A 1,049,208-nucleotide genomic window follows, 5' to 3' on the forward strand; every position below is an offset into this window, starting at 1 on the left:
ATCTTCCCAGACCAGGGATTGAACCCGTGTCCCCTGCATTGGCAGGCAGATTCTCTACCACTGCGCCACCAGGGAAGCCCTATTACTTATTTTTTGGGGGTCCCCTTTCTTTTCTTCTTGATGAGCCTGGCTAAAGGCTTATCAATTTTATTTATATTTTCAAAAAATCATCTCTTGGCTTCACTGATTTTTTTCTATTGTTCTTTTTTTTGTGTGTGTGGTACGTGGGCCTCTCACTACTGCGGCCCCTCCCACTGCAGAGCACAGGCTCCAGACATGCAGGCTCAGCAGCCATGGCTCACAGGCCTAGCCGCTTCGTGGCATGTGGGATCCTCCCAGACCGGGGCACAAACCCGCGTCCCCTGCATCGGCAGGCGGACTCTCAACCAATGCGCAACCAGGGAAGCCCTCTATTGTTTTTTCTCTCTGTTTTATGTATTTCCTCTTTGATCTTTATCATTTCTCTCCTCCTGCTGACTTTGGGTTTTTTTTTTTCTAAGTCCTTTAGATGGTAGGTTAGGTTTTTTATTTGAGATTTTTCTTGTTTCTTGAGGTAAGCCTATATCACTATAAATTTCCCTCTTAAAACTGTTCTTGCTGCTCCCATAGATTTTGGAAAGTTGTCTTTTTGTATGTGTGTGTGTGCCACACCACATGGCTTGTGGGATCTTAGTTCCCCAACCAGGGATCGAACCCGTGCCCCCTGCAGTGAAAGCACGGAGTCCTAACCACTGGACCGCCAGGGAATTCCCAAGTTGTCTTTTTATTTTCATTTGTCTTGAGGTATTTTCTGATTCCCTCTTGGATTTCTTCATTGATTCATTGTTTTTTTAGTAGCATGTTGTTTAGTCTCCATGTGTTTGTGTTTTTCCCATTTTTCTTCCTGTAATTTCTAGTTTCATACCATGTGGTCAGGAAAAAATGCTTGGTATAATTTCTGTTCTCTTAAATTTGTTGAGATCTGTTTTGTGGCCTAGCATGTGATCTATCCTGGAGTACATTCCATGTGCACTTAAAAGAATGTGTAGTGTCCTATAGATATCTATTAAGTTCAATTGGTCTAATGTGTCATTTAAGACCACTGTTTCCATATTAATTTCCTCTCTGGAAGATCTGTCCATTGATGTAACTGGGGTGTTAAAGTCCCCTACTATTATTGTATGACTGTAAATTTTTCCTTTTATGACTGTTGAGATTTGCTTTATTTATTTAGGTGCTCCTATATTAGGTGCATATATGTTAACCAGTGTTATATCCTCTTCTTGTATCGAACCCTTTATCATTATATAATGCCTTCCTTTGTCTTTTGTTATAGACTTTGTTTTCAGGTCTATTTTGTCTGATATGAGTATTGCTACCCCAGCTCTCTTGTTGTCTCCATTTGCATGAAATATCTTTCTGTCCCTTCACTTTCAGTCCTGTGTGTCTTTTGATCTTAAGTGAGTCTCTTGTAAGCATCATATAGATGGGTCTTGGTTTTTTATCCAATCAGATAACATGTCTTCTGACTGAAGCCTCAGTCCATTGACATTTAAATCATTATTTTTTTAAATGATTATTGATTAGTATGTACGTATTGGCATTTGTTTCTTGTTTTCTGGTTGTTTTTGTACTTCTTCTCTGTTCTTTTCCTCTTCTTTTGGTTTGATGATTTTCTTTAGTGGTATACTTGTGTTCCTTTCTCTTTAGCTTTTGTGTTTTGTAGTTTTGGGTTTGTGGTTACCATGGGGTTTATATATGTAGACTACTAACTAGATCTACTTGTTTTAAACTGATAGTCATTTAAGTTCTTTTAATCTTCATACTAGCTTATTTAAGTGGTTGATCCACAGCCTTTACTGTATATTTGTTTTTACTGCAGAGATTTTTCCTTTTCTATGAATTCTTACTTCTTATATCAGCCTTCTCTTTTCCACTTAGAGGAGATCTTTTAACATTTCTTTTAGAATCAGTCTAATATTGATGAATCTTTTAGTTTTTGCTTGTCTGAGTTCTTTATCTCTCCTTTCATTTTGAATGATAATCTTGCTGGGTAGAGTATTCTAGGTTGTAGGTTTTTTCCTTTCAGTACTTTAAATGTATCATGCTACTCCCTTCTAGCCTGCAAAGTTACTGAAGAAAAATCAGCTGATAGCATTGCAGGGGTTCCCTTTTATGTGACTCTTTGTTTCTCTCTCTCTCTCTCTCTCTGTCTCTCTCTGTCTCTCTGTCTCTCTCTCTCTCTTTTTTTTGGCCATGCTGTGTGGCATGTAGGATCCTAGTTCCCTGACCTGGGTTTGCACCCACGCCCCTTTCAGTGGCAGCATGGAGTCTTAACCACTGGACTTCCAGGGAAGTCCCCTCTTTGTTTTTCTCTTGCTGCCTTTAGAATTCTCTCTTTATCTTTAACTTTTGCCATTTTAATTATGATATGTCTTTGTGCGGGTCTGTTTGGGTTCAACTTATTTGAGACTCTTTGTGCTTCCTGTACCTGGGTATCTGTTTCCTTCTTAAGGTTCAGGATATTTTCAACCACAATTTTATCAAATACATATTTGGCCAGTTTCTCCCTCTTTTCTCCTTCTGGGACTCCTATAATGCAAATTTTAGTATGCTTGTTGTTGTCTCAGAGGTCCCTTTTACTGTTCTTATTTTTTAAATTTGTTTTTCTTTTTGCTGTTCTGGATTATTTCCATTATTCTATCTTCCAGATCCCTTATCCATTCTTCTGTATCACCTGGCCTGATGTTAATTCCTTCTAGTGTATTTTTCATTTTGGTTATTGTATTCTTTGGCTCTGACTGCTTCTTTTTTATATTTTCTAGCTCCTTATTAAAATTGTCACTGTGTCTATCTGTCCATCTATTCTTTTTCCTTGTTCAGTTAGCATTCTTTTTTTGGGGGGGGTCTTATTTGCAGCAAGTGGGCTCCTTAGTTGCCACTTACAGGCTCCTTAGTTGTGGCATGAGAACCTTAGATGTGGCATGCATGTGGGGTCTAGTTCCCTGACCAGGGATTGAACCCAGGCCCCTGTATTGGGAGCATGGAGTCTTATCCACTGTACCACCAGGGAAGTCCCCAGTTAGCATTCTTATTACTAATGCTTTGAACTCTTTAACTGGTAAATTATTCATCTCTGTTTCATTAGTTGTTTTTTCAGGGGTTTCTTTTTTGTTGTTGTTGTTCTTTTGTTTGAAACAAATTCCTCTGTCTTTTCATTTTGCTTAACTTTCTCTTTCTCTATGAAATTAGGTGAAACAGTTACTTATCCCAAGGTTAAATGTGTGTCTTGTATGGGAAGGTCCCTATACATTCTTGTGTGCCCAGTGGCTTTGGTTTGAGAGCTGGACCTGAAGTGACCACTAGTTTTATCTCATCATGTCACCTCAGGGTGTGCTGACAGCTATCACCTTGGTGGTCAATGGGGCTAGAGACGGAGGAGCTGAAACCAGAGCTGGGTGTGAGCCAGGGCCTCTCCTATGCTGAGTAGCCAACACTGCCCTATCAGGGTGGGATCAGGTCCAAAGGTGCTGGAACAGAAACCCTCAGGGTCCAGTTCAAGTTGGTTCCATTCCCTCTAAGTGTGTGCTCTCCCTCCTCTCAATATTGGCACTTTTACCCCAAAGGGGAGCAGTGCTGGAGCAAAAATGGGAGAAAAAATAGGTAGTTTGGACTTCATCAAATCAATGACTTTTGGGGTGTGGCGAAGATGGCAGAGTAGGAAGACCCTGAATTCACCTCCTCCCATGGGCACACCAAAATTACAAGTATTTACAGAGAAACCATTTATGAGAACAACCTGAAGACTAGCAAAAAAGATCTTCTAGGGCTTCCCTGGTGGCACAGTGGTTGAGAGTCCGCCTGCCGATGCAGGGGACACAGGTTTGTGCCCCGGTTCAGGAAGATCCCACATGCCGCGGAGCGGCTGGGCCCGTGAGCCACGGGTGCTGAGCCTGCACGTCCGGAGACTGCTCTGCAACGGGAGAGGCCACACAGTGAGAGGCCCGCATACCGAAAAAAAAAAAAAGATCTTCTACAAACTAAAGATATAAAGAAGAAAGCACAACACGATGGGTAGGAAGAGCAGAGATGCAGTATAGTCAAGACCCATGCCCATAGATAGATGACTCACAAACATGAAGATAATTACAATTGCAGAGGTTCTTCCCAAGGAGCAAGGGTCCAATCCTCACATTGGGCTCCCCAGCCTGGGGGACCTGCACCAGGAAGAAGAGCCCCCAGAACATTTGTCTTTGAAAGTCATTGGGGCTTACTTTGGGGAGAGCTAGAGGGTTGTGGGAAAAAGAGACTCCACTCTTAAAGGGCTTACACAAAACCTTACATGCTCCAAGACCCAGGGCAGACACAGTAATTTAAAAGGAACCTGGGTCAGACCCACTTAGTGATATTGGAGAGTCTCCCAGAGAGGCAGGAGGCAACTGGGACTCATGCTGGGGATGAGGTGCTGGCAGCAGCCATTTTGGTGGGCTCCTATTAGCATGAGGACACTGGTGTTGGCGAATACCATTTTGGAATCCTCCCTCTAGCTTATTACTGCCAGGACCTGGCCCCCCATACCAGCTGGTTGGCACCAGTCCTGGCACACCCCAGGCCAAGCAGCTAGCCAAGCAGGGACACAGCCCCACCAACCAGCAGGCCCAGGTGCTCTAAGACCCCCTGAGCCTCCAGCTGCCCTGAGACCTGACCCTGCCCACCAGAGGGTCCAAGACCCAGTCTCATGCACCGGTGAACTGGAAATAGTACCAGGATTCCTACAGGCTCACAGCCAGAGATTTCTGGACCTGGCTCCACCCACCAGTGGGCTGACACTAGCCCCAGGACCTGACTTCACACACTAGAGGGTGGGCACCAGCCTGGGAAACCCTGAGCCCTGGCCACACCCACCAATTGGCAGACACAAACCCCAGGACCACTGCAGCTAGCTGTGTGAAGACCTGGCCTACAATCAGCAGGCTAGTACCACTCTGGGTTTCCCTGAGCCATGGCCCCACTCACTGGAAGGCCAAGATGGAAGGCCAAGACCTGCTCTGGGACTCCCTGGACCATGCAGCCAGCTGTTTCAGGAACCAGCACCAACCACTAGCAGGCTGACACCAGCCCCAGGACCCCTCCTCTGTGCCATAGCCCTATCCACCTTCAGGCTGACACTAGCTCCAAGAACCCTGGCACTGCAGCCAGGCACCCCAGGACATGGCTCCACAAGCCAGTGGGCCAGCACTGGCCCCCAGAACCCATGGGCTCCACAGCCAGCCTTGTCATGACCTGGCCCTGCCCACCAATGGGCTAGGACCAAGACTCCGCTGGATGTGCCATGACCTGGCCTCAACCGTCAGCAGCTGTCAACCTCTCTGCACAAGGCTTTCCTGGCAACCAACTAGACCATGGGCCAGCCATACCTACCAGCGCGCCCATAGTAGTCATCCAACTAAAACAGAAAGACCCACACAGCCCACATGGATAGCACCCCTAGACCAGAGGGGAGTGTGCTGCTGGGCAACACAGGATGTCTTCTACATAAGGCCACTTCTCCAAGTTTGGGAAACATAAGCAACCTACCAAATTCATTGGTACAAAAACAATGAATTAGGCAAAATGCAGCAATGGAGGAAAATGTTCCAAATGAAGGAGCAAGATAAAACCCCAGAAATAGAACTAAATGAAGTTCATTTAAGCAATCTACCTGATAAAAAGTTCAAGGTAATAATCATAATGATGCTCAAAGAACTCCAGAGAAGAATAGGTGAACACAGTGAGAAGTTAGAATTTTCTAACAAAGGCAAAAAATATAAAGAATCAAAAAGAGCTGAAAATACAATAACTGGAAAAAAATACACTGGAAGGAAGGCACAGTAGTTTAGTTGACACAGAGGAACAGATCAGCAAACTGAAAGAGCAGTAGAGATTACTCAAGCTGAACAGAAAAACAAACAAAAAAAATCTTTTAAAATAAGGACAGTATAAGATACAACGTACAGCATACTAACGTTCACATTATAGGGGTCCCAGAAAGAAAAGAGAGTGAAAATGGGGCAGAAATGTATTTAAAGACACAGTAGCTAAAAACATCCATAAACTGGGACAGGAAACAGACATACAAGTTCAAGAAGCACAGAGAGTCCCAAACAGGATTAACCTAAAAAGGATCACAAGACATATTGTAATTAAAATGGGAAAAATTAAAGATAAAGAGAATATTAAAAGCAGTAAGGGCAAAGCTCTAAATTGCATACAAGACAACTCCCATAAGGTTATCAGCTGACTTTTCAGCAGAATCTCTGCAGTGAGTGCCACAATATATTTAAGGTGCTGAAGAGAAAAATCTACAACCAAGAATACTCTACCTGGTAAGGCTTTCATTTAAATTTCATGGAGAGATCAAAAGTTTTGTAGAGAAGAAAAATCTAAAAGGGTTTAGCACCATGTTTTGCTGAAAGTTTTACTTTCATTTCAGGTTCATAGGATTCACTGGCAAATAACCACTCCACACTAAGTTAAGCAAAAATTTAAAGAGTTTATTGGATTAACACAAGAATAGAGTATATCAATTAAGAAAAGAATATTTTAACTAATTAAGAAAGAATAATAGAGGTTTGTACATCACCAAATTGGTGGAGCACCTACATCCAGATCCAAGCAGCGCTAGGAAGTCCCTGGAAGAGCAATCTGGAGTCCCATTTGGGGAAAAGCCCCAAGCAGTGTGTCCACCCCACAGGTGAGACTTCAGTTTGTTACTCAAAGGAGTCCTGCTTCTAGCACCAGGCCGAGGGTGATAACAGTAGGCCTACGTGCAAATTTGCAGCTCTAGTTATTGTCATAAATGCCTTGGTCTTAACTCATAAAGTCTTGGAGTGTTCTCTGATCCCCTGGGGCTGGCCAGGCCCTCAGAGTTCAAGAAGCCCCCAGACTTACTCCCCATCTTATCTAATGATTTACAAGGTATGCTGGCACCACCCCTGCTGGTCTGCATGTAGCTCAGCAGTTTGGCACATAGCCAGTTTTTAGGCTTGTTGCCTGGTCAGAGAGAGACCTAGTGCCACCTCTGAAGCCTGAATAAGACTACTTTACTAGCTTCCCCAACACACCACCAAATCAACTTTACAAGAAATGTTAAAGGGACTTCTCTAAGTGGAAACGAAAACACCACAATTAGAAATATGAAAGTTACAAAAGGAAAAATCTCATTGGCAAAGGCAAATATACAGTAAAGATAATAGATGAACTACTTATAAAGCCAGTAGGAAGCGTAAAAGACAAAAGTAGCAAAATCATCTATATTCACAGTAAGTAGTTGAGGGATACACAAAACAAAAGATATAAAGTATGATGTCAAAAACAGTAAACATTGATGGGGGTAGTAAAAATGCAGGGTTGTTAAAATGCATTTGAACTTAAGAGATCAGCAACTTAAAATAGTCTTATATGGCTACATATAAACCACATGGCAACCACAAACCAAAAATCTATAATAGATACACACACAAAAAGGATAAAGGAATTCAAACATAACACTAAAGATAGTCATCAAAGCACAAGGGGAGAGAGCAAAGGAAGAAGCAAGGAACAAAAAAGAACTACAGGGCTTCCCTGGTGGCGCAGTGGTTGGGAGTCCGCTTGCCGATGCGGGGGACACGGGTTCGTGTCCCGGTCTGGGAGGATCCCACGTGCCGCGGAGCGGCTGGGCCCGTGGGCCATGGCTGCTGAGCCTGCATGTCCGGAGCCTGTGCTCCACAACGGGAGAGGCCACAGTAGTGAGAGGCCCGCGTACTGCAAAAAAAAAAAAAAAAAAAGAACTACAAAAACAATCCAAAAATAAATAACAAAATGTCAATAGGTACATACTTATCAATTACTTTCAATGTAAATGGACTAAATTCTCCAATAAAGAGACATAGAATGGGCGAATGGATACAAAAACAAGACCCATATATATGCTGCTCCAAGAGACTCACTTCAGATCTAAATACACACATGAACTGAAAGAGAGGGGATGGAAAAGTACTACATGCAAATGGAAACAAACAAACAAAAAAGGGTAGCAATACTTATATCAGACAAAATAGACGTGAAAACAAAGACTGGACAAAAGACAAAGAAAGACTACGTAACAATCAAGGGATCAATTCAAGAAGATATAACAATTGTAAATATATATGCACCTGACATAGAAGAACCTAAATATATTTTTAAAATATATTAACAGACATAAAAGGAGAAAGTGACAGAAACACAAACATAGTAGGAAACTTTAACACCCACTTACATCAATGAACAGATCATCCAAAAAGAAAATCAAGGGACTTCCCTGGTGGTCCAGTGAGTAAGACTCCACGCTCCCAATGCAGGGGGCCCTGGTTCGATCCCTGGGTGGGGAACTAGATCCCACATGCATGCCGCAACTAAGACTTTGCATGTTGCAACTAAGAAGTCCGCATGCCACAACTAAGCCGCAACTAAGAAGTCCTCGTGCCACAACTAAGAAGCCTGCATGCCACAACTAAAAAAAATCCCACATGCCATAACTAAAGATCCCGCATGCTGCAACAAAGATCCCATGTGCTGCAACTAAGTCCCAGCACAGCCAAAATAAATATTTTTAAAAGAAAGAAAAGAAAATCAATAAGGAAACTTTGACCTTTAATGACACATTGGAGCAGATGAACTTAATAGTTATATCTAGAACATTCTATCCAAAAGCCACAGAGGAACGTGTATACGTTCCTTTCAAGTGCACATGGAACATTCTCCAGGACATATGACAGGCTAGGCCACAAAACAAGTCTCAGTAAATTTAACAAGACTGAGATCATAGCAAGCATCTTTTCCAACCACAAAGCTATGAGACTTGAAATCAACTACAAGTAAAATAATGCAAACAACATAAACGTGGAGGCAAAACAACATGTGGAAGCTAAACAACATGTGGGTCACTGAAGAAATCAAAGAGGAAAACAAAAAATACCTGTAGAGAAGTAAAAATGAAAACACAGAGATCCAAAATCTATGGGATGTAGCAAAAGAAGTTCTGAGAGGGAAGTTTATAGTGATAGAGGCCTACCTCAGGAAACAAGAAAAATCTCAACTAAACAACCTAACCTTACACCTAAAGGAACTAGAAAAAGAAGAACAAACAGAACCCAACGTTAGTAGAAGGAAAAGAATCATAAAGACCAGAGCAGAAATAAATGAAATAGAGACTAAAATAGCAATGGAAAAGATTAATGAAACTAAGAGCTGGTTTTTTGAAAAGATAAAAAGTTATTAAACCTTTAGGAAGACTCATAAAGAAAAAAAGAGAGGGACTTCCCTGGTGGCACAGTGGTTAAGAATCCACCTGCCAGTGCAGGGGACACGGGTTCAATCCCTGGCCCAGGAAGATCCCACATGCCATGGAGCAACTAAGCCCATGCACCACAACTACTGAGCCTGCTCTCTAGATCCCCTGAGCCACAACTGCTGAGCCCACATGCCACAACTGCTGAGCCCATGTGCCACAGCTATTGAAGCCTGCACACCCTAGAGCCTGTGCACCACAACTACTGAGCTCATGTACCACAACTACTGAGCCCAAGTGCCACAACTACTGAAGCCCGCACGCCTAGAGCCCATACTCTGCAACAAGAAAAGCCACTGCAATGAGAAGCCTGTGCACCACAATGAAGAGTAGCACCCGCTTGCCACAACTAGAGAAAGCCCGCATGCAACAATGAAGACCCAACACAGCCAAAAATAAATTTAAAAAAAGAAAGAAAAGAAAAAAAGAGAGAGGGCTCAAATCAATAAAATCAGAACTGAAAAAGAAGTTATAACCAACACGACAGAAAAAAAGTATCCTAAGAGATTACTATGAAAAATTTAAGCTAATTGTTAAAAGAAATGGACAAATTCCTAGAAATGTACATTCTCCCAAGACTGAATCAAGAATGTATGAACAGACCCATTACCAGTAATAAAATTGAATCGGTGATTTTTAAAAATCCTGACAAAAATCCAGGACCAGACAGATTCACAGGTGAAGAGTTAATACCTAACCTTCTTAAACTATTTCTAAAAATTTCAGAAGAATGAATGCTTTCAAACTCATTCTATGGGGCCAGCACCACCCTGATACCAAAACCAGATCAAAGATGTCACAAAAAAGAAAATTACATGGCAATATCATTGAGGAACACAGATGCAAAAGTCCTCAATAAAATATTAGCAAACAGAATTCAACAATACATTAAAAAGATAATATACCATGATCAAGTGAGATTTATCCCAGGGATTCAAGGATGGTTCAATATCCATAAATCAATCAGTGTGATACACCACATTAACAAATTGAAGAATAAAAACCATATGATCATCTCATCAAATGCAGAAAAGGCTTTTGACAAAATTCAACATCCATTTATGATAGAAACTCTCTGCAAAGGAGGTATAGATGGAACATACCTCAACATAATAGAGGCCATATATAACAAGCCCACAGCTAATATTAAATACTTAACAGTAAAAAGCTGAAAGCTTCCTCTAAGATCAAGAACAGAGAAAGATGCCCACTCTCACCACTTTTATTCAACATAGTATTGGAAGTTCTAGCCACATCAATCAGACAGGAAAAAGAAACAAAGGTAATCCAAACTGGAAAGGAAGAAATAAAACTGTCCCTGTTTGCAGATGACATAATACTACACATAGGAAACCCTAGTGATACCCCCAAAAAACTACTAGAACTCATCAATAAATGCATAAATTTGCAGGCTACAAAATTAATATACAGAAATCTGTTGCATTTCTATGCACTAACAACAAAGTATCCAAAAGAGAATTTAAGAAAACAATCCCACTTACAACTGAATCAAAAAGAATAAAATACCTCGGAATAAATCTAACTAAGGAGGTAAAAGCCCTGACTCAGATCTATAAGACACTGATGAAAGAAACTGAAGATACACTGTGCTCATGGAATGGAAAAATTAATAGTGTTTAAATGACCATACCACTGAAGGCATTCTACAGATTCAATGTAATTCCGATCAAAATACCAATGGCATTTTTTTCACAGAACTAGAACAAATGATTCTAAAATATGCGTAGAAACACAAAAGATTCTGAAGAACCAAGACAATCTTTAAAAAAAGAACAAAGCTGGAGGTATTACGCTCTTGATTTCAAACTATACTATAAAGCTACAATAATCAAAACAGTATGGTACTGCCAGAAAAACGGACACATAGATCAATGGGTCAGAATAGAGAGCCCAGAGGTGGACCTATGCTTACATAGGCAAATAAGCTATGACAAAGGAGGAAAGAATATATAATAGGGGAATAAAAATGGTGTTGGGGAAACTGGACAGCTACATGCAAAAGAATCATAGTGGACTACTTTCTCACACCATATACAAAGATAAACTCAGAATGGATTAAAGACTTAAATGTAAGACCTGAAATGATAAAACTTCTAGATGAAAATATAGTCATTATGACCTTTTACATTGCTCTTAGCAATATATATATATATATATATATATATATATATTTTTTTTTTTTTTTTGCAGTATGTGGGCCTCTCACTGTTGTGGCCTCTCCCGTTGCAGAGCACAGGCTCTGGATGTGCAGGCTCAGTGGCCATGGCTCAAGGGCCCAGCCACTCCGCGGCATGTGGGATCTTCCCAGACCGGGGCACGAACCTGTGTCCCCTGCATCAGCAGGCGGACTCTCAACCACTGCGCCACCAGGGAAGCCCAATATTTTTTTTTTGATACATCTCCTCTGGCAAGGAAAACAAAAGCAAAAATAATCAAATAGGACCACATCAAACTAAAAAGCTTTTGCACAGTGAAGGAAACTATCCACTAAACATAAAGGCCGCCTACAGAATGAGAGAGGTTATTCGCAAATGATATATTCAATAAGGGATTAATATCCAGAATATAAAAATAAATCAACTCAACATAAAAAAAATTAAAAAGTGGGCAGAGGATCTGAATAGACATTTTTCCAAAGAAGACATACAGATGGCCAACAGGCACATGAAATGATGCTCCACATCACTAATCATCATGGAAATGCAAATCAAAGCCACAATGAGATATCACCACACACCTCTCAGAAGAACTATTTTCAAAAAGACAAATAACAAGTGTTGGTGATGACGTGGAGAAAAGGGAACTGTTGTGTGCTGTTGGTGGGAGTGAAAATTGGTGTAGCTGCTATGGAAAACAGTATGAAGATTCCTCAAAAAATTAAAAATAGAATTACCATACAATGCAGCAACTCAATTCCTGGGTATTTATCCAAAGAAAGTGAAAATACTAATTTGAAAAGATATTTGCACCCATATGTTCATTGCAGCATTATTTACAGTAGCCAATATATGAAAGCAACCTAAGTGCTCATCAATAGATTAATGGATAAAGAAGACTGTATATATGTAAAATGAAATAATACTCAGCCAAAAAGGGAATTAAATCTTGTCATTTGAGACAACATGGATGGACCTAGAGGGTATTATGCTAAGTGAAATTAGACACAGAAAGACAAATACTCTGATTTCACTTATATGTGAAATCTAAAAAACAAGTGAACAAACATACTAAACAAAAACAGAGTCATAGATACAGAGTACTAACAGGTGATTGCCAGAGGGGAGGGAAGTGAGGGGAGGAGAGAAATAGGTGAGGGAGATTAAGAGGTACAAACTTTAAGTTACAAAATAAATGTCACTGGTATGGGGACTTCCCTGGTGGTCCAGTGGTTGGGACTTCGCCTTGCAATGCAGGGGGTGCAGTTTCAATCCCTGATTGGGGAGCTAGGATCCCACATGCCTTTCAGCCAAAAAACCAAAACAGAAAACAGAAGCAGTATTGTAACAAATTCAATAAAGACTTTTTAAAAAATGGTCCACATCACAAAAGAAAAATCTTTTTTAAAAAAAGGAGGGAGATAATTTAAAAAATAGTAATAATAAATGTCACTGGTATGAAATGTACAGCCAATAATTATGTAAAATCTTTGCATGGTGACAGTTGGTAATTAGATTTACAGAGATCATTTTGAAATGTATAGAAATATCTATCTATGTTGCATAACAGGAACTAACATAGTGTTGTAGGTAAATTATACTTCAAAAACAAACAAACTCACAGAAAAATAGATCAGATTTGTGGTTACCATAGGCGGGGGATTCAAGGGTGCGGGGATGGGGGAGGGGTAATTGGACGAAGGTAGTCAAAAGGTACAAACTTCCAGTTATAAGTAATTACTAGGAATGTAATATACAATAGATAAATATTTGATATATACGATGAAAGTTGTTAAGAGAGTAAATCCAAGAGTTCTCATCACAAGGAAAAAAATTTATTTCTTTAATTTTGTATCTACATGTAGTTATTGATGTTTACCAAACTTATTGTGATAATCGTTTCATGATGAATGTAAGTCAAACCATTATGCTGTACACCTTAAACTTACACAGTGCTGTATATCAATTATATCTCAATGAAACTGGAAGAAAAAAATTAATGACTTTTGTGCTTCAAAGATAACCATCCAGAAAGTGAAAACACCCTTCAGAACCCTTGTGCACTGTTACTGGGAATATAAAATCTTGTTGATGGTATGAAAAACAACAAAGCGATTCCTCAAAAAATTTCAATTGAGTTACTATCTGGCAAAATTACTTCGAGGAATTGAAATAGAATTGAAAGCAGTGACTCGAATTGAAAGATACATATCCAATTGTGTTCATATCAGCATTATTCCCAATAACCAAAAGGTGGAGGTAACTCAAGCATCCATCAATGGTTGAATGGATCAAAGAAATGAGGCACATACACATCAGAGCGTTGTTAGGCTTTTAAAAGAAAGCAAATCTGACACCTGCTGCAACATGGATGAACCTTGAGGACATTATGCTAAGTGTAATCAGCCTTTCAAAAAAGTTGAAACAGTATGATTCCACTTGTATGAGTTACCTGGCATAGTCAAATTCATAAAGACAAAAAGTAGAATGGTTTTTGGCCAGGGGCTGGGTGACGGGGAGAATGAGGAATTGTTGTCTAGTGGGTATGGAGTTGTGGTTTTGGAAGACTAAAATAGTTCCGGAGATTGGTTTCACAATGTTAATGTATTTCACAATATTTACCGATATACTTTAAAAATAATGAAAGTGTAAATATTTATTGCATGTATATTACCATAATCAAAAGTAGCCCAGAGCAGATAAAAGTTCGGTTTAAAATCAAATGTGCCTGCACTTCCCTGGTGGTCCAGTGGTTAAGAATCCACCTTCCAATGCAGGGGACGCAGGTTCCATCCCTGGTCCGGGAACTAAGATCCCACATGCCGCGCGGCAACTGAGCCTGCATGCCACAGCTAGAGAGCCCGTGCTTCAGCTACAGAGCCCAGACGCTCTGGAGCCCCCGCACCACAACTAGAGAGAAGCCCGCACGCCGCAACACAGAGCCCACGCAGCTGCAATGAAAGATCCCACATGCCACAACGGAAGATCCCGCATGCGGCAACTAAGACCCCAGGCAACCAAAATAAAATAAAATAAAATAAAATAAAATAAAATAAAATGTGCCAGGTGGAAACAGGCTCTCCCCACAGGCCCTCCCCACAGGCCACAGAGGATTCTGCAGAGCAAAGCTTTCTCCAAGGGGCACAGCATACGTCTGTCCAATCAGGGGCGCGGGTGAGGCAGGTGGGTGGTGCTACACAGCTTCCCGACTTGGCCCACCCCAGGGTCGACTCTTATGTGCCCTTCACCGTTGCTAGTTCCTTTGCCACAGTCTCGTCGCGCTGTGATCTGCACTGGTCGTTAGGAGGGACCCAGGAAACCTAGAAATGGTGAGTGTGCTGCCCCCTGGCATGCGGAGACGGAGAGGAGAGGCTGGTTGGAAGACGGAGAGGGGAGGCTGGTTGGAACCGGCCGTGGCGGGACCCAGGCTCCCCGCGGTCAACTCCCGAGTCTGCGGACCGAGTTCACCCTCGGGGTGCCGCTCAGACCTCATTCCCTCCGGCTCGCAGCGTGGGGGCGAGGCCGGTAACGGGACGTCCGCGCATCGTGTCCCGTCACTGCGCGCGGCGACTGGGGCCCTGACCCCGGGGCCTCTCTGGGCATCTCTGTGCCCGCAGCCCCGCGTATCCCTCAGATTGTGCGGTGACCACGGGGAGGGTCATCAGGGGACAGTACTGACTAGGTCTCCAGGGGTTCGTGCGTGGAAGGATCTGTGGTCTGTGGGTTCCCAGCCTCTCCTTTTTTTTTTTTTTTTTTTTTTTTTGCGGTACGCGGTCCTCTCACTGTTGTGGCCTCTCGCGTTGCGGAGCACAGGCTCCGGACGCTCAGGCTCAGCGGCCATGGCTCACTGGCCCAGCCGCTCTGCGGCACGTGGGATCTTCCCAGACCGGAGCACGAACCCGTGTCCCCTGCATCGGCAGGCGGACTCTCAACCACTGCGCCACCAGGGAAGCCCCCAGCCTCTCCTTTTTGACACAGGGGGACCACTTTCCTCCTGAGTTTTCCAACTGTTTGGGAAGCAAGATTTCAAATCCACGATGCTGTCCCCCCAGAGTAGCTGGCAACAAATGCCTAAATTTCCAGATCGCTCCCCGCATTCCCAAAACACTCTTCCCCACACTGATTCACAACAGCATTACCAACTATCCATTTTCGGGGTTCATTTCAAAGAGGTCCAGTATTTTAACTGTATATCGTTTAACACTGAGCCATGGTTGGCTTTTTTTTTTTTTTTTTTTTTTTGTCTGTGGGTATTTTACGTGAGAGGAAAGCAGAGAATAACCACCTGGACTTTGTTGTATGAAATCTTTTCTCCAAGTTTATTTTCTAGGGACAGACATCCTTTGATGAGGTTCTTCTTTGGAACTTTCCTGGGCGAACTGTCCTCTAAGAACTACTCCCTCTGGGTTTGTCACCTTGAAAAGATTTATTCACTTATTTAAGTCTCTCTTTTTCAATAGAGGTGAAATGTATCTAATTTATAGAGCTTGAAAGACAATGTAAGAGACTTTCGAAGAGGCAAGAAAGAGGTGAATTTAAGCCAAAAGAAAATATTCCAGGATTACATTCCATTTGTTAAGAATTGTGGTTTCACTAAAGTGGTAAGCGGGAGAGTCTTTGCCTCCACTGCCCCACCTTCACCCTCCCCTTAGACTCTCTGCCTTTTGAAAGCAGATCGTTCTCACTGAGATGTTGGACACTACAGGTGTCTGTCCCTGGACCAGCAGGGACCTCTGAAACCTTCTTCATGGCCTGGCTTTTTTTTTTTTTCATCCTGTGGTTTTTCTAATAGATATTCAGGATTTTTGTAATCTCATAGCTATCCAAGCTCCACTTGTAAATTTTAAGAACTTTAATTGAAAGTTAAATTGAAGTTGCTGTTTGTAGACACTTAACACCCATGAAACCCCAGCCATCATGACAAATCCTTGAGTGTTGTCTTAAGAAAATGATGTTGGTCATCACAGCTTCAGCATCTCTTGTTTTTTGATGCTCATCTCCCCCTGCTGATCTCAGAGTTTCCTGGCTTCGCCTTCCCCACTCTCACCCCTTTCCTGTCTGGTGTAGCAATTTGATGAGAGAAATTGCTGCCTACTCCTCCACCCCTATCCCCACCCCCTACACTACATATGAGTTTCAAGTTTTATTATTGCAATAAAAGCGCTTTATGCTTTCTTTTCTCAAAAAAGGAAAGGATTGTGGTTTCACTTTTTTCTTCCCCTGAGAACGGGTAGTAAGTTTCTGAGGTGCGTACTTTCTTTTTGGATGATTTCAATAGGAATTCCAGGGCTTAGACTTGAAAATCAGAAGTGTTCAAGTGTGGTTAATTATTTACAAAACAATGTATTACCATGAAAATGATAATTAACTGACATCTTCTTTTACAAATAAATAGATATTTGGGTTTTCTGGTTGAACTAGTAAAAGTGCCTTATGATTTTCTTCCTTCCTTTCTGCAAAAATACTGGGTTTGAATGATTTTGCTGGATTGTTCAAACACTGGGCTTGTGTCATTTAAAATATAAAAGTAGGTTCCAAACAACTCCAGTGGGGTGTAGAAGACCCAAGTTAATGCCTCCTTAAGGCTGCAAAGGGAAGTACTTGAAGGTCCAGTTGGTTCTTCTTGGGGAGCCTACCTCCTACCTGGTCACACCCATCATGGAAGGAGTGAAACTACAGAGCCCTGGAAAGCTGGGAAAGCAAGTGCACATGGGGGCGAGGGGGTTGTAGTTGTGGTTCCTTTAGACCTAGACATTTTTAGACATTTTTTTGAGTGTTGCATCCATAATGTCGGTGCATTCAGTGTAATTTGTGCACAGGGTAGTCTGTGGAGGTTGGTGTTCTGTCTCCTTATCAAAGTGTTTAGGAATTTGGGAGTTCATTTGGGCCGGAACCTGCTGAGAAATTCCTCACTTGTGAGAATGAAAGCCTGGGGGAGGAAGGGCTTGCATACCGCCAGGCAAGAGAAGAGTATGTGCAGCTGCCAGAGTTTATTTTGGGTCCCTACCCTTCTTCACCAGGGACTGACTCACTTCTAGGGGTTCTATCTCAGTCAGGAGTGTCTGGACCACAATTTTAAGAACATGCTTAACTTTCTGAATGTGGGTTTTTGTTTTGAACTGTAGGGAAGTGGTGTGCTTATCTCAGCTGATTCAAATATTTGCTTTTCTTTCCTTTGGATTCCTTTATCTATTGAATATTGTGGTCCTGTAATTCTTCTTTTCCTTAGTAGAAAAATAACCCCTCTGCACCCACACAGTTTGCACTACTTTTTACATCTTGTATTACTACAGTACATTTGTTACAATTACTGAACCCATATTCGTGCGTTAAAAGTCCACAATTTACATTATTCTTGACTATTTGTGTTATATGCTCTCTGGGGTTGCAAACGTTTAATGGCATATATCCATCATTTCTGTAGTATATAGAGTAGTTTCATTTTCGTCAAATCCCTTAAGCTCCGCCTGTTGGTTCATCTGTTCCTCCCTCCAACCCCCAAGTCCTTATCAACCAAAAATCTTTTTACTAGCTTGTCATTTTGTCTTTTTCAGAATGTCTTACATTTGAAATCATACAGTATATAGCCTTGTCAGATTGGCTTCGTTCACTTAGCAATATGCTTTTGTGTTTCCTCCATGTGTTTTCATGGCTTGATACCTCATTTCTTTTTTTTTTACTGAACAATATTTTATCGTATGGATATGCCACTGATTGTTTATCCATTCGACTCTTGAAGGATATCTTGCTTACCTCTAACTCTTGCAATTATGAGTAAAGTGCATACAAACATTCATATGCAGGTTTTTTGTGAATATAAGGTTTCAGCTCATTTAGGTCAATACCAAGGTGTGATTGCTGGATCTTACTATATAAGAGTATAATTAGTTTTGACATAAAATTCCTATCTTCAAACGTAGGCATACCAAATTCTTTTCCCACCAGCAGTGAATGAGGATTACCTGCAGCTTCACGTCTTGGCTGTATCTGGTGTTCTGAGTCTTTTCATTTTAGCCATGTATAAATGTGTAGGGACATCTCTTTCTCTCTCTCTTTTTTGGTAATTCTCCAAGAACATATGTTGAACATGTTTTCATACTGCTTATTTCCCATTTGTATATTTTCTTTAGTGAGGTGTCTGTTCTGATCTTTAGCCCATTTTTAACTGGGTTGTTGGTGTTTTTACTTTTGAGTTTGAGTTCTTTGTATATTTTGGATACCAGTCATTTATCAGATATTTACAAAGATTTTAGCCTTGTCTGTGACCTGTCTTAACACTTTCCCAGGACACAAGTTTTTCATATTAAAGAAGTAAAACATTTTTTTTCTTTGTGGATTTTTTGTTTTTTTGGTGTTGTATCTGAAAAGTCATCACTACAGACAAGGTCACCTAGATTTTCTCTTATGTTATATCTAGGAGTTTTTACTTTGGCATTTCACGTTTAGATCTCTGATCTATTTTGAGTTAATTTTTGTGAAAGGCTTGTATTTACCTTCCTTTTGTGTGTACATATGTGAGTGTGTGCTTTGTATGTGGCTATCCATTATTTCCATCACTAATTTTTTTAAGGTTTTCTTGTGTCCTTTGAATTGCCTTTACTTCTTTGTCAAAGATCAGTTGAATACATTTTTTGTGTGTTTACAGGAAAGCAATTGATATTTATATTCTTCAGCCTTGCTGTACACTTTTATTATTTCCCAGAGTTATGTCTGTTTGTTGTGGATGCTATCATATGTTTTACATAGAAAATCATGTCGTATAGAACAAAGACAGTCTTATTTCTTGCTTACCAGTCTGTGTACCTTTTATTTTCTTTTCCTGTCTTACTGCATTGGCCAGAGCTTCCAGTACAATGTTGGATAGATGCATCCAGTTGGATAGATGCATCCAGTTGGATAGATGCATCCAGTTGGATAGAAGCATCCAGTTTCTTACCATTAAGTACAATATTAACTACAAGTGTTGTGTAGATTTTTTTTTAAGAACAGAGAGTTCCCTTCTATTATTAGTTTATTATCATAGTGGATGTTAGATTGTATCAAATCTTTTTTCATTTTTTATTTCCCTCTCCTTTCATTTTTGATATTAATAATTTCTGTCTTCTCTCTTTGCCTGGTAATCTTGACTAGATGTTTATCAATTTTATTAAATTAATCTTTCAAAGAAGCAGCTTTTGGTTTTGTTAATTTTCTCTATTGCTTTCCCATAATTACACTGATTCCTCTTTTAACTTTTAATGTTTCTTTTCTTCTGCTTATTCCCATTTTAATTTGCTGTTATTTTTATTGCTTCCTCAGTTAGATGATTACGTTATTGAATATAGATCTTTGGGTTTTTCTAGTGTATTTATTTGATAGCCTAAACTTCCCTCTTTACATTAGTTATGCTGCATCCCACTACCTTTAATAAGGTGTATTTTCATTTCCTTTAGTCACAAAATAGTCTCTCTTGAGACTTCTGTGATCCCACGTAATATTAGACTTCTGTTATTGAATTGCCATGTATGTTAGGGGTTTCCAGCTATCTTCCTGTCATTTATCTCTAGAATATGTCAGTGTGGACTGAGAACGCATTTCATATGGTTTCTTTTCTTTCAGTTTGTTAAGGTGTGTTCTGTGTTACAAAATGTAGTCTGTCTTGGTGAACGTTCCATGTGAACTTATAAAGAATGTATATTCTGCTGTTATTGCATTAAGTATTCCATTCCAACAGTTAAATCCACTTGTTTTATTGTGCTGATCAGTTTAACTGTCCTGATTTTCTCCTGCTGGAATTTATAATTCATGGTAAGGGGGCATTGAAGTCTTCCACTATAGAAGTGGATTCATCTGTTTCTCCTTGCATTCTATCAGCTCCTTTCTCCTTGCATTCTAATGCCCCTCTGTTGTTATGCAGGTACACATGAAGGATTGCTATGCCTTCATGGAGAATGGGCCCCTTTGTCTTTATGTAATGCCCTCTTCATCTGTTTTCCTTGGTCTGAAATCTGCATTGTCTGAAATTCATACGCCTACCCCAGCTTTCCTTCATTAGTGTTGGCGTGGGACATTTTTCTCCATTCCTTTACCTTTCATCTGAGCCTTTATATATTTAAAGTGGGTTCTTTGGGCTTCCCTGGTGGCGCAGTGGTTAAGAATCCGCCTGCCAATGCAGAGGACACAAGTTCGAGCCCTGGTCCAGGAAGATCCCACATGCCGCAGAGCAACTAAGCCCGTGCACCACAACTACTGAGCCTGCGCTCTAGAGCCTGCAAGCCACAACTACTAAGCCCACATGCCACAATTACTGAAGCCCGCCCGCCTAGAGCCCACGCACTGCAAGGAAGAGCAGTCCCACTCGCCACAACTAGAGAAAGCCCGCACACAGCAACGAAGACCCAATGCAGCCAAAAGTAAAAAATAAATTAAAACTTTTAAAAATAAAAAATAAATAAATAAAATTAAGTGGGTTTCTTTTTTTAAAATATTTATTTATTTATTTGGCTGCACCTGGTCTTAGTTACAACACATGGGATCTTCATTGCAGCATGCGGGATCTTTAGTTGTGGGATGTGGGGTCTTTAGTTGCAACATGTGAGATTTTTTACTTGTGGCATGCGAAATCTTTTAGTTGCAGCATGTGGAATCTTTAGTTGCGGCCTGCAAACTCTTAGTTGCAGCACATTGGATCTAGTTCCCTGACCAGGGATCGAACCCGGGCCCCCTGCATTGTGAGCATGGAGTCTTAGCCACTGGACCACAAGGGAAATCCCTAAAGTGGGTTTCTTATAGGCAACATATAACTGTGATTTTTTAAATCTGATACTACTGCATCTGTCTTTCAACTGTATTGAGAACATTGATGATTAAAGTTGTTGATCAGGTCAGATGAATATTTACCACACCTCTTACTGTTTTCTCTTTCTTGCCCTTGTTTTTGTTTGTTTGTTTAATTTTTATTTATTTATGGCTGTGTTAGGTCTTCTGCACGTGGGCTTTCTCTAGTTGTGGCGAGTGGGGGCTACTCTTCATTGCAGTGCGCAGGCTTCTCATTGCAATGACTTCTCTTGTTGTGGAGCACCGGCTGTAGGCATGTGGACTTCAGTGGTTGTGGCACACAGGTTCAGTAGTTGTGGCCCGCAGGCTCTAGAGCACAGGCTTAGTTGCTCCATGGCATGTGGGATCTTCCCGGACCAGGGCTCAAACCCGTGTCCCCTGCATTGGCAGGTGGATCCTTAACCACTGTGCTACCAGGGAAGTCCCTTGTTCTTTGTTTCTGTCTTCCACCTTTCTCCTGCCTTCTCTGGCTTTAATTGAGCAATTTACATGATTCATTTTTTTTATCTGCTCTTAGCATATCAATAACACATTTAAAAAATATTTTTTGTGGTTGCCTTTGAGTTTGCAGTGTACATTTACAACTAAGCCACATCCTCTGTCAAGTGTAGACATACCTTATTTTACTGTGCTTTGCTTTGTTGCAGTTTGCAGATATTGCGTTTGTAGCAACTCTGGCAGGCAAGCTATTGGCACCATTTTTCTAACAGCATTATCTTTCTTTTTTTTTTTTTTTTTTTTGGCTGTGTTGGGTCTTCGTTTCTGTGTGAGGGTTTCTCTAGTTGTGGCAAGCAGGGGCCACTCTTCATCGCAGTGCACAGGCCTCTCACTATCGCGCCCTCTCTTGTTGCAGAGCACAGGCTCCAGATGCGCAGGCTCAGTAGTTGTGGCTCACGGGCCTAGTTGCTCCGCGGCATGTGGGATCTTCACAGACCAGGGCTCGAACCCGTGTCCCCTGCATTAGCAGGCAGATTCTCAACAACTGTGCCACCAGGGAAGCCCTAACAGCATTATCTTTTAAATAAGGTATGTTCACTTTTTCTAGGCATAATGCTATTGCAACTTAACAGATTACAGTATAGTTTTTCATTTGTTTGTTTGTTTGGCTACACCACGCAGCTTGTGGGATCTTAGTTACCCGACCAGGGATTAAACCTGAGCCCTTGGCAGTGAAAGCACCAAGTCCTAACTACTGGACCACAGGGAATTCCCTACAGTATAGTGTTTATATAACTTTTATATGCACTTGGAAACCAAAAAATTCATGTTAGTGGCTTCACTGCAGTATTAATTTTACCGCAGTGATCTGGAACCACGCCCCAAATAACTTCAGGGTGTGTCTGTACCATTATACCACTTCACTGGTTGTACAGGTACCTCATACCACACTACTCCTAATTCCCCCTTCCCTGTCCCTTGTCATATTGCTGTCATTTATTTCACTTATCTGTAAGCTTATTATTACCAAATACATTGTTGCTAATATTATTTTAAACAAAGTACCATCTGTAACATGAATGATAGTAAATATCAAAGATATTTTACCATCGTTTATTCCTTTTATAATCCTCCACTGTTGTCATTTACATTTTTTCTGATGAATTTTTGAACATTGATTCAAAGTAGGTGTACTAATGACAAAGTCCCTCAATTTTTGTCTCAGAAGGTCCTTATTCTTTTTTGAAAAATATTTATTTACTTGGCTGTGTCGATTCCTAGTTGCGGCACATGGGATCTTCATTGCAGCATACAGGATCTTTAGTTGTGGCATGCAGGATCTTTAGTTGCAGCATACAAACTCTTGGTTGCAGCATGTGGGATCTAGTTCCCTGACCAGGGATTGAACCCACACCCCCTGCATTGGGAGCATGGAATCTTAGCCACTGGACCACCAGGGAAGTCCCCCTTATTTCTTCTTTATTTTTGAAGAATGATCTTGCTTGACACAATTCTACGAGAGTGGGCTTCCCTGGTGGCGCAGTGGTTAAGAATCCGCCTGCCAATGCAGCGGACACAGGCTCGAGCCCTGGTCCGGGAGGATCCCACATGCCATGGAGCAACTAAGCCAGTGTGCCACAGCTACTGAGCCTGCACTCTAGAGCCTGCGAGCCACAACTACTGAGCCTGTGTGCCACATCTACTGAAGCCCATGCACCTAGAGCTGTGCTCCGCAACAAGAGAAGCCACCACAATGAGAAGCCCGCGCACCGCAACGAAGAGTAGCCCCTGCTCGCCGGAACTAGAGAAAGCCCGCGCACAGCAATGAAGACCCAACACGGCCAGAAATTAATTAATTAATTTTTAAAAATTCTGGGAGAGTGTTTTTTTTAATTTCAAAACTTTAAATATTTTGTGCCATTCTGTTCCTGTTTGCACAATGTCTGAAAAGAAGTCCAATTAATCCAAATTTTTGTTTCTCTGTACCTAAGAAGTGTTTTCCCCTCTGGCTTCTTTCAATACATTCTTTTTGTCTTTGATTTTTCACCAGTTTGAATATGACATATAGTCGTCCCTTGGTGCCCTTGAGGGATTGGTTCCAGAATCTGCCACGGATACTGAAATCCATGAATGCTCAAGTCCCATAGTTGGCCTTCCGTATTCATGGGACGCACATCCATAAGTATGGAGGGCTGACTGTATATTTATTGAAAAAATACACATATAGGTGGACCCATACAGTTCACACCCATGTTGTTCAAGGGTCAACTGTACCTGGGTGTGCACTCCTGATGTTTTCATATTTAGTGTTCCTATATCTACAGTTTGCAGTCTGTCATTAATTTTAGGAAATTTTGGTGGTGTTTTTTTTTCCTGGGTTAATTAATTAATTAATTAGTTTTGGGGGGCTGCATTGGGTCTTTGTTGCTGAATGCGAGCTTTCTCTAGTTGCGGGAAGTGGGGGCTACTCTTTGTTGCGGTGCATGGACTTCTCATTGCGGTGGCTTCTCTTGTGGGGCATGGGCTCTAGGCCCCCAGGCTTCAGTAGTTGTGGCACGCAGGCTCAGTAGTTGTGGTTCGCGGGCTCTAGAGCGCAGGCTCAGTTGTTGTGGTGCACTGGCTTAGTTGCTCCATTGCATGTGGGATCTTCCCGGACCAGGGCTCGAACCCATGTACCCTGCACTGGCAGGCAGTTTCTTAACCACTGCACCAACAGGGCAGTCCAAAATTTTGGTGTTTATTAATTCACTTATTTTTTCTGTTTCTTTCCATTTTTTCTTTCAGGTATCAGCATTATGTGTATTTTAAACATCTGTTCAAGAACATTGTCCTGGGGTTCATGGATGTTGTATTCTGTCTTTTTTTTCTTTTTTGTCTTTGTATTAGATTCTGGTCTAATAAATAAATAGACTTTTTTGTCAGTATAGGCTTTATTAGGAACAGAATATTTGGGGCACCTTTCAAAATTCCATCTTCCTTTTCTCTTTCCCAATTTTGGAGACACTGGCTTGCCCTTTGACCTCAATGCGCCCATGGATCTAAGAAGGGTTGTTCATTTCAAGATCTTTCATTTTCTTCTAGTGACACCGAGAATGACATATTCTAAGTTCCCTAAGTTCCAGACTGGAAGTTAGCAGGACACCATCAACATTGGCTGGTTGGGAATAGCTTCCTCCTGAAATTGGAGAATGGAGATTTTATATTCTTTTGGAGGAAAGCACTGCTGACGTTTTTACATATTTTATAATCATGGGCTAATTTACCATCAAGCCGTTGTGGACTTCAGTGAACTTTCAATCTGCAGCTCTTAACCTGTTCCTCAAGTGCAACAAGGACCAGGATGCACCGTTCAGGATTGACTGGAAAGAGATCTTTTGATACGTCATCTCATTAGCTGTTCTAAAAAATGCCTGGAAGCAGCCCCGAGGCACATGAGTTTAGGGATTCTTTCATTCTAAATTGTAATGCCTCTTCCTCATGTCTGAGCTCTAAGTTTCAAATAATATTTTAACCTATCAAATCAGGGGAAAAAGTGAAGAATTGTGTCTGTGACAAATATTACACAAGTTAAAAGCAACACTTCCCCCACAGGAATATTTACATTCAGGCAGCTGCCTCTGATTACTTCTAATGGCCTGGAGGACTTTAGGACAGTGTGACCAGCTGGGCTTTGTTACAAGTTTGATTTCTACAGGCCTCCTGGACTCTCATGTTGGGTAATGGGACTAGAAGAAAAAGCCTCCAGTTCTTCACTGTGTTTTTATTTATTGAAACCTCATGCAGATTTGACCCTTTGCCTCATGGAGTGCTGTGAATGGTGGGGTGATAAGGAAGAAGATGAAAGAATCTTTCTCACAAGGAGTTAGTGGTCTTAAAATGATAATATTTGTTTCATTCCTATAACATTACCCAACCATTTCTCAACATGCCGTGCACCATGCTGTTAGAGAGAAATGAGATGTAATGTGAGTACAGTAAAAATGTGTAAATAATTTGCATGTGTTCATGATGTCATTAAACTTAACAAAGGAGTGGGACTTCCCTGTTGGTCCAGTGGTTAGGACTCTGCGCTTCCACTGCAGGGGGCCCAGGTTTGATCCCTGGTCGGGGAACCAAGATCCTGTATGCCACACAGCATGGTGGGAAAAAAAACCCAAAAAACTTATGAAGGAGTAAGTGTGGACAGAGAGTAAGCTTTTGATGATCATAGTTAGATAAAAGTCATAGATAAATGTTTGGAGAAGACAGACTCATACATAACCCTCCTATAGATGGAGTATAGATGTCTAGTGCTGTCATTGTCATGCATCTGACTGTACATTTATTTGGGATATTTTTAGGACTCAGTAGCTTTTGAGGATGTGGCTGTGAACTTCACCCTGGAAGAGTGGGCTTTACTGGATCCTTCACAGAAGAAACTACAAAGATGTGATGCGGGAAATCTTCTGGAACCTCGCCTCAGTAGGTAAGGACGACAACATTCCTTCTTTTTGTCAGTTTGAGAATGAGTTTTCTCACCCACCGATGTTCCAAGATGTGGAACGTGGAAGAGGAAGAATGTTGGTAAGTAAACTAGACATGGTCACAGCTCTAGGCATGGACCTAGACTCTAATAGTTTTTCTGTAACTTTTAATACTTTGGAATTATTTTTCTGGGTCTACATTTTAGGAAAAACATGGGAAGATCATGTCACTGAAGATCAGTACAAAAACCAGGAGAGAAAACTAAGTTGAGTTGCACTCACAATGAGAAGCAGTATCTCATGTGAGCATCCTAGTATGTTATGAAATTTTAAAAAGAAGTAAACACAGAAACTAACACACCATTGTAAAGCAATACTCCAATAAAGATGTTAAATAAATAAATAAATAAATAGAAGCAAACAACAAATAATCCCTGCTTTAAATGTATTTATTAGAAAATTTTCAAAAACAAAAACAAAAGAAAGAAAAATTTCCCCCAAAATACTGTCTGAAATGTGACATAGTTGTTCAGTGTTTGCAAAATATTTCTCTTGGAAACAGTATTAGTAAACCCTACGTATGAATGTTACTGTTTAAATAGTCTCAAGGGTGAAGTCCTCTTGCAGAGCATTCAATATATTCAATTTCAAACAATTCAGGCGAGGGAGAAACTCTACACTATCTCTATAAATCATAATAAATATAATAAGTGTAAAATCATTAATAAAGAAATAACAGTGTGCTTCTCATTATTTACAGAAGTCATATGATTGAGGCACTCTGTGAAAATAAAGAGGGTAGTCCATGTGGAGAAAACTTCAGCCTTATTCCAAATCTCAGTCTGAACAAGAAAACTACTGGAGTAAAACCACATGAATGCGGTGCATGTGAAAAAATCTTTACATGTCATTCATCCCTTAATAGACATATGAGATGTCACACTGAACACAAACCATATGAGTATTAGAAATATGGAGAGAAGACGTATAAATGTAAGGCATGTGGGAAAGCCTTTAGTTATCTGCAGTGTTTTAAAAAACATGAAAAATCACAATGGAGAGAAAATGTATAAATGTAAAGACTGTGGGAAAGCTTTTATTATGTGTCTCAAAACCCTTCAAAGACACGTGATAACGCACACTGGAGATGCTCCTTATAAATGTAAGGAACATGGGAAAGCCCTCAGTTGTTCCAGTTACACTTCGAGTGCATGAAAGAACTCATACTGAAGAGAAACCCTATCAGTGTAAACACTCTGGAAGAGCCTATAGATATCAAACACATGACAGAACTGGCACAGTAGAGCAGTTCTATGAATGTAAGCAATGTGGTAAGGCTTATATTTCCCTTCGAGGTTTAAAAATACATGAAAGAAATCACACTGGAGAGAAACCCCACGAATGTAACAAATGTGGGAAAGCTTTCAATTCTCATCTAGGTTTCAAAATACATGAAAGAAATCACAGTGGTGAGAAACCATACGAATGTAAAAAATGTACCAAAGCATTCAGCTGCCCCAGTTCTCTTCAAAGACATGGAAGAATTCATACTGGAGAGAAACCCTATCAATGTAAGGCATGTGGGAAAGCCTACAGATGCCAGAGTTCCTTACATATACACAAGAGGACTCACAAAGGAGAGAAACCCTATGAATGTAAGCAGTGTGGGAAAGCCTTTCTTTCTCTTTCTAGCTTCTGAGCACACATGATCATTCACACTGGAGATGGACCTTATAAATGTAAGAAATATGAGAAAACATTCTTTTCTCCCAGTTCATTTCAAATACATGAAAGGAGACACACTGGACAGAAACCCTATGAAGGTAAAATATGTGGTAAAGGCCTCAGTTGTTCCAGTTATGTGCAAGTACATGAAAGAATTCATTATGGAGAAAAACCCTTTATTTTATTTATTTTTTTAAAACATTTTTATTCTTTTATTTTTGGCTGCATTTGGGTCTTTGTTGCTGCGCATGGGCTTTCCCTAGTTGTGGCGAGCGGGGGCTACTGTTCGTTGCAGTGTGTGGGTTTCTCATTGCAGTGGCTTCTCTTGTTGTGGAGCATGGGCTCTAGGTGTGTGGGCTTCAGTAGTTGTGGCTCGTGGGCTCTAGAGTGCAGGTTCAGTAGCTGTGTCACATGGGCTTAGTTGCTCCGCAGTAGGTGGGATCTTCCTGGACCAAGGCTCAAACCTGTGTCCCCTGCATTGGCAGGTGGATTCTTAACCACTGTGCCACCAGGGAAGTCCTGAAAGAAACCCTTTAAATGTGATAAATGTGGGAAAGCCTTCATTTATCACACAAACTTTCAAAGACATATGATACTGCACACTGGAGAGAAACCATACAGATGTGAAGAATGTAGGAAAGACTTTAGTCGTCCCAGTTCATCCCAAAGGCATGAAAGGAGTCACTGGATACTCTTGAATGTAAACAACGTGGGAAAGACTTCATTTGACCCCATCCCTACATGTTAAAACTCTCATGGAAAAGAAAAAGAAATGTGGGTAACATTAGAAAACTTGCTGGAAATTAATCTATGTATAAAGCATAAGAAAAATTTCAATATGAAAGAATTATAAAAATTTAAATATGTTTGCTAAGCCTCTTTCTTAAAGGACATCATTGGACTGTGGATTTTTACCAATTATTGCTTTTATTATTTTATTTTTATTTTTATTGAAGTATAGTTGCTGTACAATATTATATGTTACAGGCGTACAATATAGTTATTCACAATTCTTAAAGGTTATACTCCATTTGTAGTTATTATAAAATATTGACTGTATTCCTTGTTTGTACCATATATCCTTGTAGCTTATTTTATACCTGCCTACCAATTACCTTTAGAAACGGTGATTGAGGTGAGGTAATTCTGTGAGTTGCCTTTCAATAGTAATACATAAGATTAATAGGTAGTTCTTTTTTGTTAAATGAGTTAATGATATTTTCTCTTTGTATTTTGAAGCCTCTTGAACTGATGGGTAAATTGAAGTGTATTTCCAATATGCAGTTAGGTTTAATTTTTTAATAACATTTTATTTGTTCTGTGTTAAGTGGCCACTGAAAAATGACAGTGTGGTATTTGTTGGGATTTTCCTACTGGCCTTGTGAAAGTTCCTTGATGTCTCTAGTTTATTAGGTATAGTCTACCCTTCTTACTGAAAAGCTCCTTTTTTAGGGTGACAGGTATAAGAATCTTTTTCCATTTTCCATACTAGTAAACAGTTGAATAAATATTTATGTATGCCTCATTTATGAAAGAATATAGTTTCCTGTAAATTATTATTTTCATATTTGGGCCTTTGCTTTATATCTTTCCTTCTGACTATAATTTGGTGAATAGACTTTGAATTAAAAAGAGTGGCCTGTGGGAATTCCCTGGTGCTCCAATGGTTAGGACTCGGTGCTTTCACCGAGTGAACCCAGGCATGGTCCTGGGTTCAATCCCTGGTCAGGGAATTGAGATCCTACAAGCCGTGCAGCATGGCAAAGAAAAAAAAGAAGAGGGCCTGTGATGGGACAAAGAATCTGGAGTTGGAGATATCCAGAGTAATTTAAGGAACTAGATTTTCCAGAATCCATCCTCTTAATGGTTCCTTGTCAGAATTTCCCAATAGCCTTGCGTGAGATTTGGAAGGCAGAAGCAAAGAAGGCATTACTCAGACTTTGTATCCAGCAGAGGGAGAGAGATATATAGGAGCTTTGAGAAAGCAGTCTTCTAGCCCATTTTCCAGATTCTTTTTCCTTCCGGTGAAGAGTGTACTCAAAACAATGACCAGCTATTTCATTTCCATTTTCTTAGAGGTATAGCTTTCCACTGATGCCTTCACTAGTTCCACCTGAAAGATTCATGAGAGTTTGGATTTTTTTTGTAAGGCCTTATGTATCCACCAGGAAACTAATTCAGGCTTTCATGGTTGGGAGTATCTGCCCTGTCCTCTAGACTATATCTGTGGAAAGTCTAACTTGTATAGGAAACACCTTATGTTGTTAACAGTGCTAGTGAGTATGTTTTCCTGATTCACCATGACATTCACAATGGTGCAGCCAAAAAGAGCGACATGGGAGTTTGTTTCTCCGCTGCATTGTGCAGTGGCTGCCTTGACTCAGTCCTTCAGTGTGAGAATAAGCATCTTCCTCATATGGAGAAGACTGGGTGTTTTCTGTTACTTATAGCTAAATATAATCCCTCAATATGTTTTCAGTTGTGTTTGATTGTATGTGATTAAGAGTATGTACATTTTTTTGTCGAACAAATGCCAAACATATGTAAAATGAGATATATTAACATATCCTCTCAGGAAATGAAACTTTTCTAAGCCACAGTATGCTAACAAATTTTCATTTCCTGAGAGGATATATTAATATATCTCATTTTAATTATAGGTTTTCAAATGATCTTTGCAGTTTTCTTCATTTAATCATTATACATTGAGTCAATATTATTGTTTACATATAAGTTCAGGTATTTTTTTCCCTCGGGCAAATTTTATTTTTTATTCTTTTATAGTTAATTTTATCATGAAACTAATTTCTCATTCATTCTTAATACCAAAAACATAAATCATGGTTTTTTTTGGTGTCATCCTTCCATTGATCCTCAGGATCATACTTAAAGTCAAAGAGGTGGGTGTAATGAATTCTAATAAGCAGAATGACCACAAGTACACATGACTGCGGGGTGTAACATACAAGGTTGCTAGGACTTTTGAAGGATTTTGGCTCATATTGGATGATTCGATTGGTATTCAAGGTACCAAGACGTTTTGGTGTATTGAGTGCTATGAGGAGGTAAACTTATTTTGTCATTGGTAATCGTAAACCTTTCTAGAACACAAAAACAATGTTGTGGAACTAAACTTAATTCATGAGAAGCCCTAATTAATCATATTAGTAAGAAGAGGGATATATTGGTCATTTCTATAATTTGGAATTGTCACTTTTATCATTTTTAGAGACATGGTTACAAAACACCCTTATTCTTGTCTTGATTTGTCATGGTCACTGTGTACCTCTCTCTTCAACAGGATAAGACTGGAACTGGCAGTGAATGCAGGCCAACTCCTGGTCCTATGGAACAGCTTCTGCCTTTCCTACTTGTTATCTAAATATTGATGTGTTTCCCACAGTGTATTACACACCATTTACTATAAAGCACCTCAGTTAAAACACATGAATTCCCTTCTTAGTATACCACATAATATTTTTAATATCTCCTTTATGACTCAACTAAGACCTATAAGTTTAGTTAAATTGTGAGAGAACATAAACCTAGCAAGTGAGAAAGACAGGACCTCTGTTCCAATCGCGTCTTTCTTTCTCAGAGAGTGTACTCTTTTTTTATTTTCCTATACTAAGGAAATTTTACTTTTTGAATTTATTTTATTGAAGTATAGTTAATTTACAATGTGTTAATTCCTGCTGTACAGGAAAGTTATTCGCATATATACATATATATGTATACACACACAGCCATTCTTTTTCATATTCTTTTCCATTATAGTTTATCACAGGTTATTGAATATAGTTCCCTGTGCTATACAGTAGGTCCTTGTTGTTTATCTATTCTATATATAATAGTTGGCATCTGCTAATCCCAAACTCCAATCCTGCCCTTCTCACTGACCCCCTCTACATATAAGTGATATCATATGGTATTTTTCTTTCAGAGACTATACTTTTGATGCTAATGTTTCAACATCCCTCATTGCCATGCAGTTTAGAGTCAAGGTACCTCATTTAGCACAGGTAATCAAGGCACTGTATGATTTGGTTAAAGCTGTGTGAGACAAACAACTTCTTGCAGTCCACAGCTTATATTTTTGTGGGAAAAGAGAGATGGTTAACAAATGGTAAGGCTTTGGTTTATAAGATGGAAATAAGGGCTTTGAAGGAAAGTGAAAAATGACATGTGATATAAAAGGCTGAGGTGTATACGTATCTCTTCTATCCTGGTAGGAGGCTCAGTGAATGAAGATGTCATTACTAATCACTTATGTTTCTGCCGTGTAATACATATCAAACACTCTTCAGGAACTGCTTGAGTGTGGAAGTAGAGGGGGCAACATAGAACATCCTGCTTTCCTTGACTAACATAAAGATTCCCCATAAAGATAAAGATATGGATGTGGTTCATTTTCATTTTTGCAGTCATTACAAATTTTGTTTGTATAATATGTGGTCATGAGTGTGGACATTGTTATCTGGGACTGAAGACTTCCTGTTGATTTGGGCACAGATATTTCCACCATTCAGTCAAGGTTAGGGTTAGGGTTAGGGTTGTGTTTAATATCATTTGAGAGGATTTTCTTTTTTATTTTTATTTTTTGCGTTGCGGAGCACAGGCTCCGGACGCACAGGCTCAGCAGCCATGGCTCACGGGCCCAGCCGCTCCGTGGCATGTGGGATCCTCCCGGATCGGGACATGAACCCATGTCCCCTGCATCCACAGGCGGACGGACTCTCAACCACTGCGCCACCAGGGAAGCCCTGAGAGGATTTTAATTGTTATATAAATATTCAAAATATTGTACTATTTGGCACTTTCATTTTACTGCTGTACGGACTAACACAGTGTATACCCCATTAAGCTGTGGAGTTCTTCTCAATTGGAGAGTTATATTTATCTACACCATTGTAGCCCATCCTGAGTTTATTCTATGAGTAGGTTTCCGCTGTACTTCTCAGTGGAAACACCAAAAAGAGCTGTGCTTCTTTAGAGGAAATCATTCAAGGTATAAATGAAATGACCTGCAGAGAGAGAGAGCATATCATTTTAAGTAATACCCTAAATGAGTCTAAAAGGAGAAGTGGGAAATTTTCAATGTCTTTCCATTGCACGGGTGGCTCGGGTTCTTTTGTTTCAGTGATCCACAATCCATAGCCTGTTTTGCTGTTCACAGGTGGGAAACAACAGTAACAGCTTCGAGGTTTAAAACAGTGAAGGAAATTCAATCTTTTCCTTTTTTTAAAAAAAAATGTTACCTTATGTATTGAAGAGGTTTCATTAAAATGGGTACCACAAGAGTGTTCTTTTTGGGGTGATGGATATTTTCCATCTTTTGATGACAGTATTACTATACATTTGTGAAAACTCAACAAGTATACTTAAAATTATATAACAAACGTTTTCATATGCTAGGAGAATGTTGAACTCTCCTGAACTTTGATTATGTGTTCAACTCTTTTTTTCCACCACTGTGGGATCTTTCTTAGGAAGAACTGAAGGACATGGGCCACAAGAGGCCTTTCTTACAACCCTGTCTTAATTGAAAAAACACCCTCTAGGGCTACACCTGCTGCCGCCTCATGCATATAACTAGGAGTGAAGTGGGAGGGTTCCCAGATCTCTTTTGAGTTTAAATCGGGTTCCTCGGACAGATCTATTGAAATACTGTGGTTCTGAAACATAAAGGTGTATCCCAAGTGGGATCTTCCTGGGGACATCCTCATTTGTGTGCATCAGCATCATTTCCTTCACGGCCATCCATAGACCATTTCCCTGCTCAAGCCTACTCTGTGCTTACTTACGTGGAAACATCTTTAGAAATTCACACACGTCTCACTCTGGAATATTCTTCTGAGGCAACACCAGGGAGCTGTGAGTTGCGAGGGTGACAGAAGCAATTGGCAGAACCCATGTCACGGGCACATTCCATCAGCCACTGTGACCACAGGCATCACATGTTTATCAGATCTGCTTGCTTACTTATTCGTTCAACACTAAAAAGTAACTGGCCTCAAAGTGGGAAACAAGTAGCTGTAGTATTTTTCGAAATAACACTCAACATTATCTCCCCACATTGCTTTATTATAGAGGCTTTAGCAGCCTACTATTATGCATCCAAGGGTCTTTAAACCATCCATGGTGGACATAAGTTACCTAAGGCATTCTTATGCCAGAAACTATTCTTAGCTGTTACTGCACACAAATACAGACCCCACTGCTGGCAGCTGAGAGTCTTTGTGTCATGGAGGACCTCCCAGGGCCTGAGCTGATGATCCCTTAAAGTCAGCTTCCCATTTGGCATTGGGTCATAAATGCAGGGCCCCTCAGGCTTCCTAAGCAGAGGCCTTCTCTTTGAACATAACTGGTATTTACAGCCAAACATGGTGCTGCTGGCATATCCCATCCAGAGGAGGAAGTGTGTTGCCCTGTCCCCTGATGGATGCCATCTGTTTTGAAGTAGGTCACTTCTTTTCTAGACACATTGGCCATTTGGGGAGTCACTTGGGATCACATTAGTGACCAGGTAGTTCACATACTTTATATAGAGTGTGCCGTCACCACACCTGACGGGGTCCACTGCAGAGATGCTGCATTTTGTCTCTAGGTCAAACAGGCCATCCGAGATGGAAGATTGGACCCAAGCATCAGATGGATTAGTCAAACTCCAGGCAATCATGCTAGCAGTAGAGAATTCCCTTGCCAACAATCAAACTCATCTGCACATTGTTACAGATCCTTTGGCCATTGCCCATGATCCACCTGTTTGATTACACCAATAACAACTCCTTATCCAAGGTTTCCCCCTTTGGCATAAAGAACTCTGAGATTAACTTGCCTCACAAAATCCATGTACAAATCAGTGCCATCCTTACGCTTCACATATTAAACCCTAATCTGCAGAGGCTCATTTCACTGTTCAGGGTAATAAATTTACTCAACTTTAAGACCACATACTTGTGCCTGAGCTCTAATGGTATTAAATTTGACCTGTGAGTAAATGGTAATCTATAACCATTTAGCGGCCTCTAATCTTTTTTTTTTTTTTTTCGGCTGCATTGCACAGCATGCGAGATCTTAGTTCCCCAACCAGGAATCGAACCCGTGGCCCCTGCAGTGGAAGTGCAGAGTCTTAACCACTGGATCACCAGGGAAGTCCCAAGTGGCCTCTAATCTAAAGGTTAGGCAAAATTCAAGGGACTTCCCTCCTCTACCACGGCTAACTTAATGACTGACCAATGCACCTGAGGTGAAAAAACATACCACTGGTAATATAACTGATGGACTTACTTTACAGAGGAAGGAAGGGGTCCCTACAGCTTTTGACAAACAGACTTTATAAGGCCCCTCATGCTCTCTGTTGGCTACTTGTTATGCTCTCGCCATGACCCAAGACACAAGGAGCCACCAAGACACACTAGAAATTATTGATATTATCAACTGAATTCTGGGACTACACAACACTGGGCTCTTGAAAAAGGCATTCAGAGGACCTCTCATAATGACCTCAGGTTTTAACACTCATAGTGGCCTAATGGCTTACTTATACCTTGCTTTCTTCTTTTTCTTGCTTTTTTTTTTTTTTTTTTTTTGCCACACTGCAGCATGTGGGATCTTAGTTCCCCGACCAGGGATGGAACCCGTGCCCCCTGCAGTGGAAGCATGGAGTCCTAACCACTGGACCGCCATGAAGTCCCACCTTTCTTTCTTTCTTTTTTAATTTTTGGCTGCGTTGGGTCTTCTTTGCCGCGTGTGGGCTTTCTCTAGTTGCGGCGAGCAGGGGCTACTCTTTGTTGCGGTGCGCAGGCTTCTCATTGCATTGGCTCTCTTGTTGCACAGCACAGGCTCTAGGCGTGCGGGATCAGTAATTGTGGCACATGGGCTCAGTAGTTGTGGCTCGTGGGCTCTAGAGCGCAGGCTCAGTAGTTGTGGTGCACGGGCTTAGTAGCTCCGCAGCATGTGGGATCTTCCCGGACCAGGGCTTGAACCCATGTCCCCTGCATTGGCAGGCGGATTCTTAACCACTGTGCCACCAGGGAAGCCCCCACCTTGCTTTCTTATAGATAGGTCTTCCTCCTGTTGGAGCCATTAATTAGATTCAATCACCAGTCTTTGGAGCCTATTACTTTGTTCTGGTCATCAGGCTTATGGGCACCTTATAAGTAGAAGCCCTTCTATACTAGACATTTCTGTCAGAATGGTCACCTCTGCAGGTCTTTGGTTTATTGTCATAGTGCACTCTGGACACCACTGTTATATCCAACTCCCTGGTCCCCCTCCTACCATCACCCGTAGTCTGTGCAACCTGTGTGTCAATATTTCATTTTGGGCACCCTCCTTCAAAACCCTCCTGGCCCACCCAACACAAATGTGCTGTTTTTCTACCATTTGCACTCACTTGCTCATTATCATAGGAGACACAGACACCGAACTGTGCACACATGATGTCATTCAACAAGCACATCATTAATGCCAATCATGAAGTGTCCAAGACACTCAAAATACATGTAGCAGACAGCTAATGTCTTAGATGTTTTCCATGAAGAACAACTCCCTGGCAGCCATGGTAGCTGATGTCCACATGGCTTTGGACTATTTATTAGCCAGCCAGGGAGAGTTCTGTTCCTGTAAAAGAGCTGTTTGCTGCACGTGGGTAGGCTACACTGTCAAGGTGCCACCTATTACATGACAAATGAGACAACAAATTTAAAAATGACATTTTGAAAATATATGAACATAATTCTGGGGTCATACTGACACATCCCTGTATCTCTACTACACCCTGCGATGACTAGATTCAATTTTTTTTTTTTGAGGCTTTGTCATCTTTTTTTTTTTTTTCTAGCCACGCCACACGGCTTGTGGGATCTTAGTTCCCCAACCAGGAATCAAACCCAGGCTCTCAGCAGTGAGAGCACAGAGACCTAACCACTGGACCGCCAGGGAATTCCCAGGCTTTGTCCTCTTAATTGTAATATGTACTTGTGCCTTACACATGGCTTTTCAATTAATATTCTAGTTTATTTAAGTGAGTTGTTTCATCATTCAGTCAATAAACCTCAGGAGTGAACTTTAATAAAAGACATTGGCCTCAACCTGATATTGGAGTCTTAATTGCTTCAGATACCTGCTCACCCTGCCTGGCTCACAGTGAGTTAAATATTTACAGACGTTGACACAGGAGCCTTTTATTTTTGTGGCAGCAGGTAGGAGGGCCAAACACTGAAAACCTGCAGCTTCTACCCCTACATGCATTAAAGGGCCAGCCCATTCTCCTTTGCACAAGCCATCTGAACCCACTTACCCTTGCCCTACTCTCCTTTGAAAGTACTTGAGTAATAAACGTTTTTCTGTTTTCTGATGAATGTGACAACGTTACTATGGACAAAAGATCCCAGTTCAGGTTGGGTGTTAATCCTGCCCCCAACTACTGCAGTGGTAACACAGAAAGTAACCAATGGATAATGTCTTTTTGGGTGACAAACGGGTGTTCAGTGTAGGGAATTTTTATAAGATGAGGAGAGAGGGCTTCCCTGGTGGCTCACTGGTTGAGAGTCTGCCTGCCGATGCAGGGGACACGGGTTCGTGCCCCGGTCCAGGAAGATCCCACATGCCGCGGAGAGGCTGGGCCCGTGAGCCATGGCCGCTGAGCGTGCACGTCCAGAGCCTGTGCTCCGCAACGGGAGAGGCCACAACAGTGAGAGGCCCGCGTACCGCAAAAAAAAAAAAAAAAAAAAAGATGAGAAGAGAAACCCAAATAGAAAGATCCCAGTGATAATGTTTTATCATTGGTCACAAAAGAAAAACTTTGAAACCACCCGCATGGGCACTAGCAGTAGAATCAGTAAGTGAAAATGATTTAGTCTCAAAAGGGAAAAATATAGAGCAACAGAGGTGAGTAGATGGATTCTGTTCATCCTTCTCATTTTTAGAACAAAAAAGTACTGAACAAACCAGAAATCCACACCCCTTCTTAGATCCATAAGATTTTTTTTTTTTTTTTTTTTGGTCTATGCCGCATGGCATGTGGGATCTTAGTTCCCTGACAGGGATCGAACCCATGCCCCCAGCAGTGGAAGCGTGGAGTCCTAACCACCAGACCGCCAGGGAATTCCCTCCATAAGATACTTGAGGTTATATGGTAAACCAGTGCCCCCCAAACGAGAGTTGGACGAGTGTAGAGAATTACTGAAAGCGGAAGCCACTGGAGCCAGCAACTTCTAGGAACTCATAAAGTATAATAGAAGAATTGCTGGATACACAGTATAGACTAGCTTGAGAGTTAAAAGCTCTAAGAAGGGCTTCCCTGGTGACGCAGTGGTTGAGAGTCCGCCTGCTGATGCAGGGGACATGGGTTCGTGCCCCGGTCCGGGAAGATCCCACATGCCGCGGAGCGGCTGGGCCCAGGAGCCGTGGCCGCTGAGCCTGCGCGTCCAGAGCCTGTGCTCCGCAACGGGAGAGGCCACAGCTTAAAAAAAAAAAAAAAAAAAAAAAAAAAAAAAAAAAAGCTCTAAGAGGAGCCAGTCTTAAAAATTTCATTAGTTTTTCCTACAGTGGCCCAAGCAAGTTCTCAGTGGGAAGATTGGGAAAAATTGACTCATGCTCCATGCAGGAAATGGGGGGAAAACGTTTTGATACACACACAAAGCATTCTGTTCTCTGTAACTGAGGTCTTCCCTCAAGGAAAACTAATTTGCCGAAGTCTTATCTGACTGGGGAAAGAGCAGCCAAACAACTTCCTGACCCTTCAGGTTTTTGATCTAACAAAAGGTGAGGAATAAAAGCCAAGAACCTCTCTGACATACATAGTCCAGGGATTCTCTTCCCCTAAAACATAACAGGTTTAATCATAACATGAGAACATTTTCCCATCACACACCTGACCACCATATCAACAGGGTTCCAGTATAAAAAGAGTAGATTAAAACAAATACCAGACATAGGCTCTATCTATAAATGAATTTCTAGGGATACCCAAACACAGTAGCAGAGAAAAATACAAGGATACTAGAGGATATTGAAGCCCCTGACACTTACCACTACAGCAAATATTAAACATAGTCTAATTCTGGAGTTCCCTGGTGGCCTAGTGGTTAGGACTCGGCGCTCTCACTGCCATGGCCTGCGTTCAATCCCTGGTTGGGGAACATCCTGCAAACAAACACACAAGCAAAAACACAAAACAGTCTAATTCGTAGTCAAGGAAACATGAAACATCACACTAAAGGCCTATTTACCTCAGCTCTTATTGTGAAAACTCATAATATTTGGAATTTATTTATTTATTTTTGGCTGCATTGGGTCTTCTTTGCTGCACGCAGGCCTTCTCTAGCTGCGGCGAGCGGGGGCTACTCTTTGTTGCGGTGCACGGGCTTCTTATTGCGGTGGCTTCTCTTGTTGCAGAGCACAGGCTCTAGGTGCGCAGGCTTCAGTAGTTGTGGCTTGCGGGCTCTAGAGTGCAGGGTCAGTAGCTGTGGCGCATGGGCTTAGTTGCTCCGTGGCATGTGGGATCTTCCCGGACCAGGGCTCGAACCCATGTCCCCTGCATTGGCAGGAGGATTCTTAACCACTGCACCACCAGGGAAGTCCTGGAATTTATATAACATATGTGCTTCCTGGTTTCACTTCTTGGCTAAAGTTGTTTTGGTTTAATTTTTCCATAAGCAAGCATTTTGAATATTTTCCATAGTCTCGTGGTCCCTGGTCAGGTATTAGCCAACAGGAATTTCAAGCAGAAAAGAGGTAAATGTTGGATTTGAGAGCAGGAGAGATAGATATCTTTCCATGTACATGCACATTTGAAGAGAACATAAAATAGTTTTTTTTTAAATTGGAGTATAATTGCTTTACAATGTTGTGTTAACTTCTGCTGTACAATGAAGTGAATCAGCTATATGGATACCTATATCCCCTCCTTCTTGGACCTCCCTCCCCACCCCCATCCCACCCATCTAGGTCATCACGGGGCACGGAGCTGAGCTTCCTGTGCTTTATAGCTTGTTCCCACTAGCTATCTATTTTATTCATGGCAGTGTATATATGTCCATCCTAATCTCCCAGTTCATCCCACCCTCCCCTTCCCCACCATGTCCACATGTCCGTTCTCTATGTCTACGTCTCTATTCCTGCCCTCAAATAGGTTCACCTGTACCATTGTTCTAGATTCCACATATATGCGTTAATATGAGGTATTTGTTTTTCTCTTTCTGGCTTACTTCACTCTGTATGACAGACTCTACGTCCATCCACATCTCTACAAGTGACCCAATTTTGTTCCTTTTTATGGCTGAGTAATTGAAGAGAAAATAGGTTTCTTTATGCTTCAAACACTGTAAACAGATAAACTGCAAAAACAATAAACATGGGTTGGAAGGTGGATCAAGGTGATGGAGGAGCAGGATGTGGAGCTCACCTCCCTCCACAAACACATTAAAGATACATCTACGGGCTTCCCTGGTGGCGCAGTGGTTGAGAGTCTGCCTGCCGATGCAGGGGACACGGGTTCGTGCCCCAGTCCGGGAGGAACCCACATGCCGCGGAGCGGCTGGGCCCGTGAGCCATGGCTGCTGAGCCTGCGCGTCCGGAGCCTGTGCTCCGCAACGGGAGAGGCCACAGCAGTGGCCCTTTTTTGCGTACCGCAAAAAAAAAAAAAAAAAAAAAAAATCTACATAAGGAACAGTTCTCACAAAACACCAAATGGAAATTGGCAGAAGAGCTCTTTTTTTTTTTTTTTTGCTACACCATGTGGCTTGCAGGATCTTAGTTCCCTGACCAGGGATCGAACCCGGCTCCTGCAGTGATAGCACCGAGTCCTAACCACTGCACTGCCAGGGAATTCCCCAGAAGATCTCATACAACTAAACCTGTAAAAAGATCCCCACATAGGGACTTTCCTGGCGTTCCAGTGCTTAAGATTCCTGGCTTCCATTGCAGGGGGCACAGGTTCTATCCCTCATCGGGGAACTAAGATCCCGCATGCCACGTGGCATGTACAAAAAAAAAGTCCCCACATAACCGAGTAGGAAGGGGAAAAAAATAGGCATCAGGATAGGACTGGCTCCCCTAGGAGGGAATCTGTGAAGGCAGGAGGGTCCGCACAGGCAGGACCTCACCATGTGAAACCCCATTGCCTGCTGGGAGGTCCACCGGCACAGAGAGAGGGGCTGGAGGAGCCTGAACTCTGCTCACAAGGCGTGTGCGTGCTGGCTTGCCAGCAATCAGAGTGGAGAGGTTGGCACTGAGGGCTGCACTTCCCAGCCCAAAACCCTTGCCGGTTGGCCTGCTAGTAAGCACGATGGCTGGGGGATGGGCCCTGGGAGGGGACTCAGTCTAGCTGCTCGGGGAACAGCATGGAGGGCCAGGGGTGTGGTCTGGAGCCCGTTGTCAGCTTGCACGTGGCAGGGGCGGGGCTGGCATAGGAGCCCATTATCAGCTGTCCAAGGCAGTGGTGGGTCTGGGAACTTCCTGGCGGTCCAGTGGGTAAGACGGGGGGCCCCGGGTTCGATCCCTGGTTGGGGAACTAAAATCCCACAAGCCGAGAGGGACACCCAAAAAAAAAAAAAAAAAAGGCAGTGGTGAGTCCAGCAGTAGCAGTAGAGGACTTTGTTGGCCGCACACCAGGTGGTGGGTGGCAGTGTCACAGAATCACATGTCTCCAGGAGGGAGCGCTCTGGTTCCACCCACCTTACACCACAGCTTGGAGCTGCATCTGGGGCAGACAGGTCCTGGGAGAGCCCTACCACAGAAGCAGCCCAGGTCCCAGGTGGCAGCACAACCACTTCCTGAAGCCACAACACCCTGGTCCCAAGCACCAGCCTAGCACTAGGTCCGGGACAGACAATGGAGAAAGGGATGTGATGTTGGGCTGCTTCTGGGCAGAACTGCAGAGGCGTTCATGGGTGATGCATAGGTTCTCTGTGACCACACGGGCCTCACTTGCTTTAGTGTTCATCTCCTCGGGAACAGAGCACACATTTAAGGGCAACAGAGCCTTATTGAACCCAACCCTTACGGCTTCTACTCCAACTGCTAAGCAGACCCCACCCCCAACAGGGCTTTGACAGCACTTAGCAAAGAGGAGGCCCAACCCAACATCCAGTGCAGGTGCTGGTCGCCACAACACCTGTCACACCCGCTAACAAGGGGATAACAGTCAGCACACTCTGAGGAAAGACGTGACTGGCATCCATACCAAAAACAGCCCTCAAACCAAAAATATTGGACTCACACAATCTACACGGGGACTCTCCCACATAAAATCAGTTCTTTGAGACCACAGTAGGTAACTGTTTCTCCTAAATTCATAGAAGCAGAGAAAGGTAAGTAAAATGAAAAAGCAGAGGAACTACTCCCAATTAAAAGAACAAGAGAGGGCTTCCCTGCTGGCGCAGTGTTTGAGAATCTGCCTGCCAATGCAGGGGACACGGGTTCGAGCCCTGGTCTGGGAAGATCCCACATGCCACAGAGCAAATAAGCCCGTGCTGCACAACTACTGGGCCTGCGCTCTAGAGCCTGCGAGCCACAACTACTGAAGCCCGCGTGACTAGAGCCCGTGCTCCGCAACAAGAGAAACCACCGCAGTGAGAAGCCCACGCACCGCAACAAAGAGTAGCCCCTGCTCGCCACAACTAGAGAAAGCCCATGCGCAGCAACAAAGACCCAACACAGCCAAAAATAAATAAATAAAATAAATTGATAAAAAAAAGAACAAGAGAAATCCCCTAAAAGAACAAATAATGGGGCTTCCCTGGTGGCGCAGCGGTTGAGAGTCCGCCTGCCGATGCAGGGGACGCCGGTTCATGCCCCGGTCCGGGAGGATCCCACATGCCGTGGAGTGGCTCGGCCCGTGCACCATGGCCGCTGGGCCTGCGCGTCCGGAGCCTGTGCTCCGCAACGGGAGAGGCCACAACAGTGAGAGGCCCGCATACCGCAAAAAAAAAAAAAAAAAAAAAGGAGGTAATAAAAATGCTAAAGGAATTAAGAAAGATTATTTATAGAAATGCAGATAACTGTAGCAAGGAACTAGAAACTGTAGAGGAAACAGTCAAAATTAGACAACTCAATTGCTGAGATAAAAACCAATCTGGAAGCAATGAATAGCAGACTAAATAACACAGTAGAACGAATAAGTGATCTGGAAGATGGAATAATGGAAATCACCCAATCATAACAGCAGACAGAAAGACAAATTTTTATAAATGAAAGCAACATATGAGATCTATGGGATAATATAAAGCATGCCAACCTGTGCATAATAGGGGTTCCAGAAGAAAGAGAGGGGGGATTGAAAAATGTATTTGAAGAAATTATGGCTGCAAACTTCCCAAACCTAAAGAAGGAAATAGATGTCCAGGTATAGGAAGCACAGAGGGTCCTAAACAAGATGAACCCAAACAGACCCATACCAAGACATATCATAATTAAAATGGCAAAAGTTAAAGATAGAGGATTCTAAAGGCAGCAAGAGAAAAATAAAGAGTCAGTTACAAGGGACCCTGCATAAGACTATCAGTTGATTTCTCTGCAGACACTTTGCAGTCCAGGAAGGAGTGGCATGATATATTCAAAATCCTGAAAAGAAAAAACCTGTAATGTAGGATACTCTACCCAGCAAGATTACCATTTAGAATAGAAGGAGAAATAAAGAATTTCTTAGACAAGCAAAAACTAAAAGAATACAGCAACACTAAACCTAACCTAAAAGAAATATTGAAAGGTCTTTTCTAAATAGAAAAGTAGCATGAATCTATAGGAAAGGGAAAATCACAATAGGAAAGGCAAATATACAAAGGGATTGAAGATCATTTAATAAGCCAGTACGTAGATTAAAAAACAATCAAAAAACTTTTGTAAAAGCAATTATAACTACAATCAACAGCAAAAGGGTAAACATGAAGATGTAAAATAGGACATCAAAATCACAAAACGTGGAGGAGGACAGTAAAAAACGTATTAATAGATCTTTTAGAATATGTTTGACTTTATATGACAGTCTAAAGCAAGTAGATATAGTTATGGATGTCCTGTGGCTAGTGCTGGCTCACTGGTGGGTAGAGCCAGGTCCCAGGATCTCTGGTTGCAGAGCCCTGGGGATCCTAGAGCTGATGCTGGCCCACTGGTAGGCAGGACCAGTTGGTGGCACAGCTGGCTGCAGTGTCTGGGGTTTCCCAAAGCTTGTGTTAGCCAGCTTGTGGTGGGACCAGATCCCTGGGCAGGTGGCTGAGGGACCTGAGGCGTCTCAAAGCTGGTGCTGGCCTGCTGGTGGGTGGGCTGGGCCCTGCTACAGCATGTTGTAGGGCTATAGTAGTTCTGTGCTAGTGTCTACCCGCTGGTGGGTGGGGTTAGTGCCCAGGAGATCCTGGGGCTGGTGCCCATCCACTGGGGGGTGAAATCAGGTCCTAGGGCTGGTGCTGGACCACTGGCAGGCAGAGCTTATCCTGGAGTCTCTGGCTGAAGGGTCCAGGGGTCCCAGAGCTGGTGTCAGCCTACTGGTGGGTAGGGCCAAGGCCCAAGGGTTTCTGGGGCTAGTGCTGGCTCACTGGTGGGTAGAGCCCTATCCTGGGAATTCTGGCTGCAGAGCTCTGAGGGTCCTGGAGCTGGTGTTAGCCTGCTGATGGGCAGTGCTGGTTCCTCACACAGCTGGATGCAGGGCTCAGGGTGTTCCAAAGCTTGTGTCAGCCTGCTGATGGGTGGAACTGGATCCCGTGGCAGCTGGCTGAGGGGCCCAAAGTGGCTCAAAGCTGGTGTTGGCCTTCTGGTGTGGGCAGGGCCGGGGCCCAGGGAGTCCTGGGGCTGGTGCCAGCCTGCTAGTGAGTGGGCTGGGTCCTGCCACAGAAGGCTGAGGGGCTGCAGTGGTCTTGGGGCTGGTCATGAATGCAGGACCCTTCAGGCTTTCCAACCAAAGGTCTCCTCATTAAATATACATTGGTGCTTACAGAATAGAGTCAAAAATGGCACCTCTGGCATATCACACTTAGACAAGAAAGTGTGTTCCCGTACTGTCTGATGCAATCCATTCTGGAAGAGGCCAACTTTCTAGGCACATTATCCACTTTGGGAGTCACTGGGAGCAGATGAATGACCAGGAAGTTGATATTTTTTATGGACAATGTGCCATAACCAATTCTGATAGGTTCCATTGCAGAGATGCTGCATTCTGTCCCTAGATCAAACGGGCCATCCATGATTAAGACGGGACCCAGGCATTGGACTGGTCAAAATCCAGGCAACCATGCTAGCAATAGATAAGTCGCTGCCCAAGAATCAATCTAACTCACCTGCACAGTGTTACAGATCATTTGGCCATTGCCCATGATCTACCTATCTGGTCTCACCAATAAAAACAAGGTCGCCCCCTTTGGCATTAAGAACTCTGAGAATCCCTATTCTCTCTCTAAGGCATTACTTAGATTCACTCCCCCAGTCTTTGGGGCCAATAACTTGGTCTGATCATCAGGCTTACTGGCACCTTATAAGTAGAGGCCTTTCTATACCAGACATTTCTGTCAGACTGGTCACTCATGCAGGTCTTCAGTTGACTGTCATGGTGCACCCTGGCCACCACTGTTTTATCCCACTCCCTGCTCTTCCTCCTAACATCACCTGTAATCTGTGTACTTTCTTCCCTGTAATTTCTTCCCTGGTGGCGCAGTGGTTGGGGGTCCGCCTGCCGATGCAGGGGACACGGGTTCGCGCCCCGGTCTGGGAAGATCCCACATGCCGCGGAGCGGCTAGGCCCGTGAGCCACGGCCGCTGAGCCTGCACGTCCGGAGCCTGTGCTCCGCAACGGGAGAGGCCACGGCAGTGAGAGGCCCGCGTACCACAAAAAATAAATAAATAAATAAATAAATAACTCTGAGAATAATTTGCCTCACCATACCCAAGTACAAATCAATGCCACTGCTTATACAGCACATACTAAACCTCAGTCTGCAGAGGCTCATATCATTGCACCTGAGATCTGATGGTATTAACCTTGGCCCTGTGAGTCCCTGTAATCCATAACCATGTAGAGACTTCTAAAGTTTAAGCAAAATTCAAAGGACTTCTCTCTTCTGCCATGGCTAACTTAGTGACCAACCCATGATGCACTTCATGTGAACAAACACAACACTGATAATATAATCAAAGGACATACTTTCCTGACCAAGGAAAGGGTCCCTACAGCTGATGGCAAACAGACTTTCTTTTTTTTTTTTTTTAAGGAAATGGAGATCCATTGTTTTTTTGTTTTGTTTTGTTTTTATAAATTTATTTTATTTATTTACTTTTGGCTGTGTTGGGTCTTCATTGCTGCATGTGGGCTTTCTCTAGTTGCAGCGAGCGGGGGCTACTCTTCATTGCGGTGCACGGGCTTCTCATTGCGGTGGCTTCTCTTGTTGCGGAGCGCGGGCTCTAGGCACGCGGGCTTCTGTAGTTGTGGTGCGTGGGCTCAGTAGTTTTGGCTCACGGGCTCCAGAGGGCAGGCTCAGTAGTTGTGGCACACAGGCTTAGTTGCTCCGCAGCTGTGGGATCTTCCCGGACCAGGGCTCAAAACCATGTCCCCTGCATTGGCAGGCGGATTCTTAACCACTGCGCCACCAGGGAAGTCAGAAAGTCAAACAGACTTTCTAGGGCCCCTCACTCCCTCTACTGACTACTTGCTATGCTCTGACTATGGTAGATACTTGTATAGAGTAATTACTCATTCTATCATACGTGAACCTACTGAAACCGAAATGAAATGACTCACCAAGACACTCTATATATTATTGATATTATCAACTGAATTATGAAAAACAAAACACTGGGTTCTTGAAAAAGGCATTCAGTAGACCTTGTACCTCTCTTACAACCCTAGTATACAACCCTCATAGGTTATCTTAATGCCCACTTAAACCTTGCTTTCTTAGATTTAGGTCTTCCTGCTGCTTGAGGCATTACTTAGATTCACTCCCCCAGTCTTTGGGGCCAATAACTTGGTCTGATCATCAGGCTTACTGGCACCTTATAAGTAGAGGCCTTTCTATACCAGACATTTCTGTCAGACTGGTCACTCATGCAGGTCTTCAGTTGACTGTCATGGTGCACCCTGGCCACCACTGTTTTATCCCACTCCCTGCTCTTCCTCCTAACATCACCTGTAATCTGTGTACCCTGCATGTCAGTATTTCATTTTGGGCACCCTCCTTCAAAATCCCTCCAGCTCATCCAACACAAATGTGCTGTTTTCCTACCATTTGCACTCAGGTGCTTGTTGTAGTGAAAGTCACTAGCACTGACCTGGTCACACATGATGTCATTCAACAAACACACCATTAATGCCAATCACGAAATGTCCAAAACACTGTAATTATAGGTGGCAGACAGCTAATACTTCAGATGTTTTCCTTGAAGGAAAACTCCTTGGCAGTCATGGTAGCTGATGACCACTTGGCTTTTGACTATTAGCCATCAGAGAGAGTTCTGTTCCCCTAAAAGGGCTGCTGGCTGCACGTGGGTAGGCTCCACTAGCAAGGTGCCCCAGGAACACAACAAATGAGACAACAAATTAAGATAAGTAATTGCAAAATGAAGCAACCAACAAGAGGTTAATCTCCAAAATATACAAACAGCTCATGCAGCTCTATATCAAAAAAAAAAACAACCAAAAAATGGGCAGAAGATCTAAATCCAAAGAAGACATACAGATGGCCAAGAAGCACATGAAGAGATCCTCAACATCACTAATCATTAGAGAAATGCAAATCAAAACTACAATGAGGTATCACCTCACACGGGTCAGAATGGCCATCACCAAAAAGTCTACAAACAGTAAATGCTGGAGAGGGTGTGGAGAAAAGGGAACTGTCCTACACTGTTGGTGGGAATGTAAATTAGTACAACCACTATGGAGAACAGTATGGAGGTTCCTTAAAAAACTGGAGATAGAAGTACCGTATTATCCAGCAATCCCACTCCTGGGCATATATCCGGAGGAAACTGTACTTCAGAATGATACATGCACCCCAGTGTTCATTGCAGCACTATCTACAATAGCCAAGACACAGAAGCAACCTAGATGTCCGTTGACAGAGGAATGGAAGAAGATGTGGTGTATATATATATATATATATACAATGGAATATTAATCAGCCATAAAAAAGAATGAAATAATGCTATTTGAAGCAACATGGATTGACCTAGAGATTATCATACTAAGTGAAGTAAACCAGACAAAAACAAACATCATATGATATCGTTTATATGTGAAATCTTTAAAAAGTGATACAAATGAACTTATTTGCAAAACAGAAAGACTCACAGACTTTGAAAACAAATTTATGGTTACTAAGGTGGAAATGGGGGGTGGGGAAGAGATAAATTAGGGGTTTGGGATTAACAAATACACACTACTATATATAAAATAATCAACAAGGACCTACTGTCTAGCACAGGGAACTCTACTCAATATTCTGTAATAGCTTATATGGGAAAATAATCTGAAAAATAATGGATATATGTATATGTATAAATGAATCACTTTGCTGACACCTGAAACTAACACAACATGGTAAATCAACTGTACTCTAATGTAAAATTAAAAATTTTTTTAAAGGGCAAAAAATAAAATAAGTAATTACATTACTAAAACATTTGAACAGAATTCTGGAAGTATACTGACACTTTCCTAGCTCTCTCCAACACCCTGGGATGACTGAATTCAAATATTTTCTTCAGGCATTGTCATCTGAATTATGTTGCTTGTGCTACATATTTCTCCAGCAAAGATGGGTCTATTTGGGATCAGCAGAGAACCACAATTCAGGGTCTGGAACTATGGCAAGCCATAGGCAAGTCCCCACACAGCAAGGAAAGAACACTTTCAGAGGGAGGGAAAGGAAGGTGGGAGGGCTGTAGGAAACAAAGAGTCCATGGCTTTTCATTGAATGAGTCCTTGCCAGCAACCAAGAGGAGTCTTTTTTTTTTCCTGTTGGGCTTGGCTATGTCCTAGAGTGTGAGAACTCCCCCTTCTGGTCTCTCAACTCTATTTTTGTTTTGTTTTTTTTTTGGCGGTACGCGGGCCTCTCACTGTTGTGGCCTCTCCCGTTGCGGAGCACAGGCTCCAGACGCGCAGGCTCAGCGGCCATGGCTCACGGGCCCAGCCACGGCATGTGGGATCTTCCCGGACCGGGGCACAAACCCGTGTCCCCTGCATGGCAGGCGGACTCTCAACCACTGCGCCACCTGGGAAGCCCTCTCAACTCTATTTTAATTGTGGTTTCGATTTGTTAATTTTTTACAGAGATGTGTCATCATTCAGTCAGTAAACCTAAGGAGTAAACATTAGGAAAGACACCGACTTCATTTTTCATATCTGACTCAATCCGCTTGAGACAACTGCTCACCCTGCCTGGCCCACAATGGGTAAACAAGTTAGGAAGGTTGACATATGCCCCTGTCTTTTTTGTGTCAGCAGGTAGTATGGTCCAAACTTGAAAACCTACAGCCTCTACCCCTGTACACATTAAAGGGCCAACCCATTCTCCTTTGCTCAAGACACCTCAAACCACTTACCCTACATTCCTTAGAAAGTACCTTTGTGTAATAATTTTTTAAAAATTTTCTTGATGCATGTGGCGACAGCAGTCTTAACATCTGATTCATTTTAGGTAGGGGGTTGATCCTGCCTCCAAAGGGCGGTGATAAAACAGAAAGTGGTTACGATGGAACATGTCTTTGGGGTCATAAACACACATTCAGGGTAGAGGATTTTTATAAGACGAGAAGAAATCCAAATACAGACATCCACGTATGATAATGTTTTTAGATGCATTGGTCACAAAAGAAAACCTTTGAAGCTTCTTACATAGGCTCTAGCAGTAGAATAAGTAAAAATGCTGTAGTCTCACAAGTGAGCAACACAAGTGAATGGATGGTTTCTGTTCCAATATATAAAAACTCAGAGTGGGGGCTTCCCAGGTGGCACAGTGGTTGAGAGTCCGCCTGCCGATGCAGGGGACACAGGTTCGTGCCCCGGTCCGGGAAGATCCCACGTGCTGCGGAGCGGCTGGGCCCACGAGCCATGGCCGCTGAGCCTGCGCATCCGGAGCCTGTGCTCCGCAACGGGAGAGGCCACAACAGTGAGAAGACAGTGTACCAAAAAAAAAAAAAAAAAAACTCAGAGGGCTTCCCTGGTAGCGCAGTGATTGAGAGTCCGCCTGCCGATGCAGGGGACACGGGTTCGTGCCCCGGTGCGGGAAGATCCCACATGCTGTGGAGCGGCTGCGCCCGTGAGCCGTGGCCGCTGAGCCTGCGCGTCCGGAGCCTGTGCTCCACAACAGGAGAGGCCACAACAGTGAGAAGCCCACGTACCGCAAAAAAAAAAAAAACAAAAAACAAAAAACAAAAAACTCAGAGTGATCATTCTTGTCTTCACAACAAGAAAATACCTGATGAACCTGAAAAGCAATACCTGTTCTCAGATTTAAGAGAGATTTGAGATTACATGGCATAACAATGCTCCCAAAAATGAGAGACAGGTGAATACAGAGAATAACCACTTACCTGGAGGAGAAACAACTGGAGTCCACAAACTCTAGGAGCACAGAAAATGTTAACAATGAATTTACTGGAAACCCAGATTGGACTCGCTTGAGAGTTAAAAGCTTTAGTGAGTTCAGTCTTAAGGAACCCCACAAACTCATCAGTTTCTCCTGCAGGATCCAAAGCAGGTTCTCACCTTGAAGACTGGAAAAAATGACCTCATTCTTCATGCAGAAAATGATAAACACACAAAGCATTCTGTTCTCTGTAACTTAGACCATTCCTTAAAGAAAACTTATTTGCTAAAACCTTATCTTATTGGGGAAAGAGGACAACTCCCAGACCCTTCAAATTTCCTCTCTACAAAAGATGAGGAATAAATCTTTTGCTAAGAAACTGTTCTGAAGTTTACAGTCAAGGGATTTTGTCCCACCAAAACATTACAAGTTTAATCACAACATAAAAGAGGGCTTCCCTGGTGGCGCAGTGGTTGAGAATCTGCCTGCCAATGCAGGGGACACGGGTTTGAGCCCTGGTCTGGGAGGATCCCACATGCCGCGGAGCGGCTGGGCCTGTGAGCCACAACTACTGAGCCTGTGCGTCTGGAGCCCATGCTCCACAACAAGAGAGGCCACGATAGTGAGAGGCCCACGCACCGTGATGAAGAGTGGCCCCCGCTTGCCACAACTAGAGAAAGCCCTCGCACAGAAACGAAGACTCAACACAGCCAAAATAAAGAAATAAATTAATAAACTCCTACCCCCAACATAAAAAAAAAAAAACCATAAAAGAACATTTTCCCACCCAAATACCTTACCACCATATCAACAGGGCTCCAGTATAAAAAGAGTGAATTGAAACAGAGAGTTGCTAGACACAGGCTACTTAAGATAGGCTTTCTAGGGATATCCAAACAGGACACTTGTATGCAGTATAAGTAGTAGTAAAAGGGAAGTTTATAGTGATAAACATCTATATTAAGAAAGAAGGATATCAAATTAACAACCTAACACCTCAGAGAACTAGAAAAAGAACAACAAACTAAACTCAAAGTACAAAACAAATCCTCTGAAAACTGCAAAACATGGTAAAAGAAATCAAAAAATGTATAAATAAATGGGAAAACTCCCAATTTCATGGTTCAGAAGACTTCACATTGTTGAGTTGCTGCTACTCCACAAAATGATCTAGAGATTCAACACGATACCTATCATAATCCCAGCTGTAACCGTTATAGATATTGGCAAGCTGTTTCATAAATTTATGTGGAATTTCAAGGGAACTAGAATAGCCAGACCAATCTTGAGAAAGATAAACAGGAAATTCCCTGGTGGTCCCATGGTTAGGACTCCGAGATTCCATTGCCAAGGGCCTGGGTTCAATACCTCGTCAGGGAAATAAGATCCCACAAGCTGCTCAGTGCGGCCCCCCCCAAAAAAGAAAGAAAAACAAAGTAGTAGTATTAATATTTCCTGACATCAAAGTGTTACCGAGCCCGAGCTCTCGCTCCGCTCGCCGCACGACAGCCAATGAATCGGAGACGAGGTGTTGAGACAAGGAACACGACTCTATTTGGAAAGCCGGCCGATGGAGAAGATGGCAGACCAAAGTCTCAATATAACCATTTTATTGGGGTTTGGATGCCAGTTTCTTTTATAACACAGAGAGGGGGAGGAGATGAGGAAGTAAAGTAAAAAGGCCATAAGTTTTGCAAATATCACCTGGAATGGCCAGCCTCCGAGGGTATGTGTTAATTTCTTCTTTCCTGTAGCCATCCACAGGTGGACAGGTTCCAGATGTTTCCCTGAACAAAGGCACTTTGGTTCAACATTCAGGCAGAGGGGCAGGGTTCCCCAAGGCAGGACATTATGTATAGACAGTATCTTTTTAGTGAACAAAAGCAGCGGAAAACAAAGGTTAAAGTAAAAGAAATAGATCCAACGTGTAGTCAGATTTGGCTATCCCGTTACAAAAGCATTATACTAAGCAAAAGTAATCAAGATAGTGTGAAACTGGGCTTCCCTGGTGGCGCAGTGGTTGAGAGTCCGCCTGCCGATGCAGGGGACATGGGTTCGTGCCCCAGTCCGGGAAGATCCCACATGCCGCGGAGCGGCTAGGCCTGTGAGCCATGGCCGCTGAGCCTGCGCGTCTGGAGCCTGTGCTCCGCAACGGGAGAGGCCACAAGAGTGAGAGGCCCGTGTACCGCAAAAAAAAAAAAAAAAAAAAAAAAAAGATAGTGTGAAACTGACACAAGCCTAGACCATACAGATTTATGGAACAGATTGAGAACTGAGAAATAAGCCCCTGTATCTTTGGTCAACTGATCTTTGACAAAGGTACCAAAAATGGGGAAAGAATATTCTTTTCATAAATTGGTGCTGGGCCAACTAGATAGACATATGCAAAGAAAGAGGTTGTACTGTTACATCATACCATAATCAATAATTTACCAAAAAAGATCAAAGACCTAAACATAAAACAATATAATACCAATAAAGATGTTAAAAAATAAAATAAAATACTTAGGTAAAACATAGGGAAAACTTTCTGACCTTGGATTTGGCAAAATACTGTTAGATATGACACCAAGAGCAATAATAGGTAGGAAATAGGAAATAATAGGTAGGAATAGGAAAAATAGGTAAATTGGACTTCATCAAATTAATGACTTTTGTGCTTCAAAGGACACCATTGAGGAATTCCCTGGTCATCCAGTGGTTAGGACTCCGATCTTCCACTGCAGGGAGCACAGGTTTGATCCCTGGTTGGGGAACTAAGATCTGCATGTGGGAAGATCCCACATGCCACGGAGCAACTAAGCCCGTGCGCCACAACTACTGAGCCTGCGCTCTAGAGCCGATGAACCACAACTGCTGAGCCCAAGTGCCACAGCTACTGCAGCCCGCACGCCTAGAGCCCATGCTCTGCAACAAGTGATGCCACCACATTGAGAAGCCTGTGCACCTCAACGAAGACCCAACACAGCCTAAATAAAGAAAGTAAAAATTTTTTTAAACTAAAAAAAAAAAAAGTTGGCACTTAACATTCAATGGAGTATTAGCTTTAAAAAGAAAGCAAATTCAGACATGCTACAACATGGATGAACCTTACGAACATTATGCTAAGTGAAATCAGCCTGTCAAAAAAGGTTAAACCCTGTATGATTCCATTTGTATGAGGACCTAGAGTCGTCAGATTTATAGAAATAAAAAGTAGAGTGGTTGTTACCAGGGGCTGGGGTAACGGGATAATGAAGAGGACTTTTTTTCTAATGGGAAAAGAGTTTCAGTTTTGCAAGATGAAAATAGTTAGAGATTAGTTTCACAATGTCAATTTACTTCCCACTACTGAACTATACAGTTTTAAAATGTTGAAAATGTAAACTTTATGGCATGTGTACATTACCAGAATTAAAAGTAAAAATTTTAAAGCAGGAGAATGGAAACACAACCCACAGAATGGAGGAAAATTTTGCAAGTTGTATATCTGATAAGAAACTTGTCTCGAAAATATCTAAATACCTCATATAACTTAATTATAAAAAGTCAAATGAGTCAATTTAAAAGTGGCAAAGGATTGAATACACATTTTTCCAAGGAAGATATACAAAGATGGCCGAGAGTATGTGAAAAGGTGCTGGACATCATTAGTTATCAAGGAAATGAAAATCAAAACCCCGGGGAGATACCACTTCAAAACCACTAAGGGGCTTCCCTGTTGGCACAGTGGTTGAGAATCCACCTGCCAATGCAGGAGACACGGGCTCGAGCCCTGGTCCGGGAAGATCCCACAAGCCCTCGCGCCACAACTACTGAAGCCCATGCACCTAGAGCCCGTGCACCTAGAGCCTGTGCTCCACAACAAGAGAAGCCACCGCAATGAGAAGCCCACGCACCGCAACGAAGAGTAGCCCCCTCTCGCCACAACTAGAGAAAGCCCGCGTGCAGCAACGAAGACCCAACGCAGCCAAAAATAAATAAATAAATAAATTTATTAAAAACAAAACAAACAAACAAAAAACCCACTAGGATGGCTGGAATCAAAAAGTGAGATAACAAATGTCAGGGGTATGGGGGGAAATTTGACCCTCATAAACTGATGGTGCGAATATAAACTGGTGTAGCCACTCTGTAAAGCAGTCTTGGAGTTCCTCAAAAATTAAACCTAGCATTATCATATGATCCATTAGTTCCTCTCCTAGGTATATGCCCAAGAAAAATACATGTTGGAACAAAAACTTGTACATGAAATTTATAGCAATGTTATTCATAGTAGCCAGAAGGTGAAAACATACCAAATATCCATGAACAGACGAATATATAAACAAAACATGTTTTATCCATCCAATGGAATATATTTCAGCCATAAAAATGAATGAACAATTGATACCTGCTACAACACGGTTGTCCCTTTTTTAAAAATTATGCTACATCAATGAAGTCAGTCACAAAAACCATAGATACTAGGATTCTTTTCATATGAAAACCCTGAAAAGGGAAATTTATAGAGACAGAACGTAAATTAGGCGTTGCCTAAGGCTGGGGTTTGGAGGAGGAAGATGGGACGATTGGGGGTGACAGATAAATGGGAGACAGTTTTCTTTTTGATGTGACCAAAATGTTCAAAAATTGTGGTGATGATTGCATTTATCTGTAAATATACCAAAAACCACTGAATTATACACTTTAAAGTGGTGCAGTGTATAGTATGTACATTATATCATAATAAAGCTGTTGAAATAAGTAAATAAATGCATTAAGCACTTTGCAATGCAAGAGTTCTGCAATCCAGTCTCTTCAGCATCTTGGAGTTTCCAGGTTAACACATCCATCACCTCACATTGTTTGTGTGTATGTATGGTGAGAATTCTTAATCCACTGTCTTAACAAATGTACAATATAGTATATGTAGATCAGAAAATCATCACATTGTAATCTTTAAATATAGACAATTTTATTAATCAATTATACCTCAACAAATCTGGGGGTGGGGGAAGAGGTTCCAGGTGCATCTCAAATTTACATAACGATTTATTGTTTTCTTATATTAGTGAAATAGGAATCAGTTGTCTTAGGGATATTATAGTCGCTTACATTTCAAGTTCTCTAGGGACAAAGGCAAAAACTAATCTAAAATAAATTTCCTTACCTGAGAATTTAATGAATACATCTCACACCCTGTGCTTAGACTGAAAAGAGTCCTTGAGCCCAACTAGGACTGTAGGGTTCAAATTTCCCACCAGAGCCAAGTGCTTGGGATTCCGTCTCTTAAGTACCAAATGAGTGGGGTTGGACCACTGATGGATGGAAGAAAGCTCAGTGCTGTCAAGGATCAAAGATTTAAATGGATGGAATTCCCTGGTGGTCCAGTGGTTAGGACTCCATACTTTCACTGCCGAGGGTGCAGGTTCAATCCCTGGTCAGGGAACTAAGATCCTGCAAGCTGCGCAGCACAGCCAAATTTTAAAAAAATAAAAAATAACTTAAAACTGAAGATTAAGATGAAGCCAGATTCTTTATTACAGATGATGAGGTCACATTTCAGTTTCTGTGTTTCTGAAAAAGGGTCACAGTTCCATGAGTGGCCTCCCAACCTTACAACAAACCCTTGAGAAATAAAATACTGCCTGCCTGCCATGTCAGTAAACAAAGGATGTTACATTTATCAGCAACTGCAGTGAGCCGGGGAGCCCTGAGGGAACTCAGGAAGGAAACAAAGAATACCTACCATCTAGCAGCCATCAGACTGCAGCCACTCCCAACAGTGGTGAGCCCTGAAGAAACTCAGGATGTGAAAACATAGGATACTGTAGCTGAGGTACACAACAAAGGAATGATTTCAGTGAGTCCAGACTCTTGCATCTTCCCATAGATAGAAAAGTGCTAAATTCCTTAACTTGAGATATCTAGTTTTCTCTTATTAACAGTAATCTTTTGTTCCTACTACCTGCCCTTTGTTGCAAAACTCCTGTATATCCTAGCCACCCCCTCACCTCCTCAGAGCAATCTTCTCAGGGTTGCTTAAGATGCTGCCTCCCAGGCTTGGAGTCCTCAGTATGTCTGCCGAATAAAACATAACTCTCAACTTTTAGGTGGTGAATATTTTTTTAGTCGACACACTTGTCCCCTAGAGAACACAAGACCCTCTTTTCCAGTGTGGCCAGGGGTTGGGTTGCACCCTGCAGGTTTGCAAACCCATTAACTGCCCAGTCTCAAGACCAAAGAAAGAGCCCGGAATCAGCCGTAGAGAAATTAATGGTTTAAGGGATAGGGGATCTTACATGTCCGAAGCAGAAGGCTCCTGGAGCTACACCCCACTGTAGACAGCAGATGTCAGGCAGAACGGTCTTCGTTGGGTGGGAGTTACCAGTAATGGAGGAAACTGACCTCAGACTGGCTCATCAGTTACCAGGAAACCTCACCACCCCTTTGATAAGCTATGAAAGTGGAGATAGTCTGATGTGAAGATTAGAACAATCAGTAGCCGGGGGCAAGTACCTAAGCATTTACTGATTAGGCTCTAAGATTAAGAGAGAGGATCAGTCATGTGAATAGGGTGTAGGTGAAGCAGGGCCTGGTAGAGCAGGGGATGTACAGAGAGCAAGAGAACAGCCATCTTGGGTGGCCTGATCATACACCTGCCTGGGCTACCCTCATGCTCTGTGCTTAGCTGCTCCATTGGGAAACTCAGTCAGAAATTCCCTGCGCTCATGTGTTCATATAGAGCTGGGCGAAAAAGTTCTGTTTCGACGCAAAGGAATCAGGCTGGGTCAGGTTTCCGCCCCACCCGCTGCCCTCAGCACGGGTCGGGGCAGGGGCGGGGCGGAAGCTAGTTTCCAAGAGTCACACGTCCTCCCGCCCAGCTGTCACTCAAGCACTGGGGGATGCGGCCTTGCAAACTGTCCAATCAGGGGCGCCGCTTGGGCAGGTGGGTGGGGCGACGCACTGCTCTAGCTCGGGCGTTTTCACTCCCTCAGGCCAGGGTAGCGATCCGGTTTCCCATCCTTCAATGACGGGGGTGGCAGTGCCTCAGAGTCTGTTGCGCTGTGACCTGCGGTGGTCATGGGAGTCGTAGGAAGGATTCAGAGAGACCCAGGAAAACTAGAAATGGTGAGTGTGGGTTACCAGGGAGCGGAGGTGGAGCGGGAGGGAAGGAGGCGTTGGTTGGAATTGACCCGAACCAGCTGTGATGGTACCGGGCCTCCCCGCTGTCAACTCCGGAGTCTTGAGGACGCGAGTGGCGCCGCTTGGATCTCGGTCCCCTCCGTCCGGCAGCGTGGGGGCGGGGCCGGCAGCCGAGGCCCCGGTGTCCTGTCCCGTCACTGCAAGCCGCGGCTTCGGCCCCGGCCCCGCAGCCCCACGTCCGCCCCAGATTGTGTGGTGACCACCGGGAGGGTCATCAGGGGACCATCGTGACGCGGGCTCCGTGGTTCGTGCGTGAGAGGAGCTGTGGTCTGGGGGGTCCCCAGTCCTTACTTTCTCCCAGGGGCACCCGTTTTCTCTTTGAGTTTTCCAATTATTTGGGTAACAGAGTCTCAAATCCACGACCCTGTCCCTTCAGCCTAGCTCTTTCTAGGGCTGGTAATAAATCCCTAAATTTTCACAATCCACCCCAAATTCCCAAAGCCATCTTTCCTTCTCTGATTCACAGCATCATTATCAACCATTTGTCCTCCGTGGTACATTTCAAACAGACCCAGTATTTTAACTATTTATCATTTTCCCCCAGAGCCCTGGATGGCCCTTTTTTTTTTCAGTTTACTTTTGTCTGTGGGTGTTTTCCATGAGAAGAAAGCAAAGAATAACCTCCTGGAATTAGGTTGTTCAAAATCCTTGTGCCTCTCCTCCCAGCCTCATTCCTGGGCACAGACATCCTATGGGTGGAGGTTCCTCTTTAAAACTTTCCTGGGTGATATGTGCCGTCAGCATTGGCCCTCCCTGGGATTGTCACCTTTAAAAGATTTATTCATGTATTTAAACATCATTTTTCAATCAGATAGAATGTATTTAATCAATACAGCTTCAAAGACAGTAGTATAAAATATTTTCAAAGAGGCAAAAGTGGTGAATTTCAGAAAAAATAAAATATTCCAGAATTACATTCCATTTACAAATTCTTGTTTTGCTTTTTTTCTTCCCCCAGGGGTGTGTAGTAAGTTTCTGAGGACTATTCTTTACTTTTGGGTGATTTCAAATGAAATTCTCAGATTGTGTGGTGTCTGCTGAGACTTGCAGACCAAGTGTTCAAGTGCGATTAAATATTTTCAAACCAGTTTCTTGCTTTGGAAATAATCATTAACTGACATCTTTTCTTCTGAAACGAGTAGATATTTTGTGTTTTCTGGTTGAACTAGTAACAGTGGCTTACAATTTTCTTATCTCCTTTCCACATAAATGATGGGTTTAAATTATTTTGCTGGATTGTTCAAACACCAGATTTGTGTCAGTTAAAACATCAACCATGTTCCAAAGCAACTCCAGTGCCGAGCAGAGGCCTATAGTCAGTGATCCACGCTTTCTTGAGCCTGTAAAGACGACTTGCAGGTCCAGTTGTTCTTCCTGGGGAGCCTCCACTGCAGGTGTCCTACGTGCTTACACCCATCATAGAAGGAGACTTATGCTGAGAGAAGCTACAGAGCCCTGGAAAGCTGGGGGTGCACCTGCAAGGAGGTGGGATTGATTCCCTTTCTGAGGTTGTAGTTGTGGTTCCATAGGCCTAGACATTTCTAGACGTCATGTTTGAGTTGTACATCCACAGTGTAGGTGCACTCAGTGTAATTTGTGCACATTGAGAGAGTCTGTTACGATCACATCCTCAGTCTTGTGGACAAAGGGTTTATGAATTTGGGTCAGAACCTTAAACTGAATCAGGCTGAGAGTTTCCTGACTTGTGAGACTAGAACCTAGTGGAGGCAGCACTTCCATGCTTACAGGACGCGGGAGGGCGTGTCAGCTCCCAGAATTCATTCATGTGGCTCCTCAGCTGTCCCTACCCTCCTTCTCCAGCGACTAACTCACTCTAGGGGTTATATCTTAGACCCCAAGTCTGGGAATTTGGTCATCTTTCTGAAAGTGGGTTTTTCTTCTGAACTGTAGCTAGAAGGCTGCTTATCTGTGTTGATTCCAGTATTTGTGTTTCTGTTGTTGTTGTTGTTGGAATCATTTATTACTTCTGTGACAATTTTTGATCCAAAAATGGTATTTGAGTACCAAATTAAAACACTGTGATTTTTAATGGTGGTTTATAGCAGAGCAAACGATTTTATTTTATACAATTTTTAAAACTATACAATTTCTCCTTTTAAGGTGAGTTCCCTCATTCAAGTTCTCCAGGTTTATTGCAGTCGTGTGTGCGTGTGTGTGTGTGTGTGTGTGTGTGTGTGTGTAAAAGGTGCCTCTGTTCTGTTCTGGGGTTGGTCCAAAACCAGGTAGAGTTCCAATGCGTGCAAAGCTCTAAAATTCTACCTTAAGGAGGTTTAATAAGCCAATATCAATTTCCAAGTACTTTGCAAAAATTGTTAAATTTTTCACATAAACACTGGAATCCTCAAAATCACACAGTCATTTCAAATATGTGTTTCTTTCTTTGCATTTCTTTCTCAGCTGAAGATTGCAGTTCTTTGACTCTAGTTTCCATTAGCTTTGGGGCTTTTAGTGTGTAAGTTGATTGAGAGATACGATGTGAGTAAAGCAAGAAAATTGTGGAAGCAATTAGAATTTTGTTCCATTTAGGCAAAAGAACTTCAACATGAGATGGGTGTATTTAAGTGCTCAGGTGCTTTTTCCATTAAAAAAATTATTTATTTATTATACAATTTTTAAAGGTTATACTCCATTTACAGTTATTAAGTATTTATCTTTCTCTGACTTATTTCACTTAGCGTAATGCCCTCCTGTCCCTAGGGAACTTTGACATTTAAAAGGCCATGCTGGGCTTCCCCTGGTGGCACAGTGGTTGAGAGTCCGCCTGCTGATGCAGGGGACACAGGTTCGTACCCTGGTTCGGGAAGATCCCACATGCAGCAGAGCAGCTGGGCCCGTGAGCCATGGCCGCTGAGCCTGCACGTCCAGAGCCTGTGCTCCGCAACGGGAGAGGCCACAGCAGTGAGAGGCCCACATACTGCAATAAATAAATAGATAGATAGATAGATAAATAGATAGATAGGTAGGCCATGCTCTTCTTAAAGCAAATGAAGTCTTATTTTAATGGATGTGAGGAAAAAACAATTGAATTTATATTTCTGTTGATATAAAGAAAACACCTCAAAGCTTATATACATCTTTTAAATTCCTAGTCTATTTCAGGGTTTAATTGCAAACCCCTAATATTTTACATTATGCCACTCATTCCTGAAAATATCCCCAGCGTGAAATGTAGTGGAGGAACAAACTTTTAGTTTGTCCTTTTAGTTAGAAAGGGATTTGTAAATCTTTGACAGTGTGCAGTTTTATATCTGTTAGCATTTAAAGGATTAAATCTTGGAGTGGTTTCCTATGTAGAAAAGTTAAAATTAATTTTAAAAAGCAAAAATTAATTTAAAATAATGATTAAGCATGGGAAAATATGACATATATCAGTTTCTCTCCTGATTTTAAATAAATCATGCACATAAGCGTTAAAAAATATTCCTAAAATAAGAAACTTAAGAAGACTCCCTACCTACATATCCTCCTCCACTCCTGTACTCTTACTCCACCCACTCTCACATTACCAGTTTTTGATTACTTCTTGATCATCCTATTAATGTTTCTTTATATAAAAACAAGCTAGTGCGAATGCGTGTTTCTCTTACCTGGGTTCGTCCTTTTTTTTTTTTTTTGCGGTACGCGGGCCTCTCACTGCTGTGGCCTCTCCCGTTGCGGAGCAACAGGCTCCGGACGCGCAAGCTCGGCGGCCATGGCTCACGGGCCCAGCCGCTCCGCGGCATGTGGGATCTCCCTGGACTGGGGCACAAACCCGTGTCCCCTGCGACGGCAGGCGGACTCTCAACCGCTGCGCCACCAGGGAAGCCCTGGGTTTGTTCTTATAATGAGTAGTCAGGATCCACATATTTGATGTTTGACTACTGAAAGATAAGCCTTTTCCCCTAGTGCTTCTTATCAGGACAGGCTGATAAGAAAGCCTGGAAGCTCCTGCTCTGTGAGCTGCCTGTTTGCTGGGGTCTCCTCCTGTGCGCTGTGCTGCCCCGTGTGGCATTGCTGATCCACCAAACCTGGGCTCTATATACAGAGGCAGTTTTGGTAATTCCTTGTCTTTTGGGAGCAGGAGCATGGCACTGGGGCCCTCCTTATAGTGGTCCTGAGTCCATGGCGTGGATGGAACCTATTTGTGTTTGGAGTGAAGGTATGACTGAGGCTGGGTTCACCCAGACCTTGGGGCAGGGGTGGGATCTTCGGGGGGTACTCGGATGATTATACCCTGTGAATGAGGTGAGCCCCTTGGATGGTCACTCCGAAAAGAGCAATTATTCCAGAGAGAAAGAGAAGAGAGAGTAAAGGTAGCCAGTAGGTGCCAGGCTGAGTCCACTCCTAATACCAGAGGGCTCACCAGGACCCTTAAGTACCTCTGCTGCTGCTGCCCCTGCCCCTACTGCAACAAAGATCCTGACCCTCTGAGTTATGATGGACAAAACCCATAGCCTCACAGTGGCACAGCAGAGGGATTAATTTAAAACAATTTAAGCCTAGGGTGCTTAATTTCTATAAAGTAACCAGTTATCATGAAGGAGGCCTCTGGGCACTGGGGTGAGGCTCTCTGGAGGAAAAAAATTATCAATACAAGAGAAGAGAGGACACCCTCTCCCCCAGAGTATATCCAGTGACCTAAAATACAAAACAGGGAAGGACTGGAGGGAGGGAACAAGAGAAGAAAGGTACTGAAACAAAGGAACACAATTTCACTCAATTGTAAATCCAAAGTATGCCAAAAAATTTGCATAGCAAAAAGATAGAAGGGGACTGCTTGGCTTTTGGTCCTCTATAATATGGGTTTGATTTAATATTAACATCTCCTGTACTGCACTAATTCACAAAACTTCATGTAATTAATCAAACTAGGTTTCAAATTACAGGTATACCTGGGGATCCCACTAAATTTAAACAATTTACCTCATCATCTTAGGAAGAATTACTGAATATAATATAAAGGACAAATAGGTATAGTTTGCCTTCAGCAGCAGAACTCTCATGTTGCCTAAATTTCTCATAGTCATATCGCCCATTGTCCCAAAATATCCCATAGTGAGCAGGGAAGCTCTGAACCCATGGTTCATTAAGTAAAATTAAATTAAGTCTTCTACTTCCAAATTGGCTAGACAAAATGAGACCCCAGAGAGAGACCTTAGCTATCAGTTAAATTAGTTAATATGGCCTGATATAAATTAAACAAGGCCTTGAATTTTTTTTTTTTTTTTTTTGCGGTACGCGGGCCTCTCACTGTTGTGGCCTCTCCCGCCGCGGAGCACAGGCTCCGGACGCGCAGGCTCAGCGGCCATGGCTCACGGGCCCAGCTGCTCCACGGCATGTGGGATCCTCCTGGACCGGGGCATGAACCCGTGTCCCCTGCATCGGCAGGCGGACTCTCAACCACTGCGCCACCAGGGAAGCCCAAGGCCTTGAATGATTGAAAAACATTATAAGAAATGTATTTAGGGAAAAGTGATTACTGCCAATTTTCTTCTTTTAATAGCCTTATTTGGTCTGCCCTTAAACCTGGAAAGGATGAATGACACCTCATAGTGGATTACAGCAACCCGAGCTGTGGTTACATCAAATTAACCCCTATTCCTAGTCTCCAGCATTATGGAAATTACTTACTCCATCCAATCAGCGGCTGGTAAATATCCTGCTCTCACAGATTTGATAAGTCTGTTCTGTTCAGTGCCTATTTCAACACCCTCTCAGCTGCAGTTGCCTTCACCTCTGAAGGGACATGATACACCTTTACCTTGTTACCCTCAGGGAACCTCAGCAGCTTGGCCATCCCACAGTCTCTGCAGGAAGATCTGAACTGCATGCACTTTGTTCCAGGAGCACAGGTATGACATCACACTAACGACATCCTCCTCTGAGGACATTCATTTCTCATTCATTCAGAACACACAATTATTGAAAAAAGGAGCTTGCGAAAAGTGTATGGGCCATTGACCCCACACATATGTAAGGCCCTTGGTTAAGTTCCTGAATGTTTTTTGGTAATTAGACAGCTGCTCCCTCCCTGACAATGTGAAGAAATATCTGTAATCCCTCTCAGCACCTACAAGATCTACCAGGTTCTTTTGGTGTTGGGGAGACAGCATATTCCTTATTTATGAATTTTACTTGAGCCCATTTTTACTATTACTTGGAAATTGGCCCCTACCTTGAGGGCACCCCTACTACAGAAGGCTCTGGACTGTGTTTAAATGGCCATACAACAGGCACTCCTGTTAGTTCCTTTGGAGTCTCCCTCAGTATAGAGGCTAATGCCTCCTGGAATTACCCGTGATGGCCTTAAGTTGTCTATAGGTTTCTGGTGCAAGGAACTGCCTTAGAACTTCAATTATCACCATGTACCGGGCTCTCTTGAAAATAGAGGCTCTCACAAGTGCTGAGCGTGCGATCCTCTGCTGAGCTGCCAATTATGCCTTTAACCTTGGAAATAGCACCCCATCGGGTCAGCATGCCTACCAACACCTCCATGTGACATGATGGAGTCAAACCTGTCCTGGCCTATGCCTCCTGCAGGAGGGTGGCCTCTTCCCTATTCAGTCCCTTGAAAGTTGCTTTGGTGTTGGAAAAGGTCACCACTTCCCCAGATGGAGGCTTCCCTGGGATTGACGGAATGCACAGCTTTTGGGTGTGCATAGACTTTAAGGATGACAATATGCATTCCTACATGATGAGCTCCGTGGAGAGTTGCTGCTCTTCATCCTTTAATTGTGATATCCCCGATGAATGACCAAACCCCAGGGTCACACTAACCAAACATCAGGCAGTCAGTCATCTTACTACTGACCAAAATTGGCCTCATCTACTTGTATTCACAGACTTTTGGACAGTTGTCTAAGAGTTGCCCCTTTGTGGTAAAAGAACTTCAGGAATCTCTGAACTCAAGAGATACCAAAAATATAAATCAAGGTAAATCTCGTCTAACATGCCCTAGGTCCAGAACACACGGTCTTGCCAGGACAATCCTCATCCATGTTGGAGTTCTAGACACGATTGATAGTAACCATGGCACTTCTCAGAATATGCAGTGCAGTTCTCTTCAACATGGCATTCAGTGGAAGTTTCACCTCTCTTACTGGTCTCAGGCTCATGGAGCACCATACTGCCTATTGAATAAGTTCAAATCAGTTGAATGAAAGGTGTCCTGTTTCAGTCATCAGTCAGTCAAATCGGGTGAATTGTAATTCGTTTGTCTTCATCTTTTTTTTCTAATACACTTCAGTTGTTTTAGGGTAGTTTTAGGTTTACAGGAAAATGGATCAGAAAGTATAGAGAATTCCCACATAACCCCTCTGCATCCACAGTTTGCACTACTTTTTACTTCTTGTTTAACTGGTACATTTGTTAAAATTGCTCAGCAAATACTGATACAGTAAATTGCATGGTTTACATTAGTATTGACTCTGTGTTATAAGATCTGTGGGTTTGGCAAATGTTTAATGACCTGTGTCCTTCATTTCTGTATCACATACAGTAGTTTCACTTCCCTAAACATCTTTTATGCCCCACCTATTCATTCATCCCTCCCTCCAACCCTCAAATCCTTCACAGCCTGAGATCTTTTTACTGGCCCATAGTTTTGTCTTTTCCAGGGTGTCATTCACTTGGAATCATACAGTGTGTAGCCTTGTGAGATTGGCTTCTTTCACTTAGCAGTATACTTTTAAGTTTCCTCCATGTGTTTTCATGGCTTGATACCTCATTTCCTTTTATCACTGAACAGTATTTCATTGTAAGGATATACCACTGCTTTATCCATTTGACTCTTGAAAGATATCTTGCTTAACTCTTAACCCTTGCCAAGTATGAATAAAGTACCTACAAACATTCATATGTACGGTTTTGTGAAAATGTGAGATCGTGAGGTCAACTCATTTAGGTCAATACCAACAAGTGTGATGGTTGGATCTTAGTATGAGAAGTAGGAGTGTATTTAGTTTCGACAGAAAATTCCTGTCTTCCAATACAGGCATATCAAATTTCATTCCCACCAACAATGAATAAGGATTATCTATAGCTTCACGTCTTCACCAATGGGTGGTGTTCTGAGTGTTTCAAAATTTTTGGCATTTAATAATATGTAGTGATGGCTTATTGTTTTATTTGTAATCCCCCAGTGATGTATGTTGAGCATGTTTTCAAATTCCTTATTTTCCATCTGTCTTTCTTTGGTGAGTTGTCTGTTCACATCTTTTGCCCATTTTTATTTGGAGTATTTGTAATCTTATTGTTGTGCCCTAAGAGTTCTTTAGATGTTTTGGGTATCAGTTATTTATCAGATAAGTGTTTTACAAAGGATTTTCTCCTGGTGTGTGACTTGCCTTTTCATTCTCTAAACACTTTTTCCAGAGCGGAAGTTTTTCATTTTAATGAAGTGAAACTTAGCATTTTTTCTCTTTTGTGGATTTTTGTGTGTGTGTCTTATTGAAAAATTTATTACCGAACCCAAGGTCACCTATAGTTTCTCATATGTTATCTTCTAGAAGGTTTTTGCTTTTTCATTTTACATTTAGATATATGATTTGTTTAAAGTTAATTTTTGTGAAAGGTGTGTGTGTCGACTTTCATTTTGTTTATGCTCATGTGTGTTTCTATGTGAATATCCATTATTACAGCACTGTTGAAAAGACTTGACTTTTTCTGTTGAATTGCCTTTACTCCTTTGTCAAAGATCAGTTGACTGTATTTATGTGTGTCTATAGGAAAGCAATTGACTTGTGTATCCTTCAACCTTACTATACACTGTTACTTATTCCAGGGGTTATCTCTGTTGTTGTGGATGCTATCAGATGTTTTGCATACACAATCATGTCATAAGGAACAAAGACAGTTTTATTTGTTGTTTCCCACTCTGTATACCTTTTATTTCTTTTTCTTACCTTACTGCATTGGCTAGGGCTTCCAGTACATTGTTTCATAGCAGCAGTGAAAGGAAACTTCCTTGCCCTATTCCCATCTTAACAGTAAAGCATCCAGCTTCTCACGACTCAGTATGATCTTACCTACAGGTGTTGTGTAGTTGTTCTTTTTTAAGAAGAGAGCCTTCCCCTCAATTTCTAGTTCTAGTTTGTTATCATAAATGGATGTTGGATGGTGTCAAATCTTTTTTCATGGTTATTTCCTCCTTTTATTTCTGATTTAGTAATTTCTGTTTTTCTTCTTTTCTCAGTTGTCTTGATTAGATGTTTATCATTTTTATTAAATTAATATTTTCAAAGGACTAGCTTTGGGATTTGAAAACTAAGAGTTTGGGTTTTTTTTTAAAGAACCATACTTTATTCTTTCTTTTTTTAAAATTTATTTATTTTTATTGTTGGCTGTGTTGGGTCTTCATTGCTGCGTGTGAGCTTCTCTAGTTGCAGCAAGTGGGGGCTACTCCTCGTTGCGGTGCACAGGCTTCTCATTGCAGTGGCCTCTCTTGTTGTGGAGCATGGACTTTAGGCGCGCGGGCTTCATTAGTTGTGGCACACGGGCCCAGTAATTGTGGCTCGTGGGCTCTAGAGCGCAGGCTCAGTAGTTGTGGTGCACGGGCTTAGTCGCTCCATGGCATATGGGATTCACCCGGACCAGGGCTCGAACCCGTGTCCCCTGCATTGGCAGGCAGATTCTTAACCACTGCACCACCAGGGAAGTCCCAAGAGAGTGTTTTTCTTTCTTTCAAAACTTTAAATACAGGGATACCTCAGAGATTGGGGGTTCTGTTCAGGACCACCACAATAAAGTGAGTCACACTTATTTTTTGGTTTCCCAGTGCATATAAAAGTTATGTTTATACTATATTGTAGCCTATTAAGTATGCAATAGCATTATGTCTAAAAAAACAATCTACAAAGCTCAATTTTAAAACTTTATTGCTAAAAAGTGTTAGCTGTCATCTGGCAATGTAGGGTTGCCACAAACTTTTAATATGTAAAATACACAAAACCTGCAAAGTACAATACAGTGAAGCACAATGAAATGAAGTATGCCTGCCTGTACAGTATTTCACTCCACTCTCTTCTTCCTTGTGTTGTTTCTGAAAACAAGTCTGATTTAATTCAAGTCTTTTTTTCGCTATGCAAATCAAAGCTACAATTAGGTACCACCTGACAGTGGTCAGAATGACCATCATTAAAGAGTCTACAAATAACAAATGCTGGAAAGGGTGTGGAGAAAAGGGAACCCTCCTACACTGTTGGTGGGAATCTAAGTTGGTGCAGCCACTATGGAAAACAGTACGGAGTTTCCTTAAAAAGCTAAAAATAGAGTTGCCATATGAGCCAGCAATTCCAGTCCTGGACATATAGACAAAACTATAATTAGAAAAGATACATACACCCCTATGTTCATAGCAGCACTATTCACAATAGCCAAGCCACTATTCACAATCTAAATGTCCATCAATAGATGAATGAAGAAGATTGGTGTATATATATACATATATATATAAATATATACACACACACACAAAAAAAAAACAGGAATACTACTCAGTCATAAAAAAGAATAAAATAATGCCATGTGCAGCAACATGGATGGACCTAAACATTATCATACTAAGTGAAGTAAGTCAGAACGAGAAAGACAAATACCATATGATATCACTTATATGTGGAATCTAAAATATGACACAAATGAACTTATCTATGAAACAGAAACAGACTCACAGATATAGAGAACAGACTAGTGGTTGCCAGGAGGGAGTGGGGGACGGATGGATTGGGAGTTTGGGATTAGCAGATGCAAACTATTATATACAGAATGGATAAACAACAAGGTCCTACTGTATAGCATGGAACTATAGTCAATATCCTGTAATAAACCATAATGGAAAGGAATATGAAAAAGAATATATATGTATAACTGATTCACTTTGCTGTACAGCAGAAATTAACACAACATTGTAGGGACTTCCCTGGTGGTCCAGTGGGTAAGACTCTTGAGCTCCCAATGCAGGGGTCTTGGGTTTGATCCCTTGTCAGGGAACTAGATCCTGCATGCATGCCACAGCTAAAACCCGGTGCAGCCTAAATAAGTAAATAAATGTAATAAATAAATATATATATATATATATATATGTATATATATTAACCACAACATTGGGCTTCCCTGGTGGCACAGTGGTTGGTGGCACAGTGGTTGAGAATCTGCCTGCTAATGCAGGGCACATGGGTTCGAGCCCTGGTCTGGGAAGGATCCCACATGCCACGGAGCAACTAGGCCTGTGAGCCACAACTACTGAGCCTGCGTGTCTGGAACCTGTGCTCCACAACAAGAGAGGCAGCAATAGTGAGAGGCCCATGCACTGCAATAAAGAGTGGCCCACGCTTGCCACAACTAGAGAAAGCCCTCGCACAGAAATGAAGACCCAACACAGCAAAAATAAATAAATAAAATTTTAAAACAAAGGACTAGTCTTTAAAAAAAAAAACCACAACATTGTAAATCAACTATACTTCAATAAAATAAAAAAATTTTTAATCTTTTTTTCTCTATAACTAAGGTGTTTCTTCTGCTAGCTCTTTTCAATATATTCTTTTTCTTCAGTTTGAATATGATATACTTGAGTGTGCTTTTTTTAAAATTAATTTTATTTATTTTTTGGCTGCATTGGGTCTTTGTTGCTCTGTGCGGGCTTTCTCTAGCTGTGGCGAGTGGGGGCTACTCTTCGTTGTGGTGCATGGGCTTCTCATTGCGGTGGCTTCTCTAGTTGCAGAGCACGGGCTCTAGGCGCTCGGGCTTCAGTTGTTGTGGTGCACGGGCTTAGTTGCTCTGCAGCATATGGGATCTTCCTGGACCAGGGCTTGAACCCGTGTCCCCTGCACTGGCAGGCTGATTCTTAACCACTGCGTCATGGGTGTACATTTTTTAGCGTTTTCATTTTGTGTTCTCTGAGCTTCCTGGATCTGTGGTTTGCCATCAATGATTAATTTTTGAAAAATCTCAGTGATTATTATTTCAGTTATTTTTTCTGTTCATTTCTGTCTTTCTTTTCCTTCAGGTATTTCCATTGTGTGTATTTTAAACATTCTGTCATTGTCCTACAGTTCATGGATATTGTGTTCTGCATTGTTTGTCATTTTTGTCTTTGAACTAGCTTCTGGTGAAATAGATTGTTTTCAGTATAGGCCTTGTATCTTTATTTTCTGTTTCCGAATTTTGAAACCAGTGGTTTCCTGTGACTTCAGAGCTCTGATGGAACTAAGAAGAGTTGTTGATTTCAAGTGTTTTCACTTTTTTCTATGAGGGTGGGAATGATGGCATCCAAAACCAGAAACCAGAGTTCTCTGACTCCAGTTTTTGTTGACTGGCTGCTGACAACCTTAAAGTCTCATCCCCCCTCATTTCTCTTTGACCCACATCTATACAAAGTGATAAGAGTGCCTTGGTGCTCCTTCCTTTGGCAGTAGCAAAACAGTCAGTCCTCATAAGATCCTGTTCTTGTATGTGAACCCTCACCCAAACCCACCCCCAACCTCAATTAAAAAAAAAAAAAGTCCAGGCACCTTTCCTTTCTCTCTCAAGCCATTTCATGACAGCTGGAGAAGTATGACTTACTTTCCCCAGAGACCTCAATTATGGAAGTAAACCCTTTCATTCACTATTGGTAGTATGTGGTGTCATCAACTAAGGAATTCATATGTTCAGTGATCAAGCCATCATACTTCTGTATACCAGATAGGAGCTTGGGAATTAGAGAAATTGGGAGAACAGCCTCTAGAATGGCTGATTAGGAAACACTTCTTCCTGCTGTTTGAAAATGGAGATTTTAGAGTCGTTTGGAGGAAAGCACTGCTGAATCCTTCATATATTTTATGGGCAAATTAGCCATGAATCCATTATGATTTTCAGTGAACACACTTGCAGTCTGCAGCTGTTTCTCAAGGTCAACAAGGCACAGGGACCAGTGTTCTGGTTCTTCCATAAAGAGCTCTTCTGGCATATTACCACACTTTGTGTGCCTCTAAGCAGCCCCAAGGCACACAAGTATAGGAACTTTGTGGTCTAAGTTGTGACATCTTCTTCCTAGTATCTGAACTCTAAGTTCCAAATAACTTTCTAGTCCATCAAACCAGAGAGAGAAAGGGAAAACTGAGCCTGTGGTAAGTATTACACAAGGTAAAAGCAATACTTCCCGACAAGGATATTTTCATTCCACCAGCTACATCATACCACACTACTTCTAAAGGCCTGGAGTACTTAGGGATGAAATAGCCAGCTGGACCTTATTAAAAGCTGGATTTCTACAGGTGTTCTGGATTCTCGTGTTTGGTGATAGGAATAGAAGTAAAAGCTTTTAGTTTTCACTATGTTTTTATTTAGTAAAGTCTTATGCAAATTTGACCCTTTGGCTCATGATGTGCTGTAAATGGTGGGTAATAAGAAGGGCGAGGGAAGGGTTTTCCTCACAAGGAATCCATGATCTTAAAATGATATTTGTTTCATGTGTGTAGCGTTTCTCTCATTTCCCAACATGCTCTGGACCCTGCAATTAGAGAAAAATAAGATGTGACGAGATCACAATAAAACTATGTAAATAATTTGCATGTTTTCACAATGCTGTTAAACTTACGAGGAAGTGTGGACAGAGAGTAAGTTTCTGATGACCAAGTCATAGAATAAATGTTTGGAGATGACAGAATCATACGTAACCTTCGTATAAATGGTGTACAGATGTCCAGTGCTGTTAGTCTCACACACCCTACTATACACATATTTGGGATATTTTAGGACTCAGTGACCTTTGAGGATGTGGCTGTGAACTTCACCCTGGAGGAGTGGGCTTTACTGGATCCTTCACAGAAGAAACTCTACAGAGATGTGATGCGGGAAACGTTGAGGAACCTGGCCTCAGTAGGTGAGGATGACAACTTACCTTTACTTTGTAAATTAGAGAACACATGTTTCTTGCTCATTAACATTGTTCCAAGATGTTGAATGTGGAAATGCAGGATGTTGCTAAATAAACTAGGCATGGTCACAGCTGACAATGGACTTAGATAGTTTTTCTATAACTTCTAATATCTTGGAATCATTTTTCTTGGTCTGAAATTTAGGAGAAAAATGGGAAGATCATGACATTGAAGATCAGTACAAAAACCAGGGGAGAAAAGTAAGGTAAGTCACACTCACAATATAAAATAGTGCCTCATGTGAGTATCCTTTTATGTTATGCAATTTTAAAAGAAGGAAATAAAAGAAATAATGCATGCTCCAAATTTAGTTATTCTTAGAAAATTTTCACCAAAATTACTTTCTTATGTGACATAGATGTTCAGTGTTTGCAAAATAGTTCAACACTGTAAATAACTCTATATGAATGTCACTGTTTTGATGATTGCAAGAGCATTTCTTATATTCAACTTGAAACAATTCAGACAAGGCATAAAACCTACACTATTGCTATAAGTGATAAAAATGTACTTCAAATATCCTACTATTGAGTATAAAATTGTTAATAAAGACCTCATTGATAATATACTCCTTGTTTTTTACAGAAGTCATGTAGTAGAGAGACTCTGTGAAAGTAAAGAGGGTAGTCAGTGTGGAGAAAACTTCAGCCTTATTCCAAATCTCAGTCTGAACAAGAAAACTACTGGAGTGAAACCACGTGAATGCAGTACATGTGGAAAAGTCTTTACGCGTCATTCATCCCTTAAGAGACACATGAGCTGTCACACTGAACGTAAACCATATGAGTATCAGAAACATGGAGAGAAGCCATATAAATGTAAGAAATGTGGTAAAGCCTTTAGCTATCTCCAGTTTTTGGAGGCACATGAAAAAAATCACAATCGAGAGAAAAAATATAAATGTAAGGAATGTGGAAAAGCATTCCATTCCCGCGCATCCTTTCAAACACATGAAAGGATTCACACAGGAGAAAAACCCTATGAATGTAAGCAATGTGGGGAAGCTTTCATGTGGAGCACAGCGTTTCGAAGACACATGGTAACACACACTGGAGATGCTCCATATACATGTAAGGAATGCGGGAAAGCTTTTAATTGTTCCTCTTCATTGCGAACACATGAAACAACTCACAGTGAAGAGAAACCCTATCAGTGTAAACAATGTGGAAAATTCCTTAGATACTATCATACTTTTCGAACACATGAAAGGACTCATACAGGGGAGAAACCCTATGAATGTAAGCAGTGTGGTAAAGCCTTCAGTTGTCCCAGTTCTTTTCGAAAACATGAAAGAATTCATACTGGGGAAAAGCCTTATGAATGTAAAGAATGTGGAAGAGCCTTCAGAGGTCTCTCAAGCCTTCGAGCACACATGATCACTCACACTGGAGATGGACCTTATAAATGTAAGGAATGTGATAGAGCCTTCATTTCTCCTAGTTCTTTTCGAATACATCAAAGGATTCACACTGGAGAGAAACCCTATGAATGTAAACAATGTGGTAAAGCCTTCAGTTACTATAATTCCTTACAGTCACACAGAAGGACTCATACTGGAGAGAAACCCTATGAATGCAAGGAATGTGGGAAGGCCCTCTCCCATCACCAAACCTTAAAAATACACATGAGACTGCACACTGGAGAGAAGCCCTATGAATGTAAACAGTGTGGTAAAGCCTTCAGATATTACCCTTCCTTTCACAAACACAAACAAATTCATACTGGAGGGAAACCCTTTGAATGTGAACAATGTGGTAAAGCCTTCAGTTATTACAATTCCTTACAGTCACACGGAAGAACTCATACTGGAGAGAAACCCTATGAATGCAAGGAATGTGGGAAAGCCCTCTCCCATCACCAGACCTTAAGAGTACACATGAGACTGCACACTGGAGAGAAACCCTATGAATGTGAACAATGTGGTAGAGCTTTCAGATATTACACTTCCTTCCAAAAGCACAAAAGAGTTCATACTGAGAAGAAATCCTGTGAATAAGGAATATGGAAAAGCCTTTAGTTGATCAACTTCACTTTGAAAACATGAAAGAAGCCACACTGGAGAGAAAACCTGTCAGTGTAAACAAGGCGGGAAAGCCTTCAGGTATTTTCAGAGTTTGAAAACGCATGAAAGGACTTCCATAGAAGAGAAACCTTGTAAGCATTGTGGTAGACCCTGCAGAGATTACACTTCATTAGAAATGCGCAAAAGAACTCATAGTGAAGAGAAACCCTGTGACTGTAAGGAATGTGGAAAAGCCTTCAGATGTTATCAGAGTTTTTTTTTTGAAGGTGTGAAAAAGAGTAGAGGGAATGTGGTAAACCCCTCATTTGTCACAAACCATTTGAAGACGTGTGAGAACACACACTGGATAGACACCATATAAATGTAAAGAATGTTGGAAAGCCTTGTCATCCCAGTTCTGAAAGGATGAAAGGACTCACTGGACAAAAACTCTTGAGTTAAACAGCCTGGGAAAGATTTCAGTGAGCCCACATCTTTACATGTGAAAAAGAATATAAATGTAAGTAACATGAGAAAGCTTTATGGAAACTAATCTATGTATAACGTTCCAGAAAATAGGAAAGAGTTGTTATTAAAGTTGTGAATATAAGTCATATGTTTCCACAGCAGTACATAAGATTAATAGGTAGTGCTTTTTCTTTAAATCAGTTAATAATATTTTCTCTTTCCTGTTTGAAATCTGTTGGATCATAGGTGAATTGAAGCATATTTCTAATAATGCAATTAGGTTAACATTGTTTTATACTGTTTCATTTGTTCTGTGTTAAGGGGCCACTGAAAAATGAGTTTGGTATTTGGATTTTCCTAATGGCTTTGTGGCAGTTCTTGGATATCCTAGTCCAGTATATATATTTATCTTTCTTACCGACAAAGCTCCTTTTGGGGGGTGAAGAGTATAAGAGCCTTTTTCCATTTTCCATACTAATAAACAGTTGAATAAATATTTATGTATGCCTCACTTATAAAAGAATATAGTTTCCATGTGAATTATTATTTTCATATTTCAGTCTTTGCTTTATGTCCTTCCTTCTGACTATAATTTGGTGAATAGACTTTGAATTAAGAAGAGAGGCCTGATGGGGCAACAAAATCTAGAGCTGGAGTTATTCCCCCTGTAGGTAATGTTAGGAATGAGATTTTCCAGAACTCATCCCCTTTGTGGTTCCTTGTTAGAATCCACCAATTGTCTGACTTGCATGAGATTTGGAAGGCAGAAGTGAGGAAGGCAGTAGTCAGATTTCACATACAGAGAGAGACAGACAGATGCACAGGAGCTTCAGGTATACCATCTTCCAGCCCATTTCCATATTTTTTGCCCTTCCAGCCAAGAGTATCCTCAAAACCACAAATAACTGTATGATATCAATTTTTCTGAGAGCTCTGGTTTCAACTGATGTCTTCCCAAGATCCACATCAAAAATCCAGCTTCTCCAGGGTCTCTTGTGTCCACCAGGAAACTAATCAGATTGTCATGGTTGGGAGTATTCTTTGATTTCCCCTCTTCTCTAGATTATATCCATATAAGGTCTGATTTGTGTAGGAAACACCTTGTGCTGTTAACAGTCCTAGTGAGTATGTTTTCCTGATTCACCATGACATCTGCAATGGTGTAATCAGAAAGAATGACATGGGAGTTTTTTCTCTACTGCAGTGTTCACTGGCTGCCTTCACTTGGTCTTTCCATGTGAGAATAAGCACCTTTCTCCTGTCAGGAGACTGAGTTTTTCTTGTTTCTTGGAGCTCAATGTAATACCTCAGTGTTTTCAATTTTGTTTGACTGTATGTGATTAAACTATGTATATTTTTTTGTTACAGGAATGCTTCTATAGTTCTTTAATAGAAATATGTTATTAACTGTTTTCTAAGCTGTCCAATGCTAACAAATATTATTATGTATTTCATTTCCTGACAGGATATATTAAAATATCCCCTTATAATTATGTATTTTCAGATAAACTTTCCAATTTTCTTTCACTTAATCATTTATATCTTAAGTCAATTTTATGTACATACAAGTTCAGGTATGTTTTCCTCAGGTAAATTCTATTTTTTATTCTTTTGTAGTTACGATATTTATTATGAAATTAATTTCTCATTTATTCTTAGTACCAGATACTTAAATCATGTTGTTGTTTTTTTAAGCGCCCTCTTGTCAGTGACCTACAGGATTGCGCTTGTAGTCAAAGAGAGGAGTGTAATGAATTCTAATAAGAATGAGCACAAACCATTAAGTGATGTGAGGTATAATAGTACAGGATGCTCAGAAGGACTTCTTCTTATAGGAGTTATATACTTCTTCTTATAGGCTTGTGTTAGAGGATTTGACTGCTACCCAAGAAAGCAAGATGTTTTTCTGTATTGGATGCCGTGAGGAGGGTAACTTTATTCTTTCGTTGGTTATCATAATCCTTGTTTTCTAGAAGGCAAAAACAGTGTAGTGGAGCTAAACTTAATTCATAAGAAGCCCCAGTTACATTAGAAAGAAGAGGGGTATACTGGTCATTTTTATTATTTGGAGCTTTATCTTTTATCATTTTTAGAGATATGGTTACAAAATACCCTAATTTTTCTCTTGGTCCATCATAGTCAACAAATACCTTTGATGAAGGTGGTGTGTGACATTTTTCTCTTCACCAGGAAAAGACTTGGCCTTGCAAAGAATGCAGGCCAGTTCCCTGTCCTCTGGAACAGCTTTTGCCTTTCCTACTTGTTATCCAAACACTGATGTACTTCCTACAGTGTATTAGACACCCCTTACTATAAAGTTCAAGTATTTTTTAATATCTCATTTATGACTCAACTGATGTTTGTAAGTTTAGATAATTTGTGAGAGAACACATACCTAGCAAAAGAGAAAGACAGGACCACTGTTGCAATCAAGCCTTTTTTTCTCAGAGACTATACTCTTTTTTTTTTTTTAACATCTTTATTGGAGTATAATTGCTTTACAATGGTGTGTTAGTTTCTGCTTTATAACAAAGTGAATCAGTTATACCTATACATATATCCCCATATCTCTTCCCTCTTGCATCTCCCTTCCTCCCACCCTCCCTATCCCACCCCTCTAGGTGGTCACAAAGCACCAAGCTGATCTCCCTGTGCTATGTGGCTGCTTCCCACTAGCTATTTATTTTACATTTGGTAGTGTATATATGTCCATGCCACTCTCTCACTTAGTCTCAGCTTACCCTTCCCCCTCCCCATATCCTCAAGTCCATTCTCTAGTAGGTCTGCGTCTTTATTCCCGTCTTGCCCCTAGGTTCTTCATGACCTTTTTTTTTTTCTTAGATTCCATATATATGTGTTAGCATACGGTATTTGTTTTTCTCTTTCTGACTTACTTTACTCTGTATGACAGACTCTAGGTCCATCCACCTCACTACAAATAACTCAATTTCGTTTCTTTTTATGGCTGAGTAATATTCCATTGTATATATGTGCCACATCTTCTTTATCCATTCATCTGTTGATGGACACTTAGGTTGCTTCCATATCCTGGCTATTGTAAATAGAGCTGCAATGAACATTGTGGTACATGACTCTTTTTGAATTATGGTTTTCTCAGGGTATATGCCCAGTAGTGGGATTGCTGGGTCGACTATACTCTTAATGCTAATGTTTCAACATCCCTCATTGCCATGTACTTTAGAGTCAGCGTACCCCATTTAGCACAAATAATCAAGGCACTGTAGGATTTGGATACAGCAGCATGAGACAAACAGGTTCTTGCAGTCCTGGTGCTTATATTTTTGTGGGAAAAGAGATATGGTAAATGGTAAAGCTTTGGTTTATAGATGGAAATAAGGGCTTTGATGGAATGTAAGACAATAATGTGAGAAAATAGGGAACCTGCGGTGTGTATATATCTTTTCCCTGAGGGTAAGTGCCTCAGTGAATGATGATGTCATTATTGATCACTGAATTTCTACCATATAATACATCTTAAACACTCTTTCAGGAACTGCTTGGCTGTATAATTAAATAGATTGCACCAGTATATAAATCCTGCATTCCTGTGATTCACAGTAAAGATTCCCCATAAAGATAAAGATACAGACATGGTTCATCTTCGTTTTTGCAACTGTTAAACATTTTGTATATAGAATATGTGCTCATGAGTTTGGACATTGTTACCTGGATCTTGGGACTTCCTATTGATTTGGGCTATGTCATTTGAGGGAATTTTCATTTACATTTACATTTTCTAAAATGTTACAGTATTTGGCATTTTCATTTTGCTCCTTTACACACTAAGCAGCACAATGTTTACCCCCATTAAATCATGGAGTTCCTCCCATTTAGGGAAACACATTCATCTACACTGTTCTAGCCCATCCTGAGTTTATCCTATGAGTAGAGTGATAACTGTGCAAGTCTGCTGTGGTTTCCCAGTGGAAACATGAAAAAAAGCTGTGGACGTTTAGATGCAGTCATCCAAGGAATAATTGAGGTGAGCTGTAGAGAGAGGGTATTATTTCGGGTAATATCCTAATTTAGTATAAAAGGAGAAATGAGAAATTTTCCAATGTCTTTTTATTGCAGGAATGGTTGGAAGTCTTGTGCATCAGCGATCCATTGGCCCATTTTGCTATTCAGAGGTTTCATTTCCATATGCTTAGACTTCGAGCATGTGTTGTGTAAGAGTAGGAGACAAAAGTAATAGCTGTGAGGATGGACCGGGAGTTTGGGGTTGGTAGATGGCAAACTATTACATTTAGAATGGATAAACAACAAGGTCCTAATGTATAGCACAGGGAACTATATTCAATATCCTGTGATAAACCATGATGGAAAAGAATGCCTATATGTGTATAACTGGGTCACTTTGCTGTACAGCAGAGATTGGCACAGCGTTACAAATCAACTATACCTCAATCTTAAAAAGTAATAGCTGTGAGTTTTTATAAAGTTTTATAAATATGTAAAATAGATTGATAGATGGGAGGGAGGGAGGAAATGAATGACACAAATGCCTTCATATGCTAGGAGATGGTTAAACTCTCCTGAACTTTTTCAGCCTTTTATCCCACCATTCTGGGATCCTTCCAGGAAGAATTGAAGGGCTGGGGAAGAAGGACATGGACCACAACAGGCCTTTCTTACAACCATGTCTTAACACCCACTAGGGCTGCACCCGTCCTCTCATTACCTCATCACATAACTAAGAGTGAAGAGAAAGGGTTCCCGCATCTATCTTTGAGTAAGTCAGATTCCTCAGACAGATCTTTGGAAATACTGTGGTTCTGAAACATAAAGGTGTGTCCCAAGTGGGATCTGCCTGGGGACATCCTCATTCGTGTAAACCAGCATGATTTCCTTCCTTGGCCATCCATAGACCGTTTCCAGATCATTGTTTCCCAACTCAAGCCTACTTGTGCCTGCTTACTTGGAAACATCTTTAGAAATCCATGCGTTATTCCACTCTGGAAAATTTATCTGAGGCAATACCTGGGGCTGTGAGTTGCGAGGGTGACAGAAGCAATTGGCAGAACCCATGTCATGGGCACATTCTGTCAGCCACAGAGACCACAGGCATCGCATGTTTATCAGATCTGCTTGCTTACTTATTCACAAACACTTACAGTTGGGAAATAAATGGCTCTAGTATTTTTCAAACTTAACAGTTCATTCATGTCTCCCTCCCCACACTCCTTTACCATAGAGGCTTTTGCAGCCTCCTGTTTTGCCTCTTAAGAGTCTTTAAATCACCCATGGTGGATTTAAATTGCCAAAGGCATTCTTGTACCAGAAACTATTCTCAGCCAGTGCTGCACACAAGTACAGAAGCCACTACTAGCAACTGACAGAGTCTTTTTGTAAACGGAGTTGATCCTCCAAAGTCAGCTTTTCACTTGTCCTTGGGTCATAAATGCAGGACCCCTCACGCTTTCTAACCAGAAGCCTCTTCACTGAACATAAACTGGTACTTACAAAACAGCCAAAATTGGCACCTCCAACATAATCCCACCTGAAGAGGATGTGTGTTCCCCTGTCCTCTGATTGATGTAATCCATTCTGGAAGATGTCACCTTTCTAGATATATTGGTGTCTTTGAGAATCAGTCAGAAGCACATGAGTTACCATGGAGTTCATTTTTTTATGGACATTGTGCTGTCACCAAATCTGATGGAGTCTACTACAGAGATGCTGTGTTCTGTCTTTAGATCAAACAGGCACCTGTGATCAAAAACTGGACCCAAGCATCAGATGGATTAGTCAAGCTCCAGGCCATTGCACTAGCACTAGAGAATTCCCTGGCCAAGAATCAAACTCATCTGCACATTATTACAGATTCTTTGGCCATTGACAATGATCTAGCTGTCTCATCCATCCAATAGCAACAACTTATCCAAGGTCACCCTTTTGAGCAAAAGAACTCTGGGACTATATCACCTCAAATACCCAAGTACAAATCAAGGTCACTGCTTACTCTACACATACTGCCTCAATCTGTAGAGGCTCATTTCATTGTTCAGGATGACAAATTGACTCGTATTTCTGAGACACATGCCTACACCTGAGATCTTACGGTAGGTATTAATCTTGGCCCTGTGAGCTCCTGTAATCAGTAACGATTTAGAGGTCTCTAGCATAAAGTTTAAGCAAGATTCAAGGGACGGGACTTCCCTGGTGGCTCAGTGGTTAGGAGTCCGCCAGCCAGTGCAGGGGACCTGGGTTCAATCCCTGGTCAGGGAAAATTCCACATGCCGCAGAGCAACTAAGCCCATGCACCACAGCTACTGAGCCTGCGCGCCTAGAGCCTGCGAGCGACAACTATGGAAGCCCGCGTACCTAGAGCCCATGCTCCGCAATAAGAGAAGCCGGGCTTCTCTGGTGGCGCAGTGGTTGAGAGTCCGCCTGCCGATGCAGGGGACACGGGTTCATGCCCCGGTCCAGGAAGATCCCACGTGTCGCGGAGCGGCTGGGCCCGTGAGCCATGGCCGCTGGGCCTGCGCGTCCGGAGCCTGTGCTCCACAAGGGGAGAGGCCACAGCAGTGAGAGGCCCGCGTACCGCAAAAAAAAAAAAAAAAATAAATAAGAGAAGCCACCACAAGGAGAAGCCCATGCACCACAACTAGAGAAAGCCTTTGTGCAGCAGTGAAGACCCAACGCAGCCAAAAATAAATAAATAAATTAATTAAAAAAAAAATTCAAGGGACTTCCCTCCTTTGCCATGGCTAACTTAGTGACTGACTAATGCACCTGATGTAGGAAAAGTCACCACTGCTGACACTTTGCTGTACAGCAGACTGGCACAGCATTGTAAATCAACTCTACTTCAATAAAAGAAAAGAAAAGGCACCACTGCTAATATAATTTTGATGCATCTACTGTCCAGGCTGAGGAAGTGTTCCCTACAGCTGACAGCAAATAGACTTCGTAGGGCCCCTTACCCCCTCTGCTGGACTACTTGCTATGATTGGACCATTTAAGAAACTGTATATAGACAAATTATTCATTCTTTTATAACAACCTGCTGAAGCCAAAACGTAAGGACTCACCAAGACACTCTAGAAAATACTGATAGTATCAACTCATTTTTCAAAATACAAAGCACTGGGCTCTTGAAAAAAGTATTCAGGGGACCTTGTACCTCTCTTAAGGTCCCAGCTACAGCCCTCAGAAGATGGCCTAGTAGTTTACCTAGACAAATCTTACTTCTAAATAGGTCTTTCTGCTGTGCTAGGCTTTAGTTACATTCAATCCCCAGTTTTTGGAGCCAACTACTTCATTCTGATCATTAAATCTACTGGCACCTTATAAGTAGAGAAGTAGAGGCCCTTCTATACTAGACATTTCTGTCTTTGTTTTATTGTAATAGTCACCCTGGCCACCACATTTATATCCCACTCCCAACATCACCTGTATCGTGTACCCTGCAGGTCAGTATTTCATTTTGGGTACCCTCCTTTAAAACTCCTCTGGCCCATCCAACACAAATGTGCTGTCTTCCTACCATTTGTACTCACATGCTCAATGTCGTGGGAGTCACTGGTACTGACCTATGCACACATGATATCAAATACATTGTTAATGCCAATCATGAAATGTCCAAAACTTACTCAAAATACATGTAGCATACAGGTAATGTTTGAGATGTTTTCCATGAAGGACAGCTCTCTGGCAGCCATGGTAGCTGATGAGCTTTGGACTTTTATTAGCCAGAGAATTCTGTTGCCCTAAAAGGGCTGCTTGCAGTGTGTATGTTGACTACACTGGCAAGGTGCCACTATAACAAATGAGACAAATAACATAATGAAAATATTTGAATGTAGTTCTGGAATCATACTTAAACACTTTACTGGATCTCTCCAGTACACTGGGACAGCTGGATTCAAATGTTCTTTTGAAGCTTTGTCATCTTAATTGTAATATGTACTTGTGCTTTATACAAGTACATATTAGTGTACTTTAAATTAATATTCAGATTCAAAATCATTTAAATGAGATGTGGCATCATTCAGTCAACAAAGCTAAGAGTGAACTTTAATAAAGACCCTGACCTCATTTTTGTTGTTTGACTCTTAATTGGCTCCAGATACCTGCTCACCCTGCTTGACCCACAAGGGGTAAACAAATTAGGAAAGGTGACCCACGCCCCTTTTATTTTTGTGTAAGTGAGTACAACGGTCAAACTGAAGACCTGTAGCCTCTACCCCTATACACCTTAAAGGGCCAAACCATTAACCTTTGCACAAGTCACCTCAACCCACTTACCCTTGCCCTACTCTCCTTAGTAAGTACCTTTGAGTAATAAACATATTTCTATTACCTTGATGCATGTGGTGACATTTTCAGTAGGGTATTAATCCTGCCCCCCAAAAGGGCAATGGTAAAACGGAAGGTAACCCATGGAAAATGTCTTTATTGATGCAGAGGTGACAGGAGAGGGAATTTTGAGAAGATGAGGATAAGACATCCAAATGCAGAGATCCCAGTGTGATAATGCTTTTGAATGCATTGATCACAAAGGAAACCCCCACGTGGTCACTTATAGTACAGTCTATGTGAAAATGGTATCATCTCACAAGAGAAAAATACAGAGCAACACAAGTGAATGGATGGTTTCTGTTCTGATAAGTAAAGACCTTGGAGTCAACATTCTCATCTTTAGAACAAGAAAAAATGCTGAAGAAACTGAAAATCAACACCTCTTCATAGATCCATGAGATATTTGAGGTTATATGGCAAACCAATGCTCCAAAAACAAGTGATTGGCGGATATAGAGAATTACGTTACTGAGAAGAGAAGCCACTGGAGCCAGCATCCTCTGGGAACATATAAACTGTAATAGATAAATTGCTGGACACAATATGAACTAGCTTGAGCTCTAAGAGGAGGAAGTTAAGGGACCACTCCCCCACACACAAAGTTTGTGAATTTTTCTTTCAGGAGTCCAAATAGGTTCTCCTGAGAAGATTGGCAAAAATTGTCTCATGCAGGAATTGGAGGGAAGCATTTTGATATATTCACAAAACATTCCATTCTCTGTAACTTACGTGGTTCCTCAAAGGAAACTGATTTGCCAATGCCTAATCTGATTGGAGAAAGAGCAGTCAGACAGCTCCCTGACCCTTCAGGTTTCTTCTCCAACAAAAAGGAGGAATACATGCTAAGAACCTGTTCTGAAGTTCATAGTCCAGGGATTCTGTCCCACCAAAACATTACAGATTTAATTCTAACATAAAAGAACCCTTTCCCACCGCATGCCTTCCCACCATATCAAGGCTCCAGTAGAAAAACAGTGTATTAAAAAAACAGATGCAAGACCCAAACCCTACTTACTAATGAGTTTCTAGAGATACCCAGACACAGCAGGGGAGAAAAACACAAGGACACTGGAGTATATTAAAGCCCCCAACCTACAGCTAGGGCAAACATTAAAATTCCTATTTAAGAAATGTCACACTGGGGGCTTTCCTGGTGGCGCAGTGGTTAAGAATCCGCCTGCCGATGCAGGGGACACGGGTTCGGGCCCTGGGCCGGGAAGATCCCACATGCCGTGGAGCAACCAAGCCCGTGATCCACAACAAGAGAAGCCACCTTAATGAGAAGCCCGCGCACCACAACAAAGAGTGGCCCCCACTCGCTGCAACTAGAGAGGGCCTGCGCGCAGCAACGAGGGCCCAACGCAGCCAAAAATAAATAAATTTATTTTTTTAAAAAAAGAAATGTCACACTGAAGGCCTATTTACCTCAAATCTTGTGAAAATTGAGAAACGTGGAAATTAAATAACATATGTTCTCCCTGGTTTCACTTCGTTAAAATTGTTTTGGTTTCATTTTTCCATAAACCATAAACATTTTGGTTTCACTTTGTTAAAATTGTTTTGGTTTCATTTTTCCATAAGCCATATGCATTTTGGTTTCATTTTTCCATAAACCATATGCATCTTATTTTCCATAAACAGTATTCAAATTTCAAGTTCCCTGATCAGACATTATCCGAACCTTGGAATTTCAACCAGAAGACAGGTAAGTGTTGGATTTGAGCATTAAAGATAGACATTTTATATGTACATCTGCATTTGAAGAGAAAATGTATATATGCTTCAAACGTTATAAGCAGATAAGCTGCAAAAATAAAAGCCTGAGGGACTTCCCTGGCGGTACAGTGGTTAGGACCCTGCACTTCCACTGCAGGGGGTATGGGTTCAACCCCTGGTTGGGGAACTAAGATACCGCATGCCACACAGTGTGGCCAAAAAAAAAAAAAAAAAAAGTAAAAGTAAATAAATAAATAAGTAAAAATGCAAGAAAAACTTTAAAAAACCTGGGACAAAATTCAAAATCATAAGAATAATTCAACTTACCTCTCATACTGTAAAAACACCAATAACAACATGCAATTTTTTGGTCAAAACCGTATGTGGATGTTTCTTATAAATATTCTATTAGCTGCGTATACAAATTATACTAATATGTTATCTTTATTTTTCACTTACTGGGAGCATATGTTGAAATATCCCCCTTCAATTATGGATTTTAAGATCCACTCTAATTTTCTCCATTTAATCATTATACGTTCTGAGTCAATACCAGCATGTAATACAAGTTCGGGAAATTTATTCTCAGGAAAATTTATTTTTGTTCTTATATAGTTTAAATTTTTGTGATTAACCTAACTTCTCATTCACTCATAATATCACAGACACGTTTCTGTCAGTACCCTCTTGCCAAAGAAAACCAGGACCCACCTGTAGTCACGTAGAGTTACGTGTTGACTTGTAGTAATAGGCATGACCACAAGCGATAAATGACTGGGTGTACAGATAAGAGGGTATTTTGAGCACCCTTACAGCATTTGGACTAGTGTTAGTGATTTGATGTTTGATGAAGCAAGACGTTACTCTCTATTGGATGCTGTGAGAAGGTAAATGTAATTCTGTGATTGGTGATCATAATCACTGAGAATTTGGTCATCTTTGTTGTAGATACTGTGTTCTCTTTTACCATTTTAGAGAAATGATTATAAAGTTTCCTTGATCTTGTGTTATCAAGTATGGTCACGCAACGGCATTGTGTGATGGTGGAGGTTTGTGACATTTTTCCCTTCAACAGAGTAGGACTTGGTTTACTATTGAGTGGGCCAGTCCAGTGCTGTTTTTCCTTTCTTACATATTATCTAAACATTTAGATGTTTCTTACTGTGTAGTTGATGCTTTTTAAGTGTTTCCAAACAGTAGCTTAGTCATAATACACAAATTCACTCCTTAGCAGACTCCATAGTATTTTCATTATGTTTTGTGGAAGTAAATTTCTAGGCCCAATTTGGAGCTGCCACATCAAAACATAAACCAAAATTGAGATAACTTTCCTGTTCCTGTAAATGCACTACTTGACTGGAAATGCAGTACAGCCAGCCAGCCAATCTCTAACTGCCAAGAATCTATAACGATTACTTTGTTCCATATAAGTTCAGATATGCAACCCCCGCCAATGAACTGAACACACATACTCTTTCCTTATTCCCTGAATGCCTTCCTCTACAAAAGCTTGCAGCCCTGTTCCTTGGTTTGCAATTCTCTGGACTCTTGAGAGTAGAGACCGCCTGCTTCATGATGTATGAAATAAATTTGGTTAGATCAACTAAACTGTTCTCTTTGATTATTTTAACACATTTAGTCAACTGAGGTGTACGCGTTTAGATTAAATGTCAGGCATACATGCTAGCAAGGGACAAAGACTGACCACTATTCAAATCAGGCCTTTCTTGCTGAGGGACCTAGTGTTTTTTTTTTTTTAAGGTATAGTTGATTTACAATATTACATTAGTTTCAGGTGTACAGCATCGTGATTTAGTATTTTTATAGTTTATATTCCATTAAAAGTTATTACAAAATAATGTCTATAATTCCCTCTGCTATGTAATGCATACTTTTTGCTTATCTATTTTATACATAGTAGTTTGTATCTCTCAATTCCATACCCCTAAGTTGCCCCTCCCCCCTCTCCTTCCCCTCTGGTAGCCACTAGTTTGTTTTCCACATTTGTGAGTCTGTTTCTGTTTTGCTATATACGTTCATTTGTATTATTTTTTAGATTCCACACATAAGTGATATCATACAGTATATGTCTTTATCTGACTTATTTCACTAAGCATAATATTCTCTAGGTCCATCCATATTTCTGCAAATGGCAGAATTTCATTCTTTTTATGGCTGAGTAATATTCCATTATATATATATATATATATATATATATATATATATATATATATATATATATATATATATCTCACATCTTTTTTATCCATACGTCTGTTGATGGACACTTGGGTTGCTTCCATACTTTAAAAAGTGCTACTGTAACATTGGGGTGCGTGTATCTTTTCAAAATAGTGTTTTCGTCTTTTCTGGATATATACCCAGGAGTGGAATTGTTGGATCATATAGCAACTCTGTTTTTAATTTTTTGAGGAACCTCCATACTGTTTTCCATGATGGCTGCACCAATTTACATTCCCACCAACAGTGTACAAGGGTTCCCTTTTCTTTACACCCTATTTGTTATTTGTAGACTTTTTGACAATAGCCATTCTGACGGGTATGATGTGATGTCTCATTTTGGTTTTGATTTGCATTTATCTAATAACTAGGGATACTGAGCATCTTTTCATGTGCTTGTTAGCCATCTGTATGTCTTTGGGAAAATGTCTGTTCAGGTCTTCTACCCATTTTTTGATTGTGCTGTTTTTGTTGTTTTCTAAGAGTTCAGCTTTTTATTGAACATGTTACAAAAGAGGTTTAGTCAAAAAGACCAAAGCCCATGTCATCATCAGACTCCTCACATTCTTCTTTCTTTGCTTCCACTTTCTTCTCCTCAGCTGGGGCGGCAGTGGTGGAGGGGGCAGGTCCACTAGCCCCTACATTGCAGATGAGGCTCACCATGTTGACATGGGTCAGAGCCTGTGCAAACAAGCCTGGCCAGAAAGGTTCAACATTTACATTGGCTGCTTTAATGAGGGTATTGATCTTATCCTCCGTGATCGTCACCTCATTGTCATGCAGGATGAGGGCCGAGTAGGTGCAGGAGTAGGTGCAGGTGGGCTACAAGGCAGTGGAGGTCACAGTGCAAGTGAGTGCTACGTGTGGTGCTGCCTGGCGTGATGCTAGTCGCTGGCCCCCAATGCAGACCTTATCTTCCTCTGAAGGGCTGAGCCACCTTAGCAGTAGCTGAGGAAAGCGGGATGTTTCTTTGGGGGGTTTGTTTTTTTGGGTTTTTTTAAAATTGAAGTATAGTTGATTTACAATGTTGTGTTAATTTCTGCTGAAATCACCAAAAGTCAAAAGTGATTCAGTGGGCTTCCCTGGTGGCGCAGTGGTTGAGAGTCCGCCTGCCGATGCAGGGGACGCGGGTTCGTGCCCCGGCCCAGGAAGATCCCATGTGCCGCGGAGCGGCTGGGCCCGTGAGCCATGGCTGCTGAGCCTGCGCTTCCGGAGCCTGCGCACCCGGAGCCTGTGCTCCACAGTGGGAGAGGCCACAGCAGTGAGAGGCCCACGTACCGCAAAAAAAAAAAAAAAAAAAAAAAAAAGTGATTCAGTTATATATATTCTTTTTTTTTTTTTTTTTTTTTTTTGTAGTACGCGGGCCTCTCACTGCTGTGGCCTCTCCCGTTGCAGAGCACAGGCTCCGGACGCGCAGACTCAGTGGCCATGGCTCACGGGCCCAGCCGCTCCGCGGCAAGTGGGATCTTCCCAGACCGGGGCACGAACCCGTGTCCCCTGCATTGGCAGGCGAACTCTCAACCACCGTGCCACCAGGGAAGCCCTATATATATTCTTTTTGATATTCTTTTCCATTATGGCTTCTCATAGGATATTGAATATAGTTCCCCGTGCTATACAGTAGAACCTTGTTGCTTATCTATTCTATATATAATAGTTTGCATTTGCGAATCCCAAACTCCCAGTCCATCCCTCCTCCACACCCCCATCCCCCTTGGCAACCACAAGTCTATTCTCTATGTCTGTTAATCTGTTTCTATTTCATAGGTATGTTCATTTGTGTCATATTTTAGATTCCACTTATGAGTGATATCATATGGTATTTGTTTTTCTCTTTCTGATTTTCTTAGTATGATAATCTCTAGGTCCATCCATGTTGCTGCAAATGGCATTATTTCATTTTTTATGGCTGAGTAGTATTCCATTGTATGTATGTACCACATCTTCTTTATCCATTCATCTGTTGATGGATATGTAGGTTATTTCCATGTCGTGGCTATTGTAAATAGTGCTTCTATGAACATTAGGGTATGTGTGTCATTTCAAATTAGAGTTTTCTCTGGATATATGCCCAGGAGTGGGATTGCTGAATCATATGGTAGCTCTCTTTTTAGTTTTTTAAGGAACCTCCATACTATTTTCCATAGTGGCTGCACCAACTTACATTCCCACCAACAGTGTAGGAGGGTTCCCTTTTCTCCACACCCTCTCCATCATTTGTTATTGTAGACTTTTTAATGATGGCCATTCTGACTGGTGTGAGATGGTACTTCATTGTAGTTTTGATTTGCATTCTCTAATAATTACTGATGTTGAGCATCTTTTCATGTGACTTTGGCCATCTGTATGTCTTCTTTGGAGAAATGTCTATGTAGTTCCTCTGCCCATTTTTTGATTGGGTTGTTTGGGTTTTTTTGATACTGAGTTGTATGAGCTGTTTATATATTTGGAATATTAACCTCTTGTTGGTCATATCATTTGCAAATATTTTCTTCCATTCAGTAGGTTGTCTTTTCGTTCTGTTGGTGGTTTCCTTTCCTGTGCAAAAGCTTTTAAGTTTAATTAGGTCCCATTTGTTTATTTTTGTTTTTATTTCCTTTGCCTTGAGAGACAAATCCAAAAATATATATATATCTACAATTTATGTCAGAGAGTGTTCTGCCTATGTTCTCTTCTAGGAGTTTCATGGTTTCAGATCTTAAATGTAGGTCTTTAATCCATTTTGTTTTTATTTTTGTATATGGTGTGAGGAAATGTTCTAATCTCATTGTTTTACATGTAGCTGTCCAGTGCTGAGGGACCTAGTCTTAATGTTAACTTTTGATGATCCCTCTTCTATCCAGCACTCTAGCGTCAAAACTTATGTAATTAAGCACAAAATTAATCAAGGCACTCTATGGTCTGGATACAGTAGCATGAAACAAGTTCTTACAATTCTGGTGCTTTTAGGTTTGTGGGGAAAGAAATACTGTTAAGAATAATAAAATTTGGTTTATAAATCAGAAGTAAGATATTAAAAGATTCAGTATCCCCACATACAATATTCATTTTTAATATTTTGCCTCATCTCTTTTCCTATTTGAAAGTAACATACTCTGACTCCCATATAACGTTTGACATTTGGTAACATGTTGTGAGGGTCTGTGTATATTTAAGGGTGGTTTGCTCAGAAGCTTCTGTGGATGCTGGGATTTTGTCATCGCATTGTCTATCTGCATGATACAGTTGGGGTTATCAGTAATTACAACTTGTTTAGATATTTTTGGTTAGGAGTAGAAAGTAAAAGGAGATAATAGCTTTTGCTACTTAAAAGAGGGAATTAGGGCTTCCCTGGTGGCGCAGTGGTTGAGGGTCCACCTGCCGATGCAGGGGACACGGGTTCATGCCCTGGTCCAGGAATATCCCACATGCTGCGGAGCGGCTAGGCCCATGAGCCATGGCCCCTGGGCCTGCGCGTCCGGAGCCTGTGCTCTGCAACGGGAGAGGCCACAACAGTGAGAGGCCCGCATACCGCAAAAAAAAAAAAAGAGAGGGAATTAGAGGTTGCATTTGTGGGACTTCCCTGGTGGTGCAGTGGTTAAGATTCTGCGCTCCCAATGCAGGGGGCCAGGGTTTGATCCCTGGTCAGAGAACTAGATCCCACATGCATGCCACAACTAAGAGTTTGCATACCACAACTAAAGAGCTGGCAAGTAAGTTGCCTGCTGCAACTAAGACCTGATGCAACCTATTTAATTAATTTTAAAAAAAAGAAGTTGCATTTGGAAGAGATTTATTGTTAAAACCAGTGATATTTTCTTTCTCCCATTTCAAGCCCTGGGCAAAAACCTTATGAAAACATGTGGATGGACTGTTATGGCCCCATTGAACATCTGACTCTGTTGCAATGTCATTAAAATGAATTTTTGGAGCCAGTTCAATTTGTCTTTAGCTTTATAGACATGGCCTTATTTGTATCTATTGCTCTCCCTTTCATGGAAGCATAATAAAGGAAAGAAAAAAACAGCGTCCAATCAATCAGTCAGTCAATCAGAAATAAGAGCTTTGAAGGAAAGTTCACAATGAATGTAAGATAACAGGGAAACCAGAGGTGTTTTGTGTATTTCCTCTATGGAGGGTAGAGGCCTCCATGATTAAGGATGTCATCAGGAATTATTTATGTTTCCACCGTCTAATACAAATTAAATTAACACTGTTTCAGGAATTGCTCAGGTATGAATATAAATAGTAGGTGTGATACAGACACCATCCAGCATTTGTGAGGGCAACAGTAATGATTCCCATTAAAATAAAGGTATATTCACACACATTAAGATGAGTAATATAAGAAAACACTAAAACAGAAAATAAGAAGTGTTGGAAAGAATGTGGAGAAATTAGAACCCTTGTGCATTGTTGGTAGGAATATAAAAATGGTACAATCAGTATGGAAAAAAATAAGTAGTTCCTCAAAAAATTTAAAACAGAATCACCATATAATCTAGCAATTTCACTTCTGGGTATATACCCAAAACAGTTGAAAGCAGAATCTCTAAGATATACTTGTAAACCCATCTTCTTAGCATCATTTATTCACACTAGGCAAATGGTGGAAGCAACCCAAATGTACATAGACTGATGAATGGATGATCAAAGGTAGTATATACAATGGGATATTATTCAACCTTAAAAAATAAGGAAATTCCAACATATGCTACAACATGGATAAAGCTTGAGGACTTTTTTTGTGTGTTACACGGGCCTCTTACTGTTGTGGCCTCTCCCGTTGCGGAGCACAGGCTCCGGACGCGCAGGCTCAGCGGCCATGGCTCACGGGCCCAGCTGCTCCGCGGCATGTGGGATCTTCCCGGACCGGGGCACGAACCTGTGTCCCCTGCATTGGCAGGCAGACTCTCAACCACTGTGCCACCAGGGAAGCCCCTGAGGACATTATTTTAAGTGAAGTAAGCCATTCATATGAAGACAAATACTGTATGATACCACTTATATGAGGTACCTAGAGAAGTCAGATGCATAGAGATTGAGAGTAGAACGGTGGTTTGCAGGGGAGCAAGCAGAATGGAGTGGGTAGTTGTTTACTGGACATAGAATTTCAATCTTGGAAGATGAAAAGAGTTCTGGAGATCGGTAGTGATAGTCGTACAGCAGTATAAATGTAAATGCCAATAAACTATACACTTGAAAATGGTTAAGATGGTAAATTTTATGTTATGTGTATTTTACCACAATAATAAAACATGGGGGAAAAGCCACAGGACTGCACAGACCCCATTGGACCCTAAAATGCCACAAAGCCCTAAGCCTCTTTCCTCCTTGTTTACAGAACTAAATCTTTCCATTTTCCTGTGTTCATAAAGGACCTTTTCCAAAGCAGTGCCTTTGACTCCAAGGCTGTCTCTAGACTTGGTCCCCAGGCTTGGCTCACCTACCTCCTCACCTCTTCTCTCCAGACCTTGCAACCTCACTCACTGGCCTAAGCCTCAGGGACTATGTGAAGCCTGTCCTATTGTTTAGGAAAAATTTATTTAAAAAGTAAAATACTACATTCAACATATTCAACCTAATGGAAAAGAAATCAATAAAGAAGCGAAGTTGGGACTGAAAAAGTCATGAGAACTGTTGGGGAAAAAAAGGTAAAATGCAGGTGCAATATAAATACTCATATAATGGGTAAGATAATCCAATCAAGAGTCAGAAATTATCACCGTATGTTTAAGACAAAAAAAAAAAAGAGGCAACTACATGCTCTCCATAGGAAATGCTTTTAAATTCAAAGATGCAAAAAGAATGAAAGTAAAAGGATCAGGAAAAGATATATATGTAAATACACCCACCAGAAAACTGGAGAGACTCTCCTAATACCAGGAGGGAAAAAGACTTTAAAAGAAAAAATATTACTAGAGATATAGAAGGCTGTATCATGAAAAAGGTCGATTCATCAGGAAGCTATAACATTTATATGTGCATTTAATAACAGAGTGCCAAAATAAATGAAGCAAAAGAGAAATGAAGGGAAAAACAACAGTAAATGGAGACTCCAGTATCTCACTTTGAATATTATATACACAACTAGGCAACATATCAACACAGAAATAAAAGACTTGTAAAACACTATAAATTAAGTATACCTTACGTGTCTACAGAACACTGCACCCAACAACAACAGAATATATATTCTTCAGAAGTGCATATGAAACCTCCAGGGTAGAACAACTGCTAGGACATAAACTTCACTAAATTTAAAATACTAAGAATAAATACTTCTATGGTCTGTGACAACAATGGAATGAAATTAGAAATCAATAACTTAGGAAAAACTGGAGAAGTTCACAAATATGAAAAAAATACTCGTAAATAACCAACGTGTCAAAGAAGAAATCCATACAGAAGTGAGGAAAGGTCTCAAACCAATAATCTCACCTTCCACCTTATCACACTTGAAAGGATGGGCACCAACACCCCCCCCCAATGAGATGAAGGAAATAAAAAAGAGCAGAAAATAGAGAACAGAAACAGCATATAGAAATCAATGAAATCAAAAGTGGGGTGTTTGAAAAAAATCAATAAAATTGACAAATCTTTAGCTAAACTGACTGAAAGAAAAAGAAGACTCAAATTCCGAAAATTGGACAGAAAGAAAGACTATTCCACCAACCTTACAGCAATAAAAAGGATTATAAAGGAATTCAATGAACAGTATAGCAACAAATTAGATAATTTAGATGAAATAGACAAACCCCTAGAAATATACATCCTGCAGAAAATAACTCAAGAAAAAAATAGAGTTTCTGACTATACAAGTGATGTGGTTGAATTACTAAGCAAAAACTACTCAAAAGGAAAGCCCAGGCCCAAATGGCTTCACCATAGAATTCTCCAAATCATATGTTTAAAATGATTCTTCAGAAACCCTCCCCACAAATAGAATCAACACAACACTTCAAACTCATTCTGTCAGCCCAGTATTACTCTTACTCTGAAACCAGACAAAGGTATTACTAAAAAATGAAGAAACCAATTTTCCTTGTGAAAATGGATGCCAAAAAAATCAACCATACTAGGGCCTCCCTGGTGGCGCAGTGGTTGAGAGTCCGCCTGCCGATGCAGGGGATACGGGTTCGTGCCCCGGTCTGGGAGGATCCCATATGCCGCGGAGCGGCTGGGCCCGTGGGCCATGGCCGCTGGGCCTGCGCGTCCGGAGCCTGTGCTCCGCAGCGGGAGAGGCCACAACAGTGAGAGGCCCGCATACCGCAAAAAAAAAAAAAAAAAAAAAAAAAAAAAAAAAAAAAATCAACCATACTAGAAAACCTAATCCAGCATCATCTAACCACAAATATACAATGTGACTAAGTTGGATTTACTTCTGGGATGCTAGGTTGAGTTAATATCTCAAAATCAACTTAGGCAATATAATGTATTAATACAGTAATAAGCAAAAATGTCATGATCACCTCAGTAGACTCATAGAAAATACAGTTGACCCTTGAACAACATAGGTTTGAACTGCACAGGTCCACTTATATGCAGATCTTTTCCCAAAAATATATTGGAAAAAACTTTGGAGATTTGCAACAATTTGAAAAAACTTGCAGATGAACCATGTAGCCTGGAAATATTGAAAAAATTAAGGAAAAGCTAGGTATGTCACAAATGTATTAAATGTAGGTACTAGTCTATTTTATCATTTACTACCACAAAATATACACACATCTATTATAAAATGTTAAAACTTATCAAAACTTATGCAGTACGCCTGAAACTAACACAAAATTGTAAATCAACCATACTCCAATAAAATTTTTTTAAAAGACTAGTAATTCCAAAAAAAAAAAAACTTATGCACACACAGACCAAACATAGCACCATTTGCAATTGAGAGAATGTAAACAAACAGAAATATGCCATATTAAAACTACATAAAATTAACTGTAGTATATACTCTACTATTTTAATAATTTTGTAGCCACCTCCTGATGCTATTTTGGTGAGCTCAAGTGGTGTGAGTATCCATAAAATGTCATGTGATGCTAGTTCCCTGGTGGTATAGAGGTTAGGATTTGTTGCTTTCACTGCAACGAATTGAACCCATGTTCTGGGTTCAATCCCTGGTCAGGGAACTGAGATCTCACAAGCCGCATGGTGCAGCCAAAAATTAAAAAAAAAAACTCATCTGATGCTAATTATCTCCACGTGTGCAGTTTGTCTCTCCAGTGAATTGCATATGGCAGTAAAAAGTGTTCTTTTGTGGTTCTTGAGTATTTTTCATCATGTTCAGTGCAATACTGTAAACCTTGGGACCCATGGAAAGTGCCACTAGTGATGCTGGAAGTGCTCCCAAGAAGCAGAGAAAAGTCACTGTTACCAAGTCCAAGCTCATACTGCTTGCTGAACAACAGGCCAACAAATCAAAAGATTAGTTGTTTAGGCAAGGAATAGCTCATGTGCCACAACTACTAAGACTGAGTGCCACAACTACTGAAGCCCGCGTGCCTAGAGCCTATGCTCCGAAACAAGAGAAGCCACTGCATTGAGAAACCCATGCATGGCAACGAAGAGTAGCCCCTGCTCTCCACAACCAGAGAGAAGCCCACGCTCAGCAACAAAGACCCAATGCAGCCAAAAAAAAAAAAAAAAAAAAAAAAGATGGCTTTTGACTTCTTTTTGAATACAGGCACTGAAACTAAAGCAAATGGTGGAAGAAGAATTGGTACTATAGAAACATTTTTTTAGAAATGAATGAAACATTTTTAGAGAAATGAATAAGCAAAAGAGTCAGACAGAAATTACAATGTATTTCCATAAAATTACACCTCTCCTGCCTTCCCTTCGACCTCCTCCACCTCTTCCACCTTGCCATCCCTCAGAGAGCTAGACCACCCCCTCCTATTCAGTCTACTCAATGTGGAGACAAGGATGAAGACCCTTTATGATGATTCACTTCCACTTAATGAATAGTAAATATTCATCATACTGTACAGTTAATCAACTTTATTGTATATGTGTGTGCATGTCTTCATGTGAAAATCTAATAACTGTGTGGCAAGAACTGTATGAGATGTTTTTGTGTCATTATTATCATCATCTCTTAATTATTATCATCTGCAAGACTTGTATGGAAGTGGAAAGCCTATCCTTACCTAGGTATAAAGTGAGTGATATTTAATATAAAATTAGTGATGTGTAAATTTTATTACTGTTTTATAACTTTGCTTTCAAAGAATTACATTACCATACAGTATGCTTCTCTCATAATTGGAGAAACTGCATATCAGCCTATGATCACAGGTAAGTGGTTTTTTAAAAAAATGGAACAATGTTTTCAATACTGTATTATGAATATGACCATAATACATGATAAAAATTTTATAATGATTCATTCATTAGTTATAGGCTAGGCTACCGTGAAGCAACTGTATCCATTACACGAGGCTACCATAAAGCAATCATATTGCCATTTCTTCATTATCAGTGCATGAATCATTATAATTATGAATTTCTTTTTCACATTATCTTTTCATTTTTGATGTCGTGTTAGTAATACATATAACATCACAGCGTTTTGTATCATATAAGACAATATTGATGGAGGTACTGATAGACAATTCATCTTGTAAACAGAAGACAAACTTATGGTATTGATAAATACAGTACAGTACTGTAAATGTATTTTCCTTATGATTTTCTTAACATTTTATTTTCTCTTGCTTACTTTCTTGTAATAGTACAGTATACAGTCATATTACATACAAAATATGTGCTAATCAGCTGTTTATGTTATCTGGTCAACAGTAGTCTATTAATAAAGTTTTTAATAAAGTTTTGGGGGAGTCAATAGTTATATGTAGATTTTTGACTGCCTGGGGACAGCACCTCTAACCCCTGCATTGTTCAAGGGTCAGCTGTAGTTGACAACCTCCAGCACCCTCTCATGATAAAAACCCTCAGCAAACCAGGTATTGATAGAAATTTCCTTCACATGAAAATGAGCATCGATGAAAAAAATCACAGCTGATATTATATTTAATTGGTGAAAAACTGGATTCTTTCCCCTGAATATCAGGAAGGAAACAATGATATCTGCTCTTATGATTTCTATTTGACAATACCCTGGGGGTTTTAGCCAGGACAATTGTGCAATGAATAAATGAATGAAAAGGAAATAAAATGTATCCAGGTTGGATAAGAGAAAGTAATGCTGTCTCTACATGTAGATGATGTATCCTGTAAATAGAAAACTCTAAGGAATCCACTTTTTAAAAAAAATATTAGAAATGATAATCGAGTTTGGAAAGGTTGTAGGGTACAAGATCAATATATAAAAATACATTCTATTTCTAATCACTTGCAACAAAAAAATCTGAAAATGAAATTAAAAAAACAAATCCATTCACAAGAGCATAAAAATGAATAAAATAGGGGAGAGGGATAAATTGGGAGATTGGGATTGACATTTAAATGCTACTATGTATAAAATAGATGGCTAATAAAAGTCTACTGTATAGCACAGGAAACTCTGCTCAATACTCTGTGATGGCCTATATGGGAAAATAATCTAAAAAAAAGAGTGGATATATGTATATGTATAACTGATTAACTTTGCTGTACAACTGAAACTAACACAACATTGTAAATCAACTGTACCGCAATAAAATGAATAAAATAGTTAGGACTAAATTTAACAAAAGAGATACCAAGCAAAAACTCTGAAATCCACAAAACATTGTTGAGCAAAATTAAAGATCTAATTACATGGTATAACCTCCCATGTACGTACATTGGAAGATAATATTTTGAGATGGCAATACTCCTCCAAATGATCCACAGATTCATTGCAATCTCTGTCAGAATCCCAACTGACTTCTTTATAGAAATTGTTAAACTGTTTCAAAAAGTCAGATAGAATTGCAAGGTATCCAGAATAACCAAAACAATGAAAGCAAAAATCAAGTAGGAGGATTCACATTTCCTTATTTCAAAACTTTCTGCTGAACAATGGTAATGAATGTAGTGTGGTAATGACACAGGGATGGACATATAAATCATTGGAATAGAATGAGATTTCATAAATAAACCCATCCATCTGTGGTCAACTGGTTTTCAAACACAAGGCCAAGAATGGGAAAAGAATATTATTCTTAAAAGTTAGCACTGGGACGAGTGGATAGCCACATGCAAAAGAATGAAGTGGATGTTTACATCACACCACATACAGTAATTTACCAAAATGGATCAAAGACCTAAACATAAGAGGTTAAACCTTAACACTCTTAGGAAAAATGTAGGGACTTCCCTGGAGGTCCAGTGGTTAAGACTCTGCACTTCCACTGCAGGGGGCACAGGTTCAATTCTTGGTCCTTGAACTAAGATCCTCGCATGACCAGTGGCGCAGCCAAAATATATACGTATATGGAGGAAAATATTCATGACCTTGGATTTGGCACAAAATTATTCAAGATGACACCAAAAAAAAAAGACAACTTGAATTTAATCAAAATTATTAACTTTTGTACTTAAGAGTATACTATCAAAAAGGTGAAAACACACATTGGGACCCAAGTTTACTATTGTGGGAATATAGAATGGTGCAGCCACTTTATTTATTTATTTTTAATTTATTTATTTACTTACTTACTTATTTTTGGCTGCATTGGGTCTTCCTTGCTGCGCGCAGGCTTTCTTTAGTTGCAGCGAGCAGGGGCTACTCTTCGTTGCGGTGTGTGATCTTCACATTGTGGTGGCTTCTCTTGTTGTGGAACCCGGGCTCTAGGCACACGGGCTTCAGTAGTTGTGGCACTCGGGTTCAGTAGTTCTGGTGTACGGGCTTAGTTGCTCCGCAGCATGTGGGATCTTCCCGGACCAGGGCTCGAACCCGTGTCCCCTGCATTGGCAGGTGGATTCTTAACCACTGTGCCACCAGGGAAGCCCAGTGCAGCCACTGTAGAAAACAGTATGGCATGGGAATTCCCTGGCGGTCCAGTGGTTAGGACTCCACACTTTCACTGCTCGGGGCCTGGTTCTATCCCTGGTCGAAGAACTAAGATCCTGCAAGCCGGGCGATGCGACCAAAACACACGCACACGCACATGTGCACACACACACACACAAAACCCCCACAAAAACAAACAAACAGGGCTTCCCTGGTGGCGCAGTGGTTGTGAGTCCGCCTGCCGATGCAGGGGACACGGGTTCGTGCCCCGGTCCGGGAAGATCCCACATGCCGCGGAGTGGTTAGGCCTGTGAGCCATGGCCGCTGAGCCTGCGCGTCCGGAGCCTGTGCTCCGCAACGGGAGAGGCCGCAACGGTGGGAGGCCCGCGTACCGCAAAAAACAAAAACAAAAACAAACAAACAAACAAACAAACAAAAAACAGTATGGCAGTTCCTCAAAAATTATATTCAAAATTACCATGTGATCCAGCAATACTGCTTCTGGGTATGTACTCCCAGGACTCAGATATTTCTACACCCATGTTCACAGGAATGTTCACAGGAATGTTATTCATGAGCCAAAAGGTGGTAGCAACTCATGTGTCCATCAAAAATGAATGGATAGGGCTTCCCTGGTGGCGCAGTGGTTGAGAGTCTGCCTGCCGATGCAGGGGACACAGGTTCGTGCCCCGGTCCGGGAAGATCCCACATGCCGCGGAGCGGCTGGGCCCGTGAGCCATGGCCGCTGAGTCTGCGCGTCCGGAGCCTGTGCTCCGCAACGGGAGAGGCCACGGCAGTGAGAGGCCTGCGTACCGCAAAAAAAAAAATGAATGGATAACAAAATTTAGTATATACATAGAATGGAATTTTATTCAGATTTAGAAAGAAAGGAAATTCTTACATATGCTGTAACATGGGTGAAACGAGAACATCATGCTAAGTGAAATAAGCCAGTCAAAAATGGACAACTACTATATGAATCCACTTGTATGAAGTACCTAGAATAGTGAAATTCATAGAGACAGAAAGTAGAATGGTGGTTGGTAGGGCCTGGGGGAAAGGGAAGTGGGGAGATGTTTAATATGTATAGATTTTCAGTTTTGAAAGATGAAAACACTTCTGAAATTGATTTCCCAATGTCAGTGTACTTCTCACTACTGAACTGGACATTTAAGATGTAAACCTCATAGTATGTGTTAAAAGTTAAAATTTTAAAGCAAGAGAGGGAAAACACAGCCCACAGAATGGAAGAAAGTTTTGCAAATAAAATATCTACGGGATTTGTACTGAAGGTATATAAAGAACACTAATAATAAGAAGTCAACTAACCCAATTTTAAAATATGAAAGAATGTAAATAGACATTTTAAAAGGAAAATGTACAAATGGTCAAGAACACATTAAAAGATGCTTGCAATAGCCATCAAAGAAATTCAAATCAAAACCCCAATGAGAGGGACTTCCCTGGTGGTGCAGTGGTTAAGACTCCATGCTCCCAATGCAGGGGGCTGGGGTTCGATCCCTGGTCAGGGAACTAGATCCCACATGCATGCCACAACTAAGGAGCCCATCTGCTGCAAATAAGAGCCGGTGCAACCAAATAAATAAATATATATTTTAAAAAATGAGATACCACTTCACAACCACCAGGATAGCTAGAGTTTAAAAAGTGAGATAATAAAAGTTTTGTGGATGATATGGGAAAATTGGAACCCTCAACCACTGCCGGTGGGAATATAAAATGGTGCAATGACTTTGGAAAACAAATCTGGCAATTCCTCAGAAATTAAACCTAGAATTACCATAGGACCCATCAATTCATTCCTAGATATATGCCCAATAGAAATGAAAATATGTCCAAACAAAAACTTGTAAACGAAAGTTTATTGCAACGTTATTCGTAATAGCCAAAAGGTGGAAACAAACTAAATGTCCATTAAGGAATGAGTAAATAAAGAAAATGTGTTTTATGCATACAGTGGAATATTATTCAGCCATAAAGATGAATGAGGTATCCATACATGCTACCACATAGATGTTCCTTGAAAAAGTTATGCTAAGCAACTGAAGTTAATTACAAAGACAATACTTCATATGATTCCATTCGTATATAACTCCAGAACAGGGAAATCTATAGAAACAGAAAGAGGTTGTCTACAACTCTGGCTTGGAGGAAGAAGATGGGAAGATAGGGAAGTGATATCTAAAGGGTACCGGGGTTTCTTTTAGAGGTGACAAAAATGTTCAAAAATTGTGGTGCTGATTGAACATATCTGTGAATGTACTGAAAACCATTGACTTGTACACATCAAAGGGATGCAGTGTATGGTATATGTATTTTACCTCAATAAAACTATTCAGATAAGTAAATGCATTAGAAGTTTTGAACCAATGTGTTTAAGAATATTAAAAGTTTTCAAGTATATCCCACATTTCCAAAACTTATTGTTTTTTTATATATATATAATGTTCTACATCAATTATACCTCGTTTGTTTTTTTTTTTAATTTATTTTTGGCTGCCTTGGGTCTTCTTTGCTGCCCGCGGGCTTTCTCTAGTTGCAGCGCACGGGCTTCTCACTGCGGTGTCTTCTCTCATTGTGGAGCATGCGCTCTAGGCGCTCGGTCTTCACTAGTTGTGGCAGGTAGTCTTCAGTAATTGTGGCACAGGGGCTTAGTCGCTCTGCGGCACCAGGGATCGAACCCCTGTCCCCTGCATTGGCAGGTGGATTCTTAACCACTGTGCCATCAGGGAAGTCCCCAAAACTTATTGTTTTTTGTTATATTGGTAAAAATAGTAACTAGGGGCTTCCCTAGTTGCACGCAGCAATGAAGACCCAATGCAGCCAAAAATAAACAAACAAATAAATTTATTTAAAAAAATAGTAACTGGATTGCCTTAGGGATATCATAGCTGTTTACATTTCAAATTTTCTAGGCACACACTCTGAAACTAAATTTCCTTCTAGCGCAAAATGTATACCTGAGAGTCTTCTTGAACACATCTCACAAATTATGATTGGTGGGAGAAGAGTCCCTGTTCCCAGGCAAGGGCTGCAGGGTTCAAACTTCCCACCAGAGTCAAGTGCTTGGGAGGCCAGGGGATTCTCTAGCTAAAATACCACATATGTGGAGAGGGAAAAGTGACGGCCTTAACGCTGTCAACAAAGATAAAAATGGAGCCAGACTCTTTATTACACATGGTGAGGTCATTTTTCAGTGTGTTTGTAAACAAGGGTCACAGTATCTTGAGTGGCCTCACAGCCTGTGCCAAGTATTGCCCCGTGGAGGACCGCAAACCCTCTTTTCTCAGTTGGCCTAACCAGGGCGCCCCTCTTGCTTTGGATAAGGACGTCGGTTGTTCCGGAATCTTACTCTGGAATTCCCTGAGCACACCTGTGTCCCCACATTCTTAAATATCTGAGGAAGACGCCACTGTCCCGCTAGGGCCAGTGACAAGTGTGGTTTAAAGGCAAACGTCGCTGGAAAGGAAAAGTTCCCGCCCACCTGTGGAAACTGGTTCTGCTCAATCATGTGACCTCCTGACCCGTTCGTTGTCACTCAGGAGAAAGGGGGGCGGGTGCTTGCGAACTGTCCAATCGGGGGCGCAGCAGGGGAAAGTGGGTGGGTCACGCTCTGCAAACTGCGTGGACGCTCGTGGCCACGCTTTGCGTGGAATCTCGTCTGCATTTACGCGTCTCAGGTGTGTCTGCTGCAGCGTAAATACGTGTTGCGGGGGCCGCGGGAGTCTATGGGAAGACGCCGGAGGAGCCCAAAGCCGGGAAATGGTGAGTGTGCTGGGCCAGGTGTCCCAGGACAGGGAGGAGGGACAGTGTGAACCGGCCGTGGCGGGACGTGAGCCTCCCGGCGCGGTAAACTCAGGAGTCTGCGGACCCAAAATCGCAGGGGGCGCCGTTCAGACCTCATTCCCTCCGGCTGCCGCAGTGGCGGGGCTGGGTCGGCAGCCGGGACCCCGGGCGTCCTGTGCCGTCACTGCAGGCGGTGACTTAAGCCTGGAGCCTCTCTGGACAGCTCTGCGCCCACAGCCCCGCGACTCCTCTAGAATGTGTGGTGACCACGGGGAGGGTTATCAGGGGACAATCCTGACTCCGTCTCCGTGGTTCGTGAGTGGGAGGAGCTGTGGTCTGTGGGGTCCCAGTCCCTCCTTTCTCCCCAGGGGGCACTCGTTTTCTCCTGAGTTTTCCAGATGTTTGGAGAGCAGGGTCTCAAATCCAGGATCCAGACTAATTCCCAGATTAGCTTTTCCTAAAACTGGCAATAAATCCCTAAATTTCCACATCCCTCCCTCATTCCCACAGCCAACTTTCCGTCTTCAATTCAGAGCATCATTATCAACTCTTTGTTCTCCCTGGTGTATTTCAAACAGACCCAATATTCTAATTGTTTATACGTTTTCTTTGTTTAAAAAAATAATTTACTTTTGGCTGTGTTGGGTCTTCGTTGCTGCACGCGGGCTTTCTCTAGTTGCGGCGAGCGGGGGCTGCTCTTCGTTGCGGTGCACGGGCTTATTGCGGTGGCTTCTCTTGTTGCGGAGCATGGGCTCTAGGCGCACGGGCTTCAGTAGTTGTGGCTCACGGGCTCAGTAGTTGTCGCTCGCCAGCTCTAGAGCACAGGCTCAGTAGTTGTGGCGCACGGGCTTAGTTGCTCCGCGGCATGTGGGATCTTCCCAGACCAGGGCTCGAACCCGTGTCTGCTGCATTGGCAGGAGGATTCTTAACCACTGCACCACCAGGGAAGTCCTTATCCTTTTTCTAAAGAGCCATGGGTGGCTCTTTTTTAAGGATTTATATTTGCTGTGGATATTTTCCATGAGAGGATATCTGAGAATAACCACCAGGAACTGAAACCAACCACCTGGAACTGAAACCATGGAACTCAGATTGGGACTTGAACCCACGGTCTTTTAACTGAGATCTCACACCTGGTCTCAGGACTTAATGAAGCTCAGGTCCTTGATGTCTCATCACAGAAAGAATTCAGTGAGAGACAAAGTGATAGGAGAAGTGGACACACTCCACAGACAGAGTGTGGGCCATCTCAGAAGGTGAGAGTGGCACCAGGGTGTGGGGTTGGCCATTTTTATAGGCCAGCCTTTTTATAGGGGTGGATAATTTCATAGGCTAATGAGTGGGAGGGGTATTCCAGCTATTTTGGAGAAGGGGTGGGGATTTCCAGGAATTGGGCCACCGCCCACTTTTTGACCTTTATGCTCGGCTTTGGAACTGTCATGACACCTGTGAGTGTGTTCCAATGAGTGTATACTGAGGCTCAAGGTCTAGTGGAAGTCAACTTGTCCGCCATCTTGGACCTATTCTGTTCTACTCACTTTATGTCATGTCCTCAGCCTATGTCATTCTTTTAAAGGTTGTGCTGTGTCCCCTTCCCTCCTGTTTCAGAACTACATTGTATGAAATCCTTGTGCCTCTCCTCGAGGATCTTTCCTGGGCACAGACATCCTATGGGTAGTCCTTTGGGTAGAGTTTCCTCTTTGGAAACGTTCCTGGGTGTTCTCTCCTGTCAGCACTTCCCCTCCCTGGGTTTGTCACCCTGGAAAGATTTATTCATGTATGTGAGCCTCAGTTATTCAAAAACTTAAAATTTATGTAAGCAGTGGAGCTTGAACGATAGCATTTTCCAAAGAGGCAAGAAATAGATGAGTTTCAGAAAAAAGAAAATATTCTTGTATTACATTGTGTCAAAAATTCTTGTTTCTTTTTTCTTCCCTCCCTGAGCAGGTGTAATATCCTGAGGTCTGTGCTTTTTGTTTGGGGTTTTTTTTTGGGGGGCGGGGGGTTGTTCAAATGCAATTCCAGGGCTTAGGCTTGAGGTGTTCAAGTACAGTTTTTAAAAATATTTTATTGAAATATTGTTGATTTACAATGTGTTAGTTTCAGATGTACAGTCAAGTGATTCAGTCATATATATATACATATATATGTGTATATTTGTATGTGAATATATGTATATATACTTTTTAGATGCTTTTCCATTACAGGTTATTGATATTGAGTATAGTTCCCTGTGCTATACAGTAGGTCCTTGTTAGTTATCTGTTTTATGTATAGTAGTGTGTATATTTTAATCCCAAACTCCTAATTTACCCCCCCCCCAATTATGTCTTTATAAAACAATTTCTTGCTGTGGAAATAATAATTAATTAATATCGTTATTTTCTGAGAGTAATAGATACGCGTTTTCTTGTTGAACTAGAAAAAAGCCTTACAATTTTCTTCCCTCCTTTCTACATAAACACTAGGTTTGTGTGATTTTGCTGGATTCTTCAACCACTGGGGCCATTTAAAATAACATCGTGTGGTCCAAAACAATGTGACTGGGAGCAGAGACCTGAGGTCAGTGACTCAAGGCGAGGCCCCCTTGAGGCTGCAAAGGGAAGTACTTGAAGACCCAGCTGGTTCTTCCTGGAGAGCCCAGCAGGTGTCCTACCTGCTCACACCCACCATGGAAGGAGCCTTTAAACTGAGAGAAGCTACAGAGCCCTGGAAAGCTGGGGATACAAGTGCACATGGCAGAAAGGGTTTGGGGGGAGATGGGATGGTGATACCCCTTTTGAGGTTGTAACCGTGGTTCCCCCGGGTCTGTTTCTAGGTATAGGCTGGAGTTGGGTTTTTTTTTTTAAATAAATTTATTTATTTATTTATTTATTTATTTTTGGCTGAGTTGGGTCTTTGTTGCTGCGTGTGGGCTTTCTCTAGTTGCTCCAAGCGGGGGCTACTCTTAGTTGTGGTGCTCGGGCTTCTCATTGAGGTGGCTTCTCTTGTTGTGGAGTACGGGCTCTAGGCATAGCGGGCTTCAGTAGTTGTGGCTTGTGGGCTCTAGAGCGCAGGCTCAGCAGTTGTGGCACATGGGCTTAGTTGCTCCACAGCATTTGGGATCTTCCCGGGCCAGGGCTCAAACCCGTGTCCCCTGCATTGGCAGACGGATTCTTAACCACTGCGCCACCAGGGAAGCCCTAGGTTGGAGTTTTGCATCCACAGTGTAGCTGCGCTCAGAGTGTAATTTGTTTACATTGAGAAAGCCTGTGACAGGAGTTCTGTGTCCTGGGTTAGGGGTCATGAATTTGGGAGTTCTTTTGGGTCAGAATCTTAAATTGAATTCTGCTGAGAGTTTTCTCACTGTGGGAATGGAAGCCTGAAAAAGGGAGTGGTTCCATTATTCATCAGGGAGAGGAGGGCGTGTGGCGCTTCCAGAGTCCATCCCTGTGGCTGCTCAGGTGCCCCCACCCTCCTTCACCAGGGACTGACCTGGTCCAGCGGTTCTATCTCAACCAGGAGAGCCTAGTGTGTGCTAAACTTTCAAACAGGCTCCTTCTGTCCTGTGGGACGCTGGCTGCTTATCTGTGCTGATTCCAATATTTGTGTCTCTTTCCTCTGGATTCTTTTATCCATTGAATAGTGCAGTCCTTTGGCTGTAGTTTCCCTTAGCACTTTGTAATTAATTCCCTGTGTGGGAAATAATATTTTTAGTTTCTTGGGCTTAAAGAAAAATCTAAGCTGATTGAGAGATATGATGTCGGTAAGGCAAGAAAATTGTGGAACTAAATAGAATTTTTGTTCCTTTTAGGGAAGAGAACCTCAAGATGTGAGATGAATGTGTTTACGTTTTCAGGTACGTGTTTCATTTCACATCAGTGTTTGTGCATGTCCTTAGAGAATATTGAAATTTAAAAGGCAGGGAACTTCATGGCAGTCCAGTGGTTAGGACTCATGGCTTTCACTGCTGGTTCAATCCCTGGTCGAGGAATTAAGATCCTGCAAGCCGTGTAGCACAGCCAAAAAAAAGCTAAAGCAATTGATGTGAGGACAGCTAATCAAAGCTTACATAAATCTTTGAAAATTCTACTGCATTTAGAGAACTAAACCCAAACCCCTGTTGCATTATAATGTTATATTGATTTCTGAAAATACCACCCTCCCCCATGTGAGATACAGGGAAGGGACAAACTAGGATACACCTTGTCATTTTAGTTAGCAAGGGATTTGAAAATTGTGGTTTATACTTTTGTAACCATTAGTGTTCAAAGGAATTAGATCTTAACAATAGTTTCCTATGTACAAAAGTTAAAATTAAAGAAAGACTATTAAATAGTAACACAGGGTGTATATACTTTGCTTATTTTCAATAAACCTGTGAGATACAAAAGCCTAACTTAAGCAAAATCACTGCCCACCTTTCCTGGTCCCCTCCAGCATTGTTACTCCAACCACTGCAGATACACAGTTTTAATCATTTCTTGAGCTTCCTGTTAATGTTTCTTTATATAAAAACAAGCCATTGTGAATTCATATTTTTCATACCCAAGTTTGTCCTTATAATGAGTAGTCAGACTCCACATTTTTGAAACTTGATTAAAGTATAGTTGGTATACAATGTTGTATTAATTTTTGCTGTACAGCAAAGTGATTCAGTTATACATATATACATTCTTTTTCATATTCTTTTCCATTATGGTTTATCACAGGATATTGAATATAGTTCCCTGTGTTACACAGTAGGACCTTGTTGTTTATCCATTCTATATATAATAGTTTGCATCTGCTCATCCCACACTCCCAGTCCTTCCCTACCCCAGCCCCCCTCCCTCTCGGCAACCACAAGTCTATTCTCTGTGCTTGTAAAGACTCCACGTTTTTTGATGTTTACCGACAGCTTACGCCTCCCTTCTCTCTTCCCCTTGTGTCCACGCCCGGAAAAGCCGATAACAAAGTCTGTAGTCCTCTGGCATTAGTTTCACATTCCAGCCACACAAGCCCCTGTCTGTGTGCAGAACTCTTATCCTGGCCCAACCCCTGACAAAGATTCTTTGCTTGACCAGAGAATCTTTGGTTCTGACCCTAAACCTTCTCCTGGGCCTATCTGTGTAGTTCCTCGTGAAATCCAGTTTTACCAGAAACCCTGCTGCATCAGTTAAACCAGAATTCCCCAGCTCCCCATGTCTGATTCCTTCTGTATCTGATTGGGTTCCTACACTCCCACCATTGCTCAGGTGATGTGTGATCACCCTGCCTGACTTCAGTAAGAATCCTGTTAGGTCAGTTTATCCAGACCCACTAATCCCTGGTTTTTCTTTTAGTAAATTTCCATCCACTGACCCCCACCCCCCCACCTTGCTCTCTGGCCATGAATTCCCACTTCCTCATGCTGTATTCAGAGTTGAGCCTAGTCTCATTTCTCCCTGGCTGTGAAATCCCATCGCAGTAGTCTCTGTACCTGTCCCAGGGGTTCTGGATAAAATCTGCTTTACCTCTTTGACAAGTGTCACTGAATATTTTTTCTTTAACGTTCCCTAGCCATGATGAAAATCCAGGCCAGGCTCCTTTCCTTGCTTTCTGAAGCCATTTCAGAGCTGCTTGAGATGCCAGCCCTGCCTTCCCCCCAAGACCTCAATTACGTGGGTCATAGACTTTTTTTTTTTTCTTTTGGCCCCACTGGGTGGCATGCGGGATCCTAGTTACCTGACCAGGGATCAAACCTATGCCCCCTGCATTGGGAGAGTGAAGCCTTAACCACTGGACCACCAGGGAAGTCCCAGTCATAGGCTTTTTCCTACCCTGAGTGTGTGTGTGTGTGTGTTTGCATGACACACCAGCATCAGTCTCAACATGGAAATCACACCTCTGCAGGTGGCAAGAAAAATTGGTGTGGTGAGCAGCATGGCCAGACATGACCACCACCCATGGGTCTGTCTTCTCTTGCTCTGACTTGCTCACCTGCTGTGTTGTCTTATGGCGGCCAGTGCTATGGGCTGCTAGGTGCCAGGGACCTCGTGCTGTGAGCTGTGCTGCCTATGTTGCATTGTTGACCATACGAATCCTCAGTTTTAGATTCAGCAGACCAGAGTTGGCAGTTTCAAGAATTCCTAGGCTTTGGGAGCAGCAGTATGGGATTGGCGCCCTCCTTGTATTAGTCCTAGGGTGATATCTTTGCCAGGATTTATCTGTGTGTTAGAGTGAAGCTGTGACAGAGGCAGGCTTGGCCCCGACATACCCCAGTGAGGGGTGAGAGAGAGAGACTATGCCCTGTGCAAGAGGTGGCTCCATTGAGTGTTGCTCTTGAAAGAACAGTCATTTAAAAAGACAGAAAAAGAGAAGAGAGGGGGAAAGGCAGCCAACAGATGGCAGGCCGAATCCGCCCTCCTAATACCAGGGGGTGCACCAGGACCCTTAAGTACCTCTGCTGCTGCCCCTGTCTCTACTGCAACAAAGCTCCTGACCCTCAGAGTTACAGGGGGCAACACCCATGGCATCCTTGTGGCACAGCCAAGGGATTAGTTCAAACTGACTTAAACCTGGGGTCCTTAAACCCTATAAAGCAACCCGTTGTCCTGGAGGAGACCCCTATTCCTCATGGCACTAATGTGAGGCCCTCTGGAGGGAAAAATTTTATAAATACCAGGGTAGAGAGGTCACCCTCTCCCCCGAAGTATATACAGTGACTGAAAAACTAAAACAGGGAAGGACAGGAGAGAGGAAATAAGTGAAAAAATACTGAAACAAAGGTGCACAATTTAACCCAACTGGAAATCTAAAATATAGTAAAAGAATTTACACAAAAGATAAAGAAAAGATAAAGGGGCACTGTTTGGTTTCTGGGGCCTCTACAACATAGTTTCTGAATTTTGTCATCTGCTGTATTGCATTGATTCACAAACCTTCATGCAAATAATACTGGGTCTCAAGTTACAGTTATATTAGGATCCCACTAAACTTAAGCAAGGTAAGATAATCTCTAAGATTATCTAAGATGATCTAAGATTCCCAATAATCTTAGAGGAGTTACTGAATATAAAATAGGGGACAGTGCTCACTTTGGCAGCACATATACTAAAATTGGAATGACACAGAGAAGATTAACATGGCCCCTGCACAGGGATGACAAGCAAATTCGTGAAGCGTTCCATATTTAAAAAAAAAAAAAATTATCAAAGCTATAAGACCCACTGATAGACAGTAAACTTTACTATGTTAATAAAAACTACATGTGCTATATCGCACATTTAAAAAATATTTTGGGGCCTCCCTGGTGGCGCAGTGGTTGAGAGTCCGCCTGCCGATGCAGGGGATACGGGTTCGTGCCCCGGTCTGGGAGGATCCCATATGCCGCGGAGCGGCTGGGCCCGTGAGCCATGGCCGCTGGGCCTGCGCATCCGGAGCCTGTGCTCCGCAACGGGAGAGGCCACAACAGTGAGAGGCCCGCATACCGCAAAAAAAAAAAAAAAAAAGAAAAAAAAAAATATATTTTGATAACTATATTTCTACATAATTTGTTTCCTTTATAATTCTATATATTTTTTGCAATAAGAACATTATTCCAAAAATATAAATATAAAAAAAAATAAAATAAAATAGGAGACAAATAAGCATGTCTCACCTTAACCATCAGCCAACTTGCCTAAAGACCCCATAGTCATAGGATTCATTTGTCCTAAAGTATCCTATAGTGAACAGGAAAGCTCGGAACTAATGATTCACAAATTAAAATTAAATAATTTTTTAAAATAAATTTATTTATTTTTGACTGCTTTGGGTCTTCGTTGCTGCACGTGGGCTTTCTCTAGTTGCAGCAAGTGGGGACTACTCTTCGTTGTGGTGTGCGGGCTTCTCATTGCAGTGGCTTCTCTCATTGTGGAGCACGGGCTCTAGGCACACGGGCTTTGGTAGTTGTGGCACACGGGCTCAGTAGTTGTGGCACGCTGGCTCAGTAGTTGTGGCTCGCGGGCTCTAGAACGCAGGCTCAGTAGTTGTGGCACATGGGCTTAGTTGCTCTGTGGCATGTGAGATCTTCCCAGATCAGGGCTCGAACCCGTGTCCCCTGCGTTGGCAGGCGGATTCTTAACCACTGCGCACCAGGGAAGTCCTTAAATAATGTTTTTGCCAATTCCAAATTGGCTTGACAAAATGGGACCCCACAGATTTATCCCCCAGGTAAATAATATGTGCCAAAGTAAATTAAACAGGGCTTTGAAGGATTGAAAACCATTACAAAAAATTATTTCGTGAAGAGGTGATTACTCGCAGCACTTCTCCTTTACACAGCTGAATTTGGCCTGTTCTAAAACATGAAAAGAAGGAATGGCACTTGGTAAAACCACGATGGAAAACATTATGGAGGTTCCTTAAAAAACTAAAAGTAGAACTAACATATGATCCAGCAACCCCATTCCTGGGCATATATCTGGAGAAAATCATAATTCGAAAAGATACGTGCATCCCAATGTTCATTGCAGCACTATTTACAGTAGCCAAGCCATGGAAGCAATCTAAATGTCTGTCAACAGAGGAATGGATAAAGAAGATGTGGTACATATATACAATGGAATATTGCCCAGCCATAAAAAAAGAATGAAATAATGCCATTTGCAGCAACATGGATGGACCTAGAGATTGTCATACTAAGTGGAGTAAGTCAGACAGAGAAAGACAAATATCATAATTTTTTAAAATGATGCAAATGGGATCTAATTTAAAAAAAAATGATACAAGTGAACTTATTTACCAAACAGAAACAGACTTACAGATATTGAAAGCAAACTTATGTTTACCAAAGGGGAAACGTTGGGGGGAGGGATAAATCAGGAGCTTGGGATTTACATACACTACTATATGTAAGACAGATAACCAACAAGGACCTACTATATAGCACAGGGAGCTCTACTCAATATTGTGTGATAACCTATATGAGAAAAGAATCTGAAAAAGAATGAATATATCATATGTATAATTGAATCACCTTGCTCTACACCTGAAACTAACACAACGTTGTAAGTCAACTATACTCCAGTAAAATTAAAAAAAAAAAAGGAATAAATGACACCTCACAGTGGATTACCTTGAGTTTGTGGTCTCACCACACAAACCCCTGTACCCAGTCCCCAACATTGTGGAAATTACTGACTCTATCCAATCAGCAGCTGGTAAATATCCTGCTCTCACAGATTTGGTTAAGTCTGTTGTGTTCAGTGCCTGTTTCAACAGTCTCTCAGCTTCAGTTGGCCTTCGCCTCTTAAGGGAGGTGAGGCACTTTTACCTGGTTAACCTTGGGGAACCTGAACACCATTGTCACTGCACAGTCTCTGCGGGCAGGATGTGAGCTATATCGACCTTGCTCTGGGAGCACAGCTGTGACATTACATTAATGACATTCTCCTCTGAGGAAGTTCATTTGGGGACATACAAATACTGAAAAAAGGAGCTCCTAGAAGGTGGATGGGTCATTAGCCCATCCATAAATAAGGCCCTGACACTGGTTAAATTCCTAAAAATTACATGGTAAATAAGGGGCTGTTCCCTCCCTGACACCATGAAGAAATAGCTGTTGTCCCTCTTAGCACTCACAGCATCTCCTAGGTTGTTTTGGTGTTTGGAAGGCAACATATTCTTTCCTTACAAACTTTACTTCTGTGCAAGGAACTCCCCTCCTTGGCCCACACTTTATGCCATTAGAGCTGTAATTACCACCAGGTACTGGGCTCTCCTGAAAACAGAGGATCTCCCAGGACCTGAGCATGTGACCCTCCACCCAGCTGTCCATTGTGCCTTCAGTCCTTAAAACAGCCCCCCATGAGCTCAGCACAGCTACTGAGACCTCCTTGAGACATGACAGAGCGCAACCTGAGCCCTCTGGCATAGCCTGCCTGCAGGAGGGGCACCCTCCCCCTCAGTCCCTTTCTAGATGCCACAGTTCTGGAAGAAGTCTCTTCACCATTCACTATGATGTTAACCTATAGGCTTGTCATGTATGGTTTTTATTATGTTGAGGTATATTTATTCTATACCTAAGTTGTTTAGAGTTTTTATCACGAAAGGATGTTAAATTTTGTCAAATGCTTTTTCTGCATCTGTTGAGGTGATCATATATTTTTTTTCCTTTATTTAGTTAATTTGGTGTAACACATTTATTGATTTGCATATGTGGAACCATCCTTGCATCCCAGGGATAAATCCAACTTGATCATGTTGTATAAGCCATCTAATGTGCTGTGAATTTGGTTTCTTTTATTTTGTAGAGGATTTTTACATCTGTGTTCATCAGGGGTATTGGCTTGTTATTTTCTGTTCTTGTAGTGTCCTTGTCTGGCTTTGGTATCGGTAATGCTGGCCTCATAAAATGAGTTTGGAAGTGTTCCCTTCTCTCCAAGTTGTTGCAAGAGTTTGAGAAGAATTGGTATTAATTCTTCTTTAAATCTTTGGTAGAATTCAGCAGTGAAGACATCTGGTCCTGGACTTTTCTTTGTTGGGAGGCTTCTGATTACTGATTCAACCCCCTTACTCCTTATTTAGTGGTTCAGATTTTCTGTTTTCATGATCCAGTCACAGTAGGTTGTATGTTTATAAGAATTTATCTAATACCTCTATGTCAGGGATCCCCAACCCCCAGGCCACGAACCGATATGGGTCCGTGGCCTGTTAGGAACCGGGCCGCACAGCAGGAGGTGAGCGGTAGGCAAGCGAGCAAAGCTTCATCTGTATTTACAGCTGCTCCCCATCGCTCACATTACTGCCTGAGCTCCGCCTCCTGTCAGCATTACGGTGACTTGTATAATTATTTCATTATGTATTACAATGTAATAATAATAGAAATAAAGTGCACAATAAATGTAATGCGCTTGAATCATCCTGAAACCATCCCCCCCCGCCCCCAGTCCGTGGAAACATTGTCTTCCATGAAACCAGTCCCTGGTGCCAAAAAGGGTGGGAACCGCTGCTCTAGGTTATCCAATTTATTAGCATATAACTGTTCATAGTAATTTTTTATGATTCCTTATATTCCTGTTGTACCCCATATAATTTATCCTGTTTCATTTCTGATTTTATTAATTTGAATCTTTTCTCATTTTCCTTAGTCTAGCTAATGGTTTGTCTGTCTTTTCAAACAACCAATTCTTAGTTACTTTGACTAGTTTTATACTTTCATGTGTTTTCACGTTACTAATTAGCATCCTTTCATTTCAGTTTGAGGAAATCCCTATAGCATTTCTTGTAAAGCAGGTGTAGTGGTGGTGAACTCCCTCAGCTTTTGTTTGTGAAGTCTTTGTTTCCTTCATTTCTGAAGGACAGCTTTGGTGAGTAAAGCTTTCTCGGTTGGCAGTTTCTTTCTTTCAGCTCTTTGCATATGTCATGCCACTCTCTTATGACCTCACGGTTTCTGCTGAGAAATTTGTTGATAGTCTATTGGGGTTCCCTTTATGTGATGTATCACTTTCCTCCTGTTACTTTCAAAATTCTCTTTCTTTGATTTCTAATAATTCGATTATAATTCATCTTTGTGAATTCTTTGGGTTTAACCTGTTTAGGGATATTTGAGCTTTAGGTACCTGGATGTCCATATCTTTCCCAATATTTGGGAAGTTTCCAGTCATCATTTCTTTAAATAGGCTTTCTACCCTTCTCCCTCTCTTCTTCTTATAGACATTCCATAATGTGTATATTATTTCTTTTGCTGGTGTCCCTTAATTCCCATAAGCTTTCTTCATTCCTTTTCATCCTTTTTTCTTCCTCTTTTCTCCTCTAACTGAATAATTTCAAATGAACAGTCTTCAAGTTCACAGATTCTTTTATCTGATTCATCAAGTCAGTTCTCGAAGCTGTATTTCATTTTTCAATTCATTTATTGTATTCTTCAGCACCAGAATTTCTGTTGAGTTCTTTGTGATTTCTATCTATCAGTCGAACATTTCCTTTTGTTCATGTATTGTTTATTTTGTTGAGTTGACTGTATGTATTCTTATGAAGCTCCCTGAGCTTCCTTTGAACAATTATCTTAAATTCTTCATTAGGCAATTTCTAGACCTCCATTTCTGTGGAATAGGTTACCAGAAAATTATTGAGTTTCCTTGATGTCATTTTTCTGTGTGTGTGTGTGTGTGTGTGTGTGTGTGTGTGTTCCTTGAGGTTTTGCATTGCTGTGTTCACATGTGAAGGAGCAGTCAATTCCTCCACTGACTGGTTTTGGGAAAGAAACACTTTTCACCAGTCAGCCCAGCTGGGAATTCTGTGATTCTGTCAGACCTTATCTATGAATGCACCCGCCTCACACCTCTTGTACCCTCTTTAGCAGGAATTCTTAAGATTGTATGCCTTCGCTTGTTTTTCTTGTCTGCACCCCTCGGCATGCAGGATCTTAGTTCCCCAGCCAGGGATTGAACCTGTGCCCCCTGCAGTGGAGGCATGGAGTCCTAACCACTGGACTGCCAGGGAATTCCCTGTATGCCTTCTTTTGATCCCTCACCACCAGGTGGGGTACTGAGAGCCTCCCATTTGTTTTCCTGAGATGTAGTCCCCTGAAATGCTTGTCTTCTTCCAGTCCCACTGAGTTGAGCCAGCTGAATGCATGTGCTTACAAGACAGGGGAGAGGCTTTCCCTCACTGTCTGGAGTACATACATGGAGCTGGCTATGGGGTGGGAGGGTGGGGGAGTCAGGTGTGCAGAGCATTGGGTGTGCCCATGCACCAGACAGGAGTGTCTGCAGACATCACATCCCAAGTGGCTGAAATGCAAGCCTCCTGATGGAGTCTGTGAGGGACTAGTAGGATCTGCAGCCATTTGTTGTGTTCTGAGCCTTGATTTCTGTGGGTCGCAACTCTTCCCTGCTCCCAGCCCTCCAACTGTCCTGACTCCCTTAGTATTCTCCGTTAGTATTCTTGGTGAGATGAGAAATCACGGAGGCTCTTGGGCAGCATCTCACACCACTGGGGAAGCCAAGTGCTCAGTCACTACACTCTCACTTTCCCATGGGAGGAATCCTGGGCCAAGGAGAACTCTTAGCATTGAGCTATGCCACCTTTGGGGAGGAGTGAGACTGTTCTTCTTACCTTTCTTGTGGTGTCTGTCCTCAGATTTTTTTGCTCCACTGGTGTGCTGGAACTTCTCCACTGGGCTCCCTGACTTCCACAGAGGTACTCATCCTTGACTGGTTGTCAAAATCAGTGCACTGTGGGAAGATGACAGTAGAAAATTCCTCTTCCCCCTCCTGCTGATGTCACCCTCTATGGACCCAAGTGTCATTTAAAAGCGTGTTGTTTAATATCCAAGTATTTGGGAGTTTTCCAACTATCTCTCTGCTACTGATTTCTAGATTAATACCATCGTGGTCTGCAAGCATATCTTGTATGATCTCTCTTTTTTCAAATTTAAGGTGAATTTTGTGTCCCAGAATGTGGTCTGTCTTGGTGAATGTTCCATATGACCTGGAGAAGAATGTGTATTCTGCTGTGTTTGGATGAAGTATTGCATGGATTTCAATTAAATCCACTTGTTGGATCGTGCTGTTTAATTTAACTATGTCCTTCCTGCTGGAACTCTTAATTACTGATGAGGGCATGTGAAGTCTCCAACTATAATGGTGAATTCATCTATTTCTCCTTGCCGTTCTAGTATTTTTTTCCTTGTATATTTTGCAGTCTTGTTATGCATGTAGACAGTAAGTATGGCTATGTTCTCTTGGAAATTGACACTTTGGGGTTTTGGTTTTGGTTTTTTTTTTTGGCGGGGTGGGGCTCGGCACAGCAAGCAGCTTGTGGGATCTTAGTTCCCTGACCAGGGATTGAACCCGGGGCCACAGCAGTGGAAGCGCCGAGTCCTAACCACTGGACCACCAGGGAATTCCCGACACTTTAAACATTAGGTAATGTTCCTCGTTATCAGTGTGAGTTTTCCTTGCTCTGAAGTCTGCTTTGTCTGAAATTAATATAGCTATGCCATGTCATTTGCAGCAACATGGATGGACCTAGAGATTATCATACTAAGCAAAGTAAGTCAGAAAGAGAAAGACAAATACCATATGATATCACTTATATGTGGAATCTAAAATATGACACAAATGAACATACTAAACAAAAACAGACTCACAGATACAGAGAACAGACTGGTTGCTAGGGGGGTCAGTGGGAAGGAAGGATTGGGAGTGTGGGATTAGCAGATGCAAACTATTATATATAGGATGGATAAACAACAAGGTCCTACTGTATAGCACAGGGAACTATATTCAATATCCTGTCATAAACCATAATGGAAAAGAATATGAAAAAGAATATATATGTATAACTGAGTCACTTTGCTGTACAGCAGAAATTAAACACAGCACTGTAAATAGACTATACTTCAATAAAATTAAAAGAAATATATGTGTGGCTATGCCAGTCTTCTTTTGTTTAGTGGTGGCATGGTATATCCTTCTCCACCCTTTACTTTTTTTTTTTTTTTTGGCTGCACCAGATCTTAGCTGTGGCGTGCTTGATCTTTAGTTGCAGCACGCGGGCTCTTAGCTGCGCCACACGGGCTTCTTTGCTGCTGCATGGCACGCAGGATCTAGTTCCCTGACTAGAGATCGAACCCAGGCCCCCTGCACTGGGAGCACAGAGTCTTACCCACTGGACGACCAGGGAGGATCTTAAAGAAGGTCCTTACTTTTAATTTATCTGTGTCTTTATATCTAAACTGATTCTTGCGGACAACATATAATTGTTACTTTGTTATCCACTTGAAAATTTCTGTCTTTCATTTCTTGTATTTAGACCATTGATGTTTAAGGTGATTATTGATAGAGTGGATCAATATCTACCATACTTCTACTCTTTTCTGTTTGTTACCTTTGTTCTTTGTTTCTTCATTCTCTTCCACCTTTCTTCGTTCTCTACCTTTTATTGAGCATTTTGTGTGGTTCCATTTTTTTCTCCTCTTTTAGCATACTATTATACGTTTTTCAGTAGTTGCCCATGAGTTTGCAATATACACTTACAACTAACCTTGTCCTCTCTGAAGTAACAGTATACCATCACTTCAGTGGATGTGCAGTTTTCTCATAACAGAGTATTCCAATTCCTCCTCCCTGCCCTTGTACCATTGCTATCATTCATTTCATTTATCCATAAGCTACAATTACTGAATATATACTTGCTGTTATGATTTTGAACAAAGTGTTTTCTGTCAGAATACATAAAAATAACAGAAATAAATCATTTTATTTTACCTTCATTTATTCCTTCTCTAACACTCTTCCTTTCTTCATCATTACCTTCTTCCTGACAAATTTCTTCTTTTTTTTTAAATGTTTATTTATTTATTTGGCTGCACTGGGTCTTAGTTGTGGCATGTGGGATCTTTGTTGCCATGTGCGGGATCTTCATTGTGGCATGCGGGATCTTTAGTTGCAGCGTGCAGGATCTTAGTTGCGGCATGTGGGATCTAGTTCCCAGACCGGGGATCGAACCCTGGGCCCCCTGCATTGGGAGCATGGAGTTCTTAACCACTGGACCCCCAGGGAAGTCCCTGACAAATTTCTTTTAACAGTTTTTGCAAAGCAGGTATGCTGATAACAAATTCCCTTGATCTTTGTTTGTCTCAGAAAGTCTTGATTTCTCTCTCACTTTGGAAGGATAATTTTGCTTGACACAGAATTCTAGTTGGGTGGTTTTTCTTTCAGCACTTTATTTCATGAAACTCTCTTCCTGCTTACATGGTTTCTGAAAAGAAGTTTGATTTCATTCTTATCCTCGTTTTTCTGTACCTAATATTTTCTCACTCTACCTTCTTTTAAGATGTTCTCTTTGATTTTCTCAGGTTTGAATATGGTATTTCTAGGTGTGCATTTTTCAGTTTTTAATCTCATTTCTCTGAGCTTTCTGGATCTGTGGTTTGGTGACTGTCATTAATTTTGGGAAAATCTCAGTCCCCATAAGCTTCACTTATTTCTTCTTTTCCCGTCTTTCTTCTCTTTCGTGTATTCCCATTATGTGTATGTTACACTTTTTATAATTGTCTCAAAGTTCATGGATTTCTGTTCCCTTTTTTGTTCTTTTCACCTCTTTGCATTTTAGTTTTGGAAGGTTCTCTTGACGTTTCCTCAAACTCAGTGATTCTTTCCTCACATGTTTCCATTGTGTTGATGTGCCCTCACCCCCATCCTGCCAAAGGAATAATTCATTTCTGTGCTTTTGTTTTTTATTTCTTGTATTTCCCTTTTGGTTCTTTCTCAGGTGTTTCCATATTCGCATATGTGACCTGTCTGTACTTGCACGCCACCCACTATTTCTTTGGGTTTTTTAATTATTATTATTTTGGCCATGCCCTGCAGCATGTGGGATCTTAGCTCCCCGTCCAGGGATCGAACCTGCACCCCCTGCACTGGAAGCGTGGAGTCTTAACCACCAGACCACCAGGGAAGTCCCTCATCCACTATTTCTGTTCGAGTCCTTAGCATATTCATCATAGTTGCTTCAAATTTCTGGTCTGATAATTCCAGCATACCCGCTACATCTGAATCAGGTTCTTTTCCTTGTCCTATTTTTATCGAATCAGGGCCCGCTGCTCGCAGCTTACAAAATCAAATTCACAAATGTTGATAGGAAGGAAAGTTGTCTTTGATTAATCAGAGTGCCGGCAATCCGGGAAGATGGTGGACCCAAAAAACCACCTCCCAAGGGCCTGCTCGGCCATGAAAGTTTTAAAGGGAAAGAGGGAAGTAAAACCCAGTTAATCATTGAAATAGGGGGTCACAGTCATCACTGCCCCCCACTGCATGCAGGCTCGTAGACTTGTGATCTTCCTTCAGATGTTAATCACACAGTTTGTTCACGAGATTACCAAAAGGGAAGCTAGGGAAGAGATCTGGTCATCTGTTAATTACTTATTCTACTTACTCATTTCTACTTCTTTGAACCGACAGGCTAGGCAAGGTGTTGTGTGATGAAAAGATTTGAAAGGTGTGCTTGGGCGGGAGATGAGTAGAGCGTGGGGGTGCCTGGTTTAAAAGTTAGTTACATTACAACTTTGCTAAAGTGACAAGGAAAGGGACTTCCTGCTGAGGGCAGTTTCCTGCAAAGAGCTGTTTACACTGTCTCCTGAAGATGTGTTTTTTAAGTCTTTTCTTGTGCCTTTGAATTGTTTGTTGAATACTGGACATGATGTAGTGTGAAAAGGAACTGAGGTAAATAGACCTTAGTGTGAGGTTTTATGTTTATCTGACTAGCCTTAGGCTGTGTTGACTATTTGTTGTAGCTGTCAGGGGTAAAATATCCTCAGGTGTCCTTGCTTTTGTCTCCCGTGTCACCTTTGGGGTACTGTAGAGACTTGTAAATAAGTTCTGAAACATACCGTTCTTTCCACGTTTCCCACTGTGATGAAACAGGAGTCTTCTTGGTGTAGTGGCATGTTGTGGGTGGAGAGGAAATGTTCTATCGTCCCATGATTTGGTCTCAGTATTTTAATGAGCGTGTGTCCCTGGGCTGTGACCTTCTGTGGTATGATAAGAAAAATGTTTGGTCTTTGTCCACAGTTCTTATCAAAGATCTCCTAAGGCCTTTGGACTTTCTGAGTGATGAGAGCATCTTATGTTGTAATGAGGCAACTGCTTCCAGGCCCCTAAGATGGCTTCAGGGTATGGGTTGGTCACCAGGAAGACCAAGCTTTGATTAGAGGCTTAGAATGTTCAGCCCAGTTCCCAACCTCTGTGGAGGAAAGAGGGACTGGAGATTGAGTTATTCACCAATGGTCGACATGAGGGAACTCCATCGAAACCTCTAAACCTCGGGATTCAGAGAGATCTGAGTTGGTGAACACGTCACCATGCTGGGAGGCTGTCATGCCAGGAGAGGGCATGGAAGCTCCCTACCCTCTGACCACCACTTTGCCCTGTGCACCCTTCACATTTGGCTATTCCTGACTTGTATCTTTTACAGTAAACTGGTAATAATAAGTAGTGCTTTTCTTCATTCTGATAGCTGTTCTAGCCAATTAACGAAGATGAGGTATTGTCCAGGGAACCTCTGAATTTGTAGTAGGCCGTGCAGAAATGTGTATAACCTTCCTGCTGCCCTGTTTGCAGCTGGCATCTGACATGGGGGCAGTCTTACAAGATTGAACCTGTAAACTGTGAAGTCTGATGTTAACTCTGGTTAGTTTGTGTTAGACTTGAATTGAATTGCAGGACACCCAGTTGGTGCTGGAGGGTTGGCATAGTTTTGGAAAACATACCAAGTATTTGCTGAGAGGTCAGGCAGAAAGGCTAGAGGGGACTCAAGTTGCTTATTTCCCACCCCTCATGTCATTTAGGCACTGGTGGAATCCCAGTTGGTTAGCCTCTAATGAAGCAGATTCTTTTGAGGACAGGACTTGTTAAGAAGAGTGGAATATTGTGGGCATATTTCAAAATGGCTATTTTTCAGTCTCTCTGCAATTTTGGAGACAGCACTTTGCCCTGTGACCTCAGTTCTTTGATAGATATAAGAAGAGTCATTGATTTTTTCAGTTTGTTTGCTTTTTACAAAAAGTTTGTTGAGGATGGGACTGACCTTTTAAGCTCCTTATCTGCCAGATCAGAGGTCTCTGACTCCATCTTTTAATGTTTGACTGCTGATATGTTGGGAAAACTCAGTATTTTTCCTGAGTAGAGAAAACCCAGTTCTTCCTGCCTGTGTTTCTCCTTTACTTTTACCCAGAACACTTCACTCCTGACACTTTTGGTCACCAGACATGTGAGGGCTTTCTCCCCACAATAAGTAAATTCTCTGTGACACCAGTGGGGTGTCCTACGACTTAACTGAATCCTAACACTGTCTGCCTGGAGACAGCATGAGATTATACAGGTTAAGGGCTAAGTCCCACAAGGCAGCCACTCCCACCCCCCAACTTCAGATGCCAATCACAAGGAGTAGGTCCCCAGGTTACTCACAACTTCTGTCTGACTTGGCTACAAATCAGGGGTTCCCACAACCCCCTCCTTGGGTTCTGTTTGCTAGAGCGGCTCACAGAACTCAGAGAAACACTTAACTTACATTTCCCAGTGTACTAAAGGATATGATAAAGGGTACAAGTGAAGAGCCAGAGGAAGTGATACAAAGGGTGAGGTCTGGGAGGGTCCGTGTGAAGTTGGGGTGCATCACCCTCCCCCACGTGGATGTGCTCACCAACCTGGAAGCTCTCCGAACCCCATACCCTTGGAATACCCTTGGGATTTTACAGAGGTTTCCTCGCGTAGGCATGATTGATTATTAACTTCATTTCCAGGCCCTGTCCCCTCTCTGGAGGATGAGGGTGTTGGGCTGAAAATTCCAAGCTCCTGATCATGGCTTGCTCTTTCTGGTGACCAGCCCTCACCCAGCAGCTATCCAGGAGCCCACCCAGAGTCGCTTCAGCAGAACAAGAGTTGTTCCTTAGTGCTCTCATCCTTTAGGAATTTACAAGCTTTTAGGAGCTGGGTGCCAGGAACCAGGGGCAGAGACCAGTATATGTACTTTCCATTATTTGACAGTTGACAACTTTAGAGTCTTACCCCTCCTTCTTCCCTTTGTGCCCCACATCTGTACAAGGTGATAAGAAAGGCTGTGTGTGAACCTCCACCTTAGCCCACCCCCTAACCTCAGTTTAAAAAACCCAGGCCAGGCTCCCTTCCCTGTTCTCAATCCATTTCCCACCTGCTTGAGAGGCCCACCCTGCTCTCCCCAGAGACCTCAGTTACAGAAGTAATTAACCCTTTCATATATTCTTGGTAGGTGTGTGTTAGTCTCCACTACTCAACCAACGCTTGCAGTGGGGGGGCGGGTATCGAGGGTCCACCTGTCTCCGAAGGTTATAGAAAAGGTAACATGGTATATATGTTGCAATACACTGCACTTATTTGCTCTATTGATAAATCCTCCAGATCTTTTCATAGCAATACCCTTTGTTTTTAAAAAGTACATATGATGATGCATTTATGGAACCCATTCTTTCTCAACAGACACTTGGCTTCTTAACTGATTTTTCTGCCAAAACCGCGAGTGAAAACTCAGATTGCCACATTATAGGACAAACTAACATACACAAGTTACGTTTGTTTCCAAACTTAATTACTGCTTGAAATTTTTATCAGCAAATATATTCAGAAAAGAATATACAAAATGTTTTATGGCAAGATTTAGTGATAATTGAAACATCTTTGGAATCTTCATGAAGATTCATAAATGGCCTTTGGGCAGTTGTGAGAGTGTCCTGACGTTCCCATCCCTCACTCATCTTGGTCCTGCCCCATACATGACGGTGGTTGTGATTCTTTATCCTTCATACCTTCGCCATCTGTGATTTTTCACTCAGCAGTGGTCTTTCAGTTTTGCCTCCTGTGACCTTTCAACAAACAAGGAATTACACAGAAAAGGTTTCCCGGTGGTTTCTCTTTCTCAGTGTTTCACACATGCTAGTGTTTGAGGCTTCAGGGCTGGTTTAGGACTGCGGGGTTCATCCTCCCACCAGAGCCAAGTGCCCCTGAGGCCAGCGGGCTTTTAAAGTACCAAATGAGTGGGGGCTAGGTAGGGATGGATGGGCGTCTCTCACAGGAAATGGTCAAAGATAAAAGTGGAGCCAGACTCATTTCATATGGTGAGGTCACTTTTAAGTCTCCGTGTCTGTGAATAAGTGTTACAGTTCCGTGAGGGCCTCGCGGCCTCAAGGTTCAGTGCAGTGTCCGTGGAGGGGACAGTTCTGGACCCCTGCCAGGACAAGGTCGGCACAAAGACGAGAACTCCAGCCTCCTGTCACTCAGGCACGGGGGGGCGGGGCCTTGCGAACTGTCCAATCAGGGGAGTCACTGGTTACGTACGTGTGGGCGCCAGTGGGCGACGCTCCAGTGACGCGCGTGGGTGGCGTGGACTGGTCGCTTATTCCCATTTGCTCCCGCCGCGCAGCACGTCCCCTCTCGATGCCCTTAAAGGGCTCCGGTGGCTCCGCGGCATCCTCTGTCGCTGAGACCTGCACTTGCCGCGGCAGTTGTGGGGTGGACGACAGGGAAGCCGAGAAACCGAAAAATGGTGAGTTGGGGAGCCTGGTGTTGGGAGACGAGGGCGGAGGGACCAGTTGGAACTGGCCGTGGTGGGACCCAGGCCTCCCCGCGGTCAACTCCAGACCTGCGGACCCGAGTCCACAGCCGGCGCGGCAGGCAGCGTGGGGGCTCGGCCGGCAGTCGGGACACAGGGCGGCCTCTCCGCTCACTGCTGTGGCCGGGTCTACGGGGAGGGTGATCAGGGGACAATCGTGACTCAGTATCCGGGGTTCCTGCGTTGGAGGAGCTGTGGTCTTTGGGGTCCCCAGTCCCTCCTTTCTCCCCGGGGTGGGGGGACTCTCTTTTCCCCCTCACTTTCCCAAATTTTGAGAAACATGGTCACAAATCCACGACCCTGTTCTTGTACCCTAGCTCTTCCCAGGGCAGGCAGTAAATGCCTAGATTTCCAGATCTTTCCCCACGTTCCCAAACGCCATCTTCCCCTCTCCAGTGCATAGCTTCATTATTAACTATTTGTCTTCCGCGGTGCATTTCAGACTACGCAGTATTTTAATTGTATCATTTCTCCACAGAGCCATGAATGGCTCTTTTTAAAGATTCATTTTTTTGTCTATGTATTTTTTCCATGAGAAGAAATCAGAGACTAACCACCTGGAACTACATTGTATAAGTCTTGTGCTTCCCCCCCCCGGACCTTTGCTGGGCACAGACATCCTGTTTGAGCCCTTTGGGTGGAGGTTCCTCTTTGGAGACTCCTGGGTAATCTTTTTATCATAGTTCCAGGTCAGCCTTGCCCCTCCCTGAGTTTGTGACTTTATTCACTTTAAGTCTCGGCTTTTGATAACTGTAAATGTATTTAATCAATAGATCTTGAAAGAGAGTATAAAATATTTCCAAAGGGGAAGAAAGAGGTGAATTTCAGTAAAAAAAAATATTCCATTATACCATTCCATTAGTTAAATTTTTTCTTTTTTTTGGTCCCATGAGTGACTGCATGTAACATTCGAGATCTGTTTTTTTCTTTTCTTCAATGATGATTATTTCCAAACAGTTCCTTGCCATGGAAATAATAATTAACTAACATTTATTTTCTGAAAGGAATAGACATTTGTGTGTGTTGTTCTTGAACTAGAAAAATGCCTTACAATTTTCTTCCTTCCTTTACACATAAATCCTGGTTTTAAATGGTTGTGCTGGATTATTCAAACACTGGGTTTGTGTCACTTAAAATATCAGTGGTGTCCAAGGCAACAACAGTGGGGAACCGAGACCTGTGGTCAGTATTTCTAAGCTAAGGCCCCCTTAAGCCTGCAAAGGGAAGTACTCAGAGGACCAGTTGTTCTTGCTGGGGAGCCTCCCCCTGTAAGTGTCCTACCCGCTTGCACCCACTGTGGAAGGAGTCTTTATAGTAAGAGAAGATACAGATCCCTGGAAAGCTGGGGATGCACCTGTGATGGTGGGTGGGGGATGGGGAGTGATGCCCTTTCTGAAGCTATAACTGATTTTCTTGGTGCCTGTTTTGAGACACAGGTTTGAGGTGCATTTGCAGTGTAGGTGCACTCAGTAATATGAGTACATTGAGAAAGTCTGTGAAGGTCATGTGTTCTGTCTCCTGGACAAGAGTTTATGAGTTTCGGAGTACATTTCAGTTAGAACTTTAAATTGAATCTGGCCAAGAGTTTTCTCACTTGTAAGAATTGAAGCCTGAGAAGGGAGCATTTGCATTATGTTGGAGCCTCCAGAGTTTATTTCTATGGCTGCTCAGGTGTCCTTACCCTCCATCACCAGGGACTGACACACTCTAGGGGTTGTATCCCCACAGGGCGAGTCTGGACCTCAAGCTTGGAAATCTGGGTTTCCTTCTGAACTGTAGGGAAACAGGCTGCTTATCTCACTGATTGAGATATTTGCATTTCTTTCCTTGTATATGTTTATATATTGAATATTGCAGCTCTTAACTCTAGTTTCCCTTAATGGTTTGTGGTATAATTTACTGTGTGAGTGTATAATATTTATAGGTCTCAGGCTTTAAATGTATGTTGATTGAGAGACATAGTGGGAGTAAGGCCAGGAATTCTGGAACCAAACAGAGTATTTGTTCCTTTTAGGCAAGAGATCCTCAAGATACGAGATGGGTGTATTTGAGTTCTCAGATGGTTTTTACATTTGTATGTCAGTTTTTGTATGTGCATGTCCTTAGAGAGCTTTGAAATTTTAAGTGCTCTAATATTAACTGAAGCAAATGAATTCCTTTAATTGATATGAGGAAAACTATTCAAAACTTAACTAAGTCATCGAAAATCCTAGTGTATTTAATGGATTAGACCCAAATTCCTAGTGCATTACACATTACTTATTTATGAAATAACCCCCAGAGTGAGACACACAGAGAAACTATGATGCCTCTCTTGTAACTTTAGTTAGAAGGAGATATGAAACTTCATTTTTTATGCTTTTTATAAGTGTTAAATGTTTAAAGGAGTAAATCTTAGCATGGTTTCCTCCATAGAAAAGTAAAAAATAAGTTTAAAATTTAAAAATTAAAAGCAAGTTAATTAAAAGTAAAAGCTGTTAAATAGAAAAATATGGTTTATGCAGATTACTCAGTTAATCTTAAATAATCATGCGAAGGTTAGGAAAAGGCTGTTAAGATAAGAAGGTCTAAAGTAGACTCACTCCAGAACACCCTGGCCCCTCAAGTGCTCTTGGTTCAGCCACCCCCAAATAACCAGTATTGATTATTTCTTGAGCATCTTGATTTGGTGTTTTCTTTATCAAAAAGGAAGCAATTGCAAATGCATAGTTTTCTTTCTTTCTTTCTTTTTTTGGCCACACCACATGGCTTGTGAGATCTTAGCTCCCCGACAGGGATTGAACCTGTGCCCCCTGCAGTGGGAGTGCGAAGTCTTAACCTCTGGACTGCCAGGGAAGTCCCCAGACTCCGCATTTTTTGATGTTTGCTCACAGTTAAAGCCTCACCAATCTGTTAAAATAACAAGAATTCAACTAAATAAGTGTTAAAGGTCTTATTGGCTTTATTAAGTGATTGGTGGTGAATTGGACAGCATCGCATCTAGCAAGTAGAGAGGTGTCCAAGATGGAAGGCTTAGATGGGCAGAAGGGGGAAGAGGTAAGGAAAGAATGGATTATCTCATCTTTCTTTGAGGGATAGAAAAAAACCTATGCGGGGACTTCCCTGGTGGTCCAGTGGTTAAGACTCAGTGCTCCCAACGCAGTGGCCCCGGGCTCGATCCCTGGTCAGGGAACTAGATCCCACATGCCACAACTAAGAGTTCATATGCCACAACGAAGATCCAGCGTGCCGCAACGAAGATCTGGCGTGCTGCAACTAAGACCCAGCACAGCCAAATAAAAAAAAAATTTTTAAAGGAAAAACCAATGTGGCAGATTACCTTGTTGGTGTTGACCAGAAAATTCCAGATTGGTTAAGATGACATTCCTAGGGGAGGTCGTATTTGCAGTTAGGTTAGGTATTAAGTCTTGGTTTGGTGACATGGACCTAGCACAAATGACTCCATTTGGGGCCTACTGTTTCTTTTTAACACCTCCCTCTTCCCCTTGTGCCCTGACCTGGACAAGCTGATGAGAAGTCTGGGTGGCCTCCCTTCTAGAGGTGGCAGGGGGTTCCAGCCACACAAGCTCCTGCCCTTGGGCAAGAATTTTTGCCTCGGTCCCACCCTCCACCCACAGTGAACACCCGGGCCAGGCTCCTTTTCTTGGTTTGTGAAGCCATTTCAGAGCTGCTTGAAAGGCCAGGCCTGCTCTCCCCCGAGACCTCTCTTCTATGAGTCGTAACCCTTTTCTTACCCTCTCGGTGGGTGTGTACTACACCGGTGACAGCCTCAGCCACACCTCTGCAGGTGACCATAGCAGCTGGCACTGTGAGCAGCATGGCCACACATGATCACCACCTGTCTGTCTTCTCCTGCTCTGACTCGCTCACCTGCTCTGCTGTCTGATGGCGGCCGGCGCTGTGGGCTGCTCGGTGCTGGGAAGCTCAAGCTGTGAGCTGTGCTGCCCTGTGTTGCATTGTTGACCATACCAGGACTCAGTTCTGTGTTCAGCCGACCAGAATTGTCAGTTTTAAGAACTCCTAGGCATTTGGGAGCAGCAGTATGGGATTGGAGCTCTCCTTAAAATAGTCTTGGGTCAGTGTGTTTGCTGGGATTTATCTGCATGTTAGAGTGAAGCTGTGCTAGTGCCTGGGTTGGACCCATCATGTAAGGCACAGGTGGGAAAGAGAGACGATAGCCTGTGCAAGAGCTGGGCTAGTTGGGTGGTAGTTCCTGACAGAGCAGTTACTGGAGAGAAAAGAGAGGGGGAAAGGCAGTCATTAGATGGTGGCTGAGTCCCCACTCGTAATTCCAGAGAGTTCCCCAGGACCCTTGAGTTCTGCTGCTGCCTTTATTGCAACAGAGATCCTGACTTTCAGGGTTACAGAGGACAACACCATGGCACCCATGTGGCACAACCAAGGGATTCCTTCAAACCTGATTTAAGCCCTAGTTCCTTATACTTTATAAAGCAGCCAGATATCATAGAGGAGGCCTCTAACCCTGATAGCACTGATGTGTGAGGCTCTCCAGAAGTAGAGTTTATAAATACCAGAGGATACCCCCTCCCCCGAAATATTCAGTATATCCAGTGACAAAAAAAAAAAAGCAAAAGGGGGGGACAAGAGGGAGAGGACAAATAAAAAAAATAATGAAACAAAGGTCCACAATTTGACCCAATTGGAAATCCAAAATATACAGAAAGAATTTACACAACGAAAAAGATGAAAGGGCACTACTTGGCTTTGGTGCCTCAACAACATAGTTTATGAAGTAATTTTGCCATCTGCTGTGCTGCACTAATTCTCAAACTTTCATGCAAATAATAAATACTAGGGCTCAAATTACAGTTATACCTGGGATCCCACTAAATTTAAGCAAGGTGCCCCTGATAAATTCAGGGGAGTTACTAGATATCATATAGAAGACTAATAGGTGTATTTCGCCTTAACTTTTTGGACGCGCAGGCTCAGCGGCCATGGCTCACAGGCCCAGCCGCTCCGCGGCATGTGGGATCTTCCTGGACTGGGGCATGAACCCACGTCCCCTGCATTGGCAGGCTGATTCCCAACCACTGCGCCACCAGGGAAGCCCCGCCTTAACTTTGAGAAGTGTGGTCTTACCTAAATTCCCCATGGTCTTATCACCCACTGTCCTAAAATAGCCACACCCAGCAAGGAAGGTCTGATCCAGTGAATTATAAATGAAATTTTAAGTTAGTCTTTGCCACTTTCAAATTATATTGATAAATGAGACCCCACTGACCTTACCTCCTAGTTAAATATGGCCCAGTGTAAATTTAACAGGTTTTTGAAAGATTGAAAAACATTGTACAAGTCTCTTTAGTGAGGAAGTGATTAACCCCCTGTGCTTCTCCTTTTAATAGCCTTATTTGGTCTCTTCTCAACCCTGGAAAAAATGAATGACACCTCACACTGGATTATGGCAATCTTGAGGCTGTGATTTCACCAAATAAGCCCCAATTCCCAGCCCCCACCATTATGGAAATTACTGGCTCCACCCACTCAGCAACGTAAATATCCTGCTCCCACAGATTTGGCTAAGTCTGTTTTGTTCAGTGTGTATTTCAGCAGCTTCTTAGCTGCAGTTGGCCTTCACCTCGAAGGGGCATGGTACACCTTTACCTGGTTACCCTCAGGGAACCTCAGCACCACTGTGAACACACACAGTCTCTGCAGGCAGGATCTGAACTGTAGCCACCTTGATCCAGAAGCACAGGTGTGACCTTACACCAATGACATCCTCTTTCTGAGAACATCAGAACATAAAAATACTGACAAAAAGAGCTCCTAAACAGTAGACAGGCCATTGCTGGTATTTGATGTGAGGCTCCTAGCAGCTTGCTTAAATTCCTAACAATTAATTGGTAACCTGGGGTCCAGTCTCCCTGACACAGTGAAGAAATAACTGTTGTCCCTCTCAGCACCCACAACCTTGTCTAGATTCTTCTGGTGTTCTGGAGGCATCTTATTCCTTGTTTACGAATTTTACTTGAGCCCATTTATACTGTTACTTGTACATCGACCCACCTTGAATATTCCCCCTACAAAAAAACAAAAAGGCTCTGGACTCAGGTCGAACTGCCAGATGACAGGCACTTCCCTTAGTGCCGTCAGACACTGATTCACAGTAGAGGCTTCAGTGACCTCATCTCCTGCCCCTGGAGTTGCCATCAGTAACTGCCCTAGGCTCCACGCTATATGCCATTCGAGCTGCAGTTATCCCTTCTGACAGAGCTGTGCTAAAAACAGATAGCCCTGAGCATGTGACGCTTCACCCAGATCCCCATTATGATTTGGGACCTGTGAACAGCACCCCAAGAGCTCAGCTCAGGTATGGAGACCCCCTTCAGGCAAGATACAGCTAAACCTGGGCCCCCTGCCATAACCTACCTGCAGGAGGGGTGGCCTCCCCTCTCTTCAGCCCCTTTCTGAAGAAGGTCACCCCCTTCCCAGACCCCTAGGCTCCCTGTGAGCTCCTTAGGAGTCCCCGAGTGAAAAGCAGTGGGAGTTTTAAACATTAGAGACAGCATCACCACGATCAGACATGATCCAGCTCAGGCAGGTGCTGCTTTTCATCCCTCACTTAGCACAGCCTGATGAAGGATGGGACTCAAGGGTGCACAACTGACCAAACATCAGGCTGTCGTCTTAGCCCTGACCAGCAACTGGCTTCATCAGCATGTGTTTACAGACCCCTGGATGGTTGTCTAAGAGCTACCCCTTTGTGGTCAAAGAATTCTGAGAATCTCTTGCCTAACAGATACCCACGATATAAATCAAGGTAGGGATTTCCCTGGTGGTCCAGTGGTTAAGACTCTGCTTCCACTGCATAGGGCACCGGTTCAGTCCCTGGTCGGCAAACTAAGATCCCACATGCCGAGCAGCCATACACACAAAAATGAAGGTAACACGCCGTCTGTCCATGTCAGAGTTCCAGGCGCGGCTAATAGTAACCAAGGCACTCATTTCACTTCTTAGAACATCCAGTGCTGCGCTGTGGAACACAGCATTCAGTGTAGTTTAACCCTCTCTTGTAAGTCTCAGAGTCTTGGCCTCATAAAAGCACCAAAATGGCTCATTGAAATAACTTCAGATCAGTTGATTGAAAGATGACCTCTTTCAGCCATCAGTCATCTGAGATGAATATTAAGGCATCTGACTTCATCTTTTTTTTTCCTAATAACACTTTACCTTTCTCTACAGCAGTTTTAGGTTTATAGAAAACTTGATTACAAAGTACAGAGTTCCCACGTAACCACTCTGCCTTCATATAGTTTGCCCTGTATTTTTTTGGGGGCCATGCTACAGGGCATGTGGGATCTTAGTTCCCCCACCAGGGATCGGACCCGCAACCCCTGCAGTGGAAGCAGGGAGTCCTAACCACTGGACCCCCAGGGAGGTCCCTGCCCTATTTTTTATATCTAGTATTACTGTGGTACATTTGTTACATTTGATGGACCAATACTGATGCATTAAAGTCTGCAATTTACAATAGCGTTGACTCATGGTAGACAGTCTGTGGGCTTTGGCAACATAAAATGAGTTGTGTCCATCATTTCTCTGTCATGTATTCTACTTTCATGCTCTAAAAGGCCCCTGTGCTCCACCTATTCATTCATTCCTCCCTCCCACCCGAAATCCCTGGCAGCTGAAGGTCTTACTCATAGTTTTTTCCTTTCCAGAACTATGGTTGGAATAATACAGTGTGTAGCCTTGTCATATTGGCTGCTTTCACTTAGCAATATGATTTAAGGTTTCTCCATGTCTTTTTGGTTTGATACCTCATGTCCTTTTAACACTGAAAAATATTTCATTGTATTGATGTTCCAGTGATATTTTTCCATTTACCTGTTGAAGGATATCTTGTTCACCTCTAAGTCTTGGCAATCACAAGTAAAGCTTTTATAAAAATTCATGCAGTTTTTTTTATAAACATAAGTTTTCAACTAATGTGGCAAAATACAAAGGAGCCTGATTGTTGGATTGTATGGTTAAGAATAGGTTTAGTATTTTAAGAAACTGCCTGTTTTCCAAAGTAGACATACCATTTTCCATTCCCACCAGCATTGAGAATGGAACAGGGTTCCTGTTGCTGTACATTGTCTCTGTCCTTGGGTGTTTGTTCTCAATTTTTTGAATTTTAGTATTCTAATAAGTATCTAGTAATAATCTCATTCTTCTTTTATTTGCAATCCTAATGACATATGATGTGGAGCATCTTTTCTTATGCTTATTTACCATCCATGTGTCTTATTTGGTGACGTGCATGTTTTAATATTTTGTCCATTTTTAATAGTGTTGCCTGTCTTCTTATTGTTGAGTTTTGAGTTCTTTGGATATTTCAAATAGCAGTCCTTTATCAGATAAGTGGTTTGCAGAGATTTTCTCCCAGTCTGTGGCTTATTTTCAGTCTCTTAACCCTGTCTTTCATAGAGCAAGTTGTCATTTTAATGAAGTCAATTTACTAATTTTTTTCTTTCATCAGTCCTACTTGTGGTGTGTTGAATCAAAAAACTCATCACCAAACCCAAGATCATATAGATTTTCTCCTATGTTACCTTTTTTCCTTCAATATTTTAAAAACTTGAAGTATAGCTGATTTACAGTGTTGTGTCAATTTCTGCTATACAGCAAAGTGATTCAGCTGTACACACATATACATTTTTAATACTCTTCCATTATGGTTTATCATGGGATATTGAAGATAGTTCTCCGTGCTGTACAGTAGGACCTTGTTGTTCATCCATTCTATGTATAAAAGCTTCCATCTGCTAACCCCAGCCTCCCACTCCATCCCTCCCCCACCCCCTCCCCCTTGGCAGCTGCCGGCAGCCGCCAGTCTGTTCTCTACGTCCATGATTCTGTTTCTGTTTCATAGATAGGTTCACTTTCTCCTGTGTTATCTTCTAGGAGTTCTGTAGTTTTGCCTTTTACATAATATCTGTGGTCCATTTGGGGTTAATTTTTGCAAAAGGTGTAGGATTTGTGTCTAGACGTTCTTTTTTTCAATGTGGATATCTAGTTTTCCTGGCACTATTTGTTGAAAAGACTGTCGTTTCTTCATTAAATTGCCTTTGATCCTTTGTCAAAGATGAATTGACTAGATTTGTTTGGACCTATAGGAAATCATTGACTTTGTATGTTAGCTATCCTTCAGTCTTACTGTACTCTCTTACTAGTTCAGGGGTTTTCTTTGTTGTTGATTCTTTTTCTCCATAATCATGTCATATATGACAAAAGACAGTTTTATTTCTTACTTCCCATTCTGTATACCTTACATGTCCTTTTATTCTGTAAGTTTCCAGTACAGTGTTGACTAGGACTGGTGAGAGAGAGGACATCATTGCCTCCTGATATTACCAGGAAAGCATCTAGCTTCTCACCATTAAGTGTGATGTTAACTGCAGGTTTTTTGTAGATGGTCTTTCTCAAGAAGAAGAAGCTCCTCTCTATTCCTAGTGCGCTATCATAAATGGATTTTGGATTTTTTCAAATGCTTTTAAATTTTCATTTTTTCCTGTTTCATTCCTCATATTAATAATTTGGCTTTTCTTCTTTCTTTCTTTCTTTTTTTTTGGCCATGCTGTGTGGCTTGCAGTATCTTAGTTCCCCAACCAGGGATTGAACCCAAACCCTCAGCAGTGAAAGCACAGAGTCTTAACCACTGGACCACCAGGGAATTCCCATGTCTTTTCTCTTTTTTTTCTCAGCTTATATAGACATTTCTGAATTTCATCTCTTCAAAAAACAGATGTGTTTTGTTGATTTTTCTCAATGATTTCTTGTACTTTCATTGATTTCTTCTCAAATTATTAAATCTCTTCCTGTGCTTACTTTGGGCTTAATTTCTTTTTCTACTTTTTAAGGCTAAAGGCTTAGATCATTAATTACAGATCTCTTTCTTCAAGTGTATGCCTTCAATGCCATAAATTTCCCTCTACGCCCACCCTATTTTTGCTGCATTCCACAAGTTTCGGTAAATTGTACACTCATTTTTATTTAATCAAGGTAATTTTTAATTGCTATTGAAACTTTTTCTTTGATCCATGGGTTATTTAAAAGTGTGTTGTTTAATCTTGAAGTATTTGAATGTTTTTAAATATCTTTCTGTTATTGATTTCCAGGTTAATGCCTTTGTGTTCTGAGAGTATATTTTGTATGATTTCCCTTAAGATTAGTTAATACGTGTTTTATGTCCCAGAATGTGTTTCTTTTGGCCACACCACACAGCTTGCAGGATCTTAGTTCCCCAATCAGGGATCAAACCCGGCCCCACGGCAGTGAAAGCACCCAGTCCTAACCACTGGACCACCAGGGAATTCCCCCAGAATGTGTTCTATCCTTATGAATTTCCCATGTTAACTTGAGAAGGATGTGTATTCTGCTATTGTTTAATGAAGTAATACACAGTTTTCAGTTATGTCCGGTTGTTTGAGGGCACTGTTCAATTCAGCTCTGTGGCTTTCCTGAATATCTTCCTGCTGGTTCTCATAATCATTTATTAGAGGGGTGTTGAAGTCCAACTATAATAGTGGAGTCGTCTGTTTCTCCTTGTAATTCTATCCATTTTTCCCTGGTGTATTTTGCCACTGTGTTGTTGCTGTGCACGTAAGCACTAAGGATTGCTTGGTCTTCTTGGAGACTTGACCCCTTTATCTTCATGCATTGCCCCCTTTATCTTCATGCATTGCCCCCTCTTTATCTCTGTGCTTTGTCAGAAAGTAATATGGATATTCTGCTTATCTTTTAATGCTAACATGATAACATCTTTTTCCATCCCTTAGTCTTAATCCATCTGTCTTTACTGTGAATGCGGCTTTATTACAGACAACATATAATTTTTTTAAATCCACTGTGACAGTATGTGGCTTCAATTGTTGTATTTTTAGACCATTGACTTTTTTTTAGGTATAGTTGATTTACAGTATTATATCAGTTTCAGGCATACAACCTAATAATTCAAAATATTTATAGATTATACTCCATATAAAGTTATTACAAAATATTGGCTATATTCCTTGTGCTATACAATATACGCTTGTAACTTATTTATTTTATACATAGTAGTTTGTACCCCTTAATCTCCCACCCCTGTCTTTCCCCTCCCCACTTCGCTCTCTCCATTTGTAACTGCTAGTTTGTTCTGTGAGTCTGTTTTTGTTTTGTTATATTCATTTGTTTCTTTTAGATTCCCCATATAAGTGAAATCATACAGTATTTGTCTTTCTCTGTTGACTTATTTTACTGAGCATAATACCCTTCATCTATCCATGTTGTTGCAAATGGCAAAATTACATTCTTTTTTCTGGCCGAGAAGTATTCCATTGTATGTATGCACCACATCTCCTTTATCCATTCATCTGTCGATGGACACTTAGGTTGCCTCCATATCTTGGCTATTGTAAATAATGCTGCTGTGAACATTGGGGTGTGTGTATCTGTTTGAAATAGTGTTCATCGTCTTCAGATATATACCCAGGAGTGGAATTGCTGGATCATATGGTAGTTCTATTTTCAGTTTTTTGAGAAATCTCAGTACTGTTTTCCATATTAGTTGGCACTAATTTACATTCCTAGCAACAGTGTACAAGGGTTCCCTTTTCTCCACATCCTCACCCACATTTGTTATTTGTGGTCTTTTTGATGGAAGATGTTCAGACAGGTGTGAGGTGATACCTTGTTGTTTTGACTTGCATTTCTCTGATGCAGTGATGTTGAGCATCTTTTCATATGCTAGTTGACCATCTGTATGTCTTCTTTGGAAAAATGTCTACTCAGGTCTTCTATCCATTTTTTAATTGGGTTATTTTTTTGATACTGCGGTCTATGAGCTGTTTATGTCTTTTGGATATTAACCCCTTATCAGTCATTATCATTTGCAAATATTTTCTCCCATTCAATGTGCTGTCTTCTCATTTTGTCGATGGTTTATTTACTTATTGTTTAACCACAAAGTTTATTGGCACACATACCTTTCCATACTTTCTCCTGGGTTTAAATTGTTTCTTTTTATTGATATTTTATTGACATACAAAGTACTTTAAATGCAGTATTAACCAAGTTTTCTTTTTACAGAATTTTTAAATTTTTTTATTTTATATTGGAGTACTGTATAGTTGATTAACAATGTTGTGTTCGTTTCAGATGTACAGCAAAGTGATTCAGTTATATATATACATGTATCTATTTTTCAAATTCTTTTCCCATTTGGGTTGTTACAGAATATTGAGCAGAGTCCCCTGTGCTATGCAGTAGGTCCTTGTTGGTTATCTATTTTAAATATAGTAGTGTGTATCTGTCAATCCCAGACTCCCAATTTATTCCTCCCTCCCACCACCTGTCCCCTTCGGTAACCATAAGTTTGTTTTCTAAGTCTGTGAGCCTATTTCTGTTTTGTAAATAAGTTCATTTGTATCATGTCTTTTTAGATTCCCCATATAAGCAATATTATATGATATTTGTCTTTCTCTGTCTGACTTCACTTAGTATGATAATCTCCAGGCCTGTCAGTGGTTTCTTTAGATATGCAAAACCTTTTAAGTTTAATTAGGTCCTATTTGTTTCTTTTTGCTTTTGTTTCCTTTGACCCCACCCCCTTACTCCCTGCTCCCATATTTTTCCCTATGCATCTCTTGCATTTGGCTGTTCCTGAGTTGTATCCTTTATCATAAACCAGTAATAGTAAAGCCAAGTGTCTTCTTGAGTTCTCAGAATTGTTCTAACAAATTACCAAACCTGAGGGAGTGTCAAGGGAATCTATAACTTTGTAGGCAGCTGGGCAGAAATGTCGGTAGCCCAGGCACCCTGTTTGTGGCCAGCAGCTGAAGTGGGGGCAGTCTTGTGGGAGTGTTTATTAATCTGTGAGGTCCGACACTAACTCCAGTGGCATTCATATTGACTCAAACTGGTAGACACATATTTGATGACCGAGTTGGAGCAGTGGTGTTAAAAAGACACCACATATTTGACGTAAGGAGGGAAACCACTGTCACAAGTGCTTCTGTCCTCTACCCCCCCCACCACCTTTGAAGAGCAGGGAGGCTAGAGGAGACTCAAGTGGGTGTTTCCACCACACACGCACGCACGCCCCAGATCAGTTGCACTGTTACAAAATAGATTATTTTGAGGACAGTTCTTGTTAAGAACAGAGTATTCTGGACATGGCTACTTTTTTGTCTCGCTGATTTTGGAGACAGCAGTTTCCCCATGACCTAAATTCTCTGATGGGTCTATTGTTAATTTTTAGTTTGTTGGTCTTCTCCTCTGAGGGTGCTAATGCCCGCTTCTAAGCTCCTTACATGCCAGATCAGGAACCAGAAGTCTCTGACCTCAGTTTTTATTTTTTGTCTGCTGACAGCTTTATACTTTCATCCCTCCTTATTCCTCTTTGTACCCCACATCTGTACAAAGCGCTAAGAAAGCCTGAGTATTCCTTCCTTTGATGCTGGCAAGAGAGTAATGAGTCCATGGAAGTTCCTGCTCATGTGCACAAACTGTCACCCTAGCCCACCCGCTAATCTCAGTGAAAAAACCCAAGCCGGGCTCCTTACCTTGCTCTCTGAAGGCATTTCCCACCTGCTTGAGAGGCCCGCCCTGCCCTCCCCAGACACTTCCATTATAGAAGTAAAAAACTTCATACCCTCTTGGCATTGAGTGTGTGCTGTCATCAGCCTATACATCTGAGCCAAATCTCAGATGAGGTCCACAAGAAAAGGGAACATGGTCTGTATACTGCAACACACTTTGCTTAATTATTCTGTTGAGGGACTTCCTGGTGGCCCAGTGGTTAAGAATCCACCTGCCAATGCAGAGGACACGGGTTCGAGCCCTGGTCTGGGAAGATCCCACATGTCGCGGAGCAACTAAGTCCGTGCACCACAGCTGTTGATCCTGCGAGCCACAACTACTGAAGCCCGTGCACCTAGAGCCCATGCTCTACAACAAGAGAAGCCACCACAGTGAGAAAGAAGCCTGCACACCACAACAAAGAGTAGCCCCTGCTCGTCACAACTAGAGAAAGCCTGCGCATGGCAACAAAGACCCAACGCAGCCAAAAAATAAATTAATTAATTTCAAAAAATTATTCTATTGAAAAATCCTCCACATCTTTTTATACCAGTTCATGTCACCCTTTATTTTTTTTTAAATTTAATTATTTATTTATTATTTTTGGCTGCGTCAGGTCTTAGTTGCGGCTTGCGGGATCTTTCATTGTGGCGTGCAGGGATTTTCGTTTAGGTGTGTGGGCTTCTCTGTAGTTGTGGCATGTGGGCTCCAGAGTGCGTGGGCTCTGTAGTTGTGGCACGCAGGTCTAGTTGCCCCGCGGCGTGTGGGATCTTACTTTCCTGACCAGGGATCGAACCTGCATACCCTGCATTGGAAGGCGGATTCTTTACTACTGGACCACCAGGTAAGTCCCTTCACCCTTTATTTTTAAAAAGTGAATATGAGGGTGAGATTATGTAACCAGTTCTTTCAAAATAGACACTTGTCTTGCTACCAGTTTTTGCGATTAAAACTCCGGTTGCCACATCACAGGGCAAACATAGTAAAATTATGTTCTTCTCAAAACTTCTTTAATTCCTTATTTATTTTGTCATCACATATATGCAGAAAAGAATGTACAAAATGTTTTTTATATAAATTTTATTTTTTATTTTTGGCTATGTTGGGTCTTTGTTGCTGTATGCGGGCTTTCTCTGGTTGCGGCGAGCGGGGGCTACTCTTCGTTGTGGTGCACGGGCTTCTCATTGTGGTGGCTTCTCTTGTGGTGGAGCAAGGGCTCTAGGCGCCCGGGCTTCAGTAGTTGCGGCACGCAGGCTCTAGAGTGCAGGCTCAGTAGCTGTGGCTCACGGGCTTAGTTGTTTCGCGGCATGCGGGATCTTCCCAGACCAGGGCTCGAACCCGCGTCCCCTGCATTGGCAGGCGGATTCTTAACCACTGCGCCACCAGGGAAGCCCGTACAAAATGTTTTATTGGAAGATCTAGTAATAATAACAATATAAACATCTTTGTAATCATCAAGATTCATAAGTGGGCCTTTGGGCAGTTTTTAGAGTCTCATGATGTTCTGCTCCCTTACTCATCTCCGCGCTGCCCCATAGATGATCTCTGTTGATTTGTTTAGTTATTCATACCTTTACCATCTATTCTTTTCACTACACAGTGTTTTAGTTTTGTCTGTTTTGACCTTTCAGTAAATGAGTATTAATGAAATTATAGTCAAAGTGTTTTTTGGTTGGTTCTTTGCAGAAGTATGTTTCATACACACCTAGGGTCTGAGGCTACGGGCCAGTCAAGGTACTCATCCATTGCAGTGGTTATAGGGTTGGGCTTTTTCCAGTTAAAAAACATTTTTTTTGGTCGTGCCACACAACTTATGGGATCTTACTTCCCCAACTAGGGATTGAACCTGGGCCCTTGGCAGTGAAATCACAGAGTCCTAACCACTTGACCTCCAGGGAATTCTCTCCAGTTTAATTTTTAATCTCCTTAAAAATACATTTTCTATATTCTTGAGTTAGTCTCCAAGTACATAAATCCTCTGGACATTGGAGAAAAATTGCTAAGCTATAGATGGTGATCAAGTTCAAATTTACAGGAAATGACAGTGGAGTGCATCAGTTGATGCTTCCTCCATTCATGCATAATTTACGTATTTGTCACCTGTGGTCATCAACACTTGGGATTACTAAATTGACTAAATTTTTGTCCTAATCAGTGTGAAATGTAATCTGCTTGACATGTTTCATTACTTCCTATTACCAATCAGATAGGTATTTTTTCATACGTGATCTCTCATCTTCTGTTAAACATGTTTTGGTTATTTTCCCTTTAACTATTGTGTCCATTCATCTTACTTCGCACACTAACCCTTTAATGTTGCATGTATTTTCTTCCACCTGCTGTTTGTCTTATAACTCCCTTAGTTTTAATACGTTTGAATTGGTCAGGCTCTTGCTTTAGGGCTTATTCTTTTTTTGTTTTGTTTTGGGGGGGTTTGTTTTAATTAATTTTTGTTTGTTATTAGTCATCCATTTTATACACATCAGTGTATATATGTCAATCCCAGTCTCCCAATTCATCACACCACAAGCCCCATCCCTTACCGCTTCCCCCCCTTGGTGCCCATACGTTTTTTCTCTACTTCTGTGTCTCAATTTCTGCTCAGCAAACCGGTTCATCTGTACCATTTTCTAGGTTCCACATATACGTGTTAATATACGATATTTGTTTTTCTCTTTCTGACTTACTTCACTCTGTATGACAGTCTCTAGATGCATCCATGTCTCTACAAATGACCCAATTTGGTTCCTTTTTATGGCTGAGTAATATTCCATTGTATATATGTACCACATCTTCTTTATCCATTTGTCTGTCGATGGACATTTAGGTTGCTTCCATGACCTGACTATTGTAAATAGTGCTGCAGTGAACATTGGGGTGCATGTGTCTTTTTGAATTATGGTTTTCTCAGGGTATATGCCCAGTAGTGGGATTGCTGGGTCATATGGTAATTCTATTTTTAGTTCTTAAAGGAAGCTCCATATTGTTCTTCATAGTGGCTGTGTCAATTTACATTCCCACCAACAGGGCAAGAGGGTTCCCTTTTCTCCACACCCTCTCCAGCATTTGTTGTTTGTAGATTTTCTTATGATGCCCATTCTAACTGGTGTGAGGTGATACCTCATTGTAGTTTTGATTTGCATTTCTCTAATAATTAGTGATGTTGAGCTTTTCATGTGCTTCTTGGCCATCTGTATGTCTTCTTTGGAGAAATGTCTACTTAGGTCTTCTGCCCATTTTTGGATTGGGTTGTTAGTTTTTTTAACATTGAGCTGCATGAGCTGTTTATATATTTTGGAGATTAATCCTTTGTCCAATGATTCGTTTGCAAATATTTTCTCCCATTCTGAGGGTTGTCTTTTGGTCTTGTTTATGGTTTCCTTTGCTGTGCAAAAGCTTTTAAGTTTCATTAGGTCCCATTTGTTTATTTTTGTTTTTATTTCCATTACTCTAGGAGGTGGATCAAAAAAGATCTTGCTATGATTTATGTCAAAGAGTGTTCTTCCTATGTTTTCCTCTAAGAGTTTTGTAGTGTCCGATCTTACATTTAAGTCTCTAATCCATTTTGAGTTTATTTTTGTGTATGGTGTTAGGGAGTGTTCTAATTTCATTCTCTTACGCGTAGCTGTCCAGTTTTCCCAGCACCACTTATTGAAGAGCCTGTCTTTTCTCCGTTGTATATCCTTGTCTCCTTTGTTGTAGATTAGTTGACCATAGGTGCGTGGGTTTATCTCTGGGCTTTCTATCCTATTCCATTGATCTATATTTCTGGTTTTATGCCAGTACCATATTGTCTTGATTACTGTAGCTTTGTAGTATAGTCTGAAGTCAGGGAGCCTGATTCCTCCAGCTCCGTTTTTCTTTCTCAAGGTTGCTTTGGCTATTAGGGGTCTTTTGTGTTTCCATACAAATCGTGAATTTTTTTGTTCTAGTCCTGTGAAAAATGTCATTGGTAATTTGATAGGGATTGCATGGAATCTGTAGATTGCTTGGGTAGTATAGTCATTTTCACAATGTTGATTCTTCCAATCCAAGAACATGGTATATCTCTCCATCTGTTTGTATCATCTTTAATTTCTTTCATCAGTGTCTTATAGTTTTCTGCATACAGGCCTTTTGTCTCCTTAGGGGGGTTTATTTCTAGGTATTTTATTCTTTTTGTTGCAATGGTAAATGGGAGTGTTTCCTTAATTTCTTTCAGATTTTTCATCATTAGTGTATAGGAATGCAAGAGATTTCTGTGCATTAATTTTGTATCCTGCAACTTTACCACATTCATTGACTAGCTCTAGTTGTTTTCTGGTGGCATCTTTAGGATTCTCTATGTATAGTATCATGTCATCTGCAAACAGTGACAGTTTTACTTCTTTTTTTCCAATTTGTATTCCTTTTATTTCTTTTTCTTCTCTGATTGCCATGGCTAGGACTTCCAAAACTATGTTGAATAATAGTGAGAGTGGACATCCTTGTCTTGTTCCTGATCTTAGAGGAAATGCTTTCAGTTTTTCACCATTAAGAATGATGTTTGTTGGGCTTCCCTGGTGGCGCAGTGGTTGAGAGTCCGCCTGCCAATGCAGGGGACATGGGTTCATGCCCCGGTCCGGGAAGACCCCACATGCCGTGGAGTGGCTAGGCCCGTTAGCCATGGCTGCTGAGCCTACACATCCGGAGCCTGTGCTCTGCAACGGGAGAGACCACAACAGTGAGAGGCCCGCGTACCGCAAAAAAGAAAAAAAAAAAAAGAATTATGTTTGCTGTGGGTTTGTCATATATGGCCTTTATTATGTTGAAGTAGGTTCTCTCTATGCCCACTTTCTAGAGAGTTTTTATCATAAAGTGATGTTGAATTTTGTCAGAAGCTTTTTCTGCATCTGTTGAGATGATCATATGGTTTTTATTCTTCAATTTGTTAATATTGATTGTATGGTGTATCACATTGATTGATTTGCGTATACTGAAGAACTCTTGCATCTCTGGGATAAATCCCGCTTGATCATGGTGTATGATCCTTTTTAATGTGTTGTTGGATTCTGTTTGCTAGTATTTTGAGGATTTTTGCGTCTATATTCATCAGTGATATTGGTCTGTAATTTTCCTTTTTTATACTATCTTTGTCTGGTTTTGGTATCAGGGTGATGGTGGCCTCATAGAATGAGTTTGGGAGTTTTCCCTCCTCTGCAAGTTTTTGGAAGAGTTTGAGAAGCATGGGTGTTAGCCCTTCTCTAAATGTTTGATAGAATTCACCTGTGAAGCCATCTGGTCCTGGACTTTTGTTTGTTGGAAGATTCTTAATCACAATTTCAATCTCATTACTTGTGATTGGTCTGTTCATATTTTCTGTTTCTTCCTGGTTGGGTCTTGGAAGTTTATACCTTTCTAAGAATTTGTCCATTTCTTCCAGGTTGTCCATTTTATAGGCATAGAGTTGCTTGTAGCAGTCTCTTAGGATGGTTTGTATTTCTGCAGTGCTTGTTTTAACTTCTTTTTCCTTTCTAATTTTATTGAATCCTCCATTTTAAAAATTTTATTTATTTATTTTTGGCTGCTTTGGGTCTTTGTTGCTGCGTCGGGCTTTCTCTAGTTGCAGTGAGCAGGGGCTACTCTTTGTTGTGGTGCGCGAGCTTTTCATTGCAGTGGCTTCTCTTGTTGCAGAGCATGGGCTCTAGGCGCCTGGTCCTCAGTAATTGTGGCATATGGGCCCAGCTGCCCTGCGGCATGTGGGATCTTCCCAGACCAGGGCTCGAACCCGTGTCTCCTGCATTGGCAGGCGGATTCTTAACCACTGCACCACCAGGGAATCCCTCCCTCTTTTTCTTGATGAGTCTGGCTAATGGTTTATCAATTTTATCTTCTCAAAGAACCAGGTTTTAGTTTTAGTTTTATTGATCTTTGCTATTGTTTTGTTTCTATTTCATTGATTTCTGCTCTGATCTTTATGATTTCTTTTCTTCTGCTAACTTTGGGTTTTGTTTGTTCTTCTTTCTCTAGTTCCTTTAGGTATAAGGTTAGATTGTTTGAGATTTTTCTTGTTTCTTGAGGTAGGCTTGTATAACTATAGACTTCCCTCTTAGAATTGCTTTTGCTGCATCCCACAGGTTTTGGATCGTCGTGTTTTCATTGTCATTTGTCTCTAGGTATTTTTTGATTTTTTCTTTGATTTCTTCAGTGATCTCTTGGTTTTTTAATAACGTATTGTTTAGCCTCCATGTGTTTGTGTTTTTTTACGTTTTTTTCCCCCTGTAATTGATTTCGAATCTCATAGTTTTGGTCAGAAAAGATGCTTGATATGATTTCAATTTTCTTAAATTTACTGAGGCTTCATTTGTGACCCAAGATGTGATCTATCCTGGAGAATGTTCCGTGTGCACTTGAGAAGAAAGTGTAATCTGCTGTTTTTGGATGGAATGTCCTATAAATATCAATTAAATCTATCTGGTCTATTGTGCCATTTATAGCTTGTGTTTCCTTATTAATTTTCTGTTTGGATGATCTGTCCATTGGTGTAAGTGAGGTGTTAAAAAAGTCCCCCACTATTACTGTGTTACTGTCGATTTCCTCTTTTATAGCTGTTAGCAGTTGCCTTATGTATTGAGGTGCTCCTATGTTGGGTGAATATATATTTACAATTACAATCTTCTTCTTGGATTGATCCCTTGATCATTACGTAGTGTCCTTCCTTGTCTCTTGTAACATTATTTTAAAGTCTATTTTATCTGATATGAGTATTGCTACTCCAGCTTTCTTTTGATTTCCATTTGCATGGAATATCTTTTTCCATCCCCTCACTTTCAGTCTGTATGTGTCCCTAGGTCTGAAGTGGGTCTCTTGTAGACAGCATATATATGGGTCATGTTTTTGTATCCATTCAGCAAGCCTGTGTCTTTTGGTTGGAGCATTTAATCCATTCACATTTAAGGTAATTATCGATATGTATGTTCCTATTACCATTTTCTTAATTGTTTTGGGTTTGTTATTGTAGGTCCTTTTCTTCTCTTGTGTTTCCCACTTAGAGAAGTTCCTTTAGCATTTGTTGTAGAGCTGGTTTGGTGGTGCTGAGTTCTCTTAGCTTTTGCTTGTCTGTAAAGCTTTTGATTTCTCCATCAAATGTGAATGAGATCCTTGCTGGGTAATCTTGGTTGTAGGTTCTTCCCTTTCATCACTTTAAGTATATCATGCCACTCCCTTCTGGCTTGTAGAGTTTCTGCTGAGAAATCAGCTGTTAACCTTATGGGAGTTCCCTTGTGTGTTTTTTGTCGTTTTTCCCTTGCTGCTTTCAGTAATTTTTCTTTGTCTTTAATTTTTGCCAATTTGATTACTATGTGTCTTGGCATGTTTCTCCTTGGGTTTATCCTGTATGGGACTCTTTGTGCTTCCTGGGCTTGGGTGGCTATTTCCTTTCCCATGTTAGGGATGTTTTTGACTATAATCTCTTCAAATATTTTCTCAGGTCCTTTCTCTCTTCTCCTTCTGGGACCCCTATAATACGAATGTTGTTGAGTTGAATGTTGTCCCAGAGGTCTCTTAGGCTGTCTTCATTTCTTTCCATTCTTTTTTCTTTATTCTGTTCTGCAGCAGTGAATTCCACCATTCTGTCTTCCAGGTCACTTATCTGTTCTTCTGCCTCAGGTACTCTGCTATTGATTCCTTCTAGTGTATTTTTCATTTCACTTATTGTATTGTTCATCTGTTTGTTTGTTCTTTAATTTTTCTAGATCTTTGTTAAACATTTCTTGCATCTTCTCCATCTTTGCCTCCATTCTTTTTCCGAGGTCCTGGATCATCTTCACTATCATTATTCTGAATTCTTTTTCTGGAAGATAGCCTATCTCCATTTCATTTAGTTGTTTTTCTGGGGTTTTATCTTGTTCCTTCATCTGGTACATAGCCCTCTGCCTTTTCATCTTGTCTATCTATCTGTGAATGTGGTTTTTGTTCCACAGGCTGCAGGATTGTAGTTCTTCTTTCTTCTGGGGCTTATTCTTCTTAAATGAGAAAATTCTCCCTATTTTTGGATCAATGAAGCATTTACTTGTGATTTCTAGAAGTGTCCCAGTCTTTTCTTTCACATTTAAATCTATAATGAATTGGCTGTTGCCCATGGAATACAGGGGAATACAATGTCTTTCCCAGTTAGATAACATTTTGTTAGAGATATATTTTGGGAGAGGTAACATCTTAGTGATGTTGGGTTATTTCTAAAAAAATCTTTTGTATTTTCATTTATCTCATTCTCCTTTAATGTTACCCAACAAAAATTTAAAATTTTTCCCATGAGGATCATTAAATATCTCGTTCATTCTTCTTTAGTACTGAATTAAATTTGTTCTGAAGGGAGCCAGATGTAAACTTCCAGATGGTCTTTCCTAGTGTAATCACATAGGAAGGGCTCAAGCCTACAATTAGCAGGTTGTGACAACACATGTAAAATAATTGTCTTCCAGAGAAGCTCATTAGAGCCTCAATACCCAGAGTGATTTTGGGGAGCAGATCACATAGGAACTCTGCCTAAGCATAATGAAGGTTCAGATGCTCATAATGAAAAGTGTTTATAATGTACCATGAACAGTTTAGACACACTGAGCCACTCTTATCAGGTTGGTGGTGTCACTCATAAATCCCAGTTCCCAGATGCCAACGAAGGACAAACATGGTGAGCAGGCATTCCTCAGAATCAGCAATCTCAGACCTGCTAGTAACTCTCTTCTGCACACTTCATAGTAGGACACTGTTAGGAGCAAGCGCTACAGACACACCATAGAAAGTGTAATTAGAGTTGATGCAAGCAGCTCAAGCAGGAAGTGGTCACTTCCTCACAAATTAAACAGCATCATGAACATGTGGAAATTATACATTTTTACTATGATCACTTAAAGTCTTACTGTTCTCTAATGGTAGGGTCCAGAGCACATTGGAAAAATTAGAGAAATGCCATACAAATAAAAGAAATATTTCTATTTTAAGACCATCAATTCCTGTGAGAAAAACTTCTCAAGAACTGGGGATTTCTTTTTCTGTTGCTTAACTGAACGGACAAATTCTACCATTGTAATTACTGTGTGGGAACCTTTTCTCTGTCCCCTGCATGTGGACATCAGTAGGTTAGTGATCTTTTACAGAGACCAGCATTTAGGGAAGTTATGTGGTTGAGGGATTCCTATGCCCAGACGTTGCGCTGTCATGTTCCTGTGCACCACATGGAGGCATGGATGTGAGAGAAGTGGAAAGGCAGCCTCTCAAGTGGCTGGTTGAGAATCACTGCCTCCTGTAATTGGAGAAGGGAAGTTTTATGTTTTTTAGAGGAAAGCCCCGCTGGACCCTTTGTGTTTTATAATGATGGGCACATTCACCATCAAACCATAGTGGTCTTCAGTGGACTCTGGTGCAAACTGCAATTCTTATTCAGTTCCCCCAAGGTCAACAAGGTCCAGGGTACACTGTTATGGTTTTCCTGGAAAATGCTCTTCTGGCATTTATCTTCTCAGTATATGCACATATATGTGGTAAAGATGGTGAGAAGCCACTCTGAGGCCCATGAATATAGGGATTTTGTGGAGGTCTAAGTTGTCATGCCTTCTTTCTCATGCCTGAGTACTAATTTCGGAATAGCTTCCTAGCCCCATGAAATAGGACAGAGATAAAAAGGAGTAACTGAGTATCTGTCAAATATTTTTACAGGCAAGTTAAAGTTAATACTTTTCCACAAGATTATTTTTATTCAGCCAGTTGCATCTGACTACTTTTGATAGCCTGGAGTACTTTAGGACAATATTGCCAGCTGGGCCTAGTGATAAGCTGGATTTCCACAGGTCTCCTGTCCTTGTCATGTTTGGTGATGGGAATGGAGGAAAAAGCTTCCAATTCACTGTGTTTTTTTCCATTAAAACCTCATGCAAGGGGCTTCCCTGGTGGTACAGTGGTTAAGAATCCACCTGCCAATGCAGGGGACATGCGTTCAAGCCCCAGTCTGGGAAGATCCCACATGCCGCAGAGCAGCTAAGCCCATGCGCCACAGCTACTGAAGCCCGCACACCTAGAGCCTGTGCTCTGCAACAGGAGAAACCACCGCAAGGAGAAGCCCGCACACCACAACGAAGAGTAGCCCCCACTTGCCACAACTAGAGAAAGCCTGCGTGCAGCAACAAAGACCTGACACAGCCAAAAATTAAATAAAGTTATTTAAAAAAAAAAAACCACCTCATGCAAATGTGACCCTGTGTTTCATGGAGTGCTATGTGATAGATATGGTGGGTATTAAAGGAGATGAATTTTTCTTACGAGGAGTTGATGATCTGGAAATATTTCTTTCATTTTTCTCCAGCGTGCTCTGGATCCTACTGTTAGAGAATGATAAGACTTAAGTGATCATAGTAAAAATGATCTCCATGTGTACATGATGCTGTTAAATTTGTGAGGAAGTGGTTATATAGAGAATAAGGATTTTGATGATCAAGTCACAGAATAAATATTTTAATAACAGCATCATATGTGAACTTCTTGTGAATGGACTACAGATTCCCAGTACTGTCCATCTCACCCATCTTCCTGTACACATATTTGTGATGTTTTAGGACCCAGTGGCCTTTGAGGATGTGGCTGTGAACTTTACCTTGGAGGAGTGGGCTCTGCTGGGGCCTTCACAGAAGAAACTCTACAGAGATGTGATGCGGGAAACCTTGAGGAACCTGGCCTCAATAGGTAAGGATGATGACGATGACATTCCTTCACTTAATAAATTAGAGAACAAGTGTTTCCTGCCCATCAATGTTGTTCTAAGATGTGGAATGGGGAAAGGGAATATTTTGGTAAGTAAATCATAGTTTGAGGTCATCATAGACCTGTGAAATAATAATTTTCCTATAATTTACTGATCTTTTTGGTTCTGCATTTCAGGGGAAAAATGGGAAGACCATAACACTGAAGATCAGTACCAAAACCAGGGAAGAAATCTGACGTGAGTTGCACTCACAGTTGAAAGCAGTGTCCCACAAGAGAATCTTCTTATGTCATGAAATTTAGAAACAAGTAGACACAAAAGGGCCCAGCTTCAAATTTATTTATTCCCAGAAAATTTTTACCAAAAAATGTTTTCTTGGGCTTCCCTGGTGGCGCAGTGGTTGGGAGTCTGCCTGCTGATGCAGGGGACACGGGTTCGTGCCCCGGTCCGGGAGGATCCCACATGCCGCGGAGCGGCTGGGCCCGTGGGCCATGGCCGCTGGGCCTGTGCGTCCGGAGCCTGTGCTCCGCGGCAGGAGAGGCCACAACAGTGAGAGGCCCGTGTACCGCAAAAAAACAAAACAAAAAAAAAAAAAAAAAATGTTTTCTTAAGTGTGTCATGGATGTTCATTGTTTCCCAAATAGTTTACTTTGAAACATATTCAGAGACTGCATATATAAATATCACTATGATAATAGCAATGGTTGAGCTTTCTTGCAGAGCATTCAGTATATTCACTTTCAAACAATTTACACGGTGCAGAAAAACCTAACACTTTCCCGATAAATGATAAAAATGTAATACTAATATTTACTATAAAATCATTAACAAAGAAATCATTAACAGTGTGCTTCTAATTTTTTTTAACAGAAGTCATACATTATGGAGATGCTGTGAAAGTGAAGAAGGTAGTCAATGTGGCGAAAACATCAGCCTTATTCCAAATCTTAATCTGAACAAGAAAAATTCTACTGCAGTAAAACCATGGGAGTGCAGTGTGTGTGGAAAAGTCTTGATGAGTCGTTCATCCTTTAATAGGCACGTTAGATCTCACACTGCACCCAACCCATCCAGGTATCAGGAATGTGGAAAGAAGCCTTATAAATGTAAGGTATGTGGGAAAGCCTTCAGTTATCTCCAGCCTTTTCAGAAACATGAAAGTAATCATGGTATAGAGAAATCCTATAAATGTAAGGAATGTGGGAAATCCTTTAGATATCGCCAATCTGTTCGAAAACATGAACGGACTCACACTGGAGAAAAACCCTATCAATGTAAACAATGTGGGAAAGCCTTTCGATATCATCAAACCTTTCAAACACATGAAAGAACTCACACAGGGGAGAAACCCTATGAATGTAAGCAATGTGGTAAAGCCCTCAGTTGTCCAAGTTCCTTTCGAAGTCATGAAAGGACTCATACTGGAGAAAAACCCTATGAATGTAAAAAGTGTAGTAAAGCCTTCAGTTGTCCCAGTTCTCTTCGAAAACATGAGAGAACTCATACGGGAGAGAAACCTTACGACTGTAAGGAATGTGGGAAAGCCTTCATTTCTCTTGGAAGCTTTCAAAGACACATGATAACACATACTGGAGTTGGACCTTATAAATGTAAGGAATGTGGAAAAGCATTCAATTGTCCCAGTTCATATAGAATACATGAAAGATCTCACACTGGAGAAAAACCCTATGAATGTAAACAGTGTGGTAGAGCCTTCAGTTGTTCCAGTTCCTTTCGAACACATGAAAGAACGCACACTGGAGAGAAACCTTATCAATGTAAGGAATGTGGAAAAGCCTTCCATTGGCTCACCACTTTTCAAGTCCATGTGAGAACTCACACTGGCGAAAAACCCTATATATGTAAGCAGTGTGGTAAAGCCCTCAGTTGTCCCACTTCATTTCGAAGACACGAACGGACTCACACTGCAGAGAAACCCTATGAATGTAAGCAATGTGGGAAAACCTTCAGTTCTCCTCTAGGTTTGCAAATACATGAAAGAACTCACACTGGAGAGAAACCCTACAAATGTGAGAAATGTGGGAAAGCATTTGTTTCTCTCACAAGCTTTCGAAGACACATGATGACACACACTGGAGATGGACCTTATAAATGTAAGGAATGTGGGAAAGCATTTAATTGTCCCAGTTCATTTCGAATACATGAAAGAACTCACACAGGAGAGAAACCCTATGAATGTAAAATATGTGGTAAAGCCTTCAGTTGTTCCAGTTATGTTCAAGTACATGAAAGAACTCATACTGGAGAGAAACCCTATGAATGTAAGGAATGTGGGAAAGCCTTCATTTACCGCACAACCTTTCGAGGTCATATGAGAATGCACACTGGTGAGAAACCGTATAAGTGTAAAGACTGTGGGAAAGCCTTTAGTCGACCCAGTTCATACAGAAGCCATGAAAGAATTCACACTGGAGAGAAACTTCTTCAATGTAAGCATTGTGGGAGAGCCTTTAATTGGCCCACATCCTTACATAAACATGTCATGAGAATGCACACTGGATAAATTATAAGTGATAAATACAAGAGAGAGACAAGAGAGTTTCCTATCTTAACAAATACTGGGCTGGCCAAAAAGTTCATTCGGGTTTTTCCGTAACATCTTACAGAAGAATGAACTTTCTAGCCAACCCAATACATTCAAAGTCATGTGAAAACTCTACTGGAGAGAAATGCTATAACATATAAATAATATGGGAAAGCCTGATGTAGATTAATTCACATATGCTCCAGAAAATTCATAACATGAAACAAATGTTTTAAAAGTTAAAAATATATCATCTTTATCAGTGGCTTATTCTGAAGCTCTAATTATGGATTCTACTTGTTAATTTTGCAAATGAACACTGAGCTGAAACAATTCTGTAAGTACTCTTTAAGCAATAGTACATAAGCTTAGTAGGTAGTATTTTTCCTTAAGTCAGCTTATAGAATTTTTGTCTTTCCATTTTGAAATCTGTTGGATCCATGGGTGAACTGGAGTATAATTGTAATGTGCCAATATTATATAATGTGCCAAAATATATAATTTTTAAGTTGTCCTGTAAGTAAAGGGGGCATGGAATAATGACACTTCGGTAGTTGTTGGGATTTTCCTATTGGCTTCATGTGGCAGGTACTGGATATTTCTTACCCATTGTAAATATGCCTCTTTTATTAGAAAAACTTTCTTCTTTTGTCAGAAGAGCCTTCTTCCATTTTCCTTGCTAATAGTTGGCATAAATTCGTAAGTATGTAAAGTTTAACACAGAGTATAATCTCATTTGACTTAGTATTTACATCTTTTCTCTTTACTCTTTGTCATTTTCTCTTTACTCTTTGTCATTCCATCTGACTGGGATTTGGGTAAGAGACTTTAAGAAAAGAGACCCATGTTGACATCAACTGCATACTTAAACAAAACAACCTTACATTGTTTGCAAGTGCAGTTATTTTAAATTCGTAGCTACAATATCTCTGCACTGAAGCAACATTTTTCCCCCACCAATGCATTAAAAATCCTCTTACATTATTCTGATATCACCAGTTAGGGTCTCTTTTACCCATAATGCAATTAGAATAATTATATCACTGAAGTCAACTATTGGTATTACCATCCCTTCATTCATATTAAGCACCTACTATGTGCCTGTGCTGTAAATACAACAATGAACATAACTGATGTGGTTACTGCTCTCACATTGCAGTCTGTGAGATTAAATATAAACATCACATTTCTAGCTACTTTTTTAAAGTTATTTACATTTAAGCTCTGATTCATTTTGTAATAACATTGTACGTTAATGGGCCGATAAGTCTTTATATTTGCAAAAAGAAGAGAGACCTGTTACAGGACACTAAAATGTAGAATTGGAGATGCTCTCCTGGAATGTGTTATGTTAACATGGGTAATATGTTGTGACCTACATTTTCTAGAACCTGTTCTTTTCATGGTTCCATGTTAGAATTCACCACTAGCCTCCCTTGCATGACACTTGGAAGGCAAAGTGAAGAAGGCCTTAGTTCTTGAGCCACACAGGAGTTTCACATATACCTGGTTCTAGCCCATTTTCCTGATTCTTTGCCCTGCCAGTCCAAAGTAGCCTCATTACCACCAGCTACATGACTTCCATTTTCTCAGACCTGTTGGTTTCCACAGATGCCTCCGCAAGTTCCACAGCAAAGATCCCTCACAGTTTGGATTTTCCTGCAAGTCCTCATGTGTCCACCAGGCAACAAATTTAGACTGCTGTGGTTGAGAACGTTTTCTGAAGCACTGGCTCACCTCTATATTGTATTTGTATAAGGTCTAATTTGTGTAGTAAACACATTGTTCTGTTGATACTGCTAGTGACTGTGTGTTCCTGATTCCACTATAGCAGCTACAGTGGTGCAGTCAGAAGAAACCACGTGGTCCTGTAGTGAGTTCCTCTGCTGCACTGTGCAGTGACTTCTGTGGCCCAATCCTTCCATGTGCAAATTAGCACCTTCCTCTTATCGGATAGATTGTGGATATTTCCAGTCACTCACACTTCAACATAATTCCTCAGTACATTTTCAGTTATGATTGATTGTATGTGATTGAAAACAATGTTCTTTTTTTGTCAAATGTTTCTATAGATTTTTCTTAGAAATGTTTTATTAACTCTTTCAAAAAAACTTGTATACTAACAAATATTATCTTTTCCATTTCCTAGTAGGACATATTGAAACATCCCATTGCAATTGTGGATTTTTTAGATCAACTTTGTGGGTTTTTTTCAAGATAATCATTATACATTTTGATTCAGTATTACCATGTATATTCTTCCTCAGGCAAATTTTTTTTCATAGTTACAATTTTTGTCATGAAACTGATTTATCATTTATTCTTAATTAAAAACTTCAATTATGCTTTTGTTAGTGCCTTCTTGCCAAAAACTGTCAGGTTCACACTTGTATTCAAATAGAGGGGCATGGGGGAGGGATAAATTGGGAGACTGGGGTTGACATATACACACTACTGTATATAAAATAGATAACTAATGAGAACCTGCTGTATAGCACAGGGAACTCTACTCAATACTCTGTAATGGCCTATATGGGAAAAGAATCTAAAGAGTAAATGTATGTATAACTAACTCACTTTGCTGTACACCTAAAACACACACAACATTGTACATAACTATACTCCAATAAAATTTTTTTGAAAAATGGATCAGAAAAAGCAATGTAAAAACAACAACAAATAGAGGGGCATAATGAATCATCATAATAAGGATGAACACAAACCATAAATGATAATGGATCACATCAGTAAGAGACTGTCCAAAAGGTCTTCTTACAGGATTTGGACTTAGTGTTAGGTATTACCTCCTTTTCCAATCAATGAGGCTTTATGAATTTAGGTAAATTGTCGAGAACACAAACCTGGCAAGGGACAAAGACAGGGTTACTATTCCAAGCAAGGCTTTCTTGCTCAGAAGCTACTCTTGATGCTAATTTTTCAGCATCCCTCTTTTACTAGGAACTGTAGACTCAAATCATACACAATTTAGCATAAATAGAGCACTACACACTCTGGATATATAGGTGTGAAACAAGTTCTTCAAGTCCTGGCTCTTAATTTTTGTGGGAAGAGGTGATTAATAAGTAGCACAATCTGGGTTTATAAGATGGAAATAAGAGCTGTGAAGAAAGTAATGCTATGAGGTAATAGGGAGACTGGAATTGTGTATCTGTGGCGGGTCAGGGCCTCATGAGTGAGGATGTCACCACTGATCATTTTTTATTTACACCATCTTGCATCTTAAACACTATTTGAGGAACTGCTTGGGTGCAGATGTAAAATGTGGGGAGCAATACAGACATCCCTGCATTCCTGGGATTAACCATAATGGTTTCCCATAAAGATGTAGACATGGTTCATCTTCATCTTTGCCATAGTTGAAAGTTTTATTGCATGTAATAGTAATCATGAGTTTGGGCATGGATTATCCAAGACTTGAGACTCCCCATTCCCATTACTTAGGGCCATGAGTATTTTTGGTGTTTATGTTTGTATTTAACATCATTTGAAAATATTTAAATTGCCTTTTAGGGACTTCCCTGGCAGTCCAGTGGTTAAGACTCTGAGCTTCCAATGCAGGGGATGCAGGTTCGATCCCTGGTCAGGGAACTAAGATCCCACATGACATGGGGCACGGCCAAAAAATTTTAAAAATAAATTGCCTTTTATATTTCCATTATAATTTTGCTGCTACACAGAAGGACTGACTCCATGAAGCCTTTCTGGTCCTCCAAGTTTGAGGAAGGGTTCTGGTCATCTGCACACCTGTAGCCAGTCATGGGTTTTCCTGTGAGTGATATCTATACAAGTCCAACATGAAACACTAAAAAGAGCTATGGATGTTTAGGGGGCAGTCATCCAAGGAATAACTGAAGTGAGCTGCAGACAGAGGGGTATCCTCTTCAGTAATATCCCAAGTTAGTGGGAAAGGAGGTACGACTGACATCCTCAAAATGGGAAGTTTTTAATGCCTTTTATAAGAACAGAACTGGAAGCTTTTTGTTTCAATGGTCCACAGAGTTACAAAGCCCATTTTGCTGTCCATAGGTGTTATTCCCATAGTTTTACACCTCCAGCACTTTATGGAAAGGGAGGGGGGCTTCCCTGGTGGCACAGTGGTTAAGAATCCACCTGCCAACGCAGGGGACACGGGTTCGAGCCCTGGTCAGGGAAGATCCCACATGCCGCAGAGCAACTAAGCCCGTGCGCCACAACTACTGAGCCTGCGCTCTAGAGCCCATGCTCCGCAACAAAAGAAGCCACCACAATGAGAAGCCCACTCACTGCAACAAAGAGTAGCTCCTGCTCGCTGCAAATAGAGAAAAAGCCCGCGTGCAGCAATGAAGACCCAATGCAACCAAAAATAAATAAAAATCTAAAAAATAAATTAATTTTTTTAAAAAAGGGAGGGGGACGGATTACCAGCTTTGTGTTTAATTAAAGAGCAAAAGAAATCTAAACTTCCTCCATGTTTTCAGTACTAACTTGTGTCTTCTCTGCATGGTATAGATGATGTGATTTCATAATTATTTCTCAGTTGCTCCGCCCCTTCCCCAAGTATTCCTCCCATCTTTTTTTTTTTTTGGCCACACCATGCGGCATGTGGGATCTTGGTTCCCCAACCACGCATCCAACCTGTGCCGCCTGAAATGGAAGCACAGAGTCTTTTTTGGCCTCCTGTGTTACAAATGAAAGTCAGACACAGGGAGAAAAGGATCTTACCAAACTCAGAGTTCATAATAATGGAATCTCTCAGCTTAAAGGCCTAATGTGTGCCACCACCTCTACTAGGCACTGTCAAAATTTTTATCCCCAGGAGAACACTGCAAAGTTTGTACAATTGTGCACTTTTACAAATGGAATCAAAGTTTACAAACAGGGCTCACATGACAACATGGTGTTCTACTGATATTGCATTCTGGAAAAGGCAGACACAAACATATAGGGACCTAAAATACATCAGTGATTAAAGGTGGACAGAGTTAGTACAAATGGGCACCATAGGGGTGTTCTTTGGGGGTAATGGAGTATTCTCCATCTTTTGGAGGTAGTATAAATTTGTGAAAACTCAAATACACTTAACAATAGTATGAAAAATTGAAGACCTGGAGAGGAAGGACTTAGTGCCCAACAAGCCTTTCGTGCAATCCCATCTTAATTAGGAAACGCCCTCTAGGGCTGCACCTGCCCACTGCCTATACACACAACTAGAGAGAAGTGAGAGGGCTCCCAGGATCTGCCCTTGACTTGAAGTCAGATTCTTCAGGCAGATCTCTGGGAAGGCAGGGGTCTAAAACAAAGGTGTACCCCACAGTTCTCCCCCAAGTGGGCTCTGCCTGGGGACATACTGTTTCCTGGGCACTGGCATCATGTCTTCCAAGGCCATCTTGAGGGTATTTCTACTTCTGAGTCCCACCTGAAACCTACTGTGCCTGCTGGGTGGGAAGCATCTATAGAAATCCAGGTCTGTCCCGCTCAAAAATTTCTCTGCAGCAACGCCAGGTGGCTGTGAGCTGACGGGGCAGAAGAAACAGTGACAGAAATCATGTCATGGGGCGCAACCCGCCCCCATGCTCGGTGGCCATTCTTCCCTGAGGTCGAGAGATTCTTTTTCTTCTGGGCCAACGGAGGAAGCACCACAAGTGCCTGCATGCATGTGGTCATGTCTGCCGGAGACAAGCGCTCCCGGTCTATGCCCCAGCGTCTGAGGAGGGGCACTCGTCCAGGACGGTTTTTTCTTATAGCACAGAGCCTTGCTTTTCTGGATGCACCCCCGGTGGTTTACTCCCTACTTTGCAGTCTGCAGGATATCAGAGACACCCACCAGAGGACACCTGGAGTCTACCCCAAACCAGTGCTTTGTAAAAGCAGGGACCCTTTGAGCTTCACCTATTTCTTGGTATCCTTCAGGTGCTTTGTTGTGTGGATGAAAGGCTCTTGGTGCTACAGCCAGGAGTCAGTGCTGTGCCTCTGACGTGGGAGAGCCAACTTCAGGACACTGGTCCACAAGAGACCTCCCAGCTCCACGTAATATCAAATGGCGAAAATCTCCCAGAGATCTCCATCTCAACACCAACACCCAGCTTCACTCAACGACCAGCAAGCTACAGTGCTGGACACCCTATGCCAAACAACTAGCAAGACAGGAAAACAACCCCACCCATTAGCAGAGAGGCTGCCTAAAATCATAATAAGGCCACAGACACCCCAAAACACATCACCAGATGTGGACCTGCCCACCAGAAAGACAAGATCCAGCCTCATCCACCAGAACACAGGCACTAGTCCCCTCCATCAGGAAGCCTACACAACCCACTGAACCAACTTTAGCCACTGGGGACAGACACCAAAAACAACGGGAACTAAGAACCTGCAGCTTGCCAAAAGGAGACCCCAAACACAGTAAGATAAGCAAAATAAGAAGACAGAAAAATACACAGCAGAAAAAGGAGCAAGATAAAAACCCACCAGACCTAACAACTGAAGAGGAAACAGGCAGTCTACCTGAAAAAGAATTCAGAATAATGATAGTAAAGATGATCCAAAATCTTGGAAACAGAACAGAGAAAATGCAAGAAACATTTAATAAGGACCTAGAAGAACTAAAGAGGAAATAAGCAACAATGAACAACACAATAAATGAAATTAAAAATACTCTAGAAGGGATCAATAGCAGAATAACTAAGGCAGAAGAACGGATAAGTGACCTGGAAGATAAAGTAGTGGAAATAACTACTGCAGAGCAGAATAAAGAAAAAAGAATGAAAAGAACTGAGGACAGTCTCAGAGACCTCTGGGACAACATTAAACGCACCAACATTCAAATTACAGGGTCCCAGAAGAAGAAGAGAAAAAGAAAGGGACTGAGAAAATATTTGAAGAGATTATAGTTGAAAACTTCCCTAATATGGGAAAGGAAATAGTTCATCAAGTCCAGGAAGCACAGAGAGTCCCATACAGGATAAATCCAAGGAGAAAGACGCCAAGACACATATTAAACTATCAAAAATTAAATACAAAAAAAAAACATATTAAAAGCAGCAAGGGAAAAACAACAAATAACACACAAGGGAATCCTCGTAAGGTTAACAGCTGATCTTTCAGCAGAAACTCTGCAAGCCAGAAGGGACTGGCAGGACGTATTTAAAGTGATGAAGGAGAAAAACCTACAACCAAGATTACTCTACCCAGCAAGGATCTCATTCAGATTTGATGGAGAAATTAAAGCCTTTACAGACAAGCAAAAGCTGAGAGAGTTCAGCACCATCAAACCAGCTTTACAACAAATGCTAAAGGAACTTCTCTAGGCAAGAAACACAAGAGAAGGAAAAGACCTACAATAACAAACCCAAAACAATTAAGGAAATGGGAATAGGAACATACATATCGATAACTACCTTAAATGTAAATGGATTAAATGCTCCCACCAAAAGACACAAAAGGCTGAATGGATACAACAACAAGACCCATATATATGCTGTCTACAAGAGAACCACTTCAGACCTAGGGACACATACAGACTGAAAGTGAGGGGATGGAAAAAGATATTCCATACAAATGGAAATCCAAAGAAAGCTGGAGTAGCAATTCTCATATCAGACAAAACAGACTTTAAAATAAAGACTATTAGAAGAGACAAAGAAGGACACTACATAATGATCAAGGGATTGATCCAAAAAGAAGATATAACAATTGTAACTACTTATGAGCCCAACATAGGAGCACCTCAATACATAAGGCAAATACTAACAGCCATAAAAGGGGAAATCGACAGTAACACATTCATAGTAGGAGACTTTAACAACCCACTTTCACCAATGGACAGATCATCCAAAATGAAAATAAATAAGGAAACACAGGCTTTAAATGATACATTAAACAAGATGGACTTAATTGATATTTATAGGACATTCCATCCAAAAACAACAGAATACACATTTTTCTCAAGTGCTCATGGAACATTCTCCAGGATAGATCATATCTTGGCTCACAAATCAAGCCTTGGTAAATTTAAGAAAACTGAAATTGTATCAAGTATCTTTTCCGACCACAACGCTATGAGACTAGATATCAATTACAGGAAAAGATCTGTAAAAAATACAAACACATGGAGGGTAAACAATACACTACTTAATAACCAAGTGATCACTGAAGAAATCAAAGAGGAAATCAAAAAATACCTAGAAACAAATGACAATGGAGACACAACGACCCAAAACCTATGGGATGCAGCAAAAGCAGTTCTAAGAGGGAAGTTTATAGCAATACAATCCTACCTAAGAAACAGGAAACATTTCGAATAAACAACCTAAACTTGCTCCTAAAGCAATTAGAGAAAGAAGGACAAAAAAAAAAAAAACCCAAAGTAAGCAGAAGGAAAGAAATCATAAAGATCAGATCAGAAGTAGAAGTAAGTGAAAAAGAAATAAATGGCAGCAAAAATCATTAAAACTAAAAGCTGGTTCTTTGAGAAGATAAACAAAATTGATAAGCCATTAGCCAGACTCATCAAGAAAAAAAGGGAGAAGACTCAAATCAACAGAATTAGAACTAAAAAAGGAGAAGTAACAACTGACACTGCAGAAATACAAAAGAACATGAGAGATTACTACAAGCAACTCTATGCCAATAAAATGGACAACCTGGAGGAAATGGACAAATTCTTAGAAATGCACAACCTGCCAAAACTGAATCAGGAAGAAATAGAAAATAAGAACAGACCAATCACAAAACCAGTGAAATTCAAACTGTGATTAAAAATCTCCCAACTAACAAAAGCCCACGACAAGATGTCTTCACAGGCGAATTCTATCAAACATTTAGAGAAGAGCTAACACCTATCCTTCTCAAACTCTTCCAAAATACAGCAGAGGGAGGAACACTCCCAAACTCATTCTACAAGGCCACCATCACCCTGATACCAAAACCAGACAAAGATGTCACAAAGAAAGAAAACTACAGGCCAATATCACTGATGAACATAGATGCAAAAATCCTCAACAAAATACTAGAAAACAGAATCCAACAGCACATTAAAAGGATCATACACCATGAGCAAGTGGGGTTTATTCCAGGAATGCAAGGATTCTTCAATATATGCAAATCAATCAACGTGATACACCATATTAACAAATTGAAGGAGAAAAACCATATGATCATCTCAATAGATGTAGAGAAAGCTTTCGACAAAATTCAACACCCATTTATGATAAAAACCCTGCAGAAAGTAGGCATAGAGGGAACTTTCCTCAACATAATAAAGGCCATATATGACAAACCCACAACCAACATCGTCCTCAATGGTGAAAAACTGAAAGCATTTCCACTATGATCAGGAACAAGACAAGGTTGCCCACTCTCACCACTCTTATTCAACATAGTTTTGGAAGTTTTAGCCACAGCAATCAGAGAAGAAAAGGAAATAAAAGTAATCCAAATCGGAAAAGAAGTAAAGCTGTCACTGTTTGCAGATGACATGATACTATACATAGAGAATCCTAAAGATGCCACCAGAAAACTACTACAGCTGATCAATGAATTTGGTAAAGTAACAGGATACAAAATCAATGCACAGAAATCTCTGGCATTCCTATACACTAATGATGAAAATTCTGAAAGTGAAATTAAGAAAACACTCCCGGGCTTCCCTGGTGGCGCAGTGGTTGAGAGTCCGCCTGCCGATGCAGGGGACCCAGGTTCGTGCCCCCGGTCTGGGAAGATCCCACATGCCGTGGAGCGGCTGGGCCCGTGAGCCATGGCCGCTGAGCCTGCGCATCCAGAGGCTGTGTTCCGCAACGGGAGAGGCCACAACAGTGAGAGGCCCGCGTACCACAAAAAAAAATTAAAAATAAAAATAAAAGAAAACACTCCCATTTACCATTGCAACGAATAAAATATCTAGGAATAAACCTACCTAAAGAGACAAAAGACCTCTTTGCAGAAAATTATAAGACACTGATGAAAGAAATTAAAGATGATACAAATAGATGGAGAGATATACCATGATCTTGGATTGGAAGAATCAACACTGTGAAAATGACTCTACTACCCAAAGCAATCTACAGATTCAATGCAATCCCTATCAAACTACCACTGGCATTTTTCACAGAACTAGAACAAAAAATTTCACAATTTGTATGGAAACACAAAAGACCCTGAATAACCAAAGCAATCTTGAGAACGAAAAATGGAGCTGGAGAAATCAGGCTCCCTGACTTCAGACTATACTACAAAGCTACAGTAATCAAGACAGTATGGTACTGGCACAAAAACAGAAATATAGATCAATGGAACAGGATAGAAAGCCCAGAGATAAACCCATGGACATATGGTCACCTTATCTTTGATAAAGGAGGCAGGAATGTACAGTGGAGAAAGGACAGCCTCTTCAATAAGTGGTGCTGGGAAAACTGCACAGGTACATGTGAAAGTATGAAATTAGAACACTCCCTAACACCATACACAAAAATAAACTCAAAATGGATTAAAGACCTAAATGTAAGGCCAGAAACTATCAAACTCTTAGAGGAAAACATAGGCAGAACACTCTGACATAAATCACAGCAAGATCCTTTTTAACCCACCTCCTAGAGTAATGGAAATAAAGACAAAAATAAACACATGGGACCTAATGAAACTTCAAAGCTTTTGCAAAGCAAAGGAAACCATAAACAAGACCAAAAGACAACCCTCAGAATGGGAGAAAATATTGGCAAATGAAGCAACTGACAAAGGATTAATCTCCAAAATTTACAAGCAGCTCATGCAGCTCAATAACAAAAAAACAAACAACCCAGTCCAAAAATGGGCAGAAGACCTAAATAGACATTTCTCCAAAGAAGATATACAGATTGCCAACAAGCACATGAAAGAATGCTCAACATCACTAATCATTAGAGAAATGCAAATCAAAAGTACAATGAGATATCATCTCACACCGGTCAGAATGGCCATCATCAAAAAATCTAGAAATAATAAATGCTGGAGAGGGTGTGGAGAAAAGGGAACACTCTTGCACTGTTGGTGGGAATGTAAATTGATACAGCCACTATGGAGAACAGTATGGAGGTTCCTTTAAAAACTACAAATAGTACTACCATACGACCCAGCAATCCCACTGCTGGGCATACACCCTGGGAAAACCGTAATTCAAAAAGAGTCATGTACCAAAATGTTCATTGCAGCTCTATTTACAATAGCCAGGACATGGAAGCAACCTAAGTGTCCAGCAACAGATGAATGGATAAAGAAGATGTGGCACATATATACAATGGAATATTACTCAGCCATAAAAAGAAACGAAATTGAGTTATTTGTAGTGAGGTGGATGGACCTAGAGTCTGTCATACAGAGTGAAGTCAGAAAGAGAAAGACAAATACCATATGCTAACACACATATATGGAATCTAAGAAAAAAAGGTCATGAAGAACCTAGGGGTAAGACGGGAATAAAGACACAGACCTACTAGAGAATGGACTTGAGGATATGGGGAGGGCGAAGGGTAAGCTGTGACAAAGCGAAAGAGCGGCATGGACATATATACACTACCAAACGTAAAATAGATAGCTAGTGGGAAGCAGCTGCATAGCACAGGGAGATCAGCTCGGTGGTTTGTGACCACCTAGAGGGGTGGGATAGGGAGGGTAGGAGGGAGGGAGATGCAAGAGGGAAGAGATATTGAAACATACATATATGTATAACTGATTCACTTTGTTATAAAGCAGAAACTAATACACCATTGTAAAGCAATTATACTTCAATAAAGGTGTTAAAAAAAAGAACAGATGAGTAACGTAAACAGAGATGAAAACCCTAAGAATCACAAGGGAATGCAATAAATAGAAAACACTAACAGAAATGAAGAGTGCCTTGAAGGCTCATCAGTAGACTGGAAATGTCTGAGGAAACAATCAGTGAGCTTGAAGAAATGCCAATAGAATCTTCTAATATGAAATGCAAAGGGAAAAAAAAGATCAAAAAGAACAGACTCTGGAACAATTAACAAAAGGTGGGGGCTTCCCTGGTGGCGCAGTGGTTGCGAGTCCGCCTGCCGATGCAGGGGACGCGGGTTCGTGCCCCGGTCTGGGAAGATCCCACATGCCGCGGAGCGGCTGGGCTCGTGAGCCATGGCCACTGAGCCTGCGCATCCGGAGCCTGTGCTCTGCAACGGGAGAGGCCACAGCAGTGAGAAGCCCGCGTACCGAAAAAAAAAAAAAAAAAAAAGGTGTAACATAAACATAATGGAAATACCTGAAGGAGAAGACAGAAAGGAACAGGAGAAATAACTGAAGATCTCAGTTAATTAATGAGATCTTCTCATAATTAATGATAGACACCAAAGGCACAGATTCAGGAAGCTCAGAGAATACCAAGCAGGATAAAAAATTTAAAGTGGGGGGCTTCCCTTGTGGCGCAGTGGTTGGGAGTCCGCCTGCCGATGCAGGGGACACAGGTTCGTGCCTCCGTGTGGGAAGATCCCACATGCCGCGGAGCGGTTGGGCCCGTGAGCCATGGCCGCTGAGCCTGTGCGTCCGGAGCCTGTGCTCTGCAACGGGAGAGGCCACAGCAGTGAGAGGCCCACATACCGCAAAGAAAAAAAAAAAAGTGGGGACTTCCCTGGTGGTCCACTGGCTAAGACTCTGCACTTCCAATGCAGGGGGCCTGGGTTCGATCCCTGGCCAGGGAACTAGATCCCACATGCATGCTGCAACTAAGAGTTCGCATGCCACAACTAAAGATCCCTCGTGCTGCAACTAAGACCTGGCGGAGCCAAAATAAATAAATAGTAAGAAAATAGTAAAAATATGGTAGATATTAATCCAACTGTATCAATGATCATTTTAAGCATCAATGGTCTAAATACCACATGGAAAGACACAAATTGTCATAGTAGATAATAAAATAAGATCTAATTATATGTTGTCTACAAGAAGCACACTTTGAATATAAACACAGAGATAGATAAAAGTAAAAGGATGGAGAAACATATACCATGCCAACACCAAACAAAAGAAAACTGACATAGCTATATTAATTTCAGACAAAGCAGACTGCAGAGCAAGGAAAACTCACAGGGGTGAGGAAGGGCAGTACATAATTACATAGGGGCCAAGTCTCCAAGAAGACATAGCAATCCTTCATGTGTATGTGTGTAACAACAGAGGGGCAAAATACACAAGGCAAAACGGACAGAGGGACTTCCCTGGTGGTCCACTTGGTAAGACTCTGCACTCTCAGTGCAGGGGGCCCAGGTTCGATCCCTGGCTGGGGAACTAAGATCCCACATGCCGCAATTAAAAGCCCTCATGCCGCAACTAATAACCCAAATGCCGCAGCTAAGAACTCTGTGTGCCACAACCAAAAGATCCTGCATGCCGCAACCAAAAGATCCTGCATGCCTCAACGAAGATCCCACATGCCACAACTAAGACTTGGTGCAGCCAAAATAAATAAATTAATTAATTTTTAAAAAAACTGATAGAACTGCAAGGAGAAATGAATCCACTACTATAGCGGTAGACTTCAACACCCCCTTATCATGAATTATAAATTCCGGCAAGCAGAAAATCGGGAAGGACAAAGTTGAACTGAACAGCACGATGAAACAACTGGACTTAATTGTAATCTATGGAATACTTCAGGCAACAAGAGCAGAATACACATTCTTCTCAAGTTCACATGGAACATTCACCAAGACAGACCACATTCTGGGACATAAAATGCACCTTAATAGATTTGAAAAAAAAAAGAGAAATCATACAAAATATGCTCAGACCACGCTGGCATTAATCTAGAAATCAATCACAGAAAGATAGTTGGAAAACCCCCAAGTACTTGGAGATTAAACAACACACTTCTAGATAACACATGAATCAAAGAAGTCTTGAGAACAATTAAACATTATTTTGAATTAAATAAAAATGAAAATACAACTTATCAAATTTTGTGGGATACAGCAAATTCAGTACCTAGAGGGCAATTTATACCACTGAATGCATACAGTAGAGAAGATCTATAATCAATAATGTAAGCATCTAAATTATTAGAGAAATGCAAATCAAATCTACAATGAGGTACCACCTCACACCGGTCAGAATGGCCATCATTAAAGTCTACAAATAACATATGGGAACATATGTATATGTATAACTGATTAAATTTGTTATAAAGCAAAAAATAAAAAAATAAAAATAAAGTCTACAAATAACAAATGCTGGAGAGGATGTAGAGAAAAGGGAACCCTCCTACACTGTTGGTGGGAATGTAAGGTGGTGCAGCCACTATGGAAAACAGTATGGAGGTTCCTCAAAAAACTAAAAATAGGGACTTCCCTGGCAGTCCAGTGGTTGGGACTCCACGCTTCCAATGTGAGGGGCGAGGGTTCGATCCCTGGTTGTGTCACTAGGATCATGCATGTCGTGCGGCACTGCCAAAAAAAAAAAACCCAAAACTAAAAATAGAGTTGCCATATGACCCAGCAATCCTAATCCTGGGCATATAACCAAATAAAACTCTAATTCAAAAAGATACATGCACCCCTATGTTCATAGCAGCACTATTCACAATAGCCAAGACATGGAAACAACCTAAATGTCCAACGACAGATGAATGGATAAAGAAGATGTGGTATATATACACAATGGAATACTACTCAGGTATTAAAAAAGAATGAAATAATGCCATCTGCAGCTACATGGATGTACCCAGAGATTACCATACTAAGTGAAGTAAGTCAGAAAGAGAAAGACAAATACCATATGATACCACTTATACGTGGAATCTAAAATATGACACAAATGAACCTATCTATGAAACAGAAACAAACTCACAGACATAGAGAACAGATTTGTGGTTTCCAAGGGGGAGGGGGGAGTAGAGGAGGGATGGATTGGGAGTTTGGGATTAGCCGATGCAAACTACTATATATAGGATGGATAAACAACAAAGTCCTACTGTATAGCACAGGGAACTATATTCAATACCCTGTGATAAACCATAATGAAAAAGAATATGAAAAAGAATGTATATATATATGTATAACTAACTGCTGTACAGCAGAAATTAACACATTGTGCATCAACTATACCTGAATAAAATAAATTTTAAAAATATAAGGTTGGATTTCCCTGGTGGCGCAGTGGTTAAGAATCTGCCTGACAGTGCAGGGGACATGGGTTCGAGCCCTGGTCCAGGAAGATCCCACATGCCGTGAAGCAACTAAGCCCATGAGCAACTACTGAGCCAGCGCTCTAGAGTCCATGAGCCACAACTACTGAGCCCACACACCTAGAGCCCATGCTCCGCAACGAGAGAAGCCACTGCAATGAGAAGCCTGCGCACTGCAACCAAGAGTAGTCCCCACTCGCCACAACTAGAGAAAGCCCGCGCTCAGCAACAAGGACCCAACACAGCCAAAAATAAATAAATGAATAAATAAATTTATTAAAAAAATAATGTGTCTACCTAAGGAAACTACAAAAAGAAAAATGAATTAAATCTAAGTAAACGCAGGAAAAATAATAAAAATTAGAAAATGTAATTGTCGGAAATCAACAGAGGTCATTTAAAACAGAAGCAACTTGCCAATTTATACATCTATTACAATACATCCTAACTTAATTTCAAATTTTTACATCTGTTTTAAGTAGAATAGTCCTTTGATTCATCCTCTTAGTTAACCTGTGTAAGACTTTCCATTACATGTCAAGAATCAGAACACTGAGTAAGGGGAAATATAGAGATAATGACAACATTTGAATAAAGTGCTTTCTTTCTCAAATATTTATTAACCCTTCTATTTTGTATATCAAGTGAATGCCAACAATATTATTTCTCAATTTTTCAAATTTATTCACATTATTCATTTGTGAGTTCATTAATTATAGAAGGAATATACAGTTCTTTTTAGATCCCAATATAATTTGTGAAGAATCCTATGTGATATGATCTAAATTTCAATTAGAGACAAAATTAAAATTACCTAAGAGGTTTATAACTTCTTTGAAAATGGAGACAATCCAAAGGATCAATATATTCTCTGGTTTACTCATCAGGAGCAGGAACATTAATTTAAATGACAGTCATATCATTTGTTAGTCTTCCTTTAATAAGATATATGGATTGATTGATTGATTGATTGCTGTGTTGGGTCTTCGCTGCAGTTCGCGGGCTTCTCACTGTGGTGGCTTCTCTTGTTGTGGAGCATGGCCTCTAGGTGCGCGGGCTTCCGTAGTTGTGGTTTGTGGGAGTGCAGGCTCAGTACCTGTGGCACACAGGCTTGGCTGCTCCATGGCATGTGGGATCTTCCTAGACCAGGGCTCGAACCCGTGTCCCCTGCATTTGCAGGCGGATTCTTAATCACTGCGCCACCAGGGAAGTCCCTATTGCATTATTATCTTAAGGAATCTTAATTATAAATAATAAAGGATGTGTATAAATACCACAATCATTTTCTTAGCATTATTAGACACAAACACTACCATGAATTTTAAATCCCAAGCTACAATATGAATACTTAGATATTTTGTATATGTGTATCCATATGTGTGTGTATCTATTAGTTAACATGTGTAAAAATATACATACCCATATATATACTTGTTAGTATACTATATAGTATGTACATTATATAGATTATATGTATATATATTAATACACATATGCTCATTAGTCTGGATATGTAGATATCTATATATACTTAGTATATCCATATATAGTATTGAATATATATATCCATATATAGTGAGTATGGATAAATAATATAATATGCCTTTACATTTGACATCTATCATATCAACTGCCTCACCCACATGAACCTCCTCCATTCTTAAACATACTCCATCCCTGGTCCCTTTGCTTGATTTTCACATATATTCCTCAAGGTATACTAAGAAAATCATCACCTGGCAAGCCTTTGTGACCATCTCTCTCTGACTAAGGAATTCCTTTTAGATACTCTAATATCTCCCTATGCTTAAGTATATCTGAGGACTGGCAGCTATGATATACATCAGTGACTTTCTGTCTCACCTCTTAGAGAAACACATTTCAAATATCATAAAACTGACAGCCGTGCTTTGTATCACTATTTTCCCATCTTGTAAAGCAGTGCTTCTCAAAGTTTAATGTTTACACTGAACACTAGTGCCTTGTTAAAATGCAGATTCTGATTTAGTGGGTCTGGAATGTGGCTTGAAATTCTGTATTTATAACAAGTTTCCAAGTGATGGTGATGGTAATGCTGATGATCCATGAACCACTCTGAGAAGCAAGGCTTTGAAGCTGTGATAACAGTGATTGGGATATTCACACCTATGGCCCCAGCATGTGTGCAGTATCTCCAACATGGTAGCACCTCAATAATGTTTGTTGGATGAATGAATAAATGAAATAGTAACAATATCACTAAAATAAATATTTTTGATTCAATGAACCATATTAAATACTTCATACTCTGTGTTCTAATTTATTCTCACAACAGTCACATAAGGTAGGTTTCACTGTTTATAAATAGTCAAGTGGTTTAGAGGGGTAAATTAAATATTTCGTGGTATGTACAAAGAGCTAGGAAATGTCGGATTTCTTGTCCTGACTTCACAATCAACCTTAGTTTATTTTGTAATCTACAATATATTACTACTGTACCTGCCTATTCCTCCTTCTTATAACCACCAAACAACATTTTCAGATAAATTTTTCAAAGAATATGTGTTGTGTATTTATATGTTGGTTTACCTTTCTACATGCCTCCGTTTCATCGTTTACAAAATTTTAATAATAATAATTCTATTTCATTGTGGTGGTGTAAGGATTCAGGTAGAAGGTCCATGTAAAGCAAATGGTAAAATGCCCAGAATGACATGCATTTAATAACTGGGTGACCTAATCACAGAGAGATGGGTCTGGATCCACAGGCTAATGGTCTCTGTTGAGGGGAGAAAATACAGTATAATTGAGATTTGGTTCTGTTTTTCTTTCATGGAAAATAGTAACTGGCATAAAATATAATGAAATATGACTGTGTTCAATTTATTGTGCAGTTTTTCTTAGAGTAGGTGTGTACAACCAAAGAATGGTGATTTATTTATGGAAAAACAGTGCTCTCTATCTGCTAAAGAACTCAAAACATGTTGGCTGATAAAAGATAAACATGATGGCGTCTTTATATATATACTTTATATATATATATATATATATATATATATAAACTGGTTAAAAATATCATGAAACCCAAAGTAATAATATAAAATTCATATACCAAAAAATTAGAAAACAATGTAATTGAGGGAAATCAACAGGCATAATTAATAAAACCAAAAGCTGATTCTTTGAGGTTAATAATATTGATAAACATCTAGTCAAGCTAACTGAGAAAAAAGAGGGAAGACAGAAATTACTAATCTTAGAAATGGTGGGGGGGCAGTTAATGAAAATGAAAAAGTACTTTAAAAAACCAACGTCCATTTATAAGAGCAAGCTAGGATAGAGGGGACTTTCTCTTCTTGAGGAGAAACATCCATAAGAAACTTGCAGCTAACTTCATAGTTGATGAGAGACTAGAAGCTTTCTCCTATTAAGATCAGAAAGAAGGCAAGGATGTGCCCCTTTTCCGAATATCTTTACGTTCTGAATGAACGTGAAACGAATGTCCTCAGAGGAGAACGTCATTAATGTAACGTCACACCTCTGCTCCTGGAGCAGGTGTCTGCAGTTCAAGTCTTGCCTGCAGAGGCTGTGTGCCGTCACAGTGGCATTGAGGTTCCCTGAGGGTAACCAGATAAAGGTGTATCTAAGAGTCACTGAAATAGGCACTGAACAGAACACTGAGTCAAATCTGTGATAACAGGATATTTACCCGTTGCTGAGTGGATGGAGTCAGTAATTTCCATAATGCTGGGGACTGGGAATAGGGGCTTATTTAGTGAGATCAGAGCCTCAAGTTTGCAGCAATCCACTGCGAGGTGTCATTCATTCTTTCCAGGTTTAAGAAAAGGCCAAATCTAGCTGTTCAAAGGAGAAGCACTGGGGATAATGATAATCACTCCTTCACTAAGTAGATTTTGTACAATGGTTTCGTACTGTAAATAATTATAATTTCCTGTATATTATGATGTTTTGACATCAGTCTTTCTAGCTGGGGAGAGACTGACCCCTGGAGTCAGCCACTTCTTGAGATAGCAAAGGGTCCACCTAGAAGCATGCCTTTGATATGCAAGCCAACCAATCCAGAGCCAGGCTTGGCTTTAACCCATCTTTATAAATACCCTACCTGTCCTCAACCCATCTTTATGAATTTTCAATCTTGCCCCCATTCCATAAGGCTGGAGGCCAGATCCAGGGCTCACACTCTCCTGGGACCCATCAACCATAAATTATCCAAGGGTCAGACAGTTACTCCTCTGGTATGGGAACCATTTGAGCCTAGACTTCACAAACAAACACAAAAAACCCTGTCAGGTGCAGCTGCACACCATTTTATGGACTATTAGTCTTATTACTACTGGTCTGGGTGCTTTCTCACTGGTTTACAATCTGAAGGTCCAGAGCCTACAAGTAAGCCATTGTTTCAACTAAACATGGCAAATGTCAAGATCCATATCAACTGGTGGGGATCCACTTGGAAGGGATACTCCAGTCCCATATCCCAGACAACATCACCATAGCCCAGGAGTTGTGAAAGGAAAATAAAAATGGAGTTGGTATTGCTCTCTAAAATGGAAGCGGGAGGCCATTAAGGCACTGTGACTTATGCACATCTCAGTCTGGATGAAATCTGACCTTTTGACCACTTACTGTCCTAATGAAGTCACCAGAACATCTGCCAGAAACTCAAGATATTTATCAGACCCCTACCCTAAAATAACTAGTGATTCCTGTTGATTAATATATCAACAGGACAAGTATCTTCCTGACTCAGAAATTTCAAGTCAGAGTCAATCACAGTTCTCACCAGGAACTTTTAACAACCTCACGGCTTTTTGTGTTTGCAGTCCCTGACTCTTTCTATTCTCCAGAACATACTTTTGGGGTTACCCAAATCTGTGCTTCCTGAACTGCTTTTTTTGTTTTTTTGTTTTGTTTTGTTTTCAGCTGCGTTGGGTCTTTGTTGCTGCACGCAGGCTTTCTCTAGTCGTGGCAAGCAGGGGCTACTCTTTGTTGTGGTGCACGGGCTTCTCACTGCGGTGGCTTCTCTTGTTGCAGAGCACAGGCTCTAGGCGCATGGGCTTCAGTAGTTGTGACTCATGGGCTCTAGAGCGCAGGCTCAGTAGTTGTGGCGCACGGGCTGAGTTGCTCCGCGGCATGTGGGATCTTCCCAGACCAGGGCTCGAACCCGTGTCCCCTGCATTGGCAGGCGTGTTCTTAACCACTGTGCCACCAGGGAAGTCCCTAAACTGCAATTCTTAAGACACCAAATAAACTATTTTCTTATTTGCAGCCTCCTGCATTATTTTTTGGTTGACAGAGGTCACCACTGGAGAGGACACTGCCTCAAATGACATTGCCCCTGTCCAAGACTTGCCTTTGGAAATGACTTCACCCCCTGCACTGGAGACAACTTCATCCCGACACTAAAACCTCTGCCTCAGTGACCCTATATACTGCCTCTCCTAAAGCACAGATTGGACACAGGACATTTATTGTTTTTTTTTTTCCCTTTAAGAATTGTGTTGTTTCTGGGCTCACTGTCTGCTTAGCCCATGATCCTGGTATATTCCTTGCTCTCTGCTAAAATGGACACCGCTTACCCGCCCATGCCTAAAGGGAAGTCTGGCAAAGGTTACTACTATCTGCACCATCCTGAAAATTAATGGAGACCACTGCTTTCCCCAGGAGGCACCTGCCTCTTATCAGTCAACCCCTGGACCCCCTGGTAAGAGAACCACTCACTCCTCAGTGCTTTCCTCTCCTCCTCTCCTCCAGCTTTCCACCATGATCTCCACAACCACTCCTTTTCTATCATTACATACATATACCATTAATCTTTACAGAAGCCACACGTACTAACTTATTTCGTACCCTCTAATGGAAGAAAGTTTCACATACTGAGGTGTAGGGAAGTCATTCTGGCGTATACATGATTTAACTTGAACTTTTTGCTAACTAAAATACTCTTATGGCCTGTCAAACATACACTGTACATGTGCTTTAGCTATTAAAGGAACTATTAAAGAATAAAGGATGAAGCATTTTGTGCTTTGGATATATGGCCTCCTAGATAGTTAAGATACGCACTAAGGAAGAGTTTCTATGACCCCAGATTCTTGCATCTCCCCACAGATGGAAAAATACTAAAACCATTAACTTGAGATATCTGTTCCTTGTGATGAGCAGTAATCTTTCACCAAGATGTATGCTTGTCTACGTATATTTCCCAGCCAAAACAATTCACATATATCCTGGCTCCTCCACTACCTCTTTGGGGCAGTCCCCGCAGAGCTACTGAGAGATGTTTCCCGGGCTATAGTCCTCAGTTTGGCTTGAATAAAACTCTTTTATTTTTTTTTAATGGATGTTCAGTTTTTTAATAAATTTACTTATTTTATTTATTTATTTTTGGCTGCATTGGGTCTTTGTTGCCGCACATGGGCTTTCTCTAGTTGCAGCGAGTGGAGGCCACTCTTCATTGTGGTGCACAGCTTCTCATTGTGGTGGCTTCTCTTGTGGAGCACAGGCTCTAGGCATGTGGGCTTCAGTAGTTGTGGCACATGGGCTCAGTAGTTATGGCTCACGGGCTCTGGAGCGCAGGCTCAGTAGTTGTGGTGCACGGGCTGAGTTGCTCCGCAGCATGTGGGATCTTCCCAGACCAGGGATCAAACCCGTGTCCCCTGCATTGGCAGGAGGATTCTTAACCACTGCGCCATCAGGGAAGTCCCTTTTCTACTCTTATAGATTATGTATTATTTCCATCGACACCTCCAACAACATAGCTTGACCTGAGCATATTCCTAACACAGTTCACAACTCCACCAGGATATATTAGAGCCCCCCCCACACAATTTCAGATTGATTTTAGCTAATGCCATACAATGGGAACCTTAATTATGGGCCGGCCTGAGGTCACTACTTGTACTTCTGTTGTATTCCTCCTTTACTCTCATAATAAATTATTTTCTATGCTGTTTAGGGCAACTTATGTCCTACTCTCTTAAAATCTTTACCAATCTATCATCACCCCAAACTTTCTTTAATATGTCAAAACATCAGAGGACCAACTGTATTGTAAATATCTAAAATTTTCTGCATATTATGATGTTTTGACATCTTACAAAACCTTTCTGTCTGGGGAGAAACTGTCCCTTCCAAGGCTAGGCAGTTTAAGAGGCAGAAAAGGGCCCAGCTGGGAGCATGCCTTTGATATGCAAACTAACGAATTCAGAGCCAGACCTCCTCTGCCTGGCCTGTACCCACCCCCTCACCCCATCCCCAACAATATTCCCTTGCCTGCATCATCCCATTGCCAGGTGCCAGGCAACTGGGTACCACCCCTGTAGTCCAAAGCCCACCAAAATTATTCAAACTAGCCAATCCTGAACTGTTCACTCTGCCCTGCTTTGCTTCTGCTGGAGGAACCCCCAAGAAAGGCTGTAGCCTAAAGACTATCCACTCCCACCCTCCAGACTTCTGCCTCCTGACTGCCCTGGTATCTTTCCCACATGGCCCTGCACGGGATGGTGTGGCACGCCATGCCTCCTGTCTCTAGAATGGGTGTAGTGTAACTGCCCGACAATAAGGCACATTTTTGACTGTAACATTAGTGACTGATTTTAAGCTTTTGACTGCTGAGGCATCCATTTCAAAGACATCCATCTTGCCAACTACACAACTATATACAGCCAGGCTGCACCATCCATGAATTCCCTATCTAGAAAGCCCTGGGTGACCCAGGCAACTGACCACTTGAGTCACCCAGCTTTTCCCACCCTGGGTTTTTCTGTTTTTTTTTTTTTTTTCAATATACTCAAGGTTTGTATGTATGTATTTATTTATTTTGGGCTGCGATGGGTCTTTGTTGCTGCACGTGGGCTTTCTCTAGTTGCGGCGAGCGGGGGCTACTCTTCGTTGTGGTGCACGGGCTTAGTTGCTCCACGGCATGGGGGATCTTCCCAGACCAGGGCTCGAACCCGTGTCCCCTGCATTGGCAGGCGGATTCTTAACCACTGTGCTGCCAGGGAAGTCCCCCCACCCTGGGCTTTAATTCTTGCTCTTATGTTTTAAATTCTCCAATAATGGGTGAACCCAAGAAACCCTAGCTACCTTGCCCTTGGACCCCCATAAAGGCTGAGTCTCCTGGTGTGCTCCCCACTACCACCTACAACCCTTGGGCCCAGAACTTGTTAGTAATTAATCTTGTTTTTTCCAGTAACCCTGATGGTTGTTGCTGAGATTCATCTTACCATCGTGATAGAACCACAAGGGCCTGTCCAGCAACCACACTGACTCAAGTGGGAACTGTCTATCAGGGCTCGCCACAAGCAGTACAAGCCTAGGTGAGTATCTCAGGCATTCCTGGCTGATCAAATTTTGGCATCACTACTGTAGGCTGAGACCAACATGAAACAGTGTGAGTATAATAAAATGCTTTTTTTTTTCCCCCTGAGCCTCTCCTGTCTCCACCTGTGGCTGCACTTTGACTGACCATCTCAAAGAATATAAATCATTCAAGGCCCTGTCAACTGAAAAAAAAATGCATAATGTAAAAGTTATGAGTTAACTTTTATTCGGGGACCTTACTGAAGACTATAGCCCAGGAGACAGCCTCTCAGAGAGCTCTGAGGAACTGCTCTGAAGAGTAAGGGCAGAGCCAGGATATATATGAATTTTTTTTGCTGGAAAAAACATGTAGTCAAACATAAAAAAATTACTGCTAGGAATTCCCTGGCGGTCTAGTGGTTAGGACTCCGCGCTTCCACTGCAGGGGCATGGCTTCAATCCCTGGTCGGGGAACTAAGATCCTGCAAGATGTGCCGTATGGCCAAAAAAAAAAAAAAAAAGATGACTGCTAATCACAAAGAACAGACATCTCAAGTTACTGATTTTAGTGCTTTTCTATGTATGGGAAGACGTAAGAATCCGGGGTCACTGAAATTTTTCTTAGATATGCATCCTAACTATCCCAGGGTCAATATATCCAAAGCACAGAATGTTTCCTGTTTTTCTCCATCCTGAATTCCCCTTAGGATGCACTGTTGGTGGGTGACTCAAGCTAATGGCTTGATACTTGCAGAACTGGAATCACGGGAAACATTTTTTCTTTACAATGCCCCTTTGGGCATAAATCTTATCAAGGTTTGAGAGGCATTTCATGACCAATTTGACCCCTGGTGCTAGGAAGGCTCATTGCTAGGTCAGGTGAGGATCTCGGTGATAGGCTATTCATGTGCTGTATCTGGATTAGACCCTGTTAATAACCTAAAATTCTCTGGATCATCGTCTTACAAGTCTATTATCAACAAGGAAATGTTTTCCCTTGTTGCTTCTTCCCATATCTACAGTTGCACTATTACAATTAATTTTTTTAATTAATTTATTTATTTATTTTTGGCTGCATTGGGTCTTCATTGCTGCGCACGGACTTTCTCTAGTTGCGGCGAGCGCGGGCTACTCTTCCTTGCAGTGCGTGGCTTCTCACTGCGGTGGCTTCTCGTTGCAGAGCACGGGCTCTAGGCCCGTGGGCTTCAGTAGTTGTGGCTCGCGGGCTCTAGAGCATAGGCTCAGTAGTTGTGGCACATGGGCTTAGTTGCTCCGTGGCACGTGGGATCTTCCTGGACCAGGGCTCGAACCCGTGTCCCTTGCATTGGCAGGTGGATTCTTAACCACTGTGCCACCAGGGAAGCCCATACAATTAATTTTATATGGAGCTATAAATGTGATCAATGGCCTCAAGATGTTTAGCCATCATTAATTTTGTCAGAGGCCTGGTTACACATTGGGTAATGCAAGAGACAACCATCCTATAAAACAGACAGGATGTAAGTAATATAGCTAGTAACATTAATAAGGTCATAGTACAACAAAAAGAGATACAAAGCATAAACAGCTTGAAAACAACAAAGAGAGAACAAATTAAAACAATGATTAGTATAGTATAACTAGTTGTAATCTGGATCACAAGAAGTCATCAAGTCCAGAGGGGAGCCAGATGGAGAAGCCAAATTCTGGAGAGATCAGGTAAAGAGAAAAAGATAAATGTTTCATCTTCTTTTACAAAGGTATACTTTATCAACTTGCTGCAGGTCATAGTTAGCATAAGAGGAAAGGTTTTCCAGCTTAGTAGTATGATCTACAAGTCATCAGAAACCTATATTTGTCAAAAAGTCCTTTTATGAAATCTTCCTGAAGATCTTCATTTTATAAAATCATCAGAGTAAAACGATGACTGTAAGTGACAAAAGACTTAAAATGGCTGTCTTACGTCAGTCTCTCAAGGCAATAGAAATAAAAGCAAAAATAAACAAATGGGACCTAATCAAACTTACAAGCTTTTGTACAGAAAAAGAAACCATAAACAATGAAAAGACAATCTATGGACTGGGAGAAAATATTTGCAAATGATATGACCAAGAAGGGCTTAATTTCCAAAATATACAAACAGTTCATACAACTCTAACAAAAAACAAATAACCCAATCAAAAAATGGACAGAAAACTTAGACATTTCTCCAAAGAAGACATACAGATGGCCAACAGGCACACAAAAAGATGCTCAACATCACTAATTATTAGAGAAATGCAAATCAAAACTACAATGGGGGGGGCCTCCCTGGTGGTGCAGTGGGTAAGAGTCTGCCTGCCAATGCAGGGGACACGGGTTCGAGCCCTGGTCCGGGAAGATCCACATGCCACGGAGCAACTAAGCCTGTGCACCACAGCTACTGAGCCCACACTCTAGAACCCACGAGCCACAACTACTGAGCCCTTGTGCCACAACTACTGAAGCCCATGTGCCTAGAGCCCGTGCTCCGCAACAAGAGAATCCACCACAAAGAGAAACCCATGCACCGCAATGAAGAGTAGCCCCCGCTCGCTGCAACTAAAGAAAGCCTGCGCAGCAATGAAGACCAAACGCAGCCATAAATAAATAAAAATAAAGTTCCCTTTAAAATACAATAAATAAATAAATTTTAAAAAGTGATTAAAAAAAAATCCTACAATGGGGATGGACTTCCCTGGTGGTGCAGTGGCTAAGACTCGGCGCTCCCAATGCAGGGGGCCCGGGTTCGATCCCTGGTCAGGGAACTAGATCCCACATGCATGCTGCAACTAAGAGTTCGCATGCCACAACTAAGGAGTCCACGAGCCGCAACTAAGGAGCACACCTGCCGCAACTAAGACCTGGCGCAACCAAATAAATAAATATTAAGTTTAATTCTAATCTTCCCTGTGGCACGAGGGAAGCCCTATGAATACTATTTATGATTTCTAAAAACGTGCTTTTGTTAGAAAAATTCTGTGTGACACCAAACATTTTTATTAATAGTCCTAAATATCCTTAGTTTTTCTGTAAAAGGAAGTCTTTGTTCAGTAATTAATGTTTCAGTATCTTATTTTATTTGGGAATGACCTAGATATTTAATAAACTGTCACTTAACTTAGCAAAATTCTAAGGTTTCAACTTAGCAAAAATCTGGAGAAACCATTTTTAAGCAGACATATCATAAAACATATTATTTTAAAGAGTTCACCTAAAAGTTCTTACCCCATTTATATCTATTTATTTGTTCTCAACAATTATATTTAGATTACCCATAAAAACTTCATGAGACAAAGTCAGTCATCTTCCCAAGCTATTTTTATTTTTGCTAATAAATTTTGTAACGGAGATAATATGATCTTATTTGACTTTTAGTAGACCTAAGTGTAATAAACCTAAGACATATCTGTATTCAGTAAGCTAAGAAACTTAAACTTTAATAGCAAATATTAATTTGAGTATTTCCTACATCACATGAATTTGAGATTCATTTGGGTTAGTTTCTATTACACTTTAGAAATACTTAATTTATATGTGCTTACTTTTAAGTCAACTAAATAGAGCTCTTTTACAAATTAATTTTGATAATATCATACAGAGGTAGAGACATATCACATCTATAATGTACAAATAGATATAACCAGGGATCTCATAGCTTTATTTTAAAACGTAGTTATGAATCAGGTTACACAATACAAAACTTACTAGTTTATAAATAATAGTTGAAACAAGTTAAGTATATCCACTCAGATGCTAAAGCTTTTTACTATTTGCCGAAAAGACTTTTAAGATTTGTATTTGTCCTTTAAAAATTCTTGAGGCTGTTAATTAGATTTTAGGTGAGGAACCTTTCCAGCAGTTGGAGTTCAAAAAGGCCTCTTTTTCCTTTTTATTTTTTCTCTGGTTTCAGGTTCTACCTCACTGAGTTAACTCGGCTCAGTCTCAGGTCATGGTGGGCTGTATTTACCTTCCCGATTTGTAGAGATTTCTGAGACAAAGAAAGTTGCTTTTAATTCCCCAAAGAACAGGGCTGCCACCTAAATGATAGCTGAAAACTGATTTGACCAACTACATTTTCTTTAATTTGCTTTTTTAATCAGTGGGAAGATTTCCAATTAAACTGGAAATCAGAGGATTTCTGTGTTCTAGAACTTTAGGGTTCAATGGATCATGCCTTCAAAAGTTTGCACAAGGCATTTAACAAAGGCACTCTTTCTGAGTGCACAAGTCAAACCCAGACCAATTCATCCTAGGAGCAAAAAAAATTCTTCATTACTGCTTTTATTAGCTTCTGAATATCAGTCCCCAGTTTTTACCCTATACTGTATGGGTTCAGGCCCTATTGGTTTCCTTTAGTATATTTAATTAACATTGCCTGAGGGGCAGATGTATATGCCCTGTCTTATAATACCAGGCAGGGGAAGCATTTCCCAGTGAGACATAATGTCCATCCCCACAGTGTAATCTGGAAAAGAGATGTAACCATCTTATATAAAGCCTTTTCAAATACATCAGTTTTTATAAACTTTCATCTCAATTCTATCAACTCTTATACCTTTAACTTTAGCCTCCATTAGGACCGCATCAACAAGTCTTGGTGTCACAAGGAGTCCCAGAAACCTTCCTTTTTATCCCCTGGCCATTTTATCCATTTCTATATAAAAGGCTTTGGGGTCTCTGTTACCCAGCAAGGGCTCGATGCCTGAAGTACACAGAAGCCAATACTATGGCACTGACTTTTGAGAAAAGAACGTGCTTTATTATAAGGTTGACCAGCAAGGACACATAGGAGGTAGGGCTCAAATATACCTCCCTGATCTGGGGTTTGGTCAAACTTTTACGAGTTAGGGGAAGACAGTCAGGTCGGTATGTGGAAGCACTCGCAGGACAGGTTTCCACTGGAGGGCTTTAGAATTTGGCCATTTATGGTAAGGTGTGGTAAAGTGACTTCAGCACTGTATCTCCCTGGACAACAGACCCTTCGCTTCTGAAAGGGTTCCAGCAGTCAGGTTCCAGTCATGTCTTGGTCCTTCGGTTCTATGCTTGGGGTGGGAGTGGGAGGGTCCTTTGGTTCTGGGTGTTACTTGAGGTCAAAATTTCTCCTCTGCTCATGCTTTGGCTACGTGACTTGCAGTTTTGTTGTGTTGTCTCTGAAAAACAACTCAGTCTCTTGTTAGCAACAGGATACGGCCAGTTTGGGCTGGTTCTGTGGTTATGTCTCCAGTCAGGGGTCGAGTCAAGGAACCCAAGCCCTTTTGTTAATCTTTAACTTGATTAATTGGCTTAACTATTGCCCCAAGCAATTGCTGGTCAGGTATCTCAGTGTAATTTTTTTCCTCCAGTCTTTTAAATTTTTCTAAACTGGGGTAAATAGAGCAGACCTTTTTGGGGTCCTTTAATGTTGGGGGGAGCTTACAGGGGACCCCTTTGGCCCATCCAACCTTAGGCAGGGTTGTATCAAAACCTTTCTTTTCATCTCATCAATGTCTGTTTTACTTATCCCATTTCTTTTTTTTTTTTTTTTTTTTTTTTTTTTTTTTTTTTTCTTTTTGCGGTATGCGGGCCTCTCACTGTTGTGGCCTCTCCCGCTGCGGAGCACAGGCTCCGGACGCGCAGGCCCAGAGGCCATGGCTCACGGGCCCAGCCGCTCCGCAGCACATGGGATCCTCCCAGACCGGGGCACGAACCCGTATCCCCTGCATCGGCAGGCGGACTCCCAACCACTGCGCCACCAGGGAGGCCCCCCTTATCCCATTTCTTAATAACCATCTAAAGATTTCCATCCTGCTGTGATGAGTCCCTTTAAAATTTCCACCTTATTTGGAAGAAGTCTCTTTACTTTCCGCTCAGCTTCTTCCTAGTCACTTGTTAATCAACCTAATTAACATTAGTTAATGTAATTTTTTTGTTTGTTTTTAAATATTTATTTTATTTGGCTGCATCAGGTCTTAGTTGCGGCATGCGGGATCTTTAGTTGCGGCATGCGGGATCTTTAGTTGCAGCATGCGAACTCTTAGTTGCGGCATGTGGGATATAGTTCACTGATCTGGGATCGAACCTGGGCCCTCTTCATTGGGAGCGCAGAGTCTTAGCCACTGGACCACCAGGGAAGTCCTCCTAACGTTTTTATTAACATCAGTAAGACCTGTTGAAGGGAAGCTGAGACCACAAGTAACTTTTTTTGTTCTGTTTTGTTTTAAACTAAAGGAGTTTTTAAGGTTAGCTGTTTTTTTTTTTGTATTCTCCTTTCAATTGGTGTTTCCATAGGTACCAATAAAACAGCTGTTTATCATGAGAGCACCCTAAAAATTTACCAATTTAGTTTTTCCAATGTAAAGGATCCATTACGTGGCCACTTACAATCAGTATCTTAATAGCAAGTCAAACCAATAAGATACAAGAGGGGGACTTCCCTGGTGGTGCAGTGCTTGGGAATCTGCCTGCCAATGCAGGGGACACGGTTTGATCCCTGGCCTGGGAGGATTCCACATGTTGCAGAGCAACTAAGCCCGTGTGCCACAACTACTGAGCCTGCGCTCTAGAGCCCACTAGCCATAACTACTGAAGGCCAAGCGCCACAACTATTGGAGCCCGCGCACTGCAATGAAGAGTAGCCCCCGCTCACCACAACTAGAGAAAGTCTGAGTGCAACGAAGACCCAAGGCAGCCAAAAAATAAATAAATAAATAAATAAATAATTTTTAAAAAAAGATGTAAGGGGTATCCCCACAAGAGAATGCAAAGGATGCAGCATTCACAAGATCCAGAAGTTTACTCCCAGGAATTCCCTGGTGGTCCAGTGGTTAGGACTCTGCACTCTCACTGCCTAGGGCTTGGGTTCGATCCCCGGTTGGGGTACTAAAATCTCACAAGCTGCATGGTGCAGCCAGAAAAAACCCATAAAGTTTACTCCCAAAAATAGTCTAAGAAAGTAAAGACCTTCATTGTCCTTCATTGTATACACGAATACAATGAAGGCTGAAATGAAAAAAGCCCTTTATGGAATGGGAACCCTTATGAAAAATTTTCGAGAGCTGGCACAGCCAAAGAGACTGCTCAGAATCAGAATCCCAGTCTATTCTACTACACCATATATGTACCTTCTGGATGGCAGAGACCAAACTCTCAAAACACAGAACAAAACACCTAAGAAGATCAGGTAGAACATTTACATCGCAAAGGCACAAGGAGAGAAATGCAAGCTCCTGTTCAAGGTCAGAATTTTGAAAAGATGTTTTGTTAGGCCAGCTGTCTCTAACGGCATATGCAAAAACTAATTTTGGAATGAGGCTTAAAAAGAACCCAAGGGGCTTCCCTGGTGGTGCAGTGGTTAAGAATCCACCTGCCAATGCAGGGGACACGGGTTCGAGCCCTGGTCCGGGAAGATCCCACATGCCGTGGAGCAACTAAGCCCACGCGCCACAACTACTGAGCCTGCACTCTAGAGCCCGTGAGCCACAGCTACTGAAGCCCACGTGCCTAGAGCTGTGCTCCACAACAAGAGAAGCCTACTACTTCTCCCCCGGACTCCTTGGTAGTCTGTCAGTGGGAGAGCTTCGTGGCTGTCACCTCGCCTCCTCCAGCCCCGCAGAACCCTACAAGTCTCAGTCATGCGTGAGTGCATCTCCACCCACGTTGGCCAGGCTGGTGTCCAGATCGGCAATGCCTGCCCGGAGCTCTACTGCCTGGAACACGGCATCCAGCCCAATGGCCAGATGCCAAGTGACAAAACTATTGGGGGAGGAGATAACTCCTTCAACACCTTCTTCAGTGAGACAGGCGCTGGCAAGCATATGCCCAGGGCAGTGTTTGTAGACCTGGAACCCACCACGGTCACTGATGAAGTTCGCATTGGCACCTACCGCCAGCTCTTCCACCCTTAGCAGCTCATCACAAGCAAGGAAGATGCTGCCAATAACTATGCCCGAGGTCACTACACCATTGGCAAGGAGATCACTGACCTCGTCTTGGACCAAATTCAGAAACTGACTGACCAGTGCACAGGTCTTCAGGGCTTCTTGGTTTTCCACAGCTTTCTTTGGCGGGGGAACTGGTTCCGGGTTCACCTCCCTGCTGATGGAACGTCTGTCAATTATGGCAAGAGGTCCAAGCTGGAGCTCTCCATTTACCCAGCCCCTCAGGTTTCCACAGCTGTAGTTGAGCCCTACAATTCCAACCTCACCACCTATACCACCCTGGAGCACTCTGATTGCGCCTTCATGGTAGACAATGAGGCCACCTATGACATCTGTCGTAGAAACCTCGATACTGAGTGCCCAATATACACTAATCTTAACCGCCTTATTAGCCAGATTGTGTCCTCCATCACTGCTTCCCTGAGGTTTGATGGAGCCCTAACGTTGACCTGACAGAATTCCAGACCAATCTGGTGCCCTATCCCCGCATCCACTTCCCTCTGGCCACATATACCTGTTATCTCTGCTGAGAAAGCCTACCATGAACAGCTTACTGTAGCAGAGGTCACCAATGCTTGCTCTGAGCTGGCCAACCAGATGATGAAATGCAACCCTCGCGATGGTAAATACATGGCTTGCTGCCTGTTGTACCGTGGCGATGTAGTTCCCAAAGATGTCAATGCTGCCATTGCCACCATCAAGACCAAGCGCAGCATCCAGTTTGTGGACTGGTGACCCACTGGCTTCAAAGTTGGCATTAATTACCAGCCTCCCGCTGCAGTACCTGGTGGGGACCTGGCCAAAGTACAGCGAGCTGTGTGCATGCTGAACAACACCACAGCCATCGCTGAGGCCTGGGCTCGCCTGGACCACAAGTTTGACCTGATGTATGCCGAACGTGCCTTTGTTCACTGGTACGGGGGTGAGGGCATGGAGGAAGGAGAGTTTTCTGAGGCCCATGAGGACATGGTTGCCCTTGAGAAGGATTATGAGGAGGTTGGAGCCCATAGTGCGGAGGGAGAAGAGGAGGGTGAAGAATATTAACTTGTCTGCTGCAGTTTTACACTCTTGTCTTGGGACTGTCTTACTTGTGTTCTGTGGAGCTGACCATTGTGGCCCTATCTTGTCAATAAAAGTGATATTTCTGTTTTAAAAAAAAAAAAAAAGAGAAGCCACTGCAATGAGAAGCCCACGCAACACAGCAAAGAGTAGCCCCGGCTCGACACAACTAGAGAAAGCCTGTGTGCAGCAACGAAGACCCAACGCAGCCAAAAATAAATAAATAAATTTATTTATTTATTCATTTAAAAAAAAGAACCCAAGATTTTTTTTTTTTTTTTTTTTTTTTTTTTTGTGGTACGTGGGCCTCTCACTGTTGTGGCCTCTCCCGTTGCAGAGCACAGGCTCCGGACGCGCAGGCCCAGCAGCCATGGCTCACGGGCCCAGCCGCTCCGTGGCAGGTGGGATCCTCCCGGACTGGGGCATGAACCCGTGTCCCCTGCATCGGCAGGTGGACTCTCAACAACTGCGCCACCAGGGAAGCCCAGGAACCCAAGATTTTTATAGTTACCAATTAAGTGTTCACCTGCGAGTATAAGCTCTCTATGTATTGCACATGAACCTGGCTGGAGCATTAGTTGGAGGCTGGCAATCTGCTGCCTCTTTATTTTGTTTTGAAAAGTTTGTTTCCCATTCCAGGGTCAGTTTGTTGAGATAAAATCGCTAGCGATAATTGTGTGATAGGCTGATGTGCTCTTTGTGGGCTTAACTCCTCCCTAGAGTCGTTCAGCTCTTTTACATGTCTTGGTCTCTCTCTCTGTCAGTCTAAAATTGCCATGGGCGCTCACAGCACTGGATGGCCAACACCTTTGTGTGGGTCCCCAGATGAGCAGGTTTTTAATTAATGAGCAGGTTTCCCTATGGGACTCATGCATGCTATGAGGACTTGCTTCCACCGTTCCCACAAGTTTCTCAGTTGCCTGCGAAAGACTTTGCTGGCCAGAAGGAGCTCTGTCCTTTTTTTCTTTGGAGCTGAGAGCTCTCATGTAGTATTTTCACTTTTATTCTGACAAACTCTATTAAAGTAGCCACTTCAAGGGAAAATGACAGGCCAGTCTCCTACCTAATCACCTAGTCCAAAACCACTCAGTGTCTTCCAATTGTGTAAAATCTTCCCAGTGTCTCTCAACTGCGAGAAGAGGTAACCCAGGTACCTCTTCTTGAAACTAAGTTCAAGTAAAACCAACTGCTCACAGCAAGGAGTTTATCCATCACTGAATCAACTTAGGATCATCAGCCAATAACAGGAGATCCAAGACCCAAGAGAGATTCGCCCAATCGTCTGGACTCATCAAGGAGGCGGAGGGGCACAAGGGGCCCCTGCTGGTACCAAGGCTCTGGATCCTCTCAGAGTTCAGGTGAACAAGAGAAGTCTGCTCTCGGTCCCTTCATGGCCACTAAAACCATGGACTGAAAGAAAAACATACAACGTGGGCTTCCTTGGTGGCGCAGTGGTTGAGAGTCCGCCTGCCGATGCAAGGGACACGGGTTCGTGCCCCGGTCCGGGAAGATCCCACATGCCGCGGAGCGGCTGGGCCCGTGAGCCATGGCCGCTGAGCCTGCACGTCCGGAGCCTGTGCTCCGCAACGGGAGAGGCCACAACAGTGAGAGGCCCGTGTACCGCAAAAAAAAAAAAAACATACAACATAAAAGTTGTGAGTTAAGTTTTATTCGGGGAACTTACTGAGAACTATAGCCCAGGAGACAGCCTCTCAGTATATATGAGTTTTCTTTGTTTTTTTTTTTTTTTGGTTGTGCCGAGTCTTAGCACGTGGGATCCTGTACGCAGGATCTTTTAGTTGCAGCATGCAGACTCTTAGTTGTGGCATGCATGAGGGATCTAGTTCCCCAACCAGGGATCAAACCCAGGCCCCCTGCATTGGGAGTGTGGAGTCTCAGCCACTGGACCACCAGGGAAGTTCCTATATGAATTCTTTTGCTGGAAAAAACCTGTAGCCAAACATAAAGAGATTACTGCTAATCACAAAGAACAGATGTCTCAAGTTACTGATTTTTGTGCTTTTCTATGTATGAGAAGATGTAAGAATCTAGCGTCATTGAAAATTTTTCTTAGATATGCATCTTAACTATCTCAGGGCCAGTACATCCAAAGCACAGAATTGTTCCCTGTTTTTTTCCATCCTGAATTCCCTTCAGGGTGCACTGTTGGTGGGCGACTGCAGTGGCTAATGGCCTGATCCTTGTAGAGCTGGAATGGCCAGCAATATGTTTTTCTTTACACCCCTTTGTAATTTACATTGGGCCACATTAACTAACTGGGGAGTAACGTTTGTGTGCGGTTCCACATCAAGACAATTTGTAAATGCCAAAGACTTAATTTAAATTTAATTTATGAGGGAATTCCCTGGCGGTCCAGTTAAGACTCGGGCTTTCACTGCCGTGGACCCGGGTTCGATCCCTGGTCAGGGAGCTAAGATCCTACAAGCTGTATGGTGCGGCCAAAAAAATAAAATAAAATAAAATAAAAATTTATGACTCATTGGTTCAGTGTCCCTGGCTCAATGAGGGACATTTTAGGATAATGGGTGCTAGGACCATAAGGAAGTTAGGCAAGACAATAGCTCTCATTTGCCAATAGGCAAAAACATACCTATTGGCCCTCTATGTTATATTCAGTAACTGCCCTATGATTATCAGGAGTACCTTGCTTAAATTTAGTGTGACTCCCAGATATAACTATAATTTGAGGCCTTGTATTAATTAATTGCATAAGGGTTTGTGAATTAGTGCAGTACAGCAGATGGTAAAGTTAATTTAAAAACCATGCTGTAGAAGCCTGAAAGCCAAGCAGCACCCCTTTATCTTTTTTGTTGCACAAATTCTTTTAGAATATTTCAGATTTCCAATTGGGTCAAATTGTGGACCTTTGTTTTAGTATTTTCCCTTTTTTTCCTCCCTCTCTTCCTTCCCTATTCTGTTTTCTTCACCACTGGATATGCTTCGGTGGAGGGGGGTGACCTCTCTACCCTGGTATTTATAAATTTTTTCCTCCAGAGAGCCTCAAATTAGTGCTATCAGAGTTAGGGACCTCTCCCGTGGGAGTTGTAGGGTTTAAAGACCTTGGGATTAAATTGGCTTTGCTGTGCTACAGGGATGCCATGGGTGTTTTCCCCTAGAGCCCCAAGAGCCAGAATCTTACCTTAGAAGTGGGGCAGTAGCAGCAGCAGAGGTACTGAAGAGTCCTGATGAGCCCTCTGGTGTTAAGAGTGTAGATTCAGCCTGCCACCTAAGGGCTGCCATTCCCCTTCTCACCTCGGTTTTCCTTTCTCTTTTTTTTTTTTTTTTTTATGGTACGCAGGCCTCTCACTGTTGTGGCCTCTCCCGTTGCAGAGCACAGGCTCCGGACGTGCAGGCTCAGTGGCCATGGCTCACGGGCCCAGCCGCTCCGCGGCATGTGGAATCCTCCCGGACCGGGGCACGAACCCGTGTCCCCTGCATCGGCAGGCGGACTCTCAACCACTGCGCCACCAGGGAAGCCCCTTCCTTTCTCTTTTTAAGGAACTGTTCTTTCAGGAGTGACCGGCCAATGGAGCCAGCTCTTGCCCAGAGTACACCCAACCCCCCATACCCTGTACTTTGAGGCCAAACAAGCACCACACTCAACAGATTCACTCTAAACACATGGATAGGTTCCCACCAAGACATCGACCCAGGACCACTTTAAGAAGGGCCCCAATCCCGTACGTACTTGCTCCCAAACAACAAGAAATTATCTGCATCTAGAACTGGTGGGGTCAATAATACAACACAGGGCAGCACAGCTCACAGCACGAGCTCCCCGACACCCAGCAGCCCAAGGCACCGGCTGCCATCAGACAGCAGAGCAGGTGAGCAAGTCAGAGCAAGAGAAGACAGACCCACGGGTGGTGGTCATGTGTGGATGTAGTGTGCCCCACACACATACACACACACCAAGGGGGAAGGAAAAGGCTTATGAATCACATAATTGAGGTCTCAGGGAAGGGGCGGCCTCTCAAGCAACACTGAATGGCTTCAGAAAGCAAGGAAAGGAGCCTGGCCTGGGTGTTCACTGCAGTTAGGGCTGGGGCAATAGTTCCTGCACTGGCAGGGCTTGTGTGGCTGGAACCTCCTGCTCTAAAGGAGAGACCACTCAGGCTTCCTCATCAGTTTGCCCAGGTGGCGGCACAAGGGGAAGGGAAGGGAGGCTTAAGCTAGGGGCTGTCAAACATCAAAAAAAAAAAAAACCAACAACTACTGTATAGCACAGGGAACTCTACCCAATATTCTGTGATAACCTATATGGAAAAAGAATCTAAAAAAGAATGAATATAGGTTTAACGGAATCACTTTGCTGTACACCTGAAACTAACACATTGAATCAACTGTACTCCAATAAAATTAAAATATTTTTAAATAATAAAAGAATAAGATTTAACAATTCAAAATATATACAAAAACTTTTTAAAAAAATGAGAACGACTCGTCATTACAAGGACAAAGGTGGGTCAAAAAACACGCATTTCCAACTGTCTCTTTTCATATAAAGAAACACTAACAGGAAGCTCAAGAAATGATCGACACTGGTTATTTGGGGGTGGCTAAAGCAAGAGCACTGGAGGGACCAGGATTTTCCGGTGATGAGTCTACTTTAGACCTTCTTATCTTTCAGATTTTTGCTAACCTTCTATGCATTTTTTTCTTAAGATTTTTTTTTGATGTGGACCACCTTAAAAGTGTTTATTGAATTTGTTACAGTATTGCTTCTGTTTTGGTTTTTTGGCCACAAGGCATGTGGGATCTTAGCTCGCTGACCAGGGATTGAAACTGCACCCCCTGCACTGGAAGACGAAGTCTTAACCACTGAATGGCCAGGGAAATCCCCGTGCATTTTTAATTTAAAATAAACTGAGTAATTTATAGAAACCATATTACCATTAAATAGTTTTTATTTATCTTGATTTTTAAATTTGATTTTAAATTAATTTAATCTTAACTCTTCTACATAGGAAAACATCCAAAGATTTAATCCTTTATACACTAACAGTTATAAAACTGCAAATCATACAAAATGTTCATGAAATAAAATTTATATTTTAATGCAGGACAAGAAAATATAAACATATTCTCTCTGCCCATTTGGGCCACTCCCCCCCTTTCATGTGCAGTGTGCCTCTACATTTTTCATTAACCAGATCTCCTCAAAGACAGGAATGCTTGCTTGACCATAAAGAACAATTTCCTTCTGATTCCAGTAAGGATACGCCTTAAAAGATAACATTCCTCTCTCAGTCCTATAAGGGGTCATGATGACCCATCACCTTGTGCATGCAGATCTGGACTATGTAAATGTCAATATGTCATTTTGATGTATACTTCTTTGCCTCAAAAACGTAGATAACTGTGCTTTGACTTCTAATAGGCTGAACAGTCCTCTGAGCTTTCTGAAAGATTGTCTCCTGCATATGAATCCTTGGGTTGGCTTGAATAAAATTCTCTATTTCTTTCTTAGATTAAGTATTGATTAATTTTTCACCAACATTTGCATGGTGTATTACACTAAGCAGGATATCAAAGACATCCACCAGGGGATACCTGGAGTCTACTCCAAACTGGCACCTGGTACCAGCCTGGAGCCTTTGAGCCCGGCCAGCTTCTCAGTGCTCCTCAGGTGCTCCAGCAAGTTCTGATATCCAGATCTCATTCCTTTAAGTGACAGTCCTAAAATTGTATTTGAGCTGTTTTTACTTGAGACTTGGTATCTTAAGGGGCATTGGTGCATTTTCATAGGTAGGGGTCTAGGGCAGCAGTCCCCAACTTTTGGCACCAGGGACCAGTTTCGTGGAAGACAATTTTTCCGTGGATGGGGGTGGGGGGGATAGTTTGGGGATGATTCAAGCACATTACATTTATTGTGCAGTTTATTTCTATTATTATTACATTGTAATATGTAATGAAATAATTATACAAGTCACCGTAATGCTGACAGGAGGCGGAGCTCAGGCAGTAATGTGAGCGATGGGGAGCGGCTGTAAATACAGATGAAGCTTCGCTCGCTCGCCCGCCGCTCACCTCCTGCTGTCGGCCCGGTTCCTAACAGGCCACGGACAGGTACCGGTTCATGGCCTGGGGGCTGGGGACCCCTGATCTAGGGGGATCAGGGTAGGAGACACAGGGAAACATAGGTGGCTAGTTTTTGTTAGTTTGGTTAAATTGAAAAACAAGCTGATATACGGTTTGAAGAAACTGCTAGTGAAATGAAAGACTGAATTACTCAGCTCTGAGGAAAAGGGACACTTTCTCCTTCTGGCCAGAAGGTGTCCTCAGGTGTCTGAGAACCTAGGGGAAGTGTCTTGAGTATTAATCCTCATGACGTGCAAGGGTCCCACAGGGAACCGCTCTACAACCATTAAATAAATTTTGCTCATCCGGGGATGCATCATATAAAGGCTGATCACCTAGTGCTCTAAGCACCCGTGGCAGTTTTAGACTGTTGGAAGGAGAAACCAAGACATATAAGAGCTGAACCAAGTCAAGGGTAACGCTTTGGGGAGCGGGACTTAGAAGCAGCACACATTTGATTCATCACACTGTCCTCACAGAGTTGTTCAGATCATATCCGAATTAGGCTACCAAATCAAGAATGGGGAACCATGCCTCAAAGGCCAAAGAGCTCCTTGACAGACAGCCACCCATGGGAACCCCAGATAAGTTTATGTATAACACCTATGGAACTGACACTTGCAAGTATCTAACTGAACAGCAAGGTCTGACCAAAGATAACTTCTCCCTGAGATGGCCCAAATGCGGCACTTTTGACTTACCTAAATTGGTTTATTTGTGCACTCAATTAGAAAAAGCTAACTATAAGATCAAACAGCCAGAACGGGAAGCATATTTTAATTGGTACCTAGAAACCTCAAAATGAGGGAATGATAGAATGGCTTCATTACGAGACACAAACCAAAAATTACTAGAAACAGTAGCTAAATTAGAAAAGACCTCAGAGGCCACTGCTTCTCCTCCTCCTTTCCCTCCTTCCCTTTCAGATTCTTTGTATCCTCTTCTTTCTGAGTTTCTCTGTCCTGACCTCCCTACTCTTCCACCTCCGATTTCAAAGGAAGAACCTACTGAGTCTAACAAAAAGGATAAAGACAGCCCTAAAATAATAGCTGCCCCCTTTAAGGAGAAACCCCTAGATAGAGGGGAACCTGCTCTTATCCATATCCCTTAGACTAGGACAGAACTTAACTAAGGAATTTCCAGATCCTTTATAAGATCCTTTGCTTGGGGGGCTTCCCTGGTGGCGCAGTCATTGAGAATCTGCCTGCTAATGCAGGGGACACGGGTTCGAGCCCTGGTCTGGGAAGATCCCACAGGCCGCGGAGCAACTAGGCCCATGAGCCACAACTACTGAGCCTGCGCGTCTGGAGCCTGTGCTCCGCAACAAGAGGGGCCGCGATCGTGAGAAGCCCGCGCACCACAATGAAGAGTGGCCCCCACTTGCAACAACTAGAGAAAGCCCTCGCACAGAAACGAAGACCCAACACAGCCAAAAATAAATTTTTTTAAAAAGAACCTTTGCTTGGGTTTTGCTACAGAATTTGATCTTACAGTAAGAACTTACAAGCCTGAATATTCAAACTTGTACCAGCTTGTACATTTACTAGTCTCTGAAAGTAAAGCAAAAGAATGGCTTCAAGAAATAAACTGGAAAATGCCTGTGGAAGATCTTCATAAACATGAGGTGGCAGATCACCAGAAATGTAGAGAAACTGCCCACAGTCTGTATCAGGCTACTATGAAAAGCTTCCCAAAGATAGGCTGGGCAAAAATCCATCAATACAAAGGTCAAGAGACACTATTATTTCAAAAGATTTGAAAAGACATTTCAAACAACACTCTGGCATGACTCCAGAGAGTTTTCTGGACCATGAGAATGATCCAGTATTACACTCTTTTTTTTTTTTTTTTTAAGAAGGATTAGATGAAGAATTGGCGTGACTGTTTAAAAGATAGGAACTTTACTGGGCTACTCTACATTCTAATGCGCTTGTCACTGTTGGTGACAAGCTCTCCAAAACCTTACAGAAATGAGAAAAAGAAAGCTGCCAAGGTTATGAACAGCAGTTCAGTGGTCCCTTGAAATCACCTGGACCAAATTTCAGTCAGTTTTGAGAAAAAAAACGCACCCGTTTTTATTGCCAAAACCTGGGCATTTTAAAAGAGACTGCCACAGGTTTAAATTAGATTTAGAACACAGTAAGATTAATAAGGAACAGGGCTGCTCTAAGGATTATAAGAGGGCATTCCCCCTCCTCCTCACAAACACCTTACAGGAAATTGAAATAACAATCGGAGGGGAGACTTCTAAGGCCCTTGTAGACACGGGGGCTACCTTATCCATTCTCAACTCTACCCTCATTCATTGCCCTCTCCCCCCAGAGTAAACAGTCAATTCAAATGACAGGTGTTTCTCATTTACCTGTGCCAGTTTTAAAATCAGAAACCGAAACTTTTCAGTTAGGAACTAATCACAGGAAGACGTGTTCCTTTTGGTGAAATGTGCTCCAACTCATTTGATAGGATGAGACCTTTTAGAGGCACATAATGCCCATATTGCCTGAAGGGCAAAATGATTTTAGAGTTAGTAAACTTAGATGCAGACCAGAAATTGATGGCTGTGAAAACAAAAGTTCAGACAGATAAGGGGAAATTAACGATTCACTGTTATAAGTGCCTGAGGAATCATGGTCATCCTCCTCCTCAGACATAGGGAAAATCAAGTCAGCCATTCCCATTAAAATAACTATTGATAATCCCAAGCCTCTACCCAGTATTTGACAGTACCCATTTAGACCAGAGGCATTCCTGTTGTTCAGGAATTCCCTGAGAACGGACTTACAATTCCTCGTACTAGTCCTCGCAATACCCCCCTTTTGTTGAAAAGAAAGCGAAATGTAAAAGGCTGAAGGTTTTTCAGGACCTGAGAGCTATAAATAACACCGTGATCCCTTGCCACTCTGTGGTTCCTAATCCTCACACCCTGCTCTCAGCCATTCCAGAAGACACCTATTATTTTTCAGTAATAGACCTATGCAGTGTGTTATTTAATACTGGAAAAGGAAAGCCAATACCTTTTTGCCTTTATGTGGGAAGATCATCAGTATACCTGGACTGTTATGCCACAATCCTATACTAAAAGCCCTACTTATTTTTCTCAAACACTTAAAGCTGATTTGGCTGATGTACACTTTCCTAATGACTGTTTTAATTCAATATGTAGACGATTTGCTTTTGTGGTCTAGAGCTGGACAGAGACACTGTTCATCTGTTACAACAGTTAGCCTCTAAGGGGCATAAGGTGTCCAAAGAAGAACTGTTAATTGACTCTAAAAGAATCAAGAGGATCCTGGCTTTCTCACTTCCCATAACAAAGAAACAGCTGAGAGGGTTTCTAGGTCTGACCTGATATTGTAGGAATTGGGTATCTAATGTTTCCTTCATGGCCCAATCCCTCTATGTGTTACTTAAGTCTAACTGACCAGACCCAACTGAATGCACAACAGAAGAAAACGTTATAGATTCCTTAAGATCTGCATTGACTTAGGCTTTGGAATTAGGCCATCCGAATCAAAAATTACCATTTTTTTCGGTTTGTGCATGAAGATAAAGGAAACGCCCTAGGTGTGTTAACTCAGAGGCATGGTGACAGGCATCAACCCACAGGATATCACAGTCAGCAGCTAGATTCAGTGATGAAAGGGCTCCCCACCCTTCATGAGGGCTCTTTCAACGACAGCTCTCTTGTGCAAAGCTAGGGAAGAACTTAGGATGGGGTCTCCTTTGACTACCCATGTTCCACACTCAGTTGAAATGCTTTTGAATTCTCATCACACTCAGTACTATGCTGTGAGTCAACTCTCCTCTTACGAGGTATTGTCGCTTTCTTCACCTAATATTACTTTGGCTCAATGTAGCTACCTTAACCCTGCAATTTTACTTCCAGCAACCCAGGATGATAATGACCGTGACTGCATTATGCTAACGTTATCTTCTTATGCCTAGGAATGACTTACAAGAAATTCCTGTTGATAATGCTAACCTAATTTGGTTTACAGATGGATTTTACTTACCTAGCTAGATATGCAGTAATATCCACTGTGGACATAACTGAAAGCTCTTATTTACCAGATGCAAAGTTGGCACAACAAGCTGAATTAATTGCTCTAATCAGAGCTTGCCAGCTAGCTTAGGATCAAGCAGCAAATATTTATACTGATAGCTACTATGTTTTAGGAGTATCTCATGGTTTTGGAATGCTCTGGAAGTGAAGGGGATTTCTTACTTCCTCAGGCCAACCCATAAAGAATGGGAAGATAGTGTCAGAATTATTAGATTCTATACAATTACCTAAAAAATTGGCAAAAATGCCTGGACATTTCAAATTTGATTCAGTAAAGGCAAAAGGGAATTAATTCACTGACATAGCAGCTAAATGAGGTACTTTAAGTTCCATTTCTGTCCAACATCAAGGATGTCTGCTGCTCGAACCCAATGTAACTGTTAAGAAACTTCTTCTACAGGCTCAAAAATTAGTACCAGAAGATGAAAAACAAAAACGGAAAAAGAAAGGCGGATTCTTTGATTCCACCTCACAAATATGGTTCGGACCAAATAAGAGACTTATAGTGCCTATATAGGGGCTCAGTTACCCTTACTCCAGCATGTGCATTCCCTGACCCATTTGGCTCCTGAAAAAATAATTTTATGGGGGAAACAGTATATCTGGAAGCCCTCCCCTATGGTAGCCCACAAAACATATGCCTGGTGCACTGTTTGCCCTAAATATAATCCCAGAAAACAACTGCATGAGTCACAAGGTCATTTTCCTCTTCGTAAAGGACCCCTGGAATTATGGCAATTAGACTTTGTCCAAATGCCACCATCTCAAGGATACACATATATTTGGGTAATGATCTGTATGTTTTCACACTGGGTTGAAGCTTGTCCCTGAAGGAAAGCAACAGATTTAGCAGTAAAATGCTATTGGAAAAAATAATTCCTGAGACATCCCTGTGGTGCAGTGGTTAAGAATCTGCCTGCCAATGCAGGGGACACGGGTTTGAGCCCTGGTCTGGGAAGACCCCACATGCTGCAGAGCAACTAAGCCCGTGTGCCACAACTACTGAGCCTGCACTCTAGAGCCCGCAAGCCACAACTACTGAGCCCTGGCACCACAACTACTGAAGCCTGTGCACTCTAGGGCCCGTGTGCCGCAACAACTGAGCCCGAGTGCTGCAACTACTGAAGCCCATGCACCTAGAGCCCTGCTCCGCAACAAGAGAAGTCACCACAATGAGAAGCCCACTCACTGCAACCAAGAGTAGCCCCTGCTAGCAGCAACTAGAAAAGACCTGCACGCAGCAACTAGAAAAGGCCTGCGCACAGCAACGAAGACCCAACGCAACCAAAAATCAATCAATCAATAAATTTTTTAAAAAATTCCTGTTTGGGGGATCCCTTCTGAGTTGCATAGCAACTAAAGGATTCACTTCACTGGGCAAGTAATTAAATCTATTTGTGATATTTGGCCAATAATGCAGCATTTTCACTGAACTTATCATCCCCAATCTTCGGGATTGGTGGAAAGAACTAATCATACTATCAAAACTCAATTGTCAAAACTCTCAGAGGCTTTTAATCTTTCATGGCCAGAAGCTCTCCCACTGGTGCTTCTCAAATTTATATCCCCTCCTTTGGGTAAATATCAATTGTCTCCTTCTGAAATAATCACTGGGTGATCTATGTGCTTAGATGAAGGCATGTATGAACCAGCATTACTTAAGGGAGATATATTACATTATTGTCAAGGGCTCATTAAAGCACTTCAAGAAAACGAAAAGGTAGTAACTAATCCCTTGCACAGTGAGCTCCCTGGAGACAAAGACCTTAAGGACCACAAATTATTACCTGGAGATTTTGTCTACTGGAAAAGACATCAGATAAAGGACTCTTTACAGCCACATTGGAAGGGGCCATATCAGGTATTACTAACAAACCCCTGTGCTGCAAGACTTAAAGGAGTAAACTCCTGGATTCCCATTTATCACCTTAAAAATGCCTCCTCTCCTGAATGGACTGCAACTCCTGTTTCTGACACACAGCTTCTACTAACCAGACCAGGATGAGAAGATGACACCTGAAGTAGACAACTTATCCAAGATGCTGGACTAGGCCTGCATACTGATTACCTTGATTTCTCACATTTCTGCTTATGAGCCAAACGTATTTCTTTATTCAGTTCAATCATATGCAAGCTTCAAAAATCAATCCAATAGCTAGATTCGTGGCCAATTACCTACATCCAGCACTTCTGGATTACCCTGGTGGATTTCACCTCTCCAGGGTTCTGATTGGCTAGTCCTCAGGGATTTTATCTTAGAGAAAGAAACTCTAGTACCATACAAGCTACTGCTGGTAACACTAAGCAGGGGACTTCTCTGGTGGTGCAGTGGTTAAGAATCCGCCTGCCAATGCAGGGGACACGGGTTCGAGCCCTGGTCCAGGAAGATCCCACATGCCGCAGAGCAACTAAGCCCATGTGCCACAACTACTGAGCCTGCGCTCTATAGCCCATGAGGCACAACTACTGAAGCCCGCGCGCCTAGAGGCCATGCTCCGCAACAAGAGAAGCCACCACAACGAGAAGCCCTCTCACTGCAACCAAGAGTAGCCCCCACTAGCAGCAACTAGAGAAGGCCTGCGCACAGCAATGAAGACCCAACGCAGCCAAGAATAAATAAATTAATTTAAAAAAAAACACTAAGTGGGACCCTCTTACATGGCCAATTAGTGACACCTGTTCTGAACCCAGCCATAAATATTCGTTTTCACTAGATGTTACTCAGTCCCAACCAGAACAACGTGCTAGAGTTAAACCTAAAAATGTGACTACCCATCTCTTTGGTGGTGTTATCCCCCAGTTAGGGGATGGATTTATTTGCCAATCCCAGGATATGGCCACATAAATATGAGGGCCCCTCTTTGCTGGGAGCAAACCAAGTATACCAAAGATAATCAACCTAACGGCATTCATAAATTAGGGTGAATACCACCTGAAACTTGTCAACATACTATAACTTTAAGAACCAGTAATTCAGGGGGATGGGGAAGGAGGGGATGAATTGGGAGACTGGGATTGATATATATACACTATCAATACTATGTATAAAATAGAGAACTAATGAGAACCTACTGTATAGCACAGGGAACTCTACTCAGTGCTCTGTGGTCACCTAAATGGGAAGGAAATCAAAAAAAGAGGGGATATATGTATGTGTATAACTGATTCAATTTGCTGTACAGTAGAAACTAACACAACATTGTAAAGCAACTATACTCCAATAAAAATTAATTAAAAAAAAAAGAACCAGTGATTTGGGACTTCCCTGGTGGTCCAGCAGTTGGGACTCCGAGCTTCCACTGCAAGGGGCGCAGGTTCGATCGCTGGTCGGGAACTAAGATCCTGCATGCTGCATGGCATGGCCAAAAAAAAACAGTGGTTGGTTTGGAACTGACTGGTTCAGACAGCCTAGAATATATTGGGTGGCTCCTAATGAAACCCAACGGATCTGTGGAACAAATTTATGGTCTTGGCTTCCCCCAGGTTGGCTAGAAAAATGCATAATTGGTTTCCCTTGGGCCCAGGGTCAACTACAGGTAACCTTGGAAACAACCCCTGCCAATCTGCCTTTAATGTGAGCGCACTGGATTCAATCAGTTTTCCATTGGTATGATCATTTGGCTGAGGTATTTGTTCCTTCACTTGGAGTAGAAAATGTTATTACTCACATAAAGGCTTTAACAAAATTTACCCAGCAAGCCTTGAATAATAGTAATCAAGCTATTAGTGTGCTCAATTCAGAAGTTTCCACGATGAAAACAGTCCTACAGAATTGTATGGCTCTTGATATTTTAACTGCTTCCAAATGGGAAACTTGTACTATAATAATACATCCTGAATGTTGCGTTTTTATACCTGATGAGTTTTCTAACATAACCCATCTTATAACACATATGAAAAATCAAATTTCTGCTCTGAATGATCCTCTTCCCAGTTTAGGGGAAATACTAGGAAATGGTTTGGTTCTGGAGGATCTTGGCTTAAATCTTTACTGATGACATTGTTACTCCTATTGGCAATTTTGATTACCGTTTGTGTAACTTAGAAAGTGATTGTTTCTTGCCTTTCGTGCTGTTATCACCTACTCCTACTAAGATAATGATATCTAAACAACTTGAAACTACTGATCACATCTTTAGTTCTCTATAAAATAAAGGACGTGCACAATGCACATGCATGGTAAAATAGCCCAAGTCCTCCTGGACAACTTTTCAGTGTAACAAAACCAGGGAGGGGAAGTGCTGACAGGACAGATTAGCCATGAAAGTTTCCCAAGAGGAACTTACAACCACAGGACTTCCCATAGGGAAGATCTCGGAGGGAGGGCACAAGGATTTCATGTAATGTAGTTCCACGTGGTTATTCTCAGCTTTCGCTCATGTAAAATATCCACAGACAAGAAATAAATATTTTAAAAAGCTGTCCTTGGCTCTGTGGTAAAATGATAATTAAAATACTGCATCTATGGGACTTCCCTGGTGGTGCAGTGGTTAGGAATCCACCTGCCAATGCAGGGGACACGGGTTTGATCCCCGGTCCAGGAAGATCCCACATGCGGCAGAGCAACTAAGCCCATGTGCCACAACTACTGAAGCCCGCGCACTCTAGGGCCCATGTGCCGCAACTACTGAAGACCGCACGCCTAGAGTCCAGCTCCGCCAACAAGAGAAGCCACCGCAACGAGAAGCCCATGCACCACAATGAAGAGTAGCCCCCGCTCACCGCAACTCGAGAAAGCCCGCACGCAGCAACGAAGACCCAACGCAGACAAAAAAAGAGTCTAAATTTCAAAAGATACATGCACCCCAGTGTTCACTGCAGAACTGTTTACAACAGCCAGGACATGGAAGCAACCTAAACATCCATCCACAGAGAAATGGATACAGAAGATGCGATACATATATACAACGGAATATTACTCAGCCATAATGAAATAACGCCATTTGCAGCAACATGGATGGACCTAGAGACTGTCATATTTAGTGAAGTAAGTCTGACAGAGAAAAACAAATATATGATATTGGTTATATATGGAATCTAAAAAAATGGTACAAATGAACTTATTTACAAAACAAAGAGTCACAAATGTAGAAAACAAACTTACGGTTACCAAGGGGGAAGGGGGGAAGGGATAAATTGGGAGACTGGGATTGACATATACACTCTATTATACATAAAATAGATAACTAATAAGGACCTACTATATAGCACAGGGAACTCTACTCAATACTCTGTAATGACCTATATGGGAAAAGAAACTTAAAAAGAGTGTATATACGTATAACTGATTCACCTTGCTGTACAGCAGAAACTAACACAACACGGTAAATCAACTATACTCCAATAAAATTTAATTTAATAAATAAATAAATAAATAAATAAATAGGACAAGAGCCCCCATACAGTCCTAGATACTATCCCAACATAATCCCCTGGGTACACAATTTCCAGATATTAAAGTTGTGCAACTTTTGACAAAATAATAAAATAAAATACTGCGTCTATTTGAAATGTACCACAGAAGACAAATAGTTGATAATGATGCCATGACCGGAGGACGGATGCTTGCGTTTCAAACGGTGGGATGGGATCTGGACATTCAGGCACTAACTGTCAGTCCTCGGAAGAGCTACATTTGGGGGATAGGGTCGTAGATTTGAGCCCTGCTTCCCAAACATCCGGAAAACTCAGGAGAAAACGGGACTGGGGACCCCTCCCCCAGACCACAGCTCCTCCCACGCACGAACCAGGAAGACTGAGTCAGGATTGTCCCTTGTTGACCATCCTCGTGGTCACCGCACAATCTGGGGCAAACGACGGGCTGTGGGCTTAGAGCTGCCCAGAAAGGCTCCGGTCCTGGAACCGAAGATGCCGCCCGCAGGGACAGGACCAGACGCCCGGGGTCCCGACTGCCGGCCCCGCCCCCAGGCTGCGAGTCAGAGGGGACTGAGGTCTGAGCGGCGCCGGACGCGGACTCGGCTCCGCAAACTCTGGGGTTGACCGAGGGGAGGCCCGGGTTCCGCCATGGCCAGTTTCGTCCAGCTCTTGTCTCTGGACGCCCAGTCTCGCGCACTCACCATTTCCCGGCTTCCGGCGTCCCTCGGAGTCGCCACTACGGCTTCCATGGCGGCTCCCGTGGCCGGTGAAGGTAACAACGCGACAGGCGGCACGGCAGAGCCACACGGAACCCTCCGGGGTAAAGCAGACGCCAAGCCATAACCTGCGTGATCTGAGAGAGTAAGAACGTCCACGCCTTTTACGGAGCGTCGCCCCACCCACCTTCCCCAGCGGCGTCCCTGATTGGACAGTTCTTAAGGCTCCGCCGCCCCTACGTGCCGAAGTATCTGTGGGCTTGTCTGTTGCCACCAGAGATTTTGGTATTTAACCAGAACTGGTCCTGGACCCCTGGTCGGACAGTGCAGCTCCTTCTGAAAGCGGGAAACAAGTGTGCACAGGGGATTCCAGTGTCAGTTTCCAGATGGAGAAACGCGCTTGGCCAGGGCAAGAGGAGCCCCCCGGCCAGGTAGACTAGAACAGGAGCGCCTGATATCCTACCAGAGTCAGGGTCTTGGGATAATGCTTCGAGGCCATTCATGAACTGTGACCCCTGTTTACAAGCACACTTAAAATTTACCTGACGAGGGACTTCCCTCGTGGCGCACTGGTTAAGAATCCGCCTGCCAGGGCCTCCCTGGTGGCGCAGTGGTTGGGAGTCCGCCTGCCGATGCAGGGGATACGGGTTCGTGCCCCGGTCTGGGAGGATCCCATATGCCGCGGAGCGGCTGGGCCCGTGAGCCATGGCCGCTGGGCCTGTGCGTCCGGAGCCTGTGCTCCGCAACGGGAGAGGCCACAACAGTGAGAGGCCCGCATACCGCAAAAAGAAAAAAAAAAAATAATAAAAAAAAAAGAATCCGCCTGCCAGTGCAGGGGACATGGTTTCCATCCCTGGTCCAGGAAGATCCCACATGCTGCGGAGCAACTAAGCCCATGCACCACAAGTACCTAAGCTCTAGAGTCCATGTGCCACAACTACCGAGCCTGTGCACCACAATACTGAAGCCTGCACGCCTAGAGCCGGAGATCCGCAACAAGAGAAGCCACCGCAATGAGAAGCCCGCGCACCGCAATGAAGGGTAACCCCTGATTGCTGCAACTAGAGAAAACCCACACGCAGCGAAGAAGACCCAACGCAGCCAAAAATAAATAAATTTTTTAAAAAAAGAATAGTCAAGAAAAAATTTTTTTAAAAAATTACCTGAACATATGTAATAGAGTCTGGCTCCATTTGCATCCTTGACTGTTGACAGCACTGAGGCATCCACTCATTCCTTCCCCACTCCCACACATTTGTTACTTTAAAGATCCCGAGGTCTCGAGAGAAGTTGGCTCTGGTGGGAAGTTTGAACACACAGCCCTAGCCTGAGCATAGGGACTCCTCTCAGACCAATCACAAGCTATGAGATGTGCTCAATAAAACTTTCAAGAGTACATTTTACACTGGAAGGAAATTTATATCTGTTTTTTAGTGTATCTCTAGAGAACTTTGAAATGCAAACAGGTATAATATCCATAAGGCAATCGAATTCTTATTTTTACTGATATAAAAATAAATAAACAAAAGGTTACTTAAATTGGGATGTACCTGTAAACTTTTTTTTAAAATTCATTTTTGGCTGTGTAGGTTCTTAGTTGCAGCGGGCTCTCTAGTTGAGGCGCCTGGGCTTAGTTGCCCCGTGGCATGTGGATCTTAGTTCCCCAACGAGGAATCAAACCCATGTCCCCTGCACTGGAAGGCAGATTCTTAACCACTGGACTACCAGGGAAGTCCCCTGGAAACTCTTAATATGCTTAGCAGATTGGATCAAAACTAATGCATGCATGCATTTGTTTGTTTGTTTATTTATTTATTTATTTATACAGCTTTACTGAGATATAATACACATATTATACAATGGACTCCTTTAAAGTTTAAATTCAATGGTTTCAGGGGAATTCCCTGGGGGTGCAGTGGTTAGGACTTGTGGCTTTTACTGCGGTGGGTCAGGGTTCGATCCCTGGTCAGGGAACTAAGATCCCGCAAGCCACATGGCGCACCAAAAAAAACAGAAACAAAAAAACACCCTGTGGTTTCAGTATATTCACAGATACATGCAATCATCACCGCAGTCAATTTTAGAACATTTTCATCACCTCAAAAGAAATTCCTCTCCCCTTTAGCTATCAGTTTCCTAACTTCCCATCTTCCTCCTCCAAGCCCCAACCCTAGGCGATTGCTAATCTATCAATACTTTCCATTTCTGTAGATTTCCCTATTCTGGACTTTCATGTGAATGGAATTATGTAATATGCGGTCTTTGGGATCAACTTAAGTCACTTAGCATAATTTTTAAGGGACATCCATGCTGTAGCATGTATCAATAACTGATTCTTTTTTTTAATTTTATTATGGTAAAATACACCTATAATATTTAGTCTTAAGCATTTTTAGTATACACTTCAGTGATACGAAGTACATTTACATTGTTCTGCAGCCATCACCACCTTTCCATGTACAGAGCTCTTCATCCTGCAAAACTGAAATTCTGTATCCATTAACCAGTAACTCCCCATTTCCCTCTTCCTCCACCTCTGGCAATCCCCATTCTACCTTTTGTCTTTATGATTTTGACTACTCTAAGTATTGCATACAAGTGAAATCACACAGTATTTGTCCTTTTGTTACTGGCTTATTTCATCGTGAGCACAATATCCTCAAGGTTGATGCACGGTGCAGCATATGTCAGAATTTCCTTACTTGTTAAAGGTTTACTAATAAGGAAGGACTTACTGCTGTCATTTTGCTATTTGGTTTTTGTTTTGTTTTGTTATTTTAACATCTTTATTGGAGTATAACTGCTTTACAACGGTGTGTTAGTTTCTGCTTTATAATAAAGTGAATCAATTGTACACTATTTGTTTTTTATATGCCTTATAGGTTTCCTGTGCCACATTTACTGCATTACTCTCTTTGTGTTTGTTTGTTTGTTTTGTTTTGTTTTGGTAGTGAAATCTCATTGGTAGTTCCTCTCTCATTGCCTTTTGTGTATATTCTATAGCTATTTTCATTGTAGTTACCACAGAGATTACGTTTAAAATCCTAAAGTTATGGGAATTCCCTGGTGGTCCAGTGGTTAGGACTCAGCACTTTCACTGCCAGGCCCGGGTTCAATCCCTGGTTGAGGAACTAAGACCCCGCAAGCTGTGCGGTGTGGACAAAAAAAAAAAAGTTTTTTTAAATCCTGAAGTTATAACACTCTAATTTGAATTTATACCACTTTAATAATGTACAGTCTTATCCTTTACATTTCCATCCCCAATCCTTTCAGTTGTTGATGTCCCCAAATTATATCTTTAGACATTTTGTGTCCAAAAACATAAACTAATAATTTTTAAAACTCATTAGTTTCTTAGATTATGTAGAAACTAACAGATGGAGTTACAAACCAAAGCTACAATAACATTAGCTTTTACTTTAATTTTTTTTCAAAAAAATTATTTATTCATGGTTTCACCAGCTATTTGCTAAAAACAAAAGTTAATCTCAGTGAATTCTCCTTGTTATTTATTAAACTATTTCCCTCTAGTGTCTTATGTCTACCAGATATATTAATCCCCTTCTCTAGACACTGCCAGGTATATATCAAAATGTTATTACTATTCAATTATTTATTTTTGTGTTCTTCATGGAGGTCAACTCCCTAGTTTATTTTATTATTTTTTAAATAAATTTATTTATTTATTTATTTATTTATTTATTTATTTATTTTTGGCTGTGCTGGGTCTTAGTTGCTGGCTTTCTTTAGTTGTAGCAAGTGGAGGCTACTCTTCGTCTGGTGTGCGGGCTTCTCATTGCAGTGGCTTCTCTTGTTGTGGAACCCAAGCTCTAGGCACATGGTCTTCAGTAGTTGTGGCACACGGGCTCAGTAGTTGTGGTACATGGGCTTAGTTGCTCTGCGGCATGTGGGATCTTCCCAGACTCGTGTCCTCTGCATTGGCAGGCGGATTCTTAACCACTGCGCCACCAGGGAAGTCCCTCAACTCCCTACTTTAACGCATCATCATATTAAGCAGGTAACAACACAGCTTCCTTCTCCCATGGTTAAATTGTAGCCTTGAGACATTTTGGTCACCTTAACTAGATTGAGGCACTCTAGTTTTTATTAAACACAAGAGATGACTTGCTGGTTTTGCAAAAGGCTTGCTGAGTGTCTCATTAATATCCCTTTCAGATATTAACTGAAAGGCAGCTTGGTGGGGAACCTCCCACCCCTGTGCACAAGAGATCTGAATGTCTCATGATAAGGAAAAGTATTTTAAAATCAAAACACTCCAACGCGGTTTCTCATTCTGCCCATCTGGATGGCACCAAAGGTTTGCATTTCTGTCAAGCTCCCATATGATGCTGCTGCTGCTGATATAAGCACCACATTCTAAGAACCACTGCTCTATCTAAAGGTTAAAAGTAATTAAATATGATCATCTACCAGTGCTGTGAGGATTAAAGGGAATAATATATATTAAAGTGCTTGATAATCTTAAACATGCAACTTTTTTTTTTTTTTTTGCTGTACGCGGGCCTTTCGCTGCTGTGGCCTCTCCCATTGCAGAGCACAGGCTCCAGATGCACAGGCTCAGCGGCCATGGCTCACGGGTCCAGCCGCTCCGTGGCATGTGGGATCCTCCCGGACCGGGGCACGAACCCGTGTCCCCTGCTTCGGCAGGCAGACTCTCACTGCGCCACCAGGGAAGCCCAAACATGCAACTTTTTAAATGTTGGTTGTTACTACTCATTTGTTATGTGAATCTCAAGGTGAGTAATTATATTAATCTTTGTTGAGGTTTCAAGAGAAAAATATAAAGAAAGGATGGAATATAAGTCTGATTAGTTTAAATGTTAACTTCACTGACTTCACAAATTTCCTAATGATCATCTAGGTTTTTGCTAATGACTGTTGTTGATTCTTACTAGAGCTTCCAGAAAGACTGTGTAATCATATATTTAACTCAGTGACAAGGTTGTATCAGAAAGCTCACTCGTTGAAATATAACCTAATAAAATCAATGTAAAATGGATAGGTTCAGCCATCTATAAGATGGCACATTAATTTTTTAATGTATTAGTCTCATAAATCATGTAGAAAATAAAAAGTGGATTTACAAAGTGTTGTTACAATAATACCAGCTTTTATCATTGTCCCTGTATTTACATTTACTGAGATCCTTATTTCTTCATATGGCTTTAAGTTATGCTCTCGTGTCCTTTCATTTCAACCTGTAGGACTCCTTTTAGCATTTCTTGCAGGGCAGGTCTAATGATAATGAAGTCCCTCCACTTCTGTTTATCTGAGAATGTCAATCTCTCCCTCACGTTTGAAAGACAGTTTTGCTGGGTATAGGATTCTTGGTTGACAGGTTTTTTTCTTTTAGCACTTTGAGTATATCAGCCCACTGACTCCTGGCCATAGTTTCTAATGAGAATCTAATGATGATCCCTTGTATATGATGAGTTGCTTTTCTCTTGCTGCTTTCAACATCCTTGCTTTCTCTTTGGCTTTTGACCATTGGATTATGTGTCTTAATGTGGGTCTCTTTGAGTTCATCCTACTTGGAGTTAATTGAGCTTCTTGGATGTTTATATACACAGGTTTCATCAAATTTGGGAAGTTTTCAATTATTTCATTATTTCTTCAAATATTCTCTGCCCCTTTTTCTTTCACTTTTCCTTTTCTGGGTCTTCCAAAATGTGTACATTTGTCCACTTGATGGTTTCGCACAAGTTCCTTACACTCTGTTTACTTTTCTTTAATCTTTTTTCTTTCCCTTCTTCAGCCTCAATAATTTCCAATGTCCTACCCTACAACCTTGCTGAACTTGATGAAAAACCATTCTAGGGCTTTCCTGGTGGTGCAGTGGTTAAGAATCCACCTGCCAATGCAGGGGACATGCGTTCAAGCCCAAGTCTGGGAAGATCCCACATGCCATGGAGCAACGAAGTCCGTGCACCACAACTACTGAGCCTGCGCTCTAGAGCCTGCGAGCCACAACTGCTGAGCTTGCGTGCCACAACTACTGAAGCCTGTGTGCCTAGAGCCCGTGCTCCGCAACAAGAAAAGCCACAGCAGTGAGAAGCCCACACACCGCAACGAAGAGTAGCCCCTGCTCGCCGCAACTAGAGAAACCTCACACGCAGCAATGAAGACCCAGCACAGCCAAAAATTAATTAATTAATTAATTAATTAATTAATTAATTAATTAAACCATTCTAGTAGGGTTTTTTAGTGGATTCCTTAGGGTTTTATTTATACAATATATGTCATCTGTGTGTAGAGATAGGGTCACTTCTTACTATCCAATCCAGATGTGTTTTACTTCCTTCCTTAATTGTTCTGGCTAAAACCTCTAGTACATTGTTGAACAGAAGTGGCAAGAATAGACATCCTTATTTCACTTTTGATATGTGAAGGGAAAGCATCCAGTCTTTCACCATTAAATATAATATTATATGTGGGTTTTTCATAGATGCTCGTTATCAGATTGAGGAAATTTCCTTCCATTCTAGGTTTGCTGAGTGTTTTTATCATGAAATGATGCTGGATTTCCCCCAGTACTTTCTCTGAGTCTACTGAGATGCCTGTGTCATTTGGCTCTTTATTTATTTTTTAAACTGTCTTTTTTTTTTTTTTTTTTTTTTTTTTTTTTTTTTTTTTTCTTTTTTTCTTTTTGCGGTATGCGGGCCTCTCACTGTTGTGGCCTCTCCCGTTGCGGAGCACAGGCTCCGGATGCGCAGGCCCAGCGGCCATGGCTCACGGGCCCAGCCGCTCCGCGGCATATGGGATCCTCCCAGACCGGGGCACGAACCCGTATCCCCTGCATCGGCAGGCGGACTCTCAACCACTGCGCCACCAGGGAGGCCCTAAACTGTCTTTTTTAAAATTAATTTATTTATTTTTGGCTGCGTTGGGTCTTCATTGCTGTGCACTGGCTTTCTCTAGTTGCGGCAAGCGGGGGCTACTCTTCATTGCGGCGCATAGGCTTCTCATTGCGGTGGCTTCTCTTGTTGTGGAGCACGGGCTCTAGGCACATGGGCTTCAGTAGTTGTGGCACATAGGCTCAGTAGCTGTGGTGAATGGGCTTAGTTGCTCTGCGATATGTGGAATCTTCCTGGACCAGGGCTGGAACCCAGGTCCCTTGCATTGGTAGGGGGATTCTTAACCACTGAACCACCAGGGAAGTCCCTTGGCCCTTTACTGATGTGATATTTTACTACATTAATTGATTTGGGGATGTTAACCCAACCTTGCATATGGAATAAATCCCACTTGCTTATGGTGTGTAATTATTTTTATATACTGCTGGATTCATTTTGCTAGTATTTACTGAGGATTTTTGCATATATTTTTAAGAGATTTGGGTCTGCAGTTTTTCATATTTTTGTATGATCTTGGAGTAAGAGTAATTACTGGTCTCAGTGTTGTTCCCATTCTACTTTTTGGAAGTTTTTGTGAAGAATTGGTATTACCCATTCTTGAGATGTGTTGGTGAGGGTTTCCCTGGTGGCACAGTGGTCAGGAATCCGCCTGCCAATGCAGGGGACATGGGTTCGAGCCCTGGTCGGGGAAGATCCCACGTGCCACGGAGCAACTAAGCCCGTGCGCCACAAATACTGAGCCCACACACCTAGAGCCCATGCTCCACAACAAAGAGGAGCCACCACAGTGAGAAGCCTGCACACCACAACGAAGAGTAGCCCCAGCTCACTGCAACTAGAGAAAGCCCGTGTGCAGCAACGAAGACCCAACATGGCCAAAACTAACTAAATAAAATAAATTTATTTAAAAAAAATTTTTTTAATGTGTTGGTGAAAACATTTGGGCCTGGGCTTTTCCTTATGGATAGTTTTTTTCATTACTAATTCAACTACTTTGCTTGTTTTCTTTTGTTGTTGTTGTTGTTTAATATTTATTTATGTATTTGGTTGCACCGGGTCTTAGTTGCAGCAGGTGGGCTCCTTAGTTGTGGCTCACCAGCTCCTTAGTTGTGGCATGTCAATTCTTAGCTGTGGCATGCATTTGGGATCTAGTTCCCTGACCAGGGATTGAACTCAGGCCCCCTGCATTGGGAGCGCAGAGTCTTATCCACTGTGTCACCATGGAAGTCGCTATTTTGCTTGTTATAGATATAGATAAATAGATATAGATATTCACATTTTAAATTTCATCTTTAGTTTCAGTAGATTTTGTCTTTCTAGGAATTTGTCCATTTCACATAAGAGTTCTAATTTGTTATCTTATGATTGTTCATTGTATTCCTTTATAATCCTTTTAATTTCTGTAGCATTCGAAGTAATGCCTCCTCTTGCTTTCTGATTCAAGGAATTTGAGTCTTCTTTTTTCCTAAGTCAATCTAGCTCAAGATTTGTCAATTATGTTGATCATTTTGTCCAATGACAGATGAATGGATAAAGATGTGATACATATATACAATGGAATACTACTCAGCCATAAAAAAGAACAAAATAATGCCATTTGCAGCAACATGGATGCAACTAGAGATTATCATACTAAGTGAAGTAAGTCAGAAACAGAAAGACAAATACCATATGATATCACTTATATGTAGAATCTAAAATATGACACAAGCGAACCTATCTATGAAACAGAAACAGACTCACAGACATAGAGAATAGACTTGTGGTTGCCAAGGGGGAGGGGGTTGGGGAGGGTAGAGTGGGAGGTTGGGGTTAGCAGATGGAAGCTTTTATATGTGGAATGGATTAACAACAAAGTCATACTATATAGCACAGAGAACAACATTCAGTATCCTATGATAAACCAAAATGGAAAAGAATGTTAAAAAAAAGAATTATATGTATGTATAACTGAATCACTTTGCTGTACAGCAGAAATTAGCACATCATTGTAAATCAACTATACTTCAATTTAAAAAGGTTAAAAATTATGTTGATTATTTCGTTGAGTTATTGGTGGCACCTTGATAGTGTTGTCTACCTACATGCGGCAATCGACTGCTTTTTTTTTTTTTTGGCCACACCACGTACCATGTGGGAGCTTAGTTCCCCGACTAGGAATAGAACCCAAGCCCCCTGCAGTGGGAGTGCAGAGTCTTAACCACTGGACCACCAGGGAAGTCCCAATCAGATGCTTTTTAAGGGAACAGAACTGTCCCTGGCTGGCCAATAAATAGTCCAAAGCCGTGTGGACATCAGCTCCCATGGTAGCCAGGGAAAGTTTTCCTCCAGGAAAAACATCTAAAATATTAGTCTCCTGCTGCATGTGTTTTGGACGTTTCTTGACCGGCATCAATGGTAGGAGTTTGTTGAATGACATCATGTGTGTAGGGCAGTGCCAGTGACAAGTGAGTGCAATTGATAGGAAAATAGCACTTTTATTTTGAGATGGGCCAGAGGGTTCTGGGTTCCCAAAATGAAATACTGGCACCCAGGATACACAGAATGGGCTATAAGAGGGGTAGCTTTTGTCTCCCATCATCTTTGGGGTTCCCTGGGGACTTCTTAAATAAGATCTGAAACGTACAGTTCTTTCAGTGCATTCCATTGTTATTAAACAGGAGCCCCCTTGATGTAGTGGTAGGTGTGGGTTGAGGGGAATTGTTCTATACTCCTAGGATTCAGTCTCAGTCCTTCTCTTTCATTCTTGATACTGAAAACATACATCATGGTTTTGTCAATGCCTTCTTGACACAGACTACCAGGATGACATCTGTAGTCAAAGAGAAGGGGTGTAAAGAATCATGGTAATAAGGAGGACTGCAAACCATAAATGACAATGACTTGAATCAATAAGAGGGTGCTCAAAAGGACTTCTTGTAGGCTTTGGGTTTGTGAGACTCTTTGGGAAATTAATACATTTAAAAACAGGCACATAGGGACTTCCCTGGTGATGCAGTGGTTAAGAATCCGCCTGCCAATGCAGGGGACATGGGTTTGAGCCCTGGTCCCGGAAGAACCCACATGCTGCAGAGAAGCTAAGCCCGTGAACCACAACTACTGAGCCTGAGCTCTAAAGCCCACGAGCCACAACTACTGAAGCCCACGTGCCTAGAGTCCATGCTCCACAGCAAGAGAAGCCACCATGAAGAGAAGCCCGTGCACTGCAACGAAGAGTAGCCCCCGCTCGCCACAACTAGAGAAAGCCTGCGTGCAGCAATGAAGACTCAACGCAGCCAAAAATAAATAAATAAATTTTAAAATAAATAAATAAATAAGTAAAAACAGCCATGTAGAATGGGAGAAAATACTTACAAATGAAGCAAATGACAAGGGATTAATCTCCAAAATATATAAACAGCTCATGCAGCTCAATATCAAAAAAACGAACAACCCAATCAAAAAAACGGATGAAAGATCTAAACAGACATTTCTCCAAAGAAGATATACAGATGGCCAAAAAGCACATGAAAAGATGTTCAATACCACTAATTATTAGAGAAATGCAAATGAAAACTATCAATACAATGAGGTATCAGCTCACACCAGTCAGAATGGCCATCATCAAAAAATCTACAAACAATAAATGCTGGAGAGGGTGTGGAGAAAAGGGAACCCTCCTACATTGTTGGTGGGAATGTAAATTTGTACAACCATTACACTGTTGGTGGGAATGTAAATTTGTACAACCATTATGGAGAACAGTATGGAAGTTCCTTAAAAAACAAAAATAGAGCTACCATATCATCCTGCAACCCCACTCCTGGGCATATACCCAGAGAAAACCATAATTCAAAAAGATACATGCACCCCAATGTTCACTGCAGCGCTGTTTACAATAGCCAGGACATGGAAGCAACCTAAATGTCCATCGACAGGTGAATGGATAAAGATATGGTACATATATACAATGGAACATTACTCAGCCACAAAAAAGAATGAAATAATGTCATTTGCAGCATCATGGATGGATCTAGAGATTGTCATACTGAATGAAATAAGTCAGACAAAGACAAATATGATATTGCTTATATGTGGAATCTAAAAAAATGGTACAAATAAACTTATTTACAAAACAGAAATAGAGTCACAGATGTAGAAAACCAACTTACGGTTACCAGGGGGAAGGCAGGGGGAGGGATAAGTTGGGAGATTGGGATTGCCATATACACACTACTACATATAAAATAGATAGCTAATAAGGACCTACTGTATAGGACAGGGAACTCTTCTCAGTACTCTGTAATGACCTATATGGGAAAAGAATCTAAACAAGAGTGGATATATTGGGTTGGCCAAAAGGTTCGGGTTTTTTTTCCATAAGATGGTTCTAGTAGCACTTAGTTGTCTTTAACTTCATTAGAAACAATTTCGTTAGACTGTATGTGGCAGCTATCATATTAGCGTGCATTAAAAAAAAGACTTATCAAAGTTGGTTAATTTTTGTGTAGCCATTTTAATATTGAAGATAGAAGGAAAAAAGCAACATTTTCTGCATATTATGCTTTATTATTTCAAGAAAGGTAAAAACGCAACCGAAATGCAGAAAACGGTTTGTGTAGTATATAGAGAAGGTGCTGTGACTGATTGAACGTGTCAAAAGTGGTTTCCGAAGTTTTGTGCTGGAGATTTCTCGCTGGATGTTGCTCCACAGTCGGGTAGACCAGATGAAGTTGATAGCGATCAAATCGAGACATTAACTGAGAACAATGAACGTTATACCATGCGGGAGATAGCCGACATACTCAAAATATACAAATCAAGCACTGAAAATCATTTGCACCAACTTGGTTATGTTAATCACTTTGATGTTTGGGTTCCACATAAGTTAAGCGAAAAACACCTTCTTGACCGTATTTCTGCATGCGATTCTCTACTTTAAAGTAATGAGGACTTCCCTGGTGGTGCAGTGGTTAAGAATCCGCCTGCCAATGCGATGGGACATGAGTTCAATCCGTGGTCTGGAAAGATCCCACATGCCGCGGAGCAACTAAGTCCGTGCGCCACAACTACTGAGCCTGCGCTCTAGAGCCCGTGTGCCACAACTACTGAAGCCCACGCGCCTAGAGCCCATGCTCCCAAACAAGAGAAGCCACTGCAATGAGAAGCCCATGCACCGAAACGAAGAGTAGCCCCCGCTCGCCGCAACTAGAGAAAGCCCGCGCACAGCAACGAAGACCCAACGCAGCCAAAAATAAATAAATAAATAAAATTAATTAATTAATTAGTTTTTTTTTAATGAAAATTGTTCCGTTTTTAAAACAAATTGTGACGGGCAGTGAAAAGTGAATATTGTAAAATAACGTGGAACGGAAGAGATCGTGGGGCAAGCGAAATGAACCACCACCAACCACAGCAAAGGCCGGTCTTCATCCAAAGAAGGTGATGTTGTGTGTATGGTGAGATTGGAAGGGAGTCCTCTATTATGAGCTCCTTCCAGAAAAAGCAAATGATTAATTCCAACGAGTACTGCTCCCAGTTAGACCAACTGAAAGCAGCACTCGACAAAAAGCATCTGGAATTAGTCAACAGAAAACGCATAATCTTCCATCAGGATAACGCAAGACCGCATGTATCCTTGGTGACCAGGCAAAAACTGTTACAGCTTGGCTAGGAAGTTCTGATCATCCGCCGTATTCATCAGACATTGCACATTTGGATTTCCATTTATTTCGGTCTTTACAAACTTCTCTTAATGGAAAAAAATTCAATTCCCTGGAAGACTGTAAAAGGCACCTGGAACAGTTCTTTGCTCAAAAAGGTAAGAAGTTTTGGGAAGATGGAATTATGAAGTTGCCTGAAAAATGGCAGAAGGTAGTGGAACAAAAGGGTGAATATGTTGTTCAATAAAGTTCTTGGTTGAAATTGAAAAGTGTCTTTTATTTTTACTTAAAAACCTAAGGCATTTTTTGGCCAACCCAATATATATATGTATAACTGATTCACTTTGCTGTACACCTGAAACTAACACAACACTTTAAATCAACTATACTCCAATAAAAATTTTTTTAAAAACAGCCATGTATACAGGGTAATTGTAATTGAGAAAAAGCACACACACAGAAGTCTCACGCTCCAGAGTCTGATCCAGTTTAATTCCTGCCCCTTTGTAGAGGTAGTTTGGGGGCAAGGGTTTGAGGTTTGTTTTGATCCCACGAGGGCTTTCCTTATCTCTTTCCCTAGTTCTCTGGTAAACTAGCTGACCTGTTTCCTTTATTGTTCTCATTAAGCTACTAGCCTCCTCTTCACTGCTTACCACCAAAATCTCCATTGTTTTTGAGAATACCCTTAGTCTTGAACTTCCACATATGTTTCAAATAAAGTTAGCTACCTTAGAGTTTGGAGCTATCTCTTCTTAGGAATTGCCTCTGCCTATGAGCAATATCTTTGAGCCACAGCTCTGGAATTGTGGGTGAGGACATTGACCTGCATCTCTCTGAGTTACGCTTTGCTTTATGAGCAGGACATTGGTGTGGTTGGCAGCCTCTCATCTTCCTGGCTTGCCTCTTGTAGCATAGAACCTCCACCCTATGAACAAGCTAGGGCAAGGGCAATTGGGGTTGTATTCTCAACATGGCATGCCTGAGGTAGAGTCTCTATCAATGGCAGCCAGGTGGAAAAGATGAGCCTCTGAATTTCTTGCTTCACTCACCTGGAAAGAGCCTCTGCAACATGTTGCTGGAGGGGATAAGAAGTGCTGTTGGACTGCCCCTCCCAGAGGGATACCACAGTCCTCCACTGAGAGCAGAGGGTAGAGGAAGACTTGTGTTCTTGGCTGCCCCTGCCTGGAGTGGAGTTTCTATCACACTGAACTGGGAGGGGCAGAGAGCAAGTTGTGGTTCAGATGCCCTAGACTCTCACTTAGTAGATTTTATTGAATCAATGTTTCTTCACTTGCAGTATGCCATTATGACATTCCTAGAGACTTTAAATAATTGGGTTTTTTATAATAATTTTTACCACTTATACTCATTTTTCTAGAAAGAGCATCCATTGAGCTCCTCATGCTGCCATTTCTGGAATAGCATTTTTCTTTTGATGCTGTGGTGAATGGAATTTTCTTAATTTCAATTTTGGATTTTTCATTGCTAATATATAGCAATGCAATGGATTTTTTTTTTTTTCAGTACGTGGGCCTCTCACTGTTGTGGCCTCTCCCGTTGCGGAGCACAGGCTCCGGACGTGCAGGCTCAGCGGCCATGGCTCACAGGCCCAGCTGCTCCACGGCATGTGGGATCTTCCCGGACCGGGGCACGAACCTGTGTCCCCTGCACTGGCAGGCGGAGTCTCAACCACTGTGCCACCAGGGAAGCCCCGGATTCTTGTATATTGATCTTGCATCCTATGACCTTGCTATTAATTCTAGTAGTCTTTTTTTCCTTTTTGATTCAATAGGAATTTCTACAAACAAGATCATGTCATCTGCAAATAGAGATAGTTTTACCTTTTTCTTTCTAATCTTTATGCCTTTTTCTTTCTTGTCCTGAAGTAAGTAGGTATTCTAGGACAAATTTCTAATAGAAGTGGTGAAAGGGGACATGTGCTCTATTTCCAGTTTGAGGGGGAATGCATTCAGTCTTACACCACTAGTACAATGTTACCTGTAGGTTTTTCATATGTTTCATCAGATTGAGGTTGTTTCCTTCTATATATAATTTGATGAGAATTTTTATCATGAATGCATGTTGGTTTTTTCTCACATGTTCTTTTCTGCATATGGAGAGATTATCCCATGCTTTTTCTTAAGCTTTTTAATATTGTGCCTTACACTGATTTTCAGATGTAAAGTCCACCCTTGCATTTTTTAATACTATGCTTCATTATAGTGTACAAATCTTTTGTGTATTGCTGTATTTCATTTCCAAATATTTTGTTAAAAAGTTTTTATATTTGTGAGTGTCATTCATCTGGTGGTTGTTTTTTTGTTTTCTCACAGTCTACCCAAACCCAATACTGTTCCAGTGTTGTTGTTGTTTTCAGCTTTATTGAAGTATAGTTGACAAATAAAATTGTAAAATATTTAAAATGTACAGTTGACCCTTGAACATTTGAACTGCGTGGGTCCACTTACAGTTTTTTTTTCAATAAATATAGTACCTGTATTTTCATTTTACAGATCTTTAACTAAGCGTGGGGAAAAGTTTGTGTTCAATTAGAGATCAGAATGTGTGGAATCAAAAGAACTAGGTTTTGGGCTTCCCTGGTGGCGCAGTGGTTGAGAGTCCGCCTGCCGATGCAGGGGACACGGGTTTGTGCCCCGGTCCGGGAATATCCCGCATGCCGCGGAGCGGCTGGGCCCGTGAGCCGTGGCCGCTGAGCCTGCGCGTCCGGAGCCTGTGCTCCGCAACGGGAGAGGCCACAACAGTGAGAGGCCCGCGTACCGCAAAAAAACAAACAAAAAAAACAATAAAAGAACTAGGTTTTGAGTCCTGATTCTGTCCAATTCTATCCCGTTTCAGCTTCCTGTCCTTGGGTGAGTCATTTATCAATTCCTTTGTTTTTGAGGCAGAGATAGCAGTACGTTGATTTTTTACTGCATTGGGGGTTGGGGCCCCTAACCACCATGTTGTTCAAGGGTCAACTGTACATCATGGTGATTTGACACAAGTATACAATGTGAAAGGATTCCTGCCTTTTTCCTTGTGATGTCTTTGTCTAGCTTTGATAAAATAATTTATGATGCAGTTCCTCCTCTTTTATTGGTGTTGTTTTGGTATTATTTCTTCTTTGAATGTATGTTAGAATTCTAAGAGTGAAGCTATCTGGTCCATGGCTTTTCTTTGTGGGAAGATTTTAAACTACAAATTCAATTTCTTTACTTGATATAGGCCTATTCAGATTTTCTGTCACTATTTCTACTTGAGTCTAGGTGTGTGTATTGCTAGGAATTGTCCATTTCAAATAAATTATTCAATATGTTGGCATAATGTAGTTCATATGATTCCCTTATAGCTTTTAAAATCTCAGGTATGTGTGTAGTGATGGCTTTTTTTTTTTCCTTTTTTGGTAATTTGTGTATTCTGTTTTTCTTGGTTGGCCCTGCTTTGATTTTATCCATTTCCCTGATTTGTCAGAGAACCAACTTTCAGTTTTATTAATTTTTCTCTATTGGTTTTCTGGCTTTCTAGTTCATTGATTTCTGCTTTTTCTTAATATTTACTTTTTTCCTTTGATTTGATATACTTTTCCTTTTCTAGCTTCCTGAAGTTGGAACTTAGTGATTTTACATCTTCTTTTCTAATGTATTTAAAGCTATAAATTTGACCCTAAAACTTCTTTGTGTGTACTCCATAAACTTCGATGTTCTATGTTTGTATTTATTTACTTTGAGATATTTTTACAATTTTTCTTCTGATTACTTCTTTGATTTTTTAAACTTCTTTTTTGTGATTTGAATTATGTGATTTCTTCTAGGATCCAAGGCAATTTTTTACGGTTAAATTCTTGAATTCCTATATAGTTAACATCTTTTCCCATTAAAATGACTTAGTATCCATTCATATTAGTAAAAACTTATATCTTACTTTCATCGATACCCTGCAGCCAAAGATCACTAGGAACACAGTTATAGTGGAACAGAGTTGAGTTACTGATTCATTGTAATGATGGAAACCACACACCATGAGGAACCATGATGCATCTCAGTATAGGGTGACTTATTGTATGATTTGAGCTTGCACTGGATGTTTGGGGGGGTGGAATTCAGGAATCAGAGCTTTGGATTAATAGTATCAGGAAATAAATATAATTCTATGATTGGAATCATTTCTGGAATCATTCTTATCCAGAAAGCAGAAAGAATGGAATGGGGCTAAAAAGAGATCAAGAAGCAACAATCAGTCATCTGTGGCAGACTACTGAGGGATTTGGTCATTTTTGTGGTTTGGATAATTTTCTTATATAATCCAGGTACAGACATATAGTGGCCTTGTATTAGTCTTGTTCCATCACAGTCAGCAAGTAAACCTGTGTGATGCTGATTGTCTGTAAAATAGTTTATGTTCAGGAATTCCCTGGTAATCCAGTGGTTAGGACTCCATGCTTTCACTGCCAACGGCGCAGGTTCAATCCCTGGTCAGGGAACTAAGATCCTGCAAGCCGTGTGGCACGGCCAAAAAAATAATAATAATAATTTATGTTCAACAGTAGAGCAACATAGCCTTGTTGTGAGTGCCAGGCCAGCAGCTAGCCACACCAAGGCCTATCTGGGACTATCTGTTCAGCTACCACTTTGCAGAGTGTGATTACTGTCTATGAGATACCATTTCCAATGTTTTATGGAAGTGAACTCAGTACACATAGATTAATTCAGTAAACCCTCAGCAAATTCTATAAAGTAGATTTTTTTCATATCTTTATAAAAAAGAAGTGAGGCAATAAATTTCAGTAAACTTCCAGAGGTCACAAAAGCTAGTAAGTGACAAAAGATTGAATTCAAACCCATACCATTTGATCATTTGGCTCAGAGATCATGCTTTTTTTTTTTTTTTTTTTGGCCATGCAGCTTGTGGAATCCTGGTTCCCTGACCAGGCATCAAACCTGTGCCCCCTACAGTGGAAGCACAGAGTCTTAACCACTGGACTGCCACGCAAGTCCCTCAGAGATCATGCTCTTAATGCAGCTCTAATTTAGGAGCATCTCCTCTGTGCCAGGTGTTCTAAGTCAGAAGCTGGCAAAATTTTTCTGCAAAAGAGCCAGACAGTAAATTTTCTCATCTTAGCAGTCTATATGGTCTCTGTTACAACTACTCAATTTTGCCTTTGTTCTCCTAATAGGCAACTATAAATATAATGTAAACACACATGTAAACAAATATATGTGTTCCAATTAAATTTGACATACAAATACTGGTGGAGGACTGGATTTGGCATGTGGGTCACATGGGATGCTGATCCTTGCTGTAGTCTATAAACTAACTGTACTCAAAAGTAACCAAGGCACCCTAGGGTTTTGGTGTAGAGGCATGAAAGAGGAGGTCTAAGTGTCTTCTTTCTCCTGCTTGAGATCAATGTGTTGTCTGTCTCCATGAATAAGACACAGGACAAAGAAAGTAACAAAATATTATGCACAGAATGATGTCAGCAAAAAGGTGGGCTAGAAAGCTCCAAGTTCTTGTCCCCCCACAGAAATATTGGCACGGGGAGCAGAAACTGTCTGAGCCAACTTTGCAAAGCTCTGGAAAACAATCAAAGGTTTACAGCAACCAAGTGAATGCCCAATCAAGAAAAAACCATCTTCACAAATGAACCTATCTACAAAACAGAAACAGACTCACAGACATAGAGAACAGACTTGTGGTTTACTAAGGGGGAGAGGGGTGGGGGAAGGATGGAGTGGGAGTTTGGGGTTAGTAGATGCAAACTATTACATATAGAATGGATAAACAACAAGGTCCTACTGTATAGCACAGCGAACTATATCCAATCTCCTGGGATAAACCATAATGGAAAAGAATATATTAAAAAAAGAATGTATATATGTGTTAAAAAAATAAATAAAAAAGAAAAGAAAGAAGAGGCCATCTTCAAATAGTAGGAATATTTTATGCCTCTTTTATTCATCCTTTCCTGACCCTCTCCCAGGCATGGTGGTGCCCGTAGTATGGAAGCAATGGCAGCCTGTTTCCCAGTTCCCTCCCTAGAACCCAAAGGAGCAGAGAGCAGACCTTAACTGCAAATTATTATGCATCTCTGCTCTAACCTGTCTGAAGGACCCCTGAAGGACTGACACAGGCACTTGTCTCTGTTTCACCTAACTAGGAACCCCAGTGGGAAAAGCAGCCTGAATGGCTTATAAAAGCTGCAAGGTGACCACAGACCTGCAGATGACTGGGGCAAGAGAATGTGGGTAGAGACATACGATATACCATCTGAGGCCTGAGGAGAAGATGGAGTGAAACTCTTCAGGAAATTAGGACATTTACAAGCAGCTGTGGGGCTTCCCTGGTGGCACAGTGGTTAAGAATCCACCTCCCAATGCGGGGAACACAGGTTCAAGCCCTGGTCCAGGAAGATCCCACATGCCGCGGAGCAACTAAGCCCCTTGTGCCACAACTACTGAGCCTGCGCTCTAGAGCCCGCGAGCCACAACTACTGAAGCCTGTGCACCTAGAGCCCGTGCTCTGCAACAAGAGAAGCCACTGCAATGAGAAGCCCGCTCAATGCAACGAAGACCCAACACAGCCAAAAAATAAAAACAAATAAATAAATAAATTTATTAAAAAATAAATAAAAGCAGCTGTGGGCGGGGTGGTAGGGATAAGTTGGGAGAATGGGACTGACATCTACACACTACTACATATAAAATAGATAATAAGAACCTCCTGTGTAGCACAGGGAACTCTACTCAATACTCTGTAATGACCTATAAGGGAAAAGAATCTAAAAAAGAGTAGATATTGGGCTTCCCTGGTGGCATAGTGGTTGAGAATCTGCCTGCTAATGCGGGGGACACTGGCTCGAGCCCTGGTCTGGGAGGATCCCACATGCCGCGGAGCAACTAGGCCCGTGAGCCACAACTACTGAGCCTGCGCGTCTGGAGTCTGTGCTCCGCAACGAGAGGCCGCGATAGTGAGAGGCCCGTGCACCACGATGAAGAGTGGTCCCCGCTTGCCACGACTAGAGAAAGCCCTCACACAGAAACGAAGACCCAACACAGCAAAAATAAATTAATTAATAAACTCCTACCCCCAACATCTAAAAAATAAATAAATAAATAAATAAATAAGTAAGAGTGGATATATGTATATGTATAACTGATTCACTTTGTTGTACAGCAGAAACTGACACATTATAAATCAACTATACACCGGGACTTCCCTGGCAGTCCAGTGGTTGAGACTCCGCACTTCTACTGCAGGGGGCATGGGTTTGATCCCTGGTCGGGGAACTAAGATCCCACCTGCTGCAGGGTGTGGCAAAAAATAATAAATAAATAAAATAAATCAACCATATGCCAATAAAAAATTAATTTAAAAAAAAAGCAGCCATGTACAGGGGGATTTAGAAGGCCATGTGCACACCCAGACAAGATGCACACTCTGAAAAAAGCTAAGACCTCAAAGTTCTCACCCCAGGTTCAGAGCAAGTCCAGCTAAGTGTTGAACAAGTGGCCCAGAGCAGATCCAAACTGCAAAGACCAGGAGTGCTCCTGACAGTCATGAAACACTGTCAAATGATCATACTAAGGGAGGTAAGTCAGACAGAGAAAGACAAATACCATATGCTATCACTTACATGTGGAATCTAAGAAAAACAAAAAAAAGTACAAATGAACTTATTTGCAAAACAGAAATAGACTCACTGATATAGAAAACAAACTTATGATTACCAAAGGGGAAAGCAGGAGAAGGGATAAATTAGGAGTTTGAGATTGACATATACACACTACTATATACAAAACAGATAAACAACAAGGACCTACTGTATAGCACAGGGAACTATATTCAGTATCTTGTAATAACCTATAATAGAAAAGAATCTGAAAAAGAATATATATATACATATATATATGTATATCTGAATCCCTTTTCTGTACACTTGAAACTAACACAACAGTGTAAATCAACTATACTTCAATTTTTAAAAATAAAAATTTAAAATAAATTTAAAAAAATTTTTTAATTTTAAAAAAGAAACATGTCAAAACATTAAACACAAGCTAAAGAAACACAGACTTCAGTAATCACAGACAAGCAATGGAGTTTGCAACAATAGTTTGGAGAAGTCTCAAAACAGGGTACTGTAGATTTCTACAATTAAAAAAAAAAATACAAACCCTAGGTAAGGGAAAGAATTTAATTTCCAGAGTTATCACATTAAAACAGTCAAATCGGCACTTCCCTGGTGACTCAGTGGTTCACAATCCGCCTGCCAATGCAGGGGACACAGGTTTGAGCCCTGGTCCAGGAAGATCCCACATGCCGTGGAGCAACTAAGTCTGCGAGCCACAACTACTGAGCCCCCGTGCCACAACTACTGAAGCCTGAGCACCTAGAGCCCGTGCTCTGCAACGAGAAGCCACCACAATGAGAAGCCCGTGCACCACAACGAAGAGTAGCCCCCACTCGCCACAACTAGAGAAAGCCCGCGTGCAGCAACAAAGACCCAACGCAGCCAAAAATAAATAAATAAATAAATTTTTAAAAAATAAAATAAAATAGTCAAATCCCCAATTTTTAACAACAACAACAAAAAGAGGACCTGCAAAGAAACCGAAAAACATGCCCACTCAAGGAAACAAAATAAATTGACAGAAATTGTCCCTGAAGAAGTCAAGACATCAGACTTACTAGACAGAGTTGTTTTTTTTTTTTTTTAACAGAGAAAAGAAAAACGATGGAGAAAATCAATGACACCAAGTTTGGTTCTTTGAAAAGATCAACAAAACTGACATTTAGCTAGACTGAGAGAAGGTGCAGACTACTAAAATTTAAAAATGGAAGAGGGTATGTTACTACTGATCTTCCATTAAAAGGATTACAAGAGAATATCATGAATAATTTTACACAAGTAAATTGGGTAATTTAGATGAAATGGACAAATTCCTAGAAGTACACTATACACCAAAACTGAATCATGAAGAAATAGAAAAACTGAATAGACTTACAACTAGTAAGGAGAACAAATCATTAATCAAAAATCTCCCAACATAGAAAAGACCAGGACCAGATGGTTTGACTGGTAAATTCTAGCAAACATTTAAAGAAGAATTAACACCAATACTTCTCAAATTCTTCAAAAAAAAATTTAAAAGGAGAGAATACTTCCTAACTTATTCACTGAGGCTAGCATTGCCCAGATTCCAAAGTCAGATAAAGACACCACAAGAAGAGAAAACTACAGACCAATATCTCTGATGAATACTGATTCAAAAATCCTCAAAAAAATTAGCAAACCAGGGACTGGTGGCACAGTGGTTAAGAATCCGCCTGCCAATGCAGGGGACATGGGTTCCATCCCTGGTCTGGGAAGATCCCACATGCTGTGGAACAACTAAGCCCGTGAGCCACAACTACTGAGCCTTCATGCCACAACTACTGAAGCCCATGCACCTAGAGCCCGTGGTCTGCAACAAGAGAAGCCACCGCAATGAGAAGCCTGCACACCTGAAACTAACACAACATTTTAAATCAACTATACTCCAATAAAAATTAATAAAACAAAAATTTGGTAAGGCGTGTTTGTCAAGGCCCCATATGTGACTACAGCCAGGCCCAGGCATGCTCTTCAGGTGTCCTTCACCAGCCCACACTGGTGACTCCTTCTTGAGGGGAACTTGGAAACATTTTCAAGGGACAAATATGACAACTGGGGCTATGTGAGCCCACGACCAAGACAGGGATGCTCTCTCCAGCCTCCAGGTCCAGCCAGGGCTGGTCACAGCCTGGGTGGGGGAACTTAGAAATGTTTTGGGGGACACCTCCAAGTACCAGGCCTGATCTGGGCTGTGGACAGGACCCGGGCATCCTCCCACAGCAGCTGGAGGGCCTCTCTGGCTGGCTGACTGGTTACTACAGAGAGACTTAGAAAATGTTTCAGGTGGTGGATTCAGCGAACAGGACCCACATGTGACTGTAGTTCTCCTGGTATAGGGACCTGACCTGGGGCCTTCCTCCCCTCAGGAAACATTTTCAGGAGGTACAGGTGGTGACTGTGTCCCGCTGAGGGCAGCTGACCCCAAGAGCAACCTCCTCAGGCCTCCCTTGCAGCCCCCCAAGGATTCAGCCATCTGAGGAAGACAGAAACTTTTTGGAGATTGGGACTGACATATATACTCTAATATGCATAAAATAGATAACTAATGAGAACCTGCTGTATAGCACAGGGGACTCCACTTAATGCTCTGTGGTGACCTAAATGGGAAGGAAGTCCAAAAAAGAGGGGATATATGTATACATATAGCTGACTCACTTCGTTGTACAGCAGAAACTAACACAACATTGTAAAGCAACTATACCCCAATAAAAAAAAAAAAATTTTTTTTGGAAGGCCCACATGGGAATGAAGCCCCCAGGGCATCTAACTGGAACGTCCTTCACCTGCCAGGGCCAGGGCCACACCCTCACCCCAGGCAGAACTGGAACCGATTCCAGCAGCTACTTCAGATGACCAAGCATCTCCTGGGGACCCTGTCCATGGTACCTACCCCCTGCACCCCACTGGTTGGCCTGGGATGGTCCCTGCCACTGGAGGGAGGCTTGCAAAGGTTCGGGGGTGGGGAGAGTGTCCAAGAACAGGCCCCCAGTGTAACTGCAGTTGGACATTGGGTGCCCTCTCTCGGCCTCCCTGTCCCCTCTTCAGAAGGGAAAATTTTTTGGACGCACATCATGTAACAGTGCACCGCGCGATCCTGGCCCCAAGAGGGGGACCTAGAAAAATTCTCAGGAGGCACTCCAGACAAGCGGGCACGAGGTGGGAATGCAGCCGAGTCTGGGGTGCCCTACCCCGGTCACCTGCAACGCCTCCAGTCAGTCCTCGCTGGTGGAGGGGACTTCCGTGCGCCAGTCACCCTGCCCATGCAGTTCCCAGATGCCCCTCTCCTTTATACAGCAGAGACAACCTCAGAGGAGCCCGTGTTCAGAAGCAGAGAGTGTCGCATCCCAGAAGACGGCACTGCCGGCCTTATGGAACTCGCCCTTGGGCTCGGCAGTCGGATCCCACTTCAGTGGAGCTCTGGGGACTATATTAAAAAAAAAAAGGCCACCAGGTGGCACCCGACAACCAGCGCGACCTGGACGGACCTGGACCCCTAGACACCACCTCTCCTGGGTCTCAAACAGTGTACCTCGGCTCAGCATCCGGGGTTGGCCTGGTGGGCCCAGGACACCGTCCACGGAACTCCCTGGACAACCGGGGCTGATCTCAGCCTCCAAAGGGGGACTTAGCCATTTTTTAGGAGGCACCCCCAATGACCCGGCCCCACTTGGGACTGTGGCGGGACTGGGGACTGTGACGGGGCTGGGGGCTGTGGCTCAGCCTTCTCCACGAGCCTCCAGGGCCATCTCAGTTCAGCCTCCCCCTCCCAAGAGGGCTTAAAAATATTTGGGGGAAGCACATCTGGTGACCCATCCCCACGTGGGACTTCCCCCAAGCCCTAGACAACCTCGGAGGTGGTCCTTAACCCTCCTGGTCACTGCCTCTCTGCAGAGGAGGAGTTGGAAACATTTTCCAGAAGCGTATGTGATGAACAGGGCCCACCTGTGACTATGGCTAGGCCCAGAACATCTTCCCTGGGGCCTCCCTGGATGGCTAGGACCAGTTGTCTCCTCCAAAGAGAGATTTAGAAAAATGAAGAGGGGGAGAAGCGCATCCACCAACTGGACCACACAGGTGTCTGCAGGTAGAAGCGGGGAGCCCTCTAAGCCCAGGCCAGTGGCCCTCATCCAGAGGGGGACTTGGAAACTCTTTTGAGAGGCACGACGACAACACATGACCACAGTCATGTCTGGGTACCTGCCCCCTTGGCTGACTTCCTGGCTCCGACTAGCTCCCACCAACAAAGGGGGAACTTCTGAAGATGGGACCCTTAAGCAGGACCATATAGCAGCCTCTAGCCACCCCCCTCAGCCTCCATGGCTGGCACAGCTGGTCCAGTGTTCTAAAGGGGACTTATGTTTTTAGGGATTGTCTCCAGTGACCAGGCTTTAAGTGGGTCATTGGGTGCACCTGGGGCACCCTCCCTGGTTGGCCCAGGCACATCCTCAATCCAGGCCCCAGACAGGCCATGGGCATTCCCACCCAGCCTGGGTTGGCCCTAGCCTAGTGAGGAGGACGTAGAGATCTTTTCAGAAGGTGATCTTAAAAGTTGGCACCCAAGCAGGACCACTATGGGCCGGTGTGCCCTGACACAGCCTCTCTGCCAGCCTGGACCTGTGCCCCTGCTCAGGACAGAAAAATGCAATGATCAGGGCACAACGGGATGACAGCCAGGCCACAGTCACACTCACCAGGACACACTGGTCCATCCAGTCCTGTCTATACCACCAGAGGGGACTAGAAATGTTTTTAGTCATGCCACACAAGACCACTGGCATGCTAAGGTCCCCACACAGACTCCCTGACTATCCCGGAGCCTGTCCACACTGGATCAGGACTTAGAAATGTATTAGGGGCATGTTTCTGCCAACAGGCACCCACACTGGATAGTAAGTGGGTTGCCATGCCCTCGGGCCTCCATGTCTGGCCCAGACCAGTCCTCCCCTCCACAAAAGGTCACGTAAACTTTTCAGGAGGGGCTCTCAGTGACCATGACCAAAGAGTGATAGCACCTGAGCCCGTGGCACACACAATGGGCCAGTAGGTCCAGCCCAGGTCATTGCCTCTTTGAATGGGGATGTGGGTGTGTTTTCAGGAGGCACCACCAGGTGCCATGGGTCCGATAGCAGGACCTGTGCAGAACCACAGCCTGGCTCAGGCACCCACCCTGAGTCTTTCTGGCTAGGCTGTGCCTGTGCCCACTGCCAAGGACACCTTAGAGAGGTTTACAGGATGCATCGGTGATTGGGCTCCATGCACAACTGAGGGGAGGACCCAGGGCAACCTCCATGGGTCTCCTTGGATAATGCCCTGGATTTGGATACATTTTCAGAAGGCACATGGATGTCCGGACACGAGATACCACTCCTGGGGCACACTGCCTGGCCCAGCCTGATCCCTTCCACCAGAGGAATATTTACAAGCAGTTTTGGTGGGCACTTCCTATGACAGGACCCGATGCAGGACAGCAGGCAGCCCTGGGGCACACGCCCCAGACTATCCTAGTCAGCTCTGCTGCCTTCCCCTTCTGGAATGAAATTTTTAGAAGTCTGGGGATGGGAGTTCCCTGGTGGTGCAGTGGTTAGGACTTAGCACTTTCACTGCCGTGGCCCCGGGTTCAGTCCCTGGTCAGGAGAACTAAGATCCTGTAAGCCACACAGCATGGGTGATTGGACCCCAGGCAGGATGGCAAATAGACTGGGGTGCCCTCCTTGGGCCTCTCTGGTCTGTCTCTCTAGGGGGAGACATAGAAAACTTTTTTCAAGAGGCACATCTGCCACCTAGACCCCATCTGTGTTCTGCCCGGGGGTTCCAAGTCAGCCCAGGCTCATGCCTGTTCCCCCACCAAGGGGGATGGAGAAATATTTTCTGGAGGCACATCTGAGAATCAGGGGCCTGAGCATCCAAACACTGTTCTCTACACGGCCTACAGGTGGGCTTGACATGCCCTCCCAGCCTCCAGACGCCTTCAAGGGAACCACACAATACTGTATCGACTGGAGGGCAAGTCACTTCCTTTCAACTCTAAACCTCAGGTTTCATCCCAAGGTCTCCTTTCTCTGTAACAGACTCCAGAACACACCAGAACCAGGGTATGCCAAGCTCTCTACCTGTCTCCTGGGAGGCCAGAAGCTCCAGCACACCTGTCCAAGGCCCCACTTTGGGACCTGCCTCTAACTCTTCCTCCACCCCAAGACCTCCCAGATTCCCCACCTTCAGGGCCCCAAGGTAGAGTCTGGGAGGTCCTGGGGTATGTCTGGCTTTCAGGGCCCAGGACAAGCCAGCACAAGCCTGCCCTTAGTGGCTTCTCAAAACAGCTGTGTCAGGGACTTCCCTGGCAGTCCAGTGGTTAGGACTCGGCGCTTTCACTACCGTGGCCCGGGTTCAATCCCTGGTCTGGGAACTAAGATCTCACAAGTCACAGGGCATGGCAAAAAACAAAACAAAACAAAACAAAAAACAGCTGTGTCACAGCCCTAGTGGACAGAGGAGTGAAGCAGGAGTGGAGGACAGAGTGGTAGGTGAGGTGGGGTGTGAACCGTGTAGACTCTGGTGAGAGGATTCAAACCAGCAAGTGGTCTTCCTGCAAGGCCTCGGGTCAAGGGTCAGCTAAGGTTTGCTGACCTTTCTGGGTCATAAATTCCACTGCCTTCAAAATACAAAAATAAAAAACGGGGCCTCCCTGGTGGCGCAGTGGTTGAGAGTCCGCCTGCCGATGCAGGGGACACGGGTTCGTGCCCCGGTCTGGGAGGATCCCATATGCCGCGGAGCGGCTGGGCCCGTGAGCCGTGGCCGCTGGGCCTGCGCGTCCGGAGCCTGTGCTCCGCAACGGGAGAGGCCACAACAGTGAGAGGCCCGCATACCACAAAAAAAAAAAAAAAAAAAAAAAAGAAAAAAATAAAAAATAAAAAAATAAAAAACGCACACTCAGTTACACCTTGACCTGAGTCTTTTCTTGGTAATGGCATTTTAATGGCTTTCCTTGGTGGTAGCAGCAGCAGCAAGAGAAGGGGGAGAGTTTGCCCCGCCCCTGGAGGAGTGGGCTCAGGCTCTGGGGGAATCTTGCCTCCACCAGGTCTAGCCGTCCTCTTCCCACTGGACTGAGGCCAAGAAGGTGCGGATTTCCATGGGCTGTAGCGTGATGGTGGTGGAGAGCAGCCGGGAAGGAGAAGGATAGGGGGTGGGGCCTGGGAAGGTGGAGGGGAGAAGGAGTGAGGGACGTAGACTTCCTTTGCCTTAACACCCCTATGCCACCCCACACCACCCCTGTGCTCCCTTCTGAACACAGACATACCACCTTAAATCCGTCCTCAGGGCCTCACTCGCAGACCCTTCAACTGCTTCCCAGGGCCTAGATACCACCCCCAGATCCCCAAATCCCTCCCCAGTGCCTGGTCACCATCCTCACACCTACAAGTCCCACCCCAAGGACCGTCAAGCCAACGTCTGCCTCTAGAACTAGACACCGACGGAGATTCTCAAATGTTGTTCTTGGACTGCACTCCATTCTCAAACCCTCAAGAACTACCACTAGTTTGCTGGACCCACCTCAGTCCCTTAAACCCCTAACCTAGATCCGAACACCGATCGCCTCAGGCCCTCGAGCTCTATACCTGGACCTGGTCAACATTCCCACACCTCCCACCCGGCCCCCAGCTCCGGGCAGGCCCCCACCCGTGTTTGGTGTCCACTGGAGCCTGGAGGCTTGGGCCCGGAGCTGGCTGGCCGCCAGCGTGGTCTCCCGTAGGTCGGTGATGGTGAAGGCGGAGAACAGGTCCTGCGGGCAGTGGAGGGGCCGGGCTGTGTTGGGACAAAGCTGGGGTTTCCCCTCCCGCCTCTCTCCTGTCTTCTTCCCACCTCTGACCTCCTCACCGTCAAGTCCAAGGTCACCGGAGAGCTCAGGTTGCGGCCCGAGTCCTCCCCTACGGCGAACTGGTGCTCTAAGCGCAGCAGCAGCGTCTCCGGTCCCCAGCGGGCCAATGTTAGTAGATGCACGGAAGGCGGCAGCTCTCGGCGCAGCCCCGAAAACTGCGGGAAAGAGTGGCGCGGGGCTGAGCCAGGAGAGGCGGAACTGAGCGGCGGTCAGGAGGCGGAGACCCGGCGTGGAGGGGCGGGCCTTGGCCGCGGTGAGGGGGCGGGGCTTACCGGGGAGAGGCGGGGCTCACTCAGGACAGAGCCAATGAGGGAACGGGGCGGTGCCAGGTTAGGGGCAGAAAGGATTTGGTCTGAGACTGAGTTAGGGCGGGGAGGAAGAGTGGAGAGACCCGGCTGGAGGGGGTGAGTAGACGAGAGGGCCGGGCCGAGGCTGCCGGGGTGACGGGGCTGAGCTAAGGGGACTGGACTAGCATACGTCCTCCCCAGGACAGGTAGGGGCAGGCGAGGTGGGTCCCAGTTAAGCCTAGGTAAATCCGCCCTCAACCCCGCCCCACCCCCGCAGGCTTCCTTCGGGTCCTCTTTCTGCCGGCCCCACCGCCCCTCACCTGCGTGCGAGGGGCGACCTCGAGGCGGTAGGGGTTGCCGCCACCTCGGGCCAGCACCACCTGCGGGGCCAGGACCTCCTTCTCCGCCTGCAACCGGTGCCCGGCGGCCGCGGTCCGGGCCTTGTCCAGCAGCACGAGGTGGCGCCCTCGCACCCAAAGCCCCGACCCCTCCTCCAGCAACGGCTCCCCTACTCCGCGTGCATCGTCTCTCAGCAGCCTTCTGTGCACCTGCGGGGAGAGTGGCCAGGAGAGGGTGAGGGTCCTTCTAGCCAATTTCTGGGCCAGAAATTGGGTAAAAGCAAGTGGGAATTTCAAGAAAAACTGAAGATTGGGGTGGAACGGATGAGGTCGAAGGTCTGGTAGGGGGTCCCCAGTAGAACTGGGGATCCGACCTAACAAGGGACTAGGACAGAGGGAGGTAAGGATCTAATGGGGGCGTGGATAGGGCAAATCAGGGCCTGGAGGGGAGGCTTGGGTAAGGATTGGATAAAAGCACGGAGTAAATGTCTCACATAGGAATGGAGGGCTCCGCTTAGCGGTGACCACAAACGGAGGGGTGCACCTAGCAACAGAAACTGGCTTCAAGGTCCTGCAGGGGGCCAGGGAGGGAACTGGTGGGAGGACCCTGACTTAGATGGGGCTCGGACCACTCACCATGAGCTCTAAGGAGCCGTCACTCAGGCTACTGCCCCCCTGGGAGCGGTCAGTCAACACAGTCAGCTGCACGTTCCCATCCTGGGGGGCAAGGGGTGAGTGAGGGGCTGCACTGCCGGCCAGCCCTGGCCCCCAGGCAGGCCCCACAAGGATGGTGGAGACTGCTGAGGACAGTTGGGAGATGTTAAGAATGAGAGGTAACCCCTGCTCTGTAAAGGGGTGTCAGGAAGATGTGGGGAGCAGGATGGGGGATGGGTACCGTGATGTAAATGCGACTGTTAACTGGATAGTAGTTTCCCGCCACTGGCTCAGTCTGGTTCAGCTTCCAGGTGAGTCGATAATCCCGCCTGGGGTGGGGTGGGATTTGATCAGGCCTGGGGTCTGGCTCCCCTTCCCCGCTCACCCACTCCTCACTCCCCCTTCACCCTCTCCCTCCCACACTCATTAGGATCAGCAGGTGCCCCCACTGGCCCTGGGCCCCGAAAGACCACAGACCACCCCTCAGTGCCCCCAGTCACCCCACCTCCTCTCCAGGATCTCCCGGCCATTGCTGTCAGTGTAGAAGAGTCCGTCTGTCTCCAGCACAGTGTCAAAGCGACTGATGACCTCCTTCCCCCAGCCATCACTATACCCAATGGGATGGCAAGGTGGTGAGCCTCACTTTAACTCCACTCTGCCCTTCACTCAGCCCCCACTCCCAGCCTCCACCACTCACCCCACAGGTATTGGCCCCACCGTCCACTCCAGCTCCAGGTGCCGCTGTCCTGGGTACAGACGAACCACCTGGGAACACCAGGCTGAGAAGTTCTGGTGCACTTCCTGCACCAAGGCTGTCTGCAGGCACATGGGGGTGAAGGGCAGGTGTAAGCATGCAGCTGAGCAGAGGTAAGCCCTGCAAATGTCCGCCCCTGCTGTGAAGCTCATAAAGGCCTACATCAGGGTCGACCCCACTAATAGCGTGGGAGCCCCACCCACCTCCCCCACCTGCCTAGGTGTGATGCCCACACTTTGTACATCAGTCATAGCCATGTAATTTTTTGAGTTTGGCATACATGCTTGCTGCCCACCATTACCCTATCTCCCCTCCTTAGAACAGGATTCTAGCTTAGCACATGGCTACTGGGAATAGACTGTACTGTTTCACCTTCCCTGAGGTTCTGAGTAGCTGTGTGACCATGTTTGGCCCAGTCAAAGTGGTGTGAACAATGTTCCTTGCCCCTTTCCCTCTTCCACTGGCTCAAATGCAAATGTGATGGCTGGAGCTTGAGCAGCCATCTTGGGCCATGAGGTGGAAGCTGAATGCTAAGGAGGGTAGAGCAATAAGATAGAAGACTAGGGCTTCCCTGGTGGCGCAGTGGTTAAGAATCTGCCTGCCAATTCAGGGGACATGGGTTCGAGCCCTGGTCCAGGAAGATCCCACATGCCACAGAGCAACTAAGCCCGTGTGCCACAACTACTGAGCCTGTGTTCTAGAGCCCACAAGCCACAACTACTGAGCCCGAGTGCCACAACTGCTGAAGCCTGCGCACCTAGAGTCCATGCTCCACAACAAGAGAAGCCGCCGCAGTGAGAAGCCTGCACGCCGTAATGAAGAGTAGCCCCCGCTCCACAACTAGAGAAAAAGCCCACACGCAGCAATGAAGACCCAACGCAGCCAAAAATTTTTAAAAATTAAAAAATTAAAAAAGATAGAAGACTAGATGACTACTGAACCATCCCACCTGCCTGGACTTTCCGTTAGATGGAAAGAAACTTCCATCTTGTTTTAGGCATGGTTAATTTGGGTAACTCTGTTACAGGAAGCAAAACTATATCCTAATACAGTGACCCAGGTATGCAGGTGTTCACCTCAAGGAGAATCATGTCAAATGTGAGGCTTTCCGTTACCTGCCCCATTCCCACCCTAAGAGGAAACATCAACGAGAGGCCCCAGGAAACCCCACAAGCCTGAGCCCCTATTCCCAGCCAGATACACCCTCAAATATCCACCCTAAGTTAGAATCACTGAAGCCCTATCCAAGTGTGAATCTTTAAATGTCCACCCCAGATAAAATCCCCTCCTACCACAGATCCTTGGTGAAATCTGCAAGCAGTTACACCTGGCTCTCCCTATCTGTTGGCCAAATGGGAACACCCCACCCCCAATTTCAAAATCTAAGTATAATCTTGACATTCACAACAGATGTGAATGCCTTTCTACGTGCTTCCATGGCGTGACTGTCACACAACCAGCCATGAATATCAACCCTGTGGGAGGATCCTCAAGTATTCCCCTCGGGTGTTAGCCTTCTTATTTGTTGGAGATGTAAATCCTCCCCCCACTGTACACATGGCACACCACCCTCCACACACACACCCCCACATGCCCCATCCCCAAGTGCCCACTCATCAGTCTTAACCCCTTACCTTCACAAGGTGGGTTTGAGCCCAGTGGCTCACAAGCAGTGGTTCCTGTCGGTTGGGTCTGAAGATGTAGGCACCTGAGACCTGGGAGCTTAGACTGTTGCCTGTACTGGCATTGTACCTGGGGCCAGGGCAGGTGAGAGTCAGGCAAGGGACCCCAGCTCTGCTCACACCTGTTCCCTGACCTGGTGGTCCTCGCTCACCAGTAGAAGGCTTGGCGAACAGGCAGCCGGAGGTTCTGGTCCAGGTTCTCCAACTCCATCAAGAGCCCTGAGTCTGGGTCAAACCTAGCCCGGATGTACTGGGGAGAAAAGGGTGGACAGACATTAATGACCACCGCTTCAGCCAACGGCAGCTTCATCCTTCCTGGGGCTCAGGAGAAAACCCTGGAGTCACCCACCCTTCCCTCCTCTCTCTCTCTCACTCCTCACCTCTGACTCTTTTAGCAAATCTGAACAGCTCCACTTTCTACCTTACCCTCAATCTGACCACTTCTCACCACCTCAATGGCATTGCTGGACTGCAGCCAACCCCTTCCTGATCTCCCACCTTCCATGCTCGCTACCCAGTCTTTTCCCCCCATAACCGCCAAAAGGTGCCTGTAACACCAGAAGTGAGATCACAGCCCATCAGCTCGGGACCCAGGCTGCTTATGCAACTGACAGAGGAACCACAGTGCCAGGACCCACAAGATTTTTAGGGCCCATGGAAAGGTATAAATCTCAATTTATTTTAGGTTCAGAAGAAAACCTGAATGAAATAATAATGAATATATTATATTGAAGTCTGCATGGTTAATATTCATGTTAATATCCATACTATCATGAAATATAGTTTTTAACATATTTTTATGGAAGGAGGGACCCACAAAGGCCAAAGTGCTAGGACCCACAAGAGTCTTAATGCAACCCTGTTTCTCCCGTGGTTCCTTCACAGTAAAAGCCAGAGTCCTCCCCTCAGCCTTCCCTTAAGGCTCACATGATCTGACCTATCACCTCCACCCCAACACCCTGTTTCAGCCACACTGAGTGTTCTTTGAACACCCAACACCCGCCTACTTGAGGGCTTTTGTGTCTGCTGCTCCCTACCTGACTGGATCCCTCTTCCCCCAAATGGCCACACGGCTCCCTCCCCCAAGTCTCTGACATGCCTCACTTAATTTGCAAAACCCTACCTCCATCAGCTCTGACATTTCTGTCAAGTGTCACCCATGATTACATTGGGTCCTCATAACAGCCCCAGGAGAGGACACTGAGGCTCAAAGGAAGACGCTCACTCACTTGAGGACACACAATGGGGCGCTGATGATGCTAGACCATGAACCTAAGACCCACTGACCGAGGGTCCATGTGGCTTACTGCCACATCTCAAATCTGTCACCCAGGAATGAAAGGGGATATGAATAAGGTCTCACCTCATTCTGGATGACCAAGACACGAGACCAGGGCTTCTGGGATCTGGGATGGTGGATGTGGGCCTGGGGGCTTTGACCAGGCACCTGGGTTACTGAGTAGATGCTGAAGCCCAAAGCAGGCACTGAGGCTGAGAAAAGCAGCTCCTGACTGTCTGAGCTGGGAATCATCACCACCTTGGGTAAGGGAGGAAGGAAACCAAGTCAGGAAGCTGTGAGTACACATATAAGGCCACACCACACATACGGGGTGGGGGTGGAAGGTCAAACTTGAGGAGGGGAAAGAGCTCCAGGATAGGGAGAAGAAATTTAGGAGTTGCCCAGAGGCGATGCGAGTGTAAGAAATGCTGAGTTAAAGATTGCAAAGAGGGAATTCCCTGGCAGTCTAGTGGTTAGGACTCAGCGCTTCCACTGCAGGGAGCACATGGGTTCGATCTCTGATTGGGGAACGAAGATCCTGCAAGCTGCATGGCCAAAAAAAAAAGATTGCAAAGATTCATAAGGTGGGAAAAATCCACTAGGAGGGTGGAGCTACTGTGGGAGGTGGGAGAAGGGAGTAAATTCAGGAAGAGATCTTCAACACAGGGGAGGGAGAGAAAGATTCTTGGCGGAGGAAGAGGTTAGTGGGAAGAGGCCTTCCAGGATGAGGGGAATGTTCATAAACAGGAAATTTTTTCACGGGGAGATATTTAAAAGGGTAAGAGGTCTTCCCTGGTGGCGCAGTGGTTAAGAATCCGCCTGCCAGTGCAGGGGACACGGGTTCAAGCCCTGGTCCGGGAAGATCCCACATGCCGCGGAGCAACTAAACCCGTGCACCACAACTACTGAGCCCGCATGCCGCAACTACTGAAGCCCATGCGCCTAGAGCCTGTGCTCTGCAACAAGAGAAACCACCGCAATGAGAAGCCCCCGCACCACAACAAAGAATAGCCCCCGCTCGCCGCAACTGGAGAAAGCCCATGTGCAGCAAAAAAGACCCAACGCAGCCAAAAATAAATAAATAAAATACATTTAAAAAAAGGGGGGGGAAGATACACATGAGAGGGGGTAATGTTCCCAAGGGGGTGTGATATTAAGGGGTTGAGGGGGAAGATATTCAGAGGAAGAGACAGTAATGGGCAGAAGGTATTCATGGAGGGGGAGGTATCCAAGAGAGGGAGGTGTCCATGGAAGGAGAGATCCATGGAGGGAAATAAATCTGGGGGAAGTGTCCATGGGGCGAAGGGAGAAATGCCCATGGCGGGAGGTTTCCAAGGGGTTAGGTATTCATGGGTTGTGGTATTCAGGGAAAAATATTTGTCGAGTGGTCTTACATCGCTGGGCACAACTGTGCCACTGGGGTCCCTCACGAGGAAAACGTGTTTGCTGACAGGCAGCCGCACCATCCAATCCACTTTCCGCCCCAAGGGGTTATAAATGGTCACCTGGAACTGGGGTGGGAGGGTCAGAGCAGGCATGGGTCACAATACGCCTTCTGCAAACCCACCCACCATGTGCAGCAACTTCCCTGGGTGATTCAAACCCCCAAGTGGTGCACTGGTCTCCATCCTGTCGCAGCTTCACTGAGCCCCCAGTGACCTCGCCCCAGAGTGATCAGCAACCCGCTGAGGCCTCCAGAGCCCATCAGCCCAACGGCGCCGCCAGGCGGTTTCGCTGGCTCTCGTCCCACCCACCACCCACGGAATCGGTCCCCCGGCCCCGCCCCTCCCCGTCCAGGCCGGCTCACGCTCTCCGAGGTCTGGGTGAGCGGACAAATGCTGATGTTGAGCTTGCGACAGAACATGAAGTCCTCCTTGGAGCCACTGAGACTCGCCAGCGCATTGCTCAGGAGAACCTGGGGACGCGCGTAAAGTGAAAGGTATGCTCTGGCCCCCATGCGCGTCTCCTCCTCGCCGCCCCGCCCCCAGCCTCGCCCCTGCCTTCTCCGCCCCTCCTATCCCAGGACCCGCCCCTCCTTCCACAAGCCCCGCCCCACGAACCCTTCCAGACACCACTCCGCTGTTTTCGACCACGCCCCGTAATGGCCCCGCCCCTTCTGCTCCAGGGCCTGCCCCTTCCTGTCTCCGCCTCTCCCAGGCTCCGCCCTCGCACCTCGCAGGGCCCCCAGCCTTCTGAAAGTTGGCGAGCGTAGTCATTGGCCACGTGCTGGCGGGAGGTGCCGCTGACCGCATCGTGGTGCTGGAGCACGGCCATGGCCTCATCTGCAGGCAGGTGGTGAGCCAGGTGAGGTCTCCGCAGGGCTCTAGGCCCCCGACCCCAAGGAGACGTGAAAAGTCATGTGCTGGCAGGTTCTTAGGGGCTTAGGGGTTCTTAGGGGCTTTAAGAATGGACTCGAGGGGGCAGTGGAGGTCTGGAGTCCAGCTTCAGCCTCGCCCCCGTCCCCTCACCCGCTGGACACCTACTGAGGGGTGCACTGTCTCCAGAACCATAGGGTCCCACGTTGGCTGCCGGACCCGCCAGCGCCTCCAGCTGGTTGCACACCTGTAGAGCAGGGGGTATGTTGGGGCACCAGGCCTGTCAGGACCCCTGAGCCACCCCCTTGAGCCTGGCACCCACCTACCTGCAGGAAGTTGTAGCTGAGGCGCTCATAGCGTTTGAGGGCAGGCCGGCTGGAAAAGTAACCGGTCCAGAACATGTGGGGGCCGTCGGCGTAGGGGAAGAAGTCATCCTCTTTCAGCGACCTGCAACGGCAGCGGCATTGAGGGCAGGGTCATGACCCACAGGGCATGCCACCCATCCCCAGGCTCCCCAGTCCCCCCAAATACCAGGTGAGGTTGGCCTTGTTCAGCTGCCAGAGATAACAGGCTGGAGTGGAGTAGAGAACATTGACGCGGCTCCCGTTGGCCTGTTGCTGCGGGGAGGTGTCAGTGTGTGAGCCCTCAGGAGCCCGGGGAGGGGGGAGCCCACAAGTGTGCACATACCTACTCACACACACACGTGCACACATTCATGCATCCAGTCGGTTCAGATTCTCTTAATACACAGTTTGAGTGCAAACCAATGGCCAAGTGTGAAAATGAATGTTGGCCAAAGCTAAATATTACCAGCCTGGAAAGAATTTCAGGGATGCAAGAATAAACCTGAGATTTTACTAAACTTTAAATAATTCAAATTTTATTATTTAAGACTTTCATGGAAAAACTAAATATGACATTATAGGACAGGAATAATAATTCCTCAGCACTGTAAGGTTATTGCCAGATGACACAACTGTTACAATGAATGGAGGCTCACTTTCAACTGAGGGAGGTGGAGGAACAAGAAGGTGACCTCCGTGAGTTAAAGGATGTTTGTTCTGCTCGAGTTGTGTCCCCAGTGCCTCGTACACAGTAGGTGCTCAATAAACACTTGAATGACCTAGAGAATATTATACTTAGTGAAGTCAGAGAAAGACAGATACTATATGATATCATTTATATGTGGAATCTAAAAAATAATACAAATGAATCTATATACAAAACAGAAACAGACTCACGGACATAGAAAACAAACTTATGGTTACCTAAGGGGAAAGGGAGGGGGGGAGGGATAAATTAGGAGTATAGGATTGACAGATATAATCTACTATACATAAAGTAGATAAGCAACAAGGATTTACTGTATAACACAGGGAATTATATTCGACATCTTATAATAACCTATAATAGAAAATAACCTGAAAAAATATATAACTGAATCACTTTGCTGTACACCTGAAACTAATACAATATTTGTAATACAATACAATATTGTAAATCAACTATACTTTAATTTAAAAAATAAACAAAACAAACTTGAGTGAATGAAGAGAAATGCATAGGACTACATGCCTTTATGTGCAAACACACATCTACACCCCTGAACACACACTCATGTACAGATTTACATACACACACACTGTGTTCACTGAGCAAACAATCACTTGATTCTGCAGCATGCTCAGGATTGTGGACACAATTTACAACCAGAGACTAGCCCTGCTCTCACAGTATTCACAGCCAAGTGCAGAGGAAAGAAACTGAACAGACAGTCAGTTGGTTACATTCAGCCTAGATGTATCATCACAGGTATTTGTGGGGACTCCTGTGAGCACAGAGGAAAAAGCAAGAGCTCGGCTGGGGCCTGGTGAAGGCTTCCTGGAGAAGAAGACGTTGCAGCTGGTGTCTTAAGCAGCAGAAGATTTTCAGCCCCAAATAATAATAATAAACAACCATAATACTTATTATTTACCTGGCACTGGTCTACCGGTCTATGCAAATGAACTCATTAAACTTTCATCAATAGCCCTGTCAGCTGGGAACCACCATTATGCCCATTTCCTAGATAAGAAAATGGAGGCACTGACTGCTTAAGAACATTCCTCAAGGTCACAGAGCCAGTAAGTGGCAAAACCCGGATTTGAACCAAGGAACTCCATTTCCAGTAAGATGGAGTGTGTGAAGGAGCAGGCAGGAGAAAAACCAAAAGAGTGTGATCTTCTGGCAGCCCAGGAACAGGGTATTTGCAGGAGGAAGTAGTCAAGGTGTTGAAGCCTCCTCAGGGACCAGGGGCTTGGGGAGGAGTGGGAAATGTCTTCTGGAAGGCCCTTGGTGACGTTATTGAGAGCTGTTTTTGGTGAAACAGTGGTGCAGGGAGCGCGTGGAAGGTGAGGACATTAAAGACTGTGCCAGGGCTTCCCTGGTGGCACAGTGGTTAAGAATCTGCTTGCCAATGCAGGGGACACAGGTTCGATCCCTGGTCCGGGAAGATCCCACATGCCACGGAGTAGCTAAGCCCGTGCGCCACAACTACTGAGCCTGAGCTCTAGAGCCTGCAAGCCACAATTACTGAGCCCATGTGCCACAACTACTGAAGCCTGCGCACCTAGAGCCCGTGCTCCGCAACAAGAGAAGCCACGACAGTGAGAAGCCCGCGCACCACAACAAGGAGTAGCCCCCTCTCGCCGCAACTAGAGAAAGCCCGCGCACAGCAACAAAGATCCAACATAGCCAAAAATAAAGAAATAAATAAATTTTTTAAAAAAATAAAAATAAAAAAGACTGTGCCAGTAGACAACTCTGGGGATGAAATGATGGGGGAGGGGAGACGAGGTTCTGTGCTGATGGGAGAGTGAATACCTGCCCACACAGCCACAGACCATTTACAGAGGCCACATCAATACATCCACGGTAGACAGAATAATGGCCACCAAAAGATGTCCATGTCCTAATCCCCAGAACCTGTGACTGTGTTAGGTTACATGGCAAAAGGAAATTAAGACTGCAGAATTAAGGCTGTTAATCAGCTGACCTTAAACTAGAGAGATTATCCTGGATTATCTAGTGGGCCCAATGTAATCACAAGGGTCTCTAAAAGTTGAAGAGGGAGGAGAAAGAAGTGAGAGTGAGAAAAAGAGATGTAGCACCAGAGGCAGGGTCAGAGAGCTGCTATGTTGCTGGCTTTGAAGATGGAGGAGGGGGCCATGAGCCAAGGAATGTGGGCAGCCTCTAGAAGCTGGACAAGGCAAGGAGACTTTTCCCTAGAGCTTTCAGAAGGAACGCAGCTCTGCTGACATCTTGATTTTAGCCCAGTGAGACCCATGTCAGACTTGTGACCTACAGAACTGTAAGATAACATGATTTCTGTTGTTTTAAGCCACTGAGTTTGTGGTAATTTGTTAAAGCAGCCATATAAAACTAAGATAGCACCCATAGATAATGTACGTGACCCAAGGCCCAGGGATACAAGCACAGGTGCCCACGGGGTAGGCACACTCACCTGGGCATTGACCAGCTGGATGAGCTTGTCAAGGTTCTTGAACCACATGTTGGCATTCTCATATTGGAAGTCTGAGCCCATGGTCATCACAGTGTGGTTGGTGCGGTAGTGCTGGCCCTGTAGGTGGGATGAGGGGTGTCCTCAGGCCAGGGTGTCCTGGGCCACCCCTGTGGACAGCTGTGTCTCGATATATATGTGGTCAAGAATGTGGGTGCACAGAGGCATGGGGAGCAGGGGTGGAAGTGTGTCACGTGGGAGCAGAGGGACATACAGAAAAATAGCCACAAGCTGTTGAGTAATTCTCTTGGGCTCACTACCCAGACATGGGTACTGAGGCACTGTACCATGCTGTCTCATGATCATGGTGGAGGTGTGCAGTGGTGAAGGGGTCTGCATTTCTAGTCAGGAATACACACAAATCCAGGAGGAGGGCATAGTGATGGTGAACGGAATACTACCTTCCTCCGAGGATGGTGAGGAGGTGCTAGGGATTGCCTGGGCCGGTGGAAGGGCCCCGTGCATGTACACCAGAGGCACAGGTTCTGGGTGCCAGGTTACCTGGGCAGTGGCCAACTGCAGGAAGTAATGGACCAGGTCCTTGGCGTTGTACTCAGGGCTGAGTGGGTCCTCCACAAAGGGCCTGTCGGCACACAGCGTGTCCCAGCACAGACCATCCGGTGGGTTGTAAATGTTGGGGAGCACACCTGTGGGCCGCACCAGGCTCAGGGGTGGCCCCACCCCCTAGACCTGCCAGGCCCCACAGGGGACGGACTTCAGAATTTGCGGGGCCCAGTGCAAAGTGCAAATGCTGGGCCCTTGTTCCTAAATTATTAAGAATTTCAAGACAATGACAGCTGGCTATAGAACCAAGCCCAGGGCCCTTCTGAGCGTGGGGGCGGCCCTCTCCCCACCCCACCCCCTTACTGGTGAAGAGGTCCGCGGCGGGGGGCTTCAGGCTGGCGCTGGCCCGCCACACCTGCTCCATTTCCATCTTCTCCTTCCGCGCGCTCTTGTCTTGATAATCCAGGCGTCCGAAGAAGAAGCCATCAAAACCCATCTGGAGGTGGGGCAGGATGAGGAGCGGGATGGGAGGGCCGGAGAGGGCAGGATAAATAAGGGCCTATAGCCCTCTCCTCACCAGCCGCCACCCCTTCAGAGCGCGGATAGAAAAACCAGGTCTAAAACCAGGGAGGCCCTCCAGTTCATTTTGAACTTGGGGAGGGTCGGAAGTCCTGCGGGAGCGCCGGGAGGGAGCTGGTCCAACGCTAGAACCCACCTCCACCTTCCGCAGCCTAAGCACGAGAAGGAGGCGGGGTCATGGCACAGGTAATGAAACCGGCTGCAATCGCCTGCCACCCCACTGGGGGAGGAGCCAGGATCAGAGCAGACGGGGTGGGGTCGGGGAGTGGGGGAGGAGCCAGCTGGACAGGAGGGTGCGAGGGGTGGGGGGGTGAGCCTAGGCTGGGGCAGAGCAGGGTCAAGGCCAGAGCAGAAAAGAAATGGGATTCACAGGTCACCCAAGAGGCAGGGTCTCAAGGGGCCAGAGGGCCAGGGGCAGGGCCTGGTCCGAGTGAACTTTCAGGGAAGGGAGGGGCTTGAGTGACCGGGGGAGGAGTCAGAGGGAATGAAGGGGCTGGCCCAAGAGGCCAGGAAAAGACCTGCGCGAACAGCGAGGCCTGCTCCCTAGAGTGGCCGAAGGGGTCGATGTGCCAGGCCACACGGGGGCGCCCGTCGCTGCCAAACGTGTCCTCCAGGAAGCGCAGCCCGAGTGTCATCTGGTCGATGATGGCTCCGTAGTGGGTGGCCGCCTCATCGTTCATCACCCAGCCACCATTGGCAAACTCTAGGCGTCCTGTGCCGGGAGGGGCAAAGTCCAAGTCAGCTGTCAGGGACAGGAGTGGGGCCGGGGTTGGTGATGCCAGGGACGAGAAGACCTGCCTGCATGCCCAGGCCTGAGAGGCGAAGAGGGGTCACCCCCAGGCCAGTGTAGAGAGATACTGAACAGAAGGCCTCCTGGCATGGCAGGCTTTCCAGAGGACTCACTGGAGGTGGGGCCTTACAGGACGCACAGGAGTTCTCCAAATACAGAGAAATTCCAGGCAGGTGCAGCCACATACAGGCAGCACTTGGTATGATAAAAATCTCAGAAGCCAGAGTAGTAGAAACAGAAGCTGGGCTGGTTTCCTCTTTTCACTTCCTTAGGGCAGGCTCACCCTGGCGCACCAGGTCCCGCACGATTTCCTGTGTTGCATTTGTCTGCTGTCGCCACCAACGGGAGAAAAAAGCAATTTCCACATAGATGAAGCGGCGGGTGGGCTCCGCCAGCAGGGAAGAGATGACCGAGTCTAGGATGTACTGCACGCCCGCGTGCTGGACATCATTCTGGACTGTGGGAATAGGGGTCAGGCAGTCAGGGACCAGCAAGCCAAGGGGCATATTCCTAGACACAGGAGCCCAAGCTGGGCATTGCCCCCACCCTAATGTCCAGGGCTGAAAAAGAATTCGAGGGGCTCCGAGGGGCCATGGGAGTCCTAGGGGTCAGTCCCCACCCTCTACTCACTGCCGTAGAAGTACTGGTCCACTGTCTTGAGCCAGCCCACGTCATCATGTGTGTGGGCCACCAGGTGCACATTCAGCATGTCCGGCTCCACCTTGGGGCATGTCTGCACAGGGACCCCAAACACAAACACACATACCCTGTCAGTAACCCCAAGGTTAAGAGGCAGGCTGCAGTGGGGCGTTGGAGAGGACATAAGGTGAGCCTTGATTTAGAGGCAAGTGACTCAGGTGGGGCCAGGCCCTCCCAGGGAGGACACACATAGTTGTGTCACAGATGCAACTCCCACCTGACACAACTTCTCAGAGAACCTCTCATTCACACCCTGGGGAAATAATAGTAGTAGCTAATGTTTATTAAGCATTTGCAAATACCAAGCAGTCAGCCTGCGGGGTGGGGGAGGTATTAGCTCCAGTTTTCAGATGAGAACACTGAGGATCAGAGAGGTGAAGTGACTTGGCCAAGATCACGCAGCCAGGAAGTGGAGGAGCCAAGCTAGAACTTCAGGCAGCTGACTCCCAGCTCTCCACCAGTCCTCGCCACACATACAGCCGCTCACGTCCAGCCACACAGGTAAATGCATGCAAAGTCCAAAAGCAAGGGAAGCAGACCCAGACAGCCCCATTCTCAGACACGCACAGCCAGACTTCTCAATGACACAAAGCATGCACGCAGACCACACTGTCATATTAGCAACCATTCACTAGGCGCCCACAAAACAGACCCACCCACACCTCCGGACCCTACTGGAGGCTTCACTCTGGCTCTTGTACATTTCCGCTCGCTGGCCGCGCTCACCTGGTATCCCGCGGCCCAAGCGCTGGGAGCCGCCAGCAACAACAAAAAGAGAAAGGAGAGAGGCGGGAGCGGTGGCCACAGCGCCCAGGAGCTCGTCCGGGACCCCCCCGCGCCCCGGCCGCCGCCAGCGCGGACCCCCGAAGACTGCGCGTCAGCGTCCATGGCTCTTACGCCGCCGCCGCCGCCGCCGCCGCCGCCGCCGCCGCCGCCGCCGCCGCCGCCGCCGCCGCCGCCGCCGCCGCCGCCTCCCGGGGGTTCCCGGGCCTGGCTGGGGCCGGGTAAACGCCCCGCCTCCAGAACCCAGCTTGGCCAATGGGCACCGGGGGGCGGGGCTAGGGAGTGGCCCGCCGCGTCACGAGACCAAGGCGGTAGTTCTGGGTACCGCTGGGGACAATGCGGGCGCTAGAAGCGCAAAGAGGCGCTGGGCGCGTCCCACTCTCGGGGTGCTGGTTCGGCCAGACGAGCCTTTAGCCTCTCGTGGCCTCTGTGTGGCCTCCATGTGGACTTCGAGTGCCCTTTTGTCCCCCTGGGCGCAGAGGTCTCAGATTTTCCTACGGATGCTGTGTTTACCTTGGAGGTAGAGTATATGCCTAGGATCCTAGGGTATTCCGTTGACTTTCTGGGCTAGGAACAGAGGTTAATGGGGGCTCTGTTCTGTCCTATGCATGGAGACGTAAAGTAACCGCCGTTACGGTGCTGGGGAGGGGAGGCATCCAGCCTTGTTCGAGAGATACCGGTGTCCTCTGATGAGGAGTGAGAACACGGCAGGTGGGGGAGAACTCAGTCTTTCATGCCTTCCCCCAGTCCCTACCAGTCCATCCAATTTGCTGACAATACCCCCATTCCTCTGATAAGAAAACCAAAGCACAGATTCCTTAGATCAGCAGGGCTGTCTGCTGAGTTGCCAGAGGGCAGGGATCACTGTTCAGTCTCTGGCAGCTGACTTAAGGCTCGAGTCTTGTGAAATAAGCAAGTGAACTAACCAAAATGCTCCAGACTGGGGACCCCACCCCAAGCCTGACTGAGTGGAGGAACTGGAGCCCTTCCGCCTGTTATGACAATGCACAGAAGGAGAGAGAGGTCTCAGAGAACCAGAAGGCAAAAATTTATTATTAACTGGTTTCAACAAGAAAATGAGTGGATACACCTAGAAACACGGATAGTATCTCCCCCAACAGCAGGCAGGGTGGGGAAGGAAGGCAGGAGGGGTAGGCCTAGGAGATTCCCCTCTCTGCTTCAGCGAAGTGGGATCCCAAGGACAGGGCCAGGTTCCCTCCATCCAGCTGCAGGCCCCAAGACTACCTCACGCAGGTAAGCCCAGGACTGCAGCTGACGGCAGGAGGCTGAGCAGCCACGGGCCAGGCTTAGGGCGTAAGGTGGATAGAGGGGTCCAGGATGTGACCCCTCTAGGCTGACATCACCAGGGGGGCGTCATGGGCTGAGGGTTCTGCAGATATGACATCACCACAGCAGAGATGGACAGCCTGAGATGGGAGAGAGGTGTCAGTCCAGGATGGATAGGCTTGGGGTCCCCTTCCCCTCACCCAGGAGTCCCTCCCTCTCCAGATCCAGCCTCACATGAAGCTACTCATCATCTGCTTAGTGTCCTCAGAGCTCCGGGAGTTGGCAAAGCTGATGAAGGAGCAGTAGACAGCGACCCAAGCGCACCACTTCAGCTGGAAGAGGTAGGTGGATGGGTGGGTTAGGTCGGTGAGAGGCACCCCAATGAGCCCCCACAAGGACCATTCCCAGGCACCGGTTCCAACCCCAATTCCACCTGATGCAGCTCAAACCCTGAGCCCCAGGAGTCTCTCAGTTCCAGACCCCCATAGTTAACTCCAGGTACCCGAGTTCTGGTCCTACTCCCTGTCCTGCATCTCTGACCCCACCATGTCCCCTCAGGCCTAAGGAGCCTGGCCTTTGACATCCCCCATCGTGCTATGGACCCCACATTTTCTCCACCAGTCCCCACCAAGTTGCATTAAAGCCTGGCCCCATCCTCAGACTGACGTCCTATGTGCCACCCTGACCCGGACACCTGGCTTCCCCAACAGCTCTAGCCTTCTTCACCCAGCATGACTCCAGCCCTGCCCCCTCAGCACTGGTCCTGCTTCATTCTGAATCCACGCCTTCCCCCACTGTCAGGCGGAGCTACGGGAAGGAAACTCAGCCCTGCCCACCTTGAGCATGAGGCCACACATGCTGAAGATCATGCCGAGCAGGTTCATGTAGTCCGGTGTTGGGTCATCCAAGGCTGGGTTACACTCGCTCGGCGGGGGCTTGTACCTGCAGCAGGGTCAGGGGTGCTCAAGCTCTGCCCCCAGGATGGGCAGGTGCTCCCCTGGGCCTCCAACCCACAACGTGAGGCCCATTCCCATCGTTAAAAATAAAACCACAGGCCCAAAATGGAGTCATTTATGCTAGGCCATGCCACTGAACTGGGGCTTAGTACCTCACCTAATTGGAGCTTCAGCCTCCCCAAGAAATGTAGTCTCAACCAGTCAGTCAGGAATTTTCTGGTCAGTACCAATGAAGTAGTCTGTCACATGGGCCCCTCTCCCCTCTCCATCCCCCAAAGGAAGAGGTAACCCACCTAATAAGACCCTTTTTTCCCAAAAAGGAGGTGACTTAATCTGAAATAATCCTTTCTTCTGTTTATGACTTCCTTGTCCTGTCTTTAAAAACCTTTCCCTTTCTGTAGCCCTTTAGAGCTCCCCTCTACTTGCTAGATGAGATGTTGCCTGATCCATGAAGCCTTCAATAAAGTCAATTAGATCTTTTCTTTTTTTCTTTGGGGTACGCGGGCCTCTCACTGTTGTGGCCTCTCCCGTTGTGGAGCACAGGCTCCGGACGCGCAGCCCCAGCGGCCATGGCTCACGGGCCCAGCCGCTCCGCACCATGTGAGATCTTCCCGGACCGGGGCACGAACCCATGTCCCCTGCATCGGCAGGCGGACTCTCAACCACTGCGCCACCAGGGAAGCCCTGTCAATTAGATCTTTAAAATTTACTCAGTTGAATTTTGTTTTTTCAACAGATCTGGTGGCAGCGACAGGATCCAAACTAAACCTCTGACAGCATTCGGGGACAACGAGAAACAGAAGCATGGTACCCATGAACCCCTTTTTGAGTCCACTGTCTTTCTCGCCGTTTCTGGGAGCCATGGGTGAGTTTCTCTCAGTTCTGACCTCTGCTCTCTTTGTCACTCCCAATCTAATTGGCTCTCCAGCCAGTTCCCCATTTGTCTGGAATCACCAGTTCCACGTTGGGAGCTGCTGGTAGTTCGGACCACAGTTCCTCATTTGGTTGGATACCCCCAGCCTTGGCTCTGTTCCCAGATTCCATGTTAGGAACTGCTGGCGGTATGGTCTGCTGTTCCCCGTTTATTTGGGATCCTTTCCCAGATTCCACGCTGGGCACTGCTGGTGGCAGCTGCGGTTCCCCATTCGTTTGGAATCAGCCCACAATCCCCATGTGGGGTCTGCGGGTTCAGTCCTTTCCCCCAGCGCCAGGTTCTGTGTAGGCAGTTGGTGGTGCTGCGCACAGGGCCTTTTTCTTGGCCAGGCCGCAGTAACTGGTTACAGCTGGAATGTTACGGTATTCATGTTTGTCTGTCTTGCTTTGTGTAGATAAAGCCAGCTAAGAGAGATGGGAGCTTTCACCTTTAATGAATCAAGCATGCCACCCATCAGCACACCTGCCTTTTTTATGTCTAAGAACTATAATCCCAAAAGCTGTAAATATCTACAAAAATGGCAAAATATTACTAAAAACAACCTAGAATTACAGTGGCCACTGTGGGGAATGTGTCGGTGAGACAAGATTGTTTATTTCAGAAGTGCCTTTGAGGGACTTCCCTGGTGGCGCAATGGTTAAGAATCTGCCTGCCAATGCAGGGGACACGGGTTCGAGCCCTGGTCCGGGAAGATCCCACATGCTGCGGAGCAACTAAGCCCGTGCACCACAACTAGTGAGCCTGCGCTCTAGAGCCCGCGAGCCACAACGACTGAGCCCACGCACTGCAACTACCGAAGCCCGGGGGCCTAGAGCCTGCGCTCCACAACAGGAGAAGCCACCGCAATGAGAAGCCCACACACTGCAATGAAGAGCAGCCCCCGCTGTCCACAATTAGAGAAAGCCCGCACACAGCAACGAAGATCCAACACAGCCAAAAAACAAATAAATAAATTTATTAAAAAAAAAGAAGTGCCCTTGAAAGTGAGGGTTTCCAAATTAAGCAAACAGAATGGGATACCTATTTTCATTGGTATATGGAAGCTTCCAAAAGGCTTCAAGTTTCCAAAATAGCTTCATTAAAAGATGGGTTACAGGGCTTCCCTGGTGGCGCAGTGGTTGAGAGTCCGCCTGCTGATGCAGGGGACACGGGTTCGTGCCCCGGTCTGGGAAGATCCCACATGCCGCAGAGCGGCTGGGCCCGTGAGCCATGGCCGCTGGGCCTGCGCGTCCAGAGCCTGTGCTCCACAACAGGAGAGGCCACAGCAGTGAGAGGGCCACGTACCACAAAAAAAAAAAAAAAAAAAGATGGTTTACAAAAAGGCTAATGAAAAATCAGAAACACAAGAAGTACCTAAAACAAAAAAGGAAGGGCTGACATGACTCCTACTGCTCTCCTCTCTCCTCTTTTTTTTATAAGGCTTTTTTTTTTTTTTTTTTTTGGCTGCGTCGGGTTTTCGTTGCTGCACGCGGGCTTTCTCTAGTTGCAGAGAGCAGGGGCTACTCTTAGTTGTGGTGCATGGGCTTCTCATTGTGGTGGCTTCTCTTGTTTTGGAGCACGGGCTCTAGGCGTGTGGGCTTCAGTAGTTGTGGCTCGCAGGCTCAGTAGTTGTGGCTCTAGAGCGCAGGCTCAGTAGTTGTGGTGCACAGGCTTAGTTGCTCCGCGGCATGTGGGATCTTCCCGGACCAGGGCTTGAACCCGTGTCCCCTGCATTAGCAGGCGGATTCTTAACCACTGCGCCACCAGGGAAGCCCCTCTCTCCTTCTTTACCTGAGTACTCATGTTTTACTGATTTTCTTTCTGAACTGCTTTTCCACTCTGAAGGGACTATTCAACAGTTACCATGTAAGAGAGAACTACCCAAGGTTGCAGACGAACCTCCTCGGATACCTTTCACTCTTTGGTCAAAGATGGAACTAAGGGCCATAGTTAAGGCATTTCCTAAACCTAGGGAGGAACCCCAAAAGTTCTTTGAAGAATCTGGAGTCATTTTCAGGGCCTCGACCCCAGGCTGCAAAATCTTTATCAGCTTGTGCACATGCAGGTAGGACCTGGTGAAGCACCAAATGGACACAGGAAGCAAAATGGCAAAACCCAGAGGATTATCTTCAAGATCCTCAACCAGAAAAAGGTGGCAAAACAGCACCTGACCTTTTATAAGCCATTCCTAGAATCTTCCCTACCCCAACTGATCAGTCTATTATTAAACATGCAAACCAAAGAAAGATGAATCGGGCCAACTTTAAGGCACGCTTGGAAGCTCTCCTCCTATGGCATTCTGGTCCCATATAAAAGAGTCACTCAACCTGCTCTTAGCTGCCCTATTTACAAACAGATTATCTCCTGAGATTAGTGCATTGATAAAAAGACAGAAAATAGGATGGGAGACCACCAGTCTGATGGAGCCAGTGACCATAGCTGAGCACTTTGAAACGACCTTAGAGCAAGACCACAAGCAAAAATTTTCCAAGTTGTTGGGCTTCCCTGGTGGCGCAGTGGTTGGGAGTCCGCCTGCCGATGCAGGGGACACGAGTTTGTGCCCCGGTCCGGGAAGATCCCACATGCTGCGGAGCGGCTGGGCCCGTGAGCCATGGCCGCTGAGCCTGCGCATCCGGAGCCTGTGCTCCACAACGGGAGAGGCCACAACAGTGAGAGGCCCACGTACCGCAAAAAAAAAAAAATCACTGAGCAAGGTGACTCCTTCAACGGGAACTTTCTTTTCTTAGCAGGGATCGAACCCATGCCCGCTGCATTGGAAGTGTGGAGTCCTAACCACTGGACCCCCAGGGAATTCCCAATGGGAACTTTCTTTGACGTATTTGATTTTGCCTGGTTTGGATCCTGGGGGCCATGGCTCCAAAGTGCACTCCAAACACTGTGAATTATCTTGTTTATTATAATAATCTCCCTGGTGCACTTAATCTCTCAAAAGCTTTAAATGCATACTCACTGCCACTACCCACCAAGCAAAAGATCTCCTTAAGACTCGATCATCAGAAAAGTAACAAAAAAATGACGAACTTAAAAACTGTGAACCTGAAGCCAGCCAGGACCTGTGACTATCACAGGGATTAAGCAAAAACATCATAACCTATGGTTAGCACACAAAGGAACAAGAAAAACTGCAGGAACCTCAGAGCAGTAGCTGAGAGTGGCACTCATGCCTTAAGTTTTGCTCACATCTCTCAGTTAAGCTGAGAGTCTGATTAAGGTGGGGAGGGTGGGAGGAGGGGGCATTGTTAAAAAGAAAACCACAGGCCAAAAATGGAGTCCCTTATGCTAGGCCAAGCAAACAAAGCAGGGCTCAATACCAAACCTAACCGAAGCTTCAACCTCCTCCTGTGTAGTCTTAACCGGTCAGTCAGGAATTTTCTGGTCAGCACCAATGAGGTAGTCGGTCACATGGGTCCTCTCCCACCTCCATCCTCCAAAAGGGAGACGAGGTAACCCCACCTAATAAGACCCTTTTTCCCCCGAAAGGGAAATGGCCTAATCTGAAATCACCCTTTTTTCTGATTATGACTTCCTTGCCTTGCCTTTAAAAAACCTTTCCCTTTTTGTAGCCCTTTAGCGCTCCCCTCTACTTGCTAGATGGGATGCTGCCCAATTCATGAATCATTTGATAAATCCAATTATATCTTTAAATTTTATAGCTGAATTTTTTTGTTTTGTTTTTTAACACCATGACAACTAGGATCCTCACCTCAGCACTTTGTTGGGCCTCCGTGGGTCCGACATATTGTTCGCGGACATAGCGAGTCGCACCTCTTCCGCTGCGGGAGTCTCAGCTTCCGGCGGCTTCCGGCATGGAAACGGAGGATGGCTTTTAGAGTAACACCCTCAGCCCTCGCGCTTCCGTTCCTGCCGGCGGGAGCTGGAACTACCCCCATCCAGGGGACAGAGAATTCGAAGAAGCCAAAAATGTTCCAAGAAAACAGGACGTAGGGGAAGAAACCGAGAAGCTGGAAACAAGCTTCAGTGTTTCCAACGCTTTCTCCAAAAAGCCTAAACGTTGAACCCGGAAGTGAGAAATAGGAAGTAGACTATGGAGGACAATAATAAGGTTACACCAAAGCGTGGGTTCCCAGGGCAGAAAGCCTCGGTGCGGGCAACTGTAAGGTGGCGAGGAAGGGAGGGCGGAGCAATGGCTTTCCCGGAGCCAAAACCGCGGGGCCCGGAGCTGCCTCAGAAACTGTTGAAGACGTTGGACTGCGGGCAGAGGGCGGTGCGAGCCGTGCGATTTAATGGTGAGCGCCCTTATCTTCATTCCGGGTCCTACCTCCGCCTTCTGAAGTCGGCGGCCCAGTAACCCCCTCGTGGTGTTCCCCAGTGGATGGCAATTACTGTCTGACTTGCGGCAGCGACAAGACCCTGAAGCTGTGGAGCCCGCTGCGAGGGACGCTACTGCGGACGTACAGCGGCCACGGCTACGAGGTGCTGGACGCGGCAGGGTGAGCCGGGGGCCAGGCCGGGATCGAGGCGCTGAGGCCGGGATCAGAGGTAGACGCTGATCTTCCCTGCTCTGCCCTCTAGCTCCTTTGACAACAGCAGTCTCTGCTCCGGCGGCGGGGACAAGGCAGTGGTGCTGTGGGATGTGGCATCGGGGCAGGTCGTGCGCAAATTCCGGGGCCACGCGGGGGTGAGTGCAAGCAAGAAAGGGCCTCGTTAGAACGGACCGGAATTGCGTGTAGGTGGTGACAGGGACCCACCCCTCCCCACGCAATTACAGCGCAAGGATCCTTCCCCACGGCCCCGCCTTCACCAAGCCCTGTCCTTGCAGTTCCTCCAAAAACTTCCACCTCCCCTACCCCTAGCCTTTTCCCTTGCTTTAACTAGCACTGGGAACCCTGCTTTTATCCCCATCCTCCAAAGTCCAGCCTTCTCTAAGCGGCTGTTCCTGTTTTGCAGAAGGTGAACACAGTGCAGTTTAATGAAGAGGCCACAGTTATCCTGTCTGGTGAGTCCGGGGCCTAGGCAGGTGGGCGCAGGGGGCTGCCCCGGGCCCCCCCAAACCTGATCCACCTTCATGCTGACCTCACAGGCTCTATCGATTCCACCATCCGTTGCTGGGACTGCCGCTCGCGGAGACCTGAGCCCATACAGACGCTGGACGAAGCCAAGGATGGCATATCCAGCGTGAAGGTGTCAGACCATGAGGTCCTCGCAGGGTGAGTGGGTCCAGGACCTTGCCCGTCCCCAGGTGCCACTGGGGATCATAGCTCTGTACTTAGATTAAAATCTACTCTCAAAAAAAGAAAAAAAGGGCTTCCCTGGTGGCGCAGTGGTTGAGAGTCCGCCTGCCGATGCAGGGGACACGGGTTCGTGCCCCGGTCTGGGAAGATCCCACATGCCGCGGAGCGGTTGGGCCCGTGAGCCATGGCCGTTGGGCCTGCGCGTCCGGAGCCTGTGCTCCGCAACGGGAGAGGCCACAACAGTGAGAGGCCCGCATACAGCAAAAAAAAAAGAAAAAAAAAAATCTATTCTCCTCACTGCACTCACAAGGCCTTGCATGGTCTGGTCTCTGTTGTGCTCTCAGTTTTTACTCATTCCCAGGCTCATTTCTGTTAAATATGCCACACATGCTCCCACCCCAGGACCGACTTTTGCAATTGCTCTTCCTGTGCCTGGGCTACCCTTCTACTACTTATTCAGAGTGTGTTTGAGCACCCCCTGCAGGTCACATTTTCAGTCAATGAGCATACAGGAGTGAAAAGATAGGAAAACAAGGAAAAACCCCCGCTTACATAGGGTTGATATTCTACCTGCAGGAGACAATTTAAAAAAAAAAAAAATTCCCATGCAGGGCTGCCCAAATGTTGCCACAACCTGAGGGAGTGCCGATACCACCACTGGGGGCATTTGGGCTGCATGGCCTGGTGGCCTACCCAGTTCCCACACCTCCCCCCCTTGGACTGCACATGGTTGGCTCCTTCTCATCCTCAAGTACCAATTCAAACGTCACCTCCTCGGGGAGCTGATTACCCTCAGTCAGCAAGGCTTCACGTTGGCAGCAAGTGCTCCTGGCTTGGTAGCGGCTGTGTCCCAAGCTCCCACACAGGGTGTAGCCCAGAGAAGGAGCTCAGTATAAATCAGAAACAGATGCAGTGGGACCTGATTGGCCCCTGGGGCTGAGTCTCAAAGCCAGTGCCTCAGAATTCCACTCATGAATTCACTTCAATGCATGTTTTCTGGGGCCGGTCCTGAACATGACATGACAGTGAAGGGTGCCCAGGAAGGGCAGGCACCCAGCCTTGCTCTCAGGGCCCTGGCCAGGTGAGAGGGTACAGGAACACCGAAGCTGGAGCCCTGGACCTGCTGGCCCCTGTGATGCTTCAGCTGGATCCATCCTCTCTTGCAGCTCCGTAGATGGCCGGGTAAGGCGCTATGACCTGAGGATGGGGCAACTCTTCTCAGACTACGTGGGCAGTGAGTGTGGCTGGGGCTGTGAGGCAGGCAGGGAAGGTGGGGGCAGCACGGGAGACCCCAGCCTGACCTGCTTGCCCACCCCTTCCCTTCCCCCAGGCCCCATCACCTGTACCTGCTTCAGCCGGGATGGGCAGTGCACCCTGGTGTCCAGCCTGGACTCCACATTGCGGCTTCTAGACAAGGACACAGGGGAGCTGCTGGGCGAGTGAGTCCTCAGGGCTGTGGGGCCCCTCCCCCACTCCCAGTAAGGCCCCAAACCCCCACTGATGCCACTCACACCCAGGTACGCGGGCCATAAGAACCAGGAGTACAAGCTGGACTGCTGCCTGAGCGAGCGTGACACGCATGTGGTCAGCTGCTCCGAGGATGGGAAGGTGTTCTTCTGGGACCTGGTGGAGGTGAGCCTCTGCACCGGGGGTCCTGCCCTGTCCTTACCTGAGTCACTCCCAGGCCTTTATAAGGGAGTGCTGTTAGAACTGAGGGCTGGAAGGAGTGAAGGGATGAGGCGAGAACATTCCTGGCAAAGGGCACAGCATGTGCTAAGCTTTGGGGTTGTGGCACACATGCATCAGTCAGGACATAGAAGCACTTTGGATGGCACTGGCGGCAGCAGAATCCAGGTCAGGCAGGGCCACTGGGACTGACCCTGGAGTAGGAGGAGCGGATAGTGGCATCTGACCTCAGGGGAGACAGGGCTGTAGTTGTTCAGGAAATCTGAGCTACCTCTGAGCATCCCTGTGGTATCCAGTCCCCAAGCCCTGTGAGCCCTGTCCTGATGTCTCAGCCTGGTGGGGGTGTCAGGATGCGAACTGAACAGCCAGGCGTAGTGGGGTCAGAGCTGGGGCTTGGCCAGAGAAGTAAGCCTCCTAAGAGGATGGAGGGAACCGGGGGGCCCTGGAGAGTCCAGGGGCCAGCTCTCCCTCTGGGAACTAAGAAGGTGCCAACGTTCTGCCTACTTCTCGAGGTTCCTGTAGACCGGAAGTCACCCTGAAGGGGAGGGCACATGAAGGGACACTTTCCAGGTGGAAAGAGGAATGGTGGCCTGCTTGAAGAACTGTGTTTGTTGAGCTATGACTGCAGGGTGATGAAGGGAGCGGGCATTGAGGCTATCAAGTGGGCGGGTGAAGCCCAGATGGCGGCAGAGGGGGTGGGAAGCTGGGACCCACATGTGACCGGCCGTGGAGGAGGGTAGTGGCTGAGAAGGTGGAGAGAATCAGCAATCTCTGGGCATGGTCTAAAGGTAGAACCAAGAGGATTTCCCGACAAAGGGATGTGAGATGTAAGAGACAGATTCAAGATGTTTGACCTGAGCACCTAGAAGGACAGAGTGACTGAGGGGCTGAGTTTGTGGCTGGTTAAGTTTACAGTGTCTCGGAAGTACTTAGATGTATGTGGCTGAGAGCGGGGGAGAAGCAGCTGAGGGGAGGGAGACACACTGGTGACACTCCCAACCCCCTCACTCCACAGGGTGCCCTGGCGCTGGCCCTGCCTGTAGGTCCCAGTGTGGTGCAGTCGCTGGCCTACCACCCCACGGAGCCCTGCCTGCTGACCGCCATGGGGGGCAGCATCCAGTGCTGGCGGGAAGAGACCTACAAGGCGGAGGGTGGCACAGGCTGAAGCCAGGGGACCCACGACCAAGGACAGAGAGAGAGACACAGCCTGAGAAGGACCACTGACCATTTATTCTAGACATGCTGCTGACCAAGGAGTTGGGAGGAGCTGGGTCTGCAAACTAATAAATAGAGGAGGTGGTGAGGCCTCCCTGGGGCTACACCGTCTAGTGTTCAGTCCTCATTCTTCTCGGGCGTGAAGGCATCTACCTTCTGGGCAAAGGTTTCAGCCACGAGCAGCGGAAAGACCAGGGAGGCATCAGCATAGACCTGTGGAGGGGACTCAGGTGAGCCACGGGACCCAAGGCCGTACCCCGGGAGACCCTGTGCCCCAGCTGGCTGGTCGGCCCTCACCTTGACAGGCTGTGCGTCCACCCGGATCTTGCCCCAAGAGACAGCTTCATCTGGCCGGGCGCCCGAGTCAGAGCCATCAAACTCCTGGGCTGTGTTGATGTAGACAGCGTAGTCAGCACCATTCCGCTGTAGGGAGGGGCAGAGTGGGCTGTCAGCCACACAGACTCCAAGGCAGGGCACTGTAGCTAGAGGCGGAGGGACGTGTTCCAGGTGAAGGAAGCCCTTGGCGGCCTCTCACTCCAAGGGAAGGGCCCCACGTCAACATCTGGGCAGAGTGAGGGGTCACGGGGTGCTGGGCAGACAGTGGGCAGTGTTGCTCCAGACTCGCCTCCTAGGTAGCAAGAGCCCTCCCACATCTGCCACCAGCTCCATAGAAGACCTCCAAATCCAACTTACCTCTCCCCTCTCTATGGCCCCCACCCTGGTCCCCTCATTTGTTCCCCCCAGAGCAGCCAGAGAGCGCCTGAGAGCACCTGAGTGGCTCTCAAGGCCCTGCACGTTCTGCCTGTCACCTCCTCCCACTCTAGCCTTCGCCGGCCTCCTATCTGTTCCCTGACCTACATCAGGCACCTCAGAACCTTTGCACTGACTGGTCCCTCTGCTGGGAATTCTATCTCGCCCCCACCCCCCAAGACAACCACATGGCTCATGGGACCACCCCCTGAAAAACCTCTGTTCGCAGGTCACGTTTCCCAGGAAGCTTTCCCTTTTATGAACAGCACCCCTTTCACTTGCCATCTCGTCATGCTCCCTTATTTTTCTCCATAGCAATTACTGCCACCTGATATGCATGTCACCTGTTTGCTATCTCCCCCCACTAGAACATCAGTGCCAGGAGGGCAGGGGTCTTGGCCTGTCTAGTCCACAGCTGTCTACCCAGCACATGGCATAGGCCTAGTACACAGGCCTGTCTGCATGACAGGCCTGAGTGCCACCCCCTACTAGGGAGCACACACACTCCATCCCTGCTCACCATGAGGTTGGCGTTGGCAATGTGGTGCTTGACCATGCCACCGCCCAGGATGATCATCCCAGTGCGCTTGGCGAAGATGGCCTGTGTGTTGATGAGCCTCAGGTCTGGGAAAGAGGGCTGTGTCAGGCCGCGGGCCCAGGCAGCCCCCCTCCCCCGCTCCTCTGGAGCCCCAGCACCTTACCTTCAACGATGTCCAGGACCAGGCCTGGGTTCTTATAGGAATGGAAGAAGATCATGTCACCCAGCGAGCCATCTGTGAGTGCCGGGCTCAACACAGGGATGTGGTTCTGGGAAAGAGCAAGACAGGAGAGCGGTTAGAGCTTAGAGCCCTGCAGGGGCAGTCTGGGAGCATCCCCTCCTCTCTGCCTGATTCTGGGCAGGGAGCTCAACTTCACTTGTGCCTGGCACATAAAGAATGGTAGCTCTTGGGCTTCCCTGGTGGCACAGTGGTTAAGAATCTGCCTGCCAAGGCAGGGGACACAGGTTCAAGCCCGGGTCGGGGAAGATCCCACATGCCGCGGACCAACTAAGCCCGTGTGCCACAACTACTGAAGCCCGCGCGCCTGGAGCCCGTGCTCCGCAACAAGAGAAGCCACCGCGATGAGAAACCCGTGCACTGCAACGAAGAGTAGCCCACGCTCGCTGCAACTAGAGAAAGCCCGCGCACAACAAGGAAGACCCAACGCAGCCAAAAATAAATAATAAATTTATTTTTTAAAAAAAGAATGGTAGCTCTTGTTTTTCTGATTGCTGGACCCCAGAGCCTCTGAGGAGCATGGGACCCTACACCAGGCCCCATGGGGGCTGCTAAGCACTGCCCCCAACTGCTTCCCAGTAGTCTAGGAGGAGAGCCAGAACACAAGGACCACACTCAACAGCTGTGGGACCTCAGGCAAATTGCCTAACCTCTCTGTTTCTGAGGTTCCTCACCTAGGAGTGGAAATGATAAGAATAGTACCAACTCCCCAGGTGGCTGTAAAGATGAAACAACACATGCCAAAGCCTGGCAACTTTGCCCCCACCCAGCCCCTCACCTTCTGGGCCCAGTAATACACTGACTCTGGGTTGTTTATCTCCTTGCCAAGCCGGGCGATCATCTTGGAAGGCGTCCACTTCACACCCTAGGAGGAGACATCAGCTTCAGCAGCGGCACCTCCCCTGACACCCACCGTGCCACCCCCCCTCAGGTTCCTCCAGCCTCACCTCCGTGTTCTGCTCCAGCACCATCTGGTCCAAAATGGGCATCAGCCAGTCCTCAAACTTGCAGTAATTGTCATTGGGCACCAGCAGGTTTCCGATCCTGGGGACAGGAGGCATGTGGGCATCAGGGTCCAGGACCCTCAGCCTGGCTCCCCTACCCAGCACCACTCAGGGCCCCCCACCTGTTGATCCCGTTCTCACGTAGCTCCTTCCCCCTGAGGCTGAACTCGCCCAGGTATGTGGGCGCCAGGCACTTGATGAGATCCTCCTCCACACCCCCAGCTGTGGTCACCAAGACGTCCACCTGCAGTCACAAGGCAGTGAGGTTGGCCAAGGAAGGGAGGCCCTGCTTTCGTACCAGGCAGGACTCCTAACTCCCAACTCTCATCCAGTGACCCTTGTGGGGAGCTCTGCTGCAAAACAAAACTGACCCATAGTTCCCTATCTCACTCCAATGACCAGTAATCTTATTGCCCATTAAGACCCAGAGAGGCCAAGGCCACAACCCCACCAGGTCCCCACCATGTTGTGCTGCACGAGGTAACGGATGGTCTCACGGATGCCCGAACTGATGAGGTTGGATGTGTAGCCCAGAAAAATGGTGCAGCCGGTGAGTGGGCGGCAGCTCTGGGTCAGGTCTGCATGTTGGTCTTCATCCTGAGCCAGCGGCTCTAGTTTCTTCTCTATCTAGGTGTGTAAGGGCAGGGTCGAGTTAACCTCTGGCCCCAAACTCCAGCCCAAGGACCCCAGGTGGGTTTCAGAGACAGACTCCGCGCCCAGGCCCTGCCCACTGAGGGATATGGGACCACTTCTACCTGGAACCAGGGAATGAACACCCCGGCGCAGGCTCCGCCCTTTCCACAGCCCAAGTCTCAGGTCACACACTCAGGCTTTGCCTCTTTTCAGGAATCACTTTTGCAGTCCCGACCCCCCTCCCCACAGGGAAAAGCAAATCCAACCTCAGGTCCCGCCCTGCCTTAGGCTCCTCCTTCAACCCCTCCCTCAACTGCGCGGTCTGGCCCCAGACTCCGCCCATCCCAGAATACTTGCACATGTTGCCTATAACGCGCCCCCTACCTAGAATCAGTCCCAACCCACTCCCCAGCACAAAAACTCGCGCCCAGGAGGGGGGTCTCCGTCTCTCTCCAACTATCGGACGAAAAACACACCTCCTCCCAGGGAAGTCCCGCCCCCAAGTACCCCACAGTGCTACTGGAGGCCACGCCCCCTCAACCCAGGAAGTCCCACCCAGGCCTCACCATGGCGTTGACTTGCTGTACGGCGCGCCCGAAGTTGGTGGCCTGGAAACCAGTGGTGCCGAAGGCCTCCAGCAGTGCGCGGTAGTTCACGCCACGGTTGAAGTCGTAGCCCCGGACCTGGGCGCTCTCGGACGGCAGTGCCGAGCTGTGCTTCAACACGGCGGCCAGCGCCGCCGCGGGCGCCTCCCTCTCCAGGGGACCCTCCATGCTCCTGCGGCCGCACTGTCAAATCAGAGCCGCTCCAGGCCAGGCCTCCGGCGGCCTCGAACACCTCTAAGCCGCAGCACGCACAACCTGCGGAGGGCCGGAAGTTATATTTGTCACATGACCCGTCGACGCCCGGAGTCCAGGGTGCAGCCTTCTTTGCTTGTGTATTCCGTAGTACGGAAGCCTCAAGGAGCCATTATTTCCTGTTTCTCGTGTTCTCAGTCTGAGATGAACGAGGAGCCCGCTGGAAACCCACCGCGTTGCGTGGCGCTTGCCCGTTCGTTTCTGTCCTCTCAGAGAGAGAGGATGGCTTCTTTGACGTCGCCCTTGGACAGAATTCGAATCACCAGGAAGTATCAGATAGTTTCTGCCTCTGAGCGTCGCTCGTCAAATGGGATAGTGATCCCTGTTCGTGTCTCGCAAGTCTCCAGAGCCTCCACAGGCTGCATAACCTTCTGGTCTTCCTTCCCCTGGCAGCTGCAGCTGTCACCTCCTCTGGGAAGCCTTCCCTGACCTTTTTCTGGGTAAGAGACCTCCTCTGAGATCCAGGGCTGACATCTCTTTCCCTCCAGCAAGACTGAGATCCTGGAGGGTGGTGTCTGTATCTCATGGGTCCTCCAAACCATGCATAGGGTCTGGTCCAGAGGGACCCCTTTAATCACTCACTCTGCAGTTTATGGAGTCTACAGTATACACTGGGCTTTGTGCTGGGGGCTGCATATTTATCAGTGAACAGAATGCAGACCCTGCCCTCCTGGAGCCCACAGTTTGGGGAGCTAAAAGGGTAACAACAGTGGTAAGTGCTATGTAGAATTAAACGGGCTGATGTGAGAGTCCATGGGGTTGGGGGTGGGTGGAAGAGTTGGTGGTTTTATTTGGAGGGAGAGGTGGTTGGGGAAGGATGCCAAGGAGGTGACATTTCAGCCAAGGTCAGAAGAGGCCTCGTATGTGAAGATCTGGGGGAGGCCATCCCCACTGGGAGAGAGAACAGCCAGTGCAAAGGCCCTGAGGCTAAAAAGGAGCCTATTTAATTAGAGGAACAGAACATCCTCCTTGACAGCCCGCACTTGGATCTCAAACTCCTGGCCTCAGTTCCCTCACCACCTAACCCTGATCTTCCTGCAGTCTGCCACATCTCTGCAAACAGCCCTACCTTCCACTCATCTAGTAGGCTGAAAACTGGGGAGTTGAACCTCATGTTTCCCCGTTTCTCACACCCCACGTCCATCCCTCCACACGTCTGCCAAATTCTACCTACAAAATAGGTGCTTTTCTTTGTTTTCTTATTTATTTATTTATTTTTGGCTGCATTGGGTCTTCGTTGCTGTGCGCGGGCTTTCTCTAGTTGCGGCGCGTGGGCTCCAGTAATTGTGGCACGGGGGCTTAGTAGTTGTGGCTCGTGGGCTCAGTAGTTGTGGCTCGTGGGCTGTAGAGTGCAGGCTCAGTAGTTGTGGCGCACAGGCTTAGTTGCTCCGCGACATGTGGGATCTTCTGGACCAGGGCTCAAACCTGTGTCCCCTACATTGGCAGGCGGATTCTTACCCACTGTGCCACCAGGGAAGCCCTTCTTTTTTTAAAAAATTGAGATGTAGTTGACATATAACGTTATATTAGTTTCAGATGTACAACATGATTCAATATTTGTATCCAGGTGTTTTTCTTCATCCCCACAGCCTCAATGCTGGGCACCTTCCCCTTCAGTCCATCCCCCAGCTGTAGCCAGAGAGCTCCTTAAACAAAAATCAGTTATGTCATTCTCTGTTAAAACGCTGTTACCGTGGTTTCCTCCTATGAGTAAAATCCGAGCTCTTCACCGTGGCCTGAGAAGGCACTGACTTGCCTGCCCTCGTGTCCCACCACTTCCCCTCACTCACTTTTCTCCAGCTACACTGACTTCCTGGCTGTTCTAGAACCCACCAAGCTCTTTCCTGACCAAGGGGCGACGCATCTGCTGCTCTGCCTGGAACACCTACTTCCCCAGCTCCTTCTCCTCTGGGCCTCAGTCCAAATGTCACCTCCTCCAAGAGGCCTGCCCTGACCACCTGCTCTCACCTTTACCTTGCTTTTGTTGTCTTTCACAGCACTTAATACATTTTGTTTGCTCTTGTTCATTGTTTCCTGACTAGAACAGCAGCTCCATGAGGGCAGGATTTTGTCTGGTTTCACGCTGTTCCTTTTACTCTGCACAGTGCGGGGGCACATATTGGGACCTCGGCAAAAATGGACAAACAAACACACACAGTGAGGTCACGGTGATCCATGAAGAATGAAGGGGGAAGGGGTTGAGAAGAAATGAATTCAGAGAGGGCAGAAGGTGCCAGACCAGGCAGGGCCCTGTGTGCTGTAGTAAAGAGGGTGGGTTTTATTCCAAGAGGCTGGGAAACAACAGGAGAGTTTTTAAAACAGACTGAGAGGCTCTGATTTATTTTTCTCCAATTTTTTAAAATAAATTTATTTTTTATTTTTGGCTGCCTTGGGTCTTCGTTGCTGCACATAGGCTTTCTCTAGTTGCGGCGAGCGGGGGCTACTCTTCATTGCAGTGCGTGGGCTTCTCACTGCAGTGGTTTTTCTTGTTGTGGAGCATGGGCTCTAGGCACGTGGCCTTCAGTAGCTGTGGCTCGCGGGCTCTAGAGCGCAGGCTCGGTAGTTGGGGCGCATGGGCTTAGTCACTCCGCAGCACATGGGATCTTCCTGGACCAGGGATCGAACCCGTGTCCCCTGCATTGGCAGGCGGATTCTTAACCACTGCGCCACCAGGGAAGCCCTATTTTTCTCCAACTTTTAAAATTGTGGTAAAATACACATAAAATTCACCACTGTAAGCTTTTAAGTGCACTGTTCAGAAGCATTAAGTACACTCACATTGCTGTTCAACCATCACCGCCATTCATCTCCAGAACTTACCCATCAAACACTAACTCCCCATTCCCTCTCTCTCCTCAGCCCCCAGCAACCCCCATTCTGCTTTCTGTCGCTATGAATTTGACTACTCTAGGGACCTCACATAAGTGGAATCATACATTATCTGTCATTTTGTGACTGGCTTATTTCACTTAGCATAATGTCCTCAAGGTTCAACCGTGTTGTAGTGTGATTTATTTAACAGATCCCACTGGCTGACTTGAGGAGAACGGGGTCGGGGCTGTGCAGGGCAGGGGAGACCAGGCAACTGCTCTGGTCCAGGCACACTGAGCTGGGGGCACCAGGACCCGGATGCTACCAACAGGGTGGAGAGAAGTGACCAGTTTGACAACTTGGAAGTTGATCTGTGAATAGCACAGGGAACCCTATTCAGTACTCTGTAATGACCTATATGGGAATAGAATCTTAAAAAGTGGATATATGTGTATGTATAACTGACTCACTTTGCTGTACAGCAACAACATTGTAAATCAACTATAGCCAATTAAAAAAATTAATTAAAACAAAAGAAAGTTGATCTGATGGCTCTTGAGGAAGGATCAAATGTGGGAATACTGGAAGAAAGGAATGAAGGAGTTAAAGATTTGAGCCAGAGAAGTTGGATAGATGGTGGTGAATTGGGGGGCTGGAGGTTTCGGGGGAAGATGATCCAGAGTCCAGCTTTGGCCAAGTTAGGTGGGAGACAACCGAGAGATGCGTGTGATGGACCAAGGAGGGAGGAGGGTCCTCAGGTGGGTCTGAGGTCAGGGAAGGGGCTGGGATGAGGCAGGGGAAGCCATCAGCATGAGTGAGGGGCTGGGATGAGGCAGGGGAAGCCATCAGCATGAGTGAGTGGATTGAGTCATCTGTGGATAAGAACCCTGGGCCATGAGTGCAGTTGGAGGAGAGACGGGGCTGCACCTGAACCAGGTTACACTTTGCACCTCCGCCCATTGGAGTAGGGCCGGAGCCTGGCAAAGAAAGACCGTAGGGGCCAATTAGCAGGGGATCAAACAGGTCAGTGAGAGCCCAGGGCCCCTACACTCCCCCAGCCAAAGTGACACGTGACACCAGGGCAGCCACTGGGCCTCTTGGAGCAGGGACTCCCCCCTCAGCCTCAGCAGCTGCTGCTGCCGCTGGTGACATTATGCTCCATGAGTGTCCTGGCTTCAAAGTCTCTGCAGGGGTTGGGGAGGGAGAGGAGGGGGTTGGAGAGGCCAGGGTAGTGGGGGCGGGAGCCAGAGCGGGGCTGCAGGAGGAGGACTGAGCAGCCAGGAGTCAGCCGGAGTCCTCAGCCGAGGTATGTGGTCCTGACAGGGGTTGGGGAGCAGCCACTCCCATCCCTCAGTCCCCAGGGGACACAGGAGGATGTGTGGGAGCTCAGGGTTTGGGGTTCAGCCTTCTGCCTGTGGCTCTGCTCACGACTCCCCCAGATGCCCGGCAAGGTGACCACTGGCAGCGACATCAGGCAGGCCCACTGGGCCGTGGAGCAGCTGCAGATGGAGGTGGGCATCGACCGTGTGAAGGTGAGGCCAGGGCAAGGTGGGTGCATCTGAGCAAGGGGGCAGGTGGACAGCCCAGCCCAGGTCTGGCTAACCGGGCTGGCCTGCAGGTATCCAAGGCAGCCGCTGACCTGCTGCAGTTCTGCATGGAGCAGGCCAAGAGTGACCCCTTCCTCATGGGCATCCCAGCTGCCACCAACCCCTTCAAGGAGAAGAAGCCCTGCACCATCCTATGACCCTGTAGCCCGGACCACCCAGGGGGCCTCAATAAACATGAAGTGAATGCTCCTCAGGGCATGGCTTGGCCAGGTTGCTATGGGGGGCAAAGGGGGACTTCAGGCTTGCAGGGACCAGTGTGGTGTGCAACTGGCCCAGCCTCCCTCCCCGCCCACTCCAGGGTCATGGCCACAGGGGCCCACACACCCTGGACCCTGGACAGAGAAGCACGCCCCTCCTTCACCCCATACCTGCTACCCACCCTCCAGCCTATGGGGTAGCATTAGCAGATCCCCTGTCCCACTGCACAAACACACCCGGGGTTAGAGTCTCAATCTACATGCCAGCGCGTGCCACATGCATACACGCCCACATGGCGCACACACACACAGGTGCCATGTTCTCAAGTGTCTCCCTCTTCCACACAGACATACACAGACAGGAATACTATAATAACACACACAGCCAGACAGGCCTCTCTGGGGACACTCAGACGCATGTGATCCCTGAAATGCACCCAGGCGGGCACAGGTGCACCCACACACACACACACACACAGCAGTGGCTGTCGCTGAGGCTTTCATACACCAACTCAGACACACGCACATCCCTGGCATCCCAGCCCCGAGCAGCCTCGGGCGGATCCCTCAGGTGACACCAAGCTCACAGTCCAGGCCGGAGCACCAGTACATCAGGTTTATTTCTCCTTTGCTCTCCAGGGAGAGCAGGCATCCAAATCATAACAAAAACAAGGGCCCAAGGGTGGGGAGCAGCCCCCTGGGTCGGCCAAAACACAAACCTCACCTCCCCTGGCATGGGGCCAAGCCCAGGGACCCCACCACCACCACCAACACCACCGACCATGGCCAGGACTCCTTGTGCCCTAGGCCTGTGGGGGCGGGGCAAAGGCAGCACCAGTGTGGGGGAAGGTCCCCCCGAGAACGGAGGCCCCAGCCCAGCCTGCCAGCAGGCAGATCCACATCCGCATCTGCCTGCTCAGGCCTGCAGCCTCCAGACCTCCAGCGACAGGCCCCCAGAGGCGGCCACCACCAGGTTGCCCTCAGCGCAGATCTGCAAGGACGAGGACATGAGGAGTCGGAGTCAGGGGTGCTCTGAGCAGCCAGGCAGGGCGCATGGGACAGGGCCTTACCCCATTCAGCACGTTGTGGTGGCTTCGAGTGCAGATGGTCCTTGGTGGGTCTGTAGGCACGTGCACCTGGTGAGGGGCAATGGGCAAAGGTCACGAAGTGTGCTCCTGGCAAGTGAGGGTGGGTAGAGAGGGGGGACTGTCGCAGGGCCTCACCCGGATGGTCTTGTCGGTGGACGTGGTGTACAAGGCCCCCAGGGAGTGTTTGATCCCTGTGATCTGAGACCTGTGGCCCACATCAAAGGACTGCGGAAGGGAGGGACAGGTGACACTCAGGCGTGGCTCCCCCAAGGCCAGTCCCCCACTGCCACCCGGGGGTTAAGAGGTAGGGAGGCAGCCCAGGGCGGGTCGGGTGGGGGCAAGAGCCTTGGCAGACCCGGACGAGCTGGAAGCAGCCATCCCGGTTGGCGAAGACATGCAGCAGGCCCTGGTTATCGCCGGCCCAGAGCTGAGGCTCCTGGTAGGACATGCAGAGCAGGTAGGAGTCCAGCTGTGGGAGGGACATGGGACGGAGCAGCTCAGGCCAGTCGGGGCCCTGCCGCAGCCCTGGTCCCTCCAGCCCCCCTGGGGAGCGCCCACCTGCAGCCGCTGCAGGACGCTGTTGGCTCGGCGGTCAAACACCACCAGCGTGTGGTCCTCACTGCCTGAAATGATGTGCCGGTCGTCCGCCAGCAGCGCCAGCACCGCGCTTGAGTGCAGCCGCCGGCTCTTCAGCAAGGCCGGGCCGACTTCATGGGCGATGGGCCAGGGAGGAGGGGGACATCAGAGCCCCTTGGAGGCCCCCTGGCCCACCCCAGGACCCTGGGTCTCCATCCTTCCTGGCAAAATACTACTCTGTCTGCTCCCCCAACCCCCATCCCACAGGTGACCCTGTCGTTCCTCTGCCACCCCAGCTGGATCCGGGCTTCACAGGACCACCAGACACCACCCCCCAACCCACCTCCATCCCTTCTCCTTCCTCCAGTCCCATCCGCTCGCAGTACAGAATGGACCTCAGCAAGTCCCAGCATAAAATGCTTCCCTCCTCCTGCAGGTCAGCCTGAGACTTGCCCCCACCCCATCTCGGCTCTGGCTCTGCCTGGAAAAGTTACACTGGGCCCTTCAATTAAAATAAGAATGAATAAATAAATAAACAATGGAAAAGGCTTATGTGCTGGGCCAAGTTCATTCTAGGCATTTTAATGTAAACATTTAGTCTACCAAAGTTCTTATTGTCATCTCCTCCCATTAGCCCTAGGCGGCTGGAGTTATTATTATCTGGATTTGACAAATGGGGAAACTGAGGTTCAAACCTGACTGGGGTCACACAGCTAGGAGGAGGGGGAGCCAGAATTCTCAAGGACTGTCCTGCCTCCTATGGGACTCAGGCTCAGAGGCCCCTCCTCTGGGAGCCCTCCAGCGCTTGACCCCACCCCACGTGGAGGTGGGGCTTCCTCTGCCCCCAGTACCCACCCCCACCTGTCACCTTTGTGGCCCCCAGCACAACACAGGCCACTCTGAGTGGTCAGCCTCTCGTTATGTGACTGTCACCCCAGTTAGACTGTGAGGCCCAAGTGTCTCCTTCCCCAGGATGACCCTGGAGGCACCAGGCAGCCCTGCTCTCCCACCTAGGCTTCAGGGTCCCCAGCCCACCTCTGGGGTCGTAGACGGTCACCTTCTTGTCATAGGTGCCAGTCACCAGGATATCAGGCCGGTAGGACAGGCACAGCACAGCTGCCTTGGCCCTGGGGACACACAGACCACAGGGCTGGGGCTGTGGCCAGACAGACCCCTGCCCACCCAGGCCCCCCTGTCCAGGACCCCTCACACTTTATCTCGCCAAACTGCTGTCCATCAGCCGCCATGTCCCAGAGCTTCACCGTGCTGTCCCAGGAACCAGAGCACACCCGGTGGTCCAGCGCCGCCAGTGACCACACCCAGCCCTGTGGGACCAGACCCCTGTGATCTTCCCCATTTCACAGAACCCAGAGCGAGTCAGCACCGAGTAGAGATTAGAGCCTAGGTCTGTGGGTCTGACCTCAGAGCCCAGGACATGTGCATCCTAACCTAATAATATTCCTAAATTAAGTTCTGTAGAGCCTCAGCTGCAGTGGTGGTTTGAGGCCACATGACAGTGTGATTAAGAATGGGGCCTCCATGGGAACTTCCTGGCAGTCCAGTGGTTAGGACTCCAAGCTCTCACTACCAAAGGCCCAGGTTCTATCCCTGGTCAGGGAACTAGGATCCCGCAAGCTGTGCAGCACACACAAAAATGGGACCTCCAGGGAGTTCCCTGGTGGCCTAGTGTTTAGGATTCTGGGCTTTCGTTGTTGTGGCCCGGGTTCAATCCCTCCTCAGGGAACTAAGATCCCGCAAGCTTCTTGGTATGGGGGAAAAAAAAAGAATGGGGCCTCCACTCCATGACCTGGGTGAATGAAGTACCATCCCTCAGTTTCTTCATTGGGAAAATGGGCATAAAAAAAAGTCCCTGTGTCAGGAGCTAAAATGCACAGAACGCAGCTCCCCACTGACTCATTCCTCACCAAACCCTCTGAGGAGAGTACTATGATGTGTCCCGTTCTACAGAGAATGAAACTGGTGCACAGAGAGGTTGAGTCCCTCACCCAAGGTCACACAGCCAGGAAATAGCAGAGCGGGGATTTGAACCCAGCAGCCTGGCTCCGAGACCAAGCTCTTGGCCACCAGCCTAGACCACCTCAATGGCTGGTGGAGGTGCCCCTCCATGACCACCTCTCATGAGATGACAGTCATGCTCAGAGCTGTCTGATCCCCAAGGGTGGCCTCATAACTGCCCTACCTGGGGCCACTCAAGGTATACCCGACATCTCCTAAGCACCTACTGTATATGAGCCTGAGCAACGCTCTTAATGCATATTCATTTCATTAGTCCTCATCCTAATTGACCTCTGGACAGAAGCAGAAACTAAGGCCCAGAGAAGTCATACATCTCACTTAAAGTCACACCAACAATAGCAGAGCAAGATTTAAATCTATGAGGTCTGGTGCCAAAACCTGTGCCCTTTGCCACGGTACCCTACCCAGGCCGCACGCCTCCTACCTCTGCCTGGCCTCCTACTCCCTCACCTTGTGAGTGCTGTTCTTCTGGGTGCCCAGGGCCTTGACCAGAACCCGGCCGGGCTCCACCCCCAGCTGTTGCAGGTCCCACAGGTTGACATTGCGATCTCGGGAGCCTGACAGGCAGAGTGTCCCACCCTGAGAGAGAAGTGAGGTGATGTTGTTGGGGTCACCCTGGCCCACCACTGCCTGGCCTTCCACCGACCCCCGTCTCACCTGGAGCAGCAGCACTGAGTCAATGGAAGCAAAGTGCCCATCGGCCAGGCAGAAGTATTCAGCCCTGCGCCCATCCTCTGCCCAGCGCGACAGGTGCTGCTCCAGCTCAATGCAGGCTGCTGGCCAGTCAAAGTCCTCCTCTGTGGGACGCAAGAGCAGGGTCCCCAGTGGGCAGGAACCCTGCCACCACCCACACCAGCTGTCCAAGCTCACCGCGCTGGCTTCCAGGGAGCATGACCTGAACCAGACTTGGAGAGAACCCACCTGGATCCCTTACCCCACCCAAGGAGGCCGAGGCTCTAGCTTTGGGACCACCAGCCCACGCACCTGCCAAGCACGTCTAGGATTGCTCCTTAACCAGTTTCCAGAAATTGGGTAACTGGAGCCTCAGGATCACCTTCCCGGGCCTCATCCCCTAACCCAAGTCTGGGGGATAGCAGCCTCAGGATGTTAAGGCCCTGCCTCACCCCTGGCTAAGGTCCAACCTCAGCCCTCCCAACCCTCAGGCTGGGCACAAGAGCTAGGACTTCATAACTAACACTTCCTGCCTCGGCCATCTGAACCAGACCCATGGAAGTGTTTCCGAAACCAGCATCCCAAACCTGGGAGCTTTGTCAAGATGCGGAACCCAAGCCCTTGACCCAACCAAACATCTATGTTTTATCAAGCTGTTCAGTAAAGTCCCATCAATTCAAGATCACCAAGCTGCCTTATCCTCTAGGGAACAAAGACCTTGGAGGCAGGAGAAATTACCACCAGCCCCTGCCTAAGATCCCAGGTTAGAACCTGGACTCGAGGGTCTGTGATTGCTAATATCAGGGATCCCAACCTCTAAACCCTAGCTTAAGTTCAAGGGTTGCAGGCTCTGGACCTGAGTCTCCCTCACCCTCACCTAGGCCAAGACTCTAGAGGTAAGGGGATTTGGCATCACCAGTTACTGCCTTAGCACCTAGACCCAGAACCTGGGGATTCTTGGGCTTACTCTGAGCCCCAAGGAGATTCTGACAGACTAAGACTTCAAGTCCCTGTGTCAGCCCCAAGCCTGAGGATCGTTGGATTCCGAGTTCAGGGACCCCAGCTACCCAAGTAGATTTCCACAGCCTCAGGACCCCAAGTATCTGCCTCATAGTCCACCCAGAGGTCAGGGACTTTGGTACCACCAGTAAGTACCTCAGCCACCGCTGAGCCAGGACAGCCAGGTAGTCTGCTCCAGTGACTGTACTTACAGCACCCTGGACCCTCCCCCCGCCCCAAGCTTGACCTGGGCGGGCCACCCTGGCCCCCGGGCGCGCGCACCTTCCACCACTGGATAGGGCGCGCGTACGCGGCGCTGCGCGCGTAGCCTCCAGGTGACATGGTCACGCACGAGGTCGCGCAGCGCGTGGCACACGCGCGGCAGGACGTGGAGCACGAGGCGCGCGTCCAGGTAGGCGCATATCTCGAGCAGCAGCTCCGGAGGAAGGCTCAGCAGGCCCGGAACCGCCACCGCCGGGCCCTTGGACGCGGCCCGCGGCTCCAGAGCGCCAAGGGGCACAGCGGGCGCGGGCAGCGGAGGGGCGCGCGGGGGCGCCAGCCCGAGTTTCGGAGGACTGAGCACGCGGGCCACGTAAGCCTCGGCCTGTGCGTCGGGGTCAGGCTCCGGCTCCGGCTCCGAGTCATCGTCCCAGGCGCAGGCATCATCGCGCGGCCCTGGAGGCAGCTCCATGGCGACCGGGTGGGCGCGGCCGGCCCGGCCCTGTCAGCAGCCGGGCCCGCGTCCTGTCTCCTAGGCAGCGCGAGGGTACTTCCGGCGCTGCGTAATGACGTTAGGGCGCCAACCGGAAGCGAGCTACTCGTGTGGAAACTGGCCGCAGGCTGAAAGCCAGCTCCATGGAAGGGTCTCTCGTTCTTCAGCCGCGTCGGCCCCGAGCTGGAAAATGCAGATTCCTGGTTCCTGCGTTTTTTAAACTAGCATCTCTGATGGTGCTGATGCAGAGGGCCAGCGGACTCTGGTTTGAAAAATACGGCCCTGTCAAAGCACTTCTCACAGGTGACACTGACCTTACAAATAGAAAAAATAGAAAACCCCTTTCTCCTGGTTCGCAGTCTGGGCATGCCAGTGACTCGAACTCCTGTTCTTTTCTTCCGGAGCCAGAAACAAGAAGCAGTTACACTGCAGAGACCTCGGTGAAAGTTAACTCTGAGTTACCCAAAATCCTACTGATAAAAACAGCATCTCATTTACCGACAGCCTCTTTTGAGCCAGGCAGTGTTAACGCACAAATTCTAAGCAGCACTAGCTGTTCCCTCCCCCTGACTTTTTTTCTTTTTTGATTTAATTGTATTTATTTTTGGCTGTGTTGGGTTTTCATTGCTGCGCACAGGCTTTCTCTAGTTGCGGCCAGTGGGGGCTACTCTTCGTTTCAGTGAGCGGGCTTCTCCTTGCAGTGGTTTCTCTTGTTGCAGAGGACAGGCTCTAGGCGCGCGGGTTTTAGTAGTTGCGGCTCACAGGCTCTAGAGCCCAGGCTCAGTAGTTGTGGCACACGGGCTTAGTTGCTTCGCGGCATGTGGGATCTTCCCGGACCAGGGCTCGAATCTGTGTCCCCTGCATTGGCAGGCAGATTCTTATCCACTGCGCCACCAGGGAAGTCCCCGCCTGACTCTTCTGATAACCACGTGGCTCGTTGCTCAAATCACCTTCCCAGAGTACCCTACTGTCAAGACTGACCATTTTCCATAACGTTCTTTCTCCTCTCCCCGCTGTATTTTTCTCTATGGGACATTATCGCCGTTTCACGGATTAGCTTTCCTCTCACTAAAATGCACACACTTGTTAAACGGTTAAACGGAAGTTGGTTGTGTGTCAGCATTTTAAAAAATTTCCCCAGGTTGATGCAGGTGATCCTTGGGCTGTACTGAGGTTGCAACAAGATTGTATCCTGAGGCCTGTGCGTCCCCAGATGAGCAGTTTCTCATTTGCCTTTACCTGTTGCACATATTTACCTATGTCCCACAGGCTTGGCACTGAACTGAGCATTCTACAAAAATGTCTAACCTGCCCAGCAATCCAGAATTGTGAAGTCAAAGATGACAAGAATGCTGCAAGGTCTTGCTCCTTGCCACTCAGTTTAGTCTTTAGTAGATGGGGATCGTGAATCTGGGCTGTAACACTAATGGGTCCCCTTTAGTGAGCTCAGGCTCTAGTGAGCTGTAATTATGTCCCAGAGACTGCACTGCATGTGTTACGTTACCACATTTAATCTTTAACCTTACTTACTTCCCCACTCCCACAATTATTTCCTGAGCTGATTCCTGTGCATCCCTATTTCTAAAACTTCCCAGGCCCCCCTCCACATCTCTTCTCTACTGCCAAAGCCCAGGACACAAGAGGCCAGATGGAGACCAAGGGTTTCACAAGAAACTGATCTTTACTCAACAAAGTTCTACACAAGTGGAATCTCACGCCACCTTGGCGCCAGTCCCCAGCACAGCACGGTAACAAATGGACAGACCCTGGGAGCCCGCAGGAAGAAGAGGATGAGGGGGAAGGAGGGATGTGGGAACGAGAGGGACTGCAGATCGAGGCCAGTCAGGGTCCGCAGCCCTGCGCAGGGGAAAAGGTTGAGAAGCTGAAACTTCGTTGTGCAAAAATCAACCAAAAAATAAATTAAAAAATTAAATAGTTTTCTTAATTAAAAAAAAAAAGAAAAAGAAAAAAGATAACTAGAACCAGGCTCCCCTTCCCTGAAGGTGGTTGGAGGCCCCCCATCCTGGATGGAGAAGGGGTTACCAATCCCATCAGACAGCCAATCCACACACCCAAGAACCCAGCAGAGGATGCTCCAAAGAACTGGAATTACCAGAAAATTAATGGTATTTAATTTTTTTTTCTTTTCTTTTTTTTACAAATGGCTTCCAGAGACCTGCTGGAGTTTCACAGCGGGGGAACCAGCTGAGTATATGGAATGTGCACCAAGTGCCCCTTGGAAGAGAGGTGGGGCCTGACCCTGTCTGACAGGAGACACAGGGCTGTGATGAGGGTGTGATCCAGTGCTCGAGAGGGATGCATGGAGCAGGTCCCAGAATGCAGGAATCCAGTCAAACCCCCAAAACCGCAAAAAGAGGCCCCCAGAGAAGTAGAAAGCAGGGAAGAGGAAAACAACATTAAGGGGGCTTCAAGGCTTGGTTTCAGTTTTGAGGCCAACTGGGAAGTAACCACACCCCCTCTCTCTAGGGGAGCCTCTCCCACTGTGCCTGCATCCCCAACCAATCCCAGAAGTTTCCCTAGGATCGCTACCCCAATCTGGTGGGGTCTTGGGGCCTACTGGGAGCTGTGATGATCAGGAAGTCCCAGGGCCAGAGTGGTGTAAGGGAATACACCACCCTTCCCTTCCTCCAAGCCTTCAGTTCCCTCTTGCTGGCAAAGCATAAGCCTTTGTTTTCTATCACCATCAATTAAATGCCTCAGCCTTGGCCCTTGTGTTAAAACCCAGGCCTGGAAGAGGGCTCTTGAAAGCAGAGAAACGGACTGCCTTTGAAACAGACTTGCTTATGGAGAGAAACAGGGGTAGATGTCAGCAGCTCTGGCTGCCCCCAACTCTCCTCAGGGGGAAAAAGTTCCAGCCCAGCATCTTCGAAAGTCACTGGAGCACAGGGGAGGGAGAAAAGGGCGACCTCTGGCCAGCCCCGGCCACTTCGGTGGTCCCCACTCTTCTGGCTGGGACGGGACAAGGAGGGAGACACACTGGCTGAGGCTGCCACAGAGCTGGCAAGAAGTGTGCGGAGCAGGTCCAAAGCGTGTGCGTGCTGGCTGGGCGGCCCCAAGGTGGCCGTCCTCTTCCCTCCCCCCGCCCCAGGGTCCCAGCGGAGGTCCCCAACCCACCCAGCCCTCCCTAATCACCGCCAATTCCGGCAAAACAGCAGAAGCTTCTTAAACTCTAGATGCAGGTTACACGGAAGGCCTTACGAGTTAACTCAGGGGTTCACTAATTCTACTGTCTCCATGCAGTCGGGGAAATGGTGGGGCGGCTGGCCCAGCCTGGCTGGCTGCAGCGCCCACACATGCGTGCAGCCACGTGTGTACGTGTGAGTGTACGTGTCTCTACAAGGACCCCCCTCCCCACCTGCTTTTCCCTTGCCTCATCCTAAGCCGGATTTGGTCGGCCGTGTTGATTCTTCCCTCCCACACGTGGCTGGCCCAAGTAGGCTGCCTGAGGTGACCCCAATTAGAGCAAGGGGCCCTTGCTGCCAAGAAGTCCCACCCCCCTCCCACTTATAGGATGAACGTGGAGGCCCCACCCACCTGCCCACCCGCTGACCGGCCTATGGCCGGGCATGGCAGGTAGATGGACGGGGAGGGCGTCTGGATTTGGGTCCCACTCACTCCTCCCTAACCCCCCTCGACCAGGGCACGGCGACTTCTGGACGCAGCGCGCTCCCCAGCAACCCCTCTGACGACGACGCAGACAGAAACCTGTGAGGAGAGGAGGGGGTCAGGGCCTGCGCTCCTTTGGCTCCCACAACAGCACCAGCCCTCTCTGCACACGGCCTCCTCACCTGGCAGTCGCGGCACTCATCTAGACCCCGTAGAAGGCAGCTAGCCTCTCCTTAAGCAGCGGCGGGAACTGCTCTGAGAACTGCTGCCAGTTTTCCTCCCCAACTTGGTCTTTGAAGCCATGGAGAATCTGCAGCGAGGGAGGGGATGAGGGGCGCCCCGGAGCGGAGCAAGATGAAGATGAACTCGGTCTCTCCCCACCCTGCCGCCTTCCGAGACTAGATCAGGGCCAAGCGGGAGCCCTACCTTATAAAACATGTCCCGAAGGTCATCCTTCGGGCTCACCCAGGAGGCTACAGCGTCGCAGAAGAAAATAAAGTCCTGAAACGTGACGGATCCCACGTGAGGGGCCGTCCAAGCCCAGCCCCAGCAACTTCCCTCAGAGCCCAGCTGCCCCAACCTGCACGACACCCCCGGGGTTGACGCCTATCATCATGCAGATGCCTCGGAAGGCCGAGTCCTTCTCCTCATTGTCCCTGATGTTCCTGAGGGATGTGCACCTGTGGGGAAGGGAAGCGGTGGGGAATCAGCCAGTGGGCCTGGGGCAGGATGGACATCTGTGGGGGACAGCGGGGAGCGGCGGGCCAGTGGGTGGTGGGGCTGGGATGGGGCATGTATCTGTGAGGCGTGGGGGAAGCAGGAGATCAGGGCGCGGTGGGGCTGGGTCGGGCATCCACGGGTGGGCAAGGTAGGGCTGGGCGGGCACAGGCAAGGGACTGGGTCGGGCCTGTCCCACCCTCCCCCCACCACCCAGCCCACCGTACGGCAGGCCCCACACAGGTGGGCACACACCAAGGCCGGATGAACTGCTGCAGCATGGGTGCCACCTCCTGTGGGCACACGTAGCCCAGGCGGCCGATGGTGATGGCTGGAATGGCAGAGGGACTCGTCAGGCGACCTGCAACCCCGAGCGGCCCCGGTACGTGGCAGGGCCTCTAACACGAGGCACCAGCCCCGCCCCACGGGCCCCAAGAGAATAGCTCCTGCCAGCTCCCTGGGCCCCCAAGCTTGGCCCGGTCAGGGTCTCCTCCCCACCCCACTTGGGTCTCTCCCAGGTCTCCCCCGAGGCCAACATCTTTCTTAGGCCTCCTCCCATAGCCCCATTCCAGGTCCTTCCAGTCACCCTCCTTGGCTCTTTCCCAAGGCCTCTTGTCAGCTACCCTTCTAGCCAGGATACCCCACCTCCAGGAGGCGGGCAAGGGGGTGGCAAGGGCCCAGGCCTGGGGCCCACCTGTGTTTTCCAGCAGCGTCTTGGGTGTGTTGGGCCGGTTAATGATCTCCACCAGGTTGTTGAGGACCATCTGCACGTAGGGCTGCATCTCTGCCCCTGGGGGACAGGCCAGTCAGAGCCCCACACAGCCCACGCCACCCACACTGACCCTAGTTGTATCCAGACACTGGCCAACCAGTGAGGGAGCAAGCAACCTTCTCTGGCTATCTGCTGCCCAGGGTCCATGGCCAACCAGAGACAGACCCACACCCTCCCAACACCAGAAGCTTCCCTGGTGTCACTGCTGGACACCAGGGTGAGACCACACCACCCAGCCTCCCTGTGGGGTTAGGCAGGGAGCAGAGAAGCAGTCACAGTCTCCCAACCAATCCCAGGGGGCCTTCAGCCAATTGCTTGGAGGGGAGGGAGGTGACAAGTAGTCCAATAAGTACAGGCCTCCTGTCCTGTGCCTTTGGAGAAGCCAATTACAGATGGCCTTTCAGCCATCTGTCCCCATCTCGGATGAAAATGCTCAGAGGTGTCCCCTTGTCCCTGGCCAATTGGAGCCTTCCTCAAGGAGCACCAGGGCCCTCTAGAGGGAACCTGTCAGTCAGAGCCAGACTCCTGCCCCCAGGCTGGGAACAAGCCAATGGGGAGGGACAGGGCCTGCCCAGCTGTGGGGCACTTACCCATCTGCATGCAGATCTCGCCAATGGCCCAGGTGGCATTGTTGCAGACAGAGATGAACTCGGGGTTCAGGTTGGTGCCCAGGATGGGCATGAACTCAGCTGGCAGGGAGAAAGAAGGGTGCTGAGCAGGAGGGCCAGCCAGGGTAAGCTTCTGAAACTTGCGGGGCAGGCCCCATCAGACAGTACGAATACATCCCAGTTCGGTCACAGTCCTCCCAGGTCATCTCTCCATCACTTGAGGCCAGGGCTGGGGTCATGGGCTAAGGACGAAATGGGGGTCGTACCGATACAGGGCTTGACATGGATGAAGCAGGCTTTGGTGAGGTCTCCCAGGAGGGCGAAGGAGCTCTGCCGGACCTCAGGCATCGAGTCCTGGGGGTTGGAGCAGGGTCAGTGTGGCCGGGCTCCCCTTCCCCCAACCAGCCGGGATCCCAACTAACCCCTCAGAGCAGGGCAGCTAAGGGAGCAGTTCCTGGAGCATGACCTGACCCTGCCACTTCCCAGTGCCAAGGCTGCAGGCCCCATCTGTACATCTGGGACTCAGGGGGCATGTGAACGAGAATGCCCAGCTCACTGCCACTACAGAAGAGAGTACTTGGAACTGCTGCCCATCCTCAATATGCTGGGGGGTAGGGGCATGATATTGGAGGGGCTTGTGCTTTCACATTTCCTATTTTCTACTTTTTAATTTTCTACATTGTTGGGTTTTTCAATGAGATTTTACATGTCTTATTTGAATCACTTTTAAAAATAATTACAAGCTTTTTTTTTTAATGGGTCCTTTCTCCCTGATGTCCTCAGGGCATAACCAAGGCCCTGAGTCCACCCAAGGCAGCCCACAAAGGCTGCTGGGTGTCACCATTGTCCACTTAGAGGCCCGCGAGGGGCCCACCCACCTGCATGCACTGAAAGAGCAGTGTCATGATGTTGCTGCGGGCTACCAGCTGCTCCACGTGCCCACCCAGGCCCTCAGCCAGGCCACTGAGCAGGTCCAGCGCCACGATCATGAAGTCCTTGTCAGGGGCCTCATACTGCTCAGGGTGCTGGGTGTACATCTGGGCACAGAAGGGGGCAGGCAGGTGAGGGGAGTGGGCCCAGGCTGGGGCAGCAGCAGAGGAGCGAGTGGTGCTGGAGGGATGCTCACCATGGCCTGGGCCAGCGTCTTCTGCACCAGGGTAACGCAGCGCTGGTAGACGGGCTCACAGTAGGGCAGGAAGCCACTCTGCAGGGCAGTGGCCACTGATGACAGGCACTGGCGGGGAGGAGGGCAGGAGAGGTGAGCTCAGGTGGGTGGGACGGGGCCTCGGGAGAGGGCCTGGAGCTCACCCACCTCCAGCAGAGGGAAGAGGTCCTTGTCTTCATCCTTGAGCTCGTTCCACTTCTGGATCAGCGGAGGCATCAGCTTCTGGATGTATTCCTGGAAGGGGAGCAGGAAGTTGGGGCTCCCTGGGTGTGGGTGGTGGCCTGGGAACCAGCAGGGCTCCCTGTGACTCAGAGGTGCCCGTCATCTGAGCAGTGAGGTCTAGGCTCCTAGCTTTGGTTCATTGGGCCCTGCGAGGCCTCGCCATCCAGCCAGACTTCCAGGCCCTTCTAGTTCACTCCCTTCTCACCCATCCCGAGCCCCACCCCCGCCCCCCTCCTGCCCCTCAGAGGCTGAGTCAGCGCTTCCTGCTTCCCGCAGGCCCCTGAGCTCCCCCAGCACAGCACTTACCACGCTGTCTCATAACTGTCTGTCTCCCCCACTAGACTGGGAACAGGGCGAGGGCTGGGGCCGGGTCTGTCTGCCTGTCGAGGTCATGGCCACGTCCCTGGCGTGCGACACGGGTCGCCGCCAGGTCACCGGACGCCAAGGGGCACAGGGATCGGGAGGAGGGAGCCGCTGTGGGGTCTCACCGGCTGGTTGAGGTGGTGGCCCACAGAGTCGGCCAGGGTGCCGATGGCATCGTAGAGGATGAGCAGGTTCTTGTGCTGGTACTTGCCAAAGGCAAAAACGAGGGTGTCCAGGATGTAGCTGAGGTAAGGGACCAGCTCCGTGCAGGCCTCCTCCTCCAGGGTGGCGAAGGCACTGGAAAGGGGGAGGGGTTTAGCAGGCAGCCACAGGCGGGGCTGGGCTCTGAGTGGGGTCAGGGAGGGTGCACTCGGGATCAGCCAGTACGAATACGTGAGAAATCAGCGCAATGTCAGGGGTCATGAGTATCATCACTTCCCAGAGAGCAGCCAGTGGGGCCAGGTGAGGTGAGGTGAGGGCTGTGGGGCCAGGGGTCAAGGTTCACCTGCAGGCCGCCTCCTGTACCCTCTTGTTGCCATCCAGGATGCGCTTGAGCAGCTCCGTCATCAGAGGCTTGAGGTGCATGTCAGGGGGCTGGCTGACCACCCAGTGGGCATAGCGGCTCAGGGTCCAGCAGGCGATGGAGCGGACCAGGGCCTTCTTGTCCGATAAGCACTGGATGAGGTGCGGGATCAGCTCTGGCAGGTAGGGCACCATGCCCTGCATGCAGCCTGCAAGGAGCCGGCACAGAGGCAAGGCTGAGTCCAACTGGGCCGGGCCACATCTACCCTCCTGGGGAGAGGATCAGCCACACCTGACAGATGGGGAAACTGAGGCTTGGAGGTAAATAACTGGCTCAGAGTCACAGAGCCAGTGAAAGGCAGGGTGGGGATGGGAAACGGCATCAGAGCAAGACTTTCCTCTCCATCAGCTCCACCCCATTCCAGGGCTTGTGATGTTTTTATCTGGTCACTAGTTCATTGATAGATGGCCAAGCTGCACACTGACTTGGGCTTTATGGGCAGGAACAACCCAGATGGACAGAAAGGACCTTCCCTTTGAAACCTTCCTTGGATATTTGTGATTTTTCTTTTTCTACTTCACATTTTCTCTTTTTAAAAACCCTTAACCGGGCTTCTCTGGTGGTGCAGTGGTTGAGAGTCCACCTGCTGAGCAGGGGACACGGGTTCATGCCCCGGTCCGGGAAGATCCCACATGCCGAGGAGCGGCTGGGCCCGTGAGCCATGGCCGCTGAGCCTGCGCGTCCGGAGCCTGTGCTCCGCAACGGGAGAGGCCACAACAGTGAGAGGCCCGCATACCGTAAAAAACAAAACAAAACAAAAAAACAAACCCTTAACCGTGTCTCTCTTTTCATTACAGAACACAGATAATAAATAGCACACCCTCTGATAATCCCAAGCCCTGAGATCTATTTTTACCAGTTTAGGGTCAGTTCCTTGAGATCTTTTCCCATTATATATGCAGAACACTTCACATAGTCTATTTAGATACATATGTGCATTGTGTAACATGTTATGTGTTCTGTTAACATAAGACCCATTACTTATTATGTGAGGAAATATTTCCTTAGACAACTTTGAAAAGCTCTCCAGGGTGAGGGCCCCTGCTGCCCTCTCTGCTTGTTCTAGCAGGCCTGGATGCTGAGGGGGTCGTGTGTGCTGCCTAAACAGTTCTGCAAAGCCCTCTGGTAGTTCACGCTGTACACCCCATCCATCAGGACAAGGGGAACCTGGAAACTGGGTCAATACAGCACAAGCACACCATGTGAAGTTTAAGGAAACACCACCGCACACTTCTGATTCTGGCAGGCCAGGCTCGCAGCCAGAGCAGGTTTGAGGCCCAGCTTCACTCTGGGTGACGAGGGAAGTGCCGTTAATTCTCTCTAGACCTTAGTTCTCCCATCTAAGAAACCCACCTCCTCAGGTGGTAGTGAGCCCACAGGACAGGGCTGCCTGCTGTGGGGCAAGCACTGCGGAAGTGCCTGTTCTTCTTATTGTTGCTGTAATTATGCTTACGGCCTGTCCATGAGAATTAAGGAGAGAGCTTGCTTTCAGGGGTCCCTTTCAGGCCCACAGGCTGAAGGGAAGAGTCAAATCCCAGAGCTGTTTGGAGTGGGGTGAGCAGGCCTCTGGAAAGAACCTGGGGATGGCGTCGCCCCCAACAAGCGTGCCTGGGCCAGCCCCAGTCTCACACTAGCGTGGGGATCAGAGGTCAGGCGCAGCCAGGCTGGCAGGTCACTTACCCTCAGCAATGGCGCCCAGCACCAGGATGCCCGACTCCTTGACCACCCACTCGGGGTGGAAGAGGAGGCCCTTGAGCAGGGGGAGTAGGTGGGGCAGCAGTTCCTCCCGGAAGACGTTAGCCAGGACGTCCAGTGCAGCCGCTGAGCACTTCCCTGGGGTGGGAGGGGAGATGGGGGGGAGGGGTGGCGGGCTCAGGGAGGCACATCAGGCAGGCCACCAGCCCTCCTCTCTGTAGCCCCCAGGATCAGAGATCATGATTAGAATCTTCATGATTTGCTCCGTATAGGCTTCTGATTCCCTCCTGAGAGGGGAGCCCAGGGCTTGCTGCCCCCTACTTCCCCCTTCTCACCCCAGGCCAGGCCACTTACTCAGATTCCAGTCGGACAAAGCATCATCATCATCATCATCCTCTGCATCCTCAGAGCCATCAGGCCGCTCAGCCTCATGGGGCAGCGTCACCGTGCGTGACTTGTGGAAACGTGGCTTGATATCCTGCTCGCTGTCAGGGACGGCCTCATCCTCCTCCACATCCCCCTGTGAAGCCAGGCAGATGGCTAAGCACCACAGAGGCCCCCATCCCCAGTGCCCCAGCCTTCATCCACCTGCCTGTGCCTGGTGGTCAGCCCTAACTAACCTTAAGCAGGATGATGTCGATTTCTGAGTACTTCATCCCGTTTACCAGGATAGGGATCAACCTGTTGGAAGAGAGGCTGTTAATCAGGATGCAGGGGCCCCAGAGGGGGCTTACAGCCTGGGGAAGCAGGAAGCGGAGGGGAGGGGAGGAGGTCAGGGAGCCAAGGGCCGACCGCACATGCTGATCCTGCTTATGCCACACCCACTCATTTCCCTTAGTGGGTGCTATCTCAGCCGAGTCTTAGCCACTGTGACTGGGTCAGAGCTGACACTCCTCCTAGCTCCACAGGAAGGCTCTGGACCCAGACCCCTGGCCACTCAGTGAATTCCCAACCCCTGAATACACTGAGAAGCTTGGAATAGTGCCTGACCCCTAGCACACCATAGAGCAGGGACATGTGGCCCTGTCACCAGGCACTTCCCTAGGATGGGGCCTGGTTAGGGGACCAAACAGGCAGGGCAGCTTGCCCCCTCAGCTGGAGCCCATGCACCTCGGGATTGGAGATTTTGGTTAGAGCCATCACTGACTCGGGGATAGAAAAGTGATCCAAGTTGGTCAAGGAGGATCAGCCCTAGGATTTTTGCAGATATACTGGCTGAGAGAGAATTTCTTTACTCTGAGGCTCCTGAGCTGGAAGGCTGCAGAAGGCCATGGTACTACAATGAGGGAAGGCTGTGCCTGAGAACAAAGCCAACACAGAGGAAGTAGATCTGAGACCAGACAGACGCCTTTCACATCACCTGGATCCAGCTATGCCTAAAGCCTCTGTTGAGTCTTCACTTTTTTCCACCTATAACTTAACTTAAAGCTACATACTTATCGTTTGCAAAATAAACGTGCACAGGAATAAAAGTAAACCGAGATACAAGATGTGGACTGAGGCTAGCGCAGGAGCTGACCAGAAGGAAAGGCATAGGCATGGCAAGGGGTGGAGGCTGGGGTGGGACAGAGGGCAGAAGCAGCACTCACTGAACCAGGTGGGAGGCCAGGACTTCCTTGCAGATGGGCTGCTCAGCCAGTGTCAGCCAGAACTCGCAGGCCTCAAGGGCCACGTTCTCATCGTGGTCCTGGGTCCTCTGCAGCATGTACTGGGGTGGGATGGGAGAAAGGCTAAGGCCTGGCCCGGCCAGGGGTGGCTCCCCACCTGCCTCCCACCCCTCAGCGCACATGCGGGCTGGCCCTGGCCAGGCGCACCTGGATAATGCTGTGCATGTGGGGGATGAGCCTGTCGATCCGCACTTCCAGCAGCATCACCAGTGCACGGCACACGTTCTTCCGCACCTCAGGGTCATCATCCACGGCCAGGGCGAACAGATGCTACAGGGAAGCCGGGGTCAGCTGCGGCTGGGCCCTCGGCCCTCCCCCTGCTCCCCTCCCCAGCCCAGTGGCCCACCTCGATGAAGGTGTCGATGTTGTCCATCAGTGCCTGGGCCCGGTCCATGATAAACTGATTCACACAGGCGATGGCATGGGACCTGGCAGGGGGCAGGCAGCATATGAGTCACCCCTGACCCCACCCGTCCCACCTGCTCCAGCCCCCCTGCAGACCCCTGGGGAGCCGCACCCACCGGATCTTGGGGCTGCAGTGCTTGAAGAACTGTAGGAACTTGGGAATCATGATGTTGAGGGGCCTGTTGAGGGCATCGCTGTCCAGAAGTTCGGATGAGTCTTCGCAGATCTTCTGCAGGGCTCCGAAGGCTCCCTGAGTGGAGGGGAGCAGGCACATGGGTGTGGGTCCCCGTGTGGCCCCAGCTCCCGCTTAGGCAGGCAGGCCATGGCTCGTCCCCTACCTCACAAGTGTTGTAATCCTCCGAGTTGAGTAAGTTGCACAGCTGGGGCAGCAGCTCAGGCCACATCTGCAGCTCGCCCTTGGAAGCGATGGTGGTGATGAGAATGCCTGGGGCGGCCAGGAAAGGACGCTGCCTCAGGCTGGGTGCGGGCCTGCCTGGCGCCTCAGCCCTCCTTGCTGCGCACTCACTCCAGCACACACACTTTCTGTGCGCTACCCACTGTAACCCTACACACTCTTTGAGATCCTCTGAGTCTTACTGTGAGCCAGCCCTGTTTCAGCCCCTGGGATGCAGCACAGAAGTAAACACAAAATCCCTGCCCTTAGGAACTGACTATCTAGTGAGGGAGGCTGTGAGGTAAAGATAAATCAGCAAAAGACCTGGGCGGCTAGATACCAAGAGATAAGGGAGGAAATAAACCAGAGAAGAGGGTTAGCAAGTGCTGAGGATGAGGGTAGCAATTTTTAATTGGGTGGCTAGAGAAGGCCTTACTAGGTGACACCTTGATATCTGAGCAAAGACCTGAGGAGGTGAGGGAGAAGCCATCTAGGTTCTGTTCTCAGAAGTGAGAACAGCTGTTTCAGGAGGGAGTGGTTCAGAGCATGGACCTGACCTAGTCACTTCTGAGCTCTGATACTTGCCAGGCAAATCCCTTAACATCTATGTGCCTCAGCTTTCTCATCTGTAAAATGGCAGTAATAACAGTACTACACTACCATCCACGGTGCTGGAACATTCAGTGAATCAATATCCTTAACACACTGAGAAGTTTCTTGGCCAAGAGTGACAGCTCAGGGCATCGTCACAGGCTGACTCCCGCTGCACCCTCTTACCTATGGTGGCCCGGATGAGCGAGGAGGCATCGCCGATGTTGTTGAGACATTCCTGTTTGATGAAGTCGGCCACAGGTGGTGGAAAGCTCTGGTAGTGTGCCTTCACGTTGTTCTTGAGGATGAGGCCACTGAGAGAGCGAGTTGGCTCATCTGGGGGAAGAGGGCTGAGGCTTAGGGAACCACAAGGGAGAAAGTGGGGTCAGGCTTGTGTGGAGGGGCACCAAGGGCATACCTTCCGACTTGAGTCTGGTCAGGACAAATATCAGGTAGTTGTTGAAGTCGGGAAACTGGTTCAGTTGTTTGAGTTTCTGCTAGGTTGTTAAGGGTCTTGGGAGACAGAGGTCTTCCCCAGGCAGAGCCCCCTTACTGCCATATAGCTGATACTACTTCTGACTATGGGGACCAGGCAACCAGCTCCTGGAACCCCACCTGTCAGCCCCCATGCCCAGAATAACACAGCATTTCAGGCACATGAGATTCATACAGCGGGTGGGGGAGCATGCCTGAGCTTCCCACCACTCCTGAAGATCTGGCCAGAGCAGGAGAGGGTTAGCAAACTCAGCTCTCTCTGAAGTTGGCAGCTCCGCTCACTAGCAATCCAATGTTGCATGCTTTTTTTTTTTAAAAAAAAGAAGGGAACTCACACTTTCAAGTGAAACTTGCTAATGGTTTAAATAATTTAAAAGTTTAACTTATAGCATTTTAAATGACCAATTGAAAAAAGGAAATTTTACCCATTAAACTCAACTAAAGCCAAGTGCCAGCTAAAAGTGCCCCCTTCTCCTGCCGGGCCACATTTCCTCTGGGAATGGGACCCAAGAATCCTAATCCTTAATTCTCTGCCAAGGCCTGCTCCTGCCACAGCAGAAAGAGTCTAAGAATTAGAGAGTAGACCCCTTCCTCTCTGGCCTTCAGGAGCTGCAGACGTCTGCCCCGTCCCCCCCAGACCCGGAAGGAAGGAAGGATACATCCTGCACGATGCGCTGCGTGGCTGTGTTGGGCGACTGCGAGTCTTTGAGCAGCTGCAGGACCTGCTGCAGGCCCTGCTCGTCTGGCTGCCAGTCCATGGCGCAAGGTGAACTGCGGGGGTAGGGGCCAGGATCAGCGCTGGATCCCAGGGGCTCCGTGTGAGTCCCGGGCTGAGCCCCCGCAGGGGTGGTGGCGGCGGTAGCAGGGCGGGAGCGTCCTCGGCGTACAGGAGGAGGACGCCGATCCACGCCCGCCCAAGTGCGGGGTCCCCGCCAGCTGCGCCATCCACGGCCGCGCAGTCGCGGGCTCGGGAGGGCGGGCGGGGGTATGTGGAAGCGGGCCATGCGAGGTGGCGACGGGACCCGGCGGATCCTCATCCCACCCAACACTGGGCCTTCATCCCACCGCGGCCCATGCCGCCGCCCTCGGCTCCGGGCCTTAAGGCTTCCACTTCCCTCGAAGCTGCTAGGCGAGGGCCCAGCCACCTCCCCATCCAGGGGCCCTGCCCCAGAACACGACAGCGCCCCAGCCCCCGTGGTCTCTCCCGTGCCGGCACGCAATCCAGCGATTCCCCTTAATCAGACCCAAAGCAGTCTCCAGACAGGTCCCTCATGCCTCTCCGCAGGAGAGTCAACCAAGCCCACCTATCCGGCGACAGAAGGCCCCTGGACGGGTCCCTGTCGCTTCCTCAATCAGGTCTGGCAAAGCCGACCCCGACAGCGCTCCAACCCCCACCCCCCGCCCCAGTGAGCATTAACTCCCGCTGACGGGTCACTGCTGCTTCCCCCAATCAAGTTCGACCAAGCCTCCCACCACCTCGAACCGAAAACCCTCTTCGTCCGATCCCTGCGGCTCCCCCCAATTAGACCTGGCCGAACACTCCCCGGGGCATTTCCTCCAACTGATCCCAGCGACGCCTCGCAGTCAGACCCAGAAAAGCCCTCTAGGCCGAAATCTGAATCCCCTTCCCTGTCAGGGTACAACAAGCACCCCCCCCCAACTTTTCAATGCGGCCTCCCCCAATCAGACCCAACCATGCCCCACCGAAACAGCCCCCTACACACACCCGATCCTCGCGACGTCCCCCAATCAGTCCCTAAGCAGTCCCCATATGATTGCCCCAATCAGAGCCCCTCCAGCCCGACCCCAGGCGACCCACTGGCCCGATTCTCGCGGCACCGGGACCTGGCCCGGTTCCGAGGCCCCACCCCCTAAGCCCGGCTCGGTTCCCCCCTCCCCCGCCCCGGCCCATTCTCGCTGCCTCCTCAATCGGGCCCAACCGGGTTCTCGGCCTTTCTCGGTCAGGCGCGGCCCCGACGCCCGGGCCGCGCGCCGCGCAGGCCTGAAGCCCTGCGGGGGTCGACGCAAGCCGGGGCCCAGCCGGTTAGGGTCCGGGTGAGGCTCACTTACCCGGCCTCGGGCAGCAGCAGCGGGGCCTTAAGCCGCGGCTTCTCCTGAGACTCGCGAGGAAGGAGGGAGCCAAAGAGAGGGAGCAAAAAAAAAAAAAAAAGAAAAAAAAAAAACGCGGCCGTATATGAACCGCGGAGGCTTCCGTACGCCGTTCAAACTGGCCTAGAAGAACCAATCAGGAGAAGCAGATGTCGCACGTGGCCTGGCACCGGGAGACCTAGGCCCCGCGGAGGCCGGGTCACGTGACCGAAGAGACGAAGGCTCTCTAGGCCTCTCTGGCCGGCCGGTCCTCCCACCATCTCGTTTTCTCAGCCTGCCTCACGCTGGCCTGACAGGAGCTCTTTTCTGGAACTAGGAGTTTGGTGGCGCGTGGGACTTTTTGGTGTATGGTGGACCTGGAAACCCTTCAGTCAGAGCCACCTGCGCCTTTGTCACCCCCCTCCTCTAAGAATTGAACTGTGCCTTCCTCCCTCCATCCAGATGGTACTTGGGAGGAGTACATGTGCGTGCAGAGAAGGAGTGGAGGGGACTGAGCCTGGGGTGGACTTTATACCCGAGACAAAGAAGGGAAAGCCAGACAAAGGGAGTGCCTGAGACGGGCTGGGTTCCTGAAGAAGCCTCTGCCATATTTTGCGTTATTTATTTTCCAGTACTGTTTGACAACTTTTAAAAGGATATGAAAAAAAAAAAACACGAGGATATAAAATTTTAAACGAAATGAACTAATAAAATAAACGCTAGAGCAAAAGGCCTATCTCCTTTCGTTCCCTGAGGCTGAATGAGGTGAAACAGTTAAGGAAATTTAGGTAAGGAAAGGAAGACGAAAAAACACATTCCGTGATTCTTGCGCCGTCCGAGTACAAAGTAGGGCACCCCTTTTCTTTCTCTTAAGAGTAAAGCGGAGTAGGGAGGAGCATGAGCGTCCCCGTTTCCCCCTCCCCACGTCTCCGCCCTCCTGACAAAAAGTTGGGCGACCTTCTGCCCCTCGGAGCTTTAGTTTCCCCATTTGTCGAATGGGTATAAGAATAGTTTGCTGGGTTAGAGATAATCCAAGTTAAGCATTACAAGACCTGCAGTAAATTGTTCTTCAAAAACTTGGCTTTTACTCCGAGGCTCAAGGCCGTCCTTTTACTGTATTTGGCCCCGCCCTAAACCAATATTTACTGAATTTACTTAATCAACTAGGGCTCTAATCCCAAAGAACAACCCAGCCCTGCCCTGAGGGACGTTTTGGCCTCGGGAGAGGCACAGGTCAATTCTTGCCCCAGCCTGGAGGAGGGGGACAGTTTTCTCAGTCCACTTGCCATCGGCAAAGTCAGTCCTAGCTCCGTTCATTCATGAAAAACAGGTACCAGGCCTCTCTTGCCGAATACTGGGGCCGCCAGGGTTTTGGGAAGGGTCAGCTGGCGCCAAACTCCACTTCAGGAGTTGGGATCCCTAAAATAGCGGACTGGATTCCCACCTCAGCCGGCTCCGCTAGACAGGAAATGGGTTTGAGGGACACATGCGGAAAGCCGCCGCCTTCGCATGCGCAACGGTCTTCCCTCGCGCATCGTGAGGGCCTAGAACTACAAATCCCATCTTGCCGTGCGCCCGCGTCGCCGCGCTTACGATCTCTGGCTGAGACTCGAATCTGAGGGGTTGGAGAGCCCCCCAGAGATGGGCGTTGAGCAGAAGGAAGAATGAGGCGGAGGGGCTGGGACGGGATCTGGAGGTTTCGGGAGAGGATGCGAACCGTAGGAGTTTTCTGCTCACGGTTGGGGGTTGCCTCAGACAAGGGTCAGGTGGGGAGCGAGTTGGAGATGCAGGAGAGAATTTGTTAATGCTCAGCCCCTACTTTTAATATGTCTAGTGTCCAACGGCCCCGAGCAGGCCTCGGGGGAGAGAGGAGTCCGGGCAGAATAATGTGACCCCTGCTGCCTCTATAGTCCACAGTATTGGCCCTCGTGTGATCACAGGTCTTTCTTCCTCTCCCCAGATGGTGAATTTCAGTACTGAATCGAAAATCAAAAACAAAATTTTTCCCCCGTATTTATTATGCACCTACTGCCTGTCAGTGTACAAGTGGTATTCTCACAACAGCGCTGTGCACGGCAAATTTACTTCAACTAGAAGCGCTCAGTGCAAAAAAGAAACTCAAAGAACTGATGCCCCACGGTGAATCTGAGATGGGAGACAAACACCTCTCAGTTTACAACAGCCTCCCTGCCTGAGCATCTCATCACACTGCACCTTCCTATCAAGGTATTTCTCAAACACGGTCCCCAAACACAAGCCAATTGCTTCACCTAGAGAAGCAATAACAGCCACTTTGTCAGAGTTAACGATGGCTGTATGAACATTGCCCTTTAGAACTTCACTCTACGAGGAGTTTCAGTATTTTATCCCTACTTTATAGATGAAGAACCTGAACCACAAAAAGGCTGAATGACTTGCCCAAGATCACACAGCAAACAGACACCAGAATAGTTTGAAGCTGGGACTGTGTGACTCACCAGAACCTGAATTTGATTCTCCTCCCTCTTCAGACTTTCCCCAGGTCAGGGTAGGTGAGCTCAGTGAAAGGAGGTGCTGGGACGCCATCAGCTCCCTCTGCCTCCTGATACTCCAGAATAGAGGCTGAGCTGCTGCAGGGGCGACCTACTTCTCCCACTTATGTTTCTTTTTAAAGATCCAGAGGCTGTGGGTGGCTTTGAGGGAGGAGGAGGTAGAGTTGGCTCCATTGGCTTCCTATGTCCTCACCCCCACACTACATCCCCAAGGTTAAAGTCACACTTGGGGCAGCTCAGCATCCTGAAAGTAGGAGGGAGACCTTTGAGGTGATGTGGAAAATAAACCAGACAAGACTTACAGTGTGTTAGCAGGAAGTGAGGGGGGACATGTTGCCTGTTCCAAAGGCTGTTTGCTCACTCTTCAAGCCGGGCGTGGTTTCAGCTCAGGGTCTTTGCACCTGCTGTTCCTTTAGCCTGAACACTCTTCCAAGGACCATCTTCACTGCCTGCCCCACCTCCTTCGGGACTTGGAACAAATGGTGTGGCCATTCCCGACCAACTTAAAGTTGCCATCTCTCCCACTCTCTTCACAGTCCCCCTTTCATGCTTTTTTCCCCAGCCACAGAATGTATAACCATGTGGTGTTCTGTATTTTGTTTCTTGTCTGTTTCCCCCAACCAGAATGTTCGCTCCACTAGGACAGGGAGTTTGGTGTTTTGGTGCTCAGTATTTGGAATGCCCCACGCCCCACAGGTTGAATCTGGCAGTGTGAGGCTGGGTAGGTGCTACCTCAGCCCTCCTCCCCCTGCCTCTACGGTGGTTGAGGGCCAAGCACATGGTTACCACCTGATCCTGAGAGTCATGATGCTCCCCTGTTGTAAGAGGGATGGGAGCCTGGCCCTAGGATGAGCAGGAGTGCCGAGGTGCTCAGCATTCGTACCTGGAAAGGCCTGGGAGATGGGCCCACAGCTGGGGGGCCTAGATGTTGCTCCAGGTCTAATAGGTTTGAAAAGGGGTCAGGAGACAAGGACATCTTAAAACATTTGTGGGCTCCAGGGAAAGCAGGCAGCCAGGCAGCCTTCAGCTCCAGCAGGATGAGCAATGAGGCCAGGAAGACACAGAAGTACAAGGAGTACTGGAGGGGCACTAGGGATATCAGGTTTCCTTTAGGACACCTTGTCCCCTGATATATCAACTGTCATGTTCCGCAAGGTGGGACAAACAAGCCCCTTCCATGGAAGGGCTACAGGTAGCTGGCAGGACAGAGCAGCCCCACGGGAATCCAGATCCTAGCCCTCTTTACTTCCTCCACTGCCAACACCCCATCACCTCCCCTTGCCTGATCATGGCCTGGCCTCCTCCATCTCCCAGGTTCTGCCCAGACCCCTTCAGCCAGAGGGATCCTGTTAAGACATACTGAATAAAACACATCATGTTGCTCCTTACCTCACAACCCCCCCGAAGGTTTCTCACCCAAATTCTCACCCTAGCACACAAGGCTCTGCATATAATCCACCCATGCTCCTCACTCAGCCAGCTCCAGTCACAGGGGCCTCCTCAAAGCTCCCCATAAGGGCCAGGCACTCTCCCTATCTTTATGCTGGCTGTTCACTACCCCTGGGACAGGCTTTCTCACCTCCCTCAGGACTCTGGTCAAATGTGTCAACTAAAATAGACCCCTCCCTGCAGCCTCTATCCTGTCCTTCTTCGCAGTCACCTCCCAAAATGGCTTCCCCCTTTCATCTGTGTCTGTTTCCTTCCACAATGGCAGGGAGCATGCATGGTCTGTTCTGTTCACTGCAGCAGCCACAGGGCCCAGAAAAACCCAGGCACACCAGAGGTGCTCAGTGTCTTCTGATCTGAACAAACTGACAGCTTTGGCCCAGCCCAAATGGGACTGTGAAGAGACACTGAACAAGAACACCCAACAGTGGGGGGGAAGTCAGGGGTGAGACCTGAGGAGAGTTCAGGCCTACAGGAGGTGATGTACCCTCGTTCTCCCCCTACACCCCCAAATCCCTCCCTCACTGGGCCAGATCCAGGCTTTGGTGGGTGCAGTGCCAGCCATGAGGGGTGGGCTTAGGTTGGAGAACAGCAAAGAAGGCAAACCAAGCACACAGCTCCAGCACTAGGTCAAGTTCTTTACTTCCCAGAAGTGATGGCTAAAGGGAGGGAGGAGAGGGTGAGAAGAGGAAGACAGAAAGAGCCAGAGAGAGGGAGGAGCTGGGAAGACAGGGGACAGTAAACCACTGTTCTATGAAGTCTCAGGAGGCAAGTGCTCAAGGTAAAAAAGAGTCCTGGAGAATCGTCCGCAGCTGCGGCAGCTGCGGGAAGCATCTCGGTTTCCTTCTGTATATAAGTCCTTGGGGGAAAAAGGCTGCCGCGCTGCCGCTGCATTAAATAGTTATGTACATCGCAGAGTCCCAGGCCGTGGGCAGGCAGGGAGGGGGGTCATTTCACCAGGGGCCGAGTTTTATCATCATCGCCGCACTGGTGGGCTTTGTACTTTTTCACCTCTGCCATGTACTTGGCCCATGCATCACCTTTACTTGTTAATACCTGTTGGGGGGAGGGGAGGGACACACGGGGGTTGGGAAGGAGATGCCAAGGAGGCCAGGAACCAGGGTCAGGACTGTCCTGAGACAGCTGACCCACCCACAGAGTCACCGCAAAGGTCTTGGGTGTGAGGTAAAGATATGGAGAATCAAGTGATCTGGGAACTTTGTTGAAAGCCCTCCTCCCCCACCCAGTACACCCATCCAAGGGCTAGATACTGAGGAGGGAGGGACAGGGCACCTGGGCCAGGAACTGAGGCTGGAAGGAAAAGGCAACGTGGGCGGCCCCCCATACCCAGCCTGCTCACCTCATCCTCCGTCTTCTGCTTCTTGGCTACTATTCCCGTCTTGAGGGCTAGTTTGTTCCCGCCTCTGCGTTTGCCCACCTGGGTGAAGGGACAGAAGACTGCAACGGTTACAGGAGCCGGGGCCCGCCCTTGGCGGCGCTGAGGCCCACTACACCTTCCTAGCCCGGCCCGGTGGCCCGTCCCGACGCCGCGCCCAGCTCCACCAGCCGGCCGACCTGCGCAGCAATCAGAGAGGAGCACACGCGACTCAGCGCCTGCCCTGGGCCCATGATGCCCAGGCAGTCCTGGGCCCCCGGGCTGCCCTCCCAGGGAGAGAAAAGAATTCCCACATCGGTGGGGACGAGCGCTGTCCTCACCCTCCCCTAGTAGAAACCACACAGGCAGCAACAGCTCCCTTTATTGAGCACTTACTGTATGCTAAGCCCTGTGCCAAGTGCTTTGGATATACTATCTCCTTCCACTTTCACAGTCACCTTACGATGAAGGTTACCATCCCCATTGTAAAGATGAGGAAACATCTCTGAAAAGGAGAAGCCTGTACCCTGGATCATGCCAACAGCAAACAGTGGAGCTGGATTCAGGGTCAGGTGTGTCTAGGCCACAGAGCAGCATCCTTAACCACCAAGCAACACTGTTGCCCTACATGTAACCGGGCCCGGCCTCTTTGAGGATGCTCCTGCAAATGGCCCCTTGATGAACAAATGAAACAGGCAGTGACAACTACTGCTATTCTCACTCACAGAGGGGCACTCGGCCTCCACCCAGTTCTCACACCAGCCCAGGTCCTGCCACTTCCCCTTCCTCAAACGTAAGTCTTACTCTGAACTTTCATCCTGGTCCTCTGTTTTCTCCCACAGACTTGAGGGTTTCTTGTGCCCCAGGGGCTGCAACAGGCTTTACGGACATCCCATCCCTATCCCTCAGCCAGGCATTAAGTGACCTGTGCTGCTGGGACTCTTCTCACACTCATTTCTGACGGATGAAGAAACTTGACCCCCAGTTCGTTACTCTCACACCACACTTTTTTCTCCATACCACAGGAACTTGCTCTCAACACCAGAGACAAAGCAAGCTCAGAGTTGACAATCAATATAGGTACCATTTCTTTGGCCTAGAGTTTCTCAGTCGCATATACTAGTGACATTTTGAACTGGATCATTTTTGTTGGGGAGGGGGAGACGGTTGTTCTGCACATTGTAGGATGTTGAGCACCATTCCTGCCCTCTACTCATAAATGTCAATAGCACTCCCTCACCCAGTTCTGACAACAAAAATATCTCCAGACTTTGCCAAATGTGGGGATGATGTGCGGAGAATCGTCCCCAGTTGAGAACCACTGGTTTAGCCCTTCCTATAAGAAAGGGCCAGTGCTAATCACATCAGAAGATGCGATGATGCCCATTTCTGCAAGCAGGGAAAATGAGGTTAGGCCACATCAGACGCCCCAGGAAAGCAGAGATGCCTGTCATAATCAACACAGCATACCCATGACCTAGCACACTGCCCAGCAAAAGGTAAGGTGCTCAATAAATGGACACTGGACGAATGAGACTCAGGGAAGTCAAGCAAATCTCCTAGGGTCACAGAGTAAGCAGTCTGAGTCTCTCATCCACACAGCTCTGAGTCCAGACTTGACTATGCACCCCATCCCCATAGTGGGAGATGGTCCCAGTATCCAAAGTTCGGGATTCCACTCAAACAGGAATCCTGGTATCCTGGTTTCCCCATCCTCGGAGCGCTGTTAATAATGGAATTCCCCCCAGCTCCCAGTTCTTGCGGGCATACTGCAGGGGTCCCCACCTCCGCCCCCAGACCTCTCTCGTCGAGAATCCAGTTTCCGAATCCTCAGCGGGTGACCCGGACGGCTCCCTCATCAGGGTCGGAGGGTGGACCTGGATCCCGATCCCCTTTCTCGAGCCCGATTCCCCCTGCCAAGGAAGGCCCTGGCGCCCGCCCCCACCCCCGCGGCTCCTTACGAAGCTGAGCGTAGGGCCCGGGCCGCCCTTCCTCTTCGGATCCCCGGGACCCGCGGCGGCGGCGGTGGCCGGCTGGTCGGGTCGCTGCGGGCCCGGGGGCGGCTCTTCCTGCCGCTGCCGCTGCTCCTCCTCCATCTTCCGCTTGAACAGCTCCAGGAAGCTGCCGTCGTTGGCGAACAAGTTCACGCCGCCCGACACCGGGCTCGAACCCGAGCCCGACACTTCATCATCCCCGCTCTCGGGCGACGTCCCGGGCCCGGACTCAGCCCATCGGCTCCCGCCGCCGCCGCCGCCCGCGGGGCCCGGCGCCTCCCGGCCCGGAGGTTCCGCCCGTCTCCCTCGGGCAGCCATTTTGTCGCCAGGTACCTCGCAAAGGATTCCGGGAAGGCCGCTCCGGGCCCGCGCTTGGCGCCAGACTTGCCTTGTCCCGGGCAATGCATGCCGGGAAGACCGGTCTGGCCCTCAGGCATCCGCAGTGGAGGCGGGGCATGAGGGGCGGGGTGAATGAGGAGCAAGGTTTGACGCTACGCGCCGGGGGGCAGACGCCCCGCCCCGCCCCCGCCCCGCGGATCGTTATAGCCCTGCTAGACTCCCGCAGACGTTACGCAGAGAAGGTTTCTTCCGGAATGAGACTATTGTCTGCGCCTGGGGCTGTAGCGGGCTCTCGGAGTGAGGTTCCCGCTTGGGACTTGGGGGCGTATTAGCTTTTCGCAGCTAGAATCCACTTCTGGCACCAGGGATAATCTCAGTGAGGGATGGGACCTCGCCTGAGGCTGTGTGCTCAGCTGACACCTCGGAAGCTGGGTCCCTAACTAGAACTAACTAGAGGGCATATCTAGCCTGGGCCCCCAGCATAGAAATGGGGGTGTCTCTGGATTGGGTACCTGTCTCTGGGGTGGAGCTTTTATTTGGGAATAGAGACACAGCTGACTCCAAGGAGCTGGGGTCCCCATTTGAAAGTCAGGGTATTATTTTATGTGCTAGAGTACTCAAATGAAACCGAGGATATTTCTAGGCTGTAGTCTCCATCTAAGAGTGTCCGCTGAGGGCCTGGGGCCCAGCCTGTATTCCTGCCCAGGGCAGAGTTTCAGAGAATTGGCTGAACTGGAGTTTCCCCTCGCACAGAGAGCAAACTGGAAGGAGGTTTTCGGGAACAGGGTCCCTTCTACGACAAGGAGCGCAGTTGCAAGAGTTGTCCCTGTCCTGTCCTGTCCTGCACGGGGGCTCAGGGCTCACTGGACAAGGATCTGCGGACCTCGCCCACAACTGGAGTCGCCCTCCCTCTAATCCACTAGCAGCCCCGTGACCGTCTCCAGCCAACGAATCGGTTTGTTTATGATTGGTTTGCGTCAGGAGCCCGGTGGTTCCCAGCCAATTGAATAACAGAAGAGACGGACCTGAGGCGGTGTTGGGACCCAGGTTGGAGAATAGGGGGGGAATGATCGACATGAAGTTGAGCCTATGGAGTCAGGTCAGGGTGGACCTCGGATCTAACTTCTTGAAAAAGGTATGCAGCGGGTGTTTGGCCGGTTGCTAAGGAGAGGTTGCCGGCTACCGGGACCTGAGAGTGATTGGTAAAAGTAAGAAAAGATGTAGCCAATGAAAGGAGCGCTGCAAGACTTAGGGGCCAATCAATAAAGGGGAGTAGCCTGGGATGTACCAATATGTTAATTAGGCAGGGGGAGTCTTTGAAGAAAATATAGACAAGAGGCTGACAAACTGAACCTTGGAAGGGGAAGACGTTGGAAATATAGCTTCTATTAGCTGCTGAAAGTTAGGCCATGAGAAAATTAGTTCAATCTTCTAGCCTTGATGGTGTTGTGATAGGAAATTTCCCCTGTAGGTGCTTTGCATGGTGCGCTCCGCTTGATCACGTGAGCCGTTTCCAAGATGGCGGCGGGGGTGGCCGGGTGGGGGGTTGAGGCAGAGGAGTTCGAGGATGCCCCTGATGTGGAGCCGCTGGAGCCCACGCTTAGCAACATTATCGAGCAGCGCAGCCTTAAGTGGATCTTCGTCGGGGGCAAGGGTGGTGTTGGAAAGACCACCTGCAGGTAAGGAGGCTGCGATGGTGGCCGGGAAAACGGGTGGGATGTACCACAGGGCGAAGGGGAGGCCAAGGACCGGGTCTTCCACCACCAGCCGTGCAAGAGGGCTGGGCTGGGGCCTTCCGGGTTGTACTCTTCGGAAGTTATCTGGAGCAGATGGAAGCTACCTCCTGAATACAGGCCTGTTCAAGGGCTGAACCACATTGGATCCAGCGCACGGGAGCCTGGAGAGCGTTTAGATGTCCCAATCAGCTAGACTGTACCAGAGTGAGCCCAGAGTAGGGGGAGGGGCAACGGGGCGACCTGTCCTAGTCTGGTGAACCTTGCCATTCTATGCCCACGTGGGGGTGGGGGTGGGAGTGGAAGGCAGGAGAGAGGGCACATGATCAGACTACCCATTCAGCTGGGAAGAGGGGGAGGGGTCCCCGGGGCAAATTACCCTGGACAAGTGGACTGAACTATCGAATTTAGCAGGAGGTGCAAAGGACCCCATAGCTTAGAGTTGAGGGAGGGGACACAGGGTCAAGTTGGCTGGATAGCTGGACCATGTTACTTTGTGCCACCAAGGAAGCAGGCATCAGGCGGGACGGACACATTCAGTTGAACCTTACCACTATATAGCCAGCTGGAGGGCTCAGTAGGTGAGGTCTGATAGGGTCCCTCTGCAGGGATTGAGGCTTGATCCCACAGTCATCCGTACTCTTCTCTCAAGGCCCTTGCTGATCCAGGCCCCCTGCTCCTGGGACCCTTCTTCTCCCCATGCAGACCTAAGGAGCACAGCCTAACCCTTCACTTCCCACCTTTTGGCCTTTCCCTTGCCCAGCTGCAGCTTAGCAGTCCAGCTATCCAAGGGGCGGGAGAGTGTTCTGATCATCTCCACCGACCCAGCCCACAATATCTCCGATGCATTTGACCAGAAGTTCTCCAAGGTGCCTACCAAGGTCAAAGGCTATGACAACCTCTTCGCCATGGTGAGTGCAGCAGGGCTCAGCCCCGCCCCAGCTCTGGCAAAGGCACCTTCAGGCCTTTCCTGTGAACACCCACCATCAGCTACCATGTCCTGCCCATTCTCCATCCTCTGTCTCTCCACTTTCACTCCTTCTTCAACATACCCACAGGAGAGTGAGTGAGGAACGTTTGTGGAACAGAAAGGAAGCCAGAGTGACTGGAGCTTAGTGAGCAAGGGAAGGGAGGGAGACATTGATCAGGACCACATGGTGTAGGACCTTGCAGCCCACTGAGATCAGTTTAGCTTTGTTTCCAAGTTAATGGGAAGCTGTTTGTTTTAAGCAGAGTAATGTCATGGCCAAATTCGTTTTCCAAAAAGTTCCCTGTAATTCTCATGCAGAAATTGGATTGTAAGTCAAGGATGGAAACAAGGAGACTGGGACAGTGACCAGGCTAGGAATGATGGCAGCCCAAAATTGGGAGGAGAGGTGAGAAGTGGTCAAATTTGGGATGTATTTTGGAATTAAAGCAATTTAACTGCTTGGTTGTAATGGGTAAGAGAAAGAAATGAATTAAGTATAAGTACATGTCTTAGTTGGCTCCCTGGGCAGCTGAGGTGGGGAAGACTGGGAGAGGAGCAGGTTTAGGAGGCCAAAAGTCAGGAATTTTATTTGGCCACAATGAGACCAAGGTGCCCACTGGTCATCCAAGTGGAGACATCAGGACAGCAGCTTAGTTATGTGAACCTAGAGCTCAGAGGAGGTTGGCGTTGATTTGAGAGTCATTGTCCCAAGGGTGGTATTTAAAGCTGTGTGAGTGAAGGAGCGCGTGAAAGAATAAAGAGGCCCAGAAACAACCCCGGGGGCACATCAGCATTTAGGGTCCAGCAGAGGAGGAAGAACCATTGAAAGAGGCCGAGAAGGAGGCACAGGTGAGGTGGGAGGAAAGCAAGAGAGTATGGGCTCCTAAGCTCCAGGAGGACAAAGGGACTAGGGCAGAAAGGTTGTCGGCTCTAGCAGGCACATCAGTTTTAAGCAGATCACCCTGGGAATGAGGGCAGAAGCCTGCCTGGAATGGGTGAGCTGAGGTGGACACAGTGATCACCATGATGAGAGCAGAGAAATGAGCATGGCCGTCCCTGGAGAGGGAAGGGAATGAGGGTTAAGGAAGGCTTTTCTGAGGAAGGAGATGCTAGTGTATGTTTGTTTGCTGCTGCACATGCTTCAGGAAATTCCCTGGTGGTCCAGTGGTTAGGACCCTGGGCTCTCACTGCGAAGGGCGCAGGTTCAACCCCTGGTCAGGGAACTTAAGATCCCACAGGCTGCGCGGTGCAGCCGGAGGGAAAAAAAAAAGCTTCAACTGGGAGGGACAAGTGATGTTGCAGGAAGGAGTAAGGATGCCGGCTGAGGACGGGCCTCAGGCAGGCGTGAGCTCGCTCCAGCGCACAGACCCAGGACTTGGGCTCTGCCAGGACCAGGGGCTTAGAAGGAATGTGGGGGGACTGGGGCGTTTCCTGGGAGGAAATGAGGGCGTTGGCAGCCAGTGGCTTCGCTTTCTCACTGAGGCACAGGCGAGGCACAGGCCTCAGCAGAGGGTGAGGGGCACACGGGCCAGAAGGGGTTTGAGGAGGGAGAAGATGTGGCATTAACATTCCCATGGGTGAATTTTCTGGCTTGTCGAGTGCCTGTTGGAGATTTGTGATCAGGAATGGGGAGCAAGGTTGAGTTCTTCGTCTGGGGTTTTCCCCTGATGTTCACCTCGGTGTAGCCATGCCAGCGAGCTGCGAATAACCAGGATGGGGCTTTTGCCAACCACAGAGGGAGAAGGGAGTGTTTGCAGAGGCATCTTGTGGAGACTGGGCTGGATGAGAGTGCCGCCCAAGAGGGACACTGACGGTGAACAAGCGGGCAGAGGTGCGGGGATGAGGTGGCCCAGGAAGGTCTAGAATAACAGGAAGTGAGAAGGCTGGGGTCAGAGAGTGGCCTGGTGACTAGGAACAACCCATCAAGGGTGTGACTGTGGCGGGGTGATGTGTGGACAAGCTCCCTGCAGGGAAATGACCTCTGAGGCCAGGGAGTGGAGGGCTTCACCACAGGAAACATGAAGTCAAGTAGAAGAGGTGACACAGGCGGGAGATAGAGAGGCAATGGGTGCAGGACGGGCCAGGGACCCCAGGCTTGGTCATCTCCTTCATGGAATCTGCATCCATGTTGAGGACCTACTCTGTGCCAGACACTTCCAGGCACTGGGGACACAGCAGTGAACAAGACAGAAAAACCCCTGCCCTTGTGGGGCCCGCATTCTGGTTAGGGAGACAGGCGAAAATCATGCTAAGTAAACCATGTGAGGAGAGGCCAGATGTTAAGAAGAAAGGAAGGCAGGGCAGAGGGGGCTAGGGCTGCACTGTTAGATTGGGCGGTCAGGGAAGACTCATGTTAGAGGAATGATCTGGAAGAGGTCACAGGCCCGGGTCGGGGAACAGCCCGTGAGAAGGCACTGCAACGCACTCTGGCTTCCCTCTGGGACACTGAGCACAGCTGGCGATTTTCCATCTGCTTGAGAAAGACTTTTAACAATCTGTGCTACCACCCGAGACCTTAAGCGCCTAAGGGAAGGGCCAGGGCACCTCAGGGGTCTCCCCAGCTGTGACCTGATGAAGGGCTGTGCTCAGGACGCCCCACAGGCTCCCTCGGGCTCCGTGCCCAGGTGGGAAGGCTCCAGCAACAGCAGCCTGAGTCTTGACCCTCTCGGCCCCCAGGAGATTGACCCCAGCCTGGGTGTGGCGGAGCTGCCGGATGAGTTCTTTGAGGAGGACAACATGCTGAGCATGGGCAAGAAGATGATGCAGGAAGCCATGAGCGCCTTCCCAGGCATCGATGAGGCCATGAGCTATGCAGAGGTCATGAGGTCAGGCCCGGCGGGGACTCTGGGTGCCCGGCGCTGCCTGGGGCTAGGGTGGAAGAGGGGGCAGAGCGGGCCTGATCCTCGTCTCCCCGCAGGCTGGTGAAGGGCATGAACTTCTCGGTGGTGGTGTTCGACACAGCGCCCACAGGCCACACGCTAAGACTGCTCAACTTCCCCACCATCGTCGAGCGGGGACTAGGCCGCCTCATGCAGATCAAGAACCAGATCAGCCCCTTCATCTCACAGGCAGGCAGAGCCCCAGGGCATCCAGGAGTCCCCTGAATCAGAGTGGGCCCCCGGACCCCTAGATGTGCAGTGACAAAGGCATTTGCCACATACGCTGTCAGTCAGTGCTTCCCAGTGGGTGGGATGGATCTTCACTGCGGGGGGACTGTTCCCCCTACTCCGCAGCACTCAGTGTCCCTGCCTCCACCCGCTGAGTGCCCCAGACAGAGCTTGAAAGCACATATCCCAGAGCCAGGTGGCCCAGGTTCGAATGCTTTGCACTCTGGTGTGACACAGCTGTGTGACCTCAGGTCACTTTCCCTCTCTGGGCCTTATCTGTCAAATGGAGAGCATGCGAATCCCCCCCATGGGTTATTATTAGCACGACATGACAAGCCTGATGCCTTCACACTTTTGCACACCACTGCCACCTCCTTGGTTGTGTGTGGTCCCCCGGCGGGGACCTGTGCCTCAGTCACATTTGTGGGGCACTTAACTGTGTTAACTTAACAGATACTGTTCCAAGCACGTGACATGTCATATAGCACAACAGCTCTGCACATGAGGAAACTGAGGCTCTGGGAGGTCAAGCTAACCTGGCCACAGTCCCGCAGAAATGGCAGAGCTAGGGTTGGACCCCTGCAATCTGCTCAAGGGCCCACACCTTTAACCACTGGGAGGTGTCAGGAGTTGTCCCCCGGGTGTCTAGTGAGCCCAACCCAGGGAGTATAGTGTGCCCCAGGTAAACCATGAGCCCTCTCACATCGTCCCCACAGATGTGCAACATGCTGGGCCTCGGGGACATGAACGCAGACCAGCTGGCCTCCAAGCTGGAGGAGACGCTGCCTGTCATCCGCTCCGTCAGTGAGCAGTTCAAGGACCCTGTGAGTTGCAGTTCAGGCGGGCGGCAAGAAGCTCAGGGGAAAGAGACAGGGCTGAAATCTGCCCCTCCCTGCCCTCTCTTGGATCCTGCAGGAGCAAACCACCTTCATCTGTGTGTGCATTGCTGAGTTCCTGTCCCTGTATGAAACGGAGCGGCTGATCCAGGAGCTGGCCAAGTGCAAGATCGACACGCACAACATCATCGTCAACCAACTCGTCTTCCCTGATCCCGAGAAGCCCTGCAAGATGTGTGAGGCCCGCCACAAGATCCAGGCCAAGTATCTGGACCAGGTGCGCACACCCACCCTCCTGCCCAGCCCTCATACCTCTGACCCTGGAAGCTGGGGTCGGGCCCAGCCCAGCCAAGGCACTGCTGACCTTTTACTGTATTCTCTGACCTTTTGCTCCAGCACACCTTCTGTCCCTCGCCCCAACCCCCTGCCCTTCACCCACTGCTTCAGACCTTCTGATTCTGGCCCTCATAGACTGGCTGGCCTGGCCTGGATACCTCTCACCCTGGGGAGTGGGAGGTCCAGCCCAGTGGTCTCTGACCTCACTGGCGCCACTCCCACCTATGGCCCTGTGAAGCCCTTGCTCATCTTCTCTCCCGGACTCTGGGAGACCCCTGGCCCGACCCTTGACGTTGATCACCTTCCGTCCCTGCCCTGTGGCCCCCTGACTGCCGCCTTCTGCCCTCTACCCCTGCCGCAGATGGAGGACCTATACGAAGACTTCCACATTGTGAAGCTGCCACTGCTGCCCCATGAGGTGCGGGGGGCGGACAAGGTCAACACCTTCTCTGCTCTTCTCCTGGAGCCCTACAAGCCCCCCAGTGCCCAGTAGCACCACCACCAGCCCCAGCTGCTGCCATTTCACACTCACCCGCCACCCGCCGGGGCAGAGTTTGCACAAAGTTCCCCCATAATACAGGGGAACCACTTGGGGGAAGGGAGGCGGGGAGGGGGTCTTTTCCCCCTGGTGGGGCTGGGGGAGCTGTAGCTGCCCCCGCACCTCTCCCTGCCTCTCCTCCCTCAATAAAATGATCTTAAACGACTGTGGATGTTGACATGGGGGGGTTGGGGCCTAGTACCTCCATGTACATTTGCAAAGGTTGTACACTGCACAAAGATGTCACATCCAGAGAGGCACAGATGTATGTTTAGGTCTCTCACAACAGAGACCTAATAGAGATGTGTGTTTATTGTGGTAATTTTGGAAGGAGGGTCCTTCTGTAAAGGGGTGCCTTTTTCTAGCTCTATATGGGTAAGGGTGTCCTCTGGGGCTGTAAAGCCTGGAGTAGAAGAAAGGGGCATCTGCCCACTTCCTTCATGGCTCAGAGCGTGGGAACGGGGAGGCCCCTTGGCCAGCCCCAGGCTGGTAGGGAGCGGATTAGGTCGGCAGCGGCCCAGCACTGCCTGCTGTTTGGTTTGGGAATTAGTGGGCACCCTGGGCAGAGGCTGGGCCTGCCAGACTGTGGATTAACAGTCTCCACCCCCACCCCCCCAATTCCTGTTACATAGAATGGCATCAGCCCCTCCCAGCACAGGGCTGCAACAGGGGGGCTGATTAAGGGGCAGGATGACAAAGGACTCAGGCTGGACGGACCCTGAAGTCCTGTCCTGCCCCCAGAGCAGTCTCACTGAGTGGCCTGCCGCCTGTTTCCTGCAGTTTGAGCTTCAGTCCCCTAAAATGGAGACAGAAGTGTGGCCATTCATAGGGCCATGGCACAAATTCACCTGACCCTGGAAGGGTTAGCAAACCAGCCTGAAAGGCATAAAGCAGCCCCCCTTCTCTCCTTCACTCCTCCCTCTGCCACTGCCTGGACAGTCACTGTCATCCCCAAGACCCAGGACTGGCATGACCTTGGGCGTTTGCAAGTTCCGAGCTGGAGCTGGATGGGGGTGGCGGGGGAAAGGGGGTGACTGAGGACACACATGAGTCAGGAAGTGGTGTTCAGACAGTGCACACCCAGGGTCTAGGCGTGCCAGGGTGTGTGTGTGAGGGGAATGCAACCACGAGCCTAGACGTGTCCCCCCAATTCAGTCAGGTGTACACAAGCCCATGTGGGCACGTCCACATTGAGGAGGTGCTTGTAAACGAGCATGGCAGTGCAGCCCATGGCAGGACCCCAGGCTCCGAACCAAACTGCCTGGGTTCAAATCCCAGCTGTGCCATGAACAGGCTGTGCGTCCTCTGAGCCTCAGTTTCCCTACCTGGATAGCGGGAATTAGGAACACAAACTTCACATTGCCTGCTTGTGAGGACGCAATGAAATGAAATAGGTAACGCCTTTACAGTGGCCCCAGGCATGTACCTGCCAAGGACTATTTGTTACTATTCACTGTAACAATTAGTAAGCATGTGAACTAGCCCGGGCAACCCGCCTCTGCCCCAGCAGGGGTCCAGCAGGCGGAGTGTGTGGGGACAGTGAGCTGGGGGAGGGGAGATGAGCACGGGGGTCGAAGGGGGGCTGTGGAGGGGAGGGCTGGCTGCAGTATGTGAGGATACATCCAAGGGAATAGGGGTCTCTGGTCAGGTATGGAGCCCATCAACCTGAAGCCTGTCGCCTCCCCAGTTCCCGTAGCTAGCAGCATCACCCCTCATCCTCTTTTATGTGCTGTCCAGCAGCTGGACGGCAGAGGCACAGGTCCGAGTACAGCCAGTCCGAGCTGATTCCTAACTACCCCGGGCTGGGCAGACACCTGCCAGATTAGGAACACAGCGTCCTGGCTGGCCGGACCTTCGGGGGCAGGGTCGAGTGGAGCCATGTGCACTCCTGGTGCTGGGGTGGACTTGAGAGGCTCAGGGGCACCCCAGGGCACCCCTCTTGGAGCTGAAACTCTGAGCATCTGCCCCTCCCACACTGGGCTATGCATTCAATGGTGAGGATGGAGGGTTGTTTGTGCCAGGCTAGAGTGCCCCCTTTGTAGGTGTGTCTGTAAAGGGAGAACATCTGTCCTGTATCCATGCCAAATGTGGGGACAAGGTTTTGTGTCCCTGAGCTTGTGTGTTCATGACAACGCCCAAAGTGTCTGAGACCCAGGGTGTGTGTTTGCCTGCCCATCGCCGCCCGCAGTGAGGGGGTGTTGGGGAGGGTGTGTCTTACGTATTGATGTACAAATAAATGCAGGTGAGTTTCATGAGGGGTTATGGCCTGACTCCATCTGGATGTGACCCTCTGGGTCTGTGGGACTGTTGGGAGGGGTCGATGTTGTATGAGTGTGTCTTTGCTACATTGGCATATCAAAGGGACTCCCTAGGACCCGGCTCTGACCCCAGGACTGTGTGCTGCTGTGCTGAGGGCAGGTGCTCCTGCATCTGGTGTGTGGCCGTGGTGCGTTTTTGTGCAGGGGAGATCAGGAATAAATGTCTGCCTCTTATAAACCTCCCTCTGTGTGATGGCTCACGTGTGAAGGCATTCTGGGGTCGGGCTGGGGTTTGCACTTGGCTGGTTGTGTGCCCTTGTGTGTGTCTTTATTACATAGTATGATCATGAAGGAATTCAGGGTGCCTGGGTCCCTGACCCTGTGTTCCTGGGTGGCAGTTTGGAGCACTATGTGGGTGCCTGAGAGCTGAGAGCCTGGTGGGTTAGGGTCCATCTGCTTTATATCTGCGTATGGGGGTGGGGGGAGCTAAGTGTTGTCTCTTTGGTGACTCTGGAAGTCTTTGTGACAGTGCGTACTGCTTTCTGGGTCACCGTGGTCGTGGGAGGCTGTGTTGAGGAAAGCTAAATTTGTGTCTGGGTCTATGGTGTGTGTTTCTAGGTGCATCTTTGTGTGTGATTACAGGTGAGTGTGGAGCGACCCAGACTCACTGAGCAGTGTGTGTTAATGTCTGGGTCTGGTAAAGACAGGGTTCCTGCCCCCTCCTCCAGGTCTAGGTCCAAGATTTCTTGGATCTGCCAGTGACTGACTGGGTGACGGGACAGGAAGGAGCTAAGGAGGACAAGGTGAATTCCCCACCCCCTGCCCCAGGTAACATACTGATGAGACTTCAAAGTTCTGAGGCGGCAACTGAGGGGGGAGGGCCAGGGAGGGGCCACCCACGCCCAGTCCCCAGCCCCCTCCCTCACAGAATCTGGCTTCAGCCCCACCCAACCCTGAAGCCCATCCTTTCCCTGTCCCTGAGTGTCCCTGAACCAGCCACCAGGTGAGAAGGACCCAGGCCTGGGGGAATAGGGAAACTTGAGGACGAGTCGGTCTGCGGGCAAGAATCCGAGTCCTCAGGGTAGGGTGTGGAGGGCTCAGAAGGCTAGAGGGGAATGGACAGAGGAAAGATCCAGGCGGATCCAGAAGAGGGAGGGGGCAGAGCCAGTTCGATTACGTGGGAGGGGGGTAGGCTGGGGCAGCTGTGCAGGAGAAGGAGCCAGCCTGAGGCTGAGGGGCTATGGGGGAGGACCTGCGGCCTGGAAGCTTGGGGGTCCGGCTTTGGAGGGCTTCAAAAAGAAGTGCCGGGGAGAGAATGGGCCGAGACTGGGTTAGGGGAGTAGGGGGAGGGAAAGCAGAAGTGGGACTTGAGGGAGGGAAGTCAGTTGGAGCCCCGGGAACATAGAAACTGAGGCGCTAGGGACTCGGGGAGCAGAGGGGGAGGCTGTAGATGGCGTCCAGGTAAGGGGTATGGGATCAGAGAGGGCAGCTCGGGTTAACTCGGTGGACCAAGGGCCTTGGGGGTGGGGGATGAACGGAGAGGGCCTGGGGAGGTCGGCGCAGGACGCTGGGACCTGGAGTCCAAGGAAGGGAGTGGCCTCCCAGAGGGGCCTTGGGGAGGAGGGCCGGGGGCTAGGGCAGGACTGAGCAGGTGGGAGGGGACGGGAAGCTGAGCCAAAGCCGGTACCGAGGAGGTGGCCGGGCGTGGAAAGTGACGCGGAGCTGAGTCGTCCCCACACCTTTCCACCCTCGCCCGCAGCCTTCCAGCCCGGCCCGGCCCCCCATTCCTCGGCCCCCAATCCCGGATCCGGTCCAGCCCCCTCTCCTTGGGCTCGACCGGCCCGGGCGCCGCGATGACCGTCACGTACACAGCTTGCGTGGCGAACGCGCGCTTCGGCGGCTTCTCGAAGCTGCTGCTGCTGTGGCGCGGGAGCATCTACAAACTTCTGTGGCGCGAGCTGCTGTGTTTCCTTGGGCTCTACATGGCGCTGAGTGCCGCCTATCGGTGAGGCGGCCCCGGGAGAGGGGGGAGGGCCGGACGGCGTGGGGGCGTCTGGGGAGGGGCTCCAGACCGGCCCCGGAGGAGGTGCGGGAAGAGAGACCTGCAACTGGGGACCGGGGCTCGCCCGTGATCCCGCGCCCCCTCCCTCGCAGCTTCGTGCTGACCGAAGAGCAGAAGCGCTACTTTGAGAAGCTCGTTCTTTACTGCGACCAGTACGCCAGTCTCATCCCGGTCTCTTTTGTGCTCGGTGTGTTCGCGCTCCTGAGTTCCCCATTCCCTTCATCCTGAGAAACCCATTGCCATTCATGCCTTTTGGAGACTCCCATTCCTGCCTTTCTGAGACGCCCCCCCCATCAAAGCCACTCCCCCACAAATCCCCATTTCTGTGTCCTTTAGGCCAAGTATGGCCCCAATTCCTGAGACCTTGTATGTCGCCTGGTCAGAGGGTCCCCTGAGGTGCCCCCAATGAGAACTCCATGTCATGCATAGGCTTATCCCTGGTCAACTCAGGGACTGCCATCTGTGTCTGCATGGGATTACTAGTGCCTCCCCTCACATGTACTGAGCCCCAGGGACCCCCATCCAAGGACCCCACATGACTCCATCCTTTCAAGTCCAGCCTGAGGGGCATCTCTCTGACAAGTCCCAGCCCCCTGTCCTCAGTGACTTCACTTGACCTCAGCCTTCCTCCCACCATTCTGGGCCCACAAGGATGGGGTGACCAGCCTGCCCCAGATTCCCTGACTTAGACACCATGCCCAACCCCTTCACACATCCCTGGCTCCGGGGCTCCCTGTGGCTTTGGTGACAACCTGCCTGTGGGCCCTTTGTCTCCACCTCTATACCGAGATCCCAATCTCCCATCCCAGGTGACATCCAAGTAGCCAGGGTGATCCAGCCTGCACAAACCTCTCTGACCTCAGGGCTGAATCTCCAGGTTCCCAACTCAGGTGGCCCCACATGGTCTGGGTATCCAGCCTACCGCATGTTCCTGATGAAGACCCTATGTCACTCCTCTTCCCATGACCTGGGACCCCAAACCCCTGGCCCTAGTGTCCCAACTGAGTCTCGCATTCCCGGCTCTCCTGCAGGCTTCTACGTAACGCTGGTGGTGCACCGCTGGTGGAACCAGTACCTATGCATGCCCCTGCCCGACGCGCTCATGTGCGTGGTGGTCGGCACAGTGCATGGGCGCGACGAGCGCGGCCGCCTCTACCGACGCACGCTTATGCGCTATGCAGGGCTCTCTGCTGTGCTTATCCTGCGCTCTGTCAGCACCGCTGTCTTCAAGCGCTTCCCCACCATAGACCACGTGGTGGAAGCAGGTGAGGCTCCGGCCAAAAGGAACGCGAGGGGGGGGGCGGCGCAAAGACTGAGGGTGGGGCAAATAACCCCCGACCTCACCCCTCCAGGGTTTATGACCCGCGAGGAGCGTAAGAAGTTCGAGAACCTGAACTCATCCTACAACAAGTACTGGGTGCCTTGCGTCTGGTTCTCCAACCTGGCGGCGCAGGCTCTGCGCGAGGGCCGCATTCGCAACAACGGCGCCCTTAAGCTGCTGCTGGAGGTGGGCTCTCCAAGTGGTCACTCATATAAAATGCCAGGGAAATTGTACCCCACGCACCCTGAGGTTGTGTGCCTGCCACGCACCTCCCACAAGGCGGATCCCAACCACCCTTATCTAGCAGCTCCCAGGTGTACACTTATCTCTAGGGGCGGCTCCTATGTGCATAGTGCCCCTAGGCGTACACTCACCACTAAATACTCTCCCTGAAGTCCCTAGAAGCACAGCCCACCTCCCACCAGGTGACCACTCACCTCCATCCCAGGTACACCCCCCACTTAATCCCCATGTGTGAGCTCACTATTCAGGCCCCCTCATGACCTGTATCTGCCTCCAGGAGCTGACTGTGTTTCGGGGCAAGTGTGGGATGCTCTTTCACTACGACTGGATTAGCGTACCCCTTGTCTACACCCAGGTAACCCCGCCGTGCCTCTTTATATCCCGCGTCAGAGGCCCTGGAGCGTTGGTCTCAAGGAGGAACTGAGGGCCAGCTAAGACCCCATCACAGTGACTCGCGATCCTAGCTCTGGTCTCTCCATGACCCCCCAAGGCCCAGAGAACCCTGAATTGGCACCCCATCCTGCCCCTCCCCCAGGTGGTGACCATCGCTGTGTACAGCTACTTCCTGGCCTGCCTCATCGGTCGCCAGTTCCTGGACCCGGCGCAGGGCTATAAAGACCACGACCTGGACCTGTGCGTGCCCATCTTCACCCTGCTGCAGTTCTTCTTCTACGCGGGCTGGCTCAAGGTGGGTGGGGCCCCGAGGCCAGGACTCCAGGGGTGGAGCGGGCAGGAGTTTTCAGTTCTCCGCCTACCTCTCCTCTTCCCCACTCAGGTAGCTGAGCAGCTCATCAACCCCTTCGGAGAGGACGACGATGACTTTGAGACCAACTTTCTGATCGATCGCAACTTCCAAGTGAGACTCTCTCGGTTAAGACCATCCCTGGGCTCCCAAAGCGGCCCTGGCCCCACCCCTGCTAAGACTCGCTCAGACATTGCCCCTGATCCATCCTTCTCTGTTTGGTCACCACACTCCTACCCATCCAGAGGGGTCCACCCTGCGGTGCCGGCGCTTTTCCATGCCCACTCTTCCCCGCTTATCCTCGCCCGCAGGTGTCAATGCTGGCCGTGGACGAGATGTACGACGACCTGGCCATGCTGGAGAAGGACCTGTACTGGGACAGAGCTGAGGCTCGCGCTCCCTATACCGCAGCCACCGCCTTCCTGTTGCAGCAGCCCTCCTTCCAGGGCTCCACCTTCGACATCACGTGAGCCAGTGGGGATGGGCGGGGTCTCTTGGGGGCGGGGCTCATGACTGCGGGGTGTATCTGATTGAAGGGGCTGTGGGTGACCAGGTCGGGGCTAAAGGCTACACCCTGGAGATTCGGGGCTAAGAGCTAAAGTCATGAGGACTAGGACGGGGCAGGGGTCAGGGATCCGGGTCAAGGTCTGAGACCCGGCCACTAACTGGGGCTAAGGGCTACAGTCAATGAGGACTGGACAGGCCAGAAGCGATACCAAAGGACAGGCGGCAGGGCCCCAACTTGGCCTTTTTTTTTTTTTTTTTTTTTTGCGGTACGCGGGCTTCTCACTGTTGTGGCCTCTCCCGTTGCGGAGCACAGGGTCCGGACGTGCAGGCCCAGCAGCCATGGCTCACAGGCCCAGCCGCTCCGCGGCATGTGGGATCCTCCCGGACCCGGGCACGAACTCGCGTCCCCTGCATCGGCAGGCGGACTCTCAACCACTGCGCCACCAGGGAAGCCCCAACTTAGCCTTTTGAGGCCTAAGTTTGAGCATAGCCAGAGCCAGAGGATAAGGCCAGGCTCTCGGGTGAGGGGCCAAGGTCTTTTGGGATAAGTGGGACAATGGGGTGGAAAAGCAGCGTTCCTCGGTCCCAACTCTGTTGATGAAGAAGGGAGAGGCCGCAGAGCTGACCCACTGTCTCTTCCGCAGGCTGGCCAAGGAGGACATGCAGTTCCAGCGGCAGGACGGCGTGGATGCGCCTCTGAGCGATGCACACGGCGACTTCCTGCAGCGCCTCCTGCCGGTGGGCGCGGGCATGGCCGCTGGAGGCCTGCTGGGCCGGCGCCTGTCTTTACTGCGCCGCAAGAACAGCTGCGTGTCGGAGGAATCCACAGCCGCCAGCTGCGCATGCGCGGGCGGCCCTGATGGCGCGGCCCTAGAGTGCAGTTGCAGTAACGCGCTGCTAGACTTAGGCCTGCCGGAGCCGGAGTCTGACCGCCACGCCGGCCGCGAGCCGCCAGCCCCCGGGCCACCCGCCGAGCCCTTCACCGTTGTGCCAATGCCCGGGACCCGGGGGCCGGCTCCACCCTGGCTGCCCAGCCCCATTGGCGAGGAGGAGGAGAGTCTAACCTGAGACCCTTGGACCCTGGATCCCCAAGGACAGGGAAAATGCCCTAACACCGCCCGCAAGCAGTGGTTTGGGCTTTATAAGCTGCCTGTGGACTCTTGCCTGCCCGCTTCTTACCTGCCTGCGTCCCGCCTTTACGTTTGGCACAGAGGCTTGGAACGCCTCCTGTGGGCCAGGCACTGCACTGAGGGCAGGGTGTTCTTCCAGCATCTTTGAACTGCCGGCCCTTACCACCAGCTCTACTTCCTACCCGCCACTGCGTGAGAGTTTTTATCAGTGTGCCTTGCCTTTCTTCTTTCCTCAAATTGGACATATGAGTGCCCACCTCAGTGAGCTGTGAGGATGAAATGAAATGTGTCTTTAAAGTGTTTGGTACATAAAAGGTGCTCAATAAACTTTTTTTTACTCAACTCCTGCCAGGCATTATGCTAAGTAAGCTTTAAGGAATCCTCCAGATTATTTGATGGTGCCCTGCCCACTTCTTCCCAAATTCTCTCTGAAATGGCCCCATTAGTGCCCAGGGCTTTACTCATTCATCAATGTAGGACCCACGGTCCAAGGACCATAGCTTTCTCCTGCCAGCGTTTTTCTTTTCCTTCTTTTTTTTTTTTTTGGCCGTGCAGCTTTCAGGATCCTAGCTCCCCGACCAGGGATTGAACCCAAGGCAGTGAAAGCGCGGAGTCCTAACCATGAGACCTCCAGGGAATTCCCCTGCCAGCCTTGATTTATGTTTCTGCAAGTGACCCCTCTGCCTCAAGCCCCTGAACTCTCAGATACCCCTTCAGTGCTCTAGGTCTTACATCAATCGTCTGTAGATGACTCCCGAATTTAGAAGTCCAGCCAGGATCCCTCCCCTGACTCTAGACCCAGAGAGCCAACTCCCTGCTTGACATCTGCATGTGGGGATCTCACGGGCACCTCGAACATAACATGCCCCCAAACCAGCTCCCTATCGGCTCCCCACTTGTCCCAACCTCTGTCAGCTTTGTCCTTCCAGATGATGAGGACAAAACCTGGGAGTCACCTTCAACTCCTCTCTTTCTTTCATCCCCTCTCCTTATCAACCCAGTAGCAAATCCCATCAGCTTAGTCTTCAAACTGTATCCAGAATCCAACCATTTCCCATTCCTGCAGGGTCCACACCCTGGCCAGAGCCCTCACCATCACCCAACCACCCACCTGGACTAGTGACCTGGTCTCTCAGCTCTGGCCCTAACACCCCCGCAGCCTGTTCCTCCCACAGGAGCCAAAGGGAGCCTGTGAAAACTTGAATCAGGTCATGTTGCTCCTTTGCTTAGAACACTCTGTGGCTCCCACTTCACTTAGAATGAAAGCTAAAGTACTCCACACACCCCAAAAGGCCCTGGACAGTCTCCCTGGTCTTGACTCCCTCCACTCTTCCCCTCACTCACTCCACTCCAGCCACACTGGCCTCCTCACTGTTCCTCTAACCCACCGAGCAAGGTCTCGTCCCAGAGCCTTTACACGTGCTATTCCCTCTGCCTGGATCACTCTTCCCCAGATACCTACATGGTCCCTCCCTTACCTCGTGCAGGTCTCTGCTTAAATTATGTCACTTCCTTGGTGAGGCCTCCTTTCCTGGCCTTTTATTAAAAATCACCACCTGGGCTTCCCTGGTGGCGCAGTGGTTGAGAGTCCGCCTGCCGATGCAGGGGACACGGGTTCGTGCCCTGGTCCAGGAAGATCCCACATGCCGCGGAGCGGCTGGGCCCGTGAGTCATGGCCACTGAGCCTGCGCATCCGGAGCCTGTGCTCCACAACGGGAGAGGCCACAACAGTGAGAGGCCCGTGTACCACACACACACAAAAAATCACCACCTCCCAAATCCACGTCCTGCATCCCCATGACTTTTGTCTGCTTTATTTTTCTCTGTAGCACTTCTCACATCAAATATTTTATCTGTTTTGTTTGTTATCTGTCTCCATTGAATTGACAGCTTCCTGAGGTAGGGATTTTTGTCTGAAGCTTCTTCAAAACCCACCACACACACATACAGTTACACAGATACAGACATGATTCAAACTTCCTACTGGGTGCTATCGGTCACTCACACTTTAGTAAGAACACAAGCTAGGATTTTCTTAAAAGCAGTGACCTAAGCCCCCGGCCTACCTTCTCTCCCTCCCCTCAATGCCCAGAGTCCAGCCAAGTCAGATTGAAAGTCTTTATTATCTTTCTTCTCAAATATAAAATCACTCTCTCCCCTGGAAGCTCACTAAAATCAAGAATAAGAATCACATTGCTAAAAAGAATAGGCCCATTCCTGCCTCCCGCCTCATCCTGCACTCTCATCCCACCTGGGACAGAAAAGGGCAGAGATTATGACTTCAAGGCTCTCAAGCAACTGGCTGAGGCATAATGCTGGGCCCCACGTGAGTCAGGGGAATCCAGGGTGGATTAAGCCCTGATTGGCTGGGCAGGTGGCAGGATCCTGAGATCCATCAGTGCTTGTCAGTGGGGCGCATGTTCAGGGGTGCTAGGCGTCCCAGGGGTCCGCGGCGAGCGTTGGTGGCCAGCCGCTGCTGTGCCAGGAATGACTGGGCATGGGCAGGTGCCCGCTCTTCCCCGGCTCGCTGCTGCAGAGCCATGCCCTGGAGGGAGGGGCATAGTTGGAGTCAGGGGAGCCCACAGGACCCCCATCCCCACCCAATACTTCAGCCATGGCAACGGTGCACTCACCATATTATACCAGGCACTGATGAGCAGCTTTTCTTCCTGCTCTCTCTGACTTCGACTCTTCTCAAAGTCCATCTGCTAAGGAGGCAATAGTCAAGGACCTGGATATGCTGGGGACAGTGAGAAGGGATAAGGACACCCACCTCCAGGTGCCGGATGCGGACATCCCGCTCCCGGAGCTGTGTCCTCAGGGTGTGGAGTTCCGGAGGAGCCCCCCCAGGTGGCCGCTGCTTGGGTTCCAGGGTCTGTATGACCTAGGGGTTGGGGAAGACACAGCCAGGGTGACCTTGGCCTCACAGGCCGTGGTGTAAATGTCTGTGACATGATTAGGTATGACAGGTGTGGGGGCAGGAGGCATGAACCAATGGGAGGCAGCAGCCTCGGCAGGAGGCGTGTAGGGCACCCAGCGTCCGTCCTCACTGTGCGCGCCTTGTCCACGTAGCGGCGGTACCGCTCCTCCATGGCCCGCAAGTCCGCGTCCTTCTTCTGCAGGTTGTGTTGCAGCTCCTCGATACGCCGGGCTGCTGGGGGAACAAGGTGGGCCCTCAGCTCTGTGCCAAGCTCGGGGCTCCCTGCACCCAGCCGGCCACCCAGTCCCACTCACTGCTGCTATCGGCAGGGGGCTCTAGCTCCTCGATGTACTCGCGCTTCCGCTGCAGCTCCAGATCTGCCTCATGCAGCTTCTGCCTGCGGGCAGGGGACCGGCAGCAGCAGGCTGAGCTCTGGGCCCATTTCTCTTCTTCTAGTGGTGGCCACAGGCTTCCCAGCCAGCCAGAAGTGTCCCTGCAGACCTCTCTGCCTGACCCCAAGCCTGGGGGCTATGTGCGCTGGCCCCACCATCTCCTCAGCCGTCAGAGTCCCAACCCTCCACACCCCTCATCAGGTGGCCCCTGGACCAGCCCTCCCATCTGTCCACTTCTCCCCATTCTACAGCCCACACGCTGGTCCAGGCACCATCATCCCTTGCCAGCCCCCTCTATTCTCAACCCCTCAGTTCCATTCTCTACCCAGCAGCCAGGCATCTTTCTGGAATGCAAATCTCTTATAAAACAAAAGGAAATGCGGGACTTCCCTGGTGGCACAGTGGTTAAGAATCCGCCTGCCAATGCAGGGGACCCAGGTTTGAGCCCTGGTCCAGGAAGATCCCACATGCTGCAGAGAGCAACTAAGCCCGTGCGCCACAACTACTGAGCCTGTGCTCTAGAGCCCACGAGCCACAACTACTGAGCCTGTGCTCCACAATAAGAGAAGCCACCGCAATGAAAAGCCCACGCACTGCAACAAAGAGTAGCCCCCACTCGCTGCAACTAGAGGAAGCCCGCGTGCTGCAACAAAGACCCAACGCAGCCAAAAATAAATTAAAATTTTTTTTAATTTTTAAAAAAGGAAAGGAAATGCAAGCTAATACTTTACAGTTCTGCCACCTGTGGCAAAACCCCAAAGATTCCTGTAGGTGAGACTATTATCATGTGTTGGACATGGAACATGGTGTAACATCTAATAGTGAACCTCTGGCTATGTCTACTAAAATTACAAAGGCATGTACCCTGGGAGCCACCTATTCCATTTTTGTATATATTTGCACACAAGCAAAATGATGCATATATAAGGTTTACTTTGTTACATTGCTTGAAATTGCAAATACCTAGAAAGAATGAGTTAAACACATTATGATATTACAAAAAAATGCTATAGGCCAGGCCTTCTGGACCAGAATTCTACAGGAGAATTAAGCCCTAATGCTTCCAGGTATCCACCCTCTGTAAGGAAATAACTTTCTGTGTTCCGGGTCGACCTTAGCTTCATTGCATCCTTGGCAGAACTGAGAAAATAGTCACGAAAATAATTTTCTGTAAGGCCTACTTCCCTTATGGAACCCCAGTTGACAAAGGCTGCTATATTTGAAAAAAAATAAGAAGGACTCCCTTTATTTATTCCTATGGAGAAATTTATCCAGTTAACTTGTTAAGTAGGGAAAGCAAAGTGCACATATTACACTACTTTTTATGTAAATAAGGAATGATAGTAAAAATCTATATTCATATTCATTTGGATCTGCTTTAAAAATTCTGGAAGGATTTCCATAATAAACTAATAGAAATGGGGGTGGAATGGGGCGGAAACTGAGTCGATGAGGGAGGACTCAGAGGTATATCCTTTATTTCTGTATAGCTCAGTATACATTTTGGTTTTTAAACTATAAACGTGATAGCTATTTAAAATAGTTTCTTTCTTTTTTTTTTTTTTAAATAGTTCCTTTTTTGGGAATTCCCTGGCAGTCCAAGGGTTAGGACTCGGAGCTTTCACTGCTGTGGGCCCAGGTTCAATCCCCGGTTGGGGAACTAAGATTCCACAAGCCACAGAGTGTGGCCAAAAATGAAAAACACAAAAAAACAACTTTCCTTTTTAACAATGCAAAAGTAAAAGGTGACTATTACTTTGTCACACAACCTTGTTGCAATTTCCTCTGTGGCTCCCCATTGTTCCCCCAAAACATTCCATACGCCTTCCCTTAGTCTATAAGGCCCCACTTGAGCTGACCCTTCAGACTCCCTTTCCTCATCAACAGCTCCCCATCGACACCGGATCCACCCCCCACACCTTTGCCCCAGCCTTTCCCCCCACCAAGAGTACCCCCACTCTGGGACTCACAGATGCTCCTCCAGCTTCCTCTTCAGCAGGGTTGACTGGAGGAGAGAAGAGGCATTGGGTGAGTGAGGGCTCCAGAGGTCCCAACCTCTTTCCAGACTGAGGGTAGGGGGTGCCACCCTGGGCTCAAGGTACTTACAATGGACTTCACGGGGCATCGGGCAGCAGGGGGGAGAGAGAGAAGGGTTATTGGGGGCCACAAAGGAGGGCCAGGCAGGGAGGAGGTGGGCACTCACGTCTTCAGTCTTGCCCCCCTGCTCCTGCAGGGCCTTCTGCAGGTCCTCCACCTGGGCCCGCAGCTCCGACAGCTGCTGCTGGTTCAACCTGCAGGGGTGGGGGGCCCACTTAGTGCCTGCGCCCGCCCTCAGCCCCCCTTCAAGCGTGTGAGAGACCCCCCCTCCGCCAGGTGGGTCCTCACCGGTGCTGCATCTCCAGGCCGTGGCGCGCACGGTTGGCGTCCTCCAGGTGGCGCTGCAGCTCCTCCTGCCGTTCCCGGTCGGCCGCCTCCTGCTGGCACAGGCGCTTGTTCTCCAGCTGAAGCTGCAGGAGCGTCTCCCTGCGGACCGGGAAGGAGTGAGCAGTGCGGGACATGGGTCACCACTCAGGCCTACCAAGGCTCCAGCAGGGAAACTGGGCAGACGGGGCCAGGAGAGGGATAGAGCCCTGGGGGAAGAGCCCAGCCAGACGCTGGGGTAGGGTTAGAGTACAGGGGACAGCGCCTAGGCATGGGTGGGAGGAGCGCCGGTGGGGGTGGGGGGCAAAGTGGGCGGAGCCATGAGCTGGGTCTAGGGGTGGCGCCAGGGAAGGGTGGGGCTACAGGAGAGGGTTAGAACACTGAGAGGCGGCTGCCGGAAAGTAAGACACTGAAAAGTGAAAAGCTGGGGTGGGAGTTCTTACGGGCAGCGCACAGGGCAGTGAACCTAGCAGGGAATATACTGAGGACAGGGCTGTATCCCGGGGGCAGAACCCGATGTGGGCAGGGCTGGGGCAACGGATTTTTGCCTGGGGAGTGGAGACAGATGGGTTGGATCTAATTTGTGCACTGAGGACGGATCCTGAAGAGGTGAGCCACCAATAGGGCTAGAGCCCTGGCCGGGTAACAGCAGAATTAGGAGTGAGTGGGCCTAGAAGACCGGCTAGGACTTGGGAACCAAGTTGAGTAGGCCTGGCTAGCGGTAAATACCTGTACTGGGGACGGGGCTGAGGGTGGGCACTGGCAGGCCCCAGTGGGGCCAGAGCTCTGAGTGACCCCAGGATACCTGAGCTCCGCAGGTAGGATCTCGGCTGCTAAGTTTTCCACAGCCGGTGAGGTGGGATCCAGTGAGGGGTCTGGAGAATGTGTGAAAAGTCTTCAGATGGCTGCACAGTTCCTGTCCCCATCCCTAGGATCTTCTTTCCGAGAAGCATCTTTGGGGGCTCAACTTCGGCCAAAAGGCTGACTTGACCCAAACCCCACCCCTGGCATGACAGGGAGCCACGATCCTTGGCCTGGGTTTGCCTTTGCCCCACCCAGAGCCCCGATAGACAGTCCCTGCTTTCTGTCGGCCCATGTCACCTCTTTCCACTCTAGCCTCCCTCCAGCGTGGTCTAGCTCTGCCCCCAACCTAGACAAGCCCTGGGACACTGCCTTTTCTGCCTGCCCTAACAGCACACCAGGCCAGGTAAGGCTCCAGGCCAGCCATCTCCCAGGCCCTGGGATGGGCCTCCAACTCACCAGCTTGGGTCAGCCCACGAGGCTGCATCTGGGCGCAGCGCAGCTCCTCATTGGCCTCCCGCAGGGAGTCCCGCTCTGCCAGCAGCCGCTGGAGGGACGGGGTGCAACACGCCACTTGAGGCTGGATCGGTCTCCTAGGGTAGGGGTCCCCAACCCCTGGGCCGTGGACCGGTACCGGTCCGCGGCCTGTTAGGAACCGGGCCGCACAGCAGGAGGTGAGCGATGGGCAAGAAAGTGAAGTTTCGCCTGCCACTCCCTATAGCTCCCCATTGCTCGCATTACCGCCCCCCACCCCCAGTCCGTGGAAAAAATGTCTTCCACGAAACCGGTCCCTGGTGCCAAAAAGGCTGGGGACCGCTGGGCTTCCCTGGTGGCGCAGTGGTTAAGAATCCAGGGTACACAGGTTCGAGCCCTGGTCCGGGAAGATCCCACATGCTGCGGAGCAACTACGCGAGTGCGCCACAGCTATTGAGCCCACGTGCCACAACTACTGAAGCCCGTGCGCCTAGAGCCCGTGCTCCGCGACAAGAAAAGCCACCTCAGTGAGAAGCCCACACACCGCAATGAAGAGTAGCCCCCGCTCACCGCAACTAGAGAAAGCACGCGCGCAGCAACGAAGACCCGACGCAGCCAAAAATAAATAAATAAAATAATAAATTTCCCTTAAAAAATTTTTTATAAAGGTTGGGGACTGCTGTCCTAGGGAATGGGCTCTGCCACGATGGGCAGGGTGGGGCTTGGGCGGAGGGACCTCAGCCTCACCTCCTTCTCCTTTGACACCAACTCATACTTTTCCTCCAGATTGCGGCACTCGAATAGCCATTTCTCGGCCTTCATGGCCTCCTCCTGCCGCTGGCCCTGCAGTTCCTGAACCTAAACAGAGGAGAGGGGAGAGGACAGCAGGGTGGGAAGGAGGGGCAGGGACTGAGTACAAGGTGAAAGGGCGGGGCCCGAGGGACCAGCTGAGGGAACTTGGAGGAGGAGGCTTAAGAGAAGGGGTGGGGCTTACAAGCCTAGGGAGGAGCTGGCTGGCCTAAAGGGCGTGGCCTCTATATAAAAATGGGAGCAGACTCTGGGTGGAAAGACTTAGCACCACGCTGAGCTAAAGTCTGCGGCCGGCCAAGAGGAGCCCCCACCCCAGTCCAGGTCCAAGCCCCCGCCCGTACCTGCCGCCGCTGCGCCTCTAGCTGGGCGCGCAGGGAGCCGGCCCGGCGCAGCTCTTCCTCCAGCTGCCGCGTGCGCTCGGCGTGGCCGGCGTTGCGCTCCTCCAGCTGCCGCACCTGCCGCCGCAGCTCCCGCAGCTCGCCCAGGCGGCGCCGGCAGCTGCTCAGCGTGGCCTCCAGCTGCCCTGCGCGCTCAGAGGACTGCCTGGGGGCGGGGGCAAGTGGGAAGAGGAGGCGGGGGTCTGAGGTCAAGGGTTCAGCCTGGATGCGAGGCCCTCAGCGCAGGGGAAGGTGTCAGGTCAGCCTTGGGGCATTTGGGTTCAAGGTGATGGGTCATGAGGGTCAGGGGTCAGCGGGGCCTGGTGGTGTTGGGGGAATCATTAGGGAGCATAAAGGGAGCCCTAAACATCAGTGGTTAGCCCAGGGTCAAAATCAGAATCTGGGGGACACAAAAATGACTGTGGGGTTACAGGGGGAATGATGGGGCCCAGAGGGTCTGAGGATCCCCCATAGACACTTTGGGGTCATGATGTAGCTGTGGGCCTAACAGGGGTATTGTGGGTGCAGGGGCCGTGGTGGGGTCATGGGGGATCTTTGAGGCAGAACACTGTGGGGCTCTTGACGGTATGGCAGGGGCTCATTAGGCACGTTAACATTACAGGGAAGCCATGGGGGTCACAGGAGAGCCCTCTGAGGCAATAGAAGGCACAGTGAGGTTGAGGGGTGGGTGCTATGGGGGCCTACCAAGCACTCTGTGCTTGCAGGGATGCTGTGGAGTCATAAGAAGGTACAGTCATGTGATGGGGGGACAGAGGGGTCACCAGGGGCAAAGTTATTGCCTTGTGGGGTCCTGGAGGGCACCACGGGATGCTGGGGCATGATGGGACCCAGAATGGTGCAGTGGGGTCTGGGGAGCATTATGACCCCTAGGCTTGCTGGGGTCACAGGGATCCTATAAGGCAGCGGTCCCCAAACTTTCTGGCACCAGGGAGCGGTTTCATGGAAGACAATATTTCCACGGACCGGCGGGGGGTAGGGGGATAGTTCAGGCAATAATGCGAGTAATGGAGAGTGGTGGGGAGCGATGGGGAGCAGCAGATGAAGCTTCACTCTCTCGCCCTCTGCTCACCTCCTGCTGTGTGGCCCAGTTCCTAGCAGGCTGCGGACCGGAACCAGTCCGCGGCCCAGGGGTTTGCGACCCCTGCTATAAGGTATGTGGGATACAATGTGGGATAACAGGGGGACACTGTGGGGTCCTGGGGGGCCCCATGGATCCAGGGAATTTGGTGTTGTCCAGAGGACATGGTGGATTCCAGGATAGTGCAGTGGGGTTCAGGATGGTATTGTGGAGTCAACAGGGCATTGTGGGTGCCCACTAGGAATTTGGGGGTGACAGAGGTACTATGGCATCAGAGGGGCACTCTGGCAATGGGGGTGTGTGGTGGGGACCTGCCACTCACCGAAGTTCATCCATCTCATCCTTCAGGGCCTGTGCCTCCTGGGCCAGGCTGGTCAGCTCCTGGTTCCGCTGCTGCAGCTCAGCGACCTCCCGTTCCAGCTCGGCACAGCGCACGCGCTCGTCCTCCCTGCCGCTCTCCAGCCTGGGGGATGGGGGAAGCATCACATGAAGGGACTGTGCCTGCCCCAGTCCCCTGGCCTGCTGGCCCTGTCTCCAACTGACCATACCTGAAGTTCTCTTCCTGCAGCTGCTCCAGCTGGGACTGCAGCAGCAGCAGCTTCTTGGAGGTGAGGCCGGTGGTGCCCTCACCCTCGGGCCGGCCCACCCGCTCCCTCAGCACCTCATTTTCCTGAACCAGGCTCTGCTTCTCCTCTGACAGGAGTACCAGCTGTGGGCAGGGCATACAGACGAGCTGGAGCTGGGAGAGGGGCTATGCGGGCGACCCTGCCCTGGGAGCACCTGTGGACCCCCACCTCGACCCCACCTGCCGCTCCAGGTCCAGACAGCGCTGCCGCAGCTCGTCACCCTCATCAGCCTCCTCACTCAGGAAGTAGTACCTGCGGGACTGATGAGAGGAGTGGAGGGGGGAGGGTGGGAAGAGACAAGAAACTCAGGGATCCAGGGGAGGAAAATGGGGAAACAGAGGACGGGATCTTCAGGGACAGAGAGGAGGGAGCCAAGAAACCCTCAAGATCTAAGAAGAGAGGGCTGGGACCTGAGGGGACTGGAGAAAAGGCAATTCAGGAACCCTGGGGACCTGGAAAGGGAAGAGGATAGGACCCTGGAGGATGGGAGTGGTTTACAGGCTTAAGGTCAAGCCCTTGCTCCTTAGGCAGCCCTGAAAATCAGTAATGGGGTTGGACCTTTAACAAGGTCCCCACCCCTTACCTGGCTATCAAAGTTCCCATATGTTTCCGGTGACAGGGAGTCAGAGGTGTCTTTGGTCATGAGCTGGAGGGGGGGGTGCAGTGGGAGGACATTGAGATGAACTGGGCCCTCTGAGGGCAGCCTCCAAGGCTTCTACAATCCAGCCTAAGAACTACTCCATCCTCCTGTCCCCAAAGCCAGTCCTCCCCAATAACCCCAGCCCAGAGGCTGCCCCATGTGTCCAGCACGCAGGGAGTCCTGGTCCTTCCCCCCTCCCCGGCCACCTGGCCACACTGCGCGCCTTGTGGGATCCTAGTTCTCCAAACAGGGGTTGAACCCGGGCCACAGCAGTGAAAGCGCTGAGTCCTAACCACTGGACCACCAGGGAATTCCGAGGCCTGGCCCTTTTAGTGTGCTAGGTTGTGACTTAGAGCTGGGGGGGCGCTGGCAGACACATGGGACAGGGAAATCTGGCCAGCTGAGTTCCAGACAGAGCCCAGACCTTACCAGGGCAGAGCCTGTGCCCATCTGCCTTAGAGATGTCCCCTCCCCTGAAGCTCCTCGCTACAGTGGGCATACCCACCTACCTCCTGGATGGCTTCCATCACCACATGCTGAACTGATTCCTCTAGCGTCATGATTCTCTGGATGTGCTCTGGGGGTCAAGGTGGGGGAGACTGAGATGGAGGGTGGAAGGGCAAGAAGGGTTTCCTCAGGTCTTCCCCTAGGGACCCCCCTAACCTCCCATACCCTGCTTCTTCTCGCAACTGATAGCACAGCCCAGCACCAGCTGAAGCAGCTTGCCAAGCTCTTCTGGGTCTGAGAACTCGCCAATGAGGCTCACATCTGGAAGGTGCTGCTCCAAAATGGGATGCCCCAGGACCTGAGGATGGGAGGAGGAAGGGGTATCAGGGGCTCACGGATCCCCCCTCCTCCCAACCCAACCCCCTAAATCCCTTTACAGTTACTCACATCCTGGGAGTACTCCACCAGGCTCTGTAAGATTGTCTTCAGATTGTTGACCTGGGGAGGGGCAAGGAGTTGTGTCCAGGGTCCTAAATCCCCCCAGAAGGGGCCAAGCAGCCCCCACCCTGAATCTGTCTAGCCCACTCTTTTTTTCTTCTGTCTCGCCTCCCAGTCCCTGGTCATCTCATCCTGTTTAGCTCCATTCTCTGTCTGTATGTCCCCTCTCCTAGGAGTGACCTGTCTGGCTGCCTGCCCTTCTTACCCACCTGCCCATCTTGTTCACGTGTCCCCAGAATCCAGTCACTTCTCACCACCTGCCCCACTACACTTTGACCCTAGCCATCATCATCTCTCACCTGAATTATTGCACCAGCTTCCACTCTTGCTGCCCACCCCTCCATTTCCCTACAACCATCCAGAGGGAGCTTTTTAAAGCCCAAGCCAGGTTTGTGTCTTTCCTCTACTAAAATCCTTCCTTGACTTTACACAGCACTTAAAATAGAATCTATCTTCCCTGCTCCAGCCTGCCAGGCCCTTGATGATCTCATCTACCATTCCTGCCCCCTGGCTTTCTGTTCTGGCCCCCCTGCCATTCCTCGATCACACCAAGCTTATTTCCAACTCAGGGCCTTTGCATTTGCTGCTCCCTGTGTCTGGAATGCTATTCCTCCAAATCTTACATGGAGATCAGCCCATCTGGAGTAACCACCCAACCCACTCTCAGTTGCTCTCTCTCATGGCCCAGCTTTTATTGTCTTCATAGAACTAATTGCCATTGGAAGTCAATGTTAATGTTTGTGTATGCAGGTTTTTGTCTGTGTTATTCCTTGCTGCACACCCAGGCCTGCTTAATAGAAGAATGAAGGAATAAATACATAGTTGGCTGGTCACCATACATCTGTCCCTCTTCCTGTCCAGATCTGTTTGTCCATCACCCAGGACATGTCTAACTGACCCTTCCCTGATCAACTCTTCACCAGTCTGTCCCCCATTCATGAGTCCACCTGTCACCTTCAACCTCCGGTTGGGACCTGGGTCGTCTGAGATGCCCTGGAGCCATGCCTCGTTGAACCAGGAAGGGTCTCTGGGGGTGAGAAGGTGGGATGAGCTGCTGGGGGACCCTTTTGGGACCCTCCCCCTCAGCCCCACTCACATCTGGTTCAGCACATAGGCTACTGCGAGGCCACTGCTCAGTTCCTGGGGGCTGGTACAGGGGGGCGGGACATGGAACGTCTGCAACTGGTGGGGGAGAGGAAAGTGCAACAGACATTATCAGGTCCTGGGACCACGGAACAAAACCTCTTTTACAGACTTTTCCGGTCGGTAGGACCCTCACATGCTGGGTGGGGGCTGGCCTGTTGCTCCAGCAAGCCAGCTCCGTGGGGGAGTGGCTTCTGCTCACCTGGACGGACCGGAGGGGGCGTGGCCTCATTATACCTCTGCCCAACAAACCCCGCGCGACCAGGCGAGGGCAGACCACGAGTCACTTGGTCCCCACAGGCACCACGTGACCAGGCCAACTCACCTGTGCCCTCGCCCCACATGACCCAGCCACGAAGGGGCGTGGCCTCACCTGCTCTTTACACGCAAACCTGCCACTTGACGGGTCAGGTGCTCAGGCCAGAGTGCAACGGCCTGGCAGGCCGACGACTCCTTCCTCCTCCCTGCCCCAGGACGGAAGGGTGCACAGAGCCAAGGTCGGGGCTACCGGGCGAGAAGAGAGGGCGTACACCTGTCCCTGGCCCCGCCCCCGACCTACCCAGGTGAGCAGAGACCCGCATAGCTCGGCCTTGTCCACGCTCATGGCTCCCGATTGGATTCGACCCCGGCCGCGGAGCCCTGCCACCGCAGCGGCGTCCAGATCCGCCACCAGCGAGCGCCCGCAGCCCCGACCTCCCGCTCGGCCTAGAGCGCCTCCCCGCCCCCTAAGCGCAGGCCCCGCCCTGGACACGTGATCTCCTCCCGGCACCAGCTCAGGGCTTCAGACCCGCCATCTTAGATCCGGGAAGCATTTGGGCGCCGGCCTGCCGCTAGGGGTCAGTCTGGGCCAGCCTTGCTCATCCCAAGGGTGGCTTCCCCTCCCCCCTTCCCCGAGCTCTTTTTGGGGTAGCGGAGACTTCACCGTCATTCCTCTTCATCAGAGGCGGAGCTGCCCCACCCTGTTGTACAGGCGCATTCGCATCCCTTCCCTTCGGCTGAAAGAAATTCTGCTGTCTAGCCACATTATGATCAGAGCCTTTGCGCAGGAGAGGGGCAGGTCATAATATATTCTATGGACTTGGAGGGGGAACACTAAAGGGTTCTTCCCAGTGTAGGTGACTAGATAGTCTTGCCCAGGGGTAGACAAGGGGATTCGGGTCCTAAGTCGACGGCAGGATGGGTCAGACACATGTCCTGGGTAATGGACAGACTTATTTGCCTAGACTGGATCCGTCCTCCACTGAGCTTTCCCTGCCCTTTCCCCTCCCTGAGCCCCGCGCCGGGGCCCTCCTCCCTCAGAACCGAGGACGGGGCCGCCCTGGTCGCCACGGCCCACCCGGGGCGCCTAGATAGCAGGAACGCGGCCTACGGGGAAAAGGATGGGCCCACTCTGAGACCCCGTCTGGGCAGTGAAGGGGGCTTAAAGGAAAGTGCTAGCAATACTAGTTAACAATAAAATCGCAGCCACCATTTATGGGGTGCCTACAAAATGCAGTCTCTGCACTAAGCGATTTAAATATATAGATGGTTGAAATCTCCACGACTCTAGGTGGCAAGTGCTCTTTAAATTCCCGGTTCGCAGGCGAGGAAACAGAGGTTCTGGGTGGATCCGGCTTTAAGGGAGGAGGTAAAGCACCGGACCTCTGACGCCTGAGTTCCCCGGCTGTCCCTCCCCTGCGGAGCGGGCGAGGTAATGAGCAGTAATTAGAGGTTATTAGCTGTACCCAGAGAGAGGGGCGGACTCTGCTTTGGGGGTGGGTCTAGGTCTGAGGGGCGGGGAGCTGCTCCCTCCAACCCAGAGTCTGGCTTCGGCGACCCTGCCCCCGAGCGGGTTGAGCAGGATGACTACAGCTCCCCCCTCCCCCCCGCACTCCCCCCATCCCCGCACCATCGCAGGAACACAATCACTCTAGCACCAGACTCCAGGTTACAGCCCACTCAGACGCACAACTGCACGCACACAGGGGCCTTGGAGACTCGTCTACACACCCACATCCCCTTCCGAGTTGTTTTCAGCCTCCATCCCCTGGGAGCAGAGTGGAGTGGGGGGAGTAGGGAGGAAGGGGACAAGGGCCAGCAGTGCCGGCTTCCGGACAGGGCTGCCTTACGGCGGCGGGCGTGAGAACAGCCGCCGCTGATTCCCTTATCCCGCTCCCACTAAGGAGAGGGTGCTGCCAGTAAGGGGAAGCGGAGCCCCCCTGCCACCAGGCAGAAGTGGAAGGTGAGCCGGAACTATGGCTGTTACAAGGAGAGGAGGCTGGGATTATTTGTGAGAGGACCTGGTTGCCCAAAGTTGGGAGACATGCTAGGACTGCCAAATATTTGGGAGTGGGGTCCCCAGTACTTGCAAAACCCGCAGGGATCTTGATGTTTAGGAGGAATCTAAATATCCGGAGCATGGACTTGAATTGTTCTAACGTTGCCATGATATTTATAGGCGTTATAGATGTTCAGGGACCCAAAAGTCCCCAGATTTAAAGGAAGGTCTGGGTGCCCTCACTTTGGGGGAGGAGTCACAACCCTCCATTTGGGGCGGCAAGGAATCTCATGTTTGGGGGGAAAGGGAGCTCCCTACGTTGGCAGGGAAGAGCAGCAATCCCTATTATGTGACGCAGGGAACCCCACTGTTGGGGGCATCAGTGTGCCTTCAATCCAAAGAGAGGGGTCACAAACCCTCATTTTGAAGCAGGGATCCTTTATTTGGGGGAAGGATTCAAACCCCCCACTTTCGGTGGAGAGAGCCCCAAAGTTTGGGGAATGATCTGGAGGCCTCCATTAAGGACAGGGTGCAGGTCTGGACCAGCAGCCCCCAGCTGGTTTGGGGACCCCACCCCCTCCTGTCTGTTTCCAGGAACAGCTGGGCCCAGCCTGGGCTGTACTGCTGGGAAGTGGGTGACTCAACCCCTCCCTGCGGCCACAGCTGGACCCCCGCCTGCCCCCTCCGGCCTTCACATCTGGGCAGAGACCCAGTCTTGAGAGCTGGGATGGAGACCCTAGGTTCACACATTTGGAAATGGTGCCCCTCCCCACCCAGGGCTGACCACAAGCTCAGGGTGGACACCATGCCCCATACCATGAGGGACTCTGGCAGATTTTCTGCTCTCCAGACACTGACATTCCACCAGGACTCCCATCCTGACCCCCTCGCCGGGTCTGTATATGTGTCTCTGAGTCCACGTGAAGTGTGTTCACATCTATGTAGGTGTGAGATGGTGGGTCTGTGATTGTGTGTGTACAGGCCTATGTGTCTGCATCTACCTGTGTCTTGGGGGCCTGGGAATTCACCCAACAGGCTATGTGTGTGTGATTTGGTGGTTTTGGGGGGGTGCTGTCAGGGACTAGGGCACATGCTTCTCTTTATGGGACCTTGCTGTGTGTCTATATCCCTAGGTCATTCTTTGTGTGAGAAGTGAATGTGTAACAATCAGTACTTCGGTATGGATTTAGGTTGTGTTTTTGTGACCGTGTCCTACTTTCTCTCCGTCATGTGTTTTTCTGTGATAGCATGAGCCTGTCATGTTTGTCCTTGGTTTGTCCATGTCCCCGAGACAATCTGGTGTCCCTGTGTGTGTGGTCTTGTGGGTTTGTGTCTGTGACCCTACTTTACTTCATGTGCCCTACCTGTGATGTCTGCGTGACAGCATGACCGTCGTGTGTCCGTCCCCAGCATGTGTCTCTGTGCCTCTACAATCTCCATGTGAGAGGAGTGGCTGTGTGACAACTGGAGTCCTGAGGTCCAAGACTTTTATCTGTGTCTTACTTTGTCTTGATGGTGTGGCTTTATCGGAGTGTCTGTATATGCCACCTATCTGTGTATGAAGATGGCCCTACCACAAACGGTGTGTGACAGTGTGACCCTGCCCACGTTCGCTGCAGAGCTGGCTGGACTAGTGAATGTTTGTGCCAATGTGTGGCAGGTGTATCCTGTGTCCGTGTGACACTGTGGATCTGATAGTTTGTGACCTTGTGTGTGGGGGGGGTGTCAAAGTCACACAAGACAGCGTGAGGAGGCGGTGATGTGCTGGGGGGGCGTCAAGCGCCCGGAGTCCTGCCGCTCTCGGCCCCTCCCGGCGCTGCGGGGGCGCGTGCGTCGTGCGTGACGTGAGGCACGACGGGGGTCGCTGCGTGCGTGGAGCCAGACGCGATCGTGCGTGCGAGCGCGGGGGGATGGGCTAGCTGCGTGCGTGCGTGCGTGGGCGGCGCGCGGGGGTCAGGCGCGCGCGGGGGAGCGCGGGGCACAGCCCCACCCCGCCGGGGACTTTGGGCGCGGGTGAAACCCGGGAGGGGGCTGCCGTTAACCCCTTCCTGCCCGATCTGAAACTTGTGGCCCCTCGAGAGAGCGCGCGGGGGCTTCCCCAGCGCGCGGGGACCGTCCCTGCCGAGGGAGGAACCCCGCCATCGAGCTGAGAGACCCCCCAATTACCATGGAAACCGGAGCTTCCCGCGCGGCCGGGCGCGTGCTTTCTCCCCCCTCCCGCTCTTCCTCCAGCTCCGTATTCCACCGACAATGCGCTGCCCGCTCCTGGCCTCCTGGTCTCCGGGGAAGGGGCTGGGGTCAGAGAGGCCCTGGCGTGCGTGACTCAGGCCAGCTTGAGGGTCCCCTGGCCGCAGCCGACCTCGCTCCCCCTTCTCCACCCCGTGACTCACCCCTCGAGGCTTTCCCCTTGTGTGACTCAAGCCCTTGGGGAGGGGGCTGCGGACTCTGAGACCCCCCCCTCCAGGCAGTGGGGGCTGAGAACCGAGTACTGGGGGCCTAGAGCTTAAGGGGTGGGGCTTTCCCTCCAGCGAGGGTCGGTGTCTGGTGTCTTCCCTTAGACATCCCTTGCCAAGGTCACTAGAGCCGTTTCCCCCACCCCTGAATTGGCAGTACCTACCCCACAACCCTCCGGGAACCCAGCCCCCAGCCCCTCCCCCGTAGCCCACAGGAAGTTTTTGCAGAGCCCATCGGCGATGAAACGGTTAAAGCCGTTTTCTTATTCATTTCATCCAGGGGCCCCTTTTGACTCAGAGCAAGCCAGGCGCCCCCTTGAGCCGGGCCTCGTGGGGGCCTGGGTTCATACTCCACCCCACATGTACCATTTTTAGAGAGGGGAGGGAAGGCTGTCGGTGAGCTGGCTGGGGGTCTTGGGTAGCATACAGGGTTGGGTTCAAATCCTGCCTCTGCCCTCATTGCTCTCTGGGTCTCGGTTTCCCCATCTGAAAATGGGGAATAATTATGACCCACTTATTGTGGCGTTGTGGGATTAAGTGAATAATAGATGGGACGCTTTGTTCCCAGAGCTGGGCAGAGGAGCAGGGAGGGGGCTTGGCCGGTAGAAAGACCCAGGCTCCTCCTGTCTCTCAGGCCTGGGTGTCAGGGTGACCAGCAGAAGCGAGTCCTTGTGGGGCGTGCCATGCCCCACCCAGGCGCTCTGAGGCCATGGGGTTCATCCCGTCCACCCCCTGCCCGGGGCAGGCACCCAGGAAGTGAGAGGCGGGGCAGGAATGAGGCGGAACCTGTTGGGCCCGTCGCCTCCCCACCCCTCACCCTCATTCCGGGGCCCTGGCATGCCCCCCCCCACGTTGCGGCCCCACCCCCACCGCCCTGGACGCCTGGGTCCTGACCCGATGGTGGCCCAAGGGAGGGGATGTCGGCGGAGACAGCGTCTCGGGAACATCCTGTGGACTGCTGGCTGTGGACTGCTGGCTGGACAGACCGGAGGGTCAGCCCCTCCCCGGGCAGGGCAGAAATCGGCTGGGGGCAGAATAAACATGGCCCAGGGTGGCCAGACTTGGGGGGGGCGGCAAGGAGTGTACACATACACAGTCACACACACGACACCCGTGTCACCCTGGCCACAGAGAGACTGCCAACCGGGGACACACTGACAGGGTCAGACACAAATCTGGGCAATACGGCTGTCAAACACAGACACAGTGACAGGGCAGACTCAAGAGGAAGACTGAAATGCTGCCAAACACACAAAGACACCGACAGGCCAGATGCATAAAGGCAGGGAGTGAGTGACACAGATAAATCAACTCAGCATACAGGCAAGATGGACACACTGACAGACACAAATACAGAAAGACATTGACATTCTGGTGAGAAGCACACAGCCTGGCAGACTGTGGCATGGTCACAGGCACTCTAGGACAAACGTGACAGGCCAGAAACACACAGGCAGGACGGACACACTGAGAACTGTGTGTCAGACACAGACGGGCAATACATGCATGTGGATAGACTCAGAGAGAAGGGACAGTCACTTTCAGTGCAGGCTCCCCGAGAGCTGCACGAGAGATGTTCATACACAGTGTCAGATCCTGACACACGAGAAAGCAACACAGGCGCGCACACACACACACACACACGAACACACACTAGCAAGATCACCAACTCAAAAAAGATACTCAGAGGCAAGAGAGACATACATAAACCTATGGGAGATGGACATACATAAACCTATGGGGAAGGACACATACAGACCATAACAGAATCCCCCCATCTCCCGCCACAGTTGCACACACACTCAGAGATGCTCTGAGGACATCAGAAGTCAGCCTTACAGATACACACTACCTCACCGATGACACACACGTCAGACCCTCCGACAGATTGGGCAGATGTAAGCAGACAGACTGACAGTCACACACATGGTCTAGCCAGACAGTCACACCCAACGCAGAGAAGCACTGACAGGCCACAGTCGGACATTCACTAACACATTGGCACAGAGACACCGTGACAGAACCTGTTGGCTAACACACACACACACACACACACACACACACCAGCCACAGAGCCCACATATAGACACACACACATAGATGAGCCACAGACACACACCAGCCACAGACCTCACACTCACAGACCTCACACAGGCAAGCCATGGACCTCACACACACACACAGACACACATACACACTAGACACGAATAGGTTAGCCATATGAACTCCAAAACAACCTACATTCATGTACATAGGCCAGCCACATGCAACCTATTTCATAGACCATACGTATACTCACACACACACTAACCCCTCCCAAACCACCCCCCCAAAGCAGGCAGGTCCTACACACCCCTGCAGTGTTGGGCCAACACACAGACACATGCCCTGAGAAGACAGGCCTCACATGCACTCTCACACGTCCTGACAGGCCAGCCACACACTAACCCACAGCCAACCAGACACGCACGTGCCCCTGGACCATGCTGCGGGGCTCTGGGCTTCCCAGCCAGTCTCTACCCCTACCCAGAGATCCTGGTGCTTCCTCTCTCCAACCACCGCCACCCCCCCGCCCCACTCCCCGGCCTGCTGTTTGTCACTTCCCCTAGGAGGCCCAGCTCAGCAGCCTCAGTCCCTGGTGGGGTGTGGGCCTGTTTTCTCAGCACATCCCCCGTAAATGGGGCACCTGGGATCTCAGCCATGCTCAGGCCCCCCAAGACCTCGCCAGCAGTGGGGGGCACAGAAACAGCTTTGTGGGAAACTCCCCTCATGCCCAGCTGAGTCAGCCTGAGGAGACAGACTCTCCTTCCTGCTTCCAAGAAAACCGAGCAGCTTCCTCTCTAGGAGAGGGGTGAGGGACCCCCCAAACCACAGAGGTGGAGGAGGGAAGTGACTGGAAAGCCAGGGGTTCCTGGGGGAGGGCCTCCTTGATCCTCAGCCTCTTCCTGCCAGCTGCCTGTCCACACCCAGGGGCAGGGACGAGGGAGCCTGGGTGCTATGACTTGCGGGTTCTCGTCCTGGCCTGCCCACTGGCTGACTCACAGACAGCCCCCAGCCCAGTTTCCTGGTGAGGGCCTTGCCGGCCAGTGGGCCGGGGGGGGAGGGGGGTCGCCAGGCTATTTATAAGAAGGAGAAGTCCCTCCTGCCAAGGCCAAAAGCCCCAGAGAGACCTGTAGGTGGGGGTGGGAGAACTTCCTCCTTATCCAGTCCCCCAGGCCCCAGGCCCCTGGGCAGGAGGGAAGCCTGGGCACAGACTCCTCAGCCAGATGCTGGTCTGGAGCCCAGGGCCTGGGCAGTACCCAGATGCTAGTCTGGGCACCCAGGGCAGACGGAGGAGGGGGCTATCCTCACACCTTCCTCACAGGGACGGCTAGCCTTGGCGCCAGTGGGGCGGTATGGAGGTGGTGGCACCCAGGCTAGAAGGGTGAAACTGGCAGGGGCTTGGAACCGGCTGTACCAGCTTAGCTGGGCCCCCGCCCTCCCTCACTGGCCCAATCCCCACCCCCTGGTCAAACACCCGTGCAGAGAGCATGCTGGCCTGCCCCCAAACACACCAGCAGCCCTCTGCCCTGTGCCCAAGCCCAGATAAATGAGACCCTTCATGAAAGGGCCTGCAGAGCTTGGCATACAGTTGGCACTGCATAAATGCCTCTCTGATTGTCATTATCCACATAAAAAGTGGCTAATGCTCTGGAGCCAGACAGCTCAGGTTCTAGGTCAGCTCCAGTGCTTATAGCTGTGGGATAGCAGGTAAGTTCCTTACCTTCCTGTGCCTAAGTTTTCTAGTCTGTTAAATGGGGCTACAAATAGCATGCATTTCGCTTGGTTGTTGGAAGCAGGCAATGTGTTATTCTATGTAAACCACTTAGAAGAGTGCCTGGCCCATGGTAAGAGGCATATAAGAGTTAGCTACTAAAATAATAATTATTGGGGCTTCCCTGGTGGCGCAGTGGTTGGGAGTCCGCCTGCCGGTGCGGGGGACGCGGGTTCGTGCCCTGGTCCAGGAGGATCCCATGTGCCGCGGAGCGGCTGGGCCCGTGGGCCATGGCCACTGGGCCTGCGCGTCCGGAGCCTGTGCTCCGCGGCGGGGGAGGCCGCAGCGGTGAGAGGCCCGCGTACCGCAAAGAAGGAAATAAATAAATAAATAAATATTATTATTATTGTTTCTCAGTCTGTTTGCCTATCTTAAGGGTCTCTGAGTCGTGCTGTCTGCATGACTCTAACCCTTCATCCCTCCCTGCCCTGACCCCCATCCCCCATACATCCACTTTTCCTTGCTGGGTCCTTGGCCTCCATCTCTACCCTTACTGGGTCAGTCTCACCTCTCTCCAGGACTCCCCTGGCATGGGCAGCCTCAGCACTGGTCAGGGCTGACTCACTGTGGCCTCCTGGCCCGTGGGACCTGCAGGTTGGCTTCCTGATATGCTGCCCTCCAGCCAGGCCTGCCCAGCCCCCTGACGTTGCCCGCTGCGCCCCCGCAGGGCCCAGCCAGATGTCAGCTGCAGTTATTAGCATGGGCAGGAGACACAGGCCTGGCAGCTTGCCTGCCAGACTCAGCGGCCACTGGAATCTCCCTTGCGCCTGAGGCGGGGGAGGGGAGCAGTTCAAGCAAGGGAGGAGGAGAGGGGGTACCCAGGGATCACAAGCACCCTCCAAAGATGGGGACACCCCCAGCTTCTAGTGGGACCTTCCTCCTCAAAGCCACTGCTCTGCTGGACTTCCCCCAGCCCCCACAGAGCTCAGTTTCTCTTTTGCCTCTTTCGTTTTCCTTCTCTCCTCCACACTTGGTGAGCTCTGCGCTTGCCCTACAAAGTCTGGCTAGCCCCCCTCCCTCAGCCTCTCTCTACCCTAAAGAAACTTCCATGCTCCCAAAAGACAAAGGCTTCACACTCTCTCTGAGTGAGAGAGAGAGAGAGAGAGGGAGAGACTGAGCTCACCTCTGGTTCCAGTGGCTCACAGCCTATCTGCTTGGAAGTCCCACCTTAAGTCTAACTGGAAGCCTCACCATCTAAACCTTCTCACATTCCTGGGGAAGGGGCTCTGGAGGGGTTCCCTCAGATGAGGGAGACAACTCAGATGAGGGAAAGGATCCCCCTTTTAGGTATTCTGGATGGTGAGGCGACCCGCACACTGAAAGAGGAGTAGGGCCTGTCACCCACATGAGTGAAGGTGGGGATACCCCAGCCCCTAGGGATGTATGGGGGGAGGGGCCCCAGACTTCCTGGCAGAAAGTAAGGGCACCCAGCTCGAGGTAGGAGGCAGCCGTGCCAGCCCGCCCAGGCACCGGGGTCGCCTCGAGGCACTGACCCGCCCCCTCCACGCCCGTCGGGCCGGGGGCGAAGTCCGACCCAGGCCCGCGGGCAGGCGGGGGCCTGCCAGGCTGGGTCGAGTCGGGTAGGGCCTGGCAGGACGCGGCCCCAGAGCGGCTGGGTGGGGCCGGGCCAGGCGGCCGGGGCTGGTCGGGACTAGCCGTCCTGGGGCCCTGGCGCGCCCTGGGACCTGGCAGATCGGGGTAGCCGACTCCTGGCCGGGGCTCCGGGACAGCATTAACCCCACCCCTTCCTGTGCCCTTATATGGGCGGCGGGGAGAGACTCCGGGGGCCGCCCCGCCCCCAATCCTGCCCGCGGACTCCGGCCTGTTGCCATGGCGACCAGGCCCCGGTGAGTCCCCCTCCGTCAGGCCGATGGAATCGTCCCGGACTGCCAGCCTCGGCGATCGGCTGCGGGCGCCAAGGGCTGAACCATTGCTTGGGTGGGGATCGGCGACTGGAGGCCTCTGCGGCGGGACTTGTTCCACGCCCCTGGCTTCCTCTGGGGTCGCAAGCCCAGGTTCCTCTTACGAGGCGCAGAACCCGGCTGGACCCAGGGCGGGGCGCATGGTCCCGTAGGATTCGAGTGACGGAGGCAGGGCCCGGTTCCTTCCCCCCGGGCTGTTGCCACACTTCCTGCCGCGGCGCTCTTTCCCCAGCCTGTTTCTAAGGAAGGAGTGGGGTTGGGCGACCGCGCCCCGGCCGTCGGGCTGGGTCTAGGCACCAGGAGCCGACACTGTGTTGGTCAAGCCCAGGGTCACTGGGGGAAGTCTTTGGGGTGTGCACCTAGAGGTCACCCACAAGAGGGGACCCCGATCGTGGAAGATGCAGCAGTCCAGGTCCCCAGGATCCTCAAAAGACCCCTCCTCTCATGTCTCTACCGGAGACCCTCTGTCAGTACTATCTCAGCACTGAAGGGGGGCCCCGACCCTTCTAATTCTCCTGCGTCGGGGCTTCGCAGATGACCCCCAGTGACCTCCAACCTCTGACAGTGTCCTAATCTTCTACCCCACATATTTTCCTTGACTCCGTGTACCCCAGGACCCTCACTCACTTCTTCCATATCTAGGACCCCCAATTCCTTCCCCTTCCAACTTGTGGGGGACTCTCAGTCTCTCCCATGGACTCCAGGACGCCTACTCATTTTCTGCATAATGGGTCTCCAGCAACTCCCGTGTACACTTTTGATCGCTCCCCTTCCTCACTTTTCCTGGGTTCAGTTCCTCCCGTGAAAATTCCAGTCCCTCAACTCTTTTGTACCCTGGACCCCCACTCAATTTCTGAGTCAGGCGTCTCCTTACCACTCCCCCACCTACCCTGCTTAACCCTCCTGTCTCTCCTTTGGGGGGTCTCTCAGTGTATTCTCAGCCCCCCAGCCCCTCTGGAAGACTCCAGATCCCTCAGGCCTTTCCGTGTGCAGCTCGGGACCACCCCCCTACCCCCAACACACACACACACTTGCTCTGTACCACTTCCTCGTATCCCTCATCGCGTACTCCAGGGGAGTCATCGCCCTCCCTGAAGCCTCTCCCCGTGTACCTCTGACCGCCCCAGCGCCCCCTTCCTCGCGCACCAGGGTCCTCTGAGCCCCTCCCCCTGCAGTCGCTCCGAGCCACCCAGCCCGTGGCCGCTGTTTACAAGGACACGCGCTTCCTGACAATGACGCGAGCCGCCTCCTCCCCTTCCCCACGCTCCAGAAGGGGGGCGCGGGGGCCCGGCTCGGGCGACCGCCAATCGGAGCGCACTTCCGCAGCTGACAATCGCCGTATAAAGGCGTGTGGCTCCGGCTGAGCGGCCGGGACCTTGAGCGTGTCCAGGCCAGCTTCGGAGCCAACGGGGAGCGGGGAGCAAGGGGGACGCAACACGAAGAAAGCGAGTGCGCCAGAGGGGGGCAGAGGGGCTAGAGAAGCCGCACAGAGCTTCCGTGCACAGCCGCCTGTTGGTCTCTCTCGGCCCGTACAGGCCCCCGGGAACGCGCGTCCAGACACCTGGTCCAGCCATCTCCGCGGACTGCGCGGAGCGCAGCGAGGCCCGGGGCGGCCCCGCAGGGACCCTCAGACCGACCGGGCCGCCCGGATGTGCACTAAAATGGAACAGCCCTTCTACCACGACGACTCATACGCAGCGGCCGGATACGGCCGGACCCCGGGCGGCCTCTCTCTACACGACTACAAACTCCTGAAACCCAGCCTGGCGCTCAACCTGGCCGACCCCTACCGAAATCTTAAAGCACCCGGAGCGCGGGGCCCCGGCCCAGAGGGCAGCAGTGGCGGCAGCTACTTTTCCAGCCAGGGCTCGGACACCGGCGCGTCGCTCAAGCTCGCCTCATCGGAGCTGGAGCGCCTGATCGTCCCCAACAGCAACGGCGTGATCACGACGACGCCCACGCCCCCGGGACAGTACTTTTACCCCCGCGGGGGTGGCAGTGGTGGAGGTGCGGGGGGCGCAGGGGGCGGCGTCACCGAGGAGCAGGAAGGCTTCGCCGACGGCTTTGTAAAAGCCCTGGACGACCTGCACAAGATGAACCACGTGACGCCCCCCAACGTGTCCCTGGGCGCCAGCGGGGGGCCCCCGCCCGGGCCCGGGGGCGTATATGCCGGCCCGGAGCCGCCTCCCGTCTACACCAACCTCAACAGCTATTCTCCAGCCTCTGCGACCTCCGGAGGAGCCGGGGCCACCGTCGGGACTGGGAGCTCGTACCCGACGGCCACCATCAGCTACCTCCCACACGCGCCGCCCTTCGCCGGCGGTCACCCAGCGCAGCTGGGCCTGGGCCGCGGCGCCTCCACCTTCAAGGAGGAACCGCAGACCGTGCCTGAGGCGCGCAGCCGCGACGCCACGCCGCCGGTGTCCCCCATCAACATGGAAGACCAGGAGCGCATCAAAGTAGAGCGCAAGCGGCTGCGGAACCGGCTGGCGGCCACCAAGTGCCGGAAGCGGAAGCTGGAGCGCATCGCGCGCCTGGAGGACAAGGTGAAGACACTCAAGGCCGAGAACGCGGGGCTGTCCAGCACTGCCGGCCTCCTCCGCGAGCAGGTGGCCCAGCTCAAACAGAAGGTCATGACCCACGTCAGCAATGGCTGCCAGCTACTGCTTGGGGTCAAGGGACACGCCTTCTGAGTGCCCCCCTATCCCCCGTACGGACATTTTCCCAACCTGGACGGCTGGGCGCACGCCTCCCATGGGGCGAGGGGGCAGGCGGTGGGCACCGGCCCCGGGGCCTGGGGGCGCCACAAACCACACTGGACTCCTGCCCGCCCGCTCTGCGGCCAGTCCTTCCACCTCAACGTTTACAAGCCCCCCTTCCACGTTTTTTTTTTTTTTGTATTTTTTTTTCTGCTGAACTCAATTCATATTGAATATAATATATTTGTGTATTTAACAGGGAGGGGAGGAGGGGGCGATTGCGGCGGAGCTGGCCCCGCCGACCGGTACTCAAGCCCTCGGAGATACTGGGGAGGGGACCCCCGCCCCCTGCCCTCCCCCCCTCTGCACCGTACTGTGGGGAAGAAACGCGCAGTCGGTATCTAAAGAATTTATTTTAAGATGTGTTTGTGTGTGTATGTGTGTTCTTACTTTTTATTGAATCTATTTAAGTAAAAAAAAAAAAGGTTCTTTATTAATTTCTGTTGTCTTTTTTTCCAAGCCGGGCGGGCGGAGGGAGGAGAGTACTGGGATGCCCCCACCCCACTGCGGTTTGTGGCTTGCTCCTGTAACTGTGTCAATCTCGCCAGCTTTGTTCAGACATCTTGCGTCCCCAGCCTGGGTGTCTAACCCTTCTTGCGTCCCCCGATCTCCCGGGTTGGAAGGTGCAGGGCGGGGACCAGGTCCCGCAACTCCCCAGCACCGGGGGACAGGATGCCTGGGGCGAAACGCGCAGTGCGCAGGCGCGGCCCCGCCCAGCCGCGCGCGCCGGGGCTTTCCCCGCTGACGCTACGGAAGCGCGGTCCAAACATGGGCTGATTCTGCCCAGTGACGCGACGGCGGTCTCTGGGCAGATTCCGGGAATCCCCTCCCCCGCTCTGCCGGGCAGGACCGCGGCGCCGGGAAAGGGGCCGGGATTTTCCCAGGCTGGCGGCTACCAAGGCCCGGAAAGCCCCAGGCCTGGGTCCAGAGCGTCCGCGGTGGGCGGGCCGCACTCCAGAACCCCGGGAGCCACCCCAGAGTCTCCCCCATCGCGCTGGTGCCTGGGTCCTGCCGAGCCCACGCCAGCTTCGTCTGACCTGACCCGGGAGGGGGGATGCAGTTGCCTGCGCGTCGTTGCCGCCGCGATCCCCTCCCCACCCCCGCCAGGAAGGGCGGTGCCCGCCTGCCAGTTTCCCCTCCCGGGTGCCAGGCCGGGAGCGGGGCGACTGCCAGGTCTGGTCCTGCCGGGGCGGCTGCTCGGGCCGCCGGGCGCCGCCGCCCTCTCATGGGGCTGCCTTCCCCGCAGCTGTGACGGGTGCGAGGGCGGCTGGTGAGCCCCGATGGGGATCTGGCTGGCTTCGGAGCTGGCAAGCCACAGGGGCGAGGTAGGGTAGAACAGACGCTTCATTAATTCATTTATAAAGTACTGAACGACCTGGCCCTGGAGTCACAGACTGGACCAGGGCCGACAGACAATAAACAAGCAAACGTGATTCGGAGATGGTGGTAAGTGCTAGGAAGAAAAAAAAAAATGGTCAAAGTGGTAGTGATGGGGCTGGGGAGGTTAGCTGCTTTGGAGAATGGATTGGGAACATGGAACTTTAATGAGGCGATTTTTCAGCAGCTTTGATGCTGAGCCCTGAGAAGATCCTGAGTAACAGCGTTCTGGCAGAGGGAACAGCACATGCAAAGCTCCTGTGGCCAGAACAAGATCAGCCTGTTAAAGAACAGCAAGAGGGCCGTGTGCTGCAATGGAGTGAACCAGGAGTGGGGAGATGAGGTCAGGGAAGACCACGAAGGGCCTTGGGGAGGAGTGTAGATAAAATCCCAAGGCTGAGATGGGTGACCTTGGAGGGCATTAGGCTGGATAGCAATATTAATAATGGGTCTATGGATTAAATGAGCTTGTCAGTCCTGTTCTGTGGAAGGAAATGGGGGCTCAGAGTGGCAAAGCCACTTGCCTGAACATGCACAGCATCAAACTGAGCTCCTTCAAACACTGTCTTGCTCCTAACACCTGCCTCCCAACCTAACCCTCATCCTTCCACTTCAGGGGCAGAGGCACAGCCCCTCCAACTTGGGGTGGTGTAGAACTTGCAGCAGGGACTGTGCCTCTACCTCAAGCTCCCTCTCTTGGTTCTATGCTCAGGATTGGGTCCCCACCTTCTTCCAGCCCCAGGAGCTTGGTCCTAATAACCATTAACAGAGCCCGAGTTTCACGTACTTCATCTCTTTTAACGTGAAATGGTGAAATGTAGGTTTGTCTTTATTCCCATTTTGTTGTTGAAGAGACCCAGGGAAGATCACAGCTCTTAAGCGGCATTTGAACCCAGGCTGGCTGTTGTTTAGGTGTGGGCGCTGCCCTGCATGGCCAGGTTTCAGGTTGTAAGGCAGCCTGGGACTTGCTCCCTGCAAGAGGCAAACAGCACCATCGCCCCCGGCCCCTCCACCCGTCTTCAGGCCAAGGAGAAAGAGGGAGGAGAGTAAGCAGTGAGCATGATGCAAGGCTGCCACCTTGTGGTGGAGATCAGTAACTACAATGTCAGTTCCCAGGCCACAGCCTGGAGAAGGGGGTGGGGGGTGGTACCATACCAGGACAAATCACACCAACACACTTACATCTGTCCCTAATACTTTATTAGTCACCTCTAGGCCTGTTCTCAGCTATGTGGGCTCCAAGGAGGGGGTCACCATTCACCAGCTCTCAGCTGGTAGCTTGAGAAAGCCTTGGCCTAGCCCTCTGGGGTCACGGACTGTAGAGTCTGAAGGGGCCTTTCCTGGGTCAGTATGGGGCACCCAGGTAGGGGCACAGATGGGGGCCAAGAGCCCAAGCTTGCCACCCCTCTGCCAGCCTAGTTGTGTTTGGAGAAATATTCCTTGCTGTCGTCCACATTGGGCTTGATTGTGTCACTGCCTGGCATCCAGCCAGCGGGACAGACTGTGGAAAAACAGGGGTGCACATATGAGGCTAGAGTGCCATATCCAAGGTAGAGCAGTAGTGAGGGGACAAAAAGAGGCAAAGCAAGAGCATGAGTTGCAGGAGAAAAAGCCTGGAGCCAAGTGGTCTAGGCCTAAGACCATGCCACATGGTAAGAGAAGCCCTCCAAGCCCAGCTGCAGGATTTTCTGACATTTTATTTTATTTATTTATTTTTTGGGGGCCACACCATATGGCATGCGGGATCTTAGTTCCCCGACTAGGGACTGAACCCGTGCCCCCTGCAGTAGAAGCGCATAGTCCCAACCAATGGACCACCAGGGAAGTCCCTATTTTATTTTATTTATTTTTTTGGCTGCGCCGTGTGGCTTGTGGGATCTTAGTTTCCCTGACCAGGGGAAACTCGAGCCGTCGGCAGTAAAAGTACAAGAGTCCTGACCACCGGACCACCAGGGAATTCCCTGGCTGACATTTTAATTTCTTTCTGGCTCCTTTAATCGCATCTTTCTCTCTTAGCCCCAGCCCCAATGGACTTTGAGGGCCTGTGGTCAGGCTGTGGCCTTCACATGAGAAGATACTCTGAGCCAACTAACATTAAAGCCTGCCTTGGTACAGGCCTTCTCAAATACCTTCTATAGATTTGTTACCTCCCCAGCTCCCCACACTTATATTGGGGTATCTCTCCCACCAGACTAGAAACTTCCTGCAGACAAGGCCCTGAGTTAAATCTTCTTTGGGGCCCTCACATCCACCCCACACAAGCGACAGAGCGGGCAATGAATGTATGTGTGCATGACAGAGGGGCTGCCCGTGTACCCATGTGTGAACACATGTGAATGTGGGTTTCGGCTCACCTTCCCCGTGCTCATCTGTGTACTGAAAGGCCTGGACCAGCCGCAGAGCCTCATCCACGGAGCGCCCCACAGGCAAATCATTGATGGTGATCTGGCGAAGGACACCCTTGCCATCGATGATAAAGAGGCCCCTGAGATATCAGAGTCCACAGTGAGGAGCCAGACTTCCCACGGTCAGGACCCAGGGAGGGAGCACCGTCTCCCTGCTAGCCACAGGGCTGGGGGCAGGGAGGGCATCACCCAAGAGCGATCCCCTCACTCTGAGGATGGGGGCTTCCTGAGGGTCCCACAGTACCTGTAGGCGATGCCCTCATCTTCCTTCAGCACGCCATAATCACGGGACAAGCTTCTGGTTACATCAGCCAGCAGGGGGATGTTCAGGGGGCCCAAGCCTCCCTCCTTCCGGGGAGTGTTGATCCTGTGGGTAGGAGAGACAGGGCTGGGACCTCAGGATGCCTGGCACAGCAGGGTCCTCACCCTTTGGGCCTGCATGTGATAAGGGCTGGAGAGGGGGTGCTGGAGGTGAGAGATAAGGGGCTTTAGAGCAACCCCCGGGGAGCGCCACCCACCCCACCCTGAAGTGGGTGCTGGGGCTGCTTCTCACAGCTGGGAAGACTAAGCTAATACTCGAGCAAAGTGGCTTCACATGTGCTGGTGGTTTCCAGCACCCTGAGGCAGAGAACCTGTCTTAGCGTCCCCGTCCTCCTCTCTCTAGCTCTGTGTCACTGGGCCCAGCCCCTCACTCTCTTGAACTGGAGTTTCCACCTTGCTGAAATAGTTCACGGGAGGGAGGCTGTGTTGCCCTAAGTGAAAAAAAAGCATCTGCCAACTCTCTACGCCACGAAACTAGTTTCCAAAAGCTAATTACTGTCATCATCATTGAGGACTTGGGAATCACTATTTCCATTATTTTCTTGATGGGAAAGGGAGGCGCAGAGGTTGAGCACCGGCCATGAGAACACACAGCTCAGACCCTATAGAGGTGTAGGTTTAGCTGCACCCTTCCTCCTTACTGGTCCCCACTCATACCAAGCCAGGTGAGTGAACTGAGAGTCGACAGAGACGCCCAGCACATTGCAGTGCAGCTTGTGGAACTCCTCGGCACGCTCACTGAAAGCGATGATCTCCGTGGGGCACACAAAGGTAAAGTCCAGCGGGTAGAAAAAGAGGACCAAGTATTTTCCTGGGGAAGGGGGTGGAAATAGACAAGGAATTAGGGCTCAGACCCTCTAATGCCTGTGCCCCGCCCCCACCAGGGCCCCCTCCGGGCCGCCCTCACCTTTGTAGTCTGAAAGCTTCACCTCCTTGAAGGCGCCATCCACCACGGCGGTGGCCTGGAATTCCGGGGCGGGCTTTCCGATGTGCGCGTAGCCGGAGGTCATGACTGAAAGCCGAGACCCCCCCACACCGGTCAGTGCGCCCTGGACGACCCTTTGTCCTCGCTTCCCAAGGTCACGCTGCGTACCGGGCCCAGTTACTGAGTCAGAGCGGCGGAGGCAGCAGCACTGCCTCGCACCCTCTCCGGGACCAGGTTGGCACGGCCTTGAGACTTTGGGAGACCCGCCCCCCGGGACGGCTAGAGGGGCCGGGCAGCTGCCGGCCGGCCCCCAGTTAGCGTGTCGGCCTGAGCGCGGTCGCGCAAGCCCACCGCCCCAGGAGGAGATGCCGCGAGCTGGGGGCGGGGAGCCTGGGGCTGCGGCCTGTACTCCAAGGCTCTGGCCTCGTTTTTCCCCGCAAGGACAAAGGCAGCCACTACAGCGGGTGGAAAACAAAGGCGGCCAGCGCTGAGATCTGGATAGGGCCCGAGCTGCTCCAAGGGAGCTCCCCGCAGCCCGATGCACTCCAGGTGTCCATACCTGCGTGGGCAAGGGCGGGACGCACAGACTCGCAGACGCACAGACTCGCTTTCGCAGGGCGAAGCGAGTTGTGGGCCTTGGGGCCTTTTATATTAGGCCCGAACCATGACGCAAAGGGCGGAGGGGTGGGCGGACGAGCGGAGCGGTCGGGTCCACTGCAAGCGCAGGGGAGGGAAAGAGGAGCCGGCCGCGACCACTTGCCCGCGGGCGGCAGGGGGAGACGCGCAGCCGGCGGCCCCGACCACTGCGTCGGCCCGCGGGGGTGATGCGCGGGGCTCCTCTTTGGAGCGCGCTGGGGTCGGTTGAGTCCGGCATGGCTCGGAGCGGTGTGGCCCTACTGCTGCTTCCGCTGATGCTCCTGCTGCTGGCAACCCCTGCCCAGGTCTCCCCCGACTACCAATACTTCGGCGAGCAGGGAGAAGGGGACACCTGGGAGCAGCTCCGGCTGCAGCATCAGGAGAAAGGTAACTGCAGGCTGCGGCTGTGATAGTGCAGAAAGGTGCTTCATTGCCCCACTTCACCATCTGGCTGCAAATAGACCCTCCTTCAGGGACTTCAAATCCCTGCCCAGCTATGCACTAGCGGCGCCCCTCGGGCTGATTACTTTTCTCTGAGGCTCAGTTTTCTCATCTGTAAATTGAGATAGAGACTGTCTTTAAGCAGCCTACACGGGGAGAGGGGACGTGAGCAGGCAATAAATACCGACGCAGACATATCCATAAACTCATGGATAAGTGCTGGGAAAGGCGGAGATAGAAAAGGCAGGGTGCAGGTAAACTTCTGAAGTCAGAGAAGGCCCGGCTGAAGATAGGTAACCAATGCAGCCGGAATGACAAGCAAAAGCCCAAAATGCGAAGATTTAGGGGGGAGAGTGCACCAGGGAGTTGGAACAGCAAGTGTCTAAGGCCAAAAGGCCTGACAGAGGACTGGAAAGAGGCCAGTGTTGTCTGGCAGAGGCTTGGTGAGGGCATGAGGTGTCAGGACTTTGTGAGCCACAGATTTGGGCTAAGACCTGTCAACTAGGGCTATAGGGAAGAGTCAGTAAAAGAAGGGTTGTGAAGGGTGTCTGATAAACGTTGTAGCTGCTTTGAAAGTGATCATAATAATTGTTTTTGTATTATGTGCTAGCCCATCGCCAGGGGCTTTAAGTACCTTCATTATGACAATTATGTCATTTAATTTACCACCTGGCAACCCTGCTGGTCAGGTGACACTGTGCCAGTTGGACAGGCTCAAGATCATGCCCCTGAAGAGAGGAGTCATCTTCAGATGGTGGACACCAAGGGTGTTGTATCACATTCCCAACTGGACAGGCAGACACAGGTGGGAAGTGTCATTTTGCAGTCCCTCTGGGCCATTCACCAGTTGTGTGAGCTTGGAAGGGTGGCTTGTTCTAAGTTTGTTTCCCCACCTGGGACTAATGGTAAGATTAGAGATAATCTATGGCGGGGGACCTGGCACAGAAGCACAACTGAGCAAATACGAACTGTTGTGATTTGTTAGTGTCTTTCTCCTCCTCCCTCCCTCGGGATGCGGGGGGAAAGGTTCCCTCCTACCTGGCCCTCCATCCCTAGATTTGGAAGACTCTGCCCTTGGCCCGTGGGGAAAGTGGCGCTGTTTCTGCGACCTGGGCAAGCAGGAGCGCAGCCGCGAGGCTGTGGGCACAGCGCCGGGCCCGGTGTTCATGGACCGCGAGAATCTGGTTCAGGTGCGGCCCTGCCGGCAACGAGATTGTTCATCCTGCGAGCCGAACGACTGCGACTGGAGGCCCTGAGCCCGGGTGAGCCTCGGGCGCGGAGGAGGCGGGGCCGGGGCTGGTGGGCAAATCCGGGGCCGCGGGTCCCCAGGGTGGGCGGGGAGAGAGGAAGGGCTGTGGGGGGCCGGTACGAGACGGGCCTCGAAGAGGGAACAATGGGGCACTAAATCTGGGGCTTGAGCGCAGCGTGGGAAGGGAGAGCTGAGTCAGGAGATGTGAGCCCTGCTGATATCCGAGGAGAAAGGAAGAAAGGTGGTGGGGGCGGGGAGGGGAAAACGGAGATGGAGGAACTGGGACCCCGATGAGGAACAGAAACCCACAGTCTGAGGGCGTGAGCTCTGTTGAGAGCAGGGAATAGAAAGAGACATGTTGTTATAGTGGTGGACAAATCTGGGAGGCGTGCTCCTCGCTAAGACGGGGGAGAAAGAGGGAGAAGGGTGGGAGAGGGGGCGGGAGCATGAACCCTGAATTGGGGATGGAGGGGAAAGGAGCCTGCCTGGTGGGCGGAGACTCTGAGCCGGAGTCTGTAGAGGTCTGGGATCTCGGTTCGGGGGTAGGAGAGACTTAGCCCGGATGAGAGAGAGGGTAGAAAGCAGGCGAGAGGCGGTTGGGTGGCTCTCTCGGTGAGCCACGGAGAGAGGGAGTTGGGGGACTCCAAGTCCGAAGGTTTGAGCCCAGCGTGAGCCAGGATACCTAGTCCAGGGGGCTTAGACTGTGTGGAGTGGCAGGGACCTCGAGTACAAAGAGCCTGAAACCAGATGGGGGACAGGAACTCAGTGATGTGGACACCGTATTCTGGGAGTCTAGTGGTATCTGACCTTCTAGGCTCTGACTGGGTTGAATCCTTCAAGGCCCCCCTCAGTTTCCCCTTTATTTTCCTCTCCTCCCACTAGCCCCGGCGGGCGGAGCTCCAGTGACACCCGGGCGGAGCTTGGAAAGCGACCCCGCCCATCCAGTTCCCCAACCGCAGAGCTCGGCGGTCAGCCTCGGAAACTACAATTCCCAGGAAGCTGCACGGCAGCGACGTCGGCGTGTGCTGCGCAAATGTCAACGGCGGCGGGAACGTTTGGGGCGTGTCTTGCGCGGCGATTGGTCGAGAGCTAGCACTACCTCGGGGCCCGGGGAAAACGCGCGCAGAGGCCTTTCTTTGCAGACTTTGTTTCTGCCGCTGGTAGCGGCGGCCGAGGTGGCATGGATCTCAGCGAGCTGGAGAGAGACAAAACGGGCCGCTGTCGCCTGAACTCGCCTGTACCTTCTGTGTGCCGCAAGGAGCCCTGCGTCCTGGGCGTCGATGAAGCGGGCCGGGGCCCGGTGCTGGGTGCGCCCCCAGGGCCGGGTGGGGGAGGGGCGTGATAAGGTGGATGCAAGTTGCACTGGAACAGGAGCTGGGATTGCACCGCACTCGGGGGTGGTAGTGGTGGAGGGGTGATAGTGGTGATGGCGATGGCATTGGTGATGACACCGAAAGAAAAAGCGGTGATGATGGAATAGAAGTGGCGGCTTTCACGGGCTCACTGTTTGGACCCCTCTTCCCCAGGCCCCATGGTCTACGCCATCTGCTATTGCCCTCTGTCCCGCCTGGCAGATCTGGAGGCCCTGAAAGTGGCAGGTGAGCCCTGGGGTAGATCTAGGGGGGCGGTTCCTGGGCATGTTCAGGGGCGGGTGCAAGCTGGAGGGGGAGAGCAGGAACTCGGGGAACCAGCCGCTCCCCTTCTCTCCCAACCCTCCACCCAGACTCAAAGACCTTGTCGGAGAGCGAGCGGCACAGGCTCTTTGCGAAAATGGAGGAGGACGGAGACTTTGTGGGCTGGGCACTGGACGTGCTGTCTCCAAACCTCATCTCTACCAGCATGCTTGGGCGGTGAGGGGTCCCGGGGGGTGGGTAGCCATCATGGGCTGGAAGGGATGGGTGTCTGGAACGATGTTGACTGGGCTCTGTCCACCACCACAGGGTCAAATACAACCTGAACTCCCTGTCTCACGATACAGCTACTGGGCTGATGCAGTATGCGTTGGACCAGGGTGTGAAAGTGGCCCAGGTGAGCTAACTGTTGGTTGGATTGTCCCCATTTAATCACCTCAGGATAAAATAGGAGTATAGAAGTGCGATGGACGATTCTGCGTCCGACATATCTGGAGTACCTCAGGAATGTGTTTTACTGCTGTTGATGTCCTACTGTTTTTCCTACCTTAAATGTGTGCCCCACTGAGGACCATGGTGGGGCCCCCAGCCTCAACCCCATCTAATCTATTTCCATATCCTAAAGGCTCAGTGTCTAGAACGAATCCCACATCTGTTCCCCCCGACCGCAGTCTGTATCCTAGCCCAGGGCACCCTCCCCTCCTGGATACCTGCCCCATCCTCCTCCAGCCCCCTCCCCTACAATGTGCTCCCCACACAGCAGACAGTCATTTACGTTTTTGAAATGTAAATCTCGACGTTTAATTTTCTGAACACAGTGGGAATTAAATCAGGAAAATTTACAGGCAAGTGGAGAATGAGATTAAATCACCAGAGAGAAATATAAGTTGGCATTGCATCGAGTGCTGCAAGGCAAAGAACAGACCGTTTTGAGAGAATCACAGGGGTAAATATACTTGAGATAGAGAATGTAACAAGGGAGGCCTTGCTGAGAAGGTGGCTGAGGTCCAGGGCTGGAATGTGGAGCTGACGATGCAGTACTGAAGCAAACAGACAAGGAGCCTGCCTTCGGGTTCATGACCAATTAAGAGGAGATGGATGGGCAGCTGGTAAGCAAATAGGAAAGGTGATTTTTGAGAATAATAAATGCTCTGGAGATTACTTTTCTTGTTACTTTTCTGACCTCATTTCTGTTCTAGATATGTGGTCCCGGTACTGCTGTCCAGCGTACTTGACGTGGTCCCACCTCAGGGCCTTTGCACTAGAGCACTCTTTCCCAGATCTCCCTATGGCTCATTCCCTCATTTCCTTCAAGCCTTGATTCAGATGTCACCATCTCAGAGTGACCTTCCCTGAACACCCCCAAATTGTCTAAAATTATAATCTCTTCTGGATCTCCCTTATTCTTTATTATTTATCCTGTTTCTTGTCTGTGGCCCTCACCAGGGTGTCTACCCTGGCGTGTTTACTGCTATGTCCCCGACACGTAGAGCAGCCCATGGCATGCAGTAGGTAGGTGCTTAATAAATGTAGAATGGATATAGTGTGATCAGGAAAAGCCTCTTTAGAGGGTGATATTTGAGCTGAGACCCCTGAGAGGAAGACGCAGCCTGGGCATGAGCTGAGAGACATGTATTCCAGGCAGCGGGAACATCAAGTGCAAAGGCTGTGAAGTTGGATCATCTACACAGTTGTTTTTCTGGATGTTTGTTGAATGAATACATTTCTGTCACCACGGCAGGTGTTTGTGGACACTGTGGGGCCCCCAGAGACATACCAGGAGCGGCTGCAGCAGCGCTTTCCTGGTGTTGAGGTGACAGTCAAGGCCAAGGCAGATGCCCTCTATCCTGTGGTCAGTGCCGCCAGTATCTGTGCCAAGGTTAGGCCCCTGTTGGCCATGGCCAGCTCCCAGCATCCCCCTGGGCAGGAGGCAAGCATGGCTGCTTCATGGGTAGGGAAGATCCCAAGTGCCTATCTTGCCCACAGGTGGCCCGAGACCAGGCTGTGAAGAACTGGAAGTTTGTGGAAAAACTGCAGGACCTGGACACTGATTATGGCTCAGGCTACCCCAATGGTGAGCAGACGGCAGTGACAATAAACTAAAAAGGCAGGCTTGGCATGCTTCTGAGGTTTTCTAAGTTGTTCTGACCACCCCACTCTGCAGCAGAAGAGGCTGAGGCCCAGACGGGGGCCACTAGCTTATGGCCAAAATGTGGCAAAGTTGGAATCCAGCTGGCAGACTCCCTCTTCCCTTCTCCCTCCCTCCCTCTCTGCTCTCTCTCTGGAGCCCCAGTGAAGGACTGAGACTCACGATGGGCATCTGTCCATTTGTTAAGGGGCAAAGGGCAGAGTGAGGGGTACTGGCTCCTGTCCAGTGCTGTCCAGTGGCCCCAGCTTGAATCCATTGTTTTCTCTTCATTAGGAGGCTCAGTCTCCCTATTTGTAAAGTGGAAATGATCATGCCCCTCCCCTCCAACTCTCCCAAAGACACACAAGGGCAGAGGCGAAGATTCAGTGGCTGGGTTCAAGGAACCCTTTGGCAGTTGGGTGGGGCAACACAGCAAGTCTGTGATTGGAACTTAGGTGAGGCCAAAGGGAGGAAACCAGGTCCAGGCCAAAGACACTTTGGGCCGTGTTCAGTGCTTACTGAACACCTGGTATGTGACCTGCAGGGCCAAGCCCTGGGGATTTAGCCATGAGCAAGACAAACAAGGACCTCCTTGTGCCCACTGAGTTCGTGGTTACATGGGAGAGATGGGCATTAACTCAATGGTCCACAAATGCTGGTTTAATGCCTCATGTCCTTGGGGAGGTAAGGGAGATGTCTCAAGGGCAGGCTCCTTAAACTGCACCATAAGCAACTGTTGGCCAGGCAAAGAGTCAGGGGGAACTGCTTGTGCAAAGGTCCTGAGGCAGGAAGATGTCTCAGACAGTGGGCGGTGCTCCAGGTACTCCAGAGGAGGCCTGAGATGAGGTGGTAGGGCCTTAGATCCCAAGCTGAGAAGCTGGGACATTATGGCAGGGCTCAGGGCTATCACATTATCCACCCTACCCTTCCCCCAGATCCCAAGACAAAAGCGTGGTTGAGAGAGCACGTGGACCCTGTGTTCGGCTTCCCCCAGTTTGTCCGGTTCAGTTGGCGCACAGCCCAGAGCATCCTGGAGAAGGAGGCAGAAGACGTTACATGGTAGGTGTCCTGGAAGTGCTATGAGGAAGGAGGGTGAGAAGCCAGGGCTCACCGCTGCCTGAGAGAGCCGATCCCCCAGAAGTCAGTGTCGCCACCTCTCTCCCACAGGGAGGACTCGCAGACAGGGCATCAGGAGGGACTCGGGAGGATCAAGTCATACTTCAGCGAAGGCCCCCGCACCCGCCTCCCCCATCGGTACTTCCAGGAGCGGGGCCTGGAGTCAGCCACCATTCTCTAGCAGCCAGCCTGTACTCCCTTTACCTGCTCCCACACCCACCCCACCCCCAGTTTGTGATTAAAATTCTTCAAGGAAAACTAAGTGTGGAGGTTCTGCTTTGGGGTGGCGGTAGGGTGGAGGTGTGCTCTCTCTGCATCTGGACCAAGTTGTTGACTTCTAGAACTTAAACAGGATGGACATTGATTTGATTTGATCTTTTAAAAATATTTATTTATTTATTTGGCTGCGCCGGGATCTTAGTTGCGGCATGTGGGATCTAATTCCCTGACCAGGGATTGAACCTGGGTCCCCTGCATTGGGAGTGCGGAGTCTTAACCACTGGACCACCAGGGAAGCCCCTGATTTCATTTTTTAAATGCATGGTATATTTGATGCAGAATTAAGGAGTATGCTGAGAAGCTTCCCTCCCATCCTACCCGCAGCACCCTGGTGGGCTTACTGGGGTGTCTCAGTCCTTTGTGGGCTGCTGTAACAAAATACCACAGGGTGGGCAGCTTGTAAACAATATATATTTATTTTTCACAGTTCTGGAGGCTGGAAGTCCAAGATCAGGGTACCAGCAGAGTCAGCTTTGGGGGAGGGCCCTCTTCCAGGTCACAGACTGCCATCTCGCCGTGTCCTCACATGGTGGAAGGGGTGAGGGATCTCTGTGGGGTCCCTTTTATAAGGGCACTAATCCCACTCATGAGGGAGCTCCACCCGCATGACCTAATCACCTCCCAAAGGTCCCACCTCCTAACACCATCTCTGGGGGGTTAGGATTTCAACATATGAATTTTGGGGGGACACAAACATTCAGGCCATAGCAGGTGGCTTCTAGGTCCTCTGGAGATATCCTGGCATGTTACAAACATACATACAGATACTTTTTTTTTTTTTTTTTTTTTGCGGTATGCGGGCCTCTCACTGTTGTGGCCTCTCCCGTTGTGGAGCACAGGCTCCGGACGCACAGGCTTAGCGGCCATGGCTCACGGACCTAGCCGCTCCGCAGCATGTGGGATCTTCCCAGACCAGGGCACGAACCCGTGTCCCCTACATGGGCAGGAGGACTCTCAACCACTGCGCCACCAGGGAAGCCCATACAGATACATCTTAACTGAAGTTTGTTTTTTCTTTTTTTTTTTTTTTTTTTTTGAGTTACGTGGGCCTCTCACTGTTGTGGCCTCTCCCGTTGTGGAGCACAGGCTCTGGACACGCAGGCCCAGCGGCCATGGCTCACAGGCCCAGCCGCTCCGCGGCATGTGGGATCTTCCCGGACCGGGGCACGAACCCGTGTCCCCTGCATCGGCAGGCGGACTCTCAACCACTGCGCCACCAGGGAAGCCCCTGAAGTTTGTTTTTTCTTTACACAAATGGAAACAAAGTATTCCTTAGGTAGTGTGCATAGCTCTTTTTACCACATATATCTTGGAGATAATTCCAAATAGGTGTCTAAAAACCTTCCTTGTTCCCATTACAGCTGCAGATTCCTCTGTGGTGTGACTGTCCTATAGTTTATTTAACACCTTTTTAAAAAAATTTATTTTTGGCTACGTTGAGTCTTCGTTGCTGCGCGAGGGCTTTCTCTAGTTGCAGCGAGTGGGGGCTACTCTTCGTTGCGGTGCACAATCTTCTCATTGTGGTGGCTTCTCTTGAGCACGGACTCTAGGCATGCGGGCTTCAGTAGTTGTGGCTCGCAGGCTCTAGAGCGCAGGCTCAGTAGTTGTGTTGCACGGGCTTAGTTGCTCCTCAGCATGTGGGATCTTCCCGGACCAGGGCTCGAATCCATGTCCCCTGCATTGGCAGGTGGATTCTCAACCACTGTGCCACCAGGGAAGCCCTTAACACCTTTTAATAGACCTTGATTTGCCCCCCATCTTGCTGTTAAACTTGTACAGCAGGGAATGACAGGTTTGCCACCATTTCTCACACTGTTTTGTCTGTAGAAAAATTCCCAGGGGTAGGTTTCCTGGGTTAGAGGGTCTGTGTGGTTTGTAATTTGGAGAGGTATTTCCAAATTCCCCTCTGTGGAGGCTGGTACTCAATGGCACTTCCATGAGCAATAGGTGAGCACTTGTGTCTCTCACAGCTTTGCCTACACCAGAACAGGTTTATCTTACTCCATGAGAAGTCAGGTGGCTCAGCAACATCAAAGACACTTTTTTTAATCCATCTTCTGTTTTGCCAATTTTTGGTGGGTTTTTTTTACCTCTTATTGTGCCAATATGGCTGCAACAGCTCCAGACATCACATCCCAACCTCCAAAGGCCTCATCTCCAAGCAGCCACCCTGTCCCTTCCTAGCTGAAAGTAGGACATGTCTATGCCTGAAGTAATCTGTGGCAAGGGGAATGGGATATCTGGGGTAAAGAGTCAAAAATTGGTACCTGGGGGTAGGGAGAGACTCCATATCCTCCCATCCTCCCCACTCTTGACCCTACCCCCACAACCTTGACTTGAACAGTAAACAGTAGGATTTTATTTCACTTTTTTTGTTTTTTTCTTTTTTGGCCATAAGGCTTACGGGATCTCAGTTCCCTGAATCTGGGCTACAACAGTGAAAGCACTGAATCCTAACCACTAGACCACCAGGGAACTCCTGAACAGTGAGATTGATTTTTTAAATTAATTAATTAATTGTTTTGGCCACGCCACGCGGCATGTGGGATCTTAGTTCCCCAACCAGGGATCGAAACCCGTGCCCCCTGTAGTGGAAGCACAGAGTCCTAACCACTGGACCACCAGGGAAGTCACCAAAATAGTGAGATTTTAATGGAAAGGAAGGGAGAATGGCTCTTCACTTTGTAATAAATGCTCTGATAACAGAAACCCAGGGCATTGTGGGAGTATTTATGGAGTGTGTATTATTAGTCAGCCAAGGGTGCCATAAGAAATATCGGGCCTCCCTGGTGGCGCAGTGGTTGAGAGTCCGCCTGCCGATGCAGGGGATACGGGTTCGTGCCCCGGTCTGGGAGGATCCCATATGCCGCGGAGCGGCTGGGCCCGTGAGCCGTGGCCGCTGGGCCTGCGCGTCCGGAGCCTGTGCTCCGCAACGGGAGAGGCCACAACAGTGAGAGGCCCGCGTACCACAAAAAGAAAAAAAAAAAAAAAAAGAAATATCATAGACTGGGGCACTTAACCAACAGAAATTAATTTTCTCGCAGTTCTGGAGGCTGAAAGTCCAAGATAAAGGTATCAGCAGGGCTTCCCTGGTGGTGCAGTGGTTGAGAGTCCGCCTGCCAATGCAGGGGACACGGGTTCATGCCCTGGTCCAGGAAGATCCCACATGTCGCGGAGCGGCTGGGCCCGTGAGCCATGGCCGCTGAGCCTGCACGTCCGGAGCCTGTGCTCCGCAACGGGAGAGGCCACAACAGTGAGAGGCCCGCGTACCACAAAAAATAATAATAATAATAAAATAAAAATAAATAAAATAAAAATCAAACACATTAAAAAAAAAAAAAAAAAAAAGGTATCAGCAGAGTTGGTTTCTTCTGAGGCCTCTCTCCTTGGCTTGTAGATGGCCATCTTTTTCCCATGTCATCACATCCCTCTGTGTGTGTCTGTGTCCTAATCTCTACTTATAAGGACTCCATTCATTGGATTAGGACCCACTCATGGGACCTCATTTTACCTTAATTGCCTCTTTGAAGATTTATCTTTAAATATAGTTACATTCTGAGGTACTGGGGGTTAGAACTTCAACATATGAATTTGGGGGGTGGGCAATGGGTGCAATTCAGTTCATGAGACAGCACCTCTGCACTCTATGCGTGTCCTGTGCTGGACATGGGGAAGCCCATGCTGACCAGCCAGAAAGGGTCCCAAACCTCCCATTGAGGATAGAGGGACCCTGGAGTGCATATGGGGAGGCCAGCTCCAGCCTGGGGCTCGTAGAGACTGAGGACCTGACTGGCCGAGATCTGAAGGGTGAGAGGGGTGGAACAGATAACAGGAGGGTAAAGGGGTTCTAAGCGGTGGGAACAGCAAGTGCAGAGACCCTGAGATGAGAGTACCTGGCTACAAGAAGGCCCTAGAGCAGAGGTGATGAGGGCAGACCTCGGGGAGGAGCCAGGACCACCCCATTTTCCCACCTAAAGCCATCTTCTATTCATGCCTCTGCCTGTGGTTGTCACTATAGTTGCAACACATTGCAGAACCTGATTCCATTTGTAATTCTGCCGTTTTCTATGCCATATATTCAGAGTATCTCAGACTTGCCTCTTTCCCTCTCAGAATTATTAAAATTACAGTTCATCTTGAAATTATAGGCCCTCTGACTGACTGCTGATGGAATATGCCTTGGTAAGATAAGGAGAGGGACTTCCCTGGTGGTCCAGTGATTAAGAATCAGTCTTTCAGGGACTTCCCTGGTGGCACAATGGTTAAGAATCCACCTGCCAATGCAGGGGACACGATTCGATCCCTGGTCCGGGAAGATCCCCCATGCCGCGGAGCAGCTAAGCCCATGCGCCGCAACTGCTGAGCCAGCGCTCTGGAACCCGTGAGCCACAGCTACTGAAGCCCTCATGCTTAGAGCCCATGCTCCACAACAAGAGAAGCCACCGCAGTGAGAAGCCTGCACACCACAAGAGTAGCCCGCATTTGCCGCAACTAGAGAAAGCCTGTGCGCAGCCATGAAGACCAAATGCAGCCAAAAATAAATAAATAAATTTATTTATTTATTTAAAAGAAAAAAGAATCAGTCTTGCAATGCCGGGGACGCTGGTTCAATCCCTGGTTGGGGAACTAAGATCCAACATGCCGGGGGCAACTCAGTCCACATGCAGCAACTACTGAGCCCGCGCACTGCAACGAAAAGCCTGTGCACCGCAATGGAGAGCCCATGCGCCGCAACGAGAGATCCCGTGTGCCGCAACGGAAGATCCAGTGTGCTGCAACTAAGACCCAATGCAGCCAAAAATAAATAAATAAATATTAAAAAAAAAAAAGATAAGGAGAAACTGCTCGCCTCTTTCTTCCCATCTGGTGACAAGCAGAAACGAGTGGGTACCCTAAAGCTGTAACTCGCAAATATTTCTTCTAACAAAAGTCTAGGGATCCTTGGCTATTCAAAGTGGGGTTCCCAGACCAGCAGCATCAAGCTCACCAGGGAGTACAAAATGTGGAGTCCGGGGCTTCCCTGGTGGCGCAGTGGTTGAGAGTCCACCTGCCAATGCAGGGGACACGGGTTCGTGCCCCGGTCTGGGAAGATCCCACATGCCGCGGAGCGGCTGGGCCCGTGAGCCATGGCTGCTGAGCCTGCGCGTCTGGAGCCTGTGCTCCGCAACGGGAGAGGCCACAACAGTGAGAGGCCCGTGTAACGCAAAAAAAAAAAAAAAAAAAAAAAGTAGAGTCCAGCTATTTGGAACTGAGACAACCTTCCTAAGACCGTGATAGAGAACCAAGAGAATCACAAGATGGAATTGGGTGGAAAATAAAGAATGAATATGTGAGTCAAAAAAAAAAGAAAGAAATGTGAAGTCCAGGGTCCCACACCAAACCTGCCAAAGATCCCCAGGGTTTTATTTCAAATGAGGTTGAAAACAACCCCTGCTTCTTGAAAGTTTCAAATGATCACTCCCACTCTCCTCAGGACAGCCTTGTGGGTTATTCTTCTGACTCCCTCTCATTCATCCCCTTCTGCCCGTCTTTCAGTTCTCATCCCAAGGTCCTTACTGGTGCCCCTCACCTCCAGTCTCACCCTCCCCCAGACCTGCTTGTAAGTGGCAAGCAAGAGTGTCAGTCTGATGAACCTTCCCCTGCTTAAACCTTCCATGGCTCTCATACCCCTTATCAACAGGTCCAAGTGCTTTGCCAGGCATTCAAGTCCTTCTGTTACCTGACCCCAGCTCCCATGCTCTGTTCCAGGCTTTCTGAGCAGCTGGGAGTTCCCCAGAACCTGAAATCTTCAGGCCTGCTTGAAATGCCCTTCCCTGTGTTCTGGTCGTCTACCTGGAGCTCCTTCAAAGGTTTACCTCACTCCTCTTCCTTGAATACCTGCTTATCCTCCTTGTCACAATAACAGTACATATAAAACATCATCAACAACAACAGTGATCATGGATGATGTCCGCATTTATTGAGTGTTAATTACGTGCCAGGCACTTTCTAAGCCTTGTATTTGACATCCTTCCCATTAGGAGGTGGAGTCTAGGGCACCTCCCTTTTGTCTTTAGTGACTTACATTAGTGAATAGAAAGCAGAGGTGACACTGTGTGACTTTTTTTTTTTTTTTTTTGGCCTCACCGCCTGGCTTGCAGGATCTTAGTTTCCTGAGCAGGGGTTGAACCTGGGCCCCAGCAGTGAAAGTGCCGAGTCCTAACCACTGGACAGCCAGGGAATTCCAGCACAGTTTGACTTCTAAGGCTAGGTCGTCAAAGGTGAGACAACTTCCACCTGGCTCTCTTTCTTGGGACATGTACCTTTAGAACCCAAACGCCATGTTATGAGGAAGCCCAAGCCACTGGGCTAGGCCACGTGTAGTTATTCTGGCTGACAGCCCTAGCTGATGTTCAAGGCAAGAGCCAGTACCAACCACCAGATACGTGAGTGTGACTCTGCCCCAGCCACTCTCTGCAACTGCATGAGAGACCTTGAACAATAGCCATCCAGCTGAGCCCAGGGAAACTCCAGAACCATGAAAGATAATGATTGTTGTTTTACACCACTAAGTGTGGAGTTGTTTGTTACACAGTGATGCATAACCATAACAACTTGCATTAACTCATTCGATTCTCCCAATAACCGTATGAGAGGAACAATTATTATCCCCATTTTACACATGAAGAAACTGAGGCTCATAAGTGCTGGGCAACATGCCCAAATTTACAGAGTGAGTAAATGGTAGAACTGGGATGTGAACCCAGGTAGATACACTACAGAGTCAAGGTCATAACCACCAGTCTCTGTGGTCAGTGTATCATGATTCCCTGACCAGCACTCCTTCCCCTTCTCCTGGTTTCATCACCTGACTTTCTTTTGGGGGGAACACCCCTCCTCCATCATCAGTCCATGTGGTTCAGATGGAGCTCACCCCACCATGGACCTTTAGGTACAAGCATAACCCAGATCAGGCCAGTGAGAGTACAGCATGCCCCTTGACACAATTATTGGCTTGGTAATGGGTTTATGAGGGGGCTGGATCAATGAGAGCCGGCCCTGGGAATTTTGCTGGTTTTACAGAGAAATAGGCCCATTTTAATCAATAAAACCATGGAGTTGCTGGTCCATCTTTGCTACTGTGAGGAGATCCTGTCCCAGAGTAGAGCCAAGAAAAAATATATATATATACAGATAGACTCGTAACATCATTTAAGAACCTAGAGACAGCCATTCCTGAAGCTTATCACTGTTTTGGCTAAAGGCACTTTGAACTGAGTTTGTCTCTGGCATCTGAAAGATGCCTGTCTACTACTCTCCCAGTGGGACACTTTGCTTCTTATGCTATTTCACCTTCACTGAGGGCAGGGAATGGGCCTGATCTATCTATCTTAGCACAGTGCCTGGACACACGAGGCATCCACCAATCTCGCTCTATTGAACAGAACTAAAAGGGATATTGCCCTGTTTCAAGGTGAGGAAACTGGTTCTCCTAGAGCCTGTGGATAAGGAGGAGGATTAAGGGTAGTGCTTACATGGGACTTTCCTGGCAGTCCAGTGGTTACAGTGTAAGTGTTTACAACCCAAATCCTGAATCTGAGTCAGTCCTTTGCTTTAGATCCAGGAATAGCATTTGGGAGAAGCGGAGGAAGGAAAGAAGAAGACACCCTTGGGACTTACCTGGTGGCACAGTGGTTAAGAATCCACCTGCCAACGCAGAGGACACAGGTTCGATCCCTGGTCCGGGAAGATTCCCACGTGCTGCAGAGCAACTAAGCCCATGCAACACAGCTACTGAGCCCGCGCACCTAGAGCCGGTGCTCCACAAGAGAAGCCACTGCAATAAGAAGCCTGCGCACCCCAACGAAGTGTAGCCCCCGCTCACTGCAACTAGAGAGAAAGCCTGTGCACAGCAACGAAGACCCAACGCAGCCAAAAATAAATAAATTTTAAAAAATGGGGAGGGGTCCAGAAGAGGAACTGACAAGGAGAGGAGGTGTGCTCTCCCACTGTGTGCCACCAGTCCTACCAAGAAGCTTCCTGACTTGTACAGACCTCCAGAAACCCTTTATGGCCTTCGCCTCTGATTAAACAGGCCCAGTGGTGTCTTTTTTTTTTTTAATTAATTTTTGGCTGCATTGGGTCTTCGTTGCTGCGTGTGAGCTTTCTCTCTAGTTGTGGCGAGCAGGGGCTACTCTTCGTTGCGGTGCACAGGCTTCTCATTGCAGTGGCTTCTCTTGTTGTGGAGCATGGGCTCTAGGCGCGTGGGCTCAGTAGTTGTGGTGCACGGGCTTAGTTGCTCCACTGCATATGGGATCTTCCTGGACCAGGGGTCGAACCTGGGTCCCCTGCATTGACAGGTGGATTCTTAACCACTGGCCACCAGGAAGTCCCACTCCCCATTTCTGACACCTGGATATTCCAAGTTGTGACAGATGCTCCAGGGTGTAGACAAGCCCTCATTTACATGCTCCTGTGAATCAGTCGCTAACTTTAGGACCTGAAGATTTGAGAGACAACTATCACTTTCTGGCAACTCTCCTTTCCACTTACTTCCCCCAAGAAGCAGCCACATCACGTGCTCTAACTGGCGACTTTATTCAGGGGGGTGAGGAAAACAATGAACTACAATTGGGTTATTTCTCAAATAATCTGAAGAGGGGCGAATCTCTGGGGCCCCAGAGAGGAAGGATGGGACTCTGGAAACTAGAAGGCAGAGAGGGACAGGGGTGGGACTCTGGGTGTCTTGAAGGGCGGGGCCGGAGGTGGGGAGAGGGGGCGCATCTTCCATTCAAGGCCAGGCGCCCCCTAGGGGCCGCTGCCACTTCCACTGCCACTTCCGCTGCTCGCAGCGTCCAGGATCCAGGTGCGAGGGCGTCGGGAGCGCCGGAAAGTGGTTTCCCGGGCCCTCCGTGCGTGTCTGGGACGCGGCAGCACCGAGATGGAAATGTTGAGGCAGTGACCAGAGCCAGGATCCGCCACTGGTACCGCGTAGCCCAGAAACGAGCGGCAAAGTTCCGCTCCGTCAGCAAAAGTCTGGCGGGAAGGGATGAAGTTTGGGTCCGAGTTGGTGGAGTCCAGATACCCTGGGGGCAGCGGCGCGATCTTAGGGCAGGAAATTCTCACCTCTAGGTCCTCCCGGGAGTCTGGGGGCAGGACCATAGTGGGGGTGGGGCCTTGGGGAGTGCGAGTTCTTACTGGGTCCCAGGGGGCTCGGGTGGGGGAGAACCAGATTAAGGCTGGGGCCTTGGAGAAGGAGACTCGGGTTTCTGGGCCTTTCAGGGGGACTGTGGACGGGCCTCGAGCAGAGACCGTCCTCTGGGGAGGGCAAATCCGGACTCAGTGGGCCTTAGGGAGGCTACAGGCATATCCTACTATGGAGATTGGGCCGTGGAGGCAGGAAGGATGGGAGTGGGGGCCTTGGGAGTGCCAGTCCGGACTCTGGGACCTAGACGGGCTAACCCAGGACATAGTGAGGCGAAGTATCAGTCTCTTCCTTGCTTCCTCTGTCTCATGCTCACCTGCCCATAGGTGGTGCAGCCAGGCTCGCAGCCCCTCTTTTCTAGGAGTGGGAGCCAAGTCGGGCTGCAGATGATATCACTTTCGCAGGTGGCAAACCTGGGGATGGTGTGTGGAGAGAAGAAGGTGGGTAAAGACTCCGCAGCCACGTCCTAGTGGGATTCCTGCTCTCCAAGGCTTTGCCCCGGGTATGTCCCTTCCCCAGATCCAGGCACCGCCTCTTAGAACCACGCTCCTACAAAAGCCATCCCCCAGATTTCAGCCTGCCCCATATTCTCTAAACTTACCCAGGGCCTTGTCACTTCAGGCCTCATCCCTGCCGACCTCAGACCATCTATTCCAGGCCAGCCCCACCCTTTTAGCTTCTCTTTTCAATCAAGAGGCCCTCCCCTTAAAAAAAAAAAAAAAAAAAAAAAAAAAAGCCAGCTCCATGGAAGGCCAGTCCTCCGTACTGCCGTACTTAGCAGCGGGTCCTCCACAGGCCCCGTCACTTTCTACCTAGCCTCTAAACACCAGGCCTCGTCCTGTACACCTTGGCGACTTTGGACGCAGGCCATGCCCCTTCAGGCACACGGAGGATCAAGCTGCAGATCCCTCGTTCGGCCCCGCCCAAGCCATAGGCCACACCCCTCACGCCCCGCCTCTCCTACCAGGCATCGCAGAGCTCCGAGCAGAGAGGCTGTGTCTGGCGTACCCCCAATAGCAGCAGGTGGAAACGACTGCGGAGGGCAACCTGGAGGTGTCCCAGGAAGGATTCGCACCTGGACATCGGGAGAGACAGGCCCAGATAGGTCAAGATGGCAAGCGCTCTGTCCCCTGGTCGGGGCAACTGGAGCAAAGAACACAAGGAAACACTGGAGGTGGCTGTACTTACCCGGGGCTCAGCTCCCCACAGCGCCCTGAGACGATCCCAGGGTCCGATGCCTCTGGTGTGTTCATCTCTGAGGGACAAGAGGGTCATGGAGAAGGGGACTCCAGTGAGTTGCCATCTTGGATCCTCAGGTAGGGTTGGGGAACCAAGGCTTGGGGTTCCTCTGAACGGGGAGACCCCAATTATATATGTTTTCTCAAACATAAAAGTTAAAGACTTCGCTTGGGATGCAAATGGAGCTTCAAGAAAAAATCACTAATCACAATCAGCTTATCAGTTATGACATCCCTGGTGGTGATATAAATTCTCATATACTTACATATACTCTTTTACAACATCCTTATGAGGTAGGTCTATTATTTCTCCTCCTTTCTTAATGGCCCACCTGAGGCTCAGAGAGGTTAAGTGATTTGCCCAGGGTCACACAGCTATGAAGTGGCAGAGTTGGGATTTGAACCTAGGCAATTTGTGCTGTTTAACCACCACTAGACCCAGGTGCCTCCTCCGGTCACCCTAAACCCCTCTCCAAAGGAAATTCTGGCATTGTTATGGTTGAGTTGGGGTTTCTGGTTGTTAGAGTTTAGGCAAAGTCTGGAATGCTTACCTGCCAGGTGCAGCTGGCTTGTGCCCAAATTGGTTGCCAGCCTATGGTGTCTCTGGGATCTAGCTGGGAGTGGGTGGCTCCCTCCACAAGCCCCCAGCAGGATCCATGCCAGGGTCAGTTGCAGGGCCCAGGCCAGGCCCCTGGGTCGAGTGCAACCCCTGCAGGCCATGTCCACCTGAGATAAGCGTCAGCTGGGATACGAGGTGAGGTTCAGCTGTCCCTTTCTGGTAGCTCAGGGTGGCACTGTCCTGATGCACAGCCAGGAGACAGTGCCAGGCAGAGCAGAGAATGGGCAGCTGATGAGGAAGCAATAGCCAAGGACCCTCAAATCCCCGGGGGCCACCAAGGCCTGTCTCTGACCAAGGAACCCCCCCATCAGACTCATGTCCCCTCCATCCCTTCAGGTGCAAGTGTCCCCACCCCTGTTTGACGATGGTTCCCTTCCCCCCCACTCCGACCCAAAGCGGGATCTCCCACCCTATGGGCCCTCAGGCAACCTCCTCCGTCCTCTAAAGGGACCTCCCCAGATCTTCCAGTCCCCCCTTCTGTCCAGTAATTCCTCCTTCTCTTCTGCCCAGTCTCCTCCCTCCCTCTTGATCCCTGCTGGCCCCTTTCATGGTCACCTTCTCTCGGCCCACAATCAGCTTAGGGGCTGCCACCCAGGGCTGGACCTCTGGACCCAAGCTTGGCTGTGGCAGGACTCGGATTCTGCCAGTGGGATCCAAAGGCCCCAGGGCAGGGGAAACTAGGGATCTGTGAAGACAAGGCAATTCCCTCCCCATCTCCGCCCCCTCGGGCCACCCCTCACCTGTTAGCCGGACTGGAGTCTAGGGCACTGCTGAGACACCTCAGGGTCAAATCCAGGAAACAGCTGAAAGGGGCGTGGTTTGATGCAGGGGAGGGGTTTCCCATCGCCCCGCCCTCTGCTCCAGCTGACCAAAGACCAGAGGATCTGAGGCTGGTGTGTATATATCCTTGTGTTTGTCTTTATGTTGAGCTTGTGGCTTAAACTCTGTATATGTGTGAGGAGATGGATGAGGGTGTGTGTGGGGGGGATGAGGGTGTGTTTTGTGTCTGTGTGTGTATTGAGTGGGTATGTGTGTTTGTTGTGTGACGGTATGTTTATGTGCATCTCTTTAGTGTGTGGTGTGTGTGTGTGTGTGTTCAAAATCTGGGTAAGGAGGTCTGTAAGTGTTCCAAGAGCCAAGCGTGTCCAGTTGAGTAAGAGTCAGATAATAAATGAAGGGGAAGGGGATGAAGGATGAGGATAGATGTTCTGCAAAAATACTCTGAATAGGTCACTGGACAGAGGTTATTGACCATGAATGTTGACAATGAGTGAACAAGAGGTGTTGTCATGTGTGGAGAGGGTGTGGGACTCCATCTGAAATGTGTGTGTGTGTGTGTGTGTCCCTTTGCAATTTCTGTGAATTTGTGTCGCTGCAAGCATTCCCTCAATTCATTCAACAAACATTTATTGAGCACCTAGGGTGTGTCAGATTCTGGGGATGCAGTGTAGTGACTTAAGACATGAAAATCTCAACCCTCATAGAGCTGATAGTTTAGTGGGGGAGTCCAGTAAGAAAAAACACCGCTCTAAAATAAAATAAAATAGAAAAGAAAAGAAAAACAGCCCTCCAGTGGGTATGTGAGTGTGTGTGTGTGTGTCCATGTTTTGCATTGGGAGCATAATGTGTCTGTATTTTGGACAAGAGTTTGTGTGCAGCTGAGCTTCTTTTGGTTTGGGGACGATGAGTGTGTGCTTGTGTTGTTGAGTGTTTGTATGTGTTGTTTGTGTGTGCCTGCATTGCCGAGTGTGTGTATGTCTGTGTTTCCTAAGTACGTGTTTGCATGTGTGTTTCCAGAATGTGAGTTTATGTGAATATGTGTTTCTGTGTTTGCTGAATGTGTGTTTGTATTCTGTGTTTATGTGTTTGCATAGGACTCTCTGTGTCTATGTGCTAACTGCATATTTGCAAATGATTACATGTGTTTGTGAGTTTGTGTTTGCTGAGTATGTGTATGTGTGTGTATTTGCAGAATATGTGTTTTTGTGGAGTATGTGTTTGCAGGGTGTATGAATGGGTATATGCGAGTCTGTTTGTTGAGCATGTGTTGGTACTTTCGTGTTTGTGTGTATGTTTGCACAGTGTGTGTGCATGCCTGTGCTGTAGATTGTGCATATGTGTTTTTGTGAGCAATGACTACAACCACAAATCTCGCTCCCTCTCTTCTCGGACTAGTGCAGAGTTTTTGTCTGTCTCTTTTACTGATGTACTCCCAGAATCCAAAATACTACTTTGCACACAGTAGGTGCTCAATACCTGTTGAGTAAATTAATCAGGAGGCACTGTCTCCTGGCCCCTCTAAGGGCACCCACTGATGTCCTGGAGGCTTCAGCAACCAGTACTCGGTGGACCTAGCCTTCCTCTGGTTCATCTTGGGGTAGTCCAGGGTGCTCGTGGGTCTTATCTGTCCAGCCTCTAGGCTGTGCCTCCCGATAACCCTTCCCCTCCCCTAACCTCCGCCCCCAACCTGAGCTCATATTTCAGCACTACGGACAGGAGCGCTAGAAATCAGTACCACGGAGAGCTCCCGCGGCAGCCGGCGGGAGAAGGGGGCGGCAAGAGCGGTTTCCCGGCCTTGGACAGAGAAGTGCGAGGAACAGACTCAGCGATATGGCAACACGAGCATGCTGACAGAGACAGAGAGAAACAGACCGAGACAACTCAGGCAAAGGCGCAGAGATGAGCAGACAAGCGCCTGGGGAACACCGGGACCTAGACCTCGCTGTAGCCCCCTTTGACAGGCAGGGGTCGCTCCCGCCCAGGGACCGCGCCCTCCAGGGTCTTCGGGACAGTTATGGGCTGAGACCCTTGGGAAGCCCCCACCCCACCATGCCCTCCAGTGCCAAGACTGGCGTGGGGAGGTCTCCGACGCTTTTCACTACAACTAGGGGAAGCATGGTTGGCTTGGCCTCAGCTGCAGGAAGACTGCGGGGGAGTGGTGAAAATCGCTTCGGCTGCCCTCCTCCCCAGCCACCAGCTAATCGTTCCTATAAATACGGCCCAGCCTGGCCTGGCTTCTTAATCCTGACGGTGAGGGAGGGGATCGCTAGGGAAGGGGGGTGGTATTAGCACGTAAATGTTTTTCGGAGGGGGCTTCTCCCGTAAGGACGGGTCTCCTCAGTGCAAATACACACTATGTAAGAGTGTATCTCCTTGGGATGTGAGGTCTCGTGGGTGGGGACAATTTCCCACAGAGAATATGGCTTTCGTGGGGTCTTTCACTGAGGGTAACTTCACCAAGCTTCCCAAGTGAAATATCACCCGCGGGGATCTTTCTCTACGGAAATGTCTCCTCTTTGGAGGGTGGGCTTTTGAGAGGAAGCGTCACCCCTCAGAGACCATCTGTTTTAGAAATGATTTTCAGGGTGAGAAGAGTTCCTGATTGGAGAGGGCCTCCCTATGGAGACTACCTCCCCGTGGGAATGTGTCTCTCTGAGGGGGTCACTGCGGGGAGGAGGTTGTCTGCATAGGGAATATATCTTAGTGAGAATGTCTCCTTTGGGGTGTTTCTTGGGTTGGGAGTCTAGCCATGAGCATGTCTCTCCCCTGGCGTGTCTCTACAGGGGTCTCACGGTAGCTTGACTTCCTTGGGGGCATCTGGAGGCTCCTTCCTCCGCCTGTCCGCTCCCCCCACCCCCCCAGCGCGGGCAGCCTTGGCCGAGGCCGGGCTCGGGCGCCCAGACGCAGTGACGACGCCGGGTCCGCCCCACTTTGCTCCGCCCCCGCCACCTCCCTGCCCCCTCCCCCCCCCCAGCCGCCGCCGCCGCCGCCGCCGCGGTCCCCGCGGCTTCTCACTCCCTCCCGCCTCCCGCCTTCCGCCTCCCGCCTCCCGCCGCCGCCCCTGCCGCCGCCTCCCACCTCCCTCCCCGGGGCCGAAGCCTCTGCCGCCGCCGCCATGGACGATTCGGGCCTGATTCGTCGCCGGAGGCTGCAGGTACGCGGCAGCCCTGGCCCCGGGTGGAGGGGAAGGGGTCGGCGCCCTGGGGCGGGGCCCGGCAGGAGGCGGGAGAACTTACGCCAGGGTTGGCCCAGGCGCCCTCTCCCATGGCCTCGGGACGCTACCTAGGGGGAACGCTGTGGCCGCGCGTCCCGCCGCGCTGGGGACCCCGCCCCTCAGGGGTCGCCCGGGGATCCAGGGATCTGACAGAGGGGGATGCAGCCTAGCGCTCCCCCTCGAGGATAACCCGAGGGGCTCCCGGCCCGTCAGAGGGGGAAGGAGCTGGGATCGAGGTCTTTGCCCTGGTGCCCAGCCAGGCTGGGGGTGAGGGGGCGCAGAACAAAGTTATTGCCCCAGGGCTCGCGCCCCTCGGGGCTGCCGGCGCCGCAGCAGCGGTAAACATGTTTGTGCTGCAGCCTCGCCCCTCACCACCCCAGGAGCCCCTTCCTGAGGCATGGCGACCCCCTGCGACCTCCACGCACCTGCTCAGCCACCAGGATTCTTCCTACTGCCCTAATTGGACAGGCATCTAGACAGCCTCCCTCCTCACTCTTCATTCCACCCCGCTCCACTACAACACTACCCACCCGCCCCCACTCCGCGATCCTCAAGTCCAGCCCAGCTTGTGGGTGGGCGGGAGCGATTTTTAGCTCCTTGCAGCCTTAGAAGATGTTGGTCTCTAAGCTGCGCAGGCGCAGGAGACGTGGGTCCACTGCGCGGAGTGGGACACTGAGGTTTGCTGTGGAGTGTGGGGAAGGCGGGGACAAATCCAGGCGTCAGGAACTCCCACATCCTAGATGGGTAGGGATTCTGAAGCTGAGAAGTGTTCTCTTCCGTCTGCAGCATGCACTTCTAAGGGTTAATACAGGGGTTCTGTGTTGGCCCCAAACTAACCCCAGAGAGGAAATCGATCAAAGGTTCACCCTAAGGTTTGCCTGGCATCTGGTCTTTCTGAGCCTCCTTGAAGCAGCCCCGAGCTAGGTAGTCTGGAGAAGTTTATATAAAGCCTAGAATGGGCCCAGTCTCAGGCTACATGCCTAGCCTGGAGCTTGGGAAGAGGAGACGATTCAAACCATCACCCAGGGGCCTCGTCCATTTTTGGATGGGGCCATTTCAGGGGGCAGGAAGGACTTTCCCGGCATCTAGATGATGCTGGAGCCAGACCTGAGTTTTAACCAGAGCCCAGATGGGCTCTTCAGGTCTTCCTCGGATTTCCTTCCTTTCCCTGGGCTGGGTTAGGAGAACGGGTTCTGAAAAAAGGGAGGGAGCTGCTGCAAAACCAGAGCAAGTGCTGAAGCAGTTAGACTGGGTCCGCGCCGTCGGGTCCCCAGAAAAGGGCTGAAACGGGCGGAGCCTGCATGGGGTGTGTCCCCGCCCCCTGGGCCGGCGCCGACTCCCATTGGCTCCGTGCCACGCGGGACTTAGCTCTCCGGTGCAAGACCACGCCCCCAACCCGGGATCCTCCCACTCATCCACCCATCCTTCCCCAGGCTTCTAGGCTGAGGGAGCTACCCACCGAAGTCCTGCCCGAACCTCTTCCCTTCTGGCAGGGTTAACCACTTCGCAGCCTGAATACACTCTCACACACTGGTGCAACCCCTTAGAAGCTGTCCCACAACCACGGAGCTCCCAAGGGTCCCCTGTGTGCAGTTGGGATCGTACAGCAACCTTAGTTCGAATGCCCCGGCCGCAGGGCCGTCCGTTAATCACGAAGAGATGCAGAATCCGCTGGGCAGAGCAGCTCTGCAGCTGGGGATGGAAGTGGCGTCTGTTTACACGGACGCCAAGGATCCAAATCCTCTACCTCTCCACCTTGCCCCTTTCTTCGACCCTAAAATGTTTAGGGATGCTAGCAGATGGGGCTAGAGTCGAGGACTTTTCTAGGTAGCACTTAAAGGTCCCCCTGGGGCTCACCCTCGTAGGCCCATTGTACCCGAGTCTGGAGTACCGGGCTCCGTGGCGGGAAAATCCAGGTCTTGATTTTGATTGGGCCATTGCAGCCGCCTGGCCCAGCCGGCTGGTCCAAGGGGCGGCTCATTCAAGCTGATCCTGCAAAGACAGAGGGAAAACCTGGTATAGATTTCTGGTCAGCCCTGGCTCAGGATGGCAGGGCTGCCAATCTGGACGGTGTTCCTTTTGACGCCGACCATCCATCTGTCCTCTGTACATGGGAGTGTGAGGTCCCTCTGGCCCATCTTCTGCCATGCAGCATGTCCATCCACAATAACTCCTGTTCCTATGACCTAACATTTATTGAGCACTTACTATACGCTAGACACCATACTAAGGTGCTAGGCACCTGCATCATCTCACAGAATCCTCTAGAAGGAATGGACTATTGGAAGGTCATTCGCCAAGGTTATAAGTGGCAAAACTGGGATTTGAACCCGGGGCTTTCTGCTATCAGAGATTCTAGAAAAATCCTAGAACACTCCTCATTTCTCCCTGGTTGGAGTCCCCACCAAAGGGCTTTGGAACCCTCACCTGAATCTTTCTGCCTGCAGCCCTACCAAATCCCTTTTATTCACCTTAGCCTGTGGACACAGAACTGGGTGGAAGGTGATGCCCCTTCTCCCCAGTGCTCTCAGAAAAGGGTCCAGACCTCTGTAATTTCTGGTCCCTGTAGTGGTTTCCTGTGTGCTTGACAAACAGAATGCAACCTTCTGATGTGGAAAGAGTTAATACCTACTTTTTTTTTTTTTTTTTGCCACACCGTGTGGCATGTGGGTTCCTTGACCAGGGATTGAACTTGCGTCCCCTCCATTGGAAGCACGGAGTCTTAACCACTGGACCACCAGGGAAGTCCCAGTAACTACCAATGATTATCACTGCCATTACTGAAAAAGACCACCCAGCCATCACCTGATTCCCACGTCAAATCTCAGTTTGAGCCACCCTAACTATCCCCACCCCAACTCTGTGAACCTGATTGAGATGGAGTAGAACCACTGAGGTGTGGAGGAGTCATTCATTCATCCATCCAGTCATTCACCCTTTCATGCTTGAGCAGGCCAAGTTTATTCCTGCCTCCAGGCCTTTGCAATTCCCTCTACCTGGAAAGCTCTCTCCACAGAGCCTCCCATGGCTGACTTCTATTTTTCAGCAACAAACTTAAAAATCGTCTCCACAGAGCAGCCCTCTGTAACTATCATGTCCCCCTCCTAGCCATTTTCCATCACATCACCTTGCTTAATTTTATTCATAACATTTATTTCTGTCTAAAATTATTTCGTTCACTTCTACATTAATCTTGGTTGTCTGCTTCCTTCCTTTAAATGCTAGTCCCCAAAGGGCAGGATTTTTGTCTCATTCACTGCTGTGTCCCCAGTGCCTAGCATGGGGTCTCTCATACAGTAGGTGCTCAAGAAATATTTTTCAAATAACGACTCCTGGATGTTTTCATTTGCACAAACACATACTGAGACGCCAGCTCAGGAGTCCTATAGGGGGCCCTCTGCTGGCCTCTGGGGGTCGGGAGAGGAATCACCCTGGTACCCTTTTCCCCTAGGAGCCCAGCCCTCACCTCATGGCCAAGGGCGCAGGTGACCATGCTGATGAAGGACCTGTCCCATCCCACCTCTACCCCTCCAGGGGGCTGACAGGGCTTTTGGGCAGTGGCTGCTGGTCCCCGCTGACCTCTATCTTTTTGCCCCTTTGCCTTCCAGAAAGATTTGCCCCTGCCCCGGAAAAGCAGCAGGTGAGCCCTGGGGAGAAACGCGCGGGGCTGGTCGCCCCTACTCCGGCCCGGGTTGGGGCGCCAGGCGGGCGCGCGGGCGGGGCCAGGCGCGCTGGTGCACTGCAGCGCCCCCTCCTGGCGGGCGGCAGCCGCAGGCCTTCCCCTCCCCCGCCCTACCCTGCCCGCTGCGGCTCCAGCCTCCGCCCCGCGCGTTTGCTCCCCGCGCCGCCGCCGCTGCCGCACCTGCCACCATGTCGCCGCCGCCGGGTCATGTCTGACTCTCTCTGGACCGCGCTTTCCAATTTCTCGATGCCCTCCTTCCCCGGCGGCAGTATGTTCCGTCGCACCAAGAGGTAGACCCCCGATCCCTCAGACCCTGACCTGGCCCTTCCCCCAAAGCCGCCCTCCGGCTGCTGCTGCAGGGCGGGGTCCGGGATGCTGCACCCGGTCCAGCTGCGCCAGAGGTGCTCGCTCGCGCCTTCCTGCCAGGGATGGGGCTGAATGGGGGGCAGTGTGGGCTGAGGCTGGGGGGACTGAACGCTAGAAAGGACCGCCGCGGGGGGAGGGGGCTGCGCCTGGTGGGGGATTGAGGCGCCTTTGTCTGATGGCGCTGCGGGCTCCGGCAGCCCGGTGAGGGTAGGGGAAGAAGGGGAGGGTGGGGGGCTTAGCACCCTCAGAACAATAGCCGCAACCTGGCCTCCCCCCACCCCCATGCCGCGTGCTCTGGCCGCGCGAATATGCTCAGTCACTGAGCCAGGGAGGGGGGTGTGTGCGAAGAGAATGGAGGGGCTGGAGGGTCCCTCTTTGGAAGCTGGGATCCTGAGGGGCAGAATGAAAGGGGGGGGGCTTTTATCATAGCACAACCACCCCCCAAAGAACACAGCCTCATACGAAAAATAGTGACACACAGCGTCACGCAGGACATGATGTCACACACACATACACACACAACAGCCCTAGTGTCCCAGATACACCCGGGAGTCGCCACGCGTACCCAGCCATATGGTGGCCATAGGTCAGAGGCACGCACAGACACACAAGGGCACTCGCAGCATCACACAGTCAAGTAAGCCCACAGGCACAGTGTAGTGTACACTCAGTAAGAGGTCACATGCCTGGTGATCCACGCACACAATTGTGCCATCTGAGATGCACACAGACACATGTGTGGCAATGACATCCGTGCAATGTCACAATATACGATATCACCTAAGCATGTCATTTGCTGTGCCACACGGATGAGAGAATAACAGACACAGAATCTTGCAGAGTCGGAGACACACAGTGTCACACGTTTTCACTTATTTTCATCCATGTCGCACACAGTGGTATGCTCAGACGTGCCCAGTGTCACAGGGTGTTAAACTCACACACAGTAGATGCCACACGGGAACACACATGGTGAATGTCACACTCAGACACAAGGACAGTATCTCATACAGACTCAGATTGCTACACAAAGACAGACACGTAGCAGAAATCATGCATCACGCACACTTTACAGCACACAGTGGCACATCTAGTCATGGACAAGTGGCGCTACACTGTGTCATATAGACACACAAAGCCACAGGTCATGTCACACAAGATAAACCCAAGTACTGTCACACATGATGTCACACTAGGATGCTCCCAGTGCTGAATTCACACACGAGGTGCCGCACCTGGATACACACAGCGAATGTCACGCAAGGACCCAAAGACACACAGACACTCAGTATCTCCATTGGTATCACGTGGGCATGACTATCACCCCGTGACTGACACTGTGCCATACATGGTCACACATGATCCACACCAGGAGTCTTGCACATACACAACACATACGCATCCCCACCCATACACAGTCCTACCGAGGCCTCCACTGCCTCCTCCTCTGAGCAGTCCTTTGGGAGCACATCCAAGCACACACAGTTGGGAGACAGGTGGGGATCTGAGATGGGAGGGCCGCGGGTTGGGTCCACAAACTCACTGGGCTACGGCCGGGTCCGGTCCCTTGCCTCGCCTTCCCCGCAGCTGCCGCACCAGTAACCGGAAAAGTCTCATCCTGACCAGCACTTCGCCCACGCTGCCGCGACCCCACTCCCCACTGCCTGGACACCTGGGTGAGACAGGTGGGGGGTTTGTGGGCCAGACTAGAGGAGGCGTGGTCACAGGCGAGGGGTGTGTCCATGCCACAGGAGTGATGGTCCAGAGTCTAGAGGGAGAGGACCCGGATTGGACAAGGGGCGGAGCCATCCTTGTGTTGGCTTGGCCGGTCCGCAGGGGGACGGGCATTTGTGGGCGGAGGCCCAGGAGGAGCTTGGCTGGAAAGGGGATGGAGCAGAAAGGAGGAGCCATACCTAAGGGGCGGGGCCACCCCGAAAAAGACGGAATCGGCCTGGAGAGGGGCTGGGCTGACTCGGTAGCCAAAACAGTTTGGGAGGCAGGGCCACAGCTAAGGGGAGCGGTCCACCCATAGATGGGTGGGTTTTGACTAAAGAGGGGACAAGCTGCTGTTTGGAACCCGCTTTGAGGATAAGGAGGTTTGATGGGATTGCCTTCCATCCCAAGCCTGAAGATCCCCCTCTTTCCTCCACAGGTAGCAGTCCCCTGGACAGTCCCCGTAACTTCTCCCCCAACACCCCCGCCCATTTCTCCTTCGCCTCGTCCCGAAGGTGAGTCCTTCTCCCCAGGGCCCCAAAACCCTGGCCCTACCCTCCCTACCCGCCGTCTGGGCCCCCATCTGTTCCCCTTCTAATTGCACCTGAGTCAGGCCTGAGGGACCCGCAGAGTGCCCCAACGTCCTGGCGGGAACAGGCACCCAGTCTTAGGGGCGGGACCTATAAGAAGGCGGGGCCAACCACCCGTTCAGAACCAGGGAAGGGGCGGGGCTTCCTTTGCCGCGGAGCGAAAGCGCTTGCGCTATGGGACCTGGGTCTTAGTCTCCCAAGCCTCGCTCTCCAGGCCAGGCGTTTCCATAGCAACGGGACAGGAAGCAGGGAGGAAGTGCGCAAGCGCAGACTACTTGATGCCCATCGAAGGACTTGGTCCTTGACGTGGGGGAGGGCCCCTAGGGCTATTTCTCGAGGCCCCAAGAGGAGAAATCTCAGGTTTCCCTCCGGGGGTTTCTGTGGGTTTCTGGAGTGTCCGTAAGATGAATTTTCTGGGGGGCTTTGTCGAGATTGGGGGAGGAATAGAGATTCTTTGAATGTTGAGGGGGAATCTTCGAGGAGTCACCAGGGTGTTTGGGCGGGTCTCTTTTTCTTTGAACTTTATTCATTCTAAAAACGTTGTCTGAACAACTGGTGTGTTCTGGGACCTGGGATATGGGGTGAACCACATCCCTTCTCTATCCTTGGAGTTGAGTTGGGGAGGCAACGCGGATCACCGCAAAGGCTAGTGAAAGCTGTGGGGTGCGAGTCACAGGAGACTGTGGGGACAGAGGACGGCTCCCTTGGAAGAATGGGGATCCCCTTCGACCGTGGAATTCAGCTGAGGGCAATAGGGAGCCAGAAAAGGGCTCCACGATTGGGCCGGATGTGGTTACCTACATGCAGGGTGAGCTGGGAAGCAGGTGAGCTGAGTGAGGTCACTGCCTGGAGAGAGGAGTCCAGTGCATGGGAGTGTGTGTACGTGTGAGTGTGCAATATGTGTGCCGATGTGGATGTGTGTGAGTTTGTGAGGCTGTGAATATGGGGGGCAGCCCATGCCTGTTGTTGTAGCCATGGGTGTGTAGCAGCGCGTGAGAGTGAACGTGTGTGACTGTGTACTTCTAGGGTTGTAAATGTGTGTGTGAGTAGCTGAGGAAACATGTACCTCCATGTGTGTCTCCATGAGAATGTGTAATTTGTGTGGGAGTGTGAATGAGTGTGTGGCTCTCTGACAGTTTGAATGTGTGACTGAGTGCGTGAGGGTGTCTTCAATATGTGTCACGTGAATGTGAGTCTAGAGTGTGTGGGGGAGTGTGTGTGTATGTCAGAGTGTGAGTACCAGGTCTCTGTAAGAATATGTGTCTATATGTGAGTGTACATCTCTTTTTTCATGTAGGATTGTGTGTTAGCCTGGAAACATGTGATATTTGGGTCCATGTATGGAACAGTGAATGCGTGTGAGTGTCTGTGTTGAAGAGTCACGTGGTGTGAATGTGTGTGACTTTCAGTGTGTGAACTCAACTGTACTAGTAACAGTAATACTAATGGATGTAGCCATGAGAGTGATTGTGTCTATGGGAGCGTGTGTGTGTGTGGTGTGTGTGTGTGTGTGTGTGTATGAGGAAGGAACATTTCTTCTCTGAAAAGACCCAAGTGATCTTCCTCTGAGAATTTTCTCATGGGGGGATCCTCTAGCGGTCATCTTTTCTGGGTCCCTCTGGGATGACTTCCTTGAGTGAGCTTTTCACTTTGGGGGCTTGTTTGGCATGAGGTTGACAGGAGATGGGCATAAACGGGAAGGAGCAGAGGAGACTGGTCTTTGCTCCGGGTCCTGGGTGCCTGGCTGGAAGACTTCCTCTTTACCTCCTTGACTCTGAGGGACTTCAGGAATCTCAGAGTGCAGATATATTCCCCCACCTCCTGCTCTGGCCACGGCCAGTGGTTTCTCTCACACCCTGAGGAATGGGGCTGTCTGGTGGGACCTGGCGGCCTCTGAGCATGTTGGCTGGGTTCCAGGGCGGACGGACGCCGTTGGTCTCTGGCTTCACTCCCTTCGTCTGGCTATGGCACCAACACACCCAGCTCCACCGTCTCGGTGAGTGTGGCAGGTGGGGCCGGTGGGTGGGAGCCGCGGGGGGCCGGCTGGACTGGCCTAAATGAGAGCTTTGGGTTTCTCTTGTTCTCCAAGGGTGTCATCTGTCCATCTCTTAGTGAGTTCCAAGTCCCCTCCAAGGTCCTGTTCTCCATCTTCAACATATCTTCTTGGGGGTCTTACTTACCTCGGACTTATTTTAATTATTTTACTTATTTTACTTACCTCGGATAATGACATTAAAGCTCATGTGTTAAGCCAACTGCCCAAGTGTCTGCAGCTGGCCAGGGCCAGGACACACCCCTTTCACCCAGATCCCCTTTGCTCCCCCACTGCAGTACCCAAAGTCTCTCTCTCCATCTGCCCTCTTTTCTACCTGTCTCTCTGGTTCGCTCATCCATACATTGGTGTGATGTTCAGCAGACATTTATCACATGACTTTCATGTGTGTGGGGCTCTACAAGCCGGACCAGGGCCCAAGGATTCACAAAGCCCTCATGGGAGGAGACAGATCAGTAAGAAGGCATTTATAACTTGGGGTGCTGGGGTGGTCAGAGCTGTGATGGGGGTAGCATAAGGCAAGGGGATGATAGCAGAGGGGAGACACCTGACTGAGCTGGAGGGAGGGTCAAAGAAGTTTTCCTGGAAGAGGTGGCATTGAAGCCAAGACAAAGGATCAGCAGGAGTTTGGCAGGTGGAAGAAGGGAGGGAAGGGTGTTTCAGGAAAGGGGAACAGCATGTGCAAACTCCCAGAGGCAACAGAGAACTTTTCACATTTAGAAAGGTGAAAATAGCCTTGTGTGGCTGGAACTTTGGCTTGGAAGTGGAGGGATGGAGGTGAGGCAGGCAGCAACCCTCATCATGCTGGGACTTCTTGGCCAGGATCGTGAGGTGGATTTTATTCTAAATGCAGTGGGAAGACATAGAAAGGCTGTTTTGCTTTATATTAAATTAAATTAAAATTTCAGTCCGACCTACTGATTCTGTAGGTCATAGATTGTATGCGCTGAAAAGATTAATAGATAATGATGGGATGGGGAGTTTTAAGCAAGAAAGTGAGTGATATCATGTTGAAAAAAATCATCCTGCCTGCAGAATCAGGTGGCTGTCCTTGTGTTTCTCCACTGATGTCTGTGGGTGTGTGTTTGCCCCAACTGCATGCCAGGCCCTGACTGGGGCCAAACAGAACCAAATCCCTGCCCTGGAGGAGCAGACAGGAGTAACAAATAAGTCATAAAGATGTACAGTAGTAAGTAAGGAGATAAGAAGTCAGCAAGAAGAAACGAGTTGGGGCAAGGAGAGGGAATGATGTGTGTGGTCAGAGGAGGCCTCCCGAAGAGTGACTTTAAAGTGAAGACTTGAAGGAGAAGTGATCCATAGTAGATGTGTGACAGACAGAGGGAACAGTCAGTGCAAAGGCCCTGAGGCACAAGTGTGCCTGGTTTGTTCAAGGACCATCAAGGAGGCCTGTGCAGCTGAAGCAGAGCAGGTGAGGGGGAGAGTGGGAGGAGGTGATGGCAAGGAGACAGGATCAGATCTTGCAAGACCTTGTGGGCTGTGGGGAGGACTTAGGCATTCACCATGAGTACGGTGGGAGCTATGGAGACTTCTGAACAGAGGAGGCATAAGACTTGACTCAGGTTTTCACAGGCTCCCTCGGGCCACATTCATGTCTGTGTCACTGTTCTCATCTGTGTCTGTCCCTGCCCCCCCGCCCCGCTCTGTTGCCAGGAATCCCAAGCTGAGCCTTGGGATCCAAGGATCATAAGCCAGGTCCAGATTCTGGCCTTGCTCAGTGGCCCGCCAGCCGCGGGGGTCCCAGACCAGGGTCCCGAGCTGTGGGGGAACCGTGGTGGCTCTGACCCCGGCCCCGCCCCTCCCCCCAGTCTTCCTGCTCCTCCCAGGAGCGCCTGCACCAGCTGCCCTACCAGCCCACCGTGGACGAGCTCCACTTCCTCTCCAAACACTTCGGCAGCACCGAGAGCATCACGGATGAGGATGGTGGCCGCCGCTCCCCTGCGGTGCGGCCTCGCTCGCGGAGCCTCAGGTGGGCCTGCATCCCCCTCCCCGTCCAAGCTGGTGGGTCTGGGGGCTCATGCCCTGCGAGACGCCTGTCTGCAGTTTTGGAGGAAGGTGGCTGGACGCGATGGGCTTCTCTCTCCGCAGCCCCGGGCGCTCCCCCTCCTCCTACGACAACGAGATCGTGATGATGAACCATGTCTACAAGGAGAGGTTCCCGAAGGTGAGGCGGGGCAGGGGGCGGCTGCAGGGGAGCGGGGCGGCCGGAGCCCTCGCTCGCTTTAGCTTCGCGCGCCCCCTGGCGGCCGGAGCCGCGCAGTGCAGGCTTTGGCAACCACTGCCTCCGGGCTGAGCCCCGCGCCGGCATCCCGGCCCTGCCTCCGTCCCTCCCTCAGGCCACCGCGCAGATGGAAGAGAAGCTGCGCGACTTCGCCCGCGCCTACGAACCTGACAGCGTGCTGCCGCTGGCCGACGGCGTGCTCAGCTTCATTCACCACCAGATCATAGAGCTGGCCCGGGACTGCCTGACCAAGTCCCGCGACGGCCTCATCACCACCGTATACTTCTACGAATTGCAGGAAAACCTGGAGAAGCTGCTGCAGGACGTGAGTGCACCAGGAGGCCGGCCACACCTCAGGCTCTGAACCCCCAAATCAGGCTCAATGGTCCCATACTTTCCTTCGCCCCACATCCACTCAGGGGGCGCCTACCACGTGCCAAGGGGCTAGTGTGGATTGAAGGGTGGAGGAGAAAGACTAAAGCCCCGCTCTAGGTCTGAAGGAGGAAGCAGGAATTTATATATATACATATATATTTCACAAAATGCACCTTTTGCCTTTATTTCTTCACAATCACTATATTGTTATAACCAAGATGTTCACATAATTTGGTGATATTGACAGTAATAATTTAAAAGTTTCTTTTATTTTTTTAAAATTTATTTTATTTTATTTTTTTTTTCTGCGATACGCGGGCCTCTCACTGTTGTGGCCTCTCCCGTTGCGGAGCCCTGGCTCCGGACGCGCAGGCTCAGCGGCCATGGCTCAGCCGCTCCGCGGCTATATGGGATCTTCCCGGACCGGGGCACGAACCCGTGTCCCCTGCATCGGCAGGCGGACTCTCAACCACTGCGCCACCAGGGAAGCCCCATAAAGTTTCTTTTATTTTTTTCACTGTTCTAATTAATTTTATTGGAGTATAGTTGATTTTCAACGTTGTGCTAGTTTCTGCTGTACAGCACAGCAAATTAGTTATACATATACATATATTCACTCTGTTTTTAGATTCTATTCCCATATACGTCATTACAGAGTATTAAGTAGCGTTCCCTGTGCTCTACAGTACGTTCTTATTAGTTATCTATTTTATACATACAATAGTGTGTCAATCCCAATCTCCCAATTTATCCCTCCCAACCCCCCCAAACAGGAAGCAGGAACTTAACATCCTTCACCTCCTTCAGGTCTTTACTCAAATGCTACCTCCTCAGATGGCATCAGGACTGAGACTAGGATGAGGCAGGTGATTTCTTTCCCCCTTCAGAACATTAATTATTGAAAAAGTTGAAAAAAAAAAAAAGGTATGTTAAAACTTAACATTAAGTTTAAATATTTTATTTATAATTAAACCAAAATTTGTTATAATTTAACTTTCCTGGTTTTAATGGAAACGAACTAATCAGTAATACTGTTTTCGTTAAAATCATTAATCATTTGAAAAACATAAAAACATGTAGAGATGGTCCCACACGTTTCCTTTTGATTCAAGCTCCCGTATGGTTTGGCCCAGCCCTCTGGGATCCTGTCCTTATTTAAAGTTTTCCGGGAATACCCTGGTGGCCCAGTGGTTAGGACTCGGTGCTTTCACTGCCAGGGCCCAGGTTCAATCCCTGGTCAATCCCTGGTCAGAGAACTAAGATCCCACAAGCCTCGTGGCCAAAAAATAAATGTTTTGCTTATCATTTTTTTCTGCATTAATTTTGATTTTTCAAATAGTGCATTAAAATATTAGTTATCTTAAAGACTGAGGTTTTTGGTGTCCAAGGTGACTGCCTCATTTGCCTCACCATAGTCCTGACTTTGATGGGCATGACAGATAAATTAATATGTGGCCTGTTTGATAGAAAACAGGAACAGGCGAGTAGAGTAATGGCGATTGAGAGTCCTACCAGGTAGTGGGGTGTGATTTTGGATTGGAGGGGTCAAGGCAGGCCTCCATGAGGAGTTGACAACTGAGCAAAGACCTAAAGGAGGAGAAGTAGGAAGCCATGCAAGGATCTGAGGAGAGAGCATGCCAGGCAGAGGGATTTTTAACTCGACCTGGATTATAGAGCTGTTTTGAAGATGAATTGAGTGAGTGAAGGTTTTAGGACCATGTTTGCTATAACAATAATGATTATTTTTACCATGTGGCCTGGGCCTCAGTTTACTCATCTGTAAAATGGGACAACAGCAGCAGTATTGTCAGTTCCTGTGGGGATGGGAGAGAAGCCTGGCTCAGGAAAGTCACCTGTGAACCATACCCCCACTATGCCCCGCATCCCAGGCCTATGAACGTTCCGAGAGCTTGGAGGTGGCCTTCGTCACTCAGCTCGTGAAGAAGTTGCTCATTATCATTTCGCGCCCAGCGAGGCTGCTGGAGTGCCTGGTAAGGGGGCTGGGCATGGGCGGGGGGCAGTTGGTGGGGGACAGGGGAGGGGTTGGCTGGGACACCTTGGAGTTCACCCTGAGCGCACCCTGCCTTGCCTCAGGAATTCAACCCCGAGGAGTTCTACCACTTGCTGGAGGCAGCTGAGGGCCATGCGAAGGAAGGCCACCTTGTCAAGACGGACATCCCCCGCTACATCATCCGCCAGCTGGGCCTCACCCGTGACACCTTTCCAGGTGCTGGCTGCTGGGTGCAGGGGACTGTGGGTGAACCAGCTGGGACCCCAGTCTCCGCTCACTCTCATTCCCTTCCTAGACGTGGTGCACCTGGAGGAACAGGACAGTGGCGGCTCTAACACACCTGAGCAGGACGACCTCTCTGAGGTAAGGCCAGGTGGCCTAGCAGGCAACACTCTGGTCTGTCCCGACTGGTCGGGGCTCACCTCCTGGCTCTTTGTCCTCAGGCTGGGTGGACCTCTTGGTCCCCACTCTGAGCCTCAGTTTCCCCAACTCTAAAATGGGTTAATAATAGCTCTTCCTCCATAGGCTTTTTTCTTTCATGGTAAAATACACATAACATCGTTATTTACTACATTCACAATGTTGTGTGGCCATTACCTCTGTCTAGTTCCTGACCATTTTCATCATCCCAAAAGGAAACCTTGTACCCATTACGCAGTTCCTCCCCATCCTCCCTCCCCCACAGCCCCTGGCAACCACTGATCTGCTTTCTAGATCTTTCTGTCTCTATGGATTTGCTGAATCTGGATATTTCATTTGATGGAATCATTCACCCTGTGGCCTTTGGTGTCTGGCATAATGTTTTCAAGGCTTATCCATGCTGTAGCATAAATCAGTACTTCATTCCTTTTCATGGCTGAATAAAATATGCCACATTTGGTTTATCCATCGTTCATCAATGGACATTTAGGTTGTTTCCATCTTTTAGCTATTGTGTGAATAGTGCTGCTGTGAACATTTGTGTACAAGTATTTGTTGGAACAACTGTTTCAGTTCTTTTAGGTACATACCTAGGAGTGGAATTGCTGGGTCACATGGTAATTCTATTTTTAATTTCTTGAGGAACACTGCATGGAGTTTTGAGTGGGTTGAGTGTCTCTGTGTGCTAACAGCTCAGCATAGTAAAAATTACTGTAATTCCACCCCCCGGGCCAACCGCACTCGGTAGATGTTCCACATATCTGGTGGAGATTGCCCACCATAATGGTCATGCATGTGTTTTCTCTGAGCTGCCTAGTGTTTTCAAAACTGTGAAACAAAATATAGAAATCAGAAGATTAAAATTAGAATCTGGGTTTGTGCCTTTTTTGAAAAATCAGAAGCTCTGACAATACTGTGATGGAGCCAGCTGGCATTGAGTGGGGGTTGGCCTGTGATATGGGGTATCCACACCCCAGCCACCCATGGCTCTCACCTGGTATGCCTGGCCCCTGAAGGCATTTGGATTTGTGACCTTTGTTTCAAATTGTGTCTATGAATTCACACATACATACACACTCATCTGTCCTATATATATATATATATATATATGTATATATATATATTTTTTAAAATCTCATTATACATGCCATTTGTTTAATTTTTTGAATAGGTAATGGAATGACATCACTCAAAAGTCTAAAACTCTAAAAAGGTATTTATCTTTAATTGTTGTTTGTAGGATCCTATGTAATTCCATTCAATCAAACTTGTGAATTGAGTGATTCAAATCTTCCATCTTCCTATTCATCTTTTCTTTGCCAGATTGATCTGATAGTTTCTGAGAGCCATGTGTTAAATTCTTGTTTTGAGTAATTTCTCTTTGTAAGTCTGTCAATGTTTGTGTCAGACTCTTTGGGGCTACATTTTTAGGGGTGTAGAGTTCAATATTTTTATATCTCATAGATCTTTTTGCGAAATATTTATGTAATAAATCTCTTGTCCCTAAGAAACATAAATATTATTTTTTAAAAAGACAGACAGTGGGGCTTCCCTGGTGGCGCAGTGGTTTAGAATCTGCCTGCCAATGCAGAGGACACAGGTTCAAGACTTGGTCTGGGAAGATCCCACATGCCGCGGAGCAGCTGGGCCCATGAGCTACAGCCACTGAGCCTGCGCTCCGCAAGAAGAGAGGCCGCAACAGTGAGAGGCCCGCACACCACGATGAAGAGTGGCACGCGCTCGCCGCAACTAGAGAAAGCCCTTGCACAGAAATGAAGACCCAACACACCCAAATAAATAAATAAATTTAAAAAAAAAAAAAAAAAAAAAAAAAAGACAGACAGTGAAAAATCTTATACCCACTCTTGTCCCCCATATCCCTATTACCTCAAATATGATTATATTTTGTCCCCTTTTTTACACAAAAGCATACAGTAATATTGTTCCTTGTCCCCCTCCCCATTTAACAAGATACTTTGGAGAACTTACTAATAGGTGTACAGAGATATTCCTCATTTTAAAAATGTACAGGACTTCCCTGGTGGTCCAGTGGTTAAGACTCCATGCTTCTACTGCAGGGGGCACGGGTTCGATCCCTGGTCGGGGAACTAAGATCCTGCATGTGGCGCAATGCAGCCAAAAACAAAACAAAACAAAACAAAACAGCGGTAACATATTCCTTTAGATTATATCCCCTCATGTGTTTATTTAACCAATTTCCTGTGTATGGATTGTTTCCAGTCTTGCAATGAGCAGGAGAGTACATATGTCATTTTTCACATGTGCAAGCATATCTGTAGCATGAATTCAAAAGTGAAATTGCTGGATTAAAGGGAACATGCATTTGTAATTCTGATATACACCCAAGTACCTTTCATGGGGGCTGTACCAATTTATACTCCCAAGAGCAAGGTATAAAAGTATCTGTTTCCCCACAGCTTTGCCCACAGAGTGTCAGCTTTTTGGATTTTTTTTTTTTTTGCCAATCTTCTGAGTGCAAAATGGTACCTTGGGGTAGTTTTAGTTTGCCTTTTTGTCGTTATATGTGAGGTTTAACACTTTTTCACATGGTTAAGAACTCCAACTCTAGTTCACATATCTTGCCTATTTTTTCTCTTCAATGTTAGTTTATTTGTTGATGTCTGAGAGCTCTTTATATATTAGAGTGATTAGCCATTTTGTAGGTTTCTTTCCTAATGGAGAGAAGTTAGTTATCAATATATGGCTTCAGGGTCAGCCAGTCTTGGGTTCAAGTCTTGACTTTGTTACTCCCTCACTTGGATGAAGGGCACACCCACCCCCTCTGTGCCTCAGTTTCCCCATCTGTTAGGTGGAATAACAAGAGTGCCAATCTCATGATGATGATGGGGGTGGTCTCCATCTTTCCCCTGCAGGGCCGAAGCAGCAAGGCTAAGAAACCACCTGGAGAGAATGACTTTGAGACCATCAAGCTCATAAGCAATGGTGCCTACGGGTGAGCCACCCGGGGCTCTGGCGGGGGGAGGGTGGCGGAGGCCGGGTGTCTCGGAGGTGATGGCCGGTCCTCGCTCTCTCCCCCTGCAGCGCCGTCTACCTGGTGCGGCACCGAGAAACGAGGCAGCGCTTCGCGATGAAGAAAATCAACAAGCAGAACCTGATCCTGCGCAACCAGATCCAGCAGGCCTTCGTGGAGCGCGACATCCTCACCTTCGCTGAGAACCCGTTTGTGGTCGGCATGTTCTGCTCCTTTGAGACCCGGCGCCACCTCTGCATGGTCATGGAATATGTGGAAGGTGTGGCTGCCTGCAGGGCTGCAGGGAAGATGAGGGGGTGCTCGCTAGTCAGGGCTGCTGGGGGTGGCCTGCCTGAGTCCCAGTCACCGAATTTACTACCCACCTGTATGTTTATCCAACCACTTATCCATACGTTCCATCTGTTTATTTATATCCAGCCATCTATTGATTTATCTTCAGTTCTCGTCACTGATTTTCATTTCTCTCAATATAGATACATCCATCCAATTATCCATCCTTCCTTCATTTCATCTATTCATTTGCTAATCCATCTGTTTTTCTATCCATATATCTATGTGCCATCTCTCCATCCATCCATCCATTTATCCGTCTGTTTGTCCATCCATATTTCTGTTTATCCATTACATCGTTATTTTATTCAAGAATAGTTGATTTACAATATTATATTACATCTATTTTTAAAAATTAATAGACTTCATTTTTTAGAGCAGTTTTAGGTTTATAGAAAAATTGATTGGAAAGTACTGAGAGTTCCCACATACTCGCTTCCCCCTCCCCCCCAGTTTCCCCTGTTATTTACATCTTGTATTAGTGTGATACATTGGTTACAATTGATGAACAAATACTGATACATAATTATTAACTAAAGTCCGTAATTTATATTAGGGTTCATTGCTTGTATTGTACATCTATTTTCCATCAATCCGTCTTTTTCTATATCTAGACATTCATTCATCTATCTATTTATTCACCTAACTACTTACCATCCATCTATCCACCAATACCTATTTACCTATTTATTAATCCATCAGCTATCCATCCCTCTTTCCATCCACCCATTTACTGTTCTTAGTTTTATTCATTCATCCAAACCTCCATTCTAGCAGCTATCTCATTTTATCTAGCTAGCTATTTAAATCCATCTATTCATCCACAATTCATCCATCAGTTTATCTGTCCATTTACCATCCATCCAATCATCCAACCACCAATGTATAGGTTTTTCATCTGTTTATCCATCCCCAATATTAATCCACCTATTGTCCAAACAGACATGTATTATGGTTATTAGGACACACACATGATCTCACAGGGATACAACTGTGCCACTTCCGAGCCTTAATTGACCATTCAGTCACTCAACAGGTGTCCCCTCATCGTCTCCCTCATGCCACATGCTGTGCTGGGTACTGGTGGATACCCAGACAAACACACTTTTCCCTCATGTAGGTAACATTCAAGTCTGTATAAACATACAATAAACAAGAAAAATAAGCCAAAAGGGACAAGGTTGTTTCATACAGTGAGGTTGGCAACAAGGGATATAAGGCTCAAGAAGACCATGGCCACATGGGCACTTTATTCTCTGCATAGTGTGTCAGGATTATCTGGTGCCCAAATTCAGATTCCCTGGCAGTCCAGTGGTTAGGACTCCGTGCTTCCACTGCAGAGGGCACGGCTTCAAGTCTGATTCATCAGTTTCTGACATAGATAAATCTGGCTGAAGAGAAAAAAAGGAAAGAAAGAAATTTATTGACTTGTGATAGAAAAAATCCACGTCACCTTCAGGAATAGCTGTATCTAGGTGCTCAAATCATGTCATTCGTAATTGCTCCATATTTTGCCTCTGTGGACTTCCCTTTAAACAGGCCCTGATATAGTGAGGTTACTATCCAACAGATTCCAGTTTACATTCTATGGGCTTAGTAATCTTTGTGAAAAAAGAGGGAAAAGTCATTGGCACAACTTGGGTTACATGCTGACCCAGCTGTTAAACCTGGAAGGAAATCTGGCCCTTGTAAGAAAAAAGAGAAATGGACACCGAGGGAGACTAAAATATGAATGCTGCTTGCAGTAAATCTGGTGGGGGCAAGTAATTTATATATTAAGGCCCCAGACCCTCAAGGTTCAGACTCCAGATCAAGGGCCTAAACTCAGTCGATAAGCAGGCAGCCTTGGCCCAAAGCAAACCTTACCTCCACCGTCAACTCCCTGCATGACCCAACATCTCTCTGAGTCTCAGTCCCCTCCTGGGTAAAATCAGCTGATTATACTGACATTGGAGGATGGCTAAGAGGACAAGAGAAGCCTGGTAGAGGGCAGTCCCTGTGCAAGCTGGGGACTTAGATAGGGAGACCCCTCTCTAAACCTCAGTTTTCCTTAGCCATAAAATTGGGGCAATGTGAGATGGGGACTCGGTACTATGGTGCATGTTGAGTGCTCAGCTCTGAGCCAGGGGTACCTTCCTCTTCACGTGGGCCTATTCCTTCACCCCCAGGGGGGGACTGCGCCACCCTGCTGAAGAACATTGGGGCGCTGCCTGTGGAGATGGCCCGCATGTACTTCGCTGAGACAGTGCTCGCGCTTGAGTACTTGCACAACTATGGCATCGTGCACCGTGACCTTAAGCCTGACAAGTGAGCCTTGACCTTTCCCATCACTCCTTCCCTGCCCCTCGGGAGGCCCTGGCATGAAAGGGCCAGGAGTGAAGTGGATGGTCCTCGCCTCTAAGACCTCAGTTTGTTTCTGCAGCCTCCTTATCACCTCCATGGGGCACATCAAGCTTACGGATTTTGGCCTCTCCAAGATGGGGCTTATGAGCCTAACCACCAACCTATATGAGGGCCACATTGAGAAGGACGCCCGGGAGTTCCTGGACAAACAGGTGTGTGTGCGGGAGTGGGGGTCACTTCGGGTGGAGTGACCCGGCAGGACTGTGGGGCCCAGGGCCTGGCGGGGGGCACTGCTCCCCCGGGAGGCCCCTCCTGTGGCCAGGGCGTGGGCTGACGTCCTACCCCCAGGTGTGTGGGACCCCAGAGTACATCGCACCCGAGGTCATCCTGCGCCAGGGCTATGGCAAACCGGTGGACTGGTGGGCCATGGGCATCATTCTCTACGAGTTCCTGGTGGGCTGCGTGCCCTTCTTTGGAGACACACCTGAAGAGCTCTTTGGACAGGTCATCAGTGGTGCGTGCCTCCGCGGTGGGCAGGCAGGGGGCACGGAAACATGGGCTGGCCCAGGGCCTCATGGACTCCAAAAGCAAACCCCAGCCCTACACCTTGCTCTGCAGATGACATCCTGTGGCCCGAGGGGGACGAGGCCCTGCCCACGGATGCCCAGCACCTGATATCCAGCCTCCTGCAGACCAACCCCTTGGGCCGGTTAGGGGCAGGTAAGGGGTCGCAGAGAATCTGAGCTGGGGGGTCTGTTGTCCAGGAGCAGGGCTCCCAGTGCTGTGTCCCTGGGCCGGAAAATGGGTGGGGAGCTGGGCTGCTTGGCTGGCCATAGCTGTCGCGAGAATTCCCTCCCCTACACCCGCCACCCCTTCCTCCCCAGGCGGTGCCTTTGAGGTGAAGCAGCACAGTTTCTTTCGAGACCTGGATTGGACAGGGCTGCTGAGGCAGAAGGCCGAGTTCATCCCCCACCTGGAGTCCGAGGATGACACCAGCTACTTTGACAGTGAGCGGGGACAGGGTGTCGGATCCTTTGAGGGGGCGCTTGCATATGGCCTGGGCTGGGACGCAGCTGGGTAGGAGACTAGCCTTAGACGAGAGGAGAGAGCTGAAGTTGTGGCGGAAGTGGGGGCTTGGCATAGGGGCGGGGCTCAGTCTGAGAAGAAGGTAAGAAAGGAAGCTGGGGTAGGGGTGGGGCCTGGACAGGAGTAAGTTCTAAAACTGGGACTGGACCTAGGTTAGAGGCGATGCTAGGACGCGGCATGAGGCAAGAGCCTGGGCTGGCGGAGGCGCCTTTGGTGCAATCTGGGGATGTGGCCTCTGTGGAGGCAGGGCTAGACGAAGCCTCAGAGAGTGGGACAGGGACCCAGCGAGGGGGCAGGACCTAAACCTGATCCAAGAAAGGGGCAGGGGCGTGGCCGCAGGACCCGAAGCTGGCTCCCGTGGGGGTGTGATTTGGGGAGTGGACCCATGCCCGCGGTCACGACCCACACCTCCACTCCAGCCCGCTCAGACAGGTATCACCATGTGAACTCCTATGACGAGGATGACACGACGGAGGAGGAGCCCGTGGAGATCCGCCAGTTCTCCTCCTGCTCCCCGCGCTTCAGCAAGGTGAGGCCAGGCGGGGATAGGGGTGGGGTGAGACCGTCGGGAGGTGGGACCTGTGTGTAAGTACGGGATGGAGGTGGGCCTGAAGTGGCCAGGGGCTGAGGAGGCTATGGGGAGCAGGGTCCAGGCCCAAGGTCTCAGACTAGAGAAGTTACTGAGGCGGTGAGGATCGGGGAGTGATGAGGCTTGGGCGGGGGCGGGGGGGGACATCCTCACTGTATGTCTTGGAACCGACCTTTGGCATCGAGTGGAATCTAACGGGAGCCTGGACAGTTGTGGAAATGAGGACCCACAGTGCGGCGGGGCTAGATCTGGACGGGGCGGGGTCAGGGCCTGGGGATGGAGGGGGCTGGGCCAGGCCTTGGCGAGGCTGGGCAATGTCTCGCTTTGAGGAACAGCACGTAGGGGGGGTGCAGGACCTGCCTTGGGCGAGGGCACACATAATTGGGCGGGGCCTGGAGAGGCGGGGCAGGAAGGAGACCAGATTCTTTAGGGCTTGGGCAGGGCAGGGTCTAGAATAGGTCGGAGCCTAATTTTGTGGGGTGGGGCCAGAACTGAAGAACTGTAGGTGGTCGGGGTCGGCCCAGAATTGGGGGGCTGGGCACCCGGCTTTACTGGGGCGGAGCGTAGTTTGGCCGGGTCCAGTAGCGGGAATTCGATTGGTTCGGGAGGGAAGGCGGGACCTGGGGGCTGGACTTGGCTCCATCACCACTCATCCGTCCTTGAAGGTGTATAGCAGTATGGAGCAGCTGTCGCAGCACGAGCCCAAGACCCCCGTGGCAGCAGCGGGGACCAACAAGCGGGAGCCGAGCGCCAAGGGCCCAGAGGAGAAGATGGCCGGCAAGCGGGAAGGCCTAGGTGGCCTGACCCTGCGCGAGAAGACCTGGAGAGGGGGCTCCCCGGAGATGTGAGCAGGGGCAGGATTTTGGGTTTGAGGGCTGGACCCGAAGGGGAGTAGCTCCTCTGACCACTCCCCCTTTGCGCAGCAAGCGCTTCTCGGCGTCCGAGGCCAGCTTCCTGGAGGGGGAGGCCAGTCCTCCGTTGGGCGCGCGCCGCCGTTTCTCGGCGCTGCTGGAGCCCAGCCGCTTCAGCGCCCCCCAAGAGGACGAGGATGAGGCCCGGCTGCGCAGGTCTCCTCGGCCCAGCTCCGACCCTCCAGGCTCGCTGGATGCGCGGGCCCCCAAGGAGGCAGCTCAAGGGGATGGCGCCCCCAGCGCCGGGGACCCGGAGGCCAGTGAGTGCCCCCTCCTGCCGCCTTCCCCAATTCCCCAGGGGTCATATATGAGCGTTCAATGAGTCTGTACTGTTTATGCAAGTTCTCGTGTACTCTTCACACTCCAATCTGGGATTCTCATCAACATGAGGAAGACCCGTATTCCCTGGTCAGTCAACAAAAGTATTTGAGCGCTCCTCTGAGTCGGTAGCTGTTCCTGACGCATGTTACCTGCTCCCATTGAAATTCACAATCCAGCGAGGGAGAGAAGTGGGAAGGGCATTCCAGGCAGAGGGAACGCATGCAAGAAGTTTACAACCTTGGAGTGACCCCTAACCCACCTGCTCTGTTGCAGCTGACCGCCCACGCCCAGGCGACCTCTGTCCACCCTCGAAGGATGGGGACCCATCAGGCCTGAGAGCCACCAATGACCTGGTTCTGCGCCGGGCGCGGCACCAGCAGCTGTCAGGAGACCCGGCGGCGGTAGAGAAGCGGCCTTCTCGAACCGGGGGCAAAGTCATCAAGTCAGCCTCGGCCACTGCCTTGTCTGTCATGATCCCTGCAGGTGACCCTGGGCCCCGCCTGGCAGGGGAGGGGCTGCCCCCATTGGTGCCAGCTGCATTTTCCTGGTCCACAGTGACTGGCTCTGGGATAGGCCAGTGAGAGCTCTGGGACTCTGACTTGGGAGGAGGGAGGAGCAGACACAGGGAGAGCTGTGTCTGTTGGCTTTGACTTCTGACCATGGGTCTGTGTCTGTAGTGGACCCCCATGGAAGCTCACCCTTGGCCAGCCCCATGTCCCCACGATCTCTCTCCTCCAACCCGTCCTCACGGGACTCCTCACCGAGTCGGGACTACTCGCCAGCTGTCAGTGGGCTTCGCTCCCCCATCACCATCCAACGCTCGGGCAAGAAGTATGGCTTCACACTGCGTGCCATCCGCGTCTACATGGGTGACTCAGATGTCTACAGTGTACAACACATTGTCTGGGTGAGCACTAATGGGTGGAGCCTGTGTTCTACGGTGGGGGTAGGGAGAGAGACACCCCCCCCTCCCCAGGGGTGAGGGACAGCTCAAACTCTGGAACCAGGCAACCTGGATAAGACTCCTCTGTGACCCTCCTCTGTAACTTTTCCTCTCTGACTCTCAGTTTCTTCATTTGTAAACTGGGGAGAATAATTGTTATTTCATAAACTGTTATGAAGATTACCGTGCCTGCAGAGCTAGGTGTCTGGCACATAAGCTTAGGGAGATTTCCTTATTACCAAGCCTGTTAATTCTGCTCCTGTGGGGTTCCCTATCCCCAGCACGTGGAGGAGGGGGGCCCAGCCCAGGAGGCAGGGCTCTGTGCCGGGGACCTCATCACCCACGTGAACGGGGAGCCTGTGCATGGCATGGTGCATCCTGAGGTCGTCGAGCTGATCCTTAAGGTGAGTCCATGGGAGAGAGCCAACTGTCTTGGGGTGGGGGTGGGGCGAAGGGTGGGGGAGACCCCAGGGAGTTGGAGTTGCCAGAGCAGCTTCCAGCAGAGAACTTTCCCCCTTTCTTCCCCCAGAGTGGCAACAAAGTAGCCGTGACCACCACGCCCTTCGAAAATACCTCCATCCGCATCGGCCCTGCGCGGCGCAGCAGCTACAAGGCCAAAATGGCTCGGAGGAACAAGCGGCCCTCTGCCAAGGAGGGCCAGGAGAGGTGGGTGGGGCCAAGTGCAGTGGGCGGGGCTATAAACAGCAGGCCCCTGGAACACTCCAGTTTATACGCGATGGCCAGGGCTTACGTGGGAGAGGCATAGGTGAGGACAGGAGAAGGGACATTCACAGGAAAGGTGGCCGGGGCCACCAAGTGAAGAGCAAAACCAAGACAACAGAGAAGGAGGGGCTGGGAAAGCGGGAGGAGTCAGGAAAGGAGGATGTACCAAGCTCCTAGGCTGAAGGAAAGGCACTGTGGGAGCAGAGGCGGGCCAGCAGATGTGGACTAAGAGGGTGCCGTCCAGGAGGTGATTCTGCCTTGCCGGATGTATTATATTTAGGCGACTGAGAGGGGCCGGGAGAAGAGATTTCTATCTGGGATGAGTATGCCAGGCCAGTAGAAATAATTTCTTCCCTTATATGTAGGAGGAACTAGGAGAGGTGGGTGGAGCCAGGAGAGTTTTCTGTTTTGATCAGTGGGTTTGACCTGCACAAGGAGTGAGTGGGGATTTGAGATAAGCCTGGCTGAGTCCAGTGAATTTCTTCCCACTCTGACAGGTGGGTATAGTTGGAGAGGGAGGGGCTAGACAGGTGGGCGGGGCCAGAAAATGTTGGTTCTGTTTTGATGGGTGTTTCCAGCTTGGACTGTGAGTGGTCAGAAAGGAATGGGTAGACCTGAGGTGGGAGGAGCCAAGTGGGACGGAGCTAAAGGAAGTTCTTTGGTCTGGAACTGTGTTGTAGCTGAAGAGGGAGGGGTCAGAAAGGGTGGGTGGTTCCAGGAGGTACCTTGAAGTCCTGAAGTGGGAGGAGCCGGGAGCTCTGGAGTCTGGTCTAGGGAAGGTGGTCCCCTCCTTGTCCTCCAGCAAGAAGCGTAGCTCCCTCTTCCGCAAGATAACGAAGCAGTCGAACCTGCTGCACACTAGCCGCTCTCTGTCGTCGTTGAACCGTTCGCTGTCGTCCAGTGACAGCCTCCCGGGCTCGCCCACGCACGGACTGCCGGCGCGCTCGCCCACCCACAGCTACCGCTCCACGCCTGACTCCGCCTACCTAGGTAGGCCCTGAGCCTGCGCGGGGGCCGAGCTGCGCGCGGTGGCGGGGCGGTGCCCTGGCGGCGCCCGCGGCGCTCATCGTCCTCCCTCTCCCGTCCGCAGGCGCCTCGTCCCAGAGCAGCTCGCCGGCTTCGAGCACGCCCAACTCGCCAGCGTCGTCGGCCTCGCACCACATCCGGCCCAGCACGCTACACGGCCTGTCGCCAAAGCTTCACCGCCAGTACCGCTCTGCGCGCTGCAAGTCGGCCGGCAATATCCCGCTGTCGCCGCTAGCGCACACGCCGTCCCCGACACAGGCGTCGCCGCCGCCGCTGCCGGGCCACACGGTGGGCAGCTCTCACACGACGCAGAGCTTTCCGGCCAAGCTGCACTCGTCGCCGCCAGTGGTGCGCCCGCGCCCTAAGAGTGCCGAGCCCCCGCGCTCGCCACTCCTCAAACGCGTGCAGTCGGCGGAGAAGCTGGGAGCCTCGCTGGGCGCCGACAAGAAGGGCGCGCTGCGCAAACACAGCCTCGAGGTGGGCCACCCGGATTTCCGCAAGGACTTCCACGGCGAGCTGGCGCTGCATAGCCTCGCCGAGTCGGACGGCGAGACGCCCCCCGTCGAGGGTCCCGGCGCGCCCCGGCAGGTCGCCGTCCGCCGCCTGGGCCGCCAGGAGTCGCCCCTGAGCCTGGGCGCGGACCCGCTGCTGCCGGCTTCGAGTAAGGAGAAAGAGTCCCCGGGTGGCGCCGAGGCCTGCACCCCGCCCCGCGCGACGACCCCCGGGGGCCGGACCCTGGAGCGGGACGCCAGCGGCACGCGACACCAGAGCGTGCAGACAGAGGACGGCGCGGGCGGGGCGGCCAGGGCCGTGGCCAAGGCGGCGCTGAGCCCGGTGCAGGAACACGAGACGGGCCGGCGCAGCAGCTCCGGCGAAGCAGGCACGCCCCCGGTGCCCATTGTCGTAGAGCCTGTGCGGTCTGGGGCCAAGGCTGAGGTGCCGCAACTTCCAAGTGTGGACTCCAAGGGGTTGCAGGAATCTGCACCCCTGGCACCTCCCGCACCTGAGGCCCCACGGGGCCGGGAGCGCTGGGTGCTGGAGGTGGTGGAGGAGCGGACCACGCTGAGCGGGCCTCGTTCCAAACCTGCCTCTCCCAAGCTCTCCCCAGAGCCCCAGACGCCCTCCCAAGCCCTAACAAAGAGTGTACCCAGCAGTGCAGGGCCCCCAGCCCCACCTGCTTCCCTCCTGGTCCCCACCACCAAGCCTGAGGTGGCGCTGACTTCCCGGTGCCCTGCTGAAGCTGTGCCCCCAGCAGCCCCGACCAAAAAAGGGGCGCCCTGCCCCATGCCCCCGGGCCCATAGCAGAGGGAGCCACTGGCCCTGCGCTGTACAGCCGCCTGTATACATATGTACACATATAAATAAAGTGCGTCCGTGCTGCGTGAGCTTTCTAGAGCCCGCCCCTCCTCCCCTAGCAAGGCAGGACATCATGTTTCCTTCCCCTTGCCTGTGTGCTTGTTGAGGGGTGGAACTCCAGCCCTGGTTACCATAAAGAGGGGAGGTGAGTCTTGGTTGGCCCTTCCTTGTGGTCCCATTTTGTGTCTCACCTATGTGCCAGCTGCCCCCAGACCCTCAGCAAGCTGCAATGCTGTTCTGAGTCCCAGTGACCACCTGAAGAAAAGATTAACAGCCTCATTTACCAATTTCTTTTTATTCCTCAACAATCCTGAGTAAGGTGTTATGATTCCCATTTTGCAGATGAGTAGACTGAGTCACAGAGAAGTTAAGGCACATGATTAAGGCCAAACAAATAGGAAAATACTAAATAGATTCAAACTGAAGTCCAAACTGGCACCTGAGCCTTAGCTCTTATATGCTCTGCTGGGCTTCCTAGAGAGAAGGCCCTGCTCTACTTTCCACAGGGCTCCCATGCCTTCACCAGAGGCTGGAAGGCCTTCCAGAGGGCGGGTAGCTGGGCACACAGTGTGCCCCCACCCCGGTGCTCCTCTCTTTTGTTCCGATTCATGTCACCCACACAGGCCCAGGGCCTTTCTGGGGCTACACACCACTTGGAATGGTCTTCTGTGGCATTGAAGGTTGGCCCAGCTAGCCCAGGGAAGGCTGTCTGGGTCACATCCAGTACGTGCTGGACCCCAGAGCAGTTGGAGGGCAGGATGCCAGAAGATCTTTGCCAGAACTGGACCTGTAGGTCACTGCCAAGAGCTTCCACCAGCCAGCCAGAGTACAGGTCTGCAGAAGATGGAAAGAGGACAAGGACAGGGTCAGGATCACTGCTAGGGATTCCCTAGGCCACTTCCTGTCTCTGAGTTGTTTCCTCAGTTATCGATTCCTGGCAATCTGGGGAATTATAACATTAAGACTAACAACCCTTACTAAATGCTTTATATGCATCATGCCACTCAACAGCCCATTAAAGTTGACACCATTATTCCCATTTTTCAGAAAGGTAAGTTGAGGCTCTGGTTAAATCATGTATCACACAGCCAGAAACCAATATTTGAACACAGGTATATTGGTTGTTTACCTCTCATGTGATTATGACTCCAAGGTGTTCTAGTTCCTAACCATGACCTGCCCTCAGCCATGGACACACCAGACACCCCCTCTGCAGAAAAAGTTCTCCAACTGTCAACCTCAAGGCTCACCATCTCCAAAGTTTCCAAATTTGGCAAAGCTCTGGAACATGTGTCCTTTGTTTGATGTGAGTGTTACACTGCTGTTCCATGGTCCCTGGCGAACATGATGGCCCTTGACTACCTCCTCCAGGTGGGGGAATTTCTGGGCGAAGTCCCCTTCCAGCCTATGGTCATACACGAGAGGATAGGTGTAGGTCAGCTGTCTGCCTGGAGGGCAAGGGGCGAAGAAAACGAGGGACTGTTCCAAGATTCTAGCCTGGGAATCAGGGACTCGCCCTGCCTCCCGGTCTCCACTCACTGATATTCAGGAACTGGGTGAGAGGAAAAGATACACAGATCAGGGTCTGCCCATACTTCTGGGCACCAGGAGGCCAGCTGTACGCAGCAGAGGAGGCAGGTGGAGGGAACTTCGGAACGCTGTGGATCAACCAGAAGCCCCCCTCGTGGTCCAGGAGCAGCACACCTGAACCAGAAATTGGAGATCAGGGGGACTGCTTGAGGCATTCCAACAAGCACATGTGCAACCCAGGAACACTCAAGTCTGTAGGGGGCCTGGACCACAGGACCAGTGGGCAGTGTCAGAACCGCTGCTGAGCTCAGTTTCCACAGCCATCGATTCTCATAGTCCAGAGGAAGGACAATGTTGATTTAAAATAAGGAAACAGACGGCTAGGGCCTGCCCTCACCCCCCTGGCAACTCATGGGTTAGCTGGGGGAAATGCACAGGGAAACCTGAACTCTTCCCCAGTCCCCAGTCTGGCCTCACCCTTCGTGTGCCCACGGCTGGAAGAGTCCTGAGACCCGCTAGATTGAGGCGGTTGGTCATTGTAGAGTAGAAAGGCGAGCTGGGGAAGATGGACAGGGGCAACTTGAAGGTTCCCCCAAGTCGGGCCCACCCTAGAGTCCCACCCCTGTTTCCGCCGGGGGCGTCTTCACCTGGCTGGTGGTGTTTCGGTACAGCGGCAGCAGGCTGCGGCCCACGGCCCCCGTGGAGCTGCTGATGAACCCCGCACCGTTGCGCCAGCCCCCTGAGTCTTCGTCTAAGTACTTGTACCGCAGCCCCCTCTGCGCCGCATCTCCGGGCCCGCTGTGGGCCGGCAGCTTGTAGACGACGAACCTGGAGGTTAGGAAATGGACAGAATAGCGGGAGAAGAGAAGGAACCCCAGTCTTCACCTAGGAACGCAGCAATCCCCAGTGCGGCCCTGGAGGGATAGTCGGCTCCCGCGCACTCACCAGTCCACAGGCTGCCCCGAGTCCCCGTAGCAGGTCAGGGTCCCTACAGGGACCCAGAGCAGCGAAGCCAATAGCAGCAAGCTCAGCGCGGCCATGAGCTCAGAGCTCTAGCTGGGGTCTAGAAATCTATGGCGGGACCACAAGGCGCGGGGTCACGAGCTGGGCCAGACTCGGCCTCTGGTGACTTCCACTTCCCCAAACCCGCCTGGGCCCGGGCATCACGAGGATGGAGACTCCGCCCGCGAGGTGAGAAGCAGAGGTTTGAGCTCGGCTTTCTTCGGGGCAGTCACTCCCTGCAGGCTCCGCCCCCGACCCGGCCAGCCTGGGGCCTCCTCCTGCTTCCGGCAGACTAGTCCCTGATAGGCTCTACTCTCTGGCTCGGCCCAGACACGGCCTCTCATGGCCAGGTGGTTTCCAGTGTCCGGCCTCCGGCTCTACTCCTGGCCAATCACAGCCCACGCCCCCCCAGCAGGCCCTGCCTCCGTCTCTTTCAATTCTGGCGAATCCCAATCAACACTCTTCCGCTGAGCCTTGCTCCTCCCCTGGCTTCTCCGTCAGAGGCAAATTTGGATTTTTTTTTCCTTTCCTGCCTTACAGCCTGAGGTCCAACTCTTGTGACTTTTATTTATTTTTCTTTTTTTTTCGATACGTGGGCCTCTCACTGTTGTGGCCGCTCCCGTTGCGGAGCACAGGCTCCGGACGCGCAGGCCCAGCGGCCATGACTCACGGGCCCAGCCGCTCCGCGGCATGAGGGGTCCTCCCGGACCGGGGCACAAACCCGCGTCCCCTGCATCGGCAGGCGGACTCCCAACCACTGCGCCACCAGGGAAGCCCCCCAACTCTTGTGACTTTTGCTCCCTTAAAGGGCGCTTGCCCTCCTGGTCCTCCCCCTTTTCATTCTGCATGTTCCCTCTACCGCCCGCCACCGCTGCTGAGCTAGCTGCGCGTGGGCTTTACTCTAAGTTGCGGTGAGCGGGGGCTACGCTTCGTTGCCGAGCGCGGGCTTCTCACTGCGGTGGCTTTTCGTTGCGGGCACCTGCTCTAGGCGTGCGGGCTTCAATAACTGCAGCACGCAGGCTCGGTAGTTGTGGCTCGCGGGCTCTAGAGCGCAGGCTCAGTAGTTGTGGCCCTTGGGCTTAGTTGCTCTGCGGCATGTGGGATCTTCCCCCACCAGGGCTCGAACCCGTGTCCCCTGCATTGGCAGGCAGATTCTTAATCACTGTGCCACTAGGGAAACCCCCGGGCCGAGGATTCTTTTTTTTTTTTTTTTTTTTTTTGCAGTAAGTGGGCCTCTCACTGTTATGGCCTCTCCCGTTGCAGAGCACAGGCTCCGGACGCGCAGGCCCAGCGGCCTTGGCTCATGGGCCCAGCCGCTCCACGGCATGTGGGATCTTCCCAAACCGGGGCACGAACCCGTGTCCCCTGCATTGGCAGGCGGACTCTCAACCACTGCGCCACCAGGGAAGCCCCCCGAGGATTGTTAAGTGGAGGAAGATGGTCCCTGTGAATGTCCCTGGGTTTCGAGGCAGGAGACAGGGACAATGTAGCCTGACCTTGGGGTGGGGGAAGGACCGGCTGCAAGTGCCTGAGGAGGGTTGCCCAGTTTTAGGAGAGGAGGGTGTGAGTGTGTGTATGGCTCCCCAGTAATCACCTCTGGGATTAAGCTTCTTCCCAACTTCCACACCCAAAACCCACAAATTCAGACCAACACTGAAGCTTTGTCTGGAAGGAGCATTTTTACGAGACCCGTAACCATTCACAGCAATACCAGCCGCTACGTGGAGCTTCAGGAGTCACAGTGTGAAGCCTTCTTCTAGAACCAGGGTCTCTGGGAAGCCTCACCGCACAACGCCTCCGTTGTCTAGGGCCACCTGTGAGCTGGTCTGATGGTCCAGCTCTCTGAGGGTCTGTCTCTTTGTCGGAAGTATCTAAGTATCCACCTGAGTCCATTTATTTGGAGGTCTATCTCGCTCGGTCTACATGACCGTGTGTGACTGTGGCTCCCTTTGGCCAAGGACATGTGGGAACTTCTGCTGGAGGCTCCCCCAGGTCTGTCTATGGGCCAGTCCTTGGTGGATCTGTGGGCCCAAGAGTCCAGACGAGGGTTCATCCGAGGGAAAACCACCGTGCCTGGATCCGTTCTTGTTCTAACCCCAGTCCCCAGAAAAGGTCCAAGTGCCGGGACGGGGCTCAAAGATGACGCTTCATGTGCAAGGCCAGATGATCCGAGCGTGAAAAAGCACGCGAACAGAGCTGGCAGCGGAAGGGACGCTGACCGGTGTGCTTTCGGTAGTGACGGGTCAGCTCGTCGGAGCGCGCGAACCTCCAGCCACAGCCATCCCACGTGCAGGCGTATGGCTTCTCCCCTGGGGGGACGAGGAAGCCTTGAGAGCCACTGTCCCCCACACCTGGTCCCAGAGTCCTCCCTCCTAGCCTTGGCCAGGACTAGGGTGAGGCAAGTGAGGAGCCTAGGTTGTGAAATTTAAGGAGGCACTCACTCTCGGGGAGGGTCTGAATCTGTACCCAGGACCGACCTCTGCTACCCCGACCCTTCTTCTTCTGTTCCTGCTGGCGCCAGGCCCCTTTTCATTTCCTGGTCACAAGTCGTGCCCTCTACACTACTAGCCCTACTTCCTGTGCCCGGTACCCTGCCCCTGCGTCCTAACACTGCCACAATCTTCGTCCTTTAGTACTGCCCCTATGTCCCAGCCCCTCCTTTGCCCCAGGGGACCCTCAAGCTGCTGCCCAATCCTGTCCCTGGCCTTGGCCCTTGAGCCCCGAAATCCACCTGGTGTTCCAGGCCCTGTCCCCAGTGATTATACTCTCCCCCTGCTAGACGTGGCCCTTCCTCCCTGTGTTCCTGGACAGGTCTGTACACGTGGCCCCATCCTCTGAGCGGACCACTATGCATCGGCCTCATTCCTCCTCCTCCCCGCCTCTGTTCCACGTCCCCTCCCCCGTCTTTGGCTCCTTGGGACCCGGCTTCTCCTCCTATGCCTACCCTCTTGTATTTCCCAGCCATTTCCCTTTGCTCTCCAGGACCTGCCTCTGCGTCCGGGCCACTGAAACTAACTCTCCTGAGCTCCAGCACGCCCCCTACAATCTAACCAAGCAACCCACTCTTTATACTCCTGGCTACCACCCCAGAACACCTAACTCCGCTCCCGCTTGCCCCAAAACTGAACCCTGGGTCTTTGGCCCCGCCCTTGGTATTTCGAGCTGTCCTCTCCCCGCAGTCCATCCTCTAACCCCGGCCCCTACATAGCTTGCCTCGCTTTCTGCTCTTCGGCCCGTCCCTGACCCAGGTCTTAGCCCTCGGTTCCTTGAAATGCTTCCCAGGTTTTCCATGTCCTCTCTCCGTCCCCACATGCCTTCCGCACTACTTCCCATCCGGCTCCTGATGTTCCAGACTCGTCCCCAGCTCCTTCTGCTCAGCCTTTTGCTCCGAGACTTTGCGTGAGCCCCGCCCCTTGCTCCTGGTTTCCAGCTCTTCTGCAGCTCTTGGCTCCCAAGGTCCCACCCAGCCCCGCCCCTGCACTGGGTCCTGCCCCCTCACCTGTGTGCGTGCGTAGATGCGCCTTCAGGTGAGAGCTCTTGGTGTAGCTCTTGCCGCAACCCGGGTGCGTGCACGTGTGCGCAGCCTGCCTCTTGCGCGCCCACGATCGCCTGCTGCGCTTGGATGGCGCGGCCTCCGCGGTCCCTCCTGGGTCTCCTGTGGTCCCCCCGAGTCCTGCACCCGTCGTCCCGGGCCCTAGACAACTCAGGAAGGAGTGGGGCGTGGCGGGACCGGGCGCCGGAGCCTGGAGCCCGCGGAAGAGCTGGAAGTGCCCTTGGTACTGCGGCATCGGGTACAGCGCAGGGTACCCGGACAGCAGCCCGTAGGGGGCTCCCGGCGCTGCAGGCACTGAAAGCCCCGTCCGGGGGAAATAGCTGCCGGAGGAACCCGCACCCGGTCCCGGGTACATCGGCTGCAGCGGCAGCGCCTTGGGCTCGGGGGCTGGAATCAGGGCTGGGCCCACGAAGGCATCGGGAGCCGGGGTTCGTGGGGCCGGGCGCGCCCAGCCCGGGTGCTCCTCGGGACCCAAGAGCCCAGCCACCAGCCCCGGGCCGCCCGCGTACGCGCCCAGAGTCTCGGGCGGCAGTGGATATTGCACCCCGGAACCTTCGCCAGGCGCCAGAGCGCAATTCTGGGGGACGCAGGTCTGGGGCGCGCTGCCTGGCTCTGGGCACGGAAAGTTGGTGAGGAGGAGATCCAGGTCCCAGGAGGTAGCCGCGTCCCTCTCATCGTCTTCGTCCTCCCCAGGCGTGTCCTCCAACTCAGGCCTCACGTGAAGGGGTGGCCCTGTGGGGTCGGGGGGGCCTGGACCCAAGTCCTGCACCTCTTCAGAGCGCCACCACTGTGGGAGGGAGCCGGTAGCACGAAGCTTCAGTGGACACCAGGGTATCCTGCCCGGAGACGGTGGGGGCCGGATGCCCTGATGGGGGCAGACTGGCTAGAGGCTCAATAAAGGGGTCTTGTTTGCTTGTCTGTCATGTCAGTCTGTCCCTCACATTGTCCTTCCCCCCCTCCCCCCACCACCTCAGCTCCAGAGACAGAGGTCTATCGGTCAGGCTGGAGACAGGAGATAAGGCTTACATTATCTGGAGCCACACTCAGGCAAGGGGGAAGGGGTGGCAGAGCCAAGGATGGAAGAACGGGGGAGGCTCAGCCTTGCCTCAGTTTCCCCCAAGAATCTTCCTCTTCTTCCCTGTCCCCCAACAAGATTAATTCCAAGATTAATTCCTGAATGTCCCCTAGACACATCTGCCATTTCCCTCTGATATCTGGGGGTGTCTCACGGAGCCTAGATCCCTGAGTTGTTCGGTTCCCAGCCTCAGTTTTCTATGACAGAAATAGGCCCTTAGACCAAGTTCAGACCCCTGGCCTGCACTGAGGACACCCAGTGCTGACCAGGTCTCTGAATTCCAAGGCAAGATTCAGACCTGATCCCCCAGCTCTGTGGCCTGGGCCCGGAACCCCTGGCAGCCCATCTAGACCCCACTGGCCCCACCTTGAGGAAGTCTTCCTGTGTGTCCAAGAAGGGGCCCAGGGTGGTCAGCGTGCTGATGGAGGGCAAGGCGGTCTCCGCTGCAGCCATGGCTGGCTGGTGCCCACCCTGGGGCTCAGGCCTCCTCTCCTTTGGCGGCCTCGTGGGCTCTGAGGCTCTGATGGCCCCTTGGAGGGCTCCTCTCTGCCCTCAGCTGATTGGCTGCAGCCCCTGATAAGGGGCAGGCAAAGGCGGGGATCACCGTTTCTGGGGGAACAGACTTCGCCTAGGCCTGTTTGGGGCTGAGCCTTAAAGACTGATCCTGTATCCAAAGCCAATCAGATGTTCAGGGGCTGGGGGTTCAGGGGCTGGGGGTTCAGGGGCTGGGGGTTCAGGGGTTGGGCAAAGTGAGGCAGTGGGTTCCCAAAGAAGGAGAACCTTGGAGCCTGTTCTCAGTTACCTTCCTGGAGAAGGGGTGACAGGCAGAATGGGGATTCTGGGAAGGAGCTTCAAGACCCCCTTGTCCCTGACCAGGACCTTGCAGCTCTCCCCTTCCCCATAAACAGCAGCAACCGTGCTGATGGCGGGACTTGGCATGAACTCCCTGCCAAGCCAAGCATTATCAGACTCCCCAGATGTTGGAGGCTGCTATCAGGTAGGGGCCCAGAACAGCTAAGGCTCTGTCCCTGCTGAGTGGGAGGGCTGGGGACTGGGGATTAACTTGGTTTTAAATTTCCTGGGTAGTGAGCTCCCAGGTCTGAGCCCAGTGGCAGGAGAGGCCCCTGCCAATCAGCTGTCACTGTCTACCATGGACACCCCCCCCCAACCCAGGGGGCGTTGTAGGGAGTGTAGCTGCATGGAGGCTGAGGCTGGTGCAACTAGAGCTGCTCCAGCGTGATGGGGGCTGGGAAGGAGGAGGGGACTCCCTCTCCTGCGTGGCATGGGAAAGTTGGATCGGGCCATAGGAAATACCTGACCTGCAGGAGACCTGGCTGCTTCTTGATTTCTACCCCACATGGAGGAGGGAATCTGAGGTTCTGAACCAGAGACTGTGGTGCCAAGGGAGTCCAGGTGGGTGACACAGACACACATTACAGACACAGAGTTCATAGTCACACACACACACGCACACACTCACTATGCAATTACATAATGACACAAATCCCCTGGTCCCTAAGTCACACACCCCATATAGTCCCTGCACAAATACTTGTGTGTCTGTGTGTCACATAGACCATGCACAGACGTACAATTCTCAGGCACAAAAACAACCATCCACTATGTTGGTTACATGATGTTATAGTCACACAATCCCTCAGACATAGAATTCATTATCAGGTGCTGACAATCATACACAGTTACCCAAATCACACACAGTCACACACACGATTTAGTCACAACCAAACGGACACATGGAGAATCCTGGATATATCGTCACAGAACTATAGCAGATGCAGTCACACAATCCCATCAAACACAGACGAAGCCTGAGACACAAAAGTGTAAAACACATCCACACAACCATTCATAAACACACTTAAAAAAAAAAACTTTATTTATTTATTTATTTATTTTTGCTGTGTTGGGTCTTCGTTTCTGTGCGAGGGCTTTCTCTAGTTGCGGCGTGCGGGGGCCACTCTTCATCGCAGTGCGCGGGCCTCTCACTATCGCAGCCTCTCTTGTTGCGGAGCACAGCCTCCGGACGTTCAGGCTCAGTAGTTGTGGCTCACGGGCCTAGTTGCTCTGCGGCATGTGGGACTTTCCCAGACCAGGGCTCGAACCCGTGTCCCCTGCATTGGCAGGCAGATTCTCAACCACTCCACCACCAGGGAAGCCCCATAAACACACTTTTGATGTAGTCAGGCACACAGTTATACATCAGGCACAGACATGATCACACACTACAACCTTACATAGTCACAGCCACCTGTCTTTGATACTGTATATAATTATTTAGTCACACAACTGAGCTACTAATGCACAACCACAGGGGGCGCACCCAAACACAACCATACTAACATGAAACCAGACACCCTGATAGTGAAAGGCATACAACCTCACCCAGATGGAGGCACATCACCAGAGTTGGTGCACCATAAATGCATCACACAGAAAGACGAAAAATTATCATGTGCAACAAGGGTGGGGGGATCAAAAAAAGTAATGTAAAAATCAGCTCGACAAACCTACTAGGATGGCTATTAACAACAACAAAAAAGGAAAATAACAAGTGTTGGTGAGGATGCAGAGAAATTGGCACCATCGTACACTGCTGGTGGGAATGAAAAGTGGTGCAGCTACTGTGGAAAACCGTTTGATGATTCTTCAATAAGTTAAACATAGAGTTACCATATGACCCAGCAATTTCACTCCTAGGTATATACCTAAGGAAACTGAAAACATGTACCGGATCAAGTATGTGTACACTAATGTTCACGGTAGCATTAGTTTCAGTCGCCAAAAGGTGGAAACAACCCAAATGTCCATTAACAGATGGATAAACAAAATGTGGTCCATCTATACAAAGGAATATTATTCAGCTATAAAAAGTAATGAAGTTCTAATACATGTCACAATATGGATGAACCTCAAAAACCTCAAAAACATGCTATGTAAAAGAATCCAGTTACAAAATGTCACATATTATATGATTCCACTTATATGAAATATCCAGAATAGGCACATCCACAGAGACAGAAAGACTAGTGGTTGCCAGGGGCTGGTGGGGGGAGGAGGAAATGGGGAGTGACTGCTTAATGGGTATAAGGTCTCCTTTCAGGGGTGATGGAAGTGTTCTGGAACTAGATAGAGGTGGTGGTTGTACAACATTGTGAATATACTAAAAGCCACTGCACTGTACACTTTAAATGGTTCATTTTAGGGAATTTCCTGGCGGTCCAGTGGTTAGGACTCGGCACTTTCACTGCTGTGGCTGGGGTTCAGTCCCTGGTCGAGGAACCAAGATCCTGCAAGCCACACAGCACAGCCAAAAAAAAAAAGTTCATTTTATGTCATGTGAATTTCACTTCCATCAAACAAAATGGTTGAAATTAGAGTGGTTTCCTGGAGAAGAAAGCAGAGTGTCTCTTGGGGAGACATCTCCTTGATTTAGGATAAAGCACTAACAGGCATGTTTGGCTCTGAAAGGTAAGGCAAGAGGTTGAGGGTCGGGGAGTGGGGTGGGCATGTGGCTGGGAGATAAGGCCTCTGGGAGCAGGTAGCCAGTACGGATGACAGACGTCCCTGGGTGGCAAGGCCTGAGCCTCAATTTGGGTTTCCTAATGTGTATGCTGTCATCACCCTCTACACCCCCCTACAGAGAACTCCAATAGCCACAACAACTCCAGGGCAGGGAGCTTTGGTGAAAGGAAGGGATGGAAGGAGGGAGGCCATTGTTTCCTGGCAGAGGGAGATGTCCAGAAGAATAAGAGTTATGCAGAATCCCAGACAATTCGGGGTGGTGATGGACTCCCTACTGAGTGAAGAGGAGAGTTCAAATCATTTTATTTGGATATTAAGGGCAAGAAGGGCCCAGAAAGTGGAAAAGTCTGGACACACCCAGGCCCCAGGCACTTGGGGATATGTAGGCTAGTGATCACCTTCAGACACAGTCTCACAGTTATTCCCATCATACTCAGTCAGAGACAATGTGTGAGACAGAGCATTCTACACACACAACTACCCAGACTGTCTATGGGGGAAGAGGTGTTCCTGGGTGAGCAGGGAGGGGTCTGTCCTGGGAAGCAGGAGGCCCGGATCCCAGTCCTGGTCCCTGCTCTGCACCTGGTCCATTGTGACCTTGAGCAAGACCAATCTGCTTTCTGAGCCTTACTTTCCCCAACTGGGAAATGGACAGGGTCATGGTAGATGAGTGACTTTCAGATACAGAGACGGTCAAGCATGATGCATCCAGATTCGAAAGCACACGACACAAGTGCTCATAAAAGTGATCTAGGTGAGCACAGCCATTCACTCAGCTATATACTCAAGCTCACAACCACACACAACACATAGACACATATAGTTATATACAATCGCCCAGACATACACAAAAATACCTAGTCATATTCTCACAAAGGTAACAGCCACATCTACAGAGAAAGCCATCAAAACAGAGTCATGGGGCTTCTCTGGTGGCTCAATGGTTAAGAATCTGCCTGCCAATGCAGGGGACACGGCTTTGAGCCCTGGTCTGGGAAGATCCCACATGCTGCGGAGCAACTAAGCCCGTGCGCCACAACTACTGAGCCTATGCTCTAGAGCCCGTGAGCCACAACTACTGAGCCTGCGTGCCACAACTACCGAAGCCCACGCGCCTAGAGCCTGCGCTCTGCAACAAGAGAAGCCACCGCAATGAGAGAACCGTGCATCACAAAGAAGAGTAGCTCCCGCTCGCCGCAACTAGAGAAAAGCCCTCACGCAGCAATGAAGACCCAACACAGCCAAAAATAAATAATTAAATTAAATTAAATTAAATTAAAAATTAAAAAAAATCAGTAGCCTGAAAAAATTATTAAAAAGAGTCATGCACACAGTACCACAAAAACACACGATCACACAGAATACCATTACACGAGCTTACAATTAGACAGGAAACCACAAAGACATTCAGCCACACGGACAATCACACAACCACCCATAGTCAACAGCCCCACAACGTCACAGAAACAGTCAGCCCCATTCACATATAGATACACAGTCACTCAGGCTCAATCAACAGCACAGAATCACAAAGCATAGGGAACCACACCAAGTCACAGTCACATGTGGCTAGCAAGCTTCCTGGGACAGACTGGCAGACAGCTTGGGCTGAGATCGCCCACCAGAGCCCACCTCCTCCTCCCACACAGAGTACCCCATTAAAGGAGACCTTGAGGTCTGGTCTCCTGGGTACTAGGACTCATTTTTCTCTTGCCTCAGTTGTCTACTTTAACTCCAGACTCTGCCCTCGCCCCCTACCACCAGGAGTGGGCCGAGCTCCCTCCCAAGGCCAATCAGAGCAGGAATACAGCTGGCCAATCGAGTTGGCGCACTCGCCTTCCGCCCCCTTCCCTCTTCCACCCCTTAAAGGGGTTAAGGTGCCTCGGCTTGGGCGCGCCTTCTTACGCCTGCAAGGCTGCCGTGGCCCCTTTAAAAGGCAGAGCCTTGAAAGAGCGGAGTCTTAGGACGAACCAATGACAAGCCCGACTTGGCTTCTTCCCCGCCCTCCCCCTCCGGAGGTCAAAAGCCTTGGTCAGTAGCACTGTGGCCTGTGCGGTGAGCCCGGGGGCTCCAGGTAAGGACTGGCTATAGGGGCGAAGGGCGCAAAGGGCCAGGGGAGCCAGTCCGCTCAGACGCCTCCATTCCTCCAGGTCGGCCTTGGTTGTTCCGCTCACCAGCTCGCTGCCCACATGGCCCTGAGAGGCGTCTATAGGCGGCTACTGAGCCGCGGACCCAGCCTGCGAGTCCTTCGTTCATGGAGCTCAGCGGCGACGCAGACCGGTCAGTGCCGGACCGGGGGTGGGATTGGGAGGGAGAAACTTGAGGCTCGGGGACTTTCCCGGGGTGATTTTCCCATCCTGTGTTTGCAGAAAAAGGCGGGAAGACCCAGAGCCGATCAGCCAAGTGTAAGGACCCCTTGCCGCGCCGTGTGTCTGCGGCCCTTGTCCAACTGTCTGTCTGTCCCGGATGGGCTCTGTCCCGGAATCCGAGGGCTGCCCAAGCGGGGAGGCAGGGCCGCTGAGGCAGTGAGTTTCCCCGAGAAAGGCCACTTTGTCAGTCCTGTTTGCAGCCCACGTTTTTTGGGAGCGAAATGCGGGTTGAGGGATGAGGCTGATGATTCTGGGGGAGGGGAGGGTGTGGTGGTCGGGTGGGCAGGGATGAGCCCCACCTCCTCCAACTCTGCCCAGCCTCGCGGCCCGAGTTTGACTGGAGGGACCCACTATTGCTGGAGGAGCAGCTGACAGCAGATGAGGTCCTCATCAGGGACACCTTCCGCACCTACTGCCAGGAGCGCCTCATGCCCCGCATCCTGCTGGCCAATCGCAACGAAGGTGCCCAGGCAGGCGGGTGGGCACCCTGGAGCTCCTGCTGCCACCTGAACCACACTCTCCACCATTCACACCAGCTCTGCCTGCTCTAGCTGGGCCTTAGGGCACCTCTGGCCCTGGGTTGGGGCTCCAGTGGGCCAAGGCTGAAGTTGGGCATCTGTCCCTTTGCAGTTTTTCACCGGGAGATCATCTCAGAGATGGGGGAGCTGGGTGTGCTGGGCCCCACCATCAAAGGTAGGGACAAATTTCTCTCCACACTCTGCAGCCCCCACTGTGTCCTGAAAAGCCCCTTCCTTTCCTTGAGCCTAGTTTCCCAGTCTGTAAAGAGAGGATGTTAATCCCTCTGTCTGAAGTGGCTGTGGGGATGAAACCCTCAAGTAAGGGCCAGCTTGGTACCCTCTCCTTGGGTGCCCCTATGTAGCTCTGTCTCTTGGGTCCCAGGAGTCACTGATCTCAGCTGGGCAGGGCTTTGTCCCCCATTGCCCTATTTCTCCCCTCTCCCCGCCCACCCACCAGGGTATGGCTGTGCTGGAGTCTCATCTGTGGCCTATGGGCTCCTGGCCCGAGAGCTGGAGCGAGTGGACAGCGGCTACAGGTCAGCAATGAGTGTCCAGTCCTCCCTTGTCATGCACCCTATCTATGCTTACGGCAGCGAGGAGCAGCAACAGAAGTACCTGCCCCGGCTGGGTGAGCAGCTGCCTGTGGAGCCTGGTGGAAGGGAGGCAGTCCCAATGGTCTGAAACTCAGGGGCGGGGCTGTCCCCAGGCCTGCCTTCTGTCCTCACCCCAAGGATATTACCAGTGGCCACTCAGGCCCCCTGCCAGACCCTGGGCTTCACCCCCACATCTGATTCTTCTAATTCTTTTTTTTTTTCCTAGATCTCTCTTAACTCTACCCCTTCCTCACCACCATCAGATCCCCCGTGATTTGCTTTCTGTACTCCCCTTCCAGTCCAAAGTTTAAAGTCAACTTCCTAACTGGGTCCACAAAACCCCACATAAGCAGGCCTCTGCTGGTCTTTCCACCTCATCTCTGGCCACTGCCTTGATTGCTCCTTCCTAGCCACACTCAACTACTTGGAATTCTCAGTTGTACCACTAGGCCTTTGCACATCCTGGTCCCTCTATCAGGACTGCTCTTCACACTTTTCCTGCTTAACTCCTTTTCACTGCCCTTCAAGACAGTTTAGCCCACCCTTTCCTGATTTGTATTGGGCCTCACCCCATCATGGCATTGTGACTATGGCCTGGGTGAGACCTGTCCCCCCACCACCTGGGAGTACTGTGAGGGCAGGGCTGGATCTGCCTTGGCCTGGCTCAGTGGAGAGTCTGACAATTTTCAGTAGAGGAAATGAATGGGGGAGAGGCAGCCTCGTGACCCTGTCTCATGCCTGCAGCCAAGGGGGAGCTCCTGGGCTGCTTTGGGCTCACAGAGCCTAACCATGGGAGTGACCCCGGCAGCATGGAGACCAGAGCCCACCAGAACCCGTCCGGCAGGAGCTACACTCTCAATGGGGCCAAGACCTGGTGAGGGGCCTGGGAGCCTCAGGCAGGTGGGCAAGGGCAGTGGGTGACGGCCAGACGCCTCACTGCCTGTCCTGCCTCCAGGATTACCAACTCACCTGTGGCCGACCTGTTTGTAGTGTGGGCTCGGTGCGAAGATAGTTGCATTCGGGGCTTCCTGTTGGAGAAGGGGATGCGGGGCCTCTCGGCCCCCAAGATTGAGGGAAAGTTCTCTCTGCGGGCCTCGGCCACGGGTATGATTATCATGGATGATGTGGAAGTGCCAGAGGAGAATGTGCTGCCCAAGGCGTCTGGTCTGGCGGTAAGCAGCAGCCACCTTGGGAACTGGCATCAGGTCACCTGCTGGTTCTCTTTTCTTGGGCAGGTACCATGCTAGAGACCCAGCTGGGGAACAGTCACACATGGAGTTCACACAGTAGTGATTTGGAGAGGCTCTGCCTGGCTCACTGATGTGCAGAAGCTGCCCCATTTTGGTGACCATCTCACTCATGCTGGCTCTGCCCAGTACATAACAGGCCTGAACGAGCTTAATCCTTTGATGCATGTGCATCTTCCTGTCTCCTTACATCAACCCCAGGTCTGAGTATCCAATCCAGACCCTGGGCTGGGTAGAACTGTATGCAAACCAAGAGTGAGCAGTGAGCAAGACCTTATGTACATGAGCTTTGGTGTCAGGGCCATGTGTGACTTAAACAGTTGCCCTGAGTCCCCCTTGTTTACACTGACTGCATGTCTTGAGTGTCTGGGGAGGGGGCCTCCCCCCTACTTAAAAGTTAGTTCTGCACAGGCCTCTCATCTCCTCTTGGTGGGGCTGAGGCCCCCTCTGAACCCTGCAGGGTCCCTTCGGCTGCCTAAACAATGCCCGCTATGGCATCACCTGGGGTGTGCTTGGAGCTGCTGAGTTCTGTTTGCACACGGCCCGGCAGTACACCCTGGACAGGTGTGTAGGGGCTGCCATGAGAACTCCTGGGGGAGTGTGTGGGGGCTTGGGTTCCCTCTCTTACCCCCCCACCCCTGGCCCCCCACCCACGAGACCTAAGTTCCCTGCTCTGTGAAATGGCCGAGGGAGTCCTTCTGAGCAGTGAGGGGCTCAGTCAACAATAGGGTCAGAGTGAGCTGCATGGGGGCTCAGGCAGCATGGGAAGGCCCTGGGACAGGACTGGAGAGTGGGCCCTCCTTGTACTTACCCTGACCCTGACCACATAGGATCCAGTTTGGTGTCCCACTGGCCAAGAACCAACTGATTCAGAAGAAGCTGGCGGACATGCTCACCGAGATCACGCTGGGCCTTCATGCCTGCCTGCAGCTCGGCCGCTTGAAGGATCAAGACAAGTAGGGGCTGTGTGTTTGGGGAGGAAGCGGGAGGCAGCTGTGGTGGGAGGACCCAGTGCCCCTTCTGGGCATGGTGGCAGCTGGCCCTGGAGAGAGAGCTCCTTCCTGCCTGGTGGCCCCTTGGGAGCCATCCCTTCCTGCCTCTCCCTCATTAGGAGCCGTGTCTGTTGCTGTGACGGTAACCCTCCTCCCCAGCTGGGTTTGTCCAGGGTGTAGGGATGCCTGGATGCCCAAAGCAGGGTCAGTTCTTTATAATCCAATGCTCGTTACGTGTCTGTGCTGTTCCCAGGGCCACCCCGGAAATGATCTCCCTGCTGAAGAGGAATAACTGTGGGAAGGCCCTGGACATTGCCCGCCAGGCCCGAGACATGCTAGGAGGGAATGGGATTTCTGATGAGTATCACGTGATCCGGCATGCCATGAACCTGGAGGCCGTGAACACCTATGAAGGTGGGGGCTGGATCCCTGGGGTGGGGTTCACAGTGGCCTCATGTCTGGGGAAGAGGACAGCAGACCCAAGTCCTACTCCCAGCTGTCACCAGTCGGCAGCATGACCTGGGGCAAGTCCCACCCTGTGTCCCTCATCTGGAGTGGCCCATACTGGGACCGTGGAAGTAAACCCTCCCAGTCCTTTCCTCCGTTATGCTCCAGGGGAGGGATGTTCCCAAGCCTGCTTACGGCTTCCTCAGGCATTCCCAGAGCGGGGCATTAATGCCCAGCGAGCTGGTGGATGCAAGGGAGTGAGAGTGCAGCTACACACAGGAATCACCACTCCATTTTATGTGAGAAAAAAAGAGAAAAGGTAAATCATTTGCAGGCTGTGGTGTTTGCACCTGACAACTAGTTGTGACTCACATGGGGCCCAGAACCCCTTGCCTCATGGGAAGACAGACATAGAAAAAGATAATTAAAAAGAAAAGAGATGTGGGGAATTCCCTGGCGGTCCAGTGGTTAGGACTCGGCCTTTTCACTGCGGTGGCCTGGGTTCAATCCCTGGTTGGGGAACTAAAACCCCACAAGCCGTGGTGTGGTCAAAAAAAAAAAGGAAAAGAGGTGTACAATTTCAGTGTGAGTCACGCAGAACTAGAGGAGCTGTAACAGGCACTCAATCTCTTAGGGAGAAAGTGGGACCATGTTAAGCCTTGAGGGAGGTGTAGGAGCTCCCTGGGCAGAGATGGTGAAATAGCATCCATGTGGTATTCTGGATGGGACATTCCAGAAACAGCAAGAAGGAGGGCTGGGGGTGGGGGGTTTCTACAGGCATGACAATGACCCGGAGGACAAGCAGAGGGCACCTTCAGATAGTTTTATGCAGGGGAGGGACAGGGTGAGATTTGCACTTTAGGAAGAAAATAGAATTATTTTGCTCCATAAAAGGGAGGCCATAATCTCTGCCTTCCACCTCTGGAAGCTGAGGAAGAGCAAATGAGAACACTGAGGGCTGTAAAGTATTACTTAGACATGTGGATGTGGGATGGGATGTGGAATGTAGGGCGTGGGGCGGTGGCTCTAGGATGGGGGATCATCTGGGACAGGCAACTAATTGTCTGATGTTTGCTTTCCCATTCCTCCTGTGAGTGAGAAAGGGCCTGATCCATTTCTGCAGAGCTCATCAGCTCTTTCCGCCTCTGTGGGAAGAAAGCACGGCTGGGTTGAAAATCAACTGTTTAATCAACCGTGTGGGGTTGGGGTCGGGTGAATCGGGGAGCACCAAAGCTTGGCCCATGGTGGGGGCTGGACTCGCTGCAGTTTTGGGCCTGGCACAAGGAACTTTGGGTTGGTTGGTCGGTCGGTTTTTGCCAAGATGCATTACAGAACTCTGAAAAACAATTTTCTCGGCATGGCCAGAATGGTGGCCTCTGAGCCTTCCCTTGGTGGCTGTCACTAAGGGGGCTCTCCTGGCAGCTGTCAGCATTCGCTGTCTTTGTGGGTCTGTTCTCCTTCCAAAGTAAAAGTAGTAGCCTGTGGGGAGACATGAAGATTGACTTTAAAGGGAAGTTGTGAGCTGTTAAGACTCCAAACCAACTCTGCATTTATCTTGCCCAGGCACTCATGACATCCATGCTCTGATCCTCGGAAGGGCAATCACAGGGATCCAGGCGTTCACAGCCAGCAAGTGAACCCACTTCACCTGGGAGCCCGGATGGTACCAAACCCCTTTCCAGGGAGATACTGCGCTCTGAGCTTAGTCAGGGAGGTGGCAGATGGAGCCATTTCTTCTGGTGGGAAGTGAGAGACGCTGATTTTTAAATATCAAAATTTCCCTTTTGAAGTCATTCAAATGTGTTCCTTAAAAAGAAGATGGGACTGTCTGTACTGAGTTTCTCAATCCAGTTTTAACTGTGGATGGGAACAGACTCCACTCACCTTGGAACAGAAGCTCCCTTTGACAGGGGAGCAGGGAGAGGGAAGGAGAGTGACACGGAAGCAACTTGTGAGACCCACCTGGTGTCTGACGACGCAAACTACCCCCTCCACACAGCAAGAGTTTACTCTGCGCCCTCTGACCCTCCCATCTTAGGGTAAGTGCCTTATGCTGGACGTTGGAGCAGAGTGAGGGGGAAAGAGAGAATAATAAAGAGTCAGCATGTCTGAGCCCACAGTGTCGGACCACAGTTACTTGTGACCACCCGAGAAGTTATTTCAGTCACAGGAGAAAGGAACATGTGTCGGGGCTGTGAAGCGCCCTGGGACCTGGTGGGGATTTCCCCCGCCCCAGAGTGATCCATGCCTGAGTCTTGGGCTCGGCTGTAATAAATAAACCTGGTTAGGCACTGCCAGGGCTCAGGGCTGAGGGCAGAGGGGACTTTGTCCTTTCTGTCACCACAGAGCTGACGCACAGTGTGGGAAATAACGGTCCAGCTTCTCAGTTCGGACTCACCACATTACAGGAGAGCACGGGGCCACAAGTGGGATGGCAAGAGCCCCAGGGCTTTTGCAGAAATAGTGGCCCCTGTGGGGTTTAGGGCCCGGTGGTGCTAATGTCCTTGTTCTATGTTGACAAATCTGACTTTACTTTCATCTTAGCTGCTACAACTCTCGTTCCTCCGGTGGCACCCATGTGCATTCTTGAGTTCAGTCATACCTCAGGCTGGCCGCACAGGTCTTTGTACATGGTCTCCACGGTGTGGCATACTTCTTTGAGCTCTGTTTCCAGGTGACTGATCTTTGCCATTTTTTGGGTGAACTCTTGGAGCTTTTCCTGAATGATCTTGTTGTGGTGATTATAAATCTGATACATCCTCTCCTCTAGCTTCTCTGTCAGGTCTGAAACCTTTGAAAGAATAAGATATGTTCTTGGAAAGTCAAACAAGAAGCATCACAAGACATTTATTCTAGCTGGCTCTTTAAGATTTCTGCAATTTATCTTATAAAAGTGGTAAAAACAACTCCTGTGACTGGAGGTGAAATTGCCTATATGTTAAGTTTTTCTTTTTAAAAAGCAAGGTGCGGGCTTCCCTGGTGGCGCAGTGGTTGAGAATCCGCCTGCTGATGCAGAGGACACGGGTTCGTGCCCTGGTCTGGGAAGATCCCACATGCCGCAGAGCGGCTAGGCCCGTGAGCCATGGCCGCTGAGCCTGTGTGTCCAGAGCCTGTGCTCCGCAATGGGAGAGGCCACAACAGTGAGAGGCCCGCGTACCGCAAAAAAAAAAAAAAAAAAAAAAGCAAGGTGCGAGAATTCCCCAGTGGTCCAGTGGTAAAGAATCCACCTTCCAATGCAGGGGATGCGGGCTCAATCCCTGGTCGGTGAACTAAGATCCCACATGCCGTGGGGCAACTAAGCCCGTGTGCCACAACTACTGAGCTCCCACACCTCAACTAGAGAGCCCGCGTGCCGCAGAGCCCACACACCACAACTAGAGAGAGGAAAACCCGCACACCACAGCTAGAGAGAAGACTGCACGCCGCAACCAGAGAGAAACCTGAGCAGACCGCGTGCCGTAACTAAAAAGATCCCGCATGCCTCAGCAAAGATCCCGTGTGCCATGACTAAGACCCAACGCAGCCAAAAAAAAATAAGGAAAATAAATAAATTAAATAAAATAAATATTAAAAAAAAAACAAGGTGCAAAATTATGTATATAGTATAAGCTCAACCAGGTTAGGAGGAAAGTACATAGAACAGAGACTGGAAGAAAACATACAACAAAGTGGCTTCTGGGTGGTGGTATCATAAGGGTGTTTTTATATTTTTTCTGCTATGTTATATTTTTCGCTACTCTCTAAATTTTCTATGTACAAGGTAGGTAGGGATGGTGGGGGGCAGGGAAAAAAGTCAGCCTGTTATTGAGAGATGACATGTGGAATCCACAAGCTGTCCAGCTCATAGGACCCATTACGCATTCTGAAGAAGCATCGGCGGGGACAACCATTAACACCAGACCTGAACATAACATCAGGCTTTGTTAGATATAAGTTCCAGCCATGTCCAGGGACCTCCACTCTCCTGTCACAAATCATTCGACTTCTGGAGGACAAATGGGTGTGACAATGCAGGTTATGCCTCAATGCTTTCCTGCCACAGCCATTAGTCCTGGCATGAAGTAAGGGCTTGGGCTGTGGGTGCAGATGAACCTTGGCTTCTTATCCTCGTTCTCTCACTTGGGAAAATTATTTCCAAACCTTACTTTTCCCATCTACAAAATGGGTCCAATCTCTTCTTTGCAGGATTGTTGTAAGAGTGAAATGAGGTATTGCATGCAAATTGCCTAGCACCATGCTGGGAACATAACTGCGGTTCATTCTCTGCCCTTTCACTTTTTTTTTTTTTTTTTTTGGGCGGTATGCAGGCCTCTCACTGTTGTGGCCTCTCACTGTTGTGGCCTCTCCCATTGCAGAGCACAGGCTCCGGACGCGCAGGCCCAGCGGCCATGGCTCACAGGCCCAGCTGCTCCGCGGCATGTGGGACCCTCCTGGACCGGGGTGCGAACCCATGTCCCCTGCATCGGCAGGAGGACTCCCAACCACTGCGCCACCAGGGAAGCCCCCCCTTTCACTTTTTACATAAAGAACCCCCTCCCCTTTCACTGGGGCTTGGCAGTATGTAGGGGGAAATCCGTCACCTTGATCCTGAGGCTGTCTCTGAAGTTGGTCATGAGGGCATGGTCCTTCTGCCTGCTCTCGTTGATGTTTTCGATCAGGTCCTGGGCCCTCTTCTTCAGGATGTCGATGCTCGAGTCCAGAGAGGAGAAGTAGGGTCCTGACTTCCCTTCTAGCATCATCAGGTGGCGGTTGGCACTGGAGGTGGCGATAGAGGGGCTAGAAACCTGACTTCTGAAAGTATAGGAAACTGAGATCAGCGCCAAACTCTGTTGACAGTGGCTGATATGAATTAGCTCTGTGGTGGGAGGAGAACCTGTGTTGTGTGTCTCTCGTGCGTGACACTTGTTTATTTCATTCACACATACACCCCCACCCCACCCCTGAGAGGCAGGGATGGCATCCCATCCTATAACTGTGAAAACAGACCCAGGAGCACAAACAAAATCTGCCCAAGGTTCCAGAACAAGAAGATCTGCCTGACTGCAAAGCCCACAGTCGTTTTATTACACCAACTTGCTGCTTTGAAATGAGTATCAATAATATTAAAAATAGTTTAGATGCTTTCTTAGATGATCTTCCTGTCACCAGCCTGCTGAATCCCTTTCCATCCCTTTCTAAACCTACTTAGTGATGCTCATAGCAGCATGCAGACCACCTGGGGCTAGTGTACCTGCGTGTCTCTGCTCCCATCAGGTAAGGTGGCCTGTCAAGAGGTAGTTATGGGGGGCTTCCCTGGTGGCGCAGTGGTTAAGAATCCGCCTGCCAATGCAGGGGACACGGGTTTGAGCCCTGGTCTGGGAAGATCCCACATGCCGCGGAGCAACAAAGCTCGTGTGCCACAACTACTGAAGCCCGCACGCCTAGAGCCCGTGCTCCGCAATGAGAAGACACGGCAATGAGAAGCCCACGCACTGCAACGAAGAGTAGCCCCCACTCGCCGCAACTAGAGAAAGCCCGCGCGCAGCAGCGAGGACCCAACACAGCCAAAAATAAATAAATAAAATAACAAAAAAAAGAGGTAGTTATGTTAAAAAATAAAAATTTAAAAAACACCCCTCAAAAGAGTTATGTTTGTCCCACACTGTACACATGACTATAATTATGCAATTCATTAAATATGTTAGCTAGTGACATGTGAAAAAGAGACAGGTGTCTAATAAAGCTAAATGGAATGAATAAAGGTGACCCTAATAAAACATAACTATTAAATCAAGTGTGGGGGAGACAGCTATACATTGGGACCAAGAACATAAAAATCTAGAAGGATTCTGCGTACAGATCGCTTTGTCAAGTCCTGTAAGTTTTTGCTCTGCTATAAAAACACAAAAGTGGAAATTGTGGGTAATGCATTATGAATGAGGTTTATGCAAAAAAAAGAAAAATGTTGCAATCTGATCAGCAGACCCATTGGTGTTTTAAATTAAGCTAAAATGTTTAAGGTAAGTTGTTTTTGTTTTTTTTTTTGGCCATTTCTTTGCTTTATCTGCCATGCACCATGCTAAACTACATGCCTCATCTTGCTGCATCCTCACAACCACGCTTTGGGGTCTATCCCCATCATCTTTACCTCATAGCTGAGGACACAGGCTCAGCGTGGTTGTGTCACTTTCTCAGGATCACCAGCCAGTCTGTGCAGAGCCGGGTGTGGCGCCCAGTTGGCCTGACCCCCAGCCTGTGTCCTTCTTCCCCGAAAGTTCTCAGTTTCCTCCTCGCCCCCTGAGGTGCTTCCAGCTCTGAATGGCTGAGTCGGAGGTGCCAACACAGCAGTTCCTCAACACACCAGTTCACACACAACCATAAAGTCAGCCATGACTGCAAGCCAGGCAGAGCTACTTAGAAAAACATGTCTTGATCTTTGGATGCTTCCTCCATACAACTATTTTTTTGACTTCTCCCCGACTGCCTGAGCTCTTCATTTTGGCTCAGGATGCAAGCACAGTGAAACCTGGGCGCATGAGAGCCAGGCTCTCACTGACACAAAAGTCCTCAGGCCTGAGATGCTGGCTGTGTCCTTGTCCTCGTGTATTCCTTACCAGAAGTTTTCTTGCCCCTGGGCCTTTGCATTTGCTCTCTGACTGTGAGACCTATCCCTGACCACTGCATCTCAAAGCCGCCTATGACCTATGCTATGTCACTGTTCACACCCTTATCTCCCCATTTATCTCTGCATTCCCAGCATCCAGGACATAGTAAGTCCTCCACTGTTTGCTGAATGAGTGAAGGATACTGATCTAGTCCTCCCTCCTCTGGCTTCACACAAAGCATGCAAGTTCATCTGCCTCCAAAGCCAGACACTTGTGTTCAGTGCATTTGTCAAGATGAGAAAGTGTGCCTCTGATCAAGGCAGACATTTTATAGCAAAGCCTTATATCAGCTAGAAAACAACAGACCAACTAGTCTCCCTGGGCATTCTTGTTAAAAAAACGTTTTGCTGTCCCCGGTACCTACCTCTCATGGGAAGAATAATAAAAGTGCATCAAATAGATGAATGAATGACTAGCAAGGGCTTTCATTACCATCCATGCTTTCATGTCTCCCAAACTTCTTTTTTTTTTTTAATAAATGTATTTATTTTATTTTTGGCTGTGTTGGGTCTTCTTTGCTGCACGTGGGCTTTCTCTAATTGCGGCAAGCGGGGGCTAATCTTCGTTGCATTGCGCAGGCTTCTCGTTGTGGTGGCTTCTCTTGTTGCGGAGCACAGGCTCTAGATGCATGGGCTTCAGTAGTTGTGGCATGCCAGCTTTAGTAGTTGTGGCTTGCAGGCTCTAAAGCGCAGGCTCAGTAGTTGTGGCGCACGGGCTTAATTGCTCTGCGGCATGTGGGATCTTCCCGGACCAGGGCTCGAACCTGTGTCCCCTGCATTGGCAGACAGATTCTTAACCACTGTGCCACCAGGGAAGCCCTCTCGCAAACTTCGGAGCTCCCAACAAGGTACCTGACTATCCCCAGGCCCATTCCACTTGGCTGTCCCAGAGGCATTTCAAAATCCTCTAAATTTGCACACCAGGGACTTCCCTGGTGGTCCAGTGGTTAAGACTCCATGCTTCCAGGATTTCCCTGGTGGCGCAGTGGTTAAGAATCTGCCTGCCAATGCAGGGGACACGGGTTTGAGCTCTGGTCTGGGAAGATCCCACATGCCGCAGAGCAACTAAGCTCATGCACCACAACTACTGAAGCCCGCACACCTAGAGCCTGTGCTCCGCAACAAGAGGAGCCACCACAGTGAGAAGCCCAGGCACCGCAATGAAGAGTAGCCCCTGCTCGCCGCAACTAGAGAAAGCCCAAGGGCCAATGCAGCCATAAATAAATAAATAAATTTATTTAAAAAAAAAAAAGACTCCACGCTTCCAATGCAGGGGATCCCTGGTCGAGGAGCTAAGATCCCACATGCAGGGCAGCGCGGCCAAAAAAAACAACAGCAAAAAAAGCTACACACCAGCCCAATGTTGTCCTCCCTCCTCATTTCATTGAATGACACCAAAAGCCACCTGGTTCCCAAGCCAGAAACTTAGCAGTCAGCCTGGAGCCTGGCTTCTCTCTGTCCTTCCAAATCCTGTCACAAAATCCTTTCATGTCCACCTCTTAATTTCTCCCAAATCTATCCTCTCCTCCCCACCCAACCATTCACAACCCCACGCCTATCATTCTCACCTGGGCCCTAGTGACCTTATAACCGCAATCTGATGTCCCATTTCTGCTCCACAGCCTACAAGAGCCCCCACCAGCTGCAGGATCAAGTAAATTCCCTAGCACAGCACACAAGGCTTTCCAGGGCCCTGGCCTCCACCTTCTCTTTTCACCCTCCACTCCCAGCAACCTGAAACCTTCCACAATTTCACCAAACTCATCAGCCTTTGCCTGAAATGATTTTTCCTTTCTGCCAATTTCACGAGGCAATGTTTGGAGCATCCTTACCTCACCTTTGCTTTCTAATCACAACACTGCCAGTTTGTACACTAGATTCCCCCCAGGCGCCATGCACACTCTGGGCAGGGGCTGCATTGCCTTCATTCCAAAGGCATCACAGCTATTTGCTGAATACCTAAATGAATGAACTGCTGCTGGAGCCAGAGCCAGATGTAACATTCTTGCTCTTAAGCCACTTTGCACCCAAAGTTGCTTTGTTGTCCCAACAGTATAGGATTCAGAAATTAAAATAAATGATAGAACCAGGTGCTTCTTTTTGCGTAATTGCTCACAACCTGCTTGAGCTGCTAACTGTTCAGAGTTGCTCCTTTTTCAAGCTCAAGGGATAAAGCTGGAACTGGTCTTTGTGGCAGCTACACAAATGGTGAAAAATCAATGGAATTCAGCTCACTCAAATTTCGTTATGGGACAAAGGCCTGCATCAGATGTCTGCAGAGAGCTTCTTGATTTTTCCCAACCTCTCCTTTGGGGATTTATTCCTTTCCATTTCATTTTTCTTAATACTCAGCAGCTGCATATTAATCAGGATGCTAATGAATCATAGGCTTCCCTGGGCCTGCATTCACCAATTAACTTTAATAAACAAAATGCACCGTGTCCTCTCCACCGGCTTCCCCCCATTCCCGGGCCTGCCTCTGTTGCCTAGCCCTGGATGGAGGCCAGGGAATGGAAGTCAGCTCAACACAGTAGGCCACGTGTGCAGGGGGTAGGGCAGTGGGCGGTCGGGATGGGGGCTGTGAACACATCCCTCCGCTCATCTATGATGGTCTGTCCTTCTAAGGAGTACCTAATTCGGCTTTGAGGATTAGGACCTAGCTCCTGAGAAGAGCTCAGGCTGGCAGGGGGCCCGGGAACTGCGGAGGAAATGGGTTTAAGCGAAGAGACCATCTGTTCGCTCCAGGTAAAGCTGCGATTGGCAGGCGTGTGAGCCAGAGCCACCCGCTGGTGGGGCCCTCCCTCCATGGCCTCTAACAGATATACAAGTAAACAATCCGCCAGCCACTTATGACCACCGCAGGCGGCAGTCCCAGGAGGGGAGGAAAGCTAATCAAACATTCAAGGGGGAACACAACAGAATCTTTGGCGCTTGGGCAAAACGATGTTTTGCTGAAGTACAGCCAGGAAGGGGGAAGGTTTGAATCGAAGCTGAGGAGCCCATTCCTTTCCCCCTCTGCTCTTCTCGTCCGAAATGTGCTCACATTTTAATCATGTCACTGAGAGTCTGCTGCTGGATCTATTAACTGGTCCTTGCACTGGTTCTAATCCATCTGCTTCTCAGCCCAAAGCTCTTTTGTTGGAACTCCTCGAAGTCTCTCAATGATTTGCAATTTTCTGTGTCTCCTCACCACTTAGATCCCAGTCTAAACATACTATTTGCAGGAAGGTGTTATCAAACTACTTCAGTTATTATTTACTTCTTTTTTTTCTGGTCTCCAATTGACTGCACACACCTGGAAACCATCCCGCCCTGCGGTCTGGTTTACAACTGAGGAATCTGGGAGGCAAGAGGAAGCTGGCTTTGTGCGTGGTGCGGTCCTCAGGCGCCCTGTCCTGAGCCTCATTCTATCCCCAGGTGAGCTCCTTCACGGAAGCAGCACCATCTCCAGCCCCTGGCCGCCCCCCCAAATCCTGAATTCTGCGTCAGAAAGTCCAACCCCTATCTTGGACGCATTCATGTTTATTTCTCTGGTCACCTCAGACTCAACAAGGGCAAAATACAACTTGTGCTTCTGCCAGCTGGAAACTGCCCCAAGCCAGAAAGCGGGGAGCAGTAGTGGCAGGGGAAGCCTTGTAGTGTTCTTTGTAGTGTTTGCCAATTTCCATGGTGCAGAGACTCCCTCCCACTATAGCCAATTTCAAGCTACTAACATGAAGTTGCTAAATGCCAGGTTGGGAAGTGATGTGTAGAACTGGCTCTTGCGGGCAGGAGCGGGCTCCAGCACACCGCAGCTGGGAGACATCCTCAGCTCATCACCTTCCTCATGCCTCACTAAATGACCCCACTCATCTTCTCTCCATCTGCCCTGCTAGATGCCACCCCTGAAGAAGCCTCCCACCTATCTCCCAGGTCCACTCATGTCCCCTCCCACCCATTCTTCACAGAGCAGCCGGTGTCTTTTTATAACAGGGACCTGAGCATGTTACTTCTATGACCCAGCCATTCCCCACCTAGGTATCTACCCAAGAGAAATGAAAACTTGTACATGGGTGTTCATAGCAGCATTACTCACAAGAGCCAAAGAGCAGAAACAATGCAAATTTCCACCAGCTGACGAATGGATAAATAAAACGTGGTACATCCATAATATAGAATATTATTCAGCCACACAGAGGAATGAAGTTCTGATACATGTTACAACAACATAGATGAACTCTGAACACATTATGCTCAGTGAAAGAAGCCAGTCACAAAGGACCACATAATTGTATGATTCTACTTATATGAAATATCCAGCAGAGGCAAATCTGTAGAGACAGAAAGTAGAGTTGTGGTTGCCAGGGACTGGGAAGGACGCAGGGACTGGGAGGTGATGGTTAAGGGGTCAAAGGATTATTTCAGGGCAATGAAAATGTTAAAAAGTTGACTGTGGTAATGGTTGCAGAGCTCTGTGAATGTACTAAAAACAGTTGAATTGTACATTTTAAGTAAGTGAAGTGCATGGTATATGAATTATATCTCAATAAAGCTGTTACCAAAAAAAAAAAAAAAAATCCTTAGGATCAAGTCCACAGCCGACAAAATGCCCTGCGACCTAGCCTGTGCTGAGTCCCCCTCTGGCACTCACTCCCCTGCCCACAAAGGAAACATTTTCCTAGCTACCTGACCTCCTCCGTGTCAGTACTTGTTCAGTATATGCCTCTCCTGTCAGATGGAAGCACTGGGAGTGTATGAGCATGTCTGTCAGTGTACCCCGGGTGCCACTGCTGCCAATCACAATGCCTAACATGCTGGCCTCCCCACTGTTCTGTGAACACACCAGGCCTGCTCCTGCCTCAGGGACTTGGTACTTGCAGCTCCCTCTGCCTGGAATGTTTGGGGTCCTGGGCGCCTCCTGGCTGGCTCCACCTCATGTGACCTCCTTAGAGATCTCCAGCTACTCTAAACTCCCTGTCACTCTAGTTGCTCCTTCTCTGTTTTGTTTCTTCACAGCACTTGCCACCAAGTGAAATCACATTTAAAAAAAAATTATCTACCTTTTAGAAAGGCAGCTTGGCAATAGACCCAGGATAGCCAACACAATATTAAAGAAGAATGAAGTTGGAAGACTGATGCTTCTTGATTTCAAGACTTACTATAAAGCTGCAGCGATCCAGATAGTGTGGTACCGGTGAAAGAATAGAAAATAGGTCAATGGAACAGAATAGAGAGCCCAGAAATAGACCCACACATATACAGTCAACTATCTTTGACAAAGGAACAAAGAAAATTCAGTGAAGAAAGGAGAGTCTTTTCAACAAATGGTGTTGGAACAACTGGACATCCACATGCAAAAAAAGTGAAGTTGGACACAAATCTTGCACCTTTCACAAAATTTTTCTCAAAATAGATATCATAGCCCTAAATTAAAACACAAAACTATAAAACTCCTAGAAGATATCATAGGAGAAAATCTAGATGGCTTTGGGTTTGGTGGTGACTTCTTAGATACAATATCAAAAGAAAAAATTGGTTAGTTGGACTTTATTAAAATTTAAAACTTCTACTCTGCAAAAGACACCATTAAGAGAATGAAAAGACAGGTCGCAGATTGGGGGCAAATCTTTACAAAACACAAATCAGATAAAGGACTGACACCCAAAATATATAAAAAACTCTTGAAACTCAGCAATAAGAAAACAAAAAATCCAATTTAAAAATAAGCAAAAGACCTGAACAGATACCTCACCAAAAAAGATATACAGATGTCAAACAAGCATATGAAAAGATGTTCAACTTCATACTTCGTAAAGAAGTTGCAAATCAACACAACGATACCACTACTGCCTGTTAGAGTGGGGAAAATCCAAGACACCGACAACCCAAAATGCTGGTGAGGATGTGGAGAAACAGGAACTCCCATTCATTGAAGACAGGAATGTAAAATGGTTCAGCCACTTTGGAAGACATTTTGGTAGTTTCTTACAAAACTAAAAATACTCTTACCATATGATCTAACAATTGTGCTCCTTGGTATTTACCCAAAGGAGCTGAAAATTTACATCCACACAAAAACTGCACATGAATGTTTATAGCAACTTTATTCATAATTCTAAAACTTGGAAGCAACCAAGATGTCCTTCAATAGGTGAGTAGATAAATAAACTGGGGTACATTGTATAAATTACTAAGTGTGTATTACTAAGTGAAAGAAAGTCAGCTCCAAGAGAGCAGGAATTCTGATTTGTTCACTATTGTATCCCCAGCATCTAAAACAGTGTTTGGGTAAAGAAGACCCTTGATAAATACTTGGTGAATAAATGTGCAAGACAACAATGTCTTTTTAAAGTTATCCATGACACTGCTCTTTCTCTCACTCCAACATCGAATCCCCTAGCAGTTTATGTTAGTTCTATCTTCTTAAATCTATCCAGAATCTGACCACTTCTCATCACCTGCATGGATCCACCCTGGGTCAAGTTAGGGTCTTCTTGCACATAAATTATTCCAATTGCCTCATCACTGGCCTCCCTGCTTCCAATCCCGCCCTCAATAATCTATTCTCTACACAGCAGCTAGAGGGAGCCTTTTAGTCCAGAGGACTACAAACTTCTATAAAGGGCCAGATAAGAAGTCTTCTGCTTTGCAGGCCATATAGTCTCAGGTGCAAAAATTCACCTCTGCAGAAGCAACCCTGTTATAATAAAACTTTATTAACAATAGTCCTCACCCTGCTGTAGTCACTTCCTGTCACTCCTCTATTCCAAATCTTTTCATGGGTAATTATCATTCAAAGTCCCATTACCTGTCTGACTGTATCTCTTACTATCTCCCTCTTACTCATGCTGCTCCAGCACAGTCCTCCCTCCGGGCCTTTGCAGCTGCTGTTTCTCTGCCTGGAGTGTAGTCCTCCTTACCCTCATGGTTCACTTGTCACCTCCTCAGTGAAGCCTTTCCTGACCCTCTGATCTAAACTGGCCACGTGGACCACCTAGAGGGGTGGGATAGGGAGGGTGGGAAGGAGACGCAAGAGGGAGGAGATATGGTGATATATGTATATGTATAACTGATTCACTTTGTTATAAAGCAGAAACTAACACACCATTGTAAAACAATTATACTCCAATAAAGATGTTAAAAAAAAAAAAGAGCAGCTTCTAAGATCACTAGAGTCTGGTGGGTCTAGGAACATGAGCCCTGTTGGTTTTCAGAGTTAGATATTTGGGGAGCTTATCTTTCCAATGTATGTCTTAAAAGTTGAAATGGGGCTTCCCTGGTGGCGCAGTGAGAGGCCCGCGTACTGCAAAAAAAAAAAAAAAAAGTTGAAATGCCTGAGGAGTGGGTTTGAACCCTTCAGTCCTCAGGGAGAAGCTCCAGGGTTTGAGTTCCCTCCTGCTTGTGGGACACTGCACTGGGGGTAGGGCATATGGTGAGATTGTTTCCTAGCCTTTCCTACCCACTTTGATGTGATTTTCTTCTCATTTGCCTAATGTGTAGTTATTACTCAGCCAGCCTTTAGGTTTTTTTTTTTTTTTTTTTTTTTTTCTGTGGTACGCGGGCCTCTCCCGTTGCGGAGCACAGGCTCCGGACGTGCAGGCTCAGCGGCCATGGCTCACGGGCCCAGCCGCTCCGCGGCATGTGGGATCTTCCCGGACCGGGGCACGAACCCGTGTCCCCTGCATCAGCAGGCGGACTCTCAACCACTGTGCCACCAGGGAAGCCCAGCCTTTAGGTTTTTATAAGAGGAAATTGTTCCATATGTAGCTGTAGACTCTTGGGAGGAGGGGAGTTCACAGGCATCATACTGGGTTGGACCAAAAGTTCGTTTGGGGGCTTCCTTGGTGGCGCAGTGTTTGAGAGTCTGCCTGCCGAGGCAGGGAACACGGGTTCGTGCCCCGGTCCGGGAAGATCCCACATGCCGCGGAGTGGCTGGGTCCGTGAGCCATGGCTGCTGAGCCTGCCCGTCCGGAGGCTGTGCTCTGCAACGGGAGAGGCCACAACAGTGAAGGCCTACGTACCGCAAAAAAAAAAAAAAAAAAAAAAGTTCGTTTGGGTTTTTCCTGACCATTTTATGGAACAGTCGGACAAACTTTTTGGCCAACCCAATACACAGCTGTCTTGAACAGGAACTGCTATATGATGTTCTTAAGCAATTTTTTCTTCATTTTCAAATTAACTCCAGGTATCTAAGGGCCTCTTCAAAGCAATACTTGGCTGGATTAATTTAGATCGGCTAATGCATATATATAAAAGTTGTTTCCTAGTTGTTAAAAGCTTATTTTATAATTTAGACTTCGCTGATTTAGACTGGCTTTGTATTAGAATAAACAAAATGTGTTTTATCAACTTAAAATAAATAAATAAATAAACTGGCCACCTGTCACTCTCTCCCTATTTTTTCCCTCAGAGCACTTAGCATCCCCTGACTACTGCATATTCCCGAGTTTATAGACATTCTCCTAGAATGTCACCTCACTGCTGTGTCCCCAGCACTTCCATTCCAGGCACATGGGAGATGCTGGACGAGTATGTGCAACAAATGCGACAAGAGCAGACACTGGTAGGGTCTTGTGGAAGAAAAGGGTGAATGAGAGGGACTCAGGGGTCTGTTTGGACTCGATGGGCCGGGTTCTTCCTCACCTAGCTGGCCCTCGACCAGCCTCCTCTTCGCGGCTCTCCTCGCCTTGCTGCTGCTCCTGGCTCTCCCCCAACAGCTGTGGCTCCTGGTCCTTGCACTCTACCTGGGGCATGTCCACCTGTGAGCACGGCCAGCGCTTGAGAGGTCGAAGGAGGGCGAGAAGTGGTCAGATCCCCCTCCTCCCGCCCCTTCAACCCTGGGCACCTCTGTCTGCCGCTGCGGCATGTTGGGGACCCGCAGAAGAGACGGGGGGTGCTGGGACGGGCACCACGAGGACCGCGGGGATCCTGTGCCTGGAGCACAGGAGGACTGAGGTGGGGAGACCTGGAGGGGCTTGGGTGAGGACAGGTGCTCCGGATGGGGTGCTGGGGGGCCTGGGCTAACTGGTGTGCGAGTCGGCTCAAGGCCTTCAAGGAGGGAAAAGAGGTAGGAGAAAAAGAAGAAGAAAAACGGGTGAGGCGCGTGGATGTCTGAGTCTCTCTCTACCCTACTCCTGCCACTCGCCATGCGTGGAAGTCGGTCCTGCCTGGGCTGTCAGCGCGTCAGTCACACAACCAGTCGGTTAGTCAGGGCCCGGTAGGTCAGTCAGGAAATCGGAGCCCAGTCGGGCGAGGAAGGGCCGCGATGGCAGGAGACAATGGGCAGGGCTCGGGTTCGTCGGGGAAGCCCAAGATCGTTGCCATTCCCTGCCCGTCCGCCCGCCGCCCGCCGCCCGCGCGAAGGAAACAAGCGCAGCGTACTCCCTGCCGCTCCATTCCGTCTTCTCCCGCCTTCTTGTTCGCGCTCTCTGCGCACGCGCCTGCCCCGCCCCCGGAATGCCCCGCCCCCAAGATGGGCCGCGGTGCGCACTCCTAGCCCCGCGTCTTTCTGGGAACTTGCGCGCGCAGCGGGGCGGGGGCGGCCGTTAAGTGGCGGTTGGGCTGTCTAGGGGCTGCGCGCGCAGCCGGCACCGCCGGGAGGAGCCTGTGGTCGCTGAGCGCGCGTGTGCGCATGTGTGAGGTTCCAGGGCCCAAGGTCAGTAGGGGAATCCTGAGAACCGTGCGTTCATTCCTTACGTTTCCGTTCATCTACTCTGCCCGGAGAAGTCTTTCCAATAAAAAATTCTGACCTTTGCTGTCCCTTCATTACGACCTATTGCCCTCAGTGAAAAAGTTTACGCAGTTACCACCTTGAATCAGAGTTTACCTGCACTCCAAAACCAGAAGCTCCTTGAAAGCATGGGGGCCTGGCCCTTAAGAGTTGGGCCCATACCCCTTAATAATAAGAGTAGTAATAACAGTAATGAATTAATAGTGACAACAATAATAGTAATTGGCACACAAGGAGCCACAGACTGGGAGAAAATATTTAACAACTTGTATCCAGCATCTACAAAGACCTCTTGCAACTCAGTGAGACAGAAAAACCCCAGTTAAAAAATGGTCAAAGGGGCTTCCCTGGTGGCGCAGTGGTTGAGGGTCCGCCTGCCGATGCAGGGGACCCGGGTTCGTGCCCCGGTCCGGGAAGATCCCACATGCTGTGGAGTGACTGGGCCCGTGAGCCATGGCCGCTGAGCCTGCGCGTCTGGAGCCTGTGCTCCGCAACGGGAGAGGCCACAACAGTGAGAAGCCCGCGTACCGCATAAAAAAAAAAGGGGGGGCAAAGGATTTGAAACGGTTGGGCAAAGGCCCTGAGGTCTGAGCAAGCTCAGTGCCTTTGAGGAGTGGCCAGGCCTGGTGGGGCGAGCAGGGCTTGGGGGAAGCAGTGGGTGAAGGATGAAGGGTTGGGACTTCGTCCCAACTGACTGGGAAGGAGATGGAGCTCCTCTTCGGGACACCTGTCACAGTGTTCACAAAAGGGAGACAGTGGGAATCAGCTCACATCGCTCAGCCCTTCTGTGCAGGGCTCTGTCCCTGGCCACACACTAGAGCACACACCTTTACACCAACGTCCTGGAGAACTGGGTTTCAATCTGGGCTCTTACCGCTGGGAATGATCATTAAACTGCCACTCACTCTCAAAACCCATCTTTGTCTAATAGCAAGACGATAAAATCTAAAGCATGAGACTATTATAAGGGTTTCAGGGATAAACATTTGGAACACATTAAGAGTTTAATAAACAGTGGCTAACAGTATCTTGTGGCAAAGCTGCAAGTTAAGTGAGATGCATCTTCCTGCAGCATCAGATTTGAAGATTTGAGGATTATCTACTGGGAAAAATCTTTTTTTTTTTTTTTTTTTTTTGGCAGTACGCAGGCCTCTCACTGCTGTGGCCTCTCCCGTTGTGGAGCACAGGCTCAGCGGCCACGGCTCATGGGCCCAGCCGCTCCGCGGCACACGGGGTCCTCCCGGACCGGGGCACAAACCCGCGTCCCCTGCATTGGCAGGCGGACTCTCAACCACTGTGCCACCAGGGAAGCCCCTCAGACTTACTTTTAAGCATGCATACACAAACACACTGGCACCAAACCAAAACAAAGGCAACACAGAAGATGCAAGATGATTTTTATGGTGCACGGTCTGTATAACATTTGAAAACATGCAAATTGAAACCATGTCTTGTTAAAGTGACACATGTAAGTAGCAACAGTTTAAAAGCACATGAGAATGATAAATACCAAATTCAGGAGGCGGCAACCTTAGTGGGCTGGGGGCAAAAGAAACTAGGACAAGCTCATAGGGTCTTCAAACCATTAGTCGCACAGATCTAAAAAGTGAAAGATCCAAAGCAAATATGATCTATGTTCAGATTCGAATGAACTAGGGGTGGGTTCTTGGGTGTTTACTGTATTATGCTTCATATTATACATGCTTCACCCTCACCAGCCTTTACTTTTTACATGGCTTCTACCCCTCCCTCCGTTTATCTGTTCATCCTGTCTCTCATGCCTCCCCAGGTCCCTCCCCATCCCCACCCCATGTCAGCTCCTGAAGGCAGGGACCTGAGCCAGCTTTGCCCACTGCTGGGCCTTCAGCTCATGAACACTGCTGGCACTTGAGAGATGCACGTTTCAAACTATTACATTTAGAACAGATAGGCAACAAGGTCCTAATGTATAGCACAGGAAGCTATATTGAATATCCTGTGATAAACCATACTGGAAAAGAATATTAAAAAAGAATGTATGTGTATAACTGGGTCCCTTCGCTGTACAGCAGAGATTGGCAAAGCAATGCAAATCAACCATACCTCAATTAAAAAAACCTAAAAAAAAAAGTGTACATTTATTGAATGAGGGAATATTTTTCTGTATTCCTGGATTATTTAACTTGAAATAAATAAACAAAAGATTTGAGTGAGGAGCCCTTGGAAGACTGGTGCCCCCAGGCCCTGGGACCAGCAAAACCCATGGCCTCAGCTGACTGCCAACTGCCCTGGGTATGAAAGTGGCCTCATGGTTACATAAAAAATTGTCTATGTTTCTAAAAGCATGCTGCCCCTGAAGATCTGGGCTGAGTGACGTGGTGACTGGGATTGGCTTTAAAATATTCCCATAGAAACAGGTGTGAGATGCTGCTCACTGTTCAGTGGAGTGGTGGGTCCACGGAGCTTTATCCTACTCATTCATCTCTATTCTGGGCTCATTTGAAATCCTTGAGAGTTTTTTTAAGAGTAGTTTTTTAGGGGGAGGAGAAAGGGATGAATGTGTGGAGCACAGAGGACTTTCAGAGCAGTGAAAATACTCTCTATGATACCATAATAATGAATGAATACACGTGATCATACGTTTGTCCAAACGTACATACAACACAGGCAATCAACTGTAATGTAAACTATGGACTTTGGGTCATTATGATATTGTCAAGGCAGGGGGTTTATAGGAAATCCCTTTACCTTCCACTCAATTTTGCTATGAACCTAAAACTGCTCTTAAAAAAACAAAAAGGGCAGCTTTAAAGGCTTAGCTTGCTATACGCCCCACCCCACCAATGCTGGCTCCCAGGTGGTGGGAATGCTGGCTCCTGGGGCCCCAATGCCCGCCTTGGCCTCTCCTTCCCAAATGCCCCTTCCACAGGGGTAGGGGGTTCTGTTCCCTTCACCTAGAAGAGACCTGGCACCAGGAGGTAAATCAGTAAATGCCTGATGGAGCCAGTCTTCCCTGGTGGGATCTGGCTCAGGCTGGCCAGGGGTTCCTGAGGATCCAAGACCTCCAACCCACCACGCCTCACACCCGGGGCTCCAGCACCCCTCCGCCCCTAAGGAAAGGCACCAGATGAGGGCAAGTGCCCACTTTATTAGCCAGCAGCTGGTCTGCAGGGCTCCCCAAGGCCCACCCTCACAGGTGGACAACAGAATGAACCTGCTACCCGCTCCCCTGTCCCTGGGACCCTGGGGCCAGTGGGGAAGAGGAGATACCAGGGGCAGGGGGACTGGCCTCACAGAGGCCTCGTAAGTACAAGGGGGTCACTGGCAGGGACGCAAAGGGCAGCAGGGTCTTGGGGAAGGCGGCCTATCCAGGGCGGTTCGTGTCATGCGGCCTCCTGTGTCGACGGGGGCCCCCGTTCGGCGTCTAGGCGGCACAGGGGACTGTCGTACACCATCTGCAGGTTCACCTTGTGGCCCACCAGCTCCCGGATATTGTTGATGCCGTATTTGATCATTGTTGGGCTTGGCGGGGGGACATGACATGGTTTAACACGAGGTCAGGTCACATGCTGTCTTCTGATCAGAACCTCTCTTATCACCTTCCTTGAGTAAAAGCCCAAGTCCTCCCTGGGGCTCAAAAGGCCCTGCTCAATCTGTCCTGTCACCTCCCCACCCTCATCTCCTCCCACTCTCCACCTTCACTCACTCATTCCCTCCAACCACAGCAGGCCCGCTCCAGCCTCAGGGCCTTTGCACTGGCTCTTCCCTCTGCCTGGAACGCCATTCCCCAGATATCCTCACGGCTTACCAATTCACCCACCTTCAGTCTTTGCTCAGATGCCACCTCCTCCGAGAGGCCTTTCCTGACATCTCCTTAGCCCTCCCTGCTGTGTTTTCTCTATAACACTGCTTTTGGACATACTTTAAGCTTTACTTGTTGACTTATTTATCTCACTAATTATCATCCTCTGTGTTCCACTAGCACCCCTGGCTTCATGGAAGTAGAGATGTGTATGTCATAATCACAGCACAGGACTCAGGACACAGCAGGTACTGTAGATGGGGCTGAAAGTCTGCAGGCCCCCACGCCTGGCAAGCCACCTGAGTAAGGCAGCCAATACCCTAAGTGGTTTGGGTACTCACCGCTCAAGGGAGAGGCCCCAGGCAATGACAGACACATTCTCAGGGAGCCCCATGGGCAGCAGCATCTCGGGGCGGAAGATCCCGGAGTTTCCAACCTCCACCCACTTCTTCAGGCCTGTGAAGGCAGGAGAACGACGGGGCGGCTTGTGTGGGTGATACTGGGCCTGGCAGTTAGCTTGGGAGGTGGGGTGTGGGCTTGGCAGTGACGGGGACCTGGGCTGAGCCGTGGGCAGCCTGAGACCTCCCTCCCTGTCCCAGTACTGGGTTCCACCCTGACCTTGGTGGTAGCTGAACACTTCCATGCTGGGCTCGGTGTAAGGGTTGTAGGTCGGCTTGAAACGCAGCTGGGTGATACCTGGGTGGGGAGGCAGCCAAACAGAGTGGGGGTTGGGGGGGGAAAAGGGGGGGGAGAGGGGCAAAGGGGGAGGGTCAGGCTGACGACCAAGGCATCCTCCTGCTTGCCCACCCCAGCCCACCTGCTCACCCAGCTTGGTGAAGAACTCCCGCAGGACGCCCATGAGGTGGCCTAGCGTGAGGCCGTGGTCAGCCACGACGCCCTCGATCTGGTGGAACTCGGCCAGGTGCGTGGCATCTAGGGTCTCATTCCGGAACACACGATCAATGGAGAAGTATTTGGCCGCTGTGAAGGGCTTCTGGAGATGAGAGGCAGGCCAAGCCCGGGCATGGGTGAGAAGGTCAGGATGACAGCCCTGCCCCCTCCAACGCTGCCCAAGCCCCGCCACACCTTCTGGGCCAGGCGGTAGAGGGCGCGGGCGCTGGCCGACGTGGTGTGGGTGCGCAGTAGGTTTTTCCGAGCCTCGTCCAGTTTCCAGTTGTACTTGTACCTTCAGAGGGACATACAGGAAGTCCATGATGCAGCTCTCGGCCCCCAACCTCTTTCCCCCGACACCCCTGGGTGTCCTGCCCAGGACCCAAAGTCCTGGGTTCTGTCTTACCCCTGTGAGCCATAGCCGCCTTGAGAGTGGGTCCGCTTGACGCGATGGACGTAGTCCATTGGGAGCTGCTGGGCCTGGGCTGGATCTGGGCAGGACAGAGCAACATCTGGTCAGTCAAGGAGCATTTCTCAAATAGCCACCACACTGAAAACAGATAGTGACACAGGCAGCTCCCTCCCCCGCCCTCCACAGCTGCCAGAGGGTACCTGGGAACACCTGAGTCAGTCACAACTCTCTGCCCAGAACCTTCCGTGGTCCTATTTCCTCTTTTTTTTTTGGCCATGCTGCACAGCTTGCAGGACTTAGTTCCCCAACCAGGGATTGAACCTGCGCCCTAGGCAGTGAAAGCACAGAGTCCTAACCACTGGACTGCCGGGGAATTCTCTCCTCCCACTCTTAACTGATCACTTCCTCCAGCCACAGGGCTGCCCTGCTGATCTGTGAGCACACCAGGCATGTGCCAACCTCAGGGCCTTTGCACTGGCCATTCCCTTTGCCTGGAACTTTCCTTCCCCAGGCATAGCTCCCTCCCTAACCTCTTTCCATCTTTGCTTAAGCAGCCTTCATTTTATTTTATTATTTTTAAAAATATTTTATTTAGGGCTTCCCTGGTGGCGCAGTGGTTGAGAGTCCGCCTGCCGATGCAGGGGACACGGGTTCATGCCCTGGTCTGGGAAGATTCCACATGCCGCGGAGCGGCTGGGCCCTGAGCCTGCGCGTCTGGAGCCTGTGCTCCGCAACGGGAGAGGCCACAACAGTGAGAGGCCCGCGTACCGCAAAAAAAAAAAAAAAAAAAAAATTATTTATCTTATTTGGTTGCATTGGGTCTTGGTTGCAGCAGGCATGCTCCTTAGTTGCGGCAGGTGTGCTCCTTAGTTGTGGCTTGCCAGCTCCTTAGTTGCAGCATGCGAACTCTTAGTTGCGGCATGCACGTGGGATCTAGTTCCCTCACCAGGGACCGAACCCAGGCCCGCTGCATTGGGAGCACAGAGACTTTTTTTTTAAATTAATTTATTTTTGGCTGAGTGGCGTCTTCATTGCTCTGCGTGGGCTTTCTCTAGCTGCGGCGAGCGGGGGCTACTCTTCGTTGCGGTGTGTGGGCTTCTCACTGCGGTGGCTTCTCTTGTTGCGGAGCATGGGCTCTAGGTGCACGGGCTTCAGTAGTTGTGGCATGCAGGCTCAGTAGTTGTGGCTTGCAGGCTCTAGAGTGCAGGCTCAGTAGTTGTGGCGCATGGGCTTAGTTGCTCAGCGGCATGTGGGATCTTCCCGGACCAGGCATTGAACCTGTGTCCCCTGCATTGGCAGGCGGATTCTTAACCACTGCGCCACCAGGGAAGCCTGCAGCCTTTATTTTAAATTGACAGCGTGCTCCCCCATCAACATAACGTCTCAATTCCCCCATCGCATTTACTGCCATCTTGCATCGCCGTGTTTACAGCTTACTCAGAATTAAATGCATATCTCGCCCAACCAGGATATGTGGGTCTCATCAGAGCAAGGATTTCTGTCTCATTCATGGCTGGGACTCAGGTGTTTCACAGAGACTTTGGCACACAGGAGCTCAGTCATAGGTGCAGACTCTATGCTGCACGAATGTGCAAGTTCTTATGACTCCCTTCCAGAGACACAATTTTAGTGCACCTGAAAAGCCTGACATCAAATCCCAGCTCCACCGCCTATAAGCTGTGACCCTGAGCAAGTGATGTCCCCTCTCTGAGACCTAATTTCCTCATTTGCAAAACAGGGCTAACAGTCTACTTCCTATAGTTGGTGGAGAGATTAGGACAGTGACAGCTCAGTAACTTTTATGTATATTTTTTTCTTTTTCTTGTTTTTGGCCACACTACATGCCATGTGGAACTTCCCTGACAAGGGGTCAAACCTGCGCCCCCCTGCAGCGGAAGCGGAGAGTCCTAACCACTGGACCACCAGGGAAGTCCCACAGCTCAGTAAGTTTTGGATGCTGAAATGATGACAATGGCGCTGTTGCTCCTGGCCAGGTAACAGGCACCCAACAGCCTCACCTGCCCTGCTGGTGGGGGAAACAACAACCATTTTGTAAAGTCATTCAATTTCAGAGACTACTAAGGACTGTGGAAGAAAGAAAGAACTGGGAAGCAATGTTGAAGACTAGCAGTGAGGAACTTTTAGAACTTGGGGGGACAAGGGCATGTCAGGGTGGCCTCTCTGAGGTGACATGTGAGCAGAGGCTTCATGCCAGAGCCTGCCATGAAGACCTGGGAGAAGACAGTTCTCGGCAGAAGCCACAGCACGGGCAAAGGCCCTGAGGTGGGCAGGAGGGGAGATGGAAGAAGATCACAGAAGTTGATGATAGTGGCTCACACAGGTTTGTAGGCCACACTGAGGAGAATGGAGTTTATCCTGTAAAACAGTACGCCACCCCAAAAGGCTCTGCCCAGGCCTGGCACCTCTGATGGCATGGCGGAGCCCACCCACCTCGCAGGAAGAAGGTGTCATGCTGGTCCCGTGCTGGGTGCTGCTGGGGCTGGAAGAGTGCGTCAAAGTTCCAGAAGGAGCTCTCAATGTAATTGTCGGTCGGCATCTCGGTGAACCTGGTGGGAGACACAGCCTGACTGCCCTGCCTGTGCCAAGCAGGTGGGCTAGCCCCACCCCCGGCCCCATGCTTACCCCATCTCCAGGAAGATCTGCCGGAACTGGGTGCGGACCTTGAGCAGGGGGTGCAGGTGGCCGCTGTCAGGGAGGACGCCGTGGGCTGAGAAATTGTAGGGCTTGAAGGGCCGGTCCCGCCAGGAGCCACTATGGGGGGATGCAGGGTACATGGGTCTGGTGGGGGCTGCCTACCACACCCCCATCGGCCCCCAACTCTGGGGCTACCCCCTACCTGGAGATCATCTCTGGGCTCAGCTCTGTTTCCTGCTTGGAGATGCTGGTGCTAAAGGCACTGCCTTTGCTCACCCAGTAGGTCTTCAGGGTCCTGAGGCCAGAGGACAACACTGTTACCTCCTCCAAGTGGTTTCCCTTGACCTCCCATCTGATGCTGACCCCAAAGTCACCCACCAAGTCACTCTGCTGTATTTTCTTCCTGACACTTACCATCTCCAGAATCCTCTTAGCTGGCCCCGACCTACATCCCTATGTTCATGCAGTTACTCATTCAACAAACATTTACTGAGAACCTACTGTGTACCAGGGCCTGTTCAAGGCACTAAGCATATAGCTGGGAGTGATAATAATAGATCAAGTTTAGAGAGTTTATTCCACACTAGGCTCTGTTCCATAAAATCACCCCATAATCCTGTGTGAAAAGGAGCCATTTTACACATGCATAAACAGAAGCTTGGAAAGATCAGGTGACTTGGTCAAGGTCACACAGCTAGCATATGGCAGAGCTGGGACTTGAATCAGGCAGCCCCCCTCCAGTCTTTTTTTTTTTTTTTTGGCCACACCATGCAGCACATGGGATATTAGTTCCCCAACCAGGGATCAAACCCACGCCTCCTGCGGTGGAAGCTCAGCGTCCTAACCACTGGACCACCAGGGAATTCCCAGTTTGTGTTCTTATAACTGCTAGGCCACTGCTACGTCTGCTCAAAGGAGTCGTCAGCTCTGTGAGGGCAGAGCCCCCAGGCTGTCCAGGTCCCAGCAGTCATAAACTTTCAGACAGTGCTTAGGACTGTAAAGGAAGTAAACAGGGCACAAGGGATGGAGGCCAGGAGTGAGGAACTTTTATGGAATTTGAAGGGAAGAAAGGGTGTCAGGGTGGCCTCTCTAAGGGGACACACGAGCAGAGGTTTGATGTCAGAACTTGCTTTGAAGAAGAGCAGGAAGATCTTTCTCAGCAGAAGGCACAGCATAGGCAAAGGCCCTGACATGGCATGAGCCTGGCGTGTGTGCTCGACAAGCACAGTGTGAAGGGAGGCTGGGAGGAGACTGATAGCACCCTGGCCCAGTGTGGGCAGAATGGCTCCCCTTCTGCTCCAGGGCCATGCAGGTGACACAGGTGTGAGCCTGGGGGGCGGCACCCACTCACAGTTCAGTCAGCAGCTTCCTCTTCCTGAGCTCGCTCCTCTCCTTCTCTCCCAGCTTCTCGGCCTGTCCACCCTGGACCAGCTGGAGCCGCCGCTGCACCTCATCCTCCACGCTATCCACCTGCCACAGTGATGGGCATGAGGGGCTGTGAGGGCAGGGGGCCCACCTGTCCGACTATTTGTCCAACCACCGCCCGGCAGGGACTCACCACTCTGAACACCCGGGGCCCGTCAGCAGCACTCTTGTCCACTCGGATCCACTTGTTGGACATGGCCTTGCTGAAGCCCACCTTGCCACTGGGCAGTCGCTGTGGGAGCGAGGCTGCAGTGAGGGGGACACAAGGGTCGCCCTCATCCCAACACCTCCCTAGGCCCTGCCCACTCAGACCCCTACCATGAGCTCGCTCTGGGGCAGGCCCTCTGGGGGGACGCTGCGAAACACCCGGGCCTCATGGCTGCCCTCCCGGGCAATCTCCTCGCCCTCAGCGGTAAGCTCCCAGCGCTTGGTGGAGCGCAGCTCAGCCTCGATTATCTGTAGGAAAACAGGGGGACACAGGCAGGGACAGGGTTCAGATGCAGGCACCCCCTTGCCGCAGCACTGGGGACACGGGTCAAAGAACAGCCTGTGATGCCAGCTTTGCCTCTCAGCTGTACCACTTCCCAGCGGAGTGATCTCGGCTTGTTGAGCCTCAGTAGATCTTTTGTGACACAGGGAAAAATGACAAAAATGATTCACACCTCCCCGGGTGAGGTAAAGTACTGAGGGTATTACCTGCCTGGCAAAGAACAAACCCTATCACTTTTGAACCTGGGAAAGATTTTTTGTTTGTTTGTTTGTTTGTTTGTTTTTTTGCGGTACGCGGGCCTCTCCCTGTTGTGGCCTCTCCCATTGCGGACTGCAGAGGCTCCGGACGCGCAGGCTCAGTGGCCATGGCTCACGGGCCCAGTCACTCCGCGGCATGTGGGATCTTCCCGGACCGGGGCACAAACCCGTGTCCCCTGCATCGGCAGGCGGACTCTCAACCACTGCGCCACCAGGGAAGCCCTGGGAAAGATTTTTTTAAAGTCTCGGGTGAAATGATTTATTTCCACACTTACATGCATCTCAGTGTAGCCAGATGTCAGAGAAGAACCCAGGCTGCCCACATTACACACAGGAACCCTAGGGTCCCCTTTCATTCTAATTCCTAGCTCTGCTCCCTCTCTTGCTGTGTGACCGTGGGAAAGTTGCTTAACGTCCCTGAGCAAATTTTCTTATCCATGAGAGAAGGGTGTGGTGGGCTCTACCTCAGAGAGTTGTTTTGAGTAACTAAATGAATACACAAAAAGGATGCAGAGTGCTTAGTATGCAGTAAATGCTGCATAAATATAACTACTACTACATTAATATCATCGTCATTATCCTTACAATGAACCACATTAAACTGCCACTACTTAACCCTCAGTAGCCTACACAAATGTCACTTCACATCAATCAAGGTACTGTCATCCCATACACCATAGCTTCAATCCCCTTCTGCACTGACGACCTCAGGCTTCAAATCCAGGTTTGCCTGTTCCTTCTAGTGACACTGATCAAGATTCTGACCAGTGCTTAGAAGTTGTCACGTCTGCAATATGGGGATAATAACAGTGCCATCAACTGAAGGTCACATCAAAGATTGGATGAGGGGCTTCCCTGGTGGCGCAGTGGTTGAGAGTCCGCCTGCCGATGCAGGGGACACGGGTTCGTGCCCCGGTCCGGGAAGATCCCACATGCCGCGGAGCGGCTGGGCCCGTGAGCCATGGCCGCTGGGCCTGTGCGTCCGGAGCCTGTGCTCCGCAACGGGAGAGGCCACAACAGTGAGAGGCCCACATACCGCAAAAAAAAAAAAAAAAAAAAAAAGATTGGATGAGGAATAAATCTGAGGCCAGAGCAGGGCACATCATGTAAGTTTGATGTTTTCAGCTATGTTTTTTTTTTTTTTTTTGCTGTACGCGGGCCTCTCACTGTTGTGGCCTCTCCCGTTGCGGAGCACAGGCTCCGGACGCGCAGGCTCAGCGGCCATGGCTCACGGGCCCAGCCGCTCCGCGGCATGTGGGATCTTCCCGGACCGGGGCACGAACCCGTGTCCCCTGCATCGGCAGACGGACTCTCCACCACTGCGCCACCAGGGAAGCCCCAGCTATGTTTTTTGAGTCCTAGCCTCATGGATCCAGCCTGCTGGGTGACCCACGGGTCTGTCAGCATCCTCCCCCTCTGGCTCCAGCACCCTTCCCTTGTCCAAGTCAGAAGGCTGGGCTTCATCCACGAGCTACATCTACATTTCCATGAACCTCATTCCATTCCTTCACCTGAATCCCTTCTCCATTCCAGCTGCCTCCCTACAGCCAGGGACCATACCCTGTAGTTTGGGGATATGCCAGCCTCTGCCATTGTCCCCTTGCCTCCAGTCCTGCCCGCACCAATCCTTCCCAAGAGTGATGTAGGCAGTACGCACATCTCATTGGCTCTAGCTCCTGCCATGGCCCCCCAGTACCCCTGTGAGATAAAGACCTACAAGGCCTCGCAAAATCTGGCTCTGCTGGGTCTCTCTCACCACTTGTGTCACCCCCCTACCCCACTGATCCTTAAAGCGCCATGGCTTTTCTACTCAATGCAGAAACCCGGCTCAGCTGTCATCTCCTTTGGGATGCTCTCCCTGATCCTCAGAGCTGGGTCTGCTATCACCTCTGAGTTCCCCGTGCTTCCTCATCACTCCGGTCACTTGAGTATATCCATTATACTGCAGCCTGCGTGAAGGCGGCGACTGCGTCTTTCTGGTCCACCATTCTCCTCTCCACCCCCTCAACACTGATCATGCCTCAATGGACGTTTACTGCATGAGGAACATCCGTACGCCGGGGCCCTCACTCGTTCCTGACTCCCCGCCTGCGCACCCTGGGCGGGACACATACAATTACTCCTAACCAGGCCTGAGATAGTCTGGCCTGGAGGCAGAGCCCTCCTGGCAAGGGAACCGCAGATGCAAAAGCGAGGAGGCTCGGCATCACTGGCCCAGCTCACCTCACCCAGCGCCTGCAGGCTCTTCACGGCGCCCACCACGGTCTGGTGCTCTACGCCCAGCTCGGCCGCCAGTTCAGCGCTATCCAGGCCGCCATCGGCCGCCTCCAGCCGCTGCAGCAGCACCTCCGCCACCGGACCATCTGCCATGACTGCTCCCAGGGCGCTCAGCGTGTGCCTGCCGGCGGTCAGAACAACCGGAACCGGAACCGGCGCCGGGGGGCGTGCACCGTCATCTTGAGTGTGGCAGACTATGCGGCAGGGCTCGGGGTGCCGCCATCTTGAGCGTGTCACTTGGCTAGACTGGTGGTTTCTGGTTGACCAGAGAGGTCAAATTAATGCCATCAAAGACAGACTCACAGCATTGCTTTAAGCTTCACCCAGCCCCACCAGCAGGGGCTGTGTGACCTTGGACTTCCCCCTCTCTGGGCCTCAGACCAGCCCTCCCCTGGGGATTCTTTCTTACCCCACAGGAGGGCTGTGGGTGGTGGACTCCAGACATAGTCATCCTGCTGATGTCAACTACTTTTATTTTTTTATTATTATTTTAAAAAATATTTATTTGTTTATTTGGTTGCACTGGGTCTTAAGTTGCAGCTCTCCAGCTCCTTGGTTGCAGCACATGGGCTCCTTAGTTGTGGCTCCAGGGCTCCTTAGTTGCGGCATGCATGTGGGATCTAGTTCCCTGGCCAGGGATCGAACCCAGGCCCCCTGCATTGGGAGCACGGAGTCCTAACCATTGCACCACCAGGGAAGTCCCTGATGTCAACTCCTTTTTTTTTTTTTTTTTTTTTTTTTTTGCTGTACGCGGGCCTCTCACTGTTGTGGCCTCTCCCGTTGCGGAGCACAGGCTCCAGACGCGCAGGCTCAGCAGCCATGGCTCACGGGCCCAGCCACTCCACAGCATGTGGGATCTTCCCGGACCGGGGCATGAACCCGTGTCCGCTGCATCGGCAGGCGGACTCTCAACCACTGCGCCACCAGGGAAGCCCTGTCAACTACTTTTAAATTTTCAAAAGGAGCTGGGTAGGGACCAACCCTATTTATAGAGGGGAGAAGGACTCAATACTAGTATATTATTGAATAATATATTCAAGGTTGCAGCTAACCTGTATGGACATTCTCCCCTGTGCCCAGCCCAGTGCTAAGTGCTTCAGGTGTACTTCATTTTCCCGAAACTGTATGATGTAGATACTGATATAATATACATTTCACATATGTGAAAACTGAGGCTTGGAGGGTGGTATGCCTTGCCCAAGGTTCTGCAAGGAGCTGGTGGAGAGTGTCAGAAATTATAAACACTCCAGAGCCTGCCCCCTCCTCCCCATACCCCTGCTCTGAGAAGACCAGTGTCAGGGAAATAATTTGTAGTATAGATCAGTGCTGTCCTATAGAAATATAATTCAAGATACTGGGAATTCCCTGGTGGTCCAGTGGTTAGGACTCCACTATTCCACTGCAGGGGGCACGGGTTTGATCCCTGGTCAGCATGCCACAGCTTGGCCAAGACAAAACAAAACAAGAAATATATTTCGAGATAGAAATGTAATTTTACACATTTTAGTAGCAACGTTAAAAACAAAAGGGGTGAAATTAATATGAAGAATTTATAGAACCTAAATGTCCATATTTTCATTTCAACACTTAATATAAAACTACTAGTGAAATATTTTACGTTATTTTTTCACACTAAGTCTTCAAATTCTGATGTGTATTTTCCACTTACAGCTTAGTTCAGAGCAGCTACATTTCAAAAGGCAATAATCACATGTGGCCAGTGGAGACTACATTAGACAGCACAAGTAGATTCTAATCCCAGATCTGCCATTTCTGTCCCTCAGCCAAATCACTTAATCCTTCTGTGCCTCAGTTTCCTCGCTTGGATGGAAATGATACGAGCCCAGGTTACTGTGAGAATTAAGTGGAATAGTACCCACACACGTATGCAATACTTGCTGGTACTAAATTGAGTGTGGACTCTGTGTTAGGTGCTGTTCTAAGCACCTACTCATTTAGCCATCACAACTGTTATTTGAGCGTGGTAAATGGGGTTACTAATATCCCCCAATGCTGGACCTACAGTGAGGTCCTGATAAAAATTCAGAATGCATCCCTCAAAGTCTCTTCTTAGCTTCAAAGCACTTTCCCCATTTTTGCTTATTTAATTCCAGCAAGAGTCCTTCTTTCCTTGCTTCTGTCACACGTCAAGTAGGTTTTAAGCCTGTTCTGTGCCCGGTGCTGCAGGAGACACTGTGGGGTGGGGGTGGGGGGATGGTGGGGTGAACAAGACAGGCACAGTGTCTACTCTCTGGCAGGAAGCACCTAGCCCATGTGTCCCTGACACATGGTGGAAGGGAGGGAAGGCGGGGGAAAGGACAGTGGAAGGCCTAGAGTGGTCATCCCAGACTTGGGGGGTCCTCGTTGGGGAGGACCAGGTTGGGCAATACTGGATACTGTCTTGGGGAAGGGGCAGAACCCCAAGTTCTCCAAGACTCCTCATTCCTCTCTTTTCTGAGCCCCCACCACTAGAGGGGAAGCACCCCCTCCCCACCCTTTTGCCAGGATCCCCCCCTTCAGCAGCAGTTTACTTCCACTTCCCAGGTCCAGAGCCAATTTGCTCAGAGTTTGGGAAAGCCCCAGCTCTCCATCCTCCTTCCTGCAGCCTAGGGGCAGGGAGCTGGTGTGTCACTTTCAGTCATGTGCCTCTGGCTTCCGAAGAAGGCTCTAGTTTCAGGGGTCCTGGCCACCTCCCTTAGACCTTATCTTCCCCACCATCTGTCCTATTTTTTCCCTCCCCAACGGAACCCCCTGCCCTCTCATCTTTAGCCGTTTAATTGCAAAAGCAGGCCGTTTGTGGGAGACCACAAGGCAGCGACCCCTTTCATTTACCGGCTGAGGAGGGGATGGGGGGTAAAGGACAGGCTGCAATAAGGCGAACAACCGTAGGAGACCCAGCCTATAGTCACAACTTCGAGCCGTTGAGGGCTTCCTTCCCTCTGTCCCAGACATCCCTAAAAGCTTTGAAAGCATTTCTGCCGGCCAGCAGCTGGCCGGGGTCGCTCCTCTTGGCCTTTCAGGAGCTCCTGTGCCTCCAAAGAGGCTAAATGCCTTGCCCCAGCTCACACAGCAGCAGTCTGACAGGCTGCCAGGGAACTAGGGGCCGTACGGAGGAGAGATCCGTCACTCCCCCCGCAGGCCTGCACAGCTCTGGCGCTGGGGTGAAGTGAAGCCCCAGGGCTCGATGCCCTCTGCCCCATCCTGGCGGGGCGGGGGGCGGGGGTTAAAAGAGAGAGAGAGAAAGAGATGGAGGGAGAGAGGGTCGGAGTGGTGGGGTTCCCCAAATTCAGGGTAGAAAAGGCTAGGAAAACCTTGCCTACCCATCCCTATAGAGGAGATAAGCGGAATCGATGCTGGAGCAGGGCCCTAGCTCTAAGCGGCGGCACCTGCGCTCGCGCGGATTCTTTAAACGCCTAAATCTCTAGCGCTGCTAGCGGGCGAGGGCGGGGTTGGGCCGAGGTCTGGTCACATGACCTGGCCTGAGGGGCTCGAGGCCCCACTCCACCGGTGGGCGACCCCCACAACGCGTGGTCGACCTTCATTGGCCAGCGGTGCGGCCAATAGAAATCGGCCATCTGGGAACCCAGCGTTCCGAGGCACAGCCTAACTTGCTGAGCCCATAAGGGCCCAATGGAAAGGCACAGCTGTGGCCACAGACCAATGATAAGGTGGAGGAGGAGGGCCAAGAGGCCGGACCAGGTTGGTTTGAGAGGCGGCCGGGTATAAAATCGCACGGCTGGCGGCACCGTCTGTCCCTACTGCAGAGCTACTGCTGGTAGAGTGACTTAAAGGGCCAGCGCGCCGCCGCCCCCTCGGCCCGCCATGCTGCTACCCGTGCTGGTGCTGCTCGGCCTTCTTGGCCTGGGCGCCGCTGAACCCGCCGTTTACTTCAAGGAGCAGTTTCTGGACGGAGGTAACTCGAGGCCGTCCTAACGACGCGGCTGGCCCCCCAGCCCATATCTGCGTGTCGCCTGTAGTTACTGCTCAGAGGACCAACACAGTGGCCTCAGGGACTAGAGCCGCAGGCGATCTTTCCTTCTGCGTCCCTGGGGAGCGGGGAGGGCGCGGCGGCCTTCCGCGGCGGGAGTTAGGGTTCGCCCGAGGATCTTTTAAGCCACCAGAGATGTCAAGCTAGAGGTTGGGATGGGGACAGTCGGGGGGAGGGGGAATCTCCTTCCTTGCCCCCAGCAGTTTGTAGCTCCTGGTAGATGTTTGGTGGGGGGTGATCAGCACCGCTAATCTGACCTGCCCCTTTGGTCCCCTAGACGGGTGGACCGAGCGCTGGATCGAATCCAAACACAAACCGGATTTTGGCAAATTCGTTCTCAGTTCCGGCAAGTTCTACGGTGACCAGGAGAAAGATAAAGGTAAGAGCCTACGGGTGGGTGCTCAGATCCAGGAGGACTTCCTGGAGGAAGCCCTAGTCACCACACAGTTTGGGTATCCCTAGAAGTAGAACAGGTGGAGGAAGGGAGAGTCGTCTGTATTTCCCATCCTGAGGGTCTCCCGGGGGTTGTTGCTGAGCCGTGATCTGACTACCGTTCCTTGCTAGGGCTGCAGACAAGCCAGGATGCCCGGTTTTACGCTTTGTCGGCCAGATTCGAGCCCTTCTCCAATAAGGGTCATACACTGGTGGTGCAGTTCACCGTGAAACACGAACAGAACATCGACTGTGGGGGCGGCTACGTGAAGCTATTTCCAGATGGTCTGGACCAGACAGACATGCATGGAGATTCTGAATACAACATCATGTTTGGTGAGCGGGCCCCACCCTGATGCTGACCTCTGATTAGTTAGAGGGAGTTTGAAACCCCATGAGTTCTTTATAGCCCATGAAAAGGGGTCTTAAGATCATAGAAAACACTTAAATGGTTAGACATTTCTTTGGAGGGGAAGCTGAGAGGATAGTTACAGTTAGTAGCAACTTTCTGCATTGTTATCGTTGATTTAAGACTGCTAATTCACGCGATTTTATAAGGTAGGCATTTCCTAATTCTGCAAGTAAAGATACTGACTTCTAGAGCACTGATTTTTTTTTTTCTTTAAATCCCTAATCGCGGTCCCTTAGAGATATCTGAATTTTGTCTTTTCACCTTGACAGACGTGAGTTTAAGAACCAAGTTTTCTTTTTGTAAATGGGTGGGGAGGGGTTCATAATGGTGGACAACCTCTAGCTCTGACCGGATCTGCTTCTCATTAAGGCCCGGACATCTGTGGCCCTGGCACCAAGAAGGTTCATGTCATCTTCAACTACAAGGGCAAGAATGTGCTGATCAACAAGGATATCCGTTGCAAGGTGTGCTCTGGGGCTGGTGACAAATGGCTGTAAGGGAAGGCTCAGAGGCCAACCTGGTGGGCGGGGCACTGATCTGCCACTCTCTTCAGGACGATGAATTCACACACCTGTACACACTGATTGTGCGGCCTGATAATACCTATGAGGTAAAGATTGACAACAGCCAGGTGGAGTCAGGCTCCCTGGAGGACGATTGGGATTTCTTGCCTCCCAAGAAGATAAAGGATCCTGATGCTGCAAAGCCTGAAGACTGGGACGAGCGAGCCAAGGTTGATGACCCTACGGACTCCAAGCCTGAGGTTCGTTCTTGGGCAGGGGCTCCCCACCATGGAGGGTGTGGAGGACAACTGGGCCAACTCTGACCTCCTAATGTACCTTCAGGACTGGGACAAACCTGAGCACATTCCTGACCCTGATGCTAAGAAGCCCGAGGACTGGGATGAAGAGATGGACGGAGAGTGGGAACCACCAGTGATTCAGAACCCAGAGTACAAGGTGAGACTGGGGCTCTGAGCAGGGTGGTGCACAGTGGGGAACGCACTGATCTCCACTCACCCACCAGTTCACTTCTTCTGCAGGGTGAGTGGAAGCCCCGGCAGATTGACAACCCAGATTACAAGGGCATCTGGATCCACCCAGAGATCGACAACCCTGAGTATTCCCCTGATAGCAACATCTACGCCTATGAAAACTTTGCTGTACTGGGCTTGGATCTATGGCAGGTGAGACACGGAGGGAAGAGAAGGATCCCAGGACCTCAAGTGCTCAGGGTCAACCCAGGAGGAAAGGGACAAAGGAGGTCTGACTTCAAAATGGTGCTTTTTTTTTTTTTAAAGAAATTCCTGGTTTGTCTTTATGGCATGCTTACAGCACCCACTATGAAGTTGTACTTACTAACTTCTTGGTACTTTTTCAACTACCTACGGGAACCAACTCATTTTATTGCCCCCAACAACCTTAGAAGGTGGTTAGATAACCCCATTAGAAAATTAGGTTCACCGGGACTGAATTTTTGTCTGTTCTGTTCACTGATGTACCTTCTGCACCTAGAATGGTGCCTGGCACGTAGTAGGTACTAGAGAAATATTTAAAGAAGGGAGTGAGACCCCTTTTTAGAGATGAAGAAATTGAGGTGCAGAGAGGTGAAGTCACCAGCCCAAGGTCATGTAGGCAGGAAATGGCAGAGCTGGGGTTGGAACCCAGGCAGCCTGTTTTTTAACTGCAACATTCAACTGTAGCGTTGTGTAGTGGTTATGGGAATACGGGCAAGAGACCTTTTCGAGGCCAAGGCCAACAGGTATATCCCCTCTGACCACCCTTCCGACCACCCCTCTACTCCCTGGCCCCATACAGGTCAAGTCTGGCACCATCTTTGACAACTTCCTCATCACCAACGACGAAGCATATGCTGAGGAGTTTGGCAACGAGACATGGGGTGTTACGAAGGTGGGACCAGGGTCCAGTCTTGGGCTTGGGGGTGGGCAGGGCTGGCAGGGGAGTCCGGGCCCTGAGGTGTGTGGTTTGCACACAGGCAGCAGAAAAACAAATGAAGGACAAGCAAGACGAAGAGCAGAGGCTAAAGGAGGAGGAGGAGGAGAAGAAGCGCAAGGAAGAAGAGGAGGCTGACAAGGAAGATGAGGACAAGGATGAGGATGAGGAGGAGGAGGATGAGAAAGAGGAAGAGGAGGAGGAAGACGCTGCCGCTGGCCAGGCCAAGGATGAGCTGTAGGGGCCACACCGCCGCCTCCAGGGCTGGACTGAGGCCTGAGTGCTCCTGCCGCAGAGCTGGCCGCGCCAAATAATGTCTCTATGAGACTGGAGAACTTTCATTTTTTTCCAGGCGGGTTCCAATTTGGGGTGGATTTTGTTTTTGTTCTCCCCCTCCCTTTTTTTTTTTTTTTAAAGTTGTTTTTTTTTTTTTTTTAAACTGGTGTTTTGTCTCTGATTCTCCTTCAGCCCCCACCCCTGGCCTTCATCTTTCTTGATTTGACATCTTTGCTTTCTGCTGTCCCCTTATCTCCCCAGATCCCTTAGTTCCCCTCCAACTTGGGGACTCAGGGTGGGGTGTGGCGTGAAGGAGAAGCCCCAGGCCCAAGATTCCATCTGCTCTCCTTCCTGGATCCCACAGGGGGGTAGGAGAAGAGGGTGGCATCACCAGCCCCCCAGCACTGAGAAAGAATGGGGCTCCTAAGCCCTGAGCTCTGACCTTCCTCTCTCCTTTCTCCTCTGCCCCCAGGACTGGGCCAGTTCCGAGTGGGGCAGCGGGTTCTAGCTCGGCTCATACTGAGAATGTAAGAACTACAAATGAAATTTCTATTAAATTAAGTTTTGTGTCTTCCTCCTGTGTTTCCTTTTGGGGTAGGTGACTCTTAAGTGAGGCTCATTTTGCAGCCACTACAAGTGTTGGTTGAATGTCCCATAAGGTTACAGGGGCCCTTGTTTATCCCCAGAACCCCAAACAGGTGGGAAAGAGTAACTATTCTAAGTGCCATTACAAATACTCCACTTATTAACTCATTGAGTCGTTGCATCAAACTGGTGAGTTTTGGTTCTATTACCAGTTGTGTTTGCTGAGGAGACTGAGATTTAGTAAGAGGTGGGGTTTGAACCCACACCTTAGCCACCAACTTGTACCAACCGTTTTACACTGTGCCGCATATGTACGTCTTAACCTATTAAGGAGCAAGACTACACAGAGCTACTGGACAGTTTTAAGCACATTTTCTTAGTATTAGCCAGTGTCAAAAGCTATTAATTCTCTTTATAGTCAAGGAAATAGGTTCAGAAATGGTATCTATCTTGTCCAGTGGTCTTCAGTGGCCAAGTCAGGATTTGAACCTCTTGAAGGGAAAGAGGTGGCACCAAGGGATGGTGCAAAAGTGGCAGAGGAGAGTGTGGGCCCCCAAGGTTGGCCTAGGCCCACCCCTGTTGGGGTCCTGAAGGCTGCCACTTATGTCCAGTGGGTGGTTGGGAACTGATGTCCCTTGTTGCCAGAGGTAAGAATCCCTCAGCCAAGTCTGGCCTATTGTGGAAACTTCTTAGCTCAGGGCATGCAGTGAAGGGAGAAGCAGCAGGACCTGGCAACAGTTGGGTAATGAGTGAGGTGGCGGGAGACTGCCTGGTGTCCTACTTGGATGGGAATGTTGAGCAGGTTAGGAGGCAGGTAATGGTCAGTTGAGGATTGCGGGGGGAGAGTCCACCCACTCACTGGAAGATAAGACCATCACCTCCATCCTGTCTGCCAAAGCACCCTCTTCAGCTTTGGCCACCCAACTCTTCAATTCCTTGTTCCTTGGATAGGCCTCCTTTGAGCTTCCTGTGTCCTGTGGCCTGTGGCCTAGCGCCACCCTTCTGGGAAGCCTCCAGGATTGGCATATCCAGGGAAAGTTTAAGGAGATAATTTTGTATTCAGTGTAGGGGAGCCTTGAAAGTTAACATCTTCCTTAAAAACTGGGGTCAGGGCTTCCCTGGTGGCGCAGTGGTTGAGAGTCTGCCTGCCGATGCAGGGGACATGGGTTTGTGCCCCGGTTTGGGAGGATCCTGCATGCCGCGGAGCGGCTGGGCCCGTGAGCCATGGCCGCTGAGCCTGCGCGTCTGGAGCCTGTGCTCTGCAACGGGAGAGGCCACAACAGTGAGAGGCCCGCGTACCGCAAAAAAAAAACCCAAAAAACAAAAAAAAAACTTTGGGGTCAGACTGGGGGTAGCTGGGTGAACAAAGTGATCGGGGAAGGAGCAGCAGAGAGGTGGGGAGACCCAGGAGCTAGAACTGTTAGATTCATTCCAAAAATCCAGCTTTTCCCTCAGGAATGGATGGGGCCACAAAATGGCCTCGTGTCCCCAGTTCCTTGGCCAAACGTGTTTACAGAGTTTTCGTTTAATTGTTGGTGACCTTTCAAGTATCCTTTGTAGTTCTTTCAGGGCTTGACAGGCTTCCTGTCAGGGTAGCCAGACCAGAATAAAACTCATTTGGAACGAGCAAAAAAACACGAACATTTTATGTAAGAAATGGAAGTATAACAAGTACATGAAGTTTGTTTAACGTCAACAAATAAATGAAACTCGTAGGCTTGAAACTGGGGACATCGGAGCCATTTTGTGGCCGCATGACGTCACCGCTAACGGGCATGGCGTCACTCGCAGGAAGCCACGTGACGGTTGAGCTAGAAGCCCCCCCACCCCCGGAGCAGAGTTTAGTCTGCGCATGCCTGGCTCGAGGCCGCTCTCTTGTGCATGCTCACGAAGGCAAAGGGGGCGCACTCAGAACACGTGCTGCGGTGGTCGGCGCGCGCACCGCCTGCCCCGGAAGCGGTCGGTGTACGGCGCGGCTGGGCGCTAAGATGGCGGCGGCGTGAGTTGCATGTCGTGTGAGGATCCCGGGGCCGCCGCGTCGCTCGGGCCCCACCATGGCCGTCACGATCACGCTCAAAACGCTGCAGCAGCAGACCTTCAAGATCCGCATGGAGGCTGATGAGACGGTGCGAGCCAGGCCGGAGCCCGGGAGCGGGAGCGACGGGTGCTGGTGATGGGGTGGGGGCGGGGGCGGGGAGGCCGGGATCCTGACAAGAGAGGCGGGGAAGACGGCGCGGCGCCGGGCCGTGCCCATTCTCCCAACGGGCCTGACTTTCCCAGATACCCTGATGGTCCCCGGCTCAGCCCCTGGTGGCTCGGGCGGAGCTCTTGGATCTCTCTCCAGGCGAGGCTCCACCCCCGGGGCGCCCGCCAGGCCCCGGGTCCAATGTCAGTGTCTTCGCGGGGCGCGGGAGCCGCGGGCTCGGATTCCCGGCCGGCCTGCTCTGGGATGGGTCCTCCGAGTTCCCAGCTTTGTAAGCTTCTCCTCGGGACGTTGGTGGCCGAATCTGGGAGTAGTGACCAGGAGTTGCCGGGTGATGACAGCAACGACGATAATAATAAACGGCCTTGAGTTTCAGTGGTCCTTGTTTGTTCTTCACCAGTCGCTGAGCGTTTTTATGTTATCTTACTAAATCTGCGAAGTAGGCTTGTCATTCGGGGACTCTGAGTCTCCCCACTTTACAGATGCGGAAACTTGGATTAAAGAACATTGGTATAGTTGCATATGCACAAAGCAAGTCATGGCAGAGCGGATTCAATTCGGAATTGCCTCAAGTGAGAGCCCACGGTCTAAACATGATGCTGTCCTTTTAGCTGAAAAGAGACTTAGGACCTAACAAACGTATGTACTTGGCACTTGTTGCACAATTTCCCCCACGAGGGAGACATTGAAGTTCACTTTTCGTAGAAAAGGAAACAGACTCAGATTTTTTGACCAGCCTAACTCTTTGATTTGGGGCAAGTTGGTTAATCTCTCTGTACTTCTGTTTTTCTCAAATATAAAATGAGGCTAATGGTAACTGTTTCACTCAGTTATTATGAGGCTTTAAACTTGTGACCCGTGTACCTTTACAATAGCGGTGTCAACTTAGGATTCTCTTAGTAAAGGTCACTCTCAGCAGCATGGAGTGAGGAATGGTCCTATCTCCCGTTTATGTTGATTTGCATTTCATCATGTTTACATCATCTGAAATATGTGCTTTTTCTTCTCCCAAATAAATGTCATCTCTATGAGAACAGGGACTTGTGTTGAGTTTTGTTCTCTGCTGTATCGTCAGTGTCTAACCCTGCACCTGGCCCATATCAACTGTCCAGCAAATATTGTTTATTGGTGGAATGGTCTAGTATGCTTGATTATGAAGCTTAGCTTCTCAGCCATCAGGGCTTGCAGCCTCCCCCCTGTCCCCAAACTAGAAGGGAAGAGAGAATCTCAGGGTTTGCAGTGACTGTCTACCCCTTCCTCCAGGTGAAGGTGCTGAAGGAGAAGATAGAAGCTGAGAAGGGTCGTGATGCTTTCCCCGTGGCTGGACAGAAACTCATCTATGCTGGCAAGATCCTGAGCGACGATGTCCCCATCAGGGACTATCACATCGATGAGAAGAACTTTGTGGTCGTCATGGTGACCAAGGTGGGTGATGTATGCTGGTTGGGAGGTTGGGTGGATTAGCTGGGGAGCTGGCAAAGAGCATGTGTGCCCAAGAGAGATTAGCCATGAACAGGGTGGGGCTGAGATGTGGAAGGATGTTGGGGCTAGATAGAGTTACTGATGCCTGCTCTCTTTTTCTGGGTGTCACAGGCCAAAACTAGCCCAGGCACCTCAGTACCCCCAGAGGCTTCACCCACTGCTGCCCCGGAGTCTTCCACATCCTTCCCATCGGCCCCTGCCTCAGGCATGTCCAGTCCCCCACCTACCGCCAGAGAGGACAAGAGCCCATCGGAGGAATCAGCCCCCACGACGTCCCCGGAGTCTGTATGCGGGTAAGGCAGGGAGCAGCAGCCCCAGATTGGGCCCTGTCTTTCCGGCACATTTCAGCGCCCACGTTCGTGGTTCCACACACCTTGGGGGAGGGCAAGCCACCAGAAGCCAGGGTCCGATTTCTCTCTCTTGAATTTGCAGCTCTGTTCCCTCTTCAGGTAGCAGCGGGCGAGAGGAAGACGCGGCGTCCACGCTAGGTGGGTGGGTGGTCCCCAGAGCGAAAATGACTGGGTGCCCCAGCCATCAGCTGGGCCTTGTGGGGGTGTGGGAGGGCCTGGGAGCTGTCCTTCCCTCTCCTTGGTGACCCGCCTTTTGCCGCTCCCTCCACAGTGACTGGCTCTGAGTACGAGACGATGCTGACGGAGATCATGTCCATGGGCTACGAGCGGGAGCGGGTCGTGGCTGCCCTGAGGGCCAGCTACAACAATCCCCACCGGGCAGTGGAGTATCTACTCACGGTGAGGTGGGGCTGCTGCCGCCTGGGGAGTCCTCAAGGGAGCATGCAGGCTTCGGTGGCCTGATGGCTAGTCAAAAGCTGCCCCCAAAAGCCTTTGGGTTGTGGTTCTAGCCAGGAAAGACCTCCTGCAGGAGCCTGGACATGAGCGATGGGGTGGACCTGTGGAGGGCAGAGCAGAGGCTTCACGTGTCTCCCGCGAGGGCTGAGTATGCAGGAAGGAGGCAGTGGGCAGTCTGTGCTTTGAACTAAATAGGACCCCTGACAGGGAATTCCTGGGAGCCCCGAGCCAGAACACAGTTCTGTCCAGGAGAGCCAAGTACCCGAGCAGCCGGCCACAGAAGCAGGTGAGTGGATCGGGAGGTGTGCGTGTGGGGTGTCTGCTGTCAAGGCACCTGACTCATCCTACCGCCCCATACTTCAGGGAGCCCAGGGTGGTATCTGACCACACCCTTTCCTCCTGCCAGCAGGAGAGAACCCCTTGGAATTCCTGCGGGATCAGCCCCAGTTCCAGAACATGCGGCAGGTGATTCAGCAGAACCCGGCGCTGCTGCCAGCCCTGCTTCAGCAGCTGGGCCAGGAGAACCCCCAGCTTTTACAGGTACAGGCCTGGGGGCAGAGGGAGTCAGTGCAGGTAACATCTCCCTTCTCCTGTGGGTACCACAGCCCCAGAGAGTGAGCCTGGCCCAGCGTGGTATGTAGGCATCTCTGTGCTTGGAAAGCAGGGCTGACGACAGCCTTCTGCTGTTCCGTGCGACCTAATGACCTACATGGTTTCATGTAACGCTCTCCACCACTCTGTAAGGTGTGGGTGCTCCTGTCATCTCCACTCCATGGAGGAAGATGTCAGAGGCTTGGAGCAGCCTGGCAACTGGTGGAGCGTGTGTCTGCCTCCAGTCTCTGGATCCTGTGCTCTGGCTCCACTCCGCGTTTAGCTGTTGCTTCCTGAATGTCCGTAGGGTTGTATGGCAGCACCCAGGACTGCTGTGCCCTAGTTGGTTTTGGGACCACCGTGCTCAGCAAGGCTCCATCCTGTCCTTGAAGGTTCCTAGGCAGAGGGGCAGTGGCCACTGGGTGTGACAGGGTCTTCTGGGTCCTCTGTGAAAGCCTGCGTCTCCTGATTCAGGCGTCTGCTGCTTCTGCCCCCGACTTTTCAGTCTCCTTTGCTGACTCCCGCTCACCTCCAGATGTTGGGCCAGGGCTGCGCATCTCCATTTATCTGCAGTCAATCCTGGGGCTTTCAGTCTGGCGACCCTTAAATCCATATGACCAGTCTGGACCCTCTGGATGCCATGCTCTCCCGTGACTGACTTGATACCTCCGTGAAAATGCTTTCTAGATATCCAAGACCAGAACAGATCCTCCCAGCCCTCCCTAACCCCGCCAGGACCAACCTGGGGTTGCTTGAGCCCCAGGCACTGGGGGCCTGCTGGGGTTGTCTCTCACCTGTCCTCTTTGCTCTACTTCCAGAAGATCTCACTCACCCCAGCCCTGCACTCCACCTCTGTGGCTGCCACCTCATCTCCCAGGTCCGCTGGCAGCCACCACCCAGTTCTCTCCATCTGCACAGACCCCACAGTCCATTCTCCACTAGGAGCCAGATTCCTGAAAAAGCACTTTTTCCTTTGATGTGTAAATTTTCAGATGTACATAAAAAGAGAGAGAGGCATATTAGAACCCCCAGATACGCAACACCCAGATGAGTTAATCTTTTTAAAAGGTACACAGATGTCTTTCCCTATTTAATCCTTACCACCGTGGTGTCCCATCATACTAGAAGAAAGCGTATCTGGTCCCTGCCTCTCTGATCTTCTGCTTCCTCCTTCCCTTCCTTGTTTACTGTTTTGCCACATGGATCTTTTGCTTTTGGAATTCCCTGGGCCTTTGCACTTGATGTTTGCTCTACGTGGAGGGAAACTTCCTTCCCCATCCAATACTTCATAGGGCCCTCGCTCCTGGCCTAAAGAGTCTTTCCCAGCCCAAGATCTACCCTAATGTATGTCACGCCCAGTATTTACATTGTAAGTGGCTGTCAACTTGCTTGTTTATGGCCTGTCTCTCCACCCTGGAACATCAGCTCCTCTAGGACGGGGCCCATGTCCACCGTGTGGCTGTTTGGTCAGAACAGACACCCTTTAAATATTGGCTGAGTGAATGAAAGAAAAAGCAAGGGCTGTGACAGGGACCTGGGGAAGGGGGGGACGAGGGCTGTGGGTCACCATCACTTCCTCTGTCTCCCACAGCAAATCAGCCGGCACCAGGAGCAGTTCATCCAGATGTTGAACGAGCCCCCTGGGGAGCTGGCAGACATCTCGGACGTGGAGGGTGAGGTGGGCGCGATAGGCGAGGAGGCCCCACAGATGAACTACATCCAGGTGACACCGCAGGAAAAAGAGGCTATAGAGAGGGTAAGAGATCTGGCTGAGAGGGGTGACCTCATGGGTGGGCAGGGCCCCTACCTCTTGCTCATACCTGCCCATCTTCCCGCAGTTGAAGGCCCTGGGCTTCCCAGAGAGCCTGGTGATCCAGGCCTACTTCGCTTGTGAAAAAAACGAGAACTTGGCTGCCAACTTCCTCCTGAGTCAGAACTTTGATGACGAGTGATGCCGGGAGGCCAGGCCGCCCACTGCTCCCTCCTCCCCACCCCCAACTCCACAAAAGTTTTATAAAAGAAAAAAATATATATATATTCATGTTTATTTAAGAAGTGGAAAAAAAAATCAAAACCTAATAAAAACCAAAACACTCCACCCCAACTTCCCACTCTCCTGAAGTGGCCCTGCATTCCCATCTTGGCCTGAGAAGACCTGGGCCAGACAGCTGTCCTCCCATCCCCCACCCGAGCCCAGCCTGCTCCAAGGAGCTGGCAGGACTGGAGGTGACAGATGGGCCCCTCTTGGCCTCTGTCCCAGCTCCCTGCAGCCAGATGGAGAGGCGGCTGCTTGCTTCCCCATCCCCCAAAGAGCCCCTGAGAGCTCCCCCGCCCTCCTGCAGGGTGAGGGGAAGCTGGAGCTCCAAACTTTGATTCTCCATTGGAGTGGCCCAAATCTTTCCATCTGGGGTGAGCACTCAGAGGCCCAAGACCCCTCCATGGTCTGGCCTTGGCCTCCATCCTGCATCCTTTTGCTGGGGAGGAGGAGGTCTGGTTTGTCTTGCCTGGGGAAGGGGAAACATCAAAGTCATTCTGGAGGTCAAGGCCACCCCCCAGCCCAGAACAGAACCGTGTCTCTGATAAAGGTTTTGAAGTGAATAAAGTTTTAAAAGCCAGTCCTGTGGTTTGTGCCTGCTGGGGCATCCCACTCCAGCTTATATGGGTCTGGGGCTAGTTGGGCACAGGAGATGCGGGAGTGCCATGAAGGGGCAGAGGGGTCTGTCAGCCTCTGCAGACTGTGGCTCCCAGTGGCTCCCCTCCCCCTCCCCCAAGCTGTCTCGCTCCCAGGCAGTGTCTCACTCCCAGCCCCGGCTCAGCCTTGGAAGGGCTGCTTCTCCCTGCCCCCCACCATCATCACCACAGTCTGTTTTGGCTACACTTCCCCCCTGGTAATTGGCTAATTACTGGAGATTCATGTTGGTAAACAAAAGCCTTCTTCTCCTCTGCCATCTGCTCCTCCATTATTTCCCCATTGCATCCCCCTTTCACTCCCCCTGAAGCCCCAAAGTTAGTCGGCATGGCCTAGAGTCCCTAAGTGAGCAGAGTCAGGGAAGGGTGGGGATTCCCTGGCTCCAGGTGCTGGGGAAAGAACCAGGGTGCCCAGGGAGGGGTGGGATAAGAGAGGATGCAGAGCTCTTCAGGGGTGGGGCTATCAGGCAGCAGGTTTTATTGGGAAAGAACACAACTCAGGAGCTGGGTGTTGCAGAGTCTGCTGGGTCTTGGGCTGCAGCAGCGGCCATCGCAGCAGCTCGTGCCTCCTTCTTCTTTCTTTGTTTCTCCTCTTTGAGGCGCTTGCGATGCTGCTTCTCCAAGTCCTGCAGCAGCTCCTGGAAGCGGGCACTCCTCGGGTCCACGTGGTACCCCAGGCGCTCCTGGGCCTCAGCCTGCAGCCGAGCCCGCCGCTCCTTGTCTGCTTGCTCCTTCTGCCTGCGCTCCTGCTGCTGCCGCTGCCAGTTCTCAATCATCTGTGGCATCTTGGCCATGCGCTCTTCAATGAGCTGCTCCCTGCAGGGGAAAGAGAGTGGTCAGTGAGGGCAGCCAGAGCAGTACCCATCCACCCACACCCCACCCTCAAGCCTTTGCCCACATCCTGCCTCTCCCAAACCCCCCATATCTCAAGATGAAAGACTGGGAAGACTTATGATGGCCATTAAAACTGAAGAAAAATTCTTGACAAGTGAAGAGAGGCGGGAGAGAGAAACCAACATGTGTAGCCTCGAGCATGAGAGAACCAAGCCCCAGTAATCCCTAGGAGCAGACCCCAAGTCAACGTAACTTTCCCTGAGCTGTCTAGTGAATGTCGCATGTTATGCTGCATGTTATGCCAGCTATTCCCACAGCTCACTCCTCCTACAGACATCACTGAGCAACCACTTGTATGCCAGGCCTACTTCGAGGCACAGAAGTGAAGGCAAGAAATGGATTGGACCTTTCCCTCCAATCCTGTGAGTTTGTAGGTGTGAGTCACTGTCCCATTTTAAGAATTAGAAACATGAAGCTGAAAGCCCCATGGCAGGGTTAGCCAGCTGGGATAACGGGGGTTATCAGAGGTGTTCACATCCTAACTCCACCGTTCACTGCCTAAGTGACTGGACAAGTGACTTCACCTTCCTAGGCCTCAGTGTCCTCTCTCTAAAATAAGGGTGGTTCCCTTTTCCTCTTAGAGCTGCTGTGAGGATAAGAACAATAAACACCAGGAACACACCTGCCTGCCTTTGGCTGCCCCCTCCCTTCAGTTCAGTGGCACAATCAATGTCCCTGGTCTTGCTTCCATTCTACTCCAAATCCTTCAGACCTGCTTCCAAGTCTGACCTCTGCCCTTGATTCCGTGCCCCATCACCTCCCACTCTTCCCCAGCTACACTAATGTCCAGGCTGTTCCTTAAAGCACATTCCTACCTCAGGGCCTTTGCACCAGCTGTTCCCGCTACTGAGAACACTCTGCTTACGATCTTCCTATGACTACCACTGATCATTCATTCAGGTTTCTGCTTAAACATTTAAACGTCAAGTTCTCAGAGAGGCCTGAGGCCTACCAAACCGAAGTCCCCCTCAGGCATGCATGCATTCTCCACCCAGTTTTATTTTCCTAATGGCTCTCTGTCGCCACCTGAAATTATCTTTGTTTTGTTCCCTGCTGTGTCCTCAGCAGGGGGTGCAAGGCCTTGCGCACAGTAGGCGCTCAGTAAAGGTTTGTTGATGACTAAATGAACTGTTATTCATAAGTCTCTTTTGTATCTAGGTGAGGATTCACGTAAATACTGCATGCAAACCCCGCGATAAAATGCCCGATGGACTAAGTACTGCTGTTGGGACACAGTTCACCCACGGCCCGCAGCCCCGCGCGTGCCCGACCGCACGCACGCACCTGGCTTGTAGCTTCTGCTCCTCGGCCAGCTGCTGCACCCGCAGCGACTCCTGCATGGCCGCCAGGCTCGGGTACCATTCGCGCTCCTCAGCCTCCAGCTCTTGCAGTTGTTTCCGCGAAGGCCACAGAGAACCGGCGGCCACCCCGGAGGCGGCGCCATGCCGCCCGAACTGCTTAGCTGCGTAGCGCGGCCCCAGCTGCCAGGGCGGGGTCAGTGGGTCATCCGGGTCGGGCCACCAGGGCCCCGTTGAGCGGCGCGGGGGCGGAGGCGCTCGGTAGCCGCGGGAGCCCGGGCCTAGGGTCGTCGCCAACCCGAGCAGGCTGCGCGCCTGCCGTACGGGCGCAGCCATATTGGCCGTACGGGGTCCTCGCGAGCTGGCCGGGCTGGCCAAGGCGCTGCCTGCGCGTGAGGTTTGTTGAAGCCCCTGAGGAGGCCAGTAGCTTCCCTACTGCCTCTGTTCCGGGCAGGGAGGAGAAGAGGGGAGTAATATATTTTTTTTACACATCTTCAAGTGTAATTTTAAATTTTATTGTAGCAGTTAATTTATTAAAGTCGTATTTAAAATTTAATTCTATATTTTAAAAATAGCAATTATGGGCTTCCCTGGTGGCGCAGTGGTTGAGAGTCCGCCTGCCGATGCAGGGGACACGGGTTCGTGCCCTGGTCCGGGAAAATCCCACATGCCGCGGAGTGGCTGGGCCCGTGAGCCATGGCCGCTGAGTCTGCGCGTCCAGAGCCTGTGTTCCGCAACGGAAAGGCCACAACAGTGAGAGACCCGCGTGCCAAAAAAAAAAAAAAAAAAAGCAATTACTTTCTTTTTTTCTTTTAAGAAGATGTTGTGGGTAGGAGTTTATTAATTAATTAATTAATTATTTTGCTGTGTTGCGTCTTCGTTTCTGTGCGAGGGCTTTCTCTAGTTGTGGCAAGCGGGGGCCACTTTTCATCGCGGTGCGCGGGCCTCTCACTATCGCGGCCTCTTTTGTTGCGGAGCACAGGCTCCAGACGCAGACTCAGTAGTTGTGGCTCACGGAACTAGTTGCTCCACGCCATGTGGGATCCTCCCAGACCAGGGCTCGAGCCCGTGTCCCCTGAATTAGCAAGCAGATTCTCAACCACTGCGCCACCAGGGAAGCCCAGCAATTACTTTCTATGTTATAATTTAAATGTTTAACATTTAAAATCATTTAAATATTTAAACATTCAAATGTCATTTCAATTTTAAGTTCAATCTACGTAGTACTTTATATTTTAATTTAAATATTTAAAATCTATTCGAAATATTTAAATTTTATAAACACTTAATTAAATATTGTTCATAACATTATTTATTTTATGCTTTTTAATTTGATCTTAGTATCTTTATTAAACTTTTAATTTTCAATAATTATTTAAAGCTTTACTTAACATTTATTTTAAATATTTACATTTCTGTTTAAAATATTTAAATTTGAATGTAGCTATTGTTTAAGATATTTATGTAGAAATTTTATTTTAAATTCTATTGTAAATAGTTCCTTTATGCCTTTTAATTTAATTTTTTTATATTTTAAAACGTTTAAAACGTTTGATCGTGGTGTAGAAATTAAATACTATTTTTAAAAAGGATTTCCACCTTGAAAAGGAAGGAAATTCTGACCCATGCTACAGCATGGATGAACTTGAAAGACATAATACTGAGTGAAATAAAGCAGTCAGAAAAGGACATAGATTGTATAATTCCACTTATGTGAGGTGCATGGAGTGGTGGAATTCATAGAGACAGAAAGTAGAATGGTGGTTGGGAGGGGCAGGGAGATTGGGAATGGGAGTTACTGCTTAATAGGTATAGAGTTTCTGTTTGGGATGATGAAAAAGTTCTGGAGATGGATGGTGATGATGGTTGCACAACACTGTGAATGTGGTTAATGCCACTGAACAGTACACTTAAAAATGTTTTAAAAAGGGACCTCCCTGGTGGTGCAGTGGTTAAGAATCTGCCTGCCACTCTAGGGCACATGGGTTCGAGCCCTGGTCTGGTAAGATTCCACATGCCGCGGAGCAACTAAGCCTGTGCGCCACAACTACTGAGCCTGCATGTGCAGAGCCTGTGCTCTGCAACAAGAGAAGCCACCGCAGTGAGAAGCCCGCGCACCGCAAGGAAGAGTAGCTCCTGCTCACCGCAACTAGGTCTTCACAGCAACGAAGACCCTATGCAGCCAAAAAAAAAAAAAAAAAGCCGTTTGCTCAGTGAGCAAGGAAGCCTGGACAAGAGTGTTCATAGTTCATAGCGGTAACATATATCTCATATATATCAGTCTCAAACGGAAACAATCCACACCTGAGTCCATCTGCAGTAGACTGGGTACCTAAATTGTGATGTTTTGGCCAACAGAATACTGCACAGGAATGCAGGAGCATTCACAGCTGCTCACAGCAATGTGGATGATTCTCACCGACATTTTATGCAACAAAGGAAGCAGGACCCAAGTGATTCCTTTTCATAAAGGAATGTTTTTCATTGTGGAAAGTTTACACAAATTGTCTTTTTTTTAATAAAGTTGAACAATCCTAGTGTCATTGTGGATGCACACCTTAAGGGGTAAAAGATAAAGAAAAGCCAAGCAGTGATCATTCTGGAAGTCAGGATGGGACGCCGGGCTGTGGAGGCATGGGGGTGGTGGTCACGTGGCAGCAGGTGGGCGGGGTTTGCTTTGTAACAGGTCATTGAGCTGGGCATTCCCATTCTGTTTGCTTTTCTCTAAGTGGACTTTATTCAATGTTATTTCTTGATCTGGGCTTCAGTGATGCCTGAGTTATAATTATTCTTTCAGTTGTATATAGTTATATGTGTGGGCTGCACACTTTCTTGTAGCTTTATTATATTTCACAATTTAAAAAATGAAAATACAAGCAACATAAAGGGTTTCAGTGAGAAGTCTTATCCCCACCCATCTCCCATACTCTGCTTCTGTGTCTGAGCCCCTCCACCCCAACTTGTGTTAGTTTCTTATGTATCCTAGAGTTGCTTATACATTCTTATTAACAGTGTTAATGGATTATTTCACAGGGACAGAAGAGTACAGTCATTGTGTCATCACCCAGGTTTAACAAATATTCACTTTGGCTCGATTGCTTCAGGTATTTTTTTAAAAATTCCTTTTAATATAACTTGAGCCCTATTATGAAAGCCTCCGATGACAGTAAGGCCTCCGCCTACAGATGCTCCCCCTCCCCCCACCACCATTTCTCAGGAGTAACAGTTACTTTGAAATTAGCATATTCTTCCAGGACCAGTCTTTATGCCTTTGCTACTTATCTGGAGTCTGTGGAAACAATATCAATATATATTTTAAACAGTTTACATAAATGGTATCCTGAATGTATTAGTTTGCAACTTTTCTCCCTCAGCTTCTTGGTTTCCAGATATCTCCAGGTGGATCCATGTAGATTTTTTTCTTTTAAATAAATGTATTTATTTACTTATTTTTGGCTGCGTTGGGTCTTCATTGCTGTGCGTGGGCCCTCTCTAGCTGCGGTGAGCAGGGGCCACTCTTCGTTGCGGTGCGCAGGCTTCTCACTGTGGTGGCCTCTCCTGTTGCAGAGCACAGGCTCTAGGTGGGTGGGCTTCAGTAGTTGTGGCACACAGGCTCAGTAGTTGTGGCTTGTGGGCTCTAGAGTACAGGCTCAGTAGTTGTGGCGCACAGGCTTAGCTGCTCCAGCAGCATGTGGGATCCTCCCAGACCAGGGCTCAAACCTATGTCCCCTGCATTGGCAGGCGGACTTTTAAGCACTGAACCACCAGGGAAGTCCTGGATCCATGTAGATTTATTGCACATACTGTGTAGCTGTGTTTTTCAGTGTGGGTGACAGGGCCGTTATTGATTCAGGAAGTCAGTGAAGTGGGTTCCAACCAGCATTTATTTATTTATTTCCAGGTTTACAATTAAGGGAAGGATGATTCATAGAAAACATTTTTGTTAATTTAAAACTTATTTACTTTTAGGGCTTCCCTGGTGGTGCAGCGGTTAAGAATCCACCTGCCACTGCAGGGGACACGGGTTCGATCTCTGGTTCGGGAAGATCCCACATGCCGCAGAGCAGTTAAGTTCATGCGCCACAACTACTGAAGCCTGCTCCTAGAGCCTGTGCTCCGCAACAAGAGAAACCACCACAATGAGAAGCCCACGCACTGCAACTAGAGAAAGCCCGTGCACAGCAACAAAGACCCAATGCAGCCAAAATAAAGAAATAAAGGTGTCTACTCTTAAAAACAAACAAACAAAAGGGGACATCTGTCCCCATTAAACCCTAACTCCCCATTCTCCCCTCCCCCAGCCCCTGCTAATCAACAATTCTAATTTCTGTCTCTGTGAATTTGACTACTCTTGGGACCTCGTACAAGTGGAATCATACAGTATTTGTCCTTTTGTGACTGGTTTATTTCACGTAGCATAATGTCCTCAGTTCATCCACATTGTAGCATGGGTCAGAATTTACTTCCTTTTTAAGGCTGAATAATATTCCATCATAAGTATTTACCACATTTTGTTTATCCATTCATCCACTGATGGACATTTGGGCTGCAACCACCTTTTGGCTACTGTGAATAATGCTCCTGTGAACATAGGTGTATAGCAGTTATTATTAATGAAAAAAATAGAATTAAATTAAAATGTCAGATTATATCACGTATAGTAAGGGTAAGTATTGTTTGGTAAAGCTTTTATTTCTGTCACAGATACGTGTATGTATATACTGGTGGTACAATTGTGATTGATGCTAACAAACCTTCCCCAAACAACCATTTTATCATGCTCATTGTGTAGATCAGGAATTTGGGCAGGGCATGGTGGGCATGGCTTGTCTCTGCTCCATGCTATCTGCAGCCCCAGTGGGAAAGATTGAAAGTTGAGTGACTTTATACCCTGTGGCTAGAATCATCAGAAAGCATCTTTATTTATTCATGTTTTATGGTTCATTCTGGCTGGATACTCAGCTGGGCTATTGCCTGGAACAGCTACACAGCGGTCTCTCTGCATGGGCCAGTTTGAGCTTTCTCACAACATGGCAGCTGGATCCCAAGTGAACAAGACTGAAGTGCATGGCATTTTTATGACTGAATCTCAGAAGTCACATGACTTATTTCTGCTGTATTCTATTGGTCAAGCCAGTCACAAAGGTTGTCTAGGTTCAAGGGGAGGGGTCAGAGACCTTGTCACTAAGTCAAAGGATTGTCAAAGTCACATTGTCACAGTCGCATACAAAGGATTGTATGTAGAGCATATAGGATAGGACATATTGTTGAGGCCTCTTTGGAAAGTACAATCTGCTACCTCTGGTTTACAGTGTAAAATGTATTTCTTACTGCATTTAGCAGTTAAAAAAAAAGTTGGAAAAAATATCTGCTCAGTATTATCTGTAGTATGAATAAACTATAATTATTCTGTCAGGCTGTTTTGATGGATGTTTGTTTCCAATTTTTCTTTTTTTTTAAATTAATTAATTTTTGGGCTGCGTTTGGTCTTCATTGCTGTGCACGGGCTTTCTCTAGTTGCGGCAAGCGGGGCTACTCTTTGTTGCGGTGTGCGGGCTTCTTATTGCGGTGGCTTCTCTTTTTGTTGCAGAGCACAAGCTCTAGGCACCCGGGCTCAGTAGTTGTGGCTCATGGGTTTAGTTGCTCCGCGGCATGTGGGATCTTCCCGGACCAGGGATCGAACCTGTGTCCCCTGCATTGGCAGGCACATTCTTAACCACTGCACCACCAGAGAAGTCCCTCCAATTTTTCTTGATTGCAGAAATGATGCTGCAGTAAGCCTCCCTGTCTGTGTCCCCATGTGCCCACGGGGAAATTTCCCTGAGGTGCTCAACAAGTCTGTCCCCAGGGTTTGCTGAGGGACAGATAGCCAGCGTGGTTGAGGTCCAGTGAATGAAGAGGATTGAAGGGGGAGGTAAAATGAATAGTGTTAGGCAGGGGCCAGCCATGCAGGAATTATAGGGCATGGTGAGGGGTTCTGGTTTTATTCCAAGGGCAATGGGGAGCCATGGGAGGTTTCTGAGCAGAGCAGTAATGGATATGACTTACAATTCTCCTCTGGCTGCTGAGCAGAAAAGATATTGAGCGGGGCAACATGCAGAAGCAGGAAGACCCATTAAGAGGTAGAAGGGGCCACATGGTCCCTGACCTGCACTGACCTCAGAGCCTTTTCATTACTTTTGCTGTTATCATGCCTAGAACTGTCTCCAGGATCTAGACATGGTAGCTCTTTCTTGTCATTCAGGTTTAACTCAGTGGACACCTCCCTGGCTCCTTGGACCTTTGAAGAGATAGGAAATGAAGTAGAGACAGTCCCTGACCTCAAACAGCTCACAGTCTTGTGGGTGAGACAAATAAATAATTATAGTGGAGGCAAAGGAGGAGGAAAGTGCCTGGAATGGAGCTGATAGGCAGCCAGGTGTGGGACATCTGAGCTACAGTTTCCTACCAGACCAGGAAATTAGGGAACCACTCTGAGTTTTAAGCTGGGAACCAGAGCTTAGAGGTTAAAAGTAGGCACTCTGATGTCAAACCAGCTTGGGTTGAATTTCAGCTGCTGGCTGGGGTTCTCTTCACCCAGCAGGTACCAAATGGTAATGGGGAAGTGGCTTCTGAGGGCAGGCCTTAAACTGAGGTAACAGTCACACAACATAAAATTAATCATTGTAGGGCTTCCCTGGTGGCGCAGTGGTTGAGAGTCCACCTGCCAATGCAGGGGACACGGGTTCGTGCCCTGGTCCGGGAAGATTCCACATGCCACGGAGCGGCTGGGCCTGTGAGCCATGGCCGCTGAGCCTGCGCATCTGGAGCCTGTGCTCCGCAACGGGAGAGGCCACAACAGTGAGAGGCCTGCGTACCGCAAAAAAAAAAAATAATAATAATCGTTGTAAAGTGAACGATTCAGTGGCATTTTGTCTACTCACAATGTTATGCAACCACCACCTCTATTCACCTTCTTGCACATTTCTATCACCTGTACCCATTAAGTAGTCACTCTCTAGTCCCTCTCCCCACCCAGCCCCTGGCAACCACTAGTTTACTTTCTGTCTCTATGGATTTGCCCATTCTGGACATTTCATGTAAATGGAATCATACACAATGTGACTACTTGTGTATGGATTCTTTTTCTTAGTTGTTTTTTAAATTTTATTTATTTATTTATTTATTTATTTGGCTTGCCACGCAGCATGTGAATCTTAGTTCTCTGACCAGGGATCGAACCCATGCCCCCTGCACTGGGAGCACAGTCTTAACAACTGGACCACCAGGGAAGTCTCTCTTAGCATATTTTTGAGGTTCATCCATACTGTAACGTGTATCAGTACTTGTTATGGACTGAGTTGTGTCCCCCCCCAGATTCATATGTTAAAGTGCTAACATTCAGTACGTGACCATACGTAGAAAAGGTGTCAAGTTAAAATGAGGCCATTAGGATGGGCCCCAATCCAGTATGACTGGTATTTTTATGAAAGAGGAAATTTGGACACAGACACACACACAGGAAAGACCGTGTAAAGACACAGGGAGAAGATAGCCATTTACAAGCTAAGGAGAGAGGCCTCAGAAGAAACCAACTGTGGTGACTCCTTGATCTCAGACTTCTAGCCTCCAGAACTGTAAGAAAGTAAATTTCTGTTGGTTAAGACGCCCAGTCTGTGGTACTTTGTTATGGCAGCCCTAGCAAATTAATATAATACTTCATTCCTTTTTATAGCTGAATGATGTTCCATTGTAGGCAATTAAATTTTTTAAATTGAAATATAGTTGACTTACAATGGGCAATTTTTTTTGTAGTAATGAAAGATGAAAAATACTCAAATGTCTAAGAATAGAGGACTTGTCAAAGAAATTACTGATATCCATACAATGGGATACTATGCAGATGTTAAAAAAGAATAAAGGTGCTCTCTGTTTCATGGTTCTCAAAGTGTGGTCCTCAGGCCAGTGGCAACATCACCTGGGAATTTATTAGAAATGCAGGTTCTCAGGCTCCATCCCAGAATCAGATCTGTGCGAGAGCCTTCCAGGTGATGCTGTGTGGGCTCAAGCTTGAGATCTACTGCTGTATATAACGACACAGCCCATGGGTTCACAGCAGCCCTGAGGTGCTTTTTTAAAAACACCACTGCCTGGGTCCCATCCCCAGAGATTCCAATGTAGTAATTGATTTGCAGCAGATTCTGGGCATCGATTCCTCATTTACAAGTGACTCTAATGTGCAGCCAGGAATGTGAACCACTGATAAGGAGCGAACTCTCGCAGATAGAGTAAGTGCAAAAACCTAGGTGAAAAAGAGCTACATTCCAGAATATTCTTTGCAGGATTGTTTGTGATGGTTAAAAAATTGGATAATGGAGAAAAAAATTGGGGTGTATATATGTGCATTGAAATACTGAAGGGCAGGACAGATGAAAGTTAAAAGGATATATACATTCAGATGCCGTGTATATTGTTTTAAACAAAACAATTTTATGTATCTTTTCTGAATGGACACATATACAGTAAAACTATGAATACAGGCCTGAGGATTATAATTGGCAAATTCAGGGATTAGGGACAAGTATAGAGTCAGTTTCTCTCATATCTGTGATCTTTTATTTCTTAATTGTTGCAATGAGTAAGAGGTGTTTGTTATATTTTTATCTCTCTGTATTATATATTTATATTACTTATATTATATATATATTACTATATATTTATCTATATCTATTATATAGTTTATCTATTTTTATCTATACTTACTTGAATGCCCCAAATCACTTAAAAAACAAGGGGCAGAACAAAGGTATTGATTGCTTTCATTTGTGCTTTTTTCTTAAGTTTTTTTTTTTTGCATTGAATTTTTAAACTCTAAAGGGACACCGCCCCCTCCCCCCACCCCCACCAATCTCATCTGCCTATTTAAATGTTCCTCCCCAACAGGAGAATCTTGCTGCTCTTTTCAGTGTGCAAATACAATTAAATTGTACCTGTAGGGGCTTCCCTGGTGGAGCAGTAGTTAAGAACCCACCTGCCAACGCAGGAGCCCTGGGTTCGAGCCCTGGTCCGGGAAGATCTCACGTACTGCGGAGCAACTAAGCCCGTGCGCCTGCGCTCTAGAGCCCGCGAACCACAACTACTGAAGCCCGCCTGCCTAGAGCCCGTACTCCCAACAAAAGAATCCAGCACAATGAGAAGCCCTCGCACTGCAACTAGAGAAAAAAGCACGTACGAAGACCCAATGCAGCCAAAAATAAATAGATAAATAAATAAATTTAAAAAATTGTACCTGTAAATTCTTATCCCTCTTCCCCAAAACGTCAGCACCTTGTTGTGAATTTTTTTAACTTCATTTTTCTTAGCTATATTTTCCATGTTGAAACTTCAAGAGTGTCGCAGCCCCGTACAACTGTGTAGGATTATGGGATTATGCTTGGGTGAGTCTACGGAAGAGAGAAGAAGTCCGCGTGACTGGAGGGAGTGAGAAAACGGGGAGAGAGTGCGGAGAGATGAGGGTGGGGTGGTGATGCGAGCAAACAGGGAGAGGCCTGCTGGGCTGCAGGGAGAATTTTGGCTGTTAATCTCAGTGAGGTGGTTCCTGGAGGAGCCCTCTGGGTGCTGTCGGAGGAACAGACTTTGAGGGAGGGAGGAGGCGGGAGCTGGGGTACCAGGGCGGAGGGACTGCACTGGTTCAGGTGGGAGATAATGAGGATTATGTCCAGGTTGGGGACCGAAGAGGGAGTGAGAAATGGGCGGATTCTGGGTAGATTCTGAAGTGGAAGGGACTTGCAGTCATATCAAATTGGGGAGGGGGGGAGTCAGAGAAAGAGGGGGCTTAAAGTTGCTGCCAAGTTTGGAGCCTCAGCACCTGGCAGGACGGAGCTGCCATTAGCTGGGTCTAGAGGACAGCGGAAGGGCAGGTTGGGGGACGCTCAGGGGCTCGGATGTAGCGGGGTCAGTGGGAGGTGCCCGCGCACCTCCCGGTGGGACGTCCGGGAGGCAGTTGTCCAGGGCACGGTCGCCGTGCAATCCCGAGAGATGCCGCCAGAGGGCAAGCGCACCCCATCGCACTCGCAGCTCCGGGGGGCACGGGAAGGACCGGCCCTGCAGCATCTCAGGGCCCCGCGGCCTACAGCTCCTCACCTGGGTGTGAGATGGGAGCCGCGCAGGTGCCAGGGCCAGGACTGGAACCCCCAGGCGCCTCCAGGGCCCCAAATCCTGGGACGGGGCTGTTTATGTGCTTCCAGCACTACAACCAGCACTCCCCACGGGGCTGTTCCCACAGCACCTAGGGTCTCTGCAAAAATGTCACTTCCACAGGAAGACCTTCCCCGACCACCCTGGGGTCAGAAGCCCCCACCCCGATTCCTCTAAGGCACATCCCATTTTAGTATCTTCGTAACACTTAAGACTCTGAAATCATCTTACCTTGTGTTGTCTGTTTTCTGTACTACAATGTAAAGTCTGTAGCAGCGAGGACCCATTTTCTGTGTTGTCCTCCTGTATCCCCAGGGCTCAGAATTATTCCTGGCCTCTAATGCATGCCAAAGAAAAAAACAACGGCAATAGTGTTAATCATAGCTTATTCATGGTGCTACTGTGTACCAACCTCTATTTGAATCTCCTTACATAAATTGTCACCAGTCTTCAGAACAACCCTGCCAAGCAGGGACTGGCTTTTCTGTTTTATTTTTTGGTTTTTTTTGGTGGCGCCTCTTGGCTTGCAGGATCTTAGTTCCCCAACCAGGGATCGAACCTAGCCCTGGCAGTGAAAGCACCGAGTCCTAACCACTGGACCACCAGGGAATTCCCCCAAGTAGGGACTGTTGTTATCCCCATATTACAGAAGAGGAAGCTGAGGCCCAGAGAGGTTTAGGGACTTGAGATTGCATAACTAGGGAGTTTCAGTGTTGAGTCCGAAGCCTGAGAAGCCTAACTGCAAAGTCTGAGTTTGCTAAATGGAAGAATGGGGCCCTGATGGGAAGGGAGCCCCTTAGGGCATTCAGCATTGTGCCCCTAAGCCCCTGCATCTCCACCTTTCCTTTCTGGTCTCCACAGCCAAACACACTTGCAAGCCCAGCCCCCAGATCCCCTGCCAGGCTAGGGAGGGGTGGGAACCCAGCAGGTAAGGGGTTTACTCTCCTCCCCATTGTGGGTTTGCAGAGGTGCCTCCCAGGCTACCCAGGTTGGGGGCAAGCCATTAAAGGTGGATCTGGGGACTTCCCTGGTGGGCCAGTGGTTAAGACTCTACGCTGCCAGTGCAGGGGCCAGGGTTTGATCCCTGGTCAGGGAACTACCTCCCGCATGCCGCAACTAAGATCCTGAATGCTGCAACTAAGACCCGGCACAGCCAAATACATAAATAAATATACATTAAGAAAAAAACAAAGCAAACAACAACAAAAAAGGTGGATCTGAAGGGAGTTCCCTGGTGCCCTTAGTGGCTAGGACTCAACGCCTTCACTGCCTAGGACACGGTTCAATCTCTGGTCAGGGAACTGAGATCCTGCAAGCCATGCAGCTCAGCCAAAAAAAAAAAAAAAAAGGGGGGGTGGGTGGGTATCTAGAGAGCACAGATTCCACCTACCAGACAGCAGGGTTGGCTGCCCAGGACCCTGAGCCCAGTCCCAGACTGACCAACACACAGAAAGACAGACAGATGATCCTCAGCCAGCTGACCACTCTCTTGAGCCTGCTCAGTGGGGCCTGGCTACCCACAGGCTCAGGGAGGCCTGGACGCCAAGGCCTCCCAGCTCAGCTCCAGGCTGCTGCCAATGAGACCCAGTCTCTGGGTCAAGGGGCCCCAGCTTTCCCAGTGCCACCCTTTGCCCTTGGCAGCTGGAAGGCCTTCTTGGGCCTGCAGAAAACTGGGCAGCTGGGGACAGGCAGGCTGCAGTATGGGCAGGATGTGGCCATCACCGTCTCTGCCACTGGACCCACAGGAAGTGGCCCAGGAGATGTGCAAAGCTGTGCCCTTCACTCAAGCAGGGGAAGGAGAGGGCTGGGTTTCAGTGTTGATAGAGTACAGGCTGTGGCACCAGACAGATTTGGGGTCAATCCTGCATCCTTCACCTAAATGTCTCTGATCTTCAGTTTTCTCCCTTGTAAAATGGGGCATAAGCATCTCGCACCTGGGCCAATGCAAGTGCTACCATCTTGGTCTCCCAGCTTCTGCTATGGCCACCCTGTCTCCTGAGTCTAGTTTTCCATCTAGTGGCCAGAGGGCATCTGGGAACACCTGAGTCTGGGCACATCCCTCCTCTGCTCAGAACCCTCCATGGCTCCCACTTCACTCAGAGTGAACATCCAAGTCCTTCCTGTGGCCCACAAGGCCCTGCACAAAATGCCTGTCATCTCCTGCCCTTACCTCCTCCCACTCTCCCCCTCACCCACTTTCCTCCTGCTGCACCAGCCATCTTGCTTTTCTCCAGACACACCAATATTATGTCTACCTCAGGTCCTTTGCACTGGCTGTTCCCTTTGCCTCTAGCACTCCCCACCTTCAACATTCTATGGTTCCTTCTCTCACCTCCTCCAGGTTTTTACTCAGATGTTGTTTTAAAATGTTCCCCCTTTCTGCTTTATTTCTCGCTGTAGTTCACATCATCACCTAACAAATGAAATTGATTTTGTAGTTGCATTTACCATCTAGCTCCCTCACTAGAATGTTTGCTCCACCAGGGCAGAGATTTTTATGTCATGTTCACTTCTGTAGCCCCATCCCTGCTCTAGAGCAGAGCCAGGCACACAGTGGGCACTCAGTAAGTATTTGTTGAATGAATGAATGAATGAATGAATGAATAATAGTAGTACTTGACTCCTAAGGGCTATTGGGCAGCCTGAATGAGAGGGATAAGGGAAGCATTCTTACAGCTGCATTCAGTTGGTGCTCCGTAAAGGTTTTGATAATTCATACCATGTATTGTTTATGGCCCAGGTTTTGGAGCTAGGCATACCTACGTTCAACTTCTGCCTCAGCTGCTGATTTCTGTGTGACCCAGGGCAAGTGGCTTTCCTGCTTTATGCCTCAAGTCCCACCTTTGCAAAAGGGAGTTAATAATAGTTGAGAACTCATGCGAAGTGCTTGGCACCATGCCTACCAGGGTGTCAGTTCCCAAGATCCCTTGGCTTGTTATCAATTCAGCAAACCTTCATTGAATCCAGACAACTCGGTGGTATTGCACAGCCCTGGACCAGCTGCCTCAGTTGCCCCATACAGCCGTGCACACTGCACACAGCAGAGGGGACCCCTGACCTGGGATCCAGCTGTGTACCCTCTCCCAGAGCTGCAATTGTCCCAGGGGGGCACAGGGATGCTCTAAGGGCTAGCAGTCCCCTCGGCAGCTGTGTAGTCTTAGGCAAGCAAGGGACTTCTTGGAGCCTCAGTTTCCTCATCTGTAAATGGGGATATTAATGGTTCCAGCCTTGCAGCATTGTGGGGAGGAGGGAGTACCTCAAAGGTGAGCAGCATGGGCTCGGCAGGGTGTTAGGGCTCGGCAAGTGTTAGCTTTTGTTATGATGCACCTCTTGGGGCTATAGCCATAAACAAGACGGAAAGAGTCCCTGCCTTCATGTAGTGAATATTCTGGGAGAGAGAGGAACATTGACAATCCCCCAGAGAGACATAACAATGAATTGCTATGAGACCCTGGAGAAAGAGATGAGGATGCTAGGAGAAAGACTACCAGGAGGGTGAAATTTGTCTTGGGGGTGCTTTTGAGGAAGGAAGGATGAGTTGGAATGAGCTCTGGGAAGGGTGGATGGACGAGAAGTCTAGGTGGAGGGCACAGCAGGGGCAACGTCCCGGAGGCAGGCACAAGTTTGGTGCATTGAAAGAACAGCGAGGAATAGAATTACCATATGATCCAGCAATCCCACATGTCCAGGGCATATACCTGGACAAAACTATTATTCAAAAAGATACATGCACCCCTATGTTCATAGCAGCACTATGCACAATAGCCAAGACATGGAAACAAAATAAATGTCCATCAACAGATGAATGGATAAAGAAGATGTGTACATATATACAATGGAATACTACTCAGCCATAAAAAGAATGAAATAATACCATTTGCAGCCACAAGGATGCAACTAGAGATTATCACGCTAAGTAAAGTCAGAAAGAGAAAGACAAATACCATATGAGATCACTTATATGTGGAATCTAAAATATGGCATAAATGAACCTATCTACAAAACAGAAACAGACTCACAGACATAGAGAACAGACTTGTGGTTGCTGAGGGGGAGGGGGGTGGGGGAAGGATGGAGTGGGAATTTGGGGTTGGTAGATGCAAACTATTACATTTAGAATGGATAAACAACAAGGTCCTACTGTATAGCACAGAGAACTATATCCAATCTCCTGGGATAAACCATAACAGAAAAGAATATAAAAAAAGACTATATATATATATATATATATGTGTGTGTAACTGAGTCACTTTGCCATACAGCAGAAGTTAGTACAACACTGTAATCAATTATACTTCAATTAAAAAAAAAAAGAAAGAAAGAACAGGGACTTCCCTGGCGGTCCAGTGGTTAAGACTCCGTGCTTCCAATGCAGGGGGCTCGAGTTTGATCCCTAGTTGGGGAATTAAGATCCCACATGCTGCATGGTGCGGCCAAAAAATTTAAAAAGGGGGACTTCCTCGGCAGTCCTGTGGTTAAGACTTCTCTTTCCAATGCAGGGGGTGTGGGTATGATCCCTGGTCAAGGAGCTAAGATCCCACATGCCTCGGGGCCAAAAAACCAAAACATAAAACAGAAGCAATGTTGTAACAAATTCAGTAAAGACTTTAAAAATGGTCCACATCCAGGAATAAAGACACAGACGTAGAGAATGGACTTGAGGACACAGGGAGGGGACGAAGTGAGAGAGTGGCATGGACATATATACACTACCAAATGTAAAATAGATAGCTAGTGGGAAGCAGCTGCATAGCACAGGGAGATCAGCTTGGTGCTCTGTGACCACCTAGAGGGGTGGGATAGGGATGATGGGAGGGAGGGAGACGCAAGAGGGAGGAGATATGGGGATATATGTATATGTATAGCTGATTCACTTTGTTTAAAGCAGAAACTAACACACCACTGTAAAGCAATTATACTCCAATAAAGATGTTTAAAAAAAAATGGTCCACATCAAAAATAAATAAATAAATAAATAAATGAAAAAGAAAGAAAGAGAGAAAGAACATTGAGGAGACCAGGGTGGCTGGGGCAGTGATGGGGGGAAGGGCAGGGTGATGTGGAGGCGGGAGGGCGGATGGTGGGTGCAGGGTTTAAACAGAGAAGGGCCATGATCTGGGAGCAAGTTGATAGATCCACTTAGGTGGAGGGGATCATAGGAAGAACTAGCATTTACTGACTGCCAACTGTGTGCCAGGCAATGAGCTAAGGGTTTTCTGTTCAGTCCCCCCCAGGGATCCTGGAATACCACCCTTCCTGTTGTCCCTCACCCCTGGAGGTGGCAGCAGCTTCCTACAAGTGCCCACCCCCAGGCCACCGTATCTTTACCATCATCTCTTGCTAGGGAAAAGCAGCCCTGCTCTGTATTAATTCTCTCTGTCAAAAGGCCTAGAGTGGTTTTCTTTTTTTTCCTGGTTGAACTTTGATGATTTTACAGGTGAGAAAACTGACGCCCAGAGAGGTTGAGTAAGTTGCCCCAAGGCACACAGCCAGCAGATGGCAGAGTCAGAATTTGAACCCAGGCATTCATGCCTCTCTAGGTAGGATGAAGTCTCTGGTTCCAGATTCCACTGCCCTTGACTCATCTCCCTGCCTCTGGCCCCAGATGCTCTCCCGGCTGGGCTGCATGGCTCTCTACCTCCTCAATCACCTCTGCTTTGGCCACTGCTCCCCTTTCTACCTCCCCGTTCATCCCCTGCAACAGCTGTGTGCCTGCTCGCATGCGCTGGGCACCTGTGGTCCTCTGGTGTTGGGCGGGCAGCCCAGCCTCCCTTCGCCAGGTGAAGGATGTCCACTGTGCGGGTTGAGGGGTGTCAGTGCAGACCAAAGGCATGAGCTGAGCATCACGAATGGACACACAGATGCATGCACCGTGGAGAGACAGGGGAAGACAGGCTGAGAAAGACACCAACCTGGACCATGCACACGGTCCAGCAACCAAGGACGCAGGGACAGCCAGACAGGTCTCCAGAGTCCTCACCCTGCTCCTAGGGACACCAGGCACAGCCCCAGCCATGGGGGTGGACCACTCATAGTCAGAGTGCATATTTATTGAGCACTCACTGTTTGCCAGGCCCTGCTCTAAGTCTTTGATAAGTACTAACTCATGTCATCCTCAGAGCAGCCCCATGACATAGGGGTTAGCAGCATCACATTTTACGGAAAAGGAAACCTGAGTCCCAAGAGGCAAAGTCACTCCCTCAGAGTCACACAGCAGTGCATGGCAGAGGTGGCATTTGAACCCAAGGCATGGTGGTTCCTGTTTTTAACCACCAAGCTGGACCTCCTCTCCCAGAATGAGTCAAACACACTCCCAGCTGCAGGGAAGATAGACGGCCCCACCCAGACTAGGAGACACAGTGATGACACGGTCCTAGCGATCCCGAGAAACCAAGGCTGGGAGGCAGACAGAGCTGCTGGGGGAAACCTGGGCTCCCCGAGTCAGAGGCAGGACACACGTGCCCCCAGCTGCCCCTCCTGTCCCTCACCCCCCCACATCCAGTCTCCACACAGCACCATGCCCAGTGTGGCATCTACAGGAACCATAAAGGTTGGCCAAGTTTAGTTGTGTGTGTGTATGTGTGTGTGTGTGTGTGTATTTCTCCAATTGGGGTTTCCTGGGAGTGGGTGGCCCTGTGCTGGAGCGTGGGCATCAGGAGTGCTCCTTCCTCAGCTGGGCTCAGGGTCTGCAGTGGACGAGGGCAGCCTGGCTTTGGGCGGCTGGAACCAGGGCCCTAGCAGATGGGCCCGTCTGGCACAGACGCGGGGACATGTGGCGCTGTCAGGGTTGCCTCCAAATGCCCCCCGGAGCTCAGGGCGGGGGCTGGCCAGGCCCCCCTCAGCCTTCTTCCTGCCTCAGGAAGGAAGGCCCCAGGTGAGGGGAGCAGGAGGCGGGGACCCGAGGAAACAGATGGGCCAGCGGGGCGTGGGAGCCTGTGACCTCTGACCCCACAGGCCTGCACAGAGAGGTGGGAACAGGCCAGGCAGGCAGCTCCCAAGCCCCTGCTCCAAGGGCCCTGAAGTGGGGGGTGATCACCAGGGGCCCACAGAGTCGGGGGCATACTCTCCCTCCTCCCTCCAGGGTTCTGTGCCAATCCCAAGCAGTGTCCGAGTGGGCAGCTCAGCCCTGGCACCGCGAGCACCCCTCTCTCTGGCAGGCATGAGGCGCCTGCTTTCTCCCCCTTCAGCTGTGCCCACCTCCTGCCAGCCGGGGAGCCAGCTGGGAACCTTGGTGCCAGGGGGGCCCCCAGAGTCCCTGCCCCCTCCCGGGCAATGCCAGCCGGCCCCCACCCCCGCCCCCCAGGCCCAGTAATGGGTGGGTAATGAGTGCTGGGGGAGCGGGGGAGGGGCGGGGAATGCAGGTGCCACAGGCGCTGGCACAGGGGCCGATAATCAGGTTTGCCAACGCCATCTGTCACCGCGCGAGCATCTGGGGCTCAAGGTGACCCTGTCACCCTCAGTTACAATTACGAGTTTGGCATCTGTATTAAAGCCCGCCAGCCGGCCAGGCGGGGGGTGGGGGGGCTGGGGTGGGCATGAGGGTGTGCGGTGAGCCCCATCCCGGGGGTCCCGTTCCCAGGGGCTGCGTGGCTGCCAAGGCACGGGGCTTCTCTGTGCCTGGGAGAGTTCATGTGTGTGTGTGTGTGTGTCTGTGTGTGTGTGACAGCCTCCACAATTCTGTGAGCGAGCGTATCTGCGTGCAGGGCTGGAAGTCATGGGTTTTTGTGTGTCTCTGGGCATGGTGGTTGTGTGTCTGAGCTTGGGGATGGCCAGGGCTGGGGGGCAGCTCTGAGATCATGTGGGTACACAGATGGGCACGTGTTCATGTGCTGGGAGAGGAGCGTATGGCAGTTCCAGGTGTCTTTGGGTGACGGTGTGTCTGGGTGAATGCATGATGGTGTGTGTGATGGTGTGTGATGGTGTGTGATGGTGTGTGTGTGTATGTGATTGTGCATGTGTATCTGAGGGTGTGTGGTGCTGTACACCTGATGGTCACAGGCTGTATGTTTGGGTGTGTGGGTCTGTGTATAAGATCCTGTCAAAGTGTGTATGTGTGTGTTTGTGAATGCACAGGGGCAGCAGCGGGGAGAGGCTCTGTGTGGTCACTGCAGGGCTCCTCTCCTGCCCCTTCAGTTTGTTCATGTCCTCACCAACCCCTGCTGGCAGAGCTCTAATGTGGGGGACTTGGGGAAGGCAGGGAGCTGGCTCTGAGGAGGGCTCTGGGTTCTTGGATCTGCATTCTTGATTCTACTTTTTTTTTTTTTGGCCACGTCACGTGGCCTGTGGGATTTTTAGTTTCCTGACCAGGGATCGAACCCGGGCCCTGGCAGTGACAGCGCCGAGTCCTAACCACTGGACTACCAAGGAATTCCCGCTGGGTCCTTGATTCTAGATTCTGGAGGATAGGATCTAGATTTTTGGATTGTGGATTGTGGGCGCTTGGACCTGGATTTTAGATTCTGGGTCCTGAGTTCTTGGATCTGGATTCTAGATCTTAGTATCTGGGATCTAGATTCGGATTCTGGATTCTGAGATCTGGTTTTGGATTCTGGGATTTGGATTCCAGACTCTGAATTCTGGGTCTGGGTCCTTGCTGCTGGGCCTTGGCTTCCCGTCTCTGGGTTCTGTGTGTTGACTTTGGCCTGTCCTCTCTGCCCTTCTATTCAGACAGGGTCACTGGGCTGCCCACCATCCCCAGCACACACCCCCACCCCCTAACCTGATGGGTGCAGATAACATGCATGGCCACCAGGGGACACCCTTGGCTCAGATTTGGGCCAAGCTGCCCTAGACATGGAGGAGTTAGGGGACTACCCTAGCCCGGATTGACACGGCTCTTTGAGGGGGACGGGGACAGGGCTTCACTTCCTTCCCCACCCCTCCCAGTGTTGGCTGGTGACTGATGTCTGTCAAACATGGAGAACTGGATCCAGCATCCCCCTTGATACCAATCTGGATCAAGGGACAGGGTGCCCAGTCAGCGGGTCAGATTGGGCAGAAGGCACGTGCGTGTCTGTGAAGGTGTCAATGAATGTAGGGAAACATCTGTGCATGTGTGAGGGTGCACTGTGTGTCTGGAGTGGCCACATATGACAGCGTTCCCATGGTGCATGAGCCCGTGTGGTGGTGCGTGGCCATGTGTTACCGGGACTACGTGTCTGGCAGGATCCTCATGTGACGGCACATCTAGAGGCCATATCTATAACTGTGAGTGCCACTCTGGTGTGGGGTACTAGTCCCTGTCATAGGGGTGTGTCTGGCTATGACCGTGACTGGGTCACTGGGTGGCTGTCGGTGTATTTGTGGGTGTCACTGTGCTCATGAGGGTGTCTTGGAGTGCCTGGGGGAGGGTCCCCGAAGACTGGGACCCCGTGTCAATGATGTCTTGTCAGTTGGGGTGTGAAGATGTGTAGGAAAGAGGTGTGCCTTCTGAGAGTGTCGAACCAGGGAAGGCGTGTGGTCCAAAAGGGGGTCGAGAAGGGACCAAGGTGGGTGGGACCAGAGGTTCTCAGAGCATTTCCTTCATTTCTTCCCTAGGTATCTCTGACCCTCCTTCTCACTGGGTTTCTCTACGGCAGTGTCTCTTCCCACCTCTCAGCATCTCTGACTTTGTCTGTGGGTCCTGGTCCTCTGCCTCATCCTGTTGCCAGGCACAGTGTGCTCTGTGGGTATTGGCTGGCTGGTCCTGTCTCCCACTCCAGCCCTTCATCTTCCATCTCGATCTCCGACTCTGCCTCCCTTTGGCCCTTTCCCTCTGTCCTTCCTTATTTGTGCGTTTCTCTTGCAGGTCTCTCCCATCTCTCTTTCTCCATCTCTGTCTCTCTCTCGGCTTCTAAGTGTCTTTGCCCATCTACAGCTCTGTCTGTCTCTCTCCATCTCTTGTCTCTCCCCGTCTCTATCTCTCCCAGTCTCTGCCGGCTCGAGTGGGTCCGGGTGGGTCCGGGACAGCCCGGCCCGGGCGCCGCTGCGAACAATGCCCCATTCACGCGGCCAGCCAGCGCCATGGCAACGCGCCCGCCCCGCCCTCCCCGCGTGCGGGCCGCTCGTGCCAAGAGGATGCCATGGTTACGTCAGGCGTGTGCCCGCCCCGCGCGCTCGTGAGGGGACCGGGCCAGTAGGGGGCGCTCGGCGGTACCCTCTGCCTGGAGTCAGGCGAGGCCGTACTCCTTCAAGGGGCCTTCAGCCACTCATTGCCTCAGTGTCCCCTTCTGTAAAACATAAGAGATGGGCAGAGTGAGATCCTGTGTGCTTCTGTGTGTGTGTGTGTGTTTTCATGCCTGTGTGTGACAGTGAGTGTGCAGTTTGGGTGTGATGGTGTATCTGTGTGTTTGTGGTCTTTTGACTGTTTGTGTGCCCTTGTGTTTGTATACCTGGGGTGTGTGTGTGTGTGTGTGTCGGTGGTTTGGGTGTGATTATGTGCTTGTGAATTCATGTGACAGTGTGTGTGTTTGCATGCTTGAGGGGTGGGTGTGAGAGAGACAGAGAGAGATGATGGGTGTCTGTGGTTTGGGTGTGATTATGCGTTTGAGATTGTGGGCTCATGTGATAGTGTGTGTGCCTGTGTTTGCATGCCTGGTGTGTGTGTGTGTGTGTGATGGTGGATGGCCCCGTTGTTGGGTGTGGTTGTGTGACGGTTGTTTGTGGGTCTGGGGGTCCATGTTCACAAACTTATATGTGCCTATGTGTGTACTGGGTATAGGTTCCAAGGACTGCCAGGGCTTGGCTGAGCCCCCCCTCACCTGAAGGCCTCCTGGCGCAGAAAGGGGTGCCCAGCTGCCTGGGACCTCCCACTCCCCACAGGTTCAGGAGAGCCCCAGCTGATGAATATTCATGAGGCAGAGGGGCTGGCACCCATTGCCTACAGCTGCGCGTCTATTAGCCCCCCTGCTCTCCAGGCACCAACTGCAGTGGGGAGAGGCGGGTAGCAGCGTGGGCCTCTCCCCGTCTCCATGACTTGGGGGGCTGGAGGGCTTCCTAGTGACTACTGTGGGGGTCATGCCAGTGTGCCTGGCTGCTTGTTGGGATGGCTAAGGGACTGTCTCAACGTTGTGACAGGTATTGGGGAGGATGACTGTTGTGTGACACGGTGTCCTTGTCACTGTGGTGTGGCTGTCCCCCACTGTTTCTTTGTAGCTCTGTCCGGGGACTCTGGGCAGTGCGAGATGTGTACCTGTCACCTGCAACAGTGAGATGCTGAGTGCATGTCATCAGAATGTCTGTGAGCACTTCTTCAGTGGCCTGTACCTGCGGGCTACCTGCTCTGTGACAATCAGGGTGCGTTGTCGCGTTATTGGAGCAACTGGTTGGGTTCAAACATGGCTCGAGGGGCAGCTGTGCACCACACCCTGGGAATGAAGTGCTCAGATCTGCTTCCCCTCCTTGTGACCTAGTGGGGCAGTGACTCCGTGTGGCCACGTGGCTAACACAGCTGAAGCGGCACCCAGACCGGGTATGTGAGTGTGCCCCTGCTGGTCAGACGGTGATACAGTGTGAGGGTCAGCGTGTCAGGGTAGGTGTGAGGATGTGTGAGACAGTGTGGTTGAAGGCACGTGTGACCAGAATCCTTGAGGCTGTGATGGTACTTCTGTGTGTGACAGGGTGGCTGGGGGTGTGACAGGCAGGGTTGCTGGTTGAAGGTGTGACAATGTGTCTCTGTGTGTGACAGCATGTGTGACAGTGTGGTGGTGTGTGACAGTGTGACTGAAGATGAGACAGTGTGGCTGTGTGTGGCTGTGTGATTGAAGGTGTGATGTGACACTATGTGTGTGACAGTGAGTGTGTGATGACATGAGCCAAGGGGCTATGACTGCCCCACCCCCACGCCAAGGCTGCACAGGGAGCCCGGCTACACTGTCAGTCGCATCCTCAGCAATGCTGTCACATACAGCCGTGGTGTCTTACCTTTGTGCTGGATCAAGAGGCCTTGTGACATGGGACCAGCAGCTGCTCAGCCTGAGGAGACATATGGGCCTGAGACAGGGGATACCTGGAGATCCAGTGCCAGCCGGGGCTCTGCCTTGCTGCTCTGTCTTCCCTCTGCAGGCTGGGTTGGGGAGTGGCCTCCAGATGCAGTGGGGATGGGGGTGAGGGGGGCTCCTCTGGTCTGGGGGACTCCAGCTTGGGCCCTGGTATGTGGCTGGGTGGCCCCTGATGCTCAGCCAGGGACGCAGTGCGGCCGGCCTCACCCCCCTGATACCCACACCCTGGTCGGCTGGGTGGTGGCAGCACAGAGGCCCCATTCAGGAGCCAGGGCCAGGTTTCCAGGACGGGTGGGGTGGGTCTCCAGCCGGCTGCAAATGAAATGTTTCCCCAGCTCCTTCCCTTGCCTCCAGATGAGCGTTAGCCACAGGAAGCCCTGCCGCCTGCCTGTCCTTGGCGCTAGCCATGCTGTGCTGCTGGGGCACGTGTGAGTGTGTGTCTGTGGCACCTTGTGCACAGCTGCGGGCTGGCCTGAGTATCCCCATTTGTGATTTGGGGATGCCTGTGTGTGTCTTTGGGTGTCAGTGTGCGATCAGTTGTGACCATGGATGATCCTGTGTGTCTGTGTATATGTGATCCGTATATCTTTGTGTCACCCTGCGTGTGCCACATCTATGGATGATTTTGAGAACATCTGTGTACGTGACTCAAAAGGTCTGTAAAACTTTGTGTAATTGTGTGACTTTGTGTGTATCCGTGTAACTGGACTCAGTGTACGATTCTGGGAGTCTGAATAACTGGGTTTGTCTTTGTGAGTCAGTGTAAATCTGAGTCTCTATGGGGGAGGTCTGTGTGATGGTGAAGGTCTTTGTGTGTGAATGGAGTGTTATTGGTGTCACTCTGTGGGGGAGATGTGTGTGGGATTTCCTCTGCAGCTGTATGCTTGTGTGTGTGTGTACTAAGGGTGTGTGACAGCATTTCTGGGTGATCCTGTGTCTGTGTGTGATTATGGCGTTTTACACGACCGCCCAGAGGAGGAGGAGGGTCTGTATCTTTGTGTGTCTGAGCATGCCTGTGTGTGTCTTTGTGATTCTGTGTGCACGTGACTCTAGGAGTCTGGTGTGTGTGTGTGTGGCATGGACGCAGGTGCCTGGCCAGGTGTGCCTTGACAGTGGGGCTGTAACTCCTCATTCCCCACTACAGGTTCCCAGCCCAGGGACGGGGCAGCAAGCACAAGGCTAGGACCTCAGCCTGGGCACAGACCATGTCCTCCAGGCTGGGCAGGAGAGGCATAAGGCCCTCTTGGGGAGTGGGGATCCCCAGTCCTGCCAGGAGGGCCTAGGGCACCCCTCCCTGACCCTGGCAGCACCCTCAGCCTGGCTCTTGACTTATCTTGTGTACCAGATGTTCATCCTCCTCTGCGGAGAGGCCTGCCCACCTGCCCCGGAGCCCAGCAATGCCTGGCCCCACCTTTGGTGGCCCAGGACTTGGCTGCTGGAGCCCAGATGTTTTGGTACCGCCTCCTACTGCCCCCAGCATCCTGGCTGGGTAATGCCATGGGCCTGGTGCCCACTCCTCCCTCCTCCTCCCCCGGCACACCTGCATTGTAAGAACACACCTGCTGCCAGCCACAGCCAGGTGGGCAGCCCCAGCAGGGAGGAATGTGGGAGATTCCAGCTGTGGCATCCCAGCTGTACACAGCCCCCCCGGCAACACCCTTCTCCCCTGTGATTTCTTGAAGGCCAGGTGTGGTCCTAAGACCTGGGCTGGGGGGGCCGGGGGGGCCCGGGTGTCCTCCAGAGCAACCCCTCAGCCTCTCTGTAAAAATCCTCCCAGCTGGCAGCTGTGGAGGGGGGAGCAGAGTGGATGTGGATGTGTGTGCATGTTGTGGGGGGGTGTTTGTTGTGGGTATGGGGGTGGTCTGAGCAACGTGGAGAGAATTCTGAGTGCGGATATGCTCATGAATATGGGGAAAATGTTTTGTTTGTGGGAACATGGATGGATGTGCGAGTGTGTAAGGAAGAGAGAGGGTGTGTGTGTGCACAGAGGGAGGGTGTTGTGGTGTGAGGGTGTGTGAATGGAAGGATGGGTGTTGTGTGTGTGTGGATGGATGTTGTGTCTGTGTGTATGAATGGAATGCGTGTGTGAAGTGGGTATGGGATGCTGGTTCAAGCAGAGCCCAGGCTTGCTGCCAGAGGCGGGACCGGGAGGGTGAGGAGGGAGTGGGCAGACCCCAGCCCTAGGCCCTGGCACGGATGGCGGAACAGGGCTGGGAGGACAGGCCAGCAGGTGGGGAGAGGACTGGGCCAAAGTTGATGGGGCTTCTGAGGGGTTACCCCTTCATGGCTGTTTGCAGAGGGGCAAGGAGGGTCCACCTGTCTCTCGAGGTCTCCCCAATCCCCCAGTTACATTAAAGATCCCAGACACCCCAAACCCTTCAACCATTCCCCCCTTCCCCAAGCCTTTCCTATTGCCTCCCCCTCCAGCCCCCCACAGGCCCACACTGCTCCAATGTCCCCTTCACCCGGGCCCCGTAACCCCCCAGATTTATCCTCTGCTCCTTTCCTCAGCCATCCAAGCCCCACCTTGGCACCCCAAACCTCTCCTGGGCCTACATATCCCCAGTTCCTTCTCCCAGACATTCCAGCCTCCCTTGGCCCTCCTCAAAGGCCCCCAGACCCATCCCTGTCCCCCCCCCAACTTCCTGCTTTCCTCTCCTCCCTATCTCCCCCCCAACCTATCCCTCACATCCCTTTCCTGAGCCATCCAAGCCCCCAGCCCCTTGATCCCCAAATCCCCTTCCTGTCCCTCCCCTCAGTCCCACAGATCCTCCAGTGCCCTCCTGCAGCCCCTCCTCCATCCCCCATGTAGCCCCGCCCCTTCTCCTCGGCACCCGCCCCCCCTCCTCCGGTGCCTCCTCCCGCACGCCCTACGACTGCAGCGGTGGAGGCTGCGGCCGGGAGGCAGCAGCGGCGGCCCTGAAACTTTAAACGGTGTTAAAAGTTTCTGTTTACGAGAAGCCCTTGAATTTTTAAGGACGTATCGATTCCCTCTGCCACGGCCTTGCATCGGCAGCGGCTGCGATGCAGAGGGGGAAGGCTGGGTCGGATCGGCGGGATCCCAGGACAGAGACCCCCAAGTACAGCAATGACAGACACACATGTACCCAGGCACATCCTCAGGCACACAGAGACCTCCCTCCCTGACACACATGCGCACACACACACCTAGTCACACACACTAACACAGCCTGATACACAGACCCACATCTCTGAAAAGACACAGAGCCCCGCTCCCTGACACACACAGTCACCTGTATACACATACTCTGGTACACACAGATCTTCATCACTGCCCCAGACTCACAGGGACCCAACAGAGAGAAACACATTCCTAGTGACACCCATTAACACTTTCAGCCACACAGACCCTGATTACAGACAGACCCCCTGGGTCACACACACTCTGGGACGCGTAGAGAGACCCACATCCCTGCCACACATACACAAGCTTGTTATGTACACTGACACTTTCTGACAGAAAGAGCCTCACAGCTGATGCACACACTGTGATCAGCTCAATACACACACACATATTCACCTAGGCACCCTCATCACCGGCACTTCCTGTCAAAGACCAGACACTGCCAAGGTGACCTCTACACCTAACTCCCACTAGAATGTCAGCGCCCCCCAGCGCAGGGTCTTTTGTCTTGTTCCCTACTATGTCCCCAGTGCTAGGCACAGAGCCTGGCAGACACTCAACCTCTGACTCACAGACACCCCAGGTACACAGCCAGACCCGCATCACTGCTACACCACACTGGCCTATTCAAAGAGACTCGTAGACGGACATACACTGACCTGTACCTCCTTTCCCCCAGAGGACACCCGGACTCACCCAGACTCCCAAGAACACAACTCTGGCCACCCTGCCTCAAAGACGCAATGTGACCAGGAACACATACCCTCAGGCATATTTTCACATGGACATACACATACACCTGGGCATCGACACCCCTCCAACAGACAATGCATAGTTGAGAACTGCCACAGCTTCTTGCCCCAGGAGGGTGAGAAAGTGCTGGCTGCACCTGGCAGCAGGAGGGCTCTTTGCCTCGGCAGCAGGAGCTGCCTGGGGGCTGCAGGCACCACCTCCCTGCCCACCCTGGGGGTCACTTAAGGGCTCCCCTTGCCCCCATGCCAGGGTCCTCAGCACAGACTTTTCCCCCCATTCCTCTTTGCTCTGGAAATGGGGGACCAGGGGCCTGCATGAGAGGAATGGAGCCTCACCGGGGGTGTGAATACATGTACCTGAGGCCTCAATGCCCATTTCTGTCCCTGATGGTTGGGCTGTGTGGTCCTTGCTAGATTTGTGTGTGTGTCCATGATCAGGGCCAAGTACAAGTGTGTGTGTGTGTGTGTGTGTGTGTGTGTGTGCGCGTGCTGGGAGTGGGGCGTGGGAGGGGCCTGGGTGTATGTGTGTGATACCTGTGTACATCTGGGCATCAGGTGTGTGATATGTGTTCCTGTGTGATGTTGTCTCTGCCAGTGTCACTTTGTATCAGGGTCAGTGCTTTCCCTGTGTTTGGCATGTATGTCCTGGTGTCCGATGGTTTGTGTTTGTGTGACAGTGCATTAGTGCATCTGTTTTGGTGCAGCTTTGTGCGTGTGTTGTGTGTGCATTTGGGTGTCTATGTATGGGAGTTGTGTGCCTGGAGTGTGTGAGGATGTGGTTGTGTGATCATGCCAGTGTCAGTGTGTCAGCATGAATCTGTATATGTCCGCATGCACTGGTGTGTGTGTCTTGGTGTGTATCAGTGTGTGTCTGTGTGAGGCCCATCTTGGAGTGTGTCCACCTGTATCTAGGAGTCTAAACGTGGTTTGTTGTTGAAATGCATATGTGTGGGTATCATGTGATGGTGGGCCCTGTGTGCATGTCAGTGTGCGGGTTGTGGGTTGCTTTCCTAGTCTTGGGGGGGTGTCGGTGCATGTGTGTGGGTTGTGTGCCTATGCTGTGTGCGCGTAGGTGACTGAGAGTGCTTTGTTGGAATGTGGAACGTGTGGCAATGCGTTCTGTACGTGACATGTATGGAGGGCTCCAAACCTCACTGCGTGTCAGCGTGTGTCTGCTTTGGAACGCGGGCCAGCACGTGTCGGGGTGGCCGTGTTGGCGTGCGCCCCCGCGCGCGCGTGTCTGAGTGTGTGTGTGTGCATGTGTGCGTGCATATGTGTGTGTGCGTGTGTGTGTGTGTGTGTGTGCGCGCCGGCCGTCGCTCCCCCGCCCTGCCCGCCCCTCCCCGCGCCCCTCCTCCCGCCCGCGCCGCCCGCCCGCTCCCTCTCCCCGGAGTGCGCCGCTTCCAAACTTTGTCTAAACTTTCACTTTCACAGCGCGGCGGCGGCGGCGGCGGCGGCGGCGGCGGCGGGCGAGGGTGACCGGCCGAGCGGCGGCGGCATGGAGTAGACGCGCGGCGGCGGCTGCGGCGGCGGACGCGAGAGGCAGCGGCGAGCGCGGCGGCGGCGGCGGCCCCGGAGCCGGCGGGGCCGAGCCTGCGAGCGGCGAGCGCGGAGCGGCGCCGGGCCGAGCGCGGGGCCGCGGGCCGGGCGGGCGCAGCGCGGCGAAGGCCGGAGGAACCGAGCCAGAGCCGGAGCCCGAGCGCGGCCGCCGCCTGCCGGGCCTCCCCTCGCCGCGGCCGGCCGCCGCGCTCCCGCCCGGGCGCCCAGCTATGTACTCCCCGTACTGCCTCACCCAGGTACCGGCCGCCGCCCCCGCGCGACCCGGGAGGGGAGCGGGCGCAGGAGGCCGGCCGGCGGCGCGGGCGGGAGGGCGGAGGGGGCGCGCGGCGGCTGGGGGGCAGTGAGTCCGCGGGCGGCCGAGGGGTGCAAGCCGTACGGTGGGGAGTCCGACCACGCGTGCGGGCGCCCCCGTGCGCGTGCGACCCTGGCCAGGAGGCAGACTCCTGTTGGGGGTTCCGGGGGCTGCCGGCTGCGTGCGTGGCGCTGCCCCTGTAGCGCGGAGCGGGAGTGCGTGTTTGTGTGTGTGTGTGTGTGTGTGTGTGTGTGTGTGCGCGCGCGCGCGCGCGCTCGACTGGGGTGCAGTGGGCAGCGGGACTCCCGCCGACCTGTGGGCGACTGTGGCGTGCACCCGGACAGCGTGGCCGCTGGCAGTGTTTGCGGGATGACAGAGTGGCAGGGGGTGGTCCCGAGGGCGCAGTGCGGGGACTGGGTCTGGCGGCGCTCCCTGGGGCGGGCGCAGCGGTTCCCGAGGGTGGCAGCGGCCGGCGTGCGTGGTGGTGGCCCCTGCGTGCCGCCGGGGTGCCCCGGGCGGGCCGAGCAGCCCGGGCGTCTCCCCAAAGTCTTTGTTCAGGCCTCACATGGGAGCGGGGCTAAGAAAATGGCGGGGCTCCCAAATTTCTGTGGGGCAGGGGAGGGGCGGGAGGGGCGGGCGGGCTGCCAGCCCTGGCCGCGCCTCTTCGCCGACCCTGGACGCCGCAGCCGCGGCGACCCCCCCCCCCAAAAAAAAAAAAACTTTCCTCGGCGCAAACTTTCCGGCCCCAGCCACCCCGGCTGCCGCGCGGTGGACCAGGCGGGTCTGGGGAATCCCATCCCGCTGCCCGGAGGCGGGAGGGGCTGGCGGGAGCCGCGGACACTGCCGACGGTGCTGGGGCCACGCCGCCGGGTCAGCCGCGGGCGCTGTGCCGACCTTGGCGCGCTGCGAAAGCGCGTCCCGCCTCCAGCGAAGTTCCCTGCACCGCGCACGGCAGGCGGCAAAGGCCCGGGGGATGCCTGCCCTGCCACCCCACCCTCTCCGATGGTGGCTCCTGGCTCTGAGAGGGCACAGAAGCTGCCCAGAGCCCCACAGCAGCCCTGGTAACGCTGTCTGCTGGGCCACGCTATAGCTGGCATCCCAGACTCCGCAGAGGCGACACCTGGGGGCTTTCTAGCCCTGCCTGCCAGCAGGGCCTGCGTTTGTGGGGGGAGTCTCTAGGCCAGGCCTGGGTCCTAATTGTCCCCTCTGCCAGTCTGAGCCTTGCCAGCTGTGTGCCAAGTGTGCCCAGGCTGGGAGTGGGAGTCCATGTGAATATGGCTGCTATGTGGGTGTGGTATTGACGAGGGGCTAGAGGGTATGTCAGGGGTGTGTGTCAGCCCCCCCACGTAACAAACAGAATGCCCACACCACACTCTTGTATCCACAGATGCAAGTGTGTGTGTGTGAGTCAATCTCGGGGGTCTGCTTGTGGCCTTGTGGATCAGCCGTAGGCAGCCCTGTGTGTATGGACATGTGTGTGGCCCAGGGTGAGGGTCTTCCTGTATAGGATGTGAGTATGTGTTGGTGAGGTGCACACGCACATGTATGTATCACGGTGTACATGCAGGTGTGAGCAGGCACTCTGGCCACTATGGCAGTGTGGGGGACCCCCATATCTGTGCCTCTGACTGGCCAGCCACCCCATCTTGGGCCCCCGCATGACGACCCTACCCACCTAGCTGGGTCTGAGCTGTGGCTGCCTTTGGTGCCACATTTGGCTGGCCGATGTGGCTGGTATTCAGGGCCTAATGGGACCAAGACCTCATGCTTGAGCGGCCCCTGGCCCACCAGCCGCCAGCTCGGCTCCCTGGCCTACCCTCCTCCTCAGCCTGGGTGAGAACTTGGCTCTTCAGATGTCACAGACCTTGGGAAAGAAAATGCCAGCTGATCCACTGGTGACAAGACTAGGGAGGGGCTGGGGCAGCCCCCAGACTCAGGGTGATGGCCAGGGCTTGGCTCTCTGACACCTTCGAAGGGAGCAAGGGCTCAGCTCTGTGTCACAGGCCTGAGTATGCCAGGGCGTCGGGGGAGAGAAGGGAGCATGGACTCGCTAGATTGAGCCCCTCAGCTCTGGGCAGGCAGCTGCTGTTGGCTGGTCAGCAGGGTCCAGCCTTCCCCTCCTGACGGCCACATTTCTGGGAGCTAGTCTGTTTTTATAAATCTTTCTGCTTCCATAGTTTGCTCTGCCAGTTTCTGTCTTTTCCTCTATCTCTGTCTCTCTCTGCCCCTTTTCCATCCGTCTCTCTGTCCTATATCTTTGACTGTCCCTGTCTTTCCCTGTCTCTCTCTGATTCTGGTTCTGGCCCCATCTCTGCTTCCCCCCTCCCCCTGAGTCTCGGACTCTGTCTCTTCTCTGGCCTCTGTGTGTGTGTGTCTCTGTCTTTCTCTCTCCTTTTTTTCAAACCAGAATTGGCTTCGATTTTAAAGTCAATAAATGATTGAGCAGGAACGAGCTTGGAGCAGCGGGGCCCTGGTGGGGAAAGGCACTGTGGGCGAGGGGGAAGGGCGGGTGTGGGGGGAAATCTCCTTCTGGAAAAAGCATCGAAATCCAGGGCGGCTGGGCGGGGTGCTTGCTGGAGCTGCTTGAGCCCACTGCAACCATGGGCCTGAGTCCTCGGTGGAGGGGAAAGGGGTGTATGGATGGCCCCACACCCCTAACAAACAGCGGCACACAGGATGTGGACACACACATACACCACCGCTTCCGCCAAGATGAGGACATGAACGACATGTTTATGCTGATGTCCAGACACAGCAAGTTCGGCCATGGACAGACGAACTTACGGACACAGGAAACGGTGGACCTGTGTTCTCTCCCCACCGGCACACACACACAAACCCCTTGAGATGGGATATGTATATCGACATAAACGCACGGAGACACAGCGATACCGTCCAGACACATTCAAATGCAGGCTGACTCAAGTGTGTGTTCACCCCACACTTACACAGACCCAAGGGCACATACCTTTACACAAGACAAAAGGCTGTTGGCTTACCTGGGTGTGTATACAGACACGCATGTTCGCCGACATTACCTGCCACACGGCCCCACGGGAGCAGCGGAATGTTCACGTACCTTTGTTTCCATGCAGCCACATACACACTCCTTCAGGGGAGGGGGATGGACTGGGGCCTCCCTGATACCCACCCCGGCTCTCTCCCTGGATCTCTGGTCTCTGGCCACCCCTCTGTCGCTGTGAAGCTGTTGCTCCCTGTCCCGGCACCAGCATGGGGCCTCCTTTTTATGGCGCATTTTCTCTCTGGCTCTGGCCCTGCCTGCTTCATGTCCACTGCTGGGGTGGGAGGTGTGTGTGGCCACGAGCTGGGACAGAGTAGGCCATGCCTGGGGTTAGGTTGAGCTTGGACAGACTGAGCTCAGAGCCGAGGGCTCTGCTGAGTTAACATGGGGGCAAGGGGCTCCCCTCTCTCTGGGGGCTGGAGCCAGGGGTCCTGGCCCAGCCAAGAATGTCTTGTGTGGCCTCAAGGGCTCCCAGGTGGAGCTGTGGGAGCAGAGGTTGAGTGTTAGACTTTGCAAATAAGACAGCACAGGGTTTGAGCTCCAGCTCTGCATCTTAAATCCTGTGACCTGAAACACAGGACTTTCTTGGTCTGTAACATGGGCAATAAAAAAATAAAAAAATAAAAATTAAAAAACAAAAGGGGCAATAATAGTACCTACGTCTCATGCTGTGATTAGGCTCAGTGTCATGCCTGGCACATAGCATGTGCTCAAGAAAAGGAATGACGTGTCATTTTGGTTATCATCATTAGGCCAGCCCCGGGCCCTCCCAGCTGAGGGTAGGCTGCTTCAGAGGGATGGAAGCCAGGGTCAAGCACCTCCCAACCATAGAAATCCAAATGGACTGTCTGGAGGAGGAAGCAAGAGAAGAGTTGGGAAGGAAAGAGGCCAGCTCATGGCCCAGCTGTTTTCCTTTAGGTGGGGTCCTGTAGGCCAAGTAGGGGACGGCAGGTGTTCAAGGCAGGGAGAGGTGATGGTGGGGGTAGGGGAGCGGGCAGGGAGAATGCCAAGGCCTGGGCTGCCCCGTGGGGACCAGATGCCATTCTTGGGGGCTCTGGCTGCCCTGGCCCTTTTCCTGACCTCGACCAGGCCCGCTTTGGGGCTGGGCTCTGAGGCCTTGTGCCAGAATGTGCAGGAGTGTCTGTGCACATGAGTGCCCACATGTGAGTGGGGCAAAGAGCCTAGAGATCAGGGTGGGTCCCAGTGGTGACCTTAGGGATGTCTGCATGGCTCCAGAATCATTTCTGTATTTGCATCAGGGCACTGTCACCTGGGACCACCGCGGGGACAGGATGCATGTGCGGGACCCTATGTGGGCACTTGGCAGGGTCAAATGGGCGTTTCAGCTATGTGCAGAGGGTGGGCGTGCAGCTGTGGCTGACAGTGAAATTCCCCCCCGCACTGACCACCTGCTTCCACTTCCAACCCGCTGGGAGCCTGGCCTTTTTGGTCTGCTTGGTTCCTGTCCTCTGCTTTTGAAGTGCAAGTGTGGGGTCTCACACTTTCCTCCAGCCGGACGGACAGAGGATGAGGAGGCCCGGACAACTGTGCTTCCCTCCAATGCAGTGCTGAGGATGGGGCTCCTGTCCCTCCTAGCTGAGGTGGGGAAAGGAGGGGGTGTCTGCCCTTTCCTACCCCCAAAACCCTGGATGTGGAGGCGAAGGGGCCAGGGGAGACATCCCTGAGCAGCTCCCCGGGTTCTCCCCGATTCGCATGTGTGTTTGTCGGCATGGCAAGCCTTAGAGCCACCATTTTCCCGAGGATAGCAGTGTGGCTGTGCGTGTGTGTGGGTCCCTTTCCAAATGTCCCTGTGTCTCCGGACGGTATGTCACTGGATGCTGCCTGGTGTCTCCGAGGGCCATCCCAAGCTCTGTCTCTGTGTATTCGGGTGACAGTGGGGTTGGTGGTGTGTGTCACCACGTGTGTCGGGATACCTGATGTGGTCTTTGTGTCACGGTGCCGCTGTGGTATGTCACTAAACAAATCATCGAATCCTCTGGGTGTCTGATCGTCGTGACAAGCGGTGTATCCGTGTGCCTTACCGTGCATGGCGGCCTGTTGTGTTGACATATCTGTGTCAATGCGTGCACCTACAGGTATCGCCCCCATGGCATTGTGCGTCCTGGGCTTGTCCCTGTGACCATCAATGTGTGTTTCACCACGTGGGCCCCTCTCCCTGGCCTCCCTCGGCCTCTTGGCATCTTGTGAAGTGCCCACCATGGCGGCCAAGCTAGTGTCTGGGAACAGGCTGGCTTCTTCGAGGCTTCCCATGAGGTCGGGCGGCCATGGTGGCCCTGCTGTGGGCCCCACCCGTGCCCCTGGCCCGGCATGGACAGAAGCCCGTTGTGTGGCGAGGTGCGGGTGTGTGTTTGGGCCGCCCACAGGCCTCCCTCTGTCTGCCCGGCGCACATTGATCTTGGCTTCTGCCTGTGTCAGTCCTGGCCTGGCCAGCTGGGGTGTCCGGCTGTCTCTGTGGGCCAGAGCCCACCGCCCCCTACCGTCCCCAGCGGCCAAGCCTGCCCCAGGTCCCATGCCTCCGTGCTGCCCGCTGTCCCTCCGAGGCTCTGAGGCTCTGAGAGCACGGATTTGGAAACTGAGGTCCCCTGCCTGTTCCCCCGCCCCCCTCTCCTTCCTCCCTCTCTCTCCTCCCCTCCCGCTCCCTCGCTCCCTCTCTCTCTCTCTCCTGCCAAACGCATCTTGGCTCTGTCTGAATATCTCTCCTCCTCGATTTTTGGCTCCAGCTCTGGGCGCGTTCACTAAAAGAAGGGCTAGCTCCCCCCTTCCCCGCCCCCCTTCCTTGCTGCCTCCCCCCCCTCTGGAGGAGCCCCTCTGAGGGCGGGAGTGGCCGCGTGCAGGGGCCTGGGCCCCCAAGCGGGCTTGGCCAAGGGGGCACAGGCCTGGTGGGCGAGGGGGCTGGGTGGACTGGGCCTGGCAGCCCGAGAGAGCGGTGGCCGGGGTGACCATGCTGCCCGGCTGGGCGGGCGGCCGGGTGGGGAGGGGTCGGGGGCACGGAGCTGGGGTGTCTGGCTTCTGGTGGGGCTGGCAGGCCTCTGTGAGGCGCAGCTGTGCCCAGAACGCCGAGCTGCGTTTGCCATCACTACCGATGTGGCTGCGCCAGCGGGGAGGGGGAGGCGGGTGGCGGGCACTGCGGCGCTCCATAGCCAATCGGAAGCCGGGGTTTCACTGGGGAGCTCTCCCCACACTGGGCCCCACCCTGAGGGAAGCTGGGGTTGGTGGCCAGCAGTGGGTAGGGGGCAGTGCCACCACCGCCACCGAGGACTCTGCCCCCTTGGTTGAAAGCTCGGGGCCAGCCTTCCTGGCACAGATCGGGCAAGGGCGGGGGGGTCGTCTATCCCCACCTGAATCCGCAGGAGCCAAGCTGGAGTAAGGGGCAGATCAGAGGCGCACCCCACCCCCTTGGCCCCAGGAAGCGGCTTTCAGTCCGGGGCAGCCAGGAGCTGGGGGTGGGGGCCGACTCATCCAGGAGGGTCCGTCCAAATATCGGCTTCAGTAGAATCATCTCGGGGGTTTATTCCGGGTCCATCTCACACAAAGTCGCACACTCTCATTGGCACACACAGGCACAAAGAATCACGCTGTCACACAGGCACGGCACACCCTGGCACAGCGCACAGACAGGAGCACACAGACACAGGCGTTCCCACCCAGAGGCTAACCTTCGCACCCAGACACCTAGGGATGCCCGCCACACTGAACACAGCGGCTCGTGCTACACACACAGGGACACACATGTGGGTGCAGACCCTGGGGCACACATGGTCGCACGGTAACACACTGTGAGACACACAGCACAGACACAGGCACCGCCACCACCCAATACACGGGAGCTCACGGCCCCACAGACACGTGGTGAGAAGCACACGGCACACGCACACAGTGACATTGTCAGACACATGGTGATACACACACACTGGGCGATGTCTGGAAGCATTTGGTTGTCACACTTGGAGGGGGGTTTGCCACTGGCACCTAGTGGGTGGAAGCCGGGGATGCTGCCCAGTACCCCACAGTGCACAGCACGGCCCCAACCACACATAAAGATCCAGCCCCCAATGTCAACAGTTACACACACGGGCCCAGCTAACCCCTGACACCCACTGCGCGCACACACACACACACATACACACACGGACAAGAGTCCGGCTGACACAGTATCTCACAATGTCTTGCTTACTAGGACCCAGGTTTTGTCACAAATGCAGGGCCCCCCACCTCTCACACACACACACAAGCCCAGGTGCAGATGATGTGGCATGTACACAATCCCATGTTGCTCCAGCACACAGGGACGAGGGTCACTCCCACACACCCATTCACACCTGGGCCACACCTGGCCCTGCTTGGAAATGGTACCTGAGAGGCGAGACCTCCCCTCCTTGTACCTCCCCTCTACTTGCTGGCCCTGCTGGCTGTCTTTGAGCAGCAGATCCAACCACCCCAGCTTCTCCTGAGGGAACTGGGAGCTCTGAGTCCCTGTGCTGGTTTGTAGAGGCCTGGGGGATACTCCTGGGAGGCCACATGCCCACCCATGCCCAGGACACCCTGGCCTTCTGGGCCCAGCGGCTAGGGGCCCCCGTCTCACAGTCTTGCTTCTGGCAGCCATCGAGACAGTCCAGGATGGAGGCGAGGCTGACCTCTGAGACTCTTGTCCTCCGTGTGGCTGTCTCATTAATCCTCTGGCCGTTGACTCCTCATTTCTGACTCTGGAGAAATACGACTGGTGGAATCATACAGGAAGAAAGCGTTTTGTAGGATAATAAGTGAATGAGTGTTTGTCCTAAAAATCACAGCAATATCTAAAGTGTGCTGTGTGCTCGCTGTGTCTCAACCTGTGCTAAGTGCCTTCCTAGCTTGTCTCCCTGAATCCTTCCACATGAGGCGGGTGTGGCAAGGGTTAGCTGTGCCCATGTGTGTGTCTGACAGTATATTAGGGCAGGGTTTCTCCACTTTGGCACTGTTGGCATTTGGGACATTTGGACATTATTAGGGGAATGGGGCCTCTGAGCCAACTTCCTGGGTTTGAATCCTGGCTCTGCTACTCACTAGCTGTGTGACCTGGGCAAGTCGCTCAACTTCTCTGGGCCTCAGTTTCCTCTCACAGGATTGTGGTAAGGATCAGAAAGGAGTTGGCTTATCCAGAGTCCTTTAAAACAGTGCTTGATGTGAAGTAAGGGCTTGATTTTATAGATGAAAAACTGAGACTCGGAGAAGAAGCACCCTGGGACAAGGCCAAGGGCTAGAAAGTGGTGGAGCCTGAGCCTCTTCTCTGATCGCCACCATCCTAAATCCTATGGATGGGACAAAAATGCAGCTTATTCTCTGGCCTTTACCAAATTTCGGAGTGGGCCTCTAGGCCTCCATACCCCCATTTGAAGTATGTCCCTGCTGTTGGCCCTTGAACCGTCCTTACTGCTCTGACCTTCAGATCTTTTTCTGTCCAGGGCTCAGAATGAGAGTGGATGGTTATCTCATCCCCTCTGCACACCCACTGGCCAGGCTTGCCCTCACCTTCCTGGCAGGGCCCAACACCCTCTCCCACACATTGCTGGGCACCTAGCCGAAGCCCTCGTGCTGGGGGTGCAGCCAGGGGCCTGTGCATTCCTTCTACAAATATTTGTTAAGCACCTCCTGGGTGCCAGGCCCTGTTCTAGGCCCTGGGGGCTCGGCACGGAGCAAAATCAGTGGAGGTGCCAGCCCTGGTGGGAGGGTAGACCGTGAACCCGATAAACAAGGGAGAGTCCAGCACTTGAGACAGCGATAGGTGTTATGGGGAAAAGAGAACAGTAGGGTCCTCGGAAGTGCTGGGCAGCTGTGGTTTTAGCAGAGGTGGTCTGGGAGGCCTCGTGGCTCGGTGTTGACTTTCAACTCTGTTGCTCTGCCACAGCTCAAGTGTGGCCTCCCAGGCCCTTTGCCCTCTCCAAGGGGGCGGTGCAGAGGTCAGGGGTACGTGACTTAGCATGGTTGCCCCCACCGTCTGCCCGGAACGCACAGCCTGTTGTTGCTGCAGTCTGAGGTCATCCATTATCCGTACTTGTGGATACACCGTATGCTGTCCACCTAAGACCTGGGGACAAGATGGCCGGCGCCTCTTCTCTACAGAAACTGGGCGTCAATGGGCACCGGGCACTCTCAACTGTGCCGCTCTAAGCTGGGGGGTGGGGCTGGGGCAGCTGGTGGCCCGGAGTGGCACTTCCACCTGGGCCCCTCAATTTAGCTCCCTTGGGGTGGGTCCAGTTTATTTTTACCCCAGCCTGTCACCCTGGCAGTGCCAGGCCGTGCCATCTTTGTAGGGTCTTGGGGACCTGCCCAGGGCTTGAGGGGACCTGGCTTTGTCTGCCGGACCCCCAATTCCCAACTAGGTCCCCATCTCCCTCCACCCCTAGAACTCCAGGTGTGAGGGCTCTGGGCTGGGGCTAGTGGGGTAGGCACTGCTGGCTGGCAACCATCGTGCCCAGCCTGGTGGCATTTGGTTTGGCACCCTGCCTGCCCCCCACCCCCACCCCATGCCTGGGCAGAGCCGAGCGGCTGCTGCTGCCAGTCTCCATCTTGAAGCTTGGGGTGGGGGTGGGGGAACGCTGGGCACCTCCCGGCCCCCTGCCCGCCCCGTGCCACCTGGGGCTTGTCCCCCATGCCTACTCCTTGGAAGGGCCCGGGCTGCTTTTCCCGCTGCCCCTTTGCATCCTGGAGCTCGGCGAGGATGCCCGCCTGGCTTCCATCTTCCCTGCTCGCTTCCTCCCTCTCTCGCCTGCTTGCCTGTAATGGCTCACCATTTTTGGCATCTCCTCCCCCTCCCCCTCCCATAGGCGCCAACCTCACTTCCAAACCCGCCATTGCTGGCTCTCTGGCCTCTGCTGCCTGGGGCTGGGACCCTGGAAGAGAGAGTTTGGGGGGCCGAGCATATGGGCATGAGGGGGGCTTTCTGGGTGCTTGTGTGAGTGTGTGTCTGGAGGGGGAAACATGCTTCGAGCCAGCTCGTGCAACCAGCCTCGAGGTTGGCAGAGCTGGGCTGCAGAAAGGGGGTGGCGGAGAAGTGCAGACTCTCCCATTTCTGACCGGCCCCGGGGCCTCGTGTCAGCCTCTGGGCCACTGGGAGACCAGGTGGGCATTTCGGTCCAAGCCGGGGGTCTGGACTGGGAAAAAAGCAAGGCTTCATTTGTAGGGTGCTCCAACCCTTCCTTCCCCAAGTCACCCCCGTCCCCAGGACTTCAAGTTTTCTGTTCCCCCCGTCCAGAGCCAGGGGTGGGGGAATCAAGCCCCACGTTGGGCACTTGTGCCCCCAGAGGGACAAGGGACTTCGGAGGAACCGGTTTACTGCCCCCCCACCCCAGCTCGCTGCCCGCCTCTCTCGGCACTAAACAAAGTTTGCTAAGTAACTTCAAATGTTATTTGAGGACGGCCTGGCCTCAGCCCAAGGCGGCCCTGTGGAAACTTGTTTTTCGCTGCCGAGGCTGCAAGTATCAAAGACACACTTTCGGGGGGGTGGGGTGGGGTGGGGGGGTGCTTCGACGCTTCTCCCCTCTCTCTGGCAGGGGCTGGCCCTGAACGGACACATAGACACACAGAGGCCCGCACCGGCAGAGGGACACACACATCATGCTGTAGCTTGTGACACCAGACACATGACAGGCAAGGACCATAGCACTCACTGATAACACGCAACGCACACATACTGACACACCCAGGGAGGGGAGGGAAGGGTTTGGAGTGTGCTGCCCCCAGCCCACAGGCCCTGGGGTTTTTCCAGCTGGTGAGGCTTTTCCACACTGGGAAAGTGCATGGCCACGAAGCCTGGAGTCCTGCATTCTCAGGTCTCGTGGGCATGAGTGGGTGCTCAGATGGGTCCTCTCCCCTTTCTCAGCCTCAGTTTCTCCAACTGTAGAAGGAGGCGCTGGGCCCAGAGGGTGTAAGAAGCAGAATCCCACGCTGATGAGAAGAGTGCCTGGGCTGGAATCATTGAAGGGAGGAGTGAGTCCCTAACAGCGGGGTCTGAGCATGAGGGCTGGGGTACAAGCAGTGCGCATAGGTGTCAGCTGGCATTTCTGCAAACCTGATGGGTGTCCACCCTGACTGAAGACCCCGACCTCAAGCAACTCTAGGTTTGCCAGTTCCCAGGGAAGTCATGTTTTTCTCCCCGCTCCCTTCATTTCTCTGCTGGCTTTTCTTGATCTTTCCCTAAATCCCTCCTTCTCTGGGTCTCCACCAGCCCTGCCCAGGCCTGGAGCTCAGGGAAATCGTGGGAAACAGGCTTGGGGTGTGTGTCCCTCACCGAAGCCAGACAGGCCTGGGGTCCTCCATGCCCTGAGATCCCTGATGAGGCTCCTGGAGTTCCCCAAACTCAGGCAAGAAGCTGGGGGGTGGGCATCTGAGCTGACACAATGTGGGAGGGGGAAGATCCATCCTAGGGTCCCTCTGAACCATCCGCTCCTGAGGTTTGTAACCAGATGGGATCCCGCTGGACAATAGAAAGCCCAAGGCTGGACAGGACACCGGACTGACCTGCCCCCAGGCCCTGAGAGCCTCCCCATCTCACTGTCAGCCAGACCCTCACTGAGATAGGTTTATGGGGGTCCCCTGGTCCCAGCCCCACACACCGCTTCATCTCCACTCACAGTCGGTACCCGCAACACCCCGCCACCCGCAGTCTGTCGCGCAGTGACAGCCTGTCACAGGCACCGCCGCACACCGGCACAATCTGTCGTCCACGCACAGTCTCACACACAACCTGTCACACACACGCACACACACACAGCGGCACAGTCACACACACAGCCAGCCTCACGCGATCACACCAAGCGTCACAGCTTGTCACAGCCATAGACTCCTCACAATAAAAATAACAGCTACCAACTCCAGAGCAATTATGCCTGGGCAGTGGGTGGGTGGGTGCACGTGACCTCCTGTAACCCTCTCAGCATAAGGCAGGTATGAGTAACCTGTTTTACAGATGAGGAAACAGGCCAGAAGGTCAAGTGCCAAGGTCATGAGGCTAGAAGTGGGGTGGCAGGAATTACTCAGCCAGGCCCCCAGGGGCAAGCAACATTTAAACAGATCTCACAGCTTTTCAACCCACTCCTATCCAACTGAGACTCCCCCTTCTGGCCCCCCCATGGGAGTTCCCTTCCCATTCCCCAGATGGGAAAAACTGAGGTTCTAAGCAGCCCAGCCAAGAAACAGGGGAAGGGGCCTCCTGGCCCCTTGCGTAAGAGGGCTCAAACTGTCTGCCTTCACCTGAGGAAATGTGAGCCATGCCCTCCAGCCCAAATGTTACTTTGCTCCTTGTGGACCGCGGTGGCTGCAGCCTGCGGTTCTGCTGGATTCCGTGTGTAGTTGGCTGGGGCCAGGGTTCTGGAAGGCAGAGAAGTCCTGGGTCTTCAAAACCTCTGTCTCCATCCACAGTTGGGGGTGGGAGTGGCAAGTCCCTCGGCCCAAACCATGCCCCGGAGACTCGGGCTGCCCTGTACCCCTACTCCCCAGGGCCCTCCGCATTCCAGGGCGCTTCCTCCTCCTCTGCAGCTTGCTTTCCCCTTCTTTGTTCCACCACCCCCACCCCACCCCCGCCCCGCTCCCCGGGGCTTCCCCCATTAGCGCTGCCACGGCCAAAACCAACACCGCTCCAACGACATCCCGCTGAGACCCGCCGGGCGGCGGCGGGCCCTGCCCCCTGGCCCGCTCAGGGGCCAAATCCTGGCTCGGCGTGGCGGCGACGGCGGCCCCGGCGCACGTGGCTACCCTTGCGCATCGGCCCCGACGGGGCACCCGGGCGGGCGCACTCCCAGGTCCAACGCCCCAGCGGACACTCGGCCGGGCGCACGCACTGCACGTAAGCACGCTCCTGCACAGGGGCTCAGACCCCGGTCTCCAGCGTGCCCTAGCCAGGCGCCCCCGACCGGGATCCCAGGCACCGCCAGCTTATACGCATACACGGGCCTCACGCCCCAATGGGACTGCTGGGAGCACACCCCCCCATAAATAATACCCTTTCCCAACCTCGGGGGTCGCGGCGCGCGCGCGCGCGCGCGCGCACACACCCACCCACCCACCCACCCCCACACACACACCACATGCGCTCTTGCTTGCATCCTCACCGAGGTTCTGAGCGCTGGTACTGCCCTGCGTCCCCACGGGGGTCCCGGGCTTAGGTGAGCCTGCAGGAACTGCCGATGCCCACGCACGTGGCTCCAGGCCCATGCGGGCACACACCTTCCCAGTCTGCACACGCGTGTATTTCACGTGAGCTGCACACCTGCCAGGCCGCCCAGGGCACCTGGCTGCAAAACCGCATTCAGGTTTTGGGGGGAGGGGACTGGGAATCGGAGGCCTAATTCCCATCGCCCCCATCTCTCTTACAACACCCGCCTCCGCAAATGTCCCTGGGGCGCAGGTGAGACGCCCCAGAACTGTTGCCCAGTGGCGCCCCTGCATGTGCTATATTTATATTGGAAATGTGTACCTTTATATATATTTCTTATATGTAAGAACCTCCCCCCATTCCCGCTCCACGTTTATACTTGGGTTTTACCATCCCTATTCGGCTTCTTCCCAAACCTGCAAAAAACCCCATTTCTCCAAGCAGGGACGTGGGGCGAAGCGGGAGCAGCCTCCCCCCTTCCCACTGTGGACGCCCCTCGTTCTTAAAGGCTAGGGACCCCCCTTCCCACGAAAGGCCGAGCTACATCACCGAATCCCCAAGCCCTCCCCGAAACACAATCGCGGGGGTGGGTGCTGGCGGCGAGACATTGCTTTTTGGTGTGTTTGCTGTTGCTGCTTAAATTAATCCTGAGTGACGGCCTGCAATTCCTCTCCACAAAGAGGCCATTTAATGCCCCCTCCCTTCTCGGGCGAAACTTCCATTTGCCCCCCTGAGTCCAGCTTGGCAGCTCAGGCCGCGCCCTACCAGCCCTCCTGGACTTTCCCTCAGGTGCGCCCGGGGCTTGGAGGCGGGTTCCCTGTGAGCACCGTGGACCTCAGGAGCGAGTGTGGGTGGGTTTTGGAGGGATGGGAGATGTCTTAAAATAGAAGCGCCTCGCTGAACGGAGGTGGGGGGAGGGCGTCCCAAGACTCCCTAGACGGCCCCACTGCCCAACCAAAGTGCTCCGGATGCCCCCGCCCGGCCGAAGAAAGATGAACTTCCGTGCCTCCTCCAGAGCGCCGCGAGGGGAGGATCCAGACCGTCCCCCACGTCGCCCTGAAGCCCCCCAGTCCGCGTGTGTTTGTGGAAATTCCAGCAGAGCCGTGCAGCCGGTGCCCGTGTGTTAGCCCCAGCGTATGGCCGTCGCCAGGCTCCCGCCGCCTGCGACTCCTTTCATTGTCACCTCCCGGGTATTCTTTTCGTGCGTGACATTTCCCCGACCCGCTGCAAGTGGCTCACGCTTGGCTTGGGGGGCAACATAGGTGGGTGGGGGTCGTGGGGAGGCCTCCCCTGGGCTCAGGCAAGGGGAGGGCTGGGTGTTTTCCACGCGCGGAACTTGGGTGCTGACTGTCGTTGTCACTTGCAACGCACACCACAGGGTAGAAGGGGACAGCATAGCCCTCCAAGGTGCGGACGGCCGGGACCCGAGGGCGTTCGAGGGCCAGTGCTCAAAGTCGGGCGTGCGCGTGCGCCGAGGCGAAAAGGCGGGAAGTGGTGCGTTGAAGCCCCGGATGTGGAAAGCGCCTGTGGTACAAGGTTGCGTCGCTCGGCAGGCCGAATGGCTCCAGGCGTTGAGTGAGGAGTGAGGACCACTGCCCCCGCGGGCAGGTGAGGGGAAACCGGGAACGGGTGTGAAGGAGCAGCGGCGACAGGCGAGGCCTTGGGCCGTTTGCGTCGCAGCCAGAAGCACCAGAATGATGCCAACTAGACCCCGAGGGGGTCCGTGGCGGCCTTTCGGACCCCGCACTGCACAGGCGCGGCTCCCTCTAGCCCCGGCGCGGCCCAACCCCTCCCCGCGACCCCGCAAAAAAGGAACCCGGTGCTGGCTTCGAGGGCCGGCCTGGTTCGCGTTCTGGGACATTCGCCATTTGCAGCACCAGAGGCCTGCGCTAGAAGGGGCTCAAATGGCGGCGTTTTGGCCTCGAGGCGAGTTCGGTCCCTTCACCAGGCGCGCGGCGTGGGGTTCCGGGCCGCCGTTTCCTCAGTGTCCCTCTTGTGCCATCTTGATACCCGACAGGGGAGAACGAGAGGGCTTTGGGAAGAATGCGATGTTAATGATTCCTGTTCTTTGGCCGCTCGAGGGACTTTTTGAGCTTAACGGCCCCAGAATCTTGAGGGCAACTTTGGAGCGCCCTTACGGAGAGAATCCGTCGTACGCGTCTCAGCCTCCAGACCCCTAGCCTCGGAAGAGCCTCCCCATTTCTCCCCAAGTCGCCTCTTTTTTGTGTGTGTGAATAAGGGCGGGGAAATTTACCAGGGGAGCATTTTGTTTGTTTCAAGGGTTGGCTGGGTTTGGGGGCGTTTGGCCTCCAGCGAGCACAGGGAAGAAATGTGACTAAGTGTTAGAAAATGCGCTTTCCCTTTCCCTCTTTTCCACCCTCAGGCCGCGGGAGTTGCGCAGCTTCTAAGAACCTTTATAAAAAATTTCCCCCTCAGATATCCTCTGATCGACACCGCCTTCCCTCGGCGCTGACTTCTTGAATCTGGGGCGCTAAGGCCTGTCCACCCATTGCTACCAGCCATTTTGCAGCACTTCTGGGCAGGCCGGGGGAGAGGATGGAAAAGAGGAAAAAGAACGTGTGCGCGGAGTGGATCCGACTTACCTGTTGGAGGGGGAAGCTAGTGTCTGGAAGGCGTCCCCCCCAGTCTACCCCCGGAGCTCGAGCAGCCCCCGGGCGTTCAGAGAAAGCACTCAGGGGCCTCCCGATCTGCCCCTCGGAAGCCAGTCATAAACCCGACTTCTCATCACCCGAATTACTTAAGGGTGCTCTGATGGTGTTAGGTCCTTTTCCTTTTCCACGTGCGGATGACTCAGCCCTCTTCAGCTGCGACTGGGGAGGTGACCCGGGGCAGCGGTTGACAGGGCGCTCGGCACCCTCGATGGGATGGGAGGCGCCCCATCCCAGTCGCATCCACTCCCCTCAGGCTCCCCAGACCACACTTAGTTCCCCTTTCCCCCCTTTATTTTTCGGGTCATCTTTTCCCTCTTCTTTAAAAAAATTATTTTAAAAATTGTAAGGAGTTTTTGTACTTTTTTTTTTCTTAACGTGAGACAGAGGCTGGATAATGGAAACAGGCATTTAAAAAAAAAAGAAAGGAAAAAATACATGTCGGCTGTCCGTGGAGCTCCAGCCTCGCCTGCTTGGCGACTGAGCTTTTGGTCGCCGGTTCCCTGGTAGAACCGGCATGGGGCACCTGGGATCTCTGCCCGTGAAAAGGCGCTATAGAAATACGAGGAATTATTATGATTTTAATAAAATTGTGTCTCATTTAGGAGCGCGCTTCTGCACTGCCTCTGTCGTCGGAGCCCGGGTTTGCCACCGCAAAGTCTGTAATCAGAGAAAAATACCAGCTTTGTTGAGGGTTAGAATATATCATTGGCTAATGTGTGTGGGTTTTTTTTTAATAATGCTAAGCATTGGAATAATTAAAGAGTGAGAAATAATTCGTCTCTCCTCTCCCCTCGGTATTGTCTTATTTAAGGGTGGAAAGCGCACTTTTAGGCAAAGCTGGTTAGTTTTAATGCGGGCTTTATTTCTCAATCGCCTTCCCTCCGCTCCGGTTTGATTCGCAAATCCCCAAACTGGCACAAGCCGGGAAACTTGCCGCGGCGGCCGTTCTTCTCCCGGAGTTGGAGGCTCGCTTTCCTTTTTTCCCCCCTCTTTCAGAGACAACCCTCTCCTCTTCCCTCCCCTGCCTCTGGGCCCTGACCCACTGCCTGGTTTTCGCTAGAGCGATTTAAAAAAGAAAGAAAGGAAGAAAGGAGCCGGGCTCTGGTACCCCCGTGCCAGCCGAGGGCGCGTTTCCCTGGCGGCCGGCTGGTGGGAGAGTCAAACCCGGTGGCTGGCGGGTGTGGGGTCTCAGAGGCACAGTCTCGCCGCCTACCCTGCACCACCCCCCCCGCAAAAAAGGATCAAGTAATCCAGTCTTTCTAAAGATCGAAGCCTCAGAGAGCTCAGATCCCTTGTCATATTTTAAATTAAGCTGAACAGTTCTTTCTTCCCAGCCTCATATGCAATAGGAAGAGAAAATTCGGTCCTCGAGAGCCTGCCTTGGCAGCCCCGTGCCCTTGGTAGGGAAGAGAGCTGTCTACTTGGGCTGGGGCTGGCATCCAGCCCCAGGATGGTGCCACTACCCACAGGGCCTAGATTTGGGGCAGGAGAACAGGGTCCAGGGCCAGTGGTGGGCACAGCCTAGGGAGATGTAGGAATAGAAGAAGAAACATTTCATCAGGGCTGCAGAGGTTTGCTTCAGGCTGGTGGGAGGCTGACCCACTGTCCTGGTCATTCCCCCAGGTGTAGGGTGGACGGGCTTGAAAGGAAAAGAGGCTTTGGTGGTGCTCGGGGAAGACGCAGCTCCCGTGAGAAAAGTAAGGGGAAAGAGGGCAAGAAATTGGGGGTAGGGGCTTGTGCCCCAGGCACCAGTGGCTGTGCAGTGGCTTCGCATTGCAAAGGGAGTTATTTATTTGCTTCAGGTGTTTTTAATTAAATGGGTTCCTGTTTTATTTACCTTGTTATTCGGTGCTTAGACTTTTCAGCGATCCCTTGCATTCTTTTTTTTTTTTTACATAAGCAGAAACTTTTTTCTCCCCTTGGAAAGATATTGTGGGAGGTATTTTGCCTTCAGTGCTTTCTCTTTCCTGCTTTTTTTAAAATTTAATTTTAAAATTTTAAAGTAAATTTAGTGCGAGTGAAAGTGAGGGGGGAGCCAGCTGGGGCTGGAGCCAGGGAAAGAGGGAGGCAGATGCAGCAGAGTTGGGCCTCCCTTCCCTTCCCGCGGCAGCTCCACCCCAGGACCCCCTCACTCTCTAGGCCCCCTTCTGCCACTGCTACTCCCTTCCTCTCCCTGCAAGGCTCTTTTGGACAGGGACGAAGGGAGCCTGTCCTGATGCGTGCTCATTCACCCTTCAGGAACCCCTGCCTCTGCAGAGCCACTTTTCCCTCACGACCCCCTAATATCAGGGCCCCCCAGTCCCTGCCTGCTTACTCCCGTCAGTCAGCTTTCAGCTCGGTGGGCCCAGTTTGTCTCCCACACTTGCCCTGCTTGTCCACTAACCCCGCTGCATAGTTGGTTGCCCTGTTGATGGGATCAGAGTTGGGCAAGCACAGAGAGAAACGGACAGACAGACAGAGGCGCAGAAACCCGTCTGCAGCAGTGAGGATTCAAGGGGCTTCTTTTCACTATGAATTTTTGTGGTCACATGAGTAGTGCACTTGGCTCTGTAACGTGCGTGTATACATAGGTGCTCAAATTTGAGGCTGCTGTTGTGGGCAGGAGCTATTTCTAAGGCATATGAATTATGAGAACTCTAGTTGAAAAACTCAAGGCCCCTTGAGCGGTGCTGAAAATGTTCTATTTCTTAATCTGGGTGGAGGTACACAGGTGTGTTCACTTTGTGAAAATGTATCGAGTGGAAGACAGAACTGTGTGCTTTCTTTCTATGCGCCACACTTCAGTTAAAAAGTTTATTTTTTAAAAAGGAAGGCACAGCCTCAAAAGTAAAGGCCGAGGGTTACAAAATAATAATAATGATTATTATTTAAATAAGAAAGTTCTCCAGCCTGCTTTGCTCAGGCCTCTGCACTAAGGAATGGTGGGAGGGCTTGTAAAAATTAGTGGGCTGATAAAAAACCTCTCAGGCCTGTGGCCCATGAGGCTTCCTTCCTCCACATGTGCGGAGTGCCTGGAAACCACCTGCAGACTTAGGTTTAGCTGTAGGATTTTAACATCTCAGGACCAAAGGATAGAAATTGGTAAGGAAGAAGTTACATGCCAATTACATTTTGCTGTCAACATCTGGAAAGCAAAGTTGCAGCTGTTCTCCCCCTCCCCATTACCACCTCTTCTTTTTTTCTGCACACTTAAATTTTTTGTACTCGTGCCATTCATACTTTGGTTTTCTGCACTGTTAAAACATTTTCACGGCTCTGACGAAATCAAATTGTTGGGTTTGGGCTTTAAAAAAAATGTGTATGTGTATGTATGTATCTTACAGTCTGACAGTATAATTTTTTGGAGCGATTTATTTGAACAGGCCCGCAATCAGTTGATAATCCCCTTCCTTTTCTTTTCCCTTCTTGGCCTTTCCAGCACCATTCAGGCCAGAAGCTTGAGGGAGAACACTTGGCCGCTCTTGCCTCTGCTTCTTTGGGCAGGTACTGACAGCTTCGCCCTCCACGGCCCTTCTGCGGTGTTTTTGTTTTCCCTTCGCCCCCCAAAAATATTTGAACCAAAAAGCCTCTTTTTTTTTTTCCTCCACCCACAGCAAACTGAAAGGGCTAGTGAACCGTGATTCAACAGAGCGAGGGCGCCTCTTTTCTTCCTTAGCATTAATTAACTCAAGTTCGTTAGGACGTTGGGTCTGTCGCCCACAGTTTTCTCTTGTGTGTGCTGAATCGGGTCATAGAGGGAGACTTCCCATGCAAACAGTTTGTGTTGGAGCTGGAGGACACAGAGGGGGAGAGAGGGTAAGAAAGAAAGGGAGCCAGTGAGGGACGGATTGTGGCCGAGGGGTGGGCATGGTCCTAAGCTCTGGGCACCCTGGTGCCAGCCTCTGAAGGGGCTAGACACCAGGGGAATAAGGATTCTCGGGTTTCCTTGGCAATGATCCTGATAATAAAATAGTTGGGGAGAACAATACATTTTGAGGGATTGAAAAATGTCTTCCTTCCAACTCCCAAAACTGTACATTTGGGGGAAGCCGCTTGCTTGGACAGGGCCCATCCAGCTCCCCTGAGCCCTTGAGCAGTGAAAACCTCGGGCTCTTCCCATCCTGGCCACCCGCTCTCTGCCCCAGGCTCTGGGCACTGCCTGTTGCCACAGCAACTGCAAGAAAGAGGTTCTCTCTGGGTCTAGGGGAGTGCAGACCGGGCAGAGGGCACCCGGAGCTCAGAGAAACTCTCCTCTTGCCCTGGCCCTTCCCTTCTGTGGCAGGGGGACTAGACCTGGCAAAGCAAGGGGGTGTCAAAACATCCTGACGGAACTCTTGGAGCTCATGAAGAGGACTTGGGAAGGCCACAGGAATTGTCTCCAAAGTGCAGGGCGAGTGGTGGGGAGAGGGGAGAGGACCATTTCCCTGGAGGATCCCCAAGCATTTTCTGGGGTCAGTAGTTGGCAGCCGGGGCCTCGGGCGAGTTTTCAACATTTTGTTGTTTGCTCTGACCTCCTCTCTTGCCCTCCAGATATTTTCTCAACGCACTGGGCACAGACCTCATCTTCACCTGCTAGTCTCCCCTTACCATGCGTTTTGTCAGTTTTTCTTTGGAGGAAGTTGTGAAGTTGGCTTGTGGGGTTCTTCCTTCTTCCAGGCCCTTGACCACCATGGAGTGACACTTCCCAGACGACTTGGTGGGTGAGGCTCAGGCTTCGCACTGCCCTTGCCCCTTGAAGCCCTTGGCTGTCATCTGTCCTGTGCGTTGGTTCATTCTGATCTTCGGAGGGTCCCATCCTCACATAGCTCCCTGAATGGACGACTGGGCTCTGACCTTCCCGGCTGGCTTTTACTTCTATTTGGTGACACAAGAAAGTTTCAAGCAAAATAGTGAATTAAAGACTAGGGTTTTGTTTCCCATACTCTGTAGAGGATGAAAGTAAACAATTTCCAGTTGCACTAGAGAGAATAGATCGTCTTCCCCAATACCTCTATTCCTGCGCGATTTTATTCAGTGCCAGGAGGGAGAGGGGAGATGTGCCTGGAGCAGGGTAGTGTTTGGAGCCAGAATGAGGCTGCCTGTTGGCCCGATCCCAGGCCACCGCTCCCGGTTTGTAGTCAGGAGGAGAAAAGGAAGGGAAGGGGGTGGGTGTTGGTTTATAGGAGTGTGCAGCCTGGTTCTGAGGCAGGCCTCATCCTAGACCCAGCAAGGGGTGCAGGGCAAATCCATTCAGCAAGCTGAGGATGCTAGAAAACCCCCGTCCGGTCCGCCCGCCATTCCTGGGCAGAGTAAAACAGGCCCAAGTCAGCCAAAAACCCGCTTTGTCCAAATTCTCCGAGACTCCTCGCAATGTGCATATTCTGGTTTCCATGCTTGGCGGTTCCAGACTCTTGGATGATTTTACTCTGGCTGCAGAGCCCCTTCCTGCCTGCCCCCCCAGAGAGGGGAGGCCCCACCTACCTCTCAGATAAGCAGCCGGCCCCTTCCTTTTGCTGCCTACGGTTCTCTTTCCATTTCTGTCCGGGAGTCGGGCCACTGCTTCCTTGTATCCCTTCTTCTGTGGGACAAGATGGAAGATCTCAGGGATACGAAGTTGGCTTCTTTTCGGTTCAGGCCAACGCTGAATTATAAAATCCCAGGAATTGGACAGGCTAATCAGGGCTCTATTTGTGGCCTTTTAAAATTTCCTGCATCTTTTTTCACCCAGGCTGCAGATATGCAGTAGTAAAATGGATCCTGACATATCTGGTAATTCCTGTGTAGGTTTTGTCAGTTATTTGCACTGTGTATAGTTATCCAAAATTAACACGGACATATATAAAACTAGCATGTGTCCAGGGTCTGAAAGAATAAATCTGAGCCTTAAAGCAAGCAGGATGTGGACAAATAGGATTTTTTTTTTAAAGATAAAGTGACCTCCAAATAGTGGCCCTGTTTTTAAAGATATAACTTCTTGTGCTTCTAGATGTTTCACTATTGGCAGGTATAGGCCAGTTGCAAAACCTGTCTCAGGCTGGGAAAATTATTTTGTTTCCTTGAAGATTTTTGAATACTGTGTATATGAGTGAGATTCTGTACACATTTCCCTGTTTTCCCTTAAATAATCCAGAAGGCCTCATTTCTTTTGTGGATTTTTGGAAAATGACACATTTAACTTTCTCAAGCTAGAAGCAGTCACTTTAGCTAGTTTTTCTTTTCTTTTCTTTCCCTTCTGCTTCTCCTTCTCATTCTTCTTCTTTTTCCCCCTGTCCTAGAGTCCTTATCTTTTCTCCTTGCTCATTTTTCCTTTTCAGCTGCGTCTTCTTTCCCTCCATCTCTGTCCTTCTCTCTCTTTGCAGTTTTGGGCCCAGCTTGTCTTTCTCTCTCAGGATTGGGCTTCTTTCTCTCTTTCTCCCTGCCCCTATTCCTCTTCTTCCTACGGCCTGCTCATTCTTTTTCTTTTGGAGGCACATTTTTCCTAGTGATGGCTGAAACCAGCATGGGCATTTCAGAAATGTTTCAGTGAAAACTGTTGTTGTTTTAAAAAAAATCAAATTCTATATACGTGACAGTAATGAGAGAGGCCTTTCTCTCACAATGGCAGAAAAATTCCTCTCCACAAACTACAAGCCCATGTGAATTTTAAAAGTCTAATCTCTGGCTTCTGGGATTTTTCTGTTAAATGAGGGAAAATACCTTTCCCCTCAAATTTCCCTGCTTTTCCTTAATTTTTCCTCTTTGTTGTCTTTAATTTTCTTTTTTGCTCGCTACTGTCACCAGCATCACTGGCTTCCTTACCCCTGTTTTTTCTCTCCTTCCCTTTCTCCCCTCCCCTCTCCTTCTCCTCCAAGGCTTGCCTGTCCCCTTGCTCCCTCCATCCCCTGAGCCCTTACATTTTCAGGTGGCTCAGCCCTGGAGAAGCCTTGAATCCTCAGAGGTTTTTTTTTTTTTTTTGCCTTGGCTCTGATCGGGGTGCAGGGTGCAGGGTATCTGAGCTCCCAGCCAAGACCGAGACTGGGACAGGTAATCTTCCAACAGGAGCCTCTACTCTCTTAACAAAAGGGGGACAGTCCCCTTTTGTCTGGGGTTTCTGAGGGGCGTGTCCAGGACCGAAAGCCGCCATCAGTGGCATTCAGGAGGAGGGGGCTGTAGGGGTCGGGTTCGCCAAGTGTTTCTATTGGAACCTGAGCGATTCTTCTCTGTGTGCCCCACAGGAGGGAGAGAGACCCAGTCATTAGAAATACCCTGGCTGCTCACCCAGGAAGGCCTCCCCCCTGAGAGCCAGATGCCTCTGTGGGAGCAGGGTGAGGGGAGAGTGCTGCCTGGGAATCCTCTCAGCCCACCTTCAAGGTTACAGGCCACTGGCAGGTGAAGGACAATTGATGATTGTTCTCCTTCCCTGTTCCTCCCCTGGGAAGTGCCTGTTGCTCTTCCTGTTAAGGGAGAATTGAGGGGGTGCAGTGGGTCCCTGCGGCTCCATTGAGACACTCCATTAGTCCTCCTGGGCCACTTTTATGTGCAGTCTCTCCACCACTGCATGGACCTTTGACCTCTCCCTTCATCCAGGAGTGAATCATGGATCTTGTCCTGTTTCCCTAACTTACAAGTGGATCCTTCCATCCACCATCTCCCTTGCCACCTACCCAGTTGCACCACCAGATTCAGAATCGACCCATGTTTAGCACCCGGCATGGTGGTCTGTGAGATGGAGCATGTTAGAATTCTCTAGGAGGCTCACATTGGCCGTTTTCTGTTTGGTGTCTAATATTTAGTATGAATCAAAATACCAGAAAAACACACACCCCCGTGCCAAATATAAATTCACTTGTAGTTTCTACCATCTCATCTTTATTATTTTTTGTTTGTTTGTATCGTGTCATCTTTAGAAAGTAACATTGCTTCTCTCAAGGTGGAGAGAGACAGGGTTTGGTACCTTATGTTACTCAGCTAATATCCTTGACTAATTAGACCCAAGCTGGTTATTAACGTGATGTTAATTATTGAACACCACCCTAAGAGGCCTGTCTTGCAGTGACACCTGCCTCTTGCTCTCTCGCCTCTAACTGTTTCTCTCGGCCAGTCAGGCCAGTCAGGGCCTGGACTGGGGTCCCAGGTGCTGGGCGGCACTGTTCCTGTTGTCTGGGTCCAGCCCAGCCCGGGGCCACATGTTTTGTTTGGGCACACCCCAGGCCCTCTTCCTCGAACCTTTCCGCTGAGCGTAAAGGCCACCGAGCACAGGGTTTCCGATGGGGAAGAAAGGGGCAAGAGTGAGTGAGCAGTGACCTTTCTGTTGCCAGCTGAGGGCTGAGCCTCGCCTGGGGAGAGGGCAGCTGTAGGGACTGGGTTCTGAGTAGGATCAGTCTGTCCCTGTGTGTGTTCATGTCCTCCTCTGCTCTTCCATTTCTTTAATAACTGTCTCCTCCTTACTGCTTCTCAAAGGCCTAAAGCATGGCTGCTCAAGAGCCCCTACCGGAGAGGACCCAGTGGAGGCTTCCACACTCCTGGCTTCTCTCCCCCATGTTCACCTTCCTGTCTGGGTGGAAGGTCCAGAGCAGGGGTTCCCCTGGGGAGCTCTTCCTGGTGACTCGGTTTCCCCAAGGTTGTCTCACGTTTCCTGATAGAGCTCTTTTTTTGCTTTCTTGTTTCCTTTATTAGCTCTCTCCCTTTCCTTTAGGGTTCTTATTTCATGCTGTTGCACTTCCTCCACATGGTTTGGGCCCTTTAGTCTGAATTGAACGGGGCACAGGTAGGTGAGTGTTCCCTCTCCTCCAACCAAGAAACACTAGACACAGATCAAGTGGAGAGGGCAGAGCTGGAGAAAGCAAAGAAGTAAGAGTTCAGGAGGTGGTGGTGGTGGTGGTTGTGGTCGTGCATAGGCAGGCCTCTGTGTTTGGAAGTCGTGTCCATCTTCGTGCCTTTGTCACTTCCTCCTGAGGTTGGCTGTTGTGTTTGTGGCTGCGTGTAGTGCTTGTCAGTGGAGTGCTGTGACAGGAGGCTATTTTAATAAACTGTTGCAGTTTCTCGAGCGGAGCTGCATTGCGTTGGCATCCCTCTTCACTGCTAATGGAGCGTGCGTGGCTGGGTGTGGGCCGCCGAGGGAGGCACTGAGCTCGCTGGGGGCTGGGGAGAGGGAGGCTGTGAGGTGCTGGGGGGCCTGCCTCCCTTGTCTGGGAGTGCTCCTGTGAGCAGCAGCCAGACCGGGGGAAAGGGTGGCTACACCCTGGGCGCCAGGTCCCTGCCCTGGAAGTGCTGCTGGCATCGACACTTTCCGAGCTCTCTTTCTTCTTCTCTTTCTATTCATAGCACGGCAGGCAGCCTTGTGTGTATGGCCAGGGAGGAAAACTTCCACTCGCCCCTGTGCGTCCCATAAACAAAAAAAGAAATAGAACCAGAAAAAGAGTGTGCGGGCCTTAGAGAAAGAGACTGAAACCAAAACACAGAGAAGAAGGCGCAGCTGCTTTCCCCAAGGCCTTCTGGGGCTCCCTCCCGCCCGACAGCCCGCCCGGAGTCAGGCCTTTATTTATTTATTTTTCTGGCTTAAAAAAAAAAAATTCTGTGTCTTCCTCAGCCCTAGTCCCCCTCACCCCCTTAAGATTTGCTGGGTGGCCGCTGCCAAATGGACCCGAGTGGGAGCCTGGAATGAAAAATTCATAACTGCTGGACTTTGCTTGTTCATTAGACGTGAACTTGTCGATTGGGCAAATTGTTTTTGGTCTCCAACTGCCGGGGGCTCTCCCCACCCTCTCGGCTTGCCCGGTTCCCTCCTCCCCTTGGACGCAGCCATTGGCTGCTCGAGGATGTCTCATTGCCAAATAGGTGGATCCTTCTCTCTCTCCCTCCCCGCTTCCTCCCCCCCTTTTTTACTGGCTTTGGCACAAGCAAATGGATGGGGATTGAGCATGAAAGGGGAGAGAGAGAGGGAGTTTGAGAGAGAGAAAAGAAGCAAAAAAAAAAAAAATCCAAAACCCAACCAGCGCACATACATACACACACAAACACACACACAACACACACACACACAGCCCCATCCCATCCACGTCCTCTCTCTCTCTCTCTCCCTCTCTCTCTCTCTCTCTCTCTCCTTCCCTCCCTCCCTCCCTTGCTCCCTCCCTCTTTTGCACGCTTCTGCCAGCGACGATCTGCAGCCGGTCCGAACTCGTCCTCTTCCCCGGGAATCTGCGAGCTCCCCCTTTGCCTGCGATCAGGCTCAGAGGCGGAGGGAGGCAGCTCGAAGTTTATACCCCTGTGCCGCTGCCAAAGCCGAAAGCCTTTTTCTTCAGCTGCCGCTTTTCCCCCTCCTGGTTTTTGTTTTTGTTTTTGTTTTGCACAGGGGTGGGGTAGGGCGTGTTGTGTGTGGGGGGGCGGGTGGGAGGTAGGTTTTGACTTTTAAATTTTGCATATTTTTCTTTTATTTATTTATTTATTTATTTATTTAAAACTGGAAGATGATGCACAGGGGGTGAAACTGAAAAAAAATTTTTGTTGGCTTTTGTTTACCTGGCGTGTGTGGTAACCAACTCGCTCCCTCTCTCTGCTTGCAATCCCTGACCTTTCTTTCTTTTTGCTCCTTTAAAAAAAATATTAATTTCCCCCTTCTGTGCAGTGGAGCATGGGTGGGGGGGAGGAGGGGGAAGGGTTTGAGAATCCACCCAAGCCCGGCCCCTATTCCCCAGAACACCAATAATAACCCCCTTTAAAACATTTACCTTCCTCCCCTGCTCCTCCCCCTCCCCCCTCCCCCCACCCGCCCCCAACTCACAACTCTGTTGAGTCCAGAAGCTCAGAATCGGGCGTTGGGCTTTGCCGGGTGCTTCAGATCAATGGTAATTATTTAATTTTTTCCAGTTTTATTTTTGTAAACAGAAATCAATTATTATTTAAACTTCAAACAAGCAAACAAGCAAAAAAAAAAAAAAGAAGAAAGAAAAAAAACCAAAAACCGAGAGCCCAGCCCTCTGTCACCTGACTGAGTGGGAAGGAGGGTGAAGGGGTCAGTGGGGATGGGGCGCTGGATGCCCCATGTAGCTTTTAACCCTAATGTGGTTGATTGATACTACCACCTTATTTGTGTTAACAAGAAGCGTTTTCTTCCTTATTACTGAGATTAACATTAGTATTGGTGTCGATAACAAAGCTGAAATCACATATTTAGGGTTTAGATCTGATTTTTAAAATGCTGGGGTGGATGTTCCAATCGGAGCAGGAGAAAAGAGAATGAAAACAGCCTGGGGAGGGGGAAGCCAAATCCGTTTCCTCGCTCGCTGGCTTGTGGATGTCATGTTCTCTCTTCTTGGGGGTGGCCAAAAACCTACCGGTGTCCGGGCGTGAGGTGGCCCCCGCATGCCCCGCGTGTGCGTCCACGGGCATTTGTGCAGACTGGACACTGTGCTGGGGCGAGCTGAGACGAGTTCGAGGCTGCAATAGAACATGGAGATGTCATGGGCGCGACAGAGCCTGGCGGGGATACCAGCAGCGTGTGTGTGTGGACGGCAACGTTGTCTGTGCGCGCGTGTGTGTGAGTGAGTGAGAGAGAGAGAGAGAGAGAGAGAGAGAGAATAGGTGTGTGCTCAGGCTCTGGGTGTCTCTGTCTGGCTGCTGAGGCTGAGATGGGAGCAAGCGGCTGGCTAGGCTGGTGGCAGCTCCAGACCACACTTTCCTAGAACAATCGCAAGAGAAAATTGTTGTGCGGGGGGCGGAGGAGGAGAAGGCGATTTTTCTTGTGCCCCCCTTCTAACGCTTCTTTTCTCCTTTTCTCTTTCCCCCTCACCCCGTGTTCCCCTCCTCCTGTCTTCCCTCGCCCCGCATGCTCCCGGCTTGCCGCCTGCAGGATGAGTTCCACCCGTTCATCGAGGCGCTGCTGCCTCACGTCCGCGCCTTCTCCTACACCTGGTTCAACCTGCAGGCGCGGAAGCGCAAGTACTTCAAGAAGCACGAGAAGCGGATGTCGAAGGACGAGGAGCGGGCGGTGAAGGACGAGCTGCTGGGCGAGAAGCCCGAGATCAAGCAGAAGTGGGCATCCCGGCTGCTGGCCAAGCTGCGCAAAGACATCCGGCCCGAGTTCCGAGAGGACTTTGTGCTGACCATCACGGGCAAGAAGCCCCCCTGCTGTGTGCTCTCCAACCCCGACCAGAAGGGCAAGATCCGGCGGATTGACTGCCTTCGCCAGGCCGACAAGGTGTGGCGGCTGGACCTGGTCATGGTGATTTTGTTTAAGGGGATCCCCCTGGAAAGTACTGACGGGGAGCGGCTCTACAAGTCGCCCCAGTGCTCGAACCCCGGCCTGTGCGTACAGCCACATCACATTGGAGTCACAATCAAAGAACTGGATCTTTATCTGGCTTACTTTGTCCACACTCCGGGTAGGTTGCTCTCAATCCCCCTTTTGCCCACCCCATTTTATTTTACTTGCTGGCATTTGTTCTGTTTATTGTACCTCTTCTTTCCAAACGATACATGCATAGACGCGATGGGCCTAACGTGCATCCCTCCTGCTGAGGCCTGAAGCACGTTTGATGTTCCCTTTTCCCTTCTGTTTCCCTCCACTCTCTCCATTCTTCCTCCTTTGCTCATTTGGCGTGTTACTGATTTTCATGCATCTCCGTCTTTGGAGGACTCGTCTTACCCAAAAGACGCTGCAGGTCCTAGGACTGGGGCCAGGATGCCCCAGAATTATCCATGATGGTGAGAGTTTGTGATGAATACCACTACCACACACAAAAAAATCACTTCTTGCTCTGATTTAAAATGAGTCAGAAGAAGTATTGGGGGGCAGGTACTGGCTTTCCTGCAGCGTCCCCTCAAGTCCTGGGGAAATGCCAGATTTGGCACAAGCAGGGTGGGCAGCAGTTCGGTGGAGAGAGGGGCATGTAAAACCCCCGGATATGAGACAGAATGAATAGGAAAGAGGAAAGAAGGCAGAGGCGGGCAGCTTCTGAGGCCCAGATGCCCAGGCGGGAGCTGTTTTGGCTGGGATTTGGCTGACGGAGAGGAGAAAAGTCATTCAATTTCACAGAGAGTGAAAATGAGCACGAGATTCCTTGCGCTCTTGCCCTTCACTGTCCCTTCCCCTTCGCTTTTCAGCTGAAGTGGCGAGACCCCCGATGGACGCCGGCAGCCCCCATACCTCTGCTGGGGGGCAGAGAGGCTCTCCCCAGCATAGGCATGCCAGGGAGTGGGCATTGCTGTGGAAGGTCTTAAAGCAACAAACAAACAATCAAAACTCTGTAAAATCTCCTTTTCCTTTTGTGTTCCAAGTAGTTCCAGCTCTCCTCTTTGCTTTTCCAATTTCACCCTGCATTTTGGGTTGTGTGGTTCAGTTCTCCTCCTCCGTTCCTTTTTTTTTTTCCCCTACCCTTTCCCTTTTTATAATTTCTTTCCGCTTTTGTTTTCTTACAAATTGAAACAGAGATGGCTGGTTAATTTTTAGCCTCCACTCAGCTACGCCCAATTTACTGCCGCCTTTGAAACCTAAACGGGCGGCACTCTGTGATTAAGCAAGGCAGAAGTGTGTTTACATTATGCCCAACCAACTTGTAATGAGAGGGCTACCAAACCTTTCTCTCTCTCTGTGTTTTTTTTTTTTTACTTTCCACCATTCCAGTATTCCACCCCCCTTTTTTCCCCCTTCTTTCTCTCTTCATGCGAATGTAAGAGAATGTGGCTTAACTTCAACTCTAGTGAATGTTCTTTCCCGCAAATATGTGTGTGTGTGTGTGTGTGTGTGTGTGTGTGTGTATCTTCCTTCCTGTTCATTCACAAAAAAGAAAAGCAACTCACTTTTCTGCTGTGGTTACCCCCTTGCCTGTTTGGGATGTTGGGAGGAGAGGTATGACTTAATCCAGAAAGGAAATTTTGGGGCACTTTCAGCATTGCATCAGCAGTGGAACCTCGACTGGGATTAGCACTGAGAGTTTATGTGTTGGAGAACTCTGGGGAGGAAAAGGTGGTATTTGAGGCCTCTCTTCTTGCTCATTCTCTCATTCTGAGAGGTGGCTTTGGTAGTTGGTTGGAGGCAGTGGATACCCCCCCCACTCCTGTTGTCCCTCCCTCCATGGATCTTTCTAGGCCTGTGCCTGGCCCTGTGTGACTATCATGGCCCACTCACGAAGGATGACCAACTGCCGGTCCTCTTCCTCGTTCATCCTTTTTCTTTCTGGAAAAGAGACAAAAGAAAAAATTAAAAGTTATTCCCTGATTCTCTGTCTACTCAGCAAATCAAAGTGGGGAGGGTGTGTGCCTGGTGGTATTGGAAGTGGCTTGGGGCAGACTTGGAGCCTTGAGCTTGTGTCTGTCAGATAGCTCCTCTGAGAGGGGATTCCGCATCTTCTGATTTTGGAACTAGGGCCTCTAAGATGAAATTAATACTCATCTTCCTTTTGAGCCGGCTTCCTCCTACCTTGCTCTGTAGCTGGATCCCTGTAGCTGAGCTGTTTCCCTGGCTTCTCTTATTTTAGGCCAAATTTTTGACTGCTGCCAGCATGGGGCTGAGGTCAGATGAAGTATGTGTGATGGAGACCATTTCCTGACCAGCCACCTGGGTCCTGGACTGACCAGGCAGGTGTCAGGAGAAGGGAGGCGCCCCCGCTTGCCCCCTAGCCATAATGAGATGATTTGCCCAGGAATATGAGTAAATTCATGACCCATTGCATGCAGCCGTGGCCATCTCTGTCCCAGCTGAGTTCCTTGACAAAAGCTGAGTGGAGAACCGAGGATGTTTTCTTATAATTTGTCTATAATTCAAGTCCCTGGACTCCAGATAGTTTCAGTGAAGGTAGGATTTTTGTTGCTGAAATTGCTTTAATTCAAGAGTGCCTTACTGAAGGAGTGGGGGTGATTTGGTGAGGCACGGGCTACCAGTGGGCCTTGGGTAAGTGGCCTCGAGATGGCATGGAGTGGGCATTGCTTTCTCTCTAAGCCACTCCAGTTTGCTAGAAAATGTCTTCTCCTGGCTGAGCCCCCAAACAGTGTCAGTCCAATAGCACGACATTCCTTCTCCATGTCCACGCAAAGACATACTCAGTAGGGTGCCACTTGTTCCTTCCTTCCAGTATAAACTGGGGTTGGGGGCTGGGCTGGCAAGGGCTCAGACAAGAGGTAGGTTGGATTCTAAAAGAAGTGCTTTCCTTCCTTTCAAACTGGGCTGAAGTACCTGATCTGGGCTGAGCTGGTGGTGCCAGGTTTGATGACAAGTAAACTTGACATGATGGTAAGCATGGGGGCATGGCTTCCCCTCCAGGCACCATCATCATCTGTCATCCATGGCCCTTGTGGGCGCTTTTTTGGTCCCACATGAAGCTTTAGGAGGTGGCATGGTTGAGAGGGACTAAAGGACGTGTGTGTGTGTGTGTGACGTCAGGAGCTCCACTCCCAGAGTACGGGGTCCTAAAAGGCCACCCAGAGTGTTTAGCACCCTTCATGAGGGTGGCCTTCCTGCTGGGAAGGAATGTCGCTGTGTGTCTGTTCCATTTAGGAGGGGATGTTGAGGCAGAGCAGGGTCAGAGAGCACTGCCACGGGGAGGAGGTAGTACATTCGTGCCGGTGTCCTTCCATCCAAAGGGGGTGTCCCAGGGCAGTGGCTGGAGACAGAGGGGAGCCTGGGGCCAGGGGGAAGGATGCTTGTGTGAGGAAGGATGGCTGAACTGGTCTGGAAGCACAACTAGACTATCTCCAAAGCTTCTGCAGGGGTCTGAAGGTAAACTGGCATCTTCAGACCTTCCTTAACCTAGGCCTTGGTCCTAGGGAAGAAAAAAAATCTGAAAGTAATAAAATGCTTTACTGAATGGAAATGTCAGCTTCTCCCCATCAGATCCCTCCAACAGGCCCACCGTGGAGGTCCATGAAGTCCAGGTATTCTTTTCTTTATCTCCACTTTCTCATTACAGAGAAATTTACACATAGAAGGAACCCCCATCATCAGTGCCGACTTATGGCCAGTCTCAATTCATCCACAGCCCCCGCTGCCCACCTTTACACTGGGTTGTTGAGGAGAAAATCCAGGCATCATAGCTTTTCATTTGTAAATATTTCTGTACATGTCTCTAAAGATAAGGACTCTTGAAAAACGTAACCACAATATCACTATCACACCTAAAACAATTTCTTTCGTATGGTCGGATAGCTGGTCAGTGTTCACATTTCCCTAATTATCTCCTAATTTTGTTTGTCTAGATCAGGATCCCACTGAGGTCCATGCATTGCAGTGGGTTGCTCCATCTTTCAAGTCTTATAATCTCTAGGTGGTCCTCCTCCTCCTCTTTCACCTTGGTTTCTTTCCTGGCAGTTTCTGGGTTGTTGTTGTGGAAGGAACCCGATGGTTTATCCGGTAGGGTTTCCCTGTTTGGACTCTGCAGGCTGTGTTCCCCTGCGTTCTACAGTGTGCCGCTCTGAAAGGAGATTCTGCTTCCCTCCTCACCTCCAGGTCCGGCGATAGCTGGGCCTTACTTGTCGCAGGAAATGGATTAGCACCTGAGGATTTGTCTAAGTGAACTTTTTCAAGTGCAAGGTTGCCCTTCTCAGTATAAGAGCTTCATGGTTTTCGCTGTCTGCTTCAGGACTTGGGGCTTTGCGGTGAGCACTGTTTTTCTGGTCCAAGGGAGGGCTCCACGTCTGCGTCCTTCCTCAGCAGTGGAAGGCATTGCTTCGCCATGTCAGTCCTGCCAAGATGTGGCTGATGCCAGTGATGTCCCCCAAGCCTTTGCTGAATGTCTGGCCCATCTGGTGGCTCTGGGTGAGTGCACAGGGGTGGCCACAGGCATACCAGCCACCGTCTCCGGAAGCCTAACTCCTGAGGCCCCTGTACCACTTCACCCATGCCTCTTTTTTCTAGGCCCAGAAATGCCACTGGTCTGCGTTTTTTTTTTTTTTTTTTTTTTGCTGTACGTGGGCCTCTCACTGTTGTGGCCTCTCCCGTTGCGGAGCACAGGCTCCGGACGCGCAGGCCCAGCAGCCATGGCTCACGGGCCCAGCCGCTCCGCGGCACGTGGGATCTTCCCGGACCAGGACACGAACTCGTGTCCCCTGCATCGGCAGGCGGACTCCCAACCACTGCGCCACCAGGGAAGCCCTGGTCTGCGTTTTTGAGGCAGCGCCATCTGGTGCCAGGGCTGTTGAAGACTGCAGGGCCTAGTTACCAGATTCCTAAAATTAGCAAGATATACCAATGTAGGGTTAGATGCCTTTTAGAGCAACCCAGAAGAGATGTCACTGTTGTTCGAGGGTCAGCTTTGGTCATTGTAAGAGTCTTCTGTTCAACTAATTCAGAAGTTGGTTAAAGGGATTAAACCAGCTAATATGTAAAGATACTGGCACATAGCAGAAAAGCAGTGGACGGCAGCTCCTGCAATTCCAGTTGTTATGATTCCGTGAGCCCAAGGATGTCTCCCTGTCACCTTTACCTGTTGGTACTATTTCTGCCTTAAGGGATGAACTAAGTGAGAGTTAATTTTTCTGTAACATAGCAGCGTTTCAAGTGCTGAAGACAGGGCTCATGGTTCCTTTCCACCCCTCTTCCCAGGAAGCTGTCCGTTCTCCAGGCCAAACGCTGCCCGGCTCTCACGCCTCCCACATTTGATACGGCTCCTTGCGCACTTGCCATATTGGTCATCACCCTCTGGAGGCCCTCTTAAACTGGAGCGTTCTGTATTGAACAAGGAAAGTCCAAGTTTGATCAGATCCCACGGTAGCTACACGATTTGCTGGGCCTTCCAGCTACATAATTTTCAGGGCCCAGTGCAAAACGAAAATGAGGGGTTCCTAGTTCAAAATGATTAGGAATTACAGCGAGACAGCAGTTACATCATTAAACCAAGCATAGGGTCTGTGTGACTGCCCAGGTCACATACCCGAGAGGTCTGTCCAGGCTATATTTGCTCTGTTAATGTGACATGGGGTGCCTGGTTCTGGGTGGTGTAAAAGGGTGATGCGGCTCAGGCTGGCTTTGGAGGGGGCATGACCCAAAAAAGGAGGTCAGAAATACTCAGACCCACTCCTTGGGCTGGTCTCCTTCTGGGACTCCCTTGACCATCTGCTCTCATCCCCTTTGTCTGTAGCTTGTCTGTCCAGCCAGTCAGGGGTCCCCACTGGCTGTGATGTGCAGGGCATCTTGGTGGAGTGCTCACTCTCATGGTTGAGTTGGAAGCTGCAGCTCAAGGAAAAAAAGAACTACCTTTGTCTGAGCTTGAGCTGGCAGAGTTCGGCCCATGAATAAGCTGGAGGGGACCTAGGAGCCCAAGCATGGTGACCAGCTGTGCTCCACTGCCCACCCAGAGGAAAAAGGGCCACTCTGTAGCAGGAGAGCTGGGGTCCAGATGTACAGAAGGACTTCCTGAGGATTCAGTTTACTTTTTGGCACTGCCAGAGGATGGTTGAATTTCCTTTATTCATGAAATACGTATGCATTTTGTGAACCTACTGTGAGCAAGGCCCTTCTAAGAATCAGAGACTCCTACATGTGGCCTGCAGGGTTTGGGTGAAGGCCTCCTGATAAATTCTAGAAGACACCATCCTATAGATGTGAACGAACAGTGATCCATGCAGGAGGCGAGGGAAGACCCAGCAGAGCTTCATCAGGCGCAGCTCCAGGTGGGCTGTGAAGAAGGAGGCAGGGCCCATCTTAGCCACCTTCTAAAGTTGCAGGGACCCAGGGTGCTGAGGAAGGGTAGGCCAGAGGGGTAGAAGGCTGTGCCATGGTCTCTCTCTGTCCTTGCGTCCTGCAACAGCTGGGCAGAGAGGGTACAGCTAAACATCTCCCCTTCTGCCCTGGGAAGAAGGTGTCTCCCTCCCCACCCCTTTTTCTCTTTGCCCCGTCGGTCCCACCCCCACCCCACCCCCCTGTCTCAGGAGCTGCCACGCTTCAGTTATTTTATCCTTCAGTGTCCGATTCAGAAGTCCTTTCAAAGGCCCCAGCAGTGTCAGCGCAGTGCTCGCACAAAAGGCCTCTTTGATTTCTTGTTTGTTTTCATTTGCCAGCAGAGGGGGAGGGGGCAGGAGAGAAAGAGCTTCTGGGTTTTAAAATTTTTATTTGGGTTGCTTCATTCTCAGAGGAGTTGGCTCCCTGGAACTCTTTTCTGAGATAGGGGCTCAGAGGCGGGAGGTAGCCTTCTGGGGAGAAGGCTGGGATGGGGTGTGGGCACTGCCTCCTGAAGCAAGAGGAGGAGGTTTGGGGGATTAGGCTACAGTCATTGATTCACCTTCAAATGTTCTGTGCTAGGCCTGAGGGTAAGAAGGGTCAGGTTGGAGCCCTGCTGCCTGTGTAGAGAAAGGTCTGAAGTGCCTGACACCAAAGGACATTCTCCTGTTAGCCGCATCCCTAGCAACAGCCTCATCACAGCTGTAGGATTTGAGTAGTCCTGAACCTTGACTTTGCCGTTTTCCCTTTATCATCCCAGATTCTGCCGTTTCCCTCTTGGCTGGAGGGGAAGGGGGTGGGGGTCCTTTTAACGTGCACACTCCTTGGAAATTCTTAGCGCCTTGAAATACAAGCTGTGGCTCCCCACTCTCCATCAGGGAGGTGGAAGGGTGAGAGGTTTACCCCGCAGCCGGTTGTCCTGCCAGCGTGGTACACAGGCCCGGGTGGAGGAGACCCTGTCCTCCCAGGGCTTTGCGCTCTCACCCCGTGCCTCTTGTCTCCCCGTGATGGCTGGCTTGTGAGAGGCTGCAGCATGGGTACCGCTCCCAGAGGACCCAGCCCATGGCTCACGGAGGACTTTGAGGGCAGGCCGGTCCTGCCTGAGGAGCAGGGAGCTGAGGCTGAAAGGAGATGGAGGACCACCGGTGCCTGTGGTTTGGGACTAGAGACACAGCGACCAACGCCTGTGTGGGTGCAAACTTTAAGCACATGTGGGCACGCCCTGATATACCAGTAAGAAGGGGTGCAGCCTGTTGGTTGTTGCGCCTGTGTGGAGGCCTGACTGCAGGGGCTGGGGAAGAGAGCGCCGGAAAGCGAGGCTTGGGCAGGTGGTCACGGGCGTCAGCAACAGGGAAGTGTGCCCACTGGGTGAGGGGGGCTCCGCAGGGCCTGGTTGGCAGACGGAAGGAGGAGGCTGGGGGGCTGAGAGATAGATAAATATAGCTGATGGCATTTCTCATGATAGGTTTTTCTTGGCACTGAGGGCACCGTGGCAAACAGTACGACAAACGCCTGGCCCTGCAGGCCGCCGTCGCCATTTTAAGCATGTTTGAGCAGAAGAGTTGTTGGCATTAGAAAAGGGTCCCAGCAGGTGGAGGGGCTGCGGCAGGGGGGTTTGGCTGGACTGGGCCTTACTGCCCTGGGTACCTGGGTTCCTTACTTTGTCTGTATGGAGATCTAATATCTGATTTTCTGGCCCTTAGGGGATTTAAAAAAATATTTTGGGGTTGCCCTTTGTGGGCCTGTCTCCCAAGTGACTTGTCCCCCCACCAGCCACCGTGGCCTGTTGGTGGTGGGGGTGTTCTGGCTCTTCTCCTCACTTTTGATGTCTTAATGATGACACGGCATGCCACTGCCCCAGGGACAGGGACATTATTTTTTATTTTTTTCATTTTTATTGGATTATAGTTGATTTACAATTTTGTGTTAGTTTCAGGTGTACAGCAAAGTGAATCAGCTATACATGTACATATATCCACTCTTTTTTAGATTTTTTTCCCATATAGTTCATTACAGAGTATTGAGTAGAGTTCCCTGTGCCTCATTTGTTATAAATTTGGGGGACATCCAATAACTTAAGAGACACTCCTTTGTCCGGGTTCCAAACAATTTTTTGTTCCCGGTCAGTGGAGGAGAGGGCACACCCGTGGTCTCCATCCCTTGCTTTAATTCCATTTTTCCATTGAAGGCCCAATATGGCCGAGGCACCGTGTTAAGTCCTGTTCGTGTGTTAACCACCCAAATTCTCACATTGATTCTAGTTTTAAACCCACATTCCCGGCTGTGAGCCTGTGCACTAGGGTGACACACACAGGGGGGTTTGTGTGTAGTGAGGAATTGGTGAGCCAGCCTCGAGGACCTGGGAGGCTTCCTGGAAGATGACCTGCTTGAATTGCACCTTGAAAGACAGTGAGGAATTAGTTTGTTTTTGTCAGCTGGCTGAGCCTTTTCAGCTTGCCTTGAGCTGATTTCCTTCTCACAATGGTTGAGTGATATAGGCAGGGCAGGTATTATTATCCCCACAGAGAAGGGGACCCGGTACAGAGATGTCAGGGCGCCTGGGTCACACAATCAGTTTCCTGCAGAAGGACCCCAGGTTTCAGGTCACTGAGCACCTTGGCTTCCCTCCGTAGGCCTTGCCATTCCTTGAACTTCATGGGGATTGCTGGCCTTGGTGGAGTCTCAGAGGAGAAAGCCGACCAGGTCCCCGTGGTCTCCCTTGCTCTCTAGGAGCTGAGACAGAGTGGCTGGAGCCTAGCCTGTGACTCAGCTCAAGGGCTCCCCCAGCTGCTGAGCATGTGGGGTGGAAACAGCAGGCGGGAACCTGGCCTGTCCTTGACACTGGTCTCCCTTCCCGCTGGCCAGCCCCCTGCCTCTGACCTGAGAGGCAGCATGCTAGCGTAGACTGGGGAAGCTCAGCTGGATGCCCCCACCCTGCTGCGGCCAGCTCAGCTTCTTGGCACCCCATCCTGGAGCGTGGGGAGGGCAGGTAGAGTGTGCAGGAAGTCCAGGTGTGCGGTCAGGCGGGCTCGGCTGGATCTTGGGATCCCTGATCCTTGCTCTGTCACGCCTTTTTCCTGGGAGTCTGCTTGGAATTGCAGTTTGAAATAAAAGTGAATGTAATTATCCTAATTAACCAGATGATCGCTGGAAGTTTTGCAGTAATCTGCTCTTCATTGCCTTTTATGCTCCCGAATTCTCGTAGACTCTCATTCTTACCCCTTTCTTAAAGTTTGAAAACTTTGGGGCTGTGTATATAAAAACTCTTCCAATATGCTGAGGGGGGCTGGGTTGTGAGAGAGGCTAGCTTACTGCTGGAGATTTTCCTGTTTCCGTGGCTAGGAAGATAGGGACTTGACCTCTTAACCATTGAAATCAGGTCCCATAGAGCAAGGTTTCCCAACCATGGCGCTGTTGACTTTTGAGCCAGATCCTTCTGAGTCATGGAGACCGTCCTGTGCATTATAGGGTGGTTAGCAACATCTCTGGCCTTGACCCACTAGTTGCAATCCACCCCCCCCCACCATGTGTGACAACCAAAATATTTCCATACGTTTCCAAGTGTCCCTGAGGACAGAATTGCCCCAGCTGAGACCCTCTGGCCTGTAAGAAACAGAGCGATTCAGACAGAATGTACCCCAGATTCACCTCTTGCCTCTCATCCAGTTTAGGAACTTATTTATGTTTTCTCACATGGCAACAGAACCTCAGAGCCCTGGCTGTTCTCCTGCATGTCCTGTTCCATTTTCCCCTTTCTGGGCAGAAGGACCTTGGGCTGAAACCATCTGGGGGCTCCTTTCCCCTTGGGAATCATGAGTCCCCCTCTGAGTCTCGCACTGAACATCCCTCTTGATGTCTTGCATTATGGTCTCTCTGTGTGCCAGGGCTGCTGTTCTGGGGACTGGAACAGGGGATTTACTACTCAGCTGACCCAGGCCTATGTAGTGAGCAATTGACCGCATCAGGCCCATCCCAGACCCCAAAGAACAGCAGACATTTGTTTCAGCAGCATGGGAAGCAGAGATCAGAAGTGTCTCCTGAGCCTCAGCACTACTCTTTTTAAAGGATGTTATTTGATTTTCCTTATTACGGTAGTAAAATGCACTCTTTATTAAAAATTCAAACAATAGAGAAATGTAAGAGACAGTATCCCCAAATCACCCTCCTGCACCAGAGAGAAACTTACTTCCCAGATCCATATAGGTTCTTCTAGTTTTTTCATCAATTAACTTTTCATCAAACAACTTTTAAATACAGAGATATCTATTTTAAGAGCAGATGATATGTTTGGGCTAATTGAACTGGCTCCATTAAGTGCCATTGTGGTCTTAAATTTTCCTATCCCCTGCCCATTCCACCTGTGTCCCCCATCACCCCAGGTGCAGAGCCCATGTCCCCGTACTCTTTTCCCTTGAGGTGACAGTTTCTCTTTGTCCTTCCTGGGAGCAGGGTGACCAGCAGAGCATGTGCTGCTGTCTGAGCAGCCAGGATCCTGCTCTAGGGCATTCCTGCTGGCAGCGTAACCCCGATGGCAGAAGTCAGGGCTCCACCAAATCTCCGGATTCCTTCTTCTTGTCTTGTCCCTGCCCCTGGCCTAAAGAGAACACTTCTGTCTGCCATATCTTTAAGCCTGACACAAAGGGCCCTACCAAAGGCGCAGCCACCACGGGGTGATGAGGGAAGGAGGAGCCACTGAGAAGTGGCCTGCTTGACTGTGCTGGCTTGGCCCCAGTCCTTGCCTCTTTCCAGCTCTTTCCTGGAGGGCCACGGTGCTCCTCTGTGTGCGGCCAACCCTCTGCCAACTGGCCTGGCGTCCTGGAGGCTTTTCTAGACCCTGCAGGCTCCTTCCAGGGGTGACTGCTGCTGCTCTTTTCCTTTCTTGAAATGGAGAGTGTCCCTTAACCTTCCAGGATTTATCCCTTCATAATTCTTTGTGTCGGGCTTAAAGGGAAGCAGACAGAGGTGTTCTCTTCAGGCCAGGGTCAGGGACAAGACAGGAAGAAGGAATCTGGAGAGAGCTTTGCAGCTGGGTCTGATGGTCTAGGGGAGGCTGCATGTGACAGTGGGAGTAGGGTGACACCTGGTGACTCTTCTCAACTGGGTGGAGTGTGTAGAGACATCAGGAGACCCCTGGAGGCAGGCCTACGAGTGCAGCCCTTGGGGAGTGTGTCCTTATTATGCCTGCAGATTATATCCCCATTAGTGCATAATTATTATGTAATGGGCGTTATTGCATAATGGCAGTTATATAACACGTGGCCCAGAATACGGAGGGGGGGCAGGTAATAAGTATAAGTATATATCCTTTGGCTATAAATAGTTACCAGCCCTGCACTGAATCTGTGGTCACACCAGAGCCACCTTATAAATACCCAGCGCTGGGCTATAAATTTCTGAGCCGTGATGTAGGCAGGCGCGCGATACCTAGTTAGGGAGTGGTAGGAGGGACCCGCAGCCCCACCCAGCCACATGACGTCATTGTTTCTGTAGTAACGAGATGGCTCCCTGGGGGACCAAATGAAAGGAGGCCTTTAAAGGGAGGAGGCAAATGGATAGAAAGCTTTGGGGAGGGGGTTTGCCAAACCTGGGGCTGACCGGGTGGGGTCCCCTGTGCAGAGGACTCCCAGGTGTTCAACCAGTACCAGGGCAGAAAATGCCATTTCCTTTCATGTCCTCTTTAGAGGGTCTCAGGTCCTGTCCCTGTGTCCGCAGGTCATGTGAGACTCAGCCGAGTGTCAGGGATAAAAGGGGAATCAAATGGTGTCTCCCCATCCTTCCATCTCCCAGGTGATCTCTCCTTGGCTCTGGGGCCACTTGCTGAAGGGGAGTTGAATGTGTGCACACCGGAGCTCTGCACCCCAGTAACGTCCTCCCCAGGGTGGGGCCATTTCTGCTAGCAGACGTTTTAGGTCAATTTTGGCCTTAGTAATATAAGAAATATGTGAGCAATTCGGCTCATGGCTCAGAGAGCCTCGTGGAAGTCATGGCTGTGGGAGATGGTGCCCGGGAAGAAAGAGGAGACAAAGATAATATTTTGGTCCCAGAAGAAGCTATAAGGTAGGATGTAATCTATTTAGGTGTGTGAGCGGTGGTTTCATATAGGGCGGTGAGGAGCTACTGTTCACACGCCTGAGGGCAGAGGAGGAAATGTTTTTTTGTTTTTTGACCACGTGGCATGTGGGCTCTTAGGTCCCCAACCAGGGATCGAACCTGCACCCCCTGCTTTGGAAGCACGGAGTCTTAACCACTGGACTGCCAGGGAAGTCCCAAGGAAATGTGTGGGGTTTTTTGTTTTTTTAAAAAAATAAATTTATTTATTTACTTTTTGGCTGCGTTGGGTCTTCGTTGCTGCGCATGGGCTTTCTCTAGTTGTGGTGCGTGGGGCTACTCTTCATTGTGGTGCACGGGCTTCTCGTTCTGGTGGCTTCTCTTGTTGCAGAGCACGGGCTCTAGGTGCTTGGGCTTCAGTAGTTGTGGCATGCGGGCTCAGTAGTTGTGGCTCCCAGGCTCTAGAGCGCAGGCTCAGTAGTTGTGGCACACGGGCTTAGTTGCTCCATGGCATGTGGGATCTTCCCAGACCAGGGCTCGAACCCGTGTCCCCTGCATTGGCAGGCGGATTCTTAACCTCTGCGCCACCAGGGAAGTCCCAGAAATGTGTTTTGATGGTAGGTAGAGGGATTAAAGTTATTTGGGAGGGAGGGAGGGATGGTGGGTGACCTACTTGTCCCAGTTTGCCCAAGAGTCTCCTAGTTTCAGCACTGAAAGTCCCTCTTCCCAAGAAAGCCCTTTGTCCCCTGAAAACCAAGATGATTGGTCATTCTAGAACAGCAGTTTTCAACCAGGGGCAATTTTGCCCCTTAGGGAACATTTGGCAATGTCCATAGACGCTTTTGGTTGTCACAACCAGGGGAGGGTGCTGTTGGCATCTAGTGAGTCAAGGCCAGTGCACAGGACATTCTCTCAGGAAGGAATCACCTGGCCCGTAATGTCACTATAGATCTTCCTCAACCTACAGTGGGGTTACATCCCGATAAACCCATCATAAATTGAAAATACTGTAAGTCAAAAATGCATTTAATATACTAACCTACATCATAGCTCAGCCTAGCCTACCTTAAACGTCCTCAGAGCACTTCCAGTAGCCTACAGTTGGGCAAAACCATCTAACACAAAGCCTATTTTATAATAAAGTGCTGAATAGCGCACGTAATTTATGGAATACTGTACTGAAAGTGAAAAACAGAGTGATTGTATGGGTGCAGAATGGTTATAAGTGCATCAGCTGTTTACCCTCCTGATTGCCTGGCTGACTGGGAGCTATGGATCACTGCTGCTGCCCAGAATCACAAGGGAGTATCAGAGTATCGTACTGCATATCGCTAGCCCAGGAAAAGATTATAATTTAAAATTTGAAGTATGGTTTCTAGTGAATGCGTGTTGCTTTGCACCACGTAAAGTCAAACATTGTGAGTCAAACCATCAAAAGTCGTGGATTGTCTGTAGTGGTGAGACCGAGAAGCCCTGCCTTGGAGGTGGGTGAGCAGAACCTGTGTGTCTCTCCTTACAAGGGCCATCCTTTGCCTCTGCTAGTGGAGGCCCCCAACCCCTGGCCGGGCCTCCCCTCTGAATTTCTTATAGCTCTATTTTCCATGTTTTGATTGGTTGTGAGTAGGGTTCTGGGGCTGGGAGGCCTTTTTTAGGGAATCATGGGGCTTCTGAGAGGGTCTTTTGCCCTCTCAAAACTCAGAGTCCCTTTGCAGTTAAGATAGTGCTGAGGGTAAGCCCCACCTGGCAGTGTGGCACTGAGTGGATCTTTTGCCTGTTACTAAAAAACTAATAGTAATGAAAGAATCATTGAAGAGCGATCCCTTATTGCCTACCAAAGAGTTTCCGAGAGGCAAGACACGCTTGCTCCCCCCGTCTTTCAGGCCAGCTCTTCCCACATAGACCTGAGCAGACCACGGCAGCCTCTGGGCCATGGCGCCCCCTGAGTGTACCAGTCCCAGGATGAGAATTTGTTTCCACAAAAGCCCATTTCCCAGACTCAGCAACCAGGGCCAGTCTCTGCCACTCGAAGAGACTTCACAAATGGAACAGATGAGGGAGCTGAATTCTATTCTGGCATGTGGAGTTTACAGAAGTCTGGATTCTATCTACCTGATATCATTTATAGCAGATTACATTTTGCACAGCATACGTGAAATACAATCACAAGAGTATAGCAAACTCTTTCTTTCTCACCTTTGTTTAGTGCCTGTTTCGTTTACTACCTGGCTGCAGTTTACTTGGTCCCCTCTGGCCCTGACACCATGCATAGTGTGGCCAACTGGGTCATCATTACTGCTGGCCTGGGACAGGGCCCACAGATGATGGCCAGGATGGTGGTGCAGTGGTCTGGTCTACACCAGGGATTTAGCCAGAGCAGGAGGATCAGCTGCCTCTTGTGTGTGTCAAGCCCAACTTTTGAGTTTGGACTTGGGATTGAGACAGCTAATGAGCACGGATGGGAAAGCAGGGCCCATGGGTTTGCAGGCAAGTCCTGCCTGCTGTGCCAAGGGGAACTCTGTGGGGAACAGTGCTGGCTTCGAACACAAAGGCCATTGCACCATGGAATAGTAATCCTCAGGGTATTGCCAACCCGAGAGATATGACCAAATGAGAGGCCCCTGCCCCAAGGATAGGCCAGATTTCTCTCACTTATTCATGGTATTGTGGTTTATAAAGTGGGCCCAGAATACAGGTCTCTGGGCATAGTTTCAAATACATGCATTAAAAAAAAAATTAAACAACACACACACACACACACACACACACACACACACACGGTTTGTTCTAGCCGTGCTGCTACCCAGGAGTGTTCCTGGCCACGTGGGACAGTAACTGAGGATGATGGTCCTGAAGCCACCGTCTAATATTAGATTTTGAAACTCAGAGATTCATTAATATAATTACTCAAATGCCAGCCTGGCTTGGCAAGGCCTCTTGAATTGTATTCCTCTCCAACAAAGCACTCTGGCTGCAGGGATGCCCCTGGTGAGCCAGAGCCCTACTCCCTGGTTTATGGATGGTGGTTGAAGGCATGTGTTGGCTTCCTCAGTGCACCCTCCCTGGGAGAGGCGGGGAATTCCCACAGTGCCAGGTCCTGCCTTTATGCATCTTGTCATGAGATGGGCACCTCTGGACAGTCTTCAGTAGAAGTGAGCAGTCAGCTGGGCAAGGCCCCATTTGAATGCAAGTTGGACCCAGGCTTGGCTGAGGGCTGGGTAATTTTGCTCCCCTATGACACTTTGCACTTAATTTTGTAGGTTTCTTTTGCTAGGCTGGAATCTTAGAACTGGGACTATGTTTTATCTGCCTTGGCATCTGGCTCTCGCCCAGTGTATAGTTTTATACAACCCCATAAACCCATTTTGAATATTGAATTATCTTCAGATGAGAAGCAGCCGACGGCCCATCCCATCCTTGAGATGATGCAAAGGCATGAAATGGCATAAAAATCTGAAATGGGGCTGCTAAACGAAAGGAGTGGAGCAGGGAACAGTGGCTGGTGTGCTTTCTGAGTGGGCATCATGAGGAGAGAGTACGGACAGATGAGGAGTGATGGAAGCTTCTGGAAGGCTGGAAGGAATGTGGCAGGCAAGTGGGAAGCTGTAGGTTCATTGATTGAAAGGGACTTGGTTTCTCAAATTTTCTTTTTCCCTTTTTGACAATGGGAATGAGGTGTCAGGAAAATGGGGAAAGAGCAGCCCTCTTCCTGGTCCCCTTGTTAGACGGGCCACTGCTGGGTGGGTCACAGGCTCCAGCTTAGCCGGTCCCACCTTCACCCAGGCCTTCGCTCTGTCTCCTTGGCTAGTTCTGCTAGACAGAAGGGGCAAAACATACGTGCCCCCCCAAACCCTCACCTCTGCCAGCCCCCAGCCCACCCATGAAGGGAACTCCTCCCATGCCAGATCCTCCCCACCCCATTAGCCTATCAGATGCCCTGTAGCACAGCCCCAGGGCATGGAGACTGTTTGCCTTTTGCTCAGGGGTTCCCCCTCACCCCCTCCCCTTTCCCCAGAAGCCCTGGCCTCCAGGCTCCTCATGTGGCTGTGGATGCAGACACCTGGCTGGCTCTTCCTTCCCTCTCTCTCCTGGGGACCCCTCTGGCCCAGGCCTCCTGGGTTGAAGATGGCTGCCGTTCCCCAGCTGGTGTATATGCTCCCAGCTCTGGTGGCTAGATTTGGTTCTTAGCAATGAATTATTAAAGGAACACGAACAGTGCATTTCTCATATACTCGCACATGCACAGCCACTTCTCTGAGCCGATTCTATGGTCGATTCTGCCGCTGCTGCCCCTTCACTTGCCTCAGACCTTAGAGTCGGTTCCATTAGTTTTGGAGTGAATTCCCAGCTCTCCTCTCTCCACCTTAAGAATCTCCAGTCAGCCACTTCCTCCCTGGTCCTGAACCTCTTTCCTCTGGCCCCCTGTGCCTGTCCTTGACTCTCTTGAAGATCTGCTTTCCCTTCCAAAGTTCTACTTGTCAGTAGAGGGGTGGCCTGGTGCCCCAGTAGTCTTAGGAGTGTGGTGTACAGGAGTGTTGCAGTGTGACAGTGGTTTGGGAGTGTCACCCTCTTTCCTGCTCTGTGTCCTTTGGCCTGGAGTCCGCCTGAGCATGAAAGTTCCTGAGGCGGAGGCCTGCCTGGCTCAAGCGAACACGAATGAGGCTGGACCCGCAGGGCTGTGGTTTGCCATCAGCTCATTATGCTCTGCTACGATTTGAGGAGAGAATCACGTACGTATGGTCTCTCATCCATCTACTGTTTTAAGAAAGGCATTTTTCTGGTTATAAGACTAGTGCCCATTCCATCATAAAAATACCAAATAAGCACAAAGTCTAGATAAATAAAAATTATCAAAATTCTACCACTTAACCACTAATAGCCTTTTGTTGCATTTTTTATACCTATTCATGCACATATTTTATTTTTTTAAAATTGGAGTTTATGATAGAAATACTCTGGGGTGCTACTTATAAAAAATTTGTGCTTTCTACCATGTCACAATTTTTCAAAAAATACTTTGTGGTGGTTTAGCATCTTATTATTAGCTGCATTGTCCCTAATTCTCAACATTTCTAGTGACTTCTATCCTCTTTTCATTTGGGAAATAAGAAGTTACCTTTTATTATAAATGTAATATATGATTATTTTTAAAAAATACAAACATGCTTTTTGAACAGCTCATGACACTTCAGTGTTCCAGAGTTGATGTAATCCCTCACGTGTGGAGGCCTTTAAGTTGTAAATCCTGCTGGTATGGACATCCGGGTGCATTAAGCTTTGTAGCTCTGTTTATGAACTTCAGACAAGGCTTCCTAACAGTTGAATTATCAGGCATAGGGTATAGACTCTTACAAAGACTTGTCACATATGTTGTTAAATTGCTGTCTGGAAATTTCATGCCCACAGATGGCACGTGAGGGTCCATCTCACCACATCCCTAGCTGTACCCTGTTTGTGCTACCCAGCGCTTCAGAAAGACACTACCATCATTTGCACATATCATGCACATATCATGTACATATCACATGAGGATGTGCTTTTTATGAACCCACATCCCATCCCCGTCATAGGTGTGTGAGCACTGCATCAGCTCACATGTCCCCTGATGGACACGTGTTATCGTCCAATGAAAGAGCTAATCTTGGACATCATCCCACACACTCACATCCTCCAACCTGCATTTTTTTGTGAGTCTGAGGTCCCCTCTCCCAGGCCTCTCTCTGTTAGCACTGCTAGAAGGGGAAGGTTTCTGAGGGCCTCAGGCATGGCAGTGTCGGTTCTCTTGGGCCAGGAGCTGGCAGGGGAGCCTGGCAGTGAGCAGGTGCTGGCCATGGCATCTTAATGGCAGCAGCCCCCCAGCGCCGCCGCCCATGGTGGCCACCAGCAAGTGCCCCAAGAATTCCTGAGGAAGCAGCTGTTGCCCATCCCTGAGGCCAGCCCCACTGTCTGCCACCAGGACCCTGGGCCTGTCTGGTGAAGTGCGTGTCCTCCTATGAGTGGAGGGGAGGCTAAGGGAGGGCGAGCTCTGCCCTCCAAGCTGTAGACTCTGCCTTCACACACACACACACACTTTCACACCCTGTGCCCCAAAGATGGCATCCCCCAGGGGTATTATCACATATCTGGGACACACAGCTCCTTGCGTCCTGCCCCAGGGTCAGGGCCAGGGCCATCTCCTTCCCTAAAGTCCCTAGGCATAGGTATGTGAGCATGCTCTTGTCGGGCTCAGTTCCCACTGGCTCTAGTCACATGCCTTTGCATCTGCATGTACACACATGTGTATTCATTCACTTCGAACCCTTCTGCATCAAGGCTGCAGTGTCTTGGGCCCCTTCTACTTGATGCTCCGTCTTGCCCAGAACTTAACTATCCTCAGACCCTGTGAGGTAGGAACTTCCATATCACTCCTGAGGCCCAGCGGGAAGCCTGTGAGATGCAGCGGTGGAGAGCTTGTGCAGGACAGGGAGAGGCAGTAGAAGCCTTTCTCCCTCTTCTTGCAGTGGCAGTGCCAGGCGTCCAGTGCCTAGAGGGCCCATGGTCATACCATCGTGGCAGGGACTCCTGTGTTTATGGAGCTTGGTTCGTTTTTTAACTCTGCGGGTGTTCAGCATGTGTTATCCTGTGAGTGTCTGTGCATGTATAGCCGAGTGTCAGGAGGTGGGTATATGTGTACTAGTGTGGGTTGGGGTGTGTGTGTAAATGTCAGTGCGAGTCACACCCCAGGGACGTACGAGTAAACTTTGAGGGTCATGAGGTTCAAACTCTCATTTCTCCCACGAGGACACAGAAGCCTAGGGAGAGTGCAGTTACCTGCCCCCAGTCACCCAGTGAGTACCCAGGTCACCCAGGGGCATGGCCAGCCCACACTCCAGGCTCTGAGCCCCTTGGGCCTGGAGTGAGCATCTGAGTCAGTGGTGTGCTTCCTTGCTGCGAAGTATCAGGGCCTTCCAGCCCTCTCAGCAGCTAAGCAGCTCCTATCTGGGGCTCTTTGTGGACCTGCCTCACTATTAATCTACCTGTTAGTAAAAGAGATTACAATTGCTGTAATTACAGGGCGCTGCGGCTCCACCATCAGGAGCAGAGCTGAGTGAGAGGCGAAGGGTGGGGGGAGACCAGCCCCACAAGAAGCTGCTATTAAAAGCCCCATGTTTTGATACGGTGCAGGGATAATAGCCCTTCCTTGGGGGGATGGGTGGGTGGGCTGGGATCCCACTAAGGCTCTGGCATGACATAAGGAGGTCATCAGGGCTGAGGACAGGGAGGGCAGAGGAGGCCCTCAGGCACCCTGACCTCACGAGCCCCATGCTAAAGGGATGGGCCTTTGCAGGCACAGAATGCAGGAGACTTGGTGGCAGTTAGGGTGGGACAGTAGCTCTCTTCTTAGGGGGCTCTACAGCCACCAGCTCCTGTTGATTGGTGTGGACACATAAGTACCTGGTCTGTGCTGGCATGGGTCCAAAGCTGTATGTGACGTGATCCTGGGAAGACAGAACGCAGGTGATCATAAAGCATGGGGCTTCTCAGTGGGGGCACTTCTGCCCCCAGGTGACTTCTGGCGATGTCTGGAGACCTATTTGGTTGTTGACACTACATGGGGGTGGGGGGTGGTCACTACTGACGTTTAGTGGGTTAGGGCCAGGAATGCTGCTAACTGTCTTACAATGAATGGGAAGGGCCCGCAGCAGAGAATGATCCTGCCCCAATGTCAGGGGTGTCACAGCCGGGAAACCCTGACCACCGCGGCGGAAAGTGATGGCAATGGGCAAGTCAGGACAAAGGAGGGACCCAAGGACTGCCTGGTGCTGCATCTGGAGACCTCAGCCCAGGGTGCTTAGCAGGCCTGTCCCTGGGGAGGTAGGAGAGAGCAAATCCCAGGCTGACAACCCCAGTGTGGTCACCCCGTGGTGGGTGTCAGAGGACTGGAGGCCATGGGCACTCGTGTCCATTCCCCTCCCTTTTCTGGCAGGCCTTTTCCTCTTCCAGCAGCAAGAGCTGGACTCGGACTTGCCCTTGCTCCCCCCTTTCATGTCCTCACTGCCCACCAAGGCACCTGGGAGTGAAGGGCTGGGACCCTCTCCCTCAGTTTGAGCCTCATAGGCCTCTCTGAGTGGGAGGAGGCGAGAGGAAGGTGTGCAAGGATGGGAAAGGCTTGAACCCTCTGGTTCCCATCCTGCAAGGACACTGGCCACATCCTGGCTTCTCCAGAAAGCACATCTGGCCCAGCTTCCCCTCTGAGTCATGGAGCGGAGCAGGACAGAGGCCCCTCGTCAGTAAAGTGGAGTTTGCTCTTTTCTGGATAGGCTTCTCCACCCTTTATTCCTGTCCACAGAAAGGGCAGTACTGCCCCTTTTCCACTTTTGTTTCCCCTTCCAAGGTGCCCCTTGGGAGAGAGGACAGGATGGTCGAATAGGAGGCACAGTGGGGACTGGCTTGCGGGTGGATGTGGGCTCTCGGTCCTGTATCTTAGGGTATGTGCACTGCTTGCGAGCAGGCTGTGCGGCGTGGCTCCTGTTGCCCTCCCAGCCCTTAGGCTGCTGTGTCTCTGTTTTCCGCAGACAAAGCACAGAGATTTTCGGCTGTTTTGAGTTCCGTGTTTCACACCAGGTCCCTAACAGTGGAGTCGCTTAGCCTTTTTCCCCGTTTTTTGCCTTGACAGCTCCAACCTTGTAATTTTACCTTCTCCCGCCCTGTGTGTTCCTTTTTTTCCCTCTCCCCTTCCTGGGGTTTTTGCTGCTCATCGCTGGGAACCCCCTTTAGGGGGGATCGCTTCTGACAAGAGGGGAGGGGCTTCCTGTCAAACATTGGGGGTTGATGTTTTGTTTTGTAAAACGTCTGTAAATAGGCTGTGAGGCGATGATTCTACACGGATCCCTGTGCACCAGAGTGCCTTTTTGTGTCTGTGCACATCTCCACGTGTGAATGTCAGGAGCAGAGAGAAAGGGAAGAGAAGGAGAGGAAGAAGAAGGGAGCAGAGAGGAGAGGGATGGCTTCCGGGGGCCCTGGGATGGCTCTCTTCCTTCTGGGATATTGTCTTGGTCCAAATCACAGGCCCTTATCAGGAGAGGGCCCAAGACCCAGACCCTTAAGGGGCCAAGAGGAACATCAGAAAAAGCCACTGCCTGCCACAGTGGCCCTGGGCCAACTGTCCAGAGAGCTGGGATGAGATGGGGGCCCATCCTCCTCTCTAAGGCCATAGGTCTGGAACCTGACCTTGAAGTTCAGGTATCCAGGACTCTTAGGCCCTGAGAGGTGGGTCCTGGAGGGAACTATTCTCAGCATCAACTGATCACTTTAGATTCTTGGGAGCAATGTCATTCTGCCACCCATGAATGGGAGCCCATTGTTCCCTGGACACGAGGCTGTCTCTTAGGTAGTACAGTCTGCAAGCCCACTCCTGTTCTTTTTTTTTTTTTTTAAAGTAAAAATTCTTGTTGCCTTATTAGATCAGTCCCTTTTTAAGCTTCAGGTGGCTTACCTATCCCAGGAGTTGACTTACAGCAAACTCACTAAAAACCCTGGTTTACTTGACTTCATAAACTTGACCACATCCTTTTCCCCACCATCAGCCTTCCAGACCACTGAATGCTCTGCATTTCAGCTGTTCCTCAGCCGACACCCTCCCTGAATCCATTTTGAGTCGTTCTTCCCCAGCCCCGCTAGAAAATGTCGGCTCCGACTGTACCATGCTCGTGAACAAAGGTGCAGAACGATTTTGGCTGCTTCGTCCAGGAAATAAATTCCTCTCTGGTGCCAGAAACCATTGAGTGGTGCCATGTGTTGAGCTCCAGGGCCCAGCACCGTGGGCAGGGCTGTCGCTCAGGGTGAGGAGGGTGGAAGCATGGGATCAGGAGGCTCTGGGGATGAGTGGCTTGCTTCCCACACATCCCACGTGACTTGTTCAAGGACCTGATAAGTTGCCACTTGGCCTCCTCTCCCAGGCCTGGCTTTCCATATGCAATTGCCTGTGGTCTGGTTGGTCCCTCAGCCCACAGAAGATAGGCCCCTCTCTCTACTCTGAGGCATCCTGGCCCCTTTATTTCCATGCACCTCGCCTGGGTCCTCTTGCTCTGTCTGCCCTGTAAAGGTTGGTTTTCCTGGGTCTGCTCATTCTCCTCTTCTCTTCCTGCACTCTCACCTGTAATTGGTGATGCTACTTGTCAGCGTCACTGAGCCCCATCTCATTTAAGTCCACGACAGTCTGATACACTAGATGCTGTTATAATCCTTGAGTTATGCCTGGAAGCCCAATGCACAGAAGAATCTTTCTGTAGGCCTGGCACTAGGGAGTGGCAGCTTGGGGCCCATTCCCTCTGTGCACACCTGTCCCTCACTGCTGATACCCCTGGCATATCTTAGATCTGATTTCTCCAAATTCTTCTTTCCAGCTCCTAGGCCGACATCCAGTTGATACCCCACCCTGTGTCCGTAAGTGACCTCACCACACTCCCAGCTCCCCTCTTTTCTCTCTGTTCCATGCCTAGTCTTGGTTGGGGGTGTCACCAGCTATCCAAGCTCATGAGCCCTCACACTTGTGGCCCTGTGGTGGCTCCAGAGTGTCTCTGCCTCTTTACCACTGTCATTTTCCGAATTCAGCTGCTTCTCCTCTCTTTTGGACTTGTTTTTTTTTATTGGGTTATAATTCACATAATAAAATTCACTATTTTAAAGTGTACTAGTCAGTGGCATTTACCGCATTCATAATGGTGTGCAGCTATCACCACTATCTAATTCCTGAACAGTTCCATCACTCTCTGCCCCAACAAAAGACTCCCATACCTATTAACAATTTGTCCCAATTCCTCCTTCCTACCAGCTCCTGGAAGCTACTAGTTTGATTTCTGTCTCTATGAATTTGCCTATTCTGGACATTTCGTATCAGTGGAATCATACACTATATGGCCTTTTGTGATTGACTTCTTTCACTGAGCATAACGTTTTCAAGGTTCATCCACAATGTAACCTGTGTCAGAACTTCATTCCTTTTTATAGCTAAATAATATTCCATTGTATGGCTATACCACAGTTTGCTTATCCATTCTTCTGTTGATGGACATGTAGATTAATTCCACTTTTTGGTGATTGTGAATAGTGGTGCTATGTGCATTTGTATACAAGTATTTATGTGGACATATGTTTCTGATTCTCTTGAGCATACACCTAGTAGGGGAATTGCTGTCTCCTGGAGTTTTGTAAATACCTTCAAATTGGTAGCTGGTCACACCGTCTCCCAGGGGTGCCATCTTCTTAGGTGGGCACACAGGATCTCTGACAGGCCTTTACTGACCATTTCAGCATCATCTCCCATCACTTCCCAGGCATTGTGTATTCCAGCAAATGGAGCTCTCTGCAGGCACTGCGTTTTGCTGTGCTATTCCTCCTCTCTGGGCTTCTGCTCATGTTTCTCTCAGTCTGCCTTTCTCTTTTCCCCTTTGTCCAAATGCCTCTATCTTTCACACCCCAACTCAGCTGTCACCCCCCTTAGTGCAGCCTTTTCCCACATCACTTCGCACCCCCAGAGCTTATCTCTTCTTCTGCAGGATCGGAGTGGGGCTGTATTTTGTCCATTATGCACCCAGTTTCCAATTGCAGGGGGAATTGCCCAGAGCAGCTTCTCTGGTTCTATATTCGAGAGCATCTAGCAGGTAATAGGCACTTAACAAACGTGTCAAATTAACCTTAAGGCACTGTATTGCTTTTCCTGCATGTCACAGATCTGTGTGTGACCCACCCCAGTGCCCCTGCATACATACAAATGAACATACACTCACATTTTGTCTCCAATCCCCTCTGGACCCTGGGGTGTCAGTGTCTTCCCATTCACTCCTCCACCTCCATGGCCCCATGGTGTCCACTCCTCCCATCCAGACCAGCCTCTCTGGAGGTGGCCCCCGAGTGGCCTCCAGGGCCCAGTGTTGTTGGCCATTAGCATAGGCTGGGCTCGAGCACCTGCGAACCTCTGGGACCTTCCTGAGGCCAGGGCAGCAGGTGAGCAGAGGAGCCGCGTAGTAGCTGCTCCAGACTTGGGCAGGTGCCTTGGATCTTGGATCCCAGATCCTGTCGCAGAAGGTGGGGCAGAAGCGGTCCCACCAGGTGTTTGGGACACGGCCTGGCCCACGCACTAGCCTCGCTCGGTCTCCAAATGAGTCACCATGCTCAGGCTCTGCCAGGTGGCCCAGGATGGGCGGGTGGCTCAGGTGGGAGCAGCGCCACCCCAGCCAACCCAGCGCAGGCTCAGGGAGGAGCAGGGGCACGCTCACTCAGGGTACAGAAGATGGAGAAGGGGGGAAGAATGCTGTCTGCACCTGAGGGGGTCCGCACCAGTCAGTGGTCAGGTGAGGCCACGCTTCATCTCTTGTCTTTCCCTCTCACCGGATCCCTGTCCTTCCCTGGCTGGTGATCCACCTCTGGTCAGCCAGCAATGCATCGCTCCTGTACCTGAATCAGTGAGCCTGATTTTCTCCAAGCCCCAAGGGCAGGTGTGTTCCAGGCAAGCTGGAAGCCCAGTGGCCCCCCCTCCTGGAGACGCTGCCTTCCTAGGCACAGCCCAGCCCTCCTCCTCCTCCTCCCTCCTCAGCCCTCTCCTCTCCCTGGGCCTCTTCCCCACGTGGCTCATTACAACTCCAGTTGTTCAGGTCTTGACCTCAAGAGCCTTCCCTATTGACCCCTGACCAGCGATACTAATCTGTGTCAACAGGCCCCAGGGGTTAAAGAAACACAACCCGCTGCTGCCGCCTTAGCAGGTGCCTGGAGGGGGCGGGGTGGCTCCTGGGAGCTCTGGCTGTGGTGGGAAGGAGCCTCCGCAGTATTGCTCCCTGCCCACTGTGCCCGCCCTCCTGCTCCCCGTTTCCTGCTCTTCCTCAGCAGACCCCCTGCTGCCCACTGCCCCCCACCCGCTCTGCCACCACTCCCTTCTGTCTTTCCTTTGCTCTCCACTTTGCCTGTAGGACTTAGGACCAAATGCCCCCTTGCATCCAGGTGGCACTGCCTCTGTGCCTCATCCTCCCCCACTGCACTCCTTCCCTCTCTTTCTGTCTCTCCTCCTCGCATTTGCAATCCCAGTCAGGATCCTCCCCCTTGGCCAGTGATTCTCACACCAGAGCCTGCATCACAGTCCCCTGGAGGGCTTGTTACAACACGGATTCCTGGGCCTGCCCCAGAAGGCATCTGCATTTCCAGCTAGTTCCCAGATGCTACCCGTCCTTCAGGCTGGCCCCCACACACGCACCTGGAGGCTGACGAGGCACACTGTTGGCCACCCGGGAAGGGCGTTCAAATGGGAGCTGTCCTGGTGGGGCAAGAACCCCCCTGAATGATCACTGCATTCTGAGAGCACGGGGTGGGTCACCTGAGGATGGCCTGGTGACAACACAGGGGCTGCCAGGAGGGACCCATGGTGTAATTCCGGGGTCATGAAAGGGAGCTTCCTGCCTTCCCTGGTCATGACTCTAATGGGGACCATATCAGGGAGAGGGGGCACCCTCCTGACATGATGATCTGGGTCCTCTTAGAGAAACAGTCATGTGTCACACACGTGTTCCCTTTCTTGGGATGAACCTAGAGTTCTGCTTATAACATGCCCTTAACCCTACACCCTTTGAGTGAACCATAGGCCATCTCAGCCCTACCTGGCTGCTCCGTGCTGCTGGGGGCAGCCCCTACCCCCGTTCACACACTCACCACAGGAGGAGAATGCTGGGCACAGGGACACTGATCACTGTTCCTGTTCTGCCTAGCCCGTGGGGGTCTGTGAATTCCCATGTTGCCCTCATCCCACTCGCTCACAGGGAGTTGAAAACCTAGATAGAAACCCCACAGGCCTGGAGGCCACCTGCCTTCTCTTCCGTCCGCCTTCGGAGCTGCTGTTACTGCCTCTGGCTGCCCATCTTAAGACATCCTCTCCTTTCCTGGGGGTCACAGTCACAGGTTGCCCCTCCAACTGGGTGCACACGTGTCTGGCAGGGGGTGGCCCGGGGAAGATGCTGAGCAGTGCCCTGGGTAGGACTCCAGCAGGGAGCGGCCATCACAGGCTGGGTGTGCTTGGGGGGCTTGATAGTGTTTTGTGGGGATCCTTCTTTCTGGCTGTGGAGAGGCTGGTAGGCCAAGGGGTCAGGCTGGCCAGGGGTCAGGCTGGCTGGTGGGGCACCTCTGGGTCTCCCTGCCTTCCCTGCTTGCTCTGCTTCTCTTCTGAGTTTCTACTCTGTCCCCTACTCCCCCTTCCCTTCTTCTTGGCTGTGCCTCCCCAAGGCTTGGGAGCAATAGACAAACTCTTCAAAAAAATTTTTTTAAGTTTCCCAAACTTTTCCAGATGCCAAGAAGGGGCTGGAGAAACCCTGCAACTGCAGAGGGGGAAGGAGGAGGGAACGTTTTCCAAGGCCTTTCCCCACTCTCCCATGGTGGAACAGAGGGACAACTAGGGGAGCGGGGTGACTCTGGTACTTCATACAGCCCACCTGGAGGTCAGAGAGCCCCTTCACCATCCCCAGCCCCCTCATCCTCACTCAGAAACCCGCAGCCAGCAGTTGTGAGGCAGTCAGAGGAGAATGTCTGTGGGGCTCCGAAGAACTGCAGCATCAGATTACAAGGGAAGTGACTTCTGGGGTTCAGAAGGGTGGATTTGGGGTACAGAATAGAGCACTCCCCAAGCCAAGGGAAGTGGGAGCTGAGAATGGGGGAACCTGGCCCCAGGGGCTCCCTCCCCTGGAGTCTGGGGCCTGATATGAGATCCCACCACCGCTGGGGCTAGGAGTAGGGGAAGACAGGAGGGGGGTGTGTGTGGGGACAGTGCAGGCATGGCTGCCCTTCCCCAGTCAAACCCCCAAGGGGGTGCTGCCCCCACCTCTGCTGTTCTGTCCATCCACTCCCTGGACACCTCCTAAAACAAAGGCCTCTTTGTGGTCCTGGCCCACTGGCCTGATGCCAGCTGCATTCTTTGCGTGTTTCCTGAGCAAGATCCCGGCACCAGCTCCGTGGTCAGCTCCTCCCCCACCAGCCCAACTCCTCGGGGGCTCAGAGCAGTCTCCGCTCTTCTGCCCTGCCTGGGGTCCCCTCACAGCTCCCATGCCTCCCATCAACAGATCTGGGCCGAGAAGGAAGAGCCCTGGGAGCTCTGCCACCAGGCCTGTGGAGATTCCATCCATTCAGGCTCTGGCTGATCTCGGTTGGTTCTACTGAACCTTGATACTCTCATCTTTAAAACTGGGGAAAATAACAGCCACCCCATGGGGCTGTCAGGCAGATTAAATGTCTCCGAAACACCCAGGTCCTGCCTGCCACACAGCGGAGGCACTGTGTAACTTGAGCTCTCCACTTCTGCACTGCACCCTGGGGGGCTGGGGGGCTGTCAGTGACCTCAGTGGGTGGCTGAAGAGCTCCAAGGATCTCAAGAGCCTTAGGTGGGGGCATTTCTCTACAGTCCTACGGTGGACCCAGAGCCTAAAGCCTACGCCTGGGGGTGCTAACGCCAGCACCCCAGGCAGTTCTCCTCCTAAAGGATGGAGCTGGGTCTTTAGCAATTGACTCACCAATCCCAGGCCTGGTTCCGCTCCCTGTGCCCCTTGCCCATCCTGGCAACCACCTGTAACAGCAGCCCTCTTTGAGTTAGGCATGGGGCAGGGGGAGTTAGATCTCTGAAAATAAGGGGACTGAGGAGCGGGGTGGGGCTGGGAGCCCCAGGTAGTGTTGGCTGGGCTTTTGGAGTAGAACTCTCTGGAAACTGAGCAAATACACACCCGTCACCTTCAGCCACCAGTCACTCATGGTCACACACACGGTCCTAATGAAGTCCTAGATTGCTGCTCTGAGTTTTCTTCCCCCCCCAACCCCCGTCGTTAAAAAATGTTCATAATTTGGAAAGAAAAGAAGCTTTTTACAAGCTGGCAGCTCTAGGGAACTTTCCGTCGGTTCTTTCTGGCCTCGTGATGGGTGGGGCTCACTTTTCCCTTCCCTCTCTCTCCTGCTCCCCTAATAATCGCCCCTCCCCAGCCCTGCCAAACACACAGGAGACCTCCAGCCAGCTGTCACCCCAAGAAAGCTGAAGTAAGGCCGAGAACCTGTCTGTGCCCTCCTGGGCCCCAGGCAAGCCCTGGCACAACCCCCGCCTTCCCCCTGCCCCCGGAGGTTGCCCTCCAAGGCCTCGAGCCCTCAGATAGCAGGACTTCCTGGAATCTCTGCCCGGACCCAGGCCCAGCAGCCTGCCTGCCCTCCCGCACCGCCCCCCCACCCCCGCCAGGGCTCGCCCCACTCTCCTGCTGAGTGAGGGTCCCCTGAGTTCTCCTGGAGTCCGGGGGCCCTGCCGGGGAGGGAGTGGGAGGTGCTGAGCTCACCACCTCGGCATCTGCCCTCCCCTCCCCGCCTCTGGTGCGAGGGCCGGCCACACTACCGCCAGCGCCTCGCTCCCTAATAGCTTTTTAAGTCCAACCACATGTGTCTGCGGAGCGAGAGCGTGGAGCCGCCCCTCACAGGGCCTCAGTTCCCCCCTCCTTCTCGTAAAGACCACCCTTTACTCTGAGCAGCCTTGGGGCTGGGGGAGGGGGTCTGCTTCCCAACAGCCCATCTGCTTGCCCCCAGCCAGATGAGCAAGAAGGGGATGGGCTGGCAAGATGGCTGAGCAATCGGGAGTGTTGTGAGAGGCCAGCCCTCAGGCTCAAGGACCCCCAGGCTCCTCTCTCTGGGTCCTAGGGTCTGGGATCCTCACTCCCTGAGGCAGACGAGGAGGGGCCAGCTGTCTGTGTGTGGGAGCCTGAACCGGGCGGCAGGCAGCGGGTGGCTAGGAGCCTCGGGAGGAGGCCTGACCTCTCCATGGGCCTCCCCTGCAGGGGCTTTGTGCCAGTACCTCTCTCCTGCACCCCTACTGCGCTGACCCCACTATCGTCCCTCTGACTTGCACACGTGTGGTTCTCTGTGCGTGTGAGTGGTCTGTGGGGAGGCCTGTGGGGTGTGGTTTCGCAGGAGGGGAGTGAGGGCTGAGAACCAACGTGCAGGCAGGCCTGGGGTCCTAATGAGAAAATTGCTTCCAGCCAGGGAGCCCAGCTCTGTGGCTGAAATTGCATCCAGCCCCAGCCAACTCCACCGCCGCAGTCCCACCCTTCGGAAGGAGGTGGGGGAGCAGTCCCGGGCAGCGGGGGGAGCAGTCCGGGGCAGTGGGAGGAGCAGGGCTTGCACACGACTCAGCCCCCCAGCCCCCAACACCTCGGAGAGAGTCCTCTGCCTCTCAGGGAGGAGGGGACGAGAGTGAGCTCCAAGGCCCGGCTTGGCTCAGGACCTGCATGCTTGATCCTTAGGAGGCAGAGGCGGGAGAGGGGACTAAGAGATTCCCATCCTCGGCTTCCTGCTCAGTTCTGCCATTGCCTCCGTGGGGCGCCCTTGAAGAGGTGGGCCCATTTACAGTCTTCCTGAGAAAGGATGTGAGGAGCATTTTGTTTCCACATAAATGCTGTGTGCCTTTCTACCCAAATGGAGTCATTTGAAATCCAGCCTCCCCCAGAGACTCAGGGTTCGGCCCCTCTGGCCTGCCTCTTCACTCAGGGGAGCCCAGTGCCTGCACCCCAGGCCAGGGGACCCAGTCAGTGAAAGGCCAAGGCTGGCTTAGCTTTCTTTTTTCTTCCTTTTCCTCACTCACTTAGGCCTTTGAGCAGAACCACCCATAGAATTTGTAAGGCCCAGTGCAGAATGAAAACGCAAGGCCTCTTGTTCAAAAGTTAAGAATTTCACAACGGGAAGAGCAGAAACCAGGGCCATGAAGCCATGGCCTTGCTTCGAGAAAAGCTGGTACCCACTGCCCAGCGGCCAGTTGGCTAAGTGAGATCTGGCCCCAGAGGTTGACCAACCTCGGGCCTGACCCTGCTCTGCCTGAGTAGACCAGAAGGTTCCACCTGGTGGTCACTCGTGAGGGAGACCTATCCAATTTCTGGGAAAGTCTCTTCCTCACCTCATTTTGGTCTCTGCTGCTGCTTCCATCAGAGGCTCTGGATCACCCATTTTCTGGATTTTAGGGATGGTGGTTAGGGAGGAGGGCTGTGTGGGGAGGGAGCAGAGAGAGAATGGGCTGCAGCTTACATGCCTAGAGAGTCTAAGGACAGGGCTCCTCTTGCCGCCCTCCAGAGAACCTGACGGTGGAAACATGCCCCATGAGGTAGAACCTGCCGCCCACTGGGGCCAGCAGGCAGCGGGTCAGCCTGGACCTTCTTACACCCTACCCCCATCCCGTGGGGCCTCACCCGGCACTAGCAAGTTGCAGTGATTGTGCTGTGCAGAGCGGGGCACGAGCAGGAGTGCTTGGAAGGAGGGAAGAAGGCAGGAGGAAGGAAACAACCCCATTGTCATCCCCCAAATTACTGGCTGGGATGGCAGGGGAGGAGGTGGAAAGCTGACATTGTTTACTTAATTAAAAGTAAACAACAATTTGCCACTGCCAGCCTCCCATCAGCTGTGTGCCGAGCACTATGAGCTGGGGACTTGGCTTTCGCTCCCACCAAGCCGGGCTCCTGTCACCACACTCCCAGCCAGGGATCCCCAGGGCCCTGCACCTTTCCCTAGTTCTGCCCTTCCCAGGCTGAGCAGGGGGACAAGCTAAAACCAGTAGTGTCTCAGAGTCCTATGCGTCAGGATAAGAGTGTCAAGAAACCATCATTTGACAGGCCACTGTGGGGTGGGAGACCCCTGCGTGTGCACACTGTCAGGCCCTGTTGTGGCCCAGTGAGGCAGGGCAGGGGGCGCCACCTCACCAGTTAGCCGGTTAGCCCGATGTCATGATCCCTGGGGAAGGTGGCATCACTCCCTCCCCACCAAGGCCCCAGTCCACACTACCTGGAAGCCTAGGCCTCTCTGCCGCGCCTCCCACTTTTTTCCTTTTCCCTTTTAGCAGCTTATAAACATCCTTCTTCCATCTTTTTGGCTCTGCTCCCAGAAGGGGGCTGTTCAGGGCTCCTGGAGGGCCAGGGGAAGAGGCAATCTCCCTGGCCCTGAGGGGAGAAGGGCTGCTGGAACTGGGTCCCCCCACCCCCACCAGGACAGCTACAGGTGACCCCAGGAACAGGGGAGGGGGGTTGGCCTGGGTTGGGGTTTAGCTGGGGACACCTAAACTCCTGCTTCTCTGGAGCCCCCAAGCAGGAGGGTAGTCTGATGGCTAGAGTTGTGCATGATTTTCACTGGCCCCCAGGGGCTGAGCAGGGTACCTTTCCAGGGGTCTGTCCTCAAGCAAGTCCCCATCTCTCCTGTGGGCTTTGCTCCCAGTGATGTAGAGCTCAGGCTTCTTTCTGGACCCAGGCATGACCTCAGGCTCGTGACTTTTAAATGCTCTGAGATTTCACTTTCCCTGTCCAAGGGCCTCCTCCACCGCCACACTTCGTAGCACTCGGAGCTTTATAAAACCATCGCTGAGCCTGAGTAGCTCTAGACCTCCTCTGGCCAGATGGGTAAGGGAGGGAGAATGGCTCAGGAAAAGAAAGCCATACCCGAGACCCTTGGGAAGCCAAGCACCCTGGGACTTAAGCCCAAAGGGGGAGAGGTGAGGCAAAGTGCCGGTAGTAAATACACAAACCATGGTTTTCATCTGGTGCCCAAGAGCAGCAGGTTCCACCAGGGCTGATTCTGCCCTCAGGGGGTGTTTGGCAATGGTGGAGGCATTTTGGGTTGTCCCAAATGAGGGGGCATGATGCTACTGGCATCTAGTGGGCAGAGGCCAGAGATGCTCCCATCCTACTGTTGCACAGGATGGCTCCACCACAGAGAATGGTCCCTTGGGTGGGGGTTGAGAACCCTGGTCTGGAGTTCGGCCCTCCAAAAAGATTTAGGTACTCACTCTTCCCCTGAGCCGTTCTGCCCCACCCCTGTCCCGCCCCTCAACATTTGCATCCTCTCATCTTCCTCCCCCACCATCAGGATTCACACATCCACATGTGTGCGCACATGCACACAAGCTTATAGCTCCCAGGACTCAACACATTAGGTTTTTCACATGCTCTCGAACACACACAAAAATCTGGGAAGTCTGTCCCGTGCTTAATTGAATTAAAGGACTGGGGTTTGGCAGGACATTGTGTATCTGAGCTGCAGCTTCTTCCAGCAGTTTCAGTGCCATACAGGACGGTTCAGGCTCCCTGCGATTCCAGCTGCTGCTGCTCCTCTGCCCTCTCTCCTTCGCCCACTTCCCCACCTGGGGAGGGCAAGGTCAGCAACACCTCACTCCTCCTCCCTTCTCTCACCACCTTGCCTTCCAATACTGCTGGTAGGAGGCCAGGGCCTCCTGTGGAGCAGGTACCCCTCAACTCGAAGCCAGGGGACTGGAGCAGAACGATCCTGCCAGTCCTTCATTCCAGGTTTTCTGCTGCTGTGGATGGGGTGGGAGCTGGAGAGTGCCGCTGGCTGGAAACTTCTTGGCCAAGTGTAAAGCCATCAAGCTCTGCTTGAAAGGTCCGAGGGCTCTGGGGAGCCTGCATCCCTGCTGGAGTGGCTAGGAGCCTTAATCGACAGGGTGGGGGTGCCGGTGGAGGGCACACAGTGTGTGGCACACAGTACTACCATCCCTCGGGTCCCCTGTCCAACGTGAGCCATTAGGGGGTATGGGGGTTGGGATGTGCTGCAGAGCAAAAGGGATGCTTTTCAATACCTCTCCCTTCCCACCCCTGCCCACCCCCTCTGCAGTCTCTCCTTTGGCAGGCTCTGGCGGGTGGGCCTGTTCTCAGCCCCCCTTTATGACCCCACTCCGGCACCTCCTTAGGGAACAGATGGAGTGAACGCAGGCCCTGCCTCTCAGCTGAGGGCAATCCCACCACCAGAGCCCAGACCTTGCTTTGAGGAAGCCCTGCACGAGCCACCCCTTTTCCAGAGCCTGAGGGTGTTGGAAAGGGCCCATATCTGGAATGGGTACAGGAGATGCCCTGGAGCCTCACTGTGGGCAAGAGGGGCATGGTCAGTCAGCCTGTGCCTCCTGGGGCACCATCTCCTAGGATGTGTCACCGTTTTTCCCCAAGCCTTTGCGGGGTTCCTGCTGTGTGCAGAATCTGCCCCCCAAGCCCCACGGTTAAAGAGCAGCCTGGGCAAGCTGTTAGTGGCTGGCAGCAAGGGTATCCAGGGGGCCCACTGGAGGAGCCCAGCCCCACATGTGTGACGCTTGGTGCTTGGGCAAGGCAGAGGGTAGGGAGCAGTCCTTCCCCGCTGCTGGGCTGTTCCACTGGCTGGCAGGGGGGCTGGGAGAAGGGTTGGGGGGCCGGAGAAGCAGCTGGGCCCAGTCCGGGGGCCCTGAGAAGCGATCTGCGCAGCCTAGGGTCAGGGGGGAGGGGGCGGGGCGGGCCTCACCTCGGCTAACCTCCCTGCGGAACAAAGGAGCCTTTCTCCACGCCTGCCCTGGGAGGGTGTGCCTGCCCGACTGCTGCCACCGCTGCAGAGAGCACTGGCCTGTGGGTTTTTTTTTTTCTTCTTCTTCTTGACTTCTCTCCATTTCTATCCCTCTTTTTGGTTCCTGATCTCTGACTTTTAGTCTCCATTTTTCACTTTTTGAGAGGGGTGAAAAAAAAAGAAAGAAAGGAATCTTCCTCTTCAAGCGTTTATCAAGCGCAGAGGCACGTCTGTGCTGCCAAAAGGTGGGGGCGTCGTGGGCGTGTTGGGGGTCACGCGGCCGCAGACCTGCCCACATGCAGGGCAGCCCCGCTCTGGGGGAGGCAGGCCGGGACTCAGCTGCGGTGGCGTGGCGGCTGCGCAGGGTGGGCCTGAGCTCATTGGATTACCTCTCCCAGCCATGCACCTGGCAGTCCTCCCCCCGCCCCCCACCGCTTCTCCTCACTCGCCCATTCCCCGGCCCCCTTGCATCCGGCCCCCGCACCGCAAGCTGTTCCTAATCAATGAGAACGGGAAGCTCGGCCGTCATATCACATCACGGGATGTGCTTGGCAGCGGCAGCAACCAGAGCTGCCGCCTCAGGCAGCACGACCCTGGGTCCGAGTGGCCGGAGCCTGGCCGCGTCCTCCTCGTTCCAGCTCGGACCTTGTGGCTGTGCAGGGGGAACCCAGGGCCCTGGAGCCCAGGGCGGACTGCGCGCAAGTTCGCCGCCTCCGCCCCCGCCGCAGCCTGCGGAGGGCAGCTAGTGTTAACTCGCTGTGCCACCTAGCTGCCGAGTCAGGGAGTGCAGCACACCTCTCTCGGGGGGGTGCGGGCCCCTGAGCCCCACCGCCCTGGGAAGACCCTTTCGGTACTTCAGAGCATTGTGAGTGGGGAGTTTGGCACCTGCCATTCTGTAGGACCGATGTCATTTTGTCCCTTTAGCGGCTTGAATTGTCCCAGCCCTGAGTCTGGGTAGCTGCCTCCTACGCCAGCCTCTGAACTCTGTGCAAATTTGGGCTTCTGGAAGATGCCCTTCTGCTGCTCCTCAAGACCACGGCAACCCTGAAATATAGTCCCAGAAGCTGCCCCCTTTACCCTATCAAGAGCTCCTTATGTATGCGTGGCACTTTATAGTGTATAAAATCTTCCCGTTTCATTCACTGTCAAAATTCCTGCTCACGTCTCCCCGTGCCTTCTGAGGTAAGCCTGGGGTTGTGTTGCACAGAGAGGGAGAGGAGGCCCGGGAGACATGCTGGGTGCCGAATAGCAGCAGGTCTAGGATTTGGACCCCAGGCTCCTGATTCCAAACCCAGGGCTCCTTCCAGCAGCCAGAGAGCCATCTCAGCCCCCAGGGAGGTAACCTGCCTGCCCACCCATTCGGCCCAGCCTGGGCTCTCAGGGCTCTGAGTTGGAGATTTGCAATCAAAGTCCCAAATTCCTCATGTTTCGTCTGGGCAGCTCTGGACGGTGGCTGCCTTAAGGCCTCCACGATAGGGAGTGCAGCAGGCCTGCAAGACTGCTCCCCTGCCCTTACCTTCATGGGGAGACTCTTGTTCCTTCCTTTGGTCAGTCCAGTCATCGGGCATGAAGGCCAATGTGTCCAATCCTGCATCCAGGTCCAATTGGGCTTTGCAGGAGTATTAGTGGTTCTGGGCTTTCCGAATCAATTCCTTGGGTATGAGTGTCGAGGTTTGGGTCTTCAGGAAAGATGTTCTCTCAGGAGTGGGAAGGTGCCAGCTAGCTGACATTTCTGTCTCCTGGGTGGTCTTTGTAGCCACGGTTGGAAGAAGGATCTAGAAGGCTTTCTTCAGAGTCTTTTTATCCACTCAAACTGCACTTCCAGGTGTGGAGGAGAGAGTAATGAACAAAATGCTGATAAGCCTTGACCCCAAGGGACTGATGGTCTGGTGGGGCACTCCTGGCCAGGAACCACCAGCCTGGGAGATCTGCTGGCCAGGTCCTTAGGTCTCTCAAGCTGTCCAGAGCCAGAGTCTCCTATTCCCCCAGCCCTGGCCAGCCAGAGGTTCCCAGTATGGGCGGGATTTGAAAGAAGGGCTGCTCAGCTTCTATCCTCCAAGCAGAAGCTCTCCACTCAGACATTTGCTTATGGCATGCATTTGTGTTTGTTGCTCTTCCATGAGCCCAAGTCTGACTCCCTCCACAAGGCAAGTCCCTGGTAGAGGAGCCTCCTTTAGGGTTACCAGCCTGGGTACCAGGTGCTCTTAGGAGGCTGAGGAAGTTAGAGCACCTGAGGATGAGAGGCACATGGCCTCTGTCCGCTTCTGCTTCCCCAAAGGAGAATGGAGGCAGGTGGGTTCTTCTTCTCCAGGCCCCAAGGGTTCCTGGATGGATTCTCCCAAGGAAAGGGGACAGTGGGAGGCAGGTGGGGGCAGAACTCTGCTCACAGTCAGAAGGAGAGAGGGAACATGGAGTGCAGGGAGGCCAGGGGGCCCTGATGCTTCCCCATTTCCACCGTCCTCTGTCCTGCCTGGCTCCCTTTGCAATAGGTGAGGAGGCTCCAAGTGTGTGTGGGGGGGTGCTTCCCCTTCCCAGGACTGAGAGTGAATTTCCTAATCCTGGGGATTCGATTCTCCCACCTTCTTTTCCTGGTCAGTTATTCCTTCTCTGCATCTCCTCCCTTACCCAGAACACTGTGAGAGTGGGTGGGTAGGGGTTCCTTGGCATGGAGTCTGCCCAGTCCCTCGCTTTGCCGAGCGCCCTACAGAGGGATGCTGGCAGCTAGATGCAGACCAGAAAGTTGTGCTCATGAAGCCACTCCTGAGTATTTTTAGGAAAGTTTTCTCCCTTTCCGTTTTTGTTTTTTAATGCATCATTTCCTCCTTTACTTTTTCTTTCTCTCTCTGCTTGCTCCCCTTTCCCTGCCTCTCCTATAATGTTCTACTTCACTTCTCTGATTCTTTCTTTTTCTTTTCTTTTCTTTTTTTTTGGTCGCACCTCACGGCATGCGGGATCTTAGTTCCCCAGTGGAAGTGCGGAGTCTTAACCACTGGACCCCCGGGGAAGTCCCTCTAGTTCTTTCTATATCCTTTCTTTGAACCACTTTGCTTTGACTCTGATTTTCTGTCTTGGCCCCTCCCTCTCTGTCTCTCTCTTTTAGTTTTAATTTTGTGTTCTTGTCATTCTTTTGCTGGTGGGTTCACTGCCTTCTTCCCTCCTTCCCTTAAATTCCTGCTTGTCTTAGGAATGTCCCTCAAGTGGCCTCCAGAGCCTTTGCCTCCCCTTTCTCATCCCAAGTTGGCATTAGCACCCAGAGGACTCTGTCCCTTTACAAATAATTAGACCAAGGGCAAGTGTATTTAGGGGTTGGGGGGAAGGTGACGCCTGGCCCTGGGAGGTAGGGACACTATTAATAGTCCTGAGAGCAGCTGGGGTGGGGGCAGTTGTCTGGCCAGGCCTGGCCTGGACAGCTCTAAGGGCCAGAAAGGGCAACACTGGAAATAGAGTGGACAGGGGTAGGGGGGCAGCTCTGCAGGCGCCTTATCTGGATATGCCCTCTCTGCCGGGTCCCTGTCTTTTCTTGGTTTGTGGAGTGTGGAGGGCATTCTCCACTATCAGTTTCTATCCATCAGGTTGGGATGGAACAGAACCTTCAGGGCCTGGGGGCCACTTTTCTGGGCCCCACCATCACATGACTTCTGGCCCCAGGCCTTCTTGGAAATGTTGGCTCCAGCTGCCGGCTGAGTCGTGGCACTGGCCTGTGTTGCCAGGAGAGTCACCCAGCCGCTTGTGTGGCAGTACCTGTGCTCCTGGTGTCCTCAGCTCTCTGTGTGCCCAGCCCTTAGCTAGGATGGGCAGGGCCTTGTGCTCAGCACCCTCAGAATCCAGGGGCACAAGCCTCTCTCCCCTCTCCTGTTAGCTTGCCCATCTTCAGGCCTTTCCTTTCCCTGCCTCTCCCCTACTGTTTCCAACTGTAGTGACTGTCCTGAGACCATTTACTGTGGCTGCTGGATTTGGGGAGGGAGGGAGGCACCTGTAGAAGGCGTTCTGCTCTGCCTTATATTTCCAGAGAAACCTCTCTGCCCCTCTTTGCAGATGGTAATGGGCCAGGTCTTGAGGGAACCCCTCTGCTCGCTGGTGGTGGTCTCTGGGGTGAGACACCAAAAACTATCATCTAGGGTGTACTTGATGTGTCATAAAGAATATGAACTCCTATGGGAGGGGAGCTGAGGGTTAGCCACAGCTTCCCCACTGAGGTGGCATTTGAGCTGAGCCCGGAAGGAGGGGTGGAGTTTTAGCTGAGGGGAGGTGAAGGGAATTGGTGATCCCAGTGGAAGGACAGCTGACGTTTATGGAAGCCCTACTATGAGCTGGGCCCTGGACTAAGCACCTTATCCCTGTTTTTTCATTTATTCCTCGCCCAGGAACCCTAGGGGGCAGGCGGTATCTCCATTTTACAGACGAGCAAACAGTTCAGAACTTGGCCAAAGTCACTGGGCTGGTAGGTTCTAGAGCATGGATGTGAACTCAGGGTAGCCCCTTTCCACTGTTGCTGGCTGCCCACCTTCTCCCTCCCCTTGCCCTTGGTGTGCCCCCCCTTTCCCCTCTGTGCTGGGGTCCTTAGTGGGCACAGGGTCCAAACGAAGGGTACCTCCCAGGGTGGACCAAGGGCAGGCTCAGGGTGGAGGCAGAGGCAGGCCTGGGGCCAAGGGCACCTGCCTCCCTTTGTCTCACCACAGGCCCCAGTAGTGGCTGTCTCACCTTCATTCCCTCGCTGCTGTGAATTCTGCTCTGATGGGACCTCCTAGCCCCTGGGCATCTCTGGAACATCCAGGATGGTGTTACTGCCTGGCCCTGGGTCTGCCCGTTCAGTCTGCAGACAGCCACGGAGCACTGCTATCTGAGGTGCTGGGGACAGTGTTGGGTCCCCTGCAAAAGGCAGACCCAGGAGGAGCCTGCAGGCCCACCTGCAACTCCTAGTGCCGCTGTAGGTGGGGGTCTCATTCGTTAACTACTGGCTGGGCTTGGAGAGGCAGCTGACAGGCTGATGGGCCTGGGCTCTTTCCCTCCATCAACCTGCTGGGTGCTTTGCTCTGCACCGGGGTATGTCCCTCCTCTGTCCTCTGCTGGCCATTATCTGTCATGCCTTGGGGATGAGCAACTGGGCACCAAGTTCCCCCAGGCTTCAGTGCCCAGGCCCCATCTCTAGTTCTCCCTGGTCTGGGGGCAGTGCTAACAAAGGTTCTCCTGGCAGGTGCAGGGCAGAGAACACTGAGCAGCTCACACCAGGGAGCAGGCTGGGGGGCTTGGAGCTGCTTGCCTGAGCCCAGCCTTCAGATCCCATTCTGCTCGTCCTTTGGGCACCAGATAAGCCCATGGACTTGCCTTCTCTTCCCTTCCCACAGCTTCACTGCCAGGCCATGAGCCCTGCTATAGCCAGACTTGGCCCTTGCTCCCCAGGGGACCCCAGATAGCCACCATGGAGGGCAGGGTGTGTTGAGGTGGAAAAGGCAGTACAGTCGGAGTCAGGGACCAAGAGTGGAACGTCCCATCTTGATGCGGCTGCCCCTGGCCTGCCGATCCCTGTGGCCTGATCTGCTGTCCCCATCCCCCACCCCACCCCCAATGGCCTTCCTTGAACCTAGGCCCCAGGGACAGCCAGAGCAGATCTAGACCACAGGTCTGTCGAGGTTGTAACTTGGTCTCTTTCTCTTCCCTGTCACTCATCTCCTCTTCCCCCCAGCAGGTGACTCAAGTCAAGGGCTTGAGCCCGTTTGGATCCATGAGGGGAGGGGAAATGAGAGAAGAGAGGAGGGTGATGGGGGGGAGTGACACGTCTCCCTGCCTTGCCCCTGCCCACACCCCACCCACAGCTTCAGAGCTGTGCTTTCTGGTCAGGCTTCTGTCTCCAGCCATGTGGGGGTCTAGGGATGACCGAGGAGGGAAAAACCTCAGGATGGCCCCATGTCCTGTGCGCATACACGCTGGCTCATGGAGGTGGTGTAGAGAGTGGAGGGAAGGAGGGGAAGATCTAGAAGCCCCCTGGGCCTGGTCCAGGCCAAGCCCAGCCCCCTTCTGTCCTCTGGCTGCCCTGCATTCTCAAGAACTTCCTCGGTCTTGAGTCTCCTGTTTGCAGAGACAGGGAGAACCCCTCTGTGACCCGTTCCCCTAGCCCCCCATCCGTCTGCCGCTCCCCTCCTCAGGGTGTCTCAGATTCTCGGACTTGGGTTTCAAGAGGCACAATAGTTACATTCTCCAGCTCTGATTGCTGCAGGCCAGGCCTTTGGCTCCCCTTGAGATTGGGTTTCTCATGCCCTGGATGCTCCTGAATTGCAGAGAAGGTGTGTGTGTGGGGCGGGGGGGGGGGGCATACCACACTGAGTAGGGCCAGGGATCAGCTCCCGAATTGGCCGTTCGGAGTATGGCGCCCCCAGAACAGAGCACACCCTCACCTGCTTCTCGAACTTCAGACTTGGGAAGGGCCAGGGGAGGGGAAGGGCAGGCACACCCCAAGGCTGGTCTCCCCAGCCCTCAAAGGCCAATGGTCTGAACAGAGCTGAAGGGGGGTCCTCTTAGCGTTGAGCATGCTAACCACAGCTCTGGACACACCATCTCACTCCATCCCTGCTGGACAGATGAAGTGGCTGGTGGCATCTCTAAGTGTGTGTATGTGCGTGTCTGGATGCATAGCAAGTGTTCGCCCTAGTGCATACACGTGCCTGGGTACGCATGTGTGGGTGTGGTTGAGCTGGGCCTGCGCGCCCCTCTCAGCCCCCGAAAAACGCACTCCATCTTTGATGTGCGTGGGGGCAGCCAGCCGGTGAGTTACATGTGGCCCCTTTCTCAGAGAGAATTTGTTTCGGGTAGGAGCCGAGGCAGAGCATTTGCTGCAGTGAGCAGGGATTCCTCCCTCACCTAGTAGGAGCCATAAATATCTCCCTGTCTATGGCTGGAAATATATATATATTAAAAACATGCTGTCAGTTGGGGTTTATGTGCGATTCTGGGCTCCTTCTGGCTGCTGGAGCTTCCCCTCTAGAGCTCTGATGAAGAGGCAGAGCCCTCTCGGAAACACACGCACGTGTGCACACACGTGCGCGTGCACACACACACACACACACACACTTGTGCAAACAGGCAGGATTGGGAGAGGAAAGGGGGCCCAAGAGAGGGAAAGTGAAGGAGAAGGAAGGACAGAGAGAGGGGCAGGGAGCCAAGACAGAGCAAAATGAGACCAGAAATAGGATTCCAGAGGGAAAGGCGAAGAGCTGGATAAAGTAGGGGGCCTTCAAGAACTGAGAAGAGGTAGAGAATGAGTAGAGCTGGTGGAGGGGTGAGAAAAACAGTATTTCGGGGGCTTTGTGGCTGTTTCAGCAGAGATGGAGGAACCCCGAGGAAGAGAGGGTCCCACGCTGCCATCCTCTGGCTGAGCCTGGCCCAGGTCTGGGTGCTGCACAAGGCCTCCAGTCCACAAGCGTTGACCCGGGGAGGGGGGGTGGTGACTGATAACGTGTGGGGATGCATAGAGAGCAGCCCTGGACCCTTGAGCCAAATCCCATTTCAGAGCCTTGCTCTGCGGAGCCTGCTTGGGCCCACAACTAGAAAGAGGCCAGATTCGTCACCTGCGCCTGCACAGCCCTCCCTTCTGGAAACCTCTGCAGTGGTCTGAGCCCTAAGGCACCACTGGCAGGCGAGGCTTCTGCCTTGGAGGTGTGGATGGCATGAGTAGCCCCAGTCCTGAGAGGAAAACAGCAGAGCGTGCTCTCACGTATGACACGAGCCAGCCTGAACACACCCCTTCCACCCTGGCAGCATCAAGGACGAGTTGTGGCTTCCAAAATTCTCTTCATCCCCAAACCTGGACCAGGCAAGGGCCTGATGCCTGCACGCCCAGGCATCCATCATCAGACAAAGTGGCTGGACTTGGTTTTGAGGAAGCTGCATTTGATGGGCTGAGTGGAAGGAAGCTTAGAGCACGGAAGGCACTCTCTGGTTCTGAGCACCAGGATGCAGGAAAATGTTGTCTCGGGACTGCCGGGAGGTAGCAGTGCCTTTGGTCCCTCTGTCCCATCTCCACTCTCTCCAGAAGGTGAAGGCAGCCTTAGTCCCTGGAGAGGGGTGCAGGCATGGGGGTTGGGGTTTAGTCAGGGTGGCCCTGAACTGGGGGTGTGTGGTCAGGGTCCCTACTGCTCTGGTAACTAGGCTGGAGAGAAAGCCAAGGCTGGAAAAGTTGCCAGGGAACATGGCCCTAGAAGGCTGGGGAATCAGAGCGACAGCCTCAGAGGCGTGGGCTGGGCGGGAGAGGATAAAAATGGAGTCGGGCACCTGCCCGCCTTGTGCCAGCCAACACTTTCCCTGCCCCTCCACTGGCCCACAGGCCACCAGCTGGCCCATTGTCCCCAGTGAGAAATCAGACACTGGAGGGGGGCTCCCATGTGGCAGGAGCTCACTCATGCAAGGCCGCCTGGTAGGGACTGCCAGGGGAGAGCCACCCCGTGCTGGGTCGGGCAAGGCGAGAAGGGGGGTGGCAGAGAGAGGATCCCTTACTACACAGCAGTCAGGGCTGCTCCTGTGCCGTTGGCAGGGGGCAGTGCGTGGGGCCTGCGAACAGGAGATAAAGAGTTCAGGCAGAGGGTTTTCTCTCACTAACCGTGGATTTGTGTGTTTGTTCAGCTGGTGGCTCTGATAAGCCCCATTCTGCTAGATAAAAGCCAAGCAGCCATGAGGCGGGGCCTGGGGCGGGGTGTCATAAAGGGGCCTGCCTTTTTCTGTCCCAAGGCCTGGGGTTATCCCCTCCCTTCCCTAGGGAGCCCAGACAGGGAAAGGAGTCAGGCACTGGGGTGTCATGCTCCCTGATGTGCCAGCCTGGGGTGCAGCTCCTGATCCCCACGGGCTGTCCAGAGCAGGCCCTGACCTGAGGGCACAACTCCCCAAAGGGCGCATCATTTAAGAAAGCTGGCCAGGCTGGCTCCCGCCTCTGGGTAGGGAGGGCATCTCCTTGCCCTCCCCAGGAGCCTGCCCACCACAGTCCTAGTGGCCTCTCTGGGCCCTGAAGCCACTGACTGGGCCCCTGCCAGCCCCCTTCCCCTGTCCGCCCAAGGTGTGCCCCCAAGCTAACTGGGTGGACAAGGGCCTGGCCCCATCATGCCCCTTACTGTCCTGAGGACCCCTTGTCACCTAGTCGGGGCAGGGGTTTCTTGGTAAACTGTTTGAGGGCCCTGGGCCTGGGGATGGCCCGTGGGGGCCTCAGCCACGTTGAGTGGGCCCTAGCCTCGGCCCTCCCTGTCCATTCCACTTGGCATCGGCCAGGAGGGTGAAGGGGGTGCTGCCTGAGCAGGATGGTGGGGCCCTGGCCACAGCTGCCCCTGCCGCAGGGCTGGCTCTTCTGCCTCTGAGCCCGGGTCCAGATTTCTAGTGTCTCTGCCTTTTGTCCTGGAGCTGAGCTGAGCGTGCCGGGGGCCGGCGGTGGTGGCATTGCGGGGATGCTGGCTGGGGCCGCCAGCCGTAAGATGGCTGCCAAGGGCTAAAATGGCTGCCAGCAGCGCCCGGAGCAGCGCCTGGAGGCGCGTGGCAGCGGGCCTTGCCTGCGCTGGATCCACACTCCTGCTTTCTCCCTTACGTGGAGATAATAGTAATAGCAGCAGTAATGTTTCAGGGCAGTGTCCTGGTTTAGAAGGATTTCCTGTCTGTCGCGCTCTCCTGGAGCCCCATTTGTCTCTGCCTCTGTCGCTGGCCCACCTCCATCTCTTTGTCGGGTTCTCTCGTCTTTCTGTCCCTGGGCTGGGTGTGCGCATGCGTGCGGCTTTCTGTCTCCACCTGGCCATTTTGGAAGAGCTGGGACCAGTCTCGTTGAGTAGCCTCCTCCATTTCCTCCTACTCCGCTGTCACTGGCCTGGAGGGCTCCGTGGGGACTGAGTTGGTCCTGGGACAGGTGGGGTCAGTAGCAGGGACCCCTTGGCAGCAAAGCCTTGACTGTGTGCCCCTCGCTGGGCTCTACATGCAGGTGCTGCAGCTGTGCTCTTCCTGAGGTATGAATCTGGGAAAGGACGGGCCTGAGAGACATCAGGCTCAGGGCCCTGGTCCAAGGAGGCCCTAAGGTGGGCTGCCTACTGCCTCAGCCCCTTTCCTGCTCCCTCCTGGACCGGCTGGGGCTTGAATCAGACCCAGAGAGTCAGGAATGAGCTGAGGTGAGAGAACAACAAGAAAACTCACATCCACAGAGAGGTTGCCCTCCCAGGAGCGTGGAAGGAAGTCCTGTGGGCTCTCTCCAGAGCAGAGTGCCACTAGCAAAGAAGTGGCCTGGGGTGGGATTCGCCATCCCTAAACACACCACAGGGGTGAGTGCAAAGGGAGGTGTGGAAGGACACACCCCAAACACAAGGGGGTAAGGGGCCCTGTTAGCACTTATAAAGCTCCATTTTCTTGATTTGTGACTAGATTTATTACTTTTTTTTTTTTTTAGAATTAAAAAAAAAAAAAAAAGTGGGCTTCCCTGGTGGTGCAGTGGTTGAGAGTCCGCCTGCCGATGCAGGGGACACAGGTTCGTGCCCCGGTCCGGGAAGATCCCACATGCCGCGGAGCGGCTGGGCCCGTGAGCCATGGCTGCTGAGCCTGCGCGTACGGAGCCTGTGCTGCGCAACAGGAGAGGCCACAACAGTGAGAGGCCCGCGTACCAAAAAAGAAAAAAAAAAAAAAGAAAAGTGAAACAAGATAAAGGATGGGGAAAGTGGAGCCTGAAACCATCCTGGGGGCAGCCTGTTTTTTTTCCACCGGCCCCAGTGAGGCAGGAGGCTAGGAACTTGGTTGAGCCGCACTAGGTCCTGGGCTCTGAAAAGGCTACTATTCTGCCCACCAGCCCCAGCACCCAAGGCTCTTCCTTCCTTCCCAAGTGGCTGCAGGGTCCCCCCACTTCTATCTCTTGGGCCCATGTCACTCTTCAGGAACCTCCTTGCTGGTCACTCCCCACCGTGAGCAGCTCAACTGTGAGGCCAGTGTAGGATGGACACCCTGGTGAGCCGGCTGATTGAGAGGTGCTGGGCAAGGGTGGTGGAGGCTGGGTTACTCCGAAGAGTTGGGCAAAGCCCCGGCCAGTACCAGGGCCCGGTTTTCTGAGGCCACCCCATGTGGTCCCCCTGTGAGAAGCTGATTCTTTACCCAATGCCTGCCTTTCCCCTGCCCCACAACCTGCCCTGGCCCCCCTCTGCCACCCTCTCACCAGCTGTCGTGCCCAGGCAAGCATTCTGGAGGTCCCCGTTGTGCCCCTGGCACACAAAGCTTTGAGGACCTGGGGGGCAGGGGCGGGGGGCTTTCCCAAGCTCAGCAAAATATTCACACACACACTCCACCCTGCCCCCAGCCCTCTGTGAGCTCCCACCGCACAATGGGCCCTTGTCTCGGGGCTCCCTCCGAGCAGCTGTGGCACTGGGGCATGAGACAGCCCAGACAGGCTGGCACAGAGCAGGCGACAGCGTCAAGGCAAACCTCCCCCCACCCCGCCCCGTGTTGCCAGGCACTGCCCGTAAGCATAAAGGTGAGGTGGGGGTGGCGTGGGCAGACAGGAACGGCTCTAATTAATGAAGGGAGGGAAGGGGCTGCTCCTCTGGAGCTTGAGCTGGGTAGAGAATGGGGGACCCTTGGGTCCATCTCAGCTGTGCAAAGAGACAGTCACTGGCTTCTCTCCTGGGCGCCTCCTTGCCCTGACTCTCAGCCAGTGCGTTCACTCGTGGGCAACTTGCCCCCAGGGCACATCAGGCAGTGCTCGGAGACCGGTTTTTTGGTTGTCACAACTGGGGTGCTACTGGCATCTAGTGGGGGGTGGAGGCTAGAGATGCTGCCAAACACCCTGCAGAACCCAGGATAGCCCCACCACGGTAGTAGCAGTTCCTTCTCTCCCTGGTCTCCTTGGGTTGCTCAGGGAGGGAAGGAGAGTGAAGGTGTTGATAAGGCTGGAGGGGCAGCTGCTTGCCTGGTGTTTGTGGAGCACTTTGGTTTTGACCCATCCCCACCCTTTGTGTCTCCTGCAGAATCCGGACAATCAGATAGTTCAAACCAGCAAGGAGATGCGGACATCAAACCACTGCCCAACGGTCAGTGCCCCCTGCCCCCTTGCCTATACCCAGCCTCCCTGGCCTGCTGTGCCCACCACGTCCTCCCCACACCCTTCTCTGCTCTCCCCGGCCAGGGCAGGCCTGCCCCTGCCATTCCCCTTCACTCAGCTGTCCCTTGACTGAACTTGGGCTGCTATTCAGAGGGGGAGGGCACTCATCGGTAGCACACCCTAACTCCCAGGGAGATCTGAGACCCCTGAGGGCCAGCCTGGGGTTGGGACATGGGGCATGGGATGGAGCAAGTTGAGGGTGGGGAGAGCTTTGGGGAAACAGGCAGACATCCCTTCCTGGCCTTGCCTCCACTCACTCACTTGCCCTTTTCCCTCCTCAGGGCACTTAAGTTTCCAGGACTGTTTTGTGACTTCCGGGGTCTGGAACGTGACGGAGCTGGTGAGAGTATCACAGAGTGAGTCCTTCCTTCTGGGCCAGGGCTGAGTCAGCAGGGATGGGGGTGAAGCGGTGGGACTTGGACCCCACGTAGCCCCCCACTGATGGGGTCTTGGTTGGGGCGGGGGCAGACAGGTTTCCTGGGACACTCTTGGCCTCACTGGCGTGGGGCTGGGTGGAATGGAGGCATCCAGAGAGCCCCACCTCTAACCTCCATTGCTTTGGAGGAAAAAAGTCGTAACCGAGGACTCTTCCCAGCAACCTCCAGCCAGGAGGAGGTTTCCTCAGGAGCCTTCACAGTGAACTCACCCCGGGGCTTCTGGGGAGCTGCTCATGGCAACAAAACAGGCGCCCACACTTCCCAAACCTCATCACACTCTCCCTTCTTCCCAGCTCCTGTTGCGACAGCATCAGGGCCCAACTTCTCGCTGGCAGACCTGGAGAGTCCCAGCTACTACAATATAAACCAGGTGACCCTGGGGCGGCGGTCCATCACCTCCCCTCCTTCCACCAGGTGAGCCCCGCACCCCGGCCTTCCCCCAGCCCCCCAGGCATCTCAGGCGCTTTGGGCAGCTGTACCACTGTGGCCTGGGTGCTTCAGAACATCATCCTTTGTTGAGGGCATGGGCTCCAGAGCTGGGGCTCACTATGCTCCCCGACCCCCGAGGTTCCTGTTCTGAGCTGACACAGGCACTCGGCCTTGGGGACACAAACTCAAACAAGGCATGGCTTTGCCTAGAAGGTGCTCCCTGTGGGCATTGGAGAAGGCCTCTCTCTTGGGGATGTGACGTTTGAGCCCAGGGGTCTGGTACAGGCCCTGGGGTGGATGCTCCAGGTAGAGAGAGCAGCCTTCAACCTGGCAGAGGCTGGGCGGGCTGGCGGGACTATCCCACGGAGGACTTCAGAGGCCAGAGCAGGGTGTTTAGGGCTTAAAATCCACTGACGGGTTTTAAGTAGAAGATGCTGGGGCTATGTGTTCTAGAAAGTACTTCTAAAAGAAGTTAGAGGCTATCCCAGCAGGTCGGAGGGGAGGAGGGCCTGAGTCAGATGGGGGATTGGCCTGAGAGGGAGGGATGGAGTTGAGAGATATTTGGGAGGTAGATATAGTAGGCCCTGGTCAGGGCCAGTCACGCAGGGCAAGGTGGGATCCTGTCCCTTTTTAAAAAAAAAATTGGACATTTTGGTTCATTGTGAGGTTTAGGCATTCATTTTGATATGTTAGAATATTGCATTAAAATGTTATGATGCTTTCATATTTAATCATACTTTAATATAAAATAACATAATATCACGATGACTGAGTTTTGTGTCACCCCCTGGCATTTTTGTCCCTGGCCAGTGCCTCACATGCCTTGCCCTAGCCGTGGGAGCTGGTGGGAAATAGGAGGTGGGGCTGAGGAAGGAGTTGAGGGTTTTGCCCACTTCTTTGACTTGGGCAGCTCCATAGATGATGGATGGTATTGGGACTGAGAAGGGGCTCAAGGAGGAGTGGGTGGGCTGGGCCCAAGGGGCTCTAGGTCTGGCCTTGGGGGGTGGGCACACAGCGAGTGCCCCGAAGTGCTGCTGACAGCGGGCACCCACTCCCCACACGGAAGACTGTCAGTGCAGGCTTCCTCAGCCTGAGTACCAGCACCTCAGCTCATCCTTGGCCCACCTGACCCCTTTCCTCCTTCCCCAGCACCACCAAGCGCCCCAAGTCCATCGATGACAGCGAGATGGAGAGCCCTGTCGATGACGTCTTCTATCCTGGCACAGGCCGCTCCCCAGCAGCTGGCAGCAGCCAGTCCAGCGGGTGGCCCAACGATGTGGATGCAGGTATGGGCGCCACAAGGCCCAACCTGGAGCAAGGGCAGCATGGAGCCTCCTCTTCCCCCTCAGTTCACCTGGCAAACCTCCCACGGTTCCTCCTGCTGTTAGAGGCACTGCCTGTCTTTTCACCTCCTGATCTTCCAGAGGAGGGCAGACCAGGAGAGCAGAGGCGAGCAGCTGGGTTGTCCCTGAGTGGGCAGTAGAGCCCACAGATGTGGCAGAAGGAAAGCAGAGGCCCTGACCCTGAGCCTCTGGGGCCCTGCAGTGGGGGCCGTGGCCTCCTCCTCAGAGCCTCCTCTTCCTCCTTCTCTTGGTATTCCTTTAGAGAGGCTGCCCCAGTTCTACGGTCTTCATGGTTTAAAGCCATTTCTCAAACTGGGCACTCTTGACATTTGGGGCCACGGTATTCTCTGTAGTGGGGCCGTTTTGTGCCCTGTAGGGTGTTGAGCAGCAGCCCTGACCTCCACCCACTAGATGCCAGTAGCAAACCCCCTCACCAGGTGTGATGACCGAAAATGTGTCCGGACATTGATGAATGTCCCCTGGTGGGGGACAGGACCTTCCTAAGTTGAAGACCACTGGTCTAAATGGCCCACCTTCACAGAGAGAAGAGCCTAGTAAAGAGCGAGCAGAACTGTTTTCAGGCCTCCCAGTCCTCTCTAACCACACCCTTGCTGGTGAATACACCCACCTTCACCTCCAGTCTTGACAGGAGGTGTGGGCACACCTGGAGAGCCCAGGCGGGACAGAGGGGGGCCGTGTGTGTGTATGTATTGCACAAGTGTGTATAAGGAGGCTGCCTGCAGGATGCTTCTGCCGGACACATTGTTGGTGCAGCCTGTGTGTGTCCTCAAAGTATGGGTGTCTTGGGACCAGGTAGTGCAGACCTCTGTGTACGGGATGCTCATGAGGTGCGTCTGCGTTGGTCAGGCCTGGGGACAGGGGCCTGGTTCTCTGACGCAGGAAGATGAGGGTCTACCTGATGGTGTTTGGCTTGGTATTTTGCAGATGTTCCCCTACTGGGAAAGGCCAAGTGGATGGGCAGGGGCCAGGACTGGGGGAGAAGCAAGACTAAAGGGCAAGGGGGTGCTTCTGCTTTCCTGCTGCCCCAGATGCAACCTCTGGCTTCTGCTCTCAGCAACCTGGGAGGAAGAGAGGACTCACCTCCAGGCCTTGGGCTGAGGGAGAGGGTTAGACCATCAGCAAGGTTCTCCTCTGCCAGACAGCGCTCCGGCACGACTCTGGGTGCCCCTCCTGGGGTGTCGTGGCCAGCGGGGGCCCTGGGCCAGCACAGTACAGATGCTTCCCTGGGGGAACCTCTGGAGGTGCAGAAAGAAGGGGTTGAGAAGGCCCTGAAGACTCCCCAGCTAGGGCCTCAGTGAAGTGTTTCCTAAAGGACTGGTGTGCCTCGAGGGCCATGTCTACTGCTGGCTCCTGAGGCATGGGCCCCCAGGTCCCTCTGCGCAGACCTGGTTCCCGAGGAACCCTCCCCTCCACAGTTCCCTCTCTCTCCTTTCTTGGCTACCTGCTGTCTAGCCTGCCATCTCTGCTCCTTCCAGCCGTCCTTCCACGCACGGCCCCAGCATCCTCCTGCAGCACCCCCAGCTCCCTCGCCTTCCCCCCTTTTCCTGTGCACTCATCCCCTCCTCCCACCAACCCTGTGCTGTTTTCCTGTTCTGGGACAAATCACCCATTAAGCAGCCCAGCTGCAGGACTGGGAACAGCTGGGGAGGCGCTGTGCGGCCATGGGGACAGCTGTGCACAGCTGGTGGAGGCGCTCCCCCACCATGCCAGCTATCAGGTGGCACACAGCTGCTGCCAGATAACACCTCTGCTGGCGGCTGGGAGTTCACCCTTTCCCCGCCTCTTCCCTCTGTGGTTAAGACAGCTCTTATTTCTGTGTTCTGAAGCCTTCCCCCAAACCCCCCGCCACCCAGCACACACACACCCCACCCAAACCGATTCCATTTGTGTCCCAATGATGGCAGCTCTGGATATCTGCCCCGACTTCACCTTATCCCTCCCAGCCTGGGCACAGCCTCAAGGCTCAGCTGAGGACAGGAGACAAGCTCCCCTGAGGGACCTGGCCTGGGGGGCCCTGCTTTGTATAGCATCTTGGATGTCACGCCCACTGGGCACAGAGATGACCTTGATTGGCAACATCAGGCTCTTAGAGGAAGAGGTCAAATGGGGTATTCTCTGTGCCCCTGTCTCCGGCTGAATGTCACCCCATCTCTGGTACCAGAGCCGAGCAAAGCCCTGGAATTACCCATGCTCTGACAGTCCGGCCTTCGGGTCCCCTGACTGAGGGAGTCCTTTCCTGTCTAGCTGTAACCCCAGCACCCACCCAGGCCCTCCAGCCTCCTCCCTGCTCTCTTGTCAGATGCTGTTTCTCCACTGTGGTCCTTCCCAAGGGCTGATGGCTGTGCTTTCCCTTCCCGTAATGAGCTCTGGTTTCTTCCCATCAGAACCTCCCAGAGCCCAGGGCCCACGCTGCACAGGAGCTTAGTTCCCTGACCAGCTATCAGAACCGCGCCCTCACCCCCACCCCACCCTGCATGGAAGCACGGGAGTCCTAAACCCCTGGACCGCCAGGGAAGTCCCTGGGCCAGCTCGCTCTGAAGCTGCTCTCCGGGGCTCCTCCTGCACACCTTCCCTGCCCTCTGGCCCTGCACCCCCCTTTTACTCTGTTCCCCTTGAGCTCCTTATCTGCTTGTCAGGGGGCAAGATGGGCCCCCTTGCTCACTCCCTGCCCAGTGCACCGAAGGGCCTTATTTTCCTCTCCTGTCAGCAGCACCCACGGCAGGATGGTCTGCACACGGCCTGAGAAACAGAGCCACAGTCAGGCAAAGGAGGCAGGAGGGAGCCTGGTGGGGGAAGGGGCAGCCGGGAGGGGGCCGAGGAGAGAAGGAGTGAGCTGCTGGCTTCCCACCTTCCCCTGCTCCCTCCCCAGCCCAGCTAAACCTGCCCTGTGTTGCTGATTCCTCCCCCCAGGCCCGGCTTCTCTAAAGAAGTCAGGAAAGCTGGACTTCTGCAGTGCCCTCTCCTCTCAGGGCAGCTCCCCGCGCATGGCTTTCACTCACCACCCGCTGCCTGTGCTTGCTGGAGTCAGACCAGGTGAGAAATGGAGGGCCCGGAGGGGGGCAGTGGGGGTGGCAGAGGAGCCCAGATGGGCAACTGGCCAGGCAAAGGGGCCAGGGCCGACCCTGAGTGACAGCCCCAAGCTCTCTGAAGGGGCCATGGTATGGCAGTGGGTGGGCATGGGAACGGGCCCTCCCTCCGCAGCAGCAGCAGCGCCTCCTCCAGACCCAGGCCAGCCCTTGGGCCTCCTCACCTTGTTCCCCGGCACTCTCCCACTTGCTTCTCACACCCCCTGTGCATGATGCATGCTTGTGCGCTGTGTGTGCACGTGAGTGTGTGTGTTTGCTTGTGTGCGTGTGCAGGTGCTGTGTACATGCATCAGATGCGTGTGCTCGTGTGTGTGGCACAGGCCTGTCCTGAGGCTTCCTCCCACTTACCCCTGACTGCGGAAGCCTCAGGCCCATTCCTACGCCATTCTCCTGTCCTCCCTTCAGCTGTGGGTGGGATAGCACAGGCTTCTCCCTCCGCCCTCCTTTCAGCTCTTCTCTCTCAGCTCCTCACAGAGCCCGGGGCCTGTTTTCCCAGCACCAGCCCAGGTCGGTGTGAGCACAGGTTGAGAACAGTACTCCTAGGAGCCCAGGCTCCCTTCTCAGGGCCTCCCTGCTCTTTTCCAGAAGTGAAAGGGCTAGGCCGAGGGGAAGGTGGTACCTGGGCTGCTCTTCAGGGAAAGGAGCTGGCCCTGCTGCCTTGGGAGCTCTCTTGCTTCAGTCTCACGGAGAGAGTGCTTGAGGGGAGGATGCCTCCATGTTCTGGAGGGGATGGAATCAGGCAGGAAGCTGTGGAAGCTGAGTCCTCAGCCACTTGCCTCTTCCCTCTCTTGGCACCTGTCTGGCAGAAAGAGGCCTGGATTTTTTCTGAGCACTGCCCTGTGTCCTGTGTCCACCCTCTGTCTCCTGGGCCCTCCACGGAGAACACTGAGGTTTACCCTCCTGGCTTCTTCCTCAGGGCCTCCTGGCTGGGAGCCCAGAGGCAGCCAGCAGCGGGGCAGGGCGTGGTGGCCGCAAGGTGGGGGCGGGGAGCCCAGACCCTCTGCACAGGCAGCGGGAGGGCAGCAGGCCCTGCTCGACTCAGCTTTTATGAACTCCAGAGAGAAGCCAAGTTTCTTCAGGCCCCTAATGAAACTGAGAGCAAGAGGGAGCTGATTGGAAACAGACAGGAGGGGGAGGACTTGGCCAGGGAAGAGCTGGGGCCTGCTCCAGGGTGGGAGTTGTGCGTTCGGGGACGTGTGTACGAGCGATGGGGCTGAGCACAGAAGAATGTGGCCTGGGCAGCAGCAGCCAGGTGCACACCCACGGCACGCAGGAGATGTGTGTGTGCACTGCAGGGGCCCCTCTTGCACTGGCACAGGGCTGTGTGTGTATCTGGAGCCCCACGGAACTGTCTGTCTCCTCATCAAGGCTCCCACCCAGGCCCTGGACCAGGGTGAGGTGAGTGAGGCACTCACCTCGGCGCAAAATGTCAGGGAGCCCCTAAAATCTCAGTCACCAAGATAAATTTTATTTTAATGCAATATTTCTAAAAATTAAAACTACTGCAAAAATATACGATGAGCAAATATCAATATTTTACATAAAAGATAGGACTGACCCTGTGCTTGCATGACCCTCACTTACCTCCCCCTAACTCTGGCCCTGGTTCCAATCAAACTTTATGTACAAAGATAAGCAGCTGGTCTGTGGGCCCCGGTTTGCCAATTTGACTTTTTAAAATATTGCATTAAAATGTTATTTATCTTGATTTACTGAGTTATTTGGCGCCATCTTAACTTTCACACTAGCGGCCAGTGCCTCGCCCTCCTCACTCTGGTCCCTGCCCCGCTCCTGCCCATTCTCTGGATCCAAAGTGCTCTGACCAGCAGTTCTCCTTGTCTTCAGTGCCCCCCCACCCCACTGCCTCCTAGGCCCTGACATTGCCCTTTTCTTCCTGCCACGTGCATGCAGGGAGCCCGCGGGCCACAGCATCAGCGCTGCACTTCCCCTCCACATCCATCATCCAGCAGTCGAGCCCATACTTCACGCACCCGACCATCCGCTACCACCACCACCATGGACAGGACTCGCTGAAGGAGTTTGTGCAGTTTGTGTGCTCGGATGGCTCGGGCCAGGCCACCGGACAGGTGAGTCCAGAGGACCCCACGAGCCCCTCTACAGCTCATCTTTGCGTCTGTCTGTCTGTCTCAGGGCTCACAGGGAGAGGGCCCAAAAGCCGGGAGCCCACCTGGGGCTGCAGCAGCAGAGAGCCGGTAGCGCCGAAGACCTCGATCTTCTGGGTCTGGGAGTAGGGGTCCAGGTATCAGGCCGGGGCCTGTTCATCACGGTGCAGAGATGAGGGGGCAGTGGCTGGGCCCACCTTGCTTGGGCTCTTTGCCCTCCTTGTGGTCTTTTCCTCTAGCAGGAGTGTACCCATGATCTGTCCAACCCAGGCCCAGGCCCCTTAGCTCCTAACACCCCTCGTAAACCTCAGGGCTGCAGGGATTTGGTAGGTTCTAGACCAAGGTTTCCCACTATTGACATTTGGGGTTCTTCATTCTCTGTTGTGTGGGGATGTCCTGTGCACCGTGGGGTATTGAGCAGCGTCCCTGGCCCCCACCCACTCTACGCCAGCAACACCGCCCCCTCCCCAGCTGTGTTGATCATGAATGTCTCCAGATTTCAGTGTGCCCTGGGGGCATCATCATCCCCCAGTGAGAAGCCCTTAGTAGAGGGCAGGCCTAGTTCCACAGGGTCTTTTATGAGACTCCTGTTGGCAGGACTCTTAACAAGGGGTTCTCAGGTCAGTCATGGTTCTGGAGTGAAGTCTTCTGCTCCTCAGCCTGGGAGAGAGACTGGCTCCCCATGGAGCTCTGTGGCCCCACTGTCCTTCTCCATCAGCAAGCCCTGGGGCCTGGTCACTGACGAGCAGAAACACAGAGCCACTCAGCAAAGGAATTATCCCAGACGGCAGTGGGCCAAAGGTGACCCTTCAGTGGGACAGTGGTCCTTGTTTAGTCCCTGGGAGACCATTCCAGGTTGGGGCATGGTGGTCTCTAGACCTCTGGGAATGTTCTGGAACTCCAGCAGCATGCTGTGCTATGAGAAGGCCCAGCTCCTTTCCCCACAGTTGGTCCAGCCTGGAACCCCACTGTGAGAGATCAGATGGGGAGGACACTCAAAGTGCCTTGGTAGGGAAAGACATTTGGAAGCCCATGCCAGAGGCAGCCCAGCGAGAGCAGCGGCCCTTGGCTCAGCCTGGTGCTGCCTCAGGGTGCCCTGCGCAGTGCTGGTGTATTGATTTGGGGCAGGGCCATGGCTCGGCCTCCTTGCTCTCTCTGTCTAGGACAGAAGCCAGTCTCCTTCCCTCCCTCCCGCTCTTCTTCCTCTTCCACTTTTCTCATCTTTTTCTCCCCTTTGCCCTGCAAGGGTTTCTTTTGCTGGCTCGGCAGCTCCTTAGCACACTCAGAGCTTTGCCCACCTCTCTGGACAAGCTCTGTCCACTTTTAGGGGCATGGAGGGAAAAGTGGACACGACTCCAACAGCTTCCGTGCTTCCTTCAGAGATGCTGGCAGAGTCTACGGGAGCTGCCAGTATGTGTCCCAGCCCCCAAGGGACATGGAGTCTGGAATATGGATCAGAGAGGCCAGGAACCGTTCCGTGCCTGCTTCTCACCTAAGGACACAGCTGGGGTTTGGAATCAAAGTGAGAGCCACCTGGGGGACCGACTTAGCCCAAAGAACCTAAGCGGACCCACAGGACCCTCAAGAGTGTGGGTCAGTCCATCCCTGGGCATCCTGATGGCCAGGTCTTGAGCCTCTCCCTTGACTTGATCATTCAAGATCAAGGGCTCAGGAATTCCCTGGAGGTCCAGTGGTTAGGACTCCGTGCTTTCACGACCGAGGGCCCCGGTTCAGTCCCTGGTCGGGGAACTAAGATCCCTCAAGCTGTGTGGCGTGGCCAAAAAATAAATTTAAAAAAGATCAAGGGCTCACTTGGCCTAGACGGTTCTCTTCTCAAGGCAGGTGCTTGCTTGGAGTATACCGCAGACAAAATGCTACCGACAGGGGAGCAAACAGCCCCTCTGGTTAAACAGAGAGTCTAGTTCAGCTGGAGAGCAGTCTCTGTAGGTTTCCTCTTGTGGCCTGTTGTGCCCAAGAGTTGGGGGGTGGGGCTTGAATTCTGCAGTGAGTCTGCTCCATTGGGCCCAGTTTCTTAGAGGAGGCTAGAGATGGAGGAGGGGCGAGCCAGAGAGAGGCCCTGGGCTCTGCAGCTGACCTGGTGGCAGACAGTGGCGGTACAGGGCTGTGCTTGCTCCATGGCCACCTCCAGAGTAGTAGTTCTCAGTCTTAGCATGTATGAGAGTCACTTGGAGGCCTCACTAACACACAGGTAGCTGGGCCTCACCTAATTCTGATTCAGCAGTTCTGGTGTGGGGCCGAGAATCTGCATTCCCCCCCAAGTTCCCAGGTGATGCTCCTTCTGGTCAGCAGACCCACTTTTAGAACCACTGATCTAGAGACTAGAGGAGTAAATTCCTAATCTCCTTAAGAATCTGAAGTTATGGATCATCTTTGCAGAAAAATATATGCATACAAAATTTTACAGACAACTTGCAGAATGGTTTCCAGGCACCTCTTAGACCTCAGCATAAGGCCCTGATTGAGAAAACCACATCGATAAAGGCCAAGGTCAAATGGAGACACCACTTGGAGGACATGCAAAGGGCAGAAAGAGGATACCCGGTTAGCTGTATTTCTGTCATAGAGAAGAGACCGCCAGGTGAGCACAATGGAGAAGTTGCAGGGCCTGATGGGAGAGTATGGCTCTGGGAGGCAGAAAGCCTGGTACTAGCTCAGCCTTGACCACCAGTGCCAGAATGGCCAGGCCCGCATCTTCATCTGTCAGATGAATGTGAGGAGCTATCCCAGCCCCTAGGTTCCTTCTAAGGTCTTAGCTCACAAGGTCTTAAGGCACTGCAAAGTCACAAGACCTTGAGATTTTTAAAACCTCAGCTTGTACCCCAACCAGAGCTGAGACATCCTAGCCTGGCTGGGACTTGCTTCTAGAAACTGAATGTTGTAAATCGACAGGTTTCAATGCCTGGCCATATTGGGCTAGGATTTGCTTTATTGGATCGGATTAGTGATTTAGATCCTCCTAGGGAGAGACAGGCTCCGAGGAAGCAGAGGCTGCCCTATGGGAGCACGGGCTGCCTGGAAAGCTCCCGTGTCCCAGCCCCCCTGGAGCCCAAGCTCAGGACAGCCCGGAGAGACGAAGTGAGGCTGTGAATCTGTTGGGATCATTCCATTTCCTGCCCTGATGGAAGAATGAGATAGGAACAAGATAGACTGTGGAAGTGAGGGAAGGCAGTTTCCACTTGTATGTCAGAACCACCCTGCAGAGCCGGAAACCCTTGCCCTCTGGCCCGTGCTGTTGCTTGGAACTGAAAGGTCCATTTCCAAAATGACACCCAGCGCAAAGGGTCTTCAGCCCAGGACACCGATAAGCACTAGAAGCAGCCACTGCTTGCTTTTGTCATGGGCCTCTAAGTGGGCAGGAGAGATCAAGTCAAGGGAACCATTTGGAGGGTCAGTGTCAGACCTATAGGTGACTGGTCATTAGAGGTGAAGGATGGAGGGTGGGACAGCAGAAATTCAGAAGGGCATGGCCTGCGCGGTTCAGCCATGGGGCTCTATGGTTTTAAAGTGCAGCAGGATGGACTAGTTGATTCAACTCAGTCAGTGGGACTTGAGTGCTACATGCTTGGGCCACGCAGAGGTGACGTTCCACCTGCTTGTTGGGGAGCCTTGGAGGTAGTCTGCTTCAGAGGTTCCAGTGGAGGTCAAGAGTGTCCTGGAAGAACAAGAGAGAGAGAGATGGATGGTGATTCAGGAAATCTGGCCGGTCCCCATGCTGGGGATGGTGTTTTCTGAGCAGGCCTTGAACGGTGTGAGAAAGGGTGTTCTAGAACAGAGGGTTCTGCAGTTAGCCAGTGTGCAGCCCCGACTGCTTAGGCTGTGTTCTGGAAACCCCAGTAGGTTTACAATGGGAAGTACTCAGGGGGAGGGAGTGTAGGGGCATGAGTGGTGGAAGATCCCATCTGGGCTCTATCACGGCAGCCTTGCGTGCCTGGCCGGGGAGATTATGTTTTATGTCAGATGTGGTCGTAGCTGTGGAAGGTTTTAGGGCATCGGAGAAGTCTGAACTCCTTTGGGTTTGGGAAGAGGGTTAATGAGTCTGTTGGAAAGAATCCATAGGCTCCTAGGAATTAGACAGACATGACTATGAATTTCAGGCCTTTCCAATTACAGCCGGGTGACTTTGGCTAGACCACTTAATCACGAAGAGCCTCAGTATCTCCTGTTGTGAAAGGGGGAGAGTAGAGCTTCCCTTGCAGCAAGGTTTCTCAGCCATAGCACTGTTAATCTTTGGACCAATGAGCCTTTGTCCTGGGGGCTGCCCTGTGTGTTGTAGGGTGTTGAGCAGCATCCTCAGCCCCCATCCCCAAGCTGTGCTAAGCGGAATGTCTCCAGACACTGTCAATACCCAGAACTGCCCCGAAGCAAGAACCACTGCCTTACAGGGTGGTTGGAGGATTGGACACAACCTGAGTGAAGTGCCTAGTACAGAGCCAGGTGCCAAGGGTGCTGAGCTGATGAGCACACTGTCGGCAGAGGGGAGGCCCCTTGGGAGTCTCATTGTCATAGTCCGGGTGAAACCAGTAAGGAGAGAGAAGGACAACCTAGCTGGAGACGTCTAGGGGTGGGCCCCACAGGGTCTGCCCACCAACAGAGGAGGAGCATAGGAGCCTCCCAAGGTCCTAAACCTGGGTGGCTGGGAGGGCAGAGGTTTGACCCACAGGAGAGGGACCAGTTTAGGATGAAAAGCCGTGGCCTGGCCCCCTTGAGCCCAGGCTGCAGGTGGTCACTGAGGGCACTGCCCAGAGCAGCAGGAGGTGTGAAGTCCAGGCAAGCTGTGTCTGCAAGAGGCTGGGGACCTCTGCCCTTCCCTGTGGTTCCTACACCCCCTGAAGCCCAAAGGCTGATTGAACACAAGGCCACACATGGGGCCTGGAGGAGGAAACTCAAGTGTAAGGCACACGAGGGAATAAAGGACAATTAGTGGATCTGGTGACCAGACATCCCCAGCTTCTGAGGGAAAGCCACTCAAAGAACCTTGTGGGAACCAGAGCTGCCAGCAATGGATTTTCCTCTTGGGCTGTTCTGTAGCAGATAAGCCAGCACCCCACTGTCCTCAGGCTACCAGAGCCCAGGGCATGCTCCCTGGCATCCCCCCAAGGCCATGACATGGGGCAGATGCTGGTGGGCCTTTGGTCCTTGGTTGGGTCAGCTGGTCCTACCCCAGGGGCCCATGGAGGGGAGGCATGTGTGTGTCTTAGTGGGGCACAGGAGGTAAGCTGGTACATCTTTCCTGCCATTGGAGAAGGTCTTCAAGAGCGTGAGAGTTCTGAGTGCAGCTGCTTGTACGGCTAGGTGGCATGTTTCGGTACCTAAAACCTGTTCCCTAAGAAATAACAAACCACCCGTCGGACACCCCCCTTCCTCCCTCCCACAACTTCAAAAGAGAACTACAAAAAAAAAAAAAAAAAAAGAGAGAAACACCTGAGAGACCAAATAGAGGCCTCATGCCCACACCAACCCTGTGCCCTGGAGGAGAGAATCCCATCCTGCATCATCTTCCGCCGGGAGCGCCCGCTCTCAGGAGCGAGCTGGCGTGGCCGCGCAGGGGAGCGTGTGTCTGTGTGTGATGTGCCTTCATGCGTCACTCTATTTATGTTGTTCGCAGCCCAACGGTAGCGGCCAGGGCAAAGTCCCGGGGTCATTTTTGCTACCACCGCCGCCTCCAGTGGCCAGACCTGTGCCCCTTCCTATGCCTGATTCCAAATCCACCAGCACTGCCCCAGACGGCGCCGCCTTGACTCCTCCATCACCTTGTAAGTGGACGATGAAACCGAAACCACAACGCCCAGCGTCCCCAGCCCATCCAAACAGTCTCCACTGCAAAAAGAAAAGCCCCCTCCCTCACTGCCAAAGCCCCCCAACCCAGAGTGCCACGGAGCCTCCCACCCGGACAAGAGCAGAGCTGAGCCCCCCAACCACGGCCTCCTGGGCCTTAGTTGCACCAGCCAGCACCCCACTAGCCCCCCTGCCCGCCCGCTGCTCCCAGCTGGGGCCCCTGGCCCAGGCCCCTCCGGGGGGCGGGAGAGGGAGCACAGTGGGGCACACAGGCCAGGGGTGCTGGCCAGGGGGGGAGGGGGGAGGGGAGGCACAGCCATGCCATCTTCATGCCTAATTGCTGTTTTTTCATTTTTTGTTTTTTCGTTTTTTGATTTTTTTGTTGTTTCGTTGTGCCCCCCCCCACACCAAGAAAATTAAATGTGACCACAAGGCGACGCCACCACCATCCCCTTTTTGCCTTGCCCCCCTCACCTCCATTCTGGGCCCCTCAGGCCTCTAAAGGTGCAGCAGGCCAGCCCCTGATCCCCTCCCCTTCAGCCTTCAGTCTCACATTTGGTTTCTCGTTGTTCCTCTTTTTTTTCCCCCTCTTCCCATCCCTCTCCCTTCCCTCAATTTCTTCCCCAGGTTGGATGTTCCAAGGACAAGGAAGGGCTCTGGGCCTTGGCTTACTTCATCTCTTTCTCTCTCTCTCTTTCTTTTTTTTTTTTTTTTAAACCGATGACAAATTTTGTCAAAGGGAAGAGAAAAATCTGAGTTGAGAGGCCCAAGCTAGACCCGACGACGCTTGAAGGACAGGAGAGGCGGAGGGGGGGCGGCGTGCCGTCTGTGGGACTGTGGGCGAGGGGTGGGCAGCGCTTCGGGCACTCTGGGTGCTGGCAGGCCGTGGGCCAGGACTTCGGGACAGCGGCGGAAGGGGTGGCCCATCTCACCACTTTTCTTCGTCTCGCGCTCTCTGTCTCACCTTCTTTTTTCTTGGTTTGAGTTCTTTTCCCCTGTCCATCCTCTTCATGCCATCTTCTCATCTGCATTCGCCACAAGACACGAAGTCATGGTCATGGTCATTGGAGGTGGGCAGGGTGGGAGAGGGGGAGCCAGGCTGCGGGGTGGCTGGGGGCCACTTATGGACAGAATCTGGTGAGCACGGGGTCCCTGGGGTGTATCTGGTGCAGGGAGGGTGGGGTGGGGGCTCCCAGTTAGCTGTGACACTCCTCATCCTCTCTGGGGGCATCCTTCCTCCTGGAGGTGCAGCGCCAGTCCCCTCCCATAGGGCTCCAGCCAGACAACCCAAGAAGAGCTCCTGGGTATTTGGCCCATTTGCCCCCCAGGCCCTAGAACAGTTAGTTGCCCCTGGTGCCCAAGCCCTGGGGCTCTGCCAGGCCCTCTGGCCTCCTCCTCATCTTGTACCTCGGGTCCCTGGGAACCGCAGGACCATAGGACCTGGCTCATCCATCAAAGGAGGAGAATGTCTGCCGGGCCTGAGCCTTGCCACCCCTGTGCCTGAGCCAGCAGCCAGCTCCCAGACCCCTCTCTGACCCTGACCCACCCAGCTCAGCCCTCTATTGGGACCCTTCAAGTTTCCCAAGCCACCGGCCCAGTCCTTAGGCCCAGAGTGGTGAGTGGTGTAGCACCCAGCTAGGCATCCCAGTTGGAGGGGTGGCCTGGCTGAGATGGCCTTCTCCAAGCAGGGTGGGGTCAGTCTGCCAAAACTCCCACCCTCCCAGGCTCCCTCTTCTCCAGACCCAAGAGGGCCAGTAAGAAAGCAAGGGTACTTGCTTCGGGTGCTCTGGGAGGAGGGGTATCCCTGGCCCTGCCTAGTGCCTGTTTAGGGGACAGAACTGGGCCCATGGGGCCTCAGCTATAGCCTCCAGGGCCATGAAAGAGGATGCCTGGCTGCAACCGAGTGCCAGGGGTGGGGGACTGTGTGCTCCTGGTCCAGTGAGAGGATGAGGGGGCCCCTCCGGCCTGTCCTTCCCACTGCCAGCTTAAGCCCAGGCAACATGGTCTAACCTAGTCTCTCCCTCTCTCAGCAGTCCCAAAGGGCAGTGCCTGGGCAGCCTCCAAGTCCTCACGGGGTCTCTCCCTCTCTCCCCTGCTCCCCACAGCATTCGCAACGACAGGCGCCTCCTCTGCCAACCGGTTTGTCAGCATCGGACCCCGGGACGGCAACTTTCTGAACATCCCACAGCAGTCTCAGGTAGGAGGCCCTGCCCACCAGGTGGACGCAGGCAGGGGTGGGGGCATCTTGGTGTCAGGGAAGAGGCAGGGATCCTTGGGGGCAGTCCGGGAGAAGAGGCTGGGGCAGGGCTGGAAGGCTCAGGCTTTTGCATGCCCAGCTGAGCCGGCCTCCCCAGGCAGCCCCCAGGCCCCCTGGCTAATCAGCTAATTGGATAATTAGCTCTGACAGCCCTGGCCCTGGGGAAGGCAGCCAAGGACCCAAGGCTAGAGGCGCTCTGGGCCAGGCCTGGTGGAAGCAAAGATGGAAGCAGGAGGCTCCATCCGGAGGAGGACAGGGTCTGCCTTGTTGCTTTCCTTTTGCTCCGGCTGGATGCCCTAGCCCCTGGCCCTCCCCTCTTCCTTGGTTTTGGGTGGGCTGGGTTGGGGGTGGAGGAGGGACAGAGGCAGCCTGGTGGGCCACGTGCCCAGAGACTCTGGCACCGAGGGTAAGGCAGGGCTCAAAGCCGCCCTGGAGGGGCGGCTCCCCCACGTCCTATGAATCCTGTTAGAGGGGAGGCCAGGCTGCTGGAGCCCCCAGTCCTGCTGCCATCTGCCCCCAGTTCTCACAAGGAAATGCCACCCCTCCAGCCCTCCTGCTGGAGGCCCCTGGACCTGGTTTTGCACAGGCATCTCTGCACACACATGCACGCAGGCCCTCTCTTCCCTGCGCCTGTCCCCAGGAGGCTGGGAATAGCCTGGAGAGCCCAGGGCCCTCAGGGCACAGGGACCAGCCTCTGGTCCTGGAGCAGGGCAGAGGCAGCTTTTACAGTATGAGTCTTCTGGGGAATGGAGGGGAGGGGAGCATGCAAATATCTTTTTCTTTTGCACATTTTACAAAAACACACCCTGTGAGCCCAGGGCCTTGGAGGCTTCCTCAGCCCTGGGAACACCTCTTTTAGCTTCTGCTCCCTCTTTGCTCTGAGGCCCAAGTCCAAAGAAAGTTGGTGGATGGAAGTTTTGTGTGTGTGGTTTAAGGTTTTGTTTTTTTCCCTTTTCCTTTCCCTCCCTAAAAAAAAAAAAAAAAAAGAAAGCCAAAAAACTTTGTCAAACTTCAAACTTCAGAGCTCCCTAGTGGCAAGGAGGGGAGGGGAGGAGAACTTCAACCCCCTCCAGCTTCCCACCCCCTTTCCCCAGAGTCACGTCTGACCCGTCTGGTTTCCAGGAGCAACCAGACATGATGTAACACCCAGATGAACTTGAACTTGGGGGTGTTGAGAAGAAAAACAATGGCTCCGAGCAGGGGCTGGAGCCAGCCCCCTCCGCTCTGTGCCAGGGAGGCCAAGAGAGCCCTGCTGGTAGAGGGCAGGAGGGGGTGCCAGAGGAAGGGACAGCAGGAGGGCCTCCCCTCCTGGCTCTGGGCTGGCACCAGGCAGCAGGGCTCTAGTGCTCCTGCCTGCCCACCCTCCCTCCCGCTGTCCGTCCTGCAGCTCTGACTGTATATTCGCTTGCTCACTCTTGGGGACCACTGCCATGAGCCCTCCCCATTCACCCCATTTCCGCTTCCACATGCTTTCCCTTCTTCACTTTCTCTGCTCACTTTGCTTGGATGTTGGGGCCAACTCAGAATCTGAGGCAAGTTTGGGAAACAGTTTTCCTTCCCCTTGTTCCTACAAGGAGCCTTGGGCTGGGGCCTGAGCAGGCAGGTGTGTCTGGGGATGGGGGTTGGGGGGCTGGAGTCGGACGAGCGGGGAGCCCTCAGGCCTGGGGGCAGGCAGGCGGCTGCAGCGGGCGCAGGGGGTCCAGTGGGGGGCGGTTTCCACAGTAACCAGTGACTTTAGCTGATCTCTGGAGCACCAGATGGAGAGAGAACAATAGAATGAGGGAAGAAAAGAGAATTTTACCAATTTTGTCATTCCCTGGGCAGCATTTTTTACTTAGTTTTAATCAATTTTGGACCTGGCTCAGGAAGCAGGGAGGGGTGAGCAGAAAAAGCCGCTCTGTGCTTGGCAGCAGATCCCCCATTTCTGGGACCCGTGGGGAGGCACCAGGGAGTCCCGTTGGAGTTGTCTTTGTCCCTAACTCCAGGCCTGGAACCAGAGTCTTCCTCCTCTGAGGGGAGGGCCCCTCAATCTGAGCACTGGTGGTTGTCCCCCCTGCCACTGTGCAGCTCAGGAGACCCCAGCGGGGCCAGTCTGGGGCCTTGGCTTGGCCTGCCAAGGGCAGAGGGGCCAAGCAGGTCCTCCCTGTCCTGGTTGTCCCTGGCCTCTTTTCCCTCACAGGAAGGGGGAGGGGCAGGCTCACAGCCAGGGTGATGGTGTAAGGGTTCCGGTGTAGTCTCCCCTTGGGAATGTGGGGGGTGTTGTCCCAGAGAACACTAACACCCGAGCCTGCAGGGACAGGGGGCTCACTCAGGCAGCTCCCCTATTCCTCCGGCCAGGACCGAAGCCTGGGAGCTGGCTGCTGAACCAGCCCTACCCCAGCCACTCTGAGAATGCCTCAGGCCTGGGTTTCCTCCACACCTTGCTAGGCCCCCATGAGCCTCCATTTGGCCTAAAATCAGTCGATGGGGTTGAACTTTGGGCAGGTGCTCCAGGAGCTCCATCACAGGAGGGCAGGTCTCCTCTCTGCACGTTGTCCAGTACATGGCAGGAAGTGTAGTATCTCTGCCCACCCAGTAAGTGCTAGCAGTGCCCCCAGTCATTGTGGCAACCCCAAACCCCCGTGTTTCCAAATGCCCTCCATCTGCACTATCTAGTGTGGTAGCCACTGGCCACATGTGGCTGTTTAAATTAAATAACTAGAGAAAAATTTAGTCCCTTGGTCACACTAGCCATATTTCAAGTGCTTAGAAGCCATGCATTGTTAGTGGCTACTGCATTGGACAGCACAGATAGAGAATATTTCCATTGTCCCAGAAAGTTCTAGATGATCTCCAAGGCCCTTTCTTTCTTCTTTTTTTCCAGTTTTATTGAGATATAATTGACATATAGCATTGCATAAGTTTAAAGTGTACAACATAATGACTTGACTTATATACATCACAAAATGACTGCCACGATAGGTTTAGTAAACATCTATGATCTCCCATAACCAAGGCCCTTTCTGACTCTAAAACTTGATGTCTCCATCTCACGGTGGACAATGGCCTGCTGTTCCAAACCAGAGCCCTGAGGGCTGTAGGCATAATCTGTGTGACCAAAACAAGTGTTTCAAATATTGGAAAATTTCACATGAAATTGTCTGGACTTTCAAGCTTCTTTTTTGTTTTTCCAAATTAATAAATAAATTAATTTATTTTTGGCCATACCACATGGCATGTGGGATCTTAGTTCCCCAACCAGGGATCGAACCCGCACCCCCTGCATTGGAAGCTCAGAGTCTTAACCACTGGATGGCCAGGGAAGCCCCTTCAAGCTTCTTTTGAAAATTTGGCTGATCTAGCCACCCTAGGCCCTCACCCTGATGTGGCAGCCTTGGCCACAGCCTTGGAAAGGTGCGGGTGTCCTGGTCACCACAGACCCTGCCTCCCTGTCAGCACGCCACACACAGCAGTTAGGAGCGTTGAGTCTGAGCTGCCCCCTGCATTTGAGTCCCAGCTTGGCCCTGTGGGCTGTGTGGCCTTGGGCAGTTCAGCCACCCTCTCTTCACCTGGCTTCTGTGCAGGGTTGGAGTGAGGATAGAATGAGTCAGCACCAGGTGCATGCTCTGTAGTTAGCTCTGCTTGGCCTCTGCAGATCTGAGTGTGTGACCCAGAGCTGGGGAGAGGCCCCAAGATGCATTTTCAGGGACCACCCCCCACCATTTTGCCCCGAGGGTACCACCAGGCATACCCAGGCACTGTAGACCATAGAGAACCCCCTGCCCCGCCCCTTGGCCATGAGGTGGGGCCAGAGCCTTTTGTGGAGGGTTCTGCCAGGCAGCCCAGTTCCCAGGGGTCCACCCTAGGTGTATTTTGTACTGAGTGGCTGCCAGAGCCTGTTTGTGGGAAGGCGGCGCCCCCTGCTGGCACCCTGAGGGAAGCGATGCCCACCCGAGGGAGCCTCAGGTCTTCCCCAGGGCATGGTGCCCAGGAGGGTAGAAGATCAAGCCCACTGGGCTACTGATCCCTTCCCCCAGGCCTGGTACTGCTAGGGATTGAAGCCATGTGGTACCCACCCGTCCCCAGACTTTCAGGCTGTGGGACCTTAGCTGAGCTATGCAGATGGGAATTTCTGCTTTTAATCCAAAGAGACAGAAAGAAAACTCAGCAAGAAGCTGGGCTACCCCCCACGCCACTCCCCAAACCCCTCTGGGGACAAAAGCTGTAGCCTGGCATCCTCCCCCACCCTCCAGGACCCACACAAAAACCTAAACAATTGGAAACATGGCCAGATCCCAGGTCTGTGCTTGTGCCAGTGCCAGCCACGGGGGTTCACCCGCTGGGCACGGTAACCACGAGAATGCCAGCTGGACTCTAGCACGGGAGGCAGGGTCTCTTGGGGGGTCAGGATTCCCATAGGAGGGACCGACAGAGTGGGGATGTACCTCTGCATGAGGTGTTGGTGTCCTTGGCTCTGCTGGAGCTGGACCCTCCAGGGGCCTCAGGAACCAGCCTGGAGTCACAGGACCAGGTGGGAGCAAGAAGGGACCTGCCCCTGCTATTCTCAATGTCACCTCTTTTTTTCGTCCCATTTCAGTCCTGGTTCCTCTGATAAGATCGACAAAAGAAATGGCAAAATGAAAAGAAGAGGTTCCTCAAAAGGGGGGAGAAGAAATTTTGAGACGTGGAAAAATCCCCCAGCCCAGCCCAGCCCCACCGAAAAGCAAAAATTAGACGTCGTCAGCCACTCAGCCCTTCTCTCCTCCAGCCCGGGGACCCCTGCAGGCCCCCAGAAGCAGCTCAGTTCTCGGAGAGCCTCAGAAGAGGTCTCGGTGGAGCTGTGCACCAGCAGCCAAGCAGAAAGAAACATGCAAAACGGACTCTGTCAAGTAGAGGACAGAAAGAAAGGATGCAGAACTGCCTTCCTCCCCCCACATCCCGTCCCGGCCTTCTGGGGAAGGAGCAAAATCCCCAAACAAAGCAACCAGCACAATTCTGAAGGGGCCTGTCCCCCACCCTCACCCTTCCTAGGGGAACCCCACCCTCGACTAGGGCCGGAGCTTCACTAGGGAGCTCAGAGGACCAGCTTGTAAAGATGATGGGGTGCAGATCCAGAGGGCTCTCCCCTCCAGACTCCACCCCCTCCCTCCCTCACTGCCTTTGCCTCTGGCTTCTTCCCCCAGCTGCTCTGGACCGGGTGAGGCAGGGTAGCCTCGATGTCCCTCTGCCCCACCCTCGGGCTAAAAGCCCCCCCAACCCCGGCTGGGCAGGGGGCATCTCCCGGAGCTAGTTTTGTGCTCCCAGAATGGAGGGTGTTCTACCACCCGACCCTGAGCTGCAGGGGCAGTTCCCCGGGCCCCAAACCCCTCTGTACAGTCCATAGGAAAAGGTCGGAATGCTCTAGACAGCCCATCCCAGCCTGGGACAGGTCCCCTCTTCCCTCTCTCCCAAGGCAGGCCAGGAAGGTCACCATCCTGACATGCTACAAGTGAGGGGAGGTGGGCCCCAGGTTGCCCCCACACCCCAGCCCCGCATGCAGGTGCCCTCGCTCCGCCCCATTGGTCCCTGCCCCTGCCCCTACGCAGACAGCCCTGCTGTGGCCGGGCCGGAGAGTGGAGCAGAAAGGGGACCCCGGAGTCGAGCGAGGAGGACGAGGCAGCCGCCGCTGCCGTTGGCTAAACCGCCACCTGCGCTAGGTAGGCGTCCTGCTTGCCGACTTTCAGTTCCTTTGGAGGGTGTTGGGTGTCGTCCTTTTTCAAAAGTGTTTTGGAGCTTTCTCTGCCTCCCCTTTCCCCCACACCACCCCCATGGCCACTTCTCTCTGGATTTCAGCTGTAATGTCTTTACTCTTTATTTAGGGGTGGGGCATTCATTGTTTCGGTCTTTTGCTGTTGCAATTGGGAACTCCTCCATTTGAGCAACTTGGGAACAATTTGGTAACACACCACAAGAAGTAGCTCTCCCCCACCACCACCACAGCCCCCTCCTCCCCCAAGGGATGGTTGGGGGCCTGTCCAGAGGGTCTTCAGAAGCCCCCCTGGGAGGGAGGGGAGCAAGAGCACACCCAGCCCGCCTCCAGGGTGTGACTTGGCCCCTCTGGCTTGTCTTTCTGTGCCTTACTCCCTCCTCCCTGCATCTTGGCCCCCTTCTGGAGTCCTTGTGCCTCTCTCTCTCTTTCTCTCTCCTTCTTAACTGTATGAAAACACAAAGCACAGGTCAGGATCCTCTGAAAGTCAATCAAACCAACGTTGCACCACATAGGGGTGGGTTATGGGCTTTATTTATTGTGAATCTAGTTTGTGAGGCTGTGGCCCCAAGCAAAGGGAGGGAAGGAGGGGAGGGAGGTGGCTGGAGAGGAGAGGAGAGCTCTTACCTGGGGCAAAAGGGGCCAGCTTGAGTGGTGCCTCCTTCCCAGCTGGAAGCCACAAGGTGGCTGGCCCCAGGGGTGGCTTTTGTTGGAATTTGAGCGAAGCCCCTCCCCCATCCGCGTGCAGCCCTCGAGGAGGACCGGGTCTGAGAAGCAGTGGATAGGGGAATCCGCGGGAGCCTGGGGGTCGTGGGGAGTAGGGCGGGGGGTGGGGGGCCGGGTGGGCCGGGCGTGACGCGCGGTCAAAGTGCAATGATTTTTCAGTTTGGTTGGCTAAACAGGGTCAGAGCTGAGAGGGGAGCAGAAGGGACCCCTGCCCCCCTGCCCGGCCGCACACGCCCCTTCCCTCGAAGACAATCGGGGCCGCGGGCGCGGTGGGTCCTCGGGGGCGGGGGTCTGCGGGGCGCCCGCCCAGGCGAGGTCGGAAGCTGCAGGCCAGCTGGGCCGGGGCGGGAGCGCGCCCTGCAGGGCTGCCGGGGTGGGCACGGGGGTTGGGGGCCGCTCCTTTCCTAAGTGTTGTTGTGAGGGGCAGGCGAGGGGCGACGAGGGCGACAGGAGATGTGGGGACGTGTTAGAAGAGAAAAAACCCACAAAAAATATATATGGGGGAAATGAACTTTTTTTTTTTTTTCATTGAACCAAGTGCAATGCATCAGAGAGTTTTCCTATCTTTGTATGTTAAGAGATTAAGAAAAAAAATTCTATTTTTGTTGTAATGTCCTCGCGGCTCTGGGGACGCTAAAAGAACCGGGCCTGCCCCGCCTTGTGCGGGGGTAACGAAAGCTGAGTGTTTTTTCCTTTTTTTTTTTTTTTGTTCTTTTTTTTTTTTTAAGTCGTTTTCCTGCGTTGACGAGGATGATCTGGGGTTTTTATTTGTTTCGTCGTTCGTTCTCGGTTTCGGTGGGAGGGCTGAAGGAAACGTTCACATTTTAGAATTGAAAAATAAAAAAACAACACCTCGACATTAAAAAACCAACACAAGATCAAAAAGGAAAAGGACGAGAGAAAATTATTTTAAAGATAATTCAACATAAAAACCCTGGTGCTTCTTACATTATAAAGTACGTTTTAAAAAACCCACAAACTATTATACATAAGTTTATGAATCAATTAAATATCCTGCACTTGTTAGGAACACGCATATCCCTTCTTTGTTGAGTTTAACGGAACGGGACAGCGGCGTGCGCCCGGCGGCGGGCTGCTCTGGCCGCGGGTCTCCCCGGGCGCCCCCTCCCCGGGGCCCAGCGCCCCCTCCTCGCCCCATCCCCGTCCGGGCCCGGGGGCGCGGCGGCGGGTCCCCAGCCCCTCCCCCGCAGAGGTCAATGCCAACGAACAAACGTCCCCTCCCTCCCTCTCCAACCCGAGCGTCCTTCTTTGAGCCAGACGCCAACTTGACCCTCACCAGCATTATCAGGAGCGCGCTCAGCAAGTTGGTAGTTTCTCCCCTCCCCCGCCCCCCACCGCTTCCCTTGGCGCCCGCAACTCAACATCACCCTCCCACCCCCACCCCGGTCACCCTCCGGGGAGTACGGGGAAGGCTCGACGCTCCAGGACAGGACCAGCCAAGCTGACAGGTCGATTCGCCCAGGCCCGCGCACGCACGCACGCACGCACACGGCCCCGCACACAGCCCCATCCTACCCTGCAACCAACCCCGTCGACTGCCTTACACACCCGCCCCCGCGCTGGCCGGCCGACCTAGTGCCTTGTTCTCACCCCCGTGCTGGCGGAGCGGACGCCGCGCTCTGGGTCCCAGAGGGGCCGGGTGGCTCAGACGACCCACCACTTCCCCACCCCGACCGTGCTGAACGGACACCCCCCCACACACACGAGAGAAAATAAAGGAGCAATAAAGTCACGAGAACTTTCGTCCCCCAATCGAGAGCCCGAGGGGCACCCCAGCCCCGCCTCTGCTCCCCCCACCCACCCTTGGGGCGCCCCCCTCCCCCCGCAAGCCAGCCTGGGCCAGCCCCGCTTCGGCCCCGGGAGATCCGTGCGCCCGACCAGCACCAGCATCGCGGACCGCAAAGGCCGCCCGTCCCGTCAAACAAGTTTCTTCTTAGGCTAAGAAACGCAGTATATACGAGTATCTCTATATATAGTACTAATGGATTTGGTGTGCTTCCCCCTTAGCGTCCCCGTCCCTCCGCTCCTCTTCCTTCAGCCTGGTCTCCCCCTCTCTGCCCTCCACCCCCGTCTCTGCACTGAGATACATAAGAAACAAGGGTAGTTTACTGTCTGTTTTGTTTTCTGGGTTTTCAGTGTCCTAGCGGAATGCAAGTAGGCAGCCAGCCCGTACGTTCCCTCTCCGCCCCGCCCCACCCCACCCCGCCCCCGTCACTGCGCTTCTGTTATACCATCTTTGCCTGACTCTCTCCGGCTTCTCCATTGAATGGCTAATGTGTATGTGAAATAAAGAAATAAAGAAAAACAAAAGCAAGAGCGCCTGAGCCTTCGGTAACGCGATCGTGCGGGACAGTTTCGGGATCGGTGGGGTGGGGCCGCCGCATGGATTCTGCGCCTCTCTCCTCCCGCCAGGCCGGCGGCCGCCACCGTCGAGGAGCGCGTATCTCTTAGTCTCCGGGAGGGGGCGCCGGTGAGAAAGGAGTAGGCCCTCCGGTCCCTCCCCACCTCCCTCGGTGACCCCAGCACGGAAAAATACGGCACCACTTGGGTCCGATGACCGCTCTGACGTGTTGGTTCCCGGACCTCTCCCCCGGGAGGGGTACGCGGACAAGGCCACTTCCAGCGGGCGGTGGGCGATAAAAGGGTCTGCAGGGCCCCTGGGGGCGACGGTCGCCCTTCCAGACCCCCGGGCCCTTTCCCCTGTAGGGGACTCTTCACTGGTCCTTCTTCGGGGGAGTTAATCTCCAGAGCAGGCGCTGAGCGTCGTTCGCCCCTTCCTGGACGGCCCTGGGTTGAGTTCCCAGTGCCCTTCGGCTCAGAGGCGACACCGTGGAGGTCATCGCACCTCCGGACTCACAGCCGCTTTTTCTGTCTTGATGGGTCGGCCCGCCCCACCGGGGCTGCCCTCGGGGCCGCCTGGGGGCGCGGGCTGCGGGCGCGCCACCACCTCGGCCCTGCGACAAGGCCCGCGGCGGGCGCCGTCGTCCAGGGCTCGGTGCGCCGGCCTTTTGCGGGGCCCTGGAGGGGCGGAGCCTGCGGCCAGAGCCGCTGCCTGGTCGCGCAGCAGCCGCACCAGGAAGCCAATGTATTTCATGGCCAGGCGGAGCACCTCGTTCTTGCTCAGCTTCCGGTCGGGCGGGTGCGTTGGCAGCAGTTTCCTGAGCTCGGCGAAAGCGCCGTTCACGTTCTGCTGCCGCCAGCGCTCCCGACTGTTGGTGAACACGCGCCGGGCCACCTTCTGGGGCTGATGCCCTGAGGACAGGAGTGGCAGGGTTGGCGCCATGGCCCGGGGGAGGCAGGCACCCCCACCTGCCCTTACTCCAGGCTCCCAGCACCCTCATGGGACTTCAACCCCGGCGGGGAGCTGGGGCTTTCTCCACCCAAGGGATACACACGTAGGACCCACGTGTAGCCCTCCTGCCAGTTAGCAGCCCCCGCAGCCCCACCTCTAAGCTGCCTAGACAAGGACTATCACAGGCCCAAGCTGCAGACAACTGAAGCCTTCTGTACTTCTGTCTAGACCTTGATGTTAAGGGCTGAAATTCTCTAGGGAATGTGGCTGCTGGTCTGGGGAGCTGTCCCTATGGTTCTCATTCTCATTCTGAGAGTTTCTCTCCCAGTGACTGTGGTGCTGTTCATGTCTCAGGTGGCCTTGTGAACTCCTGGTATATCTAAATGGCTGTGGTGTGTGATCACTGCCATGTGGTTGTGCTTGTGTGGCTAATTCCTGTGTGGCCATGGACCTCAGTGGCTGTGGTTGTGGTCCTGTGGCTCTCTGTCTTGTGTGGCTGTCTCTTGGATAGTTGCTGTCCCGTGGCTGTTTCCTGTGTGCCTGTTCATGTGCGTGGCTGTCATTTTGAAGCCCCCGTGCCATGCTGTGTTTTGCCGTGACTCTTTGTGGATCGTTGGGTGGCTGTGCTTGTGTGGAACTGGCCAGTTGTCTGTGATTTTGCACGTGGGTGTAACCTGCCTGAGTACTGAGCCCCTGTGTGGGCTGTCCTGTGTATGTCTGTGTGCAATGTCCCATAACCTTTCCCTGGGGAAGGTTATGTGACAGACGTGGGCCCCAGCAGAGATGGCTGGGTGAACACAAACCCATACTCACCCTCAGCCAGCTCCAGCTCACAATGGCTTGGTCTCCGCTTCAGCCGGCTGCTAGGGAAGATGCTGAAAGGTCCTGCCGGCCCAATGTAGAGGCTGTAAGGGGTCGTGGGTCACTAATGCCTTGTGGGTAAGGACCCTGACCCCGGATTCCCCCCAGGCCCCAGTCCCCCACTGACCTGTTGAGGAAGGGGTGAGGGTGGTAATGCAGGGCCAGGGGCGCTGGGGCGGTTCCCAGGGTAGAGAGTTGCAGCAGCGGGGGACGGAGGGTGCTTAGTTCCGTGGTGGCCATGGCTGCCCCTGGGGGCCTGGTGTGGCCCAGGCTGATCACTGGCACGCCAGGGGGCAGCCTGGGTGGCGAGGAGCCTCTGTGGCCCACCTCCTCTGCCTTTGGGGGCCCAGGCGAGGCAGGCTTTGGGGGCGGGGCAGGCACTGGGCTGGGGGCACACACCATCTTGGCCTTCTCGGTCATGGTGGGGCCCACCTCTGCCTGGGCCTCGGGCGGGCACATGGACCCCGAGGGGGTGCTCACCTGTGGGAGGAAGGAAGCCAGTGGGGAGGGGGGAATCAGAAGCCACTCCCCACCCTTAGCCCAACAGAGCCCTCAAATGGGAGGAAGAGTGGAGGGGATGGCAGTTCAGTGGGCAAAGGCAGATGCAGTGTGGGCCCAGAAACTACCAGGACATGGGAGGGGGTCCAACACAAGGACAGGAGGTGCCCACTGAGGTGCTGGGCAGCACTGAGCTCAGCAGTGCTGCTTCTGAGCTGTTTGTGACCCATGAGGCCTTAGTTGTAGAGCCCCTGAGCAAATTTCCCTTCTTCCAGAATCCCCTCTCGCCTGGAGCCTGGAGGGAAGGGCAAGGCAGGGAACCCATGATGGACCCTTTGACCACAGGATGCCCCTGTAACCCTCACATCTGATCCCAAGACCCTTCATTGACACCATGGACCTTGGAATCCCTCCACAATTGACTGACCCTTCACTGACCACTACCCCCTGGCTGACCATGTGGCCCTCAGCTATAACCCTGAGGCTCTTCCCATTGTCTCCATGTCAGACCCTGAAAGTCCTCCATAATCACTCCAGTGACCACGCCCCCACCCGCTGAAAATGTCCCCTTTACGAACCCTGTGACCCCACTGCTGACACTGACTGCAGATGCTAACCCTACTGCCCAGCACAGAGTCATGCCCCAATCCTCCCTCTGGCTCTTGTGTCCTCCCCGCCCCCCATCAGTATCCACCCCTTTGCACCCTGCTTCCACATCCCTGTTCACTCTTGGCCTCATGGCCTGGCGTGTCCCAGCAACGTCTGGGATTCCTGGCCCCTCTGCCCTGTCTTCCCTAGGTAGGCCCTGGGGAAGCTGGCCTGGTCTTTCACTTAGTGGGCCCCCTAGATGAATGAAGGAAGGAACGAATGAATGAATGCAGGTGGGTCTGGGATCCCCCAATTTCAGGCCCACGCCACTCTTACCCCAGCACTGCTCCGGATGCCTGCTGATGGCCGTGACTCTGTCCTTCAGGTCCAGGATGTGGTTCCGACTTCAGGCAAGGCACCGCCGCCCGCTCGGGCCTCTGCGCTCCGTGCTGCTGGCAGCCGGAGGCCCTGTCTGGGCCGCAGCATCAGGCCACCCCGCTTCCTTGGCTCCCAAGGGCCACCACGGCGGCGGCGGCAACAGGGTAGGTCCCTCCAGAGAAAGTGAGCAGCTCCGGGCCGCCTGCCCTCTCCCCGCCCCTGGCGGCCGGGTTTCCTCCCTCTCACCCCTGGCGCAGCGACCGGAGGATGCTGGGCCAGTGCAGATAAGGGCCTGGCTGCCTGGCCGCGCCTGATAAGGAGCCGGACTGACCCCGGAGGAAACCAGCGGGCGGGGATCTCCTAGCGCGGGCCTCAAGTCCCCGCCCCCAGCCGGCACATGCAGGACTGAGTGTCACCCCTCAAGGCCTCACCTTCCATCCCCCCAGGCACTGAAGGATCCCAGCCAGGGTGCACACCCCTAGGAGTGAGGTGCCCAGTTGCATGCAGAAGGGACACTGAGGCAGGGATAGATGCAGTGGTCCCTATGTCACTTGGGTCTGTCCTCCAGCTTTGAATACCCCTTGCTGTGTCCGTGCTGATGGGGGTGGAGGAAAGCTCTTTCCGGCCCTGCTGGGGCCTCGTGACCCAGGGGCCCCCTTCTCCTCTCCTCACCCTGCCTGGTTCCTCTTTCTACAGAGTGCCTCCCCGCCTTTCTGCAAACCCCACCCTGGAGTGGGGCACTGACTGGAGGGCAGTTCTGACAGTTTGGCCTTGGGTGTCCTGCCTAGGCAGGTGTCTTGGCACCCCCCCCCCCCGTGCACTATGCACACCACCTTTCCAGGCCCAGGACGGTGAGGGGAAGTGCCACAGCTGGGGGAGATTTCCTCCGATGCCAGAGCTGGCAGAACCTTCTAATAGGTGCCTCCCCAGCAGGTCCCCACAATCCTGGGCCGCTACGTCACAGGATCACAGCCCCAACTCAGAGGTCCTTGGCCCTCATCTCACAGTGGGGGCCACTTCAGGGTGGACAGTGATAAAGAGGCATTGGGTAACTACCTTGGAATGGTGGTAAAGCTCAAGATCCTGCTGGGCCTCACAAACGGACAGTTGTACTTTGCCCAGTGAATATCTGGGTGACTGCAGGAGCCCCAGGCAGGCCCTGAGCTGCCACCCAGCACCGAACTATCGCCCCCATCTCAGGAATCAGGTGAAGCCCAGGACCCCACAAGCAACCTTCCTACTGTCCCAGGGAAGCAAGAGTACAGTTCTAAACATACGAGTTAACTCTGGTATCCCTACAAGGTGGGTTCTGGAATTAGGTTCATTTTACAGATGGGGATGAAGCAAGGTAAAGGGTGCTTGCAGGGTCCCACAACTACCACGTGGCAGGTTGGGGATTCTGCCCCAGGCCTCTTCGTTAATGCTGCCACCCGCCCCTGCCCTGGGGGGAGGGATTGCAGCAGGCTGCCGGGTGCCTCAGTGTGCGAGCCCGAGGGGCCGCAGGGCAGGAAGCACCTGGTCTGGAGCGGATGCATGAGGCGCCTGGTTCCGGTCCGGCTTCCGCCACCGGGGCCCGGGCGGGAACTGGGCCAGAGACACCAGGCGGCGAGGTGGCGGCGGCGGGGGCGCGAGTCCATAAGCGGGCGCGGGGTCTAGAACATCAGCCTGCGCGCGTGCCTGCGTCCAGGGGGCGCGCCCACGCTGGGAGGGTGGGAGGAAGGGGAAGGGGGTAAAGGTCCCTGCGGGCGTGAGCGCACGGCTGCCGCCCCGTGGCCACCTCGGGGACGGCAGGCGCCAGAAAATGGGTGGCTAGGCACCTTGCAGGAAGACGATCAGCTCCCCATCTCCTCACTACAGAGAACACTCCAGTCAGAAACAATGACAACACCTCATTCAGGCAGGGACAAACACAGCCCAGATGCACAGAGCTCCCCAAGGGAGTTAAAACAGATGGACAGAGGAACAGACTCCAGACAAGCAGCTGAAGAGATGGACAGAGCCCCTCCAGCAGATGGACAGACACACCACAGGCAGCCTCCCCATTCAGACAAATGACAGTCAGGGGAAAGTGAAAAGTCTTTATTGGCTCAGTCTTCGCCTGGACCAGCAGCAGCCCCAGGCCCAAGGGGGTTCTGGTTGGGGGCCTCTGGACAGTCAGTGGGGGTGGCTTCAGCAGTGGCCTTGGGTGTCAGGGGGCTATGCGAGTAGCAGCACTGGTCCCCCCGCTGACAGGTGCCCTGGTGGGAGTATGATGGGTGTAAATAAACCCTGGCCCGGACCTCAGCAGCCTCTGCTAGGTTCCTTCCCTGGATGGGGAGCTCACTCCCACACACTTGCCTGGCCCCAGTTCTCCCAGCCCTGCCTGCCTATTGGCCCAGCCCTGTTGCTGGGAGGCAAACCCATGTGTGCTTCAGTGGGGGCTGGGGGGCACCTCACCTCCTTGAACCTCTTGCAGGGAAATGTCTTGAGCTGGGCAGCCCGCTGGGCCAGGTCCTCATCCGGCTCCTTTCGCTTATTTTGGAGCAGCTTGCGTCTCTCTTCCATAGCTTCGCCTGCTGCCTTGCCTCTGTGTAGGGAGATGGGTAGCGGGGGCTCCATCTGGCCTCTGTGCCCACTCCCCCCAGCCAAGCCCCACCCCCCCAGGCAAGCCCCACCGCCATCCCACTCTCACTCACTGTGGCCGGGCACGGGGCCGGGGACCCCAGTTGGCCTCGGGGTTGGCCTGGAAGCGCTTGAGTCCTCGCTGGCGGGAGCTGGGGTTGGCATCGTCCCGGATGGTGAAGTTGGCCTGCAGCCTAGGGAAATGAGGGTGGGGGCTGAAGGGCATCTGCCAGGCAGGCGGGCACACACTGCCCAGGCCGCCTGCCCACCTCAGTGCAGCTCGATGTGCTTTGGGAAAACTGTGTCTGCAGACGTCAGGTTTCTATCGTTCATTTAATAAACATTTATCAAGTGCCTACAGTGTGCCTAAAATCTGCTGCCAGTAAAGCTGACATTCTAATGCACAAGACAGGCAAGCAATGGGGCAAATCAGAAATCAGCAAATTATAACGTGTGAGGGCATGAGATTAAGAGTTTTGGGGAAAAGAGAGCACGGTAGAGGGAATGGGGAGTCTGGGAAGGAGTGCAGCAAGGACACCGGAAGAAGGTTCAGGAAGAGCCATGAGGGGACCTGAGGAGGGCTGTGCCTGGTGAGTTTGGGTGAGGAGGCCAGTGTGGAGTTGGGGGGGTGGACGAATGAGGACAGGGAGGTGAGGGGGAGATGGTGCAGGGCCTGCAGATAGAACTGTTTCTAGTGAGTCAGGTGGGAGCCATGGAGGGTTCTGAGCAGAGGAGGGACGGGATCTGACTTGTGCTCACAGGTGCCCTCTGGCCGCTGCGGGGGGGAAGAGAATGTGGGGGGAGGAGAGCTGGGGGACCAGGGTGAAGGCCACTGCACTGGTCCAGGTGAGCAGTACTGGGGCCAGAATAGAGTGAGGGCAGAAGGGGAGGGAGACAAGTGGATGGATTCTGGATCTCACTTGAAGAATGAGCATGTGTCTGTGAGGAGAAGGGTCTGTGTCGTCTACTTCCTGTGCCTGTGGGCAGCCGTATCCGTGCCATGCCCCTACCTGGGCTCCACACTGAGAATGCGGAATGCCGGACTGGTCTCCGACAGGCGCTCCCGTTTCACCGGACACTCCTTCTCCTGGGAGGCAAAGGTCAGAGGTCAGAGGATGCTGGCACTGACCATCCCCTGCCTTCCCAATTCCATCTGGTCAGGCCTGGCCTCACCCAGCAGCGCATGATGTCCCAGAGGGCCGAGGAGGGGGCGTCCGTCTTCACGGCATTCTTACAGGCGTGGGAGAGGGAGACCCGGAAGCCAGCATGGAGGAGGGCAGACCTGGGGACCGGGAGGGATTGTGAGGGGGAGGGGAAGGCTGGACCCCAAAGTCAGTGCTGACCTGTGTGTGAGTGTGACCCTTGTTTCACAGACTGGCATGGCTGCATGCCTCCTGGTGACTACATTGCCTGCATAATGCCAGCCACCTTAACGGTAAGACTATCCCCCTGGCCAGGGCTCATGGCTTCTAAGAGCTGTTCTAAGCTCTTATGCATGAGAAGCCCTAGACCTGGGTTATGTTGGATCTCCATTTTATAGGGGACTCCAGTCCAAGAGGGACCCGACTTGCCCAAGGGCACCCAGGGGTCAGGCACAGGCTCCACCCCGGGCCCGGCCTCACCTCAGCTGCAGGAGCCTGGGCGTGCTGCAGTGGATGGTGCTGCTCAGCTGGTCCAGCGTGTAGTAGAGAGGTACATCCAGGAGCTCCTGCGAGAGAGGACGGGATGGGTGTGGGGCGGACCGAGGAAGGATGGCTGGGCACCAGCGGAGCCTCCTCCCCGTCATGGCGCGGTCCCCACCTCAGCGACGACACTCAGGACGCCACGGATCCGCTCAGCGGTGTGGAAGCGGCCAGGGTTGGCACTCACAGCCTCTAGGACACGGCCCACGAAGTCTAGGTCGTGGAGGGGCTCTGCCCACATGGGGCCACCAAGCTGTGGACACACAGGGACCAGATAAGCAGGGATCAGGCCAGCCAGAACCCCCGCCTTCCCCTGGCCTTTGCCCCCGCACCCCTGCCCAGCCCCACCTGGTGTCGCTGCCCACAGTGCTCACACTCTGGGGCCACAGGGGGACCGCAGGCTGCAGAGAACTTGACCCTGCACAGAGAGGGGTGAGGTTGGGGGTGGTGACCCTGGCTGGGATGCCCCCTTCACCTTCCTCCCCATCTCACCCTTGCTCACCGGCCACCAGAGGCTCCTGATGCTTTGCCAAGGCGCTGGAGGTGGAACGCCCCGCAGCCCACACACTGGAACACCAGCGCCTGCTTGCTGTGGGAGCCAAGGGTGGCCACCAATTCCTAGAATTGCCACCATACCCCCACTCTTCCCTCAGGCTGACTGGGTCCCCTTTGGGCTCCCCAGGGCAGCCTTCCCTCCCCCCGCCCCGGGAAAGGCCCCGTTACCTTCCTTACCCATCACCCTTCCCTGCCCCAGGCTAACCTGGCCGAGGCCTTGACCTTGGCCTGGCCGGTGAAGACACGAACAAAAACGCGCACGTAGAAGTCAGCGCTGATGCTGAGCAGCGGCACCACAAAGCGCTGGTAGCAGTTGGCGTGGAGGTCCAGGCTGTGCAGGACAATCCTCAGGGCCTGGCGTGGGGGATGGGTGCCAGCCATCAGTCCTGCCCCCGCTGCCACCTCCCCTACAGGGAGCCACACAAGGTGCTCGCAAGTACAGGGTCAGGGCCGACTCCCTGGGTCCTCATCCCAGCCCTGAGTGACCCTTGGCAAGTGAGAGCCTCAGTTCCCTCATCCATGAAATCACACAAGTCTGTCTTTTTTTTTTTTTTTTTTTTTGTGGTACGTGGGCCTCTCACTGTTGTGGCCTCTCCCGTTGCGGAGCATAGGCTCCGGACGTGCAGGCCCAGCGGCCATGGCTCACGGGCCCAGCCGCTCCGCGGCATGTGGGATCCTCTCGGACCGGGGCATGAACCCGTGTCCCCTGCATCGGCAGGTGGACTCTCAACCACTGCGCCACCAGGGAAGCCCCCCAGTCTGTCTCTTTAAGGCCCTGGCACTAAATGATTAAGGAAGGGACTTCCCTGGCGGTCCAGTGGTTAAGACTCCATGCTCCCAGTGTGGTGGGCATGGGTTCCATCCCTGGTGAGGGAACTAAGATCCCACATGCCGTGCAGCACGGCCCTCCCCACCAAAAATAAGGAAAGCACAGGCCCAGTAAACCAAACCTCTTCCAACTAGCATTCTCAGCATGCCCCATGCTGTGTGATGTGGCACAAGGACCTGCATTCCTCTGGGCAGGATACTGGGTGCTGCGAACTACTGGGGCCTTCTCCTTGCCAGAGGCTGCAGTGAGACTCTGACACGGGAAAGGAGGCAGCATTTTCCAGACCGACCTGACAACTGGGTTCCTTAAGGAACAAGGACAAGATCCCTCCTTTCCCAGCCCCTCAGCATAGCCAACCCTACCTTCTTGGATCCCCATAGCAACCTGGTGGGGTCTGGGTCATCATCATACCCATTTCACAGATGCAAAACCAGAGGCCCAGAAAAGGTGAAGTCACTTGCCCAAAGCCACCAGCAAAACTAGGACCTGAACACAGAACCAAATGCAAACCTGGAAAAACTGCCTTTAAAAAATAATTCTGTGGGCTTCCCTGGTAGCGCAGTGGTTGAGAGTGCGCCTGCCAATGCAGGGGACACGGGTTCGTGCCCGGGTCCGGGAAGATCCCACATGCCGCGGAGCGGCTGGACCCGTGAGCCATGGCCACTGAGCCTGCGCGTCCGGAGCCTGTGCTCCACAGCGGGAGATGCCACGACAGTGAGAGGCCCGCGTACTACAAAAAAAATAAATAAATAAAATAAATAATAATAATTTTATGGACAATCCTGACGGCACAGTGGTTAAGAATCTGCCTGCCAATGCAGGGGGCAAGAGTTTGATCCCTGGTCCAGGAGGATCCCACATGCTGCGGAGCAACTAAGCCCGTGCACCACAACTACTGAGCCTGCACTCTAGAGCCCGCGTGCCACAACTACTGAGCCCACACGCTGCAACTACTGAAGCCTACATACTCTAGGGCCTGCGTGCTGCAACTACTGAGCCCGTGTGCTGCAACTACTGAAGCCCACGCGCCTAGAGCCCGTGCTTGGCAACAAGAGAAGGCACCGCGATGAGAAGCCGCGCACAACGAAGAGTAGCCCCGGGTCGCCGCAACTAGAGAAAGCCCGCGCGCAGCAATGAAGACCCAAAGCAGCCAATAAATAAATAAATAAGAAGCATAAAATTAAAGATAATAATAATAATAATAATTTTGTGGGAGTTCCCTGGTGGTCTAGTGGTTAGGATTCCAGGCTTTCACTGCTATGGCCTGGATTTAATCCCAGGTCAGGCAACTGAGATCCTATAGGTCATGCAGTGTGGCAAAAAAAAAAAAAAAAGAAAGAAAGAAAAGAAAATTGCAAAGTTGTTGAAGTAGAGAATACTAGAAAGAATAATGTAATCACCCACTCTTATCCTGGGCAAAACTACTGCCCCACCCCACCGCCAAAGGACCATATTTGGCAGCCATGCTCTCAGGAACTATGCGGGTTAAAGAACGCGCTTGTTGGGACTTCCCTGGTGGCGCAGTGGCTGAGACTCTGTGCTCCCAATGCAGGAAGCCCGGGGTCGAGCCCTGGTCAGGGAACTAGATCCCACATGCGTGCCGCAACTCAGAGTTCGCATGCCACAACTAAGGAGCCCGCCTGCTGCAACTAAGACCCAGCAAAACCAAAAAAATAAATAAATAGATAAATATTTTTTAAAAAACAAAGAACGTGCTTGTCATCGAAATCCTGGGATGGATCTGGCCAAGCAGGTCTGGGGGTGGGAGGAGAGTTGGGAGGTCCCTCACCATCTCGTGGCAGGCCCGGCTCTTGAGGGCCATGGCCCCATACTTGCTGTAGCATGTCTCCCCACTGTTCCCCGCCAGCACTGCCATGTCTGTGCAGGTCACACACAGCAGCCCTGTGGGGAGGGACCCGGCAGTGAGGACCCTCCAACACCCCAAGCCCTGTTCAGTACATAACCCCCCCAACCCATCCCCACCCCGCCCCTGCATCAGGCTGGCCTCACCTCCTTCACTCACAGCCTGCACAGCTGCATCCAGGAAGGGGGCGGGGCTGCCATAGGGGTCCAGGTCAATGACATCAAACCGCTCCGACGCCTTCTGATGCTGGTACATCAGCATCCTAGGAGCGAGAGGGCCAGGTCCTCAGCCCCCTGCACCAGGGACCCGTGCTGTTCCCTACACATGTTCACTCATACAATGCGATGGTTTTGGCCTGGACTTGGGGGCCAGCTGTGCAGCTTCAGATCCTGGCTTATCCATCTGCTAGCTATATTAACTTTTCCTCCTTGGGTCTGTCTACCTATCTAACAGCGGCAATAATAATAGGGAATTCCCTGGCGGTCCAGTGGTTAGGACTCCGTGCTTTCACTGCCGAGGGCCTGTGTTCAATCCCTGGTCGGGGAACTAAGATCCCATAAGCCATGCAGCACGGCCAAAAAAAAAAAACAAAACAGAAAAACAAGATGGCAATAATAATAGCCAATACTGATGTAGCACATATTTACCCAACACTGTTTCAAGCGGTTTACAAATGTATTAACTCATTTAGTCACACAATCTTCAACAGATTTGAAACTATTGTTGTTCTTTGCAGGTGAGAAAATGCAAATGCAAATGCTCCTGACCATGTAATTTATAACTGCAACACTTCCTTTGTCCATCCCTTGTACCCTGTTATTTCACCCCTGCCTCCAGCACTTCTCACCTCTAGTTTACTACACAGTTTATTTATTTGTCATAATTATTGGTTATCATCTGTGTTTCTATTAGATTCTTTTTTTAAAAAAAAAGATTTCTTTACTATTTATTTATTTATTTTTATTTATTTATTTTGGGCTGCATCGGGTCTTTGTTGTGGCACGCGGGCTCTTCGTTGTGGTGCGTGGGCTTCTCTCTAGTTGTGGCGTGAGTGTTTTCTCTCCTCAATTGTGGCACGCAGGTCGCAGAGCGTGTGGGCTCTGTAGTTTGTGGCACGCGGGCTGTAGTTGAGGCGCGCAAGCTCAGTAGTTGTGGTGCACGGCCTTAGTTGCCCCGCGGCAATGTGGGATCTTTGTTCCCTGACCAGGGATCGAACCCACGTCCCCTGCATTGTAAGGTGGATTCTTTGTCACTGGACCACCAGGGAAGTCCTCCTATTAGATTCTAATATGGTCAAGAAAGCAAATATTTTTAATTCATTTATTTTCTGTAAAGGGTCAGGTAGTAAGTATTTTAGGCTTTTGGGGAGACATATGGTCCCTATCACATATTCTTCTTTTTCTAAACCTTTAAAAATGTGAAAAACATTCTTAGATGGCAGGCCATAAGAAAACAGGCTGTGGGCCTCGCAGGCTGTAGTTTGCTGAGCCCTGCATTATGAACTCCACAAGGTCAGGGATTTTGTCTGTATTGTTTACCGATGCAGTCCTGACAGGAAGAATGGTCCCTGGGGACTTCCCTAGTGGTGCGGTGGTTAAGAATCTGCCTGCCAATGCAGGGGACATGGGTTCGAGCCCTGGTCCAGAAATATCCCACATGCTGCGGAGCAACCAAGCCTGTGTGCCACAACTACTAAGCCTGTGCTCTAGAGCCCTCGAGCCACAACTACTAAGCCCACGTGACACAACTACTGAAGCCTGCATGCCTAGAACTCATGCTCCACAACAAAAGAAGCCACCGCAATGAGAAGCCCGTGACCCATGAAAAGAGTAGCCCCCGCTCACCGCAACTAGATAAAGTCCACGTGCAGCAACGAAGACCCAACGCAGCCAAAAATAAATTAATTAATTTATTTAAAAAAAAATAAAGAATGGTGCCTGGCACTGGATATACACTGGTTCACTTGATTGAATAAAAGTACAAGAAGTTGAGTCTAAAATGGAGACCATAATGGTACTTATTTCCACCTCCGAGCACAAGCCACACAGCTATAATCAGTAACCCCTATAAAATACAGCAACCCCTATAAAACTACTGTCCTTGTTTTATAGACAAGGAAACTAGGGGCTCTAAGAGGCTGAGGCCACTCTCCCAAGGTCACAGAGCAAGGCTATGACACAGCCAGGATTTGACCCCAGGGACCTTTGTTCCAGAAAGCACCTTCCAGCAGCTAGCCTCTACCGCCCAGCACCTACCGGGCATCTGCCTGGCTGGGCTGTACAAGGTGGGCCACATCGTTGAGCTGCACATTACGGTGTATGAGATCCACGGCTCGGGCAGAGGCATCATTGGCAACCACGGATCGGAGCCCAGGCACCTCTAGCGCAAAGCGAATGGAACGTAGGCCGGAGGCTGCCAGGCCTTCCAGCACTCGCAGGCCTTCCTGTTGGAGTAAGCAGGGAGCCCCACTCACATCCATGCCTCCATCCTCTGCTGGGCGCCAAGGAGCCCCCCCTCCCAGTTTCTATCGCTCTCCCCCTCCAGGAGCCTTCCTTCTTTTACCACCCACTGGACTCCAGGGCTGCTACCTCCTATGTTCAGGCCCCACCTCGCAGACATCCCGCACGGCAGCTGTTCGAGGTTGGTCTCCCGGGGCCAGGTTTGCACCCTCTTTCAGTTCAGCCTTGTCCTCCTCTTGCTCCGACAAGTCCACGACCACCTTTTGCACATCCTTCTCACCTGGCACCTTGACTGCAACCATCCAGAAGCACAAGTTAGGGGATATCAAAGAGCCATCTGAGAAACCTCCCCCTACTCTTCAGAATACAGAAGATTCAGGGAAGAAAATCTTCCCCAAAGTCCCTGGAGAAAGGCAGAGATGCAGAGCCCAGGGCCTGCTATACGGCTGGAGTCTTTCTGGAAGGTAAGGGAGAGAAGGGGCGGGGCAACGAGAGAGCTCTGCGTGACACCCCAGCCCACCAGGAGCCTGGACCTCTACTCACTCTGGATTCCTTTGGCCCCAAGCTGAATGCGAGCAAACTCGGTAATCACAGCACATCTGCGGGAGACGGAGAGTCAGCTCACACCCCTTCATCCTCATAGACCCACTGCCCTCTGCCAAGCTGACCCCGGACCCTGCTCACGTCAGGTCCCGGTTGAACTCCTGCACTGGGTTGTAGAAAACTTCGTTTGCGCTGGGGAAGACGATCTTGGCGGCCCCCTCAGTGACCGTCGTCTCCTGAACCTCAGGTGGGCGCTCTTCTCCGCAGGGCTCGGTGCCATTCTCCATCGCCGCTGGATTTGGCGGCCCTTGGGGCTGCCCCTCCATAAACCGGGCTCTAGAGAAGCTGCGGGCGGAGCGGAGAGTCAGGCTTAGCCACAGAACGATCCTCGCACGGGACATCCGCGGGCGCCTCTGCCCGCCAAGCCTAGTTCGGAGGGCGGGGGAGAGAATAGCCAAAGCATCAGAGAGCTGCTTTCCTGGCCGGATGGCCTACACAAGTGTAAATTAGGGACTAAGGAAACCCTGTGACCTCAGTAAATTGACACCACCCCCCGTCTTTAGAGGACTGTCCCTGAGAAGCCGGAAGCCCTCGAGCGGGCCCACCCATGGTCCGGATTCCTCCCCGCGTCGCCCAGGCCCCCCTCACCTTCTCTTGCGGCACCGAAAACCAAATTGGTCTCGGTGCACGTTTCCCCAGATTAGGACCTGGGCGCCGCCATGTTGGCACAGTGGGAGGGCAGATCATGTGACAGAATTTAGTCAATCATTGATGCTACCTATAGTGGGCAGCTGGGATCAAAATGCACGGCGGAAAGCGCTGAAAGTGGTGTGTGACGGCCTTAATCTTTGCGGCTCCCCTGGGAGGGGACACGTCACTAGCCCCATTTCACGGATGAGGAAGGTGAGACTCAGAAAAGGGGCGGTAAGCGGAGAAATCCAACACCTACTGATCGCCCCTTGTGTGCTGGGTTTTGTAAACACAGTATGTCAGGGCACCCTGCGGGAATAACTCAGACTCTGAAATCAGATTTCCTGCGTTTGAATCCCAGTCCTACCACATGCTCTTGACAAGTTACTTAAACTCTCTGGGCTTCACTTTCCTTACCTGTTAAATAAGAGCCCTAGCTTCCAAGATAGAGCAGAGATTAAACGACAGAATGCCTGGAAAATGTGCAAAGTAGGATCTCTCACATAGCAAACCCTCAGAAGGTTCTAACCGATGTAGGAAAGGAGACCGTAGTGTCGGTACTGACTGGTTCCAGCCCCAGCTTGCCTTCCTACTTGTTCTTAATGCTCTCTGCTTATATTTCCCCATTTGCAAAATGGGCAGAACTTTTTAACGTTCGTTATTGAGCTGTGATGAGAATTAAACGAGTTAGTGCAGGTAGAATGCTTAGAATGGAATCTGGCGTCGCATAAGCATCGTACAAGTGTTAACGTTTATTGTTTCTTTTGGGGCCCGGTTTTGAATCCTGGCACCGCCACCACTTCCTTGCTGTGTGACCTGGAGCAGGTTTCTTCATCTCTCTGTGCCTCCCTTTCTTATTTTCTATAAAGTGTGTGTGTGTGTGTTTATAAAATAATTCCACCTAAAGATACTACTGTGAAGTTTAAACGAGATAATCCCGTAAAGAACCTAAAACAGTTCCTGGCACAATAAACAGCAGATATTATTGTTTGCGTTTTTACAGGAAACTAAAGTTCCGAAAGGCAGAGCGATTTGTTTAAGGTCGCGGGACTAGATGGTGGCGAGGTCGGGACTCGAACTCTGCAGCAGAGCCAAGGTCCTGACGGGGATTCCGAGGGGCCGAGGGAAGAGACTGAGGAGAGAAGGGGCGCGCTCGGCGATCGGCTGGCCTAGCCTCGGGGGCGGGCACCGTGGGCGGTGCGTGGGCGGGGCCACGGCCGCTCCTCCCCGGCCCGGCGGCGGCGGCGGCGGCGCGCCTTGCGCTCGCTCGGCGCTCGGCTGGGGCGGCCTGGCCCACAATGAATGGCCGCCGCGGCTGCCGCTGCTGCTGAAGCGGAGGCCGCGGAGGCCGCGGAGGCGGACGCCGAGGCCCCGGCGCAGGGGGGCGCGCCCCGGGTCCAGGCCCGGCCCCAGCCGCCGCTGCGGAGCTCGCCGGGAGCCCCCGGAGCGCGGCCACGGCGCAGGTGAGGCGGCCCGCCCCAGGCCCGGTTCCGGCCTCCTTTCGCCGGGACGGCCGGAGGGCATCCGAGGTCCGGCTAAGGGTTGAGGGGGGAGGACATGGGGGCCTCCTCCGACCGGGGAGGAACCTGGTTAGCAGCCTGCACTGTGCCCAGGCCCAAGTGCAGAGAGTCCCGGTCCCCGCGAGCGGCCTTGAGCGTTCAGCCCCGGGCCGGGCCGCGGAGCTTGGGGGCGTCGGGATCGGGCCCAGACCTCCTCCTGTCATTCCCCGCGAGAGGGGAGCGAGACCAGGCCCGGGCAGGTGCAGGGGTGGCTGGGGGCCGGGAAGTTGGAGGGAGGGCCGGTGGAGGAAAAGTGAGGAGGCGCCCGGGGAGACCGGAGGGGGAGGGGGAGGAGGAGTCGGGCTTTGGGCCGGCCGAATGGGGGAGGAGGGGAGAGTGGCTTGGCCGGAGGGAAATGGCCCCGAGGGGGGGCGGGGAGGGGCCGGGCTGGCAGGTACAGTCGGGGCGCTGGAGGAGGTGGGTCAGGTTACAGGCCTGGGGGCGGTTGAGGAGAAGCCCAGGAAGTGGGGCAGGGTGGGTGTGGGCGGAGTTAGTTCTAGTGGGGGCGGTTAGGAGATCCCTGAAATGTTTGCAGGGGTCACACGAGGTTTCGGTTCGGAGAGTGGGGAGGGGGTGGCGAGGACCTGATACGGAGGCGATCAGGTAGGTTGAGGAACTACTGTAGGAGCTTTGGGAGTCCGGGGGGAGGCAGAGCCTTTGGGCTAAGTAGGCTAGTGGGGATGTGGGAGCAGGTACGGAGAAACTAGTGTGATCAAAAGGCAAGTGCCAAGGTGCACCCCCTCCCCCCTTCCCCGTCCAGGTGTTAGCTTGGGACCAAATCTGAGGGGTTTCTTCTTTCTCACACCTCATCTCTGCCTGTCTCAGGCTCTGGGTCCCGACATACCCTTTGGGCAAGCCTCTGCTGGCTGTTCCAAGGTGCTAGCCCGCCAGGTGGGCGTTTGTGTGGGCAGCTTGGGAAATAGTCTGGAACACCTAGCTCGGGCATCTTGTTTACCACCCTTTTGCCCACCCCCACCCCGTATATCTGTAGGGAGGCAGCCCAGCCCCTGTTATCTGAGTATCTTAGGGTCCTAAGATTCTTTCCCCACTTTTTGCGACCAGAGCCTTGAGGCTCAAGCCTAGGGGTTGGGACCTCACTACCTTTCAGGCACCAGCTCTCCGCAGGTGAGTTACTGGGAGGTGAGCATATAAAGCTCTGTTCATAGTGTCTTGAAGGCTCCTGATGGGGTGAAGGCAGGTCACCAAGAAAGGGATCAAACCAGGCACCTACACCCTGGCCCAGGCCTTTGGTGTTCCGGGTCCCAGGGTTCTGCCTCTGCAGTGCTCTTCTTGGGGCAGGCCCTGTGCTGAGCTTGCTGGTTAGATGAGCTCATTGATTGCTCACCACCACCAGGTCAACTTAGGCCTTCTTCATGGTACTGGGGAGGAAGCCGCGGCTCCATGGCTTGTCCCAGGTCCCACAGCTAGACAGTTGCCGACTGGGATTGATTGACCCTCCGCCCCAGCCCGCAATCTGGGGCGTGACTGGAAGAGCCCACTGTTCTGGATTCCCTGTTGGGAATTCTATGTCCAGGACTTTTCTCTTGCCCATCCCAAGGGATGGGTCAGTACCCTTGCGGACAGTTTTGCTGGTGTCCCAGAGAGCCAGATCAGTGGAAGCTTTTTCCCCAGAGGCAAGGTCATCCCTGTTCTAATGGGAGCCAAGAGGTCAGGGGTCACAGAGCTGTGGGCTGGCAGAGGGAGGTGGTTATGAGGATGGAGCCTGGCTCTGGAGCTGGATTTTTGCTTTTTTTCCTGGTTTATCTTTTCCTCTGTTTGGTCCCCGGTCAGACCACCCCTGCTTTTGTTCCTTCTCTCTGGGCTAACTGCAAAGCTGTTATCAATGTGTGCTGGGAACGTTGACTTGGGAGCCTCAGTACCTGAGGCAGGAACCACAAACTGCTGGGTCCAGTGGTATCAGCTAGATCTGGGTTTAATGATGGGTTGTCACCTCATTCCCTCCCTTCCCCCAATCTCCTGTAGTTCCTAGAACTGCCCCCACCTGGGCTCGGCCCTCCTCCCCTCTTTGGCTGGCCTCCTGGTTCTGGGAGGGGTAGAAACTGGGCCAGCAGCCCCACGTAAAGAAGCCTTCCCCCTGCCTGGTTGGGCTGAGGTTGGCTGCCGTGGCGCAGCCTGGGGCCTCAGCCGGGGCTCCGGGCTGGGTACTTAGGATGGGGCGCAGCTGCCTCCAGTCATAGAGCTGGAACGGGGGCAGAGACTGGTAGGAGTTGGCCGCTGTGTGTGGATGGCAGAGGAGTGGGCAGTGAGTCCGAGCCTGTGCCTGGAGCTGGAGAAAGCACTCTTAATAATTGCTTTTCTGTGACGATTTAGTGTGCCCAGACCTGGGGCGCCAGAGGAGGCCAAAATAGCCTGGCAGGCAAGAGCAACAAGTTAAGGGACCCTTGGGACAGTTTGATTTCACATGGGTGCCAACTCCCTGAAGGTGCCCGGGGAGCAGCCCTGAAAAGCAGCTCCTAGAACTGCTCTCAGCAACTTCTAGTGAAGGTTAGACAAAGGTTTTTCTGAAGGTGACTGACCTCAGACAAACAAATGATCAAGCTCATTTCTGATATCCCCGCGTTCATGAATATGGTGAAACCAAGTGAAGTGATGGTGCTGGGTGGGTGGAAAGCATTAGATTTGGGTGGTCAGGGAAGGCTTCCAGGCGAGCTGAGCTCTGAATAATAAGAGATCAGCCTGCTGGTGGGGGAGCTGCGGCAGGGAGGGGCGAATGTTCTAGGCAGACAGGACAACACATTGAAAGCCTTTATTTAGCATGTGCCAGGCTCCTGCTAAGTGCTCTAAACATTTTTCTTCATGAGGGAAGGAGTGAAGGGTGACCCTAGCGTGGAGATAGAGACACTTAGTGCCATTCCCAGAAAAGAAGCGTCTGATCTCAGGGTCTCCTGGATCCCCCCATCGCCCCCAGATGCAAGTCCAGACCCTTTGGCCTGCATCCAAGGCCTTCTAAAATCTGGTGCCCTGGCCAAGCAGTGGGAAGCCCCAGCAGGTTCTTGCGCAGGGCTGCAAGGAAATGAGTTTTGGTCAGTTTGGCAGGACCCATCATGGAGGTCAGCCTGGAGGCATGGGGTTTGGAGAGGGTTGCGGGTTGGTCCAGGAAAGTCTGACCCGGCTCATCAGTGTCACTGCCGGAGACTGTGGTGGAGGAGGGCCTGCCAGGTTCAGGTGGGGCTTGCAGCATTTGAGGCAACGGTGAGCCGGCCTTGAAGACACGGAGGTGGTGTTTGCACCAGCCTCTGCTCCTTCTCTTGGGTCCTCCCTGCCTGTCATCACTCCCATCCCTTTTCTGGGTGTCACGCTGCTCTGAGCACTTTCACCCATTTGTAAATCACTTAAGCCTATGCCTAGCATGAGCACGCAGGCCCGCCTCCCTGCCTCTGCTCCTGGGTCCCCTTGGCCAAGAGTGTCATCCTTCTGTCGCCTCCTGAAGAGCCTTCTGAGCCACAGAGGCTGCGAGGTGGGACTAAACAGGTGGCTGTCTCGTTGTGTCCAGTATCTGGTTGTGATCATTGCCCCTGTCTCCTCAGGATAGACAGGATGCGAAGGTCTCAGCATCCTTAGAGATCCGAGGGCCCTCTGTGAGGACCATGGCTGAATTAAGCAGAGGGTGGGTAAAGGTGAGCAAACGTGGTGTAGTGGAGAGTCTGATTCCACCGTTAGCGCCGCCTTGTTCAGCCAGGAGACCCTGGGCAAACGTTGTGGCCTTGGCGCCTCAGTTTAAGCGTCTGATAAGTGGGGACAAGCAGGCATACCTGCACTGCAGTGGTTCTCAACCAGAGGTGATTCTTGCCCCCTCAAGGGATGCTTGGGAAATGTCTGGAGACATTTTTGGTTGTCACAGCTGTCACAGTAGAGGCCAGGAATGCTCCTCAATATCATATAATGTACAGGGAAGCCTCCACCACAGAGGATGATCTGGCCCCAGTGGCAGCAGGGCCTCAGCTGGGGCTCCCCGCTGCGTGGTTATTGGGAGGGTCATGTGAGAGGTTGGTGTCTGGGGTGTGATCAGCTGGTGCTGGGAAGGCAGTGCGGGGAGCCCTCAGTAAGTACGGCCTGATAGCTCATGAAATGGCCTAAGGTTCTGGGAGATGGTGAGCGGTGTAAGATGCCTCTGCTGCTGTCAGGGAGTTTGCAGTCCTGCGAGGGGCTAGGGGGACAGACCGAAGGGAACATAACTAATAATAGCAGCTGGGCACTGACTGCAAAGTCAGCACCAGCCTACCTACCCGTGTTACCTTAAGGTGGTTTAATCCTTAAAACAGCCTTGTGAGGCGGCTGTTTGTTTTATAGTTGGGAAAGACTGACGTGGGGGGGTGGTAAGCACTAGTACAGATAAATGTTTTCTGGGAGCGTAGAGGAAGGAAAGCGTAATTCTAAGCGGGAAGCTTTGTAAGGGATATTTGAGCCTAGTAAAACAGGATTCTGATTCTTTTGTCCTGCCAAGGCCCTGCAGGGTCTCCAAGCACATCTCCACGACCCATCCCCAGTAACCGCCCAGCCTCCTTTGTGTTAGCCTCCCCAAGGTCACCTCAGGGCCTTTGCACTTCCCTCCACCCTTTGTGCAGCTGCTGCCCCGCCCCCTTGTCCTTGGGTCTGGAGGCACACCTGGAGTATGAGGTAACTCACAAAGGTGGGCTTGAGGTCAGAGTGGGAGGGGGGTGGGGCCTGGCTGGGTTCTCCTAGGAGCTGCTGCAGGCAGAAGCCAGATTGCTGAGGACTTCGAGGAGAGAGTGGGAGGGAGGAGGGAGGAGAGGCATCAGGCTAGAATGCTCTTTCCCGGAGGTGGCAGTGAGGGGAGGAAGAGTAGAGAGTAGCTGGGGGAGGCTGGGTGAAAGAAGAAGGCCTCTGACGGGGAGCGGGAATAGCAGCACCCAGAACCCTTGGGTTGGGGCCTCAGGTGGGCAGCAGACCCCAGCTCGGGTCTCGGCTTCCCTTCTCAGCTCTGGTTTCTCAGTTTTCCCAGTCATGAAATGGGTCTAGCTGTGGTGGCCGCCTGCCACAGGGAGCAGCAGCAGGGCATGCGGAGGATGAGTGCAGCCTGGGCCGGCCATGGTCAGGGAGCCCCAACTGCCATTATCTCCTGATTCTTGGACAGGAGCCACGTGGCCTGGGTGCCATCCTGGGCCTTGCTCTCCTCATCTGTAAAATGGCAGGAAGACTCATTTCTTCCTCAGAAACTAGTGAGAGGAATAGCTGAGCCCTCATCGGGTGCTGGTGCACAGTAGGGGCAACGTCCATGCCACCTACGGTTGCTAATCCTGTCACCCACTGTGGAGTTAACAGGAGCTTTTCAGGGAAAAAGAAAATAAATTAAATGTGCATGTACCTAAAAAAGATGTGTGCAGTCGGGTATCGCCTTGTTCTTCACTAGCTAATGTTTGCCTAAACTACCTTCCAGTTCGGCTCCTGCAGAGGGTCCGAATGGCTTTGGGCCAGGAATGCACCCCGAGCAGCCTGGGGGGTGTGCCACTTTCCTGCCCCCAGCTGCCACTCTGACCTCATGCTGAGCTGGGTGAAGGATTGTGGGGCTTTCCAGGGGCCTTCTGTCCTTCTTACGCTTGCAGTTAGTGGGTTCCCTTAACCAGCTTACATGTCAATGGGCAGCTCACCACTTCCCTGGAAAGTCAGCCAGAAAAGACAGTCCTTGGTGAGGCAGACACAGATCTGTCCCCCAGCCTCTGCTGGCTGGGGTACTCAGAGCTCCCTCCTCAAAGAGCTGGCAGTTTCCACCCCTAGGAATTGCACTGCAACACAAGCACCTCCATTTCAAGCCTGCCGCACCCTAGCGGGATCTGGCAGTAGGACAGCAGTCGGTTCAGCAAGTTGAGTTACATTGAGCCCCAAGTGGGACCCTGACTGCAGGCCACCCACCTGCTATGGCTGCCAGAGGAGGGTGTCTGTCTGAGCAGCACCCTCTGCGTTGGCCCCGGCGGCCCCCACTGCGGTGCGCGTGGCACCCCTGCCCAGCCTCAGAGACCTCTTCCAAGTCCCACTCTGTTCTAGTCACAGTGCGACTAAAAGGGGAGCGTAGTTGGAAGTAACAGAAATAGTTCTTCATTCATTCCGCAAACGATTGTACGTCCACTGTGTGCCTGTCTAGTTGTAGGGGCAGGGGTCATAGTAGTGTGAACCAGACAGGCAGTCGCCCTGCCCTGGTGGAGCTGACACAAAGCCAAGGACACATCTAGTTGGTAGATGGTGGGAAGTGCCAAGGAGGAAAAATGAAGCAGAAGTGGCCGGAGGAATTGGGGTTGGGAAAGGCTGTCTTTGGAAATCTGAGATAGGTGATCAGGAGGGTATGAAGGGCTGTGACCGCCTTGGGGCCTGCCTTGTAAGAGGTCTGAGAGCAGGCAGTCCTTACTGTGCAGGGCCCCCATACACGTCGTAGGGGCCCAGGTGGTGAGAACTGGGTTTTTTTTTGTTTGTTTGTTTGTTTTTTGCGGTACGCGGGTCTCTCACTGTTCTGGCCTCCCCCGTTGCGGAGCACAGGCTCCGGACGCGCAAGCCCAGCGGCCATGGCTCACGGGCCCAGCCACTCCGCGGCGTGTGGGATCCCCCCGGACGGGGGCACGAACCCGCATCCCCTGCACCGGCAGGCAGGCGCTCAACCACTGCGCCACCAGGGAAACCCGAGAACTGGTTTTGAAAAAATCGGAGGTGTGAATCCTAGGCTCTTCACCCAGGCAAGGAGGGCTAGATAGAGCCTGTGTACACTGCAGCCAGAGCAGGCTTGAGGGGAGAAGGGCTCGGCTGAGGATGCATTGTGTGGGTATCTGGGGTATGTGCAAGTCTGCCGTCCAAGGGGAGGTCCGGGCCAGGGGCTCCATGAGGGAGTCGTGGGGTGAGTAGATGGTGTTTGTTTATTTGTTTTTTGGCCACGGCATGCAGGATCTTCCCTGACCGGGGATCAAACCTGTGCCCCCTGCATTGGGAGCATGGAGTCTTAACCACTGGATCTCCAGGGAAGTCCAAGTAGATGGTGTTTTGAGCCTGTCTTAGTATGCTTGGGTCGCCATAAAAAAATACCATAGACTGGGCAGCTTAAACAACAGACATTTTCTCACAGTTCTGGGGGCTGTAAGTCCATGATGCCGTCGCAGTCAGGTTCTGGTTGGATTCTAGTGTGCTCATGTGGCCCTTAGTGTCTGTGCTTGGAGAGAGAAAGAGAAATCTCTCTTCCTCTTCTTATAAGGATAAAGAGTTCTGTTGCATTAGGGCCCCACTTTTATGACCTCATTTAACCTTAATTACCTTCAAATAAGACCCTGTCTCCAAATACAGCCACACGGGGGATTAGGACTTCAACGTAGGAATTGGGGTGGGCGACACAATTTAGTCCGCAGCAAAGCCCTGAGACTGGGTGTGATCCCCCAAGGAGAGAAGCAGACTAAAGACTGAGCCCAGAGCCAGCTTTGCCTTCCTCCAGTTTCTGGAAGGGCCGTGCCTGCTTCTCCCTTGGGGCTCTGCACACCTTTCTTGTGCTTTGAGGGCCACGCTCCCAGCCCACCACTGCCCCATTAGATTACCCCCCACCCCCACCCCCTTGTGCCCCCCAGATCTCAGCTCCAGTGTCCCCTCCTCTGGGTGAGGTCAGAGGCACGGACCAGCAGCTCGTTGATCCATGTGACCCTGGATGAATGGTCGTGTCTCTCACTGGACCATGAGCTCCGGAGGCAGGGCCCTGTCTTAGTGGTGGCCTGCCCCAGGCTCTGGGCACTTCCTGCCCCAGGCAAGGCGCTTGGCAAATATTTGTTGAGTGACTGTTGAGAGGTCATGGAAACCGTGTGTCGTGCCCTTGCGTCTTGTCAGGAAACCCACCCTCTTCCGGGGCCAGGAGTAGCGATGGAAGGGTCCCCTTGGCCTTGTGTGGGTCTGGGGGCTGCCCCTTCCCTCCAGGGGGATCTGGGCACCCCAGAAGCTGTGCGAGCTGATGTGCCAAGTTGTGAGGATAGATAATTCAAATACGGTTTTCTGCCCCTGGGGAGATTATAGTCAAGTGGGATTTAATGTTCTCAGAGGTAAGCATAAGGGCCCTATGGCTTGGGGGTTGGGGGGAGTGCCAAAGAGGGCATCTTCTCCAGTCTGGTGAGTTCTCAGAGCACGGGTCAGCTGAGGGTGAACGAGGAAGATGCGGGTAGTGGGAGAAGGGCGCTCCGGGCAGGGTGCACAGCTTGGGTAAAAGTCTGGGTGAGGGAAACCGTGCAGTATGGGCGAGGGGCTCGGGCTGGTGAGGACAGAACTGTTGGCTGGTTTAGAGAACCGCACCGCCCCACCCCACCCCCGGCTCTCCATCCTACCACTTCCCAACCAGCAGGTGGCCCAGGCGGAGCGCCAGCTGCTTTCGACCTGTTTCCTCTGGAAGCCCGATCTGGCTCCATGGCTCCTCCCTCACGGGTGGTGTAGGTGAGGGGCAGGACCACCGGCCATTGTTCTTCTGAGTCCGGCAGCCTGGATTGGTGCCACGATCCAGGGGTGGGTCTCTGGGGTCTCCAGTGGTCTCCAGTGGCCTCTTCCAACTCCCCACCACCCCCATACCCTGTCCTACTTACAGGGGCAGCGAGGCAGACCTAGCACCCCACTCCCTGTCACTGCAGAGGGTGCGTGCCTGTGCACGGATTGCATCAGCCTTTTGCACAAGTTGTGTCCCCGCCCCACCATTGCTAGTTGAAAGCTTCAAAGCCCTGGGTGCTGGGCTCTGAGGCCCCATGGGGTTCACGAGGCCTGGGGACCCCAGACTGAATGTCAGGTTGGCTCTCGCCCTCGGGAGCCCTCCTCCTCGCGTCTCTTTTCCCTCCTGTTGAGAACCTTATCGCCCCCATGCTGAGCGCTCACCACAAAGCCATCCTGCACCAATTCCCCGTGAGGGGTCAGGCCCTGAAGTCCAACTGCTTGGGACGGGGCAGGGCGGTGTTGTGATCCCCACCCACAAAGTGGGGCCCTGCTAGCCGTCACTGTGGAGTGCTGCGAGCACTTCCGGTGCCTTCCGGAAATGCGTGCAACACTGTCCGGCACACCGAGCTCAGTTAGGAGGACACTTTGCAACGCCCTCCGTAGCCCCAGAAGCATCCACACCCATATGTGTACTGCCTCAGCCCCCTCCCCCCGTTCCCCCATGCTTCCCCACCCCCACCCCGCAGCTGCCATTTCCCAGACAGGAGCAGTCTATTCCTGCCTTGGTACACTATTTGACACGTTTACAAATATTTATTGACCGCCTCTCTTTGTTCTGATGAGCTAATCATGAACAAATCTGCCAGCGTGCCTGCCCCCTCTGGAGTTGACAGTCTCCTTGGAGGAGTACCTATCTACACAACTTTTTTTTGGCTGCGCTATGCAGCGTGCAGGATCTTAGTTCTCCAACCAGGGATCGAACCCGTGCCCCCTGCAGTAGAAGCATGGAGTCTTAACCACTCGACCGCTAGGGAAGTCCCCTGTCTACAGCTTTTAAAACAATACCCTGTCTCCTGTAGAGGCTCACTCCTGAGTCACTCAGCCCCTTCTCTCTGTCCCCGCCGCTGATGCTGGGAATTCTCCCAGAGCTGGTCCGGGCCCAGTCTCCCTTGCTCCTGGCTTCCCATTGCTCACTCTCAGACATTCATCCTCACCAGGCCAGGGCCCACCTCTTCCACACCCTGTGCCGCTTTCCAGCCACACTGGCTCCTTCCTGCCCAGGACTGTTGGTTGCTCTCTCCATCTCCCCATCTTTACCTCGCTCACTCACCCCAGCTAAAATTAAATCACACCCTGTGGCTCCTCACTAGACAGTGAGCTACGTGTGGGCACAACCAGTCCTCTTCAGGGCTATGTCCCCAGTGCCTTGCAGTCCATCGGGTGGGTTGGATGTATACCTCCCCATTTTACACATAAACAAACTGAAGCACAGAGAGGTGAGGGGCCGTCCTGAGGTCATGCAGCTTCAGAGTGGGGCTAGCAGCAGAACCCAGGTCTGAGGGGCATGCATGTCCTGACTTGGTCCTCCCCCTTGGGGTGTAAGCCTTCCAAGCCAGGGGTCTAGAGCACCCCTCCAGGGACTAGAGGCCAGGCAGCCTCTTCCTTGGCTGCCTCGGCCCTGGTCACTTGGGCCCTAGTCCCCGGGAGGTCTTCAGTTTGGCAGCCTGGGGAGGTGGGTCAGGGCTGCCAGGGCCCTGGAGGAGGCTCTCTGGGCTCTATCCTTTGCCTCCTCTTGGTGCCTCAGTTTCCCCTACCGCCTCATTCAGAGGCCCAGCTCTGAATGAGGAGGTAGGGGAAACTGAAGCACCAGCTCCTAGCCTGTCCGGCCCTTAGTTTGACCTCCTGGGACATGCATGCTGCCGTCTAATTAGGATTTCCCTGTCTCTGCCTCCCCCTCCTGATTGCCTTTTTGTTTTTCGCGGTGGCAACAATGATTTTGATGAGAAGGGTACAGCGGAGGGGAATCATGGATTTCAGTGCCCAGACAGATCTGGGTGAACCAGGACTCGCCCTTGCCCTGAAGTGCACCTCTGAGCCAATGGGCACATGGCCCCTTGTGTTCCTCCAGGTAGCCCTTTCTGAATGAACCTGGGTAGGGCTCAAGTCTTCACTGCATCCCCAATCCTCAGCCCACAGAGGCAGCTTAGAATAGACTGGTTAAAGAAAAAAACTGAAAGATGCATGAGAGCTAACATGGGAGTGAGAGAAGAACAGCTGGGGGCTCTAGTTAGTTCCTGCCTCAGGGCCTTTGCACACACTCTTCACCTTTTTCCTCTTCTCACCAGCCTGACTCTCTGCTCAGGCCTCTCTTCTCACCCATACCTGCCCATTCAGGACTACTGCCCTCCACAACTGTAGAATGGCAGGGGACTCAGTTTTACCAACGGGGGCACTTGTAAAGCCGTATCTTCCCTCAGAGCCCTTTTATGATTGCCCCCAGAGCATCAGACGTGCTGTCCTCACCCGACCAGTTCTTCCTCCTGGGTTGGAACATGCACTGATGGAATAGGCTCTGATGCAGAAGGTCACACATTTGAGAGGTGCCAGGGCCCCTCAGGTGGTACTTCACAGGTCAGGATGGGAGTGGGGTCCCTGAGCAGGGTCTCATGCAGTTCCTTAAATTCACATTTCTTTCTCCACCCACCCCTCAAGCACTTTGGGGTGAATTGTTTGTGGTGTGATTTCACACACTTTATTTTTTTATTTTATTTTATTTTTTTAAATTTATTTTATTTTTGGCTGCGTTGGGCCTTTGTTGCTGTGCGCAGGCTTTCTAGTTGCGGCTAGCGGGGGCTACTCTTCGTTGCAGTGCATGAGCTTCTCTTGTTGCAGAGCACGGGCTCTAGGCGCACAGGCTTCGGTAGTTGTGGTGCACGGGCTTAGTTGCTCCGTGGCATGTGGGATCTTCCCGGACCAGGGCTTGAACCTGTGTCTCCTGCACTGGCAGGCAGGTTCTTAACCACTGCGCTACCGGGGAAGTCCCACACACTTTATTTTTGAATATTATTTACTTTTGTAAATAGGCAATACATTCACCAGTTTCAAAATTTAAAGACCCCAAGATGGAATTCCCTGGCAGTCCAGTGGTTAGGACTCTGAGCTTTCACTGCCAAGGGCCTGGGTTCAATCCCTGGTTAGGGAACTGAGATCCCACAAGCCGTGTGGTGTGGCCAAAAAAAAAAAGACCCTAAGAATGTACATGGTAAGTCTCATCCCCAGTTCTACACAGAGGACATTAGTCTTATGGTTTCTTTCTTCTTTTTACAGCTTTATTGAGATGCACATACTAAGCAGTTCACCCGTTTAAAGTGTACAGGTTCAGGAGTTTTTAGTATATTCAGAGTTGTGCATCCATCACCACAATTTCTGAACATTTTTCACGAGGGCAAGAAGAAACCCTGCACCTGTTTGCTCACACTCGCCTAATCCTCCAAGCACCCCCAGCCCCAGGCAACCACTAATCTGCTTTCTGTCTCTAATCGATTTGCCTGTTCTGGACATTTCATATAAACGGGATTGTATAATATGTGGTCCTTTTGTCTGGCTTCTTGCATTTAGCATAATGTTTTCAGGGTTTATCCAAGTTGTAGCATGTAGCAGTAGTGCATTCCTCTTTACGACTGAGTAGTATTCCATTGTGGATTGACCATATTTTGTTTATCCATTCATCAGTTGATGGACATTTGGGTTGTTTCCACCTTTTGCCTATTGTGAACAGTGCTGCTATAAACATTCGCGTACAGGTGTATGTGTGGATATGTTTTCATTTCTCAGGAATAATTCCTAGAAGTGGAATTGCTGGGTCATATGGCAACTTCATGTTTAACCATTTGAGGAATGGTTTTCCACAGCAGCTGCACCATTTCACATTCCCACCAGCAGTGTAGGAGGGTTCCGGTTCATTTCTCGTCCTCACCAATACTTATCTTTTTTATTATAGCCAGCCTAGTGGGTGTGGAATGGTGTCTCATTGTGGTTTGGATTTGCATTTGCCCTGATGACTAGTGATGTTCTCATGTAGTTTCAGGGTTTCTCAAGTGGTCATTCAGTCATTCAGCAAATGGTGATTGAGGGTCACGTGCTCAGCACTGCAAATGCAGTGTGAAAAATCGGATGACTCTGCCTTCTTGGTGTCTCTATGCCTGTTACCCTATGTGTGTAGTACTAGTGGTGGTTAATGCTCACGGGGGGCTCACTGTGTTATCTCATTTAATATTCAAGCACAGACGTGTAAGTATGCCTTTGCCCTCCTTTCTGCAAAGGGACGGCATAGGCCACCCCAGCCTATAGCTGACTTAGCTGATTTGACAGTCTGTCACAGAGGAAAGGCCATGCTGGGACAGGAGTGGGCGGCACCTGCGATTCTGACAGTCGTGGCAAATTCCACCACGTGGATGTCCACGCTCCCGTGTGTCTCCCTGCAGCGGGCGGAGTCTGCTGTCTGACCCTATCCCTCCATCTCTCCCTGTCCCCTGCGCAGCCGCCGCCACCATGGCCCAGACCCTGCAGATGGAGATCCCGAACTTCGGCAACAGCATTCTGGAGTGCCTCAACGAGCAGCGGCTGCAGGGCCTGTACTGTGATGTCTCGGTGGTGGTCAAGGGCCATGCCTTCAAGGCCCACCGGGCCGTGCTGGCCGCCAGCAGCTCCTACTTCCGGGACCTGTTCAACAGCAGCCGGAGTGCGGTGGTGGAGCTGCCGGCGGCTGTGCAGCCCCAGTCCTTCCAGCAGATCCTCAGCTTCTGCTACACGGGCCGGCTGAGCATGAACATGGGCGACCAGTTCCTGCTCATGTACACAGCTGGCTTCCTGCAGATCCAGGAGATCATGGAGAAGGGCACAGAGTTCTTCCTCAAGGTGAGCTCCCCCAGCTGTGACTCCCAGGGCCTGCACGCCGAGGAGGCCCCCTCGTCCGAGCCCCAGAGCCCTGTGGCGCAGACGTCGAGCTGGCCGGCCTGCGGCACCCCACTGCCCCTCGTGTCTCGCGTCAAGACGGAGCAGCAGGAGTCGGACTCTGTGCAGTGCACGCCCGTGGCCAAGCGGCTGTGGGACAGCAGCCAGAAGGAGGCCGGCGGTGGCAGCAGTGGCAACGGCAGCCGCAAGATGGCCAAGTTCTCCGCGCCGGACCTGGCCGCCAACCGGCCGCCCCAGCAGGCCCCGGTGGTGGCGGCGGCACAGCCCACCGGAGTGGCGGGGGTGCCTGGGGCCGGGCAGCCGGCGGGGGGCGTGGCGGCAGCGGCAGGTGGAGTGGTGAGTGGGCCCAGCACGTCGGAGCGGACCAGCCCGGGCACCTCAAGCGCTTACACCAGCGACAGCCCTGGCTCTTACCACGAGGAGGATGAGGAGGAGGACGCGGGCGAGGAGGGCACAGACGAGCAGTACCGGCAGATCTGCAATATGTACACCATGTACAGCATGATGAACGTCGGCCAGACCGGTGAGGTGCCCCACCACAACCCCAAGCCTGGCCCCCCCGCCCCCGCCCCCGGCCCCGCCCCCAACGCACCAATTTTGCCCCCGACAGCCGAGAAGGTGGAGGCCCTCCCTGAGCAGGTGGCCCCTGAGTCCCGGAATCGCATCCGAGTGCGGCAAGACCTGGCGTCTCTCCCTGCTGAGCTCATCAACCAGATCGGCAACCGCTGCCACCCCAAGCTCTACGATGAGGGTGACCCCTCTGAGAAGCTGGAGCTGGTAACAGGTGGGCTGGCCTCACTTGCTCCCTGAATTCCCCCTTCCCCCACCTTGGGCCTCGATGCCCTCTGGGCTAGCAGCCTGCAGCACAGTGCTTAGGAGCCAGGCTCAAGGTCCAACCCCAGCCCTGCCGCCCACTGGCTGTGTCCTGGGCAGCTGACACCTCTTTGCATTGATACAAATCAAAGACTGGCTTGTAGGTTTCCACCACGGAGGCTGGTATAAGTGTGGGCCAGCATTGTTGGCCACATGGGAGTAGATCAGTGGCTTCATAGCATGCTTTTGAGGGTTGATCAACACAGTGGTTAAGGATTTGGCCCTTGGACTCAGGGTGTCAGGGTGTGAGCCTCTGCTGCCTGTTCTTTCTGATGCTGGTGGTTTTGTGGGCAAGGGCCCCGGCACGTTGGGTGCCCTGTGGACGGTGGCACCACAGTCTCTGTCCTTTCCTGAGTGTTGAGGAGGATGCTCTAAGTTGAGTGGTCGGCAGGGGGGTGGGTCTTGGTTGGGCCCAGGCCAGGGCCTGGCCGAGTGGGGAACATGGTGGTTTGCCCCCGACACCCATCATCCTCTGGCTCCGCCCCCTCCCCTCCAGGCACCAACGTGTACATCACCAGGGCGCAGCTCATGAACTGCCACGTCAGCGCGGGCACGCGGCACAAGGTCCTGCTGCGGCGCCTCCTGGCCTCCTTCTTTGACCGGTGAGGCCCGTGCCAGAGCCCCGGTGTGGGGGAGGACGGGGTGCCCCATGCCCCACCACCACCACCACAGGGGGCCTGACTCCCCTCCCCCATACCCCTCGCCCAGGAACACGCTGGCCAACAGCTGTGGCACCGGCATCCGCTCTTCCAGTAACAACCCCAGCCGCAAACCGCTGGATAGTCGTGTCCTGCACGCTGTCAAGTGTAAGTGTCCACCTTTCTGGAGTCGGGGTTTGGGGGATGGAGGTCTGGGGCGGGCAGCTGGTCCTTTTCTCTGGTGTTGGCCCTGATGGATGGGTAGGTAGGGTTTGGTATTAAGGATTCTGAGGTTCAGTCTAGGCTTGTTGGGAAGAGGGCTGTGATTGGTTAGAGTGTTCTTGGTTAGAGATTTCTTGAGGGGGTGGGTAGGACACTGAAGGAAAGCCACGAAGCCTATGGGAGGTGGGGGGGTCTCAAACTTATCCTGGTCATCAGAGTGATGAAGTGGCCAGGCCTCAGCCAGTTGTCAGGAGGGAAGTGTAGGTTTTCAAGTGGAATCTCCCAGTTTCTGAATTCTGGCAAATGACCCACATTTTTCAAGAGCACTGGGCCATCCTGCATCAAATCCACACATCCCATACACATGGCCAAGCTCTGTCAGTCCTGGGCCCACCGATGTGGTTTAGCGTGCTGTCCGCAAGGCCTCAGTTTCCTCAGCTCCAAGGGGGGCATTCAGGGGTGCCATGGTTCGGGGGGGGGTTTCTCAGGAGCAGCGTGGGGGCTGAGTACCTGTTGGGAGGGTGGGAGGCCCAGGCCACGCTCGGCATGAGCTACCCATTCTGCCCGCACAGACTACTGCCAGAACTTTGCTCCCAACTTCAAGGAGAGCGAGATGAATGCCATCGCGGCCGACATGTGCACCAATGCCCGCCGCGTTGTGAGGAAGAGCTGGATCCCCAAGGTCAAGCCGCTTATGGCCGAGGGTGACGCCTACACCACCTTCATCAGCTACACGGGCAAGATAGAGCCGGACATGATGGGTGTGGAGCACGGCTTCGAGACGGCCAGCCATGACGGCGAGGCTGGCCCCTCGGCCGAGGAGGCCCTCCAGTAACCCCCACCGGACCCTCCCGCGGGGCTGTCACACTCCCCCTCCTGTCACACCCGCCCGCCATCTTGATCACGAGCTACTGTCTGTCCTTCCCCAGGACCCGCGGGGGGCACTGCATGCTCCCAGCCCCTCTGCCTCCCCGTCCCACCCCCTGACCCCAATCCGATCGGGGATCCGGGCTGGGAGAGGACGGCAGGTGGTGCGAGGTCTGCGTTGCCTTCTCTAGCACACACTCGTGCACAGTTGGGGGGCTCTTGCTCCCCCTCTCCTAACCCCTAGCAACTGTCTCCCCACTCACCAGGCCAGGCACAGGGAGGGGCTGGCCTGGGGGGCTTGGGAAGACCCCCTTCCCAGGCGCTGGACCACCTAGCCGGAGCATTCCTCAGCCTCCGCCCCCCACTGCAGCCCCTTGGGACTCACAGGGGCCCCGGGTTCTCAGGACCCCTCCCGCCACCACCTCCCAGTGCTTCCACGTTTCCAAAAGCGCCTTCCTGTCTCCCTTGTCTGTCCCTGCGCCTGGGGGCTGGGGTAGGCGAGGCCATGAGGACTGCCTGTTTTACAGCTGAGGAAACTGAGGCTCAGAGAAACTCCATGACCTACCTAAGGTGGCGGGCGGTGGCAGGCCCAGCGCCCTTCTCTTCCCCCACCTGTGCTCAGCCTCTCTTGCCGCCACCAGCCCCCTGGGGCCTGAGAGGGGCAGGTCCTGAGAGGGGGGCCCTTGGGGGTAGACCGAGGGTCTCTGAGAATAGGAGAGGTTTCCGGGGCTCGCAGAAGCGTGTGGGTGTGCATGTGTGTGTGTGTGCGCGTGCGTGTGTAGAAGTTTCGCTTTTAAACAGATGAAGACGTGAGAGGCAGCAGGACCGGGGTGGAACCCGGGGGATCAGGCTGGGGGGTGCTGCTGCCTTTCCCTCCCTTCCCCAACCCCCACCCCCACGGCAGGGCTCCCAGCCCCCACCCCCTGTACATACTTTTTAAAACATTTTTTTAGCTAATGAAATATTGAACTATAAGATTCCTTTTATTTTTCAAACCAATGGGACCGTGTCTGATGTCCCCTTCGGTCCTCTGGGCTGTGGAAGGCAGGACGGAGTGGGGAGCCAGGGGCAGGCTGAATGTGCGCGTGTGTGTGTGGAGTGGGGGCGCGCGTTGCTGAGGGGGGGCCCCCCCAGGCCCCGCTCTGCCTGTGCTCCCATGGGTCTGGCCGGCTCACACTCAACCCCAGGGCCTCCCCCCAAGGGCTACATTGCAAGGGTGTCCCTGGTTTGTCCAGTTGGCTGAGTCCAGCTCCTGGCAGGGCCGGGTCCGCTTCATAGTTAAAGATTGTTTGCAGAATCTTCTTTTACCATTCCTCTCTTTCTATCCTTGGCCTAGCTCCACGAGTGGTTTTGTGTGTGTTTTTTTTTTTGAGTTCTACATGTAAACTCGGAGGGTTCTTTTTGTTTTTTTAACTCTCCCCCCGCACCCCTCCCCACACACGCTGGGTGTCCGTTTCTTTGCAATTTCATATTTTTGTCTCTAGCCCTGGTTCTCACCGCCTCTGTCTCCCCCCCAGTCTGACTAGCCCATTGCTCCCAGCAGCCTCTCTCCAAAGGCAAGGGGATTACAGGAGGTGGGGTGGGGGCCAGCTGGACCACTGGGATCTGACCTGGAGGCCTGACCCCCACCCCAGGAGCCCCTGCCAGCCTGCGGGGAGCTGGTTCTTCCTGACATCTGCTTGCTGCCAGGGGCCGGGTTGGGGGGGGGTGGTCAGACCAGCGGGGCCCTGGCACTCTGCTTTCCTGGCCCAGCCCCAGTACCTTAGCCCTCAGCCCAGCCGGCCCGAGTGCGTGGGGGGAGTCGACAGCCCCAGCTAAAGCACAAGCACCTTAGTCGCACCTCCCCTGCCCCCTCATCCTGGCCTCGACCCCCCACCCCAGCGTAGATCCCAAAGCACAATATCCTGGTCACTTGGCAAGCTGCCGGGCCGACCAAGGCCGAGGGGTGGGCTGGGGCTCCAGCCAGACCCCCAAAGGAAGCAGGAGTCCCCAGGCGCTCCCCTCCTTCCAGGCCTTAGCGGGGGCCAGCTCTCTGGGACTGGGGTCTTCTCCCTCCCCACCCCCTTGTCCTGGGCAGGCCCCTGTCCAGCCCCTCCTCGCCTTGTCCTCTAGTGGGGCTTGCCCCGTCCCTCCTCCGAGCCCCTGCAGCACTGGGTTGGGTGGCAGAGCCCTCTTGCTTCAGGGACTCCAGGAGGTGCCCCTGGCTCCCTGGACTGTGTGTATAGGTCTGGGGAGGGGGCAGGGGAGAGGGGCTGGGCAGGGGCGCAGGGGAGGAAACTCCTCACCAGGAGAGCCAAAGACAGGGTTGTGCCTTACCCCAGGAGCCACCCCTGCGCCCTCCCGCCCTGCCCTCCCTGCTCTTGGGCGGCCTGCTGCTTTTCCTGCTTTCCCTTCCCCTGGCCCTGCCCTGCCCTGAGCTGCATGGACCCCCCCCCTCCCCCCCCCACCCCAGGGCAGCCAGGAAGGAACATGAATGGAGGATCACCGACCAACGCAAAAGACTATGGGGGCCCCCCTCCACCTCCCCCGGCCGCCCATTCACCCACGTCTCTTTCACGCAGGACAGACCACCTGCCCTGTCCGCGTGGAGTGCCAACACCCTCCCTGCCCTGGGCCGAGCCCCTCCTCCCCGGGCCCATAAGTGAGATTGCACATTAACTACTGTAAGAAGAGGAACCGCACTGGGAAATGTGAACCATGAGAATATCAGTGATACTGATGAGGAGAATAAACTAAACGCCTTTGTAACAGCCCTGCTGCAAGCTGCTCACTGGGGGCGCGGGGCGGTGGGCCCAGGAAGCGACGCTGGCTGCACACTAGGGCCCCCCTCCTTCCGCAGAGCAACATCCCCATTCCCCAGGGCTTCACACTGATAAATGCGGTGGGGGCCTGGCTCGGGGTGTGCTCAGAACGGCCATGCCAAACGTCATGCCTCAGAATGTCGGCCCGAGGGGAGGGCCCTCTTTAGGTGGGAAAATAGTTTCCAGCAGCTTCCAGGTTGCCCCAGTATGTACAAACAACACCCTCCCTAGGCTGCTCCCTCACATGGGCCCTAAATCCTGCATGGGCGTCCCACGGGAGCCCCTCCAAAGCTAGAAGGGCAGCTGCTCCATGGAATTGTTGTATTACAGACCCACTCGCTGCCCTTCCATGGTATTTGACACTCCCAGCCCCAGAAACGTGTCCTGAACGTAAGCCCACACCCTTCGCCCCGTCCCAAGCCACTGCGTCCAGAAGGAACACTAAAGTCGGGATGGCAAGCGTAAAATCAGCCGGTGGTTGTTTAAAATACCTGGAAGAGGGACTTCCCTGGCGGTCCAGTGGTTAAGACTCCACGCTTCCACTGCAGGTGGCACGGGTTGGATCCCTGGTCAGGGAACTAAGGTCCCACATGCCATGCAGGGTGGCCCAAAACCAAACAAACAAAAATACTGGAATAGCTCTAGGGTCCTGAGGATATGAGTGGGAAAATGTTCTCACAACTGAAATAGAAAAGATGCAACGTGCCCTAGGGTCCCCTTGATTCAGAGATGTCTCAAGTAGTGTGCGAAGACTACTGACAGACCTCAGGGATTCCATCAAATCAAAAGGTCTTTGCTGGGGAGGTGGACAAGGGGTTTCATCTCCGCCCAGTCCAGGTCCGACCACCCCATGATGATTGGAGGGAGCTCCAGACTTCCTTGGGGCAGATGATTGAGGGTGACTCAATTCACAGGGTGACTTGGGCATGTTTCAGTAAGACCAGCCCCCCCTGGAGTCCTGAAGCCCAGCTTCAGTCAACAGAAAGCAGGGGTTTGGGGGAGCCAACAGCAGCATCAACAAAAATCCTCAGGTGACTCTGGTCCAGAGTCACCTCAAGTAACAGGAAGTCTGTCTGTCTTAAGATGGAGGCAAGCCCAGGTAGGTGGAAACACTGTCAGACTCCCAGAAGCACATCTTTTTAACCCCAGGAAGACTTAGAACCAAGTGTAGAATGGATCAAGACAACCTGAACCACAGCATTAATGGTAGTGGTTTTGCATTTAAAAAATAAGCGGGGGCAGGGGGGGAAGCAGAATTCCCTGGCGGTCCAGTGGTTAGGACTCTACGCTTCCACTGCAGGGGGCCTGGGTTCGATACCTGATCGGGGAATTAAGATCCCAAAAGCCACATGGTGCGACCAAAAAAAAATAATCTGAACGTATTTGGTTCTCTTTGACAAATCAGCCTAATGGAATGACAAGACATCCTTGTAACAGCACCTTGTAACGTATAGATGAGCGACTGAGAAGGGTGGGCCTGACGCCTGATTACATAATGCTCAAGATGGAAACATCTAAGACAATAAGTTAAGATTCACAGCACTTACAAGTTTACCTGGCTTATAGGAATCATTTCTCCTACTCAGGAAGGCTCTATAGCAAAGCCCTTAAACTTACAAACGCTTTCTTGTTAGAGTGAAGCATCCCAGAGGGATCTAAGTGACCAGGTGTATGAGGGAGCCTAGTGGTACTCAGGCCCCTCGGAGCCCCTCGGAAGTGACAGCTCAGTTCCACAGCTAAGGGACTCGCCTGCCTGCCTTAGACAAAGAACAAGCGAAAGATGTTTAGGCTGAACTTCAAAAACTCAACAACAATCAGTGTTTGGAATTTCGATGGTAATAAAATTATCCATCATGAAATCCAAGAAATAAACCAGAACAGTCTTTTCTGCACCAAATATCAACCATTGAAATCCTTAACACACACATGCGCACACATGCACACTTGGCCCCAGCGTGTGCAAGCGGGGGCTTAGAACAGGAGTTCCCATTCAGGGACAGCCACAAGTTCAGATCAACACATCATATGATACAAATGTATATAACAAACGCTGGGATTTTATTTCCAAGTTGACACATGTAGCAGGCACACGGGCAAAGCGATGGCTTTGGGGCACGGGAAGGAAAGATGGGGAGGGAGGGGCGTGTCTGAGGTCCCCCTACCTCCACCACCCCCTAAGCGCACTTGAGACAGAACCAGTGGTGGGGGCTCCCACCCAGGGTCATGAGGGTCCTACTGGCTCTGGATGAAGCCTTGGGTCAGTTCCCCAGGCATGATCCCCCTCCTCCCAGGGGGCAAGGCTCTGCTGGCCCCCCCAGCTGGAGGGACCAGCTTCCTGGGGAGGACCAGGATCAGAGAGAGAAGAACAGGATGAGGACCAGGAGAAGCACCCCCAGCAGCACCACAATGGCACACCACTGTCGGCGGTCTGGGGGCAAGAAGGTCAGAGTTCACAGAAGGGAGGCAGCACCACCCACAACCCACTCCCCCCACTGCCGAACTGCCCACACCCACCTCCAGGGGACTCACCACTCGTCATGTGGGATACTTTGGCCATCTTCCTGAGGACCCCATCCATCCGGGACTGGGTGTGGTCCATCTCATGAACAAAGGTGTCCAGCATACTGCCGAGATCAGGATGTCATCAGCCCCTGAAGGGTCTGTGCACACCAGTGCAGCCGGCCAAGGGTTCCTGGCCCACCCCCGGGGTCCTGGCCTCACATGCCCTGCTCAGTTAGCTCCTCCCCGACGCGGCTGGACATGTGTTTCAGAACCTGGATACTCCCAGACACCATTTCCAGCTGTTGGTCCTGCTGGTCCATGATCAGCTGCAGGTTGGAGGAGTGGGAACTGCGGTCGGCAGGGAGCCCTGAGCTGCCTGAAGGCTCCTCCAGCCCGGGGCCTCCAGCCACCCACACACACCTGCTGTGTGGCCTGCTGCTCTTCAATGTAGCGAGAGGTGGTTGAGACCACACTGGCGTCCAGCAAGTCGCTGGATGACTTCAGGGTGGCTGGCTTGCCTGTCAGCATCTGTGGAGGCCAAGACCACAGGCTCAGGGAGGGTCGCCCACTCACGGCAGAGACAGACAAGGTTTGTGGCAAATTTAGATGGTGGTTTGGCAGGAAGGCAGTCTCTGGAGTGGGACGGCCTGGGTTCCTCAGAGCCACCACTTACTAGCAAGGTGACCCCGAGGCCATATCACTTGACTTCCCTGTGCCTCAGTTTCCTCATCTGTAAAATGGGGAGAGCTATAATTCCTGTTTCCTGAGGACGGAATAAGGATTTAATGAATTAATCCAGGGAGAACACTTATTATCCTATAAACACATGTATTTAAGAATTGAACTTTAATACCCAAAGCAGCACACATGGAAGGCATGTGGACCCTGCTATAGGACTCCAAGCTGCTGCAGGCCTCAGCCCTCCACCCTCCCAGACCTCATGTGGGTCTAATGGGTGAGGCTGCTGTTTACAACATGCAAGAATGAACACACAACATAGAGGGAAAAGGTGTACAGACTGAGGCAACAGAGAGAATGTGCACAAAAGGCATGAGTGGGTACACACATGGGGCAAGCACATCCACAGAGGAAAATGGTGTGCATGCACAAGGCAGGTGGGGATCCACTCACAGGTCAAGTTCAGAGAGGTCAAGTGCATACACAGATGAAAAAGGTAAGCATCAAATCCTGAAAACAGTAACACAGAGAGCTAAAAAAAAAAAAAAAAAGGAATAGGTCACCCCCCACACACACACACAGGAAACCAGTATAGACCCACAGGAGAAGACAGAAGAGATTATACACACAGAAGGAGCTCAGGTGTACACATCCAGAAAGAGCAGGCGGGTAGACAGCATGGAGACAACTGTGCACAGAGAAGATGAGCACTGACACAGAGGATGGCTTGCACTCAAAGGGGAGGGTCACCCCGAGAGACAGGGGGTGAGGATACTGGGTCGGGATGCCTTTACCTCTCTATTATTCCTCTCCATGAAGGCTATGGCTGCGGGGCTGACCATATGGTCCTTCATTTCCTAGGGGTAAGGACATCATCAGAGTAATGATACCCCAACCTCCCCACCCTCACCCCACTGGAAACTCTCTTCACCTGGACTGCTTCCCGCATCCTCTCCACAAACACCTTTCTCTCCTGCAGGTCTCCGGCTGGGAGCTTGAACTTGCCTGGGTTGGCTTCCACTATGCGTAAGCCGCGAGTCAAGAATTAAGGCCAGAGCCCGACAGAACGCCCTCCTCTGCCTCAAAGCCCTCAACACCTCCTAGGTGTCCAGCCTCCCCGAGGGCTGGCTCCCACGGCCCCCCGCCACTTCAATGGGCTCTCCCATGCCGCCCTCCAACCCCCCAGGATATCGATGGTCTCCTCCAGGTCCTCGAGGTCCCACTCGATGCTGCGCAGGCCATTCCGCAGCTCATTGGTCGTCCAGTCCAGCTCCTCGCGTCCGACCGCCGCGCCCTCATGCAGAAGCTCGCACCACCGCTGGTAAAGCCCGCGGGCCGTGTTCACCGCCTTCTGCACCTCGCTGCGGGCAGGGGCACAGCGGGCGCGGCTGGGGGCAGGAGGTCCTCCCTCCCACCACTGCGCCCCCAAACGAGCTGGGGACTCAGGAGACCCTCATATCCCACGGCGTACCCCTCCCACACGGCCACGGGGCGATCCCGACGGCGGTGCCCAGAATGCCTGACATGCTCCGGCTGGCACGCGGGCACTGGCTGGCAGGGGGACAGCACACCCTCTGTCCTCCCCCATCTCTGTCACTCACCCTCGGACTACAAAAAACGGATCTTCGAGAGACATGTCACGCCCCTCACCCGCCCGAGGCCGAGCCCCCTCCCCTCTCGGCCTGGGAAGCTGGTTCCCTCCAAAAGGTGCAAAACGAGCCGTCACCCCCGCCCCCGTCACGTGACCACTGCCATCATTGAGAGCTGGGCCGCCAGGGGAGAAAGAGAGGCCTTGGCAGCCCGAAGTGCGGAAACATCCGCTCTCTCTTTCGCCATCTTGGTTGTGGGCAGAGACGGCTTCCTGCCTGCAAGTACCGCCCCTTCGCGTCCTGGTTCCCGGAGGTGTCCTAGTTCCGTCTGGCTGGGTTCGACTCAGAGCTCCAAATCCCTCGGTTCGAGACCCAACCTCTCGGATTGTTGCTGCGCAACCTGTTTCCCTTCCGGGCAATGTAAATAATAATAGTCTCCTTTAAATCAGGAGAGATTATGGCTGGGGAAGGGGCTCATTCAATTTGTAGATCATCTTCATGGGCTCCCTGAGCCTGCACCCAGATCCTGTCCTAGGAGATGGGAGATGAGAAATGGTCCCAGCCCAGGGTCGGGAGTGGCAGGTTTGGTAAGGAGTATTGGGAGAGGTGGTATCCCCACCTTTCCGCGGGGGCAGGGTGAAGTGCGGGCGTTCTGTGGGGAGTTCTGCTGGACTCTCCCCTCCTCTTTTTTCCTGCGGAGGAGGGACGCCTCGAGATCGCCCGAGGCGATCGCGGGTTGGCCGCGAGTGGGGGCCCGGAGGTGCTTCTGGGGGGTGAGGTCTTTCTGGGTGCGATCCTCGGGGTCGCGGGAGTGGGTGTGGTGGTGGCTCTGAGGATGGTCTGCACGGAAACCCTCTGCTTGTGAGGAGGGGTCAGGAATGTCTGGAGAGGGACTCATAGGGTCGCCACCTGTGTGACAGAGGCCTTCTGTGTGGGGTCTCCGGGAAAGTACTTTTTTTATGGGGGCGGTAGGCAGCTGTCGGCTGAGTGGGGTCCTGATCTCTGGAGCGGGATGTCTGAAGAAGTCCTCGGAGGGTCGCCCCCGTTGTGTGTCAGAGATAGCGTCTGGGCTGCGGATGTCATTGTGGAGTTTCGTTGGGGGGGGGATGGGGGCGCCCTCAGCAGGTTGCCGTAATTTGTGGCAGGATCGCTGAATGGGGACAGTTTGGGGAGAAGTCTTTTAGAAGAGAGAATAATTGTTGTTTCCATGTGCCGGGGTTGGGAGTGGGGGACATGAGCATGCTCCAAACGTGCACGAGAAGAGCAATTTTTTGGCGGAGGGGCAGGAATACATGAGAGGGGGCCTGGCAGGGTCTCCATGGGGGGGGCGGGGACAGGAATGTAGTGGTCCTCAGGGAGTAGCTGCTTGTGTTGGCAAGGTCTTTGTGTAGGTCTCTGGGAGATGGCGTTAGTGTGAGCCCTGAGGTGGCCCCTACCCCCCGGCAGGGGGCTTTCCGGAGGGGCGTCACACCTTCCTGGCCTCCGGAGGGAAGGAAGCGAAACTTTCTTCTCCCTCTCCGCGGGCCCCCATGGACGCCGTTCCGGAAAGCGGGGGCTCCAACCAGCTCTAGCGGCTGGGAGAGAGAGAGCGGAGGGGGCCTGCCCGGAGGGTAAGGCACCACCCCCGCCCGCCCGCTGGCCCGGAAAAAGCCGGCTAAAGTCTTGTAGAGAGATCCTGGCCCCAGTCCTTATATGGGCGGCCGGAAGCGGCTAGCGCGCATGCCCTACGTCATTACTTCCAAATTTAGTTGTGGAAGTCTGGCAGATCTAGTGGCGGGAAGGTTCGCGCACCAGTGCGGGTGTGTGTGTGTGTGTGGGGGGGGGTGGAAAGCCTCCCCTTAAAGGGCCCGCACCACGAGTGAATGGAGCTGTTCGAACAATTCTGCATTTTCTGAGGAACTGGAATTAGATTTTCTTGGAACTGTAGTGCGTAGCGGAAGGGGGGGCCGATGTTTTCTATCTATCTGCTCTATCTCTGCGTTGCTCAGTTTCTAGGTCCTATCCCAACTCCGCCTCCCGGGAAGCAGAGGCGGAGAACGGCTGCGTCGTTTGGGGGACCGCAGCCACATGTTCACTCGTGCTGTGTTGCGGCCGGGTCCTCCGCCTTACGAGCTCCACGCCCACGGTGGATTTCGTGCCGACGGAAACTGGGGTGGCGGGGGGGGGATGCTCAAAGCGGAGCGCAGAGATGGCAGCCTGGGCTGCGCTTGTGTCTGCAGACGTCCGCCGCCCGTGTAGTGGGCAACTTTGCCCTAGAGCCAGCCAGCGTGTCCCGGTTTCTTAACTGCTTCCAAACGAGGGGAGTGACGGGGGCTGGCGGACGCTGGAGAGACAGGAGAGCTTCAGGTTCCAGTGGTCCCTTTTCACCGCCGTGGCTCATTTATTCGTTTAGCAAATATTGGACGAGTCATTCTGCCTTGGTTTCCTCACCTGAAGAAATAAGATATAACTACCCTCCGCGGAGTGGAGGTGAGAGATCAATGAGATGTTTATGAAAGGAAAGCCTTTAGCGCCTGGCACGTAGTAAGAGCTTAGTAAGTTTAAGCATCGTTATTGATTAAAAAAACAAAAACAAGACATTAATTAGGCGCCTGGTAGATGCTAGGCACAGTTCCCACGGGGGATGTACCGGTTAGAACCCAAGTCTTCCCGGGTGCGAGGGGAAAAGTGCCGCCTACGACCCGCAGGGGTCTCCAGACGCAACCCGTGGGTGGACCCTGAGCCCCACCCACGGCGCCTCTCCCCTGGGCCCGCGCGCGGGTGCAGTGGGGGGCCCTGAGGAAGCAGACCACCCGAGAGCTCAGCTTGGACTGGGGAACCCTCCTCCTCACACGAGTTCGGGTCCCTTTTCTTTGCTCGGTAAATTCCACCCTGTCGCTTTAAGGAGTCTCTCGCCTCGGAGCTGAGGAAAGCCCGGATGCGACTTTCTGATTGGGCGGGGCGTCTCAGTGACTTCATTTGAGGTACAAAAGGGCCCGGGTGGCGGGCGCCGGGGCAGAGCGTCCTGGCAGCGTCTCAGCGTGGGTTGGCCCGTAGAGAGAGGCGTGAAAGAGCGCCTTGTCCAGCGTGCACCTGCCACCTGCCCTGCCCAGCCGGGTGTCCCCGCCGCCTTCGCCCCTCCGTCAGGCAGCTATGGAAGTGCAGAAGGAGGCGCAACGCATCATGACCCTGTCGGTGTGGAAGATGTACCATTCGCGCATGCAGCGCGGTGGCCTGCGGCTGCACCGGAGTCTGCAGCTGTCGCTGGTCATGCGCAGCGCCCGGGAGCTCTACCTCTCGGCCAAGGTGGAAGCCCAGGAGCCCGAGGCGCCCTTGCCGCCCGCCCGCTCCCCTGACCCTTGCCTGCACCCGTCGCGGGAAGCGGAAGCCGCAGCAGAGGTAGCGTCCTGCGACGGTGAGCAGCCCTCTCCGGAACCCATGGACACGCAGGAGGCACCGAGAGCAGAGGAGACCCCTGCCCGCTGTGACCAGCGCCCCGCCAAAGTCAGCCGCAAGCGGCGGAGCTGCAGCCTGAGCGACGTTGGGGACGCCGCACTGGTCCCGAGTAAGAAAGCCCGCCTAGAAGAAGAGGAGGAGGAGGAAAGGGCCTCTTCGGACGTCCTTGATCGTCTGCAGCCCCCTCCGGCGCAAGCGGAGGGCGCCTTCCCCAACCTGGCGCGCGTCCTGCAGAGGCGCTTCTCCGGCCTCCTGAACTGCAGCCCCGCCGCGCCCCCGACGGCGCCGCCGGCGTGCGAGGCGAAGCCGGCTTGCCGCCGGGCGGACAATATGCTGAACGTGCTGGTGCGGGCCGTGGTGGCCTTCTGAGGGTCCGTGAGCGGCGCTACCAGAGCCCAGAGCGCGGGCCGAACCGTCGGCCAGAGAGCGCAGACCCAAGGCGAGGCCCACCCCCGGGGGAGCGCCCGCGGAAACCGTGGAGAGGGGCAGCCGCCCGGGCTGCCGAGATGCCCTGAGAGGGACTCTACCCACGGGGTGCCGTCGCCACCTGTGTGCAGCGGCGACACCGAGAAGCCCGAGCCGGGGGCGCGGGCGCCTTCCCCCAGACCTGCTGCGCCCACAGGTGCTATCTTAACGGACTGGGATATGGACCTTACCCTCTCCTCTGGGCCTTGGAGAAGGGAGCTTTGGTTCTTTAAACTCCTCAGGGTCGTACTTTATTTTTTTACTGGGGGCTGTGCTGCCCTTTCAAGGTTTTTCAATAGTTGGTGTTTGCGTTTCCAACCTCAGAGAATTCCAGGCACTCCCCTTCCCCCTCCAGTGACATACTTGTGCAAGCGGTCATCGTTGCGTCATGGGCAGACGTGGGGAGCTTCCTGTTGCCTTGCGTGGGTGTGAGGCCTGGGAGGAGGATCTGGGGTGTGGACGCCCAGGGGAATGGGAGGAGGGCGGCCTGAGTCACTTCGCCTCCGCGTGCTGTGAGTTATTGCCCCGAGCCCCTACGCCTTCGGGGGCAGAGGGCAGTTCTAATTTCAGGTTAAAATTTTTCTCATCTGGTGTGTTAGAGGTGGGAATATGTTGATAGTCTCAAGCTTGATCCTCCCTCAGACCAACAGACACAATCAACCCGGACTTTCCTGGTCTGAATCACAGAAATGGGGGGAGGGGGTTGTTCAGAGCGCTGTAAAGCTGAGCTGGGATCAGTTTTTTGGTGAGACTGGGCCAGTTTGGGGGGAGGGGTGTTCTGTTTACCTTTACTGTGGTGGATTCTGTTAACTCCATCTGTCTGGCCTTTTTGCTAGAAACGCCAGATAGGAAAATAAAGACCATTTGAAGAAAAAGTCTGTGGAGCCCGTCTGGTTTTCTTCCCTGGTGGGGGAGGGGCAGGGTTAAGGGGTCAGGAGCTGGCTGTCGGCTTGCTGGGGCCCCAGAAACTGGTCTGACCGGCTACCACGTGGGCAGAGTGGGCGGGAAGGGGCCGGGCCCCTTTTCTTTGCCAGAGCACTGGGTGCTGATTGCCTGGTGCTCTGACCTTTCCTTAACCCTCTCACGTTTGGGGGTTCCTTGGACATTCTCCTGTATTTCTGGCTGGGTCAGTGCTTTCCGAGTTCAGACGTTTGGGGGATACTTTGGGTACTGTGCCTGCAACAGAGTCGGGGGACCACACTTCCTTTGGAGACTTGATTCGTCTCCCAACAGTCCTCCCCCCCCCGCCGCTTGATTAACTGTATCAGCAGGGATCCCACAACTGGGGTGGAACTGAGCAGGTGAGCTTTGGAGCACCCTTTATGCCCAGTTCCAGTCTCTGGCAGTATAGCTGTGCGGTTCAGGCAAGGAGGTGTGCTCCCTGCCTCAGTTTCCTCATCTGCAAAGTGGGCCTCAACAGCTTCCCTGTGAGGCTGTAGGTTTAGAAATTCCCGTGGGAGCGCTTGTTTGCTTTGGCCCCACCCCATCCCCAGGTTAGCCCCCCAGACAGGAGGAAACCCTCACAATTTACCCAGTGCTGGTTTAGGAGAGCGGCTGTAGATGTTGCACTGGGGCTGGGGGATGGGGGGTGGGGGCTGTTGAAAGGACAAAGGAGCCGCAGGTGCGGGCGGTGAGGGCGGCGGGAGGCGCCGGGAATGCTCCCGCCCCGCCTCCAGACGGCAGGCTCCGCCACGGCGGGCCTTCCGAGACCCGGGGGACCTGACCCCGAGGGTTGAGGGAGGAGGGCGCGGGGGATGGGCGGCCCCGTCCCCGAATGCCCGCTCCTGGCTCCCCTCCTGCCTCGTTCACCCATCGCACTCCCTCCTCCCTGCCTCCCTCAGGGCCCCTCAGGGGAATCTCGCCTCCACCGCAGCCCGTTTCCTTCCCGGGAAACGTGAAAGACTTTAGTGCCGCCCACTCGGGAGACCGACCCACAGCTCCGCAGTGGGATGCTGGGGGACTGGAGCCCCACACCCCTCGCGGTAGCTCAGTGCGTCCGCGTGGGAGCAACTCCCTCGAGAACCTGGCCCGGCCCCGGGAAGTCCCCGGAGGGTGGGGAGGGGGCATCACGGCGCATCCTGTCGCAGGGACCGCCGGGCGCTTCCTTCCGCGGGAAGCTGCTTGGCCGCCCCCCGCCCCCGCCCCCGCCCCCGCCCGGGCCGTCTGGGGGTTTCCGGTACCCGGTCACTGGGGGCTGAGGGCTGGAGGTGATGCTGTGGGAGAAAAGCCAAGTGCCCCTCACATATATCCGCTTAACGTATACCCTTCCCCAAGACCCCATCAGAAGAGACAAAATTGAAAATTTGTCACAACAGTCGACATTGATGAGCCATGGAGTTTCCACGCCATTACATGGCATTGGGTTATTGGGACAAACCCTCTGGGGAGTAATCGATTGGACAATAGCTGTGAAAACTAAAACTGTCACAGATCTCATGGCCCGTGGATCCCCACAGAACCTCAGGCCTGGAAAAAGAGGTTCCAGAAGGGTATTCACTACAGCATTGTCCAAAATTGGCACAAATTGGGGACTTCCCTGGTGGCGCAGTGGTTAAGAATCCTCCGAGTTTGAGCCCTGGTCCGGAAAGATGCCACATGCCGCGGAGCCACTAAGCCCGTGCGCTGCAACTACTGAGCCTGCGCTCTAGAGCCTGTGAGCCACAACTACTGAGCCCGCGAGCCACAACTACTGAAGCCTGCGTGCCTAGAGCCCGTGCTCTGCAACAAGAGAAGGCACCGCAATGAGAAGCCTGCTCGCCGCAACTACAGAAAGCCCGCTCGCAGCAACGAAGAACCAACACAGCCAAAAATAAAATAAATAAAATAAATAAATTTATTAAAAAGCACATACAGCAGATATTCACTACTATATATAAAATAAATAACAAGGACCTGCTGTATGGCACAGGAAACTTTATACATATCTTGTAATAACCTATAATGGAAAAGAATCTAAAAAAGAATATATATCTAGGGACTTCCCTGGCGGTCCAGTGGTTAAGACTTTGCCTTCCAATTCAGGGGATGTGGGTTCGATCCCTGGCTGGGGAGCTAAGATCCCACATGCCTCAGGGCCAAAAAAACCAAAACATAAAACAGAAGAAATATTGTAACAAATTCAATAAAGACTTAAAAAAAAAAAAAACGAAGGGCTTCCCTGGTGGCGCAGTGGTTGAGAGTCTGCCTGCCGATGCAGGGGACACGGGTTCGTGCCCCAGTCCGGAAGGATCCCACATGCCGCGGAGCAGCTGGGCCCATGAGCCATGGCCGCTGAGCCTGCGCATCCGGAGCCTGTGCTCCGCAACGGGAGAGGCCACAACAGTGAGAGGCCCGCGTACCACAAAAAAAAAAAAAAAAAAAAAACGGTCCACATGAAGAAATCTTTAAAAATCTATCTATGTCTCTATATATCTATATCTCTGAATCACTTTGCTGTACACCTGAAACTAACACAACATGGTAAATCAACTATACTTCAATTAAAAAAAAGTTGTTTGTTTTGAAAAAAATAATAAAAGCACATACAGCAATACAAGTACATGTATATGTATGGGAAAGTGTGTACAGACACTGCTAAGCCCAGAGAGCTGGAAGAATAGTTCCTCATCCAGTAGCTCAATGTGAAGGAGAGCTCCCCTCCCAGCTTGAGTTTGGTCTAATGCTAATGATTTGACAGGGTTGATTCTTCCTGCCTTCAGGCCCCCACACTCACACTCCCACCTCACCCGTGGTTCCTGCCTCAGGCCCTGGGTCCACCTCTGTCTATACTCACCCTTAGGTAGGCTTATTCAGTCTTAAGGCCCTAACTGCCGCCTCTATGCTGACTCCCAAATTTTGCTCTCCATCCTGGACCTCCCCCTAACCTCCAGACTTGTCTGGCCAAGTCCTCTCTCTCTGTCTCCCCTTGAGGCTCTAAGGTATTCCAAACCTAGCAGGACCTAAAGAGGATTCTTGATGCTTCCTGCCAGCCTTTCAGCTGAGGAGAAATCTTTCTTGACTTCCCTTTTCTCCTTCCTTCATACCCTGTCCAGTCGCAGGTGCTGTCAACTTGACTACCCATCCCACTCCAAGCTTTTCCCCACCCTCATGGCTCCCACCTTGCTGTGAGCTGCCTTCACCTCTCACCTGGGTGAGGGCAGTGGCTTCCTCCCTGCCCTTGATGCCCACAATCTGTTTTATGCAGCAGCTGCACTGATCTTATAAAAATGCAAACGGGATCATTTCACTATCCCAGCTTTCCTTTGCTTCATCTACACTGGCCTCCTTTTTGCTTGGAGAACAGGACAGGTGTGTTCCAACCCCAGGACCTTTGCACTTGCTGTTCCTTCTGCCTGCAATGCTCTTCTCCCAGACATCCACAAGTCCATCCTCACTTTCGGCTGAAATGTCACCTCCTTGGGGAGGCCTTCTTTGGCTACCTGATCTAAAATAGCACCCCAATCTGCTACCTACTCCTTTACCCTGTTCAGCCTTCTTTAGAGCACTGCTCACCTCCTGAAAGGATATATATATATATAAGTTCTATTTAGCATCCATGGCCCCATATAAATGTCAATTCCATGAATGCCCAGCCCAGGCCTGAGTGAGTGAATGAGGTTGGCTGGGGTAAGCAGGTGCTAAATGCTTAATATTTATTATCTCATTAATCAGTGGCTTCCCATGGCTCTTAGAATTGAATTTCCCAAACTTCAGACAGTTGAGGGTCAGGATTTTTGTCATATCTGCTTAACAACAGTACTATTATTTAAGTAACATATTTTTAAGACTTAACCCACTTGTCAATCACTCACCATACATAGAAGGTAACAGTGTATAAAAGTTACAATGAAAATGAAACACTGTCATAAGACCCTGCTGAAACAGTAGCCAATGTTAGGTTCCAGACAGCTTTCTTTGTTACAAAGGAAGATTAGAAAGGTTAAAGACACATTATTGCCAAAGACGATCCTTAGACTAGCTGAAAAGGGAGAGACTCTGAGGGATTCATTACATTATTTAAATAACATTGAATCACTTTGCCCACTGTCCCAGAACTAGGAAAATTCTGCTTCTGGAAGAGGGACAAAACCCCTACTAGTGTCTGAAAGACTGTGCTTGATCTGTGCCCAGCTCATCTCTGGCTAATCTTGCATCATTCTCTGGCCACACTGATCTGCTTTTTGTTCCTTATATTTCCACAATCTTTCCAGCCACAGGGCCTTTGTATATGCTGTTATCTGCTAAGAGTCTTTTCTCTTCCTTATTTACCTAGTTAAGTCAGCTTAGCTCAAGGGCAAATCATCAGGGAACTTACCTTTCTGCCCTCCGTTTTAGTCTAAGACCCCTATATTTATTGCTATTCTGATCAGAAGCTACTTTGTAGTAGTAGTAGTAGTGGTAGTAGTAGTGGTGGTAGTAGTAGTAGTAGTATTTATCACAACTGCAATGTTACATTTCTTTCTGGGTCTGTCTCCTCTTCTAGCTTGTGGCCTCCATCAGGGCAGAGATGAATCTAGTAGCTGCTTACTAAGTGTTTTTTGTGAGTGAGTGATGCATTTGCTACTTTCCTTTGAGGTCGGTCCTTTTAATGTCCACTTTTTTTTTTTTTTTTTTTTTTGTGGTACATGGGCCTCTCACTGTTGTGGCCTCTCCCGTTGCGGAGCACAGGCTCCGGATGCACAGGCTCAGCGGCCATGGCTCACGGGCCCAGCCGCTCCGCGGCACGTGGGATCCCCCCGGACCGGGACACGAACCTGTGTCCCCTGCATCGGCAGGTGGACTCTCAACCACTGCGCCACCAGGGAAGCCCTAATGTCCACTTTTTACAGACTGGGAAACCGAGGTCCAGAGAGGATAGTCCTGCAGGAGAGCAAGTACGGGACAGGTCTAGTGGTGCCCCACCCCCCATCCAGATATTCGCTCACCACGCCCACCCCCACCCCCGCCTCCTCCACTGTGTGGGACCCAAGGAACAAATGCCTCAGTTCGGACTCCGCTGAGCTGGGAAAGGGCCGGTCCACAGGTCGAGACCAGCCCAGAAGCTGCTCCCAGACTGGCTTACCCGGTTCCAGGAACCTGGGCGGCGTCCACCCGCCCGAGGCGGTAAAACGCAGGCCTCGGCCAGATTGCTAGTGGCGCGGGGCAGGGACTTGATCTAGGCTGGGAAATTTAAGTCCGAGGCTGGGCCCTCTGGGTGGGTAACATAGCCAGCGCGGGGGGCGGGGTTATCTGGGTGTCAATCACAGACGGGGGCGGGATATGCAAATTTACCCGCTTTGCACTCCTTTCTGGGCCCCGCCCCCACGCGCTGCACAGAGCTAAGTACTTCCTAGAGCTCCAGCTGTTGGTCTGTGACCCCGGCTCCGCCCCCTCGCCCCCAAACTGGTCCCTTCCGGATTCCGCCCAGACCTTCGGCGCTTGCCTCCCCCTCCCGCCCCAGCTCGCCCTGCGGTTGTAGGGGCGGGGTTTAGGCGCCGAGCAGGAAGGCAGAGGTCGAGCTGTGGGCTCCTGGGGCTGGGCGTCGGCTCGGAATCAGGTAAATGGCATAGAAAAGCTGAAGGGAAATGGGGGTTGCCAGAGTTTGAGGCTCACGCTACCCGCCCTTGGCGTGGGGGCTACTGAAACCCTCCCCCCATGTATGTTTAGGGGAGCCCAGAACCACACACCGGTGTCTAGGGGAACCCAGAACCTCCACAGCAGTGTGTAGCGGAGCTCAGATCCACACACCTGTGTTCAGGGGACCCCAGACCTTCCCCACCTGTGTCCGGGACTGCTCTCACTAGGGTATTTCATATCTGTTTTCTGAGGCCCAGCCTAGAGGTGTTCTGCCCACCTGTGTCCGGGGAGCTAAAGTCTCCCCAAATTTGTGTCCAGGAGAGCTGAGCCTAGGGCCTAAGGCCCTCCACCTGCATGTCCAGGCCCGAACCCTCTCCAAGGCCAGCTCCCTGCCTGCCCCTTTCTTGCAGCCCCTCTCAGCAGAAATTCCCTTGGGTCCCTGCCCTTTTAGTTCTCGCTGCCTTCCAGCCTCCTGGCCCAATCGGCTTCAGATCAGCGCCCCCTCCCCAGCACATTGTTGACTCTCACTTAAGAAGTTATCTCGGCGTTCAGTCTCGCCACCCTCCCTCCTGTACCTAGGTAGCTACCCGGGGGCCCCCTCGGGTCCTGCCTTCTCCGCCCACTCCTACTGGCACCAATTAATTTCCCCCTCAACCCGTCCACCCACATCTGGTTGCCAGCTGCTCACCCTCACCCTGCTTGCCCCCCAGGGTCTCCCAGGGAATTGCTCGCAGCTCTCTGCCTCCTTTTGCCCCCCAAATCCAGGCCGTCCCGCCAAAGCACAGCACCCACTCTCCACCCCCCCGCAATCCGAGTCTGCTAATCAGAAAAAGCCGGCGGTTAGTGCCTGCAAGAGAGATCTGAAATCAGACGGAGGAGGGGTGCGGTGTGAAACTTTCTAACCCAGAGATGCTGGGGGTGGGAGGGGTGGGGGGCAAATGGGTGGAGGGAGGCAGGAGCTTAAGTTGTACTTAAAGAATTGAGATCAAAGCCTTCCGGCTTCCAGATGGGGACTGTGGGGGAGGGCTGCAACCCCCCCAGGGGCGGGTGAGGCTGAGCCCCCCTTCCTCGGAAACCCCCCGAGACTCTGCGGTGACAGCTGTGCCCCAGCCCGCGCCCAGCGGGTTTCCTTTTCCTGTGCTGGCTCTCCTGACTGGCTGGCCTGCAGTATGGAGACACCGGCCCGGCCCTTTTGAAGGAGCTCCCTGGAGGGTCTTCCTGGACGAGGGGGAGGGGGCCAGCTGGAGAACAATGGGCTTCTGTGGCTGCAGGACGCCAGGCACTTCCTGTTAACTCTTCCCTCGGGGCCCAGCTGCAGTGGGGAGCAAGGCGAGGGGATTGACGAAACCAGCAAATGCACAGCTTTTTCTCTTGTTCCACGACTTGTTTGTGAAAGTACCTGGAAATGGTGAGATGAATGCAGACCTTGCCCTCCTCAATGGAGTCATAGGGCCTGTTTCTTTTCCCCTCTGTTGCTGAGGGTTGTACCATCAGGGGACGGGGCATGGCTAGAAATCCCGGGATCTCTGGGGCTGGGCTGGGCCGGGCAGGGGACCCAGGTGTCCCAGGTGAGTCCAAAGTACAGCTATGTTTGCCAGCCATGGTTGTTCTAACTGCCCTGCCGGGTGAGCTGGAGGTTGCGCCCCCCTGAGCCATTCCCTTGGTAGTCTGGGCCTCAGGCCTCAGTTTCCCTCAGTTTGGGAAGTTCTCCCAAGGGATTGACCAGAGCACAGGGTGGTCCTAAGGGGCCAAGGTGAGCTGAACGGGGAGTCTTGGAAACGCTCTGCTCTTGGAGCCCTGGGAAGACATGTTGGGGAATTAGCCGCTGTGTTAGTTGAGACTTCATGCAAAGTCCTCTGTGTTTACAGAGCTAACCTGAGAAGCACCCTCAGAAGATTCTGTGAGACTCTGAAGGGCCGCTGAAGACTCAACATTCAACCCCAGGGGCTACTGGTTAGAGACCAGATAACATGCCCTGTTCTAAGAAGAGACAGTGTGTATTTATACTTACTGCCAGCCAGGTGCTTTGCTGGGCTCATTCTGCGTATTCACTTAGTTAACCCCCTGCTCCAAGCCTGGGTCAGAATTAAAGTAGGCACTTTCACTAGCCCCATTTTACGGATGAGGGAGTTGAGGCACAGAGAAAACATGTGTCTACTAAAACAAAGTCCGTTGTTTTTCTTTCTCTCCTGGATTTCGGGGCAGAGGATGGGGTGGGGGGAGGTAGCGATCTTTCTCCAGACCGGTGGACTTTTGCTTACGTATACCCAGCAACTTATCATAGATAAGGAAGGAGAGCTCAGGGTGGAGAGATCCATGGTCCAGGTCCTCTGGCTACCACCGGGCGGCCTTTTCTCTTCTGGCATCCTGGGCTAGCCACCCACTGGCTTCGCCCACCAACTTCCTCCTTCAGCTTTTTGAGACCCACTTGCTGGGTGATTCTGTACTGTCTTTTCTCCTGCTTCCTCTGGTGAAAACATCCCCAGAGGCCAGTTTGTGCATGCTCAGCCCAGGGGCTTGATGAGGACAAAGTTGGGTTTGGGTTTTAGTTTTTGTTGCTTTTTGTTTTGGGTGATCATTATTAACTGAGCAAATCCAAACCGCCCACACTGCTAGACTAGAAAGGCTGCTGCCGGGCCCCCTTGCAGGTGTCTGGAACAAGAAATGGCTCACTGCTTCACCCTTTAGACCCGGGGGCAGGGCGAGGGCAGGCCGGGAGGGCCATCAGAGGCCACCTGCCATGTTAGGGGTGTGTTAGAGGCCGCAGGAGCCTGGGCCTCAGCCCATGGGCCCCAGGCCAGCCCACTGCCAACCAGCCTCCTCCACCTGAGTACCGCCGCCCCCACCCCCCCTCCACCGCCACTCCGCTCCCCTGCTGTGGCCCGCCCTTCCGGAATGAAACTTGTCCTGGCTTGGAGCCACCAGGAAGGCCAAAGCAAGCCTGCAGTTACTGCCGGGGCCCTGCCGGCTGTGGCTTGGAGGCTCAGCATGGGGCGGGGGTGGAGCTCTTCCCCTTCGGGCCGTGTGCCTGGAGTGGTGGCTCAAGTCTGCAGCTTCTGCCCCCAGGTAGTCCCCTGCTGCCTTCCGGCTCCCCAGGGATATTGCCTTGTAAACAGATACTCGGATTTTCAAAGTGCTCTCCTGTTGTTTGGGACAAGGCATTACCTTCCAAGAGGGGTGGGCATGAAACCAGTTTTTTTTTGTTTTTTGTTTTTGCCCCATGCCCTGGGGCTTGCTGGATCCTAGTTCCCCGAGCAGGGTAGAACCCGTGCCCCCTGCAGCGGAAGCACGGAGTCCTAACCACTGGACTGCCAGGGAATTCCCTCTGAGGGAGAAACTGAGGCTGTGAGAAGGGGCTTACCCCAGGATCTCCAAAACCTTCCTTTTAGGAAGGGGGGCTTCCCCTCTCCTTGCTTTGCATCTCTGGCTGCTGCTGCGGAGATGAGGCTACCGAGGAGGGAATGTGCAAGAGAGGGCCTCTGGGGACTCTGCAGTCAGCGGGCACTGATGTGTCTGTCTTTGCAGCCTGGGCGTCCTCTCTCCCCTGACCTCCCTCCCTTCTCCCCAGGCTTGTCCCTCTTTCTCACGACTTTCTGGACATCTGTGGGCGGTGCATCCTTGTTGCCCAATCTCCCAGTGGTTCCACTGTGACTAAAGCCAGCTCTGTCCCTGGAGGCTGGAGCCAGGGTGCACCCCCAGGGCCACATGTCCCAAGCTTGGACCTGGGTTTCTGGTCAGACTGGGCAAGTGGGCAGGTAGGCTGGGTCTTCTCAGCTCTGGGAAATTCTCTGCCCACCCTCTGAATGGCCCAGGTTCCCTCTGATTGTCCTGGATTACCCTAGTGTACCTGTCCCTGCTCTTGGTGAATTTCCCTCCTTGCAGCTACCCTGTATGTTCTAGAAAGCTGGGGAAAGATCCTCAGAACCATCTTCCTGCCAGCCACCCACCAGATGGGCCAGGTCTCAGGCATGCTCCCTGCTCTGTGCTCAAGGCCAGCATGATTCTTCCCCCAAACCTCCAATTCATATTGCACCAGAGCCCATCCTGTCCCGTTGCCATGGCATCTGTGGTACCCAGAAGCCAGATGGTCTTATGTTCCCTAATGCCCCTTCCAGGCTCAGGCACTTCTGAGCTCTGCGAGTTTACTCTGTACCCCTAAATCCTCCCCACCACACCGAGGCTGTGTGCCCCAGTAGCTCATGTGTCTTCCCCCCATGACTCTGAGACAGGCAGTGATAGCACTTGTCTGAATTTCGGATTTGAACTCGGGTCTGTGGGAGCCTTGGAGCCTAAGGTCTTAAGTATGACAATCATCATAACAGCTATTGCTTCCTAGTGATGCACTTTACCTATGGAGTCCTCACCGCAAAGATTTATTGCCTTATCCTCATTTCACATTGTTGAAACTGAGGCACAGGGAGGCTGGATAGCTTGCCTGCTCTATATAGTCCTGACAGTGAAAAAGTGCCAGTTTCTTGACTCTTGACATTTGGGGCTGGATCGTTCTCTGTTGGGGGTGGGGGCTCTGCCTTGTGCATCTCAGGCTGTTGAGCTGCAGTCCTGGCCTTCATCCACTAGTGTCACCTGAAAACTGGGATCACCTCTAGGAGGGTGTCAAGCCAAAAGACACAATCAAGCCAAAGATTGGGAGAAGGAAGGATTTATTATTTGCAGCAGGTAAGGAGAATACCAGAGATCTTTCCTAAAGCAGTGTCTCTCTGAACAGCAAAACTGGGGAAGTTTTAAGTAAGGGTACGTGTATATTCAGGAAGGGGCTTGAGCAGAGGAGAATTCAGCATAGAATTGGGGCAAAGGTAGATGGAGTCCAAGCTTTACTTGATTGAAGTCAGAAGGGTCAACATCATCATTCTATCCTCCACCTGGGTCGGGGCCTTAGTTTCTGCAGAGCTCAAAGACCTGTATCAGATTGTTATGTATATCCCTTCAGGAGGAGCTAGGTCTCTATTTTATCGCTGAAATATTGTTTCTGACTACTTTTCCTGTGTTCCTGCATTCCCTCGCTTCCCTTAAGGTCACTGATTACTGAGACCCATTCAAGGGCAAGCACTGTGGCCAGGCTTAGATCACAAAGTGGCTTAGGCCAGAAATGGCTTCACTTATGTCAAGAAAGCCATGTCTGATTCTCTTTCTTTGGGGACCCCCTACCCTATCTACTTACACTAGGTACCAGAGTGCCTCTTCGTACAGTCATGGCAACAAATAATGTCCCCAGGGCTTCCCTGGTGGCGCAGCGGTTGAGAGTTCGCCTGCTGATGCAGGGGACATGGGTTCGTGCCCCGGTCTGGGAAGATCCCATGTGCCACGTAGCGGCTGGGCCCGTGGGCCATGGCCGCTGAGCCTGCATGTCCAGAGCCTGTACTCCGCAACGGGAGAGGCCACAACAGAGGCCTGCATACCGCAAAAAAAAAAAAAAGTCCCCAGATGTGGCTTTAATTTGGTGTGGGGTGGGGGGCAGCCTCACCACCTGCCTTTGACTGCCCTGACTCTCCACATAGGTGCCCGCCTGCAAAATATCAGTGTGTGTGTGTGTTTGTGTGTGTGTCTTTTTCCAAAAACAGGCATGGAGTTCTGGGGATGGAGGTGATTGGTAGGTTCTGGCATCTTGGGGAAGGGTCAGTGGGGCTGTCATTCTAGGCCATGTCCCCTTTTCCTCGCGGGAGGTGTGCAGGTTCCCCAGGCCCTGGCAGGTGGAGATAGGCAGCCCTTTTCTTCCTTCATGGTTCCCGGGGGTGGGTGATAGTGGCAGAGGCAGCCCAGGAGCCAGAGGGTATGGGGAGCCGCAACCTGGCCTCCCGGATTTACTGGGTGGGTGTCTGGGTGTGTGCTCTGAGACCCAAGGGCCCTTGTGGGTGTGGAGGAGAAACCAGAGGCTAAAGTAGGTCTCCCCCACCTGCCTGCCTGCCACCCTCACATCCCACCCAGCCCTGGCTCTAGGCCAGCAACTGCCAGAATAGTGACTCACGGAGCTGCAGAGCCCAGGAGAGAAACAGGATGCAGGGTGGGGTGTCCCCCTCATCCTCAACCTTCCCAGCATCCCCGTTAAGACCAGGACCCTTGAGGCTGCATTTCATTCTCCATGCGTGACACTGCCATCCCCCTTCCCCACCCCCCACCAGTGGGATTTTTTTTTTCTCGTACCGCGCTACGGCAGGAAGACAGAAATGAGTGTGGGGCATGGAATGGCTCTGAGGTTGGAATATATTTAGGCCAGGATGAGAGAGTATGTGTGCTGGGGAGCAGTCCATAAAAACTAACCACCCTATATTTTGGGCTGCTCTCACCTTTTTTTTTGCGGTACGCGGGCCTCTCACTGCTGTGGCCTCTCCCGTTGCGGAGCACAGGCTCCGGACGTGCAGGCCCAGCGGCCATGGCTCACGGGCCCAGCCGCTCCGCGGCATGTGGGATCCTTCCGGACCGGGGCACGAACCCACGTCCCCTCCATTGGCAGGCGGACTCCCAACCACTGCGTCACCAGGGAAGCCCTTGCTCTCACCTTTTGAAACAGACCCCATTCTGTCTATGGATTGTGTATCTCTCTCAGTAAATCTCCTTACCTGTCACTTTGCCTCTTGCTGAATTCCTTCTGCCATGAGATGTAAAGAACCTGAGCTTCTCTAAGTCCTGAGACCAGGTTTGCTATTTCATTTAAAAGACAGTGGGTTTGAGTGTCAGCCTGTGGCTTCAAGTTCCAGTCTGAGTTTTGGCTGAGTTCGAGTCTCATTTGAGGTGCAGTTGGGTTCGAGTCCCAGTCTGAGTTGTGCAGTTTCACGATAAGGGATAGAGTGGAGTTGTGACAGAGAGCCCCCCTCCCCCCAACCCGGACATATTTCCTAACTTGCCTCTTGCTTGCTGATCTCTGGATTGTACAGATGGGGGCCTTTCCATCAGGGTCGGGGAGACAGGCAATATTTGATACTCAAGTGCACTGATAAGCTCAGAAAAAAGAAAATACAATGGGGTTACAAGAGAGGAGAGAGTGCTGTGGGGAGGGCAGAGTGGTGGCTAATTTAGAAAGATGGTCAGGGGCACATTTGAATGTTCTTCCCATCCCAGGTCTGGAAGGGAGGTCTATGTGTGTTGCTGCAAAGACCCCCTCATCTGGTCTCTGCCAACCTGTTCCTCCTGGGCCGCCGGGGGCCCCGGGAGTGCTTAGGGGTTTTCTGGCTTCTGACTGTGGCCATGATGAAGTGACCTGGTGTCCCAGGGGTCAGGGCAGTGTCTCAGGGCAGTTTAACTTGGGGATTTGGAAGGTGCTTGATGTGGAGGGGGGAAGAGAAGGGGGAAGCTGTCCCCAGCTGTCACCTGCCACCCTGCTTACAGCCACTCTGTGCTGATGGCCAGATGCAAGTCAGTGCCAGACTCCTATACATTTCCTTTTTTTTTTTTTTTGATAATAACTTGGACTTTATTAAAATTAAAATTAATGCTGGGGGAAAGGCAGTGTTAAGAGAAAAAAGACCAGCTACAGATTAGGAGGAAATGTTTACGAAACAAGTATTTGATAAGTGACTGGTATCCAACATATACGAAAACAGAACAAAACAAAACCAGAACCAAACCAAGACAAACTCTCTTAAAACTCAACAATGTAAAACAACAATAAGATACCACTGCACATGTATTAGAATGGCCAAAACTGGGAACACTGACAGCATGGAATGCTGGTGAGGGTGTGGAGTAACAGGAATTCTCATTCATTGAGTCCTGTACGTTTCTTCCTGATCCTTTCCACATAAGCTTGTCAAAGGGCTCATCCTGCCCTGTCTGCTTCCTCTGCCCCTTTCTCCTGGGTTCTCCCACCCCGGCACTTGTAGTGTGGGCCAGGCAGGGAGTGGGCCTTGCAGGATGGTGGACACACATGACCTAGGGCACCTCGGGGGATGCTGCCTCCACCCTACAGGCTGGCCTCACCTGGGCAGCTGTCTCAGGGGAACCCCAGCACCCTGTTCCTTCTGTTCTTTAAAGCTGGACTTTGAAGGTTGAGACCTTTCCAGAAAACCACTTGGGTTCCTAGAGTTCAGGAAGGAGGAGCCTACATTCCTCCCCGTTTTTCTGGGCTCACCTGACCACCATCCCACCCCAGCTGCTGCATTTAAGGCCGTCACCCTAGCCAGTCAACTTCTCTGTCAACAAAAACTGCAGTGCTCCCAGGAAAGTTTCATCTAAATATGGATTCATTGCTTCATTCCACACACATCTAATGAGCTCATCCTGCAAACCATCGAAGCCTGGGTGCAGAATTGGCCCGCCATTGGGATGTCTTTGCTATATCGTTAAGTAAAAAAGCAAGTTGCCATCCCCCAAATAATTGAAAAGATACTCAAACAAATCCTTTTACACACATGTTCATAGCAGCACTGTTTATCATCGCCAAAAGGTGGAAGCAACAAATGTCCATCAATGGATGAATGGATAAACAAAAGGTGGTCCGTTGGGGCTTCACTGGTGGCGCAGTGGTTGAGAGTCCACCTGCCGATGCAGGGGACACGGGTTCGTGCCCCGGTCTGGGAGGATCCCACATGCCGGGGAGCGGCTGGGCCCGTGAGCTATGGCTGCTGAGCCTGCGCATCCGGAGCCTGTGCTCCGCAACGGGAGAGGCCACAGCAGTGAGAGGCCCACGACCGCAAAACAAAACAAAAAAAACCACAAAGTGGTCCATCCATATGATGGAATATCTTATTCAGCCTTAAAAAGAATGAAGCACTGATACATACTACAACATGGATGAACCTCAAAAACATTATGCTCAGTGAAAGAAAAGGCCAAGTATTGTATGACTTTGTTTATATGAAATTTACGGAATAGGCAAATCCAGAGACGGAAAGTAGATGAGTGGTTGCCAGGAGCTGGGAAGAGAGGGGATAAGGAGTGACTGCATAATGTGAATGAAGTCTCCTTGTGGGGTGATGAAAATATTATGGAACTGGATAAGATGGTTGCAAAACATTGTGAATGTACATGCACCCCAGTGCTGATAGCAGCACTGTTCACGATAGCCAAGACATGGAAGCAACCTAAATGTCCATCCACAGATGAATGGACAAAGAAGATGTGGTACATACATACAATGGAATGCTACTTAGCCATAAAAAAGAATGAAATAATGCCATTGGCAGCAACATGGGTGGACCTAGAGATTATCATACTAAGTGAAGTAAGTCAGACAGAGAAAGACAAATACCGTATAATATTATATGTGGAATCTAAAATATGACACAAATGAACGTATCTACAAAACAGACAGATACAGAGAACAGACTTGTGGTTGCCAAGGGGGAGGCGTGGTGGGGGAGGGATGGATTGGGAGTTTGGGATTAGCAGATGCAAACTATTATATATAAAATGGATAAACAACAAGGTCCTACTATATAGCACAGGGAACTGTATGCAATATCCTGTGATAAACCGTAATGGAAAAGAATATGAAAAAGAATGTATATATATGTATATATATACATATATGTGTATATATATACATATATGTATATATGTATACACATATGTATATGTATATATATGTATATATATATAACTGAATCACTTTGCTGTACAGCAGAAATTAACACAACATTGTAAATCAACTATACTTAAAAAAAACGTGAATGTACTAAATGCCACCAAATCGTAGAGTTTATTACTTTAAAAAATTTTATTTATTTTTGGCTGCGTTGGGTCTTCGTTGCTGCGTGTGGGCTTTCTCTAGTTGCAGCGAGCAGGGGCTACTCTTCATTGCGGTGTGCGGGCTTCTCATTGCGGTGGCTTCTCTTGTTGCGGAGCACAGGCCCTAGAGCGCAGACTCAGTAGTTGTGGTGCACAGGCTTAGTTGCTCCGTGGCATGGGGGATCTTCCTGGACCAGGGATCACACCTGTGTCCCCTGCATTGGCATGCGGATTCTTAACCACTGCGCCACCAAGGAAGTCCCTGTACAGTTTAAAATGATGGTTACTGGTTGGGAATTCTCTGGCAGTCAAAAATAAAGAAAGAAAGAAAGAAGGAAAGAAAGGAAATAGTTCCTAGTTAATTTTATGTTCTGTGAATTTTACCTCAACTTAAAAAAAAAAAGCAAGTCACCAAATGTAAGTATTGCATGCTTCTGCTTTGGCTTTAAATTAAAGGACTTAACAAGGGTGTGGGGTGGGAGGCAGTGCCGTCCAGGAGTGAAGGAAAGAGGCTGCCCAGTATCAATCCCCTTCTACCAGTGCTCAAGGCTTTGCGCCTCCCAGCCAAGTCTGCACAAGTGGATGTGGCCTCCGGCCTGTGGGAAGGGTGGCTGCTTTGTGCCTGCCCACTGGAGGGGCTCAGGAACAGTGAACTCTCAGGATGGTGGTGAGAACAGAGTCCCAATATAGACCAGATGGCTAACAGTGGTCACCCAGGCAAGAAGGCACTGGGTGGCCACATTGTTCATGAGCCCATTGGGTGAACACAGGGGTGGCTGGGGAAAGAGGCCAGTTGTTATCCACGGACTCCTATCCATTTGATTATTAAAATCCTCTTCTGCTAAGGCCACCCTTCAGTGAATGTCTTAGTTTGTTCAGGCTTCTATAACAGACATACCTTAGACTGGGTGGCTTATAAACAACAGATATTTATTTCTCACAGTTTTGAAGCCTGGAAGTCCAAGGTCAAGGTGCTGGCAGATCTGGTGTCTGGTGAGAGCTAACTTCCTCGTTCACAGATGGCATCTTCTTGCTGTGTCCTCACATGGCAGAAGGGACCAGGGAGCTCTCTGGGGTCTCTTTATAAGGACATTGAATCTCATTCAGGAGGGACCCACCCTCATGATCTAATTCCCTTCCAAAGACCCCACCTTCTAATACCATCACCTTGGGGGGTAGGATTTCAACATATGAATTTTTTTTTTTTTTTCTGTATACGGGTCTCTCACTGTCGCGGCCTCTCCCGTTGCAGAGCACAGGCTCTGGACACGCAGGCTCAGCGGCCATGGCTTACGGGCCCAGCCGCTCCGCGGCATGTGGGATCCTCCCGGACTGGAGCACAAACCCGTGTCCCCTGCATCAGCAGGCGGACTCTCAACCACTGCGCCACCAGGGAAGCCCTCAATATATGAATTTTTTCGGGGGGACACAAACAATCAGAACATAGCAGTGAGTGTTGACATGGGATACCTCACACTTATTGCCCATTCAGAGAAGCCTGTTTGCAGATCTCTTCCCCAGACTTCTTCGTCATGAATTTTCCAATCATCTTCTTTTCAAGTCCCTGATCATCCAGCCAAACCACTGGCTCCAGCCTCCGAATCAGCAAATAATCACACATCTGGCCATTTCTCCTTCCAGGTAAAATGAACAACCGAACCTGGTGCACTGCTCACAGTTCTGCCCACTGGGATTCCCTTCACTACTGTCCTTCGGGGGTGTCCCAGAGAGGGGCTATAGTGCTGCAGCTGTTTGGTTTCAGGGGGTGTCTGCAGATCATGCAGAACCATCTGTAAACCAGGCCTGAATTTTCTGTTCCTTAACTGATGGTAGGGACCTCCCCAGGAAGCCATAAGGTGCAGCATGAGAGAGAGCAGGTAGCAGGGCTCTGTACCATGTGACCTTTTGCTTAAACAGTGCAGTTTTATATTACCCCTATAATAATTTTTGAAAACCTGTATACTCACTACTGTGGTTTGATTGTTTGTGTCTCCCCCCACCCCCAATGTGTGTGTGTTGAAGTCCTACCCCCCAAGGTGATGGTATTGGGGGTGGGGCCTTTGGAAGGGAATTAGGTCATGAGGGTGGGTCCCTCATGAATAGGATTAGTGCCCTTATAAAGATAACCAAGACTCCCTGATATACACTATTAGAAGCAACAGATGTGGGGCAAGAGATCGTGCTAGAACCATCCACAGCATGGTGGCTAAATGCAGTGTGCTGTCTGTTTCTGTACAGCCTGTGAGTTAAGAATGGCCTTTTCCTTCCTTCCTCCCTCCCTCCCTCCCTCTCTCCTTCCTCCCTCCCTCCCTTCTTTCCTTCCTTCCTTCCGTCCTTCCTTCCTTCCTTCATTTTTGACCATGCCTCACAGCATGCAGGATCTTAGTTCCCCGACCAGGGATTGAACCCATGCCCCCTGCAGTGGAAGCATGGAGTCTTAGCCACTGGACGGCCAGGGAAGTCCCCAGGACTTTTCATTTATAAATGGCTGGAAAAAATTTTCACGACTTGAAAATTATCTGCAATTCAAATTTTAGTGTCCAAGGGATTGGGGGGATAGAACAGATGTTGAAGGGCATAAACTTGCAATGAGTAGTAAATAAGTCCTAGAGTTCCACAGATGCACAGAAGAGTAAATATAGACAACAGTCTTGTATTATAATCATCAGACTTGCTAAGAGACTAGCAATTTAATTATTCCCACCGCTAAAAAGAAATAATTATGTAACATCATAGAGGTGCTAATTATGGATACAATGGCAATCATATTACAATATCTAAATCAGTTACAATATATAAATGTATCAAGTGTTGGACACCTTAAATTTACACAGTGTTATATGGCAAATATATTTCAATTTAAAAAGTCAGAGTTCATAAATAAAGTTTCATTGACACACAGGTGGGCTCATTCATTTACGTATTATCTGGGGCTGCTTTTACACTACGAGGCAGAGTTGAGTCATTGCAACAGAGACTGCCTGGCCCTCAGAGCAGAAAATATTTCCTGTCTGGCCCTTTCCAGATGTTTGCAGACCCCTGCTCTAAGGAGCCTAAGACCTGAATGTTACCTGATGCTGACTCAGGGCTTCCTGGGATGTTTCCTGGTGGGCACAGCAAAGAGGTGGGTGGGAGTTGGAGTTGGAGGGGAGTGAGGACACGCAGAAGACTGATGATTAACACTGGGGAGGGGATGATGAGGATAACCCCGGTGGGAGGGGACACTTGAGACTTCAAGGTGGACTGGGATTGAGCACTGAGTTGGGCAGGCTGGTGGGGGCACAGCAGGAGCAGAGACAGGAAGGCCAGACCTGTCTCAAGTAATGGCCTCACCCTGGGCTGATGGATGGCATAGAACCATCCCATGAACCACCCGCCATCTAACCAGTCACAGGGTCCCATCTCCTGTCTCCGTGTTTCTCCCTTCCCTCTGTTTTTCCCTGCCCCTCCCTGGTGCCATCATCTGTCATTGCCTTAGGTTCCGAGATGTGCCCCACCTCCCTTCTCTGGTCTCCCTGCCCCACTCATCTCTTCTCAGCGTAGCCAGTGAACTTTCCTTTCCTTTCCTTTTTTTTTTTTTAATTGAGGCAAAATAAATAACATAAAATTAACTTTTTTTTTTTTTTTTTTTGCCTGCGCCACGTGGCTTGCAAGATCTTAATTCCCTGACCAGATATTGAACTCAGGCCCCCAGCAGTGCAAGTGCCAAGTCCTAACCACTGGCCTGTCGGGATTACAAACCATTATTTATTTATTTATTTATTTTTATTTTTATTTTTTGGCCATGCTGTGCAGCTTGCAGGATCTTAGTTCCCTCGACTAGGGATATTATTTTTCCTCCACCAGGGATTGAACCCGAGCCCTCCACAGTGAAAACGTGGAGTCCTAACCACAGGACCGCCAGGGAATTCCCCAAACCATTTTAAAGTGTACAATTCCCTGGCATTTAGGACATTCACAATGTTGTGCAATTATCACCACCATCCGTCTCCAGAATATTTCCATCACCTCAAGAAACACTGTACCCATTAGCCGCCATACCCATTCCACCTCCCCCAGCCCATGGCAACCACCAATTGTTGTTTTCTGTTTCTATGGATTTCCCTCTTCTGGACACTTCATATCACTTCCAGTTAGTTTGTTTTTAGTATGCTTTTTTTTTTTTTTTTTAGCGGTGCGTGGGCCTCGCACTGTTGTGACTTCTCCCGTTGCGGAGCACGGGCTCCAGACGCGCAGGCTCAGCGGCCATGGCTCACGGGCCTAGCCGCTCCGTGGCATGTGGGATCTTCCCGGACCGGGGCATGAACCCGTGTCCCCTGCATCGGCAGGCAGACTCTCAAGCACTGCGCCACCAGGGAAGCCCCCAGTTAGTTTGTTTTTGAGATTCATCCACGTTGTAGTATGTATCAAAACTTTGATCATTTTCTGAATGAACACTCGATTGTATGGATATACCACTATTTGTTTATCCATTCATTTGCGGCTGGACATGTGGGTTGTTTTCACCTTAACCCATGACATAAATATACCTAACATGAATTTTACCATTTTGATAATTTTTTAAACTTTTTAAAATTGTGGTAAAATGTACATAAGATTTACCATTTTAACCATTTTTAAGTGAAAGTTTAGTGGTTTTACATACATTTACATATTGGCACCCAACCATCACCACCATCCATCTCTGGAACTTTTTCATCATTCCAAGCTGAAACTCTGTCCCTGGGAATTCCCTGGTGGTCCAGTGGTTAAGACTCCGTGCTTCCACTGCAAGGGGCATGGGTTCAATCCCCGGTTGGGGAGCTAAGATCCTGCAAGCCGTGAAGTGCTGCCAAACAAACAAAAAAAACCCACCAACCAACCAACAAACAACAACAAACAAACAAAAAACCCCAAACCAAACTCTGTCCCCATTAAACAATAAATCCTTATTCCCCTCACGCCAGCACCTGGTAACCACTGTTCTTTCTGTCTCTAAGTCAGTGAGCTTTTACAAATGGAAGTCTGAGCATGCCAGCTCTCCTGAGCCTTCAGAGGCTCCCTACTGTTCTCAGAATAAGGACCAAGTAGTCCCAAGGAAGATGTACATAGCACCTTGGTCTTCTCAATTTGCTCCTACTCAGAGCTTCTTTCCCTGCATGGAATGTCCCCACCCCTCCCCCTTCTCCCACCAGACCCTTGTCCTTCAGGCCTTGTGTATATTTTCCCTTCCCCTTCTGAGGAAGGTCAGCCTCTCTGCAGTGCTCTGGGCTGTTCCTTCACAGCACACATCCCAGTTGTCATTCATTATTTCCTTGCTTTTTCTTTTGGTTTGTCGATGTGCCCTTTGCCTCCTCCATCTGACTGGGAGTCCGTGAGGATGTGTCAGTGCCCATCTTACTCTCCACCATGCATTCTCAGCTCCTGACCTGTGCCTGGCACCTAGCCGGTGCCCTATGTACAGTTGAAGGACTGGCAGAAAGTCCCCGTAAGGGAGCGGGGGATGGGCTGTGGCAGGAGGTGGACATCTCGAGCTCCGGATGGTGTAGGGAGCTTGGGCTACAGGTGGGCTGCATGAGCAGAGAGCCCAGGGAAAGGGGGGTGCTGGCTGGGTGGGGGCTGCAGTTACCCTGATGGAGGAGGGAGGGTCTGCCCAAGTGTAGCGGTGGGTGTGGAGAGCTGGGCGACTGGGCACAAGTGCAAGCTGGAAGCGTGATCAGGTGGAGGTGGGGCTGAGGGACAGGTGAATGATGATGTTGCATGGGTGGCTGTCCTGAATGCACATTCAGAGCCTGGGGAGGCCAGCCTGGGGCTGGAGCCCTGCTAAGGGCTGGCAGCCTGTGTCCCACAGTGTCCATGTGTCCCCCACCCCCACCCCAGGTACGCTCCTGGAGCGGGCTTGACCTGCCTCAGCTGGAGGCATCTGCACAATCTGCAATTTCCAGCACCCAGTTCCGACCAAGGAGATAGACCTTTATAAAGTCAGACTTGGCTCTCCCCCAACTGGCTGGCCTCCTTATCCCTGATTCTAAATGCCAGCTTGTCACAGTGTGTCTGCACGCAAGCAGGAGCCTGCATCTCTAGGGGCGGTGGTTGGGGGGATGTTTGCTCTGCTAGGGGCAGCATGGGGGTGGTATCTCTTAGCAAGCTGGTGGCCATTTCCCACCCTTCCACCCGCCCCATGGTTCTTTTTATAGCTCACATTTACAGAAAGCCTAAACATCTGAGCCTGGGCCTCGTGACAGCAGGCTGTTTGAGGCTGTAAGGGAAGGGGCGAGAAGGCAGAGAGGCGGGGGTGTCTGAGCCCAGCGTGGAGGACGGCTGGCTGGGTCAGGGGCGGCTGCTGGCTTCCTTCCATCAGCCCCACAGTCTCAGATGGTGCTGAGCTATATTTAAAGGCTGCTTTCTCTGCCTCCACTGATGAATGAGTCAGAAGGAGGGCTGGTGTGGCCCCAAGGCTTGGCCGGGTCCAACCTGAGAAGCTGGGAGCAAACTCCCCAAGAAGTAATCCTGTAGTAGCCCCAGCAGGGTCCCTACTGACCTGGCATCTCCTTGCTCAGGCCGCCCTCCCCATCCCTGCCCCAGCTGTGCACCAGGTGAGAAGCCCAATGAATGACCCCTGACTTAGGGTACCCACAGGCAGCTGAGGACCAGTGATGGCTCCCTGGGCTTATGCAGTGGCCTCTGTAGCCAGGTAACTCCTGCAGGATTCCCAAGGCACCCACTTCCTCTGGAAGTGCACTGTTACATTTTCTTGCATTTATAGCATCACCATGTGCCACTGTGGTTGGTACTGCATGCACACACAGTGCCAGGTAGCCCTGAGGGGCCTGCACACACATGTCCTCCTTACCTTACTCCTATTTTATTGATTAGAAGTCTGAGTCCAGGGTTGGGATGTATCTTAGTCCATCTGGGTTGCTATAACAAAATGCCATAGACCAGAAGGCTTATAAACAACAGACATTTATTCTTCACAGTTCTGGAGGCTGGAACATCCAAGATCAAGGTGCCATCAGGTCTGGTGTCCAGTGAGGGCTTTGTGGTTCACAGATGGTGTCTTTTTTCTGTGTCCTCACATGGCAGAAAGGGCAAGTGAGTGCTCTGGGTTTCCTTTGATAAGGGCACTAATACCATTCATGAGGGCTCCGCCCTCATGACCTGATCACCCCAATGGCCCCACCTCTTAATACCATCACATTTTCTTTTTAAATTGGAGTATAGTTGCTTTACAATATTGTGTTAATTTATACTGTACAGCAAAGTGAAGCTATATGTATACATATATCCCCTCCTTTTTGGATTTCCTTCTCATTTAGGTCATCACAGAGCATTGAGTAGAGTTCCCTGTGCTATACAGTAGGTTCTCATTAGTTATCTATTTTATACATAGTATCAATAGTGTATATATGTCAATCCCAATCTCCCAATTCATCCCACCGCCCCTTCCCCCTTGGTATCCATACATTTGTTCTCTATGTCTGTGTCTGTATGTCTGCTTTGTAAATAAGATAATCTATACCAATTTTTCAGATTCCACATATATGCCTTAGTATATGATGTTTGTTTTTCTCTTTCTGACTTAATTCACTCTGATGATAGTCTCTAGGTCCATCCATGTCTCTACAAATGACCCAATTTTGTTCCTTTTCATGTCTGAGTAATATTCCATTGTATATATGTACCGCATCTTCTTTATCCATTCCTCTGTTGATGGGTATTTAGGTTGCTTCCATGTCCTGGCTATTGTAAATAGTGCTGCAATGAACATTGGGGTGCATGTGTCTTTTTGAGTTATGCTTTTCTCTGGGTGTATGCCCAGTAGTGGGATTGCTGGGTCATATGGTAGTTCTATTTTTAGTTTTTTAAAAATACTGTTTTCCATAGTGGCTGTATCAATTTACATTCCTACCATCAATGCATGAGGGTTCCCTTTTCTCCACACTCTCTCCAGCATTTATTGTTTGTAGATTTTTTGATGATGGCCATTCTGACTGGTGTGAGGGGATACCTCATTTTTGATGTGCATTTCTCTAATAATTAGTGATGTTGAGCATCTTTTCATGTGTTCGTTGGCCATCTGTATGTCTTCTTTGGAGAAATATCTTTTAGGTCTTCTGCCCATTTTTTGATTGGGCTGTTTGTTATTCTGATATTAAGCTGCACGAGCGGTTTATATATTTTGGAGATTAATCCTTTGTCAGTTGCTTCATCCACCCTCATGACCTGATCACCCCAAAGGCCCCACCTCCTAATACCATCACATTGATAGTTAGGGCTTCAACATATGACTTTTGTGGGAGCACAAACATTCAGACCATAGCAGGGTGTGTGTGTATGTGTGTAGGTGGCAGAGCAGGGATTGGAGGATGGTCTGTCCAACCCTACTATGCAGATGTCACCTACTTACCCCAGTGCTGAGGCCCACAGATGAGTGAGATCCTGCACTTGGACACTAGTGGGCAGCGGTGGGGGTGACCCCCCCTTCCCCTGCCAGGCACAACAGAGCTGGAGAATGATGCCAGGAGTGTGAGATAGACCTGTGCTGTCCAGGATGGTCGCCGTGAGCCACAAGTGGCTATTGAGTGCTTGAAAGGTGCTGATCTGAATGGAGGTGTGCTCTGAGTGAAAAACACATGCTGGGTTTCAAAAACTCAGCATGAAAAAAGAATGTAAAAGATCACAATAATATTCATATTGGTTACATGTTGAATGATTATATTTTGGCTGTGTTGTATTATTAAATAAACATATCATTCAAAATAATTTCCAGGACTTCCCTGGTGGCACAGTGGTTAAGTATCACCTGCCAAGGCAGGGGGCACGGGTTCGAGCCCTGGTCCGGGAAGATCCCACATGCCGTGGAGCAACTTAGCCCGTGTACCACAACTACTGAGCCTGCGCTCTAGAGCCCGTGAGCCACAACAGTTGAAGCCCTCGCGCCTAGAAGCTGTGCTCTGCAACAAGAGAAGCCAACTCAATGAGAAGCCCATGCACTGCAACGAAGAGTAGCCTCTGCTAGCCTCAACTAGAGAAAGCACACGCGCAGCAACAAAGACCCAACACAGCCCAAAACAAACAAACAAACAAACAAATAAATTTATTAAAAAAAAACCTAACTGACATATGTACAGCCTGCCATATGCCACACACTGGAGATAAAGAAATGAAGAAAGATCACATCATAAAAAACAAAAACAAAAATAAATGAACAAAAACAACAAAACCAAAATAATTTTCCTTCCTCAAAAAGCTAAAAATAGAGTTATCATAGGACTCAACAATTCCACCCCTAGGTATATACCCCAAAGAATTGAAAACACATGTTCAAACAAAAACGTGTACATGCATGTACATAGTAGCACTACTCACAATTGTGAAACAACCTAAATGTCCATCAGCAGGTGAATGGATAGACAAAATGTGGTTCATCCACACAATGGAATATTATTCAGCCATAAAAAGGAACGGAGTTGTGAGAATTCCCTGGCGGTCCGGTGCTTAGGACTCTGCACTTCCACTGTAGGGGGCCCCAGTTCGATCCCTGGTTGGGGAGCTAAGAGCCTACAAACCATGCAGTGTGGTTTAAAAAAAAAAAGACTCCACGGGGCATTCTCCAAAAACAAAACAAAACGAAACAAAAACCAAACCAAAACAAAAACCAAGGACTTCCCTGGTGGCGCAGTGGTTAAGAATCCGCCTGCCAATGCACGGGATACGGGTTCAAGCCCTGGTCTGGGAAGATCCCTCATGCCACGGAGCAACTAAGCCCGTGCGCCACAACTACTGAGCCTGCGCTCTAGAGCCCGTGAGCCACAACTACTGAGCCCGCGTGCCACAACTACTGGATCCCGCGTGCCTAGAGCCTGTGCTCTGCAATAAGAGAAGCCACCACAATGAGAAGCCCACGCGCCGCAATGAAGAGTAGCCCCCACTCGCCGCAACTAGAGAAAGCCCGCACGCAGCAACAAAGACCCAACGCAGCCAAAAATAAATAAATTAAAAAAATAGGGCCTCCCTGGTGGCGCAGTGGTTGAGAGTCCGCCTGCCGATGCAGGGGATACGGGTTCGTGCCCCGGTCTGGGAGGATCCCATATGCCGCGGAGCGGCTGGGCCCGTGAGCCATGGCCGCTGAGCCTGCGCATCCGGAGCCTGTGCCCCGCAACGGGAGAGGCCACAACAGTGAGAGGCCCGCGTACCGCAAAAAAAAAAAAAAAAAAAAAAAAAAAAAAAAAAAAAATAAATAAATAAATAAATAAAAAAACAAGGAATGGAGTTGTGACACATGTTATGACATGGGTGAACCTTGAAAACATTATGCTGAGTGAAAGAAGCCAGACTGAAAGGTCACATATTGTGTACTCCCATTTATGTGAAATGTCCAGAAGAGGTAAGTCCACAGAGATAGAAAGTAGATCAGTGGTGGCCAGGGTCCGAGGGGGGGAAGTATGGAGAGTGACTGCTAATGGGGATGGACTTTATCTTGGGGTGATAAAAATATATTGAAATTAGCTAGAGGTGGTGGTTGCACAACATTGTGAAGGTACTAAATGCTGAAGAATTGTCCACCTTAAAGGGTTAATTTTATGTTATGTGAATCTCTCCGCAATTTTAAAAAAACTAAAAAACTTCACTTGTTCCTTTTTTACTTTCTTTAATGTGGTGACTAGAAGACCCAAGTGTGACTCATTTTAAATTGCTGTTGGACATGGCTGGTCTAGATCACTGTGCCTTCAGGGGAATCAAATCACACCTGTACTCTCTGCTCAGGGGGTGAAAACCCCCAGGATCACTGCTGACCTGGAGCAGGGCAGGGAAGAGCTATAGTCCTGGGGGCTGAGGAGAGGGGTAAGGGAGCTGTGACTGTCCATCCCTGTCCACCAGGGGACTTTTGATGTATTTTTCGGATAGTGAGGCAGCATGACCTTGCTCTCCCTGGCTGGCCAGAGAAATGGAGAACTGAGGTTGGTGCAATACTCTGAACCACCTTGAACTTTTGACACCTGAAGTTCAAAGACCTGGAGACTGTTCCTGTTGCTTGGTGGTTTGGTGGTTTGCACCCCCAGCAGTCCTGATGGGCAGGGAGGTGTCACCTGGGAGTGGTTTTAGGATGAGATGACTGCAGAACCAGAAAAGAGGGCACAGCATGGAGGGGACAAGAGGTAACTAGGTTCCAACCGGCAGGGGCACGTCATGTCCAGGGCTGACTGGAGGTCTACCCTTTTCCACCCATGTGACCTTGGGCAAAGGATTGAACCTTTCTAGACTCTCAATTTTTGATCTGAAAGTGCCTCCCTCATTTCCTCCTATCCCGTCCCTCCTCTCACAGCGCTCCCAGAAGCATCTCTGCTGGCCTCCCTCTCTAGTGGGCTCTTCCTGCGAAAAGTGGAGCCAGAAACTTAGTGGCTCACAGGGTCTTCAGCTTCAGCCAGCCTTAGCTGGCTTGGATACTGGGTCCCCCTGAACCATCTGCTCTGTTCTGAGTAGTCGTTAGAAAGTTCTTTCGATAGAGCGCCCTGCCGTTTACTTGCGTGATGTCCCGCAGGTCCTGCTTCTGACCTTGGAGCAGGGAGTAGGGGCGCTCTCACGCTCTCTTCTGGCTACACTTCCGCGTTCCCGGACCCCCACCCCCCACCCCACCTAGTTACAGCGATCACGCGCTCGGCCATTCCCCATCTGGCCTCTAGGTGGCGCTGCCTGCCTGCCTGGTGCACCTTGACTGGATCGGCCTGTGCAACCTCAGCTCAACCAAAGCCCCCTGGGCGCTCCCACGGACCAGGAGCTGGGGATATGTCCTTGAAGAAGACCCAGGCCTTGGTTTTGAGGGGAACACAGTCTCATTTGGGTGTCCAGTGGATTGATTATTATTATGTGGTCTTTGATTGACCTGGGAGATCTGGAGATCAGAGAAAGCACTTTTTGCAGGAGGCGGCGTCTGGATGCCTTTAAAAACTGTTTCCTGATTACAAAAGCGATCGTGTGTATTTGTAGAATTAATTAAGTACAGTACCAAATTCTACACTCCCTCTATTGAGGGCCTTCCCCGCCCTCTTCAGAGATAAACAAAATGGTCCACAGCTGGCTGTGTATGTCTCTGGATCATTTTCTACTGAGCAAATGGAGTCTTGGAGGATACTTCCTCGATGGTGAATTCTTTCTCCTGTTTAAGAGCTGGAGCAGGGTGGATGAGGGGGAGGGTGTGGGGAGGAGCTGGGCCTGTGGGGAACTGTCTGGAGGTGGGGAGGAAGGTGGGAGCTCTGGGCAGCTTGCAGGGCCCAAGGTGGTGGGCTTGATGGGAAGATTGCAGGAGGGCCGGGTCCACCATTCTGAGCAGGGTCAGGAGGCCCAATGAAAAATGGGTGTCATTTTTGGCAGATGGGGCTATCATGGCAGATCGAGGGCAGGGGTGGGATGATTTTGGTTCTGTGTCCATCCCCTCTGCAGGCTCTCCTCCAGCCAGCAGCCCTCCCCCCTTTTTTTAAATTAATTTTTTAAAAATTGGAGTATAGTTGGGCCTCCCTGGTGGCGCAGTGGTTGAGAATCCGCCTGCCGATGCAGGGGATACGGGTTCGTGCCCCGGTCCGGGAGGATCCCATATGCCGCGGAGCGGCTGGGCCCGTGAGCCATGGCCGCTGGGCCTGCGCGTCCGGAGCCTGTGCTCCGCAACGGGAGAGGCCACAGTGGTGAGAGGCCCGCGTACCGCAAAAAAAAAAAAAAAAAAAAAAAAAAAAAAAAATTGGAGTATAGTTGATTTACAATGTTGTGTTAATTTCTGCTGTACAGCAAAGGGAGTCAGTTATACACATACATATATCCACCCTTTTTTAGATTCTATTCCCATATAGGTCATTACAGACTTTTGAATAGAGTTCCCTGTGCTGTACGGTAGGTCCTTATTACTTATCTATTGTGTATATAGAAGTGCATATATGTCAATCCCAATCTCCCAATTTACCCCTGCCCCCCTTTCCCCCTTGGTAACCATAAGTTTGTTTTCTTTTTCTTTTTTCTTTTGGCCGCGCTGTACGGCAAGCAGGAACTTCGTTCCCCCAGCAGGGATTGAACCCGCACCCCCTGCAGTGGAAGCGCGGAGTCTTAACCACTGGACTGCCAGAGAAGTCCCATAAGTTTGTTTTCTACATCTGTGACTCAATTTCTGTTTTGTAAATAGGTTCATTTGTACCACTTAACATTATTTATTTATTTATTTTTTGGCTGCGTTGGGTCTTCATTGCTGCGCGTGGGCTTTCTATAGTTGCGGTGAGCAGGGGCTACTCTTCGTTGCGGTGCACAGGCTTCTCACTGCGGTAGCTTCTCTTGCTGCGGAGCACAGGCTCTAGGCACTCGGGCTGCAGTAGTTGCAGTGTGCGGGCTTCAGTAGTTGCAGCGTGCAGACTCAGTAGCTGTGCCTTGTGGGCTCTGGAGCGCAGGCTCAGTAGTTGTGGCACACGGGCTCATTTGCTCGGTGGCATGTGGGATCTTCCCGGACCAGGGCTCGAACATGTGTCCCCTGCATTGGCAGGCAGATTCTTAACCACTGCGCCACCAGGGAAGTCCCTGTACCATTTTTTGAGATTCCTCATACAAGTGATATCATATGATATTTGTCTTTCTCTGTCTGACTTACTTCACTCAGTCTGACAATCTCTAGGTCCATCCATGTCGCTGCAAATGGCATTATTTCATTCTTTTTTATGGCTGAGCAATATTCCATTGTATATACCTACCACACTTTCATTATCCATTCTTTTTTTTTAAATGTATTTATTTATTTATTATTTTTGGCTGTGCTGGGTCTTTGTTGCTGTGCGTGGGCTTCTCACTGCGGTGGCTTCTCTTGGTGCAGAGCATGGGCTCTAGGCGCACAGGCTTCAGTAGTTGTGGCTCGTGGGCTCTAGGGCACAGGCTCAGTAGTTGTGGCTCACGGGTTTAGTTGTTCCATGGCATGTGGGATCTTCCCGGACCAGGGCTCAAACATGTGTCCCCTGCATTGGCAGGCAGACTCCCAACCACTGCGCCACCAGGGAAGTCCCTATCCATTCTTCTGTTGATGGACATTTAGGTTGCTTCCGTGTCCTGGCTATTGTAAATAGTGCTGCAGTTAACATTGGGGCAGCAGCCCTCTTCTGCTCATCCTCTGCAGCATCCCCACCAGGCCTACTGCAGGTGTTTGGCTTAGTCTCTTCAGGTGCTAAGAATATCATGGACTCGTGGCTTATAAACAACATGCATTTACTTCTTGCAGTTCCAGAGGCTAGGAGTCCAAGATCAATTGGATTCAGTGAGAACCCACTTCTTGGTTCATAGATGGCTCTCTTCTCTCTGCGTCTTCACATGGGGGTCTCTCTGAGGTCTCTTTTATAAGGGCACTAATCCCATTCATGAGGGCTCCACCCTCATGACCTAACCACCTCCCAAAGCCCCACCTTTTAATACCATCACAATGGAGATTAGGTTTTAACAGATAACTTTGGGGGGACACAAACATTCAATCTATAGCATCAGCCAGCATTGGCAAGGGAGTGGGTGACTCCTCATTACAGTAATTGTGTACAGGAGACACAGGCTCAGGGTGAAGTCAGCTCCTGTAGGATACACAATGGGTGACAGAGCCAGGGGTCAAACACTTCCTTCTCTGGCTGTGTCCCACACTTTGGTCATTCACGAGCACCATCTCAGTTTTTCCAAATCTACTTCACTGCTTGTATTACTGTCACTGGTTGAATAGTATCCTTCTGGAATCCATGTCCACCTAGAACCTCAGAATGGGACTGGGATGTTTCTTGACATCAAACGTGTGGGGTTTTTTCCGCATGCTAACCAGTTCTCTGACACTAACTGGATGTCCAACAAATCATTTAGTTCTGACACTATTTTCCTGGAGTTAGCATCACAAGTTAAAGGGCTCAGTCCCACAGAGCACCCTCACTTCAGACACAAGTCCCAACTCTCGGGCCACCTGTACTTCTGACCCACTGGCTCTAAATCAGTGGCCCCCAAGACCCCCTTCTCAGGTTTGTTAATTTGCTAGAATGGCTCATAGAACTCAGGAAGGCGTTTTTTCGCATTGATTTTTTTTTTTTTTTTGCTGTATGCGGGCCTCTCACTGTTGTGGCCTCTCCCATTGTGGAGCACAGGCTCCGGATGCGCAGGCTCAGTGGCCATGGCTCACGGGCCCAGCCGCTCCGCGGCATGTGGGATCCTCCAGGACCAGGGCACGAACCTGTGTCCCCTGCATCGGCAGGCGGACTCTCAACCACTGTGCCACCAGGGAAGCCCAGGAAGGCATTTTTGATGTTTACTGGTTTATCATAAAGAAATGAACAGCCAGATGAAGAAGTATACAGGGCAAGACCTGGGAGGGTCCTGAGAGCAGGAGCTTCTGTCCCCATGGAGCTGGGGTGTGCCACTCTCTGGGCATGTGGATGTTTTTGCCAACTCAGAAGCTCTCCATACATCTTTGTTTTTACAACCCCATCTCCAGCCCTGACTCCCCATTCCTCCCTGGAGGCTGGGAGTGGGCCTGAAACTTCCCATCCTTTAATCACTTGGTTTCTCCAGTGATCAGCCCCCATCCTGAAGCTACCTAGGAGCTACCTACCATCTTCAGTCACCTTATAGCATAAACTCAGGTGTGACCCAAAGGGGCTCCTTGTGAATAACAAAAGCCATGAGCCCTCGGGCCGGGCACTGTCACCCATCCAACCCACCCCCGCCCCAGTTCCATTAGTTTCCCCCATATATTTCCTAGTTACTCCCCCACAATTTATTGTCCCTTGAAGCTCAAACCCTTTTTCCTTTGTTAAAATGATAGATAAATCCCTGAGTCTAATTGCTCTTTGAGTTTCACTACTTTTCTGTGAACTTCCATGCATGTAAATATTAATAAAAATTGTGTACCTTTTCTTCCATTAATCTGTCATTTGTTGGTTTAATTCACAGACCCTAGTCACTGAATCTAAGGAGGTAGAGGAAAAGTTTTGCCTCCTTGACACAGTAGTGAGTCCCCATTTCACAGACGGGACTTGAGGCTCAGGTAGCAATTGGAGGCTGTGGATTGTAGGGAAGGGGCAGTGATTCCTTGAAGCCCCAAGGACACATCTGAAATGGAGCCTGGATTTTTTGGATCTCTATGTCCCATGAAGGGAGTTGCCCAGGGCATTTGTACGGCATACCTTGCTCTCAGATGTTCTGTTTCCTTGGCCCTTCTTCAGCCTTCCATAGGATGCAGCTCAGATCAGGGACCAAAGGGATGTGAGACCACAGCCTAAGCCTCACTCTGCCTCTTCATCCTCTAATCCCCCCACTTTGTGTCTCCTGGGCAACTTACACTCGCTCCAGCCTAAATGTATGGCTGTGGACGCCTGAGGTTCAGCCTCCCGGCACTCAGCCAGAGTCTTGCCCTTTGGGTCCAGAGGTGTGGGGGGCTCGGGCAGTGGGTCTCATTCCCTGGTGGACAGGTGGCTGCAGCTTCCCTGGCTCCTGAGGGAATTGCATGCATCTACCTGTTCCTGAATTGCCCCAGCACCACAGGAGGGGGACCTTTGCCAGAGGCCAGCCTTGCCTTGGGCAGGCAGCTGGTCTAGAAGTCTGCGGGAGTTGTGACTGGGCAAGCTGCCTGGTTAGGAAGCTAAAACCCTCTTTAGTTTCTTATTCCACTGGTCTCTTCTTAGGTGCCATTATTATAGGGGGAGCTCTGCCTGTCCTGCCATTTGGAGTCCCTCAGCCTCCTCTACCCGAGTTCAGCTCAAGGCTTGGGGTCTGGAGCAAGTCCTTTTGGAACTTTCTGCTTTGATGTTATGGTAATAATGGCCATAGCAAAAAATCGCTTACTATGGGCCAGATATCATTTGTTCTGAGAACAGCAGTTCTCAAAGGGGTCCAGAAACTTGGGGGTTACTGAGACCCTTCCGGGGGGCCCATCAGGCTGAATTATTATTTTTTTGGCTGTGCTCCACGGCATGCGGGATCTTAGTTCCCCGACCAGGGATCTAACCCATGCCCCCTGAAGTGGAAGTATGGAGTCCTAACCAGTGGACTGCCAGGGAATTCCCATGAACTATTAAGATGTCTTTTGCCTCTATCACTTTCATTCTCTCACATGTGTATGGTGGAGTTTCCAGGGGAGATTGGCTATTGCAGCAGGTGGAATGCAGAATCAGATATGAGAATCCAGCTGCTTTCTGTTCAGTCGACATTAATGGGAGGCAAACATGTAAAACAATGCCTCTCTTTTTATGGAATGTTTTTGTTTTGAATGTGATTATTTTTCATTAAAAATGTTATTCGTATCATTAGTAGGTTTATTGTTGATTGTAATTTAAAAGCTAATAGATAAGATGAATGGATAAAGAAGATGTGGCACATATATACAATGGAATATTACTGAGCCATAAAAAGGAATGAAATTGAGTTATTTGTAATGAGGTGGATGGACCTAGAGTCTGTCATACAGAGTGAAGTAAGTCAGAAAGAGAAAAACAAATATCATATGTTAACGCATACATATGGAATCTAAAAAAAAACGGTACTGATGAACCTAGTGGCAGGGCAGGAATAAAGACGCAGATGTAGAGAACGGACTTGAGGACACTGGGGGGAAGGGGAAGCTGGGACGAAGTGAGAGAGTTGCATTGACATATATACACTACCAAATGTAAAATGGATTGCTAGTGGGAAGCAGCAGCATAGCACAGGGAGGTCAGTTTGATGCTTTGTGATGACCTAAGGGGGTGAGATAGGGAGGGTGAGAGGGAGGCTCAGGAGGGAGGGGATATGGAGATATATGTATACATATAGCTGATTCACTTTGCTGTACAGCAGAAACTAACACAACATTGTAAAGCAATTATACTCCAATAAAGATGTAAAAAAAAGAAAGCTAATAAATAGTTTTTAAAAGTCTGTTTTAATTTCTAAATGGCAAATATCGGTAGCTATAACCCATATAAACAGATGCGCTTTGGGATCCTCAATATATTTTTTAAAGAATGGAAAGGGGGCGCTGGACTTCCCTGGTGGCGCAGTGCTTAAGGATCTGCCTGCCAATTCAGGGGACATGGGTTTGATCCCTGGTCTGGGAAGATCCCACATGCCGTGGAGCAATTAAGCCCGTTCACTGCAACTACTGAAACCCGCGTGCTCTAGGGCCCCGTGCTCCACAACAAGAGAAGCCACCGCAATGAGAAGCCCGTGCACCCCAACAAAGAGTAGCCCCCGTGGGCTTCCCTGGTGGTGCAGTGGTTGAGAGTCCGCCTGCCGATGCAGGGGACGCGGGTTCGTGCCCCGGTCCGGGAGGATCCCACATGCCGCGCAGCGGCTGGGCCCGTGAGCCATGGCCGCTGAGTCTGCGCGTCCGGAGCCTGTGCTCCGCAACGGGAGAGGCCACAACAGTGAGAGGCCCGCGTACCACAAAAAAAGAAAAAAAAAAAAAAAAGAGTAGCCCCCGCTTGCAGCAACTAGAGAAAGCCCACACGCAGCAACGAAGAACGCAGCCAAAAAAAGAAAAAAAAAAGGAGAAAAGAAAGGGGTGCTGAGACAAACATTTGAGAACTGCTGATGTAGAAGAGTGGTCCAATCCAGCCTTATGCCTGTTTTTATAAATAAAGTTTTATTGGAACACAGCCACACCGACTCATTAACATAAGGCTGCTTTCCTGGTGCAACGTCAGAGTTGAAGAGTTGAGACAGAGGACATTTGGGCAACAAAGTTGAAAATATTTACTCTCTGTTCCTTCAAAATAAAAAGTTTGCTGATGACTGATGTAGAATAATGCATTTAATCGTCACAAACGGTGCTATTACTAGTTCCCGCTTACAGATGGGAAAAACAGAGGCACAGAGAGGTTAAGTCATTTTCTTAAGGTCACACAGCCAGGGGCTTGGTACCCCTTCTTCTGGTACCCCAGTGTTCCTTGAGAACGATCCCTCTCTCCTTATCTGCAGGTTTTCCGCGATTCTCTGAAGCCCTTTCTTGGGAGAAGCGGGAGCTGCCTTTTCAGACCAAAGAAAGGCCTTTCACCTCAACGTGAACATGGGGTATAACTGGCCTTTTGCTCACCTGAATCAACACAGCTCTCTGACCTCCTAATTTTACTAACTACAGTTCTGTGGCTATCGACTATATTCACAGAAGCATTCACAGAATAGGCAGGGAGGTGAGGCCCTGGGGGTGGGGGGGGTCCTCTACCACCTTCATCTTTGGGGCCAGCTTCTGGAAGCCTGGAGTGGGACTGTCCCAGCAGGTGCATTGTGGCCCGATGGAAAGACATGTTGGGTGGGGCTGAGGGTGGAGGGAGGGCAGACTGTCAATCCCCTCATAAGAAGCCCATCCCCACCTGTACCTCTGATATGCTGCCTTCACCTTGAACTGGCCATGACCATCTTCTGCCACCTATGGGCTGCTCTGAACTCTGATCTCGAGGATTCCCCAATGACTGCGGGTAACTTAGGGGCATCTCAAGAAAGTCTGTGAAATGGGATACAGCTTGGGGTGGAGCCCATCAGAAGCAGCTTCTTGGGTGCAGGCAGGTGGGATGGGAGTGCCAGAGACCTCAGGAAGGGCTCACCTCCCACTGGGGGAAAACTCTCTGGGCACAGGATGTCTGAGCTGGGTTTCCAGGTACCTCCTCCAGGGTGCTTCCAATAGTTTTGCTAATATGTGGGGCCTCACACGTACTCCCTGGGGTCTCACTTGCCAGATCGTGTAGGATGGTCATCCAGGAAGGTTTATCATCCAGGATGGTTGCTTTAGGTACAACCTGGCCTGCAGAAGCAGCAGCAGGCAGACTGTGGAACCCCCGGAGGGCTGCGGGTAGAGGCATGGGCTGGTCAGTGTCTTTGGCTTTAACTTTCTTGCAAAGAGTGCTGGCTGGAGAGCTACAGCGTTCTCATCCTTAGCCACTTTCAAAGCGCCTCCTTCCATGGTTTCCCCAAAGAGACCTGGGGAGTACTTTGCAGAGGATATAAAGACCATTCCAATCCAGAAGCCCTTTGATTCAACTTTTTTTATTTTTTTTTCTTTTTGAATGTCATGCAATAATTCACAGTCCCAAGCCCACAGTTTTCAAACAAGGTAGGAAAAAGGAAAAAAGAAGCAAAGGAAATCGGTGGTGTTTTTTTTTTCTTTTTTCTTTTGTTATTTCAAGCAGGACCAAATATCAGAAAAAAATGCTTCTTTTCTCAATCATTAATTTTTTTGTCCTTTTAAAATTGTTTATTTTTTTTAAATTGATTTCTGCAGGCAGTTATAGTAGGGTTTGGTATAACCAGCAAGCACTCCTGTGTGTGTCTGAGAACGTGTGTGGGGTATGAGTGTGTCTGGTGGAGGTCTGTGTGGGACGCTGGGTTTCCTCTTCGCTTCCGGCTTCTCGCCACACACGGGCCACCAGCTCGCGTTCACCAGGGAAAGGAAAGATTCAGTTGAGATGATAAAACTCATCAATAGAAGCAATTTTTTTCTCCCCGTTTTTCTTTTAAAAATGTTTTTTTTTTTTTTTTTTAATTTCCATTTTCCCCAAGGTTCTCCAAAAATGGCTGAGTTAATTAGAATCCCTTGGCTGTGTGGTTTGTCTGCCCCCAGGGACCCCGTCGTGGGGGGGTCGGGGCTGAGTGGGGGGCGCAGTAGCTGCCCAGGAGCGGCTTGTCCGGCTGAGGGTCTTTGCGGGACACCCTGGTGTGTCCCGGCCCTGCGGACTCCCTCCAGAGGCCGGGGCCGTCCAGCTGGTCCTCTCCTGGGCCCTCCCGGGCCTCCCCCCGTGTGCTGGGCAGGTGGCAGCGAGGTGGCCCCGCGGCCGGTGCGGCTCCTCCCCGGGGGGGCGTGTGCGTGGGGTGCGTGGGGGGGGCCGGGCGGGCGCGGGTGCCACCTCGCCCGGGCTTAGCACCAGTCGTCGTCGTCGGTCTCGCTGTAGGTTTCGTGCAGGCCTTTCCGGGAGCCCGGCCCGCGGGGCCTGGCCAGTCCGTGGGCCGGGTAGTAGCCGTTGGGGAGTCGCCGGCCGTGCCTGGAAGGCGAGGCGCAGGCCGGGCCAGCGGCCCGGGGAGTCCTGGGCGAGCACGCGTGGCGCGCGGGGGGCGGCGCGTCGTAGGCGGCGGCCCGGGGCTCCTCCCCGCCGCCGCCGCCGCCGCCGCTGCCGCTGCCCAGGCCGTCGGGCTCGTCGTAGTCGGAGCCCCGGTAGTAACCGTGGTGCCGGGGGACCGGGGGCCCCTCGGCCGCGTGCGCGCCGGACGCCGGCCACCGCGCCCCGCCGTGGCGACACGCCCTGGGGGACTCGCTCCTGGCCATTCCCGGGACCCGCCGCTCCATCGTGGGCGAGCGGCTGCTGCCGTGGCCCCCCGTGGGCGGCCGCTCCCCGGCCAGGGGCTCGGCCACGGGGCCCGGGTACCTCCGCGGGCCGCTGGGGGCCGCCCGGCCTGGCCGCACCGCCGGCTGCTGCTGCTGCTGCTGCTGCTGCGGGGGACCCGAGCCGCCGGCCTTACGGATCACGGGGGAATAGGACACGTGTGGCCGGGGGGTGGAGGGGGTCTGGGGGAGCTGGCGGCGTCCCCGCCGCGGAGTGCTGGTACCAGATGTTGAGGGGGCTGGGCTTCCACTTACGGAACTACTGCCCTACACGAAAATTGAAACAAAGGAAATCAAAAAAAAAGATACACCAAAATCAACCAGGAGATGGGAGGAGACACAGAGGACGGGAGGGTGAGGACCGAAGGAAAACCAAAGGACAGGAGAGGGACCGGGAGGAGAGGGGGACACAGGACATTCGAATGGAAAAAAAAGGAGAAAAGCAACAGCCACAGGGAGGATGAGGGCAGGAAGAGGCGGAGGAGGACGAGGAGGTCGGGGGAGTGGGAGAGACAAGGAGGGAGGGGGAAGTCGAAAACCAACACAACAAAGTGAAAAGAGAAATGAGAAATGGAGTTTTGTAAGTTTGGGGGTTAAAATAGCAGAAGTTTAAAAAATTACTCACAGGCGTCCAGAGGACAGAAATCATAATCGAAACAACAACAACAAAAAAAAACAGAAGCCGGGTTAAAGGAAAGCAAAAGGCAGCGGGGCAGCCAGCGTGGCCATGAGTTGTAAAGACTACGCTGGCCAGAAACTCAAAACGTGATCCACAACCAAAGAGGAAGCAGCTGCGGGCAGGGAGCGGGTGGCAGGGGGGCAGGGAGGCTGGGGGTGCAGAGTGGGGAGCCAGAGTGGCAGGGGGCAGTGTTCACCCCTGCCCGAGCCCAACCCCCTGGCTTGGGGAGCCCACTCCATGGTGGACAGGGTCAGAGGTCACAGCAGCAGTGGGGACCCTGCCCGGAGTGGCTGTGGGGTGTAGGCCCCCTCCTCTCCCGGGCCCCAGGGGCTCGGCTCAGGGGTACCTCCTGCCACACCCACCTGCCGGTGTGCCATGTGCTCTCGGCCCTCACTGGGTGAGCGGGACCAGCGCTGATCCCGGGCCCGGGTCCGGCCGTGGTCAGGCCGCTCCTGGGCGTAGCGCTCCTTGTCTGGGGGCGGGTGGTGGTGGTGGTGGTGGTGATGGTGCTGCCGATGCTTCCGGTCCTTGGGCCGGCCCCGCTCCTGGTCTCGTTCCTTTGATGGCAGGTCCCCAGACTGGGTGGTCATGCTCAGGTCTGTCCCCAAGCCTGGGCCAGACAGGGTCAGACAGATAGACAGATGGCTGTGAGGGAGGGGTGGCATGGTCTGTGCACATGGGAGGCTATCAAGGGGGTCTGTGGGCCCTAGAAAGGGGCACCTTCCCCTGGACCACCCTGGACCGAGGATGGCCTGGTGGGTGTTGGGAGGGGTGTCGGTCCCCAGGTTCTGAGCAGCAGCTGTCACAGCTTGGTCCCTTTGGTCTGGTCCAGGCCTTTCTGTCTTTTCTCCTTCAGTGTCTACCCCACTCTGCCTTCTGTCCTTTCTCCCCTCCTCTGTCCCCTTATACAGCCTCCGGCCCCTGGGCCCTGCAGGGCGACCCACCTGTGTCCACGTCTGTGTAGCGGCCCAAGGAGCGCTCGGAGGCGCGGTGGCTGCGGTCTCTGCGCCGCTGGTGCTGCCGCTCGTTCTCTTCAGGTGGCACCCTCTCCAGGGAGTAGTCGTCCAGGCGCCGGGCCTTGGGGCCCAGCACGGAGGCTGAGCGCTTCATGGGGCTGGTGTCTGAGATGGTCTGGGGGGGACAGGCCGGCAGACCGGGGTCAGCGGCTGGCACCAAGCAGTCCCGGTCTGTCCTGCCCCATCGGCCATCAGTGACTGCGGTGTGACCGTCCAGGGGCGGGGTCGGGGGTGTGCGTGGCCATGGGCCTCAGGTCCTGATCAACCAGAGCTCCAGGACTCCTCTGTCACCGCCCCCAGGCTCATCCTGGGTTCTGGCCAGGAGGCCCCATTCTATCCACCTCCTGCTGGGACAGGCAGGCCAACCGAAGGGCAGAGCTTCCCCCATTCCAAGTGCAAAGCTGGGAGCCCCGGGGCCCTGGGTGAGGAGCCTCTGCCTCCCCCTCGCTGTCAGGCCTACACGCCCAGGGCCAGGCACCCAGCTCACTGTCCTCCTTGGCCAACTGGGCCTGGACTTCTCTGACCACCTGAGTCTGGCTTCTGTAAGGAGCCCTTGAGGGGCTGCCCTGGCATCTGAGGCCCCGAGGGACCTGTTCTCCTCATCCTTGGCCTGCAGCCTGGGGGCCTGCATGTGCTGCACCCACTGGGTCCAGCTGGGTTCTTTGTGGCTGGGAGAGGAGAGGAGGAAGACGGGGCAGACGTTGCCCAGGGCCTGGCCCAGCTAAGGGGGCAGCGGTACTGCCCGAGAAAGGAGTTTTAAGGAGCACAGGGCTGCGGAACCAGAGGTTCAGGGGTGGTGTTGGGGGAAAGAGCCCCTGAGAAAGAGTGGGCCAGGCAGGGCTGCAGGTCGGACTCCTTGGAATGATGGACCCCCTGGCTTGCGGGCTCTGAAGAGAAGGGGGTGGTGGAGGGGGAGGGAGGAGGGAGGAGGGGGGCGGGGCAGGGTCACTCCTCCAGGCCACACGTGGGGCACACAGAGAACACAACACATGAGGATGGGGCTCCACAGGGGGGAAGGGGGAGGGGGTGCAGTCTGCAAAGAAAGGGTGGGGTCCGAGGACAGGGAGAGATGACAGGACTCCCACGAGGGGGGGTGGGCGGGAAGAGGGGGCCGGAGCCCAGCTGGGCCGCGGGCGGGCGCGGTACATACACTGAGGTTATTCCCACGTGGCCGGCCCCTTCTCCTCTGTCACAGCCCCACGGGATGGTGCACACAGAAAAAACAGAAAGAAGGAAATAAATATAAAAGCTGAGAGGGAGAGTGGAGAGGTGGTAGATGGAAGAGATGCCAGGGTCGGGGAGAGGAACCTGAGGGGGAGGAGAAGGGGGAGGGAGTGAGAGGTTAAAGTCCCCGGTGGTGTGTGGGCGACCCCAGGCCCAGCCGGCAGTCCTCCCATGAGCACAGAGGAGACAGACAGGAGACACCACAGACAGATGGCAAAGGCACGAGACCGACAGATGGGACGGCGTGGCTGCAGGCCCCTGGCCCTGAGCTTTGCCTCATGCAATGTGCCCCAGCCTTGGCTCCGCTGACACTCAAAGCTTTGGGGAGGGGTGGCCGTCGGCTGGCTTGTCCCACCCATCTCCTGGGGCCCAGCAGCTCAGTCCTGGTGGGTGGGCAGGGGGTGGGGGCCCATCAGGATGGGGCTGGGTAGCCACATGCAGGCTGAGTGCCTCCCGCCCAAGTTCCCAGCAGCCAGAGGCCAGGCCCCTGGGTGACCCTGGCCCAGCCAGGCACAGCACAGCCTCCCACCCCGTGCAGATGTCACGGCACAGCACATGGGCAGCCCGCCACCGTCAGACATGCCGCCCCGCCTCTCAGGCTGGGTGGGCAGCCAGCCATGCTTCTGGCTCTGGCCCCTCTGTCCCCATGGGCCTGGGGCAGTGGGACCCCCACCCCGCTCCAACCACCCGCCCACCTGAGCCCTGCAGCTGGGTAAAGCAGCCACACACAGGCACACATCAGGCACACACACCTGCTCCTCCCCAGCGGCCCCCACAGAGACCAGACAGAGAGACGAACCCCAGCTGCCCCCAGGCCCACCCCAGACTCCACTACCAGGTCCTAGGACCTGCCAAGTTCCCCAGAGCGTGCATGTATATGAGCACACACATCCATGTATGTGCGAGCGCGTGTGCGCGTGTGTATGTGTGTGCATGAGCGTATATTCTTGATTGCAGCTCTCGCCTGGGCCAGACACATCACCTCCCACACCCCCTCTGCAACCTCCACATCCTGCTGCCTCGAGCACCCCCAAACGGGGCAGAGACAAACCACTTGGCGGTGGCCACGGTACCCTGACCCAGGGGAACCTCGCCCCCTCTCAGCCCTCCGTCAAGGAGGAGCTAAGAGGACCAGGGCCTCCAGGGGCTCCAGGTGTGGCCTGTAGGGGCAGTGGGACCTGCACACTGCTGCCGAGGGTGCAGGAGGCCCGCCCAGCCCTGGGCCCCTGGGCTCCATGGGGAAGCAGAGCCTCCAGAGGCCAAGTGCAGCCCCCCAGCGTGGTGGGTGAAAGCCCTCACCTGGTTCTCGGCGGGGAGGCGGGGCATGGAGGTGGCCCGGGCCTGGCCCTCCATGGGGAGGTAGTGCTCACTGTCCGAGTAGCCGTCTCTGCCCATCTCTCGCATCTCCACAGACTGCGGGGCAGATGGCGAGGCCGGGTGAGCCCCAGGGCCTGACACGTGGACCCCGGGGGTGGCCCGGTGTGTGCGGAGCTGCAGGTGGGGGGCCCAGACCCCTCCTACTTGTCCTGCCCGGGCCTGGGAGCCATGGGGGCGTGGGGGGGTATGGAGGCACCTGAGAGTTGGGCTGGCTATTGGGCATGTCCGTGGGGGGTCCTCGCTCCGGGCTCCACGTGCCCGTCTTCTGGAACATCTCCTGGGCCCGCTGGGTCACCCAGGATGGGCTTTCCTTCATGCCGCTTTCGTGAGCCATCCTGTGTGGGGCACAGAGACCAGGGTGGTGGTGGGCACTCCGGGGGCTTTCACACCTGACTGGCACCCCCGTTCCCCTGCCTCGTGGCCAGAGGTACACTCACAGGCCTCCTCCTGGGTCCAGCTGGGTGGAGGGGAGGGCATTCTGGCCGGGCCCCCCCTCCTGCGTTGGAGATGGGGGCTCCATGCGCTGGAACATGAGAGGTGTCCGGTTCTGGGGAAGCAGAGAGCAGTGTGTGTGCACAGGGTAGGCGGGGACAGGGGACAGGTGGAGGAGGGCGCCCCAGGCTCAGGCTCTGGTCAAGGCTGTAGTGGCAAGGCTATGGAGGGTATGCTTAGCCCACCCCTGGGGTGAAATCCCAGGAGTCATTCTTGACATGCCCCACCACCCCAAAGCGCACACACACACTCAAGTCTGATCCATCAGCTAGTCCTCAAGACTCTTCCTTCCAAATCCATCCATAACTGGATCACTTCTTACCACTCCACAGCCCACATCCTGGTTCGGCCTCATCAGTTCCGGCCTGGACCAGTGCAGTTGCCCCTTCTCAGGTCTCCCAGATCCAGCCCTTACCCCCCATGGCCACTAGAGGGCACCTGTGAACACCTGCATGCAGTCACTTCCCTCCTCTACTGAGGAGCCCCCGTGGCTCCCACATCACTCTGAGCAAAAGTCAAAGGCCCACTAGGCCCTGTATAATCTGTCCTGTCACCTCCCCACCCTTGTCTCCTCCCACTGCCTCTTGCACACTCTGTTCCACCATATCGACTTCCTTGCTGTTCTCTGAACTCAAACTCATGGTCCTGCCTCAGGGCCTTTGCACTGGCTGTGCCCTCTGCCTGAAACACTCTCCCCCTAGGTATCTTCTTGGCTCCCTCTCCTCTTCCTTCAAGTCTTTCCTCAGATGTCACTTCCTCAGCGACGCCTCCCCTGACTAACCCTTTCAAATCACATTCCCTCCCCTGCCCCCAAATTTTCCCATGGCACTTAGCATTTTCTGCAATGCTATGTAATTTAATCATCTGTCATTGTTGGCATCCCCCCAACTAGGAAGTCTGCTCCACAGGGATTCTGGTCTGCTTTGCTCACAGATGCACCCCCGGAGCTGAGAACCATGCCCGGCACACAGTAGGTGCCCAATAAGTGTTGATGGAGAAGATGGGTCAACCCAGGCTACGTCTCCCTGGCACTGTCCTACTTGTCAGTGACCTGCCTTGGAGCCTGGCCTCATCCCACTGTTCTGGTGGGTCCTCATGGTGGCAAGGAAACCACTGTCTCCCAGCCTGGATGTCCCCAGAGCGATGGACGTAGCAGGGCAGGGCCATCAGGGCTGGGGCCATACCTGCTCCTCGCGCATGGCCTGCAGCTTCTTGGCCTTGCTCTGCCGGTAGTACTCCATGATCATCATGGCTGCATAGATCTTCCCCACCGTCAGGTCCGTGGCTGGGGGCACAGGGTGAGCTCATTGTGGGTGGGGGCCCCTGTGTGCACCAGCCCTGCCGTCCCTGGACCTACTCTTTCCCTCCCCCTCTGTCCTGGTGGGACAGAGCCCGAGGCCAGGCCAGGCCTGGCTCTTACACTTGTGAGGGGTGACCAGCAGGTCCAGCGTCTTCTGGGACAGGTTGGGCCAGATGGCCATCATCTCCTTCCGCAGCTCAGCGTCCATCTGCTGTTTGTCGGCTCCGCCTGTGGGTGGGCACAGAGAGGCATCAGCCGGCCTCTGGGGCAGCCGCAAAGCCAGCGGCTCCTGTTGACCCAGGCTCTGGGATCCTGGTTCCCAGTGGGTCACCAGTGCCCTATGGGCCTGACCCAGAGGAGTCTAGTCCTCAGCAGGGCCAGGGCCTTTGAAAGACCATGTGGGGGACAGTCCAGCCTCCTGAGGGGCCAACCTGGTTCCCACTTACCAGCTGCGTGACCTGGGTGTTAGTCTACTGTGCTGTGCCTCAGTTTCCCCATCTTCAAAATGGGGATGATGGCAATACTACCTGCCTCACTGAGTTGTTTGAAGATCAAAGTAGTTAATGTACAGCATTAGGACGGTGTCTGCTGTAGGGAGCCTGGGGTAAGCCTCAGGGAGCAGTCCTGATAGAGGACGTTGTCCCTCAACCGAGTATCCCCTCCTGTGAATGTTGACCTTGGACAGAGCCAAGCCCTGATCCCTCACTCCAGCCATGGTGGTCATTAAGGTTCTTTGGCAGCAATTCCTGGTCCCTCCTGCCCGAGTGCATGGGAGTGTGGCCCTTCCTGGCCCCTGGGGTTGACCAGGGCCATGGGACGAGTTCTTGCCAATGAGGTGTGAGCAGGGTGAGGTCCCACTTTGGGCATTAAATGGCCAGTGCAGGACCCTCCTGAGTTCTCATTCCCTCTGTCACAGCGGCTGGTAATGTTGGGGACAGTGGTTGCCCCCTCAGGCCTGGTCCCTAAGTGACTGATGAACAGAAGCCCCTGCTGACCCCGCAAGTTCCCACATAATGGAAGTGGGAAGCGAATCTTTGTTGGTTCAGGACCTTGGGGCTGTTTGTTACAGTAGCACATTCTCATCCATCCTAACTGATACACCAGCTTGGCCCCTGCTTCTACTCCTGTTTCACAGCCCCAAACAGGGGCTATTCTAAACATTTACCAGCTGGTAGGAGAGGGACATTGATGACAGAACTAGAGCAAGGGCCTGAAGGCTCTCTGCTGGACCAAATATTAACCCTGTGGTTGCTGGATTACGGGAGGAGATCTAGGAGAAGGGCAGGAGCCGGCTGCCAGCCAGTAGAGAACTATTGCAGTGTTTAACAACCATCCACGGGGGCCTGTGGCTGAGTAGCTGGACTGCCCAGACAGCCTCAACATCCCCCTTTGCCTCCATTCCCTGTCCACCTCTTGTCGCCCAGCATCTGCCCTCTTTGTCCCTCCTTCTCCCACTCCTCCATTTCCCGGGCCCAGCCCGGAGCTCCCTCTGGAGCCCCTGCCCAGCTTCTCCTTCTCAGCAGATGTGGGTCAAAGCACAGACATCTGCCAGGCACTCCATGGAGCTTTCACTCATCTTCCCCCGTGTGACTCTGGAGATGGATGCCTTTATTTTGAGAAAAATCCTTCAGAAGGGCCTTTTTGCAAGTCAAGCTCAGATCCTGTTCCAGAGTGAGGATACGGAGGCGGTGGGGAGCTGAACTGCCTGGACCAGTGTAATCGCTTCTGCCAGGTCGCCTTGCTCCTCCCACAGCCACCAGAGGGCGCCCGTGAACACCTGAGTGCAGTTGCCTCTGCCCGGGTCCGCCTCGTCCTCCCACAGCCACCAGAGGGCGCCGAGGAACACTTGCATCAGTCACCTGCCTCCTCTGCTCAGAGCCCTTCAAGGCTCTCACCTCACCCAGGGTGATCCCCCGAGTCCACAAGGCCCTGCACAATCCGCTCTTATCTCCTCTACTTTCCCCCTTGCTCACTCTGCTCCAGCCACACCAACCTCCTCGTTGCTCAGCAAACACGCCAAGCACCGTCCTGCCTCACTCAGGGTCTTTGCATGGGTTGTTTCCTCTGCCAGGATGGTTCTTTCTACAAATATCTATGTGGTTCCCTCCCTCACCTCCTTCAGGTCTCTGCCCAAACCCTTTATCAAAGAGGTCTTCTAGGGCTTCCCTGGTGGCGCAGTGGTTGAGGGTCCGCCTGCCGATGCAGGGGACACGGGTTCATGCCCCGGTCTGGGAAGATCCCGCATGCTGCGGAGTGGCTGGGCCCGTGAGCCATGGCCGCTGGGCCTGCGCATCCGGAGCCTGTGCTCCGCAACGGGAGATGCCACAACAGTGAGAGGCCCGCGTATCGCAAAAAAAAAAAAAAGTCTTCTAGCTGCCTCCCAACCTAAAACAGCTGCCCCTCCTTCGACGCCTTTTTGCTGCTTTATTTCTCTGCTCTTTATCATCTCATGCTGTTGTTCACCACATCACCACTAGGGGGCACAGTCCACGGTCTTGTCTCTTTTCGCTGCTGGTGGTTGCAGGGTCTAATGATACAAGGGACTGTGGTCACTGGAGCCGACCTGCATGGGTGTAGGGATGATTGGCGGGCCTGGACACAGGTTGGGAGGCTGTGGGAGATCCTTGGGAAAATCATCTGTGTAGCTGGGTTCTCAACGTACTTGACACCAACCTATGACAGGTTTTTTTTTTTTTTTTTTCCTCTAGGGAAGCAGTTGGAATTAATAGCTAAGTCTCTTGTCCACTGTAGCTAAGTGAGGTGCCTGGGGTCTCTGTGGCTCCTTCTCAGAGACATGGGAAGGGAAAGAAGAGAACATGACATTCTTGTGAAAAGCCACTTTCTCCTGACAGCTTATATATTTCCTGTTTCTAGTGGAGAAAAGGAAGATACCTATTGTTAGGGACTGAATTGTGCCCCCCCCCCAAATTCATGTTGAAGCCCTAACCCCCAGTGTAACGGCGTTTGGAGATGGGGTCTTTAAGAAAGTCACTAAAGTTACATGAGGTCATGAGGGTGGTCCCTAATTCAATAGGACTGGTGTCCTTATAAGAAGAGAGAGATAGACACCAGGGATGCACATGCACAAAGGGAAGGCCATGTGAGGACACAGCAAGAAGGCGGCCATCTGCAAGCTGAGGAGAGAGGCCTCAGGAGAAACCAAACCTGCTGGCACCTGAATCTTGGACATCCAGTCTCCAGAACTGTGAGGAAATACATTTCTGTTGTTTATGCACTCAGTCTCTGATAGTTTGTTATGGTGGCCAGAGCTGATTAAGATACCTGCTCTTGGCATGTGAATCAGGTAAGGTCAAGGTTTCTCACCCTGTCAGCACTGTCGACACTTGAGGCTCCATCATTCTTGGTTGTGGGGTCGTCCTGTGCATTGCAGGATGTTGAGTAGCACTCACTCACCCCAGTCCTGACAACAAAGCCTGTCCCCAGACATTCCCAGGTGTCCCCTGGTGGATAAAACTGCCTCCAGTTGAGAACCACCTTAGACTCTTTCTGCTTTAATTCACTGGGAAATCTTGCATTCAGGATTGTCGTTCACATTTAAATAAAGGGAAAATCCTTAGGGGATTTCAAGGTGGCCCTCCCCTGGTGTCAGGAGATCTGCTCAAGGCCGCATCTCAGGTTTACTCCTCCTCCAGGTACAGAATTGTTAACACCGGGGGTCCCAGGGACAGAGGGCTCCCTGGTATTCAGGCATCAGTCCCCCACAAACCAGTTGTGTCCCAGAGTTTATCGCCCGAAGGGTCCTCCCCTCTCCCACATCCCTCTGCACACCTCTGGTGAACGTTCTCTGTTGCAGGGTCTGTTCTTTGCACTCTGAGACATTCAAGCAGCATCCCTGGCCCCTACACACCAGATACCGTGAGCACCAGCCCTCTCCCAGTTGCGACAACCCAAACTGTCTCCGGACATTGCCAATGTCCTCTGGGGGCAGAATTAACGCCTGGCTGAGAACCCCTGACTTAGGGTTTAACCCCTGACCTGGATCCACAACCTCTGACCCTGCTTTTTCCATAACATTTCTCGCTTTTGAACACGTTACAGATCTACTTATTTATCGTTGCCTGTTTATTTGTTGCCTCTTTCCCCACAGCCCCACAAGGGCCAGAGGTTCGTCTGTCGTTCACTGCCACATCCCACGTGCCAAGGACAGGGCCAGGCACACAGCAGGTGCCCAGTGGATGTTCTCATTCAATGAGCTGATAATGCAGGCAGGTCAAAGCCTTTCAGCTCCCACCAGGCCACCCCAGAACCTTCCAGGCCATTGCAGAACCCACCTCCAGACAGAGCCTGGTCTTTGAGGGTATTAAAGGACGAGACAGTGGCCTTTTGGCTGGTCAGCCACGTGGAGTTCTGAAGGAGAGTCCAGACTGGCCCGGACTCAGGGAACGCTGGACAGCTGTGGAGATTCTGCTACTGGCTGGCTGAGGCCTTGTCTCTTCTCCACACAACCCTCCACTGCTGTCCACAGCTGTTAGCACGCAGGCGGCACAGTGTTTATAAAGCTCTCCCTGCAGGGTCTCAGCAGAAGCCAGAATGTTAGCTTGAGGCTGGGGATTTTTAAAAAAACTTTTATTTTATATTGTGGTATTTTTTTTTTTGTCTGCGCCGAGTGGCTTGTGGGATCTTAGTTCCCCAACCAGGGATCAAACCCCGGGGCCCTGGCAGCGAGAGCGCCAAGTCTTAACCACTGGACCAACAGAGAATTCCCTGGAGTAGCTGATTAACAATGTTGTGTTAGTTTCAGATGTACAGCAAAGTGATTCAGTTATATGTATACATGTATCTATTCTTTTTCAAGTTCTTTTCCCACTTAGGTTATTACAGAGCGTTTAGCGGAGTTCCCTGTGCTATATTGTTGGTTATCAAATTTTTTTTGTTTTTTTTGCAGTACCTGGACCTCTCACTGTTGTGGCCTCTCCCGTTGCGGAGCACAGGCTCCGGACGCACAGGCTCCGCGGCCATGGCTCACGGGCCCAGCCGCTCCACGGCATGTGGGATCCTCCCGGACCGGGGCACGAACCTGTGTCCCCTGCGTCGGCAGGCGGACTCTCAACCACTGCGCCACCAGGGAAGCCCTCAATTTTTAATATAGCAGTGTATATATGTCAATGAGGCTGGGGATTTTGGATTTTGATGTGTTAACTGGGTTTACATTCATTCAGGCAGGTGGCTGGCTCTGCCCTCATCACCTTCTGGTTGGGGTGGGGAACAGGAGGGCAGTGGGGGATGATGGGACACAGCCCAAGCCCCTTGGGGGAGGTTTCAGGGATCCAGACACAGGTCTAGAAGAAAAAGAAACATGAAGACAGAGGATTTCTCCCCAGACAAGAATGAGAGTCTTCTGGGAGGAGAGAACAGAGGGGTGAGTGGGAAGGAGAGACAGAGAAGAGGAAGGACAGACACAGAAGGGACACAGAGAGATAAGCAGAGAGACCTGCCTTCTTTCTCTCCCAGCTAAGATGGGCCTCACAATTTTTGAAGAATCTGAAGAATCACTGAGGTTAATCCACTCCCCCATGTTACCCCCTGCCTGCTGGAAAGGAACTCAGTGTGTTTAGAAGCAAATTCAGTGCTGAAAAAAAGTGTATTGTACTCTCAGCTGGCCTGAGAAGTGATTCTGTTGAAATGGCTGTGATTGTCATCACTGTTAGAACTGTTGTCCCCAAGCTCTCGGCTGAACTTCCTTGACTCCAGAGCTGTGCCCCATGGAACTCTGGGAGGGGACAGGACGGGGAGGGGTCCCTGGCTCAGAGATGTTGGGGGCATGACCTTCTGGGAGCTGAGTAGGGTCTGGGGTATGAGTGACAATGACAGCCAAGTGGCAGGCACATCCCCAGAGTCCTTGAAATCCTCACCTGGGGAACCTGGTGAGTGTCCTAAAGGCTGGACTTGCTAAAGTCCCACAGAAGGGGTTCTTTTTTTTTAATATATATGTTTATTTTATTTTTGGCTGTGTTGGGTCTTTGTTGCTGCGCGTGTGCTTTCTCTAGTTGTGGTGAGCGGGGGCTATTCTTCGTTGTGGTGCGCGGGCTTCTCCTTGCGGTGGCTTCTCTTGTTGCAGAGCACGGGCTCTAGAGCACAGGCTCAGTAGTTGTGGCTCACGGGCTTAGTTGCTCCACGGCATGTGGGATCTTCCCAGACCAGGGCTCGAACCCGTGTCCCCTGCATTGGCAGGTGGATTCTTAACCACTGCGCCACCAGGGAAGTCCCACAGGAGGGGTTCTGTGCCGTAAGACACAACTCAGCAGGCCTGGGTTGTCTAAGCCCTGCATATTCCAGAGGAATGACTGGTTCTTGACCAGCTCCTGGAAGATAATGTCTAAGTCCTTAGAGTGTCCTGCCTGATAAGAGTGTTTTTGTTTACCTGGGGGACTTGGGCCAGGCCGGATAGTTTATCCTAGCAATGTGATTTATGGTGGGGGTTTTGAGCCATGTGGTATCAGTGTGACCTATAGAGGGGCTGGAGGCTGAGCAACTAAGGTCAGCCAGGCTTACACGACCAACTCCCAATAAACACGCTAGACACCAAAGTTCAGGTGGGCTTGGGTGGTTGGCAATACTGCATACATGTTGTCACACATCATTGCTGGGAGAAGTAAGCAGTGTGCATGTGACTCCACTGGAAGGGAGTGGAAGCTTCCTCTTGGTCTCTCCCGGACCCTGCTTCATGTGCCTGTTTCCTTTGCAGATTTTAATCTGTATCCTTTTGCTGTAATAAGCCATAACTGTTAGTAAAACAGTTCTGAGTCCTTCTAGCAAATCACTGAGCCCAAGTCTTGGGTTATCTTCAGACCCCTGAACACAGGTCCCCAGAGGGAAACAGCAGCTGGGATACAAAGGCATTATGTACCAAGAGTAGGTGCACTGTTAGACCCATTTTACAGAACTGTGGCAGGCAGAAATCTAAAGTTGCTCCTTCTTTCCCAGCAAAATTCTGGTTATTCAGTCAAATGCTTGGGACTTCCCTGGTGGTGCAGTGGTTAAGAATCCGCCTGCCAATGCAGGGGACACTGGTTCAATCCCTGGTCCAGGAAGATCCCACATGCCATGGAGCAACTAAGCCACAACTACTGAGCCTGCGTGCTACGACTACTGAAGCTTGCATGCCCTAGAACCTGCATGCCAAAACTACTGAGCCCACATGCTGCAACTACTGAAGCCTGTGTGCTGCAACTACTGAGCCCGCGTGCTGCAACTACTGAAGCCCGTGTGCCTAGAGCCCATGCTGCGCAACAGGAGAAGCCGCCACAATGAGAAGCCCACACACTGCAATGAAGAGTAGCCCTCACTCGCCACAACTAGAGAAAGCCCACAGGCAGCAACGAAAACCCAACGCAGCCAAAAAAAAAAAATTAAGTCAAATGTTAGTCTAGGGACTGCTATGAAAGGACTCTGCAAATGTAATTAAAGTCCCAAGTCAGCTGACTGTAAGCTGATCTGGGTGGGTCTGACCTAATCAGGTGATCCCTCTAAAAGCAGACCATTTTCTTGGCAGCAGAAAAAGTTAGAGCGATTTGAAGCACATAAAGAATTAGATGCATCCCTGGGAGCTAAGTGCAACCTCTGGCTAAAAGCCAGAAATGAAACAGGGACCTACAGCCACAAGGAACTGAATTCTGCTAACATCTAAATGAGCTTTGGAGTAAATTTTTCCTCGGAGCTTCTACAGAAGCTCTAGAGAAGGTGGCCTTGCCACCTTGATTTTGGCCTTGTGAGATCCTGAACGGAGAGCCCAGTTGAGTCCACCTGGACTTCTGACCTACATAACTGTGAGCTAATAAATAGGTGTGTTTTAATCTGTTAAATTTGTGGTCATTTGTTACATGGCATAGCTAGCTAATACACGCGCTGAGGCTCAGAGAGGGTGAAGTCTTCTGCCAAGGTTTACAGTTGAGGACAGGGAAGGTAGGTGGGCAAGGTGAGTCCACCTTCCCACGTGATTACAAGAAAGCTGCTGCCCACACTTCTGCTTCCTCACCTCCCTGGGTTGGAACCTCCACCAGCTTCAACCATGCTGATGAGCAAACAGTCTGGAGCAGGCACTGCCACAACACAGACAGAACCTGGGCCCCCCACTGGTCATGTGCACCGAGATGCTTGGCAAATCTGGACCACTTGCCTCTGACTTGTTGTACGAGAAAGAAACTTACACTGTGTGCCAGACCAGTGGCACTTATGCTGTCCCCTGAGTCTCGGCCTCACTCCTGATTCTTTCTCACTCCATTTGGGGACAGCTCTTGCTCTCTCTACCTTCATCTGCATGTTTCCTGGCTCTAATAATGTCTGTCCTCAATGTGCCCCGCCCCTTCACTGGGCACTGTCCCACTGGAAGCTGCTGGTCTCCTTCCCTGAATGTCCCCACTCCCCCTCTTCTCCCCAGGGCCCTGGAAAGAACATGTGTCCCTAAAGTGCAGTCTTCCTTCCTCATAACTTCCCCGGGGCTTCAGCTGGGTGGAGTCCTGGCCTCTCTCTTCAGCCCCCGATTCCCAACGCTCTGCTGGACGATGGACACAGCCCTCCACCAGCTGTGCTCCCAGCTTCCTTCTCGCTGGTGAGCCGTGTGCTGCTCTCTCTGCCCTGCTGTTCCATCAGCTGCCAGGTCACATCCAGTCCACCGCCAGCCCTCAGAAACCCACTCCAGGCAGGAGGGCCATGACCCCTCCACCAGAGCTGCCCTGGTCAAAGTGACCAGTGGTGACCTGGCACAAGGTCCGCCAGTCACTCTTGGTCCTCATCTTCCTTGGCTGCTGGGCAGCACCTGGCACACTGGAGACGCCTTTTAGGAGCCTGAGTTGCCTTGGTCTCCACCCACCTCCCTGGCCACCTTTAATGCTGGGGTGGCCCCAAGCTCAGTCTTCGGGGGTCTGTCGATCCACTCATCCCCTTGGAGAGCTCGTCCAGTCTCCTGGCTTAAAATCTGCCAGCATCTGACGCCTCCTGACTACATCTTCAACCCAGCCAGGAAAACTCATCCCCTCACTTCCTTCAGAACCTTCTCGGGGGGCCTCCACCAGAAGTGTAAGTTGGAGAGCCCCCTGCCTAGCCACCATCTTCATGTGTCACCTCCAACACCAACCCCCTGCCCTCCCTTTGCCCCAAACCTGCCCCTGCCATCTCTTCTGTCTCAGGGCACGGCAGCTTCATCCTTCATGCACCGGGGCCCCAACCCCTGGGGGTGGCCTTGTTGCCTCTTTCCCTCACACCCCACATTCCATGCATCAGCATCTGGTCCTCTTGACTCCCAGGAAATATCCAGAATCTGAATATTCCATATCCCCTCCTTCCGAACCGCCATCCTGTGTTCACATGAGTTATATCAGGCCTCCTCCTAGCTTCTCTCCACTTCTCCCTACCTTCTCCCCACTGTGGTTAGAGGGAGTAGGTGCCTCCCTTGCTCTCGAGGCTGCTTGGTGGCCCCATGAGCAGAGTGCAAGTCAGTTCAGCACAGCCCCAGGTGGCGGGAGGGGCTCTGCACCCGTTGGTCCCTCTGTCTGGAGCGTTTTCCCCCCAGGTATCCATGTGACTCCTTCACAACCTCGTTGGGGAGGCCTCCCCCCGCTGGAAGTGTAACCTGCATCCTCCAGGCTTAGAGCAGTGGCCGGCACACAGGAGGGAAGCTCTCAGTATTTGCTGAGCAGGTGAATGGGTGAGCCCTCCGAGGCCCTGGCTCCATCCACCCTGCCCCACCTCTCTGCTCCTGTTCCTGCCCTTACCCTTGGCGATCTTGATATCCAGGGCTGTGCGGATCAGAGCCATGAGGGTAGAATTGAAGTGGACGGTGTTGTCATCGGCAACAGGCAGATCCATCCGCAGGAGCCTCTACAGAAAACCAAAGGCAAGGGCAGTCATTCCCAGGCACCCCTCCCCGATCCCATGAGCCAGACCCACCCTACCCAGGGAGCCCCAGGAAGAACTCTGAAGGCAGCGGCTAGGGTGCCCCCCACCCTCAGGTTACCTGTCCCGGTGTTCCATTTCCTGATTGCCCTCAGTGGCTCCCTCAGGGAGGGCACTGGGGGCTCTCCTATGCTGCGGAGCCCCTGCCCGTTCCTCGCCCGCCTGCTGGACCCTAGGGCTGGCATTTCCAGGGTTGGCCCACATCCTTGCCCTGCCCCAGAGTTCTTCTGGACAGCTCCGTTCCATTCTGACCCCAAAGAAGAAGAGCACAAGCCAGATCGCAGCAGACATGCAGCAGCCAGGCAGAGGGGTCCATTGCCACAGCCGCTGGGGGGGCCGCTGGCTCTCCACCCCCAACCCGTGGCTCGGCCCAGACCACACCAGATGGGCACAGACCACACCATTCCTCCGAGAAGCGGCAGGCAGGCGACTCCCCCTGCTGATGGGGCGGGCCCCTCGCGCAGCACATGCAGCGAGGCCATGACACACAGAACAGCGGACAGGGGCGCATGCAGACGGAATCTCGAGACTCATTCATAGCTCCGTGGAAAGTGTATCTCAGGGGCATTTCCGGATATTGGCTCTCTGTGCAATGGCAGGGGGAAGGGGTGAGGGAGGTGTTCCCATGGCCCAGGGAAGAAAAGATTCCCTGTATCCCAGGCAGGGGCTCTGTCCCCCATGCTTGGTGGCGTGGGAGAGGATGCTGGGCTAGTGTGCACCAGCCCAGGCTGAGGTGGCATGGAGATGGAGATTGATGTTCACCAGAGGATTCAGACACAGGTCAGCAGGAAACACAGAGTTGGAGATGGCGAAGGGGATGGCCAACTCAGAGCTGAACACAAGAGATGGGTTGAGGCAGGGTGGGGAGGGAGATGGTAGACAGAGAAAAACATACACACTGGGCCACTGTGCACAGCTGGGCAGGCTGTGCACTGCACAAAGGGCTCCCCATCTTAGAAATCATGGATTTGTGTATTTAAATGACAACTTCTCAGCTGATGGTGGAAAAGTGTCTTGCTCTCCCCACATTGGTGGATTCCAATTGTTTTCCCACAGACAAAGTATTCTGTGCAAAGGATGTTCATTTCAAATTTGCACAAAGGTGCCTTATGGACCCGTGGCGGCCCTGCACAGAGACCGGGAAGGGAAGGGCACTCTCTCCCTCTCTCTTGCACACACTCACACACACACCCACACTCAGCCAAGGAGAGACCAAGAGAAGGACAAAAGAAAATCAGAGAAGCGACAGGTACATGGTAAGGCTGGTGGGGCCATCTCCTGGTCTCGCCTGGGAAGGAGGAGTTCATGGAGGGAAGAGGAGGAGGAATGAGGTTGTGGGGAGGTGGTTACACGAGGCAGGAAGAAATGGGATGGACAGAGGGGAGGGAGGACTCTCGTAGACAGAGTGGGCCAAGGTGGATGGGTGAATGGAATGATGGGACCATTTTTTGGGGGGAGGAGGGGCTGACTGTAAAGGTCATCTCTGAACTTCTAGTGGATGAGTTAGGGGGAACAGAGCATCTGTCCTTGGGTGCCAAGGGAGATTCCGGGACGGGGTCTAGAGGGGTGGCCCGGCCCAGCCGCCTGGCGGCTCCTTCAGCCAGCATGCACCACCCCCCAGGTCGGCCATGGTGCCTGCCCGCCCCAGGCCCCCGCCAAGGCAGCGTGCATGGCCTGCGTCAGGGTGCCACGGTCCAGGGGTCCAGCTGCGGCCCGCCTGCCCACTCTGGAACAATGGAGAGGCATGTTGGGGTGTCTTGGAGGGAGGTGGGTGGCTTAGGGACAGGAAGACTGGGGAAGCAACTCCAGGGGGGAGGCAGGGGAGGAGAGGCTCTGGGTGCTCCCCAGGAAGTCTTGGATCCCTCAAGGCCCTAGGTCAGAGATCAGCTTCAGGTGTGTGTGGGGGACCGTGAGACCTGGGGGCTCAAGATACAAAAGATGGGGTCCAAGCCCCTCCCTGCAAGGCACCTGCCCAGGTCTGGGCATGGGGGCCGCTCTGGGCTCATTGGCGACCCCCACCTCCCAAAGGGTGTTTGTGTCCAATTTGGTTCCTGGAGGACCAGGTGCGAGGGGACCTGGGGGCTCCCCTCACCCTCCCCCCGGCGTGTCGGCCATAATAGAGTCTCAAAACACCAAGACACACTGATCAGAAAGGACGGACACAATATACTGCTTAGAATCAAGGGATGGTCATGATCCATTTACTCAAAGAGGAAAGGGGAAAAAAAGGAAAAAAGAAAAAGAAAAAAAAGAACAGTAACGCTGGAAAAAGAGACTCGGCTGGTTGTTCCTGGTCAGCACTGAAAAATCCCCAGTGCCTGGACATTGGTGGTCGGCAAGGGTTAGACTACCTTGTAAGCCACTCTGGCCGGACACTTCTTCCCCAGACCCAGGGGCGGAGACATGTGTCTCAGCATCTGATACATGTCCGGGTAAGGCATGCGGCCCCTGGCAGCACCGAAAACAAAAAACGGGGGTGGGAACGGAGAACCAAAGGAAGGGTGGGTGGAGGGAGGGGAAGAAAAGGAAGGAAAAAAATAACAACCAAAAAACCAAAACAAAAAAATCACACGAGCCGAAAAAATAGAGAGAGAAAGATGCAGAGAACGATAAAATAGGTATTTCAAATAAATGGAAAAGAGGAGGAAAAAAATGGAAGAGGTAATTAAAAAAAGATTATTTCACTGCTTACGAGCAGGGAGAGAGAGAGAGAAAAGAGAAAAGTCAGATTCACTTTTGACTCTGAGCTATGGTTCTGGTGGAATGTGGATGGAATTGGGGGCTTCTCACTTGGAAGCAATGCTTTGGTTCAATGTCATTTAAAAAACTGGGTCAAGTTCTCTGGTTTGGCTGAGGCTGGTCTCTGAGGGGGCCTAGATGGGGAAGAGGGGCCAGGGCAGTGGAAGGAGGGCTGGGGGCTTTGGGAGGTGAAGGGTGGAGGAGGGGAGAGTGGAGGAGATGGTGGGGGGGGTCAATGCAAAGTTACAATCCCCCGGATGTGTCTGATTTGGGGTGCCGTTGAGACCCCGGGATGGGCAGCTTCAGCTAAGAGCAAGCAGAAATGGCTGAAGGGAACGGAGAGATATATGTTCCATGCTTCATCAAGTCTATGTGACTGCATTCTGTTGGCTAAGTTTTCTAGTTTAGTGCAAAAGAGAGAGATGGCTCTGTTTTTTAGATTATATATATATATATATATGAAATATATATATTGAAGAACCCCAAGCCACACTCATTCCATGGATGCTAGCAGGTTTTAGTGGAAATCAAACCTTGCAAGCAACCCTATGAGGACATTTCTTGCCTAAGCCGAGAGGGGGAGATATTACGCGCAATAAACTGTACATATCCTTATAATGAATCCGACCGCTGAAAGGAGAAGAGAGGGGATTAGTGGAGGCACGGGGTTAAGCTGCGTTCACACTGGCTCCCCGTGCACACAGTGAGGTCATGATGCCAGGGGCTGGGGACCCCCTGGCTTAGAGTAGGGGAGATGTGGGATGAGTGAAGGTCCCTGAGATGTTCCCAGACACTCACAGACCCTGGGGCAGAGGGTTTCATTTGGAGTGGGTTGGGAGCTCTGGGCTGGGGGGAACCTCCCCCAGGGCTCTCTGTGTCTCCCTCTTCCACAATCTGCATGGGCTACACTGGGGGCTGGGGGGACTCGTGGAATAGAGGACAGGGGGACAGCATCCAACTGCTGTGACCTAAAATCAAAAGAGGAAGAGTTAGGAACCAGCTGAAAGTCAAGCCCCAGCCCCGCAGCTCACCCCAGCCTCTTGGTCTCATGGAGGGTTGTCCGGGGCTGAAAGAATGGCAAGGATTGACTCCACCCCACCTTCTTCATGAGGCTCCCCTCTAGTGTTCAGGCTGCTGAGGGCCCCCATTTAATGCTTTCTCAGGCCCCAAGCTCAGCCTGAACTAGAATCCTCAGTTTGTGGTTGGGGGGCTCTGAGCATCAGGATGGCACCTCTGAGCATCCTGCAAGGGCTTGGTGTTGAGCAGGCACTCAATACACTTGAGCAGGGTGGAGACCACCCTTGGAAACCATCACCTGTCAACCAGGAGGGGGTACTCTTGTGCCTACAGAGATGGGAGAGCTCACTCCCTTCGTGACCACGAAGATGCAAGGACCACTAAGGTTCTGTGTCCTCTCCCCTGGCCTTGTGTGACCACCTGCTCCAGGGTCCTGGGATCCCAATGGGAGCTGGGTTCCGCCACTCTGATCTTGCAGCCAATTCTGTCTGCCAAGGGTACTAAACCAGCCCTTCTCCCCATACTGCCAGGAGAAATGAGGCTGAGAGGCCTCTGGCTTCCTTCCTGGGGCCTGGATAACTTGTCCTCACCATCTGGAAGCCTCACAGTGGCGGGGGCAGAAGAGACTCATAGGAGGTGAACTCATGGTGGATCCCCTCCCTCGTCTCCCAGAAAACCTGGGGTTTGGGCAGCAGTGGTACCCAAATCATTTAATCCAGGATGCGTGAGGGTGCTGATTCTCATCTCTTTTTTCTAGACTGATCCTCCTGAAATCCCTGCTAGCTCTCCAGGGAGCCAACACCCCAAGGTCTGGATCCTGACCTAGACTGTGCTCCAGTGCCAGAGAAAGGTGGGTGATGTGGCTGGAGGATTTGGGGTGACTGCTTACCACGCTGCGGGGTCGTACTCGGCCCAGACACGCACGTACTCATCCAGGTGGTGGGGACCCAGGATGGAGGAATCTCGGGTGAGGTACTCAAAGTTGTCCATGATGACAGCAACAAAAAGGTTCAGCATCTGTGGGGACCCCAGGGGCCAAGACGTGGTCGGGGAGAGGGAGACACATCCAAAGACATATACATAGAGGCCCAGAGGGAGAGGGGGAGGGAGATAAAAATGGGAAAAGGTAGTCAGAGAAAGAGATGGGGGAGATAGAGGAAAGACACATGCCCACAGAAGGAGCCCAGAGACAGAGAGAAGGAGGAATGGAGATGGGGGAGAAAGAGACAGAGACAGAGATAAAGATGGAGACAGAGAAAGATACAAAGAGATAAAGACCAACAGTGATGGACAGAGACAATCAGAGAGAGAGGTAGAGAGGCTATGTTAAATAGAGGCCAACACCAAGGGGACCACCATGACCCCAAATCCTCCCACACCTGACCCCCAACAAGACCAAAGTGAATACTCCATGGGCCAGAACTCTGTCATGTTTCCATCCCCAGCATAAAGTAAGCACTCAGCAAATATTTCTTCGATGGATGGATGGATGAATTTTCCTGCATTTGTCTACATCTGGTAGCACCTTGTTATGTGCTCTTCTAGCCTTTAGCACATGGGGTGCTTGCATCAGTCTTGCCTCCAGGCCTTAGTAAATGTTGCTCCCTCAGTGGACATCATTTTTCTCCCTTTGGATAATAGCATCTGGGGAAACCCCTGCCCTTATACTTAGATGCTGTTGTTGGGTGTGGCTGGCTTCACAGGTGGTGGTCACATGACCTTGTGATTGGTTAGGGAGGGGCACATTACTCAAGGTGGCCAATGAGAGCCTTCCTTGGGATTTTTGCTGGCACTCTGGCAGTCACCTTCCCTTTATAGGGAGAAAGTTTGAGAATAAAGCCAGTGTGAAGGAGAACAGCAAAGAGGACAGGGTCTGCTATTGCCTGGATCCAGCCTCATTTGGACTTTTCAGTTATATAAGTTAGTGAACTGCATATTTCACTTGTCAGTTTTGGTTGAATTTCTGTTACTTGCAACCTATTTGATCAATACATGGTCTAAGCCCTGCCCACAGTCCCTGAGGGCCACTCTTTGAAATCTTCCTTCCTTCAGTCTGAGTCTCCCCTATCAAAGCACATATCAGATTGTATTGCTACTATCTCCTGACTTGTCTGCCCAACACCCCTGCAAACTGAGAGAAATATGTTCTCTCCTTATATCCCCAGTGCATAGTATAAGGCCTGGCACATAGTAGGTATTAAGCAAATGTGTAGATGGAAGCATAGTAGGTGCTTAATAAATGACCTGTAATTCTAGGTGGCCCTAACTTTCGTGACTCTATTTTTTTTATATACATCGTTATTGGAGTATAATTGCTTCACAGTGCTGTGTTAGTTTCTGCTGCATAACAAAGTGAATCAGCCATATGTATACATATATCCCCATATCCCCTCTCTCTCGAGCTTCCCTCCCACCCTCCCTATCCCACCCTTCTAGGTGGTCACAAAGCACCAAACTGATCTCCCTGGCTATGCAGCTGCTTCCCACTAGCTATCTGTTTCACATTTGGTAGTGTACATATGTCCATGCCACTCTCTCACTTCGCCCCAGCTTCCCCTCCCCGCCGTGTCCTCAAGTCCATTCTCTATGTCTGCTAGTGACTCTTTTTTTTTTTTTTTCGAGGTACGCGGGCCTCTCACTGTTGTGGCCTCTCCTGTTGCGGAGCACAGGCTCTGGACGTGCAGGCTCAGTGGCCATGGCTCATGGGCCCAGCCGCTCCCTGGCATGTGGGATCTTCCCAGACTGGGACACGAACCTGTGTCCCCTGCATCGGCAGGCGGACTCTCAACCACTGTGCCACCAGGGAAGCCCTAGTGACTCTATTTTTAATTCATCATTTCATGATATGGATTGAGCACCTGCTGTGCGCCAGTCACTGTCCTAGGTGCTGGGGATGCAGCAGTGAACTAAACAAAAATTCCTGCCTATGAAGGGCTGATGATCAAGTGTTGTAGATGTCTTCTAGGGTGCCTGCCCTTCCCAGATGGGAAGTAGTATAAGACTGTGTCTCCATATGCACCCAAAGCTACTAAGACAAGGGTGGTCATTTGACCAGGAGCTAGGATGGCCCATTCAGACTCTCTTCTGGGAATTTGGAACTGGGCAAGGGACCGTCTAGGTCAATGGCTGTTGACATTGGACTTAGAGGGTGTGTTGCTGTGAGACTTAGGCTGCAAGTCTCTCAGTGTGAGACCAACCGCTGGTCTGAAGAGGGTGGATGTGTTGCGCTTTTGCTGACAGACGCTGGTCCTTGGGTTGAGTTCTGAAAATAACATCTTCCACACTCCCTGGGCAGCTTACATCCTGCCAGTAGGAGCCATGGTTAGGGGGCCAGCCCGGGGAGGAGAGAGAAGGAGGAGAGGAGCTTCCTTCTGCTTCCCACGTGGGTCTGTGTTGTGGGTTGAACTGTGGGCCCCAAAAAGACATGCTCAAATCCTGGCCCCCTGTGCCTGTGAGTGTGACCTTATTTGAAAAAAGGGTCTTTGTGCACGTCATCAAGTTAAGATGAGATCATACTGGATTAAGGTCGGCTAAATTCAATATGACTGCTGTCCCCATAAGAGGGGAATCTGGACACAGACACACACGGAGAAGACCACGTGATGACAGAGGCAGTGACTGGAGTGATGCTGCCAGAAACCAAGGAACACCACCTGTGGCCACCAGAAGCTGGAAGAGGCCAGGAAGGATCCTATCCTAGAGGCTCTGGAGGGATCATGACCCTGCCAACACCGTGGTCAGACTTCTAGGCTCCAGAACTGTGAGAGGATAAATTTTTGTTGTTTTAAGCCACCAAGTTGGTGGTTCTTTGTGACAGCAACCACAGGAAACTGTCTTCAGTTGTCCAGGGGCAGCAGACAGCTAGGGTGCCAGCACCCCTCAGGGGTGCCAGGGGCAGCTGGGTTGGTTGGTAACACCTTCTTTTCCTTTTTTTTTTTTTTTTTTGCGGTACGCGGGCCTCTCACTGTTGTGGCCTCTCCCGTTGCAGAGCACAGGCTCCAGACGTGCAGGCTCAGCGGCCATGGCTCATGGGCCCAGTCGCTCCACGGCATGTGGGATCTTCCCGGACCGGGGCATGAACCCCTGTCCCCTGCATCGGCAGGCAGACTCTCAACCACTGCGCCACCAGGGAAGCCCCCTTCTTTTCCTTTTAATACCCCATCCCTGGCCTTCCTGCAGTTGTTAATCCCTGGTGACTTCAGTGTTCTCTGTTTGCTCTTTCAAGCCTGTGTAGCCAGTCCCTATATTAAATCCCCTCTGCTTGAAATACCTAGATAGTTTCAGTTCTTCTGACTGTGCTCAAACTGCTCCAGGAAGAGTGGAGAACAAAAAAGATTTGCCGAGATGAGGCCCCAGAGAGAGTGAGAGAGAAAGAGAGAGCAGGATGGAGGTTCCTGATATATATTTTCATTCCTCCTGGTTTCAATCTTGCAGTGCTTTATATTCTCTGGTCCTAGGAGAGTCCTCCTCCTGGCAAACTTGTCTTTTACTAGTGAAAACCCATTCAGTTTTTTGCAAAGCCCCACAGCTCCCAGAGAATGTTTATGTGGCTGACTTTTTCCTGCCTCCTGATTGTACAGAGGAAGGCACCCACCTTTCAGAGGGCAGATGGGAGTCTCCCACAGCTCAACTAGATGGGTCCTGGGGCCAGCTCTGAGCTCTATTAGTTTTTCCCTCAGCATACCCAGTGGGTCTCAAATGGGGGAGATTCTGCTCCCTCCCCCAGAGGACACTTGATAATGGCTGGAGACATTTTTGGTTGTCACAACTAGGAGTTGTGGTGCATGTGCTACTGGCATCTAGTGGATCAAGGCCAGGGATGCTGTCAAACATCCTAGCATGCACAGAACAACCTCCATCAGAGAATGACGCAGATCCCGATGTCAACAGTGCCGAGGGTGAGGAACCCTGGTTAACCTAATCCTGGGCTGGCCCAGAGAAGGCTTGGAGGGAGAAAGTGTGCAACACAGCCACATTCTATAGCATCCACACCCCTGAGAGGGAGCCAGGTCTAGGGAGCCCACCCACACATGTCCACAGACTCACCAGAAATGAGCAGAGGAAGATGAAGGAAACGAAGTAAAAATAGGCAAATTCATTGCCGCACTCATGAGTCAGGATGCCAGAGTTCTTATCACAGGGTTTACCGCTGAGGCAGGAAAGCATGATGTTGTGCCAAGCCTCTCCAGTGGCACTCCTGAGGACAGAGAGGGGGCATCAGGGACCTGGGTACCCAGCTCTGGACACCAGCACCCCCCCCCCCCCCCCAGGGAGGCAGCGCATTGAGGTTAAACACTTCAGCTCTGGAGCTGGACTGGTGTTGGTTCAAGTCCCAGGTAAATGACTTTTTTCCTCTTGGAGCTCAGAGAGGGGGATTCTCATCCTTGGCTGCTGTGCATTAAAGCCCAAGAAGAATGTTTTTTAAAAATGCTGATGCCAGTGCCCCATTCCCACAGACTTGGATTTAACTGGTTTGGGATGTGGCCTGGAGACATAGGTATGTTTCAAAAGCTTCCCTCTCTCTAGGTTTGTCATTTCTTATTTCTTTCTCAGGCTACTCTGCTCCAGGCACACTGGTCTCCTTGCTGTCCTCCAACATGAGAGCTATGCTCCTGCCTCAGGGCCTTTGCACTTGCTGTACCCTCTACCTGGACTGCCCTTCCCCAGATATCCACATGGCTCCCTCTCTCAACTATTTCTCTCAAATATCACCCTCCTCAAGGGAGGCGTGACCTGTCAGCCTTCCTTTTTTTTTTTTCAGTTGTTACTTGAGAAAAAAATTTAGTGTGACAAAAATATACATAAATGTAATAATTTTAAGCATTTAAGTGTATAATTCAATGGCAATAAGCACATTTAAAGTGCCATGCAACCATCACCACTATCCACCTCCAGAACCTTTTTATCATCCCAAACTGAAAAATTGTACCCCATTAAACAATAACTCCCCCTATTCCCCTCTCCCAGCCCCTGACAATATTGATTCTAGTTTTTCCCCCTAAGAATTTGCCCATTTTGGGTACCTCAGGTAAGTGGAATCACACATTATTTGTTCTTTTGTGCCTCCATGTCTCTCTTAATCTTGAATTTTATCTCCTTCTAGTATCTGCTATAATTTGATTATTGATTGTCTGCCTCCCCCATGGGAATATAAGCACCCAGAGGGCAGAGAATGTTGTCTCTGCTTTGTTCCCAGTATTTACAGCAGTGCCTGGCACACAATAAGTGCTCAATAAACCTCTGATGAATGAAGAAGGAACCCTAAGTGTAGCCAGGATTAAGAATCAAGCCTCAGAGTCTATTCAGAGTCTATAAGCCTTTTTCCTCATCTGTCAGGTGTGGTTGCCAAGAATCCCTCGATAGGATGCTCAGGAGGATTCAGTGAGATAATGCCTGAAGATGCCTTCATGTTTACGTCCCAGGGCCTTCAGCTCCTGCCCTGCCAGGGTCCCTTGGCCCCCCACGCCCACTCCAAACCTCAGTGGAACAGAAGGTTGAGGGCACGCACCGCCCCCCCCACCAGAAGAGAAGGATGAAACTGTGCCCCCCTCTCACCGGAAGAGAAGCATGAGGGCCTGGAAGAAGGTCCGGAAGTTATTGTGCTCAGTGATTTGGAATTCATCCTCATCACTGTCCTCGTCCTCTACGTCGATGCCAATGTTGCCAAACACCTGGGAAATTAGATGGTGATCACTAGGGGTGGCCACACCCCCTAGTGGCTCCGGGAAAACTCCACTCAACCTTCAGGGCTGCCTCTCTGAACTGGGCTCCCTTAACCCACCCCCACCTAAGGGCGGTGGCCCTCCTTGGGAGTGCTCTGGGAACATTAGGGGGGCTGTCACTCACCTGCATCCCAATGATGGCGTAGATGAAGAAAAGCATGGCAATCAGCAGACAGACATAGGGCAAGGCCTGGTGGGAAGGAAGGCAATTAATAGTGCTGGGGGCCCCTTATCCACACTGTTTCCTTCATTTTTCCCAGTGCTCCACCCCCATGGGGTGGCCGCATGCTGTGCCAGAGTGGTGCCAGGGTTGGTGGGCCTCTTTGGTGACTCTGGGAGATTCCCCTTGGAGCTCTCAAGACACACCAGGGCAGGAAGTTAGACAAGACTCCTGCATAGAACACATTCTCAGCAAGGTGTATCATAGAGGCATTTTCCCCTGATTTCTAGATTCAGCCAGAGCAGGTTGGGGTGGGGGGATCCTGATATTTCTTCTCAGCCCTGGGCTAGAGGCAGGGGCAGGGGCTCACCTTGAAGGACTGCACAAAGGTCCAGAGAAGAATTCGGATGGTGTAACCCTGACGGAGGAGTTTGATGAGCCGGGCCGCTCGGAAGAGGCGCAGGAAGCTCAGGTTGATGAAGTTATTCTGGGGAGACGGAGAAAGAGGGGTGACCATCCACCCACCCCCAGGGGCTCAGAGCTGTCACCACTCACAGAGGCCCCTACATGAAGCCAACCAATAGGAAAAAGCAAGCCAGACCCCAAATAAAGAGTGAGAGGAGAGAAAGCACTATTAATGCAATGGTGTGGAGGAAAAAATTCGAAAAAACGAAGTGGGGTGTGGGGAGGAGAAAGGGTGAGAGGGAGGAAAAGGCATCAACTCAAAGGCATAAACCCTCCCTGCCATCCCCACCCTCAATGGGGAAAGGAAAGAAAAAAGAAGGAAGAGAAAGGAATGTGGGTGGGTCATCGTGGAAGAAATAACAAAAGAACAAGGAAAAGAAAATATATCCGAATCATCCAATCAGGAAAAATATCGAGATGGTTTTTGTTTCTCCCAACAACCAAATGCACTGAGACAATAGGACACAAGCGGGTCAAGTTGCCGAATCCATCACATGTGTACGATGCACAAACACCAGGGCGGGGTGGGGGCAGCCAGCACGCTCAGGCCTGGTGGACATGTGTGGGTTCCGAGGGCATGTTACGCTCTGGGCCAGAAATGCATCTGTCATGGGACTCACCGGGCACCCTGCCCTGCCCTGCTGAGCTGCCCACCCTCTCCTGCCCGCCCTGACCTCACCCCACGGCCAAGAGGAGCAGTGGCTCAAGCCAATTGGAGAAGCGGAAGAGCATCTTTTCTTACCCCCTTGGCGAGCGGGAATGGGGAGGACGGGAGGGAGCTGGGGCTGTTCGGCTGCAGGGCGAGTCCTCGCTGCCCGCTGAGTCGGAGAAGATGCATTTGGGGCCCTTTCCCCCCTCTCAGGGATGGCTTCTCAGCTTCTGGAGCTGGGTGGAGTAGCACGGGACCAGGCCTGCAGGAAGCAGGAAGTACGCAGCGCCCGTGGGTGGGTGAGCTTGCCATCAGCCCAGGCCCACCGAGGGGCCGGTGCTGGGGGCTGGGAGGTGGGGCTGTCCCTGCCCCCAGGACCCCCCTGGGTGGACCCCGCCTCTGCTCAAAGGCCCCCTGTGTAGCCACTGCCTCTACCTCCTCCCTCCCGAACCAGAAGAACCCCAGGTTGGGGTAGGGGTGGGGAGACAGCTATGGAGATGGTGGATCTTACGTGACTGTCCAGGGGCTTGTCTGCTGGGGCCTCTGGTGGGACCAGATCTGGCCAACGAAACTATTTTGTTGGGCCTGAGCAGTTTCCCTTTAGAAATTAAAAATAGCTCCTAGCGTTTAAAAGTCAGATTTTGCCCCCAAATCTGGCTTTCAGGCAACCCTGAGGCTGCCTCCACTGGTAGCAGTTACTTGAGGCTCAGATGTGCCTGCCCGCCGTGAAGCAGGCCATGTTTCCTCCAGTTTGCCAAGGTTCCCACATACTAGAAATGGAACTGGTTTCTTGGCTTACGGAATCTGCTTGGTCCCCAGAGGCATTTGAGTTTGAGACTCCTGCTTCAGGTAGGCATGGATACCACCACTGATCAGTGGGTTGGAGGCAAAGGGGCCTTAAGGGGACTTGGAGGAGTGCTAGATACAGGCCATGTAGCAACGTTTAAACTGGCCTAGCTCTTACCCTGCAAATGGCGCAGGGGTGATCATACAGGTTGCCCCAACAGTCACAGCACCGCTTTCGGTCTCAAGAGTTTGGACAGTGAACTATATGGGCATCCTATGTGGTGGTTCCTGAGGGCTTCCCAGCCACTGGATCGAGCTAGCTCTGGCCTGGGAGCTGAGAGACAGAGAGAGGGGTTTCAAGGAATTTCTGAGGTTGGCAAGAGGCCTCTGGGATTTCTGGAAAAGTCTAGGGTGCTCTCTGGGACACATCAGTTGACCCTTAGGCCTCTAGGATGGGGGAGGGGTGTAGGGCTCCTACCCTGACCACATTTGGGCCTAACCACTGTGAGAATCTCTCAAGGGCCTCAAATCAACCCCCAAACTCAGCGTGGGTGACAGTCACCCTCCGTGCCCTGTTGACCTGACTCCCAGCCCTGCTTGGCCACCCAGCTCCATCTGGGGACAGGGCCGATGGCCCAGGTGTCCCCAGTCCCCTCCCGTCCATCCCCAGAGTACAAGCCATCCCTTCACGGGGCAGGGCATAACATGTGGACTCATGCAAAGTCAGGCGGGCCCTGGAAGCAGCCTCTGGGGGCTCGGGGCAGAGCGGGGCGGTAAGGACTGCTACCATGCAGGAGAAAGAAGGGGGGTTTGCAGGGAGACGCGTGCAGAGAGCATGCTGACCTTCTTGGGGCCAGGGAGACAGGAGACACACGGGGAAGTAGGGGTGGAAATGAAAGAGGTCCAGGTGACAGGGCAGGGGAAGGTTCCAGTCTGCCCTCATCCACCCCTCCATCTCTTCCTGGGTTTGCATAGAGTCCTTCAAGTGCTCCCAGAACTTCAGACTTTCTTCTTCCTAGCTTCCATCTTTTTGTCCACAGCCAGGAAGGAATAGCTGTCCTCTCCTCCAACCCTGCCCAGTGCTTCCTGGTTCTAGGCTGAAGGGGAGTGATGTGGGCCCTGGAAGGCTTGCTGTGTTCGGGGGTGGGGTGCGAGTACTCAGAAGGACATGGGGACCACCCTCCTGAGGGCTCCAGAGAAGTCCTGCACCCGCAGACCCCACCTCCAGCCCAGATTTTGCCTCTGCACTCCAGACCCACTAACCCACTGCCTACCTGACTTCTTCTGGGGTGCCCTTCAGGGCACTTCAAGCCCACTGTGCCCACACTTGTGCTATTCCCCTAACCTGGCCCTCTCCTGGCATTCCCTAACTTCCATCTCCCAGTTCAAGGCAGACTCAAGTCCTCCAGGCACCTCTCTCCCCCGAGCCCAGACCCAACCCTTCTCCAGGTCCTGGAGAGATCCCTGCTCAGACGGCCAGTCCCCCCATTGCTCCTGCTTCCTCTGCTGTCATCTTTCCTTGGGATTCCTGGTGCTCACTTCCAGCCCAGTCCACTGCCTGCCCACTCCCTGCTCTGCAGCTGCAGGGTCTGGTCTAACCGCACTTCCGATCACGCCTCCCCTGCTCCAAATCCTCCCAGGCTCCCACAACAAGGCCCCAAGGTCCTGTCCCCTTCTGCCCTCTTCACTTTCTCTGGGTCAGCCTTCCTCTGCTCTTTGCTCCAGCCACACCCTGTCACTTGCAGACCCTGACCCCTGCGTGCTCCGACCTGCCACAGGACTTTTGCACATGCTATCCTGGGCCTCAAATGCCCTTTTCTCCCCCTCTCCACGTTGTTAACGCTGCTCATCCTTCAGCTTGCAACACAGTTACAATTTCAAGTGGGTCTCAGGGGTTATTTCCCCAATGCCTGCCTCCCCCCACCTGTGTAGGTGACATAGGGGGTGGGGGCAGTGATGGTGTCCCCTTCTGCCCAACCCTCCATCTGTGGCACCGAATTGGGGCTCATTAAGTGTTTGGTGGATGAGTGTCTGTGTATGGCTAGCAGGGCAGGGATCCCTGTGCAAAGATGCCATTGCGGGTCCTTCAAAGGGGCTCAGAGGATGGTGGGGGAAGGGCAGAGGCAGGTGGGATTTAACAGAGTAAGGAGTGTGCAAGTGTGCAGAGCTGAATAAGTGAGGCGAGGGAGAGATGGACACGGTGCATCCAGGGTGTGGGTGTGGGTCTGCAGGGAGGACGGATATAACAGAAGGGAGGGATAGTGTGTGCATGTGTGTGTGTCTGTGTCAGGGGGTGGGGGAGGATCAAGAGAGGGAGATTGCAACAGCAAAAAAAGAGAAAGGGAGAGACAATGACAGAGAGAAAGAGGCAACGAGACTCAGAGACTGAACAGGATAGAGGAGAGAGCACATGTGTTTAGTGACCGTGTCCGGGTGGGGGGAGGGGAACAGGAGTACATGCAGATCAGGGCTCCAGGAGAGGGCGTCAGCTGGCCGGTCCATCTGGATGCAGCCAGACCTGAGTCCTGGCCTTTCAGCCAGCACCGGTTCTGGCCATTCTGAGTCCCCCTCATGTGAGCGTCTTTGCCTGCACATTGCAAGGCCCTCAGACCTCCTCCATCAGACTTGGAGATTTACATCGCTGCTGGTCAAGCCCGAAGAGCTCGTGGGTTTGGAATGGGGTGAGGACTGTTGGAGCTTTCCTGGGGCCCCGGGATCCATGGAGTTAGCCAGGGACGGGAGTGGTGTGAGAAGAGTGCCTGATGGCTCTGAGTACAGGAATGGGGTGGGAGACTCAGCCAGCCAACCCGTCCCGTTGGAGGTGTTGCATGGGGCAAACCCACCCTTTTCTCTGCAGAAGACACAAGCCAACCCAAACGGAAAACCCTAATTCAGAACCCAATACCAACCAGAGGAAGAGAGGCTGCAGGAACAAGGAAGCGGGTCGGGGCGGGTCGGGAGGGTCTGGAGAGATGGACAGACATGGGGGGTGGGGATAGGGGGTTGCATCAGGCAATCCAAGCTTCGAAAGCCCAGGGCATGACATGCCATGCTGATGCGAGAAGATGCGTTCACAGTTAATGTAAGGCATTTAGACTTCAGAAAGAAGTAAGACCAACCGGATTCTAGATGCAGATGTTGAAGATGGAGGGGGAGCAGGCGGGCAGGGGCAGTTGGGGAGGCGTGTTCAGCGTTTTTTAGGTTGATTTGTAACCAGTGCCAAAAAAACCAATGGGTTTCGGTTCCCGGGCGGGGAGTGGGGGTGGTGGTGGTGGGTTGGGAGATAGTCATTGGTGTATGAACACACAGACCACGTCATGGATGAACAAATGAATTTCATAGTGCATTTTGATTGGATGAGTTTTTCAGACGGCGTTGTGCCAATATACAGTTTTAAGAGCAGGCATGAAAAGAGACAAGACAAGAAACACAGTCATTATCCATCGCACGCAGGGCAAACCCACGTCACCCCAGCCACTTGTGGGTGGCAGCTGAGGCCCGGTGGGCCTCATACCCTCTCCCCCCCTCCCCCGAAACCCTGGGGCCTTGCCCTCCCAATGGTCTGGCTCCCCTTGCCTCAGCCTGGCTGAGCTCTGTCTGGCCTCAGACTTAGTGGGCTTACCTGGGAGGCAGAAAAGGGGCTGCTGAGGGCTCCTTGCCTAGCAGGGCAAACCTTCCCCACCTCCAGGTTGGGCGTTTATCCTCCTAAAAGGGTCCAAATGCCCACCCTCTAGCTTTCCCGCCAAATGATTATAATTCAGGGCTGAGGGGCTGCCTAACAAACCGCAATCCAAGTACGTTCACAGTAATAACAGCAATAGCAATAATAATAACCACAATTCGTGAACTAATTCCTGGCAGGTTCTGTGCCAAGCACTTTACGTCAATCGCTCTGATTTGTTCAAAGTTGCCATCTCTTGCCCTAGAATGTCAGCCTTCTGGGGGCAGGCATTCTTGTCTGTTTTGCTCTGTTCCTGGCACCTCTAACAATGCCTGGCATACAGCAGGTGCTTAATGCATGCTTCTATGAATGCATGAATGAATGTGAGGCTTGCAAGGGTCTGAGGAGGCTGGTTATGAAGGTTAGTCCCAAACACAGGACGAGAAAAGGTAATACAAATTACCCAGGGTCAAACAGCTCATAGGGGAGGGCTGTTTGACTCCCGCAATAGTCCTGATATCCCTGAATTGGATTCCGTGCCCCATTTTCCTGCCCCATCCTCCTGCCCTCCCATATCTTGCAGCCAGGAGAACAAGCCGTTGGGGTCCAGTCCTACAGATCTCCTACTGGTAACTAGAGCTTCAATCATCTTCCTCTACCTGCCCTACTGGGCTGGTGGGTCACCCCTTCTCACCTCTTGACCCAGAGGGATATTGGTTCAAGGCTGTCTTGTCTTCAGCTGGATGGCAAGAAATTTTGACTGCCAGGAGAAGCTCCAGATCTCTTAGAAACTTAGGACAGAAGATGAGGTCTAAGCTCTGGCCCTCTGCCAGGGGACAGTGGCCAGGTGGGGGCACCCCAATGGGGATAGCCCACAGCTGGGCATGACCTCTCTAGAGGAAGGTGTCAGGGGTGAGACGGGGGAAGGGGGAACTTCTGGTTCACTGAAGCTGAAGGCAAAGAATTGTGGCCAGGATACCACTTGGGTGGGGGTATGGGGGATGTGTCAGAGAATGGCTCCTCTTCTGTGTAGCTTCCCAATCCTATCAGGCTTCCAGGATAGAAGAGTGGGCCAATTGATCCCTTTGTTGCTGGGGGCTCAGTTAGGGACGCCCCAGGGAACACCAGTGTGCCCTCAGGAGTCACCAGGTCTGGCTGCATGACTTTAAGTAGGTCCCTCATTCTCCTCAGCATTGAGCATCAGTTTCCTCATCTGTGAAATGGGGCAACACCCTCTTCTTCGGGCCCCACCCCACCCAGATCTATTCTCTGTTCTCCTCTGCCTGTTCTGAGCATCGCCCTGGCTCTCTGGCCTTCTGGCTCCTTTCTGGCTGGTCTTGGCCAATGGAAGTGGCTGGCAGGAGATAGAGGGTGGGAGGAGAGAAAGGTAGGGGTATTTCTCCCCCGATGCTTCATGCCTGCTTTGGCCCCGTCTCTGGCAGGAGCTCTGTCCCTCCATGTTCACAGCTCCCACCAGGCGGCCCCTCTCTGACTTCAGCACCTGGGCAGGTAACAGCTCCCCATGGTGGTTGGGTGCTGGGCCCCTTCCCCTCCGCTCTGTGAATAGTCTCTGCTTTTGGATCCCTTCAGTTGAACCCTCTAAAGGAATTCTTTTATATGCTGAGCCCCTGACCTGTACCACGAGCTAATCCACGTAAAACGCTTGGCACAGTGCCTGGCCGTCCCTGTCAGCTTTTATTATTGTTATTATGACAAGGTTGTTACCACCCCCGGCCCTTGGCTCTGACACTCTTTGCCCTTTTGCTTCGCCTGTGAGGACCTCCTATCCTCCCCACAGCCTCCTGAGGGCCCTCAAGCCTAGGCTCACTGGCAAATGGCCAGGGAGGGGGTGTGGGGCAGGAGCTCTGGGACCTGTGTCTTCCAGACGATGTGGCCCTGTGAGGGGCCACCACAGCGAGGTCCAGCGACCCCCCCCACCCCACACACACTTTGAGAACCTCCCAGGCCTGGGGATAGAGGAAGACACATGTCCCAGGGACCCTCCTAAGGTCCTGGGAATGGTGTCCCCCCATTAACCCAAGGGCCATGGTCCCCTCCTCCCCGTGAGCCAGAACATGGTTAGTTCAAGCAGAATGGACTTGAAGCTGGTTCCCTCTGGGCCCCCAACACTGTGTGGTGTTTGGCGGGTGGGGCTCAGCCTTGGGATCCTTTAAGTGTCTCAGTTTTCTCAGTGAGCTCATCCACATTATTTAATCATAAGTCGGTAGCCAAGAGGCAGGGAAGTTCACATTGCAGCGCTAGCCCCATGGCGGTGGCTTCGGACATCCCCGTCTCCCTGCATCACCCTCCTGAGGGGCTGCCCTTGCTCCCAGGGGCCCCACTTCTCCCTCTTTGGTCATGGTCAAGCGCTGGCTTGAGCCAGCTGTGGCTGTCGGGACCCACTGCTTCTTGATGACCTCTTCCTCGCCCCTCCCAGTCGAGCCAGGAACTGCCCAGAGAGAAGCCGGCGGGAAACTTACCCCAAACTCAGTCACCAGGATGTCGGTGATGCTGCCCAGAACAGTCACAAAGTCGAAGATGTTCCAGGCATCGCGGAAATAATTCTAGAATGGGGACCCACAAGATAGAGATGCCAACATAGGGCTCCGTGGCTGGCCCCCAAGTCCAGTCCAGGAGGCCCATTAGGGGCACAGCTGCAGACCAGTCAGGTGCCCGGGACAGTTACAGTCATTCAAGCAGCAAAATTTTGCTGGATGGACTTCTCAGTATCACCTGTTCTGAGTCCCCCCTCCCTGGAACCCCCCAGCCTTCCCACGGCTTGCTTGGCCCCAGAGGGGGGTCTCCGGGTGCCGCTTCAGCTCTATTGTGGGGGAGGGCTGCCTTTCTGGGCTGTGCCCTGTTTCTCCAACAGTTCCAAGGGCTCTCTGAGACCTCGGATGCTGCATAAATGATGTCACTGGGATCCTCATGAAGACCCTCGGAAGGAAGGTTTATCACCCATTTTATATTAGGCGACTGGGGCTCAGAGAGCTAAGATGCTCACCTCAGACAGCATAGAGGTGAAGAGTCAGGATTTGAACCCAGGTCTGGGCAAGCCCAGAGTCTATGGACAGGACCCTGCTGAATCAGGACCATGCTTATAGCACACTTGCTAAGACAGCAGCCTCTGGGTTCACATGCCAGCTCTGCTACCATCCAGCTGTGTGGCTGTGGGTCAGTGACTTAACCTCTCTGTGTCTCCATTTCCTAATCTGGAGAAGGGGGTTAGGAAGAAGGGTGCAGAGGTCTTCTGGGCATACATGAGGCTACACTTCCTAGCCCCCTTGTGGTTAGATAAGGTTGTGTGTCTAGTTACAGCCGATGGGTTGCAAACAGAGGCAGCGGGAGTCACTTTCTGGCCAGTGCAGGACCCGCCAGAACTCTCTCAACCCTGGACCTGGTGTCCAGTAATGTTCCAGATGACGGCTGCTCAGTGAGCCTGGGTCTCTGAGTAAACCCTTTGTTGACTGGAGCAACAAAGTGGTGTTTGTTACCACAGCTTAACTTGAGCTATCCTGACTGGTATATCCCTGGGCTGGGTTCTGGCTCAAGTGGGACACACAGGTATAGTATGCTGTTGTGAAAATACTGAAATATTGGGACTTCCTGGTGGCGCAGTGGTTAAGACTCCACGCTCCCAATGCAGGGGGCCTGGGTTTAATTCCTGGTCAGGGAATTAGATCCCACATGCATGCCGCAACTAAGAGTTTGCATGCCACAACTAAGGAGCCCGCCTGCCACAACTAAGACCCGGTGCAACCAAATAAATAAATAAATATTAAAAAAATACTGAAATATTTCACACAGTTTGAGCCCACAACAAGTAGCACCCCTGCCTGGATCTAAGGGTCTGGCTCAAATAGACGGCCCTTCCCTTAAGGCTTGGTGGGACCCATGCTAAACACAGGCCTTCCCAGCAACCTCACAAAAGCAGAGGCCAGATCGGGGCTTGGGCCCCATTCTGAGCAGTCATGTCTCCCCTGAGCACCTGACCCAGCGGCAGCCCCTCTGCCTCACAGAGAAGGACACAGGCTTTGGATCTGTGCTTCCCAGGATCAAATTCTTTTAGCATGTACGAATCGAATGTCCTCGGAGTTGGACTGCTTGGGCCTCAGGGCCCTCTTCTGGAAGATAAAGGTATAACAACAATCTGATGAATGTGAGTCACTGAGTGTGGGGTTTGGTATATAGTAGGTGCTCAATAGATGGATGTTGTTTTATGGTTGTCTAAAAAGAGTTCAGGTTCCACTGGCACTTTTTGGTATTTTAGCAGGTGCTGCTGGGGCCCTAGCCATATCCCCTCATTTTTTTTTTTTTTTGCGGTATGTGGGCCTCTCACTGTTGTGGCCTCTCCCTCTGCGGAGCACAGGCTCTGGACGCGCAGGCTCAGCAGCCATGGCTCACGGGCCCAGCTGCTCCGCGGCACGTGGGATCCTCCCGGACCGGGGCACGAACCCGTGTCCCCTGCATCGGCAGGCGGACCCCCAACCACTGCGCCGCCAGGGAAGCCCCCCCCCCATATTTTGACTGTGTACCCTTGTTACTCTGCCCAGGGACTTTCTCTAGCTGCATAGGGGAATTAACAGCTCCTCTGGGAGCAACCCTTGACTATGACAGATGGGCACTGGAGGATAAATACTCCAGCTCCCCACCATGGGTGACATGACCTGCGTATGTGCTCTCTGCTGTACCCCAGAGGTCCTCCATGGAACTGCACCCCAGTTATACCCATAGGGAAGCTGCTCACCAACATACCCTGTACTGGCTGCCTTCCCTTCCCTGTCTCACACCCTCTTTCCCCTACGGGGCTTCCTGGAGTCACCTCCCAGATAAATTCCTTGCATTCAAGCTTGTCTCAGGCTCTACCTCTAGGGGAGCACAAACGAGGACAACTTTATAGGTGTTTGGCTACAGGCCTCAAGCCCCTGGATAGCCCCTCTATCATTTAAACTCCACATGGGGAACTTGGGGCTTCATCTAAAACCGAAGGGGGAGGCGTAGTGCAGAGCCCTGCAGGATTGTCAGGGGTGGAGGAGATGGAGTCCCAGTCCCTGGCAGAATGCATCACTTCACCACCAGAACATTGACTGGGAATGAAAAAAAATTGCAAGACAGCTGCATTGGGCAGGGCTTGTGCCTGGGCTCATGCGCACACCCCCTTCAGCCCTGGGAGGCTGGATGTGTCATCCTCCCATCTTGTAGATGTATACATAGGAGCAAAGAGGCCAAGTGCCTTGCTTGTGGTCACATAGCTAGAAAGGGTCTGAGGCAGGATTCACACCCAGGCATGGGTACTCGAGAGCCTGAGTTCTTCCCGGTACATGTTCTGTGTGACCCGTTCCGGGTCACACAGACCATAGGTGGCATCCCCAAGACTGGAACTCTGAGTTGGTGCAATTGCCCTGACTGCAGGGTGCCTCCCCCTGCCTGGCTGGTCCTCAGTGCAGGGCCCAATGGCCCAGGCCGTATGTTGGGTTCCCCTGGGTGTCCTCATGAAAAATACAGATTCAGGGGCTTCCCTGGTGGCGCAGTGGTTGAGAGTCTGCCTGCCAATGCAGGGGACACGGGTTCGAGCCCTGGTCTGGGAGGATCCCACATGGCGCAGAGCAACTGGGCCCATGAGCCACAACGACAGAGCCTGCGCATCTGGAGCCTGTGCTCCGCAACGAGAGGCCGCGATAGTGAGAGGCCCGTGCACCGCGATGAAGAGTGGCCCCAGCTTGCCGCAACTGGAGAAAGCCCTCGCACAGAAACGAAGACCCAACACAGCCAAAAATAATAAATTAATAAATTAATTAAAAAAAAAAAGCTGACGCAGCCACAGATAAAATAAAAATAAATTAAAAAAAAAACAGATTCAGGGGCTCCCACCCCACCAAATGAATAAGGATCTCTTGAGGTGGGTCTGGGGCATCATTCAACTTTAAGTGCTTCTGATGGGTTGCAGGCTTGGTAGCCACTGCTTTGGAGGAGAAAGGTCAGGTGATGAGCTTTATTGTAACACTTTCTGGCATTTATTGAGTGCTTGCAACATGTCAGGCTTGGACCTTCAGTCTCCAGACACACATTATTTGCATTTGGGGTTTGCAAGAGCTCTTTCGAGGGAGAGGCAGAGGATGGGCCTTTCTTGCAATGGAGGAGAGAGAGGTGAGGTGACACAGCCTGAATACGATTGGACTCGAGGTCTCTCTGGTGCCAAAGCCGACAGCTTTTACCACCTTGGGAAGCCGAGGTATGACCCCAGCCTCGGTCTGCTGACACCACGGGCTGTAGGTCATTCTCTTCAGAGAGGTGGGTTAAGCATATCCTCAAGTCCTTTACAGTCAGGCCTCTGTATCCACGGGTCCCACATCTGTGGATTCAACCAATTGCCAATCAAATTGGTTGACTCCGTGGATGCAGAACCTGTGGATATGGAGGGCTGACTTACCTGCAACCTCTGGGATGCGATATGAGAACATCTGATTTTTATCAGTGACACAGATCATATTGGTAATCCTGCGGGGGTTTGCTGTCTACTTTCAGGATGGAAAGAAAAGCAAAAGTCCAGTTAGCAGCTGGTGAAAAATAAAGACGTAATTTTTTTCACCTCTTATTTCCTGGGCTCCCTCACCCCACCCTACATCCATAGATCCCTTAGGGGATCAATGGGCCTCAGGTTAAGACCACTTGCATTAGTGGGAGACGAAATCAAGTTAGTAGGTCATGAACTGCATTAAAAAAGGAGGGGCGTGAGTTCCCTGGCGGTCCAGTGGTTAAGACTCTGCATTTCCACTGCAGGGAGCGTGGGTTTGATCCCTGGTCAGGGAACTAAGATTCTAAGTGCCATGCCATGCGGCTGGGGGCGGGGAAAGAAAAGCGGGAGGTGGTGGGGGACATGGAATCAAGGAGATAGACAACTTGAGTATAGGGCATGTGCTAAGGGGAGATACAGATTCTGTGAATATTTCATTTTGGTTGTCTGTTTGTACGTCTGAGTACTGGGCTCCACTGCAAAATGTATTTCTTACTGCGACTGTGGCTAGAACAGTTTGAATGCTATGGACTTGCCTGTCTGGATCTCAGTTTCCTTGTCTGCAAAATGAATCATTACCCCTCTCATCGCATCATTTAATAATAGATATGCGCCTGACACAGAGTTTGGTGTTACTTGGTAAGTACAAGAACGCCTAAGTAGAATCTGTGCACGTTGGAGGGATGCTCAAGTCACCATTGGGGTTGGGGGCAGAGGGGTCAGGTGGGGAGACCACCACCCAGCACCCAGTGCCCCTCTGGGCTTTCCCTTAACCCACAGCTCTAGCTCCAAGGCTGGACTTACCAGAATCCCAAAAGCCATGACTTTGAGAAGACATTCCAGAGAGAAGAGGGAAGTGAAGACAATGTTGAATACCCTCAGGGCATTTTCATAAGCAACAGAGGCCCCGTAGAACTAGAGAAGAAAGGAAGAAGAGCAGTGGGGTCAGTGGGCACAGTGTCGAGGACCAGGGCTGGGGTGGCTCCGTGGCTGCCCTTTCCCTGGGGCAGGCAGGACTCGGACACTTGGTTTCCCTACTGATGTCTTGTGGAGCCAGCCCGGGCCTCAGGCAAGCTCTTTACTGGTTGGGCTACTCTTTTCAGGTCAAAACAAAAATTCCTTTCTTGAGTCCTATCTTAGCAGCTGAGATCCCGAGAGAGCCTGGCCCTATTGATGGGCCTCCTGATGGGATGCAGGATGTCTACAGCATCCTCTTTACAGTCATTTCTTTTTTATTTTCTTTCCAGATGTCTTTTTTAATTCTTACCTGTTACACTCCTATGAGACCACTTCCCAGACCAAGATGCAGAACATTTCCAGCACCCCTCCCAAAAGTTTTCACGCACCCCTTCCCAGTTGATAACCTCCCCCCCACCCCAGAGGTAACCGCTATTCTGACTCTCGCCCAAACTAATCAGATTTGAACCAATAACCTTTAAATCTAACTACCAGGTTACAGGAAACCCAGCAGATGGAGGAAACCAATGCACCCAGAGGTGGGACAGTTTTCATTCAACTCATCTGGTTTCCTCAAAAAGTTAACAGCGTGGGGTGGTGGGGGGTCGGGGGTGTGGCAGAGGACAGAGATTTAAAAACAAAAAACTGGAGACCATGTGTAGCCATTTAGATCTTGGCTCAAAAAACAACTTACTGTAAAAGACGTTTTGGGGACAATTCAATATGGATCTTATGGTGTTAAGACTAATCTTGTCAAGCATAAGAACATGTAGGAAAATGTTCTGATTACTTTGGAAAGCACACTGAAGAATTTAAGCGTGAAATAGTGTGGTGTCTGTCATTTAAAACACTTTAAAAAATAGATGAAATGTCCATAATAGGTACATCCATAGAACACAGATTAGTGGTTGCCAGGGGCTGGGGGAAGGGGGATAGGGAGTCACTGGTAATGGGGATGGGTTTCCTTTTCGGGTGATGGAAATGTTCCAGAAACAGATAGGGGTGGTGGTTGCACAACATCGTGAATGTACCAAATGCCACTGAATTGTACGCTTTAAAATGGTTAACTGTAGGTTATGTGAATTTCACCTCAATTTTTAAAAAATGAGAAAAAAAAAAAGATGAAGCAAACACAGCAGAATGTTCCAAATGGGTAACTCTGGGTGATGGAGAAAGGGTATTCACAAGCGCCTGGATACTCAGGATGTGGTCCAGGGACCTGCAGCATCCGCATCACCGGGATGCTGGTTAGAATTGTGGAGTCCCAGACCCACCCAGACCTGCTGAACCAGAATCTGCATTTTCACAAGATGCCCAGCTGATCTGTGAGCAATTTGAGAAGGGCTGTGCTGTTCTATCTTTCTCTCTTCTGTTTGTTTGAAACTGCTATGATCCTAATAATGAAAAGACAAAGCACTTGCTTATGGAGATGAATTTTCAGGTGAATACAGGCACTGCTTTTTTACCAGTTCAAAAAATCAACAGCTAAATTTGTTGAGTGCTTTTAAGAATTGAGAAATGTGCTAACATCTTTGCAGGAACTTTCTTATTCAATCCTAATCCCCACTGGGGGCAAGGAACGTGCTATTATTATCCTTCCCATTTTATTGACAGGGAAACTGAGGCCCTGAGATGCCACTGGTCACTAGTGCAAGGTTAAATGGTGAATTAAATGGCAGAGCTGGGCTCAAATTCAGGCTTTTGGTCTCCAAAGCACAGGGTGAAAGGTTTTGACTTTTCACCCTGAAGAGGCTCCACGGCCCCGAGGCTCGCAGGGTCTTTACCTGCCCTTCTTTTCTCATTTCTTTCATCAAACATTTATCAAGGGGCTCTTGTTCCCTCTGAGTTAGGCCCTCTCTGAACCCCTGAAATTCAGGGGTGATCAGTACTTGTCTGGCCACTTGGAGCTCACAGGCAGGTGGTAGACCATCAGGCAACCCAACACTGATGTCGTGGCATGTGAGATAACAGACAGGATGCCTGCAAACACCTCATGTAGTCCTGGGAGGTCAGGGAAGGCTTCCTAGAGGAAGGGCTCTGCAGGGGCAGCTGGAAGGGGCTGGCCAAAGTGGTGGGAATCGTGTGTCAGGCAGAGGGGACAACAGGAACAGGGGCTTGGTGGTGACACAGAGTGTGGTCTGCCTGGGAAACCCGTAGCTGGTTCTGTTTTGCGTGGGGCAGGGGTGCGGTGGGGATTAAGCAGTGCCTGGGGGGAGGGGGGACTCACCTTCATCATGAGGACGATGGTGTTGAGGGCGATCATGGCCATGATGGTGTACTCGAAAGGCGGGGACACCACGAACTGCCACATGCGGTATTGGAAACTCTGCTTGTTCTGGGGCATGTGTCGGGTCAGGGGTTTAGCGCTGATGGCGAAGTCAATGCAGGCCCTCTGCGGGACAGAGCGCAGCAGTGTGAGGGCCTGAGGCAGGAGAGAGGCGGCTGGACACCCAGCACCCCCCATCTCATTCGATGCAGCTCTTCTGCACGTCTGCCTGGATGTCTGCCTCTCTTGCCCACCCCACACCCCCCATAAGCTCCTAGCCATGAATGTTTTCTTCTCCTGACAGCTACAGATCCTTGAGAAATTACCATCGGCCAAACTTTGTGCTGACACTCCTCCATTATCTCATTGAATCCCCTTAGCAAACATGATCAATGGGTACTATCAGTAGCCCCCAATTTGCAGATGAGGAAAATAAAGGCTCAGAGAGGTTACGCCTGACGTGGCACAGCTGCCTAGTGAGCGAACCTTGAATTTCAACCAGAGTCTGACGCTGAAGCCTAACCATTATTTTTTAAAATTTTATTGAAGTATAGTTGATTTAAAATGCTGTGTTAATTTCTGCTATCCAGCAAAGCAATTCAGTTGCTTTTTTCATATTTTTTTCTATTATGGTTTATCACAGGATATTCAATATAGTTCTCTGTGCTATACAGTAGGACCTTGTTGTTTATTCATCCTACATATAATAGTTTTCCTCTGCTAATCCCAAGCTCCCAATCCTTCCCTCCCCCACCCCACCCTTGGCAGCTACAAGTCTGTTCTCTATGTCAGTGAGTCTGTTTCTGTTTCATAGATACGTTCATTTGTGTCATATTTTAGATTCCACATAAAGTGATACCATATGGTATTTGTCTTTCTCTTTCTGACTTGCTTCGCTTAGTATGATCATCTCTAGGTCCATCCATGTTGCGAAGCTTAACCATTCTTTCTTACCAACTATTTTGCTTCTCCTTCTCTTTGAGGGAAGGAGACAGGGAGGAATAAAAATTATTTAGTCTTAGAGGCCAACAAAGCAGAGGAAGAATGCATTCTAGGTCCTCCACCTAGCTTGGATAATTCTAGAGAAGCAAAGGGTCATGCGTATACTCTCTGGTGGACTGGATTTTCATTTGTAAATATTCACCACCCCTCCCTGGGGGAGATTATACTTCCCTGCCCCACTGACATCAGACATGTGACTAGCTCTGGCTAATGAAATGTGAGAAGTGACACATGTCAGTTCTGGGCACAAGCCACAAGAGTTGGACCATGGTTTGCCATTCTCTCCTTTTTATCTGAAGCATCTTAGAGGGGAACCAGAATAAAGATGACATGGAGAAGAGCCACCTGGACATGCAGTCCAATTCCTTTGTGGATATCTGGCATTGAGATGTGAGGGCTGCCTGTTACTGCATCATAACCTAGTCCAAACTGACTGATACATACACAACTTCTCTCTGATGTGTTTTCCTCTGGAAACCTCATGAAGGGCTGCCCTTCATGCAGACTGAATTCTGCTTGGAGAATGCTGTTGTTCCCTCCCCAGATGCCCCCAGAAGCTGGTTCCTCTGTGTGTGTGTGTGTGTGTGTGTGTGCATGTGTGATGGGGGGGTGTCAGTTTTTAAGAGGGCATGTAAGTGGGAAGTGGTACCTCATTTTTCTCCAGGCTGTATTCCTCCATCATTTTGTCCCCCTGCTCCTGGAAGGTGATGATGATCAAGGCCACAAAGATATTGACAAAGAAGAAGGGGAACACCACAAAGTAGACGACGTAGAAGATGGACATCTCCATGCGGTACCCAGGGCTGGGACCCTGGTTCTCAAAGGTGGCATCCACGGAGTGCTTGAGGACCCTGTGAGGGCCGGGGTGGGGAGAGGGGGAAAGTGAGACAGGGGAACAGGAATGGAGGAAAATATTAAGAGGAAACAGAAAAGAAATGAAGAGTCATCACTGTTTTCTGACTGCAGTCACTGTGGTTACTTTATGAAGCCGTAATCTTCCCACCTCTTTTGCCTGTGGGGAGTGTTGCCAGCAATGTCAGTTACTTCTACTGCCCTGTATCGAGGGCCTGTTATGTGCCAGAAATGATGTTCAACATTTTATTCATTTTCCCAGCAGCCCTCTCAGGGAGGTTATTACTGGCTCCGTTTTGCACATGAGGAAACTGAGGTTCGGCTGTAGATCACCCACTCACATGCGGCCAAGGTGGGATTTGAAACTAGGTTTGTGGTGATGAATGGGAGTGAGTAGGGAGTCACGGAGGCAGGCGTGTGTGTGTGTGTGTGTGTGTGTGAATATTTAAGCACAGGTGGTCATGAGAGCCAAGGAGGGGTAATGAGGATGCACATGGAAGTGAGTGTATGCACGGCTGCTCTGTACATTTGCACACATCACTCACTGCTCAAGTGCTCTCATCTAAGGGGCACCATTCATACTGTAGACCTGATAGGTTTGTGTATTAATGGTGACAACTTTTTGGCAGGTGGCCATAAAGTGCCTTTTTTGAGCAAGTTCATTAAGTATGTTGCAATGCTTTTCTGACAGATGGAAGTAAAGTCTGTTGAGGAATGGGTGTCTTTAAAAATTCGCTCAAAGGTGCCTGAAGGGCTAGCACTGGCCCTGCACGTGTGGATACTTAGTGTGTGTGGGGGTGATTAGACAGGCATGTGTCGGTTGGGGTGTTTGCTGAGCGAGGGAGGGAGGTGAGGATGATGAAGGCACACACTGGAATCTACCAAACCTTCAACCTGCATTCAGCCGAGACCTCTGGGAGGAGGACTGGGGCTAAGGTGAGGCGAGAGAGGCACTTGCCATGGGCACAAATTCAGCGGGTGTCAAACCCCTCAGTAATCGAGATAAATAACGTTTCACTGTAATATTTAGTATTTCCTGCAATATTTTAAAAAGTCAAAAGAAATGGCCCAAAGCCCCTGATGAACAAAATCTCAGAAATTTAAATTTTGAGGCCTTCCCTAGCAATCCAGTGGTTGAGACTCATGCTTCCAATTCAGGGGGCGCAGGTTTGATTCCTGGTTGGGGAACTAAGATCCCACATGCCACGCACCGTGGCCAACCCCCCCCAAAACAAAAGAAAACTTAAGAAAGAATTAAAGTTTGGACTTGCACAAGTCAGTCTAACCCGTGTCACCCCAGCCTCAGCCCTGTCTGAGGACAGATTGGTCCTGTGGTCAAACCGACTTGGAAAATGCCAGGTTCACCACCCCCTGGCTTGGAGGTTTTTGTTCACCAGCACCGGAAGGGTTAAGAGGATGTGACCGCATGTGTACGTACATGTGGCCTTTCTGTAAATTAGAAACGGTGCCTGTTCTGGGAGCAAACAGCCCCGTACGCTCAAGGGGTTGGCAAGCCAAGCGACCGCTGGATTTCTGCCCCGAGAAGCCCAACCGCATATGGGGGATGCTGTTCTGCTGACGTCTTGCATCTTGCATTGTCCCCACTTGCATCTGACATCTGGTGCCTCTTGCATTGTCCCCACTTCTGGAAGCCAGGAGCAAACCCCTCCCTCCCTCAGACCTTTCTGGGCTCTTGGTCCCTTTCCTTGGTCCCTTTGCTGGAGGCCCCCTAGCTCCTCCTGTGGGGCTTTCTGACTGGACCACTTACTGTGGCCAGCCTTCTCCCGTGGACACGGTGAAGAGGGTCAGCAGAGCCCACAGCACGTTGTCATAATGGAACTCATACTTCTTCCACTCTCGGTCCCGCGCCTTCACCTCGTTCTTCTCATAGAGGAGGTATTTGCCACTGCCACAGAAAGTGGTGACCATTAGTAAATCAGGGACGCCCGTATTTGGCCACCAGAGAGACGGGAGAGGAGGAGGAAGAGGGGCTCACCAGCCCACGCTGCTTCCCACAGCCCAGGAAGCCCGTTTCTCCCTGGAGCTTGTGTGCATCCATTTGGAGATAAATCCACAGATGATGCCACAGCCCTGTGTCCAGTGGGAGAGCCAACTCAGAATCTTGTACCCTTTTCCAACTTGAACACTTCTAGACCCAAGGGTGGGAGCCACAGGCTTGGGGGGCAGTTGAGAGCAGGGAGGGAGACAGGCACATTTCTAGGTTCGTCAGGCCAAGGGGGGCAGCCGCTCGCTGCTCCTTCTCAGGGTAGGAAACAGACTCCTAGCCCAACGTCTGGGATCCTTCCAAATCCAGGATCCAGCCACCAAAATAACCACCGGCTGCCCTTTGGTGCATAGTAACCGTTTATACTAGTGAGAAAAGCAATATTGACTGAGCGCTTGGTTAGCGAGAGGTGCAGCCCTTTCCTGGACTGAGTCCAGAATTTTCCATCATGAGGATGACCCAAAGATGGGCGGATTTCAGGTCCACAGTCCCTTAGCCACAATTCCAAAATCCAGAGAGCTCTGAAAACCAAACATTTTTTCCTAATCTGGCAGTTGGCAAGTTCCAGCCTGCAGACCAAATCTGGATCTGCCTCTGGGTGGCCCACAAGCTAAGCAATGGTTGTTTACAGTTTTAAATGGTTGAAACTAAAAGAATTCATTCATGACAGATAAAAATGATAAGAAATTCAAGGTTTAGTTTCCAGAAAGAAAGTCTGATTGGAACACAGCCATGCCTATTCTTTTACCTATTGTCTGCGGCTGCTTTGGAGTTGCATTAGTTGCAATGGAAAGTGTATGCAAAGTCAAAGACAGTTACTATCTGGCCCTTGACAGACAAAGTCTGCCCATCTCTGATCTAACGCGTTTGGCAACAAAACCTGACCCAACTGGATGTGAGCCTCTTTGGACTTGTTATTTATCCCATTTGGTGCAAATTGTTGTATGTTCCCAGGCAGAAATATTGCATTTGATCACAGGGCTGCCTTAATTTAACTGTGCTATGTGCTATGTGGGACATGCATCCCAGAATATTTCTAAAAATCTCAAAGTATTCTGAATTTTGAAACACATCTGCCTATAAAGGTTTCATACAAGGGGACCGAGATGTGTATTAATATCCCCTACTTGACAAAGGTGGCAACTCAAAAGTTAAGCAACCAGCTTATGGCTCATCCTGAAGCCATGGGTCAGAGACTCCTATTCCAAAACTGTCTTTCTTTCTACTTATAGATCCAAGCTGGTTGTAATCGGGTCACCCCCAACGCCCAACACCTCAGTTTCCAAGCCCAGGATGAAATGGAGAGGACCCTATGGTCCTTCCCCTTCCATGTCCTCAGCCTGCCTTTTGTCTATGCAAAAACTTTAGCCAAAGAATGAAATTAATCAGAAAAGTGAGAAAATGCAGAAGCAAAGGAAAACAGTCAAAGGAGACCAAATAATAATAGTTTAGTCATTAAGCAAAGTCAAGGACCTTTAGTTCCTTCTGAAGGGCTATAGATAATATTCCGAGCCATATCCTTTGATCTGTCTCATAGATACTGAAACCCCACCAGGTGGAAGAAGTCAACTACATGATGACCAGACTGTAGCCATGACATAAGCTGCCACAATTCTGAGAATTGGCCTCAAGGAAATGCGAAAAAACTGACCCTGGAACTGAAGATTGACTGTACTTAAAACATCAAGATGACGCTGATCAGACCACCACATGACCAATTTCAAGATGACTGTCAGGGCTTCCCTGGTGGCGCAGTGGTTAAGGATCTGCCTGTCAATTCAGGGGACACAGGTTCGAGCCCTGGTCCGGGAAGATCCCACATGCTGTGGAGCAACTAAGCCCGTGAGCCAAAACTACTGAGCCTGTGCTCTAGAGCCCACATGCCAAAACCACTGAAGCCCACATGCCTAGAGCCCGTGCTCCGCAGCAAGAGAAGCCACCGCAATGAGAAGCCCGCACACTGCAACGAACAGTAGCCCTTGCTCGCCGCAGCTAGGGAAAGCCACACACAGCAACGAAGACCCAAGGCAGCCAAAGATAAATGAATAAAAAAAAAAAAAAAAAGTTGACTGTCACAGTTGACCGTGCTGTTTCTACGTGTAGCTCCCTCTCTCCATCTATAAAAACTTTTGTCCACTGGTTGTCAGTGCGGGGGGGAGGTTGGCCTTTGGACGAGAGTCTGCCCTCCCTGCACCAACCCCCCTGCCCGCAGTTGCTGGCATCCAAAATAAAGCAAACGTTCCTTTCTACCAACTTTGCCTCTTTATTGGCTTTTGAGTGGCGAGCAGCCGGACCCCACTTTCGGTTACAAAGAGACTGGTGCATCTGGCCGCCCCCCACCTGCCAGTCCCAATGGGGATGCCTAGGAGAGTCAAGACTCACCGGCAATCTTTCTCAAACTCCTTGGACTCATCGGTGCAGTGGAAGAACTTGCCCTTGAAGAGCTGCACGGCCACCACGGCAAAGATGAACATGAAGAGCATGTAGACGATGAGGATGTTGAAGACATTCTTGAGTGAGTTCACAACGCAGTCAAACACAGCCTGGTGGGTGGGGTGGAAGAGACAGCGTGAGGGGCTGGGAACAACCACGGCCTCCACCTCCAGCAGCTCATAATACCCAAGTATTGTCATTATTCCTATTTTACAGGCAAGGACATGATCCAAGTTACTCGGTTAAGGCCAGGCAGTTCTGAGAAATGTTGGGGCTCGACCCAATTCTGAGTTTTTATGCATCGAAAACCCCCAATTTTAACCCCTGGGAAATGGGGTCGCTTCTCTGAGCTTCTCCAAGGTAAGCTCATGGCTCTTCAGGGCAAGAGGAAAGGTCCTCGATGGAGATGTTATTTCCTGTTCATTCTGTGTCCCTGCTTCACGTCACTCCCTTCCCCATAATCTGGAGTTGTGGTCCCCTCTCTTTTGCCCACTGATCACTTGGGGGCACTCTAGATTTGCGAGCTGACTTCACGTGCCCTGGAGATTCTGCCCTGCGTAAGACGGAATCCTTCCATCCTCCTCCAGAGAAGGCAGGGGTCCCAGCCTGGAATGTCCCCCCCCCCACCGCAGCATTCTGCTATTAATCCCAGCGGGTCCTAACTACAAGTAAGCATCAAGGATTGTCAACCTACTGGAATCACACATTAGCTCTGCCGGCTTCCCCTGGGGGAGAGAGTGCATAGCTTTCATGGGGCTTTCAAAGGGGGCTGTGACCCAGAAAATGGGAAAGAGCCACTGAACCGACTACTTCTGGATTCCACATATGTCAATGCAAGCAAGCTTTCCCGTCCAGAGGGCAGCCGCATTTCCTCTTTGAATATTTATCAACAAAAAGGGGGCACTCGAATCATTATTTCCCAAATCATGGGGGAGGAGCACACCACCGGTGATATCAGACGTACTTTTAGGTCCTATAGGAGCCCAAGACCAAGTAACACTGAATCACATGGTAGCAAAGTTATTCTCTCTTTAATTCTTTCAATCCTTTTGAGTGAAGGAGAAAGTCTTCCTTAGTTGTTACTGTGTTAACACCTGACATTTATACTTTTCCTTTTTTTTGGCTGCGCCATGCGGCATGCAGGATCTTAGGTCCCTGGCCAGGGATCGACCCTGTGCCCCCTGCATTGGGAACACAGAGTCTTAGCCACTGGACTGCCAGGGAAGTCCCTGTACTTTTCCTTTTTAGCCAAGAAAGAGCAAGTATCCATGCTCAAAGTCTTTGTCAGGCAATTATTTTGGGCTAGATTTTAATAACAGTTATCTTATATTTTGAACAGATATTTAGTTTCACCTTCTATTAACAGTGGGTTTTGGTTTTCCAACTTAAGAAACTTGACAAGCATTTCCTTTTAAAATAAATCCACTTAAGTAAAAAATAAAGTGACTTAACTTAAAGAAACATATTAAGAAAGAGATAATACAGGTGCATCCTCAGGTGCATCATAAATTGAAAAGGGGTGTTTGAATGACTAGATTTCATTTCCTTCCTTCCTTCGTTTTTTTTTGGAAACAACAAGCTTTTGGGAAATTCTGGTTCATGCTATTTTTTTCAAGTTTTATTTATTTATTTGTTTGTTTGCGGTACGCGGGCCTCTCACTGTTGTGGCCTCTCCCGTTGTGGAGCACAGGCTCTGGACGCGCAGGCTCAGCGGCCATGGCTCACGGGCCCAGCCGCTCTGCGGCATGTGGGATCTTCCCGGACCGGGGCATGAATCCGTGTCCCCTGCATCGGCAGGCAGACTCTCAACCACTGCGCCACCAGGGAAGCCCCTATTTATTTTTTAAAATTTAAGTATAGTTGCTTTACACTGTTGTGTTAGTTTCTGCTGTACAGCAAAGTGAATCAGCCATACGTATACATATATCCCCTCTTTTTTGGATTTCCTTCCCATTTAGGTCATCACAGAGCACCGAGTAGAGTTCCCTGTGCTAAACAGTAGGTTCTTATTAGTTATCTATTTTATACATAGTAGTGTATATATGTCAATCCCAATCTCCCAATTCATCCCACCCCCCTTCCCCCTTGGTATCCATACGTTTGTTCTCTATATGTCTGTGTCTCTATTTCTGCTTTGCAAATAGTTCATCTACACTTTTTCTAGATACCACATATATGCATTAATATACAATATTTGTTCTTCTCTTTCTGACTTACTTCACTCTGGTGGTTCATGCTATTTTGGAACAGGAGATATTGGACCCTAGAATAGGCAGGTGAAAAGTTAAAGGTTATGTGGGACCAGAAACCTAGTTTCCTGCTTCCCAGATTAGGGTTATGCCCTGTTTTATCCACATGATGCCTTCATGGGAATTAAGAAAAGGGATCTCAACTTTGCAAGAGACATTTCATCTATTGGAAAGTTACCATGATATACAGATTTTGTTCCATTAACTCACTTTACTGCCATCTACTGGAGAGCTGTAGTAATAAGTATATCCATATATAATGGCTGTGCTGTTAGCAGCATCCCTTTCAACGTACTGTCCTTCAGCAGTGTGCAACCTGCTCAACTGTACGTGGCAACCCTGATAGATCTTCCACATACCCCAATCTCACCTTGAGCTTTGGCAACCGCTTGATGGTTTTAAGAGGTCGTAGCACCCGAAGGACTCGGAGGGATTTAATCGTGTTGATGTCTTTTCCTTTGCTATTGCCACTGTGGAGGGATGTTAGAATGGGGAGAAGGGAAGAGAGGGAGCCAAGGTCAGGCTGGGTGGTGGGTGGTCCACAGCCCCAAGTAGCCCCACCCTCCCAGGCTTAGGAGTCTGGGGTGGGCCTGGCATAGCCATGTCCTTCCCAGAGAAGAGTAGTCAGCTCCCCTGCTACATCTGGGCTCAAGAGCTAGTGAGTAGATGGCCCTTTGTGGTTTTGGTCTCAGGGTTTGTTGAGGGCCCTGGCTGAGCCTGAACAGCTGCATGGGGTGGCTCTTGGATCCAGCACGAGGAAGTTGGCTGCCCCGTGTGCTCTCTTTGGAGGTGGTCTTAGTGAGCTTTTAGAAAATGGGATTCCTCCCTCCTCCAACAGGATCCAGGAAATGCTTAAAGTGGCCTTTAAACCAGAACTCCCTTCCCCCACCCCCTGCCCCAATATTCCCTGATCCCACAGGAGCGTAAGGAACCAGAACATCAGATGTCGAATCTCTGCCTCATTCTTTCAGGGTATCTGAGCTCATCTTTGTCAGATTGCTGCATAGAGGTTCAGTCCAGGGTCTACTGGGCCTGAGTCTTAGCATTGCAGATGTCCTGACACCCTTAGCCAACCATGATTCAAGCGCCCCCAAAAGGAGGGCATTGGGTGTGGCCATCAAAGGCTTGTGATGAATGGAACTCACCACCCACCCAGCTGCCCAAGCCAGAAACCCAACACTCGTGTTCAGCTTCCTGTCCTCCATCCTCATCCCCAATGGGTCACCCTCCTACACAGGGCACCATCATAGGTCAGACCCCCATTATCCACCTCCCAACTTTCCCCCCACTCCCTGTCTCTCTCTTCTTCCATCTCTTCTGCACACAGTGGCCAAAACCAATGACCATGTCACTCTCCTACTCCGACTCCTTCTGGAGCAACTGAATTCCTAGAAGTGCAAACTCCTAGCTTGGCATTCAAGGCTCTTCGGAATCTAGCCCAACTTACCTTTCTGTTTGCATTCCCATTGATAACTACACAACCCAAGCCCCAGCCACACTCTTTTGCTTCTGTTCCCTCTGCTAGAAATGTCCTTCCTCCACTTCTTCATTCACAGAACTATGCAGCCCTCAAAGCCCAAGGTAAATGTCCCTTCATCTGATAGCCTCCACTGACTGCCTCTGGGCTCTGCCAGACCCCAGTGCTGTTTCAGAATCGCCTTTGTTCCTGTCATTGGCTTCTGGCTTTAGACAGAAAACTCTTCAAAGGTGAAACTGTGATTTATTCTTCTATGTGTTCATTTTCCCTTTAATCTTGGTTCTTGTCTCTGCCCCCAGCATGTGCCTAGGGTGTAGTTTCAGGACACATGTGAACAGATCCAGATCAGAGTTCTTTGGGGGCCAGTTAGCAAACATCTCCCTACAGTTCTCTTGGGTCTTGAGTAGAGCTGCCCCATGGTGTGCCCAGGTATCCAGGTGCAAAAACATTCTTCGTGACATTTGCTTTTTTTAGGGTTCCTTTTTCTCATCTTTCAGAGAAAAAAGAGAATTGGACTTTAACCTGCCAGGCACAACCGTGCTCCAGGATTCAGCAGTCTGAACATGGTTTTCTCTTTTCTAAACCAAAGTCATCAATCATTATTATCTCAAGGCTGTGCCCCCAAAGTGTGAGGCACACATCAGGAGAGTCACTGAGATATTTTCAGGCAGATCACAAACACAATGAAGTAACGGGATCACACAGGGAAACAGCTATGTTTTCTTCAAGTTATCTTTCAGGCCTCCTGTTTTGGTCAGAGAGGAAGTCTCTGCTATGTGTTCATAGGTCTTTCATGCCTCCCTAACACTCACTGATTTCCCTTTTAACAAAGAACCCAGCTTGAGTGTAACAACTTGCTACGCAACTGTTTCATTCTTGTTGGATTCACTTTTGTGGTTGCCTGTTTTATCTGAGGTTAACAATACTGGTTGTAAAGGGATGGCATAAAGTGTTCTAGCAAAACTAAAATGAGGTTTAGACTATGTGTTGGTGGAAAAAATGTCAAGCAAGCGGACATCTAGGTTGTATGTGGAACTGGCTAAAGTCTTGATGGGCCAAACTGCTGGTATTTGGGAACACACCTCCTGGGGTGCATCTACTCATCTAAAAATGACTCCATGGGCATTCTAAGGGTGTCTCTCCTAGGAGGCACTTCTCCCTTGGGAGAGGCTGAGAACAATCCTGTTTGCTGAGACGCCGAGGAGAGTGTTTCTGGCAGTTTGGCTCCTGAGCTTGCAGGAATGGCTTGACCAAGGTGTTCTCACAGAAAACAACCAGATTTTCAAATCACTTTGCTGAGAGTGTAGATGCTCCTGTTGCGGGGGTGGTTACTTACTCCTCTTAAAGCCCAAGCCCTGGTTGTTTGGACTGTCTACCCTTCTCCCATCTGGGAAGCTGGACCTTCACTCCCCTGATAACTACCCATCCGGCTCGTCTGCCCTATTGAAATAAGACCATGGGGAGACCCCCTTCCGCGCCCCTTATGTTCTCTTCCAAGAACTGGGCTAAATGGTGGGTCCTGATGAGAGGCAGTGGTCAAGACCCCTCCAGGCTCCTGCCCCTTGGGGAGCAGGCTGAGGGGACTCTGGTCACTGCAGGCGACAGGACGGTGGCAATGACACAAGGCTACAGAAACAGGCCCAGAACCAGTGTGGCTGCATCAGGGCACAGAGAACGAGACAGAGAGAGAGAGAGAGAGAGAGAGAGAGAGAGAGAGAGAGGCACTTTACCGTGTACTGCTCCTGGTGACGTGGCGTCGGAGGGAGAGACAGATCGTAAGCGGCCTCAGAAGAAAGAACACAGAACACACACATACATGCACACACACCTGAGCGCTTCCCTGCCCTGCCTGGGCACCAGGAGGGGCCGCCTTAGGCTTGTGGCTCTGGATGGTGTCCATCCTTCCATCTGGAAGACGCCTGTTCCGTCCCCTGCCTTTGGCTGGCCCCCGGCACTGCCCAATAGCACCAAGAAAGCCGAATTTCCAAGTAGCAGGACAGCCCGAAAGTTATCAAGTACCAAAGGCGAATTTGCCACTGAAGATCCCTGCCAAGAGCTGGAGAAAAATCCCTTTTCTCCAGAGGTTCTGGGACTGGAAATTTTTAGAATGTCTTTTTTTTTTTTTTTTTGGCCACACCTCACAGTATGCAGGATCTTAGTTCCCCGACCAGGGTTCAAACCCACGGCCCCTGCATCAGAAGCCTGGAGTCTTAACCACTGGACTGCCAGGGAAGTCCTTTAGAATGTCTTGTAGGGGGTGAGCTTTGGAGTTAGGGGGACCTGGGTTTGACTCCCAGCACTGCCCTTAATTATTGTCCTCATCTGTAAAACAGACCTTTGGGGTGCTGATGCTTGATACACAGTAACTATGGCTTTGGCTTTACCCCCTAAGTTATGAAGGAGAAGGGGGGCAGCTAAGAGTTCCAATTTGGGATGAAATTAAGGGGCAACTCTCAAGAGCCTTCTGGGAAAATGTGGGCCTGGGGGAAGCTCTCTGCATCTGGCAGTGCCCCTTGTACAACTCATCTTTGGAATCAAGGCTCAGACTCATTTTGACCCTCCAACCATGACTGGAGATCAAGGTGCAAGAAACTTGATTGCCATTAGAACAGTGGAAACCCTACTGCCAAGCAGGTACTCTACAGAATATCCCACCTGCCACCCCCTTTTGAAGTTAGTGACATTTCTAAAAACATAATGGGTTAAAAGCTTACAAATATTCCCACTGATTTTTCTTCCCCCTGCTACCTTTCACTTTACCTCAGTGGCTTTCAAAGCTTAACATATCTAGGAATTATTGCATAGATAGGATTGTATAGATTCTCCTTTTTGGATTATTGAGGAATTTTTCAGTGACAGTGATTTCTGCCCAAGCCTGATGGATGATGTTAGGTGTAATATGTGAGTCTTCTGAATGTCACTGCATCTGTCCGTGGCAAGGTGGTACCATTATACCCATTTTCCAGATGAGGAAGCTGAGGCTCAGAGAGGGAAAGTGACTTGTCCAAGGTCACACAGCCGGGACGTGGCACGCTGAGATTCAAACCCAGGTTTGTGTGTCTTGCACACTAATCTTCTTTCCATTTCATTACACACAAAAAAAAGAATGCCTTCAGGGATAGGGGCTGTTTTGAGGATGGGGATTAAAAAAAAAGGCTGCCCGGGGGCTCCTTCTTTGGCTTCCTGGCAGTTGGGTTCCTGAGCACGCAGGAGTGACTTGATCAAGGTGTTCTGCCAGCTGTGCTGGCCTGCTTTGAGGGAGGAGTGGCAGCCCCAGATGGACTCTTGGCAGTGAGGGCAGGATCATGATTTGCCAGCTGCTGATAAATGTCAGTTGGCTACCCCGCTGCATGGGCATAGAGCGTGATGTCAAGTGTGGTGACTCATGAAATGGTGTGTTAATGGTGGTCGCATGAACACAGCACACAGTCAGTAGATGGAGCAGGACACACGCACACAGATATTTGGGGGAGGTGCGGGAGGGGTGGAAACCGTCGGGAGAGCTTCGACACATCCCTTGGAGGACCACAGGGATCATTGTCCCATATCCGAGATGGGGCCACAATCACAGCACTGCAGAATCCTTGCCTCCACCCCAACAGGCCAGAACAGCAAGATTCCTTTCGACAAAGAAGGGAATAGTCTCATGCCCTCTTCCCCTGGACTTCTAGGCCCTGCTGGGGCCTTGAGAAAGCCAGGTTGGCTGAGCTGTCAAGTCTCATTCTGCTGATTTGTGAAAGTCTCAGTGTTCAATGCTGTGAGATGGGCAGCAGCCCTCAATCTGACAGCTGACTTCCCTCCGCAATCTCTCTGGTCGTCAGTTTCCTCATGTACAAAAAAGGAATAATAAGAGAACTTCCTGCGTGGGGTTTGTAAAGATTAAGTAAATGGAGGCTGTTACCATCATTATTACCCAGTCAGGTTTGTCAAAGTGATGGGGAAACTGAGGCACAGAGAGGTTCAGGGACTTGCACATCTAGAGAGAAACCGGACAGCCTTGCTGGAACCTTTTTCTAAAACCATCAGGTTCATTTAACACTTGTTGGGGTTTTCAGCCTTGTCTATGAGGAGACAGGCACATAGGACAGATAATGAGTTAAAAGAACAGAAAGAAAAGACGCAAAGGACTCTGGGATTGGACACTCAAGTGGAGACTCTCAGAGCGACACCTACTCCAGATGGATGTCAATCCATCTGGTAACAAGGAAAGACAATAAGCAAAGTCCTTGTAGGGCGAGAGACCTTCTCAGGTAAGAGAGGCCAGAAACCTGAAGGCAGAGGGAGGATTCTGAAACTTTTCTGGGGGAAAAAGTAGCAGCTTGGGGGGGGGGTCCCTTCTCTGGCTTTCTGGCAGATTGGCCTAAGGCATGCAGGAGCAGCTTGATCAAGGTGCTTGCCAGCTGTGCCTGGCCTGTGGCCCTGCCCTGGAGGAGGAGTGGCAGTGACAGATAGATTCTTGGCAGTGAGGTGGGGAGGGTGTGGCAGGGGTGGGGTCTCAGGGTCTACCTCTTCCATCCCTATGACCATCACATAAAGGTGCTCCCCGGGTTGTCAGCTCTTCTAAAACCCCAAGAGAGTCCCTAACACTTGTCAGGACCCCACTGGCAAAATCTCACACACCCCAGTTCCTGCAAGATCCACGAGCTCACTGGGACTCATAGGGATGACCTTACATCCCTGTCCAGACCCTTTCCTCACATAGGAATTTAAAAAACAATTGGAAACAGGGATTTTCAATGGTATTAACTGGCTGGCTTCACGCCTGTAGCAACTTCATAAAACTAGTTTCAAAGGTTGACTCTACAAATATGCTGCTAAATTCCGCCGAGCTGTAGGCTCGTTTTGAATGCCCTTGTATAACTTTATATTTAAAATGAAAACTCAAAAATTAAAAAACAAAATCAGCTCCCTGTGGCAGATTCTTTTGCAGACACAAAGAATCATTTTGCTTGATTCTGGGTGGAAAAATAATTTTTTTTTCGCAGATTAGGTTTGCTTAAAGTTGAGCCTAATTGTAGCTCCAGGGGAACTGTGGCCCATCATGGCAAAAGCTCTACGGTTTGAAAAGCTTGTTCCCAGGTCTTTCGAAGGCCACACTTTTCCCAAATTGGGAGGCCAAATGAGGGATGGAGATGGGACAGGGCAATAGTGGGGGGCCCCCTCTTCAGCACTGAAGCTTGTTGGCTCTCACAGAGGTCTGGAAGGAAAGTGTCAAGGATGAACTGATGGACAGCAGACACTACCTCTATTGTGCTACACCCAGTGGTGGCCACGGAGGGCAAAACCCACCACCCAGGGCACAGCTGGCAAAGGGGGGTGTTGTGTGTGGAGAGATGGATGTGATCTCTTTCTGAGCTCTTGGGCACCTGGGGGCTGCTGGGCAGACGTCATCCTGGAGGGCTGGAGGAAGTGTGGGAGGGGTGCTTGCCTGCACTTGCCTTCCCTGGACATGAAGACCACCCCAGGTCAGAACATGGTGGGGGCTGGGTTTTTGATGCCAGAGCAAATGGCAGAGTGTCTGCCTTCTCCAGGCCATGGGGCCCAGGTTAGGCAGAAGGTCAAGGTGAAGGACAGGATGGAAGGGAGAGAGAAAGAGTCTGGAGGAGAGGGAGAGGGAGAAGGAGAGGGGAAGGGGGAGGGGAGAGGGGAGGAGGGAGGGGAAGGGGGAGGGGAGAGGGGAGGAGGGAGGGGAAGGGGGAGGGGAGAGGGGAGGAGGGAGGGGAAGGGGGAGGGGAGAGGGGAGGAGGGAGGGGAAGGGGGAGGGGAGAGGGGAGGAGGGAGGGGAAGGGGGAGGGGAGAGGGGAGGAGGGAGGGGAAGGGGGAGGGGAGAGGGGAGGAGGGAGGGGAAGGGGGAGGGGAGAGGGGAGGAGGGAGGGGAAGGGGGAGGGGAGAGGGGAGGAGGGAGGGGAAGGGGGAGGGGAGAGGGGAGGAGGGAGGGGAAGGGGGAGGGGAGAGGGGAGGAGGGAGGGGAAGGGGGAGGGGAGAGGGGAGGAGGGAGGGGAAGGGGAGGTGGAGAGAGAGACAGAGAGACAGAGAGGGAGTCAGAGAGAGGGAAGGAGAGAGAAAAGGGGAAAGATAAAGGAAGAGAAAGACAGAAACAGGAGCAAGGGAGGGAAGGGGATTTGAGATGGATTCCCTCCAGGATGAGGGCAGTCAAATGTTTTGGCTTTTCAGAATCAAAACTTTCTCAGGACCTAGCATGGTGCCTGACTGACACCTTGTAGAAGTCACTCAAATAACTGATGGACAGAGGGAGGAGCATATTTCATTACATTCTCATATACACAGTGTATTACCTTTTAGAATCTTTTTGGGGGAAAGAAATTTGTGCTAACTTGATAAGAAACAAATTGTATCTTGTTTGTATTTTATACATCTCCTAATTCCAATGAGGTAGGTTTTTTTTTTCATTTTTTATTAGTCAGCATTCTGTGAAATTTCTGTGTTAAATCCTGTGCTCACTTACCTATTGAGGTTCAGTGTTTCTTATTGATTTGTAATTGCTTTTTATATCTGAAGGCCATGGATATCTTGTCTTATTTGTGGTAATCTTTCTCCTCTAATTTGCTGTGCACTTTACTTTGATTATTATTATTATTAAACCTACAGGACATCTTAATGAAAATGTAGCCAAACTTCTTGAATTTTTGAGATGATCTCTTCCATTGTTCTAATGATCAAATACTCAATTACTTTAAAAAGTGGGAGAGAGAGGAGGAGGAGTGGAAGAGGGACAGAGGAAGAAAGAGAGAAAAGGAGAGGGGGTGGAAAAGAGCAGACACAGAAAGAGGAGGAGAAAGTAGAAGACAAAGAGAAAGGGGGTGGGAAGTCTGGCCAGAGTCAGAAATACATTCAGCTTCCTGACCTTCATGGTACATCTCCACCAGCTCAAGGCGTCCAGAAACTCTGGAGATTTCTTGCTCTTCTGACACAACTTGATCTCATTGTGTTCCCAGGGAAGGACCTGAGAATGGCCCAGTTTAGCCCTTAAATTGGAAACGGACCACCACACTGGCCTCCTGAAAAACCAAGTCCTCATTGTTTGGTCAGGTGGGCCATTCAAGGACTCTTCCAGGTCTGCTGAGAAGGGGTCCAGGAGGCAGAGGCAAAGGGGAAGCCCCTGGTTTCTCATTATTTAGGTGAGGTGGGTCCGAATCCCTTTGAGACTTTTCTCTCTGGGAATGATCCACTGTGATGGGCACAGACAGGGTCCCTAAGAAGATTTGTTTCTGGATTAGGGGCTGATTAGGTTTTTCCATCCTGCCCCAAGTGTTTACAAGTTGAGGAATGTACTGCTAAGTTTGCTACCAGGGCCCTAAGAGCTAATGGCTACTCAGCCCTTGGATGCCATCTTGGAATCGCATCTTGGAATGGCTACTAAGCCTTTGGGTGCCATCTTGGAATGACTACTGAGCTCTCAGGTGCCATCTTAAAATGGCTGCCCAGAATTCGGGCACCATCTTGGAGCTGCATGATGAGGCATGACCTTTCAGAGTGTCCTAGGACTGCCAGGAGAAGTTCAAGACACACAAGGGGAGTCATTAGGTCTATAACTACAGGGCCTTCGGGCACAGGGTGGGGATCCAAATTCTCATGCACATTCGTTTCCTGATTGTCTTTTTAGGGGCTCCCCAAAGAGACAGTGGCTTGGGCAGAGCTTGTAGAGCAGAAGGAAGATGAGATGTCCCGGTGGGGCTAGTCTACGGAAAGCAGCAGAGCAAGGGGTCGGTGGCATGGCTGTGTGAGGAGGTAGAAGGTGGGAGGCCTTCTCCTTCGTCCTCCGTGGTGGGCATCATGCAAAAGCCAATCGAAGCTCTTCCTGGTGGCATGCGGATGCCTCCCCCCACCCTGGAGCCCACTCTCCCCTTCTCTACACCCCGAGAACACGTCCCCTGATTCAATGGGCTGGGGACGGAGGGACGAAGAGGCAGGTGGAGTCCTCGAGAGGACACTTACGTGAAGGCAAAGGCCACCAGGGCCCCACTGACCACTATGAAGTCGAGAATGTTCCAGAGGTCACGGAAGTAGGCACCCTGGTGCAGGACGAGCCCCAGGTCGATCATCTATGGGAGGAGAAGAGACAGCGCTCTGATCCCTCATCCCCACCCTGGGGAGCAGGATCCACCCTTTAGCCTTTAGCAACAGGAGGGGGCATGGTAGTCAATGGGACCACCTCATCCTGAAGGGCTGGGAGAGTGGCCAGAGGACCTGGGGGAGGAGTGAGAGCCCCTGCCCAAGGCACCTTCCCACCTTGTGAAAGGTAGTTCTGACTTGCTGGTTCTTAGGTCGAAACCTTGGGATCCCCCTGGGCTCCTCACCCCACATCAGATACATTAGCAAACCCTGTTGGTTCTGCCTTCCAAACCTTCCAAGAATCTGCCCACTTTTCACCACCTTCTCTGCCACCACCCTGGGCTGGTCCCCATCATCTCCTGCCTGGACCAGTGCAATCACCTGCTCCCAGTTCTCTTGGGTCCCACCCACCCTGCTCCCCCTCTCAAGCCTGTCCTCCCAGAGCGGCTAGAGGGTGGCTGTGAACACCTGAGTCCAATCATGTCCCTCTGCTCAGAACCTTCCATGGCGCCCACCTCACTTGGGATAAAAGCCTAAGTCCTCCCTGTGGCCCCCAAGTTCTTGCATGATTCATTCCTCCCTGCTCATCTCCCTGACCTGGTTTCCCCACCCTCCTCTCTCACTCCTTCCGGATGCACCAGCTTCCTTGATGTTCCTCAAACACACCAAGCATTTCTAATCTCTGGGGTGAGCCTCCTGCACCAGGGTGGCATTCTTGAGGGTGCAGAATCCTGTGGAGCCCTGGCACTCACCTTGATCACCATCTCAAAGGTAAAGACGCCTGTAAAAACGTAGTCAAAATATCGCAGCACCTGCAGGGGATAAAAGCAAGGGGGCAGCAGATCATTGGCTTGCTCCAGCAGAGCCCTCGTGCACCTAGCCTTGGTCCACTGGGGTGTGTGGCCTCCAACAAAGTCCCCAGGGAGCAGAATCTCCATCCACATGAGGAAATGCGGCATCCATGTACAGTTGGGCAGGTCGTGCACTCCCCAAGGGCCTCCTCCCACTGTCTCAGGGCAGATTTGTATGTTGTGAATGAAACTGTCCAGCAGATGGCAGCAAAGTCCTAGCAAAAAATCACTCTACCAGGCTGGTCTGCTTACCAACAGAAAGGGTGCCTTTTTTATTTGCCCAAAGCACTATATGGACTAGAGGTGGCCCCAGGGAAGTTCAGGGGGACTGCATCTCTGTGGGCGACAGGTCTGATCACCCAGTGCCTCTGACCTGCTGGGTCTCCTGGGTGAGTAACTGTTCCCACACAGGGTTTCCTAAACATGATTAGCTGTCCAGGACAGACACTGGGGACAAACCTCACTGTGGCGCCCATCTCCCTCCCCACTCCGGGGCCACACACTCAGCAGGGTGGGTTGATTCTCCCTCTCCCCACCACTTTACACAAGACCAGGCATTAGTGGTTTCTGTCTGGACGGGCAACATCCTGCACTCTGGCCCCTTTCCTGGCCATGCCATAGCACATCCCTGGTGTGACCCTGGCATGACCCTGGCATGAGGATGTTGAGTGTGCTGGCACAGTGCCCAGCACATGGTAAGCGCAGGGGGCTGACTTCATCAGATTTGCCTTGGAGAAGTAAGGGCTGGTAATTACTAAGGATGGCCACCAGAGGGCGCTGGTGAGCACAGAAGTCAGGTCACCCACCACCCTCTTCTCTGCTTAAGAACCCTCTGTGGCTCACACCTCACTCGGGTAAAAGCCAAAGTCCTCCTCGTGCCCTCCAAGGCCCTGCACAATCTGCCTGGCCACCTCCTTGCCCTCATCTTGTCCTACTCTCCCCCTTGCTCACTCTGATTCTGCCACCCTGGATGTTCTCACCTCAGGGCCTTTGCACAGGCTGTTCCCTCTGCCTGGAATGCTCTTCTCCATGTTCCAACTGATTCCCTCTCTCTCCTCCTTTATGACTTGGCTCAAATATCACTTTCTCAGTGAGGCCTTCCCTGACTGCCTGTTTAAAATTCCACCAAGTCTACACCTTCCCCCAATATCCCTCAACCCTAGCACTTATCACATCCTGACACACTATTTGTTATAGTTACTAATAATCTCACTGTCCACCTCTCCAACCTGAAAGTCAACCTCACAAGGGCAGGGATATTTGTCTGTCCCTGTGGCATCTCCAGCTTATAGTACAGGGCCAGGCATACTCAAGAAATGTTTGTTGAATGAATGCATGAATAGCTGTGCCTGCACTGGGTCCTGCAGGAGCTGGGATCCGTGATCTGTGTGGTCACCACTCACATTCTCATTATGTGTGGTGCTTGAAGGGCCATTGGAGACCAGAGTGGCCAGGATGGCTAACTTCCTGGGATGTGCAGCAGGTGCAAGGGGCTGGAAGGTTCTGGGAAGGCTGAGGGGATGGTGGTGGGAGAGCATTCCAGGTGTACCGGGCAGAGGGCACAGCATGGATAAAGACCCGGTGCTCTGTGAGCTCTGAGATGGCAGGGACTGTCTCATACCCTGTCAACCCTTGATGTTTAGCTCAGCACGTGGCACACAGTAGTTGCTCATTAAATAATTACTAAATAAAGAAATGAATGGAAGGAAAGGAGGAAAGAAGGAAGGAGAGGAGGTGGGGGGAAAGGCAGGCCAGGTGGTCAGTTGCATCAAATTCTGGAGAGCTTAATAAGTGGAGCAAGAGAAAATCAAAAGACCAATAAATTAGGTTCAACCGTATCTAATATGTAGATCTTTTTGACCTACAAAAGGCAATTCTCTGTGGCTCACTGAAATCCAAAAAGGTTCTCAGTCTCATTTATCACAGGGAAATGCAAATCAAAGTCCCAATGAGATTCCACACCCACCAGGTTGGCTAAATGAAAGCGCTGACAGTACCAAGTGTGGGCAAGACTGTGGAGCAGTGGGAGCCTTGTACGTTGCTGGTGTGAGTAAACATTCTGGCTGCATCTTTGGGGCCAAGCACGTGTACATTCTGTGTATGATCCAGAAACTCCATTTCTGGTTTTAGACCCTGGAGAAAGTCAAGCCCAGGGGCCCCGTGTTGGGGGTAGGGGATGCCGTGACAACACTCTAAACTGCAGACAATCCAAATGTGTGTCAAATGGAAGACGCATAAACAAATTATGGCATGGAGTGGAATATTCAACAGCAACGGAAAAGAATGACTGTCACTACCACCCTCAATACATGCTCATCTCATGGTGGACACGATTTTGGGTGACAGAGAGATGCATAGAATTTATCCCATCTGTTCAGTGTTAGAAACAGGCAAAAAAAATTCTAGTGTTTAAGGATGCATGTACAGGTGGGAAAATCAGAGCAGCTAAGAAATGCTCCTTCCAGAAGTGGGGATTTTGATACCTCTAAGGTAGGGTTTTTCAAGCACTGTTGACAATAGGGGTCAGGTCATTCTCTGTGGTGAGGCTGCCCTGTGCGCTGCAGGGTGATGAACAGTGTCCCTGGTCCCCACCCTCTCGATGCCAGTAGCAAACCTCCACCTGTCCCAACTCACAACACCCAAACATGTCTGAAGACCTTGTTCCCACTTGCGAACCGAGCTCCAAAGGGAAGGAATGGGGGCGATCAAAGAGGTGCCTGTGGTCACGCTCAGTTTTGTTCTACTTCTTGGCTTGGGTGGTGCTGACATGGGGGAGTGCACTTGATAAATGAATGGATCAGACCACTTTTCTGAGGTCTGTTCTAGATCAGCTAATAAAAAGAACTCGGGAGGGGGCCCGGGGTATCAGCTGTCTTACCATGCTCTTGAAGAGAGAGGGCTTTTAAAAAAAAAATTATTATTATTTTTTTGGCCGCGCGGCATGTGGGGTCTCAGTTCCCCAACCAGGGATCGAACCCGTGCCCCCTGCAGTGGAAGTGTGACGTCTTAACCACTGGACCACCAGGGAAATCCAGAAGAGGGAGGGCTTTGAGGAGAGATGTTTCAACTGTGAGATGGAGCAGTGGGGATGGGGCAGGGGAACCAGAGCTCTGCAAACGCTCCATGGGGGCTGGTCTGAGCCCTGCCAGGGTTCACTACGGTCCCAGGAGCTGCAGCGGTCCCCCTGAACCCCACCATGCCCATCCCCTCCCTGCCAGAGACAAAGCCCGCTCCAGTCTCCTAGAGCCAGCAGGGTGTTTGCTGACCCCTCTTGGGACACCCCTTCTCCAAGCCTGGCTCCCTAGGTCCCTAGTTGAAACCAGGCAGCAGGAGATAACAGAGTGCAGCCTCAGCCCTGCCCTGGTACCAGTTTCCTTCAGGAGGCTTGTTCTAATTATTTCCTTCCATCTCCCCCATTGGGTCCCCAGGGGGCCTGCCAGGTCTGTGAAGGAAGGGAAAGTGCAAAGTAAGCTGAGGACGGGCTTGATTTATGGGACTTGCCAGCCTCGCCATGGCTCCTAACCTACTTAGCGAGGGCGGCAGGTCCTGACTCCCAGAGGAAGATGGCTCGTGTGGGGGCTGATGGGGGTAGAGGAAGGAGCTGGGGAAGAAGGCGCTGACACCAGTCCAGCCTCTGTCATGCCCTAGCCTGCTGGTGCCTTGGTTTCCCCTCTCAACCACGGCACACACTCATTCCTGCATCGCAGGACTTAAGGGGGGACATGAGCACAGTAGGTGTTTGATAAATGGTGACAGTTGAGGGAAGCAGCGGGAGATCTAGTGGGGGCAGAATTGGAATTCTGCTGTGTGACCCTGGACAGGTCATTAAACCTCCCTGAGCCTCAGTTTCCTCATCTGTCCAATGGGGATACCCCAAGTACCTGGGGTTGTGCCTGGGACACAGCAAGTGCTCGATGGACAGGGGCTGTTAACAGACCTTGGGCTCCCAGACGGAGAGCTTTTTAGCTCTCCCAAAAGCTCAAAGTTTAGGAGGTGTCTCTGAGTCAAAAATAATCCTTTCTTTCAAAGCTTCTCATCGAAACAAAAAAAGTCCATTTGGTGAGACCTGACTGCAGAGGAGATGCCTCTGGAGCACCCCCTGTCTCAGTACCCCCCACATTCCACGCAGAGCTTGTGCACCTCCACATCCTGCCAGACCCACTCCCCCGACCAAGGATTCCAGCAATTTTCAGCCCCTCTTGGCCACCTCTTCCCCACCAGGCACAAAGAACCACAGTCGCAAGGAACAAACATCCTTCCTCAAGAAGAGAATCAGAGCTTCCTCTCCCAACCAGTGGCCACAAGGGCTGTGCCCAGGGGTGCCCCCAACATTTATTCCACCTTAACTATCTGCTTTTATGATGCAGGAGAAAGTGGCCCGTGACAGAGTAGCTGGGCTGGAAGGAACCTGCTGGGTAGGACTCACATTGTTTCGCGGTGCGTTGGGCTGCACGGGGTCCTCAGCTGCCAGGGCGATGCTGCTCATGGCGATGACCATGAGGATGCACATCTCAAAGTAGCGCAGGTTCAGGATGTAATGGCACAGGCGGCGAAGGCTGTTGGGGACAGGTAGGCGTGCAGAGGTCCACTCAGACCACAGGCTACTGAGCCCCTTCCTCTGTAATCTCCTTATGTCACCTACCAACTATCTGAGATCTCTAACTCCCAAGGTCCCACACCCAACAGAGTAACAAGCTCCTTCATCTGGGGACCCTCTTGGGGCAGGGGGAGCCCTCAGCGAGGGAAGATATCCACATCTCTGTTTAGAAGTTCCCATCACTTCCAAACCACCCTCTTGGGACATCTTAACTCACAGGCTGAGTTGAAGAAATATTGTCCTTGATTCTGTAGGAGATGAAAAGCTTTTTATGCATAAAATTTCACATGGTCAAACAAAATTGGGAAATTCTGGGTTAAGTAGATTTCCTTTTTTGTTTTCAATTAGTTGAGTGACCTTAGGCAAGTTATTGTACCTCAGTGCCCTCATACAACAGTGCCTAACTCACAAGAATGTGAGGATCAAAAGAGTTAATATATGCCTGGTACATGGTAGGGGCTCCAAAAAGTTAGTTACTTAAATTACGAATTGCAGGCCTTATCAGAGTCTTTAATATGCTAATGAGATAATAATGAAATAATTAACCTCAAGTGGAGCTAATAATGATAAATATGTCATGAGATTGTATGAATGGCTGCAGGGCTGAGGGGCTAAGAACAAGGATGCTAGAGTCAGTCTGTCTGGGCTCTCCCACTTGCTTGCTGTTTGACTTCGGGCAGGTGACTTCATCTCTCTGGACCTCAGTTTCTTCATCTGTCCAATGGGGATAAGCAAAGTACCAACCCCTATAGGGTTATTATGAGAAAATTTTTTTATTTGTAAAGTATTCAGAATAGTGCCTGGTGCTAAGTGCCACATAAGAATTTCTTTATTAAAATAGCTAATGTCCACCACATAAAAAAGTAAATGCACAGGGTGAGCTCCAAGAGGCAGGTTAGAGAAAGCAGTTTCCCCTGCAGCTTATTTGACATGATTCTCCTTTGCCAAGAAGCATTTTGAGGGACCAGGGTTTCAAAAAATACCCTTTGGAAAAATGCAATTCTAAAACAACCTCTGAGCCACCAAGACATACATGCGATAAATTTCCCCCCTAAATAATCCAGCCTCCTCAAGGATGCCCAAGACAGAGGGCCATGAACTCAGAGATCATCTACCCAAAATCCAAATCCCTGTAGAGCAGAGCTCAGGGACCAGGGCTGCCATGTACAATTGTACAGGTTGTGCACTGCACAAGCAGCCATTTCTAAGGGACACCTCTCACATCACAGACAGTGTAGATGTGGATATTTATGACAGTGGTTTTTAGTTGGTGGCAGGAGGGGGTCTTTTCCAACAAAATCAGTACTTTATGATAAGTTTCTATCTTATATGACTTAAGAAAGGGACATCATTTTTTAATTTGCTCAAAGGTCTCCTATGGACTAATGGTCTTAGAGGCAACTCTCCCCCACTACCCTTTGTTTGGGTCTGCCCTCTGTCCTGACTTCCACTGCCCCAGTGGGAGCCCTGGGCCCCCTGCCCTGGCCATGGGCCATACTCACGGGTTGGTCGTAGAGAGGATAAACATGGAGCTGTAGGGGGGCATGGGCTTGGGGCCGTCTTCCCCGGGGTCGTCTTCCTCCTCCTCTTTCTTCTCTTCCTCCTTTTTTGGCAGTGGGTCTGGGTTGGCGTTTTTGTTCACTGTTGGGACAAGAACCAACACAGGGCTCCCTCCACAATTTCCCACAAACCTCTGGTCTCCTGCCTACTCTCCAGAGCAGGCAATAAGCAGCTGACACAAAGTGCCTACTATGTGCCAGGCACCCTATTATGCCATTTAATCCTCACCTGACCCTATGAGGTTGGTACTTTATGATCCCCAGTTTACAGATGAGGAAACTGAGGCACAGAGAGGTGAAGTGGCTTGCCTAAGGTCATATGGCTGGGATGTGGCAAAGCTGGGATTTGAACCCGGGTAGCCTGGCCCCAGAGTGCTTGCTCTCAACCACTCTACAGCCTTGAGTCTGCTGGGACCCTCACGGGAAACTAACATAGACCTACCCCCGGCCTATGATGACCTTTATATTGTCACTTGGAGGCAGGCGGGGTGAGTATCAACAGCCCTACTTTACAGATGAGAATACTGAGCCCCTCCCATAGTCAAACTGCAGGGTTTCCCCCCATTAACACCCCTCTCCTGAGTGGGGAGAGGCACCATCCTCCTGAGCATTGATCCTGCAGCCTAGCCACTCTATGGGTCTGTGGACAGGCTGAGCCTTGCTGAGCCTCAGTTTTTTCATCTGTGAAATGGGCACAATGACAAGATCTGCCTTGTAGGACTGTGGCAAGCATTTATAGAGCAAACTCATGGACAGCTTTTGCATAGAACTGGTCTACCATTATCATCTTAAAAATAATAAACTCAGGGTAAGTTCCAAATTCCTGGTGCTTCTCAGATCGTAATCTTACAAGGGGGAGGTTGGGGGGGTGCAAAAACAGCCAATCCCTCAAGGTCCTAGACCTGCACTGTCCAGCATTTGAAACGTGGCTAGTCCAAACTGTGGCATGCAGTGTAAAAACATGCCAGATTTCCAAGACTGAGTATGAGAAAAAGAATGTAAGGTAGCTCATTAATAATTTAGAAAATATTGATGACACATTGACATGTTAACATTTTGGATACAAATCAATAGTATTTTGGATTAAATACGATTTAACTATTAAATTTCAATTCACCTATTTCTTATTTTTAAAATCACTCCTTCCTTCCTTCTTCCCTCTTCCCTCCCTCCTTTTCTCCTTTCGTCCCTTCTTTCTTTCTTTTAACATGGCTACTAGAAAGTTTAATTAATTAATTACTTTGGCTGCACCACTCGGCTTGCGGGATCTTAGTTCCCCAACCAGGGATCGAATCCGTGACCCCTGCAGTGGAAGCATGTAGTCCTAACCGCTGGACCACCAGGGAATTCCCCTAGAAAGTTTAAAATTACATAGGTGGCCTGTGTCACATTTCTTTTGGACAGCGCTGGCCTAAAGAATCATCTGACTCCCCCAGATTTCCATCAGAGGAATCCATTGACTTCTCAAATATGGTGGCTCCCTGGCTCCCCTGTGGGAATTTGGGATGCAGGAAATGTTGCTAACCTATTGTGTACTTGTCAGGCATCATCTGCATATTACCTCATTTAATTCTCCAAGCAGCCCTGTGGGGGCAGGAACTATGTCTCTACCCATTTTCCAGATGAAGCAAATTGAGGCCAGAGAGGTGGAGTCACTGTCCAGAGTCACCCAACTGAGCCTCTGGGGATTGAGCCCAGGAGGCCGGCTCACGTGTGAAATTGGAGCTCATACCTTGGACGACGGTGTGATTGAGGGGGCGCGGGCAGGCTGGGGGGATGTCCACCGTGGTGTGGTCGGGTTTCCTGGCAGTCTTAGCTGAGGTGGTCTGGGTGCTGCTGGGGTTGGTGACGATAAGGCTGTTCTCGGGGGTCTTGGGGGGACCGGGGTTGGACGGGTTCCCCGGGTTGTTGGGTGTCCGGCGGCTGGAAGCATTCTGGGGGTTGGTGGCCATGGCAGGTGGGGCAGGCGTGGGGCCGGGGTCGGTGCTGTTCACCATCTTGGCTGCGCTCTGGCGCAGGCCGGCGTGGCCGAGGCTGTCGTGGGGACTGGCTGACTCCGCCGTGGCCAGCTTGTTGTTCTTCATGTTGTCAATATCCTCGGCCAGGGGTGGGTCTTGGCGGCCCAGGTCCTGCTGGATCGGCCGGGTGGTTGACAGGTTGGGGCCCGACACGGGGACCCCGGAGCCCTGGTTCTCTCTGTGGCAGGCAGGCCAATGAAAAAGAACCCATAAGTGAGTTAGAACATAGCGGGAATGTCTCCAGATCCTGCCTAAGATTCCACCATTCGAGGTCCAAGTTGGCGGTCGAGGGGCCGTGTCCTGAAACTCTCCGGTGCCTGGTCTGTTCTTGTTAGGGGTCAAGACCCCGTGGGAGTGTAAGTGCCCACCCTCCCAGGTTTCAGTGTGGTGCTTCTCCTGCCAGGGGGGCTGCTTCCTAAGAGATGAGGCTACTCCTTCATGGAGAAATCAGAAGGGAAAAGAACTTTCTGCCAGAGCCTGCATGTCTCCAATCCAAACCTTCCTGACCCTGCCTGTGTGTCTCCCATTAGCTCTGAGGCAGGACGGGGACACACAATGTTTCCAGGAGCGGCTAAAGCAGACACAGGGACACCATCTCTTTAGGGGTGGAATTGCCCCACGGATTTATCTTTTTGTTTTGTTTTTTGGCCACGCCATGTGGCTTGTGGGATCTTAGTTCCCTGACAGGGATTGAACCCCAGCCCTCGGCAGTGAAAGCGTGGAGTCCTAACCATTGGACCGCCAGGGAACTCCCTGCCTCATGGCTTTAAATGCTTGTAGTAAGTATGCCCCTTCCCAATATTCCAGTTAGGGAAAGCAGGTCCTATATGTACATTAACATAATAAAAAATAACAATAGAAATAATAGCAGCAAACATTTCAGTAACACACTTGCCTTGCAATAACTCCTTCGTCCTTAGCCCTAAGAGGGATAATTACCAGCACCGTTTTACAGGTGAGAAAACTGAAGCTCAGAGAGGTTAAGTCTCTTGCCAAGGCCACACAGCCAGTAAATGAACAAGGTAATTTCTCACAGGGATACAAGTGTGGTGGGCAAAGCATTCCAGGCAGGGGGAACAGCCAGTGCAAAGGACATGAGGTGGGGATAAGCTTGTTGACGTATGGCTGAAGCTGGTATGGCTGAAGGTGGAGAGTGGGAGAGATGAGGTGGGTAGGGGTTTGGTGTCTCAGTGACTCAAATAATTAACACCATGCAGATGGACATGAGGAGAAAAGAGTCTGAGTGCTCAGTGCATTTGGAGAAGGAGAGGAAAAAGTTAAAGGTCCTTGCTTAGCTTTTCCGACCTCAATGCCCACTGAGACATCAGCTCCGCAAGGCAAGGGGTTTATTTTTGTCTGTCTTGTTCACAGCTGTGATTTCAGTGCCCAGAACAGGGCCTGGCACATGGCAAATGCCTGGTCACTTCTTTTTTTTTTTTTTTTTGCGGTACACGGGCCTCTCACTGCTGCGGCCTCTCCCTTTGCGGAGCACACGCTCCGGACGTGCAGGCCCGGTGGCCATGGCCCATGGGCCCAGCCGCTCTGCGGCACGTGGGATCCTCCCGGACCGGGGCATGAACCCGCGTCCCCTGCATCGGCAGGCAGACTCTCAACCACTGTGCCACCAGGGAAGCCCACCTGGTCATTTCTTGTCAAATGATAAATGAGTGTCCCCATTTTCCAGATAAGGACACTGAGGCCCAGGAGAAGTCCCACAGGCCTGGACTTGCCATCAACCCCTGCCTTCTCCCATCTGCACACTCACTGCCAGCTTGTCAGAGACCCCCAGGAGCCCTGGCTCTGGTGAGGGTGGCTACAGGCCCTGCTCACTCTGTCTTTGGCTGGTCCCAGCTCTGCCTGCCTGTGCATGGATCTGTGTGGACCTGACTCCCAGTTTGTTCTGTTTGCCTTCAGACACCCCTTCTGGGCCCTTGATCCTCAGATAAGAGGCTCCATTCTTCCCCCATCCCGGGGCACTGGCCCTGGCAAAGTCTGTTTCCCGGAAACACCAGGACATCTGTAGTTTATAATCTCAACGACTCCTCTCTCCAGAGGGCTCTGCAGTCCAAGACTTAACCCTCTGGCTCTTCTCAAATGTACCCCCCAATTCTGTATCCCATGCCCTCCACACCTCCTCATAAGAGCTCACACATATTGAGTACTTGCTGTGTGCCAGCCTGGACATGTCAGCTCACCTAATCCTTAGAATAACCACAGGGAGCGGGTAGTACTGTTATTCCCTTTTTACAGATGAGGAAACCAAGGCCCAGAAACACGAAGGGCCTTGCCCAAGGCCACACACTCAGTTGCTGGCAGAGGCAGCTTGGACCCAGACCACCTGGCTCCAGCACCCATACTAACCCCCACCTGACACTGCAGCTCTCTTACTAAGCGGTTTGAGATCTCCTAGGAGACTCAGCCCACAGCTGCTGGGTGCAGGGAATCCTTGGCACTCATTGTAACCTCCAGTAGTGTGAGCCAGCCTCTCTTCTATTTTGACTCATTACCTTCTGGGACACTCTTATGAGGCCTGAATTGTTACTGCTCCCATTACATAAATGAGGAAACTGAGGCCCGGAGAGGGTGAGTTAGGCATACTAGAAAATGGTTTTGTGGGACTTTCCTGGTGGTGCACTGGATAAGACTCTGCACTCCCAATGCAGGAGGCCTGGGTTCAATCCCTGGTCAGGGAACTAGATCCCACATGCATGCTGCAACTAAGAGTTTGCATGCCATAAATAAGGAAACTGCAAGCCACAACTAAGGAGCCCACCTGCCGCAACTAAGGAGCCCATGTGCCACAACTAAGGAGCCTCCCTGCTGCAACCAAATATATAAATAAAAATTAAAAAAAGAAAATGGCTTTGTCAGGCTGTTGCCATCACACACTCACTCAAGAGACCAGAAGTGAGCAAAAGACAGCCCTCAGATTGTATCCATTCATCGAACACCCAGGAGATTAGGTACAATCACAGGAACCAAAGCCCCTGGACAGCATAGGCTTGCTTCCTGAGGTGCAATCTGTAACCCTAAATCTACCTAACACTTAAAAATTTAAAATAAGCTGGCCTCTGTAAATCAACTATACTTCAAATGAAAAATAATAATAATTAAAAAGAAAAAAGAAAAAGCTGGCCTCCCCTGGAGGCCCTTCCACTGGCTAAGCCACCAGCACCCTCTTTCTTGTTTTATTTTTGCATTTTAACTTGCAAAAGTCCATGGTGTTTTTAGCAAGCAGAAGAGAGATGAGGTAATTTATTTTCAGGCTTGTGTCCCTGAGGCCGCAGAGGGAGAAGGGCAGGTCCAGGCAAATTCCTCACTTCTCAGTCATGTGAGCAGGTCCTAGATTGACAGACTGACCTGGGTTTGAGTCTCACCAATGCCACCTACTAGCTGTGGGATCCTCTGTAGCTTGATTAGCCTCCCTGAGCCTCAGTTTCCTCATCTTTATTTGTTTATTTTTAAAATCTTAGTAGAGTTTGTTCAATTTTTTAAAAAATATTTATTTATTTATTTGGTTGTACCAGGTCTTAGTTGCAGCAGGCAGGCTCCTTAGTTGCAGCTCACAGGCTCCTTAGTTGTGGCATGTGAACTCTTAGTTGCAGCATGCATGTGGGTATCTAGCTCCCTGACCAGGGATTGAACCCAGGCCCCCTGAATTGGGAATGTGGAGTCTTATCCACTGCGCCACCAGGGAAGTCCCAGTTTCCTCATCTTTAAATTGGGGATAATAGTAGTAGAACCTTCTCTATAATATGGAGACTAACGTGAAGATCCTGGAATTTATTTGCTATGTGACCACTGGTGATTTACTCAGCCTGTTTCTCACCCATAACATGGGGATGATAACCTCGCTGAGTTCCTGTGAAGAATAAATGTGTGAACGAGCTGAGAGCTAGAGCATTGCTAGCAGGCCTGGAAACCTAATGGAATTTGCTCTGTTGGATTTAGAACTTGCTGGGGACCAGAGACATTTTATTCCTTCCAATTTCCCCCTTTTGGAATAGGAATGTCTATTTTTGTGCTTGTCCCACCTTTGTGTTTTGGAAGCAGCTAATTTGTTTTCTAGTTTTCAGGTCCACAGATGGAAGAAAATTTTGCCCCCAAAGGGATCATACCTAGAGTCTTACCAGTACTGGAGTTAGATGATGAGATTTGGAGTTTTTGAGCTGATGATGGGGTAAGACTTTTGGGGATGTTGAGATGGGGTGAATGTATTTTGCACGTGTACATCAGATGAAAAGATGGCTGGGAATATTTTCTCATCATTTTGTATATTCTTTTAAGTAGAGCTCTACGAAAAAGCAGGCTCAGTGAAGTTATCATTTCAAAGAGAATCTGAATCTTTTGGTCACCATCTAGAGAGACTGTACTAAATAACACAGCAGTTGAGAGCACGGCGTACGTTTTGTTAGAGGGACAGCCTCACACATGGACCAAGAGCCCCTTGTTCGGATGGAAAGGGGATCTGAGGGTCTTTGTTTCATCTTGCTTTTGTTTCTTCTGCTGGCTCTGTTTGCAGGGGAGTTTTAACAAGCTCAGCCTGCAGAGGCCTAGTGTCAATCTCCAGGAAGTTTTATTTCCAAGTGTCTCCAAGGAGAACTCAAAAGCGGCAGAAAACTTTGAAGTCAGGCCCCTTCCCCCTTCCCTCTTGGGGATCTGCCCTCATCTGCCCAGAATAGGCAGCTGATTGCATAATGCCTGTCCTGCACTGCATCCCTTTGCCAGCTAATCACTTCAGCATCCCTCTGCCAAGGGCTATGGACATCTTGCCTGGGGCATGCTCAGGTCCCTAAATTCAGAGGAAGGTGCTTGTGTCCCCACTATCCTTAGGACCTGCACATATTAACTCATTTAATCCCCACAACAATCACCATCTGAGGTGCTATTAGAATCAGGCCCATTTTACAGATGAGGAAGATGAGGCCCAGAGAGGCAAAGGCACTTGTCCATTGTTATCCAGCTGGGAAAGGGCTGAGTTGGACTCTGGCCCTAGAGATCTTAAGCTACAGCACCACTCAGTGAAGAAAACGGGGCAATGGATGAGTTGGTGTGCATGGAATGGAGGTGCTGAGACTGGTTAAGGCAAATTGGGGGTGCTGTAAGAATCAGGGTATTAAAGGATGAAGCCTCTCCTCTCCACCCCTTGCTGGATAAACTGTGAGGCTCAGAAGTCCAGTATCTCTCTTATTGCTCCTTTTGGGGAGTAGGTTGTCTTGCTGATGGGAGCAGGTGGAACTAGTATGCAAATAGCCGAGATATTAATTCTAGGGTGGTGCAGGTCTTGCAGGTCTCCTCAGTCAAACCTAGCAGGAGGCACTGCCCAGTTATCAGGGAGTGGTGGATGCTCTGCAATCCATAGATTTTTACTGGGAGTCAGAGAAAGCTCCATCCTCACTTTGGTGCCCCTGGGGTGACACTGGGCTCAGCCACCTGGTGTGGGAGATCAGGGGTTAGCGACTGTTTAATGATACAAAACAGAGCGTGCTCCACCCCCTTTTTCCTGGGGTGAGCCAGTGAAAGCTTCGGGGGTGGGGGACATGTAAACCTGGGAAAACTGAAGTGGAAGAGATTAAGGTAGAAATAGTGGGGGAAAACAGGGGAAATAGAAAGAAAACAATTATATTATACAACTTGTTAATCAACTATACTTCAATAAAAAAAATCAAACCTTAAAAAAAAAACAATTATATTTATTATCAATGCTCTGGAGAATCAAAACACAGAGTGTGTCTGGGGAGAGGCCTAAGGAAGGACAAGAGGAGAAATGTGTGAGGCAGGCCTGTTAAGGGCCACTGGCCTTGTCATAATACAGAACTGAAATGTCTTTTTAGTATGTTATGTTCTTGAATAAAATTTTACCTTAGCCATTCTTATTCTATTTTTTTGGCTGCGCCACGTGGCACAGTCTTGGATTTTTTTCTCTAAAAGTGCCCAAATCTTCATGAAGTTTTATTTCCAATGAGAACCTTTTTATCAGCCAAATGAATAATGCCTCTTCTGGCCAGGGCGTTTGACACACATATATATATATATATATATATATATATATATATTTTTTTTTTTTTTGCGGTACGCGGGCCTCTCACTGTTGTGGCCTCTCCCGTTGCGGAGCACAGGCTCCAGACGCGCAGGCTCAGCGGCCATGGCTCACGGGCCCAGCCGCTCCACGGCATGTGGGATCTTCCCGGACCGGGGCACGAACCCGTGTCCCCTGCATCGGCAGGCAGACTCTCAACCACTGCGCCACCAGGGAAGCCCTGACACATCTATTAATAAAGGAGTGAGCAGTACCCTCCTGGTGCAGATTTGGGGGTGGAAGTGGGGGAGGTACTTTGTTCCTCTGGAGAGGAGGGGGAGCAGGGGCCACCTGTGGAATTCAGGAAAGCTGGGTTCTTATCACACTACTGCTATCAGCTGGCTGGCTGCCCTTGGGGAAATCCCTTTCCCTCTCTGGGCCTCAGTCTCCCCATCTGTAAAAAGAAGGAGTTTGAGTGGACAATCCAAAGGCTATGGATGTAAAGTTTTGTTTTTTAGTCTATGATGAAACTGTCTTAATAGTAATAGTGATAATAATAATAGTAATAGCTAAAACTTATCGAATGCTTATTACTACTGCTATGGTGAAAAATAGTTGGGCTTCCCTGGTGGCGCAGTGGTTGAGAGTCCGCCTGCCGATGCAGGGGACACGGATTCGTGCCCCGGTCCGGGAGGATCCCACATGCCACAGAGCGGCTGGGCCCGCGAGCCATGGACGCTGAGCCTGCGCGTCCGGAGCCTGTGCTCCGCAACGGGAGAGGCCACAACAGTGAGAGGCCCGCGTACCGCAAAAAAAAAAAAAAAAAAAAAAGTTAACATTTACTGAGTAGTGAATAATAATAATATTCATACTAATAATAGCTAATACTGCATACTTATTATAAGCCAGGCACCATTTAAAGCATTTTGCATGTATTAACTCATTTGAACCTTATACCTACCCTAGGAGGTAGGTAGCATTCTTATTACCACTTTACAGATGGGGAAACGGAGGCCCAGAGAGAGGAAGTGACAGGCTGTAAGTCACACAGCTGGGAAGTGATGGGGCAGCAGTGTGACCTCTGGCTCCAGAATCCTTGCCCTTCACTACCAGGCTGTGCTGCCTTTCTGTCCCTGTCACCCTTCCTCCTTCAATGATAGGAGTAGATATAATACAAGGATGGTAACAACAGTAATATTAGTAGTATTAAAATAATAGCACCAGGAGACTTGCCTGGTGGTCCAGTGGTTAGGATTCCTCACTTCCACTGAGAGGGGTTGGATCCCTGGTTGGGGAATTAAGATCCAGCATGCCACGTGGCATGGCCAAAAAAAAAAAAAAAAAAAAAAAATAGCACCAGTGATCCACTGGTTCTTAATTATGGAGTCCTCTGCTAAACACTTTATCCCATGTAAAATCCCTTCAGTGGCCTCCCATTTCCCTGGGAGGACTCAAGGCTCTGCTGACCTATTACACTACCTTCAATTTCTCTGTCTGCCCCTCTCTCCTCACCCCCCAAATGGCAAACTGGCCTCCTTCTGTTCTACCTTAGGGCCTTTACACATGCTGTTCTTAGCCTAGAACACTATTCCCTTCTCAGAAACAATGGTTTTCAGGGGGCTGTTGTGGAGCTATGTGGAGACCTCATGCCATAATAATTGGGGGCATTGTGGGCATTTAGGAAATGGGAGGCAGGTATATAAGTATCTCACCATGTGCAGGGCAGTCGCACCGAGGAAGAGTTATCCTTTCTCCTTCATGACTCACTAATGTCCCTCACACAGGTGAAAACTCTGCTTGTAATGATCTGAGTCTTTTGTTTCAACCTAACTCTGCTTTATGTATCAGCATAAAGTATTTTTTGCATGTTTTAAATATACATCACGTCTTCCCAGAATGCAAGCACTGGACAAATTAAAGGAAGAGTAGGCTCTATTTCGTACGGAACTTCACCATTTTGGAACATCTCAACACTGATGGTAACTCCCTCATGTTATTCGAGTAGCCTGCGTCCTGAGTCAGCTGGCATTTGTACCTGTCTCATTCATGGTGATTTTGTGTATAGGTGTCTGCAGCAGAATTGCTTCACTCTGTCTTCTAGGGTCTCATTACTCAAACTGTGGTCCCTGGACCAGCACTGGCTCCTTAGAAATGCAGAACCTCAGGCTGCACCTGAGACCTACTGAATTAGAATCTGTATTTTCACAAGATCCCTGGGGATTCGTGCACCCATTCAATTTTGAGAAGTATTAGCTTAGTGCACATGGCATGTAACAGAAGCATTTAAACACATCATTAAAAATTAATATGGTGCTGATGTATGTAAATGAAATCATTATGTTGTACACATTACACTTATACCGTGCTGCCTGTAAATTATACCTCAATAAAAATGGAAGGAAAAAAAAAGAATACCTAATGCCGAAAAAAGAAAACACAAAAAACTTACAAGAGGGTTTTTTTTTGTTTTTTTGTTTTTTGTTTTTTGTTTTTGTGGTACGCAGGCCTCTCACTGTTGTGGCCCCTCCCTTTGTGGAGCACAGGCTCTGGACGTGCAGGCTCAGCAGCCATGGCTCACAGGCCCAGCTGCTCCGTGGCATGTGGGATCTTCCCAGACCAGGGCACGAACCCGCGTCCCCTGCTTCGGCAGGCGGACCCCCAACCACTGCACCACCAGGGAAGCCCCTACAAGAGGGTTTTTTTAAAAAAAGAAAAAAAAAATCAAAAGGATGCCCTAGTGGCGGGTGATATATAACAAAAGAAGAATAAGAGATCAACTATACTCCAATAAAAATTAAAAAAAAAAAAAGAAGACTAAGAGGACGTTAATTAATGAAAGAACACATGTAAGTTGTTTGGGTTCCTAAACGTACAATCACCGTAGGATTTTCTAAGGAGTGTTACAAAATATTGTTATGAAAAACAGGGTGTCATTTCTGACTGGGTGAGGTGCTGGCCTGGAAGATGCCACCAAAAGCCTTGAACCCTGCTCTTCATTCAATTCTGAGGGCCCAGAGTGGCTTTTCAAACCCCCCAGGAATAGCATCAGGTGAAAAATGATTGACTCAATAACAGCTAAAAAGGGTCTAAATTTCCCAAGCACTTATTATGTGTCAGCTGCTCTTTCAGGCCCTTTGCATATATTACATCATTTAATTCGAGCAATGACCAAATTAGACCCCACCATCTCCATTTTACAGATTGTGAAAACTGAGGCCCAGAGACGTGAAGTCCCTGCCGAAGGCCACACAGCAAGCACATGGAAGAGCTGTATAATTCTGGGGGAAAGTTCTTGTAGAGTTTCCCTGAGACGTACAAGGGCTTGACAGTTTGCAGCTTCTGGCACCAGATGACCTGGGTTCAAGGCCACTTATTAGATGTGTTACCTTGGGCAAGTCAGCTCCAACTCTCAGTTTCCCCATCTGTGAATCGGGGCCATGACAATGAGGGGGCTGTCAAGAAGCTGAAATAGGTGGCTCAGGAGAGTACCAGGTACCCAGCAGGTGCCACTTTGCCCCATCTTATCATTTCTACTATTGTCATCGCTTCCACTTACTTCCTCCTCCGGTGCCTGCGTTCCTTGTCCTCCCTGCGTGCGTCCCCGTCGTAGGCGGGCGGAGGGCCAAGCCGGTGTCGCCTCCTCCGCTCGCCGCCGTCTGGGCCCTCGCCTTCGCCGCCCCGGGCCGGCCGGCTGCCCTCACGGTGCCGGGACCGCCGATCGGCCTTGTCCTCTAGGCCCTCGTCGCCCGGCCTGCGGTGCGCCCGGTGCCTGCGGGGCTCCCCGTCGGCCCCCGTGCGGGGGGACCCGCTGCGGCTTTCCCGGCTGCACCCCTGCCGGTGGGCGTGCCTCCGGTGCGGGTCGCAGACTTTGCCCCGCTCCGCCTCGCCCTCCCAGAACCCCGGCTGCTCCAGGCCGCCCTCCCGGGCGTGGTGGTCCGACTCGCGGCCGTAAGGCCCCTCCCGGCTCAGCTCGGCCTCCTGGCTGCCCGCCCAGGGCCTCCGGGTGTCCAGACCCACGGAGCCGCAGGGGTCCCGGGCCCGGTCGTGGTAGCGGGCCTGTTTTCTCAGGAAGTCCTCGGCTCGCTGCTGCCCGAGGCGCTGGTCCACCGTGGGCTCGGCCGCCCGGCTCTTATTGGTGTTGTTGTTGCGGTTCTCCTGGGGGTCGACCACCAGCGGCCGGTCCAGGTGGGTCTTCATGTCGGGCCGCAGGTGCCGGGCGTAGGAGGCCTTCCAGCGCTCGTCTGGGTCCATCTCGTTGTACAGCGCCTCCCGGCTGGCCAGCAGGTTCTGCTTCCGCATCTCGCTTGTCCGCTGCTCCCACACGGACTTGGAGGGCTTCTGGTTCTTCTGTTGTTCCTTCCTGCAATGGAAGGGCGCAGGGGTTAGGGCACTGCTGGGCATTGTGGCCTGCATGGACCTCTCGGGCTAACAGGCGTCTCAGCCCAGGTGGGCATCTCGGTCCAGTGGGTATCTCCACCCTGGTGGGTGTCTTGCCCCAGGTGGGCATTTCCGCCCAGGTGGGTACCTTGGCCCAGATGTGCATCTTGACCAAAGTGGGCATCTCTGTCAAGGTGGGTATCATGGCCTGGCTGGGTATCCCTGCCTAACTAGGTGTTTCAACCTGTGTGGAAAACTCAACCTGGCCAGATGTCTCGTCCTTACAGGTGTCTTGGCCCAGATGGGCGTCTTGTTCCAGTAAGGTATCCTGGCCTGGCTGGGCATTTCGGTCTAATGGGGGTCTCAGCCCAGGTGTATGTCCCCACTGACCTCTTTATTCCTCTTCCAATTTTAGCACATGGCCTCTGGGGGCTGTCCTGATGTTCAAAATATTTTAACCTCTGAGACAGCCAATCATATTGGACACTGACCTGGAGCGGGTTCTGGAAGCCCCGACATGGGCGCTTGGGAGCTTGGGACAGTGCCTATCTATCCACTGGTGCAAAACGCCAGTGGGGTCATGGCTGGGAGTGCTGGCTGGGCTGAAGCCCTGCCTGGAGCACACAGATTTTCCCAGGGGTTCTATGTGTATTGATAGTTTTATACAGACCATCAACTTCTATAGGCTTGCCTGCCTGAGCATGTACCTTCCTGGGCTCCCCTTCCACAGCCATCTCCTTGCACTTTGAGAAAGAAAGCCCCCTCCCCATTGTCCCATTATGCACCGCCCCACAGTATGCAAAATCCCAGGACTACCCAACAAAGGTGGAATTCAGAATATCTGTGTTCACGAATCTTTAATCAAGACACCTTAACTCTTACCACCTTAACACCTCTGATCCACCAGCAAATTCTGTCCACTCTGCCTTCATGATCTGTCTAGAATTCAGCTACATCCATGACTTGTTCAGTCACCACCCTGATCCAGCCCCCACTATCTCTGTTGCAGGGAACAATGCAGTCTTCTCCAACTTGGTCTCCTGGCTCCTGTCCTTGCTCCCCTGATAGCGTCCAAAGGGCACCTGTGACCACCTGAGTCCCTATCCTTCCTCAGCTCAAGAACCCTCCATGTCTCCCACCTGCCTCAGCGCAAAATTCTAAGTCCTCCCTCATCACCTCTCTGCCCTCACCTCCCCCCACTGGCCCCCCTCACTCACTCTACTTCAGTCACACTGGCCTCCTTTGTGTTCTCTAAACACACCAGCCATGTTCCTGCCTTAGGGCCTTTGTACACGCTGTTCCCATTGCCTGCGATGCTCTTCACTCAGCCCCCCACAGAGCTCCTCCCTCACCTTCTTCAGGCTTTGTCACCTTCTCAGTGAGACCTTCCCTGACAACTTTACTTAAAATCATAACTCTCACCACCCCTAGCCCTCCCTATAAACCTCAACCTCTTGTTAACGCTGTATTCCCAGCAGCTAGAACAGTGCCTGGCACATAGTACCGGCTTATTAATTATTTCTTGAGTGAAAGTGGGTGGAGGGCAGAAGCACTTCTTCCTAAAACTCAACCTAGTCAGGGACTGCTCCCTGCCCCCAAATTCTTGACTGGGAGGGTGCAGAGGTTGAGGACCCCGAGAGCATACTGGAGTTGGGGGCACTTACACAGCTATGGACATGTTGGCTGCAGACAGAGGACTCACTTCTGCCACCTCCTTGGCTTTCTGGAGGGCGAGTTTCTGGTTGGCTGCCTCTTCTTCTTCTTGTTCATCCTAAAAGTCACACGTGATCCCTGTTCACAAAACATGAACTGGGCCTTGGGGCCTCACCTCTGACCCTATTGTTAACCAGGGGCAACATTTCAGATATTTACAAACAGGAGTGGCCTGGGTGTCAACCAACCAGAGCCGAGGCCCAGTGATTGGAAAGGACGCCAGTCAGTTAAGTATACTGCTATCCCCTTTATGTACAGGCTCAATATCTAGCTCATTATTAATGCTATTTTAACACACAGTCAGAAGAAAAGGAGGAAGACTCCCTTCCCTTCCCACAATGGAAATTTTTCTGTACCCTGTCTCAATGAGCTGGAAATTAATGCAAAGATTTTCCTCTCACTCTACTTCCTGGGCCATTTAAGCTCTCTGAACCAAGACTTTTAAAGAACACTGACAAGCCCCCACGTGCAGAAGAATCTGGCATCCCACAGCCCATCCCATGCACTGCCAACAGCCTCCAGAAGGGGAATCAGGAGAGGAACTTATATTCTCAGCCAGTTAGGTTTAGAGAGGAGGAGGATGGGGGAAGATGTTTTAAAAATACACACAGAAAAAGACGTTTTGGGGCTTTAAATCCTTCTTCAGCCTTCATGCAGGGCCTCATTCGTAAAACAGAAAAGCCAACAAAGAAAAAGCAAAGAAAAAGCAACAAGAAAGAAATGGCCAGAGATGAACCCGCCAATAAAAAAGGTCATGCGGTGGCAGGGCGCCTCTCCCACTGTGCTGAGATGTCTGGGGCAAGAAGCAACCTTACCACCTCAGAAATGGTCAGATCAGGACACTGTCTGTCAGTGGCAACACAGGGGTGGGACCCCGCTGGCCATCCTGCTCTCCCAAGGCCTCCCCTCTTCCTGGCATCACACCCAGCATTTCTCAGAGCTGAGTCCCTGGACCACCTGCCTAAGAAACACCGCAAATGCAGATTCCCAGGTCTCCTGAAGAACCTGGGCTGGGCCCTGGAATCTGCATTTTCAATAAGCTCCCAGTGGAGTCTGAAACACGCTCAAGTTTAACCAGCGTTGCATGTAGTTAGAAGCACAAGTTCTGGACCCATCTGGATTCAAATCTCAGCGCCTTCACTTTCTGCTTACCTTGGATGAGTCTCTTAATTTCTCTGTGCCTCACAATCTTCATCTAAAATTTCAGCTCTCCTCGACTATCCCCACTTCGTTTTTCTCTTTAGCACTTATCACCATCTGACAAGTTTCTTTCTCATCTATCTCTCACCCTAGAATATCAACGAGGGCAGGGATGTGTCTGTTGTCCATGTCCCTGCCTCCTAGGACCGTTCACAGTAGATGCTCAGTAAAGGCTTTTCTTTTTTAATTTCAATTTTAATTGATTAATTTATTTTTCACCACGCTGTGGCTTGTGGGATCTTAGTTCCATGACCAGGGACCGAACCCAGGGCCCTGGCAGTGGGAGTGCCGAGTCCTAACCATTGGACCACCAGGGAATTCCCAAATGCTTTTCAATGAATGACAAAATCTGTAAAATGGGGATCAGAGAATTTGCCTCCTAGGTTTTCTGTGAGGGTTAAGTGAGATAAAAACCTACTACTACTATATATAAAATAAACAATAAGGTCCTACTGTAGAGCACAGGGAACTATAGTCAATATCTTGTAATAAATTATAATGGAAAAATATGAAAAAGAATTATGTATGTGTATAACTGAATCACTTTGTTGTACACCAGAAACGAATACAAGATTATAAATCAACTATACTTCAATAAAAAAATTAAAAAAAAAACCCAACCACATCAGCGGCTTAGTGGGGTCCCTGCCACATATTAAATGCCTGAGAAATGCTTGTGGAATAAATGAAGGAAAGAATGAGGGTCTGGAAGACACGTCACAGGAGATGAGCTTTCTCCTTCCCCTTCTCCCACCCTCCTGAGGTATCTCCTCCCCCATGATGGCCCTTGAGGATAGGGTCTTGGAACCTGGATGAGATCATGGCTGGAACAGCCCCTGAAGCACTAACGCCAGCCAGCTCCATGGGGGTCAGGACTGTGGCTGTGTGCTTGGGGTGGCGGAGACTTCCGTTTCCCCCAGTCGGAGCTGAGCCCAGGAAAGTCTCTCTCCCTCCTGCCAAGGCTGGCAGATGGAGTGTTGGCAAAGTCTGCTCAGTTCAGTTCAGTTCCCTGAACATGGCCTGAACACCTCGAGGCACTGGGGATGGGGCTGTGAAGCTGAGGCAGGTCCCAGGCCTGGACCTCCTAGGCTGAATGATTCTGCACACATTCTTTTAATGTGATGAGGCTGCTGGCGAAAGGCTTAGGTCAGACGACCGCTAGCTCCTAAGATGCCTTTGCTCCTGACACCCTCTCCTCAAACTGCAAAAAGGTGCCCAGCTTCCTTCGTGCAGTGCACAACCTGTACAACCGTTCCCAGCCGCTCTGCTTGTGGGCTATCCCAGGGGTGTGAGCTGTGTTATTGAAAGCAATATTGCCTCCTCTATGAGTAGCTGAGGTGGACCTGAGTCCCAGGGAGTCCAAGGCTGCCCTACGGGGCCTCTGGCACCAGGTTTTGTCCAGATAATCCAATATCACTGACCATGAATGAAAACTGGACTTCTCCTCACATGGATGGTTCTCACCACCCATCCCCCCAATTCCCTTCTGATCTCATTTCCTGTACTCTTCTCTCTTTTCTGTTCTTTGAGGGGTCACACCTCTGCTCTTTCAGTTCCTAGATATGTGGTGAGGTCACAAGTCTCCGGGCCCCAGTTTTCCCATCTGTGAAATGAGCTTAACAGTAACTCCCTATCTCTTATGCTTTCTGGTGTCTGGCATACAAGAGGGGCAATCACATTTCCCTTGGTTGTTGTTATTTTTATCATTACCTGCTCAGCTGGGGCTCAAGTGAAAGCTGGCAGGGTGTGTGGGTAGACAACTTAGGTCCTGGAACTTGCCAAGTCTGCGTTCGAATCCTAGCCTTCCCTTTACCAGCTCTGTAAAATGTGAGCTCTAGGTCCAGGTGCCTGCCTGCTCATGCCAAGTGACTTACAAAGGCTCCCTTTATTGAGCACTTCCTGTGTGTCAAGAACTGTACTGAGCACCTGACATGTATAGCATGATGCTCTAAATAGTAGCAGATATTATCATCCCATCTGGGGCCAGTGATTTTGCCTTTCTGAGCCTCAGTTCCCCCTTCTGCACAAGGGAGATAACAGCAATGCCTGGAACCATGAGCACATATAATTCTTTACTGCTACTACTCAGTGATGAAGTCCAGCCAACTCCCAAGCTCACAGGGACACACACAGAGCCTCAGGACCTTGTCTGGGTTATTCTCCATCTGTCCCCCCCTTTCGGGTTTAGGGTGGTGACAATGCCTGCTATCCTAGAGGCTGCCGCCTTCCTTGGAAGTCCCTTGACACTGCCCACTCCTTATACATGGGCACTCTGGTGGAGTTTGCCATCTGTTTCCTGTAGAAACCCTGCTGCCTTAGCCCCCCTCCTTTGCTGTAGAAGCCACTTTATTATGGACAGTCTATTTTGGGGGTGGGGGAGGAGGCATTTTCTCCCTGGTACAGTGTATCCAGGGCAAAAGCTCTGACCCTAGCCCCTACCCCCACCTGGCACGGTCCTGATCTGCCATGAGCAGGTGGTAACTTTGCCACAGCAACATTCTCCCACCAACTCCACCTTGGTGAGCTCCTGGGCGTTGGCCAAATTATCCACTGCGATGGCCAAGAACACATTCAGGAGGGTGTCTGCAAACGTCGGAGTCAGGGAAAGCATCGCCACTTGGACCTTGATATCTGGGACTCCTGAATCCCCCCCACCCCTTGTGCCTCCCAATCTGCTCTCCCTGAGGCCCGGGCACGTCCCCATTTCCCCACACAGAGGATACAGTTCCCAAAGAGTGTCAGCACGATGAAGTAGATGGAGAACACCATGCCGCCCTGCACACCCCCCTGAGACTTGATGCCGTCGTACATGACCTCATTCCAGTCTTCGCCCGTCAGGATCTGAAAGGGGAGGGAGAGACACACAGCCAACCCCCTCTCAACCTTGGGTCCCTCGGAGATGCAGCTGTGGAGCCGGAACCTGTTGTGTGGGCCCCTCCTTGGCCCTTGTCTCTGGGTGGGGAGGGTCTCATCTGTTTGCAAGAGGAAAGAGCTGTCCCTGCATTGAGGGGCTCTCAGCCTGTTCTAGGAAAAAGTGACCCTGCAGGAGTCACAATCTTTCTGTAACTCCATCTTCCCTGATGTGATAAGGGGATTTTGCTATAGGCTGAGTTGTACTCCCTAAATTCATAGGTTGAAGCTCTAAACCCTTGTGTGATGGTATCTGGAGATGAGAGGGAATTAGGATTAGATGAAGACATGACAGTGGGGCCCTCAGGAGGGGATTAGTGCCTTTATAAGAAAAGACACCAGAGAACTTGGTCTCTCTCTCTCTCCCTGCCACGTGAGAGGGAAGAGAGAAGGCGGCCGTCTGCAAGCCAGGAAGAGAGTCCTCACCAGGAACCAACCCTGCATGCACCCTGATTGTGGACCTCCAGCCTCCAAAACTGTGAGAAATAAATTTCTCTTGCCATATATTCACTGGTACTTCTGGACTGCTGTGTCTGGGGGTGGTGATGGTGGTGGTACTGGTGACCAGAGGAAGCCTCAGGTAAAGGGACACAGGTGCTGGCAAACAGAAGTTGTGCGGATGCGTATGGGAAGGGCTAAAGGGATATGTATGTAGCATCCACACAGCTGTTAAAAAATATCCAACTTCCCTCCTTTGTATTATTTCTAAGAGGATAAAGTAAATGTGAAAGAACTCCCAAAACGTTAATCTGTTAATGCAGGGGTTTTTAGCCTTGGTACTACTGACACTTGGGACTTCCTCCCATCCTGTGCACTGTAGGGTGTTGACCGGCATCCTTGGCCTCTACCCATTAGATGCCAGTAACATCCCCCCACACCCCCAGTTGTGACAACCCAAAAAGTTTTCAGATACTTCTAGGTGACCTTGGGGGACAGTCTCCCTCTTGGGCAAGAACCCTTGTGCTGAAGATATATGGATGGTGATTACTACTATTAATACTCATTTATGTGAGGGCTCAAAACTTCATGGATGGTTTCCCTTTCCAAGCCCCTATCTAGGGGTCTCATTTTGAAATTACCTCTCCCCCAGGAGAAGAGAGGAGTGAAGTCACGTTTTCCATAAACTCTCTGTCCCCTAAAGAGACAGAACCCACATGGGAAGGCTCTGGAAGTCCCAGCTAGGCCAGTTCCAAACCTCAGGGCATGTGCCTACATGGGTACAGAAGTTGGTATGGGGAGACCACACAGGGTCAATCTGTTTGCCTTGGAATATGGGATTGGGGTATCTTCCAATCTGGGGGAGGATGGTGTATTATCCATGTCTATTACTTTCTATATTCTGATGCTTTGACATAGGTGGGAGGCCTTGTGGACCCTGGAGGGAGTCAGGACTAGCTAATTCTTAGAGATAGTAACCAACTTGCCCGTGAATGTGCTTTTCAAATGCAAACCAACCAATCCAGAGCCCACACTCCCAACCACCTCCACTATAGGGCTCTTACAATCAGGGCCAACCTTCTCCTGCCAGAATCAGCCCAGGGTCAGGTACCAGACAACTCAGGACAGCTCCAGGGCCTGATGAAATTATTTAAACTAGTCAGTCCTAAGCCCGCTTAACGTGCCTTGCCCATTTCTTCCTGTGGAAACCACAATAAAGGCTCCTGCCCATGTTCCCCGCTCCCTCTGCCTCCTGACGAGCTCTGGTGCTTCCCTGTATGGCCCTGCATTCATGGGGCTGGGTGAAGGTTGTACCTGAAATACCGTCATTATTGCTGCTGGAAAGGTGTCGAAGTTGGTAGGAGGAGTCCCTTCATCAAAATTAAACCTGCAGAGAGGACACAGACATTTCATGTTGGTCCCACCTCAGGTGTTCTAAGGGCTTGGCTCAGTACCTTGTTTCCAGGGCAGTATCTCTGTCCCCTAAAAGGACACCCTGTGTGGTATCCCGGGCCCCACCCATCTGGGTGAGTGCACTGGGCATCCAGGCCACGAGGAGGGCAGACTGTGTGATGCAGGTGGGCCTGGGTCTCTGGAGGCACTGAGCAAGGTGCCTGGGGGTGGGAGGCCCTGGGCTGGACCCCAGGGAAGCAGAAGTCAGAGAATCCGCTGAGCGCTCACTGGCCACCAAAGAGTTGCATTCCCAGAAGGGCAAAGACGACGATGAACAGGAAGAGGAGGAACAACAGGCTGATGATGGATTTCATGGAGTTGAGAAGAGAGACGACCAGGTTCCTGAGAGATGCCCAGTACCTGCCAACAGAGGCCAGGGTTGGGGGGGGTGGGGGTCAGACTGGGCCAGGGTGGCAGCAGCTAAGCCCACCTTCCCAACATGGTGGAGGTGGCCCCACCCTGGCCCCCATCCCCATTCCCATCGGGATGCCAGGGAACCCCAAAGACTTACTTTGTGACTTTGAAAATACGCAATAACCTGAGGGCTCGTAACACACTGATTCCAAAGGATGTGCCGGGTTTTATGACGGCCCAGATGACCTCAAAGATGCTCCCGATGATGACCTAGAACAGAGGACCCGGTCTTACGTCCAGGCTCCTTGCAAACGTGCCCTGGGTCTGAACCTTGCAGGAACCCAATCCAATTCCCACCCTCAAATAGAATCAGGGTGAGGGTCTCAGACCCCTCTCATCCCTTCTCTTTTTTAACTTATTAAGAGCTGATGAGCACAAAGAATTCATGAAACACATAATTACAAAGCGAATGCCCACGAAACCACCACCTATGTCGAGAAATAAGACATGTCAGCAGCCTGAAAGCCTCCAGGGACCCCTAGACATTAGCCACCACCTTGAATTTTATGCTAACCGTTTCCTTTAACCGTTTGCATTTAAAAAATTGAGGCGGAACTCACATAACATAAAATTAACCAGAAAGGTTAACTTAAAATAGTGCACAATGCAGTGGCCTTTAGTACATTCACCATGGTGTATAACCATCACCCCCCTCTAGTTCCGAAACATTTCCATCACCCCTCAAGAAGACCCTGGACCCATTAGCCGCCACTCCCCATCCCCCTCTTCCCAGCCCCTGGCAACCACTAATCTACTTTCTATCACTGGAGATTTGCCTGTTCTGGATATTTCATATAAATGGAATTATGTAATATGTGACCTTTTATTTTATGTCTGGCTTCTTTTGCTTATCATAATGTTTTCGAGGTCTTTGCCTTTTTAAAGCATTCAAGGATCCTCCGTAATCCATATAGCTTAGTTTTACCCATCTGAACTTTCATGAGCAGAATCATGCCGTATGGACTGGTTTTGTCAGTGCCTTGCTTCCTTTTGTGCAGTATTATGTGGCTGATGGGTGTGGCTGTTTTTGGTTGCCTCTCATTGATGCAGAGAATTTCATTATGTGGCTAGGCCACAACTTTATCCACTCTACTGCAAAGGAATATTTGGGTCATCTGGTCTGGGACTAGCAACGCTGCTCAGGACATTCTTGTATGTGTCTCCTGGGCATCTGTGTGAGTTTCTCTAGGGTGAATCTCTAGCAGTGGAATCGCCAGGTCAATCCTACTTTCCAAAAAGGGTCCACAAATTTCCCCTCCCACTAGCAGTGGTTGAGGAGGGTTCTAGGGGCTCTGTATCCTTGCTGAAGTTGGGATTGTCCTTTCATTCCTTTTGCATTCAGCAGAGTCTCTCATATCCAGGGGTGATCCTACTTCTCTCTTTTGGATGTCCCCAGGTGTCAGCCATTCTAAGCTAGAGCTGGAGAATTGAAATCCTTAGAAACCAGACCACTTACCCCACAATCAAAACAGTTGAAGGAAGAGTGGAAGTAAGGCCGTGTCCCAAGCCCGTACATTTTTATAAACATTTCGGACATAAAGAGTCCTAAGAAAATGAATTCTGCATAGTCTAGAAGGGAGAGGGGGGAAAACAGAGGAGGTTAGATCTATGGGGGGGAGGTTCCAGGTGGCTCTGACATTCCTGTTAATTGCAACCCTGGCTGGTGGGTTCCTGGGTGCTTACTATATATATATTTTTAAAGTTAATTAATTAATTAAAAAATTTTTAAATTGAAGTATAGTTGATTTATAATGTTTCAGGTATACAGCAAAGTGATTTAGTTTTATATATATATATATTCTTTTTCATATTCTTTTCCATTATGGGTTATTACAAGATATTGAATATAGTTCCCTATGTTATACAGTAGGTCCTTGTTGTTTATTTTATGCATCTTACTACGTTTTTAAAACGAACAAATGAATGAATTAACTAACTGACTAACAGCTAACTGACTAACTAATTGGATAACTAACAAAGTGGTTCCATAATGCCAGCATGTCATAATCTAAGAATTATGACTAAACCACTTTTATATGTCTGACTTCCAAAGGAATAATAGAAATAAAAATCATGACAGTGTCCTATTTGTAATCCTTGTGTTGGGGACTTAGTTGGAGCGCCACAGGCAACTAATCTAAGGCATGACTTTTCTCCGAACCTCGAAAACTCATTTACGTCCCTTGGAAATCCTGTCTTGCTGATGTTTGAAAGTCTTGATGCAAGATAAAGCTTTTGTTTTTTGGTGAGAAAGCATAATGGTGCAAATACCTTGGGGAGAGGTAACTCATGGTTATTTGTTTGCTCCAGCAAAGAAATCTTTAATAGCAGTCCCTTTTCTGACACGGCTTTCTTGGTGGGGTAGGAAGTTGAGGGGTCAGGAAGGGCATGAGTAGTCACCTACTGGAGGGGAAGGAGAGGTAAGGAGGAATTCTGAGGGGAAGAAAGCATACAGAAAGGGAAGACAGAGGACCCAAACCTCCAAGAATTCCATTTTGGTCACATAGCTAACTCTGTTTGACGGTCAAGGGTATTTGTTATATCATTCTTTTTTTTAATGGTGTAAGATTTTTTTCTAGTTCTTTGTGATTTTACTTTCTTTTTCTTTTTTTTTGGCTGTACCGCACAGCTTGTGGGATCTTAGCTCCCCAGTCAGGGGTTGAACCCGGGCCCTCGGCAGTGAAAGTGCAGAGTCCTAACCACTGGACCACCAGGGAATTCCCTGTTATGTAATTCTTTTAAGAGGTGGTTTGAACTGACTGTTAAGGTCTTTCCCACTCATTCCTGATTGAAACTTTCCCTTAATTTTAGGACTCCAGGGAGCTCCTAGTGTCTGAGGGAAACTCTAGGGTCTCCAGGGCCTCTGAGACCAAAACGTCAGCAAGGGAAATCTGTCCATAACATCTGGTGTATTCCAAAAAACACCAGAAGAAACTCTGGGAGAACTTAAGAGTTTCCAAGATACTTGTTCCCCAGTTACCATGAAAATATGATAGCTGGTGATGCACAAGACCTGAGAGAATTACTTATCTGTAGCACTAGGTAGGGGGTCTGGAAGAACTTTCAGGGTCATCAAATCCAATTTCCACCAAGTACAGAAGAGGAATTTGAGACCCAGAGAAACGACTACACTTCATTGATTCCAAGACACATATTTTTGTTCACATTTTGACATCTCCGAAACTGGGGTGTATCTTAAAATTGGCATGTCCTAGTTTAGATGGCAGCATTATTTTATTTCTTAGTGGCACATAAAATAAAAATAAAAGAGTGCCTTATAATTGAAGATGTGTTTGATTGATGGACAATGGTAAGAGCTTGTCCAAGGTCACACGGAGAGTTAGGGGCAGGGCAGGCATCAAGAACCCAGGTTACCTGGTAATCAGGGCAGGGATGTACCATCAGATACAGCTTGGACTCTGGGTTCAAATCCTGGCTACATCACTAACTAGCTGTGTGACTCTGGGCAAGTTGCTTAACCGCTCTGTGTTGCAGTTTTCTCAACTGGAAATTGATAATTAAAGGACGTTTACAGACACAGAGGCCCCAGGCAGGAAGTCCCAACCCCCTGTCCTGAACCAGGACAGATAGAGCAAGGTGATTAGTGGGGAGAATATGGGAGATTAAAAATAGGTTATCAGAGGAGGTTAAGACAAAAAGTAAATAGTCCTCATTTATAAGTGACTCCAGGGGGACTAAATGCAATTATTAAGGTTGGAACTAGGTCAGGGCTTTCGGAAGGAGAACTGGCCCCTGGGGAATGTCCTGGGCGGGGGGTTCAGCCAACGTGACTGGGAACAATGAGGGTTACAAGGAGACAATGACATGGACCAGGCTCCCAGGCCTCTCTAGGCTGAAGACTCAACTTCTCCAATGGTTGTCTGGGTTAATCTGAACCAGGTCAGAAGGGTAGAGAATCTACAGACCTAAGTCAGACAAGCCAGTAGAGGTAGGAGGAGGGCAGCCAACAGGAAAAAAGGTTTTGGGGAGTCCTCACTCGGGGCCCATACGCCAGAACCAAGGTATCCACTTGCCTTCCTCACTGTCCAGCCATTACTCTTGTTGATTCCTAAGAGCTCTTTACTTTTTAAATCCTGCTCAGAGGTCTCCCCACCTTTCACTGCTTCCTTTCCCCCAACCTGGTCATCAATTTTAATACTATCTCATATTAATTCCTGAAATCTGGGAATAGGCCCAGAAGGGCAAAGCCTTGGAAATCCTGGTACCCACTGAGGGAGCAAGACGTTTTCACACTTGTTAGAGAGTATCTTCTAGTAATGAATCCCAGACATAAGGAAGTCAAAAAGGACAGGAGACGAAAGGGGAAAGAAGCAGAAGGTTTGAAAGAAAAGGGAAGAAGCAGAGAGTCAGAAATGAGAATAGAAAATGGGTACAACATACAGGTCACTTTTTTATCTCTAATGTTGCCCCCATCTCTCAACCATAAATTATTTGATTCCCAGAGATGCACCTAGAAATCACATGTATGTTTCTGTCTCTATCTGGCTGTCTTGCAGTCTCTGACTCTCTGTCTCTCTTCCAATGCACCCCTATGTGCCTTTCTTAGAAAGTGATCATGGAAGTCTCTGGTGGCCTAAATTCCAGCTTCCAGCTCAGGCCCAAAGAAATAGGGTTCTGTCATTGTTGCAGCAGCAACATCAGCCCCAAGTTGAGTTGTAGACATGGCCAAATGAAAGGGCAAAGTCAATGAGGACCAAAGAAGGAACACATACCATCAGAGAAAGAGAACTGGAAAAAGGGTGTGAGGAAGGGATCAGGGAGCCGGTGGGGGTGGGGCCAGGAGGTACTCACAGAGGAAGTCGGAGAGCCACTCGGGCTGGTTGTAATGAACGATAGCGACACACAGCGTGTTGAGGGCTACCAGACTGAGCACAGTCCAGTAGAAGGCCTGAGTTTTGACCATGCGGCGGATGTAGAAACGCATCCTCCTCTCCTTTTTGTGAAAAAAAGTTGAGTTCTCCAGCTTGGCACTTTTAATGCTGGCTCGGGCGAAGGGAGACCCTGCCAGGGAAAGGATGGAGAATGTCAAGGTGTTCCTGCAGAGGAAATTAACCGATGCATGGCCCAGGCACGGATTGTGGCCAGGGAATCCATTAGCCTCCCAAGCAAGGAAGCCCCTGGGAACCATCATGATCTATGGGCTTAGCTTTCCAGAGATGGAGCTTATGAGAAGGTGATGCCCCTGAAAATAATAGTATTGGAAATAACCAATGAGTGCTCAGGATGTCAGTGAGGAGGCTGATGGCTCTTCATTGCTGGAGCCAATGTTCTGTATCTTCCTCTCCTGGCCATGTCTGATGACTCTGGGGGGTCATGCCACAGGGTGGGATAAGGCAGGAGCCTCTGCTCAGGACTCCCAGTGCAGAGGCAGGCAGCAGAACTGCATGGACCATACTTGGAAAGCCTCCAGGAAGAGGTGTGGATAGGATCCTAGTTTTCCATGGACATTTCACTTTAGAAATAATCACCAAAGAATGAGCCAGCTGTGCCCTCTGTCTACGTATATTTTTGTTCCTAAGCATTTACAAGGTACCTACTGTGCCAGGCTCTGTCCCAGGTGTTCCAGATACATGTTAACAGAGTCCTGCACTCCTGGGACTGATACTCCAGCAGGGGAGACGGAGAGCAAACATAATATAATAAATAGTAAATTAATAGTGTGATGGGGGACTTCCCTGGTGGTCCAGTGGTTAAGGCTCCACACTCCCAATGCAGGGGGCCCGGCTATGTTCCCTGATCAGGGAACCAGATCCCACATGCTGCAACTAAGAGTTCACATGCCACAACTAAAGATCCTGCATGCCGCAAATAGGACCTGGCACAGCCAAATAAATAAATAAATAAGTAAATATAAAAAAAAAATAGTGTGATGGAAGGTGAAAAGTGCTTTGGAAAAAAGAGAAAGTAGAGCAAAATAAGGGGACTGGGACCCCCAGGAGGGACCACTGGGAAGGCTGCAGTATTAAATCAAGTGGTTAAGGCGAAGGGGTTGGCCTGAGTTACCTTAGTATCTTAGGTACCTTATGCAGAGGAAGTAGCAAGTGCAAAGGCCCTGAGGCAGGAATGTGCCTGCCTGACATATTGTGGGAGCAGCAATAAAGAGAACAGTGTGGCTGGAGTGGAGTGGTTCAGGTGGGAAAAGGGAAGAGGTGAGGGCAGGGAGGAGACTGGGCAGGTTGTGAAGGGCCTTGGGGGCTGTGGGGAGAACTTGGGCTTTTGTTTTGAGTGAGGTGGGAGCCATGGAGGGTTTGAGCAGAGGACGGACGTGACCTGACTGGAGTTCACAGGTGCCCCTTGGCTGCTGTGGGGGGCAAAGACTGTGGAAGGCAAGGGCAGGAGCAGGGAGGAGGTGGCTGCTCTAGTCCAGGCAAATGATAATGGGGCTACTACTCCATAGTGGCTGAGAAGGTAGAAGAGTGGGCAGATTTGGGATGTATTGTTTAAGGTAGATTTCGACACTTGCTGATGGACCAAGTGTGGGTGGAAGAGAGAGGGAGAAGCCAAGGTTTTTGGCTTGAGCCCCAGGAGGGATGGGGGGAGGTTCAGAGCTCAGTTTTGGATAGATTCATTTTACCTTCTAAAATACTCCTCTTGTGGGACTTCCCTGGTGGTGCAGTGGAAAAGAATCCGCCTGCCAATGTAGGGAACACAGGTTCGAGCCCTGGTCCAGGAAGATCCCACATGCCGCGGAGCAACTAAGCCCGTGTGCCACAACTACTGAGCCTGCGCTCTAGAGCCCACGAGCCACAACTACTGAAGCCCGTGTGCCTAGAGCCCGTGCTCCGCAACAAGAGAAGCCACCACGATGAGAAGCCCGCACACCACAATGAAGAGCAGCCCCTGCTCGCTTCAACTAGAGAAAGCCCGCACGCAGCAGCAAAGACCCAACGCAGCCAAAAAAAAAAACCCTCCTCTTGAAAATCTTCCATTGCATTCATTTTTTAATTGTTCTTCATTGGTTCATTCATTCTTTCATTTATTCATTAGTGTGCTTATTCGTTCATGTATTTGTGTATTCATTCATTTGTTCACTCATTGGTATGTCATTCGTTCATTCATTCTTTCTTTCATCATTTGTTCATTCATTAGCGCATTCATTAATTTACCAATTTGTTTCTTCATTCATCATTTATTCACACATTCATTCATCCATCCACCCATCCATTATTCATTTGTTCATCCATCCATCCATCCGTTCATTCATTTGTTCATTTATACGTTCATCCATCAAGCACTTCATCAACCTCATCACACCAGCCAGGCATGGGACACGGAAAACATCTCTCAGGATGCCACTTCCTATTAGCAAAATTCTAAACAGAGGCTGTGAGTTGGCACCCCAGGGGCCATACTGGTTCATCCTGGGTTTGTGAAATTTAAAATTACTGGTCTACATTTAAAAACTGGGAGATTTTCCATAAAAATATGGATTTCAGCTTCTCATGAATGAAAATAACAGCTGACGTTTTTTGAACATTTAGAAGGCACTGCGGGGGATGCATTTTACACAGTAAGCTTCTCATCACGACCTTAGGAAGTAGGGACCGTCATTAACACCATTTTACACCCTGAGCAAACAGAGACTGAGGGGAGTCCAGTAACTGGCTAAGAAGTGTCGAGTTAGTTCAGAGCCTGTGCTCTCGGCCACGATGCTGCACTCACTCCTGGAACATGTGGCCGTGAGGGAGGGACCACATTCCTGCCCAGCAGCAGTTGGCCAGGTCCAGTGGTTGGATCCTCCCCTCATGTCCATCACCTGCCTGACCCCACGGGCATTGGGAACCCTAGGGTGGCTCTTCACACCCCTTCCCAGTTGGGACATTTCTGGTCCTTATGGCTCCCAAAGATGTGCCCAGACCCACAGGCATCCACAAGCCTTGGCAATCACACCAGGCAGGAGGCCCCTTACCCCAACTCCTGCTGGAGCCACATGGAAACCCGGCTCCATTACCAACAGGCGAGTGACCTTGGGCAGATGGCCTCGGACAAGTCACCTTGCATCCTGGGACTCCAGTGCCTTCCACCTCACAGGGCCATTGGGAGAAATCAATGAGTTAATACCCCCTGGCATGATGCTGGTACATCATGCTTATTGGTAAGATTAAAATCTCTTACTACAACCCTAAGAGCTGAAATCAAGACCCGTTCACACACCAACGCCTGGAGGAAGTCTTTCCTCATCACAGGGCCTGGAGATACATCCCACAATAGGCATCCCACTCATCAGGAATGGAGAGGAAAGTGAATATTAACTAAACACCTCTTGCATGCCAGGCCGTGCGCCAGCTCTGTACCGTCTCCTCTATTTATTGCATTTCGTACTTGCTCTGACCCATGCTCCCTTTTTCTATACACTCTTGTCTATACTTTTCCTCTGTGGTCTGGAACTGTAATTGCAGGCAATCCTTAGATTTTAAAAATAATTTTAATAAGCTATTTTATGAAACCCCATATATCTAAGATATCAATTTCAATGTGGAATCGATATAGAAATATATTAAAGAGATATTTTATACTCTTTTTCTTTTTTTGTACTATGTATTCGAAATCTAATGTGTTAGTATGAAGCACATTTCAGTTCAGATCAGCTACATTCAAGGAGTCAAGAGCCAGAGGCGACCCGTCCTAGTCAGGAATGTTCCACGGTGAGGACAGCAGTATGGCACCACCAAGGCTGAATCTTGGGATTTGGGGCAATTTATATGCTCTTCAGATTCTCTGTAAATTGAAATAGGTGCTTCCCAAATTGTGGGTTGAACTGTCCTTCAAAGAGATGTGTGGAAGTCCCTAACCCCTGGTACCCGTGAATATGACTTTAGCTGGAAATAGGGTCTTTGGAGATGACATCAAGTTAAGATGAGGTCAGACTCGATTAGAGTGAGCCCTAAATCCAATGACTGGCATCCTTATAAGAGGAGAAGAGACGCGGAGACACACAGGAAAAGACCATGTGATGACAGAGGCAGAAACTGCAGTGAGGCAAGTAAAAGCCAAAGAGAGCCCAGGATTGCCGACAACACCAGAAGCTAAGAGAAAAGCGTGGGGGCAGACTCTCCCCTAAAGTCTTCAGAGGCAGCACGGCCCTGCCAACATCTTGATCTCCGTTTGGACTTCTGGCCTCCAGAGCTCTGAGGGAATACACTTCTGTTATTTTAAGCCACCCAGTTCGTGGTACCTGTTACAGCAGCCCTAGCAAACGAATACAGCCCACAATGAGCCTATACCCTTAAGACCAGCTACATGGAATCTGATTTTCCTAAAGAACCTGTGTTGTGATGGCAGATTCCATTCATGGCTCAATGTTTCCTAACAATGACTCCAGGTCCATATTTCAGCAGTCAGTTGATCAACTCTACATGAGACTGTTTTGTAATTTGTTTATCAAATGAACTGGCAACACAGTAGAATCATCAGTTACATAAAAGCTGCGTTTACGAGGGCACAACGGGAGGGCAAACGCCACACAGTTCCCGCCTGACTTTGAAACACATTATTATTATTATTATTTTTTATGTAAATAAATAAAGGTAAAGACGTTTCCTTCTCAGAACCCTGGAATTTCAGAGGTCTCTTTTCAGGATTGTTCAGGAAGCCCCTGCTAGCATAGGGGCCCCTTCCTGTGGGTTTTTCATCTATCAGGCAAGGGAGCTGGCTGTAGGTGGGTTTGCCTGTAGCAAACCTGTCCTGGGAGAACAAGCCACTGGCCTGTGTTTTGGACCCATCTACAAAATTGAAAGTCACCTGCTTTCTTAACAGAGGTGCTATGGGACAGCGTTGGCACTTATTCAGTGTGACAGCTTTCAACTTCGGTTTCTCGTCTTCCTTTTATCACACATTTATCAAATGCCAGCCTTGAATCTGGGTTCTCCAAGTAGCAAGTTTTCTTAGGTCAGCCACAAATTCGAGCTCCGGGGTCTCCCACAGACAAACCCTCTGTGAATCTATCATGGCTTCCTGGATCATCCCCACTCCCCCCCTCGTTAGGAGCTGACCCATGTCCACAAATTCATATGTTGAAGTTCTAACCACCCCCCACCCTGCCCCCAGGATCTCAGAATGTGACTGTATTTAGAGAGAGGGCCTTTCAAGACGTAATTGAATTAAAATGAGATCATTAGGGTGGGCCTTAATCCTCTATGACTGGCGTCCTTATAAGAGGAGGAGATTAGGACACAGACACACATGGAGGAAAGACCACGCGAAGATACAGAGGAAGACAACCATCTATGAACCAAGGAGAAAGGCCACACCAGAAACCAACCCTGCCAACACCTTGATCTTGGACTTCCAAGATTGGTTGTTTCTGGTTTTTACTTTTTTGAATACCAGAAACAGTGCTGCTGAGAAGAGGTTGGTACATAGATCTTTTGCATATGTGAAGAAATATCTCCCTGTTAATTAAGAACAGGTACCCAATCTTACCCATAGAGGAGATGTTGGGTACCCTATTTTTTTCAGTGCCTGACATTTAATAAATGTGGTATAGACAAAATATATTTGCCTATCAAAATATAACAAAACAGATTAGAAAAATGGAAGCAACCTAAATGGGAAAAGATGTTGGACAGATGTAATGGATCAAATTCAGAGCATTGATGGAGCATTCCAATTCCTGAATTTGCTGGAAGGAGAGAAACAGATGTATCCACAAGTAGAAATAGGACTTGTTCATCATTCATCGAGGAAAAGAGTGTTTTGGCTAGAAATTAAAAATGCAAATGAAAACAAGCTTTAAGGTATCATTACAAACCGACTTATCTGGGAAAGGAAATTAAATGGGTAATAGGCAATGGCCAGTGTGGGAGAATCTGTGAGTGTCTGAATACTTGGCAGGTTTATAAATGGGTTCAGTGTTTTTGAAACTCAGAATGGCTCTGTGAATAATGAGTTGAAAACCTGTTAATATCTTTGATCTTATAATTATCCCCAAGGAAATCATTGTACGTAAATGTTCCCAGCAGTGCTACTCGTAAGGGCAAGAATTGGAAACAACTCAAAGACCATATAATAAAGCCACGCTGAGCAAACCATAGTGTAGCCACCCTCTGGAGTGTGGGACAGTGACGGAAATCATTTTGAAACTCAGCAGTAAGCTTATAAACTAGGGGTGAATGAAAAAAGCAGAGTATGAAGTAGTTGGTTCCTGGGGATTAGAAACACGCGTATATTTTTATTTTTATTTTTTGGCCGTGCCTCAAGGCTTGTGGGATCTTAGTTCCCCGACCGGAGATCGAACCCGTGCACCCTGCAGTGGAAGCACCGAGTCCTAACCACTGCGCCACCAGGGAAGTCCCAGAAACACGTGTATATTTTGAATTCCCGCCTCCCTCCCTCCTTCTCTCATCCTTGCCTCTATGCTCCATATACCCCATCAGTCTTAATGCCTTCTCCCCTCAGAGTCTTGTCTTATTTCCTGTGCCTGGAAGCTCCCCCACCCACTCTTCATAATTGGAATTTTTTTTTTTTTTCTTTTGCGGTAGGCGGGCCTCTCACTGTTGTGGCCTCTCCCCTTGCAGAGCACAGGCTCCGGATGCGCAGGCTCAGCAGCCATGGCTCACGGGCCCAGCCGCTCCGCGGCATGTGGGATCTTCCCAGACCGGGGCACGAACCCGTGTCCCCTGCATCGGCAGGCGGACTCTCAACCACTGCGCCACCAGGGAAGCCCTGGAATTTTTATTTTTATTTATTTTTATTTAATTTTATTTTTGCTGTACTCATGCAGCTTTCAGGATCTTCGTTCCTGCACCAAAGATTGAACCCATACCCTGGGCAGTGAAAGTGCAGAGTCCTAACCCCTGGACTGCCAGGGAATTCCCTTCATAATCGGAATTAAAAAAAACCCATTTCAAAAGATAGTAGAGTCTCCTTGGAAAAGATCGAAAGCAACACAGTCTCAATCAAGAGGGGTGAGAAGGAAAGAAGTCAATGTCCTCTCCCACCTCAAACGCTGCCCTTGGAGATAACCAACAGCAACAGCCTGAGCACAGTCTTCTCTCTGCTGTCACTGCCATGATGAACTCCTACCCACCCTTCAGTTCTCAGTGTCAATGTCACCTCCTCTGAGAAGCCCTCCCTGACCACACTCCACTTTTCCAGAGCAGGCTGAGCGCAGGGCATCTCCTCTGAAGTGCTGTTATCATTACAGGTTTATTTGTGTAATGACCTGTTTAATATCAATTTTCTGCACTGGACGGCAAGCTCCACATGGGTGGGGATTTGGTCTCTGTCTTGTTCACAATTGGGCACCTAATAAATGTAGCCCCTCAATGAGAACTAATGAACAATAATAATATTATTCATAAATAATGAATAATAATATTAGCCAATATCATGGGGACCTTATTCTCTGCCACATGTTGTTCTAAATGCTCAATGTGGATTATTATTATTATTCTTTTGGCCACACCACGCGGCATGTGGGATCTTAGTTCCCCGACCAGGGATGGAACCTGTGCTCCCTGCAGTGGAAGCGCAGAGTCTTAACCACTGGACTGCCAGGGGAGTCCCTATATGTAGATTATTTAGTTTTATTTCTCCTGCCAATAATATGAAAAGACATGCTCTGTTGTTATTCTCATAATCATGTCATCTGTCCCAGGACACAGGTGGGAAGGAGCAGAATCAAGACCCAAATTTAGGCAGCCTGGTCCCCCAAGCTCTCACACTCCATCTCGAGGGCGATCAGTAATAAACAACTGCCAGGCGGCAGCAGGAGGACTTACCCACGGAGGCAATATCGGCCAGCTGATCCTCGGCCTCCTCGGGGTTGAGCAGGTCTGTCTTGCTTTTCTTTATGGTGGCTCTCCGCAGAGCTCCAACAATGGAAACATGGCAAGAGAAAAAGACGTTACCCTTTTTGCTACAAAAATGACACCGACTGAGTGTGTCCTTGGGTGCTGGGCGCTCTACCAGGGACTTTCTATGTGTTGTTGGATTTTACCCACGTGGTGGTCTGGTTTGGTGGCAAGTAAGAGCTTGCGCATTTCACAGATGTGGAGACAGAGGCTTAGGGAGGCTACATGACTTTGCCTAAGGGGTAAAGATGAGACCCAAGTCCCGTTCAGTCTGACTCGAAGTCTGGGCTCCCAGCCGTCATTTTCCCTCTAGGAGCCCTGGGATTGGATATGTAGTGACTCCTATGAAAACAGCCCACCCCTTAACCTTTAGCACACTTGCTAGGTGGGCTGGGACTGTGGAAGCCCTTCCTCAGTATTTAGGTTCTCCACCCCCAAGAGCTCGCCAGGGGACAGTGAGTACAGGCATATACTTCCAATAAAGTGATTTAGACACCCCCAAGGGTAATCTCTTTCCCTCCGCCGAAAATCCATTTTGTAACCTACTGGGATAGGGCCCCAGCTCCTTTCCTTCCTTTTCACTCCTGGTCTCTTCAACCCAAAGTCATTGCTCTGTCTAGACAACTTTCTAACATGTGAGACAACTGTCCTTAATAGTAAGCTGGATTCTTGGTGAAATTATTTTTTTTTAATTTAATTCATTTTATTTTTGGCTGTGCTGTGTGGCTTGCGGGATCCTAGTTCCCCAACCACGGATTGAACCCGGGCCACTGCAGTGCAAGCACCAAGTCCTAACCACTGGACTGCCAGGGAATTCCCATTGGTGAAATTATTATTATTTATTTTACTTAGTGAACACAAATGGGGCTGACCCCGAGCCAGACACTGTTCTATGCATTCTATTTGCAATAATTAATATAATCCTCATAAACAATCAACTAAGGTAGGTATGATTATTATCATGTCCATTTGACAGATGGGAAAAATGGAGGCACAAAGCAGAAGAAGCTGGGCATGTGGTCAAAGCAGAAAGGGCAGGCAAGAAAGGGAAACCCTGTGTTAAGGTCCTGAAATTCCTCGAGGAAGCAGATTCTCACCATTCCCGTTATCTTCCTGAGCCTGACCTGGTCTTGTGCTTGTTCTTGGCATACCTGGGCCCTGAACATCCATTCCCTGGAAGCCCCTCAGAATGGAGTAGCCTGTCCCCCCAGCCTCAGCTCCTCCTGTGTCCCCTGGGACCCGCCCCCCCACCCCTGGAGCCAGGTTCAGAGCAGTTACCATCAAAGGGATGCCTCTGCTCCCCGTCGGTTTCATCCTCGGCGAGGATCACCTCTTCTGAAGAGGAAGAGCACATAGTTAAGCTCCAGCGTCTGGAGGACTCTCCTGGGGATGGGTTCCCTTGGACCAGGAAGGAGAAGGGTCCTCCTGGCCACTCTACTCTCCCCTTGCTGAGTGACAACTCAATCAGCCAGAAATGTGCTGCTCACTTGCTTCTGACTCCCAGCTCCACTTCAACAATGGTCCTAAAGCCAACATCATCCCTACCTCCTTCAAAATATAAACCAACCTCCTTACCATAGCCTATAACATCTTGCCTGATTTGGCCCCCATCACCTCCCTGTCCTCCTTTTCTCCCACTCTCCACCTCACGCTGATCCAGCCACACACAGCTTCCCTGCTATGACTCAACTCTACTCTTACCCCTGGGCCTTTGCACTTGCTGTTCCTTCTGCCTGGAAAGCTCTTCCCCTAGACATCCACATGGCTTCCTTTTTCACTTCCTTCAGGTCTCGGCTCAGAGGTCACCTCCTCAGAGAGACCCCCTCTGATCACCTTGCCTTCTCCGACTGTTTTCTGCCTCCTACTCTGTTTTATTTTTCCTCTCAGCATCTGGCAACATCCAACATTATATGTATTTGGTTATTTTCTGCTCTCTCACTAGACTATCAGAGTCCTGCAGGCAGAGACCAAATCTCAGTGCCTAGAGCAGTGCCTGGCACACAGCAGGTGTCCCATAAGTGTTTAAATAGCCGAACAAATAAACATGTACCTACTGTATGTGAGGCACTGCTCTTCTTAGGTGACTTAGCTTGGATTACCTTAGAGACTCCGCAAACAGCCTTATGAGGTAGGTACTATCATTATCTCTGCTTAACAGGCAGGGAAACTGAGGCACAGGGAGGTGAGCTGCATTGCTAGGAGGTGGCAGAGTTGGGATCTAACCCAATGTCTGATTTTAAAGCTCTTAAGTGTTATGTATGTCATATCCTGGCTTCATCCTGCTGGATTCTTGTTGCTAAAAACTGGAACTAGCAGTCCAGATCCTCTTTCTCCTCCCATCGTGACCCTTCCCTCCTCCATCTCCAAACTGCATGCATGACTCTCTGTGTGCTCTGTGGCCTGGGATTTCAATTCCTGAGCCCCAGGATGAAAGGGCCTCACCTGCTTTCGAGATCCACTCCATGTACCCGTTGAGTTCTCGTTCAATCTGCTGCTGCCGTCTCAGCTTCAAAAAAGCCCGCCGGTTCTCTACCCGCTCCCTTTCTTTGGCAAACTCCCTGAAGAAGCACAGAAGAGTCAGGTCTGGCTGTTTTAGAAATTTTAGGGAGTCTGTGTGTATGTTTGGGGATTCAGAATCCCTGGAGGGCAATGCATTTCAACAAGAGGAATCAGGTCTTCTGAGAGAAGATCAGAATATTTCAGGAGTGGGTATTTCTGCCAGCTTCCCACATTTCCCAACAACTGCACCCAGTTAGAGAAAAAAACCCAAAACCATAAACCATGCCATGCCAACCACTGCTGGCTGCATACCCCATTCTCATTCTCTGTACTCCTGGCTAAAGAATAGTTTCATCCCTCTCTTAAGTTACGTAAATGACACACGAGCTGAAGATTTCTGCAGCAGCCTCACTTCTGTGATATAGGACTTTTCCAGTTTCCCTTCTTCCTCTTCCTGTTTGGAATGTGAGATGGCTATCTTGTGAGCATGAAGCAGCTATCCTGAGACCATGAAGCATCCACGAGATTGAAAGTCTCCAAAAGGATGTCAGAGTGGAAAGCTAGAAGACGCTGGGGTCCATCGTGGTACCATGGAGCCACCAAACCAGTCCCCAGACTTCTTGTAGTGAGAAAAATGAAACTCACTTATGGTTAAGCCAGAAAAACAATCTTGGGGGTAGGGGACAATGTGTGTCATGAAAATGCATGGTTGATTGTATGCTACAATTTTATATTTGGAAAATAGGGGAGGGGGGAAACCCAACCTATCGTTTCTTTTAAAAAATGTAAATTATAGAAATTAAAGCTCTATAGACTTTTCTTGTGTTTTGGGTTGTGGGCCTGAAAAATTTGAGAAAACCTTCCAAGTGAGAGGTCTAAATTACAAAGGGGCTTCCCGCTCCCTGGGTGGAGGTAGCTCAGTGCCAGTGGCACAGCTTGGTGAGTGAAGGCTGGGCTGGATTTCACCTCCCATGAGTCCCTTCACTGGGTGCCTCCAGCAGTGTACAACTTATGCACCTGTACATGCCTTGCTGATAACTGTCTAATAACCCAAAGCAAGAGAAGAGGCCTATTCTCTGCCTGGAGAATGATGGCCTCTTCCTGGGAAAAAGATGGTGAGGGGAAGTGGGATGGGGGGACTAGAAGAGACTTACCCAGACAGCACACCCAGCACGAGATTCAGCATAAAAAAGGAGCCGATGATGATGAGGGGGATGAAGTACAACCAGTTCCAAGTGTTCCCTGAGGCATCGTTGCTCTACGGGGGGGGGGGTGAGGAAGGAAAGCAGGTGAGCACTGAGTGGGATTCAGGTATGACCTGACAGGTGAAGGAAGGGGGAGCTCTTGTTCTCCTGGGACTCCGTCCTCGAATGTCCTTGGCCTGTGGGGTCCTAGAGCTCTGGTAGCCCAGAGAGGGAGAGAGAGCACAGGATCAACCAGTGGGGGAGACTCCAGAGGTACCACTAGAAGGACAAAGCCCCCTCCTAATCATGTAGTCCTCATGGGACCAGAAACCAGCATGAAACTCAGGAGGACTCCACAGATCAAGCTCCAGGAGGAGAAGGAAAAAAAGCTCATTGAAATGTAGAAATGAACCCTCAGTTACCTCCCTTCTCCCCCAAACAGTCATGATGGCAGGGTCTGATAATCAGGTTAAATCACCAAGCCAGATGGCAGGGCAGTGAACCTTTTCCTTAAGTGTCTCCCTCCTCTATTGCCTGCAGCCTCAATGTCAACCACAGAAAAATTCCCAGAAATGCCCAGATCAATTTTCAAGGGGAATAAGTCCACAAATAGAACATTCTTCTCTGGGAGAACAGAACACTGTGCCAATAAGTGAGAGGAGGGGAAGAAAATCAAGAATAGAGAAAGAAAGAAAGAAAGAAAAACCCCCAGCACTTAAAGAGTACTTATTTGTGCCAGACACTCCTCTAAGCATATTACCTACATTGGCTTATTTACTCGTTTAATTCCCATGATGTCCCTATGTTATTGTCATGCACTGAGGAAACTGAGGCCCAGAAAGACAATGGCAGTGGCAGACATGGGATTTGAACCAGGTGGCCAGGACCCAGAGCCTGTGGACTTGATCTCTGTGCTGGGGAAGGCTTCTGATGGTTCATCAACTCTATGGCGTCTGCAGAATGTGGGGCCCCCAAATGTGGCTTTAAAAGCTCACCTTTAAAAGCACTTTCAGTGCTACTGCTGCCCTGCAGAAAGGCTAAAATGAGAACGACTGACACTGGTGCTGTAAATCTGTGGAGGAACTGGAACTGTCGCATGCTGCCAATGGTAGGGTAACATGGTGTATGAGTTTCTTGTGGCTGCTGTAATAAAGAACCACCAAGTGGGTGGCTTAGAACAACAGAAATTTATTTGTTCACAGTTCTGGAGGCTAGAAATCCAAGATCAGGGTAGCAGCAGTGTTGGTTCCTTCCGGAGGCTCTGAGGGAGAATATGCCTCTCCCCTGGTATCTGGGGGTTTGCTGACAATCTTTGGTGGTTCTTTGGCTTGTAGATGCATCACCCTGATTTCTGCCTTCACCAACACATGACTTTCTTCCTGAGTGCATGTCTTTCTCTGTGTCCAAATTTCCCCTTTCTATAGGGACACCAGTCATATTGGATTAGGGCCCATCCTAATGACCTTATCTTAACTAATTACTCCTGCAATGACCCCATTTCCAAATAAAGTCACATTCTGAGGTACTAGGAGTTAGGGCTTCAACATGTGCATTTTGGAAGGGACACAATTCAATCCATAATACATGGTACAACCACTTTGAAAAATGGGTTGGGAATTTCTACTAAAATTAAATCATGCACCTTCACTATGTCATGAACATTACATTCCGGGGATGTTATCCAACAGAAATGTGAACCTGTGTATGCCAAAGACACATGCAAGGATGTCCATAGTGGTGATCTTCATAACAGTTCCAAACTGGAAAAAAACTGAATCCTTCTCAACAGGAGGGAAGATAAATGGAATACTGTGCAATGAATGACTGCCATCCACCACATGAAACTTTACAGACTTGGCGTCAAGCAAAAGAAGCCAGACAGAAAAGAGCATATATGTAAGATTCTATTCATGCAAAATATAAAAACAGGCAAACGAGTTGATGATGTTTGAGGTCCAGATGGGGTATCCTTTGGGGAGGGTAGTGACTCTGGAGGGAACACGAGGGGGACCTTCTGGGGCTGAGAAGGTTCTGTTTCCTGATCTGGGTGCTGGTTACACATGTGTGTTCAGTTTGTAAAAATTCATCAGATGTGATCTGTGAAGTGTCCTGTATGTGTATTTTACTTGAACCAAAAAAAAGTGTTTTTTTTGTTTTTGTTTTTAAAAGGAAGTCAACTTTACCTTAAAAAGCAAGGAAATTCTGACCCATGTTACAACATGGATGAACCTTGAGGACATTATGCTAAATGAAATAAGCCAGACACAAAAGGACGAAAACCGTATGATTCCACTTATATGAGGTTCCCAGAGTTGTCAAGTTCACAGAGACAGAAAGAATGGTGGGCAGGGGCTGGGGGAGGGGGACGGAGGGTTAGTTTTTAGCGGGGACAGAGTTACAGTTTTGCAAGATGAAAAAGTTCTGGGGATGGATGGTGGTGACAGCTGCACAACAAAGTGAATGCACTTAACGCCAGTGAACTGGACAGCTACAAATGGTTTCGATGGTAAATGTTAGGTTATGTTTATTTCACCACAATAATTTAAAAAAAAGAAAACAAACAAACCCAAAAAGCCAACTTCCATGATGGACACAGACAGGTTCAGGGGACAATGAATATGCCAGTCCCCTGCTCACACCCTTGTTCTAACAGAGTTCCAATGCTTTGCTTCTTGAAGGTTCTGGAAGAAAGAAAAGGGTCAGCAGAACAGGGGTGGACAGAAGGCAGGATTGGCTTTGTGCTTCCCCCTCTGATGATGCTGCTGTGGCTGAGGCCTTTTCATTACCATTTCTTAGGGCTAACTATAGCCCAGGGAGAGAAAGCCTGCACTGGCCAACAGAAGGAAAAAGCCTGGCTATCTCAGGAAGCAGGTTTGGGGTGGAGACAGGGCAGTGGGTGGGTGGGGGGAGAGGGGCAGGACTGAACGGGGAGAAAGGGCTGAGGCCCTGGGTACCAAGGCAGCTCCTCCACCCCAGGATCTGCCCACACCCCAGCTCCCTGATATGCTTAGAACCACCTGGCCCCATGATGCTTCCCGGCATAAAAGACACTCACAGCGCCAGGTCCTCAGCCGACTTGAGCTCATTTAATCCTCTCACAAAAGGAGGTATGCAATCCTCCCCATCTTCCCGGGTGAGGAAACTAAGGCACATAGAGGTAAAGTCCCATGCCCAAGGTCCCTGTCATGGGCTGCATTGTATCCCCCTAAAAGATATGTTCAGGGACTTCGCTGGAGGTCCAGTGGTTAAGACTCCATGCTCTCAATGCAGGGGGCACGGATTCAATCCCTGGTCAGGGAACTATGATCCCACATGCTTCCATGGCAAGCCCCACCCCCCAAAAAAAAGATACATTGAAATCCTAACCTCCAGTACCTTTCAATGTGACCCTATTTGGAAACAGGGTCTTTGCAGCTGCCATCAAGTTAAGAAGAAGTCATGATCGTGGGCCCTAGTCCACTATGACTGGTGTCCTTTTAAGAAGAAGAAATAACAGGTGAAGACAGGGACACACAGGGGAGAGGACAGCCATGTGACAATGGAGGCAGAGATTGGAGGGACACAGCTGCAAGTCAAGGAGTGCTGAGGGCTGACAATCACCACCAGAAGTCAGGAAGAGGCAAGAAAGAATTCCACCCAGAGTCTCAGAGGGAGTATAACCCTGCTGACACCTTGATTTTGGACTCTGGCCTCCAGAACTGTGAGAGAATACATTTTTGTTGTTTTAGGCCATCCAGTTGTGGTACTTGGTGATGTCAGCCACAGACAAAGAACACAGTAACTGAGCTACTAAATGGCAGAGGTGCCACCTCCCGACCCCATCACTTCCAGGCCCTGCTTTCCTGTCATTCTCCCCCTGGATCACTCCAGCCACATGGCCTTCCTGTAGCTCCTCAAAAGCACCAAGCACAGTCCCACCTCAGGGCCTTTGCACCTATTGCTTCCTCTGCCTGGAATGCTCTTCTCCCAATTTCCTACATGGCTCCCCTCACCTCCTTCAGATCTCTGCTCAAAGGCCACTTTCTCGGGCAGGGTTTCCCTGATGGCCTTTTACAGTTGTGCCTTCATTTCTAATCTCATTTCCTGCTCTATTTTTCCCTTAGTGCATCTCCTCCTCTATACTTATTTCTCCTGCTCATTGTCTGTCTCCCCACTGTCAATTCCATGTGGAGCAGGGACATTGTGCTTTTTTCCCACTGCTATATTCCCTATCACAATGCCAGGCATACATGCAGTGTCCAATAAATGTTTGTTGAATGACTAAATGAGAGGTGGCTCCCCACACAGCCCACATCCTCTACCCCAAGCTGTGCTCCCTTCTCCCTCCTCTCTTGTCTTGCTTTTCCCTCCCTGGGGACTGGGGTTCTGCTGCCTGATTTTAGAGATGCTTGTTCTCTTTCCAATCTAGCCCAAATGATTCAATTACATGCTGTGGATCCAACAACTCACAGAGAAGAAGCTGGCAGATGGTTGGGTGCAGTTTTTGATTAGTAGGTGGGCTTCCTGGGGTTTGCTCAGGAGAAAAATGAGAAATATATTTCCCAAGCCAAAAGACTGGAGCTTCCTTGGCCGTTCTGTGATAGCACAGAATGTGGGGGGACATAAACCTCCCATCCTGGGTCTTACCTCCTTTGGCAGTTCAGGTTAAGTGTGGGTGTGCTCATGAGTCTGGATGTGGGGAGGAGGGAAATTGCTTGCTTGTCAAAGTCATTAACACCAGAAAGATACACTTGCAAGATTGCCTTGTCTTTCTTCCCAAGGCTCAAAGAGTTCCACTGCCTGCAACGCTATTCTTCATTAGTGCTGTCACTAAATATTTACTGAGATATGGCAAGATTGCCCGTCCCTGTCTCCCTGTGGTTGGCTGAGGGCCATATGATGAGTGCTGGCCAATGAGGAGTGAGTGGAAATACCTAAGTCACTTTTGGACCAGAGCACTGAACTGCCAGTGTGGGACCCTCCAGGGCTCTCTTTCCTTTTGGAATACCAACTGGCAATGTTCTAGGTGCTGGTTGCTCCATTAACTAGGTCCCAAGTGACTCTGCTGAGTATAGCTCCCTTCTTCCTCACTGCCAACCTGCACTGGACATGTAGCATGAACCAGAAAAGACATTTGTTGTTAAAATCACAGTGACATTGGAGAATGTTTGTTACCGCAGCATAACCTAGATTTCCTGACTGATACACCTGGATATTTTCTTGGTTCACTCCTTTATCTCCTTTAGATTTCTCTCAAATATCACTTTCTCATTGACTTTTATATGGCTCTCAGGAGGCAGATGGGGGAAAAGAATGTTTCCTGTATGTCTGACAGAGAAATTAAGGTTCAAGATTACAATGAGCTGGTTGTCCTCTGAGCCTCTGCCTGGAGACAGTTTCTCCTAGATCTTGACTTGGTTGATTCCCTCTCATCACTCAGCCTTTCATTCTACTGTGCCCCCTCTCAGAGAAGCCTTCCAGCCAAAAGGGCTTGCCCCTCCTCACAGCACAGACAGAACTCTCATTCACTTCCAAGCATGTTTTGCTTTCTGAATCATTTTGTCAATATATTCATTTGCATTTGAAGTCCCTGTGGGCGGATTGTTTAAATAATAACAATGACAGGGAAATGTATTTATCCCAAGTCCCAGTGATCAGGCTGTTTCCCTGGGAAACGAAGAGGCAGGTGGGACAACAACGGTCACTTTAGTAGAGCCCGTTTGAGCTGACAAAACACCCCTTGATTCCCAGAATCTCCAGTGGATGGGGAAACTGAGGCTGAGGGAGATGATTTGCCTGGCTCACACAGGGTGCGGATGGCACAGCTGGGGCTAGACCCATCATTCTGGCTTGTATCCGACAGATTTTTTTTCTACCTCACTCCTTCACTGCACTTACATAGTATTTTCTGTTTATAACAATTGGCCCATGAGAGCCTTAAAGGAGAGGGAAAATACTGATTCACCCCCCACACTGTTGGTACCTAGCATGATGCCTGGTGCTTAGCAAGCGCTCGATACTCATCAAACAAATGAATGGCTGAGTCCCAGCAAAATCCTTAAGTGACTTCTGTTTTATGGCTTATTTTCCTCTAAGTTTTTTGAGCATGGCTCAGTCAGAAAAAGTATAGAAGATGTAAAAAAACAACAAACCTCAGCTCAAGAGAACACCCAACTCCCCAGCATAAGGGATAAAAATGGGGTGGATTTGACTGTGAAAGAGCCAAAGCCCCACAGTGGCCATGAGGGAGGTCGTATGTCTGTCCCAGTTTGTACCTGTTATTAAATCATGCGACGCCTGTTAATTATTTTTTGAGTTCTCCTTTCCCCATTCACTCTCAAAATTGTCCTGGTTTGGGCAGCGAATTATATGGTCTTTCTGCCTCTGAGGTCTCCTGTCACCTCCCCTGGCCTCTTCAGCTCCCTTGCTCACCCTCACTTCCAGCCACATGGGCTGCCTGGCTACTCCTCACAAATGCCAGAACCACTCCTGCCTTAGGGCCTTTGCACTGGCTGTCCTATCCACCTGGGTCTCTCTTCCCTGACATACCTACATGGCTCTCCCTCACCTCTTTCAGGTCTTATTAGAACTTCAACCTCTCACCTGGAGGATCCACAGCCCCTCTACTGCTTTATTTTTCACCTGAGCTTTCATCACCCTCTTACACAGGAGTTGACAAACCACCACCCACGCGTGCCACCTGTTTTTGTAAATTAAGGTTTGTCGGCACACAGCCATGCCCATTCATTATGCATCTTCCCTGTGGCTGCTTTTGTGCTACGGAAGCAGATTGAGTAGTTGTGACAGAGACTGCATGGCCCACAAAGCCTAAAATATTTAAGATTCTGCCATATATATAAAATTTTCTTAATTATCTTGTTGGCTGCCTGCTTCTCCCACCAAAATGTCAACTCCCCCCAAACAGGGATTTTTTGTCTCTTCCATTTGCTGCATATCCTTGGTGCCTAGAACGTTGCCTGCATGCAGTACACATTCAATGAATGTTAGTTGAATGAATGTGTGATCTAAAGTCCCCCAGATCTGATGCTTTGATGTTGGCCAAAATAAACATCTATGAATTATACAAGGGCTTAGGTCAAAGATCAGTTTCAACCATTAGTGACCATTTGTCAAGGGACTTGCATTTATAATCATCAACTAAGCACAGTTTTACCATTTTCTTAATTGCCATTAAGTGAGGAATAGAAATAGAGAGTAAGAGAGACACACAGAGAAAAGCACAGAGAGGTGGGGGAGAGAGAGGAATAAAGAGGCGAAGAAAGGAAAGGAGGAGAGAGAAAGAGAGAGACGGGAAGAAACAGAGAGAAACAGAGAGACCAAGAATTAAGAGAGACAAAGACAGAGAGGGGAAGAAAAAAGAGAAGGTGAGAGTCATAGAGAGAGGGAGGGAGTGTAACAGTTAGTGCCCAGTGCTGGGTTCAAATCCTGACTTCACTACCCTTGACTAGGGGATCTTGGCAGGTCACTGCATCCCCGTGAGCCTCAGTTTCCTCATCTGGAAGACGGACCTAAAAATATTTCCCCTCATGAGGGTGTTTTATGGATCAGTTGATGATACAAGGAAGATGTAGGGATGCAGCAGGCTCTCAGCGAATGGTGAAAAGTTAACTCAAGATGTACAGGTCCTGCCAGGGCCCCAGACTCTTCCTCTCCCCACCCTGGTAGCAACTAAGAGAGGGCAAGTCCCATCGCCCACACTGCATCCCCAGGCTGCTTTGGCTCATTTGGTGAGAAGCATGTTGGGTATGTCCTCTGTGTAGGGTGGAGGTAATTTCTCATTTTTTTTTTGTTTTTGAGTCATGCATGCACATATGGTGAGGGGGTCCTTGTGAAATAAGGCTGTCTGTTGCTCAAGCAATACAGAGAGCCACCAACTTTTGTCTCCAGCAAATGGCTCCAGTGCAGCCCTCCTGGGCTTCCCCATGCCGCCCCCTTGAGCTCAGAGAGCCAGTCCTCCATCCTGTTTGCCATGGGAGGAAGCAAATAGCAGATTCTGAGGGAACCAGTGTTGAGTCAGAGCTGGATTCCAACCTTAACTCCCTGTGTGTGGCCTTGGCCCTCAGTTTCCTCATCTGTAAAATGGGACTATTTAAGGCTCTACTTTAGAGAGTTACCATCAAGCAGTCACGGGCTGGTGCACAGAGAAACACCCAGAATAGTGCGGTACAGAGGAAATAGCTGATGGCCCATTAGGATTCCAGAAGGCTGCCCAGATCCAATGTGGGCCCCAGGAAGGTCCAGGGATGGGTACAGGAGCCCTCTGGGTCCTTCAGAGGTCCAGCACAATGGTAGAGCTCGGCTATGTTGACTGAGGTTCATTTTATAGCAGTTGGATGTGACTCGGACCACACTTCTGGCACAGAATTTCAATATACTTGCCTTTGTGGTCTTTGGGCTTGGATAAGCACTCACCCCACTACAAAATCCTAATGTGGGCAGGTCCACCATGCCCAGGGATGCCTCAGTGTCCCATCTTCAAGGATCCCTGGTCTTCTAGAGCAGGGTTTCTCCACAGGGGCACTCTTGACATTTTGAATTGGGTAACTTGTGGTGGGGGCTGAGCCAGACACGGACAGCGAGAATTTCAGTTACTTGCTAAGCTATCACCTCGTCGGAGGGTTTTCCTAGCCAAGCAACCACAGAAATCACTGAGAGATTTCCTCAGGCTCAACTGGGGTGGGAATCCTTGGGGAGTCTGTGAATTTGCATGGAAAAAAGTTTATCCTTCACTTCCCCTCATTTCCACCAGAAAGTGAGGCATTTTCTTCCATTATGAGGGGAGGCAGCAAACTGCAACAGTGTGGGCAGAACCGGTGATGCCCCTCACCCACAGAAATCACATGTAGTTCACAGATATCCCACAAAATCTTTTAGCTTCAACACTCCCATGAAATTATGGGGGTTATCTGACTCATTGCCAGGTCCTGTTGGCAATGTATATTATAAACACTAAAACGACATCACCAATCTGTTTTTAACAATATTTTTATAACAATTTCAGCACATTTGGCTTCCTTCATCATTTCCAGTCTTTTAATTTATTAGACTTTAAAAATCATTACACTGACAAAGGGGTCTGTGGCTCAACACGGTTTAAAATTCTTTCAGGTGGATTCTCTTTGCTCCCAATCTTCCATATTTCTGCCCCAGACTTACTGAGAGTTTTAAGAAGTTCCTCCTTTGAAAATTAACTGCCCTCCTTGCCTCCCGCCCTTCCTCTCTCCTTCCCTCCTTTTCCCTCTCTCAACCCCCCACCTCTCTCCGCCCCGCCCCCCCCCCAATATCTATTTCTCTGGGTTCAGCTCAGAGCACAGGGAAGAGGAATGCAGAGCTCGAAGGCTGGTACTGCCATTTCCTGTCTGGCCACCTCCAGCAACTTTCTCAACCAGAGTCTTATTTGTAAAATGGGTGACAGTAATCTCTCCCTCACCAGTTATTTATAGACTTTATTTGGGTTTGCCCCCTTTTCAGGATCCCATTCAGGATCCACCATTTCATTTAGTCCTCATGCTTCCTTAGGCTCCTCTGGTCTGGGTCAGTTTCTCAGTCTTTCCTTGTTTGTCACGACCTTGACAGTCTTGAAGAGAACTGCTCAGGTATCCTGCAGAACGCCCTCCAATCTGGGTTTGTCTGATGTTTTGCCTATGATTATGGGGTTATGAGTCTTTGAGAAGAAAACCCCGGAGGTGAGGTTCCCTCATCATATCAAATCAAAGATTCTATGATCACACATCCACTGGGATGTCAAAATTTGTCACTTGGTTAAGGTGGTGTCTTCTAGGTTTCTCCACTGTGAAATGATATATGTCCTCTCCTTATGCTATTCTTTAGAAGTGAGTCACTAAGTCCAGCCCATCCTCAAATTGGGGGTGGGGGAAAGATTAAACTCCATTCCTGGAGGGAGACTGTCTATATATATTAAATGGAATTCTTTTGTAAGGAAGATTTGTCTCTTCTTCAGTTATTTTGTTTATTTAATAATAAAGCAATAAAATGACCATTTATTATTGTTATGTCAATCAATAAGTCATTTATTTATTTTGACGTGGACTCTCTCTGGACAGGTAATATGAGATAAAAACACCCGGCATACAGTGGGCACTCAGAAAATGCTCTTTTTCCTGTCCTTCCTCCTCATCTCCTGGTCTACGAGTAACCAAAAATCTTTTTCCTCCTAAACTCTTAGCAAGACAAGTTGAAATGCACTCCCTGATTATAAAAGTAAATTATGAAACTACTATACATAAAATAGATAAGCAACAAGGATTTACTGTATAGCACAGGGAATTGTATTCAATATTTTGTAATAACCTAAAATGGAATATAATCTGCAAAAACATAACTGAATTACTAGGCTATACATCTGAAACTAATGCAATATTGTAAATCAACTATCCTTCAATTAAAAAAAAGAGGATAAAAGTAAATTGTGCTCATTGTAGAAAATTTTGAAAATATAGAGAAGTATCAAGAAGATAAAGATTCCCAAATCCCACTACCTAAAGGCCATCTTGGTACAGCGGACTTCAGTCTTTTTTCCTTATATTTTCAAAATTACACACTTGAGATTATAAGGTTCTACGGACTGAATTGTATCCCTTCTCCAACCCAACTCATGTGTTGAAGCCCTAATCCCCGATGTAATGGCATTTGGAGATGGGGCCTTTGGGGGGTGATTAGGGTTACAGGAGGTCATAAGAGTGGGGCCCGCATGATGAGATTAGTGTCCTTGTAAAAGTCACTAATCCCAGAGAGCTTGCTCTCTCTCTCTCTGCCCTCACCATGTGAAGACACAGTGAGAAGGCAGCCATCTGCAAGCCAGGAAGAGAGCCCTCACCAGAACCGGACCACACTGACACCCTGATCTCAGACTTCCAGCCTCCAGAACTGTGAGAAAGTACATTTCTGCTGTCTAAGTTGCCCAGTCTATGGTGTTTTGTAATGTCAGTCGGAGCTGACGAAGACATAAGGCTTATCTCACCTTGATTCTTTTTTTAAAATCAGTCCCCCCCCCACTTGTCATTATATGGTGAGCATTTCCCCGCATCCTTAAATATTCTCCCAACAGATGATTTTTAATGACATAATACTCCATCATATGGAGGGACCATACGGTATTTAACCAGTTGCTTCCAGTTTTGTTCTATTTTTACAAATAACGCTGGGGTGCACATCCTGATATAAATCTTCGACAGGGGTGCTGATTAGTTAAGGTTAGGCTTTTTCTAAAAGGCACTTTAACCAGGAAGCCAAGTGGGAAAGAAAAGAGACAAACTGAAAAGGGAAAAACCTGGATGGGGCCCCAGCACACCGTGTAGGCGAGCTGCTGTTCCCTTTGCCAAGAACGCTCTTCCCCCAAACATCTGCCTGGCTCTCTCCATCTCTGTGGAAATGTCACCTCCTCTGAGGAGCCTTCCCTCATTGCCTGACCTAAACTAGCCCCCACACCCCAACACCTGTCCTTTTATGCTGCTGTTGTCCTCATAGGATGACACAGGTCATGTCACCACGTCCCACATTATGTATTTGATTAATGTCTATCTTCCACCTTCTGAGTAGTTTATTATTTATAATATTTATTGGTCACATCTGTCTCCCCTACAAGGATGGGGATTTTTGTTTGTCTTCTTCATTGTGTTGTCCCTGATCACCTGATCATTTCCTGGCACACAGTAGGCACTCAATAAGTAATTATGGAAGAAACAAATGGATTTCAATGATACTGAGAGAAGAAATGAGATGTTGGGATCATAAAGCACTGCCCACCCAGCTGGACGACATCCATCTGGCATCTGTGCCTGTGGATTCTAAGATGCTTGGAGCAGGTGCTTCTGGACTCTTCCCATGGATCTCACCTGATAGCGGATGGTGAGGTCATGCTCACGGTCTTGGCTCTAGCACAAGCATAAAGGACAGATAGTCCAGACACGGTGCCTGCCTGTGGCTGGATGGAGATAAGGGAGTCCTAGGGCAGGCCTGGCAAATGGCAGAGCACAAGGGCAGGACCCAAATGAGTCTGGAAAAGCAATAGCTCTGTCCTCGTCAGCAGAAATTCAAAGATGCCACTTAGCCCCTGCCCTTAGCAATGAGTTGTCCTAGTGGTTGTGTTTCAGGGTGAGGGGAGGTTGTCTTAATTTAGGAAGCCCCAGACAAGGGTTCAGGTGCAAGCACTTCATTTGGGAGATGCTATGAATTGAATTATGTCCCCACCATCCCTGCCCCACCAAGATCTGTTGAAGTCCTAACTTCCAGGACCTCAGAATGTGACCTTATTTAGAAATGGGGTTGCTGCAGATGTAATTAGTTAAGATGACATTGTACTGGAGTAGGGTGGGCCCTAAGCCAATATGACCAGTGTCCTTATAAGAATATGGCCATGTGAAGATGGGGTGTTCAAGTGGACAACAGAGAATCTATAAGCCAAAGAATGCCAAGGATTGCTGGCAGCCACCAGAAGCTGGAAGAGGCAAGGAAGTATTCTCCCCGAGAGCCTCTGGAGGGAGCCTGGCCCTGCTGACACCTTGTGGCCTCCATACTGTGAGGTAATAAATGTCTGTTGCTTTAAGCCACGCAGTTTGTGGTACTTTATCACTGCTCTAGGCTCGCATCAGGCTCAAATCCCTGCTCCCTGGGTTTCCACCCAAAGCATGACTGTGGGATGTAAGTGCATGGAAAGTTCTAGAAGGCTACTCTGAGTTAGTGGCAGTTACCAGTGGGGTGAGAGTGGCAAATAAAGTGGGACCCAATGGCTCACTCCACTTCTTCAGGTGCTGCTGGAGTTTTCACAATGAAAAATTCATTTACATTTTTAAAAGGAGTGCCCTTTGGGGTGGAAAATTTGGCCCATGTACTGTTCTAAATCTTCACATATATTCACCTCCCTCAGTCCTGGTGCCCTGTGACGTAGGACTGTGCTTCTCCTCATTTTGCACACATGGAAATGGAGGCACAGAGAGCCCAAGTGACTTGTCCAAGGTTGCACAGCAAGGAAGTGGTGGAGTCGGGAGGGGAACCCAAGCAGCCTGATGCGTGACTCTGTTCTCTCAACTGTTTCCCCCGAGTTTGCTTCCCCCAAGGTGATTCAGCTCTAAGCTTCCAGGGCAAATATCCCCTAAGATGATGGTGCTTACAACTATAGAACCCTCTGGAAATTCGTGTCCCTGCTCACACTTCCTTATCCACCACTGAGCTCATTTCCATTTTCTTCCTATGAACCTCAGACCCTTTTCCTGGATGTCCAACCCCATGATATAACCTGTTTCCATGTTCACACTTTACTTAGCTCCTGTTCTCCACCCCCACTCTCTGCCTAAGTTTCCTTACTTTCCTGTCTCCCAGTTCTGTTTCACTCCCAGGAGGGTTCATTTCCCTCTGAAGCCTCCTCTTGCAACTGCCTTGTAAAGAAAAAAAACCTAGGGACTTCCCTGGCAGTGCAGTGGTTAAGAATCTGCCTGCCAATGCAGGGGACACGGGTTCAAGCCCTGGTTTGGGAAGATCCCACATGCTGTGGAACAACTAAGCCCGTGCGCCACAACTACTGAGCCTGTGCTCTAGAGCCCGCGAGCCACAACTACTGAAGCCCACATGCCTAGAGCCCATGCTCCACAATGAGGGAAGCCACCGCAATGAGAAGCCCATGCACCGCAATGAAGAGTAGCTCCAGCTCGCCACAACTAGAGAAAGCCCGCGCAAAGCAATGAAGACCCAATGCAGCCATAAACAAACAAACAAACAAACAAACAAATAGAATAAAAAAAAGAAAAGGAAAAAACCTAGAGCCCAAACAAGCTTTGGCCAATTGGGTGTAACCTTTAGCCCAAGCTCTCTGCAAGTCAGGACCAAGAAAGAGTCTGAGCATCTCAAATCTGCTGTCTGTTCCTAGAGATGCTATGCAGGATGGAAGGGGTGGGGAGGTAGGAGTGTACATCTTTTCTGACCCGAACTTAACATTTTCAAGACCTAGGACAAGAGTACCAATTGAGGCCCATATATATGTGTAAATATTTAAAAGCTCCTAAATAAAACATGCTGTATGCGTCTCCTTTACAAACACACCTTCATAAGCACTTGGAAGGTCAGTCTGGAATTTAGAATCTGGATGTCTGCACTGGATTATGGCGTGGGGACAGCCTTCCCTGCCCCTTGACCATGGCCTGCCACCTGGAGGCAGAGGAGGGGGTGCTCCACACACACATGCATGGACACACCACCTTGCATGTCCAAACTCCAGCCACATCTGTGCCAATAGCCACCCCAAGGACACCCTTGACCCTCAGGGGATACAAATGGGTGGTGTAGTCAGAGAACAGACGCATGGAAGAATCTCATGCAAGTCCATGGAATCTGGACTTGGGGAGGGAATTCTAGGATCTAAGATGACCCAAAATGTGATCTAGAAAGTGGAGTGGTGGTGGCACTAGCTCCTGGTAGACATTTCCTGTCAGCCCCATAGGGAGGGGCATGGCTGGAGGAGGGCCAGTGAGGGCTCCAGTGCAGAGCCCCTTTGCATAGGTGCTCAAGGCCACTTCTCTATCTCTCATCTATGTTGGTTTTTAACTTACACAACCTTTACATATTCAAAAATCTAAAATTATATTTAAAAACTTGTGCAATTAAAAATTATTCAGCATCTGTGTGCCCTCTAGATCTCCATCTCCCGAGGGCCCTTCTCTACTTAGAGTTCTGAGGACAACACTCCCATATCTTCAGTGGACTGAGCCTCAGGCTGGCTCTCCTGGGGCCGTGTTGAGGTGTCCTTCGGCTGCCTCCCCGGCTCAGGGTCCCTCCACAGCAGCCTCAGGAGTTGGCTGGTCCTGGCTCTCCACGACCCCTTATCACTTACGTTGTAGAGGAGGTCAGTCCACCCTTCCATGGTGATGCACTGGAAAACAGTCAGCACTGCAAATAGGATGTTGTCGAACTGAGTGATCCCATTGTTGGGCCCTTCCCAGTAGGGCTGACATTTGGTCCCATTGGGGCAGGTGCGGGCAGGTTCCTCTGTCCCACACGGAGCTGGAGACTCACCCTGAATGTCATCTATGAAAGGGAAGGGAGAAAAATCAGGGGAAAGGGCCAGCAAAACCAGCTCTGAGAAACAGGAGCCAGCGAAGATTCAATGCTGTTGAAGAAAAATGGCTATTGAGATGAATTTATCAGTCTTTTTAAAAAAAGCCCAGTGTTTGGCTTTGTTGACCTATTCATTGTTTTCCATTTCATTAATTTCTTCTCTAAGTGTTGTTCCTTTTTTGCTCTTTTCCTAAACTTTTGGGATGAATTGATGTTCCTTAAGGCTATAAACTACTCTTTAAGTGCAGCTTTAGCTGCATCTCACAAATTCTGTCATGCATTAGTATCATTATTGTTCAAGTAAAATATTTAGCAATTTCCATTATTATTTCTTCTTTGACTCATGGATAACCAGGAAGCATTAACAATTTGTCATATATCTACAAAAATAGAATAATATAATGAATTCCCCTGTACCTATCACCAATTTCAACATTTATCAACTCAGGGCTAATCTTGTTTCATCCACATCCCCTCCCCATACTAAAATATTTTACCTTGCCACTAAAATATTCTTAAAGCAAATCTCAGACATCCTACCATTGCATCCACAAATAAGAAGCATGTCTTCTAATTTCCAAAAACTTTGATTTCCAGCTTAATTGCACTGTGGTCAGAGGATATGTTTTGTATTATTCTGTCCTTTGAAATCTGTTGACATGCACTTTAAGGTCCCAGATACAGTCAGTTTTGGTAACTGTGCTGTGTGCATTTTGAGGTGGTTGGGGGCAGTGTTCTCCAGACTTCCATTAGGACAAATTTGTCAATTGTGTTGTGTTATTCTTCTGTAGCCTGACTGATTTTTTTTCTTGAGATGTATTGGGCTCAGGGAGCTGTTCTGGGGGTGAGGGAGGCCAGTACACACAGTACTCACCCTTAGGCACAGTAGCTTTCTCCCCAAATAGCAGGAGGCAGATTGTGAAAATGCCACAAGGAAAGAGACACATATCAATGGATGTCCCTTTTGCTGGAAACCAAAAACAGCTTCCTGGCAAAGTTGGGCTGGGCCATAAAGGTCGTGTCTGAATTCTAAGGTGTTGATGGGGAGACCGAGGAGCGACACCTTCATGATAACACGGAGTTAGGGGAGCACAGAATATCCCAGACTTTTCCCCATTGGACTACAGCCACGGATATGAGGGGATTCTATTCAGTGAACGATACTTTTGAAGGTTTTCAGAGAGTGACACTGTCCGAGAAAAAATCAAACAGCTGAGTGTGTAAACTCAAGCTCCCACTAAACAAAAATATATCTCAATGTGATATGTTTATATATAGGCTATATATAGCCTACATACAGGCTTTGCAGCCCATTCTTAACCTCCACTTAGTAAGCAACGGAGTGAAATAAACCAACATAGAATGCATGAATCTTATTGGCCTTTGAAACTCCGGTTAAATAGAAACTCTAGGTCATGCAAAATGACATTTACCATCTCAGAAGGGACACCTACTACTCAAGAAGCGACGACACATCGGCCACTATTTTAAGTTGTGGGAAACCCCTTCCCCACTCACGCCAGATTTGGTACAGGGGCCATTATTTAATGAATACAGATTGGAAGGCAAAATCTTTTAAACATAAGGCTCAGGGCAAGGGGGAAAATTCCATGGGCTCCTGTAATGAATGAGAACCATTGTTTGTTGGGAAGGTCACCTCTGTCCAAAACCTTCTCCATTTCCACCTTGTGTCCAAGTCTGGCTCAATACCTATCCACCAATGTGCACCCTCTCCACCCCGGCCCCAGGTTAGTCCAGTAACACTGGTCCCTTTCTTTCCTCAGGGCTACAATAGCCCCCGAATGTTCACATTTGGTGAGGAGACAAAAGCAGCATCAATGTGCATTGCTATGGACTAGTTGCAGACAAGGGGTCTTGTTTCCTCAAACTATTTTGGAAGCTCTTAGAAAGCAGGACGCTTCCACTTTTCCTTGGAATTTCTCTGGGTGTTTAGCTCGGTGCTGGGCACACAGGAACCGGGTTCCTGATGATAAGGAGAACCTGTCTGCAAGAGAAAACCTGTCTGTCTTTAGCAGCTTTGCCTAGTGGCGTTCTTGATTGCGACCCGCTCCCCCCAACCCCCCACCTGCCCCCTCATCACGAACACTCTGAGGGCTGCTTCTAGAAAAGCAACCATCCAGAGAGTCTGAGGAATTTGATTATAAATATATTTTAAAATTAACCTGCTGCCTGGGTGTCTGTTTATATCTGTCTCTTACTCACATGCCTTATATTTTTAATTGCGAGCTTTTCAGTCATCCTCCCTACATCAATGCCTCCTACCCTCCGGTTGCCCCACCCACATCTGTCCCCTTAAAGCCTCAATTCAGACTCAAGCCAGTCCTCTGTCCCCTTTGCTGGAGAGAGAGACAGAAAACAACAACAACAACAACAACAACAACAACAAACCTAGGATCCAGGAATCCTGGTTTCTCTACCTTCGGCTGATTTTCCCGAGGGGCCCTGCCCTGTATCTCTCCCTCTAGCATTTCTGCCTGGGTGACGAGGCCAGGAGCAGAAATAGCTCTGCTTCAATTAACACCTTCTTCATCGGGGAAAGAAATAATTAGGACATCCCATATCGAGCAAACTTCACAAGCCCAGGAGAGAAGGAGACGGGAGGAGCAAGAAAAAGGAGGCAATGAAAGCATCTCAAATAAACCTTCCTTACTGGGTTTTGCTGCCCTCTGGGAGGTCTGGGGGAGAGGGCTCTGCTACCCAGGGGTCATCGGGAAGAGAAGGTGGATGGGAAACCACTCCAGGACAGAATCTTCTTCCTAATAAGACAGGCTTGAAATCTCTTTCCCTTCCCAACGGGCTCCCTTTTGGGCTTTACTGTCTCAATTCACAGTTTCTTTGATGCACAACTAGCGCTGTCATGCAGCCGGCCCCCACTGAGGCGGCCCGTGGTCCAAATATTGAAATACAGGCTTCCCTCCTATTTGATTTCATTTGGTTCTCGGTCAGAGAGCAAGTAGCTAGGTTTGGATAGCAGGGGATTTAATCAAAGATGTATCTGGAAGCTATTGGGTCCTTGAGTGTGTGGATAGCATTGGACAACCATTGCCCCACTGCTGATTCAGAGATGAGCACCAGGGCTGTGCCTCCTGGATTTTCTCCTGCGCCCAGCCTGCTTTCTTGATCCAGCAGCTAAGGGGTTGACACTGGCACAGTGCCGGGAGCGGATGAGCCAAGATCCTGCTTGCGCTCTAGTTCTGACTGGCTGGTGCCAGGACTCCCAGCGGGATGTCTTTAAGGCACATTCTGGGGGAGACCAGGAGGAGCCATCCTCGACTCTCCCTTTCCTCCAGGGTAAGGAGGCTTTAGAACTCAGCATGCGTTAGGGTCTGGGGTCACTGCAAGGTAACTAGGCAGAGGCTGTGGGCACTGCGCCTATGTTCTGCTGTCATTTGCCCCTACATGCCCCAACCAAAAACACCTTTGATACGTGCTCCAGCCCAGTGTCAGGGCAGCCAGCTGTGCCAGGGCCTTAATGCCCTCCCAGGGGGCAGTCCTTGCCAATGTCGGACAGAATTTGGTGGATAAGTAGCCAGCTCCCTCACTCCACGTGTGGGATGGCTCTGAGTGTGACCTACACCGTGTCCCCAAGGTGCCCAATGGAACTGAGGTCTGGTTGCCCAAGATGGTAACCTACTTGATAACACCCCCTTTACTAGATGTTTTCCCTCCCCTGTCTCACTTCTCCACTCCTCTGATGGTGCTTCCTGGGATCACAGGCTTTGCAGCCCATTTAAACCACTTACCCCGAGATAGCTTCTTAGGGACCCCAATGCAATGCCCCAGCAACAACCAAGATCTCGGGGACTGTTTCACCCCCTGCCTTGCCTGCAGTGCTTTCGGGAGGAGGTTCTCCCAGCTTCCAGGAGAGAGAAGCAAACCCCTGTAGATCCCTTGCAGGAGCTTATCCCTAAGGGAGAAAAGATAGGGGAGGAAGGTTGGGAAAAAAATATGCTGCTGCTCGGACCTACCTGTGCCCTCTTCAAAGCAGGTGGTATGAAATTTTCCCATATAAAATTCTAACCCTATGATTGCAAAAATAAGGATTGCGAAAAATAGGAGGAGGCCGATCTGCAGCAGGGGGATCATTGCCTTCATGATCGACTTCAGGACGACTTGTAAACCTGGGGAGACACAGAGAGAGAGGCCCCACAGGCCCGTGAGAAGGCACCCCAAAATCCCACCCCCAAGATGCCTCCTGAGGGAACCCAGAGCACGCAGGAGGCTGGGGACTGGGCGATAGTGAGGGAAGATAGATGGAAGACACAGAGGCTGCTTGTTATAATAACAGGAAAAATTCCTCCTAATATTTTAGAGCACTTTTTTTTTTTTGGTTTTGTTTTGGCCGTGCCGTGCGGCTTGTGGGATCTTAGTTCCCCAAGCAGGGACTGAACCCGGGACTATGGCAGTGACAGCTCGGAGTCCTAACCACTGGACCGCCAGGGAATTCCCCACTTTTTATCTTTAAAATATTTTTAAAAGTATTGGACATAGGCTGTCCCATTTGATGACATTTTGGGCAAGAAAGAGGTGGAAATTCGTGGCTTTCTGAGCCCCATTCTTGTTGGGTGGCTTTCACCCAGAGCGGGGTGACTTTTTCTAACTTCTTTCCACCAAGAGAGGGCGTCTTTTCCTAATTCATACAAAGGCGCCATATACGCTAGTTTCAGCTCTGCCTGGGAAGGCAGTCAATGTCCTAGTTTCAACCCTGAGAAACCAGACATTATTTCATTGGCTTTTAGCAACAACCCCATGAGGCAGGCGCACGTGTAAAATTATCCCCATTTTACAGAGGTGGGAAGCAAAGCTCAGCGGATGTCATGATTCACCTTAGGGCATGATAAATAACAGGGCCAGGATTTGAATCCAGGTCGGAATGATGTCAAATCCTCTGTTTGTGACCACTGTTCTGTATGTTTAGAGAAGTCTATGGTTAAAATGAGGATTCAAACATATAGCTTGGGTCTTGCTTCTTGATGAGAAGAACTTCCCATGGCCCACGATTAGCAACCCCTGATGGGTGGAGACCACAGGGGGACTATGTTACTCCAAGGGGTCCAAAATGTAAGGGTGATGCACGTGGCAGAGTGGCTAAGGCTCTGGACACTGTCTGAAGTTGATGCCCAGGCCAGATCTCCTTTGCTGTTGGTAGACCCTCCCTCCAGCTGCTGTGGGCATTTGCTGCTAACGGCTCCCAGATGCCCCTCTTTTCATAGAATTGCCCTTGGTTATCAAAAGCTCCTCACCTGGAAGGCTATCGCTTCCCCACCTCCCACCCCCAATAACTGACCACAGAAGTACAAAAGACCAGCCTGTTGCCTCAAGTGGGAAACAACACTGACGCTATTTACACCCAGAGCTCCCTGCAGGATCCGGCTGAGACTGCATCCTTGTTCAGATCCTTCTGCTACCCTGTCCTGCTGCCCTCATTCTCTCTCTCCTGACAGCACTCCCCCAATAAAGCAAGTGCATCTGAACACCTATCTAAATCTGCTTCTGGGGAACCTTAGTCATCTCCTGACTAGCAAAGTGATCTTGAGCAAGTCACGTTCCCATTCTGAACCTTGGTTTCTTCGTCTGTAAATGGGGATTAGAATAGCACCTCCCTCTCAGGATTAAATGAGAGGGTTCATATCTAGCAAAGTCCCTGGCACATCATAGGTGGTCATTAAACAAAAATTCTTATTAGCATTAGCTTTGGGATGGCCCTTGATTTACTAGGACGTAGGCACCCACTGGAATCTTGCAGACACCTGAGTAGAAGTGCCTTCTTTCTAACAAAAAGACCCTGCTGGTGGTTATCTGGAAAACCTTACTCTTTAAATCTGGATGGCAATGAACCTGAAGAACGAAGCTAATGAGACATAAAATGGTGGTAATAACAGAACCTACTTCACAGGCTTGTTGTGAGGATTAATGAGTTAAAGAAATGTCAGATACTTAGAACAGTGCCTGGTACATAGTAAGTGCTTATAAATAAAAAATAATAGTACAGGGAGATCATAGTAAGTGCTTATAAATAAAAAATAATAGCACAGGGAGATCAGCTCGGTGCTTTGTGACCACCTAGAGGGGGAGGATAGGGAGGGTGGGAGGGAGGCGCAGGAGACAGGGGATATGGGGATACATGTATGCGTATAGCTGATTCACTTTGTTATACAGCAGAAACTAACACGACATTGTAAAGCAATTATACTCCAATAACGATGTTAAAAAAATAGGAATTATTATTATTACTACTACTACTACTGAGGCAGTAGGACAGAAAAAGTTTAGGCCTGTTTTGTTCTGTTTTTCTTTTGTTTTTTCCAGCTGAACCTAATCCTGACCCTGTGTAATGCAGCCACCCCCAAAGGATCTGGAGTAGAAGTATCCCTGGAGGATGAGAAAATAGCATGGAACGAGTATAGACTTTGGAGCTCATTGCTGTCAAGCTTTAAGAACTCAGGTGAGTCATTTGACCTTTCTGAGCCTCCACTTTTTCATTTGTAAAATGGGTTCACTGGGTGATTGTGAGGCTGAACCAAGATAATACACAAAAAGCTCTTTCTGCTGTGGCCGGTACACAGTAGGCACTCAATGAATGGTAACGGCCATTGCCAGCAGTGTTACCAGGCTTGGGGTCAGACTGGCTAACTCCTAATTCTGCCATTCTCAGCCACGTGACTTTGCTCAAATTATTCAGCTGCCCTGAGCTTCAGTTTCCCCATCTGTAAAATGGAGATATCAGCATTATCGACTTCACAGGGTTGTGAGTATGAGGACCTGGGTGGCGCTTACCATGGCTCCTGATAGAGAAATGCTCAATAAATGGGTGCTGTGGTGATGGGTGAGGCTCCTGGCTGGCTTTCAGGAGCTCATCCAGACCTGCAGCCAGATGCCTGGTGGGGAGTCCCCTGAGGGACTTCCCCAAAGTGGAGGCTGCCCTGACCCAGGCTGGGGAAGCACCCAAGGGTTCCCGTGACACGCTATGCAGAGGGGAAACCAAGGGCTCGAGGGACCCCTGAGCAGACCCCTGGTCACGGTTGGAAACTCACGCACTTGGGATTCCAGACACCAGCTTGAGCGGCCGCAGCACTCGAACTGCCCTCAGCGTTCTTAGGTCAAACTCCGTCCCAACTGTTGCCAAGATGCTGGAAGAAAGAAGCCAGAACAGAAAGCAGAAGGTGGGTTTCAGGGTCAGACAGGTGGGCGGGGGTTCGATGTTGTGGTATATTGGCTGGGTGACCACAGGCAGGTGACTTTACATTGCTGGGCCTCAGTTTTGTCACCTGTAAAACAGTGTTAATAGTACCTGCTTCACAGGATAAAAGATGATTTACAAAGACCCCAAATAGGTGTATGGTTGATGATACTCAATAAACATTAGGCTGAGAAGAACAGAAGCTTCCTGTGGCACCTGGTCGGGGTGACTTTCAGTGTATTTTGCAGCTCACAATCAGGATGGATACTGGGGAGGCTGGGAGGCCCTGGGGGAAGGACCAGGGGGAGTGGCAGATCCTTTGGGGCTCAGGTCTCTTTACCAACTGGCAAGAAAGCAGTTTAGTGTTAAGATCCCAGCCAGCATGGGTTCAAATCTCAGCTCTGCCACTTCTCAGCTGGGTGACCTTGAGCAAGTTACTTCCCCTCTCCATGCCTCAGTTCCCCCTTTTGTATAACAGGGATCACAACAGTACCTACACATCAAAGGGGTGTGAGGATTAAATGAATTGATACATGTGAAGTGTTTGGCATTGTGCCCAGAACACAGGAAGTGTACTAAGCTACTCAAACAACCCCAAAAATGGGTGTAGCCCTGCCGGGGTGGACCAGCTGACATCAGCTCCAGAAGGGGGCTACAGACCCCGAACCTCAGGGTAAAAAGTCACTCCTGTAAATACAGGTGAGTAATAATCACGGTGATAGGTGAGAGGACCCTCCCGTAGAAAGCCCCCCGTGAAGGCCCCATCCTAAGACCTCATTTGTAAAAAGTATTGCTGGTGAGAAAAGGGGTCCCAGAGACCCTCCTCAACCCAAGGAACCCCCAGATGCGTTTCCTGAATAAGAAATGTAGTAGGAACCACCAAGAACTATGCCACAGGAGAGGTTGTTGTTGGAGCCTCACATGATGGGCAAGAAATGCTGAAAAACAGAGGGCTCTGTGGTTAAGAGGAGGGAGACCACGCAAATAATTTGGGGGTGTCTTCAGTTTTGTCCAGGGATCTGGATCTTACGACTTTTACTTTGAACAATCATATCTGCATCTGTGAATACCCAGAATCTACATCTCTTTGTCTTTTAAATTTTATTTATTTATTTATTTATTTTTGGCTGCGTTGGGTCTTCGTTGCTGTGTGTGGGCTTTCTCTAGTTGCGGTGAGCAGGGGCTACTCTTTGTTGCGGTGCGCGGGCTTCTCCTTGCGGTGGCTTCTCTTGTTGTGGAGCGTGGGCTCTAGGCGTGCGGGCTTCAGTAGTTGTGCACATGGGCTCAGTAATTGTGGCACGCAGGCTCAGTAGTTGTGGCTCGCGGGCCCTAGAGCACAGGCTCAGTAGTTGTGGCACATGGGCTTAGCTGCTCTGCGGCATGTGGGATCTTCCCGGACCAGGGCTCGAACCTGTGTCCCCTGCATTGGCAGGCAGATTCTTAACCACTGTGCCACCAGGGAAGTCCCATCTTTGTCTTTTTTTAAATTTAATTTTTATTTTATTTTGGAGTATAGTTGATTTTCAATGTTGTGTTAGCTTCAGGTGTACAGCAAAGCGATTCAGTTATACATATACATACATCCATTCTTTTTCAGATTCTTTTCCCATATAGATTATTATAGAATATTGAGTAGAGTTCCCTGTGCTATATACAGTAGGTCCTTGGTGATCATCTATTTTATATATAGTACATCTCTTTGTCTTTGAGACAACCAGTATCTGCATCTGTAAATAACCAATATTGGCACGCCTTTGTCTCAGGACTTTCTTTGAAGCTGAGACAGGCCCAGGGAGTGAATTCCCCTGTGAGAGCAGCCCTCCACCAAAGATTGCTGGGAGTAGGTGGATGAATTCCCCAGCTCCCTTGCTCCTCCTCCCAGATCCTCTGATGTGTGAGTTCTACACAGGCTCCCAGAGAGGCTGAGCCCAGCTGCCCGCAGCAGGTAACCTGCTTGACCCTTCACTCTTCCTTGTCTCCCCACCCTTGTCCCCCACCCACACTTCTGGAGTCACTTCCCAGATGAACTACTTGCACGTGAATCCTTGTTTCAGGGTCAATATGGAGGCACACCAAACTAAGACAGGGGTGTTCCCAACTATTCCTAAAGCAGAGACGGGTCTATTAGGTTGGGCTGACCTCCTTTTCCACCATCAACAAATGCATATCTGAACACGTCCTGTGTGCTGGGCAAAGCAATACCTGAGGTCCTCCTTGCCCCACGGAGCTGATGTGGGAGAAAAATGTTTAACCAGAAAAGGCACACAGAGAATGAATCCGTCACAGGTGTCATGCATTCTTAGAGAGAGAAGGGGAAAACAACAGCTCTGAGGGCACACAGCAGGTAGTGTTAACTCGTCTGGGACCCAGGGAGGACCCCATCTCAAGCTGAGGACTCATGGAAGAGGAGGAGGAATCTGGTCCGTGGGGGAAGAACTTTCCAGGCTGACGGAATGGCAGAGACAGAGAGCCTGGGGTGGGAAGGAGCTTGGCAAATTCAAAGAATGAGATGGTGCATGGTGGGGATTTGGATGGTGCCATGAAGCTGAAGTATAGGTGGGGGCCATGCCATGAAACCCCAAAGAACTTTTCATTCATTTAATTCTATTTTTCATTTCCTCCCCCAACTTTTCGATATTCACTAGCATTCCTAAAACTCCATCCTATAGATCACCAGTCTGTTTCACTTTCTTCCTTCTTGGCAGGTAAAAGCCATTGGTGAGGGCAGGCACAGGAAAGGACAAGCATTTGTTGAGTTTTCACTCACTCACTTCACAAACATTAACTGGGCACCTACAATGTGCCAGGCCCTGTCTAGGTCCTGGGGACACGAGTCATAGGAATCCCTGTTTGCATGGGGGAGGCTGACAATAAACGCAGCAAATATGCCAGATGTCAGGGTGATGAGTACAAGGGAGAAAAGCAGTGCAGAGAAGGGGGTGCACTGGTAGCGTGGGGCAGGGTGAGGGGAGTGATGACACACATATCAATTGGTAAAAACCAACTGCTCTTTCCTGCCTGGCAGGGAAGTAGTTCAGAGTTAAGGACGTTCAGACCAGCATTGCCCAGTAGAACTTTAAGAAGAGCCATGTGTTGGACATAGAGAACAGACTGGTGGTTGCCAAGGGGGAGGGGGTTGAGGGAGGGGGTTGAGGGAGGGATGGAGTGGGAGGCTGGGGTTAGCAGATGTAAGCTTTCATATATAGAATGGATGAACAACAAGGTCCTACTGTACAGCACGGAGAACTATATTCAATATCCTATGATAAACCATAATGGAAAAGAATATAAAAAAAGAGAATGTATATATATGTATAAGTGAATCACTTTGCTGTATAGCAGAAATTAACACAACATTGTAAGTCAACTATACTTCAATTAAAAAAAAGAAAAGAAAAACGGAAAAAAATAAGGAAAAAACAAGAAGAGCCATGTGTGAAATTTAAAAATTTCCAGTAGCCACATTAAGAGTCAAAAGAAACAGGTAAAATTAATTTTAATAAATATAGTTTCTTTAACCTGGTGTATCAGAAGCATTATCATTTCAACAGGCAATCAATATGAAAGATTATTCTCAAGACATTTTATACATTCTTTCTTTTGGAGTATGCCTTTGAAATCTTGGTGCATATTCTACACTTATGGCACATCTCAGCTCAGGTGCTCAGTGGCTACACGTGGTCAGTGGTGAATGGACCACACAGCTCAGTTATGGAGAAAGAGTCAGTAGGATAAAGGTGTGAAGTGAGCCACAGGAATATGTCAGAGGAAAACTCTAGGCAGAGGGACAGTCAGTGCAAAGGTACATGTGAGGAACAGCAAGGAGGCTAATGTGGCTGGAACTGAGTAAGCCAGGGTGACAGTGGGAGGAGATGAGGCCTGGGGGGTGATGAGGCAGATGGTGCAGGGCCTTGTGGGCCACGGTGAGGACTTCGGCTTTTGCTCTGAGTGAAGTAGGAGCCATGGAAGGTTCTGAGCACTGAAGAGACATGATCTGACTTGTATTAAAATAAGACCCCGGGGCTTCCCTGGTGGTGCAGTGGCTGAGAGTCCGCCTGCCGATGCAGGGGACACGGGTTCGTGACCCGGTCCGGGAAGATCCCACGTGCTGCGGAGCGGCTGGGCCCATGAGCCGTGGCCGCTGAGCCTGCGCGTCTGGAGCCTGTGCTCCGCAACAGGAGAGGCCACAACAGTGAGAGGCCCGCGTACCGCAAAAAAAAAAAAAAAAAAAAAGGACCCCTCTGGGGGTCAAGGCCAGGAGCTGGGAGACTAGAGGGGAGGTGACTGCCCTGGTCCAGGTGAGAGAGGATGGGTTTAGACCCAGTCGTACTGGACACAAGGATAAAGCTGAGATGAACTCAGCTCTGCCCTTAGATGACCATACAAGTAAGTGGGTGAGAGATTCAAGTCCTTTTGGCTCCAGGGCCGTAGGAGGCAGGAACGAGGAGGAAATGAATACAGACAGGAGGGCTGGGGACAGCATGATTGTGGAGCCCAAGTCTGAAGAGGCAGCACAGCACAAAATGTTACAAAATCTTAGACCTGGAGTTAAACCCTGACCCTGAATTTTCTCATTACGTGGCCTTTGCCCTAACTTCTCTGAGCCTCTGAAATGCAGACAATCCAACCTCCCTCCTGCCCACTGCAATCTTAGCTGGCACCCAAGGTGTACTATCTCCAGACCCCCTCCCTGGATGGATGACAAGGATTTAGGAGGAGAACAGGAGGAGGGGGAAGGCTTCTCAGGCCGAGAATGTCCTACAGAGGCAGAAGGCTTCCCTCGGGATATGTGGTGGGGGGAAACCGGAGGCAGAGAAGGTGGGTCTTGTCGTGTGGACAGTAGGGTCATGTAAGGTTTTGGAGCAGGGGAGGGATGTGATTAGGGTTGGCGTGAGGAGGACAAGCCTGACAGCTGAAAGGACAGATTGGTGGTGATGGAGGGAGGAATTAGGAGGCAGCCACAAGAGCCGACCGGCGTAATGAGGGCTAGAACTAGGACAAAGGCAGTGGGAGTACAAAGGAGGCCCCAATTTATATATAGCTGCCATTGACTGCTGTGCACCAGGAAACTTGCCAGGGCTCATCAAGTCCTCCCTGCATCCCAGCAGTCAGCAGGATGAGTCCCATTTTACAGAGGAGGAAACTGAAGCCCAGATAAGTTACTAATGCATGGAGGTCCACACCACCGAGGAAGAATGTGAACCCAGGACCCCAGGACTCCTGAACCCCAGTTTTCTACCTCACGTGGCTTGTTGGATGGGGTGGGGGCAATGGTGGGAAAGAAAGGGAAGGGAAGAATGGCTTTCTGATTATGACTGGAACACCAAGTGGTCCATTTATTCAACCAGGGTTTATTGAGTACCTGCTATGCACCAGCAACTCAGGTAGGACCTGAGGATGCCACCATGAACAAAGTGACAATGGGTCAAAAAGGATCTTGCTGTGATTAATGTCATAGAGTGTTCTGCCTATGTTTTTCTCTAGGAGTTTGATAGTTTCTGGCCTTACATTTAGGTCTTTAATCCATTTTGAGCTTATTTTTGTGTATGGCGTTAGGGAGTGTTCTAATCTCATACTTTGACATGTACCTGTCCAGTTTTCCCAGTACCACTTATTGAAGAGGCTGTCCTTTCTCCACTGTACATTCCTGCCTCCTTTATCAAAGATAAGGTGACCATCTGTGCGTGGGTTTATCTCTGGGCTTTCTGTCCTGGGAACATATGTATATGTATAACTGATTCACTTTGTTATAAAGCAGAAACTAACACACCATTGTAAAGCAATTATACTCCAATAAAGATGTAAAAATAAATAAATAAAAATTAAAAAAAAAGTGACAATGGGAAAATATACGGTATGTCAGATAGTGTGAAGCACTATGGAGAACAATACGGCAGCCACCAGGGCTTCGAATGGAAGGATGGAGCATGTGGTGGGAGAGAGGGATTAAGACTGGGCTACCTGAAGGATGGAGTTGTCAACTGAGATGGGGACGATGGAGGAAGGGGGTGGTTTGGGGGAAGATCAAGACCTGGATTGTGGACACGTTAAGTTTGGGAAGCCAGTTTTCTGTAATTCCCTCATTAAAACCTTCCAGGGGCTTCTATCAGGCTTAGAATAAAATCCAAACTGTAGCGTGACCGTAAGACCTTGTGTGACTTTACTCCCACTGACTGCTCTGTGCTATACTCCAGACACTTTGGCTTTCTGTTCTTCCAATGGGAAATCCTCCTTTCCACCATGGAAGTGATATGTTGGCCATCTCTTCTACTTCAAACACTTGCCCCATCCCGTCAACTCTCTCCCTCTTTTCTTAGCTGGCCCTCTTCAAATCCTTCAGATTGCAGCTCAAATTTTTCTTCTCAGAGAGGATTTCCATGTCCCCTCCAGATAAAGAGAACCTTCACTCTCTGGAATTATATTGTTTATTAGGTTGTATATATTATTCACCTCCTCTTCTAGAATATCAGCTCCAGGAGGTCAGAGACATTTTTTATTGGGGTATAGTTGTTTTACAATGTTGTGTTAGTTTCTACTGTACAGCAAAGTGGAGTTCCCCGTGCTATACAGCGGTTTCTCATTAGTTATCTATTTTATACATATTAGTGTATATATGTCAATCCCAATCTCCCAATTCATCCCACTCCCTTGGTGTCCATACGTTTGTCCTCTACGACTGTACAGAGACTTTTTTTTTGGTAGTACCTGCAGCACCTTTCATGACGCAGCAGGTACTCAATGCATATTTGGTGAAAGCGTCAGGAGTGGTCGAGGGTAGGGTTATGGTAGACCAGATATCCCAGGGTAGATGGATAAAATGAAAAAAGCCAAGAATCCCCAATGGAATGTTGGGGAAGGGCGGGGAAAAAAAAAAAAAAAAGAGACAAGTAGAGGAAAGATATTGGTGAAAAAGAGGGAGATGTCACAGAGTCAGGCGGAGACCTGGCAGAAGAGTGTCATCCCTGAGGGTCAAGTTCAAAAGCGTTTTGAGAAAGGAGAGGTCATTGGTCTCCAGGGCAGCACAGAAATGAGTAAGATGCAAGGGATGAAAAGCATCCATTACACACTGGGGAGTCTCACCATGGTTGATGGCTGGAGAGAACAAGAGGAGGGGAACTGGAAACAAGAGCCTGGGTATGAGAAGAGAGTCTTTTTAGGGTGGAAGAGAACTGAGTATGTTTATGTGTCAAGAGAGAAAAGTCGATGATGTATCCCTTGGCCTTTAGAACCATGCTGCCTGATACAGTAACCATTAGCTACACATAGTTATTTAAAAATACATTTATAACTAAATTAGACATTCAGTTCCTCAGTCACATTAGTCACACTTACACATAACTATTTAAATATATAATTAATTTAATTTAAATTAAATGAGAACTTCAGTTCCTCAGTCGACTTTTAAGTGTTCCACAGCCACATGTGGAAAGTCGCATACAAAGAACATTTCCATCATTGTAGAAAGTTCCACTGGATGGTGTTGCTCTAGCATGTACCCCCACTAGGGCAGGAATTTTCATCTGTTTTGCTCACAGCTGTATCCCCAGGACCTAAAACTGTGCCTAGCATAGAGTAGGTACTCAATAAATGTTTGTTGAATGAATGAATGAATAAATAATGAAGTGAAATGTAGGAAAGCATAGTGATAACTAATAGACTATATTCCAGAAGAGATGGAAGGCTGTGTAGATGACAGGACTTGTCTTAAACTAGGAAAAAATCAGGGAAGCCACAGATGGTTGTCTACTCGATAGACAATCCCACCCCCTCCCTTGCTAATGGAGCACACCTTCCATCAAAGAGGCAGAAAATACCCAATAGTCTCTTTCTCCCAGGATTCCTTGCAATGGGAGCACCGGTCACATGACCCAGTCTTGTGCTTAACAGGATCTGAGTGAAAGTCTGCTGGGTGCTTCTGGGAAAGAGTTTCCCTTCTTTGAGAAGAGTCACAGGGCAGGAGACAGCCCTTCCTCTTCTTTGGCCAGATGCTTTTGTGCCTACACAGGATGGCTGGGTAGACATCTTGGAACTGTGGGTAGTAAAGGTTACCAAGAAAAGTCCTTACACTGAAGATGGCAGAGTGGAAAGATGGAAAGGATTCCTTGGAGACATTGCTGAGCTGCAGAACCAACACTGCAACCAAGCTCCCAGCCTGCAGACTTCTTGTAATGTGGATAACAAACACTCTTCCTAGCAGTTAAGAGCCAGAGAGCCCTGGTTCAAATCCCAGTTCTGCCAATCACTAGCTGTGTGGCCTTGGGCAAGATACTCAACTTCATTGCGCCTCAGTTTCCTGAGCTGTAGAATGGGGATGATCATAGTACTTCCCTTTATAGGTGTGGGAATTTAGGTGATATGCTTAGCACTGTGCTTGGAATTTACTCAGTTCTATATAAATGTTTGCTATCATGATCATCATCATCATCTAAATTTTTATTTTGTTACTTGCCCCTAAGTTATACTAGAACTGACTGATCAAGGAACCAACATTCATTGAGTTTATTCTCTTTGCCAGGTTATATGCTAATGGCCTTACATACTGAGGTCTCATTTTATGCCTCAGCATCTTTACCAGGTGAATACTCTACACTCAGTTCATTGACAGGGGAACCGAGACACTGAGGGGTTATCTACTTGCCCACAGTCACACAGCTAACGTGTGGTGCCTGTATCCTGAGTCTGACTTTGCCGCATCTAGGGAGCCTAGAGCCCAGTGGGAGCCCCAGACTGCTGCCCCTGGTTAACTCCACCACACCCACTTACCCTCTCCTGGGACCTCAGCCAATTTTATACCTCCACTAACCTAAGTGTAAGAAGGAGCTAGATTTTTCTCTAGCTGGCTGGAAGTCAGAATGTCAAAAAATATTTGCAGAGGAGCAACTACTATGTGCCAGGTGGGTGAGGAGGAGAACATGTGCAAAGGCCCTGGGGCTGGAGAGACCTTATGGTGAAGAGTGAAGTTACCAGATGAGAGGGAGGGGCAGGGGACAGGAGAATGAGAAGGAGATGTTAGCGTGGTTGGAAAACAGGGGAGAGGAGGGGGGATGTCGTCAAACCCCTGACCTCTGGTTAGAAGAAGCACCTGCCCATACTATTTACAATAGCCAAGATATGGAAGCAACCTAAATGTCCATCGACAGATGCATGGATTAAGAAGATGTGGAACATATACACAATGGAATGTTACTCAGCCATAAAAAAGAATGAAATAATGCCATTTTCAGCAACATGGATGGACCCAGAGATTATCACACTAACTGAAGTAAGCCAGACAGAGAAAGACAAATATCATATGACATAATATGATATCACTTATATGTGGAATCTAAAAAATGATACAAATAAACGTATTTACAAAGCATAAATAGATCCACAGACATAGAAAATAAACTTACGGTTACCAAAGGGGAAAGGAAGGAGAAGGATAAATTAGGAGTTTGGGATTAACATATACACACTATATATATAAAATAGATAAACAACAAGGACCTACAGTATAGCACAGGGAACTATACTCAGTATTTTGTAATAACCTATAAGGGAAAAGAATCTGAAAAAGAATACATATGTGTGTGTGTGTGTGTGTGTGTGTGTATATATGTAAGAATGTATATACATACATATATATGTATAACTGATTCACTTTACTGTACACCTGAAACTAACACAACACTGTAAATCAACTATACTTCTATAAAAATATTTTTTTAATTAAAAAAAGAAGCACCTGCCCTCATAGAATTGGGTCCAATCTTCCTGAGATGAGTATTTAGGAGCATAACTACTGCCTGTTACAGTCTATATTCTTGCCATTCATAGATTTTTCAAATTTTCTTCAAGTTCATTCTTGTATCACCTAGATTTCAGCTTCTCTTGGGAAAACTATTTCTAAAATTCCTATTTTAAACCCTCAATTGCAGAGAGTTGAGATAATCACTTTGTCAGTTCATGGCGTAGCTTCACCTTTGGTCTGTGCGATACCCCTCTCTTGTTTGTTTGTTCGTTCATTCGCCATTCATTCCTTTTTATCTCCATATTCTACTTTCATTCTTTTTCCCTGAGACAACGGATATGTCTAATTTTGTCTTATTGGAGTGCATTCTTGTAAAACGTGTATTATTTTGAGTGCATATATTTTAAATTTACATGAATGGCATGAAGTTAGGAATATTCTTTGTTCTCTGTTTTCAGCCAATGAAAACCGAACAGCAGACGTGCATTCTGGGGCTCTCACTGGTCCCCAGGCTCCCTAGGTACAGCCGCCACATCCCACCTCCCCATCCCCCAGGGACAGACACCAGGTGGCCGCCAGATCCTCTTCCACAGATGGCGATGGAGTGAATATGCCCATACTCAGTCCTTACAGACCCAGTGAAAGTCTTCCTGAGGTGGGTGACTGGGAGCATAACTGTCGGTGGGTCTAGACTTAGCTGGACTAGGCACTGCCGATGACCCTCCAGAGTGGCCATGCCCCCATGAGTGGGGAGGATGTTCCTCTGTCCCCACATCCCACTAACCCTTGACTTAACCACCTTTCTAATTTTTTCCCCTCTAAGAGGCATGCAGAGATACTCACTGTTTTCATTTTCATCTTTCTGATTACAAGTGATTTTGAGTACCATGTCATCTACTGACTAGCTTTTCAGACTCCTCTTCCCTAATCTGTCTGATCACATTTTTTGCCTGTTTTCCTCTTGGGGTTGCTGTGTTATTTTTGGTTTTGGTTATTATTATTATTTTTATTGAAGTATAGTTGATTTACAATGTTGTGTTAATTTCTGCTGTACAGCAAAGTGATTCAGTTATATATATATATATATATTCTTTTTCATATTTTTTTCATTATGGTTTATTAAAGGATATTGAATATAGTTCCCTGTGCTATACAGTAGTACCTTGTTGTTTACCCAGTCTACGTATAATAGTTTGCACCTTCTAGTCCCAAACTCCCAATCCAACCCTCCCCCGATCCCCCCACTTGGCAGGGGTTATTGTTGTTGACTATTCCCCCCTGTAGTCTTGATCAGTGCTGCCCAATATGGTAGCCATCAGCTGCATGTGGCTATTGAGCTCTCGAAATATGGCCAGTGTGAGTGAGGAGCTGAGTTTTAAATTGTATTTACTTTTAATTCACTTCCATTAAAAATAGCCACATGTCATAGAGAACACATTTGTGGCTGCCAAGGGAGAGAGGGGGTAGGAGAGGGATGGATTAGGAGTTTGGGATTAGCAGGTGCAAATTATTATATATAGAATGGATAAACAACAAGGTCCTACTGTATAGCACAGGGAACTATATTCAATATCCTCTAATAAACCATAATGGAAAAGGAAAAAATAAAGTCACATGTGCCTAGGGGCTCCCATAATGAACAGCTGTGAGCTATTAATCCCTGGTCACTTTTTTTCCTACCATCCATCCTATGCAGTATTTACAAACACTACTTTAGTTCTTCCCACATGTCAGGTGTTATTTTAAATGATTATAAATATTAACTCATTTCAAACTCCAAACAGCCCATGGGTAGATGCTATTCTCTCCATTTTATCGATGAGAAAACTGAGGAACAGAGAGGTGGAGTAACTTGCTCAAGGATTCATAGGACATTGTACAGCTAGGATCTGGATCTGGGAACCAAAGTGTCCCCATTATGTCCTTATTTGAACAGAACATCTTAGTTTTCATATAATCAAGTTTTTTGTTTGTTTTGCTTTAGAGTTTGTGCTTTTAAATTTGAGAAGTCCTTCCCCCTCCCTGGGTGGCACAGATATTCTCCTGCTTTTTCTCCCTTAATGTGAAGTTCTTACCATTCACACAATGTCCTCTCAAGTGCCTTAACATTTGCATGGAACAGTTCTTCCTCTTATTTGTCTTTTAAAGTAGAGGATGGTACAAAAGGGCACGTTTCTATTTTGGGTGATTCCTGAAGCTGTTTTAAGGTGCAGTGTTTTCTTAAATAAAAAGGAGCAGAAGCAGATGCAAAAGCCCCAGAAGGTGCAAGGTAAGTGATTCTAGAAAAGACGAGAGCCACAGAGGGGTGAGTTTGCTGGAGACAAAAAGGGGATAGATGTTGAGTGAAGGTCTGTGGATTTGGAGATGAGCAGGTCGTGGTGGGCCTCCTGAAGGGCCTTATTGCATTGCCTTGCTGATTGCAAGGCTGAAGGAGGTGGTGGAAGAGAAACCTCTCCTTGAGAGACTGTGATGAGAAGAGCGGGGAAGAGAATGTGGCAACTTGAGGGAGGTGGGGGCAGAGTGTCTTCCAAATAGAGGAGATCTGTCCAAGTTTGCAAGCAAAGAGCATTGTGTCCCTGGAGAAGGAGAGCCTGAAGATCCAAACGAGATATTTGATGGAGTAAAGTTCTCAAGGAAATGGATAACTATGTTTTCAATTTAATTCCCAGCCATTTAGTGGGCACCTCCTACAGGAGAGGCACTTGTGGAGCAAGATAAAAACAAAAGCTAAACTCTCGCCTGCAGCTGGTGGGAGTTGCAATTGGTTCCACCACTTGGGAAAATTGTTAGGCAGTTTCTTCCAAAGCTAAACAGATTCCACCCCATGACCCAGAAATTCCACCCAGGAATACCTCCCAGAGAAATGGGAGCTGTGGTCACTGAATGACAAGTAGGAGTGTCAACAGCACTTTTTCCTGTAATAGCCCCAGGGTGGAAAGTATCCAAATGCCTATCACCAGCATAGTAGATAAACAGCCATAAGAATGAATGGCCTACAGCTACAGCTACCACATGGATGGATCCCACACATACAATGTCAAGGGGAAGAAGCCAATGAGAGCACACCTTATGATCCCATGTGTTTACAATTCAAGAATAAGCAAGATCACCCACCAGGGCGGGTGGGGGCTGGAAGCTGAGGCTCGGGCTTTGGAGGTCGGATCCCAGGGAGAGGACTGGGGTTGGCGGTGTGAACACAGCCTGAAGGGGGCTAGTGTGCCACAGCTAGCCAGGAGGGAGTCTGGGGAAAAGTCTGGAACTGCCTAAGAGGCAAGAGACCATTGTTTCGGGGTGCGTGAGGAGAGGGGATTCAGAGCACCACCTAAACGAGCACCACAGACAGGTGCCTGCTGTGGCTATCAGCACGAACCCCAGAAACGGGCATGAAACGCTAAGGCTGCTGCTGCAGCCACCAAGACGCCTGTGTGTAAGCACAGGTCACTATCCACAACTCCCCTCCTGGGAGCCTGTGCAGCCTGCCACGGCCAGGGTCCTGTGATCCAGGGACAACTTCCGCAGGAGAACACATGGCATGCCTCAGGCTCTTGCAACATCACGCAGGCCTCTGCCACCAAAGGCTCGCCCTGCATTCCGTACCCCTCCCTCCCTGCAGCCTAAGTGAGCCAGAGCCCCTGAATCAGCTGCTACTTTAACCCTGTCCTGTCTGGGCAGGGAACAGAGGCCCTCAGGCGACCTACATGCAGAGGTGGGGCCAAATCCAAAGCTGAACCCCAAGAGCTGTGTGAACAAAGAAGAGAAAGGGAAATCTCTCCCAGCAGCCTCAGGAGTAGTGGATTAAATCTCCACAATCAACTTGATGTACCCTGCATCTGTGGAATACCTGAATAGACAATGAATCATCCCAAAATTGAGGCGGTGGACTATGGGATCAACTGTAGACTTGGGGTTTGCTTTTTGCATCTGATTTGTTTCTGGTTTAATGTTTATCTTAGTTTAGAATTTAGAGCTTATTATCACTGGTAGATTCGTTTATTGATTTGGTTGTTCTCTTCTTTTTTTAAAAAAATATATACATATTTTTTCCTTTTTCTCTCTTTGTGAGTGTGTATGTGTACACTTCTTTGTGTGATTTTTGTCTGTATAGCTTTGCTTTTACCATTTGTCCTAGGGTTCTGTCCTTTTTTTTTTTTTTTTTTATAGTTTTTAGTGTTTGTTACCAGTGGTGGATATGTTTTTTGCTTTGGTTGCTCTTTTCTATCTTCCTTATTTTTAAATTACTTTTTTTATTTTAAATAATATTTTAAAATTTTTTATTTTAATAACTTCATTTATTTTATTTTATTTTAATTATTATTTTTCTTTCTTTCTTTTTCTCCCTTTCCTTCTGAGCCGTATGGCTGACACGGTCTTGGTGCTCCGGCCGGGTGTCAGGCCTGAGCCTCTGAGGTGGGAGAGCCAAGTTCAGGACATTGGTCCACCAGAGACCTCCCAGCCCCACGTAATATCAAATGTCGAAAGCTCTACCAGAGATCTCCATCTCAATGCTAAGACCCAGCTTCACTCAACAACCAGCAAGCTACAGTGCTGGACACTCTATGCCAAACAACTAGCAAGACAGGAACACAACCCCACCCATTAGCAGAGAGGCTGTCTGAAATCATAAGTTCACAGACACCCCAAAACACACCACTGGATGCAGTCCTGTCCACCAGAAAGACAAGATCCAGCCTCATCCACCAGAACACAGGCACCAGTCCCCTCCACCAGGAAGCCTACACAACACACTGAACCAACCTTCCCCACTGGGGGCAGACACCAAAAACAACGGGAACTACGAACCTGCAGTCTGCGAAAAGGAGACCCCAAACACAGTAAGTTAAGCAAAATGAGAAGACAGAGAAACACACAGCAGATGAAGGAGCAAGGCAAAAACCCAGCAGACCAAACAAATGAAGAGGAAATAGGCAGTCTACCTGAAAAAGAATTCAGAGTAATGATGATCCAAAATCTTGGAAACAGAATGGAGAAAATACAAGAAACATTTAACAAGGACCTAGAAGAATGAAAGAGCAAACAAACAATGATGAACAACACAATAAATGAAATTAAAAATCCTCTAGAAGGAATCAATAGCAGAAAAACTGAGGCAAAAGAACGGAAAAGTGACCTGGAAGATAAAATAGTGGAAATAGGGCTTCCCTGGTGGTGCAGTGGTTGAGAATCAGCCTGCTAATGCAAGCGACACGGGTTCGAGCCCCGGTCTGGGGGGATCCCACATGCCGCGGAGCAACTGGGCCCGTGCGCCACGGCTACTGAGCCTGCGCTCTAGAACCTGTGAGCCACAGCTGCTGAGCCCGCGTGCCACAACTACTGAGGCCCGCGTGCCTGGAGCCTGTGCTCTGCAGCGGGGGAGGCCACCGCGGTGAGAGGCCCGCACGCCGCAATGAGGAGTGGCCCCTGCTCGCCGCAACTGGAGAGAGCCCGCGTGCAGCAGCGAAGGCCCAGCTCAGCCAAAAATAAATAAATAATTAAAAAAAAAAATAGTGGAAATAACTACCACAGAGCAGAATAAAGAAAAAAGAATGAAAAGAATTGAGGACAGTCTCAGAGACCTCTGAGGCAACATTAAACACACAACATTCGAATTATAGGGGTCCCAGAAGAAGAGAAAAAGAAAGGGACTGAGAAAATATTTGAAGAGATCATGGTTGAAAACTTCCCTAATATGGGAAAGGAAATAGTCAACCAAGTCCAGGAAGTGCAGAGAGTCTCATACAGGATAAATCCAAGGAGAAACAGGCCAAGACACATATTAATCAAACTATCAAAAATTAAATACAAAGAAAAAATATTAAAAGCAGCAAGGGAAAAGCAACAAATAACATACAAGGGAATCCCCATAAGGTTAACAGCTGATCTTTCAGCAGAAACTCTGCAGCCAGAGGGAGTGGCAGGACATATTTAAAGTGATGAAAAGGAAAAATTTACAACCAAGATTACTCTACCCAGCAAGGATCTCATTCAGATTCGATGGAGATATTAAAACCTTTACAGAGAAGCAAAAGCTAAGAGAATTCACCACCATCAAACCAGCTCTACAACAAATGCTAAAGGAAATTCTCTAGGCAGGAAACACAAGAGAAGGAAAAGATCTACAAAAATGAACACAAAACAACTAAGGAAATTGTAATAGGAACATACATATCGATAATTACCTTAAATGTAAATGGATTAAATCCTTCAACCAAAAGACATAGACTGGCTGAATGGATACAAAAACAAGACCCATATATATGCTGTCTACAGAGACCCACTTCAGACATAGGGACACATACAGACTGAAAGTGAGGGGATGGAAAAAGATATTCCATGCAAATGGAAATCAAAAGAAAGCTGGAGTAGCAATTATCATATCAGACAAAATAGACTTTAAAATAAAGATTATTACAAGAGACAAAGAAGGACACTACAGGGCTTCCCTCGCGGTGCAGTGATTGAGGGTCCGCCTGCCGATGCAGGGGACACGGGTTTGTGCCCTGGCCCGGGAGGATCCCGCATGCTGCGGAGCGGCTGGGCCCGTGAGCCATGGCTGCTGAGCCTGCGCATCTGGAGCCTGTGCTCCACGGCAGGAGAGGCTGCAACAGTGAGAGGCCTGCGAACTGCAAAAAAAAAAAAAAAAAGGACACTACATAATGATCAAGGGATCAATACAAGAAGAAGATATAACAATTGTAAACATTTATGCACCCAACATAGGAGCACCTCCATACATAAGGCAAAGGCTAACAGCCATAAAAGGGGAAATCAACAGTAACACAATCATAGTAGGGGACTTTTTAACACCCCACTTTCACCAATGGACAGATCATCCAAAATGAAAATAAATAAGGAGACTTATTAAAAGCAACTATATGAAAAAAATGGACAACCTGGAAGAAATGGAAAAATTCTTAGAAAAGCACAACCTTCCGAGACTGAACCAGGAAGAAATAGAAAATATAAACAGACCAATCACAAGCACTGAAATTGAGACTGTGATCAAAAATCTTCCAACAAACAAAAGCCCAGGACCAGATGGCTTCCCAGGCAAATTTTATCAAACATTTAGAGAAGAGCTAACACCTGTCTTTCTCATACTCTTCCAAAAATATAACAGAGGGAGGAAGACTCTCAAACTCATTCTAGGAGACCACCATCACCCTGATACCAAAACCAGACAAAGATGTCACAAAGAAAGAAAACTACAGGTCAATATCACTGATGAACATAGATGCAAAAATACTCAACAAAATATTAGCAATCAGAATCCAGCAGCACATTAAAAGGATCATATACCATGGTCAAGTGGAGTTTATCCCAGGAATGCAAGGATTCTTCAATATACGCAAATCAATCTATGTGATACACCATATTAACAAATTGAAGGATAAAACCATATGATCATCTCAACAGATGCAGAAAAAGCTTTGAACAAAATTCAACACACATTTATGATAAAAGCTCTCCAGAAAGTAGGCATAGAGGGAACCTACCTCAACATAATAAAGGCCATATATGACAAACCCACAGCCAACATTGTTCTCAATGGTGAAAAACTGAAACCATTTCCACTAAGATCAGGAACAAGACAAGGTTTCCCACTCTCACCACTATTATTCAACATAGATATGGAATTTTTAACCAGAGCAATTAGAGATGAAAAAGAAATAAAAGGAATGCAAATCGGATAAGAAAAAGTATAGCTGTCACTGTTTGCAGATGACATGATACTAAACATAGAGAATCCTAAAGATGCTACCAGAAAACTACTAGAGCTAATCAGTGAATTTGGTAGAGTAGCAGGATACAAAATTAATGCACAGAAATCTCTTGCATTCCTATACACTAATGATGAAAAATCTGAAAGAGAAATTAAGGAAACACTCCCATTTACCATTGCAACAAAAAGAATAAAATACTTAGGAATAAATCTAGAACTATGGAGACAAAAGACCTGTATGCAGAAAACTATAAGACACTGATGAAAGAAATTAAAGATGATACAAACAGATGGAGAGATCTACCATGTTCTTGGATTGGAAGAATCAACATTGTGAAAATGACTGTACTACCCAAAGCAATCTACAGGTTCAATGCAATCCCTATCAAACTACCAATGGCATTTTTCACAGAACTCGAGCAAAAAATTCCACAATTTGTATGGAAACAGAAAAACGGAGCTGGAGGAATCAGGCTCCCAGACTTCAGACTACACTACAAAGCTACAGCAATCAAGACAGTATGGTACTGGCACAAAAACAGAAATATAGATCACTGGAACAGGATAGAAAGCCCAGAGATAAACCCACACACAGATGGTCACCTTGTTTTTTTTTTTTTTTTTTTTTTTTTTTTTCTTTTTGCGGTATGCGGGCCTCTCACTGTTGTGGCCTCTCCCGTTGCGGAGCACAGGCTCCGGACGCGCAGGCCCAGCGGCCATGGCTCACGGGCCCAGCCGCTCCGCGGCATATGGGACCCTCCCAGACCGGGGCACGAACCCGCATCCCCTGCATCGGCAGGCGGACTCTCAACCACTGCGCCACCAGGGAGGCCCGGTCACCTTGTTTTTGATAAAGAAGGCAAGAATATACAATGGGGAAAAGACAGCCCCTTCAATAAGTGGTGCTGGGAAACCCAGACAGCTACACGTAAAAGAACACTCCCTAACACCATACACAAAAATAAACTTAACGTGGATTAAAGACCTAAATGTAAGGACAGACACTATCAAACTCTTAGAGGAAAACATAGGCAGAACACTCTATGACATAAATCACAGCAAGATCCTTTTTGACCCACCTCCTAGAGAAATGGAAATAAAACCAAAAATAAACAAATGAGACCAAATGAAACTTAAAATCTTTTGAACAGCAAAGGAAAGCATAAACAAGACGAAAAGACAACCCACAGAATAGGAGAAAATATTTGCCAACGAAGCAACTGACAAAGGATTAATCTCCAAAATTTAGAAGCAGCTCATTCAGCTCAATATCAAAAGAACAAACAACCCATTCCAAAAATGGGCAGAAGACCTAAATAGACATTGATCCAAAGAAGATATACAGATTGCCAACAAACAAGTGAAAGAATGCTAAACATCACTAATCATTAGAGAAATGCAAATCAAAACTACAATGAGGTATCAGCTCACATCAGTCAGAATGGCCATCATTAAAATCTACAAACAATAAATGCTGGAGAGGGTGTGGAGAAAAGGGAAACCTCTTGCACTGTTGGTGGGAATGTAAATTGATACAGCTACTATGGAGAACAGTATGGAGGTTCCTTTAAAAACTAAAAATAGAACTACCATACGACCCAGCAATCCCACTACCTGGCATATACCCTGAGAAAACCATAATTCAAAAAGTGTCATGTACCACAATGTTCACTGCAGCTCTATTTACAATAGCCAGGACATGGAAGCAACCTAAGTGTCCACTGACAGATGAATGGATAAAGAAGATGTGGCACATATATACAATGGAATATTACTCAGCCATAAAAAGAAACGAAATTGAGTTATTTGTAGTGAGGTAGATGGCCCTAGAGTCTGTCATACAGAGTGAAGTAAGTCAGAAAGAGAAAAACAAATACCGTATGCTAACACATATATATGGAATCTAAGAAAAAAAAAAGGTCATGAAGAACCTAGAGGCAGGACGGGAATAAAGACGCAGACCTACTAGAGAATGGACTTAAGGAAACGGGGAGGGGGAAGGGTAAGCTGGGACGAAGTGAGAGAGTGGCATGGACATATATACACCACCAAACGTAAAATAGATAGCTAGTGGGAAGCAGCTGCATAGCACAGGGAGATCGGCTCGGTGCTTTGTGTCCACCTAGAGGGGTCAGATAGGGTGGGTGGGAGGGAGACCCAAGAGGGATGAGATATGGGGATATATGTATATGTATAGCTGATTCGCTTTGTTATACAGCAGCAACTAACACAAAATTGTAAAGCAATTATACTGCAATAAAGGTGTTAAAAAAAAAAGAATAAGCAAGAATAATCTATGCTGTACCATAGCAGGATGGGGTTAATGGCAACTGGAGGTGAACGAGAGGGTTTCTGGAGCTTAAGGATGTTCCGTTTCTTGAATTGTGTGCTGGTTACATGAGTACGTTCAGTTGTTGAAAATTATTCAAACTGTATTCATATACATGTGATTTTCTCTTTGTACGTCTACTTCTAAATATAAAGCTAAAACCCTCAGATTTAGAAAGAAGCTAACATTTGTTCAGTGCTTGCTGTGGGTCAAGTGGTGTGCATTATTTTATCCAATCCTTATGACGACCCTATGAGGTAGGGTAGAAAGTATCTGGTGTACTTTCCAGATCAGAGAGGTTAAATCACTGCTCCAAGCTCACACAGCTAGTACATGGCTGAGCTGGGTTTTGATCCCCTGTTCCATTCACTTCTAACTACTCTGCCATACTTCCCAGGCTTGGGAAAGTGATGGGACATGGACATCTCTGAGACAGAGGAGAAAAAGGAAACAAGAAAGAGATGATGATCCCAGGAAAATTGAAAGGAAGGGAGTTCATAAAAGTGAGTACCAACAACGCAAGAAAAAGTTGGCAAGATCCCAAGGAATCATGGAAAGGTGGGAAGCAGATGTGGGGTGAATTTAATAAGGCATTGACTAATGATGAAGAAGCATTGAGGGTTACTGAAGATCCAGCAAAAGGGACACCATGCAGGAAAGGTTTTCTTGTGCCATTCTGGCCTCAGTGATCATTTCCCAACATGGCAACAATGAACACTATACAGTCTTACTTTTCCATAGCTCCGTTCATGGGCATCATCATCATGGAAGATGAGCTGACACCCACATCGATGATGAGCAAACTGAGGTTCCAAGAGGTCAAGTGTCTTCTCTGAGATCACACACTGGTTAGGTTTCAGAGCTGACCCTGAACTGAAGCTTTCTGACTCTACTCTGCCCCAAGGGGTAAAGCCTCTATCCCAGCAAAGCTGGTCATTTAACCTCCCTGCTTCTCCCTCCGCTCCTTTATCCAGAGAATCTCCTCCCCACCAATCTACACTCTGCCCCGCTTCAAAACTGCCTCTTTCACTGTCCAGTCTCACCCCTGACACCCTTCTATTCCATCTCATAACCTGCAGGGCCTCAGGTTACATCAGAGCTATGCCGGCCCATGAAACTTTCTGTGAACATTTCAGGAACATTCTATTCTGAGCTATCCAATGTGGCAGCCAACAGCCATGAATTAAAATGTGACTAAGCAACTAAATTTTTTGTTTGATTTAATTTTAATTGATTTACATTTATATATAAGTAGCCATGTGTAGCTAGTGGCTACTCTGCTGTATCGTGCAGTTCTATAGTCACATTATAGAGTGGATTACATCATCAAGGGCATGCAGTTGGTCACACACTGGTGTGTGCTGATTATTCCCCGTTTGCCCCCCAGATCCATTCTCTAGCTTGCTCTTGCCCTGCCAGGTCAGCCCTGGGGACTATATCTCCCAGAATACTTGGTTCTGGTTCCTGTTGGGTTGGCCAGTGGGAGGCACCAGCAGAAGATGAGGGAGAGAGGTTGGAGTATTTCTTCCGTACTCTTTCCCTGGTTCTGAGCCTAGTCCTTCCTGTGTGGCTCTGCCTTCATGGGGTTCCAGGAGTGTAGGGACAGCAATGACTTCCTTCAGGGGATCTCAACATCCATGACCCGTTTCCTTGACCTGCCCTCACCTCTTAGGGAGTTTCTTCATGACATGCTCTTCATTTGAAATCACTCGGTGGGTGGATTCTGTTTCCTGTTGGGACCTTGACTGATAAAAGGGGGAATGGTTGACCATGAAGCCTGCCCATCTGATGGTTCCTAAATCCCCCAGTTTCTGAGACAAAGGTCTCTGGAGAGGCAGGATTCAATTCTAGGTTTCCTCACCTCAGGAGGCAGGAATACTCTGCTGCCTTTTCCAAATAAGATTTCAAATTAGGGGAAAGACATTCTGCCAGGTTCCTGCTTCACCCCATTTTAAGGCAAGAACAAGTCCTTAGAGCAGGAAGTCCAAGAAACAGAGGAGATGGGTGGAAGAAGATAGGGGTGTCTCTTTTTTTTTTTTGCGGTACGCGGGCCTCTCACCGCTGCGGCCTCGCCCGTTGCGGAACACAGGCTCCGGACGCGCAGGCTCAGCAGCCATGGCTCACAGGCCCAGCCGCTCCGCAGCATGTGGGATCCTCCCGGACCGGGGCACGAACCTGCGTCCCCTGCATCGGCAGGCGGATTCTCAACCACTGCACCACCAGGGAAGCCCAGGGGTGTCTCTTAAAGCTGTCCTAAGGTAGGACTTGTAAGGAGGTGACATGGGTCAAAATGTGGAGCTTGATTGTCATGAAGACCCACAGCAGAGACTGCTTTTTGTTTCTTCTTCCTGGGCACTTAGCTAGATTACATTTCCCAGCCTTGCAGGTAGGTGTGGCCATGTGACTAAGTTCTGGCCAGTGGAATGTGAGGAGAAGTGATGCGGCCTGGCCCAGAAACATTTCCCTTGTGCTCTCCTCCATACTGTTTTCCCTTCTGGGGCTTCATGTCAAGGAGCCCAGAGATCTTGGAAGCCATGGGTTGAAGATGAGGAGCCATAGTATGGAAGGAGCCTAGGCTTTTTTGCCTCTCTACTTGGAAGAAAGCTGCCCACTGCTCAAGAAAACTCACTATGGATTTTGTGTGTGCAAGAACTAAACTTCCATTGTGTTCGAGCCCTTAAACATTTGGGGGGGTTTTTGTTACAGCAATAAGGAGTATCTAATACACTTCCTAGTATCTTTTTTTTTTTTTTTTTTTTTGGCCGCACCATGCAGCTAGCGGGATCTTAGTTCCCTGACCAGGGATTGAACCCAGGCCCACGGAAGAGAAAGCGCAGAGTCCTAACCACCGTACCACAGAGAATTCCCATACACTTCCTAGTATCTTAACTTACTTAATACACAGTGACTAACACACTTGGGCATCTAAAATGTCAGCTGCATGAGGCCATGCAGACTATCATCTGTCTCTTGTTCACTGATGGACCCCCAGTGCCTAGAACAGGGCCCAGTACATGCTGGGCCTCAATAAGTAAGTATCTATTGAATGAGCCAAGAGCTTCGATGTTTCTTTCCAGCTGAGTGAAATGCAGAAAAGCGTAGCAGATGTGAGCTCTGGCTCTCAGGTGGGAAGGGGCTGGGTTTATAGCCTGCCCAATTATTTATTAATTATCTACACTGGGCAAATTCCCAAGCCTCAGTTTCCTCACAGGGAGAATGGAGAATTATATAAAAGCTTTTTCTTCTTACAGACAGTGGCAGGATTAAATGTGATCATTCATGAAAAGTGCTGAGCATACCGCCTGATGCATAGTAAGCCCTCAGGAAGTAGCGGTCATGGTGATCTGAACTTCTCTCCTTCCCCCGGCAAACCAAAAGCTCTGAAACCACCCCTGCAATTGACTCTGACAAATTTCAGGCCCCAAGGTATTGGGAGCAGGGGAGGGGAGAATCAGAGCTTGAGCCTGGGATTATAGCCAAAGACCAACTCAGGAAATGCTATTACATTCCCATGATCCTTTTGCTGTCCCAGGAGAGCTCGACACCCCGTTTCTCACTCTGACCTCAGACTAATGCTGCAGGAATTAGCCTTGCTGCTTTGGGGCTCAGATCAGCTGCTTCTGGATCAGGGAGTTCCACTGGGGACCCGGAATTTGGAGGGCCTGGTGGAGTCCTCAGGAGTAACAGAGGGAACAAGCTGTAGTTTAATTAAGGGCATCCCACATTTTGTGGGGGGTATTCTTATTAATATAACCAGCCTGGAGGTATGGGTGATTGGACACATGCCTTAGAACTGATTGGGTTTTTCTCCTTCATTAATTAAAATGTGAATCATAGCTGAGTCACTGAAGAAGGAAAACGGTCAATGAACAATTCCGACTTCCTCCCTCCTTCCTTGCTCAGAGAGATGAGTCAGCAGAAGTCCGGATCCAAAAATGAGAAGGGAAAAAAAAAGCAGAAGAGACGCAGGGCTTGGAGAGCAAGCAGCAAAATGAACCTGAGTCAGATTATTCTTTATCTTAGAAGAATGTCCCCAAATTCCCGTCCCAAGCCAATCAGCCAAACCCTCTAGTGAGCATGCCTCTGTTTCTCATTTTTACACAGAACCACAGGCACCCTGAGTTCTAAATGAGCCCTGACAATCTCCTTTCTTGCTTTCTTCAGGCAAAGGCAGGCTCCTTACCATGCCAAGACCACCTCACATCTCCATCCTTCTGCTTCATTTTGCCCACAAAGCCCAAGCTCCCCTTTGAATTCGTACATCATGGTCACGTTTCATAAACTAATGGAAGACTGGGGTGCCATGTTGCCCCTGGTCAATAGGAAAGGGCCATGGGGAACAAGGTTAGAAGATTCCAGAAGTGGGGGGACCTTTCAGTATCAGGGCAGCCATGGAGCCTAATGGCTAAAAACATGGAACCTGGAGCCCGGCAGGGTCTAAATCCTGGCTCTGCATAGCCCTGGGAGAGTTAGTCCATCTTTCTGAGCCTCAGTTTTCTCATCTATGAAATGGGGATAGTAAAGAAACCTACTCACAGTAGAATATTAAGTAAGCACCCATTAGAAGTTAGCAATGATACTATTCATTAGAAAAAAAAATAATCCAGCAATTCCTGCTTTACCCAGAAGGTCAGTAAGATGCATAGTGCCTGGCACACATACTCAAGCAGGTGTGTGTGTGTGTGTGTGTGTGCATGCATGCAATTTCCCCAGCAAAACTGCCTGATCACACATAACATCCCACACTTCACTTTTGATTTCTGCATCATGAATTTTCAAGAGGATTATTTTAATTTTCAGATTCCCAGGGGTTTCACCAATTACCCCTCTCTTGATACTTTGATATTCAAACCACTCTCTTAACTTTAAAGAGCTTATGGTGTCTTTGTCCTTGTCAACTTTTAACGAGATGAACAATGATCGGGTCCCATCTGTTAAATGTCTCCCATCCAAGTACTAACCAGGCCCGACCCTGCTTAGCTTCCGAGATCTGGTGCGTTCAGGGTGGTGTGGTCGTAGATTGTCTGTTAATGACTTAGGGTGTTATTTCAGCGGTTTGCTACCATCATGCTCATGGACTTTATGAAATCCTGCATTTTTAAAATAAGGTTGGCAATTTGAAAGTCACTCTGCCTTGGACTTGCACTATATTGTAGGATAATATTTAACAATCTAGAACAGTGGTTCTCAATCAGTGGCAATTTCAGCTCCCCGGGGACATCTGGAACTATCTGGAGACATTTTGATGATACAACTGGGGGGTGCTACTACTGGGGTCTAGTGGGTGGTGGTCAGGGATGCTGCTACACATCCTACAATGAACAAGACAGAAAGAATGATATGGTCCTAAATGTCAACTGTGTTGCTACTGAGAAAACTCTGATCTAGAACCTTATTAATAAGAATGAGGACCCAATGGACCATAGTTGCTCTGGGGTGAGATATTTGAATCAGGACTCATTTTTACAAGTGGTCAGTTCCTTCCTGACCAAAAAGTGGATTATGCGAATTTTTGGACTTCTCTGCCTCCAATTAGCGTAATGAATTTGTGCTAAGCTTGGGGCTTTGCAGCCAGACTGCCTGGATTCCAATTCCAGCTCTGCCACTTCCTAGCTGTGTGACCTTGGGCAAGTTACTTAACTACTCTGGGCTTCAGTTTTATTGTCTATAAAGGGTGGCTAATAATAGTGACCACTGAACAGTAATGTGACATGAGATGAGTTGATACTTAGTACAGTGCATGGTATACAGTGAGTTGGAGGATGGGTGGGAAGTGAACTAAATCCCTGGTACAAACGTGGTACCAATCTGCCCAATTAAGATTTACATTCCCTTTCCATAGGGTGGCTAAGAAATGGCTGCCTAGTCAGAAACTACATTTCCCAGCCTTCTTTGAATCTAGGTGGGGCCATGTGACTAAATTCTGCCCAATGGAATGTGAGCAGAAGTGAGGTTCACCACTTCCTGGCCTAGCCTGTAAATACCTCCCACTGCACTCTCCCTTCCGCCCACTTGCTGGCTGGATGCGGACTCTTAGGGTAACCTTGGAAGCCACATGTTGAAGAAGGCAGAGACTCCATCAGCCTTGATGGAGTCTGCATGGAGCAGAAACATACTTGCACCTCCTACCCTTCCACCCCATTCTGTCCTTCCACCCCATCCTATCCCTCACAAGTTGTACTTCAGTAGTTTATTTCTCACTCACGTATACCCTTAAGCCAAAGATACTTGGTTTTATTTGTTATAGCAGCTGGTGTTAACTAACACAGCCTCTTCCCTCATCACTGCCTTTTCTCTACCTACCAGCAAATATCATCATCTCCCCACCATCTGACCAGCTACAAGATGACTCTGGAATCCTTTCCTTCATACCTTCCCTATGACGTGGCAGGTAAGCTGGAGAGAAAGCCCCTACTTCCAGTGGAGGTGGAGAAGGGGGATGGGTTCCCCAGGCTAGGATCTTAGTAAATATATTATATGAGAGACAGGAACAACAAGGAACCCAAGGGTCCTGCTTCCTCAACCAAGTTTTGGATCTCAGGCCGATTCACGGGAGCAAGTGAAACTTCCCCCAAATGAAATTCAAACTCATATTAGTACCACCGAATGGCAGTAATAGATGCCAACACCCTGGTAGTCTGCTCAAATGACCTTCCCTATGAAGCCTACCCTGACCATCCCATTGAATACTGCATCCCGTACCCCTACTCAACATTCTTAACTTTCTTTACCCAATTTTACTGTTTTTCCCATGGCAACCCCTCCTTTTAGCACAACACTGTTATAGTATATGCCCCCCGCCAAGATCATAAGAGTGATGAGGTCTCCCCACCACCTAAAACAGTGCCTGGCACATAATAGGTGTTCAATAAATCAATTTATAGATGATAGATAGATAGATAATAGATAGATAGATGTTGATGTAAGTGCTTGCCCTGTGCCTGGAACATTCTAGGAGCTTCACACATACGAACTCATTTTAAGGCTCACAACAGTTTGACAAAGTGTAGATTATAATCACCCCCATTTACCAGATGAAAAAACAGGATCAGAGAAGACACTCAGCCAGGAAGTGAGAGAGCCAGAATTTGAACCCAGATCATTTCGGTCTAGGTCTTCTGTAATTTGCCTTGTTTGAGCCCATGTCACAGAGTCAACTAATCCTGGATGAGCATGAGGGGAACCTAAAGCAGAGCTGTTTATTTATTTTAGTTTGAAAAATATATGATGTGTGAACATGGTTAGGCTCACAAAATTGTAATTGGGGACCATTATAAGGGTGGAGAAGTACGTGTGATCAATCTTGACCCCTCCACTCACCAGCTGTGTGACCTTAGGGCAGTAACTTCACCTCTCTGTGCCTCAGTCTTATCATCTATGGAATGGGTTGTCGGGAGGACAAAAATACATTAATATTTGTAAAGTGCACAGAACAGGTTCATAGTCACACGCACACATGGACACACAAATGTACACATATTCACAAACATAGAAAGGTTAATAGTAAGTTTCAAGTAAGCTATACAAGTGTCCATTAAAGAAAGAATTATCACAGTTCCCACCTGAGGCTCGGAGATGTGGGGCAGGCCACCTGAGAGCAGAGCCAATCTCTGCCCTGTGTTCAGCTGCATGCCACCTGGGGAAATGTATAGAGTCAAAAGAGCTAAGTAATGGTGGCCCTCTGAGGACTCCTGCTAATTTTAAGGACAAGCTTCTCGGTGCTGACTCTTGAGCTAATTGTTGCCTTTTAAATAACAGCACCAGGTATGTGCTTACAGGCCTTCCACTGGGAAGATGTCCTCTCTCGAGAAAGCTGAAAGTGGCAAGCAGTCCAGGCTGCCCCAAACAGGACAGAAAATGGCCCAGAGCAGAGCAGAGGTGGGCAGGGAGAGAACACATGAGGGACCTATCTTTTGTGTCCTTCAGTTCCTTCAGGCCAAAGGAACTGGTGTTGGCTTAGCTATCATCCAAGCTCAGCGATGTTTCCAGCCTGCAAAGCACATGCAGCTCCAAAGTGCTTTCAAGAAATGAGCTAATGAGTCCCCAAGGATGTGTCATTGACACTGAACATGGTCACCTTGATGGGAAACGTGTGGAGTTCCATTCCAAGGAAATTGGCAAAATGGTGAGGCAGGGAATAAGAGACCCTTAGTAATAGTGATGATGATAAAGATGAAGATGATAAAGAAGATAATGAGGAGGATGATATAATCATTATTAATGGTCTCTAATATTTATTGAGCATTTACAGGGAGCTAGGAGCTGTTCTAAGAGCTATACATGGATTATTTCAATTAATTATCTACATAATTCTAGGAAGTAGGAGTATTATTATCCCCATTGACTAGATGAAAACAAATTAGGCTCAGAGAGGTTCAGGAACCTGTTCCAAGTCACACAGCTTGCAAGAGGGGGAACTGGTTGGAACCTAGGTGGTGGTCTGGTAACATAGCATCCTCATGATCCTCACCATGATAATGATGTTCTGTATATTTTACAACCCCCTGAGGTTGGCTATTATGGACCTCATTTTACAGATGAGGAAACTGAGGCACAGAGAGGCTGGCTGACTTGCTCAGGGTCACACAGCCAGGAGGTGACAGAGTCAGGATTCATCCACGCTGCCTTTCTGTTTCAATGCCCACATTAGCACCACTGGATGGATGTTCTTTCCTCAAACCAGCTTTATGAAGCAGAGAACCTGACCCCCCTGACAGCTTCAGTTCAGGATTTGAGCAGGACAAGAAGTTGATACACTTGATACCCACTGCCTGACTTCAGAGTGGGGCTGCTCAGCTTCGCCAGAGGCTTCCACATCCATTCTGCTCTTTGAAACTGTGCTGGGTGGAGAGGGTGGGCAGGCATCCTCATACCAAGGCAGGGGGAGTCCTTCATATACACTCGTATCCTGGCCACACACTTCAGCCAGAGTGATCCTAAATAAAAATCTGATCACATCCACCCCTTGTCTAAATCCTTACGTGGTTCCCTTGTACTTTCACGATAAATGCCCAAACCCTCAAAACATGGCTTGACCTTCTGTAGATTCTTCTCTGGCCACTTTCCTCTCCCAGAACACAAGCATGAGTACACGCACCCACATACATGCTCACACACACGTGCACATACAATCACATGCAAATGCCCACGTGTGAGCTTGTATGTGCATGCATGCATGCATACACACACACACACGTGCACATGCACAGAGCTTCTGTCACACTGTTTTCTTTTTCTGCATAAATCCTGCATCCAGACTGGTTTTGAATCCCAGCTCTGCCACTTGGGCAAGTCACTTAAATTCTCTGTGCCTCGTTTTCCTCAACAGTAAAATATTTTGCTCAACCATGTTTTTCTAAAATCTAGGAGCATCTGGCACACAGTACAACTTAATAACTGCCATGGACTGAATGTTTGTGTCCCTCCAAAATTTGTATGTTAAATCCTAATGCCCAACGTGATGGTATTTGGAGGTGGGGGCCCTTGGGAGCTGATTAGGTCATGAAGGTGGGGCCCTCATGAATGGGATTAGTGCCCTTATAAGACACCTCAGAGAGCTCACTTGCCCTGTGTGAAGATACAGTGAAAAGACAGTCATTAATGAGCCAGGAAATGGGTTCCCACCGGACACTAAATCTGCTGTCACCTTGATCCTGGACTTCCCAGCCTCCCAAACTATGAGAAATAAATGTCTGTTGTTTATAAGCCACCCTGTCTATGGTATTCTGTTATAGCCTGAACAGACTAGGGCAATGACTATTATCTGTTTGGTTTTGTGAAAGATCATAAACATATGTGGTCTGTGATTCAGAAAAGCATAGAGCATTTACTGTGGAAAGTAAGTTTTCTCTGGACACCCACTTCCAAGTCACTCAGGGTCCCTCTACAGAGGCAAACACAATTATTAGTTTCTTATGGAATCTTCCAGAAATAGTTCATGCATTTACAAGCAAATTGTAACTGCTATATGTACCATGAGGAAACTTGCTCTTTTCACTCAACAATATAACTTGGATACAGAGATTCCTATTTCCCCATCTGTAAAATAGGAATATGACAAGATCTACCTTACAAGCTTATTATAGAATTAAGGAGTTGATAGGTATTTTAGAACAGTATTTAGAATGGTGCCTTTTATACAGTAGGTGCTCTGTAATTGTTAAGCTCTTAATGGTACCCAGAGATCTGTTTTTTCCTTTTTTAATGCCTTCATAGAATCCCGTGGGATGGATGTACCATAATTTATTTAATAATTCCCTACTGAGTTATTGGATACTTGAGTTATTTCTAGCCCTTTGCTATAACAATAAATATGGTTGAACAAGGAAAAGAACCAATGAATGAAGAGATAAATGAAGAAATGCACTTCGAGTAGGATAAAAAGATCTTGGGTGAGCTTCAGTAACTCAAAGCTCTTCAAAGGTATCTTCCTAGGCACTGAATCCTGGGCTTTTACAAATTGCTTCCAAGTGGTACTAAGGGTATACGTTCAGCATCACCAGTACAGATGATGCCACTGTGCATGTGGTATTGATGTCAGTTCCTTGATGGAGAACTGGTTTACCCACTGAGAGACCCCTTATACGTGTAAGCTAAGCTGGTCCAGTTTATCAACTGTTCTTGCCCCAAAGAATGAAGTTAGTGTCTTTTCCATCAACTCCTGGTTTTTGAGGCTATTGTTGGTTCCTAAAGAGAAGATAGTAGTTTGTCAAAGGAGGACCAATTTGGCCCAGGAGGGAGTCATGTGGTGAGGGAACAGCCCCAACCTGGGGTGTCCTTGAGGGATTTGAAGGAGACCTGGTGAGCTTGGGTTGAGTTGCAGGATGAAGGGTGAAGAAGAAGTGGGAGGGAGAGGGGAGGAATGAGGTGGATTGTGAGCTTTATTAAAATGTATTTTTGTAACTCCGAGTTGAAAATAGGCACACCAACTTCATGCTGACTGATCCATCTTGATGACATATCCCTACTAGTGGGGGCCTTTCCATTCAGCACATCTCCGTGGCAACAGACCACTTCTTCACGCTATCACCCAGGGTTACCTTGCTTGGCTCATTCATGATTGTTGCCATGGAGACCGACCCGTTGATACAACCTTGATTCTTTGGAACTTTGCTTTCTTGAAAGAGAGTTTTGGCTTTGGGAGTGTGGATGGGACCATGATAGGAAGTGGGGTGAAGAGGGTTCTAAGATGTGTTGGGGGAGGGCAAAAGACAAAATCCAGCAAGAGGAAGATGAGGTGGTGGGAGACGGGGGAGAGGAATAAATAAGCATCCTTCCTAATTTTGACTTGCTGGTCCTAACAATCTCACGTGTGTATGTCCAATGTCTTCTACTGGTCAGGAAATAGAAATACTGCAGGTGCTTAGCTGTGCCTTTGTTGGCAGCTATACCCCAATCCCCAGCACAGTGACTGATACAGGGTAAACATCCTACAAATAATGACTGAACATACTTGAATTTGGTGCTCATGAACCTGTCCTTGATAAATCGTAAGAAAATAGAGCATTAGAATAGAACTTCCGCAAGCACCCACCACTACATTTACTCCCCACCTCCAAGCCCATATAGTGCCTTCCCTTATATTTCTATAGATGACTTGTATATGCTTCCATCTAAAACAAAACATTCCACTTGTACACCAAATGCCATCCCCTCCCGGCGGCTGAGAGATGTCCCTCCTGCCAACCCTCTCCTTTTTCTCCAGCATCATCATGTTTTTCCTCCCTACTGGGTTATTCCCATCAGCATAAAATCTGCTGTTAGCGCTCCAATCTTAAAAAAGAAATCTTTCAATTCCACTTTCCCCACCAGCTAACACTCTTTTTCCCCACTCCACCCTTCACAGCAAAAACTCTTTTTAAAAGAACTGATAACAACAATGTCTATTATAGAGCACAGGGAACTGTATTCAATATCCTGTAATAAACTATAATGGAAAAGAATATGAAAAAGAATATATGTCTATGTATAACTGAATCACTTTGCTGTATACCAGAAACTAACACAACATTGTAAATCAACTATATTTCAAAAAAAGAAACTGTTAGTAATCCCTCCAATAGCCTTTTGCCTCAACCTCTCCTCCAAGCAACAGTGGCTAGGACCACCAAAGACCTCCATGCTGTTAAATCTAACAGCTGATTCTCATTCCTCTTTTGAGTAAACCCACGGGCATCAGTGACACTATCAGTCATTCACTCCTGGACTTCCCTGGCAGTCCAGTGGTTAGGACTAGGTGCTTCCACTGCAGGGGGCACGGGTTCAATCCCTGGTCGGGGAACTAAGAGCCCACATGCCTCGTGGCTTGGCCAAAAAATAAAAAATAAAAATCATTCCCTCCTACTGTACTAAATGCCTTCACACACAGCGTCCAGGTCGCGCACTCTTTTCATTTGCTCCATCTCAGTCTCCTTTGGTAGATCCTCTTCATCTTCCCCCCTCTTTAATGATGGAGAGCCAACCCCAGGCTCAGTCCTTGGTGCCCTTTTACATCCACTCCCTTATCCACTTTCGTGGCTATAAATAACCTCCGAAGGCTGATGACTCCCACATTTGTACTTCCAGCCCTGTCTTTTCTTCTTAACTTCAGACTCTGAATACTCAATGGCCAACACAACATCTCTACTCAGGCATGTAAAACTTAGCATGTCCAAAGCTGAGCTCCTAATCTACCCCTGACCCCGTCCCCTTCCCATCTTAATCGATGGTAAATCCATCCTTCCAGTCACCTCCCAAATAATGTCTCTGCTTCCACACACCCTTCAGTCTATCCTTTTTTTAAATTGAAGTATAGCTGATTTACAATGTGTTAATTTCAGGTTTACAGCAAAGTGATTCAGTTTTATATATATATACGTTTTTCAGATTCTTTTTCCTTATAGGCTATTACAAAATACTGAGTATTGTTCTCCCTTCAGTCTATTCTTGACACTGAAGCAGTCAGTATAATCCTTTTACTTCCTCAGTCAGGCCTTCCATGACCATCCTGTTTATTTTTTCTTTTTTGGCTGTGCCACGCAGCTTGTGGGATCTTAGTTCCCCAACCAGGGACTGAACCCAGGCCCTCAGCAGTGAGAGTGCAGAGTTCTAACCACTGGACCACCAGGGAACTCCCATGACCATCTTGTTTAAAATTGCACCCCCGCCCCAGCATTCCCTCTGCTCCTTCCTGGCTTTAGTTTTCTCTATAGCACTCACCACGATTTATTTACTATATATTTTATTTATTAAGTTTATTGTCTGTGGTCTGTCTCCCCTCTTTTAGACTATCAGCTTCATGAGTTCTGGAAATTTGTCTGTATTGTGTTCCTGGTACCTAGAAAATTGCCTTGCACCTAGCAGATGCTCAATAAACGTTTGCTGACTGACTGAATAAAGCAGGAGGATAATGAGAAGGAAGGCTAGTGAGCTGGGCCAGGGCCAGACAAGGTAGCCACAACAAAGACTTTGTCTTTTGTCCTAAGGTTAGTGAGTTCAAACTGGTCTCCGCAGAGGCGCCTTAGGGGTTAACTCATGGCAAGGGGGGGTGAGGTATGGGTCAGCAGGTGGAACTTCTGGAAAGTCCTTTTCTGCTTCAAAGATTCATTTTTATTGCTTTACATATTGGGATTCAAATAACATTACAGAAGTTTAGTTAATAGTAATGTACTTATGTCAATTTCTTAGTTTTGACAAGAGTACTGTGGTCATATAAGCTTGGTAACATTAGGGGAAATTGGGTGAGGGGTATACGGGAACTTTATTATATTTGCAAGCTTTCTATAAGTCTAAAATTGTTCTAAAATTAAGAAGTTTATTTCAAGGTAAGATTTATTTGGTAGAAAGGGTTCCATCGCTTTAAAATGGTTTGAAGACAACTGTTTAGATGTCTAAAGTGGGAAGTGACATGATTTGACTTAAATATTAGATGAGGATGGTTTAGTTAGAACTTCGGAAAGTGGGTTAGAAGGAGTGGATGTTGGAGATGAAAGCCCAACGGGATGATGACCACAGGTTCAGGTGGTCCAGGTGAAGGATGATAAACCCTGAACTAAGGAAGGGCAGGGGATGGAGAAAAATAGATACATGCCTCTGAGAGACATTCAGGAGGTGGGCTCAACAGATGTAGTGATTATGTGGATAAGAGGAGGGAGGGATAGAAAGAAGGCAATGATGGCTTCTAAGGCCCTGGTTTGGGTGAGTGAGGCAGACATGGTGTCATTGAGTAGGAGAGGGTTGGAAAACAGGCTTGAGTTTTCACTGATTTGGGGTTGCTTAGATATTTAGCCATGGAGCTCCTAGAGAAAACTGAGAACAGGCTTGGTGGTGAGAGGCTCAGCATAGACTGGATGTTCTCCAATTTCCATGTTCTTGTCTGTCCAGGCACACTGCTAGATTATATTTCCCAGCACCCCTTGCATCAAAACAAGGTCATGAGACTAAATCTGGCCAATGGGATGGGAGAGGAAGTGATGTAAGCCACACCCAGGCCAGGTTCCTGAAACTAGCTGCAAGATCCTCCATGCTCTCTCTCTTCTCCTGTCCAGTGTCCAATTGTAGATGATCTAGTGGAGGACTCGAAGATGGCAGAACCACAAGAAGGATGGAGCCTGGGTCCCTGCATGACTGTGTGAAGCAGAGCCCAACCTCCCCCTTTTAATCAAACTGTGACGTGTGCAAGGAATAATCCTTCAAGCCACTGAGACTTGGGAGTGGTTTGTTACAGCAATTAGCCTATCCTAATACAGCATCTTAAGCACACAGGTGATAGCTCAGTTTAGTTCAGTTAATTGAACACCTACTATGTGTCAGCCATTTTTCTCAGTATCAAGGATACAGATATAAATAGAAATGTAACATGCTCCCTTTCCTTTCAAAATACTGTATTAAAGGTTATACTAATAATAGCTAACACTATTCCATTAATTGTTTCATTTAATCTTTCAAGGAACTTTATGAGGAAGCTACTGTTATTTACTTCCACTCTACAGATGAGGAAACTGCTTGTAACGTGCCCAAGGACACACAGGTAGTAAACGGCAGAGCTGGGATTTGAACCCAGGCAGCCTATTTTCAGAATATGGGCTTTTAACTTCTACTCTATGTATGTATGTACCACTTGCTTTGGGAGCATGATGAAGGGAACAGAGCTCAGCTTGGGGGAGTGGAGATGACTCCAAGATGAACAAGTGGGAAGGGTGATTTAGGAGGCTGACTCAGCATGAGCAAAGGCTTGGAAGTATGAGAAGGCTGCATGTATAGTGGTTCTACTGGAACTGGGATAATGCAAGAAGTGAGCAGTGGGATTTCTCAGGGTATATACCCCAAGAAAACCATAATTCAAAAAGAGTCATGTACTACAATGTTCATTGCAGCTCTATTTACAATAGCCAGGACATAGAAGCAACCTAACTGTCCATTGACAGATGAATGGATAAAGAAGATGTGGCACATATATACAATGGAATATTACTCAGCCATAAAAAGAAATGAAATTGAGTTATTTGTAGTGAGGTGGATGGACCTAGAGTCTGTCATACAGAGTGAAGTAAGTCAGAAAGAGAAAAACAAATACTGTATGCTAACACCTATATATGGAATCTAAAACAAACAAGAAAAAGAATGGTTCTGAAGAACCTAGGGGCAGGACAGGAATAAAGACGCAGACATAGAGAATGGACTTGAGGAAACGGGGAGGGGGAAGGGTAAGCTGGGACGAAGTGAGAAGTGGCATGGACATATATACACTACCAAATGTAAAATAGATAGCTAGTGGGAAGCAGCTGCATAGCACAGGGAGATCAGCTCGGTGCTTTGTGACCACCTGGAGGGGTGAGTTAGGGAGGGTGGGAGGGAGACGCAAGAGGGAAGAGATATGGGGATATATGTATATATATAGCTAATTTACTTTGTTATACAGCAGAAACTAACACACCATTGTAAAGCAATTATACTCCAATAAAGGTGTTAAAAAAAAGACATATACTGTATGATTCCACTATATGCAGTCCATAGGGTAGTCAGATGAATAGAGACATAAAGTAGAATGGGGCTGGAGGAGGTGACATGGGAGTATTTGTTTAATAGGGACAGAATTTCAATTTGGGAAGATGAAAAAGTTCTAGAGATGGTTGGGTGATGGCTGCAAAGTAATATGAATGTATTTAATGCCACTGAACTGTACACTTAAAAATGGTTAAAATGTTAAATTTTATGTCTTGCATATTTTACTGCAATTTGAAAAAAGCAAAAGAAAATTTTAATTCACGTATGGCTAGCAGAGACCGAGACCGAATTGGACAAGTGCAACTCTAAGAATGTTTCCAAGGATGGCTTTGATGACCACCTCAAAGCTCACAGTCTTTCGAAAGAGACCACCATTCCTTCCTTGAGGAGGCAGCCTGATGTTCCAGGAGGTGGCAGCCAGGTGTCCAGGTGAGAAAGCAACTGCCAAGAACTTGCTGGACTTTGGCAGTCGGCCAGTTGCCAATCTGTCAGCTTGTATCCGGAGGGCTGGAGGAGAAGTGTTGCATTTACTGTGCAGCTCTCTGCTGCCACACACGCTTGGTGTCCAGGTGCCAGAGGGTTTCCACTCCACTGGACAGAAACAGGGAGGAAAAGCTGTCACGCCTGGGTTTCTGCATGCCCAGCAGCTGTGGTGACAGCAGGAGAGAGTGGCCAAGGGCTGAGAGTGGGAGTGCCTGGCTCCCCAAATGGAACAGTCCACCCAAGTCCACTGTAGAGGCAGCAAGGCAGGTTTCAGTCAACCAGCAGCAGCGTCTCTGCTCGTGTTTAGCTCTGCATGCAAGTGCCTAGCTTTCTAGGGGTGAACTGGTGAGGGTTTCTCTGATAAAACCAGCACAAGAAGTTAAATGAGATCCAGGCCATCTTAGATCAAGATGCAGATCCCCATCCCCAGCTCTGTCATGGGCTCTCCTGGCCACATGTTCTTTTTCTTCCTGGCTCTTAGCATAGCAGAAGCTCAAAAAGTATTTGGGACAACACTTATAAGGTGGTTTGAGCACACATCTACAGTCAGATCATACAGGTTTGAATCTTGGCTCTGCCACTTACTGTGTGTCCTTGGGGGAGTTACTTAATCCCTCTGTGCCTTGATTTCTCTGTGGTTTTATACACAAAGACAGTGAAATCAGTTGATGCACATAAAGTCCGTAGAAGAGATTGGCATGTCACAAGTGGAATGAAGCCCCCAGGCTGGGGGCAGGATGCTCCAGGTATTAAATACAAGATGGGTCCTCAGAGGTCTGAAGTCAAATTCTAAAGTGCACTGTGGGTGTGCTGGGCTGAATAGTGAACCCCACTCCCAAAAAGTAGGTCCACGTCCTAATCCCTGAAATCTGCGAATGTAACCTTATTTGGAAAAAGGGTCTTTTCAGATGTGATTACATTAAGGATTTGAGAGGAGGAGATTATTTCTGGGTTATATGGGTGGGTCCTAAATGCAGTCACATGCATCTTTTTTTTTTAAAGTATTTATTTATTTATTTATTTATTTATTTATTTATTTATTTATTTGACTGCATCGGGTCTTAGTTGCGGGATCTTCGTTGAGGCACGTGGGATCTTTCTTTGCGGCACATGGGCTCTTCATTGCGGCATGCGGGCTACTCTCGGTTGTGGCGTGCAGGTTTTTCATCTTCCTTTTCTCTAGTTGTGGTGCGCAGCCTCCAGGGCGCGTGGGCTCTGTAGTTGTGGTGTGTGAGTTCCAGAGCGTGTGGGCACTGTTGTTTGTGGCACGCGGGCTCTCCAGTTGAGGCGCATGAGCTCAGTAGTTGTGGCACCTGGGTTTAGTTGCCCCACAGCACGTGGGATCTTTGTTCCCTGACCAGGGATCAAACCCGCATCCCCTGCATTGGCAGGTGGGTTCTTTACCACTGGACCACCAGGGAAGTCCCACACGCATCCTTATAAGAGGGAGGAAAAGGGAGTTTTGAGAGAGAAGAGGAGGAGGACATGTGACCACAGAGATTGGACTATGTGGCCACAAGCCAAGCAACACTTACAGCTACCAGAAGCTGGATGAGACAAGGAATGGACTCTCCCCTAGAGCCTTCAGAGGACACACAGCCCTGCCAAAACCTTGGTTTCAGACTTCTAGCCTCCAGAACTGTGAGAAAATAAATTTTTGTTGTTTTAAGCCACCAAGTTTGTGGTACTTTGTAACACAGCCCTAGGAAACCAATACAAGCAGAGAAAGATGAGGCGACATGCCCCCAATTCTATCAGTTTATTTTGAAGCAGCTTTGTATCAGATAGATCCTGTTTGACAATTTGATTCAATAAATATGGTGTTAACCATTGGATGCCCACTAAAATCCATCCTTCCCTTTGCTATCTTCTACAGCTATGGAATTTTAGCCAGGCCCTTGGCTTCCCAGCAAAACCACAGTTCCCAGCATCCCTGGCAGCTAGGTGTGATCACATGACTAAGTTTCCACCAATAGTATGTGAGCAGAAGTACAGCACCACTTCCTGGTCTGAGACTTAAAGAGACTGGGATATCCCCTCCATCCCCTCTTCTGCCTTCATAAGGCCAGTCAGTTTTGATTGTGCGAATGATGCTAACCCCCTTGGCAGCAAGAAGAGGGTAGGAACCTGGATGCCTGAATGACTTTGTGGAACAGAGCTCCCCTGTCAACCAGCATGGCTCATCTTGGAGCTATTATGGGAGGGAGAAATAAAATTCTTTATTGCTTTAAGCCACTGATTTTTTGAGGTCTCTTATTATAGCAACATAGCTTTACCACATAATATAACAAATATTGATTATATACCTAAGATGTTTCAGGCACTGGAGATGTGACAATGGACTGAACAGGGAGGGTTCTGCTCTCATGGAGCTCACAGTCTAGTGGGAGGAAAGCAGACTGTGAAAATCTCAATGATAATACAACAGAACAAGGGCACTCTCAGAGCATAAGGAAGTTTCTTAATACAGATTTGGAGGGTCAGTGAAAGATTTTTGGAGGAAATGGTGCCTATTCTGAGACCTGAAGGCAAAAAGAGAAGGAGTATTTCAAGAAAAAGGATGAATACTGCTGAGGCTGCCCAGTGGGAGAAAGCACAGAATGCTAAAGGATCTTAAAGAAGGTAGATATAGCTAGAGAGGAGAGATGACCCTGGTGAGGTCGGCAAAGGCCAGATGATACAGGATTTCAAATGCCCTGCTAAGAGCAATGGATCACCTTGGGAGGACTTTATGAGAAGAATGACTTGGTTAGATTTCTATTTTATGCAGTAAAGGGTTAACTCAGCAGGGCTGGGGGTGTCTGAACCATGCAGATTCCAAAGAAAGGACTGCCTCCTGACTGGATCCTAGGAAATAACCTCTGGAATATCCTGCCTGGTAAGAGTGTCTTTGTATACCTGGGGTCTTGGGGCCTGCCAGGTAGTTTACACTAATAATGTGATTTATGGTGAATGCCTATTTGTATTCACCTGGGCCCTGGGCCATGCTGTATGTGTTTGATCTCTGGAAGTGCTGGCGACTAAGCAGTTAAAGTCAGTCACATGGGTGTTCCGTGCCTATGTGATCAAACCCCAGTAGCACCTCTGGATACCAAGGATAGCACCAGATACTGCCCTTGGTTGACAATACATCATGCCTGTTGTTACATGGTGTCACTGGGAGAACTGAGCACTGTCTGCACAACTGCACTGGGAGGGGACAACTGGAAGCTTGTGCCTGGTCTCTCCTAGATTCTGCCCTAAGCACCTTCTGCTTTTCACAATTTCATCTGTATCCTTTCCCTGTAATAAACTGTAACCATGAGTATCACAGCTTTCCTGTGTCATGTGAGTCCTTCTAACAAATCATCAAACCTGAAGGTGGTCTTGGGGACCCATCACGCATGGTCTTACAATCTTAAAGATGCTTCAGACCAATGAGATTACTGTTCTAGTTGCACCTCAAGAGGAGGCAATGCCAGTTGACACATTTTAGAAGTCCTGCCTGTTTCCCTGGCACAGAGCTTTAGTGAATTCAGAAATAGACAAAATTGGTCCCTGTCTACAAGTAGCTCAGAAGATAGAGGGCAAGACAGAAAGGATGTTGAGTTCTTTCATGGCAGAATATGTGATGGAGGGCTAGTGGGTTTATTTCTTCTTTAACTTCTAGCCAGGAATGGGAAAAGTAGCAGCTCCCAGCTCATGGATTAAGTTGATGGAGCTGTGTGTGTGTGTGTGTGTGTGTGTGTGTGCTGTGTATCTCAGGGTGAGGAGGAGGTAAAATGGAGCAGCCAATGCTGCCTGAGCCAGGAGTGAGCCCCAGAGAGAATTTTCTTTCAGAAACTCCACCAGGAGCAATTCAGCATTCTGGGTACTCAGAGCTACTCCAAGAAACAAATGAGGCTCCTGTCCAATGTTGGCTAAAATCTGAAATACCATCCAAGGGAATCTGCATCACACCCTCTGACTCTACCCCACAGCACCCTTGCCCTGCCATCCAGGGAATGCCCCTAACCAAGACCTGTTCTCCATTCCCTTTCACACCATCCTCAGAAACAATTAAAGTAGCCAACACATGTCAAGCACTAGATGCCCTCCTATTTTATATAATGCACATGACAGACCTCCATTTCTGGTAATACGACAACCTGGGCAATCAGACTGACCCTCTTACCGAAAACAGTCATAAATCCTGCATAAAATCCTAAGACCCTCTTGTCAAAGAACTCAAGTCTGGACAATTTAGTAGGTAATTATCAGTCCTACGTTTAAGTGAAATCAGGGACCTCCAGGAGGTAGGCAGAACATCAAAGCCACACTTGCTCTGAGGGTGTCTGCTTAACTCAGAGAACTGCTACTTGAATTTTCATGGCTTCCTGGGAAGCAGGGATATAAGGTAAAGGCCAGGGCCCACCTAAGATAGAGAGCCTTAAAAGGAGCACCCCCCATATTAGGACACGACCCCAAAAGGCTACTGTTTCAGGGTAAGAAACCTGGAGTAAATTTACTCCATCCTGCCATCCCAAAAGAATTTGAGGAAAGTTACTTTGGCCCTTAGCTGAGAAGGAGAAAAATAAAAGCCTTTAAAAATTATCACAAGCTGGCCCTTGCAAACACTGGTATCCTAAATTCTCAACACATAGGTGGTCCAAAAGTTTAAGGTGACCCTGGGATGTGAGTGCCCCAGGCACCTGGATAAGGTAAGTGCAAATCTTCCAGGGAAGATACACCTTCATTTCAGGCCTCAAAGAATTCCCTCCAACAGTGTCCCAAAGAAAATGAGCATTTCACAATCAAGAATAATAAAACACTCAAGGAAGCAAGAGACAGCAGGAAAAAAGCCAAAAAGAATTAAAATACTTAAGTTATTAGACACTGATTATAAGATAATTCTTTGCATATTATGTTTAAGGAAATATAAGATGTGCTTGAAAATACCTATACAGCAATTCTCAAGTGGCAATGAGTCTGCCCCCCACAGGACATTTAGCAATATCTGAAGACATTTTTGGCTGTCACTACTGGGGAGGGGGTCTAATGGCATTTACCGGGTGGAGGCTAGGGATGTTGCTCAACACCCTACAGTGCACAGGATGGCCCCTTAGAGTAAAGTATTATCTAGCCCAAAACATCACTAGTGCCAAAGTTGAGAAACCCTGCCATAGGGAAACAATAAATGCTGGAGAGGGTGTGGAGAAAGGGGAACCCTCTTGCAGTGTTGGTGGGAATGTAAATTGATACAGCCACTATGGAGAACAGTATGGAGGTTCCTTAAAAAACTACAAATAGAACTGCTGTACGACCCAGCAATCCCACTACTGGGCATATACCCTGAGAAAACTATAATTCAAAAAGAGTCATGTACCACAATGTTCATTGCAGCTCTATTTACAATAGCCAGGACATGGAAGCAACCTAAGTGTCCACTGACAGATGCATGGATAAAGAAGATGTGGCACACATATACAATGGAATATTACTCAGCCATAAAAAGAAACAAAATTGGGTTATTTGTAGTGAGGTGGATGGACCTAGAGTCTGTCATACAGAGTGAAGTAAGTCAGAAACAGAAAAGCAAATACCGTATGCTAACACATATATATGGAATCTAAAAAAAAAAATGCTCATGAAGAATCTAGGGGCAAGACGGGAATAAAGACGCAGACCTACTAGAGAATGGACTTGAGGAAACGGGGAGGGGGAAGGGTAAACTGGGACAAAGTGAGAGAGTGGCATGGACATATATACACTACCAAATGTAAAATAGATAGCCAGTGGGAAGCAGCCGCATAGCACAGGGAGATCAGCTCAATGCTTTGTGACCACCTAGAGGGGTGGGATAGGGAGGGTGGGAGGGAGGGAGACGCAAGAGGGAAGAGATATGGGGATATATGTATACGTATAACTGATTCACTTTGTTATAAAGCAGAAACTAACACACCATTGTAAAGCAATTATACTCCAATAAAGATGTTTAAAAAAAAAAAGGGAAACAAATTTACTACAAAATATGAGGCAGGTTGAAAGGGACCAGATGGAACTCATAGAAATGAAAATTTTAATACTCGGAATTAAAAAACTTAATGGGCATGGTTAACAGCAGATTAGACACAGCTAAAGAGGGAATCGGTAAACCGGTGAGAGGCAGGTCCAGTTATAACCTCCTCACTGGACAAATGGGTAGACTGAGGCATACAGAGAACCAGCATCTTGCTTGCTGGGAGGAAATAAGCTGAAAATTGGCATCTGCCTAACCCGAGATCCATGCTCTTAGCTACTCAGCTGTTCTATTTAAACCCAAGAGAATGGTTTCCTCTCCCTGCCTGTGTCTCTGAATTTCTTTCCCATTTGCTATTTTCTCTGGCAAAATATTTTGAGGAAAATAGAATTTGTCTAAAATGCCTGACAGAAGAAAGACACATTGTGTTGCATTAGTATGCAGGCAACAATGCCTAGGGAAAAAAGCACAGCAATTTCCATCTCTAAAGCATTTACCTTCCGTTAAATAATTACGTCCCACAGTTTACAGCAAAGGGACTTGGAGTGTTTATCTTTACACAGAAGCAGAGAAAATGCAATAAATGCACCTATAAAAGCCTCCCTGCTATGAGCCACTGGAGCCTCAGCTGCAGGGTCCAAGGCCACCCCAAATTTGCGACTCCAGAGTCCTCAGCTGCAAGATCTTGAGCAAACTATTTAAGCTCTCTGGGCTTCAGTTTCTCTCTCCATAAAATGGGGACCATTGAGAACAAGCCACATCCGATTGTTGCCAGGGTCCAGTGAGATGTGTGTGAGGGGCACAGCACATAGCAATACCTCAATGTGACTAAAGATTATTTTTTATCAGAGGGGCAGGAAAGCACAGTGGTAAAGAACACAGACTCTGCGACCACCCTCCCGGGTTTGGGTCACTAGCTGTGTGACCTTGGGCAAGTTACTTAATCTCTCTGTGCCTCACATTCCTCACATATAAAATATGGATAATAACAACACTTAACTTATAGGACCTTTGTGAAGATTAAATGAGCTAATATTCGAAAAGGGCTCAGAACAGCGCCTGGCTCAGAGTAAGTGCTAGTTTTTATTCTTACCACAATATAAGAGAATTATTAGGCTGATGAGTGCAGTGTAGCTAGGCTGAAGTTCACTAGGGCAGGAAAGATATCTGTCTTATTGACCACTGTATTCTCAGGGCCTGGTACATAGTAGGAACTCTGTAAGCAATTTTTTTTTTTTTTTTTTTTTTTTGCGGTACGCGGGCCTCTCACTGTTGTGGCCTCTCCCGTTGTGGAGCACAGGCTCTGGACATGCAGGCTCAGCAGCCATGGCTCACGGGCCCAGCCGCTCCGTGGCATGTGGGATCTTCCCGGACCGGGGCACGAACCCGCGTCCCCTGCATCGGCAGGCGGACTCTCAACCACTGCGCCACCAGGGAAGCCCCTCAGTAAGCAATTTTTGAATTAATAGAAAATTTCCCCTTTACCTGCCAATATCACCCCAAAACATAACAAAACCACCACTACCATTTATTGAGAATTTCCCTTGGAGCTTCTTATGGAGGAAGTTATTTAGTTCAGTGCCTCAGTTTCCCTGCTCATAAATGGAAGATCATAATGGTGTCTTTCTCAGGGAATGACCATCAAGATAATGTGGGTGAAGTGCCTCACACAGCCAAGTCTCCATAAATGCAGTCGTCTCTAGTACACTTGTCGACTAACAACGACCATCGCCATGATCCTGGGGTTCACACCTTGGGACTTACCTACCACCCCCCTGTGTTGGGTCTTGGTCCCCTTCCCGTTAGCTTTACCTTCCCTAAGCTAACTTATTCAGCAGCTCCTCCCCCACGAGGCCTCCGACATTGTGTGTGCGCATGCCACGCCTGCGCATGCGCGCGAGCACGCGCGCACTCCCCCCGCCTTTCTCTCAGCCTCTTCAGCCCCTAAAATTAGCTCCATCTCCAGCCCGTGTCCCCAGCGCGTCTGTCCTGGTTTCTCTCTGGGCTCGCAGCCACTTGTGATATTGTGTCTCAGATGCCACACGCTGCCTTCCTGATACCACAGCCATTTCCTGAAGCAGGGGGGTATTTTGAGATACTGGAGCGGGTGGGGTGGGGAGGGAGGGATTTCACACATCTTCCTCCTGGTTTGTTTAAAAAAAGCTGACACAAGAGCTGTCGCTCCCCACCCCGCCCGCAACTGTACCCCTCACCCCTATTTCTAGTTTCAAAATGTCCCAGGAAAGCTTTAGCTAATGAGACCTCCAGGGCCCCAGTGAGTAAAAATCTTGATTTTTTTAAAAAAATGGAAGAACAATGATCCAGCAATTTTACTTCTGGGTATATACCCAAAAGAATTGAAAGCAGGGACTTAAATAGATCCTTGCACAACCAATGTTCATTGCAGCATTATTTGTAATAACCAAAAGGTGGAAGCAACCCAAGTGTCCATTAATGGATGACTGAATAAACAAAATGTGGTCCATCCAGACAATGGAATATTATTCCGCCTTAAGAAGGAAAGACGTAAAAAAAAAAAAGGAAAGACGTTATGACACATGGTACAACATGGATGAATTGAGGACATTACCCTCAGTGAAATAAGCCAGTCAAAAAAGGACAAATACTGTATAATTCCACTCATATGAGGTCCCTAGAGGAGTCAAATTCATGAGACGGAAAGTTGAATGGGGGTTGCCAGGGACTGGGTGGGGGGGAATGGGGAGTTAGTGTTTAATGGGGACAGAGTTTCAGTTTGGGAAGATGACAAAGTTCGGGGGATGGATGGTGGTGATGGTCGCAAGACAATGTGAACCTCCTTAATGCCACTGAACGGTACACTTAAAAATGGTTAAAATGGGATTATCATACTAAGTGAAGTAAGCCTGACAGAGAAAGACAAATATCATATGATACCACATATATGAGGACTCTAAAAAAATGATACAGGGGCTTCCCTGGTGGCGCAGTGGTTGGGGGTCCGCCTGCCGATGCAGGGGACACGGGTTCGTGCCCCAGTCCGGGAAGATCCCACATGCCACGGAGCGGCTGGGCCTGTGAGCTGTGGCCGCTGAGCCTGTGTGTCCGGAGCCTGTGCTCCGCAACGGGAGAGGCCACAACAGTGAGAGGCCCGCGTACTGAAAAAAAAAAAAAAAAAAAAAAAAAAAGATACAAATGAACTTATTTACAAAACAGAAAGAGGCTCACAGACTTGGAAAACAAACTTATGGTTACCAAAGGGGAAAGGGGGGTGGAGGAGGGATAAATTAGGAATTTGGAATTAACATACACACACTACTATATATAAAATAGATAAGCAACAAGGACCTACTATATAGCACAGGGAACTCTACTCAATATTTTATAATAACCTATAATGGAAAATAATTTGAAAAAGAATATATATATATATATGTATAATCGAATCACTGCTGTACACCTGAAAGTAACACAATATTGTAAATCAACTATACTTCAATAAGAAAAACTTTTAAATGGTTAAAATGGTAAATTTTGTTATATGTATTTTACCACAATGTAAATTTTTAAAGAAAGGAAGAACAGTGAGACAAGCTGGTCAGGAGGAGACAGAACAGGCTGTGTAGGTGGAGGAGCGCAAGTGCCTTGGACGGTTGGGCAGGGCTGGGCACCCTGCCACCTAATCAGGGCAGGGGCTCAATGACCCCTGGAGCATTTCCCTGGGACAATTCATTGCACAAATTATTTATTGAGCACATATGCAGGCCCTGTTCTAGGCTCTGGAACATAGTAGTGAAACAGACGAAAGTTCCCATTCTCGTAGGTCTGATATTCTTGTGGTAGAGATGAATGATAACCAAGATAAAAACTAAATGTGGTCTGGCAGTTGCCCATCAGAGGTGTGGAGGGAAATAAAATGGAGAAGGGGAAGTGTGAGTATCAGGAGAGGGGTGGGACAATAACAGTGTTGAAGGACATTTAAGCAAAGACCCAAAGCAAATGAGGAGTCATATGGAGACCTGATGGAGGGAACAGCTCATGCAAAGGCCCTGGGGCTGGATGGTGACTGGTGTGTTTAAGGAACAATGTGGAGGCCCACATGGCTGGAGCTGAGTGAGCGAGTGAGAGTGGGGAAAGGTGAAGGGTGGGAGAGGATGGGACAGAGGATGCAGGGCCTTGTGGGCCATGGGGAGGACTTGGGTTTTTTCTCTGAGGGAGGAGACAGCCACAGAGGGTTCTGAGCAGAGGAGGGACATGGCCTGACTCAGGCGCTCAGAGGCACCCTCAGGCTTCTATGGAGGGGGGATAGTCTATGGAGGAAAGGGCGAGGGGGAACATTAAGAGACCAGGATATGGGGCTTCCCTGGTGGCGCAGTGGTTGAGAGTCCGCCTGCCGATGCAGGGGACACGGGTTCGTGCCCCGGTCCGGGAAGATCCCACATGCCGCGGAGCGGCTGGGCCCGTGAGCCATGGCCGCTGAGCCTGCGCATCTGGAGCCTGTGCTCCGCGACGGAAGAGGCCACAACAGTGAGAGGCCCGCGTACGGCAAAAAAAAAAAAAGAGACCAGGATATGGGGTCACGGCCAGAGTAGGACTGTGAAGGTGGTGAGAAGCGGGTGGATTTCTGGGTAGATGCTGAAGGAGAAGCCAACAAGATTTGCTAATAGGTTGGATGTAGTGGTTGAGATAAAGAGGAATAGAGAAAGACCCTGAGGTTTGGGGCCCCAGCACCTGGAATGATGAAGCTGCCTTAATTAAGACGGAGAAGATGGCAGATTTGGGCAACAATGATCAGAGTTCTTTTGTCAGAGTCATACTAAGTTCAGTACCTCCTATGTCAGGTGAAGAAGATGGACCCCTAGAGATGTGGAAACTGGCTTGTACACAGCCTTGGATCGGGGCCTGAGTTGGGCTAACGCTGACCTCGATCTGGTTGAGGGGTGCAGGTCAGATCATTGACCTCATTCCCGGGGTCTCATGCACAAGCAGCGGTGCCAACGGCCCCAATTTCAGAGTCACTGTGGGGCACCAATGAGTGGATCTATGCAAAGGGTTTAGACAAGCCCCTGGCGCACAAAACAAGCACACTGTAAATGAGAGCAATTATTATTATCAACAAGAGAACAGTTGCCAGTTGCCGTGTATCCAGCTAAACTCTCTCAGACAGCACTGCATCCACCAGCCACCGCCCCTTTGGAGCCAAGTTAAGCAGCGGACGTCTGGAAGCAGGGTCTTTACCTCCCTGATTCCCACATCAGATAATCACCGAATCAAACACCTTCTCTCCATGTATTGAGTGTGGCTATTAAGAGTTTCGATCCCAGGGTCAAGCTTCCTCATGTAAATCCCAATGCCTCAACTTCCTAGCTGTGTGGCTTGGGTCAAGTCCTCTAGCTTTTCTGAGCCTCAGTCTTCTCATCTATAAAATGGGAATGATGACAGTTCACACCCCATGGGGAGACAGGGGCTGAATGCGCTGATCCTTGTAAAGTCCTTAAAGCAGAGAGCCTGGCCACAGCATGCATTGTATCTGTGCTCACCATTATTACGAATATCTTTATTCACGCTGCAAAATAGGTATAAGCCCCATTCCTCAGATGAGGAAACTGAGGCTCAGAGAGAAAAGAAGGTACACCAGAGGTCAGCAGAGGAGTGGAGGCAAGTGGGCAGCATCCAAATGCCTGGGTCCCTGTCCTGGCCCTTCCCTTCTCTCTTCTCAGGGGGCCCCTCAGCCATTCTGTCCTTGTTTTCCCAGCTGTGAAATGGGGACAATGACAGCACCTACCAAGAGGGATATTCTTGGAGGATTAAATGAGATAATTTACTCCAAGGGTTGAGAACAGCATCGGCCACAATGGTAAATTCTCAATGAATGTCAGTGTTGATTGTAACTGCCGCAGGTCCCACAGCTAGATGCTGGGGAAGCCCACGTCTGTCTAAGTTTGGAATCTGGCTCTTGATCAGTGGGCTTTGCTGTTGAACCTACCATTTAAAAACATGCTAACCTGGGCTTCCCTGGTGGTGCAGTGGTTGAGTGTCCGCCTGCCGATGCAGGGGACAGGAGTTCATACCCTGGTCCAGGAAGATCCCACATGCCGCAGAGTGGCTGGGCCCGTGAGCCATGGCCGCTGAGCCTGCGCGTCCGGAGCCTGTGCTCCGCAATGGGAGAGGCCACAGCAGTGAGAGGCCCGCGTACCACAAAACAAACAAACAAACAAAAAAAACATGCTAACCTTTGCCCACTCCTTTAGAAAGGACTAGAGAATGGGAAATTAGGGGCTTTCCCCCAGCCCCCTGTGTCCCCACTGCTCTTGGTGCCCAAGGCTTCCCAGGATTCCCCCCAGGGTGGCACAGCCCCTGGCACAAGGTCAGATTGAGAGGGGAACCTTGGCAGCTCCTGTGTCTCTGTTCCTTCACTCCCACTTCAGAGCACAAGACTAAAATCAAGGATATCCCGTTTTTCCCACTGTCTACCTTTCAGCAACGTCTATGCAAACCTACCAAAAGGCATGGTTTTCTCTACCACCAGCTATTCATTCATTCATTCATTCACTTATTCTTTCAATAGATATTTACTGAGCCCCATTCTCAGGTTCTGTACTAGGTTCTGGGTTCAGTCTTTGCCTTCCAGAGGAAGAAGATAGATGATTAACCCAGTAAACAATGGTGAAAGGTTTCACACAGATGCCACCAGATGCCCATAAAGAAGACATCTAAGCTGGCCTCATGGTGGGCATTAGGTGGGGAGGCCAGGAAGGCATTCTGGAGGAAGAAACTATTTATATCAGTAAATATGTACTTCCTTGAGCCCCATGAGTGCCCCTCAGCACCGCAGCCCCCTCCCAAGTCTCCTGGACCTCCCCATGAAGGGTCCACACTTGGCACAAAAAAAGGGAGCCTCCTTTCTAATTGGTCAGGGCCCATGCCACTCTGGATGTTAAACACTTTAAGTATCATGTCTGAGTAAGAAGTAACCAGACACAGAGAAGAGAGCATATTGCAGACACAAGCAGTTGCATGTGCAAAGGTCCTGAGGTGAGTGGGCAGGTACTGCTGATATAGGAGGCAGGCGTCCCTTTTCTTATTTTCTCCCTCTAACATGCGATAGTGGACAGAAGGAAGCCTGGCTGTGCAGTGGGGTGGATCTGCATCCAAAATCCTGGCTCCAGGACCTCCTATTTGTGTGACTTCGGACATGTGGCTTTGCCCCTCTGAGTCTAGTTTTCCTCATCTGTGATAATATTCATGGAGCTGAGGGGAGGTTTGAAGGTGATAAGGTATGTAAGGGGCCTGGCACATAGGAAGTGCTCAATTAATGCCAATTTCCTTTCTTTGAGGTTGACCTCCCCCACTGGTCTGGGTTCTCATAAAGCTAGAATTCCAGGAGGGAAGAGAGGTGGGAGTAGCTACAAAAAAGAAGGCAGAAACCAAAAAAAAGAGTTGGGGTGTGAAAGGGAAGGGATGAACAAAAAGGTTTCCACACAGATGCCCACCAGCCTGGCCTCTGTCCCTCCGAGCCGACAGAATCAGAATGAGGTTTCCATCCAGCTATAATCAGGAGTGAGTGATGTTTAAAAGGAAAAATGAAATCAAAAGCTCCCGTTGACATAGGGAGCTGGGATGCATGACTGTGAACTATGCCAGTTCAACATGGCAGGCAAGAGACTTCCCTGGTGGTCCAGTGGTAAAGAATCTGTCTTCCAATGCAGGGGATGTGGGATAGATCCCTGGCCGGGGAACTAAGATCCCACAAGCCGTGGGTCAACTAAGCCCACACGCCACAACTACTGAGCTCACGCACCTCAACGAGAGAGCTCGTGCACTTCAGTGAGAGAGCCCATGTGCTGCAAACTACAGAGCCCAAATGCTCTGGAGCCGGCCCGCCACAACTACAGAGCCCACGTGCCCTGGCATCTGCACGCCGCAACTAGAGAGAGAAAACCTGCACGCTGCACCTAAACAGAAGCTCACGCACTGTAACTAGAGAGAAGCCCGCGTGCCGCCATGAAGAGACGCCGCCAAAAACAAACAAAAAAACAAACGTGGCAGGCAAGAAATCTTTTCTCTTGCTTCAACCACCCACGAGGGCTCAGAACTCAGATATCAAGTCGAGATTTGATAAAAGCGGAAGGAATCTGAGGAGGCTGTGTAATCTTCCTCACCTTTAATTCCCAGGTGGCTGTATGACCAGCCCTGGGCTCTCAGCAGAGCCTTTGTTGGCATTTTCTCTCCTTTTCACTGTGTGAGTGACATGGTAATAATAACACATCATCCCCACTTCTTGCTAAGAGTCAGGAATGGAAAGGAATAGGGCAGATGGCCTCAGAGGATAGGAATTGGGGCCACAATGGCCCCAATGAATAACTTCTTGGATATATACCCTTTGCAATGTGATGTATTGCTCTCCCGCCAAGAGTTGGGGGGTCTATTGCCCCACCCCTTGAATATGGACTAGGCTCACCGCTTGCTTTGGCCAACAGGGGCCAAATTGAGGGTGTCCATTCCTAGGACTAGCCCTCCAGAGACCTGTGTGCTTCTTCTTTCTCCTAGAACCCTGCTTCTTCCTGTGAACAAGCTCAAGCTATCCTGTTGGAGGACAAGACTATATGGCGCAGAGCACAGTGGTCCCAGCCAAGGCCACCCTAGAACAGCCTACAGCCAGCCAACACCCAAACAGGAGAGCCACCCAACTGCCCCACAGCTGACCACAGATGCTTGAATGAGCTCAACTGAGACCAGGTAAAGCACACAGCTGAGTCTCACCAAAACTGCCAACCTGCTTCTTCCCTGCCTGGAATGTGGACGTGATGCTAGGAGCTCTAGCAACCATTCCGCAACCATGAGGTAAAGGCCAGGAATATTGCAGAGATGTCAGCCAGTGCCAACCAGTACCCACTCCAGACAGTTTGTCACATGAGAATGAATAAGCCCCTATTTGTTTAAGCCACCATGAGTTGGATTTTCTGTTACATGCCACTGACTGCATTCTAATACATCCTTCAAATGTTTCCCTGTTTCTGGGCTACATAAAACCCCACAAGAGGAATAGAGGACCCACACTTATTCCTTTTTCAGGAGTGAACACATGGGCTGCTGTGCCATCTCCAATGGAGAGGCTACCCTGCTGATGCAATTCTCACCTCCCAGTGAGAGGCCCAGTTTGCTCATTTCTCCCTTCCTGGAACAAATTCTACTCAGTTGTTGCCAGCCAAAGACAATAAAAAATGTTGCTAACTCATCCCTATTCCTGGGTCCTGGATCCCACCTGGACCCTGTTTGGCTCTTCTGCTTCGAATTTCCGTGCCTTCAATGCACGCTGACCTCTGCTCTGCTCTGCACAGAAATCCTGTGACCCACTAGGCTAGGAAGGAGGGGGCGTGCCTTGTCTCAGGAATATCGATGGAGCCAAAACTCCCCAAAGGACAAGGGTCAGGCTTTCAGCCGCCCTTCATTTATCCCTTCCCTATGGAGCAACTGTTCTCACTTCCTACTTGGGGCCAACAGGGTGAGCCTTAGAGATGAACTGATTCTCCAAATGCTTCACTAGGAAACCTAAGCAGTTGAATGACAATTCACGGCAGAACTAGGTAAGTGTGGCCTGCAAGGCAGATACTGTGGGTGTCATGCCTGTGTCCCACACTTCACTGTGACCATCTATGATTTCCTGGCCACAGAAGTGTGTTCAACCCAAATGTAGGGCAAGCCAGGAGACCCAGAGAGCTCACAGCCCAGAAGGATTCCCCCTCCCAGCTCCCTTACTTCTTTGGTGGGCTAACTCTGAGGGGCATGTTCTTTTTTTTTTTTTTTTTTCTTTTTCTCATTAGATTTATTGTTAGCAACACTGGTATTATAGTTTGTAACTACTCTGTGTATATTGATAAAGTGAAATATAAGTAAATATATAAGGTTTTAGGAACTGTCTTATCTAAAATTCTCCCAGAAGCAGGTCTTCAGACAGAATTCAAGTAAGAGTAGTTGGAAAACACAAATAACACTGTTAAGGAATGGGAAATTAATACAGGGTAAAGAAGGCATCCCCTAAGGGCTGTGCTACTACACCAACTACCACATTAAGCCATTAAAGATTAATTCCATAAGAAAACTCTGAGAATGCATGCAAAATATATACCTCAGAATTGTCCAACACCTGCTTATGAGAGTCACTGATTGAGGGCTGCCCTCCAGGGATTGTGAGTTCATTGGCATTTCCAGTCTGTCATGTGTACAGGCAGCTCTCCACAGTAGCAGGAAAAAGAGCCTTAGTCACAGATACAGATACTAGCAGTTGTAAATGAGCAGGATTTCTGAGGGGCATGTTCTACTTGGCCTCCCAAAGTTCTCCAGAGAGATTAAGCAAGTGCTAGTTGCCCACAGCACAAACTTGTTTGCTAATCCAACATTTTTTCCCATTTATTTTTCTTTTCTTTTTTTTTAAAATTTTTATTGGAGTATAGTTGACTTACAGTGTTGTGTTAGTTTCAGGTATACAGCAAAGTGAATCAGTTATATATATGTATATACATATATATACACACAGTAAGTCCCCTACATATGAACGAGTTCCATTCCGAGAGTGCGTTCATTAAGTCCAATTTTTTCGTAAGTCCAGCAAAGTTAGCCTAGGTACCCAACTTTTACAGATAACACCAGGCACGTGAACTAACTTATGTGACTGGACATGTGAACACACGTTCGCATCTTTGAAAGTTAGCAACTTGAAGGTTTGTATGCAGGGAGCTTAATGTGTGTGTATGTGTGTGTTTATATGTGTATATATGTGCATATATATATCCATTCTTTTTCAGATTCTTTTCCCATATAGGTTATTAGGTTATTACAGAGTATTGAGTAGAATTCCCTGTGCTCTACAGTAGGTCCTTATTAGTTACCTATTTTATATATAGTAGTGTGGATATGTTAATCCCAATCTCCTGCCCCCCACGTTTCCCCTTTGGTAACCATACGTTTGATTTTGAGATGTGAGTCTGTTTTACTGGCTGCCTCCTCTTCACTATCTGAGCCCTCTATTCCCCTATCTATGTTTCCCGGGATCTCCAAACAAACCACTGGCCCAGGGCTGGTTTAGGTTCTGGGCTGCAAAACCCAGAAACTGACCGGCTGGCTTCGGCATAAAAGGGGTTTTTAGGAAGCTCAGATAAACAACAAGAGGCCCGATGAGGGGGCTTGGAAAATGGGCGGGAACAATGCAGCGAGACCAACCCCATTGCAGCAGGCTACCATGAAGGAATCTAGAGCCATACTTCATGGCTGAGTCACTTCCTCCATTTTCAAATTCTTGGGTGAGGAAGCACAGGACTGGTTGAGTTTAACTCACATGCCCTGACTACCTAGGAGTGGAGAGAGGAAGAATTCCCCTCTTCAACTTTCAACTTGTGAGTATGGGGTCTCATGGTCCAGCAGTATGATACACAAAGGGGGGTTCTCTCCAAATTGGAAGAAGAGGTTGGCATTTGGGTCCCCAACTAATAAGAGCAAATGTTCTCTACAGTTAACTTGCCGGTCTATGGACCTGGGCCTGGAGAAGTAGTAATAATTATTATCATCATTATAATTATAGTTATTAGTCTTACAATAGCTAATATCATTGAGTACCTACTCTCTGCCAGTTTCTAAGTGTTTTACATATATTATCTCATTGAATCCTACCTTATGAGGTAGGTACAATTATTATTCCCATTTCACATATGAGGAAGCTGAGGTCCAAAGAAGTGCCACATCCCTTCCTCTTTCTTCAGACCATCCATTGGTAAATACCATTCATAAACCCAGTGTACCATGTGTCAGATACTAACTCATTAAACAACTCTACATGGGAGGGAGTATCATTATCCTGTTTTCCAGTTGAAGAAGCTAACATTCAGAGAGGTACAATCACTTGCCCAAGGTCACACAGCTTGTAAACAGTGGAGCTGGGTTTTAAATCTGTTCTAACTCCAAAGTCCATTGTCTTAATCATTGTGTGTGTATACAGGCTGCCCTCTCATTTAGAGTTGCCTGAACAAGAAATAGGTGTGTTGCAGAGCAGTGTTGCAACTTGAAGACTCTACTACCCAATTACCTTTCAGTGTAGGGCTCAGATTTGAAACCATAAGACATATCACTCCCAGGAAGAGGCCAACCAGAGTTGTACCTCAATTTCTGCTGCCCTAGTGGATCTCAAGCGAATTTCCTGTACATCATTGAGTAAAACCATCCCAAATGTACCCTCCACATTTCATGAAAATCTGTCCGGATGTTTTGGTATGATATAACCAGAACTTTATTTATGAAGAGATACATGATAATATGTGATGCCCATTTTCTTCATCTTTCTAAACATGCCCATAATCTTACACTTCTGATGTGAAATTTTGTTAAGGAGAGGAAAAAGGCCCAGGAAACTGAGCTATTCCCCAATGAGACCACCTAACCCATCATATCTTCGGCATAGATGGTAGGAAAGACCAAATGTTTCTCTCCTTCCTTTCTTTGCCAAACTTCCTGAATGGGTTAGACTTATTGTTCACTTTTCTTTTCAATCAGAATTCCACTGCCAAGATTTCATGCATCCTCAACTTCCCTACAAACAACCCTCTTTTTCTCCCATTTTCAGGCATACCTCATTTTATTGTTCTGCTTCAGAGATACTGCATTTTTTACAAATTGAAGGTTTGTAGGAACCCTGCATTCAGCAAGTCTATTGGTGCCATTTTTCCAATAGCATTTGCTCACTTCATGAGCAAATTCATATTTTGGTAATTCTCGCAATATTTCAAACTTTTTCATTAATAATAATAATAATTATATATATATATATATTTTTTTTTTTTTTTTGCAGTACGTGGGCCTCTCACTGTTGTGGCCTCTCCCGTTGCGGAGCACAGGTTCCAGACGCGCAGGCTCAGCGGCCATGGCTCACAGGCCCAGCCGTTCCACGGCATGTGGGATCTTCCCAGACCCGTGCACGAACCCGTGTCCCCTGCATTGGCAGGTGGACTCTCAAGCACTGCACCACCAGGGAAGCCCCATATATATTATTATTAATATATTTGGTATAGGGATCTGTGATCAGTGATCTCTACAACTCACTAAAGGCTCAAATGATGGTTAGCATGTTTTAGCAATAAAATATTATTAAATTAAGGCATGTACATTTTTTTGATATAATGTATTGCACATTTAATAAACTATAAGATAGTGTAAACATAACTTTTATATGCACTGGGAAACCAAAAAGTTCGTGTGACTCGCTTTATTGTGCTATTCACTTTATTGTGGTGACCTGGAACCGAACCCACAATATCTCTGAGGCATGCCTGTACAAAGCCCCAAAGCCCCAGAGATTTTCTTTTCTCTTCTATTGCAATCAACATAGCTGACTAAGGCATGTCTCTCTTCCTAACTACCCGTCTACCACACCTTCTGTTTCCTTCTCTGCGCTTCTTTCATCACTGAGGTCCCTAAGTGAGGGTGCCTCTCTGACCCCATGTTCCTGTCTGTTACATCATCATGCCTACAGGGCTCAGTCACTCTCAGATTTAACCAACTTTCTGTGGATGACTCAAATCTGGATAGGCTAGTCAAGCTTTAACTTTATCTACATCTGTCTGCAAAGCAATATTTCTGCTTTAATGTCTTGCAGGGACCTCAACATGACTGAAATAAGTTCTTCCCACTAGAAGTACCCTGTGATCCTGCAATGGCACCACCATTACACCATCCAATAGTCAGTTGATTGTCATGTTCCAGAATGTTCTCTTTCTTGGTGAAACAGACCTGAAATCCATCTTTTCCTTCCTATTTCCATTATCCTAAGTGAGTCCCGAATCATCCCAGACTTAGAATCATCTCCATTCTAGGACTTATTCCATCACAATCAGGAATCTTCCTCCTCTTCCTCCTTTTCCCCCTTTTTTTCCTCCTCCCCCTTCCCCCATCCTCTTGACTATATTTTATTGAGCCCCTACTATGTACTAATTATCCCATCTAATCTTCACCTCAGCCCAATGAGTTATTAATATGAGCCTCATTTAACAGATGAGTAAAACAAGGACTAGGTCGAATAAATCATTTCCCAAAGTCACACATCTTAGTGGCAGAGCCAGGATTTGAACTCACCTCTCCAAACTGATGTTTTATCTTACATGGGAGAGTTAAGTTATGGTTCTGAAGTCAGTGCACAAGGGAAAAATTGTATATACTCAAAAATGCCCTTGAAAAACTCTTAAATCATCCATAAGGGACAGTACACATGGTTTTGTGTGTTTAAGCCCGGGCAGTAATAGGTGTGTATAATATGTGATATAAAAGAATGAGAGTAGTATGGCGCATGTGACAGACACTGCTAACTATCACAGCCATTTCCTTCTCCCATCTTTCCTACAGGCAGAGCTAGACTCCCATAAAATAGCAAAAATGTTAGGTATTCATGTTTCTGGTCTTTCCTGAAGCTAGAAATGGTCATGTGACCCAGGTATGGCCAATAAGATGTAGGGGGAAGCCTGCTGGGAACTTATAGGAAAGATTTTTCTTCCTAGATTAAAAAGAGAAAAACCTCCAATGAAAGTTTTCTCTTTCTGCCATTATTTTCCTGATTTTGGATGAGGCTGTGAGAGGAGGAGACGTGACAGCCATTTCGCAAGCTTGAGGCAAGAAAGCATGAAGTAAAAATTCAACACACTGAGGAAGGTGGAGTGGAAGATAGAAGGACATCACTGAGCTAATCCTGGTCCACTGATTTGTGGATTTCTAAGTCAGGTGACAAAAGCCTTTAATGTTCTCTTCTGTTACTTGCAGAAAAAAGCATTCCTAACTGATGTACTGGGATCTATGAAGAACATGTATCATGCTGGTTCCTTGGAAAAAGTTCACTAAATGGAACAACAGGTAGAAATAACCTCACTATTCAATTATTATATTCTTCCTTTTTCTTCTTATATGTGTGCCAATTACATATCAATGATTTTGTGTAAGTTAAATTTGCATAGGATGTGATTCTGCTACACACTTCCCAGTTTCTGTTTTGAAAATATCCAGGGCTATTTCCTACCAGTATAAACTCCTCAGTCTAGTTTATGAAGACCTCCCAGTCTTATCCCTTCTGTCCATTCAATCTTATTAATATCCTGTAATCCCTGGAATACCAACATGAAGCAAAAGAAACAGCACCAGCCACATTTTAGTGCCCAGAGCAGGACTTAAGAGTCTTAGGTTTCCTTCCTGCCTCTGTCCCTGATGCCAGAGTTTCATATCTTGAAATTCTGTGGATGGCCTCCAAATGTGCCTGTGAGCAGTGAAAACAAAACAACCCATGGCCTGTGTCTCTACAGTACCACCTAAAAAACGACTCCTGAAATCAAAGCTTCTTAGGGCTAAAGGGACTCTTGGGAGTAAAGTATTCAGTACTCTTTAGCCCACAATGTTCTCCAAAAGAGGTTTACACGTAGGTGAGTTACACACTTAGAAAATGTACTCCAGCTGCCTGGTTCTGTGTGCAACCACACACAGCAGGCCTGAGAACACACCCCTGCTCAGGCCCTTTCCCTTCTGCACAACCTTGTTCATCTTTTGCCACTTTATTAATGCAAAGTAGCTAACAAAGCTGATTTTGAAGGAGTTTTAGTCCATTCAGAGCTATGACACAAAAGATACACCACAACTCCTGGAGTAGGACCAAAACCACGTGTAGGCATATTCCAGCCCCAGTATATGCAATAGTTAGGGCAACACTCCCAAATGCCCTCCAAAACTGCACCATGTCATCTAGACCAGCTGTCATGCATGAGCACTCAGGCAGAGACTTCTCTGCCTTCAGATCAGTTGTTTTCTCAGTGAAACTTCCCGCAACATTGGTAGGTCATAAGTACCACTGATTCACTCATTCAGTCAAAAACATTTATTGAGCACTTACTTACTGTGTGCCAGGCACTATTCTAGGCACTGAGGAATACAACCTTGGGCAGAAGAAATGAAATCCCTGCCCTCATGGTACTTGACCTAGTGGAGAAGATGGGCAAAAAATAAATAGGTAAAATATCCAGTTTGTCAGAAAGTGCTAAGTGCGTGGAAAAAATCTAAATAGAAGAAAGAGGACAGGAAGCGGTGGGAGAGTGTTGAAATTGTACACAAGGGGTCAGGGGACCCTGGAGTCAAGTCTTGAAGATTAGGGAATGGATGGAGCAGATATTTGGGGAAAGAGCATAACAGGCAGAAGAACCCGAAGTGCAAAGGCCCTGGGTTTTCAAACTTGTCTGAAGTGTTCAAAAAATAGACAGCAGGAGCCTGGTAAAGCTGAAGCCCAGTGAGCGAGGAGGAGGGTAGGGGGTGATGAGGTTGGGAGGTGATGTGGGCAGATTGTGCAGGTAGGTCCTCGTGGGCCATGCTGAGGACTTTGGATTCTCCACTGAGCAAGACAGAAACCACAGGAGGGACGTGAGCAGAAAAGTGATTTGATCTAATTTAGGTGCTAAAAGGATCCTTCTGGCTGCTTGTGATGATAACAGGCTGTGGGAAAGGAGGGCAGAAGCAGAGAGCCCTGGGCAGAGGCTGCTCTAACACACCAGCCGAGAGATGACGACGGCTCAGCCCAGGGTGGTGGCAGTGGAGTTGGGATAAGTAGTGAATGCATATTAAAGACGGAACCTATAGACTTTGCAGAAGGATTGGCCATGGGGTGTGTGAGAGATGGAGGAGGCATCAAGATTTTTGACCAGAGCTCCTGGAAGGACAGAGCGGCTATTCACTGACAGGCGAAGACAGGGAGGGGCAATATTGGATGATCAGGAGTTTAGCTTTGGACATCTTGAGTGTGAGATGCCGCTGAGCTCCTCCCTCAAAGTGGGTACTTTGAGAGAGGTCCAGGCTGGAGATGTAAGTTTGGGAAACATCAACATAGAAGGAGTACTTAAACCCCTGAGGTTGGATGAGATCACCAAAGGGCTGAATATAACCAGAGAAGTCATGAAAGTGGGTTCTTTCTTTTTCCTAAATGACCCCCCCACCAGTTCCCCCTCCCCCCAGTTCTCAGCTTCACCCTTCTACTACACAACCCCGCTAAAGGTGAGGGACTTTTGTCTCTGGGTCAGGCCCAGGTTCTCAGAGAGAGGAGAGATTGTCCAGCTTCTGCAACCTCTGTCACAACACAGCATCTGCAGGTCCTATAGTTCCTCCCTGCATAAATCAAAGCACAGCGACTTTTCAGTTGGCAGCCTCAGCCTTGGCCCCAGGCACCCACTTGCTTCCCGTTTCATTGAGATTTCCTCTGCCCGCCAGGCAGCTACCTCCTGCCTTGGTGAGAAGAGAGAAGTCATTAGCCCTGAAAACTGTAGAAGCAGTGGCCAGATGCCTCTCTAGAGGCAGGCTGGCATTTGTCACAGCAATTCAAGAGGACAAGACCGTGATCAGCCTCCAAACCTGTGGAGAGATAGATGGCAAAGTCTTCTCCAACCACACAGGGAAAATGGCCAAGAAGCTCAGTACAGAACAATATTACCTGGCCATCTGGCCCTCACTCAATCTTTCCCCACCCCAGTCGGGGGCGGAGGGAGAAAGGAGGACAACTTTTGATAATCAAGTGTGCTGGGCGCTGAGCAGGGTGCTGCGATCTCTAACCCATTAGGCTTCTGATGATTGCTGCTTGCATTGATTTGGGATCCTCTGAAAGCAGATCCAAGACAAAGATTCTTGGGAGGTGATCCATGGAGCTACAGGGGGTGAACTAGAAAGCAAAAAGTTGGTAAATGGTGTATAATGAACGGCTTCATTGTGAGCAACTGGGATTCAATCCTGTTGAGGACCCTTTGAGAGGCTGTAGAACACACCTCTGAGTTTTCTCACTGAGCAATGGGAAAACCAGGGTATTTATACACTGACTCCCTTGCTCATTGGTTAAGGGCTGCTCCTGGGGGTGTTCAGTGTCTGTCACGTGGGCTAAACAAATCGCCTTCTCCTGAGATTCTGGAGAAGGCTCTCCAACACATATGCAGAAAGGTGAGAGAACTGGAGGTGCAAAGAGGTGAGCTTGCATAGGAACTGCCCACCACAGTTGCAGGTAAACCCAAAGGTGAGCTGTACAAATAAGGAGTGGGGCACATGCAGCATCAACCACACTCCTCCAAAAGAATCTGTTTTAACTTTCCCTTCAGTTCACCAACTCCCATTTCTGAAGCACTCAGAAAGCTCCAGGGGCTCAGGTCACAGTATCTGCCACATATATTGCCTTCTTTATTCTCTACCACATCTCTAAGAGGTAGACACTCTCATTACTCTCCTTTTCCAGGTGAGAAAACCAAGATTCAGAGAGATTAACTCACATTCTTGAGTTCATCACTGGCAGAGCGTCCCCTGACTTTGAAACCCAGGTCTTAGCCATCAGTCTATGCCAATCTACCATTTCTGGAAATCTGCCCAATTTTTTTTCCTGCTACAATGGAGCCCAAGATGGGGGAGAAAAGGAAGGATCCCTCTGACTTCCCTGAAAGACTTGACTTTAGGGAAATAGGACTAAAGAAAATGGATTCTAGATCCAGATCTACCTGAGTTCAAATCCTGGATCTACTATTTATGAGGTGGGTGACTCTGGGCAAGTTTTTAAAGTTCTTTGAGCCTCAGTTTCTTCATCTGTGAAATGGCGATAATAATGGTACTTAACTCAGAGGGTTTAAGAATTGGCTGAGCATATAAACATGTACTGTATATCATGTTATAACTGCCTTGTAAGTTCTAGTTTGTCAATGTTGCCACTGTTGTTAATAACAGGTATTATGTTCATAAGGATACTGGGGTGGATATAGCTCTTTGCCTGAATTTAAGTTGGGCCCGGGGTTATCCTAGATTTAGGGATGTGTTCTAGCACAGCAGTTGAGATCCTGATCTGCCCTTTACTAACTGCAGGACCCTCATCTCTAAAAAAAGGCTTATGCAACTGAAACGTGATAATGCACATGAAATTGTTAATATAGTGCTGGCACACAGTAAGTGCTCAATAAATGATAACAATAACAATCATGGCAGCCAGCATCATTATTATCACTGTCGCTGTTGTTACAAGATGGAGAACCAAGCTCCTGCTGCTAGGAAGTGAGGTGGTTCCTGATGGAACATGGTTCAGCAAATATCATGACAACCAAATGCTCTGAACAATAAAAAGATCAATGCCCTCTCAACGATAAAACTCTCTGAATGGTAAAAAGCATTTGTGCCACAGTGGGGGATCCTTTTGGTACCAAGAGTGACTGATCCTCTGCTTGGGGAGGGGAGGGATTAATGTAAAGAGACATTAAAATAAAACGCAGCTGGCATTTATAGGAGCCGTTCATTGGTCTCATGAGTTAGAATGCTACTTGTGTTTTATTGTTGTTGTTGTTGTTTGGAATGCTGTTTTTATTTGCAGGCAACTCAGAACAGCTGTGTAGGAGGTAAAAGAAAGAGGAGAAGCTGAGGAATGACTACAAGTGCTGTTCAATTAATCGAAAAGGGAAGAGAGTGCGAGCAGTGGGTGACTTTGGCCAAGTCATTTTGACCCTTCTGGTCCTCAGTTTCTTCAACCATCTAAGAAAAAAGGGGGAATTGGAATTACTCGCTGAGGCACCCTATTTCTCTATAAAGGGACCACAGGCTGGGTACTTGGGGGGACAAGAGAAAGAAAGAGAAGGCAAAGTTCTGATGGCAGAAACCAAGGGGTGGCAGTACTTATCTATACCACCCCTACTGCCCCCCAAACTGGGACTCCAAGGCTCCCTGATATGAACATACCTTCTGATTCTGGAATATTCCTGATTATCCACCATCTCAACGTGACCTTGGGCAAATTACTTAGCCTTTCTGTGTCTTAACTCCCTGTGAGTAAAAAGGAGTTGGACTTGCCAGAGTCCACTGAGCCCTTACATTCAATGATGCTATGAAAACAAAGCTAACATCCGTTCCCTGATGGTCCCCAAGTAGTTGGGTCTTTTCCTCATTTCTGTCCTCAACACAAAACTGCCCAAAACCTGAGGTGGTACATAGGACCTTCCAAAAAGGGACCTTTGTTTTTTACAGTCATAAAATGTCAGGGTAGGTAAAGACCCAGAGCTCATCTGCCCTTTGCCTGCCTTATCTGATGTCAGGGTACCTGTCATAGGCTCCTGGACTGTTTGACTATTTCTATCAATGCAATGGTCCCCATCTCCTTAAACAGCTTAGAAAATTCCCCAGAACACTCTGATTATCAAAAGTGTTACCACCTTCCAGTTTAGCAAGCATTTATTTTACTGAGCACCTACTATATGTCAGGTATGGTGCTAAGCCCATGAATAAAAAAAAAACAATCATCTTCATTCCTACCCTGGTACTGTTTGCAGCCACTTTTCTTAACATGTACAAGTGTATTATCTGACCTCTTTGATGTTTACATATATTTGAACATTACAGTAAAAGCTCTGTCATCTCAGAAATATAGCCAAGCTTCTGAAATCTTCCTCTTACACATTTTTAGTTTAATGATCAGAACTTCAAATACAAGGGGAGGTTGCTTTAAAAGGGGTTGATCAATTACAAAGTTAGAATTTGTCTGGGGCCTTGAGCTACACAGAGCACACAAAAATCCATGGGTAAGATCTTTTCTACCAAATGTCACACAAAAGAAGGCCAAAACCTTGGTAATCCATGAAAAATGAATGGTGTTTTAACGCTGCGGTTTGCTTCAAAATGTGAGAACACAATGAGTTAATCAGAAAGTGCACATTCAAGTCATCTTTGTCTCAATGTCAAATTAATACACTTGAGTCCCCTCCCCCAAGAACACGAAATTAAGAGTTTACTGCATTTCCCCACCGCTGACATTGAGCAGAAGGCTAGGTTTGCAGGGCTTTTATTCTTCTCTCCCTGTTTCTAGCTTATAACCCAACAGGAGACTAAACCGCCCCTTGCAGTTTGAAGTAATAACATTTGAGTTATGTGCCTGATTTGAAGGAGATAGAACCACCAGATAGTAAGGAAGAAGGGTTGAGTACTGGAGAAGTAAGAGTAAAACAAGAGAAGGAAATGTGGGGAAAAATAAAGAAGGAAAGGAGAAGAGGTTAAGAAATGAATAGAATCTACAGTAGTGGCTCCTTGTGGCTTTTGACCCCCTGAGACTCTAATGAAAACTACAGACCAGAAAAATATACAAACACGCAATTTTGGCATGCGATTTCAGAGGGTTCATGGATGTCACTACTTCCAACTCGGAAGCTATCTGTCTCAAATGAAGAATTTCTCCTCTAGAGGCCCAGCAGATATCAGGAAACTAGAAAAGAAAAGGCCACCTTGTAATCAAGGAGCAGATACAAACATCCAAGTAGCAGACTGACTGACCTATTAAATGGTCGCCTTTCAACTTACTGATCACTTATTGAGACTTACTACATGCTCAACAGTATGTGAGCTTTCCTAGGTGTTTCAAGAACCATGTTATAAAAAGCCAGGTTTTCTTTAAAATTTAATTTAATTGTTTTTTATTGGGGTATAGTTGTTTTACAATGTTGTGTTAGTTTCTACTATACAGTGAAGTGGAGTTCCCTGTGCTATAAAGCAGGTTCTCATTAGTTATCTATTTTATGCATAGTAGTGTACATACGTCAATCCCAATCTCCCAGTTCATCCCACCCCTTCCTTCCTCCCTTGGTGTCCGTATGTTTGTTCTCTACATCTGTGTCTCTATTCCTGCCTTGCAGACTGGTTCATCTGTACCATTTTTTCTAGATTCCACATATATGCATTAATATACCTTATTTGTTTTTCTCTTTCTGACTTACTTCGCTCTGTATGACAGTCTCTACGTCCATTCACAGCTCTATAAATGAACTAATTTCATTCCTTTTTATGGCTGAGTAATATTCCATTACATATATGTACCACATCTTCTTTATCCATTCATCTGTTGATGGACATTTAGGTTGCTTCCATGACCTGGCTATTGTAAATAGTGCTGCAATGAACACTGGGGTGCATGTGTCTTTAAAAAACCAGGGGTTTTGGGACTTCCCTGGTGGCGCAGTGGTTAAGAATCCGCCTGCCAATGCCAGGGACACGGGTTCGAGCCCTGGTCTGGGAGGATCCCACATGCTGCAGAGCAACTAAGCCAGTGTACCACAACTACTGAGGCTGTGCTCTAGAACCCAGGAGCCACAACTACTGAGCCCACGTGCCACAACTACTGAAGCCCACACACCTAGAACCCTGTGCTCTGCAACAAGAGAAGCCCCTGCAATGAGAAGCCCGTGCACCTCAATGAATTGTCCCTGCTCACCACAACTAGAGAAAGCCCATGCGCAGCAACAAAGACCCAATGCAGCCAAAAATTAATTAATTAAAAAACCCAAAAAAACAAAAAAACAGGGGTTTTTAAGGCTCCTTCCCACCAGCAAGGTCAAGCCAGCTCCTGGCAACAAAAGTCAGCCCCAGGAAGCATAAATTGGTATAAACACTTTGCAGAGCAATTTGGCAATATCTAGTGAAGCTGGGGATACATACAGTACACAACTCAGCAATTCCACTCCTGGGTATATGCCCTAGAGAAATCCACATGCAAGACTGAGGAGACAGCTTGGTTCAAAATAGCACAAAACTAGAAACAACCCAAATGGACAAATACATGGTAGACTATTCATACCACAGAATACCATGCAGCAGTAAAAATGGATGAATGGGAATTATTCTTGTCAATCAGATTGACCTCATGTGGAATGTTAAAGGCAGTTTGTAGAAGAAAACATTTATAGAGAAACTTAAGGCATGCATAACAACACATATATACTTCTTATATACTTATGTAGTCAAAATGTAAAATAGGTACCGTATATGTCTTATATTCTTACTTTTAAAAGTGTAAATACACAAATGGAAATGATAAACACAAAATTCAGGAAAGTGTTTCTGGATGGAGAGAGAAAGGAATGGGGCCAGGGAAGGGAATGCAGGGACTTACACTGTATTACAAAGGTTTCATTTTTTAAAAAATTGTTATTGGAGTATAGCTGATTTACAATGTTGTGTTAGTTTCAGGTGTACAGCAAAGTGAGTCAGTTATACATGTACATATATCCACTCTTTTTTAGATTCTTTTCCCATATAGGTCATTACAGAGTATAGAGTAGAGTTCCCTGTGCTATATATGAAGGTTTCATTTTGATGGCAGTTTGCCACCTCACCTCCCTGTCCTCACCTCCTCCACTCTTTCCCTCACCCACTTTGCTCCAGGCATGCTGGCCTCCTCACTGTTCATCAAACACACCAGACACAGTTCAGCCTCAGGGCCTTTGCACTTGCTGTTCTCTCTGCCTGGCACTCTCCTCCTTCAGCCATCCTCATGGCTTTTTCACTCACCTCCTCTAGGTTTTCATTCAAATATCACCTTCCCAATGCAAGTCTTCCCTGGCTTCTAGCCCTCCTGCCCATAATACATCCCATCCCTTCTCTGTTTTATTTTTTTCTCTGTAGCCCTCATCAACATCTAACACACTAGATATTTCATTCATTCATGCATTTTGTCTTTCTTCACCACTAGAATGTCAGTTCCACAAGAGGAGGGGCTTTTGTCTGTTTTGTTCACTGCTATGTCCCAGAGCCTGGCACATAGTAGTTGCCCAGTAAATACTCATTGAATGAATATTTGCATACGCAGGCATTTGTTATATTATTCTCTACTTATTTTTGAATGTCTGATTATTATTACTTTTTTTTTTTTTTGCAGTATGCGGGCCTCTCACTGTTGTGGCCTCTCCTGTTGGGGAACACAGGCTCCGGACGCGCAGGCTCAGCGGCCATGGCTCACGGGCTCAGCCGCTCCGCGGCATGTGGGATCTTCCCGGACCAGGGCACGAATCCGTGTCCCCTGCATCGGCAGGCGGACTCTCAACCACTGCGCCACCAGGGAAGCCCTGATTATTTTTGTTATACATTTTTTAAACAACAACAACAAAGTCAACCACTGGGCTCTTGCACAGATGAGTTTCCTAGAAAGTGATAAGTGCCCAATGCCATAATATGTCCCAGGAACCTTCCAAGGTCCCAAGCCAAAGAAGTGTGGGCACAGCAAACAGAACTCCCTCAGTGAACACCCAAGCCTGCTAGAGCTAGCCCACAGTGCTCGCAACAGACCACTCAGATCTGAATGCCTCTAATGAAACAGCCCAATATGATACAGCCCAATATGATGCTTCTGTGAGAAGCAACATTGTTTTGAAACAACAGATATGTTCAAAACGTTAATTGTGAGAGCACAGCCAACACAGCTTGGGTACTAAGACCCGTGACATCTGCCAAGAGAGACAGGACCTGGAGCAGCAACAAACCCTAGAGGAGAAATAGGATCCCGTAGAACAGAACTATGACCGCATACAGGAGAACTGTGACCCCATGCAGGAGAACTATGAGGAAGGTCTCCCAATAAACAGGGGTCTTGGAAGAGAAGAAACAGACTTAGCTTGGGAGAGAGGAGTGGGTAAGCAAAGGAGCCAGAAATCATCACAAAATGGTAATGTCTAGACTGGGACCTGATAAAGGGCTTTGGGGTCTGTGACAAAGATTGGCTGGCTATCCACCAAATCCATTTCCATTTCCTTCTAAGCACAGTCTGATGTTTCCCAGCTTCCCTGCAGCGATGTGTGGGCATGTGACTGAATTTTGGCCAAAGGCATATGAGTGAAAGAGGTTACATGTAGGGTCTCAGCCAGGCCCGTACAACCTCCCAAATACCACCATCCATGCTCATTTCTCTTCCACGGTTTGATGCAGACAAGCAGACCTGACCTGTGGGTCAACAATAAGGAACCACAATGTAGCAAGGGTCTGGGTCCCTCAAACACTGTGTGGAGGAAAGAAGCCTGCCAACAAGGAACAGCTGTTTTGGTCTTTCAATGAGTGAGAAATAGACTGCTGTTGTGTTTAAATCATTACTTAGTTTTGGAATTTTTGTTATTGTTGTTATAGCAGCTAGTGTTACCTTATACAGGGTCCTTGGTGGAAAGTGCATACACATTCCCCTTTCAATTATGGTTCATTGTATCAGATCTGAAAACTCCTCAAAACTGCAGTAACTGCACCTTACTTAGACTGGTTTTGTCCATAATCCCATCACAATCTCTTGCACCCAGAAGTCCTCAGAAAACATTTACCAACTTAAAATAAAGGCAAGATATCCCCAAGCAAAGCAAAAGAACCACGCATGCACAACAGTTAAAAACTTGAGTTCTGGAATCACATAATCTCAGGTTCAAATCCCAGCTTCATCACTTACTAGCTGGGTGATCTCAAATAAGGTCCCTCTGTGCTTCAGATTCCTCAACGGTCACATGGGAATATTAATATTTCCTAATTCATTGGACGGTTGTGAGGATTAAATGAGAGAATGCACATAAAGCACTTTGGAAGCAGTCAATTCTAATAAGCTATTATTCTAATTGTAACAGAAAGCATCCGCTCTGATATGCAGCTGAGATGAGGCTGTTGCTGGGAAGAAGGCACATACACATTGAAGAAGAACACGGGGGCTCAGCCTTCCCGAACCCAGCCTGGACCACAACAACCCTTAGGTTTCCAAAGTCCTCGTAATTCAATATAATTCTAAGAAACACAGCACAGGCCACTTACCCTGTTAGCACCACCACGAAGTCCATCACATTCCAACCATTCCTCAAGTAAGAGCCTTTATGGAAGGCAAACCCAAGGGCAATGATTTTAATTCCAGCCTCAAAACAAAAAATTCCAATGAAGTATGGTTCTGTGTCATCCTGGAAGGGAGAAAAGGTAAGGTCAGTGTCTCTAGCTTGGCAGAGGGTGGCATGAACAGGGAACCAGCCCACTCAGATAAGTTCACCCACTTCCCCTCACCTCTCCTGACCTTCCAGTACTCACTGCCCTCCACTGCATCCTGCCTGGAGTTACCCTGTCCAAAGGCTTTTGCAAGAGAAACAGAAACATGGAGAAGACACCTCCTTCTTTCCTTTTGGCCAACTTTACACACTACTTGGCCAAACAGAATTGTTTGTTTGGATGTGAGCTGTTTAGTAGGGCAGCCACATGTGGCTACTTAAATTTAAACGAATTTAAATGAAATAAAATGAAATATTCAGTTCTGCAGTCACACTAGCCACGTATCCAGTGGCTACCATATTGGACAGTGCAGACGTAGGACATTTCTATCACTGCAGAAAGTTCTACAAGAAAGCACTTGTTTAGAATGTTTTCTTGTTACCTATAACATTCAGGCCCTTGTGCTTGGCCCCTGTGCACTGACCTCAACCCCAAATCTGATATTTGCGATGGTTCTAAGCTGGTATGCACCAGTATAGCTGTTCAGGTTGCTAAAATATTGGAATCAGTGCTTCTGCACTGGCTGGTAAATGGCCAGTGTCCCAACTCCCAGCCCCCTGCCAGACCTCCTGCCAGATCTGGCTTCCAGCTGATAGTCTATAGTACTTGGAATTAAGCTATAAGCTCCGCTCCATCAGAGCCCCTACATGGATGTTTCCCCATGTGTTATGGCAATGTTTCTCAAGCTTCAATCATTTGCATTCTGCGTTCATGAGTCTTTCCATGCCAGCTTGCCACCAGTACTATTTGTTTACTGTTCTTTCAACGGACTCTTTTTACTTAGCTTGATTGTAAGCAAAACCAAAAAAGTCCTGAAATCATAGTTTTTCTGGGCTAGTTATCTATTTTTAGGATATACATTATAATATGTAACTATTAAAATTTAAAAGCCTTGAGATCATTAATACTTCGTGGAGTAGGAATGAGTGGATTCTAACATCTCTCTCTCCCTACACTTGAGTTATGACAGCTGACTTTGAAATGGTGATGGAAAGGAGAGAGGTCTCCTTCTTGGCAGTGTCAGAATGCCAGGAGGGGAAGCAGGGGGCTGGGGGATGGCTAGGGGCATCAAGAAAGATCTTAGTACTAGTTTACAGCTCTGCAGAGTTTCACCAAATCATCAACTGGATTTTGAATGTCCCTCCAGAGCTCATATTCATATATAGGAAACACTGGGGATAGAAGAACGAGCTAAATGACATCCCAAGCAAGAAACCAGGCAAAAGTCAGAATGTGGGACAATCCTTAGAGCAACTGGACTGGTTTCTGCAGAGTCAATGGCAGGAGGGAAAATAACTGCTTTAGATTAAAAGTCTTAAGCAACATAAAATCTAGACCATGTTTGGGTCTTGGTTCAAATGACCTGTAAAATGCCATTTCTGAAACAATCACAGATATTTGATTAGTGGCTGGGTCTTCGATGATTCCCAGGAACCACTGTTGTGCTGGGTGTAAACATCTCACTGGGGTGATGTAAGAAAGTGCCCATATTTATTTTTTGGCCGTGCCGCACGGCTTGCAGGATCTTAGTTCCCCAACCAGGAATTGAACACAGGTCACAGCAGTGAAAGCACCGAGTCCTAACCACTGGACCTCCAGGGAATTCCCAGAAAGTGCCCATATTTTTAGCAATGCAGACTTAAGTATATGGCAGTGAACTGAAATTTTGTCTGGGATTTGCCTTAAAATACTTTGGCCAAGAAAGATAAACCAAGGAAATAAAAAGGGACAAAAAATATGAAATGAGGCAAAATCTTGACAGTTGTTGAATCTGAATGATGGACTCATGAGGGGTTCACAGTACTGTTCTCTGTGTATTTGTGCATGGTCAACATTTTTCACAAGAATTTTTAAATTTTTATTTATTTATTTATTTATTTATTTATTTATTTTAATTTTTTTGGATGTGCCTTGGGGTGTTCAAGATCTTAGTTCCCCGACCAGGGATTGAACCCGAGCCCTGGCAGTGAAAGTGCCGAATCCTAACCACTGGATGGCTAGGGAATTCCTAAGAATTTTGTTTTGAATGTGACTTTTCATGGACGAGGTGACCACTCTCACCTACCCCCCTCCAGATTGACATGAGGTCTGCTGGGGGGTGAGAGTGGAGGATGGGCAGTGAGGGCATCTCTCTCCCCAGATTATTGTGTTCATGAAATTTAGGTTCCCCAGGTAGGGGGCCCACGGTCCGGTTCTTGGTGCCAAGACGGAGAGCCCACTGTGCCCTCGGCTCCCATGGCCACACCAGTTTGCCACCAAAGCAAAGAAGAGACCTCCCCTAGAGAGATTTCACTCACCAGTCGTTCAGACATCGGGGTCTTGTCATCATCAGGTAGGTGTTGCTCCAGGGCGAGGACAATGCAGTTTGCTATGATGGTGGCTAAAATCATATATTCAAAGGGAGTATCACAGAATTAAGGAAAATCTTTCCAGCTTTGTGTAGGTTCAAAGCACAGTTGAGTGGAAGGTACAGAGATGTCCCATGTGCCCCTGTCCCCCACATAGGCACAGCCTCCCCTGTTATCAACATACCCCTCCAGAGTGGCACATTTGTTAAAATCGATGAACCTACATGGGCACATCATGATCACCCAAAGTCCATATCTCACATGACGGTTCATTCTTGGTGTTGTACACTCCATGAGCCTGAGCAAACGTTTAATGACATGGATCCACCATTATAGCCTGATACAGAGTAGTTTCACTGCCCTGGAAACCTGGCAGATGACTTTGTAAGGAAAATGTGGATATTCTTCCTCTATTTCACCTCCAACCTTCACTGGACAAATATTAGTTCAGCACCTACTGTGTGTCAGGCCCTGTTCTGGGCACTAGGGACACAGCTACCCTTGTGGAGGAGAAGTGAGTAAGTGAGATACCACATTATACAGTATATTAAAAGATGGTGAATGTTATAGAGAGAAAAAGCAGGAAAGGAGACTGGTGGTTGCAATTTAAAATACAATAATCATACCAAATGTAAAAGAGATAGCTAGTGGGAAGCAGCCACATAGCACAGGGAGATCAGCTCAGTGCTTTGTGACCACCTAGAGGGGTGGGATAGGGAGGGTGGGAGAGAGATGCAAGAGGGAGGAGATATGGGGATATATGTATAGGTATACCTGATTCACTTTTGTTACACAGCAGAAACTAACATACCATTGTAAAGCACTTATACTCCAATAAAGATGTTAAGAAAATTATATTCTAAAGCTAAAAAAAATACAGTAATCAGATCTGATATCAAAAGCAAGAGCAACAAAAGAAAAAAATAGATAAATTGGATTTGGCCAAAATTTACAATTCTGTGAGCCAAAGGGCATTGTCAGTAAAGTGAAAAAACAAAAACAAAAGCAAAAAACCAACCAACAGAATGAGAGAAAGTACTTGCAAATTAGATATCTGGTAAGGGTCTGGTAACACAATATACAAAGAACACTTACAACTCAACAACAAAACAATAACCCAATTAAATAATAGGCAAAGGGCTTGAAGAGACATTTCTCCAAAGAGGATTAGGAAAATGCAAATCAAAACCACAATGAGGGCTTCCCTGGTGGCGCAGTGGTTGAGAGTCCGCCTGCCAATGCAGGGGACAAGGGTTCATGTCCCGGTCCGGGAGGATCCCACATGCCGTGGAGTGGGTAGGCCTGTGAGCCATGGCCACTGAGCCTGCGCGTCCGGAGCCTGTGCTCTGCAACGGGAGAGGCCACAACAGTGAGAGGCCCGTGTACCGCAAAAAAAAAAAAAAAAAAAACCCACAATGAGATGCCACTTCACATCCACTAGGATGACTAGAATGAAAAAAACAAAAAACAGTAAGTGTTGGTGAGAATGTGAGAAATTGGAACCACTGTACATTGCTGGTGGGAATGTAAAAACAGTGCTGCCACTGAGGAAAATAGTTTGATGGCTCCTCAAAAAGTTAAAACACAGAATTACCATATGATCCAGCAATTCCACTCCTAGTTATATACCCAAAGAATTGGAAAACCGGTACTCGGATACATGTTCACAGCATCAATATTCACAATAGCCAAAAGGTGGAAAGAGCCCAGATGTTCATCAATGAATGAATAGTTAAACAAAATGTGGTATATCCATAGAATGGAATATTATTCAGCCATAAAAATGAAGTACTAACACATGCTACGATGTGGATGAACCTTGAAAACATTATGCTAAGTCAAAGAAGCCATACACAAAAGACCACATATTGTATGAATTCCATTGATATGAAATGTCTATAACGGGAAAATGTACAATCAGAAAGCAGATTGGTGGTTGTCCAGGGCTGGGGGAGGGGAAAACGGTAAGTAGATGCTTAATGTTTTGGAACTAGATAAAGGTGATAGCTGAACAACCTTCTGAATGTACTGAATGCTACTGAATTAGTCACTTAAAAATGGTTAGTACTGTTCTGTGAATTTCACCTCAATAAAAAATAATATGGTGGTGAGGGCAAGTCTCTGAGAAGCAGACCTTTCAAGATCTGAGAGAGGGAAGGGATGGTCAGTCCATATGGCTATTTCCAGATGTACATTCCCTCTCTCTCTAGGCACAAACTCCTCTCTGCATCCTGGGAACTCTCCTCCGGGTTGACGAGGCTACCAGATAGTCCCACTGGAGGGTCTGCCCTTGGGGAGGGTCTGTCCTGCTCACTTCATATTAGGGCCTGATCTGCTGATCAGTCGGTAAACCAGAATATCCCTGTCTCCCTGCCAGATCTGCAGAAGCACCCTCAGGCCTATAGCCTTAGTAAACAAAGCTGGCAATTTCTTTCCTTTTCTTTTTTTAATTTAATTTTTAATTTTATATTAGAAGAGAACGAAAGAGGGAGAGAAGAAAAATGACCTACAAAAACAAATCCAAAACAATGAACAAAATGGCAGTAAGAACATACATATCAATAATTACCTTAAATGGAAAGGAAACTAACATAACAAAGCTGGCAATTTCTGAGAAGGAGGTTTAGGTGTGGAGAAATGGATGCTAGAGGGAGAAAGCCATAGGGTATTGGTTACTCTGGAGCAGGAGTTCCCAACTTCTGCACTACTCACATTTGTGGGTGATCATTCTCTGTGTGTGTGGGGGGGAGGGCTGTCCTGTATATAGTAGGGTGCTGAGCAGCATCCCTGGCCTCCATCCACTAGATGCCAGTAGCATCCTCCTCTCCAGTTATGACAACCAAAACTTATGACAACCAAAAGTCACGTGCAGATATTGCCAAGGATCCCCTGGGAACACAGAAATCCACTGTTTTGCAGAAAGATCAAATAGCATGTCTTGAACTTGGCCATGTTAAACTAACTGCCCTCCTCCCAGCTTTCTCTCTTGCAAACTTAACTAGCCTCAGTCTCCTGTTTGGCCCTAGAGTTACATTTGGCATCTTGGAAGCTCTGTAAAAGCTAAGGGATCTTACAGGCCGGAGGAGGAGTTGGAGTGTATACCCACTTTCCAGGTGTGAAAACAAAGTCTGAAATAGAAAACCTGGGAGTAAGAGTCTAAGTAAGCCGGGAAAATCAGGTCTTCTTTGTCACCAGCTTCAGCCTTTGCCTCCAGCTGAAAGCAGCTGAGCCACGCTCCACGCACACTTTGAAAAGCAAATCCAAGACTCAGGGCAATTTGGGGAGTCAACAAAAACCATTCCTGCTGACGATCATCTCTGATTGGCTTCCTGCCTCCGAGCTGACAGTCATTAGAAGCACAGAGAACAAAGCTGGGCTGTGTTGCACAAATACTCCATTCTGTCTCACCCTGCAGCCCAGAAAATAGGAGACAATATTTGTACACAAAGAAGCAATGCCAAGCCCTTCCCTGGCCTCCCCTCGCGGAGCCTTCTGAAGCCATGATTTGAATCCGATGATTTCACTTCCCTTCCCTGCCAACTAGCTCCCTGTTAGCTTCTGCGTGAAGCTGCCGCCTCACTTTTCAGGGCCCCCTGGCCTCCTGCCCCTAAACAGCTGGGACGTGACTTCCTCTGCATCAGATTCAAGCTGAGGTTCCAGGAAGAGTCCCAGAAGGCCAGGAGCAAGCGGCACTTTTATGGGCTGCATTATCAGGCATTCAGTTGGCCGCTGTCACCTGGATTTCAGACCCAGAGCTCTTGGGTACGACAATGAAGCCTTAGTCAGCATGGGGGCCGACAGAAAGCAGCTGCCCACTCCCACCTTATTTCTTTTTCTTATGTTTTGTCAGACATGGGCACACTGGCTATCAAATGTCATCCCCCTCTCTCTGCACACACCCATGCACCCCACCAGTGTCCACAGACACACACCAAATGGGTGCCTGCAACACTGACCTTACACCCTTGCTACTCAACATGTGGTCCACGAACCAACAGTATAGGCAACACCCATTAGAAAAGCAGAATGTCAGGCCCCACGGTGACCTGCTGAGTCAGAACATGCATTTGAGCAAGATCTCCAGGGGCCCTGTGTGCACACTGAAGTTTGGGAAGTGCTGCCTTAGATCAATTTCAGGGGGAGGAGGACCCCAGGTAATTGTGGCTTTGAGTCATCCAGAAAGAAGTGGGGGCTCGCCTTTTTCCTCCAAGTCTTCTCCTCCATGTTCTGACCCCAGGAGGAGAATTCAGGAGGCCTGGACCAGTCTTCTGCCTCCACTGAAGGGGGCTGAAAAGAAACCCAAGATCTTGATGGAACAAGAGAATGTTGGAATGAGACAAATAAGCAGCAAAGAAAATTCTGGCTTACTGCACATGGAAATATTCACAGCCCTCCCATGGTTACCATCTCACTCCGAAGAAAAGTCAAAGTCCTCCCATCAGCCAGCAAGGTCCTGCACGACTGGCCCCCATCACCTCCCTGCCCTCATCTCCTCCATTCTCCCCCTCGTTCACTCAGGTGCAGCCCCACTGGCCTTCTCCATCTTTCTCAAACACATGAGGCACATTCTACTGCCAGGGCCTTTGCACCTGCAATTCTCTCCCCTAGAATGCTCTTCCCCCCACACCCCCAGAGGCCCACATGTTTCCCTCCCTCACTTCCTCTAGGTCTTTTCTCAAAGGTCATTTCCTCAGTGAGGCTTTTACCCCTTTTCCCTACTTTTTTTTTTTCCTTGACCTTTGTCCCCAAACGTCTGCTATGTTTTTCTCCTTTATCTGGTTCACTGTTTCTCTCACCTATTAGACTATAAGCTCTGTGCAAGCAGGGATTTTTGTCTGCTTTGTTCTCAGCACCTAAGAGGAGATCTGTTACAGAGTAGGTGCTCAGTAAACACCTGTGGAAGGAAGGAGGGGTGAGTGGGTCTTGCTTTCCACATCTCTCCCCTCACCTTATCATGTGCCAAGTCTCCGTGGGCACACTAAAGATACAACCGGCTCCTTGAAATATGCAGTGATGTGGCTGGTGCCCAGACGCAAAGGTAGGGTACTGAGTTCTTGGCACAGGAGTTTCTCTCCCCCAAGCAGAAGTCAAAGGTAGTCCAGGCAGGGGGAGGTGAGGCTTTCTCAGCCCAACCCTGAATCGTGCCTGATCCTCCCAATTTAGAAAGCCTGGGTTCTAACTCACAGCTGCGGTGAGCAATGCCTCTGCTAGCTGAGCTGAGTCTTCCCGCTCCCTGATTGGTTCAGGGAGAAAGCACCTGTGTCAGTGGTATCCAGAATAATCAGCCAGCCAAAGAGGCCAAGGAAGGGGGGTGGTGGATGAAAGGAGAGAAGCATCCCTGGTGGGAGGAAAAGCTGTCTCCTGAAATGGCTCATGGAAGTCAGGCTAGCAAACAGCCCTGCAGGCAAGTGCAGATACACAAAGCTTCCCCCACAATTAGATTGATCAGGACCCACAGAGGCCCCAGAGGGGGGCTGTGTGTGACACTGGAAACGACCAAGTGATTTCTTTGCAGGGAAGAAAGGCTGCATCTGTGAACAGGAGCTGCTCTTGGGATCCAGAACATCAAGGAAAATCAATTTGTAAAGTTGGCATGGCTGATGGTTCCAGCCCCTTAGCAAGACCCTGCAGAATGTCCAAATAATTCATCCTTCTCTTTGTGGTACCCCCCGCCATTCCCATCTCATTTCAAGCCTCCTGTGGTTGGTGTGAAAAATCAGATCAGGTTTGTTAACTCATCAAGGTCTTGACACTACCATGGGGGCTGCCTGATGGGTGTGTTCTGAGGAAACACATACTTCAATGAGTCAACCAAGCGGTTGAGCTTATGGGGAGAAGCCAAGTAGGTCTTATTTTCATGTTAGTTCCATGCTCGTCACAATTACCAGGAGAAGAGTAGGGGGTACCAGGGCCCTGAATGTTTGGGTGTAGGACATATTCCTTGCTCTGCTAAACATGCCACAATTTAACTGGGCAATAAGATCAACTGTTATGGGGCCATAGCAGGCACAACAACATAATTACAGCTGCCATTTACTGAGTGCTTCGTTGGGCAGACACCAAGCTAAGCACTCATTGTTTCAGTTAATTCCTTGCAACAATTCTACAAGGTAGGTTCTATTGCAAGCCCCATTTTCCAGATAAGGAAATTAAGGGTCAGAGAGGATAAACAAATTTCTCAAGGTCATACATGCAAGTAGGGCTCGCTCCAAGATCCATGCTGGTGGTCCCCACCACAGACCACTCAACAGCTTACCCTTACTTGTTAGAAGGTGGATGTTTTTGCCTTTATTTAAAAATTGGAGTTGGGGTACGCCTGGGGTGTTAACCATGGATGAGGCCAACTGGATCAGCCCTCACCTGAGTTCCAACCACTGCCACAATTTAATGCAGTAATTATCAACCACTGCATGCTGGTCCACACCTGCATAAGCCCATCCTGAATGGGTCATAGTAACGAATATTTCAACTTCGAACAATACAAATGGTCTCCCTCGAGTTCTCAGACATTGGCTTCGAACTCTCCAACACACAGTACTAACCAAAATCAAGCTAGAAAACAGCTCTCCTCCAGCAGATCAGCTTGAGACTGATGCGTGATGACGCTCTAACAAGGGCAACTCTGGAGCGGCCCGGGATGTTTTCAGCACCACGGCCAGCGGCAAGAGGCACAAGTTTAATTACACATCCTCCCAGACATGGCAAGCTGGGGCAGGACAAGTAAACCCAGTGTCAAGTATTAACACTCTCCGAGACAACTGCAAAGGCCTACATTTAACATACACAGTAGAGGCATACACATGCAAAAAGATTCATTACATCAGCAGGAAAATCAAATAGAGAAAATTAAAATCCCAACACTAAATAGATTTGATGTGCTGTTTGTTTTTTTAATATTATCCAAGATTTTCAACATTTTGGTTCTGAAAAGAGAAGTCTATCCAGGGCAGCTAAATCATGCTTCTGCTCAGAAAATTGGAAATGTCTGCATGAGAAATTATACAGTAAAGTAGTGAAAGGGTTTGGGGGTCAGACATGGTTTTGGACTTGGGCAAAGGAGTTTCCTTACCAAGCCTCAGCTTCCTCATATATATAATGTGAAAAGTAGCACCTACCTCATAGGGCTGCGTGAGAATGGAATGAGTGGATACACACAGTAATACACGCAGAACAGAGCATGGCATATAGTATGTACTCAGTAAATGTGAGTGTTTTGTTATGGTTTACTCTGGTTACTGTGAGTTTGGGAAGCTTTATATGCTTACGAAAGCATAATACAGGGTTCATCTCACTGTAATCATGCAATCAATGTTCATTATTTTTATTTCAATTGCTGCTACCAGTATTATTAACTTTTCCTATTTCTTTTTTACCCATGTAAGTCTCATTCCCCTCCCGTCATTGGGGAGCATAAACACCTACCCTCATCATGGCTGATGAGGTTGTCTCTCAAATCTGAAGTGTTTCCAGGAACAAAACACAGTGAATGTGTGTGGTCCACTCTCTGAATATCAGGCTTGAAATAAATGTTGCAAAAATATCCATCAGATATTTCATACAAATGGGATCCTACAATACGTGACCTTTTGTGTCTGGCTTCTTTCACTTAGCATAATGTTCTTGCGGTTCATCCACATTGTGGCATGAATCCATACTTCACTCATTCTTAAGGCTGAATAATATTCCATTGTACGGATATACCACAATTTGTTTAACCATTCACCCCCTTTTGGGCTGTTTCGACATTTTGTTTATCTAGAATAGATGACTCCATAGAGACAGAATGCTGACTTGTGTTTGCCAGGAGCCTGGAGGAAGCAGGAAATGCATAATGGGTACAGGGTTTCCTTTTGGGGTGATGAAGATATTTTAGAACTAGATGGAGGTGGTGGGTGCACAACACTGTGAGTGTACTAAATGCCACTGAACTGTTCACTTTATTTTTTATTGAAGTATAGTTGATTTGCTGAACTGTTCACTTTAAAATGGGTAATTATGATATGCGAATCTCACCTCAATTTTTTAAAAATCCCTGTTGTTTATCCTTCTCCTTTTTCCCCCTTGATTCTCAGAGTTCGCCTCATATGCTTTTATTCACTGACTTTTGCAGTTAACTTTTTCCTCAGACAGCCCTCAAGATCCCTTTTCAAAAAATAAATGGTTTTAATTATAATAGGAATATGTGCTTATTGTATTTTTTTAGTTTTTAAAATTTATAATATATCATTTAAAAAGTGAAAAGTCCTTATACCACCCCGCTTCCCAGAGATAATCAATGCTAACAGTTTGGTGTTTCTCTCTCAGATTTTCCCCGACACACATTCTTTGCACTGGCTGCTCTCTCTCCTACCTTCCCCCTAGTTAGGAGCAGGGCTTACTCTCTCACCTCCTTCAGGTTGTACTAAAACACCTCCTACACTGTTGGTGGGAATGTAATGGGTGCAGCCACTATGGAAAACAGTATGGAGTTTCCTTAAGAAACTAAAAATAGAGCTACCATATGATCCAGCAATCCCACTCCTGGGCATATATGCAGAAAAGATGAAAACTCTAATTTGAAAAGATATATGCACCCCAATGTTCATGGCAGCACTATTTACAATAGCCAAGGCATGGAAGCAACCTAAGTGTCCACCAACAGATGAATAAAGATGTGGTATATACATACAATGGAATACTACACAGCTATAAAAAATAATGAAATTTTGCCATTTGCAGCTACATGGATGGACCTAGAGATTATCATACTAAATGAAATAAGTTAGACAAATATTAATATGTTATCACTTATATGCGGAATCTAAAAAACAATACAAATGAACTTATTTACGAAACAGAAACAGACTCACATAGAAAACAAACTTATGGTTACCAAAGGGGAAAGGGGGGTGGGGGAAGGGATAAATTAGGACTATGGGATTAACAAATACACGCTACTATATAAAAATAGATTAACCACAGAATTTACTGTACAGCACAGGGAACTATATTCAATGTCTTGTAATAACTATAGTGGAAAAGAATCTGAAAAAGGGTATACATATATGTATCTGAATCACTTTACTGTACACCTGAAACTAACACAATATTGTAAATCAAGTATAGTTCAATTAAAAAAAAACATTGTCTGGGCTTCCCTGGTGGCGCAGTGGTTGAGAGTCCGCCTGCCGATGCAGGGGATACGGGTTCGTGCCCCGGTCTGGGAAGATCCCACATGCCGTGGAGCGGCTGGGCCCGTGAGCCATGGCCACTGAGCCTGCGCGTCCGGAGCCTGTGCTCCGCAACGGGAGAGGCCACAACAGTGAGAGGCCCGCGTACCGCAAAAAAGAAACAAACAAAAAACATTGTCTTCCCACTGAGGCCTTCCCTGGCTACCAGATCTAAAATCCCAACCCTGTCAACACCTCCACCTCTCTGCCCTGTTTGTTTTTTGCTTGTTTGTTCGTTTTTAGCAACTTTTCACATTAAACAAATTAGGTCATTTATTTATCTTATTTATGTTGGGCTCCCTCACTGGAATGTCCACCCTAATTGGAGGGAGGTGGCGGGCTAAGGATTTGTCTGACTTGTTCTTGATTGTATGCCCAGCAGCTAGGACAGTACTAACACATAATAGGTGCTCAACAAATACTATCAAATGCATGAAAACAAGCATTCCAAATCGTGTTTTCCCTTTACAAAATTGGGATCGTGATACATAACGGTCTGTGATTTGCTGTGCCCCTCACCACACTGGACACATTTTCCATATCAGTATATTGGACTTCCCTCTTTTAAAAGGCTGTGCAGTATTATTGTGAATGGATGCATCATCATTTATTTACTGCTCTCCTAAATGCCTCCAGTTTGTCTCTATTACAAGCAAAGCTGTGATGAATAATTTGACCATACATCCTTGTGTATCTGTGAGGACTTTTTCTGTGGGATAAATTCCAAGACATGGAATTGCTGGGTTAGAGGGGGTGCAGGGTGCATGCTTGACATTCTCACAGATACTGCCAAATCAACCCAGAGATTCTCAGAGCTATATTTTACAGTGTTTTAGAAAGTGACGTGAGTATGTGTGTTCATTCTGAAATTAAATCCCTGATTTAAATGTAAAAATTGCTCTGTAACAAAAAGTTTAATGTGGAAGAATTAACATGACTCATGGAAAACACACATACATACACACACATGCATGCACACACACAGCAAAATGAAGTTCCCTTAATGAAAAAGAGAAAGGGAAGAAGTGCCAAAACAAGTTTTGAGCAGGAGGTATTGGTTAATTTTAAACTCTTGGGGTCTGAGGCTCTAAATAAGGACTGAATACTTCTCTTTGTTTCTCTCTCTCTCTTTTTTCAGGACAGTGAAGTTCCCTGGAGACATCTGAGTGATGTGAGATCTCTGTCTCCTGGTCCAATTTACAACCATGTTCCCTGGCATATTCACTCTACTAAGGGGAAGTCATTCTCCTGTCTCGTACTGTCACCCCTGTGCAGTGGTCAGAGAAATCCTCCATTTCCTCAGCATCTTCTCGACATCTTTCATCTACCCCTTGGCTTAAATTCAAACTTGAAATTTCCCTGAAGACCATCAACTCCAAGGCCAAGGGGGCCACTGGCAGCTTCAGATTAGTTTCCCCAAACAGTAGGAAAATCCAGCCCAGGGAGACATCTGCCATGATAGCCCTAAGTAAACAGTGAAGCCAAGGAGAAGAGCCCCAAGAAAGCAAGAGAGACAAAGAAGGACCCTCCCAATCCAGGTGAGGTGAAACAGGTATGTAAGAACCCAGATGGGGTGAGTAAGGCCCCCTCAAAATCAGGTGCAGCCAAGGAGAAGGTCCCCAAGAAAGGCAGGAAGGCCAAGAAATTCCCTCTCCCAAACCACGCAAGGCCACACAGGTCTCTCCCAGTGCCACTGGGCTCAGCAGGAAGTCCAAGGTCCAAGCCTCAGCAGCCAAGATGCTGAGGTCCACAGGAAAACAAAAGCTGGGAGTAAGACTTTGGTAGAGCCTGTAACTATGATCTTCAATTTCTATGTGGCGAGACCACCGTCCATGCTGGCCCCTTCCATACCTGATCATTGGAGGACATCCTTACCTCCTCATCAATGACCAATGTCAACTCCAAGCCACACACACCCAGAAGTGACACCAGCTACCTCCAGAATGCCCCTTCCCATCATCTTTCTCTTTAAGTACCGCTCTTCTCCTCCCAGCTAACTAACCTTTTAAATGCAAACCACCATCCATCCTATGAAGCCCCGCAACCTGCTGACCCCACCATTTCTCAGCACTCTCTCCTGCCTTCATCTCCTTCCTTGTCAACCTTATGTAGGTTGGTTATATATCACTCCCTTGCCTCTCTTTCCATCCTGGAAAAAGCCTATCCTTGGATAAACCCAACCAGTTGCTTTCCTGGGGTCTGTACAGAGTAACATTCCTGAACGAGATCAACGGTCTGGGAGGATGACATTGAATTCATGATCCTAAACCTCGAATGGCTATTCAAGAATTAGAGCATCCTAGGTGGAAAAGATACCAGCACCTATTGGTACACTGCTGGGAATAACCCAATTTAGAGAAATAAATATCCTCCCATCATTAGAAACCCCACCCTTGACTTCAAATCTCCCTCCAGCCACCAAGCCATTCCATTACTCCCCTTCGTAAAGAAGGAGTTGACTACACATGTTGCCTCCACTTCCCCACCTCAAATTCTTCTTCTACTCTCTCCAGGCTGGCTTCTAGCCCCATCACGTAACCAAAACTCTTACAGTGAGGATTGCCAAAGACCTCCAGGCTGCCAAATCCCAGGACCACTTTTCTTGCTCAGATTAATTGGTCATGCCCTCCTTTTGTGCTTTCCTACTATCCTTCTTGTCACTATTTGTTTCCCCTTCTCACTCCCCCTTTTCTACTAAATCTCTAAATGTTGGTCTTCCTTGGGGCTCAATCCTAGGCAGTCTTCCATTCTCTACATCTACCTTCTAGGGAGTCTCGTGCATTTTGATGTTTTGTCATCTCTTGCTGCACTTGCCTCCCAAATATCTACTCACTGCTCTGCTCTGTGTCTTAGGAAAAGCAGGACTGACCCTGGTAAATGGCATTACCCAGCCTTCCTCATCTCCTGCCTTCTGGGCAGGTTTGGCCAATGAGAAGCACCAGCAAGATGACTGGAGGAAAAGGGGGGGAGTTGGGATATTTCTTCATCCCATTTCCTCCCTGCTCCAGAGTGAGGTTCTGGCTATGGATGCGTCCTTTTGCACCTTCTCAGAGACATCTCAAACTTCATAGGCACATCTGTATTCATTTCCTACAGCTGCTGTAATGAATTACCACAAACTGGGTGGCTTAAAGCCCACCCATAAAAACTCATAAAAGAAATTTATTCCCTAACAGTTATACAGGCCAGGAACCCACAGTTAAGGTATCGGCAAGACCAAGCTCCCTCCAAAGGGTTCTAGGGGAGGATCCTTTCTTGCTTCTTCCAGCTTCTGGTGGCTCTAGGTGTTTCTTGGCTTGTGGCAACATCCCTCCAATCTCTACCCCCATATTCACATGACCTTCTCCTGGGTCTTCTCTCCTCCTCATCTCTTCTAAAAACACTTGTCGTAGAATTTGCTCACCATACACCCTCAGCACCCATCTCAGTGCTGAGCACATAGCAGGATCCCAATAAATGTTTGTCAAGTGAGCGAATGAATCCCTACCTATTTCATTTCTCTCTATATCTCAACAGCAGTCCTTTCTAAATCTTCCAACTCCTCTTCCAACTCTCCCAGCTGTTGCATTGGCAACCCGAGTTAAACAGATTTTCTGGAAAGCCCCAAGTCCCAGATGAAACCTCCTTCATTTGCTCCCCCACACACTTCTTCAAATATTTGGGTCTGCCCAGCCTTTTCCTCTGCTGGCCCTGCCATCCATGAAGATTCTCCTTGAGGCTTTATCATTAAAAAATAAACTAATATATTCTCTGCCTCCAAAAGAAGCTTTTACTTTTGCAAACTCTATTGATTTAATCCTAGAGGCTGCTGGCAGCAGTCCCAGGAGCTTCATCAATATGACAACACCTGGCGCAGCCGGAACAGCAAGGAGGCTCAGCCAAGATCTTCTGCTTGGGTCTTCACTGATCCTGACTGAATCTCTCACAATGATGAAGAAGGATTTACAGTAGGGGATAGGATATTTGCAATTGCTCCAGGATCCTGCTTAGGTGAGCAAAAGGAAATGTCTTCAAGCTTGAGGCACTTCAGAGTTATTTGTTAATTTGCTACTATAGCTGATTCTCAGGGGGTGCTAAGCAAGCAAGAAACCACAGATAATGGAGGAACACTGCAGGTTCTAGAACTTGAGTATAAACTCCCTGGTGGGGTGAGCAGGAGTAGAACAGGCAAAGGGGAGGTGGGGAAAAGGAAGCTGAAGATGGCAAGAGTTAAAACTGAATAAGTTAAAACAGGGGTTCATTCATCCCTCAGCAGATACTAAGTGATCAGGGAAGGCGAGAAAAAAAAGTCATAGGAAGAAGGAGGTTGAGGGTGTCTGAATCAATGCCCAGGGGTTTAGAAACCATTCATCTCCCCAGAGGAAAACAATTCTTTCTCTATTTTTATGCAAGATTGAAAAATAGGGAAAGGAAATAGTCTCCATAGGAAAAAAGCAAAAGGGAAATAATCTTTTTTAGCTGGAAATTTAAATGAGCATACATATTCCTCATCAGAAAATTGTGCTTAGATATCAGCCCCAGTGCACAGATGATGAATATACGTTCGGAATATTCTACATCCTGCTGCAGTAACAAAAAAAACCTCCAAATCTTAGTGACTGAAAACATCACAGGTCTATTTTCTTGCTCATGCTATATGTCCACTGCAGATGAGATGAGGACTCTGTTCTACGCCATCCTCTCTCCAGCATCTTGTCTGAGGGAGGCTCGCTCTCTGTGCACATGTGATGGTGGAGGCAAGAAAAAGGGAACATGGTGAATCATACACTGGCTCTTAAGGCTTCTACCCAGAAGTGACACCTGTCGCTTCCCCTCATATTCCACTGGCTAAAGCAAGTTACATGACCATGCCTATCTTCCAGGGGGTGGAGAAGAGACACTCTACTGTGTAACCAGAGAAGAACCAGAAACATTAGTTGAGCAAGGTGAAGGATTTCCACTCAGGAAGATTAAATGACTTGCCCAAAGTCAAAACAGCTTCAAAGGTGGCAGAAGTGGGATCAGAATTCAGAACCATATGGGCCATGTTCTTTAAGCTCTACCACCCTGCACATGACAAGACTTGAGAATAAAGTCTAGATAACTGTGAGGATAAATATCAATGCAGGCACGGGGGAGAAGGGACAAGGGAAAATAATGCACTGAGTGAGGGAGAGATGGAAGGAGACAGAAAATTAACACCAGAGCATAAGTAAAGAGGTCTCATCTTTAGAAACCAAAACACATCACAAATATCAAGAAAGGGATGAAGAGTCTCACACTTAGAGAGAGAGGTCAACAGCAGCAGAGAATGGAGTAGGGATTTGTATGAAGCCACATAAGGAAGTGAGGGCACAACCATGAAGAGAACGAGTATGCTTCTTGCTCTTGCCCTGAAAGCCGCCATCTTGGTTGAAGCTCTAAACACTCGTTTGTGTAACAGCCTCAGGAAGCCAAGGCCAGGGCTTGCCAGAACTCCCATCAGCTGTATTGTCCTTCCCTGGACATTTCCCTGCACAGTTCTGGGAAATCTGGACCGGAGTTGGATGGTATTCCAGAACGGATGGTGCTGGCTTGGCCCTTCTGAGTCCTCCTCCCCCACCCATACCCAAGCCAGACTGGAAGTGTCAAAGATCTGGCTCTACTGTACACCCAGCCAGCAAGTGGCAATTCTAAATAGATGGGTAGGCCAGTTTAGCATTAGAGCAAGGCTTCTGGAAAGCACTCACCATCACTGCCAACACATCATAGCCATTTCAGCTGTGAGCACCTGGTATGTGCTACCTATGTGCTTTCTGCACATTAATTCATTGAGCCCTCACCACCTATCTATCCAAAAATCCCACAGATCAACCTTCAAATGATATCCAGAACTGGTGGTTGCCAGGAACTGGGGGGTAGCAGGGGAGAGAGGATGGGAAGTGACTAGTAACGGGTGTAAGATTTCTTTTGGGGGCGATCAAGTGTTGTGAAACTAAAAGAGGTGATGGCTGCACAACACTGTGAATGTACTAACGGTGACTGAATTGTACACCTCAAAATAGTAAATGTTATGTTATATATATTTTACCACAAAAGAAATTCTTAAAAATTGTTGCCAGAATCCAACCACCCATTATCTCCACAGCTAATAGCCTAGTCCCGCCCCCACTTGCCTGAACCAGCACGGTCACTTCCTCCCTAATCCCCAGTTTCTGCCCTTCCGCTCACCATGGTCTGCTCCCCACACAGTGGCCAGAGGAGCCTGTGAGCATCTGAGTCAGGTCGTGTCCCTCCTCTGCTCAGAACTCTCCATGGCTCCCACCTTACTCACAGCAGAAGCCAAAGTCCTCCCTACAGTCCACAAGGTCCTGCACCACCTGCCCTGTCATCTCCCTGCCCTTACCTCCTCCCACTCTCCCCTTTGCTCACTCCCTTCAGCCACACCAGCCTACTTGCTATTCCTCCAACATGCCAAGCATGACCTTACCTCAGGGCCTTTGCACCTGCTGTTCCCTCTTGCCCCAGACATCCTCATGGCTTCCTCACTTCTTTTGAATCTTGGATCAAACGCTACCTCCTCAGTGAGGCCTTATCTAATATAGAAACTGGTCTCCCCACCCTTTTTCCTTGTTTTCCTCCATTGCCCTTATAATCTTCTAGAGTACAACTTATTATTTTGTTTGTTGCTTATCCTATGTCTCTCCCACTGAGGATGTAAGCCCATGTGGGCAAGGACTTTTGCCTGCTTCTTGTGTCTAGAACAATGCCTTACCCACTGTATATATTTGATCAGTATTCACAAAATGAACATACAGCCCTATGAGGTGGAGACTATTTTCCATCCAATTTACAGAGCAGTAAAACTGAGGCTCATTACCAAACTCAGTCTGAGTCCACAGCTCAGGTTCTCAACCACAATGATTGACTTTTATTACTAAACATGCAGCAAGGATCAATTGAGCACCTACTATATGCCAGGTGGTGTCCTAAGTGCTGGGGATACGACAGAGGACAAAACAGACAAAGCTCACCTCTCGTGGAGGCGACATAGAACCCAGCTTAGCACTTTCTTGCCCTCTCACCTGCCTTCACTTTTGGCTCCAACAGCGGCCCCTGGACCACATGGTTAGAGATACCGTAAGAAATAGACTGTCCGTGCGATCTACACCAGCTCTCCACAGTGCTTCTGCGTTGGCTCTTATGACAATTTGTCATTGTATGACATCACATGATATTTTATGGCACTGCATGACAGTGATTTGTCAACCCTGCCATCTTTACGATCAACCGCGAACTCCGTAAGCTCAGAGACCTCATGACAACTTTCTTTTCATGCCGTGTTTGCTGATTTATGGATGAATGGAGCACGGAGAGCTGCCTCCTTCAAGAAGCAGCCCTTGATTTTTCCTCTTCATCTCTCTGTCCTTGGAAACCTAACTAAGCACGTCCCTGGAGCTGTTTTACAAATAATTGTGTTGTTACGGGATTTTTCCTTCCATTTTCCTGGGAGTAGAGAGTTCTGGCCAGAATGCCACCTGCACGCCTACAAAATAACATAGTGATAAGTGCTCTGAAGAATGATGGGGGGGAGACCTAATTTAGACCTGGGGGTGGTGGCGACTGGGTCAGGAAAGGCTCTCTGAGGATGTACCATTTAATGGGAGACCTAAAGGATTTATAAGGATTCTCCACGTGAAGAGTTGGGGGAATGTACAAGAATTTCACACTGGCTTTATTCATAGTGGACAAAACAATAATAAACCCAAATGTCCATCAAAAGATCAATGGATAAGCAAACCGAGATATTTCTATATGATGAAATAGTACTCAGCAATAAAAATGAATGAAGCTGTAGTGCTCACTCATCCAGCACACATTTATTGGCCACCTATGATGTGCCAGGTGCTGTTCTAGAAGGTTCTAGTCCACACTGGTGGACAAAACCAATAAAACTGCCTGCCGTTGTGGAGGTCACGGTAAAGTGGCGAGACAGACAACTAGAGCATGGCAAAGGGAGAAATAAAGCAGGGGAGTGGGTGGGAAGTGCTGGGTGGGCAATTTAAAATCGTGTGGATGCTGAGAAGGTGGCCTTTGGGTAAAGACCTGGAGGGGGTGAGGGAGAAGCCATGAGGTTGTCTGGGGGAAGGAGGATCCAGGCAGAGGGAAGAGGCCAGTGTGGCAGGAGCTGGTGAGTGTGGCGGGGGTGGGGGGATTGCTATGGGGAAAAGAACTTGGAGATCCTCATGGGTTTCCCTGAGGCAGAGAAACTCAGCAATGGGCAAGGAGCATGGTGGCTTCTAGACCTTGGGAATGGGGGAGAGAAGAGAGGCCTGAGCTTGGAGTTCCTGCTACCCTCACTCTGCATGTCTTATCGGACAAACAAGCCTGGTGTTAGGAGACAGTATACATTCCTTGGCCTGACACGCTTTCCTAAAAGACCAGAACAAAGAGGAAAAAGAAAGTCTGGCCTTGTGAGAAAGGGAGGGAAAAGAAGGATCTAAACAGAGGAACACAGAAAAGAAATTGCTGACATATATGAATACTTACTATATCAGGTCTTGGAAAACTACGGCCCATGGTGTGCTTTTATAAATAAAGTTTTATTGGAAAACAGCCACCGCTGTTCGTTTACATATTGTCCATGGGTGCCTCTGCTCCACCAGCAGAGCTGCATGGCCCCGACAGAGATTTATAGCCCACAAAGCTTCAGATCTTTACTACCTGGCCTGTTGCAGAAAAGTTTGCTGGTCCCTGTACTATAACAATAACACAGAACTACATATTAATATGCTAAGTATTTACAGCATGTGTTTATATCTTAATATATAACTCTATAATATAAAATGATGTAATTACAATTATAATTAACATCTATATTAAGTGCTTATTATGTACTGGGCACTGGACGAAGCTCTTTTGCCTACATTATTGCATTAAATCTGTTCAATAACATATTGAATTAGGACATTATCATTACTGCTGTTATTGATTAAGAAGAACACAGGCTCTGGAGCCAAGACAGCCTGGATTCAAAGCCAACCTGTGCTGCTCGTGGAGTGAGAGGCCTCAGACAAGCTACTGAACCTCTCTGTCCTGGTTTTCTCTTTTGCTACATGGGATGATGACAATGGTAGCCACCCCTTAAGGCATTGAGAGGATGAACTTAATCGATACAAGTGAGGTGCTGACCCTATTGTCCAGGACTCTTGTTACTACAACTGTCTTTACTGACAGGTGAGGAAACTGGAGCACAGGGAGGGGAAGTCACTTGCCCAAGCCAGCCAGTGGTCCACTTGAGATTTGAATCTGTGCTGCCATTACTGTCAGAAGCAGGGATGCGGCAAAGTTGGGAAGAAGGTGATGAAAACCAGGAACCATGGAGCTCATGAGAGGTGGACCCCACATACCGCCCTGGAGGACTTGGGTCTGACCACCTCTCTTCTCATTGTTGTCCTGGATCTTGGAGCGATGGGACGAAGGAGGGGACCTGGCCGGTTGGCTGCCAGAGGCGACGAGGGGCCGCTCTTCTGTTCTCCATGGAGGGGAGGAGAGGCCAGTTAAGCTTGAATAGAGGATGTCAAGACAGTGCTGGCCTCATCATCACAGAGCCTTGGGGAATTCAAAGAAGTAGGTGAGGCTGGGAGGGGACAGGCCATTGTTACAGTGGCTGGGCTGACCTTGCAGGAGGCTAGAGATGGGGATCCACTGCTAACACAGCCGGACCAGATTGGGGTGGGGTGGGCGCGAGCCATCGTTAGCATATCTGGGCTGCAATTTCACTTGTGCACCTACTTCTGGCTGCCAAAGAGAGGAGGGAGCAGATGTGGGGTTGGAGAGTTGCTTCCTGCTGGTAGGCCCAGAGTCCACCTTCCTGGGCTCAGCCTGAAGGGCCTCTCTTAGGTTTCACCTCCAGCAAGATAGTCACTTTCTTTGGGCAGGAAGCTGCCCTCTCTGACCCCATCCATGCACCTTCCCCCACCACAGTCTTGGTTTAAGCCAAGGGCCTTGCCAGGGGCACAGATTGCCTGCTGACACCCAAACTATCCGCTGTCTGAGCAGAGGGCCCCACACTCAAGCCTGGCATAAAACTGAACACCTTTCAAGGACACCAAAAAATTTCCTCTGAAAGGGAAAGAACTCTCAGGGCGAGGAAAGAGGAAAGGAGGTATCAGCACACAGAGAGAACCAATAGTCACACCACCACCAGCAACAATAATAATAGCAGAAGAGCAGACTTTTTTTTTTTTTTTTTTTGCCATCTGGGAACCTGATTTCTCCTTGTGTAAAAGACAATGTAATGTGTCCACCAAACCTCCTCCTCCTGGATGCACACATGGACTCAATGTCCAGGTATGCTCTGCAGTTAGGTGAGCCATGGTACGGGCTGTCTTCTGTTACCCAGAATCCATTCCTCCTCCTTCTCCACTCTGCTATGCCCAGGGAGGCTGACCTGTACAGACAGTCTCATTGAGCTCCTTATCCTCTGGCTTCCAGTTGGGTTTGGACAATAGGGATCCCTGGTGGGATATGGGGGAAGGGCATGAAGTTGGGGCATTTATTCTGTTGGCTTCCTGAGGTTACAGCTCCTGTGGGGCAGCTGTTCCTCCCTCCCTCTCTGCTTTGGTAACTGCCCGCCCACATCTCTTAATTCAATTCTTGATGTGTCTTCCATTTCCCACCGAAGCCCTCTCTGGTACACACCATGGGACAAAATTTTGGTCGATTAGCATGCTGGCAGAAATGAGGTTCACTACTTCTAGATGTGACTCACCAAAACCTCCTGTGTGAGCCTTCCTAATCTCCCTACAGGCTAGAAGCAAGACTTTCAAGTGCTTACGGGATAGTAGAGCCACGAGATGGAGAGAGCCTGGGCCCTGGAATCACAATGTGGAAGGCCACCTGCTGATTATCCGACTGGGCTTTAGGTGAGTGAGAAGTACATTCTTGCTGTACTAAGCCACTGCAGATGTGAGGGTTGTTTTTTGCACCAGCTAGTGCACCCTAATACACCTTTAAAAGGACCATTCCTCTTCCCCATTCCTGTGGAGTTGGCTCCACCCCCAATGCCAGAGACCCGATGATGTGACTCAAGCCTAAGTCAATCAGAGCACCCCTTTCCCCACAGTGACTGGTTCAGGCATGAGCACATAACCCCAGCACAGCCAATCAAAATCAATAAATCACTTCATGAGAATGCTGGGAGGATGGCTGGGAAAGAGAATCACTTTGGAGAGGACCAAAGGTCTGGAACTGCAGGCATGTCCCGTCCACATGGAGAATGGAGCCAATTTCAAAAAGCAGAGCCCAGAAACCAAAGCCTAATGATGTAATCTGATTTGTGGATCCAGACAAGCCAGAAGTGGGTCACTTTCTATACTCTTCTGTCTCATAGGCTAGTCAACTCCTCTATTCTTGCTTAAGTGCCTTTGAGTTTTCTGCTCCTTGCAGCTGAAGGGCACTAATGAACTCATGTAGGTAAATGTAATGAGTCCTCACTATGTGTCAGGCACAAAGCTTAGAGATTGGTATTTTATTTTAATTCCCATTTTACAGGCAAGGAACCTGAAGCCCTGTATGTTACCCAGGAGCACTCTAGTAGGAAATGGTTTGCAAAAGAGTATTTTGTGATCTTATAAAAACAGAATTGGGCCAGAAGTCAAGGTACTGAATTCCAATCCCAAAACCAACATTTTTTTGTGAGATCTCAAGTATGCCCTAATGCAAAGTAAAACTGATATAAAAACCCTTGTCTCTCTCCTTCATTCATCTCATTAGGGTTAGTTGGGGTGACACATGACGCAATAGCTAATCAGTGTTTTGAAGGAAAAACTATCAACTCATTGTTCATAAATAACATATTGTTATTAACAAGTGGCCATTGTTGAATTAAATCCAGAAAACCCTGGGGGCCAGGGGCTGTCCAGTGACTCTCTCGGCTAGATTTCCAAGGACCATCTGTGGCAAATATATCCTTCAGAGCAAATATCCTTGGCAGGAACACAGACTGCTTTCCTCACCCAGAAAACTCAACCAGAAAAGGAACAGAGATAAAGAGAGGGGAGAGGGAGAGGGGAAAATTATGCCAGCTCAAAATATCTTTCAATCTGACCAGTGAATTCTATTTCCACAGCCACCATCCCAATCTAAGGCACACTGTCTCTTCCTTGAAGGACTACAGTGATATCCTCACGGGTCTCATGGCTTTCTTGCTCCGATAGAATTCATCCTCCACACAGCAGTCAGTGGGGCTGTTCACAGATATAATCTCATTGCATTGCTGCTCCAGGGACCAGACAGTGCCTTTGAAATAAATACCAAAGTTTTAATCTTCCGCCACAGGACCTTGGCACATGCTGTTCCCTCCGGGAAGAACATCTTTCCCACCACTCCTGCCCTCTCTATATCAGAGTTCCACTAAAGACTCGCCACTGGTGAGTCTTATCACCACTTATCACCACAGTGGGGGTTTATCACCACTTCCTTGGGGGAGGTTTTCTTTTTCAATATTTATTTATTTGGCTGTGCCAGGTCTTAGTTGCAGCATGCAGGATCTTTAGTTGCGGCATGCAGGATCTTTTAGTTGCGGCATGCAGGATCTAGTTCCTGGACCAGGGATCAAACCTGGGCCCCCTGCATTGGGAGCACAGAGTCTTAACCACTGGACCACCAAGGAAGTCCCGGGGGAGGTTGTTTTATGTGTTCCTCTCAGAGCAAGCTGGATTTGTCCTTCCTAAAACCTTACAGCATTTATAATTGTAACTTAAGTGGCCATAGCTATTTACCTGTCATCCTTGCCACACTGTAAGCTCCACAAAAGCACTGACTACATCTGCTGTGTTCATCATTGTAACCCAGTACCTTGTATATAGTTGGCACTCAATAAATACGTATGGTTTGACTGGCTGAGCATGAAAACAGACAAGACCAAAAGAGGTAAAAGTTAAACAGTCAGAGAGGTTGTCTTGCAGATCATTGAGGCAAGGATGGACTTTTTAATAAATGGTGCTGGGACAACTCTTATGGAATAAAAAGGAAATCAGACCCCTACCTCACACTACACACAAGAATCAACTTCATGCTGATCAAAGACATACAATGAGCAAAACTGTGGAAGTTTTGGAAACAATATGACCTCAGGGTAGAAACAATTTTATTAAATAAGATGCAAAACCCACAAACTGTAAAGGAAAAGATTTCTAAATTCAACCACAATAAAATTAAGAGCTGCTATTGATCAAAAGATGTCATAAAAAAGATCAAAAGACAAGCTAAGAGAAGATATTGCACAGCATATAATGATGAAGGACCAGTTTCCAGAATACATAAGGATCACCTACAGATCAATAGGAAGAAAAAAAAATCAAACAACCCAATTAAAAAAAAAAAGTGAACAGGGCATGAAGAGGCATTTCATAAAAGAAGAAACTTGAACAGCCAATAAACGTATTAAAATATGTTTACCCATTTTTGTAATCAGGTAACACAAACTCAAATCACCATGAGAAATCGCCACACATCCACCAGAAAGGTTGCAGTTAAAAAGCCACCAAGTGTTGGTAAGGATATGGAGCCACTTGAATGCTCAGCTACTGTTGGCAGGAGTGTAAATTAGCACAAACACTTTGCAAGAACAGTTTGGCAGCATTTAGTCAAATTGAAGACGCACTAATCTTAATATCCAGCACTTTTGCATCGAGGCATGTACCTTTAAGAGACTCCTGCACACGTGCAGCAAAACCCATAACAACTAGCAACGTCGCTTATTTTCAGCAGCCAAAAGAGAACAGACTCACATGTTCATCATCAGTGAACAAATATGACCACGAAGGAGCCGCGGCGACCACACCAAGAATGGATCTTACCAATGTAATTGTGAGCCAATGAGGCAAAATACAAAATAATTCATATCACATAATCTTAAATTTATAAAGTTCAAAACCACGAAACATTGAACTATATTGCATACCTAGGTGGTAAAACCACAAAGAAAAGCAAAGCTAAGGATTCCCATAAAATCCTCAATAGTGGTTCATCCGGGAGGGGTTGTGATGGGGGATTGTGATGGAGGTTGCGATGGGGGATGGGCATATGGGAGAATCTGAGGAGATGGCCATGTTCTGGCCCTTGACCTGGATGAAAGGTATTTTTTTTAATTGAAGTACAGTTCATTTACAATGTTGTGTTAGTTTCAGGTATACAGCAAATTGATTCTGTTATACATATAAATATATACCTATTCCTTCTCAGACTCTTTTCCACTATAGGTTATATTAAATATAGTTCCCTGTGCTATACAGTAGGACCTTGTTGTTTATCTCTTTATATACAGTAGTGTGTATCTGTTAACCCCAAATGCCTAATTTATCCACCCCCCTTCCCCTTTGGTAACCATAAATTTGCTCTCTATGTCTGTGAGTTTACTTCTGTTTTGTAAATAAGTTCATTTGTATCATAACATGGTTTTTAAAACGTTCATTTATGTTCCTACACTCTTTTCTAGGTTTGTTTTCTCCCTCACTCCCCCCAATACACACACACACACACACACACACACACACACAGAGTCTTCGGCTAAAGACTGACTAGGAAAGAATAAGGCACATACGCCAAGGGATGGTTTATGAAGAGAAAGAGAAAGGGGACAAACATTGAGACAGAAAATTAAAAGATAACAGAGACACAGGAAATGAAAAGGGATGAGGGCCTGGCAAGAAGGCGTGAGTAAGGAAATGAGAAGTGGAGAGACAGGGGGAAAAGGCGGGGGGGAAAGATTGTCAAGGATAATGAGCAGGGGAAAAGATACTGGAAATGATATTCTCTTTCTTCTTTCTGTTCCTTTTTTCTTTCTCTGTATTTTCCCTCTTTCTCTTCCTCTCTCCCTCCATCTCTCTCTCTTCATCTTTCTCTGTGTCTCTCTCCCCCTCCCCCATCACTGTCTTCCTTGCCTCCCTCCAGATCCTTCCAGATCCTTTTCTTTCCCCTTCCATCTCTTCCTCCCTCTCTCTCCATTTTCTTTCTCCCTCATCTCTCTCTCTCTCTTGCCTTTTTCTCCTCCATCTCCTCTACACATACACACAAACACACACACAATCTCGCTTTTAACGTATATGTATCATGTGGTTACTCTGTGCCAGACACAGTGCTAGAGAGGGAGGCCACAGCCAGGGGACGCAGGATGGCATGGCTCAGTGTGGTGACCCAGATGCCTGCCCAGGTCTGTGCCACCAGGGTGCCCATGGCCAGGCTCAGGCATGGATGGACCTGTGGGCTGCCTAGGACTCTCTCCCCCTCATTAATTTCACTATCAAACACTCTCAGCATCACAAGTTGTAGGTCTTATTTATTAAATATTTAACTAGGAGAAACCCAGCTGAGATGAAACCTCTCATTTGTGGCAACCTCAGGAGAGCAGAACACGGGGCCTGCTGCTGGGATTAACTGTGGCTGACGGGTGAAGCCCAGGGTGCCGGAGGGGGACACCGGTGGGGGCAGCCCTCATCCCAGAGGTGGAAAGACCCAGAGATAAAAAGAGCTGGGCCTTTTCCTAGTCTCTCTTGGGATGCCGAGAGGTGATGGCGCCAGGGGCAGGACACTTAAAAAATCTAAAACCAGAATAGGTAAATCCACAAAGACAGAATGCAGACTAGCAACCAGGGGAAGGAAGGGGATGATGGGGAGTGACTGCTTAATGGTATGGGGTTTCCTTTTGGGGTGATGAAAATGTCTTAGAACTAGATAGAGGTGAGAGATGTACAACATTGTGAATGTACTAAATGTCACTGAACTGTACACTTTAAAATGGTTGATGGAGACCATTTGAAAAAGAATAGATACATGTATATGTATAACTGAATCACTTTGCTGTACACCTGAAACTAACACAACACTGTTAATCAACTAGACTCCAACATAAAATAAAAAATTTTAAGATAAAATGGTTGATGGTTAACTTTATGTTAAATGGATTTTACCTCAATCTTTTTAAAAAAGAAAAAACCCATTAAAAAATTGAGTTTTGTTTCCTCTACTCCAGCTGTTAGCTCTAAGGCTGCTGATTTCATTTCTTAAAAGTAACATTTATGCAGGAAGTGCTTACTATCCACATCCCAGGCCCCCTGCTTAGCACTCTGAACCGTCACATCATTTACACCCACAGTCCTGGGAGGGAGGTGTCATCAGGTTCCTGGTTTTACAGAGAGGGAATTTGCGGCTCAGAGAGGGTAAGTGGCTTGTCCTAGGTCACACAGCTCCAACTCCAGTTCACCTGCTTTCCGAGTGTTCTTAACTACTCGGTCCTCTCTGCCAATTCTAGCTGAATCTTAGGATTGAAGTTTGAAAACTGGGGAGTTTTCAAAAGTCCCCATACCCAGGGACAGCCCTGGACCAATCTCACCAGCATCTGTGGGGTGAGGCTTGGGGCATCAGCATTTTGTTTTGCTTTTTGGCCACACTACGTAGCTTGTGGGACCTCAGTTCCCTGACCTAGGATTGAACCCTGGCCATGGCAGTGAAAGCCTGGAATCTTAACCACTAGGCCACCAGGGAACTCTCGGGGCATCAGCATTTTAAAAACTTTCAGTTAGATTCCAAGTACAGCCAACCTTACCTGGGGGGTGGGGGTGTTGTTGAAATACAGATTGGTACTGAGCAGGTCTGGGATGAGGGATGGAGATTCTGTATTTCCAACAAGCTCCCTCCAGGAGATGCTGCTGCTGCTGGAAGGTTCTGCAGCAGCAAGTCCCATAGAACTTGCCATGATGGAATGTACTAATCTGTATGGTCCAGTACAATGGTTACTAGCCACATGTGGCAACTGAGCATCTGAAATGTGGCTGCTGCAACTAAGGGAAGTGACTTTTTCAGTTTATTTAATTTTAGCGAATTCTTAAATGGAAACAGCCATGTGTGGCTAGTGGCTACCTTACTGGGCATAGCAGATCTAGACAACCTCCCAGGGAAGAAAGGCACAAGACATCCAACAGGTTAGAAAAAAATGATATCCTCGAACTTTAATAAATAACCTAGAGTCTTGAAAATAGCCCTGAGCTCGGTCCCTTTGCTTATGTCTTTAAGTGACCCAAAGGGATAAAGGATGAGAAGACATCTTGAGAAGCAAGGAAGTTGGTTCTTCTCCATTCTTCCTTTTTTTTTTTCTTTTAGCATTGCTAACCTGCTTGGAAACTTCACCGGTTCCCTTCAGCAGCCCTACCTTGGGTCTCCCCAACCTACCCCTTTCACTCTCTAGACAGAGTCCTCTATGAAAGAGACCTCCAGCCTCTTCACTTCTGTGCTTCCCCAGAGTGACCCAACTCAAGCCCACACCTCTCCCCAGGTCTCCTCCTAGCTCAGCTTCTCAGCACCAATAACCTCTGTCTTCACCACCCTGTTGTATCTCCTATTCCGGCTTTATTTTTGCACCACAGCACTTAACCACACCAGCTGTATCCTTTAACTAGTCGTTGGTCTGTCTCCCCAGCTAGAATGTTAGCCACACCAGGGCAGGGGTCTGTGTCTGTCTGTTTGTGTTTGTGTCCCAGTGCCTGTACTAAGGAGAAAACAAAGGGCTTCAGCGACCTGTCGAGCATTTACTCTGTGCCGAGCCTGATGTTTGTCATTCACCATTGATTTCATCCTTACAGCATCTCTGGGTGGAAAATATTATTCTGCCCATTGTAAAGATGAAGAAATGGAGGATCACTGAAGTTAAGTAACTTCCCAAAGGCAACATCGCTGTCAGAGAGGAACCTAGTACTGGCTGACCTCAGTGTCCCTTCACTCTGTCCCTTAACTATTCCTTTGTACCATCTCTTCCCATAGGCATGCCAACCTCTCTGGAGCACAGATGTTCTCCCAGGCAGGACCTGAGCATCTGCCCCTCTGGGCCTTTGTTCCTGCCATGCCATTACCTGTCCCATGAAGTTTCTCCATATGACAGATGTGTGACCTTGGCAAGTGACCTTACTCTCTGAGCCTCAGTGTGAACATCTGTCAAATGGGGGCAAAAATAAACCCACTGAGCCCTTGGGACTGATATTAAGATGAAATCAAAGAGCCTGAGGGCTCATAAGCTCTCCATAAAGAGGAGCTACTAACTAGATTTGAAAAGGCAGCCAGTTTCCATTTTCTCCTGGGATATGACACTTCGTCTTTACTGGAGCTCTAGTGAAATCCCAGACATGAACAAGCACAGGGGCCAAGGAAAGGAAACCCATCGTGAATGTGAAAAATGGTCCAGTTGCTTTTTTTTGGGAGGGGGAAGTGCGGGAGATCCTGTTTGGTCAGTTAAAAGAGCCACGGCTGGCACTAATTCTTGGAGAGCTTACTCTTAATCACGTGATGGCTATTGCACCCTGAAATAAAAGGTGCACCAACAGAGGCACACAGAAACACACACACTATTGTATGGAGGAGAGAGGAAGCTAATGCCTGGCCCATAACAATAATGAGGGCAAATTCTTATTCATGACCCACTGTGTGCCAGGCACTGTTCTAAGTGCTGCTTGAGCCTTATAACAACCCCACGAGGCAGGAGCTCATTTTATGCCCATTTTACAGATGAGGAAACTGAGGACCAGGAGGTGAAGTGACTTGCCCAAGATGATGCAGCTGGAAAGAAACAGAGCTGGGATTTGAACCCAGGTAGTCTGGTTCTACAGCCCTCCCTCTTAACCACTATACTGCTTCGAACACAACACAGAGCCACAGAACCCCTCAGTGTCTATAGAACCTGGTGCAACCTCCCCGAAAGATATCTATGAAGAATGTCCTTAGAGAAAACAGAGCCAAGGGTGTGACCAGGGACATCAGGAAGGAAATACAGACAGCCCGTATGGATTTGAAAAATGCTCTGCATCTTTGGGAACTGAAGAAATGCACATTGCACCACAATAGATTCCACTTTTCACTTACCTGATTGGTGAAGATATAAAATCAAGGGCAATCTAATTGGGCCACATATCAGAGAAATGGGACCTTGGAGTTTGAAAAGGCACAGACTAACTGTTCCTTGCAGCCTGGCCCCAAAGCCTGACATATGACCCAGCTGTGCCACCTCCAGCAATCAGTCCTAAGGAAACAGTCACGGACGTGTGTAAAGACATCAACACAGCGGAATTCACTGCAGTGTAGCTAGTATTGGAGGAAAAACAGCAGCCCTCAAAACATTGTGTAGACACAAAGGGCCCTATTTTCTTATAGAAGACAAAGTATAGGTGTGCCAGGTGGAAAATGGGAATGATGATGCCATTCCCTTTGGCGTAAAAATCTTCACTGTGGCCCAAACAATCTACCCTTGTCACCTTCCTGCCCTCCTCTCCCCTCACTCACCTGGCACATAGTAGGTGCTCAGTTAACATTTATGAATGAATGAATTTATCAGAATGCACTCTTTTCCCCCTTCACATCTCTAAGCTAATCTGTCTCAGTGGTGTCCTGGACATGCCCAAGGCCAACCTTGGGTGTGGGGACTAAAGGAACAGAGAACCACTGTCTCTACCAGCAGTACTCACCATGCCAGGAGCCCAAAGAAAGTGAGACACGATTTAAAAACTGGGCAACAGAAGGAGAAGGAGGGAGAAAGGGAGGTTGCAGCAGCTTTCATTCCAACATTTTCCAGCTGAGATTTCCTTCTATATACTCATCTATATTTACATCAACGAATCTGTCAGTAGCAAGCCTGTTGCTGATAGTGTGGGATCTAAAGTTCAGAGAAAGCTGGCTTAGACACCCAGATAGGAAGAGAAACTGTAAGTAAAATTTAAGTAACCCCCAAACTCTAAATCCACCCACTCTCCTCCAAGGAATCCGTGATATCTTTTACATCAGGATTTCTCATTTCAACAATATTGACATCTTGGGTTGGATAGTTGTTTACTGGGGGTGGGATGAGGGTGCTGCCCTGTGCATTTTAGGATGCTCAGCACATCCGTGGCTTCTACCTGCTAAGTACCAGTAGCACCCCACCCTCCACATTCGTGACAACCAAAAGTATCTCCAGACATCACCAAAAGTCCCCTGGAAGGCAAAAATCACCCCCAGTTCAAAAGCACTGTTTTACATGCAGCCTAGGAAAAATTCCAAACCAATCAACTGTTCTTTCCATACTCCTCCTCAGCTTCCTAAATTTCAAGTCACTTGGTCTCAAAATCTCTTTTACATATTCAAGGAAAGTGGTGGCAACAGTTTTAAGACTTGAGTGACATCTCTAGACCAGAATTTTATTTTGAAAATAATCAGCACCTTGGACAGAGATTTATGCACAAAGATGTTTGTAGCACCGTTGTTTACAAGCAAAACAAACGACTGGGGATGATTACAAGAAGTATGATATATCCATAAAGTGGAATGTCATCAGATATTAACAACAGTCTTTTCTGGGGTTGCTGCCAACCCATACAGCACCACTGTGTGAATTTAAATGACTCCCCTTTTTCAAGTTGTTAGGTCCATCTGTCAAAAAATTGTCATAATATCTTCATTTTGCTAGAACAAGATACTGAAGCTCTCATCATCTGGGAAATTGAAATAATAAATGTTCAGCTCTATGATGCCTATAATATGAGATACAATACCCTTGTGCAGTGTGTACTCTGTACAACTATACGTGGTAGCCCAGATGTTGTTGTCCAAGGATAGCTAGTGGCATGGAAATGTGTTCAGAAAAGCTTATATCCATAAAAATGTATGGAATGTAACCATAAAATGTCACCAGGGACTTCCCTGGTGGCTCAGTGGTTAAGAATCTGCCTGCCAATGCAGGGGACACGGGTTCAATCCCTGGGCCGGGAAGATTCCACACACCATGGAGCAACTAAGCCTGTGTGCCACAACTACTGAGCCTGTGAGCCACAACGATTGAAGCCCACACACCTAGAGCCCATGCTCCGCAACAAGAGAAGCCACCGCAATGAGACGCCTGTGCACCGCAAAGAAGAGTAGTCCCACTTGCCGCAACTAGAGAAAGCCGCGTGCAGCAATGAAGACCCAACGCAGCCAAAAATAAACAAAATTTAAAAAAAAAATGTCACCAGAGATTCTCTTTGGATAGGAGAGTATACATATATTTTATGTTCTTCTTCGTATTTCAGGTGTTCAACAAATGAAGAGGATAGGCCTCTTGGAGGATGTGACTTTTGGGCTGAGATCGAAATGAAGAGAAGGACTCAGCCATGAGGAGACCTGGAGAAACAGTGATGCAAGTAGAAGGACGAGACAGCACAGATGCCTACAGATGCAAATAAGCTATAGCTGTGGGCAAGAAAGGCCAGTGGGGCTGAGACAGAGTGGAAGTGGTAGAGAACAGAAGAGATGAGATCAAAGACAAAACAGGGACTAGATAATGAGGGGCCTTGTAGAACCTAGTACATCTGTAATCTGCTATCTCTGGCAGTGAGTAAGCATCTGGGACATTTACCCAACCTACTTGGAAGAGTGATATTTCACTAGCCCACCACTCTTCACCAATGAAGCAAAAATCCAAGGAATTCCACTTTTAGTCCCAGTGCTGAAATAAACAAAACCAGAGTGTTTCCAGAATTTTAATAGTCTTTGTAAAGAACACTGTTTATTTTCCTCATCACTACTCAATTAACAAACACTCATGCATGATATAGTGTGGGAACTGGTGGGGGATGTGAGGAAGGTAAATCACTGTTCCCTACCCTCAAGGAGCTTTCTAAGTAGAGAGTAAGACATAAGCATACATCTTTTTTTTTTTTTTTTTTGCGGTAGGCGGGCCTCTCACTGTTGTGGCCTCTCCCGTTGCGGAGCACAGGCTCCAGACGCGCAGGCTCAGCAGCTGTGGCTCACGGGCCCAGCCGCTCCGCGGCATGTGGGATCTTCCCAGACTGCGGCACGAACCCGCGTCCCCCGCATCGGCAGGCGGACTCTCAACCGCTGCGCCACCAGGGAAGCCCCAAGCATACATCTTATTGCTTTTCACAAAGCATGCAAGATTCACCTGACATTGAGGGCGGTAAGTGAAGGGACTTGGTCATTCCCAAGCCAATAAGAACACCAAATATCAGAGAGACCCAGAAATGGACACCTGCCCTTCCATACACCCTTATATCTAACATCCATCCATCCATCCATCCATCCATCCATCCATCCATCCATTCATCCACCCATCCATCTTTTTACTTGTCAATCCAGTCCAGTCATTCATCTGCCATCTACTCATCCACTCATGTGTTCACCCGTCCATCTTTTCTTTCTTTCATCATCCATCCATCCACCACTCATCTAGTCACCCACCAATCAACACTTATCCACCCACCTATAACCCACCCAATCACCCATCCATCCAATATGTCCATCTTTTCTTTCTCTCATCTATCCATCCTGCCTTCCTTCATCCCACCTAGATTATTCACCTATTTGTCCATCTGTCCAACCATCCACAGATCTTTCCATCCACCCACGCATTCAACACTAACTGCAGGAGATACTTCTCTTCTCTAAACCACAAATATCCATTGATGATCCTTAACTTAAAAGACTCCACTGTGATTAGGAACAGGCCAAACTGTTAAAATTTTACATTCTAACAACTCTTCCAAAAATAACTCGAATCCACAAACATGTCTGACTATTCCAATTTATGCAAGACCCAAATGCTCCAAGTCCTTGTTAGAACTGCACAGAAGCCGGCCTATTCTCACTGGTTTGAAGTCTTTGATGTCTTCAAAGATGGTGCTCTTAAAGCAAGGCTAGAAAGTAGGGTATGGTTAGAGGAAGGGGGAGCTGTGGGCAGACTGGAAAGAGTCTGGCACTGGAGAGAACCTGGCGGTGGGATGTAGAGAATGGGAGAGGAAGTTGATTGGAAATATAGACAAGGATTTCTGAGATGAGGAAAATTTTGCCTGGGCCTTGGAATCATGGAATTCTAGTATCTACAATCAACATGACCCTGTGATTGTTTTCCCCTTGGATTATACATTGGAGCGATGGTGGTTTAGTTAATCATCCAGGAGAATGGGTTAACAAGATAGATGCCAGAAAATAACAGAGATCAAGGGAGTTGAGAGCCTTGGCAAGAAAAGGCAGAATAATAATAACTAATACTATGTAGAACCTACTATGTGTCACATACTATTCCAAGCACTGGGTCAGAGAGGTCACCTGAATAAGCCCATCCTTTCTTCTTCTCTCCCATTGATCCATCCATGTATCCGTTGATACATCAATCTATCCATTTACATATGGACATATATAGTGCTAAGTTCCAGGCACTATTTTCTAAGCATAACATGTATTAACTAATTTAATCTCTCAAGATAGGTGCTATTAGAATCCCAGTGGACAAACTGGGAAACTGAGGCAGAGAACGCTTAAATGACTTGAGCAAGGTCACACGGCTGGTGACTAGCAGAGTTGGGATTTGAACCCCAGCCCCCTGGCTCCAGAGTCCATGCTCTCAACTCAGCCCTGCTGCTTCTCTACTACTGTAGCAATTGCCAATGCCTAAAACACAGGCTGACTTTCAGAAGACAAGGAAGAACGGGCTGCCTGGCTGACCCAGCCCTTAGAGAGAATAATGGGTAGACTGTGAAATGGCTTAGCCAGTGCCTGTCAGATGGCTGGTGTTCCAGAAATGCTGATGAATCTCAGCTGATTCTAGCTGAAGCGACATTCCCAAGTACACAGACTAAAATTAACACCTGAATTCATTCATTCAAAAGTTATTTATTCAGTACTGCAGCACCGTTCATTATAGCAAAAAACAAGAAACCTGGAAACATCCCAAATGTCCATCACCCAGGAAAGTGGATAAATTGTTGTATCATCACAGAATACAATATTATACAGAGAAAAATAAATAACCTACAGCTATACTCAAATAAGAGAGATGAATCTTAGAAATATATAGTTGAGTGAAAAAAAAGCCAGTGCAAGTTCCAGAAGGCTGAAAAGCTCAGAAACCATGATAGTGAAACTTACAGAGTTAAGGCATATTTAAATATGTGATAAAGCTTTTTTAAAAAGAAAGAAAGAGAGAATAAGACACACACAATCCAAGAGTGAGTGGTTGGGTTGCCTTTGGGGGAGTGAAGTGGGGAAGGAGCAGGAAGCAAAGGCAGGGTTGGAGGCTACAGGTAGAGGTAAGTTATTGATCATGTTCTAGTTCAGGGTTCTCCCCAAGCCAGCAGCATCAGCTGCATCTGGGAACTTGCTAGAGATGCAAATTCTTAGGTTCCACCCTAAACCCCCTGAATCAGAAACTCTGGGGGACAAAGCCCAGCTACCAGTGTTTCAACAGCCCTCCAGGGGATACTGGTGCACGCCCAAGTGTAAGCATCTCTGCCCTAGAGCAGATGATGTTGACCCTGCTGGGCTGGGGACCACACTTTGAGGACCACTGTTCTAGTTCTTGACTTTGGTGGCGGGTCTACCAGTGTTTCCATATAGCAGTAAAATAAATAAGGAAAAATAAGTAAAAGGAGAGACGATAATGAGAGTGTGTTGTAAACTCAGAACAGGATTAAAGCAATTGGCTGTTAACCTGAGGTGAAAGAAAACACCCCACAATGATATATTCAGCCACTGTAGGTGCCAAGCACGGGGCCAGAGTGGTGACCACAACCGACCCAGCCCTTGCCACATGGGAGTATACAGTCTGTCCATTCTGATACTTTTTTTCCCCCATTCTTATACTTTTACAGAGTGATCATATACACCACATGCTTTCAGTATCTTTTCATCCTCCAATTCCCTGGATGGAGGACTACTATGCCCATTTTACAGATGAGGAGACTGAGGCACAGCTACTGGGAGCTAGAGCTGAGATTTGCAACCAGGGTCACCTGTCCCCCAAGCCTTTTGCTTCATCTCCATCCTATATTACTTCCCCTCCTCACCTCTTCTCCTCCTTTTAGCCTCCACCCCTGGTGCTATTGCTAAGACAAGCACATCCCTCCATGGACGCCACAAACATTTCATAGCAGAAAGTAAAGGTCAGCAGAGGTGCCCATGCCCATTATTCTTAATAAAGGAAGTAATAAAGATCAATGAGATAAAAGAATATGGCAGGTCAGAAACTGTGTAATCCCACACAGAGCAAGTTCTAGGTCTATACCAATGTCTCATTTAAGACGAATATGTCCATTTATTCTTAAGATCAGACTTAGCCCTCCTGCAAATGCCACTTTATAAAAATACTTTTAAAATTGGTTTTAAATTATATAATATTTTACGCACAGGCTTAAAATGAGAACAGAACTTAACAGTGTGATTATTATTTACTGGCAGGTGGGTGACGAAACTGAGTTTCCCTCATTGTTCCCGGGAGGTGGGGGGGCGAGCCTCCTAAATAGTGTTATGGGGGGAGGGCTGCTAATCCCAAGTTCCAGGTCCAACCTGAGCAGGGAACACCTTAAAGGAAGACCCAAAAATGCTCCCAGGCTGAAAAGAAGATAAAGCCGCTTCTGACCCAAGAGAGACGACAAAACTTGATCCGTATTTAACTCTGGAATTTCGCGCTTCAGAGCCGGGATCTCTCTCGCATTAGCTGCCTTAAATAAGCAGCTTCCAAAAGCACAATTCATTCCAAGATAAAGTCTCAGCTTTTCAGAGGGAAAAAGCTACCTATCTTCACCTTTCCTGCGCATTGGCACCATCTCTGGCTCCCTTCATCTCTGGAGTGTTAAGAACTCACCAGCAGGGTCACCAACTTCCTTGTTTGCCCAGAACTGCTGGATTTTTCAAGATGCTAAAACCAGGACAGTCCCAGGCAAACTGGGACATCTGGTCACCCTATCCGGACAAGGACTAAAGCCCAGTGGTTTTTTTTTTTTTTTTAGAAGATGCTGGGGGTAGGAGTTTATTAATTAATTGATTTTATTTTTGCTGTGTTGCGTCTTCGTTTCTGTGCGAGGGCTTTCTCTAGTTGTGGCAAGCGGGGTCCACTGTTCATCGCGGCGCACGGGCCTCTCACTATCGTGGCCTCTCTTGTTGCAGAGCACAGGCTCCAGACGCGCAGGCTCAATAGTTGTGGCTCACGGGCCTAGTTGCTCCGCGGCATGTGGGATCCTCCCAGACCAGGGCTCGAACCCGTGTCCCCTGCATTAGCAGGCAGATTCTCAACCACTGCGCCACCAGGGAAGCCCAGCCCAGTGGTTTTTGAAACATAAGTTGCTGAGCCCACCCACCTGGATCCCTCCTTGCCTTCTCTATTCTCCCAGGAAGTGAGGGAGAGGGGAGGAAGAAGAAAGACAGAAACTGGGGGAAGAGGGGGATGCAGTCTAACCCCAAAGCTGAGCAGGGTTCTATTGTTAAGCTCTCAGGAGTCACCTGGGGCGGCCACAGCAGCTGTCCTAGGCCTGCAGCCTCCATCCTGGGCTGGACGCTTTGGCTCAGAAGAAGGAGATGGCGGGGGACGGGGGGGGCAGTGGGCAGGGAAGCTAATTATACATTTTAAAACTCCCTTACCTTGTCACCCACAGAGGAAGGGATCAAGGGAGAGGAAGACAATTTTATCTCATACCGAAGAGAACAGAAAAATAGGTCAAGTGGGCATACATTTTTCCTCCCTTAAAGCCTCCAGAGAGAAAAGAGAATGCAAATGGGTTACCAAAGGGGAAAGGGGGGGAGGGATAAATTAGGAGGTTGGGATTAACATAAACACACTACTATATATAAAATAAAGAAACAACAAGGACCTACTGTATAGCACAGGGAACTATACTCAATATTTTATAATAACCTATAAGGGAAAAGACTCTGAAGAAAAGAATATATATGTGTATATGTATAACTGAATCACTTCGCTGTATACCTGAAACTAAGACAACATTGCAAATTAAATATTTCAATTAAAAAAAACAAGAGTGGGGCTTCCCTGGTGGCGCAGTGGTTAAGAATTCGCCTGCCAATGCAGGGGACGCGGGTTCGTGCCCCGGCCCGGGAAGATCCCACATGCCGTGGAGCAACTAGGCCCGTGAGCCACAACTACTGAGCCTGCGCGTCCGGAGCCTGTGCTCCGCAACGAGAGAGGCCGCGACAGTGAGAGGCCCGCGCACCGCAATGAAGAGTGGCCCCCGCTCGCCGCAACTGGAGAAAGCCCTCGCACAGAAACGAAGACCCAACACAGCCAAAAATAAATATAAAAAATAAATTAATTAATTTAAAAAATATTCTGTGAATGTTTAAAAAAAAAAAACAAGAGTGCCACGCTCAGATTAATAAGTCCAAACTGGCCAGTCAACAGAGGGGCCCTTTGCTCCCACTCCTACCCAGAGAGCCCGGTTTCTAGTCAAAGTTTCCAAAAAAGAACATAACGAGCAAAAAGTACTCTCCAATATTATGGTTCATGCGTTTTGGAGCCTTCTCCATGCCGGACACAGTGCTGAGCATTTCTCATGCGTGACCCCACGTGACCTCCTCCAGAGTCCTCCGAGGAACGTGCTATCAGAAGCAACATCCTCATCATGTACATGAGGAAACTGAGGCTCTGATGCCCAAGGCAGCCTGGCTAGTGTGAGCCATTCGAACCTGGGCCTGGCTGACCCAAAGTTCAGGGTGCTTTCCCTCACCTCCCTGTCGTATTTCACAGCACCTCCTGGATCCCTCCTGAGGAGCTGACTTAGCATCCCCAGAAATGTACTAACTGAGGGGCTTTAGGGTCCTGACCATCTCTGGATTGAATCCACCTTCCTGGTGGTGTCTTCCATTGTTGAAGGAGTGCATGTTGTGTGCTTGCTACTGGGGAGGCAATGGGGGGGTACATAATCCCCAAGTACCCAACAGATGTCCCCCAAAATCCCCTGAAGTAAGACTCCACTCTCAAGGAGCCACTGCTCCCCAGTTTCTCAAGCACTAACATTTCAGAGACCTCCTTTGGTCTGATACCCTCATGCACACACACCCCTCCTGTCACTCCAAGATCCACACCTAAAACCCACTGAAAAGCTAAGACATGGGTACAGAGGTGAATCAGATCTCGAAGATTTGGCAACTGGGTGAAGCACTTTTGTCACTCACTGGACAAACATTAATGGAGTGCCTACTGTGTGCCAGGCGTGATGGGGTGGCAGTGGTGAGCAGCATGACGGATATAGGTCTTATGGTCTCGGGGAGCTTGCTTTTTACTGCTGAGTGGCAGGACCAAAGCACCCCCCAACCAGAGACCCCCTTCTCCCACACTGGAGACCCCCCTCCCTTGCTAGACCTCAAACCAGGGCAGGAACAGAGCTACAAATGACATCCTCACCCTTTCTCATTTCTCTGACTGGCACTTAAGGCTACCACTTCCTCTACTTTCTACACATCCACAATCCTTTACGCTAAACCCTCGAGGCCAGACGTGCTCTGGAGCTTAGAACTTGGTGTTTTTAAAGGGATCACAGGGATGGGAATGTAAAATGGCACAACCATTTTTGGAAAACAGTTTGGCGGTCTCTCATAAACACATACTTACCACATAACCCAGCAATCCTACTCCTGGGTATTTATTTCCCCAAGAGAAATAAAATGTACGTTCCCAAAGTTCCCACTAAAATCCATCCACCAATGTTTACAGCAGCTCTATTCATAATCGCCCAACCTGGAAACACCCCAAATCTCCTGGGAAATGGATGAACAGTCTCCAGTCCAGGCATCCCAGAGAATATTACTCAGCACTCAAAAGAATGAGCTACTGATACACACAGCAACATGAATGGATCTCAAAGGCTGCACGAAAGAAGCCAGAATCCAAAGACTACATACGATATGATTCTATTTATACGACCTCCTAGAAAAGGCATAACTATAAGGATGGAGAACAGATCAGTGCTTGCAAGGCACTTGGGTAGGGGGGTGCTGACTCAAAGGGTCACTGGGGGATATTGTGGGGTAATGGAACTGTTCCCCATTTTGATTTGGGTGGTGGCTACATGCCTGCACGCATTTGTCAAACTCTGAGAACTTTACGCTTAAAAGGGTGAATTTTGCTGGAAGTAATTTATACCGCAATAAACCCGGTCTTTGAGAAAAAGAAAAAAAAGATAACAGGATGCATCGATGATGTGACCTGGATACTCCAAGTGTAACTCATGGACTAGCAGCTTGGGCAATCCTTAGAGGCTTGTTGGAAAAGCAGAATCCCAGACCCCACCCCAAATCTGCTGGACCAGAATCATCGTTTTAACAAGGCAATCCTCACACTCAGGAAAGTTTGGAAAGTGCTACAATGTATACGTAACACTCCCACTGGGTCTGCGGGAGCAGCACCCCATAATCAAGCATATCTACTGTAGCAGCACCCCATAATCAAGCATATCTACTGTTTCCTCAGTGAAATATAGCAAAATGAACACCAAGTGGGATAAATTTAAGACTGTAAATTAAGCATATAAATTTGGGTCAGTTCAAGGTAATTTTTTAACCCCTAAATGAGCTGATCTTTCAGTTTTCAGAGCTTTTTAGATTTGGGGATTGCGGAGGAGGAATCACACCTTTGCAGGGGGGGGGGAAAAACCCAAGGGAAAAAAACCATGCTAATTCCTACTTCCCAGAGTTTTGCCCTCTGGAAGTACCTGCCACGCTGATCTAGTAGAAGAATTATACAGTCATTCTCTCCTGCCCTTCTAGCACAAGCTACTTTTCAGGGTGGGCCAAGACTCTGATAATGTGCTCCAACTTCTCCCAGGGCTCCCTCTGCTTCCCATGCAGAATACTCCTCTTTAGAGAGTCTTTGATTAAAAATAAACAACAACAAGGGGGTGAGTGCCAATCAGCCAGTGTCCGTGGGTTACCTGATGTGATGAGACTCTGGGTTTCTTGTTAAGAGTCCTGAAAACAAGGGTATGAAAGCCCGGAATCCTGCAAGCACTTCAGGAGAAGGAGCGTGATAACACAGACCTGAGTCCGCGGCCCCAATTCCTACACCATGCTCAGCGCAAGATCTGCTGGCATAAGCAGGACTGGGGGAAGATGACATTCACATTGGCGCTTGGTAGCGCGTCAGAAGGAGCAAGCGGCATTAAGTGGGGGCTCTAGGAAGGTTGACAGATGCGCCTTATTGAGCTGACAGATTTGAGCTCTTTAGAAGCCATCATCAGAGCCCGTCCCAGCCATATTTAAATCAGACTTCCAGTCGAGGAGAACACGGAACCAAGGTGTGTGATCCAGACAGCTTTGCTGCCTGGAATCCTCCAAGAGTGAAAAGCACCAATGGAAATCTGAACATCAAAGATTTCCATTTGGGTCTTCTGACTTGGAGAAAAATGAAATTCATGAGAACCCCTTAATTCTCACTGATGGCTTCAAGCCTGAGCTGCCGAGGGAAGTGGGGTGCAGAAGGGGAAGGAATCACAGTGGCAAAGTGCCCGTGACCATGGGGAATGCAAGGCTGCACACTCCCTCCACCAGCGTACCATGCTGGAATCTGCATTTGGGCGTAACACTCTTAGGCCCTCGGAGCACACAGCCAAGTTCATGGAACAGCCACTGACTGACTCCTCCACGTGACGGTGAAGAACCTGCTTTGCCCCCTCACCTGCAACCCTCAGTAAATGCCATTTCCAAATACATGTTCCGCGACATGCACATCAAAGAACGGCAGTGGCAATTCCACTCCTAGGTATAAATTCAAGAGAAACACCTCCCCAAAAAGTTCAACCAAAGACATGCACAATCTGGAAATTACTCAAATGGCCCTCAACTGTAGAATGGAGAAGTATGTTGTGGGAGGGTCAAACAATAAAATATCACACAGCGATGAGAAGGAACAACCAACAAAGACCCACAGTGACATGGATGCATCTCACAGATTGTTGAGAAAAAAAAAAAAAAGCCCGGCACAAAAGAACACAGCCTCTGACTCCATTTACAGGAGGCTCAAAAGGAGGCCAAATGAACCCATGGGGTCAGAAGTTGGGGTAGCGGTAACCCTTATCGGGGGAGTAACTGGGAGGGGGCAGGAGGGGACTTTCTGGGGAGCTGGTTACATTCTTTTCCTTGACCTGGGTGCCAGTGGCATGAATGTTCACTTAACTAATCTGGACTTGACTTGTGTACTTTCCCATGTGTGTATATATATACATTAGACTTTATTTTTAAAGTTCTAGGGCTTCCCTGGTGGCGCAGTGGTTGAGAGTCCACCTGCCGGTGCAGGGGACACGGGTTCGTTCCCTGGTCCGGGAGGATCCCACATGCCGCGGAGTGGCTGGGCCCGTAAGCCATGGCCGCAAGTTCTAAATAAGTACTTAAACACTTTTTTTTAATGGCAGAAATATTTACATACTCAAGTCCATGTTCTCCCCTGGTACCCTGCCCCCTCGGTGTTTCCACACTCCATTTCTTTGCACTGGCCCAAATGCCCTTATCCAGCCCCCCATCTCTCTGTCCCCTCCCCTCTCATCACCTCCCCCCCAGAGAAAGCTCAGTCCTGGATGACTCTGGTTGGTGACAGATTGGGGGATGGAGAGCTTTCCCTTTGAGAGTGGGGATACATAATGTGTTTGCTGCCTCAGGCCAAAGAGAGAACAAAAACTGGCTGCAGAAAGCAAAATGCACAAACTCATCACAAAGCTCCCAAGAGCAAGAAACCCAAAAAAAACCTCTAAAGGACTGAGTGCTCCCAGTTCACCTGCATCCCTCTCTTAAGATCCCTCCTTCCGAGGGACTGTTGCCATCCCTTCCCTCCCCAACAGCCCTCTGATCTGCAGGATTCAGGCTGGACCGGGGTGAGCTAAGGACACATTAGGATTCCCACCTTCTTCCTTTCCTCCTAGTAGACTCCAAATCCAGGCTCCAGAAGGCGATCTAAAGCCATTTTCAACACGGAAACCTGTCAGCCCAGTGAATCCCTCCTGGACACCCCTGAGTTATCTGATCTTGCACACACTGACACATTGCCATTCTCCATGCCTCCCCCCACTCCTCCAGGGACTGGGGGGAGACAGGCAGAGTGATTACAAGACCCCTGAGCATTTCAACAGATCATCACAAGGTTGAAACTTAGGAGGCAAAGACTTGGTTCCTGCCTTGGGCACCAATCAAAATGACATCGTGATTAGGGGTACACCCCTCCAAAAAGATAGCAGCTGAACCTCTTAATTTTCACCACCCTAGAAGTAGACTGCTCACACACACTCCAAAACCTCAGAGGCCTCTGTTACAGTTTCCAGACCCAGTAGCCAAAATCCTGCTCAATTCTGGTCCCTGCTAAAAGTGAATCCACCAGCCAACGTGTTCCTCAAATAAGCAACCCCAGGACCACCTGGGGCTCAGCCCTGTTGAGTATATATATATATATATATATATATATATATATATATATATATATATGTATATATATATATGTGTGTGTGTGTGTGTGTGTGTGTGTGTGTGTGTGTGTGTGTGTGTGTGTGTATATATATATATATATATATATAAAACTGTCAGAACCATACACAAAAAGGATGGGGGCTCATCAGTGAAGCCCATGGGCCCAACCAGCCCCATTCGTTTTTACTCCGAGGGCAGCCAGTTGGAACCGAGCCGAGGAGCGGCACATTGGCCAGTCAGCCTGGGAAGCAGGGTTCGTCCCCCTACTTGGAATCTGGGTCATGCTTAGATAACTGCTAGAAAGCCCGACTAATTACCCATCCTTGCCTCCCTACATCTCAACAGATGTTAAGCCCTCCTCAAGGTTTATTTCAAGCAGGCACGAATTTAAAGAAACACAAGGGGATCTGGATTTTGGTAGCATCTCAACAGAGGAAAATGTGTACTCCACTTTCTTCCTCTGGATCTTTAATTAAAAAAAAAAAAAAAAGGCATTTACCTGCCCAAGATGTCCACATGGATGCTGACTCTCCTGGTGTCCCCTCCCAGGTCTCTAGGGTGGAAGCAGCAGATTCCAACCCAAGGCCTAACACGGCACCCTAGGAAGGACCCAGCACCTCATTTTCTCTTGTCCTATCTTTCTTATTAAAGTAGCCCATCCTGGGTCTTCCAGGTCAGGGCCCCAGATGGGGCAAACGGGATGTTTTCTACACCTCAAAAGATGATGAGGTCCCTAATCAGTGGGTGGAAAGAAATGGAACCTGCAGACATGGGGAATAATAAAATGCCCCCATCCCTTCCTGGCCAGCAGCCCATCCCGGGATATTAATTCTGGTCAGTGCTGGCCCCTCAGTGTGAAGACCACATGCTCTCCCACTGGCTCTTGGCCCTGGGAACCCCTAGGCACCCTCCTTGAGAGGGCAGCCCCCAACCATGGGCAAGCAGGGGTGGAGAGGCCTGAGAGCTGGGACTGGGCTCCAGCTCTGGAGGCAACCGTGGATTCCGACGAGGGGCGGCTAAGGAAACCCAGCCAAGGACCCCCATGCTTCCCCTGCCCTGGTCAGAGTGCTCAGGCCCCGGCCTGGTCTATGCTCATTCGGGGAGAACTCTGACCCATCCGGAACTGGCTCTAAAGGCCCCTGTACGACCCCAGGGCCCAGCCCTCACTCTGAAATCAGTCCTTGGGAGGAATCCACTCCCCCGGCGCCCACAACCCCAAGCCTCCACAGTACCTCAACCCAGCTCCGGGTGGAGAGATGCTCCACACTCCTCCCCGGTGCCCCCTCTCCCAGCCCCTGGAAGACCCCCCCCCCGCCTCCCATCAACCCCCGGGTCTCTCCCAGCCTGGAAGAGGGGAAGCGAGGGAGGAGGGGGAGGCGCAGTTGCCGGGGTTTGGGCAAAGGATATGGCCATTCGGTGATCTTTTTGGCGTATTTTCTCACCACGTTGTCCTCGCTGAAGAGGAATAGAGACCGGTTGACCGTGAGGCAGTTCTGTCGGACGGGGATGGGGTTGTACAGGGCCATGGTCCGCGCTCTCTGCGCCATTGACTGCTTGTACATCCTTTGCGCCCCGGGCTGCCCGCCCTGCCGGCTGCCCCCGGCTCCTCGCCCGCCTCCGGCGCCCACGACCACCCCGGCGGCTGCCCCGGAGCCTCCTCCCCCGTAGCGGGCCGGCATCTCGTCTCCGAAGCGGGCCATTCTGCAAAGAGCAAAGGGCTCCGGGTTACGCTGCGGCGAACGATGCGGAAGACGCCGCAGCCGCCGCCGCCGCCGATGCTGATGCTGATGCTGCCGGGGCTGTGAAGACGGCGGCTGGAGCTGCGACTGCGGAGACGCTCCACGGCCCAGCCCATCGGGCGGCGGCGGCTCGGCGCCTCGGGTCGGGGGCTCAGAAGGCGGCTGCCCGGCCCCAGCCGGGGATAGCAGCTCGGGACATCTTTCTGGCTGACCCCAGAGAAGGAGGGGCTGGAGGAGGGTGCGGGGGCGGGGCGCGGGGGCCGGGGACGGGGGGAGGGGAGAGGGAAGCAAGGCAAAAAATAACCGAGGAAGGAATCCAGGCAATCCCCAGTCCACCCACTCCGGAAGGAAAAAAAAAAAAAAAAAACAGTTAAAAAAAAAAACGCACACCCCCTTTAAGACTCGAACGGTTTGCAAAGGACGCCCCCCGGGACGCAGTGGAAGCTTCAAATTCCTCCGAGGTCCGGGTCAGGCTGGCATCTTGCAAAAGGAGTGCGCCCGGCTTATTAAAAACATTTTTTGTTAAAAAATAAAAACCAAGTCTTTGCTGGGGGGTGGGGGAAAGGCAGCCCCCCAAATTAAAAAATCCCCCTTTCTGTTTTGCTTGAGTTCCTAGACCTTAAAAATGCTGGAAGATCTGTAGCCAAATAAATTAAATTAAATTAAAATTAAGAGTATTAAGGAAAGAAGGTGAGGGTGGGGGGGAACGCTCCGAAGGGCTCTTTAAGGAGTCTTGAAGCCGCAGGGTCCGGGTGTTTTTTTTTTTTTTTTTCTTCCTGAATCACCAGCGGCTGCCTCTTCTGCTCACGAAGGAGTGTGAGTGTGCGTGTGCGCGCAGCGTTTCGCTCAACCGTGCCTCATCTTGGGGTTAAATTGCAGCAATGAAATCCTGAAAATTCCCAACAGGAGGAAAGAAAAAAAAACCGAGAGAGAGAGGGAGAGAGGTATGCGCCGTTCGCTTAGCCACTCAATAGCTGCTCCCGGATGCTGCAATGCCTAGCGTCCATCGCCCCCCTCCCCCCGCCCCCCAATGCCTCCTCTTCCTTCTCCTTTAGGTTTTGCTAGATTAAGACTGATGTGGAGGGGTGGGGGGAAGAGGAAGTAAGCGGAGGGGCCGTGGCGGGGGTGGGGGGGAATGGGCGCAAAGGTCTGAACCACTGGCCAGCGAAGCTCCAAAGAGGAGCGATTGATGAGTTTAACGGGAGAAAGACCCACCCAAAGTGTCGGCACATGATGGCCCGCGACCAATCGCGGAGGCGCGAAGGGACCTGTCTCAGCGGAGTTTTGTGGGGGAGAGAGGGGAGAGCCGGATGGTCGGGAGGCAAGGGGGAAGTTGGGACGACAGATTCCTCCTCCCTTGGGAGGAAACCTTGCTTTTCAGCGGGTTCCATTTCGGTTGCAGACAGCCGGACGCTCCCAGCACCTTGCAAGGGGAAGGAGGGAGGAAGAAAGGAAGAAACTTAAAGGTAGAAAAGGAAGGAGATTCAAGTCTAGAGGTGCAGTGAGTCCTCTACGCAAATTTGCTCTATTTAGCAAAAGACAAATTTTAAAAACTGGGAGAATGGCTTGGTGGTACTTCTGTGAAAGTTTCAAATCGGCCCTGCAAGCTGGAATGAAAGATTGACCCCCATCGTCGGAAAAACCCCAGAGGTGGCAAATCTTAACTGCCAGGGGCGGATAACTAACCAGGTCCTACTTGGCTGGATAAAGCTTCTGGCTTATATATGTTGCATGGTGTTCGCTTCTCTCCAGAGCCACTACAGTTTTATTTCCCGTTCCCCATTTTATATTGTGAAAGTGAAAACACACAGAAAAATACCCAAAGCATAAATGTACAGTGTAAGAATTTGCTGTGAAACTAGCACTCATGGAACTAACACCCGAGTCCAGAGCTGGCTCCCCGGAAACACACATATGCCCATTTCCCTCAGCGATAATCACATCCTGACTTTATGGTATTAATAGCCTTGCTATTCTTTATACTTTTACTACTATATTGTGCATTCCTAAACAATACAGTTCCACTCTGCATCTTTTTGGATTTTATATGAATATAAGCATCAGTATATATTCTATGATGTTTGGTTTCTTTGGTTCAACATTATGTCTTTAACAGAGAACAGACGTGGTTGCCAAGGTGGCGGGGGAAGGGTGGGAGAGGGATGGCTTGGGAGTTTGGGATTAGCAGATGCAAACAATATATATAGAATGGATAAACAACAAGGTATCCCTGTTGTTTATCCAAGGAATATAGCACAGGGAGCTATATTCAATATCCTGTGATAAAACATAATGGAAAATAATATGAAAAAGAATGTATATATGTGTATAACTGAATCATTTTGCTGTGCAGCAGAAATTAACACAACATTGTAAACCAACTGTACTTCAATAAAATAAAATTGAAAAAAACATTGTCTTTAAGATTCATCTGCTGTTGTCACATGCCGCTGCGATTGATTCACTTTCACTGCTGTATGGTATTTCAATAAAAGAGTAAGCCACTATCTGTTTATCCATTATCTTGTTGATGGACATCTAAGTTGTTTCCAGTTGAGACTCTTAAACATTCCTGCCTTGAATAATCCTGACACCTATAAATATGCATTTCTGTAGGAATAGTCTTAAGTGTGAAATTTCTGGGTCATAAGGTAGCATATCTAAGGTTTGTAAGATGTCACCGAACTGTCTTCCAAAGTGGATGTACCAAGAAACTGTTGAATTTTTTTTTTTTTTTTTTTTTTTTTTTTTTTTTTTTTTTTTTCTTTTTGCGGTATGTGGGCCTCTCACTGTTGTGGCCTCTCCCGTTGCGGAGCACAGGCTCCGGACGCACAGGCCCAGAGGCCATGGCTCACGGGCCCAGCCGCTCCGCGGCATATGGGATCCTCCCAGACCGGGGCACGAACCCGTATCCCCTGCATCGGCAGGCGGACTCTCAACCACTGCGCCACCAGGGAGGCCCGAAACTGTTGAATTTTTGCAAAAGCAATATATTGACTAGAAGGCAGGGGTGATAGAGAGGAAGCGGAAGAGGATGAAGAAGGCAAATATTTTTTCAAGGCTTAGCTGGTTGAAACCTATTTAATGCCCTCCCCCATCAGTATATGAGTTCATTTGAAACATACTAGAAAAGATGATATGTCTTTACATATATTCCCCATTCTGTGCCTGTGGGTAAGCCTTTACAGGTTACCTGTAGCACTTTTGAGATTTCCTAACTTGTCAACGTATGGACAAAATGATTAAACCAAGAGTGATCAGAGTTGCAAGGAAATGGGATGTGTAGGACTGTCAATAAATATTAATGATTTTTGTACTTGATGTTTCAGATTTCAAAGGCAAATAACAGTTAATATGAATCAAGAAGTAATTCCACATTCATGGATACAAACAGCCAGTCATATAAGAAGGCTGAATTGTGCAAAGTGAACTTACACGTAACTTGTTATGATGGACTTTCCCAAGAAGACAGTTGACTTTCATATAGCATAAGCATCACCTACAGAGATTTCTAAAGATACAGAGCTTTTCAGAAAAGAGTAACCTCTCACTGAGAAAGTCCTTACCAAGATAAAGCATCTACAAGTCTTCATAGAAGCCCCACTTTACAAGTGAAAACATTGAGGCTGAGAGAGATTTTAAAACATGCCCAGGTCACTGACATGGGTCTGAAACTACTTCTGACTCTGTTGGGTGGAGGTAATTGGCTACAAACACTTTAGAAAACTGGTCATTTCTTCCAGTGCTGGACCCTGTGAATATCCTATGACCCAGCATCAGCACTCCTAGGTATAAGCCCAGGAGGAATGAGTACATAGGTCCACTAAAAGACACTCCCTGGAATGTGAACAGCATCATATTCATACTAGTTAAAAATTGGAAACTTCCCAAATATCTATCAATAGCAGAATAGATCAATATTTTGTGGAACATTTACACAAAGAGCCTTCTGCAGCAATGAGAATGGATGATCAGAAGCTACACACAAGTGCATGGATGAACCTCACAAACACGATTTTGTATCAAAGAAGCCAGGCATACAATAGAACATGGTGTGTAATTTTTGTTATATAAACTTCAAAATGGGCAAAATGAATCTATGCTTCAGAAGTTGAAGTAGCCATCACCCTTGAGGGTAGAGGAGTAATTGGCACAACGTGGGGGGGGCTTCTAGAACCTTCTCCATTTAAGTGGTAATTATACAGGTGAGTTCACTTTGTAAAAGTTGTGCATTTTGAAAGTTTTCATTGAGCTGTGCACCTATAAGTTGTGCAGTTTTCTGGGTGTTCTCTACTTCAACAGAAAATGTTTGTAATGCTTCTGAATGTAGATCCCAAGTAGCACCACTTGTCATAGTGATCTGTGATAATTCTCCTTGTGGACTTTAACCATGAAGTCTCTACAACAAACTCTGGCTTCCTTTTTACCAGAAGACAAAGAAAACCTTCCAAGACACCCTAACCCAAGCCTAGACAGCAGACAAGCTGGCTGTATATCAGAAACGCCTGCAAAGTGTTGTAAAAATTCTGATTCCTGGGCCCTCCCTCTCCCCTGATTTTCCTTCAGCAAGTCAGTGGGGGTACATCCAGGTTTGCTAATCACTGCTCTGGAAGGGACAAACTTATTATCCCTATCTTGGCATTCTCTAAAGTTATCAATGGTGGTGGTGTTGGCATTTTTGGTGGAACAGTTTTTGCTGTTTGAGTCTGTCTGGTGCATTGTGGGCTGTTGAGCACCCCTGGCATATGCCCACTGGGGGTCAGTAGCACTCCCAGTCTTGTGAAAAGCAAAGATACCCACACATATTTCCAAATGTCCCCTGTCAAGGTGGCAGAAGAATCTACGCTTTCTTCTCACCAAATGGCATTCCCAAAGCTTGCTTAACCCTGAAGTTTGACATGCTGGAGTTCCTCTCTCTTTCCTCAGAATCTTCCAAAGTCTTCCAACCCTCTCAGTTACTCTACTTCCCTTTTCTGGAAAGAACTCAACTCGTGCACCCTAAAGTGTGACAGGGACCCAGGTGCATTATCCTAATGGATTCACTTTACAGAGAATGAAAATTTTATATAGCCAAAGGAATGAATCTCTAATATTGGAATCTTACATATCACCTAGCAGATGGAAATGGATGGGCAAGAAATCTTCATAGGCTCCTCAAATGACTGCAGTAGGTAGTTCCTTGCCCCTTTTCCACCATTAATCCAAATTAGTAATGTTGACCAGGTAGAAAGATTTAGAATCTCATTAACATTGCAGACAGAAGCAGTTTAACAAGAGGCCTCCAGAAATCAGTCTCAGCCATTGGTTCTAATCTTTAACACATCTGCCAGCTGAAGATTTAAGTTATCAATCAGCAGCATCACTACCATACTGGCTCTGAGAATTATATTCAATTGAACAGGGCTAGCAACTCTGAAATAAATGCCCCAAATAAATAGCTGCAAATCACACTCATTTGGCTGCTAAAACAATTAACAACTAATCCAGTCATTTTGAGTTGCAAGAATGGATCAGCCAAAAGACATTTGGCCTCTGCCTTCTAGTCTGGATACCCACTGAGAATGAGTACCAAGATCTTTGGGAGATGGAGGGTATAAACAACAAAAACCAAATCTGATAATCCAGATATTTGCAGATCATGATGTAGGCACTCAAGAGTGAATCCAGAGATGGACTGTGGCTGTCACTCCAAGCATAATATTGCACAGCAGTATGTGCCCTGCAAATTTCCAAAACCAATGAGACAGAGTCAAATTCTGTATGCAGACTTGGGTACAAATCCTAGCTCTAATACTTCCTAGCTGTGTGCTCTTGGGAAAGTGCTTAGCCTCTCTGAGCCTCAGTTTTTTTATGTAAAATAGAGACATGATTCCTTACCCCACAGATTGCTGTAAGGATTAATTAAGATCAAGCAGGTAAGCATGCACAACGACTAGTATAAAATAAGCAAACAAGAATGATGGTAGGGAGACTTCTCTGGTGGCGCAGTGGTTAGGAATCTGCCTGCCAATGCTAGGGGACATGGGTTCGAGCCCTGGTCTGGGAAGATTCCACATGCCATGGAGCAACTAGGCCCATGTGCCACAACTACTGAAGCCCTCATGCCTAGAGCCCATGCTCTGCAACAAGAGAAGCCACTGCAATGAGAAGCCTGCGCACCACAAAAAGAGTAGCCCCTGCTCAACGCAACTAGAGAAAGCCCGAGCACAGCAACGAAGACCCGGTGCAACAACAACAAAAAAAAGTTTTTAATATGATGGTAAATAGATTATTTTTAAGTCACCAGAGTCTGGAGAGATATTTCATGTTCATGGATAGGAAGACTCAATATTGATAAAGGACTGTTATCCAAAATATAAAAAGAACTCTTAAAACTCAATAATAAGAACAAACCTGATAATGAGCCGAAGACCTTAACAGACACCTTGCCAAAGAAAATATACAGATGGAAAATAAGCATATGAAAAAGATTCTCCACATGATATGTCATTAAGGAAATGCAAGCTAAAACAACAATAAGATACCACTACACACCTATTAGAATGGCCAAAATACTGACACCACCAAATGCTGGTGAGGTTGTGGAGCAACAGGAACTCTCGTTCATTGCTGGTGGGAATGCAAAATGGTACAGCCACTTTGCAAGACTGTTAATTGGTTTCTTACAAAACTAAACTTACTCTTATCATAAGATCCAGCAATAGCGCTACTTGGTATTTATGCAAAGGAGTTGAAAACTATGTCCACACAAAAGTCTGCACACAGTTGTTTATAGCAGCGCCATTCGTAACTGCCAAAACTTGGAAGTAACTAAGATGTCCTTCAGTAAGTGAATGGATAAACTCTGGTACATCCAGACAAAGGAATATTATTCAGTGCTAAAAGACATGAGTTATCCAAGCCATGAAAAGATATGGATGAAACTTAAATGCAGATTACTAAGAGAAAGAAGCCAATGTGAAGAGGCTACACGCTGTATGATTCCAACTATACGACACTCTGGAAAAGGCATAACTATGGAGACAGTAAAAAGATCAGTGGTTGTCAGGGGTTAGGGTAGAGGGAGGGATGAGTAGGCAGAGCACAGGGGTTTTTTAAGGCAGTAAAATTACTCTGTATGAGACTGTAATGGTGGATACATGTCATTATACATTTGTCCAAATCATAGAATGTACAACACCAAGAGTGAACCCTAATGTAAACTATAGACTTTGATTGTAATGTGTCCATGTAGGTTCATCAGTTGTAACCAATTCACCACTCTGAAAGGGATGTTGATAATGGAGAGGCTATGCATGTGTTGGGACAGGTACACTTGTTAAAACTGAGAAACCAACATTGGTACAAGGCTATTAACTAAACTGCACACTTTTTTCAGATTTCACTGGTTTTCCCACTAATATCCTTTTGTTTCAGGATCCCATCCAGGATACTACATTCTTTTGAGTCATCTTTTCTCTGTAGCCCCTCTGGTCTATGAGAGTTTCTTTTCTTGTTTCTCACCATTTTGATAAGTTTTAGGAATACTGGTCAGGTATTTTTTAGAATGTTTCTCAATTTGGGTTTGCCTGCTGTTTTCTCATGATTAGAATATGATGATGGATTTGGGGGAAGAAGACCACAGAGGTGAAATGCCATCCTCATTTCATCATATCAGCAAGCCATGACATCCATATGACTTATCACTATGATGTCGACCTTGATCACTTAGTTAAAACAATGCCTACCAGCTTTCTCCACCGTTGAGTTACTATTTTTCCCTTTGTCTACTCTACTCTTTGGAAATGAGTCACTGAGCCCACCCCACACTAGTTAGGAGAGGGGTGAAGATTAAGCTCCATCTCCTGGAGGGAAGAGTATCTACATATATTCTTTTTGTTGTTGAAGTATAGTTGATTTACAGTATGGTGTTAGTTTCAGGTGTACAGCACAGTGATTCAGTTATATATATATATAACTGAATATATATATATGTTTCTTATATAAAAGAAGCATATATATATGTTCTTTTTCAGATTCTTTTCCCTTACAGGTTATTACAAAATATTGAGTGTAGTTCCCTGTGCTACGCAATAGGTCCTTGTTGATTATCTATTTTATATATAGTAATGTATATATGTTCATCCCAACCTCCTAATGTATCCCTCCCTCCTACCTTCCTTTCCCCTTTGGTAACCATAATTTTGTTTTCTATGTCTGTGAGTCTGTTTCTGTTTTGGAAATAAATTCATTTGCGTCTTTTCTTTAGATTCCACATATAAGTGATATCAAATGATATTTGTCTTTGTCTGACTTACTTCACTTAGTATGATAACCTCTAGGTTCATCCATGTTGTTGCAAATGGCACTATGTCATTATTTTATATGACTGAGTAATATCCCATTGTATATACGCATCACATCTTCTTTATCCATTCATCTGTCAATGGGCATTTAGGTTGCTTCCATATCTTGGCTATTGTAAATAGTGCTGCAATGAAACTTGGGGGACATGCATCTTTTCGAAATATGGTTTTCTCTGGATATATGACCAGGAGTGGGATTGCAGGATCATGTGGTAGCTCTATATTCTTTAGAATACTTTGTAAGGGAAATTTGTCTCTTCTCCCTTATTCATTTATTTAATCTTTTATTTATAACAGTACAGACTCATATTTATTTTATTCTTTGGATTACCCATGCAAACTATATTATTTATTTTGTTGCTTGAAATGTTCCCTTTGGCCATTGGGAGCTCCTTCAGACTGGTTCTTGTGTTCCTTTGGTGTGCTCCTATTTTTTTTAAGCTTCCTTACTTTCTGGCACCATAAGAGGCTCCAGGATCATCCTTCACTGCCCTGCCCTAGAATCAGCCATTTCTCCAAGGATTCCTGGTTGCTTTCATTGGAGAATGCTATTTAATGGTCTCAGGGCTGGGTGCAATATTGCATTTTTAGTTTTTATTTTGGTGGAAGTTGTATATGCAGGTAATTTGGCAATCACCATAAAACTTACAAGGACTCTTATGGATAAAAGTGCAAGGAGTAACAGATTTATATACTCCCCACGCACAATTGTTCATTTTAATGGTATATATAGTAACTAGAGTGGAGTGCCCTGGTAGATAAGCAAGTGATCAAAAATAGCACACCAGGGCTTCCCTGGTGGCGCAGTGGTTGAGAGTCCGCTTGCCGATGCGGGGACGCGGGTTCATGCCCTGGTCCGGAAAGATCCCACATGCGGCTGGGCCCATGAGCCATGGCCGCTGAGCCTGCGCGTCCGGAGCCTGTGCTCGGCAACAGGAGAGGCCACAACAGTGAGAGGCCCGCGTACCGCAAAAAAAAAAAAAAAAAAATAGCACACCAGTAATGGGGCAAATTGACATCACATGCCTCTTGGTATGATGTACCAAGAAAGATACAACATGACTTCTGGGGACTTCATGCCACGATTGTATCATTTGAATAAATTGAATTCCATAATGTTCAAAATAAGGGGCATTCTACAAAACAACTTGCCTATATTCTTTGAAAGTGTTAATGTCAGGAAGTTCAAATAAAGACTGAGAAACTCCTCCAGGTTAAGGGAGACATGGCGACCGAATCCAACAAGGGAGCCAGAATCTTCTTTTGCTATAAAGGATGTTATTGGGACAGTTGGTGACATCTGAATAAGGTCTGTAGATTAGATAATAATAGTGTACCAATGCTAATTTCCTGATTTTGATCATTGTGCTGTGTTATATAAGAAAATTCCCTTCAGAAAACATTGAAGTATATAAGCTTAAAGGGCCATCATATCTATAAATTATTCTCAATGGCTCAAGGGTGGGGGGTAGACAGAGAATAAAATGGAAGTAGTAAATGTTAACATTTGAAGAACCTGGATGAAGAATACACAGGAACTCTTAGTTCTGCTCTTACAACACTTTGGTAAGTCTGAAATTTTGTCTCAAAATAAAAAATTAAAATAAATAAACAAGTGACTACAAAAAAGTTACATATATACAAGTTTTACTCATTCCCTCATTTTGTTGAGCACCTGCTATATACCAAGTGATTTTTCCGGGCACAGAACAAGACAGACAAAAATCCCTACTGCTGTGGAGCTGGGTGGAAACAGGAAAAAAATGGAATAAAGACAGAAATGCATAGTTTGTCAGATGGTGTTAAGTGCTAAGGAGAAGAACAAAGCACGAGAGGGGAATAGAGAGTGCAGCCACTAGGAATTAAGAGTCAAATAGATCTTTGGGGCGTGTTATACAAAGCAGAGCAGACAGTACATACTATTAGCTTTCAATAAAAATATGTCAATTAAATATCACTTAAATTCTGATCTCTAAATGTAGAAGGCAGCTTCTGACAAGGCCTCCAATGATTCTTGCCTTTTGGTGTTCACACCCTTGTGTAACACCCTCCCCTTGAAAGTGGGTGGGACCTAGTAAGTCACCTTTTTAAAATCTTTGCCTTTCTAAAAATTAAAAAAAATTTTTAATACAATTTTTAAATGTTACTTTCCACTTACAGTTATTACAAAATAGTGGCTATTTTCCCAGTGTTGTACAATACATCCTTGAGCCTATCTTACACCCAATAGTTTGTACCTCTCACTCCCCCACCCCTATATTGCCCCTCCCTCCTCCCAACTGGTAGCCACTTGTTTGTTCCACTATATCTGTGAACCTAGTGACTCACTTTTAAAAAAAAATTTATTGAAGTATAGTTGATTTATATTTATTTATTTATTTATTTATTTATTTATTTGGCTGCGTTGGGTCTTCATTGCTGCACGTGGGGTTTCTTAGTTGCTGCAAGTGGGGGGCTACTCTTCATTGTGGTGCATGGGCTTCCCACTGCAGTAGCTTCTCTTGCTGTGGAGCATGGGCTCTAGGCACACAGGCTTCAGTAGTTGTGGCACGCGGGCCCAGTAGTTGTGGTTCTCAGTCTCTAGAGCACAGGCTCAGTAGTTGTGGTGCACAGGCTTACTTGTTCTGCAGCATGTGGGATCTTCCCGGACCAGGGCTTGAACCCGTGTCCCCTGCATTGGCCGGGGGATTCTTAAGCACTGCGCCACCAGGGAAGTCCATGACTCATTTTAATGAATAAAAGATGAAAGAGTGACGGGATGGCACTTTTGAGATCAAGTTACAAAAAAGACTGGTTTGCACATTGCATGCCTTCTCTATCTCTCTCTTTATTGCTTACTCTGAGGAAAGCCAGGTTCCATGTTGTGAGCTGCCTTATGGAGAGTCCCACATGCAAAGAACCAAAAGCAGCCTCCAAGAAACATCTAGTGAGGAAGAGAGACCCTCAGCCCTACAGCCCATGAGAAACTCTTCTTCCAGCAGTCACATGTTTAAGCTTGGAAGGGAAATCTTCCCCAGTTAAGCCTTCAGATGAGAATGAAGTCCCCATTGACACCTTGTGGGCAGCCTCATGAGAGACCCTGAAACAGAGGACCCAAATAAGTTGCACCCTGGTTCCTGCCCCACAGAAACTATAGGTAATAAATGATTGCTTTTAAAGCTGCTAAGTTTTGGGTAATTGGTTACACAACAAGAGGTAACTATTACGTTAAGTCTCCATATTTCTTCTCCTAAAATAAAATAGCTGTTTTTCTCCTTCTGGATTCCCCCAAAAAGACTTATTATCTGAGAGAGGCATTATAGATGTTCACCAAATATTTCCCTTTCTCCGTATTCAGGCACATGGTAAGATGGCATTCCCTGGTCCCCTTGTGCTTGCTGAGGCCATGTGACCAGTTCTGGCCAATGAGCTCTCAGTGGGAATGAAGTGGGTGCTTCCAAGTTGGAGCATTTAGCTGTCAGTGCAAATCTCTCGAGAGCTGCAGTGACTAGCCACATGTGACTACTATAATTAAACAAAATTGAAAACCTGGTCCATAGTTGTACAAGCCACATTTCTAGAACTCAAAAGCCGCATGTGTCTAGCGGCCACATTATGAGACAGCACAAATCAAGAACATTTCCATCACCCTCCTGCATTGTTGGTGGGAATGTAAATTGGTACAACCACTATGGAAAACACTATGGAGGTTCCTTAAAAAACTAAAAATAGAGCTACCATATGATCCAGCAACCCCACTCCTGGGCATATATGCAGAAAAGAGGAAAACTCTAATTTGAAAAGATACATGCACCCCAATGTCCATGGCAGCACTATTTACAATAGCTAAGACATGGAAACAACCAAAGTGCCCAACAACAAACAACTGGTTTAAGAAGATCTGGTGTATATACATTCCATGGTATATTACTCAGCCATAAAAAGAATGAAATATTGCCATTTCCAGCAACATGGATGGACCTAGAGATTATCATACTAAGTGAAGTAAGTCAGGCAGAGGAAGACAAATACTGTATGATATCACCTGTATGTGGACGCTAAAAAATAATACAAATGAATCTATATACAAAACAGAAACAGATCCACAGACATAGAAAACAAACGTATTGTTACCAAAGGGGAAAGGGAGACGGGGAGGGATAAATTAGGAGTTTGGGATAGACAGATACAAACTACTCCACATAAAATAGATAAGCAACAAGGATTTACTCTATGAACAGAGGGAACTATATTCAATAACTTGTAATAACCTAGAATGGAAAATAATCTGAATATATATATATATATATATAACTGAATCATTTTGCTGTACTCCTGAAACAAACACAATATTGTAAATTAACTACACTTCAATTAAAAAGGAAAGAACATTTGCATCCTCTGGGAAGTTCTGTTGGACAGCTTTGCTCTGGAGCATTCTTTTGCACAGGAGCAAGCAGAGCTTCGGATGGTGACTACTCTTTAAGGTTTGGCCCCAGAGTGAGTATAACGTGGAGCACAGCCCCAGTTTGAACTGTGAGGTTGTGCTGGGTGAGTAAGAAAGCAACATCTGTCATTTTAAAGCCACGGGACTTGGGGGTTGTAATCTGTAGCATGTCATTCACAGATTTCAGCAAATCTCTTTACTGGCATCTGTCTTAAAATGACTGTAGCTATAATTCTGAAGTCCACTTCTTAACCCAATTACCCTTTCGAGGACTTCTGACCTCTAAAATGAAGAGAATAATTTTCTGTTGTTGTAAGCTACCTAGTTTTTAGTAATTAAAACAAAATTTTTTACTGGAGTATAGTTGATTTACAATGTTGTGTTAGTTCCAGGTGTACAGCAAAGTGAATCAACTATACATATACATATATCCACTCATTTTTAGATTCTTTTCCTATATAGATCATTACAGAGTACTGAGTAGAGTTCCCTGTGCTATACAGTTGGTCCTTATTAGTTATCTATTTTATATATAGTAGTGTGTATATGTCAATCCCAATCTCCCAATTTATTCGTCCCCCTCTTTTCTCCCCTGGTAACCATAAGTTTGTTTTCTACATCTGTGACTCTATTTCTGTTCTGTAAATAAGTTCATTTGTACCATTTTTTTAGATTCCACATATAAGTGATATTATATTATATTTGTCTTTCTCTGTCTGACTTACTTCACTCAGTATGACAACCTCTAGGTCCATCCATATTGCTGCAAATGGCATTATTTCATTCTTTTTTATTGTAATAATTTTTTATTTTTTATTTATTTTTTTATTTTTTGCGGTACGTGGGCCTCTCACTGTTGTGGCCTCTCCCGTTGCGGAGCACAGGCTCCGGATGCGCAGGCTCAGTGGCCATGGCTCACGGGCCCAGCCGCTCCGCGGCATGTGGGATCTTCCCAGACCAGGGCACGAACCCGTGTCCCCTGCATCGGCAGGCAGACTCTCAACCACTGCACCACCAGGGAAGCCCTCCAATTCTTAATGGCTCTAGACATTAAGACTGAGGAAACATCAACAGCAAAGGCTTGTGAAAACAGTGACTGGTGTGTTCAAAGGCCAGCAAAGAGGCTCATGTGGCAGGAGTGAAGGGAGTGAGAGGGTATGAGATATGGGAGGTTTCGGGGATGACAGGACTGTCATCCCCTGTAGGGGCTTTATTGTTTTAAAATGTAGGTTTTATTATTTTTCAGGTGTGGTGAGGCCAACAGATCGAGAGACAACTGCCACTGAAAAGATAACTTGTCGGGCTTCCCTGGTGGCACAGTGGTTGAGAGTCTGCCTGCTGATGCAGGGGACATGGGTTCGTGCCCCGGTCCGGGAAGATCCCACATGCCGCGGAGCGGCTAGACCCGTGAGCCATGGCTGCTGAGCCTGCGTGTCCGGAGCCTGTGCTCCGCAACGGGAGAGGCCACAGCAGTGAGAGGCCTGCGTACCGCAAAAAAAAGAAAAGAAAAAAATAGCTTGTTTTACTCAAAGACCCCGGGAGGAGGAGCACATCCTGCCATGCAGGGCCACCCAGGGAAGCACCAGGGTCAGTTGGTCAGGAAGCAGTGGGAGCAGGATGAGAAAGTGGGCAAGATCCTTTATTGTGGTTTCCTCAGAAAGGAAAAGGTAAAGCAGGGTAAGCAGGCTTAGGATTGGCTGGCTTTAATAATTTTAGCAGGCTGTGGGGTGTAGGGGCTCCCCCTAGTTGGTACCTGGCCCTGGGGCGATCAGGACAGTGGCAGAGCCTGGTAGAGGAGGTTGTGGAGACACAGGCTCTGGATTGGTTGGTTTGTATTTGAAATGCGTGCTCAAGGCTGAATCCTTTACTATCTCAAAGGATTGGCTAACCCTGGGAGAGGCAGTCCTTCAGGGTCACCCAGATGCCAAAGCAACCGACACACATGGTTAATACATTTATCTTTTGACACTTGCCAGAAAGACGTTTCCTCCTGTAAAGTCACATCATTGCCCTTAAGATGTTTTGAGTTCTGGGACCTCAAGGTCCTGCCTATCCTGTTCATTGCTCCAGCCTCAGCAACTGAGAAATGTCAAAATAGAAACCCACTGTCTTGATAAGTGAAAAGGACAAGTTACAGAGAAGTACAGAACATGAACGATCTTCATGAAAGAGACAGAATGCATGAAAATATAAAAGTGTTCCTTCATGTCTTTAAGAAGAAACAAAGGGTAAACCAGAGACCAATACAAATGACTTCCCAAGAGGGAAAAAGAGGGAATGGAGCTGGAGGAAGAGCTGAGGGGAAATCTGATCCTAACACCTGGTTAGAATCAGAGCAGAATTATTTCCCTGGAAAATGTGGACTTACTCCTTTTATTTTCTTCTGTTTTCCCCAATGACTAAAAAAGAGCAGGAAACACACAGACACACACACACACAACAGAGAATGTGGTAAGAGTTAAGCTTAGTGACAACACAAATGGAAACACACACACATGTTCGCGAGGTTACACGTAAATATATGCATACATCTGTGATGTCCTTCCATAGCTGTTCTGCTTTTCTGTCACTGAGACGACAACAGCTAAATAATCTCATGTCCCATATGGCACCCCGACTGTCACAAAGTTAATGCACTTAAAGTTAAGGAGGGTTTGTGAAAAAAAAAAACCTTTCGAATTATGAGAAGGTAGGTGTGTCACGGGTGTGCGTGGCACTGCCCAGCCTTGATCTGGCCACCTCAGTGCATACAGGACTGGCTTCCCACTGCCAGCCCTCAGGGGGCTTTCTCTAGCTACCAGAGTGTTGACTCGACAGGCTGGGATGCTAGGAAATGAGTGCTCCTGGGAGCACTTCAACCTGTGATTGATGGAAGTTGGTGGATAAATACCCCAGCTCCCTTGGTCCTAGGGTGTGGTAACTCTGAACAATGTGCTCTCTGCTGCCCCCCAGAGGTCTCCACCGGTACTGAGTCCCAGTTGTTCACTATGGTAACTTGCCTGAGGGCACATTCATTACTGGTTGGTTCTTCCTTTCCCGGCTCCTCAGCCAGTGTGTCCTGGGATCTCCCCCCCAGAACAATTGAATCCTTGCTTCCATATCTGCTTCTGGGGGGAACCCAAACTAAGACAATGGATTTGGACAGATTCTGTTAGCTATTTCAAAATCTTTAGGCAGAAAGAAGATCCTCCCTCCCTCCCTCCCTTCCTCCCTCCCTTCCTTCCTTCCTTCCTCACTTCTTTCCTTCTCCTCCTCCTCCTCTCCTTCTCCTTCTCCTTCATCATCATCATCTTCTTCTTCTTCTTCCTCTTCCTATTCCTCTTCCTCTTCCTCATCCTCCTCCTCTTCTTCTTCTTCTTCCTTTCTCCTCCCTTCTCTTCTCTTCTCTCTCTCCTCTTCCTTCTTCAAAACAGAGTCTAAAGGGGCTTGTACAACAAAAGTTGAATATAAATCAGGTACCCCAAATATATGTGCTATCTCAGCCTCATTGTGTAATAGAAAAAAAAACGCAGGACTACTTGTCAGAAGATTTGGACTCACACTCTTCAAATGTAGCCACAAGCTTCATGTGACCACTGAGTGCTTGCAATGTGACTGGTCCAAATTGAGATGTAAGTATTAAAATACACACTATATTTTGAAGACTTAGTACAAGAAAAATATGTGAAATATCCAATAATTTTTATATTCATTATAGGTAGAAATGATAGCATTTCCAGTATGTTAGGTTAAATAAAATACATTATTAAAACTAACTTTACCTGTTTCTTTTTACCTCTTCTAATGTGGCTGCTGGAATGTTTAAAATTACATATGGGACCATGTTGTATTTCTACTGGACAGAGCTGGTCTGGATGATTACCCAGCTCTGTACTTCCAAGCTCCATGAATTAGGGCAAGACATTTAATCCCATGGAGATTGTTTCCTCACTTAGGAACAACACAGCAACAGTAACAAAGAGTAATAATACCACCCCTCCACACTAATGTCCAAACAATGTTCTGTTGTGAGCTTGACCCATCACTGAATCTCTCCAAGCCTCAGTCTCCTCATCTGAAAAATGGGGATGAAGGCAGTCTGCACCCTATGGGATCATAAAGGGATGACACACTGTATGTGATGGGCCAGGCACAAGATAGTAAAGAATGAGTGTTGGCTGCATTGATGATAATATTTTCTGTGTGCAGATGAAATTGCATCTTGTGTCCAAAGGAAGTATTCCCTGGAAGCATCTGATGCCCCAGAAACAAGGCAGGCAGCAGGGGAGGACCCACCAGATACACAGACAAATAAAGGTAATGGAAGAGATCCCAAGAACATTCATTGGAAGGGAATAAAAGTTCCATCTAAGAATTACATGCAGAGAGAAACATGACTGTATTTGTGTTCAGGCTGCTGGAATGCATGTTGTCTCACAGATAGACCCTAATGGGTTGACTTGACAGAACAGTAAGCCTCTTTTCTAGGTCTTTTTTATTCTCTTCTCCAGCATCATCCATGTCTTTTGTTGTGGACAATGCTTTCCTCCCATGCCGACAGAAATTACTTCACTCTCATACCTGAGACGCTTGCTTAAGAACATGTCTCAAAGTGTCTTGAGTTCTCAAATCAAGAAAAAACCCAAATCACCCTGGGGGGGCCAGAAGCAAGGAAAAGAAGTTTAATTGGGCTCACAGATGTGTTTCAAGGCAGCATGACTGGGGCGGAGCTGTGTGGCCTTGGGCAAGTTGCTCAACCTCTCTGGCTTCAGTGTGTTCATTTGTAAAACAGGGAAATTAGAGTGTTCACTTAATTGGTGGTTGTGAGGATTAAATGAGATAATCCACAGATCGTGTTAGACAGACTCAGAGCCTGGGTGTTGGTGTTGCTATCTTTCCTTGCCTCCAACCTGGAGTAATTTTTTTGTTACTGAAGAGATTCCCATCCTCGCAAATAAGTCTGAGGCTTTTTTTTAAGTTTCGATGATTTGTTTTTAAATATTTTTCAAAAGTAAAGTAATTTTCATATTAAAAAAATTTTAACCCTCTATCCCAGGACTACCCCAAACATAAACATTGTGAGAATTTTGTAGTATTTCTGTTTAGTTTCTCTCCCACCCCCATGTTTTTATTTTACATATAGAGGTAATTATAGTGCAAAGATATTTTATATATAATAGTTCCTCAACATCTGAGAATTCACTATATTTTTTATTACCCAGATATCCACACAGTTATGAGTTTAGAGAAGCAAAAGTTGTCCTAACATAAATATATTCACAAATGAACTTCAACTTCACAATTATCCATTCTGGAGTAACACAAACATCACTTTGGAGTCCATCAGATCAATATATTTGCCAATGTTTATCTCTCAATGTTGATGGGTGTTTGAAATTTAACAATACAATTCACAATGATGCGAATCGATTGCAACATGAAAACTGGAAATTTTTGCAGAGGACAGCAGGATTTCATGAAGTCAGTGAAAGTGATGTGGGAGAACCATTTGCAGCACAGAGGACTCCACTGACAAGTGAGGAACCTGAAGAGTTAGACCGGTTAACAATGGAAAAACAGGAAACAAGCAGATAACAGTGATGCTCAAAAGAGCAAAAACTGACCAGCAAAGGATTTTAAAAGCCCTGTGGGGAAACTGATGAAGATCTTGCATACGTATGCAAAAAATGACCTCCTGTAGGAATACATCACAAAAGCCAAAGATGAAACAAAAGATGTTCCATTCGTATAATTTTTCAGTAGGAAATTATATACATGCAAAATATCAACTTTTGATTCATTCTTTGTTAATTTGAAGAATTAGAACATATTTGCAATTAGTACTTAAATATTGTTAAGTGGAACCTAAAAACAAACTTAGGTTTACAAAGTTGGGGTTCCTTTTACAGGGCAAAGTCCCAATTGGATTCCTACTTTCATTGGATTCACTCTAAGAAGATTTTTCCAGTAGTAAGTATTCTGGAATGGAGATTTCCTCTATCACTTTCTCACTTAATATCATATTACAACCATCATTTTAATGACTACATTTACGTATTTACTTATTCCCCTTTTGCTAACTTTTAATAATGTTTCCAACGAGATGCTTTTAAAAGTAATAGGGCAGGTTTTCTCCAGGGCCTTGGCGGCTTCCATGTCATCCAGGGTTTCACCCCACTCATGATGGAACAGCATCTGCTTGTCCTGGAAGAGGGCATGTCTGACACCCTGGTTTTGCATCTTCAAGAGACACCTGGCACCCTGGCGCTTCTCTTTTGCCAACTCAAAGAAGACGTGGCTAAGGCCCTCTATAGCCACATCTTCACAGTGAAAATAGAACAGAAAGAGTCGTGTGGCTGGCAGGGTCTTGGTGCTCCAGCCAGGTGTCAGGCCTGAGCCTCTGAGGTGGGAGAGCCGAGTTCAGGACATTGGTCCACCAGAGACGTCCCAGATCCACGTAATATCAAATGGCAAAAGCTCTCCCAGAGATCCCCATCTCAACACTAAGACGCAGCTCCACTGAATGACCAGCAATATACAGTGCTGGACACCCTATGCCAAACAACTAGCAAGACAGGAACACAACCCCACCCATTATCAGGGAGGCTGCCTAAGGTCATAAATAAGGTCACAGACACGCGAAAACACACCACTGGACGTGGTCCTGCCCACCAGAAAGACAAGATGCAGCCTCATCCACCAGAACACAAGCACCAGTCGCCTCCACCAGGAAGCCTACACAACCCACTGAACCAACCTTAGCCACTGGGGGCAGACACCAAAAACAACAGGAGCTACAAACATGCAGCCTGTGAAAAGGAGACCCCAATCACAGTAAGGTAAGCAAAATGAGAAGACAGAGAAACACACAGCAGATGAAGGAGCAAGGTAAAAACCCAACAGACCAAACAAATGACAAGGAAATAGGCAGTCTACCTGAAAAAGAATTCAGAGTAATGATAGTAAAGATGATACAAAATCTTGGGAATAATATGGAGAAAATACAAGAAATGCTTAGCAAGGACATAGAAGAACTAAAGAGCAAACAAACAGTGATGAACAACACAATAAATGAAATTAAAAATTCTCTAGAAGGAATCAATAGCAGAATAACTGAGGCAGAAGAACGGATAAGTGACCTGGAAGATAAAATAGTGGAAATAACTGCTGCAGAGCAGAATAAAGAAAAAGAATGAAATGAATTGAGGACAGTCTCAGAGACCTCTGGAACAACATTAAACGCACCAACATTCGAACTGTAGGGGTCCCAGAAGAAGAAGAGAAAAAGAAAGGGACTGAGAAAATATTTGAAGAGATTATAGTTGAAAACTTCCCTAATATGGGAAAGGAAATAGTCAACCAAGTCCAGGAAGTGCAGAGAGTTCCATACAGGATAAATCCAAGGAGAAACAGGCCAAGACACATATTAGTCAAACTATCAAAAATTAAATACAAAGAAAAAATATTAAAAGCAGCAAGAGAAAAACAACAAATAACATACAAGGGAATCCCCATAAGGTTAACAGATGATCTTTCAGCAGAAACTCTGCAAGCCAGAAGGGATTGGCAGGACATATTTAAAGTGATGAAAGGGAAAAACCTACAACCAAGATTACTCTACCCAGCAAGGATCCCATTCAGATTCGACAGAGAAATTAAAACCTTTAGAGACAAGCAAAAGCTAAAAGAATTCAGCACCACCAAACCAGCTTTACAACAAATGCTAAAGGAACTTCTCTAGGCAGGAAACACAAGAGAGGGAAAAAACCTACAATAACAAACACAAAACAACTAAGAAAATGGTGATAGGAACATACATATTGATAACTACCTTAAATGTAAATGGATTAAATGCTCCAACCAAAAGATATAGGCTGGCTGAATGGATACAGAAACAAGACCTGTATATATGTGGTCTACAAGAGACCCACTTCAGACCTAGGGACACATACAGATGGAAAGTGAGGGGATGGAAAAAGATATTCCATGCAAATGGAAATCAAAAGAAAGCTGGAGTAGCAATTCTCATATCAGACAAAATAAACTTTAAAATAAAGACTATTACAAGAGACAAAGAAGGACACCACATGATGTTCAAGGGATCAATCAAAGAAGAAGATATAACAATTGTAAATATTTATCCACCCAACATAGGAGCACCTCAATACATAAGGAAAATCGTAACAGCCATAAAAGGGGAAATCAACAGTGACACAATCATAGTAGGGGACTTTAGCACCCCGCTATCACCAGTGGACAGATCATCCAAAATGAAAATAAATAAGGAAACACAAGCTTTAAATGATACATTAAACAAGATGAACTTAATTGAAATTTATAGGACATTCCATCCAAAAACTACAGAATACACTTTCTTCTCAAGTGCTTATGGAACATTCTCCAGGATAGATCATATCTTGGGTCACAAATCAAGCCTTGGTAAATTTAAGAAAATTGAAACCGTATCAAGTATCTTTTCCGACCACAACACTATGAGGTTAGATATCAATTACAGGGAAAAAAATCTGTAAAAAATGCAAACACATGGAGGCTAAACAATACAATACTAAATAACCAAGAGATCATGAAGAAATCAAAGAGGAAATCAAAAAATACCTACAAAAAAATGACAATGAAATTACGATGACCCAAAACCTATGGGATGCAGCAAAAGCAGTTCTAAGAGGGAAGTTTGTAGCAACACACTCCTACCTCAAGAAACAAGAAACAACTCAAATAAACAACCTAACCTTACACCTAAAGCAATTAGAGAGGGAAGAAAAAAAATCCCAAAAAGTTAGCAGAAGGAAAGAAATCATAAAGATCAGATCAGAAATAAATGAAAAAGAAACGAAAGAAAGAATAGCAAAGATCAATAAAACTAAAAGTTGGTTCTTTGAGAAGATAAACAAATTGATAAACCATTAGCCAGACTCATCAAGAAAAAAGGGAGAAGACTCAAATCAATACAATTAGAAACGAAAGAGGAGAAGTAACAACTGACACTGCAGAAATACAAAAGATCATGAGAGATTACTACAAGCAACCATATGCCATTAAAATGGACAACCTGGAAGAAATGGACAAATTCTTGGAAAAGAACAACCTTCTGAGACTGAACCAGGAAGAAACAGAAAATATAAACAGACCAATCCCAAGCACTGAAATTGAGACTGTGATCAAAAATCTTCCAACAAACAAAAGCCCAGGACCAGATGGCTTCACAGGCGAATTCTATCAAACATTTAGAGAAGAGCTAACACCTATCCTTCTCAAACTCTTCCAAAATATAGCAGAGGGAGGAACACTCCCAAACTCATTCTACGAGGCCACCATCACCTTGATACCAAAAGCAGACAAGGATGTCACAAAGAAAGAAAACTACAGGCCAATATCACTGATGAACATAGATGCAAAAATCCTCAACAAAATACTAGCAAACAGAATCCAACAGCACATTAAAAGGATCATACACCATGATCAAGTGGGGTTTATTCCAGGAATGCAAGGATTCTTCAATATATGCAAATCAATCAACGTGATACACCATATTAACAAATTGAAGGAGAAAAACCATATGATCATCTCAATAGATGCAGAGAAAGCTTTCGACAAAATTCAACACCCATTTATGATAAAAACCCTGCAGAAAGTAGGCATAGAGGGAACTTTCCTCAACATCATAAAGGCCATATATGACAAACCCACAGCAAACATCATTCTCAACAGTGAAAAACTGAAACCATTTCCACTAAGATCAGGAACAAGACAAGGCTGTCCACTCTCACCACTATTTTTCTACATAGTTTTGGAAGTTTTAGCCACAGTAATCAGAGAAGAAAAAGAAATAAAAGGAATCCAAATCGGAGAAGAAGAAGTAAAGCTGTCACTGTTTGCAGATGACACGATACTAAACATAGAGAATCCTAAAGATGTTACCAGAAAACTACTAGAGCTAATCAGTGAATTTGGTAGAGTAGCAGGATACCAAATTAATGCAAAGGATTCTCTTGCATGCCTATACACTAATGATGAAAAATCTGAAAGAGAAATTAAGGAAACACTCCCATTTACCATTGCAACAAAAAGAATAAAATACCTAGGAATAAACCTACCTAAGGAGACAAAAGACCTTTATGCAGAAAACTATAAGACACTGATGAAAGAAATTAAAGATGATACCAACAGACAGAGAGATACACAATGTTCTTGGATTGGAAGAATCAACATTGTGAAAATGACTATACTACCCAAAGCAATCTACAGATTGAATGCAATCCCTATCAAACAACCAATGGCATTTTTCACAGAACTAGAACAAAAATTTTCACAATTTGTATGGAAACACAAAAGACCCTGAATAGCCAAAGCTATCTTGATAAAGAAAAATGGAGCTGGAGCAATCAGGCTCCCAGCTTCAGACTATACTACAAAGCTACAGTAATCAAGACAGTGTGGTACTGGCACAAAAACAGAAAGATAGATCAATGGAACAGGATAGAAAGCCCAGAGATAAACTCACACATATATGGTCACCTTATCTTTGATAAAGGAGGCAGGAATGTACAGTGGAGAAAGGACAGTCTCTTCAATAAGTGGTGCTGGGAAAACTGGACAGGGACATGTAAAAGTATGAGATTAGATCACTCCCTAACACCATACACAAAAATAAGCTCAAAATGGATTAAAGACCTAAATGTAAGGCCAGACACTATCAAACTCTTAGAGGAAAACATAGGCAGAACACTCTATGACATAAATCACAGCAAGATCCTTTTTGACCCACCTCCTAGAGAAATGGAAATAAAGACAAAAATAAACACATGGGACCTAATGAAACTTAAAAGCTTTTGCACAGCAAAGGAAACCATAAACAAGACCAAAAGACAACCCTCAGAATGGGAGAAAATATTTGCCAATGAAGCAACTGACAAAGGATTAATCTCCAAAATTTATAAGCAGCTCATGCAGCTCAATAACAAAAAAACAAACAACCCAATCCAAAAATGGGCAGAAGACCTAAATAGACATTTCTCCACAGAAGATATACAGACTGCCAACAAACACATGAAAGGATGCTCAACATCTTTACTCATTAGAGAAATGCAAATCAAAACTACAATGAGATATCATCTCACACCAGTCAGAATGGCCATCATCAAAAAATCTAGAAACAATAAATGCTGGAGAGGGTGTGGAAAAAAGGGAACACTCTTGCACTGCTGGTGGGAATGTGAATTGGTACAGCCACTATGGAGAACAGTATGGAGGTTCCTTAAAAAACTAAAAATAGAACTACCGTACAACCCAGCAATCCCACTACTGGGCATATACCCTGAGAAAACCATAATTCAAAAAGGGTCATGTACCACAATGTTCATTGCAGCTCTATTTACAATAGCCAGGACATGGAAGCAACCTAAGTGTCCATCAACAGATGAATGGATAAAGAAGATGTGGCACATATATACAATGGAATATTACTCAGCCATAAAAAGAAACGAAATTGAGTTATTTGCAGTGAGGTGGATGGACCTAGAGTCTGTCATACAGAGTGAAGTAAGTCAGAAAGAAAAAAACAAATACCGTATGCTAACACATATATATGGAATCTAAAAAAAAAAAGTCATGAAGAAGCTAGAGGCAAGATGGGAATAAAGACACAGACCTACTAGAGAATGGACTTGAGGACATGGGGAAGGCAAAGGGTAAGCTGGGACAAAGTGAGAGATTGGTAGAGTATATATGAACATATATACACTACCAAATGTAAAATAGATAGTGGGAAGCAGTCGCATAGCACAGGGAGATCAGCTTGGTGCTTTGTGACAAGCTAGAAGGGTGGTATGGGGAGGGTGGGAGGGAGGGAGACATGAGAGGGAAGAGATATGGGAATATATGTATATGTATAACTGATTTACTTTGTTATAAAGCAATAACTAACCCACCATTGTAAAGCAATTATACTCCAGTAAAAATGTTAAAAAAATGTGGCACATGTATTCAATGGAATATTACTCAGCCTTAAAAAGAAACGAAATTAAGTTATTTGTAGTGAGGTGGATGGACCTAGAGTCTGTCATACAGAGTGAAGTAAGCCAGAAAGAGAAAAACAAATACTGTATGTTAACACATATATATGGAATCTAAAGAAAAAAAATGATTCTGAAGAACCTAGGGGCAGGACAGGAATAAAGACACAGATGTAGAGCATGGACTTGAGGACATGGGGAGTGAGAAGGGTAAGCTGGGACGAAGTGAGAGAGTGGCATGGACATATATTTTGGTGTTTTGACACAAAGATCTGTCCCTCGTGTTACGTGTGGAATTACTGCGTCAGATATGAAATTGCTGCTTTTGTAAAATCCTTGATACATATCTCCAAATTTCTCTCCAAACTGGCTGTACAAACGTACTTGGCCATCAGAAACATTTGAGGAGATGCTTCTGCTCCTCATATATTAGACATATTTTTGAGCCCCTACTGTGTGCCACGAGCTGTTCTAGCCTCCTGGGACACAGTCCGGAACAACACAGCCTCAAGTCTCTGCTCTCATAGAGCTGATATTCTAACTGGGAAAAATAGACAATAAACAAATAATTATTTAACATGGCAGATGTGGTATAGAATCATGAAGGAGGGCATAGTGGTAAAGGTGGGGTAAGGTACAGAGAGAATAATCAGGGAGCCTCCTTGGTAAGGTAACATTCAAGAAGAAGCTTGAAGGAAGTGAGGAAGGGAGCCATCAAAAATCTCTGGGAAGGGACTTCCCTGGTGGTCCAGTGGGTAAGACTCGGAGATCCCAATGCAGTGGGCCCAGGTTCAATCACTGGTTGGGGTACTAGATGGCATGAATGCTGCAACTAAGAATGCCGTAACTAAAAAAAAAAGAAAAAAGTTCCCGCATGCAGCAACTAAGACCCGGAGCTGAATAATTAATCAATTGATTGATTGATTAATTAAAAAAATAAATAAAGAAGCAGGCATGACCTTCCTCCAACCTTCCAACCGTAATCTGGGATTACTCTTACCTAAGTCTGGGGATAGAGCTAAAGCCGGCTAAGAATGTGGAGGTTTAAGAGCAGCACCATGGTCCCCCAGACCTACTTACCCAGAGCTCAGTCCCCATTATATCCCATCAGACCACACAGAGTGGGAAGGGGGCTGTTCACAACTGCTGGAGCTTGGTTCCAAAGCCCATGCATGGGACTCAGCACAGATGCTTAGTAAAAAGAAAAGAAAAGAAAAGAAAGAAATCTATGGGAAGGCTAAGGCAACAGCAAGCGCAAAGGTCCTGAGGCAGGCACATGCTTCATGTATTCAGATAAGTAGGTGAGGGTAGATTGTTCAGCATCTTGTGGATTGCAGTGAAGACTTTGGCTTTTATGCTGATGGAGGTGGGAGCTATGGAGGGTTCTGAGCAGAGGAGGGACATGCCCTGAATCAGGCATTCACCATCTCACTCTGGCCAGGAAAGCAGAGGGAGAGGAAAGCAGAAACTAGAGACTAGGGAAGGGCAACTGCACTGCAGTTGGGAAATGATGGGAGCTGTGACCAGGTGTGTGCCATGGAGAGTCATTTCTGCATTTATTGTGAAGGCAAAGCAGACAGGTGTTGCTTACGGATTAGACGTAGGGGATGAGCAAAGGAGAGAAGTCAAGGACGCCTCAGGGATTTTAACATGAGCAGCCTAAGGACAGAGCTGCCATCAACTAAGATGGAGAAGACTGAGGGAGGGGTAGTGCTGGGAGGGATGAAACAATTCACACTGACTTGCCACGTCCCCCTTGAATTACAGAATTATCCCACAGCAGCATTCATAAAGAATGAAAATGCAAACATCTATTAATAATTATTTGCAAATGTTCCATATTAGGTAGTTTAGTTAAACCCTGCTCTCTGGGAATTTTGCCAGAAAAATCCCAAACTAAGCTTCTACAGCTATCAAAGCCAATAAAGTGCCATCAGAGAGAATATGGAGAAAGACAAAATCTCTGCCTCGTGTGAGAATCTTTTTAATCTAACATTATCAGGACTTCCCTGGTGGTCCAGTGGTTAAGACTCCATGCTTCCACTGCAGGGGGCCCAGGTTCGATCCTTGGTCAGGGAACTAAGATCCTGCATGCCACACAGTGCGGCCAAAAAACAAAAAAAGAAATCTAACATTATCATTCCTTCATCTACTCTTCTATAAAACCACAGATCATCTGAATATAAAGATAAACATAATGGAGCTGAAGAAGGATTGGAGGCAAGAAAATAAAGTAATTGTGGGGAATGGATATTTGGCAATTTAAGGACAGACTGGATTAGGACACCTCAATCTGGAGGGAGAAAAACAAAACTACCTCCCCCAACCGGCAGCCCTACTCCTTCCCCCTTATCCTCTGCCAACACTGGAATAGAATCCCCAGGTCTATTTTCATTATTGTTTGTGTAACCTTTATATAGTAATGGTCTTGCCATATTCTAGCTTGTTTATTTATTCAAGCGTCCACTGTGTTCCAGGCACTGTAATAGACACCTGAGATAAGAGTGTTTCAGACACAGCCAGTTGCCCACCCATTATCCACTCTTCTCTAGCTTTCAGAATCCAGCAATAAAACAGAACTACATTTCCTAGACTCCCTGGCAGGGAGGTATGGCCATGTGAACAATGCTAGTCAATGAAACATATGGGCATTGGTCTCAAGTGTCCTTTGTCCTTTGAACTTTCTCCTGTCTGCAATGCAGATGTGATGTCTGGGGCTGCAGCAGCCATTCTGAGGCTTACCATGAGAGAAAGCGAAGAGGACCTCAGCCATGACATCCTTGGGCCACTTTTTATGTAAAGCCAAATAAAATTCTTGACTGATACATACAGACAGTGTGAACAAGCTGTATTTTTACCTGTTTCTCTGCATAAGTCTCCTTGAGTGCAGAAACTAGTTTTACTTAGCTTTGTGAGCCCTCAAGAAATGTTAAATGAAGGGACTTCCCTGGTGGTCCAGTGGTTAAGACTCTGCATTTTCACTGCAGGGGCACGGGTTCGATTCCTGGTCGGGGAGCTCCCGCATGCCACGCAGACTGTGGCCAAAAAAAAATAAAGTGTTGAATGAATTAGCAAGTGAGCAAGGCAGCTCTACTTTTACAATTGAAAAACAACGGGCCAGATTTTGAATGACAAATTGTCCATGGGGGCCATCTGAGAACCTCCCCTACCCCAGGTTTCCACTAAGAACTCCTGAAGCCTTGGAAAACCTCATCTGTGAAATGGGAACAATAACAGTATCTATTGATGGGCTTTCTGTGAGGGTCAAATTAGTCATGACAGCCAAAAGATCAAGAATGGTAACCGGTCTATTGTAAGTGCTACTTAAATATTGCCATTGCTATTATTATTTCTTGACAGCTCTAGCAAAAATAGATCTGACCTTCCATATCCCTGCCCCACCATTGCTCTACATTGTAACACCTTGTTGGTTTCCCTCATAGTCCTCTGCACAACTAGTTTTTGATTTATTTATTTCATAAGCATCTCCACCTGAGAAAGGCATTCTTCATTTGCCCACCCTACCCATGCCAGACCCATTCTCTGCTCTTTTCTAATCTGAGCATCACCTAGTTTCCGGGCCCTCTGGGTTCCTATTGCTTTCAGCCAATAGGAGGCACCAACAGGAACTCAGAGCGGGAGAGGAGAAACAGGACGGTGTATTTCTTCCCCATTCCCTCTCTGCTTTGGTGCCACATCTCTGGTCAGTGGCTGGGTCCCTCCACAATGATAGCTCCTACCAGGCAGCTCCTCCTCCATGATTCCAATTCTTAATGGCTCTAGCATTGCCATTTCTTCAACTCAAGGGTGGTAATGGCTCTCTGCTATTGATAGCAGCTGGGTGCCTCCCAGCCCTTGTGGCTTCCCTTAACTCTGTCCACACCTCTTCAAGGAAATTCCTCCTTAAAGCTTCTTCACTTGAACTATGGATGGTGGGGAGGTGGGGAAGTTAATTCTGCTTCCTCATTGGACCCTGAGAGAGACCCCCACCAGATGGTAGATGCCATGAAAGCATGGAACACACATCTGCTTTACTCACCAATCCTCCAGACACAGCACACGGCCAGGCATGGAGAAGTTGTTTAATAAACATTTGTGGAATAACTAACCTCACTTCGCATCAAACAAATCAAAATTAGAAAATAATAAGGCGATATCATTTTTGTCTATTAAATTAAAAAAATATTTTAAGATGTTAATACAGTTGACCCTTGAACAACAGGGGGCGGGGTGGTTAGGGGCACTGACCTCCAGAACTCAAAAAGTCCCTGTATGACTTTACAGTCTGCACTGGGTATTCGCAGTTCCAAGTTCACAGATTCAACTAACCCTGGGTCCTGTAGTACTGTAGTACGTACTTATTGAAAAAATCCTCATATAAGTGGACCCTTGCAGTTCAAACCTGTGTTGTTCAGGGGTCCACTGGTCCCCTGAGTGCTGGTCAGCGTGCACTCACATTGGTAGACTCAGGCATCGCTGGTAGATGTGTAAATTTAGAGAATTTACAATGGCTTTTAGAGAAGCCTTTTCACCATATGTATCAAAAACCATTAAAATGGGTCCTATTTTTCTGACCAAGTAAAACTGCTCCTAGAAATCTACACAAAGGAAATAATCCAAAAGAAGGGAAAGGTATATAAAGGTTTTATTGTAGCATTTTTATAATGTCAAAACATGCCCCTAAATAACAGAATTGTTAAGTATAAGGAAAAGAACCTTATGTAGCCATTAAAATGATAGTATGAAAATTTATATTGTCCCAATTATGGGTGATTTTTCCCTTCTGTTTTCTGTACTTTTAACAAAACAAAAATTAATTTCCAATAAATAATAAAAATGATGTTATCAGGAAAAAAATTAAATCGTTTATGTCAAAAACCCTTTTATTACTCCCAGATTAGTTTTTTTCTCATCCTCAGATTTTCTTTGCACCTCACATGCTAGTAGCCTGTGGCAGAGAGAAGATTTCCTCTCCAATCACAGACTGATCTACTTTACTAAAAGTTTCTTCATTGGTTTGATCATTCAACAAGAAGCAAACACTACATGCTGGGTACAAGGCAGTGAACAAGACTAACAAGAACCTATCCTCAGGGAGGTGACATTCTGAAGAGAAGAAAAGCATAAACAAGATAAATAAGTAAAATTTATAGTATGTTAGATGGTGACAATTTCTTAGGATAAAGATAAAACAGACAACCCATTTATTTGAGGTTCAAAACAGGCACAATTAATCTATGGTAATGGAATAAATGGTGGAGTATCCATGCACTGGAATATTACACAGCAATGAAAAAGAACAGACTGCTGCTCCATACCACACCAGGCAAACCCAATCCATGGTGACAAGAATCAGAGCAGCAGTTGCCTCAGGGGGGTGGGTACTGGCCTGGGAAGGAATGAGAGGGAACTTCTGTGGGGGATGGAAAAGTTATTTATCTCGAATTAAATGATGGTCACACAAGTGTCCACACATACAAAAATGTATAGTCATACACTTAAGATTTGTGAATTTTATATGTATACAGTGGAATATTGCTCAGCTGTAAAAAAAGAATGAAATAATGCCATCTGTAGCAGCATGGATGGACCTAGAGATTATCATACTAAGTAAGCCAGACAGAGAAAGACAAATATCATATGATATCACTTATATGTGGAATCTAAAAAAATGATACAAATGAACTTATTTACAAAACAGAAATATACCCACAGACATAGAAAACAAACTTATGGTTACCAAAGGGGAAGGGGGGGAGGGATAAATTAGGAGTTTTGGATTAACTGATACACACTGTAGTATATAAAATAGATAAACAACAAGGACCTATTCTACAGCATGAAGAACTCTACTCAATATTTTGTAATAACCTGTAAGGGAAAAGAATCTGAAAAACAACATATATATATATAAAACTGAATCACTTTGCTGTACCTGAAACTAACACAACAGTGTTAATCAGCTATACTTCAGTTAAAAAAATATTTGTGGACCTTGGTGTGTGGTAGCCCAGTTTTTAAAAAATTAAAAAGGAAAACATGAAATAATAGAGAAACAGAGCAGAGACTGGGAAAAGTTGGTGGTGTAAAGTAGTTGCAACTTTACAAAGGTGGGTGGAGTCGGAGAAGGTGACTTTGAATTGAGATCTGAAGGAGGTGAGGGCATGAGCCAAGCAGATGGCAGGAATAAATCACAAGAATAAGAAAGTTGTAAGAAAGGAATGTTAATAATTAGGAATTAACAGCTGTGCATCGATTCATGAATAAACTTTTTTTAAGCACCTGCTCTGTGCTAGGGATGCATTAGGAGCCGAAGTGGACATAGCCCTTATCTTCATATTCATCAAATAATCACACCAATAAGAGCTAAGCGACGATGTTGGCAAGGGTAATGAAAGAAAGGCACACGATGCAAGCAAGGTATATCACAGGAGGTATAGGAGGGGGATGAAGATGCAGAAAGAGAGAGAGAGAGAAACAGAGAGAAATATACAGAGAGAGGCAGAGAGAGAGACAAAGGAAAAGAGGGAGGATGGAAGAGAGAATGGGGGGAGAGAGAGAAACAGAGAGACAGAGACAGAGAGGTGTCAGTAAGGTGAATTATATTTGGGGCTTTCTGAATGCTCTTTTCCACAGCTGAATAATAACAGTAATAGCCTAGTAATTAGTATACAACTGCTCAGTCTCTCTCTCGCCTGGGGCTGGCAAAGAAAATAACCAATTGTACTGGAGAAAGGACCAAGGATTTAAGGAGACATTTGAAAGGAAAATCAGCCTAGAAGCTATGCATTGGGGAAAAAAAAAATAGTTCGAAGTTTCTATCAAAATAGAGACCCCGGGGTCAGGAAGGAAGGTGGGTATAAAAAAAAACGGGGGGGGGGCGCTATTTCTAAAGTAGGTTCTGATGTTCAATGAGATCTTGGTAGGATGAAATAGGAAGACTTTTGACTCTTAAGTGCTATCCAACACCAACAAGGACCTACTGTATAGCACAGGGAGCTATACTCAATATCTTGTAATAGCCTATAATGGAAAAGAATCTGAAAAAAAATAGATATACTTACCTATGTATAACTGAGTCACTTTGCTGTACACCTGAAACTAATGCAACAATGGTAAATCAACTTTATTTCAATTTTTTTAAAAAGTGCTATCCACCTTCACAGATGATGTTCCCAACCCTATACCACCAAAGGTATACCCTGGGTGTGTACGCATTTTCCTCCAAATTTGGTAAATCATGGAGATGGATTTTTACTCATCCAATCACCCTCTCTTGCTAGTCCCATTTGTGGCAGAGAAAATGCTACTATCTGCCGAATCCTATTTCCTTTTCCTCCTGGGCATACAGCAAGGATATGTGTGCCAGCTTTCCCTGCAGTTTGTTAGGGCTCTGGAAGTGCGTTCTGGCCAATGATATTTAAGCAGAAATGATGGGAACCACTTCTAAGCCTGGTCCCTAAAAAACATCTAGCACAATCCCCCAGGTTCTCTCTCTTTCCTCATCTGCCAGCCATATTCAGAAGCACCACCTGAGAACTCAAAAACCCTACCTAGACACGGGGAGGGGGAAGGGTAAGCTGGGATAAAGTGAGAGAGTGGCATGGACATATACACACTACCAACTGTAAAACCGATAGCTAGTGGGAAGCAGCCGCATAGCACAGGGAGATCAGCTTGGTGCTTTATGACCACCTAGAGGGGTGGGATAGGGAGGGTGGGAGGGAGGGAGACACAAGAGGGAGGAGATATGAGGATATATGTATATGTATAGCTGATTCACTTTGTTATAAAGCAGAAACTAACACACCATTGTAAAGCAATTATACTCCAATAAAGATGTTAAAAAATAAAATAAAATAACATCTGGCTTGTAGAGGGAAAAAAAAAAAGCCCTACCTAGGAGGAAACAAAGGCACAAGATGGAAGGACCCTGGATCCCTGAGTCATCACTTGGATAAAAGCCTCCCAAGAGAACCACCCATCTTGGACAACTGAGTGGGCAAGGACATTTTCACTGTATTCGGTCACTGAGAGTTCAGGGCTTATTTGTTACAGCAGCTAGCATTACTTATCATGACTGATACACCCTTTCAATAATGGTGTGTGTAGCCAACAAGTTTTGAGGAGAATTGACATTCTCTTCAATTCTGCCTCAAAACCTTTATTTTCCTCCCCTTGAGGGATAATCCATCCTCTTTCAAGACTCAGACCATCTGTGCAGCATCTCCACCATCTCTTAGGCATCCTCACCTCTGTCACTATCCTCTCCAACCTGTTTCTCACCTCTGTGTCTTTGCCCTTGCACTAGCCTCCACCTGAAATGCTAAAGAGATATGGCAGACAATGTATGTGCTTCAGTCTAAATGGACAGAGATGCTGTCTGCTGCTGTGGGACAGATTGAAAGCCAGTTGGAAGCATCATACCCATGACTTTGGCCTTGGTGATACTGGTCTCTAGCCACTAGGCAAACCAAACATGTAAGCTTTTAAGACAATCTAGTTACTGAAATAGAGAGCTGGGGGTTATTATTATTTTTTTTTTACTCTTCCCTCTTCCTTATCCCACTGTTCAATCAGTCACCAAGAGGTATTGATTCTACATCCAGATATCTCTCAAATCCATCCATTTCTCTCCATCACCATTGTTTCCATCAAATTCTAGGCCACCATCATCTCTTAGGAAGAATTCCAATTCCATTAATGCGACCCTGTGTGATCTGGCCCCTGCCCCAGTCCCAGCCTCCTCTCTATCATGCTCTACATTCTATCAATAGCTGCCCTGGACTTCTTTCAATTCTTTAAATGCACCATCCTTTTTTCTCACCTCTGGGCCTTCATAATACTATCCCCATAGTCAGAAACACTCTCCCCTCCTCTCCCCCTTCCCCAATCAACTTCTGCTCACTCCAGGTTTCAGCTCCGATGCTCCTTTTTCCAAGAAGCCTTCTTTGAACTCACTAAACTACATTTGACCCTGAAATTATAAACCTTGTCCTTCATTCAGCAAACTCGTTACCTGCTTGACTAGAATGCTGACCGGCAGGGACTACATCTGTATTGTTCATTATTGTGCTTGCAGGGTCTAGCACGGAGCATGGCATGTAGGTTTCTTTTTTTTTCTTTTCTTTTTTTTTTTTTTTTTGTGGTACGCGGGCCTCTCACTGTTGTAGCCTCTCCCACTGCGGAGCACAGGCTCCGGACGCACAGGCTCAGGGGCCATGGCTCACGGGCCCAGCCACTCCATGGCATGTGGGATCTTCCCGGACCGGGGCATGAACCCATGTCCCCTGCATCGGCAGGCGGACTCTCAACCACTGCTCCACCAGGGAAGCCCGCACGTAGGTTTCTTGATAAGATATTGTTGAATAAATAAATAGATAGATAGATGAATGGATGGATGGGTGGATGGATGGATGGATGGATGGATGACTTTCTCCCTCAGGATGCTGAGTTTGAATCTGTGAGTCCAAAGGAAACCAGGGATAGCTGTCATTCTGACAACCCTAAAACCATGAGACCACATTCTCGCTCATCTTTGTTTTTATGGAGTTTGCATTCTCTTTGAGGGTGAGCAGATGATGGCAAGGGAGCAATCAAAGACAATAGAAAACACACAAATAAACCGGTTAGCACCAGAAGATGACACACATCACGCGCTCTGAGGAGGTGACATTTGATCTGAGACCTCAGGCACTTGAAATTAAACAGATGAGAATGCCAATTCCATGCCAAAAATCAAGCCAAATGATAGTCAGTGCTGCTACTGTTGACTGGCAGCAGTGGCTGGGATTTAAAAATAAACCAGTCAACTTATTATGCATGTCCTGCCTTTTGCTTTAGTAATCACTTTTCCCAGGTGCCCAAGGAAATACAAATGGCCCCGAAATAGATGACAAGAGGCCCATTTTCACTCATAATGAGAGAAAAGCAATTAAAATTGCACTGAGATGCCATTTTCCACCTAGCACATGGACAAAAATCCAAAAACATGATAATGTGCCCTGCTGGCTGGGCTGAGGGGCACCAGGGGGCAGTCTTACCCATTGCAGGTGGGAATGGAAATTGGCACAGGCTTCATGGAGGGTCATTTGGCAATGTCGATCAAAATTACCCAGGCTTGGGGCTTCCCTGGTGGCACAGTGGTTGAGAGTCCGCCTGCCGATGCAGGGGACATGGGTTCGTGTCCCAGTCCAGGAAGATTCCACATGCCGTGGAGTGGCTGGGCCCGTGAGCCATGGCTGCTGAGCCTGTGCATCCAGAGCTTGTGCTCCGCAACCAGAGAGGCCACAACAGTGAGAGGCCCATGTACCACAAAAAAAAAAAAGAAAAATTACCCAGGCTTTTTAGAATGACATAGGTACGATGTTACTCACTGCAGCATTGTATATAATGGTACAATATTGGAAACAACCCCTGTATCCATCAGTAGAGGCTGGTTTAATAAATTGTGGACCACCAGAAAAAAAATGATAATCATAGCTTAGATACATGTCACTTACTTCATGCCAGGCACTATTCTAAATGCATTATATGGTCAGAATGGCCATCATCAAAAAGTCTACAAACAATAAATTCTGGCGAGAGTGTGGATAACAAGGAACCCTCCACACTGTTGGTAGGAATGTAAAAATGTGCAGTCACTATGGAGAACAATACGGAGGTTCCTCAAAAAACTAAAATTAGAGTTACCATATGATCCAGCAATCCCACTCTTGAGTATATATCTGGACGTAAGTATAATTTGAAAAGATACATGCACCCTTAGGCTCATAACAGCACTATTTACAATAGCGAAGACATGGAAGCAACCCAAGTGTTCATAGACAGATGAATGGATAAAGAAGATGTGGTATATAAATATATACAATGGAATATTACTCAGCCATAGAAAAGAATGATATAATGTCGCTTGCAGCAACATGGATGGCCCTAGAGATTATCATACTAAGTGAAGTAAGTCAGACAGAGAAAGACAAATATATGCTATGGCTTATATGTGGAATCTAAAAAAATGTTACAAATGAAGTTATTTACAAAACAGAAATAGACTCACAGACATAGAAAACAAACTTATGGTTACCAAGGGGAAAGGGGAGGGAGGAATAAATTAGGAGTTTGGGATTAAAATATACATACTACTATACATAAAACAGACAATCAACAAGGACCTACTGTATAGCACAGGGAACTCTACTCAAGGTCCTGTAATAGCCTACAATATAATGGAAAAGAATCTTAAAAAGAATAGATATATACATATGTATAACTAAATCACTTTGCTGTACACCCAAAACTAACACAACATGGTAAACCAACTATATTTCAATAAAAAATTTAATTAAATGCGTTATATGTATTAACTCATAACAGCCATATCATGTATACACTAACAGCCATCCAATCTTATCAGTGAAGAAACTGAGGTCCAGAGAGTGTCAGTAGCTTGCCCAAATTACACAGCTCGGTAGCAGTAAGTCAGGTCAGGAAGGAGGGGTGATGGCTTGAGGACCTGGGAACAGGCACAGTTATGTGTCTGTAAAAAAGAAGAGGTCCGGGCTTCCCTGGTGGCGCAGTGGTTGAGAGTCCGCCTGCCGATGCAGGGGACATGGGTTCGTGCCCCGGTCTGGGAAGATCCCACATGCCGCGGAGCAGCTGGGCCCGTGAGCCATGGCCGCTGAGCCTGCGCATCCAGAGCCTGTGCTCCACAATGGGAGAGGCCACGACAGTGAGAGGCCCGTGTACCGCAAAAAAAAAAAAAAAAAAAAAAGAAGAAGAAGAAGAGGTCCAAGAGAGTTGTTTGAAGTACAGGAAAGACAAGTGACAGTGGGCAGGGGAACAAAATGCTGTGAGGCTGCCTTCTTATCGCACGCAGGTCCCCGGGAAGGGATTCATATGTGGGGTAGAAGAGGGAACCTCAGCTTCTTCCTCTTCCTCAGCTACCCTCCATCAAGCAGCTGTAATACTGTCTTTCTGTGCTTGATCTAGGCACCAGTTCACAGAGCATTTGGAGGACAGAGGAACATGCTAAACCAACACCATAGAGGATGCAATCAGCAAAATTCAAGGTGTGAAATGGGCTCCAGGACAAATGATCCAATTCCTTCCATAAATAAATGGCAGACAGACAAAAAGGAGGCAGAACAGTTACAGATTCCAAGAGACTTACAAGACATATCAGCCAGCTAGGGTAGTGATGATAATGACTGGATATTTGATGATATTAAAGAATTATAGTCATTTTTGGTAGATGTGAAAATGGCATTGTACTAAAATGCAATGATATTTGGGGTAAGATCCTGGAACAGCAAAAAGAACGCCAATGGAAAAACTGGTAAAATCTGAATGAAATCTGTGGTTTAGTTAGTAAGAATGTACCATAGTGATGGATCACGCTAATGTAAGATGATAACATTAGGGGAAACTGGGTGAGGGGCACACAGGAACTCCTTATTATCTTTCCAGCTTTTTGTAAGTCTAAAATTATTTTAAAATTAAAAGTTTAGGGAATTCCCTGGTGGTCCAGTGGTTAGGGCTCCACGCTTCCACTGCAGGGGGCATGGGTTTGATCCCTGGTTGGGGGACTAAGACCCTGCATGCCACTTGGCACAGCCAAAAAAGTAAAAATTTAAAAATTAAATTATTAAAAGTTTATTTTAAAACAACAGCATTGTGATTGTAGTTTTTAATGGACTCTTTTTTTTACCATGTGTTTTTATTTTTATTTATTTATTTTCTTGACATACAGTTGATTTACAATGTTTCAGGTGTGCAGCAAAGTGAATCAGTCATATATATATAAAGGATATATATGTATAAATATATATATCTTTTTCAGAATACATATATTCTTCAGATTCATATATATATATATTCTTTCAGATTCTTTTCCATTATAGGTTATTATAAGATATTGAATATAGTTCCCTGTGCTATACAGTAGGTCCTTGTTGTTTATCTATTTTACATATAGTAGTGTGTATCTGTTCATCTCAAATTCCCAATTTATCCCTCCCTGCCTTTTCCCCTTTGGTAACCATAAATTTGTTTTTTATGTTTTAATGGACTCTTTATCTCTTAGAGATATATGCTGTAAGATTAACAGGTACAATGATATGATGTCTAGACTTTGCTTTAAAATAATCCAGCAAAGTACAGACAGTAGGTGGGGTCATAGAGAAACCAGATTTACCTAATGTTGATAGCTACTGAAGTTAGGAATTAAGTACATGAAGGTTGTTTTTATGATTCTTTCCAATTTTAGTAAGTTTGAACACTTTCATGATAAAAAGTTTTTGTTTGTTTTTTAAATAAATTTATTTATTTTTATTTTATTTTTGGCTGCGTTTGGTCTTCATTGCTGTGCGTGGGCTTTCTCTAGTTGCGGCGAGTGGGGCTACTCTTTATTGCATTGTGCGGGTTTCTCATTGTGGTGACTTCTCTTGTTGCGGAACATGGCCTCTAGGCACGCAGGTTTCAGTAGTTGTGGCACGTGGACTCAGTAGTTGTGGCTTGTAGGCTCTAGAGCGCAGGCTCAGTAGTTGTGGCACACGGGCTTAGTTGCTCCACGGCATGTGGGATCTTCCCGGACCAGGGCTCGAACCTGTGTCCCCTGCATTGGCAGGTGGATTCTTAACCACTGCACCACCAGGGAAGTCCCTAAAAAGTTTTCTGAAAATTAAAAAAGTTGAACCTACATGCTCCTAAACATGCTCCCCAGAGTAGACTGTATCTGCCTGGAGGAAGGAGAACCTTCACCTCACCTGAAGTGCCACTCTCCACCAGCTAGGCCATGTATCCTGAATTGCAGGCTCCCCACTGCAGTCCAACAGGGTGCCTGTGCCTTGGCACACCTCTCCATGGAATGATGGGATGATGTAGGTGTCTGACCCCTGGGGCTGCTAAGTTCCCCCAACCCAACCTAGCTCCTAACCAACTCCATGTGACATCGTAGAATTTGCCTCAAGCCCTGAGGAATGATCAGCAGTGACCACAACTTGCCCCACACATGTTAATTTGGACAATAAAACCCACAAGAAAATTTCCTGGGGACATCTGCAAAGAATCCTTGTCTCTTAAAAGACCTGTAGGAAACTACCCTCTTTCTTCCATTGGGCATAAACAGGGAAGCAGGTAGCCCCAATTGCAATGGCACCCACCCTAAGATCTTGGAACCCTGAGAGATGAAAACATCTTGATCCCATCTTGAAGCCCACACTGCTTCTGTATTTCCAGTCATGAAAGCCAGTACCTTCCCTTGCTGTTCAATCAGCCTGAGTTTGCCGTGACCTGCAACCCGCCACCCTAACCTGGTCCAGCCACGTAAAACTTTCTTCACACAGGCCCCACGTGTATCAGTTTAAGCAAATCTGTACAGATTTGCCAGAAAGGTAGGCCAAGAGTGCAATAGTTCATTTGAAACTGGCAAACTCAGAATCCCAGTTTAGGCCCTGCTGGGAATCCTAGTCCAGATGATACAAGTTTTTACAAACACTAATAATAGAACTAAAGAGATTCAAAGCCTTCTTTACCACCACTATTCAATTAATCAACCAGCCGCTTGTCAAATACTCCTCTAGCCCATTACCACTCAGTTCAGGCCTGCAATGTCAATTGCCTGGACTATTGCAGTATCCTCCCTACTAATTCCCCTTCAGTCATTTCTCATATTGCCCCTAGAGGGCTCTTTCTAACTCATACATCTGATCAAGGAACTCTCTGGTTCACAAATTCTTCAGTGACTCTCCTTTTTGTTAAATTGTGGTAAAATACACATAACATAAAATTTAACATTTTAATTTTTTAAGTGTACAGTTCAGTGGCATTAAGGACACTCATACTTTCTGTCTCTATGAATTTGACTAATCTAGAGACCTCATATAAGTAGAATCATACAGTATTTGTCCTTTTGTGACTGGCTTATTTCACTCAGCATAATGTCCTCAAGGTTCATCCATGTTGTGGCATATGTCAGAATTTCCTTCATTTCTAAGGCTGAATAATACTCCATTATATGTATATATCACATTTTTTAATCCATTCACCCATTGATAAACATGTAGGTTGCTTCCACCTTTTGGCTATTGTGGATAATGCTGCTATGAACACGGTGTACAAATATCTTTTTTAAGACCCTGCTTTCAATTCTTATGGGTATATACTCAGGAGTGGAATTCCTGGGTCATATGGTAATTCTTTCAATGACTCTCTTTTGCTTCTACATTAAACTCCTTTGCTCTAGGCCTCCATGCCTCCCACCCAGGATCTACACTGTTGCCAGAGGCTGCCCTTTGTCCACTGGATAAAGTCAAAAGCCTTGATTTTACTTCTGTCTACCAGATCCCTATCTTGCTGCATCCTTCTTGAACCATAAATTCTAGCCCAGAGATGCTGGTTGCCCATTAGAATCCCCAGGGGGCTTTTTAAAATACCTACCCTCAGAGCACTTAAGTTCCCCCAGAACATCAGGTGAGCAGGCTTTTTGGAGAAGCACAGGTATCTATGCTCAATCACTTTCCATTCCTCTAGTACCTAAGATATTTTGTACCTCAAGGCCTTTGTGTACCAGGCTCTCTCTACCCTGGAAACCCTTTCACTCCCTGAGTGTTTGATACACACCAACCCACATCAAGAATCACACACTTTGTAAATTCTTTTCTAACATTTCTCAATAGAATCAACCAGTCCCCCCTAGAGTCCCTGTGTATGCCTATCTTACCAGGGTTGCCTACCCCATCTAGAACATAAGCCCTTTGAGAGGAGGGATTCCATCTTATCTTTGCCCCCCTTCCATCTAGAACAGTTGCTGGCAGACAGGAGCCCCTCAGCCAGAAGTCACCTCATTAGCATACCAAAGATACTCATCACTTCAGAGATTCCAAAGGGTTTTAGGAGCTGAGTGCTGGGACCTAGGAACAAAGCCCAAATATTTTTTATTATACCACAGGCTGATGACCTCGTTTCAGCCCCCAAATGCAGCCATTCCTAAAACCTAACTTTACTTCAGTCCCTGGACGCAACCATTCCTGAAGCCTTTTTTAAAAAATTACTTGAGTCAATAAATTCACCACCACCACCCTTTTTTTTAACCTGAGTCAGTTTGTGTTGTGTTTCCACCTCTTACACTAAAAGAATGTTGACTGATACCCCATCCATAGGAAATGCCCTCCTCAAGACCAACACATTTATCAGCCTGACAAACTTCAGCTCATCACCCACACCTTGGTTCAATGCTTCCTCCACTGGGTAGGCTTCCATGATTCCCCAGAGCAAACCTAGGGGTTCCCAGTGCACTCTGCATCTTCCCCCCCTGCAGCATTTGTCTAACCCCGTGATGACCGTTGATCTGTGTTTCGGCTGCACTAGACCGTTTGTTCCTGGCGAGGAAGCACTAGGGCCTTTTTATGTTTGTGACCCCAGCAGCACCCAGTAAATAGCTGTTGTGTTGAATGAACGAGTAAGTGAATGATTAAATAGTAAAGTGTCACCTTCCTCTGACAATGGATTTATTTTTAAACAGGGAAAGAAAGCAAAGGCTGTACCATTGATGGTGGCTTCAGGGATCATGCGTGCATTCTCTCCTCCGATTAAATAGCAGGCAAGGTTTGTGGGAAGGGAACGGAGGGACCTCGGAGACAGGCAGATAAAGGAGTGGGTGGCTCTTGCCAGCAGCCTGCCTTTCTTTCTTCTTCTGCTGTGTGTGTCCAGCCACGGCCCCCAGTGCCCACCTGCCATGACCAACTCCTCTGGTTCCCCGGAAACAATGAGAAATAATTTGTCTGAGGAGGGGGCGGGGGCGATTGGATGGGAAAAGGGAGGAAGATGTGTCCGTTTCATTCCAGCCGGCTCCAGCTCTCCACCACTGCTCCCTGAGCTAGCCAAATGCATCTTCTAATTTAGTTCATTCTTTTCCCAGTCCCTGGTAATGGACCCACACAAAACACTGTCGGAATTCAACCACACTCCCTCCCTATGAAAAGGAAAAGGGAGAAGGCATGCAAAAGAGAAATGGATGGAGGAAGAAAAGAAGGAAAAGATAAAGGAGAAACAATCATAGCAATAGCTAATAAGTATAGCTCTGACTCTATGCTAGGCACTTGGCTGACAATTTGACATAGAGTAACTTAATTCATCTTTCTCAAAACTGTGTGAGGAAGGTCCTAGCATCATCCCCATTATACAGATGAGAAAGGGGAGCAAAAAAAAAGCAGAAACAGGTCAGGGAGTTTTAAAAAAATATCGTCAAAGGAAGGCACTGATGGATCCTAAGCCCTGGAACACATATTAGCACATAGTAGGTGCTCATTCAAAAATGTGGAATGAAGTTTTGGAAGAAATCCTAGCCCACAGCAAAAAGACAACATCATCATCCCTTATTAAGTGGAAAAGAACACATTCCAAAACAATCGGTATGTATTATGCTAATTTTGCTTTAGTACACAAACGGGAAAAGTTCTAAAGGACCATTGCCACCATTAATGGGGATTATCTTGAGGTGGGGGTGGGGGATAAAGGATAAATTCAGTCATTTCAAAAATACTGATTTTTTTAAAAAAATGAGATTTCTTTGATTTCATAGTAAAGGATATATTGGAGGGGAAAAAAAGATAGCATGTGCAGTACTTCCTGCCACGCTAAGCAGAAGACCATCACAGCCATATTTTTAGCAATTTTGGATTGAGCCACTGGGGTAGGGTGGGATTGGACTTTTGTATTAAACTAGGCCTTGAAGCTTAAGCAGCTCTGGAATTTTTACACTGAAAAGGCTTAGGAGCTTCGACTGGATTTTCATTTGGGACTGTGGTTGTGTCTTGAAGTCACATTTGCATAACAACCTCATGCATGTATTTGGCTTATTTAGTTATTAAATGTTACATAAAAATTACCCCAAAACTTAGTGTAAAACAGTGAACGTTTATGATTTCATAGTTTCTGGCACAGCTGAGAGAGTGTTCTCTGCCTCAAGCTCTCTCATGAAACTGCCATCAAGATGGCATCATCTAGGGCTGAGGTCTCATCTGAAAGCTCAACTGAGGAAGGCTCCATTTCCAAGCTTACTCATGTGGTTGTTGATAGGATTCAGCTCCTCCCAGGCTGCTGGCCAGAGATCACTCTCAGTTCCTTGCCTCATGGGACACTCTATAGGGCAGCTCACAACAGCTTGCTTACTCAGAGCCAGCAAGCCAGAGTGCACAAAAGTAAAGCAAGACAGAAGCCACCATCTTTTTGGGAGTTATATCCCATCACTTTGCTGTATTCTAGTTGTTAGAAGTGAATCATTAGGTCAGTATACACTCAAGGGATGGGGGTTACACAAGGGCATGAAGACCAAGAGGTGGGATACTTGGGACCATCTCAAGGGCCACCGCACCTAACTCAAGAGGTTGTAAGGCTTAATGGTTAATCCCAGAGCCAGACTGCCTGGGTTTGAACACCAGCTCTGCCAAATTCAGCTGTGTGACCTTGAGCAAGTCACTTAACCTATCTGTACTTCAGTTTCCTCATTGGGAAAGTGGGCATGATCTTAGTACCTACCTTGCGGGTTGTGTGGGGATTAAAAGAGTTGATATATGCAAGACACTCAGACCTGTGTCTGGCACATAGTAAGCACTATGTGAAAGCTTGTTACTGCTGTCATAAGTCAATAAAAAGAGCAAAGTCTCCTAAAGATGTTTTTCGTCACAGCTACAACTGGGAAAATGACAATTGTCTATGGCAAAGAATGAGAACATAGTGGGAGGACTTCCCTGGCAGTCCAGTGGTTAAGACTCTGTGCTTCCAATGCAGGGGGAACAGGTTCCATCCCTGGTTGGGGAACTTAGATCCCACATACACGGTGCAAAAGAACACAGTGGGGGTTTCCATGTATCAGAAGTTCAAGAATAGGTAAACCTAATCAATAGTAATAGAATAATGGGGGGCACTGGGAAGGGACACTGAGGAACCTTGTCAGGGGCAGGGTTGTTCTACATCTGGATGTGAGTGATGTTGACATTGTTGTATACCTTGGTAAAAATTCAACCAGCCTCCCTGGTGGCGCAGTGGTTGAGAATCTGCCTGGCAATGCAGGCAACCTTAAAGTATATGTGCTTTTTTGCACTTCTTGTCCAATCCATCTTACAATTCATTTTTTAAAGACTTTTTAATGCAATAAATAAATAAATAATAAAAGAGCATGATGTGTTAGCTGGTAGAGGGCTGCTGTTGGGAATTATGAGGGGCTAAAGCCCTAGGTTGAACCATGGTCCCAGGTTGCTAGTCCCCCTGAGCAGGAATGAGTTAGTACATCTTTGCCAGCTCCCTTGGCTGTGACAACAGGAGGGCAGAGCCCTTAGAGACACTGGGCTCAGCACTTTTTAATCTGAGACCTTTGGAAAAAGGCTCTGAGTCGGGGCAGGAAAAGAAGAGCATGGAAGAACTGGCTGGCAAGATGCTGCGGTGGTGGGAAAAAAATGCTTCCAAGGCAAAAAGGATGAAGAACCAGCTTTTCTGGGCTCTGGATGCACTGCCTGGCAGGCTGGAGACATTCCCACCCATACCTGCTTCCTCTAGAGAAAAGAGGAGGTGCAGTGTTTAAGCTTCACCAGCAACCTCCCCTCCCCCCACAAAAAATGAAAATAGAGCTCACTTTAAAAATATTTTTAAGCCTTTTAAAGAATATTTAGTCAGAAAGTGTTCCCAAGAAAATTGGGTACAAATACTAGGTCAACCTAACTTTAAAAACGCATACATATTTTGGGGCTCTGTGACTGTCTGGTTGGCAGGCGTGGGTGGGAGCAGGTAATTTAGGGTCCAGACATTTAATCCATAGATGTATCATCTAATAAGAAAAAAAAAAGGCAGATTTCTCTGTGTTTCTCTGTTCAGGTGCTATAATACTAAGATTTCAGGGCTGGGAACTGGTTTTGCTCCTGGAAATGAGCCAAAAAAGGAACTTTTAGGTTAACCCAGGGAGGAAGACATGATTATGAACATGACGTTATCCACAAGTGAATTCCGCCCTTTATGCATAAAGGTTGTCAAGTTTTCATCCTCGATTAATCACCTTTGCAGAAGAGATTAGTCATGTTCACCAATCTCCTAGCATAAGGATGGACTACATTTCCTAGCTGCCCTTGTGATTCAGTTTGGTCATGCGAACAGTGAAATGCAAGCAGAACTTTTAGGTGCCTATTCTGGACCTTAAGGAAAGGGACATCTTTTCTCATTTGGCTGTAATCCTTGATGAGCCAGAAAATGACAATACCTAGAGGATGGTATCTTGGCTTGGGTTCCCCAAAAGGAGACCCTGAGACAAGGATTCAGGTGTAAATATTTATTTGTGAAGTGATCCCAGAAAAAAATATATATAACAGGGGAGTGGGGAAGTAAGACAGAGTAGGGAAAGCAGCCAGTTACCACCATGGGTGCCTGGAATTCAATCCTGCTGGAGAGTTCTGGAAGGCAGCATATAACACACACCTTAGAGCCACCCCATCCATGGGGAAGGGAGTTGCATTTATCCACCAAACCTCAGCAGTCATTGGTTGGAGCTGCTACCTGGAGAGGGTAAGCTCCCTAGCACTTCAGGCTTGTCTTGCTTGCACACACAGTGAGCTCCAGCTGCCAGGAAAGGCCCTCGGGCAAAGAGATACAGGTGCTGTCTGTTGAGAATGGGGCTGGCAGGTTCAGAAATGGTAAGTGCCAGGGGGGTGTGGCTGAGCATCAATAGCATCTGCTGCAATGGTAAAGCCACAGAACAGAAGGAACCTGGGCCCCTGAATGACTGCCTAGAGCAGAGCCACACCATCAACCCAGTCTATAACAAATGAGAGGAATAAACTCCTAACCTCTTTATGACATTGAATTAGTATTGGCCTCTTTGTTAGAGCAGCCTTGTCTTACCCTAATGAATAGATCAGCCTTCTTTCCATTGAGCTTGGGAGTTACAGCTTTAGAGATAATAGCACCCAACACTGAGGACCTGTGGCTTTCATGCATTATTTCAATGAATTTTTATAAGAACCCTATGCCAGGTGCTATTGGTGTCCCACCCATGATATCCCCCCAGTGAGTTTTAAGGGAGGGAGGACAGCCAGAAGTGCTGGGTGGTTAACATCCTCAGAAGCAATTAATGTCCTCAACCAGCAACAGATGAGAACTGGTGGATAAATACCCCAGCTCCCTCTCCACTCAAGTGGGGTGACCCTGAAGAGTGTGCTCTCTGCTGCCTCCCAGAGGCCACTGGTGGAACAGAGCCGCCGTTGTCCATAGCGGTAACTGGACTGATAACATACCATTCACCAGCTGCCTTCTCTCCCTCACCTCCCTCCCCCTTTCCCTCCTGGTGTTTCCTGGGATCACCTTCCAAATAATTATTTGCACTTGAATTCTTACCCCAGGATCTGCCTCCAGAGACCCCAAACTAAGACTGAGGAGGAACTATTATCACCTCCAACTTACAGACCAGCTAACATAAAAAGGTCAAGCCCATTCCAGGTGACACAGCAAGGAGGTAACATGGCTGAGTGCAGGTTTCCACCTCTTAACCACATGAGCTGCACCCCTACAAAAGGGAGTACTCTCCTTGCAAGCTCATTATGGGGAAAACCAGCCTCACCATCTCTTTTTCCCCAAACCTTGTTACTCTCCAGGCTTTAAATGTCAGTTTGACGAACATGTATTGAGCACCCATGGTATGGCCACGCATGCACTGGGGCCACATAGATAACTGATTCTGCTCTTAAATAGCTCAAGGTCTAATTGGGAAGCTAGTGTTTAAAAGAAGAAAACTCCAACTGGGAGGTTATAATCACAGTTGCTGTTCACTCTCTAAGCTGTTACAATTGTGAAACATTTCTATTCCAGTTGGTATATAGCCACTATTCCTAGTCTCCCTGAGGGTCCAGGGAGTACACTGGGTGCTTCCTGCAAGCCATCCTGGACCTCCCTTTGAACCAGCATTTAAAGGGGTGGTTTGGACACCTAGAGGAGCCCCAGGGTCCTACTCCAGGGTGATGGTCCCTGAACTCTGATTGGCTGATGCCTGTGCCTGATCTGATTATCACGGAGGTGAGTCCTCCATGGGGAGACCAAAGCAAGTGTCATCAGCTTTACCTAACTGGTCAGGTAAGGTCTGGGCTAAGTCATTTTGTTTTGTTTTATTTTGTTTTGAACCCAGAAAACTATAGCCCAGAATGGGTATGGGATTCTTTGGGGGATGATGAAAATGTTCTGGAATTTAATGTTGGTGATCATTGGACAACCTTATGAATATTCTAAAAGACAGTGAATTACGCAGTTTAAAGCGATGGATTTCATGGATGCGAATTCTCTCTCAAGAAAGCTGTTATTTAAAGTGAGACTGAGACAGAATGGCTATCATCAAAAAATCCACAAACAATAAATGCTGGAGAGGGTGTGGAGAGAAGGGAACCCTCCTACACTGTTGGTGGGAATGTAAATTGGTGCAGCCACTATGGAGAACAGTATGGAGGTTCCTCAGAAAAGTAAAAATAGAGCTACCATATGACCCAGCAATCCCACTCCTGGGCATATATCTGGAGAAAACCATAATTCGAAAAGATGCATGTACCCCAATGTTCATTGCAGCTCTATTTACAGTAGCCAGGACATGGAAACAACCTAAATGTCCATCAACAGATGAACAGATAAAGAAGATGTGGTGCACATATACAATGGAATATTACTCAGCCATAAAAAAGAATGAAATAATGCCATTTTCAGCAACATGGATGGACATAGAGATTGTCATACTGAGTGAAACAAGTCAGACAAAGAAAGAGAATATTGTATGATATTGCTTACATGCAGATTTTTTTTTTTTTTTTTTTTTTTTGCGGTACGCGGGCCTCTCACTGCTGTGGCCTCTCCCCTTGTGGAGCACAGGCTCCGGACGCACAGGCTCAGCAGCCATGGCTCACGGGCCCAGCCACTCTGCGGCATGTGGGATCTTCCTGGACCGGGGCACGAACCCGTGTCCCCTGCATCGGCAGGCGGACTCTCAACCACTGCACCACCAGGGAAGCCCCAGAATTTTTTTAAATGATAAAAATGAACTTATTTACAAGAAAGAAACATATTCACAGACTTATAGAAGGAAGTTTGGTTACGGGGCTGGGGGGGAAGGGTGTGGGGAAGAATAGATTGGGAGTTTGGGACTGACATGTACGCACTGCTATATTTAAAATGGATAACTAACAAGACCCTACTGTATAGCACAGTGAACTCTGCTCAATATTATGTAACAACCTAAATGGGTAAGGAATTTGAAAAAGAATAATTACATGTATATGTATAACTGAATCACTTTGCTGTACACCTGAAACTAACACAACATTGTTAATCAACTATACTCCAATATAAAATAAGAAGTTAAAAAAAAAGATTTAGTCATGCACATAAAAAAAAGAATGAGAAAGGCAAATACTGTAAGAAATCATTTATATGTGAAATCTAAAAAATAGTACAAATGAATGTATATACAAAACAGAAACAGACTCACAGATGTAGAGAACAAACTTGTGGTTACCCAAGGGGAGAGGGAAGCGGGGAGGGGCAAATGAGGGGTATGGGATTAACAGATACAAACTACTATGTATAAATAGATAAACAACAAGAATATATTGTATAGCACAGGGAATGATATCTTGTACTAATTTATAATGGAATATAATCTGCAAAAATACTGAATCACTATGCTGTACACCTGAAACTAATACAATATTGTAAATCAACTATACTTCTATTTAAAAAGCTGTTATTTAAAAGAAAGAAGGAGGGCGGGAAGGAACAGGTGGGAGGGAGCTAGGAAGGAAGGAAGAAAGGAAAGAAGGGAGGGAGGAAAGAAGGAAGGAAGGAAGGAAGGAAGACTACAGCCTAAATCCTGTTTCCTAACACCTCTGGTATCAGGGCTTGAATAAGTGTAAGAAAAGTAAGGCACTCATTTGCAGCAGCATGGATGGACCTAGAGATTATCACACTAAGTGAAGTAAGTCAGAAAGAGGAAGACAAATACCATATGATATCACTTATATGTGGAATCTAAAAAAATGAGACAAATGAACTTATTTACAAAGCAGAAATAGACTCACATAGAAAACAAACTTATGGTTCCCAAAGGGAGAAGGGGGGAGGAAAACAAACTTATGGTTACCAAAGGGAAAAGTGGGGGACTGGGATTAACAGATACACACTAGTATATATAAAATAGATAAACAACAAGGACCTACTGTGTAGCACAGGGAACTATATTTAATATCTTTAAATAACCTATAACGGAAAAGAATCTGAAAAAGAATATATATATGTATAACTGAATCACTTTGCTCTACACCTGAAATATTGTAAACAACAAAGCATAATTAAACAATGTTCAGTTAAAAATTAAAATTAGGGCTTCCCTGGTGGCGCAGTGGTTGAGAGCCCGCCTGCCGATGCAGGGGACACGGGTTCGTGCCCCAGTCCGGGAAGATCCCACATGCCGCGGAGCGGCTGGGCCCGTGAGCCATGGCCATTGAGCCTGCACGTCCAGAGCCTGTGCTCCGCAACGGGAGAGGCCACAACAGCGTGAGGCCCACATACCGAAAAAAAAAAAAGATTAAAATTAAAAAAATTTTTTAAAGAGTAAGGTACTCACTGGGCACAAAATTTAACAGTTACATTACCTGGCTATGTTAGTTAGCTAGGGCTGCTAACAAACTGAGTGGCTTAAACAACAGAATTTATTGTCTTGCAGTTCTGAAAGTTGGAAGTCTGAGATCAAGGTGTCAGCAGAGCCAGGCTCCCTCTGAAACCCCTAAGGAAGACTCTATTCCAGGCTTCCCTCCTGGCTTCTGGTAGTTCTTTGGCCTGTGGCAGCCTTACAAGCTTTATATAGCATTCTCCCCACGTGCACATGTCTCTGTGTCCAAATTTCCTCCTTTCCTAAGGACATATTGGATGAGGGCCCACCCTACTCCAGTCTGCCTCATCTTAACTAATTACATCTGCAACAACCCTGTTTCCAAATAAGGTCACATTCTGAGGTCCTGGGAGTTAGGATTTCAACGTAGGAATTTGGGTGGGGGGACACAAGTCAACCTATAACACATGCCAAGCCATATTGGTGCCTGAGGCCAAAGGAAAAATCAGAAATCCTGATCTAGCCTTTATTTAAAATAGTGATATTTTGTTCATGAAGGGGTTTTTTTGTGGTTTTTTTGGCTGCGTTGGGTCTTCGTTGCTGTGTGCGGGCTTTCTCTAGTTGCGGCCAGCGAGGGCTACTCTTCTTTGTGGTGCTTGGGCTTCTCATTGCGGTGGCTTCTCTTCTTGTGGAGCACAGGTTCTAGGTGCACGGGCTTCAGTAGTTGTGGCGCCCAGGCTCGGTAGCTGTGGCGCCCGGGCTTAGCTGCTGTGTGGCATGTCAGATCTTCCCCAACCAGGGATCAAACCTGTGTCCCTTGCACTGGCAGGCGGATTCTTAACCACTGTGCCACCAGGGAAGTCCTGTTCATGAAGGATTTTTGCATTGATTTTTATATTTTCAAATATTGCATTAAAATATATATCTTGACGACTGAGTTTTTTTTGTGCCCCTTAAATTTTGCACCCAAAGCAAACACCTCACTCGCCTCATCTTGATCCAGGCAATCCTTCTCTGGCATTTTCCATGATTTAAAGTTTGTGGCCAGTAGTTTCCCCAACCACCTCTGCATATTCTCTCTCTGCCTTCCAAAGGGATGTGTTCAGGCTGAGGAAGTTTAAAGAAGCTGGGCTCTTTCCTATCTGCCCCTGCTGCCATCCTGGGCTTCACTTCTCCCTTCATCAAGGCTGTTCTTTCTGCCCCCCTGCGCCAAAGACGTTTCTTTTGAGAGAGAAGACGAAAGCAAAGCAAAACTGTTAGAGAAATGCAAATCAAAACTGGAATGAGGTACCACCTCATGCTGGTCAGAATGGCCATCACTAGAAAGTCTGCAAATAACAAATCCTGGAGAGGGTGTGGAGAAAAGGGGACCCTCCTACACTGTTGTTGGGAATGTAAATTGATGCAGCCACTATGGAGAACAGTATGGAGGTTCCTCAAAAACCTAAAAATAGAACTACCATATGATCCTGCAATCCCACTCCTGGGCATATATCCAGACAGAACTATAATTCGAAAAGATACATGCACCCCTATGTTCATTCCAGCACTATTCACAATAGCCAAAACATGGAAGCAACCCAAATGTCCATTAACAGATGAGTGGATAAAGAAGATGTGGTACATATATACAATGGAATATTACTCAGCCATAAAAAAGAATGAAATAATGACATTTGAAGCAACATGGATGGACCTAGAGATTACCATACTAAGCAAAGTAAGTCAGAAAGAGAAAGACAAATACCATATGATATCACTTATATGTGGAATCTAAAATATGACACAGATGAACTTACCTACGAAACAGACTCACAGACATAGAGAACAGACTTGGTTGCCAAGGAGGAGGGGGGCCAGGCAGGGATGGATTGGGAGTTTAGGGTTAGCAGATGCAAACTATTATATATAGAATGGATAAACAACAGGGTCCTATTGTATAGCACCGGAACTATATTCAATATCCTGTGATAAATCATTAAAAAAAAAGAAAGCAGTGTAAGTGGCAAGCTTGGTGCTCTCTCTGTCATTTCTCAAGTTGACACTCTCAGCGAATCCAGCTCTGCCTTGTTCATCTACTTCTTATGGTTCCTTTTGGTGTGTGGAAAAACCATTCTGAGGAAAGCCTTTATCCCTGGTCAATAATATGTGGGAACAATGGCATTGGGTGTCTTGAGATGCAGTGCTTTGGTGACATTTACTTTGACCATTTCAAAACACACCAAAGTCCTCCTGGCATATCAGTTGTGTGAATGCAAACCTACTGAAAGCTGCACAGACTGAATCTCTTTCCCTCACCTTCCTCTGACAGCATCTTCCTAAGAACTGGGGGAGGGGGAGGGAGCACTGGAGAGGAGGAGAGAGGAGGGAAAACATTCAGGGTTGTAGGCACCATCCACTGAGGTTATTCTGGAAACAGCTGTTTTAATATATTACCCACTTTTCTGCACAAAGAAGATATCTCAAATTACGGGGAAGGTTCAAACTTGACAGATCTCATAGTAGTGACAAGACTAGGAATAAGAATAAATAGGAAATACTTTCCTAACATCCTCTACATGCCAGGTACTTCACATGTATTAACTCACCTTACAAGGCAGATATGATCACTACTCCACCTTACAGATGAGGAAACCAAGGCCCAGAGAGGTGAAGTGACTTGCCCAAAGTCGCACAGCTAGTAAGTGGCGGAAGTAGGACTCGAACACAACCATTTGGGCCAACTGTCCATTCTCTGAACTGCTATGCTACAGCTGCCCCTATTACTATTGTTGCTATAACAGTCTTAATGATTATTCTAATGATAATAATATTAATCATCATGGACATTCATTACTAATAATTATTAGCTGATTGTAATAGCAACCCAACACTGCATCATTTGGAGAGAGTTTATTTACTGCACACGAGACACTGGACCAAGAGTCTTTCCTAGGGTTCTTCTAACAAGTCTGGGAGGGAGACTTTCTTGTCCCCATTTTCCAGACACGGAAATGGGTTTACAAAGACCAGAGACCTTGCGCAAGGCACACAGCCAATCGTCCCCCCTGTAGCTGGGCTTAGAGCCACAAAGCCCTTGGGCCACCTTGTGCTTGCCCATGAAACAAGAAAGATCATGCTCTATTTTTAACTCTCTGCTCCTCCAGGGCACACAGCAGCCTCCCTCCCAGGACAGCTGACATTTCCTCTCCAATGCGGCATCTCTCATTAGAATCTTAGTCTTGATAAGACACTGAATGCGCCAAGCTGGCTCCTTTGGTCGTATTTTTAGGTTTTCTCCCACTTGAAAATTCAGAATTTCTGACCCCTTCTGGGCAGAATCCAATGCACTTTAATGAACTATTTGGATCACTCAATCAAAGCACCAATCAGAGGGGCAACAAACGAGCACCTGCTGTATGTGAGATGCTGTTCTAGGCTTGGGGATATAGCTGTGAACAAAACAAAGATCCCTGCCCTCAAGGAGCTGATATTCTAATGAGTTGAGAAGGGGCAACCAATAAGGCCTCAAATGTATAAAGATAACTTCAGATAAATTTATAAATTTATAAAAATATGGGAACATGTGATAGAGCATAACAAGGATCAGGGAAGGTAGGTAACTTCAGATAAATTTATAAATTTATAAAAATATGGGAACATGTGATAGAGAATAACAAGGACCAGGGAAGGTCTCTTTGAGCAGGTGATTTCAGAGTTGATACTTAAAAGTGGTCCCATTGTGAACCTTGAGAGAAGGGGACTCAAGGCAGAATGAATGTCATGTGCAAAGGCCCTGGGGCAAATAAGCCTGTGGATTTTAGGGGCAAGAGGGAGGCTAGTGGGGCCGAGAGTGGAAAACAAGGAGGGTTGTGGGGAAGATGGGATCAGAGAATCAGGAAGGGGCAGGAGTCCATGGGGAGCTTTGCTCAGTGACAGAAGAAGAGCTGAGTGATGCGGATTCTAAAGGGCTCAATAAAGACTTGCTGCCGTGCTTTTCAGATCTTTTCCACTTCAAACTCATAGGAAACCTTTAAGGAGAATTTCCTTGAGCCAGACGCCGCCCGCCCACATTGTCTCCAGCAGTAAGTCCTGGCAGTGCCAGCACCCCAGTACAACCCAAATCCATCTTTCCATCTCTACTGCTGTACCCCTCAGCCAGGTCAGCATTATTGCTCACCCAGACTATGACAACAGCCTCCTTCCTGTCCTCCCAGCTCTGCCCTTGACTCCCAACAATCTTTTCTTCACACAGAAACCAGTGGTATCTTTTAAAAATGCAAAATACACTCCTAGGGATATAACCAAAAGAACTGAAAACAGGTATTGAACCAAGTTCATGTACACGAAAGTTCATAGCAGCACCAATGGCCAACAGGGGAAACAGCCCAGGCATCCATTAATGGATGAGTGTATAGATAAAATCGGGTCTAGCCATACAGTGGAATATTATTCAGCCATGAAAAGGAACGAGACTCTGATACGTGCTAGCACATGAATAGACCTTGAAAACTGTATCCTAAGTGAAATAAACCAGACATACATTATATGAGTCAATTTGTCTGAAATATCCAGAAGAGATAAATCCATGGAGACAAGAAACAGATTGGTGGTTGCCAAGGGCTAGGGGTGATGGGAAAATGGGGAATAACGGATTTATGAGTATGGGGTGAACTTTAGGGGTAATGTAAATGTTTCAGAACTTGATAAGGGTGGTGGTTGCACAACGTTCTAAATGTACTAAATGCCACTGAATTGTTCACTTTATTTTTTTTATTTAAAGATTTTTTTTATGTGAACCATTTTTTTAAGTCTTTATTGAATTTGTTACAATACTGCTTCTGTTTTATGTTTTGGTGTTTTGGCCGCGTGGCTTGTGGGATCTTAGCTCCCTGAACAGGAATCGAACCCACACCCCCTGCATTGGAAGGCAAAATCTTAACCACTGTACCACCAGGGAAGTCCCAAATTGTTTACTTTAAAATGACTAATTTTATTTATTTGAACTTTACCCCTTTAAAAGGAAATTCTAAATCAAATCATGTTCCCCTCCTGCTTCAATCTTCAATGGCTCCCCATTGTACTGAGGAAAACTAGCCCAGCCTCTCCTGCTAGTCTGCAAGGATCTGCATGATCTGATTCTTGCCAACCTGGTCTCCCACTGCTCACTGCACCCCCGCTCACCCTGCTTCATCCTCACCTGCCTCCCTTCTGCTCCCCAAACACACTAAGCTCATCGCTGCCTCAGGGCCTTTGCACTTGCTGTTTTCTCAGCCTGGCACACTGATCCCCACATCTTTAGTGGCTGCCTCCTTCTTTCCCTTCAGATCTCAGTGCCACCAACTCTGAGAGGCCTTCCTTGTCTGTGGTTGGGCATTGTCACTCCTCTCCCTGGTCCCACCTATAATTGCACCTGAAAGCATCTCTTTGTAGCGCTGGTCTGAAATGACTTGCTGATGCTGGGCTCAACTGTTTATTATTTGTCTTTCCTATGAGAATGTAAATTTCATAAAGGGCTGGCCATGTTATGGGAACTCAATAAATGAATCGAATTCACCCCATTGGCACCTGCTGTTTTCTTTCTGCTCAGTAGCCAATGTCTTCCAGGATGAAAGGCATGAGATTCCAAAACAGAAATGGAAGCCCTGGAATATCAGTGGTCCTGTATTATCGAACTTATTCTTAGATCCTGAAAGGAGGCTGCTGGCACCACTTTACCAAGCTTGGGACACCCATCCCCAGGCTTCTGTGAGTTGGGCTGCTACTGGCTCCGAGCCCAGTACCTTAGCCCTGGGTGGGGTCAGTTCTATGGTGGTCTTCCCGCTCCAGAGCTCCCCCCACCCCAGCAGGCATAGGCTGACCTTGGGCTGAACCCACATCCTTAATCTGCTTCTTCCTCTGCCCTATCCTGCTTCCCTCATTTTCCATAGACCACTGGTTCTCAAACTGGACATACCCCCAGATGTTCTGACTTAACTGGTAAGGAGTAAAGCCCAGCCATCAGGATTTTTTAAAGTCTCCCCAGGGAATCAAAATGTGCAGCCAACTTTGAGAAGCACTGTCTTAGAGGTCTCTCCAGAGAATACCCCCTCAATAAATCTCTAGCTCAAGAATCCCCATCTTAGGCTCTGCTTTCAGGGAACCTGACCCAAGATATGTGCTTTCCATGGAATGTGCCCCTCCAGTGGCTCAGACCTGTCACTGGGGTCAGGTCACGCAGATGGAGCAGCAAAAACAGGGGTGGGTGAAGGGGGCATGAGAGAAAGTCTGTGCATGTGCGAGAGAGGGAGAGAGGGAGGGAGGGAGAGACTGAGAGAGAGAGAGAGAGACTCAGAGATCTTCCCAAAGGGTCCCCATAAGATCATGAGAGAGAGAGAAAGAGGGAGAAAGCTCTTCTAATCAGTTCTAGCTCCTCTGTAGGCAATAGATGATGGTCAGAGTATCTCTGACCCCCTCCCCACTTGGAACACCCAGAGACCTGACTCGGCTGGGGAGATAAAGAGGGTAAAGTCCCAGGGGTAATGCAAATGAGGGGTGTAATGCAAAGAGAATAAAGTCCCAGGGGCTTAACAGAACAAATGCTTATTTCTTACCTCTGCTGCATGTCCAACATAGGAGGTAGGAGACTGTGATTTGGACCCAGGATGACCAAAGCCTTATCTTGTCACAACAGGAAGAAGGGAATGTGGCATGTCACACGTTGGCTTTGAAAACTCCCACCTAGAGATGACTCAAGTCACTTTCACTCACATCGTACTGACCAAAGCAAGTCATGTGGTCATACCTATTCTCTAGATAGAGGAAGCAGAAGACCAGAAATAGCACCTGTGATGAATATCACTGGTGACTATGTTGATCATTGCCTTCCTGGTTGCTCTTCCTATCAGACTGTAAATTCCTCACTTGGATGAGTAAGAACCTCATCCAAGTTGACTTTGCACAGTAGGTGCTTGATAAATGGTAACAATTGCTATCCAATTCCCATCCCAATGTCCAGAACAACATAGGAGCAGAGTAAATGTCTGATGATAAATCAAACTTGAAGGTTTGGCAGCATGAAAGTGCAGCATATTGAAAAGTGGAATTGATAAGTGGATGGAGGAGGCAGAAATTTGAGAAAATAGTGAAGAGGTTGGTCCAGTCATTGGCACATAGGCTGGAACTTGGTGTCAGAAGTGGGGTTCTTAGATGCCCACCAATGGTGGATGAGCAAGACATTTCAAAGCAAGAAGAGAAAGTGCTTGATGACACACTGATTACCAGAACTGAAATAAAGAGATGAGTCAAAACATGACTCCCATATCCTGATGCTCAGTGATTAGGAAAAAAGATGTACAGCTCACCCACCTCCCCCTCGGTTCACATGAGACAATCATCTGGTTTTGAGCCATTGCTCACCTGGAAATCCCCTGCTTGATTTCTTCTTGATTTCTTCTTGAATCCCCCCGATTTCTTCCCAGTCTCTGTCTATTTGTCTCTTTGTTGGATCTGATGCTAGGAACCCCATTCTCCTTGAAACACTACCTTCTCTTGCTTTTTGTGATCTGATTGTAATCTCCTTAGTTGCTTCTTCTAGGTAGCTCCTATGACCATGCCTCTTCATTCTTGTTCTGTTCTTGAGTTGATTTCCTGATTTAGGTTTTGGCTCTTGAGTCCTTTGGAAAGCTGTGACTAATTCCTCGATTATACCTCTCTTAAAGCATTTACTTCACTGGAACAGTCTACGGCTATGTCTTTGATCTCACTGAGGGCACTAACTAGGATGTATCCATCCTTGTATCCCTGATATATAACACAGGAGCTGCTCCCCCTCCATCTTCATTTCCCACCACTCTCTCCCTCACTCACCTTGCTCCAGTCACACTGACTGCCTGGCTGGTCCTCAAACACACCAGACATACTCCTGCCTCAGGGCCTTTGCACTTGCTATTCTCACTGCCTGGAAATTCCCTCTCCAAGATCTTTGCATGAATCCTTCCATGTAGGATTCAACTCAAATGTAAGCTTACCAGATTGGCCATCTTTGAACATCTTTTCTAAGATGGTCCAGTCCCAGTCGCATTTCACCCCATCACCACGTTTTATTGTCACTTATCACTACCTAAAATTATCCCATTATCTATTTATTTGTGTATCATCTGTCTCCCGTTAGAGAATTTAAACCCCATCAGAATAGGGTCCTTGTCTGATTTGTTCTCTGGCTCAAAGTATTCAATGAATATGTGTTGAATGAATGATTAATGAATAAACATCCACTTCCATCCCTTCTGTAACAATGGCTGTGTCTATAAAGTACTTACTATGTACCAAGTACTCTTCCAAATGCTTTGCATATATTAATTAACTCATTTGATCCTTTAGGAGGTAGGCGATGCAATTATCACCCCATTTGACTGTTGGGTAAACTGAGGCACAAGAGGTTGGCCCAAAAATTTACATACAAGCCAATGGAGTCCAGATTTGGTACCCAAAGGTGGGGTGCTGTTGAACACCACTAAGATTATAAAGCTGATAAGAAGTTGGGTCAGGATTTGAGCCCAGGGACTATGGCTCCCAAGCCCATGGGCTTAACCACTATGATCTCTCCTGTAATTTCTCACAGATTCCTGGGTAACTCCACCTTGACCTTCCCGAGTTCCCTTTGAACCCACCTCTTCCTTCACTTCCTAGATGAAGTGGCACTTAACTTGTTTTTAATTCAGGAAGTCTGTGACTTAGGTTGGGAAAAAAAATCACATCTTAATTTTCACTACCTCTAGCTGAAATTATGAATGGAGGTAACAAATTACAGTCATATTAACAGTATTAGCAACACCTGTGACTTTGTCATCTACAGAAAGCATATTTTTATGTCACAATTATTGTAGATACCTTAAAATATCATTGCTTCTCATCACTACTTTGAAATTGTTAGGGCTGTCACCAGATCTCGTTTCTTACCAGTTATTAAAGAAGCACATTTGTTAACGGTATGCAAATCCACCGCTTAAGATATTTTGATAATGAATTTCCAATATAATTGGTCTTTGTGTTTGATTTTATGCATTTAAAAACACAGCTCTGGGAAAGCGTCCCTGGGCTTCACTGGACGGCAAAGGGCTCCATGACTCAGCAAATATTAAGGATCTCTGACGTATCCAATGAGCTAATGAGTCTTATTGATTCTCCATCTGACATATTTCTGGGTCTCTCCATCTTCACTCTCCACACTCCTGTCCCAATTCAGATCCACCCTGTCTCTTCCCTGATTCACAGCATTTCCTTCTTCCAGGCCTCCCTCTGGCTCACCTTGCCTTTCAGTTTTAAGAGCCCACAAGAAATTAATAACTAATATCTACACTGAGTACTATGGTTTACAGCAGATGCTATAGAGAGCTCACAAAAACTTCCTTGGTCTATCCACATCTTGAGATATAAATATGTTAAGAAAAAGTCAGGAGATTACACACAAAGATGGAATTTTTACCTTTTTTTTTTTTTTTTTGCCTGCATGTGTCTTTGTTGCTGCGCACGGGCTTTCTCTAGTTGCGACGAGTGGGGGCTACTCTTTGTTGTGGTGCGCAGGTTTCTCTTGTTGCAGAACACGGGCTCCAGTAGTTGTGGTACATGGACTCAGTAGTTGTGGCACACAGGCTTAGTTGCTCCGCGGCAGGTGGGATCTTCCCGGACCAGGGCTTGAACCCCTGTCTCCTGCATTGGCAGGCGGATTCTTAACCACTGTGCCACCAGGGAAGTCCGGAATTTTTTGCCTTTTCTCATAAAATCATGTCATCAATCAGCTTCTATTGAATGATGGCCATATCCTTCAGAGGGGGCTGGAGCTTTCCAGTTTGCCACAGGCCACACCACTCCCTATTGTCTGGGATGGAAGCTGAGCATTCACTGAAATGTATCACCTTAAAGCAAGCCTGCCCCAATCATCTGTCACCTGACAAGTGAGTTTGGCAATGCTGGTTTACAAAGTACTTCACAAATATTTCCTTATTCGATCCTTCTAAAAGCCCCATAGGGTATGTAAGGCGGGGATTCTTGCCATCCTATTTCACAGATGATACAGCTGAGGGCTCAGGGAAGTTAAATAACACACGTATGGTCACACAAAATAGAAAGAGCACTGGGGTTTCCATTCCCAGATCCTCTGTTCTTCCCACGGAATGGTGCTCTCTTCTGTAATTATTTTCTAAAACACCAATATGATGTTTCTCCCTTCTACTCGAAGACCTCGAATAGCCTGCCCAACGGGATAAATTCCAAGCTCCCCAACATGGTATCTGAGCTCCTTCAAACCTGGAAGCCTCCCTTTAGAGATGTGCAGCTTCTGCCTTCACATTTGGCATTCTCTCTTTTGAAATACAGCCTCTCCAAAATCCAGGGCCACCATGCTGTGAGGAAGACCAAGCTAACCCCATGGAGAGAAAGAGGCCACCGGAGACACATGAGTGATGCCTCTTAGACTATCTAGCCCAGCCCAGCCATCAACACAGCACAGCCAAGTGAGAGACCCCAGCAGAACCAGCCAGCTGAGTTCTTTCAAACCCCTGACCTAAAGAATCCCCAAAACTAATCATTGAGTATTATTGCTTTAAATGGCTTTTACAATTTGCCCAGCTTCATCTCTCACCATTCCCTCAAACCCTCAACTTTCTCTCATTCGATGACTCTGGAAGGTACTTTCCCACCCTTGTGGGCGTGTCCTTGCTGTTCCTCCTCCTTGGCATGCCTCACCAGCCCTGCTTCCCATCTCCTGCCCCAGGAAATGCTCCGCACTATCTCCCAGACCCACCCCAGACTCCCCAGACTCTCTCCCCAACCTTCACAGCCCCATAACTTTGCTCAATCCGTTTCTTCAAACACAACACTCTCTATTACAGAAAGTTGTGGTCTCCTGCCTCAAAGAGACAAAAAGTCTTTGAAGTCAACACCTTCCTTGTCTCTTGGGAAATCCTGAACTCACTTAGGAAATTATACCAGCTGTGCCCAAGTGTCTCTAGGTTCCTTGAAGGGTCAACAAGTGGGAGAACTGGGAAGTTGGGGAATGCCCCATGTACAGACTGACTGTTCCCCAAAAGGGAAGGATGCATGGGGCATCTGGGGTGGCTGGACCCTCAGGAAAGGTTCTAGGCCACCCCAAGGATTCTAGGTCCCAAACTTGTCTCAGAAGCAGCAGAGTCTCCAACTTGAGGGAACCCTGCAGTCTGAGACGTGGGAGGGTCTCAAACCAGTGAGGACTAATGACTCAAGGGGTTTCTGGATGCTTTGATAGTTCATAAAACGTATGCCCCAAGCGGGAAAAATGATGTCTGAGGTTACACTACCCACATCCAGAAGTGAAAAAAATAATAATAATACTGCAGAAGGCAGCTTCTAAGACAGCCACCAATGGTTTCCACTTCCTGATGCTCACATCTTTGCATAATTCTCTTTCCTGAGGAACTTGCTTCTAATGAATGGAATATCTCAACATTGAGAAGATGTCACTTTTTCTTTTTACTGAAGTATAGTTGATTTACTAAGTTGTGCCAATCTCTGCTGTACAGCAAAGTGACTCAGTTTTACACATACAGACATTCTTCTTTTAATATTCTTTTTCATTATGGTTTATTCCAGGAGATTGGATACAATTCCCTGTGCTACACAGTAAGACCTTGTTGTTTATCATTCTAAATGTAATAGTTTGCACCTACCAACCCCAAATTCCCAGCCCATCCCTCTCGCTCCCCTTCTCCCCCTTGGCAACCACAAGTCTGATCTCTATGTCTGTGAGTCGTTTCCGTTATATAGATAGCTTCATTTGTGTCATATTTTAGATTCCACATATAAGTGCTCTCATATGGTATTTGCCTTTCTCTTTCTGACTTACTTCACTTAGTATGATAATCTCTAGTTCCATCCATGTTGCTGCAAATTAGCATTATTTTGTTCTTCTTTATGGCTTAATAGTATTCTATTGTATATATGTACTGAGAAGGCATCACTTTTGTAATCAGATTGCAAAAGATTCCAGCTTTTATCTTGCTAGCAGAGTCTCTCTATATACTGACTTTGACAAAGCAAGCTGCCATATTGTGGAGGAACTGTGGGTGGGCCTCTGGCCAACAGCCAATTAAGAACCGAGGCCCTTAGTTCAATAGTTTGCAAGGACTGAACATTGCCAAAAACCAGGTGTGGCTTGGAAGCAGATCCTTCCCCAGACGAGCCTTTGGATGAGACCCCACTCTGGCCAACACCTTGATTATAGCCTTGTGAGTGATCTAGGACCCAGAGGACCCAGTGAGGTGACATGGAGATCCCTGACCCATAAGAACTGTGAGATAATAAACATGTGTTATTTAAAGCCACTAAGGTTGTGGGAACTTGTTACATGGTTTATGGCCATTTGTTACACAGCACTAGGTAACTAGTACAAACACTAGCATTTATTTGATAATAACTACACACCAGGCTGCATTCTAAGGCCTGTCCATGCCTTAATTCACGTAAGTCTCACCCCAACCATATGCAGAACTGAAGTGGAGAGGTTAGAGGACTTCCCCAGCTGTTCAATGTCACAATTGAGATTGGAATCGCACCACTCCCCTCTCCAAACATGAAGGCACTTTCCCCCACTCCTGAGTTAGTAAACCAACCTCCTACCTATTCAAGATACACCTCTGCTCAGACAAGGAAACTAAAGATACGGATATTGGTAAGTAGTTCAAATGTACTGGGGAGAAATTTGAAATACTTAACAACAAGCAAGAGATGCCACCCTTGGAGTGTGCATTGTTAGGAGGTGTAGGAGGACCCAGGAAAGGACTTGGCTGGAGGGGGAACTCAGGGGGCTCCGGGAAACAGCTATTTACTAAGTGGTATGGAAATATGTTAATATTTGAACAATCAGCTGTAGCAATGTGTCCCAGCTGAATATCTGTACTGAATACACAGAGAGGAGATAATTGAAGCCAAAAGAATAAGAATCCAAACAGTGAATCAAACAAGAATAATTCCACGTTGGCTTAGGAATGAATTAGACACCACGATTTTTTTTTTTTATCCCCCAACAGATTTTAAATTTCCCAGTTGTGTGTAAGCCTGGGAGCCTCCTCTGAGTGTATCATGAGCAAGTGAAGAGTGATGACCTGAATCTTGGTTCTCAAGCATAACTACACGTTAGAATCACCTGGAAACTTCCAAAGTTCCCATGCCTGGACTCCACTCCCAGAGTGGGATTTAATGGGGTATGGTCTGGCTGTTGGGAATTTTAAAACTTCCCAGGTGACCTTAATGTGCATCCCAAGTTGGGAACCACGGACCTAAAGCCATGCTTCTCAAAGTGTGGTCCCCGGACCAGCAGTAGCATCACCTGGGAACTTGTGAAAAATGTAGATTCTCAGGCCCTGCCCTGACCTGCTGAATCAAAAACTCCAAGCAGGCCCTGCAATACCTGTGTTTTGTTTGTTTGTTTGTTGTTTTCTGGTTTTTGGTTGTTTTTTTTTCTTTTTTTGGGTGCGTTGGGTCTTAGTTGCGGCATGTGGGATCTTTCATTGTGGCGAGGGGTCTTAGTTGCGGCATGTGGGATCTTTCATTGTGGCGAGGGCTCTTCGTTGCAGTGCATGGGCTTCTCTCTAGTTGTGGTGTGTGGGTTTTCTCTCTTTAATTGTGGCATACAGGCTCCAGAGTGCATGGGCATGGGCTCTGTAGTTGGGGCATGGGCTCCAGAGCACATGGGCTCTGTAGTTTGCGGCATGCAGGCTCTCTAGTTGAGGCGCAGAGGCTCAGTCGTTGTGGTGCGTGGGCTTAGTTGCCCCACGGCATGTGGGATCTTAGTTCCCCAACCAGGGATCCAACCGCACCCCCTGCACTGGAAGGCGGATTCTTTACCGCTGGACCACCAGGGAAGTCCCAATACCTGTGTTTTTTTAACAGGCCCTCCAAGGGGTCAAGGGGTGATAATGTGTCCTCAAGGCCATGAGAGCTGCCAGAATTAAAAATCTGCTACTGATTATCCTTCAGGTCAGCCAAAGCCACATGGATGCACTGTCACCAAAAACTCTTTTCCGCTGCAAAGAAATCCAAGACTCCGTGCTGCTAACCTGCTGAGGTCAGCCAGAGTCCAGCACACAGGTTTAACTCAGGTCTGGAGATTTTAGACACAGATCTAAAGAGAATTGGCAGCACTTAGAGGAACTAATCCGTGGCTAAGAAACCCAATCAGCTCTCCAGCCTGGCCCTGTTTGATGAAGCCTCTTTTAAATGGGGCATTCTTACTCTGAGGCAAGAACTGAAAAGTTCTAGAATGTTCCAGTAGGCCTACCAATAGGCCCAATGCACAAGCGCCCTACCAATTTGTAAAGAAATTCAATCACACATGTCTGCTGAAAAACCCAACACTTTCACATTAGTCTTCAAATGCTTCTATGTTTGCAAGGTTGATTCTAGGAACTGTGTGTGCAGCTGTGAACTTTTATTTATTCATTTTTTTATAAATTTATTTATTTATTTTTGGCTGCATTGGGTCTTCATTGCCGCACACGGGCTTTCTCTAGTTGCGGCGACTGGGGCCTACACTTCGTTGCAGTGTGCGGGCTTCTCATTGTGGTGGCTTCTCTTGTTGAGGAGCAAGGGCTCCAGGCACGCGGGCTTCAGTAGTTGTGATGCACAGGCTCAGGAGTTGTGGCTTGCAGGCTCAGTAGTTGCGGTGCACGGGCTTAGCTGCTCCGTGACATGTGGGATCTTCCCGGACCAGGGCTTGAACCCATGTCCCCTGCATTGGCAGGTAGATTCTTAACCACTGCACCACCAGGGAAGCCCCCAGCTGTGAACTTTTTTTTTAAATAAATGTATTTATTTGTTTTTAGTTTTGGCTGCATTGGGTCTTTGTTGCTCTGCGTGGGCTTTCTCTAGTTGTGGTGAGAGGGGGCCACTCTTCGTTGCGGTGCGCGGGCTTCTCATTGCGGAGGCTTCTCTTGTTGCAGAGCACAGGCTCTAGGCGCATGAGCTTCAGTAGTTGTGGCACACAGGCTCAGTAGTTGTGGCTCACGGGCTCTAGAGCGCAAGCTCAGTAGTCGTGGCTCACGGGCTTAGTTGCTCCGCGGCATGTGGGATCTTCCCGGACCAGGGATCGAACCCGTGTCCCCAGCGTTGGCAGGCGGATTCTCAACCACTGAGCCACCAGGGAAGCCTCAGCTGTGAACTTTTAAAAGACAGCTTTGAAAGAACATTCCAGTCCTTCTCTGGCCTGCGAGGAAAATGACAGAAACATGGAAACAGACCCAGCTGGGCTGGAACATTTCTGAGCTGTGTGACCTTGGAAAAGTTTCTTAACCACTCTGGTCTCTAGTTTCCTGACTTAAAAAAGAGGGGAAGATAATTCAAGATATCCACCAAGATTGTCCTAAAGATTAAAAGAAAGTATGAGAGAGCCTATTACAATAATCAGCATGTGAATAGCATAATATGTGCTTAATAAATGTTAATACATAGCAAAAATAAATAGGCCCTTCAATTTGGGTCTTAAGGGAGACCACTGGTGGCTTTTGACATCACCCATCTCCAGAAAGCACCATCTGAAATATCTTCTCTTTGTTCCCACTAACTCTCACTATGATTTATAGCAGGGGTCAGCAAGCTACATCCTTCAGACCGATATGGCCCATCACCTGTTTTTGTAAATAAAGCTTTATTGGTACGTAGCCATGCTCCTTCATTTACAAATTTTCCATGGCCACTTTCACACTACAAGGACAGAGTTAAATTGTTGCAACAGAGACCATAGGACCACATGACCCCCAAAGCTGAAAATATTCATCTGACCCTTTACAGAAGTTTGCCAACACTAGATTAAGAGGTTAGGTTTTTAATCTCTTAGCCACAATCTCATTCCAATCTCACATCCCGCTTCCATTCAACCTTTATCAACCACCTACCATGTGCTTAAGTCCTAGTGATACATACTCAATAAGATAAGGTCTGAGCCCTTTTGGAGGTCACAGCTGGGGTTGTGGGTAGATATTTGTTCATTTTATTTAATGTAACATACCTATAACATTTATAATGTTCCAGGCATCATTCGTTCTAAGCATTTTGCGAATGTTTAATCCTTGTAATAACCCTATGTTATTGTATTCTGAATTTTCTACATGAGACAACTGAGGCTCAGAGAGGTGGGGTCACTTGTCCAAGATTAGACAGCAAATAGAACCAGAGTGTAAATCCAGCCAGGCTGGCTCCAGAGCCACTAAACTGTGTGGGCTTCTTATTCAGAATCCCTTGACCTAAGATGCAGATTGGAGGAGCTACATGTACATATTGCCCAGGTGGTCCCCAGACCACAAGAGGGGAAAGACGAGAGTGACTTTTCTTCCAAGACACTGTTTTCTGAGCCCTGCCTCGTCAATGCACTCCTCAAGACCAGGTAATTTTGTAACCTCCCCAAGCACTCAGAGAGGCTGTGGCATTTGCCCAGGATTGACCAGCTCTAATAGGATGGGCTAAAATTTGAAGGCAGCTCCTTTTGCCCTCAAATCTGTCCTTTGAGGCCCTCCAGAAGACCTTAAAACAATCAAGAACAGCCTTCTTGGATGCCCAAAGAACACATTTGCTTTGCAAAGTGGAATTTCAGGGAGATGGTGGGACTGTTTTTTAACTGTTGCTGATCTGATTTGTGGCTCTGGGCTCACCCAGGAGGTTATAAGGCCTAACCCCTGCCCAAAGGGGCTTTGAAAATTGGAAATATTAGAAGGTAAGAAATTATGTCATTTTATCCCAATTTGGCCTCTGTTAAGCTGGTTCTAGCGGCCAGGATTTAGAGACTGGGTTATGTAAGCCACTCTCGCCTTCAGAATTTTATAGATTTCATTCTTAACCCATCTCAAGACTTGACACAACCCAGTTCAACAGATATTGAGTGTCTTCTACCCACAGAGCTCTGTCCTGAACAATTCCAAAGATTCAAGTATCAATAAGAGGAGGACCCTGCCTTCGTGGAGTTTAGTACCTAAAGTGCAGGGAAAAGCTTAATGATTACAGTTCATTCATTCATTCTACTATGTGCCAAGTTCATGATCTTGTAAGCAGAGGAATTAAGAGCCTGGGACATGGATTTTAACAGATCTGGGTTTCAATGTTGGTTCTGCCCTATTGGCTTCATTATTTTTCTTTCTGTGCCTCAGTTGCCTCCTCTGTGAAATGGGTGCTGGGGTAAGGACCGCTTGAGCCCATGCCTTAAGCCCCTTGGCCCAGGGCTAGGCTCATGGTAGTTGTGGGATAAATGGGGACTGGTTTCTGTGTACGCCCTGGATGCTGTGTACAGCTGCTTGTCTGTATGTCTGCCTCCTAGTCCAGGCAGACCCCCTTGAGTGAGAATGCAAGACTTGGAAAGAGGATATCCTGGACAGAGAACTAAAGAGAAAATGGGGTTCACTTGTTCTAAGGGGCTTTCGGGTCTCTAAGCCAGAGACATAGAGAGGTCATCAATATAGAGGTTCACAGCTTTATAACAAATGCTAAAGGAACTTCTCTAAGCAGTAAACACAAGAGAAGGAAAAGACATACAATAACAAACCCAAAACAATTAAGAAAATGGTAATAGGAACATACATGTCAATAACTACCTTAAATGTAAATGGGTTAAATGCTCCAACCAAAAGACGTAGACTGGCTGAATGGATACAAAAACAAAACCTGTATATATGCTGTCTGCAAGAGACCCACTTCAGACCTAGGGACACATGCAGACTGAAAGTGAGGGGATGGAAAAAGATATTCCATGCAAATGGAAATCAAAAGAAAGCTAGAGGAGCAATTCGCATATCAGACAAAATAGATTTTAAAATAAAGACTACTGCAAGAGACAAAGAAGGACACTACATAATGATCAAGGGATCAATCCAAGAAGAAGATATAACAATTGTAAATATTTATGCACCCAACATAGGAGTACCTCAATACATAAGGCAAATGTTAACAGCCATAAAAGGGGAAATCGACAGTAACACAATCATAGTAGGGGACTTTAACACCCCACTATCACCAGTGGACAGATCATCCAAATGAAAATAAATAAGGAAACACAAGCTTTAAATGATACATTAAGCAAGATGGACTTAATTGATATTTATAAGACATTCCATCCAAAGACAACCGAATACACTTTTTCTCAAGTGTTCATGGAACATTCTCCAGGATACAGCATATCTTGGGTCACAAATGAGGCCTTGGTAAATTTAAGAAAATTGAAATCGTATCAAGTATCTTTTCCGACCACAACGCTATGAGACTAGATATCAATTACAGGGAAAAAATCTGTAAAAAATACAAACACATGGAGGTTAAACATTACACTGCTAAATAACCAAGAGATCATGAAGAAATCAAAGAGGAAATCAAAAAATACCTACAAACAAATGACAATGAAAACACGATGACCCAAAACCTATGGGATGCTGCAAAAGCAGTTCTAAGAGGGAAGTTTATAGCAATGCAATCCTACCTCAAGAAACAAGAGACATCTCAAATAAACAACCTAACCTTACACCTAAAGCAATTAGAGAAAGAAGAATAAAAAAAACCCAAAGTTAACAGAAGGAAAGAGATCATAAAGATCAGATGAGAAATAAATGAAAAAGAAATGAAAGAAAGAATAGCAAAGATCAATAAAACTAAAAGTTGGTTCTTTGAGAAGATAAACAAATTGATAAACCATTAGCCAGACTCATCAAGAAAAAAAGAGAGAAGACCCAAATCAATAGAATTAGAAATGAAAAAGAAGTAACAACTGACACTGAAGAAATACAAAGGATCATGAGAGATTACGACAAGCAACCATATGCCATTAAAATGGACAACCTGGAAGAAATGGACAAATTCTTAGAAAAGAACAACCTTCTGAGACTGAACCAGGAAGAAATAGAAAATATAAACAGACCAATCACAAGCACTGAAATTGAGACTGTGATTAAAAACCTTCCAACAAACAAAAGCCCAGGACCAGATGGCTTCACAGGCGAATTCTATCAAACATTTAGAGAAGAGCTAACACCTATCCTTCTCAAACTCTTCCAAAATATAGCAGAGGGAGGAACACTCCCAAACTCATTCTATGAGGCCACCATCACCCTGATACCAAAACCAGACAAAGATGTCACGAAGAAAGAAAACTACAGGCCAATATCACTGATGAATATAGATGCAAGAATCCTCAACAAAATACTAGCAAACAGAATCCAACAGCACACTGAAAGGATCATACACCATGATCAAGTGGGGTTTATCCCAGGAATGCAAGATTCGTCAATATATGCAAATCAATCAATGTGATATTAACAAATTGAAGGAGAAAATGCTTATGATCATCTCAATAGATGCAGAAAAAGCTTTCGACAAAATTCAATACCTATTTATGATAAAAACCCTCCAGAAAGTAGGCATACAGGGAATTTACCTCAACATAATAAAGACCATATATGACAAACCCACAACCAACATTGTTCTCAATAGTGAAAAACTGAAACCATTTCCTCTAGGATCAGGAACAAGACAAGGCTGTCCACTCTCACCACTATTATTCAACATAGTTTTGGAAGTTTTACCCACAGCAATCATAGAAGAAAAAGAAATAAAAGGAATCCAAATCGAAAAAGAAGAAATAAAGCTGTCACTGTTTGCAGATGACATGATACTAAACATAGAGAACCCTAAAGATGCTACCAGAAAACTACTAGAGCTAATCAGTGAATTTGGTAGAGTAGCAGGATTCCAAATTAATGCACAGAAATCTCTTGCATTCCTATACACTAATAATGAAAAATCTGAAAGAGAAATTAAGGAAACACTCCCATTTACCATTGCAACAAAAAGAATAAAATACCTAGGAATAAACCTACCTGAGGAGACAAAAGACCTCTATGCAGAAAATTATAAGACATTGATGAAAGAAATTAAAGATGATACAAACAGATGGAGAAATATACCATGTTCTTGGCTTGGAAGAATCAACACTGTGAAAATGACTATACTACCCAAAGCAATCTACCGATGCAGTGCAATCACTATCAAGCTACCAATGGTGTTTTTCACAGAACTAGAACAAAAAAATTTACAATTCGTACAGAAACACAACAGGCCCCAAATAGCCAAAGCAATCTTGAGAAAGAAAAACGGAGCTGGAGGAATCAGGCTCCCAGACTTCAGACTATACTACAAAGCTACAGTAAGACAGTATGGTACTGGCACAAAAACAGAAATATAGATCAATGGAACAGGATAGAAAGCCCAGAGGAAAACCCACGCACATATGGTCACCTTATTTTTGATAAAAGAGGCAAGAATATACAATGAAGGGAAGACAGCCTCTTCAATAAGTGGTGCTGGGCAAACTGGAGAGCTACATGGAAAAGAATGAAATTAGAACACTCCCTAACGCCATACACACAAAAAAAAACTCAAAATGGATTAAAGACCTAATCAAACCAGACACTATCAAACTCTTAGAGGAAAACATAGGCAGAACACTCTATGACATAAATCACAGCAAGATCCTTTTTGACCCACCTCCTAGAGAAATGGCAATAAAAACAAAAGTAAACAAATGGGACCTAATGAAACTTAATAGCTTTTTCACATCAAAGGAAACCATAAACAAGATGAAAAGACAACCCTCAGAATGGGAGAAAATATTTGCAAATGAAGCAACTGACAAAGGATTAATCTCCAAAATATACAAGCTGTTCATGCAGCTCAATATCAAAAAAACAAACAACCCATACCAGAAATGGGCAGAAGACCTAAATAGACATTCCTCCAAAGAAGATATACAAATTGCCAGCAAACACATGAAAGAACGTTCAACATCACTAATCATTAGAGCAATGCAAGTCAAAACTACAATGAGGTATCACCTCACACCAGTCAGAATGGCCATGATCAAAAACTCTACAAACACTAAACGCTGGAGAGGGTGTAGAGAAAAGGGAACCCTCTTGCACTGTTGGTGGGAATGTAAATTGATACAGCTGCTATGGAGAACAGTATGGAGGTTCCTTAAAAGACTAAAAATAGAACTACCATACGACCCAGCAATCCCACTACTGGCCATATACCCTGTGAAAACCATAATTCAAAAAGAGTCATGTACCACAATGTTCATTGCAGCTCTATTTACAATAGCCAGGACATGGAAGCAACCTAAGTGTCCATCGACAGATGAACGGATAAAGAAGATGTGGCTCATATATGCAATGGAATATTACTCAGCCATAAAAAGAAATGAAATTGAGTTATTTGTAGTGAAGTGGTTGGACCTAGAGTCCTAGAGGTTGGACTTGAGGACACGGGTAGTGGGAAGGGTAAGCTGGGACAAAGTGAGAATGAGAGAGTAGCATGGACATATACACACTACCAAACGTAAAATAGATAGCTAGTGGGAAGCAGTCGCATAGCACAGGGAGATCAGCTCAGTGCTTTGTGACCACCTAGAGGGGTGGGATAGGTAGGGTGGGAGGGAGATGCAAGAGGGAGGATATATGGTGATATATGTATACGTATAGCTGATTCACTCTGTTATAAAGCAGAAACTAACACACCATTGTAAAGCAATTATACTCCAATAAAGATGTAAAAAAAATACTGTGAACACATGTAAAACACAGTATCCTGAAAACATCTTAGAATAAATTTCTTGGGCTTCCCTGGTGGTGCAGTGGTTGAGAGTCCGCCTGCTGATGCAGGGGACACGGGTTCGTGCCCCGGTCCGGGAAGATCCCACATGCCACAGAGTGGCTGGGCCCGTGAGCCATGGCCGCTGAGCCTGGGCGTCCGGAGCCTGTGCTCCGCAACGGGAGAGGCCACAACAGTGAGAGGCCCGCGTACCGCACACACACAAAAATAAATAAATAAATAAATAAATAAATTTCTTTTTTAAGAGAAAAAAAAATAGAGAGGTTCATGTTCCCAAGGATCAATCAGCTCTTCACGCAACAAACACTGGCACCTTCTATGCACTGGGCACTTTTCTAAGCACTGGGGACACAGTAGTGTACAAGAAAGACCAAAAAAACCTGCCCTCAAGTGGCTGGCAGTTTTATTTAGGAGAAAATACATAATTGTCAATAATGAACAGAGTGATATGATCCACCAGGCAGGGTAGGGGGTGGAGGGAATGGCTCTACATGAGAAGGTGACATCTGTGCTGAGATTGGAATGCAAGAAGGAGCCAGCCATGGCAAAAGTGCTCCAGGTGAGGGAATAGCAAGTGCAAAGGTCCTGAGGTGAACAAGTGCTTGAAAAAGCAGGGAACAGAAAAGTGGCTAGTGAGCCTTGGCCAAAAGTGAGAGTAATCATGGTAAAAGTGTAGGCAGAGAGGAAGGTGATAGACCCTACCTGGGTGGAAGCAGTTGAGAGAGCCTGGAGAAAAAGTGCACAGACACTGTCAAAAGAACCTTGCGGTGTTGAAAGGACAGACTTTTGGAGTGATGATGGCAGAATAAAAGATGGGAGGCAGCAGTGGGCAAGATGGTGACTCCAGGGGGACGTTTGTTCACAAGCTGCTTGGGTTCCAAAGACTCACATGGAAAATCTGTTAGATCATAAGGGACGCCATCTCTTGGGGGGAGGTGGGGGCGGTGGCCTCCCCAGGCCCTCCGTGGCTGGCTGCAGCCAAAGCTGCTAATTTAAAAGACAAAAGGAGGGTCTTTCTGCACTAAAAACCAGCCAGCTGCACTGAAAAAGAAGCTCCCTGGGACCAGACCTATTTTTTTTTTAATATCAACTAGGCTAGCATTGTCCAACTGCCTCCCTTGAAAAAGAAGAAAAAAACAGTGCTCTGATTCCCAAGCAGGTCTTCTTTAAAGGCCAAGTTTCAATTTAATTGTGATGTCTTAACAACCTTCTATCCTTTTTTTTTTTTAACTTAGTGTAAACTAAGGCCTCTTGATGCTTAAAGGCTTACCCTCCTTAGGACAATACCAAACTGTTATCAAGCCTTACTACGGGCCTGCTCTGTTCTAAATGCCTGCTATATAATAATGCATTGAATTTCACCTTTGTCAGAATCCCAGAGGCAGGTGTTAATGTTATCCCCATTTTACAGACAAGGAAACTGAGGCAGAGCAGAGAATAATGCCCCTCCTCCAGAGTCACAGAGTCAGTGAGGGTCAGAACTGCAATTTGTACTCCTGCCATCTGACTCCCAGCCCAGGAATTCAAGCACACTCCAGACCGAAGACAGCCGGGCCCCACACTTGACCCCAAGATCCACCTGAAACCCTTCAGCCCTCCTGGGAGCCATTCAAGCCCTGAGACCCATCGTCTTTCCCAAGCGCTTTGTGCATGAAAAAAGAAATCGCCATATATGTAATGACTGAGTATTATATGATGACAACTGGATTCTAGATTTGGGGCTGCCTTCCATTCTCAGTCCACCGCGAGCAGCAAGGGTGAGGCCAGGAAGTGGGAATGGGGAAGGATTTGCTGACCGCTTCTCCGACCTCCGCTGTTTTGCGCTCACCGGACTCGGGAGCCACAGTGCCACCTGGTGGCTATTGTGGCAGTTGCAGGTAAGAAGAGGTGAACTCAGGGGAGTGTGGGGTCCCCCTGGCCTCCGTCTCCCCACGCAATGACCAAAGTTGGCTGCTTATGGAGCACTTAATCTGTGCCAGGAGCTGTTCCAGCCCAGGGGTGCTCAGAATTCTTCTGCAAAGGTCCTCAGAGTAAATTTTTTTGGCATTGCAGGCCAGTCTCTGTTGCAAAGACTCAACTCTCTAGCTGTAGCCCAAAGAGCAACAATCTGCACACAAACCCACCTGGCTGCATCCCAATAAAACTTCATGGTTACTGAATTTTCAATCTCATAGAATTCTCACATATCAAGAAATATTCTTCTATTTACTGTTTTCAACCACTTAAATATGTAAAAACCTTTCTTAGCCCATGGGCCATACAAAAACAGGGGTCCAGCTGGATTTGGCACCCTGACTTTAGCTTGCTGGCACCTGTTCTAGAAGCTGGGAACCTAGTAAAGAACAAACCAGAGAAAAATTGCTGCCCTCATGGAGTCAGTGGAGAGAATATAGATAATCAACAAAATAAAAAGCCAGATATATGATACATATGAGTTGGTCATTGGCGCTAATGAGAAAAATAAAGTAAGGCAGGGGGAATTGACATGTATAAGGCCTGAATTTTAAATAGGTTGGTGAGGAAAGGCTCACCGAGGAGGTGACCTCTAAGTAAATGCTAGAAGGAGGCGAGGAAGGAGCCATGTGGGTATCTGGGGGAAGAGCATTTCCAGTAAAGGGAACAGCCAGTGCAAAGGTCCTAAGGCAGGACAACCCTGATGCGTTTGATGAACAGTGAGGAGACCCACGTGGCTGGAGCAAGTAAGCAAGGTAGAGGGTGAAAAGAAGTGAGAGCAGGGAGGTGACAGGGACTTGAGGACCTTGGGGAGGACTTTAGTTTTTACCTGAGTGAAGTGGAAGCCATAGCAAACTTAGAGCGATCTCAACAACCATTGAGGTCACCTTCAGGTTAAACAACTCTCTTTGGGGTCCAGTGGCATTAATCATTTTACCAACAGTCTCATATAATCCTAAAGAATCCTAATTTTCCCGCTGAAAACCATGGAACTGTTCTGTTGGATGTTGAAGATGGAGGCATTGGAGGGGAGGGGCAGAGAATAAGTGGGAAAATTGATTCACTAGAAGAATCAGTGTCTCCTTCCTCACCTTGCATATCCTCTCCTCTCAGCTCAGGCTCCGGGGACCAGACAATTCAGGCCACCACCCTCAGCCCCAGCTGGTGACCTGCAGGATGTCTAGACCTGAGTCCCCACATCCTAGAAATGGCCAGTTCTGATCTAGGAGTCAAGATCATGCCATCCCTGCCCTGGTTGAGCCTCCAGATGCCTTGATAACCCCTGGGAACTGTTTGCCCATCTGCATAAGGAGCAAAATAATAGTAATAATAATAATAACAGCAACAGTACCTACCCAAGCTGCTTCATGATTCTATTGCATGCATGCAGTAAGACAAGAAACTTAAAAACACTTTGGAAAACAAAGACATGCCGCACAGTCTTATTTATAACAATGGGGATGAGGATTAAATAAGTTAATATATATAAAGGGCTTGGTGCTGTGCCCCACACATAGTAAGTGCCCATAAATATTGGATATTATCATTATCACCTCAGTGTAAGTATTATTCATGATACTCATTGCAGTTTGCTTAGCTCTCCTCTCTCCACCCTCCATTCTCCCACCCACGTCCTCTATTTGATGATGATGATGATGATGATGATAGCGGCTCAGAACTGGCTGCTCAGACCGTGGTCCACAGACAGCAGCATTGGCTCCAGCTGGGAGCTTGTTAGAAAGAAATGCAGAGTCCCAAGCCCCAGCCCAGACCTGCTGAGTCAGAATCTCCATTTAACGAGACCCCCCCTCAGGTGTTCAAAAATGCAGTAAGGTGTGAGAAGAACTAGCCTGGAAATTTCTTCCTCAGGGAGGCCTTCCCAGTTCCCCCCAGACTCTTGCTCAGCCCTTTCTGGGCACTATTCCTGCTTGTCACCATTTGTTTCATGTTGGTTTTTCCTGCTGAGTGGAGAGTGTCATTCTGGAAAGAGCTGACTATTGACTGATGTGTTCCCAAGGCCCCACATGGAGCTGAGAACAGAGGTGATGTCCTAAATATTGGTGTAAGGAAGAAGGGGGGAGAGGAAGGGAGGGGTGTGGAAGGATGGTAGTATAGGCAGAGAGGAGAAGGGAGGGAGGAGAGAAGGGGAGGAGGGAAGGAGGAGAGAGGGAGGGGATGGAGGGGAGAAGGGGAGGAAGGAGGGGGATAGAGAAAGGGGGGAGACAAAGGAGAGGAAGGGGGTAGATGGACAGAGGAAGTGGGAGAAGAAAGGAGAAGGGGAGGGAGGAGGGAGAGGGATGGAGAGTAGGAAGGAGGGAAGGGGATGGAGAGGAGAAGGGAGAAAGGGAGGAGGATGAAGGGGAAGGGGGAGGAGGGAGAGGAATGAGAGGAGGGAAGTAGATGGAGGGAGAATGGAGGAATGGGAAGGAGAAAAGGATGCAAGAATGAGGAAGGGAGATAGAGTGTGTGGAGGGGAGAAGAGAGGGAGGAGGGAAGGAGAAGGAAGGAGGGAGAAGGGAAGGGGAGGAGGAGGGAGGCAGCATCTCCTCACTCAACTCTTCGTGCAAGAACCTCCAAAGTGGGTTAGGTGCACCCCCAGTGAGTACATCTGTGAAAGTATGGAACCAAATTCTCGAACTTCCATGTCTGCTACTGTTTCATCTACAATGAAGCACTGGACTTTCTTAACCCTTCATGTTTGGTTGACTAAATCCACTTAGCTGCTTGGCAGCAACCCTCCCTCATTCATTCTCATCTGGTGCCTTCATTCAACAGATATTTACTGAGTGCCTATGGGTGCCAGACTCGGTTTCAGGTGCTGGGGACACAGTCGAGCATCCTTGCCGGGGACGTTCTAGTGGACAAGACAGACAAGAAACAGGATAAAGAACCGTGTCGTGGTGATGCACTGTGGTCTCCTGAGACCTGTGTAAATGGGTTGATGGATGGGGATATTGGCCGGCAAAGTGGAAGATCCCTGCCTGGAAAGAAAGGGTTGAAGGAAATAGTAACAAGAGCAGAAAGGAACAGTGAGAAATGGCAAAGCTGGGTCTCTGTCCCCTCCTGGCACCAGGACTCCATCAGTCACAGGAAGAAATAGAAACCATAGTGATCTCATTGAGTCTTTATCAGAAGATGGCCAAAAACCGCTCCAAATTCTCATGAAGACATTTTGAAATGTGGAGTCATGTTCGCTATGGTTAGCTTCATCTTGGTGGGCACTGTGCATGGCTGGGATTCCTAAGGATGGGCAAAGCCGCCATAGTTAACAGGATTTGAAAAAATAAAGTTTCAAACAGACGATTCAGAATGGGGCATATTCTATAGGACAATTGATGTGGTTTATTCTATGATAAATCACAACAGGATAGGAAAACGTGAGGGGTGGGAGAGAATCCTTGTAGACTAAATAAGACTGTAGAATTACCATATGATCCAGCAATTCAAGTTCTATGTATAGACCCAGAAGAGTTGAAAACAGGGTCTCGAATATATATATACCCATGTTCACAGCAGCATTAGTCACAATCTCCAAAAGGTAGAAACAACCCAAGTGTCCATCAGTGGATGAATGGATAAACAAAATGCGGTCCATCCATAAAATGGAATAGTATACAGTCTTAAAAAGGAAGGAAATTTTGACACATGTGACTCCATGGATGAACCTCAAGGGCATTACGCTAAAAGGACAAACACTGTATGATTCCACTTAAATGAGGTCCCTAGAGCAGCCAAATTCATAGAGACAGAAAGTAGAATGGTGGTTGCCGGAGGATGTGGGGAGGGAGGATTGGCAGTTAGTGTTTAATGGGGACAGACTTTCAGTTTCCCAAAATGAAAAGAGTTCTGAAAATGGATGGTGGTGGTGGTTGAACAAAATGTGAATGTACTTAATGCCACGAGCTGCACACTTAAAAATGGTTAAAAGGGTAAATGCTATGGTATATCTATTTCACCACAACTTAAAAAAAAGAGATATGGCCACCAAATGCAGGACACAGACTTTCCGGACTCAAAGAAATCAACTGTAAAAAAACAAGCAGTGGGCTTCCCTGGTGGCGCAGTGGTTGAGAGTCCGCCTGCCGATGCAGGGGATGCGGGTTCGTGCCCCAGTCCGGGAAGATCCCACATGCCGTGGAGCGGCAAGGCCTGTGAGCCATGGTGGCTGAGCCTGCGCGTCCGGAGCCTGTGCTCCGCAACAGGAGAGGCCACAACACTGAGAGGCCCTCGTACTGCAAAAAAAAAAAAAAAAAAAAAAAAAAAAAAAAACAAGCAGGGAAGTTTGAATGTGGGCTGGAAATTAGGTGATGTAACAATCATTGTTAATTTTGTCAGTGTGATAATAGTAAGAAAATGTCTGTGTGCTTTAGACATGTAGTCTGAAGTTTGTAAAATCATATAAGGTCTGGGATTTGCTTTAAAATAGCTCAGAAAATAGGAAAGGAAAATGGATTTATGATGTAAGTCTGGCAAAATCTTGATAATTAGTGTATTTGGGTGATGGGTTGGTCGGGTTCACTGTGCTCTTCCTCTCTGCTCTTAGTGTATTTGAACATTTTCAGAATAAAGAGCTCTTACAAAACACAGTGTTTGAGGGCTTCCCTGGTGGCGCAGTGGTTGAGAGTCCGCCTGCCGCTGCAGGGGACACGGGTTCATGCCCCGGTCCGGGAAGATCCCACATGCCGCAGAGCGGCTGGGCCCGTGAGCCATGGCCACTGAGCCTGAGCGTCCGGAGCCTGTGCTCCGCAACAGGAGAGGCCACAACAGTGGGAGGCCCGCATACCGCCAAAAAACCCAAAAAAAACACAGTGTTTGAAAAGTGAAGGCAAACATCTAAAACACAATAGCGGGGGGAGGGGGAGGGATAAATTAGGAGTTTGGGATTAACATATACACACTACTATATATAAAATAGATAACCAACAAGGACCCACTGTACAGCACAGGGAACTCTACTCAATATTATGTAATAACCTATAAGGGAAAAGAATCTGAAAAACTATATATAGAGTTACATATGTAATCACTTTGCAGTACACCTGAAACTAACAAAACATTGTAAATCAACTATACTTCAATTAAAAAGTAAAATAAAATAAAATTTTAAATAAAAATGAACCTAAAAATTAAATTTAAAAATAATAAATAAATTAAAATGTGTAACACACACAAAACACGATAGCAAAAGTGTTTTGTACCATTAAATTAAAAAAATTAAAACTGTTTAAACATATTTATCTCACTGATGTCTCATCCTTTGGGCATTTCCATTTTTATGTATATTTTATAGTGCATATAATAAATTCAGCAGCATACTTATATAATCGATAAGAAAAATATATACATTATGTGTGTGCTGAAAATGTGTTTGTTTTACTAGTAGGGGTAGGAACTCAGAAGTTTGGAGATCGTAGCTATAAAGACCCTTCGTCTTTTTATGGTCCTAGAAAGTGACTGGAATGGGAAACTGGGGCATAAGTTAGCCATTCAAGGAAGTTGTGATGGAAATGGCACTGTAAGCAACGTCTCCTGATTCTGAATACCCTACAATGCTTCTCTCTTTCTCCCTGATGTGGCTGACTTTCTTATTTTCTGAGTTATTTAAGAGAAAATCCCTGCCACTTACTGTTGTAAAAACTCTTCAGTCAAATGATTAAGAGTTTGAGTTTGGGACTCCGACAGGTTGGGGTTTGAATCTCAGTTCTACCAGTGTCTAGCAAGTTACTTCGCCTCTCCCAGCCTCCCTTTATTCATCTGTAAATTGGGGATAATGTAGAATCTACAGAATGGCAGAGTTATGACAAGACAACAAGATCAAAAGTGTCTGGCATACAGTAGGTGTCCAATAAACATTAGTTGTCATTATTATTAGAAAATATAGTTATCATTTTCCTTGGGCAACAGGGTTTTTAAATTCTTTAATTCACTGTGACATTTTCCTTATCCTAAAAACCTATTTTCAGTGGGTATGCAGAAATAACTCACTCTAACCCCTTAAAGAAGCCTCATTTTCTGCGAGAACGAATCAAATTTCTTTTTCAAAAGAAAATAAAAGGGGCTTCTCTGGTGGCGCAGTGGTTAAGAATCCGCCTGCCAATGCAGGGGACATGGGTTCAAGCCCTGGTCCAGGAAGATCCCACATGCCACGGAACAGCTAAGCCCGGGCGCCAGGACTACTGAGCCTGTGCTTTAGAGCCTGGGAGCCACAACCACTGAGCCTGCGTGCTACAACTACTGAAGCCCGAGCGCCTAGAGCCCGTGCTCCTCAACAAGAGAAGCCACCGCAATGAGAAGCCCGCACACCACAACGAAGAGTAGCGCCCACTCGCCACAACTAGAGAAAGCCCACACGCAGCAATGAAGACCCAATGTAGCCAAAGAATCATTTATTTATTTATTTATTTTAAAAAGAAAGAAAATAAAAGGAAACAGGAGGAGAATGGAAATAAATGGGAAGGGAGGGGAGAGAGAAGGCGAGTCCTGGAGAGGGGATAATAGAGGAGTGGTATTTAGCATTGCAGCTGCAGATATTAGGTGCACCCTGGTTACTTATGAAATGATGGGTGGGTGGATGGATGGATGGATAGAAATATGGACAGGCGAATGGATGTAAGGATGGATGGGAGGATAGATAGGGAGATGGATGAATGGATAGATGGATAGAAAGATGGGTGAGTAAATGTGTGCATGGAAGGATGGAAGGATGGATGGAAGGATGGAAGGATGGATGGATGGATGGATGGATGGAAATGTGTGCAGGTGAAGGGGATGGATGGGGACATGGATGAATGGATACATGGATAGAAAGATGGTGAGTGGATGGATGGATGATTGGTGAGTGGATGGGTGGGTGAGTGGATGGATGGACAGGTGGGTGGGTGGCTAGATGTGTGGATGGAGAGGAGAGATTGTCAAAAGGAAGACAGCATGGGGAAAGAAAAATAAAACTTGGTCACCACGTTGCCTTTCTATATGATGCCTGAATGTACCACCAGATGTCAGCCTAACCTAAGGAAACCACTTCAGAGGCCACATTGGCTCCACCTTTCTCACCTAACCTGAAGCCCTCCAATTCAAAATGAGCACTGGCTCCTTTTGATAATACAGTTTTCATTGCACTCTGTACTTACACACCCCTCATCAGCACACCCCAAACCCAGCTGGCATTTATAACCCAGTTCCCCCTTCCAGCAGACAGAAGGAAGCCTGGTGAAGACATGTTTAACTTCCTAGAGGTCAGACTGGCTGGCGTGAAGTGGGTGGGAGAAGGGATTTCCGGGTCCCCAGGAGTGATTAGTGTCCTTGTCAGCCTCACCTCCAAGAGCCCTAAACTCATATTTACATCCCACTTCCCTGCTGTCTGCCCAGGAATCCACTCAGCTCTGAGCCTTGGCCAAAGAAGCTCTTGAGAAAAAGAAAAAGAAAAAAGTACCAGCTCTCCCTCCATACGGGGGGACACAAACTGCCTTTAACCCTCCAACACCCTAGAAAGAGAGACTTCAGGGCTGGTGATCGAGCCCAGAGAGGTCACTTGCCCAAGATCACACAGCAGAGCTGTCTCAAAGCCCACCCTTCCACCCTATGGCAGCCCCCAGGAGAAGACCCACTTTGGGCATCACTGGCAAAGAGAAAGAGGTCCCAGGACCAGAGTCACGAGAGTTACCACATCCTCCCAACCCGGCACCCACCCCCTGCCCACTCCACTTCTCAGGTTTAGGCTCAGGGCTTAAGGTGGAAGTGTGATTCCCTCTGCCCCCCCCCGCCCCCCCCCAGAAAGTGGCATTTCTCATCCTGGGTCGGAAATGTCCATCCCATTGGAAAGATTTGCCAACCCCTCTGAGTGGACACTCACAGAACCCCGGAGCAGAGTCCTGCGAGCACGCCCTGCCACGCCCACAATTAACCCCTTTGTTGCTGACCCCGTGGGTGCCCCAGGGGTTCACAGAAGGGACTCCAGGCAGCGGGGATGGATCAACAGGCTGGGAAGGAATTTGAGATTTCAGCAACCAGCACAGCCATATGACTCCGCCCCCGCACGCCAACCCCCACCTCCGCCACCACGCCGCAGAAGCTTGTCAGAAACAAGCGTTACCTGACCCCAAGGAACCCCGTTTACTGCTCCCCATCCCGGGTCCCTGTGGGGCTGGCCGTCCACCCCGTGCATACTCACTCCCATTCTTTCCTCCTGGCCTGGGGGGTGCTGTGGATTTTGTGCGCCTGGTGGGCCAAGATGACATCCCGGTGGTCCACCACGCCGCCCCGCCGCTTCAGGGGAGGGCCCTTGCAGCCGCCGCTCATCAGGTGGGTCCGCGCGTCCTGAGGGATGCTGACTGTGCCCGCGGGGGCGCCGTCCGTACCTGCAGGCCCCAAGCCGCGGTCGTGCAGGGCATCATAACTGCGGGGCGAGAACATGGGGTCCGGGACCCGGGAGGACTTCGACATCCATGGGCCTCACGCAGAAATCCCAGGGTCTTCTGCCTCCAGCCCGGGATGAAACTAGAGCAGGAGAGAGAAGAGAGCGAGAAAGAGCGAAGGTAAGGGGGATGCAGAGAGCAAACACAGGGAGGAAGAGAAGGGAGGTCGGAGGACCGCACAGGGGGCTGGCCTCCTTCACAGGAAGTCAAAATACACCCCAGGCCCGGCCCAACGGGATTTAGTATTTCCTTGGCAACTCGGGGCTGGGAAGCCAGTTCTTAGGAGCTGCCCAGCAACAGAGGCAGCACCATGGAGCAAAAGACCACGAGGCTGTGTCGCAGAACACTCGGTCCACCTCCCAGCTGCCCGCCACGGAGGGTGGGACCCCGTATTTCTCAGCATCTCAGTGTTGCCCTCGGCAAAATGGGTCATCAGGAGCCTGCTTGTTCACTCTCGGCTGGTCCCTGGGTCCTGTGAGCTCCAGAGTGTCATTTAGAAAACTACAAGGGCGAGTTCAAAGGTCGTTTTTAAAATCCACACAGGGTATGGCCATCTGTGAGTGAGCCTGCTGTTTGCCACCTTGGCTGGTTCTTTAAAAAGAGAAAAGGGACAGAGTTCTTGCCCCTCATGAATATATCAGGTGGATATTCAGCCCCAGAGGGACTGAGAGCCCAGAAAAGATCTTTGTCTCCATTTCATTCACTTATTCACTCAACAAACGCTGAGCGAGCAGCCACTGTGTGCAGGCCTTGCACTGGGTGCTGGGGACACAGTGTAAATGAGACACGCAGATGTTTCCCTCTTCGTGGAATGGAGGTTCTAGAAGGTGAGGTGGACGTTGAACAAAATAAGTACGTCATGTGGAGATTAGGAGTTGAAAAGTGCAGTGGAGGGTAATTAAGCAGGAAAGGTATATTCATTTGCTGGAGTTGCCATAACAAAGTACCACATGCAGAGTGCCTTAAACAACAGAAATTTATTTCTTCACAATTCTGAAGGCTGCAAGTCTGAGATCAAGGTGTTAGCAGGGATAGTTTCTTCTGAGGCCTCTCCTTGGCTTATAGATGGCTGGCTTCTCCCTGTGTCTTCACATGGTCTCCCCTCTGGGTATGTCTGTGTCCTAATTTCCTCTTCATTTTACCTTAATTACCTCTTTTTTTTTTTCTTTTTCCCCCAAATGGTAGGAGAACTTTATTTTTTTAAAAACTCCTCTTGGGCTTCCCTGGTGGCGCAGTGGTTGAGTCCGCCTGCCGATGCAGGGGACACGGGTTCGTAACCCCGTGCCAGTCCAGAGCCTGTGCTCCGCAGCGGGAGGGGCCACAACAGTGAGAGGCCGGTGTACAGGAAAAAAAAAAAAAAAAGGAAAATATCCTCTTTTTAACCTGGCCCCTTCCCCCACCACTAGAAAGCAGGTTTATTGCTGGAAAGGAATCCATTTATTTGAGCATACTCTTTTTAGGCAATTTCAGTTTCTTCCACTGTCGTAACACCACTCTGTATTTCTCACTGCCAGTCTTCTTTCTAAACACTTTTTTTTTTTTCCAGGAGAATCTGCATCACCGTCTCTGTTTCTGCTTCTTTATCCTCTCCCATTAGAAGATCCAACCTATCTCCCACTTTCACCATTCTGCTTTTCTTCCATAATTTTCCCCCATTTAGCCTGAGTTCACCTTTGTGGGGTTTACTTTATTTCTTCTGACATCTAGGCCTAGCTTCTGAATAACATCATACTGAAAAGACTGAGCTACTTTTGCTCAGGTCTTTATAGTCTTTGACCACAGTGGGTCGTCCTCAGGCTTCTCTTCCTGCTCACTCATTATGGTCATTCTCTTCATCAGAGTCCCCTCCATCTTCTACTTTTTGAAGAGTCTTTTTAGTGGATTCCTTAGAGCTTATATGACTTTTGAGTCTTATGGAAAATTGGAAAATATATTCTGGAGATATTAAAAGCCTTGGGAGTCTCAGTGAGACAATGTTACAGAAAAGTGTTTTATGGGAATTCCCTGGCAGTCCAGTGATCAGGGCTCTATGCTTCCACTGCAACCGGTTCAATCCCTGTTCGGGAAACTAAGATCCTGCAAGCTGTGCAGTACGGCCAAAAAACCAAAAAAGTTTTATAATGTGACGCATTTAACTTGGTACTAGAAAAACAAAAGTATTGATTCCAAGAAGCACAGTGTTTGTGTGACGGTGTCTCCGCAGCATCCAATCCAGGCATCTGACTTTCTTTAAACACTGCTGGGCAATCTGACACTAGCCATAGCCATGGTGCAAATGACCTTCCCGGGTCCTCAAGGTCAAGGGAAACTGGACACCAGCATCTTTGAGCTCCCGATCTGTGCCTGCAGCCAGCAGGAGCAGCCAGGCCCAGGGGCAGACAGTCTCAGCCCATTGGGCTCCCACGGACCCTACAGCCCCCGGGGTCCACAGGGCATCCCAAGCTGGCCAGACCCGGGCAGGATGCGAGAGACTCACAGGGAGACCTGGCAGGAGTGTAGGCAGGGAAGAGGAGCCTTAATTATGTCTTTAAAAGACCCTCTCTCCAAATAAAGTCACATGCTACTGTGGGTTAGAACTTCAACATATGAATTTGGGGGCAGGGGATACAATTCCGCTCACCGCAGAGGATGACAGGAAGTGGTGGGTGGGCTGATTATTGTATTAAATAGGGGGTCAGAGATGGCCTCACTGAGGAGGTGACACCTGAGCAGAGGCCTGAAGGGGGTGATGGAGTAGTTCTGCTGGGTATCTGAGAGAAGAGTGTTCCAGGCAGAGAGAACAGAACATGCAAAGGTCCCGAGGCATGGCTGTGTGTGACTTGCTCAAGGAACAATGAAGGGGCCTGGGTAGCTGTGAGTGAGGAGGAGAGTAGAGGAGATGAGGGCGGGGAGGTGACAGGGCAAATCACTCAGGACCTTGGTTCTTCTAGGAGTGAGATGGCCCATGGCTTTCAGATCCACAGCTCACCCAACAGCATATTTTTAACCTCAGACTGATTGTTTCCACCTATCAGCCCCCACCACTAGCCTCCCAGTGTCTGTCCAAGAAAAGTAAACCCACTGGAAGGCCAGCATGAATGAAGTAGAATTAGGAGCCTAAATCTCATACACAAATATTGCAAGAGTCACCTCAACACCCAGAGGTGTAAGGAGATGGGTGCAAAGAACCAGGTGTGGGAATAGAGGCTAATCTCCCTCCTGACTATTTCCTCTTGCTCTGCTTAAAGCCTTCAAAGAAATGAGAGCTCTCCCAGCCTCTCCTAAGAAGACCAACTCAGTATCAGTTTAATGAATGCTGTTACCCTCTGAGTAGGGTTGTGTTTTTTTTTCAAATCTTGTAACTAATGGAGTTTAATAGACCTATCTTCATGACACCTTTAAGCTTCAATTTACCCCCATGAAACCTTACTCTTAATCGCCGATGATCGGGAATTTATACAGCCTTTTGTGGTTTTCCAAATACATGCCCTTCACATTGAAAAAAATCCATTACTCCTTTCATAAGCACTTACACTGGAAGGCATTTTCCTTCCCATTTTACAGAAATAAAACTGAAGACAAAATGTGGGTTCAAGTGTCTTGCTACTAGGTTCCATTTCTACTTCTGGGAGTCTCCCCTCCCACTCCCCAAAATGTGCTTACTGTGTCAATATTAAAGAAAGAATCCAGCACAGGGAACTATACTTAATATTTTGTAATAATCTATAAGGGAAAAGAATCTAAATAAAAATATATATATATATATATATATATCACTGTGCTGTACACCTGAAACTAACACAACATTGTAAATCAACTATCCTGAAATAAAAATCAAGAAAAAAAAGACCCATGAGGACTTCCCTGGCAGTCCAGTCGTTAAGACTCTGAGCTTCCAGTGGGGGCGGGGGGCGGTTCAATCCCTGGTCGGGTAACTAAGATCTCACACACTCCGTGGCACAGCCAAAAATAATAACAATTAAAAAGAAAGAAAGAGCCCAGCTTACAGTTTGGGTGTGCCATGTAGTATCTCCAACACAACTAAAACCCCAGAGCCCAAGCTTGATGGAAAAAGTTCCAGATGCCTACAGAAGGAGAATTTGTACCTGGGAAGATGTGAGGAGGAGCAGGAAAACCTAAGGCACACACCCAGGTGACATCTTTTGAGACATCCACCTGCTGGTCCCACAGGCCCAAGACAGGATGTTCCCTTCCCTGCCGCTTTCCTACAGCACTTTGCTCCCAGTCTCCCCCATCTCATCACAGGCCCCCCTGATTTACCTTGATGCCCATATCACACACTGAATCATCACTCATGGTTCTCCCTTTCCCTTCACTATCTGACTCAAACCCATCAGCGGATCCCATCAACTTGTGTCCAAAATAGATTCTGAATCCGACCACTTCCTGCCACAGCACAGCCTCCCTCATTGCTGGCCTGGACTTGGGAAGTTGCCTCTCCCGGGTCAGTTGGCTTCCTCACTCCCCACTCCCAGCCTGCGTTCTGCTCTGCAGTCAGTGGGGTCCTTCTGAAAAGAGTCAGTCAGCTCTTTTGCTGTTATAGAAATAAAAGCTATACCCTACAGGCTGCCCTATCTGCATGACCCTTTCCCTTTCCCTTCTCCCTCTTGCCCTCTAAGCTCCACATTCACTGGCTTTGCCATTCCTGGGCTCTGCCAAGCTCATTCCGCCTTTGTAAATGCTGTTCTCTCTTCCTTGAATGCTCTTCCCCTCATCTCTGATGGTTCAGCTCCCTCTCGTCATTTAGGCTGTGGTCAGATGCAGGCACTCCCCACCACAGCTTCAATGAGGTCTTCCTTGTGGGGCTTTTTGTCTCGGGATGTTGGTGCCATACATACAAGGATCTTGACCTGTTTTGTTTGCCATTGGGTCCCTGACACCTTAAATATTTCTTACCTGAATGAATGAATGAATGGTCTTAGGGATGCGTCTACCCAAGAAAACATCATCAAGCACCTAGAAAACTGCTGCCGGGGCTCCAGGACTTCTCCTAAGTAAGGAAGGGATGAAGTGTGGTAGGAAAGAAGACTTATTCCAGAGCCAGGTCCAGCCCCAGCACACAATCAACTAGCTGTGTGGTCCCCAGCATTACTTAATTCTCTGAGACTCTGTTTTCTCCTGCACAAGGTGGGGATAATCATAAATAGTACAGAGAGCCATTGTGAGGGGTCAGTGGGTTAACCCGTGGGAAGGCAGCACCCTGAGCACAGCACCAGGCCATGGAAAGCACTTGGTTAATACTGGCTCTCAGGTTGATATTGTGGCAGGTGGGTGGAGCCTGGAAGCTGGGGGAGGGCGGGGAACAGCTGCTCAAGCAACACCATCGAGTGTGCTCTGCAGAGCCCTCACAGGTGCTTTTAACAACAGAGCCCCACCTGTCCTGTGTGTACACACAGGAAATAAACACATCCCCAGCCAACGGGCACTTCCAGCCAGGTGTCCTTCCCTGGCACCTGTGGGGCCCCGTGACGAGGTGTGCTGTTCCCTCTCTCTGTTTGTCCAACCACAGTACAGAGAAAATGGCAAAGCATGTAGGGTTTTCTTCCCCTAGAAGCAGCCAGTTTCCACGAATAGACGGTGCAAAGAGATGACAATGAGGAAAAAGCAAATAGAAGAAAAGAAGTGGCATTAAGCCTGAGGCCACAAAAAAACCTTACTGTCAATGTAATCAGAATAGAACTTCCCTGAAGTACCAGGTATCGCGTGTGTCTACTTCCCCGAATCCAAACTGAAACCACACTTGAGAGGGGGGTTGACCCCCATTGCCAAGCCTGGACCAGCCTGAGTTGCCATAGCAACCAGATGGCACCTGAAGATGCTCCTGATTAATACAGGCTGGTCCAGGAGCTACAGGGGGAAGAGCAGGGAGGGAGGGACAGCAAGGAAGTCTGGGGGCCTTCTGTGTACCACCCCCACATGGACAGGGACATTTACACAGCTGGGCTGGGCACCAGGCTTCACCACCCACAGGTGAAACTACTAAAAATTAGTAAAAGATATGGCACCTAAAAATAGAGGACTTATGGTTACCAAAGAGGAAAGATAGCGGGGAGGGATAGGAGGGATAGGATTCCAAATTAGGATTTTGGAAGTAACAGACACACACTACTACATATAAGAAAGATAAACAAGGACCTACTGTAGAGCACAGGGGACTATTCTCAATATTCTGTAATAACCTATATGGGAAAAGAATCTGAAAAGGAATATATATATATATTGCGCTTTTCCGTATATCTGAAACTAATATAACATTATAAATCAACTATACTTCAATAAAAAAATTAATTAAGGGAATTCCCTGGCAGTCCAGTGGTTAGGACTCCCCCCTCTCACTGCTGAGGGCCCGGGTTCGATCCCTGGTTGGGGAACTATCAATAAGGTCCCACAAGCCACACAGCACAGCCAAAAAAATAAATAAAAATAAAGTGTGATTTTTAAAAATTTAATACAAAAATAAAATAAAATTAAAATAAAAGTAGAGGAAAAACATTCTCTAAAACTTCACAGGCTCCTTAAACACATTAGAGAGGATGGGAACTCAAAAATGCCCCATGAGTTCCTTCATCCAGGAAACAAAAATAAGACCAGGCAGAGCCTGGAATGTAACCCCACAAGGCTTCAATCTATTCACTGGTGTGGGAGGATGTCTTTTTTGTCCATTTGGGAGGAAAATTTTTAAACTAAAAATGGCCAGTAATTTCACTCCTAAGTGCATCTAGCCACTGAAAGTAATGTTCATAAAGCTCTATTCATAGTAGCTTAAAACTGGAAACAACCCAAAGGTCCAACAACAAGAAAATAGTAAAATAGGGTGTGATGCATCCATCAAATAGAATACTACACAGCAATGAAAAGGAATATGCCACAGGCAGTGTGGATGATTCTCACAGATGGACACAGAGCAGGACCCACTGTGTGATTCCACTGATAATGTTCAAAAACAGGTAAAACTAATCTATGGTGATGAGAGTCAGAATACTGTTGACCTTTGGGGTGGAGGGGGTGTTGGGCTAAAACAACAAGGGAGCCTACTAGTAGGACTGCCAGATAAAACACAGGATGTCTAGCTATATGAGATATACTTATGATAAAAATCTATTCATTGTTTATCTGAAATTCAAATTTAACTAGCGGTCTCCTATATTTTTTTAATTTGCTTAACCTGACAACCCACTGAGGGGATGGAAATTCCTTAACCCTTTACCTTGGTGATGGTGGGGAAACAGTATACAGACGTGTGTAAAAATTCATTTGTGCAGTTTTCTGCATATTTGTTACATCATTACGAATATTTTTAAAGCTAAAATAATCATACTAAATTCATTAAGAGAAATTAGATATGCCCTTCCTCCTTACAATCAAGCTTTGAATTGGGCAGAAAAAGGGATATAAGCCAGATCTCCCCACCCAAACACAAGTCCCAGAGGAAGTGGGAAATCTACTCCCTTGTGTTACAGATAACACTGAGGTTCAGAGAGGTGCTATGGCTCACTCAAGGTCAATCAGCCTGGAGCAGACAGGTCAGGGATGTAGATCCAGGTTTCCTGGGACTCCCAAGGCCTCTCTCTGAGGTCCAACCCAGAGTCTGACACTGAGCTTTTTCCGTGCCAGGCCCACTTCTCCCAAACCATAAACAATCTGGGGTAGGAAGGATTTTGTCCCCCATGATCTTGGCACATGAATATGTTACATAACATGGCAAAAGAAAGTGGAACCAGGTTACATGCTTTAAAATAGGGACAGTATCCTGGGTTATCCCTATGGGCGCAAGGTCATCACATAGGCCTTTAAAAGTAGAAGTGGGAGGCAGAAGAATAGGTCAGAGATGCTACGGAAGATGAGGCAGGAGAGATAAGAGGCATGAGAGGGACTTGACCCATGGTCATCAGTTCTGAGATGAAGGAACCACAAACCAAGGAATGCTGGTGGCCTCTAGAAGCTGAGAACAACCTCCGGCCTCCAGCCAACAAGGAAACAGGATCCCAGTCCTGCAACAGCTTCATACCAACTTCTGCCAACAGCCTGAATGAACAAGCAAACCGATTCTTCTCAGAGTGTCCAGAAAGCCCACAGCCCACCAACACCTTGATTGCAACCCTGCCAAGCCTACCAGACTTTCAACCCATGGAATCTGTGGGATCATAAATGCGCACTGTTGGTAAGCTACTCATTTTGTGGTAATTTGATATGGCAGCACAAAGAAACTAATACACAATCCCAATCATGTAGAATAATTTTTTACAGAATTTGTAAAAACTGTGAGATTATTTATATGTATCCATATATACAGGTATCTATATAGATGCATATATGTACATAAACATATATACATAAAAGTCTGTGACTTTTTTTGCACTTAATAATATATCTTAAGTGACATTCTGCACCAGTTCCTATAGTGTTTTCTAATGACTCCATAGAATTTATCTAGTGTGGACATCTGGCTCTTTTTCATTTTTTGCTGTTCCTCAAAATGTTGTAGCCATCATTTTGTACATAAATCCCCATGAAGCTGCTACAAGTTTTTCTGTAGGATGAATTCTAGAAGTGGCCTTGCTATCAATATTTTAAAGATTATGTACGTTTTAAAATTTGACAGATACTGCCACCAAAATGAAGGCAACACCCTGGGGAATAGACAGTGATCAGGGACTAAACTCCCAGCTCCTCTTGAATTGGTATGGCCATGTGACTCATTTTTACCCATGGAATGTGAGCAGAAGTGTAGAGTATCACACTGGGCCAAAGATTTAAGAAGCAGGTGTGCCCTCAATAAGTTCCCTTTCTCCTCTCCTGGCTAGATAGGGAAGACACTAAGGACCCCCTCTGTGGTGGAGCCACGAAAGCATGGTGGCTTGGGTCCCTGAGTCACTGTCTGGAGGAGGAGAGCCATCCGCTGAATAAGAACACCCTCCCAGGGCAATCAGGTGAGTTAGAAACAAACTTCTGCTGTGTTTAACTTTTTATCCAACTGGGAACCTACCTGTTACAGCAGCATTCCTGACTTAGTCAGCTCGGGCTGCCATAACAAAATATCATAGACTGAGTGGCTTAAAGAGCAAACATTTACTTTCTCACAGTTAAAAAAGCTGGAAGTCCAAGACGAGGTCAGTTCCTGGGGAGGGCTCTCCTCCTGGTTTGTAGATGACCACCTTCTCTCTGTATCCTCACATGGAGGAGAAAGAGAGAGAGAACGAGTTCTCTAGTATCTCTTCTTATAAGGGCACTAATCCAATCATGAGGGCCCCGACCTCATGACCTTGTTTAAACCTAATTACCTCCCATCTCCAAATACCATCCCACTGGGGGTTAGGGCTTCAACATATGAATTTAGGGGGACATCAGTAAGTCCATAGCCCTTCCCTAACTAATATACTACTTGATGGAAGCAACACTGGTTTCCTTCAATGAATGATTTTCTTGCGCTCTGAAATCTTTGCATTCAAGGGGAATCTACACAGGTGTGGCATCCTGTTGAGAACACCAAAGCGTTCATTAAAAAGAGAGCTAACCATACAGCTCAATATCAAAAAAACAAACAACCCAATCCAAAAATGGGCAGAAGACCTAAATAGACAATTCTCCAAAGAAGACATACAGATTGCCAACAAACACATGAAAAGATGCTCAACATCACTAATCATTAGAGAAATGCAAATCAAAACCACAATGAGATACCACTTCACACTGGTCAGAATGGCCATCATCAAAAAATCTACAAACAGTAAATGCTGGAGAGGGTGTGGAGAAAAGGGAACCCTCTTGCACTGTTGGTGGGAATGTAAATTGATACAGCCACTATGGAGAACAGTATGGAGGTTCCTTAAAAAACTAAAAATAGAACTACCATATGACCCAGCAAACAATCCCACTACTGGGAATATACCCTGAGAAAACCATAATTCAAAAAGAGACATGTACCACAGTGTTCATTACAGCGCTATTTACAATAGCCAGGACATGGGAGTAACCTAAGTGTCCATCAACAGATGAATGGATAAGGAAGATGTGGCACATATGTATAATGGAATATTACTCAGCCATTAAAAGAAGTGAAACTGAGTTATTTGTAGTGAGCTGGATGGACCTAGAGTCTGTCATACAGAGTGAAGTAAGTCAGAAAGAAAAATACAAATACCGTAGGCTAACGCATATACATGGAATCTTAAAAAAATGGTTCTGATGATCCTAGGGGCAGGACAGGAATAAAGATGCAGATGTAGGGAATGGACTTGAGGACACAGGGAGGGGGAAGGGTAAGCTGGGACTAAACGAGAGAGTAGAATTGACATATATACACTACCAAATGTAAAATAGATAACTAGTGGGAAGCAGCCGCATAGCACAGGGAGATCAGCTTGGTGCTTTGTGACCACCTAGAGGGGTGGGATAGGGAGAGTGGGAGGGGGGCACAAAAGGGAGGGGATATGAGGATATATGTACACGTATAGCTGATTCACTTTGCTGTACAGCAGAAACTAACACACCATTGTAAAACAATTATACTCCAATAAAGATGTTAAAAAAAAAGAAAGAGAGCTAATTATAGCGTCTCTGCAAGAAATCTTTTCCTTTCACCTCTTTCCTCTTGTTCTCTCTCTCAGCCTTCATTCTCTTTCTTCTACTTGTTGTTTGAGCTTCTGTTAGGCAGTTTCATTCCTTCCAGTCTTGCTCTGTGTGCTAAGATCTGTCAATAAGCCATCTTAATCTAGCCCCAGACAAAACAAGGGTTGCTAAGACCCACGGAAAAAGGTATCCCCTCCTGAGTTCTAGGCTGAAGAGTGTGAAATTCAACAGACCGTGGTTTCTAACAACCAAGGTGAAGCTAATCCAAATGTCATTTTTAACTGACCTTCAAGTGCATTCGTCACTTTCCAGATGTTTTATTTGGCTGATAGTAAAAGTGATTTCCGGACCCTGAACAAACAATCTCCAGAGCAGGTAGCCAGGTAAGTAGCAAGTGTTAAGACTCTACCTAGAAGTAAAAACTTTTAACAGGGAGCAATAAAAACAAAAATCAACAAGTGGGACTGCATCAAACTAAAAAGCTTCTGTACAGCAAAAGGAGCCATCAGCAAAACAAAAAGGCAATCTACAGAATGGGAAAGGATATTTGCAAACTATATATGGGATAAGGGGTTGGTATCCAGAATCTATAAAGAACTCATACAACTCAGTAGCAAAACAAACAAAAAAATTGATTAAAAAATCGGCAGAGGAACTAAATAGACATTTTTTTCTAGAGGAGACATCCAAATAGCCAACAGTCACATGAAAATGTGCTCAACATCACTAATCATCAGGGAGATGCAAATCAAAACCACAGTGAGTTATCATTTCACACCCTTTAGAATGACCATCATCAAAAAGACAAGAGATGACATACGGTCACAAGGATACGGAGAAAAGGGAACCCTCATGCACTGTTAGTGGGAGTGTTGACTGTTAACAGGGAAACAATCCAAATGTACATCGATGGATGAATGGATAAACAAAATATCCAAGGGGATATTATTTGGCCTTGAAAAGGAAGGAAATCCTGATACATGCTACCACATGGATGCACCTTGAGGACATTATGCTCAGTGAAGGAGGCCAGTCACAAAAGGACAAGTACTGTTTGATTCCACTTATATGAGGTCAAATTATAGAGGCAGAAAGTAAAATGCTGGGTGCCAGGGGCTGGGAGAAGGGGAAATGGGAATTAGTGTTTAACGGGGACAGAGTTTCAGTCTGGGAAGATGAACAAGTTCTGGGGATGATGGTGGGGATGCAGAACATTATGAATGTACACGATATCACTGAAGAATTGTTAAAATGGTAAATGTTATGTTATGTCTGTTTTACCAAAAAAAAAAAAAAGTGTAGAAAAACTCGTAACAGGGGCTTCCCTGGTGGCACAGTGGTTAAGAATCCGCCTGCCAATGCAGGGGACACAGGTTCGAGGCGTGGTTCTGGAAGATCCCACATGCCGTGGAGCAACTAAGCCCGTGCACCACAACTACTGAGCCCGTGTGCCACAACTACTGAAGCCCACGTGCCTAGAGCCCATGCTCCACAACAAGAGAAGCCACTGGAATGAGAAGCCTGCACACCACGACGAAGAGTAGCCCCCGCTCGCCGCAACCAGAGAAAGCCTGCGCACAGCAACGAAGACCCAACTCAGCCAAAAATAAAATAAATTAAAACAAAACAAAAAACAAAAAAACTCTTAACAGGTGACCCAAAAACATCCACACATCTTCTTTTTTTTGGGCCATGCCACGTGGCTTGTGGGAGTTTAGTTCCCCAAGCAGGGATTGAACCCAACAGTGAGAGCACAGATTCCTAACCGCTGGACTGCCAGGGAATTCTGATTTTTTTTTTTTAATTTATTTTGGCCGCACTGCACAGCATGCGGGATCTTAGCTCCCTGACCAGGGATCAAACCCGTGCCCCCTGCAGTGGAAGCTCGAAGTCCTAACCACTAGACAGCCAGGGAATTCCAACCCCCCATCTTCTTAAGGTACTTAAATATTCACAGTTACCCCAGAATTTCAGCTTTCTTGCCTCCCAGCATCAAATACCCACTTATTGAGAGCACCAATAAGTAGATCTAGACACAGACCAGAGCTTTCATGCTGATTCAGACAACCCAAAGCCACCCCATCTCAGGCAGTGTGAATTCACCCCATACCCCACCTCTGAAAGAGAAGCTAAGAGCAAGGTGAAATGAAAAAGCCAGAGCCAACAAGAGCTCTCATCGCTTGGGGCCAAACTCCAGAATTGCCCCACATACATGAGAACAGAGCTAAATAAAATACCAGGCCAGATGGCAAAGGCTGAAGGCTAGGCTGAGACCAGCACGCCAGCATAGCCCTGAATACGGCTGCAAAGGTCCATCCCCTGGTGAGAAGAAACCATGTCACAGCTGGTCTCATTTTTCACCCGCTCGTTCAATTGCCCATCACAGCACAGGGATACACACACTCCCTCTCACCAGGATGAACAGATCCCCTGGGATTGCTGGATGATTTTCGCGGCTTCAGGACCCTGACTGGGATTTAGGAAGGAGAAAGGATGGGAGACCTCCAGGGCTTAAGCTGGTGGGCAGGATCCACACGAGCCACTGAATCTCAAGCTGAATCCTTCTCCCAACTTCAGTTTCATGGCTCTATTACCCTCCCCATCACTCATTCATTCATTCATTCATTCAGCAATATTCATTAAGCACCTACTGTGTGTCCGGCACTGTTGTAGACACTGGGGACCCAGCAGTGAACAAAACAGACATGGTCCCTGCCCTCATGAAACTCACATTCTAGTGGGGGAGACAGACAAGAAACAAGATAAACAAGTAAAATATGCAGATGGAGGAAAGAAAACAGGAGAGGAGGAAAAGGAACAGGAAGGAGAATGTCATTTAGAGAAGGTGGTCAGAAAAGATCTTAGTGGGAAAGAATCACTTTGTTGTATACCTAAAACTAACACAACATTGTAAATTAACTATACTTTAATTTTTTTCTTTTTTTAACATCTTTATTGGAGTATAATTGCTTTACAATGGTGTGTTAGTTTCTGCTTTATAAAAAAGTGAATCAGCTATACATATACATATATCCCCATATCTCCTCCCTCTTGCGTCTCCCTCCCTCCCACCCTCCCTATCCTACCCCTCTAGGCGGTCATAAAGCACCAAGCTGATCTCCCTGTGCTATGCAGCTGCTTCGCACTAGCTATTGGTTTTACATTTGGTAGAGTATATATGTCACTTTGTCCCAGCTTACCCTTCCCCCTCCCGGTGTCCTCAAGTCCATTCTCTAGTAGGTCTGAATGGTTAATAAAATAAAAAATAAAGAAAAAAAAATTTTAAACCAAATTACATTGATCAACTCTTGCAAGAACATCAACAGCAAAAAATGTGGCCAAGATTTAGTGAGCACCTACTATGTGCCCAGCACTGAGCATCACCTGGCCTGGCCTCCCAGGACCACTACCACTGGGTTGCCATGGTTAGCCTGATCATCAGCTAGGAACACTGAAGCACAGAGGGGCTGAGTGATGCCCTTAGGGTTTCTAAGACTCTGACCAGCACTTAGCTGCCCCGGAATCCTGTTCAAATGCAGATTCTAACTCAGGGCTGAGTGGGCCCCAAGACTCTGCATTCCCAGAGGGTGCTGGTCCAAGGTCTGCACTTTGAGAAGAAGGTCTGGAGATTCTGACCAGTGGCCCCTCCCACTTGGTTAAGTCAGGCTCACTGGCCGCCATCAGACAGGCTTGGCCTTGCCGGAAGGGGTAGGAGAGCTTGCCAAGAGCCCTTGCCTGTCTGTCACTATGAAGACAGGGGGATTGAAAGATCCTGGAATAGAATCTTCCCTCACTTGCCCTTGGCCATTAAGGGCCCTCTGGTCCTGTAAGCTAACATTTCAAAAAGAATAATAAAATAAATAAGTCAAACCCTCTGCCGGAGCATGTGATGTCCAAGAGCTGCACTTGGCATTACTTTGCAGGTCATTTACCCAGTAATTTTTTCAATGTCAAATGTGCCCTTGGCCTCCAGAACCCCGGTCCTGATCTTTCCCCTTACTTTGGGGGACGGGAAGGGGCAGCATTGAATTAAACCAGTCTTATCTAGAGGGAGGATGGCATTTGCCCTGAGTGACATCTTTATGTTTCTCTGCAAATCCCTGTGTCTTGGAGGAAAGCGATATCAACAGAATAGTCAGCTACTAAGATGGCTGGAGTTGGGAGACTTCCTGCAGCCTGGGCTTGGTATTGGAAGGACTAGAAGCCAAGTAGGGGATGAGGGGCCAGCGTCAGCCACAGACACCCTAGACTCCTCCTCCCCACCTTACCCCCGTCCTCTCCCCACCTAGGACTGTCCTTTGAAAGAGCCCGCATGGGAAATGGCAAGTCTGCCCTGAAGTTGTCAACTCAGAACAGGAAACTCAGGATGGAGCCCGGATACCTAGTGGAGACCCCCCACCCTCAGTGCACCTTTGCTTGGAGCCAAGGAGAGATGGGGCACAGGAATGAGCTCTCCCTTCCTGTCCGTTTACCCTCAACAGAGGTTACTGCCTCTGGGAAGGTATTCTGTCCTCCTGTTTACATTCTATTCTGGTTGCTTCTCCCAGCTCAGTCTCTCAGGAGACCCGAAAGCAGGAGCCCCTGAAAAGGCAGAGGAGCCCAGCCCGCGGGGCGCTTCCCCTTGTGCCCCCACCAGCCGCGGCAGCCACGTGTTCTCGGAAGCTGTCAGCGGAGAGAGAGCGAGAGAGGAGAGGGATTCTGTCTCTCCCACTTCTTGAGAAATGAAAGCCCCCCGGAGAGTCAACTCTGTCCAAACATTTTTAAAAAGGGAGGGGTTGGTCTAGAGGGGTGTCAGTGCTGTCTCTGCTTTTCATTCGGAGCAAGGGAGGGGAGAATGTTAAATATTAAACGGAACAACTGGTTTCCTAAGACGGTGTAATTATCCTCAACAGCCATCTGCCATCTCCCTTTTTCCAACGCATTCACGCTGCGTTGAGCACAGCAAACAAGGACCCCGGCTACACGGGCGTCGCAAACTTTTGTTTCGGGGACCGCCTCCCGCAACAAAGCTGTAGGCAATAGGGGAGTGGGGCGCGCGCAAGATTCCAAGTTCTGTCACTTGTCCAGCCTGCCTGGGTCTTAAAGCAGAAAGAGACTAATGTAGACTTGAGTGATGGGGTGGGGAGGACATAAAAAAGTAGAATTAGACTTAGCTTGGAAACTATAGTCATTGGGGAAATGTCACATGTCCAGGGCAGGTGGCAGAGACATCAAGTACTACAAGGGGGCTAAGAGCAGTTGAAAGAAAATGGATTTTTCATCAAGAAACAAGTATAAGCTGGAAATCAGGGGTCTGCCCCCACCAAGAGAAGCTGCCCACCCCCAAAGAAAAGCTATTCATAGGAGCGGGGGGGGGGTCATTGGGTTTCTACCTTTGCATATGCAGGTAATGTTGCAGCAAGGAAATAAAGATTAGACTGCCTGCAGGACTCTGCCCCCAGGATCTTGTATCGCTCACTCACCTGTATCGCATCGGCTCCGGGGCTCAGGCTGTGTGGTTACTGGGCAGCGCAAAGAGTCCTCCAGCTGCCCTGAAGGTCCCACCTTGTCAGCACCCAGGGCTCCAAGCCAGCTGAAGTCCACGCATCCATTGCCTGCCAAGGAAAAGGAAAAGGGGGCCCCCGAGAGAGGAGAGAAAGGGGGTGCCAAGAGCAGCTGTTCTTCGAGCTGAGGGCTCCCCACAAAGGCAGGCACCAAGTGGGGCTGCTGTGCCAGCTGCCAGGGGGGAAAAAGCGAAGGAGGAGGAGGTTTCCTTGATGCTGGGAGGAGACAGGGGAGAACTAGCATCACATCAGCTCCTGATCATCTCCAGCGAAGTACTGCACAGGAACCCAGCACAGGGAGACAAATCCAGCCCCCTGGTCCTCACATTGCTTCTCAGAGGAAAATAAAGGGAATTCTTACTCTCGTCTCTCCACCCCTTAACACTGCACCTCAACCTCCCAGCACAGGGCAGGACCCTAGTCTCTGGAAGGATGCTGTTTATCACCCACTCTACCTCCTTTCAGACCGGCTTCTCTTAAGGAGCAGAGGAAAGGTGGTAACAGGAGAGCTCTTTCTCTTCTACTTAGGGGGTTTGCGGAGGGGGGGTTTGAGGAGGTGGCATGTGTAACAGGCGTGAAGCAGCGGGAATACGGAATCACACTTATAATTTAACCATCTCCCCTCTGCCAGATTGCAACCTACATTATTGATGCCCTTACAAAAACAATGCTAACCGCCCCCCCCCAAGTCTTTTCTGTTCACTCTCGAAACAGCTTCTCCTCACCACCCCATTACCTCCCCCCTTAAGGCAGAGGGGGTTGTATTATCTGAACACAAAGACAGAGAGAAGAAAATTGGAGTCTTTAGATGCAAAAAGGCAATTGATTGCAAGTTTTATAGGTTTGTTTGCTGCATGCGTAGAATTAGGTTCCCAAAGCTGGGGTGACCCTCTTTCTCTTTTTAAAAGGGGCTCCTTTTAAAGGTGAGCAGTATGTTTTTCTTATAAGAGGCATCTAGGGCAGAGAGAAGCCCCATGCTTTTCCCAAGGTGGGGTCAAAGTGAGAGGATCTACCTCACGGGGGAAAGTGGCATTGTTTAGACAGTTAGGAGCAATCAAACCTGGGCTGGGTGTTAGGGGATCTTAAAGAATTAGGGTTCATTTTATAAAGCCTGTTAGTAGTATTTTGATTATGTTGTTGTTTTTAGTCTCTATGTGTTAGAGAAGCATATTGAAGTATTTATGGGTGAGGTGATGGGTCGTTTCCAGGAAACCATCAAAACATCCATTGACCGATGAATAAATAAACAAAACGTGGTCCCTCTGAAATAGGGAAGTCACAAATGTGACACCGTATTGGGTCTGTTTCCTTTACTTTAACCTTTGTATTCTATTGCTTTTGCTACAAGTTAAGAACGTTGCCTGTAGACTGAAATATACTGGATAGCCCATTCTCAAGGCTCTGACCTTTAAAGGTATAACACTTTTCCATTCATATAGAGATAAAAAGTCGCAGAACAGAAAATAATATCATTTGTCTTGGAGGTTTACAGAAACATCGTGACCTGACCTACGTGGACAGATGCAGGAACAAAGGATTCTGGCACCAAGGAATTTGTAGCAACCACCCCCTCTCCTTTCAGTATAAAAGAAGCCTGAATTCTAACTCAGGGAAGACGGTTCTTTGGGATACTATTCCGCCATCTTCTCGGTCTGCTGGCTTTCCAAATAAAGTCGCTATTCCTTGCCCCAACAACTTGTCTCTCGATTTATTGGCCTGTCGTGTGGTGAGCAGTATGAGCTTGGACTCAGTAACACCTTTGTGCAATGGAATATTACTCAACCATTAAAAAGAAAGAAACACTGATACATGCTACAACATGGATGAACCTTGGAAGCATTATGCTGAGTGAAAGAAGCCAGGGTACACATAGGGGACATAAAAGGTCACACAGGATATGATTACATTTATACGAAATGTCCAGAAGAGGCAAATCCAAAGAGACAGAGAGTAGACTGGTAGTTTCCAGGAGCAGGGAGATGGAGCGATAGGGGATGCCTACTTTTTGGGGCGATGGAAATGTTCTGGAACTAGATAGAAGAGAAGTGGCATGATACTGTGAATGTACTAAATGCTCTGAATTGTTCACTTTAAAAGGGTTAATTTCATGTGATGGGAATTTCCCGCCAATTTTTTTTAATGCAACAAAAAAGGGAGAGGAAACTGAACATGACAGCACAACATCGCTAATTGAAGAAATTGGGTGATGGGAACAGGGGGTCCATCATAGTTTTCACCATATTTTTCTCTCTGCTTTGTGTATGCTTGAAATTGTTTTTTAAATATGCGGGTGGAAATGGAATAGGAAGAACTCAGCCCATGGTGGTGGGTTTGGGCCAACAGAAGTGGGGTAGAGGGGGCTTCTCTCTAGGTGAGTGCACCCTCAGTTCAGCAACTAGGTGAACCCCTAGGCTGCAAAGCCAAAGTGTGGAGGATGGAGCTGAACCCTGGGGTCCCAACGCCTGGGAGAGCAAACAGACCCCACTCCACGTTATCAGCCTGCAACCTCAGACAAGCCTCAGTCTCCTCATCAATAAAATGGGGCTAATCCTTCTTACCTTGTGGGGATTTTGTGAGAATCATATGAGATTGCATTGAAAAAGAATATCTGGGGACTCCCCTGGTGGTCCAGTGGTTAAGACTCCACACTCCCAATGCAGGGGGGCCAGGTTCAATCCCTGGTCAGGGAACTAGATCCTGCATGCCACAACTAAAATATCCCACATGCTGCAACTACAAGATCCTGCACACCGCAATGAAGATCCTGTATACCACAACTAAGACCTGGCACAGCAAAATAAATAAATAAATAAATATATATATATATATATATATATATATATATGTGTGTATATATATGTATATATATATGTATATATATATATATATATTTTAGAAGAATATTTGCTTCTATGTGTACTAAAACCTTGTCTGGAAAGATGCTAGAGAAATCACAGGGGCTCTCTGTGGGGGTGGGGATCCCACCTGAAAGGACAGGGATGGAGGGGCTTTTCCTGCTTACTTTTTTATATTTAGCAGATTTTGCACCATGTGGGTACAATACAGATTAAAACACTAAATGAAAAAGTGTGATTGTGTATGTCAAGCGCTGGCTCACTGTTTCTGTCAAGGGCCAGGTAATAAACATCATAGGCTTTGCAAGTCATATGGTCTGTATAACATCCAATCAATTCTGCCCCCACAGAAGCGCCATAGACAAAGTGTAAATGAATGGGTGTGTCTGTCTGCCAATAAAACTTTATTTATAAAAAATCATTACAGAAGATGGCGGAAGAGTAAGACGTGGAGATCACCTTCCTCCCCACAAATACATCAGAAATACGTCTACATGTGGAACAAGTCCTACAGAACACCTACCGAACGTTGGCAAAAGACTTCAGACCTCCCAAAAGGCAAGAAACTCCCCCACGTACCTGGGTAGGGCAAAAGAAAAAATCAAAAACAGAGACAAAAGAATAGGGACGGGACCTGCACCTCTGGGAGGGAGCTGTGAATGAGGAAAGGTTTCCACACACTAGGAAGCCCCTTCACTGGCGGAGATGGGGGCTGGGCAGGGGGGAAGCTTCGGAGCCACAGAGTAGAGCACAGCAACAGGGGTGCGGAGGGCAAAGCAGAGAGATTCCCGCCCAGAGGATCGGTGCCGACCAGCACTCACCAGCCCGAGAGGCTTGTCTGCTCACCCGCCCGGGCGGGCAGGGGCTGGGAGCTGAGGCTCGGGCTTCGGAGGTCGGATCCCAGGGAAAGGACTGGGGTCGGCTGCGTGAACACACCCTGAAGGGGTTGGTGCGCCACAGCTAGCCGGGAGGGAGTCCGGGAAAAGGTCTGGACCTGCCGAAGAGACAAGAGACTGTTTCTTGCCTCTTTGTTTCGGGGTGCGTGAGGAGAGGGGATTAAGAGCACCGCTTAAAGGAGCTCCAGAGACGGGCGCGAGCCACGGCTATCAGTGCGGACCCCAGAGACGGGCATGAGATGCTAAGGCTGCTGCTGCCGCCACCAAGAAGCCTGTGTGCAAGCACAGGCCACTATCCACACATCTCCTCCCGGGAGACTGTGCAACCCACCACTGCCAGGGTCCCGTGATCCGGGGACAACTTCCCCGGGAGAACGCACGGCGCACCTCAGGCTAGTGCAACGTCACATTGGCCTCTGCCACCGCAGGCTCGCCCTGCACTCCGTACCCCTCCCTCCCCCCGGCCTGAGTGAGCCAGAACCCCTGAATCAGCTGTCTCTTTAACCCCGTCCTGTCTGAGCGAAGAACAGACACCCTCAGGTGAACTACATGCAGAGGCGGAGCCAAATCCAAAGTTGAACCCCAGGACCTGTGCAAACAAGGAAGAGAAAGGGAAATTTCTCCCAGCAGCCTCAGGAGCAGCGGATTAAATCTCCACAATCAACTTGATGTACCCTGCATCTGTGAAATACCTGAATAGACAGCGAAATCATCCCAAATTGAGGAAGTGGACTTTGGGAGCAGCGATATATATTTTTTTTCCCTTTTTCTCTTTTAGTGAGTTTGTATGTGTATGCTTCTGTGTGTGCTTTTGTCTGTATAGCTTTGCTTTTACCACTTGTCCTAAGGTTCTGTCTGTCCATTGTTTTTTTTTTAGTATAGTTTTTAGCGCTTGTTATCATTGGTGGATTTATTTTTTGGTTTGGTTGCTCTCTTCTTTCTTTCTTTTTTTAATTTTTAAATTTTTTTAATAACTTTTTTATTTTTTATTTAATAATTTTATTTTATCTTATTTTATTTTATCTTATTCTATTTTATTTTACTTTATCTCCTTCTTTCTTTCTTTTTTTCTCCTTTTTATTCTGAGCCGTGTGGATGACAGACTCTTGGTGCTCCAGCCAGGCGTCAGGGCTGTGCCTCTGAGGTGGGAGAGCCAAGTTCAGGACATTGGTCCACCAGAGACCCCCCCAGCTCCACATAATATCAAATGGCGAAAATCTCCCACAGATCTCCATCTCAACGCCAAGACCCAGCCCCACTCAACGACCAGCAAGCTACAGTGCTGGACAGCCTATGCCAAACAACTAGCAAGACAGGAACACAGACCCACCCATTAGCAGAGAGGCTGCCTAAAATCATAATAAGGTCACAGACACCCCAAAACACACCACCAGATGTGGACCTGCCCACCAGAAAGACAAGATCCAGCTTCATCCACCAGAACACAGGCACTAGTCCCCTCCACCAGGAAGCCTACACAACCCACTGAACCAACCTTAGTCACCGCGGGCAGACATCAAAAACAACAGGAACTACGAACCTGCAGCCTGCGAAAGGGAGACCCCAAACACAGTAAGTTAAGCAAAATGAGAAGACAGAGAAACACACAGCAGATGAAGGACCAAGGTAAAAACCTACCAGACCTAACAAATGAAGAGGAAATAGGCAGTCTACCTGAAAAAGAATTCAGAATAATGATAGTAAAGATAATCCAAAATCTTGGAAATAAAGTGGAGAAAATACAAGAAACGTTTAACGTTTAACAAGGACCTAGAAGAACTAAAGAGCACAAACAGTGATGAACAACATTCAAATTATAGGGGTCCCAGAAGAAAAAGAAGAGAAAAAGAAAGGGACTGAGAAAATATTTGAAGAGATTATAGTTGAAAACTTCCCTAATATGGGGAAGGAAATAGTTAATCAAGTCCAGGAAGCACAGAGAATCCCATACAGGATAAATCCAAGGAGAAAGACAACAAGACACATATTAATCAAACTATCAAAATTAAATACAAAGAAAAAATATTAAAAGCAGCAAGGGAAAAATAACATACAAGGGAATCCCCATAAGGTTAACAGAAACTCTGCAAGCCAGAAGGGAGTGGCAGAATATATTTAAAGTGATGAAAGGGGAAAACCTACAACCAAGATTACTCTACCCAACCAGGATCTCAATCAGATTTGATGGAGAAATTAAAATCTTTACAGACAAGCAAAAGCTAAGAGAATTCAGCACCACCAAACAAGCTTTACAACAAATGATAAAGGAACTTCTCTAGGCAAGAAACACAACAGAAGGAAAAGACCTACAATAACTAACCCAAAACAATTAAGAAAATGGTAATAGGAATATACATATCAATAACTACCTTAAATGTAAATGGATTAAATGCTCCAACCAAAAGATATAGATTGGCTGAATGGATACAAAAACAAGATCTGTATATATGTGGTCTACAAGAGATCCACTTCAGACCAAGGGACACATACAGATGGAAAGTGAGGGGATGGAAAAAGATATTCCATGCAAATGGAAATCAAAAGAAAGCTGGAGTAGCAATTCTCATATCAGACAAAACAGACTTTAAAACAAAGACTATTACAAGAGACAAAGAAGGACACTACATAATGATCAAGGGATCGATCCAAGAAGAACATATAACAATTGTAAATATTTATGGACCCAACATAGGAGCACCTCAATACATAAGGCAAATACTAACAGCCATAAAAGGGGAAATTGACAGTAACACAATCATAGTAGGGGACTTAAACACCCCACTTTCACCAATGACAGATCATCCAAAATGAAAATAAATAAGGAAACACAAGCTTTAAATGGTATATTAAAAAAGATGGACTTAATTGATATTTATAGGACATTCCATCCAAAAACAACAGAATACACTTTCTTGTCAAGTACTCATGGAATATTCTCCAGGATAGATCATATCGTGGGTCACAAATCAAGCCTTGGTAAATTTCAGAAAATTGAAATCTTATCAGGTATCTTTTCTGACCACAGTGCTATGAGACTAGATATCAATTACAGGGAAAAAATCTGTAAAAAATACAAACTCATGGAGGCTAAACAATACACTACTTAATAACCAAGAGATCACTGAAGAAATCAAAGAGGAAATCAAAAAATACCTAGAAAGAAATGACAAGGAAAACACGATGACCCAAAACCTACGGGATGCAGCAAAAGCAGTTCTAAAAGGGAAGTTTATAGCAATACAATCCCACCTTAAGAAACAAGAAACATCTCAAATAAACAACCTATCCTTACATCTAAAGCAATTAGAGAAAGAAAAACAAAAACCCCAAAGTTAGCAGAAGGAAAGAAATCATAATGATCAGATCAGAAATAAACGAAAAAGAAATGAAGGAAACGATAGCAAAGATCACTAAAACTAAAAGCTGGTTCTTTGAGAAGATAAACAAAATTGATAAACCATTAGCCAGACTCATCAAGAAAAAAAAGGGAGAAGACTCAAATCAATAGAATTAGAAATGAAAAAGGAGAAGTAACAACTGACACTGAAGAAATACAAAGGATCATGAGAGATTAGTACAAGCAACTATATGCCAATAAAATGGACAACCTGGAAGAAATGGACACATTCTTAGAAAAGCACAACCTTCTGAGACTGAAGCAGGAAGAAATAGAAAATATGAGCAGACCGATCACAAGCACTGAACTTGAGACTGTGATTAAAAATCTTCCAACAAACAAAAGCCCAGGACCAGATGGCTTCACAGGCGAATTCTATCAAACATTTAGAGAAGAGCTAACACCTATCCTTCTCAAACTCTTCCAAAATATAGCAGAGGAAGGAACACTCCCAAACTCATTCTACAAGGTCACCATCACCCTGATACCAAAAGCAGACAAGGATGTCACAAAGAAAGAAAACTACAGTCCAATATCACTGATGAACATAAATGCAAAAATCCTCAACAAAATACTAGCAAACAGAATCCAACAGCACATTAAAAGGTTCATACACCATGATCAAGTGGGGTTTATCCCAGGAATGCAAGGATTCTTCAATATACACAAATCAATCAACGTGGTACACCATATTAACAAATTGAAGGAGAAAAAGCATATTATCATCTCAATAGATGCAGAGAAAGCTTTCGACAAAATTCAACACCTATTTATGATAAAAACCCTCCAGAAAGTAGGCATAGAGGGAACTTACCTCAACATAATAAAGGCCATTTATGACAAACCCAGAGCCAACATTGTCCTCAATGGTAAAAAACTGAAACCATTTCCACTAAGATCAGGAACAAGACAAGGTTGCCCACTCTCACCACTATTATTCAACATAGTCTTGGAAGTTTTAGCCACAGCAATCACAGAAGAAAAAGAAATAAAAGGAATCCAAATCAGAAAAGAAGAAATAAAGCTGTCACTGTTTGTGGATGACATGATACTATACATAGAGAATCCTAAAGATGCTACCAGAAAACTACTAGACCTAATCAATGAATTTGGTAAAGTAGCAGACACAAAATTAATACACAGAAATCTCTTGCATTCCTATACACGAATGATGAGAAATCTGAAAGGGAAATTAAGAAAACACTCCCATTTACCATTTCAACAAAAAGAATAAAATACCTATGAATAAACCTACCTAAGGAAACAAAAGACCTGTTTGCAGAAAATTATAAGACACTGATGAAAGAAAGTAAAGATGATACAAATAGATGGAGAGATATACCATGTTCTTGGATTGGAAGAATCAACATTGTGAAAATGACTCTACTACCCAAAGCAATCTACAGATTCAATGCAATCCCTATCAAACTACCAATGGCATTTTTCACAGAACTAGAACAAAAAATTTCACAATTTGTATGGAAACACAAAAGACCCCGAATAGCCAAAGCAATCTTGAGAAAGAAAAACGGAGCTGGAGGAATCAGGCTCCCTGACTTCAGACTATACCATACAAAGGCTATACTATACTATACCAAGCTACAGTAATCAAGACAGTATGGTACTGGCACAAAACAGAAATATAGATCAATGGAACAGGATAGAAAACCCAGAGATAAACCCACGCACATATGTTCACCTTATCTTTGATAAAGGAGGCAAGAATGTACAATGGAGAAAAGACAACCTCTTCAAGAAGTGGTGCTGGCAAAACTGTACAGCTACATGGAAAAGAATGAAATTAGAACACTCTCTAACACCATACACAAAAATAAACTCAAAATGGATTAAAGACCTAAATGTAAGGCCAGACACTATCAAACTCTTAGAGGAAAACATAGGCAGAACACTCTATGACATAAATCACAGCAAGATCCTTTTTGACCCACCTGCTAGAGAAATGGAAATAAAAACAAAAATAAACAGATGGGACCTAAAAACTTAAAAGCTTTTGCATCACAAAGGAAACCATAAACAAGCCGAAAAGTCAACCCTCAGAATGGGAGAAAATATTTGCAAATGAAGCAACTGATAAAGGATTAATCTCCAAAATTTACAAGCAGCTCCTGCAGCTCAATATCAAAAACACAAACAACCCAATCCAAAAATGGGCAGAAGACCTAAATAAACATTTCTCCAAAGAAGATATACATATTGCCACAAACACATGAAAGAATGCTCAACATCATTAATCATCAGAGAAATGCAAGTCAAAACTACAATGAGATATCACCTCACACCAGTTAGAATGGCCATCATCAAAAACTCTACAAACAATAAATGCTGGAGAGGGTGTGGAGAGAAGGGAACCCTCTTGCACTGTTGGTGGGAATGTAAATTGATACAGCTACTATGGAGAACAGTATGGAGGTTCCTTAAAAAACTAAAAATAGCACTACCATATGACCCAGCAATCCCACTACTGGCCATATGCCCTGAAAAACCATAATTCAAGAAGAGTCACGTACCACAATGTTCATTGCAGCTCTATTTACAATAGCCAGGACATGGAAGCAACCTAAGTGTCCATCGACAGATGAATGGATAAAGAAGATGTGGCACATATGTACAGTGGAATATTACTCAGCCATAAAAAGAAATGAAACTGAGTTATTTGTAGTGAGGTGGATGGACCTAAATTCTGTCATACAGAGTGAAGTAAGTCAGAAAGAGAAAAAAAATACGGTATGCTAATACCTATATATGGAATCTAAAACAAACAAAAAAAATGGTTGAAGAACCTAAGAGCAAGACAGGAATAAGGACGTGGACCTACTAGAGAATGGACTTGTGGATATGGGGAGGGGGAAGGCTAAGCTGTGACAAAGCGAGAGAGTGGCATGGACATATATACACTACCAAATGTAAAACCGATAGCTAGTGGGAAGAAGCCACATAGCACAGGGAGATCAGCTAGGTGATTTGTGACCACCTAGAGGGGTGGGATAGGGAGGGTGTGAGGGAGGGAGACACAAGAGGGAAGAGATATGGGGATATATGCATATGTATAACTGATTTACTTTGTTATAAAGCAGAAACTAACACACCATTGTAAAGCAGTTATACTCCAATAAAGATGTAAAAGTCTCCCCAGCACAAAGATCCATGCAAACTGTAGCTCATGTGGGCCAGGGAAGGACATCTCAGATCTCTGGACTGAGATGTATTCATCAGTATAGGCTAAGTTATGCTGCAATAACAAATATCTCCAAATCTCGGTGGCCAAAATGGTAAAAGTGTATTTTCACTCATGTTAAAAGTCCTTCACAGATGAAAAGTTCTCCACAAACACTGTCATCCAAGAACCCAGACTGTTGAAGTCTCCACCAGCTCAAACAACAGCAGTTACCATGGCAGTGAAAAGGAAGATGGAGAATGGTGCCCCAGTTCTTATATACTCCATAAAAGTGACTCACATCACTTCTGCTCATATGTCATTGGCCAGAGCAAGTCACATGACTACACTAAACTTCAAGAGGGTAGAGAAAATTTATCCTCCTCTCTGTCTACGTATTAGTTAGCACTTTCTGTATAACAAACCACCCCCAAAATTAGTGGTTTAGAACAATAAAACACTAGTTATTTGTCATAATTGTTTTGGTTAATTCAGTGGTTCATCTGATTTTGGCCAGGTCAGCTGATCTCTGCAGTCTTCTGGTGTTGTGGCTGGGTCTAGATGATTACCATGGCCTCATTCATATCTGCTGGCAAGCTGAGTAGTCTGAGGGTTATTTGCTAGAAGAGCTCACCTCCACCTCATGTGGTAACACATCCTCCAGTGGACTAGCCTGAGCTTGTTTACATGGTGGCAGAAGAATTGTAAGAAAGCAAGAGCAGAAGCTACAAATCCCTTGAGGCCTAGAGCCAAAACTCTCCTGCTATTATTTTTGCCATATTCTAGTGGTCAAAGCAAGTCACATGACCCAGCCCAGCTTCAGAGGTATGGGGAAATAGACTCCACTTCACGATGGGAGAAACTGCGAAAACTGTGTGGTCATTTGTATCTACTACAGTCTGGAAGTTGAGAGCAGACAGATATTTGGAATGGTAATAAGGTGTCACTCACAGGATAAGTATGTGCTACTCCAACCAGACTGTTATGAGTGTTTCCACTCAAAAATAGGAGGCAACTGAAATAAGAGATGAGAAGGGAAGAAACTGCCATCACACCAGGTCTGCTGCATACAGCTAGGGCATCCCCTAGATTTGTGCAGTGCACAACCTGTACAACCAATGCATGATGTCCAGTCAGTAGCTCCTCCCCCCATTCTTTTACTCACCTCCAGAGAAGTGTTAGTGCAGAGCTCTGAGCTAGAACTGTCAAAATTCCTGTGTCAAGAGCTTTCATAGATCCTGGACCAAAAACACTATCTCAGCTGCTTGGGCTTGCTATCACCTGTACCTGGCTCTCTTTCCTCTTTCTCTTCAGTTATATCTATTTCTGACCCATCCCACCAATTCAACATCCAACATTGGCTCTTCCTGGGTCTGTTGAGCCTGCCAGCCTTATGACTGGAACTACACCATTGGCTCTCTTAGATCTATAGTTTCCCGGCCCACCTTGAAAATTCTGGACTTGTCAGCCTTCATAATTGCATGAGCTAACTCTTTATAATAAACCTCTTGAGACTTCCGGGGAAGATGGCGGAAGAGTAAGACGCGGAGATCACCTTCCTCCCCACAGATACACCAGAAATACAGCTACACGTGGAACAACTCCTATAATAAACCTCTTTCTTTATATATACATCCTATTGGTTCTGTTACTCAGGAGAACCCTGACTAGTACAGCAGGAGACAATAAAACCCAGTGATGTCATCTTTATAGGTCAGCTTCTGAGGGCACAGAATAAGGTGGAAAACGTGTAGCAGAATGGCAAATGGAGTTTAACCAATTTTTTTAACCAGTTTTTTGTTTTGTTTTGTTTTGTTTTTGCGGTACGCGGGCCTCTCACTGTTGTGGCCTCTCCCATTGCGGAGCACAGGCTCCGGACACGCAGGCTCAGCGGCCATGGCTCACGGGCCTAGCCGCTCCGCAGCATGTGGGATCTTCCCGACCGGGGCACGAACCCGTGTCCCCTGCATCGGCAGGTGGACTCCCAACCACTGCGCCACCAGGGAAGCCCTTTAACCAGTTTTTTGTTACCAGAGCATCATCAGTTATTTTCTGAGTCCCTGTGATTCGGGTCACTTTTCTCAACAGTCTGCTTGACCTGATTTTTTGTCTCCTCTGGCTACAAAAGGAAAGAGATACAAAAGGGAAAATACATTCTTCAAGGAATCCCCCAGTAAATCTTAAGGACTGTTCCACATACACATTTATATCTATAGTGATGTCTGGTTTTGAGCCAGCTCTCCCTAAGGAAGAGGATCATTATTTATGCTCTCCCGATCATGTTTCTCTTGGCCAAAGAGCAGACAGCTGACCAAACTTATAATGCCCTCCAGAGTGGTGTAGGTCTCCTTCAGAGCCCCACAGCTAAAACTGCACACACAGAGCTGCTGAGGAAATATGACACCATCCACCACCAGCACAGTGAACGCCTTTGCCATCCTCCCAGACTAGGGAATTGCTGCTTATATATCCTGGGCAAAGTCCAAGCACTTAGTTAGGAAGGGCAATCAGGAGAGAGGAAAGCAAGAGATGAAAAAGTCACATGAAATGCCCTCATCCCTCACCCGTGTGAGCCAATCATTTAAACCAAGAAAGAACACACAGTGAAAGCAATCAAACTCTGAAATTGAATCTGTGGTCAGACTCCAAGCTTTGGCACCTTCTACCTTCATGATTTCTTTTTTTTAATATTCAATAATTAATTTTTATTGGAGGGACTTCCCTGGTGGCCCAGTGGCTAAGACTCCGCGCTCCCAATGCAGGGAGCCCAGGTTCGATCCTTGGTCAGGGAACTAGATCCCACATGCTGCAACTAAGAGTTCTCATGCCACAACTAAAGATCCCACATGCTGCAACTGAAAGATCCCACATGCTGCAACTAAATATCCCACATGCCACAACTAAGACCCCACACAGCCAAATAAATAAATTAATTAATTAAAAAAATTTTTTATTGGTTTATAGTTGATTTACAACATTGTGTTAGTTTCTGCTGTACAGCAAAGTGAATCCTAGGTTGCTGTTTTAGTTTGCTAGCTCAGCCAGAACAAACTACAGTCGGCCCTTGGAATATGTGCGTTCTACATCTGGGGATTCAACCAACCCTCGGATTCAGGGACTCATGGATTAAGTCCAACTGTAAGAGATTTGAGCATCCACGAATTTTGGTACCCACAGGGGACCTGAAATGAATGCCTCACAAATACTGAGGGAGGACTGTGCCACAAACTGGGCATTTAAACAAACAAACAAAGAATATTATTTACTCATGGTGCTGGAGGCTAAAAGCCCAAAATCAAGCTGGCAACAGGACTGGTTCTTACTGAGAGCTGTGAGGGAAAGGTCTGCTCCAGGCTTTCTCCTTGGCTTCTAGATGGCTGTCTTCATGCTCACATGGCATTCTTCCTGTAGGTGTGGCTTTGACTGAATTTCCCATTTTTTATAAGGACATCAGTCACCTTGCATTACAGCCCACCCTAATGACCTCATTTTAACTAGTGTGTCTGCAATGACCTTATTTCCAAATAAGGTCACAGTCTGTGGTACTGGGAGGTAAGACTTCAAGGTAAGAATTTCAGGGATGTTATAGACTGAATATTTCCCCCAAAAGTCATATGTTGAAATCCTAACCCCAATGTGATGGTATTAGGAGGTGAGGCCTCTGGGGTGGTAATTAGGTTATGAGGGTAGAGCCTTCCAGAATGGGATTCATGCCCTTATAAGAAGAGACCCCAGAGAGCTCTCTCATCCCTTCTGCCATGTGAGGACACAAGGAAAATATGGCCATTTGGAAGCAGGCCCTCACCAGATACTGAATCTGCTGGTGTCTTGATCTTGAACTTCCCAACCTCCACAACCGTGAGGAATACATATCTGTTGTTTATAAGCCATCCAGACTGTGGCATTCTGTTCTAGCAGCCTGACTGGACTAAGATTATGAAGAGACACGATTCAATCCATAACAATTACTCGGAGTCTCAGTTTCCTCCTTATAAAATAGGTTAAGGATTGTGAATGGGCTAATCTTGATGAAGTGATTATGAAATAAGTGAGCACTTTATCTTTTTAACTAAACACTTTAAATGGTGTCCCACACAAAGTGGTCCTCAAAAAATGTTGGGCTAGCAAAAGACATGCCGAAGACTTCCAGGAGGAGTCCAACGGTGGGACAGGACATGGAGAAAAGCCTGTCACTATATCAAGTCCCTACTGGATAATACGGAACACACTGTAACCAACTTTACTGAGATATAAATTATCTACAATACAAGGCATCCATCTGAAAAGTACAGTTTGATGACTAATGTATACACCACATAACCACCACCACCATCAAGATTCAGAACATTTTAAAAAAAAAAGATCGTGTTGTATGATAAATTGGTATATATGTAATTTTTGTGTTCATTAATGTATATGCTATAGATATTAGTTATTAAATATGTATGCATACTAAAAAAAAAATTAAGAACATGTCCATCACCCCAGAATTCCCTCGTGCCCCTTTGCTCTCAACACTCCCATCCTTATCACCAACACCCCATCACTGTCCCCAGACCTTCACTGATCTGTTTTCTGTCACTATAGATTAAACTCATCTATTCTATAATTTTACATAAATGGACTCATACAGTATTTCCTCTTTCGTGTCCAGCTCCTTTCATACAACATAATGCTTTGAGATTCATCCACATTGGTCTATTTACCAATATCTGTTCCTTTTTATTATATTCCATTGTATGGCTGGACCACAGTTTGTCCACTCACATGTTGATAGACATTTGGCTTGGCACCAGTGTTTGACTGTTACAAACAAAGCTGCTGTGAACAATCACATACAAGCCTTTGTGTGGACATGTTTCCATTTATCCTGGGTAAATACCCAGGAGTGGAATTGCCAGGTCATAACGTGAGCATACATTTTACTCCATAAGAAGCTACCACACTGTTTTCTACCAGCAGTGGGCACGTCACTCCCCAGCCTCACCAGCAATTGGTATCATCTATCTTTTAGATGATAGCCATTCTAGTGAGTGTATAGTCATATCTCACTGGGGTTCTCATTTGCATTTCCCTAATGGTTAATGATGTTGTACAAATATACATGCATGAGTGAGCTCTAAAGAAATAAAGGGTTGCCCAGGAGTCAGAGAAGAGACAGCTGAGAGTCAGGAGGTAGGCATGTGACATGGTCCTGAAAAAGCTTGTAGAGCATAATGGTGAGGGTGTATTAGGGGCTTTACTGACTCTGCAAGGCAAGAGATGAGGCCTCTTGTCCTCAGTGAATAGATGAATAGGAACTGACATTTTCTATATAGAGCTGGGACTCAGGTAGGACCACACCCTAGGGAATAGGTACCAGGAAAACTTTGTCTACTAGCCCAGGGAGAATAAAAGGAAGCTTGTCTCTTCCTTGAACATAAAAATAAAAAAAAAAATTGATAATATCCAGTGTGGGCTAGGATGTGGAAAGACACATTAATTCATGCTGTTCTGGGGGTAAATATTTTATAACAGTGTTGGGAGGGCAAAGTTATACTAATATTATTAATATTTATATTATTAAAATGTTATTTAAAACCTAAACATGCATGCTTATATTTATTTATTTATTTTGAAGTGTGTAGTATAAACTAACTAAAAGTAGCCTAAGCAAAATGATGATGATAATGATGATGATGATGATGATGATGATAAATGGGAAAGGACATGCATTCCTCTCACAGGAACTAGGACCAGTCATCGAAAAACCATCAGAGAAACTAACACAACATTGTAAAGCAACTATACTACAATAAAAATTAATTTTTTAAAAAAGCCATCAGAACCTGGTAGTTCTTCAATACCTACACATCAGCTTCAATCTTCTCACTCTGCATCCATCCATATATTCATGCTCAATATTCTTTGAGCTCCTGCCATATGATGGTAGAATATATAGCACTGTGGTTAGCTATGTGAGAGGCAAATCTGTCTCTGCTTCTTTCTGACTGTGTGCTCTTGGGCAAGAGATTTAATCTCTCTGAGTCTCAGTTTTCTCATCTGAAAAATAGGAATAATCGTGGGACTTGAATTATAGGGCTGGTGTGAGAAAATGAGATAATAAATGCAGAGTGCCTGGAACACAGTAAGCACTCAAGATAATTGGTGATTATTATTTTCTTGCATGCAGTATGTTGGGAAAGAAATAAAAATGATCCCCTTCCCATTGTGCTTTCCAATCAAGGGACCAATGGCTTAAACCAAAGAATCGTTTGGTCCCAATTCCAAAGGATAGTAAAGTCTCTGAAGTAGCCAGTTTGAGTGAGATACGCTTCCCAATCTAATCAATGGTGGCTGGGGAAGTTAGGAGGGAGGAGCAATCACATTGCACCAACATGGCTTCCTGGCCCATTCCTTTGGATGGGAGAATGTTTCCCAAAGAGAGGGGTGGAGGTCATTGGATTGTAGACAAGTAGATACTCCAAAAGATATCCACTACAATCACCATTTTCTCAACATTTCATTTCTAGTGTTTACCCTAACCTAGAGAGACAATTGCACACATGCTCAGAACAGCCTTGTATCAGTTACCTATTGCCCTGATAATACTGCATAACAAATAAGCACAAAATATCAATGGCACACAACAGTAAGTTTCTTGCTCATATGTCTGGGGTCAGTTGAAGATCAAATGGTTTTGCTGATCTTAGCTAGACTTTTTCACAAGATTGATGGTTGGCTGGTTGACCTTGGGGTGACAAGGGCAACTTGGCTATGCTCCACATGTCTCTCATTGTCCAGCAGGTTACCCTGGGTGTGTTCTGATGGTGATGGCATTGGCGCAAGAGTAAGTAAGCCCAGTCAAATAGGCACCTTTCATGCATCTTCTTACCAACACTCCATTGACCCAAAGCAAGTCATATAGCCAAGCCCACAGTCAAAGTGATAGGATGCTACAAAATTAATGGCAAAAGGTGTGGATACAGAGAAGCAGGAAGAATTGGTACCATTCTGGCAATCTACAACAAGCAGTGTTTGTAATGGAAAAAAAAAAACTTGAAATAACCTAAATGACCACCAACAAAAAATATGTTAAATAAATTATACCACAACATGGAATGGCATCTGTATTAGTTTCTATTTACTGCTCTAACAAATTACCACAAACTTAGTTGCTTAAAATAGCATAAATGCATTGTCTGAGATGGGTTCCACCAATCTGAAACCTAATTGTAGTCAAGGCTGTGCTTCTCTCCAGGAGCTCCAGAAGAGAATCATTTCCTCACATTTTCCAGGTTCTAGAGATGCATTTTTTGCATTCCTTGGCTCATAGCCCCTTCCTCCATCTTCAAAAGCAGCAATGTATCACCTTCAGATACCTCTCTCCCCCTGCTTCTATCGTCGCATTGCCTTCTGTCTCTAATCTCCCACCTCCTTCTTATAAAGACCCCTGTGATTACATTGGACCCACCTGGATAATCCAGGATATCTCCTCATCTCAAAATCCTTAACTTAATCACACCTGCAAAATCCCTTTTATCGTATAAGGTAATATTCACAGATTCAGGAATTAACTCAGTGAAAGAGCATTATTTAGGATACCACAGCATCTTCTGCAGTTGTGAAATAAACGCATTAAAATCACAAGACCGGGCTTCCCTGGTGGCGCAGTGGTTGAGAGTCCGCCTGCCGATGCAGGGGACGCGAGTTCGTGCCCTGGTCCGGGAAGATCCCACATGCCGTGGAGCAGCTGGGCCCGTGAGCCATGGCCTCTGAGCCTGCGCGTCCAGAGCCTGTGTTCCGCAATGGGAGAGGCCAAGACAGTGAGAGGCCCGCGTACTGCAAAAAAAAAAAAAAAAAATCACAAGACCTCCAATATATCTTATGAAGTAAATAAAGCAGATAACAGAACAGTATATACAATATGTTCTAACTTTGAAAACTAATAGTAGTGTATACTCCTTTTTTTTTTTTTTTGGCTACGTTGGGTCTTTGTTGCTGTGCTCAGGCTTTCTCTAGCTGCGGCAAGCAGGGGCTACTCTTCATTGCGATGCACGGGCTTCTCATTGCTGTGGCTTCTCTTGTTGCAGAGCACGGGCTCTAGGCATGCAGGCTTCAGTAGTTGTGACACACAGGCTCAGTAGTTGTGGCTCATGGGCTTAGCTGCTCTGCGGCATGTGGGATCCTCCAGGACCAGGGCTCGAACCTGTGTCCCCCGCATCGGCAGGTGGATTCTCAACCACTGTGCCACCAGGGAAGCCCAGTAGTGTATATTTCTAAATAAATGTTTGAGAGGATTAATTGCAAATGACTAATATTAGTGAGCTCTTGGTGAAAGATTAATGGAGATCGTTACCTTCCAGTTTTTGCATTTCTAAAGTGTAGTCTTTCTTTCAATGTGTATAACTTTTAACAGTTATTTAAAAATTCAAAGGAAGATGAAATAGTGCTCTTTTAATCAGCTTTATTCAGGATAGCGTTGTATTTAGCTAGTTGAGGTCAAGATTATGAACCTTTGCTATTCTCAAAAAGACAGGAGATAACAAATGTTGGTAAAGATGTAGAGAAAAGGGAACACCTGTGCACTATTGGTGGGAATATAAATTGGTACAGCCATTATGGAAAACATTAAAAAATTAAAAATAGAGTTACCGTATGATCCGTCAATCTTACTTCTGGTATATATCCAAAGGAAAGGAAATCTGGATCTTGATAAGATATCTGTACTCCCATGTTCATTGCAGTATTATTCACAACAGCCAAGATATGAAAGCAACCTAAATGTCTATCAGTAGATAAATGGATAAAGAAAATGTGAAGTTAAGTAAGTGGCCTGAAACCGAGTGACAGCAGCACTGAGCTGTAATTTTTGTTTTGGAAACTTTAGGAAAATCTTCCCTGATTTAATGTCACTAATGGAGGCTGCAAAATCAACTGATGAGTATTATACTGGAAATCCAGGTAAGTAGGAAGTAAGGGGATAAGATGTAAAACAGATTTGGCAGTCATGAGTATCTAAGTGATATTTGGTGCCAAAAGGCTGGATGAGCTCCCCTAGGGAGGTGAGGAGAAATATGTGTAGAGGAAAAGTAGGCAAATGGGGAGGGATGGGATAAAGAAGCAACTGAGGGCAGCCAAAGGCAGAGCGGGAAAGAGCAGCATCCTGAAAGCCATGGGCTGGAGGAGATCCAAGGCATGAGCATCAGGAATGCCAAGTGGTAAAAAAAATAAAATAAAACTCAAGGAAGTTAGGGCTGAAAATTAGCCAAGGGCTTGAGCAAATATGAGGTCACTAGTGACCGTGGCAGGAACAATTTGAGAGGAATGGTGGATTGGAAGGCAAGCAGCAGTGGGTTTAGGAGGAAGTAGCATTGCAGAATGCAGATACGGCTCAAAACATTTGGCTGAAAAAATGAAGAATCATGCCTGATTGCTGCTGGGTTGTCATGACAACCAGCTAAGACAATGACGATGAATGCTCTTTCTTTAAATGACCTTTTTTATTGAGGTATAATTTATACACAGTCAAATTCACCCTTTATTAGTGTACAGTTCTATGAGGTTTGAAAAATGCACAAAGTCATGGAACCATCCCCAAAATCAAGATATAGAAGAGTTCTATCACCCCAAACAGTTCCCTCATGACCCTTTATAATTAACTCTTTCCCACACTTTCAGTCCATAGCAATTATTGATCGACCTGTCCCTATAGTTTTGTCATCCCCAGGAGATCATACAAATGGAAGTATACTGTATGTAGTCATTTGATTCTGGGTTCTTTCACTCAGCATAATACATGTGAGATTCCTCCATGTTGTTGTGTCCATCACTATTTTATTCTTTTTTATTGCTAAATAATATCCCCTTGTATGTGAATTTACCTTGAAAAGTGTGAAACACTATAGAGAATCGTAAGGACTTCTTACTCTTGGCAAAATATATGCATGCAGGTGGGAGAGTGTGTCTTGGTTTGGGCTCTCAGGAGCAGACTCTTAGACAATATTCACTGAAAGTAGTTGATTTTAGAGGTGGTTCCAGAGGACCCAGGACGGGAATGGAAATTGAGACAGGGAAGGAAGGCAGCCAGTACAGAGCATGTTATCAAGCAAGTTACTACAGTGGGAAACTGGAACTCAGTCTCTCTGGGAGCCTCTGGGAAGCAGCATAGAATACAGATCTCAGTATTTTCCAACCGAGGAGCGAGAGAGCTGGGGTATTTATCCACCACTTCCTATCAGTCACTGGTTGACTGCACTCATGGAAGCTGTTCTTTCCCTGGCATTTCTGGCCTGACTGTGTAGATCACAGTGTGTGCCTCAAAGGCCAGAGAAAGTCTCAGATAAATGAATGCAGATTTTGGCCTTTGGAAGTTGTGCCAGGGTGTGATGACTGAGGCTGAGAAGAGAAAAACTGGGCATTGACAGCACCTACAATAGAGCAGATCCACAGTCAGATCATGAACTATCTTCTCTTAATTTTCATCTTTTTCTTGAGCTGTAAATATCAAATACTTTTATAGTTACTCAAAATGCTTTGCATGAAGACCTTCTAAATCATCTGCACATCCTCTAATTGGGCTTGTCACTCACAGCTAATATTGCTATATTTATAATTACTCTCACCATATGGGGTCTAAAGGTTTATTTTTGGATCTGTGAGTCAGGTGTGCATACCCCAATTATGCATGCTCATATCACTATTTATCTGTCTCTTTGGAAAAACAGGATGTCATTTCCCCCTTCTTTATTCTCCTTGCTGTGCCTATGTCTGACCCTTGTCTGGCAGCCTTCTTGTTAATATTAATTTTCATGAATATCTTCCATGAAGTTCATATTATTCCAAACATTCATAAATACATTGTTTCACTTAATCCACATGGTAACATGAGGACAACAGGGACCTCCTGACTTTTAAGCATTTTACAGATGAGAAAACTGAGGCTCAGACTTATTAAAAATCACTTAAGTTCCCACTGGCTTGTTTAGGATGCTTCTGGTTGTGAATAAGTAAAATCTCAAACTGCATTGGACATAAAGAGAATTACTGGTTGCTATGGATTGAATTGTGTCCTCCTAAAATGCATATGCTAAAGCCCTAACCCCCAATGTGACTGTATTTGGAGATAGGGCTTTTAGGAGGTAACTAAGATTAAATAAGGTCATAAAGGTGGGGCCCTAATTCAATAAGAAGTCCTAATAAGAAGAGGAAAAGAGAGAAATCACACTGTCTCCATGTTCTTGAACAAAGGAAATGCCATGTGTGGATACAGCAAGAAGGAGGCCATCTGAAAGCCAGGAATAAGATCCCTCACTAGAAACTTACTTGACTGGAACATTGATCTTGGTCTTTTAACCTCCAGATCTGTAGTAAATACATGTCTGTTGTTTAAGTCACCCAGTGGATGATACACCCAAGCAGACACCATAAATATAATAAATGAAAAGTAGAATGGGTTTTCAAGAGAAGCTTGGTATACTGGCTCAATGATGTCACCAATGGCCTAGTTTCTTCCCATCTCTCTGCCCTGCCATTCATGGTGTGGGTCATCCCTATGGTCACAAGTTGGCTGCCAGCTGCCCTGGAACTCCATGCTTCCTGTTCACAACTGGAGAAAGAGATAGAATGTCTCTGTCCTGAGACGTACTCTGATTGGCCCAGCCTATATCACATAACCACCTCTGAGCCAATGACAGTAGACAAGTAGGTGGGTACCTTGAGGACAGCACTTGTGTGAATGTTTGATAGTTGAATTGGCCAGCTTTTTTTCATGAACAATGATTTATTTAAAGAACAACAAACATGCTAACTCTGGTGATTCAGACTTGGGTGTTTGTCAGAAACTTGATCAAAAATGAATGAAATGGGCCTGCTGCTTCAAGGAAAACAACTGACAGTGATTGTTGCCAGTAATGAAATTTGAGCTTTCAGGAGAAAATTAGAATTTTGGAAGTCATGTATTTGTCGCTGTGTTTGACAGTTTTCTAATATTGACTTTTCTGATGAGATTGGTGGTGATATTAAGAAATGAATTTTTTTATCATGTAATGAAATGTGTAGATGTTTGGAAAATCTACATAACTTAGTGAACTAATCTTTTCCAAAAGACCAATGCATGATGTCATAAAAAGTGCAAAGTAGACCAACGGATTTTAATAAAGCAGAACCCGTTGAAATGGTGATTGCTCACTACAGCTAACCTTTACGAAACTACCACTCTTTGAATTTTAGTATAGTATAAAAAAGAATTCCTGAGTTCCTGAAAAGGCTATTGAAATGCTTTTTCCTCCCTTTTCCAAGTTCATCTTTGTAGATTTTCTTCATAGACTTGGACTAAAACAAAATATCACAACAGAGTAATAAGATAGTTTCACAAATGAGAATACCGATGTCTTCTATTAAGCCTGACATTAAGGAGATTTGCAAATATGCAAAGTAATGCCACTTTTCTCACTAGATTTTTTTTTGGCGGGGGCTGCATCTGGTCTTAGTTGCGGCACGCAGGCTCTTTGTTGCGGTTCACAGGCTTCTCTCAAGGTATAGGCAAGATTGGTTCCTTCTGAAGCCTCTTTTTTTAGTTTGCAGACAGCTTCTTTCCTGCTGTGTCCTCACATGGTCATCTCTGTGCACATCCACGTCCCTGGTGTCTCTCTGTGTGTCCAAATTTTATCTTACAAGGGCACTAATCAGATTGAATTAGGGCCCACTAAAATGGTCTCATTTTAACTTAATTACCTCTTAAAAGGCCCTATCTCCCAATACAATCACACCCTGAGGTACTGGGGGTTAGTACTTCAACATATTAATTTGAGGAGGAGAGACAGTTTAGCCCATAACACCATGGTTTCATTCATCAAACCAAGTTTGAAATAATATTTGCTGGAGAAACGAAAAATAATTGATCTAAAACCATCTAGATAATTCCATTGGCATTTTCATGTGTGTGTGTGTGTGTGTTTGTAGTTATATAATTCAAAGAGTACAAAAAGTCCCCAAAGAAAGGGAGAAACTTCTATATACACCTCACCTCTAATTCTTTCATTAAAGATAATGTATTTATTAGGATACTAAGATAAGCTGCTGTAACATAGAGGCTCCACAATGGAAAGGCTTAGTGAAAATAGTGTCATTTCCCTTGCAAAACAGTCCAGACAGGGAAGTCCTGGTTCATGGGTGACTCTGCTCCATGTGTCACTCAGGGACCCAGATTCTGTCCATCTTATTGCTCTTCATTCTCTAAGGTGTTGTCCTCGATTGAAAGTTTGAAGCTATCTTCTGGATCATGGGAAGGGGACATAGGGGACATTTCATGTGGCAGATTTCCAAAGATGGCCTCAGTAATATCCGTCTCCCATCCCACGTGCTCTTCTAACAATGTCACCTTGGCACTCTTATGTGAGGTAGGATTCATGTCACCCTTCCTTGATCCTAGGTGGACCTTTGTGACTGTCTCAACCAGCAAGTACAAGAAAAATGACCCTGTGTGACTTCCAACACAATAAAGTCCAGGACAATAAAAATACCATGCACTTATGTCTTGTTCTCTTGGGGCACTTGCTCTTGGAATTCAACCACCATGTTGTAAGGAAGCCTAAGCAGCCACATAGAGAGGTCATTTGTACTGATCAACAGCCCCAACTGAGGTCCCCCCACAACCCCAACACTCAGCATCAACCACCAGACATGGAAGTGAGACATCAAACTTCCAGATGAGTTCAGCCTCCAGCTGTTGAGTCACCTCAACCTTTAAGCCTTCCCAACTGAGGCCCAGACACCATGCAGCAAAATCAAGCCATCTTTGTCATGCCTGTCCTGAATTCTTGACTCACAGACTTTGATAGCACACAAAATGGTTGTTATTTTATGCCACTATAACTTGAGGGTGGTTCGATAAATGATAGATAACCCAAACTTCCAGGAGTAGAAATTCTCTTATATCTTTTCTCCTCCCTGTGTTCCTACCTTTCTTTTATATACCTTTGCAATAATCTCATCATGGGCAGAACATATGTCCTCACCTCTTGACTTTCAGTTTAATCACATGACTTGCTTTGACCGGGAGAAAAAGACAAAACAGATGGTATGCCATTTCTGAGCCTAGGCATCAAGAAGCCTTGAGTGTCTCCCCTTGTTTTCTTGTGCCCCTGCCATTGTCATGGGAAGGACATGCCCAGGCTCGCTAATCCATTGGTCCCTGAAAAAGAATGAGAAACATGGGGAGTAGAATTCAGTTGCCCCAGTCAAGGTCAGTCAACCTGTAGAAATAAATGAAAATAGGTTACTGTCATTTTAAGCCCCTGCATTTTGGGGGGTTTGGCTACACAGCATTTTTGGCAATAGCTAACTGATACAGCAGGCTTGCATGTATGACTTCTGCTTATATCCTGTTGGTGATAACTTAATCATAGAGCCACACCTGGTTCCAAAAGAGGCTGGGAAATGTATTTTGGCAGCCAGGTGTCCAGTTTAACTAAGTTATGTGGAAAATGGAGATGGAATTTTGGTAGACATCAATTACTGCCATGGGTAGCTGCCCTTCACAATGTGTTATCGCTTCAAATATAAAATATCTTAGGCATCATGTCAATTAATTGTTTTGTCGCAAATACCAGACTCTGGCTTGAAAACGTGATATTTATTGGAAGGATATTGGGGCCCGCAGAATGGACAAGGGCTGAAGAACCATCCTGGTGACACAGGCAGGAGTGAAAAGTACCACCTAATGCCAATAAGTAGAAGACACAGCAACCATCTTTTAATAAGGTCCCCAGACTAGAAGCATCAGCATCACCTGGGAAATTCTTAGAAATACAGAACCTTTGACCACCCCCAAAGATACTAAATTATAATCTGAATTTTAATGAGATCCCCTGGGAATTCATGTGCACATTAATTCTAAGAAGCTGTGTTTTAGCCGACACCATCTGTCTGGGACCCCACTGCTGTCACCACTGTGTGAACAAATTCCCAAATGTCACTTAGGGTCACTCATTCAAAAGTCAAAGCCCCTTGGGACTTTCCTCGTAGTCCAGTGGTTAAGAGTCTGTGCTCCCAATGCAGAGGACCCGGGTTCAATCCCTGCTCAGGGAAGTAGATCCCACATGCCGCAAGTAAAGATCCCGCGTGCCCAAAACAGGAACATAGAACAATGGAACAAGATAGAAAGCCCAGAGATAAACCCCCACACATATGGTCACCTTATCTTTGATAAAGGAGGCAAGAATATACAATGGAGAAAAGACAGCCACTTCAATAGGTGGTGCGGGGAAAACTGGACAGCTACATGTAAAAGAATGAAATTAGAACACTTCCTAATACTATACACAAAAATAAGCTCAAAATGGATTAAAGACCTAAATGTAAGGCCAGACTATATGAAACACTTAGAGGAAAACATAGGCAGAACATTCTATGACATAAATCACAGCAAGATCCTTTTTGACCCACCTCCTAGAGAAATGGAAATAAAAACAAAAATAAACAAATGGGACTTAATGAAACTTAAGAGCTTTTGCACAGCAAAGGAAACCATAAAAAAGACGAAAAGACAACCCTCAGAATGGGAGAAAATATTTGCAAATGAAGCAACTGACAGAGGATTAGTCTCCAAAATATACAAGCAGCTCATGCAGCTCAATATCAAAAAAACAAACAACCCAATCCAACAATGGACAGAAGATCTAAATAGACATTTCTCCAAAGAAAACATACAGATCGCCAACAAACACTTGAAAAGATGTTCAACATCACTAATCATTAGAGAAATGCAAATCAAAACCACAATGAGGTATCACCTCACACCAATCAGAATGGCCATCATCAAAAAAACTAGAAACCATAAATGCTGGAGAGGGTGTGGAGAAAAGGGAACCCTCCTGCACTGTTGGTGGGAATGTAAATTGATACAGCCACTATGGAGAACAGTATGGAGGTTCCTTAAAAAACTACAAATAGAACTACCATATGACCCAGCAATCCCACTACTGGGCATATAACCTGAGAAAACCATAATTCAAAAAGAGGCATGGGGCTTCCTGGGTGGCACAGTGGTTGAGAGTCCGCCTGCCGATGCAGGGGACGCAGGTTCGTACCCCGGTCCGGGAAGATCCCACATGCCGCAGAGTGGCTGGGCCCGTGAGCCGTGGCCGCTGGGCCTGCGCGTCCGGATCCTGTGCTCCGCAACGGGAGAGGCCACAACAGTGAGAGGCCCGCGTACCGGGAAAAAAAAAAAAAAAAATTGGTTAAAAAAAATTCAAGCATCTCTAACCATTACCTCTTTGCCCTGAATACATTGTGTTCTTAATGCTTCTTGGGTAAATTTAGTATTCAACTAGCCATTCTTTTTTTTTTTTTTTTTTTTTTTTTTTGCGGTATGCGGACCTCTCACTGCCGTGGCCTCTCCCGTTGCGGAGCACAGGCTCCGGACGCGCAGGCCCAGCGGCCACGGCTCACGGGCCCAGCCGCTCCGCGGCATATGGGATCCTCCCAGACCGGGGCACGAACCCGTATCCCCTGCATCGGCAGGCGGACTCTCAACCACTGCGCCACCAGGGAGGCCCGCCATTCTTTTTTTTAATTGAAGTATAGTTGATTTACAATGTTGTGTTAATTTCTGCTGTACAGCAAACTGATTCAGATATATATATATATATATATTCTCTTTCATATTCTTTTCCATTATGCTTTATTACAGGATATTGAATGTAGTTCCCTGTGCTATACAGTAGGACCTTGTTGTTTATCCATTCTATATATAATAGTTTGCGTTTGCTAATCCCAAACTCCAAATCCATTCCTTCCCCGCAACCCCCACCCCCTTGGCAACCACAAATCTGTTCTCTGTATCTGTGAGTCTGTTTCTGTTTCATAGCTAAGTTCATTTGTGTCATATTCTAGATTCCACAAATAAGTGATATCATATGGCATTTGTCTTACTTCCCTTCAGCTAGCAATTCTGAACGTTAAATTTCTTCTGGATGCCCTTTACTGTCTCGTAACTCTTTGAGGACAGTCTTTTCCTAACCCTAGGGACTGGTTGTCTCTTCCACCTGGTGTGCTCCCACGACAACCACAGAGTATCTCTCAGAAACACAGGGCTGAGTGTCTTTCCAATGGCAGAACATCATGGAATTTCAGCATCACATGTATTATGAAATTGAAGAGCAGAAGTTCCTGGCCTTAGAAATCAGTGATCAGCCTAGGGACACATGGCACCTCTAAAAGGCCCCCAATCCAAACATCTGGTCTCAATTTAGGAAGCCAATTGGCCGTAGCTGGGAACTGTTACTCCCTTCTGGATCATGAGGCTTCCCAAGTGACACATCACCCACAAGGACATAAACATGAAGGATACATAAGCAGGGCAATAGAAGACTCTGGGAGGGGGGTTCTTTTTTAATAATATTTCTTCCATTATAGAAGCTGTCTGAGTCTATTTGGGCTGCTATAACAGAATATCATAGATTGGCTGACTTTTTAAAAAAAATTTATTGAAGTAGAGTTGATTTACTATGTTGTGTTAATTTCTGCTGTACAGCAAAGTGATTCAGTTATACAGATATATTTCCATTATCGTTGATCACAGGATATTGAATGTAGTTCCCTGTGCTATACAGTAGGACCTTGTTGTTGATTGACTGACTTATAAACAGACAATTATTTGTCCCAGTTCTGGAGACTGGAAGTCCAAGATCAAGGCACCAGCAGGTTCAGTGTCTGGTGAGGACCCACTTCTTATTCATAGATAGCATCTTCTCGCTGTGTCCTCACATGGTGAAGGGATGAGAGATCTCTCTAGGGTCCCTTTTATAAGGGCACTAATACCATTCATGAGGACCCCACACTCCCAAAGGCCCCACTTCCAAATACCAACACATTGGGGATTAAGTTTCAACATATGAATTCGGAGGGACACAAACATTCATCCTATAACAGAAGAAATACTTACTAACCAGCTAAACTCTAAAAGATATAGAGAAATGAAAGCACCATTTGGGTAGAGAGATACTATTTTTAACTGTGCAACACCCATCCCCCCTTTTTTTTTTGACAGCTACAGCCTGATTTTCCTTTGGAGAACCACTCACCCTCATACTTTTCTCATTCCATGTGGCCAGAATAAATCAGGTTGCATCTCTAGCTCCTGGGGTAAGCTCACCCCTCAGGAGGAACCCATTCTCTGACCTCTGAGATTGGTTCAAAGGTGGGAGGTGACCCAAACGGAACCAATCTGGTAATGCCAGGATTTTGACTGGAGCCAGCAGGAAAGAGATGAACTTTATCAATTGGTATGGATAAATTTAAATTTTGAAAGGGAATGTGAAATGATCAGGGTCCAGGATGCCATCATGAGGGGTTAGTGTGCCTGAGAATGAAACCTGAGTGGAAAGATAGAAAGAGATCATGTTTTGACAACATCCTTCAAGTATCTGGGTCCAACTGTGCCTGAAGCTAAATCTATCCATGAACGTTTAGTAATGTGAGCTCATTAATTCCATTGTTTTGTTGTTGTCAAAAGCAATACAATTTCTGGGTCCAGTGATTTGGAATCTGTGCTTACACTGCCGAAAACCCGGGTTCAATCCCTAGTGGGGGAACTAAGATCCTGCAAGCTACCAGGTGTGGCCCAAAAAAAAAAAGGTAATACGTATTCTATTTCTGACCTGGGCAACCAACACACCCATCTTCCAAAGCCAACCACTGTTAACTTCTTGGCATTTTTCTCTTAAGTCTTTTTTTTCTTTGCACTATTATTTGGGCTTTGTGACCACACTGTATCCATATCCGTGTAGAGCTATAGTTTGTATTCATTGGTTTTTGAAGCAATCATGCCATGTAACACACAATCACAAAATTTGTTTTCCTTGTTTACAGGTATGAGAGTCAGCAGGTTTTGTGACAGATTCGAATTTTCTCTAAGTATGACCATGCCCCATGTTCAAAGTCAATGGAAAAACTACAATAATCCAATTCAAGCAAGACTGCTAATGTGCTAATAGCCCAGACCTCAGGAATGAAAGTTTGGGTCACCCCACCAGGTAAAGAACCACGACCAACTGAGATGCTTGCTGAGGGCAAAGAGACTATGGAATGGGTAATAAAGGGTAATTATAAATACCAGCTATGACTATATGACCAGATACAGAAATGAGGACTATAACTGTTATATTTCTTTCTTATTTCATTACAAATATGTTTTGTGCATATATTTATTAAGCAAATATCTTTGTTTTCTTTCTTTTCTTCCTTCTCATATCCTTTTATAAGATGTATTAACTTCACATCATAATACATAAATATTGTTAACTTTACATCACAATTTTAAGTTGCAGAATATCAAGAAGAGTGAACATCACCCAAGGAGTTTGCATTCTTTTCTGGGGAATAGCTTAGTGCATTTTCAGTTGTTTGCAGGATAATTACAGCATATTAGGCAGAAATACAAATTTATTATTGTCTTTATTTGGATATTTAGTATGGTTTAAGAGATGTATATGGGCGCCAAGTTGTCAAAGAATAGACTGTGATGGTTAATTTTATGTGTCAATTTGTCTAGTTTATGGTACCCAGTTGTTTGGTCAAACACTAGTCTAGATGTTGCTGTGAAGGTAGTTTGTAGATGTGACAATTTACAATCAGTTGACTTTAAGTAAATGATTATTGATAATGTGGGTGGGCCTCATACAATCAGTTGAAGATCATAAGAGCAAAGACTGAAGTTTCCTAGAGAAGAAGGAATTCTGCCTCAAGACCCAACATAAAAATACTTCCTGAAGGTTTCCCTGGTGGCGCAGTGGTTAAGAATCTGCCTGCCAATGCAGGAGACACGGGTTCAAACCCTGGTCTGGGAAGATCCCACATGCCGCGAAGCAACTAAGCCCATACACCACAACTACTGAGTCTGCGTTCTGGAGCCCGCAAGCCACAACTACTGAGCCCGCATGCCACAACTACTAAAGCCCGCACACCTAGAGCCCGTGTTCTGCAACAAGAGAAGCCACCACAATGAGAAGCCTGCGCACCACAACAAAGAGTAGACCCCACTCGCCACAACTAGAGAAAGCCCGCACACAACAGCAAAGACCCAATGCGGCCAAAAATAAATAAATAAATTTATTTATTTATTTTTAAAATAAAAATAAATAAATCCTTCCTGAGTTTCCCACCTCCTGGCCTTTTCTACAGATTTCAGACTAAAGACCCTGACTTAAACTCTTGCCTGAATCACTCACCCTTCTTGAAACCACTTTATTCTCACAGCAAGTGGCAGAGTTGCAAGAGGGGTATGAAGAAAAGTAATTCTGCCCACTCTAGAGGGAGGTTCTGCAAAGTCACAAGAAAAACAATGCAAAAGTAAAAACATGAGGGTGTTCACTAGGGTCTGGCTAGGAAAATAGAACTATAGAGCTTTCAAACAAAGGGAGATAAATACAGGGAACTGGTCATGCCTGAGTGACCAATGCCTGGGTGATTGGGGGGAAGGGAGGAGAAGCCAAATGGAGAACAAAGAGGCAACTCAGAAGTTAGCATCAGCAGGAATTGGCTACCACTCTTAGGGCTAGAGGGACAAAGTTTACCAGAGTCCAGAAGCAGGGCTGTTCTGTGGGAGCTAATACCACATGGATTGTCCAGAAGGAGCTGGGACAAAGAAAAGGGTGTGCAAAGGGAGCTGGAAGCATGGAGGAGACACCACCACTGCTGTGGAGAAGCCACAAGACCAGAGGGAGAAAGAGGAGATAAACCCCATCTCCTCCCTTGCCCCACCCTCAAATCTTCTACCACTGCCTCCAATTAGCCAACCTTCTTGGGCAAAGGAACCTAGGAAATGTAGATCCCTGTGACACTGGGGAAAGGGAGGAAGGAATGGATCACAAAGAAAACAGGTATTTAATCTTAGGACCAAAGTATTAACAAAGGAAAGTAAGAAATGTGTTTCCTTAGAGATGAAAAATTATGCACATCTTGACATGACCAAACACATCTGTGTGGACAGGAAACAGAATGCCAGCTTGATAACTTTGGCATTACTGAAATAATATTGCCCAGCTCAGTTGTATTAGCTGGAATTGGACTCATTTCTCTTTGCTTTAATTTTCTTTTTTTAAAATTATTATGTACGTTTCAGGTATACAGCATTATAATTTGACATCTATATGCACTACAAAATGATCACCACGACAAGTCTAATTCTCATCCATCACCGTACAGTTAACCCCCCTTTCACCCATTTTGCCCACCCCTCCCACCCTCCTTCCCCTCTTGTAACCATTAATCTGTCCTCTGTATCTATGAGTTATTTTTTTTCATTTTGTTTGTTCTTTCAGATTTCACACGAGTGAAATTGTATGGTAGTTGTCTTTCTCCATTTGACTTATTTCAGTTAGCATGGAAACTTCAAGGTCCATCCATGTTGTCACAAATAGCAGGATTTCACTCTTTTTTATGGCTTAGTAGTATTCCATTGTATATATAAACCACATCTTCTTTATCCATCCATTCATTGATAAACACTTAAGTTGTTTCCATATCTTGCCTATAGTAAATAATGCTGCAATGAACATAGGAATACATATATCTTTTCAAATTAATGTTTTCAAGTTCTTTGGATCAATAACCAGAAGTGAAATAACTGGGTCATATGGTAGCTCTATTCTTAATATTTTGAGGAATCTTCATACTGTTTACCATAGTGACTGCACCACAACAGTGTAAAGAATTTCCTTTTCTCCACATTTTCTCCAATGTTTGTTATTTCTTGTTTTTCTTATAAAAGCCAGTCTAACAGGTGTGAGGCAATAGCTCACTGAGGTTTTCACTTTAATTTTCTTTCCTGATAGAATTTACATTGTTGACTGGAGATGGCTGGGTTCCAACAAAATCCATCCTCCCTTTCCTTAATAACATGGCTCCCCCGTCAAGGACTACATTTCCCAGACTTCCTTGCAGCTAAACTGCTCATGTGACTGATGCTCAACAGTGGAGCAGAAGTGACTGCCACTCCCAAGTTGAGGCTTTTAAGAAGGTGTGTCCTCTCTATGCCCTTTCTCTATTTTTACGGGACTGGAATAGCACCAAGGAGAGCCACCCAAGAAGTCTAGGTGGAAGATGGCAAAGCCACCATTGGCTTGGGCCCCTGAATCATTACATGGAGGACAGCTGCCCACCCTCCTGGAAGAAGAAATAAACTTCTATCTTGTTTTAGCCATCGCTACTTGGGTTCTCTTTGTTAAAGCAATTTATCATTTACCTTAACACCCTGGAGTAGAACATGGAGGACATAGAATTTTGTTTCACAATTTACATAGCAGACTTCTTTTCCTTTTCATGGTTCTACAGAATTTCTGTTAATTTTTTCCCCTCTCTGAGGAGTTGGGAGAAGCCAGATATCCTTCCACCTCCACCTTCACAGCCATGACTTGATGCTAAGTTATAATTTCCCACATGGGTCTACCAAGAAGCAGTGTGGAGTAGTGGTTAGAGCCTCTGGAATCAGGCTGCCTGCATCCAAACTCCAGTCCACTAGTACTTATTAGCTGTGTCACATTGGATAAGTTATTCAAACCTGCTGTGCCTCTGTTTCCTCATCTATCAAGAGGATATAATAACAATACATACGGTCAATCCTCATTATTTTCAGACCCCATATTGTATATTGGCCTACCCACTAAAACTTATTTGTAGCTCCAAAAACAATACTGTGGCACTTTGGTGTTCATTCCTGAACATGCACAGAGCAGTGAAAATTTTGAGTTGCCCAATGAGCACGGTCCCAGCTGAGGTCAAACAAGGTGATGTTCTGCCCTTTTGTTTCAGCTGTCATGCAGAAATGCCCAAAGGATGGAGACAGGAGGGGGCAGTGCAGCATTGTACAAGAAGCTCTGGCTGTGGGCCCAGCTGGATGGAGTTTGAATCCCAACTCTGGCACTAGTTAGTGGGATGGCCTCAGGCAAGTCACTTAACAATTTTGAGCCTCACATTCGCTTTTGTAAAATAACAAAAATAGGCTCTACCAGGATCAGTTCTTTTTAGGATTTAAGATTAGAATCTGTGTGATAGGAGATGTTTCCCTGGGAGCAATGGTTCAGAAGTCACTAATTCCGTGTTTGAGTGAATTCACAGAACATAACTCCTGCAAATAAGAATCAGCTATACTTCATAGTATTGTGAAGACTGACTAATAGGTATAAAGCACTTAGAAGTAAATGCAACATGTGTTATTGTAAGTATTAAATGAGGGAAACAGAGGTAAAAGCACTTGAAATCTGACAAAATTAAATGCATTAAATTAAAAATTAAAATCAATTCATTTTAATACCCTTCTTTCCCCCTTGTTCATATGTTTGACTTCCCCTCTGTTCATCAAAATAGGCACCTCAGTGCCAAGCATGGTGCCTCGTCTTAAGTTGGACCCCTTGGGAGCAGAGCCTGAGACAAGGATTCAGGGGCAAGTAGTTCATCTGAGAGGTAGACACAGGATGCATTAGTAAGGATATGAAACAGTGAAAGGAAGGCAGCTCATATAGGTGTGTCAATGAGCAGGTTACTACTGAAGGCTGATCCGCTGAGAAACTTTGGAAGACAGCACCACTTTGGAACACGTACCTCAGAGTTATTGCACCAGAGGGATGAGAGAGCTGGGGTATTTATCCTCCACCTTCCATGTATCACTGGAGGGCTGCTCATGGGGGTGTTTACTCCCCCACACATCTAGCCAATCTTATATATGGTTAGTGTGTGTTCCTGTAGCCAGAGAAAGCCCTCAGGTAGGGTAGGGTCAAAGTTGCAGATAGTAAGAAGCCATTGGTATATGTAGGAAAGTTGAAGGCCAAGGGGAAATGTACAGTCCACCCACAGCATCAGTACCAGTACTCAATAGATACTGGTTGACTGAGGGGTTAATTGCATAGGATTTTTTTGCCCCTTGTAAAAGTGAGGAGACGCAATGATGGTAGAGGCCATATGACCTCAAACTGACTTTTTTCAATCAAAATCAATAAATGCATAATCATTTTTACATTGGGCGGTTGAGAAGTTAGAGGCTTTGCATCTTGGAGTGGGAGCACTCAGCCTAAAGTATCACCTGGGAGTATTGTGTGTGTGTGTGTATGTGTGGTTTGCATGATTCTATTCTATGTATAAATTTGTAGAACCAGCATCACAATCAAGCTACTGAACTATTTCTTCTCCACAAAATAACTTCCTTGTGCTAACCCTTTATAATCATACACCCCCCTTCCTGAACCCTTGGCAACCATTGATCTGTTCTTCATCTCTATAATTTTGTCATTTCAATACTTTTATATAAATGGAATCATACCACATGTAGCCTTTTCAGATTGTCTTTTTTCACTCAGTGTAACGTCTTGAGATCCATCCCCGTTGTTCTGAATACGCAAGGTTTGTTCTATTTTATTGCCAAATAGGATTCCACCTGAGGGGCTTTTTGATCCTTCACACAAACCCACGAAGACTATCCACCCTGCAAGGGGCTGCTAAGTCCCTGTTAAAAACTATTAGCCTAGGGGCTTCCCTGGTGGCGCAGTGGTTGAGAGTCCGCCTGCCGATGCAGGGGATGCGGGTTCGTGCCCCGGTCCGGGAAGATCCCACATGCCGCGGAGCAGCTGGGCCCGTGAGCCATGGCCGCTGAGCCTGCGCGTCTGGAGCCTGTGCTCCGCAAAGGGAGAGGCCACAGCAGTGAGAGGCTCGCGTACGGGGAAAAAAAAAAAAAACTATTAGCCTACAGCTACAGTGTTTCTAACAGGGGTGTGTCATATCCCTTAGATATGCAGGGTGGTGGGAAGGCAGGGAGGAAGGAGGGACAAAAACCACTGCTTGTTTTAATTACCCCCCCTTCACCCCTTTGGTGAGGGAGGGATTCCTGCCCTAGGTTCTGGGCATGGCCAAAAACACAACACCCAACACTTGACATATGAGAGCAACAGCAGTTTATTAGTCACATATACTCACAGCCTGGGGGAAAAGAGGACACTGCATGCCATGCAGGGCCACATGGGCATTGTACTCAGGAACAAAGTGAACAGCCAGCAGCTGTGGGAGGCGGACTTAGCAGTAACAAGAGGGTGAGGTGGCCCTTGGTTGCCATGGGAGAATGTGATTGGCTTGTTTGAATAATTCCAGGGGCTGACAGGGAAGTGAAACCCAGTACTCAGGGGTAAGCAGGCACTGCGCCTGATCTGTTTGATAAGAAAGGTCTTTTGGCCAGAGAGCAGAGTGCGGAGGGGAACTTATGGTTAGGTCATCTGATGCCCTCCTGGTTTTGTTGCAGGAAAATGGGTCTCGAGGGGATGGTCATGTCCCAGGTCTCAAGTGAGGGTCCTTGGCTTCGTGCAGGAAAGAATTCAAGAGCGAGCCATAGTAAAGTGAAAGCAAGTTTATTTAGAGAGATACACATTCCATAGACAGAATGTGGGCTGTCTCAGAAGGTGAGAGCAGCCCTGAAATATGGAGTGGATAGTTTTTACGGGCTGGGTAATTTCATAAGCTAACGAGTGGGAGGATTATTCCAAGTATTTTGGAGAAGGGGTGGAGACTTCCAGGAATTGGGCCACCGCCCTCTTTTTGGCCTTTTTTGATCGGCCTTGGAACTGTCTTGGCGCCTGTGGGTGTGTCATTTAGCGTGTACTAATGTATTACAGTGAGCACGTAATGAGGCTCAAGGCCCACTGGAAGTCGAATCTTCTGCCATCTTGGGCCTAACAGGTTCTAATCAGTTTTTCTCCTATCCTCAACAGTTCTGTAATTCTTTTTTTGTTTGTTTTTGTTTTTGTTTTTGTTTGCAGTACGCAGGCCTCTCACTGCTGTGGCCTCTCCCGTTGCGGAGCACAGGCTCCGGACGCGCAGGCTCAGCGGCCATGGCTCACGGGCCTAGCTGCTCCGCGGCATGTGGGATCTTCCCGGACCGGGGCACGAACCCGTGTCCCCTGCATCGGCAGGCGGACTCTCAACCACTGCGCCACCAGGGAAGCCCTGTAATTCTTTTAAAGGCTGTGCCCTGCCCCCTTCCCTCCTTCCCTCCTTCCCTCCTTGCCTCCTTGCCTCCTTGCCAGCTGTCAAGGCAGAGTTTAGGCATCACACCACATTGCTTCAGAGCAATAGTTTTGAGAATTTATTATGGAGCAACAGAGAAGAAAGGTAGAAATATTTCTCTTAGGGGCTTTATTCAAAATTGCTGCAAGTTGTACACAAATCAGTATAAGGTATCTGGTTTTTTTTGTTGTTTTTTCTTGTCTTGGAAAACTAAACTCCCAATGAAGTGACATGAAATCAGAGAGAACTTTAACCTTGCTGCCTGGAGACCATGTTTCTCACTCATGGGGGAAAGGAGAGTTTACGTGAGGATTTCCTAAGGCGATAAGGCACCTGGTCCGTCGACAATTCCAGGTACTTAATGGACAGGCGGGAAATCATGGGAATTTCCTGGGATTGACAAGCTGAGAAAGGGAAGCTTCAGATCTGTGATATTGTGATTTATAGTAAGAAATATACATTATTTGATTTTCATCCTTGTTTCTAGCATAGAGCTCTTAAAACCTTGGAATTTCTGTGACGAGAGTGATCGAGGTGTCTTTTGTTATGTTAGGGAAAGCACCCAAGAATGTGGGCTGGTTGCCAGTGGAACCAGCCTTGTGATTAGAGGATTTGAAATTTCACTCCCACATCCCAACCTCCGGGGTGATTGAATTCAATCACCAATGACCAATGACTTAATCAATCACGTCTATGTAATGAACCCTCCAAAAAAAGTCAAAGATCGGGGTTCAGAGAACTTCCACGTTGGTGAACCAGAACACTTCCAGAGTCCACGAGCACAGATGTTCCTTTTTCAGGACCTTGCCCTATATATCTCTCTTCCTCTGGCTGTTGAGTCATATCCTTCATTAGCCTTCTTAATAAACCTGTAATCTAGTGAGTAAACTGGTTTCCTGAGTTCTGTGAGTCGCTCTAGCAAATTAATCAAATCCAAGGAGGGGGTCATGGGAACCTCTGATTTATACCCAGTTGGTCAGAAGTACAGGTGACAACCTGGAATTGTGATTGGTGTCTGCAGTGGGGGTAGCCTTATGAGACAGAGCCTTTAACTTCTGGACCCTGATGCTACCTCCAGGTAGATAATGTAGGAATTGAGTTGAACTCTAGGACATCCAGCGTGTTGGAGAATTGTTTGGTGGTGTGGGGAAAAAAGTCACACATTAGAATTGGTATCAGAATCATTAGGATCAAAATGCGTCTTTGGAGAGAGGCTTACTCTACCTCCTCATTCTAAACCAGGTCCCCCAATTCTATTCCCTTGTCATACCCTGAACTTCGCCATCAGAGAAACTATCACCATTTGCAATTACACACCATTTTTGTCCTCCTTAAAAGTGAGTGTCAGGAGATGGAAGGCACTTGGATTTTTTTCATTGCCGTGTCATCAACAGAAGACACCAAGAACTAATATATATTTATAGAACAAATGAATGCATAAATTTAACACACACGCACACACATACACATACACACACTCAAGGAGAACACCATATGAAGATGAAGGCAGAGATTGGGGTGATGCTTCTACATGTCAAGGAACACCAAAGTTTGCTAGAAAATCACCAAAAGTTAGGAGAGAGACATAGGACAGATTCTTGTTCACAACCCTCAGAAAGAACCAACCCTACCAACACCTTGGCCCCAGACTTCTAGCCTCCAGAACTGTGAGACGATAAATACCTGTTGTTTAAGCCCCTGAGTTTATGGTACTTTGTTATGGCAGCCATAGCAAACAAACACAAGCACTCAGGAAATTTGAAGCATATGTTTGCCCAACTTTGTCTGACATCTGTATAGATCAGTTTGGAACAATTGGAAAAATCACCATCAAGTTACCTCTCAAAACACAGACACTCCTCTCTCATCCTCTCTCTCTCCTTCTCTCTCTTTTTCTCTGGGTGATTTATTTTGATCATTTATTACCATATTCTAAAGCCTAAAGTTTTGAGCTCATATCATATCTGAAAAGTATTTTCCCTCAGAAAGACTCCAGAAAGGGGAAATACTCTTGAATTTCATTCAGCAACCAATAACACACATAACAAAAATCCCATCTGGGGTTTATTTTCCAGCATAAAACTTCAGTTATAAAATGTGACTTTATTGGCATGTTTAGGTTAAAATTTTTTCGGAGTATGGTTTTGAGGGTCCTGCAAAAGTGCAAATCCCTTCCTTGGTTCTTAAGGGAGATTCTCACACATTGACTTCAGGCTTGGCTGGATCCAGGTGCTCAAACTGTGTCAGGAATCTGTCTCTTTCCATTCTTAGCCTTGCTTCCCTTTGTACTGTCTTCATTAGCTGTCAGGCTCTCCCTGCTGTAGGCAGTTCCATTCTCCAAGCTTAGCCACTATGACAGAAATCGGGGATTAAGTCTCATCGGCTTGAGATATGTGCTCATGGCTGAACTATGAGCAAAGAGATAAAATATACTGAATGGCCTGTCTTGGTCCTATACCCAATTCTAAAGTTGGGTCTTCTCAAACCACATGGGTAAGAATGGGACAATGAGGGACTTCCCTGGTGGCACAGTGGATAGGATTCTGCACTCCCAATGCAGGGAGCCTGGGATCGATCCCTGGTCAGGGAACTAGATCCCACATGCGTGCCGCAACTAAGAGTTTGCATACCACAACTAAGGAGCTGGTGAGCTGCAATTAAGGAGCCCACGTGCCACAACTAAGACCCACCATCACCAAATAAATAAATATTTTTTTAAAAAAAGAATGTGACAATGATGCCTCAAATGAAAATCAGAAGAAAGATATTGACAGAAGAAATAGAAATGCATGTTGGACAGGCAAACCCAACAAATATCCACCATGCCTATGCTAAGTGAGTCATTAAGGCTTACTAAAACATAGTGTTCGGGCCTCCCTGGTGGCGCAGTGGTTGAGAGTCCGCCTGCGGATGCAGGGGATACGGGTTCGTGCCCCGGTCTGGGAGGATCCCATATGCCGCGGAGCGGCTGGGCCCGTGAGCCGTGGCCGCTGGGCCTGCACGTCCGGAGCCTGTGCTCCGCAACGGGAGAGGCCACGACAGTGAGAGGCCCGCATACCGCAAAAAGAAAGAAAAAAAAAAAAAAACAAAAAAAAAACATAGTGTTCATAAATTTAAAATAGAAATTTACTACTGTTTATTGAGCTTTCTAATTTGGTGTTCCACCTAGAAGTCTGGCTGCCAAATAACACCCCACAGCATCACACACACGTGTACACCAATAGTAAGAATTTCCATAATTTCCTGAAGAAAATTTTGTCTTTGTGTTATCTTGAGTAGGCCATGGTTTTCAAATGCTGTTGTTTTTGCTTAACTAATGATAAATTACTGTGGGCTTAGCTTGTTATTATCAATTTAATTTGTCATGGGTTATTTGGCAAATCCTACAGTGTTTAATAACACTCATTTGTATCAGCAGTACTTTTGGTCTATAATTTTTCAATAAGTAGACTTTAAGTCATGTATGCATTAAGTGAAAATAGAAATCAGCTCTACTCTTATCGCTAAAGCAGACGTATGCACAATTCCCCAAATTTAGGATGTGTTTAGGATGACGTGTCATTCTTACCACCCAATTGTTTTCCATTGGAAAGTGGGAACAGGTGGGGTCTTGATTCTCTCCTGGTTGTGTTGGGGGACAAAAAAAATTTTTTTGGAGCTGATGGCTTAGAGGACTTTGTAGATACCAGTTTTGTTTTTTTATTTTTTATTGAAGTATAGTTTATTTACAATGTGTTAAATTCTGCTGTACAGCAAAGTGATTCAGTTTTATATATATATATACATTCTTTTTTAATATTCCTTTCCATTATGGTTATCACAGGATATTGAATATAGTTCCCTGTGTTATACAGGAGGACCTTGTTGTTTATCCATCTATATATAATAGCTTGCATCTGTCAAACCCAAACTCCCACTCCATCCCCCCCAGCCCCCTCCCCATTAGAAACCACAAGTCTGTTTTCTATGTCTGTGGGTCTATTTCTGTTTTGTAAAAAAGGTCACTTATATCATTTTTTTTAGAGTCCACATATAAGCAATATCATATAATATTTATCTTTCTCTGTCTGGCTTACTTCACTTAGCATGATAATCTCTAGGTCCATCCATGTTGCTGCAAATGGCATTATTTCATTCTTTTCTATGGCTGAGTAATATTCCATTACACACACACACACACACACACCCCACATCTTCTTTATCCATTCATCTGTTGATGGACATTTAGGTTGTTTCCATGTCTTGACTATTGTGAATAGTGCTGCTATGAACATAGGGGGTGCATGTATTGTAGATACCAGTTTCAATACATTGGAGAGTTTATGTGGTAGAGTAGTTGAGTATATGCTTGAAAAACTGGTCTTAAATTGTGGAGGATCTGAAAGCTTGATCTAGACCAGGGTTGGAAAACTCCTGTAAAGGACCAGATAATAAATATTTTTGGCTTTGCAGGTTGCACAGTCTCTGTTGTAGTGACTCAAATCTAACTTTGTAGCATTAAAAACAGGCATAGACAGTAGGTATATGAATGGGTGTGGCTGTGTGCCAATAAAACTTTAAACAAAAATAGGTAGCCAGCAAATTTGGCTGGTGAGTGATAGTTTACCAACCCCTGGTCTAGGAGTTTGCACTTACTTCTGTCGAACCCTTGAGGATGTTGTTTGTGTAAATTTCAGTGCCCAGTTTGGATACCTGAGAGCTGTAACTATTTTTTGGTAACAATTTCATGACTAATTCAAGCCCCCATTCTGCAGGGGTGGTGGAAATTTCATCTCAGCCAATTTGAGGTGCTCTTCTGCTTGGTGGGGTGCCTTTTCTTGGTGCCGTAGTGCTGCATCTTAGTTTTCTGGGGCTTAGATGATGCCTAGGATGGGGATGAGGCAGGGAGAACGGTAAACTAAGTTGCCAAGGCACTCTCTCTCCATGATGGTCCCACTGAGGGGTTCTTCATCATTTTGGTTCTTGGTTCCTGGCTGCTATGGGTTGAATTGTGCTCCCCCCCAAAAAAAATATGTTTAAGCGCTAACCTCCAGTACCTCCAAATATGACCTTGTTAGGGTCATTGCAGATGTAATTAGTTAAGATGAGGCCATACTGGAGTAGGGTGGGCCATTAATCCAATATGACTGGTGTCCTTTTAAGAAGGGGAGAAGATATACAGAGACACAGGGCAGACATCATGTGACAGCAAGGCAAAGATTGAAGTGCTACAGTTGCAAGTCAAGGAATTCCAAGATGGATTGCAGGCAAACCACCAGAAGCTAGGAAAAGGTAAAGAAGGATTCTCCCCCACAGGTTTTAGAGGGACTGTGGCACCACCATATTGATTTCAGACTTCTAGCCACCAGAACTATGAGGAAATAAATTTTATTGTTTTAAGCCACCTAGTTTGTGGTACTTTGTTATGGCAACACTTGGAAATTAATACATTGGCCAGTGCCAGTCACTGCTAGAGCCACCTCTACAGACCCAGTGGCTCTCTGGACCCCATCCTTTGTCCCATATCCATTTCCCTCTTCTTCCAAAGTAAAAGAATGGTAGCCAGGAACCTAGTTGGTCAGCTAGACATTTCCCAGCCTCTCTTGCAGCTAGGTGGGACCATGTGACTGAGTTCCCACCAATGGGGCTGAGAGGAAGTGACATGTTCTATTTCCTGGCTTGACTCTTATGACAACACATACATTTCCTGTGTACGCTCTTTCTCCTTCCTGCTGGCTGGAATTGAGATGTAATGGTGACCTGGTGTTGACCAGAGGAACAAAGCAATGCTACAGGACAGTGGGTCATAAACATGGCTATACATTAAGTCTCCTGGGGAACTTTAAAAGAAAACACCCATGCCCAGGTCCCACTGCAGAACAATTAATTCAGAATCTCTAGGGGACTTCCCTGTGGTCCACTGGCTAAGACTCCACCCTCCCAATGCAGGGATCCTGAGTTCAATCCCTGGTCAGGGAACTAGATCCCACATGTCGCAACTAAAGGAGCCTGCATGTTGCAACTGAAGATCCTGCATGGTGCAACAAAGATCCCACGTGATGTAACTGAGACTCAGTGCAGCCAAATATATAAATAAGTAAATAAATACATATTTTGAAATAAAAAAGAATCGCTAAGGGTGGGGCCAAGGCATCCATATATTTTTATACCTAACCCTAAGCTTAACCCTAACTGTAAATACCAAAGATCAAGAGAAGATCTTTAAAGCAGCCAGAGAGAAAGTATCTTCCCAGGTGATTTCACTGTGTGGCCAGGATGAGAACTAGTGTGTAGAAGGGTAACTGAGGACATGGGAAGAGATGTGACCCAAGAATCAGTTCACCTAGCAAGCTGGGTGCGTGTGAATGTTTCAGGACTGCAAACAGTACTGATTGTTCTGGGCACTGACCCACACATGTCCTCTGTATAATCGGGAACATAAGGAAATAAGGAGGTGCCTTGATTAGATGTTCAAGGAAGGCACAGCCTGCGCTAAATAGAACCCTTTGTATTAGACAAAGTAATCAGTAAAGTACATTTAGCTCTTAAAATATGCTTTAATTGCAAAAAGTATAATTCCAGATGTAAGATAAAGCTTAAATAAATATGCCATAGTGGACTGAGGGTTTTGCTATTTTGCCTGAGCAAGCAATAGCCCTCTACCACTGTGCTTTAACACCTACATCTCGTGTGTTGGACTCATTTTCGTCTCTGACTGAACAACTGCAACACTAGTGCCTTAGGGAGAGTGAAGCAAGAAAAGGAAACTGGGAACCCAAGTGACCTCCAGGAACTGCCTTGCCAACCTGGATCATTCCCATTGGATGAGGGACTCTGATTTCTGCAGGAAACATAGCACTCACATCACATTTATAACATTCACCTTCAAAATTAGAGCAATTTTGATAAATTTTAAAAATGCATGTTAGTTTATATCTATAACTGAGATGGGGAAGATATCTGATGTATCAGGGTTTTATTTCAGGGGACTAGAGAAGTAGTACTCCTTCCCCCAACCATCCCATTCCTCTTGCAGTTCATGGGATCACTGCTCCTGTGTCCTGCTACCTCTGTTGCATTTCAAACATGTCAACAAATCTTCACTCCTTTGAATAACATTCATTGAGTGCTTAGCATAATGGATTTAATCCTCACACCATGCAGTGAGGTGGGTATTGTTATCACTACATTTACAGGTGGGGAGACTTAGGCTCAAAGGTGTAAGTTAGCCAAGTTCCATCTGGGGTATGGTCTGTGCTTTAAATTTGATTATATCATCTTCTAGTCCTTGTGAATTTTATTAACAAATTTTGTTAATAAAATGTCACATTTATATGCTCATATGCCTTCAGAAATATTACAAGCCATACACATTAAATATGGAAACCAATGAATTTTAAACTTGAAAGGATTGTATACGTAATTTTTAATTTAACTCCTTTATTTTAAGGTGAGGCAACCAATACTGGATTCATCCATTTATCATTCATTCAATAAATGAGTATTGGGTATTAAAAAGTCTCACCTTTAATGAGGGCTAATTATATGTCAGGCACTGTTCTAAGCATGTATTAACTCATGAAACTCACAAACACCCTTATGAGGTAGGTACCATTATTCACCCCATTTTTGGATAGAGACTCAAGACACAGAAAGGTGAAGTTCACACTGCTAGTAGGTGGTAGAGAAAGGATTCAAACCCAGGGGATTGATACCACAGGCACAGCACTAGATGAGCTCATAATTTTAAAATCACCAAAGCCATGAGACACAGCTCTGACTAAAAGTTAGGAGAAATAATCAACTAAATTTAAGCCCCTGTCCAAGGTTTCAGATATTGGAATTGTCAGATACAAATAAAGAGCAACAATAGGTGAAGTAATTTTGAAAATTAAAAATGCAACCACAAAGATGATCAAACAACAAGAAATTTGTAGAAACAAATAGAAAGGGGTTTTAAGAGAATTTGTAAAAATTTAATTGTTGGAATAAAAATTCAACTGATAAAAAGCAGATTAAACACAGCCCAAGAGAAAATGAGTGAACTAGAAGACATAGCTGAAAAAATAACCTTGAATGTAACACAAAGAGAGAAGAGATATAAAATGAGTCAGTAAGAGAAATGAAGAATAAGATGATTAAATCCAAGATACATCTAATCAAAGACCTAGGAGGATCAAAAGAGAAAATGGAGGAAAGGCAACACTTAAAGAGATTAAGAACTGCAAATTTTCTAAAACTTATGAAAAACATTAAGTCCTCTGATTCAAGAAGCATAACATATAACAAGCAGGATAAATAAAAAGAAATACATGCCTAGGTACATCTTGGTGAAACTTTAAACACCAAAGACAGAGAGATCTTTAAAGCAGCCAGAGAGAAATCACCTACAAAGGAATGTCAAGTTCAACACAGCAGACATTCCAACAGTAAAAATGGAAGGCAGGCAGCATTGGAACAATATCATCACAGAGTTAGAGAAAAAAGTCATTCTCCCCGAAGACCCTTAGCAGTTTTGGTGTCATGTGACCTGAGAAGGCCATTATTGAGGATCACTGATGAGTAGGACACCCATGGAAAGCACTAGAGAAGGTAGAAAGGTGTCTGCCATTGGGACTTCAACAGCAGCAAATCTACCATGAGTAAACTATTTCTTCGACACAAGTTTTAAAAACCCTCGGAATTCTTCAATATAATGTGGGAAACTTGTAGAGAAGAGACAGTAAGGTCCTTCCTACATGTGAGAAATAATGAGTTATTAAAATTAAAGCATTAATGTTAAAGCAGCCTCATTATTATTCACAGGCTAGTTGGGCCAGGGCTTATTTGCCTCTAGGGTCTACTAATTGACCAATAAACTCTAAATTTTCAAATAAATTTTGACTCAGATTAAGAGCCAAATGCATTTCCCTGAGATATACTCTAATGCCCAGATGATAAGTGGATACATTATTGAGTATATAAACAAGATTCTGAAACAAAGAAACCCAAGAAAACGATAACTCAAATAAGATACAAGTTTAATTCTCTCTCACTTCAGAATCTAGAATTAGGCAGGTGCTTTGACAAGGGCTCCACTTCACAAGATCATGGAGGGACCCAGTTCATTCTATCTCATTGCTGTACCATCTCTAGAGTATGTCTTCATCCACATGCCCATCCTGGCTTACCACCATGGCCTTATTCCAGCCATCATGAGGAGGAAAAGAGAAAAAGTGAAGGGCAAGTATTTCTTTTTAAGGAAGCAACACAGAAGTAGCATGGATTGTTTCCACCCATATTCTATAGCTAGCACCTTGGCCACATGGCCTTATATAGCTGCAAGAGAAGCTGGGTAACCACGTACCCTACCAAAACTCAAGGAAGTTCTATTACCAAAAGTACAAAGGGGAGGATTCCTAGGACAGAGGACAATGCCTGCCATGAAGGGAGGGGGATAAGATTATGCTGGGGTTTACTTACAGTTGTTTTTACTACTAATAATAATACCAGCTAACATTTGTATATGATATGCCAGGCACTACTCTAAATACTTTATTTGTATAAACTCATTTAATCCTCAACTTTATAAGGTAGTTAAATGCTATTGTAAATCTCATTTTAGAAATGAAAAAATTAAGATCTAGAAAGACTAAGTGATGTGACCAGTGACACACAGCTAGTAAGTAGTACAGCTGGAGTTTTAAAACTCTAGCTGAAAGTCTTAAGAAAATCCATTTCCAAAGGTTACTTTGCATTTACGTGCAAAGTAATTATTTGGGGGGATGATAAGGACCTTCCTAGGACTGTGAACAGGAAAGCTAGCAAAGCAACTGATTTAGTACCAATGTTGCCGAAACTCGGCCTCTGTTCACCAGTGCCAAATAGAAACACAGAGACAGTTTTGGGTGAAGTAAAAAAGAGTAGCTTTTATTGCTTTGCCAGGCAAAGGAGGCCACAGAGGGCTAATGTTTCAAGACTCCGTGACCCACCCAGGAAGGGGTAGTGAGGAGTTTTATAGTGTTCAGGGAACAGGGAGTGATTAGCTTGTGGACAATTCTTGGACTGGTTGGCATCAAGGTGAAGTTTCAAGCATTATCAACCTTCTGGTTTCAACCAGTCTAGGGTCTATGTTCTTTCAGTCAGCAGTTTTCCTCTGGTGGGGGTCTGTTTCCTGTAAAAACAACTTAGGAATGTGTGTCGGGCCTTTATTTATATCTTTCAGGGAACTGGGAGTTTGGTGATTCTGCTATATGGCAGAATTACAGCCTAAATTGTTACCTGTTCCCCAGCCCAACAGCTATTCTTTGTTTCTACATCTTCACATTTCCCAATGATTAACTCCTGAGTCAGCCTTTTACTTCAAAAGACAAGGACACAGGGGCTTGTACACGGTTTCACCAAGAAGGCAAACTCTTATTGAATATACAAAAAAAAAAAAACCTTTCCTTGATTCATCTCTAAAGGCAAATGCTTTGAGAGAACATAATCCATTCGCCCCTGAGATGAAGTCACAGCAATATCTATCTCAGGGTTTAATCTTTCCACCAAATATGGGCTCTGTTACAAACCCCCTTGGCTAGAAATCTTCAGGATCCAGAGATGATTCTTTCCTGGTCCCTAACATACAGATGCTGAGAGCAAACATTTGTCCCCTGGGAACCTTGGCAGGGAAAAATCTGAGAATGGCTTTTCTGCCACCAAGCTACTTTGGGAATTAAGATCATTATATGCTAATAGTAGCCGTTAGGTACTTTTCAAATGTAGCTAATCAGCCACCCACACATGGGGAAGTATTCTAAATACACCACTGCTGCTAAATCCCGTGGTGACTGCAGTACTATTCATCTCCCTCTTGACCAGGTAATTAGAAAGAACTGGATAATTGCCTTGACCAAATAGCAGAGGCAGTGATATATCACAGCCTGTGATGTATCACAAGCTGTGTGGCAGGATCAAAGGTTGAAAGTGCTTCTGAGCTGAGAAACATCACAGTAAAAAATAATGCAATAACAAAGGCTGAAACTCATCAAGCCAGACTCTGTGGGAAGACTCTGACGCATGTGCAGTGGAGATGTCTAGAGTGGACACAGAGATGTCCAGTTGGAGACTACATTCCCCTGTCTCCCTTGGGACTAGATGTGGCCAGATGAGTAAGGACTTGCCAATTAAATGTGAGCCAAAGTGATGAGTGGCTTGTCCAAGAATTGGAATGTAGATACATCTGTAACCCAGTCTGAATCTATCAGATGAGGACAATGCCCTAAGGAATGGCAGAGCAACAGGAAGGGAACAAGCAGGATCCCGGAATAAAGGTGTGTGGAACAGCTCTACCCTGCCAACCTAGACGGCTCATGAAAGACCATTATGGGAAATAGAAACATATGTCTGTGCTCTATGAGCCACTGTATTGGGGGACCCTTTTTGTTACAGCATCTTAACATTTACCCTAACTAATGTAATAGGATAGTTCATTTAATCCTCACAACAATCCAGTGAGCTGATTACTTTTATCAGTCTCATTTTGCAAATAAGGAAAGTGAGACTCAAGGAATGTTAAATAATTTGCCCAAGATCCTAAAACCAGCAAGTGATGCAAACAGAATTGGAAGCCAGAATTATAATTTTCCAAAGCCCATGCAGAAGGTTCTGATTCAGTAGGTCCAGGGCAGAGGTGGAGATTCTAAGTTTCTAGAAAGTTCCCAGGTGGTACTGATGCTGTTAGGCCATGAATCACAATTTGTGGAGCAAGGATTTCAACCACTCCACTCCCTTGCCTCTCCTAAGATTTGGGAGCTAAACTTCCAGATTCCCAAATTCTAGTCTCAAATCTCTAAATGACAATGAAGAGCATCCTAAAATAAATGTTTCCATTTCTGTGCTGTTCCCTCTCCTGGAAATTAGTCGGATTCATAAATTCAGGGGTTTTTAATAGGCAAATTCCCTTTCAAGCATCAGATTTCTCTTAGGAAGGTGTCACGCTTCCAAAGAACAGTCACTATGAAATTGTGAAGTATGATGCCACTTTCTGGAGGTCTTGTGACAGCTGTCTCACCTTCTGTCTTGTCTAACTCTAGTTCTCTAACCCAAAATAACATTCACTGAGGCTGTTTAGAAAAGGTTACATAAGTCATTCTGTGCTCATTTCAACAGGAAACATCGACTACACGAAAGTAGAAGCACCCTCAGCCTGGAAGGATGTTATAATCAAGAGCAAAAAAAACAGTTCAGGGCCCAAAACACTTGGGAAATGTATCCCTACTGCAAACCCAACTCCAGCTTGAAAAATCAGCACATTGCAAAAGTAAGCCAACTTCAGTTCACAAAAGAGAAATATAAATGGCCAGTAAGTGTGTGAAGACATTCCATATTACTGGTAAATAAATGAAGTTTAAACAAGGTACCATTCTTCACTGGAAAACTAGCAAAAACTAAAAAGAAACATTAACACCCAGTGCTGTTGTTGGTAAGAAGAAATGAGCACTGTAATTTACTGTGAAAGAGAGTACGTATGGGGAATCACATGGTTGCAGATGACAAGATCCTGATTCAAAATTGCTTACTCAGAAAGGGAAGTGACAGGGAGATTTATCTATTGGTGACTCTGGGAAGTCCAAGGATGAATCAGGCTCCAAGCATGACTAGGTCCAGGGTTGTCATCAGAACTCACTCTGTCTCTCAGATCTGCTGCCCATTGGGTAAGGATCTCCTTTCCTCCCTCCCATAATCTAACTGTGACAGCTATGGGTAGATGGGATTGCATTTCTAGAAATGTAATACATCTAGACCCTTTGCATGTGAAGGTGGAATGTCCTCCCTCATGAGTGGAGTGTATTTCCACACTGCATTGACACTGAGCTTGACCATATGACTCGCTTTGGTCAACAGGATGTTAGCAGATGTGAACAAAGGATTTAAATGTGCCTGCATGATTTAGTTTAGCTCTTGCACTTTGTTATTTTGTTAGGAGAACAGCATGCACCAGGGAGTTGCTTCCCCTTTCTCCTGGGCCGCAGATTTAACAAACGTGGAACAGAATAAACCCAACCCTCCACATGGCACCAACTGAGCCCAACCAATCCACAACCTGAAGCGGGATCACCCAGCCAAGCCTTGAACAGATCAATTCTGAACCAATCTTTACCTGCAGACCCACAAGCCTAAGAATAAAAGCTTATTTGCATAAAAAAGAATGACCTAATGCCATTTGCAGCAACATGGATGGACCTAGAGATCATCATACTAAGTAAGTCAGAAGGAGAAAGACAAATACCATATGATATCACTTATATGTGGAATCTAAATATGACACAGGACTTCCCTGGTGGTGCAGTGGTTAAGAATCCGCCTGCCAGTGCAGGGGATACAGGTTCGAGCTCTGGTCCAAGAAGATCCCACATGCCATGGAGCAACTAAGCCCGTGAGCCACAACTACTGAGCCTGTGTGCCACAACTACTGAAGCCCAAACACCTAGAGCCCGTGCTCCGCAACAAGAGAAGCCACCGCAATGAGAAGCCCGCGCACAGCAAAGAAGAGTAACCCCCACTTGCCACATCTAGAGAAAGCCTGCATGCACCAATGAAGACCCAACACAGCCAAAAATAAAATAAAATAATTAATCAATTTTTAAAAAATACGACACAAATGAACTTATCTATGAAACAGAAACAGACTCACAGACGTAGAGAACAGACTTGTGGTTGCCAAGGGGAGGGGAGTGGGGAGGGATGGATTGGGAATTTGGGAGTAGCAGCTGCAAACTATTATATATAGAATGGATAAACAACAAGGTCATACTGTATAGCACAGGGAACTATATTCAGTATCCTGTGATAAACCATAGTGGCAAAGAATATGAAAAAGAATGTAAAACTGAATCACTGTGCTATACAGCAGAAATTAGCACAACATTGTAAATCAACTATACTTCAATAAAATAAATTTTTAAAAAAAGAATAAAGGCTTATTTGGAGTAAGCTGCTAAATTTTGGGTGGTTTCTTACATAGCATTATTGTACTAATAGCTGATCAATATAAAAAACATGGCTTCAGCATCCAGGAGCCACATGGCAGCTGAGTCATTATTCACACACCACCCAACCTTCAATTGCAAGAGTATCATTCATCATTTGCATCCAGAGCTGATACCAACAAAAGAAATCAAATCTCATTTTTAAATAGACCAAAAGAGAAACTAAAATATATATGGCTACTCTCATCAACAGTAGCCCTGAGTTCACTTTGCAAATTTATTTAGGTACTAGTCATTGTTGCAGCCTACTTCCTATAATTTAGTGGTTTATAACTTTTTTGGAGCACAGTCTCTTTGGAAATCTGAGAGCTATGGCTCCTTCCTTCCAAAAGGCACATCTTCTCACATATACACCATTTATTTTAATGCACTGGAAATTAACTTCCTTCATGGTATAGAAAAACAATGAGTGTAAAGCTATAAGCCTTTCTCATCCATTTTACAGGCAAGTATTTTTTTGATTGAAGTCTAGTTGATTTACAATGTTGTGTTAGTTTCAGGTGTACAGCAAATTGATTCAGTTATACATACACATATATATGTTATTTTTCAGTTTCTTTTCCATTATAGTCTATTGAATTGAATATAGTTCCCTGTGCTATACAGTAGGACCTTGTTGTTTATCTATTTTATATAAAGTAGTGTGTATCTGTTCATCTCAAACTTCTAATTTATCCCCCCCACACTTTCCCCTTTGATAACCATAAGTTTATTTTCTATGTCTGTGTTTACAGGCAGGTATTAATGAATGCTTCCTAAGATATTTTGAAATTAATTCCAAATTGAGCAGTACAGTGACTGTATAACCACTAAAGAATTACTTTCCCCCAGAACCTCGTTTTCTTCATCTAAAAAAATGGAGATTATTAATAACACCTATATTGCAGGGTTGTCACGGGTGATAAATGAATTAATAATGAGTAAATTGCTTATCACAGTACCTGGCATACAGTGAGTGTAGGACACATTTATTATTGCACCTCTTTTGAGTCAAAGGTTTAACTACTCATTGCTCTCAAAGTAAAAGTTGGAATGGAACAGATTGCAAAATTCTTATGTGTACAGTTTGATTAATTTTATATATGTACACGCTTCTGTATGTATTTATATACTTATGTATGTACACCTACGTACAATCCCCTAGATCAAGTAATAGAAATTTCTAGCACCCAATAAGTCCCCTTCATGTTACCTTCCAGTCAATACCCCAAATTAGAGACAACTCACTATTCCAACTTTTACCACCATAGATTAGTTTTGCCTGTTCTTGAAATTCATATAAACAGAATCTTACAATACGTACAATTTTGTGTCGAGTTTCTTTCATTTTTTAATATTTTATTGAAGTACAGTTGATTTACAATGTTGTGTTAATTTCTGCTGTACTGCCAAGTGATGCAGTTATACATATACACACATTTTTCCATATTCTTTTCTATTATGGTTTACCACAGGATATTGAATATAGTTCCCTGTGCTATACAGTAGGACCTTGTTGTTTTTCCATCTTACATATACTAGTTTGCACCTGCTAATCTCAAACTCCCAATCCTTTCCTCCCCCACCCCCCTTCCCCCTTGGCAACCACAAGTCTGTTCTCTATGTCTGTGAGTCTGTTTCTATTTCACAGATATATTCATTTGTCTTGTATTTTAGATTCCACATATAAGTGATATCGTACGGTATTTTTCTTTCTCTTTCTGACTTACTTGGCTTAGAATGGTAGCCTCTAGTTCCATCCATGTTGCTGCAAATGGCATTATTTCATTCTTTTTTATGGCTGAGTAATATTCCATTATATATATATATATATATATATATATATATATATATATATATATATATACCACATCTTCTTTATCCATTCAACTGTCTATGGACATTTAGGTTGTTTCCAAGTCTTGGCTATTGTAAATAGTGCTGCTATGAACATAGGGTTGCATGTCTCTTCTTGAATTATAGTTTTGTCTGGGTATATGCCCAGGAATGGGTTTGCTGGATCATATGGTAACTCTATTTCTAATTTTTTGAGGGACCTCCATAGAGGCTGTACCAATTTACTGACAGAGGCAGTTAAGAACTGATGTTTCTCCTCTGCCCGACAACCTTGGAAATCATGTGTTCCATTTGGTACAGCTATAAGATTGAAGAGGGCTGCCCAACCTACTCTAACTGCACACAAGTAAGAAATAAACCTTTATTGTATTAAGCCACTGAGATTTCAGGACTTGCCTGTTGTAGCAGCTGCATTGCTTAATCTAACTAATGCCCAAGGAGAATCAGAACTCCGATTAATAGAAACTACCAAAGCTCTGCAAGTTTTTCCCAGCAGTTTCTGTGTCCTCAACTCAGAACTGAGCTGCCCTATGGCAAGGTTCTGCAACACTGATTTCTTAGGTCAGATTTTCCCAGATGCAGAACCTGAAACAAAGATTCAGGTGCAAGTAACTTATTATGAAGCACTCCCAACATAACAATGAAGGGAGTGGGAGAAGCAGGATAGGGAAAAGGAAGAATCCACATGCAAGGGTGCAATGTCAGGTGAAGTCCCAAACTCAGACTGATCCAGCAGGTATATAAATTATACCCAGGCAAAAGAGCCTGTTTTTTTTTTTAACACTTTGGTACCACAGACTGAGTGACTTAAACAACAGAAATTTATTTCTCACAATTATGGAGGCTGGAAGTCCAAGATCAATGTGCCAGCAGGGTGGATGTCTAATAAAGACTCTCCCCTGGGGTTGCAGACAGCCACCTTCTCACTGTGTGCTCACGTGACCTTTCCTCGGTGCATGTGGGAAGAGAGAGTTATCTGGTGTCTCTTCCTATTCTTATAAGGGTGCAAATCCTATCTGATCAGGGCTCCAACTTTAATACCTCATTTAACCTTAATTATCTCATAAAGCCCCCATCTCCAAATGCATTCACATTTGGGGGTTAGGGCTTCAATACATAAGGTGGGAGGAGGAGGGGACACAAACTTTCAGTCCACAACAGACTCCTAAATCCATCAGCAATTGGCCACCCAGGATGGGGAAGTGAGACAAACTCCCAGGTACTTCTGGTATTCTGTATGAGGAGCGTGGCTCCAGTACTAATGAGCGACCCTCTGAAGGTCACAGGTGTGAGCAAGTAGCAGGTAAGCTTGAAGAAGCTGGGGGATGCATACACAGAGCTGGGGTCTATGTCTAGGTGGCAACAACACTTTATGCTACTCCAGTGCGAAATCAGTAAGAGGTGGCTTATAAATCTGTTTTAATGGGGGAAGTAAATTATAATTGTATATCTGCACATTTCTGTCCCTGCACACCAGGCTGCAGAAGCCTCCTGCTAGAGTTTGAAGTTTCCACAGAGTTAGCCTCCGATCTCCTCTTACAACCTGGCAATTTGACCAAAAGAATTCCTAGGTTTTTCACAAAATCCAAAATTTTGACCACAGGACCTTGATTTCCCCCTCATTCAGATGGTTCCAGAGTACTGCTGAGCCCTGGTTGATCTCCCTGTCAGATTGTTCTGACAGTGAGAAAAAACCCAAGAAACTTCCTCCTAAAGGCCAATCAAGCATTTGTCTTAAAATCATTTGCCTTGAAATCCAGCCAACTTCTGTGCAATAAGAAAAAAGAATCCATTTTCTGCTTCTATTTCTTGACCAACCCCTAGGAAGAGGCAATTATTCAAGTCCTGAACTCCACGGATGTCAGTGGTTGGCACAGGAGCAATGATACACCTATCAGTGGGCTGGCAGTCCCTACAGAGAGGCTGTAACTCAGGAAGTCACGAACCACTCCATCATCCCCTGGAGCAGCCAAGCCAGGTGTGGTGCCAAGCATCACAGGTGCTCCTGAGCTGGAAGACCAAGAGATTTCTTCCAGTTGAAGTTAGATTGGCAAGGAAATTCCTCAGTCTCTTACAGATATTGACAGCCTTGTCATTTCCAAAGTGGGGTCAGAAAATGGAAATTCTCCTTGGATGGTGTCCACGGGCACATAGTAGTTGTGCATTTGCTCTTTGCACTCAGAAACGTCTGTGGTTCCATCCAGTTGCACATGGAAGAGAGATGGGGAGCTGCCAACTCCTCCATAACCCGCTTCCAAAACATTAAAAAGAACCGTTAGCAATCCTGGATTGATGGCAAACACAATTCTTTGGTTTTCTTCACCTGCTTCAAATCACAAAGCAATTCAACGATTTCTAGGACACATAACTCTACTGGAGTCCTATTCCACATGCTATAGGAGGGGTCAAGACAATGTCTTGTGTTGTGGCAATGCCAACTCCTTGTAAAGTTTTGCCTTTCTAAATTGTGCTTTCTACACACACACACACACACACACACACACAAGTTCAAGATGGATAGACTTAACATATTCAATCTACTTTGAGAGCATCTTAATTTGAATTCCCCCAGAAGCTGAGACAAGTATTTGAGATAAATTGACTATTTAGAAAGTAACCTCTGGAAGCGTCAGTAGAGAGTAAAGATGTAAGACAGGGAAGAGAAGGCAGACAGTAAATGATGCATTGGCAAGAGAGTTACTGCCATGGGTAACAAGAGCTTAATCCCTCTGGGAAAGTCTGGCAGCCAGTGTAGAACACATCCCTGAGAGTTATCCCACCCGAGGGGTGAGAGAGCTGAGGTACTGATTCACCGACTCCAGTCAGTCATTTGTAGAAGGCTGCTCTCAGGGGGACTTTAATTGCCGAGTACTTCTGGCTGCCACAATGAAGGCAAAACAGACTCTGGTTGCAAGAGAAAATCTCTGATCAAAAAAAGGCAGGACTTGGGCTTCCCTGGTGGTGCAGTGGTTAAGAATCCATCTGCCAATGCAGGCGACATGGGTTCGAGCCCTGGTCCAGGAAGATCCCACATGCTGCACAGCAATTAACCCCGTGCACCACAGCTACTGAGCCTGCGCTCTACGACCCGCAAGCCACAACTACTGAGCCCACGCACCACAACTACTGAAACCCGCGCACCTGGAACCCATGCTCCGCAACAACAGAAGCCACTGCAATGAGAAGCCCGTGCACCATAACGAAGAGTAGCCCCAGCTCTCCGCAACTAGAGAAAGGCTGCGCGCAGCAACGAAGACTCAACGCAGACAAAAAATAAATAATGTTTTTTTTTTAAAGGCAGGACTTAGCAGCTGGAAATGGGGCCAGTGTTCACTAGAGTGTTGAGGAAGAGGGAAAATCCTCAAGCTTCAGGGGATGAGAACCTTGCCACATAAGCAGCACTAAGATTTTGTGATCCATCAATTGAATGATAAATAGAAAACTGAAAGGTTCAATGGACCAGGCAGGGTTAATTTAAGGTGGGAAAAAGCCCTTCTTTTTTCAATTGTGGTACATCTACATAACATAAGATTTACCATCTTGACCACAATTAAGTGTACAGTTCAGTGGCATTAAGTACTTCCATATTTTTTATAACCATCACCACCATCTATCTCCAGAACTCATCTTGTAAAACTGAAACTCTATACCCATTAAACACTAACTCCTCATTCCCTCTCCCCAGCCCCTGGCACCCAACATTCTATTTTATGTCTCTATGAATTTGACTCCTCTAAGAATCTCAAGCAAATGGAATGATATGGTGTTTGTCCTTTTTGTGACTGGCTCACTTAGCTTATCATAATGTCCTCAAGGTTCATCCATGTTGTAGCGTGTTTCAAGGCTTCATTTCTTTTAAGGCTGAATAATACTCTATTGTATGGATATACTACATTTTGTTTATCCATTCCTCCATTGATGGACACCTGGGTTGCTTCCACCTCTTGGCAATTCTGAATAATCCTGCTATGAATATCTAGTACACATTTTGCAGAGTTGGTGTGGGAAGGACCCCAGCTGGAATCTGAAATCCAGCATTGCACAGGTGCTGAGGCCATGCTTCCCATGGGCTGCCCCCACAAGTGACTGAGCAGGGCAAGGACACTGGGGCAGTCCAGGTGCTGGGAGACCAGAACTCCTCTGGAACAAGCAAATGAGCTCAGTGACCTGGCCAAATCTCTCAGAGCTACCCTGCAGTCTAAACTGTCTCCATCACACCTTC

General features: G+C 48.7%; 35 protein-coding genes, 1 long non-coding RNA gene and 2 pseudogenes across 83 annotated transcripts; 19 read left to right on the forward strand and 19 right to left on the reverse strand.

Moving 5' to 3' along the window:
• The first annotated feature begins 14,825 nt into the window (after positions 1 to 14,825).
• LOC308616714 (uncharacterized protein) lies at positions 14,826 to 74,527 on the forward strand. Of its 3 annotated transcripts, none has more exons than XM_081233079.1 (5): positions 14,826 to 14,837; positions 63,413 to 63,489; positions 71,372 to 71,498; positions 71,698 to 71,758; positions 72,139 to 74,527. In XM_081233079.1, exons 2-5 carry the CDS (start codon positions 63,466 to 63,468, stop codon positions 73,547 to 73,549), a joined length of 1,623 nt encoding a protein of 540 aa, XP_081089205.1. In that variant the 5' UTR covers positions 14,826 to 14,837; positions 63,413 to 63,465; the 3' UTR covers positions 73,550 to 74,527. The 3 variants fall into 3 exon arrangements, with proteins under 3 accessions (XP_081089205.1, XP_081089203.1, XP_081089204.1); XM_081233078.1 differs by lacking the exon at positions 14,826 to 14,837 and adding an exon at positions 57,480 to 57,562; XM_081233077.1 differs by lacking the exons at positions 14,826 to 14,837; positions 63,413 to 63,489 and adding an exon at positions 57,435 to 57,562.
• Positions 74,528 to 101,888: 27,361 nt separating this feature from the next.
• On the forward strand, positions 101,889 to 151,673 carry LOC308616275 (uncharacterized protein). 3 transcript variants are annotated; one of them, XM_081232534.1, is made up of 6 exons: positions 101,889 to 102,017; positions 104,507 to 104,600; positions 105,832 to 105,876; positions 147,248 to 147,374; positions 147,570 to 147,630; positions 148,264 to 151,673. In XM_081232534.1, exons 3-6 carry the CDS (start codon positions 105,859 to 105,861, stop codon positions 149,915 to 149,917), a joined length of 1,860 nt encoding a protein of 619 aa, XP_081088660.1. In that variant the 5' UTR covers positions 101,889 to 102,017; positions 104,507 to 104,600; positions 105,832 to 105,858; the 3' UTR covers positions 149,918 to 151,673. The 3 variants fall into 3 exon arrangements, with proteins under 3 accessions (XP_081088660.1, XP_081088661.1, XP_081088662.1); XM_081232535.1 differs by lacking the exon at positions 104,507 to 104,600; XM_081232536.1 differs by lacking the exons at positions 101,889 to 102,017; positions 104,507 to 104,600; positions 105,832 to 105,876 and adding an exon at positions 122,388 to 123,044.
• Positions 151,674 to 180,390: 28,717 nt separating this feature from the next.
• On the forward strand, positions 180,391 to 182,495 carry LOC308615503 (tubulin alpha-1C chain-like; annotated as a pseudogene). Its single transcript has one exon. The product of its transcript is annotated as a tubulin alpha-1C chain-like (transcript).
• A 43,247-nt stretch (positions 182,496 to 225,742) lies between these two features.
• On the reverse strand, positions 225,743 to 241,063 carry MAN2B1 (mannosidase alpha class 2B member 1). Of its 2 annotated transcripts, none has more exons than XM_081233320.1 (24): positions 240,851 to 241,063; positions 240,056 to 240,158; positions 239,709 to 239,882; positions 239,154 to 239,347; positions 238,420 to 238,552; positions 238,054 to 238,199; positions 237,496 to 237,612; positions 234,525 to 234,610; positions 234,320 to 234,440; positions 234,162 to 234,240; positions 233,851 to 233,960; positions 233,486 to 233,593; positions 233,073 to 233,189; positions 231,763 to 231,936; positions 230,552 to 230,649; positions 230,352 to 230,469; positions 228,661 to 228,779; positions 228,469 to 228,570; positions 228,205 to 228,292; positions 227,946 to 228,026; positions 227,292 to 227,519; positions 226,684 to 226,839; positions 226,486 to 226,588; positions 225,743 to 225,998 (listed from the first exon to the last, which is right to left on the reverse strand). In XM_081233320.1, exons 1-24 carry the CDS (start codon positions 241,010 to 241,012, stop codon positions 225,889 to 225,891), a joined length of 3,027 nt encoding a protein of 1,008 aa, XP_081089446.1. In that variant the 5' UTR covers positions 241,013 to 241,063; the 3' UTR covers positions 225,743 to 225,888. The 2 variants fall into 2 exon arrangements, with proteins under 2 accessions (XP_081089446.1, XP_081089445.1); XM_081233319.1 differs by having other exon boundaries at positions 234,147 to 234,240.
• A 146-nt stretch (positions 241,064 to 241,209) lies between these two features.
• LOC308615839 lies at positions 241,210 to 245,384 on the forward strand. The gene is made up of 4 exons (XR_014015633.1): positions 241,210 to 241,427; positions 242,417 to 242,535; positions 243,887 to 244,015; positions 244,686 to 245,384. It is a non-coding gene; the product is annotated as an uncharacterized lncRNA (long non-coding RNA).
• Positions 241,934 to 247,911, reverse strand: WDR83OS (WD repeat domain 83 opposite strand). Its single transcript, XM_081231662.1, has 4 exons — positions 247,788 to 247,911; positions 243,031 to 243,136; positions 242,429 to 242,526; positions 241,934 to 242,334 (listed from the first exon to the last, which is right to left on the reverse strand). Exons 1-4 carry the CDS (start codon positions 247,835 to 247,837, stop codon positions 242,268 to 242,270), a joined length of 321 nt encoding a protein of 106 aa, XP_081087788.1. The 5' UTR covers positions 247,838 to 247,911; the 3' UTR covers positions 241,934 to 242,267.
• Positions 247,912 to 248,009: 98 nt separating this feature from the next.
• On the forward strand, positions 248,010 to 252,283 carry WDR83 (WD repeat domain 83). Of its 2 annotated transcripts, XM_081231658.1 has the most exons (9): positions 248,010 to 248,331; positions 248,415 to 248,535; positions 248,618 to 248,723; positions 248,993 to 249,041; positions 249,126 to 249,252; positions 250,443 to 250,510; positions 250,607 to 250,715; positions 250,794 to 250,908; positions 251,978 to 252,283. In XM_081231658.1, exons 1-9 carry the CDS (start codon positions 248,130 to 248,132, stop codon positions 252,125 to 252,127), a joined length of 1,047 nt encoding a protein of 348 aa, XP_081087784.1. In that variant the 5' UTR covers positions 248,010 to 248,129; the 3' UTR covers positions 252,128 to 252,283. The 2 variants fall into 2 exon arrangements, with proteins under 2 accessions (XP_081087784.1, XP_081087783.1); XM_081231657.1 differs by having other exon boundaries at positions 250,443 to 250,715.
• Positions 252,171 to 256,246, reverse strand: DHPS (deoxyhypusine synthase). 3 transcript variants are annotated; one of them, XM_081231659.1, is made up of 9 exons: positions 255,907 to 256,246; positions 255,170 to 255,334; positions 254,830 to 254,951; positions 254,651 to 254,747; positions 254,482 to 254,568; positions 253,629 to 253,734; positions 253,448 to 253,551; positions 252,475 to 252,600; positions 252,171 to 252,390 (listed from the first exon to the last, which is right to left on the reverse strand). In XM_081231659.1, exons 1-9 carry the CDS (start codon positions 256,111 to 256,113, stop codon positions 252,295 to 252,297), a joined length of 1,110 nt encoding a protein of 369 aa, XP_081087785.1. In that variant the 5' UTR covers positions 256,114 to 256,246; the 3' UTR covers positions 252,171 to 252,294. The 3 variants fall into 3 exon arrangements, with proteins under 3 accessions (XP_081087785.1, XP_081087787.1, XP_081087786.1); XM_081231661.1 differs by lacking the exon at positions 255,907 to 256,246 and adding an exon at positions 255,725 to 255,808; XM_081231660.1 differs by lacking the exon at positions 255,170 to 255,334.
• Positions 256,247 to 260,447: 4,201 nt separating this feature from the next.
• On the forward strand, positions 260,448 to 260,752 carry GNG14 (G protein subunit gamma 14; the record flags this gene model as incomplete). The annotated part of the gene is made up of 2 exons (XM_081230780.1): positions 260,448 to 260,540; positions 260,627 to 260,752. The coding sequence occupies 2 exons, from the start codon at positions 260,448 to 260,450 to the stop codon at positions 260,750 to 260,752; spliced, it is 219 nt and encodes a 72-aa protein (XP_081086906.1).
• Positions 260,753 to 261,341: 589 nt separating this feature from the next.
• On the reverse strand, positions 261,342 to 266,931 carry FBXW9 (F-box and WD repeat domain containing 9). Of its 2 annotated transcripts, XM_081231754.1 has the most exons (10): positions 266,467 to 266,931; positions 265,171 to 265,310; positions 264,964 to 265,092; positions 263,689 to 263,801; positions 263,512 to 263,603; positions 262,459 to 262,607; positions 262,256 to 262,369; positions 262,036 to 262,125; positions 261,883 to 261,948; positions 261,342 to 261,803 (listed from the first exon to the last, which is right to left on the reverse strand). In XM_081231754.1, the coding sequence occupies exons 1-10, from the start codon at positions 266,873 to 266,875 to the stop codon at positions 261,729 to 261,731; spliced, it is 1,377 nt and encodes a 458-aa protein (XP_081087880.1). In that variant the 5' UTR covers positions 266,876 to 266,931; the 3' UTR covers positions 261,342 to 261,728. The 2 variants fall into 2 exon arrangements, with proteins under 2 accessions (XP_081087880.1, XP_081087879.1); XM_081231753.1 differs by having other exon boundaries at positions 261,342 to 261,948.
• A 1,627-nt stretch (positions 266,932 to 268,558) lies between these two features.
• On the reverse strand, positions 268,559 to 282,520 carry TNPO2 (transportin 2). Of its 5 annotated transcripts, none has more exons than XM_081230706.1 (25): positions 282,271 to 282,520; positions 280,860 to 280,971; positions 280,124 to 280,199; positions 279,892 to 280,041; positions 279,059 to 279,165; positions 278,837 to 278,970; positions 278,662 to 278,743; positions 278,463 to 278,585; positions 278,238 to 278,356; positions 277,269 to 277,329; positions 277,003 to 277,168; positions 276,634 to 276,786; positions 274,876 to 275,101; positions 274,496 to 274,667; positions 273,933 to 274,019; positions 273,747 to 273,854; positions 273,499 to 273,657; positions 272,887 to 272,974; positions 272,603 to 272,701; positions 271,935 to 272,030; positions 271,496 to 271,601; positions 271,104 to 271,203; positions 270,950 to 271,024; positions 270,706 to 270,833; positions 268,559 to 270,622 (listed from the first exon to the last, which is right to left on the reverse strand). In XM_081230706.1, the coding sequence occupies exons 2-24, from the start codon at positions 280,956 to 280,958 to the stop codon at positions 270,726 to 270,728; spliced, it is 2,694 nt and encodes an 897-aa protein (XP_081086832.1). In that variant the 5' UTR covers positions 280,959 to 280,971; positions 282,271 to 282,520; the 3' UTR covers positions 268,559 to 270,622; positions 270,706 to 270,725. The 5 variants fall into 5 exon arrangements, with proteins under 5 accessions (XP_081086832.1, XP_081086835.1, XP_081086833.1 ...); XM_081230709.1 differs by having other exon boundaries at positions 271,496 to 271,571; positions 282,271 to 282,519; XM_081230707.1 differs by lacking the exon at positions 282,271 to 282,520 and adding an exon at positions 281,927 to 282,020.
• A 4,363-nt stretch (positions 282,521 to 286,883) lies between these two features.
• On the reverse strand, positions 286,884 to 290,032 carry TRIR (telomerase RNA component interacting RNase; the record flags this gene model as incomplete). Of its 2 annotated transcripts, XM_081231465.1 has the most annotated exons (3): positions 289,602 to 290,017; positions 287,626 to 287,703; positions 286,884 to 287,321 (listed from the first exon to the last, which is right to left on the reverse strand). In XM_081231465.1, the coding sequence occupies exons 1-3, from the start codon at positions 289,950 to 289,952 to the stop codon at positions 287,214 to 287,216; spliced, it is 537 nt and encodes a 178-aa protein (XP_081087591.1). In that variant the 5' UTR covers positions 289,953 to 290,017. The 2 variants fall into 2 exon arrangements, with proteins under 2 accessions (XP_081087591.1, XP_081087592.1); XM_081231466.1 differs by lacking the exon at positions 286,884 to 287,321 and having other exon boundaries at positions 287,627 to 287,703; positions 289,625 to 290,032.
• Positions 290,033 to 290,229: 197 nt separating this feature from the next.
• On the forward strand, positions 290,230 to 297,659 carry GET3 (guided entry of tail-anchored proteins factor 3, ATPase). 2 transcript variants are annotated; one of them, XM_081230964.1, is made up of 7 exons: positions 290,230 to 291,652; positions 292,470 to 292,617; positions 295,353 to 295,501; positions 295,594 to 295,744; positions 296,500 to 296,607; positions 296,699 to 296,896; positions 297,016 to 297,267. In XM_081230964.1, exons 1-7 carry the CDS (start codon positions 291,492 to 291,494, stop codon positions 297,073 to 297,075), a joined length of 975 nt encoding a protein of 324 aa, XP_081087090.1. In that variant the 5' UTR covers positions 290,230 to 291,491; the 3' UTR covers positions 297,076 to 297,267. The 2 variants fall into 2 exon arrangements, with proteins under 2 accessions (XP_081087090.1, XP_081087089.1); XM_081230963.1 differs by lacking the exon at positions 297,016 to 297,267 and adding an exon at positions 297,317 to 297,659 and having other exon boundaries at positions 290,233 to 291,652.
• Positions 297,660 to 301,526: 3,867 nt separating this feature from the next.
• On the forward strand, positions 301,527 to 305,972 carry BEST2 (bestrophin 2). Its single transcript, XM_081231755.1, has 9 exons — positions 301,527 to 301,756; positions 301,906 to 302,000; positions 302,845 to 303,078; positions 303,166 to 303,320; positions 303,655 to 303,732; positions 303,913 to 304,065; positions 304,153 to 304,233; positions 304,431 to 304,585; positions 305,271 to 305,972. The coding sequence occupies exons 1-9, from the start codon at positions 301,605 to 301,607 to the stop codon at positions 305,692 to 305,694; spliced, it is 1,527 nt and encodes a 508-aa protein (XP_081087881.1). The 5' UTR covers positions 301,527 to 301,604; the 3' UTR covers positions 305,695 to 305,972.
• A 1,563-nt stretch (positions 305,973 to 307,535) lies between these two features.
• Positions 307,536 to 319,294, reverse strand: HOOK2 (hook microtubule tethering protein 2). Of its 9 annotated transcripts, none has more exons than XM_081230714.1 (22): positions 318,964 to 319,294; positions 318,358 to 318,443; positions 318,216 to 318,288; positions 317,211 to 317,261; positions 316,989 to 317,121; positions 316,826 to 316,893; positions 316,260 to 316,322; positions 315,856 to 315,936; positions 315,599 to 315,759; positions 315,373 to 315,513; positions 313,916 to 314,117; positions 313,512 to 313,622; positions 312,750 to 312,837; positions 312,295 to 312,364; positions 311,454 to 311,591; positions 311,272 to 311,359; positions 311,039 to 311,073; positions 308,991 to 309,073; positions 308,807 to 308,907; positions 308,530 to 308,640; positions 308,390 to 308,461; positions 307,536 to 308,301 (listed from the first exon to the last, which is right to left on the reverse strand). In XM_081230714.1, exons 1-22 carry the CDS (start codon positions 319,006 to 319,008, stop codon positions 308,152 to 308,154), a joined length of 2,151 nt encoding a protein of 716 aa, XP_081086840.1. In that variant the 5' UTR covers positions 319,009 to 319,294; the 3' UTR covers positions 307,536 to 308,151. The 9 variants fall into 9 exon arrangements, with proteins under 9 accessions (XP_081086840.1, XP_081086839.1, XP_081086838.1 ...); XM_081230713.1 differs by having other exon boundaries at positions 308,390 to 308,464; XM_081230712.1 differs by having other exon boundaries at positions 308,807 to 308,910.
• Positions 319,295 to 330,211: 10,917 nt separating this feature from the next.
• Positions 330,212 to 332,042, forward strand: JUNB (JunB proto-oncogene, AP-1 transcription factor subunit). The gene has a single exon (XM_081232799.1). It carries the CDS (start codon positions 330,500 to 330,502, stop codon positions 331,541 to 331,543), a length of 1,044 nt encoding a protein of 347 aa, XP_081088925.1. The 5' UTR covers positions 330,212 to 330,499; the 3' UTR covers positions 331,544 to 332,042.
• A 2,127-nt stretch (positions 332,043 to 334,169) lies between these two features.
• On the reverse strand, positions 334,170 to 337,315 carry PRDX2 (peroxiredoxin 2). Its single transcript, XM_081233646.1, has 6 exons — positions 337,197 to 337,315; positions 336,620 to 336,724; positions 336,370 to 336,523; positions 335,636 to 335,758; positions 335,341 to 335,471; positions 334,170 to 334,487 (listed from the first exon to the last, which is right to left on the reverse strand). The coding sequence occupies exons 2-6, from the start codon at positions 336,720 to 336,722 to the stop codon at positions 334,402 to 334,404; spliced, it is 597 nt and encodes a 198-aa protein (XP_081089772.1). The 5' UTR covers positions 336,723 to 336,724; positions 337,197 to 337,315; the 3' UTR covers positions 334,170 to 334,401.
• A 64-nt stretch (positions 337,316 to 337,379) lies between these two features.
• On the forward strand, positions 337,380 to 339,935 carry THSD8 (thrombospondin type 1 domain containing 8). The gene is made up of 3 exons (XM_081233647.1): positions 337,380 to 337,660; positions 338,771 to 338,976; positions 339,846 to 339,935. Exons 1-2 carry the CDS (start codon positions 337,462 to 337,464, stop codon positions 338,968 to 338,970), a joined length of 399 nt encoding a protein of 132 aa, XP_081089773.1. The 5' UTR covers positions 337,380 to 337,461; the 3' UTR covers positions 338,971 to 338,976; positions 339,846 to 339,935.
• Positions 339,936 to 340,134: 199 nt separating this feature from the next.
• Positions 340,135 to 344,096, forward strand: RNASEH2A (ribonuclease H2 subunit A). Its single transcript, XM_081233645.1, has 8 exons — positions 340,135 to 340,270; positions 340,490 to 340,561; positions 340,687 to 340,813; positions 340,904 to 340,991; positions 342,336 to 342,473; positions 342,581 to 342,668; positions 343,658 to 343,781; positions 343,890 to 344,096. Exons 1-8 carry the CDS (start codon positions 340,144 to 340,146, stop codon positions 344,017 to 344,019), a joined length of 894 nt encoding a protein of 297 aa, XP_081089771.1. The 5' UTR covers positions 340,135 to 340,143; the 3' UTR covers positions 344,020 to 344,096.
• An 8,808-nt stretch (positions 344,097 to 352,904) lies between these two features.
• Positions 352,905 to 355,441, reverse strand: RTBDN (retbindin; the record flags this gene model as incomplete). Its single annotated transcript, XM_081233649.1, is given in 6 exon segments — positions 352,905 to 353,132; positions 353,618 to 353,714; positions 354,266 to 354,376; positions 354,490 to 354,572; positions 354,576 to 354,649; positions 355,091 to 355,441. Coding segments are annotated over 6 exon segments (762 nt in total). The 5' UTR covers positions 355,260 to 355,441.
• A 7,600-nt stretch (positions 355,442 to 363,041) lies between these two features.
• MAST1 (microtubule associated serine/threonine kinase 1) lies at positions 363,042 to 385,459 on the forward strand (the record flags this gene model as incomplete). Its single annotated transcript, XM_081233648.1, has 26 exons — positions 363,042 to 363,124; positions 364,788 to 364,876; positions 365,353 to 365,428; positions 367,421 to 367,499; positions 369,383 to 369,543; positions 369,663 to 369,738; positions 369,911 to 370,120; positions 372,060 to 372,161; positions 372,265 to 372,397; positions 372,477 to 372,544; positions 375,496 to 375,575; positions 375,665 to 375,873; positions 378,113 to 378,251; positions 378,367 to 378,499; positions 378,636 to 378,801; positions 378,906 to 379,007; positions 379,172 to 379,294; positions 379,793 to 379,902; positions 380,628 to 380,806; positions 380,886 to 381,133; positions 381,468 to 381,677; positions 381,872 to 382,101; positions 382,419 to 382,541; positions 382,667 to 382,803; positions 383,663 to 383,850; positions 383,951 to 385,459. 26 exons carry the CDS (start codon positions 363,042 to 363,044, stop codon positions 385,186 to 385,188), a joined length of 4,692 nt encoding a protein of 1,563 aa, XP_081089774.1. The 3' UTR covers positions 385,189 to 385,459.
• Positions 385,460 to 385,521: 62 nt separating this feature from the next.
• Positions 385,522 to 388,022, reverse strand: DNASE2 (deoxyribonuclease 2, lysosomal). The gene is made up of 6 exons (XM_081232704.1): positions 387,718 to 388,022; positions 387,420 to 387,600; positions 387,250 to 387,328; positions 386,782 to 386,946; positions 386,493 to 386,690; positions 385,522 to 386,076 (listed from the first exon to the last, which is right to left on the reverse strand). The coding sequence occupies exons 1-6, from the start codon at positions 387,810 to 387,812 to the stop codon at positions 385,736 to 385,738; spliced, it is 1,059 nt and encodes a 352-aa protein (XP_081088830.1). The 5' UTR covers positions 387,813 to 388,022; the 3' UTR covers positions 385,522 to 385,735.
• Positions 388,023 to 389,907: 1,885 nt separating this feature from the next.
• KLF1 (KLF transcription factor 1) lies at positions 389,908 to 392,969 on the reverse strand (the record flags this gene model as incomplete). The annotated part of the gene is made up of 3 exons (XM_081232908.1): positions 392,769 to 392,969; positions 391,274 to 392,114; positions 389,908 to 390,083 (listed from the first exon to the last, which is right to left on the reverse strand). The coding sequence occupies exons 1-3, from the start codon at positions 392,853 to 392,855 to the stop codon at positions 389,908 to 389,910; spliced, it is 1,104 nt and encodes a 367-aa protein (XP_081089034.1). The 5' UTR covers positions 392,856 to 392,969.
• A 4,988-nt stretch (positions 392,970 to 397,957) lies between these two features.
• GCDH (glutaryl-CoA dehydrogenase) lies at positions 397,958 to 813,804 on the forward strand. Of its 5 annotated transcripts, none has more exons than XR_014015497.1 (13): positions 397,958 to 398,019; positions 398,096 to 398,225; positions 398,315 to 398,350; positions 398,633 to 398,776; positions 398,945 to 399,007; positions 399,290 to 399,460; positions 400,170 to 400,299; positions 400,381 to 400,597; positions 401,133 to 401,236; positions 401,503 to 401,628; positions 401,918 to 402,078; positions 403,675 to 404,150; positions 813,786 to 813,804. XR_014015497.1 is itself a non-coding variant. In XM_081230537.1 (12 exons), the coding sequence occupies exons 2-12, from the start codon at positions 398,135 to 398,137 to the stop codon at positions 403,746 to 403,748; spliced, it is 1,317 nt and encodes a 438-aa protein (XP_081086663.1). In that variant the 5' UTR covers positions 397,958 to 398,019; positions 398,096 to 398,134; the 3' UTR covers positions 403,749 to 404,224. The 5 variants fall into 5 exon arrangements, 3 of the variants coding, with proteins under 3 accessions (XP_081086663.1, XP_081086664.1, XP_081086665.1); XR_014015498.1 differs by lacking the exon at positions 813,786 to 813,804 and adding an exon at positions 404,656 to 404,676; XM_081230537.1 differs by lacking the exon at positions 813,786 to 813,804 and having other exon boundaries at positions 403,675 to 404,224.
• On the reverse strand, positions 403,281 to 418,169 carry SYCE2 (synaptonemal complex central element protein 2). Of its 5 annotated transcripts, none has more exons than XM_081230544.1 (5): positions 418,115 to 418,169; positions 417,377 to 417,492; positions 406,692 to 406,866; positions 404,714 to 404,902; positions 403,281 to 403,590 (listed from the first exon to the last, which is right to left on the reverse strand). In XM_081230544.1, the coding sequence occupies exons 1-5, from the start codon at positions 418,127 to 418,129 to the stop codon at positions 403,537 to 403,539; spliced, it is 549 nt and encodes a 182-aa protein (XP_081086670.1). In that variant the 5' UTR covers positions 418,130 to 418,169; the 3' UTR covers positions 403,281 to 403,536. The 5 variants fall into 5 exon arrangements, with proteins under 5 accessions (XP_081086670.1, XP_081086668.1, XP_081086669.1 ...); XM_081230542.1 differs by having other exon boundaries at positions 406,692 to 406,902; XM_081230543.1 differs by having other exon boundaries at positions 417,377 to 417,510; positions 418,115 to 418,158.
• On the reverse strand, positions 419,844 to 430,782 carry FARSA (phenylalanyl-tRNA synthetase subunit alpha). Its single transcript, XM_081232800.1, has 13 exons — positions 430,598 to 430,782; positions 427,946 to 428,083; positions 427,761 to 427,859; positions 427,554 to 427,672; positions 426,405 to 426,497; positions 426,191 to 426,319; positions 425,999 to 426,114; positions 423,542 to 423,626; positions 423,331 to 423,430; positions 423,070 to 423,238; positions 422,863 to 422,940; positions 422,586 to 422,700; positions 419,844 to 421,964 (listed from the first exon to the last, which is right to left on the reverse strand). The coding sequence occupies exons 1-13, from the start codon at positions 430,742 to 430,744 to the stop codon at positions 421,826 to 421,828; spliced, it is 1,527 nt and encodes a 508-aa protein (XP_081088926.1). The 5' UTR covers positions 430,745 to 430,782; the 3' UTR covers positions 419,844 to 421,825.
• On the forward strand, positions 434,396 to 438,285 carry CALR (calreticulin). The gene is made up of 9 exons (XM_081233650.1): positions 434,396 to 434,564; positions 434,917 to 435,018; positions 435,204 to 435,407; positions 435,853 to 435,947; positions 436,037 to 436,246; positions 436,329 to 436,442; positions 436,526 to 436,669; positions 437,301 to 437,393; positions 437,479 to 438,285. Exons 1-9 carry the CDS (start codon positions 434,474 to 434,476, stop codon positions 437,674 to 437,676), a joined length of 1,251 nt encoding a protein of 416 aa, XP_081089776.1. The 5' UTR covers positions 434,396 to 434,473; the 3' UTR covers positions 437,677 to 438,285.
• On the forward strand, positions 440,188 to 445,993 carry RAD23A (RAD23 homolog A, nucleotide excision repair protein). 2 transcript variants are annotated; one of them, XM_081230522.1, is made up of 9 exons: positions 440,188 to 440,422; positions 441,763 to 441,924; positions 442,093 to 442,274; positions 442,414 to 442,469; positions 442,603 to 442,730; positions 442,995 to 443,073; positions 443,194 to 443,327; positions 444,970 to 445,134; positions 445,217 to 445,993. In XM_081230522.1, exons 1-9 carry the CDS (start codon positions 440,351 to 440,353, stop codon positions 445,328 to 445,330), a joined length of 1,092 nt encoding a protein of 363 aa, XP_081086648.1. In that variant the 5' UTR covers positions 440,188 to 440,350; the 3' UTR covers positions 445,331 to 445,993. The 2 variants fall into 2 exon arrangements, with proteins under 2 accessions (XP_081086648.1, XP_081086649.1); XM_081230523.1 differs by having other exon boundaries at positions 440,218 to 440,422; positions 443,197 to 443,327.
• Positions 446,522 to 448,634, reverse strand: GADD45GIP1 (GADD45G interacting protein 1). The gene is made up of 2 exons (XM_081230524.1): positions 448,245 to 448,634; positions 446,522 to 446,882 (listed from the first exon to the last, which is right to left on the reverse strand). The coding sequence occupies exons 1-2, from the start codon at positions 448,592 to 448,594 to the stop codon at positions 446,564 to 446,566; spliced, it is 669 nt and encodes a 222-aa protein (XP_081086650.1). The 5' UTR covers positions 448,595 to 448,634; the 3' UTR covers positions 446,522 to 446,563.
• DAND5 (DAN domain BMP antagonist family member 5) lies at positions 459,897 to 464,269 on the forward strand (the record flags this gene model as incomplete). The annotated part of the gene is given in 5 exon segments (XM_081231756.1): positions 459,897 to 460,156; positions 460,158 to 460,221; positions 464,040 to 464,116; positions 464,118 to 464,220; positions 464,222 to 464,269. Coding segments are annotated over 5 exon segments (552 nt in total).
• Positions 475,972 to 574,341, forward strand: NFIX (nuclear factor I X). 5 transcript variants are annotated; one of them, XM_081233321.1, is made up of 11 exons: positions 475,972 to 476,105; positions 503,791 to 504,322; positions 549,930 to 549,992; positions 550,345 to 550,419; positions 550,794 to 550,914; positions 552,079 to 552,215; positions 555,204 to 555,326; positions 557,291 to 557,466; positions 563,129 to 563,276; positions 565,404 to 565,495; positions 570,132 to 574,341. In XM_081233321.1, the coding sequence occupies exons 1-11, from the start codon at positions 476,079 to 476,081 to the stop codon at positions 570,144 to 570,146; spliced, it is 1,509 nt and encodes a 502-aa protein (XP_081089447.1). In that variant the 5' UTR covers positions 475,972 to 476,078; the 3' UTR covers positions 570,147 to 574,341. The 5 variants fall into 5 exon arrangements, with proteins under 5 accessions (XP_081089447.1, XP_081089450.1, XP_081089449.1 ...); XM_081233322.1 differs by lacking the exon at positions 475,972 to 476,105 and adding an exon at positions 502,761 to 502,786; XM_081233324.1 differs by lacking the exon at positions 563,129 to 563,276.
• On the reverse strand, positions 572,893 to 577,874 carry LYL1 (LYL1 basic helix-loop-helix family member). Its single transcript, XM_081233326.1, has 4 exons — positions 577,603 to 577,874; positions 576,308 to 576,660; positions 576,133 to 576,224; positions 572,893 to 575,279 (listed from the first exon to the last, which is right to left on the reverse strand). Exons 2-4 carry the CDS (start codon positions 576,637 to 576,639, stop codon positions 574,864 to 574,866), a joined length of 840 nt encoding a protein of 279 aa, XP_081089452.1. The 5' UTR covers positions 576,640 to 576,660; positions 577,603 to 577,874; the 3' UTR covers positions 572,893 to 574,863.
• TRMT1 (tRNA methyltransferase 1) lies at positions 579,709 to 588,916 on the reverse strand. Of its 2 annotated transcripts, XM_081234023.1 has the most exons (17): positions 588,826 to 588,916; positions 588,319 to 588,603; positions 588,178 to 588,233; positions 587,784 to 587,926; positions 587,431 to 587,618; positions 585,322 to 585,437; positions 585,101 to 585,213; positions 582,688 to 582,836; positions 582,430 to 582,516; positions 582,276 to 582,345; positions 582,046 to 582,180; positions 581,868 to 581,953; positions 581,419 to 581,527; positions 581,256 to 581,332; positions 580,320 to 580,439; positions 580,081 to 580,210; positions 579,709 to 579,881 (listed from the first exon to the last, which is right to left on the reverse strand). In XM_081234023.1, the coding sequence occupies exons 2-17, from the start codon at positions 588,576 to 588,578 to the stop codon at positions 579,732 to 579,734; spliced, it is 1,989 nt and encodes a 662-aa protein (XP_081090149.1). In that variant the 5' UTR covers positions 588,579 to 588,603; positions 588,826 to 588,916; the 3' UTR covers positions 579,709 to 579,731. The 2 variants fall into 2 exon arrangements, with proteins under 2 accessions (XP_081090149.1, XP_081090150.1); XM_081234024.1 differs by lacking the exon at positions 582,430 to 582,516.
• On the forward strand, positions 588,992 to 607,401 carry NACC1 (nucleus accumbens associated 1). 2 transcript variants are annotated; one of them, XM_081234025.1, is made up of 6 exons: positions 588,992 to 589,080; positions 603,379 to 604,335; positions 604,423 to 604,596; positions 605,182 to 605,287; positions 605,394 to 605,491; positions 606,118 to 607,401. In XM_081234025.1, exons 2-6 carry the CDS (start codon positions 603,390 to 603,392, stop codon positions 606,378 to 606,380), a joined length of 1,587 nt encoding a protein of 528 aa, XP_081090151.1. In that variant the 5' UTR covers positions 588,992 to 589,080; positions 603,379 to 603,389; the 3' UTR covers positions 606,381 to 607,401. The 2 variants fall into 2 exon arrangements, with proteins under 2 accessions (XP_081090151.1, XP_081090152.1); XM_081234026.1 differs by lacking the exon at positions 588,992 to 589,080 and adding an exon at positions 590,153 to 590,330.
• STX10 (syntaxin 10) lies at positions 611,276 to 615,197 on the reverse strand. Of its 4 annotated transcripts, none has more exons than XM_081230527.1 (8): positions 613,995 to 615,197; positions 613,585 to 613,754; positions 613,325 to 613,419; positions 613,188 to 613,250; positions 612,136 to 612,243; positions 611,939 to 612,041; positions 611,743 to 611,837; positions 611,276 to 611,641 (listed from the first exon to the last, which is right to left on the reverse strand). In XM_081230527.1, the coding sequence occupies exons 1-7, from the start codon at positions 614,027 to 614,029 to the stop codon at positions 611,749 to 611,751; spliced, it is 663 nt and encodes a 220-aa protein (XP_081086653.1). In that variant the 5' UTR covers positions 614,030 to 615,197; the 3' UTR covers positions 611,276 to 611,641; positions 611,743 to 611,748. The 4 variants fall into 4 exon arrangements, with proteins under 4 accessions (XP_081086653.1, XP_081086652.1, XP_081086651.1 ...); XM_081230526.1 differs by having other exon boundaries at positions 611,935 to 612,041; XM_081230525.1 differs by having other exon boundaries at positions 611,728 to 611,837; positions 611,935 to 612,041.
• IER2 (immediate early response 2) lies at positions 616,975 to 618,757 on the forward strand. The gene has a single exon (XM_081230529.1). It carries the CDS (start codon positions 617,115 to 617,117, stop codon positions 617,784 to 617,786), a length of 672 nt encoding a protein of 223 aa, XP_081086655.1. The 5' UTR covers positions 616,975 to 617,114; the 3' UTR covers positions 617,787 to 618,757.
• On the reverse strand, positions 654,952 to 895,257 carry CACNA1A (calcium voltage-gated channel subunit alpha1 A; the record flags this gene model as incomplete). 5 transcript variants are annotated; one of them, XM_081230532.1, is made up of 47 exons in its annotated part: positions 654,952 to 655,680; positions 656,455 to 656,702; positions 657,037 to 657,223; positions 658,259 to 658,294; positions 659,632 to 659,745; positions 659,906 to 660,044; positions 660,147 to 660,256; positions 661,386 to 661,486; positions 661,622 to 661,729; positions 671,233 to 671,338; positions 673,765 to 673,861; positions 676,059 to 676,186; positions 680,216 to 680,366; positions 681,725 to 681,840; positions 682,016 to 682,081; positions 682,422 to 682,538; positions 690,093 to 690,176; positions 694,931 to 695,041; positions 697,311 to 697,475; positions 699,001 to 699,202; positions 700,972 to 701,109; positions 703,591 to 703,751; positions 706,261 to 706,360; positions 715,324 to 715,430; positions 716,193 to 716,252; positions 720,718 to 720,847; positions 722,391 to 722,529; positions 724,180 to 724,643; positions 734,041 to 734,844; positions 736,526 to 736,632; positions 740,290 to 740,357; positions 740,498 to 740,615; positions 742,437 to 742,509; positions 742,803 to 742,934; positions 743,086 to 743,198; positions 744,445 to 744,557; positions 747,801 to 748,010; positions 755,732 to 755,821; positions 757,082 to 757,138; positions 758,246 to 758,361; positions 759,457 to 759,560; positions 774,329 to 774,522; positions 778,542 to 778,694; positions 781,612 to 781,703; positions 849,567 to 849,706; positions 852,086 to 852,191; positions 894,964 to 895,257. In XM_081230532.1, the coding sequence occupies 47 exons, from the start codon at positions 895,254 to 895,256 to the stop codon at positions 654,952 to 654,954; spliced, it is 7,497 nt and encodes a 2,498-aa protein (XP_081086658.1). The 5 variants fall into 5 exon arrangements, with proteins under 5 accessions (XP_081086658.1, XP_081086656.1, XP_081086660.1 ...); XM_081230530.1 differs by lacking the exon at positions 673,765 to 673,861 and adding an exon at positions 674,686 to 674,782; XM_081230534.1 differs by having other exon boundaries at positions 740,281 to 740,357; positions 894,964 to 895,256.
• Positions 895,258 to 977,903: 82,646 nt separating this feature from the next.
• Positions 977,904 to 981,109, reverse strand: LOC308616407 (mitochondrial transcription rescue factor 1-like; annotated as a pseudogene). The gene is made up of 2 exons: positions 980,960 to 981,109; positions 977,904 to 978,755 (listed from the first exon to the last, which is right to left on the reverse strand). The product of its transcript is annotated as a mitochondrial transcription rescue factor 1-like (transcript).
• Positions 981,110 to 1,049,208: the final 68,099 nt, after the last annotated feature.

The sequence above is a fragment of the Mesoplodon bidens genome (genome assembly GCF_964165515.1).
Source record: "Mesoplodon bidens genome assembly, chromosome: 4".
In the NCBI taxonomy this organism is placed as follows: domain Eukaryota; kingdom Metazoa; phylum Chordata; class Mammalia; order Artiodactyla; family Ziphiidae; genus Mesoplodon; species Mesoplodon bidens.

What these genes read in the sequence shown, in the direction of transcription:
- TNPO2 (XM_081230705.1), bottom strand. Translation starts at nt 281,237, where the DNA reads ATGAGGATCCGCCGGGTCCCGTCGCCACCTCGCATGGCCCGCTTCCAC. An exon ending in ACATCGACACCTTCATCGAG is followed by an intron (nt 278,586 to 278,661) that starts GTGGGCCACTGG and finishes GCTTCCCTGTAG; the next exon opens with CATCTGTTCGCCCTGGCCGT. An exon ending in CTGGCCTCCCACCTGGTTCA is followed by an intron (nt 277,330 to 278,237) that starts GTGAGTGCTGCT and finishes CTCTTCCAACAG; the next exon opens with GTTGATCCCTATCCTGGTAA.
- WDR83OS (XM_081231662.1), bottom strand. Translation starts at nt 247,837, where the DNA reads ATGTCCGCGAACAATATGTCGGACCCACGGAGGCCCAACAAAGTGCTG. An exon ending in TGTGTGGCCTCATGCTCAAG is followed by an intron (nt 242,527 to 243,030) that starts GTGGGCAGGGCT and finishes TACCTCTTCCAG; the next exon opens with CTGAAGTGGTGCGCTTGGGT. An exon ending in CAGATGATGAGTAGCTTCAT is followed by an intron (nt 242,335 to 242,428) that starts GTGAGGCTGGAT and finishes CTCCCATCTCAG; the next exon opens with GCTGTCCATCTCTGCTGTGG.
- HOOK2 (XM_081230710.1), bottom strand. Translation starts at nt 319,008, where the DNA reads ATGAGCGTGGACAAGGCCGAGCTATGCGGGTCTCTGCTCACCTGG. An exon ending in CAGTTGCGAGAAGAAGCAGG is followed by an intron (nt 316,894 to 316,988) that starts GTATGGGAGGTT and finishes CTTGACCCCCAG; the next exon opens with AGCACATCCAGAGAATCATG. An exon ending in ATCCTACCTGCGGAGCTCAG is followed by an intron (nt 311,592 to 312,294) that starts GTATCCTGGGGT and finishes CCCGGTCCGCAG; the next exon opens with GGAGACGCTCCTGCAGCTTC.
- BEST2 (XM_081231755.1), top strand. Translation starts at nt 301,605, where the DNA reads ATGACCGTCACGTACACAGCTTGCGTGGCGAACGCGCGCTTCGGCGGC. An exon ending in GCGCTGAGTGCCGCCTATCG is followed by an intron (nt 301,757 to 301,905) that starts GTGAGGCGGCCC and finishes CCTCCCTCGCAG; the next exon opens with CTTCGTGCTGACCGAAGAGC. An exon ending in TGATCGATCGCAACTTCCAA is followed by an intron (nt 304,234 to 304,430) that starts GTGAGACTCTCT and finishes CCTCGCCCGCAG; the next exon opens with GTGTCAATGCTGGCCGTGGA.
- FARSA (XM_081232800.1), bottom strand. Translation starts at nt 430,744, where the DNA reads ATGGCAGATGGTCCGGTGGCGGAGGTGCTGCTGCAGCGGCTGGAGGCG. An exon ending in GGCGGCTATGGCTCACAGGG is followed by an intron (nt 423,431 to 423,541) that starts GTAAGACAGAAC and finishes GTCCCTCTGAAG; the next exon opens with GTACAAGTACAACTGGAAAC. An exon ending in TCTACCGCCTGGCCCAGAAG is followed by an intron (nt 423,239 to 423,330) that starts GTGTGGCGGGGC and finishes TCTCATCTCCAG; the next exon opens with AAGCCCTTCACAGCGGCCAA.
- LYL1 (XM_081233326.1), bottom strand. Translation starts at nt 576,639, where the DNA reads ATGTGCCCGCCCGAGGCCCAGGCAGAGGTGGGCCCCACCATGACCGAG. An exon ending in CCTCACCCCTTCCTCAACAG is followed by an intron (nt 576,225 to 576,307) that starts GTCAGTGGGGGA and finishes GACCCCTTACAG; the next exon opens with CCTCTACATTGGGCCGGCAG. An exon ending in TGAGCTGGAGCTGGCTGAGG is followed by an intron (nt 575,280 to 576,132) that starts GTGAGTATGGGT and finishes TCCTGTCCTCAG; the next exon opens with GGCATCAGCCCCAGAAGGTG.
- PRDX2 (XM_081233646.1), bottom strand. Translation starts at nt 336,722, where the DNA reads ATGACCTCCGGCTACGCGCACATCGGAAAGCCCGCCCCGGAATTCCAG. An exon ending in GAAGCTTTCAGACTACAAAG is followed by an intron (nt 336,524 to 336,619) that starts GTGAGGGCGGCC and finishes CCCCTTCCCCAG; the next exon opens with GAAAATACTTGGTCCTCTTT. An exon ending in CAGTTCACTCACCTGGCTTG is followed by an intron (nt 335,759 to 336,369) that starts GTATGAGTGGGG and finishes TCCTACCCACAG; the next exon opens with GATCAACACTCCCCGGAAGG.
- RAD23A (XM_081230522.1), top strand. Translation starts at nt 440,351, where the DNA reads ATGGCCGTCACGATCACGCTCAAAACGCTGCAGCAGCAGACCTTCAAG. An exon ending in CAGTGGAGTATCTACTCACG is followed by an intron (nt 442,731 to 442,994) that starts GTGAGGTGGGGC and finishes GACCCCTGACAG; the next exon opens with GGAATTCCTGGGAGCCCCGA. An exon ending in GCAGCCGGCCACAGAAGCAG is followed by an intron (nt 443,074 to 443,193) that starts GTGAGTGGATCG and finishes TCCTCCTGCCAG; the next exon opens with CAGGAGAGAACCCCTTGGAA.
- RNASEH2A (XM_081233645.1), top strand. Translation starts at nt 340,144, where the DNA reads ATGGATCTCAGCGAGCTGGAGAGAGACAAAACGGGCCGCTGTCGCCTG. An exon ending in AGGGTGTGAAAGTGGCCCAG is followed by an intron (nt 340,992 to 342,335) that starts GTGAGCTAACTG and finishes TCACCACGGCAG; the next exon opens with GTGTTTGTGGACACTGTGGG. An exon ending in CCGCCAGTATCTGTGCCAAG is followed by an intron (nt 342,474 to 342,580) that starts GTTAGGCCCCTG and finishes TCTTGCCCACAG; the next exon opens with GTGGCCCGAGACCAGGCTGT.
- IER2 (XM_081230529.1), top strand. Translation starts at nt 617,115, where the DNA reads ATGGAAGTGCAGAAGGAGGCGCAACGCATCATGACCCTGTCGGTGTGG.
- CALR (XM_081233650.1), top strand. Translation starts at nt 434,474, where the DNA reads ATGCTGCTACCCGTGCTGGTGCTGCTCGGCCTTCTTGGCCTGGGCGCC. An exon ending in TGACCAGGAGAAAGATAAAG is followed by an intron (nt 435,019 to 435,203) that starts GTAAGAGCCTAC and finishes GTTCCTTGCTAG; the next exon opens with GGCTGCAGACAAGCCAGGAT. An exon ending in TGGGCTTGGATCTATGGCAG is followed by an intron (nt 436,670 to 437,300) that starts GTGAGACACGGA and finishes GGCCCCATACAG; the next exon opens with GTCAAGTCTGGCACCATCTT.
- DNASE2 (XM_081232704.1), bottom strand. Translation starts at nt 387,812, where the DNA reads ATGGCCGCGCTGAGCTTGCTGCTATTGGCTTCGCTGCTCTGGGTCCCT. An exon ending in TCGGGGCAGCCTGTGGACTG is followed by an intron (nt 387,601 to 387,717) that starts GTGAGTGCGCGG and finishes CCTAACCTCCAG; the next exon opens with GTTCGTCGTCTACAAGCTGC. An exon ending in CACCCAGTTCCTGAATATCA is followed by an intron (nt 386,691 to 386,781) that starts GTGAGTGGAGAC and finishes CTTGCCCTCCAG; the next exon opens with GCAGACAGCTGACCTACACC.
- TRMT1 (XM_081234023.1), bottom strand. Translation starts at nt 588,578, where the DNA reads ATGTCCCGTGCGAGGATCGTTCTGTGGCTAAGCCTGACTCTCCGCTCC. An exon ending in TGGGGCCAAAGGAATCCAGA is followed by an intron (nt 587,927 to 588,177) that starts GTGAGTAGAGGT and finishes GGATGGTTGCAG; the next exon opens with TCAAGGTGCCAGGTGAGAAG. An exon ending in ACTGTGGGCAGCGACACCAG is followed by an intron (nt 582,181 to 582,275) that starts GTGGGGCTGGGC and finishes GTGTGTCCACAG; the next exon opens with CTTGGTGGCCCCATGTGGGC.
- FBXW9 (XM_081231753.1), bottom strand. Translation starts at nt 266,875, where the DNA reads ATGGAGCTGCCTCCAGGGCCGCGCGATGATGCCTGCGCCTGGGACGAT. An exon ending in GCCCTATCCAGTGGTGGAAG is followed by an intron (nt 265,311 to 266,466) that starts GTGCGCGCGCCC and finishes TGCGTCCCACAG; the next exon opens with AGGAGGACTTTGACTGGCCA. An exon ending in CAGCAGTTTGGCGAGATAAA is followed by an intron (nt 263,604 to 263,688) that starts GTGTGAGGGGTC and finishes GTGTGTCCCCAG; the next exon opens with GGCCAAGGCAGCTGTGCTGT.
- JUNB (XM_081232799.1), top strand. Translation starts at nt 330,500, where the DNA reads ATGTGCACTAAAATGGAACAGCCCTTCTACCACGACGACTCATACGCA.
- LOC308616714 (XM_081233077.1), top strand. Translation starts at nt 57,515, where the DNA reads ATGGGAGTCGTAGGAAGGATTCAGAGAGACCCAGGAAAACTAGAAATG. An exon ending in ACCCAGGAAAACTAGAAATG is followed by an intron (nt 57,563 to 71,371) that starts GTGAGTGTGGGT and finishes GGGATATTTTAG; the next exon opens with GACTCAGTGACCTTTGAGGA. An exon ending in GAGGAACCTGGCCTCAGTAG is followed by an intron (nt 71,499 to 71,697) that starts GTGAGGATGACA and finishes TCTGAAATTTAG; the next exon opens with GAGAAAAATGGGAAGATCAT.
- NFIX (XM_081233321.1), top strand. Translation starts at nt 476,079, where the DNA reads ATGTACTCCCCGTACTGCCTCACCCAG. An exon ending in GCCCAACGATGTGGATGCAG is followed by an intron (nt 552,216 to 555,203) that starts GTATGGGCGCCA and finishes TCCTCCCCCCAG; the next exon opens with GCCCGGCTTCTCTAAAGAAG. An exon ending in GCTTGCTGGAGTCAGACCAG is followed by an intron (nt 555,327 to 557,290) that starts GTGAGAAATGGA and finishes ACGTGCATGCAG; the next exon opens with GGAGCCCGCGGGCCACAGCA.
- DHPS (XM_081231659.1), bottom strand. Translation starts at nt 256,113, where the DNA reads ATGGAGGGTCCCCTGGAGAGGGAGGCGCCCGCGGCGGCGCTGGCCGCC. An exon ending in TACAGCAAGTCAACGCCATG is followed by an intron (nt 255,335 to 255,906) that starts GTGAGGCCTGGG and finishes TTACACACCTAG; the next exon opens with ATAGAGAAGAAACTAGAGCC. An exon ending in ACCTCGTGCAGCACAACATG is followed by an intron (nt 254,952 to 255,169) that starts GTGGGGACCTGG and finishes TTGTGACTGCAG; the next exon opens with GTGGACGTCTTGGTGACCAC.
- GADD45GIP1 (XM_081230524.1), bottom strand. Translation starts at nt 448,594, where the DNA reads ATGGCTGCGCCCGTACGGCAGGCGCGCAGCCTGCTCGGGTTGGCGACG. An exon ending in GAGCAGAAGCTACAAGCCAG is followed by an intron (nt 446,883 to 448,244) that starts GTGCGTGCGTGC and finishes TTTCCCCTGCAG; the next exon opens with GGAGCAGCTCATTGAAGAGC.
- SYCE2 (XM_081230540.1), bottom strand. An exon ending in GCTGGTCGAGGGCCAGCTAG is followed by an intron (nt 406,903 to 417,376) that starts GTGAGGAAGAAC and finishes CTATACTTTCAG; the next exon opens with AAGTCAGGTTTCTAGCCCCT. An exon ending in ACCTGTGCGGCCAGCCTGAG is followed by an intron (nt 403,591 to 404,713) that starts GTATGACTGAAC and finishes GTCTCCCCACAG; the next exon opens with GCTACTACTTTTACTTTGGA.
- THSD8 (XM_081233647.1), top strand. Translation starts at nt 337,462, where the DNA reads ATGCGCGGGGCTCCTCTTTGGAGCGCGCTGGGGTCGGTTGAGTCCGGC. An exon ending in GCTGCAGCATCAGGAGAAAG is followed by an intron (nt 337,661 to 338,770) that starts GTAACTGCAGGC and finishes CTCCATCCCTAG; the next exon opens with ATTTGGAAGACTCTGCCCTT.
- STX10 (XM_081230525.1), bottom strand. Translation starts at nt 614,029, where the DNA reads ATGTCTCTCGAAGATCCGTTTTTTGTAGTCCGAGG. An exon ending in TGGAGAGGAATAATAGAGAG is followed by an intron (nt 612,244 to 613,187) that starts GTAAAGGCATCC and finishes TGGCCTCCACAG; the next exon opens with ATGCTGACAGGCAAGCCAGC. An exon ending in AGCAGCAGGCCACACAGCAG is followed by an intron (nt 612,042 to 612,135) that starts GTGTGTGTGGGT and finishes TCCAACCTGCAG; the next exon opens with CTGATCATGGACCAGCAGGA.
- LOC308616275 (XM_081232534.1), top strand. An exon ending in GAGGAACCTGGCCTCAATAG is followed by an intron (nt 147,375 to 147,569) that starts GTAAGGATGATG and finishes TCTGCATTTCAG; the next exon opens with GGGAAAAATGGGAAGACCAT. An exon ending in AACCAGGGAAGAAATCTGAC is followed by an intron (nt 147,631 to 148,263) that starts GTGAGTTGCACT and finishes TTTTTTTAACAG; the next exon opens with AAGTCATACATTATGGAGAT.
- NACC1 (XM_081234025.1), top strand. Translation starts at nt 603,390, where the DNA reads ATGGCCCAGACCCTGCAGATGGAGATCCCGAACTTCGGCAACAGCATT. An exon ending in GATGAACGTCGGCCAGACCG is followed by an intron (nt 604,336 to 604,422) that starts GTGAGGTGCCCC and finishes TGCCCCCGACAG; the next exon opens with CCGAGAAGGTGGAGGCCCTC. An exon ending in CTGGCCTCCTTCTTTGACCG is followed by an intron (nt 605,288 to 605,393) that starts GTGAGGCCCGTG and finishes CCCCTCGCCCAG; the next exon opens with GAACACGCTGGCCAACAGCT.
- MAN2B1 (XM_081233319.1), bottom strand. Translation starts at nt 241,012, where the DNA reads ATGGACGCTGACGCGCAGTCTTCGGGGGTCCGCGCTGGCGGCGGCCGG. An exon ending in AGGCCTCGCTGTTCGCGCAG is followed by an intron (nt 238,553 to 239,153) that starts GTCTTTTCCTGG and finishes CCCCACCTCCAG; the next exon opens with ATGGGTTTTGATGGCTTCTT. An exon ending in TGCAGTTGGCCACTGCCCAG is followed by an intron (nt 237,613 to 238,053) that starts GTAACCTGGCAC and finishes TCCCACCTACAG; the next exon opens with GGCCAGCACTACCGCACCAA.
- GET3 (XM_081230963.1), top strand. Translation starts at nt 291,492, where the DNA reads ATGGCGGCGGGGGTGGCCGGGTGGGGGGTTGAGGCAGAGGAGTTCGAG. An exon ending in AGCTATGCAGAGGTCATGAG is followed by an intron (nt 295,502 to 295,593) that starts GTCAGGCCCGGC and finishes GTCTCCCCGCAG; the next exon opens with GCTGGTGAAGGGCATGAACT. An exon ending in GTGAGCAGTTCAAGGACCCT is followed by an intron (nt 296,608 to 296,698) that starts GTGAGTTGCAGT and finishes TGGATCCTGCAG; the next exon opens with GAGCAAACCACCTTCATCTG.
- WDR83 (XM_081231657.1), top strand. Translation starts at nt 248,130, where the DNA reads ATGGAGGACAATAATAAGGTTACACCAAAGCGTGGGTTCCCAGGGCAG. An exon ending in GAGGTGCTGGACGCGGCAGG is followed by an intron (nt 248,536 to 248,617) that starts GTGAGCCGGGGG and finishes TCTGCCCTCTAG; the next exon opens with CTCCTTTGACAACAGCAGTC. An exon ending in ACAGGGGAGCTGCTGGGCGA is followed by an intron (nt 250,716 to 250,793) that starts GTGAGTCCTCAG and finishes ACTCACACCCAG; the next exon opens with GTACGCGGGCCATAAGAACC.
- GCDH (XM_081230537.1), top strand. Translation starts at nt 398,135, where the DNA reads ATGGCCCTGAGAGGCGTCTATAGGCGGCTACTGAGCCGCGGACCCAGC. An exon ending in CGCTTGAAGGATCAAGACAA is followed by an intron (nt 401,629 to 401,917) that starts GTAGGGGCTGTG and finishes TGCTGTTCCCAG; the next exon opens with GGCCACCCCGGAAATGATCT. An exon ending in GGCCGTGAACACCTATGAAG is followed by an intron (nt 402,079 to 403,674) that starts GTGGGGGCTGGA and finishes TATCTTGCCCAG; the next exon opens with GCACTCATGACATCCATGCT.